The 912710-nt window shown below is 54.4% G+C and overlaps 317 protein-coding genes and 3 non-coding genes across 320 annotated transcripts; 158 read left to right on the top strand and 162 right to left on the bottom strand.

Annotated features, from left to right (window-relative positions):
* Positions 1-9453: 9453 nt before the first annotated feature.
* SPSK_08688 (uncharacterized protein) lies at positions 9454-11694 on the bottom strand (the record flags this gene model as incomplete). Its single annotated transcript, XM_016735277.1, has 1 exon — positions 9454-11694. The coding sequence occupies one exon, from the start codon at positions 11692-11694 to the stop codon at positions 9454-9456; it is 2241 nt and encodes a 746-aa protein (XP_016587887.1).
* A 3514-nt stretch (positions 11695-15208) lies between these two features.
* On the bottom strand, positions 15209-16456 carry SPSK_09343 (uncharacterized protein; the record flags this gene model as incomplete). Its single annotated transcript, XM_016735917.1, has 1 exon — positions 15209-16456. One exon carries the CDS (start codon positions 16454-16456, stop codon positions 15209-15211), a length of 1248 nt encoding a protein of 415 aa, XP_016587886.1.
* Positions 16457-17167: 711 nt separating this feature from the next.
* Positions 17168-17467, top strand: SPSK_10116 (uncharacterized protein; the record flags this gene model as incomplete). Its single annotated transcript, XM_016736672.1, has 1 exon — positions 17168-17467. The coding sequence occupies one exon, from the start codon at positions 17168-17170 to the stop codon at positions 17465-17467; it is 300 nt and encodes a 99-aa protein (XP_016587885.1).
* Positions 17468-17595: 128 nt separating this feature from the next.
* On the bottom strand, positions 17596-18690 carry SPSK_09486 (uncharacterized protein; the record flags this gene model as incomplete). Its single annotated transcript, XM_016736058.1, has 1 exon — positions 17596-18690. One exon carries the CDS (start codon positions 18688-18690, stop codon positions 17596-17598), a length of 1095 nt encoding a protein of 364 aa, XP_016587884.1.
* Positions 18691-19277: 587 nt separating this feature from the next.
* SPSK_08436 (xeroderma pigmentosum group C-complementing protein) lies at positions 19278-22397 on the top strand (the record flags this gene model as incomplete). Its single annotated transcript, XM_016735034.1, has 2 exons — positions 19278-20309; positions 20391-22397. The coding sequence occupies 2 exons, from the start codon at positions 19278-19280 to the stop codon at positions 22395-22397; spliced, it is 3039 nt and encodes a 1012-aa protein (XP_016587883.1).
* An 88-nt stretch (positions 22398-22485) lies between these two features.
* Positions 22486-23703, bottom strand: SPSK_09388 (2-dehydropantoate 2-reductase; the record flags this gene model as incomplete). Its single annotated transcript, XM_016735961.1, has 1 exon — positions 22486-23703. The coding sequence occupies one exon, from the start codon at positions 23701-23703 to the stop codon at positions 22486-22488; it is 1218 nt and encodes a 405-aa protein (XP_016587882.1).
* Positions 23704-23829: 126 nt separating this feature from the next.
* Positions 23830-24126, top strand: SPSK_10119 (uncharacterized protein; the record flags this gene model as incomplete). The annotated part of the gene is made up of 1 exon (XM_016736675.1): positions 23830-24126. One exon carries the CDS (start codon positions 23830-23832, stop codon positions 24124-24126), a length of 297 nt encoding a protein of 98 aa, XP_016587881.1.
* Positions 24127-34523: 10397 nt separating this feature from the next.
* SPSK_10936 (uncharacterized protein) lies at positions 34524-34775 on the top strand (the record flags this gene model as incomplete). The annotated part of the gene is made up of 1 exon (XM_016737167.1): positions 34524-34775. One exon carries the CDS (start codon positions 34524-34526, stop codon positions 34773-34775), a length of 252 nt encoding a protein of 83 aa, XP_016587880.1.
* Positions 34776-41846: 7071 nt separating this feature from the next.
* Positions 41847-43475, top strand: SPSK_09062 (copper fist DNA-binding protein domain containing protein; the record flags this gene model as incomplete). The annotated part of the gene is made up of 1 exon (XM_016735642.1): positions 41847-43475. The coding sequence occupies one exon, from the start codon at positions 41847-41849 to the stop codon at positions 43473-43475; it is 1629 nt and encodes a 542-aa protein (XP_016587879.1).
* A 6240-nt stretch (positions 43476-49715) lies between these two features.
* On the top strand, positions 49716-50355 carry SPSK_09843 (uncharacterized protein; the record flags this gene model as incomplete). Its single annotated transcript, XM_016736411.1, has 2 exons — positions 49716-49728; positions 49898-50355. 2 exons carry the CDS (start codon positions 49716-49718, stop codon positions 50353-50355), a joined length of 471 nt encoding a protein of 156 aa, XP_016587878.1.
* Positions 50356-50770: 415 nt separating this feature from the next.
* SPSK_08947 (Phosphotyrosyl phosphate activator (PTPA) family protein) lies at positions 50771-52546 on the bottom strand (the record flags this gene model as incomplete). Its single annotated transcript, XM_016735531.1, has 1 exon — positions 50771-52546. One exon carries the CDS (start codon positions 52544-52546, stop codon positions 50771-50773), a length of 1776 nt encoding a protein of 591 aa, XP_016587877.1.
* A 551-nt stretch (positions 52547-53097) lies between these two features.
* Positions 53098-58272, bottom strand: SPSK_08291 (ABC transporter domain containing protein; the record flags this gene model as incomplete). Its single annotated transcript, XM_016734895.1, has 1 exon — positions 53098-58272. One exon carries the CDS (start codon positions 58270-58272, stop codon positions 53098-53100), a length of 5175 nt encoding a protein of 1724 aa, XP_016587876.1.
* A 1823-nt stretch (positions 58273-60095) lies between these two features.
* On the top strand, positions 60096-60470 carry SPSK_10042 (uncharacterized protein; the record flags this gene model as incomplete). The annotated part of the gene is made up of 1 exon (XM_016736603.1): positions 60096-60470. One exon carries the CDS (start codon positions 60096-60098, stop codon positions 60468-60470), a length of 375 nt encoding a protein of 124 aa, XP_016587875.1.
* A 2374-nt stretch (positions 60471-62844) lies between these two features.
* SPSK_09919 (uncharacterized protein) lies at positions 62845-63369 on the top strand (the record flags this gene model as incomplete). The annotated part of the gene is made up of 1 exon (XM_016736486.1): positions 62845-63369. The coding sequence occupies one exon, from the start codon at positions 62845-62847 to the stop codon at positions 63367-63369; it is 525 nt and encodes a 174-aa protein (XP_016587874.1).
* A 1313-nt stretch (positions 63370-64682) lies between these two features.
* SPSK_09239 (uncharacterized protein) lies at positions 64683-66070 on the top strand (the record flags this gene model as incomplete). The annotated part of the gene is made up of 2 exons (XM_016735815.1): positions 64683-65196; positions 65256-66070. 2 exons carry the CDS (start codon positions 64683-64685, stop codon positions 66068-66070), a joined length of 1329 nt encoding a protein of 442 aa, XP_016587873.1.
* Positions 66071-68012: 1942 nt separating this feature from the next.
* On the bottom strand, positions 68013-68303 carry SPSK_10125 (uncharacterized protein; the record flags this gene model as incomplete). Its single annotated transcript, XM_016736680.1, has 1 exon — positions 68013-68303. The coding sequence occupies one exon, from the start codon at positions 68301-68303 to the stop codon at positions 68013-68015; it is 291 nt and encodes a 96-aa protein (XP_016587872.1).
* A 132-nt stretch (positions 68304-68435) lies between these two features.
* SPSK_10078 (uncharacterized protein) lies at positions 68436-68774 on the bottom strand (the record flags this gene model as incomplete). Its single annotated transcript, XM_016736635.1, has 1 exon — positions 68436-68774. One exon carries the CDS (start codon positions 68772-68774, stop codon positions 68436-68438), a length of 339 nt encoding a protein of 112 aa, XP_016587871.1.
* A 145-nt stretch (positions 68775-68919) lies between these two features.
* SPSK_09565 (phosphatidylinositol glycan, class V) lies at positions 68920-69912 on the bottom strand (the record flags this gene model as incomplete). The annotated part of the gene is made up of 1 exon (XM_016736137.1): positions 68920-69912. The coding sequence occupies one exon, from the start codon at positions 69910-69912 to the stop codon at positions 68920-68922; it is 993 nt and encodes a 330-aa protein (XP_016587870.1).
* A 4904-nt stretch (positions 69913-74816) lies between these two features.
* SPSK_10067 (uncharacterized protein) lies at positions 74817-75164 on the bottom strand (the record flags this gene model as incomplete). Its single annotated transcript, XM_016736625.1, has 1 exon — positions 74817-75164. The coding sequence occupies one exon, from the start codon at positions 75162-75164 to the stop codon at positions 74817-74819; it is 348 nt and encodes a 115-aa protein (XP_016587869.1).
* A 122-nt stretch (positions 75165-75286) lies between these two features.
* SPSK_08596 (uncharacterized protein) lies at positions 75287-77791 on the top strand (the record flags this gene model as incomplete). Its single annotated transcript, XM_016735188.1, has 1 exon — positions 75287-77791. One exon carries the CDS (start codon positions 75287-75289, stop codon positions 77789-77791), a length of 2505 nt encoding a protein of 834 aa, XP_016587868.1.
* Positions 77792-81297: 3506 nt separating this feature from the next.
* SPSK_09182 (uncharacterized protein) lies at positions 81298-82760 on the top strand (the record flags this gene model as incomplete). Its single annotated transcript, XM_016735759.1, has 6 exons — positions 81298-81399; positions 81461-81511; positions 81587-81863; positions 81926-82324; positions 82403-82574; positions 82664-82760. 6 exons carry the CDS (start codon positions 81298-81300, stop codon positions 82758-82760), a joined length of 1098 nt encoding a protein of 365 aa, XP_016587867.1.
* A 1723-nt stretch (positions 82761-84483) lies between these two features.
* On the bottom strand, positions 84484-84933 carry SPSK_09979 (uncharacterized protein; the record flags this gene model as incomplete). Its single annotated transcript, XM_016736544.1, has 1 exon — positions 84484-84933. The coding sequence occupies one exon, from the start codon at positions 84931-84933 to the stop codon at positions 84484-84486; it is 450 nt and encodes a 149-aa protein (XP_016587866.1).
* SPSK_09238 (uncharacterized protein) lies at positions 84934-86321 on the bottom strand (the record flags this gene model as incomplete). The annotated part of the gene is made up of 2 exons (XM_016735814.1): positions 84934-86058; positions 86208-86321. The coding sequence occupies 2 exons, from the start codon at positions 86319-86321 to the stop codon at positions 84934-84936; spliced, it is 1239 nt and encodes a 412-aa protein (XP_016587865.1).
* Positions 86322-87931: 1610 nt separating this feature from the next.
* Positions 87932-88825, top strand: SPSK_09662 (protein transport protein SEC13; the record flags this gene model as incomplete). Its single annotated transcript, XM_016736234.1, has 1 exon — positions 87932-88825. The coding sequence occupies one exon, from the start codon at positions 87932-87934 to the stop codon at positions 88823-88825; it is 894 nt and encodes a 297-aa protein (XP_016587864.1).
* A 1101-nt stretch (positions 88826-89926) lies between these two features.
* SPSK_08645 (uncharacterized protein) lies at positions 89927-92268 on the bottom strand (the record flags this gene model as incomplete). The annotated part of the gene is made up of 5 exons (XM_016735236.1): positions 89927-90556; positions 90631-90842; positions 90865-91607; positions 91800-92167; positions 92218-92268. The coding sequence occupies 5 exons, from the start codon at positions 92266-92268 to the stop codon at positions 89927-89929; spliced, it is 2004 nt and encodes a 667-aa protein (XP_016587863.1).
* A 395-nt stretch (positions 92269-92663) lies between these two features.
* On the bottom strand, positions 92664-94961 carry SPSK_08663 (G patch domain-containing protein 1; the record flags this gene model as incomplete). The annotated part of the gene is made up of 1 exon (XM_016735254.1): positions 92664-94961. One exon carries the CDS (start codon positions 94959-94961, stop codon positions 92664-92666), a length of 2298 nt encoding a protein of 765 aa, XP_016587862.1.
* Positions 94962-96243: 1282 nt separating this feature from the next.
* On the bottom strand, positions 96244-96813 carry SPSK_10908 (uncharacterized protein; the record flags this gene model as incomplete). Its single annotated transcript, XM_016737146.1, has 1 exon — positions 96244-96813. One exon carries the CDS (start codon positions 96811-96813, stop codon positions 96244-96246), a length of 570 nt encoding a protein of 189 aa, XP_016587861.1.
* A 1167-nt stretch (positions 96814-97980) lies between these two features.
* On the top strand, positions 97981-101471 carry SPSK_08385 (serine/threoninee protein kinase Kin1; the record flags this gene model as incomplete). The annotated part of the gene is made up of 3 exons (XM_016734984.1): positions 97981-98571; positions 98674-99304; positions 99379-101471. 3 exons carry the CDS (start codon positions 97981-97983, stop codon positions 101469-101471), a joined length of 3315 nt encoding a protein of 1104 aa, XP_016587860.1.
* Positions 101472-103391: 1920 nt separating this feature from the next.
* Positions 103392-104775, top strand: SPSK_09243 (CCR4-NOT transcription complex subunit 9; the record flags this gene model as incomplete). The annotated part of the gene is made up of 3 exons (XM_016735819.1): positions 103392-103902; positions 103983-104138; positions 104219-104775. 3 exons carry the CDS (start codon positions 103392-103394, stop codon positions 104773-104775), a joined length of 1224 nt encoding a protein of 407 aa, XP_016587859.1.
* Positions 104776-108504: 3729 nt separating this feature from the next.
* SPSK_08463 (Sodium/hydrogen exchanger family protein) lies at positions 108505-111436 on the top strand (the record flags this gene model as incomplete). The annotated part of the gene is made up of 3 exons (XM_016735060.1): positions 108505-108915; positions 108991-109845; positions 109922-111436. The coding sequence occupies 3 exons, from the start codon at positions 108505-108507 to the stop codon at positions 111434-111436; spliced, it is 2781 nt and encodes a 926-aa protein (XP_016587858.1).
* Positions 111437-113472: 2036 nt separating this feature from the next.
* Positions 113473-113694, top strand: SPSK_10208 (uncharacterized protein; the record flags this gene model as incomplete). The annotated part of the gene is made up of 1 exon (XM_016736753.1): positions 113473-113694. One exon carries the CDS (start codon positions 113473-113475, stop codon positions 113692-113694), a length of 222 nt encoding a protein of 73 aa, XP_016587857.1.
* Positions 113695-114158: 464 nt separating this feature from the next.
* On the top strand, positions 114159-116144 carry SPSK_08803 (uncharacterized protein; the record flags this gene model as incomplete). The annotated part of the gene is made up of 1 exon (XM_016735390.1): positions 114159-116144. The coding sequence occupies one exon, from the start codon at positions 114159-114161 to the stop codon at positions 116142-116144; it is 1986 nt and encodes a 661-aa protein (XP_016587856.1).
* A 948-nt stretch (positions 116145-117092) lies between these two features.
* Positions 117093-117332, bottom strand: SPSK_10185 (uncharacterized protein; the record flags this gene model as incomplete). The annotated part of the gene is made up of 1 exon (XM_016736735.1): positions 117093-117332. The coding sequence occupies one exon, from the start codon at positions 117330-117332 to the stop codon at positions 117093-117095; it is 240 nt and encodes a 79-aa protein (XP_016587855.1).
* A 2529-nt stretch (positions 117333-119861) lies between these two features.
* On the top strand, positions 119862-123413 carry SPSK_08380 (hlh transcription factor; the record flags this gene model as incomplete). The annotated part of the gene is made up of 1 exon (XM_016734979.1): positions 119862-123413. The coding sequence occupies one exon, from the start codon at positions 119862-119864 to the stop codon at positions 123411-123413; it is 3552 nt and encodes a 1183-aa protein (XP_016587854.1).
* Positions 123414-124388: 975 nt separating this feature from the next.
* Positions 124389-128379, top strand: SPSK_08337 (DNA helicase II; the record flags this gene model as incomplete). Its single annotated transcript, XM_016734937.1, has 2 exons — positions 124389-127228; positions 127275-128379. The coding sequence occupies 2 exons, from the start codon at positions 124389-124391 to the stop codon at positions 128377-128379; spliced, it is 3945 nt and encodes a 1314-aa protein (XP_016587853.1).
* Positions 128380-129120: 741 nt separating this feature from the next.
* Positions 129121-129360, top strand: SPSK_10184 (uncharacterized protein; the record flags this gene model as incomplete). The annotated part of the gene is made up of 1 exon (XM_016736734.1): positions 129121-129360. One exon carries the CDS (start codon positions 129121-129123, stop codon positions 129358-129360), a length of 240 nt encoding a protein of 79 aa, XP_016587852.1.
* A 1178-nt stretch (positions 129361-130538) lies between these two features.
* Positions 130539-132878, top strand: SPSK_08647 (uncharacterized protein; the record flags this gene model as incomplete). The annotated part of the gene is made up of 1 exon (XM_016735238.1): positions 130539-132878. One exon carries the CDS (start codon positions 130539-130541, stop codon positions 132876-132878), a length of 2340 nt encoding a protein of 779 aa, XP_016587851.1.
* Positions 132879-133213: 335 nt separating this feature from the next.
* Positions 133214-134880, bottom strand: SPSK_09032 (MFS transporter; the record flags this gene model as incomplete). Its single annotated transcript, XM_016735613.1, has 4 exons — positions 133214-133453; positions 133525-133597; positions 133715-134509; positions 134618-134880. The coding sequence occupies 4 exons, from the start codon at positions 134878-134880 to the stop codon at positions 133214-133216; spliced, it is 1371 nt and encodes a 456-aa protein (XP_016587850.1).
* A 400-nt stretch (positions 134881-135280) lies between these two features.
* Positions 135281-136352, bottom strand: SPSK_09502 (uncharacterized protein; the record flags this gene model as incomplete). Its single annotated transcript, XM_016736074.1, has 4 exons — positions 135281-135390; positions 135464-135525; positions 135594-136081; positions 136152-136352. 4 exons carry the CDS (start codon positions 136350-136352, stop codon positions 135281-135283), a joined length of 861 nt encoding a protein of 286 aa, XP_016587849.1.
* Positions 136353-137297: 945 nt separating this feature from the next.
* On the bottom strand, positions 137298-140222 carry SPSK_08465 (uncharacterized protein; the record flags this gene model as incomplete). Its single annotated transcript, XM_016735062.1, has 3 exons — positions 137298-137401; positions 137473-139666; positions 139740-140222. 3 exons carry the CDS (start codon positions 140220-140222, stop codon positions 137298-137300), a joined length of 2781 nt encoding a protein of 926 aa, XP_016587848.1.
* A 1144-nt stretch (positions 140223-141366) lies between these two features.
* Positions 141367-141714, top strand: SPSK_10925 (uncharacterized protein; the record flags this gene model as incomplete). The annotated part of the gene is made up of 1 exon (XM_016737158.1): positions 141367-141714. One exon carries the CDS (start codon positions 141367-141369, stop codon positions 141712-141714), a length of 348 nt encoding a protein of 115 aa, XP_016587847.1.
* Positions 141715-141796: 82 nt separating this feature from the next.
* On the top strand, positions 141797-142081 carry SPSK_10132 (uncharacterized protein; the record flags this gene model as incomplete). The annotated part of the gene is made up of 1 exon (XM_016736686.1): positions 141797-142081. One exon carries the CDS (start codon positions 141797-141799, stop codon positions 142079-142081), a length of 285 nt encoding a protein of 94 aa, XP_016587846.1.
* Positions 142082-142428: 347 nt separating this feature from the next.
* Positions 142429-142659, bottom strand: SPSK_10197 (uncharacterized protein; the record flags this gene model as incomplete). The annotated part of the gene is made up of 1 exon (XM_016736745.1): positions 142429-142659. The coding sequence occupies one exon, from the start codon at positions 142657-142659 to the stop codon at positions 142429-142431; it is 231 nt and encodes a 76-aa protein (XP_016587845.1).
* A 510-nt stretch (positions 142660-143169) lies between these two features.
* Positions 143170-143714, bottom strand: SPSK_09901 (uncharacterized protein; the record flags this gene model as incomplete). The annotated part of the gene is made up of 2 exons (XM_016736468.1): positions 143170-143212; positions 143284-143714. 2 exons carry the CDS (start codon positions 143712-143714, stop codon positions 143170-143172), a joined length of 474 nt encoding a protein of 157 aa, XP_016587844.1.
* Positions 143715-144624: 910 nt separating this feature from the next.
* Positions 144625-146248, bottom strand: SPSK_09066 (hexose carrier protein; the record flags this gene model as incomplete). Its single annotated transcript, XM_016735646.1, has 3 exons — positions 144625-145264; positions 145343-145667; positions 145741-146248. The coding sequence occupies 3 exons, from the start codon at positions 146246-146248 to the stop codon at positions 144625-144627; spliced, it is 1473 nt and encodes a 490-aa protein (XP_016587843.1).
* Positions 146249-146781: 533 nt separating this feature from the next.
* Positions 146782-147006, top strand: SPSK_10944 (uncharacterized protein; the record flags this gene model as incomplete). The annotated part of the gene is made up of 1 exon (XM_016737174.1): positions 146782-147006. One exon carries the CDS (start codon positions 146782-146784, stop codon positions 147004-147006), a length of 225 nt encoding a protein of 74 aa, XP_016587842.1.
* A 227-nt stretch (positions 147007-147233) lies between these two features.
* SPSK_08462 (alpha-rhamnosidase) lies at positions 147234-150169 on the bottom strand (the record flags this gene model as incomplete). Its single annotated transcript, XM_016735059.1, has 3 exons — positions 147234-148320; positions 148382-149685; positions 149759-150169. The coding sequence occupies 3 exons, from the start codon at positions 150167-150169 to the stop codon at positions 147234-147236; spliced, it is 2802 nt and encodes a 933-aa protein (XP_016587841.1).
* Positions 150170-150578: 409 nt separating this feature from the next.
* SPSK_08831 (uncharacterized protein) lies at positions 150579-152524 on the bottom strand (the record flags this gene model as incomplete). The annotated part of the gene is made up of 5 exons (XM_016735417.1): positions 150579-150830; positions 150891-151705; positions 151770-151942; positions 152066-152294; positions 152350-152524. The coding sequence occupies 5 exons, from the start codon at positions 152522-152524 to the stop codon at positions 150579-150581; spliced, it is 1644 nt and encodes a 547-aa protein (XP_016587840.1).
* A 966-nt stretch (positions 152525-153490) lies between these two features.
* Positions 153491-155208, bottom strand: SPSK_08986 (salicylate hydroxylase; the record flags this gene model as incomplete). Its single annotated transcript, XM_016735568.1, has 7 exons — positions 153491-153630; positions 153688-153909; positions 153973-154082; positions 154148-154226; positions 154299-154369; positions 154427-154701; positions 154786-155208. The coding sequence occupies 7 exons, from the start codon at positions 155206-155208 to the stop codon at positions 153491-153493; spliced, it is 1320 nt and encodes a 439-aa protein (XP_016587839.1).
* A 1418-nt stretch (positions 155209-156626) lies between these two features.
* On the top strand, positions 156627-158621 carry SPSK_08797 (siderophore iron transporter; the record flags this gene model as incomplete). The annotated part of the gene is made up of 4 exons (XM_016735384.1): positions 156627-156857; positions 156920-158096; positions 158203-158466; positions 158536-158621. 4 exons carry the CDS (start codon positions 156627-156629, stop codon positions 158619-158621), a joined length of 1758 nt encoding a protein of 585 aa, XP_016587838.1.
* A 501-nt stretch (positions 158622-159122) lies between these two features.
* Positions 159123-159613, bottom strand: SPSK_09950 (uncharacterized protein; the record flags this gene model as incomplete). The annotated part of the gene is made up of 2 exons (XM_016736517.1): positions 159123-159239; positions 159305-159613. The coding sequence occupies 2 exons, from the start codon at positions 159611-159613 to the stop codon at positions 159123-159125; spliced, it is 426 nt and encodes a 141-aa protein (XP_016587837.1).
* Positions 159614-161396: 1783 nt separating this feature from the next.
* Positions 161397-161762, bottom strand: SPSK_10047 (uncharacterized protein; the record flags this gene model as incomplete). Its single annotated transcript, XM_016736608.1, has 1 exon — positions 161397-161762. One exon carries the CDS (start codon positions 161760-161762, stop codon positions 161397-161399), a length of 366 nt encoding a protein of 121 aa, XP_016587836.1.
* Positions 161763-161898: 136 nt separating this feature from the next.
* SPSK_09383 (uncharacterized protein) lies at positions 161899-163118 on the top strand (the record flags this gene model as incomplete). The annotated part of the gene is made up of 6 exons (XM_016735956.1): positions 161899-161905; positions 161970-162037; positions 162111-162481; positions 162554-162621; positions 162693-162721; positions 162786-163118. 6 exons carry the CDS (start codon positions 161899-161901, stop codon positions 163116-163118), a joined length of 876 nt encoding a protein of 291 aa, XP_016587835.1.
* A 258-nt stretch (positions 163119-163376) lies between these two features.
* Positions 163377-165316, bottom strand: SPSK_10870 (C6 zinc finger domain protein; the record flags this gene model as incomplete). Its single annotated transcript, XM_016737123.1, has 4 exons — positions 163377-164168; positions 164291-164907; positions 164987-165178; positions 165253-165316. The coding sequence occupies 4 exons, from the start codon at positions 165314-165316 to the stop codon at positions 163377-163379; spliced, it is 1665 nt and encodes a 554-aa protein (XP_016587834.1).
* A 614-nt stretch (positions 165317-165930) lies between these two features.
* On the bottom strand, positions 165931-167811 carry SPSK_08875 (uncharacterized protein; the record flags this gene model as incomplete). Its single annotated transcript, XM_016735461.1, has 3 exons — positions 165931-166239; positions 166336-166986; positions 167083-167811. 3 exons carry the CDS (start codon positions 167809-167811, stop codon positions 165931-165933), a joined length of 1689 nt encoding a protein of 562 aa, XP_016587833.1.
* Positions 167812-168931: 1120 nt separating this feature from the next.
* Positions 168932-170510, top strand: SPSK_09098 (uncharacterized protein; the record flags this gene model as incomplete). The annotated part of the gene is made up of 4 exons (XM_016735677.1): positions 168932-168969; positions 169055-169896; positions 169995-170365; positions 170424-170510. The coding sequence occupies 4 exons, from the start codon at positions 168932-168934 to the stop codon at positions 170508-170510; spliced, it is 1338 nt and encodes a 445-aa protein (XP_016587832.1).
* A 614-nt stretch (positions 170511-171124) lies between these two features.
* On the bottom strand, positions 171125-172708 carry SPSK_09095 (uncharacterized protein; the record flags this gene model as incomplete). Its single annotated transcript, XM_016735674.1, has 1 exon — positions 171125-172708. One exon carries the CDS (start codon positions 172706-172708, stop codon positions 171125-171127), a length of 1584 nt encoding a protein of 527 aa, XP_016587831.1.
* Positions 172709-173616: 908 nt separating this feature from the next.
* On the top strand, positions 173617-175567 carry SPSK_08825 (uncharacterized protein; the record flags this gene model as incomplete). The annotated part of the gene is made up of 2 exons (XM_016735412.1): positions 173617-174369; positions 174446-175567. 2 exons carry the CDS (start codon positions 173617-173619, stop codon positions 175565-175567), a joined length of 1875 nt encoding a protein of 624 aa, XP_016587830.1.
* Positions 175568-180812: 5245 nt separating this feature from the next.
* On the top strand, positions 180813-185069 carry SPSK_08318 (wd-repeat protein; the record flags this gene model as incomplete). The annotated part of the gene is made up of 3 exons (XM_016734920.1): positions 180813-181428; positions 181561-183065; positions 183117-185069. The coding sequence occupies 3 exons, from the start codon at positions 180813-180815 to the stop codon at positions 185067-185069; spliced, it is 4074 nt and encodes a 1357-aa protein (XP_016587829.1).
* Positions 185070-187002: 1933 nt separating this feature from the next.
* On the bottom strand, positions 187003-190024 carry SPSK_10847 (HET domain protein; the record flags this gene model as incomplete). The annotated part of the gene is made up of 3 exons (XM_016737107.1): positions 187003-188342; positions 188417-188777; positions 188846-190024. The coding sequence occupies 3 exons, from the start codon at positions 190022-190024 to the stop codon at positions 187003-187005; spliced, it is 2880 nt and encodes a 959-aa protein (XP_016587828.1).
* A 329-nt stretch (positions 190025-190353) lies between these two features.
* On the bottom strand, positions 190354-191883 carry SPSK_09137 (benzoate 4-monooxygenase; the record flags this gene model as incomplete). Its single annotated transcript, XM_016735716.1, has 1 exon — positions 190354-191883. The coding sequence occupies one exon, from the start codon at positions 191881-191883 to the stop codon at positions 190354-190356; it is 1530 nt and encodes a 509-aa protein (XP_016587827.1).
* Positions 191884-192232: 349 nt separating this feature from the next.
* Positions 192233-192589, top strand: SPSK_10053 (uncharacterized protein; the record flags this gene model as incomplete). Its single annotated transcript, XM_016736613.1, has 1 exon — positions 192233-192589. One exon carries the CDS (start codon positions 192233-192235, stop codon positions 192587-192589), a length of 357 nt encoding a protein of 118 aa, XP_016587826.1.
* A 258-nt stretch (positions 192590-192847) lies between these two features.
* SPSK_08813 (C6 zinc finger domain protein) lies at positions 192848-194822 on the bottom strand (the record flags this gene model as incomplete). Its single annotated transcript, XM_016735400.1, has 2 exons — positions 192848-194462; positions 194542-194822. The coding sequence occupies 2 exons, from the start codon at positions 194820-194822 to the stop codon at positions 192848-192850; spliced, it is 1896 nt and encodes a 631-aa protein (XP_016587825.1).
* Positions 194823-195604: 782 nt separating this feature from the next.
* SPSK_08865 (uncharacterized protein) lies at positions 195605-197497 on the top strand (the record flags this gene model as incomplete). Its single annotated transcript, XM_016735451.1, has 1 exon — positions 195605-197497. The coding sequence occupies one exon, from the start codon at positions 195605-195607 to the stop codon at positions 197495-197497; it is 1893 nt and encodes a 630-aa protein (XP_016587824.1).
* Positions 197498-198336: 839 nt separating this feature from the next.
* On the top strand, positions 198337-199737 carry SPSK_09222 (uncharacterized protein; the record flags this gene model as incomplete). The annotated part of the gene is made up of 1 exon (XM_016735798.1): positions 198337-199737. One exon carries the CDS (start codon positions 198337-198339, stop codon positions 199735-199737), a length of 1401 nt encoding a protein of 466 aa, XP_016587823.1.
* A 255-nt stretch (positions 199738-199992) lies between these two features.
* Positions 199993-202077, bottom strand: SPSK_08758 (uncharacterized protein; the record flags this gene model as incomplete). Its single annotated transcript, XM_016735346.1, has 1 exon — positions 199993-202077. One exon carries the CDS (start codon positions 202075-202077, stop codon positions 199993-199995), a length of 2085 nt encoding a protein of 694 aa, XP_016587822.1.
* Positions 202078-203018: 941 nt separating this feature from the next.
* Positions 203019-203933, bottom strand: SPSK_09639 (NAD dependent epimerase/dehydratase; the record flags this gene model as incomplete). Its single annotated transcript, XM_016736211.1, has 1 exon — positions 203019-203933. One exon carries the CDS (start codon positions 203931-203933, stop codon positions 203019-203021), a length of 915 nt encoding a protein of 304 aa, XP_016587821.1.
* A 613-nt stretch (positions 203934-204546) lies between these two features.
* On the top strand, positions 204547-205866 carry SPSK_09293 (uncharacterized protein; the record flags this gene model as incomplete). The annotated part of the gene is made up of 1 exon (XM_016735868.1): positions 204547-205866. The coding sequence occupies one exon, from the start codon at positions 204547-204549 to the stop codon at positions 205864-205866; it is 1320 nt and encodes a 439-aa protein (XP_016587820.1).
* Positions 205867-206992: 1126 nt separating this feature from the next.
* SPSK_09268 (GTP cyclohydrolase II) lies at positions 206993-208347 on the top strand (the record flags this gene model as incomplete). Its single annotated transcript, XM_016735844.1, has 2 exons — positions 206993-208237; positions 208303-208347. The coding sequence occupies 2 exons, from the start codon at positions 206993-206995 to the stop codon at positions 208345-208347; spliced, it is 1290 nt and encodes a 429-aa protein (XP_016587819.1).
* A 335-nt stretch (positions 208348-208682) lies between these two features.
* SPSK_08726 (uncharacterized protein) lies at positions 208683-210839 on the top strand (the record flags this gene model as incomplete). Its single annotated transcript, XM_016735314.1, has 1 exon — positions 208683-210839. The coding sequence occupies one exon, from the start codon at positions 208683-208685 to the stop codon at positions 210837-210839; it is 2157 nt and encodes a 718-aa protein (XP_016587818.1).
* Positions 210840-211705: 866 nt separating this feature from the next.
* Positions 211706-212242, top strand: SPSK_09906 (uncharacterized protein; the record flags this gene model as incomplete). Its single annotated transcript, XM_016736473.1, has 1 exon — positions 211706-212242. One exon carries the CDS (start codon positions 211706-211708, stop codon positions 212240-212242), a length of 537 nt encoding a protein of 178 aa, XP_016587817.1.
* Positions 212243-212725: 483 nt separating this feature from the next.
* Positions 212726-213682, bottom strand: SPSK_09602 (small subunit ribosomal protein S24e; the record flags this gene model as incomplete). The annotated part of the gene is made up of 2 exons (XM_016736174.1): positions 212726-213053; positions 213600-213682. The coding sequence occupies 2 exons, from the start codon at positions 213680-213682 to the stop codon at positions 212726-212728; spliced, it is 411 nt and encodes a 136-aa protein (XP_016587816.1).
* A 412-nt stretch (positions 213683-214094) lies between these two features.
* SPSK_09401 (FAM86A protein) lies at positions 214095-215294 on the bottom strand (the record flags this gene model as incomplete). The annotated part of the gene is made up of 2 exons (XM_016735974.1): positions 214095-214919; positions 214998-215294. The coding sequence occupies 2 exons, from the start codon at positions 215292-215294 to the stop codon at positions 214095-214097; spliced, it is 1122 nt and encodes a 373-aa protein (XP_016587815.1).
* A 348-nt stretch (positions 215295-215642) lies between these two features.
* Positions 215643-217031, bottom strand: SPSK_09236 (mannose-6-phosphate isomerase; the record flags this gene model as incomplete). Its single annotated transcript, XM_016735812.1, has 1 exon — positions 215643-217031. One exon carries the CDS (start codon positions 217029-217031, stop codon positions 215643-215645), a length of 1389 nt encoding a protein of 462 aa, XP_016587814.1.
* A 767-nt stretch (positions 217032-217798) lies between these two features.
* Positions 217799-219811, bottom strand: SPSK_08783 (uncharacterized protein; the record flags this gene model as incomplete). Its single annotated transcript, XM_016735370.1, has 2 exons — positions 217799-219571; positions 219626-219811. The coding sequence occupies 2 exons, from the start codon at positions 219809-219811 to the stop codon at positions 217799-217801; spliced, it is 1959 nt and encodes a 652-aa protein (XP_016587813.1).
* Positions 219812-224022: 4211 nt separating this feature from the next.
* On the bottom strand, positions 224023-225731 carry SPSK_08995 (peptidyl-prolyl cis-trans isomerase-like 4; the record flags this gene model as incomplete). Its single annotated transcript, XM_016735576.1, has 2 exons — positions 224023-225574; positions 225652-225731. The coding sequence occupies 2 exons, from the start codon at positions 225729-225731 to the stop codon at positions 224023-224025; spliced, it is 1632 nt and encodes a 543-aa protein (XP_016587812.1).
* A 1002-nt stretch (positions 225732-226733) lies between these two features.
* On the top strand, positions 226734-227342 carry SPSK_09862 (uncharacterized protein; the record flags this gene model as incomplete). Its single annotated transcript, XM_016736430.1, has 1 exon — positions 226734-227342. One exon carries the CDS (start codon positions 226734-226736, stop codon positions 227340-227342), a length of 609 nt encoding a protein of 202 aa, XP_016587811.1.
* A 1501-nt stretch (positions 227343-228843) lies between these two features.
* Positions 228844-231350, top strand: SPSK_08593 (uncharacterized protein; the record flags this gene model as incomplete). The annotated part of the gene is made up of 2 exons (XM_016735185.1): positions 228844-229342; positions 229408-231350. 2 exons carry the CDS (start codon positions 228844-228846, stop codon positions 231348-231350), a joined length of 2442 nt encoding a protein of 813 aa, XP_016587810.1.
* A 573-nt stretch (positions 231351-231923) lies between these two features.
* On the top strand, positions 231924-233288 carry SPSK_09260 (actin-like protein 2; the record flags this gene model as incomplete). Its single annotated transcript, XM_016735836.1, has 2 exons — positions 231924-231945; positions 232138-233288. The coding sequence occupies 2 exons, from the start codon at positions 231924-231926 to the stop codon at positions 233286-233288; spliced, it is 1173 nt and encodes a 390-aa protein (XP_016587809.1).
* Positions 233289-233921: 633 nt separating this feature from the next.
* Positions 233922-235384, top strand: SPSK_09181 (cyclin-dependent kinase 8/11; the record flags this gene model as incomplete). The annotated part of the gene is made up of 2 exons (XM_016735758.1): positions 233922-234021; positions 234090-235384. 2 exons carry the CDS (start codon positions 233922-233924, stop codon positions 235382-235384), a joined length of 1395 nt encoding a protein of 464 aa, XP_016587808.1.
* A 707-nt stretch (positions 235385-236091) lies between these two features.
* On the bottom strand, positions 236092-236717 carry SPSK_09850 (ADP-ribosylation factor 6; the record flags this gene model as incomplete). The annotated part of the gene is made up of 2 exons (XM_016736418.1): positions 236092-236402; positions 236468-236717. 2 exons carry the CDS (start codon positions 236715-236717, stop codon positions 236092-236094), a joined length of 561 nt encoding a protein of 186 aa, XP_016587807.1.
* A 1152-nt stretch (positions 236718-237869) lies between these two features.
* SPSK_09249 (SAGA-associated factor 29) lies at positions 237870-239246 on the bottom strand (the record flags this gene model as incomplete). The annotated part of the gene is made up of 1 exon (XM_016735825.1): positions 237870-239246. The coding sequence occupies one exon, from the start codon at positions 239244-239246 to the stop codon at positions 237870-237872; it is 1377 nt and encodes a 458-aa protein (XP_016587806.1).
* A 768-nt stretch (positions 239247-240014) lies between these two features.
* On the top strand, positions 240015-241108 carry SPSK_09489 (DCG1-like protein; the record flags this gene model as incomplete). Its single annotated transcript, XM_016736061.1, has 2 exons — positions 240015-240122; positions 240404-241108. 2 exons carry the CDS (start codon positions 240015-240017, stop codon positions 241106-241108), a joined length of 813 nt encoding a protein of 270 aa, XP_016587805.1.
* Positions 241109-241383: 275 nt separating this feature from the next.
* Positions 241384-242979, bottom strand: SPSK_09086 (uncharacterized protein; the record flags this gene model as incomplete). The annotated part of the gene is made up of 1 exon (XM_016735666.1): positions 241384-242979. One exon carries the CDS (start codon positions 242977-242979, stop codon positions 241384-241386), a length of 1596 nt encoding a protein of 531 aa, XP_016587804.1.
* Positions 242980-243562: 583 nt separating this feature from the next.
* SPSK_09604 (isoflavone reductase family protein) lies at positions 243563-244516 on the bottom strand (the record flags this gene model as incomplete). The annotated part of the gene is made up of 1 exon (XM_016736176.1): positions 243563-244516. One exon carries the CDS (start codon positions 244514-244516, stop codon positions 243563-243565), a length of 954 nt encoding a protein of 317 aa, XP_016587803.1.
* Positions 244517-245303: 787 nt separating this feature from the next.
* SPSK_11009 (DNA-directed RNA polymerase I subunit RPA43) lies at positions 245304-246502 on the bottom strand (the record flags this gene model as incomplete). The annotated part of the gene is made up of 2 exons (XM_016737230.1): positions 245304-246217; positions 246259-246502. The coding sequence occupies 2 exons, from the start codon at positions 246500-246502 to the stop codon at positions 245304-245306; spliced, it is 1158 nt and encodes a 385-aa protein (XP_016587802.1).
* Positions 246503-247975: 1473 nt separating this feature from the next.
* Positions 247976-249693, top strand: SPSK_08985 (APC amino acid permease; the record flags this gene model as incomplete). The annotated part of the gene is made up of 2 exons (XM_016735567.1): positions 247976-248183; positions 248258-249693. The coding sequence occupies 2 exons, from the start codon at positions 247976-247978 to the stop codon at positions 249691-249693; spliced, it is 1644 nt and encodes a 547-aa protein (XP_016587801.1).
* A 952-nt stretch (positions 249694-250645) lies between these two features.
* SPSK_08661 (uncharacterized protein) lies at positions 250646-252945 on the top strand (the record flags this gene model as incomplete). Its single annotated transcript, XM_016735252.1, has 2 exons — positions 250646-250690; positions 250789-252945. The coding sequence occupies 2 exons, from the start codon at positions 250646-250648 to the stop codon at positions 252943-252945; spliced, it is 2202 nt and encodes a 733-aa protein (XP_016587800.1).
* A 3622-nt stretch (positions 252946-256567) lies between these two features.
* Positions 256568-258025, top strand: SPSK_09189 (uncharacterized protein; the record flags this gene model as incomplete). The annotated part of the gene is made up of 1 exon (XM_016735766.1): positions 256568-258025. The coding sequence occupies one exon, from the start codon at positions 256568-256570 to the stop codon at positions 258023-258025; it is 1458 nt and encodes a 485-aa protein (XP_016587799.1).
* A 1034-nt stretch (positions 258026-259059) lies between these two features.
* Positions 259060-260487, bottom strand: SPSK_09206 (salicylate hydroxylase; the record flags this gene model as incomplete). Its single annotated transcript, XM_016735783.1, has 1 exon — positions 259060-260487. One exon carries the CDS (start codon positions 260485-260487, stop codon positions 259060-259062), a length of 1428 nt encoding a protein of 475 aa, XP_016587798.1.
* A 1102-nt stretch (positions 260488-261589) lies between these two features.
* Positions 261590-263194, top strand: SPSK_09080 (allantoate permease; the record flags this gene model as incomplete). Its single annotated transcript, XM_016735660.1, has 1 exon — positions 261590-263194. The coding sequence occupies one exon, from the start codon at positions 261590-261592 to the stop codon at positions 263192-263194; it is 1605 nt and encodes a 534-aa protein (XP_016587797.1).
* Positions 263195-264627: 1433 nt separating this feature from the next.
* Positions 264628-265482, top strand: SPSK_09684 (glyoxalase family protein; the record flags this gene model as incomplete). Its single annotated transcript, XM_016736256.1, has 1 exon — positions 264628-265482. The coding sequence occupies one exon, from the start codon at positions 264628-264630 to the stop codon at positions 265480-265482; it is 855 nt and encodes a 284-aa protein (XP_016587796.1).
* A 747-nt stretch (positions 265483-266229) lies between these two features.
* SPSK_09371 (alpha-ketoglutarate-dependent taurine dioxygenase) lies at positions 266230-267456 on the top strand (the record flags this gene model as incomplete). The annotated part of the gene is made up of 2 exons (XM_016735944.1): positions 266230-266397; positions 266470-267456. 2 exons carry the CDS (start codon positions 266230-266232, stop codon positions 267454-267456), a joined length of 1155 nt encoding a protein of 384 aa, XP_016587795.1.
* A 358-nt stretch (positions 267457-267814) lies between these two features.
* On the top strand, positions 267815-268258 carry SPSK_09985 (uncharacterized protein; the record flags this gene model as incomplete). The annotated part of the gene is made up of 1 exon (XM_016736550.1): positions 267815-268258. The coding sequence occupies one exon, from the start codon at positions 267815-267817 to the stop codon at positions 268256-268258; it is 444 nt and encodes a 147-aa protein (XP_016587794.1).
* A 585-nt stretch (positions 268259-268843) lies between these two features.
* On the top strand, positions 268844-270721 carry SPSK_10863 (sodium/hydrogen exchanger family protein; the record flags this gene model as incomplete). Its single annotated transcript, XM_016737119.1, has 1 exon — positions 268844-270721. The coding sequence occupies one exon, from the start codon at positions 268844-268846 to the stop codon at positions 270719-270721; it is 1878 nt and encodes a 625-aa protein (XP_016587793.1).
* Positions 270722-270830: 109 nt separating this feature from the next.
* On the bottom strand, positions 270831-271934 carry SPSK_09475 (short-chain dehydrogenase/reductase family protein; the record flags this gene model as incomplete). The annotated part of the gene is made up of 1 exon (XM_016736047.1): positions 270831-271934. The coding sequence occupies one exon, from the start codon at positions 271932-271934 to the stop codon at positions 270831-270833; it is 1104 nt and encodes a 367-aa protein (XP_016587792.1).
* A 1000-nt stretch (positions 271935-272934) lies between these two features.
* Positions 272935-274680, top strand: SPSK_08964 (efflux pump antibiotic resistance protein; the record flags this gene model as incomplete). Its single annotated transcript, XM_016735546.1, has 1 exon — positions 272935-274680. The coding sequence occupies one exon, from the start codon at positions 272935-272937 to the stop codon at positions 274678-274680; it is 1746 nt and encodes a 581-aa protein (XP_016587791.1).
* A 228-nt stretch (positions 274681-274908) lies between these two features.
* On the bottom strand, positions 274909-276897 carry SPSK_08802 (uncharacterized protein; the record flags this gene model as incomplete). Its single annotated transcript, XM_016735389.1, has 2 exons — positions 274909-276532; positions 276596-276897. 2 exons carry the CDS (start codon positions 276895-276897, stop codon positions 274909-274911), a joined length of 1926 nt encoding a protein of 641 aa, XP_016587790.1.
* A 247-nt stretch (positions 276898-277144) lies between these two features.
* SPSK_09031 (uncharacterized protein) lies at positions 277145-278814 on the top strand (the record flags this gene model as incomplete). The annotated part of the gene is made up of 2 exons (XM_016735612.1): positions 277145-277258; positions 277375-278814. The coding sequence occupies 2 exons, from the start codon at positions 277145-277147 to the stop codon at positions 278812-278814; spliced, it is 1554 nt and encodes a 517-aa protein (XP_016587789.1).
* Positions 278815-279572: 758 nt separating this feature from the next.
* Positions 279573-280552, top strand: SPSK_11010 (RTA1 domain protein; the record flags this gene model as incomplete). Its single annotated transcript, XM_016737231.1, has 2 exons — positions 279573-279741; positions 279807-280552. 2 exons carry the CDS (start codon positions 279573-279575, stop codon positions 280550-280552), a joined length of 915 nt encoding a protein of 304 aa, XP_016587788.1.
* Positions 280553-285036: 4484 nt separating this feature from the next.
* On the top strand, positions 285037-286962 carry SPSK_08842 (uncharacterized protein; the record flags this gene model as incomplete). Its single annotated transcript, XM_016735428.1, has 1 exon — positions 285037-286962. One exon carries the CDS (start codon positions 285037-285039, stop codon positions 286960-286962), a length of 1926 nt encoding a protein of 641 aa, XP_016587787.1.
* Positions 286963-288139: 1177 nt separating this feature from the next.
* On the bottom strand, positions 288140-288994 carry SPSK_09683 (NADP(+)-dependent dehydrogenase; the record flags this gene model as incomplete). Its single annotated transcript, XM_016736255.1, has 1 exon — positions 288140-288994. The coding sequence occupies one exon, from the start codon at positions 288992-288994 to the stop codon at positions 288140-288142; it is 855 nt and encodes a 284-aa protein (XP_016587786.1).
* Positions 288995-290008: 1014 nt separating this feature from the next.
* SPSK_09775 (uncharacterized protein) lies at positions 290009-290722 on the bottom strand (the record flags this gene model as incomplete). Its single annotated transcript, XM_016736345.1, has 1 exon — positions 290009-290722. The coding sequence occupies one exon, from the start codon at positions 290720-290722 to the stop codon at positions 290009-290011; it is 714 nt and encodes a 237-aa protein (XP_016587785.1).
* A 1204-nt stretch (positions 290723-291926) lies between these two features.
* Positions 291927-294722, top strand: SPSK_08500 (uncharacterized protein; the record flags this gene model as incomplete). Its single annotated transcript, XM_016735095.1, has 1 exon — positions 291927-294722. The coding sequence occupies one exon, from the start codon at positions 291927-291929 to the stop codon at positions 294720-294722; it is 2796 nt and encodes a 931-aa protein (XP_016587784.1).
* Positions 294723-294867: 145 nt separating this feature from the next.
* SPSK_08752 (uncharacterized protein) lies at positions 294868-296964 on the bottom strand (the record flags this gene model as incomplete). Its single annotated transcript, XM_016735340.1, has 2 exons — positions 294868-295028; positions 295113-296964. 2 exons carry the CDS (start codon positions 296962-296964, stop codon positions 294868-294870), a joined length of 2013 nt encoding a protein of 670 aa, XP_016587783.1.
* Positions 296965-297497: 533 nt separating this feature from the next.
* Positions 297498-298484, bottom strand: SPSK_09574 (uncharacterized protein; the record flags this gene model as incomplete). Its single annotated transcript, XM_016736146.1, has 1 exon — positions 297498-298484. The coding sequence occupies one exon, from the start codon at positions 298482-298484 to the stop codon at positions 297498-297500; it is 987 nt and encodes a 328-aa protein (XP_016587782.1).
* Positions 298485-299843: 1359 nt separating this feature from the next.
* SPSK_09152 (uncharacterized protein) lies at positions 299844-301349 on the top strand (the record flags this gene model as incomplete). Its single annotated transcript, XM_016735731.1, has 1 exon — positions 299844-301349. The coding sequence occupies one exon, from the start codon at positions 299844-299846 to the stop codon at positions 301347-301349; it is 1506 nt and encodes a 501-aa protein (XP_016587781.1).
* Positions 301350-302642: 1293 nt separating this feature from the next.
* SPSK_09397 (methionine synthase, vitamin-B12 independent) lies at positions 302643-303851 on the top strand (the record flags this gene model as incomplete). Its single annotated transcript, XM_016735970.1, has 1 exon — positions 302643-303851. The coding sequence occupies one exon, from the start codon at positions 302643-302645 to the stop codon at positions 303849-303851; it is 1209 nt and encodes a 402-aa protein (XP_016587780.1).
* Positions 303852-304312: 461 nt separating this feature from the next.
* Positions 304313-304816, top strand: SPSK_09939 (uncharacterized protein; the record flags this gene model as incomplete). Its single annotated transcript, XM_016736506.1, has 2 exons — positions 304313-304663; positions 304712-304816. The coding sequence occupies 2 exons, from the start codon at positions 304313-304315 to the stop codon at positions 304814-304816; spliced, it is 456 nt and encodes a 151-aa protein (XP_016587779.1).
* A 299-nt stretch (positions 304817-305115) lies between these two features.
* Positions 305116-306447, bottom strand: SPSK_09286 (argininosuccinate synthase; the record flags this gene model as incomplete). The annotated part of the gene is made up of 2 exons (XM_016735862.1): positions 305116-306332; positions 306414-306447. The coding sequence occupies 2 exons, from the start codon at positions 306445-306447 to the stop codon at positions 305116-305118; spliced, it is 1251 nt and encodes a 416-aa protein (XP_016587778.1).
* A 2150-nt stretch (positions 306448-308597) lies between these two features.
* SPSK_09857 (uncharacterized protein) lies at positions 308598-309212 on the top strand (the record flags this gene model as incomplete). Its single annotated transcript, XM_016736425.1, has 1 exon — positions 308598-309212. One exon carries the CDS (start codon positions 308598-308600, stop codon positions 309210-309212), a length of 615 nt encoding a protein of 204 aa, XP_016587777.1.
* Positions 309213-309769: 557 nt separating this feature from the next.
* On the top strand, positions 309770-311442 carry SPSK_09027 (dimethylaniline monooxygenase (N-oxide forming); the record flags this gene model as incomplete). The annotated part of the gene is made up of 2 exons (XM_016735608.1): positions 309770-309800; positions 309872-311442. 2 exons carry the CDS (start codon positions 309770-309772, stop codon positions 311440-311442), a joined length of 1602 nt encoding a protein of 533 aa, XP_016587776.1.
* Positions 311443-311642: 200 nt separating this feature from the next.
* On the top strand, positions 311643-312197 carry SPSK_09895 (uncharacterized protein; the record flags this gene model as incomplete). The annotated part of the gene is made up of 1 exon (XM_016736462.1): positions 311643-312197. One exon carries the CDS (start codon positions 311643-311645, stop codon positions 312195-312197), a length of 555 nt encoding a protein of 184 aa, XP_016587775.1.
* Positions 312198-313298: 1101 nt separating this feature from the next.
* Positions 313299-314588, bottom strand: SPSK_09309 (chitinase; the record flags this gene model as incomplete). The annotated part of the gene is made up of 1 exon (XM_016735884.1): positions 313299-314588. The coding sequence occupies one exon, from the start codon at positions 314586-314588 to the stop codon at positions 313299-313301; it is 1290 nt and encodes a 429-aa protein (XP_016587774.1).
* A 3837-nt stretch (positions 314589-318425) lies between these two features.
* SPSK_09444 (uncharacterized protein) lies at positions 318426-319574 on the bottom strand (the record flags this gene model as incomplete). The annotated part of the gene is made up of 1 exon (XM_016736016.1): positions 318426-319574. One exon carries the CDS (start codon positions 319572-319574, stop codon positions 318426-318428), a length of 1149 nt encoding a protein of 382 aa, XP_016587773.1.
* A 765-nt stretch (positions 319575-320339) lies between these two features.
* On the bottom strand, positions 320340-321803 carry SPSK_09180 (chitooligosaccharide oxidase; the record flags this gene model as incomplete). The annotated part of the gene is made up of 1 exon (XM_016735757.1): positions 320340-321803. The coding sequence occupies one exon, from the start codon at positions 321801-321803 to the stop codon at positions 320340-320342; it is 1464 nt and encodes a 487-aa protein (XP_016587772.1).
* Positions 321804-324183: 2380 nt separating this feature from the next.
* SPSK_10049 (uncharacterized protein) lies at positions 324184-324546 on the bottom strand (the record flags this gene model as incomplete). Its single annotated transcript, XM_016736610.1, has 1 exon — positions 324184-324546. One exon carries the CDS (start codon positions 324544-324546, stop codon positions 324184-324186), a length of 363 nt encoding a protein of 120 aa, XP_016587771.1.
* A 150-nt stretch (positions 324547-324696) lies between these two features.
* SPSK_09248 (uncharacterized protein) lies at positions 324697-326073 on the bottom strand (the record flags this gene model as incomplete). Its single annotated transcript, XM_016735824.1, has 1 exon — positions 324697-326073. One exon carries the CDS (start codon positions 326071-326073, stop codon positions 324697-324699), a length of 1377 nt encoding a protein of 458 aa, XP_016587770.1.
* Positions 326074-329182: 3109 nt separating this feature from the next.
* On the bottom strand, positions 329183-330421 carry SPSK_09354 (uncharacterized protein; the record flags this gene model as incomplete). Its single annotated transcript, XM_016735928.1, has 1 exon — positions 329183-330421. The coding sequence occupies one exon, from the start codon at positions 330419-330421 to the stop codon at positions 329183-329185; it is 1239 nt and encodes a 412-aa protein (XP_016587769.1).
* Positions 330422-331017: 596 nt separating this feature from the next.
* On the bottom strand, positions 331018-331677 carry SPSK_09829 (uncharacterized protein; the record flags this gene model as incomplete). The annotated part of the gene is made up of 2 exons (XM_016736398.1): positions 331018-331521; positions 331639-331677. The coding sequence occupies 2 exons, from the start codon at positions 331675-331677 to the stop codon at positions 331018-331020; spliced, it is 543 nt and encodes a 180-aa protein (XP_016587768.1).
* A 320-nt stretch (positions 331678-331997) lies between these two features.
* On the bottom strand, positions 331998-332641 carry SPSK_11012 (uncharacterized protein; the record flags this gene model as incomplete). The annotated part of the gene is made up of 2 exons (XM_016737233.1): positions 331998-332352; positions 332433-332641. The coding sequence occupies 2 exons, from the start codon at positions 332639-332641 to the stop codon at positions 331998-332000; spliced, it is 564 nt and encodes a 187-aa protein (XP_016587767.1).
* An 841-nt stretch (positions 332642-333482) lies between these two features.
* SPSK_08836 (uncharacterized protein) lies at positions 333483-335419 on the bottom strand (the record flags this gene model as incomplete). The annotated part of the gene is made up of 2 exons (XM_016735422.1): positions 333483-334783; positions 334969-335419. 2 exons carry the CDS (start codon positions 335417-335419, stop codon positions 333483-333485), a joined length of 1752 nt encoding a protein of 583 aa, XP_016587766.1.
* Positions 335420-337479: 2060 nt separating this feature from the next.
* SPSK_09800 (uncharacterized protein) lies at positions 337480-338169 on the top strand (the record flags this gene model as incomplete). The annotated part of the gene is made up of 1 exon (XM_016736370.1): positions 337480-338169. The coding sequence occupies one exon, from the start codon at positions 337480-337482 to the stop codon at positions 338167-338169; it is 690 nt and encodes a 229-aa protein (XP_016587765.1).
* A 219-nt stretch (positions 338170-338388) lies between these two features.
* Positions 338389-340029, bottom strand: SPSK_09055 (uncharacterized protein; the record flags this gene model as incomplete). The annotated part of the gene is made up of 1 exon (XM_016735636.1): positions 338389-340029. The coding sequence occupies one exon, from the start codon at positions 340027-340029 to the stop codon at positions 338389-338391; it is 1641 nt and encodes a 546-aa protein (XP_016587764.1).
* A 1052-nt stretch (positions 340030-341081) lies between these two features.
* SPSK_09616 (uncharacterized protein) lies at positions 341082-342021 on the top strand (the record flags this gene model as incomplete). Its single annotated transcript, XM_016736188.1, has 2 exons — positions 341082-341658; positions 341738-342021. 2 exons carry the CDS (start codon positions 341082-341084, stop codon positions 342019-342021), a joined length of 861 nt encoding a protein of 286 aa, XP_016587763.1.
* Positions 342022-342061: 40 nt separating this feature from the next.
* On the top strand, positions 342062-343017 carry SPSK_09603 (uncharacterized protein; the record flags this gene model as incomplete). The annotated part of the gene is made up of 2 exons (XM_016736175.1): positions 342062-342234; positions 342276-343017. The coding sequence occupies 2 exons, from the start codon at positions 342062-342064 to the stop codon at positions 343015-343017; spliced, it is 915 nt and encodes a 304-aa protein (XP_016587762.1).
* A 521-nt stretch (positions 343018-343538) lies between these two features.
* Positions 343539-344073, bottom strand: SPSK_09908 (uncharacterized protein; the record flags this gene model as incomplete). Its single annotated transcript, XM_016736475.1, has 2 exons — positions 343539-343746; positions 343820-344073. The coding sequence occupies 2 exons, from the start codon at positions 344071-344073 to the stop codon at positions 343539-343541; spliced, it is 462 nt and encodes a 153-aa protein (XP_016587761.1).
* A 43-nt stretch (positions 344074-344116) lies between these two features.
* On the bottom strand, positions 344117-345142 carry SPSK_09536 (aspartate aminotransferase; the record flags this gene model as incomplete). Its single annotated transcript, XM_016736108.1, has 3 exons — positions 344117-344343; positions 344416-344818; positions 344891-345142. The coding sequence occupies 3 exons, from the start codon at positions 345140-345142 to the stop codon at positions 344117-344119; spliced, it is 882 nt and encodes a 293-aa protein (XP_016587760.1).
* An 873-nt stretch (positions 345143-346015) lies between these two features.
* On the top strand, positions 346016-347905 carry SPSK_08868 (amino acid transporter, AAT family; the record flags this gene model as incomplete). Its single annotated transcript, XM_016735454.1, has 4 exons — positions 346016-346639; positions 346716-346980; positions 347051-347618; positions 347695-347905. 4 exons carry the CDS (start codon positions 346016-346018, stop codon positions 347903-347905), a joined length of 1668 nt encoding a protein of 555 aa, XP_016587759.1.
* Positions 347906-349649: 1744 nt separating this feature from the next.
* On the bottom strand, positions 349650-350459 carry SPSK_09714 (uncharacterized protein; the record flags this gene model as incomplete). The annotated part of the gene is made up of 1 exon (XM_016736285.1): positions 349650-350459. The coding sequence occupies one exon, from the start codon at positions 350457-350459 to the stop codon at positions 349650-349652; it is 810 nt and encodes a 269-aa protein (XP_016587758.1).
* A 75-nt stretch (positions 350460-350534) lies between these two features.
* On the bottom strand, positions 350535-353316 carry SPSK_08505 (uncharacterized protein; the record flags this gene model as incomplete). The annotated part of the gene is made up of 2 exons (XM_016735100.1): positions 350535-352916; positions 352987-353316. 2 exons carry the CDS (start codon positions 353314-353316, stop codon positions 350535-350537), a joined length of 2712 nt encoding a protein of 903 aa, XP_016587757.1.
* Positions 353317-356059: 2743 nt separating this feature from the next.
* Positions 356060-356380, top strand: SPSK_10094 (uncharacterized protein; the record flags this gene model as incomplete). Its single annotated transcript, XM_016736650.1, has 1 exon — positions 356060-356380. The coding sequence occupies one exon, from the start codon at positions 356060-356062 to the stop codon at positions 356378-356380; it is 321 nt and encodes a 106-aa protein (XP_016587756.1).
* Positions 356381-357678: 1298 nt separating this feature from the next.
* Positions 357679-361553, top strand: SPSK_08349 (uncharacterized protein; the record flags this gene model as incomplete). Its single annotated transcript, XM_016734949.1, has 4 exons — positions 357679-357812; positions 357868-358097; positions 358152-358271; positions 358324-361553. 4 exons carry the CDS (start codon positions 357679-357681, stop codon positions 361551-361553), a joined length of 3714 nt encoding a protein of 1237 aa, XP_016587755.1.
* A 522-nt stretch (positions 361554-362075) lies between these two features.
* Positions 362076-362987, top strand: SPSK_09646 (uncharacterized protein; the record flags this gene model as incomplete). The annotated part of the gene is made up of 1 exon (XM_016736218.1): positions 362076-362987. One exon carries the CDS (start codon positions 362076-362078, stop codon positions 362985-362987), a length of 912 nt encoding a protein of 303 aa, XP_016587754.1.
* A 612-nt stretch (positions 362988-363599) lies between these two features.
* On the bottom strand, positions 363600-363690 carry SPSK_11254. The gene has a single exon. It is a non-coding gene; the product is annotated as a tRNA-Tyr (tRNA).
* Positions 363691-364006: 316 nt separating this feature from the next.
* On the bottom strand, positions 364007-364840 carry SPSK_09697 (transcriptional regulator; the record flags this gene model as incomplete). Its single annotated transcript, XM_016736269.1, has 1 exon — positions 364007-364840. The coding sequence occupies one exon, from the start codon at positions 364838-364840 to the stop codon at positions 364007-364009; it is 834 nt and encodes a 277-aa protein (XP_016587753.1).
* A 1081-nt stretch (positions 364841-365921) lies between these two features.
* Positions 365922-367043, top strand: SPSK_09464 (nitronate monooxygenase; the record flags this gene model as incomplete). Its single annotated transcript, XM_016736036.1, has 1 exon — positions 365922-367043. One exon carries the CDS (start codon positions 365922-365924, stop codon positions 367041-367043), a length of 1122 nt encoding a protein of 373 aa, XP_016587752.1.
* A 91-nt stretch (positions 367044-367134) lies between these two features.
* On the bottom strand, positions 367135-368465 carry SPSK_09287 (aldose 1-epimerase; the record flags this gene model as incomplete). The annotated part of the gene is made up of 3 exons (XM_016735863.1): positions 367135-367225; positions 367292-368129; positions 368237-368465. The coding sequence occupies 3 exons, from the start codon at positions 368463-368465 to the stop codon at positions 367135-367137; spliced, it is 1158 nt and encodes a 385-aa protein (XP_016587751.1).
* A 634-nt stretch (positions 368466-369099) lies between these two features.
* Positions 369100-369888, bottom strand: SPSK_09730 (uncharacterized protein; the record flags this gene model as incomplete). The annotated part of the gene is made up of 1 exon (XM_016736300.1): positions 369100-369888. The coding sequence occupies one exon, from the start codon at positions 369886-369888 to the stop codon at positions 369100-369102; it is 789 nt and encodes a 262-aa protein (XP_016587750.1).
* A 598-nt stretch (positions 369889-370486) lies between these two features.
* Positions 370487-370558, top strand: SPSK_11265. The gene has a single exon. It is a non-coding gene; the product is annotated as a tRNA-Gly (tRNA).
* Positions 370559-372051: 1493 nt separating this feature from the next.
* On the top strand, positions 372052-372772 carry SPSK_09769 (acetyl xylan esterase (Axe1); the record flags this gene model as incomplete). Its single annotated transcript, XM_016736339.1, has 2 exons — positions 372052-372623; positions 372682-372772. The coding sequence occupies 2 exons, from the start codon at positions 372052-372054 to the stop codon at positions 372770-372772; spliced, it is 663 nt and encodes a 220-aa protein (XP_016587749.1).
* A 509-nt stretch (positions 372773-373281) lies between these two features.
* SPSK_09750 (uncharacterized protein) lies at positions 373282-374043 on the top strand (the record flags this gene model as incomplete). Its single annotated transcript, XM_016736320.1, has 1 exon — positions 373282-374043. One exon carries the CDS (start codon positions 373282-373284, stop codon positions 374041-374043), a length of 762 nt encoding a protein of 253 aa, XP_016587748.1.
* A 414-nt stretch (positions 374044-374457) lies between these two features.
* Positions 374458-375582, bottom strand: SPSK_09460 (uncharacterized protein; the record flags this gene model as incomplete). Its single annotated transcript, XM_016736032.1, has 1 exon — positions 374458-375582. One exon carries the CDS (start codon positions 375580-375582, stop codon positions 374458-374460), a length of 1125 nt encoding a protein of 374 aa, XP_016587747.1.
* Positions 375583-376731: 1149 nt separating this feature from the next.
* SPSK_09804 (dynactin 5) lies at positions 376732-377414 on the bottom strand (the record flags this gene model as incomplete). Its single annotated transcript, XM_016736374.1, has 2 exons — positions 376732-377322; positions 377376-377414. The coding sequence occupies 2 exons, from the start codon at positions 377412-377414 to the stop codon at positions 376732-376734; spliced, it is 630 nt and encodes a 209-aa protein (XP_016587746.1).
* Positions 377415-377844: 430 nt separating this feature from the next.
* Positions 377845-379062, bottom strand: SPSK_09387 (secretory lipase; the record flags this gene model as incomplete). The annotated part of the gene is made up of 1 exon (XM_016735960.1): positions 377845-379062. One exon carries the CDS (start codon positions 379060-379062, stop codon positions 377845-377847), a length of 1218 nt encoding a protein of 405 aa, XP_016587745.1.
* A 4320-nt stretch (positions 379063-383382) lies between these two features.
* Positions 383383-384081, top strand: SPSK_09792 (uncharacterized protein; the record flags this gene model as incomplete). Its single annotated transcript, XM_016736362.1, has 1 exon — positions 383383-384081. One exon carries the CDS (start codon positions 383383-383385, stop codon positions 384079-384081), a length of 699 nt encoding a protein of 232 aa, XP_016587744.1.
* A 574-nt stretch (positions 384082-384655) lies between these two features.
* On the bottom strand, positions 384656-385762 carry SPSK_09473 (uncharacterized protein; the record flags this gene model as incomplete). Its single annotated transcript, XM_016736045.1, has 1 exon — positions 384656-385762. One exon carries the CDS (start codon positions 385760-385762, stop codon positions 384656-384658), a length of 1107 nt encoding a protein of 368 aa, XP_016587743.1.
* A 71-nt stretch (positions 385763-385833) lies between these two features.
* SPSK_10099 (uncharacterized protein) lies at positions 385834-386148 on the bottom strand (the record flags this gene model as incomplete). The annotated part of the gene is made up of 1 exon (XM_016736655.1): positions 385834-386148. One exon carries the CDS (start codon positions 386146-386148, stop codon positions 385834-385836), a length of 315 nt encoding a protein of 104 aa, XP_016587742.1.
* A 615-nt stretch (positions 386149-386763) lies between these two features.
* SPSK_10183 (uncharacterized protein) lies at positions 386764-387003 on the bottom strand (the record flags this gene model as incomplete). Its single annotated transcript, XM_016736733.1, has 1 exon — positions 386764-387003. The coding sequence occupies one exon, from the start codon at positions 387001-387003 to the stop codon at positions 386764-386766; it is 240 nt and encodes a 79-aa protein (XP_016587741.1).
* Positions 387004-389078: 2075 nt separating this feature from the next.
* SPSK_08705 (uncharacterized protein) lies at positions 389079-391289 on the top strand (the record flags this gene model as incomplete). Its single annotated transcript, XM_016735293.1, has 1 exon — positions 389079-391289. One exon carries the CDS (start codon positions 389079-389081, stop codon positions 391287-391289), a length of 2211 nt encoding a protein of 736 aa, XP_016587740.1.
* A 613-nt stretch (positions 391290-391902) lies between these two features.
* On the bottom strand, positions 391903-394032 carry SPSK_08735 (vacuolar sorting-associated protein; the record flags this gene model as incomplete). Its single annotated transcript, XM_016735323.1, has 1 exon — positions 391903-394032. One exon carries the CDS (start codon positions 394030-394032, stop codon positions 391903-391905), a length of 2130 nt encoding a protein of 709 aa, XP_016587739.1.
* Positions 394033-394556: 524 nt separating this feature from the next.
* On the bottom strand, positions 394557-395027 carry SPSK_09966 (uncharacterized protein; the record flags this gene model as incomplete). The annotated part of the gene is made up of 1 exon (XM_016736531.1): positions 394557-395027. One exon carries the CDS (start codon positions 395025-395027, stop codon positions 394557-394559), a length of 471 nt encoding a protein of 156 aa, XP_016587738.1.
* Positions 395028-395396: 369 nt separating this feature from the next.
* On the bottom strand, positions 395397-396662 carry SPSK_09328 (uncharacterized protein; the record flags this gene model as incomplete). Its single annotated transcript, XM_016735902.1, has 1 exon — positions 395397-396662. One exon carries the CDS (start codon positions 396660-396662, stop codon positions 395397-395399), a length of 1266 nt encoding a protein of 421 aa, XP_016587737.1.
* A 636-nt stretch (positions 396663-397298) lies between these two features.
* On the top strand, positions 397299-398972 carry SPSK_09025 (glutamine amidotransferase; the record flags this gene model as incomplete). The annotated part of the gene is made up of 1 exon (XM_016735606.1): positions 397299-398972. One exon carries the CDS (start codon positions 397299-397301, stop codon positions 398970-398972), a length of 1674 nt encoding a protein of 557 aa, XP_016587736.1.
* A 399-nt stretch (positions 398973-399371) lies between these two features.
* On the bottom strand, positions 399372-400538 carry SPSK_09433 (ornithine decarboxylase antizyme; the record flags this gene model as incomplete). The annotated part of the gene is made up of 2 exons (XM_016736005.1): positions 399372-400276; positions 400385-400538. 2 exons carry the CDS (start codon positions 400536-400538, stop codon positions 399372-399374), a joined length of 1059 nt encoding a protein of 352 aa, XP_016587735.1.
* A 2718-nt stretch (positions 400539-403256) lies between these two features.
* Positions 403257-404216, bottom strand: SPSK_09601 (uncharacterized protein; the record flags this gene model as incomplete). Its single annotated transcript, XM_016736173.1, has 3 exons — positions 403257-403717; positions 403880-404078; positions 404199-404216. The coding sequence occupies 3 exons, from the start codon at positions 404214-404216 to the stop codon at positions 403257-403259; spliced, it is 678 nt and encodes a 225-aa protein (XP_016587734.1).
* A 199-nt stretch (positions 404217-404415) lies between these two features.
* SPSK_08962 (Cys-Gly metallodipeptidase DUG1) lies at positions 404416-406164 on the bottom strand (the record flags this gene model as incomplete). Its single annotated transcript, XM_016735544.1, has 1 exon — positions 404416-406164. One exon carries the CDS (start codon positions 406162-406164, stop codon positions 404416-404418), a length of 1749 nt encoding a protein of 582 aa, XP_016587733.1.
* Positions 406165-406738: 574 nt separating this feature from the next.
* Positions 406739-407320, top strand: SPSK_09882 (uncharacterized protein; the record flags this gene model as incomplete). The annotated part of the gene is made up of 1 exon (XM_016736449.1): positions 406739-407320. One exon carries the CDS (start codon positions 406739-406741, stop codon positions 407318-407320), a length of 582 nt encoding a protein of 193 aa, XP_016587732.1.
* A 2436-nt stretch (positions 407321-409756) lies between these two features.
* On the top strand, positions 409757-410887 carry SPSK_09455 (HPP family protein; the record flags this gene model as incomplete). Its single annotated transcript, XM_016736027.1, has 1 exon — positions 409757-410887. The coding sequence occupies one exon, from the start codon at positions 409757-409759 to the stop codon at positions 410885-410887; it is 1131 nt and encodes a 376-aa protein (XP_016587731.1).
* Positions 410888-411576: 689 nt separating this feature from the next.
* On the bottom strand, positions 411577-412552 carry SPSK_09582 (uncharacterized protein; the record flags this gene model as incomplete). The annotated part of the gene is made up of 3 exons (XM_016736154.1): positions 411577-412154; positions 412222-412293; positions 412351-412552. 3 exons carry the CDS (start codon positions 412550-412552, stop codon positions 411577-411579), a joined length of 852 nt encoding a protein of 283 aa, XP_016587730.1.
* A 3058-nt stretch (positions 412553-415610) lies between these two features.
* SPSK_09679 (uncharacterized protein) lies at positions 415611-416470 on the top strand (the record flags this gene model as incomplete). Its single annotated transcript, XM_016736251.1, has 3 exons — positions 415611-415752; positions 415842-416296; positions 416366-416470. 3 exons carry the CDS (start codon positions 415611-415613, stop codon positions 416468-416470), a joined length of 702 nt encoding a protein of 233 aa, XP_016587729.1.
* Positions 416471-417203: 733 nt separating this feature from the next.
* On the top strand, positions 417204-417774 carry SPSK_09887 (low molecular weight phosphotyrosine protein phosphatase; the record flags this gene model as incomplete). Its single annotated transcript, XM_016736454.1, has 2 exons — positions 417204-417342; positions 417407-417774. The coding sequence occupies 2 exons, from the start codon at positions 417204-417206 to the stop codon at positions 417772-417774; spliced, it is 507 nt and encodes a 168-aa protein (XP_016587728.1).
* Positions 417775-419004: 1230 nt separating this feature from the next.
* SPSK_09921 (uncharacterized protein) lies at positions 419005-419526 on the bottom strand (the record flags this gene model as incomplete). Its single annotated transcript, XM_016736488.1, has 1 exon — positions 419005-419526. One exon carries the CDS (start codon positions 419524-419526, stop codon positions 419005-419007), a length of 522 nt encoding a protein of 173 aa, XP_016587727.1.
* Positions 419527-420108: 582 nt separating this feature from the next.
* Positions 420109-421495, top strand: SPSK_09240 (mitogen-activated protein kinase 7; the record flags this gene model as incomplete). Its single annotated transcript, XM_016735816.1, has 3 exons — positions 420109-420354; positions 420411-420477; positions 420513-421495. The coding sequence occupies 3 exons, from the start codon at positions 420109-420111 to the stop codon at positions 421493-421495; spliced, it is 1296 nt and encodes a 431-aa protein (XP_016587726.1).
* Positions 421496-422287: 792 nt separating this feature from the next.
* Positions 422288-422837, top strand: SPSK_09898 (uncharacterized protein; the record flags this gene model as incomplete). The annotated part of the gene is made up of 2 exons (XM_016736465.1): positions 422288-422484; positions 422507-422837. The coding sequence occupies 2 exons, from the start codon at positions 422288-422290 to the stop codon at positions 422835-422837; spliced, it is 528 nt and encodes a 175-aa protein (XP_016587725.1).
* Positions 422838-425173: 2336 nt separating this feature from the next.
* On the bottom strand, positions 425174-426054 carry SPSK_09668 (malate dehydrogenase; the record flags this gene model as incomplete). The annotated part of the gene is made up of 2 exons (XM_016736240.1): positions 425174-425856; positions 425946-426054. 2 exons carry the CDS (start codon positions 426052-426054, stop codon positions 425174-425176), a joined length of 792 nt encoding a protein of 263 aa, XP_016587724.1.
* Positions 426055-430192: 4138 nt separating this feature from the next.
* On the bottom strand, positions 430193-430579 carry SPSK_10035 (uncharacterized protein; the record flags this gene model as incomplete). Its single annotated transcript, XM_016736597.1, has 1 exon — positions 430193-430579. The coding sequence occupies one exon, from the start codon at positions 430577-430579 to the stop codon at positions 430193-430195; it is 387 nt and encodes a 128-aa protein (XP_016587723.1).
* Positions 430580-431822: 1243 nt separating this feature from the next.
* SPSK_08421 (uncharacterized protein) lies at positions 431823-435011 on the bottom strand (the record flags this gene model as incomplete). The annotated part of the gene is made up of 3 exons (XM_016735019.1): positions 431823-433808; positions 433871-434554; positions 434616-435011. 3 exons carry the CDS (start codon positions 435009-435011, stop codon positions 431823-431825), a joined length of 3066 nt encoding a protein of 1021 aa, XP_016587722.1.
* Positions 435012-435908: 897 nt separating this feature from the next.
* SPSK_08281 (uncharacterized protein) lies at positions 435909-441371 on the bottom strand (the record flags this gene model as incomplete). The annotated part of the gene is made up of 1 exon (XM_016734885.1): positions 435909-441371. One exon carries the CDS (start codon positions 441369-441371, stop codon positions 435909-435911), a length of 5463 nt encoding a protein of 1820 aa, XP_016587721.1.
* Positions 441372-443276: 1905 nt separating this feature from the next.
* Positions 443277-444359, top strand: SPSK_09498 (uncharacterized protein; the record flags this gene model as incomplete). The annotated part of the gene is made up of 1 exon (XM_016736070.1): positions 443277-444359. One exon carries the CDS (start codon positions 443277-443279, stop codon positions 444357-444359), a length of 1083 nt encoding a protein of 360 aa, XP_016587720.1.
* On the top strand, positions 444360-445051 carry SPSK_09798 (uncharacterized protein; the record flags this gene model as incomplete). Its single annotated transcript, XM_016736368.1, has 2 exons — positions 444360-444640; positions 444673-445051. The coding sequence occupies 2 exons, from the start codon at positions 444360-444362 to the stop codon at positions 445049-445051; spliced, it is 660 nt and encodes a 219-aa protein (XP_016587719.1).
* A 1178-nt stretch (positions 445052-446229) lies between these two features.
* Positions 446230-449197, bottom strand: SPSK_08459 (alpha 1,3-glucosidase; the record flags this gene model as incomplete). The annotated part of the gene is made up of 2 exons (XM_016735056.1): positions 446230-449066; positions 449122-449197. The coding sequence occupies 2 exons, from the start codon at positions 449195-449197 to the stop codon at positions 446230-446232; spliced, it is 2913 nt and encodes a 970-aa protein (XP_016587718.1).
* A 143-nt stretch (positions 449198-449340) lies between these two features.
* On the top strand, positions 449341-449682 carry SPSK_10072 (uncharacterized protein; the record flags this gene model as incomplete). The annotated part of the gene is made up of 1 exon (XM_016736630.1): positions 449341-449682. The coding sequence occupies one exon, from the start codon at positions 449341-449343 to the stop codon at positions 449680-449682; it is 342 nt and encodes a 113-aa protein (XP_016587717.1).
* A 280-nt stretch (positions 449683-449962) lies between these two features.
* SPSK_09346 (nucleoside-diphosphate kinase) lies at positions 449963-451206 on the top strand (the record flags this gene model as incomplete). The annotated part of the gene is made up of 6 exons (XM_016735920.1): positions 449963-450276; positions 450454-450484; positions 450572-450615; positions 450689-450747; positions 450841-450885; positions 450947-451206. The coding sequence occupies 6 exons, from the start codon at positions 449963-449965 to the stop codon at positions 451204-451206; spliced, it is 753 nt and encodes a 250-aa protein (XP_016587716.1).
* A 391-nt stretch (positions 451207-451597) lies between these two features.
* On the top strand, positions 451598-451825 carry SPSK_10201 (uncharacterized protein; the record flags this gene model as incomplete). The annotated part of the gene is made up of 1 exon (XM_016736749.1): positions 451598-451825. The coding sequence occupies one exon, from the start codon at positions 451598-451600 to the stop codon at positions 451823-451825; it is 228 nt and encodes a 75-aa protein (XP_016587715.1).
* Positions 451826-451861: 36 nt separating this feature from the next.
* Positions 451862-452359, top strand: SPSK_09942 (uncharacterized protein; the record flags this gene model as incomplete). Its single annotated transcript, XM_016736509.1, has 1 exon — positions 451862-452359. The coding sequence occupies one exon, from the start codon at positions 451862-451864 to the stop codon at positions 452357-452359; it is 498 nt and encodes a 165-aa protein (XP_016587714.1).
* A 1234-nt stretch (positions 452360-453593) lies between these two features.
* On the top strand, positions 453594-455363 carry SPSK_08953 (uncharacterized protein; the record flags this gene model as incomplete). The annotated part of the gene is made up of 4 exons (XM_016735537.1): positions 453594-453708; positions 453771-454290; positions 454345-454970; positions 455044-455363. The coding sequence occupies 4 exons, from the start codon at positions 453594-453596 to the stop codon at positions 455361-455363; spliced, it is 1581 nt and encodes a 526-aa protein (XP_016587713.1).
* A 1210-nt stretch (positions 455364-456573) lies between these two features.
* On the top strand, positions 456574-458124 carry SPSK_09121 (uncharacterized protein; the record flags this gene model as incomplete). Its single annotated transcript, XM_016735700.1, has 2 exons — positions 456574-457990; positions 458054-458124. 2 exons carry the CDS (start codon positions 456574-456576, stop codon positions 458122-458124), a joined length of 1488 nt encoding a protein of 495 aa, XP_016587712.1.
* Positions 458125-458369: 245 nt separating this feature from the next.
* On the top strand, positions 458370-458789 carry SPSK_10003 (uncharacterized protein; the record flags this gene model as incomplete). Its single annotated transcript, XM_016736566.1, has 1 exon — positions 458370-458789. The coding sequence occupies one exon, from the start codon at positions 458370-458372 to the stop codon at positions 458787-458789; it is 420 nt and encodes a 139-aa protein (XP_016587711.1).
* Positions 458790-459085: 296 nt separating this feature from the next.
* SPSK_09780 (succinate dehydrogenase (ubiquinone) cytochrome b560 subunit) lies at positions 459086-459795 on the top strand (the record flags this gene model as incomplete). Its single annotated transcript, XM_016736350.1, has 2 exons — positions 459086-459125; positions 459254-459795. The coding sequence occupies 2 exons, from the start codon at positions 459086-459088 to the stop codon at positions 459793-459795; spliced, it is 582 nt and encodes a 193-aa protein (XP_016587710.1).
* A 1273-nt stretch (positions 459796-461068) lies between these two features.
* SPSK_09220 (uncharacterized protein) lies at positions 461069-462475 on the top strand (the record flags this gene model as incomplete). The annotated part of the gene is made up of 1 exon (XM_016735796.1): positions 461069-462475. The coding sequence occupies one exon, from the start codon at positions 461069-461071 to the stop codon at positions 462473-462475; it is 1407 nt and encodes a 468-aa protein (XP_016587709.1).
* Positions 462476-463339: 864 nt separating this feature from the next.
* Positions 463340-464581, top strand: SPSK_09348 (GTP-binding protein GTR1; the record flags this gene model as incomplete). The annotated part of the gene is made up of 1 exon (XM_016735922.1): positions 463340-464581. One exon carries the CDS (start codon positions 463340-463342, stop codon positions 464579-464581), a length of 1242 nt encoding a protein of 413 aa, XP_016587708.1.
* A 433-nt stretch (positions 464582-465014) lies between these two features.
* Positions 465015-466543, bottom strand: SPSK_09139 (UBX domain-containing protein 1; the record flags this gene model as incomplete). The annotated part of the gene is made up of 3 exons (XM_016735718.1): positions 465015-465804; positions 465890-466395; positions 466472-466543. 3 exons carry the CDS (start codon positions 466541-466543, stop codon positions 465015-465017), a joined length of 1368 nt encoding a protein of 455 aa, XP_016587707.1.
* Positions 466544-471847: 5304 nt separating this feature from the next.
* Positions 471848-472281, top strand: SPSK_09992 (import protein 1; the record flags this gene model as incomplete). Its single annotated transcript, XM_016736556.1, has 2 exons — positions 471848-472129; positions 472213-472281. 2 exons carry the CDS (start codon positions 471848-471850, stop codon positions 472279-472281), a joined length of 351 nt encoding a protein of 116 aa, XP_016587706.1.
* Positions 472282-473150: 869 nt separating this feature from the next.
* Positions 473151-474924, top strand: SPSK_08951 (preprotein translocase subunit YidC; the record flags this gene model as incomplete). Its single annotated transcript, XM_016735535.1, has 2 exons — positions 473151-473207; positions 473287-474924. The coding sequence occupies 2 exons, from the start codon at positions 473151-473153 to the stop codon at positions 474922-474924; spliced, it is 1695 nt and encodes a 564-aa protein (XP_016587705.1).
* Positions 474925-475377: 453 nt separating this feature from the next.
* On the bottom strand, positions 475378-477192 carry SPSK_08919 (uncharacterized protein; the record flags this gene model as incomplete). The annotated part of the gene is made up of 2 exons (XM_016735504.1): positions 475378-475461; positions 475525-477192. 2 exons carry the CDS (start codon positions 477190-477192, stop codon positions 475378-475380), a joined length of 1752 nt encoding a protein of 583 aa, XP_016587704.1.
* Positions 477193-478684: 1492 nt separating this feature from the next.
* SPSK_10188 (uncharacterized protein) lies at positions 478685-478921 on the top strand (the record flags this gene model as incomplete). Its single annotated transcript, XM_016736737.1, has 1 exon — positions 478685-478921. The coding sequence occupies one exon, from the start codon at positions 478685-478687 to the stop codon at positions 478919-478921; it is 237 nt and encodes a 78-aa protein (XP_016587703.1).
* A 1973-nt stretch (positions 478922-480894) lies between these two features.
* On the top strand, positions 480895-481172 carry SPSK_10144 (uncharacterized protein; the record flags this gene model as incomplete). The annotated part of the gene is made up of 2 exons (XM_016736697.1): positions 480895-481021; positions 481048-481172. The coding sequence occupies 2 exons, from the start codon at positions 480895-480897 to the stop codon at positions 481170-481172; spliced, it is 252 nt and encodes an 83-aa protein (XP_016587702.1).
* A 1527-nt stretch (positions 481173-482699) lies between these two features.
* Positions 482700-484043, bottom strand: SPSK_09277 (ATP-dependent RNA helicase; the record flags this gene model as incomplete). Its single annotated transcript, XM_016735853.1, has 3 exons — positions 482700-482758; positions 482824-483864; positions 483938-484043. 3 exons carry the CDS (start codon positions 484041-484043, stop codon positions 482700-482702), a joined length of 1206 nt encoding a protein of 401 aa, XP_016587701.1.
* A 374-nt stretch (positions 484044-484417) lies between these two features.
* On the top strand, positions 484418-486067 carry SPSK_09049 (splicing factor 3A subunit 3; the record flags this gene model as incomplete). The annotated part of the gene is made up of 1 exon (XM_016735630.1): positions 484418-486067. One exon carries the CDS (start codon positions 484418-484420, stop codon positions 486065-486067), a length of 1650 nt encoding a protein of 549 aa, XP_016587700.1.
* A 404-nt stretch (positions 486068-486471) lies between these two features.
* SPSK_09147 (transcription initiation factor TFIID subunit 6) lies at positions 486472-487983 on the bottom strand (the record flags this gene model as incomplete). Its single annotated transcript, XM_016735726.1, has 1 exon — positions 486472-487983. The coding sequence occupies one exon, from the start codon at positions 487981-487983 to the stop codon at positions 486472-486474; it is 1512 nt and encodes a 503-aa protein (XP_016587699.1).
* Positions 487984-489074: 1091 nt separating this feature from the next.
* On the bottom strand, positions 489075-494675 carry SPSK_08278 (histone demethylase JARID1; the record flags this gene model as incomplete). The annotated part of the gene is made up of 3 exons (XM_016734882.1): positions 489075-490251; positions 490328-493992; positions 494088-494675. 3 exons carry the CDS (start codon positions 494673-494675, stop codon positions 489075-489077), a joined length of 5430 nt encoding a protein of 1809 aa, XP_016587698.1.
* Positions 494676-498365: 3690 nt separating this feature from the next.
* Positions 498366-499823, bottom strand: SPSK_09188 (structure-specific endonuclease subunit SLX1; the record flags this gene model as incomplete). The annotated part of the gene is made up of 1 exon (XM_016735765.1): positions 498366-499823. The coding sequence occupies one exon, from the start codon at positions 499821-499823 to the stop codon at positions 498366-498368; it is 1458 nt and encodes a 485-aa protein (XP_016587697.1).
* An 844-nt stretch (positions 499824-500667) lies between these two features.
* On the bottom strand, positions 500668-502123 carry SPSK_09193 (phospholipase C; the record flags this gene model as incomplete). The annotated part of the gene is made up of 2 exons (XM_016735770.1): positions 500668-501486; positions 501563-502123. 2 exons carry the CDS (start codon positions 502121-502123, stop codon positions 500668-500670), a joined length of 1380 nt encoding a protein of 459 aa, XP_016587696.1.
* Positions 502124-504211: 2088 nt separating this feature from the next.
* Positions 504212-505177, top strand: SPSK_09596 (vacuolar iron transporter Ccc1; the record flags this gene model as incomplete). Its single annotated transcript, XM_016736168.1, has 1 exon — positions 504212-505177. One exon carries the CDS (start codon positions 504212-504214, stop codon positions 505175-505177), a length of 966 nt encoding a protein of 321 aa, XP_016587695.1.
* A 130-nt stretch (positions 505178-505307) lies between these two features.
* On the bottom strand, positions 505308-506930 carry SPSK_09068 (putative nicotinic acid plasma membrane transporter (putative); the record flags this gene model as incomplete). The annotated part of the gene is made up of 4 exons (XM_016735648.1): positions 505308-505639; positions 505701-505912; positions 505971-506692; positions 506748-506930. The coding sequence occupies 4 exons, from the start codon at positions 506928-506930 to the stop codon at positions 505308-505310; spliced, it is 1449 nt and encodes a 482-aa protein (XP_016587694.1).
* A 534-nt stretch (positions 506931-507464) lies between these two features.
* SPSK_10059 (uncharacterized protein) lies at positions 507465-507815 on the bottom strand (the record flags this gene model as incomplete). Its single annotated transcript, XM_016736618.1, has 1 exon — positions 507465-507815. One exon carries the CDS (start codon positions 507813-507815, stop codon positions 507465-507467), a length of 351 nt encoding a protein of 116 aa, XP_016587693.1.
* A 446-nt stretch (positions 507816-508261) lies between these two features.
* Positions 508262-509985, bottom strand: SPSK_08976 (Sugar transporter family protein; the record flags this gene model as incomplete). The annotated part of the gene is made up of 2 exons (XM_016735558.1): positions 508262-509575; positions 509701-509985. 2 exons carry the CDS (start codon positions 509983-509985, stop codon positions 508262-508264), a joined length of 1599 nt encoding a protein of 532 aa, XP_016587692.1.
* Positions 509986-511344: 1359 nt separating this feature from the next.
* Positions 511345-512444, top strand: SPSK_09482 (glucosamine-6-phosphate deaminase; the record flags this gene model as incomplete). Its single annotated transcript, XM_016736054.1, has 3 exons — positions 511345-511408; positions 511457-512166; positions 512232-512444. 3 exons carry the CDS (start codon positions 511345-511347, stop codon positions 512442-512444), a joined length of 987 nt encoding a protein of 328 aa, XP_016587691.1.
* A 48-nt stretch (positions 512445-512492) lies between these two features.
* On the bottom strand, positions 512493-514669 carry SPSK_08720 (uncharacterized protein; the record flags this gene model as incomplete). The annotated part of the gene is made up of 2 exons (XM_016735308.1): positions 512493-512803; positions 512881-514669. 2 exons carry the CDS (start codon positions 514667-514669, stop codon positions 512493-512495), a joined length of 2100 nt encoding a protein of 699 aa, XP_016587690.1.
* Positions 514670-515343: 674 nt separating this feature from the next.
* On the top strand, positions 515344-517156 carry SPSK_08921 (hexokinase; the record flags this gene model as incomplete). Its single annotated transcript, XM_016735506.1, has 2 exons — positions 515344-515446; positions 515511-517156. 2 exons carry the CDS (start codon positions 515344-515346, stop codon positions 517154-517156), a joined length of 1749 nt encoding a protein of 582 aa, XP_016587689.1.
* A 1101-nt stretch (positions 517157-518257) lies between these two features.
* On the top strand, positions 518258-518860 carry SPSK_09865 (uncharacterized protein; the record flags this gene model as incomplete). Its single annotated transcript, XM_016736433.1, has 1 exon — positions 518258-518860. The coding sequence occupies one exon, from the start codon at positions 518258-518260 to the stop codon at positions 518858-518860; it is 603 nt and encodes a 200-aa protein (XP_016587688.1).
* Positions 518861-519846: 986 nt separating this feature from the next.
* Positions 519847-523815, top strand: SPSK_08339 (uncharacterized protein; the record flags this gene model as incomplete). Its single annotated transcript, XM_016734939.1, has 1 exon — positions 519847-523815. One exon carries the CDS (start codon positions 519847-519849, stop codon positions 523813-523815), a length of 3969 nt encoding a protein of 1322 aa, XP_016587687.1.
* A 3384-nt stretch (positions 523816-527199) lies between these two features.
* SPSK_11004 (uncharacterized protein) lies at positions 527200-532305 on the top strand (the record flags this gene model as incomplete). The annotated part of the gene is made up of 4 exons (XM_016737225.1): positions 527200-530871; positions 530929-531001; positions 531060-531856; positions 531916-532305. 4 exons carry the CDS (start codon positions 527200-527202, stop codon positions 532303-532305), a joined length of 4932 nt encoding a protein of 1643 aa, XP_016587686.1.
* Positions 532306-532390: 85 nt separating this feature from the next.
* Positions 532391-532603, top strand: SPSK_10950 (uncharacterized protein; the record flags this gene model as incomplete). The annotated part of the gene is made up of 1 exon (XM_016737179.1): positions 532391-532603. The coding sequence occupies one exon, from the start codon at positions 532391-532393 to the stop codon at positions 532601-532603; it is 213 nt and encodes a 70-aa protein (XP_016587685.1).
* Positions 532604-532899: 296 nt separating this feature from the next.
* On the bottom strand, positions 532900-534576 carry SPSK_09018 (nucleobase:cation symporter-1, NCS1 family; the record flags this gene model as incomplete). Its single annotated transcript, XM_016735599.1, has 1 exon — positions 532900-534576. The coding sequence occupies one exon, from the start codon at positions 534574-534576 to the stop codon at positions 532900-532902; it is 1677 nt and encodes a 558-aa protein (XP_016587684.1).
* Positions 534577-538273: 3697 nt separating this feature from the next.
* SPSK_08856 (uncharacterized protein) lies at positions 538274-540178 on the bottom strand (the record flags this gene model as incomplete). The annotated part of the gene is made up of 3 exons (XM_016735442.1): positions 538274-538994; positions 539083-539896; positions 539971-540178. 3 exons carry the CDS (start codon positions 540176-540178, stop codon positions 538274-538276), a joined length of 1743 nt encoding a protein of 580 aa, XP_016587683.1.
* A 6351-nt stretch (positions 540179-546529) lies between these two features.
* On the top strand, positions 546530-547921 carry SPSK_09234 (uncharacterized protein; the record flags this gene model as incomplete). The annotated part of the gene is made up of 1 exon (XM_016735810.1): positions 546530-547921. One exon carries the CDS (start codon positions 546530-546532, stop codon positions 547919-547921), a length of 1392 nt encoding a protein of 463 aa, XP_016587682.1.
* Positions 547922-548801: 880 nt separating this feature from the next.
* On the bottom strand, positions 548802-550529 carry SPSK_08974 (protoheme IX farnesyltransferase; the record flags this gene model as incomplete). The annotated part of the gene is made up of 1 exon (XM_016735556.1): positions 548802-550529. The coding sequence occupies one exon, from the start codon at positions 550527-550529 to the stop codon at positions 548802-548804; it is 1728 nt and encodes a 575-aa protein (XP_016587681.1).
* A 1913-nt stretch (positions 550530-552442) lies between these two features.
* SPSK_08431 (uncharacterized protein) lies at positions 552443-555586 on the top strand (the record flags this gene model as incomplete). Its single annotated transcript, XM_016735029.1, has 1 exon — positions 552443-555586. The coding sequence occupies one exon, from the start codon at positions 552443-552445 to the stop codon at positions 555584-555586; it is 3144 nt and encodes a 1047-aa protein (XP_016587680.1).
* A 1496-nt stretch (positions 555587-557082) lies between these two features.
* SPSK_08657 (sulfite oxidase) lies at positions 557083-559389 on the top strand (the record flags this gene model as incomplete). The annotated part of the gene is made up of 1 exon (XM_016735248.1): positions 557083-559389. The coding sequence occupies one exon, from the start codon at positions 557083-557085 to the stop codon at positions 559387-559389; it is 2307 nt and encodes a 768-aa protein (XP_016587679.1).
* Positions 559390-559589: 200 nt separating this feature from the next.
* Positions 559590-563491, bottom strand: SPSK_08346 (26S proteasome regulatory subunit N2; the record flags this gene model as incomplete). Its single annotated transcript, XM_016734946.1, has 2 exons — positions 559590-563295; positions 563352-563491. The coding sequence occupies 2 exons, from the start codon at positions 563489-563491 to the stop codon at positions 559590-559592; spliced, it is 3846 nt and encodes a 1281-aa protein (XP_016587678.1).
* A 993-nt stretch (positions 563492-564484) lies between these two features.
* SPSK_09105 (actin filament organization protein app1) lies at positions 564485-566059 on the bottom strand (the record flags this gene model as incomplete). The annotated part of the gene is made up of 1 exon (XM_016735684.1): positions 564485-566059. One exon carries the CDS (start codon positions 566057-566059, stop codon positions 564485-564487), a length of 1575 nt encoding a protein of 524 aa, XP_016587677.1.
* A 1259-nt stretch (positions 566060-567318) lies between these two features.
* Positions 567319-569344, bottom strand: SPSK_08779 (adenylosuccinate synthase; the record flags this gene model as incomplete). The annotated part of the gene is made up of 6 exons (XM_016735366.1): positions 567319-567920; positions 568018-568521; positions 568622-568635; positions 568936-569027; positions 569110-569120; positions 569314-569344. 6 exons carry the CDS (start codon positions 569342-569344, stop codon positions 567319-567321), a joined length of 1254 nt encoding a protein of 417 aa, XP_016587676.1.
* A 1004-nt stretch (positions 569345-570348) lies between these two features.
* Positions 570349-570639, bottom strand: SPSK_10124 (uncharacterized protein; the record flags this gene model as incomplete). The annotated part of the gene is made up of 1 exon (XM_016736679.1): positions 570349-570639. One exon carries the CDS (start codon positions 570637-570639, stop codon positions 570349-570351), a length of 291 nt encoding a protein of 96 aa, XP_016587675.1.
* Positions 570640-574003: 3364 nt separating this feature from the next.
* On the top strand, positions 574004-574414 carry SPSK_10009 (uncharacterized protein; the record flags this gene model as incomplete). Its single annotated transcript, XM_016736572.1, has 1 exon — positions 574004-574414. The coding sequence occupies one exon, from the start codon at positions 574004-574006 to the stop codon at positions 574412-574414; it is 411 nt and encodes a 136-aa protein (XP_016587674.1).
* Positions 574415-577747: 3333 nt separating this feature from the next.
* Positions 577748-578207, bottom strand: SPSK_09974 (uncharacterized protein; the record flags this gene model as incomplete). The annotated part of the gene is made up of 2 exons (XM_016736539.1): positions 577748-578080; positions 578193-578207. 2 exons carry the CDS (start codon positions 578205-578207, stop codon positions 577748-577750), a joined length of 348 nt encoding a protein of 115 aa, XP_016587673.1.
* Positions 578208-585314: 7107 nt separating this feature from the next.
* SPSK_10123 (uncharacterized protein) lies at positions 585315-585605 on the bottom strand (the record flags this gene model as incomplete). The annotated part of the gene is made up of 1 exon (XM_016736678.1): positions 585315-585605. One exon carries the CDS (start codon positions 585603-585605, stop codon positions 585315-585317), a length of 291 nt encoding a protein of 96 aa, XP_016587672.1.
* Positions 585606-589293: 3688 nt separating this feature from the next.
* Positions 589294-589607, bottom strand: SPSK_10100 (uncharacterized protein; the record flags this gene model as incomplete). Its single annotated transcript, XM_016736656.1, has 2 exons — positions 589294-589484; positions 589580-589607. The coding sequence occupies 2 exons, from the start codon at positions 589605-589607 to the stop codon at positions 589294-589296; spliced, it is 219 nt and encodes a 72-aa protein (XP_016587671.1).
* A 735-nt stretch (positions 589608-590342) lies between these two features.
* Positions 590343-590891, bottom strand: SPSK_09899 (uncharacterized protein; the record flags this gene model as incomplete). Its single annotated transcript, XM_016736466.1, has 2 exons — positions 590343-590470; positions 590537-590891. The coding sequence occupies 2 exons, from the start codon at positions 590889-590891 to the stop codon at positions 590343-590345; spliced, it is 483 nt and encodes a 160-aa protein (XP_016587670.1).
* Positions 590892-595547: 4656 nt separating this feature from the next.
* SPSK_09361 (transaldolase) lies at positions 595548-596781 on the bottom strand (the record flags this gene model as incomplete). The annotated part of the gene is made up of 2 exons (XM_016735935.1): positions 595548-596674; positions 596742-596781. 2 exons carry the CDS (start codon positions 596779-596781, stop codon positions 595548-595550), a joined length of 1167 nt encoding a protein of 388 aa, XP_016587669.1.
* Positions 596782-598385: 1604 nt separating this feature from the next.
* Positions 598386-599062, top strand: SPSK_09811 (uncharacterized protein; the record flags this gene model as incomplete). Its single annotated transcript, XM_016736381.1, has 3 exons — positions 598386-598448; positions 598519-598828; positions 598959-599062. The coding sequence occupies 3 exons, from the start codon at positions 598386-598388 to the stop codon at positions 599060-599062; spliced, it is 477 nt and encodes a 158-aa protein (XP_016587668.1).
* A 731-nt stretch (positions 599063-599793) lies between these two features.
* On the top strand, positions 599794-604413 carry SPSK_08309 (ATP-binding protein cassette, subfamily B (MDR/TAP), member 1; the record flags this gene model as incomplete). The annotated part of the gene is made up of 1 exon (XM_016734912.1): positions 599794-604413. The coding sequence occupies one exon, from the start codon at positions 599794-599796 to the stop codon at positions 604411-604413; it is 4620 nt and encodes a 1539-aa protein (XP_016587667.1).
* A 552-nt stretch (positions 604414-604965) lies between these two features.
* On the top strand, positions 604966-606795 carry SPSK_08909 (uncharacterized protein; the record flags this gene model as incomplete). The annotated part of the gene is made up of 1 exon (XM_016735495.1): positions 604966-606795. The coding sequence occupies one exon, from the start codon at positions 604966-604968 to the stop codon at positions 606793-606795; it is 1830 nt and encodes a 609-aa protein (XP_016587666.1).
* A 1003-nt stretch (positions 606796-607798) lies between these two features.
* On the top strand, positions 607799-609430 carry SPSK_09060 (uncharacterized protein; the record flags this gene model as incomplete). Its single annotated transcript, XM_016735641.1, has 1 exon — positions 607799-609430. One exon carries the CDS (start codon positions 607799-607801, stop codon positions 609428-609430), a length of 1632 nt encoding a protein of 543 aa, XP_016587665.1.
* A 638-nt stretch (positions 609431-610068) lies between these two features.
* SPSK_08891 (uncharacterized protein) lies at positions 610069-611922 on the bottom strand (the record flags this gene model as incomplete). The annotated part of the gene is made up of 1 exon (XM_016735477.1): positions 610069-611922. The coding sequence occupies one exon, from the start codon at positions 611920-611922 to the stop codon at positions 610069-610071; it is 1854 nt and encodes a 617-aa protein (XP_016587664.1).
* Positions 611923-612917: 995 nt separating this feature from the next.
* On the top strand, positions 612918-613973 carry SPSK_09513 (aflatoxin B1 aldehyde reductase; the record flags this gene model as incomplete). The annotated part of the gene is made up of 1 exon (XM_016736085.1): positions 612918-613973. The coding sequence occupies one exon, from the start codon at positions 612918-612920 to the stop codon at positions 613971-613973; it is 1056 nt and encodes a 351-aa protein (XP_016587663.1).
* A 304-nt stretch (positions 613974-614277) lies between these two features.
* Positions 614278-617395, top strand: SPSK_08437 (DNA repair protein XRS2; the record flags this gene model as incomplete). The annotated part of the gene is made up of 2 exons (XM_016735035.1): positions 614278-614314; positions 614379-617395. 2 exons carry the CDS (start codon positions 614278-614280, stop codon positions 617393-617395), a joined length of 3054 nt encoding a protein of 1017 aa, XP_016587662.1.
* A 181-nt stretch (positions 617396-617576) lies between these two features.
* Positions 617577-618755, bottom strand: SPSK_09417 (heme/steroid binding protein; the record flags this gene model as incomplete). The annotated part of the gene is made up of 1 exon (XM_016735989.1): positions 617577-618755. One exon carries the CDS (start codon positions 618753-618755, stop codon positions 617577-617579), a length of 1179 nt encoding a protein of 392 aa, XP_016587661.1.
* A 1422-nt stretch (positions 618756-620177) lies between these two features.
* Positions 620178-623573, bottom strand: SPSK_08397 (uncharacterized protein; the record flags this gene model as incomplete). Its single annotated transcript, XM_016734995.1, has 1 exon — positions 620178-623573. One exon carries the CDS (start codon positions 623571-623573, stop codon positions 620178-620180), a length of 3396 nt encoding a protein of 1131 aa, XP_016587660.1.
* Positions 623574-625363: 1790 nt separating this feature from the next.
* On the bottom strand, positions 625364-627028 carry SPSK_09035 (uncharacterized protein; the record flags this gene model as incomplete). The annotated part of the gene is made up of 1 exon (XM_016735616.1): positions 625364-627028. The coding sequence occupies one exon, from the start codon at positions 627026-627028 to the stop codon at positions 625364-625366; it is 1665 nt and encodes a 554-aa protein (XP_016587659.1).
* Positions 627029-627905: 877 nt separating this feature from the next.
* On the bottom strand, positions 627906-628805 carry SPSK_09656 (NAD dependent epimerase; the record flags this gene model as incomplete). The annotated part of the gene is made up of 1 exon (XM_016736228.1): positions 627906-628805. One exon carries the CDS (start codon positions 628803-628805, stop codon positions 627906-627908), a length of 900 nt encoding a protein of 299 aa, XP_016587658.1.
* Positions 628806-631069: 2264 nt separating this feature from the next.
* On the top strand, positions 631070-632570 carry SPSK_09158 (farnesyl-diphosphate farnesyltransferase; the record flags this gene model as incomplete). The annotated part of the gene is made up of 2 exons (XM_016735737.1): positions 631070-631137; positions 631217-632570. 2 exons carry the CDS (start codon positions 631070-631072, stop codon positions 632568-632570), a joined length of 1422 nt encoding a protein of 473 aa, XP_016587657.1.
* Positions 632571-635906: 3336 nt separating this feature from the next.
* Positions 635907-637289, top strand: SPSK_09245 (alkaline serine protease Alp1; the record flags this gene model as incomplete). Its single annotated transcript, XM_016735821.1, has 1 exon — positions 635907-637289. The coding sequence occupies one exon, from the start codon at positions 635907-635909 to the stop codon at positions 637287-637289; it is 1383 nt and encodes a 460-aa protein (XP_016587656.1).
* A 2585-nt stretch (positions 637290-639874) lies between these two features.
* Positions 639875-642094, top strand: SPSK_08699 (uncharacterized protein; the record flags this gene model as incomplete). Its single annotated transcript, XM_016735287.1, has 1 exon — positions 639875-642094. The coding sequence occupies one exon, from the start codon at positions 639875-639877 to the stop codon at positions 642092-642094; it is 2220 nt and encodes a 739-aa protein (XP_016587655.1).
* Positions 642095-642671: 577 nt separating this feature from the next.
* On the bottom strand, positions 642672-644179 carry SPSK_09150 (phosphatidylinositol glycan, class M; the record flags this gene model as incomplete). The annotated part of the gene is made up of 2 exons (XM_016735729.1): positions 642672-643248; positions 643308-644179. The coding sequence occupies 2 exons, from the start codon at positions 644177-644179 to the stop codon at positions 642672-642674; spliced, it is 1449 nt and encodes a 482-aa protein (XP_016587654.1).
* A 387-nt stretch (positions 644180-644566) lies between these two features.
* SPSK_09584 (uncharacterized protein) lies at positions 644567-645541 on the top strand (the record flags this gene model as incomplete). Its single annotated transcript, XM_016736156.1, has 1 exon — positions 644567-645541. One exon carries the CDS (start codon positions 644567-644569, stop codon positions 645539-645541), a length of 975 nt encoding a protein of 324 aa, XP_016587653.1.
* Positions 645542-645877: 336 nt separating this feature from the next.
* Positions 645878-647053, bottom strand: SPSK_09420 (uncharacterized protein; the record flags this gene model as incomplete). Its single annotated transcript, XM_016735992.1, has 1 exon — positions 645878-647053. The coding sequence occupies one exon, from the start codon at positions 647051-647053 to the stop codon at positions 645878-645880; it is 1176 nt and encodes a 391-aa protein (XP_016587652.1).
* A 1952-nt stretch (positions 647054-649005) lies between these two features.
* SPSK_08353 (uncharacterized protein) lies at positions 649006-652810 on the top strand (the record flags this gene model as incomplete). Its single annotated transcript, XM_016734953.1, has 2 exons — positions 649006-649812; positions 649853-652810. The coding sequence occupies 2 exons, from the start codon at positions 649006-649008 to the stop codon at positions 652808-652810; spliced, it is 3765 nt and encodes a 1254-aa protein (XP_016587651.1).
* A 648-nt stretch (positions 652811-653458) lies between these two features.
* SPSK_09633 (cellulose-growth-specific protein) lies at positions 653459-654381 on the top strand (the record flags this gene model as incomplete). The annotated part of the gene is made up of 2 exons (XM_016736205.1): positions 653459-654164; positions 654230-654381. The coding sequence occupies 2 exons, from the start codon at positions 653459-653461 to the stop codon at positions 654379-654381; spliced, it is 858 nt and encodes a 285-aa protein (XP_016587650.1).
* Positions 654382-655212: 831 nt separating this feature from the next.
* SPSK_08792 (uncharacterized protein) lies at positions 655213-657210 on the top strand (the record flags this gene model as incomplete). The annotated part of the gene is made up of 1 exon (XM_016735379.1): positions 655213-657210. The coding sequence occupies one exon, from the start codon at positions 655213-655215 to the stop codon at positions 657208-657210; it is 1998 nt and encodes a 665-aa protein (XP_016587649.1).
* Positions 657211-657676: 466 nt separating this feature from the next.
* SPSK_09335 (uncharacterized protein) lies at positions 657677-658933 on the top strand (the record flags this gene model as incomplete). The annotated part of the gene is made up of 1 exon (XM_016735909.1): positions 657677-658933. The coding sequence occupies one exon, from the start codon at positions 657677-657679 to the stop codon at positions 658931-658933; it is 1257 nt and encodes a 418-aa protein (XP_016587648.1).
* A 234-nt stretch (positions 658934-659167) lies between these two features.
* SPSK_08815 (MFS multidrug transporter) lies at positions 659168-661141 on the bottom strand (the record flags this gene model as incomplete). Its single annotated transcript, XM_016735402.1, has 1 exon — positions 659168-661141. The coding sequence occupies one exon, from the start codon at positions 661139-661141 to the stop codon at positions 659168-659170; it is 1974 nt and encodes a 657-aa protein (XP_016587647.1).
* Positions 661142-661947: 806 nt separating this feature from the next.
* SPSK_10212 (uncharacterized protein) lies at positions 661948-662166 on the bottom strand (the record flags this gene model as incomplete). The annotated part of the gene is made up of 1 exon (XM_016736757.1): positions 661948-662166. The coding sequence occupies one exon, from the start codon at positions 662164-662166 to the stop codon at positions 661948-661950; it is 219 nt and encodes a 72-aa protein (XP_016587646.1).
* Positions 662167-663305: 1139 nt separating this feature from the next.
* SPSK_09564 (uncharacterized protein) lies at positions 663306-664298 on the top strand (the record flags this gene model as incomplete). Its single annotated transcript, XM_016736136.1, has 1 exon — positions 663306-664298. The coding sequence occupies one exon, from the start codon at positions 663306-663308 to the stop codon at positions 664296-664298; it is 993 nt and encodes a 330-aa protein (XP_016587645.1).
* Positions 664299-664589: 291 nt separating this feature from the next.
* SPSK_09247 (uncharacterized protein) lies at positions 664590-665967 on the bottom strand (the record flags this gene model as incomplete). Its single annotated transcript, XM_016735823.1, has 3 exons — positions 664590-665262; positions 665340-665617; positions 665704-665967. 3 exons carry the CDS (start codon positions 665965-665967, stop codon positions 664590-664592), a joined length of 1215 nt encoding a protein of 404 aa, XP_016587644.1.
* Positions 665968-666816: 849 nt separating this feature from the next.
* On the bottom strand, positions 666817-668301 carry SPSK_09168 (citrate synthase; the record flags this gene model as incomplete). The annotated part of the gene is made up of 1 exon (XM_016735746.1): positions 666817-668301. The coding sequence occupies one exon, from the start codon at positions 668299-668301 to the stop codon at positions 666817-666819; it is 1485 nt and encodes a 494-aa protein (XP_016587643.1).
* A 491-nt stretch (positions 668302-668792) lies between these two features.
* Positions 668793-670587, bottom strand: SPSK_08935 (uncharacterized protein; the record flags this gene model as incomplete). Its single annotated transcript, XM_016735520.1, has 2 exons — positions 668793-670146; positions 670223-670587. 2 exons carry the CDS (start codon positions 670585-670587, stop codon positions 668793-668795), a joined length of 1719 nt encoding a protein of 572 aa, XP_016587642.1.
* A 1385-nt stretch (positions 670588-671972) lies between these two features.
* Positions 671973-673673, top strand: SPSK_09000 (uncharacterized protein; the record flags this gene model as incomplete). The annotated part of the gene is made up of 1 exon (XM_016735581.1): positions 671973-673673. The coding sequence occupies one exon, from the start codon at positions 671973-671975 to the stop codon at positions 673671-673673; it is 1701 nt and encodes a 566-aa protein (XP_016587641.1).
* Positions 673674-675047: 1374 nt separating this feature from the next.
* On the top strand, positions 675048-675821 carry SPSK_09743 (cellulose-growth-specific protein; the record flags this gene model as incomplete). Its single annotated transcript, XM_016736313.1, has 1 exon — positions 675048-675821. One exon carries the CDS (start codon positions 675048-675050, stop codon positions 675819-675821), a length of 774 nt encoding a protein of 257 aa, XP_016587640.1.
* A 1619-nt stretch (positions 675822-677440) lies between these two features.
* On the bottom strand, positions 677441-677722 carry SPSK_10139 (uncharacterized protein; the record flags this gene model as incomplete). Its single annotated transcript, XM_016736693.1, has 1 exon — positions 677441-677722. One exon carries the CDS (start codon positions 677720-677722, stop codon positions 677441-677443), a length of 282 nt encoding a protein of 93 aa, XP_016587639.1.
* A 109-nt stretch (positions 677723-677831) lies between these two features.
* Positions 677832-678839, top strand: SPSK_09551 (NmrA-like family protein; the record flags this gene model as incomplete). Its single annotated transcript, XM_016736123.1, has 2 exons — positions 677832-677861; positions 677937-678839. 2 exons carry the CDS (start codon positions 677832-677834, stop codon positions 678837-678839), a joined length of 933 nt encoding a protein of 310 aa, XP_016587638.1.
* A 172-nt stretch (positions 678840-679011) lies between these two features.
* Positions 679012-679854, bottom strand: SPSK_09692 (uncharacterized protein; the record flags this gene model as incomplete). Its single annotated transcript, XM_016736264.1, has 1 exon — positions 679012-679854. One exon carries the CDS (start codon positions 679852-679854, stop codon positions 679012-679014), a length of 843 nt encoding a protein of 280 aa, XP_016587637.1.
* A 1283-nt stretch (positions 679855-681137) lies between these two features.
* SPSK_08456 (uncharacterized protein) lies at positions 681138-684125 on the bottom strand (the record flags this gene model as incomplete). Its single annotated transcript, XM_016735053.1, has 1 exon — positions 681138-684125. The coding sequence occupies one exon, from the start codon at positions 684123-684125 to the stop codon at positions 681138-681140; it is 2988 nt and encodes a 995-aa protein (XP_016587636.1).
* A 1359-nt stretch (positions 684126-685484) lies between these two features.
* SPSK_09690 (glutathione S-transferase) lies at positions 685485-686330 on the bottom strand (the record flags this gene model as incomplete). The annotated part of the gene is made up of 1 exon (XM_016736262.1): positions 685485-686330. One exon carries the CDS (start codon positions 686328-686330, stop codon positions 685485-685487), a length of 846 nt encoding a protein of 281 aa, XP_016587635.1.
* A 558-nt stretch (positions 686331-686888) lies between these two features.
* Positions 686889-687155, bottom strand: SPSK_10159 (uncharacterized protein; the record flags this gene model as incomplete). Its single annotated transcript, XM_016736710.1, has 1 exon — positions 686889-687155. One exon carries the CDS (start codon positions 687153-687155, stop codon positions 686889-686891), a length of 267 nt encoding a protein of 88 aa, XP_016587634.1.
* A 663-nt stretch (positions 687156-687818) lies between these two features.
* Positions 687819-688901, top strand: SPSK_09497 (short-chain dehydrogenase; the record flags this gene model as incomplete). Its single annotated transcript, XM_016736069.1, has 1 exon — positions 687819-688901. The coding sequence occupies one exon, from the start codon at positions 687819-687821 to the stop codon at positions 688899-688901; it is 1083 nt and encodes a 360-aa protein (XP_016587633.1).
* Positions 688902-689537: 636 nt separating this feature from the next.
* On the bottom strand, positions 689538-690884 carry SPSK_09275 (cyclin H; the record flags this gene model as incomplete). The annotated part of the gene is made up of 1 exon (XM_016735851.1): positions 689538-690884. One exon carries the CDS (start codon positions 690882-690884, stop codon positions 689538-689540), a length of 1347 nt encoding a protein of 448 aa, XP_016587632.1.
* A 1438-nt stretch (positions 690885-692322) lies between these two features.
* On the top strand, positions 692323-693882 carry SPSK_09118 (ubiquitin fusion degradation protein; the record flags this gene model as incomplete). The annotated part of the gene is made up of 1 exon (XM_016735697.1): positions 692323-693882. The coding sequence occupies one exon, from the start codon at positions 692323-692325 to the stop codon at positions 693880-693882; it is 1560 nt and encodes a 519-aa protein (XP_016587631.1).
* Positions 693883-694012: 130 nt separating this feature from the next.
* SPSK_10071 (uncharacterized protein) lies at positions 694013-694354 on the bottom strand (the record flags this gene model as incomplete). Its single annotated transcript, XM_016736629.1, has 1 exon — positions 694013-694354. The coding sequence occupies one exon, from the start codon at positions 694352-694354 to the stop codon at positions 694013-694015; it is 342 nt and encodes a 113-aa protein (XP_016587630.1).
* Positions 694355-695663: 1309 nt separating this feature from the next.
* Positions 695664-697256, bottom strand: SPSK_09088 (uncharacterized protein; the record flags this gene model as incomplete). Its single annotated transcript, XM_016735668.1, has 1 exon — positions 695664-697256. One exon carries the CDS (start codon positions 697254-697256, stop codon positions 695664-695666), a length of 1593 nt encoding a protein of 530 aa, XP_016587629.1.
* Positions 697257-697735: 479 nt separating this feature from the next.
* SPSK_09774 (uncharacterized protein) lies at positions 697736-698451 on the bottom strand (the record flags this gene model as incomplete). The annotated part of the gene is made up of 2 exons (XM_016736344.1): positions 697736-698054; positions 698132-698451. 2 exons carry the CDS (start codon positions 698449-698451, stop codon positions 697736-697738), a joined length of 639 nt encoding a protein of 212 aa, XP_016587628.1.
* Positions 698452-700343: 1892 nt separating this feature from the next.
* Positions 700344-701570, top strand: SPSK_09370 (uncharacterized protein; the record flags this gene model as incomplete). Its single annotated transcript, XM_016735943.1, has 1 exon — positions 700344-701570. One exon carries the CDS (start codon positions 700344-700346, stop codon positions 701568-701570), a length of 1227 nt encoding a protein of 408 aa, XP_016587627.1.
* A 656-nt stretch (positions 701571-702226) lies between these two features.
* Positions 702227-705268, bottom strand: SPSK_08446 (C2H2 zinc finger protein; the record flags this gene model as incomplete). The annotated part of the gene is made up of 2 exons (XM_016735043.1): positions 702227-704806; positions 704882-705268. The coding sequence occupies 2 exons, from the start codon at positions 705266-705268 to the stop codon at positions 702227-702229; spliced, it is 2967 nt and encodes a 988-aa protein (XP_016587626.1).
* Positions 705269-705378: 110 nt separating this feature from the next.
* On the top strand, positions 705379-705914 carry SPSK_11013 (uncharacterized protein; the record flags this gene model as incomplete). Its single annotated transcript, XM_016737234.1, has 2 exons — positions 705379-705459; positions 705753-705914. 2 exons carry the CDS (start codon positions 705379-705381, stop codon positions 705912-705914), a joined length of 243 nt encoding a protein of 80 aa, XP_016587625.1.
* A 2763-nt stretch (positions 705915-708677) lies between these two features.
* SPSK_09074 (sugar transporter) lies at positions 708678-710285 on the bottom strand (the record flags this gene model as incomplete). Its single annotated transcript, XM_016735654.1, has 1 exon — positions 708678-710285. One exon carries the CDS (start codon positions 710283-710285, stop codon positions 708678-708680), a length of 1608 nt encoding a protein of 535 aa, XP_016587624.1.
* Positions 710286-712094: 1809 nt separating this feature from the next.
* Positions 712095-712176, bottom strand: SPSK_11253. The gene has a single exon. It is a non-coding gene; the product is annotated as a tRNA-Ser (tRNA).
* Positions 712177-715217: 3041 nt separating this feature from the next.
* On the top strand, positions 715218-716231 carry SPSK_09546 (uncharacterized protein; the record flags this gene model as incomplete). The annotated part of the gene is made up of 1 exon (XM_016736118.1): positions 715218-716231. One exon carries the CDS (start codon positions 715218-715220, stop codon positions 716229-716231), a length of 1014 nt encoding a protein of 337 aa, XP_016587623.1.
* Positions 716232-719250: 3019 nt separating this feature from the next.
* SPSK_08524 (uncharacterized protein) lies at positions 719251-721962 on the top strand (the record flags this gene model as incomplete). The annotated part of the gene is made up of 1 exon (XM_016735117.1): positions 719251-721962. One exon carries the CDS (start codon positions 719251-719253, stop codon positions 721960-721962), a length of 2712 nt encoding a protein of 903 aa, XP_016587622.1.
* A 1246-nt stretch (positions 721963-723208) lies between these two features.
* On the top strand, positions 723209-724143 carry SPSK_09622 (uncharacterized protein; the record flags this gene model as incomplete). The annotated part of the gene is made up of 2 exons (XM_016736194.1): positions 723209-723757; positions 723796-724143. The coding sequence occupies 2 exons, from the start codon at positions 723209-723211 to the stop codon at positions 724141-724143; spliced, it is 897 nt and encodes a 298-aa protein (XP_016587621.1).
* A 312-nt stretch (positions 724144-724455) lies between these two features.
* On the bottom strand, positions 724456-726354 carry SPSK_08860 (uncharacterized protein; the record flags this gene model as incomplete). Its single annotated transcript, XM_016735446.1, has 1 exon — positions 724456-726354. The coding sequence occupies one exon, from the start codon at positions 726352-726354 to the stop codon at positions 724456-724458; it is 1899 nt and encodes a 632-aa protein (XP_016587620.1).
* Positions 726355-726542: 188 nt separating this feature from the next.
* SPSK_10025 (uncharacterized protein) lies at positions 726543-726938 on the bottom strand (the record flags this gene model as incomplete). The annotated part of the gene is made up of 1 exon (XM_016736587.1): positions 726543-726938. One exon carries the CDS (start codon positions 726936-726938, stop codon positions 726543-726545), a length of 396 nt encoding a protein of 131 aa, XP_016587619.1.
* Positions 726939-729213: 2275 nt separating this feature from the next.
* Positions 729214-730332, bottom strand: SPSK_09466 (ubiquitin-conjugating enzyme E2 J2; the record flags this gene model as incomplete). The annotated part of the gene is made up of 3 exons (XM_016736038.1): positions 729214-730051; positions 730116-730195; positions 730306-730332. 3 exons carry the CDS (start codon positions 730330-730332, stop codon positions 729214-729216), a joined length of 945 nt encoding a protein of 314 aa, XP_016587618.1.
* Positions 730333-731673: 1341 nt separating this feature from the next.
* Positions 731674-734765, top strand: SPSK_08441 (uncharacterized protein; the record flags this gene model as incomplete). Its single annotated transcript, XM_016735038.1, has 2 exons — positions 731674-734496; positions 734583-734765. 2 exons carry the CDS (start codon positions 731674-731676, stop codon positions 734763-734765), a joined length of 3006 nt encoding a protein of 1001 aa, XP_016587617.1.
* A 617-nt stretch (positions 734766-735382) lies between these two features.
* On the bottom strand, positions 735383-738291 carry SPSK_08467 (retromer subunit VPS35; the record flags this gene model as incomplete). The annotated part of the gene is made up of 3 exons (XM_016735064.1): positions 735383-735547; positions 735630-738081; positions 738158-738291. 3 exons carry the CDS (start codon positions 738289-738291, stop codon positions 735383-735385), a joined length of 2751 nt encoding a protein of 916 aa, XP_016587616.1.
* Positions 738292-739412: 1121 nt separating this feature from the next.
* SPSK_09178 (protein kinase) lies at positions 739413-740880 on the bottom strand (the record flags this gene model as incomplete). The annotated part of the gene is made up of 2 exons (XM_016735755.1): positions 739413-740236; positions 740316-740880. The coding sequence occupies 2 exons, from the start codon at positions 740878-740880 to the stop codon at positions 739413-739415; spliced, it is 1389 nt and encodes a 462-aa protein (XP_016587615.1).
* Positions 740881-741906: 1026 nt separating this feature from the next.
* On the bottom strand, positions 741907-744216 carry SPSK_08656 (uncharacterized protein; the record flags this gene model as incomplete). The annotated part of the gene is made up of 5 exons (XM_016735247.1): positions 741907-742726; positions 742789-743677; positions 743730-743786; positions 743855-743876; positions 743920-744216. 5 exons carry the CDS (start codon positions 744214-744216, stop codon positions 741907-741909), a joined length of 2085 nt encoding a protein of 694 aa, XP_016587614.1.
* Positions 744217-747645: 3429 nt separating this feature from the next.
* Positions 747646-750540, bottom strand: SPSK_08472 (uncharacterized protein; the record flags this gene model as incomplete). Its single annotated transcript, XM_016735068.1, has 1 exon — positions 747646-750540. The coding sequence occupies one exon, from the start codon at positions 750538-750540 to the stop codon at positions 747646-747648; it is 2895 nt and encodes a 964-aa protein (XP_016587613.1).
* Positions 750541-752028: 1488 nt separating this feature from the next.
* On the bottom strand, positions 752029-752746 carry SPSK_09772 (glycoside hydrolase family 45 protein; the record flags this gene model as incomplete). The annotated part of the gene is made up of 3 exons (XM_016736342.1): positions 752029-752449; positions 752514-752567; positions 752643-752746. The coding sequence occupies 3 exons, from the start codon at positions 752744-752746 to the stop codon at positions 752029-752031; spliced, it is 579 nt and encodes a 192-aa protein (XP_016587612.1).
* Positions 752747-755373: 2627 nt separating this feature from the next.
* SPSK_10066 (uncharacterized protein) lies at positions 755374-755721 on the top strand (the record flags this gene model as incomplete). The annotated part of the gene is made up of 1 exon (XM_016736624.1): positions 755374-755721. One exon carries the CDS (start codon positions 755374-755376, stop codon positions 755719-755721), a length of 348 nt encoding a protein of 115 aa, XP_016587611.1.
* A 5807-nt stretch (positions 755722-761528) lies between these two features.
* SPSK_10051 (uncharacterized protein) lies at positions 761529-761888 on the top strand (the record flags this gene model as incomplete). Its single annotated transcript, XM_016736611.1, has 1 exon — positions 761529-761888. The coding sequence occupies one exon, from the start codon at positions 761529-761531 to the stop codon at positions 761886-761888; it is 360 nt and encodes a 119-aa protein (XP_016587610.1).
* Positions 761889-762577: 689 nt separating this feature from the next.
* On the bottom strand, positions 762578-763252 carry SPSK_09814 (uncharacterized protein; the record flags this gene model as incomplete). The annotated part of the gene is made up of 1 exon (XM_016736383.1): positions 762578-763252. The coding sequence occupies one exon, from the start codon at positions 763250-763252 to the stop codon at positions 762578-762580; it is 675 nt and encodes a 224-aa protein (XP_016587609.1).
* An 80-nt stretch (positions 763253-763332) lies between these two features.
* SPSK_10929 (uncharacterized protein) lies at positions 763333-763638 on the top strand (the record flags this gene model as incomplete). Its single annotated transcript, XM_016737161.1, has 1 exon — positions 763333-763638. One exon carries the CDS (start codon positions 763333-763335, stop codon positions 763636-763638), a length of 306 nt encoding a protein of 101 aa, XP_016587608.1.
* A 951-nt stretch (positions 763639-764589) lies between these two features.
* Positions 764590-767285, bottom strand: SPSK_08529 (uncharacterized protein; the record flags this gene model as incomplete). The annotated part of the gene is made up of 4 exons (XM_016735122.1): positions 764590-765557; positions 765655-766101; positions 766352-766824; positions 767059-767285. 4 exons carry the CDS (start codon positions 767283-767285, stop codon positions 764590-764592), a joined length of 2115 nt encoding a protein of 704 aa, XP_016587607.1.
* Positions 767286-768434: 1149 nt separating this feature from the next.
* Positions 768435-772492, top strand: SPSK_08332 (aaa family ATPase; the record flags this gene model as incomplete). Its single annotated transcript, XM_016734932.1, has 2 exons — positions 768435-768446; positions 768575-772492. The coding sequence occupies 2 exons, from the start codon at positions 768435-768437 to the stop codon at positions 772490-772492; spliced, it is 3930 nt and encodes a 1309-aa protein (XP_016587606.1).
* A 527-nt stretch (positions 772493-773019) lies between these two features.
* Positions 773020-773713, top strand: SPSK_09796 (uncharacterized protein; the record flags this gene model as incomplete). Its single annotated transcript, XM_016736366.1, has 3 exons — positions 773020-773173; positions 773229-773310; positions 773398-773713. The coding sequence occupies 3 exons, from the start codon at positions 773020-773022 to the stop codon at positions 773711-773713; spliced, it is 552 nt and encodes a 183-aa protein (XP_016587605.1).
* Positions 773714-773951: 238 nt separating this feature from the next.
* On the bottom strand, positions 773952-776504 carry SPSK_08574 (uncharacterized protein; the record flags this gene model as incomplete). The annotated part of the gene is made up of 1 exon (XM_016735167.1): positions 773952-776504. One exon carries the CDS (start codon positions 776502-776504, stop codon positions 773952-773954), a length of 2553 nt encoding a protein of 850 aa, XP_016587604.1.
* Positions 776505-776927: 423 nt separating this feature from the next.
* On the bottom strand, positions 776928-778092 carry SPSK_09435 (leucoanthocyanidin dioxygenase; the record flags this gene model as incomplete). Its single annotated transcript, XM_016736007.1, has 2 exons — positions 776928-777974; positions 778051-778092. The coding sequence occupies 2 exons, from the start codon at positions 778090-778092 to the stop codon at positions 776928-776930; spliced, it is 1089 nt and encodes a 362-aa protein (XP_016587603.1).
* Positions 778093-778947: 855 nt separating this feature from the next.
* Positions 778948-779625, bottom strand: SPSK_09809 (glutathione S-transferase; the record flags this gene model as incomplete). Its single annotated transcript, XM_016736379.1, has 1 exon — positions 778948-779625. The coding sequence occupies one exon, from the start codon at positions 779623-779625 to the stop codon at positions 778948-778950; it is 678 nt and encodes a 225-aa protein (XP_016587602.1).
* Positions 779626-780933: 1308 nt separating this feature from the next.
* On the top strand, positions 780934-782176 carry SPSK_09347 (uncharacterized protein; the record flags this gene model as incomplete). Its single annotated transcript, XM_016735921.1, has 2 exons — positions 780934-781169; positions 781231-782176. The coding sequence occupies 2 exons, from the start codon at positions 780934-780936 to the stop codon at positions 782174-782176; spliced, it is 1182 nt and encodes a 393-aa protein (XP_016587601.1).
* Positions 782177-782972: 796 nt separating this feature from the next.
* Positions 782973-783507, top strand: SPSK_09907 (small nuclear ribonucleoprotein E; the record flags this gene model as incomplete). Its single annotated transcript, XM_016736474.1, has 4 exons — positions 782973-783022; positions 783125-783152; positions 783227-783383; positions 783452-783507. The coding sequence occupies 4 exons, from the start codon at positions 782973-782975 to the stop codon at positions 783505-783507; spliced, it is 291 nt and encodes a 96-aa protein (XP_016587600.1).
* Positions 783508-784221: 714 nt separating this feature from the next.
* Positions 784222-785893, bottom strand: SPSK_09030 (phosphatidate cytidylyltransferase; the record flags this gene model as incomplete). The annotated part of the gene is made up of 5 exons (XM_016735611.1): positions 784222-784263; positions 784337-784798; positions 784864-785210; positions 785301-785679; positions 785756-785893. 5 exons carry the CDS (start codon positions 785891-785893, stop codon positions 784222-784224), a joined length of 1368 nt encoding a protein of 455 aa, XP_016587599.1.
* A 1883-nt stretch (positions 785894-787776) lies between these two features.
* On the top strand, positions 787777-790656 carry SPSK_08477 (DNA repair protein; the record flags this gene model as incomplete). Its single annotated transcript, XM_016735073.1, has 2 exons — positions 787777-788994; positions 789064-790656. The coding sequence occupies 2 exons, from the start codon at positions 787777-787779 to the stop codon at positions 790654-790656; spliced, it is 2811 nt and encodes a 936-aa protein (XP_016587598.1).
* A 1026-nt stretch (positions 790657-791682) lies between these two features.
* On the top strand, positions 791683-792081 carry SPSK_10021 (uncharacterized protein; the record flags this gene model as incomplete). Its single annotated transcript, XM_016736584.1, has 1 exon — positions 791683-792081. One exon carries the CDS (start codon positions 791683-791685, stop codon positions 792079-792081), a length of 399 nt encoding a protein of 132 aa, XP_016587597.1.
* A 52-nt stretch (positions 792082-792133) lies between these two features.
* SPSK_08634 (uncharacterized protein) lies at positions 792134-794507 on the top strand (the record flags this gene model as incomplete). The annotated part of the gene is made up of 5 exons (XM_016735225.1): positions 792134-792295; positions 792326-793569; positions 793646-793812; positions 793899-794247; positions 794315-794507. The coding sequence occupies 5 exons, from the start codon at positions 792134-792136 to the stop codon at positions 794505-794507; spliced, it is 2115 nt and encodes a 704-aa protein (XP_016587596.1).
* A 2697-nt stretch (positions 794508-797204) lies between these two features.
* SPSK_09295 (3-ketoacyl-CoA thiolase) lies at positions 797205-798523 on the top strand (the record flags this gene model as incomplete). Its single annotated transcript, XM_016735870.1, has 2 exons — positions 797205-797269; positions 797341-798523. The coding sequence occupies 2 exons, from the start codon at positions 797205-797207 to the stop codon at positions 798521-798523; spliced, it is 1248 nt and encodes a 415-aa protein (XP_016587595.1).
* Positions 798524-802519: 3996 nt separating this feature from the next.
* SPSK_09681 (endo-1,3(4)-beta-glucanase) lies at positions 802520-803377 on the top strand (the record flags this gene model as incomplete). The annotated part of the gene is made up of 1 exon (XM_016736253.1): positions 802520-803377. One exon carries the CDS (start codon positions 802520-802522, stop codon positions 803375-803377), a length of 858 nt encoding a protein of 285 aa, XP_016587594.1.
* A 2625-nt stretch (positions 803378-806002) lies between these two features.
* Positions 806003-808822, bottom strand: SPSK_08493 (uncharacterized protein; the record flags this gene model as incomplete). The annotated part of the gene is made up of 3 exons (XM_016735088.1): positions 806003-808347; positions 808460-808637; positions 808778-808822. The coding sequence occupies 3 exons, from the start codon at positions 808820-808822 to the stop codon at positions 806003-806005; spliced, it is 2568 nt and encodes an 855-aa protein (XP_016587593.1).
* A 6977-nt stretch (positions 808823-815799) lies between these two features.
* Positions 815800-816030, top strand: SPSK_10943 (uncharacterized protein; the record flags this gene model as incomplete). The annotated part of the gene is made up of 1 exon (XM_016737173.1): positions 815800-816030. One exon carries the CDS (start codon positions 815800-815802, stop codon positions 816028-816030), a length of 231 nt encoding a protein of 76 aa, XP_016587592.1.
* A 9663-nt stretch (positions 816031-825693) lies between these two features.
* SPSK_08423 (F-box domain protein) lies at positions 825694-828879 on the bottom strand (the record flags this gene model as incomplete). The annotated part of the gene is made up of 1 exon (XM_016735021.1): positions 825694-828879. The coding sequence occupies one exon, from the start codon at positions 828877-828879 to the stop codon at positions 825694-825696; it is 3186 nt and encodes a 1061-aa protein (XP_016587591.1).
* Positions 828880-829427: 548 nt separating this feature from the next.
* SPSK_08300 (gyf domain containing protein) lies at positions 829428-834167 on the bottom strand (the record flags this gene model as incomplete). Its single annotated transcript, XM_016734904.1, has 3 exons — positions 829428-829729; positions 829846-833978; positions 834088-834167. 3 exons carry the CDS (start codon positions 834165-834167, stop codon positions 829428-829430), a joined length of 4515 nt encoding a protein of 1504 aa, XP_016587590.1.
* A 1285-nt stretch (positions 834168-835452) lies between these two features.
* SPSK_09929 (uncharacterized protein) lies at positions 835453-835965 on the top strand (the record flags this gene model as incomplete). The annotated part of the gene is made up of 2 exons (XM_016736496.1): positions 835453-835596; positions 835705-835965. The coding sequence occupies 2 exons, from the start codon at positions 835453-835455 to the stop codon at positions 835963-835965; spliced, it is 405 nt and encodes a 134-aa protein (XP_016587589.1).
* Positions 835966-836687: 722 nt separating this feature from the next.
* On the top strand, positions 836688-837086 carry SPSK_10020 (uncharacterized protein; the record flags this gene model as incomplete). The annotated part of the gene is made up of 1 exon (XM_016736583.1): positions 836688-837086. One exon carries the CDS (start codon positions 836688-836690, stop codon positions 837084-837086), a length of 399 nt encoding a protein of 132 aa, XP_016587588.1.
* Positions 837087-837681: 595 nt separating this feature from the next.
* SPSK_09678 (uncharacterized protein) lies at positions 837682-838542 on the top strand (the record flags this gene model as incomplete). The annotated part of the gene is made up of 2 exons (XM_016736250.1): positions 837682-837789; positions 837904-838542. The coding sequence occupies 2 exons, from the start codon at positions 837682-837684 to the stop codon at positions 838540-838542; spliced, it is 747 nt and encodes a 248-aa protein (XP_016587587.1).
* Positions 838543-840593: 2051 nt separating this feature from the next.
* Positions 840594-843230, bottom strand: SPSK_08552 (uncharacterized protein; the record flags this gene model as incomplete). Its single annotated transcript, XM_016735145.1, has 4 exons — positions 840594-841313; positions 841392-841911; positions 841975-842607; positions 842677-843230. The coding sequence occupies 4 exons, from the start codon at positions 843228-843230 to the stop codon at positions 840594-840596; spliced, it is 2427 nt and encodes an 808-aa protein (XP_016587586.1).
* Positions 843231-844132: 902 nt separating this feature from the next.
* SPSK_08728 (uncharacterized protein) lies at positions 844133-846284 on the bottom strand (the record flags this gene model as incomplete). The annotated part of the gene is made up of 3 exons (XM_016735316.1): positions 844133-844784; positions 844856-844967; positions 845033-846284. The coding sequence occupies 3 exons, from the start codon at positions 846282-846284 to the stop codon at positions 844133-844135; spliced, it is 2016 nt and encodes a 671-aa protein (XP_016587585.1).
* Positions 846285-848135: 1851 nt separating this feature from the next.
* Positions 848136-848748, top strand: SPSK_09858 (uncharacterized protein; the record flags this gene model as incomplete). The annotated part of the gene is made up of 2 exons (XM_016736426.1): positions 848136-848178; positions 848243-848748. 2 exons carry the CDS (start codon positions 848136-848138, stop codon positions 848746-848748), a joined length of 549 nt encoding a protein of 182 aa, XP_016587584.1.
* Positions 848749-848860: 112 nt separating this feature from the next.
* Positions 848861-849973, bottom strand: SPSK_09470 (uncharacterized protein; the record flags this gene model as incomplete). The annotated part of the gene is made up of 1 exon (XM_016736042.1): positions 848861-849973. The coding sequence occupies one exon, from the start codon at positions 849971-849973 to the stop codon at positions 848861-848863; it is 1113 nt and encodes a 370-aa protein (XP_016587583.1).
* A 584-nt stretch (positions 849974-850557) lies between these two features.
* SPSK_10947 (uncharacterized protein) lies at positions 850558-850779 on the bottom strand (the record flags this gene model as incomplete). Its single annotated transcript, XM_016737176.1, has 1 exon — positions 850558-850779. One exon carries the CDS (start codon positions 850777-850779, stop codon positions 850558-850560), a length of 222 nt encoding a protein of 73 aa, XP_016587582.1.
* Positions 850780-850823: 44 nt separating this feature from the next.
* SPSK_08464 (uncharacterized protein) lies at positions 850824-853749 on the top strand (the record flags this gene model as incomplete). Its single annotated transcript, XM_016735061.1, has 3 exons — positions 850824-851231; positions 851336-853085; positions 853124-853749. The coding sequence occupies 3 exons, from the start codon at positions 850824-850826 to the stop codon at positions 853747-853749; spliced, it is 2784 nt and encodes a 927-aa protein (XP_016587581.1).
* A 474-nt stretch (positions 853750-854223) lies between these two features.
* On the bottom strand, positions 854224-856450 carry SPSK_08693 (vacuolar segregation protein (Pep7); the record flags this gene model as incomplete). Its single annotated transcript, XM_016735282.1, has 3 exons — positions 854224-855988; positions 856049-856071; positions 856160-856450. The coding sequence occupies 3 exons, from the start codon at positions 856448-856450 to the stop codon at positions 854224-854226; spliced, it is 2079 nt and encodes a 692-aa protein (XP_016587580.1).
* Positions 856451-857429: 979 nt separating this feature from the next.
* SPSK_09667 (precorrin-2 dehydrogenase) lies at positions 857430-858315 on the top strand (the record flags this gene model as incomplete). The annotated part of the gene is made up of 3 exons (XM_016736239.1): positions 857430-857534; positions 857585-858066; positions 858120-858315. 3 exons carry the CDS (start codon positions 857430-857432, stop codon positions 858313-858315), a joined length of 783 nt encoding a protein of 260 aa, XP_016587579.1.
* Positions 858316-858873: 558 nt separating this feature from the next.
* SPSK_10894 (uncharacterized protein) lies at positions 858874-860010 on the top strand (the record flags this gene model as incomplete). The annotated part of the gene is made up of 1 exon (XM_016737134.1): positions 858874-860010. The coding sequence occupies one exon, from the start codon at positions 858874-858876 to the stop codon at positions 860008-860010; it is 1137 nt and encodes a 378-aa protein (XP_016587578.1).
* Positions 860011-860723: 713 nt separating this feature from the next.
* On the bottom strand, positions 860724-862498 carry SPSK_08949 (chitinase; the record flags this gene model as incomplete). The annotated part of the gene is made up of 5 exons (XM_016735533.1): positions 860724-861289; positions 861346-861965; positions 862039-862154; positions 862236-862249; positions 862318-862498. 5 exons carry the CDS (start codon positions 862496-862498, stop codon positions 860724-860726), a joined length of 1497 nt encoding a protein of 498 aa, XP_016587577.1.
* Positions 862499-867730: 5232 nt separating this feature from the next.
* On the bottom strand, positions 867731-868324 carry SPSK_09871 (HIT domain protein; the record flags this gene model as incomplete). Its single annotated transcript, XM_016736439.1, has 1 exon — positions 867731-868324. One exon carries the CDS (start codon positions 868322-868324, stop codon positions 867731-867733), a length of 594 nt encoding a protein of 197 aa, XP_016587576.1.
* A 467-nt stretch (positions 868325-868791) lies between these two features.
* On the top strand, positions 868792-870921 carry SPSK_08734 (uncharacterized protein; the record flags this gene model as incomplete). The annotated part of the gene is made up of 1 exon (XM_016735322.1): positions 868792-870921. The coding sequence occupies one exon, from the start codon at positions 868792-868794 to the stop codon at positions 870919-870921; it is 2130 nt and encodes a 709-aa protein (XP_016587575.1).
* A 524-nt stretch (positions 870922-871445) lies between these two features.
* On the top strand, positions 871446-872934 carry SPSK_09165 (ribosome biogenesis protein SSF1/2; the record flags this gene model as incomplete). Its single annotated transcript, XM_016735743.1, has 2 exons — positions 871446-871889; positions 871978-872934. The coding sequence occupies 2 exons, from the start codon at positions 871446-871448 to the stop codon at positions 872932-872934; spliced, it is 1401 nt and encodes a 466-aa protein (XP_016587574.1).
* Positions 872935-873790: 856 nt separating this feature from the next.
* SPSK_09316 (uncharacterized protein) lies at positions 873791-875074 on the top strand (the record flags this gene model as incomplete). The annotated part of the gene is made up of 1 exon (XM_016735891.1): positions 873791-875074. One exon carries the CDS (start codon positions 873791-873793, stop codon positions 875072-875074), a length of 1284 nt encoding a protein of 427 aa, XP_016587573.1.
* A 985-nt stretch (positions 875075-876059) lies between these two features.
* On the top strand, positions 876060-877349 carry SPSK_09308 (GTPase NPA3; the record flags this gene model as incomplete). The annotated part of the gene is made up of 2 exons (XM_016735883.1): positions 876060-876117; positions 876184-877349. 2 exons carry the CDS (start codon positions 876060-876062, stop codon positions 877347-877349), a joined length of 1224 nt encoding a protein of 407 aa, XP_016587572.1.
* Positions 877350-877605: 256 nt separating this feature from the next.
* On the bottom strand, positions 877606-877848 carry SPSK_10938 (DNA-directed RNA polymerases I, II, and III subunit RPABC4; the record flags this gene model as incomplete). Its single annotated transcript, XM_016737169.1, has 1 exon — positions 877606-877848. The coding sequence occupies one exon, from the start codon at positions 877846-877848 to the stop codon at positions 877606-877608; it is 243 nt and encodes an 80-aa protein (XP_016587571.1).
* Between the last annotated feature and the right edge of the window lie 34862 nt (positions 877849-912710).

Genomic DNA, 912710 nt, shown 5'->3' with positions numbered 1-912710 from the left:
TTAGTGTATGCAGCTGAAATGCAGCTGAATACCGCCACATATACAGAGTACATGGCCGACACCCAGATGCAAGGGGGCATGCCCAGACACCGGTCGTGGTCTCTGCATGACAGGTCCAGATGGCATACTTTCAGATGTCTTTCCTTCTGACTTTGTATTTCTGGTGTCAATTGCCTCATACGTCGTATGCATAGTTCGTCTTGTGGTCTCTGAGCGCCTACTAAAAAGAGACATCAAAGTCGTCATCCGGCCCCCCCCCCAAAAAAAACACAGGCAGATTTTGAGAGTGGTTGGGATATAAAATTGATTGGCAGCAACCAACTCACATTGTTCAGTCCACTCTGTCGTGAATCATCCCTTTCCGATCTGGCATCTGTCATTTCGTATTTAAAATCTACCTCAAAGTCCCCCTCGTTTATTTTGTCCCTTGCGTGACCTGACGAACCATTGATTTCAGTCGATTTTACGTCGCATCTGCGTCACAGCCATCTGTCCCTTCCTTATTGTTGGTTGAATTGAGATAAATCCCGATCAACACCAGGCCACAACATGCCCACGGCGTACCCGTACGATTCAGAGGAAGAAGGGGAGAGAAATAAAGGCTTTCGCCTGTCCTCGCATCGAACGGACCCGCGCCGACCAAAATAGTGAGACCTTTCATTTTCCACGACCCAGCCTGGCGTCCACCGTACGGCGAATGGCAGTTTCGGTTTCTAATATTTGCTTTCTTTTCTTACTTGCGAGCATGTCCTCCCGAACGTCCATGTTTGTCGTTTCGGCGTTCTGTTCTCCACGTGTAAAATGTAGCTTTATTACTGTCGTCACGACTATGTAGTGAGAGGCTCAATTGTAGCCCTTTGCACTGTTTTCACTCTGCAGATGCAATTTTATGCCATGCTACTTTATTGCGTCACAGGGCAATAATTCCTTTGGTCGTGCCTTCCCATATGACACGAAATAAGTTCTCGGCTTATTGCGGCGTCCATTTATGTTGTGCGCACACCATTAATTGATTGCAACCAAATACCCCAATAGCCAACCAACCTGCCGGCAGCACGTGTTTTGGCCACCCCAGACATGTCAGCCCAGACCGAAAGGGCCAAAACGGCAACTGCCAGGGTACGATCCCACTCTCTGCCATGTTCCGGCTCCTGCTTTTCAGGTGCGCGGTGTGCCTCTTCGCCCGGGTCGCTCCTTCTCCCTTATATTGCTCTTCCTCCTGCCGTGTGCGTGATAAATTGCTCCTACATGCCCCTATATATATGATGCTTTCTGTAAATAGGAAGGAAGTAAAGGGGGAAAGAATCATGAAGACTGTGCACTTTTCGGCTTCACTCCTTCCTGAAAGCTTTCGTCTTGCCGCTATCTCCCCTAAATCTCCCAAAAGGACCAAATGGGCTCGTCCTTTTTCTTTGCTCCTCGTGTCAGTCACGTCTCCACTCGCGCCGCCTGCCACGCCGAAAACATGTGCGGCAGACACCATCGCACCTACCAAAGATGGTACGACGTACAAAGCCGACGCTGGACTCCATAACTTTGTGCCAAATCGTCGTAGCGCTAATACTACCCAGCTCCTTCCCGTCACTTTTTTTTTGGCACTTTGCCCTTTTTTGAACCTGCATGTCATCGCTTTGCACAGGATACAGTATCATTTTGCGCCGGCAGAGTTCGCCTCCCTCTTCCAACCATGACACGAAGACGCCAGCACGCAGTGAAGAGGGGCCCAGGGGCCTCATGTGCTTTTGTCCACTTTTTTTTTCTTTTCTTTTCTTTTCTTCAGGCAACACGTATAACTTTGCGCTATGCAGGACACAGTTCAGATCACTTCTTTCCTGGCGGTTTATGCACGCGAACTAACAACCGCCAAACGGACTGAAGAAGGGCAGCACGCTGCAGGGCGGATTGGGAGATCTCGGAGACTGTGCAGGTGCGGCCAGTCGACGCCATCTGCCCGCAAACGTGATATCACAAAGGACTCAAAATCCCACAGACAGCTGGCCCACATCATCTTTAAAGCTGACAACTACGAACCAAGCACATCACGATCTTCGCTCAGGGTGTCATTCAATACTACATATATGTGAGGTGTACGGGGTATATTGGACACACGGAGCAGTTCACATCCCCGTTCAAAGCTTTCTGGTGCAGTGGGTCGTTGGTCGTGGTACGACACCGTACAGGAAGAGGACCGTCGAAAAGACCGGTATCTGCATTCCGAATCACCACTCGGTATGCAATCTGTGAAAGGAAGGCTCTACTGAGCAAGGCAGGGTGACGAGCAGAATGAAGCTCCACCTGCAATGCCCCATTGCATCTGACGCATCATCTCTCGTGCCTCGAGTCCTTTTTTTGGTTTCTACATCGTACATCTCGTTCACGGTTTACCCCAGTCTGTTCCAAATTCTAATTCAGAGCGAAGCCCTGTCACCGAAACACCCCTGCTCCTCTCGGTTCATGCCACGGAAGATGTCGCATGGGACAGGGCACAAGCAAGATCCAAAAACGAGAACAAAACGAGTGCGCAGGGATTCAAGAGTCAAGGATTCGGGCGACACGTTTCTGGTCCGGAACGAAAGCTGAACCGTTCAAACCATGCCTCGTTATTCTTTGCCCGCACATTGTACAAACTCGGTTCTTCGCACAAAAACACTCTCTCGCTCATCAATGCGCATCTTCTTTCCCAGAAAGAGAAAGAAAAGACGTAGCAAACCCTCTTGAACCGTGCTTCCCGAAAAGCCCCATTTTATACGAAGATCCCCCGCCCCGTTTCGTTCTCTTGTTTATCTCTGCACTCTGCTCGCAAAGTGGCTCCCAAAGGGAGCACTTGCAAAGTTCTCTTCGAAAGCAGAAATGCCCTGTGCATTTAGGATTAACTTATCCTCGCAGTCGGCGTCCCTTGTGGGCCACTTGCCCTGTGCCCCTGGCCCCCAATATTACCAACCCCCTGGCACCGCTTGCCGTCTCCAGCTCTGGCCCCAGTGTTTCTAAACATTTGTGTGGGAAAAGACGCACCGGAATAGGACCAGGCCAGGCCCCCGTCAGGGCAATACAGTTGGCCGGGTCCCTATTTGTCACTCCTTGCGCAGGACCCTTGCTGCCATGTAAGGTACATGTACTCGTCGGGACAGGCTTCTTGTTTAATAACATCCAAGTAGCTTCTGTGAATGCGTTTCGACTGGAGCCCGTTTATAAAATTCGTTTCTGCTTTGGCTGTGCTTTGCCATAGAGCGTTATTCACTCCGCTCCGTTGGCCGGATACACACATTATACTCGCTTTTGTTGATATATTACCGCGCCATCGGTATTGATCCTTCGCGTCATTCGTTTCCGTTTTTGCATCGTTTCTATCACCGTCTGCAACGAGGCACTAAACGTTGCCAACACACAACTATCACTATGAATCAGAGCACCCAGTAGAGCATACAACTTATGTTCTTTTTTATAGTTTGTGCTTCGTTTTCTACCATTTTCCTTCTTCTGCATCCCTCTGCAACTCGCCCACCACTTTACTTTGTGTCCGTGGCACTATTGTTGACTTTATTTGCTTTTGGCCGGACCACATCATCCCGGGTCGCCTCATGGACCGTTTCCTAAATGTCATTTGCTTTCTCTTCTTATTCTTGATTTTTCTTGTTCTTTCTTGATTCTTGTATTCTCCTTGTTGATGTGGTCTTTAGCACCTTTCTGCGTGTCTATCAAAGTAAGACATTTGTGTTTTACGTTGCGTGCACTATTACTTTGCACTACACAGACCTCTCGCTCGACACGCCCCTCGAGTATAACTGGCGAACCAGACAACAAGGAGAGACGACCATCCAGCTCCTTTTGTTACTCCGTTTATTCTTTTCTCGGCTTTATTACATAAGACGTGTCATTCTTGTCCAATACCATTTCCGCAGTGTATTCTCGTGCCAGTGGCTGTTTTTATATGGAGTCAGATGGCCCCAAAGATGCGGCTGAGATTGGATGGTCTCCCTGTCCATTTTGGATATATCCACGTCACGGTCTAACTTGACAGGACTGCAATAACAACACCACACGAGTGTGCGCGGTATGTTCAGATGCAATGACTCCGTGCATTCCCTGGTGACTCTGTCCATCCACACCCGTCTCCTCAGACGTTGAATTCTCCGAACGCCCACAAGACACACATTGTCTTCCCATTGCCTTGGACTCCTGAGGAACGAAATGTACCTCCTGGCTGTGCCTTGTTGACTTTTGGGACCTTGTGGTCTCAGGAAACCCGGATTCTAGTCCAACATCGACTTTCCTGTTTGGATGTGGTTCTTCTGCCCAGTTGTGACACAAATATGTCTCTTCCAAGACAGGTACAACTATACACAGCAGAGTTGCTGGGCGAAAACACATTTGTGCCTGTGCACACGTTCCTCAGACTACTACTTCTCATGTACCACGGGTCCTGCGTTGAAGGACGTGTCTCTGGCGAATCAAGGATACCACCGGCCCTATTTTAGGAAAAGAAGGTTGGACAAGGTCTCGTGTGCGTTTTGTGCCATTCGTCGTCCTGGCGAAGCTGCTTGGACAGCGCCCAGAGGCGTATTGCAAAGCACAGCGAGCATGAAAAGTGATTTGTGCGCCCACATTCTGTTGACCGTCTTCCGTATTCAATATCCCGTGTTCATTAACGAGCCCAAAATTCCTTTCGTATTGCTGTCCTTTTTCCCAGCGTGGCGGCAAAAGAGTGCCTGTTCCTTCCCAAGCCAGTTTGTCGTATAATATACGATACACACACCACGCAGAAAGCAAAGACCAAACGAACGACCGTGGTCCTGCAAGGGGTAGAGGATCGGAAACAGCTGTGCGGCGTCTTCTGCTGATGTCGTTGTAGGACGTGGATGATCCTCGGCATTTACCACTCCCCTTATGCAAGGGGGTTAGACTGTTGATTTTGAGTGGTGACTGGCAGCTGCAGCGTAGGGATTTGATAGAGAGCTTCAACGCTACAGGATTTTTGCTTTGCCAACAAAATCAAAAATCCCTGTCCAAGGACCAAGGGACATACATCGGGGCGCACATCAGGGTCGCGCAGGCGGCAGGGTTGGAGGTTGCAGGTACGCAGGTACCATCCATCGCATGACCATAGCGAGCGTCACCAACTTCGCCGGTTTTCCTCTGGGTATGGGCTGTTGTCGACACCTCTTTGCAACGGTTACAAATCAGCAGATCATCTATCCGGAAGAACGGAGCAAGGGCAAGGCAGGTAAGACAAATTGGTGAAAACCCAGAAAATCATTGAGTTCCGGGTGCCAGAATGCCAAAAACCAGGAAATCAGTAAACCAGCAACCAGAAAATCCGCAAATCATCAACCACTCATCTGGCAGCCGTACGCCCTCGAAATATCACCACCACCGCCTTGCCCATGCCACCCCAAATACCGTCCGTCCTGCGTCAAATGGGCAATGTAAGCTCGTTTGTGAACGCGCCAGAAAGTGAGCCCAGTGTGCATGCATATGCGTGTCCGTGGACATCGAACAACAGGCATCGTGCGTGGATCCTTTTGTCCTTTGTGCTAATCTCTTCGCACCTGAGCTAATCCACACATTCATACGAGCTGAAGGCGCACAAGGTGCAACGTGGTCGTAAAGCAACGTGGTGGAGCTTTGTCTACTCTCTGAATGCCAGTCGATATTTTTTTGTTTGTTTTGGCCTTCCTGCCCAGCCGGTTCTCTGCTGTCTCTCGCTTGCTAATCCTTTTGCATCTCTCTCTCACGTGTGGCTGTGACAACATACAGTTCGTTTGCGGATATCACCTCATGACAGCATCCCTTTCAGAACATCTCGAGGCCCTTTTGTCATTTGGTTTATTGTCTGTGTTTCCTTGGTCCCTGGTGCCTCGTTCTCATCACCTGTCACAAGGGCCAAGACTCGGACCCGTCACCGTGCAACAGACGTGCCATTCTTTTCTGGCAATTTACAACAAATGCCCGAGAATCTGGCCGGCTCGCGGCAGCAACGGGTCCAAGTGCCTGGCACGCCCGACTACAACGAGGCACAGAAGCCATTGCAAGTGGTTGCGTTGTGAGCGGCATACTCACTACCTAGCCGGGTGATGGGCTATCGTGGATAGACATGCGGTAAAAGCATGCTGTTCCGTTCGTGTGTCTCTTTTTTCGTTTCTTTTTCTTTGTCGTTTCTTTTACTGCTCCCTCTCGTGCCTCGACAAATTGCACATCCCTCGTCTGTTCGCATACTCGTGTCCGTCGTGGACCGTTTTTTTACGTCCATCGTGTATCGGCCATCGTCACTTCTCCATGCGGCGCATTTTGACCCCAAGACCAGCAAAGTCAACGCCGATCACAAATCACAACGAGACTGAGTGACAGTTGTTGCGGGAAATGGCGTCCGCTCTCAGCTTGCCTCGACCGTTAACCGTCATCACAGACGACATTTGTTGACAAAAGTGGTGATGATCATCTTCAGTTCGTCTCGTGTCTCCTTTATTCCTTTATCTGTGGCTAGTCTTGGTGTCGCGTCTGCCACGCTGTTTCTTTTCTTTTTTGCTGACGTCCAGCCGTTTCCCTTGTCGCCGTCTTCTCCTCTCCTCTCATCTCACCCCCAGGATTCGACGCTGCCGTTGGAATATGAGGCGTGTGAGACAATTCCAAGGCTTCCTGTAAATGACATACGTCGTGATCCTCCCGTAATCGTACGATGTTGTTCTCCAGAACAATGCGGGGAGTCTCCATGGCGTAGACGGGGACGACACGAACGCGGAATACAGGGTCAAATCGCGGAAAAGGCCAGCATCGCATCGCCATCGAGGGAACATTGTGCCAGTAAAATTATGTGCTCCATCATAGGATGGATATCATGAGTGATTGGGCAAGATGCAGTCTATCACGCCTTAATGCACAAATGGCCAGGCGAGCATATTGTTTGTCGTCCTGCAAATCCCTACGACATATGTCGAACGTCTGCGATTCCTGTTCCTTCTATCCAGCTCATCAGCACGTCCTTGCTTACTTATGCTTATTCGTCTTTTATTCACCTAATCTCCAGACTTGTGCAGCCCATCATCTTGGTTCCCCCACCACCATCCATGCATCGACTCAGCACAAAATGCCAGGGCCCTCTGGCACTCTCCCGCATTCCCTGCCGACATCGTCTGGAGCACCCTTCTCGTTTTGTGTCCTTTGGCCCTGGTGATCGACGTGATCCTGGTTCGCGCATGCTCCTTTGTGCCTTACCAAGTGTGGCCATTTTCAATGTCCATCATCTCGAGTCAGCTTGAAACGTCACGGCTGTCCATTGCGAGAGGGTTAGTGAACGGCCACAAAAGGAAATAAACAGAGTAAAATAAAAGAAAAGAAGAGTGGGAAAATTGACGCGTCGAAAAACGGGCGCGCAATGTATCCTAAAGCGCAATGATGGTCTTGGGCGTCTACCTCGAACTAGAGGATGCAGAATACGAACGTGGCTAGAGAGTCGTGAGGACCCGTCAATCCCAAGAAAAAGGAAAAAAGAAACGTCTGCACGCGAGGCTTTTGGGCATCGCTTGGTCGTCGATCACGCCCCAAGAGATTCCCAAGCGTTGCAAGAAGCATCCACCTTCCAGACCGTTGGCCTACCATTTTCCCTTTTTGATAGTCGACTTTTAATCGACAGACGACAATGATCGACGCCTGGGTATTTCGTGAAGCGGCTGGGCGGCCGTGACCCGAGCAGCCTTTCGGCGTGCTTGTCAGTTGGTGAACCCTGGTCCAGCGCCTGTCACGGCCTCACCCCACCCTATATGAGCACCTGTGGGCCGTTTAGATGTCCCTGTGTGTGCCTGTCAGACGCCACACTGTCAAAGCGTCCAATAGCTTTCCCTCGCGGGCCGACAATTGCTGGCTAGCCTTGTCGATCTGGTTTTCCTTTTTGCTTGCCTTATTTTCTTTCTGGCTCTGGGATGGTTGTAGGTTGGTTGGCATTCGCCTCGATGTGCATCTGCGTTCTCTTGTCCAGTTTCCTGTCTCCCTGTATATTTTATTTTACTTATCGCCCTTGACTGTATGGCGGTTTTTTTTTTTTTGCGCAGAAGCTGTTTTTAATATTAATCCCCATGTCAACACGCTGTCACGTCTCAATCTCTCCAGCCCGATCCCAAAACTCGCAATTGACAATCACCAGTAGCCCTTCGACCAGACTGGAACTTCTATAATTCCAAATTCATCGATGATCACGCCTCCAAAGGGTAAGAACTGATTCAAAAACATCAAAAAGGCGAACAAATCGGGGGTGGGGGGGGGGGGGTATGATGAAGGGCGTATTGTACATGGCCATCACCAACTTGGCCCTCTCCACCCCGGCCGTTCTCCCAATGTCTCGGGACTTCTCTGGAGAGTGAACCGTCCCATTTTCTTTTTTTTTGGTTCTTGTCTTGGGTAGATCTTCCCACTTTGGCCTCTCAGACCTGTCAAACACTCGCCAACATCCGCCACTCCAAGGTTCAGCCAGAGACGTCGATCACAACCAGAGAGGAAATGTGCCGTCCCTGTCGACAAAAAAAAGTGACACGTCCTGTCGTCACCGTCCCCACGACGATCTTTTCTTCACGGTAAGAGGGGTTCACTGCTATGCAAAGGGAGGTTGCGCCCTACAGCTTGGCAGGCCTTGCATTTCTGCCTTCGTAGTCTTTTTTTGCGTGTCACTCCATACGTACTTTCTCTTTCCACTCCCACGCCCTCGTTGACGTCCTTTCCACTTCTGCTGCATCTTGTTTCTCCATCGGCATCTCCGTTTCTTGCTTCCTTCCCTACCCTGTTTTCTTCACGCCCTGTGCCGCTCCGCTTCTAGCTGTCGCACACGCTATAAATCCCCCGAGACACAACCGATGCCCCCTTTCTCACGTTCCCAGCCATCGCGGAAACTTTCCTCTCTTGCAAGTACTCTTGTCTTGTTGTATGGCCACGCTCCAAGCTGACACGCCGACACGCTGTGTGATCCTCGTGTCGATAGGCGTCGACAGGCATCGATTTGGGCAGTGGGAGCGTGGAAAGGGCTTTTCCGTGGTGAGCGTCCACGCCACAGACCGCAGCTCATCTCCGCAGTAAGGGTGTGTCTTGGAAACCGCTTCAGATGAGTAGCACAGCATACATCAGAGACGCTGTTTGTGTAAAGTAACCCGTTGCGTTTGTGTTGGGATGCGTAAATTATGCACCACCTGTGCAGTCGAGTGAATGTAAACAGAAAGATTGGAGGGTAAGATATTGGTATGGCAGCGTTTAATACTCGGTTCTTGTATGTCCTTATACGGTCGTATTTATTTATTATTATTATTTTTAAAAAAGAAGAAGAAAATACATATGCAACGAACAATACAACTGCGCGTTGAAATGTATGAAAATAAAATTCGAGAATAACATGGAAAATAAACCCTGAAAAGTGAATGTAGATGATATTAATAAATAAATGATATTATTGTGGTAACTCAAAGTAAATCCGCTCCATTACACCACCTCCTCGTCGACAAACGACAAAACAATGGAAAAGACAATGGTCGGCCGGCACAGCTTCTGCAAGTGTGCGCCCAGCACCGAACCAAACTTGGTTGTCCAGCTGCTTACGCCATCCGGGCAGTCTCTGTCCCCAGCGCTCCTCGCCTCCCACGCCCGCCGCGTGCACGCAACGCACCGGTGCAGGGCGGCCTTGTTGAGGACGCTGTCGTGGGTGTCGTGGCCATCGTCCATGTCTGGATCTGGGTCGCCGGTACCCTGTAGGGAGAGTAGTTCCTCGATGCGCCAGTCGTCGTAGAGGTCGACGAGCACGGAGAAGTCCATGCCGTTGAGGTTGGTGGAGAGCGGGGTGGTCGTCGTCGCCGCGGCCGACGTTGACGCCGACAGCGTCGGCTGCGGCCGGGGACCATGATCCAACGCCCGCTGGAAACTCCGCGCGTCTTGCCACGGCTGCGGCGCCATGTGCTGCCGTAGGAGGTGTTGTTGGGCCGGGGTGATGCCGCTGGTGTTCATAGAAGTCGGGCCAGTCGCGCCGCTGGTGCGGTCTGACGAGCCTAGGCGGATGCGTACCGGCACATGCAGGTCGGCCACAACGACTTGGAGGGACGTGGGAGCAGTCATCGTCTCCCCGGCCGGCTCGTCCTCTCGGCTGTCGCCTTCGTCTTGGCCGTCCTCCTCGTCTTGTGACAGGTCCACGCCGGCCGCCCAGGAAATGGTGTCCGGATGGCCACGGTCGATCCAGGTGGCGTCGAGGGCGACTGTCTTCACGGGCAGGCGCATATGGCGCAGCTGGCTTGCCCAGTAGCCGTAGGGGACGGAGGCGAGGGTTGCAATGGTGTCGGCGTCGGTGGCCGGCGGTGAAGACGATGTATGGCGTCCGTTGTCGTACTTTGACATCCGTGTTCGAATGTTGGAGCTCGTCCCAGCCAGAGGATAGCCATGCGCGGCTTGATGGTGATGGCGATGATGGTGATGGTGATGTTGCTGCTGCACAGGGTCCCGAGCCAACGTCCACGGTCCGCCGCCGCCAAAACCGCCACTGGCGTGGTCGCGGGTGGCCTCGACGCCCAGCCACGGGTAGTACAACACGTCCCGGCCAGAACGTAGCCGGCTGGGCGACGTGACGCACCGCACCAGGGGCGACGGAGGGCGGTCATCGCCTGTTGTCGCGGCCGTTGAAGATGCACGGTATCTGAACGTGTCGCCTCCAAAGGATGCCTCGACGACCTGTCGCGCCTCGACGCAGACATAAAACAGGTCCGATTGCCAGAGCATCTCAATCGTGTGCACGTGGCTGGCGGGACGGAACACACGGCGTATGCTGCGGTACGTTGTCGAGGCGAGATCTTCGCGGAGCAACACACGGAACGGCAACGCCTGCTCCCAGATCATGACGCGTATCTCGTGTGGTAGGCGCGAGAAGCAGTGAAATTCGGCAAGGGCGGCCGGCACGCCTGCCACGATTTGGTCGCCCGCTATTACCATTGACGCCGGTGGCGGGGATGGAAGGAGCTGCCGGTCTAGCTGGGCAGGCGGTCGTGTACTTGTTTGCGCTTTCCGTTTCTGTGCGTGCTGCAGCGATTGCCTCTCGACTGTCGCGTTGAAGGCATGAAGGAGTGCATCGCGAAGACGCGGCGGCAGCGGTTCGGCCGCATCGCTCATGATGAGGTCGCGAAAGACTCGCTGGGGCGACATCCTATACCGGCGGTAGGGTGGTGTCGTCGGCGCCTCCAATTTTGCCTCCTGTTTCGACGTCGACGTCACCCGTCGTCGACATTCACAGCACCGGCTCCGGTCTACCCCGTCGCGACACACCGACTGTCGCGTCTCTCGGACAAAGCGAATGTCCGCGGCAGGCTCACCATTGTCGCGCCGGAATGGTCGCAACACAGACCGGGGTAGGGGTGCCGGGGTCGGCCGGCGGCTATAGCTGTGGCCATACCCGTGGCCGTAGCCGTGGCCGTGGCCGTGGCCGTGGCCGTGGCTGTGTCTGCTGTTGCTGCCGCTGCTGCCGCTGCTGCCGCTGCTGCTGTTGCTGCTGCCGCTGCCGCTGTTACCGTTGTTGCCGGCATGGTGTTCGGGGTTCCAAAACAGACTGGCGGCCGGGAGCGGCAGGGAATGCGTGCGGTCGTCAAACAAAAACTCGCGACGGGAGCCATTGGCGCGGCGGAAGGCAAGCGGTGTGCGGGCGGGAAGGGAGCTGTCGACGGTGATGGGCGAGTCGTTGTAGGCCATGGCATGACAACGAAGCGGCAATGGACCCAAGGAACGGGGAAAGTGGGTACGGACAGCCGTGTAAGTGAGTTTAGCTCATGCAGAGGGAGCGCTCAAAGTGTAAGAAGGTCGCGATAAAGAAAAGGTATTTGCGCGATGGGTGTCGAGAAAACATAAAGGCGAGAAAGAGTAGAATGTGTATTGGCTGAGAAACTGTGTACGAAGCGGTAATCAGGTTGTCCGGATTGAATGGAAAAACGTGCACGACTAGAGAATGCCCTTTTGCGCTGGTCGTCACTGCTTTGACCATTGGCGTCGGACCTGTCTCGTGGGCTGTGTGGTGAACCTGTTGACCAATATATAGACAGCGTCGACGGCGTCTTTGGGGTAGAGAGCGTGAGGACGACGGCGACGAGGAGAGACGAGACACGGATGCAGAAGACAGACTAGCGTTCTGATGGACGAATGTGACGAGGGTCGTGAAGCAGCCAGAAGCCGCGCCCCGGAGTCATATCCAACGGAAACAACAAAGAAAGCTTGTATGCAAGGAAGAGGGGCCGCTGACAACGCAAGGGCGACGGCGGGTGCGTGAGCAACAGACGATAAATGGGCCGGAAGAGGAACAAAGGAAGATGCAGAGAAGTCGGTTGGAAACAAAAGATCGATCAGTACATTGTCGACACGAAACGACAAGAGGAAAAGAAATAAAAGGTGTGGTGAAGCAACAAAACACGTCGACGTTTCGACAGGTCCTCGTAGATTTGTCTTTTCCTCTTCCTGTTCTATTGACTCGGCAGCTTGGAATGAATGTCTGCCGCGCTGTTGATTGTCACCAACAGTCAGGACCCGCTCGCAGGAAACGAACCAGATAAATCGTATTGTCGATGGCCCATCAGATAGCCTGGTTGTTAGGTCCAACAGACAAGCTTTCCTTTTAGGCGATGCGGAAGGGAATCAGAGAAGCAGAAAATCAGTGAAGCAGAGAAGCAGAGAAAACGAGTTCCGATGGGCGGATGCATGATACAGAGAGAGTAGCGAATTCGTTCATTGGTTTACAAAGGGTCGGGATTCGTCGTGCCAGGGGGGGAAAAGAAAAGAAAAGAAAAGCAAAACAGAGTAAAGACAAAAAAAGGGGGGCGTACGACGTACGGCGTGACGGTGTACAGAGATGCTTTCTTTTTTCAATCTCCTGAACCTGTCATATCCTCTCGTTTCCTCCCGCATACATCACCCGTAATTCCCTGCTGATCGCCGGGTGGGCACGTCCCGACGATTGTGGATGTGTGTGTGGCTACGGGCCTCTTTTTTCTATTGTGAGATGCAAAATACCCAGTCACATTCAACACGGTCATTCACAAAGGATGGGTGGCCGACAGGGTGCTTGCAGTCACGTTTGGTCACGATGGAGAACGGAGAACAATAGAGTTGGGTGACCTGCGTGGCTCGACACTGCTTTGTTTGGTGGAAACGCGAGGCGGCTCGAGCCCAGCAAGGCGCGCGATACCAAGTGGCTGAATGGGAGGCTGACTGCCTGAACACCTGAATCGCAAATCTCGACACGCTGGGACGACAAGCACGAGAATGGGAGACACAACAAAGTGAGGGAACACAGAAACGACCCAAGACCCAGGAGGACGGCGTGAGGGCGTACGGTAGACTCGAGCGCAGGGGAAGGGAGAGTCGTGTGTCGCACGACAAAGATAGCATCTCGTAAACGCCCTGTGGACTCTCAAGCCAGAGAGAGCCAGTCACCGACCCTTGGCTTTTATTTTCGGTGTCTCTCAGAGTACTTGCATCTTTTGTGTCATTTGGGTCTTTTTTTCTTTCCCATCAGTTCTGCAACAGGCCAGACAGAGGTTGGCTCTGACTGACGCAGTTCGGTGAACGAGGCTTGCTCTCCTTTCTCTTTACTTTCTTCTGGCCATTTTCTCTCTCCCTCGGTTCGCACATTGGTTTCTCGCGTCTTCTTCTCGCTTATTTTCAGCTCATAAAAGGGTCGAGCCGTTTCCACAAACGGCACTTATCCTGTCTGTTGGATAGTGGATTTCCCTTGACTCGACGATCCTGTCTACTTTTTTTTATTTATCTTTTTTTGCCGTTCTTTTCTTTTTCTTCTTTACTTGTTGATTTTCGTTCCGTTCTACTTTCCTTTACTGTGACTTCGTCTGGGACAGCAGTCCAAAAGCAGTGCACATAACTTAAATTTTGGCTCCGAAAAAGAACAGTTTTGTGACATGCAAGAAGGGATGAAAAAGGATGAAAAACAGGACAAGTCACGCTGCCTCGCTTTCCCACTGTTGGCGTCCAACTTTAACATGGATGCTGGAGGACCAAAGAGCCCAGGCGCGGCTGGGAAGGTTGTATGCATTTCAATATGGACGGCAACACAAAGGTGTGTGAAAGCCCCAAAGAAGTAAAAAGAAAAGTCATTGCAACGCAACTCTACGTTGGGCTGAAAAGACCCAAAGGCCCAAATAAGAGCGAGAATGAGAGAGAGACAGAGACAGAGACAGAGCAATACCACTCCCGTCGTAGAATTGCCTACAGGCCTAGACTCGCAAATATATTCGTTGTCTCGATAAGCGTCCGAAAAGAAGAAAATGGGGGGCCGGCGAAGGGAGACAACATGAGACGTGCCGCGCTCAGTACCCCGTTTCGGGGGCTATTGAAGAAGTGCAATCTCATTTTTCCTGACCAACATACTTTCAGCATTCTGTGCGCTTGTGGCAACGGCCGTATTGGGGGCCATACGAGGGTACTGTGGCAAATAAAAGAGAGCAACAGAAAGCGATGCAGAGATCTCTCGGGTTACAGTCCGTCCAGAACCGATATGACATATGAGCTGTGTACATGTGCATAGCAGTGGGCAAGTGAGCACTGAGGGCTGAGGACGAAAACGCAGGGGAGCAGTATTGGGGGCCAAAAGTAGCGGGCAAATTATGGTAGTGAGCAGAGCAGTAGGCTCACACGGACAGTTGGACAGCTGGACAGTCTGGATGCATCGAAATAAGAAATGCGTTGGCCAATAAGAAGCACGAGGTGCTCGGTGCAAGTCGTCCAACAGACAAAATGCAGCACACGGTATGGAGTACAATATGCAAAGAAGGCCTGTGATGGCTCTCGATATTTTTGAATGGACGAAATCGGGAAGTGTGATTGGAGAATATCTCACTGATTTACACTGACAGCAATTGATCTCATCTCAATAGAGGGTACATTTGGTGTACAGATGAAACATCACAAAATACGCTTACAAGAGGGTTCTATCGCCATATTGTCAAGAAGCTGCCTATGCCGGACGAAGCATGCATGCAGGATACCCTTGGCCTCTTCTGTAACAGTACGTCCACTTGTTCTCGGGCTCTCGTTAAACGCACAATAGGGCATGTATCTCAGAGGGGCAAACCTAGTTCTATTCAACAATGGTTTTTTCCCATCATGCATCATCATGCACCTGCCAGCACGATATATCTACTGTAAAGAGAATACAGTCATAACGCCAAAGGTGGCTTTGTCTCGGCCACCATCTCACCGACTACGCCACAGGGCCATCGTCCGGTTTATTATTCTGTCCGAAGCCGACCCGTTGAGCGTCCTGTACACCCTGCTGCTCGACCTGCCGTGCGTCGGGCTGCGCGTCCCTAGCTTCATCTCGTCCAGCGCGTCGACTGCACCGGAATAAGGATCGCCGTCGGCGCTCCTCTCCCACCGTGTTCCTCTCTCTGTTGCAGAGAAATACAGCAGAGAGTTTGTGCCGGCGGGTACGCTTAACATGTTGTCGCAGAGCATCGTCGAGCTGTTCGGCTATGTTCGGCTGCTGTTGGCCAGCCTCATCTCGTCCAGACCCACCACTGTTGTTTTGCTCTTTTGGAGAATCGGTCTGGGAGCCCATCTCGCGGCCGCTGGAGGGACCTCCTGCCTCAGGATCGCGTGCGTTCGGTCGGGGTGCAGGCTGGGATGAGCTGGTAGCGAGGCCTTGCACAGCTTGTGTGCTGCCTGACCAAGGATCGCCCGTGCTGCTGTTGGACACCGGCTCTGCCTGACCACCGCCCCTAATGCTGGTAGCATCGGCGGGACTCGCAGCGTTCGGCACGCTTGCTGGGGCTTGGCCATCGCCACTGGAAGCACCGGAAGGAGCCTGTGCATTTGACTCAGGAGGAGCGTCCCCGGATTCCTGGGTGTCGCTTGCGACCAGCCGCAGCGTAGGACGAGCAACGCCACCGGCACCACCTTGGGGAGAAACTTGGACACCATCTTGAGCACCGCTCTGTGGACTTGTTTGTGGACTTGTTTGTGGACTTGTCTGTGGGCTAACCTGAGTGTTGCACTGAGTGTTGTTTTGACTACCAGACTCAGAAATCTTTTCGGGACTGGGTGTTCGTGATGGGTTGCATGTAACGTGCCCAATTGTCCCTGTTGATTCAATAAGATACGTTTCGAACCTTTGTTTTTCTCTTATTACGGCCTTTTTCAGAAGGTGAGCACCGATCCTGTTCAAACGCGGCTTTTGAGATGCGGGAGCGGCCACAGGTTGGGACGGAGCTGGCGTCTCTTCGGGTGTAGACGTGGCCTGCGAGAGGAACTTAGCCTCGGGCATTGCGTCAATGTCCGCCGGTGTCAGAGACCCGTTGGCACGGGAAAGCGAGGAAGATGTTGCCGTATCGGCTGCTGTGGGATTCGTCGCATTTTGTTGCTGATTCGGCGTGCTTCCTTTACCTGCTTGTGAAGCTGGTGACTGCTTCCCAGTCGGCGACGCGGGCTTTGCTATGCGATTTGCCGTCATGGCTGCTGTTGTGGTAATATGTGTAGACTAAACGAAACAGAGTAACGATTTTTGGCACACCTGAACTATGATGGTGCGTGTGGTGTGTGGTGCAGATGTGGTCGAGAAGTAGACAGGCAATGGGAGTCTATGTTTGTTTACATTCCCCGGCTGATCTCGACATGATACAGCTGACATGAGCGATGTCAAAACCGGGGCAGTTGCGACAGTACCACCTTCCTCCACTATCGTCAAGTTGTCGTTGATACTCGTTGTTCGTATTCGGAAAGAACTCGTCTTTGCCTTGGACTCTTCTATGTCGGTTTTGTCTCGGGGAGCCTGTGTACGTGCTGGATGTACCAGATTTCTGTCAATTCTCAGAAAGCAAACGGCCCACTGCGTGTCTTTCTTGGATGGAAACCGTCATAAACGATCTATTGGTTTATGAATCTCATTCGTTGCCATAGGCTTGCAAAATCCCAAAGCCATAAACCCCCTAATGCCAATGCCATGCTGTTCGCGCCTTCCTATTGAAAAGGAAAGAGGTCCCTGCCTTCTATGTGTATTTATGTTGCCAGCAGCCCGTCCTTCTTCGTTCTTTCCCATTCCCGTACTCGTAATCAGAACGGTGACGCACATTCCCAGAAAACCAACCACAACACCTCCTTCTTCACGCCACCGCACGTGCCTGCTCCAGCAGCGGGAAACGCAACGTCGACGCAGCCATCGAACATGGCCACTCCTCCACTGACCGTGAGCAGTGCGCTTGTCACCCAAACACCCTCGAGCCCAGCTGGGCAAAATGGCATCACCTTCCCAGACAGCAGCAGCAACAACAACGGTGGAAGCAGTTCGGGCTTGTCGACGGGTAGCCAGGTGGCTGTTGCCCTTGGTGTCGTCATCTTTGCGCTCTTGCTGGGCAGCATCGGCCTCTGGGCCACAACGCAGTCACGAGCGAAGCGTGAGGCCCATGGGCTACTGAACGGGAAGACGGCGCGTTGTCAGATGGCGGTGGAAACGAGGACGCGGTAGGAAGTGGCGGGACGGGACGCATAGGGAGCCACGCCTTTTGAGAGTACATGAGACACACCGGTCTGGTGCCTCCACTTTAGAGTATTGCTAGAGACATTCCATCATCGTCATACACAAACACCATCCCATCAAGCCCATGCGATGTTCTTGGGAAACTTGCCGACCACTTTCAGCGAGCCCATTTGGTCTGAGACGGACTCTGCTTGTGGGCGTCCACTCACGTCTACTTCTTTTGCTTTTGTTTCCTCCTCTTCCGTGTCTTCTTCTTCTTCAGCCGCCTCCGGCTGCGTTGTGCTTTCGGTTTCGGGCACAGTCGACAGAGCGGATGCACCGGCTGCCTGCTCCCCTGCTGCTGTCTCTCCCTCTTCGCCCGTGGCGGGAGTCTCTTGGGCCCTCGCTTCTTCCGCCTCCTTTTGCCGCATCTCCCAAAAGCCTTTGCCGTAGCTCACCAGGATCTCGTCGCCCTGCGCAATGCCGCCCACCGTGCTGCTGCTCTGTCCGTTCGCCGCCGCCTGCAGCAGAGCCCGCTTGCCCGCCGGCAGCACAAACACCGCCATGCCGCGCTCGCCGCGCCGCGGGTCCCAGACCTCGCGGAACTCGGCGTTGGCCCGCGGCTTGCCGGTGCCCCGGTAGTCGTTGACAAAGCGGGCCTCGTTGCCCTGGCGGTCGGCATCGACGGCGACGTCGGCCTCGCGATCGAGCCAGAGATCGTAGTCAGACTCGCGCTTGTTGTGCGGGTTGGTGCCCGGTCGTCCAGCAGCGACATTGCCACGGTGGTAGACACCCAGATAGGGCAGGATAAAGGAGCCGGCGCGGAGGTTGCGGGCGGCAAAGAGGCCCCGCTGGCCACAGGCTGGATGGTGCGGGTCGGTGATGGAGCGGATCTCGACGAGCGGGCTGGGTCCAAAGCGCAGGATGGACGGCACCTCCGACAGCGGCGGGGTGGACGCCGGTGCACCGGGCAGGTTGGCCGGCTGTGTCTGCAGCATCTTGCGCTGTCGTTGTGAGATGCCAGCGTAGACGGGCGTTGTCAGGTAGGTGACATTGGACGGCCAGTTTGCTGGGACGGCGTTGGATGGTGAGTCTGGTCCAGAGCCCGAGGTTGTCGAAGAACCTCCAAACGACCCTCGTGACGGCCCCCTCGGAGGCCCTCCTCGTATTCCTAGCCTGCCAGCACGGGCGGGAGCGTTGCCTCCTCGACCTCTGGTGCCATTATTTGCCATTACAGCTTGTGAGGACCACAGGTCGGTTTTTTATATATATATGTAAAATGTAAGACGTAGTCAACAAAACGAAACAAATTGAAATATTCTCAATTGAGGACAGCCAATCGAGAACGACTATAATTCAAAGTACAAATTTGTATGAACAAACGTGGATGTTGTATATTGACTTGCAGGCCTAGCTTTACAGAACTTTGGTGAGGGAGGGGAGGCCATTTAAGTACGTCATGATGGTCACGTGCTTTCGCGGTAGATTCGCAACTCGATTTGGTCTCTAAAACGCGGGGCGCCACCTTTTGGTTCCAGGTCTGAGGCACTGGACGCATTTGATTGCATGAACCGACACATCCATTTGATCGGCAACTGTCCTTTGCTGCCTACAATCTGTGGGCTGCCATGCCAGACTTGACGTCAGCGCGACATACGACTATGCGACACAACATGCGCCTCCTTTCTTGAGTGACCCAGCTTGGCTTTTGGGTTCTTTTTTTCTTTTTTGGGTTTAATCGGTTACGACATCGCGAGCAACGGCATCCCTCCTCAGCACTCGTCGACGCTCCTCGTGACCTCTTTGTCCGGTGGTCAGGATGGTGGCCAGGCGGCGCAGCGGTACCGCTGAGCATCGCGGCGTCACGCTGCGCGCGGCAGCGGCACAGCGGCAGCAGCAGCGCGTGACCGCAGCTCGCCAGCGACGCCGAGATGCTGCTGCTGCAACCGGGGACGGCGACATGGGCCTGCCGGGTGTGTACCGCGACATGCTGATGGAGGCTGGCGTGCCGAGTCCATCAGCGCGACGGCGTGGTGTGCAGCCGACGATTGACCTGACTGGCGAATCGGGCGAGCCGCCTGTGAAGCGAATCAAGCGGCCGGGGCAGAAGAGCGACCTCCCGATGCGCGGCGACCGATCTGCCCAGAAATCGGTCGCAGATGTGGTTGTCTTTGTAGATAAAGACGAAGAGGAGGACGACGAGGACGCGGCAGACGACGTGGAATTTGAGGACATTGTGATCCCAGAGCCCGTCATCCAAACGAGGGAACTCGACTCGGAGGATGAAGACGACGACGACGACGACGACAATGACGAAGAAGACGAAGAAGACGAAGAGAGCAGCCACCAGTTCGTATTTGAGGACGTAGGCAATGCAACAACTACACCGATAAAACCCGGCAGTGGACCACCAAATCAGACGAATGCGACGACAGACACCCTGGAGCTAAACCTCACGGAGCACGAGAGCGTCCTGACGGCGCCGACACGACGGAATGGCCGCTGGGGTGCAAGGGCAGCACCGGCCAGCCGAAAGAAGCCGCTGAGCCGGGCCGAGCGCATGCACCGCATCGAGATCCACAAGATGCATCTGCTCTGTCTGCTGGCGCACGCCGCGCAACGCAACCGGTGGTGCAACTCGGCCAAGGTGCAAAAGGCGCTGCGCCCGCTGCTGACGGCAAAAATGATCTCGTCCCTCAACCCAGGCGGCCATCTGTCGCAGTTTAGCCAGACAGAGTCGCTGAAAAACGGCCTGCAGCAAGTGGCGACCATGTTCAAGACGCGGTTCCGCATTACGGAACGGGGGATGCGGCGCGCGTTGTGGGCGGAAAGCCCAGAGCAGTTGAAAGACGTGAGTTGGCGGAGGACGTTGTGTGGTGATGCCCTTCACATCATGAATGTTACCAGTGTCTAACGGAGACCGCATTAATAGTATGAACTCCCCAAAGACGCGGAAACCGTGCTCGACAAAGACGACTTCATCGCCGCAGCAAAGAGCATGCAAGGCTCGCGTGACGTAGGGGCTCAGCTCTTTTGTGCCTTGTTGCGCGCGGCAGGGGTCGAGACACGGCTCGTCTGCTCGCTGCAACCGTTGTCTTTTCTATCGAACGCCCCGACGATGCCAAAACCAAAATCGAAGCCATCCAAACCGACGCCAGCGCGAAACGACCACCCAATACCCAGCATCTACCGGTCGCCACCGTCCGCCACCCAGGCCACGAGCGGCGATTCTGAAAATGAGGCCATGTTCCTTTCGCCTCGCCGTCGGCTGGGCCACCCCGACGCGGCGGCGTACAACGTCCCGGCGGTCCCTTCCACACCACCCAAGCCATCCACGTCGGCCCCCTCGTCGTCAAGACATGTCGTCCGCGGCGAGTCGGCGTTCCCCGTCTACTGGGTGGAAGTACTGGATGCCGCGCACCAAAAGTGGCAGCCCGTCGACCCGCTCGTCACCTGCTCGCAGTGGAAGGCGGCCAAGCTGGAGCCGCCGGCGGCGGACAAGAACAACCAGCTGTCGTATGCCATTGGCTTTGCCGCCGAGGGCGACGCCAAGGACGTCACCCGGCGCTATGCCAAGGCGTACAATGCCAAGACGAAGCGTACGCGCATCGACGGTCTCATCGAACCGGCACCCACAATTGCCGCATCGAAAGCGGCAGCCTCCTCTGCGGGGGCGCCGCCGACGTCGTCGCCGCGGACGTTGTCGTCTCCAACAAACCTGTCGGGAGCCAAGTGGTTGCGTCGAGCGCTGCGCTACTTTTGTGTGTCGGCGCTGACCGATGTCGACCAAATCGAAGATATTGAGCTCAATGCGACCGAGTCGCGCGAGCCGATGCCGCGCAACGTCGCCGACTTTCAGAACCACCCAGTGTATGCGCTGGTGCGCCACCTGCGACGGCACGAGGTGCTTGTCCCCAACGCCACGGCCGTCGGCACCGTCGCGGCCGGCGCCAAAGCGCCGCTTGAGCGCATCTACCGCCGGCGGGATGTTCGCATTGCCTACAGCGCCGACCGTTGGTACCGGCTGGGCCGTGTGGTCTTGCCCAACGAGATCCCTGCCAAGTGGCTGCCCAAACCTCGAAAGAGAGGGGTTTTTGACGACCAAGGCAACGACGACGGTGGTGTCAGGGGCCACAAGAGCCAGAGTGATGGCGTTGACGACGACGACAACGACGACGACGACAACGACGACGACGACAACGACGAAGACGACTTGTTCGGCGACAGCGCCGTCGGCGGTATTGGCCAGTCCCGATCTCATCCGAGCCCGCTCGGCATCCCCATCTTCACACCGGAGCAAACAGAGCTGTACCGCGCACCGCCCGTCGTCGACGGCCGTATCCCCAAGAACAAGTTTGGCAACATTGAACTGTACGTGCCGAGCATGGTGCCAGAGGGCGGCGAGCACATTGACGACGCGGCTGCCGGCCGCGCCGCGTACATGCTGGGTGTCGACTATGCACCGGCGCTGTCCGGCTTCAACTTCCAGGGCCGCAAAGGCACGGCCGTGCTGCGCGGTGCCGTTGTCGCCACAGAGCATGCCGAGGCCGTGAGAGCGGTTCTGGCGGGGCTCAAAGACCTTGCTGTGGAGGCTGTGGCCGAGCGGCGGACGCGTGCTGCGTTGCGTGCCTGGACCTTTTTCCTGCGCGGTCTGCGCATTCGGCAGCGGATCCGGAACGCGGCCGAGGACCGTGGCGAGTTGGTCGACGGAGACGGACAAGAGGAGGAAGGCGATGACGACGAGGTTGTGGACCACGAAGACGAGAACCAAGGAAGGCTGGACAGCGACGAAGACGATGCCGTCGACGACGCGAAGAGTGACGTGACGGAAGAGTTTGACATGGTCGTGGACGACGACGGCGACGGTGAATTTACTGGTGGCGGCGGCGGCTTCATAACCGACGACGATTACGGCGGTGGCGGGTTCATACCAGAATGACATTTGGACGCTTGGTTATATATAAACGAAAATCTACATGTCAACATTACATATACCCAACCCCAACTGGCCAGTTTTGCAAGACGTTTTACAGTTTTCCCTTGTCTTTGTTCCTCGTCTGTTCCCGCACAGCCTGCGAGCTCCGGAGCAGGGCATACAGGCTCTGCATGCGCGGCAGCTCGACGCCGCGTGCGCGGGCAATGCGGACCGGGTTGCCGACAATGACCTCGAGCTCTAGCGGCCGGCCGGCTTCCCAATCCAGCAGCATGCTCGGGCGCGCACCCTTGTTGCGGTCGGTGCTCGCCAGGATCTTGTCCGGGCTGGCCAGGTCGGAGGGGAAGGGCCGGCCGAGAATACGAGGGGCGGCCGCCCAGATCTCGTCCATGACGGCGCGCAGGTGGATGCGCAGCTCTGGGTCCGACGCCATATCAGCATTGCCGCGGCCGCCCGACAGCACGGCCGATGGATTGAAGGCCGCGTTGATGCACAGCTTGTGCCAGCGCACCGTCTGCAGGCCGACCTCGTCGAGCGGATCAATGTCGCGAATGCCACCGAGACGCGTCCACCAGTCGGTCAGCTGCAAGGTTGCCTCGGTGCCCCGCTTTGTGAGAGGGCTGTTTTCATCAATCTGTACGGAGGGTGGTGACGAAGACGAAGACAAAGGCGAAGTCGACGACGACGACGACGACGACTCAGCCGACGAAGTGTAGGGCCCAATGTGCAGGCGCGTCCAGCGGTTCTGGCGAATGACGCCGGGCTTAATCTGTTCCGCGCTGACCACTGTGACGCCGCTGATGATGGGTGTGTCGGGGAAGCGGGCGCGGTACGGGGCCTCAACACCCACGCCGTTTTGAATCAGAACAAGGGTCGACTTTGGCCCGACCAGCGGTGCAATTGTGCCCGAATCGTCAACCCGGTCCGGCAGCGCCTTGGTGGTCACGACGACAAAGTCCCAACCACCTGGTGGCGGTGGTGGCACGGCATCGGACGAGCTGCCTGCACCACCAGACGCAACACCGCCGGCGGCGTTGGCGGACGGGTAGACGGCGTGGGGATGGAAGACATAATCGCCGAATGTGTGGGTGTGCAGCTGCACGCCGTCCTTGGCGAGTGCTGCGTAGTTGGAACGGCCAATCAACGAAACGTGAATGTTGTGATCGGGCTGAAAAGAAAGACGGTCAAGGAAAAAGAAAACAACAAGGCAGCAACAGTCAGCAACATGAAACAGAATATTATAACAGGGGCACTCAGATGTCGGTCGAGGATTGGGGTGGAGAGGTGGCAGGTGACGATGACCAAAAAGCATGACCGACAGCCTCTCTCTGTCAATGTCCAGCTTTTTGGATCGCCAGGACGGCCACCTCAAATGGCGTAAATGGTCTTGTGACAGAGATGGGGATGCGAAATAAGGCAGAAGGTAAAAACATACGTAATGAAGTCTCGATGCATAGAAACATCCCACGGCGCCAGCTCCGACAAAGACGATGTGGACCGGCCTGGACCTGTATCAGCTCAGAACAGCAAAGTAGCTGTGCACGCACACAAATACAAAGAGGCACAAAACACACAGCCCAACGAAGGACGATGTGTGGGGGTCAGAGGAATCGGAGACGCGAGAGGACTAACTTGGACGGATCGGCCGCAGGAACAGGGGAGGCAGAAGAATGGGCCATCTCGGTCGGCGGTTGGCGACTGGCGTTTGCTGAGGATTGACGAGGCGTCGGTGTGAGAAGCGCCGTGCACGTTCCAATGGCTAGGCGGACTGGTAGAGACGGACAAAGCCGATGTTGGTTGGTCTTCGTCCTGCTCGTATCGGTCGTTACCGCGTGGGTGGAAGTCGGCCCAGACTGGTACGTGCGGCCCAGCCAGAAATTGCAGAAAGCTCAGCTGTATGGATGGAGCCGACGAGACAGCGATAGGGCAAAGGTGGCGAAGAGGGAAAGAGAAAGAGATACAGGTAACGAATTGAAACAGAAATCGCAAACGAGAACTGCGAGGCCCGGGCAAAACTGCACGCGGCTGGTCTCTAAAGTCTGGTCAATTGGCGGTGGGCGTATGTGGGAGAGATTGGCCTGACAGAACCTTGGGCGAAGCAGCGTAAAATACGGATAGAAGGCAGTGCGGCGGTGCGTTCTTGGTGGTTGTGCGTGTCTGGATTGGTTGGATGCAAGCGGCGTGAATGAAGAAGCAGGTCTCTCGATTGGGATTTAGGATTGTCAGGTAAAACCCAGATGTCGCGATGTGCGGGCAGTCGCCAGTTGGCACAAGACCAACCGCACCTTCCCGAGGCTGGCTGCGGGCCTGCCCCTGCGAGGAAAGAGAAGTTGTTCTTTCGTAATGCGAAGCTAGCGCGGGCGGGTTCTTACAGGGAAGGCGCAAAGGAGCGCCGGGAGATCGAGCTATACGGGTACAGCGGGATGCAACAGGCAAGTGCCCCCGCACAGAGCCCGGTTTTAGGGCTCGGGATAGTGCATAATAGAAACAAAGAAACGTGGGGAATACCGCCAAAGAAAATAATAGGCCGAGACGGTGGTGATCAGATCAACGTTTTGTTTGTAATGTTCCATTTTATATATTGAAAACTGAGCAAACCTCACCCCCATACACACAGCAGGAGCACATGGTGACAATGAGCAGTTGGCAGTATCGTTTTTTGCTTCATAAGGGCTAGAGCTGATTACATACTTCCCTACTGGGCTTTACCTCCAAATATCCCCAAGAGCTCTTCCAGTATGAAGTGAAGAGCTCTATAACGAGCAACGTATCAGGCGGCCAACGCTTCATGACAGTAGACTTTTCAATGAAAGAATGACCGAGACATTTGAAATTCGATAAGAGGCTGGGCAAAAATTACTGACAAAGTTGAAAAGCATCATAGGACATACACTCACTTCGGAACCAGTCTAGTCAACTATATTGATATGCTTCGAGGTCAAAGACGGTTTTTGAGTACATCGCCCTACCAAGGATCCTACTCTGTTATATTCAGCAAGTTTATCTATCATTTCTTTATTATGGTCCGGGTTTCGAATAATGATTGTTCTATTCCTCCATCCCTTGTGCGACCTATGTTTGCCCTTATAATTCGCTCGCCAGCTCCGACATCAAACGACCCTCTTTGCTTAAACCAAGACATGTCCCCATGTGCCCTTTGCATGGATCGTCATACACTCTGCATGGATCTATGGAGCTTTGCGTCCATTGCACTGAGAGTGGAGGCATGTATAGCCCTCTTTGGTCCGTCTATGGATACAAATAAATATCCATGCTCGTCGGAGGCGTAAGAGACACGGTAAATGGCAGCAAAATAAGCAAAGAACGCCGCTTACAAGCTCTTACCTTTTGCTTCTTTATCTTTTGGCATCTAGGGCTGACAAAATAAGCAAAGCGCCGAAGTATGCAAAAATAAATAAAAGGCTTGGCTTCGTAGAACGCTGAGACAATACTCAGAGTCGTGTAATTTTGAGCGCGTTTTTTTGTTCACGCCCTCCATGATAGTATCTGAAAACCGGAACTCGGATCATGTCTCTGTTCTCTGCTAGTGCGACTTCGTTCACTCTGCCCATGACGGCGATGAGCCGTCCAAATCGCACCAACTGGCATCGCTTGGAGACACAGCATGACCATTATAACCCTGTGTACATTGCAAATTGTTTTATACGTGAATCTTGCATGGCATCGGCTCTGATGTCTAACAGGGGGCGACCCGGAGGAACAGCGAACAAGTTTGATTTATCTCAGCTCTATAATCTATATACGGAGTACAGGAGTGATATTGTCGCATATAGAGATTGAAATGGCAATCATATGGTTGAAATTGTGCGACATTCCAGAAAACTGCTCGCAGTACAATTTTAGATAGTATTCAAAAATGATACACTGGTAAGGTGAACTCGGACGAAAACAAAAACGATTTTGGGGGTGCGTGGAGGAGTTAAACAAAGTGAAGCTTTGCCTGTAAAACGTAGACCGAAAAGACTATACATACAGCTGCTCTTCATGTCACATTTTCCCGCAATATTTGTTATTTACCTTTTTGTGAAGTAAATAGTGAAGAAATTTAATCTTTAACTACAAGATTATAATATGGATAATAAAGTCTCAGAAAACAAAATTAATCCTAAAAACTCATACTAGCATCTTACAATTGCAGACCAGTGTTCACCAACAGATCTGATGATAACCCGTATGCCAACCACGCGGTCGGCGTGCCGGTGGATGATCAAGATAGATCTTGGGCCGTACAGCAGAAACAAGGCTATGATTTCTTTCTTTTTTATTTTCCTGTTTCTAACTTTGGTACCGGGTGGTGAATACACATATATATATTTTGTTGATAGTGCTGACGAGGGCAAGGTGTCCAGGCCACAGAGCTTGTGGCGCTTATTTATCGTTCAACCGCAAAGCTTCCTTGTCAACTCGCTTTGATATGTAATTACGTCGTGAGGTTGTTTACAGGGGACTAGTCCATGGTGCTGTCTGGTGTCGTTGTCAGCCCCCCAAAAGAAAGCATACTGTGTCGTAAACTTGGGGATATAAGAAGATGGCACCTAAATGGCCACAAATGGTCTGCGTCCCACACACGCCGGTCCTGGCGAGCCCCTGATTCGCTCAAGATTGCGTGGAAATGCCATGGTTCCAGCCCGTGTCCATTTAAGTTATGCTTCAGATTGTTCGCTTGGATCTGCAATGGGGCAGTTTGTTCTGGCTACGATGTCGACCATTTCAAAGATCTAGAACTATGCTCGTTCAGAGTACTGACACAGAGTATTCCTTTGCCCGAAACATGAGTATGCCACAGGGAAGCACCTCAACATGTACATCTTGTGACTCACCTAGGTCAGCTTTAATGGTAGATGCTTGGTGGCCTTGCCATATGCATACTTTATACATAATGGACGCCTTACGCCATAAAACTGATTGATACTATCCTACGCCTTTACGGAGTGTTTTACGTATCAGTATCCATCCCCTGCCCACTTGTTCACCACTCTGCTTTGGAATGGGCATTTCCACCGCCGCAGCATGTATTCATAGCAACTCGTTCTCCCTGCACCATGTCGTGTGACACACTTACTCGCAAGACGCAATGAGACGATCATTGACCTTACATTATGCAGTTGCGTCGCCATTTGTTGTTGTCGAGCCAGACACCCTCATCTTGTTTTGTCGGGTTGCAGGTTCTCCCCCACTACACCCCCAAGCCCTTGCCACTAACTGTGCCCTCCCTCCAATTTCTCTGTTCATGTGCAGGGGCGCAGGAGTTTATTGAACACGTTCTCGATGTCGTTGCCCTTGTACGTTGTCCTTGTACTGTGCTTTTCTTTTCTTTTCTTTTCTTTGCATTTTGCATGAGGGTGGGAGGAAATGAGGTGTAGCATAGCATGTACTCCGTACGGACTGCGTCGTACATAAAGATCCATTCAAAATTTGGAGTAAAGCTCTCTCACACGCACACACTTTGCAGTGTGTGAGTGGGTGAGTATTGTTTGGATGCGTGCCGTCGTAAATGTGAGTCGGCCCTTACTGATAGCCACGGCCTTGGACGAGCAGCTCTTTAAAGTGACGTAGGTTCTGGTACTTTCGCATTTTGACATCTCCTTGAAAAGTGTCCATGGCGTCCTGTGGCGCACACCGACAGTTTTTGTATGGATGGGTTCTCGTCTAGCTCTTCGGCGAGATCGAGACTAGAGAAGGACGGAACTAAGTCCGCTCAACTATGTCGTAGAATCCACAGAACTCGATCAGTGCCGGCGCGACCGTGATACATGGCCGAGCAGTTCTTGCGGATAGTGGGACAGTAAAGTTAAACAAAGGGGTAAAAGAAGGGCCAGATCCCTGGATATCAGCGCATTTGCCAGCATTGTCACGGCGCAGGTGATATCAGGGATCTGTTCTTGATGTTCAAAGATATCGTTGCATTGCCGATACCACTCCGAGATGCTAGGGATTGCAAACAGTGATCCATCACGGGGGCAAATGGTTTTGCATTGTGTTTCGCGTCTCATACGTCTTGGTCTCGTTTACCTCGACGGGCTCTCCGAGCTACACATGGAACAGGGTGACAGAGTGCAGAATATGTCGTAACGGGGGCTGAGATGTGTGACAAGGTTAACAGACCATTCCATGGTATGTCGTACAAGTAAGTGTCAGCAAACAGGGTCATGCCTCGAGATTGTCGATATTTTCAAAGATCCTTTGGACAAAGAGGAACCTGCCTTTCGGCGCCGCCATGCACCAGTCATCTGTCAATATTTATCGCCGGACCAAGCCCGAGAAGATGAATCGATGTAGGTCACAAAAAAAAAAAGAAATATGAAGACAAAAGTGCACTTTTTCAGTATGTTCAATTTTCGTTTCCGTTTCGGCCGCGGCGTGCCCGCGCTGGTCCAAAGAACGAACTGAGATGTCCCTTACTTCCTTATTTTCAGAGTATCGACCTGGTTCCGGCACATCATGGGGCTGTAGAAATTTTCTCAAGCGAGTCCGGAGTACGGAGCCCTACTGTATCGACACGAAGGGTGGGTGGGATACATCATATTGGGGTGTGGTGGGATGACGAGAGAAAAGAAAAACTCTGAATCTCCCATAGTCGTCGGTTTGTCGATATCTTTCAGCCCTGCCATTCTAGGTAAAAACCATGCCAACGCACCCACCACTTTCATGAACCCCCACTCCCACCATGTCATTGGGGATCCTTCCGCAGCACTGTGGGGGGTATTTCAGCATCATGCGATAAAGGACAACAGTGGAAGCGAAGAGAAAGCTGAAGCAATGTGAAAACGAAAATCTTTCAGGTGATACTTTCTTATTTGCCCACTGATCGAAAAAATACTCCGGCATGGGTGGTCATGAGCTCGGTCCAGATAGGCCCTCCCACGTCTGGTCTGTCGAAGTTTTGCGTGAGGATATCTGCAAGTGCTGCGGGCGAGCGGCTCTTAGTGCTTGTGTCTTGGAGCGTGGGATGAGGGCGGTCGATGGACGCCGAACGGGGTCGAGCCTGTAGGTGAGTAAACAAAACAAATAATGCAATCAGGTCGAGATAAACGTAAACGACAGCAAACACAAGGCCAAACCCGGAGACCGCAACTTGGCTGTGATGATCGACAAACTGACAATTGACAGCGATCTACCGCATATGAGCGTTGTGTACCTGTGAATCGCCGAACATGGCTAACGGCGTGGTGTAACAGTTGCCAGAACTGCCTTAGTGCTGTGAACCAGCCGGAGCAGCCCGCTCAATTAGCGGCCACGGCCGAGCCAGCCGATTGCAAAAAGAGGGAATGCCCAGTTGGTAGGAAATAAAGGGTGGCAGGCACAAGACGCTATTGTCCAGCCACGCCATCTCACTGGCCCGTTTGGTGGGTGGAAAACCAGCAGCTGTGGTCTTTCAAAGAAGATCGCTTCGATGGTGGCCATTCGCGGTGCTCGGTCGATGTCCGAAGCGTGCCCTGCAGTCCGTACGAAACAAACGATGAGAGCCCATTGCCACTTTCGTTCTTCTTTGTCACACACGCCCCTCCTCCCGGGTGACGTGAGCAACAAGCAACGAGGGCACGCTTTAGGGAACAGGACAGGCAATGCCTCCGATCATTTCTTGTGTTCGACGTGTGTATGGAGTAGACAGCTCGGTGTCAGCTGCAAGGCAAATTCCAGGAAGGATGAAGAGGCCGTTGTGGGGACTGGGACTCGAGAGCAATAGTGGGCGATGAAGACTTCCAAGGGCCATTCCCTGCACTCGGTAAGATGAGGCACTGGTCGGGTAAGAAGCACGATTGCCAAGATCACCAGGGTCATCAAGGACTGTGGTCACTTCTGAGCTGCTTCTTTAGGAAGTTGGATAGAAGCAAGCAGAGCCTGTAGAATGACGCGGGCACCCGCCATCGAAGGCAAATAGAACGGCCCCTTTATTAGGAGGCTTGCATCGAAGTGGCAGGCAATGACAAAATGGCAACATGACAAAGAAGAAATCGAAAGAAAGGGGGGGGGGATTAGGCTGACAGGAGGACACAAGACGAGGGAGGGTGGTGGTCAACTACAAATGCCATATTTGGTGGTGCGCAAGCCAAGCTGCCAACATTGTTGCTTTGTCTGGAAGGAACGACTGTATGAACGACAGGGAGAGGAAAGAACTTTTCATACTCCGAACTGTCCCTTGTTGTTCCTTCCAATTTTAAGGTTACGATGCTTCCATCATGTCGTCATTTTGATCGTCAGCGACACTCAATGGGGTTGACCGAAAGATATGTTACACTCCTAAATTAGGAAAGAAGCAGAAAGAACAAGAATTGAATTGAGGAACGTGCGGCACCAAGAAGGAAAGTGCAACCGTAAGAACCGCCGAAAGGAAAGTAAGAGCGGTCAGCAAAGAGAAAGAACAAAAGAAGACTCTCTTAATCCGGCTTTCCAAACATTTGTGGTCTCTGACTATGGGGCTTTCTCCGCGGTTGCGAAGCACAAGCAGGAGAAAGCACCCAATTCTTTCAAATTGCCGTGGCCGGACCAGCGCTCTTTTCGTACCAAAAGCCACTGCAGGGCCCGAAACCAGACGTGTCGGGTTTTATTTTCCCATTTGAATTCTCCTCGGAGGACATCCTGTCCGAGAAATGTCTTGTTTTCGAAGAAAAACAAAAGGTGCGACAAAGTTGTTCTCCAGCTCCTTGAAGCGTCTCGTTATGAGCTCCATCGGTCATCATACGACACCTGGCCATGTTACGGCCTGGATCAGGCATCTTGGGAGTGGGTTTTGACGAAGTATTCCAGAGTGGAAAGTAGAAGCCTTTTGAAATGTAATAGCGAACTTCGATACGTATGTATGTACCAAAAGTAGGAAGTGCCACATGCTTCCCTGCCAGTCCGCTGAGACTATTCACCTGAGTTTCTCACGTTTTCTGGTTTGCCCGAGTTTTCCCATCGACTACGTGTTGCCATATTTGTTACCGGTCCTTCGTCTTTTGTCCAATTCCAATTTGGCTTTTGTCGCGGAGGCCAAGCTTGAATCCCATCGACATGGCCTGGGGAATTATTGATGATTTACCCCAATGAATCGTGGATTGTACCCTCCTGTCCTTTAACCCCGTTTCAGCTCGGGCGGTCCCGGGCCGCCTTCTTTGGGGTGGAGAGGGCATACTCGGTGGGGAAGGAAGCTACGAAGGTTCTCATTCGCATCGCATGCCACAGCATATTGCGCCGAGAAGGCAAGTGTGCCATTTTCCTCGGAAGCAAGATCAGACGTCATGCAGGCTCCCGAGAAAAGGGGGGGAAAAGAATAAGAATGGAAACATCGAAATCAACCGGAAAGGGGAACCAAAGAAATTCAGCCGAAGCCGAATTCGACAAGAATACACACGCCAAACACACAGAGGGAGTCCTAGAAAAGGCATGATCTCGGGAGACGCAGGGACGAAAAAAAAAGGGAAAGGAAACAAGCCATTGACGAAAATCCGGGGCAAAAGAAGGAGGATGAAGGGCCGTACGTCGTAAGCGACGATGAAGAAAAAAAAAGCAGGAGGGGGGGGTGTAAGCTGCATGTTCTGTTCCTGCCCCTGACGTTGTATCCGTATTCTCCAAGACGAGCAACGCGATCGACGATTGTGCATATGCCAGCCGTTGTTGACATGCTTCAGCATCTTACATGACTCCATACTGGCACATCTTCCTCGGCGTCTTCACGAGAAACCCTGTTCCTAAAAGGCCCGCCTTCACGACGCTCTGCCCAGCTTACGTCCGCCAAATCTGAGAGAGGAAACGGTCGTGCAGTCGCAAAGCACAACCAGCAAGATGAACAGGGTTGAAAAGATGCCGAAAGGGTGTGTGGAGAGGAGTGGCCGGCTCAATTCACGGGCAATTTCACGGGCCAAATCGTGTTTTGTGTCAGATCATGGGCTTGTCTTTTTTTAGGCGAGTTGCCCATATGCACAGTCTTCTTTTCCAATCTTCTTTTCATTCTCAATGTCTTCCACCGTCCCGTCCCCACATGCTTTCCTCGGCGAGGCACGATCCTTCGTTTCTTGTGACCGGGCGCAAATCGAAATCGAAAACGCAACCAGGATATTGCCAACGGTGTTTCTTTTGGCCGTGCCTTTTCGAGGTGTACTTCGTCAGGCATTTAAACATGGCGAGGGTAGTCGCAAGTACAGCCAAGCCGCCGTGGACCCTGTCCGTCACACAGCGCCCCTGGCACACAGAAGCAGTTTGCAACAATTTCTGCACATGAAAAATAACATGCTGGTTGACCTTTCAAAGTGGATTTGGAAACAAAAGGCCCTTATGCGGAGAAATACAAATGCAGCGTTTCCATATGCAGCAAAAAACAGGCCGACATCACCACTTTTCCAGCGAACGACAAGATATATCACTTGCCATGCTCGTTTTTACACAACGCAGTGGCGGGAACATGACTATAGTCCTTAGTATTCTGTACATGCCAAACAGACAACAGTAGCAAGCCACCAATGCACCCCGCGTATTCTGCCAAGAAACTCTTGCGTTTTGTGCTCGGTCTGGTTCTTGGCCAGGGCTGGGCTGACTTGTTCATATTTTGCTTCTTTCGTAGCTCGTCTCGAGACGAATTTACTGCTTGCATGGATTTGGGAATTGGAATCACTGCTCTGCTGGTTTGGAGGAGAGAGCGTCCTGGCAGGAGCGCCGCACGCCGAGTAGACAGCCATTCTTTTGGCCATCTTCATTTGGAGGGGTGGAAGGATTCAGTTACAGTGGGAAAAAGTGAAATAGAAGCAAACCCGCATCGAGGAGCCTCCATTTTGGATTCATGCCGGTTCTGTGGACAAACAAGATTTTCTGACAACCGTATGGAGTGATACCTCTTGATTTAGGTTCTTTCAAGAACGACAGAAGTACCATGAATACGCTCTTACCGCCTCGCAAATTTCAATAGAGCATTCAACTCTATTATGTTGAATTTCCTTTTTTTGTGACTCGATGGTTGGGATACTGACTAACCTATGCTAGACTGACTTCGGTCAGATTCCTTCCATCCTTCCTCCACCTTTTCCTTTGTTCCATTTTGTGGAAGTTCGTCGGTGTCTTTCCTGTCGATCTTTTAAAACATAGAGAAATACGACATATCGCAACGAAATCTGCCCCGTCAACCGTATACTCTCCACATATCTTACGATGAGGCGTTGGTTTCATATATCCGCGGGAAAGGGGCATAACTTCAACCTGCCCCTTTGAAGGTAGACCGCCAGACGAAGCCCCGAGACAGCACCTTCGAGGAACAAAGAAAGCGCATCGACCGTCGAGCCCGTTGTTCCTGGCGTGGTGCCTGACGAGAGCCTTTGATCGCCTAGCGTCCGATTTTGTTGGGGTTTTTGCGTTCTTGACTGTTGTTCTCAGGGCAAACTCGCTATGCCACTAGGTATAATAGCCAAAAAAATAATAGTTCAAAAAATAGCACAGGGCAGAGTCCATCGCCATGCGGCGAGCCGGAGCCAATTGACCCCGGAAAACCTGATTTAAAAGCATGCAACAAAGAGGAAACAGTAAGCGAACATCGTTACGTGCAACCGTAGGCCGACAATCTGCAAATTTCCGCGAAAAGAAAGATTTGGAGAGGGGGACAGTTTGACGACAGGGCGCGGCTGTTCCTGCCAGACAGGGCACAGCCTGTTCGCTCCTTCTCGTTGGGACTGCAATAGCGCTCGTGCTTGCCCTTTCATGCCCTTTCTCTTTTATGGAAGTGTGGTTTTCTCCTGGTGTTGCGTGTATTCCGTACCCCTCCGTCCTCATCTTTCCGGAAGGAGCGGGCGAGGGACAGCGCTTTCCCTCGGCAAAACGATGGGAAAACATGGAACGTACGATGTATACCCCAGGCCTTGTTTCTCTGTCTCTGTTCCCTCACTTCCGTACGTGCGAGGACACATGGCTTCTCTCCAAAAGTAATGCAGTTCACGTGTTGCACCGGCGACGCAGGCCCAGAGTAGTGCAGGCTTTGATGTATCACGAAAACAGAATGGGGTGGATGGAAGGATGTCCGTGGGCGAGGGGCTGGAAGGAATTGCCTGTGAGGGATGGGCCATGGTGGCCCCTCCATCCTGTTCCTGTTAGTGCATAACGCTTGGGAGTATGTTGTATGCTGTACTTTTTTTGCAGCAACTCCGAACAATGCCCGTCTGGCTTCCCGAAAAGGGAAAGCAGCCTTCAACATCTCCCAGACAGCTGGCGATGTGGTATGGCATTCTTTCGTTACCGTGCTTCTTCACTTTCTCCCACCCCTCTCCGTCTCTCCATCGGGATTCGACGGACGCAAGCGGCATGGGCGGCCGCGGAAACAATTGGTTTGCTCGTTTGCTTGGTGATTATGTTCTCCAACGGGCAGGACGCGGAGGGATGGGACAAGAAGCGATGCATCACTAATAAGGAAGAGCAAAAAAAAAAGAACGGACCAGTCGCGACACTGACCCTCGAAAAAGGCATGCAGCCGCGCTTGTCTATTTCGTAATTCGCTCGCTTATACGGGAGTTTGTGTTGTACGATGTAAGGACCCATCTGCCGCGCCTTTCTGTTACTGTTTTAGGGTTTTCTTTAGTAATATTGCCCAGGCTTGTCGTCCTCACGGGCGGCGGTCTTTTGTACTCTCACCGCAAGTCAGGTTTTGCCTTGCTGTCTCGCTCCGATAAAGTCTGTCTCTCATCGACTGTCAGAGGAAGGGCTTGAGAGATGGATCGGCGAGACAAGCAGAATTGCAAGGTGCAAAGCTTTTCGAGCAAGTCGCCGCTGCCGCTGCCCTTGCCGCTCTCCCCACGTCTGTCGAATGACGTGCAAAAGTACACTGCAAAACGGGAGATAAACGGGCCTTTCCAGTGACAGGTTGTAAAACGTCATGAAGTTTTTTTCACCTGCAGGTTGCAGGTCGCAGTTTCCTCGAATCACACACTCACACCCCACCAATTCCCCCGCGTAAAACAACGAGGACAGGCACAAGTTTGGGGGAAGGCGCGGGCTTGATGTGTGGGAGAGATGCTTTTCTCCAACTGGACAATCTTCTGCTTTCTGCACGACCACCCAAGCCAGCATTTCTCTCGTCTCTTTTCTCTCTTGTGCATGGGAGACTTGCTGGCTGTCTTTTACTCGCTCTCGCTTGTAGTGATCACAGGCGGCGTCAATTTTTCCGACGCCTATCCTCGGACATCTCACATCTTGTCGTCGGACATTCTTCTTTCGCTGCTGGCGCGGATGCCCGATCTATGGTGTTTTGTCGTCTTGTGGTTTTGTGCTTTTCTTGGAACATAACTTGCCATGCCGAACTCAAAGTACGGAGTAATTACAGCTCCATATTATCATGTCGTACCCACGTCATCGCAGCTACCCTGGACCGATTTGTGGGCAATCGGGACCCTGAGTTACGTTACGGGGCCAGCTATGGGGCCCCCTCTTCCCTTCTGGTTCTTGGCCCCTTTCAAAATACCAGGAAAGACACGCGAGTACCATCGAGTAACGACGAGACAAATAATCTGACATATTGTTGCACTGGCGAACACTTGGCCCTGCTGGGCGACGATTCGTAACACTACGATGTACTTGGTCAGAACAATAACGGGCCGACACCGAATTGATGCCAGGTCGTTTTGGGATTGTTTTCAAAATTTCGTCAACGCTGACAACCCCGCAGCCTTAATCGACGACACAGTCAGTTGTTCCTTGCAAAGTCTGTGCCTGGTGGTGCATCGTTCTCTGCTGCAATAGCTATGCACATGCACCTGCACCTGCACTGCACTGCACTGCACTGCACCTGCACCTGTCCCCCACCAACTCAGGCCAATGCAGGTCCATCGATTGTCTTGTCTTTACATACGGCAATACTGAGTAATATCTTGCAGGAGCAGCAGGCAAGCGAGCTACACTCCACAACCCTGGGTTGACTTGCCCTGCCATTCTTTTCTGGCCAATTTTTTTTTTCTTACAGTCATGTTTGCCGTTCCTGCTTATTCGATTGAACTGCGTAAAAGCATCGGCTCTGATGGGCTGGTAACGTTTGCCTGTTTTGGTTTTTTTTTGATAGCGGAAACCTGGCCTGGTCCAGCCAAGAGCAAAATGGCAATCTCCACTTCCACTTTGACACGCCAGTTTGTGTCAAGCTTTGCTTTTCTGTCCTCCGCACTCTGTTTTTTTCTATCCTTGTATCCGCCGGTCCTCTCTCTTCTCAGGCACGCAGACGATGCTCCGTCTCCAGGAGAGGTTACGCTCCAAACAACATTCTCCGTTTACTTGCAACGTTGACGTACGACCAGTCGACCCAATTTCCTGTAATTTTAGTCCTGCTGTTTTTTGTCGTCCATTTCATCTCCCTCATTACTTCGTACTGTCAAAGATCACTACCGCGGGATCTCGGGCAAGGTGGCTATATATGTCGGTCGATCGAAACGAGGACCCGGAAACGGCGGCAGTCCTGCCTGTCGACTGACTAACGAGCATCGACGGGCCCGGCGTTCCGCCTTGCATCCTTGGTTCAGTGACTATCAATTGGAACGGCATTGGCGGATGGCCAGGATGAGAGGAAGAGAGTATGGAGGATCGCACTTTGTATTGTTCGTTCTTTCATTCGTTACGATCTGCCACAAGGACAGGCCGTAAAAGGAGGAATTTCTGTCCACCACAGAACAGGTATGGCGACACCGTGTTAGTCTGTTTTGCCTGCTAGCAGCCAGGGCAAAAAACAAGGCCGGTCCAGGGCCTGGCTAAGACCACTGTGTCGATGAGGAACCTGCGGACGCACCAGCAAAGAAACGGAATAGCGAGATAGCCAGGTTTGCCGCTGTGCTTGTCAATTTTAATTTTATATTTTTATTTTCTGATGTCAAGGATTTTGTCAGTTTCCCCCTGCTATGCCAGGCCGTTTCATTAGCGCCACACACCGTCGAGGAACGCACTGTAAGGAGGTAAGGTGATGGGGGCAAAAAGCGGGCAGACGCTAGCGACAGGACAAGTGTGAAAGTCACTAACGCCACACATTGCGCCATGGCTGTTTTTTTTTATTTGTCGCGGCTAGTCTACAGCGTTACACGGGCCACGAGGAACAGCGCAGACGGCTCACCAGAGTGAAGAACCAGGCAGCCCGGTTTTTCTGCTAAACCCCAATACGGGGCATTCCAGGGGCGAACGGGAAATACCACAGAATCGTAACAGCCAACGCGCTCTGATGGACTGGTCAGGTGCTCGCGTAGGGGCTGGTGACGGGCTGGACTGGACGACGGTTCAATTCAAAGAGCGAGACAGTGACGGAAGTATCGCAAAAACGGGGCCACGATGTCGAACAGCGACTTTCGTTGACGAGGAAAGAACCGCCGAGCCACCGAAAAGAGAGAGCGCCTTGCAGCAGGTTTCGTGGAATTACTTGCAACTGCGGGTTGCCAGAAACAGAACTATTTGTCGCCGCTGCAGGCCAGGAATGATGCACTGTGGATGGAGCACTGCGGTGTCTCGTCTCCTGGCCGTCCCACCCGCTGCCCTAGCAAAAGGCAAAGATATCTTATTCGGTTACAATATTGCATTGTATAACACAGGACGAAAGGCAGCGCGAGCTCGTTGATCGTTTCCTCTCTCTGGCGACGCGAAGCAAATAAGAAACGGGCCATGGCAATTTTGACGACGGCCCAAGCTCGCTTTTGTTTGAAAGGACTCGCCGACGAGATGGGGGCCAAGTGAAATTTTCAACCGTGCATTCGCTGTGACAGGATATCACTTGTCACTGCGAATGGTCGACCCATCGGCGGCAGCGGCCGTGTATTTCGTAAAGGTGGTGCCAGCCCGATTGACTTTTTCTTTTGTCTTCGTTGGACGGTGGGCAACGAGCTCTGCTCAGCAAATCTTGGTGCCAATCGATGGCTAGGCCGTAGCTGGTGTTGTATTGCGCACTGCGACGCATGTCCGATGGTCCTTTACAACGTCACGATCGACGCCGTGCTTACCTTGCAACGGCCAGACGAGGCTAAACAGCTCAAAGTGTTTGTTGCTTGACAGCCACGAAACTTGCCCCTGGTAAGCCAATTCCCCGCAGCTATTTTCATGATGCTCCAGTGGGTGTTCGGAGGACAGACCTTTCAGCCTTCGTCTTTTTCCACACCGTGAGCTTGCTTGTCGGGCGGAGTCCGCGAAAATCCAACAAGCATCGGGCAATCATCGTATCTCACAATATAGCGTATGCACAGATACGTACGACATACCGTAAAACTAGAAGAAAATGATTGTCGAGTGGCTCGTCATCTCGCTAAACCCGTCTGCGTTCTCCAGCGCGACCGGCGCAAAATGGCGGCAAAAATGCAGAAAAACCCAAGCATGTATTGTTCTCGAAAGGGGAGGGGGGTGCTGGAGCATTGCCAAGTGGAAAAGACTTCGCATTGCAGAAGCCGCTGGCGATTCGAGGATCCCATCGTTTTCCGCTTGCAGCCCTCACCAAACCTCTTCTCCTGGTCCCTTCCACTCACCCACTGCCAGCTTTCCCACGTCGACACTCCCCACCCTCCTCCCGAATGCGATGTCCTAGTCCTGTTTAGGCCTCTGTAACCTGAGTGGAGCACCCTCACCCTAGCGATGCGCCTTCCATTTTCTTCTTCTTTCCTAACTCGCCAAGGGCGTGCTTCTCTTTTACCCGCAAACAACGGAGCCGCTGTCTGTCCATCTCTGCTTTCGTCCCTCGCTCCTACCTTCGAGCGTTTCTGGCCCCGTCTTTCGGCGACCAGACCTGCCAGGCCACTGCGAGACTGCTTGGCGGCTGGGTGTTGCCAGTCGCGCAGTTAGGTGCCTTTCTTGGACGAAACAATGTATCCAGCTACAGCACCCTCCCACGTTCATGCTACTGGACATGCAAGTATCGAGCTGCAAGACGAAGCCGTACTTTCCTCTCTTTCTTATGTTCTTTTTCTCCCCCTGTCCCTCGTTTCCTCGATGACCGGTTTCCTCCTGCCTGCCACACCCCCATCTGAAATTGACATCCCACGCGCCTTTTCATACGTAGAAGCAGCCCAGCACGACGAGAGGAGAACCAGCCTGTCTCGCTTCTCTCGCACACTCCGTAGACGTGCGTGAATTGGGAAACGCGAGAATAAAAGGAACCCGTGCGAACCCTCATTTCGCTCTCCGTCGTCGTTGTCCCCTTGTCCCTGAATGTTGCTCTCGATCTTGCAACAGCCAACGTCTAGTCTCTTTTCTGTCTCCCGTCCCCAGAATGCCCGCCGAATGCCACGCCACATCGAGGATCCAGCCTGACAAGCAAAAGGTCCACACCTAACAGCTAGCACATATCTTCCTTTTTTTTCAGTTTCGTTCTGTTTTTCATCAAGCTCGTCTTCATTGCTTTCGAATTGGCTTGTGCCTCTGTTTCTTGTGTATATTTTGTCTCTGTTCATTCCGTCCGTGCTGCCACAAAAGTCCTGTTCTGCCGCCCCGACTCGCTGCGTCTGACTCCCTCCTTCCTGTTCTCGCCACTTACACGGCCGTTCCTTCCTCTTCTATTGTGCTTACGAGAATTTGTACTGCTTGCACTTTCCTCTGTGTGCCTGCTCCGACGGATCATACAAAAGTAAGAAACCTACTTTGTCGCATTATTTCCTTCCTTCCCTTCGCCTCTGGGTCTCTGTTCCAGTCAGTAGACAACATCGAACAAGCAAAAGAGAAGGACAAAAGAAAAGGAAGGTTTGACGGAAACCCGTCTGCCGCAGATCCTCCACCAACATCCCGTCCGCCAAAGCCAAAAGGGCCTTGTCACACACATCCTGTTTCGGTTGAGCCGCTGACCTAAAGCTCGACCACAGCTCTGAAGCAGACAGAAGCAAAAGCGGTCCAACCGGTCCGCCACGCGAATCTGTCCAACAAAGCTGGTACCTTACATGCGACTGTGACTACAACTCTGACTACAACTGCGAACACAACTGCGAACACAACTGCGACTACGACTGCGACTGCGCCGTGCAAAAAGCAGCAGGAACGACGGCACAAGCAACCAGACGGCGAAAAAGCACAAAAAGCTGGCGTCGCGACGCGGCCGTTATATTTCAAAACCCAGACGACCCAGAACGATCAGGACGAGCCACACCCTGAACCATCTCAGCACGGACTTGGGGGACAATACGACCTTCTCATACGATACACGGCCATTCCAGATTTTGCCATCGAACGTGTTGCCCGACATCCGACGAACAACCAACCCCCCAGGAACCAAACCTCGAGCAAAACGTCACAGCGGGCCGTTCGAGCTACTAGCTGCCTTTTCGCGACTGCCGTTCCTTCCTCTTTCGCTCATCCAGCCAAGCTTGCCCGGTTTCTCCTGCTTCTTTGGCTGCTCACCCATCGCTCTTTCCCACATTGTCGTCAAAGCAACAGACGAACTCGTTCCTTCTGTGTCATTCTACCTTTCGACGTGTCTGGCACTTTTGCCATTCCAGATACCCTCCACAGCCAAGCTCACTGCGCCCTTGTCCCTGCAGCGCCCGGCTCTCTTTGTCTGTTGTCTGTTGCCGCACCCACAACAGCTTGGCCTGCGCTTGCCTGTTCCAGGTCAGGCCCAGCGGTCCACGCAGTTTCCTCTTTCCCAGCACAAGGTCAAACGGTCCCCCCCCCTCCCCCCAGTGCAAAGTAAAGCCATAGCGGTAGCTCCGACACTCGCTCAGTTCTTAGCGTGTTTCCGTGTTCCGTTTTCCGTTTTATCACCCGTCGCCAGCGCTCCATCCTTTTTTAGGCCCGGTTTTCTTTGGTCTCTCTTAGTCTCGTTTCCTTTTTGCTCCCTCTCATTCGCGCCTTCCTTCTCGTCTCTTTCTCCAGTACACATTTTTTCCTTTTCCATTTAGCTCTCTTATTTTCTTCTTTTTTCCTTTCATTCGTCCTATTTCCTCTTTTTTCTGTTTTTCTTTTTTTTTTTTAACCTCTGTATTTTATTTCGCCTTGCTTCCTAGCCGGTTTGTGTCTCTAAACGCCCCGAGAGGGTTTGGGGTTCCTTTATTTTATCGCCTTTCCCCCGACCTTTCTTCTCCTCCTCTCGTCTCCCTTTTCCGTCCAGCCAGCAACTCGCCAGACCAATCTCCACTCACAACCCTACCCCAAGACGACACGCTCTGTCGTCCCTGCGCAGAAATGCTCATTGACGGTGAGAAATGGGCTTGCGAAGCCTGCGTTCGCGGGCACCGCGTCAGCAATTGCCAACATTATGGTATGTCCATTTTCGTTTTCGTCCGCCATGGAGCTTAATATCCGGTGGTTCTCTGGTTCGCATGGGCTCGATTGCATTTGGCTTGCGCATCTGCCGTGCGGGTTTGCCATTGGCTTTGTGCTGTGCTTTTTGGTGGTCTCAGTCGGCTTCCGCACTGCAGCTCCTTGCCTCTGGCAGCGCATCTGCCCGCAGCATCTGTGGTCGCATCCATTGCAGCCTCGCTCCCACCCCCTGCGCGGCAAAAATGGACGGCATCAGTCACCTTTGCAGCTCGCAGTTTGCAACCAATGGCACCAAACTACTTGCTGGCTATGGCGGCGGCACAATGTGCTCAGTGGAGTTGGGACGAGACCGAAGCACATATGTCCCGTGGGACCGGAAGCACGGCGCTTCGTATGCTCTCAGACCCAGACGTTGCTAACTCTTGTCGACTAGACCGGCCATTACAACACATCAACAAAAAGGGTCGGCCAGTAACGCAATGCCAGCATTGCCGGTCGCAGCGCAAGAACCGCTCAGCACATGTCAAGTGCGACTGCGGCGAGAAGACGAACAAGTGCATCCACCTCGGTGCCATTGAGGGCCACAGAGAAAGCTGCTGCTGCAACCATGGCGGACGCTGCTCTTGCGCCTTCAAGAACGACCTGGACACCGTCCCCGAGTCCGCCGACCAGGACCCAGAAGAGGCGGGTTCCTGCGGTGGTGGTGAGGATGACTTGTCCGCCTCCTCCGCGAAGGCTGCGCTGATGGGTGCCGCGTCGACTGCACCGTCAGGATCGAATGCGGCCACCGCGAACCCATCCAATAAGAACCCAATTCGCCGCCGCCGCGCCAACACAACGCGGTCCGAAGGCACGCTGACATTCGACGAGCATGGCCACCACAAGCCACTGTCTCAGAAGCACACCAAGGCGATTTCGCAAAAGACCAACCCCTATCCGATTAACCGCATCAACTCGGCCCGCAGCACTGGCGGCCTGACCAACTTCCTGCAAGCTTCGAGCCGGCACGATGACGAGGAACTGGACGACAACCACAGCAACGACTCCGACAACGGCGCCGAAGACGCCTGCTCATTAGAAGCTGCCGCTGCCGCCGCTGCCGCCACCAACTGCGGCACGTTCCTTCCATCACAGTTGACACAGCAGCGCCGGTCGCGCTCCGAGACCGCCTCGCCATTGCTGTTCGCCAGCAGCTTCCCCCAGCTCAGCGGTGCCAGCAGCACTGGCCAGCTTGCCCCGCTGAACATGGGCATGGTGGGCTACAACAGCGGCTTCACAAACTACAACTCCTTTACGCCCGAGCAGGTCGATCAGCCGCTCTTCAGCGCCGGCCTAAGCGCGCCGTCCGTCGACTGGAGCCAGTTCGGCCTCGATTTCGACCGTGGATTCAGCACGAGCACGGACGACAAGTTCGCGTCGGCCGAGGCCTTTGGTTTTACGCGCAATTTTGGCTATGAATACAACGGTTCCGAGCAGGCCCCGACAATGACAACGGGCACCTCCGGTGAGGTCTCGGAGGCCGAAGAGCCCACCGTGCCGGGCCTCGACGACTACGAGTACGACTACGAGTACGACGGCCTCAACGACGCAGCCAGCGGCAGCATCGCCTTCTCGCGCACCAACAGCAGCTTCCACCTGCCGACGGCAGCGACATCGGCTCCCAACGCGCGCGCCAACACGGCCAGCAGCGACATAAACGAGCTGCGCTACCTCAAGGCCGGCAACAAGTTCTTGCCGACACCCCTGGTTGGTGCGAGCGACGACCTGGCCACTCTCCAGTCTCTGGCTGGTATGCCGCAGGTGGCGGGTCGCGACGACGACGAATCGGGCCTCTGGATGAACGACTACCAGGGCCTCCCCTCGATGACCGAGTCGCCCGAGTCAGACGTCATCTCTTTCTGGGCCAACAAGTGAACGTGGCCTAGAAGGCGTCTGTTCAAATCTAGCGATAAAAATCTACCTACCGAAAAGCACAACTCCGACTTTTCTCTGAAAGCGGCGGATATGTCTCCGCATCTGTCTTTGTCACTATTTCTTTTCTTGTCGTTTTTTTGCGCAATGTTTTTTCGCACGGGGTTATGGCCAGGTCACACGGGGGTGTTCTTGTATTTTGATCCCTTTGTTTTGCGGGACGGTTTGCTTCTTAAAGGCGTGAAAAAATCCATCATCATGACTGCTTTTCGGGAGGATATGTTTGGCCATTTGGGTTCTAGTTTTTTTGTTCTCTCTTTTTTTTTTTGTTTTCGTTTTCTCTCTGTTGCTTGGAGCTCGTCATCTTCATACTCCATTCACGTTTTCTATCGTCTTCAATTCTTTTGCATACTACAACCGTTTTTTTCCTCTTGCTGCATACGTGCTTGCCATCTCTGCTGCTTAGCTATCGCCAACGACACATCCACACCCATTCGTTCTCTCTCCCTCTCTCTCTCTTACAAACTTCCCCTTTCCTTTGTTCGCTAACTTTGATTCCGCCCCCTTTTCCCGGGGAATTCGTGAATTTCATTACGACAGCAAATGATGAAACGACGGGGCCGGCGCTTGAAGTTGACAAAACAAAAAAACCACACCAAATATACTCCCATTACACACCAAGATATATATCCGAGCAGCTAGCAGGCAAAGCAACAGAAACGGAGATGACACTACAAAAATACAGGGGCGCCAACAGGGGAGTTTTTTCTTTCATTGCAGGAGCAGGAATAGGAACCAGGGCATTTTAGCGTCTTTTTTTTTTTTTTTTTGCCTACCGTTTTAGACGGAGTATTCCGGTTTCTATTGCGTTTCTGTTTTTGAGACGGTGGCCAAATTCGGAAGCATTGGCGTTACAAGAAATGACAAATATCTTTATGAAGCGACATTACAATTTTGAAGACCATGTGTGGAATTTATTGTAGCCAAAATCTATCCGCACTTGCACTTTTTCTGCAATATCGGTTCTGTCTGACCGTTTTCACCCACCTTGGCGCATTTTTATGAGTGACCTTGGTGAGTCCCAATCCGTGACCGGGAATACAAAACGGGCAAGACGACACTTTGATGGGAGTGGGGTCATACAAAAACGGAGATATGGGTCAGGTCTGAATGCCTGTCAATTCCGTTTTACGCTGTGGGTGTCACTTTCTAGGGGCCGTTTGGGGGGACCCTAAGACGGGGTCTTTGCGAGACACTGGATTACAACATACGAAGTACTCGTACGAAGAAATGACTCCATAGTCCGATGTAAACCTCCTCCGACAGCCAGCACCTTGCAATTGCAACAAAATGCCCCGGCGTCATCCAGGGACGAGGCAAAAGTGCAGGTGTTGTGATGGGTCCTGGCTCCAATAGAAAACTCCAGTAAAAAAAAGCCCGTCAAAAAACAGACACCGAGGAGATTCTAAAATGCCGAAAAATTGGGACCTCGCCGAAATGCATGTCCGACCGGCCATCAGAATATGCCGTAATGGTAAAACGTCAAAAAGGGCAACTATGGGTAATGGAACGAGTGCCATCTGCTCTAGTCTCCGATTACTAGTGCCAGCCTCGTATGGAGTGTTGGGATACACTGTCTCGACCTGTCATCGGCTACTCAGGCACGCAAGTCGCTAGCCACCGAACCACTACGACGCACGGCACTACGACGTAACTAGTGTTGACGAAGTTTCACCGGGTCCACCGGGACACACTGGCGCGGTCTGCTGTCAAAATTGTCGTCTCGGTGGTGAAAGGTGCCGGTCGAGGCGCAAGACGCGAGAAGCCGGAAAGTGTGGCTGCGGATGCCACGGGGAAAGACAGATATCTGTAGGATGAGCGTGTGGCTCATGAACGGCTCCAATGCCCTTTGTAACTTTGTAGTTTGCCTCGTCGGCTGTTGCATTGCTTTGGTCATTCGTGCGTACCCTTTTTGGAAGCAACATTGCCGTCTGACTCCATTCTCGCTTGGCTCCCTTTCGTTTCCCGTGGTCGTCTCGCATTCGTGATTTTCCATTAGGGTTTCGGTTCCTGGCAGTGCTTAACTGGCGTAAAGGGAGCTCCAATATCCACCAAGCAGTTAGTTACTCTGCTTAGCGAGAGGCGAATGGGGCTAAAGAGGAGCCAACTTTTGTGTGCTATTCTGTCCCTCTGTTTCGTTTTTTTGTCCCGTTAGGTGCTGATGACGTATTTTTGGTTTCTCGCATAGAAAATAATGTGAGGGGGGATGGCATGGGAGTCACCATTCCAGGGGCGAGGCTTTGGGAAAAGAACTGGTAAAGGAAATGGACCCCCACGTTTTATGAAGCTGGACTGTGTTGCATGACAAACATACAAAGTGCAGCGAACAAATGTCAAGCCATTCCCTTTTCTTCGCTGCTGCAGGATGTCGCAATTCTTGGTCTTTTGGTGCGCGTTTGTGGGATTCGCGGCGGTCTTTGGTCATCTTGCTTTTTGGGCCTGGTGCGGAAAAGGAGTTGCCAAAAATGGGATTCCGCGGTTTTCTCACAACAACTGTCTAAAAGTTGGTGGCCGGCGGCCGATGAATCTCCGACGGGCCGACTGCCGATGTCGTCCTTGATTTTGAAGGATTGTCCGTCGAAGATAGAAAAAAGAGGGTCCGACACACAAGAAAAAAAGACCACAAAACTATTTGCCGACAAGGCACGGTAGTCGGTTACTGATTGCGCATAATGTTGACAACGCTCATGAGTCCCAGACGTCTGGGCTCCACGCGAAAAGGCCCAGCGAGGAGACATCGGAGCGAAGAGAACTTGGCGGAGGGGATCATTGTCGAGGGGAGCACCGTCTGGTCTTGTCGCTGAAGGTTTGACTGGTCATTTGTCGCGAGTGATTGCCACAGATATCCTCGCGCAGGTGGGCAGGTCAGCGTTGTTGCTTGAATGGTCGACCGTTTGCCAGTCGTTTGACAGTCACTTTGCTTGTCTGTTGTTCAGGCAGCATAGTCCAGGGCGGCATCCAAGTCCAAGTCGAATCGAGGTCAAGGACGAGTCCGTATTTCCTTTTGTCTCACAAGCTCGGTTGCTGCCAGTTGCTCTGTCGTGGGAGAGCATAGCCGTGATCGGTATCGATATGTCGATATGCGGTTCAGACGTGATGGCGGAGGCGTTTGAGCGGTCCGGGTCTTCAAGACGGCGTCGGTTTGTCTGCTTGCCGGACTTGTCTCGTCCGATTTGATCCCTTGGGCCATGCGTGTTGTTGCAAGAGAGAGTCTTGGTAGAGCCTTGATAGGCGTCCGAGGTCAACCCATATCAGGGTGCCTTTCGTGAGAGGCTGTCTACATGGTCGTCGTTGACGTCTGATGTCGAAGAATAGAAAGTCGGAGAACTGAAAACAGAAAACAGAAAACTGCGAGCTTGCCACTATTTGAGTTCCGACGAGTCCTCCTTGCTATAAATGAGGGGTTTTCTGTTTTCTTCCTATCTTTAGTAAAGTGGAAAAGAGGTCAATTAAGTAACCTTCGCATTTTGACATTTGTCTTATTCGCTCGCTGTTTTGTTGTCCCATGGCTCATGGTTTCGACACGGTATATTTTCGTGATATGGAGACAGCAGCGCGCAATGGGGAGGATTTGCGCTGTTTACCGAGGATTGGGTTTACCGTGGCATGTGGTAAGACTTATTACACCATACTTTGTACAAGTAGTACTTACACATCCACACTGTGGTTTATAGTGTGAATAGAACAGCTCAAAGGCGACATAGGCGAATATCCATATGTAAACGGGGCCGTCTGCTTCCGCCTCCCGGTGGGTTTTGCGTTGGTTATGCTGTCTGGGTGGTTTGTGTTCCTTTTGTTTCGTCGGGATGCGCTGTTTGTTTAATAGTAATTCACTCACTTCCAGTTTGTTTTTTGCTGTCATTTCTGCTTCTTCTTGTCTCGTTTCCCTTCTCGTTGAATTTCCTGTCCTCTGATGACGTCGTTTTCCAAAGTCTTGGATTTATATCCATACTGTTTCTCTCGTCGGACCTGTCTTACTTGACCATCGTATCGAAGCTTGACCTTGCATGAGGTGGATGTATTTCCGTCAAAATTCGTCAGAAACGGGGATAAACGTAAGAGGGGAAAAGACGAGAGAGATGAGAATAACTTGCGAGACATATATTGCGGTGCATCTGTTTTCTGGCATTTTCTCGCTTCCACATACTCCTTATTCTCTCGCCTCCGTTTTGTGCCCTGGGCTGACCTTGACTCTCAACTCTGTGCCGTGATGAATTCCTTGCAACCCTTGGTGCTCTCCTTCTCCGTCAGGCACTTTCCTCGGCTCATCTTCTCGCCATCTTCTAATCAGCGCGCATCCATGGTCCTATTCAGGTACCGAATGACCAAGGAGTGGTGCTTTCTGTCGTTTTCATTGGACAGAACTGCAAGCTCATGCGGGGGCATTTGGCACGGAAAGAAGGAAAGGCACAATGACGGCATACTTATGCTGTGTGACGGCCAAAGGGTGCTTCAAGCCCAAATCCAAATCTGGCCCGCTGTTAGTTTCTAGAATGTGATGTCTCGCATGCTGTCGCCATAAAAAGTTGTCAGTAACGCTATTCTGTGACGAGGATAGCTTGCTGTTGTCCATCCTCGTCACATCGTTTCCTGTGTAAATACACTTCCATATGCATGACAAGAGCACATGGCATGCTTCGAGTTCCGAATGCGGCACAGTGCTGCACAAGTCAAAGTAAGTTTACCATAGGCTGTGAGTGTTTGCTTAGTTTTCTTCTTCTTATCACTCTTCTCTTCAATCCATCACTTGGCACAAATAGTTCGACAAACTGCACCTCGCTTTCTATCCCGAAGGGGTGTTGTCGTCGGGGCCAAGCTAGGCTGTTTGAGGACTGGAACATACGCCTCCGAAAATACAACGGGCGCAGAACATTTGCAAGCAAACAAGAAAGCAGGGTCAGATGGAAGTGCACATGGCGCGACGATTGGAGAAGCTTTGGGTCGATGGCACGTTAGATGGGTCCGCTAGGAGATGGCGCAAATAGACAACGTACATCGTAGTGTATCCCGATAAGGCTGTCAGAGTGGCAGGGTCGTATCTTTGTGAGCAAGGTGTATTGGATGTAATAATACCAGCCACGCAAAAGGAGAAAAAGACAAGCGAAAATAAGAGCAGTGGGTGGTCTCGCCTAGAAGCGGAAACATTCGGCGGGGAACTGGGGTCCGATGCTATCCTCGGTCGTTGCTGCCTTCTTTTGACTCTTATTTGCGGGTGAAAACAGGGGCCCCGATGCAGCCAAAAATAACTGGAAAGAGCGGTAGCTGCCAAACAGGGAAGCACGAAATATATCTACTGTGTCAGCAAACAAGAACAACGAAGGAGCGTGATATCGTGTTCGAGGGATGGTCTCACTCCGCTCTTTCTTGTTTTAAGGTGCCACTGGTTGGGGGCCTTCCTTGCAGGTACAACAGAGTCGTCGTTGGGTCCAGGCCCTCCTTCCTCCTCGCGCAATTTCAACATTGGCGCTCGCAGGGGTTGCGAGGGGAAGGCGCGATCTTGGCAAAACACAACCACAAGGGGAAACACCAACTGGAAACAGGCACAACATGTCCAAGTGCTCCTCCCTAAAAAGAGCAATTTACTGCCGTATTTGACCCATTTACGGCGCCCGCCCGACAGACAACCACAGAGGGCCACTCCTGTTCACGAAAAACGAGCCGTGCCAATAGCATCCTGCAGGCCAGTATGCGCTTTTCTGCACACCATGAGGGGCGCCGATAGGAGATATGCACCCAGAACGTGCAGATCCCAATCGGTAATAAGAGGCAGGAGCGGACGAGGGACCAGCTTTGTCTTTCGTCCGGGTGGGAAGGTACGAACGAAAGAGGGATAATGGCACGGCAGGAGGCCATGGGACGGCTGCCTCCCGTATTTCTTCTTCCACTTTCCCCTCCTTGGCCTATTTCCAACCATTTTCCTTTCTTTTCTTGTTTCGATCTCTCTCTTCCTCCTCCCTTTGTTTTCTCTCTTCTCACCGCTTCACCACCGTCCAAGTCCGTACTCAGACCACATCGTCGTAAGTCGCCACAAACTAGCTTCGGCGCTTCCCGACAGAACCAGCGGTATCGTTGTACAACAACCGGCACCGCTAGCGAGGCCGATACGTATAGCTAACAGCCAGTGCCTCGTCAGCTTCTGTTCACCGTCTTCTCTCACAAACAAAACCATCTCCAACCGCAACCATGCCTGGTGTTCGTACGTACAGCTGCTCTCCGCCCAGACGATGTGCTTGTGTCTTTTATTGTGGTTTCTGTTGTCTTCTGCCTTTGTATCAGGGGCATTCTTGATTTGCAGCGCTTATTTTGATTCCATCCACTCCGCTCACCGCTCCAACGTCACTAACACCAACGAATTTGTCCCATAGCCGTCGACGCGCTGGATAACTTGAAGGCCAAGTTCAAGTCCATTTTCAAGTCCAAGTCCAAGGCCGCCCCTGCCGCTGCCCCTGCCGCCAAACCCACTGAAGAGGCCGCGAAGCCTGCTGAGGAGGCCGCCAAGCCCGCCGAAACTGCTGCCGCACCGGCTGCCGCTGACGCTGCTCCCGCTGCTGCTGAGAGTGCTTCTGCCCCTGCTGCCGCCCCTGCTGCTGAGGCCGCGGCTGCTCCTGCCGAGTCTGCTCCTGCCGAGGTTGCTGCCGCTCCCGCCGCCGAGGCCGCTGCCGCGGCTGAGCCCGTTGCTGCCGCTCCTGCTGCCGCTGAGGCTGCTCCCGCGGCCGAGGCTGCCCCCGCCGCTGCTGCTGAGGAGGCCAAGCCGGCCGAAGCTGCCGCTGCCGGCCCTGTTCCTGGTACGTCGGATGCAACCTACATATACGCTGAATTTTAAATACGATGCACGCAACACGGCTAACAATATCTGCAGCTGCCGCATAATTTCCAGGACGAGCGACAACCAGCCGCAATGTGGTCGTACCAAGAAGCTTGACGAAGCCGTTTCACCAGAGGCTTGTAATGCGACAGGTGGCGGGAAGCCAGAACTGTCCGTTCTTGCTGGCCCTGCATCCCATTTCTTTCTTCCTTTCCTTTCCCTGACACTTTTATGATATCCAGACTTGTTGTCCCTTTATACCCTGTTATTTTTGACAAATCTCTCTTCCCAGATACCTTTTTGTCGAATACCATTAGATACCCAGACAAAACAGATACCCAGACGAATTCAAAGATGACACTTACATAATCAAGGCTCGTTTTGTTTCCATTTTGTAGGTTGCTCTTATTGAGGTATATTAACGTACTCCTGTTTATTTCGCCCATGGAGCCTTTGTAACAACTGCATCCTGTCCTGCGGCAGAGCTCTCTGCACCCGGCCGCGGGAAGGCAGTCGGTGGTGGCGGGACCCGAGTGGCCGTCACGGGGCCCGTAGAACGTGCAACACCGGGTCGGGCCGTCCCTGCAGGCACCCGTGAGTAGGGAATGCCAGGTCCTGGCAAGCTGCCGGGCACGGCACCTGGCATCCGCGTGGCTTGTGCCCACGGTGCACCTGTCGCCACCGGTGCAGCTCCGCCGGTCGGCCCTGCCGATGTTGTCGGCGCCGTTGCTGGGGTCCGGAGCGACTCTGCCACGGCGGCCGTCGCCAGTGGATGGTTCGTCATGTGTACTGTCGGCACGGGCGCCGCGGCCGCCGCGTCCTCGTCCCACGAGAACAGCGACCCAAACACAAAGTGCTGCACGACGGGGAACTTGGACAGCACCTCGGCATTGAACATTTTGATCATGCCCTTGTTGATCTTGCCCCAGCCGTCCTGGATGCCCGACACGTCGTACAGAATGGGGCTGTGCTCCCAAAACGGCCCCCGCTTCACGTCGTTGATGAAGCCCACGGCCGAAAAGTAGAGGTTGCTCTCGCGCTGCGCGGCGACCACGTCCGGCTTGACAATATCCGCGGGCTTGGGCACGCGCGGCGCGGAGCCGTCCTGCGGCATGGCCTCGCGCCCCAGCAGGCCAATGGGCCGCGTCAGCTGCGCCGACCCGAAGATGTAGGGCAAGAACGAGTGGTCGTCGAGGCCCCAGACGCCGTGCGAGCCGGCGGGCTCCAGCGTGTAGGTCAGGATCAGCCGGCGTACCACGCGCAGGTACGGCTCGAGCACGCCCAGGACGAGGCTGCGCTCGACGGCCTCGCCGTCCGCGCCGGCGTCGCCGTCGGCAAAGACGCCCAGCTTCCAGAGGCACCCGAGGAACGCCAGGAAGCTGAGCTCGTGCCCGGTGCCGTAGTCGAGGCGCTGGGCGCTGCCAAAGGCGCCGAGAAAATAGGCCCTGATCTCGTCCATGGCCTGCGCGGGGTTGGCGTCGTGCTCGGTGTCGTGCTCGGCGTCGTGCTTGGCGTCGTGCTTGGCCTCGCCAGAGCTACCGCTGTCCCGTTCCGTTGCGGCAAACCCACGACCCAGTGTGATGTACTCCTCCAGCAGCCCGCCCTCGACGCGCTCGGCCACCAGCTGGTGCCACGCCCGGAAACTGACGTTGCCAAACCGTCGCGGACCCGGGTCCGGCGGCGCCTCGTCGATGATGGCGGCGATGCGGGCCAGCAGCGTCTGCAGCCGCTGCACCGACGGCGGGTCGTCGCTGCGTTTGGGGAATTGGAGGGTAAAGAGCGTCGTGGTAGACGGCGTCGGCCGCGCGGCCGCTGCTGATGATGCAGCAGGTACAGAAGCTGTGTCTGTCGATGTCGGTGGCGGGAGTTTCCGTCGCGGGCATAGCGAGTGGTTCAGCTGCATGACAAACAGGCCAATGTCGCGGTAGGCCTTGGAGACGAGGAAACGGGCGACGTCGGGCCCGTCGTTAATGCGTTTTGAGGGACGGAGGAAGGTGTGCGGGGCTGTGTCACTGTTGGGAGGAAGGACGTCGAGCTTCGGCATAGACGGCAGAGACTGCGTGGTCGTTTGTGATGGCGACGGTCGAGGTGGAGGAGGAAGCAAGTTGGAAGGCGATGCAGTTGACGCTGTTGGCGCAGTTGACGTAGCGGCAGGCGGTGCCGGCGCCTGCGCCGGCGTGCCAGAGGCGCCTAGAGTACTCGAAGTCATCGTAGCTCGAACGTAGAAGACATAGACAACTACGCTCGTGGACCTGAAGATGTCTCGTGAGGTTGTTGATGGGTTTGGAGACAGTGAGATGGAAAAGAGTGAGTGCGGGTAGAACTTAGTCCTCCTGTAACGTGTAGGACCCCACCATCAGTAGGACAGAGATGACGCCAATGCCTAGCCTAATACAGACAGCTTGGCCCCACTAACTACCAACTAACACTGCCTGACAGCTTCGTCTCCTCTAGAACTCAAAACTCATCTTCATGCACGTGAAATTGCTTCGTTTCCGTTCCTTCTCGATTACGGTACACATTATTCATGCCAGTCGCTTTTGAACGATATCGCTTGTAGTATTACAAAGCTAGTAGAAACATCCAAAAAAAATCTAAATGAACAAGTAGCCGGATGCCTGTTGTATATGCCAGAGGTATATTATGAAAAACAAAGGAAAATGAGAAAATTTGGGAATTGGAAAAATAGACAAATGCAAACATGGCCTGTATATGAAGCAAGATGAAGATGCAAGATCAAAAGACGACGAACAACGTCTCTTAACGGGACCCAACCTTCCACCACTTCTTTTTCCGTGCCGCGGCCGCTGCTGCCGCGGCCTCTTCTTCCCGGTGGTAGCCCTCCTCCTGGATGTTGTGCCGGCCGACAATCTCCAGGAACACCTGGTCCAATGTCGTGGGACTGACGCTGTAGTGGTCGATGCCCAGCGCTTGGCGGTGCTCGTCAAATAGAACCACCAGGCGGCCGATGGCGCTCGTGGTCGAAGAGGCAGACGCGAGGTTGAGGGTGCCGGGACTTGTCGTGGTGGAGGTAGCCACATTCTTTTCCGACGGCGTGGCCCGCGAGCTGCTGTCGTCATCAAGATCCAGCTCCTTGGCATTGTTGTTGTCGTTGTTGGATCTGCCACTCATGTCGCCCAGTGGAATCGCAAACCGCATTTGTCCGTGGTACGTTTCCTTGTCAATCTCCACGCCCGGCAACGTGTCCTGCACCCACTGCCGCAGACGCGCCGTGTCGGCGTCGGACGTCCGCGGCGCGCCCCGGATCACCAAGTGCACGTACAGCCGGTTGCCAAAGCGGGCGCGCAGGTCGTCCGTGTCGCCCGCTGCCAGCATGCGTTTCGCCAGGATGCCCGCGCGGCCCGCCAGCGCGTCCGCCTCCTCCATGGAGTGGGTAGTGAGCAGGATGGAGCGGCCGGGGACGGTGGCCGCCAGGGTCCGCCACATGATGCGCTTGGCCGCGGCGTCTAGGCCGGAAGAAGGTTCGTCCAGAATGACGACGGCCGGGTTGCCCATGAGGGCAATTCCCAAACTGAGCTTGCGCTTGTTGCCGCCGGACAACGCAAGGGCCTGGCGGTCGCTAAAGGCGCGCAAGCCAACAGCGCGGATGACGGCCTGCACGTTGTACTCGACGTCTTCGATGCCGCGGACGCGCGCATAAAACCGCAAATGTTCGCGGACCGTCATTTGGTCGACGGCATCAAACTGCGGGCAGACGCCCAGGCTGCCACGGGCGGCCACGAGCTTTTTGGTGACGGACAGACCCTCGACAAAGACGTCGCCGTCGTCCGGCTTGAGGTCGCCGCGAATCACGGAGATGGTGGTCGATTTGCCGGCACCGTTGGGCCCAAGCAGCGCAAAGACTTCGCCGTGGTTAACGTCGAAACTGACATTGTCGACCGCGGTGTTGCGCTTAAACGTCTTTGTGACATGAGACACGCACAAGCCGCGGTCCGGGGCCGGCCCCTCGCCAACACGGCCGGCATCTTCGGGGAAGGCGTCTCCGTCAATGTCCACAAAGACCTGAGGCGTCGCGCCTGTCGACTTCTTGCGGCGCAGCATCTTGGTGAGGCGGTAAAAGGACGCGCCAACATTGCCGCTGTCGAACCAAAGGAGGACGCCAAAGAGGAGGATCGACTGCCAAATGAGATAGAAGATGGGCCCTCCGTACAGCGTGAAGCTGCCCGGATTGTTGTTGATGACGGTGCCGTCACAGGTGACTGAAAACAAGTTGAGGACCACAAAGAGCGACCGGATGACGGACCCAATGGGCGCAAAGGCCGAGGCAACAAAGTGAACAACCAGCAGGTCGGCATCGATATGGTTGACCGGTGCATAGGTGATGGTGGCGAGGTACGCAATCATGTACACGAGGAAGACGATGGCTTGGTAGGCGGCAGTGAAGGCGTAGGCTGTCAACTGGTTGCGGGAAAAGAGCGAGATGTTGTAGGCGAGCAGGGCCGACGCCAAGCCGTACAGGGCGAAGATGAGGAAGAGGTAGCCGACATGGTACCAGACACTTGACAACGCCGCAAAGAGAATGGTCATGAGCGCCGACGACACCAGGACAATGGCAAGGTCAAATCCCACGTAGGCCATCCAGAGCGGCAAGGCGCGCACGCCGTTGGAGTATTCGAGGCCGCGGACGTGGCGGCGCCGCTCGAGGTTCGGGTAAAGGGAGAAGAAGCCCGGGTAGGCGGCGCAGGCCAGACAGACATACACAAGCATCTGCAGCGAATTGCCGGTGCTGGGCGACCAGGGAATGTCAAAGTCGGCATATCTAGCGGATATAGACAGATTGGCCAGCAGCGCGTTCATCAAGTTCTGGCCAAAAAAGGCGTTCACGTGGTCGAAATAGTCGCCCAGGTAGGCCACGGTCGGCGGCGAGCTGCCGTCGCCCAGCCAGAGGCCCGCGGGCGTCACGTTCCTGCGGTACTGGAGGATGAGCTCGTTGAAGTCGTCAAAGGTATCAGCCAAGGTGATGTTCGTGAAGATCTGCGCGATAATGGCAGTGTCGTTACTGCTGCTGCCGGTGCCGCCATTGCCGCTACTGTTTGTGAACATGGGCGTGAATAGGTCGATGACGGCGTTGATGTCGCCGAAACGAGCCGCAGGGCCAGCCACGAGGAAAACATAGTCACCGAAATCTGCCAGATCCTGCGGACGGTCATTGGACAGCTGGTCGGCCGAAGAGCAGCCGACGGGCTGTTGGTTCCGCACAAAGAGCGTGACGAGGCCGGCGGCAAGGACCGGGATGGCCAAGGCCGCCGCCGATGGCACCCAGTTATGCTTGAAAACGACAAATCGCTTTCGGAACAGCACCAAGGCCTGCTGCCAGTAACCGATCCTGCGACCCGAAAGCAGCTTTAGACCGCTGTTCCCGTCGGCGTTTTGGATGACGCCGTCATTGCTGTCGTTTGGTACTAGCATGCCGGATGCAGCCGGCTTAGCTTCGTCAGACGCCTCGTGCTTATCACCAGCAACACTGGTGCTGCTCTCTTTGCCCTGGTCGGGCCCGGTGCCGACCGATTGGCTCTTTTCGTGCTCTTCCTGCTCCTGTTGCACCTCTTCGGCCAGCTGCAAGAAAACATCTTCTAGGGTCGGGCCCGAGAAGCGGTAGTCGGTCACGCCGGCAGCTTCGAGCGTGCGGATGACTTGTGCGGCCTGGCCAGAAGAGGGTGCAATGTACGTCACCAAGTCAAAGTAGTTCTTCTTGACGACGCCCTCGACATCGGGCAGGTCGCGATCGCTGCGCACGACGACAGCGGCCTTTTCGTTGGGCTTGGTCTTGTGCACGTGGATGCGGTAGCCGCCGCCAAGGCGGTCTTTCAGAGCGACCGACGAGCCGTCGGCGCGGAGTGTGCCCTTAGACAGGATGGCAATGTGATCGGACAACAAGTCTGCCTCATCCAAAAAGTGGGTGGTCATAATGATGGTGCGGCGGCCGCGCTCGGCCAGAAGAATATCCCAGATCTTGCGGCGGCTCAGGGGATCGAGACCGCTCGACACTTCGTCGACACAGCACACGGCGCTGCCGCCCGTAAGCATCATGCCCAGTTGCAGTTTGCGCTGCTGGCCGCCCGAGAGCGTCTTGGCGCGAGCGGTGGCCTTGTGCTCGAGATCGATAGACTTGATAAGGTCGCGGATCTCCTCGCGCGACGCGCGGTTGAAAGGAGACTTGAGGCGGTTGAAAATGTGCAGGTGCTCTTCTACGGTAATCTGGTCCCACATGACGTTCTTTTGGGGCGCGATGCCGAGGCCGCGCGTGCCGTCCAATGTGATGCGGCCGCTTGTCAGCTTGCTTGTGCCGGCTATGGCATCGAGCGTCGTACTCTTGCCGCTACCGTTGGCGCCGAGCAGCACTAGAATCTGACCGTGAACAGCGGACAGCGTCAGCTCCTTCACGGCATGCACAGGCTCCGGTGCCTTCTTGGCCCAACCAAAGGCACGCCGCAGCGGGCCAGGGCTGTAGGTCTTGCTGAACGCGTCCAGCTGAAGGGCCGGCAGCGGGTTACCGTTCGCGTCGACACCGCCGTCGTCAGGACGCGTCTCGATGGTGCGGCCGGTGGTGATGGTGCCGTAGAGGTAACGCTCAATATATGCCCCGATGATGGGATAGATGATGATTTGCAAAAGAAGGAAGACCCATAGTACAATACCAGGAAGATGCCACGGACTGTCAGGCGCTACCTCCACAAGGTTGATAGGCCACTCTTTGCGCTCCCAGCGCGCGACGTTGGTGACAAAGTACACATAGTTGCACGGCGCAAACAATAGGCTCAAGACGGTCACGGTGGGGGTCGGCGGCCGCGTGAGGGTTTGGGCGATGATGGCCAACAGCAGATAGACAATGGTGACGGACACACCGCTGAGCTGCGAGCGGCGGAAAAGCGAGGCGCCAAGTAGCGACATGGACGCCAGTGCCAGGCCGACGGTGACGTGGTACAATATGATGACGGCGGCGTTGGAGTGGGCAAAGACGCTTGCCGAGACAATAGCCGACCCCAAGACCCAGCCCGGCAGGTAGAGGGCGACAAACGACAAGTGATACGAGACAAGACGCGCCACCTGGGCCTCGCCCCAGCGGCGGCCGCCGTCCGACGTGGCCATCATGGAGTCGAGGAGCGTAGCCATGCCCAGCTCGCGCTCGGTGGCCACGAAGCCGGTCAAGTGATAGCAGATGCCAATGACGCCTGAGATGAAGGCGACGGCCAAGAAGTTGGTCAGCGAAGCCTGGTACTGCACACGGATCTCGTCACTGCGCTCGGCGGGGGTGAGCGACGTGAAGGGGTATTCGTGGACATTGCCGTTGGCAATGACGTTGTTGCTGGCGGTGCTGTTGGTCTGCTGGCCGACAATGGTGGCATCGATGGCGTGCTGGAATGGTAGCATGTAGACCTCGCCGTCGTTGGTGCCCTTGTCGACGTTGATCTTGCCGGCGCCGAGCGAGCCGTCGAGCCGAATGTCGTACGTCCAGATGCCGCCAGAGCCTTCGTTGGGCGACGCAACGAAGAACACAGCGCCATAGCACGTGGTCACGCCGCGCAGGCTGCTGTGGCAGACGGTCTCGATCTGAGATTCGTTGGCCAGACGGACGGCGATGCTGCCGGCCTGCTCGACCTGGGTGGCGACGCTGTCAATGACGGCGTCAATGGCACCGCCGGCAAATCCTCCATTGTAGAATGCGACGGTGTGTCGACCGGTAATAGCGGCATCGGCGAGGGCATCGGAGAGGGACAACAGCGGCTTGAGGGTACCGACGCCAAAGACAGCTGGAGGGACGAAGAGGTACTTGGCAAAGGAGAAGAAGGCGAAGAGGATGAGAGGGATAACGAAGGCGCGGATGACGGTGGCGAGCGGATTCCGGATCAAGACAATGCGTATGTTCTTGCAGGAGAGCGTCCAGACCTGGCGGAAGAAGAGGCCAGCGCCCATGGTGAGAGAGCGGTTCCGGTCCTTGGGAACGGGAAGGTCTGGCAGAGTCCTGGATCCGAGTGGACGTAGCGGGGACAACGGAAGGTTCGGGATTTAGGAGCGCGCCATGTGTTGTTTTTTCTGCAAGGTATATTGCAAGAGAGATCGCGATAGTGAAGTGTCGTCAAGTTGCGGTCACAAGAAGCGAGTGTTGTTGGAGTTGCCACGCGGTGTCGTGTACGAATGTATGTAGGCCGTTTCGACGAGCGTGGCGATCGTCACGCAGGGGTCCGTTTCGGATTGGTTGTCGGGGATGTCGTACAAAGTTGCATCGATCTACGATGCAGACTCAGTTGGGACAGTCGGAATTGTTGCAGTTGTTCTATTGACAGATTGTCATAGGAAGAAGAGGCAAATCAACAAAAGCAGAAACGAAGCAACAACAGCGAGAGTAAAAAAAGAGCAAGCGTGCTGAGAAGCGTAAATCGGGAAGCGGGAGAAGATTCGAGCCGACCCTTTTTTCGTCCACGCCGCCAGTAATCTCTGTGGAGCAACCAAGAGCTACGCCCGACGACGATGACGACGGCAAGACGAAATGTTCATGAGCCAGAGGTAGGCCAAAGACGTTTCCGGGCGTCGAGCATGCAGCATACGTCCGTAATGTGTCGTACTGAAGTGCGGAATGTAAGAAAGTTCGAGTGTTTTTCAACGATCTGCAGCGGAACGAAGTGGTCCCGGTCGAAGGCTCCGTACTTTTGGGGCGAATTCCCCAATTGAGTCAATCTAACCAAATAGGCAGCGCCCCGGTCGGCGGGCGGACTTTGTGGTTGAGGTGTAGCCCGTATTGTCGGGGGTTTCGCTGCGTCTGAGATCTCCGAATCTCGAAGCAACTTAAAGCTCGAAAATTGTTTTTCTTGCAGAGGAAGAAAATCGTGAGGATTTGTCGAATAGAAGGGGAAAAAGGGAGAGTATGGGTCTATAAGTAAAAACAGGAAGGAACGACAACGTGCCCGAGTGAGAAGGCACGAACCACTGCTGCGTACAGAGTGTTTAGCTCGATTCTTGAGGAGATGCCTGAGATAGCCTCGAATAATAAAGGAGGGATGCAAGAGAGAAGACCGTACATTCTGATGGTGGACGGGGAGGCAGAATATGGCCAAGGCCCAGCCAAGACGTCCTGACAGAATTCACGGAAAGTCCAAGAGAGCCTAGAGCAGTCGCTCCTGCCAATTGTTGAAGGCGCCGAGAGCAAAGTACGCGTAATCAACATGCTCTTTCCTTCTTAACGCTGGTCGCTCTTGCCCTCGTGTCTGTTTTCGCGCTCGCGCAGGTTTGGAGTCGTTTTTTTGAAGTGGTGGTTGCCTCCTGTGCATTGGCCGTACACCATCGCGCCTTGCCGCCCAAGGGCGATACAGCTAAGCTATGCGCCACAACGTGAGAAGCCAAAAGAGGAAGCCGCGAGGAATGCGTTATAACAAACAAATCGGGAGAATGCCCATACGAGGACGAATCGCATCAAGGCAATTATTGATGGGCTAGCTGTCAATGATTGGTGCAGCATGTCAACTCTCCAGCAACAACAGCTTGCAAACACCTCGGGAAGTCTTGTGGCATAGCGCAGCCAGCCCACAGCGCCACGCGAACAGCCAAGTTTGTGAGCGGCTCCAGGAATTTCGGGCCCAGACCAGCGCTTATTGAGCTACGATCTCATGGAGAGCATTTTCCCTTTGGGGGCTTTGTTGATGAATCCTGTGAGACAGTCCCGATCCAGCTCATCGGGCCCGCCCACAGTCCCCGTGATCGGAGGCCGTTTCTTTCAAAATCGGACACGGGAGGCGGTCAGAATGCCGGTCGGCGCGGAGGGGGGCTTCCTACTTCTCAATCCGGAGCAAGCCGATGCCCAGCTGGGCAGAGTGTCCTTCTCGGAGCATAAGACAGGGGAGGGGATGGAAATACGACGTAGATGGACAAGGACAAGGCATCTTGTTGCTATCACGAACTTTGCCGTCGACTCTTCGACAATCCTAGGGCGCGCAACACAAGTGGGGAACGAACCCCAAGACGAACGACGGGAGTGGCGTCGATATGAGAGGCACAACGGTCGCTCAAATACGCTCGGACCAGGGTCTGAGCTTGCTGCAGGTCCGAGGGGCTTTGCTGCTGGGGCGATCTCACCACAGCAGTGGCCTCCCGTGTTGGCTGCGACTTTCAACCTATGACGAGTCTCAATTTCTGGGGCGCCATGCAGTCCCAGAATGCTTCAAGTACTGCGAAGCAAGCACTCTTTTACGGACGCCGTGAACACCGATGAGGTTGTGGAAAACAGGGGCTGATGGGCAATGGCGAACATGGCGACAACTTATGTGGTGGATAAGAAGCACACCAATTGCCAACCCCTGGCTACTGTTGATCTGTTGATGTCCATCACCGCACGGGGCTCCCCTCTTCAAGGACGCGTTTTTGGAAGTTTTATTATGCCATAAGTCTTGAACTAACGGTGAGCATGCAATGGAGATACCCCGGCTAATATCTAATATGCACTTAGAACATACACTTTTACGATTCTGTCCCCTTTCGCGTGCATCATAATCTTTTGCTGTGTTTGGGGTTGCGTTTGGATCGCCACCCATCTCTCTTACACCCCGGTCTCACCGTCATTGCGGGTTTAGGAGTTGCCTCAATGTCCTCCGACTATTCTTTCAGTTTGTTGTTTCGACTGTCCTAGCGTTTATTTAACCCCATGTTTATTTATCTTCTTAAAGGGTTTAGGTTTCCTTGCCGCCAGATTTGCCAGAAAGGGAACAAAAAAAAGGAAATTTGATGACGGGAAATGTCTGTGTCTTGGTCTGAAATAACCACAAGATCAGGATTTCCACAATTTCATATTTTACTGGCGAAAAAGTCTTCAGCAAAATACTGCAAAGTAATTACGACGTACCTACTGCTTCTTCGTAATCATTTTATCACACCGTAATTTATCTGGCCGTCTTCTGCAATATGCTATACTGAGTACGACCTTACACAGACTGCATCCAGAGGAACGCTGCTGACATCAATGCAACCAAACAGACCCTTTCTCTCCTCAAGGCCCGTGTCCAGAACCAGGCTTGGGGATAGAGAGGCTCGAGAGGGACGTGAGGGGCATAGCAATATGTTGACTGCCGATGATCATCTCCCCTGCCGTCCCATTGACTTCCAGGGGTTATCGTTTAGAATGCGGAGGCTCAAGAGACAACCTTTTTGTGCGTATGGCGCCAGCTCCATGACCCTTGCCATGATCACCAGATGGACTCTTTGTTGTGAAAGCAGGATCTACATACAGTAATGATGCGAATGTGAATCCAATCACTCTTTCTTGTACCGTCACCTCCAAAGCAGGTACTTAGCAGAGCTTTACAGCCGCACAGAGAGTTTTATATATCACTTGCTCTGTTCTGTCCCGGCCTTATGCTCTACATTTACCTGTCGGCATTCTCTCTAATAAGGACGAGCCTGCAGGCAGAAAAGCGTATTAAAACGACGAACTTGGTGAAGTCAGACAACAACGCCCTGAGCGGTGTCGAGTACTTGTCCACCCACCCCCGCCACGCCTTGACAAGCGTTCGGACCATGTACCGATGCGCGATGCAACCTGACGCAAGGTACCACACTGACCTTTTTGACGTTGAACGACGCTTGGGTGAGAAGAAACCGGACGTGTGAAGGGGTAGAGTAGTATCAGTGTCAGAATTCGGAAACGATTTACACGGAGGAACGTCGTATGATAGGACAAAGGCCGTCTTGTGAAGGCATATCGTGCCAGAACGGAAAGAGGCCCTGGCGTATGCAGTTTACGCTAATAGACAGGTTTGTTCAGCTGCAGAGTAAAATGCGGATCACCATACTGTTGACGGCTGAGGATCCGAAGGCTGATGTGCGATGCTGAATCTGTTTGTTTCGTCCGAGGGCGATGCGAGCGGAGACGCCACGACACAGCGTAAGACGAAACATTCAAATCAATCAGACACACTGGACGTACTGGACGAAACAGGAAAGGCCTGGCTATTCCCAGCTAGTGCCTCTGTTCTCGGACGCGAAACAGTCAGTAGTCAAAGACCGAATGCAGTGCTGCGTCGATGCAGTGTTGATGAATGGCCTCCTACAGGGCGCTGCCTGCACAAAAGAGGGCAAGCTTGATGCGACTACCTGCACGACAGAGATCCAAGCACCGCTCCTGCACTACCACATATCAAGTTCATGGAGTGCGGATGGTAGACCACAGACGGCATGAACAGTCTCACGAGAAGATGGAGGAGTGGAGGCTGTGAGGAGGCAAGTGCGTTGAGACGAAGCCATATGGTTCGGCGGGATGCGGATCGTCAAAGAAGAGATTGCCCCTTTCAGCCGTCTGCCCGTCGCTCTCATGGGGTCTCTACTTGTCTAGTCATATTTTGTATATATAACTCGGTCGTCTCGCCGCTTCCGTGTCAAGGCCATCGTCTCCTTCTTGCCCAAGACGCTCCTGCCCTCGCATCTCCAACACAACAGCTCTTCTTTCCCTTCAGTCAACATCAATCTAGTATTTTCATTCACCCACACCTTGTCATCCTCACAATGTGGTCCCGCGCACTCCTCTATGCTGAGCCGGCCGTTGACGCCGCGCCGCCCATGTGGCACCGCCCTTCTCAACCCGGCGGCCAGCTCATGTCCCTCAACCCTGTCGTCACGTCGACGCCCATGTGGCACCGTCCCCTGGCGCATGCCACCGATGCCGTGCCCATCTTTGAGGAGGCCGTCATCAGCCCCTCGCACATGTGGCACCGCCCGCCGACGGCCACGCCCATGTGCCCCTGCTGCACGAGCCCGACGCCCGCCGGACTGGCCAAGGCGGAGCGTGCCGAGGCGGCACTGGCGACGCCGCCACGCAGTCCCGTGTCCATGGCGTCGTTCCGGCCCTCGACGACGGCGACATCCGCCACGCGCCGCAGCTCAGAGAGTGCGTTTAGTGTGAGCACCGCCGGTTCCGGCTCAGGCTCTCGGGCGGGTCGCCGCCTGCAGCACCAAGCATCGTCGTTTAGCCTCCGGATCAGGCGCAGCTTTGCGCGTCTCCGTGGCCGGTCAAGTGGCGAGTCTCTGTAAGGGACAATACAAAAGTGTACACAAAAAACACCCCATGCATGCAACAAGAACAACTGCAGGTTACCAAACAAGGCCTGCCGAGTTGATACCATCACTTATATTTATTTTTTCTCTTTTCTTTTGTCTTTCCTCTTCTCCTGTTAACTTTTTATATACCACTTTATTGTCTTTCTTGGACACTTTCTTTATGTCTTTCACTTTTTCTCATTCCGTTTTATGGATATGCAACAGCATTCCCTACACGACATTCGCTCAAGATACCAACCACTATGGCCTGGAGGATGGCCTTTTCTCTCTCTTTTGTTTTATTGTTTTTGTACTGTGTATGATTTTCGGGATATTCCCGCATGGCTCGATCAGCCTTTTCCTTACCTATTTCTTTGTTTTATTCCGTTTACGTTTTTCTGATGTTATTATATTCGGAGCGGCGATGTGTAGTTTTCTGTCCAGAGTAGGGACATAATAAAAACAGAACTTCCAAATGGAACGCCATTGGCTGACATGTGCAAACGAAAACATTATCAACATCCCATTGCGATCTGCCAAGCCAATCCACTCAGGCACCAACCGAAGCCGAAACGCGGATGGCACCGAGTCTCTCTTGCCCAATTGGCCTTTCGGGACCCGCCTTCTCTGTACTTACTGTGTCTCTTCCGGCAGCGCTTTCCTTGTGTCAACCTAAATTATTTCGTCAGCTGTTTTTGTGGTCTTCCTCCTTCTGTTTCCAATTGCCACACCGTAGTTTCCAAATCTGTCGTCATGCACGTCGTAATGCTTTTTGTAAACAACCAGTCAACAATCACTTGAGCCACATGTGTATGGTACGCCACTAGTCGCGGCCATGCATCGCTCCTTCCACGGCCAAAACTAGAACCTGCCGCGCCCGGAATCCTCGGTGTTGCGCCTTCCTGCCAATGCGCGACTCATCGCGAAGGATTGCGATGGAAAACTCCCAGTAAACGGCAACTGCAGCTGCTAGACCCACAAGACCACTAGGCTTCGGTTCGTGTTAGCGGATCGGCAGTGAAATTATTCAGCCCACCACATGCCTGCCGCTTCCAGCTCATATTAGGGGTCCCCCCCCTTGGCCTAGTTATTTTCTTTCCGAACGTCGTTGCATCCAATTTTCAAAAACCGCGTTGTTTAGTTTTGCAAGGCTACCTCTCCTTGCGCTCTGTTTTGCATCTTCTACGGCTGATACAATGGCATCTTGACCTCGACCGACAATCACGAACAACCGACAGGCTGCATATTTGACCAAAAATTGGAGGGTGCGCAAGAATCAACACAGCAAAACCACGCGATTGCCCACCATGAAGTGGCATCGGAACCCCTTCTTCCACACGGCTGTCATGCCGCCGTCCGTGGCCCCGTCTGCCTTGGCGTCGGCACGGCCGTCTGCGGACCTGGACACTGCAACAGCTGCTGCTTTTCGCGCCTCCCTTATTGCGCGCAACGCAACATCTGCCCGGCCATCGACTGACCTGCTGCACCCGCCAGCCGGCCAAGCCAGCGGCCAAGCCAGCGGCCGCCCGTCCATTACCATTGCGCCGGCCCCAGCCGGCCATCCCGACCATGCAGACCACCCTGACAACCCGGTCGACCCCAGCCAGCACCTCGCGCCACACGGCATCCTCGCCGAGGCGGCCAACCGCGTCGCGCATGGCCGTCGGCATATTGGCCGTCGCAAGACGCGCAAGGTCCCCAAGCTCACGATTTGCGAGCCCAGTGACCACTTGACGCCTTACCAGGCCTTTTACATTTTCGGCATCGATGGCCTCGGTGCGTTTGTGCTCTCGGGTGGCATCAACTTTGCCATTGGCTACGGTACGTTTTGTTTTGTGTTCCTTTGCTTCTCACACGCCGCTCCTGCTGACAACCGCCAGCCATGTACAAAACCATCAACGTCGAAAAGCACCCCATTCGCCTCTTCCAGTTCCCCAATACCCTCGCTGGCGACGCCACCGTCACCATCTTTATCCAGTGCGTCCTGACTTGGTTCATTGAGCTCGTCCTCGTCAACCGCGACCTACGCTCCGGCCACATCCAGCCCATTGGCTTTTTGCACGAGCCCTCCAATGCCCTTGTGCGGTGGTTCCTGCTGCTCGACCGCCGACCGCCGGCAAACGATGCCGAGGCCAACAAAAACAACGGCGACGACGGGCTCCGCCGGCCCCTGTCGGCACCGCACGACGAAAACTGCCGCTGCGAGCAGCACAGCGAGCAGTACGAGATTGGCTCGTGGAAGCACTGGGCTGTGTTTTTGGTGTCCCAGCTCATCCGCGCCCTGCTGGCGGGCGTGCTCATGTGGATGGTGCTGTGGCCTGTATCCATTGGCATCCTGACGGCCGTGGGCGACAAGGGTGCCGACGGCGACTGGTGGTTTGGTCCGTCGTCGTGGGCGCCGCCCGTCTTCAAGCTGATTCTCGGCGGCGTCCTGGCGCTGCTGACGACGCCACCCTTTGCGGCCTTTTGGCTGGTGCGCTGTGGCTGGGCTGTGCAGGCCAACGAGCGGCACCTGAATGCGCTGGCGGATGCAGCGGCTGTGGAGGCGGCGGCGGCGGCGGCGTCCGCGAGTGTGAGCGGTGGCGTGGTCGGCAGCATGACTGGCGGTGCTACTGTCCCCACGGTGGACGTGCAGGCACCTGCAGGCACTACTGCGGAGTCCTCCGAAGAGAGAGAAGGAACTGGCCAGGAGTAATGTGGAGGAGAGGGGAGCAGGAGGAAAGGTTGTGCAACGGCTTTTTGCTATTTACGATGATACCCACGACATCTTTGGATTATTTTGCATCGTCTTCATTTGTACTGCGATCCTTTACAACAGCAGGTTTACAAGAGCAGGTTGAGGCATAGACTCCCTCGCGAGGACGGGAGCATAATTGCATATATACACGTCATTATGACAGGCGTCTAGGAAGTTGGCATTTCCGGCGCTGTTTCTGGTTGTACTAGAACGAAAAAGGCAGAATGGAATAGACTAATATATATCTAAGGACTGAAAAAACAGGGGATCAAATCAAAGTGCACAAGAAGTATCTCTCCATCCGCCTCATATCCACATATGCCCAATAAAATTGGTAACAGCACTACCTTCATCCTATCCAAAGTGTCATCGACCTTCTTGCAAGGACACCCAATCCCCGAGTTCATATGCTGTTATCCAGACGATTGTTTTACTGTCGTTTGGGGAGTGGCAAGCATACAAGTGCATATCGTAAGTTCCCCCTGGTTTCGTTGAGATGTCTAGCCGCGGATAAATTGATGCCTCTCGCCAGGCACCGTCGAGACCTCAAGTGGCAGCCCGCACCGGGGACCATGGACTGGACCTCGGTCACAGCCCTTTCCCCGCGTCACCATGACCGAGGAGAGGAATGACCTGGCTGGCTCAACAGATTTCTTATCCCACGTGATGGAGACGCTTGTTTAATGCGGGATACGAGCCCACGAGGAGGTAGTTCCACGTCTAGAGTCAGTTTCCCAACAGAGGCACCAGATCCAAGCGGATACGCGAATCCAGAGTCGGTGAGAGAAGGGGCTGGGCAGTTGGCTGGAGCCACGGGGGCAGCGGCAGTGGTTGTTGAATTTGCCCGCCACCGCACCGGAAATACAGTGGCTGCGCTGCTTCTGCCCCCGGACCATCCCCGGAACCGCCTGACCCTTTCCCCCTTACGCTCGATGCAGAAGCTGTCAAGGCTTCCGGAAACCATGTCAAGTCGGTAACGGTTCATAGCGGTGTGGATATAAAATGTATCTGTCGGGCATTACAGGTAGTGATTAGCCGGGCTGTTCTGGACTTTTGTACTTTGTTGTATATGAGAAAACGCTCTAGCTCATCCTTCGTGATACTCACACAATAAATGCCTGCGGGACAAGGCAACCCACCGGGTTCGATGGAACCCGGTCGGGTGACACACCACACAAGGGTGTCGACTTATCTCAAGAAGGGATACTGCGAGGCGCCGGCACGTCCACCGACGCCTCGTTTTTGGGTTCCACGTTGGCCTTGGGTCCTCAGACAACCTTTGGTGATTCTCGAAGATGAAAGTGACCTTGGTCTGTTCCTTGTTAGATCATCGGCGCTGTGGTATTTGGTCGTTCAACTCAACCTTTCAACCGCTCCTCATAGACAAAAGAGGTCAACCCACCGCTAAGAAAGGTCCCAAAGGAAAGCAGCACAGAACGCCGCACAGCTGGAAACATCCTCTGCTATTCCTTACCGTAGAGAAACGGAATGACTAGACCCGACAAGCAACATGTTGTCAAAATTATAGCTCATGCGACCCAGCCCTGCTCTGGGAGCTTTGCACATCACCAGAACTCGACTGTCCAGGATCTTAGCACAGCGCCAAAACGAGCAACGTCCCGACGAGTTGACTGACATCGAAAATCATCATAGTTCATAATAGGTGATGAAACTAGTGTAAAAAGAAGGAAGCAAAAGAGATGAGGGGGCGGGGGCTCTGTGGAGGGAATCCGATATGGTGTAATGGCCCCGAAGATGGTCTGGAGAAGGAGAGAGAAAGAAGAGGAAGAGAGAGAGGAAGGGGAAGAAAGACAGACAAAAGAGAAGGGGGAGAGAGGCTTTTAATATAAAAGGACACGTCGCCCGTTAGTCCAGGCCTGGGACAAGCAGCTTTTTTTTCTTAAAATGGAAGGGGGAGAGGAAGACGTCTTGTTGCATGGTCGTGCTTTCCTTTCTGGGCAATCGACACGGCTGCATCCAAGACAACAATAACAGCGAATGCACTCCTGCCAAGGGCAGCGGCCACGTCGTGCCCCACTCTGTACTTGCGTTTGGCGAGTTTGCTCGTTGCGTAGAGTGCAATCTGGAGTCCAAACTCGAGTAGAGTCTGAGGGGAACTGTAGGAGAAGCTGAGACCAAGGTCAAACAAGCACATTCGGCTCCTTGACGCAACGACGGTGACCAGTATCATTTCGTTATTCTGCAGTATGTTTCTACTGTCTATATATTGTACAGTTGTCGGCCAAACGTCTCTTTTGCGTCGATTTTATTCCATCCATGTTTCTTTCGCTATACTGACAGACAGTACTTGTGTCCGCTGCCTCTATGCTGGCGGCAGGAACGACGCGAACAACATGCCTTGTATCGATGCATACATGACGATGAAGACGACAAGTCCGCCGGCTAAATTGGACCGCGGACCGCCACTGAGGCCCTGCGCCAGCCACCAGTACCACACCGGGTACGCCGTCGACAGCCGCGACACGATCTGGACGTGGTAGCTGGTAAACGCCATGAAAGCGAGCAGCAGCTGGGATGCGGCCATGGACTGCAGGAGCGGGGCAAGACGAGGGGCAAGTGTGCCTTCGTTCTCTTGCTTCTTGTTGGCGTCGTTCTTCGTTTTGCTCGCGGCCTGCCACAGATCAAGACCCGAGCGTGTCATGATCAATAGCATCGGCGTTGCGAGCAAGAACAGCGGCAGGTTTGACAGGGTCCAGTAATTGAACAGCCGACCAGAGCCCCTGACGGTGGTGGGAGTCAGTAGAAGCTTCAAGACACGAAAAATGGAAACACACATGGAGGGCTTATTACCAGTAGTGGTCCTGGACAAAGTTGTAGATGCTGGGCGGACGCTGTGCACACCATGGCCGGCGGACTTCGCTCGGCACGCCCGACGGCTCGATGCAGAACTCGAAGTAGGCCACGACCTGCGGCACAACCGATCCTGCCGCGACGGCCAGGCCGCCCAGACCAATGCTCACGAGCCGGCGGAGAAGCCGTGGGCTGGGCTGCTGCAGGAACGTGACAGCGCCGTGCACGGCCTCGTAGGCAAACACGACTCCGTTGAGCAGGCCGTTGCTGCGGAACAGCGTGGCCACGCCAAAGGCCGCGCCGGCCAGCAGGCGCAGGGCATCGCCCTTTACGGACAGGCCCTGCGTGCGGCCTGCAGCAAGGGCCGCATACCCGACAAACGAGAACAGGGCACAGCTGCTCTCGGCATAGGGCGCCGACAGAAACAGGCCCGCCGGCGACAGCACGTGCAGACATGCGGCGACAAAGGCCGTGGTGCGGCCAGCGGCGCCCTCCCAGAGCTGGCAGCCGAGACGGTACAGGGCGAACACGGCGAGCAGGTGGGCAATGTGCACATACGCGACGGCGACGACGGCCACGGGTGCATCCACGCCGAGACCAGCCAGGGCACGCCGGGCCAAGGACACGACCAGGGGCAGGCCGGCGCCAAACGCCCACTCCTGCTCGTACACGTGCCCGCGACGCGCCGCCTCGACGTAGTAGATGGCGTCCCAGCTGGTCAGCCGGGACACGATGCCGCCGGACGGGATGGCATGCCCGCCTGTTGCAGAGGCGTACGGCGTCGTGCCGTTGCTGCTGGCGATGACTTGGAGCAGGTCGCCCGAGGTGTCGTAGGCCGGCCCAGCCCACGCGGCAAGAACAGCAATGGCCAGCAGACACGACTTCCAGGCGCCAAACACCACGGCCAGCGACCAGTAGGGGTGCTGCGTGTGGTTGAGCAGGGTGGCCGCTTTGGGCGCCGTGCCAGCGGCACCACTCTGTGTGGTCATCTGGTCCTGTCTGTCCTGGAATGTCGATGGGGATCACCACGTACTTGGACAATTCTGCAGTATCTCAGCACGGCTTTGTCAAGCTTGTGCGTCGAGCTGGGTTTTCCGTGGGTCGGCCGAGGAGGCGGAACTCTCCGCGTCGAGCTTAGCTTCGCGTGGAAGACAAAGAGCGGTTTGAAGTGTGAACGCGCGAGTGGCGCGCCTCGGCAACGATGGTGGCGGCCCCGTAGTTTGTCGTGTGGTTTGTCGTAATTCGTACTCTATTGTTTTGCCTGCCCTGTCTTAGTCCCACAAAGCAATGGCAGACGGTGAGTCTGGCTCAGTTCTGGAACGTGGAACGTCAGTCGTTGTTTTGTCGCTTTCTGCACGACTAATCAGCATGGGACAGGACCTACTGAGACCGCACAGGGGAGACCCACCTGCTATTAGGCTCCATAAGGTGCATTTTTACCGCCTAACGCTTGGATGTGCACAGTAATCGACCGCCGCCGTCGGGCTTCGGGGACTAGCGGGCACCGAGGCATGTGACCCCCCCTGTGGGCGCCCCTGCGGATCCCACTGTTGAAAAATGTACGAAACGCCCGAACGGCCGGCGAACGGGACTGACGTTTGAGCGCGAGGGTTGTTGGAGGAGGCATATGTCTCGCTTTGTTATTGGGGACTACGTATGTCTCGTGGGGGTGGTCCACGGGATACAATTTCACTTTTTTATTTTATTTTTTTATTGTTCCAGCTATGGCCAGAGCAGTGATTTCTGTCGCGACTGCCTACTTTGCTGTTTGTTAGACTACGTCCTTCCTCCGGCTCGCTCGCAATATATCCTCCGCGCCTTCCCTGTGATTATCAACGAAAGAGAAACGGAAGGCGCGGCCGGGTTGCGATTTCCAAGCCATTGCATGGGACGATCACGAGACCCATTACGGTGTTTCTGTTGCTTTGGATCTGCCCAGGCGAGAAATCCACTCGCAGGCTCTTATCTGCTCCCTGTCCGAAGTCTCAGAGCGTCGTCTTCAATGTGCCTCTTCAGCAAATGTAAAGTGCCACACCGAAGCGCCAGATGGGTGCCGGATGCACGCGCTAACCCAAGCATCATGCACATGCACACTTCAAAGTACGACCGGTGCGAAGCGTGTGGCGAGGTCGTTCGCCGTATATCGTATTGTGTTGCCGGTGATTCGATCGTTTGTGCAACCGTCATTGGGACCATGTGGGGATCCAGGCCCATTATTTTTTTTGCAAGAAAAAGTTAATTTTGCTATCCGTTCATCTTAGCGGCAGGCGGATGACAAAAATGGTTTCACGATTCGCCAATGCGGGAAAGAGAAGCCAAGAAATCGCACCGCTGAGACGAAGAACAAGGTCAAAGGAATAGAAGGGGAAAAATATCGCTAGAAAAACTAGATGGGACAACAGCAGCAAAACCAAATCGAGTCTACCGCCTGTCATTTGGTCACTCCGCGGGTTCCGGTGCGTGGGTTGGGACAGTTTTGGGACGGGGCGCGTGGAACATTGCTAATTCAACAGACTTTCCGTTTTGCGTTTACTTGGAGACAGCGAACCATTGAATGCCTGGGCAAGCTTTCCTGGCCCAGATGTGGCTGCACCGGCCTATGTGGCCGGTGTGGCCAATGTGGCCAGTGCTCTGGGCCTCCTGATCGCCTCAATTCTCTTTGCCATTGTCGAATCCAAAACGATACGTCGACATGTTTGACCACTGTATTGCGAGCCTGGCTGTTGGTTAGACTTTGCCTGGTAGCTGCAACCTACAAGCCCGCAGGCAAGTCTCGTTGGCCGAGTCTCACCTCACGTCGAGCAAGCTTGAACGGATATACGGAGTATTCATCTGACCTGACATCTGCCAGAGCAAATGTAATTCAATATCGATGTCCTACACCTTGCTGCGGCCTGCTGTGACCTGCCGAAACTAAACTCCACTGTACCGTCTTTTCGGCACTGTCTATATCCGTTGTACATGATGCATAACTTGTTCCCTTCTGCAGCTCATGCTCTCCAATGAAAAGCTGGAGGTCTTGCAAGTCCCATCATGTGACCTCTCCCGTCCTATTCTTGAAAAGTTGGACGTAAAAATATGGTCGACTTTGTGGACTGCGTAGACAACTCCGATGGGTTGGAGGCGTGGGGCGACGAACACCTGCAACTGGACGGTACGATCGACCTGGACTGGTCTGCGTGGAAGTAAGTACCAGTAGAGTCGGGCCGCAAAAGCCCGCCAGACCCCAACCTTACGGCACCGCTTCCGGGGCACCGCTTCCCCGGCGGCCGTTGTGGGAAACGACGGCACGCAACAAGTGATGCTCGCTGGGTTTGGAAGCGTTCGCCCGACCTTTCTCGACGCGGTTTCGGCTGCACAACACAACGGCCCCAGAAGAAGAAGACAGCGGTACTTGCTAAAGTTCTATACATGCATTTATTTCATTGGCGGGACATGTTTCGAGTTATGTTCGACGGTCGAGATCGAAAAGTTACCTCACAAACCTGTTTTGTAGAGTGTTACATGGCACGATAACAATGGCCAAGACCAGCTTCGCCCAACATATGCACCAAGTGGAGAAACTGACAGGCGAACTGTCAATGTAAGAGAATCCTGACACCGTATTTCGTACAGAAATATTTGCACTATTTCCTCTCCGATATGTTACAAGGCAGGTGGCATGTTGTATGCACGGAAGGACATAGCTGTGGCTGAACAAAAAAATCAGACAGTCGCTGAAGGGGCCTGAGCAGCGAACGAAGCAGTAATTACATCACAGAGAAGTCTGACTAAACGCGTCCGATGTTTCGGCGGGACAAACAGAGTCAATCATGCCTTCAAAGAGCCGCACACCACTCCGTCGGCTCATATTATGTCAGATCGCTGGAAAGTTGCCCCGTTTTTGTGGCGTCCGGTCGTCCCAATCATTGGCCTCGTGTTGGCCGTTTTCTTTTCTCGCGGCATAGAGTAAAAGTCTCCACAATTAGCATAACGCTTTGAGAGCAAAGATACTTTGTTCACAGGCGGCATGTAGTTGGTGGCTGTATTGCATCTTACCTCACACTCGGGTCGCTCGCTGCCCAGGGCGTTCTCAGGGCGTTTTTGAGGGCGCTTTTAGGCTGTCAGGCGACGCTCGACAAAGAGGGCCTGGCAATCTGACTCGGTCCCTGTTTCGTTTGTCTCCCTCGACCTAGCCTCTCGCCGTGACGGCGGAACTCGAAGGACAAAGGAAGCTCTCGCGTATAAGTGGCTCGGCAGGCGAGTATGATGAAAACACGAAAAGGGCCGGGGTCGAGACTTCTTGGTGGCACTGTGTCCTTGTGTCGTGCAGTTGACGTTTTGTGAACTGTTCTTTTCTTGAAGTCAGATGCTCATCCCCAGTGAGTATCTTCGCCGTCCTTACGTCGTTCCACCACTTGCCAGGTTCCAAATAAGCCACCTTCTTCAGACCCTCCATGTTGGGCGACCTTTCCTTACATGGTAATCTAAATTGCCCAAACCAGTCATCAAGCTGAATTGCACCACCCTCAGCAACGCCGCTCATACGAAGCATTGCTCAGCTCACTATCGAGTACTAAACGGGCGGGTCACTAACGCGCGGACCCCGTCCTCCGCATACTTGCAGGACAGTTATGTATTTTGTGTAATTTATTTCTTTTTAACATCTTGACATGTTGCCTGCGGATGTATTGCAAAAAAGAGGCGGCGAGCAGACGCACGAAGAGAGGAAACAGGAATAGAGCGCGGAAAATGTTCCCACATTCGTGTGTGCCCGTCAACCCCATGATGCAAAGTGTCAGCGTACATGTTTTACTCTGATCTCTGCCTGTCTTATGGAGCCAATTTTCGTGAAATGCTGCCGTGAGATCTAATCTGCGCATTGGCAAATGGCCTCGCCTGGCGGAGCGTAAAACTTCCGAGTATCCCGCTCACCGTTCCTTCCCAGTACGACACTCGCCTCTCACTCCACCTCTTGCCTTTAACAGCGTCTGTCCCGCCTTTTGGCTGTGGGCTTCGGGTCTTGGCAGTCGCCTACTGGCCTGGCGCCTTGGGTCACTCTTGCTCTTTTTAGCTCGTCTTGGGTCACTCTTTCCCGTCTTTCTTCACACCCAACCCCTTTGCACCCCTGCTCCTGCCTTGCCGGCATCGACCTTATGAGAGCCGCCTTCCAAAGAAGTACATTCGTACGTGTGCTTACCTTTACATTTCTCCTGGCTTGCCGCCTCACCTCTCTTCTCCCCCTTACCCTATTCTCCCACGCTGCTGACTTCTGACAACGGCTGTGGGCGATATTTCGATGCGCCCCTCGCTTTTATTCGTGTTCTTGTTTCCTCCGTTGTCTTTGTCGTCCTCGTTTCTCGTTTCTCGTTTCGCGGCACTTATTTGTTCGTTTTGCTGCTGCTGCCGCAAGATCGACAAGAAACACGTTCCATCTTTGCATTGTCTCTTGATATTCGCTTTTGATAGTCTTGAGTGGGAAGCCAAGCCGCCGCGACCCCTATTCTTTTATTTCGTGTTCTTATTTCGTGTTCTCACTGGTACTCAAAGGCCCCCTTGCTCCACACCATCACAACGCCAGCCCAGGCGTCATTCCAGCCCACAAGCCGCCAGCAGTTACCAGTGAGAAAACAGCGGGTTTGAGCCAGTCTTAATTTCTCTCTACGCGTCTGATCAGAGACATACATTGACGCTTGTCGATGCTGGTCAGCTCTCGTCTGACAGAGTTGTTGCCCGCTTTGTCTGCACACTTTCTCGTCGTTTGTGCGAATCCTTTATCGTCGTGTTCTGTATTCATTCCGTTCTCTGTTCGCTACTTTCTGTTTCCTTTCTGCTTGCTGCGTTTTCGAGTTTAGGATCCCGGCTCTGCTCCCTTCAGTTTCTCGTTCCCTGCTCAAGCATCTCATTCTCCTTCTCACGTACGTCGTACGTCTATCTCACGCTCTGTGCTCCCCGTTTCCTCTTTCCACCGCCAACCTCCTGGACCCTCGTCCACAGACGCACCACACGGAGCCTCTGTCACCCCGGCGCGTATCCGACAAGCTCCGTCGGCGAACTGAATCTGTGCCTGGGCTCTAGGGTCTCTACCGCAGAGCTTTTCAGCCCTTTCTTCGAACCTGGCCTTCTGGGGTGGGTTCTTCTTGTGCACTCCACTTGCCTCGTCATATGGCACCCTAGCCCCGTCCCACCTCGTTACTACAACCACCGCCAACCTAAACCGATCGTTTTCTCGACACACCTCCGTTCCGTTTCTTTCCATCATTCTGGTTTATTCCCACTTGTTCTTTTATATTTTATTTTTATTTTTATTTTATTTTGTTTCCCCAACCACCAGGGCCGGTCGGTCTTTCCGGTCGCCTTGCATGTCTCTCATTATAAGTCGTCATGTTCCTCCATTCGGGCGCCAGCCTTCATGGCCATGAGTACTCGAATAGACCAAACCGGCCATCAAATCAACAACTCTTGCCGGACCCGAGACGGAATCGTCTGCTACGGTCTGCCTTTACCTCGCCCAACTCCGCATCCTCGTCTGCATCCACATCGTCTGCACTTTCTTCCTCTGCCTCTGCCGTCTCCCACCCTTCCGTCACTTCGTCTTCGGCAACGGCCATTCCCAGTCTCAACGCGTCCGCCACCTCATCGCCGCCATCCATTGTCCGCTCCAGCACCTACTCGGATGGCATTCGCCCGGCTCGACCGCTCCGTCCCAAGCCGCACCTACGGCACGTCTCTGAAGGCCTTCTCACGAGTGACCGGTCGCTCCCACCCGAGCCCGTTGTCCGGTTCCACGACCCTCCAGTCGTAGAAACCGGGCCCATCACCCGCTCGCTTCTTTCCACAAACACTCCGAGATTATCAACACCATCCCGGCCCCGGGCTCGCCTGCCCAAGGCGCCGGAACCTATGAGCGAAGATGAGGCCTCGTTCTCGGCCTCGGAGGCAAGCTATGCCAGCGACCCGGCGCCCAGCTCCGCCGCGTCCTCCAAGCCCAGCCGCCGCCGACGAACGCCCCGCAAGAGTACAACGTTCCTGCTCGCCCATCCAGCACCAAAACTGAGCACGAAGAAGCACCTTCTCAAGCGGCTCCGCCCGACGCTGCTCATGCAAATGCAACAGCTCTCGGCCGACCGCCGGCCACGGCCCGTGATCGACGTCTACCCGTCTTCGCTACTTGCTGGCAACGTTGCCGCACCCCGGTTCTCGAAACGGTTCCCACGCCTTTTTGGTATCAACGGCGAGCTGGGCCTGCACGACACCATCCTTGTCCAGAGCGAAGACTACGACTCCCGTTTGCTCGGTTCTGAGAGCGACGACGAGAACGACAGCTTCGAGCACAGAGCTTTACTTGCTGTGCTGAGTCCCTTGCGCCGCGGCGATCAGTCCGAGATTGCACTCGAAGACGGCTCTGTCTGGACGACAAAGGCGCTACCTACCGGCTCTTTTGACTTTGTCCGCGTAGATGAACACGGCAACACAACCACCGCCCGCTGGGTGAGCCGTAACATGTCCAAACCACCACCAGCTGTTGATGCAAAATGCACCACAACCGGGGCCGACGACCATGCAGCTACTGCCGAACATGACTGCAAGTTCACGTTCAGTATTATTGACCCGCAATCAAGACGGCACCCCATCCTAGGCACCCTGACGCGGACGACCCTTGAGATTCTCGATACCTACACCACGGTCTCGCCATCGGCCAGCAGATACCCGCCCTCGCGTGCCTGGACGCCGTCTCCGGCCTCCCACGACGCTGACAACAGCAACGACGAAGAGCTCTCGCACGACGATGATGCCGGCCAGCCATCTATTGCTCCATCCATGCTCTCCAATGCCAAAGCACGGACCACGCTTCCCGTCGATGCCGCCCTGAAGAACTTCATTTCGATCAGCGCAGTCTGGGTGGCCCTCCAGTGCGGTTGGGGCCAGACCGTAGGGGGACACTGCCCCTTCCCCGGAACTAGCAATGCCTCGGGCATCAAGAGCGCTACTGGCAGTGTCCGTTTTGTGCCTGACTCATCGGCCGGCGATGCTACCAACGCTGGCGATGACACCTTCAAGCGCGGGCGCCGCTTGTCTGCACGCTACAAGACACGATCGGCTACACTTCCCTCCATCGATATCCCCGACCGCGATGTATCACCGTCCGTATCGCCCAAGGCACCTGGGCGCACGCCCATCTTTCCACGGAAGGCATCCAGCACGGGCGCTGCCTACATCCAACGCCGAAAACAGATGCAACTGTCCGACACAAGCGACTCGGAACGGCCGCCGGCTGCTCTTATTGCCCCGCGCCGTCGGAGCCGCGCATTCTCGCGACTGAGCGGCGAGTTTTCGTCCAAGGTGTCTTCCAAGGTCCAGTCGTCCCCCTCGCCGTCCGAAGCACCTGCTACACCCGAGGTCATGCTCGAGGAAATCTCCCCCGTGCCATCATCTCTGTACCACCACCAGCAGAACTCACAGCAGCCTAACACGTCGTCGAGGACGACCACGGCAGCATCGTCCATAGCTGCTGCGCCAGTCTCGTCGTTCACATCGCCCGATCTGCAGCAGACCCAGGCCTTGTTGGCAACACAGTCCTTGCCTCGCGGCGGCCGGTCTGTCTCTGCCTACTATGCCACGAATCCTTTGGCCCATGCTATGCCGGACGATTTTACCGATGCGGCCCACCCTGACCACCTGGCGATGATGCAGCACCACGGCCCTGTTGACCTGAGCGCAGCACCGATTGACATCCATCGCCACAACCCCAACGGCATGGCCTGGCATCATCGACCCGACTCTGTCATGGAAAAGAGCAGCAATAACGGCGGTGCGCGCTGGAAGCGCCTGGGCAATTGGTTCAAACGCCTCGGAAATGGCGGTAGCGCGAACGGCGTCGCCCATTAACGTGTTTTCATGTCATGGTGGATTTCTGAGTGGAAACGATTTGCCTGCTGTCACTCCGAGCTTGGCGCCGTCGTTTACTAATAAAAACGAAAAATCGAGGCCAGCCGAGACCAGCGTTGCTTGGCAAATACGTTCCTTACATTCCCCAGCTCCACACACAAACCAACCATCGCCAAAGAAACCACCAAACTACCTTGTATCACCAACTCACCTCTTGTCGTGCAGGCTGCACTGTCCTAATTTCATTTGTCCGATTTTCTTTGTTCTTCTCGCGGCATTTTGCATCTTTTATATGTCATATAGTCAACTGTCACCATCTGTTTCTGATCTTTTAACATCATTCAGCATGGCGTTTTTATACTATATCGCTTTGATTACTTTGGTGAACAGGGTCATACTAAGTCTTTTTCTTCTGTTATTATTTCTTTTGTATTATTATGAAGCACACGTGGGATAGAGGAGCTACACGAAACGGAAAATACATTCTTACAGCATTGATTTCTACCTGAAAGAAAGTTGTTCATACAATATTATTACATGCAAACTAACCCTATGCTTTCCGTCAACTTACTACTCTTTCGCATATCTGGCGTCCTTCCGCTGCGTGCTCTACTCCGAGGACATCCAACACTTCTAGTTGTTAAGGTCGTGAGACATTTCAGACACGCTACACTTTGCAACTGACAATGCCGTGCCCTGTGTCAAGCGTCCAGTGCGATTCTGGGAAAATGAGAAGAAGGAAGCAAGGAACATACCTTTAAAAAGTCAAAAACACCATTCGTCCTATTTTCCTTACTTCCCCTTTCCCTATTCCCGAGAGTGTCTTGTTCGTTTGGGGCAGAGGACATCCTTTAATTTAAACTTTGGATGCGAGTGGCATCAAGACGTCAATATCGAGAGAGGAAAGCACTGGCGAGGCAGATCGTTCGGTTTCCATGTGGTTCTTTTCAATGTATATCAGGGTCGAGGGCCAAGTAGAGTATATCCTCTAGATTTGATTGAGTTCAACCGCAGCCGGGCACCAAAAATAGGCCCTCTATAACATGCATGTCTGGTTAACCGTATTAGTGCGGACATACATTTGGATATATGGGTGAATCTGTTTTTTTGCTTTGCTCATTATTAAATGTTAGTGGTTTGCGTGTCTACCTGCATCCATGCACCTCCCCCTGAACAAACCCACCAAAAAGTAAACAAGCAGCAGCAATGATGTGGGAACCCCTCAACTGCAAAAATGCGGCAACAATATATATACATATGATGACGGAAAGAAGTAGTATTCGAGAAATTGGATTAAATTCATGTCGTCGGTAAATTTCTCCACTCGTGTTCTCTTCGCGTACATGGGCAGTGGCAGTAAACCATTATTCACGGCAGACCATCGATAAGGTGTCCTTACAAGCTTCGCACTTCGCACACATCATATCTAAGGAATATGTGTGACCAGTGAACGAGATGTTTGCAGCACGGATAGAAGAGAATGGCCATTTTATAGCCCTCGCGAGCGGCTTGTTGCTGCTAAGAGAATTTAAAGGTCATGGTGCCAGTGGGACTTGGATGAGGTCGATAAATATTGCACGTAGCCAAACCCTGTACCTGAATTCCGGTCGGGGATTTCGCTCACAAAAAAGCTTGTTGTCGCCTTGCGTTCGTCCGGTTAAATGCAACAACAGTGCAATATATGTGCAAGGGGATCTGCATATCTGCTCAATGTTATGGCTCGAGAAAAGGAGGTCGAGATACCTCTGCTTTTTTCGTCTCTCAGGGCCCTGGTCGGTACGTTTTCAGAGGGAAGGCGCGATGCAAGCCGTTCCAAAACAAAACAAACGGCAGGAGCGACTCTCTTGTAGAATCCACATTGGGAAATCGCGAAGTAGCACGACAGTGTAAACAGCCCTTCGTGCTTTCCTGCTGTACCTTACCCATCGTCATATCTACCTCACGTCTTCATTCTTCTTTTTCTCGTCTCGGCCTTCTCTTTACAGCCGAACATGACAACACCTCCAATCATCAATTCGAACAACGTATCGTGACTGTGCAATACCTTCTCGCCATCTTTCGCCATTTCTCGCCTCTTTGCGCACACTCTACACCCATATGGCTATTTGGATCCGCCAAGACCCGGTAATGGTAGACACGTCGAGTGCCCATAGTACCCCTGGAATTGCCGCGTCAATATCCGATGATGTTGCGGGACGGGCGAACAGCTTGCTTTTATCCCCCGATCCCAGCTTCAGGTAAGCTTCTGCGTCTTTGCTTTTGCCCTTGCATGCCATTATCGCCTGATATTCTGCTACTCTGCCTTCGCAGACAATTTCCCTGGCGACCTCAACTCTTGCAGTTTCTAATCCTGTTCGTCTGCAGAAAAACACCTCTCGGCAGAATTGACCTTCCCGCTATATGAAAAAGAAGGTTTTCTCTCTCCACACTTATCCGGCGAGACCAAAATCCATGGAGGACGAGGATGCTTCGCATTTCACGTGGTTCATCGACTTCGACCCAACCAAGACGGAGTGTTGATAATGCCGGTACACCTCAGCCCCAATACACCTGATGCGGCGGTCTCGACCCCGGTTTCTATGAGAAACAATCGTCTCTCGACGCTGAGCCAAAGACAAGTCTGTCGTCCAGCGCTATACGTGTCGTCTGCTTTCATGCGGAGGTCTCAAGGGGAGGAAGTATATACTCAACGGCACAAGAAAATGAGTGGAACACGTCGCTTCTCTTCCGACTGCACACTACTTCTGATTGTTCAAAGGTGACGAGTTTGCCGTTGTGAATGTCACCTCTCGGTTCCGACAATGTCGACATTCATCATCCTGATCTTGCCAAGGCGGTGTAGATATGGAAGCACGGTCGGTCCTCATTGTTCAAGAACTGTGGCAATTTATCTCATATGTGTACACCAACGTTGTTTTGCAGTACGCTGGGCATCACCTTCTGGTATCACACTCCACTTTACTACTAAGTTCATCCTGACAGTATCACTGCATATCCTGATCGCAATATACCTCGCCATAACTTTCTACGCCTTGACCTTCCTATCCCACAATTTGCAAACAGCCAAACCTGAAGGCGTGATTGTCTTTCGACGACGTAAACTTCCAGTTTATCCATATTGTGCCGATTTAGACTTACGTTCGACTACATTGTCCTCTATGAAGAGATATTTGCCATGCCGAGCGACATAGAGTGAGAGCAGCCGGGGATACGGCGATATTCCACGTTTTTCCAGGTAGGTACCGAGATGAGTATTTACAACTTTCTATGAATTTCTAGAACGGCCCGTATATGGCGCATCACCCCTCCCTCTCCTCTCTCCTCCCCGGACCTGACCCAGGCGTGTTGTGACCGCGCTTTACGGGCTATAAAAAACAATCATCAGCCGCCTCCTTGTCATTACTTTATCTCTGACCTTTAGCTTTTCTCGAGCACGCGGCGTCTTAACGGCATCTACGTACGACCATCTTGCCAGAAGAATCGACATATAGCCAAAGTTTGCAAATATGCAGCTTCCTTCGTTCGCGCAGCTGGCCATCACTGGCTTGCTGGCCACCTCGACGGTGTCTGGTCTCCAGATGCCCGGTGAGGCTGCCAGACGCGCTGCTGTATGCATACCGTACCGTCGTCAACATATTGTTCGTTTCCAGACTGACCCGATTATGACAGGGTGCCATTGCCATTCTGGCCGTCCCCGTTGCTGGTACACCCGTTTCCCCTGTAAGTCAGAGAAGCCAAAAGTTTATAGTTTGCCCTGGAAGCTAGGACAGAAATCTAATGGTTGGTCTCTCATAGCTGGCGCTCCGCAACGACGACGAGATCGAGAAGCACCGCAAGAAGCACCACAAGAAGCACCATGAGCGCCCCCGCCGCCGCCAGTGGGGCTGGGGTGGAGGCTGGGGTGACGATGATGATGGCGACGACGATGGTGATGAGCCTGCGCCGGTCCCCACGCCTGGCAAGGGTAAGGGCTCGGGCAAGGGTAAGGGCGCGCCCACCGGTGCCGTCCCTCCCATCAAGACGACCACCGCTAAGCCGGTTGGCCACACTCCCACTCCCCTTCCTGCTCCTCGTAAGTTGCTTATCGGCGTACAAACGACTGCACGTTTTGTTCCATCTAATGCATTTTTATAGCCAAGTCTCAGCCTGCTCCCGCTCCGAGCAAGTCTGAGCCAGCCCCTGCTCCGAGCAAGTCTCAGCCTGCTCCCGCTCCGAGCAAGTCTCAGCCTGCTCCCGCTCCTAGCAAGTCTCAGCCTGCTCCCGCTCCGAGCAAGTCGGAGCCAGCCCCTGCTCCGAGCAAGTCTCAGCCTGCTCCCGCTCCGAGCAAGTCGGAGCCAGCCCCTGCTCCGAGCAAGTCTCAACCCGCTCCGGCTCCTAGCAAGTCCCAGCCTGCTCCGGCTCCTAGCAAGTCCCAGCCTGCTCCCGCTCCGAGCAAGTCTCAGCCTGCTCCCGCTCCTAGCAAGTCGGAGCCCGCTCCCGTGAAGCCGGAGCCTACCCCCACCGGAAAGGGCAAGGGCAAGCCTGCGCCCACTTGTAAGTTCTTGCGCCATATGATGTTGAACTGTGCAACGTACAAGACAAAATGGTAGCGGCAATGGGCTAACATAGCAGCCGCGAGCCCGCCCCACGAGACCGCCACGCACCCGATTCCCCCGGTCGTCACAGCTCCGCACAAGAAGCCAACCCACACTGTGACGGTGACGGTGAAGCCCACGACCACATCCAAGGCCGCGCCACCTCCTCCCGAGCCGACCGTGACTGTGACCGTCACTGAGGGCGAGGGGTATGTTGTTTTTGTTTAGTTTCCTTGACCATTTTGATGAGTTTCATGACCGAGAATATTTTCTAACATGCTATTTTCTCCATCAATAGCAAGGGCAAGGGTAAGGGCACGGTCACCCCGCACCCGTTCCCGACACCTGTCGGGCCTCCCATCTTCCCCGGTTTCGGCGACGACGACGACGACTGAACGGGATCACCGACGAGTACTTGACGGTACGCAAGCGGTGATCTTAACTGGTCTACCCTTGTCGTGAACCGATATCTTTAGCATGGCATCGCCTATGCTCCATTTCACATTCCTTTTCACATCTAGCGTCTCCCGTAGAGGACGCGACTTCGTTTCGGCCCCTGTAAAATAATAAACACATACGAGCGCTGCCAAGACGGGCGTTTGTGTGCTTACCAGAGTCTCGGGTCGACCCTGTTTTACTTTCTGCAGACAACCATGTATACTTTCTTTCCAAAATCAACATTATGACGCGCATAAATGTAGAACACAGGCCTCCCGACGTGACTAGTCGTGGCTATATTTGTGTGCCAGTAGTTGCTCATCCATATGCCATCAGATTTCTCGTTGCAGAGCTGGTGCTCGTCTTCGGTAAAAATCTATGATGGCCTCTATAGACCGACACAAAGAGAGCAATAGGCCGCAGGGTATGATGCACCAGCATTTCTATTGTTGTTCTGGTAGGTCTTTTTTCCTTACCCATCCTCCACCCCACCTTCCTTCACAGTGGCCCAGCAACAGCACCTCTTTCCCCCCCTCTAGGAGCCCTCCCTCGTCGTTGCCCTGTGTTTAGCCCGCTGTGGACTGCGACAGTAGCAAACTGACAGCGCTGGTAGACGCTACAAGCGGGCTGCCAGGTGGTGCAGCAGCTGTCCTCTGGCTGAAGGCATATATCTGACTCGGCCTTTGGCTTCCTCGCCGCCCATTGTAGTGAATAGGCGTAATGGGATCCAGTCCTCCGACCAAAATCTGAATGCTGCACTTTCTTCCCTTTACACGTAGTAGATGTATCATGGATGTCGCGAGACGTGGCAATAGTACGCAGTATGTACCGAGCAAGTACATGAGCAAGCACTTGTAACGGGTACCTGCATTGACGTGTCTCGCTACCAAGAAACCGAAGCAAAAGGCCGCAAACTCTCGATACCTTCATCTTGGCCTCGACATTGCTCTTTGAATGGGATCCCAGCTAGACATTACGAGTTGTGGACAAAAATAGGTAGAATGGAAAGCATAAGCCTTAGATTTGAAAGTTGCAACAAATATGTAAAAGACTCTCCTCGACCACTTCTTTGCCCATACTCCTGTCCCTTTTTACCTCTCCGTCTTCCTCGCCTCCGTTTCCCCCCGTCTTCTCCCTCTTCTCTCGGGTATCTTCCATGCGGCATGCGCGAAAATAAAATGCAAAAACACAACAGATAACAAATGATGCCTCGAGAAGAGTATGCAGAATGCAGCCGATACAACGCGGCAGCCAGCTATGCAGCACTATGCAACGGTGGAACTATGCAACAACTATGCGGCAAACGGAAAGAACAACTATAAATTAAATAGGAAAAGCCTTTCCCACCTCGGCAAAGACACTCATTGCTCTTCAGATGGCACCAGGTAAGTGCATCGGCTGTTGACGGAGTAAGAGGTAAGAGCGTCAAGACCGAAGCGAAGGCGAGTGTCGACAAGGGAGACAAAAGATAGGGGAAAAAAAAGAAGAAACGCGACACACGGTGGGGAGAAACACCATCCTCTTCCTCGTTCGCAGCGTTGGCTCAACAAAGATATCAAAAAGCATTTCAATGTCGGCCAACGAAGAAATGCAGGACAACGGGACAAAGCAACCAGGTCAACCAAGCAAGAGAAAATGGGATTCAAGGGGAAGAGAGGACAGAGGGCGGGTACGGCCAGCTCAGAGGTTGGCGGTAAATTTGCGGGCAGCACCATTGCGGTTGACGAAGCCAGTGCGGGCGCTGGTTCTGGTGTTGGTGCCGGTGCTGGTGCTGGTGCTGGCAGCAGTCGATGTTTCGACACCGGGCTCCGAGACCTCCTTGACCTGCTGCATCTCTTGCTGTTCCTGCGGCTGCGGCTGCGGCTGGTGATGGGCCTGGGTCTGGGTCTGGGTCTGGGCCGGAATGGCCCCTGTGGGCCGAGAACGTCCGCCAGTCCTCTCTTGGCTCACCACCATGGCCAAGTAGGCCTGGACCAAGGCATCAGTAATGGCCATGTGGCTGGCAGCCGAGGCAGCTGCGGCGGCAGTGGCGGTGAGAGTCGGCGAATGGGGCGAGTCAACCGATTCAGGCGTGTCCTGCGCGTCAGTCGCGCTGGAGAGTGGGAGACCAGTCTTGGGCGCGCGGGCCATCTAGGCCGTGGTGCCGTTGGTCGTCTCCGACTCCTGTGCCGCGGCGGCGGTGGTCGAGGTCGTGGTCGTGGGAGCCATCTCCGTGCGGACCGGCTGCTCGATGGGCTGGCCCGTGGCCTCGTCGACCAGATCGTCGCCCTGGACGGTGACCTCGCGCGTCTGAATCCGCTTCATGAGCCGCATAAAGGACGACTCTTGGAACTTGGTGCTGGGGTGAGCGTCCAGCGTGTGGACAATCTGGCCTGCCGTGCGGGCCAGGTCGTCTTGGTCACGCGCCAGGTCCTGCTCGGCCTGTTCCGCCGCAGCAGCCTCCGCTGATTCGGCCAGACGCTGGGCGTCGAGCTCATCCGCGAGGGATTCAAGAATGGCGTCGACGTCTTCCGTCTGGGCTGCCGACGTCTCGCCGCGCTCTTCCGCCGTGGGGCCATGCTGTTGCATCCACGCATCCATTTCGTTTTGGAAATCGAAGTTGGACTCTGCCTCTGCAAAACGGGCCTCAAGCTCGGCTTCGGTGAGGCCAGCGACGCCGCTGGGAGCGTTGCTATCAAGCAGCGAAGGAGGGGCAATGTGAGGCATGGTGGTGGTGGCGGTGGTGCTGGTGGTGAGAGCAGCAGGTTGAGGAGCGTACGAAGAAGAGGGTGAAGAATAATTGAATTGTGAGAATTGTTGGGTGCCTGCAAAAGAAGGTTGGTTCAAGGAAGAAAGAAACGCGGGGCTCTGGGCCATCATGCCCGAAGAAAAGTGCTGCAGACGGTTGACGGCCTGCAGCGGTTGCTGGGGAGCATAGGGCGCACGAGCAGCAGCAGCTGCCGCGGGTGAAGGACCAGCAGGAGCAGCAACGTGAGTTGCCGTGCCAGACAACGCAAACTCGGCGGCCCAGTTGTTAGAGTTGCTAGCGCCGTTGGCGTGCACGGGAGCCACGCCGCCTGGGCCAGCAAAACGTGCTTGTGGATGGTGCGCGTGCGGTCCCATTTGGCCCATCTGCTGAAGCGTTGCTGGGTGCACATGGCCGTTCATGTCAGGCCCCATCATCGGCTCGGCCTGGAAGGCAGCACCACCAGCGGCAAACGCCCGAGCCTCTGCCTCGTTGCTGTGCGTGCCATTTAGGGCGGAGCGGAAGTTCTGCTGCAGTGCGTTAGTTGTGTGGTCACGAGGGGGGCAGTGAGCAGACTGCCAAAATAGGCAAAGCAAACGCGGCAACACCACACGACGCAGACGGAAAACAGAAAACGAAAACGGAACACGAAAATGGAAAACAAAATCGGACAACATACCGAAGGTCCAGCACGGCCAGGCGCAGCGCGGTCTTGATGCACCGAGCGGTCGCGGTTGACATGCTCGCTGAAGCTCTTGAGAGCCGTCGACGGGCCGCAGAGATTGTCCGCCATTGTTGCCGGTATGAGATGGCGAAGCAAGCGTGTATTTGAATGACGAGGTAAATGAGTTGCCGTGAAAGTCGACGACACCCTATAAACAGCGCGTGGCCGTGAGTGAGTTGAGGCCGGTGACTTGTCTCGAGAACGCAGTCTCAACACACAAGAACGGTGCTGTACAGGTGGGGAAGACGAGGAGACAGCGGGGTAGCCAAACGACTGGAATTCCTTATGCTCGTATCGTTGGGAGTCTCGTGTCGAGGAATAATACGGCGATCGAGAAAGCAGTGCTCGACTATATAGGACGAGGGCCGCTTGCTATTGACGCTCGCAAATGCTGGCCAGCAATGGAATAGTGCGAGGGGTCCGGAATGCCACAATCTATAACAGGTTTGGCTCTCTACGCTGGAACACAAACGACGCAGCCAGGGCCATTCTCCGAGGGCAACGATGTCGTGGAGCGGAGGCACAGAGAGGACGCTGCCTCGTGCACGCCGTGGAAGGAGCACTCGCCGGGGGCGGGGCGCGGGCCGTTTGTCTCTTCTGAATAGGAAAGAGCGTCGTCAATATAAACAAGGGCGCGCTTTGTGTGCTTTCTGTGCCTTCTATCGGTCTTCGTCGTGCTGTTATCGTCTTTCTTTTCCACGCAAAACGTCGTTGAATGTTTGAGGTGTTGTTGGAAAGCGGCTCACCTCGGGAAAACACGAGGCAATGAATGGGCCGCCGGCAACGCCTGCAATACCGCCTCCATGGGGAACATTTGGCTTATAAAGCTGGGGCTGGCCTTTTCTATTGGTTCTTTGGCGCAACCTCGCACCTCAATAGCGCAATCCACTGCATTCGCAAGCTTGTGACAGCGAGGCCCGAGGACGCTATTCTCTCCGCCACCCAGTAATTACTACGAATAGTACGACAAGATACTTTGTCAACCATTGTCGAAAGAGTGGAGCCCTCTGTTCACCATTGTTACTTCCCATTTAGAGGTGGAAAAGTGGGGACCAAAGCTTGCCTTTTGGCGGGCCCGGAATTAGTATTTGTCCTGCCCCAGTGCCTGGACGCTCCTTCCAATAGGGGAGCTAGGCGGCCCATTGGACAGATTGGCGGAAGGGGCAAGCATTCAACGTCAATAACAAGGCAGGAGCGAAGGCGACTCTATCTGACAGCGAAGACGAGAGCAAAACGAAACGCGCAAGCGAACAACGACTACGACTACCACGACGAGCTCCACGTCGCCCTTTTCCAGCTTTCCGGATTCTATTTCCGCGTCCAGCCTCTGCTAGGTACCCTGCAGCAAGCTTCCCGTCTGCCGTAGCTGACCTTCTGCACCCCACCTCCTTGTTCTCGACACCAGTTCGGTCACAACAATAGACGAATCTCGAGGACAACCTCTTTTGTTTCTTTCTTTTTTGTTCTATTTTTCCATTCTCCTTTCTCCCGCCTTTCCTAGACGCACATCAGAGACACAATGGTACGGACCTCTCCATAGCCGGGCAATACCTGTTGGCACTGACCGCCACACGCTGCCTCAAGACACTTGAGCTCATGCAAACCTTGGGCCTCCCGTTTTGCTAACCCCTGCTGTGCCCCAGGCTACACGAGCCGCCTCCAACGCCAACCACGATGGCATGATCCACGACGTTGCCCTCGACTACTACGGCCGGCGCATGGCCACCTGCTCATCCGACCGCAAAATCAAAATCTTTGAGATCGAGGGCGAGACCCAGCGATTAGTAGAGACTCTCAAGGGCCACGAGGCCGCCGTCTGGTCCGTGTCCTGGGCCCATCCCAAGTACGGCAGCATCCTGGCGTCGGCCAGCTACGACGGCAAGGTCTTTATCTGGCGCGAGCAGGCCGGCACCTGGCAGCGCCTCTTTGACTTTGCCCTCCACAAGGCCTCCGTCAACCTCGTCGCCTGGTCACCGCACGAGGCCGGCTGCCTGCTGGCCTGCGCCTCGTCCGACGGCGCCGTCAGTGTCCTCGAGTTCAAGGACAACAGCTTCGAGCACACCACCTTCCCCGCCCACGGCCTCGGCGTCAACGGCGTCTCCTGGGCCCCCGCCACCTCCGCCGGCAGCCTCATTTCCAGCAACCCCTCGCCCAGCGCCGCCGGCAACCGCCGCTTCGTCACCGGCGGCAGCGACAACGTCCTGCGCATCTGGGCCTGGGACCCGGCCACCACTGCCTACGTCGCTGAGGGCGAGCCGCTCACGGGCCACACGGACTGGGTGCGCGACGTCGCCTGGAGCCCCACCGTCCTGCAAAAGAGCTACATTGCGAGCGCCAGCCAGGACAAGACCGTGCGCATCTGGACGGCCGACGCACAGGCGCCGGGCGCCAACGGCAGCGGCGGCGGCGGCGGCTGGTCGAGCAAGGTGCTCGAGTTTGACTCGGCCGTGTGGCGCGTCAACTGGAGCTTGAGCGGAAACGTGCTGGCCGTCAGCACGGCCAACAACAAGATTACCATGTGGAAAGAGAACCTCAAGGGCGAATGGGAGTCGGTCAAAACCATGGGCGCGTAGGTCATTACACTGTGGAGGGGAAATGCCAGCCTGTTTTATCTGGTCGTCTATTATTTTATGGCCTGTACGGAGTATTTCTGCTCTATTGACTGGGATTTGATGAATATAAATGAAAACAACGGCGAGACTTGGAATCGCGACTATTGTCCTATGTGATGTTAGCTTGCATAACTCATCAAAGCTGTCGGCATAAGGTAGGTTGATTTTGCTGAGAAATAGCAAAATGTGTCTATTCTGTTCGTTGTTGTATGTTGTATATATTAACGTTATCCTTGTCCTTTTTTTTTTTTTTAAAAAAAAAATATTTATTAAATTTAAAATCCATGACAAAAAATCTTGAAAAAACTGACCTATTTTATATTTATATTTTTCGTATTTGAATATCTACGTAGCCAAAATTGAGGCCATCTGTGAAGAGTCGTGCAAACACGAGTGTGCAACCCGAAAAAAAAAAAAAAAAAAAAGAAAATTGATCCAAGTTGTATTTTAATATCATGCTTGCCGTATCGAACGCAGTGTTATACTATATTCCAAAATCAAATAAACAACAGGCCAAGAGAAACAATGTGCAAAAGGAGATGAAAGTAAATGCAAATCTGAAAAGAAACTGAAAGAAAAGAAACGCAAAGACGAGTCATGACAAAGGAAATATGTTAAGGGAAGAGTGAATGTAATCGACAACGAGGCACACCAAGAAATAGTTTGATGCCCATAATGAAAGAAGGACATATCTTCCTCGCCGTCGTCTCCTGATTTGGGACCAGTATGACGCCCAGGTTTGCAAATGCTCGTGGTCTGGACAATTCGAACGGACGGAGGAGACAAGAACAAGAAAGAGACTCGAGAAGATCCTCCAAGGGACAGGAAAAGGTGAAGTGGGGGGTATTACGAAATGAACAATGGAAAATAAAAAACAAAGCAGAGAAAAGTGCATATGGAAGAACCATAACGAATGTCAACATGGGTACCAAATAAGCCCATGGTCGGCCCTCTGCGCCATTCCCAAGGAGGATAGTTTTATACTGTTTTTGAGTCGTTCTTCGTTTTTTTTTTTTTTTTTGTACTTTTTTATTTTGTCGTTGAACATCGAGATTGAAACGATCAGCGAAGGCCGATGACGCTCATCTCCAGGGTCCAGACCCGCCGGATCCAGACCTTGAGCGGACCCTCGACGCCCTCGACGTTGTCGAGCTGCACGCCCTCCCACCAGCACCGCCGCGCCGGCTTGCGCCAGAACAGCAGCAGCTTCTGGGCCATGCCGACGGCGTTGCTGCTCATTTCGTTGCCGCGGATGTCGGACCGCAGCCGCGCCAGCGCCAGGCTGCAGATGACGGCCTTGTTGGGCTCGCCGGCCCGGTGGCCCCAGGCGTCGTCGTGGTCGAAGCCGCCCGCCGTCAGCATCTCGATCAGATGGGCTTCGGTGGTGCCCGGCTCGTCGCTGCGTTTGAGGCCGGAGAAGATGCCGTTCTGCGCGAGCAGGGCGCGGGCGGCCGCGCGCTTGACGTCCATCATCTCGGCCTGCTGCAAGCCAGAACGGGGCGGGATGGCGTAAAAGTCGAGGTCCTCGCGCAAGACGATGATACCGGCGCGCTTGGAAGCGTCGTCCTTGCTGTTGCCCATGGGGTCGATGCCGCCGACGTCGCCCTCCGGACTGGGCGATGCGTCGGATGGAATGGATTGGGCGACGCCGCGGAAGAAGTCGAGCATGTATTGCAGCGATGCAGGGTCGTACTGACGGGGTTAGCGGTGAGAAAAACAATCAAAAAGAATGCCCATTTGAATACAGGAAAGCGCAGCATACGTACATCGACCTGGATGGCGTCGTTTTCGTTAAAACCGCCCATGTGGCCCTCCGGGAACAGGCCGTTGGGGAACAGCGACAGCAGGACGAACTCGGGCAGGGTCAGCAGCTCGTCCCTGGACAGGACGAAGCGCGTGCCCCGCAGGTCCATCGCAATCGTCTCGTCGAGGCCGACATCGCCTGATATGAGGTTAGTTGTCTGGACGATCTCTCGAGCTGAACGAGGGCCGGCACTTACTGCTCAGGTTGTTGATGGGTGGCCCGCCTTGCTGCACCTGCGTGATGATGCTCGACGCACCTCCGGCGGCCGCCATTAGATATGTGAAATAGGGGAGGGGGATGGGTTCTTCGGAGTAGGCTGGCGGCGGTTCAGAGTCCGCGCTCTTGTTGTTGCTGCTGCTGTTGCTGCTGGTGCCACGCGAGGATTCACCTTCCCGCTTCGGGTCGGATGGGAGGACACGCTTGGTTTCCTCCTGAAAGGCGAGGCCAGGTGGTGGCGGCGGGTAGAGGGAGCTGAACGAGGGCGGCTGGGTCGACGAAGAAGACGAAGACGGTGCGGCGCCGAGGTGACCCACGGGCGGTGACGGGTACCGAGGCGGAAGCAACGGCAAAGGCAATGTAGCTGTGGCCGCAATGTCCGCGTCGACGTCCACCAACTCCTCTGGTTCGACGCGTGCGTCGGTCGTCGTGGCCGTGGCTGCGCGATCGGTTGCGGGCTCGCCGGTGGCAGTGGTCGACGGTGCGCGGCGACTCACGTTGACGGCGGAGGACGGCGACGGCCCGGTTGTGGCTGTGGGAGGCTTCTGAGAGTCGGACACGGTGATGGATTGGCTGAGGCAGTGGCCTGCTGTTCGTACGCGGGGATAGATGGCCTGTTGGCTGGTGCTTTCGATAATGCAGTGGCGCAGATTGCAGGTGCTATATATCGTCTTGGCAGTGCGGAATGCTAAATTGACAAGTTGATAAAGTTGGACTGGACCTCTGGAAAATAGGGGGCGACAATACGAGCGATTGGACGGCAGAGAGCGAGGCGGTCGATGGTGTAATGGGAGAGATTCGCTAGGCGAGCGAGCAAGCGAGTGATGAGATGTGACGAGCGAGATCGCCGTACGGAGACGAGAGAAGGCGAAGAAGAGGAGGCAAAGAGGACAGGCTCAAAGTTGAAGATCCCACGCGAGAGGGAGACGAGGCGGAGGATCGAAGAAGCGATTTAGGCGGTCATCTGGTGAAGAAGGCGGCAGCGGCGGTTGGAGACAGATTCGACGATATAACAATAGGGGTTGCGAACAACGCGGAAGAAGGGCAGAACCGGCGGCGTTGGAAAGGATGCTGCAGAGTTGTGCTGGTGAGATGTGAGACGGCTTGAATGTGAAGAAACGATGGGAATGCAAGAGACGCGGAAATACAGAGAGATTGCGCTCGGGCTGGGGCTTGGGCTCTGGGCCTGGGCCGCCCTTTCCTGAACCAGATGCGCAGAGACCCACTCCAGCACGCGCTGTGATGGGGCACAGGGGCACCTCAGAGGCCAACACGCGCTGGAGCTAGACGCTAAAACACGGCTATGATTACGACGTCCACGAACAGCATACACCGCCCAGGGCAAGTTGAGAACATTGGGGACTGTTACGAGTTGGACGGACATGTTCCAGCCTTCCGAAAGACGGACGGCAAGCACAGATCAGTCGACCATTCACGGCCCATGCACGCTGCCTGTTGCTCAGAACGCTGTAATTTAAGCGCCCATATGTTGACAACGGTCCCCTGTAGTTCCATTCACTGGGCCGAAATGGGGACAGCATCAGCCTTTAGCCGCCCGCATCGCAGGAGTTCGCAGCCGTCTGGCCAATCAGAGGCCGCACCAGAGCGGAGCAAAGGACAGCTTTAATTCATCACTGTGCAGACATCTACTCTCTCCACAAGCATCTGTTGATGCGAGCGACGGTGTGTGCCAGGTAAAGCAGGCATGGCATCGTTTGGTTTATTTGAATGTTACAAATGGCGGGTTTAGCCAATATATGCATGACCTTGGCCAAGCTCCTAGTCGTCATCGTCGTCGCTGTCGCCAAACACAGCTCGAAATACATCTTCCCCAGCTCGCTTCCCTTCAAGTGCTTCGTTGTGACCAGGCTGGATAGGTACTGCTGCGGCTGCATCTGCGATTGCATCGGCTGCCGGTGCCGACTGTGGTGCAGCAGATTCCGACGATTGGTTGCTCCGCGTTGTCGTCGGCGGCGGCGCAGCCGCGCTGGAACTGCTGCTGCTGTGCGAGGTCTTGGTCCACGGCGACGAGCTGGACTGGCCGTGACCGTAGCCTGAGCCCACGTTTGCGTCGACATCCGGATGCACAATGTCCGGCGGCTTGACGCCCATTCGCTTGCACAGCAGCCGCGTCGGGAAGAACTCGCCGACCGTCCGTGTCACCGGCCCGTACATACCCATCTTGGCTGCTTCTTCGGCCGGGTCTTGCACCTTGGGCGCTGGGCGCGTGACGAGGTTGGCCGCCTTGTCGCCGTCGGCAGCCGCCGCAGCCGTGCTCATGGCCGACGACGACGCCGACGTCGATGTCGTAAACCGCGAGGCCATGAGCCCCGACATGGGTTTGAAAATGCGTGCACAATTGAAAAACTCGTGCGCCTCGCGCAGCCAGTCGTCGTCCTTCATGCCCGCCGGCTTGGGCGGCAGTGCTGGGGCAATGCCGGCCTGGAACTCGAGGTACGCCCGGTACCGCGACCGCTTGGCTTCGTTGTCCTGGTAGGGCCCGCCGCCACGGGCGCCCCGTGTAATGGCGGCCACGGCGGTCGCCTTGTCGAGCGATGGCACGGCCTGGAGAAGCTGGTCGCGCTTCTCCTGCTCGCTCAGAGCATACTCGGCCGGGATCTCGCTGCGTGCCTCGGGCAGGTCCTGGCGGCCCGTGGCGGCGGCAATGCGGTCGCGCGCCTCGGGCGACAAAAAGTCAAACACAGACTTGCCAGGTAGCTGGGCTTCGCCCAGCACCGCCGCACGCGCTTTGGGGTTGAGCGTAGATGCCTTGGCAGCGTCTGCCATCGACCGGTAGGCCCCGTCGGCCTGCACCTGCGTACCGGCGCTTGCCGTCGCCGCATCGCCGCGGGGCTGCTTGGATGACTTCCATCCAGGCGGAATCACCGGCGGCGGATACTTGGAGGAGGTGCTGGCATCTGCGGTCAATGCGTCTGCTCTCTTTCCCAGCACAAAGCCTTGCAATGGCGGGCGGCCGTCGTGGCACACCCGAGCCGCGCCCCTCCCCAGGCCTGATGACCGCGAAAAGACCACTTTGGGCTTGACAACGGTGCTGCGGTCGCCTGCTTCGCTGTTGTCGCGCAAGCTGCTGGCGTGTTTGGACTTCTTTTTCTTCTTGTCGCCGCCAATCGCACGGTTGAAGGAGATTCGCGGGCCCATATCATAAGGGTCTTCATCGTCCGACCCCGTATCGTTGAGCACGCCTAGACCGATGCCGCCCGTCCTCGCCGACTTGCCCTTTGTTTTACCGCCAAGGAACTTGGATCGGCTGAACAAGCCGCGTGTGATGCCGTTGTCGTCCCTGTCGGCCCTGTCGGCATCGTCGTCGCTTCTGTCATCGTCGTCGCTGTTGGCGTCCCCTCGCGATGCAGTCGATCCCAGCCGGCCTTCTCCCTGAAACCCCAGACCCTTGTGGTCCGTCTTCTTGACGAGCCGGATCATGGCGACATTTTCGGGCGCAAAGAGGTACGTCCCCGATTTCGTGGGTTTGCCGTCGGCCCGGCTGCCACCGACATCGAGCCGTGCGCTGCGGCGGACCTTGGGCCCAATGCCCTGCCCCTCTTTCCAGCCCATCTTCTTGAGCAGCTTCGTGCCCATGGTGTCGCCCCGCGCGCCGCCAAACAGGCCGGCGAGAAGATCACCGCTGCCTGGCCCGGGCCGTGACGTGTCGTCCGCCGTCAGGCCCAGGCCAACAAACCCGCCCGACGTGTGGATCGTGCGCGCCTCCTCGGCGTCGGCCAGGTCTTCCTCGTCCATGTAGTCCTCCGGCCGAAAACCTTGGGCGGCATGCGGGCTGTCCTTGTGGCGATTCGTCCGCGATGACACAAACGACGAAGGCGTCCATCCTTCTTTGGAGCCGACGGTGTTGTAGTACCCGGCGCTCCAGCCGCCGGTAAACGCCCCGTGCAAGCGGCGGCGGCCTTGCGCGTCCCTCACTTCCTGCTTCCACACCGGCACGTACGAGCCATCGTCGCGCACGCTGGGGTCGATCGGCGGGAGTGCGCTGCCAAAGGCGACGTAGGGCGACTGCTGTGCTTGGAGGTCGGCCTCGTAGAGCGCACGCGACCTCTTGGACATTATGGCATTCTCGGGGAATGGACGTGCGGCTGCGATCTCCGGTAGGGGAGGCGAATGATAGTCGGCGTCTCGGCGTGGTTTGTGTCGTTGAGGCAGGTCTTTTGCCTGTGCTCCAAAAGCGGAAGAAGTTCAAAGCAAGCACCGAAATCAAGGAGATCAGCGCTACTTCCTGATTGGCTCCGCCCCTGAAGGTTAGTGTGATGTGCGCCGCTGTGCTGTAAACGGAAAGCACGAGCATGCATGATTTACATTCCAGGCAAGGGCAATTCACTGCGAATACGGAAAAAGGACGTGGATGAAAAAGGAAAGAATAAGGCAAGGCAATAGAGCTCGTCCGGAAGGTACGCCTTGGAGAAGGTTATCTAGTACGATTTATTCTATCACAAGTCGTTTTGCTCCGCGACACCGCAAGTTTAGTGCTCAACTGACAAGGTTTATAGCATACGCAGCATCCCCCGTCATCGCTGACAAAAATACGAATGAATAAAACCAAAACAAGTGACAAGTCCTGTTTTCAGTTCACGTATCACGGGCCGGCCTGCTACGGTCCGCCATCCCAAAGCCAAGGCGTGACCAAGAAGCCAAGCAGGACCGCAGAGAAACGGCTGGAACCCCACCCGCACCATCCTGTTTGTCAAGGCTGGAAGGGGAAAGTGAGTATCTTGGATGGGATGCCTGGGTGAGGTATGGATGATATTACTGGAGTGGAAAGTCGACCGATCTTGCGGGGGAGCTTGAGCCTGGAGCATGGAGCCTGGCACTGAAACCTTTGGGCTTGGATGCCAGAATGTCTGTGCTTGGCTTGACAGATTCGAAGCACGGGCGTGCCCGAAAGGACCTGGCCCAAGGAGGACAGAGATACGACGTCGTTTTTTCGAAGAGGGGTTCACGTCGGCATCGGTGTCCATGTGAGTTGTGGACAGACGACATTGACGCGTCCGACAAAGTCTTTTGCGTACGACGCCGCTTCCCTCGTATTGCGCGGGCTGCCTTTTTTAGTCTCATGGTCTTGTGCCTGGATACACCCTGAAACATAGAAAAGGGTGCGTTTGCTCTTCCTATGCTTCTGAAAGATAACGCATGTTAACTGCGGCTAATGTTGCTGATGTCGGAATTCTTTGGCTCGCCAACGCTGGCCACCAAAAAAGATAAATCAGCAGAGCCTCACAGGAAGCGCAGCGCATGCCGACGAAAGGTGCCATCTCATGACTTTGTTGACGGAAGCTTGTACTTTGTAAAACGTTGTTTGCTGATCGCTTCCCACTCCGTACCATGCATTCCCTCATAAGCTATACATCGTAGTCATGACTTTGGAGCTGGGGCCAAGTCGCCAAATCCTGCAAGGCCAACCCTCAACCAAACATTGGACCTGCCACTCTGCATCTGTCCGCGCAATTGTCGTCGTGCATACTCGTGTAGCCAACTGCAAGGAACGCCACCCACGATTGGCCTGGTCCTGCTCTGCTGCGCAGTTTTGTTGGCGTCGTCTCTTGCCGTCAGTTTTTTGACCGTCTGCCCAGCTCGCCTTCGTCGCAGCCTGTCTTCTGCACGGAGCTGAGATGGAGCGCTGGTTGCCAACAGTGACTCTTCCGTTGCCCTCTGTCGTAATCCTTGTGGCTGCTTTGTGTATTATGTGCGCTGCAGCCTGCTCGGCCGCCTCCTTCGTCCAAAGTTCGCCCGTACATCGTACACAGACGAGACGCGGGCGTGTCAACCTCCCGAGACGAGACAACCAGTCTGAGATCGAATCGCTTGCCGTCTGCAGTGGTGTGTGGCTGCTGTCGTTCTTTTTGACTTTTGACGCTTTGCGACAGTGCCCAGCGAGCTCCTTCCGCGCGGTGCTGACACACATTCCAGCTGTTCGTTCGCTACCACGAGCCAGAGTTCCCAATTTATCCGCTGCTTAGCTCCTTCCGCATGTGCAGCGCCTTGTGACTAGGCGGTCTTACCCACTGCGATCCCGCCGGATCCAGCAACAGCGGCGAGTCCAGGCCCCACTACAGCGTTCGTTTGCTGGACGACATGGACTCATGGAGATGATACTGGGCAGATTCTGGTTTAGCCCAGGCGCTGCTTTCCCCGATCATCGCTCCCCAAGGGCGTCTCCATTTTCACTCCACAACGCTCCTGCACGCCCCCCAGTTTTTGTCGCCGCCTGCTAATTTGCTTCCTTCTGGGCCTCTTTGCTTGTTTTCGCGGTGGGCATCGCTCCTCGCAGGCGAACACGGTCGCGCCTTCTTCTTTCCGGTTATCGTGTGCGTTCTTATTTGCTTCGTCCCTACTCCGAACATCTTCACAAGAAGCAGCGACTGGCAAGTGCGACCTCGCATCTGCAACTGCGGCTGGCCAGGCCCCCACTCCTACTGTTTCCAGTTCCCAGTCCATTTATTCCTTCCATTCTTCACCCGCCTCTCTGCGTCGGTCCTTCCTCCACCCCCCTTAACCCATACTCCCTATCAATCTCTCAGCTTTGGGCAGCCATCTCATCCAAGTCGTACCCATCCTGAACCTTCAAAAGTACGCTCCATCAACGACGGGCAAACAACACGAGGCAAAAAAGGTCGACCCGAAAGCCAAATCGCCTTTTCCGAGCAAGACCCGCCCACAGAACGCCTGCAACAAGGGCAATAGTTCGCAAGAACCACCTACGCAGGGGTGCAGAGCCCGTCGGCTGCCGCAGCCCCCAGCACGACCTGTTGTCTTTCGACCACTGCACCAGCTGTATTTACGGAGTAGCATTGCCAATCTTACAGCTCAGAAGCCTCCCACCTGGCTCTTTGTACTCTGACACCCTGCACCACTTCCACGGCGTTCGTCTGGGTTTCTCTCACAGCTACCAAACTTCCATCTCACGCCGCACCATCCCAACGTCCCCTTTTCTCTTATTTTCTCTTATCATTCTCCGTCACCGCCTGCGACGTGCTTTCTTCGACTGCCCCTTCCCCTCCCCTCTCCTCCGCCGCCCTCCTTCTCCTCATTCTGACTGCCTCCTATCGCGAGCACACATAGCGGGCGCATCATGTCAACAAGCGTTGCACCTGGCGGTGGTGCCGAGGCTCCTCTGTCGTCGCCTCGGGGCAAGTCATACAGCAATTCCGTGTCGCGATCCCAGTCCACCCGCGCCCGGCCACCGTCTCGTGATGTCCCCACCCGTGCGGCCTCGCAGCATCATCATTCCTCTTCCCGCCAATACTCGTCTGGCAACGGCAACGGCTATGAGCCAGGCGACGACCAATACCACAGACGCAGCTCTAGCCGTGATGCCTCGGGCCAACAGGCGCCACCGCCGCCCTCTTCGTCCGCCCCACAAGACTCCTCGTCACGGCCGCATCGGCACAGCAGCCACCGCTCTTCATCTCGACACGACCCTTCCTCTCGCCCTTCCGCCGACACGAACCAGACAGCAGCTGCAGCCGCGGCGGCTGGTGCACAGCCCCAGAACAACGGGCACCAGGACCGGAGCGCCGACTCACGTGCGGCCGCGTCAAGGCCGACTAAATCGCGCACGACGATTCCCACGACATCGGGCAAATGGATTCTTGGCAAGGTGATTGGTGCTGGCAGCATGGGCAAGGTGCGCCTGGCAACCAAGGAGGATGGCAATGAGCAGGTACGATCCAATCTTTTGCCCCAGTGCTGCTGCTGCTGTTGTTGTTGTGCATATCCCACCTAGTATAATCTTGACTAACTGCGGCTCTTTGTTCATGTGTAGGTTGCTTGTAAGATCATCCCACGAGGCTCGACGGACGACAACCACGCCACGCGCGCCGACAAGGAGCGTGCCGACCAGTCCAAAGAAATCCGGACCGCCAGAGAAGCGGCCATTGTCACGCTCCTGAACCACCCCTACATCTGCGGCTTGCGTGATGTCGTCCGCACCAACCACCACTGGTACATGCTGTTCGAGTATGTCAACGGGGGCCAGATGCTGGACTATATCATCTCCCACGGCAAGCTGAAGGAGAAGCCAGCGCGCAAGTTCAGCCGGCAGATCGCCAGCGCCCTCGACTACTGCCACCGCAACTCCATCGTGCACCGTGATCTCAAGATCGAAAACATTCTCATCAGCAAGACGGGCGACATCAAGATTATCGATTTTGGTCTCAGCAACCTCTTCGCACCACGCGGCCACCTCCGCACCTTTTGCGGCAGTCTCTACTTTGCGGCGCCCGAGCTCCTGCAGGCAAGAGCCTATACGGGTCCCGAGGTCGACATCTGGAGTTTTGGTGTTGTTCTCTACGTCCTCGTCTGCGGCAAGGTACCGTTTGACGACCAGAGCATCCCCGCCCTGCATACAAAGATCAAGAAGGGGCTGGTCGACTACCCCAACTGGCTGTCCACTGGTATGTTTCTCTTTTCTTTCCACACTTGTTTTGGTCTGTCGTTCAGTTTTGTCTAACAAGTTACCACCCTGTAGAATGCAAGCATCTCATTTCTCGCATGCTCGTCACCGACCCTCGCCAACGTGCGACGATGCAGGAAGTCTTGAACCACCCGTGGATGCTTAAGGGGTACAGCGGGCCGCCGGAAAACTACCTTCCACGTCGCAGCCCCATCACTCTGCCGCTCGAGCAGGACGTCATCAACGCTATGACCGGCTTCAACTTTGGTTCGCCAGAAGCCATCAAGGCCCAGCTGACCCAAGTGATTGAGTCCGAGGAGTACCAGCGCAGCGTTCGTCTGCTTCAAAAGGAGAAGGAGCAGGCCCACCCACCCAAGGACGCCGAACGCAAGCGCGGCTTCATCGATTTCTACAAGCGCCGCAACTCGACAAACAGCCGAGACACCCTCACCACGCCTAGCACCGAAGGCCTTCCCGTGGGTAACGACCCGTTGAATGCCTTCAGCCCCCTTGTGTCTGTGTACTACTTGGTCCGCGAGAAGCACCAGCGCGACCGTTTAGACCATGTCATGCCGACGCCATCGAAGGAGAAGACAAGCGCTCCTCAGTTGCCCGATATCGCTCCGCCGCAGGCTGCCCATACCAACGCGGCAGCGTATGAGATGCCGGGCGAGCGGGCAACCGGTGGCCGGACGCGCCCTCGTTCCCGTACCCATGGTGAGGACGACCAAGTCGATCCTACAAGAGGGAAATCCTCGTCCGCTGCCACCGGTGCCGCCGGTGCTGCCGCCGGTGCTGCCGTCGGCGCCGCTACTGCCGGTGTCCTTCTGTCACCGTCCGCGAATCAGGAACAGCACGATCTGCCCAAGAAGGAGAGCACGGCCGCTGGCATTCTGCGGCGTTTCAGCACACGACGGCGCCCCAAGGAGCCCGAGCGGCTCGACAAGGACCGCTCACATCCGCCCGTCGTCCAGGTGCACTCGCCACCCGACCAGGCCTTCCAAAACAAGAGCCTGAGCCAGAGCCAGAGCCAGAGCCAGTCGCAGCATGTCCCCGCCCCGCCAAGAAAGAGCTTTAGTATTCGCCGCAGCCGCCGGGACGAAGAGGACTCGCCTGTTCCCCGTTTGCGATCGGGTAGCAGTCAGCCGGGCCAGCAGCACAGGGACCTCCTCAGTCCGCCACTCTCGGCGGGCGACCCCGGTACAGGCTACAAGAAGGGACTCGGACGGTCGACCAGCGTCAGCTCCGCTGAATTCAGCCGTCGTCGCCAGCCGATCGGTGGCTCTGCCAGCAGAATTGCCAAGGAGCCGCCCGCAACGAGCGGTTCTGACCACTCCACCATTAACGACCGGCTGCCGAGCGGCGGCGAGGCACAGACTGCCAACGCCGGCATGCACGGACGGTCCATTTCTCTGCGGACAAAGCCGCTCAGCCACGCTCGTAGGGAGAGCATCCAGGCTCGGCGCCAGCGTCGCGAAGAGGAGCGCGGTCGGGAGGCAAACGTGCCCGAGGAGACAGATGCCGAGCTCGGTGAACACAGCGGCGTTTCCAACGAGCGGTTGGCCGACTTTGACCTCGACAAGCCTGTCTACCTTAAGGGCCTCTTCAGCGTCTCGACCACCTCTTCGAAGCCGGTTCGCGAGATCCGTGCAGACATTAAGAGAGTGCTCAAGCAGCTGGGTGTGGAGTATGTTGAGATCAAGGGTGGTTTTAACTGCCGCCACTCGCCGAGTATCGATCTGAACAAGGTGGCCGATGCACCCACGAGCCCCCAGCCCGCCATGCCTGGCCACCGTCGCCGCTTCAGCTTTGGTGGCCTCCGGGCCGGCGACCAGAGCCGCGACGACAATGTGAGAGACAACGTCGAGAGAGGGCCCACGACGCCGCGGACCCCGGCAGGTCGCAACGCCGACTATTCCAACTCGGATGTCTCTGTGGATAGCGATCCCCGGCTGGCACAAGAGTCGACCAACCGCGTCATGCCGGCGGGCGAGACGACGACCCACGTCCGCAGTGACATGGGCGGGAACCTGGTACTGGAGTTTGAAATCTTCATAGTCAAGGTCCCCGTCTTTACCCTTCATGGCGTCCAGTTCAAGCGCCTCAGCGGCAACACCTGGCAGTACAAGAATATGGCTGACCACATTCTCCGCGAGCTGAAGCTGTAGAAGGCCTATGTCGGATCCCTAGTTCACTTCCTCGCCCCTCCGACTGCCGCCTTTATGAATCGTTCGCTTCTCTTCATATATATATATATTCTATTCCAAACCACTGGATGTGTTGCACAAGTCCATTCATGTAATGTATTCTTTTGTCTTTGATTTGGACAGCACCTGGCAAGCTTTTTTCTGTTCTTTGCTTGTTGGCACCTCATTCTACTTGTCCAGCGATCATACAAGCATCCTCTTTAATTAATTTTCTTTTTCTCTTTTACTTTCGTCTTTTTGAAAATAAGTCTTTGTTTTTTTTACTTGACAGGCAGCAAAATGGGGTCATGGTTTGGGCAGCAAAAACAGAGCATGGGCATACATGGGAATTGGCAGAGAGCAAATAAACCCAGTACACTTTTTATAAAGGACCAACTTTCCTGGTGGGTATGGCATGGTAAATAGCAGCCTTTTTTCTGTTTCCTCTGCACTTTTCATCATTTCCCATTGAGTTGTTTACTCCTTGCGTCACTTTTACGTGTCGTACTTCCACCATTTGCATATTGAACGTCGCTTTGCCTAGTTGTGTTTTATGGCTCGTTTTCTACCCAGCTCTCGCATGACTACATACGTCTATGTACTCAAAGCATGCCCATACACGAATAAACAAACCTCGTACATGACAAAAAGAGCCGTGAACTAGTAAAGACGACGAAGAACCCTAACGGCCCTTGACTCTGCTTCTATCGAGACGGCTCCGATCGTGACGTGGTCGGAATAGTCACGTGATAACTGTCTAAACCGGATCAATCGATTTCTGCCCCGTTCGCGATGAAGTACACCTGCAGTGTACTGACACCAAATAAGTACATCGCTAGGGAGCCCCTGCGGTTTTTCCGATCGCATGTCCCTTTGCGCAGCGTCCCGCGGCAGAGATTTGGCCAGGCAAGGCGGGTGATAGCGTCCTTTCGAATCCCTTCCAAGCAACGCCAGTGGCTGTTTTCTCGAACGCTCGTTGGCTCTTTCCTCTCTGCAACGCAACAGTGACTGCACCTGCCCCGTTGTGTCTCTCACTTTTCGCTGTGCCGAAACAAAAAGCTCACACGACGATAGAGAGCAAACATCCTTCTTCGGCACACAATTGCACCACCACCACCACCACCACCACCACCGCCATTCACAACCTCCCACCTCCCACTCCCAAGCCTGGGATCTCGCTTTGCGTCGCCCTTCTATCCTTTCGTCGCACAGTACCTATTTTGATTGCATTTCTTCTGCATCGGTAACTGCCCCGTCCGCCAGTTCTGTGCTCGACGGCCAGCATTTCACCTCATCATCTTTTCCCTCATTGCTGTTCTCCCCCGGGTTTCCTGATTCGTCACCAAGCATTTCGACTCCCTCGTCCCTGCGCACCCTGTCTTTGTCACACAGCCACGATCGGATCGTGCTGCCCAACCCATTCCGAACTCAAGCGGCCCCGTGCATCCGTTTTATTTGCTTCTTTCTTCCCGCGCCATCCCTGGGGGACCAGCAAATCACCTTCGACCAACTCCCTTTTCGACGTCTCCCTTTCCCCGAGACCCGACGCGACCTCCATAGTCTTGACGACAAGACGAACTGGACACCATCGTTTAGCCACCGACGAGAGTCTCGATCGAGACGTGAACGACGGATAGAAGGCGCGCTCAGCTGCTTTCCATCAGCCTACCGTTGAGATTCCACCGACAAACCTCCCGACGACATCGGATTCGTCAGCATCGTCCCGAGCACCCGCCCGAGCTTGGACGAACCATTTCAGCTTCTCATTGGAGACGGGAAGCCGACGCACATTGCTTGCCGATTGCAAGCTTTTCTTTTGCTTCTCATACATTCTATACTTCCGGCCGGACGAAGAGAGAGCACTCTCCTTCGCGCCCGCCCCCCTTCATCCTGTTGCAAACGATGATGCCGAACGCGCACCTCTACGGAGGTCATCACCAGCAATACACGCCCCAGGACTCGGCGTGGATGCACCCGCATCACCAGCAGCAAGCAGCCGTCGCCGCCGCCCAGCAGCAGCAGCAACAGCAGCAACAGCAGGCGCAGCACCAGCACCAGCATCAACAGCAGCAAGCACACCAGCAGCAGCAACAACACCAGCAGCAACAGCAGCAACAGCAACAGCAACAGCAGCAGCAGCAGTACAGCCACATTGCCAACCGGCAACACGGCGCGGCGGGCGCGCTGGGCGGTGTGGGCGTCAATGCCGGTGTCGGTGCTGGTGCCGTGGCCCCTGGCGTCGGCCATGGCGGTCCCGACGGCGCGCTCGACGGCGTGTCGGAGGACAATCGCCGCACGATGAGCTACATTGCCGACCTGCTGAACGAGAACACGCGGGAGGCGGCCCTGCTGGAGCTCAGCAAAAAGCGCGAACAGGTGCCGGAGCTGGCCCTTATATTGTGGCATTCATTTGGTGAGTCAACGAAAATGTCGAGCACCGCGCACACGGCAGCATCCCTTGGCCGGTCATACTAACAACTCACCCTGCACTAGGCGTCATGACCTCGTTGATTCAGGAGATCATCTCGGTGTACTCGCTTCTTAATCCGTCGCAGCTCACCGCGGCTGCATCGAACCGTGTCTGCAACGCGCTGGCGCTCCTCCAGTGCGTGGCCTCGCACAACGACACGCGCACGCTGTTCCTGAGCGGTAAGCCGATCTCTAACTCCCCCTCCCCAATGCATTCTCTGACGGAAGGGCCGGGTGCTAATGTTCCTCATGTCACGTAGCGCACATCCCCCTCTTCCTCTACCCGTTCCTCAACACGACGTCCAAGTCGCGGCCGTTCGAATACCTTCGCTTGACAAGTCTTGGCGTCATCGGAGCGTTGGTTAAGAATGACTCCTCCGAGGTGATCAATTTCTTGTTGACGACCGAGATCATCCCTCTGTGTCTCCGCATCATGGAGACCGGCTCGGAGCTTAGCAAGACGGTGGCCATCTTCATCGTCCAAAAGATCCTTCTCGACGACAACGGCCTCAACTACATCTGCGCCACCTACGAGCGCTTCTACGCCGTCGGCACCGTCCTCAGCAACATGGTTGGACAGCTGGTCGAGCAGCAGACGGCCCGCCTTCTCAAGCATGTCGTGCGCTGCTTCCTGCGCCTGTCCGACAACGCGCGCGCCCGCGAGGCCCTGCGCCAGTGCCTCCCCGAACCGCTGCGTGACGCGACCTTCTCATCCGTCCTTCGCGACGACGCGGCCACGAAGCGCTGCCTAGCTCAGCTGCTGATCAACCTGTCCGATAACATTGTTGACGCAGGATCTGGCCACCCTTCCATCTAGATTGCGATCTCTTTTTTTTTGTCTTGTTTACATAAAAAAAGGTCTTTGCGCCCCCCGCGTGCCGGCCGTCAAAGCAGCTGAAAACTGAACAACCGACATTTGACTCTCCCGGCCAAGCGGCAAGAGGCCGCCTTGGCTTCTCGACTTCGCATGCAAAGGCATTAGATGACGACCGAACATAAGAACGGTCAAGATGTTGTACGAAAACAAAAGTGACGAAGTGCATTGAAGGATGGTTCCCCGCCGGGGGACAGTCTATCCTGCTCTTCACATATACCCTTTTCTGTTTCTTTATTACACATACCCACGGCTTTATACATTGTTTTTTCGGGTTCTATCCCCGACATCGTCATGCGACAACGGTTCGCGCTTTCCCCATTTTCTGCTTCTTGCACATACGTCTCATACCTTGCTTTGCCCCCCCTTTTTTTGTCTGTGGTCTTCTGAGACGACGGGAAAACATGGTACAAAAGAATCGGCTGCTTCCTATACACAATCCCCCAATGGCGTTTTGAGTTTGTATTCCCCAAGGTGTTTTTTCGGCATTTTTCCCATGACATTGTCATTTCTTAGAGAAAAAATGGATCGGGGTGCTTTACTGGACGCTTTTCCTTGTTGCCTTGTTGTCACCCGCGACCCATATCTCTTTTTTATCTCCATTTCACATATTAAAACTGGCCTGCGATCTGGTGGCAGTACGGCTCTCTCCCCTGCGTCTCTCCCATACGGATCTTCTACCATTCCAGCAACCGTTCAACACGACAATATTCGTTCTACATAAAAAGACAGGTGAAGAGAACGGCTACACTGTTCGCTCAGCTGGCGATTTCTTATTTCTTCTTCTCCTTCTTCTTTTTTACTATTCGGCGCGTTGTTTCTGCCTGGGGCGTTGGCTCTGGCGTTGGTCTTTTGTTTTTCTTTGTTTCATTTTTTGTTTTAAATTCTTTTTCATCAGACGGGACCGTGACGAAGGACGATGCACGAGAATGATCCCAGCGGGAGACAAAACATCGGATAATGGTTACGGTCCTGTTTCGAGCTCATGGGCAGTTTAGACGGGAGCTTCAAGCGGCTTGAGGACTGATAGTATGGGGACAAACAGCAGGCATGGTCGTTTGGAGAGCAACTCTCGTCCGTCGAGCTTGTCTACTGCCGCCCCTAATACCGTGCCACCCTCTGGGAACTCTCGTCCATTATTAGCATCACCAAAGCAGGGTATGCCTACGCATGTAAGATATCAAAATAGTGTAAAAATGGGGGCAAAGAGTGGAGGAATCGCGGGCAACATAGAAACGCAAGGGCAACAGAGGAGGACAGAAACGGGAAAAGAAAGCGGTGGAAGAGAATGGAGGAAGGCAAGAACCAAGGTGTCTCCTGAACGGCCTGCAAACTCTCTCTCTATATTCTGTTCTTTTCTGCCGCTCGAGGTTCGAGTAGCCTTGTATATATCAACTAATATTTCCATTAAACCATTTGAAGTGTAACGGAAATACAACTAAAGGATGGTCTGAGAAGTAGAGTATTTTGTAGAGTAGTCTTATGTCTTTTTGCTCCAATTTTTGATAAGGAGTACCACATGGTCGCCTATCCAGGTCAGAGTTCATTCCTCAAATTGGACCTACACTACTACCATTTCTGACAGGCTCCCCTGGCAGCCTCCACTCCAAAACCAGTTCGTTGCAACCCGTAGAGACCGTTGTGATTCCATACAGGCCAGACGACCAAGTACTGGCGGTGTGTGTAGTACAAGTTACGGCGTAAAGATTGCAAAAGGGAAAATGTCCCATGCAATGCGCTTCTGCTCGCATGTTTTAAGCGGTACTTCCCACCCCTTTTCGCTTTTTTTCTATTTCACAGCCCCCTTCTCTGAGTATGTACTTCGTCTCCACGCGCTTCTCCAAATGTTTGTCACCTGCCAAACGGTCGGCAAGACCTTCCTTGGCTCCCATTCATGTCTGTACTGAGTACAAGGTTCAATTCTTGACCTCTCTTTGCATACCGCTACTTGGACCGCCGTATGTACGTCCAAGCCTTAAAGACTGCAGGAGTCCAATATCGTCAATTGTAACAAGAGAAACAGGTTTTTGTGGAAGCAGGTTTTCGCATCCTTTCCTTCCTCCATCTCCTCCCCTCCCCTGCCACTTTGGCTGTGGTCACCTCTCTTTTCCGTTCCCCAACGATGACGAGCTCGCCTGCTAGCCTATCGTGGAAGCCAAGCATGCAGGACGGGTTAGACGACACAGCGCCCGACTCAGGGCTGCAGGGGCCAATGCACGGCGCTGGAGTGGTAGATCAAGTTGTGCCCTCTGGGTGGAGAACATGCGGTCGAGGAGACTGGGGGTATGGAGAGCCTTGATAAGGGTCCAGTAAGATGTGACACTGGGGACGAGAAGTAACAAAAGGCAAGAGCAGTGAATGTACGAAATAGTCTGTGGCTCTTTCCGAGTCTAGAACGTATCTTGGCGAGACAATAATACGTATGTACTAAGGAGTAATTACCTCGCCCGCCGTATGTAGTGACACAATCCAGGGCCTAAAAGGTTGTCCACAACTACGACGTGCTCTCTTGCAAACCACGGTAGATGCGTGGCACATGGCCACGGCCGACCCCGAAGATCGAAAGTCGTCTGGGGCACGGCTGCGTAGGCTTCACGTGGAGGGTCGAGGCAGGCGAAATAAGAAAGTACGCATCCCCGCTAAACTGTCAAGGCCTGCCGCATCGTACCCGGTTGCACTTTCCTGCGGGTACTAGCGCTTAGATACAAATGGAAAAGGAAAGTAGAAGAGGGGTGCAATGCCATGCTACAAGAAGGTGCGATGGGAGGGAACAGGTGATTCGGAAGGAAAGAGACAACTACCAGTGCGACAAGAGCAATGGGAGAAGACGGGATTACAGAAGGAGCGACTATCGGAAGCAGGGCGTCACTGAGGAAAAGGGAAAAAGATGCGTCAGCCCAACGGACAGAAAAGTCATGCTCCAGCGCCACATACTATCAACGGTCGTTGTGTAACTGGCCCTATCTCTTGTCCAGCTATCCCAAATTGTCGCAGCTGACTGCGCTAAGGATAGAGAAACAAAGACGAAGCTAAAAGCCATGCCCGACTGACACGTTGGCTCCTGCTGTTCTCGACGAGAATAGAGTTCTTTCCGTTTTCAAGCGAGAATCAATCTGCCACATTGCCTTCCCCTATTTTATCATCTGCTTCCCGTCGTATTTCTTCCATCACGACCTACGACGCTCTTTTTTCCTGGTTTGTTTCTTGTTATCGACGGTTGTTTCGACCCCCCTTCCCCAAAGCTTCCCCGCCAGGATACGACCTAGGCGACCAAGCTCGCAGGATTGGCACGGATCGACTGCGCATGCGCCAATTCAAACCACCACCACCAAACCGTCTGCCGACGCTTCTGGCTGGACCCTTTCTAGCCGGGGACCTCTGACGAGCTCTCCTGCTCTTGCTCTTCTTTTCTTAAATACGACGTATATATGTCGTACTTGTCTCTTTCATCTCTCATATTTCCCCCTAGTCTCGCTTCTTCGTCTTGGCTGTTCTTGGACCTTCGTTGACTTGCTGCTCTTGTGAGAGTCGACCATCGCCGTGGACAAACGTTGACCAACAAGGAGCACATACCACACGAGTGGCAGTCACACGCACCCGCCGTTGACCATACCCGCGGCCGGCCGGCCTCTCGCCTTTCTGCTTTCCCGAAAGGACTCTCGTCTGGCAGCCATGGCGGCCACTACGGAGACCGTCACGACGACACTTTTGTCGACCGTGGTCTCGACCGTGTCTTCGGCTACTTCGACCTCATCGCCTACAGCCACTCTCCGTGCGTCACCACAGGCCGGCGTCCTCGACGGCGCAAATCCCATCGTCTACAATCCTGCCAACCCCATCATCTTGTTTATCGTCCAGGCGACCATTATCGTCGTTTTCTGCCGCCTGCTGGCCTACCCTCTGCGCCTCATCGGCCAGCCGCGCGTCATCGCAGAGGTCATCGGAGGCATCCTGCTCGGTCCCTCCGTCCTGAGCCGCATCCCCGGCTTCCAGAGCAACATTTTCCCCACCAACAGCATGCCCGTCCTCAATAATGTCGCAAACCTTGGTCTCATTCTGTTCCTCTTTTTAACCGGTCTTGAGGTACCTCATATTTCTCCATGATTCTTTTCTCGCGTACAAAACCACAGACACTAGACTCACACACCCATAACATAGGTCGACGTTCGTCTGTTCAAGCGCAATTGGCGGGTTGCCGTCAGTGTCTCCATCGCTAGCATGGCCCTGCCTTTCGGCCTGGGCTACGCTATTGCCTACGGCATGTACCACCAGTTCGCCAACGAGCCCGGTACCTTGCCCATCAGCTTTGGTGTCTTCGGCCTCTTTGTCGGCACCGCGCTCGCCATTACCGCCTTTCCGGTTCTCTGCCGCATTCTCACCGAGCTGAACCTGCTGGGCAACATTGTCGGTGTCACAACCCTGGCGGCCGGTGTCGGGAATGACGTCGTTGGCTGGATCCTGCTAGCACTGTGTGTCGCCCTAGTCAACAACAGCAGCGGTCTGACAGCCCTGTGGGCTCTGCTCGTTGTGTTCGGCTGGATCTTGTGTCTCGTCTTTGCCATTCGCCCCGCTTTCGTCTGGCTGCTCCGCCGCAACGGCAGCTTGCAGAACGGCCCGTCCGAGTCCATGGTCTGTGTTACCATCCTGCTTGTGCTCGCCTCTGCCTGGTTTACCGGCATTATTGGTGTCCATCCCATCTTTGGTGGCTTCCTCGTCGGCATTATATGCCCCCACGATGGCGGCTTTGCCATCAAACTGACCGAGAAGCTCGAGGACTTCATCTCGGCATTTTTCCTCCCGCTCTACTTTGCCCTCTCCGGTCTCAGCACCAACCTCGGCCTTCTAAACGACGGTATCACCTGGGCCTATGTCGTCGGCGTCGTTGCCGTCGCCTTCTTCGGCAAGATCATCGGTGGTACTCTCTCGGCCCGCCTCACCAATATGTTCTGGCGCGAGAGTCTCAGTATCGGTGTCCTCATGAGTTGCAAGGGTCTCGTTGAGCTGATTGTCCTGGTACGTCACACCCGTCTCCCCAACGCCCTCCATCAGGTGCTACTCTTAAGAGATAAGAGCTAACAAGCCCATATAGAACATTGGTTTTCAGGCGCACATTTTGTCCCAGCGGACGTTCACCATCTTCGTTGTCATGGCCGTCATCACAACTGTTGCGACAACACCCTTGACGAAGCTCCTGTACCCGCTGTGGTACCAGCAGAAGGTCGAGAAGTTCCGCCGTGGCGAGATTGACTGGGACGGCAACCCGATTGGATCAGAGAGCTCCAGCCAGCACGCGTCCGTCGACAAGCTCAACGAGACTCAGGTCCGCCGTCTTCTTGTCTACCTCCGCCTCGACAGCCTTCCCAGCCTTTTCACCTTCATTTCCCTCCTGGGAGACTCCAATATACCTTCCAACGACGCCATTGTTGCCAGAAAGGACGAAGAGCCGCAGCCGCAGCCGCAGCCACAGGCCGAGTCTCCCCCGCGTCGTCATCTCCAGGTGCACGGCATTCGCATTCTCGAGCTCACCGACCGTACATCGTCTGTCATGAAGGTGTCTGAGGTGGACGAGCTTGCCCGGCGCGATCCCGTCGTCAATACCTTCCGCACGTTCTCACAACTCCACGATGTGGCCGTCTCTGGACAGGTGGCTGTCGTTCCGGCTGCTTCGTTCCCCGAGACACTGGCCACCGAGGCTACCGAGACATTGTCCGACTTCGTTCTGATTCCGTGGGGTGACAAGGTCATCGACGACCCGTCTACTGTAGTCACCGCGACGTCCAGTGCCGACCGCTTCAACGACCGCTCCCACCTAGACTTTGTTCATGCCACGCTGGAAAAGGCCGTCTGCAACACGGGTGTTTTCATTGACAACGGGTTCGGTGGTGCCGCTTCCTCATCCGCGCGCACTGGCGACCGGCCCCTGCTCTCCCGTACAATCTCGGTTATGTCCCTGCACAGCCAGCGGAACGCTGCCGTCCTCCCGGTCGCCAACAAGAGCCACTGTGTCTTCCTTCCCTTCTTTGGGGGCGCCGACGACCGTGTCGCTCTGCGCTTTGTCCTCCAGCTGGCCAAGAACAAGAACATCACGGCCACCATTGCCCATGTCACATGGAATAGCAGCGACGCCGCCAATGCCGATATCAGCGTCCCTGAGCAAGCTCACGGCGGCTACTACGCCGAAGACCCCACCCAGGCCGCGATCAGGAGCAAGGAAGCCGCCCTCGAGGACGAGCCATCGGCACAAGATCTGGGCCTGTTGGCCACCCTGCAGTCATCGCTGCCCACCGACCTGGCTGAGCGTGTCTCGTTTGTCGACATTCACGCACACGGCAAGAGCAGCACTGTGCTGGACAATGTCGTTGAGCGCGCGTCCAAGATCGTGGGCCAGGCGCCCAGGAACGCAGGCGACCTGATCGTCGTCGGTCGCCGGCACAGCCGCTTCCATGACAGCCGCGCGAACCGCTCGGTTGGCGAGTCATCGTCCTCGTCCTCGGGCTACGAGCTTTCCAAGACGGTTGGTGTAGCTGGTGCGCACGTGATCAATGCCAAGCCCAAGGCGAGCGTTCTTGTCGTGCAGGCGGCAAACCGCGACGCTAAAGCATAGACGGCATGTTGTGTCTCTGCTTTCTGAGTTAGCTATTGTTTTCGTTCACACTGATTTTTTGGGTATTTCTTTTTCGGTGGCACCGTGGCTTTTTTTCTTTTATGATTATGATATACAGACAACGGTTTTTGGATAATTATTTTTTCGGGAAACAGTAATACGCTGTAGAGTTCTTAGTAGGCTACATTTGTGACAGTGCTGTGGTCTTTTGCTTCGTGCTCGACAGAAGTTATATTACGTACTTTAGTACTCTTGTATTCAAAAGAAAGAAACCCTTGATGAAAAAAATTATATGACTGAAAACAATTACAAAATATTAATTGTCCCTTTAAAGAGAAAATAAGGCAAGATATGGACTTTTCTTCGGTATTTGCTTTCTGAGCTGTTGTCAATGTTCAACTTCTAGAGCCCACGTGCACCAACGAAATATACAGCCATGTAAAAAGTTGTAAACACGGCATTGTCTCTGCTTCTGTCTAAGATAAAACACCATGGTTAGCCCCATCAGTTGGCAAGGTCTGTTTCTTCACCTTTTCCTCGTTCTGGAGAAGTTGCCTGTTGTCACCATGTCAAAAGTGATAATTCTGTACAGATGTGCCACTGTTTTGACTTAGTTGGCGGAGGAGAGACATCAATGATGATAGGTCGGTTCTCCGTAGTAAGCAAAGCATTGAATATTGAAATGGGACATTAGCAAGGGTCGGTTGGTTAGGGTGGTATTTTCTATTCAATCGAATTGTACGTAGTATGGTGTAAATTCCGTCACATCATAGGTCTGTGCACCGGGTGCTGTGAGTGTGGTGCGTGACCTTGGCCTTGAATCTGCCTGCTTCCTCGCCTGTCCTTGCCTGTTCACTGAGGTGAAGAAGAAGTATGTTAAATTACGCCGGTACAAATGCGTGCCTGCCGGCATGAATATCAAGTGCAAATGGCTCAATGGAGATAACGGCCACGTCGATCTTTCTTTCTGACATTTTTTTTTGGTCCATTGCTTGTTCTATGTCATTAAAGCACGTCGTTGTTTGGTTCGCCATTTTTGGCCCCCACTGCGACAGGAAACGAAGGGAAACAAATACAATTACCTGACGTATGTTGAAGGGGCATGCACTTTCCATGGCCCAACCAGGAGTCTGGAGAGTAGGTGACTGTGACTGTGATCGAATCTTTCACAGGTGCAATGCGATGCCGATCATAGTCAACGGCGCTTCGTATGGCGATCTCCTGTAGAAGACCTTTTGCATACAGACCTACCGTTGCCACGACCGATGCAATTAATCGACGGCAGTCGACATGATGATGGTATCAGTACACTTTCGAGATTTTCTCGCTTGCACAATCTGCATCTGCAAGGGGTTATGATCACGGCAGTCACAAACGTGATGGTGGGGAGACGAATTTGGGACAAAGTGCATGAATGAAAGGAGAGAGAGAGAGAGAAAGACAGCACGAGGCGCCCAGTCCCCTGCTCAAAGAAAGCTTGTCCCATACCACGTAAATTTACAGGGAGCAGTCTGGACTTGCGCCTGGCGGCCCTTTGAATAGTTATTTTTAGGAAGCGGGCAGTCGTGTGTCGAACTTCCCCCAACCTCTCAGCCAACGACGTACGATAATCACTTCAAAGCCACACATCCTCTGTATGTGAGGAACACAAGACACCCCCAACAAGATCAGATCTTGAGAATCCGCATTCTAATTACCATCCGAGGCGAAACAGTGTAAAATCGACAGGAACCAGAAAACCAAGGAAGCAAAATTGGACGCAAAAAAGAGAAATATGAGCCTGCAGCCAATGCATCCCAGAGGGAACAGGGCACACGGCACACAATGTGAAATGGCGGGGAGAGGAGCCCAGGTCGACACAGACATAAAGTGGAGCCCAAGGGACCTAAGTGGGGTCCACCACGACGATATAGCCAATCATTTCACACGCACACCAATTGCCATCAAAAGAGGAAAGAGCGCCCCGAAGGCCGGCGCTTAGCACCCCGGGCGGATTGGCTCGTGGGCGGCCCGGCACCGTCCAGGGTCTACAGCCAATGGGGCGCTCTGCTGGGGTGAGCGACGACGTCCAGGCCAGTGCCAGCCCACGCTCAGCACCACCTCCAGCCGCCCTGTTCATCACAACGAGTGACGGAGCGAGAGGGGACAGCAGGAAGAAGAGCGGGTCAACAAGTGTGATTGTCGCTGCTCTTGGAAGCGAGTGGCCAGCAAACAAAGGCGAGGGACACGGCTGGTTCCTCGACCTTGCGCAGCATTGAGATGTGTCGGTCCATCGGTGGGCCTTGCCCCAAACGGCTTCGAGTATCACCAGCCGCTGAGGACGGTATATACGACGTGCGTCCCGCGGTGCCCATCGGGATTTCTGTGATATGCATTTCTCCTTTTTGATCCCTTTTGGACCTTTGGCTGTTTCCCACCACGCCACATCCCATTTTCCTTTTCTTTCTCTCCTTGTTCTTGTCCCTCCCCTTGTTCAGCCCCCTCGCAAAGTGTCCCTTGTGCTGCATCATGCGTCTCATCATTTGAGTCTCCTTGGGGATTCGGCGATCTTCACCGTGGACACAAGCAGAAACAGACCCAGAAAAGACAAAACATAAACAACAACATCGAGACGGAGACGTTTCGTCCCTCCATTTTGTTACTATCCTACCATCCTTATAACATTCCACCCGCCCTCCCTCTCTCCTTCTCTCCTTTCCTCTTTCCTCTCTTTCCCTCCAACATGCGAACGAGTCGACATCACCAGGCATCCACTCTTTTCTTCTTCGCTTCGCCCTTGACTTATTCGTTCGCCGTCGTCTCGGCCTCTGTCATCCAGCGCGACGTAGACGTCGCCGCTTTTGCTTCATCACACCGCACCCGCGACGGCCTGCCCGCCCCGTTGTCCGACACCGCCTACCTTCCCGCGCAGATCGGCGGCATCGTTGGCTCGTACGCCTTTTGCCTCGTGGTCGTCGCCGTCGCCCTCTTGCTGCTGTCCAAGCGCCGCCGCGAACACCTGCGGTCCGGCGAAGAGTTTGACGACCTCCCGCCGTCGCAGGCGTTTGCTTTCGTCCATCCCGAGACCCTGCAGCTGCAAGACAGCGTCGTGCCGTTTGCCGTGAAGACGCCGGGATTTTTCAACGGCAACGACAGCAACGGGGCCGCCTTTGATCCCAGCAGCTACGCTGCGTCCCACTTTGACCACTCCGTCAGCCCGACCGAGACCCACGGCGGCACCGTTGTGTCGTCTTTGCACGCCAAGAGCAATCTGTACCTGTCGGCGTCGTACGCGTCGTCGTTTCGCGTGCCCGGCGTCGATCCGTCGGTAGACCAGGACATTGTGACGGCCGACCGCGAGATGGCGCAATCACAGCTGGAGCAGATGTACAAGTACGTGATGGAGCAGGAGGAGGCCAAGGCGAACGGCGTGGTCCTGCCCGACCCACCGGCGTCGCTGGGCCCGCAGTCGGGGAGCAACAGCACGCGCAGCTCGCCGATTGTGGCCAACCCGGGCGCCAATGTGGGCTTCAACAACCCGAGCCCCGCGACGTCGCTGCCGCCCCAGAGTTACAACTACCCCATCCACCGCAAGGACGAGTCGACCAGCTCGACCTCGACACTGCTCCGAAAGGTCAAGTCGAAGCCGGCCAACCTCGTGCTGACGGGCGACGGCGAGCGGCCCGAACGCTCAGAACGGACGTCGCGCGCGTCGTCAATCCTGTCGGCGCTCAAGTCGCCGCGCGGCAAGAAGAAGATGCAAGGGGTGAGCATCTCATCGCCCATCATGACGCCCATGTCGGGGACCTTCCCACGGTTTGCGGCCCCCAACGGCGCGGCCCCGAGCGGCTACGGGTACGGCAACGGCGGCGGCTACGTAGAGGCGGAAGAGATGAACCCCATCTCGCCGCGGCACTATGCCCCGGCCGCCCCGCCGCCTGTCCCGACGCAGCAGCCGACGCAGCAGCCGACGCCCGAGACGTCGCCGCTGAGCACGCTGAGCATTGACGAGCGGATCGGTGCCTCGATTGGCGCGGGCCCTGGCTCCGCGTCCCCGAACAGACCGATGCCGCCCCGGAACCTGTCTCTGGACACGGCCACCACGTCGGCCCCCCACGCACGCGAGCCGCAGTCGGCCGTGTCACCGTCGGGCGGCGTCTCGGCCGTCTCCGGTGTCTCCAGCGTCTCCAACTCCTCGGCGGACTCGTCAGCACCCCTGGTTGGCCTGCCCACGTCGCCCAAGCCGGGCGTCAACCGGTTCCCGTCGCTGGCGTCTCTGCCGGCCTCGCCGCGGGCCACCAAGACGACTTTTTCTGGCCTGAACCAGCCCATGTCGCCGACGGGCGTCGTCTTCGCCTCGGCCTCTCCCTCGTCGTCCTCCGCAGTCTCCGGCCTCGGCCGCAGCAACGCCCCCTCCGCCGTGCGCACCGGCGGCGGCCTCCCCCTCCGTGCCTACGAACCCGCCATCACGTCGCCCTCGTTTGCCACGCACAACCAGACCAAGCAGACCGTCTTTGAGCGCGCCCAGCCCATGTCGCCCGGGTTTGGTACGGGCTCGCAGACGCCGTGGACGGGCGCCCCGGTGCCCTACACGCCCTACCAGCCGTTCTCGCCCGTGATTCCGATGACGCCGAGTCTGGTGACCAAGGCGGACCGGAAGCGGATGCGGCGGCTGGAGCCCAAGACGCCGACAATGGAGATGGTGCAGAGCACCGAGGACATATGGTAGGCCACTGTCGAGGCGATGATGCGTTGTGTTTTGAGCTTATGCCGATGGTGTCTTGTTTTTATTTCCGGCCTTGGATCTCTTCTGGCCATTTCTGGTCTTTGACCACAGCCATTCGGCCTGTCTTTAGTTTTTTTTTGTTTGTGATTTTATCTCTTTTACTTTCTTTGTTACCTACCTAGTTTTTGAGACCCTTGTTCATATGTTCATTTGATGATTAGAATACCGACCACTCTTTCTTTTGTTACCGTTTGATGGCTCTCCGTTATTCCATCATTGATCTTTCGCTATGCGAGAGGCGATACAACCTGCTTTGAATTTGAATTGAATTTACTATTTGAATATTTGAGTGCGATGGAGCTGGCCCTGGACATAGGACTGTTTTGGCAAATTCGGCTGATATTGAACATGCTATTTTTTTGTTTCATATGATCGTATGTCACGAACGCCGCGAATGGAATTGTTCCGCCTGGCGCATGGACCACCAGAATCGCAGTCTTCCTTTCTTAGTCGCGACCCCGTCTGTTTCGGATGCGTTTGAAACGCGGCAACGATTTCCATGACGCGGCACAGATTGGACATACGGAGTACTCCGTAGGGTATGATAATTTGTCTACGCCATACAATTATCCAGTCGTATACATTGTACCACTCGTGGTTTGCACGCCAAAGGCCACCACAACAATGTATTGCACTGTATTTTTTCAGGGACGACAATCGTTACTCTGAGCTGCCATCTTAATAGCAGCGTGGGACTGTGTTCTTCCTTTTCTTCTTCTTCTTTTTTTTTCATTTCGATTTTTTTTTTTGTTTCTAGGCTCGGCCTTGTCGTCTTCGCCGCCTCTTGGCGCGACAATGGCCACCAGCAACAACAGACAGCCTCTCTTCAAATGTTGGTTTAGGCATTTGTTGGTCACTACTCTAAATGACGACTATAGTCACTGCACAATGTCAAAGCCTCCGAAGTCGCCACCAAAACAGGCCAATGTGGCGTTCTCTCTCGTCCCCGTTTTCGACAAGGTCTTTGCAGTCGTCATGTCGCATCGCCATCTCGTCTGTCTCTCCTTTGTTCTCAGTCTTCCGCTTTCTTATCTTGACCTTGCTCGCCGTTGTCCAAGCCGAGACGGCGTCTTGGAGACCGCGAACGGGCGTAGTTTTTCTCTTTTTTTTGTCTCTCTTTTTCTTGCGCATGCTCTCTTTTTTCTTCTTTACTTTTTCGTGTCTGCCCCAATCTCGTATGTTTTATTGTCTTGTCCTTACGTCCATGCCTTCTTTATTAGTATTTTTTTTCCATTTTTAATGGCCATATTCTTGCTCTTTGTCCTTGGCCAACCGTTTCGACAGCGCGGTCCTCGTATTTCAAGTTGAAGTACTCCTGCAATGGGCAAAAAGCAAGGTTTAGTGCCAAAAAAGTCGATGTGGATAGATTTAACCGTGCCGATCAGCTTAACAGTGGATCCTTGCCGAAGTTTCTGGACCATGAGCGAACTATTCTTAACGGCAATTACCGTTGATGTGAAGTGCACAACTCAATGCATGTGCTATATCGATATCCAGCGAGCCAGCTTGTGTGTTATTTTGTTTGAGCTTCATTGTTACCAATTTTCTTTCACTGGCGGGGTGGCGATGAGGCAGGAGGTTACGTACCGGACAGGCACCTTCCCAATCTGCCCGTCTGCGCGTTCCTGCCTCGTTGCTTCCGTTCCAGGCGCCGTTTCACGTGCGCTTCCACCATGTACGTTTTGCAAACTTTTCTCTTCGCTTGTCCAGTCACGGCCACTTGTTGCCAACGGACGCACATATCTGGATACATGTTGTATTGTGTCATGGTTCGTCCATAAGATTGCTGGGCAGCGTCATACGGTGTGAATACATCCAGTTTCTGTACTTGCAATTTCTGCGGTAGGAGTCTGTTCCTTGTTTCCATTCGTTCCTTCCCTGTCTCGCTTGGAAAGCAAAGGACTTGACCAGCAAGTGCAAAGGCTGTCTCTCGGGAAAGTGCAAAAGCGACCGTCAGTGCGGAGAAATGGGAAGGAGCACATTTGAAGTGTATGAGGAGAACTCATTGAGAACTCTTGAGAACACATTTGGAGGTAGGGATGCAGCAACACGACGCCGTCGCTCGCCCAGCACCCCTGTATTTCTGCATGCTGCGGATGCGCACATGGCATGTTTATGTTGTGGATCCAAGTCCTTGCGCCCTTGCGCTCTGGGAATGCCACTCCTCGCATGTGTCGCATCCCTTCCCGCCTGTCTCCAGTCTCCCATCGTAGGTTCCTTGTTCTGCATTACTCCGTATTTGCTTCTGCTTCACATGATGCTCTCTGTAGATACTTTTCTTTCCTACATACGGCGCCTGTACCGACTTGCTTCAGCGGTGCCCTGGTTGTATGTTGCGCAGCCGTGCGAGAGCACCGTGCGGATACTCTATGCACTGTCTTTTCTCCTGCCCCTCCCGATGCTTTGTGCCACAATTCTCTCTAATTTTCTCTGTACTAGGCTTTTAGTGGACTTCTAGGCGTCATTAGTACTCCGTGCGCTAGGTCGTTACAGTGCTTGCGGGCCCTGTCGCGGTGCATGAGCGGACCGTGGGCGAGCAGCGATCACCTAAATGCCCAAATGCCATCATGCCCTCATATCTCGACGCTACTGAACGGCGTATGGACCGATTCTTCGAAACGATGGCCTGATCCAGCCTATCACTAGGCGCCGTCCCTCCCCTCGACCAAGTCCCGACGGCCGCACATTTTCTCTCGATGCGCTGCAACCGTTCCTTCCTTCCTGCCCAAAACCTCTCGTCACCTTCCCCGTCGTACGACTTTTGTTCTTCCATCGCCGTCCGTTCCCGTCCATTGTTTCTCTCCCTGCCCCTTTCTCCCTCACATCCTTTTTCGATATTCTCTTTGCCCGGCCCGCCTCGCTATCTTACTCGACGAGATTGGCCTGCGGCCGCCAGATTGCGACGAAGCCTACGGGACGATCGAAATCGAGGAACGATCGAGGTACGATCGAGGCACGAACGAACTGGAAACCAGACCCCAAAGCGACCCAAACGAACTCGAAGCAACCAAAGACCCTCCGTGACGGCCCAAGACAATCCCAAAGAGCCCAGGACGACCACCCAAGGCGACACCCGAGACAACACGCCGTCTCTGCGGGAGCGCCACTTTCGTCGTTTGTCCTCGGACGGACATCTCAATTGCTGGCTGGGCTGTTCAGCAATCTGCGGCATGGTGCGCCTCTAGCAAGCCATTGGCAGTAGAGTCGTAGACAGTCTGTAGCCATTCTTGTCTGTTTCCTGCTCTCCCCAGTGCACTCGTTCTCCGCTCGACGACGTTTTTCGACCTGGCCGTCTTTTTTTTCTCTCCATTCCTACTCACGGCTCCCATATTCAGCCAGCCGTGTGGGAAGAGCCGCACCACTTTTCCTTGCATCCGCCCCTTCCCCACCTCTTACTTTACGTCCGTCTCGCCCACTTCCGGAGATATACCCTGGCACCATCGTCCGGTCAGGCCATTTTTGATCCTTCGAAAGATTTGTTGTCTAGGGCGCGCACGGCGAAGCCCGTGCCACAGAGAAAGACAACGACAGAGGAGACACCGACATACGATTCGAGACGAAGCCCATACCACCACCCGACGAGGCCGACTGACTGCAGGACTGCTACACCAGACAGCGCCGACGAGCGTGTCAACTGCTTCAAGGTCGAAAGGTTGCATCATGGCTGATCAACAGGAGGCTGCCCAAGCCTTTGCGGGTCTCGAGTCTTATGATCTCTCGCCTGACGGCCTGGGAAGCATGCCGGCGACGACCAGCAGCACCATGTCGCATGGCTTTGTTGACACGCACCAACAGGATCTTATGAATACCGACCCCAACAGCAAACCCGAACCCTCCGTCTTCACCAGCGCAGCAGCTGCCAGCAACCGCCTCAGTCGGAGTCCGGGCAGCAATACCAGCTCCAAGTCCTCCGTGCATCGCCACAGGAAGGCCAAGACGAACAGCATCACCAGCGACGGCGGCACGAATAGCGACGCCAGCAACACATCGAGTTTCAACAATAGCCCCGTCAGCTCCGTACCGCCTTTCCTCACTGCCTCGTCCACCATTGCCCCCGACTCTTCCATCCCGTCCGACGCTGCCGGTACGACCTCTGCCCCCACCTCCGGTGGTGATTTTTTCCTCCAAAACCCCAACAGCTGGGGAGTCTTCCCGAACACCCTCAACGCCGGCAGCGGCGGCGGTTTCGACCCTTCCGCCCTCCAGCAGCTGCAGGGCAGCTTCAACCCGGCCGCCATCCCCAGCGGCTTCTACAACCCCCAGTTCCAGTTTGGCGCCCAGCAGTGGGGCGTCTCCAACGCCGCACCGCAGTTCACCTGGCCGCTTCCGCAGCGTCCACATGCGGACGCGCCCCTCCAGCAGGGACAGCAACCATCCGATCAGAGCCAAGACGGCGGCGACCTGCTTCAGCGGCAGCTGCAGCAACAATCCTTCTTCCAGCAAAACCTGCAGCAACTCCACCTGCAAGAGCAATCTCAGCAGCCAGGCCAAGTCGCGTCACAAGAACCAGGCCAGGTCCGGCCACAACCCGCACCCGAAATTCTGAGTTCATTGACCCCAGAGCAGCAGGCCGCTCTCAAGAACATCGCCATGCCCGCCCACCTGCAGTATCACAGCCCGAAAAGCCAGGCCAGCCCCCAGTCCAGTGCTGGCGGCGGTGCTGTTTCTTCGCCCGACGCCGCCGATCCCACCCGCAATGGTAGCCGCAAACGCAAGCCATCGGCCGACGAGGACGAGGACGACGATGACGAGGACGAGGACGGCTCCCAGCCCGTCAAGAAGACGGCTCACAACATGATCGAGAAGCGGTATCGCACAAACCTCAACGACAAGATCGCTGCGCTCCGGGACAGTGTGCCCAGCTTGCGCATCATGTCCAAGAGCGCGCGCGGCGAGGACACCACCGAAGACCGTGAGGAGCTGCACGGCCTGACACCCGCCCACAAGCTCAACAAGGCCACCGTCCTCAGCAAAGCCACCGAATACATTCGCCATCTCGAGAAGCGGAACAACCGGCTCCTCGACGAAAACAGCCAGATGCAGCAGCGTATTGCCGCCTTCGAGAAGCTGTTCATGCACGGCGCCCTGTCCAACGCCAACTCCATGAGCCCCATGGCACAGCCGTCGCCCATGCCCATGCCCTTTAGTGGTCCCACGTCCAGCCAGTCCAACCCGATGGCCGCCTTTATGAGTGCGCCGCCAATCACCACACCGCGCGGTCCTGACCCGGTCGGCATGATCCCCGTCCCCGAAGAGATGAAGCGCATCCTCCAAGCCCAGGCCGCCGCTGGCCGTCCCTACCCCGTCCCGCAACAGCCCTTCCAAGGCACACCTGCCGTCATCCGCCAGCAACAGATTCAGCAGCAACAGCAAGCGCAGCAGAGCCGCTGGCAGGCCGGCGCCCCTTACCTCGGTAAGATGATGGTCGGCTCGCTTGCCGGTCTGATGCTCTTCGAGGCTGCGCGTGAGCAGGAGATCGACCCCGAATCGACCGAGGGCCGTGGCCTGTTCGCTCTGCCTCTGCAGCTCCTGCGCCCATTGGTGGCCTCCGACGCGCACGTTGGCTTCGGCGGCTACTACGTCGCGACCGCACAGATCGTGTCCCACCTCAAGCTTCTGCTGCTGTTGGGCATGCTCCTGTGGGCCTTTGTGCCCTCCTTCTTCGCTGCACCCAAGCCCACTGCCCAAGACAAGACCCACCAGGTGCCACAGGCGGCGCCGTCGCTGGCCTCGCCGATCCACGTCCGCCGCAATGCCTGGCTGACGGCCATCCAGACCGTCTGGGTCCCGCGCCACAATTTCGTTTTGGAGGCTGCCGCGCTGATTCTCAAGATGATGAAGCTCAGCACCCGCAATGCCCTTGGCATCGAGCGCTACAGCATGCTGACGGGTCTGACGCAGGACCAGGAGACCGCCCGCATCAAGTCCTGGGCCATTGCTCTGGACGCCCAGCTGGCCGGCGGCGATGTCGAGATCAACGAGAGGCGCTTGACCCTGACGTTGCTGGCTTCGCATACCCTGCCCGATACGCCCCTGCGACTCATGCTCAACGCCCTGCACATTCGCATTCTCGTGCGCCACCTCGGCAAGAACGCCTTGTTCGACGCCGTCGCCGCCTATTGGGCCCGCGGCAAGTGGAATGCCGCGCGCGAGCGGAATCTGCTGGCCATGCAGCTGCAAAACACTGGCGGCAACAGCGGTAGCAGCAGCAGCGGCGACAGCGGCAACGACAGCAGCGGCGGCAGCGGCAGCGGCAGCGACCATGTCAGCAGTGCGTTCTCGCTGCAAGCCGACGACAGACTTCCCAGCCACCTGGAGGCTCTCCTGGCCGAAGACTGCGATGACGTCCTCAACGACGATGTTATCGAGCGCGCCTACAATCTAGCATTTAACCGACCCACCACATTTGACGTGCCGGCTGCCGTCGTCGATATGGACGGTATGAACGCCGTTGTCGAGGACCCGGCCGTGCTCTCGCCACTCGACGCCGTTGCCGCCTGGTTCTCGTCTCTTCTCGTGCATCGCATTCTCACGACATCCTTGGCCGCCGAGAGCGACGAGGACCAATCCGACCTGGCCGACTCCATTGCTGCCGAAATCGACTTGGCGGCCAAGATCGCCCCCATCGGCTCCCACGCCCAAGTTCGCGCCCTTGTCGCCCGCGCGGTGCTTGTCGAGGAGAAGCGCGGCGCCAGCATCGCCGTGGCGCTGCAGGCGCTGCGCCCGAGCCTCAACGCGGACGAGAGCCTGCAACCGCTGGTCGATGCGCCCCTGACGCGGCTGATGGCCGACCGCGAGGCGCTCATCGCCCTGCGGTGCGCCATGGCCCTTGCGCACCTCCAGCGCTTTGCCGCCCTGCCCCAGGACATTCTGGCGTCTGTCGACGCTGTCCTGCCTGGTGCCCAACACCAAGTGTCCTTGCTGGCTTGTGCCGCGGCCTTCCGGTTGATGCTGACCCTGCACGCCCGCCGCGTCGCTGCCGACGCCTGTGCGATCTCGCTCGAGCAGCTGGCAGGCTCCCTGCGCGTCTGGATCGGCGGCCCCATCAGCGACCGGGGCGGCCTGGACGCGGGCGTGCGCCACAGCATGGTGCGCCGATGCCTGGCCGTGACGCGGAGCGTGGTCGGCATTGACAACGATACGGGGTACGGAAGCATGAGCGAAGGCGAGGGCGAGGGCGAGAGCGAGAACGACAGTGAGAACGAGAGTTGAGAGTGAGGTCGAAGTCGAGAGCCAAGGTGGCATTGCTGCGAGGGAGGATGCGTTCCACAGAGTGGACGCTGTCCCGGAAGCCATTGCAGCGTAGCGTTGCCGTTCATTCCTCTCTTCTTTCTGCCACATGTCCAGTTTTCAGACCGTGTCTGTTTCTCAAGCGTCTCATCATTATACCTTTTTTATCTCGTTCATATACGCCTTGTCTTTTATGAAAGCTCACTTTGTGGCATGTATTTGTTTTTTTACTGTATACACTGCAGCGTACAAGGCTGTCATTTGCATCGACGTTCTTGCGTCGGATTGTATACTGCCTTTCCCATGTTTGTCATCGCCTATTTGTTATTTATGGACGGATATTGCCGGGGAGTTTTCCCAAGGGGTAGGGTTGCTTTTGTTTCTACTACATCTTTAACATACGGGGATAGGGATGATAAATATGGAGTATTGATTCGTTTCCTGTTATTATTTACGTTACGAGCCGGGCGTATTCTATTTTTTTTTCTTTCTGCTGTTTTCCCTTGACGTTTTGGCGGTTCTAGTCTTGCGTTCTCCACCACGACCCTTGGAAGTATCTTCCACTTCTGGACGTCTAGACGTTTACAATTGCCGTTTACAATTGTCGTTTACAATACCAGCATCGTCTATCGAATGTGCCTTTCAAGTGGTTCAACATTTCCTAGAAACAGGGGATACAATCTTGAGTACATAAATAGGTACTCTTGCTGTCATTGTTATAAATGTGGTCGCCGTAGGGGGACAGTTCAAATAGCCAGCCAACTGTATAAACACAATAGGACTGTCGTCATAAACCATGAATGTGCTTCATCTCAGCCTTGTGTTCAGTGGCTTGCAGATCATGCCTTTCTGTCGGTGGCTTCTGTGGGTCTGAGTAGCGCATGTTAGTCACGTGAGTACGCGACACTTGTGGATGGCCCGCCTGGATAGTGCATCTTGGACGCGCTACTGGGAGCCATGCAAGTCAATAGCCTCACTTTGAACGAGCAGAGACCAGTGACATACCCCAACACGACGCGTGCGCGCACCGCCATGGACCGCACAGCAGTGGTTATCGATCTCTGTTCCGACTCGGAGGCCGACAGCAGTGACGATTGGTACAAGATCGAGCCGTCGCGAGAGGCTACGCCAGTGAAGACACAGCCAAAACAAACGCCTACCGCGACGACAATCACAGACGCGTTGACTACGTCGACGAAGACGACGAAGACGAAGAAAACAACAGGGGCGAAAGAAACGACAGCGACCCTGTTTACTCTGCCTGCTCCGATTTTTGCCCGGCATGCCGAACCACCCAGGAAGCGGGCCAAGACCAAGGCCAAGGCAACGGACGACATGCTCGTCGCGCCACGGCAAAAAGTAAAAGCAGAGACGGCTCCGGCGGAGCGGGGAGATGGGTCTGGCCACTCCGCCCTCCTCGCCAAGCTCAACGCCGCCCAGCGCCGCGCCGTCACGTCCACGGCCAACACGGTCGCCATCCTGGCGGGCCCCGGCAGCGGCAAGACCCACACGCTGACGTCGCGCGTCGCGTGGCTCATTGACCAGGTCGGGCACATGCCGTCGAACGTGATTGTGGCGACGTTTACGGTCAAGGCGGCGCGCGAGATGAAGGAGCGCATTGGCAAGGCGCTGGGCGGGGGGCGCGAGAAGCGCATTGTGCTGGGCACGTTTCACAGCGTGGCGCTGCGGTACCTGTCGGCGTACGGCACGCGGATCGGCGTGGCCAAGGGCTTCAGCATCGTGGACGACCACGACAGCAAGGCCATCATCAAGCGCATCGTCAAGCGGCTCGACGTGACGCTGGACGCGGCCATGGCGCGCGGGTGGATCAGCAAGAAAAAGAGCAAAGGGTGCGTGGGAGGGGATGCCGACGACGAGGCGACGAAGAACAAAAGGACGAATTTGCAGAAGATGCAGAAGAACCGCAGCCAGCAGGCACATGGCGCCGGGGGGTCGGCCGAGGGCAAGGACTTTGTGGCCGCGCTGCAGACGGTCTACGACGAATACCAAAAGCACCTGCAGAGCCTCAACCTGCTCGACTACGACGACCTGCTGATCCGCTGCACGGAGCTGCTGCGGGCGCACCCGGCGTGCGTGGCCAACGTCCAGGCCGTGCTGATTGACGAGTACCAGGACACCAACGGCGTCCAGTTTGAGCTCATGAAACTGTTTGCACAGGCGCGCCGCCGCATCACGGTCGTGGGCGACCCGGACCAGAGCATTTACGGGTGGCGGTCGGCCGAGACGACGAACCTGGCGCGGTTCCTGTCCGACTTCCCGCACACGGCCGAGATTGCGCTCGAGGAAAACTACCGCTCGTCGCAGTGCATTCTGAGCACGTCGCTGCAGGTCATCCAGCAGGACCCGGCGCGCTACGACAAGAGCCTGCTGCCGGTCCATAAGAAGGGCACGCTGCCGGTTCTGCGCCGCCTGCAGGACGCGATGCACGAGGCGCAGTGGATTCTGCAGGAAACGCGGCGGGCGACGCTGCTCACGGGCCACATGCTGAACCACGGCGACGTGGCCATTCTGGTGCGGTCGGCGGCGCTGTCGCGGCCGATTGAGCAGGCGCTCGCGCGCGCAGGCGTGCCGTACCGCATGATGGGCGGGCGCAAGTTCTTTGAGCGCGCCGAGGTCAAGCTGCTCGTCGACTATCTGCGCGTCGTCCACCAGCCGCACAACAACGACGTGCTGGCGCGCATCATCAATGTGCCGCGCCGCGGCGTGGGGCCCAAGACGATCCAGGGGTGTCTCGAGGAGGCCGAGGCGGGCAGCATGAGTTTGTGGACGCTGATCACGAAGCACTGCCGGGGCGACCTGGTGGCCAAGACGGGCATCACGGCGCCGACAGAGAAGAAGATGGGGCGCTTTATCGACCTGATCCAGCGCTTGCAAGGTCGACTCAGGGGCACGATGGATGAGGCGGAGGGGGCGGAAGAGGGACGTGAAGGAAAGGAAGCAAAGAAAGGAAAGGCAGGTGGGAAGGGTAGCGACGTCGGCGGCACCCTTACCGACGCCTTCACGCCAACCGAACCCGCAAGGGCATACGACCTGGTCCAGCTGATTGTGGCGCTGACCGAGCAGCTCGACTACCGCACGTACATTGGCGAGACGTACGGCGGCGACGACGAGGCGCGGTGGGCCAACGTTGACGAGTTCGTGACGCTTGCGCGGGAGTTTATGAACAATGCGCAGCTGCTGATGGCCGAGGACGAGCTGCCGACAGTGGATGGCGTCGAGCAGACCAAGGAGACGGACGTGCTCAACAAGTTCCTGGCCAACATCAGCCTCGCCGCCGACGCCGACAAGACGCAAGAGGGCACCGACGAGCCGCTGCCGATGGTGACCATCTCGACCATCCACGCAGCCAAGGGCCTGGAGTGGCCTGTGGTGTTCATCCCGGCCGCCTACGAGGGCTCGCTGCCGCACAGCCGGTCCGAGGACATTGACGAAGAGAGGCGCCTGCTGTACGTGGCCATGACGCGGGCCAAGTGTTTGCTGAACATTAGCTACTCGCTCTTTGGCGCGCCGGACCGCGACAAGGAGCGCGAGGCCCGTCGCAGCGAGCAGAACCTGTCACCGTTCCTGGCCGACATTGTCGACGTCTGGTGTGCCGAGCGCGGCCCGGCGTACGACCGCGCGCTGCTCGAGGAGATGGGCGACATCCTGGGGCGGCCGGTGCCCCAAGAGCGCGCCATCTACCAGGACCTGCCGTCCAACGTGCCGCTTCTGGACGACGTGTTCCCGCTGGACCCGCTGGAGGCCTCGCGCTACCACAACGAGGACGAAGACGGCGGGTACGAGTATTCGAGCCGGTTCCGACGGCGACAGCAGCAGCAGCAGGGCGGGCAGAGCTACGCGGGCTACAATGACAACAACCAAAAACTCGAAGCGGCGGCGGACGATGACGGAGATGCCAGATTACAGCGGCGGCGAGCAAGGACCGTGGCAGCGCGGCTACACGACAACGATGGAGGGCGGCGGTTCCAACTTTACAATGGGCGGCGGTGCCGCATACCCGGGCTTCACAACCGCCTCGGCACACCATTCGGCCATGCTGGAAGCCGAGGCTGCCGAAGCTGCCAAACGGCCGTTGCCTGGGCCGTCGACATCAACATCGACAACGACCGACAAACGCAAACGGGGTGCTCTACCGACAGGCCAGCAGACCATTATGCAGAGCTTTACGCGGAGCCACTCGACCGGCACAGTTGCTGAAACGACAGCAGCAACAGCAGCAGCACGATCCCAAACCACTGCACCCGTCAAAGCCGGGTTCCAGCGATCCTCGAGCATGTTTGCGATGCCGCACCAGCACCAACACCAATACCACCAACAACAAGGCCCTGATCCTGCTGTCCCTGTGGGCATCCCGGCCGAGCTCAAGAACCGGTCGCTCGGTGGTGTACGGGGCAACATGCTGCCGGCCGCGGTTGTTTGTGGTCCCGACGCAATGGGCCAAGCAGGCGGCAATGGCAAGGACAAGGACTCAGACAAGAACAAGGGCAGGCAGAAGCGGTACGCCCACTTTTCGAGCTCGCCGCCGCGCGAGGCAGAGCCGACGCTGGATGATGGACAGCCGCCGGTCGCTCTTCCACCGGTTGCGAGTGTGCCTCCGCCACAGCGGCCACAGCGGCCACAGCCGTACGGCTACAACCAGCCGCGACCGTACCGCGCGCCACAGCGGCCGGTGGTTGGTAAGGAGAACCACCAGCTGGGTGCTCTGGTAGGCAAGAGTGGTGGTGGTATTGGTGGAGGCAGCGGCGGCAGCATAGCAACGCGCCCAGTGACTTCATTCCATACGACTACATATGCGCAGGTGCATGCAAACGGCATTGGGCGAGGAGGTGGAGGAGGAGGCGGAGGAGGTCAGAGAGGCGGCACCCTTGCGCCGATGGACCGACTGAGACAGCCGTTTAAGCCGCCAACGATCCGGCGGCCGCAGTAGGCGAGAGTGGATGTGGTTGAGGTTGAGTAGGACTGGCGATAAACCGTGAGCATCGGATTCGATCGGGTCAGGACATGGTTATGACATTGGCGTTTGGTGTTTTGTTTGTCAGTATCGCATGTCGAGCAAAGGACTTGTTTGTATTGACTGTTAACATTTGTCTGTCTCTATTGAAATCAATGTTGATGAAGCATCACGTTTTGAAAAGGTGGACTCTGTAAAAATACGTCATTTCGGAATCAGCTCAGCGTCTGTGAGCGGACTTTTACCGATGATGTGCATGGCACGCGACAATTCCACGGCAATGGGTCAACTGTGCCTGGCAATTCCGAAGCATAACGCAGTAAGAAAACGCATCTTACGCATGTCAGCCGGCCATTCAATGGAACCGCTAAGACTGCCGACAGTGGGCGTTTGTTATGGTAGGTAAGACAGGCTCGATAGGGTTGCCGCTAGCGCTAGCAAGGCCGCTAAGGCCCGCTAAGGTCCGCTAAGGCCCGTTGACGCCGCAAACACCCGCACCAGCACAACTCAAACACAACGCCAACAGCTTCATCCACGCACCGTCGCCAAGCCTAACGCCAGAGCATAACGCAGCATTGTGCATATAAATCCAGTGGAGGAGGACAGTATCGATGGCAGAACACACAGAACATAGAACACAGAACAACAAACCATAAACCACTTCAACCACAGTTCTCCAATTAACAACTACTCAACCCCACCTCAATACCATTCATAATGTCCGCCATGATCGCCCGCACTGCTGTCCGCGCCGCCACTCGCATGGCCGGCCAGACCTCGTCCTTCTCGACGGCCCGTGTGCTGCGCAACACGGCAGAGCCCCCCCGCCGCGGCGGCATTGCCGGCATTTTCCCGCGCCGCATCGGCTGGGGCGGTGCCCTTGTTCTCTTTTCGCTCGGCGTTGCGGACGGCACGCTGTCCACCACATGGTACCTGTCGCGGGCAAAGCAGGAGTAGATCGCCAGGCGTGGGGCGTCGGGGCGTCAAGTCGTCTAGACGCTGCTTCTGTGGATCGGCGCTTTTGGAACGGCCGCAACTGGCACATGGTGCCGGCAGAGAGAAGCTCTCCCACTTTTTACAACATGTATTCTAGATTTTGTCTTTTTAAGAACAGGTTTGCCATTGGGCTAATTTAGGCTAGTCAATCTTATATCATTGTACGAATTGTATTCTTTTGCCATGGTCCTGTTAGTAGAACCGTTCAATTTTTTATTATTTTTGTTTGTGTGTTTCTGTTTTATGATTTATTTATTTTTTTGTACCGGTTCATTTGTCCCAGGCAAGAAGTCATAGTTCTTCAACCTGAACACGTCATCATGAAATGCCGACTTCCGTTCTTTTGACAGCATCATCGCAGAGCCGCTTTAACACATGGGAGGGGCCGAGCATTGGTGTGCTGCAAGCGCCACAACTCGCAACTGATTCCTGTTCTGGCCTCGTCTGGCCGGCACGGACCACCCTGGCGCTTAACATGTCACAGTACGGTGGTTTACTTGCACTACAAGGTACTTTTGTACGTATGTGTACTTTATGTCTGCATGTTTTTGTCTCATCCTACACCGTAACAGATATCGATGCCGCATGAAAATTGCAACATCACGATCCTCCGACCAATATCGAGCAACGGGAGACTGAGGCTGTGTTTTGTGACTGGGCGCACCGTCGCCAAACCTCGGCACGAATTTGCGGCACAGTTCAGCTGTGGTCCCTGAATGTTTCACCCGTCCCATTTAGCTCAAAAAGGATAAGTGACGCCAAGAAGCTACCCGGTGCTGTTCGATGTCAATAAGAAAGATTTGACATTTCGCCTCACTTTCTTCGCTTTGCTTTGGCCTTTATTTATCTATTTACATTTTACTACATGTATTTTACACGTGTGTTTCTTCGTTATTCCATTCTCCTTCCTCTCGCAGCTCTACGTACATAAATACTGGTAGGGCAGTGCCCTTCTGCAACCAGGAATCTGGCCTGCCCCCCCGCACGTCTCATCTTATTTTCTGGCGCTTCAGTTCTTGGCAGAGAAGGCGGAGCCAGAGTATCCTGTTGAAAGCAGTAACAGCCGCCTCTCCTATTCCATTCTCCACCCCTCTTCCTTTTGCTTTCGCTTCTTCGCAGCACGCGATTTTGCTTCAACAATGGCGGACAAGGGCATCTATACGAACGGCGGCGTGGAGGAGGTGAGGAGCGACAGCAAGGGCAACGACATCATCACGGACGGCGGCAACAACACGACAGGCAGAAGACTCACCAAAGGCCGGCGTGGCTTCACGGGCAAGTTGGGCCGCGCGGCGACACTCCGACCGCGGGTCCGCGACCCGCGCTTGCGCATCGGCTGGCGCTACCCGGCCGCGGCGGTCGGGCTGTTTATCGCGGGGCTTTTATTTGCCGTCGGCCACGACTTGTACTATTTGGAAAAGGACGGCCAGCTCGCGGACGCGCCCCCGAGTGCGACTTCGGGCTCGGGCTCGAGTTCGGGCTCGAGTCTGCTGGACAAAATCAGCGCGCTGACGCAGGACGACAACGGGCCGCAGACGTGGGCGCTGCGCTTCGGCACGGCGCTGGCGTTCCTCAACAAGACGGCGCTCTCCATGGTGGTGGCGTCGGTGGCCGCGCAGCAGGTGTGGTACACGCTGCGGCGGACGGCGATGACGGTCGACGGCATCGACGGGCTGTTCGACCTGCTCAACAACCCGCTGGCGCTGTTTGCGAGCCGCAGCATCATCGTCCACGCCAAGGTCGCCGTGCTGGTGGCGGTGCTGGCCTGGTGCCTGCCGCTCGCGTCGGTGGTCACGCCGGCGACGCTGGCGGTGGCCGCGCGCCCGCTGGCCAGCGAGCTGACGCTGGCGGTTCCGGCGCTCAACCTCAGCGACTACCTGCTGTGGGTGTCGTCGGAGGGCGCCGGGCGCATCGAGGGCGCGCACTTTGCCATTGCCACGCTCTTTAGCAACGTGTACTCATCGGCCGCGATTGCCGGCGGCGGCGGCAGCGGTGGCAGCGGCGGCGGTAGCAGTTCAGGCAGTTCAGGTGGCAGTTCTGGTGGTAGCGCGGGCGGCACGACCAGCACCGACGGCACCGTCAACGGCATCGTGCAGGTGGCGGCGCCGTTCCCCAACAGCTCGTACGACCAGACACTGTACGGGCCGTCGTACAAGTGCATGAGCCTGGCCGAGGCGCTGGCGCAGAATGGCGGCGCTGGCGTGCCGGCGACGTGGCGCATCGACAACCCCAAGGGCTCGGCCAACGATACGTTTGCAACGTTTGAAGACGTCTTTTACGGCGAGCTCGGCCTGCCCAACCCCAACAACGCCAGCGCCAACGCCAGCGACGCCGCCACGGCCCTTGCCGAGTCGCTCGTCTACGTGGCGGCCGCGCCGTCGTACCTCTACAATATGATTTTGATTGCGGCGACCGGCGTCAACCCGCTGTGGGACAATTCGTCGGCGTCGCCGGCGTCGTCGACATCGACCAAGACCTTCTCCAGCAACAACATCGTCTGCCAGCTATACAACACTTCATACGACGTGACGCTCGACTTCTCCGACGGCGTGCAGACCGTAGTGCCGCGCCGCGTCGAGCTGCTGGAGCCGCAGGAATGGACCGACACCTGCGGCAGCGTGTCGGCGCTCCACCTCTACGACAACTTGAACTACACGGCCAACACGTCGGCCTACGGCAACTGCACGCAGGCCACGCCGGCCTTTTACGTCACGCACCTCCTGTTCTCTTACCTGCTGGGCGCGACGCTGAGCGTGGCCGCCGACGGCGCCTTCTCCATCCAGCAGGCGGGCGTCCCGCGCGGCAGCACGTCGCTGGCGGCGACGCTGCCGCTGCTGCAGTCGCCGCTCATCAACTGTGCCGACATCTACAACAGCTCGCTGCTGCGCATGGCCGACGTCATCTTCGACTCGCCCGCGAACAACGTATCGGCCGTGCGCCCCAGCCGCTGCCGCAACGGCACCCTCGCCGCCGCCATCGAGGACCTATCGCGCAACTTCACGTACAGCCTGCTCGCGTTCGACGGCTACACGACGCCGCAGCCGCCCACCATGCGCGCGCGCGTCACCTACACGGAGACGCACCTCTTCTTCGTCTACAGCCGCACGACGCTCTGGGCCGCCTACGCCGCCGCGCTCGGCGCCACCCTGCTGGCCATGCTGCTCGTCGGCGTCCGCGCGCTGCGCCACAACGGCGTCGTCAGCACGCTGTCGTTTTCGTCGACGCTCCTGACGACCCGCAGCGACCAACTGCGCGAGGCCCTCTTGGCGCCAGCGGGCCACAACCTGGCCGATGAGGCCGCCGCCGAGACATACCGCCGCTCGGTCGGCGCGCAGCCCGTCGACCCAGACGTGGGCCAGCTGCGGCTGCGGTTCGGCCGCATTGTCGACCAGCAGCGCGACGGACAGCGCGTCGAGTATGCCGGGTTTGGCCTGGAAGGCCGTGTCAAGCCGTGGCGCGAGGAAGACGAACTCATATAGGGGGGAGGTTTGTGCAGCAGGCAGCAGACGAGACAGCACACCATCACGAATAATGGAGCTATGAAATATGAATGTTTATGCCTATGTGCGAGAGTGTCCATCCTTTCCCCAGGACCTCCACATCTTACATCACATACGACATGCACACCCGGGTGCTACACTACACCAGCCACGACATTGTCTTATTCCTTATTTTGTCATTTGGTGGACCGCCGGTGAAATGCAGAGAGGATCAGACAGTCTCAAAGTAGATATGCCTGCTGGACACGCCAACACGACACAATGTCGAAATGCTGCCACAACCCAACGACTGTCGCAGAGCTGGTCACTCGCACCTACTCCTCGTGCAGCGCATGCCCGCTCTCCTTGGGCCGCGGGACCAGCAGCCAGCTGACGGCCGTCGCCACCAACAGCGCACACAGCATCGGCTGCAGGACGTGGACGCCGACGCGGGATGCGACGAGGCCCGTGATGATGGGGAAGAGGCAGCCGCCGATCTGGGCAATGACGAAGACAAAGGCCAGCGCGGTGGGGTGAATCTCGGGCGCAAAGAGCTGGGACCCAATGGACATGCCCTGCGAGGTTTTGTGTGTCAGCAGAAGAGTCCTGGGCAGGCAGCACAAGCAAAGAAGACAAGAAGACGCACCGTGGCAAAGTAGGGCCCCATGACGAAGCCGAGGAGGCAGACCGAGATGGACGCCACGATGATGTTGGGGACACTGGCGAGTCAGCAGGAAAAAGACATGAGGACATGAGCAGAGAGAAATAGAAACAAACACAGAAGCAGACGCAGAACCACAAATCCACATCAGTGACCACCCAGAACAAATACGTACAGCCAGAACAACAGCTGCAGCCCAATGGCCAGCAGCGTGTAGATGCAAATCATGCGGCGCGTCCCCAAGCGGTGCGTCGGCTCCGCCAGCAGCAGCCGGCCCAGCAGGTTGCCGCCGCTGAAGCCGGCCTGGACGAAGCCCATGCGCGCAATGTCACCGTGCCGCACGACCACGAGGTAGTCGACCATCCAGCCGCTGGCCGTGACGCCGGCGCCCAGAAAGAAGAAGAAGAAGAGGCTCAGCAGCCAGACGTTCTTGCTGCGCAGCGCCGTCTGGACCAAGTCGAGGGCACGGCGGTCCGATCCCGGCGATGCATCGGCTGCTGCTGTGTCTGCTGCTGCCGCGGACTTGCTTCTCGTCTTGATGGACAGCACGTCGCGGAACGCATAGGCCACGAGGCCGACGTTGAGGACGCCCAGCCCCAGCGGGACGTAGTAGAACAGGCTCCACCGCGACGCCGACGACGATGCCGACGAGGCCACTGCCGTCGACGCGAACGGGCCGCAAAACAGGCCCGCCGCGTAGCTGGCGTGGATCAGCGCCAGCCAGCGGTGCGCCGCCGGCCGGACGCCCGCCGCAAAGGTGTTGCCGTGCGTGTCCTGGTACGCCTGGCCGAGGCTCGACAGCACGAAGCTCGCCGCAAACAGCGCAAACGGCGGATGCCAGGGCCGCAGCGCGTGCGCCAGCGTCTGCAGGACGGCGCCCAGCAGCAGCATCGCGCCGAGCGACAGGTGCTGGCACAGATGCGTGTTGGACAGGGCCGCGACGAACCAGCCCACAAAATTGGCGCCATACCTGGGGGGAGGGGTGTTGTTAGACGTTGTCGGGAGTCGACCATCTCCCAGAGGTGAATAAGTGAATGTGTGCATGGGTTATTGGTGCACTTTTGTACGTGTGACTTACACCGATGATGCAATGGCCGTCGTGATGCCGTAGTCTTGCAGAATGTATGGAAACAAGGCGCCAATGCTGCCATCGTTGATGCCGGCGACAAAAAAAGAGAAGCCCGCGCTCAGGATCTTGAGCTGCGTGCTGCGACTCATTCGGGCGGCCGTTGTTGTCGTCGTTGTCCCATGGCCGTCGTCTTGCAGACTCTTGTCGGCCACTTCAAGCGTCTCCAGCGGGATGACATCCCCTTGCTTTGTCTGCGTCTGAGTCGAGGACATGGCTGTATTGTGGACAGTTTATCGTGGACAGTGTGGCAGAGATTGCCGCACAACAGCCAACACAACATCGCCGTGTCGACAGGACGACTTATGTATCTCATGCTCTGTCCCGGACTGGGAATGTCGTACCGGCAAGGCTAAACATCGGGTAAGATGCGGCAGCGCGTGGGGTCCAGCCTTTCTGTTTTAGTACAGATCTGCCGCTACCTTTTGTTTAGCACGCATTGGATATGTTTTCTTTTTCTTTTTCTTTTTATTTTTATTTTGAATATTATTATTATTTGCTCGCATCCTGAAAACAGATACACGTTGCATTCTGGATCTACATTACACAGCCCGGCTCTGTATTAAATGGTGTATATGGCCGAGGCTCCCGCATGCTGCCGCCTCCGACACTGCGTCATTGTCGTGCATCGGAATATAGCAGAGCGCGCACAATGGGTATTGACGCCGCCATGATTGTAATGGCGCCTTCGGCCGTGCCAAAGATAAACAGGTTGACCGTGGTGACTGCGATGTTAGTGATAGATACGACGGCGAGCACAAACAAGTCACAAACACGCTACAGTCGGACACAACGTACTGAGATCAACGTTCCCAATCGCATCGAGCGACATGATTTTCAAAAACGACGTGATGCCGGCACTGCTTCGTGTTAGCCAACAGACAAACGTCTACCACCCACGCACGCACGTTTGCCCACACAAACTTACAACACGCCCATGCTCATCACAAACAGCACGGCAACCTTCTCCGCCTGCCGCATCTTCATGTGCCACAGGATCTTCCATGGGACCACCGCCAGCACCATGTCCGCACAGCCCGAGTACGCGGCCACAAAGATGTTGTACGCCCGGCTGTGCTGGCTGCCCAGCCAGCACGTCCCCGGCGCCCCCGGGTGCCACTGCCGCCCCGGCGGCCAGCACTGCACCCACTGCAGCGTCGCGTTGAGGCCCAGCACCACGTTGACCGAGATGAGCACGAACCACACGACGTGCCGCGTGTGGCCGTCCGAGATGCTCAGCAGCGTGATGGCAAACGACGACTTGGTCCACGCCGCCGCGAGCGTCGACGCGAAGCCCGCCGCGTACGAGTAGAAGAGCAGGTTGTCGAGGTTTTCCGGCTTGATGAAGCGGCCGTGGAGCCCGAGGCCGTAGTGCACGCACGCCGACTGGAACGCACACGAGATGACGAGGGCGGTCTCAACAAGTTAGTGACAATCACTGCCCTGGGCATCCCCTGGCAATCCTTGTGAAAAGGCACAAACTCACCCAGCCTGCCGCCAGCACCCAGTCGTCCCACCGCAGACGGCGCTTTCGTAATAACTTGCAGTACAGCCGCACGGCAAAGAACGCTGTCGCGACGCCCGTCAGTCCCCAGACCGTAATGTTCAGCTGGGGCCCGGTGTCCACGGCCGCCAGGTCTGCCTGGCTGGGCGATTCTGGCGCGGCCGCCGAGGTGGAAGAATTCATTGTCGACTGTTGCAGAGAGCAAAGGGCGATCGTTTGGTATATCGTACTGTGATGCAATGACGAACGTGGGAAACGACAGGAAGACGAAAACGAAGGAAAAAAGGAAAAGAAAGAAAGAAGAGAAAAACAAAGGAAAGACGGGAAAGAAAAGAATGCAACAGCCCAATGCGACAGACGGCAGCCAGGACGTCTAAATAGGAGGGCCTCTGTGTTTTCAATTGTCGAATGAGGAAATACAGAACAAGAACAAAAGACGACGAAGAAGAGAAAACGAAGACGAAAGAATTGAAATACGAGCCGGCGCAGCCACCAGAGACACACAACCCGGGTACTGGTAAGGCTGGTTGGGTGTCAAGGGGTGTCGGAGATCTGGCGATCAGCCTCAAGAGAGCCTCAAGAGAGCCTCAAATGAGACTCAAGACAGCCGCACAGGAACATCAAAAAAGCACACCCATTTGCACAAAACGCTTGCACGGGCCTCATTACTCATTCTTCATTACTCCCACAACCTCATGGCCTCCAACCCCGCACTCCGGCATTTTTTACCGGGCGCAGTCGTCTCGTCCAAAACATGGCAAATGTATCAAACTGGGCCTGCCTCGACTCGGCACGTCCAAAGGCCAGTGCGCGCCCAGACGATCGGCAAGACAAAATGCAGCCGAGTCGCCCCTAATGCCGGTCCCCTTATGTGCGCCTCGCCTGCTCTGCGCGAAAGAGCATAAGGACAGGGTTGACCAGTGTCACAAGTCCGTCCAAACGGCTGGAACGCATGTCGACCACCTTGCACGATGGCCCGGAACATCAGAAAATACGTAATGATTAAGCTGAGATAGGATGACGCCGTCTACGAGTGGCCCCGTAACCATTGCTTGACAAGAGAACAACGAACGTGACGAATAAAAAAACACGAAAAGAAGCACATCGTCGTCACCCATGTCGTTCCCTTTACACCGCCGATGCACTGCGCGTGGCGCTCCAAAAGGCTTCATTGACGTCTGACGCCCGGAAGCCAGGCGTCTGGCCGAGGCACGTGCCCCGTCGGACGAGCTCTGCAGGAATATGTTAGTGTCAGGGCAAAAGTGAATCACGACTGCTGAGGACTGTTGTCGAGGACGCTCACCTCTCAAAAACTTGTCGACGTTCAGCGACAGAAGACGCCGCTGCGGGAAATTGACGGGCGGCGGCGACGGCGACGGCACGCGGAACAGCGGCGCCTCCATAAACGACATGAATAGCTGTTCCTCGTCCATACTACTGCTGCTGCCGTTTCCACGACCGGCAGCAGCATTGGCGGCAGCAATGGTCCCGGCAACGCCACTTCTGCCCGACCCGCCCCAGTCCATGGCCGTGGCATCCCCGTTCCGCGTCTTGGGCTTAACCAGGTCCGGCGATAGGTAGTTGAACATGCCGAGGGCCGTGCCGCTCTGCGTAAGGGGTATGCTGCTGCTGCTGCTGCCGCCACTGCTGCCCCGGCTCGTGTCGGCCGTGCTCGTGGCGTTGCGGGCCGACTTTGATGTACTTGCTGCTGCGCTGGTGGACGTGCCGGCTGACGTGCCGGCTGCCGTACTGGCTGCCGTCCTGTCGTCGCCGCTGGTCTTGCGGCCACGGGTCGCCAGCGTCGCGGCGTCCACGGCAAAGTCCGCATCGTCCACCTCCACAATCACGCTGTTCGAGTCGGGCGGGATGTGCACGCCGCGCTGCTGCAGGTACATTTCCGTCTCTTCGCAGTCGTAAAATGCGCCCTCGAACCCGGGCAGCGTCACGTGGATCTGCGGCGTCACTGGCCGTACGCCCGTGCCGCGGTGGTCGCTGTTGCTGTTGTTGGGCAGCACTTTGTTGGTGCTGTTGGTGTTGATGTTGCTACTGCTGCTGCTGCTGCTGCCGCGGGACGCTGGCGATGCCGCCGTCGGCGACGACGCGTGCGCTCGCACCGCCGCCGCCGCCGGCGCACCCGCCGCGTCTTCCACGTCCGGGTGCTGGCTGACAAACGGCAGCTCCCAGCGCGTAAACTTGCTCGGCGAATACGGCGTCTCGAGTCCCCGCTGCAACCGTCGGCGGATCGTGTCGATGGGCTCAAACATGATGCAGAAGCCAAAGGCCCGCGCAAAGCTGTCCACAGGCGGATTGGCCGTGCTGATCAACCGGTACGCGCTCTCAATGGCGTACCGCCGCAGGCGCAGGCCAAACGAGAAGTCCGGCGGGTACTTGCCGGGCGGCTGGAGCCCCGGATACGGCATCGGCAGCGGCAGCCCGGCCGTTGGGCGGCCCATTGCGGCGCTGGCAATAAATGCGTCGGTGCTGGCGAGGTGCGGACCCAAGTCGCTCGTCGACGTCGGGGCCGCCGCCGTTTGTGCTTGTGCTTGGCCACCCCCTGCACCAGCAGCAGGCGGCGTCGGATAGTTGGAAAAGAGGGAGAAGGCGGGTCCGTCAAAGGTGAAATCGTTGCTGAGGCCAAAATCCGTGTTGCGGCCCGACGCCGGGGAGACGGACAGCGCCGATCCGGTACCGCTGCTCATTTCGTTGCTGTTTGTGCCCGTGCCTGTAGATGTGCTTCCGTTGCCGCTGGCCGTCGCCGTGGCGGTGTAATACGAGCCGACAGGGACGGTGCCGTCGAGCGACTCCGTGTTGGCCGTCGCGTTGACAATGTTCATGGCCGTGCCGAAGGCGCTCCCAAACACCACGTCGTCGGGTTGTGAGTCGAAGGAGCCCACATTGCTGTCGTCAGTGTCGAGGTTCAGCGCCTGCGCCATGAGGAGGCCGCCGTACAGCTGGTTCGACACACTGTCTGTCGCTCGAATGGGTGATGCTTGTGATGGCAGCACCACCTGCTGGCTGAGCACGGCCGGTGCCTCGGTTTGTGCAGGATTGCGCGTGTGCGTGTTCCCGGCCTTGTTGACAGGCTCATGCTGCGACTGGTAGCCAAACATCTGGACCGCATCTGTAATTTCCTTTTGTTTCTTCTCAAACGCCCGCATCGCCTCGTCGGATGCAGGCTTGCTGCTGTTGTTGGTGCCGCCGTTGTTGCCGAGGCCGTGTGCCTCCTCCTCGTTGGGGTCGTCCATGTCCTCGTCGGCACTCGACTGCCGTGCCATCTCCAAAAACACTTCGGTCGTTTGGCGCAGGTGTTGCGCCAGATCGGGGTGCTGGTCCAGCAAGCCACGGCCCAGGGCAAAGTCGTGCAAACGCATAAAGGCGTTGCTCATGGCCTCGTTGGCCTCCTTGAGCGAGTTGACGCGCTTTTCCAGAGACACAATGGCCTTTTCTTTGCGGCTTCGGTACGCCCGCTGCGCCAGTCGAATCTGGGTACGTCGGCGCTGTTTTGGACGTGTCAGCATTATGTGCATCTGTGTGCATCTATGTGCATGCGGATCGTCTGGACAAACTCACATCTGCGGCAGTGACGTCCTTGACGTCGATCCGTGGCCGGCCACGTGCACGCTTCTTTTCCGCGTCGGCCTCTTCACCATCGATGTCGCCCTCGTCGCTTTCCACGGAGTCCAGAATGGCCTCGGCCAGGGAGGCAGTGGTCTTGGCCGGAGCTTTTCTGCTGGCCCGAGGCTTGTTTGTCGGCTTACGGCCGCCTTTGGACGGCGGTGCCCCATCCACCGCCGACAGCAGCTCGGCGACGGTAGAGTTGTGTGGCGTTGTCCGTGGGCTGTGCGCGCCGGCGACGTCTGTGGTGTCTCGGCTCTCTTCGGCATCGGCCATTGTGGCTGGCCTCTTCCGCTTCGCGGCGCGTGAGGCCCGTGTCATGGGGGACAGCGGCACGCCAATGTCATACTGGACGGCATTGAGAATGTCGAGATTGGACCCCATGTAGGCCGTTGAGGTGCGTCGAGACGCCCCGTGTAGGACGCCTTTGGCGCTCATATATGGTCGCGAGTCGGTGGGAAACACAGGACACTGGCAGACGAAAGGTCCAAGTGTGGAAAAGTGGACACTACTCACTCGTCTGTCTGACTGTGGAAGTTGTGGAAAGAGTGGATAAGGAGGAGGATAGCATGAACAGGGTGAAATGACGGGGACGACAGAGGGGAAGCACCACCAGAAAAGAAACGGAGAGCTTGGAACAACTTTGAATTGCCTGGAGTCCACTTCCAGACAGAGGAATGGGTGGAGTGGACAAAGACAACGAAGCCTCGAGGTGACGAAGGGAAGACGAAAAGAGCAGGGAATGGAAGAAAACGATGGAACAACGTGCTTTGTCAACGAAGCACTGCTTCACACAGCAGCCTTGAGGACAATGTCTCCCCGTTACGGCGTGCACAGGGTCACCTCTAGACGTCGTAACCGTGCACGCGTAGTCTTTGTAAGCAGACCGAGGTGCCAAATGAGCAGAGGGGAACAACAATGCGCCCTTCGTATAAGACGACGAAAGAAAAGAAGACCCTCCAAAGTGCGTGCCGTGCACTGCGTATGGCCACCCAGTAGTTGTGCCTGGACAATGGGAATGTAGATTGATAAGCGGGTTGACGTGCCAGGGGCTGAGAAGTAAGAGTTGCGACACCGCTTGCGCCGACGGCTGTTATCGATTGCTCCGTAGAGATCGCTGTGATGGACGTGGGGCAGGCGTTGGGATGGAGGTCGAGATTGAGGTCGCGGTTGAGGTCATGGAGCTACAGGGAAGGCACGGCCGAGGCGATTTAATGATTAGTGAACAGGATTTCAAATACAGACTAACAGCGGAAGGTGGGTCTGGCTGCCAAAACTGTTAATGCGCGATTCGGTGGTCTCGGCCTTACCAGAACGGACAGCCAGCCCTAGCTGACTCGGGAAAGAACGCCCCCACTTCGCGGTCACCACAAGCTGTTCTTCCCAACAAGGCAAGAGGTACCGGCATCGCTCATCTGATTGGCCAGTGCCTCGTGAAGTACGACACGAAAGCTTCACCTTATTTCGACCTCAACCGACGGAGCAGGAGATGTTCATGTCACGCTGTACTATTTTTAATTAGTGGCATTAAAAATAGCGCGGAGACACTCGCTTGTCTATGTATTGATTGGAACATAGGCCAATGAAACAATCGAATCTCTATGCGATTCAGTTGCGGGAGAAGAAGAGGAGAAATGACGATGATCAAAAGATGAAAAACGAAAAAGACAAAGAAGAAAAAGACGACGACAGTTGGGTTTGCGAGGTACAGACACCACTAAAGAACCGTAATGTGAACGAGCGCGAAGAGATACATGAAGCAGTACGATTTGCAGCCAGGAACAGCGATGCGCACTCCCCGGCAGACTCCTCGCCAAGTCCATTGGCATCGAAGCGAAACATAACGCATTGCTTCATGGCTAGGCCACGTCCGAGCCTGTCTGGCAACTTGGGCCACATCCCACGGGCCATCGTCGACCACGTGACATAAACCTTCTTGCTCCGCCGACCCACGGAGCCGGACACAGAGTGTAATGATTTTGTCTGTCTGCCTGTCTGCCTGCCCATCTGACATGGGACGGCACGTTCTCGCATGCCTCCTCGACGCCCCCTCCGGCCTCGTGCCCGTGCTGCCCAGGGCCGATTCGTACCAGCGCCTGGTCGACAACTGTTGGGTACCCCGTGACGACGGCTGGGCGTTCGAGCACCGGCTGTCCAACATCCGCTTCATCGCACCTCTCCAGTGGCCAAGCCGTCGGCCACACGGTTCGAAGTGCGCGTCGTGGGCACCGGCCGCTAGCCATACTATCCGATTTCAACCCCGGCCGGCTGTGGGGCATGAGAGACATAAGCCGTAAAGTACCAACGTATCTCATTGTACGTCGTTATGGCGTATATAGTGTTTCTCTCGCATCCCCGACATTGCCCCCTCGTCCCATGTTGTTGCCTACATAGTAAGATGCATGTTAATTACTCGATATTATGGCGTACAACAACTCTTGAGTTGATAGTAGCTATAAAGGTGAAGCTGCACCTTTTTTCACGTAGCTCCAAGAGCCCCTTTGCATATACCAGCAAATCAAGCATAGCCAAACATGGTTTTCCACCAGTTCTTTTATTCGGCTATTTGCAACACATTAGCGAATGTGTACTCTTCTTTGAAAGAGTAGCATAGTGGTACCAGCTCACGTTAAATAGCTCCGCATTACGCAGTATCTTGTCCGTGTCCAGCGAGACCGTAAGCGAGCCCAGTCGACGGCAGGACCAACAGCCGCAGAACATGCCGGTCTGGGCGCTGGGCGGGCTTGAAATTGGCCTGACGGCCGCAGTGCGGATCCTCTTCTCGCTGTCGGCGCACGCGGCCAGTGACGTCAGGCACCTCAGTCGCAGAACCCGGCGACGTTTCCGGCAGGGCCTTTCGCCGTGGATGCTGCATCGTGCCACAGCCTCTACCATGCCGTCGATTCGCTCTGGATCTCGCATGCCTTTGCATTAATCTTTCTTGTCCTGTGCTATGTACGTGGGAAAATTGACGGCGAGTTCCCCTCGCCCCACGTTGCAACATTGTACCTACGATACTAACGAGCCAGACGACTTGCAAATCTGCAGCCTTGCACCGGCCCCGTCTCATGCACACCGCGCGCCTATCAAGCCCCGGTCGCTGTCCACTCTGGCTCTCCTGGCCCAGTCGACCCTTGATGTTCTTCACCCTTCAAAATGCCGAAGAGCACACTATTGCCGTCCTGAACCTGATGACGATTCAGAACTAGGCTGGCCTACGACGCTTTCCATCTTCTACGAGGATTAAATCCCAAACGTGACCACAGGCGAATGGCCTATCCGATAGCATCTGAAGTCTTATAAATATGTGGGACATGAATATAGATTCTATTTACGTTATTTACAATGCTTTTTCTCTTACTTCTTTTGCTTGCTTCGTCTCGGCTCATAACTTGGCTTTGGCCTTGTCTTGACGGAACTGCTCAATACTGCATTGAATTAGAAATAGAACTAGCAATGTGCAGAATAGCATCACATTCACATTGACGCATCCACTCACGTTGCCTCGTCGGCCACCTCAAAGGACACGTCCTGCGCGCCCTTCCAGAGCACACTCTCACCCAGCGGGCGCAGGTGTTCGTGTCCAGCCACGATTGTCAAAAAGTGGTTGCCCGCCAACTGGCCCATCTTGCTCGCAAACTGCACGCCGCCATAGGGAAATAGAAGCTCCGTCTCCGAGTAGCCGCCCGGGTACACGAGAATGTGGCCCGGCGCGGGGTGGCTGGTCTGGTTTTCGAAATTGATGCCGAGATCCTGGTCGCCTAACGGCACCCACAGGCTCTCGCCGCTCCACCGGACATGGATCAGCTTCTGGCGATACGGCAGCAGAGTCCGGAACATGGCGACGGTCTTGGGTGCGGCGTCGGATTCGAACCGCGCCAGAAAACGGTACGGGCCGGTCGTAACAAGAAGCAAGTCGGAGGAAGACATGGTTGGTGGTTGACATGAAGGATAGAGTGATGGCGTTTGTTAGCGGGGGTCTGAAATAGAATGAAAAGAAAACAGAGCAGAAAATTAAACAGGTCATACATGTAACAATTTCGTTGTATTTATTTTACTTTTCAATACGTAATGGCAGCGCGTGCCTTTGGTTCCGCGCTAGCTGCCATTTACTCGGCGGATGCCGCCGACAAGCCGAATGAGACGTTTGGCCACAAAAGATACGAACCCTTGGACACTGGTTGACAGTGGTCGATACCAGTTGATCCTGGTCGGCGCTGTTGGGTCCAGTGCCGACCAGTCCCGCCGATCGGAGACTGGTCCGCACCACCGACCGACCTATGCAAACGGGCCCGCCGGCCGTTTTTGATTGTGGGCAAACGAGTGTATGGCGAGTCTAATAAAACACATTAACTCTTTCCAAAGCTGAAAATTCAGCCATCGTGGAAAGCTTCACGCCAAGCGGAATGACACTGATTGCGTCGTACAGGCAGTGCTCGTTATCGCATCAAAACGCCAGTTGGTCCAGTAGGAGGAGATTCCTTCGCTTTTACCCCTACGACCGGTAAATGGCGTATCAAGTGTTGCTGCAACGACGTTTTTTCTTGTCTGGTTGTTCTGGAATGAGTTGATTGGACATACTAACTAGAAATAGGCCTCAACAAACCTTTGTCGACGACGACAGCTACAATGCTGGCCACGGCCAGTTCGCCGGCCGAAGGATGCATCGTACTTGTCCGCCTAGACCACTGCCAGTCCACCTCTTGCCGAACTCGTGTGTTTTTGGTAAACAGTAGCTCATTATCCAACGCAGAGACGTCTCTTTGGTGACAAGTGTCGATGATACGTCGAAAGTAGGCGCCTTTCCGAACTATCCTGCTCCCCGTGGCAAAATGGACAATCATGCGGCATCTTCATGCTCGATATGTTGGGTGACGCGAGCTTCTTTCGCCATGGCCGCGGCTGCACCCTCAGGATCATCAAGGGCATGGGGGACAAGCTGGTCACCAAAGAGAACATCCATCTGCTCCAACGTGCGGCCTTTTGTTTCCGGGAAGAACATCCAGTAGCAGACGGCGGCAATGAGGTTGAAAGCAAAGAAAAGATAAAAGTACTTGAATCCAACGCTCGACAGTGCCTGCGGTGTGAACTGCGCAAAGATGAGGTTGATGACCCAGTTCGTAAAGGTGGTGATGGCATTTCCGAGGGCGCGGACTTCGACCGGGAAAATCTCGGCCGGGTACACCCAGCTGATGATGCCGAGCGGTGTGTAGAAGAGACTAAAGACAAAGTTCATGGCCACCATGGACCGCAGCTGATTGGCGTTGTTCTCGTTGAGGTACTGTGCCTGGACGGCGTTGACCAGAAGGGCGGCGGCAAGCCCAAACGCAGAAATAATCAGCGGCTTGATACGGCCGACTTTGTCTAGGACATAGAGACCAATGCTGCAGTAGACGATGGACAGAGCACCACTGATGCCGATAATCATCAAGGACGTGTGCGTTTCGATGCCGAGGATCTTGTATATACGGGGCCCGTAGCTGCGTACATGAACCATTAGCATGCGCGCATGGTATATGGTAGAGAGACAGGTCCACGGCAGAGTCACAGGCACTCACTAGTTGATGACGTTGATACCGGAGAGGGGGCCAAACGCCTGGATGGCACATCCAAGCAGCAGCCTCTTTCGCCAGGACGACTTGAGGAAAATAGACATGGTGTTGACTTTGGCAATCTGTCGGTCGGCCATGATGACGTCTCGGATTTCCATGTACTCCAGCTCGATTCGGTCGGGGTCGTCGCCGGCCCGCAGCTTATGTAAAACTTCCTTGGCCTCGTCGTGGCGGTCTTGCTCGACGAGCCAGCGAGGCGATTCCTGCAGAAACCAGATGCCCGAAATCAGGATAAGAGCGGGGACAATTTGAAACCCGAGTGGAAATCGCCCTAGTCCGGGTGTGAGTAGTGTGAGTACGCAGGCAACCGTACGGGTAGCGGTGGACGCAAGGCAGACACGTACAAGAAAAGGCAGTCTTGGAGAACGAAGCGCCGTATCCCAGCCACTGGGCGACGAGGAAGCCCCAGCTGAGGAACCACTGCAGGAGACCAGAAAGGGCACCGCGCCACTTTGGCATGGACAGCTCGGACGCATACATGGGGATGGTGCTCGTGAGGATGCCAACCGCAGCGCCACCAATGAACCGGCCGATGATCAGCATCACCATCGCCGCCGCGCCAGACTGCAGGGCCGAGCCGACCACCGATGTGACGGCGCCCAGAAGAATGGTGCGCTTGCGGCCGAGCTTGTCCGCGAAGAGCATGTTGATGATGGTGCCCAGGACGGCGCCACCTTGGAACGAGCTGACGATGCCGCCGTCGATTTGGTCGCTGGGGTTGTGGAAGTAATCCATAAACGTAGGGAGGGCAATGACGGAGCTGATGATGCCAGAGTCGTAGCCGAAAAGGAAACCTCCGACAGCCAGGAAGGCTGCCGAGACGATCGTCACGGACGAACCGGACTTGAGCATTTTGGCAACAGTAACGAAGAAAAGGCGGCGGTGCGACTTGCTGCTCCAGGGAGATATGATTACCGCAAAGCGTTTCGACGGTGGCGGTGATGTCGCTCTTTTATGGACGCCGTGGTGTTGTATGCAGAGCCAAGCTTTGTTTCGTTGTCATTTCGTTTCCCTTTGTCCCGTGCCGAGGAGCAACGTCTAGATGAGAGCGCAGAGGCTCTGTTCAGGAACTTGAACGTGGAATGACAGTGGAAGTGGGTCGGTCGTCCTCCTCACATCCCCACGGGGTCCTTGGCCTTGAATCGTTGTCTGTGGAGAAGAGTTGTTTTTTTGGAAATTAGGCCAGTTCGGCCACGTTTTGGCCGAGCGATTTGACCTGTCTGGCCAGACCGTCGATTCTCGGTTCCTACATAGACCGACGTACGACGTGAGGAATCACGGTCTGGACTCCGCAGTTTTCATACAAGAACATCCTCGCTTTGCTTTGTGGCCTTTTTGGCATTTGAGAGGTTGACACGCCCTCAACTACCGGGATTGCATAAAGCATGGCCTCGTCGCGTGGAAACTGCGGGGACGGACTCGGAATCCAATCGTGTGATGTCAAAGCCGGCAAAGCGCAAGTACGTGTGGCCAACCAGGCATGTCGAAAGCCGGCCATAAATTGGGTCAATCCCGGCAACTGGGATCAGTGGAATCCATTGCACTTGATCCAATCATTTCGCATCACCGCCGGACCTGCTAACAGCAAATCCGGCGCTAGTACGCGATAGTTGTCATCTTTGTCAAGGAATTGTCATGAGATGCAAATGGGCCCTTGCAAATGTGACATTGCAAATGCAAGCCACGCGAGGGCACTGGCAAAAAAGGAAAGCAATTTCTACGCTGCGTATACTATGGTGTGCGTTCCGGGACATTTCAAACCGAGGCGAGGAGACGTTCAATGGACCAGCAGAATGGAGGAGTTGTGATATTTCGTTTATTCAGTATCTGCCTTGAACTAATTCCACTTGTCGATTACCAGTGTGTAGCGGCCTTGGAGCAGCTGCAGCGCCGCCCCCTTATGGGCCCGGGTTGAATCGGACGGCTGTCTTTTCAGCTCGACTCTGGTGCTGCTACTTGGCAGCGTCAACTCGCACGTTGTGCCTACCGGAACTGTGACCGCCATGGCCACCGTCCCATCCGTTCTCTGCCTTCGATCAAACGTGACGCAAATCTGCCCGTACGGCGACTCGACCGTGCCCTCGACGTAGTCGAACTCGGCCTTGAAGCAAGGACGAAGCCGCCACGTTCGATAGGCATCGTCCAACGGCTGCACGCCGAGCGCATAGGCGTAGAACCACTCGTAGATGGTGCCCAGCATGTCGTGGCACTTGGACCGGCAGTTGTCTTGCCAGAACTCCGACAGCGTGGTCTCGCCGCGGCGCAGAAACCGCATATAGGACGGATGCTCGTCTTGCCGGGCCATGTCCAGCACAATGTCGGGGCGGTCGACGCCCGGGTCGGCCAGCGTGTTCCACAGGTACTTGAGGCCAATTTCACCCGCCAGCATCACGTGCCCAGCGTCTTCTGCGGCCGCAACAAATGCTGCCTCGACGTCCTCGCGCAGATGTGCCGGCACGAGGCCGAACTGCAGGGCCACGGCTTGGGCCACCATGGTGCGGTCGCGCGTCCCCGGCGTGTCCAGCGAGGTGTAGTAGGCATAGGGGTGCTCGGCCTTGTCGGTGACCAGAAGGTGCTTGTTGTAGTTTGCATAGACCCGGTCAGCCCAGGCAGAGTACGACGCCTCGTCGGCGGCATGGCCGAGCTCTCTGGCCATCAGCGCCACGTTGCAGAGGCACTTGTAATAGACGGCCGTTTCAATGTTGGCCTGGTGGTTGCCAAATGCAACGTCTCGGCCCCAGTCGCCGAGTCCGTGCTCGATCAATCCACCTAGGCGCTCCTTGCGTCGCATGTATTCCATGTAGCGGACACACGGCGCATAGCATTTCTCAAAAACCACGGTGCTCCCGTAGTAGCGTTTGATCATCTCGGGAAGGAGGCAGACGGCGCCTCCCCATGTGATTGTGTCGTGCATGGGACCACACCTATGGAACGTCAGTGGATCCTATTACCAAGGCAGGAAGAAAAGTAGCGGAAAACACCCACATGTATCGGACCAGCGGTGCCATTGTAGGGACCAGCCCGGATGGTTCCTGGGCGTCGATAATGTCGTCCAGAATCTTCGAGTAGACGGCCTCCATGTCGCGGACATACTGTGTGGCTGGGAAGAGCAGTGAGGTGACCTCGAGCCAGCCGAACTTCTCAATCTGGGGACAATCCGTGTGGTAGCTGAAAATGTTGGAGCTGAATGTCCAATAGCAGGCGTTGATCAGGGCGTTGACGTCGTCCTTGTCGGTCTTGACAAAGCCAAGATGCGCGGCAGCCGATGAAATGTGGCGGGCCGTAACCGATTGGATTTCGACTAGGTCGCCCTCGCGCTCGCCTTGCAGGGTGGCACCCTCGATTTGAATGTACCGCGCACTGGTAAAGCAAAATGCGGGCGACCACGCCTCTGGCGTGTCGTGCCCGGCAAGCCGTATGCGCGAGTAGACGTGGGTCTCAAAGTCTTTGAACAACGGGTCGGGCATCAGAACAAGACCGTCATCGCCGAGCGTTTCGGAATACTTGACTCGGTACTCGCTGCCAGCAGCACCCTTTGCCAGAACAAGGGGCACGACGGATGCGTTTTGGCCGAGATCGAACACAACAACGCCCGGTTTTACGGTTGTTTGCCGAACAGGAGTAAATGTGTTGTGCAGGACCACGGGTGGCTGGCTCTGGTATCGCAACTTTCCGCGCGGCCCCGTCAGTGGCTTGGCAGGGGCCCAGCTGCGAGCATCAAAGTCGGGCGTATCCCAGCCGGTGGGAAACAACCGGGCGTCGTGGTTCTCTGACGCATAGATGTTGGCCAGAGTGGTGGCGCTCTTTTTCACTTTCCATGTCGGGTCGGAGACGATGCAGTCGTGCGTGCCGTCGTCGTAATGCACGTGGATCTCGGCGAAGAAGCAGAGCTCGTTGCCGTACCGGACGTACGTGTTGTCTTCGTACATGGGCCAGAAAAAGCGATCGCCCTGATCGCCGGCATAGAAGCCGTTGCCAAGATGCGCCCCGACGACGTTGATGCCGCCCAGGATCTTGTCGGTCACGTCGTAGCCGACAAACTGCACGGTCCTGTGGTAGTCGGTCCAGCCAGGGTCCAGGACATGAGCCGATGCCGGCTGGCCATTGACACTGAGGTTGAAATGGCCGAGTCCTGAGGCGAGCACAACAACCCGCCAAGGCCTACGCTGCAGGTCGAGGGACGTTCGAAGGTAGATTGGCTTGTCACCGCCATCGCCAATCCACGCCGCCTTCCACCGCCCGTCGGGGTTTTCAAACCAAGAGCGGAAAATGAGGCTCGTGTGCGGCATCTACCATGCCACGTTCTGGGTCAGCATCTGTTGCCTTTTGCAATGCACAGAGGAGAGACGCAAAGGAACACACATAGGTCTGGTTCATGCTGTAGGGCGGCAGCAATCGGTTGGATCGGGGGTACGATGTGTAAAACTCGTTCACCGCGCTCACTGTGTCGTTCCCGTCTTGGTCCCAAACCTGCACGGTCCAGTAGTGAAAGGCCGTGGGCCGGAAGCCATGGTCGGGCTTGCACAGTATATTGCGCTGCGCGGGTCCGTCGACACGGCCCGAGTCAAAACAAGGCGCTGTGAGGCTCTGTCCATGCACTGGTTTGTTGGTCGATACAACCACGCGGTACGCACATTGTCTAGCATGCTCGTCGGTCGATTCCAGTTTCCAGAAGAAACGCAGCTCGTCCACGTCGATGCCAATGGCCTCGCCAAAGCCATGTATGCCGCACGAAGCCACATTCAACTTTCCAGTGGTGTTGATGGATCCCATGTTGTCGTGATTCCTGATTCTCTGTCGTCTCTGCTGTTGTGAATTTCGTCGCTTTGCAAACAGTGGAGAGCAAGGCAGTGCCCATAAGTAGGCGGCAAGCATTGTCTCTTGTCTGCAATTACTGCTTCTGAACTCGCGTCAATTGATACCGACAGGCTGGCAGTGGTGTCCACTGCTTACACCGGCTTGGTGGACCCGCCGCACCACCAGTCGGAATTGCCAGCAGTCTACTGTGCGCTGCTGTGGAGACTCGCTAGAAGCAACAAAAAGGCCGACTAGCGAAGTCCCAGAGTCCCACGATTTTGTTGTGTATATTGGCAAAGTGTCTCGTTGATGGCAGCTTTGTTTGTTGCTAAAAAGTTCAACACGATGATCTGCGTTCTCCCCTCTACACTTCTAAATGCGGGCCCTATTCCAGTCCGTCCAGGCCCCGGATCCCCATAATGATCCCCTGCGTGACCCGTCCCCGTTCGAGATGCATGTTTCCCCCGTCGCTTTGGCCGACCGCATATGCTGGGATGGAGAATGTGACATGTTCATTCTTGTCCTCCAGCGTCAGCGAGTGCGCAATGAGAAACTTGACCATCCATCTGTCAAAGCGATACGTGTCTTCGTTGAGCGAGCGCATGCAGTTGTTCTGAAATATGACCAGGCGCTTGATCTTGTCACGTCAGTTACTTCACGGCAACGATCTTGTCCTCGGTGTGCGGGTTCAACTCACCATAAGGTCTATATTTGCCCAGTAGCCACGCAGCTGGACCAGTGTCTCCAGATTCGACTCCAAGCAGCGTCGCGAGTGCGGCAATTCGTCCGCTTCGCCAAAGAGATATGTGTGCAGAAGAACAGAAGACGAGACAATCGTCACATGGCCGACGATGTTGTAAAGCGCCTCGGCACCGGGGTGGTCCCGCGATGCCTTGAGCACCTCACATACGGTCGTTGCATGGTGCTTACAGCGTCGTGCGTACGCCTTGCCATTCCTGACCGATGATCGGCGGCTGTCGAGGTAGATGTAGAACAGCAGCGTTTTATAGTGATGAAAGCCCAGGTGGAAAGCAATGAAGACACTGCCGAGGCCGTGACTCAAGTACCTGGACAAGTTGTGTGTCGAGAAGGCCAGGTCGGGCCCAATGTTCAGCTCGAAGTCGGTCATTTGCGTGTCGAGGTCGCGAACCGTATCGCTGATGGCGTTCTCATCCCAGTCGTCCGACTCGGCAAGATGCCTGAGAAAGTCTTGGATCTGGCCGTATATTTCAACAAGCCGGACCATGTGCCCCCACAGGCCCGGCTTCCATTCCAAGCTGTCAATGTCCGGATCACCGGGTCGCATGGCCGAGAACACTGCCTCGTCCATGGGGACGTTTGGCATCTTGGGTCGCCATCCAAACTGCCGACTCAGACCGATGCCGCCGCTGCCCCAAGTATCGATGATGAAACACGTCCACCAAATGCGCCGCTTGATCTCCCGGGTGACGCCGTCATCACCATCGTTCATGTCCCATACTTTGAGGATATGAGCCATACGCGTGGCAAGTGCTAGTTGGATCCAAGATCAGCTGGACTTGCCTCCCTGAAAAATGGAGTGGGCAGGGTGTTTTACCAAAGTACAACGACTCTGCGTTGGAATCGCAGTCTCCAGCGCAAATGTTCCCAACCAAGATGCAGGCCTGCAGGTTCTCAACGCAAATGTTTTCAATGTCACCTTTCAGTGCTGCCTTGGCTTCTGCAATGTACATTGGTCCACGAGCTCGAACATCTGGCTGCGTCGAAAATCTTGATCAGGTTAGCTATGAGTTTCGTTTCGCTTTGTGAACACGAGGTGTACCGACAGCATCCAAAAGGCTGGATAGCGCAAAAACATGCAAACCCCAGCACAGGAGCAACAACACGACGTACCGCGCACACATGGCCATCATGCAAATCAGCACGGTTCGTGACGCCGTTCCAGCTGCAATGCTCGCCCTGAAGGACGGCTCGTGGAAGAGGCTGTGCGGCTTCTGATCGATCAGCCGAAAGTACAGGCCCACCAGGGGAAGTACATCCCCGTCGGGGCCAGTTTGGGATATTTTGCTGACCCTGCCCTCGGTCCCTGTCCGTGGAGAGCGGTCAAGCGTCGTCGCACCGGCTGAAGAACAGGGCAGATTCCGTCGAACGCATTGGATGCAGGCCGCGTGTCTTACTCCATCGCACCGCCGCTTTCCGCTTCGGCATTGCACGCACGCTTTCGTTGGCCGCATGGTATTGCCGCCCGTTGAGATTGACCAACTGAGGGCTCGAGCAAGGACAAGTCGTTTCGAGAATGGCCTGCAGGGTGATTGTCTCACGAGAGGACGAGAGGGGACAGCGGTGGAGCATGCGCACGTGATGTTCTCAAAGTGTGGAGTTCGAAGCAGATGCCCTTGTCTCACCAAATATGTTTTTGCAAGCATTAAAGCAATGAACGGGCAACATCACCTTCATGAAGCATTAGGCATGCAGCCGGCCATTTCTCTTTTTACTTTGAGTGACACATCGTATTACCATGTACATCATCCTTCAGGTTACCAGGATCGCAGATCGACCTCCACATCGTACATGCACAACGTAGGAGTGGATTTTGTTTGCTTTTGACCTTGCAATGTCAGCACCCTATTTGTGATCAACATTGGCCTGTGCGTCTGTCCTTTTGCCCCGTATTGGGCTTGTTCTCCGTACAAGGGTGATGCTGTTTTCATGTACCCGCAGTGAGACGACAAATGATACCGTTCTTGGTATTACTTTGCCGATCACAGATGAATGTTTCGACAAAGCATGTCTGCGATATGATTTCAATAATATCAATTTATTCTACTTTCCGTCTCTTGTTTAAAAAATGATCGTAAATACTAAGGTAAAAACTATAAACCTACAAAATTTCGTATTCACACTACGTGACACGATAATCTTGATTTTTTTTTAGTCAAATTTACAATTCATTTTTTATATGCTTTCGTCAAAATATAAAGTGTGAAAAATGTTTAGAATTTTTTTTTTTTTTCAATAACTCATTTCATCTCAAAAATAAAAAGTTCATTTTACATTTCATAGGCGATATTCTAATATAAAACGATACACAGCAGCACTCGAAACCGCCCTCATGTAGACTCATACAGGGATCTTAACGGCATCAACTTTGCGACCAAACATATGGGGACTTATCACCGCAGAGTGTCTACTACCACGGCTTCGCTCCCATCGAATAGTCATCATTGCCACTAAAACTATGCACACGTCGTGTCCCAAGCCGGATCAATACGCTGTCATAAGATTCACTATAGGTCACAGTACGCATCTTTCCATGCGTTAAGCACGGATTTTGCCGGGTGTGTTCTGGAAGAAGTTGCCCGGCAGTTCGAACGTCGGGTATTGCTCCTTGAGCTGACTGACCGAGTCTTCAATGACGTCGTAGCGGAAGTTGTAGTCGAAAAAGTCTTCGGGGCGCTCTGCAAAAAGGTTTGTTAGTGTGAGCCGGGAGGCGATACACGGTGGACGCAACGTACTGGGAATCTTATCTTCCGGCATAAAGGCAGACGCATCCTTCCGGATGAGCTCGGGTTGGTCCTGGCCGGCATTGCTGAAGATCTGGATGATGCTGGCCCGATTGCGGCGAATCTTCTCGTACAACCGGAGCCGCTCAGCTGCGGTCTCTTTGGTGGCTCCGACAAGAACAAGACCAAGCACGACGCCATCCTCGATGCCTTGGGCACCGCCCTGTCCCTGGTCTGTTGTCTGTTAGTGAGCGGCGCATCCCTTTCTACTCTGTATGCGAGCCAAATGGAACTTACGGGGAAGCATGGGGTGAGCAGCATCTCCCGCCAGGGCGGTGCAACCCTTGGTCCAGGTCGGGATGGGAGGCCGGAACAAGAGCGGCCACTGCATGACTTCGGTCGCTTTGCTGCACGTTGTCAGAGCAAAGCCACATGGGACGTGTGAAGCAACAGCGGGGGGGAGGGGGCATACCTGATAACAGCAAAGAGGTCTGGATGGACATCAGAGTATTTTGCGAGGAGCTTGGCCTTGTCCTCGGGTGAGTGGCGGCCTGAGAAGCAGGTGTTAGAAAGACGGCATACAAACGACACGGATAACGGGTCATGTCAGACACAGTACGCACTCTCTTTCTTCGAGAGGTCGAGAGTCTCGTGCTCGGTATTGTAGATGGCCACAAAGTTGTGGATTTCATTGCTGGAGATGTTAGTTGTAGACTACACAACTGGTGGGATGGACAGTCACGACACGTACTTGCGGCATGGGTACGACACGATTCTCTTGTCGTCGCCAACAAAGAACTTCATGCGGCCGTCGTCGTCCTCGGTGTAAAACTTTGTCTTTGGGTCTGCGTTGATCGCATCGGCCGGGATCAGGAAGCGGAAGCACGCATTTTGCGGCGCTCCGAGGGGGCGAGGCTCGCCCAGGATGGCCTCGACGGCAATGCTATAGATTCCATCGGCAGCGATGACAACGTCGGCCTGGACGACGTCACCATTGTCTAGTGTGATGGACGTGTCGGCCGTGTTCTAGTCATAAGTCATTCAAAATCAGCCGCACGGACGTCGATCAGTGGTCACGGACGCGGGACACGGGACGCGACGGCAACGTACATATTTCACGACCTTGGTACGCAAGGCCACCTGGGCGGGACGGCCGGGCGCCTGGGGGCTCTCGGGCTCGGTTGCCAGCCGCTTCAGCTCTTCGTGGAGATCAACACGATGGGTAAGAAACCAGGGCGCGCCACAGCGGATGGGAATCTGCTCTTCGACTTCTCTGCCGGTATGGAAGCGCACCAGCGTCTTCTCGTGGGCACGGTAGCTCGACTTGGTGGTGACAAACTTGGCGTGGACGGGGTCCAATCCCCAGGCCAGCAACGCCCGTGCGGCGTTGGGCGGGACGTGGATGGCCGCCCCAACTTCGTTGTTATGAGCCGAGCGCTCGTAGACCTGGACATTGTGCCCGGCCCGGCGCAACGACACGGCGGCCGACAGCCCGCTGATGCCACCGCCGACGATCGCGACGTTCAGTGCCATGGTTTGTTTTTTGGTCTTACTCTGTGATGGCAGGATTCGAGCAACAGTGTGGCAGCCTGGTTCTTCCACGTCTCATTGTGTCAATCGAGAATAGCGCCAATGCGTTCCTTAAGGCCTCTGGACAAGGTCCCAGGAAATCCAGGAAATACAGCAAATCCAGGAAAACCCGAGAAACCCTGGAAACCGTGGCCGAACTTACGCAGCATTTACGAATTAGTCTGCCCGGACATTGCATGCTGCATGAGTGCATTCTGGGTTTGGCGGGCTTGTCGGCGACCATGCCTTGCAAGGCCTAGATCCAGTTCTACAGTGGGTTCGTTATCTCGTTCAGTGGGGTGGTGAATTCAAATTACTCGAGAACACTCTCGTTTGCCTACGAGAACGGAGTCGTATTTTGCCAGCTTACCTCGACGTACTTGTCAGGGCCGACTCGCTCTAGGCCAAGGAAGCTGCTACTCTACTGAGACATTTTGCTAGCGCACACTAACGTCGTAGTCGCGTCGTCCCCTGTCGCTAAGACAAATAGCTTCTCGAAGCCCCCCGGCCCCCTAATTTTGTTCCCCACCTCAGGTCCTAACAGCGCCACCCGACCGACGACTGAGCTATTCTCCGAGCATTCATACTGAGTTCTGTTAGTATGTTTCTCGCTAAATTGCGAATAGAGTGGAGCAGTCGATACCCAGCAGCAAAATAACGAAAAAACAAAATATCAGCAAATGGCACGACAGGCTTTGAGCAGATTGGGCCAATATTGGCTCCGTAATCATTTGTTTCTCTGGCAGCTTCTGTGCATCCGGTTCGTAAGATACGACTGGTGCAACAGTTACGCTGGGAGTGGCACCCCACGCGGAGGATCCTTCTCGAGAGACGCTCTTCTGCAGCTGTTTGTGTAAGGTAAGAATGCGACATGTCACAGACATTCTCAGCGTTGCAGACTCGGACAGCGAAATACTACATTGCAGCTCGGCACTCCATGACCCGGCGCACATTGTCTTGCCTGCCAGATTTGCACGACCGTCGAGAAATCCGTGCAACGCCAAGAACGTGGCAAGGTGCTGGGCTGCTGCTGGTGCTGGGTTTGATTTGGGACCCGGATTTATTGGGCATATTTTTTTTTTTTTTCTTAAGAAATGAGAGAAACCCCATCTTTGTTCGCAGCTGCACGTTCTCCCACACGTTTTGCCCACGTTTTTCCCCCGGCTGTTGTGCATGCTTTTTGTTGATCCTTTCCTTCTTTTTGCTTTTTACACTCCTTTTAGAATCGCTGTCTTGCTTTTGTTTCCGCTTTTCTTTTTCGTTTGCTCTTTTCGTCTTTCTTTTTTCTTCTTCTTTGGTTTTTTTTTTTTGGCCCCAACTCTTGCCTACCCCTTGCCTTTCCCGAGTCTGCATCTGCAAAGTCGTCTTTTGTTTGAGTCGCGATGGCGTCTGCTGATCCAACCGCGACCGCCGACTCCAGCGTGGTCGTCCACGAGAAGACGGACCAGCCTGCCGATGCATCGCAAGATGGACTACCCAAGTCGGCGCAGAGCTCTGAGCCGTCCGTCGAGGACGAGCCGGCACCGCAGCTGCACGCAAAGACATTCTTGGTCGTGTTTGCCGTCTGCTTCATCTACTTTGCGCAGCTCGTCAACGTCGTCGGCGCCGGTGCTGTAAGTGGCCTCCAGCGACCACAATGTGACGAAAACGTGTTTTCTAACCCAATATACCATAGCAAGCCCAAACGGTCGTTCAAGTTGTTGGCGGCGCCTCCAACAGTGTTTGGCTGACGTCGACAATTGCCATCCTGACAAGCGTCCTGTCGCCGGTCGTGTCCCAGGCGGCGGACTACTGGGGCCGTCGCTGGTTCCTCATTGTCCTCACGCTGTGCGGTGTTGTTGGCTCCATCGTCGTGGCCCGCGCCAACAGCGTCGGCATGGCCATTGCAGGCTTCACCGTGACGGGCATTGCGTACGGCGCCCAGCCGCTGCTCCATGCCGTGGCCTCGGAAGTCCTGCCGCGCCGGTACCGTCCGTGGGCCCAGGGCACCGCCAATTTGTCGGCCGCCCTGGGTGGCGTCGTGGCGCTCCTGGTGGGCGGTGCCATGACGCGCAACGGCAACGCCGCCGGCTTCCGCAACTACTGGTACATGGCCACGGCCGTCTTTGCCGTCGCCACGATCCTCACGGCCGTGCTGTACACGCCGCCCAAGACGGCCAACCAGCTCAACTTCACCAACAGCGAGAAGCTGGCCAAGCTGGACTGGATCGGCTACGCGCTGCTGTCCTCCAGCTTGGTGCTGTTCTGCATCGGCCTGTCGTGGTCGCAGAACCCGTACCCGTGGTCGGACCCGCACACGTCTGCCACGTTCGCTGTCGGCCTGGCCCTGCTCATCGGCCTCATCGTCTACGAGATTTTCTTTAAGAAAGACGGCATGCTGCACCACGACCTGTTTACGCACCGCAACTTTGCCATTGCCCTCGGCTGTGTCTTTGTGGAAGGCCTCGTCTTCTTTGCCGCCAACAACTACTTTGCCTACGAAGCCAGCGTGCTCTACGAGACGGACTCGCTGCGCACCGGTCTGCGCTACACGATCAACATGATTGTGTACGGCGTCAGCGCCATCTTTGCCGGCTTCTACTGCTCCAAAACCAAAAACGTGCGCTGGCCGGCCTTTGCTGCGTTCGTGTCCATGGTCATCTTCTTCATTCTCATGGCCACGGCGACGCCGTCGGCCACCAGCGCGCGCAACGTTTGGGGCTACCCGGTATTCTTGGGCCTGGGACTTGGCATTTGCCTCTGTGCGCTGGTGACAGTTGCCCAGCTTTCGACGCCCCGCGAGCTTATCGCAATTACCAGCGGCCTCATGATCGGCATGCGCTCGCTCGGTGGCTCGATCGGCCTCGCTATTTGTAAGTTGTCCTTGGTGGGTCAGGAAGACACCAAGTAGAAGACCGTCCACCACTCCAACCAATCCAGCCAATCCAAACAATCCAAAAGCCAGAACTAACGAAACAGACAATGCCATTCTCTCCGGAGAACTCAACAAGAACCTCGGAGCCAACATTGCCGGTGCCGTCCTTCCCCTCGGCCTGCCGGAGACATCTCTGGGCGCCTTGATCGGTGCTCTTGCGGCCCAGGACACGACGGCGTTGCTTGCTGTGCCGGGCATCTCGCCGGATATCATTAACGCGGCCGTTGGTGCGCTCAAGTCCACGTACAGTGTCGCATTCCGCTGGGTGTGGGTTGCGGCTGGCTCGTTTACAGTTGTTGCCGCCATTGGTAAGTCACACTCCTCTTTCGTATACTACAATACGGTGTGCCATTGGACTGCAAACTGACTTTTTTCAGCTGCCATTTTCTTGATTGACCCCAAGAAGGAGTTCAACAACCACATTGATGCTCCGGCCGAGAAGGCCGAGGACTTGTATCACTAAGTGGGGGCTTGTACCGGGGTAGTCTGCCAATCGAGACATTTTTACAGAGTGCTACAGCCTAGTATTTCCATTTGTATGTTGTACCAAGTATTCCAACCAAGCTAGCCAAAACATGGTATACCCCTTTTTATTACTCGATATAAACGACGGAACCCCGCCGTTGCTGCCGTTGTTGTCGTTGTATTTGGTGACTTGTACGGCTTTCTTCGTGAATATTCAATGGCTCCTTGATGTACTATTGGATTCGCTCCGGCGGCTGCCGCCGGCAGGCAGATGGAAAAAGAGATATCTAGATAAAAAGGAGAGATAAATGAAGGGCCGCGTAAAGTAAAACAAGGGGAAGGCGAAACGGTGCAGTGACAATATCCCAAGGTCTACTTCGTACGCCAGGAGATTCGTAGGGTACATGCATCTCTGTCCCCTTGCAAAAACAGCAACAAAAGATGGCGGAACGTTGCAGCCCCTTTACACTGTTGTCTGCGACTAGCCTCGACCGTGGCTTTAGTCAAAGCGCGCAGCATTAGCGCAGACCTGGTCTCCTAGTGTGCGGATTTTAGTGGACGGCAGCATCCACAGCGCATCCACTGCGGCGAAAAAGGTGGACCAGGGTGGATTCGCCTGCTAGGTTTATGCGAAAATTCCCAAAGTTAAGTAGTTTACAGGGGTGATCTTGATCCTGTTACCCCTGCTCCATGTACTAGGCCTTTTGTCCTTGGCCCTCCGAGGGCCTTGCCAATTGTGTCTCGGCCGACCAGATAATCACTCCGGCCACCAGGCTGTTGGTTTCTGTCCCTGTCCCTGCCACACTGTTGCAAGGACTCGCATGGCCGCTGGACTCTAACAGCGTAGGATGTGCCAGTACCATACTTTGTTCGCTCGCGGAAGACAGCTCCGAAAGTACGTGCTCGCTTTGGCTGATGGTCTGGGTTGGTCTGGCTAGTGAGCTCAACAGAGCTGAAATGGGGGCGTGGGGTGTCTGCAGCGTCCTCCATTCTTAAAACAGAACTAGTCCACTGAACAATGCACTAGCGCTGTGCGAGACCGGGTAAGTTCAGGTGCTGCTCCGGTCTGTTGCGTTTTGGTGTTTTGCCGTTGAGCAATGCGAGTTGGCGCATTCGCAGCTCAGCGTGGAAAACTCATAATTCCCGATTGTAAGACAGCAATCGCTGCAAGCCACGCAGCGGACGACAAAACGGGTATCTGTATCGCCTTGTCGTTTTGTCGGGAACTTGGCGAGTCTAATTGCAGTTGTGGCAACGAAAGGTGCATTCAGCTGGCCTCCAGAGGTTCTGCAAAGTATCACATACAACCCCACGAGGATATTTTCACTCCGGATTCGTGCAGGCAAGCCAGTATTGTAGCGATTCGGCTCATTGGCCAACTTTCAGGGGTAGGGAAGGATTAAGTAGCAACTGCATATTTGCAATTGTTACCTCGTCCGCAAGAAATAAAATAAAATAAAATAAAGACGGCTGAACGGATTGGAAGATCGTTAACTGATCTGGCGAAGATGGGAAAAGGAAACGGAAATCAAAACAACGCCCAAGATCGACGTGTCCATGGAGGCGTCCCAGGAAAGAATTGTCCTGTTTTGAAGACGGCTCACGGGAAGAAAAATATCGCAAATCTCTTACAGGCCAAGGAACTGGTCGCACGGCGTCCCAAAACAGTCATAGCCTTGCGTGGATATCGCAGTCAGATTTTAAATCGAAAATGTCGCCTGGCCAATGTCACTCCCTTCTGGACTTCTGGAACTTGCCCCTACATCGCCTTTTCTATGACCCTCTTCATAGCCTTAAGTTTTCTTTTGTTTCCGATTTTATCCCCCCTGGGCGAACGTAGCAGCTGGAGGCAAGGGTAGTCCTTGCACTGTACCCACTCGTTATCAGTCTAAATCCCTCCCATAGTCTTGGACTCTTTTTGTCAAGGGTGGGAGCATCCAAACATGGATGTCGTGCGGTGGCACATGTACGTGTCTGGGTGTCCTCCGTAGTGTAGTAGTTGGCAAGATACCAAGTTGGGGATGGCCCCTGAATGCATCCTGGTGAAGACCCATAAATGGCCCCCGCTCCTACATCCTTCTTGAGAAATGATTGTCGTATCGACGTAAGCTGCCTCGCTTTGCCAATCGGTTGTCGCCCACATGGAGTATTTTGTAAAGCCTTTTGTCCGTACATGTACGATGTATGTACAAAAGTACCCCTGCCGCATATGTACACAAGAATTGTACATTGTACTGGATCAGTCACTTGCATGCTATCTTACAATACACTGACACAGCGCCCAGAAAGTCAAAAAAATCAGGGGATGGGAGGATAGGTCCGCCCCCACCCCCCTTTTTCGTGACCGGGCCAGTTTGATTGTTGGGCCTGGCCTGGAAACCGTATTGCAACATGCAGAGTACGAAATGCATCTGACAAAGTACTTCGTACACATTGATTTTGACAGGGGCCCATCGGCTCCAATGTTCAAGTTTCCGCCCCTCCTTGTCTTGGGTGGTATCTAGTACTGCAGGTGCAAGAAAAGGCACACAATTTAACATGAAGAAACGCAGATTCCAGGTCGTCGAAACTTTTGGTTCTGCTCAAATCGTGGTATCGACGGAGACTGCAACCAAGTGTGACTTCCAGATCCAGAAGGTTGGAACGGGTTCCGTACCAGCTAGCTCGCTGCCTCTCGAATCAGGAGTATTAGAGCCGACCACCGCCTTCGCCTTTCGTCTCCGAGTCCGTCCTCGATCGTCACTCTTTCTGAACTCTCCCGTCTCGTCAAAGATCACATCTCGAACAGCAGCGTTGCACAGATCCGGGGCCAAACAGCACGCAAAGACCGATCCCCCCCAATCCAGGCAACATGTTCGGCCCCCAAGTTGTCCAGCATGTCGTGATTACGAGCAACTTCTTCGCGGCTCTGAGCTTTCTCGTGGTCCTTCTTCGCCTGTACACGCGGAGCCACATCGTCCGGCTTGTGAGCGTTGAGGACTACTTGATTGTTGTTTCCTTGGTGCGTTTTGCGTCCCTTTCCGTTCGATTGCGTTCCAACCGCCCTCGATGTTCCCGGGTCCTCGCCAGATGGACAATGCTTCGTTCGTTGGCTCTTTGTTGCGTCGACATCGTTGCGTCGACATCGTTGCATCGACATCGTAGCATCGGTGCCCCACGATCAGGATCACGAACATACCCATGACATGTGGTGATCTTTCCCACAATCAGCATTTTGCTGTGTTGCTGACAGGCCCCATTGACAGGCTGCTTCCATTGGCTTTCTTACCGTCGAGATGCTTCGTAAGTGCACTGCATGTTGTTCATACGACCCATTCTGCTTGGTGTTGTGCTGACATCCCTTCAGAGGTCAAGTACGGCCTTGGCCAGCACATCGGCGACGTTCCCGAGGAGCACCTCGAAAAGTTCTTCCAGGTAGGCCCGTGTCCCGATGTCGCCAACTCGCCGACCGCACCCGGACAAAGTACTGACGCCGGCGGCCTCGCAGTGCCTCTGGGCGACGATTCCCGTCTACAATCTGTCGTTGATTTTCAGCAAGCTGTCCATCATCTTCCAGTACAAGCATGTGTTCGCTGTGGCCATTGTCCAGCGGATCTGCTTCTTTTTCCTCATCTTCCTGGGCATCTACGGCTGCTGGGCCTTTTTCGGCTCGGTCTTTATGTGCGTCCCCGTCCAGTACTTCTGGGGCGTGGGTGAAGGCCACTGCCTCAACAAGCTCGCCTTCTGGTTCTCCAACGCCTCGATCAACATTGCGACCGACATTGCCATTATTCTTCTCCCCATGCCCTTGATCAAGGGCCTTCAGATTCCCACGCGCCAGAAGGTCATTCTCATGGTCATCTTCGCCTTTGGCACAGTGTACGTTGCACACCAGACATTCATTTTATGTCATCGCGTGCTGGCAACCTGCTAATCCTGCTTCCCTCCTAGTGTTTGCATCACATCCATTATTCGTCTCCGCTCTCTCTTGTCCATCTCGGTCTCTCCAGACACAACATGTAAGTGGACCACGATTACTGTATCACGCATAAATTATTTCCTTGCCGTTGCTAACAGTCCTTCCTCGCAGTTGCCGGTGTCGATATCGCCATGTGGAGCGTAAGTTGTCCACGCCCACCTGCATTTTGTCGTTGACCGTCGTCCGGAGTCGCTAACAAGACAGAACATCGAGATCAATGTCGCCATCATCTGCGCGTCTGCGCCCGCCCTCAAGCCATTCGTGTCCCGGATCGCACCCAAGCTGCTCGGATCCTCTGGCAACAGCGGCAACAGAAGCCGCGGCACCGGCTATGGCCCCAACAGCCAGCGTGGCGATGCGTTTGGCATGAATTCCTTCAACCGCAAAGCCACGGCGTCCGGCACCGGCCGCAACCCGTCGGGCAGCAACGACCGCGACATCTACGTACAGCACACGTTTGAGATTCTCGACGACGGGGATGGGAAGACGAGCCGTGAAGGCAGTGAACGAAACCTCGTGCGTGGCAAGGATGTATGACCATTTGTCGCGTTGTTGAGACAAAGAAAAAGGAAACAATTGCGGCCAGTCGGGGACGGGACCCGGCGTAGGGCTTTTTTTTGCACCGGCTCATCTACCACGGGCACATCTGCAACCGGACCATACCACTGTATTAGTATACTAGATTTGCAATTGCATTTGGAACGACGTACGAATCAATGAAGTGCTGTTTATCTGCCCACAACAATGCAACTACAACGAACATTGACGTCCGATACCGCATTTCTTCATTCTTCATCATGTACCTTCGGTCCCTACACCTTCATTTGCCCATACATTGTACAGTAACGTGCCCAGGTCTGTTCCACCGGCGAGCCAAGCGCGCTGAAGGTGCTGGACGGTGGTGCGGGTGTTCCAGCCCGTCAGCGTCTCCATCTGCTCGAGGACCAGGGTGCACGCGTCTCGCTCGGCGTCGCTGACAAGACAGGCGCCGGCGACGCCAAGCAGCTGGACCGCGTTGGCCCACGCCACAAGACTGCGGTTGGCGAGTGAATTGCTCACAACCTGGCGCGCCAGGGCGAGGGCCGTGTTGGCGACACGTGGTGACGCCAAAAGAGCCCGTCGGCTCCGGGGATTGGTATCGGTATCGGGACCCGTACCGGTGCCGGGGGGCTCCGCGAGAGCATGGAGCAGGTGCGCGGTATGCAGCATCTGCCAGGCAGCGGAAATGGGGCCCGCGATGTAGCGGACTAGGTCAAACGGGCAGTCCACGGTGGCGGGCACGGCGCTGATAGGAGTGCAGGCGGGCGGAGCCGCTAGCTCGTGGCGGCGCAGCTGGTCGCCGAGGTCCGACCAGGCGCGGCGCATCGTCGACTCCAGCGGCGCACTGGTCTGGCCGTGGCGGCTGCGGAACCAGAAGTGGTGGACGCTGCCCAAAAGGAAGACAACTTTTTTCTGCCAGGCGTGCAGCGTCCAGCGCTGCGGGTCGTCGAAGACGCCGCCAGGGAGCCATTCTGTCGGAGGGATGAGGGTGGGGCGAGCGGACGAGAGAGATGCTAAGATCATCATGCGACAATATATCCAGAAGCACTGGAGGTAAAGTCGATCCGTGGATGTGCAAGGGCGTCAGTGTTATTGAGAAGAGTATGGCAGAAACAGGACGTTCCCGGCTGCAATGGGGATGGGGATGGGGATGGGGAGGAATCACGTACCGCCTCGGCCAAGCCACCGCTGCGGCCGTGCCACTTTTGCAGGGCGACGAGGTCACCGGTGCCGCGCAGATGGAGCTGCCAGTCGCCTGTCTTGCTCTCCACCATTTCACAGTGGGCGATGAGCAGACAGCTCGCAAAGACGGCCGGGTCGTAGCTCGGACAATCGAGGTGAGCAGAGAGCAGACGCAGGGCCTCGTCGTAGTAGGCAAGCACATTGTGCTTGCCCCGGCCGGTCTCCAGCGACAACTGGACGGCGGCCGCCGCGAGGCAGGCGAGACGCAACAGACGGTTGTGGAGAGCCATTAGAGGTACCTCGATGGAAAAATACCGAGCGCCATCGTCAAAGAGGTCAAAGCGAGGGCCAATGAACTCGGCGTAGCGCGACATGTAAAACGCGTCTGTAGGGTCGGTGATGGGCCGCGGCAGAGGCATGCTCGACGGCAGGCCGGCTGTGGTGTGTGGGTGGTGCGTAGGCGATGGCATTTTGGATGGAAGTTTAGCGGTTAGTTTCAACGACAGTTTCGAAGAGAGGTTGTTTTGGTTCGCATCCGCATCGGCATCGACATCTACACGTTTGTAGAGGTCGGCAACACTGTCCGTCTCGTCGACCCAGTCAACTACGGTGTCTGTGTCAGCAAAGTATCGGGGCGACACCGACGTTTCTTGATCCATCATGATCCGGCAATATCCACTTACAGCCTGACATCGCAGCCCGCAGGGTGTGTTGTGACGGCGACAGGGGTGGCAGCATAAGGCTCTCAGGGTTCCACTCGTTGGCAGTGAACAGTGGCTCCGTCCGAAATGAGCACGGGGTGTTCCGTTGCCTGCAGAAGGCGCAGGGCTGGCTGCCATCGCAGCGCACATGGCTGTCACGGCATTGGTTACAAGCTTTGGCGGTCAGTTGGGAAACGAAAGAAGGTGAAAGACAAAGCACAAGCAAAAAAAGAAAGAAAGAAACCCACCTCGTTTGGCCCGTGAGCTAGGCCCACGGATATACTTTGATATGGCAGTTGGGAAGGATGACATGGTGTGGTGGTGGCAACGTACAAGGTTGTTAGGAAAACAAGTTGGTCGTCCTAAGTGAAGTTTGGCAAAAGAATAAGAAGAAACGAGTTCTGGGGAAAAACAAGGCTAGCAGAATAAAGGGACGTATGCCAAACTGGTTTAGCCTGCCATCAAGCTCTGAAAGTAGTGACCACCTTAAAAAAGTTAATACCAACGCCGAAACAGACAAAGGAAAAAGCAGAGCTTAATTAAAAGTGAATGGTGACAAATATGCCACTTTGGTCGTGTTTGCGTTATTAATCGGCGCGTATAGTCTCACGTGCGACTGCCAATGTTGAACGTACAATTTACAACGGCCCCGGAAGGAAAAAAACCTCAGTTGTCCAGTCCCCTTAAGCTCCTCTAATGCACATCTTTTCATCTCCCGTATATATTCCAACTAGAGAGATACGTAAATCAGCGTAGCAGCAGTCGCCTGGGATCTAATTTCAAACAGCCCTGGCATTCACCAGCTCATAGGTCAATTGATCGCAGTACTGTCCAATTGTGCAACATTTAAAATGCTCCTGTCGTTCAACCGCTTTTTAGGAACTAGTTGGATGTTGTGTAACCTACACCCCAAACCTCAGCCTCTCTTAAACCGACGCCTTGTCCTCAGGGGACACCTCGGTCACATCGACTCCGTTCACCAGGCCAAAGATTTGGCACGCTTCCTCGATGGGAATGTTATGGGGCAATGCTTTCTCCTTCTTGACGGGGTTGCCACCCGCAGCAAAGACAACATCCTGTTCGTCAGTAACTTGGCAAAACACAATTTGGCCCCATGATGATTCGCCATACGCAAAGTGACTTACAAGTTCTTCCAAGCTCCTCTTCTTGGTTTCGACGAGGAAGAAATAGATGATGGGGACGAACAGGGCGTTGAGGATGGCAAAGATAATGTACTGTGTAAAGAACGAGGTTGTTAGTGCAACCGAAACGAAAAAAGAACTGTCCAAGGTACAACGGGCGGGTAGAGCGGGCAGGTACAGCGGGCTTACCGTCTTCCAGCCAATTTTGGCAAAGGCCGGCGGAATAATCATGACGACCATGAAGCAAAACAGCCAGTTGCCGGCGCTGGCCAGAGCGTTGGCCTGGGCACGGCAGCGCAGGGGCGCAATCTCGGCGCTGTACAAGAACGGGCCGCCGACCCAGGCCAGTCCAAAGAAGGTGTTAAAGAGGAAGAGCAAGCCGGCCGCGGCCAGCTGGTTGGCCCGCACCGCCGTGCTCTGCAGGCCGGCAATGACGCAGAAGCAGACGGCCATGCCCGTGGCGGTGAACAGAAAGGCGCGGCGGCGGCCGAGGCCCTCGATCAGCAGGACGGACAGCAGGGAGCACAGCGCGTATTCCAAGCCGCCCATGGCCGAAATCATGTGGGCGAGGCCGGCGTCGAGGTCAAAGGACTCCTGCAGGATCTTGTTGGCATACGTCGACACCAAGTTGACGCCACTCAGCTGCTGCGCCGACTGGATAAAGACGCCAATGGCCACGCGGTACAGCGTCCTGGACGGGCCGTTTTGCCACAGCTCACGGTACGCAAAGGGGGCCAGCTTCGCCTGTGCCTCGAAGGAGGCGACAATGTGTGCGCGCTCGTCCTGCACCGCCGGATCGTCCTCGCGCAGGCCGCGCAGCTTTGCAAGGTTGTACGTTGCCTATGCGGGGGGGAGAAGAAGAAAGAGTCAGCTAGTCAGCTAGGTGAGCAGGTCGTAGGATGGCAGGTTGTCGGGTGTCACAGAGCAATAACGCACCTCGTCCAGTTTGCCGTGCTTGATGAGCCACCGCGGCGACTCGGGGAGGAAGTTGATAAATACAAAGACAATGAGAGCCGGGACAAGCTGGATGCCGACGGGAATGCGCCACTGGGCCTGTCTACGCACATAGTAGAAGCCCCACCCAATCAGCTGTCCACACGCGACGCCAAACGTCTGCAGACCGCCCTCGATCATGACCCAGCGGCCCCGGCTGTGCGGCTTGGCGCACTCTGCCTGCCACGACGGCACGGTGGCCACCTGCAGACCGAGGCCGATGCCGCTGATGACGCGGCCGGTCACCATCTGCGCCACATGCCACGCCGACGTCTGGAGGGTGCCGCCGACGAGCATGAAGAGCATACCAAACCACACCGTGGCCCGGCGTCCCAGACGGTCGCCGACGTCCAGGCAGGCCAGGGCGCCCACGAGCGCACCCAGCTCAAACGCAGCAATCACGATGCCCTGGGTCAGCGGCACGTTCATTTCAGGGAAGACGGAGGTAAATGGCTCTTCGGTGATGACGCCACCCTGGGAGATGGACCGATGCGGGTCAGTATGTCTGTATGTCTGTTCGTCGTGCGGGTAAAAGACAGGATGCGGTCTCACCATGACGCTCATGTCGTATCCAAACAGCCAAAAGGCGCATGTGGCAATGAAAGCTACCGCCAGGTTGAGCTTCAGGCCGCTGAGACCCATGGTCGTAGTGTACGGTGTCAGAGGCAGCATGGTGGCAAGTGTAGTGGATGGCAATGTTGCAAAGAGTGAGGTCGCAGCCACTGGAATTGCAGCAATCAAAGTATGTCTGACGACCGGGTTGGCGATCTTATATAGACGATCTGAATGCCACCCATCCGGCCAGCGCGTAGTGAGACCAGTGTTTTCCTTGCACGCGACTTGGCAAATGATGCTCCAAAAAAGAAACGACAGGGGATGCGCGTGGACGATTGGAAGGGGAGGCTATTGATTTCTTCTTTGTCTTCTCTCCTGTCAAACTTGCTGCCAATGTTCACTCCGCATTTTTCTACTCCGCGTTTTTCTTCTCTGGGGTTGAAATGTATCAACAAAGTGGCAGGGGAATTGTAGACGAACAACTTCCATACGTAGGCAATACGTCGTCCTGGGCTCTGCCCCCTACTCGGGTCTGACTTCCCTGCTTCGGGAATAACTGCCATGTCCAGTTTGCCATCGACTTTCGGGTTGCTGTTTCCGCACCATCTCCACAAAGATGTATAAAATACATCTACAGGTTGGCATACCAGCGCTGCCCATCCTTGCTCCAAGTGGAGACGTCGGGGTCTAGTTCAGAAACCGGGCTGCCGGGTCATCGGGGTTTGCAAGCCCAGCCAGGAAGGCAGTCTGCTCCGAATCTGGAACTAGTTTCAAACTTAAGCGTGGGACCTATTCGTAGCAGTTCTCTTGTTTGAGGAAGGCAGCTTGTCCCATTGAAGATTGTTGGTTTAGAACAGTAAGGGAACTCGGTGGGGAAGTACGGAATGCGGAGTACGTTCTTTGTTGAAGAACTAGACCGCCACGATCGCTCTACGACACGAGAAGGCCACCCGGGAAGGCAGTTTGCCCCGTTGGTAGATTTAGTAAATGTTGACCGTTTTAGCATCGGGAGCTTCAAAGATTATATTCCTTTTTGTTACAGTGGCAACAAGTATAAAATGATGGCCTCTACTTTTTCATAGCCAAAACAAAAGGGGGGATAACGCACAACACCAAGGGTTACCGGCCATTGCTAGGAAAGTCATATTCGAGAACAACTGCTGCGAAAGCAGTAAAACCGAGCATTGCAAAAGCAGCCTCCCCAAACCTGATACAACAGCCGCCTACATTCTCCACGATGGGTTCTACTTCTGACAACCGCTGGGGAGGTCCTCTGTACGTTCGCACGTTTCCTCGGCTCCTTTCGTCCACTCTCATTGCCCCCCACCGAGATAGCTGACCGCTGACGCTCTCTTGTCAGCTCCCTGAAAGTCATTGGCCATAACATGGGCACGTCCATGGACGGCGTCGACCTCGTTCACGTGCATTTCTTGCAGGCCGGGCCGGAAGCGCCCCTCCAGATGCAGCTGCTGCACTATGGCGAGTACGACATGCCGCCAGCCGTCAAGCAGCGCGTGCTGCGGCTGATCCGGGAGAACAAGACGACACCTGCCGAGCTGGCCGTCGTGAACGTGCAGCTCGGCGACGTGATTGCCGACGCCGCGGCGCGATTTGCAAAGGACCAAGGCTTCAGTCTCGCGAGCGACGTCGACCTCATTGGCGGACAGGGCCAGACCATCTGGCATCTGCCTTTGCCGGAGCTGGCCGCCGCCGAGGGCGTTGCCGACGCCATCCGTGCGCACCTGGACATGGGCGAGCCGGCTGTGGTGGCCGCCAAGACGGGTGTCACCACGCTCGGCAACTTCCGCGTTTCCGACATGGCGCTGGGCCGGCAGGGCTGCCCCCTGTTTGCTGCGCTGGACTCGCTCCTGCTGGGCGGCCATCCGACACTGAACCGCGCCGTGCAAAACATTGGCGGCATCGCCAACTTTTCGGTGCTGCCGCGCGGCGACGTTGAGGGCTGCTACGATTTCGATACGGGCCCTGGAAACGTCTTTATCGACGCCGCTGTACGCTACTTTACCAAGGGCGCGCAGGAATACGACCGGGACGGCGCAATGGGTGCGCGCGGCCGCGTCGACCAGGCGATTGTCGACCGCGTCTTGCAAGGGCCCTACTTTGTGCACGACATTCCCAAGACCACCGGCCGCGAGACATTTGGTGACCGCATGGCCGAGGACATATGTGATGAGATGATGAAGAGTAGGTCCTGTTCCTGATGTTGTTGACTTACAGTCTATTGTTTTGAGTTTGGGTCTCTTTTTTTCATGTATTCGTGAAACGGATCTGACAGTGTACAGCCGGCGCCACCCCCGACGACTGCGTCGCAACCATTACCCGCATTACCGCCCAGGCACTGGCCGACGCCTACGAGCGTTGGGGCCCGGAAGGCGGTGTCGACGAGATTTACATGGGCGGCGGCGGGTCGTACAACCCCAACATTGTCAACTATCTGCGTGAACGGCTGCCAAATACACGGATTGCACTCATCTCCGAGATCGGAATCCCGGTCGGCGCCAAAGAGGCGCTTGGATTCGCTCTACTTACCCTCGAATGCGTTGTTGGCCGTCCCATGATTGTCCCGAGACGAACAGAGTCCGACAAGCCAGGACTCGTTGGACAAATCCAGCCCGGGCGCAACGCTCATAGCATCCGACAACATGTGGCACAGGTAACGTATTGCGTCCTCCTCGCTTACAAAGAAATGCTCTGTTGTACTGATAGCTTAGTTCTGGGGTGACTACCCCGAAGACAAAATCAAATGCACGACGAAAATGACGGTCCTACCACCTAGCCCTTGTGTCATGGAGAAATGAGTAGATAAGGAAAAGAAGTATATGCTCTGCTCGCTTTTATTTGTTAGAGTTATTTGCAGGTGAAGCACAAGTTGTCAGGAGGCCTAGAGATAATGCGTTACTCAAGAGAGAGACAACCAGGAATCAACACAGACAAAACGTAGGTTGTAGGTTGTGTAAAATCTAACCCTCCGCCTCTCGAGAGGGATGGGCTTCTATTATTAGCTGAAGAAACACCGTTGATTCCCTGGTGAATTAACGGAGAAGGCACTTAGAAATAAGGGGCGTGGAGGCTGGTGGCCAAATAAGAGATTGCGTAGTACTGTGGTACTCCTGGCGAATGCCAAGTGAGAGGGTCTGCGACTACCTGACAGTTGGCAAAGGCCCTGGCGGCTGGCGGCGGCCAGGCGCGGGCCGCGCCTATACACGCTAGTCGGGCCTGGCTAAATTAACCAGGGAAGCCCTGTCGAATCCCCCGTACGGAGTACAAGTGAGGGCGTCATCAAATAGCCAGTCGAAACCTTTGGTTCAATGTCGTTGATTTTATTCCTGCTGCAAAAAAATGTTGGCTATGAATGCGAATATGAAGAAAAAAAACAAAGAAAGCAAGAGTGTGAAAAGAGCCGCCCTTTATCTTACTTGCCCCCCTTTCGGCCCTTCCTTCCCTTCTTTCCTTTGTTTCCCTTGTTTCCCTTTTGCTCCTTTTTGCCACCTGCCGCTACCTTCTTGGTCGCTGTTTCTCCTGGCGGAACCGAATCTGCCACATCCCGTTTCCGCTTGCGTGTGCCGGGAATGTCAGTCATCACAGCTGCTGCCGCTGGCCCCTTTTCCCTAATACGACTGCTCCGCCGCCGCAGCGCTGTTGCTCGTGGGCCAGTATCTGCGGGGCCCGCAGCGACGTCGTCGGCTGTCTGCTCATCAGCAGTTGGCACCTCGGCCATCTGCCCGTTGGCCCGTCTGCTGGCCTGGGTCCTGGCCTGCCGGCCGGCTATCCGGCTTGTCCGCTTGCCCGCTGCTGTCATTGGCTCGCCGATCTCGTCATCGGCGTCATCGGCGTCATCGGCGTCCTCTGGGTCCTCTGTGTCCTCAGTGGCTTGCACTGCGGGAGGAGGTGCAGCAAAACGGGGACCAAAGATGTTCGGAAACCGTTCATCGGGAATAAAGACCAGCGGCTTTTGCTCTACCACCTCTTTCTCCTCCACGACGACCCGCCGACGTCGCCGACGTCGGCGTCCTCGGCTGGTCTGGGGCGGCGGGCGATTTGGCTCGCATTCCATCATGCTGTCGAACAAGACGCGCGACAGCTGAGCCATGTTGGCGTCGCCCATTTCGTCGGAGACGACCGACTGTAGCGACGCCTCGTGTTTCCATGTCATGCCGGGCAGGACGCCCCATTGGTCGTTCCAGATGCCACGCTCCGACCACTGGGCTTTGACCCTTTGGTAGGCGGCTGTGTGGATGTCGACGGCCACGCGGGTGTCGTCCGGTCGCCCGGCTTGCTCTTGCTCTTGCTCTGGTGGCTCTTGCTCTGGCTGTTGCTCGCTGTCGAAAAGTCGTTCGCCCTCGTACGCGACATGGCAGAAGAACACGTGCAAGGGCCTGGTGCGGTCGTGCTCGTAGCGTCGCTCGGCCATACGCGCCCTCTGCCGCAATTCCGCCTCCTCCTGTTCGTACCCGGTGCGCACCCGCGATGGCATCTTCTTGATGCCAAACAGGTTGCTCCTCGCGTCTTCTCTGTAGTAGACGTCTTCGTGGTCTTCGTCGTCCGTGTCTAGATCGGTGAGCGGCTCGGGCGAAAGCGGCGTTTGGTGTCGCCAATGACCGTGCGGTTCGACCTCCCAGCGAGGCTCCCATATGCCCCAGGCCTGCCACCGCGCCTTTACTGTTTCCCGGGCCACATTCGCCGTGTTCCAGTGGATGTGCGTATCGTCTCCTGGCTCCATAAGTTTTCTGCGTTCTGCTTGGACCTCATGCCGAAACTGGTTGGTGGGCATCGACGCCCCCCACCCCCTCAAAATGCGCATAAACCAGTCACTGAGTCGTTCGTGCTGTTCGTCCTCCTCGGGAGGCGAGTCAGGGGGAAGTGTCGACGGGAGCGATTCGCGCTCCTGGTAGGGCGGCGGCGACTGGTCGAAGCGGGCGTCGCGTTCGCTGTCGAGGCGGTCCGGGTCGTTGATGAGCGCACGAAGTGCCGCGTCGGCTCTGTGAAGGCCCAGCATATTGAGCGAGTTGGCCGCGGTGGATTTCTTTGCGACTTTCGTCGCGTATTGTGAGGCGACGTATGCAATATTGTCGAGACATCGACCGAGAGAGGGGAGGAGGAAGTGAGAAAACGGAGGACGTATGCGGGCGGTGGGCGGTATCTGGGAACGAAGGGAATGCGCACAGCGACAGCTGAGATCCGCTGGTAAAGAAATAAAGGAGCGGCGAGCACACGTGTTCGGTAACAGCCTAGCGTGTCTCGGGAACTCCTGGGCCCAGCCGCGCGTGTTACGGGGCTATCCGTTTTGAAGCTTAGAGAGGGCGCTTTTCGTCTTGTCTTTTCGAAGACACCAAGTACCTTATAGTTTGCTCACTACTATAGTCAACAACTTAAACGCCTTTTTCATAATGATTTCTTGGTCACGAACAGTGCACACCCATATTTTTTCCTAGCAGGGAGGCCGCTTGACGCGTCGTGACCAGGGTATTTCTGTTTATTAATAGCTGTGTGCATCTGTAGCCGCTGAATCCCGCATATATTTAGGCATTAGTTCCACGTCTATTGGCCGGACCTGCTCCAACTTCCACTCTAGAAACACTGTCACCGTGCATTATCAGCCCCGGCGGCTTCACTGTTTCATACAACCCACCGCACGCGCTGGAGTCTTTGTTATTTGACATGACTCCCAATATCCTCAAACGATTGGCTGTCACGGCTTCTTTGGCAGCCTTTATTTTGGGGGGGGGAGAGAAGGGGATGCTGGCCAGGAATGGCAGAATGGTCCAGAAATATGAGACCGCAAAGCTCTTTCGTCGTTTCGTCGTCGGCATCGTCCTCTTTTATTTCCTGAAGCCAGCTTCCTGACATTTTCTGTTCTCTCTTCCTAACTTCATTTCCTCATTTGCCAAGTGCACAACAGCAGTCATGCCTCAATCACTGGCCTTGTTCTTTTTGAACCCGCTGAATAGGGCTGCTTATGAGGTGGCCGGGAACGATTCAAATAAGCATCTTCTGTGGGAGCCGCGTGTCTTTGGAATCGGGCACGTTGCGTCCAAATCCGGGAATCCCACCGTTTTAGCCACCATCGGCCGCGATGGTGATATTTACATCCCAGACGAGAACATCTCGAGAGTGCATTGCTCGTTCGAGCTCGATGCCGACACCGGCATCGTCATGTTGTACGACAGATCCAACAGCCAGACCACCCAGACGGTGGGCAACGACGCCTTTCCGTTTGAATTCGGACGTCCTCGCAAGGTTGTTGTAATGCCAGACATAAATACGACCTTTGGCATCGGCGGCATACGGAGTGATAAGTACCAATTTACCATCGTGTGGCCCGACGATACTGCGGCGCTTCAGCAACGAAAATCGGCCATGCTACAGCCGAATCCGCGGCTTGCCCGGACACTGGACTTGCTCCGTGACACCGCCCTGCCCACAGGTATGCTGACCCGAATCCACACGCCTGGCGGTCCTTCGCCGGATACAATTCGCTTCAAGACGATTGGCGAAAAGCTCGGCTCTGGTTCATTTGGTGAAGTTAGCAAGGCGGTCAATGTCGACACGGGGCAACTGCTGGCTGTCAAAGACATCAAGCAGGCGGGGAGACTTCAAAACCCCCGGGAGTGGTTGTATCTAAAGCGAGAAATCCAGGCGCTCTCTTCGATAAGTCATGTAAGTGTCTTTCTGCAGACCCACTCACTGTTCTCCGCTGTACAAAGGCTGATTTTCTCTCTTTTTTATTCTCAAGGAACACATCGTTGAGTTCCTGGGGTTTCAAGACTCGGACCAACCGGTAGCTCATATCTTCATGGCGCTAAAAACGGGTACCCTTCACAGTCTAGTCACACAAAGTCCTGGATCGTCTGTTGACAAACTGGCCACCACAACGCTGCACCACATGTTGAAGGCTCTCGACTATCTCGCCGTGAAGGGACTGATCCATCGGGACCTGAAACCAGAGAACATTCTCTATGATCCTACACCGGACGGGAAATACCATTTCTGCCTTGGCGATCTCGGCTTCTGCAACTCAGCACGTGTCGCTGTGACCCATGTGGGCACACCGGACTTCACTGCGCCAGAAATCATTTACGAAGAGCCGCAGACGCCCCGAGTGGACATCTGGTCATTGTTTGTGACCCTTCTGTGGGTGTTGGATGTCGATGGCTTTCGGGGCATTGTGGATGGGCGTCGGCCAAGGCAGGAGAGTATCCGGAAGACGGTTCTTCATATCGCGGCCACGAACCCGCACATCTCGCCCATCAGCGCCATGGGCCGGCGGGATCCCGACAAGAGGGCAACGGCAGCCCAGATGCTCGTCAAGTGCTTCAACGGCGACGGGCTCAGCACCAACCCGCGTCAGATTGGCCCAATTGCCCCGCTCGTCGACACCGTGACCGTCCCAACAACGCCCGTCAAACCACCACCAGCGAGAAATGCACTACCAACCCCCGTCGCCACGGCGACAAGAACTCCACAGACACCAGACCCGTTCTACCGCGCCCGTCCGGCCACGCGTGGCCGGCCGCCTCGTCTTCGGGCAACGGCGGCCGGTGGGATCCCTGCCACGACCACCACGACCACCACAGCTGCAACAGCCGCCACGAATGCTACCGGCGCCGCTCCGAACCGGGACTATTTTGCATTCCGTACCCGTGCTACCCTGCGTCGTGTCCGAACGCCAGGAGCTGCCTCGCCGTGGCCGTATCCGCTGGCGAGGCCGCCGCGGCAGCCCAAGCACGCCGCCGCACCGCCAAATCGCGGCAATGACAAAACAATACACGCGTTTCCCGTCAAACAACCTGAACCGAACGTTCCCCGGCCCTGTACAATGCCAGGAGCGTTTGTGGAAGAGGACGGAACGCAGTGACGGCCCGAGACGAAATTGGCGACGGCCGGGACTTGTATCTGAGAGCAGACTTGGGGGGACGAGTTTGATTCTGTACATGGTGTTTCTGGCGTTTTTCGTGTTCATTTTCATTTTCTTTTCTTCCCCGGCACGCATCACACCACGCAACCACAGCTTCATTTTTTATTTTAATAAGCATGGATATAATCTGCTTTAGCAACACGTGTTCTGTCTCATTACGAGCAGGTGCGTAGACCTGTTAACCGTATAATTATTCTTAGTAAACGCTAAGTGACAACTACTATTACCTACAAGATGACGGTCGCCTGTTTGCCAGGTGTATATGACGTGTTTCTGGAACATGAGATGTACCCTTTTCATTCTCCTGCGCTCATAGGTCGGCGAAACACGCGTTGCCTTTCCATGACTGCCACTTTGTCTGCCGCCGAAACCTCATTTCAGCATGCTGTCCTAACGAATGTCAACTTTCCATTTCAACATCTTTATGTTTACACTTAATTAAAATAAGGCATGTACATGTACCGCTTGCCAACCGTTGTCGGCGTACTGTTTCCATGTGTTGTTCTAGGCCGTGAAGGATATCCCTGGCTGTAGTGAACATCTCATTGTGAAACCAATAAACCTAAAGCGGCGACATTCGTATTAACCTCTTAGCCAGACTATGTACTTTAAGTATTTCCCTGTTGCGTTGTCGTTTCCATGTGATGACTGTCTATCAACGACATTTAAATACGAGATAGGGAACTCCTGAACCCGAGATGAGAACAACGAGAAAAATTATTTGGGTTTTCTTTCACGCACCCACGACAAGAGAATGCGACCAGCAACATGTCGGGAACCGTGTCCGCGTTTACTGGTGCTTCCCGTGGTTATAGTGAGGGATGTGACGTGCAGGATTGCTGGCGAGAAAGCGTGTTAGAGCGGAGGACGGATGTCGAGACGGCGACGAAAACGGCTTATTTCTTTGTTTGCTCTTCCGACTGCCCAGTCATTATTACCAAGGCGATGGTCAGTCAACCACATAGAACGACGCATTAATGATTGTTCAGATTGGTCGAGCAACATCTGCCGGTTCGAGCCCAATGCGACGGGGCAGAGCCCCGCGAACAAACATCGGCGTTCTACCGGCGCTAGCCGAACATAGCTATATCGCCGGCGTGGTATTATACTTGAAGCTCGGAATGCTTCGATGTATATCTGCACAGACAATGAGCATCTCCGGTGTTGTACTCCAGGTAATGCGCTCTCGTTAACAGACACTCTAGCTCATTGTGTTCATTGTATGTGACCGTGTTTTGCCGAATGTTTCCGTGTTTCCCAGAGTTTTGTTTATAGAAAGGAGTTCTGAACGGCAAATCCAGGCGACATACAACGAGAAGCACAAACCAGGCAAACGCCTGTAGAGCACTTTCGAGCGGACAGTGGAGTGCGCACAGTCACACAATGCGACGTAGGCCACCCACCAGGAGGTGCCATCCACGGAGGGTATGAAGTACCGTCACATGTAGCTTTTCAAGGTCCTACGATGGCACGGAGCCTCGCGATGTGACCCAAGTTGTCTCACGAACACCGAGCACGTTCTGTCTTAATTATTCCCCCTCTCTACCTTCCCCTCTCACGTACCGCTATCGTTTCCCGTTTGGCGTCACCGAGGTGGTTTCCTTCTTGGCCACCAATTGTCATATGATTTCACATGTTTCTCTGTGGTTGAAACACTGCTGCAAGAGCCCTCCATGATGTGACGAAATGCATGACAACGCAGTATCTAATAAGTGGCTTGTGGGCAAGTATGTGTCGCCGCTCATAGTAGAGAAAATAATAAACAAGACTATAGAATGCAATAACCATACTCGGTGACGTCCCGTAAGGGCAGAATAAACCCCTCGTCATATTGTAACAGCAGCAGTTGCATTACCCCAGGTTGCATTACCCCATTCGTATTCCCCATTTTTATTCCCCAGACCCGATGCAGTCGAGTCATGAACTGCGAGTCGTATCACAATTCGGTGATTGCCAATCAACGGGCAGCAAGTCCCCTTTCACATGGAAAGTGTGGTCATTGCCGAGAAGCGGACGCGATGGTGAGATGTATTGACCATTGACCAGTTTTGAAAGAGATTGGTCAACGAGCGTCGCATAACAGCCCAATATACCACCCGAAAACCCTCACTAGGAATTTCCTTCTTTGGACGTGCACCTGTGCCGTCCCCGCTCCAACCTGCTTAGCGGATGTGCTTCCCTGTGTTCCCTGTGCTCCCTGTGCTCCCTGTGCTCTCTGTGCTCCCTTGCCTCTATGTTATCGCGGGCCGGCACAGCTACAGAGAAACTTTCAAGGCGACCATCTTTTTATTAGATAAGAGGTGAAAATACAGTTTTAGTGGGGTCGATTAACGTGTCTGTAACATCCGCTTACTGATGTAAGGCAGGTCCACTTTGAATCCCTTGTGACTTACTCGTATCTCTTTCAGTCTGCACAGAGCTTGTACCTCTTGCGCGCCTCCTTGGCACCCTGGGTCCTTCTCTTGACCCCTTTTCACGTAGTACCAGAGAGGGCCAGTTAAGTTCCCTATGTAGGTTACCCAGAATTTGGCAGGGTCTAATTTTAGGCACCTTTGGTTTTGCGCCTTTTAGTGGTCCATTGTCGGGCACCTGTGGCTTACGCGCCTCTTTGAAGTTTCGGGCGTCTGCGAGTCGGCGTCTTTCACTTATGTGGCTGACTCGTGGTGGATGAGCACTTGGCCCGCCTCACTGTATGTATTTGTGCCAGCCATCTTTGTGTGCAAGTCATGTTTGCATACTAGCCATGTTTGTTTACTAGCCATGTCTATGCCAGCCATTTTTATATACTAGCCATGTTTGTATACCAGCCATTTATATACCAGCCATGTTAGTACCACGCTGTTTAGTTCCCTCTATTCTACTGTTGACGACCGCCTCTCGGGCGAACCACCTTATACACGTAGCATACTCCACTTCGTGTTGCCGCACGTACTTCTCATAAGAGCTTGGTATTCAACTATGGAATGTACTGTTATTAGGTGTATGGACGAAAAGACTGGCTACAGGCTACGGAAAGATGGAAAAGGTAAGAAGCGCGGCAATGTAAAGAGGGAACACGGGGCAAGATGGAGCCGCAAGCGCGCCGTGTGTGACTTCATTATATCTACACTTTTTTGGTCTCGTTGCTTCATACTCATAAGGGAAAATGGGCCCCGTTCGACAAATCTCCGTGATCTGGTCAGAGAGTCGCTGTAGAGCCGGGCCGCAGCCTGCCAATCGATCCTTGGTAGAATCAAAGGAGAGCATGAGAGAGAGGCCATCGGCAGCTTTTATAGCTAGCAGTGTTTCGTACGAGTAGGTAGCTGGCTTATTGTTACTATAGGTAATATTCACACTGTTGGGGCTAATCATTTCCAACACCACCATCAAGTGCGCACATGTAATAAACTCGTTCACCATTTCCAGAGTCATATTAAGTTCAACGATGGGTGAGCTCCCGTACTTGGTACGGGCCCTCTCGAGCGAGGTTTTCGTGACGAAATACCGGCCATTTTCAATCACAGTGGCTCCATCAAGGCATTTGTAGATAATAAAAGAGGCCCGTGGCTCAAGGAGCTTACAGAAGTCATTCGAAAGAGCATCGTAGGCAGAGGTTGTGGTCTGTCGTAGATTAGATTAATAGCAGAGTGAAAACTGTTCCAGCGCATAATACGGATGTATCGACTGTATATGTTGATTTTGTGGCGGAACCGTGTTTTGTTGCCCTGTGTAGGGCCTGCAGTAGAGACCGGTCACAGTTTTCGCACCCCCTAGTTAAATAAGCTGTTTTCTCACGTGCCTTCTCGTACAGATGCGAAGCCGTGTTCTGAACTATGTTCTTTTAGGGATGGCGACGAGCGTCATCGGTTTGTAACATAAGCAGCGGCTGAACGTACACACTGCCTGCCCTAAGGCCATCGTTGATCGATGGGGGACACTGTGGCTGCAAGGCTACATTTTAAGCTATAGTACTAACTTTAATCTATTTCATAACTTGACTAGGTATAAATAAAGCGACATCACACTTTCAAAAGTCGATTGTTCCGGCAAGGAGTCGAAACGAGACATCGGTCCGAGGATTCCTAACGGGTGGCGATACTAGAGTGTAGCACTGCCCTGCGCATCTGTGTGCCGACATACAGATAGCTCTGCTTGATGGAGCTGACGGATTTGTCTTTGAGACGAAGCCTGTTACGGGAGACGGGACCGACCACCCGTGCACGATCTAGGACGTGAAGCCAGACAGTATGTCCCCTCTGAGAGCAGGCGTTGAAAGGCCAGGGCATGGTGAGAAGAGAGACCACAGGAATGCGACACGCGGAAAGAGTCACGACAGGCATGGCCGGAGCAGCCGGCTTTGGTTACCCTATGGCGGCAGTTGACTCACCACGGCCTTTTGCATGTCGGTTACGACGATTGAATCTTTTATTGCATAAAAAAGAAGGACGACAGCACAAGTAAATAGATGATGCTGTGTATATACGTGAACGGTCTATTTACTTAAAATAGGGGCATTGATTAAAGTTTATCCCGCCCGGAGGCACTAAGCCTAAAGGGCTCGTCTGTACTCTGCTTATGTACTTTTGCTTATATGATACAATTTCGCCGCTCGTCCTCTGTCTTGATCCTCCTTGCGTGTTTACTTCTCCTTGCTTCCTACACGTTATACGCGTTGTCCTGCGTCCTAAGACGGGCCGTTCCTTAGCCACATGTGCACCGCCTCTGTCCTCTAGCCGCACTAATATTGCTCCGTTCCCGTTGAGGGGTCAAGTGTTGTCGTCCTGGCCTGTTGTTGATGCCCGTGGGGGCTAAAGCTGTGTGGCGCAACCACCCAATTCCAGCCACAGCGGGGAGACAGTCCCTTGACCCGGCTATCCCAGGCCCGCGTTTTCGCCCCCACTCCCCTCGACTCACCAGCTTTTAGCTGAAATACCCTCATTTAAGTAATCCCACCTGTAGTACCACCCGTAGCTCGAAACTGGTTTCGCGATAGCCTCAAGCAAGACTCCGCTACAGACCAACAAAAAAGCACTTTACACAACTGTCGCAGATCACAGTCTTTGTTACAACGGTACCTCTTCCTACCTCTTCCCTAAACAATCACGGACCATGAAATAAGCCGGCATTTATCTTCCGTCTGCATCTATCTTCAGCCTACCTCAAAAAGTCTCTCTCCACAAAAGCAAAGACAAAGAACCACATCAACATGACGGGCTTCGTCGAGGCGGCCACCGTGCTGGGTTTAATCTCGGCGATCACTGGGATCTGTGAAGCGGCCTACACGGTTTATGATGCGTACGGCGACGCTAAGGGACTTCCTAATAAGTTCCGCACGGCCGCTGACCAAATTCCCCTGGTGTGCCACACTCTTGTCCTCGCTGAGCACAACATCAGACAAGGCAATGTCGGCGAGCAGGCGCTGGAGACTGCGATGCCTGTTCTAAAGCAATGCAAGGACAGTGCTGCCAGTCTGAAGGAGCTCTTCGATAAGACTCTGCCAACGAATAACGCTTCTAGGACAGAGTGGTATAAGAGCGCCTTGGCAATCAAAGTCAAGAGCAACGATGTGAAAACGCTCGTGGAGAAGGTTGTCAACAACCTGGATCTTCTAGCGAAACACCAGATCTTCCAAGACGGGGACACGCTGAAGGGCCTTGCAGAAGCGATTAAAGAGTTGAAGAATGCTTCGGATGAGCAGGGACAGGCCCAGTTTACGCACTCGGGTGCGGGATCAATCAATACTAATACTGGTAGCGGCACACAGAGCAACTACTACAATTCTGAAAGTGCAGCGATGTACAATGCGCAAACTCAGCATTTTGGTAAGGACCACTAGTTTGAGTTCCTGATAGTGGAGACCCGGTTACGCTTCTATAAGTTATATTGTCAGGCTTTTATAGATACTAAAAGTAGGGTGAAAATATAATGAATTTAACTGACTCTAGCTTTATTAGTGTTTTCCCCTATACACCCACGCGATAAGGACTGTTTAAAAGACCTGCGCCTACTAGACCCGCGCGACGACAAGACACGGATCCAAGACACAAAGGGCGGCCTCCTCCGAGACGCCTATCGCTGGATCCTAGAGAACAACAGCTTCCGGCAGTGGCGCAGCGGGCCCCAGGGTCGTGTTCTTTGGATTCGGGGCGACCCTGGCAAGGGTAAGACGATGCTCCTATGCGGCATCATCGACGAACTCGAGCCCAGCACGTGCCTTTCTTATTTCTTCTGTCAGGCCACGAATGACCAGCTCAACCATGCCACAGCCGTGCTGCGCGGACTCATCTATATGCTCATCCTGCAACGGCCCGCGCTCATCTCCCATGTCCGCAAGAAGTACGACGACGCGGGGAAACGGCTGTTTGAAGAAATCAATGCTTGGCAAGCTTTATGCAAGATCCTCACAGATATGCTAGCCGACGAACAGGCAGTAAATGCAATTCTGCTTGTCGATGCCCTCGATGAATGTACCTTAGGGCTGCCGGAGTTGCTTCAGTTAATCTGCAAGCCCTCCAGCGCCAAGTGGGTCGTCTCGAGCCGAAACTGGCCAGACATCGAGCGCAAGTTTACCGGCGTAGAGCAAAACGCCCAACTACACCTGGAGCTGAACCAGCGCGCTATCTCTGATGCCGTGGCAGTTTACATCCGTCACAGAGTGGAGCAGCTAGCACGAGAAAAGAAGTACGATAATAAGACAGAAGACGCTATCTCGCAACACTTGACTGCCAATGCCGACGGCACTTTTCTCTGGGTTGCCTTGGTGTGTCAAGTGCTTGCCGACCTAAAGGTTCAGAGACGGAAGGCGCTCAAGATAGTAAAGTCTTTTCCTAGAGGTCTTTCGTCACTTTATAGCCGTATGATCGCGGTTATTAATAACTCTGACGACGTTGACGACAGAAACATCTATAAAGACATTCTCGCCATCGCCTCGACCGTGTACCGGCCTATCGCTTTAACGGAATTACACGTTCTTTGTGCATCACTGGAAGGCTGCAGCATAGAAGATATACACGAGATCGTCCAACTCTGTGGCTCTTTCCTGACGGTTCGCGAGGGAGTCTTATATTTTATACACCAATCGGCAAAAGACTATCTTATTAACGAAGCGGCACACTACATCTTTCCATCCGGCATCCCAGACCGGCACGCTACTATCGCGTCACGTTCGCTCACAGCCCTGTCACGCAGCTTAAAGCGAGATATATACGGCCTTAATAACCCGGGCTGTTTTATAAACGAGGTCGTGCGGCCCGATTGCGACCCGCTGGCTCCGATTCGCTATGCTTGTCTCTTTTGGGTGGACCATTTAGAGAAGACGGACGGGACCGATGTCGATCTACAGGATGGTGGACAGGTGCATAGATTCTTACAAAAGAAGTTTCTATACTGGCTCGAGGCGCTTAGTCTCCTTGAAAGCATCTCGGACGGGGTCATCGCGATAAGAAAGCTAGGACACCTGGTACGTGTTTATACTCTCGACACTTTATGACTTATATTAATATTAGTATAGGTACTTAAAAAGGGACAAGTATTAAGTGGCCTTCTTTACGATATACGACGATTTATTTTGTCTTATAGGTATATTATCGACATTGCCCCACTTCAAACATATGCGTCGGCGCTCTTATTCAGCCCAGAGCAAAGCAAAGTCCGAGATCTATTTAGAGTAGAAAATCTTATCGGAGCTCACATCGTGCCTACTCTGAGCGTAGACTGGAGCGCATGCCTTCAAACGCTCGAGGGCCACAACGATAAGGTTACGTCAGTTGTCTTTTCGCCGGACGGCACACAACTCGCCTCGAGCTCAAACGACAAGACTATCAGGCTCTGGGACACGGCGTCGGGTGAGTGTATACAAACGCTCGAGGGCCACAGCCATTCGGTCACGTCAGTTATCTTTTCGCCGGACGGGATACAACTCGCCTCGAGCTCAAGTGACAAGACTATTAGGCTCTGGGGTACGACATCGGGAGACTGTATACAGACGCTCGAGGGCCACAACGGTTCGATTCTATCAGTTATCTTTTCGCCGGATGGGACACAACTCGCCTCGGGCTCATACGATACCACTGTTAGGCTCTGGGGTACGACATCGGGAGACTGTATACAGACGCTCGAGGGCCACAACGGTTGGGTTACGTCAGTTGTCTTTTCGCCGGATGGGACACAATTTGCATCGGGCTCCTACGATAACACTGCTAGGCTCTGGGACACGGCGTCGGGAGAGTGTACACAGATATTAAAGGGCCACAGCGATTCAGTTCTATTAGTTATCTTCTCGCCGAACGGGACACAACTCGCCTCGGGTTCACACGATACTACTGTCAAGCTCTGGGATACGACATCGGGAGAGTGTACACAGACGTTAAAGGGCCACTATAATACGGTCCAGTCAATTATCTTTTCACCGGACGGGATACAACTCGCCTCGGGCTCAAACGATACTACTGTCAGGCTCTGGGATACGACGTCCGGAGAGTGCACACAGACGTTCGAGGGCCACAGCGGTTGGGTTACGTTAGTTGTCTTTTCGCCGGACGGGACACAATTTATATCGGGCTCCTACGATAATACTGTTAAACTTTGGGACATAACGTCGGGGGAATATACACAGCCGTTGAAGGGCCACAATGGTGAAGTTACGTCAGTTATCTTTTCGCCGAATGGGACACAACTAGCATCGGGCTCATACGATGCCACTGCCAGGCTCTGGGACACGGCGTCGGGAGAGTGTACGTATACGTTAAAAGGCCACAACGATGTAGTTAGGTCAGTTGTCTTTTCGCCGGATGGGACACAACTCGCCTCGGGTTCACACGACAAGACTATCAGGCTCTGGGACACGGCGTCAGGAGAGTGCACGCAGACGTTAGAGGGCCACAGCCATTCGGTCAAGTCAGTTATCTTTTCACCGGACGGGACACAACTCGCATCGGGCTCAAACGACAAGACTATCAGGCTCTGGGACACGGCGTCGGGAGAGTGTATACAAACGCTCGAGGGCCACTACGATTCGGTCAAGTCAGTTATCTTTTCACCGGACGGGACACAACTTGCCTCGGGCTCACACGACGAGACTATCAGGCTCTGGGACACGGCGTCGGGTGAGTGCACGCAGATGTTAGAGGGCCACAGCCATTCGGTCACGTCAGTTATCTTTTCACCGGACGGGACACAACTCGCCTCGGGCTCACACGACGAGACTATCAGGCTCTGGGACGCGGCCTCTGGAGAGTGTACGCGGATAGTCGTGGATTGTAGACGTCCGGTTGCGTCTACTATCTTTTCACCCCCCGGTAGACAGTACGGTGTTAGCGTGGATGGGGCTTGGGTTATAAAAAATAACCAGAAGGTGCTTTGGCTACCATCGGACTGGCGACCTATAATATCCTCTATATCGGGTCAGCGTATTGGTATTGGCTGTTCTTCAGGGAGAGTATTTCTCCTTCTATTCAAGGTATAAAGAGCCATATATATTACAGGAAAAATAGCACAGTACAGAACATCCTTCGCCGACAAGTCGACGGGCCCTTACTTCGCCTTCACCTTTCCTCTCTTCATTTAATAAATGTTCGACTCCTCATACTACTCCTTTACTCCATTACATCTTAACAACATTACAGCGCAGACACATCTAAGGGTTTGCATTAACATTGTGAAACTCTCTCTAATCTGCTTTCCCTCTTAAGCCGTTCTATACCGAGCCGCCAGTCCGATGAGCCGTCCCTGTCGTAACAAGGTGTGACACGGGAGACGCGAAATCCCGCTCATAAGTTATTAGTTATATTTATTATATAACTAGTATGATAAAATTCTACGGCATAATTATATAATTTCTATAATTATAGGGTGTTTTTTACCATTTTCACCTAATAAAGTCTATGGCGTACTCTCGACCTAGGCGGCGTACCCTTGTTACAAAGGCACTTCCCAAGGGAGAGAGTCTCTGCTAGGTGATCAGTCTAGGGGAGGGGTCTTGTTCTGATAAGAACAATGGGAAGGTGTAACTGCTGAACAATAGTCAGCACTTAACGTAGGTGGTGGGTATGGGGATTGTATGCAATGAGGGCACAGGAATATAAGTTCATGTAGGTTTATATTTCAGACAATCGGTAACGACTGAGTCTTCTGTCTAATCACTGGGAGGAAGCCTCAGTCTTATATATCTAGGCAACTTCATATGGCTTCATATCTAAGCTTCATTCTGGTATGAAGTTGCTTCCTGCTTCATACGGCTTCATTCGTGAACTTCATTCCCGTATGAAGTTTCTTTGCTTAGTCATTCCATAGCTCCTTCTCTTGCTCGTAGTATTTTATCCCGTGTGGAAGCGCCACCCAAAATGGCGCTTTTCCTTCAGCCACACAGTCAGCCACGGGTCTCCTTCTGGGCCTCGTGGGGCCAGAATCGTAACACTTAGAAGGACTTTACAACACTTGCTAGGACTTGTTTACGGCCTCCTCCTCTGAAGAAAGAGCGTTTCCACGTTTTGGGTCCCTCGTTAATAGATGAGGCCGTATGCTTAGAGCTATATACTTATAACCGTGCACATACTTGCTGTGGCGCAGACGGTGCACAGGCGTGCACACCTGTGCACGCCTGTGCAGGCATGCTTAGCGCCTGTGCCAGGCTGTGTAGCGCCTGTGCTTGGCCCCCAAAGCCGGGTCATGATTTGCAGGGAAGTCAGAGAGGTTTTTCGGCTGGTATAACAGAAAAAGAGTATATAAATATGGCCTCAACGTCTCGTCGACACAGAAAAGCAAACGATAGACAATCCTTAACAGTCTCAACACTCCAACACTCCAAATCAAAAGGCAGGCTCAAACACTTGGTCTTTATTATATACCAACTACTGTAACTGTACTGACACTGCACCCACAGAACACCAGGCAAAAAAACATCACCAGTCCAGCCGGCACAATGCTCTACACGCTCTCGTTCGTCACTGCTCTCCTCGCCGTGGCCCAGGCCCAGGTGACGCCGCCGCCTTGCAGCCCCTGCACGGCAGCCATTGCTGCGGTCCCGTCGTGTGCGTCTGGCTGCATTCTGTCGGCCGCCGTGACCAATGCCGGCTGCACCGACGGCAATTACGCGTGCCAATGCGCGCAGTCGGCTGCCATTCAGAATGCCGCACTTGGCTGTGTCGTGGCGGACTGCGGCCTCGCTACGGGCCTGCAGGTTCTCAGCGCCGTGTCCACGGTCTGCAGCTGCGTGACGACCAGTGGCTGTGCCGCCGCCGCCGCCGCGACTGCTTGAAGGGCGAGACAATGACGCTTGCCATGTTGCTCGAAGCACGGAGCGTTTCGGAACAAGACCAGTGGCAGCACCGGAGTGCACATGTACATAGTTGCCATTCAGGCTCAGTCTGTATAGGTTTAAGCATACACATTGCAGTCTCTTAATCAATCAACCAGACCTGCGACGCGGAGACGTCTTCACAGACAATCCTGTGGGAAAAGCGCATCGGAATCTCTGCCCAGAGCACGCTTTCCATATTGGGCCCGCGCGTGTCCCGCACAGCATCCACAAAGGCCGGGTCTGACGTCCACTTTGCTGCCACAACCGTCTTCATGACGTCTTGTACTGGTTCCAAGGCCCGTCGACCTTGGTCCCAGTTTGTGGCGTTGGCCATCGCGTCTAGAAATTGCGCTGTAGCGTCGCTGTTAGCAACTTGCAGGGCAAGCCCTTCAAGACCGTCTGCAACGACAGCATGGGCAAGGCTCGCCCACTCGAGGATGACCATGCGTTCGCGCCGTGCTCGTAGGGTGCGTCGCGTCCCATACTTTTCTTTGTCGGCGCGCGTCCCGCTCTGCTGGTCCCATCCATGTTCCAATTGAACCATGAGAGTGGGATGCGCATGTCCCTCTGGCAAGCGTACATCACACAACAGTGCTTGTCGACCGTTGTCGATGAGGCGACACAGTCGGTTGTCGGCCTTGACGTCGTACAGGCGCCGCTCTTCTGCCGACCATGTCCGGACCATCTCCATGCGGTACACGTCCATAAGACGGAGCCACCGACCCGACGCTACGTGCTTCACGTATATAAAGTCCTCGCGGGAGCCTGCCACACGTTCCCAGGGGTGAAGAGGCAAGTACGGCAGCAAAGGAATCGATTTTAGCAGGTAACCTCCCATTTGAACACGGAGACCCCATGGTGTCGGTGTGCCGGTGCCAGAAGTGCTCGCCGTATTGTCAGATGCGGGACCGTCCGACTGCCAGTCGCGGAACCGCATAATGCGGTGATGGACGTCCATGACGTGTCCATTGGCGGCATGGCTGGCTCCCAGTAGACTCCGAGGCGCCCACCGCCAACCAGGTATGTCGAGTGTCTCGTCCGACGAGAACAGTACGCGCGCAGGTACCGCGCCACCGAGTTTCTCAGCGACGAGTGCCCAAACACGGGTCATGCGATCCTGCACATGGGATGCGGCCATGACGTACGTCTGGTCGAGGGACAGCAATGTCACGATGCACAGGGGCTCGTCGGCTGGATCGGACACGGTGCGGAAGTGGAGGGCCCGCTGTAGGTTGGCGAGGCTCAGCGTCGCGGAGCTTTCTTGGTCGTCGATGGACCGGAACCAGCCGCGGAGGTGCACGTGCTCGGTGGACATGTCTTGCCAAATCCGCATGTACCGGGCGTCCGCCAGGCCCTTTGCGTACAGTTTCGCCAGCGCGTCTGCTAGGGCAACGGCTCGGTCGGCGAACTGGAAGTACAAAGACTGGGCCAGGGCGCCCTCTGTACAAAGTCAGACAAACGTACGTGCCACCGACAGCATCACAAAGCACAGGGGTGGGACGGTCACAGCTCACCCTGCAGAGTCCACAAACGCCGCATCCAGGCGGACGAGCTGAATATACGAAGCAGGATCTCCTCCGGCAACAGGTCGTCCGCAGAATATTGCATGAGCGACGCATCGAGGACAAGGACGTGTGTGGCGTTGCGGTAGACATTGGGGATGTGCTGCAGCGCGAGCTTCTTTCCGTCTGGCTGTATGGGACAAAGCAGGGTGTCGATCCAGACACGGTAGTTGGGCCCAGATGCATCGCCTGGCACAGCCTCGTTCGCGGAAGACGTTGCCGTCTGCAGTTGTGACACAAGCTTTGCTAGTTTTGCAATCTGACATGCCGGGAGAGCATTTGCGGTTGGGTTGCCCATGCCATGGGCCCAAACCTGCGCGAGACTCTCGATCAGCCGGTGCAACAATAAGACAAGGTGGTCGAGCCTCCATCTGAACATACATGTGATATGGCAACATATGGCACGCCTTCCGCGTACGGCTCCACCACAGTCGCCGCCGCACTTTCGCCGTCCGCACCTGGGTGTATTTGTATTTGCAAGACGGGATACACGGCCGTCTCCTGCAAGACATGCAACACGGCCGCGGCATCAACAAACTGCAGTCGGCAGGCACATTCACTCTGTGCGTGGGACGGCCGGTAGGTAGACGCGTCAATTTGAAAGGCGACACAGCCATCTTTGGAGCAAGAGCTGTGGTCGCGCGCAGGCCCGCGCGTGCGCATATGGCTCAGGTAGTGCCGCGTGCCCAGGCCCTGGTGGGTCGAGCGGATCTTTTCGACGTCGCTGATGCACCATCCACGAGCGAGCATGTGCTGTTCTAGCGTGCTGTGCGGTTCCAGGTAGCGATCGGCCCAGGCAAAGCCAAAGCTCACGCCGGCACTGGGAATTCGTTGCAGAGCGCAGGCTGTGGCAAAGCCGGTCGACAAAAGCTCGCCCAGGGCAGCAATGGACGTCTTGAGGGCCGGGTCAAACGCCGTGTGGATGGCGCCGTGGAGCAGAGAGCAGCTAAAGGCCAGGCACCGGTGGAGATGCTGGACACGCTGCTCGATGTTGGGGCCGGCAAGTCGCAGCCGGGCAACGATCCGAAGCGGCGCGTCCTTGGCCAGCACCATCGGCGCACCTGTGAGGTACTTTGACGTTGTGCCGCTCTCGTCGGTGGCGTCTTGGACGTAATCCTTGTAGAGGGCCGCAATCTCCGTTTGTGCGGTGTCCGCGTCGACATGACGTTCTCCGCGGCCGTCTTCGTTGAGGCCAAAGAACTCCGCCAGGAGACCAAAGAAGAGCCACGTCTGCAAGAAGGCCTCCTGCTCGGCCTGTGGTGTCTGCCAGACCGGCTCGGTAAACTCATCCTCAGCACGCAGGTCGACATCGCTGGTGGACGCAGACGTGGGCGTTGTATACTGTCGGAGCCGCGCCGGAATGGTTCGCATGCGGCCTTGGCGCCTCGCAAACGTGAAGAAAGCGCCGCCATCCCACTGCTCTGTGCCCACGTACCGTGCTCGTTGTCGGGGCAGAGTAGCATCGGGTGGGACGAGAAGCAAGTCCATGGCGGTCGCCGTTGTGGCTGTCTTTGCTGTCGCTGAGTCTCGCCAAGTCGAAAGAGCGGGCCTGTCTTCCATGTTCCGCTAATGTGAGGCCTTCTCCAACCTGAGACTCCACCAAATGACCCCGCAATGTCAACTGGCAGACGCCGCCTGGTTCAACACGACTGTCTGCTTCATTTCTACATAGGATATGGCAATGCATTGGTTCACGGCCGTTTTCCATCAACTGGCGCTCTGCAGTCTCAAGTCCTTGTAACATCCCGTCGTTCTATCAATTTTGTTGCTTTTTGTCAACATAGAAAGAGATACAGTAGAACAATAAGATGGCGATATTCATAAATGTACATGATACGTGTTAATGCAGAACCTCCTATGGCGAGTCGTGTTGCCATGCTCTCCGCCCACTATCTCCGGGCAATGCTAATCCAGAGGTCGACGGGCTTGCGCAGGAAGCCCTCGCGCGTCTCCATGCGGTCCTGGAGCAGCGCGACGCGGTAGCGGCGCACCCAGGTGGCCACGATGAGCTTCATCTCCATCTCAGCGACGTTGCGGCCGACGCACGAGCGCGGGCCGTAGCTAAAGGGGATGAAGGCGTTCTTCTGGCGGGGCGTGACGGACGCCCAGCGCTCGGGGCGGAACGCGTCGGCGTCGGGGCCCCAGACGGCCTTGTCGTGGTGCACCGAGTAGGTGGGCACGCTCAGGACGGTGCCGGGCGGGAAGTAGTGGCCGTGGAGGTGCAGGCCGGCGGCGCCGTGGGGGATCTGGCGCGGCAGGCCGATGCCGGACGTGGAATGGTGGCGCAGGGTCTCGTCGAGGACGGCCTGCAGGTAGGGCAGGTCCTTGACCATGTCGTAGGTGGGGACGTCGACGCCGTCGGGCACGGCGGCGTCGATCTCGGCCGCCAGCTTGGCGAGCACGCCCGGGGTGCGGACGACGTGGAACAGCAGGGCGCAGGACGAGTTGGACGTGGTGTCGCTGCCGGCAATCAGCTGGGTCAGGGCCTCGGCGGTCAGCTCCTCGCGGCCGAGCAGGTTGCCGTGGCCGTCCTTGCCGTGCATGAGGTGCTCGAGCAGGTCCTTGCGGTCAATGGATGGCGGGTTGTCGAGGCGCGCCTTGACGCGGGCGACGGCAATGCCGGCCAGGCTCTCGACGGCGGCCAGGCCGCGGCGGAAAAAGGGGTCGGGCAGGTACCTGGCAAACGGCTTGAGCGCGGGCAGGCAGCCGAGCGTCGCGGACACCTCGCCGCGGCGGTTGAGGATCTGGATGGCGGGCGCATAGGTGGGCGGCTCGTCGGGGCGGCCGCGGATCTCGGCGAGGTCGGCGCCGGACGCGAGCATGCCAAAGGGCGCGCCAAAGGCCAGGTCGCCGATGACGTCAAATGCCAGAAAGTTGAACCAGGTCAGGCAGTCCAGGCGGGCCGTCTTGTCGCCGCGGCCGGACGTCTGGATGAGGCGGTCCCACTGCTGGACAAAGAGGCGTAGGTTCTCGTGGACGTGGGGCTCGAACTGCAGCACCGACTTGGCCGAGAAGGTGTGCGAGACGACCTTGCGCTTGCGGGTGTGCTCGGCGCGGTCGCGCGTGTTAAACAGGCCGCGGCGGATGCTGACAAAGGCGTCGTAGAAGGACGACTTGAGGTAGCCGTTGCCGTGGCCGTAGATGACCTGGATGGCCTGGTCGTCGTTGATGCTGACGTGGTTGGGCGCAATGCGCACGACGGGGCCCAGTTTCTCGTGCGCCGCGTCGACAAGCTGGTACCGACGGCCGCGGCGCGCAGTCGACAGCAGCCACAGGTCGGAGAACTGGGCCGGGAAGGGCGCGGGCAGCTTGCGCAGGGCGCCGTAAGTGGTGAAGTAGGGCACGAGGTAGTAGGCCAGCACGGCCACGGCCAACAGGGCGGCGCCATACGGCGACAGCAGCTGGTTGACGAGTGTCATAATGGGGGTGGGGGAGGGGGGGTGAAGTGTGATGGAGGAAATGACGGCGAGGCTGTCGAGTAAGGTTGGAGGCGCAAAGTGACGAACAGAGTAGTTGGTGAGGAGACAGTATTTTAAGGAGTCAAGACAGGCAGCGGAGCGTACAGATTGTTGCCGATTTCAAGTCCCGTCTGTGCTGTGCCGGGGCCGCGAAAAAGGCCGTGGTTTTTGTTTGGGACGTTGTCCAACTTTGCACGTATTTTGCTGTTGTACTTCCCAGAGGTTGTCGAATACAAGTGGAGCGATTTGTCAAAGCTGGAATCGAAGTGCTAGTAGCATGTGCCCCGCAGAATACAATCACCATACCACAATGCTGTACGCCGTGACACTGGCTTTAGTCCTACACCAACGCTCCCCACATTCTCCATTGCCGAATTGTGGCCCCCCGCAAAACCCTCGTCTGCAACATCCCCAGAAAACCTGCCGGCATCGAAACACGGCACCCTCCCGGTCCATAAAGGCCAACCAAAGCGCCAATGAGGATCCCAAAAAGCCTGATGGGCGTCAAGGAAGGCTCGGAATGGAGAATACGCTAGCACGCGGAGTAGCTTTTCTGGTTGAACACGGCGATGAGGCAGCGAGTCCCATTTGGTTGCTGGATTCCGATTCCGATTCCGATTCCGATTCCGATTTGGTTCCGATTGAATCCCGATTGGATCCTGCATAACGTACCGGCAGTGACGCCCGGGACGACGGCTTATTTCGATGGTCTTGTAAGAATCGATCGGCTACCCAGGACAAGTGGAACAGTGAAAATGGAAGATTACGCACAAGGACACGAGGTGCATTCGGGCTGCGCATCGATCGCGGTCGCGTCTTCGGCGGCTTCGGTTTCAGACGTGGATGCTGCGAAGGCAATGGACGATCTATATGCATTTCTTCAGCGGTGGTGCATATTGTTGTTCAGTGCGTTTGTCAGAGTCGGTCACTGGTCAGGATCACAAAATACAGAAAACGCCAACACGACGTGTAGGCCGCCTTCTCTCCCATACGGCATCCCGAAGCACTCGACCGCGTCGCCTTGTCGTCCGTTGGCGAGAGTTGTGCGTAGGCCGATGCGAACAACCTTGATGCGCGCCTCCTCGGGCGGCCGTCGTTGCAGCAGCACATCTCGCGCATCTCGCGCTTCGTCCCTTACGTCGGGCCCCAGTCCCAGGGAAGCTTCCTCATAGGCCATGACCTTCTCGGCCACCTGGACCATAATGTCCCGGCTCCAGAGGCCTTCCTGGGCAGGTGCCTGTCGGAGGAGCACGAGGAGGCGCCGGCGCAGCAGTGGATGGCGGCACCGGAGCAGCGCCCAATAGAGTGGCGGAATGAGGCCCATCTCAAACGTAAACGGCGTGGGCTTTGCGTGCATTGGGAGGGTCTGCTCAGCTGGGTCGGCCTGCCCGCCAACGCCCAAACAACTCTCCGCTTCCGCCGCAATGCCCGCAAAGACCTCCACATGGTCGTCGTACGCCATTTCGCTGCGGCCGGGACCGTCGGCCATCCAGATGCGCGCGATTAAGTAGCGCAGGCGAAGCAACGACGCCACGCGTTCCGCGCCCGGTTCTGGTGTGCGGGCAGATGCATGTGGCGAGGCCAAGTAGCGGTCAAAGCGGGCCCGCCAGCCGAGAAGAGCCGCATCAAGGGCCGAACTCTGGACGCCATTCTTTCCCGCATCCGTCGCCGCCCCGTCGCTCAGGCCGCCCCAGCGAGCGGCAACCATGTGCTGCACGGCAGCAATGAGGACGGCTTGTTCGTCGCGTGCTGCGTCCAGAGACGCAAACGGGGCCCGTGGGGGGCTAGCCAGCAGCCGCGCCATGGCTTGCTTGAGCCGCGGCGACTCGTTGACGGCGCTGCCCGCGTTGAACATGCGGCACTGCAGTTGGATGCGGTCGAGCAGGGCAACCAGGCCGGCGGGCATCGCGTGCATCATGTGCGCCGTGGCCAGGGCCAGGATGCCGCGTTGGCACAGCGTCAGGGCCTGGTGCTCGCGGCCTTGGAGTGCCTCGATGCAGAAGAGCAGAACCAATGTCATGACGTCGGCATCCGCCGGCCGTCGGCGGTGTGCGACCAGGCCGCGCACCGTGCTCTGGATGGCACGGTTCTGCCGCTCAATGGCAAACGCTGTGAGCTGTGCGCGGAATGCCATAGCCTGAGTCTGGCCCGCCACGGCATCGTGGGCCCCCTTCAGCAGCGCGCCGACGGCCACCGACGCGTGATAGATGGCTGCATCGGCGTGGGAAAGCTGTGGAACGAGACGGGTCCAAAAGTCAATGTCGGTGCAGCTGGCCAGCGACGACACGCCCGTGTGCGTAAAGAACTGAAAGGCAGCATGTTCCTGCTGGTTGGCCACCGGCGCGCCACCAGCAACCAAGTGCCGTGGACGAGCACAAAGCAAGGGTTCTGGCGTGCGCTGCAGGGGATGAACCGGTGGCACGTGTTGCCTGGGCGCCGGTGTCATTGTCGTAGCTGGCGCATAGCCATCACACGTTCGGCCCGTCGACGTGCATCGCTTGCACGCCGGCTTCTCTTCACCACATTTAACCCGCCGGATCCTAGACTGTCAGTCGCATAGGCCTGGCGCATGGTGTGTCAAAGGAAGAAATGGACACCCCAACCTCATCAGACACTCACTTGCAGGTGATGCAGCCCGTTCTGTCTTTCCGCGCGCCCAGCCGCCTATGGACCACGCGCGTACCGGCTGTTTCAGTACCTCCACTTTCTTGTGCTGTCTTGGTTTGGGGCGCCATAACCTCCGCTGTGTGTATAGAAAGCAGTTCAACGTGATCGAATACAGGGGGTGGGGGGATGTGCGTCTCTCTGACTGTTGCGACATACCTCTTGTGAGCGGATAGGAAGTCAATTAAACTTTCAGGCCTGGCCTTGCAAACGTCAACAAAGCGGGATTCGGACATAAGCGTGGGACGGCAAGGCAACGATGAAGAAGAGGAAGTCCACTTTTCATGCATCTGTGTACTATAATTGGTCGGCTCGTATTATGGGGCCACACGCCCATCAGCCCCCATGCATCCGTCTCACTCAAGCGAAAGCCAAGTTTGAAGGTGTGAAGCTCACCCAAGCCACGAACAAACTGTCCACAGACGACAAACAGCAAAGACATGGAAGAGCTCTTTAGTTGAATCCTTTGCCAAGGCCTTAGCTGACGATGTTGCATCGTTGCAGGCCCATTTCTAATCTTTCCACCTACAGCTTTTTTGGCGAGGATTTGCCTCAGATCCTCTTGAGCCTCAGGAGCATTGCAAACCGCGACTGCCGTTGGCCCGCTCGCGTTGTGGGGCCGTGGCTGCTAAATTAAGGAGACGCCAGCCCGGTGCCCGGCAGGGCTGTGTGTTGACATCATGGGATCACACGGCCGCGATCGTCGCAATGTTGTCCACCACTAGTCGTTGGCTTGCTTGTGTTGTTCCTTGTCCATTTTATTGGCTTTAACTAGGATGTGTATAGTGCTCCTTTGTTGTCTTTATTACGTGAAATCCAGTCCGTTATTGTCCTCTCTTGAGTCGGGGTCTCGTCAGCCTTGCATATAAAGAGCGTTTTTTCTTCCTAGAATCACATCCATTGTTTCGATTGCCCATCTCATCTGAACAGCCTCGCTTTGTTTGCAAATCACCCCCTTTTCACCACGTTCTTCCCGTCCATTTTCTTGTATACGCCTTCCTTCATCTCCGTTCTCGCCATGCTATCGCTCGCCTCAATCGCGAGCTTGGCTGCCCTAGCTCCGTCAGCCTATGCTGCATTGACCCGCACGCCGTGTCCTCTGCTCAACGTCGGCCAGCCAGTGCCGTCCCAACTGGAAACCGTGGGCAGCAGCTACGTCAAGGACGCCATCAACAGCACCGAGCTGCAGTTCCTCGCCGCATCCAACGGGCTCCTCCCATACGGCCAGTATGAGTCCAACACGACAGCCTTTTCTGCCCAGGTCTATTCAGTGGCATCGGGCGAGCCGCTGTTCACCTTCAGCTACAACCCGCCCGGACTGGTGGCTGCACACACCGTGGGCGTGACCGACATTGCCACCGATACGGTCTTCCGTCTGGGCAGTGTGTCGAAGCTGTGGACCATCTACGTGTTCTTGATTGCGGCCGGTGACCGCTCGTGGAGCGACCCTATTACAGACTATGTTCCGGAGCTCGCGGCCTTGGTGGCGGCTGACGGCGACACGACCGACTCGCTGGACCACGTCGACTGGTCGTCTGTTACTGTCGGATCTCTGGCCAGCCAACTGGGCGGCATTGCCCGCGATGCCGCCTACAGCCCCCAGCTCCAGGCGCTTCTTGGCTCGGCTGGCTTGTACAACGCGGGTGGCTTCAACCAGTCGACGTGCGGGGACGACCGGCTCATGATTCCGTGCAACCGCACGGCCTTTTTCGAGGACTTCCCCCAGCAGCGGCCCATCTTCGCGTCGTACGTGTCGCCGGCCTATTCCAACGCCGCCTTCCAGATTCTGGGATACGCCCTCGAGAACATGACCGGCTCGTCGATGCCGGACCTCTTCGACAAGCATCTCGTGCAGCCGCTCAACCTCACCGGCACCTACTACACCGTGCCGCCAGAGGACGTCACCGGCCATGCCATGATCCCGTACAACGCCACGTACAGCTGGTGGAACGCCGACGCCCGCGACGAGACCGTGGCCGGTGGGTTTTACAGCACACTGGACGACATGCGCAAAGTGGGCACGGCCATGCTCCGGTCGGCGCAGCTGTCGCCCGTGCAGACCCGGCGCTGGCTCAAGCCACACTCGTTCCTCGCCGATCCCAACGCCGCCGTCGGTGCGCCCTGGGAGATTATGCGCGCGCCCGACAGCCCCGGCGCGCCCGTCAGCTGGATGTACACCAAGGCCGGCGACCTGGGCCTCTACTCGTCCATGGTCGCGCTGCTGCCGGAGCTGGGGCTGGGCTTCAACGTGCTGAGCGCCGGCACCGACACCACCAACACCGTGCGCATCGTGTCGGACATTCTGGCCAGCACCTGGGTTCCCCGGATCCGCGCTGCTGCGCGGGCCGAGGCCGCCGCCAACTACGCCGGCCAATACGCTGACACGGCCACCAATTCGAGCTTCACGGTCGTCGCCGACGGCAGCGAGCCCGGCCTGGCCGTGACGGAATGGATGTACGGTGGGCTTTCTGTGCTGGATCTGCTGGGGCAGCTCGAGGGTACCAACGCGTCGCTGTCGCAAAAGGTCGTCATGAACCTGTACCCGAGCGGCCTGACGCGGGCCTCGGCGAACAGCAGCTGCAAGAGCAACAAAAACGAGACAGAGGTTGGATGGCGCGCCACGTTCCAAGTCCTGCCCGCACCGCTCGACGCCGGCCCCTTTTCGGCTAAGTGCATCGCCTGGGAAGTGGTGTCGCAGCTGGTGTACGGCGGCGTGGCGCTCGACGAGTTTCTGTTCACCGTCGACGCCAACGGCAAGGCTGTGTCGCTGTCGCCGCGTGTTCTGGCGCAGACGCAGACACGCACTGCGACGACAGCGACGACAGCAAAGACGGCGTCGAAGCGGTGGTCGCGCAATGGTGCCGTTCTGAAGCGGGATGGAGACGTCGATGTCGGCAAGCAGAACCATTGAGAGGAAATAGAATACACTACGACGAAGAGGAACAAGTAGTGTGAGAGCACGGCGGTATTGACAAAGCAGAGGTAGACGTGATCTGAGGCGAGTGCAACCCAGGGAGCACAACGAAAAAAAAAAAAAAAAAAAAAAAAAAAAAAGAAAAAGAAAAGAAAAGAAAAGGATTCCGTTCCTCCCCTTCCCATTTTCGCCAATTGCACCGTGTGCACAGTCAAATGGTGGTTTATGTTTTGCTCCAACACATTGGACCCTCTGTCACAGTTACCGTAAGCTTAAAGATGGGCGTGCGAGCGTTACGTCCCTACTCCATTGAAACAATGCTGAAACGGGGGCTATTGACTTTGGGCGACCCGCCAGGTCCACTAACACGGCCGCCAAGACCACGGCACGTCCTTCCTTTCGTCTCCAGGTCCATTCGCAGCCTCTTCCATTCGATGCTCTCGATCGCTTTTCTCCTAGAATGCTTAATTTTTATCATGTTTGTGTTTCTCGGCTGTCGTCTCTCTTTCCGTTCTTTCGTCTAATCTTGTCGCTTTGACCAGCATGACATGGAGCAGCAATTGACTTGCTGCCCATCACCGTTGTTTTCTTTTCTTCCTTCTTCCGTCTTCCCTCTTCCTCTTGCCCAGGTCTGTCTTCATGACCACACCCATTCACCTCGGCTCTGCGTTGACTCTTTGTTTCTCTTCCTCTGAACTTACATTTCGCTCCTCTCTTTGCGCTGGTCCTCGCCTTTCTTCTCTCTACTGTCCGGCTCCTAGCCGACTCTCCCTCTCTCTCATTCTCCCACTCTCCATTGTCTTCACCTCCTCTCACCACAGCTGCCCTCCCCCACAATGATTGCCAAGGACGTACGAGAACGCTTGGCGATCATCATTCCCCTGACCCTTGCTTTCTTCTTCGCCTGGAGTTTCCGTCTCTTTGGCTTCCGTGATGCCGTCCTCGCTGTCCTCTCGGGGTCCGTCTCGCCGACATCACCACTCAATCCCCTCAGCGAGGCCGCTTTCGTCCGGCAGGCCATGGCCGTCGAGTTCCCAGCGCCCATCGACTACGGGCCCATCCAAGAGGTCTGCTCCCGGACGCCCTTCCGGCCTGGGCTGGTCTTCACCTGCGAGGGCCAGCATGGCGGCATCGGCATGCTGCGCAACCAGATGCTCAAGTGCATCCGCTACGCCATCCACGGCGGCGGCGCGCTCGTCGTCCCATCCATGGCCGTGCGCAACAAGAACGACCTCAAGGACATTGAGACCGCCACCGAGCTGCCGCTCGACTACCTGCTGGAGCGCGCCACCTTCAAGAAGCATCTCACGGCGGGCTGCCCCCAGATGCGCCTCTACGACCGCGTCGACGACGTGCCGTACTACACCAGCCAGCGCCAGGGACCGCCGCTGCCGCTGCTGGGCGACCAGTTCGAGCCCGACCACCCGCGCACGGGACTCCGCCACCCGCGTGCGTGGCGCCACGACTTTGACGCCTGGCTCGCCGGCCAGCACATCCAGCTGCGCGCCGACCGCCCGGTGCACATCCAGATGCAGCAGTCCTTCCTCGAGTACCCCGTGCGCGACGACGGCGACGCCTTTGTCCACGAGTTTGGCAAGATCCTGTCCTTTCGCAACGACACGCGCGCGCTGGCCGCCCAGGTGCTGTACGCCCTGCGCACGCGCTTCGCGCTGCCCATCGACCCGGCCGTCGCCATCAACACGGGCGCCTACTACGGCGCGCACCTGCGGCTCGAGTCGGACGCCATCTGGGCCTGGCCGCCGGACCAGTGGCGCTTCTCGCGCATGCGCGACCAGTTCGACGAGCAGTACCGCAACATACAGCGGACCGGCCTGCAAACCGTCTACGTCGCCTCGGGCAACCAGACCGTCGTGCAGCTGTTTGCCGCGTATCTCGAAAAGCGCATCGCCGCCGATCCGGCCGCGCGCGTGCGCAGCGTCAGCGTCGTGACCAAGCAAGACCTGCTCTCGGACAGCGACCGGCGCCGCCTGGCCGCCATGACCTTTGACCAGCAGGCTCTGGTGGACTTTCTGGTCATGTTCAAGGCGAGCGCCTTCATGGGCGTGGCCCACTCCAGCTTCCCATGGAATGTCGCGCTGCGGCGGCACGAGCTCAGCCGGTTCCCTGCCTATGCCAACGAGGGCTCGGATCTGCTCCGCGACGAGTTCAGCGTCATCATGGGCATGGCCGCCGACTACCCATATGTCGACTCGTTTGTCACGAGCATATGGCCGTAGTCCGCGGCAGGGAGGACGAAGGCGATATGAGTTGAAAGGGCAAAACGTACATCATGGGTTTTCAAATGGTATTTCATTTATTCTCGTTCACGCATTCTCGTAATTGGGATTGGAGTTCCCTGTTTCTATTCAGATTCATTGCTACACCTAATGATCCTTTGTGCCAATTCGTCGTTTGCTTTTGTTTCCGAGTTCGTGCCGTGACACCCACATTCTTCCTCGCCCGCCTCTCTGCCCCGTGTCGTCTCCCAAATCCTAGATGATCTCAGGTTCGCTCCCCGTCAACTTCCGAATGTCATCCATCACCCACTGGATGGGGGTGACAAAAGTGACGTCAATTTCGGGGGCGCTGTCATCAGTCGACTGCCGGCCCCATGTGGAGAGTCCCGTCGGTGGCCTGCTCTGGTCGGGCACGGCGTCGACGTCGGGAAAGTTGGTCTGCCCGTCGCCATCGCCGACATCGCCGCCACGCATATGCTTCCTCCAATAGCGAGTGGCACTAGCCGAGCCGACTCTTGCATCAACAATGCCCACGACGCGGCCTGTGGTATCAAACACGCAGGATCCCGAATCGCCTGGCCTCGAAAACGCCCCGCCGTCGATGCCCAGCATGATCAAGTGGAACGCAACAACAGGCCCACCTACCTGTGTTTCAAATGGGACGTGACGGACCGCTTCGATCTCGTTGGTGAGGCCGAATGTGAGGCCCGTCTTGGCCCCCATCTTGCCCACGACGTGCGACGTCCGCCCGATTCCACTTGCATCAAAAGGCGGCTGCGCAGGTATGTCACGGCCATGAAGGCGCAGAAACCCCCTGTCGTCAGGACCCTCCTTGACATTGATTTCGTGGAACTCGACACGGCTGTACTGAGGGGTGGATTCCAGGAGGCCTTGTACTGTTACCAAGCTTGCCGATGCCAGTTGATCGCGAACACACACCTCGTTCTCAACACCAGCTTTGACAATCCTCACAAGGGCCCAATCGACCCACTGTCCATGGCTGCCCGTGTGGTGGCACGGCGAGTAGGCCACCGGGCCAATGAGACGCTGCTGGGCATCGAGCATATCCACGTTGCTGAGCGTGGCGCGTAGGTCGACAATGTATCTTGGCGCCTCTAGTTGCAACATAAACAGCTCGACGGCATGTCCTTTTGTCGGGTCATCGGAGACGTCTTGTTCGGTTTCACGGCAGTCTTGCTTGATTTGGATCCGAAGGTCATTGAAGCGAGAGAATGCGTCCGAGAGACGATGAGGACAGCTGCTCAGGATTTGAATTGGCGGCAGATTTGCATCGGGTTTGACAGTTTGGTTAGGATGTAGGCGGTGACCAATCGCCACGTGTCGGCTCGTAAGGCCATACACGGCCGGTTCGAGGGAGGGGGAGGAAGTCAACTCTGCAGGTGGGCGGACTAGGTGGAAGAATAGACCCATTGTGCCCTTTTGCGGCTGCACATCTCTTTCTCTCTCGTTTTCCTGTTCGATGGCGTGACCTGGGTATGGCAACAGCGGCTGAACGATGGCGTTGATGCCAGCGAGAGAAAGGTTCACTCTGGACCGCGGGCCAATACCTTGCGAGTATTTCCACTCAATGGAGCTGGCCAGGATCCGGGAAGCTTCAGATGCTCTGGGTTGGACATGGCTTTGCATCATCTCAACTTCGACGCCTAGCACGCCATGGTCCTGGATGATCGCCCGGCACTGTAGAGCCGCCTGCATGGCAGCCTGCCACGTGCGGTCCGTGCTGGCACGCAGGCCAACCAACAGGACGACGGGGCTGTCGGTGGGTCGTTCTCCGATGCGGAGCGGGACGAAATAGTCCCAGTCGATGTGGGCTTGCTCCAGCGCAGCGATGAGTGCGCTGCGTACATCGTCGGACCAGGCCTGCACCAATGGGTGGTCGCCGATGGTGGCTAGGCTCTTACGGGGACCATCCCAGATGTGGTCGTGGACATACGGGGTACGACTCGTTCGAGCAACAAGACGAGGGCCGCCCGACAAACCGGCAAAGTAGCTGCGCTGCTCATTTTCTAGAGGTTCCACGAAGCCATCCAGGCTGGCGGGCGCCGACGTTGGTGTAGGTGCGTGAGAAGGACCGGCCATGGTCGACCCTGTCTCGGGGTTGTCTTTCTGGAAGAAAACAGCCTCCGCCTGTGTGGCGATGGGTCCGGCCGCGGTAATGGGTTGGGGGCTGGAAGATCCGGGGCCCAGGCTGGAACCTTGATTGTCGACCTGGGAAGGCGGGATGTTTTCGTCCGTCCGAGGAGGTACGGACGCACGTTGGTTGCGCTGGCGGCGCTGGCGGCGCTGGCTGTCCCTCCGATTTTGGCGTCTTCGAGGCATGTCGGCGCGCCAGTAATTGCCACTGGTGAACACAGTACAAGAAATTAGCGTCAGGATTGGGATGGCAGACAAGTGCAACACATTGATGGGGTTTTCGTTCTTCTTTCCTAATGTTATGTTTCTTTTGGGTTCGTCAAGTGCAGGAGACCCGCGATGGGTCACATCATGGGTGATGGAAATTGCAGTTCTAATCAATGAAATGCAAAGAGTAGCTTACCAGATGTACGTAAATATCTATGCGAGAATGCAAATTGTGAGGATGCAGGTGCAGAGTGAAGAGCCCAAAAGGCCGTGATAGCTCAACAGAAGGGAGCACGAAAGGGAAGTGTGTAAGAAATGGGAAAGAAAATTTTCGGGACACTGGCAAAGCTGTGAGGTTTTTATATCTATTCGGGGAGGCGCGTTTGAACAAGTTTCATTGCTTGTTTGTGGAAGGCACGTTTGGTGACGACGCGTTTGAGGAAAGTGCGTTTGAGGAAGGTGCGTTCGAGAAGGTGAGTGACAATTAGGTTCTGGTTCGGAGGTGAATAAACAAGGTTCGTTTGAGGCAGGCACGTGTGGCCGTGAATTGTGGTCTGTACCTTCCATTTAGGATCTTGGTCGCGATGATGAGTAATTTTTACCATGGCGCGCGGCGTACGGCACTGACTGAGGCAACTTGCATTCACACAACGTTTGATGAGACTCTCCACATCTGCAAGGCAAACTTGTACGACGTAAACACGGTAGATGAGACAACATCACGAGAGACAAGAGCCGTATACCACATTATCCTCTACTTTGCTAACATCAGCTGCCGGTAGCAAGTCCACGACTGACAACTGTGTCTCATATAGTTTTGAACCAGGACAAATAGGTACACCCAAAAAAACACTGGCACACTTCAGACATGTCTATCTAGTACCGGCAATTCATTCCTTTTGCCTCCCTGTCCGTCAACCTCACAGAAACGTCGTTTTGACGTCTTCGATACGACGCTGCACATAGGCGTCAAACGAGCCCATGGGGATGCCATAGGCCTTGACAGCATCGATATCAACGAGGTCGATCATGCTGCGCATGGCAAAGTAGCCGTCAATGAACGGATTGGACGCCTTGGCTGCCTCAAGGGCCTCGCCTTCCAAGAACGCCGCCTCCAGCGGCCGGCCTGTGGCAGCAGACAACACCTGGACAATCTCAGCGGGTGCCCGCACATCGAAGCCAATTTCGATCTTTTTGCCGCCAAACTTGCCGGGATCAGCTATGGCAGCGACAGCAAAAGCACCAATATCCAAGTCGTCGACCAGAGGCAGACGGGTTGTGGCGAGCAACGCAGTGGTCCAGACACCCGTCTCGCGGAAGCCCGGGTACATGGCGACCTTGGGTACCAAAAAGTTGGCCATGAAGAAGCCGGGACGCAGGATGGTCCAGTTGGGCATGCCGGCCGCCTCGACGGCCTCTTCGATGCCTTTCTTGGACAGCATGGCCCGGGCAAAGACGGTGTTCTCCTTCCACCCACTAAAGCGTTCAGGATGCCCGGAGCCCACGCCCGTCGACGCGACAGCCGTCTGCACGCCGGCAGCCTTCGCAATGGACAAAATCGACTTTGTCCAGCGGACTTCGGCGGGCAGGTCGCGGAACTGGGGCACGAGGGCGATGAAGACGGCCGTGCAGCCGGCCATGGCCGCTTCCAGGGCGGCCGTGTTGTCGTAGTCGCCGGGGAAGAGTCGCACTCCTTGGTCCACCAAAGCCTTGGCAGCGGGGGCATCGATGTTGCGAGCCAGGCCATGAACGGTCCAGCCTTTTTTCAGAGCGTGATGGGCTACAGCGCCGCCCTGGCAGCCTGTGATGCCAGCGACAAAAACAGTCTCGGACATTGTGATGATGTTGTTGCGATGTGTGGTGGTAATGCGCTATTGGTGCACGAAAGGCGCTATTGCGTGTAAGTCGAGACGTAGTCGTAGTTTAAAGTGGAGTTTTCGTAGGGGTTGGTCTGCTGAATACAACACGTCGAAAGCATCTTTGGAGAATGGCGCACCGTAAATATAAATACAAGTTAATATCTCTTGGAATCACCTCCATCCTTCTTTTCCATCGTTAATTTCATTTTTTTCTTCCTCCATGCCCACTGCCTTTGCATTTGGTGGAATTCCGCCAGGCGTGCTCCTGCCGTCAGAAGGTTGCCCACGGCCAGAGTCAGAGGCCCACAAATTTCGGCGTATCACAGCCTTTCGTCGCTGCCCACTCGTCTGTGGCGCCTGTTTCTGCCAGCTAGCGGGCGGAACTCCGCCAGCTCACAAAAGTTCACCTGGCGATCCGACCTGAGCCAGTAATCCAGAGGTCCAGACAACTCTCCGACCGTCTTCTCCCCCGTGATCTTGCCGTCCAAGATCATGGCGACTACGGTAGCAGGCATGTTTTGTCCCTCTCCTTGATGGGCATCCACGCCGTACAGCTCGACACATTTCAAACCTCCTCCCGTCTCCCAAAATGCCCTCACTCTCCTCGCTGGAACGGGCTTGTCCGCCGTCGCGTCGACGCTCATGCCTGGCCTGCACCAAGGCCAAGAGGCGCTGCGACAACACGCTGCCGGCGTGTGTGCGCTGCCGCCGGCGCGGTGTCGAGTGTCTGTATCCCGTCCGACAAACCGATCCGAGCCCGGCACAGCAAGGCCAGACGGCCACGAAGTCGTCGACGACCAGCGATGGCGCATACACCTTTCTGCCCTTGCAGCCATGTGACCTTGTGCTAGACACTGCAGATCCACCGAGCTGTGGTTCGACAGCCTCGCCGTTCAACAGTCTATCACAAGTCTATGTTGATACCGCAACCGTCTGTGACTTTGTCTCCCACGCTCATGACGTCAGCATTCATGATGCCGACGAGGCCGACCACACCGATAACATCGCCGGCGGTCAAGGTCAACTCAGCCTGATACCAGCACCACCTCTGCCCCTGTCGGCGCCGCTTGCCGCAGCCGACTGGAACTATGTCTCGCGTATTATCGCATCGCACCTCGGCCATGCCATGGACATTATCCGCGACGCGCCGCGCCTGTTCGTACTTGAGAACCGCCTGCCCTGGAGCCACCCACGGCTGTACCGCGACGGCATGCCGCGTGCCATGGAGGACGCTCTGTCGAGCTGTGCGCTCTACCAGGCCAAGAACAGCGTCAACACGTCCGTTGTGCTGCGCACCATTGACCGCCGCCTGCACGACCTGCTGGCGGCACCCGAGCCCACGAGCCCTTTGGAGTGCATCGCCAAGACCCAGGCGCTGCTGCTGTACAACATTATCGGCATCTTCGACACGGACATCAACGCGCGCGCCACCGTAGAAAATACACAACCGCTCCTGCGGCACGCCGCCCGCCGCTTGCTGTCCTTTATCACGTTTGACGCTCTGCAGGACGCCCCCGACGAGGCTGCCCTGGCATTGTCGGCCCACGCGTTTTGGGACTCGTGGGTCCTCATGGAGTCGGCGCGCCGCACATTCTTGATTGCCCTGTACTTTATGCACCTCTACTGCGTCGTTGTCGGCTCGCCGCTGCGCACGTGCGACGAGCGCAAGTACCTCAACCGCTACTGGACCATTTCAGCGTCGCTGTGGCATGCCACGAGTCCGCTCGACTTTGCCCGTGCCTGGCGCGCGAACCGCTTCTTTTTGGCGCGCATCGGCAATTTCGACCAGTTGCTGGCCGAGGCTCGCGCCGAGGACATTGACGATTTCAGTCGCATCTTTCTAAGCAGTTTGATGGGCATCGACGACTTTAGCAGATGGATGGCGTCGCGGGATCCTGTGGAGGTGTGACTGGCTGTGTGACTGTATCAACCTGCCTCACATGGGTGGCATGTTACGTACAATGTGTGTTTGATGATTATGACAGTCAGTTGTGTTATGTATCTTGGGGTTATTGTGTTGAAAATATAAGTGCTCATTGTTGCTGTTTTGAATTTTTTTTAAAAAAAAAAATAGAAAAGAAAGAAAAAGAAAAGAGAAAAAAATGTATCGTTGTTACGCGCTTCGTTTTTTCTTCTTTTTTTTCAACTTTCTTTAGTTTTTAAACATATATTATGTCATAATCCCTTCATCCAATTTATGCCTCAGTATTCATGTCGACCTCCGTAAGTAATTACATTGCGAACTTTTTCTACGGCATAAATACCTCGTGAACAAATTATCGCAAAGAAAAACTATGTGTTGTTTGCTACCAAGATGATTATGGAAGACGACCCTGCAAGCCTACAACTGTCTTACTCACCCAGATACAGTGTCCCCGCCTGTAGCATGCTCTTTTTACCAAGCATTGCTAATTGAAAATCTGCAGCACTCCGAACACTCTCCGAATGCCCAGATAGCCCCGCAGAGCGCCGCCAGCCATCCGCCCAGCCGAACGGACGAATTTACACGTGATAAAAATGCGCTGTGCCGTCCCACTAGTGACATCACGGCTTAAGTAAGCCCTTTGTCCGCCCGTTCCTCGTGGCGGTATTCCTTCGCGCCTATTACGACATATCCCATTTCGCCCTAGTTCGTCCTTTTGTGTGAGTCGAGCCACCGGGACCAAAACCCGCGTCCATGCGGCCTGCCATTGGGGCTAGAAGATCCTAGAACGGCCAGCCGGCTCTTGAGAGCGCTGGCCCGCTTTGCTTGCTCATCGTTTCTGTCGTCGTTTCTGTTGTCTCTCTCCAATTTTAGTTTACACTTTCTTTACTTTTGGCATTGGCAAAGGGGCATAGGTATTGGCAGAGACACATTAATATTCTTATCCGGACGAAGTCCACCTGGGCCCTCGACTTGTTGCTTCCTCGGTACTTCCCAACGCCGGCCTTCCACGTTCTTCCATTTTACTTTTCTTGGCACCGGCCTCACAACTGCTTGACACAACTGCTTGACCACGACGGACCACATCCCCCATCCGCAATTCACGCGCATCATGCCTGCCTCGACGATTCCAACGCCGGCCGGGGCAGACGGCGCGGCTGAATGGCAAGGACAAGGGCAAGGGCCGGCACCGCTGCCGTCCTTCTACTCGCCACGGACGGCTGCTGCCAATGCGGCGCCCGACCAAGAGGTCCAAGACTTTTCTCTTTCCACACCACCACCCCAGTCACAGCCTCGGTCACGGCCTGATGCAGAGACGTCACGGTCGCAGCCGGAGGCACAGTCTTCCCAACCACCCAAGATTCCTCAGATCCCTCTAGGCCGCCTCGCAGAGCCCGAGCTGCCCTCGCTGGTCTCGCCCGCCTTTACACCCCCTGCCCCCGGCACGCCCACTAGCACAAGCGCAGGTGCCGGCGCAGGCGCACAGAGGACCGGAGCCGGGGCTGCAGCGTCAGAGTCCGAGCCGCGTGGCGTTCCGGTGGACAGCACCGTCGACTCCGGCGGATGTGGCTCAAAACGCCCCCGCCTGCTCGAGACCCTGCCCCACGTTGAGTGCATTGTGCGCGCCCGCATTCCCACGGTCAATGGCGCGCAGATGTTCTTGCACCTCTACACCAACGACGTGGACAACAAAGAGCACTTGGCCATTGTCTTTGGCGAGCACATTCGCAGCAAGAGCTTGGATGCCCCGCGACCGGGCGAGACAGAGCGCGACCGCATGACACGGGGTGCCTACACAGGTGTGCTGTTCCCAGGTCGGACAGAGAGCGGCATGTCGGCCGCAGGCACGCCCACGGAGGCGGCGACCCCGGCGACCCCGGCGACCCCGACAGCCCCTCTCGTCCGCGTGCACAGCGAGTGCTACACCGGCGAGACCGTCTGGTCGGCGCGCTGTGACTGCGGTGAGCAGCTCGACGAGGCCGCCCGCCTCATGGCGCTGCCCGCGAACAAAGCCGGCGGCATCATCATCTATCTGCGCCAGGAGGGCCGTGGCATCGGACTGGGCGAGAAGCTCAAGGCGTACAACCTGCAGGACCTGGGGTCCGACACCGTCGAGGCCAACTTGCTGCTGCGCCACCCGGCCGACGCCCGCAGCTACGGCCTGGCCACGGCCATGCTTGTCGACCTGGGCCAGCCAGCCATTCGCTTGCTGACCAACAACCCCGACAAGATCCGTGCCGTCGAAGGCCCCAACCGCGAGGTCGTCGTCAAGGAGCGCGTGCCCATGGTGCCGCTGTCGTGGCGAGGCGAGGGCGGTTTCCGCAGCCGGGAAGTAGACGGTTATCTCAGTACAAAGGTGAGTGCGAATACCTCGCGCCCAGATTTGCCTTTTTCTTCGTTCCTGGTTACTAACTGCCGTAGATCCAGAAAATGGGCCATTTGCTCGACTCGGGCACCATATTATAGCATAGGAGCACAGATGAAGCATAGGAATGTATATACAATCAAATCATGAGTTTTACTGTCTACTCTGCAAGGGGACGTGCCGTGCAAATCCGCTTCACTACGCCATTCGGCTGCTTGTACAGTCCTGCTGACCTGCCCGACAAGGCTGTCAGTTTGGTGCCCCACTTTTAAACCGCCCAATGACGCGCTGCGAACTAGCACACAAAATCCGTTTCCCAAGCCTTCACTGAATGTACTGCGTTTTGCACGCGTTTGACCTCCCGACTTTTCCTTTTCGACAGCAAGAGGACAGTTCATTAGCCAGTTCCCTGCTCTCGCTGCCACTTGCTACCACGATGATCGACCGACCGTTGCGGCTGCGGCTCCACATCCAGCGCAATGGCCTGCCCGACACGCGCGTCGTTTTTCTGTTGGCGGCCACCGACGACACCACTGTGACGAAGCTTCTCGAACAGGTCAATGAGACTGTGCCACTCGAGAGCACTGACTGGGGCCTGGATGACTATGTGGTGGAGCTCCAGTCTACAACGTCTGCATCCCGCTTCGAGTGCCTGCACTACCAGCTCGTTGCGAAGCTCTTTGACCGCGACGACGAAGTCTTTATCCGTCCGCTGTCGTCCGACGACCTCAAGATCCGCCGCATGGGTGGCCGTCACCAGATATCGTCGGACGGGCGCCGGTTGGTGGATGGTGTGCCGTTTGGGCGACCACTGCTCAAGCGGCCACACCGGCCACCGGTTGAGATTGCACCCCGGAAACGCAGACGCCCTCTTGGCAGCGGCATCCCGGACGATTGGGAGAACAAGGAGGATAACGATGAGGAGGAGGAGGAGGATGATGAGCTGGGTAAACAACTTGTCAGATACATATCCAACGAGGAACACAGCGGCACATCGTCCAGCGAAGAGGACGACATGGACGAGGAGCTGGACGAAGAACTGGACAAAGACGAGCTGCAAAATCTGCGAGACGATGTAGCCCAAGCACCAAGACGGGTGCATTTTGCCACACGCGATACTGCGAACGGTGCAGATGACGACAGTAGCGACGACGACGACGACGACGACGACGACGACGACGACGACAAAGACTTTGAGGATGCGGGCTCGAGCAGTGACAGCAGTGACAGCAGCGACGACAGCGGCGACGACAGCGGCGACGACAAACCCCCCGAGATATCGAGTAAACAGAGTGCAGCCAACATCGTTGCACCGCACCAGGGCAAAGCACGAACCAAGAAGCGAAATGCACGCCGACGAGCCAAGCGTGCTCTGGACAAGATCAAGGCACAAGAGGCGTCTGGGACAGCAGTGTTTGCTGAGCCTGCTGCGCCTGCTGAGCCTGCTACAGGACGCCTGGCAGAGACGACGTCTTCGACAGAAACGCCGTCACCACTGGCCCGCCGTCTACGTCTTGACATGAGTGCCGGTCGGCGGCTTCTCGCGTCTGCCCTCGGCCTCCGGGGTGGAAAGGCTGCGCCAAAGCCCGCGACAGAGGTGCCATTGTCGTCCTCGTCGACCGGGAAAGCGACAGAGAAAGAGAATGAAAAGGAACAAGGAAACGAAAAGGCGCCTCCACGCACCCTCCCTGAAGGCCATCCCGACCACTGGGCATCGCGCATCAACTACACGGCGGTCGAGTGCAGCGACGAGAACTTTACACTGGACGCTCCGACGTTTCCCTTTGTCCAGCAGTGGCACGGCAATACGAAGAACAATGGCAAGGTCAAAAAGGACCAAAAAGGCCCAAGCGGCCAAAATGGCGTGGTGCAGCACGTCAATGCAGGCACCAAGCGGAAGCAGGTCAGCGTTGCGGCAGCGGAAGACGAGCCACGGCCCAAGAAACGCGCTGCGCCGGCCGCGGAAAGTGACACTTCGTCCGACGCGTCCGACAGTGATGACGACAGTGACGAAGACAGTGACGGCAGTTTTCAGGATGATTCCGACGACAGCAGCAGCAGCAGCTCGGATGGCGACTCTGACGATGACGAACAGGACGAAGAGGCTGGTGTAGAAACGTCGGAAGAGACGGTCGTCGCCGAGGACGAAGAGCTGCCGCCACTGCCGGCCAATATTGCGTCCCTGCCGCCTCTGCAGCTGGGCGACGCTGTCGAGGGCATGATCGTTACGTGGAAAAACTGGGTACTGTCGGAAAAGACCAACTGGCAGCCGCAGGTGGCGGACGTGACAGGCAAAGTAGTGGGCGTCGATGCGGATGGCACAAAGCTGCGTGTGGTGCTCGCCCGTCGCGACCGCGACCTCGATCGGAAGCCGGAAAAACAGTACGACGAAGAGACAGGCGAGCGTGTGTATGGCCGCTTTGACGGGCCCGACATGGAAGACGAGGGTGACGACAGAGGAGGCGAGCACGACGAAGCAGCGCAAGAGGCGGACACGGGACACCGCAGTCTTGTCTTGGCAGACATGCTCGAACCACGCATTCTCCAGGCGGCAGCGGCAGCGGCAGCGGAAGTGGCATCGGCAGACGTCTGAGTCACGGCCATCAGGGAGACATGATACCCAAGAGCAGCATCCAAGATGTTGTCATTTCCATAGAACTCATTTTCGGCATTGAAGGAGGGTGACGCCACCGGCTGGCTGGCTTTGTTCGAAACAAAAACTAATACAGCAATATTGAGCATTGCTTAGTTTGATGAACGGCATATGACCCAAAAGCGAATGAAGCTTATCTGAAAACTGAAATCCTACAGATCTTGTGGATGCCATGGCCTATGTCGTTTTTTTAAAAAAGGGTGTGTGAGTGTGAGTGTTTTGTTGTGATTCGCTGTAATGCAACTGCAGCAGATTCCGGCAGTCTCAGTGAGGCTGCAGAGAGGTCGTGTTAGTGGACCCTGGACACTGCGTTTTGCCAAAATGCTCTACGCTCGCAACCACTGGTCCAGAATGTCCGCTTTCAACTTTTGTGGAAGAAAAGCACATTTGGTCGGCGTTGGTTCGAAAAGAGAACAAACTGCGCTTGAACCAAGACCAAACAGGCCTTTCCATCACATTTCACGACGTCTGTTGAAATCCTGATTGTGCAGCACACTGTCTGTGAGGCGGTCAGTTGACAGGAAGACGTGGAAAGTGAGAATGCAGAGACAACAGCTTTGACGGAAACGAAACAAGTTTAATGGTGTGCAGGCGTGCGTCTACGGAAGACACGTTGTCTGTCAAGAAATGCTTGGATATATAGAGGGAGCATCTTCCAAACATGGTGATGCAAACGGGAGTTGAACCTGGTCGTCGTTTGTGCACACAACAAAAACAGCAATTGTATTTTACTACTGTCAACAGTGAGATATTCTAAGCAACTTTTCCCCCAAGACCATTGCCACCGGCCATACTCTTCTCCAAAAATGAGACCATTCACAACTGCCCTGGTGCTGGCGTGCATCGCATCGCAGTATCTGACCTTCACAAACGCATCGCCGGCCATGTCCTGTGGCCACAACACGCCTTCATCGTCGTCGGCCACCACAACTGCGGCCAGCTTCACACAAACACCATCACGAAAGCAGCCATGTGCAACTTCAACGTCAGCTTCAACATCCCCTTCGTTTGTGGCACCACCTGTTGCTGCTGGGGTTGTTGTGCCGGCTGACCATTCTCATGACCTTGACTCAGAACAGCCGCCAACTCGGGCCGCATCGATCACACTGGCACCGGCAGGACCAGCAGAGGCAACAGAAGCCACGACAATGAAGCCGGGTGGCAAGTTCGTCCAGACAACCTACTACTCGTGCGTTACCCTGGGTACGTACTCTCACTGCGGCTGGCACGAGCCCATTCTGGATGCGAGCACATCTGCTGCCACGCGCGCCCAGTTGCCGTGGTCGTGGCCGGCAGTGTGGACAGCCGCTATTGTGGTGGCAGTCTGTTTCGTCGGCCAGTGAGGAGGCAACGCCAGGATATATTATATCAGATGGGTTTGATTTGCACGCGGCTGGACCGCATCATGTGTTGAGAGAACAATGTACATAAAGATACCAATGTCACAACACAACTTCACAACATCACAACGCCACGTCCAGTCGATGGACACAATTTAATGGCTTTCCAGTGTTTTTTGTTTTATTCCTTTATGAAGAGAACTTCACATTTTGTTTTGTTGTGTTTCAACAGCATTCCGCATCCCTCCTCCGATGTTTTCCCACAATGCATTACCATCCTTTCCTTTTGTTTGGCTCAGCATGCGCGGAAAGCAAAATAGACACGCGCAGACATGAATACAGTACGCCCAAAAAACCCTTCCATCCCGAAAGTTTTGTGAATGTGAAAATGGAAATTGCGCGAGACGAAGAGGCGAGGCGAAGCCGAGAGACGCAAAGAGACGCGCGACAGAATAGGATGTACCCCGACAAAGGTGGGCGTCACGTCTATTTCTCCTTCTTGGCCTTGGCACCCTTGACCTTTGCCGTGCCGCGGAGCGTCTTCTGGCGGTTCTTGCGCTGCTTGCGCTGTTGTCTGCCGGCCTTCTCGATCTTGGTGGCGAAGCCGACACGGACCAGGCGGTAGTGCGGCTCAAACTTCTTCATGGCCTCGGGGCTGTCGTAGACCAGGGCGAAACCCGTGGTCTTGCCGCCACCAAACTGCGTCCGCAGGCCGAACACGTTGACCTGGTCCTTGGACGCCTTGTAGAGGGTAGCCAGCTTCTCGCGGAGCTCCTCCTTGGAGATGTTGGCACGGCCGGGGTGCAGGATGTCACTGGAGAATGTTAGTGGGGGGGTCTTCTTGTTGACGCGACGGCGGAAAACGACAATAACGTCGCAAGACGCAAGCCGCAGGCAAAGGCAAAAGTCGAGGACGAGAACGAGGTCGAGAAAGGTACGTGGATGTTTCGCTTGGCGTCGTCTTTAGAAAGCTTTCCGAGAATATCCTTGTGCTGGATCAACAGTCTCTCGATCATGCATACGATGCCGTCGTGTTCTCGTCAAATCGAAACCGACAGCTGCCGCTTGCCACGTTCATCGTGCTGTCCATGTCCCGGCACGTCTCTCGTTCCTCGAGTCCCTTTCCGCCTGTTGGCAATAGAGTCGATGTCGCTGGAGGTGGATTTCGATGCGGCCGAAACTATGGTTGACGGTCGATGGTCGACAGTCGCCGGTTCCTTCGGACAAGTCGGTCGGTGACAACGTTGCTTCCATGCCTTTGTCGTCGAGTTGATTTCGTCTCGATCTCGTCCTCGTCTCCGTCTTCGTCTTCATCGCCATCTCCATCTCGACAATAAATTCTCGCCATCTGCAAACTTACACGACCATCTGCTTGCGGCCCAGGAGAGGGTTGCGGATGAACTTGCGTGTCCGCAGGGTAACGGGGGTGTCTGCGTCAGCCATGTTGGGCGAATCTGTCGATGCTGGCTGGGAGGGCGGTGATGGTTGTTCAAAGGAAAGAGAGGGAAATCCGAGGAGGGGAGGGCAGGAAAAGAGCAGAAGGGCAAAGGGGAAATTTTGGGCCAAAACTTTTCGACACTATTTTGTTTTGCGTCCACCCACTGCTGGCTGTGGTTGGTGCTGGAAAGAGGGTCAGGTCCGCTTTTTTGCCTGCTGGGTTTTTTTGCACACCTTCTGCGCACCATACCCTACTGGGGTATTTTTTTTACTTTGGCCGGGTCTTACTCCATTTTCGGTGTTTCTAATTTTCCGGTCTTATGTGGTTAGTTGAGCCTAGCCCTAGGCAGAACGTTAAGAATGCACGTGAGGGTAGATTAAGCTTATGTAAGATTTTCAATGACAAACTAAGGAAATATCACTGCTTTCGGCGCGCCGCGTCGCGCAACTGCAAGCGACAAATGTGGATGGGGACTGCGTCGCTGTAGAACGGGCCAGCCTGGCTCGCCCTCGGCGGCACTGGGAATGCCCCGTCCTCTACATCAAACGCTTCCGCAGCCAGCTGCACAAACGTCTGAAAGGTCTTTCTGTTCCGCTCGGTCGCGGCGATAATGACAGTTTTCTGTCCTCCTGATGCACTATTCACTCCATCCGAGAGACACCAGCGGATCGTCGCCAACAAGTCGGGCATGTCGCGCGCGTCAAAGGTAATATCGGCGCCCAGAATCGTGTCAAAGCCTCCTTGGGACCATTCAGTCCAGTCTGCCGGCGGCGACGGACCCCAGTACAATTCTCTTGCCTCGACGACGCTCGCCTTCGGTCCATTCAACTGCACGTTCGCAGGCAGCGCCTCGACCACCTCTGGCGATCCGTCCGTGGCAAGGCACGCAGCCGCGCCTAGGTGCTTGGCACAGAGGATGGAGACATAGCCAGTGCCCGCACCGAGCTCCAGAACGCGTTTTCCCGCAACGACATCGCGGTGTTTGCACAAGTATGCGCCGAGATGCAGCGCAGCCTCCCAGGTGCGGATGCCGGTTGTGCCTGCGGCGGCAATCGTGGCTCGGTTCTCGAAGAGGGTAATCGTGGGTGCGGATGCGTCGGTATTTGATGGTGATGGCTCTGTTTCCAGAGCCGACACGTAGTAGACGACGCGGTTCTTCTTGACGGCGTCGGCCAGTGCTGCTGCTTGTGACCCACTGGCATGAGAATTGGCCAGGCAGCCCATCAGGTTGTCAGAGATGCCCTGTTGAAATCCGTCGTGTTAGCCGCTGTCGATGTTGTTTAGAATGCGAGGTATCCAATGTGTAGTGTTGGTGCGCACATGTTCATCCCAGTCATCAATGCTGTCTTCGATCTTGCCGACCAGTGTCTTGAGCACTCTCAGCGCATATGCGGGCGGTAACCGGGACTCGCCATCTTGTGCATCGGGCGCAAAGAGCTGTGCATAAAGGTATTCCTGTATAATGTCCTGCCGCAGAAGCTCTGGACCAGGAAAGTCGGGCGAAGGCTCAGCCTGCAGACATTGGCGGCAGAAACGCTGCACTGCAGTAGCAGCAACGGTCCCGCTGGTCATGAGCCGTTCCGTGGGCGGTTTGTCGGGCGGCGCATTGCTGTCCATGACCCGTCGGTCGGGAAATGCAGAAAGTTTTGTTTGGGTCTGCAATCGGCAACCTGCCCCGAAAATGGGCTACAGGGGGGGTGACGTTTATTGGCCCGAACTGGAGTTGATGTTGGGTTGCACAGCCAATGACATCATTTCATATGTGAAGCGTGGGGCACTAAGAATAGACGACGAGATGAACGACACGAGAGTAGCGAATGGTTGAAGAACTGAAAAACTTTTTATTTAAAACCACCGCCTGGGAAATCTAGTCGCGGCTAGCACAAGGACTGTCATTCAGACAAAAGAACACATAAGCACATAAGCACACAAGCACACAGGCACAGAAAGTGAGCCCTCACCCGCTCAAGCACCATTGGCGCCATTTGCAGCAGCAGCATCCCCGTCGCTGTCAACCTCGCAGAAAGCAAGGAACGTGACAAATTCTTCGCCGTCATGAAGGCTCTTGGCCTCCAGCACGGCCTCCGCCGTCGCGCCCACAAAGTACACGTACCCCTCCTCGACCTGCTCGACCTTGGGGCCGACGGAGATGGTGCCGCGGCCGCCCGTGCAGATGACGATGCTGGGGCCGTCGAGCGGATCCAGCGTGGCCTTGCTGCCGTTGCTCTTGAGGGCGGTGCGCACGACGCTAAATTCCTCAATGGGCGGGTCGTACAGGGTGCTCTCGGAGTTGGCGCTGTAGGCGGGGCGGTTGAGCGTGGCGTAGGGGTAGTCGACGGGGTGCATCTTCTGCTCGTCGATGGGGGCGTAGTTGTAGGTCAGCATGGACGTCAGGGTGTCGACGTCCTTGAACTTGGGCGTGAAGCCGGCGCGCACGACGTTGTCGGAGGCGGCCATGCACTCGATTATGTCGCCCGAGATGTAGGCGTGGATGTCGTCGGCGCACAGGAACAGGGCCTCGCCGGGCTGGAGGGTGACGTAGTTGAGGAAGAAGAGGTTGAACAGGCCGTAGTCGACGCCGAACTGGCCGTAGAGCCGCTGGATCAGCTTGGCGAGCGTGGCGCCCGACGACGACGCGACGCCGCCCGCGGCAAACTCCTCGTCGGCGCGGGGGCTGTCCACCGCCGCCAGCAGGCTGGTTGTCGCGGCGGCCAGGGCCGACTGGGACGCGGACATGAGCGCCGAGAACAGGCTCTTGAGCGCGGCCTTGTTCTTGTGCGCGGCGTCGGGGGCCTCGTCTGTCTCGTGGCCCTGGACCGTCTGCGCAAAGGCAGCCGCGACGTCCTCGCCGACCAGCTGGCGCAGCGCCGGCACCTCCTTCAGAAAATGGGCAATCTCGGCGAGCGGGCGGAAGCCGCAGAGGCCCTCAAAGGGCGTAATGGCAATGGCCATCTCGGGCTTGTGGTTGTCGTCGGGGTAGTTCTTGGGGTCGCGGGCGTGGAGCTGCTCGGCGAGCTTCTTGTTGGGGTGGGCCTGGATGGACAGCGCCTTGTTGACGGACAGGACCTTGAAGAGGAAGGGCAGCTTCTGCTTGTACTTGGCTGCAATGGCGCTGCCCAGCAGCGCCTGGTTGTCCTGGACGAGGTCGAGCAGGTCGCGGCCGGTCTCGACGTCCTTGGACGGGTTGGACGGGTGCGTGCCCATCCACAGCTCGGCGTACGGCTTGTCCTCCTGGATGGAGAACCCTTCGGCGGGCGTGGCCGCGGCATATTGTGCGGCCACCGAGTCAGCGCCTTTCTTGCCCCAGTCGTAGGAATTGACTCCACACTGGAGTCGAATCAAGGGAACCTGCATTGCGGCGGCTGTGGTATTGGTGGTGGTTGCAATAGTCGAAGTCGAGTGGAGGTCGTAAACGGGGAGGTAATTGAGCTTTGTCGAGGCGTAAAAGAGATGTTATTTGAAGCCGAATGAGAAGCTGCAGAAAGGGGGCGAGCTGTGGTTTTGTACGATGCAGGAAGGTGCAGTCTAATACGTATGTTAAGAGCGGGGTGCACTGGCAGCTCGGTGTAATTACGTCGTACGAAGTAGGAGTAAGCCACCCGCCACCCCACAAGCTCCATCCATTGGTCGAGAACGGCTGAAAGCGGCCTTGTCAGGGCGGATCGTTTATTCTGTAGTGGGCTGAAAGCGGTCGACTTGCACGGCGGTGAGCTTGATTTACTTTAATGTTCGATTGTTTACTTTAATTTTGGTTTTATCTTGTTTTATAGCCGCCTCGCCAGTCCCTTCAACCTGGGAAGGGATTCTAACGGGAGGATGCGCGAGAAACAATGGCAAAGACAGTGCAAGAAAAGAACAGGAAACGAAGGAGAAAACAAATGAAAAGCGAATGAAATACATGATTTAAGTCGACATGAACAAAACTGGGATTCTAGAAAAAAAAAAAAAAGAATAATAGAAAACAAAAAAACAACAAAGTAATAATAAAAAAATAATTAAAAATTAGCCTAGGACAAAAGGGGAGCAGACGCGATAAAACTCGAGCTACGTACAGGATCGACGAAGAGGAGATGGCAAGAGAAACAAATCAGAAAAGAAAATGAAAAGAACAACACTGTCCCTCAAACACGGTAGTTGGGTGCATGTTGAGTGTGCTGCAGGTCTTGGCTATGACTGCCAGTGCAGAGAGTGTCGCTGCGCGTGTCATGGTGCTGTGGTTCGTGTTCGTACAAAGGCGGCGGTGCCGGGCCGTCTGTCGGGCTGTACACGCGGTGCATGGCTGCTGCCGCTGTCGTTGTCGGTGCTGGGGAACCGGTGGTGGCAACGGCCGCCGTCGATGATGTCTGGGCCACGTTGCTCGGCACCAGGCTCTCGGAGGAGGCCGTCTTCTTCTTGCTCTTTTGGCGGGCCATGGCGGCGCTCGACGGCCGCGGCGTGCCGGGCGCGTAGGTGTAGCTGCTGAGGTACGACGCAGACGAGGACGGGCCGCCGCCGGAGCCTTGCAGGCCGACCTCGCGGTCTTGGTCACTAAAGAGGCCACCGCCGCTCGTGATGGAGGCGCTTGCCGAGCCGTACCCGGCATGATGGTCGACCGGGCTGGCGCGTGTCGGGTAGCCCAGCGGCGGACCGAGGGACGAGCCCGAGGATGCGCCCAGGGACAGGGGTGAGACATGGTCGGTGGTACTACCACTACCACCACTGGGCTGGCTCATGTGGCTCGTGTGGCTCGTGTATGGCGCCGTGTTGTACGGTGTGACGGCTGACGAGCGGGCCGGCACGGAATGCGGGATCGAGTGCGGCACAGCATGAGCATGGGAATGAGGATGAGCATGGGGATGGGGGCCGGGCACAGGGCTGGGCGCACCACGGCGGGCAGCATATGCGGCAGACACAGACGACTTGCTCGCCAGCGAACTCGGTAGGGTGTGGCCAAGCAGCCGATCGCTGAGCGGCAGAGACGAATTGGCATGGCGATAGTCATCGTTGTCGGCGTCCGTGGCGAGACGGTAGACGAGACTGGTGGCCCCGCTGGTCGTGTTGGGTGACAGAGCATCCGCTGTGGTGCTGGCCGAGGCGTAGGGCGTGGTGTTGGCCGTGGAGCTGGCAGTGGTGGTGTTGGACGTGCTGCTCGTGCCCGTGTTGCCATGACGAGACGTGTGATGAACAGGGCTGGGACCAGGCGAGCTGGCCGTCGCGCTGTCCGAGGTCTTGGTTGTGGGATTCACTGGCGGTACCGACGGCACTGACAAGGCGTCCGGGATGGTACCAACACCAACATTGACCTGCTTCGACCGCACGTCCCAGGGCTGGTACGACACCAACTGGCCCGCCGCGTCGCTGGCCACGGCATACGGGCTGCAGGCGGGGACGGTGTAGTCGACACAGTCCTCGCCGTAGCCGGCGCCCCACGGCGTCATGCTGGACAAGTACGATTTGTTGACGTAGGGGTGGAGACTGGACGACCGGAGCGGCTCGCCGGCGGCAGCAAAGTCGCTTGCACAGGTACCACCACTGGGACCACCGCTGGTACCGCCACTGGCACGGCCAATGGTGCTGGCCCCGACACTGCCGCCGATGCTGCCCGCCGTATTGGTGCTGCCGCTGGGGCACGAGTAGGTGCTGTAGTTGGGCGATGGCGGGACGGCCGCGTGGCTGGCGAGGGTGCGGGCAATGACCGGATTGTAGTTGAACTCGCTGCGGAGGCTGCTGCCCGCGTGGCCCGACAGGGCGCCGCCGAGCTGGCCAAGAGCCAGGTCGCTTTTGATGGGTGTCTCGCGGGAGGACACGCGCAAGAAGAGGCACTGCGTCACGCCGGCGCTCTTGCAGTTGGAACAGGGCATGTTCTGGCCCAGATCGCCGCTGCACCGGATCTTTCGCTGGCGACACCGGCCACACTGCCATCAGTCAGACAAAGATGATGAGAGAAAAGACCCGTACAGATTACGTACCGCAACGGCAATCCGCTTCCGGGGCGGATCCGGCGGGTTCGTCTGATGCTCGCTCATCAGCGTCCGCGTGTCTGGCTGCGGCGGCACATAGACACGTGCCTCGGCGTAGCCGGAGCTGCCAACATACGGGGAAAAGGCCCGGTTGTGTCGCTTGTCGCCAAGATGGTTGTAGGCTTGGGACACCATGGTGACTTGATGATGCAAGGATCTGATGATCTGATGATCTGATAGTCAGCTACGGACGGTGATTTACGGACGAGCATGACTGGCGGAATGACAGACTGACCTAGGAACGTTTGTCTTGCAATGTAGAGAAATCAAACAACAACACAAGATGAAGAGTTGCAAAAGAAAACAGTTTGATTTATCGTTCATATAGTATTTCTGGAAGCAAGCGGCAAGACTGTGAATAGCTGTGTTATGGACGCAATGCTGTCCTGGAAAATGGTTCAAGGCAGGCGAGGGAAGACAGAAGAGATGGAGATATATATTGAAAATAGTGCAATAGATGTCTGCAAAATTATAGATATAAAGTATGCAAAATAATGGCTAGAGGAGACTAGAGAGAAAAGGATACAGAAAGAGGAAACCACAACAGGAAACTGAAGCCTGTTGCAGACTACCAGGGCCAGCCTTAAATAGATGAACGAAACGAGAGGACGAGTGTAGACTGGAGACAGGCTGGAGGCAGGCGATGGAGAAGCAAAGAAAAGAGAGGAGACGAGGGCGAAAGAGAGCGAGGCGAGTGAAAGTGGAGCGGTCCACCACAATGCCCGAGTGCAGCAACGAAAGACAAACGGGCTGCGAGAAAGAGTAAAACGAGAGCGAAGGGTCAACCGAGAGCCAGAGAAAAACAGAAAGACAAGAGAACGACAAAAGAACGAGACGACTTTTGTGTATTTTTTTCGACCTGTCATATTCTTGGCGGCAGTCCTGAGCAGCGGTGCGCTTTCGTGTGCTTTTGCAGATGTTTTGTACGCCCGTTGCTGTTTACGGTTTGCAATCTGCGGTTTGCAGCTGTTTGCAACCGTTGTTTGCAGTCGTTGTTTGCAGTCTGCTGTTTGCAGTCTGCTGTTTGCAAGTTACACGTTTACATTACATCTCACTCATGCCAGCCCAGACGAGTAAACGAAAACGGGAGGGCGGCACGTCTTCTCAGGGACGCCCAGGCTGGTCCAGGTCGCCCATATTGTAGACAGTCTGGCTAAGGACGTGCAGGTTGGAGCATGAGAGGTGCCTGTTCCTGCAGCCGGACGTTGCTGCATCCCACAATCCTGCATCCAGGACCAGGTCTGCGGAGACATGTCGACGGGCACCGTCGGCGATGGGGAACGTGCAGAGGGACGGAGCCCAGTCTCCCTGTCGTATAAATAGATGGAGCGTGTTTGGTTCGTTTTAGAGACTGTCGTTTTATTGTGTAGTTTATCTGCTTTTATTGAACGCACCCTCTTCAATCGATGTTATTGTACTCCCTCCAACCGTCTTGTAACGACCCATTTCTCCCTGATGATCGATCATTTTGACAGTTCCCGTTGTCGTACCGACTCTGTCGCTTGCTCTCTGTTTTGTTGTCTGTTTGTCACTTTCTTCCCATTGGCATCTGACATCTTATTCGTCGAATTCTCAAGACGACGACTGTCGATTCTTCATTTGGGTAAGCGTGTTTCGTGTAGATGGTGTCCTGTCGTCTTGTGTTCCCGTCGCGCGGCTGGTTTTCTGGTTACCCGGTTTCTTTTATGCAAGAAAGGCTATGGTATACAACTGTGACTATTCGAAAAACAGTCAACAAGGCCTCCCCAATGCAAGTCACCATCTCGGGCTAGCTCGTGATTTCTTCTTACTTCAGCCCCGTAACACAGCATATAACAGAACGGTGAAACATGAAGAAGGTAAAATAAATAAATAAACGCAAACATAAATGAGAGGAACAAAAGAGAGACATAAAAAACTAGCCGAAACAGGGAGAGACTCTTTCTCAGGCGGAGCCAAAACCAACTGCAGAATGCACACATTCAGTTTATAGATTGAAAATGCGGAGGCAACTCTTCCCGTATGTAGTACAAATTCTCGTGTCCGCTCCCATGATCCATTTCTTTTTCTGTTTGTTTTCTCCGTTTATTTTATTTTATGTATTTGTTTGTCCCACCACCCCTTCTCTGTCCGTCGTGCTCGTACGTTGTACAGCGCCAACAGTATTTTATTGCAGTGGACGTGCTGACTTACAAAGTTGACAGTTGGGGCTTGGGGCACTTTTCATTCCACTGTCACTTCTGGTTGTGTTCGTTTGCGTTGTCAACAAACAGGCACGAGAAAACAGCCCATGCGTTTGTATTTCGTTTGTGCACCCGTCCCGCAAGCCCCCCACGTAATCCGTTTCATACCAATCAAGTCCAATGTCGCTGGTTGACACACGACTGTCATAATTTATTCTCTTTTGTTGGTCGTCCTTTTTGTTTTTTTAACGTTGACGGCCACATCGTTAGAACGTTTCTACACAACAGAAAATAAAAATCCGCCCAATAAGCTAGCTAACTCTGTAAAAGGCTCTGTAATGGGACGTTCGTTTCTTTCTCGTTTCTTTCCTTTGATGTGATTTCTTTTCTTTTCTTTTCCTATTTTTCTTTCTTTCTTTCCTGTTGAAAGTCAAAAAGAAGAGGAAAATTGAACAGAATCAAGTATCGACCGATGAAGTCGTCCACCAACAGCAGACCAGGGGCCTCTACCCCCAACGAAGCGCTCCAGAATTCTCCAGAACGTTGCCGTCTCCACTTTGAATCAAACGACAGCACCGCTGCTATTCACTTATTTCGCCTTTCTCGCCTTCTGGCCTTTTTGGTATTAATTATCTCATTTTTTTATAAAACGAATCTGTGCTTCTTTGCCTCTCCTTCCTTGGCTCGCTAAGAAGACCAAACACGAACAGCCTGTCAAAAGCCGGTTGTGATTTGACGAACCAGTGGGCCGACAAGAGAGAAAGCAAAATCTAAATACCAAAGCAATCCAAATTAAATACAATAGGCACAAAATCAAAGCCAGTCCGTACCAAATGCACGCAACCGGCTGTGTTGGTTTGCCTAGTTAGCCTAGTTTGCCTGCTCTCTCCGCTCGGGAGAGAAAGGCTGCAGTCTATGCACAATTTCTGTACTCTTGCACTGGCGCTCGCTGGTCGACCATGGCTGATATTAAACTTGTGCGACCGCCGGCGACAGATGTGGGAGGTCGTGCGATACGACGATACCGCGAAAGTACGACAAAACGGCAGGACGACCAAGATGCAGCCACAGAGGACAAGGCAGAGCAGCCGGCCACTTGTTTGTGTCTTCAAGTGTTTTTTGTGTGCTCGGATGGTGTGGACCGTTGGTGTTCTGCTTTCTGCTGTGGCGAGGGAGAAATGTAGATGCAGGCGACACGTCGTTTTTATTTTAGTTTGTTTCCTTTCGGTCTTTCCCTTGTCCTATTTTCTCTGACTGTTTCTTCTCCACGCTTCTATGGCGTCACCGTCTGTAGTGATATCCAGAGCTAGCGTGTGGACTACAAATATGGCCAGCAGGGCTTGGTCAAACTGACAGCCATGTACGCGGGCTAGAAATGTGATAGATTGAGCAAGAGACACGCAAGGAGAAATAAACAAATAGATAGATAGCCAGTAGATAGACAGTAGGTAGACAGCAGACAGCAGACAGACCACAGACCACAGGACGGACTCTTCCACGGAACTCCAGAGTCTCGCCCCGGCGTGTGTCACCTCTCTCCTTCTTCCTCCCCCGTCGCCTCCTTTATCACCATGTCTTATCCTTCACACGCTTCACTGCTGTCCCTCTGCTCCTCTCAGCCTGTCATTTGCGCCTTCGCTTCGCCAGAGGGCACAACCCCTGGTAACGATTCACCCGATGCAGGGTTGCACAAGGGCGTCTCTACCAGGTTTACCCGCCGGCCAATGGACGACGCCTGTCACTTTTTTCGTCGTCTTCTTTTGTCCGTCTCTTCTGCAGTGGTCGTGCCACAAGGCCGACATTGCAAACGACCACAGGACCGACCGTCTCGCCTGCATCAACCGTCAAAGGTCCTCGCAACCAACCCCTCCATCACAGCAAATGCCCTCGTATCCTCTCTCCATGCCATGTTCCTTGCAGCCATTGGTCTCTCGACGGCTGCTCTGTCTCTGCTGTCTCTCTCTTTCACGCTTTCTTTCTTTCTCTCTCCAGCCTCCCCTCGCCAGCAGGAAAGGATAGACGAGGGCTTGAACCTTGTCGACGCAAGCAAGACATCAAGTGGCAGGGCGATGTGTGGTATCATATTGAAGGGTGAAAGTGAACTGTATCCTAGAGAAGGCTCCGATTGTCGTACATGCGTAAGTAAAGCAATAAATGGAATTAGTAGATCCAAATACAGATAGCCTACCGACGACGGCGGTCTCTATCCCGGTCTCTGTCTCGGTCTCTGTCCCTGTCTCTGTCCCTGTCTCTGTCCCTGTCTCTATCCCTGTCTCGGCCTTCATCCCGGCCCCATTCGCGGTCTCGCCCTTGCCCCCGCCTTGGACTCCGACTGCGGGCATCGGACCGGGGCTTGTCGTGTCTGTAACGGTCCTGTCTGTAACGGTCATCGCGTCTGCTCCGACTGCCGTCTCGTCTCTCGTGTCTCTCATTGTCCCGCCCTAGGCCACGGCCACGTTCTCTGTCCTTGTCGTAGTTGCGATCTCTATCCCTGTCGTCGCGTCTGCCGCCGCGGCGATCTCCACCGTAGTCTCGTATTTGGTCGCCGTAGCCATTGTACCTGTCCTCCGATTTGTTCGCGGCCGCCTCCTTTGCAAACGCCTGCGCATGGCGGCCTCGGATCTCCTCGTCGCTGTGCACCATGCCGTACGACGACGGCCCGCCAGCATCGTCGTCGTCTTCGTTGCGGTACTTGCGCCACTTTTCCAGCTCGCGCACACCGCCCCAGCCGCCGCCGCCGCCGCGCCCGCGCGCCTGCTTCTGGCGCTTGGCGTTGGTGTCGCTGCGCCACGCGTCGCTGAGCTTGCTGACGCTCTGGCTAAAGTCAATGTGGATGCGGCGGTCGTCAATCAGCACGTCCTGCATCTTAAAGTACGCCGCCTCGCAGGCGGCCTTGTCCTCGAACTCGATAAACGCGTACTGCAGGCTGTCGCCCGTCTTGCGGTCGCGGATGACCTCGCACGAGAGGATCGTGCCGAACCGACTAAAGATGAGCTCGAGGTCGGCGTCCTGCGTGACCGGGTTGAGCTTGCAGACGAACAGCACGTTCTCGGGCGGCTTGACCTCGGCAAACGGCAGGTCGCCCATCATCTCGAGCGTCAGCGCCTGGGCGCGCGCCTCGCGCTCGCGGCGTGTCTTTTCGGCCGCCGCCGCTTTGTCTTCCGAGTCGGCGCCCGGGTCGTCGTCCATGGTCTGCTGGTCCTCCTCGCCCAGGCGCGCCGTGTCCAGCTGCGCGCGCGACGGCGGCGGCGACGAGGGCGGCTCCACGAGGCCGGCCGGGTCTGGGTAGGGGTCGTCGAGGATGGCCGTGTGCTTGATGCGGATGTCGACGAGCGGGTAGCCGTTGTCGTCGACAATGGCCTTGTTGATGCTCTCGAGCACGTCAAAGCCCTCGACGACGCGCCCAAAGATGGCCGACTTGCCGTCCAGAAAGTCCGTGTCGTCGCCGAGGCTCACGATAAACTGCGACGCCGCCAGCCGCACGTCCGGATCGGTGGGGTGCGCCACGGTGGCCATGCCGACGGTGCCACGCTCGATATGCTTCAGCTTCGGGTGGAACAGCGCTGGGAAGGTGCGGCGCGCCGGGTCGCCCGAGAGCACGCCCCAGATGCTGGAGCCGCCATCGGACAGCTTCGAGAGAGGACCAAGCGGGTCGCCGGTCTGGAAGGAGAACGATTTTTGGATAGAGTGGACGGGCGCGTAGTTGTAGTATTTGATCTTGCAGAGTTTAAGGAAGCTGCAACGCGGTTGTTAGTGGAATAAAAGGAAACGACAAAACGAAACGAAAAAGAAACCTCGTAGAATGGAACTCACTTTTCGCACAGCTTTGGTGCATAGTCTACCAAAAGGTCAATCACAATGTCACCCTTGCTGGTCTCGAGGAGGACAGACATGGCGTTTCGTGGTGGCTGTGGCCGATCGTTGAAGAAGGAACATGAACGATGACGACAGGTCGACGTCGGCTACGCCAAGCGAAAGGTCGTGTTGTATGGTGGCTCGCAAGGCGAGCGCATGTGACCAATCACGTGAACGCATCGTCCATACTTACAACTGTTAATGATTCCGGGATATTGTCCTTTTGGGAACTGTCTGAGACTTCAAATGTATCTATGCTGATTTTCTTTAGCGTAAAATTTTGGTACAGTCGTTTACAAGGCTTTCGTCTCAATGGAGTTTGTTGCGCAAAATCTCATCAAGCAAGACCAGTTCCAACCGAGCTGGCTCAAAATGACCAACCGTGCAAAATCTGTTTGAAATCAAAAGACAGCAAAGTAAATCCATTTAACCTAATGTCCAACATGGTTGTCGCTTAGCACATTTGATGGTCGGCTGTATTGCACCGTGGCCCGGAATCAAATTGTGAATGAAAATGACGTGAATCGCAATCCTGTGGATGACAGTGCTGTTGGAACCGTTCAGAGATTGTCATCAGTCGACCGTCATCAGCTGATTTTACCCGCCAAAAGAATTGCTGTTTGATTGAAAATAGGAGAAGCACGGCTGTTGGGAGGCACAATTGGTGTTGGCGGTGTGTAATTTGAGGTTTGCGTTGCACAGAAAATATCCAAACATTGCTTGTCATACAATTCAATAGGGACATGACAGCCGAACTCCGACGTCTCAATATGAAATACTTCAAGTCTGTTGGTTTCATTGATCTGAGGAGGGCAATACTGTTGTAACCAGGGAAATTTGGCCAGCTTCATTTGCCTTTATGGCCGAGTAGACTATTTGGAAATTGGATCAACTCGAGTTTGTTGCCTCGTGGTCTCTGGACTTGAGATAAATATCATGAAGCCTCGTTCCTCAAGTTCATCTTTTTTCTCGACATCAATATTCCATTTTATTTTCTCCATAATCCTTCACTTGCAGTCAATTTCTCCACTGTTGAAAACATGTGGCGCTCGGGTCTCTGCGCCCTGCTTCTCGGTGTGGCTACCCATGTGGCCGCCTTCGCCATCCCTCCAGGGCAGGCAGACGGCGTTTACAGTGTTTGGACTCGTCCTGATGGAACCGAGGAGCACACAATGATCATGAACGCCACAGAGGCCCTGCTCATGCACAGCAAGCCCCACGGTCTTGGCCACTCTCTCGTGCGTCGGGATAGGCTCGCTTCTCGGTGGGCCATAAACGAAGGCGTCAGTTGCGCTTCCGGCCAAGAGCGACTCGACCCGGGCGATTGCGACGCTGCCAATAGCATGCTCGACAACCAATGCGGCAATGGTGCCAAAGTACGAATGGGGATGGACTTTTACTCCATCCGCAACTGTGCAGTGGCCTATTTTTGCAACTTCAGTAGCTATTACGACGCAAATTGCGATGCCCAAACACGGCGAGACTGGTCTGCAGCCATTACACAAAAGTGCGGGCTGTACATGCCGGGTTGGGGTCGGCACATTTCCAACGATGATGGGCCATTCAGCAAGGAGAACAACTTTTCCTATGGTTACGAGAATTATTGTCACGGGGGCAATAACTTCTGCAGCCGTGGCATCAAAGGTTAAGTTTTCTATGGCTTTGCCGAGAAAGGATATTTAAGTAGGGGACGTGTATGTCTAACTGGGATGCTTGGCCTTGTCCTTTGCTCTCTTCGTCCGAACTTTTATTTTGTTTGCTACTCTTTCATGTCTCGTGATTTCTTCTTCTATTTTTCAATTCCTCTACGGATCTCTTCTTCCGTTCTTCATCCCTTTTGAATATTATTACTCTTTTATTCGATAGGTCGTCGATTCAGCACATTGTGCTTTGAAAAGTTTCTCCTGTCGAAATCGAAATGTTAATTAGCCAAAATGAAAGATAGCATGTCACTTGTGGATATGCCAAAGGGTGTCTAGCTGCCGCCTTGAAGAAACTAAAAAAGGTCCAAAAATCAAAACACGGCAGCATCGCCAGCTTCAAACTATCACAGCAACGGGCGTGACCCATGACGCGGACCATTGCACGATGCTGTATTTGAAAATATTAAAACACCCATACTGTGACTCTTCTGAACCTACTAACGAAAAGCTCTCTGTGAACTCACCCACCAGCCGGGCTTGGCCTTTTTATTGGCAGAACAATACAATCGCGAAACGACATCATGAGATCGCTCATATTGCCCACCATGCTCCTCCCGTCGTCCAAAATAGAACACTCGCAGGACCACGGGTTGTTTATTCGTCTCTATGGTGTCCCGGTGCTTTTGCTCCCGGGTCATGTTGAACCCATGTCGTCAAAAATGCACAACCACCACAAATTCGACGCCTTCCTAATGTGGACATACTGGTCTTCGTTTCGCTCTTTCTTCCCCTTACCCCCCCCCTTCTCCCGTCCACGGTCTCCTCTCTCCACCCTTCGTGCCCCAACTAAAACTTCTCGTCATGTTTGTTCTCTCCCCCTTTCTTCTCTCCTGTTCTCCGTCCGCCACGATTAACCTTACTGTTTGCCCGTCTGCCCCAGAACCCGGTTCTTAGCCTAATCTGGGCCCAATCAGCACTCTCCCGGGCTGCACGAAAACTGCGGCTTGACTCCGTGTACGGTTCTCCGGATATTGCTCTCTATATTGCGTATAATGTCTATTTTCTGTTTTCCAATTACCCCGTCGCCTCATTCGTCACCATCGTCACCAGTTTTGCGTCGTTTGCCCACATCGGTTGCGGGAATACCATCTCATCTCCCCATCTCCCCATCGCCCAATATGGGCGTTCCCCATCATGCGGCCTGCGAGTCACGCGGTCCACTGGGACGGTCGTGGACGAGCGCAACAGGCATCCCATGGTATAGGAAATTTGGTCACTTTTTTTCTGTTTTCTGTTACGCGTGGCATATTGACATTGCCTCATATACGGCCTTGGCAGGCCATGGGCCATGACTGGTGGAGGCTGCGATCATCCAGTATGGACTGTTCTCTCTGGCGGGTGATAAAGACTCCTGGTCTCCCAGCCAGTTTGCTGTCTTCCCTCGTCGTTTGCTTCCGTCCTCTCGTCTCGTGACTGGATATCGGGCCTTGACGCCAGCGACACGGACATGGCACGCTTTGCATTTGCGCTGCCGCTTGCGGCACTGCTGTTTACGGCCTCGGTCTACTCCCAGCAATGCGGCTGCATGGGCCTCGACTACACCGACGGGGGCTCGTATCTGATTGACGGCAGCTCGCAGCTGAACTTCACCTTCCATTCCTCGTTTGAGGGCTGCCAGGACGGCTTTGTCACGCCCGTCCTCATCGATCCCAATGGCATCCAGTATGCCTGCGATGACATTGAGTCGCAGCCCGACGACAGCCAGCAGGCGTCTCAGTGGTGCGTCCGTCGTCTACATTCCATGTGCTTCGCCGTTGCTAACACGTTCAGCAACCTCACGTACGACCAGATGGTGACAGGCCAGTACACCATCATCCTGCAGTCGACCGACATTGAGTTTGCCTCGCAGCGGCAGTTCCAGATCACGGTTGGCAACCAAGGCCTTGTCGTGGTGACTGTCACGCCCACAGAGACGGTTGGCGTTACTGTGACGCCTACAGCGATCAGTACGGTCCCCCTGGCTACCTTCTGCTTTTGTGTTTCCTCCAACTCACCGTTCTAACACGCCTAGCCCAAATCAACGAGGTCGTTGAGACACAGACCGTCATCGGCTACCCCGACACCGTCACCTCCGACTGTGACGCGCCCACGCAGACCATTATCAGCTACATTCCTGGTCCCACGTCCGTCATTGACACCGTCATCCAGCGATGGTTCACTGCCGGTATCGTCACAAATTACTACCAGACCACCGTCGAGGTCGACGCATATTGCCACTGGCCCGCAACCTGGCGCTCGCCCACCGTGGATCGTCCGCCGCCGCCCACGTCGCGGCCCACCAACTGCGACGGTTGCCGGCCCTGGTACACAAGCAGCAGCTGGGTCTACACGCGGCCGAGCAGAACGCCGACGCGGCCCCACACGATCCCGCCCAAGTCGACGACGTCACGCCACCGCAACCCGCCGCCTCCGTCGTCAACTTGGCACAACGACCCCCCTCCATCATCCACGCGTCACAACGATCCTCCGCCGTCATCGACACGCCATAATGACCCACCTCCATCGTCAACGCGACACAACGATCCACCGCCATCATCTACTCGGCATAATGACCCACCTCCGTCGTCAACACGCCACAACGACCCGCCTCCGTCATCAACCCGGCACAATGATCCTCCTCCTTCATCAACTCGCCATAATGACCCGCCGCCGTCGTCGACACGCCACAACGATCCTCCTCCGTCTTCGACTAGACACAATGACCCCCCTCCATCGTCATCCCGGCACAATGACCCGCCACCATCGTCAACGCGGCACAACGACCCTCCACCGTCCTCGACACGCCACAACGATCCTCCGCCGTCGTCTACCCACAGGCCCGACCCGCCCCACACGAACCCGACCACCCGCCAGCCAGAGCCCCCTCGATCAACCTCGCAGCCAGGCAATGGAGGCAACAATGGAGGAGGCAGGGGCGGCGGCAATAACGGAGGAGGCAACAATGGAGGCAACAATGGAGGTGGAAACAACGGAGGGAACAACGGGGGTAATAGGGGCGGTGAGAATGGCGGCGGCCATAATGGCGGTAACGAAGGCGGGAACAACGGTGGAAACAATGGGGGAAACAGGGGTGGAGGAGGTGGCGGGAACAACGGAGGCAACAACGGGGGGAACAACGGCGGAAACAATGGAGGGAACAGGGGCGGAGGCGGTGGCGGGAATAGCGGAGGCAACAACGGAGGGAATAATGGCGGTAACAGGGGAGGCGGCAACGGAGGCAATAACGGAGGGAACAACGGAGGGAACAACGGAGGGAACAACGGTGGAAACAATGGAGGGAACAGGGGCGGAGGTGGTGGCGGGAATAACGGAGGGAACAACGGAGGGAACAACGGTGGAAACAACGGTGGAAACAATGGAGGGAACAGGGGCGGAGGAGGTGGAGGGCATAATGGACGCGGTGAAGGCGGCAATAACGGCGGCAACAGAGGAGGTGGCGGCGGCGGCGGCGGCGGCAACAACGGCGGTAACAGAGGAGGCGGCGGAGGCGGAAACAACGGCGGTGGTAACAATGGCGGTGGACGGGGTGGCGGCGGCGGTCACAGGCCGGATGCCACCGAGGGCGTCGACGGCGTGCCCCAAACCACACCGGCGCCCGCTCTGGCTCGGCGCACCCTTCTCAAGATCCAGGATGTGACGAGCACTGTCGTCGAGACGACGTACACGGCCACCGTCACCGTCACGTCCACGGCCGAGACGCCCACGAGCACCGAGGACAACTTCTACACCGTCACGAGCACCTTTGAGCCGCCGGCAGAAACGGTCTGCGACGACGACGGCGTGCCCACGGTCACATACTTTTACCAGGGCCCTGCGCAGACGCAGTACCATGTGCACTACGAGACTTACAACACATGGGCCACGATCTGGGTCGGGCAGACGCAGACCTACACGTACACGGACCGCGACGCCATGACGCAGTGCTGGCAGGGTGGCGGACGATACGGCGTGTAGTGTGGCGTGAGGTGTGTGGGAGCTTGAGTTGTTTGGTGGAAGTCGTGGAGCATACTCTTGCACGATGTTTGCTGCGGTATGAGCTTTGTAGGACAAACGGGTTCAACATTGACAAATGTAATTTCTACGCAGGCTAATTCAGCCATATTTTTTTGTTTCTTTGTTAATTTCTCAGAAATTCTACATTTGTTAATTATTGCATGTTCACAGTTTGTTTCTCACCATTCGTACACACTCATTGCCCCTGATTCCCCTGTTGTTTACTGGAAGTTAACTAGACAGTTAACTACAACATAGACAGTTTAGAATGGCGCAGCACAAGACGTGTCACGTGCCACTCACACCATTACGTGCGGCAGGCAGGCGCATTCCACTCGCTTTATCTGGAGCTGCGCCCCCGACCCCGCTAATTCAACGTCAGCATCCCAGGACCAACACGCCCAGCCATTCCGAGACGCTGCAGTGGCCTCCATCGTCCTCCCTGCCGCACATCGCCAGCGCAAGGCAAAGCGACATCCTGCGACTCTCGACACACACCACTCTCCGACCGCGTGTGCTGCACATTCTACCACCATGGCATCACCTCCCCCGATTGGTACGTATAAACTGGATCTTTGGACCGCCGTGGCTGTTGTTGTGGGGTTGGTCGGTCCCTCCGCCTGAGCATCCGAGCTCCCCTCCTCTGGGAACATCGCCATCGGCGCTGTCGTCACCCGCCTCGCACCCACCATTGTCCCTCCCGTGGCCCGTCCTCGACTCTCACTCTGGCCCCTGCTAACCTGCCCAGTCCTTGATGGAGGCACGGGCTTCCTCAAGGTCGGCTATGCCGCGCAGAACTTCCCTGAATTCCAATACCCCTCCATCGTCGGCCGGCCCATCCTGCGCACAGAAGAAAAGGGCGACAATGACCTGGTCATCAAGGACATTATGTGCGGCGACGAGGCCGCCGCCGCACGCACGATGCTGCAGATCAGCTACCCCATGGAGAACGGCATCGTCAAGAAGTGGGACGACATGCAGCACCTCTGGGACTACACGTTTTACGAGAAGATGCAGATCGACACGACGGACCGCAAGATCCTACTGACCGAGCCGCCCATGAACCCGCTCAAGAACCGCGAGCAGATGTGCGAGGTCATGTTTGACCGCTACAACTTTGGCGGCGTCTACGTGGCCATCCAGGCCGTGCTGGCCCTCTACGCCCAGGGCCTGTCGTCGGGCGTGGTCGTCGACTCGGGCGACGGCGTCACGCACATTGTGCCCGTCTACGAGTCGGTCGTGCTCAACCACCTGACGCGCCGCCTCGACGTGGCCGGCCGCGACGTCACCCAGAACCTGATTGCGCTGCTGCTGCGCCGCGGCTACGCCCTGAACCGCACGGCCGACTTTGAGACGGTGCGCCAGATCAAGGAGAAGCTGTGCTACGTCAGCTACGACCTCGAGCTCGACAAGCGCCTCAGCGAGGACACCACCGTGCTCGTCGAGAGCTACACGCTGCCCGACGGCCGCGTCATCCGTGTCGGCAGCGAGCGCTTCGAGGCGCCCGAGTGCCTGTTCCAGCCGCACCTCGTCGACTGCGAGCAGCCTGGCATGGCCGAGTTTCTGTTCAACACCATCCAGCAGGCCGACGTCGACGTGCGCTCGTCGCTCTTCAAGGCCATTGTGCTGTCGGGCGGCAGCAGCATGTACCCCGGCCTGCCCTCGCGCCTCGAGAAGGAGCTCAAGCAGCTGTGGCTGACGCGCGTCCTGGGCGGCAACCCCGAGCGCCTGAGCAAGTTCAAGGTGCGGATAGAAGACCCGCCGCGCCGGCGACACATGGTGTTCCTGGGCGGCGCCGTGCTCGCCAACATTATGGCCGACAAGGAGTCCATGTGGGTGACCAAGGCGGAGTGGCAGGAGCAGGGTGCCCGCGTGCTCGAGAAGCTGGGGCCGCGATAGAGACACTGTGGAAGGATGTGGTGTTTATAGGCGGGTGGCTGCATTGCGCGTGTGAAACTGGTTCTTTATGGTGCTATCAAGACGAAAAGGCGACCTGTCGCCGCACAATCAAGTTCTCTGCATATCGTGATGCCGCAATGCTCGCAGTGTGATTGTCGCCAGTGTGCGCTGAAGATGTTCTGTAACCTCGCCAAAGACTCGTCCCAGACTCCCCTGTAAATTGTAAGCGAACCGCTGACAGCGATGTCAAACCCGCGCCATTTTGTCAGCCATAGCGCATGCCTCCAAACCCCACCCCGCTAAAAATCGATAAACGGCACTGGCATCTGTCATCGCCAGTCGTTTCTCCACCTCGTTCTAGCATCGCCGACCTCCGCCACGACGCTCGCTCCGACGACATAGCGACGACTTCCTTTGTTACGACAAAGCCCTCTGCACATCCCCGATTGACATCGCACTGCGTCAGCCTTCTTTCTGCCCTCGCCTCTCAGCGCCCATGCGGTCCATTGACGGCTGCTCATAGAGCCGCCCAGGGCGACCTCGGCATCGCATCTCCCTCGTGCCATCGTCCTTCCATCAACCGTCGATTGGCGTCGCTTATCGGCATCTCAGCCTATCTCTCCCTGTCCCAAGATGAGCCACACAAACCCGCCGACGGGCACGTCAGGGCCGGCGTCAGGCTCAGCGATGCGCACACATGCTCTTAAGCGGAGCGTCCAGCAGGCCTTTGAAGGTGAGTCCCTGTCCCGGTGACACCCGACGTGGTGGTGTAGCTAACCCGGCGTCCGTGGCCCCCCTCAGACACCGTCGACCGCAATGTGGGCTACGTCGGCTACCAGAGCAAGGTGCGGGTGACGGACAAGTACCGCGTGATCGGCTTCATTAGTAGCGGCACGTACGGCCGCGTGTACAAAGCCGTGAGCCGCCAAGGGATGCCGGGCGAGTTTGCCATCAAGAAGTTCAAGCCCGACAAGGAGGGCGAGCAGGTCACGTACACGGGCATCAGCCAGTCGGCGATCCGCGAGATGGCGCTGTGCAGCGAGCTGTCGCACTACAACGTGATCCGGCTCGTCGAGATCATCCTCGAGGACAAGTGCATCTTCATGGTCTTTGAGTACGCCGAGCACGACCTGCTCCAAATCATCCACCACCACACGCAGCAGCCGCGCCACCCGATCCCGGCGTCGACCATCCGCAGCATCATGTTCCAGCTGCTCAACGGGAGCCAGTACCTGCACACCAACTGGGTGCTGCACCGCGACCTGAAGCCGGCCAACATCATGGTGACGTCGGCCGGGCAGGTCAAGATTGGCGACTTGGGGCTGGCGCGCCTGTTCTACAAGCCCCTGCACTCGCTCTTTTCCGGCGATAAGGTCGTCGTGACGATCTGGTACCGCGCGCCCGAGCTGCTCCTGGGCTCCCGCCACTACACGCCGGCCATTGACATGTGGGCCATTGGCTGCATCTTTGCCGAGCTGCTGTCGCTGCGGCCCATTTTCAAGGGCGAGGAGGCCAAGATGGACTCCAAGAAGACGGTGCCCTTCCAGCGCAACCAGATGCAAAAGATTGTCGACATCATGGGCCTGCCCACCAAGGAGCGGTGGCCGCTGCTGGCCAACATGCCCGAGTACCAGCAGCTGAGCACGCTCAACAGCCACCATCACCACAGCCAGCACAGTCACCACGCGTCGTCCTCGTCGTCCTCGTCGTCCTCGTCGTCTGGCAACCTCGAAAAGTGGTACTACAGCACCATCAGCCAGGGCCAGACATCGGCGCCGCTGCCGCCGTCCGCCGCAGCCCATGCCAACCCGTCGTCGCTGGCCAGCCTCGGCGCCAACGGCTTCTCGCTGCTCGCCGGCCTGCTCGAGTACGACCCCGAAAAGCGCCTGACGGCCGAGGCGGCGCTCGAGCACCCCTTTTTCACGAGCGGCGACGCGCTGCACAGCAACTGCTTCGAAGGCCTCAAGACCGAGTATCCGCACCGGCGCGTCAGCCAGGACGACAACGACATTCGCACGAGCAGCCTCCCCGGGACGAAGCGGAGCGGGCTGCCAGACGACTCTCTTGTGCGGGCAAGCAAACGGGTAAAGGAATAATCCTGGAGGTCCCCGGTGTCCTGGTGTTGTTTGTTTTCTATGCCGCATGCCGCATGTTGCATGTCTGTTATGCTTTCTTCTACTGTGCCCCTTTCTTATACCCCTTTGCGTTTGGTTTCTTTGGTTTTGCGTTGATTTTATTTTCTTTTTGCTTGTCCCCTTACTACTTCATTTGACGAATAGGATGCTGAAATTCAATCATTTTTAAAAGATGCAACAAGGTCGAATTACGAGGTATCTATAAAAGGGTACGGAGTACTACGCGGTACACGGAGTAGACTGAAGAAATCGAACAACACAAAGAATGCGGTGCGGGACAAGACAAGCCTAGAGGCAGCCTGGAGGCAGCCTCGCACCTTGGGTATACCCTTTTTATCCATCTCCCGACGCAACACCCAGTACAAAAAAGGAACAAGAGAAGAACGTAAGAGCCAGAAAAAAAAGGAGACAGAACAAATCGAGCGAGGCAGACGCGAAATAGCAAAATCAAACTGACATTGTGGGAAAATAGGGGGCAGAAGATCGGAGCAGTAGAGGGTAGACCGCATGAGGCTTTGAGGCCAAGACGGGACAGGCAAGCAGACAGGACAGGTCAGAGTGAAGGGCAACAACAACAGGAGCATATTAGAAAGCCATACATAGACCATACGACCACAATAGAGCACCATCCACCCTTCAACTCCCCGGCTTCACCGCGGATTGCGCCGTCACTTCTTGGCCGGCGCCGGCGGCGCCTTGACGTTGTTGGACAGCCAGGCCAGGCCCTCGAGCAGGCCCTCGCCCGTGGTGGCGCAACTTGGCACGACGTACCAGATCTTGTCCTTGAGCTTGGACAGCTGCAGCACCTCGGTGACCTCCTGGGGCTTCATGCTGTTGTCGAGGTCCTGCTTGTTGGCAAATACGAGCAGCAGGCTGTCCTTCATCTCGCGGTCGTTGATGATGCGGTGCAGCTCCTGCTTGGCCTCGTCCATGCGTGCCCGGTCGGACGAGTCGACGACGAAGATGAGACCTTGGGTTCCTGGGCAAGTTAGTACGCTGATGGCAAAACGAGGACGGAGGGGCGCGGCGGCCGGGCGGACGTACCGCTAAAGTAATGTCTCCAGAGAGGCCGAATCTTGTCCTGGCCACCGACGTCCCAGACGTTGAACTTGACGTTCTTATACGTCACAGTCTCGACGTTGAAGCCGACGGTGGGAATGGTCGTGACGTCCTGGCCCAGCTTCAGCTTGTACAGGATCGTCGTCTTGCCGGCCGCGTCGAGGCCCAGCATCAGCAGGCGCATCTCCTTGGATCCGAAGATCTTGCCCATCATCTTGGAAAACTGGCCGCCCATGGTGACGGATGTCGTGTGGTCGTGCGACGGTGGCAGGGGGGGAGGGGGGTATCAAGGCGGAGGGAGGGGGGTGCAGAGAGAGTTGTCGAGAAAGTCCAAGGCGGTCGAGCGCGAGGTCGTCGCGTCCACGTTTGCGCGCGTTCGAGCGTATGCTGCAAAGTAACCGGCGGCGGAAGCGCAAAGAGAGTCGTACCTCGAGCGGCAAGAAAGGAACGTCTACTCTGGATATCTGTCGAGTCCACACAAAGACGTCGCGGTCGTCCTGTCGCGCGACAACAAAAGACAGAAAAGGGGGCGAGCAATGGGATCGGCGATTGGGGATCGGAGTCGGGTCGTGGCGGTTGCAAGTGAGATCGCTCAGTCTCGTCACAGCCTCGTCGTGCTTTTTTCCTGTGCTGTAGTCTCGTGTTTGCTTTTCCACGTTCTGTTCCGCTTTGGTGAAAGCTCCCTCCTTTTTGCGGTTCACCTGTTTTCTTGCGTTTTCTGGGGAATTCGTTAAATTGGCAGTCGACTGGAGGTGGGCCGCCTGGCTCAGAGGTGGCAGGTGCGCCTCCCCTTCGTGCCTGCCCCTGACCGTTGTGCACGGCACACGCACCCCAAAGCGTCCAAGCGCCAAAGTGTCCCAGGGGTCAAGTGGGGTTGGCTGTAAGGTGAGTGAAGAGCCTCAGAGGCTACAATGCTGTGGGCGCAATTTTAGGCGACATGTTGCAGCAGACTTTTAAATTACAGTGGGAAGTCGACGACTTGCACATGCAACGAGAGAGTCTTACAGCACAATTAAAGTTACGGAACACCCCGGTACTAAATGCACTGCTAGCAGACGTAGTAAGACTACGACATTCAGCCACTTGATACGGTTATGTGAACGCCTACTGAGTACGAAATACAGTCCACAGCAAAACTCGATCCAGGTCTTCCATTTGAGTGTAAACTCTCGCGTGACAAACAAAACTGTACCGTCCCGGATCCCTTTCCTGGGTATTCAATATCCAAACCTCTCGTATCCCAATAAACAGATAAAGTGCCCACCCAAAGCCATTGCGCCGTGCCATTCCTAGAAAACACATTGATAACGACAAAATCAAAATCCGCACACAAAAACGGACCACTGTAACCAATGGCCAAACATACGGCCCCCCAATCACGCGCCGCCTAGTTCCGGTACTCGACAACAAAGCGCCGCTCGACCTCCTGCAGTGTGCCCGAGTTCTCCTCCCCCTCGAAGCGCAGGTTCACGCGCCCCGTCGCCTTGTCCGTGCTCATCACCTCTGCCTTGTAGAAGGTCGTGCTGTCCGGGTACAGGGCGAGCACGGTGCGGCCGGCCTCGAGCTCCGTCAGGTCCTGGCCCGGCGGCGGCAGCGGTATCATGTTGCTGGCGCTGGTCCGGTACTCCTGGCGCTGCTCGGGCGCAACGTCCGGGTCTTCGTCCTTGACCTTGTAGCGCCGCGACTTGCCCTCGCCGAGCACCTGCTGCACCTTGCCCAGGAACCACTCGGCCGAGTCGTTGAGGTTGGCCGGCTTGGGCTTGAACACAACGTCTTGGCCCTTGACAAACATGACGCGGGACCGCTGTGCCGCCGACGTCATGGCGCTGCCCGGTCCTTGTGGCTCGACGCTGTCCGCCTTCACCGACGAGGCCGTGTCGCGGTCGCCGCCACGCGGCGGAACACTGTCGCGGGCGTGGGACGAGCGGTCGCCACGGTCGCCGCGGTCGCCGCGGTCGTTTCCGTTGCCCGCACCGCTCTTGCGTCCGTGGCCATTGCCATTGCCGCTGCCCTGGCTCGGCTCCATGTCCATCTCGTCGCCGGGGCCCTCAAACTCGTACGGGTCCTTTTCGCGCTCCTTCTCGCGCTCCAGCTCGCGCTCCTTTTCTCGTTCCTTTTCTGCCTTTTCCCGCTCGCGCTCGCGGTCCTTGTCCTTTTGTGCCTTTTCCTTTTCCTTTTCGCGCTCCTTCTCCTTCTCCCGCTCCTTTTCCCGCTCCTTTTCCCGTTCCCGCTCCCGCTCCTTTTCCTTCTCGCGCTCCCTCTCGCGGTCGCGCTCCTTGTCTCGGTCGCGTTCGCGTTCGCGCTCGCGTTCGCGCTCTCGCTCCCGCTCCTTTTCCCGCTCGCGCGTGCTGGTCCGGCCCGTTGTGCGCGACGACGAGCCGCCGCTCAAGAGGCTCGACCGCGACGGCGTGGCGCCCTGTTTCGCATCGGCCTCGTCCTCCTTCAGCTTCTGAATCGTCCGCAGCAGCTCCAGGTTCTCGAGCACGCGCTTGAGGTTGTCCTGCACGGCGTCAGACGTGCGCACCCCTTTGCGGAACAGGTCCTCCTGCTGCTTCTCTTCGGCCTCGGCGTCCATGGCGTCGCCGCTCTCGTGCATGCGCGTGTCCTGGTCGATGATCTTGCGCAGGCCGTCGTTGTCCGCGTTCTGCAACTCAACGTGGTTGCGGATTTCGTCCTTGATGCTCTGCCACAGGTTGTACTCCTCGCCCTGCTGGCTGCCGCGGTTGGGCCCCGAGCGGCCGGTGCGGTTTCGTGACGAGGACATGGCGGGACGTGTGCGTCCTCCCCGCTCTGCGACTCGAGTTCCGATTCCTAGGCAATGCCGAGATCGCTACGCAGGTTAGCGAGCATTCTATTGGGGTTCGGGCGAGCCATCGGGGGCGGTTGGTGGTTGATTGTTGTGTCTGGTGGTGTCTGATGTGGTGGGAGAAAAAACAGAGACATGCCACCGCATGCATATATTGACTTCCAGGAGTCGACTGGTGGGATATGGGTGTAGTGAATGAGAGTGACTGGCCAACCGTTGCCAGGGCAGATGCTCGTGTCTGCTTACCTTTCACAAAAATACAACCACCTACTGTTTGATGACCACGATGGCGGTCACGAGCGGAAAGAAGGTCGCAGGTCCGCCCAGAGTGCGTTGAAACCGACGGTGGAAAGGTGCGTTCAGCGATTGCGAATGAAGTTAAACAGTTGTGTGGAGAAGCTCAGAGCGCCGACAAGCTCGGTGGGGAAGCTCTTCCGTCAAAGCAAATTCTTGCACGTGACATTTTGTGGGTTGTTTGAATGCATGCGCCCCAATCAGGGTCGCTAGACATATCTGCTCTACGTACCGAAAGTCGCTGACGAGCGCTAGTAAGAGACCCTTTTAGGATGCCCCACGCTTATGAATCGGGATAAACCGAGGAAACGCTATCATGTATCATGACATAAAATATCGGCGCTGTGAATACGTGAAAAGTCATTGTTCTTAGCTGAGGAGCGCGCTCACGTCAATAGTCACCCGCTGACCGAGCTTTCCTGTTCAAACAGCATGGCGTCTCCAAAGGACAGAGTGCGGATTCTCGTCCTCAACCCGAACTCGTCGACAGACATGACGCATGGCGTAGAGGAGGCCCTTCGCAGCATCGACCTTCCCACGGTGAGTGACGTGTGTCGTCTTGTACTTCTTCCGTTTTGCGGCGGGTGGCTCTTATTTTATGTATTTTGTGGGCTGAGGTTTTCGACCTGGGATTTTTTATATGTTTTTATTTTACGTGTCAATTTTCTTGAGCAAAATGCGGTTAGAAAACGTCATAAGAGTGAAAACATTGGCGACAAGGTTGTATTCCAGAAAATGACATTGAAATCACGACAGCTACAGAGCTTACAGTTTAACAAGCTTTCCTGCCCTTCACAAGAGCCTCCTGCTAACAACACAAGTCAATCCAACTATCGACCTACACGGCACCCAAGGACAGTCCGGCCAGCATTAACGATGGCGACGACCTCGAAAAGAGCACGGCCGTTGTGCTGGCCAATTTTGATCTCGAGCATGCCGCCGAGAACTACGACGCCATCCTCGTCGCCTGCTTCAGTGTCCATCCGCTGGTGGCCAAGCTGAGCAACCTGCTGGCCGACCGTGGCGTTGTGGTCACGGGCATCTTTGAGGCCAGCATCCTCACGGCGTTGTCGCTGCTACCGCCGTATGCCCTGGGCACGACCAAAGGTACGGGGGCCTTCAAGACATGGGGCGTTGTGACAACGGGCAAGTTCTGGGAGGAGCACCTGACGGCGGGCGCGGCCGCGTACCTGGGAGCGGAGCAGCACGAAGGTGCGCGCAGCGGCAAGTTTGCCGGCATTTACTCGACGGGCCTCAATGCGGGCGATTTCCACGGCGGCGTGTCGCCCGAGGTGATTCGGGAAAAGCTCAAGACGGCGGCGAAGCAGCTGCTGGCGGGCTCGGACGTGGGCTGCGTGGTGATGGGCTGTGCCGGCATGGCTGGGCTGGAAGAGATCATCCGCGACGCAGCGCGGGAGCAGTACGGCGCCGAGGCGGGCAACCGCGTTCTTATCGTTGACGGTGTCAAGGCCGGTGCGGGTCTGCTGGACCAGGCCGTCAAGAACGCCCGCTTGTTCCGGGCGTGAATGGTGCATACGACACGACTATAGCGAAAGCGAAGGATTTGAGCAAACCATAATAAACCATTTCCAATTGAATCCCCAGCGCCAAACACAATCGCTAGCCATAATACATAAGACCCTGGACTTTCCTAAACTGTATAATAAAACAATGGTATGCCAACCACAAAAGCACATAGAAACAGACAAAGCGTCAAGCTGACTACTCGGGTACATCAGGAGTCGGGTACGAAGCCCAACGACTAGGCCGTGCTAGCCCGGTCGCCGGGAGGCCCAGACGGCTAGTCAATGCGCGACGTGCGGCCCCAGACCTCGTCGGCGTCCTTCTTGCCGTTCGTCTCCGGCACATAGAACCAAAAGAAGACGGTGGAGAGAGCGGCGAAGATGGCAAACAAAAAATAGACCCAGCCAGCACCGCCAAAGCGGTTGTTGAGGGCAGTGTTGATGAGGGGGAAGAACTGGGCAACCAAGAAGGTGGCCACGTAGTTGGCGCCCAGCGCCCACGACTGCGTCGCACCAACAGCTTCCTGACCGACGAGCTCGGACGCCAGAATGAAGGGCACGGGGCCCAGGCCGACGGCGAAAAAGGCGACAAACGTCAGCACCGAAAACGCCGACAAGATCTTGACGCCGTAGACGATGGAAAAGGCAAGGACGAACGCGCTGGAGCCCTGGCCGATGACCGACAGCAGGAGACACGCCTTGCGGCCGAGGCGGTCGGGCAGCGGGGCGCAGAGCATCGTGGTCACCAAGTTTACGCAGGAGATAATAATGGTGAGGAGGGCCGAGTTGAGCGGCAGCATGCCGTTGAGAAGGGACACGGAATACATGATCACGGAGTTGATACCGCACACCTGTTGCGCGAACATGATTCCTATGACGGCGATGAGGGCGGGTCGGTAGTGGGCGTCGACCAGCAGTTCAAAGAAGCCGACCGGGGCCCGGGCCTTTTGTTTGACATCCAGGGCCACGGGGCCGCGGGGCGAGGGCGGCGCAACGGCGACGATGCCGCCGGACAGGGACGCAGCGTCCAGCGCGGAAGGTTCGTCCAGCTCGGGGACGGCAGCGACGGCGGCGCCGTTGTTCTGGTCCAGAAGGGCCTGTTCCTCGGCAGAGCCAGCGGCTGGCCAGGGGGCGACCTCGTCGTCCAGGTTGGCGGCCTTGCCCCGGATGCGCTGCAGGATGCGCTTCGCCTCGACCCTCTTGCCCTCGCCGCCGCGCGCCGCCAGCCAGGCCGGGCTCTCGGGCACGGCCAGCAGGCCCACAAACTGGACGGCGGCCAGGGCCATGCCGGTGCCCAGAATGGACCGCCACGCCGCGCCGTGGCTCAAAAAGAAGCCGAGCGTCTGGGTGAACAGGATGCCAACGTTGACGGTGATCTGGGTGAAGGCGCCAAAGAAGCCGCGTGCCTGCGCAGGCGCGACCTCGCTGATGTAGAGCGGCACAATCACCGTCGACGCTCCTGCGCCGAGGCCGTTGAGGACGCGGCCGATGGCGAGAACCGCGACCGACGGCGCAAACGTCTCGGTGACGGAGCCCAGCAAAAAGACAGCGGCCGTCAGACGCATGGCGAGCAGGCGGCCCTCACGGCTGCAAAAGGGTCCCGCCACAAGGGCCCCGACAAGGCCGCCGATGGTGAAGACGGACGAGACGGTCGCGAACTGGGCCTCTGTCATGGGGATGCAGTCGGGGAGGGACGTGCCGGTGATCTTGCCGGCCGGCATGCCCTGTTGGTGGCAGGTCAGGACATCCTGGGGCGCGTTGAGCTCGGCCAGGTGGAAGCCGAACTGGTGCGGGCCGAGTGTGACGACGACCAGCAGCAGGCAAAAGTACGGCGTGACGCCGTCAGTGACGCGCCGCAGCGCGGCAGGAAGCATGGCGGATGGGAGATGCGTTTGGTGCGCTACTGGACGAATGCAGACCCGAGATGTATGGATATTCGAGTGACGATCGTGCGGGGTTATGATGCTGGTGCTGATGCTGGTGATGGCGATGATGTTGGGTGTTTCGGAGTGTCGGTTTGTTGTGCAGCGATCCCCGTCTTTGTTGTGGAGCTCAGCTGGTCGGACCATCAGCCGCATGGTAATTCATTTGGGGAAGGAGCGCCAATACAGTTGATACGTGGGGAAGCTACGACCCCAGGGAGCCAAGCCACTGGCCCCTCAATCGGAGTTTGGAGGTGCATTCGATGGGATGGCCAGCTTATCAGTAAGATTGGCTGCACGGGTTACCGCTCGGAGCGAGTACAAGTTTCCTATTCCGACGACTCTCGAACTTGTTGATTCTCCATTACATGCATACTATTCACTGAAATTTCAACTTGCGCCGACACTGCTGCGGTGCCTGGCGTCCAGCGAGAAGCTTCACTAACGGACAGCGCTACTCATTTGCGCTAGAGCACGCCCTGGGCCCAAAGTTCTTCCGCCAACATCACCAACTCAGCTCTCCCCCATCTGTTCTTTAGTTACTTGCCAGCGCCCGGCCTACAGCCGTTGCCAAGCTGTCCGTGTCGTTGGGGCCGATGCCAATCAGCTCGTTGTCGTTCTTCTCGTACAGGGTGCCGCCCTCGGCCCAGATGCGGCGCAGCGTGTAGGGCGTGGCCGTAGGAATGGCGTCTGCCCATGCCTTTTCCTCGAGCGCCTTCAGCTCCGCCAGCGGCACCTTGGTGACCTGCCACTTGTCGCCGCCCGTCTGCTTCTCGTACTCGGCGACCACCTCGTTGGGCGTGACGACAAAGGACTGCACCTTGAGGGCCTTGCCAAAGGACTCTTGCGGGTGGCGCAGGGCAGCCACCAAGAACTTGCCGACGTCGAGCATCGTGCAGAAGCCGATCTTGCCTTCGCCGTCCTCAATGACATAGGCCTGCTTGTTGGCCGCGTCGAACCTGCCCAGCTTGGGGTCGCTGGGCGAGGCCACCCACATGTCAAAGTACGGGCCGGTGACCAGGTAGGTGACGTGCAGCTTCTTGACGTTCTCGCGGATGTACTTGCGCAGGGCCAGCTTGTTCTGGTGCGGCTTCTCGTTGGGGCTCTTGGCGTTGTGCTCAATGTCGGTGCCGTACTCGGAGGGGAACAGCCACTTGACCGACTCCGACGCCTCGGCGAGCTCGACGAGCTTGGTCTGGACGTGGAGCGCGCCGCGGCCCAGCGCCGAGATGACCGTGTCGGGCTTCTCGGACTTGTAGGCGTTGGCGACGTCGTCGGCACTGGTGACGTCGCCGACGACGACGGACAGCGGGACACCCGAGGCCTTCCAGCGGGACAGCAGCTCCGGTTTGGTGGTGGCGGTGTTGGTCGATGTGAAGATGGATACGTGCGAGAACGCCGGCTTGGCTGCCAGGACGGCCTCGGTGATGTACTTGCCAATGGCGCCGGTGGCGCCAAAGATGAGCAGGCGAGAAGGCGCGAACGACATGTTTGCTATGTGTGAAGCGTGAAGGGTAAAGGGCGAGGCTGTAAAGTGAGGAGTGTGTATGCAATGGCGAAAGGTGAGGAGGAAAAAAGTCAAGTTGTCGAGAAAAGCAGTTTATGAGCGTCAGATTAACAGAAGAGAAAGGAGAGAGCAAGAGCTAAAGAAACATGGACAACCTGGCAAACAAACGCTGGCCGGGAAAATGTTTAAGAACCACGAAGCTCCCAAGTTTATTAATGGCGTCCATGACCGCCGGCGCCGATCCCGCATTGGAGGGGCTTGAGCTCCAAATCAGCACTACTGGCGACGCAGTGAAGCTCCACGCGACGTCGATGGCGTCTTTATGTTAGCGGGGCACGGCATGCCACCCACTGCGTAGTTCGGCTACTACAGAAGCAGAAGCTCCTAGGAGGCAGACATCCGCTATCCGGAGGCTAATTCCTAAGCCGACTCCTGTAAGTTCCAGTCAGATTTTTCGGACTGCAGTGCAGTTGGTATCTGTGTCTGACAAAATGCTGTTGACAAACGTGTGGAAAGCATGAGATTATTACAAGGAAGACATAAGACTTTGATGATAATCCCACGATGTATTGAGCGAGCTGGACGAAATAGGGCGCAAATGCGCTGTGCCTTGAAAACAACGAGTGACGCCGTCCTTTATGCAGAAATGTGCAGAAATAACGTAGAAAGAGAACCCAAATGCAAGGCCGGATACACGAATAATAAAACGACAATTCAACGACTAGACAGCACACGTATATGCAGTCTCTCTCACTCTCTCAGGCACACCCTACTCTGGCGATCCTGGCTGACTGCCCTTGTACAGCTCCACCTTCTGCCCGCTCTCCTCCTCCTCCTCCTCCCTGCCAAACTGCGTGATGCTGAACTCGGGCAGCCGGCGCACCTTCTGGCCTGTAATGTAGTTGTCGCGGCCACGGGCCATGCGTGCGCGCTCCTTGGCTTTCAGTGCACGCTCCTCGTCGGCGGGCAGCATGGTGCCCTCAATGGCAATGTAGCCGTTGTCGCCGGCCAGGCCGACGTCAAAGTCCTTGATGCGGAAGCGGATCTTGCCCTCGACCGGCCGGCCGTCGGCGTCTGCCCAGTACCCCGTGGCCTGCAGCGGCGCGACGGACTCTGTGTCTGTGGCGGCGCCTGGCGGGGCCCCTTGCGCCCCGCCATCCTCGGCTGTGTCCATGTCGTCGCCGTTTGTCGCCCCAGCACCTGTTTCCGCAACGTCCTCCAGCTCGACGTACTGCCAGCCTGTGGGCAACCGTGCCGCCTCAATACTGGCATTGAACTTGTCCCAGCAGCTGACGCCAATGGCGCCCTCGTTTTGGAGGATGACGGTGCCCTCGAGCCAGGCGCCGCGGCTTGGCACAAAGAGGTCGACATCGGCTGTCATCCAGCCAAAACCCACGGCGTACTCGTCAATTGAGGTGAGCGTAGCCGGCGTGGCATCCGTCGGAGGGTTGCGGGGGTCGGCACGGGTAGCGGTTTCGGACAGGTTGACATTGCGGTAGGCCAAGAGATAGCCGCCGAGCTGCGGCGCATAGTGGTCGACAAGGCCGGCCAGATGCTGGGTGGCGGCGCTGGTGACGGGCTTGTCGAAGCCGAGCGGAAAGAGGGGCACCCAGAGGGAGATGGTCTGCGTGTAAAAGGGAAAGACGGCGGCGTCCGGGTCGTCGGACGGCAGGCTGAGGTGGCCTGCCGTCTGGCTTTGTGGTGCTGGTGTTGATGCTGACGACTTTTCCTGTTTTCTCTGCTCTTCTTCTCTTTCTTCTCTTTGCTTTCCTTTTCTTTGCTCTTCTTGTCCTTCTTGTCCTTCTTGTCTTTCTTGTCCTTCTTGTCCTTCTTCTCCCTCTTGTCGGCCTCGCCCTCCTTGGCTTTCTTGGACTTGCGTGGTGTCTCGTCGTTGTCGGCGCGCGGCCGCTTCCGATCCGCGAGTTCGGTCATTGTGTATTGCGAGGGCAGGCCAATTGCGGAGGGCATTGTGGGAGGAGAGTGTGTGATGGCGGTCGGCGAGGGCTGGCAAGACGAGGGAAGTCGTAAACGCAGTCAAACCACAGCCGCCGGCGTCAATGCGCAACGAGGCCTGGGTCGAACATCGTCTAGAAAGAAAAAAGTTTAAAGTGGGCCAGCGCAGTCTGATAGCGAGACCATTATCGCCACGTGCAAATGTGCTGAAAGTAACGTGACTCCTATTCAGAAGCCTACTTCCCCCCACATTGCCTGCCGGCACCAACTCTTGGTCTGGACACAACTCGACAACCCCCGTCCGCCTAGAAGATGTTAGCGTTGAAACAGCGACATTGCGTACATACAGGGAGATGTGCTTCCTTTCCAAATATCGTAGGTGACCTTCCATTCTGGGGAGGGGGCTTGCCCCACAGATAAGTTCGTTGTGTGGTAAAGGTCGTATTTCACTTCAGCTCACCTCAGTCGGCGTCGCTTCGACTGTCCGCATTCGCCCAAGCCCGGTCATAGTCAGTCATAAACCCGGTCTGGCATGTAGGTAAGATAGCCACTGATAGCCGAAGATACGACATTGGCGGCGATGCCGTCGTACAATGATAGAAAGGGAATGGCCATAAAAAAGAAGGATAGTGCTGCAACGGCGGAACGCCCCAGAGGCTGGGCGCGTGCACAACAGAATGTGGAAAGAGGGGACGGGGGGATTTTGGAGGTCAGCTTGGAGGCGTGACTGCCTTTATGAGGACGGGCTGCAGCAAAAGGCGACAAGAGAGAGCGAGGGCCAACAAGGAAAGAGCAACCAAGCACAGCATCACTGAAGCGAACTGCCGGCAAGAGCAATGTTTACACAATCGAGCCACCAAATGGAAACCACGGCCGGTTCGCAGCCAGTCACAGCACAGCGCCATCGACTATGCCGCCTCCACTCCGTATTTGCATCCGAGCCAGGCCAACCCCTCCCCCTTCTTCTACTCGTCTAGCGAGTCCACTGATAACCGGACGCTTGTTGTTAGAGCGATGGCTTTGGCTCGTTCGCGCGACACTACCCCATCTTTCGGTTCCTTTTGTTCCTTTTGGTCTTAGATTCGTTCCCACCAAGGCAGCTTTGCCTCGGAGTCTCGACTCGCCCGTCTGCCTTCTTTATCTTGCCAAGCTCACCCAATGGCCACTTTCTTGCTGGTTATCGTGCAGAGTCACAACTGGCAAACTGGGGTGGATATGCATAAAAGACAAACGATCGCCTGCTGACGTGCGTTGTCTGCGACTGTTAACTTGCTTGCCTGGTTGTAAAGAGTGTCTGTCTTCAGCGAGGTCAACTTTACATTGTTGTTGTCCTCTGAAACAGTCGTATCGTCGCGAACCTGATCTTCGATTGCGACCGCGGCACTCCCTTATCTGCTGAGCAGCATATCACGCGACACAAGACGTCGGACGCTTTGGCTGTTATCTCCCTCAACGACGACATACGACAACTGCATCACGGCTGCGACAATGGCCGACGGAGCCGTGCTTGAGCGCCAGCCGACCAACACGGTCGCCGAGCAGGACGAAGATCGTCTGGCCAGTTTTGGCTACAAGCAGGAGCTGCGGCGTGATTGGGGCCTCGCACATAACTTTGGCGTATCGTTTTCCATCATCAGCGTCATAACGGGCCTAACGACCCTCTTTTCCTATGGCCTCAACACTGGCGGCCCGGCAGGTAAGCATCGCCTCTTACGCCCTTCACACGCATATCCCACCCATATTCTATCCACTAACACACGTGTCCCCCAGTCATGTCTGTCGGCTGGATCCTCGTCTCCTTCTTCACCATGCTCGTCGCCATCGCCATGGCCGAGATCGTGTCGGCCATCCCCACGAGCGGTGGCCCGTACTTTTGGTCGGCCCTGCTGGCCCCGCCGCGTTGGTCGCCCTTTGCCGCCTGGCTGACTGGCTGGTTCAACTTGCTTGGGCAGGTCGCCGTCACCACGGGCATCTCGTTTGGTCTCGCCGGCTTGATTGCCACGGCCGCGACCGTCAAGAGCACCACCTACACGCCGACGGCGGGCAAGACGATTGGCATCTACGCCGCCATTCTCGTGTCCCACGCGCTGGTCAACACGTTTGGCGTGCGCGTGCTCAAATACTTGAACAACGTGTCCATATTTTTGCACTCGGCGGGCGTCAGCGCCATCTGCATTGCCGTGCTGGCCAAGGCACCCACACATCAGCCGGCCTCGTTTGTCTTCCAGACGTTCTACGACGGCACCGGCCTGGACACGGTCGGCTGGAGCATCCGTGCGAGCCCGGCCTACGTGGCGCTGTGCGGCGCCCTGCTGTCGCAGTACACGCTGACGGGCTTCGACGCGTCGGCGCATCTGAGCGAGGAGACCAAGAACGCCTCGTGGAGCGCGCCCATTGGCGTCGTGTCCAGCGTCGGCTTCAGCGCGCTCTTTGGCTTCTTCGTGCTCATGGCCTTTTTGTTCAGCGTCCAGGACTTTGAGGGCACCATCACCAGCCAGTATGGCCAGCCCGTCCTGCAGATTTTTGTCGACGTCTTTGGCGAGGACGGCGCCCTGGCCGTCTTTAGCATCATCATGATTTGCGTCTGGCACTGCGGCCTCTTCAGCATGACGAGCAACAGCCGCATGATGTTTGCCTTTGCCCGCGACGGCGGCATCCACCCTTTTTTTCACAGCGTCGACCGCCGCTTCCAGTCGCCCGTGCGCACCGTCTGGCTCGCCGCCCTGCTGTCCTTCATCCTGGCCCTGCCCTCGCTGGGCTCGAGCGTCGCGTTTTCCGCCGCCACGTCCATTGCCACCATTGGCCTGTACATTAGCTATGGCCTGCCCATTCTGATCGGCCTCATCTGGCACACGTCCTTTGTCGCCATCAAGGGCCCCTTTAACCTGGGCATCTTCAGCCGGCCCATTGCCGCCGGTGCCTGTGCCTGGATCGGCTGCATCTCCGTGGTGTTCTGCCTGCCCACCACCAACCCCGTGACCGATCAGACGCTCAACTACACCGTGGTTGCTGTCGGCATCATCGGCATCTTTGCCATTGGCAGCTGGGTGTTGTGGGCGCACAGGTGGTTCACGGGACCGGCGGGCGAGGCCATGGAGGCCATGCGCGCGGGCGTCGACCCCATGGAACCGGGCGCGCTGGAAGCCAAGGAGGCCGAGGCCATGCGGGACTCGCAGCAGAGCCACGGAGCCGAGCTCTCTGGCTAGGGGGGTTGTGGCGCGCGCAGCGGACAATGGGAGCTGTGATGTGTGATGTGTGCGTTGGACGGGCTGCACGCTCGTGCAACCTTGTCTGTCATTTGTGGTACCAATTATACCCAAGAGCTAGAATGCGGTAGACCAAGTAATACAATTTATGGAAGTGATGATCGTTGTCTGAGGAAGCATGAGGTGGAGAGATTAACGTCCACCATCGTGATGCTTGCCAATGGGCAATTTGGACGCATGGGTGGGTGTTTGTCAATTTGCAGCACCCGACAAGTATCCCATAATTCAACGCAATACATGCCACGTGTGTGGCTGCACTTGAAGTTGCATTCTTTGGTTGCAAAAACCACTTTCTATTGCGATTTTCCATAGGCGATGTCGACGTCAGTGGCTGTTCGAAGTGCAAGCCGGATTATGTAATACGCGACGCGCCCTGGACGCGTAGCTATCCGGCCCACTTTGCGCACCTGCCCTAAGTGGCCTCGCTGTTCCCTATTCCGTTCCCCCAGAATCTCTGCCTCAGGCCTCGACTCCAGGTTTAATTGATTTTCGCGCGTCGGCACGCGTCTGCCCCGTTCTCCCTCTGCCACTCTACGCGTCTCTCTGCGTTCCTCTTTTCGCTTCCCTTCCCGATCCTGGTCGAAAACGAGGAACGAGATCACGCCTAGACCTTTTCTTGCCCGAGCCGCGCATGCCACACTACGACGTACTGGCCCATTCACTTGTCATATTTCTCAATCGTTTCTTTTTGTACACATCGACATCCATTCCCGCCGCCCTCGCTGTTCTCGATCCTGGCAACCGACGACATCTTCGATCACAACCCGATCTCGGCGACTCCCCTCATTTGCCTCCATTGTGAACGCTCCGTGCCCACTCGACGACACCCGTCGCCACCTCCGTCTTTCATCCCTCACCTCTCCTTTTGCCGTCCTCAGGACTGTCGCCCACGATGGCGACAAAGGAGCCCGGCGTGTACAGCGCGACATACAGTGGTGTATGATGCTGACCTGTTACCTGTTGGCCTATTGATTGTCAATCTGCCACTGTCATGAATGTACTTGAATACTAACTGTCCCCCTGCCCCTGTCCTAGATCCCCGTGTATGAGTATCAGTTCGGCGTCGACCTGAAAGAGCATGTGATGCGCCGGCGGCATGACGACTGGATCAATGCAACACACATTTTGAAGGCGGCCGGGTTCGACAAGCCGCTGCGCACACGAATTCTGGAGCGCGAAGTGCAAAAGGACGTGCACGAGAAGATCCAGGGCGGCTACGGCAAATACCAGGGCACATGGATCCCGCTGGAGAGTGGCATGCTGCTGGCCCAGCGCAACAACGTGTACGACCGGCTGCGGCCCATTTTTGAGTTTACGCCCGGCGACGTCAGCCCGCCGCCGGCCCCGCGGCACACGAGCAAGCCCAAGGCACCCCGCGCGCGGCCGGCCGTGCCGAAGTGGACGGCGCCGCCGCCGATCCACGAAGAGATGGTCGACGGGGCCGACGTGGCGATGGGCGACGACGACACGCCGGACAACCTGACGGTTGCGTCGGTGTCGTACGCAGCCGACGACGACCTGCACCACAACGACCTGTCCCAGTTTTCGGTGGCGCCGTCGCAGTCACAATCGGTGTCGACGCAGCAGCAGCGCAAGCGCAAGCGCGAGGAGATGATCCAGGACATGAAGGAGCAGCAGCACTCGGTGTACGGCGACGAGCTCTTGGACTACTTTTTGCTGTCGCGCAACGAGCAGCCGGCGATCCGGCCGGACCCGCCGACCAACTTCCAGCCCAACTGGGTGATTGACACGGAGCGGCACACGGCGCTGCACTGGGCGTGCGCCATGGGCGACGTCGAGGTGGTGAAGCAGCTCAAGCGGTTCGGGGCCACGCTCAATGTGCAGAACGAGCGGGGCGAGACGCCCTTTATGCGGGCGGTCAGCTTTACCAACTGCTACGAAAAGCAGACGTTCCCGGCGGTGATGAAGGAGCTCTTCGAGACGGTCGACGCGCGCGACAATGCCGGGTGCACCATCATCCACCACGCCGCCATTATGAAGAGCGGCCGCGTGACGAGCCAGTCGTGCGCGCGCTACTACCTGGACAACATCCTGAACCGGCTGCAGGAAACGCACGACCCCCACTTTGTGCAGCAGCTCATCGACGCGCAGGACAACGACGGCAACACGGCGGTGCACCTGGCGGCGATGAAGCACGCGAGCAAGTGCATCCGGGCGCTGCTGGGCCGCGGCGCGTCGACGGACATTCCCAACCACGAGGGCGTGCGGGCCGAGGACCTGATCAAGGACTTCAACGCCAGCAAGAAGGCACGCGGTGCCGCGGGGGGCCTGTTGGGCGGTGGCGGCGGCGGCGGCAGTGGTGCTGCTGGCCTGGGCGGCGCGGCCCACATGCAGCGGTCGTCGTCGCCGTTTGCGCCCGACTCGACGCGGCGCCCGGGCGTGCTGCGGGACGACGGGTTGGACGGTGCGGCTGGTGGTGGTCTGGGCGTGTCGTCGTTTGGGGCCGGGACCTATGCCAGCAAAGCCTTGGCGGCGGCGGCGGCGGCAGCGGCGGCCGTCTCGTACCAGTCGGAAGCGGCCAACACGGTGCAGTCGCGCATCACGTCGCTGGTCCTCGACAAGTTCCAGGACCTCTCGACGCGCTACGAGGAGGAGTTCCGGGAAAAGGCCGACGCCGAGAAGGAGGCGCAGCAGATCCTGGACAACACGCAGGGCGAGCTGCTGGCGGTGAAGACGGAGACGGCGGACCTCGAGGCGCGCATCGAGGCGGACGACGTGGCGGCCAAGATTGCGCTGGAGGCCGAGGCGTCGCAGAAACAGCTGGCGTCGCTGCTGACGCGGCGGAACCGCCTGGCCCTGGACGCGGACGCCGAGCAGGAGCTGACGAGCACAACGAGCACAACAAACGGGGCCAACGGGGCCAACCGCCACGACGACTCGCTGGCCGCGCGACAGGCACTGGCGGCCGACCTGCGGCAGCTGGCGGCCGAGCAGAAGCAGGCCGAGGCGGACTACGTGGACGCGCTGGCGGCGGTGGGCACGAGCGACAACATTGAAAAGTACCGGCGGCTGCTGCGGAGCTGCCTGGGCCCGGAGGCGGAGAGTCTCGAGGAAAACCTGGACGGCATGATTGCCATGATGGAGGAAGAGGCCAGCGACAGTCTGCGGACCGGCGGCGGTGGTGTGGCGGCCGTGGAGGCGGTGGATGCTATGGAGATCGCGGCATTATAGGCTGTGACTGTGACTACGCTGCTGTTTGTTGTATTTACGTCGTCCTGTCACTGTACATAGGGATTTGGAGTTTTTCTTTTTCTTTTTCTTATTTCGTTTTTTCTTCTTCGGTCTTTTTTGGGCAATTGGGTGCTCGTTGGGAGCAAAGAGCAAAACGGCACAGGCACAGTTTCAAGCATAAGCAATGAACAATACGAGCATTGCTCGTCTACATCAGTTGATGCATATTCATATGTTTACATGTACAGTAGTGCAATTCGACGAACGTCGTAATTACTATGCATACGGGCCAGGCCAGCTGAATCGGGCAAGCTGCCGAACCGGACATGGACTGGGCCGTTGCCAAACGAGGACAGACCGCTGCAGTGGGTCAAGAGGCTTCATCTTCAGCTATCCGATGACGGCGGGGCGAGCTGGATCTGGAACCGGCATCGTGTGCTGGGCGTGACTTGACGCGATGACATCCCTGCGACTGTGATGCAGGTGATATTTGATGTCCAGCTGGGATGCGGCACGATTGAAGATTGATACAGGGCCCGACTACATCAGTGGATACAGTCGACTTTGGCGATGTTAGTGGACCGTCGGACAGTCCACCGAGAATTGGCCATGCCATCAGCTAGGCGGTCCATGGGTACAGTATCCTGCATGCATGCAATGGGGATCGAATGCGTCGAAAGCTGTGGATGCGCCGATCGAGCTGGAAGAGCCATCCCGGAACAAGAAGAATGTCGCATCGAGATGGAGATGCAGAAAAAGAGGTCTGAACAGAACGAACAGAAGTGAAAGAAAGTTCTGAGGCCCCACTAAAAGCTGCCCTAAAAGCTGCCCGGCCCAGCTGAACGGACTGCCCGGTTTGGGGAGGAAAGTGGGACCTGGCAGCTAAAAACAGCAAAGACAGGCTCAAGGCCGGCAAACAACAGAGACAACAGCCTGGGCGACACTCAACCTCAGCTGAGCATGCCCGACTTTGGTGGCCACAAGCGTCATAGTTTGCCACTAACCGCTAGGGCGTACTTCGTAGGGACACCAAAGAACGAATGAGCAAATAACGAAAGAACAAGATCACCAACATGTCTCCCGTCCACGCCAGAGGCAGACAGGGCTGGCGTCGGCTGTAAGTGGTTGACCGTGTGGGTGTTTTCAGCAGTGGTTTGGCAATAGTTTGTCGGCTCGTCGCCTGGCGGGCCAATGGCAGTGCGAGACGGGTTGATCTGCTCCCGATGCAAGGACACAGACACATCTGAAGCCGAAAACAGGATGATCTCAGCTCTGGCGATGCGCATGGAGTGCTGCACATCACCCAATAGTGCGTCAGAGACGCGTCGAAGCAGGCATGGAACGCAGGGAACGGCGCGATGGGCAATGGACAGAGCCCAAAGGGGAAAACGGAGAGACAATATGGAGGGGAGAGTGGACGCAGACAAAAGATGCGGTCAACGGCAGAGGGAGCGGTGAATCAGAAAAGCCATGTGTTTGTCTAATTGGAGGAAGTGGGTTTGGACGGATCGCCGGGGGAAATAAGAGTGATTGGTGGTGTGGTGAGGATGCGAATTGGTGTTTACGCTTTATTTGTTATTTGCAGGGATTCTACAGAGTCAACATGGTTCAAGGCGCTGCTCAAGAGGAGAGAAACATCCGGCGTCCCTCGCACCGGCGTCCCGTATAGACAATCTGACGGGTGTCGTGTCAGCATGATCATTCGACGGCTACATCGGCCACAACCTTTTCTGCGCGCGTGATGTGCTTCGTTTTCTGACATGCCGAAGCCCATATCCCAGAACCCTGTCCACTGTCCCGAGTGACATTCCACAGCATCGTACTTGGCCATGCTCCGTCGTATGTTTGCAATCACCCTGCAATACTTGTTGTGTCTGCGACCTCGACACGTTGGCTGGTTGGCTCGCTACGGACAAGAATCACGAGACGCGCTTAACTGGAAAGTGCTTGCATCCAGCTCTACTCTATCTAGACAACCCAGCACAAGTCAGCACAAGTCAGCACAACCCAGCTGGCGGCTCTGTGCGGATTCGCAAGTGGCGTGGCGAGTGTGGAGTGTCTGCAGCGGAATTGGAATTTTGATTTGAGTTTGCATCTGCACCTAACCACACTCCACCCTCTGCACGACGACATACATCGTACTGCACCCTGCGCCTGCATGCAAGACAAAACAGGACGGATGCGCCGTCGATCCGGCCCAAGCTCAATCAAGCAACACATCTAGCAGACTGCAGCTGGCTCTGGTCAGGCTTGGTCCGATCTGGTCCAGTCTAGCCACACCGAGACAGACCAGCCCATCGTTTTGTTCTTCTTGGTCTTGCCTCTTTGTCTGATTCTGTCATCCCTCGTCAACTCAACTGCTCAAAGGCTCCACGGCATGCCCGCGGACCATTGGGCCCGAGGGCCCCTGGCAAAGGGTGGAAAGCAGACGTCCTCGTACTGTCTTCAGCTGGCCTCGTTCCCCGGGACTCCCCAAACGGATCTAAACCATGCACAAAGACGCACTCGATCCATTGATCTAACCATATTGATTGACACCAGATCATGATCCGTCTGTTCGCGGTCCTCTGCAATACAAAGTACATTATGTTATCAGGACGACTACGTCGTTAGTCGTACGTCGTACATCAATCGTCCTACATCCCACGCGTAGCCCAACGTCGCACTCAGTATTTAATTCGATTTGATTCCACTCCTGGCGACATCTGCCGTGCTGTTGCATTTTGCTTTTCCGCTCGCCTACCAATACGACGTGCGTCGTTCCGACTGCGACGACAACTGCGGAGTCAACCAAAGGCTCAGCACACACACCACGCCAGCAGCCCCCCCTTCAACACCACTACCACAGCCCTACGCGCGCGCGTCGCATCCGTCGTCCATCTTGGCCTTGCGACTCTTTGCTCTTTGGACGGCGTAGGCTCACCTCGGCCCTGCAGCGCCATTTCGGAACGAGAGGGCCCCCATTCTCACCTCGGTCCGACGTCCCCAAGGCATTTTATTCTCACCACTCCTCTGGATACCTGGGCATTTGATTCTCGACTCGATTGTCTCTTCGTCTCGTCTGGTGCCTTATTCGTATTATTGGTTGCACTGCGGATCGGCCGAAGGAACAGCGGGTCAGCGGCGAAATTCATACAAACGAAGGAGTAAATACCAAGAAAAACAAAGAGGCAAAAAAAAAAAAAAATAACAAGGACGGGAAACAAAAGGGGGCGGCGAATAAAAAAGCACGACAAGGAAACGACAAAATACAGTCTGGAGGGCCACACACAAATGACGAGCACGGCACCATCACAACGCAAACAACGGAATATCAACACACAGCACCAAACACCAACAAACGCCGAGGCTCAAGGTCGTCTTGTCGGATCCAAAACAGCCCCTTCATCCACCACGCAATAAACACATTCCCCAGTAAGCGCTTGTCTGCTTTTGGCAACTCTTGACAGGCCGACAGGGCTACAGGGCAAGCCGACACCCGCAGGACAGGGGGACGAGGGCCCTTGTTGGCGCAAAAGGCGAAACAACGAAAAGAGACGAAAGGAACGAAGAGAGAGAGAGAGAGGGAAAATACGATAAAAAGCCATAAGCAGAGGCGACGGGACAGTCTTACAACGGAACCATGCCAGCCGTTGTGTCTCCTCCGCCACTGTGGGCAGGAGATGAGGAGGAGCACGAACGAAACGGACACGAGGAGGTCGAGCAAATCGAACAACTCGAACAGCTCGATCAACACAATCAACAAAATCAGCTGAATCAACCAAGTCAACTAAATCTAGTTGAACCCAACCAACACGATCCTCTCTTCACGCTCAGCACCGCTTCCCCACCCTCTTCTTCCGTTTCTCCTTTCTCTTCCTTGTCCTCCTTTTTCTCGTCTCGTCCCACTGCCTTTCCTCCACTTCTGTCGCACTCGCTCGCATCGACCGCTCACTGGCTGCTTCTGGCCGCGACGTTGGTCCTTGTCAGCTCGTTGTTGGTGGCGGCTCGTCGTCTCGTGTGCGGCAGACCGAAGCGTCGGCGTTTGTCGCCGTCGACCGCCTCAGCCCTGGGCCGACAAAACACCAAGACAACACACGACGGCAACGTCCACGTCCACGTTCTGTCCGAAAAGGATAAGACGCGCAACGAGCCCATCAACAACGCCAAGGACAAGTCGATCCATGACCAGACACCACGCGCCAGCTTTGACGCAATCACTTACACATTGCCCACATCTCCATCGGCACCTACATCCACATCCACTTCCACATCCACATCCACACCCCCATTTCCTGTCCCATTCATCCCATTTACACACCTGCCTACACGCCCTCCTTCGCTCGGCTTTCCCTATCCTCTTCCCACCCCGGTCAACTTTACCGGCAACTACAACGCCAGCTACAAGGTCAACACCCACCCGCAGGCGCAGCCCCAGAAACGCCTTCGTCGCGTCCGTGTCTACCACCTGCAGAACCGCTGGCCGGCCGACACCATGGACAAGTCGCGGAGAGCATCTTCGGCGTCGTCGTCGACGTCAATGACGACGACAACGACGACGACTTTGGTCCCGGACCATGCCGCGGCACCCCGGCCGCCACCGCTGCCGCTGTCCACCTCCAGCTTTGCCTTTGAGCGGCCCACGTTGGCCAGTGGCCGGGCGGGGCAGGACGATGACATGGGTGACGACATGGACGGCAACGACAGCAACGGCGACGAAGCACCGGGGACGGCATCGCCCACCCGCGTGGCAGCGTCCATTGCCTTTATCCACCAGCCCAACCCAGACTACGCCAACGTGGGCGACGAGGAGACGTTGACGGCGGCGACGGCGACGGCCCCGCCGCCGGCCGAGCTGCCCTCATCCCCGTCCGTGTCGACGGTGACAGAGACGCTCCCCGCGCTCGACACGGGCGCCACCAACGAACTGTTGTCCGTCCTCGGCGCCGTCCCCGACGTCGCTGCGGCCGGCGACGGCGACTGGGGCGGGCATACGCGCGTGTACGGCGGCGGCGTGTGTCTGGCCTGCTTGGCGGCGGAGAGCAGTGGTGGCCAAGGGGGCGAGTACGGCGCCAGCGTGCCAATGGAGCAGCGGCGGTAACAGGCGGTAATAGAGAAACAGGACTGTCAAAGGCAGTCGTTCATTGTCGAAGACGTCGAGGACCTCCAAACATCGACGGATATATTGCTACTTTTCTCTCCTTTGTTTTTCGTCTTTTCCCATTTTATCTTGTTTTCTTCTTGTATTTATTTGGAAACGTAGAAGGTGTCGGACGGCAATCGTCATTATGAGTGGAACGGTTTAGGAGGACCTGCACGAGATGCTCATGAGAGCGAGTGCATGATGAGATATGTAATGCACATGTGATGTATTTATTTCCTTTTTTTATGCTAATATTATAACTGTTTTATTCGTGGGTTGTCGTTTGTTTGAATTTCTTTTCATTCGTCTGATAAGCAATCATTACCTTGAGACTGAACAATATTATTATTATTATCCGCCTTTCTCAGCCACTCCTGGCTATTGGCGACTAGCTAGACAGAACTCTCTGGGGAAAAAACTGTCACAGAACTAGGTGGGCGAATATTCTATTCACCGGTGCGTGTGGTAGGCCACAGGTGGCCACAGTAAAGACAACATATAAATAAATAAAAGAAAATATAACAGATAAGACAGATATGGACATAGGAAATTGATGCTGTCGTGTCGTTTTACGTGGGTGTCGGCGACCTCTCTAGCTCCTTGGCTAGGCGGTACTCCGGGAGACTCTCGCTTCGAATAAGCCACCGGAGGAGCGGCCGGGCCATGAGGACCGTCTGTAAGCGGCGGTCCAGGTCTGTTGGTGTCTGTGGCCAGTCTGACGGTCTCGGGGGTGTTTCTGTGCATGATAGGAGGACGTGGGAGACTGAACAATAATTTTGATAAAAATATTACCACTATATCTCTGCGTGTTCTTCGGACAAATATACACTGTATGTTTACCCAACTCTCTGTTGACCATCTACACTAACCAAACTCACGTATTATGCAACCATCGATCCCAGAGAGTATCTTGTTGGACGACGATATATTATCTATCAGAGTATGCAGTCTGGTTATAGTTATAGTTATAGTCACACGACTTCAGTTCACCCTCACAACCGGCTCTGCTCCACCGGCCCGCCTCGCTCTACCTCGCGGACGGCGGCGGCAAACGAGGCTTGCACGTCGTGCTCATGCAGCCAGGTGGCGTCTGTCCGGTTGCGGATGCGCGCCCGCAGCTGCTGGTCGGTTTCCGGGACGTAGCCCGGACGCAGACTCGCTCGCAGGCTCTCGACACGGGCCTGGTTGGAGGCGTGGACGATGCGGAGCAGACGGTCGGTGTGCCCCTTGCGCGTCTTTTCGTAGATGTGGACGGCGTGCAGCAGATCGGCCGTGCTGGGCTGGGCCGTGGCGGCGGCGGCGGCGGCGGCCGGCGGGAACACGTGCAGCAGCGCGGCCGCAAACGCCCAGGCGTCGTCGAGGGCGAGGCTGCCGCCCGTGGCAAAGGCGCCGCCGTGGGCGTGCGCGGCATCGCCGACGAGCGTGACGCGGCCGGCGGGGACGTTGGCCGTGGTGCCGCTCAGGACCCAGGTGGGCAGGCTGTCCGAGGACGAGTTGGGGTACAGCTCGGTGTGCGGGACGGCATTGACGAGGTTCTTGACCAGGCTGCCCCAGCCGGCGTAGAGGCCGCGGAGCGTCTCCACGCTGCCGTCGGACGCCCACGCCTTGGCGGTGTCCCTGAGGTCCTTGAGGTCGGGCCCCCCGGCGCCGCCCGGCGCCGCGGTGTCCTCGGCCGGGTCGTACTGCACCTGGCCGACGACGGTGTACAGGTCCCGGCCTAGGGGCGAGAAGAAGAGAGTGCGGTCGTGGCCCCAGACGTGGGTGGCCTCGTGCGGCAGACCCTCGATGTGGGCCACGTGCGCGCGCGGGAAGACGGAGCGGAGGGCCAGCGCGCCCGTCCACTGCGGCCGCGACGCGGGCACGAAAAACGTGCGAACCCGCGAATGCAGGCCGTCGGCGCCCACGAGCAGGTCGGCCGCGGCCGTGCTGCCGTCGGCAAAGGACAGGACCAGCTCGCCCTTGGCCGGGTCCCACGCGACGCTCGAAAAGGCCTTGCTCAGGTGGATCTGCTGCGGGTCGACGTGGGCCGCCAGCGACTCCTGCAGGTGCGCGCGGTAGTAGCGCGCGGTCCAGTGCCGCTTCAAAATGTTCTTGTCGGCCTGGCTGGCATCTGTCGAGACGACCTCGCCCGTCTTGTAGTGCCGGTAGACCATGGGGTAGCCCGAGACGTTGCGGAAGGACAGGCCGTTTGCCGCGTCGTCGGCCGCGTCGACGAGCGCATTGGCCACGCCGAGGCGGTCCAGCGTGCGCATGCCGTTGGGGCCCAGCGCAATGGACGCGCCAATCTCGCGCAACTGCGTGGCCCGCTCATACAGGTCCACGCGGATGCCCGGGTGCTGCTTGAGGGCAATGGCCACGGCGAGGCCCGCGATGCCCGAGCCGGCGACGGCGACACGGAAGGGACGCGCGTTGTCGGCCATGGCAATGTGAGACGAGCGGCGGTGGTTCTGGGTGGTGTTGTGGTGTTGTGGTGTTTTGTGATGGGCTGCAGAGGCTGTTCCAGCGGCAAACGGTAATCTGCTCGGCAGGTATGAGGTACGGTTGACGTGATGCCCTTGGCAGACCCTGATTATGTACCATTCACGGCGTGCACAGACAGACGACACGCTCCGCTCGCTCGACCACGGATGCTTCGTGTGCGCCGTATGTCACATAAAGTTGCTCTGTAAGCTTCCCGGATGATGCCACAGCCCGCCATTATGGTGCTTGTCCGCATCGGCAAGAACGCGCACTGCACAATTGGGTGTTCTTTTGCCTATATTCGGCCTACTGGCGATTGCACCATAGGGCGGGGTGCTTTGGCCGAAGCGCTGCAGAACCGTCAGCGCCACTCCGCGAGGCTACTGCCGGCCGATCACCAGCACGTTTGTTCCACCAGTGCCACCACACCATCAGCCACTTACGTCGGCCGCTGGGGTTGCGTTTGCGGTAGCTCGTCAACGAGGTTGGATATGGCGATTGACGCGATGGAGGCAGCAGCAGGGAGAAACCCTCCGGGGCCCTCACACAGTCCAAAGTGAAGTCTATTAAAAATACAAAAATACATGCAAAATACATAACAGTAAAAGGGATAGGAACGTCTTATCAGCGTCTTGGAGGCGGCCCTGCGTCTTGTCTGATATCGGAACCGCCCCGACGGACAAAACTTTCCTTTCCTGGAGCGATCGTCACTCTCAAGATGCTGCCATGGACTGTGGGGGGTCCATTGCCGCGGACCTTGCGAAGCTGACAATGTACCGACAAAGTACCGACGAGCAACTTGTAAGCGGCACGTTGGTTTCGGTAGATGGCGTGGACGGGTTGGCAGGACTCTGTATGATTGCCAGCCAACAGGCAGACCGACAAGACATGTCGTACAACGCACGACCGGCGTCAGACACTATGCGCTGACTCTTTTGAATATAAGACTTGGCACATTCGAATGCTCCCGCCTTTCTTGTCCATCTCATCGCCCTTCCCATTTTTTATATTCATTTTCCTTTTGCTTTCGCTACCATCGTAGCTCGCCCCATACACAACACCATGGGGAAGACGGCAAGTCCCGTCGAGTCGGCCGTGTCCGTCCTCGAGACACCGGCCGGTTCCGTCCCCGCGGCGCCGCAAACGCACCTGGCCAAACGGTCCGACCGCTATGCCGACGAGAGCTACCGGCTGCTCTCGTCGATCAAGGTCGAGCCGCCAACGCCCGACGAAGCAGCCCGGCTCCGGCGCAAGGCCATCCGCTGGATCCTGCCCCTGATCTGTGTCGGCTACCACCTGATGTACGTCGACAAGCAGACGCTCGGCAGCTCGGCGATTCTGGGCATCCTGGACGACGCGCACCTCAGCGCCAACCAGTACAACTGGCTGTCGTCCATCTTCTACGTGGGCTACCTGCTGGCCGAATGGCCGCAGAACCTGGCCCTGCAGCGCTTCCCCGTGGGCAAGTGGCTGGCGGGCAACCTGATCGTCTGGGGCGGCATCCTGCTGCTGCACATCCCCTGCCGCAGCTTCGGCGCGCTCTTTGCCGTGCGCTTCCTCCTGGGCCTGGCCGAGGCCTGCGTCGTGCCCGCGTTCCTGCTGACGCTCTCCATGTTCTTCACGTACGACGAGCAGGCGTGGCTGATGCCGAGCATGTGGGCCGCCGGCAACTCGAGCCCCATCTCGTCGGGCCTGCTGTCGTACGGCGTGCTCTTCATCGAGACGGGCGGCTTCGCGCCGTGGAAGTGGTTCATGGTGATTACCGGCACGCTGACGGTGCTGTACGGCGTGGCCGTGTGGTTCTTTTTCCCCGACAGCCCCGTGTCCGCGCATTTCTACAAGACGCCCAACGAGCGCGCGCAGTCAATCCTGCGCATTGCCTCCAACCACTCGGGCATCGAGCAGAAGCGGTTCCAGCGCTACCAGCTGGTCGAGGCCCTCACGGACCCCAAGACGTGGCTCTTTTTTTTTCACGCCTGGTCGCAGGAGATGGCCAACGGCCTGACCAACCAGTACTCGCTCATCATCCAGTCGTTTGGCTTCACGACGCTGCAGACGACGCTGCTCGGCTGCCTGACGGGCCTCGTGTCCCTGGTGTCGCTGCTGGCCGCCGCCTGGACGCTCGCCAAGACCAAGAACGCGCGCGCCTGGATCTCCGCCGCCTCCTACATCCTCCCCATCGTGTCATGCATCATGCTGCTGACGCTGCCCTGGTCCAACCGCAACGGCCTGCTCGTGGCCATCTACATCCGCGGCACCGCCGGCATCGCCTACAGCGTCGTCATGATCTGGGCCGCCAACTGCTCGGCCGGCCACACCAAGAAGACCGCCGTCATTGCCCTGTACCACGTCGGCTACGGCCTCGGCAACATCCTGTCGCCGCAGCTGTTCCAGCCGCAGTACAAGCCGCGCTACCTCGTGACGTGGGCCGTCATTCTGGGCGTCGCGTGTGTCCTGCCCACCATCATCATCCTCTACCTGCGGTGGTACCTCCAAAGAGAGAATGCGCGCCGGGACGCCCTGGCGGCGCAGCAGCTGATCCAAGAGATTGGCGTGGTCGAGCACGTCGACGCGTCCGGCGAGCGCGTCGAGGAAGTGGTGGACGCCCGCCAGCTCGACTTGACTGACCGCGAAAATCTTGCCTTGTACGTGCCACCCGACCCTTGACTTTGCTATGAACATAACTTTATACTGACACAAGCAGCCGTTACGTTTTGTAAGGAAGCCGGGACGGGGCCGTCCTGAAAGGGAAGAGTATGGGACGAGTAGAGCATAATGTATATGAAGTGCTCGACGTTCGACGTCCTTTTCCAGATGTCGCACGCCACACTGAAATGCAGAGACTTGTTACTATACATGAGACGCAACGAGTACGGCTTGCTTAATAAGCGGTGAAATGGCAAGTAACGGTGTAAAAGAGTAAATGTCGCCTTGCCTTGTTTGGTAACTGCTGTGTATTGTTCTTCCCAGACGGGCAATGTGGAGTCACTGTCGCTTGGTTTTCATCTCTGCAATTGGCGACTAGGATCGGTAAGTGGCCGAGGTAACGAAAAAGACGAGAGGCATAGTTACCTTATTATAACGGGTTATAAGACGCGGCATTTCGAGGTATAACTACCTACGAGATAACGGCCCTGAAACGGCTCTGTGCTGTGTTCGACTTGTGATAATCATACAAAATACTCTGTACATCAACGGGCAAAGGAATTTTCAGGAACACATGGGGCACAGGGGCACAGGAGGGCGCCCGGAGCACATCTGCTACGCAGGTTGGAGCAGAGGTGGCATAGCTGCGTCTCCCTAAAGGCAATTCTCAATCGTGTTTTTCGTCTTCACTTCACATCTGAATTTCCTTGCCAGACACTTTCAGGGGCTGTCCCATCCTCGTCACCATCTGGGCCTTTCCCACGTCGGTCGAGGTCCCGGTCTCCAACACACATCTCTGTTATGCCGGCAATTGGCACGGTGGTACGCCGTATTTGAGTGGTCCCGTGCACAACTATATCGAGCAAAAAGGCCGCAGGCAAGGAAATGCCGGATTTGAGATATCGATAGACAAGTATTGTTATACCTTTGACGTACAACAACATAGCCATCGCTATTGTCTGTGTCATATCGTCTTACTCTATCCAGAAACTGGTCCTATAGTCTTAATTCTGATTTACCACTCGAATTTTCCAATTTCCAGCAGCCCGGTTCGCTTGGGAGTAGGACCTACATTTTGCCAATTTGGCCTATGGAATGATGAACACAAGTTCAAGGGCAGGTTTATTTCATTCATTTATTTTATGACCAGTATATTCAGAGATTCATTCGACTTCTTTTCTTGTCGCCTTTTGTGCCACTCCCACTAGCATTGCACGTGTCCCACGGCCGCCTGTAAAACACGCCCCATGTATTAGCACGCCATCCAACGGTCACCTTGTCTTATCCCATCCCCGCAGGAGCTCCCATTGTCTCCGAAGACGGCCACATCCCGCGGAAACGGAGCATAGAGATCACAAAACCTATCTGCATCTCGCAACGTTGTCAGCAAACAGTGCCGTCCATCCGTTCAAGATCCTCGCCACCCTCGCCATCCTACCACCCTCGCAAGCACCATGGCTCCCAAGCTTGACCACATTGTGCTCCTCGTGCCACACGCGGTGCTCTCGACGCTGCCGACCTGGCTGACCGGTGCATTGACAGTCGTCCCCGGCGGCCAGCATGCGGGCGGCGTCACGGAGAACCAGTTGGTGCTGTTTCAAGACGGCGTCTACGTCGAAATTATAGCGTTTGTCGGCGACGACGCAAAGAAACGGGAGGCGCACCGCTGGGGCCGGCAACCAGAGGGCCATTTCGTCGACTGGGCCGTGAGCCTGGACAAGCCGACACAGAAAGAGAACGACGATGCCTTTACAGAGATTCAACAGCGGGTGGCCGCCGCCGGTGCGGGCCTGGGCTACCACGACCTGGTGGACGGCGGCCGGACGACGCCGGACGGGGTCGTTCTCCGGTGGGCGACGGCGTCGCCCGTCGCCCTGCCGGGCCACGGCGCCGTGTCGGGTGGCCTGCTCCCGTTCTGGTGCATTGACCGGACCGACCGGACGCTGCGGGTGCCGTATGCGACGCGGCCGGACCTGGCACAGCATCCATCCCAGGCCGTCGGCGTGGCGGGTGTGACGCTGCACGTTGCGGACGCGGCCGTCGTGGACCGGCTGCGCACGGCCTACGACGTCTTGCTGACAAGGCGTGGAGACGGCACGGACGACGCGTGGGACGTGGCGGCGCCCGAGACGCCGTCGCACGGGCGGACGGCGACACTGAGAATTGCCGTGCTGGACAGGACGACAGCAGGACCGGAGATTCACAGCTGGATCGAGCTTGCCTTGTTCACGACCGGCCCGGCAAAGACAGTTGGCGGGCACATTGTGGACGGATGGCGAATCGACATTCGGCTCGAGTCCGTGGCGTAATGGTGGAGTGGAGGATGGAGGGGAGGTTAGAATACGGAGAACGACAGGGTCCAACCATTCCATAGCCGCATTACAGCTCGCGGACGTCGGCAGACAACGGACCGCCGATCCCGTCCGTCGTGGTCGTTGTGATGGTGAGCATGACCGATGCCTGTGACTCAGACGAGGCACACCTTTGACGGGCGGACGGCAGACCAACGAGTTTGTTGCGAGCGTCGCGTGGAGTAACAGGCATATTTAGCGTGTCTGGAGTGGCTCCTCATGCAGCAATACAGCCGTGAGACACGACGCGCAGAAACACGAACATGACGTGATTAACCGAGGGGCACGATCGATAGAAAAGGGGTGGGTGGAGGGTAAAGATGGAGGGTAACGATGGAGGGCAGTCGCAGCAGCTATGGTGCCATGTTTTTCGTTGTTAGATAATACAGACTTTTGAAACCGGGGCGTTGTCTTTGTGGTCGTTGGTATGGCGGATCCCGCAGCTCGCGTAGAATGGCGAGTTCGATGGCGTTATGCAATGGTGGCAGTCGACAGACGAATCGCGGATCAGGCACGAATCACCGTTCCGGCACCGAGCAACGCTAGACTGGAGGTGCTGTTTGGGCAGAGGAGACGATGTACATAGTATTGATAGTAGGATGTCTCGAGTATAAATAAGTGTGTTTGTCTAGAATTCTGCTATATTCCAAAACTGTCATCACCTTACACAACGCATAGTCACCACCATCATCGCCAACGCCCACAATGGCCCCCTCTGCGATTGAGACCGTCGTTCCCGACGTGTCGACCCTCAAGCTGCACTCGACACTCAACAACGCGCAGGCCGGCGCCCAGCGTGCTGCCCGCGCACTGTTTGCGCCCAAGTACGACGCAGACGTCGAAGCCGGCAAGACGGGCGAACCGGCTGCCAAGGTGCGTTGTTTCCATGTCCTGCGCACCACGCTATTGACACATTGACACACAAGCATACTCACCGGACCGCAGTATCCCAACTACCTCCCGACTTGGAACCCGGAGCAAAAGTACCCGCCCCTGGAGCCGTTTGAGCACCACGACCACGGCAAGGACGCCGACCCGACGTTCCCGGACCTGCTGCCCAAGGACAAGGCGGTGCGGCTGGACCTGACGCCGACGATTGGCTCCGAGGTGCGCGGCGTGCAGCTGAGCACGCTGAGCGACGCGGGCAAGGACCAGCTGGCGCGGCTGGTGGCGGAGCGCAAGGTGGTGGCGTTCCGCGACCAGGACTTTGCGGACCTGTCGGTGGCGGACGCGCTCAAGTTCGGCGGCTACTTTGGCCGGCACCACATCCACCCGACGTCGGGGTCGCCCGAGGGCCACCCGGAGGTGCACCTGGTGCACCGCGGCGCGGGCGACCACTCGATTGACAGCTTCTACGAGCTGCGCACGTCGTCCATCGGCTGGCACTCGGACGTGACGTACGAGGCGCAGCCGCCGGGCACGACGTTTCTGTACGTGCTGGACAAGCCCGAGGTGGGCGGCGACACGCTGTTTGTGGACGCCGTCGAGGCGTACAAGCGGCTGTCGCCGGCGTTCCAGGAGCGGCTGCACGGGCTGCGGGCGGTGCACTCGGGCATCGAGCAGGCCAACTTCTCGCGCAACAAGGGCGGCGTGGTGCGGCGCGAGCCGGTGTACAACACGCACCCGATTGTGCGGACGCACCCGGTGACGGGCGAGAAGGCGCTGTTTGTGAACCCGGGGTTCGTGCGCGAGGTGGTGGGCCTCAAGAAGGAGGAGAGCGACTGGCTGCTCAAGTTCCTCTACGACCACCTGGCGCACGGGGCCGACTTCCAGGCGCGCGTGCGGTGGGAGAAGGGCACGGTGGTGGTGTGGGACAACCGCATCACGCAGCACTCGGCGGTGGTGGACTGGAAGTCGGGCGAGCGGCGGCACCTGGCGCGGATTACGCCGCAGGCCGAGCGGCCGTTTGAGACGCCGTTCAAGTCGGAGTAGACATAGGTGGCAGAGTGCGTCAGGACATGTTGAAGCAGTAGATACCTCAATGCCCGACACATCGATAGCCCCTCCACACTACTACACTACAAATAACGAAACGTTCGTGAGCAAAATTCCAAGATGCCAAACGAGTTGGGCATGCTGACGGCGACTGGCCGACATGTGGTTTGTGTAGTGAAGGTGATCATGTTCGGTGGATGCGAGAAGGGTGTGCCCTCCTAAACGGCACTACCCATAACTAGCCGGGATACCGGCTAGGCATTGATCCTTGTAGCGGCCCAATGCGCTATTGGTTCCCTAAACCACGAACCCAGCCGCCTGAACCACCCGCAAGCACGCTGAAGCTGGGTGCCGCATGCCAGACTTGTGCACGAAGACGGCTGTTGTTCAGAACTGCGACGACTGCAAACAAACATACGAAGCGAATGCTGCTTATTGCAGCGTTGTCAATGAAGACGGCCAGTCCACGACTCGGTTCTGCACGGGGCTTTCTCATACGAGCTACGTCTGTACAGTGCCATCATCGCAGCCTACGCCCGGCGGAGGGCAGCAGCACAACGGCTACCTGCACGTGCCCATCGTCACTCGGAGCGGATTTCAACGAGGGCGCGTGTCGGCAGCTGGTGGCCGGCCACGTCCGACGCCTGGAGTGGCCGGGCGCACGCGGCGCAGTGTTGCCACCGTGGCGGGTCTGCAGCACGCGGACCGGCAGCCGTACCGCCTGCGCCCCGGCGCCGTGTCTGTGTTTTGCCACAATGACCTGAACGGCGCCAATGTGCTGGTCGACCGGAGATGCTGAACATGACGGCCACTGTCGACGGGGAGTGCGCAGGTTCAAACTGCCCGAGTTTGAGCGGGCGTTCTATCTGCGACCGGGACCGTCGGCGACGAGGCGGTGTATGAGGGGTCGAGGCGTGGGGTTGACGTAGGTGAGGCAGTTGAGGCAGTTGAGAGTGAGGCAGTTAGGGCGTAATACGAGGCCGGGCTATGTCATGCAACAATGTGTAAAATCGGTACTTTTTCGTTACTAACACCGCCCTTTCAATTGGGCGCTCTTGGCAATGGCTGTGATGGCGGCCATTTGTCGAGAGCCGCCGGTGACGAAGTTGCCACGCTGCTAGTCTTTGGAATCGGCACCTTGGCCTTTGTTCCGTATGGTGGTGGTCGCCGTAGTCCTGTTAGTCTCGTGTATGGTCAATTTTGGTCGATCTTGGTCGATCTTGGCTGGTCTTGGTGTCTTGGCAACGGCTCCTGGTACGACGCCCTACGCACGAACACGAAAGCCGATCGTATATATACAGAGGGGTGTCGACAACGTCTCGTCCTTTCTGTCCTTCTTTCCTTCTTTCTAATGCATCCCGATTCTGCGTCACGATCGCCCAACATGACCGACCTGTCGACCACGTCTCCCGCCTCGCTTCCCTACCACGAGCCGTCGATGCCCGCCATCCTCGTGCAGACATCCTTCTTGCTGCTCCTCCACGTCGCCGACTGGGCGCTCGACCGCCTGATCTACTGCGGCCTCGTCGGCCAGATCTTCGTGGGCATCGCCTGGGGCACGCCCGGCGCCAAGCTGCTGTCCACCGAGGCCGAGGACACGTTTGTGCAGCTGGGCTACCTGGGCCTGCTGCTCATCGTCTTCGAGGGCGGCCTGTCGACGTCGCTGCCCGCCATGCGCGCCAACCTCTTCCGGTCCGCCAGCGTCGCCGCCACGGGCATCGCCGCCCCGATTGCGCTCTCGTTTGTGCTGGCCCCGATGACGGGCGCGACGTACCTGGCCTGCTTTGCGGCCGGCGCCGCGCTGTGCTCGACCAGCCTGGGCACGACGTTTACCGTCATCCGCGCCTGCGGGCTCGGCCCCACGCGCCTCGGCGTTGTCCTGACCAGCGCCGCCATGCTCGACGACGTGGTCGGCCTGGTCATGGTGCAGGTGATTGCCAATCTGGGGTCGGGCGGCGGCGACAACGGGCTGTCGGCCCTCACCGTCGTGCGCCCCATCCTCGTGTCGATTGCCTTTGCCACCGTGTCCATTGCGGCGTGCTGGTGGCTGGCGCCCCGTCTGCGATATGCCCTCCGGCGCACGCTGCCCGCACAGCGCTGGGCCCAGCCGGGCACGCTCGTGGGCCGTGTGCTCGGCGCCAAGGCCACCAAGCTCGTCGTCGCCACGGCCTTCTTCGTCGGCCTGGCCACGGCCGCCACCTACGCCGGCACGTCCAACCTGTTTGCCGCCTACATTGCCGGCGCCGTGCTGGGATGGTGGGATTCGTTGGAGGTGGCGGGCGAGGGCGAAGGAGAGGGCGCGGTGACGGCCGACACGCCCCGTGTGACCACGGCCGCCCTCTTCGACGAGTACTTCCACCCGGCCCTGCGCTGGATCCTGCAGCCCTATTTCTTTGCGTCCGTCGGCTTCTCCATCCCCATCCGCCACATGTTTGCGGGCTCCATTGTGTGGAAGGGCCTTGTCTACGGCGTGCTGATGGGCCTCGCCAAGTTGATCTGTGGCGTGTGGCTGGTGCGCATGCCGCAGGGCCTGCGTCTGCCCGGCGTGCCTGTGCCGCGCAGTGTGCAGCGTCTGTGGTCGACGCTGAAGCGGAGGCAGGCGGTGAAGAAGGAGACGGAGACTGAGCCGGAGAAGGTGACGGCGAACGGCAAGGCGAACGGCAAGGCGACAAAGACCGTAGCGGCCCCCGGGGCCTTGCCGACGCCGGCGACGGCAGCAACACCAGACACACCAGAGAACAAAGGCAATGGGCCTGCTGCGGCGAGCGGCGTCGATGCCGACATGACCGATGCTGACACGGCCGCGTCCTCCCAGCCGTCCGAGGCACTGTCGCGATGCCCATCGCCCCCGCGCGGCGCAGAGTCAGAGACAGAGACAGACGCAGTTCGCACCCGCGCCGCCACCTCCCCACATGCCACGCCCGCCGCGCCAACGCCCTACTCCCTCTACCCGGCCGCCATTTTGGGCCTGGCCATGGTCCCGCGCGGCGAGATTGGCTTCTTGATTTCGTCGGTAGCGTCCACCAACGGCATCTTTACAACCAATGCGGACAGACAGGCACCGTCGTCGTCTTCCTCCTCTTCCTCCTCCTCCTCCTCCTCTCGCCAGTCCGACATCTTTCTCATCGTCACATGGGCCATTGTGCTGTGCACCGTCTTTGGGCCACTGTCCGTCGGTCTGCTAGTCCGCCGCGTGAAGCGGCTGTCTGAGCGCCAGGACAATACAGCAAGGAGCCCGCTGGGCGTATGGGGAGTTCAATAGTGGATACGGTAGATGGATACAACGACAATACAGCATAATACGATAGATAGACAAAAAATAGACAAAATACAAACAAAACTACAAACAGCATGAATCGATCCAACACTTCCTACGCCTGCTTGTGCACCGCCTGTAAGACGTCTGCCTCGCTGGCAAATCCAAGCTCCGCCAGCGTTTCGTCCCACAACTTGTCCATCATCGCGCGTCCCGCTGCGCCGTAGAGGGCCACCGGCCAGCTGCGCACCTTCCAGTCGGTAAAGGACCCGTGGCTCTCTTTGCCGAGCACCAGGCTCGCGTGCACGTACGCCCGGGCGGCGTCGGCGGGCTGCCGGCCCAGCACGGCAAACAACGTACGGAAGACGGCCTTGACGGCCCACGAGTCGACGCCCGACAAAAAGGCGGTGCCCTTGGTGGCGCCCGGGTTGCAGGTGTTGACGACGACGTCGTCGGGGGACACAACGTCGGCGGCGAGCTTGGCCGCAAAGGCGACGGCCAGCATCTTGGTGCGGCAGTACTGGGGGAAGGCCTCGAAATGGGCCGGGTCGTCGAGCGCGTCAAGGATGCCGCGGCCCGTGCGCACAGCACCCGCCGACACTGACGCGGGCCATGTGGCACCCAAGGCCGCGTCCGATGTGATGATGGTCAGCCGGCCGGCCGCCGCGTCGGTGGTGCCGGTCGCTGTCGTTGTCGCGGGTTTCAAGAGGGGTAGCAGGAGCAGCCCCAGCAGCGCGGTCGACAGGTAGTTGACCTGCAGCGTCGTCTCTCGCTTGTGGCCCTCGGGCGTCCGGACAAAGCTGTGCTTGCCCAGACCGGCATTGAGGACGGCCACGTGCAGCCGACGGCCCGGGCTCTCTGGGCCCCCCAGCTCCCGGGCACACCGGGCCGCAAACGCCCGCACCGACGACGCGGGCTTCGCCAGGTCGAGCGGCCAGACGTCAATTTGCGCGTCGGGGAAGGCTCTCCGGAGTTTGGCCGCTTCCACCTCGCCCTTGCTGACTGTCCGCACGGCCATGACGAGCCGGCTGGCACCCAGCGCCAAGAAATGGCGCGCGCACGCCAGCCCGAGGCCGACATTGGCGCCCGTGACCAGCGCGGTCTTGCCCACCAGGCTGACGTCCGATGGGATGAGCGGGACAGACTGGAACAGCTGGCGACGGATGTTGAAGAGGGGCCCGGCCTGCGTGGCCGCCTCGTGTTCGAGAAATGCGGACATGGCGGCAGGTGACGAGTCTGCCAGGTGCTCGAGAACCAATACAACATGTGCAGTGCAGACGGTATGCAGTCGGCGACTTATATTACAGTGTACAATACAGCACGGAGCAATGCATGCCCCGACTCGGGTTGCTTCTCGGACATCGGTGCAAGCCGACCGGCCGACTGTCCGTCAAAGACCTTTCCAGGCGGCAGATCAGAGGAGGTCAGGGCAAAGGAGAATGTACGAGAATCTGTCCGCTCGACGTTGGAAGTAGCCCCGGACCTGTCACTTTAGAACTTTTTCTGGTTCCCTCATTTGTACGGCATGCTCCGTACAGCCACGCTTCATCCGTCCAATGGCCACTTATTGGTTGGAAAAGTTCCTCTCTTCTTGAGACAAAGAGTTTCGACTGCCGGGGCCCAGCCTTCTTTAGGGGCCGGCCCAGCGACCTTGGTGGCCCCACAGCGGATCGGCACTAATCATCAGGGCCATGGCAGCCTGGAACTTTTTCACGCTATCTGATTGGTCCGCCGTGTAAGTCGTTACAGTGGGCTGTCAACAACTGCAAACGTCGACATGGCCGTCTCCATCTCTCCTTTGCGTAGAAGGGGACTCGTCTGGTAAAATAAGGACGACACACAGACCGAGATGGATTGCGAATATGCTAGAATATTTCGTTGGACTCAGTTGGCGTTAATTCGAAGACACCCAAAGGCCGTGCGTTTGGACGAGTGAACAACAAACTAACTGACCGGCGACTTTCGCCAGAGTCCGTTTTTCTGCCGCAACAGTCGACAACAGACAATCGGACAAGACAATCAGACCGGTGAGATCTGTCACTTCGTCAAGTCCATCGGATTGTTTCCTGCCAAGTCCGTGTCATGTCCCCTATTAAAGATGCCAACATGGCCTCGTCCAACACTCTCGTTGATGTCAAGACCACCCTGGTCGACAGACATTTCGACTCTCGACGTCGCTCGACTCTTCCACATCTCTCGATAACTCGTCCCTCTACATAATGGCCGACACCACTGAACACACCGACACGGCAAACTCCACGACCGACGTGGCCACGGCCGTGGACGAAAAGGGTGTCCGCACACCCATCCACAGCGACCACAACAGTGATCCTGGCGTGGCCGAAAAGACAGTCGACGTCGAGGCTGCTGCTGCTGCTGCTTCTGCTGCTGCCTCAACCTCCCCCACCGACAACACCGCGTACCCGTCCGGCTTCAAGCTGGTCGTGCTCCTCAGCGCCGTCATGGTCGACGTCTTTCTGGTGGCCCTCGACCAGACGATTGTGGGCACGGCCATCCCCAAGATCACCGACGAGTTCCACGGCCTCAGCGATGTGTCGTGGTACGCGGCGGCCTACTTTATGACCTTTGGCGCGGCCCAGGCGTCGGCCGGCAAGGTCTACAAGTACTACAACCTCAAGTGGAGCTTTCTGGCCTCGATGCTGCTGTTCGAGGCCGGCAGCCTCGTGTGCGGCGTGGCGCCCAGCTCCAAGGCGCTGGTCGTGGGCCGCGCGCTGGCCGGCCTGGGCGGCGCCGGCCTGTCGGTGGGCGGCACGAGCATCGTGGCGCTGGCGGTGCCGCCCGTGCAGCGGCCGCTGATGATGGGTGTCGTGGGGGCGACGTATGCGGTGGCGGCGGTGCTGGGCCCTCTGGTGGGCGGCGCCTTCACCGCCAGCGTCTCGTGGCGGTGGTGCTTCTACCTGAACCTGCCGCTGGGCGGCGCGGCGGCCGTGGCCGTGCTGGTCTTCTTGGACGCGTCGTCGCAGCCGCCCGACGCCGCACGGGCGGCCACCACCTGGCGGCAGAAGCTGCTGCACCTCGACCCCGTGGGCATCGCGCTAGCCATGGGTGCCATCACGTCGCTGATTCTGGCGCTGCAGTACGGCGGCAACACGCACCCGTGGCGCAGCAGCGTCGTCGTCGGCCTGCTCGTGGGCTTCGTGCTGCTGGTGGCCGCGCTGGTCGCGTGGGAGGCCTGGCTCGGCGACTACGCCATGCTGCTGCCGCGGCTGTTCCGGCAGCGCTCGCTCTGGGCCACGGCGCCGTTCCAGTTTTTCTTCATGGGCGCCTACGTGGTCCTGCTCTACTACCTGCCGCTCTACTTCCAGAGCATCCGCGGCGCCAGCCCCATCCGCTCGGGCGTCGACAACCTGCCGCTCGTCGTCACCGCCACCGTCTTTGCCGTCGTCGGCGGCGCCGTCGTCACGCAGACGGGCCGCGCCCAGCAGGTCATGCTGACCGGCGCCGCGCTCGCGACCGTCGGCATCGGCCTCATCTACTCGTGGGACCAGACCACGTCCACGGCCCGCTGGGTCGGCTACCAGCTCTTCACCGGCGCCGCCATGGCCTTCGCCATCATGCACGGCCTCAGCATCGCCCAGGCCTACGTCGCCGCCGACGACATCCCCGCCGTCACCGCCAACCTGCTCGTCTTCCAGACCGTCGGCGGCGCCTTTAGCACCTCCATCGGCCAGGCCGCGTTCGTCAACCGCCTGCTCGCCGTGCTGCCGTCCACCGCGCCCCGCGTCGACCCCCGCCTCGTCATCGTGACCGGCGCCTCCGAGCTGCGCAACGTGTTTGCTGCTGACGTGCTGCCCGGCGTCCTGGACGCTTACATGGCCGCGCTCAAAGCCGCCTTTGCCGTCGGCATCGGCTTCTGTGGCGTGGCCGTGCTGTGTTCGCTGGCCATTCCCACGAAGCGGCTCCCCAAGGCGGCCGGGGATGCAGCAATGGCGGCCGTGGCGTAGGCGGTGATGCGTGGGTGGCGTTGTCAGTGCGGTGGATGTTTCTCGCCTGGATGGAACTGCCTTCGTCTCTTCTTTCCTGTCTCCTTTGTACCATCGCTCGTCTGTCTCTCCTCTTGTCATAGATGCATATCCATAGATTCACAGTATCGTAGTCATAACATAGTATTAATGTACAGTCAATATACAGCCCATACAGCCATACAGCCATACAGCCAGACAACCACATACCTACGCCGCATCCACGGGAATGTCGCGCACATACCGCTCTATGCGCTCGTACGTGTCCTGTTCCACCTTGCGAGCCTCGGCCACATTGCCCGCCGCATCCAGTGCCCTTTGCAGCAGCCACATCTCGCGCAAGACCTGCGGGTCGTGGGCGCCGTCCGACCGCGTGCGGAGGTCGATAACGGTGCGGATCTGCTCGATGGCGTTCATGGGCACGTCGTGCCTGTCATGTGTGTCATGTGTGTCGTGTGTGTCGTGTGTGTCGTGTGTGTCGTGCGTGACGGTCACACCAGAGGGACGGAGAATGTCGGCAAGCAACTTGTTGGTCGTCGGTTGGATGCTGCTCTTCTGCGCGTCAATGTCCAAGAGGGTGCGCAGCACACAGGCCACGTTGCCCAGGTGGACGTTTGGCGTCTGCGCAAGCGGGCCGTTCTCGTCGGCCGGCGACGGCCCACGGACATCGACATCGACATCGGCCGCCGCGACGGACGCGGTGGCGGGTAGGGCCTGCAGAATCTTGGCCGTCGTCAGGCCGGCGAGCATGCGGAGCAGCAGGGTGGTGTCGCCGCGGAAGCTGGCGGCGGCGTCGTGGAAGATTTCGTTGCCGTGGGCGCGCAGGGCGGCCACGCTGCTGGCGTGCAGGCGCGAAAAGTCGGACGGCTGCGGCAGTGGTACGGGCCGGTCCTCCGACGCAACACGGCGGTCGATGGGCACGCGCCCGGCGTCAACGGTGCGGAACCAATGCGAGAGGGCGCCGATCATGGCGACGGGCGGGCCGATGGAGCAGTTTTCCCACAGGATGCAGCAGTAGAGGCTGAAGAGGCTGGGGTTGTAGTGGGCAAATAAAATCTCGGCGTTGAGGGTCCAGGCTTGGGCCAGCAAGGTGCGGATGAGGTCGTGCGGGCCGTGAGGGCCGTCGGGACCGTCAGATAAGGACGACGCCGACGACGCCGCCGCCGCAGAGGCAGTCACGCCCCGTAGACTGTGCAGCAGCGCCAGCAGGGGATGCCCGCCGGCCAGCTCGGGCTTGCTGCCCACCAGCGCAATGACGTGCGCCAGCAGCATCTGAAACAGCCGGACCTGGCCCAGGGACACGATGTGGTGCATAATTTCCAGCAGGTTCCAGACGAGCGCCGGCGCCTCCAGCATCAGCAGCATGTCTTCGACGAGCAAAAAGGCCTTGCGGGCGGTCCGGCCGGCCAGGTCGCCGCGGCCGCGCTCCAGCAGGTCCATGGCCAGTTTGAAGACGAAGCTCATTTCTTTGGCCTTGGCCGGACTGGGGTGGAACGCCGGTGGAGGTGGGGGGGAGGCCGTAGTGGTGGATGTTGGCGAAGAAGAGGACGACGACGACGACGACGACGACGGTGCCACGCCCTCAAAGTAAGCACCGCTCCACGTCTTGATGGATGTCAACAGCAGCAGCGTCAGCGTGTCCTCGGGACCCAATGCGGGCAAGCCGGGGATGGACAAGTAGCCGTTGTCGATGCCCTTTTGGACGTGGCCGGCTCTCCCGGCTCTCTCGACCTGCCCAAGCTGCCCGACGTTCTGCAACGACTGGACAGCCTGCCTTCGTCGGGCATTCTTCTGGAAGCCCCATTTGGCAAATCTCTTCTTGTACATCTGGACCCTACCGGCCGTCGGCAGTCAGTAGACGGCACACACGCGCGCACCCCTCCAAGTCTCCACTTACGTCGCCGCAAAGTTGTGCTCTCGCTCCATGTACTGCATGACATGCCGCAGTTTCCGCCGTTCGCGAACGTACAGCCGCTCGATCTCGGGGAACGCGGCCGCCCACTCGGCATCGCTGTGATGGAGGGACGGCGGGTGTTCAGGCTGGTGTTGGACGACGGCCGCCGACGCCGTGTCTGTGATGGACCGGCCATTGGGCCGCGGAGCCAATATTGGTGCTTTCATGGGTGTCTTGAAATGCGCGTGGGCGGTGATGTGTGAGGAGACAGGAAGAGGTGCGAAGCAGACAAATGCGCGGCCCATGTTGAGGAAACATTGCTGACAAACGCTGTCGACACGGCTTACAGCGGGATCCTGCCAAGGTCTTGGCAGGATTTGGCAGGAATAGCGCTGGGCCACAGCCTACGCACCACTAAAGAGCCGCGCACCGCCAATGCGAGTCATGCGCAACGCTCTTTGATTGGTTTCCCTGCGGAACCCGAGCGCAGCCTCACTTTCTCGCTCTTGCTCGTTCCGAGATCACCGATTTACACAACACCACCCTCGCACAATGCAAGGAGCATCACCACAGACGGCTGCCGTCTCGCCGGCGTCACATACTCGAAAGCGCCGCCACTTTAAGAGCCGTCTCGGCTGTGCCATTTGCAAGCGACGCAAGATCAAAGTAGGTTGTCTTGGCGTTTGCTCTCGTCGTCGTGATGTTTTTGTTATGACTTTGTCGTACCTTCGTCGTGTCGTCTCGATGCCCCTTGAAATCTTCTGACCACGACGCCACCACAGTGCGATGAGTCTCGGCCGGGATGCGCCAACTGCGCAAAGCATGGCGTCGACTGTGACTTTCTGAGCGAGCCGGCAACGGTGCAGAGCCGGTCCAATGCTGCGTCGCCAGATGCAGCGCCGGCTTCGCACTCGTATTTACATTCACATTTCCGTCCACAGCCACGTCCATCCGTCGCAACACCACGGGACACTGCTCCAACCTACACAAGTCACGCCAACGACGACCTCACACCCGCAGAGGTCCCCCTGCAGCTCGCCCACCTCGAGATGCTGCACAACTTTGCCACGTCCACGGCCCTCACGCTGTCGCCGGACCCTGTGCTGCGCACCATCTGGCGCCTCAACGTGCCGCGCGAAGGGTTTCGGCCGGGCCACGGCTTTGTCCTGCGCAGCATCTTTGCGCTGTCGGCGCTGCACATGGCCGTGTTTGCGACGGACCCGGCGGCCAAACAGCAGCATCTCGCGCGCGCCCGCGCCGAACACGCAATTGCGCTTCGGGACACGGCGGCGGCGCTGCGGCACGCGTCCGCCAGCAACTGCTCGGCCGTGTTCATCTCGGCGACCCTAACGTTTCTGTATGCCTGGGCGTGTCCACGGCAGCCGGGCGACATCTTTTTGGTGTCTCCGTCGACGACGACGACGACGACAACAACAACAACCGCCAACAACGCCACCGCCTCCATCCCCCACCCCAGCCAGCCCGCCGACTGGGTCTTTTTCCTGCGCGGCATCCGCACCATTACCGACGCCTGGTCGGCCGAGCTGCTGCGTGGGCCCTTTGGCACCATAATGCGGCTCGGCCGGGAGAGCACGCACTTTACAAAGATGAGCGCGGACCGGCAACGCGGCGGGAGGGACGAGCGCGAAGACGGCAGCGACGTCAGCGCTGGCCAGGCGGCGCTCGTGGCGTCGCCGGCGTGGCAGGCCACGGCCGAGCATGCCCAGTTTCTGTACCTACGGCGCACAGTCGCGCGCGCCGCGGCCGCCGACGAGGAGCCCATCTACCAAAAATCCATTGACAGTCTGGAGTTTGGATTTGCCTGCACCTACCGGTCCATGGGGACGTTTCAAGCGGCGACGACAGCGGCGACGACTACGGCGACTACGCCATCGACGCCGTCGACCATGTCGGGTGCGGCCCAGGTCGACGGCCGCCCTCCCGGCGCCGCTGCATGGGCTGGCGCCGCCTTGCCGTCCAGCGTCTACTACTGGCTCTACTGCATGGACGACGGCTTCCTGGACCTCATCAGGCAGCGTCGGCCGCTGGCGCTCGTCGTGTTTGCCCACTTTGTCGTGCTGCTGCGCGTGCTGAGCAGCTGCTGGTGGATGCAGGGGTGGACGACCCACTTGATGCAGGAGATTTGGGGGCTGCTGGACGAGGACCATCGGCTGTGGATCTGCTGGCCGATTGAGGAGCTGGGATGGCGACCGAGTATGTGAGGAGGTCGAAGAGCGCGTGCGTAACGAGTGCAGTGAGGGGCTTGCGTGGACGCGAAGTGGCCAGGCAACCTCATTCTCGTGACCATGATAGGCCAGCCTGCCGGCAATGAGAAGATGCATGGCAGACGGAAAGTGCCGAGGGGCATGAAACAGGCTGGCTGCCAAGGCCGTGGACTGCAAAAGGTATGGAGTCGCCAGGGGAGACAACTCCGCTGATGAGACCAGAGAATGGAAAAACCAGGCACAACACGCGCAACGGCAGATGCAGAGACCCCATTAAACTGAGCTAGACTAGGCATCAGCGAAAAATGGGAACAAAAAGAAATAAAGTAAAATGGGGTTATGAGACGGGAAATCATAAATAGAATCCGGCCTGTACGCCATCTCGTTTCGCGGCAAGCAGGCGATCTGTGGAGGCGCTCGGGTTACTGTGGGGATGTTCTCGGATTGTGCTCGGGTTGAGGCTCTAGTGGATTTTTTTTCTCGGCTTGCCAGGGCTACGCGAGCTTTCTCGGGTTCGTCAAATCGACTAACACCATTCGGCTCTTCTTGACACTCGCTCTCGCCGTGACAGTGGCCATCCATCGGATCTTCTTCTCTTCCTATAAGAACAACCATCCTCGTCCTCTTGTTAAAATGGCCTTCGATCCCGTGCTAGACATACGAGAGACACCATCTCCGGCCGTGCTTTGTGACCTCCATCGCCATTCGAGCATCACCATCGCATCCCCAGCACGCTTCCACGAAACCCTCCCGAGATGCCCTCCCTCGAAACTCACAATGGCTACCCCCTGTGGCACTACATCCCCAACCGCCCGGGAGCCATTGTCTTTGTCGTCTTGTTTGCCTTGATGACGGCTCTGCATGGCACCCGCATGGTCCGCCACCGCATGTGGTTCTGCATCCCCTTTGTCATTGGCGGTGTCTGTAAGTCGTGCAGGCGTGGGCTGCTGGGCGTACTGCTGGGTTCGTGACTGCTGACCTGCCCCTAGTCGAAATCATCGGCTACCTTGGCCGCGTCCTAGCCTACGACCAGACCGGCGAACTCATCCCCTACGTCCTGCAGTCCGTCTTCTTGCTGCTCGCCCCCGTCTTCTTTGCCGCCACGCTCTACATGACTCTGGGCCGCGTCGTCCTGTACACCATGAACACCGTCAACGACGCCGCCCACGCGCACCACTCGGTCCACGCCGTCGTCGCCGCCTCGTCCCTGTCGCTGCTGCCGCCCCACTGGACCACCCGCGTCTTCGTGGCGGCCGACGTGGTCAGCTTCTTCATCCAGGCCGGCGGCGCCGGCATTCTCGTGCAGGCCCACTCGGCATCGTCCTCCAAGACCGGCCAGAACGTCATTGTCGGCGGTCTCGTCTTCCAGCTCGTCGCCTTTGCCGTCTTCGTCCTGTCCGCCCTTGTGTTTGACGTCCGCAGCCGCCGGCACCAGGCGAGCAGCCCCGTGGCCCGCAACATCCTGGCCATGCTCTACACCACCTCGCTACTCGTCATGCTACGCAACGTCGTCCGCGCCGCCGAGTACGCCACCGGCCAGGACAGCTATCTGCTGACGCATGAGTGGGTCATTTACGTGCTGGACGGCGCGCCCATGCTGGCTGTCATGGCCGTCTTTGCCGTGGGCTACCCGGCGGCCCTGCAGCACGACCAGCGCGGGATGCAGCCGGTGGCCACGCGGGCAAGCGACAATGTCGAGCTGGCCGGCGGGCGCAAGTCGAACATTCGAACGTAGGGTGTATGCATGGGGCGATGGTGGATGTGGAGAGGACGCGTGCGGTGTTCGTTCGACTGCGTTTACATGGTACACTGAATAATCACACTCATAGACGTCAGACGTCTTTGCGTTGGCTTCCTTTGTATTGTGAAGCTTGACGAAAGACGACACATTGAGATACGACACTATAAAGCAATGCGATTGTAGATGGTCATGGATAATGTGAAAAAGTGATATTTATGTTTCTTTATTATGATAGGATTTGTTAAATTGTATTTTAAAAGAGAAAAAAATTTAAAAAAAATTAATCTAATATAAAATAGAACTTGAAGTTGTTCTCTTTATTTATTTACAATTCTCTAAGCGAAAAAGACGACAAATAAAATCAACAACTTGAAAATCCCCTATTTAAAGATTACAACATTTGGTATGATGCCCCTAGAAAATAATCTCGCTGGCGTTGTCTCTCATGGACGTTCTCCAAGATCAATGCAAACGACATCTACGACATGCACGGCAAGAAAGAGTACTTGGGTAGCTTCTATGCCCAGGTCTGCATGGGTCCTGCTTGTACCAATGATCCACTGTTTGTTTGCCTGACATTGAACACTGTAGAACACCAGTCCGCAGCAGGCAGCAGGTTGTTTTTATCTTCAAACCCCAAAGAATACCGATACATTCTGGTTCCAGCAACGACGTCGTCTGTCCCAACTGTCTCATACCGTCTGTTCCACTGCAAGTTTTGCTTCCTTTGAGCTGCCATACGTCTCCTTCTCTGCTCCTTAGGACGTCGGAATTTTTCTACATCAACTGAAACCCCAAGAAAGCTTAAGACACGGTATGGATTGCACATTTCGGCAGTCATATCGTTTAGTCGTTTGAGGTTAGGCTGAGGACAAAGTTGGCCTGTCGCAGGACGAGATGGAATGTACTCCGTACGCGGGCCGGGGAGCAGACAGCAGACAGACATTAGACCGAGACATAGACAGCCAGGCAGAACAGACGGGACTTTGCGGACAAGCCTTCGTACTTTTGGCGGGTATGTCTTGGCGGTGCCTAATCTGGGACTTTGTTGGCAGAAGTGCTGGGCAAGCGGAGAGACACGCAGAAGAATGGAGGTCGAAGAGGGATCGACAGGTTCAAAGAAGAAAATAAAAAGAAAAAAAACAAAAAAAGAAAAACCGAAAGACTTCATAATTCGTCACAGTTGACGTCACGTGTCTCTCGTATTGTAATAAAACTTGCATCCACTTAGCCAGCACTTGATCCTCATCCTTCCGGTAAAGAAGTGGATGCTCACCTTACCTTACCTTGCTCACCTCGTCCCAAGAGCTTCGTCCAGTCGGCTCCATCCTGCGGCTGCCGCCATCACAAATCCTCACCATCGCGTGGCGATGACGAGCACAGTATCCGGAGCCATACCACCGGGCAAGGCAGGGATTCAATGCACTCTCAGTGGACAAGACTGTGCAGACAAAGAGCTGCACGAACTGCACAAACTGCACCTTGGCTGCACAAGACGTGTTTTCGTGTGCTGTTTTCGTTCTCTCGTGCATTCCTGTACTCTGTCGGCCGTGGCTGCGTCGCGTGATTGGCTGGCGCCAATGCAAATGAGCACACTTCTAGGCGCTTACCCGCAGGCGGGTGCTGGTCGTAGTGTTGACCATTTTTAGGATTGGGACAGGGGGCGCTGTACAGATACTTGGTAGCGACGTGTCCCCAAGTACCACCAGCGACTCGCACACGCCAATTCCCGACGCGCTTTGGTGCCGTTTCATGTTGAGAGTACTTGGCCACTAGCTCCGTTGAGGTAGCATCCCTGCCAACGTCACGCCGTTTCGATAGCGCCGTTTGCCTTTTTGTCCCCATTTCCCAGGTCTCGTGCGCTGCTATTGGCCCAGCGACTTCTCTGGCGTCGTTTTGGCGTCCATTTTCGTTGCCTTCTCTGCCTTTTCGGCGGGCTCTGGGGGCTCTTCATTTCCCGTGCATCCTCGCGTCTTTCAACGATCCGCTTGCCTCACTCATTCTCCATCGTCTTTTTCGACGATTGCCTGTCGCATGTCACCTTTTTCAGATTTTCACTGCCACGCGCCAATAGCGGGCGATCCTATGCTGTTCCATCCAGGTCCCGTCGAGCCTGTCTCCTTTTGGGGTGTGCCTGTCGCTCCGTTTGCAGTCTGTGCGTGCTTTGTGTGTTGGCGTGTTCAGTGATACAGCGCCCCCTTTCGCTAAAGCTTTGGTGAACCCCCTGAACGTCCCCCCATCCCCGTTGCAACCCCCTGTTTCTGACGCTCCCTTACTCCGCCATGCGCACACACGTTCGTGGTTGAAGAATGCCTCGACGTGACGCCTGTATTGCATTCAAGCGACATCCAATGCCTTGACTTGGGTTGGCATTCGGCCGTCTGAGCTTGTTGGACCACCAGCACGTCCAAAACGACAAACGCCCCCTCCGCCTCGTGTCCTGGAATGCCGCACGCTTTTGCCCTTGCTCCTGAATGCGTCGCACATACGATGTCCAGACTACGAAGTACGGCTCCCTTTGGTGGTTCTCATGCTCTGCAAAGGCTCCCCTACCTCCGTAAATGCACGCACTTTGTTGGCACCCCTGTACGACTACGACCAACTTAGCTGTCTGATGTGAATGGCGCACGGAATACGGAGTATTAACGCGGACTCTCTACCCGTCGTGTCTGTTGTGATTGCCAACCCCAGCCCGTCACAGATTGATCCCGTTCGCTGCTGCCCTTTTCAGTTCCTGGTCAGTCCTGGAGAGTCGCCCCACTTCCTGCCAGCGCGCCATTCCCTTGCCACCAATCACAGCCCACGATCCTCCTCCGCTCCTTCCCCTGTTCTCTCCTCTTTTCTTTCCTCCTCGTTTATTTTCGCCCCTTGTTCTGGCACAGGCAGACAGGCTGCCCACCACTTGCCCACAGCGTCCACACCCACACACCCACACACCACCACCCATGCGTGCTTGGCCTGGCCCTTTGCTCCTTCCGTCTACCATTTCCTTTCTTTCCCTGCCGTGTCTCTCTCAGTCTCCTTTGTTCCCTTTCTTTCTTTCTTCCTCTCCTCTCTCGATCTCGAACTTTGACCTTCGTCAAACCTCTCCCTCTCCCCCAGTTTCCTCTCCCCCATCCCCCTTCCCTTTTCCATCTTCGTTTTTTCCTTCTCTATTTCTTATTCATCGACCTCTTCTTCCGCTCGCCCTTCTCCAATCCCTTCGATTTTCGCCTCATCGTTGTGGCGGCTCGTTTTGTGCCCGGTTTAATTTTTTTTTTTTCGCATCCGCTGTTGTGACCATTTCGCCTGCAAATTTCCACCCCAAGCAAAAAATAACAGGTATCCAAACATCGTGTACTGAAGCACCAAGCGCACCTTGACGTGTTTTTGCATCGAAACCAAGGGACAGCCCGACGCGCGGCCCTCGAAAACCAAGACTCGACTTGAACAATTCTCTTCTCTTCGCCTTTCACTTTTGCATATTTTGCATACATTTTGCATCGCGTCTCGCACCTTTCGCACTGCCCCGGATCCTGGGAGGACCTCCGTCTTTTGACTCGTCTTTTCGACTCTTTTGACTCTTTCGACTCTTTCGACTTGGAACTCAAAACAACTTGCACCTCCTGCTTCTTGTTCTTTCACCAATCTTTGCTTTCGAAACCCACTCCTTATTCTTCCTTAATATTCTTGTGTTTTACTTGCTTTTTTGCTGCCTCGCATCGATATTCGATCTCGATCTTTTCGACGCACTTCAACTCGAATAATAATCCCAACCTCCATTTCGACCCATCTTCCATCCTTTCCACATCTCCTTCGTTGGACAAACACGCTTCGGAAACTCCTTTCTTGCGCGCTGACGCTGCTGCACTTCCATTTTTGTGTGTCTCCGTGCCTGCTGGCCATCGTCGACTTTGGATCGTTCGTCAAAACCCTCAAAAAACCCTCAAAAGCGCCAACGTGTTCGCTATCTTGGTATCTTTCTCTCCTTTCAGTCAACTTAAACCATCATCTCATCCGGAATACAGCCAGCGGCTTCCGTGTCACTCTTTTCAGACTCCAGACTTTGTTCAGATCAGTCCAACTCAGCTCTCAGCATCTCGCCATCAGCTCTTTTGCTTTTCAGCATTTCGGCATTTCATCTTACTTTCGTGTTTTGTTCTTTCTCTCAGCATTCGAGTTCGATACTTTCTGCTCGGACATCCGTTCCTTCGAAACTAATTTCGTGTGCTCTGCATGCAAAGCCAACTCAACACAAATCCAAATAAACGATCCACTTGCTTGCAACTTGGACACTTCTTTCTGTTACACTCTTCCCTCGACATTGCATAATACGGCCTGATACCCAGTTCTCCGATACACCTTTTTCGTTTTTTTACTGTAATTTCGACTACCCCTTTGCGGTTTTCTACGAAACGAAACAACCGAAAATACCCTATCAAAAAAACCCCCCCCCTCAAAAAAAAGAAATAGACACTCACAAACTCCCACAAGCAGCAATGAACTCTGGAAGTCTTGCTCAGATGTCTAACAACTCTTTTGGGGCCCCTGCCCTCGGCATGCCCATGTCTGGCCTGGCTTCGCGCCGTGGCGGCCAGAGCATCAAGCCGCTCTCCATTGACGCAGTCAAGCCCGGCACCGACAAGGACAACGGCCTGGTGACCCCGCGCACCAGCCGCTCGCACCTGCTGGCCGGTCTCCGGACCGCGCCCAAGTCGGCCACGGCTGCCACGTTCCCCCAGTCCCCGACCACTGCCGCGCCCGTCAATAACAACAGCCAGCAAGCTCGCAACGGTATGGCCAGTGGTCTGTATGGTGGTGCTTCGGACCATCATGCCTACAGCAACGGCCCCAAGACGTCGCTGCCGCGCTTTGCCCAGTCGCAAACCTACAACAACCAGCACTACACCGCCGAAGAGATTTTGGCCCCGCCCGAGATCCAGATCGACGAGCATGATGTCTCCACCGCTGACGCCGACTACGCTGAGCTGGTCGCCACCAACATGTACCTGGCAGCCCAGAAGCAGCGCCTACAGCAGCAGCTGATGTCGGTCCAGGCCGCTCAGCAGCAGTTCCAGAACCTGAACCTGGCTGGCGGCAACGGCGGCAATGCCACCGCCCAACAGCAGGCGGCCGCTCTGCAGCAGGCTGCGTACCAGCAGATGCTGTACCAGCAGCAGCAGCAGCAGCAGCAACCGCAGCAGCAGGTGTACGCCGTTGTGGACCCCGTCACGGGCCAGCAGACGCTGTACGTGGGCCAAGGCAACGCACAGCTCAACAACCACTACATGGAGCAGTACAATGCCAACTTGCAGCAGCTGCAGCATCTCCAGCTTCTCCAGCAGCAGCTTCAGCAGCAGCAGCTCCAGAGCCAGCAGCAACAGCACCTCCAGAACCAGAACCAGAACCACCAGACGCAGTACCAGCAGCACCTCTATCAGCCGTACCACAACCAGCAACAGCACCGCCAAGCCTCGCCCATCTCGGCGCCGCGTGTCCAAGTGTCCCCGCCGCCCGGCGAGGATGGTAGCCACTCGCACTCGATGTACGGTGGCGGCCACCGTAACCTGTCGCCGCCCCGCCGCTTTGAGTCTTCGTCTGCCTCTGACCAGCACGCGCCGCTGCCGCCCCCGAGTGCCAACGCCTTCCGCCGCGGCCACAAGAAGTCGGCGTCGCTGGTTGCCTCCACCACGCTTGACGTTAACAACGCGTCCTCGTCCGCCATCGAGCCGAAGTCTGCCGGTCCCAAGGCGACCAGCTTCCCGCCCAACGTGATGCAGGCGCCGTCGCAGTCTCAGGCCAGCGGTACGTACGGCCCCGGTCAGGGTCGTGCTGGTGAGCACCCCGTGCGCCAACCCCGTGGTCCGCCCAACTTGGAAGAGCTCGTCCGCAAGCCCACGTCCAAGCACGAAGACAGCAAGAACTTTGCGACGCGCACGCGCCGGTCGGCCGTGCACAACCTGGTGCGCGCCGGTTTCACGCGCCGCCAAGGCACGGGTGGCAGTGGCAGTGGCAGTGGAAGCCCGGGCAGCATCAGCCCCATTTCGGAGACGACGGAGCACAACGACGAACACGAAGACCTGGCCACGCCTCTGACAGACGACGAGTCCGTGTCTGGCCGCAGCGGTTCGGGCAGCCTCAACGGCGACGACGTGGAGTGCTCGCTGCCGAGCTCGCGCACGTCGACGGGCAGCTGGGGCGCCATTGGCTCGGAGCGCCCGGGCTCGCGCGAGAAGGAGAAGGGCCGCAAGAGCACCGAGTCGCTCAAGGACGCGGCCGCGACTGCCTCTTCGACGGAGTCGGGCCCCGGCAGCTTTGCGTCGATGTTCAAGACGGTGGCCAAGCCGGCGTCGACGGATGAGCATCGGCGAGCGCCGATGCTTGTTCTCTCCAACGCGGCCGAGAAGCGGCGGTTTGCTGTGTAAGCCAACTGTGTAGCTGAAGCAGGCGACAGCTGCGAGGTTGTTCGAACTGCCTTAACCAACGCGCGAAGCGGATGTCGTGCTGTCGTGGCCGACTACTGATTTCTTTCTCGACATTCCTTTATTCTCTTTATCCTCACTCTTCCATCTGACGCCCCATTACGATTATGCACCGCATGTGTTTTTTTTTTTTCTCTTTTTCTTTTTAGGCTTTACTTCACTTCTACCTTTTTGCTTCTGACAACCCCCATTCTCCTTTGATTCGACCTCATACAGTTTTTATTTTGATCACTTCTCCCTGTCATCCAAATGACAACCAACATGGAACTTTTTTCTTGTCGACTATGATCGCGACCAGGAACGAGGTAGATCCTCGAACGTTTTTTGGTCTTCGGGCACGGGGTAACCTGCCCAGCCTTTTTGCCTTTTTTTACTTTGGCAGCTTCTTCACCTTTTGGATACAAATTGGACAGGGCCCAGAAAGACGGGTCCGTGGATAACGGTTTGTGTGGAGGAGTACTTTTGTGAAAGGGACATGATCAATAGGGCTGCTGGTTGCTTGTTTGGGATGCATTATTTTCTCATTCATCTTTTGTTATTTTTTTCCCATGTGACCTTATACCGTTTTATCTTTTTACTATTTTAAACTTTTACATTTTTTGCGACTTACTCGCATCTTATCAAATCAAATTACTTTACAATGACTTGATCGGCTGCTTGCACTGGTACTTAGTATGTTTGCGTGTCGTTGGTATGCCTATCGCCATACAAGCGGTGCAATGCTGGCTGATTGTTCATCAGTCTTCCACTTTCCCTTCGTAGTACAGCCGCTGATGCTTGCAATATTGTCGCGACGACGTTCATCTGAGATGGATCTTGGAATTAAATTTCATTCTGCTTTAAGTTTTCTTGTTTTTGGTTCGTCTTGTTTTTCATAGATAGTAGGCGTCTCGTAAGGAGAGCCATTCACTCGTTCAAGATATGGTGATTCAAAAAGATTATGTCCGCGTGGGACGTGAGAATGTAAAGTAAAATGCAGACGCAACGCAAGTAAAAGCAAAAAATGGCATCTGAAAGCATTGGCGACCAATTCCCCCCCCGGCTATTCTTTCGTTTTTCGAGTCTTTTCTTTTCGCAACTGTCGCACGCACATTGTTCCGCTGTTGTTCCTACTCTCTTCTTACTTGGCCTTTGCGGCCTCCTTCGCCTTGGCCGTCTGCGCGGCCATCATGGCGGCGAAGTTGGCGTAGCTCTCGCGCTTGGCGTCCTCGACGTGGCCGGACATGTTGCGCAGGAGCTGCGGCATGACCTCGTCAATGTCCTCGTCGGCCGTCAGGCCGGCCCAGATCTCGTCGATGAACTGACCGAGGGGCATGCCCATGGCGGGCAGGCCCTGGCGGGTGTGCAGCTCGGTCTCGACGGCGGGTGGGACGATCTCGATGACGCGGGTGCGGGCGGTGGCGGGGTCGGCCTGCAGCTGCGTGCGCAGGGTCCAGGCGAGGCTGTGGAGGGCGGCCTTGGTGGCGCAGTAGTTGGGGCAGCGGGCGATGGGGACGATGGAGAGACCGGAGGTGACAAAGACGATGGCGGTGGGCCGGCCGGGGCCCTCGCGGCCCTCTTGGCCCTGGGCGCCGAGGGCGATAAAGTGGGGCAAGAACAGGTTGGAGGCGTGCACCGGCGACAGGTAGTTGACGGTGACTTCGTCAGTCAAGCGCTGCAGGGAAACGGACGCCGGGTCGGCGAGGTTGATGGACTGCTGGAAGCCGGCGTTGAGGACGACGCAGTCGAGCGTGGGGTGGGCGGCCGTGATCTTGGCGACCCAGGCGGGCAGCTGGGCGAGATCGCCCACGTCGACGTTCTCAATGGCAATCTTGTCCGGCCCGTGGGCGGCCAGCAGGGCATCGAGGCGGTCCTGGCGCCGGCCGGCGGCAATGACAAAGATGTTGTCGCCGTGGGTCAGGAGGCGCTCGACCAGGGCCTGGCCGATGCCCGAGGTGGCGCCCGTGACGAGGACGGTCTTGTAAGGGAAGGGCATGCTGGGAGAAGTGGGAGTGAGGAATGAGGTGAGAGGTGGGAGATGGGAGATGGGATGTGAGCGGTGTTCTTGAGGTGCCGTGTGACGGAGATTTGGAGGTTAATAAATATTGGAGTCTGGAGTCTTGGAGCCGAGACGGGCAGGACAGTTCTCCATCAACACCGCACCGTTGCCAGGTACCTGATTCGTCCAACCCAGCGGTTTATCTACTACGCACTATTTGCATCTACGTGGTTCGTTGGAGGTGTTGGAGAATGCTGGCGAAGACGGCGTGACGGGCTTTGGATTGCCCCTCTCCCCGGCGGTAGCATTATGCCGCAGTTGGATTTAAGCTCCCGTTGGCTCGTTTTCGAGGAGCGAACCGCGGGCACGGTTGGTGGTGCAACACATATCACAGCCCGAATCGAGAGTTGTGTGGCTGTGACGAGCCTGATAGACCAGGAAATTGCGCCGTCTTACGGGTTGGGAAGATGTTCTCGCGTATCTCAGTCCTCATATCCTTGGTCCTCGTAAGTCGTATAAACGGCAGACAGAGGACGAGTCCGGCAGCAGACCCGGCACGAGTGCACTTGTGTTTTGAGGCTGAAATTATGTGCTCAATGCAGTTCTATGCGTTGCGCACAGTTGCGAGTGTTAATTTCAAGAGCAGGGACAAAATGTGGCAGCCTAGAGCGGAAATGAGACGATGCGATGCCAGGCGGACAAATGCACGCGAACTAGCCATAATCAGACACAGACACCAAACAAGTGCAAGACGAGGTTGAAGATGGATATTAGATGAGATTGGATGAGGTTGGATGAGAATGGGTAAGATTGGATGAGAATGGATGAGAATGGATAAGATTGGGTGTACAACACAGACAGCAGAATGGAACGACGTCAGATTAAGCATTGCTGCCGCCGCCTGTCAGACTTGCCAAATGACCCTTTGGCTGCATCAACACTACTTGTCTGCCTGCCAATAGCCGGAATGACGGCCCCATCCTCTGCCAAGCACGACCAGCCAACTACCTCCTAACCATACGTCTCGCATGCCGCGCAGTCGACGTGCCGGTCGCCGTCCACGCACGGCGTGCCCAGCATCTTGAACTCGGTGGTGCCGTAGAACGGGTTGAGCCACCAGCAGACGCGGCCCATGACATTCTCCTCGTACCAGTCGTCCTGGCGGAAGCAGTACCACAGGCCGTCGCGCTGCGCACACTGGCGCACGCAGCCGGTGGTCTGGTTCTGCGCGACGCACGACGCGGCCGGGGCCCAGGTGGCGGGCTGGGTGCAGTTGCCGCAGAGGCCCTGGTCGTGGCGCGGCAGGTCGGTCGACTGGGGCTTGTGGAGGATCCAGGTGGACGAGTGCGTCTCGACGGACGGCGCGGCCGTGACGCGCGACGGGGCGGTGCCGTGCACCAGCTCGTGTGTCGTGACGGCGACCTGGACGACGGTGGCCGGGTACGAGGTTGGCGATGTGGCCTGGGCCTCGACGGTCACCATGTTCTGGTAGTCGGTGGTGTTGCCGCCGTCGGCCGCCGAGGCGACGTCGCCGCCGGGCGCGGCAAAGTCGTACGACGAGGTGAGCACGGTGTCGTGGGACGAGAAGGTGAGGGTGGTCGGGTAGGCCGTGATGGCGGGCGTGGCCGTGGGGTCGTCGAAGACGCACTTGACGGTTGTGCACGAGGGCTCGACGGCCACGGCGGCGCCGGCGAGCGCGAGGCCGACAAAGACAGGACGATGCATGGTGAGGTGAGGCTGCGAGGCACGGCGAGGCCAATGGGCAACAGATGGATGCTACGATGGATGCTACGATGGCCGTCGCGACGACACGACTGCAGATGGGAACGGTGTATTCAAATAGGCCATAGGCCATTGGCAATAGGCGTCGTCTGGGCACGGACGCGGAGCGCAGAGGCTGCACCGTAGATTGAGAACGCGCAGTCGTATATTGGGGGATATAAATATGCTTCTGTTTCTTGTTTCTCCAGGCCCATTGGCCGGCAGAGCCGGCAGATACCAGCGCCTCGCCAGGAGCGTCTCGGCAAATATTGCAAGACGTGTCTGCCATGCTGCCCGTGGACAATTAATATAGTGGCCAAACCCACAGGGACCGTTCACGCACTCGACAGCCATTGGACGAAGACGGATATTGTGTCCGGGGAAATACGTCTTCGTTCGCGACAATTTATGTGACCAAACATTTACCCTTTGGCCGCGTAGCCGAGGATCCACATCCCAGTCATGGCAGTCGTTGTCGGGATGCAGTCCGCACTGGGCATTATGTAAGGCGTGGCGGTCCTCTTCTGCGTCGCTTTGCTGTGCACCACTTTTGTGTCCACTGTCGATGTACGGCCTGTATTTGCAGCGATGTGTAGCGTATTTTGTGGCGGGCCGTCCCGCTGTCACTCGCTGTACAACAGAGGCCAACCAAACATCAGTTGAACACAAACTGGATAGAACAAGACAAAGCACAAGATGAGTCTATTTAAGATGTAAAACGATATCATGTCGTGGATGGCCGACCCATCGGGGACAACAACCCAATTCGGGACACTGTCCGTTGCGCAGGGTCTCTCGAATATTGACCAGCCTTGTCGGGGCTGTGCTCCAGACGCCCACCAATGAGCATCACAGTTGCAAGCCGGGGTCGTAGGGCGCCTGCGCTTGCTCGCCAGCCGTGGTTCAGCTTCAGCCTCACGCTGGGCTGGCTGGTCTGGCGTTGGATGGGCCGCATTCTGCATTCTGTTTTCGTCGGTTGGCGTGACTTGCAACTTGCAACTTGCACAACAAACGTCAACACAAAACCGAAACAACAGCGACAGCGACACTGACAGCGAACCGCCCCAGCTCTTCTACGCACGGCGCCTCCCCTGTGCGCATCTCCTTTTCCTGCTGAACCCCGATTCTCTTCCTCTTTCGTCCCAACCACCTTGCCGCCAACATAACAATGGCCGACCCTCCTGCGCGGTCGGGCCCGCCGGCGGACTATGGGCCTCTGTCGCCCAGTGCTGCGCCTGTCTCCGCCAACGCGTCGTCCACAAGGGCCGTCGGGGCGACGCCGCCGCCGCGGCCTGCGCGCACGTACTACTTGGCGTACGGCAGCGACATGCAGATGGCGTACATGGCGCGGACCTGCCCCGGCAGCCGGTACATTGGGCGGGCCGTGCTGACGGACTACAGGTGGCACATCAACGGGCTGGGGCTGGCCAACCTGACGAGCGTCAAGACGGCGCACGCGCCGGGGCTCGTGTTTGAGCTCGAGGCGGGGGACCGGGCGGTGTTGGAGACGAACCAGTTCCCGCTGTACAAGAGCGTGACGGTGGACGCCGAGCTGATCCCGGCGCCGTTCTGCTTGTACCGCCGGCAGGCGACGTGGATCACCAAGAACGGCGGGCCGCAGGCGGTGCTGGAAGAGGCGGAGGCGCAGGGGCGGGGCAGCAACGACCGCCGGGCGTCGTACACGGAGCGCGGCATCCTGGTGTTTATCAGCACGGAGGTAACGACGGACGGGCGGCCCGACGCGCGGTACGCGGAGGCGATCAACGCGGCGGCGGCGGACGCCATGGCGCTCGGGGTGGAGCCCATGTTTTTTGATAGGATTGTGCAGCCGTTCATGCCGGGGCGCATACTGCCGATTTTGCGGGTGGTCCGGCGGGGGAAGGGGTCCAGTGACGGCGGTGGAGGTGCCGATGAGACCGACACGACGAAGCTGCGGCCGGCAGCTGCAACGGCAGCAGCAGCAGCAGCAACACCAGCGAGCACTGCGACACCCAAGCGCCTGCCGTCGCGCGAGCGGCTGCCTGAGCGTGACGTCCTCACGCCGTCGCCGACCGAGGACGACAAGGACCGGCGCGGCAGCACGAGCGCCAACACGTCGACCGACAGCCTGGGCAGGCCTGAAAAAGAACGACGGTGGCTGACCGCCGACAGAGAGACGCGGGACAAGGAGAACGACAGGGACAGAGACAAAGAAAAGGACAAAGAAAAAGAAAAGGACAAAGTCTCCGTCTTCGGCGATGCCCTGCGCTCCATCTTCCAGAGACCGCGCTGGGACCGCAAGAAGGAGAGCGGCGAGAGCGCGGAGAGCGCCGGCGGCGCGACCGCACGCGAGGCGGCCGGCGGCTGGCGGCCCAGTACCCTGCTGACGGGCAGCGAGAGCGACGAGCCCAGCGTCCACAACAGCAGCGCCAACAACAGCAGCACCAGTGTCGGCACGGGCGCCCCGGGCCGGACCTTCCGCCGGGTCCGGCCGCAGAACGAGAGCAGCAGCAGCAGCACAACGGCACTGGACACGCGCACCAAGAGCAACCACCGGCAGAGCCAGAGCGAGTCGAGCCTGGTCGCCCCGTCCCGGTCGCGCCCGCCGGCGCCCAAAATCACCATCTCGCGGCCGTCGCGCCACAACACGCTGGAGCGGACCAAGTACGACACCGACGGCGGCAGGGAAGACGACGACGACGGCGACGAGGAGGAGGACGACGACGACGGAAGCAGCGACAGCGAGATTGAAACCACCCGGCCTGCCGTCCTTGCTCGCGTTCCGTTGTCGCCGCCGGCGCGTCCACGACAACCGCCACCAGAACGTGCCAGCCCGCGCGCACCCGACACGAAGACGGCCAAGGATCCCTCAGAGCGGAAGCCGGTGGGCGGCAGTGGCAGCAGGGCGAGCGCTGCGAGCACGACAAAACCCCCCGGCAAGAAACGACCGAGCACAGACGAGGTACTGCGGATGCGGGCGGCGGCGGCACGGGCGCGCATGGCAGAGATGATGCGCGAGTTGGATGGCACGGAGGAGGAGAAGGAGGGAGAGAGTGACGAGAGTGGCGGGAGGGGCAAGGAAAAGGAGGATGCCACAGCAAAGGACGATACGATCGAGGCGACAAAGGCGACAGAGTCGATGAAGACGACAGAGTCGACAAAGACAGCAGAGACGACACCAGCACAACCACTGACACCACCACCGCCGCCACCCGTGAGAGAAGCACCAAAGGGACCCCGAGCACCGTCGACGGCAACTCCACAATCACCGAGAGAGACGGAGAAAGAGCCATCAGAAGCCGGAGGCGCTGATCAGACGCAAGCGACGGACGAGTCAGAGGAGGAAGAAGCAACGATTCTGGACACGACAAAAGAGAAGCCAGTCGAGGTGCCGAAGAAGACGGTCAAATACACAGCAGACACCAAACTAGCAAGTCCGCCGACAAAGGCAGTGGCTCCGAGGCCAGCTCCTAAGCCAGCTCCCAAGCCCGCGGCCAACCCTGCGCCCAAACCTGCGCCACGAACAACGCCGACACCAGCCCCCGCTGCTATCCCCGCTGCTGTCTCCGCTGCTGTCCCCGCTGCTGTCCCGGTTTCTAGCCGTGTTGCTTTTGTCCCCCGTCCTCGCCATGCCCTTCGTCCTCTTCGTCCTCGTCCACCGCATGCCGCCTCCACCGAACAGCAACGACACCACCTCCGCCGCCCCAAGTCCTTCTGCTTCGGCGTCCAGTCGCTGTCGCGCTTCGACCAGTTCCTGCTGCAGGCCGCCGACCACCCGCACTTTGCCACGAGGCCGTGGCTGCCGGCGTTCCAGGCCCATGGCCGCGGGGGGGGGTATGGCCGTGGTTGGGGCGGTGGCTTCCACGGCCACCTCCACGGCCATTTTCAGAGTTCCCTTTACTCACCCACCCACAGCTCACGGTACCTGTATGCACAGACGACCATTGTGGCGACGGTGTCGCGGGAGAGACGGATGTCGTTTTGAAGGGAGGGGAGGGACTGCCTATGGATTAGTGACTATGCATAGAGCGAGCGAGTTGCACCTTGTATTTAGTATTAGTTTGTCTTATGCCCGACGATTTTCTGTATCTTATGTACTCGTTATTTGCATTCGCCATGTCTATGTCATGTCATGCTATCGTACGTCGTGCCGCGTCTTGTATCGACATCTCCAGCGCCGTCGCCAACTCCATCGCCTCCGCCTCGGCTCGCCGCCGCTCGTCTCTCAGTTTCCGTCTCTCCTCAAGCTCCTTGCCCGCCTTGGGCCAGGCCTTGGGCACCGAGAAAGTGTCTGTTGGGATGCATTTAATATGAAAGTCATTTTGTCATTTGGCTCACTTGTCTGTCAGTTTGTTGGCGTCTCGCCTGGACGTACCCTTTGGCTTGATGCCCGTCTCGTGCAGCCAGTGCACAAACGTGCGCTCCGTGACCACCTGGCCCTGCTGCACGAGGACGCCTTGCGCGTAGATGACGGCGTTGGGGACGTAGTCCTTGCCGTTGTTGCTGGCGTCGACGTTGCGCATGGACAGGGCCGGCGTAATGTCAAAGACGAAGCTGTACGGCTCGTCGGCGTTTTTGTTGCTGCTGCTGTCGCCGTCGCCATCGCCGTCGCCGTCGTCGGCATCGTCCTTGTCGCCGCGAAACCGGATCCGCTGCGCGTCCAGCCCCAGCGCCTCGCACACCGACAGGCTCGGGCTGTCGTTGGCGTGCTCGAGCCAGCGCACGCTGTACTCGGGGACGGCCAGCTGCAGCGCGACGGCCAGCTCGACGGCGGGGCGCACCACGTCGGCGGCCACCTGCCGTTCCAGGGAGGCATACGTGGCGGCACGCCTGTCGACGGCGTGGCGGGCGGCGGCGTCTGTCGTTGGCGGTGTCGTCGACGATGATGTTGGTGTTGCTGTGGTCGCCGCCACCGCCTCCGCCACTTGCCGGGCCATCTCCAGGGGCAGCAGCGCCCGCGACAGATCGGCCGACAAGTGCACGACGCGGGTGTCAATGTACCGGGCCAGTGCGGCCACGCGGGCCGACGCAGCAGTGGTGGAGGACGGCAGCGTCGCGGGAACGACGCCCAGGATGCGGTCGATCAGCTGCACACGAAAACGGCGCGCTTCGGGGTGGCGCGACGGCCAGAGTGCTGCGGACACTGGCACCGGCACCGGACCACCTATCACCGGCACCGACGCAGACTTCGGCTCCGCCTCGATGTCGTGCAGCAACGCCCCCAGCTGCCGGGCCAGGCCGTCTACCCGCTCCAGGCGCGCCTCGATCTTGCTGAGCGGCCGCGGACCCGACAGGGAGCGTTTGCCTTCCCCGCGGGCCGTCTTGGGCTCGGGCACGCTGTTCGGCTCTGGCGGCGACGTCGGCGTCGTCGGCGAAAGCCCGAGGTCATAGTCGCCGAGAAGCAGCGGCGGCACAGGCCCGCCGCTGAGCTTGAAGATGCCGCCGTACGGCTCGTCAAAGACGCGCCGCCGCAAAAACTCGATGAGGATGGCGTAAAAGTGCACGCTGTCGGCGCCCTTGAGCCGCAGGAACATGCGCGCGCGGGGGGTCATGAACCGCAGCAGCACGCGCGGGCGGGCCACGGTGTAGTACGTGCTGGGAGCGGGGGGCGGCGACGCAGGGGCGTCCGCGGCTGCAGCTGCAGCGCGGTTCGCCGGCGTCAATGTGTCGGCGTCCGTGGCTGCGTGGACGGCGGCAATGGCGGCTTCGAGGTCGCGCGTCGGCACGGCAAAGACAGGCGCCAGACGCGCCGCGACAAAGGACTGGATGGACGCGATGAGCGCCGCGTAGGCGGCCTTGGCCTGGGCCTTGGTGAGGCCGGGGTCGACCGCAGGGGACGGCCCCGCCAGAATGGGGATGGGAATGGGTGGCGGGGCCCTGCCTGGCTCCGCCTTTCGCTGACCATTATCCGGCCCGGCGTGGCCGTGGCCGTGGCCGTGGTCACTGCCGCCGCTGTGGTCACTGCTGCCGCCGCTGCTCTTTCGCAGCTCCTCGCGCAGCGCCCGCACCAGCGCATCCCGCTCGTACACCTCGTCCTGCCGCTGGTCGATAATGTCCTCGGCCTCGCGCCGCAGCCGCCGCTCGTCGTCCAGCTGCTGCTGCAGCGCCGCCCTGTCGCGGTAGAGCTGCGCCAGCAGATCACTGCTGGCCGCGTCGTCGCCGCTCGTCGATGTGGTCGTGGTCGTACCCAGGTCCGTCGGCGGCGGGCTGCCTGGCCGGTCGGTCATGTCGGTGGCGTGAACGGGAAAGGCGAAGCGTTGTGCTGTCACGATACGTGCACAGTCTCTGCGAAGACAAGCAAACTCGTCGTCGTTGTTGTCGGCGTCACGTTAGCTTTTGCCGTCATTTTTATCGTCGTCGTCTGTGTCTCCGCATTCGCGCCGCCTCGCCAAATACGAAAGTACAGGCGACGTATGGCCTACCGCCTGCCTGCATGTCGAGCTCCTTGCCTCTTTTGTCGCCTGCGCAGACGAAAACGCCCTCCTATCAGCCTCCTGGCTCGCAGGCAGAGGCTGAGTCCAAGGCTGCTTGATTCGCTCGTTGTGGGTGCGTGGCCAAGGCTGTCTCTCTGGTTTCATTGGCTGTTGCTGTGCGGCCTGCCCGTGTCCACTAAATGACAAAAGTTACAGGCGCCTGGGAAGCGCCTAGGCAGCTCGCCAGCTCCACTGCTTCAATAGTTTCCCATTTTCTTCACTCATCTCCAGATACGACGGCGGCCTCATTCGCATCCGCCGTTACTTCGTACGACTGTGTCGGACGATTATAGCATGCTGAGCTGCGACGCCGCGCCCATGCCTGCCACGTTCCCCGACAGCATCGCATGCGCCACGGTCTTCATCCCCGCCGCGCAGTTGTCGCCCGCCGCAAAGACGCCGCGCACCGACGTCTCGTAGTGCGGCAAGGCCACCTGGATGTCGCCGTCGACGGTGCTGGGCGGGACCGTCGCGAGGCCCAGCTGCTGCGCAAACGGCCCGCGGGGCCGCGTCGCTGGTGCGTGGGCCAGGAACGCTTCGTCGGCCGGCGGCGAGCCGTCGGCAAACTCGAGACGGACGCCGCCGCCGTGCGCCTGGTCCTGATCGCCGCGGAAGACGAAGCGGCGGATCGGGCGCGTGTCGATGCGCAGGCCAGCGGCTGCCCTGGCAGCGGCGTCCATGTCGGCCGCGAGAGCGTCCTGGCCGTTGGTGTAGATCGTCACCACGGCTGCCAGCTGCCGCGCCTGCCGCGCCATGTGCAGCGCCACCGCAGCCCGTCCGAAGGCGCCCACCGCCAGCACGCCCGCCGAGGCCCCGGTGCGCTGCGGGTAGTCGTTGCACAGCAGGCAGTGGACAATCACGCGGCCAAAGCACGCCGCGTAGCCGTCGATGGGGAGCGGCACGTCTTCGACGCCGCTGGCCAGGATGAGCTTGCGGCCATGGTAGGCGGCGCCGGACGCGTCGACCACAGTGAACCGTTCCGGACCGTCTGTCCGCCGCACGCTGACGACCGTCACCTCCCGGAATGACACGTACTGCCCGTAGTCCTGCAGCACGTGGTCCCGTGCCGCCTCACCGAAATTGCTGGGCCGGCTGTGGTCCGGCACCTGGTGGCGTGCCCGCCCGTTGCGGTAGACGCCGTCGCCAAAGAGAAGAACCGTGTGCTGCTGCCGGGCGAGGGCGAGGGCGGCGGCAAGGCCTGCCGGCCCGGCGCCCACTACCAACACGCTGGCCGACGTGGGGCCGGCAGGGGTTGCTGTCAACAATAGAGACATTGACGGTAGGATAGCTACTGGCAGTTTTGAATTGTGGTGAGAGTTCGACGGAGTCGTAGATCATGACATGGACGCACAGCCAGATGAGAGAGAAGACTGGGATGACGACGGGAGACGCCGGCCAGCCAGAACGCAGGACATGCCGTGGCCATGGCGGGCCAAACTGGCAGTCATCTTGACTTTATGAAGACGCGAGAGCACATTGCAGAATGCGACGAGCATAACTCGTAGCGGCCGTAGTTGTAAGGCTGAGAACAAGAGTCAGGATCGTGGACAACTGGGACAGGAACTGGCAGATAAGAAGTGGAAACAAAACTCATGGAAACTCAAATGCTTCCAAACCGTGGCTGAGCGTGCTCTGAATACACAGAATGACGTCCAGAGCCACGGACAGACGACGTCAACTTGTGGAACGGGACGTCGACTCGAGTGATTCCACATAAAGTCAATACACGGAGGTGTGTTGTATGCCCTATCATTCGCCATACTGTGTATCTTACTGCTTACAAGGCTCTGGCGGATCGTCTTAGTGCCCGTTGCGGCTGCAGAGACGACAAATCTTTGGCATGGAATCTTTTTCCGTTTGCCACTGACGGTACAATTCGTACAGCCCTCCGAAGGATCTTCTGTCTTTTTTTTTGACCGTTTCTCTTTTCATTTTCTTCTTTGTCCTGCGTCCCAATTGTGCTCGCCACTCGAGAGCCCCATTTTCCGTGATTACAGGCCCGCACTGTCGGTACTCACGCGTGACTTTGCCCTGAATGCTCCATCGCCTGTCTCCTCAGGACCCGCAAGTCCCTCGGTTCCTCCACGCACTCCTCTTAGCGACTGTTAGTGCCACTCAACCCCTGTAAATAGTGTACAAGTACCACGTCGTACTTGACACGACACTGCTCTGCAATCTCCATTAATTCTCTGATCTGTTTAACATTCTATCGATCTTTCATATTATTTTCCTCCATCGTCTCAAACGACTCGCCATCCTTTCCGCCCGACAACCATCTGCCCTCATCGTCGCATCTCGGCGCGCTCGTTTGCCGCACTGTACGACTAGACGCTCTTTGCAACAACAGCCCCGGTACGCCGATTGTGCCTTATTTCGTCGTGTCCATTCTGTCTTGACGACAGCCTCATTTCTTTGAGCCGACGACCACAACTCGTTTCATCGTCCTCGCACCACGTCCGCCCGCCCATGGCGCCAGCGACAGTCTTTTGCTCGACTCCATTTCCTTTCGTCCCGCTCCTGCACGCGACACTTCCTCCATAGGGAGCTCTTGTGTTTTTTTCTGTCGTCCTTTCTTTGTCCTCGGGTGCCTCCTTTTCTTGTGTCCTCGCGTGACTCGCCCACCCGCCTCCAACATGGCCCGTTCCTCCGACCGCCGCTCCGGCACACCGTTGCTGCATGGCCACAGCCCTGCCAGCTCCGATGTTGACCACGACCGCGCCGGCCACCGAACGCCACGACGTCTCTCGGGCGACAGTGACCACGATCACGACCATGACCACGACGACGACGATGCGGCGCCGTCCTCACAGCTGCTACACTCGTCGTTGTCGACCGCCCGACCCACCGCCTCCCGCCAGAGCTCCTTTCTCCGCTCGCGCAGCCCCTCCGAGATGTCGCACCAGGCCGCCCGCTTGGCCGCCCGCAAAAAATACGCCTACGCGTCGGTGTTTTTGGTGCTCTCGCTGGTGTCCTTTACAATCCAGACGGAGCTGGCCGCCTGGGTCCAGCACGCCGGCTGGGACAAGGCGTACTGCATGCTGTACCTGACGCACGGGTCGTGGTCCCTGCTGTGGCCGGTGCAGCTGCTGATCCTGCGGCTGCAGAAGCGCCGCGAGCCCTGGGCGACGTTTTGGCGGCGGCACGTCTGGCTGGTGCGCACGACGGCCGTCATGGTGGAGACGCGCGACCTGTCGGCCGCGACGGCGACGGCGGCCGACCGTGGCCGGCACGGTAACGCCCACGGCCCGGCCGCGTCGTCGCCGCCCTGGGCCGGCCTCGTCTACATGGCCAAGGCCACCGCCTTCATCACCGTCGCGCTGACCGTGGCCGGCCTCAGCTGGTACGTGGCCGTCAACATGACGAGCCCGAGCGACCTGACGGCCATCTACAACTGCAGCGCCTTTTTCGCCTACGCCTTTTCCGTGCCCCTGCTCCGCGAGCGGCTGCGGCTGGACAAGAGCCTGGCGGTGCTCGTGGCCGTCGCGGGGGTGCTCGTGGTCGCCTACGGCGATGCCAAGCCGGCCGGTGGGAAGGGCGAAAACGGCGAAAATGGCGACAATGGCGACAACGGCAACAACGGCAACGGAGAGACCCGCGACGCCGAGAACCGCCTGCTCGGCAACCTCATCATCGGCGCCGGCAGCGTCCTCTACGGCCTGTACGAGGTCCTGTACAAGCGCTACGCCTGCCCGCCCGACGGCTGCTCGCCGGGCCGCGGCATGATCTTTGCCAACACCGTCGGCAGCTGCATCGGCGTCTTCACCCTCACCGTGCTCTGGCTGCCCCTGCCCATCCTGCACCTGCTGGGCATCGAGACGTTTGCCCTGCCCACCGGCAAGGTCGCCTGGTACCTGTTTCTGTCCGTCGTCATGAACGCCACGTTCGCCGGCTCGTTTCTCGTCCTCATCAGCCTCACCAGCCCCGTGCTGAGCAGCGTCGCCTCGCTCCTCACCATCTTCATCGTCGCCGTCTCCGACTGGTGGCTGACGGGCCAGCCGCCCAGCGCCGCCGCCCTGCTCGGCGGCAGCATGATTGTCGTGGCCTTTGCGCTGCTGAGCTGGAGCACCTACAAGGAGATGGCCGAGGAGGAGCACGAGAAGGAGGTCGACATGCCCAGCAGCGACAGCGACGAGGAGTAGCGGTTGCTGGTGTGTTTGTGTTTGTTTCTTTTTTCGTTTTTTGGGCTACTTCTTTTTGTTTGGGTACTTCTTTTGTTCGCATAGAGGCGTCGGCGTTCGCATGCATTGCTGGGTTCAATGCCATTCATAGAATGATACCATTTTACGTGTGTTGTATTTTGTATTCATCGTATGTTGCGTTTGCGTCTCGTCCATCGTCTGTGTATCCTCATCTTGCATCGGCCATAAAGAGTCGTACGGACTCGGTGCAATTGTGACGCACGCCGAGGAAACGGTCCCTTGGAATTGCGCTCCAATCGTTTCCACGCGGTTTTCGTTTCGCTCAAGACTGCCAACCAACACGCCTGCTGTCAATTGGGCATCCAACCGTCGCGCCGTCCAACCATCTTCCTGCAACCTGTCCACCCCCATTCGAACCCATCATAACGCATTGGCGCCTCCATAGCGTCACATTCATGACCCTGTCGCTTGTCCCGATCGTCATCCACACGGAATATTCCCACCTCCTCTTATCCCTCTCATCGCTTTTCTCGCTCTTGTCATTTTCTCTTTTGTCCCCTCCTTTCTCCTCCATTCTCCTCGCCCATAGCCCGCCCACTACCCACCACCCACTGCCAATGCCTCTAGCCCTGTATTGTGGTCGTTCGTCGCTGGGTCCACGCCCACTTATCGCTGGATACTGTCGTCCCTCCGTCTTCAGTCATTTCTTACCAATTGTGGAGCCGATCTTGCTTGTAGTCTGCTACTTTGGTGAGAATGCAAAACCCACTTCCCCGCAGCGCTCCAGCCGTGTAAGTGGCGCCTGTCAGGGTAGGAGCTGCACTGCCGGACGGCAGACGGGAGGCATAATGTGACGGGGCAAAGAAAATGCACGGAATGCATGAAGAGTGAAGGGGGGGCGAGGTCTTTCGAAGGAACAAAGGCAAATGCGACGTGGGCGAGCTCAATGCATGACGAGGGGCACAGCGCTCGGGCTCAACTTCAAGCCCACTCTGAAGCTCAAGCTCCAGCTCCAGGGCCCGTCCTTTTAATAGACGGCCGTCCTCGCGATGTTGCCGATCGTCGCTTCGATGGTTCCTAGCCGCATTTCTTCGTTCTGCCCAGTCCGCGAGAGCTTGAGGTCGTTCCCGTTTCTGTGAATTTCTCTGAATTCATGTAAACTCTGTCAAAACTATCAAGCTCGAACTCTTTCCTCTCCGCTCGACTCAACCTTACATAGGTTCTTCTTATAATTACATTCACCACATCTTTCAACCGCATCCCCTTCTAACCCACCCTCCCCCCTCCCCCATCATGTCCAACCACCAGCGTCCTCCCTTCCGGGCCGAGCACATGGGCTCGCTGCTGCGGCCCAAGGCCCTCAGCGACAAGCGCGTCCAGCTCGACGGCGAAAAGGCCGTCGTCATCGCCGCCGACAAGGAGCTGCGCAAGCTCGAGGACGACGCCATCGACAACATCATCAAGGTCCAGCTCGACCTCGGCTACCGCCCCGTGACGGACGGCGAGTACCGCCGCCACCAGTTCTGGGGCACCTTCTTCCCCGCCCTCGAGGGCATGGAGGAGCTCGCCGACCCGCCCCTCGACATGTTCCGCCTCTACGTGCCCGACCTGGCCGCCTTCACCGAGGCCGGCCACAAGCCGGGCGAGTCCATTGTCTGCGTGGGCAAGATCAAGCACACCGGCAGCACGTACCTCGACCAGTGGAACTACCTCAAGGACCACCTGGCCGCCGACCGCGTCGCCGGCGCCAAGCTGACGCTGCCCGCGCCCGAGTGGTACCACCTGCGCTACAAGCCGGGCTATGCCTACCCCAAGGATGTCTATGCCGACGACGCCGCCTACTTTGCCGACATTGCCGTCGCCTACCAGACGGAGCTGCAGATCCTCTACGACGCGGGCTGCCGCAACGTCACCATCGACGACCCCAACCTGGCCTACTTCTGCTCCGAGAAGATGCTGCAGGGGTTCCGGGACCACGGCGAGGACGCCGACGCGCTACTGGCCAGCTACGTCCAGCTGTACAACGACTGCCTCGCCAAGCGGCCCGCCGACCTGCACGTCGGCCTGCACCTGTGCCGCGGCAACTTTGCCTACTCGCGCCACTTTAGCGAGGGCGCCTACGACCGCATCGCCAAGACGCTGTTCCGCGAGATCAACGTCGACACGTACTTTCTCGAGTACGACACGGAGCGCGCCGGCGGCTTCGAGCCGCTGGCCGAGCTGCCCGCCCACAAGAACGTCATTGTCGGCGTCATCACGAGCAAGTTCCCCGCGCTCGAGGACCTCGCGGCCATGCGCGCGCGCGTCTACGAGGCCGCCGACTACGTGGCCCGGGGCACGCCGGGCCAGACGCGCGAGCAGGCCCTGCAGCGCATCGGCGTCAGCCCGCAGTGCGGCTTCGCCAGCCACCACCTGGGCAACAGCGTGACGCACCAGGACATGGTGAACAAGCTGAAGCTGGTGCGCGACCTGGCCGACTCCATCTGGCCGGGCGAGCCATAGACGATGCGTAAAACGACGATGCGTAGCTGGCAGATAAAAAGGAAACGAAAAAACGCATACGAAGGGCATGAAATATGAATATAAATGACTGATTTTGGCTGGGTGGACACGTTCAACACTTGTCGGAGTTGCGAGGAGAGGACTGGAATTGACGAGGCGCTGTGGCAGTTTGTTTAGTTTACGCACGGGTCAGGAGGAGTCAATAGTCAATAGCTCTCGGTAGTATCGTGGGTGAATACAGTGCATTCAGTACTGGCTTGAGCAAAATAGTGGGGTTTGACTCCAGGGCGAATTGGCCAATGGTCGTCGCGCTATACCGGCTTCCTAACGGTCACGTGTTCGGCCTCAATTTGCGGCGTTTTCATCTTTGGTGATGCTTTTGGCCACAACTCACAAACGTTCGCATCCGACGACGTTGTCACCACCCACCTCCACCCGTCCCCTCCAAACCCACCACAAAGATGACGGGCCACGCCGAAGAAACCCTACCAAGTGCGTACACGAGCAGCGCGGGGCGAGTCTTGAGCGACCGAGGCATCGAAGGAACGAGCAGCTTCGACCTCGAGCGACTCCGAGGAACCTCTGGCTTTGCTGCCAACGTCGACCCAGACCCGGTCCCCCATTCTATAACAATTGCTAACCCGTCCCTCTTGTGCAGAAGCCACGCGCGAGCAGATGAGCGAGGCCAAGCTGCCGCTGGCTTACCGCGACAGCTGCGCCAACCTGCTGATCCCGCTGAACCGGTGCCGGTTCGAGACGTACTACCTGCCGTGGAAGTGCGAGGTCCGTCACCCACAGGAATGACACTTGCTGTACAATGGAACGCCACAAAATGACTGACAGCACTTACTCTTTGTTAGACCGAGAGACACAGCTACGAAAAGTGCCAGTACGAGGAGTTCAAGAAGCGGGTGGCCAAGATGAACGAGTTACGAGAGGCCCGCGACGGTGCACGGAGCAATTAGGAGCATTAGGAGCATTCGGAGCACTTGGGACGAACGAGGATGACAAGGATGAAAAGCATAGGAATAGTACGTCGACTACGTACACAATGGAGCATTGAACACCAGATGCGCATCTTGCCATGGCACCTCAGAGGGCACAAGAGAGAGATCATGAAACGTTGATTTTAAGAGACCGCCATACGCCGTTGTTACAAAAGAGTCAGATCAGGTACACTCCACATTCCTTGCCCCAGATTCCAGCATGCTGCCGACGCACACCGCTCCCTACATGCCGTCGACGGCGGTCGACGTCGACGTCCTTACGACGACTTGGCCAGCGACTCGCCCAGCTCGGCCTTTTGCAGGCCGTACTTCTTGAGGCGGATGGCGTTGATGTTGATGAAGCCGCTGGTGTCGACGGGGCTGAAGTCGACGAGCGAGTCCATGCTGGACTCCTCGGACGAGTAGAGCTTGGAGTCGGGGCTGCTGCGGCCGAGCACGTAGGCGTTGCCCTTGTAGAGGCGCAGGCGGACCTCGCCGTTGACGAGGCGCTGCGAGAAGAGCAGCGAATTCTCGACAAACTCGCGCTCGGGCGAAAAGTACATGCCGTTGTAGAGCAGCTCGGACCAGTGGTGGGTGACAAACTGGTCGCGCAGCGAGCGCACCTTTCCGTCGAGCACGAGGCCCTCGAGGTCGAGGTGGGCGAGGCGCAGGAGCGTCATGCCGGGCGCGTCGTAGCAGCCGCGGCTCTTGAGGCCGATGAAGCGGTTCTCGACAATGTCGATGCGGCCGATGCCGTGCGTCTTGCCCAGCGCGTTGGCCTGCAGAAACAGCTCGACGCTGTCCGTGTACGTCTTGCCGTCGGCGACGAGCTTGACGGGCAGGCCCTTTTCAAACACAATCTGGATGTCCTGCGGCGTGTTGGGCGCTTTTTCGGGGTCGTCGGTGCGCGTCCACATGTCGACGGGGGGCGGCTGCGAGGGGTCCTCGAGCGAGCCGCTCTCGTAGGAGCAGTGGGCCAGGTTGTCGTCCATGCTGTAGGGCTTGGCCTTGGTCGACGTGACGGGGATGCCCGTGGACGCGGCGTAGTCGAGCAGGTCCAGGCGGCCCTGGAAGCGGTTGAAGAACTCGGGCATGCGCCAGGGGGCGATGATCTTGATGGTGGGGTCGATGGTCAGAAAGGCCAGCTCGAAGCGCACCTGGTCGTTGCCCTTGCCGGTGCAGCCGTGCGAGACGTACTGGCAGCCCTCCTGCTGGGCGACCTGCATCTGGGCGCGGGCGATGACGGGGCGGGCCAGCGAGGTGCCCAGCAGGTAGCGGCCCTCGTACTGGGCGTTGCACTGGACGGCGCGGAAGCACAGCTCCTCGACAAACTCGCGGCGCAGGTCGCTGATGATCATCTTGGAGGCGCCGAGCAGCGCGGACTTGGCCTTGACGGCCTCCCAGTCCTCCTCCTGGCCGACGTTGGCGAGGAAGCAGACGACCTCGTAGCCCTCCTCGAGCAGCCACTTGAGGATGCAGCTGGTGTCAAGACCGCCTGGAGGGGGAGGGGGATAACGTTAGAGGTGAACGTCTGGTGCGATGGACGAGTAAGGGCAATGACGATATCGTGACTTACCAGAGTAGGCGAGGCAGACCTTTCCTTTGCTCATGGTGAATGTGTGTTGTGTGGATTTTGGAATATGGAGGGAGGGGTATGTCGGCGTGAAAGTGCGATTGAGTCAAGAACATTCAATTGTTCGTGATAATCGTAAAATTAGGTGATGATACAGAAGCAAAGAAGGGGAAACACCAAGCTACAAAATGTTGGGGAGGGAGGCTATTTAATCGCCCCTCTATTGACCTGGAGCTACGAGAATGACTCTTCCCTTGGCTTTTTCCTTATCAGAGAATTTTACTTTTTTTGACTGCTCCCCTCACCGTTCCGTCAATTGACTTTTTCTTTTTCGTTTTTCCCTTTCCGTTCTTCGGCGGTGTCTCCTGGCGCGCCAAAAAGGCGGGCTGGATTTTATGGGTCGCGTGTCTGAAAAAATAAAACTCTTTCGGGTGTAACGGCGCTGCTCATTTGCCAATTCCAGGCGACTTACAGGACAAATGGGCTTGCAATGAGCTTGCAATTGGCGGGCATTGCGGTCGCGGGGGGTCACGTGTAGGCGAGTCATACCGTTCAGTGCACCCGCAGGAGGGTCCACAGGTGTTGATCGGAGAAGCTCCAGCGATAAGCCGAAGCTAAGCTGGATTATCGTAAAATGTTAATTGTGCGTCACAGGGCGTGAGGAAGAAGCAACGCAACAGAGAGAAACGACGGTAGACAGAAGCTCAAGCTGTGCGAGCTTGGAGATCCGGAGTAGTGTGAAAGCAGCCGTAAGTTTCGGTTTGTTTACATAAATAACGAGGTAGTAATTTTGCTTCTTGAAAGGTGGTGGGACTATTTCTGCAATTTACAATTTACAATTCATTCAAGACAAATACTCTGCAAAATAACGAAATAAGTAGGAAATATAAAACAAGAAATATCTTTTTTTTGTATTAAATTAAGTGTAGAATTGAAACGAGTTTTTTCTACTTTCTTTCTTTCTTTCTTCAATTTCATTCTGTCCACTTCTGTGCTTTGTCCCTCTCACACTTGCCAACACATCTCATCACGGCCGAATGGGCGAATAAACATATTTTATTTGTTGTTTTAAGGATTTTGTCTTTTGTCTTGGCAAGACAAGCAACATGTGAACTACGACATATGGTTGCTCTACTTGAGTACATGAGCTGCAGCTGTTTTGTGTCACGGCTACCACCGCATGATGTCCGACAGACATTCTTTCGTCTGCGAGTGCCCTCTGCCTGTTGTTTTATTGGTTGCGTGACTCACCGCAAGATGCAACTCAAACACTGCTCAACCGCGCCCAACCGTATCCGATCGTGGGGATTTTGGGGTCGTGCATGTGGTGCAGAGAGCACAGTTGGGGATATGCAAGGCGACCAGCGACTATGCTGTGACTGGTTCTGGAAGACGAAGATGAAAGGTGGAAGCTCTGCGTTGCATTTGTGTGTCCGTGTCCACGCCGTGGGACTCGTGCGTACCATACGGCCAGAAGAGGTGGACTTAGGCTGTGACTAAGAATAAGACTGAGAATACGAATCTAGCATTGAGAGCACCCAAGCCGCAGCTTTACTGTTCTCTTCGCGCATGGACATCCCTAGTAAACGCCAAGACCGTTGGAAATGGAGTTTCGGCAAAGATTGCAATCGATGCAGGGATGGACGGCGCTTGCGACTGGCCTTGGTGGCTTTGGCGCAGAGTGCACCAGTGTACGTCGTAAGATTCGCGAATCTCCGTCGCTAGCATCGACCAAAACCTGCTGACTTGGATTGAGATCTTCAAGGGGTGCGAGCGCGAACGCGCCCCTTTGGAACCTGTTGCACGCTGGACCCTTTGGCGATGGCGACGGATAGAAAGGTGTAGAGTAAAGTAAAGTAGAGTACATGAATTTATTTATTGAATGCAGGTACGCACAACGGTGACACAACCGGACAACACGAGGCGACACAGCCAGACGCAAATAGATTCTGGAGACACAGACACAGACAACACGGACGACAATCCAAACAATAGACACTCAATTACGGATAAAGGAGCACCAAGGGAGGCACAACCTCGACAGCACAACTCGACAGAGCCAGGAACAAACCGCGCTTCTTTAACTTAAAGCAGCGTTGCTGTCGTTTTGTGACGCAACGGCATTTCATCTCATTTCCATCATTCACTACTACGACCATCGCCGGCACAACTACCATCACCTTCACCATGCTCTGTCGCTTAGTTACACTCGGCCTCGCCACACTTCTGGCCCTCCTCGGCCCGTCGCCCGTCGCGGCCGCACCCAAACACTACGTCTTTTTGGATGCGCCAGCCGACAACACCTACGCCTGGACCGTCACCAGCTGGGTGGCCCGCTATTCCGAGGATGATGCGCTCTGCTCCTATAGTAGGTCTCCCCCACGCAACCATACGACGTATGGTCACAGAGCCACTGCTGACGCCGAAATTCCCCCAGACTTTAACATCTCCGGCCCCTTCTCCGGCGGCCAGATGCCCATCCCCGCCTTCGTCGCGTACTGCGCCGGCACCGGCGTGGGCGCGCCGTACGCGCTGTGCCACATTACCGACCTGCGCAACACGACGAAGCGGCGGCAGGTGGCCGCCAAGCTGCTCCCGGGCAACGAAACGACGGCGACCGAGGCCCGCCTGGCGGTGTCGTACCGGTTCGACGACCTGAACGTGGCGGACGCGTGGTGGAACTACACGTCGTACGCGACGCAGCCGTACAGCAACACAGTGGCGGGCGGCGGCGGGGCGGCCGTGTTGACCAACGGGACGACCTTTACCATGACGCCGTCGGAGGTGTTTGGTGTCGCGTAGGGCGACGGAACGTTGGAAAGGTGTTGGCGGAGTGCCTGGTCGTGGCAGATCCATGCCATTTTGTATACTATTCTGCGGAGTACGGCACGTGTCGAGCACACGTGTATTTGTATGCTGTATTTGTACAGAGGCTTCCATTTCTGGCGTCCATTTGTGCTCATATGCTCGATTGCTCATTTGCTCATTTGCTCATTGCCATTTTGCTCATTTTTTGTTCTCATTTAAGATTGGTAGGGCTGGTGGCGCGATGCTACTGCTGACGGCCGACAGGGGTGAGAAAGTGCCGTTTGTTCGTGTCCTGCTGTCCTCGAATCAGGCTGCGCGCTGCCAATAAGGATTCAGGAGCCATTGCACGTCAGCCTCCTGTCATCCGGGGGAAGTGACAGCCCGGAAAAACGAGAATAGATTAGAAATAAGAAACGACAGGAACCAGGTGAAAACGGAAAACGTTCGAGGCTGTAGAGTAGACAATTCAAATACTGCTTGATTCCGTCCGGATTGTTGTATCGTTATTGTCCACTCCATCTTCACCCAATTGTACTCTACTCGTCTCCACCATGTCCCAGCGCATCGCCATCATCGGCGCAGGTAGGTCCTCTCCCCGTCCTCCGTGACCACCCCTAGCAGCAGCCTCACGCTGACCACCGCCCCACAAACAGGCATCTGCGGCCTCGTCTCGCTCAAAGAGGTGCTTGCCGCGGGTCTCGAGGCCGTCTGTTTCGACGCCCGCGAGGGCCTCGGCGGCGCCTGGGCGTACCAGCCGGTCCCCGGCGAAGACCCGGCCGCGTCATCGTCGATCTACCTCGGGACGATGCTCAACTCGTGCCGCGACACGTCGGCCTTTTCCGACTTCCCCTTTGACCCGGCGCGCTACCCGGACTACTTTGGCCACCGGCAGTTTGTGCAGTACTTGCGGGAGTACGCCGCGCACTTTGGCCTGGACAAGCACGTGCGGCTGCAGACCAAGGTGACCCAGTGCGCGCCGCAGGACGACGGCTCGTGGACGGTGACGGCGACCCAGCGCGACGGGACGCAGACCACCGAGCCGTACGCGGCCGTCATTGTCGCCGCCGGCCATCTGAGCGCGCCGCGCACGCCCGCGATCCCGGGCCGCGACCTGTTTGCCGGCGAGGCGCTGCACAGCCACGCGTACCGCGCGCCCAGCCGCTTCGAGGGCAAGCGCGTCGCGGTCGTCGGCTTCGGCAGCTCGGCGGTGGACATTGCCTGCGAGATTGCGCCGCACGCGGCGTCGCTGCACCTGGTGACGCGGCGCGGCGGCTGGGTGCTGCCGCGGTACGTGCTGGGCAAGCCCACGGAGGCCTTTGACAACCGCGCGACGCAGCTGTGGCTGCCCGTGGGCCTGAGCCAGTGGCTGCAGACGAAGCTGCTCGCGTTTGTCGACGGCACGGCGCCCGCGGCCATGGCGCCCGCGCACAAGATCCTCGAGCAGAACCCGACGATCCGCGGCGACTTTCTCGAAAAGGTCCGGACGGGGCTGGTCCAGATTGCGCGCGGCGACGTCGTGCGCATGACTGCGGCCGGTCTCGTCGTCCAGTCGACGCTGCCCAAGGACAACAAGGCCAAGACGGACGCCGCCGACGAGTACGCCCTCGACGTCGACGTCGTCATCTTTGCCACCGGCTACACCCTGTTTGACCTGCCCTACCTGCCGCCCAACACGGCCCACCCCGCCGGCGACCCGGACCAGGTCGACTTGTACAAGCTCATCCTCCCGCTGCACCAGCGCAACCTCTTTTTCCACGGCTACACCGACCTCCTGGGCCCCCTGCCGCCCGCCGCCGAGGCCCAGGCCCGCTACACGGCCGCCCTGCTCGCGGGCCGCCTCCCGCCGCCCTCGACCGACGAAAAGGCCCGCGGCATCCAGGCCTTCCGCGCCTACAACCGCCGCCACTTTGTCCACTCCGACCGCCACGTCGCCACCGCCCACCTGATCCCCTACGTCGACGACCTGCTGGCCCCGCTCGGCGCCGCCCCGACCTTCTCCAAGCTGCTGGCCCAGGTGTTTACCAGCGGCCATCCGCTGCGCGCGCTGTCGGTCCTCAGCGCCGTGTGGTTCAGCATCCCCAGCAGCGCCGCCTGGCGCCTGGTCGGCCACGGCGCCAAGCCGGACCTGGCGGCGGCCACGGTGCTGCGGACGGCCGGCGAGAAGCCGGCGCTGAGCGAGAAGGAGGTGGTCTTGCTGGCGAAGGAGAGGGTGGAGCAGGCCTGATTGTGTTTCCTGTTTGTGTCTCCCTGTTTGTGTTTTCGCTACCCCTTACGTCTCTGGCTTTCTGTTTTGTATTCACATCTCGTCTTGATATCCTCGGCGTTGTATCTGTTTGTTTGCCTCGTCTCAGCTTGAACAAGAATTCATTCGTCATTCTACTTTGTCTAATTACGTCGATGATCTGTTGTCCCTGTCCGTTCCGTATGACTCTCCCTGCCACTCACGCAGTTGTGGTCGTCGCCGTCGCCGTCGCCGTCGGCGGTGGTGTCACAGTGGCCGTGTCTGTCGTTGTGTCCGTCGCGTCCGTCGGCCCGACATACCCATCGCCGCCGTCGGTCGGGTCTGGCGTAAAGAATGGAAACGAAAAATCGCTCGTGTCCGGCGGCGGCGGGTTCGGGTCCGTCACCGTCAGCGTCACCTGCCACGTCGCCGTCGACTTGGCGTGCAGCGTCGTGCTCTTGCCGTTGGAGCTCGTGCGCCGGTGTTCAATCGTGCCCGTCGACACAATCGTCTCCGTGATGGTCGCCGGGTACGCCGTGACCGGCCCCGGAATGTACGTCGTCTCGCTGCGCGTCGTGATCATGGAGATGAGGGACAGCAGCGTGCCCGGCGGATGCGAGATGGCGGTCACGGTGGTCGTCAGAAACTGGGTCGACGTCGAGGGGAACCCCGTCGTGGTGGCGTTGACATTGGCCACACCACCGCTGCCGGCTGTCCCGTTGATGCCGGCCGAGGACGTGGCGTTGGGCTCCAAGTAGTCGTAGCGGCGGGCCAGACCACCGAGAACAGGCGTGGCCGTCGCCAGGAGACTGACGGCAAGCAAACAGACTCTCATGGTGTGTGCGGTGTGTGGGTGTAGAAGCCGAGGAAGAGACTGCAGAACACAACCAAGCAGGACTCACGATGTGTCTGTACCGGGAGTCTCGACCACATCGCACTTTATCTACTGAATCCCTGTCTCCATTGTTTCGTCCCGTCCTCTCCTCTCCTAGAATGGCCTAGACTCGCCACCCCGGCGAGTGTCGGCTGGAATTTGAAATAGACTCCATTTGATTTTGTCGTGGTCGGCTTGGCGTGTCTTGGGTCGTCTGCCATTCACTCTGTCGTCGTCATCTTCAAAGCCTCCCACCACCCTCGCTTTGCAGCCCGTGTCGGCCGTCTCCCCCACGTTTTTTTGTCGAGAGACAGCCACTCATGCAGCCAGGATGGGTAATCTCGGGCAATTCAGCCGCCGGCCGTTGGACAGAAAGAGCATTGATCAATACGCGCGGGACAAGGAATGGTGACGGGACCATCGTTCCAGACCACTCTGCATTCTGTCGTCGTCGCCGTGCTTGGTGGACTTTTCTCGTGCCTCTCGCTGGGCTGCTCTTAATTTAGACCACGCGTGCTACCAATTTGCCGATGTCGACCTACTGCGGCTGTTGTGATCTACGCAAACGTCGGGACTTGACCGGTTGACCGGTTGATCGGCTGAACGATGATCCTCATTGATCCTGGGAGCGCATCTGTTTTTTGGTATTTTTGGTATTTTTGGTTTGATTTAAGGATGTTATGTACACGTGACATGACAAGTATGTACAAAAGAAGTGAACAAGTTGATACAAATAATGAACAAGAAAGAACAGAACACAAAGGAGAAGTAACATGATATGTGAATGAACGACAGTGGAAGTGAATAAGCTGCACAGCAAGCTGCACGGACCGATATACAGCCGAGCAGACATACAGCAGACATAATACATGGTCGATCGAGAACACGTGTGATACAATAAGAAAAGGACAAAAAAAGAAGAAAGAAGAAAAAAAAAGGTAAAAAGACACAAAGACAAAAAACACAAAAACACGACACACCCCCACTAGTTGTTGGGCATGCCCGCGGCCAGGTTGGCGTACTGGCTGTTGGGGTAGCTCAGCAAGTTCTGGGCGGTGTCGAGGCCGCCGAGCGCCGTATAGGACGTGCCGATGAGGCTGTCGGCGCCCGTCTTGTCGGCCGAGGCCTCCCAGAACATGCTGCCGCCGAGGCCCTTGCTCTTGGCGTACTGCACCTTGGCCTGCACCATGGCGGGCGTGTCGTACGAGACCATTTCGCGGCTGGCGGCGTCGTAGCTGTAGGTGGCGCCGGCCGTGGCGTCGGTCTGGATGGTGGCGCCGGCGCGCGGCAGCGCCTTGTAGTCGTAGATGCCGGCCTCCCAGGTGCCGGACCCGACGCCGCTGTAGGCGGTACCCGGGCCGTCCGTGTTCTCAAACGCGCGGCCGTAGATGGGCATGCCCAGCACGATCTGCGCCGCGGGCACGCCGGCGCCGAGGTAGTCGGTGACGGCGCGGTCGGTGGAGAAGGGCGTGGCGTTGGGGTTCTGGGGGTTGGGGTACAGGTTGGCCTGGTGGCCGGCGTCCGCGGAAAAGGAGCCGGCGTAGTCGTAGCCCATAAAGTTGAAAAAGTCGACGACGGCGGCCATGCCCTTGAGGTCCTGGACCTGGTAGTTGGTGGGGCCCGCGGGGGACGCGACGGTCAGCAAGAAGTGGTAGCCGGGCGCGTACTGGGCGGCGTAGGCGTCGAGGGCGTCGCGCACGGCCTGCAGCAGCAGCACAAAGTTGGCGGCGTCGGTGGCCGAGGCCGGGTACTCCCAGTCGATGTCGATGCCGTCAAAGCCCCAGTCCTTGACGAGGGTCACGGCCGTGCTGGCAAAGGTGGCGCGCGTGCTCGCGGAGCCGGCCGCGGCCGCAAAGTTGCCGTTCTGCGAGTACGTCCAGCCGCCGATGCTCAGCAGCACGCGCAGGTTGCGGTGGGCCTTCTTCTGCAGGTACAGCTGCTTGACGCAGCCGTACACGTTGTTGCCCACGTCGTTCCACGAGTCCGTCGGGTAGTGCAGCTGCAGGTCCGCGTACTGGTCCGACGAGTAGACCTCGCCCGTCGGCTGCAGGTTGGCAAACGCATACAACACAATGCTGATTTTGTCGGCCGGCAGCATCTGGGCCGTGTAGTTGCGGCCGTAGACGCCCCAGTTGACAAAGTAGACGGAGTTCTGGTAGCCCTTGGCGGCGCGCGGGGTCATGTTGGCTGAGGCGTCGGCGACGGCCTCGACCGGCGCGGCACGGGCCACTTGGGCAGCCGCCAGCAGTGCCATAAGAGCAGTCTTGATATACATGGTGGGGAGGGTGAGGAGAGTAGTGAGGAGGCAGGAGTCAGGAGTCAGGAGTGAGAGAGTCGACGACAAGAACAAGTAGTGTAGAAAATACAAGTTGAGAAGAGAAGATGCAAAGGAACGACTGAGCGTCAAAGGAATGGATGAAAGTGTCGAGTCAACTTTCAAGACCTACCTGTGTGCGGTGATGGTGATGTCGGTTGATGTCCTTGTCGTGTGTCGCATGGAAGGTGTCCAGCATCGTCTAGACACGACCTCACGAGGCTATATATAATTGTGGCAACAGTCGACGCGTAGATGCGCCGACGGAGCGACGTATCAAAGTTGACGTCGACGTGGCGGAGACAATCTCCCCGTCGTCTATCGTCTATCGTCTCGGTCGACCCCTTGTCGACTCCTTGCGCGGTACTTTGATGGCCCTTGGTCCCTATGCGATCCTTGCGTGGTCCTTGCGTGGTCGTAGGTGTGACGGTGGTCTGTCTTGGGAGGTCGTTGGCCTGCCTTTGGTTTGTCGTCACATTGGGCATCCAGCATCATGGGGTCCGTCCCACCAACGGCCACGCCACGGTCGACGCCGATCCACCCACCACGGCCCACAGCTACGACCCTCGCGCCGCAGTCCCCGTCTAGCGTCTGCCAGCCCGGCGAGAGCCGTTTCCAGTAAGATTCGACATTAAACGCTCGCTGGGTCGTTGTCAAATCGGATGGTCAGGTCGTGCCTGTGCACGTCCCACGACTTGTCCCCCTGGACTTGGTCACTTCGTAACGTTGCCACTTTTGGCGTTATGAAAGCCAAGGACGGTGGGGACAAGGCGACGGAGGAAGGGGAAGGGGGGAGAGGGGGCAGGCAGGAGAGAAGATGGTGTAGAATAGAGAATGACCAGGTGCATGTGCTTCTGTGTCTGGGTCCAGGCAATCTGTGGTGGTTGTGGTTGTGGTCGAGGTCGAGGTCGAGGTTGTGGTCGCACTTGAAGTGATCGTCGACAAAGGAACCGTTGTAGCGCCGTCTGTATATCCCTAATGCAGGGTTGAGGACGGAGAAGACAAATCGAAGGCAACGCCAAGACCACAGAAGACAGACGAAAATGAGGAAAGAAAAGTGCTAAGACAAAGACGAAAAAAAAAGCTGGATGCGACCTGATGCAATGAACGAGATGAAGAGTCGCGTGAGATGAAAGTGCTCGGTTGCTCACAAACGAGCACGCGGTGTTTGTGAGACATTGAAGATAAACAAGAAATGCACAGGCAGACGAGGAGACGAGCAGACAGGCGCGTTGCCAAGCAATTCACGCTGAGCACATTATTTACATTTTTACATTTTTTACATTCATTGCAGACGGTACGCCGAAAGACACATGGCGATGATCTGCAGCGGCTGGGCGGCAAGGTCTCATTTACACGTTCACGCGCGACTGGTGTTTTGAGGAGGCAGGGAGGGAGGAAGAGAGGAAAAGAGGGAGACAAGAACGAGCCAGTGGGCACGGATCGACAACGATGGACGCGACCGGAGGAAATCATGGCCCGCCAGGGAGACATCAAGCGCGAGCAGCGATCCTCCGGCCCGTCTGGACGGAGAACAGATGTCCAGAGTCTTTTTGGTGGCTTGCTGGCGTCGTCCATTTCATGCCTTTTTGTTTGTCGACCGCCTTTGATTATTTTGACTAGCCATTTACCGATCCAAGCAATTGTTCCAATCACGGCACGGGAGGCATGCTCTGGCGTGCCGTCTGTGAAAAAGGAAAAAAAAAGGGTCCGCACCAGTTGAGCTGAATTTCCCAATTCATACATTTGCCACCGACTAACATGGAGACGGAAATATTGCGACGTAAATTAGTTAATGAAAGGCAATGGCCATGGCGCCATGTTAATGGCGCACAGAGCCGCAAAGGATCTACGACGGAGAGCCGATTCACGTCTGACAAGTATGACAAGGAAAGGAAAAAGGAAAGGAAAAAGGAAAGGAAAACGGAAAGGAAAAAGGAAAGGCGGCGAGAGGAGACTGCATATGGCAGACTGCGAATGGTGACTAAAGTTTAGTAGAGGCCAAGACCTGCCCCTGTAAGATTACTTCTCGAGAACACCACCAGGCGACGGCCACCAACAGCAACAGGACCGGCGAAACAACAACAGCCCCCAGCTGTGGGAAGTCGACCTGGTCTATGGTTCTCGGGGGCCGTCTTTGGGGGCGGTCAAGGGACGACTGTCCTACGTAATTACGGCCTACGACGGATCGATTACAAGACAGTGGACGAGACTTGGCGCGCACTACTGCCCTACCATCAAGGCTAATGTCAGGGCTTCTGAAGGCTCAGTGGCTAGTGTCCTCCTGCAAGGGCAGTCAGGGGAGGACAGCCACCACAAAAGTACCCCGGCTGCCCAGGAGCCCAGGAGCCCAGGCGTCCAGAACCCAGGGCGCAACATCAGACGACCGTCTCGGTCTTGGCCAGATCGAGTTGCCTAATTGGGCCGTCCCCCGGTCGCCGCCCTCGTGAGCCTCAGCTACGTACAAAGTACTCGCAGCCTTTCTCGCCGACGCACTATTCCCAGTCACGCCCTGCTCCGATGGCCCTTTATGAGCAGGGCGAGGGATGGCCCGACACGGGTCTTGGCAGCGAATATGGAACAACGAGCCTTGAGCTGTGGTCTGGATATCGGACATCTGTACGACGTGTCTGTGATTTGTGTGTCGGCGTTTTGTTATCTGCGATGCGGTTACACTGCTACCGACTACCTACCTCCTCTTACCTACTGCCTATGTCTCACGAACAAGGCGCAAGTTGTATCCCAACCGGGACAGGCACGTCTGTCGGCACCGCAAATGGTGGGGTGGTGGTGTGTGGCACATGTCCTAATGCCCTTGTCCATGTGCTTTTGTGGTGTTTGGGGTGTCGCACCATGCATGCAGCCGTTCCCCACGTTCGCCCTTGGAGCGATTGCCATTATCACCATCTGTCCATCTGTGTCCTTATCTCTTCCATGTACGACATATGTCGTGTCGTTGCCGCCACCATGACGAGACTCTGTCTTCCGCCTCGCGCGACGCCTCTCGCAACGGAACACGGCAGAGTCGTGCATCTGCATGTTACCTTTGCATCTCCGAAAAAGTACCCCGAGAAAAAGTCACTTGGCGTGCCTCCACCGGCCGGCCGATCATCTCCATACAAGGTGCTTACTTCGCGATCCTTTGTCTGTTCATCAAGAGGAGTCTGGAGTTCCCCTGTGGCACCTAGCTTATATCACCCTGGCCATGCAGCGCCTGTGGTGGTTTCCATCAATGTCTCCATCGATGATCTCCATCGATAATCTCCATCCTGCTCCCATGGGCCGATCGCCACTCGTCCGGCCTCTGGAAAATGACCAAAACGACATGGTCACGGCCTTATTCTGGGTCATCGCGGGCGTCGTCCTCGACTCGACCAGGATCCAGGTCTGTTGGGCATGCTCCCATGTTCTTCCATTGTCTTGTCCCATTCGCGGCCTTGTTTCTACACTTTCTTGTCGGCCGCTCCCCTGCAACCCACCTTTTGATCTCCCGCTTGTGTCCGTTCATCTGATGTCGTTGTCCCCTTACAACCCCGTCTTGTAACGTTACTGGCCCTGCACATCACGAGCAGGGTGCATCTGGTGTGTAGTCGGTCGACAATCGTACCGTCCCGACCGTTTAGCGTAGAGTGTATGTGTACGTATGCGACATACAGTGCGCCGTACTTTATTTGTACGTATTCCTATTCACGACGTCTTCGGAGCAATCTCAATACATGTTGGCTCGCCCGTTTTATTCTCTCCTTGTCTGCTCGCTCGCTCGCTCTCCTAATCTGCCTGCTACGCACCGTCGCCCCCCTACGCATCCGTCCACTTCACACTCGCCCGCGTCTCGTGCGACTGCCGCGCCAGCTCAATCAGCCGGATGCCGTCGCGCGACGTCTGCGGGTCGACGGCCAGGGGCGCGGTGCCGCGGATGGCGTCGACAATGTTCTCGTAGTAGCCGCGGTAGTGGCCCGGCAGCGACGGGAAGGCGCCCATGTAGTAGCCCGTGGCGGCGTCGCGCGTCTGGACGGCGGCGTCAAACGGCGTCTTGGTCGTCAGCTGGCCCCAGATGCGCTCGTCTTCGACGCCGTAGGCCGGGTCGTCGGCGGCGACGCCCGGGTGGGCGATGGCGCGGTCCTCCTGGGGGCAGGTGCCGTACTTGATAAACGTGCCGTCGGTGCCCTTGACGACGAAGCGCAGCTGGTCCTTGAGGACGGAGGCGACGTTGGTCTTGACGGTCACGACGAGGTTGGTGCGGGCCTCGGTGCCGTCGTACTCCAGCACCAGCGAGAACGTGTCGTGCACGCCACCGCCGCCGGCCCGCACCGAGCGGAAAAAGGCCGTGACGTAGGCCGGCTTGCCAAACAGCACGAGCGCCTGGTCGATGGTGTGCGTGCCCAGGTCGAACACGCTGCCGCGGCCGGGCGTATACGGGCCGTCGCCGTAGTTGCGGTCGACCACGTCGGCCTTGAACCCGGGCGGCGGGTCGAAGTGGATCTCGGCCTCCGTCACGTCGCCCAGGGCCCCGGCCGTCACGAGGTGCTGCACCGTCCGGAAGTCGCTGTCGAGCCGCCGGTTCTGGAACACGCTGAGCAGCTTGCCCTGCGCCCGGGCCAGCGCGATCAGCGCGTCCGCCTCCGCCGACGTCGACGACACCGGCTTCTCCACGACCACGTGCTTGCCCGCCTCCAGCGCCTGCGTGGCCAGCGCGACGTGGTCAAACGCCGCGACGACCACCAGCTCAATGTCCGGGTCGCCAAAAAAGGCCGCCGCCGTCTGGTAGTGCTTGGCCTGCGGGAACTTTTGCGTGCAGTGGCCGAACTTTTGCGTCGCCGCGGCCGACGGCGGGGCGCGCTGCAAAAAGGCGTACACGAGCAGGTCCTTGTTGGGCAGGATAAAGGGCAGCTGGAAGCAGTTGGTCGAGAAGCCGAAGCCGATGATGCCGACCTTGATTGGCGCCATTGTAGGGGAAGAGTCGGTGCTGTGTGCTGGGAGGGTATTGGGCGAGTTGGGCGGGCGTCGAAACAGCAGTGAGGGGTAGTCGTGATGCGATGTCAGTGGTTACAGTGGACGCTGTAGACGCTGTAGGCGCTGTAAACTGTAGTTGCGGCAGCTTCTCTGTCTGTTCAACAGCACATCGTTTATTTCTAAGCAGTCGTTGCTTGTTGATGCGACGGCTGTCTGTTTTATGTTCACTCGGCCGGTGAGATGACGTTAACGGGCAGCTGTCTTTGCGAGCACCACGTGGACTCTGACATCGGATGTTGTTGTTATGTTGACCCAAATCCGACATGCGTCTTTACATCGGCCCGCTTATCGCGTCCCAGATGCTCACTGCCCCCCGTACCAGTCGCTATTCCCGCCTAACCCCGCCGAAGTCGCCCTGGCCCGGGGCATCTCCACCCTGCTAAAGTCGTCGTCCCCGCGTGAGCGCCCGCCGGCTAAATGCGACGGTGGACTGGCCACGTCGTCTTGCGTTTCTGGGACATTATCACCTCTTCACCTCCGATGCCGCCAGCACGGCGAGACGCTTCGACTGCACGGGTCTGGCTGGGTTGGTCGCATTGACAGTCTCGAGTTTTGATTTGAAAGCAACGAATTATGTACAAACTCCATCAACAAGTCCATGACCCTGCAACTTCGAGACTCATTGTCTCGTCTCTCTCGCATCTCTCTCGCCCCCTTTCGCCCCCTGTCGTCCCTCCGTCCTCCCTGTCGCTATGCCCACTACTTGGCCGGCGCAATCGCCTGCGGATAGTCAAAGACCTGCGTCGGGTCGACGGCGGCCTTGATCTGCTGCAGCCGCGGCAGGCTGTTGCCATAGTAGACCTGCTGGGCGTAGGTGCGGTTCATGGTCGGGTCGGCGTAGTTGATGTACATGCCCCACTGGTTGGCAGCGAGGTTCTGCGTGAAGGAGTCGGCCCAGCCGTTGAGGAAGGAAAAGCCGTTGGACGGGTACGAGCCGAAGATGGCGCGGTCGTAGAGCTCGTACAAGAACAGCTTGTCGCGGTGGGCGAAGCTCGTGGCGTTGCTGGCGACGGAGGGGATGAAGGCGTTCTTGCCGCCCATCATGTCGATGATGATGTACCACGAGCGCGTGTTGCTGCGGGCCTGGTTCATCCAGTAGCCGCAGACGGCCTGCAGCGCGCGCGCCGGCAGCGCCGTCGTGGCCATGCTCTTGGAGAAGAAGTTCTCGTGCTGGTTGTAGGGGTGCGAGGCGTCGACCGTGTCGCCGTTGTCGTAGGCGGCGAACCCGCCGACCCAGTCCGTCTGCTGCACCTGCGACAGCGACGCGCCCAGCCGGCCCAGCAGCGGCTGCATCGCCGTCTGCAGCGCCGCCTGCCCGCCGTGGTAGAGGCCCTGGATCTGCGTCTCGTAGCTGCTGCCAAAGATGCGGAAGTTGAGCTCCGCCGGCATACTGCCCGCGTTCAGCCAGTCCTGCAGCTCCTCCCACCCGTTGGCGCAGTCGCCCGCGTTGTTCCACGGCAAATTCACCTGGAAGGCCGTCGTCTGCGCCGGCGCCGCAAACGTGTTGAAGTAGAAGGTGTGCACGACGCCAAACGACGAGCCCGCGCCGCGCAGCGCCCAGAACAGGTCCGCGTTCTCCGTCGCCGAGCAGTTGACCACCGTCGCGTTTGCCAGCACCACCGTCGCGCCTACCATCCAGTCGAGCGCCAGCCCGTGCGTGTGCGAGCTGAAGCCGAAGCCGCCGTGCAGCGAGTGGCCCGCCAGCCCGACGCCGGGGCACGTGCCGTGGCTGATGGCCCGCTGCCCCTGCTTGTAGAGCTCCGTGAAGACGTGGCCCAGCCGCGCCCCCGCCTGGATCGTCGCCACCTTGGTCGTGCTGTTCACCGTCACCTTGTTGAGCCGGTCCAGCTCAATCACGAGGTGGCCGTTCTCGCCGCCCAGCCCAAACGACGCGTAGCTGTGCCCCCCGCCCTTGGGGCTCACCTTGATCTTGTTGGCCGCCGCGCACTTGACCGCCGCCTGGATGTCCGCAATCGTCTTGGGCACCACAATCGCCGCCGGCGTGTACGGCAGCCGCGTGTTGAACGGCGCCACGTCCGCGTTCCAGTCGTTGCCGCCCTTGGTGTCCACCGGCACCGACGCCGCCGCCAGGCAGTCGTCGATGGCGGCACCGGCCGCCGACGTGGCCAGGGCCGCAAGGGCCCAGGCGGACCAGGACTTCATGCTGGGAGGATGAGTCAAGAGACGTGATCGGCGTTTTTTTTTTCCTTTTCTTTTCCTCTTTTTTAATTTCCTCTTTCTTCTTTGAGTGAACGAGCGTAGTGAGGACAAAGCGGACAAAGCAGAAGAGTCTAGATGCACAGTCCACGGGACGGTTCACGTTTTTAAGGTCCATCAGAACGAAAAAGCCAAGATCTGTGGGGACGGTATGAGTCGACCATGCTGACAACCAAGACACGGCTTCATACACAATGGGTCGACGGTGCGTGGTCCAGGCACCTGTCCCTTTTCCAACCGTCTGGGTTCCGGGGTTGGCAGAAGGGAATCCCCCGCGTGTTCAGCTCTGTGGAGAAGGGAAACGCAACTGGGGAAGAAGACTACAAGATACGGGGGACGCGGGAGAGAAACAGAACCTGGCACGGTCGTCGTAAAAGGAATCACCGGCTTGGCCATATCTTGGCCATATCGCCACATACATCCAAAGATGCCAACCCAAAGCGGCCAATAATTGCCGTCCTGGCCGGTGTACTGATAACGGTGGTTGATGGGAAGGGGGGATAAAGGGGATTAACGGGGATTAAAGAGGACAAAGGGGGAGAGCAGACTGGTCGGCTCAATGGAACGTGAATGAATTTTCCTGCTTGGCAAGGCGAGGATATTGCGGTGCTTTTATGGCCATGTGGTTCGGCTAGAGCGACGGTAAGGAACGCCTCCCTGTGACCCGTTGACCTGTTTGTAGGTGGAATGGGTGTATGGGATGGGTGTACTCTGCAATGGTGAGGTTTGATGGTGAGTGTAGCGTGTGCTTTCTTATGAAAGCATAGAACAGTCGCAAATCAGCGCCAACGACGTGCGACGAATGGCACGACAGTCGAAAGGCCAACGACACACACTCAGCTGCTTTGTACAGCACGTAATAGTACGTAATTACTGCCCGTCTTGGCGAACCCGTTTGGGTGGAGAGCAATTATATGGGTGATGCGTCCGCAGCAAAAGCGCAAATGCATTCTGTTCTTGCGGCTGGCAGCGGAGCCGGTGCGGCCAAGTCGGGAATTTGACTGGACGGCTGGCCGGGGTGAATCGGATGGACACGCTCTCCGAAGGACAAGGACGAAGCAAAAGAACATAACGGTTAGAGACGAGTTCATGGCGGATAATATGGGAAGGGGGGAATGTCCCAAATAGCCATAGTAGGTAACCGTATTAAGGCACACCACATTCCGACGCCGAGCATGTGTCAACGGCCTGTGTGTATTTAGCCTGCAGGACAGTTTTCGCTGTAGCGCCGCAGTCATGTTGCCGCGCAAGGGACTGGCAAAACGCGGAATCATAAAATGAGTGCAATTATACGAATGATGCGACCCGAGACGCAAATCACGTGTCCTGTCAATGAACTGTCAACGAAGACTGTGGCCAACAACCGATATGGTAGCCCAGTGTCGTTTTGCATCGCACGTCTGCGTCTTGCTCGTCGACCGTGGGCGGCGTGTCTGACTGCCGTGGATGTGTGCCGTACCCTGTGCAGCCTCCTCCGTACCTCCACTGGGAGGGAGCATCATCAATCTGCTGTGCCGCGCTGTGGTCGGGTGCATCGTGGAGGCAATGTGTGAAGGCTTTGATGCTTCCCTGGACAGCCGTCCTCGTCCCACTGTACGAAGTAGTACAGCGCATGCAGTGGGGCGTCGCTACTGAAACACCCAGTAAAAGAGCCTCTCAGTGCGAACATCCGCCAACCAATCACAATGCATGCTTTCAACCAACAATTACCGCATTCGGAAGGCAGGCACAGCTTACACAAAGGCGTACTACATCACAAAGAAACGGAGCTGAGAACAAAACATCACCACACGCAACAGTTGTTCATCACCAAGCCACAGCTACGAATTTCGTATTAACACTGTACTGCTACGTTTTGTGCGAGGTTGGTGATTACAATAATGACAATTACATCGCATAGGTGGTCAAGTGAGGTGGTGTGGTTTTTGTGTGTGATTTGGCTAAATCTAAAATAACTGTTCAACTGCAACTACCAAGAGGAAGAAGAAGGCTGCGGCAAACAGCGTACAACGTGGAGACTGTGGATGTCTGTTGACATCTGTACATGATTTACTGAGTGCCCAGTGAAAGTACGGCCATGGTGTTTGACAAGTGTTCCTCCATCTCAGTGCCGCCCAAAGCTTTTCGACGGCACTGTTGCTCAATTCCCCATACCATCGCCTGTTCCTATCATCAGGACATGTCGTCCATTCTGACATCTTGCCGTGCACAGACCGCACGATCCATGGTCATCTGCAAAAACACCAAGGTCTACCTGTTCTTCTTTCTTCCTCCTCCTCTTGTATCTTTGCTCGCTCCTCTCAGCCCCTTGTCGCCGACCGCCGGCTCACACCCGTTTGTAAAGCTCCCGCACGAGGTACAGAAGTCTCTGTTCCTCCGGCGTTAGAAAGGTGTGGTTGACGCTGCGGTACATGGGGATGCGCCGGTTGGACCCGTCGACGCCCAGGATCCGATTCTGCGCGTCACGGACACTTTCAATGAAGCTGGCCAGGTGGTGGGCCGTGAAGCGGCGTTGGAGGGGAGCGGTGGCGACGATGGCCGTGTCGGGGTCTGGGAACTGGAGGTGCGCGCGTGGGTTGTCCGTGTCGGGGTCCGAATCGAAGCCGACGGGCACGCGGTGCGAGACGCGGCGCAGAAAGCGCTGGCCGTTGACGAGGTGGCGGGCACGGCGGCGGGTGCGGCGGGGCATGGTGGCTGCAGCCGACTGGATGGCCGCCGTTTCGCGGGCGGGCGAAGCAACAAAGTCCGAGTCGTCCAGGTCGCCAGCGTTGACAGACGAGTTTGTGTTGTGACCAGAGGGCCCGGCAGCAAAAAGGTCCGCGTCGTCGACAATGCTGTCCTAGGCAATGTGCGCGTCTGCGTCCTCATTGTCGTCGTCGTCGCTGCTGCTGTCGTTGTCGCGATCGCTGTCGCTGTTGTCCTCGACGTCTGCGTCATTTTCGTCGTCTTTGCCCTCATCGTCCACGGCCTTGCCCTTCCCCTTCCCCTTGCCCTCCATTGTTTGAGCAAGGGTCGCGCGGCGCTGGTTGGATGCGCTCATCATAAAGGTCAGGCGCTCACCGGCCTCCCAGCCGTCGACGGTGCCACGGTCCTCGAAAACATGGTTGTGCAGCGCATCGCGGTTCGCCGCCTCGTCATTGCCGTTCAGCGTGAAAATGTTGCGGGGGCGCATGTTGTTGGCCACCGTGCCCGCCATGTTGTTGTTGGCCCCGTTGCCTGCGTTGCCGCCTGCGTCGTCATCCGTGTCGCTGTCCGTGGCGTCATCCGAGCTGTCCATCGACTGCTCCGTATGGTCAAAGAGAAGGCCGTCGGCGTTGGTCCACTGCACGAAATTGACATTGTGCACCCAGTCCATGCTGGAACGGTAGACAAAAGGCCGGCTCTCGGGGTCCCGGCGTGCGCGCCTGCCACCTTCCAAGTCGGTGGTGGCGTCCGACTCGCCGTCCCAGGTCAGATGAAAGTCGCTGCGGTCGGTGTTCATGCAGTAGGGACGCACTTCCATCTCGTCCCGCCAGCGGCTGTACTCGCGCTGCATCGCGAACCGGCTGGCCGTGCAGAGCATCCAGAAGGCGCGGTCGGGCATGAGCTCAATGGCAGGGTGGTTCTCAAAAAGCGCCGTGCGCGGAATGCGAGCAGTGTTCGTGGGTTGAAGCGTGTCGAGGAGCATGCGATGTTGATACGTCACCGCGTAGAAGAAATGCTTGCACTTTGGCGGCTCGGCAGCATAGCTGAAGATCATCACCTGGACCTCGGGAGGCAGCAGAGAAAACTGAAAACGACCAGTCTGCGTGACGCTGGAGGAGGTCCCGGCAGCATTTTCAGTGGCATTGGCGCTGGTATTGTCGCTGCTGGTGGTGGCGGTGTTGGTAGATGCCGCAGTGTGAAGGGCATGTGTGCTCTGGCCATCATTTTGAATTGCGTCGGAAATTGCCATGAAACGCGAGGCCAAGTGACCATGTTTCTGGTGGAACATGATGAGCCACTCGGCCAAGCGGCGACGGTGGTTGGAAGCCATTTCTTCGGCTTCGAGGCTGGGGAACACAACATCCAGCTCGGACACGGGTCGGAGGAGAGACTTGATGAGCTCCTTGAGAGCGTCGCTGGCGGCCTGAAGCTTTTTGACCGCCAGTGGTTGGGTACGCGTGATGGCAGTTGTCGCCGTGCTGTTGTGCTGCTCGGGGTCAATGCCACCGGACCCGGCCTGTTGCTCAGCCATGATGACGGAATCTGTGGTAAAAGAACAAGTTAGCACAATGTCTGATGTAAGAGCCAGGGAAGATTGTGAGAGTGACGAACTGAGAACAGTAGAGAGAGATGGGTGAAAGAAGAGAGGGTGTGTGGTGTTGGATCACCGCGGCGAGTGAAAAAGCAAAAGAGTCCATAGCTGATTTGCGATTGTGGGTGATGCCGGCGGAGATTGGAGGAAGAAGCGGATGACGATTGCTGTCGGTCAGAATCTTTCGATCGAAGCAAGCTGTGATGATGGCGATGGAGGATGAATTGGTGAACAGCTTTGGATCTCGAACAAGAATCTGAAAAGTGGTTTGAAAGAGGGAGAAAAGAGGAGGAGGTCGGAGGAGGGGGAGAGGGGGGCAGGCTCGATATATATAGGGAGAGGAGAGGTCGGCAAATCAGCAAATCAGTGAAGCAGTGAATCAGTAAAATTAAATATGTTGCCGTGGCAAAAAAAGATTATAATGTTGTTTATCGAAAAAGGAAGGAGCAACAAAATAATCATACTGGATGACGTGTTATGCTACCAAGACAAGAATAAAAATCACAACACCTGCGGCAGGGTGTCTTTACTTCTCCATCAGATTCCATGTCAGATACGATACACAAGAAGGAGGATGCCGTGACCGATTGTCACATCCACGGTCAAGATAATGTTTTCCATGTCGCTGCTTGCATTTAGTAACTTTCAGTCATAGTGAGCTGGACTCTGTCCCGAAACGGATACTGACACACATGGAGTAGACTGTTACGGTGAACAATGGGGACAATACTCTAATGTACTTGAACAATGTAATATGCAGGAACACCATGCAATAGTATGAGCCACGAAGCAGGGCTTGGTCTTGCTTTATTTGGCCATCTACTATTACATTTTTGATTGCTGAGTTGATAATCATTTACCATTCACTAAGAGAAAATAATGGGAGGAGAGGATGGGGCATGACGAGGGGAGGAGATGAGGGGAAGATGAAATGAGAGAAGGAGGAACAAATGGGAGAGAACGAAATACAGATGGCACAATATCAAGGATCTGAAAACGGTATCAAAAAATGCATTATATAACTCTGCACTTTGTTTTCCACGGCTCACGTAGCACAAGGCTCAAAAATCATGGTGCGGCTCCGGGAGAAGATTAGTGAATGACCACGGCGTCCCAGGTCTCCCCCAACGCCAGACCCGACAGTCTGGCAATCTACCAGACTATTCTTTGCTGGAAACGCATACTATGCTCCTTTTGTCTGTTGCTTGTCAGATATATTGGGGTGTCGTGAATGTAGCGTGAACATATGTTACACATGACAACGAGCAGGAAAAGAGACTGGGATTAATATCCCTCGCTGATCTGATTGACAGAACACAGTCGATGACGAAGCATATCACAGCAGACGAAAAGACCAGCAACTGCGAAATCTACGATGTAAACAATGGGAGGCGACAAATTCGAGGTCAATCCAAAACAAATTCAACCAATCAAAATCAACCGGTACTCGATAGCTTAGGGGCAAACACGGAGTTACACCGCACACCAATTGCCATGCCACGCACTCGACTCTGCAGAGACATGAATCAATATCTGGAACATGCATGACTACAAAGTCATATGATTAGAGCTTTGTTTCATGATATTCGATTTGTTCTTCTGAGACCTTAAGGTGACGTGGCGATGGTATACCCCACCCGCTCCTTCCTTAGGCACCACAAGCTGATCGCTCCTTTCCAGCAAAGAATATTTCTTCTTTTTTTCGCCTCTTTGCTTTCCTATTTGTATGCTCGGCAGCAACAATAATAAAAGACGTTATCTATACACCCGCAACGAATCCCTCACTGGCCTATCACTGCTTCTTGGTGTACATACATTGTGGCTCTGCACGTTAATCAATCATAAGTGACGGAATCCTATGTATCTTCCTCGCTCCTTTTGTTTCCATTTATGAGAATACAATGCCCAACGATTTAACATTGGCTCGTTAACTTCTAAATAGAACTACGCCCTTGCTCATGTTATGCCCTCCCTACGCATTTCCATAATACCGTTGGAGAAAAGTCAACCAAAATGTGGCCGTACAGACGTTGCAGAACTGCCGTGTGAAAGTGAATGACAATATGTGCCATGTGTGTTGTCAATCCCCTGATCTCCATGATACATGCACCTCCCTGGTGAATTTGAATCCCATTTTCATACGGATTGCTTGCCGAAATTTATTTAACGGCACATGTCATACTCAATGGCTCCATTCCATCTGCATGTTTCTACCGAGAGCTGCTTAGTCGTCCATCGTACACTGCCGACAGCCAGAAAAGTGTTGTGTGTCTGGATATTGGTCCGCTTGAAACGCTTATTTGCTTTAATTGATGGCTGCTGCGACGATGTTTAAGGTCGATGGTCTTTGATGTAATGAATTCAAACAAAGAGATTTGTGTGAATTGTTTGTGCCTGTAGACGATGCTGTGCATGACGTTCACTAATGTATGCCAGCTCTCGATGGTGTTGCTTCATTTCTGCTGACTTCGTCTGTTCACGTGGAACTCGGACAGGTCCTGCATGGCACCCATTGTAGGAGAGGTGATAATCCCCATGTGCTGCCATTTGCTTAGTATCCTTCTGGACAGTGAGTGGACGTCGTTGACCCTACCCATAAATCATATGTTCATTGTGGGTGTCGTTCTTATTGTGGTGAACAATGGTTCAGGAGTTTGTCATAGTCTCTTTTCTGCGACGGCTCATTGCCCAGAAAAGTCGGCTTCGGCAACGTTAGTGGTCCCTATTGTCGACGATACGCAGGGGGCGTGCAGTGTGGCCATTGTCCATGTTTGGACTCTGCAAAATTTGCGAGAAAAAGAAAGAGGTTGAGTTTGCGTCCGTCAAACGGAGATCAAAATTGTTTAAATACAAAGAAGTCAGACAACAGCCAAATGCAAACGGATGCGGCGATGAATGCAAGATGGTGTGGAGTAGTGAAGCAGTGCAAACGGAGACAAAAGGCGAGTGAACAACAGAAGAGTGAATAACAAACGCAGGAGAATGGCATCTCTGGTGTATCGCAGTGATTAATAAAGCGAGCACATCACAGGCTTCCGTCTTTCGCGGATCAACACTTTCTGGCCTTTTCCTGTATCGCCATCAACAAGTCCTCTTCGTCCACGCGCAGTCCATGTTCGAGCATATGCCGCCCGGCGCCCAGAATCTGTCGTCGTACAGTGGCCCATTGCCGGTTGCGTGCAGTGACGTCCCGATAGTAGGTTTCCATGGGATGGGCTACTTCTCTGTGGTAGGAGTCGAATTTGCCGTCTGATGTGTGTTTCAGAGCGGTGTCACGCAGCTGTTGCAATGCAAACGCGCTGAGTCCCTCATCATTATCATCACCTTCGCCTCCGTCGCCTTCGTCGCCTTCGTCGACTCCGACCGCCGTCCCCGGCTTGACAATAGGCACCGAGACGATCTCTACAGAGGGCTTGAAGAAACAGCGTGGATCGGTCGAAGACAAGGACGTAAAGCCGGGTATCGCGTCTGGACCCGCGTCATTCGGCAGTGGCGCCGCCATGACGACGTCCCAGTGCACGTATGCCCGTTTCATGGCCGCACGGGAGGCCCAGCAAGCGCTCCACAGTCCCTGGTCGGACAGCCAATGGGCGCTAGGGTGTCGTAGGTGGTATTGGGGGACGGTCATCACGTCGCCTAAGTCGTCGGTGTCGTCGGCCTCTTCCGGGACATCCAGCGGTCGCCAGGATCCATCGTCGTTCTTGGGCCGAATTGAGTCGTAGTAGTGGCCACAGGGAATTGGCTGGCACGCCGTGTCCCATATTGCGCGCTGAAGTTCCGCCGGGAGTTTTCCAAAGCAGTGGAAGGTCGTGCTCGTGCCTGTATCGACGTCTGTGCTTTTGTTTGCGGCCCCGTGGCCCGGATGTCTAGGCGCTGCTCGACTCATGAGCTTCGCGCTCAGATTGAGCCCCTCTGCAATGTTCTGCAGCGCATTGTATACAATTCTGCGGCCGTGCAATATGTCGCCCACCTGCCCTGTGCCCATGTTCTCCAGGGCGTTCTTCGTGCCGCCCCCGCCGTCCCTGTCGTACATGTCGACCACTTCCTGCGGCCAGTCATAGGCACGGCTCCACATGAGGGACAAGAAACGTACGGTGTCGCTGTGCAGGCCGGCTACGAATTTGACAAATTCCGGCGCATCCGTCTTCTGGTCGCCGAGCTTGCGCGGCGGGGCTGGGCGGGATGCCACGCTGTTGCGTAGCAGACGTTCTCGGTGTTCATCCTCTGCCTCGGATTCGTCGTCAGAGTCAGAGCGGTCGTAGTCGTAATCGCTGTTGTCGCCGTCCATGGTAGCAGTCTTGGACAGTTGGCCGCACGGTTGGGGGTAGATGGCAGTGGTAACGTTCGGAGCCAGAGTCTGGTGTTGAGAATGTCAGGGTGTGTAGAGGCACCGGCGATACAAAACAGATTGAGTTCAGGAGCCGAGTTGACCCCGCACCACATCAAGGCTGATGCCAAGATATTGCGATGTCTATGCTTTGGACAGAACTCGACAAAATGCAACGTAATTGATTCGACAGTGAGTTGAATTGACAATGAAAATGAAGAAAATACAATATATAATAAAATAAATTAAGAAATGGCAAGTAAAATTTTCGGGGTTTTTTTTTGTCTCCTCTCGACGTTTCCTTTTATGAGATTCAAGAGGCAAAAGCCTTACTCTGAATTGCCAACAATAGATAAACGCAGTCATCCGCCGCTAGAAGCTCATGTGAAATGTCACTGCTCATGAACTTCTGGTTACGGAGTCACGATAGTAATATTGGACCAAATGATTACCCAAAAATGTATAATCAGACGAGGAAAAAGGAAGCAGCGGTTATTCGCTGGTCCCAGGATCTTTCCGCTATGCGAGACAGCACCCTGTGGGCATTTGACAGTAATTCAGCGGCCCAACTTGTATGCGAGGCGCAAGCAAAGTTTCATCTGCCACGTGCAGAGTAACCGGCCGATCGCCCACTCGGTCGGGTAGCTGGCAGGGGCAATGCACCGTGGAACGTACCGCCACCAGTCTTCCAGGCCATTCCGGCCCTTGGGTTCATCATAGTATTCTTTGAAGTTGTACAACACATTGGTCGCCTCGAACCATGCTGGATAGAAGCCACTCTCTTCCCAGTCAATGATACCCGTTACTACATACTCGGTCGGGTTAGTCGGGTCAATGTCGACCGTGATGTTCCCGGGATACACGTCGCCATGTGTAAATACGCAAAGCTCGTTGGGATCGGGCCGTGGCAGGAGGCTCTTCAAGAAGCTGCAGTACTCGGGCCCCGTCGGCGATTCTATTGCAAATTGAAAGTCACGGAACGCCAAAGCCGTTTGAATCACGGTCTGGCTGTCGCTGACGCCTTCGCCCGCGGTCCCCCCCAGCCGGCCACCCAGTGGTAGCTTGATTTAGGGACGCCCGCTATTTATGGGCGGTTGCGGTGGAACTCAATGGGATGGCCCTGGGCCATGAGTACTAAGAACAAGACCAAAAGAGTTGTCTGATTTTTTTTTTTTTACCTTTGCCTTTGATTCCCGGTCGCCATGAGATCTTGTCATCAGAGAAAGATGAAACCTACGTAAGTTGCTTGGGAGTTGTGGCACATAAACAGTGCAATTTCCTTTCTGCATACGAAGCAAACTTCCAAAGAAACTGCTTGTTAGTCTGATATCCTCGCCTTCTCAGTACAGCTGTAGCGATTTTTCAACGAAATTTTATCGTTTATTTTTTATTTTATTTATTTATTATTTTTTTTTTAGAAAAAAAGACTCGCTAGGTCTTGCACGGCTAGGCACATGCAGGCCCGAAATGAAGCCCGTTTGAAAGGACACAAACAAGAAGAAGAATAAAAAAGTAACTTTGGCTTCTCCGCCCTATCTCACTGAGCGCAAAGCTTCCCCAGACTAATGTCATCAATCGCTATGGTCGCACCGTAGTAGTAGTTTCCACCGCCGCCACAGCTAATCCGCAAGACGGGAGTGGACGACGTGGGCGTGATGGTCACGGTGTGCAGCGTGACCTGGTCCAAGGGCCCGCGACCCGAAGAGCCGATAAAATCAACTTGGACGCCGTCCAGTTGCGTCTGGATATCAACGCCACCGTCGTAAATGCCACTGGCGTCGGTAAGTTCCCAGGTAAACTGCAGCGTGTATGGCTGGTTCGGCTTGAGTCCCGTCAACTGCTGGGAGATGCTATATCGCTGGCGGTCTTCCCGTTGGGCGATGTTGAAGCTCCTGTTGAACGAGAGCGATGTGTTAGAGCCGGTGCGCTGAAAGATAGAGTTGGTTACGGTGATCTGGCTGGGTTGGCTTACACGTAGTTTGTGCCGCTGACGGAATAGTCGGCCCCGGGAGCGTCGGTCTGGACCGTGACACCGCTGTCAAACGTCCACGCAGTGGAAGAGGCGTCCTCGAAGCTGCCGTCCTGAATAATATTTACCGGGTTGCAAGTCGCACAGGGGCCGGCTTGGGCACCGAGGGTGAAGGCTGCCAAGGCGAGAGCGAAGGCCGTGAGTTGGACCATGGTTGGACAAATAGGTTGGAGAATCACGGCGACGGTGAAAATCAAACGAAGGACACACAAGGCAGAAGAAGAAGCAAAACCCGCAGTACTCCGTAGTCATGAAGCGAGAAGGGATGGTATTTAATGAAATACCGTTGCTCTGTAGCGAAATCGATTCTTTATTACGCATGGAATTTGTTTCAATGTTGGCCTGTTGGTCTGCTTTTCACTCCGGAATCTGTGTCCGGCGCCAATATTCAAGGTTCACTATGGGGCTGGCGGTAATAGTGTGTCAATAGTCTCGATGCGAAATTAGGGGCAAAACAGCAATAATCCAATAGCAGCTCCCACCCGACCAACCAACGTAGCAATAGAGCTGGGGCAGCACAGCAACATATGCCCAAGTCGAGCAAAGAGCTGGGAAAGAAGCGTCCAATTTCAGAAGCATCATTTTTTTTCCCCGCACATTCTTCAACGCGCAACACGCTCTGATCGGAGCAAACGATCCACGTTTTCAAGTCATGCAGTGTTCCTTTCGTTTACCAGATGCGGTTTGTTTTTTGAATTTCATGTCATGAGAGATCAACGGAGATTGCCACAGTGCTTTGTGCTCTAACTGGACTCCCAAACAGGGAGATATGTTTATTTGGGGAGGCTGTTGTAAAGACACCCCCAGTAGCATTGAATTACCTCAAATCGCTTGGCAGACCATGCCTTATTCAAACATGAAGCCCATAATGTCATTCCTGTTCCCTGCCCTTGTGCATACCTTTTCATGTTTTCTTTCATAAATCTTCTTCTTTGGCTTCTTCTTCTTCTTTGCTCAACCACGAGTTTTATCAGTTCCACGGCTGTACGATGCTCAGTCGTCACGAGACTTTGAGTCCATGCTCCAGACGGGTCCCTGGTGGAAGCCATTGCCCAAGGGATCGGGAAACCTGGCACTGATGTACGTGGGCTCCCAAGTGTGGACCAAGTCGCCAGCTTCAGAGAACCACCATACAAAGTGCTCCCCCTGGGACACAACCGCGTCAAAGGGGCCGGAGGCATGGTTGCCGACGACAATGTCGGTTACGTAGGTGCCGTCCGGTGTAAAGTGAAACGTGATGGCGGCACAGAGCGAGGAGGCGGGGTCGGCTGAACCAGCTGGAAAAATGTCCGTAATTGTCGGTGACGATGTCGGTGTATTTGTCGTGTCCGCTGCGTCCATAACTGGCGGCTCCCATTGACCCAAGATGGACGTGCGGCCACTGTCAAATTCGATACGTAGACCAAGGCAGCGGGGGGCCCGGTCGCCTGCCATGACCCGTCGCCGGACACGTAGGCGCACAATGGAACCGCTGTCCAGCGTGGCCGAGCTGAAAAGAGCGTGCAATTTATTAAAGCGCTCATCGACACGCTCCGGCGGCGGCGGATAAGGAAAGCGGGCTACGAACAACCTGGACGGGCGCTGCGTTGCCGTTGCCATTGGTGTCTCGGGCGTGTGGACGCCAATGCTCTTCCAGCAACAGCCCTCGGCCGTCAGCACATCGGTGAAGATACCGAGGACTGGAGTTTGGAGTGTGCTGTCTGACGTCAGCATGCGAGACGTGGTCGTGCGTGTAAAAGCAATTTCAAAGTTCCCAAAAAGGACCTTGTTCCCCCGGTTGGTCGCGGCCACCAGCGCCGGACCTCTATATGCCCGTTTGCTCCTGTCTTCGATTGCCAGCATGCCCAAAAAGACGATGCGCTCGCCCGTTTTCGATGCCAGCGGCAGGTGGACGGGTATGCCGCATCGACATCCAATGTGCCGTTGCCGGTCTGCAGCCGCAATGCCATCCCCGCCAAAGTGCGCCGTCATCCCTGCCACCCCGTCGACAATGCAGTACACCGTTAGCCCCGTGGCATATGCACCCTCGAGTTCCAATGGCAAGTAGTGACAGAGGCGGCGGCCAGGATGGTGCGGTAGGTATCCAGGGAAGTGTTCTGTGTCCACAATCGTGAGGTCATCATATGCAGGCACGGTGTCCGTGTTCCAGAGCGATCGTGACGGCCACACTCGATCTCGATTTTGGTCGGGGCTGTCGTCGGTCGAGTCAGACCGGATGTGCAACAGTTTAGTGTCGTCTCGGTTTGCGACGAGACCTGATGCCAGACAGTCCAAAAAGACCGTCTGCAGGCATCCTTGTCGTCCAGAAAAGTCTTTTGCTTTTGTCACTTGATATCTCAATACAGACGACCAGAGCGGTCTTCATATCGCAGTGTTATAGACTGCACGCCGAGTGGACCTAGCCTGACTATGGCACTAATAATGGGTATTCCACTCTGCACAGGAAAGCGGAATTCGCCGAGTGTATCTGGGAGCGTACCGTTGTAGCTGCTATCGCAATCCTCGTCTTTACGCTCTCGCTTCCGTTTCCGCGTCCGTGATTTTTCCACGCCTTGATCTTGTGCTAAGAACGATACCCTATGGAGATATGAATGGCCAAATAGACGGATTCCACGAGCAACAAGGTAGCCGCAGACAGGTACATGCTTGTCTGTGCTGATTATATTTGTCGGGTTCGTTGGTGTCGGTTCGCGGTCCAAAACGCGCTCCTGGTATAAGCGCATTGTCGGGGGAGAATTCAAATGTGCCGACAGACTTGGTGGCAGGAATGACGCAATCGCAGAGATGGTCTCACAGGTTCGGAGAAGCGACGAAACAAGCCCACCTTGCACGCTTCTCGTCACTTGCGCCTGGAGTTCAAGCGGCAGCTTGGATGCGGCCTGAGCGAGCAAGCTGTTCAGAATGGTCGGAGGGGATGCGGTGGTCCACATCTCGACTGCCGAAAGCTGCTGAGCGCCTGGGAATATTCGGTGTTGTCACAAAGCTGTGGCAAGATTGCCTTCGTCTGCTGGGCTAACCAATACAGCCCTGAGAAGGACCACTTGTCGTTCGTATTCGTCCGACTCAATGCCCTTGCAACTTTCCAACAGCACGTGTGGGCATAGAACAGCGGCCGTTGCACGCTGAAACTCATGATATTTTCGCTGGGTCGAGGGGCAATGAAGACGAACAACAGGTGATTCGTTGCATCCATTGTATCTTTTGTATCTTTTGTATCATTTTCAACTTTGCGCCGCAACCTCTACGTGTGATCAAAGTAGGGGTAACGGATCGGCCATGTGCTTGTGCCCAGGTCAGCCCGGAAGACGAAGACAGAGACAGGCCGCAAGCGTGGCCCAGAGGCGGCATTGTCGGATGATGACGTGTTGAAAACTGTGCGATTGCAAACGGTCAGTTGGGAGATAGAACAGCAGCGGTGTTGCACAAAGGAGACGGGATTGTACGGTACGGACACCCAATAACGTCGAGCTCCCACTGTTCGATTAGGCCAGTACCATCGTTCCGCAGTGGTCGACCGATGCAATGGTCTGTCGTCGATCTGGGAAGTTGGCGTCGACACAAGACGCAGCACGCATCGAGGGCGACAACAATAGTTCTCGCGGCGGGTCTCGCGATTGTAGCTTGCGTTGACATACTGAGGAGTGTGCGATGCTAGTCGCATCTGCCGCCTCGTCTGTGACTTGAACGATACTGAGGAGCGTGTAAAGTCACATGCCGAATGTCTGCCCCTAGTGGCCGTGGTTGAACAGTGCAAGATGCAATGAGCCACTGACAGTCCGCGGTTATGTGTGGCGCTCAGATGTCAAATATACAAAACACCAAGCATCGACAATGTAGAGTGTTTGCAGCGACAACCACCCAGTTCACATCGTCAGTAAAGACGTCGTCAGGCAACAGCGGGGACGATGTTGTTTTTGGCCCCCACGGTAGCCTGGCTGCATGGCTTTGTCCAGCTGACAGTCACCCGCCTTTGTGCAGGGTGCGAGCGAACACGTCGTCATGTTGAAGACATGGCACGCCCATCGGTTTGATTTGCCAGAATCATTCAACCAAGTCCTGCATCTTAATTCCATTCCCATATGCTGTTGCCATTCTGCTTTTACATGGCGACGGGCGAGCACCATGGCCAGTCACTGTCTTTTGCTTCGCGAATGTCCTCATTAGAGTATGTCAATCCTTCAACTGAAAAACATAATAGAATACCATTTACACCTCTTACAACTTTTCGCCATAAACGAATTGAGAGTGTTTCTGTGTACGTTTCCGGCTATGATGCCTTTACGGTCCTTGACAGACTATTACCTGGTGAGACAGTAAGGTCGCAGTACATTACATGAGAGAGATTATATTGACAAAACCTTATATTTTTCTTTTTTTCTAGTCTCGAAACGCCGGCTTCGGATGGCTGCCGTAGGGGATGATGCGGACTGGCGGTGGTCGGCCTGAGCAAAGTCCGGCACGGCAGAGCGGGCAGCGATCCTCTGGTTCCATGCCAGACGGTGCCCGGCGCCCGGCGTACGTGGCAAATAAGTCGAGCGAACGGATGTGGCCAGGAGGAAGCCCAGGAAATTGGCGCTTTCGCGGGGAGTAATCAAATTCGGGCAGGGCAGCCCGTTGCCGGCTTGGCACTCGGTGCGTGCGAAAACCACGTGACCTTGACAGGGCTTCGAGAGTACGCCCGTTGCCGTCGGGCCGGATCAATCTACTTGTCTACGTGCTCATTGTCGGAAACTAATGTTCGCCTTCGGAGACATAACACTGCGTCCGCTGACGAAGAAAAACGGCGTTGTTGAAAACTCCGGGTCCCGTCACCGAGCAGTACGGTTCAATAATAAAGTCCGCTTGAATCAATAAAACAAGAAAAGATAAAACGATGCGGTTTTGAACCTCAAGAGGACAGACTCCAAGCCGCGGATACGACACGCACGACTATTCAACTACATTTCTGCAACACCCATTCCGCCGGCGGCGACGCCTTCTCCCTCCAGCCATGCGTGTCATTGTCACGGGTAGTACAGGCTACATTGGCGGCGAAGTCCTGCGTCAATGTTTGGCCAACCCGGCCATCACGTCCGTTGTCGCGCTCGCGCGCCGCGCCCCAGAGATCGCCACCGATCCGAAGCTCCAGGTGATCCTGCACGACGACTTCACGTCGTTCCCCTCGGAGCTGGTGGCGCAACTCGCGGAGGCCGACGCATGCATCTATTGCCTGGGCTCGAACGTGCCCGTACGGCCGCCGGAGCTCAACCGCAAGATCAACCTCGAGTACGCCATTTCCACAGCACGCATGTTTGCCGACCTACACGGAGCACGACCAGCCGCACAAGCGCAGACGCATTTCCGTTTCGTCTATCTGAGCGGTGCTCTGCCCGAAAAGGACCCGGAGCGGCGCCTGTTGTTCTTGGCGGAGAATCGTCGCATGCGCGGCGAGCTCGAAAACAAGCTGCTCGAACTGGGCAAGGCGAAAGCGGGTTCCGGCTTTGAGGTGTTTGTCACCCGACCCGGCTTTGTGCAGCCTGCAGGCGCCGTCGTGCGGGCGTGGTTGGTGGGCGTGGTGGCCAATGCGATCCTCCTGCCCGATCTTGCTGCCAGCTTGGTGCACGTCGCCTTGCAGGGATACGACGAGATGCTGGTGGAGAACGACGCCTTGAACGGTCTGGCTAAGAAGACGACGAGCTAATCACGTCATTGCGATGTTTTGTGGCTGTATGCCGGTGGGTTGCCAGAGAAGATGTGTTATTTGTGAAGGAGGATGGGGTTTTGTTAGATTAGTGTGACTTGCTTGTATTACGATCACGTCTATGTCGTACTATCCAAAATCAGACACGAATATTCTGACAAGGCTGCTGTTCATCAAATGCGTTCTCACAAAACCCCCTGATGCGGACTGCAACCAACTTCACGGCCTATCCTCTACTTGCTCCCCGTCGTCGCCTTCATCGATATCGCTACTACGTCTACTATCATCAGCGCCCGGCCCAAATGCCAGGTCAAACGACGGCCCAAACCGACACATCCGGCCGGCCAGCTGCTGCTCCCTCTGGATCTGTTGGTTTTCACGGCTGATGGCTTGCGTGACTTCCCGGCGCAGTGCCTGGTTGTCTCGGCGGGTGGCAGTGCGCGACGCTGCGTCTGGCGCACGTGCTGCTGCCGGGCTGGGGCCTGCCGGGACTGTCCCCTCCTTGTCCGCCGTCGTGGCCGTCGCCGCCTCCTCCTCGGCCGGGGTTTGCTTCAGCGCAAGGGCCGCGTCCACACGCTCCCGCAGCTCCCGCGCCTGCGCCTCATCCGCCAGCGCCGCGTAGTGGGACCGCCGGTAGACGCCGAGGGCGCTCAGGATGAACGAGGCGACCTCCCAGGCAAAGAGCACGGGCAGCGCGATGTGCAGCTGCGGCCGGTTGCAGCCGAGGGACCACACGTCCAGCAGCACCTGGTAGACGTTGTGCGCGGGCAGCGCGTAGCCGACGCGGTAAAAGGCCGGCGACAGCTCAAACGGCAACAGGATGGACGTCACGTTGACGACGACCCACGAGATCAGCGCCATGGGCACGTAGGGCAGCGGCAGCCAGACGGTGAAGACGTCGAGCGTCAAAAAGTTGAGGTGCGCAAACAGCCACAGCGCCATCCACGACTCGGCGAACTGCGCGCCGCCGACGGGCCAGCCGGCGCGGAAGGCCCAGATGGCGCCCACCGTGCACAGCGCGCCCACGCACGTGTATGCCAGCGAGTTGCCGGTGCGCACGGCGATGACGCGCGCCGGGTGGATGCGGCTGTAGATGTGGAAGCTGGCGTAGAGGCCGTTGATGGTGCCCAGGTAGAAGAACTCCTGGATCAGGATCAGGATGATGACGAGCGTGTTGTAGATGGCACGCGAGCCCTGCGGCGTCGGCTGCAGGTCCGTCGCGGTGAGCGTCCAGGGGGTGACGAGGACGGCGGCCGCCGCCGGGCTGCCCAGGGGCCAGGGCACCAGCGATCCGTTGTCGGCGGCGACGTAGGCCCCGCGCGCGTCGTCGGCGAGCGTCTGGAGGCTGCCGGCCACCGCCGGGTCCTCGACCGTCGGGTAGCGCGCCTCGTCCCACGTATAAAAGAGCGCATCGGTCGCGTTGTAGTTTTGGGCCGCTGTGCTGTTGCTGTCGCGCAACGCCGCCTGCAGCCGGGCGGACGCGCCCGCGGCCACGTACAGCGCGGCCCAGTAGTCGGTGGCGCAGACGGCGGTGGCCAAGTCGGCCGCCGGCGCGGGATACGCGCTGGGCGGCTGCTCGACCAGCGTGGGGAAGCTGTCGCTGGCAAGGGATGCGTAGGCGGTGCGCACGGCGCGCCCGATGGCGCCCTGGTCGTAGTCGACAAACAAAATGGTCAAGTTGTGCGTGTGCTGGGTCTGCTGGAACAACGAGCCAAATATATAACAGAACAAGCCAAGAAACAGCAGCTGCAGCAAGACGAAGTTGGTCAGCACGGCCCTGAGAAAGGCATGGGTATGTTGGAAGCCGTGTTGGCCGAAGCGCAGACGGTTCTGGGTGGCTTTGGGATAGAGCCGCTTCATGTTGGATGAAGGAGAACGCGAGGAGCGTCAGAGGCGCAGGATGAAGATGAGGTGCCAGCAAGCTGGCCAGCTCGAGTCGTGTTCATGTTTTGCATTTCGTGTTTGTATTTTATTTCACTTCATCTTAAAAAGCGCCCAACGCAGCGGTAGCAATTTGGCCAAGGTGAAGGGCAATGTAGCACGGCAGGACGGGACAGAGCTAAAACACGTCAGTAGTAAGCACCAAGACGGACTTCCCTGGAGGGTACTCGACTGCACCCGAAGTGAGGGGTCACATGGGCGCGGATACGGGAGGAGCATGCAACGCTATCACATTCGTGTTGCAGTGACACGACTATTTTTTTTTTTTTTTTTTTTACCGTGGTAATAATTATCGCCGCGCAAATTACGTGACGGAAGCAAGTATATGCTAATATTCTCCATTTCTATGAAAGGAGAAGGGAAGCACGTGGATAAAAAGGGCTGTGGAAACATTGAAGAGAAAATGACAATAGATGCTAGCATATAACTTGTAGATGCAGATGGAGAAGGAGACAGAAAAAGCGACTGCTTCGAGAGAAGACCGGCGACGGACAGTACGGCGCCGACAGCACGAACAGGCCCGAGGGCATCGCTGGCAACGACGGCTGACGGGGAGTAGTCGCCGTCTAAACCGGGGAAGCAATGATAGAAAGAGCGGATGCCTGATGCATCTTGAACTCGACTATGCCCTGCCCATTTCGCTTCCCCTCTCCGCGTCCACCAGTTCGCTTTCCGCTAGCAAATCTTTAGTCCCATTCTGTCCGGGGGCAGGCCAGTTCTGGCCACACCAATTAGGTTAGCGGTAAACACTGGCAGTACCAGGACCAGGGACAGGTGCTGGGGGAGGTGAGCATGTTCAAAGAACAAGAACCAGGCCACGCTCACTCCCCCGCAGCCAATTCGTCCTTTGTTCGCTGCCGCTCACACATCACAATCCCGTTACATTTCCAAAACCATCTGCCCGGCACGTACGCAGACGCGCATCCACCAGGATGGCACGGCATGCAAGAAGGGCACATTAGGCAATCAGGATGGCTTCGCAACAATCCGTCGCCAGCACGTCGCCACCGCCGGCGACAGGCAGAAGCACCGCAATGGCGCAGGACCAGGAGATTTGTTTCGTCAACACGACGGGCAAACCTGCAAAGGGCTGGCGGGCCACAAATACAACGGTCCGATCGCATGTGATGCGCAGGTACAAACGCCAAGAGCGCACAAAAACACGCAAAGACGGCGTCTCTGATAACAGCTCGATCCGGGCCTTTTCAACTGGCGCGTCTTTGGCGGCGGCAACGGCTGCCACCGATCTGGAACCCGGCGTGCTTTCGAGTCCTTCGTCCCTCGAGCCATCGCTTTCGGGAAGCGGCCCGAGTGATGACGCGACGAGGAGACGTGAGAGTGCCAGGAGCGATAGGGGCACGGAGGGCGGCGGGACGACTCTGTCGATTTTGGACCAGGACATGGAGGAATGGCCGGCTGCAGACAACAGCATTGCATTTCCTGCCTCCAGGTCCCCCGAGATCAGGACCTGGCTCGACGGCAGCATCGACCCGTTCGCCTGTCTTCCCATCCCGCCCACGCCACGAACTCTCATGCTTTTGCAGCAGAGTAAGCACTCTCCTCTTGACGACTGGAAGGCGGACGTCTGCCTCTCATTTTGCTAACTAGAAATGCCATTCCTGCCTAGATGCATTTGCCGCCATTCGAACGTCGGTTCACGCCGACGCCGACGATGTGTGGCGGCGCTCGTGCAGCAGCGACCCTGCCTGGCTCTTTATGACGTTGTTCTACGCCTCCGCACGGTTCCCCAGCACCTCGACAGCGGATGCCGCGGAAGACGCAAGCTATCTGCTGAAGTCCATTGCGGCTATCAACGAGAGCATTTCGGACGCACCGGCGTGCGTCAGCGACTCCACCATTGCCACTGTGGCCTGTCTCGCAAACATTGACGTACGTTCTTTGCTGTGTTAGCGTGTGCGCCAGCGCTCATCTCCTTTCGTTTGTTGACAAAATGGGCAAGAACTTGAACGGCATATCCTCCAACGCCGCAGTCCATACCGGCGGACTTGTACGCATGGTCGAATTGCGCGGCGGCTTGAGCAACCTGGGAATGCGAGGCATCCTGCGTCGGATGGTGCTGTGGTGCGTCTGGCCTTGGCCTAGGATGCATAGTCCCAACATTATGTACGTGTATCTCTGACTGACACGGGCGATGCTTATTACAGGTCCGATCTTCTGGCAAGCTCGAGACTGGGACGGCCACCGCGCTTCCCTTTCTACCAGGCAGACACGTCTGCACCTTTGACAGTCTTTACGCCGTCTGTCTCGTCTGACACGTATCACCTCGTCACAAATGGAGCCCTCGACGCCATCTTGACGGTGAAACATCGCCTCTCGATAGCGCAGCTGCTGCTGTCGCTGCACCGCTTGTCCTTGTTTCTGAGTTTGACCGACTCGCTGTATCTACCATGGGAAGCAAGCTACCCCGATCGCGTCTACCAAGTGGAGTACCAATTCTTGACGGCCCTCTTTGACGACCAAGTCACGGCACCCACGGACACGCAGGTCATGGTGGGGACCATTCTACTTCATGCCGGCTTGCTCTTCATTTATACCAACCTACGAGAGACACCTGTCGGCGGCGCCATCCGATGTCGGCTCCTCGACCGACTGAAGGCCGTCCTCGTGCAATTTGAATCATTGATGCACGACGCTCTGGGTTTTACGGCGGAGCTCTTTTGGGTTCTTCTCCTGGGCGCCTCGGCTAGTTCGGCTGTTGACCAGGACTACTTTGTCGAGCAGCTCAGGAAAATGAGCAGAAGACACAACATTCGCAGTTGGTCTCACGCAAAGATGCTCTTGGAGAGTATGCCAGCACTCGAAGCGTATCGACTGAACACATGTATGGATCTGTGGAGCACAGTCATAGCACCGCAGTCTATTTGCAGAGACACTACTTTATATTAAAAGACGACTCAATTATGCCTATGCACGCGTCTACTCGCCCGAATGACGCACATTTTGATTTCTGTTATACAAGGAATAACGGAGGTGATGGTAGTGATTATATACAATGAAGGCAAAGAAATACAGGTTGGATGGGTTTGCATTTCAGACAATCGGCAGAAGCTGAGTCTCCTGTCTCACGGTACTGGGAGGAAGCCTCAGTCATGTATATCCACTGAACGTCATTTGTATGTCACATCCAATAAGCAGGTTGGAGAAGGAACCGTACAGGATCACGTCCAAAATGCAAGCCCTCCGTGAGGTTTTCGGGTGGTCTATTGGTCTGGTATTGCAAAAACAATACGTAAATCGGAATCTTCCTTTTTATGGTGCCGTTCCTCGTGGCTTATAAGTGTCCATTCGATGTTTTGTCCTGTCTTTCAGAGTCAATGGTCTTCAAAACTGCAATCAGACTGTCACGGTTTCGTTAGCTTTTGAACCATGCTCCAAGGAAGCTTTGGCTGTCGGGTGTAGTCGAATCCTTACCGCCTGAGGCCTTCTTGGAGTGTCTCCCTGTCCTGGCTGAAGACAAGTCGAAACTGGCCCTCTTTCTCTGCATGCTCCTCGCATGGGTGGAGGCCGACGCCTGCCTCGAGCAGCTTTTGCGCGAGGACGAATTCTCGATTTTGTCCTGGCTCGGCGTGTTCGAGCCACGGAGCCAGATCGATGAAAACAAAGAAGCCAGCGTTCCTACAGGGCCGACGGTCAGTGCTACTGGGACACAGGTCAACGGCATGGAACATGTGGATCTGTGGTCACGCACCCCCTTTCGTATTTGACGCCGGCGGCGTCCAGCACCTTGGTGGTATGGAGGTGGCTGTCCCGGAGCCTTTCCTGCGACAGACGAACAAAAGACGCGACAAAGTCTCTGTCCTCGAGAATGGCCGTCCCAATGGCAACGGATATGCCAGACGGATTGTGGAACCGCATGTTGCACGCTACGGCTTTGCGCAAAGAGCGATTGCGGGTGATCAAGCTACCCAGTCGAAGCCCAGCAGCAGCAAAATCCTGCACCATGTCAGCCGCCACAGACCATGTTCCATGCCAGGACAAAGATTCATTAAAGGACCCTCCTGTTTACCTTGCTCATTCCGTACAAGACGTGCAGCCTGTCTTTGTCGAGAAGATTAGTGGAATCAAAGGACAGCACAGAGGTGAAGGGCACATCATGCCCATCATCCAGGCTGTATGTCGAGAGGCCATATACCTCGTCGCTGATGAGGTGAATCTTGTTCGTTTCGCAAAAGGCCATCAGCGCCCGCAGTGTGTCGGCCGGGTAGGCACGCCCTGGATACGGGTTAGAAGACAAAAAGCAGTGAGGGGACATGGCACAAAGGCAAGTGAACAGGAGACGCATACCTAATGGATTGTTCGGGTTGACGATGAGGACGGCCTTGATCGGGATGCCCTCGGCCGTGGACGCATCGAGTCGCTCCTGGTACTTGGCAACGGCCGCTGGCGAACACGGATCGATGCCGTCCATGTCGGCGTAGACCATGCGCAGACCCGACGTGTTGCCAAAGTCCAGCTCGAAGCGGCCGTAGACCGGCCGGTTGACCAGAATGCCGTCGCCGGGATCGGCCAGGCTGTACCCAACCAACTCGTGGATGGCGGTCAGGCCCGACGCGGTAATAATGTCCTCGGCCTGCACAGGCGCAGCGGGGTGGAAGTGCTCGTTGATGTGCGCAGCCATGGCGGCAGGGAAGCGTGGTCCGCCCATGGTGCTGAAGCGGTACGCATAGGCAAGCTTCGGTATGGAGACCTAGTTTGACAGCATTAGATGGAGGGCTGTGGCGATGCAAACAACAGCAGAATGTGTATGTTGTGGACGTACATTCTTCTGCACGAAATCATGAAGCTCGTCATGCATCAAGTTCTGCAAACCCGTGTTAGAAACGCGAGTGTGTAGCATTGGAGATAAGACAAGAAAAAAAAGGGGCGTGGGGAGGCATGCATTTTCCGCAGTAGCAAAAGAGATAACACCGCCTGGATTAGTTACGGCATCGTATCGGTTGTTGCCACCAGGCGCAAAACGCCACGGTATGTCCTGCGTTTTGGCGCTTGCCGCACCTCGTAGAGAGAGCATTGTGGATGTCAGGACGAAATCTCGGTTTCGGGAATCTGTAACTTGGGGATAAGTATCGGTGAATGGCAAAATCAAGCAGGCATGAAATGTAAAGGCCGCGAATGGCAGTGACTGAAGAGCAATGACTAGGGAATTTGATAGCTAGTTATAGAGAGAACCTGCCTTTGAACCCGTAGGATTTGAAAGGCCAAGAGGAGGCTGGCGCCATCACGCAAGGTGAGCAAATTTACGCAATGTCATCGTGATGTGCAGAGAGCTTCCTCGCGTACGGGGGATGCCATGGGCAGTCTCGCAGACTTCGGCAGTCTTCCGAAGACGGCATGTGCATCACACCTATACAAGAGGTCCACCGCATGCCAGTCTCGATGGATGTTGGTTACGCCGTATCTTCCCGCCTTACCCAATTAGGACAATGCTGGATTACGGTTGGTACTCGGCCAGACCAAGTGAGCAGATTTTGTTGAAATTTCCCCGCAATAGCCAGAAATTGGTCCAGGGCTAAGCCAAGCGTGCTCTTTTCCTTTTGAGGACAATGTAGAGATAAGATACGTCTAGTCTATCAGAATCTGGGGAATGAACCCTGTTCGTGGATCGTGCTCACCGCGAACGTCTCCTCCAACAATGGATAAGAACTGGTCAAGAGTGTGGCTCGTCGCCGACGGGTGATAAGATACCGCATTTCTATCTCTCCATAGTGCAACAATGGAGGGTGACAGATGGATATAAAAGAATGCCCACGCGTGCTTCGTGAACAGCCAGACGCCAGGGGCGACTCGACAACCGCCTCTGTCATCTCTTTACTGTTCTCTCTGCCCTTCTTCTCTTTCCTATCCATTGGCTTCCAACAAGTTCCCCCACCCCCCTCCGTCCATCATGTCTGGTGTCAACTTGGACGAAAAGACGGTGCCCATGGACCCTCCCCCGAGCCTGGAGAAGGGCGTCCTGGACGACGCGGCCAGCAAGACGGGCGCCATACAGGTGCAGGCCTTGTCAGCCGAGTTTGAGGAAATCACACAGCTGAAGCAGGGGTTGCATCAGCGCCACGTGCAGATGATTGCCTTGGCCGGCACACTCGGCACCGGCCTGTTCTTGTCGTCGGGTCAGGCCATTGGCCGGGCCGGGCCCCTCGGTGCGCTCCTGGGCTATTCCATCATCGGCACGGCGGCCATCGGATCCGTGTTTGCGGGTGCCGAGATGGCCGCTCTCGTCCCGCTCAACGGCGGCATCATCCGCTACGCGCAGCACTTTGTGGACCCGGCGCTATCGTTTGCCAACGGCTGGAACGAAGTCTATTCACACATTGTGTCGGTCCCGTCCGAGATCTCGGCGGCCGCGGTCATTGTGCAGTTCTGGACCGACGTCAATAGCGCCGTGTTCATCACCGTTTTTGGGCTGCTCACGATCGCGACGACGCTCGTGTTTGTGCGCGTCTACGGCGAGCTCGAGTATGGGTTTTCTCTGCTCAAGATCGCTCTCGTGATTGGACTAAACATTATGGTACGTCTGTCATGCCTTCCCATTGCACCGCGCTGGTACGTCTCGTACAAATAAACTCTCTAACGAGGCTCTCTAGTCGCTGGTCATCACATGTGGTGGCGCACCCAACCACGAAGCGATCGGCTTCAAGTACTGGAACCACCCGGGGCCCTTTGCCCAGTATCTAGGCATTGGCGGAAGTCTCGGCCGCTTCCTCGGGTTCTGGAAGGCGCTGAACAGTGCGCTGTATGCCTACTCGGGCATCGAGAACATTCCCCTCACGTCGGCCGAGACTCGCAACCCGCGCACATCCATTCCCAAGGCAGCCAAGAGAGTGTTCTTTAAGATTCTTCTCTTCTATGGTGAGTCGCACTTCTGTCATTATGTGCACTACCCTCGCCCCGCATGAAGACTAAACCTTCAAAATAACAGTCATCACCATCTTCTTTGTTGGCCTCATTGTCCCCTCGGACAACCCCCATCTTTCCTTGACGACTGGAAACGCGTCCCAGTCGCCGTTTGTCATTGCGGCCCAGCTCGCCGGCATCAAGGTCGTCCCGTCCATTATCAATGCCGTGGTGCTGACGTCGGCCTGGTCGGCGGGCAACTCGAGCCTGCTCTGGGGCTCGCGCATCCTCTACGGCATGGCCATGGAAGGGCGTGCGCCGCGGTTTCTCACACGGGTCAACCGCTTCAGCATCCCCCACTATACGGTGCTGTTCTACGCGGTTTTCATGGGCCTGGCGTACATGTCGCTCTCCAGCACGGCCGCCAACGTGTTCGACTGGCTCAAGGACCTCGTGTCCATTGCGACCCTGGTGAACTGGCTCGTCTATCTCATCGTCTATCTTCGCTTCTACTACGCGTTCCAAAAGCAGGGACTGTCACGCTCGCGCCTCCCGTGGGCCTCGCCGCTGCAACCCTACCTGTCTTGGTGGTCCCTGTTCCTTCTCATCCTTGTGCTCCTGACAGGTGGCTTCTCAACTTTCATCCACGGACAGTACGTTATCCCTGAGAAATCCATGCCAAATTCGCCTGACAGGCCAGATGACTAACATGATTTTCACAATAACCAGTTGGAGCACCGAGACGTTCATATCCAGTTACATCAACGTTCCCATCTTTCTCGCACTGTACTTCTCCTACAAATTCATTCGAAAATCCAAAATTATCCCGCTCAGCGAGATACCCATTGGTCATTTCCTGGACATTGCCGAAAATGAAGAGGCGGAAGAAGAAAAAAAGCCAAACAAAGCCTGGCGCTGGCTTACATTGCTGTGGTTATAAGCGGTGTGGAGACGAAAGGCGGACACCGGACTGCGGCTCCTACGGATGCACTTGGCATACGTCGACGCAAAGACTTTGCGATAGTTACTGAAATTCGTGCAATTTCACTTTATTTCTTCCATAGGATAATATATGTGTTCTTTATCTCACATTCTTGTTTACACGGATATTTTCATATCAATATTGGCTGAGGTTGGCTGGTCAGCTCTACGGACCCCATTACCATAGACTAAGAAAAATGACATCAATTTGGTTTATTTATTTTCTTAAATATACGAAGTATGTCCTCACTTGCTGCCACTACTCCATACGTACACTCATGTAAGCATCATGTTGCTCTTATTTGTTATTATAATGTGCATGGGCCAAGTTGTTCGATGGTGACACACCTGTTATTATCGACTTTGATTCTTGCCAGAGAGGGAGAAGCTAGGCCTTAAATCCAGAACAACTGGCTGGACAATAAAAGGGTCAGAATACGCGAGGAGAGAGAATGACGAGTACAGAGTCTCAAAGATACGGGAACTCCTAATCGAAGGGAAGTGAAATTTTATTGTGCTTTTATACGATGTTTCCAACTATTCCTTTATAATATCTGTCAGAGAACATAACCTCGCCGGTTCTACAATTGCCCTATAAATATCACTGTGAGATGTATTTATCGGAGTATTTCAGATCGTCCGCAGCCCGTTGCCTTATACTTGGGTCTCGTCGCCGTCGCGCGTGTCGGCACTATATACAGACAATGTTGTGTATTGGACCTGCATATCTGTCTCAAGTTTAAAGAATAGGCGTGGCTAGACACCACGTACATTTGCCTAGTCCTCTTTACGATATCCAACAAAAGGTGCTTCGCTTCATTTATGATTTCATAAATATACGACTTAAAAGGCTGTTTTCCTCCGTTTTGTGCAAAAAACATGTTTTGTGCTCCGTACCATACCCACCGCAAAGCATGAATTGGGCTGGATTGTGGCTGATGCGTGGCGCGATTCATGTGGGACCGGTAGGACATCGCACAGGGCACCAGGGAGTGAGATGAAATACGGCTGGCAGATGCACGGCCCAGTTGCCAATAGCGCGAGGATGGCACAGCCTGGCCATTTACTTTTTCCCGTCCTACTGCAATTTACGGAGAAAAACAAATGTCCTACAACATACGTTTTCTTTCTTTTTTTTTTTTTTCTTAAAAACAAAATCGAACAAAGCCGCTGGGCGGCAGCAATAGTCAGAAACGCCGGTCTCTCTAATTGGCCAACTACGGGTGACCAAAACAAGCCAATTGCCCATCTTATTTCGCTTGCGTAAGATGCTCCCGGGACTCGGTCTCGTCCTGCACCGACGCACACGGCGGCTCCGGCTGGCGCTGGCTATTGCCGTGGGCCTTTTGTTTATAGTCGACATACTGCAAGCAAGACGCGCGCAGACGAGCCACCAAAGGACCCCGTCGCTCCTCACATCCAACGCCGACCAAAACATCTTCATTGCCAGCCTGCACTGGAACAGCGAGGCGATTTTGCGCGAGGCATGGCCACTAGCCCTGCTCAGACTAGTCGACACGCTCCGTGCCAGATCAAGCAACAATAACAACACCAATGTGTTTGTTAGCATCTACGAGAGCGGCAGCTGGGACCGCACCAAGAGTGTGCTATTAGGGTTGGACAACGAGCTGGCTAGCCGCGGCGTGCCACGACGGGTTGTCCTGGACAAAACAACGCACGCCGACGAGATGGCGTCCGAGGATCTAAACGGATGGGTGACGGACCCCAGTGGCCAACGCCACCGGCGACGGATCCCCTATCTGGCGGGCCTGCGCAACACGGTGCTGGAGCCTTTGCGCGAGCAAAAGGACACGGGGGCAGGGGTGGTATACGATAAGATTGTGTTCATCGAGGACATTGCTTTTTCCGTAGCCGATGTGCTGACCTTGCTGGACACGCGTGGGGGCGACTACGCAGCCGCCTGTGCGCTGGACGCATCCGTCGCGCCTATGCTCTACGACACCTTTGCGCTGCGCGACAGCGACGGGCACGCGCCGCTCTCGATCCACTGGCCCTTTTTCCGGGCCTCGGCATCGCGCAACGCTGTGCGCCGCAGAGCGCCCGTGCCGGTCCGCAGCTGTTGGAACGGCTTGGTGGCTATGGATGCCGCGCCGTTTTACGACGGGCTGCACTTCCGCGGGCTGTCGGACAGTCTGGCAGCGTCGCATCTCGAGGCGTCCGAGTGCTGCCTCATTCACGCAGACAACAACAATGACAGCAGGACAAGCACTCACAAAGGTGTGTGGATGAATACGGATGTTCGTGTCGGGTACAACCGGAAGGCGTATGACGGGATGCATCCGCCGAGTGGGTTGTGGCTGTCGACATGGGACGTCGCCTACGGTCTGTGGTCCAACCGCCTCCAGAGGTGGACATCGACGACATGGTTCAAAGAGAGGATCGTCGATGCTCGGATCGCCAAATGGGCAGCAGACGACCCAACGCACGCTGAGACCGGTCGACACTGTACGATCAACGAGATGCAAGTTCTCGTAGCCAATGGATGGGCGCATATATGAGTGTAGGACTATTACATAAAAAAGTACTCTCGAAAACAAAGGGTATTCTATAAACTCTGTATCTACCAGCTACACATCTGCACCCGTTTCCGCGCGTCCTGCCGGCCGCTCGGGATCCTGCAAGCGTGCCAGCTCCAGCAGCAGCCGGTGCACATACACCGCCCGGTCAGCCGGCCGCATCGCCTGCTGGAACCACCGCTGGCCGTTCTCGGCGACGGTGCGCGCGACCGCCTCACCTTGGGCGGAGGCGAGGTACGACACGAGCTCGGGCAGCTCGTCCAACGCCTGGCTGACTGGAATGTAGTGCACCCACGGCACGAGACGCTCGTCGTGCCATTCGCGGAGCAGCGTCTGCTTCAGCGGGGTCGACCCGGACGCGACCAGCTTGTAGTAGCGCCCGCTGATGCCGTTGCCGTCGACGCCCAAGACAAGGCGCGACGCCAGCGCGTCGTCGCGGCCGGCCCAGGGCTGCAGGCGAAAGAAGCCGCGCTGCGCACGGCAGGCGCGGTGGTCGCACTGAAAGACGCGCGTAAAGGCGACGCGAAAGAGGCGGCCGTTCAGAAACGAGGACCAGACGCGGCGGACGGGGCCGTCTCCCTTGCCACCCTGGTCTGTCAAGTAGGCATGCTGTCTGTGCTCCAGATTTTGGGCGACAGCGACGGCCCGCTGGCGATGGAAGCCGTGCCAGTTGCCGGACTTCCCGTCCTCGGCATAGGCCCCCGTGGTCGACCCGGCCCAGTACAGCGCATTCGTCTTCTTGTCCCAAGGGACGTCGTGGGCGGCATCGTACACAAACCCCGACTCGCTGTAGGCCGGGCTGGGATAGAGGATGTCGCCCATGGTGGACAAGGCGCCGCACGATAGAACCGGCACGAGGCCCTGGATCAAGGGGAACGACACAGGGCTGGCCAGCATGCCATGCATGTCCTTGTACTCGGGATGCCGGCATAGATCGCGGGCGGCTCGCGTGTCGGTGACAAATGGAAGGCCATACATCTCCACGACCGGGCCCGTTTCGCTTGTTGTGTTTTGGGACAGTTGGTGCTGCTGTGCTGCACAGTTCTGTGTCAAGACATCGTACACGGGTTGTCCGTCGAGGATGGTGACGCTGTACTTGTCTCGACCTGTGTTGTCCACGCCGGCCGGCAACAAGACTCTTGGTTCGTCCAAGTGGTTGACCAGGAACGTGACATCCACGTCCAAGTGCGCTGTTGTCGTGGGCACGCCGCCGCCAAACGACCCTCCCCCCAGCCAGGCATTAAACATCTCCTGCACGTTGCGGTCGAAACTGCGCGTCGGGTGCTTACAGGTCGTCTGCCGTGTCTTGGCGACGTAATTGCACTGCCACACATCGCTGTCCGGCAGCGTGTAGACCGTCTGCATCGCCTTTTGTATCTCCTTTCCGCTCAGTACGCGCAGTGGCTGCAGACTTTGGTGGATCATGTCGTACTCGTCGATGACGGGCGCGTCCAGTTCGCGCGCCAGGTGGAACCACGCGTCAAACCCGGGCGGCGGCTCGATGCCGTAGCGCCGGCGGTACTCGTCACCGGCTGCCGTCTCATTCATCGATTGTCGCCGCAGCAGGTCGTCGAAGCGTGTCTGGCCAAGGCGCACGAGGGCCGCGACGGGGTGTTCGTGGTGGAGGAGGGAGTGTGGCGGCGCTGGATAGAAGCCGTAGAGCGCAGCCATGTTGGCCACAAAGGGCACCATGGGTACCAATGCAAAGGCGGTCCACACCACGCGTGTCCAATGTGTGTTTTCAGGGAGGACGAGAACGATTTGTGTCAGTGTCAGGAGGCTAGCTACGGCAACGGCGAGTGCGTTGCTGCTTGTCTGCTGCGCAAATGGATTGCTCGCCGACAGAAGGCCAAAGGCCAGGATCGTCGTCGCGATGCGCCAGGAGGGAGGTTGTGTTGGTGGGGATGGGGGTGGTGGTCGACCGAGAGGAATGGAAGATGATAGCGACAGCTTGTCGTATGTGGTAGCGGGTCGGAGTGTTTGTATCGTAAAATACCAAAACAGGGCTCGCGAGAGGCCGAGAATGAGCGTCGGCGCAACATCAACCACCACCGGTGCGAATAAGTATACGTCACCAACGGCGACGCATAGCAAAGCAACAAGCACCCGCCATGCCAGGGAGGGTGCCACTTCGTGAATAGTGAGCGACGGTACAAACGGTGAGAAAATCCGACAAACGCGGAACGGCAGCGTCGATGCCTCTGGTCGAGGCGTGAAGATGACAAAAGCAATCACGAGAGCCGCCACCGGACCGAGAGCCGGCGCCGTATTGCCAAAGTTCCAGTCGACGAGGCTGCCGGTGGACAGGACGGCAATCGACAATGTGCCCACAATGCCGTTGATGTAAGCCCATATCCGGCGTTTCGTGCTGTAGTCGGAAGCGTCACATCCGAGGAGACGTTCGACGATAAAGAGGATTGGTGTTGCGGCAGGCTGTTTTTCTTAGTCCACGTTCCTTCAAAGGATATGTTTTTACGTTGACGGCGACCGACCTCCGACTTACCAACAACGGGACAGCACCCAGCTCCGACCGGTAGACGGTCACCGAAGAAATGCATACGGCGACCAGCCACAGCGGTACCGACCGCCGCCATCCGGTACTCTGTGACGATGGCTCGCGGCCCGGTAATCGGTCATGGTTCGTCGGTCGTACTCGCCGTGTCTTGTAGTGAAACGCTGCAAACAAGGCTGTCCAGCAGACCAAGTCCGACCAAATCTCCAGTGGATGTGCAGACAAACGCTCGGCCGCGATGCTGCCCACGAGGGCCGCTGCAACGGACATGGCCGGCCTCCAGCCGGTGTCCGACACGGCCATGGACAAGAAACTTAACATATTGGTGGTGTGAAAGGCATGTTGTTGAAAGAAAAGGGTGGATAAAGTGAGAACGTGAGTGTGCAATTCACAAGAGGAGCAGGTGAACTGGAGCATGTGCAACGTCAGAGAACACACACGGAGTGAAGTTGATTTCAACACCCTCCACGACGTAATGTGCTCTCCTCTTCTTGTCCTGTTGAAGATCGACAGTCGTATAAGCTTGTTTCGGACAAAAATACGACGAGGAAATAGGGGTTAAAAGGCCTGTGGCCTAAACCGCGGCACGGCAGGGCAACCGAAACGTAAACAGCCACAATCCTTCCGGTCTCTACAGAATACTTTGCCATCTACTTTACCGGCCACTGTGCCGCTCCCGTTTGGTGCAGCACCGTCGTAGTTTTCCACTTTGGACGGTGTACAGACATACTGCAAGGTGTTGTGGAGTAGAAATACGAAAATGAAAACGGTCAGATTTTGATCGGTGTGAAAACGAAGGCTATCGTAACAAAAGTTCTGTGGCCGCGTCACGCTCCAAAACAAGGAAGTGAAAATAAGCACGTCAATCCCCGAACCTTGTATTATGGACTGCCGGGGAGCAGGGGTCGTCTCGTGTTCTGCTGAGTTGGGTTGGGGTAAACGAAACAGGAAATAAAAACGACATGGCAACCCCTCGGGCGTAAAATGTTTCGTCTTTTCCATTTGCGATCCTTCGGTTTTTTACAGCCACCTCCTGCTCTACTAATTGGCACTGCGACGCTGGATGGAGGGAATCGCCCCGTTGGCCATCCCGCCATCAATAACAGCCCCTAAAGATCGACTTGCTATCTGTACATAATGGGCCTCGAAAGAAGTGGGAAACGAAGCGATGGAAACTAGTCTACTGCGTATCTCTCGCACGTTCTTAGTGCCTCGCAACGAATGCTTCTTAATTAATGAGCGGCCTTTGTGGAGCATCGCAGCACAGGGCAGGTCTTGGCGTCAGTTTAAGCTTTGCCGCCCCGCAAATGCGGCGACATGTTGACGTAAGAGTTCACGGCTGTGGCGTTCCGGCTGTCAAAGACAGCTACGAATTATTTTTATGGAAATAACACCGTCTCGGGATGTCTTAGGAACCCGTCGTCGTCAGTCTGCCCGTTGCAATTATTTGCGTGGTGAAAGGTGCATCACGCCCGCCGTTTCCACGAATCGAGTCCACGCATTGAAACTCCGTCTCTCCAGCCAGCCAGCCGATACCGTCGACAATGGAACCTAGGCACGGCTGGGGACTGTCAAGGGTTCTGTGGCCGTATTAAGACGGGGATTCTGGTCGTCCAGAAAATTCACTTGGATACGTCCTACGACGGCATTGTGGGAGAGGTCGAAGACAATGGGATGCGGTCCATCCCTCCACCGCAAGCTGGTAATATGGCGTTTCTTTCCGTCTCTGGTTTTGGGCCTTCATCGGAGCTGGACTCGAGGCGGTTACTCTGTTGTTGCGTTGAGGCTACACAACAGTGTAACCGATAAGTGTACTGAGAACTCACCGCAGAGCACGGCCAGTGCCAACTGGGATTCCTCGAGCTGAGTTTACATAATCGACACGTGACAAAAGGTCGGCTTTTGTTTCGACTGCTTTTGGAGCTTGATAGAAACCTTTTTTGTTCAACAAGCTTTGTGACATTTGACACTGGCTGCATCTCCACTTCGTTCGGCCAGCATCGATGCAGAGTCCCAGCTTTATTTATAGGTTAGTCATTTTGCAATATTGTGGATTCTGGCCTCGAAACAAAACATGCACTAACACCCGCTATGTGGATTATTCAGAAACTCCCCAGCTAACAAGCCTCAACACGATCTCAGCACAACCTCAACACAACCTCAACACGACTGCATGCCATGTCACAGAATGGCAGGAAGCACAAAATCAATATGCATCCATCCATCCCATCGCGCGTGGCACGTCACTCGACACGAAAGGACCTGCCCATGGATAAATGCAGCAAGCAGACATGCCCACCTTCGATAATGCATCGACGCCGCCCGACATCCGATACGTGAGCACAAAACGACTGTTCCAGTACCTCGACGCAGTCCCCAGCAGCACGGACTGCGTAGTCGTGAGAGACGTCACGGTCGACAAGCTTCGTGTCATTGAAGCGAGAGCATTCCCGTGGATGGGTATTTGCGTCGAGGGACCGTTTCTTTGGAAATCATGCCGAGAAAAGTTGTCGGAGCAAGTGATACAAAAGTGAGAGGAAGCAAGTAGGTGCAATGCGGAGGCTGAGATGGTATTATCTTAGGATTAGTCCGAATCGGGGCGCATTTCGAAATGCGCCCCGATTCGGACTAGACTGCCTTGTCAGCTGTAAATTGATGGCGGAAGTTGGCAGACGCGAGCGCGACCGTCGCGGCCGCCGATTTCGATTCTATTTCAACCTGTGTTGCCCCGTCTCGTCGTCACCATTCATACTGGTCAGCATGAACTGGGCCACGGAGCTTTGTACGACAAAACATCCATTGCTCTTCGGGACATGGGCGTCGGTAGCCAGTTGGAATCCGCATGCAGCACAACATTTGGAGAAAGAGATGGCTCATCTGGAGAAGGGGACACTTCCAGGGGGCCCTGGCCAAGGGCCACTTTGCACGATGGAATAACTTGGCCAACACTAGTCGTTGAGGTGGGAGCCAAATGCCAGTGGTGGTTTTGTGCCAGTGACTTTCATATGAAGGTTGTCCTCCTCGTGAAACTACACCAACAGGACCTGAACATTCACATCGAACAATGGGTGGCAAGTCTTTCTACTTCAGTATCGGGCCCAAGACGCAGTGGCGCCACAAACACGCGGGCCTTAGCTTTACGAGACGCCAACCCGAGATCAAGCAACAAGTGTCCATCACCTGGGCGGGACGTTTGCCATTCACATCTTCCCCGCCCCATCAATACGCCGAGACTGGCTTTCGTGTCGTGGGCGCTCTCTTGGTTCTTCGATTCCAAGACCTTATGGATCGTCCGCCTGTGCCCTCAGCCGATGAACATGATGTCATGATTTCGGAGCACGATCTTCAAAACGTCGCCGTTCGTATATGGAGACGGAGGGAGTGATTCTTGGATCTGGCACCAGTTCACAGCGAGGGTGGCTACAATCCTTCAACCCCTACTGTTGAACCTCTTTTGGAAAGGAAACTAGTCATGTTGCCAGTCAAGCCAGTTCTTGACTTCCTTCTACACGACGTACAAAATGAACAGTGACACAAAGTGGCGTTCGCAGACTCGATCCATTTCAAAAGACCGCCTTCGAGAAGTCAATTTACCAAGCGAAATACAACGAAACTGTCAAATCTATCACATGAAACATGTTTTCGTGGACCACCTCTCCGAACCGTCAGCAGCCATTTTGCCGACGACGACGTACAAGACACCATCCGAAAGGGTACAAGGAGAGCAGATGAGCTCGTCTGTCAAAGCGGAAACAATACGATGGCCGGGAACGACTGCGATACCGTTCACTCAGAGCTCACAGCTTCTCTCCGCCATCAACCCATCATATCCACTCCCCGCACGAATATGCTAGGGAAATTGATAGAAAAAGATCATATCACCCGCCGCCAGGTTTGTATGGTGGATTGTCTGACCTAACTGGTGGCGTGTTGTTTCGGCATTGTCTGCTATCACGATGTTAGTTGGAAAGCTTGCTCGTCCTGGAGAATTTCTTGTTCTACTCACCGGAGACCGTAGTTCTGTTGGCCTTGGTCTTCTTGAATATTTTCCAGAGAACCAGAGCCGTGGGGGGCAAATTGACCAATACCCCAACGATGGAGATCAGCGCCTCGTCGGACAACGACATCAAGTGATGCTCAGCAGGTGCTGAACTTTCTGAAGGAAAACGGCTTAACAGGTGTATAAGGCATGTATGACCAAAGAAAATGCATTTGAATTTCCTGCGGTGAGACCCGGGGCGTATCATACCCCAAAATATATAAAAACCAAGTCGCAGATTCTGGCCAGCTTCACCTCGTTCCAAATTGCTTGAAAGGCAACGTGGGAGATCCAAAAACACGATTTCTGGACACAGCCAATCAGCAGCGCGGACTGATTGGCAGAGACATGGCCGACAACATGCAGTGGCAGTCACAGATTCTGGAGAACGCAAAACTGCACATTATGAACAGACCACCAAAAATGGCCAATAAGAGTGATCTTGAAGCAACGCGAATTCTGGACAGAGCAAAACTGCACATTGTGCAATGGCCAATGAGAGTGATCTTGCAGCCCCTGCCCTTGCGAATTCTGGACGACCAGCAACAAGATAAATAACGGCCTCATCCCACTCTACCGCCTTTCTTACGTCTTGACATCTTCATCCCATTTCCCAAGCAACCTCTGCGGATGCATTCACAATCATGGAAACCACACGCATCCCCTCACGCCAGTGGGAAGCCCACAAAGACATTATTGCTTCTCTTTACATTGAACAAAACATGGTGCTCGGCGATGTGATCAGGGCTATGAAGAAAGACCATAACTTTCACGCTACGTATGTTCCGGCACCCACACCATGGACAATGGCTAGCTTCTAACCTATCTCCCAGCAAGGCACAATACCTCCGGAAGCTGGATCAATGGCACATGAAGAAAAATTCGACAAACGAAACGTGGACCTTTGCGGCGAACCAGATCGAGAAGCGCAAGCTGGAAGGAAAAGAGACTGAGATTCTCATCAATGGCAAACTTGTTCCACCGAAGAAGTTGAAAAAGGAGGTGGCTAGGTACTCAGCTATCAAGTCCGCAACCTCGGAAGCATCAGGCAAGTTTCATCGCCGTACTTCTTGACTGGAATGATGGTCTTCAGCTCAGGTGCTAACATCCTCGGCAGCTGCGGAAACTGGCGTTCCTAGCGGAATTGTCGTCCGTACACCCCCAGCAGATGCTGTTGGTGATGTGGAGGACATGAACATACCTTGGATTCAATCCCAAGAGCACTCGGAGGCAAACAGTACGTTGTACCTGGTCATGGTGTCTTTGTTCTCGTCTCCCTGGCTAACCAGCAGCAGTTGAACGTGCGACACCCGGAACTGCTCTTATTGAGATGAGAAGTCCTGCTCAACATTGGTTTAGGACACCTAGTCCGCTGAGCTTCGATGCTGCTCTCGGCATGCTAGGCCCGTCCAGCCCGCAACTGACACTGCCTTCGACTATGAATGATGGTGTTCAGGATTCGTTTCCAGATTTGGTTGGCGACGACTTCGTCTTCGACTGGGATACGATACTCAATACGCCGCAGCCTCCACGCATACCTACAGAGGAGCAAACCAACCGGGAGGCCCACAAACTTATTGGGAAGTGTCTGAAAGCATTGGTCAACCCTAAAAGTCCAGAGTACTTGTCAGAGGCTGCGCTGGAATTGGAGAGCCTTGCCATTCAAACTCGGCATATGGTGCAATTGTACAGCAATTCTGCCTCTGATCCGTCATTCCAACTGTTCCGATATGCGGTATACCTCTCTTCGAACAACCTGCTCTCCAATAATAGTACAGACATGCTGCTCAAATGGGTCATCAAAAACAACAAGTTATGGGTTCTGGAGCGCGTGATGGACGCAAAATTGCCGACGACCGAGGTTTTTGCAGCCAACATTTTTGTCAGCGCCGCGAGGTTGGGCCACCCTGGCGCGGTCTGCGCTCTGCTCGCAAAAGGAGTCGACCCCAATACAATTGTTGGGACTTCTTCGAGGCGCCCTGCTCTTCAAGAGGCTATCGTGCACGGAAACATGGAGGTTGTTCAGCTCTTGCTTGACGCGGGAGCAGACCCAAATGCCTTGGTAGGCAGTCCTTGTCGACAGACGGCACTTGAGATCGCATTTGCCGCGTACCATCCCAAAATTGCCTTGGTCAAATTGTTGATATCTCGAGGTGCGGCCATGAGTCCTGAAGCTTCAACGTACGAAGGAACGGTTCTACAAAACGCTTTGCGACTGGGCGATACGGACCTTGTTTGTACGTTGCTACGGGCCGGCACGCGCGTTACTAATACAACATCACGCTGGGGTACTACGGATCTGCAAATTGCTGCCCGATGCGGCAAGGTGGAAATCGTTGAAGCGTTGCTGGAAGCAGGAGCCGACATCGACAGTCCGCTTGGGGAAAACTGCGAAGACGGAGCTGAAGTGTCGAGATCGCCTCTGTTTTTCCTGACACCACTTCAAATTGCAACAATAAAAGACCACACAGAAATCGTGCAAGTTCTTTTGGACGCAGGTGCTGGCGTCAACTACTTTCCCGCGGCCAAGTACTCCAACTTCACATCGTTTTGCTTCAAAGGCAAGCATGATGACTGTGGATCAGACTTTGCATCCGACTTTGCATCCGACTGTGAACCAGACTGTGAACCATACTGTGAACCAGACTGTGAACCAGACTCTGAACCAGACTCTGAACCAGACTCTGCAACCGACGACAAATCAGACGTTGAATCAGTCTGTGAGTCGTACACGTTCAGTCCCAACGGCGGACGCGGTGGCATGCTGTCGGACTTGGAATTTCTCGGATCAAAAGGTCGGTATTTACTTACACCGCTCCAAGCAGCTGCTTTGAACAACAATATTTTTCTCGTTCGCTTGCTCCTCAGTCGCGGCGCCGATGTTAATGCAATCGGAGGTCGAGGCACAGCGCTGCAAATTGCAGCATCAAGGCTGGGTTGCTTCAAGCTGGTTCAGCTGCTGCTGCGAAAGGGGGCGGATTTGAATAGTCCGGCGACCGTACCGGGGGGCCGGACGGCTCTCCAGGCAGCAGCGGGGTCTGGGGACGAGCAAACCATCAAGCTATTGCTTAGCATGGGCGCTAACGTGAATGCTCCGGCGTATCGCCGTGGTGGATGCACTGCCGTCCAGGCCGCTGCGCGGTCGGGGCATCTCGAAACGGTCAAATTGCTAGTCGGCGCCGGCGCAGATGTGCATGCAGTTGCTGCGCATGTGTGGGGCCGAACGTGTTTGCAAAGTGCAGCAAGGAAAGGAGACATCCGCATTGTCGACTATTTGCTGCAACTCGGTGTCGATATCAATGAGCCAGCATGTCCAGTCAACGGGCGCACCGCATTGCTTTTTGCAATCGAGAAACATCACAAGGCTGTTGCCGAGAGGCTCCTTGAGAAAGGCGCAGACCCCACCGGTCTGCTAAACGGGGGATATGGCAGCACACCTCTGCAGGCGGCAGTCAAGAACAAATGGTACGACTTCGCTCAGATGCTACTACGCCAAGGGGCCAATCCAAACAAAAATCTATCTTCGTCAACACCTTTGGGGATCTCCCTCCACAACAACGCAGTCGACATGGCGCGTCAACTGATCGATGCTGGCGCCGATGCGAACGAGCGCTGTGCAGACCTCGATGGCTATCTATCAAGTCCCCTTGAAATAGCGGTAGCAAACGGGAGCATTGACATAGTTGGCAACCTGCTGGAAGCGGGCGCGGACATTGACGGCGAGCGTGGCATCATACCTCTCCGCATGGCTGTCGAAAGAAACAATCTTGACGTAGTGAAGATGTTGCTCTTGAAGGGAGCGAGCCCCAATCCACGCCCAGACTGCATTAATGAATCGATACTGCTGACCGCGATGTGCAGGTCTCCGGTCGACGAAAATATGGTCCGCCTCCTCGTTGATTTTGGCGCTCGCGTGGAAGCGGACGACGGCTTTTCTCTCTACCACGCTGCGAGAAAGGGGTGTCTGCAGGCGGTTGAATCCCTCCTGCAAGCCGGAGCAGATGCCAATGCCCGTCCCTGGAGACAGACAGCACTTCACTGGGCGGTGCAACGGGGAAATTTTGACATTGCGGTGGCTCTTCTCAACAAGGGCGCTGACATCAATGCCCCTCTCTGGTTAGAGTACGGTGGGACTGCGCTACAGGAGGCTGCCAAATTTGGCAGCGTCCGCATGGTGCAGTTGCTTCTCGCACACGGCGCAGACGTCAACGCACCACCAGCGAAATTCAGTGGAGCAACCGCGTTGCAAGCGGCGGTCATTCGGGGACATTTTCGAATTGTATCCATGTTACTCAAGAGCGGAGCGGATATCAATGCCCCAAGAGCAAAGCGATGCGGCCTGACGGCGCTTGAAGCTGTCTCAGCGTGTGGGAGGCTCGACATTATGCATCTGCTGCTTCAGAACTGCGGCGATGTGGACGACATGGAGGCACAGTGTAGGAGTGCAGCCGAGCTGGCGTCCTCCAACGGGCATGTTGTTATAGCCAGGATGCTGCGAGAATGGAAACGGCCTACCTGATAGAAACTCTGCGAAACACGGAGGGCACGTATGAATGTGTCAAATAGAATCTCAACGGTGGAGAAATCATCACCAGTCACCCTCGTTACGAGACCTGGACAAGGCGATGTAATCAACCAGCTTATCCGGAAACGTTTCCACAAAAGTGTCCTTGGCATGCGCCATACAGTCTCTTTCAATGGATGGCCGTCGTGTGCTGAAAAAACTTGACGCACTCCCACTGAAAACTGGGGATGGCCGTGGTTGACTGTCGCTCTCTGTTTTGCAGCCTTACGTTTAATATATGGTAGAACGCGTGGTGCTACTAAATATGGTTAATAACAGCGTGCTTTAAAAAGAAAATTAGCTTAGGATAGCTACAGGTGCTGCTCAACCCGTTTAATCGCTAAAAGGCAGCCTTGTTCAGCCCCGCATCCAATTCACAATTAGCAATTGCGCCATCACCTGTTTGGTATACACCCTTGCTCTACGTGCGTGGCATATCTGCACTTTTTCTTTCTTTTTTTATCTTTCCCTTATATCATGTCGTGCTGTATTCTTACCCGCGCCGATATGGTAAACGCCGCAGACAAAACGTCCGCCACTTTAGACAGCTTCAAGGCCCGGCTTCGCAATAAAAAGATTGAGCGCGGCCTGCCAGTCTCGCCGACGCCGTCGGAACTTGCACGCGACAACGAGTTGGAAGACGACGGCACGGTCTTGTACAACTTGCTGGGCCGTATGATCTCGCTGCACCCGGGCAACATTGTCAAAAAGGCCGGACGCGCCGTGCGGTTGGGCGAGGCCGATGCTTTGAAAGTGGCGGCCGCGGGGGGCGTTCCCGTGCCCGACGTGTTTGGGACCGAGGTCACGCCCGAGGGCCGGTTTCGCATCTCGATGAGCTACATTGAAGGGCAGACCCTGGAAGCGGCTTGGCCCTCGCTTTCGGAAGACGACAAGACATCCTACTGTCGACAGGTCGGGGCGATCCTGACCGCGATGCGCGCCATTCCGCCCCCCGACCCAAGCTTCATCGGCGCCTGCGACGGCAAGGAGATCCGCGACGGCCGGCTGTACAACACATACATGTCGCCCGTGTGCGCGGACGAGGAAGCGTTCAATGCCTATCTGGTCTCGAGCATCACCCCAACGACGCCCGATGCGGTGCGTGAGGCTTTCGTGCGCCGGTTGCAAAGCCAGCCACGCCACCGCATCGTCCTAACCCACGGCGACCTGGCACCGCGCAATATTATGGTCCGTGACGGCCGTGTCGTCGCGCTCATTGACTGGGAGGAGGCTGGATGGTACCCCGAATACTGGGAATATGTCAAATTCTTTCAGCGCTCAACGGCCATGGAAAGGGACTGGAGAGCACATGCCAAGGACATTTTTGTCGAAGCGTATCCGGACGAGCTGGTTGACTACATTGCCGTTTCCAAGTTTCAGTACCCATAAAGGGCCGCGTAGGAGGATGGCCGACGCATCAGACTTGCCTTGTACTCCATCCATTGTAGTCACTTTCCACTTTCTTTCGGCTGTTGACTCAGTTAAGGAGGTGGGTGAAGTGAGAGAGAGTGTGTGTGTGAGGGATTACCAAATTTGGAATCCGCATCACCTGTTGGCCGCTTAAATGTCGTTTCGTTTGCTGCTTGACTGTAGGATGCAACCGTGCAAAATAACGGGCAGGAGAAAGCAGACGGAGTGTGACGATGGCCCTGGCAACATGATGGCTGTCACTATGGAAGGCGCTGACTACATGATTTAACCGTCGTGACCATGCCGGTTAAGCTTCAATTTCGTCTTGTTGTGTTGATAGAAGGCAATACCGATTTGTTCCCTATTATTCGGCAGTTTTAGCAGTGTTTTCCACCAGCAAAGTACCGTGCGATGGCCCGCCAAATAAATGGCAGGTTTGTTGTTACGGCACAAATTCGAGCTGTATTTTTTCAGCGAACAATATCCGTAACCGAGTTCTAGCAATAAAAAAAAAACAAGACGGAGGCTTTGTTTCTTCAAGTTCCAGTCTGGAATGAGATGTTAAAAAAAACCCATAGGAAGCCAAAAATATCTCCAGGGGGCGAATCGAACGCCCGACTCTCGGATTTAGATTGAGTAACAATTACAGTCCGATGCCATAAACCAACTAGACCACCCGGAGTTGTTCCCTGGAAGCCGGTAGTTTGTTTCAGACTTATATGGGGAAGACACAACCAACAAAAGTGGGGCTGCATTACCACGACTGTGTTGTTAACCCCGAACTGTTATTCGACAATCCCAAAAGTCAATCTTTACCAAGCGACAATATGTTGCATCACGTTCAGCATTGTTCCTATGGCATTGCTATTGTACACAATAAAATCTTTGCAAATAGGGAGACACAGCAGGGGAAGGAATATTCTGTGTTTTTGTATCATGCCAAGAAAATCTTGAATTGATGGGAGACATTCGTTTTTTGCTGTGCATGGCCTTCGCCCTCAAGCCTCACCTGCCGCAGCACCGCCTGCGGCCTTGGCCGCTTTGGCAGCCGTCATGGCCTTGTCCTTCTCATCGACCAGTGCCGACATGGCGTTGCCAATGTCGGTGCCCAGCTGGCCAAAGCCCTTGATGACGCCGGCGCGGTCGCCGGCGCGCATCTCCTGGCTCATCTTGACCTTGCCCACGAGCTCGGTGATTTCGATTTCGATGCCAATGATGCTCTTGCGCATGATGTCGAGGTAGTTGGTAGGCGCGTCGGCGACCTTCCACGGCTCCGGGCGGCCGCCCTCGCCGGTGTAGTCCATGAGGGCCCGCTCGCCGTGCTCGGACAAGAGGTCGAGCTGCTTTTCAAGGTAGGCGTTGGCGGCCGCATTGGTGGACGCCGCCGCGGGGGGCCCGCCGCCGACGTAGATGGTGGCCTTGCCGCGGACGTGGACGGTGGCGTAGTTCCAGGTGGGGACGACCTTGGCGGTGGTGGGCTTGGACTCGGTGTAGAACTTGGGCGTCACGTAATGCTGGACATTGGATGTGAAGACGACCAGCACCTCGTCTTTCAGGACCGAGACGCCCGGCACGTCGGTCGGCTGGCCCTCGACGGACTGGATCATGGCCTTGACTTGCGGGTTGCTCTTGGCCATGTGGCCGAGCAGGCGGCCCTTGTCGGTCTCGCTGGCCTCATCATCGACGGCGACGATCCAGGGGATGTGGGTGCTTTGAATCAGAGGGAAGCCATCGGCGGCGATGGCCGTGGTGATTTGGCCCAAGGAGTTGTCGCGGATCAGCTGGCGCAGGGCGACCAGGCTGGTCTCGGCGTATTCAGTCTTTTGATACATGGTTTATGCGTGCTGGCAGATGCAGAGACGGGTGTTGACGACGGTGAAGGCAACTCGTTGCTTTGAGACAGACAGACAGCCCAGGACAGGACCGGTCCTTTTAACACAGACATTCCGTATCAACTGCGGCTGCTCCATTCAGACATCGACCTCTTCAAATCCCGTACGGGATATGCTGGATCTCAGAAACTGCCTCGTTTCGTAGTCATTCAAATAAAAAGGAACAACATCAGCAAACGGGCAGCGTGACCACGGCTTCGAACTGCCCAAAAGGGAGAAATGCACGATTGGTAAACGCCGGACGGGGACGGGCCAGGCTGCAAACTGCCAAGCAGGCCAAGCAAGCCAAGCAGGCGGGTCCATACCAAACAGACGGCCAAGCTTATTTTGGTTGTTGCTCGGTGCTCGTCTCTCCAAGGGCGTTGGACATCCAATGGTCACGGACGAGTCACAACTCGGCTATGTGTCACAGAGTGGAACAGGCCAGGGGCCCAGGTGAGGTGCAGGACATGCTGATGGACAAATCCCGTCTTACATGCTAATTCAGTGGGGCAGCGGCCTGCGCTGTGGACGCTCTGAGTGAATATGCAGTAGACGTTTTAGTGGATTTCTAGTGGATAGGGCCTGCCTACTGAACCTTCTTAGTAGGCTGTCTTAGTGGATCATTACGCCCCGCTGGGCGGACGCCGAAGCGGCGACACGACGTCATTTGCAGTCACTACTGCACCTTTTAGTGGCCGAAACGGCAAACAGGCGTAGCCTTCTCCGCGGCCGCCACCTCTGCACGTTCCGGCTACAAGTGTGCCAAGGGAGCGGAACCTCCCCGTACGACACAGATGGCATGCTATCTGTACCGGTATCAGTGGACAGCAGTCACAGTCACGAGCTCGCCCATTGACGCCAAACCATCTAACCGCTGGGATCACCGTGGCTAGCATCATCTCTCCATCCGGCAGTTGACATCGAAACCCCCTCCATCCCTCCCATTCTCGTCATCCTCGACCACGGCACACTCCCCACTCCCCTCACCTCCTTTACGCTCATTCGTCAGACTCGCTTGTCGCAGCGCCAGCTTCTGACCATGTCCCTTCCTCTGCAAGCAACCCGCCGTGCCGTCGAGCACCGCAAGCGGCTGGCCGAGCTGTTCCCCTGGACAACATCGCCACTACTCATTGGCGCACCCATGCGCGTGTTTTCGGGGCCAGCCATGGCGGTGGCGGTGTCACGGGCGGGTGGGCTCGGGTTTATTGGGCCGGGCACGACGCCGGAAGCGTCCTCGACGGATCTGGCAGAGGCCACGAAGCTGCTCAAGGAGACGCCTTTGAAGGCGGCCGCGGCAACAACACCGACGCCGTCGCTTCTGCCCATTGGCGTCGGCTTCCAGGTCTGGAACGGTGACCTCGACAGCGCCACGGCGGCCGTCCGCACCCACCGCCCCTGTGCCGTCTGGCTCTTTGCGCCGCGCGACGGCCAGGCCCAGCTGGACACCTGGACGGCGGCGCTCCGCGCGGCCTCGCCGGGCACGCAGGTCTGGGTGCAGGTCGGCACCCTCCAGGAAGCCGTGGCCGCGGCGCACCCGTCGGGCGCGGACGCGCTGGTGCTGCAGGGCGCCGAGGCCGGCGGGCACGGCCGCGCGAGCGACGGCATTGGGCTGGTGTCGCTGCTACCCGAGGTGGCCGACGCGCTCCACGACAACACAAATAACACAAACAGCACAAACAGCACGCCCCTCCCGCTGGTGGGCGCCGGCGGCATTGCCGACGGGCGCGGTGCCGTCGCGGCGCTGGGCCTGGGCGCCGCGGCCGTCGCCATGGGCACGCGGTTCTTGGCGGCCTCCGAGGCGCGCGTCGACCCGGCGTACCAGGCCGAGGTGCTACGGGCGACAGACGGCGCCGCACACACGGGACGGACGCAGCTCTACAACCACCTGCGGGGGACCTTTGGGTGGCCGGCCGAGTTCAGCCCGCGCGGGCTGCTCAACCAAAGCTGGGCGGACCACGAAGCGGGCGTGCCGTTTGACGAGCTACAAGCGCGCCACGACGCGGCGGTCCAGGCCGGCGGTGCGGCCGCCTGGGGCCCCGAGGGCCGCACGGCGACGTACGTGAGCGCGAGTGTCGGGCTGGTGCGGAGCGTGGACGATGCAGGAGCCATTGTCGAGCAGACACGCAACGAGATCAAGGAGATTCTGTCCCTGATGGGTTGATGGCAAGACGGACAACGAGACAGGGCATTGCACACAAACAAACGTATTTTGTACTGGCTAACGATAGATACATGGATGGACTGTCAACCTTTCACTTGAACGTGCTAAACGTCCACGAGCTGTTCCAAAAGTACGGCGTGCCGGGGTTGGCAATCTCATACTTTGTGCGGTTCCATTCGGGGCTGCGTCTCGTTAGCGGTCATCATTTACTCTGTGAGCAGGCAAGCGATGTGCGGGCGGTAACCTACTGGTTGATGGCGTTCGGGTAGTCGTGCGCTTCAATGGCGACGCACGAGCTGCGCCCGACCTTGGTGACGTTGGCCGTGCCCTGGGTGCTCTTGAGCGGCGCGGTGCCGTCCATCCAGTTGCACGTGTACACCGTCACGCCGGGCTGGTTGGTCCGCAGCTCGGCCGCAATGCCGGCGAACGGCGCCGCTAGACGTGCCACCACGCTGTCACCCGAGGGCACGTTCTCGGCCAAAAAGTAGCCGTTGTAGCCCTCGCACTGCCCGCCGCCGCCGCAGTTGCCCGCAAACTTGGGGTCCGCCTGCGCGTGTCCCAGCGTCAGGTTGGCCGCCGACGCAAAGTCGTTGACGGCCCCGGGGGCGGCCGTCAGGATGCGGCCCGTCGGCACGGCGCCGTCGTCGCCCTCGAGGTAGCGCTGCGAGTAGGGCAGGTACAGCGTGTGGTCCCAGATCTTGGGCGACGCCGTGTTCTTGTAGGCGTCCAGGTTGAAGTACGTGTGGTGGGTCAGCATCAGCGGCGTGCGCGCGTCCGCCGACGCCCACATGACAATGCCCAGCCGCCCGGCGGTCAGCGTGTACGTCACGTTGGCCGTCACGTCGCCCGGCAGGCCCTGCTCCGACCCGGCCTTGTCGTAGATGGCAAACGTAATGGACGAGGCGCCGACGGCCGTGACGTTCCACACGCGGTACGACCAGTTGTTGGTGCCGCTGTGCAGCGTGTTGGCGCCGTCGTTTTTCTCGGTGGCGTAGGTTTTGCCGTCCAGGGTGTAGGTAGCGTTGCCGATGCGGGAGACGTAGCGGCCGGGGATGGAGTTGTAGACCGGGTGGCCGGGGTCCTTGGCTACACGCATACAATCATTAGCGACACACGCGGCCAAAGCCGACGGGGGAGTGGCAGACGTCAACAAGTAATGAGGGTGAACAGGGAATAACGACGGGGGCACCCACGGTAATACGCTGCATCATCGTACCCCAGCACCACATCCGTATCGTTCCCGTGACGGTCCTTGACCCACAGGTTGGTCAGCGTCGCGCCGTACGGGATAAACTGCGCCTTGATGCCGTCTGCCGTGATGGTGTAGCGGCCGTCGGCAGCCGGGGCGGGCACGCCGTCTCGGCGGACAGCCAAGGCCAGGCCGGCGAGGCCGGGCAGGGCAAGAAACAGGGTGGAGCGCATGTCGGGGAAGTGGACGGACGTTTTTGGTGGTCAGCGGTCTTGGGTCAACGTCCTGGCATGCAAAGACGGGCGCCACTTGGGTCCATAATAAATACTTCATGCCGAGTTGAAGCCTCTGGAACCTCTGGGCATCTCCACAGGACATCCACAGGCCATCCACTCCTCTTGCGTGATCCCCGGACCATTTGCATGTCCCGTGCACGGCTGGACCTGTCTTTCCCCTCTCTTTGCGCTGTCAGCGGTATTAGGCATTTTACGGACTTCGTCTGGGGGTCCTAAGTGTCCAGGCAGTTCAGGCTGCCTTTGGCGACGACAGTAGGCGAGGGCTTTGGCGAGCAACACACATCGGGCCAAGAGCGGTGTACAAAAGCGCGCTCGTAAACGTTGCGCCACCACAAATCAGCCTGAGGTCGGTCCTTACTTCATCTCGTGTAATGTTTGTGCCTGTTTCCCCTCACTTGGTCAGGAACCAGCCAACGATCGACAGGTCGACAGACGGACACGGCACATTCAGGTACACAAAACAGCAAAGTGCTAAATTAAATCTGACATTTTAAATTCCACCAACGGATTCCAACGGATTGTTTCTCTGCAGAGTACACTCTACCAGCCACGCACCCTTCGCTCCGCACCCCTACACCGTAATCGTATGCACCAGCCGCACCTTGCCCCCAATCAGCCGGAACTCGTGGCTGTCCGGCAGCGCCCCGGCAAACGAGCAAAACACGTCCGCGGACCCCACCGTCTCGTCAATCACGTACCGCCGCTGCGTGATCTTGGCAGACGCCGAGCCGGACGTTGGCACGCCCACCGTGCACGACGGGCTGAAGTGCATCGACCCCTCGGTGCGCGCGCACGGCGAGCCCCACGGCACCGCGTTGATGGCCGTCGAGTTGCTCCACATGTCGAGGTACGCGTCGGCCGCGGCCTGCAGCACCGCCCGCGGGCTGCGGTCCGCAGCCGCCAGCGTGCCCCAGTCCTCCGTCGCAATGTAGCTGAGCGTCTTGGCCGCGTTGAACGCCCAGTCGCCCGTCGTGGCCACGATGGCATCCACCGAGTTGATGGGCGACGCCGCGTCGGTGGCCGACGCGTGCCGCAGCTGCACGCCGACGACGTAGGGACCAGCCGTCGACACGAGCTCCGTGTACGAGGCGCACTGCGTCGTGTCGAGCGTCGTGCGGTTGTGGTCGAGCTTCAGGGCCTTGCTCCAGATGCCGGCACTCGCGCTGGAGGCCTTGTTGTTCTGGCGGTAGGTCACGGCCGGGTCCAGCAGCTTCTGAAAGGCGCTGCCGGCAATCGCGCCGGCCTCCTGCGCGGCGAGGTAGGCATCGGCGGCGGCCTGCAGCGTGTCGCGGGAGCAGTCGGCTACAGCCTGGCCGGCCAAGGCGGCCAGTGTGAGGCCCAGGAGGTGAAAGGAGACCATTTCTGCAGTGTTTTGTGACGATCAATAGCAACGATTCGTTGATCCTGTTTGTTGAAGGTCTACAGACTACAAAGAGATGCACTTGCAAACGTGAGCATCCGTCAAAGGCATCGCTTGCACCAGATATACCCTCTGTTGGCAGACGACAGTAGGAAGACAGATCGTGGATAAACGTAAAGTCCGTGACACCAACCCCTCATTTTGTTCTCATTTGATTCTCATTTTGCCTCTGTTGGCTGGTTTTTCTGGCATCCTGTTTTGTGCCTTTGTCAATTCAGTGGGTAAATCGGACATCACAAAAGCCGACAGCTCAGTAAATTGCACGGCTGCGGTGCACGGCAAGGATACTGTCGCAGCTCGACACGTTTTCGGGATGTCTCTGTAGGAGAATATCCCATGCGGACTAAATGACCATCGGGCATTTACCAAATGCAAACCGGGAAACGCATCTTGTCGACATACGGCGTTGCTGATGTGCTGTCATTGGACTGCGACTTCCCAATTGGGGTGTTAGTGGTTGTTAGTAGTGTGACATCGCTGGGCTACAGACCGTCCTACATAAGCGTGCTTTCTGGTCGAATTGACAATTCAGACGCTAGCGTCCTTGGTCTAACGGCTAGGATTTCGGTTTTCCATACCGAAGGTTCGGGTTCGACTCCCGGAGGTCGCATTTTTGTGCTTATAAGCACGCTTCATTCTTTTTTTTTACGACACGGCTGTTTGCCATACAAGATTGCAGAAATGGATGACTATTGTCTCGTCTTCATAATTGGTTTCTACTCTTTTACTTCAATCCATGATTATTTACAACCGAGGCCCTTTAATTCGGACATTTCCTGTCTTCGTCTTTTTGTGTAAATTTCGTCGATAATTTTTTATTTAAAATCTCTTTTTGTTCGCTCAATACAAAACGCCAAACTTATTCAATATGCACTGGTGACCAGATGACGAGAATAAAAGCAATACGAATGACTCGACATAGTAAGAAAATAGCATTTTGAAAGAACGGACCACATGGAATTACAGTGAGGATGCGCTTAGATAAACTACAGCATCTGTCGTACATCCGATCTAATCTCACGTACCGTATTTACCCCTTTTATCCGGCTTGGGCTTGATAGCACCCTGTACTCTGCACCCCGCAACCTGACTCCCGGCCGATCTACGATCTGGAGCATCACGTTCCGTTGTTTGCTTTTGTTTACGTTTTTTTTTTTTTGTCTATTTTCAACTTAGCCATGAGCCAAAGCAATCCACAACGGCCCACGGCATTTTGCCTTTTATCCGTGTGGATTGCAATAAAGTTCCGAGATGTACGACGTTCAGCCGGCGGGGGAGAAGAAGATCTCGGGGGCGATCGCCCAATGGAGTAAAAGTGACGAACGTGGCGTAGAGTAATGACGGTAGCAAGGATATCTGCATATTTGAGCAGCTGAAATGGGAATAGATGATAAGGTCAAGGCTGCGTCAGGTTGGAGATCTGAGGCCCCATGACTCTCAATATCGCCTGGAGGCGTTACCAAAGCTTTATTCGTAAAAGTACCAAATATCTACTAAATATCTACCAAATATCTACCCCATACTTTTCATTCTTTCAATGTAGGTAACACATATTGTCTGTTCATTCTCCATACTTCTCCTTTTGGCCAAGATGGACGCAAGTCCAAAAATGGATACAGTGCAACGTCCCGCGGAGAAAATCCATAAATTATACTGACTTCCAGAAAACAAAACACAGACCTTCTCACGGCTCATCCTGCCTTCCTTACGTCCATGAATGATATATGCTCCTAATTTCATGCCAACCACAAGATCTCCTTTTGTCCTATGTCGTATTTTTATCTCCAATACGGACCGCTCGGGAAAAGCTTCCCTGGTTCCATCGTTTGATATTGATCATCTCAAAGGGGTTGGCGAGTAATGGGCACCGCAGCCCCCCGATCGGCATGATTCGACCTGGACAGATTGAGAAAAGTCATGCTTAGTGCAATTGCTGCAAGAATCATCGTTTGTCGTATAAATGCGTCAGTCACGTCACTCTTTCCTTGACGTCTTTTTTTCGTAATCACTCATCATCCATCGTCCAAGGCATCTCTACCACCAGCCAGCAATCACAACTCACTCATCACCGTTCTCACGCATCACCCACCACACACCACCAACATGAAGCTCACCGCTGCCCTGCCCGTCCTGGCTGCCGGCCTGGCCGGTGCCTCGCCCCTCGCCTGCCCGCCTGTCCACATCTTCGCCGCCCGCGAGACCACAGCGCCCGCCGGCTACGGCACCTCCAAGGGCCTCGTCGACATGGTCGTCCGGGCCAACAGCGGCGCCACGTCCGAGGCCATTGTCTACCCGGCCTGCGGTGGCCAGAGCAGCTGCGGCGGCGCCAGCTACGACAGCTCGGCGTCGCAGGGCACGGCGGCCGTCGTCAAGGCGGTGACGTCCCTCAACACGCAGTGCCCGGACACCAAGATTGTGCTCATCGGCTACTCACAGGGCGGCCAGATCATGGACAATGCGCTGTGCGGCGGCGCCGGCGCGACGCTGACGGGCGCGGCGCTCAAGGCCGTCAAGGCGGCGATTTTCATGGGCGACCCGCACAACACGGCCGGCCTGCCGTACAATGTGGGCACGTGCACGAACCACGGCTTCGCAGCGCGGCAGAGCGGGTTCCAGTGCTCGCCGGGCAGCCCGTCAATCATCCAGTCGTACTGCGACTCGCAAGATCCGTACTGGTAGGTTGAACCCGGCCATGCTAATTATTGTGTCCAGACTTTGTTGCTAACCGACCAGCTGCAACGGCAACGACGCCAATCATCACCAGCAGTACGTCAGCATTTACGGCCAAAAGGCCGCGGCGTTTATCCAGAAGCTGCTGGCATGAAGGGGTCAAGAGAACGGGGAGTGAGGTTGTTTGGTGTTTGGTGAGCTTTGTGGTGAGCTTTGTGGTGAGCTTTGTGGTGTGGTTATGTGACATTCTCGTCGTGCCAAAATTCAACTGTTTTGTTAGTTTTTCCCAGTACATACAAATTCAGTCCATATTTCGCTTTATTTTGTCCGTGACAGTTGTAGAAAAGAGCGGGGTGGACGTAAACGGCCGCTTTGTCTGGTTGACCAGATTCTTTGTTTTGATAACAAAAGGGCAGTTCAGTACGGAGTGACAATGCACTGAAAATCAAAGTTGCAGCGGTCTCTCTCCACTAAAGCCACTACACCGTATCAGATGAAACAACATCCAAACATAACGTGAACAAATGTCAACAACGAGAAGAACAATGACCAGGAACAGCATCATGTCTATTTAAATAAATTGCTTTCGTAGTGAACTTTTCTTTTCCGTTTCTTCTCACACACAAACACTGGACACAAACACGGGCAGTTTTTCCCACCATCATGTCCTTCTCGCTCGCCATCACCGACAACTGCTGCATCGGCGCACTCTACGGCTACTCGGCCGGCGCGCCAGAGAACAGCATCTTTGCGCGGCTTCTCCTGCTGCTGGATGTGGCGCGTCTCACGACGCAGTGCGAGCGTGAATACGGCGTGGTCAGTGTGGACCAGCAGAACCAGCGCGTGGCGCTCGAGTTTCTGGTGCATCTGGTGGGCACAGGCGCCGTGACCTTGACGGAGATGGGCGGCGCCGACCTGCGCCACCGGATGTACCAGCACATGCAGGCGCTAGGTCGGCGGCTGCAGGCGGTCGGGTACCGCTTCGAGGCGCTGGGCGGTGATATGGCGTATCTGCGAGCGGTGTGGACTGAGGACAACATTTTTGCAGGGGCGCAAAGACACGCCCTGTTCCACTGGCAAGCGCCGGCAGAGTTGCAAGGCTGCCCGTTGACACACACTGCCATTGCCAACGGCATGTCCATTTTTCAATACATTGCGAGTCTGCAGGCGGCCCGTGGTGTGGACGACCAGGATCTTCACAGTACTTCCTTTCTCTGCCAACTGTGGACAGACATTTCACGAGTGTATGCGCCGCTGGTCGGCGTGGCCGTCGATAACTTGGCAGGCGAGTGCCCCCATACGATGACAGACTTGTTGCTGCCATATTTTGAGTTGGCCAAGCGGCCGGGAGTCGTAGCGGCTTTGACCGAAGTCGTGAGGAAGAACGTCCCTCTGTCCACGGCCGCGGGCCAAGTGAACCGGTGAGTGCCAATGTTTTGTCGCGCTTTTGTTTTGTTGTTTTGCTCGATTGACAACAATTGATTTTGCGCAAGCCACTATCTCCCAAATTCACATGTCAACATGCAAGTGACCATATTGTGATAATTAAATTGACGAGAAAAGAAACTAAAACGAATGTTGAAGACAGACATCTCTGAACTACGGTAGACAAGCACGGCGAGACGTGTGTGCCTTGAGAGAAGACAACAACGTCTCACAGTAATTACAAAATGGAGGTCCACCGCCGTCTTCTAGTAGCTCTGCAAAATGCACGACAGTAACAACAGCAGGTACAAGAGGGCCTATCACGTAGTCAGACCAACTAAACAGACCAGGCAAGCAAACCAGACAACGACCCAAGACTCGCTTCAACCATCTTTCCCTATGCCCGACGGACGCTTAGTTCTTCATGCTCATGCTGTCGTCGCCCGGCAGCCCCGAGATCCAGCCGTCGACGTTCTCCTTGACCATGTTCTTCACCGTGCACGCCTTCGCCTGGTCAATCGTCTGGTACTTGAGCGAGCCGCAGCGCGCGCCCATGCAGCCGCCCGTGTCCATGGCCTTTTGCAGCGAGTCGTCCTTCCAGCCAAAGACGTAGTCGGCGTGCTGCGCGTAGCCCATCTTGTCGCCGTCGGAGAAGACAAACGGCTTGCCGTCGGCGGGCCAGATGCTCTGGTCGTTGAACTCGTCCGTCTTCCAGACGACCTCGAGCATGATCTGGGGGATGCGCACGGGGTGCGTGGACGGGCAGCTGCCGCCGAGGCTGAGGAACGACGCGGGGCCGGACGTCGGGTACGCCACGTGGTCCTGGTGGTTGGGCGTGTCCAGGTTCTTGCCGTCCCAGCAGGTGGGGAAGAGGATGTTGGAGCGCACGCCGTAGCACTTCTTCTGCGGGAACTCGGTCGAGTCGATGGCGCCGCCGGCGCAGGGCGCCGCGGTGTCGCCGCCAAAGTTGGGCCCCGTGTAGCAGCGGAAGCAGTTTTGCATCTTCATGCTGGCGGGCAGTGGCGTCTTGCGGCCGGCGTCACCGACGAGCATGCGGAAGCCGGGCTTGAAGGCCGTGATCTTGCCGGGCGCCGCCGAGACGTAGTACACCAGCACGCCGCCGTTGATCTGGTTGCTGAACTTGTCGTTGAACTGCAGCGCGGCGTCGCCCTGCTTGACGCGGATCAGCGAGCCGTTGCGCGCCTTGAAGTACAGGTTGGCCGTCCAGTAGTTGCTAAAGTCTTCCGAGAACTGGCACGACGTGCACGTGGCCAGCTTGGAAATGTCCGTCGAGGGCATCGTGGCGTTGAAGGCGTTGCCACCGACAACCTGGTGCACATGGGGCGAGGGCAGCTGGCCGGGGTTGACGAGAGGGTCGAGGCGGTCGATGACGGTCTGCGTGCAGCCGAAGCGCAGCATCGTGGTGCCGCCACCACCGCCGCCGCCGCCGCCGCCGCCGAAGCCACCAAATCCACCGCCGAACTGGGGCGCGGCCTCGGCCATCGCCGCCAGGGCCAAGAGAGCAGTGTTTCTCAACATGGTGACGATGTAGGGATACGATCGCGAATGTGAACAGTTGCCTTGTGATGGGAGAGGACGAACAAAACAACGAGGACTGGCTGTGGAGACAATGAAGGAAGAACAACAAGAGAAGAACAGTAGAGGAAGGGAAGCCGAAATGAAGGACCTCTGGGCGGAGCGCGCAGGCTTAAAAGAACAAAATGAGCCTCTGCGAACGGCAAGCGATGTTCAGACGACAAGTCGTCCCCGGAATCAATCAGGCGTCATTGGACGTCGAAAGGGCATCGTTGTACGTCGCTTCCGCTGCCCCAGACTCGGTTACCATTATTTCTCCTAGGCCCATCCTCGACTGCCGACATCTGGAGATGCCGAACGGGATGTGGGTATGGGGGCAAGGCTCCACAGCGAACGCGACAAGTCGAAAAGCGATAAAAATAAATAGGACAAGAAAAGACAAGACAGGATAAGAAATAAGAATGGACAAGGGGGCAAGACCCAGGCTGACTGCAATAACACCGCAAAAGCTGCAAAACAGAGACCTCCTTAATGCTGCTAATATGGACCACTCTCTGGATAAAGTGGCCGTGAGCGAGTAAGCTGCTGGCATGGGAGACGCTTTGGGCAACGGAGGCGGCTTAATCTGGACGGCAATCTGGAGATCAATCAAAGCGGATGTTTTCCGGGCGGGCTGTGGCTGTGATTGGTGCGTCTTTGCACTCCGTATTTTGTTAACTGTCACTGCACCTTGCTGTCCATCTAAAGCTTGTCAGTCGTCTTCCCAACTTTCCAAAGTGCCATGTGCGCGCGAGAGACTGATACTTGCCGACAGCCAGACGACAAACGACAAAGTTGAGTCTGATCAATCACGAGCTGTTTCCACCAACGACATTCGTTCGGAGAAATTGATTTCCTTCCTGTCTGGTATGGTCACGTTGCGACCGTTTTCGTGGCTTCCAAAAATCACCCATGAGCGCGCGTGCACAGACGGGGAAATGAATGTAGGAGCATGGGTATCTTTCGTTTCTATCGATGCAGTGTCCGTGTATGCTAGCGGTCTTGCTCGTGTGTTGGCGAGAGCCTTGTGGCTCTGCCGTCGTATCTCGACGCGTGCCGCTTCCGTTTCTCCGTATCCCGTCGTTGCCCTCTCCCACACCAGCCCACCCCCACCTACGCTTGCATCAGCTGTGGATTGTTGCCCACCGTCTTGTACAGCTCCCGCAGCTCAAAGGCCTCCGTGCCGCCCTCGGGCAGCTCCCCCACGACGCGCGCCGGCTGGCCGGCCACGATGCTGAAGCTCGCAATGACCATGTTGGGCGGGACGACGGTGCCGTCGAGCACGCGCACGTAGTCCTTGATGATGGCAAAGTCGCCGACGACGACGTTGGCGCCGAGGTGGACGTGGCTGCCGATGGAGGCGGCCATGACGGTGGTGCCGGGGCCGACAAAGACGTGGTCGCCCATGCGCAGGGGCATGTGGGAGAAGACGCCCTTCCACAGGCGGCCGGGGGGCCGCAGGCAGCAGCCGCGGCTCAGGAAGCAGTAGCGCCCAATGGAGATGGCCGTGCTGCCGCCGGCCGCAGCGCTGCCGCTGCTGGTACCGCCACTGCCGCCGCCACTGCCGCCCGACGCCGAGGCCGGCAGGGACCGTACAAGATCGCCCCGGATCATGACATCCTGCTGGATGACGCTCTTGCCGCCGAGGATAATGTTTTGCGTGCCGACGAGCGTGGCCTTGCGGGAGACTTTGTTGCCGGTGTCCTGGGGAGTGTTAGGCGGGAGGCAGCTCGCTATGAAAGAGACAGGTAACTTACCGTCTCAATGTATTCTCCTTTCACGGATCTTCGCGACATGGTCGATTGCGTGTAGACCACATGGGTCGTGTGGTCGAGGTGTCGACAACGATGTGATGTTGCAAATTCGTGAATGCTGTATCGCGATAACATGTCCCCTGAAACGCGGTGAAGCTCCAAGCTTCAGTGACCTTGAAAAAGTGGGACATAGGCAGTGCTTAGTCATTTTCGAGATGGCTCATCACCGTACCACCAGGTTCCAGTTGTTTGTTCGTGTTATTCGTCTACGAAATACACATTTTTCTGCCTAGCGGGAATGCTTGTTTGCAACAGTAAACATATTAATGGTACGTCGAATTTTTAGTTTTCAATTTACAAATGGCAGTTTTTCAAGATACATTTGTTCCAGTGAATTTTGTTAATTTATTAAAAATTAGATTATTCATTTAAAACATGCAACAAAACCGCTCCATTTTCATATCAAACACAACTACGCGCTCAGCACACTGACGAGGTAGTCGGTGGCGTTGGCCATGGCGGCGTCAATGACGGTCATGTGCGTGGCGCCGGTGTAGACCTGCTCGACAATGTCGACGCCGCCGGCTTTCAGGTTCTTGACCATGGCGGCCGTCGTAAAGGGGAAGACGGTGGTGTCGGCGGAGCCCTGCAGGACGAGGACGGGCTGGGGGATGCCCGTCAGGTAGGTCGGGTCGTTGTCCTTGAGCTGGGCCAGGACGTCGGTGAGGCGCGCGTGGGCCTGGACGAGGTCGTTGGCGCCGAGGCCGCCAAAGGACGTGGGATCGTCGAGGGCGGCCGAGCACACGGTGAGGGTCTGCGGGTAGAGGGCGGCGGCGTCGGGGGTCATGATGTCGACGACGTCGAGGGAGGCGTTGGCGATGCTGAGGCCGCGCACGATGAGGGCGACGGTGCCGGAGAGCGCGGTGGTGTTGCCGACGGCGTTGAGCAGCGGGACCTCGGACTCGAGGCTGTTGGCGGGCGCAAAGGCGATCGTGGCGCGCACGTCGAGCTCGGGCGTGTACGCGGGCGCCAGGGACGCCGCCCAGAGCGCCGCGTGCCCGCCCTGCGAGTGACCCGCGATGACGACGCGCGCGCTGATGCGCGCGTCAAACTGGCGCGCGGCGCGCACCATGTCGAGCACGGCGCGGCCCTCGGAGGGCCCGATGAGGTACGGGTGGTCGCCGGGCGTACCCAGGCCCTCGTAGTCGGTGCGCACAACCGCATACCCTTTGCGGACCCAGCCGCCCAGCAGCTTGTCGCGCGTGTCGGCGTCCGAGGGCGGGTCGTTGATGGTGGGCGCGCACTGGTCGGCGATGCCGGTGGTGCCGTGGGCCCAGGTGACGACCGGCCAGCCGCCGTCTGGCGCGTCGCCGTCGGGGATGACAATGGAGCCCGACGTGGCCACGGTGTTGCCGTGGACGCCCTCCTGGGTGTACAGCAGCAAAATGTTGGTGCCGCCAGCAATGGCGGAGACGCCGTCGGTGTATCCGCGGTACCAGACGATGGAGCCGTGGTCGCTGTCGGGCAGCGAGTCCGGCGGTGTGTAGAAAGCGGTGCCGCTAGGGCCGACGGGCAGGGGAGCCGGGCAGGCGGGCGGCGCATCCTGGGCGAGGATCGGGGGTGCAAAGAGCGCGGCAGCAAGGCCGAGGGCGAGCGCGCCTGCACGGGCTGGTGAGATGCGGCTTACCATGGTGCCTTTGTGTGGTGTATGTATATGTGTGTTGTGAAAGGTCAGACGGGATGGTGATGTCTGGTCCACGACAAGAGTAAAGAACAAAACAGATGTGGTCCAACCTGGTGGAACGCCAGCATACTTATGAATTCTGCATTCCTCGCAGCGACCCTGGCGACGGCTACGGTCTGTCGACGCCAGCCGCCGGGCAGTGCCATCTTCATCCACGTCGTGCTCTTCCCCGCGTCTGCTTCGTACAACCCTGCATCGCTTGCAAACAACGCTTGCAAACAACGCTTGCAAACGGTCCTCTTTGGCTCGTTGCGACCTACCCAGTCTGGAGTCTGGGGAAATTAAAATTATCTTGCCAGAGACATGCCCCGAGAGGCCGAACACGAAGAGGCATCCGTCCTAGCACCGTCACGTCCTAGTTCCTTGGTGTGTGACAGGTGTCGACGTAATATCACTCCTCCGGACTTTTGCGAGTCCGAGTTTTGCTTCCGAGCAGCAAGGAAACAGGGAAGAAAGGGGCGAGAGGGCGTTGTTTTAGAAGGAAGCTCACAAGGCTTACTCCGTACCATGGCAGTGTCTTTGCAGTGCCTCCCAAGAGATCGTGTGCTCGTCAAGTCGACAGAAAACGACCCGAGAAGCATGGACCAGTGAAAGCAGTCTAAACAACGGTCTCGTCGACATTTAAGATTAGCATTTGGTCAGGAACCAAGCGCCGCCCCAGAAAAGGCACCCGAATGGACACCAAAGGGCGCTACAAGTGAGTCAAAGCAGCCAAACCTAACCAATTGCAGTCAGTTGTAACAATTTGGCACGCACCCCGCAGACCATTGAATGACCTGCCAAACTGGGCGGTTTTGGGTGTTGTCAAGTTATGTTTGCACTTTGTTTTGATGTGGATTTACGATGAGTACGGGCAGGGGAAAGGGAAAGACGGCCGCCAGGATGGATGCTGTGTTGTGTTTTGTTGTGTTGTGTTGTCCGCGACATTCAACGCAAATAAACTCAGACATGGGCGGCAGGGCGGGTAGTCTGGGCCCAGTGGCCAGCGTGGTGATCGATCGCGGCTCTGTTTGTCTGGATGTTGATCTTGTTGATTTCGAGTGATGATAGTCGGATTTTCGTTTGACGGGATCCCACTGGACCTTCCCGCTGGGTTCACACTGGAATGCTGCCTTCCTCCCAGGGCTGAGCCACTTTGAAGACGACGCCAAGAGGACAGAGGATGGAAAATACGGAACAGACACGACGGAGGTGAATTTATGCTTTATTCTACTCCGCTCCCGGGAATAGCCCAGGCACTTTGTTTCCTTTCCTATTTCATGTTGTATGACGAAAGCATCGTGCATCGCAACCCAGGAGTTCAGAATAGCAATGCGCCGACCGAGACTTTGCCGTCCTCAAAGAGGGGGAACTGGAATGGCGACTTCGACTTTCACATGGCTCTCTTGGTCACCACGTTGCCGAGCACCACAACAGAAAGGCGGTAAGCTGCGAGGGGATTGGCTCGGCCAGGCGCAAAACTGGGAAGAGGCTGGCTGGTCCTGGGCCAATGGCGTGGGCAGGAAAGGCAGAGGGGCTTCAGTCAGCCCATGGCGAAAGCGGAGGTTGGCTGTTGGGTAGTGAGAGCGTGAGATACGCTCGCCTACAAGATGCTAGCCACACCCTACAAAAATATGTCGTATTCGTGGCCGTGGGTGGAAATACGGGCACACTTTTGTCGTCCGCCGCACATTTTACACACCGGGAACGGTGCCTTGCATTAAAGGTGCAAAGAAGTGGTGTGAGGCGCTGTAAATCAGGAGAGCCGGAGAGCTGTAGCTGCGAGAATGGAGCTGCAAGAATTGTGCAGCTGCAGTTCGTCTTCGTGTCTCTTTCCACACAACTCCTCGGAAGAGTATATTTGAATAGAAGTATATGGCTTGAGAGACCAACTCGGAAACGTACGGCGCCTCTTACTGAAATCGTGTATCCGCTTATTCGTACTGCTTGAAAGACAACCGGCACACGACACATGACGCAGATGCTGCAAAAAAAAGCCAGAGTTCTGGACAAGCCCCGGGCGCCATTTGCGGGGGACAGTTCTCGTTGCCTTGGCATTTCAAGACTGGCCTTGGTTTTGATTCCCGCCAAACGGGTACTCAAGCAGGGGTATGTTGCGAAGCCCAACACGATCGAAAAAGCCTAAAAACGCCACACTTGTTACAGTGTAGTGCAATTGGCCGGCCCAGCCGAGAAGCAAAAGCATGTGCTTCTTCTGTCATGGACAAACGCAAAGTGGCCAGGACGCAACATTTACAGAAGAGGGGCAGCAGGGGGGTGGCATTCGAAGGACTTTGTCTTACCCTGTCTTGCCACCAGAGCTCGTTTCCGAGCGAGCCCTGACGAGGGGACACCGAAGCTTGCGTTTTCGGCCGTGCTATGTGGACCACGATAAAAGGATATGAGGTTAAGAGAGAGAAAGAGATGGAGAGGCAGGTCCACCGATCAGCATGCGGAGAGATCGCCGATCACCAAGACAAAGAAAAAGAGGAAAATGGAATGAGACAAGTTCACGATAAGACGTCGTAAAGGACAATAGAAAGACAAGGAACAAACGTCGAAAGAAACAAGAAAAGACAAAAGACAAGAACAAAGTAAAGAAAAAAGTAAAGAAACGAGACGCATTTGGAAAAAGGTGGCTGATATGGGTTCTTCCACTTCATGTTTCCTCTGTTTGCCCTCGTAACTCGTTCCGTTTTGGTGAGAGAATAATACAGTTCGATGCACATTGTCGCCCAGTTACGCAACCTACACTGTCTCCATTTGACGCCGTTCGTGTTCTGCCATTTGTTTTTCTCGTCTCTTTTGTCTGCTTGCCCTTCTTGTCTTTCTTGCCTTTCGTGTCCCGTATTCACCACAGCCCGGCTGTCCCCGGCTGCATGGCCTTGCAGTAGAGCAGAAGCTGGCTGCAGTAGCGCGAAATGCACGCCGCCTTTGCCTTTTGCTCGTCATGGGAAGAGCCGCGAGAAAGGTCCTGCGCACGGCGTGCCTCTGTTTGCAGTTTCACATGTGAAGCTATGCGACAGCCGAAAAGGAGGGGAAGGAGAGGCGGGAAGGGGAAGGTGGGAAGACGAAGCCGGAGAAGAAGGTGGAGGAGGCCATCGCGGAATCGACAAATGACGATGACGAGCGTGTGAGAAAAGAAAAAGAATAAAGAAAAGACCAAAAAAAGAAACAGGACTGCTAGTCACTGAAAGACACCATATTGTCTGCCGTTTCCAATTCTACACTGTCTTGGTGTTGACTGTGCCACATCCGTACAGAAGCCTTCCTTGTTCCATGACACACGGCCGTCATCGTCGCCACAATGTTGTTGCACCTCTCCACCACCACCATTCTTCACTGTATATTTCCTCTGTAGGTTGGACAAATTTCTACTTGCCATTGCCGGTGGCCACGCCGATCATTGCGCCAGATGAGGGCAGTGGTCCGTTGCAGGCGATAGAATGAGCAAGGAAAACCACAGCAGAATCAAAGGCACTCTCTGAAGCTTCGTAAGACGCAAGAGACACGGAATTGAAAAGCTCAAAAACGAAAAACACTTGTAAGAAAACGAAGAAAAAGCAGATACAAAACTAGGGCCGGAGCTGCCAGACTCGATCTGGCGGTGCTCCGCTTAGTCCGGGGGCGGGGAGTGGTGGAGGCCGTGGAGGCGTGGAGGCTGTGGAGGTGCTCGAGAGCTGGAATCAAGGAAAAGTGAAGAGGAAAAGAAGAAAAACGGACGACCGAAAAACAAAAACCGAAAAACAAAACCACGCCAACGACTTACACTAGCAGTGACCAATCGCAGCGCCGCCTCTCGATCCTGGCCCTTGGCAAGCGGCGACCTCGTCACCCGTCTCTTTTTCTCTGGCGAGACTCCCTCTCCTCTTCAGAGGTCGACCTCGCAGACAAGTCCACACATCGTAGTCCGTGGTCCGGTCGTCCTCTTGACCAAAACAGCAAGGATGAGCACGACCAGGCCTGCTTCCCCTCTATCAGAAGCTTTTTTCTCGTCTGGTCCCGGAATCTAGCCCGCCCAGTCCCATGTGGAGCGGCCTCTTCCTTTGAGCGTGGACGGTCTCGGGCTTGGCTGCCCATCTTTAAGTACCAAGCCGGTCCTCCTCTGGTGTATACGCATAGCTTCTTGTTGCTTCTCTCCTTTCTCCTCTCTCGTTCCTCGTTCTCTCTCTCTCTTGTTGTACCTCACATCTGCCGCCACGACGTACTCTCGCTCTCGTCCGTATAGACTCATTCATCACTCGTTTGGAGCCTCCCAATCTCCCTCACCTACTTCTCTCCTCCACAATGAAGTACACCTCCTTCCTGCTGGCTCTTGCTGGCACGGCCGCCGCCATCGACGAGTCCCTCATCATCCAGGACGACGGCGGCAGCAACACCATCAACGGCTATGCCGCCCGCATCCCCGTCTGCGCCAACCTCTGCATCTTCCAGGCCGCCGTGGCCGTCGGCTGCGACACCGACGACTACCACTGCCAGTGCTCCGACACCAAGTACGACCAGCTGATTGCCCTCACCCACAACTGCCTCGACAAGTCGTGCAGCCCCGCCCAGGCCAAGGACGCCCACGCCCTCAGCAACAAGATCTGCGGTGCCGTCAAGCGCGGTCTGCCCGTGCTCAAGCGCGCCGCCGCTCCGGCCCCTGCTCCTGCGCCGGCCCCGTTCCCTGCACCCGCCCCGTTCCCTGCTCCTGCTCCTGCGCCCTTGCCCGCGCCGGACGCCTTCCCGGCGCCTGCCCCCGAGCCCGAGATTCCCGATGAGGTCGTCGCTGCCTACCTGGCCCGTCGCGGTGCCGACACTGGCTGCGGTACCCCCACGACCGTCCAGATCGTCCAGGCTTCGAACATCCCCACCGCCAGCCTGATCCCCTCGCTGACCACCACCTCGACGCCGACCTCGGTGACCACGGCCGGCGCGGTCGTCCACGATGTTCCCGTTGCGGCCGTGGCCGGTGCCGCCGTTGCCGCGGTGGCCATGATGCTGTAGAACACGGGTTGGGGGAGACCACTCTGTACGCAAGCGGCGTTTTGGTTTTGCTTTGATTTTTGATTTTGATTTTTCACACTGATTGGTAATGTTTTCATATTTGGTGAATGGTACGGTACTTGGCTGGCGTTGGCCCACGACACTCATTTGATACCCACTCTGGACACTCGTTACGCGGACCCATACACTTACACTCCTTTGATACCCACGGATACATATACACACCCATAGACACTCCTTATTTTATTGTACGCACGCATTGTCGTTGACGTCGAAGCATGAAGGAAGAGCGACATAGGGGGAACTAATCGGATAGACGTTCGAGAAACATGAAGTGGGAGGACAACATACAATAGAAATAGCTGAACAATGCACGACACTTTCTGAATTAATGTGTGGCAGCAATGCCGCTCTAATCACTGAACCATGGTTCTATTATCATACAAGAGTTGTAAACATACAGCCTAACATCTAATCTCTAAAAATGCATTGTCTATGATGCATCCATTTGGGAAAGCAAGAAACCCAAACAGCCCCTTCTACACCTTGTACAACATCCTGTCACTCCACTCCCTCAGCCGGGACCAAAGATGCCCAGAGCGCCGTTCTTGCCGCCATCAAACAATGCACCGGCGTCGTCCAGAGCGGCAAATTGGCCCGCCAGCGCCATGCCCCGGCGGCGCTCGCGCTCCACATTCTTCCACGTCCACGTCTCGCCGTCGCTCTCGCTGTCCGTCGTCGGCGTCGGCGATTCGCTCATGAGCTCGGCCTCGTCGGCGTCGTCGACGGTGCCCACGGCCTCGGGCCCGCCGCCGCGCCAGCCGTCGCCGGGCCGCGTCGGCAGCAGGCCGCTGGCCTCGATCAGGTACGAGGGGTGCACGGTGAACCGGCCGAGCTTGAACACGTACTTGCTAACGGCCGTCGCGATGACGTACTTTTGCAGATTGGCCTCGTCGGCGGCGGTCCACGCCTTCTGTGCCGTGGGGCCCCCCTGCCGGCTCCGGCCGTCCCAGCTGGCTGGCCGCACCTTGCCCTTGACGACAAAGTGCGTCACAATGTACAGCCACTTGCGGTCCCACGCCAGCACGCGGCTCCACATCTCGTACGGCTGGTACGGCGCAATCTCCTTGCGGAAGCTGCAGAAGACGGCGCCCAGCCCGACGCCGAGGCTGCCCGCCATGGGTGTCACGCCGTCCGCGGGCGACCGCACGATCTTGGTCGACGCGTTGCGGCCGACGGCCGCGAAGCCGGGGCCCAGCAGGTACATGACGAGGTGCGTGCGGCTGGCGTCGAGGTCGGCAAAGTACGTGCTGTTGGACTTGTGGAAGTTGTAGTCCGTCTCCAGCAGCGACGTGCGCGAGCGCGTGATGCTGTAGTGGAACAGCGCGGGCAGCGGCAGCGGCTTGCGCGGCCACAGCGTGTGCCGGATCAGCGCGCAAAAGATGCGCGCCGTCCACGCAAACGGCAGCGACTTGAGGTTCAACGCCATGAACAGCAGCAGCAGCAGCCGCGATGTGCGGCCCGGCCCCGTCAGGAAGCGCACCGCCCACGCGCGGACGTCGCCGTCGTGGCGGGCGAGCACCGCGCGCGCGGCCCACGCGGCCGACGCGGCACCCGCCAGGCTGAAGACGGGCACGACGACGTTCATGTTGGTGAGGGACGACCCCGCAGCGGAGGCCATGGCGGCGTTGAGGTGGCGGCGCAGGGGCGCAAGCAGGCCGCAGAGGGAGCGCGGGAGGTCGGACAGGAACGCTATTCTTGCTTCGACACGGCGGCGGCGGCGCGGGCCCTCAGTGCCGGTGCAGGGTGAGGTGCCGGTGGTTGTCGAGGAGGAGAAGGAGAAGGAAACAAAAAATGGCGGACGGCGCCGGCAAGGAGGCCGAGGATGACGACAATCCAGAGAGGCGCGGCGCGGATGTAGCAAATCAGAGTGCTGCTGCACTTGGTAAGGAGTGACTGCGCAAGAGAGGGCGGCGACATGCGCGTGGGGGTGTCGCAACGGGACTGTCGATGGTGGGCGAAGACGTAGGGATAACTTGCCGCAGAGAGCTTGTAGGTGACGTGCATCCCTTATATTTGATTATTAGTATTTTTTTTTTTTTTTAGAAAAAATGTTCCCATCTCCCGAGCCAAGGGACAGGATCGCGCCTTCCGCGTATGTCGTTCGAATTGGGACCGTTAAGATCCCTTCCAGCCAATGGGAGTCAACGGAGCGTAGATGGGGCCAATGAAACGGCCACACCAGTGCTGGAAGGGCTTAGGCGGCAGGCACACGCCGAGGTACTGTTTTGTCCCCTAACCCAAACCGGAAAGTCGCGCCGTTCCCACTCGTCTTCCTTCACATGTCCACCAGCATAAAAAGTAGCAATAAGCACGAAAAACGAATAACGAAAGCAAACGGGGCTTGGATTGCCCCAACGGTATTGACATAGTCAGAAATGTTGAATAAATGTCACTTCGGTCTAGACGTCACGTCGGTCCCTGGCATTCCCAACAAGCGGCATTCCGGCTCGGGCCCTGAAAGCCGGCCGTTGGAATTACTGCGTAGAATACGAGAAGCCAAGTGACGATACATGGAAAGGAGCCGACAAGATCGACAGAGGTTGTATAGTTTTCTATCCGGGGGAGACGTCTCTTTTGGGACGAAACCTACAAGCTGTAGCCATGCTTACATCCATTGCTTCACACCGCCTTGCCAACATCTGCGACTGCGTGAGGTTGACGACAAGGAAACAGGCAGCGGACCACGATACGACAAAGGCAGCCCACTCGACAGTGGGAAGATGTGCAGGTACCAGGGCAGCCAGATCGCGGCGTGGGTGTCGTCGCATGGACAGCCTCTGGCGCCACCGACGCCTTGTCACCTGCACCGCCGAGAGCCTCGTTGCTGCCGCTGACGGCCGATGCCGAGGACGCTGCCATCGCCGCACCGTCCCTGCTCGCGGCAGCCTGCACAGCCACCCGGTCGTACCGCGTCTCTGGGAGCAGGAAAGAAAGGAGAAAAGAATGGTGAGGAGAAATAATGATGGGAGGGTAGCCAAGAAAAGAGGTAGATAAGGATGGGAAACACAAGAAAAAGGAGAAAAAAAAAGAGAAAAAAGAAAAAGAGAAGAAAAGAAGAAAAGATTCCTAAATGAAAAGGGCATGTGCTACCAACAGCACCACCAAAGATGGCTGATATCAGGGCCACGAATGACACAACAGCATGAAAGATATTTGGTGATGGTAAAAATGAAAGGACTCAACGAAAAGGAGTTTACAAAAGAAGACACCGACGAGGAAAGAACGGCAAAGTGCCCTCAGGTAGTCGCACTTGACAACATATGTATATCAAGTGCACTTACCAAGACATGTCGTTCAAGTGCCAGATTCGGAGCAGTGTGACTCTCGTGGAAGGGGCCTCCTGCTGCGCGGGCAAACATCTTGCCAGACAGAACCCGAGGCGGTGGCCGACGTTGACTGTAACGGAGCCGTTACTTCAGTGGAAAAGACACGAACGTGGAGGGACATGCAACCATGACCAAGCCAAAACATGTACACACATATGCTCACATCCAAACAAGATCGGATATGCTAAACACCACATGGCCACAACAAAGAGAGTCAAGGGCTTGAGGGGAAGGCGATTAGTTTCCGTCGTAACTTATCCTCTCGACTCTGGGGATCTTGACTTTCATATCCTTCCTCACACGAAGCAGCTGGCAACCAATGTCATTTGCTACGTTTGCTGCACCGCTCGCAGGTGGTCGCCGTCCGCCGCCGCTGTAGGGACCTTCCCCGAGATATCCATACAGCCTTCTACGTCCATTTACTGGCCAGATTCTGTCAAGGCGAACGAAAATATGAACAATGCCAGGCGGCCGTTAACCATTCACAAAGAAACTACCCAGGCAGACCTTTAGGCATGAATGCCTGCCGTGCTTGTACAGTAGCTGCCTGCCAGTTCTCTATCAGTTGCCTTCCGCCTGTCTATCCAGTGGTGTTGCTTTGGTCACAGAAAAGTCAACTTGGCCAAGTTCGTCTGCAGAGTTCTTTCGATGCCGCAGCTGCTTAGCCAACGATGTTGAGTTTAGGCGCCGTCTCATGTCCTCCCAAAACTACCTCGTCTTTCGGGTCGGATGCAGCGTTTTCTAGACAAAGTATTTGGGCGTGATTCAAACGTTTTGTCCCGTCGGAATTGGCTTGTGTTGGCTGTCTTTGCTGCCCGTTCTATCCATCCCGCTGGAGTCGCCGAAAGCTAACAAACGCCCAGGAATCGCCAAGCTCGACCTTGTTTACTCCGCTTACACAAGGACGCGTTTTCCACAACGTTCCCAGCCGCAAGCACGACGAGACTCGCATGTTTTATTGGATGGCTCGCATTTGCATTTTCTCTCAAGGTGAAATGCGTTTTGCAAGCGCTGACTATCTGGGTCGCGAGGCTGTGCCGAACATCAAAAGCCAGGCCTCCAGTTTATTGGCAGAGGTCCTGCATGCAGCTCCACAGCAGCTCGGGCCTCCCACAATCCCGGACAGAGCCTCCTGGACTCTTCCCCGCCTTGAAGTTGAGGTCACTCCAAGACATGAGGAATAGGCTGCCTTTTGCTGTAGGGCTGCACCTGACCACGGCGTAAGCGAACAGTAAAAGACGACAACAAGGCGACAAGGGTGTGAAAGCGCAGGTTTCCCGCAAGGCGCTCAGTGTACGCCTTTGATGATGGTCACATGGCATCATCGCGTCGACGACACGTATCAGTTAAAGGGACGACTTTCCTACTTGACCATTTCCAATCTCCCCTTGTCGTACCTTTTCTTCAGCCTTCGGCGACCGTGACACTCTTTCGCCGGCGGCATCTCTTGTAATCGATAAGAGTGTTTCGAACAGAATCTTTGGTAGATGCCGGTCCACAACTCTCAAGCATAGGCACTCTTGCAGCGATGTCTGCGCTCAGGTCTACATACACTTCGATAACACAACCAAGAATCACTTGCTGGAGCACCGACTCCCTCTCCTCACAATGAGGCTCCTTCACGCGGCATCGCTGAAGTTCAAGGACTTTCCTGACTCTGCTACCATCCCACCGTACGCCATTCTGTCGCACACATGGGAGGACAAGCAAGAGGTCACCCTGCAAGACATGTCGTCGCCCTACCTGACCGACAAGAAGGGCTACGCCAAAATCACGTCGACCTGCACACTAGCACTCCAGCGCGGCCTTGAGTGGGCTTGGATCGACACGTGCTGCATCGACAAGACCAACAACACGGAGCTGACCGAGTCCATCAACTCCATGTTCAACTGGTACCAGTGCGCCGCAGTCTGCTTTGTGCACCTGGTCGACCTCGATGCGTCACCGTCCGCTCGTGCCGCGTCGGGCAATGACGACGGCAACAATGTCGACGACGGCCACTCACACCGCGACTACGTCTACCAACAGATCCGGCGCTGTGCATGGTTCAGGCGCGGCTGGACCCTCCAGGAGCTCTTGGCACCGCATACGGTCGAGTTCTACGACGCCCGCTGGTCACCCATCGGCTCCAAGATCGACTTGGCGCCCTTGCTGGCCGACATTACGCACATCCCCGTGCCGGCCATTCTCGGCGAAGAACGCCTCAGCAGCTACTCGACAGCCCAACGCATGGCATGGGCATCGCAGCGTGTCACCACAAAGGTCGAGGACCTGGCCTACTGCTTGCTGGGTCTGTTTGACGTCTACATGCCCCTGATCTACGGCGAGGGCCGGCGCGCCTTCCAGCGTCTGCAGGAGGAGATCATCAAGCGCACCACGGACCTGACGCTGTTTGCCTGGATGCCTGCAGGCGACGCGGCAGGCGACGATCTGCCGTCCCTGCCGGCCACACAACCGGCTGGCCGGGAACCATACATGCCGCTGCTGGCTCCATCGCCTGCGGAATTTGAGCACTGCCACCAGCTGTCGCAGTTCCGTAACGACGACTGCGAGTTTGCCGTGACCAACCGAGGCCTGCGCATCTCCACGTATCTCGTGCTGGTGCCACTGGCGCTGGACATGGACGACCACCGCACACATGGCCACAGCCATGCCCATTCTCACAGCCACAGTCACAGCCGCAGTCCTGTGTACGGAGTCGACGCCGAGGTAGGCGGCAGCAATGTCAGCGGTGGCAGCAGCAGCCCACCCATCGGGACGACTGGGTCGACCCGCCGAAAGCCGACGGCCGTGCAGTACACGCGATACCGCTATGTGCTGAGCGTCGGCTTCGCGCGCGGTGCGGCGTCCGAGATTGGCATCTCACTAAAGAAGGTCGGGCCGGGCCTCTTCCTGCGCGATGCCAATCCGTCGCTGGCGTTCTTGTCCAAAAGCAAGCTCAAGTCCACCAACACGACCGAGAACCACTCGTTTTACATTATTATGCACCCCAACACGGTCCCCACGGCCTCGGCCTCGGGCCGGTCGGCGCGCAATGAGACGCTGTCGATGGTGTCGGCCTCGTCACCAACGCTGCCGCCAGCACCGTCCGTGCTCGCCGGCGGGAGCGTCGAGTCGCCCCGCCTGTCGACGGCCCAGCTCCTGCTGCCGCACCACGGCCAACAACAACAACAGCAGCAGCAGCAGCAGCAGCCGACGGTGCCCACTACGTCGGCGGCGGCCGTCGCCGCCGCCACGGCTACGCTCACGGCCCACCAGAAGCTCTGCGCCGTCTACCACCCGCGCCTCTTCCCGCGCGGCATGCACATTCCCTACTTTGGCGACCGCCACATCTACTTCAGCTCGTTCCCGCCGCAGTCGTGGGACGAGCGCACGCGCATCTTTTGCCAGCCCGAGTCGCGCAACGACGTGGTCGCCTTTTCGTGCGCCAGCCGCCAGGGCCCCGACGGCCGCGACAACCTCTCCTTTGGCGTCCTCGTCGACTACCGCCTCAAGCGCGACGGCCCGCGCTGCCTCGTCATCAACCGGCACGCGCTCGACAGCCGCTTCCTGTTTGTGCTCTCCATGCGCCAGCAGGGCGAGCCCGTGCGCTGGTACGTCATGGAAAACGAGCTGCCGCAGATCTCGGCGAGCACCAATGTGCTGCGCATGACCGTGGGCAGCAGCGCGCAGGCGGCCGCCGCGGCGGCGGGCCAGCCGATCAACACGGCAACGACGCGGACGTACGAGGTGGTGGCGTCCATCATCGAGAGCCGGGTGCAGATTGACGAGCACACCGTGATGATGCCGACCCTGGACATTAAGATCACCCGGGTGTGATGGCACGTGTGGTCCATTTTGGTTTATTTTCTCATATTTCTGGAATATTGGGTAATTTTTTTTTGTTGTCGTTTTTCTTTTTGGCTGGCAATTTATAAAGGTATAGACTGCATTTTTGCATTTTTTAAGTTAATTTATTTCGTCGTGGAGTTATTTTAATTCTCAAAACTCCAACATGAACATACAACGAGTCCATCTCGCACGACGGCACCATGAACTGGGCGTCGCTGCTACGATCCATCAATCACAGTCGTGCGTCGAGTCTTGTCCAACGAGCAGAATAAGTCAAAGTGGTATATTTCTATGGTTATTGTTCGCCGTCTTGTATGTCGTCACTCCGATATATACAGGAAATGACAAAGGAGAGCACAAAATCAGACACATACAGATACGCCATTGTCAATTTTGACTCAGCAGAAACATCCATCAACAAGTCTAACAAAGCTGTCTATGTTGACCTTGTCGCAAAGACAAATGATAAAGGAAAGAGATTGAGAAAAAGGAGAGATGGGGTATCGTGGAACTCCAATCGATGCAGTTCGTAGAAACATGGTACACAAGCAAAGTAACAACAAAAGAAGCACACAGCAACGGCTGGCTGGGGCGGCCACGCCTAACTGTACCACGACGCCTTTTTGCCGGCGTCGAGGCTGTACAGGATGCGGCAGCGCTCCGCCTGGCACACCTTTTCGCGGCCCAGGTTCTTGAACTTGGGGCCGGCGGGGCCCTCGGTGTAGTGGTACTGGCCAAAGAGGCGCCACTGGCGCGGGTCGCCGAGCTCGTAGAGGGCGTCGCCCCAGAGGCCGCGGAAGTGGAACCACGAGGTGGGCGCGTCCGGGTTGGTCGAGGCCGGGGTCAGGCTGGTCGGCGGGACCCACGGGCCGCCGGGCGTCTTGTCCTTTTTCTTTTTCAAGGACGATTTTGAGGCGGACGAGGAGGCTGAGGCGCGGCCGTCCTCGTCGACGACATCGTCGTCGTCGTCCTCCTCATTCTCGGGGTCGTGCGAGCCCGCGTCGCCCTGCTCGCGGTCCAGCACGTAGTCGTAGTGGTAGGCCAGGTTGTTCAGGGCCGGGTCCCAGAGCGGGCCCTTGTCGGTCTCGTCGCGCAGCATCTTAAAGGGCAGCACGTACGGGTGCGTGCCGGGCAGCGCATACATGGCGTGGCTGCCGACGGCCGAGTAGATGACGGGGCGCTGGATGCCGGTGGTGGAGGACGCGTTGTTGTACTTTTCGAGGGCGCTCCACGCGTACGCCTGGCCGCCGGCGTGCTCGCTCAGGTAGAGGGCACGCGGCACGCCGTTCTCGAAGCGGACCATGCAGTGCTCCCAATCGCCGACGTGGTTGCCGTAGCGGACCTTGAGGACGGTCTGGCCGAGATTGTAGCTGTAGAAGAAGAACCAGAAGGCGTCCAGAATGCCCGAGCCCTTGTCGACCATGACGAGGATGGCGGGGGCCTCGGAATAGCCGCTCGTGTCAGGCTTGTAACCGCGGACGGGGGGATCCTGTGGCGTGTCAACTGTGTCGTCGTAGCCGTCGCCGCCCATGACAGACTGGGGCGCGTCGCCGACGACAATCTGGTGGCGCGGGGCCCCGGTCGAGGCGGCCACGGCAGCGGCCGCCCGCTCGTGCAGCAGCTGGCGAACGCGTGCCTCCTGCGGACCGTTGAAACGGGTCAGAGCCTCGCGCGGGCCCTTGGCCTGGCGCATGGCCATGACCTCTTGCGGCGTGGGCAGCTTGCGCGGGTCCGAAATACGGTTGAGCGGGTGGTCCTTGTCGACGGCAAACCAGGTGGTATCGTCCGAGAACTTGTGGTCGGGCTGCTCGTAGTCATGGCCGTTGCGGATGTCGGGGTTGGTGTGGGGGTTGCTGCCGTCGCTGCCGTCGTTGTTGTCGCCATCAAACGGAAGGGGGATGCCGTAGTGTGAGTGCAGCCACTCCGGACGGCTCTCGACGTCGACCTCGCTGGTTAGGGTCACGCGCGTGCGGTAGTGGTTGAGTGTTTCGTAGAGGTTGTCGAGCGTCAAGGGGTGCGAGCCGTTGGGGCGGATGATGTCGCCGGTCTTGCGGTCGCGGATGGCCGAGCCGTTGGTCGCGGGGATCATGTGCTTCACGTGCTCGGCAATGTGCGATGGCCAAAAGTTCTCGCCGGAGAAGAGGTGGACGAGCGGCGCATGGTCGAGGACGTACTGCGGGATGGCGTAGGGGTCGTTGAACGGGGTCGATGGCGGCGAGGCCGCCCGCTTCCGCAGTTCGCCCATGGCCGGCCCTTCCCTGTCGGTGGACGGCTCCGGCTCGGCCGGCTCGTCCGGCGTATCCGGGCTCTCTGATGTCGAGGTGGCGACGGCAATGGTCTTCGCACGCCCCGCAATCTCCCAGCTCTCGTCGCCCGTCGACTCGCGCGACAGCCACTTGTAGCTGTCACTGACGGCAAACAGCTCGCGGAGCTCGAGAGACTTCAGATCCAGGCCGAGCTCGTGGCCATCGTCGTCGTTGTCGTGGCGCTCGTTGGTGTGGTTGCCGAGGGCGGGAGCATCCCAGCGCAGGTGGTGCACGCCACACAGACTGAACCAGCGGCAGGCCTGGCGATCAAGCCAGTAGGGGCTGGAGTCGATCCATTTCTTGTCGCGGCGTTTCTCCTCGGCCGAGGGTGGTGTCGGGTTGAGGACGGTGGGCAGGTAGGTGAAGATGAAGATGACGAGGCCGATGGAGATGGCGGTGATGGTGAGCCGCCGGACGTGATACATTGTGGGTGGAGCGTGGCACGGAAGGCCGGCTACGATCGCCAGCCGGTCGTCGAAGAGGAGCAGACGGAAAATAGGACGGACCGGCGTATCCGACAATCGCAAGGCATTGGCAGAGGAAAGATGTCAGAGAGGAGTGTCGATGTTGTTTTGGAGGAAGATTTGGGTGGCTGGGAAAAGGCGGAATTGGTCCAACGTCGAGTAGCGCTGGCACGTCTCCGTCGCAGACAGAGGAAAGAGGTCGAAGGTCTGCTGTCAACAGCAGGAAAAAACAGAGGTGTAAACAGAAGAAGAAGATGTGGTGCAGAAAGAAAAGGACGACGGAAACGAATGAGAGACGAAAAGAATGAAAGTCGGACTAAGCGCTGTGACGAATACGGATTTGGCGGTGTTGGGCAACGAACGATGTGGCAGGTGCCTGCGCCCAGATACAAAGAGTAGAGGTACATTAAATTGATAGAAAAAGATATACCGACACAAGTACCACTACATCGGTCCCACACATGACGTTGCCGCTTCGGCAATGCCTAGGGGCCCACTATTTCGTTAGTTTGCTTTGCGCCTCTCTGGGCAGACGGCCAGAGAGCCTGGCCCCGCCTGGCCTCTTCCAGGGCTCCAAGATTCCAGTGGTCCATGTGCTGCTGTGTCGCCTGTGGCCCATCAGCCCATGTGCCATGTGCGCCAGACGTGCAGAGCGCAGGGCTTACGCCAGGAACCAAACAGGAACCCGGAAACAGCCACGATGCCGTGCTGCAGGTATTGGGCCATATATTGGGTGACAGAAAGGGAAAGGAGCCGACATCGCCTGTCCCATCCAAGTGAAACATTGCAGCACCACATGCATGTCGATAAAGTAGACACTCGACTTTCGCGGCCTTCTCAACATTCTCCCCCGAACGAGACGAACCGATACCAACGACAATGACCACCACGGGGTGGAACCATAGGCGGTCGAGGACGCGTCTGTCGGAGGTGGGTGCTGCAGGTTGTATGGACATTGGCAGCACCCTGTGATAGCTGCGATATCATCTCGTCTCCGTTCGGAAACGACCATAGCACGGTGCGCTTAAAGCGGCAGCTCTTTGGCGAGCGGCCTTTTGCACGGGCACCATGTAGCCATCATTCAAGCAGGAGGTCCCTCTCAAAGTCCGTGACTGGACTGACTTTGTACGCTTGAGAAGAGTTGACTGCGATGCACCAGCTATCAGCCACAACACTCTGCCGTTGTCCTACGCCGCTTCATTGCCGTCACGTTGGACACGGGCCCTTGGTAAACAGTCCTTCGCTGTCATAATTCATGGCATACAGCATCTTGATAATAGTACATCGTATCGTAACAGGGGGTACTGCCAGCAGCAGACGGACGCTCACTCGCCGTCGTCGTCGTCTTCGCTCAACGACGCTTCGTCGTCCTCCGCGTCGCCCTGGCTTCCGTGTCCGTTTTGAGACAACGCCAGCAGGTCGTCGTCGCCCGCCACCCGCGCAATCTGCGAGAAATCAGACACGCGGCTGCGGCCACGGCGTGCTGCCGCGCGACGTCGTCGTTGGGCCGACTGTGGCTGTGGGCTGGCCACATTGTCGGCATCGGCGTCGACATGGCCAGCATCGGCAGCACCGGCCGCCGCACCGGCCTCGGTGTCGCCGTCGGCTCCGCCTTGCCCGCCGCGCAACCGCTTTGCCCGCCGCTCCTGGTGCACCTGCAGCTGCGTCTCCCGCCGCGCGCGCCGTTTGATCTCCGCCGCATCGCCCCGAACGGCATTCTGCTTTGTCTCGGTGGCCTGAACAGTGACGACGTCCTGCTCGCCGCGGCGGTGCTTGAGAGCCATGAGCTGCTCGAGGAAGGACGCCTGCTGCTGGCGCTGCACGGAGGCGTTGTTGCCGACGGGGATAACGAAGCCGAGGCTCTTTTTGGGGGCGGCCGTAGACACGCTGGAGGCGTCCGCTGTCGCAGCAGCATGGTCCGCCTTTTTCGCCTTGGGAACCATCTCGGTGGGTGCACAGGTGATGCGTGCGGACGAGGCGCCCACCAGACGGACGTTGTCCACCACCTGGATGCCGTGCGCATTGTCTGCCTCGTGTCCCTCGTCCGTCTTGGCAAACAGCATCTCCGTGCCAATGGTCTCGCTCCATGTGCCTTTGAAGATCATCCCGCGGTAGGCAACAATGGGTTCGTGCGTGTGTAGGTCGAGGATCTGGATGTCTGTGTCGTCGGGTTCGTCGGCTGCCAGCGGCTGTGTTGGTTGCGTCGGATTCTTGGTGGCAGGGCTGCTTTTGCCTGCTTTGGCCGTCTTGTTCTTGTTCCTGCTGGACGTGTTTCTCAGTGCCCCGTCGCTACGATCCGAGTCGCCGGCACCGTCGCCGCCGCCAGCATTGTCGCTGTCGTCGCCTCCAAACTCGCGCAGGGCCGGTGCCTCCTCCACATTCAGCGGGTTCTGCCACGACCGGAACCCGCCGCGCGTGTTGTGCACTATCACGTCGTCGCGCTGCCGCACAAACTCGGGCACGGACAGGTCCAGTGTGATGAGGTGTGTCTCGGTCTCGGTGGTCGAGTACTCGTACTCCCAGGACGAGGAGGAGTCGTCGTCGTTGCCGGCCATTGCAGCTGGCACGCCCGGAGCAGCTGGTTCAGCCATGGGAATCGTATTGGTAGGCGCAATTGTGTTGTTGACGGGAATGCATTGAGACGAGACCTTTGCACGCGACAATTGCCAGTTTGCCGTTGTGACGTCGCGCGCGACTGCAGAAGGACAGAGCTTCAGCGTGCGACTTACAGCGTAAATTCCACACAGCTAAATAAAAATTAGCGGAGACGAACGGCAGAATTGGCAGAGCTATGGCGGGACGTCACAGCGCCGATAGTGGGAGGCAGTGGTGGGGCAGCAGTGCTAACGCGCGCCAGCAAAAAAAAAAAAAAGAAACCAATCGCCGACGACAGGACGCAATCTGTTGACATTGCTTTAGTGATGCAGAGGTCGTTGAGTCACCATTCTTTCCAGTGCGCCCTCCCACGATAGCCAAACAACCAGCCACCACCATCGCACAGGCAAGGCCCGAGGTCCTCTATATATACCAGAGTTGCTGCGACCGCATTGACTCCTCCGAAATCTTCTGCTAGGCATTTCCCCTCCGCAATTGCAGTTTCGACTTCGGCCTCACTTATACGACACCCCGGTGCGCTTATTTTGTGTGTCTCGCTACGCTCGCTGTCGGGACTCTCTCCGCTCGCTCTTGTTGTTTCTTAAGTCCTCGCTTTTCTTGTGCCTCGCGCCATGCCGACCGTCCACCTCCTCGACTACGTCGCCGGCAACGTCCGCTCGCTCGTCAACGCCATTGAAAAGGTCGGCTACGAGGTCGAATGGATCACCCGCCCCGACCAGGTCGCCGATGCTGAGCGCCTGATCTTGCCGGGTGTCGGCCACTTTGGCCACTGCCTCTCCCAGCTGGCCGCGGCCGGCTACCTGCCCGCCATCCGCAAGCACATTGACGACGGCAAGCCGTTTATGGGCATCTGCGTGGGCCTGCAGGCGCTGTTCCGCGGCTCGAGCGAGGACCCGGGCTGCAGTGGTCTGGGCGTGATTGCAGGCGACCTGACGCGCTTCGACGACAGCGACAAGGCGGTGCCGCATATTGGCTGGAACGACGCGCGGGCCCAGGACGGCGGCGGCGGCGGCGGCGGCGGCGGCTTCTACGGCGTGCGCGCCGCCTCCAAGTACTACTATGTGCACTCGTACAAGTACCCCTACACGCGAGGCGAGCTCGAGGCGCTCGGCTGGTCCGTGGCGACGGCGACGTACGGCGGCGAGACGTTTGTGGGCGCCGTGGCGCGCGGCAACGTGATGGCCACACAGTTCCACCCGGAAAAGAGCGGCGTCGCGGGTCTGCGGGTGATCCGGGCGTTTTTGGACGGCAGCGGCGCCAAGGCGTTGGCAGCGTCGCCCGTGCCGTCGTTGCCAGACACGCCCACAGCCGCACCCACGTCCGGCTTGACCCGCCGCGTCATCGCCTGCCTCGACGTGCGCACCAACGACCAGGGCGACCTGGTGGTGACCAAGGGCGACCAGTACGATGTCCGGGAAAAGTCCGACGCGCGCGGCGTGCGCAACCTCGGCAAGCCCGTCGAGCTGGCCGAGCGGTACTACGCCCAGGGCGCCGACGAGGTCACGTTCCTCAACATCACGAGCTTCCGCGACTGCCCCGTGGCCGACGTGCCCATGCTCGAGATCCTGCGGCGCACCTCCCAGACCGTGTTTGTGCCCCTGACCATTGGCGGCGGCATCCGCGACACCGTCGACACGGACGGCACCCACGTGTCGGCTCTGGCCATTGCCACCATGTACTTCAAGTCTGGCGCCGACAAGGTGTCCATTGGCTCCGACGCCGTCCTCGCCGCCGAGGCCTACTACGCGGCCGGCCGCACGCTGTCGGGCACCACCGCCATCGAGCAGATTGCCGGTGCCTACGGCAACCAAGCCGTCGTGGTCAGCGTCGACCCGAAACGCGTCTACGTGGCCGACCCCGCGTCGACCGCGCACAGCACCCTCTCGACCGCGTTCCCCGGCCCCCGCGGCGAAACCCACTGCTGGTACGCCTGCACCATCAAGGGCGGCCGCGAGACGCGCGACCTGGACGTCGTCCAGCTCACGCAGGCCGTCGAGGCCATGGGCTGCGGCGAGATTCTGCTCAACTGCATCGACAAGGACGGCAGCAACAGCGGCTACGACCTCGAGCTGATCCGCCAGGTCAAGGCGGCCGTGCACATTCCCGTCATTGCTTCGAGCGGCGCCGGCCAGCCCGCCCACTTTGAGGAGGTCTTTGAGCAAACGACGACGGACGCCGCCCTGGGCGCGGGCATTTTCCACCGCGGCGAGTACACGGTGACGGAGGTCAAGGACTACCTGGCCGACAAGGGTCTGGTTGTGCGGAAATTCGAAGGCGAGTTGTAGGGGAACGTTCATGGCAAAAGAAAATTGTCACTACAAAAGGACGGCGTTGTTTACGGGTTTGCATTTTCATAGCTGTGATAGACATGTCAATATCAAATAGAGCATTTCAACGAGCCACAAATGTAGTGTCGGGAACAAAGGTCACATTCTTTTAAAAGTCGGTACTATTTATGACGACATCCAGGAATAAAAAAAAGCAAACGAATTCGCAGAAAGCACAGACGAGATTCAGACGAGACGTTATAAAAAGAAGCGAAATTCAAAGGCAACTTTCGTGACGCAGGTGAACAAACTAGTGACTGAAACACAGACATAAACGATTGAACAAAAGCTTCGATCCCAATTGCTACAACTTGACGACAGGAGGCAACGCGGGGACACACAGAGAGATGTCATCCTCTACAGCTCCATGCCCATGAAGATCCACCGCGCACTCGTCACGTCCACGCACGCGCCGCCTGTCCACGTGTCCAGCGTCGTCAGCGAAAACCCGGCCCATTGCAGGCCCTTGAGCAGCGTCGCCGCCTCGTCGGGGAGCGCCTCGGCACCGCCGCGGTCGACGCAGATGACGAGGTGGGCGCAGTGCAGCGCGGTGTCGGCGAGCTCGATGAGCGCCATGAGCGCGCGCTTGAGGTCGCGGCTCAGCACGGACGCGTCGAAAAAGGCAAACAGGGACGTCGCGCCGGCCGGGTCTTCGGCGACAAAGCCGCGGAAACTGCCGCAGCCGACAAAGTCCCAGAGCTCGAGCCAGGCCGCGGGCACCGCATACGGAGGGGCCACATCGCCGTCGCCGTCGCCATCGCCATCGACCGACGAGGCCACAGTCGAAATGCTGCGTGCCCCGACGCTGGAGCCGAAGCTGTAGCTGCGGCCGCCCTCGGAGACGGACGAGGTGCGGCGGCGGCCCAGGCTGCCTGGGCCGTCCTCGGCCGGCGGCGTGCGGTCGTCGTCGCCGTCGTCATTGTGGACATTGTCGATGTAGTCGTAGTGGGCGGCTCCCCCGTTGCTGCTGCTGCTGCTGCTGCTGTGGTACGCAGACGGAGGAACACCGCCATAAACACCCGTCAGGCTGGAGCCAGTACTGGCCATGTTCCTCTCACCAAGAAACACAGTCTTCATGGTCTCGCAAAAGAGTCTCTCACACTCTTCCCTGATCCGCAGTGTTGCCCCCCCTCGACCGCTGGGTCGAGCGTGCCCGCCACGGCTGGTCGTATGGGCGCTGGCCTTGTTCTTGGGGAACACGGTCAGCTCGTTCGTGGCGGAGATGGCAGCGAGGGGGGGGCTTGATGGTGGCGAAGGCAGTCCTGAGGAAGGGACCTCAGGAATACCACTCTGCCCCTGATAGTGTTAGCTGAGGAACGACCAGAAAGCGAGCGAAGCGAGGACAAGACAAAAAAGACAAAGACACGTACCGGCAAGAGGAGTAGTGCAGTAGTGGAGGCCCTTGAGCTGAGTGGCCGCAGCATCAATCACGTAGCAGCTGGCAAGGACGTCGGCCTGGCGGACGGCGCCCTCGCCATAGCGACTACTACTACTATTATTTAAATTGGACTGTAATTGCGCCATGATAGTCGGTTGGGATCCACGATGGGAAACGGTCTAGAGACAGGTTCGGTGAAAGGGGACAAGACGAGGAACGGCGGAGACGAGTTTGGGAAAGACGGTTATCTAATGTTAACGTCTAGCAGTCGATGTGGATTGACGAGGACGGTGAGTTGAGAGTTGATAGGCGATTGCGCTTGCTGGTTGGTATTGCAGGTTGGTACGGGAAGTCGAATGAGGTCGTGATGTTGGAAAAGGTGAATCAAAGTGAGACAAAGCGGACGGGTGAGGCCATAAGTAGTGGAAAGGACCAGAAGGAGGCAAAAGTTGCGAGGACAGCCCCCAGTGTGAAAATGTATGGAAACGGACTAGTGCGGATGATAAATTGCATTTTGGTGGGCCTGTGGCCGTGTCTCGCGCACATGATTGGCCGCAGACCAACGAGACACTGTCAGATATTGTGCCGGGTGGGTCTTTGTAGTCACGTGGTCCACATGCCGCCGTCCGGATTGGTCCACCAGAAGTCGTCTTGGGCGTCTTGGCCGTTCATGAACGACATCGACGAGGTTTCCATTGGGCTGCAGACTGATCTCAAACGTTTGTGGTTTGTACAGCATGAAAATAAAGTGTGAGTGTCAAGTAGAAGGCGTTAAAATCATAACGAGGGCCATCGACAACAGTATGGAACACAATGCAAAAGAAGGCGGTGAGACGGTCTCTCTCGCCTTGCACGTTTCCAAGTGCCAAGTGCCAAGGCGAGTTTCACCGCTTGCCATTCAGGGTATTACAACGGAGTTGTGTGCGGATTCGAAGGAGGCAATGCAATAGTTTCTGAAGCCCAACGCGCGTACGAGAGTCGGCTCACAGCAGAACCAATTACCTGTTGCTCTTATACTCGTTTACCCATTGCTTCACAAATACCACCGTGCCGTGGAGCTTCATCGTCGGCTTCCATGGCCTTGTTGTCTTCGATGCCCCATTCCCTGCCATTTCACCGCCCGACGTCTCCGTACACACAGTAGTCCAGCAGACCACACAAAACACTAGCGCGACCCCTCTTTTGCCGTTCGACTCTTATCGATAACAGTTAGCCGTTACTCAAGCGAGGAGTGACTTCATATGACAGCGCCGCCACACCCACCATCTTGTACCCCACCCGCCCCACTCTTCCCGCACGCGGCAGAAACACGCAACTGCCATTCATCGTTCGTCATCCCTCTCCAACTCCACTCTCCTCTTTCTCTCCTTTCGACCTCCAATTTTCCCTTTTCGTCGGGTGACATTGCGCACCTGCATCGCTGGCGGCTGTTGTCATCATAACTGGCTGATTTTCTTGGTCTTTTGGCCTCTCGTGGTCTTTTATGACACCTTCTCGGGACGAGATGTGACTGCAAGTTACTGCAGAGGCCGGCACACAACAACGTTGGGCGGCAAGAAGCCACACAAAAACCAACCACTCAAGACATCCAACGATATTGCCTCCCCTTCTATTCAAGAGACCCTGAACACAGATCCGAACGTCCCTGGCTTCCTAGACTTTCCAGAGTTTCCGAGCTTTTGATCTCGGCCTGACCTGGATAAAGACCGAGTCAGTCTCCTCACAACATTCTTTGACGATCGTTCTGCCGGTTCAGGCCTGGGATCATTCATACATTCGTCTCCGCTTTACTGCACTGACAATCACCTGCTCTCCGACCCCTCCGAAGGTTGCTGGTGCGATTCTTCCTCTACTTTGATTTTGGTGCTACCTGCTGCACACCGAGTTTCTTTGTGCGTTGGGCGCGGCCCCAGTCTGCAGTCTGGTGATATTAACCTCGCTCAACCGGCTCTCTCTCTCTCTTTTGGGTCTCCTGCCTCTTCATTGTCCCATCTGCTGCCTTTGTGATTCTTGTTTTGAACTCAACTTTGCACGCACTTTGTTACATCTTCGCCCAACGCTTCGTTCTTGTCTTCACATCTTGACGCTTGCCTTGCGTTGCGATTTCAATATTTCTTCTCCTGGAGTTTGTCGCCATTGATCTTCAGCCTTAATCTTCGTTTGTTTGGTCGCGTGCTGTGTTTCGTATCTTTTGTAATATCTTTCTCTTCTGCTTGATCTGATACTATCCAACACACCGAACACAGCCGAACATGTTCAGGATAAGACGCAACAACTACGACGGCCTGCGGCCCGTTTCGACATACCTCTTGCCGTCGTTTCCCAGCCTCGACTGGATCCGAAAGGTCTCGGCCGCAACGGCGCAAGACGCCACATCCCTGGCGATGTCGCCACGAGAGAGCATCGCTTTACCGAGCGCCGCCCCGATTGACACAGACCATGACTACTTTGAAGCCGTGACCGACTCGCATCGGTTTAGTGTCGCCTCAGCGGCATCGTCAGCGTCGGCAGCCACCGTCACCTCCACCGGCAGCCAAGCTACGGCACCTTCCTTGTCGACATCCCTCTCGACCTCGCCCAGCTCTGACATCTCCGTTACACCCCAAAGCCTCTTTGGCCCCATCGCCGCGCCATTCCCCGTCTTTGATACCATCGACTACCAACAGCCAGGCTTTGCCGCGTTCCACAATGACGACGGGCTGCTGGAGACAGGCGTGGCAGCCCCGTCCATGGACAAGCCGGGTCCACAAGTGGAGACGCTGCGAAAGCAGCACAATCGTCCGTCTAGCTCTCCACACACACAAACACAGACGGCTGCTCTCGCCGCGCCTGCTCGCCACATCCAGCGCGTCTTCCCCACAACCCTACGCTGCCGCCGCTGCTCCGCCGACCTCGCCTTTGCGGCCCAGGTCGTCTCCAAGGGGTTCACCGGTCGCCATGGCCGCGCCTATCTCGTGTCGGCACCTGCCACATCGCCGAGTCACCTTTTTGCTCCAGAGGTCAAAGAAGCGAGGAGTGACAGGGAGGATGACGAAGACGACGATGACGACGACGACGACGATGATGACGATGATGATGACAACGACGGAGGCGGCGGACACGCTCTCCGCCTCAAGCCGGGCCGCTCGCGCGATTTGCCTAACATCTTGATCGGCCGCTCCGAGAACCGCCGCCTCGTCACCGGCGCCCACGTCGTGGCTGACATCTACTGCGCTGTGTGCCGGTCGAAGCTGGGCTGGAAGTACGTGGATGCGAGCGACCCGGCGCAGCGGTACAAGGTGGGCAAGTTTATTTTGGAGATTGCGCGGCTGGCGACGTACCACAGCTGGGAGGATGTGCCTTTGCGTGATGCCCGCGGGGTGGGCGGAGTGGGCGGAAAGGGAGAAGAGGGCGTTGCGGACGATGAATCAGAGACTGCCCGCTCCCCCATCAGCGACCCGCTCGGGGCGGTGCGGCAGTTGATGGCCCGCTACCAACGGGTCCGTACCGGCGAGGCCACGGTTGACGTTGAAGAGGAAGGGAATTCTGAGGATGACGGCGACGGCGACAGCGACGTCTACGCCCCCAAACACAACGGTCCTATCGAGTTTGACTCGGAAGACGAGGACGAGTGCGAGGACATTTTCATGGGCACATGGGACGCCGACGTCGTGGCCCGGCGCCGGGCCGCGAAGCGGGCCGAGTTGCTGTTTAAGAGTTTCAAAACGTGAGGTCGTGTGGTGTGAGGACCGGTCTGCTTTTTTCTTGACTTATTTGGGCGTTTTGTTTTGATTGGTTCTATTTCATGCCTTGCTTTACACTAATACCCCGATACCCTCACTCATTCTTGCACATGTACGCAAGGTTGATTGTATACCTTTCCTCTGTTGCTTCTTGGTTACGTTTGTTTTTCCTTCGCACATTAAGTCTCCGTCGTCTTCACAGTAAATTGTATATTGTCAGGTCATAGAGAGAATGCATTCAACTCATATCAATTGTGTGTACTCGAGACATAGGCAGTGTCACTGAAACGAACATGGCCCCCTACTGCGTCGGCTCGACAGCCACGTAGTGGAGGTAGGCGCCCAGCAGCTTGATGCCCTCAATGTAGTTGCGCTTGTCCAGCTTCTCGTTGATCGAGTGGGCACCGTCGGTCGAGCTGCCCATCGGCAACAGCAGCACGTTCTTGCCGGTGGCCTGCTCGAACGTGAGCGTCACGGGGATGCTGCCGCCCTCGCGGGTGAAGTCGGGGGCGACGCCCCAGACGCGCTCGACGGCCTTGGCGGCGGCCGAGAAGTTCCAGTGCTTGGGGCTCGCGACCCACCAGTTGCCCGTGTGCAGGGCGCTGACCTTGACCGTGTTCTTGCTGCCGAGCTTGGCAAACTGGTCCTTGACGTACTGGAAGACGAGCGCGTTGGTCTTGTCAATCTCCATGTTGGGCACGGTGCGGATGGAGAACTTGCCAATGACCTTGGCGGGGATGACCGTCTTGGCGCCGGGGGCCGAGAAGGCGCCCTCGACGCCGTGGATGGACAGCGACGGGTAGCGCCAGCGCGCCATGAGCGTCGACTTCTTGTCCTCGAAGATGGTCGTCGTGCTGCCGAGCGACTCGTGCAGCGTGTCCATTGTGAAGGAGATGTTGTCGTACAGCGACGCCTCGTCCGCCGTGACGGGCGCCACCTGCTCGGCAATGCCGGGGATCTGGATCTTGCCGTCCGTGTCGACGAGCGTCGCCAGCACACGCGACAGGTCCGTCATGGGCTCCTGGGCCGTGCCGCCGAACACGCCGCTGTGCAGGTCCTGGCCGGGGCCCGACACCTCAATGGCGTAGTAGTTGCAGCCGCGCAGGCCGTACGTCAGGCACGGCTTCTCGGTGCCGAGCCAGTAGTTGTCGGAAATGCAGACGGCCTCGGCGTCCTTGAAGAAGTTCTTGGCCTCGGCCTCAATCAGCTCGTCGAGGCCCTCCGAGCCGTACTCCTCCATGCCCTCAAAGCACATCAGCAGGTTCACAGGGAAGTCGACGCCCGCCTTCTGGTGCGCCTCGATGGCGTTGAGCCAGCCCAGCACGGGGCCCTTGTCGTCCGTCGAGCCGCGGCCCAGCATGCGGCCGTCCTCGCCGACGGTCAGCTCAAACGGCTCCGTGTTCCAGCCGTCCGTCTTCTCGGCGGGCTGCACGTCGTAGTGGCCGTACACCAGAATGGTGCGCTTGGCGGTATCGCGGCCATAGCGGGCGAGCACGACGGGGGGCAGGTCGAGGCTCGGGTTGTCGGGCTGCTTGCCGAGGGGGCGGAGCTCGACCTCGGCGCCCAGGGCCTTGAGCTCGGTCTCGAGGAAGTGGGCCATGCGGACGACATCCGGGCGGCGGGCGGCGTCCGAGGACACAGAGGGGATGGCGACGGCCTTGCCGAGGCGGTCGATGAAGTGGCCGGACAGGTCGTCGACCTGCTTGAAGAAGCCGTCGAGCTGGGGTGCCATGGTGACTTTGCGGGCTTGGTGGGCGCGAATGGCGTCGGTGAGGTAGGTGCGGATGTGGATGCGGGGGAGCGCAGAGGGCACAGGCGGGTGTTGTGATATGGGGGACGGGAGGATGGCTGGATTGCTGTTGTTTGAGGAGAGATGCGAGGTGCTCAAATTCTTCGGGATCGCAGAGGGGGGGAGGTTCACGTGCACAGGAGAGCTAGATACGAAGAGACGGCGCGGACTAAACGTCAACCGGCGCTGGGTCAACCTAAGGGGAAGGTGCGATTGAATTGATCGGGAAGGTGGCAAGAGCGACAGAGCCGGGCGGGGCATGCCGATGAGCGGTAGATAGCGAGAGATGCACACCGAATAAGCCGGCAGAGGCAGGAATGGATTTAACAGGTCAGCAGGAAGGAGCGAGGGGAACGAGCACGGAAGTGAGTAGTTCTCCGTGAGAGTGATGGATAAGACACAAAGCAATGGTAAGTAACGGCCAGCATATCAGTGCCTTGTCTGGTCTCTCACTGTCCCGTTGCAAGCCGTGCAAAAAACTACCCCGCCTCGAGCAAAGGCTTTTGCAAAACATGTCGAATGGCTCAGTGCCTTGGTAGCATCATTGCATCCACTAATTACAGCGGGCTAAGTCCACTGAGACGCACTGGTGAATGGCGGAAACCCGAAATAGGAAGGCAACTAGAGGGCCACAGCGGGACTCAACCGCGACAGTGGGTTTGCTCGGCTTATTTCTGGAAGCCTTTAGAACGCCAACCAAAAAAAATTCAACAACATCGTCAACATATTCCCCACCACGACAAACCATTACGTTTTAATCGATCGGCCAACAAAACTCTTCCGAGAACGACGGACTGATAACTACGAAACCCTCCCCAACGTCGCCCAGCGGACGATGCGGCCGAGGATGGCGCTCAAGTCGGTCCCCACAATCGCCCAGGTCGTCCCCGGTGCCTACGTCAACATCGTCCTCAAGCAGGACCAGCCGACCGGCCGCACCGTGCAGGGCATGGTGCAGAACGTCCTAACACGCGGCAACCATCCGCGGGGGATCAAGGTGCGGCTCAGCGACGGCCGGGTCGGGCGGGTGCAGACGATGGCGGGGGCTGGTGGAAGCGGGGACGGCGGTCACAGTGGCGCATCCATGGTCACCGCACCCGCATATGGAGCAGCGGCGTCCGCGTTTGGGGCATCCGCATTTGGGGCCTCCGGGTTTGATACTACCGCCGCTGCCGCCGGCGTCGATGGGGCACCGCGCGAGCAGATTTGTCTGGACGCATACGTACGCCCAGCGAAGAAGCAGCATAAACGGCGAGGCGGCAACAGGGCAGGAACGGCAGACGCAGACAGCCCGACGACAGCAGCAACGGCAGCTGCTACGGCACCGGCTGTGGCGACGACGAAATGCCCAGTGTGCAACGACTTTGAAGGCGACGAGGCAGCCGTCTCACACCACGTGTCCAGCCACTTTGACTGATGAGAACAAAGGGAAGCCACAATGACAGGGAGTGCCATGAGTGAACATGAACTCGTCTTGCTGATGTGAAAACCCTTTTACCATTGTCAAGGCGCCGCAGGCTGTCACAGCCGCCGGGGCGGACTTTAATGTCGGGCGATGCAGGAGATTATGCACAATCACCCGCAGGCTTTCGAGGTGGAAGCCCGACGCCCAAAGGATACAGCATCATCCTGACAGAGCAGTGCGTAATGGCCACCCACCGCACCTCGCTGCCAGCCTCGTCCATCGTTATTGGCGCCATATGGGCACTCCTTGCTGCAGAGTGGAAGCCATCGATGCCCAGGGCTGCGCCATCTGTCAAAGTCCATGTATACACGAGTGTGCGCAGATCGAAGAGGTCTACATGTGAATGAATGCATGCTAGGTGCCAGTGCTCCGAGGACACAGTGCCCCCAGTATGGCTCTACAGGCCTGGAAGCTTATCTGCGGTGCGGTTGTCACGGCTTCTGGATACTTACTCTCCTGAGCTTCTTTATGTTTCAACAGAAGAAACACTATCTTCTTATAATATCAAGATGAGCCGTCTTCCTTAGAGGCGGTGTCTAGCTTCTTCCTTGGTGGCAGTTGTCCTGCGCATAGGACAGCGATGATCTGAATAGATCCAGATCCAGGCATAAGGTATTATGACATACATCAAAGCCAATGGAAGCCAGAAATGTCCCTCTTGAATTCAAAGTCTTGTATAAACTTAACATTTCTAAGAAACAAGACAAGAGTCGAGTGACTGTTCTCTTGTTTCTCATTCTTTTTTCTCGCTTCATCCTTGCGAGGTTTCTGTCTTCTACCTGTTCATCATACTTGCCTTGTCCCATTCAACGTCGACGCACCTACGACAACGGTCCAGTGTACTGTCACCATCGTTCTAGCCCGTAGCCAAAGGCTGTCTGATTGCGACGCTGCTTGTAACGATCGTGACGTTGGTGATGTTGATACAGCGTTTCCAAACTGTCATGTTTGTTTAGGTCAGCATTCTTAGGTCAGCATTGTTAGGCCAGCGCATGCGAACTGGCTATTGGCTGCTGAGTGTAGCCTCTTGTAGCGGGTCCTCTCCGCATTGGTTACTTCACGTCGCTCTCGGCACGGAGTATCCACTTTGTACGGGTCAACTGTGACACTAATACGTAAAAATTACGATATAAATTGGGAATTTGCGTTGCGTCAATGTGGTCGCCTTGACAGTCCGATTTGACATCTCCGGCGTGCAAAGTACACACACGCCAGACTGTAAGTACATGAAGACGACCAGAGCCTCGTCCACTGTGTATCAGGAACGGCCGGGACGGTGTACAAAAGGCTCGCGTGTCGTTTCTTGTCCTCGGATATTTCGTGGTTTCGTGATTTTGTGATTTCGCGATTTGGCGATTTGGTGATGAGTTATCGGATGTGGAATTTTATAACCATGAACGCACCGACAAGCCTTCGTTCAATACACGCGTAGGCCACTAGCACGACTTGTCGGCAGGATTAGTCGGTACCAATCGTCATTTTGGCTCCCGGTTGCCCCATTTCCCGGATCGCCAGCAAGCGAAAATCCAGTGTGAAATACACGGTTCCGTGGAAATGCAATTCTTGCAAGGCGTTGACTGGTTTTCCAGGCTCACAGACGTCTTTCTATGTCGCCGGCGGCACCAGATTTGTCTTTGTAAACAGACCGCTGTCCGTTCCTTTGGTTCTTCGTCGTGATTTCTGTGTAATCCGTAATTTCTGCGAGTTTAGTTGCTCATCCTCGTCATCGACCAGCAGTGGTCAGCACTGACGTTGAATTGCTTCGACCGCTCGGCCGCCTCACACTAAACCGTCGGCGGGTAAGGCCGTCCGTGGGCCCGCAAAAAGGACGACATCCACCCGTTTCTGGCGAGGCCGAATTGCCGAGTTACGTCCTTTGGAGTGGCAAGACAGAAAGACACAGACATAAGGACATGAAGACAAAACAAAACGAAACGAGACTTGTCGCTGGCTGTTTATTTCCATTTTCTGCTTCTCGACGATCGAAAAAGGGAAGACTTCCATCTGCTCATTCCTGCATTGGCCAGGCGGAAGTACATTCTCGGCACTGCCTTACGAAGGCAATCCGCCATCCATATCAAATTCGCCTTCCAACTCCATGACAATGGTAAGAACTTTGAGCACTCTAATACTTTATCTTTTCGAAAAGCCGAGGCCAGGACGCCATCGTTGGATCATATTCGTCTGGATGAATGTTAACTGAAGCAGGATATGTCACGACAAACATAACGCTACAACATCAGTAACGAGTCCTGCAGAGAGAACTGCTCATCACCCTCTCAAAAGAGAACATCGCCATCCTCATCTCCCAACGGCTGGCTACATAGACGACACTCTGTACTCACGTCCACTCTTCACTCTCCCACATCCACGCTCCCATCGCCCATCATGCACAAGCGGTCCTCATTCTTCACAGCCGCCGCCTGGCAGTTCAACATTGATGACTACGTCAACCGCTTCATCCCCCCCTCCGTGGTCCCGCACCTGCCGCGCCCGCTCGGCCACTTTCTCGGCTATCGCCAACCGCCACAAACATCGCATCCGGGGCGCATCGGCAATCTGATTGTCATTGCCTGGGCGTTTGTCGGTGTCTTTTGCGGCGTGTCGGTGGTCAACGTCGTCGACGCCCGCATCTCCGCCTTTTTCGGGGTCGACGGCGCCACCATCACCATTGGCAGCTTCGGCGCTGCCGCCGTCCTCGAGTTTTACGCCATCGAGTCCCCGCTGGCCCAGCCGCGCAATGCCGTCATCGGCCAGCTCCTGTCGTCCGTGATCGGCGTCGCCGTCGCCCGCCTCTTTTCGCTGCTGCCGCCCGCCCGTTTCGAGGCGCTGCGCTGGCTCGCCGGGTCCATTGCCTGTGCGGCGGCGACGGCCGTCATGGCCCTGACGGGCACCGTGCACCCGCCGGCCGGCGCCACAGCCCTGATTGCCGTCGCCGACAACAACGCCTACCACATTGGCTGGCGCCTGATCCCCGCCGTGCTGCTGGGGTCGGTGCTGATGCAGGCGATTGCGCTGCTCATCAACAACGTGCAGCGGCGGTACCCGATCTACTGGTGGGCGCCCGAGGAGGTGGGCCAGTTCTGGACGCGCCACTCGACAACGTCGGCGCTGTCGGCGTCGCCGGCGTCGTCCACGGCGAGCAACGCGAGCCAGCACGACAAACCCGCCATCGAACAAACGGACAAGTTGGCGTGTGGCACAACCGGACCGGGGAAGCCCGAACATACCGACGATGCCGAAAATCCCGAAAACCTCGAAAATCCACGCAGGACCGCGTCCCAGGACGACACCGATGTGGAGCTCGGCATGACCGATCTCGCCGACCCCGGGATGGGCCACGTCACATTCACCCGCACGCACTCACGCTCGAACCACGGCCCGCGGACGACCACCGTCGCGACGTCTCAGGAGCATGCCCGCGTCGTCATCACCCGCAACCGGGTCGTCGTGCCGGATTTCATGAACCTGCGGCCGGAGGAGAGGCTGATCCTAGAGACGTTGAGTGAGCGGCTGTAAACGGATGCTTCTCAAAGCAATCATAGTAGAAGGAGGGTACTGCATTTTTGGTATTTTAAAACCTCTAGAGCAATTGACGAATCGTCTTTTACAAAACTGCCCCGTAAAGGCTAGGGACGGTACCTTATCGTTGAGCTGCATTAGCCTGCATTAATAAACAAAATTGGAAACGCACAGTGGTGACAAACGTACGACAGTGATATGAACGCAGGTAACGATAAACAAAATCACCTTCTTTTGGGCAAAATATTGAGACTCAAAAGGTATTTAACTTTTTTTTTTATTCCATAAAAATCCGAAATTAAGTAAAATAAAATAAATGTTATGGAACAACCAGATACCAGCGTACTCTCCGCCAATGCATATGTATTTCACAATTATCAATCTACTTAGTCCTTGTGCGGCGTTATACAACGGGAAAACATTTCCTGATTTTTGGAATGTCACATCGGACGCAGATAAAGCAAACAGACTTATACATGCCTTATCCTACGACACTCTCAGAAAAGTAGTACGCACATATCATTGTAGCAATCATCTGATCATCTTTAATTCTCGTTTCGTTGAAACTCTGCTTCGTACAAGTTGCCAACCTACGTCATTACAAATATCTCATGACTTTATGCTCATTTCGAGCCCCCATTGTCTTATTTACGGTTCTCTTGCATATATTTGCCCTTCTCCTACGTCTATGCCGACGTGACCGATGTGCCGTCTGGTTTGCGCTTGTTCAGCGGGATGGGCGCATTCATCTTGGACGCGCGGCGTCGCTCGAGGTAGCCCGTGTGGCGCTTGCGGGCGTACACAAAGACCCCGAGCGCGGCCAGCGCAGCGACGCCGGCTATGGAGCCGACGGCAATGCCGGCCTTGGCGCCCGCGGCGAGGCCGCTCGTTTCGGAGGCTGTCGTAGGAGCAGCACTCGAACCCACACCCGGCCCGGTGGGGCCCGTGGTGGCGCCGCTGCCGGCAGATATGGTGGACGACGAGCCCTCGCTGCTGAAATCGGAGGCCGTCACATTGAAACACGGCACAGAGCCGACGATATCTGCGTCTTCGACAAAGGTAACGTCGGCGCAGGCATAAAACGTCTGGTTCTGGTTGTTGTTCTCGCCCTCGTACACAGCCCAGTACTGCAGCTGGATGGTGGCATTGGTGCCGGCCGTGGTGGACGGCGGAACGGGGTCGATCTTGTAGCACTGGTGGCCGGGGGCGACCTCGGTGACGTTGTTGACGACCTGCTCCTGGAACTCGGTCTGGCGAGTGGGGTCTGCGCGTTGTTAGTTAGGAGGGCGATGAAACATTGTACAACGTGGGTGGAATAGTCTTGGACGCACCGTTCGTAAAGGCAACGTAAAAGGCGACCTTGTAGGCCTCGTCGGCAATGGTCAGGGCAACAGAGCCGTGGGCTGATGGTTAGCAGAGTCCAGTCGTTGCGAATGGTACGCTTAAAGTCCCACACGTACACAACGGGAACAATGTGCGGTTGGTGACGCCCTCGGTGCTGCCGCAGGGCCCATTGTTGTCGGCAGCGGCAGACCAGTTCCGGTCGTCGGGCCATAGGAACGCCACCGGGCCCATGATGCTGCCTTCGTCGCCGTCGCCGTGGGCGGCCCGAACCACGCCAGCCATGGTGGCGGTGGCAGAGAGTATGGCAGCGAAGCGCATTATGGGAAGAGAGGGATGAAGACACAGAAAGAATGCGTTAGTTGGTCATATGGGCATCGAAGAGTGACGTGGAAGAGAGTGCAAGGGGGCGGACGAGAAATACAATATGGGCATGGAATACAAGGACGGGCGTCTGTGGCTGATCTGTCAAGTTATATAGACCGACAACCGACCACCCACGACGGTGTCTATTATGGTTACGAAAAGGAAGTAAAAAAACATTTAGGTAAGGCCCAAAAAGAAGCGTAGTGGGACAGAGGCAAACAATGTGGACTTGCACAAGCTGAAAAGAGGATTCATGGGCTACAACACAGATAACGAGGGCTGCAACAATACGAGGGGATTCGATACGTTTGGCAGAAGGCCGTAGCTGGGAGATATCAGAAAGTGGGACAAAACCCCAAAAAATCTGGAAAGTGGCAAGAGGCAGACAGTGAATGATGGACTAGAGACGATAAACGTTGGGTGACTACTGGCTTCTACTTTCGGTTTTTGGTCGGCTTGGAGGTGATGAAGGGTGCCTTTGCCAAGACAATAAGGCGGATGGAAACAGAAAATGTATGCCGGAGTTGCAGGAAGCACTTGTACATTGTTGAGAGGGGCCTTTTAGCGCAGCATTTTTAACAGGTGGGAGGGTAACTGGATGTGACGGGAAGGGAGGGTTACCAGATCATTGTGTTTGATTTTAATTTGATTTTGATTTTTGCTGTTGATTTTTCTCTATAAGTTCGATATTACACAACGTGAAGACATAGTATTTATGGTTATGAGAAAAGGGGGGTGCCAGCGTTAGCAGATGCAAAAAAAACATGGTCGAGAGCGTATTTTACGGGCGGACTCCCATCAGAGAATCTGATAACATGAGCGGAGAAGATGGCGGAAGAAGAAAGGAGAGAACAGACTGTGCAAAGCGCGGTTAAGAGAAATGACAAAAGAATGCACACAACAAGAAACATACCAACAAACAACGGTGCCGGTCGCGGTGCAGACGATGTCTCTTTGGGACATGGCCGGACTTGGCTGGATGCAAGTAAAGTCTTGGCCGACAAACAAGAAAAGTGAACTTGAATATAAAGTTGGATTCCCGGCTGGAGAACGGAAGTAGGTTGGCTGAAGGAGAGGAGGGGGTTGGTGAAGCTATTGGTAGGACACTCCGGATACAGAGTTCGACGTAACCACTCTCGAGTCTAAACGCCGAGTAAGACGCGTGCGGAGACCGAGAGGAGGTAAACGGATGAAAAAATGGCATAACACTACATGAGTCGTTCTCGGCTGGTCTTTGCAAGCGCTCGTTAGGATGGATCCTTCATCAGTTAGTTGTAAGCGTCTGCTATGATCCCGGCTATCCTTTGTGGCGAGGATGATGGCGCTCCTGATGCTTAGATCTGATAATTTTGATCAGATAGAATCTGACAAGGAAATGCAGAGGGAGAGCTTTCAGAGCACAAAAACAGCAATCCCACGGGCAGTATGGAACAGTCGTCGTTCCGCCACCTGACTGTCAGGCTTTTAGATAGGATCCTTTTTTTCAAATTCATATTTTAAAAGGGGAGTTTGCCGTCTTATTATTTATCCTGGTTACCTCTTCTGGGCTCGTTTTCGCAAAGCTCGTAGAGTCGCCTTGGCAGGGCTCCATCAGCCATGTGTTGAACAGGTTGGCGAGACAGGGCGGAGACAACGACGAGAGTGCAGTTGTCGTTATCTGATCAAAGTGGAGGCTAACAAGAAATGGGTGGTGGGTGATGTGGAGCCATTGTCACCGCGTACGTCCTAGAAAAGTCTTGGCCTAGTAAGGTCTTGGCCTTGGGAAGGACGAAGGACCTGGAGGTGGTTGGGTAGCTCTGAAGGGTTGCGGCAATGTGAAAGCAATGGAATTGAGGCAGAAAGAGGTGGAAAATTAACGCTGAATAAGGAATAGGATCAGTGGGCACCGGTAATGTCGTGGCAACTCGCAACAGTGGGCAGGTTCGTATCTGTTTATTTTATTTAATCTAATCTTATCAGATGATCAGTCAATGCACTCAAAATCAAACGCCATACCGTAAAGAGGACAGGGCGGGATCAAATCCTACTTCCTCTTGCGCGCCCCCTTCCATTATGGGGCCCTCTTTTGTTCTGGCGAGGTCGTGCCAGGCATGGGAGGTACGTACAGTAAACGAAGAGTCTTAGTATACTCCGAGATCGCAGTTCTCTTAATGTATGGAGGCAGGTAAGCAGTTGCCGACGCGCCGAAGTAGAGACCAATAGATGATAGCGAACCATTGCCAGAGCACTGCTTCATCCCCTTGAACGACACGACACCCTCATATGTCTTTGTTTGAATATTCTACGCCAAAATTTGATGACAACCCCATGGATCAAGTCAAGTAAAACATCTGGGACGCAAAGACAGAGCCAAATGGTGAATTTCGGTCAAGGATGGTGCAAAATTAGAGAGAATCGGTGAGAGCACAACATGCCAGTCTTGCCGACCAGCTCGCAAGAGAACAAACCGCTAGACTGGTCTTGGCCGGGGCAGGCAAAGCTGGTCAAGACACGCTGAACGATGTGCACCTACGGAATACACCGGCCATATCCTTGGCACGCCAAGTATATTGGGTGGTCGCGGTGGTCCATTGTCCAACTCCGTAGCGTTTTTTCCTTCGAATACCGCCATCCTCTTTTCGTTTCCCGGCACTCTGTTTCCCTCATAAACGTTTCTCGGCAAGGTTACCAGAGATCACTCGAAACAGCACTATGGCAACGAGAGTGGAACAATGGTGGAAAGCACAGCTGCCGGTAATGGGAGAAACTGTCCACTTGTAGGTAAATATACATTGCCATGCCACAGGCCATTCTTTCACGGAGGATCCCCTGGCTCGACACCACCATCAGTCCCGGGCCGCAGTTCAATTCATCACAGATATAAGCTCGTCTTCTCGCACAGATCGCCAACCATTCACGCTCATTTCACCGTCTTTACCAATTGTCACCCAACCTCTTGTGATTTCATCTCTTTTAATATTTATTAAATACCTTCATTTTCACAACCTTCCTCATCCAGAATCAAAACGACAAAATGGTTGCTCCCAAGGTCGTCGTCGGCAGTGTCCTCGCGGCTGGCGCCTCTGCCTCTGGCGTCTCGCCCCTGATGGCCGGTATCCGCGCCCGTGCCGACCTGTCCCCCGGCTCGCCCCTTTACAACTGCCACGACAACTGCGGTACGTTTGGTTGCCATCCCTACATTCACTTTCTCGCTTACTCGCTTTCCTTTTTTGTCTTCGCTCATTACTGTACTAACAAAACCCAGGCCAAGCGATTCTAGAGGCCCAAACCGTGTCCAGCATCTGCAATGACAATGTCTTCCTGACCGACTACGACAACTGTCTGCAGTGCGCCGGCCCCGACAATGGTGACATCTGGAAGTACTACAGCGACGCCCTCACGTCCGCTGCCGCTGTTTGCGGTCTGGCCACCACCCCCGCGGCCGGCTCCCAGGCCGCTGTTGGTACCGCCCTGCCTGGCGGTGCCGACTCCAGCGGCTCGGGCGCGTCCTCGCCGTCTGCTGCCGGTGTTCTCTCGTCGGCACCGGCCACCACCACCTCCTCATCCTTGTCGGCCGGTGCTGCTCTGACTGACTCTTCTGCGGCTGCTGCCGACTCGTCCTCTGCCGCGGCCACCTCGAGAACTGACTCCAGGCCCACTGCTGGTTCAGGTGTTTCCAACAGCACGATTGCCGGTACTGGCTCTCCCAGCGTCACCACTGTAAGTCCCGGCGGCTCGTCTCTGTTCGTTCTACCTGTGTTTGTATCTCGTCCCCGACTAACAGTAAAGTCCGCCCCTTCGTCGGTTGCCACCTCTGGCGCCAGCCTTCGCTCCGTGGCTGCCTGTCTGGCTGGTATTGCCGCTCTCGGCGTTGCCTACCTTGTGGCCTTTTAACCAGCGCGTCCTCTCTCCTAGGGAAATCAGATGTGTGCCATGCCTCCATCGCACATTCTATACTGATATACTTATCTCGAGGGTGGCCATTGAGCTCGTTCAGTCATATTTGGTTTATCTGAAAATACCTAATTTCCAAGTTTCCAAAAGAAGATCTATGATTTCTTTTGATTTGATTGTACAATATTATGTACCCTTATACTTTACCCGTCCCAATTCGTAACAAAGTATCAGTGACGGTCACACATTGCTGTGACCTCTGTACATATGGCTAAGCTCCATACAGACAGGAGCAACTGCCAAACATACAAAAAGAAAAGAAAAGAAAGTCCATCAGTATGACTCTTTCTTAAATTATACTGGACTCGTGTAATTGACTGTGAAAATACCTCCACGGTTGATTTTCTCAGTTCTTATTAATCTTCTTTGACCAGAGCCTACCAAGACAGTTGCAGCGGCGAAGTAAACGTACCAGATACAGTATAACCCTGACAATTATCTCCTGTACTTATTTTTCGTTCCAGTTTCTCTACCAAAATAAAGAAATAAACAAACGCTATTACGGTAGGCCTCCGTGCAAGTCCTGCTCACCAAAAGCCTTATCTTATCAGCCACGCGGTTCGCCCCACCCAATGTAGCACTATCGTGGGGTAGCTCTACAACCACGTCAAACGAGTCCCTTGCTTCGTCTTTTCTTTACTCGTTCTTCCGCCTTCCCTCCCCAATCGCCACCATGCCCGACCAAATAGCTGTCCTCTTTTGCTGCATGGGCAACATTTGCCGCTCCACCATGGCCGAGGGCGTCTTCCAGGCCATGGCCAAGAAGGAGCCCTACAACGCCTGTGTCTCCAAAGTGGACTCGTGCGGCACGAGTGCGTCTGTCCACACGAAAGCTGCCATCCCCTCTCTTGCCTGTCTTCTAACACCGATACACAGTCTCCTACCATACCGGTGACGACCCCGACGACCGCACCATGGCCACGCTCGCCGCCCACGGCATCACGGACTACTCCCACCGCGCGCGCATGCTCCAGGCCGCCGACCTCGACCGCTTCGACTACATCTTTGCCATGGACAAGCAGAACCTGAGCGACATCCAGCGTCTCCAGCAGAAGCACCCCGACAAGACCAGGGCGCAGGTCATGCTGTTTGGGGCGTACGCAACGCCCGACGGCGACGGCCGCGAAGTGATTTCCGACCCCTACTATGGCGGCCGCGACGGCTTCAGCAAGGCATACGAGCAGGCGACGCGGTTCAGCAAGAACTTTCTGAAGGCGGCCTTTCCCGAGATTACACCGCCATGAGGCGACATTGCGGTTGTGATTTCTGGTTTTGCGACGGTCTTTTCTTTGTCGACGTGATAGCCCATTGTTTCTTAGTCCTTTTTAATATACCATGCTTTGGCTGCGTCACGTCCACCAACGCTCCTTTCCACTGTACAGAATTGGGTCAGGGTCAACGAGGTGGTAGAATATAGAGAAGCCGTTAGTCTCGTGTGGTGAAGAGAACAGCGGAGATCCTCTTCGTGCGGCACATAATTTCCGGGAAGAAGGCGAAACAACGTGCCGTACCCCTTCCCCTGCATACGTCACATGCTTGGACTACGATGTGCGTAGTAGGCACAGGCCGTTCTAGTCGGCGTCTAGTCTGCATTCTCTCTACGAATGCATCGTCGAGCCGTGGGGCAAAAGAAAAATATGTGCCACGCCACTGCTCGTAGGATATGGCAAGCAGAGTACGTTACCGATCCTACGCGCTCGATCCTTTTCCCTTCATGCGCCTCATAAACGCCGCTCGCTTGTTACCTTACTGCGGGCAAAGGCCACCATAAAGGCCGCCCCAGAACGGGCCTCGAAAGAAATACCACCACGCCAAAGACGATGGCTGTTCCCGAGAGCCATACGCTTGGGATTTGACGGGCTGCGCCCCCGTTGCTACTCGCTCTTCGCTTCTGCAGTGGACATGTTTGCCGCGCAGAGGGGGCCTGCAGGAGCGGCCATAAACACCCTCTTTCGTACATGGTATCGTGGATGCTACGTGCATCGGCGCGCTTAACTGCGTCTAGGCAGGCAAGACGTCAGGCTTGGGAGAGCTTGAGGAGAATAGCAGATTGGTACTTTGGCGTCGTGAAAGATACCGGTGCCGGTGTGAGTGGCGAGTGGCAGGTGCTGATGATCCTCCAAGTATCTGCGCCACGTTGAATCCATGCCTTCACCTTCCTTCACTGGATATCACGGAAACAGAGTGGAAGGATTGCCGCTCATGTCCTTGGCTCATCAGCCAAGATTAATCGAGGTGAAGGGAACGTCGCGGGCGGCTATGGTGACCATGACATGGCTGGGGGTCGCGCGTCGACCTGGTATTCGGTTCCTAGGTTCCTCATTGTCCCTCGCAACGATCGAGCGGCCGAGCGGTCGACGTGTCTTTTGGCGCCGTCTTTGGAAGTGCCAGAAGATTTCGAAGTATGCAACCGGGTAAGGCCGCCGTTGCGAGCTGTTTTCAGAATCTTGTCAACCTTCATATTTCTTTGTTCTTTAGTCGTTCTCTTTTGTCTCGGTCCCTGAGTTTGCCGCCCGCAAAATCGAGCTAGCGTTGCCCCTGTCCATCCCTTTCGTGGCCGACGAATTGGCGCCCAGCACGCCCGCAGTTGGCCCTGTTAGTTCCGCGCCTTGTTGACAACCTAGCACGTCGAAGTGGATGCCCCGCGCAAAGCGACTAGCTTCTGTCAAGACAACGTCGGCATGGTCAAGTGCTCGATGCGTCCCAATTCCCAGTTGACGTGACAAAATAGGAAAGAAGGTGATGAAAATCAACAGGAAAAAAGCGTCAAGCAACTCAGGAAAGAACGGCCTCAAAGTCATAAATACTGCAGCAACCACCCGCCACTCGAGTTGCACTTTCCCAGTTGCTCTGTTGTGTTCCGCTGTTGCCTTCTGCCCGTCACCCCTCCAAATAAGCTCCCGTCGCCCATTCTCGCCTTCCCTCTTTCCCTCTTTGCCCTTTCCCTTTTCGTCTCTCGGGATTTGTCTTGTACCTGCCCCTTCCTGTCCTTCCATTTACATTTTCTACTTGCTGCCGCCCGTTCTGCCTCATTTTGAAGTACCTTCTTGCCTTCTCCATTTGGCGCCTTCCATTCGACAAACAGTTGACTAACAACGCGCCTTCTCTTGCGACGACTTCCCACCACAAATACATATTTTTTTCTATGGCATAAACCTTCAGAATCATTCTCGTTCTCTGCCCCTTTCATTGCTTCATTTTACCCTCCGTCTGGCCAGTTATCCGTCACTCCAGTCTCAAATCTCACGTCTCCCCTCATTCGCACCACCGTAGGCTCGTTTCAGCCCCGCCAAAACCGTCAGCTCCTCTTCCTTGCGCCTCGCTCCACCCCACCAAAAGAGCCCCCAAAACAAAACAAGAGCTGGTCAACGCTCTCGTCCGTCCGAGATCATTTCAGATTGACTCGACTGTTTCACCTGGAGCTGTCCTCGATTTATATTTTGACATTCTCGGCCGTTGTTCTCGACGCCCACGTCCTTCCATTCCAACCTTACCAGATCCTGGGCTGCTTGTCCCGTTTCCTCGCCATCTTTTCCTGCCCCTCCTCCGCACGTCCCACATCTCTCTCCCACAGCAAGATGGCCGATCTGCAGGGCCGCAAGGTCTTCAAGGTCTTCAACCAAGACTTCATCGTCGACGAGCGCTATACCGTGACCAAGGAGCTTGGCCAGGGCGCGTACGGTATTGTGTGCGCCGCCGTCAACAACCAGACGAACGAAGGCGTGGCCATCAAGAAGGTCACCAATGTCTTTAGCAAGAAGATTCTCGCGAAGCGCGCGCTGCGCGAGATCAAGCTGCTGCAGCACTTCCGCGGCCACCGCAACGTACGTCAATGCCCGCCCCTCGCAAGACGACAGCTACCGTACTGACCAGACGACAGATCACCTGTCTATACGACATGGACATTCCGCGGCCAAACAACTTCAATGAGACCTATCTCTACGAGGGTATGTACAGCTCTCCCCTGGGCCCCTCACACCAGCGACGCGCGTGCTCGTGCTCGTGCTAACAAGCACAGAACTCATGGAGTGCGACCTGGCGGCCATTATCCGCTCCGGCCAACCTCTCACCGACGCCCATTTCCAGTCTTTCATCTACCAGATCCTGTGCGGCCTGAAATACATCCACTCTGCCAATGTCCTGCACCGCGACCTCAAGCCCGGCAACCTGCTCGTCAACGCCGACTGCGAGCTCAAGATTTGCGATTTCGGTCTTGCGCGCGGCTTTTCCGTCGATCCGGAGGAGAACGCCGGTTACATGACCGAGTACGTCGCCACCCGCTGGTACCGCGCCCCGGAAATCATGCTCAGCTTCCAGAGCTACACAAAGGCCATTGACGTCTGGTCCGTCGGCTGTATTCTGGCCGAGCTGCTGGGCTCCCGCCCCTTCTTCAAGGGCCGCGACTACGTCGACCAGCTCAACCAGATCCTCCAGATCCTCGGCACGCCCAACGAGGTCACCCTCTCCCGCATCGGCTCCTCCCGCGCCCAGGAGTACGTTCGCAACTTGCCCTTCATGCCCAAGCGACCCTTCCCCATCCTGTTCCCCAACGCCAACCCGGACGCCCTCGATCTGCTCGACCGCATGCTCGCGTTCGACCCCAGCAGCCGCATTTCCGTCGAGGAGGCCCTGGAGCACCACTACCTTCAGATCTGGCACGACGCCAGCGACGAGCCCGACTGCCCCACCACCTTCAACTTTGACTTTGAGGTCGTCGAGGAGGTCGACGACATGCGCCGCATGATCCTCGACGAGGTCTACCGCTTCCGCCAGCTCGTGCGCACCGTGCCCGGCACCGCGGGCCACGCCGCTGCCCAGGCTGCCGCCCAGCAGCAGACCAGCCAGGTGCCCATGCCGTCGGGTGGCGGGCAGTGGACTGCCGAGGATCCGCGTCCCCAGGAGTACGTGACACACCCGGCGGGTCTGGAGCAGGAGCTGGCGGGAGGTCTCGACGCGCGTCGGTAGTTCCAGCACCCGTCCAACCCCCTCTTCCGTGCGAGCCTAGCCGGGATGACGGTACATGAATACGAAAATGGGGGAGCAGGTTACGGGAGATATTTCTACGAAACCCACCAAAGATGGTGATTGCTTTGCGGGATACAGACACTCCTTTTTGGTATATTGATTGATATGACTGCGTTTTATTACATTGCTGTTTTCTGTCTTACCTGCGACTATTTGCTTTTGGAAATTCACGACATATTGGATTCGTTTACTATACTTAGCTGTTACCCTCCTTTTCTTTCCTACGCGAACACAAAAAATGAGAAGAAGCGTGTGGCTGTTGTTCAGAATGCAATATATAATTACGCAACGAAGCAAGTTCACGAATGTTTCGCTTTGGCGATACCGGACTTCACCGTTAACGCCGGGCACTCAGTCTTGAGCTCAGTACCTGAAATTTGAGGAACACGGCGCCTTAGAGGCCCTTGTGCCCCCTTACAGACCGCTATTCAGTGGCAAAATGTAGAGTCATACGGCGAGCTCATGCTGAGAATTGCCCCACAAAAAGCCAAGAGCCCAGGAGCCTTACCCAAATGTGGCGAACACGTGACCATCCCCTCGTCGTTTTTCCAGCCTACTTCGCCGTCTTTTCGCCCGCCTTGATTAAAAATGAGAACTCTCCTTGATCATCTGCATCAACGACCGCACGTTCACCAAAGTCATCAGCCATTCAAACAACCAAACAAAGTAGCTGCAACTCTTTCATCACAAACCTACACAAACAACCACAACACAACACCACACACCGCAATCATGGGCAAGGTTCACGGCAGTCTGGCACGTGCCGGCAAGGTCAAGTCGCAGACCCCCAAGGTCGAGCCGCAGGAGTCCAAGAAGACGCCCAAGGGCCGCGCCCACAAGCGCGAGCAGTACACGCGCCGCTTCGTCAACGTGACGACGACGCCGGGTGGCAAGCGCAAGGTGAGTTTTCGCAAGGCGGCGCAGGAGCCGTGAGAACCTGGGGCGAAGCAGGCGATGGCGGGCACGCGGCAAACGATACTGTCCATCGCCCGACGACCGCCGTCGACCACCGTCGTCCACCCTCATCGCATCGCACAGCATGCTAACGTCCACAGATGAACGCCAACCCCGCCGCCGCGTAAAGCAATCCGGGCCCGACGACAACTTTTGGGGACCGGCTCTGACAGTAGATGAAAACGATGAATCGATGACGAATGGAAAAGGACGAGTGGAAATGACCGAATGGGGACGACTGGACTGGACCGACCGGAGCTCGGTTGACCTGTGTCGACGGGCGCGGCTGGTTGAGCTGTTGTATTCGCGGACGGCACTTTCAAAGTGACAAAAACACCCTCTTATCATCAACACCGATTTCTACATGTATCGGCGTGGAAACACGACCATATATCCCAAAACAGCCGGCCAAACTTATTTGTAACAACGGCATGTACGACTGCAAACGACTCCACAACAACGACCAACACATTTTAAGATATCCAGGGGGACGAGGCTTGTCTATCGTGGTGACGAAAAAGTTACACGCCGGAGAGCCAGAGAGCGGATCGCCAGTTTTTCACGTCTCATTTTTTTTTCTTTCTTCATTCGATTTGTGGTACCGCTTGAGGTCGAGAGGATGACGGGTGTCTTCTGAAACGGAGACCTTTGGGTTCTCGAGGATGATATCGAGGGCGACAAATCGACTGGGTAGGACAGGTTGAGACTGGGAGCATGGCGTCTTCTGTCAGACTTGACGATGGTATTTTTATTAAAAGGAGGGGAGGAAAGAGGAAGAGAGGGAGGGGAGGACAGGACCCCTCCTATTGGATTTCTACTTTGGGTTTTTCATCTTGTTTTAATGTACCTATTTTCTGTGCACATTGATTTTATAAATCTACAGTTTCATTTTACACAAATCGCTTCATGAACCGAATTCCTGTTCGCGAAGCGGTGGCATGTGGACGTCTGTCTACCGCATCGTTGTTCCGAACTATTATTTGTCTTTCCACAAGACATGTCGTCTGCAGGGTCCATTTTGGCTGGTATTTGATTTGAACGCTTCACACTTTTTTTTTTGAGATATGTTTGAATTAATAAATAATAATAAAAAGATCATAAATAAGAGGTCTATAATACATAAATTTATTTCACTTTTCCGTAACTATATTTATTATTTTATTTTATATTTTTTTTCTAAAAAAAACAATTAAACAACGTGTTTAAACAGTTTCACGGGAGAATCTGCACCTTTTCTGTTTAGTGATAACCGTTTACCAATTCTAGACATTGCAAGGGTTTGACAAAGCAATCATGTGAAGCGTGATTGGCTGCGTCATCCAGACCCTACTGACAACATCAAAAACACTACTCAGGTTTTTCCCGAGCTGAAGTCGAGTTGGCGACGTTTCGATGCCAACGTAGCCATTACAGTCGAACGCAATCACAACTTACACCATGGGGAGTTGACTAATGTCATGAAATCCGATTCTTTCGTACTGTTTACCGGCCACCTTGGAGCTTATAAGAGGGATCGTAGGTCAAGTATCGGTGCAATTTACAGACTTACGTCGTACAAAATGAGTCTGCCAAAATCCACCAAAGCGTCTCTCTGGGACACCCCGTCTAATAATATGCTGCCTCACCCTGTTCATACGCCGTATACGTTTTTTGCTGGAGGGCCACGCGCCACATTTTGTGCATCGCATTTCCTTTATGTGTGTTTTGTGTCGCTCCGTTGTCTGGGCTGTGTGCCGCTGTCGGCCAATCATTAGCCGCTGGGGGTTGCTAGTAGTTCGTTGTCGAGGCTGGGGGCGGCGAGATCCCACAACACGACGAGGACGACTCCAGCCATATACCTAAAAATACCAAGAAATATTGGACCCTGAAAGAAACGTGAGTGGGAGCACAAGACAAGGGCATGGGCGGTTCGAGGGCAAGAAGTATGAAAGTCGGTATGAAGGGTTCTTCTGGGTCTGTCGCGACGGGCCGCCCTGCGTTCCTATTAATGTACAACAGTGTTTGGTTGGGAATCGTGTGGACTGTAGCTGTCTGGGTTGGCTGTTTTCGTCTTGCATAAAAAATGTAATTTTACGCCCAAGCCGCACGGCGCATAACAGCATCATGAAAGAAAATGAGTGGATGAACCTCAATTCGCATTTGAGCGGTGAGGCCTGCCTGGTAGTGGCCATTTTGTCCACCCGAATACGCTCACGAAAACATTGTAATGCTATATTGCTTTTTGATTTTAATGTAGTTTTATTTGGTTTTTGTAGCCATACTCGAAGGCCTGTCCTTCGCTAGACGCTACAACAAGAGGCTTGTTTGATTTTTGTTTTGTCCCGGACATAGGAATAGAATTTGAATGATAATAGAAGTTGTGAATACCAAAGTGAAAAATGTAGCCTTGTCTCGCCTTGCCCGTCCCTAGACAAATGAGCGCGTTGTCCTACTGTACAGTCCAGTGCCTGTTGTGTTGAAAGACGAAAAAAGAAATGGCAAAAAAGAGGCAGGGTATATCCAAAAACCAGCCGTAAAGAAGCGAAACATATGTAGAAGTGAAATGAAATGAGTTTAGAAAAGATATTATCAAATGTTGGTACAGTGTATGTGTTGTCGGCCGTTGAGGTTGCGCGCGGGTTTTGCGAGGTTGGTCATTTTAATGTTTGTCCATGTTCGTCTTGCTTAACCGAAGAACCAGTAGAAAGCAGTGTAGGGGACACTGCCACCAGCAGCGTTGAGAATGTCGCAGGTGTGCGAGGCACCACCGACAGTGATGACGCGGTACACCTGCTTGATGCTGTTGGAGGCTGCGTTGGAACTGGCAGACAGCTGGAGCCAGTCGACGGCGCCCGTGGACAAGATGCCGGTGCCAGCAGTCGAGGGCGCCTTGACGTTGCCAGTCTTGTTCATGCTGCCGTAGAGGTTGGCGGCGACCAGGTTGAAGATGGGTACACCGTTGGAGTCAAAGTAGTGATGGCCCAGGAACGGAACAGATTTGGGCAGGACACCAGGCAGCGGGAGGGCAGCGGCGGCCAAGAAGGGGTCGGCGATGACGGCGCCGTAGTCAGCTTCGCCGAGAACGTTGGGGATTGAAGGGGTGCCCGGGCTGGCGGCCGCGGCGTTCTGCAGGTTCAGGGGAAGATTCTGGCCCCAGAGGACGGCGTTGGAGATGGCGTTGAAGGCATCAGGATGAAGACCAGTCTTTGCGGTGCCGGGGTACAGGTTGGTGACATCGTAGAGTGTAGCCAGGGCACCGGTGGCGACGGTTGCCGCACTGTTGGAAGCGCAGGTGTAATTCTGGATGCCGTGGCCAACGGCGATTTTCAAAAGAGCCAAGCCAGGGCTAACAGGAGGGAGTTCGGTACCTGGGAGTGTTAGCTTGGTTGCATCGAGCTGGGCTTTGGGGACAATTTCATTCATTTTCAAAAAGGTTCAAAAAAGTGAAATAACATACCAGTACCGGTCAAGGGGAGAGCGTAGGTAGGCGCCTTGCACGGTGGTGGTGGTGCGGCCGAGACGACAGCAAGCAAGCTGGCGAGGAGAGTCAACGATCGTGCAGCCATTGTGAATGATTGCGTTGGCGATGGAGAATACAAAAAGAGCCAAAAGGGCGGGTGAGAACAATAATATATAAAAGTATCGAAAAGAAGAGGCTGACTCGTTCCTCGGAGAAAGCCTCGCAGATGCAAAACGAGCGGTGCTTCAACAGCGTCAGGGAAAATGAATGCAATATAAAAGTTAAGCGCCGGCCGGGTCGGAGACCGTGTTTTGGTGTAAGAAACGGGAGGACAGCTGGGGAAAGTGGGCTATTGGCAACGAAGGCTTCCAGAGCGTTTTTCTTGGGTAACCCCACAAAAATATGATAGAATAGGCAGTGTTGGAGGATGGCCAGGCCGGCAGGATCCAGAGAAGTGGGAAAATAGTGTATTTTTGGATTGGTGAAAAAGAAACGAGAAGAGAAGTACAAGAGTCTCTGGAATTTGGGTTAAGACCTGTCAGACAAAGGCAAAACCGAGAAGATGTCTTGGGGAGGTTGACCCCGTCGATTTATATTGTTTTCAGACTGACGACTGAGGAGGAAATGGAAAAAGGATTGCGAGCAAGGAGGTTGAAAGAGGAAAAGAAGGAGAGTTCGAATCCAAGAGTCAGGAGTTGGAAAGAAGTGTTTGAAAGGTGTCAGCAACAGGGCGAAGAGGAGACATGGTTAACAAGAAAGGAAGCAAGTAGACGAAACCGAAGGACGAAAGTCAAGCCGTAGAAAGGGACGACCAACAGGAAAGGTAACGAGAGAGAAGTCGGGGCCTGACGGCAGCCAACATGTCGCCCAAAGCGGCGATCAGAGCAACGGACAAACTGAACAAAAAGGAACTCACGAGCTGTGGCCCGGGCACTCGGACAGGGTTGAAGAGAAGAGTAAGGTGGTTGGGTGGAGCTCGAATGATTTTGCGGTGGCATGGAAGGATACAAGATCGTGGGCCGGCCAGGGCTCAGAGGTTGCACTGACCCATCCTTGCGCCGTGCCTTTTGCCAGTTGCTATTTTCGCGAGGCTATCGTCCTCTTTCGTGTCCATGCTCGGTGCTAGTTTGGGCCTTATGCCTCTGCGTCTGTTTGTTGCATGGGAACGCTGTGTGCTGACGGTCTGTGTCGTTGTGCTCTCCACGATTTTACAGACTTGTTAGTACGTCGTATGGAGAACGAGGACGCACGAGAGCGAGACCCCCGATAATACAACCCCGCGGTTCAACTTGCCGTCTACAGAAGCAGAACGAACTTCGAAGCGGCAGGTCGCCAGGATGCCGAGACAAGCCTTGCAATGGCCAAGCAAGACGTTTCCATTGATGGTGCGTTGGAGCACTCCGTTGGCAAGAGAGGTTTTCACCTGGATAGCTTTGCGACTCTTCTGGCATTTTCGTTCTTCTGATGTCCCTGGCGAGTCTCTCAGCTTGTGCTCGGGAACTCGTCCAATTGATGGCTTGCAGATCGTTTGTTCCAAGGAGTGGGGGAACGCCACCCATCGTAAGCATTTGAGTCGACTATCGTGCATTAGAGGGTTGCAGAGACGCGTTAGCAAAGCACGAGACATGCCTCTGAAAACAGCACTAATAAAAATCGAGGCAAACGCAAAAATAAAAACAACGCCAAGGGGGTTCAGAAAAGAGATGGAGGGCGCGGGTGCGGCAAGATTACCGTTTTGCCTTGAAGACGGGACAAAAACGATGGCTGCGTCTAAAACGACAGGGGATGTGTTTAGCTGCAGAAAGGGCTGCAAGGGGGAGTGAGCGGGATGGCCAAGGCGAGCCAGGGTCCTTTGCCACAGATGGCGAGGTGTTAGTACAAAGTACAAAGTACGTCGTACTTTGTAGTACTGTCGTACCTCTCGTTGCTTACAACCTCACAGAAACGTGGTATGCAGAACGGGGTACGTCGCACTTGTGCGTGGACTATGGACCGTGGACGAAGGACGGTGGTGGGCCCCCATATCGAGAATGTCAGAGAAGACTATCAGCTGTGCAACTGCGTTGTGCAGTGTCTTGTTTTTCGGATTGCCAAAGATGTTCCCGACTGAACAGCGGATGTCCCGTGCGTAGACCATATTTGGTTTTTTTTTTTTTTTTTTTTTTTATATTGCTGGCGGACCGTATTTCCCATCAGGAAGCACGCAGGTGTCTATGCAGATGCTCAATGATGGTGACGAGTAAAAACCATGCACAGGAGGCGTTTATGGTCCAATGTTGACTTGGGCAGGACAAACGACTCCACGAGACGAATGCAGTCTATGTTATGCACCTGGTGCAGTCCTTGCATGTACTCGCATGCAAGGCGGCCCATGAGCCATTGTCGACCAACGAGCGCCAGATGGACAGGACTTGTTGCACCCAGCACCAACAGGTCGAACTTTGTCGGATGCCTGAACAAGCGCGATATGGTCTTTTGAAACTGTGCCGTGCTGTTGGTCACCAGTTCTTTGTTCTGCCGGACGGTGGGCAGCTTGTTACGTTGTTGAGCAGTGATAACGCTCCAGCCAGGACTGGCCCAAACGGCGAAAAGGCACAAATGTATCTGGTCGTTTCCAGTGGTCTGTTTTCCCGAATGTGAACGTCAATGCCGTAGCTGAGTACACCAGCGTTCCGCCGCATTTGCCGGATTGGCCACTCTGTTGCCGCCTCTTGCTTGTGACTTTCGACCGTACGCCGTCGATGAACGATGCACGCATTGAGGGCGGCCAAAACGGAGGTCGACACGGGAGATACGCCGCAAAGAGCACAGAAAAACAAAAGAAACACAGAGACACCACCGAAAGGGGGGGCGCCATCTCATTACGGAAACCTTGGGTGGCTGCTGAACGGTAGCAGCGTTCCGTGCGCATGGGCGTATGTCTCTATGGGGACGGGCCATGGCGCTGAATTGGGGGCCGACAGGAAACGGAGGTCAGAAGAGACAAGCTGGCGAACAGTAGTAGGACCGATGAATTGGAAAAAGAAAAGTAAATACGAAGCATCTTACAAAAGGGGGTTTGCCACTAAGAAATGATTGAGGTAAGGACGATTTGCGTCGAATGCTCCTTCTGTCTTTGGGACGCTGTTCGCTCTTTCCATTTTTGTCAATAATGTCTCAGCCAATACGGTGTTGCGTCTTTTACATTTGGGAGACCGAAAAAGAAATACATCGCATCGGTTGTGCCCCCGAACGAACCAGAATCCCTAACAATAATAAAGGCTGTTATTGACTTATTTTTCTTCTTTTGAATTGCGGTCTGGTGCAATCTCTGATGCGCCACCGGCCGGTGGACACCCAGGCAACGTTCCGCGGCCGCGCATGGAGGGCAAGAGCGACTCTCTCAGGTCATGAGTATGGTCTTTGTTAGCTTTGAACTGCATCGGGTTCTTTCCTTCTTTCTCTTCCTTCCCAAAAATAAAACAAGCAGGGGCTTTGGTGTGGGTCACATTGCGCGAGAGAGAAGGTGCAAAGGGGACTCTACAGGGGTGCTCATGCAGCTCAAAATGAGATGTCACAATATTGATTTCTGGCGAGAACCAGATGTCTTCCTTTGGTTGCAGTCAATACGAGAGTCAATATCATCGACGTTGCGCGTTTTCTTTGAAAGGTGCGACGTACGAAGTACACTGTATTGAGCAATACTCGGTACTTGTACGTCGTACGTCGTGTAGTGATGTCGCTTTGGATTAGCAATACAACAATTGTACTGCAGACAATTTTATTTCAAAGCAGCGACCCTTCAGACGATGCTCTTTTTCTAGCACATATCATCCTTCGTTTCGTTCCGACTGTTTTCGTGATCCAACTCTATTTTACCTCGGGCAGACGAGGCCCAGGCTGAACAATGCACAGCCATAGACAGCCAAAGAAAGCAACAACAACAACAACAGACGGAGAGCACAGGTCATGTCTCCAGGCATTCAATAGAGTATATTTGCATTGGGTAGCAGTGAAGCATCTCGGAGCTCGGACCAGGGGCCACCTTCACTACACGGTCCACGCCGTTGTTTGATGTTTGATCTTCGAAACAAACTCCTCGTCTATCCACAACGTTTATTCTCAAAAACGGTCCCCTTGGAGAGAAGAGTGCAGGGTACTCTAGGCCGAAGCTTCTGTTGTCTCCTCTTTCTGTTTTCTCGTCTTGAAGGCAATGTACAGCGTACTCCGCAAGGCTTTGCGCACATTTCCGGAAGCGTTGCCTGTCATGCGTGGATCGTCGTAGGTGCCTTGTCGATTTTCTTATGACAGAAGGACATCTTATTCCAAATGCGCAGCTCACGGAAGACTCCGAGAATCCGTGACCGACCTGACGAGAAGATGGTCTTGGCCCTCCCTCTGTCGATCCTGAACTGAACAGGAAGGGAGCAGCAGAGACTGGTGCTGCCTCTGCCCGACAATTCCGATCCATGGGATTGGGAGGCGAGAAGGTTTGTGTGAGGAACAGCGCCTGAGAGCGCTTCACAGCCGCACAGGAGCCCTGCGGCCTGGGCCTGCCAGCCAATCCAGCGCATCATTGCCTGAAGCAGAAAGCCCAAACAAGCGACATCCAACGTAATACGGCCAGACGGCGTAAAGGGGGCCACACACATTTTCCTAGATGACCCCATACTTCAGAAATCCGATGAGTCGGTGCTGTTGATCCCACAGATCCTCTCTACGATCGCATTGCGTCTACGAAGTAGTGCGTCGTGCCTGCGCCTACATTCTGCATCCTGCATTCTGCATCCTCATGGCTTGGACATAATGTCTCGCCACATCTGTCACCCTTCATCCTTCGTCCTCGGTTCAAATGTCGTCTCTTCCATTGTCCCCGTGGGCAAAGGTCTCGGGCTTGGTTTGGCGACCTCGCTAGGGCTTACCTGTCTGCTACGAATTACGTCTTCAAATATTGTTAGCTCGTCGTTGCATTTTGGGATTTAGGAGCGCTGGGAGGAAGGGGCTGGGGGCCTTCTGCTTTGTGCAGCAGGCTAAAGACAGAAAGACACTGAGAATGGCACACAAGAATCCTCCTGTAGGAGCACTGTTGACTTTACGATAGACGCGATCCAACACTGGACACGAGGATTGCGGTGCCCTTGGCCGAAATTGAGCGTTGCAGCCTGCAAGTTTGCTGCCGACATCTTAGCCGTTACGCCGAGCGCATCACGACCGTTTGATCCTGCAGTGGACGTTGAGGTGTCAGGTCAGATTCCCCTCACGTCTTGACTATTATCCGAGAGCTACAATCCGAGAGCTACAATCCGAGAGCTACATCGGACAAAAGAAAGGGGGGTCGAGATTTGCTTTTCCTCCGCATGCTCCGATATGTTTTGGCACTGATGCACCATCGGTTCCCCTGATGCGTACGACGTCTTCCTTCGATTGTAACGGCTACGCAAAGATCACCAACGAACGCATCGCCAGATCAGGCCAAGCGTCGTGTTTGAAGGGGGATCAATTAATCAACAACGCCAACTACTTTTTCATTTGCAGGTATGGGTATATTTTTTTTTGTCGCCCTCTGTCTCTCTCTCGTTTGTGCACTCTCCTTGTGCACGGCCCGGTTGAAATCGCCTGTTTTTTCCCACACGACATTCTGAAACACAAACACCCCGGAAATGGTAACCAAGAAGTTGGGACGACGACTTCCCCTTTTTCGCCCAACATTAAGCGCGAATAAGGGGGCAGGCATCTAGTCCTGGTTCGTATTCCGTGCAACAAACAGAACTATGTCGATCCTAAAACAAAACGCATTGATGCTATTTGTTTCTCTGTTTCATCCAATGTCCATCGCGTGGTCGACAGTACGACACACAACAGACATGCTCCCTCGAACGACGCACTTGTGGATCGTCACAGCCCACTCCGCGCCCGCTTGAGCTGCGGCGGCGAAACGGGGCAGAGGTCGAGGCTGGCGGCGTCCCAGGCTCGCAATCGTTTCCGGCTGGGCGTGTCGCCAGGGAGACTTTTCGTCCTGTGCGCGTTCTTCTCCAAACTGTCCTGACTGCCCAAACCGTCCAAACTGCTTTGGCTCTCATCGCTGCCAGACGCTTGGCTGCCGTCGGCCGTCGACGGCGCGGTCAGACTGGAGACAAAGTCAATGGGCGAGCACGAGGCGGGCGGCAGTGGGGAGTTGGAAACGCGCGGCGGAGTTTTGGGCGTCATGGGCGACGTTCCCATGAGGGGAAGCGATGTTGCTCTCCGCTTGGGTGTCCTTGGCGGCGAGGGTTCGCCAGGCAAGATCTCTCTTTTGCCAACAGCAGCGTCTTCTTCGACAGTACTTCCTTTGACCGTACTTTCCTCAACCGAAGCTACGACCCTTTCTGTCTCCTCTGCCACCTCCGTCTCCTGGGTGTCGCCCGTCAGGTCAATGACGGACACGACGAGGTTCGGTTTCGCCAGCTTCGCCTTCGCCAGCTTCGCCTTCTCATACTTATCGTATCTTTCGTCGTATGTTTTGACTGTGACAATGGACAACTGGCTTTGTTTGCAGAGGCCCTTGTCCTCGTCCTCTGCCTCTGCTTCTTCCAAAATGTCAATCAGAGGCAGCCCAAGACCAGCCGACAGCGGCGGCTGGCTCGTGGCTGACTGGGTCCGTTGTGTCGATCCTGATGACGACTGGCTGCGGGTCGTCGATTGCGAAGGCGACTGCGACTGCGACTGCGACTGGCTCGTTTCGGCATCCATGGCGATGCCGCCCTTATCGGCACGCTTCAGCTGCGCGACCCAATGGGCGTGCTGGGAGGCATCGTACGCGTCAGGACCAGGCCCGCCGCTGCCGCCGCCACTGTCCGGCCCATCAAAAAAGTCGTCGTCGTACACAGCTGTGCGCGCCTCGGCTTCGACGGCCATGGTTTGTAGGTCGTCAAACGGTAGCGTGTCGGCCCACGTGCGGTCAAAGTGGAACTTGACGACACTGGGAAACCGCGGGCTCCAGAAGCGGCCGTAGCCCGGGCGGTGAAAGGAAAAGCAGCGAATGTCGACGACGGGCGGGTCGGCAAAGAGGTCGGTAGGGCCGCCTTTGCTGTCGTCCAGACCGGGCTCGAGAGGAGCGAGGTCAAAAGGGCATGTGTCGCGGTGGCCACCATCGGCGCCGGGCGTAGACGTGGCACGTCTTGTGTTTCGTGTCTTTCGTCCGTCGGTTCTGCGTGGCATGGGAACGACGCGCGGCCGGCAGTGGCGCAAAAAGGTGGCCATCTGCGCCGGCGTGAGAGTCACAACGTTGGTGACGACAAAGCGCGGTCGAGTCTGGCCGGCCTTGGGCGTCTCCTGGCACCCGATGAAAAAGTGCGTCCATTTGAGCCCTGGCAGGTCGGAAGGGTACTCACGCGCTTTGCAGGCATCGTAGCGGGCACCGACAATAGCAAAGTCGCCGACCTCGCCGAAGCCGCCAATATAGCCCTTTTTGAGTTTGATGACGTAGGAGGTAAGGTGCGGCCACTCGAGGGTGGTGGACGAGGTAGTTCCTGACCCCGGGCCCTTGAGGTCAAAGTACGGATCTTTCAAGGGCTTCAGGACAAGCCCTTCGAGATGGGCAGTGATGCACCGTGCAAAGGCGCGGCGCAGCTGGGCCGGTGCCGTACGGGCGCGAAAGTCGACGATCTCGCGCTTGACAAGCTCCGCATAGCCTGGGCGGCATGTGACCAACTTCTCCAAACGGCGAAAGCGGTCTTCTCGGCTGGTGCTCAGCAACGACTCGTCATCAACAAGCATGACGTCGTAGTAGACAATCATCAGGTGCTCGTGGTCCTGGGTGTCGCCGCGCGGGTCGCAGTAGAGGCGCGATCCGCTGCGGTTGACGTGCTTGCGGATGGCATCAAAGTCCATGATTTTGGCGGCCTACACCGCGTTAGCAACGCAAATTCAAATCAGCATTGACGGGCCGTCCGCAGGCGACTCACCTTCTCGTCGTACGCCAGCATTTCACCCTCGAGGATGCACCCCTTGGTGATTGGACAGTCTGGCTGCCCGAGGCGCAGCGACTCGCGGATGGCACTGTGCAGGTTCACGCGGTCCCACGTGCTGTCCTTGCCGCTTTTCGAAAAGAGTTGAAGACAGTCTTTGTGGTCCGGTCCGTTGACGAGGTTCACATGCACCTGCACGTATTCGCCATCCATCTTGTGCTCACAGCTCATCCGTTGTGGACCGCCCATGGCGATGCAGTGCTGGATGCTGCGGCCTTTGGCCCATTGCTGGCGGCCGACCTTGACGCCGAGACGGGGGCGGACAATGTCATTGTCACCGGATAAGGACGCGACCGCCGCCTCGAGATCCGCAAAGACTTGCAGAGCCTGCGGCAGGGCGCGGTGAAAGGCGCGCGCCACGACCGCCCCGTCGAGCACGGCTGGCCTCAGGTCTCTGAGGATCAGGCGTGTCAGCCACTTGGCGCCGCACGGGTCGAGGCGCTGGTACAGCCGCGCGAGGGCATCTTGCGTCGGCGGAGGCGCAATAAAGTCGTTCTTCGACGGGCGCGCCGTATGTCGTCCCCGAACAGCCGGTGCACTGAACCGACAGCGTGCAGCGACGCCGTGCAAAGTGGCGTCAATCTCCTCGACGGTGACGGGTACATTGGGCGTGGGATTGGGCTGGCGGTTAGCGGACGATCGAGCAACAGACCGGATGAAGGACGGGTGAGTTTGGACGTACTGTCCGCTGGAGGATGGCCTCGACGCAGTCGGCAAGGTCCACGGGTCCCGTGGTGGCATGATCGCAGGGGCGCATCCAGCGAGAGAGTTCAGGGACGCGAGAGTGGCCGAGACCAAGAGCGCGGATGAGGATGCGCTGGAGGCCGCGGGCCTGCAGGGCATAGACGCGGTCGGTGCGGCGGTCGGGCAGGAGGGTGGAGAGGAGGGCGGCGGCACCTGATGAGCCGGCCGCGGAGGACGTTGGTCGTTCGACGATCAACGCATCGACCTCCTTCCTGTGCTCTGCAAACCAAGATTGGACGACCAGGTTGACGGACCGAGGTCGACTTCGATGAGCCGTCGGGAGCTCAGCGACCTGCTGGAAGAGATCACAGACATGGCTGAAGAGGAAGGGCATGGTGGGAGGGTCGAGATAGACAATGGAAAGGGAGGCCGAGATGCTGATGCGTCTGCTCGCATGTCGACGTGCGGAAGGACGTAGAAAGGGAGACGGGCGTCAAATGTACTAAAGGTCAGATGGAAATGTGATGCTAAAGAGAATCTGATGATATTTCCAAGACATCCAAAGTTGGAAGGGAGGCTCGATTTATGTACGCCGTAAAGATGGCCGACAAAGAAGCAATGGGTTCCCTTTGATCCTTTTACCCTGTACTCGTGCGACGTGGCCGAGTTGTTGTCTCGTCTCCCTTTGATGCAGCACTGCCTCGCAGGCAACGATGTGACCGTTGAGTGGGACAAAAAAAACAGATGCCACTCCCCCCTTTTGCCGGAAGCAGCCATTTTCGGCCATTTTGTGAAGCCCCACGACTGGGCCCTTTGTAGCCTTTGTGTCGTTGATAGCTTGGGAAAGTGCCACTTTAGGGCACGCGCTGGACGCGCTATGGGAGACACCAAAACTGCAGGATCGACTGATGTGGATCGCGCATGTGGCACGGGTTCACGTGAGGCGTCGCAGCGGATTCTATTAGGCAGAATCGACGATTTGGCGATGCAACCATCTGAAATAGGCAATCAAATCGACGGAACAAGGATAAAGTTGGGGAACGCCGTACATCGTATATTGTGGCGGAAAGACTATTATTGCAAATTATAAATGAGCTTCAAATCAAGACAATGGACAGAGGCAGGCTCGTTGGGCTGGGAATCAAATGAATATGCCAAAAGCAAACAGGACGCAGAAAACGCTGCACAAATGAAACCGAAACAAAAATCCAAGCAAAGTAATACAGACATGATAAAAACAAACTAACAACATAGATCAGATCAAAAGGACAGCTGCCTCATATGCCTCCTGTCAGAAGTCACCGCCAGTGTCGCCGAAATCACCTCCAAAGTCAGCGCCCGTGTCGCCGCCTACGTCACCCGTGTCGGCGCCCCAGTCGTCCCCTGAGTAGTTGACCGAGTCGCCCCAGCCGCCGACACTGCTTGTGTTGTTGACGTCAATGTTGATCTGTGTGTTCGAGTTTATATCAAACACGGGTACGGCAGGCGTGGTTGTTGGCAGCACAAACGTCGGCTGGTTCTGCGTTTGCTGCTGCAGAATGTTCATGAAATTGTTGTTCGCCTGGGCTTGCGACTGCTGCAATATATTCATAAATTGGTTGGACTGCTGCTGCTGCTGCTGCAGGATCGCCTCGTACGGGTTGTTTGCTTGCTGGTTATGCTGATGAGCTTGCAGGAGCGAGTCGATGACCGTATTGGCCAGTGCTTCGCCCGGGGTCGGTGCACCGGTACCACGGCCTGCGCTCACACCCGCGGCGCCACCGCCGCGACCTGCGGCAACACCGGGACCATAGCCACGACCGGCGCCAGGTGCTGTACCGTAGCCACGACCAGCACCTGGGGCACCACGACCAGCACCTGGGGCACCACGGCCAGCACCTGGGGCACCACGACCAGCACCTGGGGCACCACGGCCAGCACCTGGGGGGCCACCACGGCCAGCCGCCCGGTCGCCTTGGACTTGGAATTGGGCACCTGGGGCTGTACCAGCTTGCGCTCCGGTGGTAGTGCCAGGAATGTATGGTTGAGGCCCAACAGAAGTTGCCGCTGGAACGGCACCAGGAGGGGCACCAGGAGCAACAACACGAGCAGCCCCTGGAGCTCCAGGGACAGCTCCAGGGACAACTCCAGGAACTGAACTTGCACCGGAAGCAGGAGAGGCTGCAGGAGAGGTGCCAGGAGAGGCGCTAGAAACTACACCTGGTTGGACGCCGGATGCAATACCAGGAGCAGCGCCAGGAGCAGCGCCGGGAGCCGCACCGGGAGCCGCTCCAGGTGCCGCACCAGGTGCCGCAACTGGCACAGCGCGCATACCGGGCGGAGCACCACCGGGGGCAAACCCAGGAGGCGTCTGCGCAGGCATGCCGGGTGCCGCAGCGTGCGGAACTTGTCCCGGAGGCGCTGAGAAACTCGTAGGCATAGGCGGCCGACCGGCCTGGCCTGCTACAGGCTGCCCTGGCACCTGTTGGCCGGGAGCTGCCTGACCGGGCGCGACTTGGCTGGGGGCGGGTTGGGGAGACGCCACGGGCTGACCGGGAATGTATGGCTGTTGCGGTGTCACTGGCGCGGCCGGAGAGGGCGTACCACCCGGCGGGACACCGTGCTGCATCTGGCCGGGCGCCGTGTGTGTTGTGTGCAGTGGCGGGGGGCCGCCTGTGGCGGCCATCTGCCGCGCCGCGTAGATTTGCGCTTCGGCTTGTTGCTTGGCCTGCTGGATCTGGATCTGCGCCTGGCGCTGGGCTTCGGCCGCGTCGGCCTGCGCTTTTTGCACGGCCTGTTGCATGGCGTCCTGCTGCGACGACTGACGCTTATACTGCTGGTGCGTCGAGTAGGCCGTGGTGCCAATGCGGGCGCCGGCGGCGCCCGACATGCCGATGCTCTCGCCAACCAGCGCGCCGCCAATGGCAAACGCAGTGCGCTTGACGGCCGGGTTCTTCATCAACTTGGAGAAAAGGCCGCTGCCGCTGCCACCGCTGCCACCGCTGTTGGCGTTGTTGGTGGTGGGTGAAACAGCACCCGGTCGGTTTGGAGCCGTGCCCACTGTCATTTGGCCACGCTGGGGCGCTGTACCAGTAGGCGCGGTTGGGGGTGCAGCAAATGGGCGGTACGCCGGGCCCGGCGCCGGCGTCGTGTGCACTTGTCCCGGGGCCTGACCAGGAGCCGTAGCAAACTGCTGCTGTGCCTGCTGCTGTGCCTGTGGCTGTGCCTGCGGCTGGTACGGAACAAGGACACCATTGGGACCCATAACAAACAACTGCTGAGCGGGTTGTTGCGGTTGGGCGGGCTGAGGCTGGCCGGGAACTTGTTGTCCCGGAAGAGGCATGGTCTGGGCATGTTGTGGGTGCGCAAACCCGGGTGGCGGGGTATGCTGTGGCTGCTGACCTTGCTGAGGCGGCTGAGGGTGTACTTGAGGAACAGCCGCTGGTGCCGTCTGGCTGTGGTGCAGAGGAGGAGGCTGCGGGTTCTGGGTGCCAGTTGGGGCGCCTGGAGCCGCAGCCGGAACCGGTGCCTGGGCAGGAGGTGGTACCTGGCCTGGCTGGCCCGTTTGTTGCGGTGTCGCGAAACGGTTTGGCAGCGGAGGTGGTATGCCGCCCATGGCCAGAGGTGGGCCAGGGAAGAAAGGCTGCTGTGTCTGCTGGCTTGGCAGCTGGCCAGGAAGGGACATGCGGTGCGCCGGATGAGCCTGCTGGCCGGCGTTCGTACCCGGTACTGGCTGGAATTGTGGGAGTGCGCCAGGGAAAGCCTGGGAAGCAACCCCTGGCTGCCCGGGTTGCGGCTGTGGCTGCGACTGTGGCACCGACTGTGGCTGCTGCACGGGCTGGAGAGGCTGGACTGGCGTATGGAATGCTTGAGGGTTGTAGCCAGCCGGGGCCGGCTGGGCCACACCGGCCACGGGTGACGGTATTTGACCTGGAGCAGCGTACATGGACATGCGCTGGGGCGCTGGCTGCGTTTGCTGGGCGGGTGGAGACGGTGTAGTAACCGAGCCGGCCACCGAGTTGCGGTGCATCGAATTGACGGACAGGGCCGGCGACTGGTGCGTCTGTTGGGGACTGCTCTGGCTCGGGGCGCTATGGACACTGTGAATGCTTTGGGCGGGCGTGTGCACGCGCTGCGGATCAATTGTCGAGGAAGCAGGCTGCGCCGGGGTTGACGCAGGAGATTGTTGCAACGAAATGGACTGGATGGGCTGGATGGGTTGCTGGCCGAGCTGGTCGACGGCAACTCCCCATTGTTGGTTTGAGACGGACGAGACGGACATGCGGTGAGGGAGAATTGTCGGACCAGGGCCGGGACCAGGGCCCGAGGAGGCACCGGGGACGGCCGAGGCAGTGAGTTGTGGCGATTGAGCGCTCGCAGACCGAGGCGATGCATTCCCCGAGCCTCCACCAACAGCTTTGCGTTGCACAGTTGGCTTGCGCTGGATGCGGTTCTGCAGGGGCGGTTGGGCAGCAGTTACGGTTGGCGGCGGCGTAGCGGACGGTGTAGCTGCAAAGGTCGAAGTCGGAGACGATTGCTGGACCTGCGGTGGCGCGGTGGTAGGGGGCTGTGCCTGTGGTTGGGGCGTCTGACGCTCCTCGGCGGCCAGTATGAGACCCGACGATGCTTCGGCGATCGACGCAAGGCCGCTCGGGGGCGCCTTTACGCTCGGAGCACGGGTGGGACCGGCAACGGGAGGTGGTGTGTTGACCGGCGACATCGGTTTCGGTGCGGTGCTGGCAAAGTTGGCAGACATCACGACGGGTGTGGGAGGCGGCGGCTGTGAGACAATGGTGGCCGCTGTAGCTGTACCGGTTGGGGGCACCGGTGCGGGCATATCTTTGCTTGTAGAGACACTTTCGGATCCGACGACCACACCAAGTGGAGGCGGTGAAGCTGGCCCAGCTCCGGACGATCCAGCTGCCGGCGCAGGCGGCTGTATCGAAGATGAGGTTCCGGAGGCCGAGAGGATGCTAAAAGCAGATGTAGAAGCGTGAGGAGGTGGTGATCTTGGCTTTAACGGAGAGGGAATGGCTTCGTTTGCTGCCGTAACACCAAAGGAAGCAGAGGTCTTAGGCGCGAGGGCCTGTGCAATCTGGTTGATCGTGGCTGGCGTAGTTTGGGGTGCGTTGGGAACAGCTGGCATAGATAGTGGAGAAGCAAGCGACGTCGGGCTACCTTGGCGAGACAGGCGGAGCGGTGCTGGCATCAACTCAGGCTGTGAGTCCTGGACGTCTTTCGATCCAGCCTGGGGTGTTGCCAAATCAGATCCTTCGGTACCTTCTTGGGTAGCTGGGGCCGGTGCTGTGCCTACAATGTCCTTCTTTTCACTCGTCTGGCTAGCTGGTGCTTGAGCAGGCAGCGCAGAGACGCTGGCCACGGGCGTTGGAGTCGGCTGAGGAGGTGGTGCGGTTCTTTGAGGCACAGCAGCTCGTAGCACCAAAGGAACGTCGGAGAGAACGGCGCCCGCAGGTTTCGGAGTAACAAGAGCCTGGGGGATGTACGGACGGTTTGACGCAGGTTGAAGAATAGAGGGCACACGGTTGGGGGCGTCTTTGGCTTCTCGTTCTGCTGTGGGGGGGGAATTTGGAGGCTCTGCCGCAGATGCAGGAAAAGCAGGGGCAGCAACGGGTGCAGGAGTGAAAGAGGTTGGTGGTTGAGGCTGAGGTGGAGACTGAGGCTCTTCAACTGGTCTTGGCACAGGCTGGCTCTGAAGCGGCTGCGATGGCTGAAGTGAAAGAGGTATGCTAGTGAGTGTTGTGTCAAGGGTAGCACGGCGATGTTCTTCGTGGGGCTTGTCTTGATGGGGGCCGTCACGTTGACTGTTTCTCGCCTCCGCAGCGGCGGCAGTAGCAATAGCAAGGTCGGCAACTACAGGAGGTTGGCGACCTGTATCGTCACTGGCAGGCGGCTTCTCGGCAGAAGCGGTTGTTGCTTCGTTGGGCTTCGTCTCTTTGGCGGCTACAACCGCAGCTGTGGCCGCAACTGGGGGTGTGGCGATGGGTGCAGCTGTCGCGACAATGGGCTCGTGTGGCAGCTCTGCAGGACCAGGCAGGATGGGCCCACTGTCAAGTTCGACGGGCGGTGGGTTGGCTTCTTCTTCAGTCAGAGGTGTTTGTTCCGTGGCCAGCTCCGAGATGTTGCCGACGGGGTCGGAGGCGTAGTGCCGACCGCCAAGCGCAAGAGCGTCCGGGAGCTCGTGGATAATGACCGGCTCCGTGTTGGGTGGCAGGGTTGTGGCGGCAGCAGCAGCAGCTGTTGTGTCGACGCTTTCTGTGGCAACACTATTGACTAGGTTCGGGGTGGTGAGTGTGCTGGCAGGTGTGCTGTCGACCTCGGCGATGCCTCGTTGTGTGGGGTCGTCAACAGCTTTGGGGTCCGGTTCTTCTTCGTCTTCGTAGAGGGGAGACACGTCGGTATAAGAAGCTGGGCCGAGAAAGCCACCAAACATGTCAAAGGACGATGAGTTGAGAAAGTCGCTGCGGCCGAGTGTGGCGGAGGCGGGCTCTTTGCTGGCAGCAGCACCAGTTCGGGATGCAATGCTGGCCGACCGTCTTGGGGGTAAGCCTGACATGCGCCGCTGGCGGTCGCTCTCGAGGCTTTCTTCGGGAGTGGGGATATAGCTCTGCGCGACGGGGCCGAAGTTATCAAAGTACTCGGGAAACTCGTCGCCTGGCTTGGGGAACATGAACTGCACGGCACCCGTTGGCTTGTAGCGGAAGAACCACCTCGAGCCATCATAGTCCGACTCCCAACCCTCGGGGAGGGAGGCCATGATTGGGACGGGGTCGAGGGCACACGAGGGAGAGGGGAAGGGGGAGGGGATCAGAGGTGACGGGAGAGCGCAAAAATGCGCAAACCCTGTAGGCGGAAGAACCGCGCACAGGAGGGAAGGGACGAAGAAAGCCTGGCGACGTATGTACTGGATAGACAGCCCGAGCTAGTGAGGGGGTAGGATCAGAGCTGAAAAGGACAACAGACGCAAAAGGGCACAGGCTGTGGGAAACAGGAAAATGCAGACAAGGGGGGGGAGAGGCAAGACGCAGGCGACACGGGGGAGAAGGAGGTGTGATGATAGAGGAGAGTGAAAGAATGCGGTCTCGGAAGGCTGAAGGCTGGAGCTTGCTCTGTCGGGTAGGCTGGCAAAGCGCTGCCCCTAATTTGCTCCCCTTGGCACCAGAACGATTTCCTGTTCAGATGCTAAGCCACCACTTGCAGAGCCGCGCTCACACACGCGCATACGGGTATTGACCTCCAAGATCTAGCCTCGGGCAGGAAGCGTAAAGCAATATTGGAGGGGTGAGCAACAGCGGGTGTGAGTGTGGTCGTGGGTGAGGTGGTAGCTGTCGCGGCCGCAGTCGTATCGACCGGGTGTCAGGAAGTTGCTGTGAAATGGCCGATCTCTCTCGTTCGGGAGGGACCGTTCGATAGCTCCCGAACGGCACGAGGCTTGAGAGGAGAGCAATGTGTAGGAAATACGAAAAAGCTTGCGAAGAGTAGGCAGTCTAACTGCGCGAGCTTTGGTGCAGTTCCGTGTTCAGCTCTAGGCATGTAATACACGACAAGTCGAACACGCCTCGTGCCAATAAGGCAAGGTGGCTTGGTGGCGGAAGCTTGAATGTCTGCGAGCGACCACTCAACAGCTGCAGAACGAGCACCTGCGGAAAACACTTCAGTCGGGCCAGTAAAGAATGCCTCGAAACGACGATGGCTGGCGGAACCTTCCGCGCGATCACAGTGGCAGAGGAATCGACACCTGTGGAAGGGTAGAGTGTAATGGCGAGTCGCAATCGCATTTAACGTAGCCCCTGGAGCCAGATCGATGGAAGAGAGGCCAGGCCCTGTTCAGGTAGATCCGGAAAGGCTTAGCCTGTCACGTTAGCCCGCATTTCTCGTTCGGTTCTGACCTCTCGCGCGTTAAACTACTCACCAAAATGGACGCTATTTTGCGGCTGAGCCGTTTCCTTTCATGTTTTGATTGTTTCTCGCTGTTTCGTGCACCCGTGGCCGTTGGCGGTCTGGCCTGGCTCAGACCAGCACGGTCTCGTGGCGTCCATCGCCAACTCTAGCAAATGAGAGCTGCAGTTGATGTGATTGGCGCATGCAGAATATCAATATTCCATCGGCGGCCGTGGGGCCCTATTTTTCTGGGGACGTCAAAATATTGGGGACTAATCTAAGCTCCACGTCACGACGCGCGCTACGAATGTAGACTGTATTCTAATGAATTCAGTACGGAGGCACGGGAGGTGACAAGTGTAAAAAACCACGCCAAAAAACCACGCCGAGGAAAAGTCACCAAAACGACAAGGATTATTCCACTTTACTAGAAAACAAAGGTATCTCCTTAGAAACTCGTGTGTCTACTGTTTACCTCGATAACAGCCGTTCTTCTTGTAGGTATTTGTTACACACAAGCGTATACGTCACTGGCTCCGAGATGCCAGGTAACGGAACAAGAAATAAAATATCACAAGTACCACGATTCAGAACGCCGTACTATGGTGTACGTCCTGAATAATAATATGACAAACTATGTGATGAATGATTGTTGATTCTGGAAGCTATCTAAATTACAGGTTAGAGAAAAGGTCTTTATATGTCCGTTGCACGGCCTTACTAGGCGGTGTTGCAACTTGGTGAAAAACCAGTCTCCCGTGAAGGGAGCCTGCATGTAACAATGTCGCTCAGGAAATACCGCTGGAATACCCTGCTCAACCTACCCGACGACTTTCCCGTCCTAAACCACAGATACCGGGGTAAATGGACGACCGACGCCATCTATTTTGCTATCACCGGTGGCGACCTGCCCGCCGTGCACGAGTTCATCCGCCTGCTTGGCACGGATGTACTCTACCTCTGCGACATGGGCGAGATCTCGGAGAATCTCACACCCACCGCGCTCCACATTGCTGCCGAAAGCGGCCGCGTGGACATGCTATCCGTCCTACTCGACTACCGCGACAGCCTGCCGCCGGACGAGCGAGACCGGCGGGAGGGCGCGTATGAGCGGGACGAGCAGGTATGGGAGGATCCCTTTCGGCGCCCCTGGGGCACGCCCCTGACCACAGCGTGTATGGCTGGGCAGGCCGACGCCGTGCAAATGCTGCTGGCGAGTATGCCCAAAGTGGATGTCAACGCGAGCGACAAGTTTGGTTACACGCCGCTGCAATCCGTGGCCCGGTACGCCCTGAGCGCGGGGCCGTATACGGACCCGGACGAGCCGGCGCGGCGTATGGCCATCGTCAAGATACTGCTGGCCAGGGGCGCGGTACCGCGCTCGACGGACGGCCGGCCTGGGCGACCGAATCCCTTACTTTTAGTATTAATGGCCGACCATGGCCAGGGCGACGCGGCGTTAACCCGCTTCTTCATCGACGAGGTGGGCATCGACGTACACGCCGGCTTTTCGTGGTATACGGCGCGGCTGGACGGCCGTGGCGTCAACGGCGTGGCCGACGACAAAGGCGTCGACGGCTACCACGGCGCACCGACCAACGACACCGACGTCTACTTAACGCCGCTCGCGACGGCCGCCCTCTTTGGCAACGCAGCGGGCGTGGAGGCCCTCTTACGGACCCCAAACACAAATTGTATTGCGGACCTCGTTCCGGCGACTGGCCTACCTCCCCTTCACGCTGCCATGGTCGGTGTGCCCGTTCTCAAAGCAGCCATCCCGCAGCCGGGCGGCCCGGAACCGTCCTACCAACGCCCGATCCGTTTTGTCCACAACAACAAGGTATTCTTTCGACAAGATGGCTAGATGCACGATCCCATCTCGAACGAAGAGCGGGAGGCCTACGTGGCCGCGGTCAAAGCCGCCAGTGTCGCGGACCGCGCAGCCTACATTGATGCCCGCGTGGCGACCGTCGAGCTCTTGACGGCCGAGGCGGCCTCTGTCTGCTCAAAGTCATTCGATATTAATGCCGCCCACTCTGGGTACACGCCGCTACATCTCGGCGCGCGTTTCGACCGCCTGCCCCTGCTACGCGTGCTCCTCGACCGCGGCGCCGACCCGCGCATTCCAATTCCGGGGGGAGAAGCGTGTTTGCGGCCGTCGTTGCGTCGATCCACAGTCTGTGCGCCGCGCGGTCCCGCGTGGCTAACGACCAGCCGTGGCATTCTAGGGGAACAATATTCACCAAATACCACGAAGTTGTGCAGTCCATTGATGCGCGAGTCGGCGAGGGTATGACGGCTTTATTAAGGGATGTCTTAGGGGGCTCGTCCGGGGAAACCCCTGGGGAGGCCGTCAACGAGGCCGTCAACGAGGCGGACGCCGACGGCAACACGGCCCTCCACTGGACCATGGGCTACAGCCTGCCGAGCGCAACAAATGCGCTGCTGGCCCTGGGCGCGCGCGCCGACGCCCAGAACCACGCCGGCGAGGTGCCCACCGAGGGCACCGTCCCGACGACCACGCGCACCGCCGCCGTCTTCCGGGAGTATGACTGAAGTCACTGAGGCACAGGGACGGGGTCAAGGGCGACTGCGAGGAGGATTGGCTCGGCCTGGAGGATGCTACACCGACCGTGTGTCGGTAAATAAGCGTCCCGTCCAAGGCGGTGAGGCGAGGGGGGCCAGAAGACAGAAGACAGAAGACGGCAGCCGGTAGATGGCAGAGGCAGATACAGCGGTTAAAGGTCGTGTTGGTCTTGTTGCTCTTTTTGCCATTTCGCTCTAGCCCGCTTTGGCCAACGAGAGCAGATGAGAAAACGCCTCTCGAGACAAGAGCCGCCATGTCGATGAAGACGGTGTTTCGGCGGTGTTTCGTCGCCGCCGCCAGCTTTATCCTGGGCTCTCTTCAGTGACGTGATGGGTTCGTGTATCTTAGTTATGGGGTTTGTGGGCGATATCGTGACAGTTGGATTTGCACAAGGCGGAATCAATTCCTTTCCGAGTATTCGTCTGCAACGGTAACAGAGAACATACGGTTGGGACTTCTCTGTTTCACTGGGCATTCCCGGCATACTGGAAATATATGACAACGGGAAGGTAATCCAACGTATCGGTTCCCATGTGTTGTTCCCGTGCCGCTGTATCCTTATCCGAGGCCAAGAGAGGAGCATAAATAGACCATTAATGTTGGGTTTGTTGGTCGGCTAAACTAAACCACCAGAAGTGCCCGTCGTGATGGGTCGGCCCACCAAACGTCTGTCGGCTAATACTTGTTCTTTGGGACTGTATTCCGCTTTCGCAGCGGCGCGGGAATGGTATGTGTTTCAATAGGCGAGGTTGACGAGGTGCAGAATAAAGATGCAAAGACTATGCAAAGGAAGACAATATCCAATTGTTGGAAAAGGGGCTGAATGGTGAGAAGACATCGAAAACTTGTACCACAGACGGAAAGAACGATGCGTCCGACAGATCACTACGGCATGTGACATTCGCCAGCTTTGAGGCAGTCACGGCCACAACAGCACTGTACGGTCCATGGAAGGAGCGACCAGCACACTCTATTAACATGGTCAAACTCAATCAAATACAATCATATTCATGTCCGTTACCAGTTTAGGTGTCTACATGGTGTTTGACTATCAGAAAATAGAAAAAACCGCAGAACGTCGCCCAATCCATTCCGTCTCCTTTTTGCATGATTACATTTACATGTTTTTGTATCCACCACCGCGGCTTTACGCCACCGTCACTTGCCAGTCGGCGCCGACAGACGCGCCCACATGGCGGATCACGGCAAACGCCGCGCGGCCACCGCTGGCAGGCGTGTAGTCGATTGGCGCGGTCCAGGTCTTGCCGCCGGACGTCACGGCGACCTCGGTCTGGCCGGCCCAGTCGCTGGGCGCGCCCACGACGACAATCTTGTCGATGTGGACGTCGGCCATAGCAGCGAGCCAGGCGCCCGGCTTGACCTTGGCGGCGTCGCGCCCGGGCTCGGCACTGGACGACGAAATGGTGTTGCCGTCGAGGACAAAGGCCTGGTGGATGTACTGGCCCTTCTCGTAGTCGAACGAGTCGCCGTCGTCGACGTACAGCGAGCCCTCGGCGTGGCCGCCGTTGCGCGGCAGCGTGACGACCAGGGTGTAGTCGTCAAACTTCATGAGCTGGCTGGAGCGGCGGGGTTGGTCGCGCCGCGGGAAGATGTGGCCGCCGCGCATGAGCAGCGGGATGGTGTCGAGCGGCGCGGGCATGTTCGTACGCTTGCCGGCCTGCGTGGGCACGACGGAGTAGTCAAAGTAGTCGTAGTACACCTCGTGGTCGGGGATGAACACCGCAGCTGTGTCTCTGCCCTCCGCCAGGACGGGCTTGACGAGGAGACCCGTGTTGCCGACAAAGAACTGGTCGTCGATGCCGAAGCCGGCCTCGACGTTGGGGTGCGTGTAGAAAAGAGGCTTGATGATGGGCTCGCCGGTGACATGCGAGCGGTGGAAGGCCGTGTAGTAGACGGGCAGCAGGCTGTAGCGGAGCCGCAGCGCCGACGTGATTATCGTTGTGTACGGCTCGCCCGCCAGGTACGGCTCGCGGCGGCGCGCGTCAATGTGCGCGTGGCCACGGAAGAACGGGTAGAAGGCGCCGGCCTGGAACCAGCGCGTCTGGAGCTCCTTGTCGGGGTTACCAAAGAAGCCGCCGACGTCGGCACCGGCAAAGGGAAAGCCAGCAATGCCCTGGCTCAGCAGCATGGGAATCGAGGCAGCCAGGTGGCCCCACTCCGCCTGGTTGTCGCCGGTCCACATGGCACCCAGGCGTTGCGAGCCGGCGAAGAAGGACCTAGTAAGAACAAAAGGCCGGCGCAACTCGCCCGGCTTGCGCGACAGCAAAGCCAGATGTGTGGCGTTGTGGAAGGTCATGCCGTTGAGGTTGTGCACGTCGCGATGCTCCCAGCCTCCGTGGTGCATGTTGTCCTTGGGCATGGTGGTCTCGGGTCCGTTGAAGACGGACGGCTCGTTCATGTCGTTCCAGATGAAGGTGTTCTCGGCCGTGCCCTTGAAGGCATCGTACTTGAAGAGCTTCTTCCACCACTCCACCGCCTTAGGGTTGAAGGCGTCGACCCAGTGCGACGAGCCGGGCCAGCACCAGCCGTCAAAAATGCCGCCGTCCTTGTTCTTGACCGCAAGATCCTTGGACTTGAGCTCCGACACTATCGGGTAGCCGTCAGTATTCTTAATATGCGGGTCGATGATGACAACGAGCTTGCGGCCGTGCTCGTCCAGGCGGGCGCCCATGCCCGACGGGTCGCTGAACTTGTCGCCGTCCCACGTGAAATACTTTTTCCCGTCGGTGTACTCGATGTCCAGCCAAATCACGTCGTAGGGAATGCCAAACTTGTCCATCTTGCGGTCGACGTCCTTCACGTCGTCGTCCGAGACGTAGTTCCAGCGGCACTGGTGGTAGCCAATGGCGGACTCCTGGGGCAGCGCCGTGTAGCCCGTGAGCTCGCCGTACTTTTGCAGGATGTCCTGCGTGGTCGGGCCCAGGAACACAAACACGTCCAGCAGACCGCTCTCGGAGATCCAGTGCGTCTTGGTGTCGGTGGAGGCGCCCGCGCCCAGGGCGAGAGGGTTGCCCTTGACCTTCTCCTTGGTGATGTCGACCCACGTCTCGGCCGCGTTCAGCCAGAAGACACCGACAGTCGAGTCCTGGCGGTGGGCCTGCATGAAGGGGATGGAGCCGTACAGCGTCATGGGGCTGTCGAGGATGTACTCGAAGACGTCAGCGTTGTACATGCGGTACGGCTCAACGTAGTTGCCGTCGCCGCCGCGCGTCTCCTTGAGCGAAAGCGGGCCCGTGTGCGAGGGGATGCCAAAGACGTGGTTGTAGCCCACGAAAGAAATGTCCAGAGCAACACTCTCGGGCCCACGTGGCTTGGAGTCCGTGTTGCCGCCAAAGGTCTCGTCCCACCAAGTGTTCTCCTCCGGCGGAGCCGCGACAGCCTCCTCACCCTCCTTGGGTGCGGGCGGCTCGGTCTTGGGGCGCCAGTGCTCCACGTTGAGCAAGCCCCGGTCGTTGAACTTGATCTCCGTAGCACCATCGCGCTTGAACTCGACGCTGAAGGGACTGTACTGGATGTGGGCCTCGAACTGGCCGTCGGGGCCGTACTGGACGACAGTGCTGCCGGTGCTGTCCTCGTCAATGGCCTTGGCCGACTTGTCAAGCTCGAGGCCGCCAACAATGACGAGCTCCTCGGCCTCGTTGTAGCGTTCTTTCCGGACGGTGCTGCCGTGGCGCAGCTCAATGTCCTTGTTCTGTCGACGCTCCTCGTCGACAGTCACGCGGGCGACGCCGGCCTGGGTGAAGGACACGGTGATGGGCAGACGGACGGTCTCGCCTTTGTCGTTGATCGTCTTGAGGATGACCGCCTGGAACTGGCCGTCCTTGACGGAGGCCGACTCGGGCAGGATGTTGTAGGGAGAGGTCCACGACGACCCGGTGGCCGCGGCGGTGTCAGCGTAGGCGCGGTTGCGCTTGCAGAAGCCAGACTGGTCGCACTTCTTGAAGTCGTGTTCCTTGACGGCCACTGTTGGTGTTAGCAGGTGCGTGTAGAAGTGCCACCGAAGACCCATCAAACATACAGACTGGCGATGTCAGCGACGTGAGGGCCGACAGAAGACACAGGCTCGAGGCCCATGTCAATGTGGAAGAGCGCATGTCGAGAAGACGACACGCTGGCAGGTACAAGTCGCCTGCAGACGCAAAGGGATGCTGGATTGGGGAGGAGAGGGAAAGGAAATAGTCGTTGTGAATCGTCAATGAGACTCGAGATCGTCTCCTCGTTTCGTCCAAAATTCGAGATGGACAAGCAAATGCGCCTACGACAACAGATGGCCGTGTTGACGAAGAGGGACCTGGTCCTGTTTGTGTGCTGCTGGAAGCTCAAGCTGGCCGTTTCCAAAAGCCTAAAAAGGAATGGGGGCAACGACGGCGCATGCGAGCCGGTGACGCTAGTCTACAAATGGACAAAAGATGGTGCGGATAGTTGCATGCTGTTGCTTTTGATGTATGTATCGGGGCCATCTGCTCTTATCGCCAATCGCCAGATGGCCTCTTCAATGAACACCAAAAGTCAACAAGCGACCAAGACGACATTTGAATTTGCTGTTGCTTCCTTCTTTCCCTTATCTTCAGCAACGTAAAGTTCTCTTCCTTTTATGATACCCAATTGCTTTTGTCCTTGTCTAAGCTCGCCCAGCGCCTTTTGTCTTTTGCCTTCGTACGACTCGACTTCAGTCTTTCAGGGGTAATTTCCATTTATTTATGTTCGTTTTCCTACACCTTTGAAGCTCTCTCGCCGTTGCTCTTCCTCTCCAATCAGAAGAGCGGTTTTGGTCCCGTTGCTACACATCTGCCAGAGCCCTAGACCGTTGCTGCAGCTCCTTTCCATTTTGCCACCAAAAACGACCACCTTAAAACACAATGGCGCCTGGCCCCGCTACGACAGCGGCCGACGAAAGCCAGCAGCGCGAACGTGAAAGACTGCCCCACCACCAGACACCGCAAATTTTAACCCCACCACTGTCGTTTTCACTATTGGCCGTCGTCCTCCTCCTTGTCGCCCTCGTATACCAGCACCACAACCACCACCACCAGCTGGCCCTTATTTTTACGTCGCCGGCCGAGCAAAGTTCTGCATCTTCTCTCTTGCATCTCGAACCATCCTCCAAACCTCTTCCAGAAACACCACCCCGTGTCCAACCACCCCAATCCAACACAATGGCTACTGAGCAGACGTAAGTTGTCCTGTTTGGATTTTCCACTCCTTTCTCTCTGGTTTCTTTCCAAGCTTGCTATCTGAGTTCCCATCGGCTCTTCAGAATAGTTTGGCCAAGGAACAGCCTCCTCTCTTGACCCAATTGGGCTCCAAGAGGGTGCACACATCGCCGGCGCTCAGCTGCTAACATTCTCAGCTTCATTGCTATCAAGCCCGATGGCGTCCAGGTTCGTCTGACCTTCTTCTCGACAACATATCTGCCGGCCGCTGGTATCGCCCTTCGTCCTTATACCTAACATTGTTCTTCTCCTCAGCGTGGCCTGGTCGGCCCCATCATCAGCCGCTTCGAGCAGCGTGGGTATGTTTTGGTCCTCTTCCAGCCTCCAATGCCCGTCGTCCCGTCAGGCACCTGTTGACTGAATCTCGTGCAGCTACAAGCTGGCCGCTATCAAGCTGGTCTCGCCCACCAAGGAGCACCTTGAGGCTCACTGTACGTATTTGCCGAGCTGAACTCTGACCGGCTGAACACATTCTGGTTTCGGAAACCGCTTTGGCCATTGTCACTAACCACGCCCTCGTCCAGACGCTGACCTGAAGGACAAGCCCTTCTTCCCCAGCCTGATCACCTGTACGTCCGATTGTCCGCTCCTCGTCGTGCTTTGTTGTCGTTTTCACACTAACTGTTCTAGACATGCTGAGCGGCCCCATCGTCGCCATGGTCTGGGAGGGCCTTGACGCCGTCAAGACCGGCCGTGTCCTGCTCGGTGCCACCAACCCCCTGAACTCGCAGCCCGGCACCATCCGTGGTGACTATGCCATTGTCACCGGCCGCAACGTCTGCCACGGCTCCGACAGCGTCGAGAACGCCAAGAAGGAGATTGCCCTGTGGTTCAAGGACGGCGATGTCATCTCCTACAAGTCGTCCCAGCACGACTGGATCTACGAGTAAATCCTACCGCGTCATCGTCCTTGATCGCCGCAGGAGCGTTCCCGTTCGTGACCCGCGACCTGTTCGTGGCACGCGGAGAACTCAAACTCGAAGAAACACAAACCCCAAAAATGACAAAAATGGACATAGATAGTAGCTGTTGGGTGGACAGCAAATAAAAAAAGAGCCTTGACGTGTAAAGGCAATAAAACTGTTCCTATAGCTTACTAGTGACGCCGATGCGGCTCGTATTGCTCGTATTGCTCGCTATATAAAAACTATATGGTCAAAGATCGTACAGGTTTCTAGCCAGGAAACCCAAAAAAACGCCTACGCTTACGCCTTTCGCCGCAGACCACGCAACCTCACCAAGACGCCTGCAAACCACGGTGTCGCCCAGAGACTGAGCACAATGCGAAGCGGCAGCAGCACCTTGGTGATGCTGTACGCCAGGCCCACTTCCACCACAATCCGATACTTGCTGTCGGCGCTCGCCCATTTCCTCATCACGGCGTCTGTCGTTGTCGCTTCGTCTGTGCTGTCTGCGTCCTCGTCGTACCTGCTGAACCCAAACCAGCCCTTTCTCCGAAAATACTTTTCAAACCGCCGCACGCCCTCCACCACCAGTCCGCCAAAGTAATGCGTCATGTAGTCCAGCGGCACCAGCTTGCTCACAATGCCACCGCCGCTGCCACTGCCGCCGCTGCCCGCGCCAGCCCAGTGGAACAGCCCAAAGAGCCCAACCAGCGGCACAATGGCCGTTATCTCGTGCAAGATCAGGAACGCAACGACGTGCGACACGGGCGCATCCTTGAGCCGCCGCGTGTACTTTTGTAGCGATTTGGGAAGCCGCGACAAAACACGGTCCAGGCGGGAGGCCTGCGCGGCTTCTTTTGTGGACGGAGTAGGCGGAGCGGTAGACTTGGGCGGTGGCTCGGTGCTGTACTGGCGAGATGTGCGTGGAGGTCGGAGCCGGACGGTGCGACGGGCGACTGTGTTTGCAGGCCGGCATAGCCCGGTGAAGCGCACACCCGCCGGCCTTGCGGACCACGCCGACGCCGAAAAGAGGCGGCCGACGCCCGGAAATCGTGGTAGTGACATGTCTGAGGGTTGCCTGGACACAACAAAGGGCATAATTGACACAAATTGGGCGACTGTTTTATGTTGTGTCTGAGTTTGCAAGAAGGGAGGACAAAAGTACGCCCAAGGCAGACAGTGATCAGTTCAGCTATTTATCGCCCAAACGATGTTTACTATCACGTGATGTCCTGCTGGGAAGAGGATTGAAGGGGAACGACATCGCCATGCGTTCTTATAAATGTACATCCCAAGCAAAGACGTTACGCGATGCATCTCGAAATTAAGCTTCCCGGAAGGTTTAGGCTGCGCAAGCGTGGCGCGTGCCAAAGCACCACGTTGTCGCGTCGTGTATCTTCGAGCAACTCTAGAGGGAAAGAGCTATCATGCTGCCCACATCACGTATTTCCCAAAACGGCAACTACACCAAACTGCACCTTCTCGAAGCAGTGTCAAACAAAAGTAGCCGTTCGCGTTGCCTTTTTCTCGGGTCTCTCCCAGCTCAAATTGCATTTGCCGCGCTTCCTATCTCGTCTTCTTTTCTCTTCATTTTTTTTTCTATTTCCTCGCCATCTTGCCCGTCGCCTAGATGCTCTCGAAATCAGAGATGTGATCAATTCAATGCAAAACTGCGCAAGGCCAGCATTATCCCCGACAATATCCCCCAGTCCGTTTTACGAATTTCCTGTATTGATTTCTTCGTTTGTTTTGTTTAGTTTCGCTTATTTCGTGTGTCTTTTTTGTCGTCTTTTCTTTCGGGCGTTGTGTCCTTCTGGGTTTCGCTCTTCTGATTCCACCGGGTCACCATATCCTCTCTTCTCTTACCATCATCGTTGCGACTAGACATCTTTTCGGGCCTCCCCCAGTCGCGTTTCATATTAGCATTTTCGTCCATAGAGTACAGGTCGTTCTATTGTTTTCGGGTTTCTATTCTACCCTTGATTTTCGCTAAATTTTTTTCCTGGGATTTTTTTCGTCCTTGTGCGGCTTTACGGTGAATAATCTGGTCGTTTTCGCGGGTTTCTCAGATTCATCTCAACTATTTCTCACTTTGTCACTCGGACAACCTTGCAACCACTCTGTCGGGTCGCTTGTTCGCCGGCGCTTCAGCTTTTCCTCTCACAGCTTGAATCGTTTTTCTTTCAGTTCTTTCTGCGTTTCCTTAGTTTTATTCTCATTTGCACCCGCTTGACTTCTCAGTACTTTTTTTTTATTTTCAGTTTTCCATTTTCGTTTCGCTTTATCTTCTACGACACTGTTTGATTTGTCCACCTTTCGTGCTTTCTTTGTATTTTTTTCTCCCTTCTCGTTGTTTTTTCTTTCTGTTCAACATGACGGGTCAGGATCAACTCAGCTCGTCACCTATGTCTAGCCCCGTCATTCACACGCCAGACTCAGATTGGGTGTTCGACAAATTTGAAGACGGGCCTTCGATCTGGGACGACGGTGAGTTTCTATCAGCATTCAATTGGTTTTATAGTCCATTTCTAACACAACTACTTCTCAAGCTCGCGGCAGACAAGTTCGCACACCAGACAACCTTGACCACGAGGTCAGTTTGCCGCCCATTAAACCAAAAGCTGTCGGCAGATTTGCCTTTGGAGGAGACCTGGAAGACTGCGGTGCGGGTCTGGCTCCGTTATTCCGAGAGGCCCAAGAGCGAATCTTCGCTCTCCGGCTCGATGATACTGCAAGGCCTTCGATTGTTCCTCCTAGCACTGCGCAACCGGTTCAAACTGTTTCAGTCGACATGCAAAACGGCATGGCTTCCCCTAATGTTGCAACACAGAATACTCACATCAGAAGCGACGACTGGTATCAGCCAGACATTGATGCTTGGTGTAATCCAGATGTGGGCTGCAGCTCATATCCAATCATCCTAGCAGGAGAATCCCATTTTGAGCGTGTCCCTGTCGACCAGCCGGTTGTCCTTTGGCCCGAATTCAATTCTGATCTCCCACTCCCCGAAAACCGGACGGAGACGACGGGGGCCAGCCACAGAACGTCTCCGGTGACCACAACAGCCCAGTAGGTTTCTTTTCTGGAACCCCTTTTCCATCAAGATACTAATATACAATTCAGTTCCGCTGGAAATCCGTTTGGTGGCCACCGATGCACAGAGTCGCGCCATGCCGGCAACTTTGGCTGTGCTGATTTCCGACTTCGAATTGTGCACGATACTTCTTACGATGGCTTGTTCCCCGGCCGATTTCAGGGTGTTGTCGATTTTCAGGTCTGCGAAAAGAGCATGGCCAGCCATTTGCCTGGGTGGGAAGCGATCAAAAATGAGGAGTATCCAATTCCCGGCGCGCCCATGAACATTTATGTCACCTCAGATCTCGAGACCGCCAAATACGCGGCCAAATGGCTCTTTGACCAAATTCACTACACTTCTACAGAAGCTTCGACCGAGTATATAGACATGCGTACCGTTTCCAGCGTCGTGGAACTTGCCGCCGAACTTGGTGGAGCGGGACCTCGCATCGATGGATTCATTCGGTGGGCGCTGCTGAATGCAGAGGTGTCGTCTCTAGAGGAGACAATTTTTGGACTCCACGCTGCAGCGTTTTCGACGAGCAATTACGATCTTTTCAGCATGTTCCAACCTTTTCTGGCACTCAATTTCACGGGAGAAGAGGTTTCCAACTGTTTAAAGAAACTGAGCACAGTGGCACCATATCTGCCGTATGTGCTCCATCGCCCTCTCTGTAAGTGGGCAACCAAACTCGAGCACGGTTTTGTTATGACAGAGGTAGAAATACTAACGCTTCGTTTTATCAGTCTCCAACATTGTTGTTCGCCGCCGCATCGTCCACATCATCATGCAGATTGTCGAACTGGCCATCGACGAAGCCTGGCAGGAGCCTATCGACGTCACTCGCTTCCACTTTTTGTGCGCTCTCAAGTACCGGTTCATGAGCCAAGCGGCGCTGACAAGTGACAGTTTTGACCTCTCTGGCCTGATGCATTACATGCGAGAAGTCGTTCTCGTCCACAAAGAGCCCTATGGCCAGCTTCTGGCGGATTTCCGGTCTGCCTTTACGGGCCAGGGGCTGAACCCGGACTTTTCGCCCTTGTCGCTTCTTCAGCACTACAACTGATCTTTCTGATATTGCTATTGCGTGCTCGCTGGATTCGAGTTTTTTTTATGTGTGTTCTTATTCATGTCTGTTTTTGCTCTCATATTCGTTGATTTCATGGGACATGGTTCGTTTTGCTATTTTCTGCTGCTACTGATCTGGGATTCATCTTCTGCGTTGCGTTATCCTTCACATTTTATTCTGCGACAATTACGGGACAATTCTTATGATGACTGTTTGCGAGTCACGGAAGACAATGGGCGTTCACAAAAGAGATCCGGGTATGAAAATGGCACCGCGGGGCCACAGTCGGACAACGACAAGAAAGATTTGCTTATTTCGCAGGCGTTATTTTTACGTTCACGATGGGAGAAAATGGGCTACACAACAGAGGAGGAAGATAACAAACAATGGACCATGGCAGAACAAACTACAGACCAACGATATTAGAATCAGTTCCAATCAAATGCAAGACTTTCTTTTTACTTCTGTTTTCGTTCTTTATTTTTTAAAAAAAAAATTTGGCTCCTTTTCGATAAGTTGCAATATGTGTGGAATAAAATAAAAGAGAACGCATGATCAAATCCAACGCGAAGAAAAAAAGCTGTGCGTCAAATACCAGACCTTTAAACTAATTGACTACTTATTATTTTCAGTATTGAAAACATAGAATAGGCCTTGCTTAACAATTGTCATCTATTGAGACCTCGAGCTGCGTACCTTGAGAATGTCCTCGTAGAGACTGTGTTTCCTTTGCTTTGCCGTTGCCGTAGAGCATCTGTATGACTTTTGCATCACTTTCTCCTCACCTCACCTGTAACTCCCGCCTCGCACCCAATCTTGTCCTACAAAGACGGGTGGCCTGCCAACTGCAGCTTCGCTTTTGCTCCTCTTCTCTCCAAGTCAGCAGCAGCAAACATAAAACAACACAAGAAATCTTGTGCAGCACTGCAGAGCAACGCGCGTCGATAGAACGGCAGTGTCTTTATATTTCTCTCTTTCCTCGCTGCGAGCCACTCCGCGAACCTACGCGTGTCTTTATTTTGCATCGTGGCATTTTCTCCCTCCTATTATTCCCTCCTCTTCCTTTTTTGGTTTCGCACGTTGACATCTACAACCACGCATATTGACAACCAACTCGCACTTGTCTCATCACAGAGTCGACTCGACCACGAACGACAGTCTCACAAGGCGAGAACGTCCGTCGACGTCGAGCCCTGCGTTCTCGACCATGGCCTACCCGTATCCGCCCTATATGCAGGCACACCCGCCGCCGGGGTACGGTGCGCCCCGCTCGACAGGCTACTTTACGACGCAGAATCTCGGTGGCTTCTACGCACCCATCTCCAGTAACCCCCCGTTTGCGGCCCTGCCACAACCGCAGCTGCTCGGTAGCGCGGGCAGTGGCGGCACCATGTTCAATTGCTGGCCCGGCGCGCCTCAGGAGCAGGAGAAAAGCAAGGGAGAAGAAGGCACCAAACCGGTGCATAAGACGCAGCGAACTGGCAGCCGGGAGCACGACCAGCGTGGCCGCCGGGACGGCGGAAGCAAGGCCAAGACGAAGAAGAAAGCGGGACCTCGCCTGATGCCATGGGACCAGGTGGTGGAGAGTTTGAACGAGAATACAGCCGACAACAAGAAAGCGGCCGACGATACGGACCAAGACGACAACGACAACGATGACAACGAGGACGACGGAGCGTTCGATCATTGCGACTACAGCGCCAGTGAAGCCTGCTCTGGCTCCGTTGCCGATTCCCAGACCGGCGGCACCTCAGGCGACGACGTCAACGACGGCGTGACCGAAGTCGTCGTCCAGCCGGGTGGCTCCGCGCATGTCTTTGTACACCTCAACCGCCTGGATCGCTCGCCCAGCACGACGGCCTTTGTCGTCTCGGCTCGGCGGATGCAGAGCATTGCCCACAACTGGCCTCGCGTGTGCCACCAGGGCACCAACGACTACGATCTATCGGCGACCGACGAGGCGGCCGTGCTCGGCATGTATTGGCTGCTGCAGGTGCTGCACATGGAGGTGGAGACGCCTCCCGAGTTTAGCTACTACCATGGGCATGGGAGCGATTCCGACGGTACCAGCAATAGCAAAAACAACGAAAACAACAACGGCAGTGGAAGCGGAAGCGGAAGCGGACACCTACGCCCCGGCCTGGCTCCGGCAACGACGCCGTCCCGTGCCAAAGTACACCCACCGGCCATTCCGCCCGAGCTGCCGGCCCGCGTGCTGGCCTACGCCACGCTGTTTGCCCACCAGTTGGGCGTCCTGGAGGGCGAAGAGGAGCACAAGCTGCTGCACACCAACAACCAGTACGACGTCGCCATGCCGTCGTCGCCCCAAGGACCTGCGGGCGCAGGCCGCTTCCGGAGCCGCGCCGAGACCTGGATGCGCGCCGTCACCATCAACCCGCGCTGCCGCCGCACTCTCGATGGTGCCATCGTGGCGCCGGCCGACTGGCCGTACGTGCTGTTCACGGCGCGCGTGCTGGGCGACCGACAGCTGTTTGCCGTGTGTCTGCGGACGCTGCTGGAGCGTTGGTGGCTCAACGAACGGGGCGTGTTTTGTGACGTCAACGGGCCAGCGCGGATTGACTTGCTGCCCGAGGCGATGCGCGAGATTGTGCTCCGTGATCTGAGTGAGTTTCTTCCCCCGTCTCCCCGTCCCCCGTTTCACTGCTGTGCCGGTCACTGACTTGCAGCCTCGTTCAAAAACGCACGCGAACGGTCGGTCGAGTCGATTGTCAATGGCGCGATGAATGCGTTCTACTGAGCGGTTGGCCGGCATGGAGGAGAATCCTCGTGAAACAGATGGAAAAATTGAGGCCGGCTAGACAAGCGAAGGTTTATGATTGGAAAGGATTGGACGTCAATCGCGAGGGCTCGGGGCGTTTGGCTAGCATAGCGATGCCGTGAGCCTAAGTCACCCATCGAGCAGACAGAAACAAATCACATTCGACAATGAATAAAAAGAATAAAGGCACCGTAGCAAAAGACGCAGCAATGTAGATCTCAAAAATGAAACAATCATCAGATGGACGGCTGATGACAGAGATTAACGAAGGATCGCACTTTCTTCTCCGAGCGCCCCCAAGAGACAGAGAAAAAGAGAGACAGAATGCCTCTCCCTTCTCCGCTGCGTACCCGTTGGCCGCGGACAAGACCCGAGCCAGGGGTGCAGAAGAGCACTCGTTTATCTATCTGAAGAAGAAAGGAGGGAGAAAGGAGACCTCCAAGTCGAGATCACGAAAAATTTCCACTGTTATGGAGAGAGCTCTCCGGTCCCCACAGTTCTCCACTATACACGTGACCACAGCAAATAGGCCAAATATTGATCCGTTTTTCTGCGGTGGTCAAGCATGTGCTCTGCCATTTGGTGGGGAACAGGTACTGATGACGAGCGGACAGAATCGGCGGCGCGGTGATTGGCGGGTTTGACTCGCGCGCTGGAGCCAGCGCCCCAAATGGCCCCAGGTTGGCCACCACAACAACCCCCAGGCTCCAGGAAACTGCTTGTGACAGCCGAGGAAGCCCGAAAAACCAAGCCGAATTGGAACTGGAGACCATTGTAACTGGAAAGCAATGCATCACCAAATTTGTCGCAAAGCACAACACACGGCTGTTTCTCACCCATTTCCTTTCGCGACCACGACGACATAACGACAGACAGGCTCTTGTCGTTTTCTTTTATCCATCTCCCCTCCATCGCCCTCCTCCCTCCAACACACAGCACAATGAACGCCCAGCGGGTAGGCGTGATGGCGCTCCGGAGAGGTTCGTATCTTGACTCCCCTGCTGCCACGTGGTGATGATGATGGTGACGATCCATTGGATGCCGCTACGAACTACTGTGGCTGTTGAATCCTCTCCAAGACAGCTCTTGCTAACACACCGCCGCCCAGCTGCCGCCAAGCCCTCGATGGCCCTCGTCGCCCCGAGCATCGCCCGCGGCCTCATCGTCCGCTCCGCCCTCCAGGCCCAGACCCTCCAGTCCCGCGCCATCACCACCCAGAAGCTCTCCCACGACGAAGCCAATAAGGTCCTCGCCTCCCAGCGCCTCAACCGCCCCGTCGCGCCCCATCTCACCATCTACGACCCGGCCCAGATCTGGTACGGCGCCTCCATTATGCAGCGCTACACCGGCATGGCCTACGCCGGCGCCTTGTATGCCGGCTCCCTCGCCTACCTGGCCGCCCCGCTGCTCGGCTGGCACCTCGAGTCGGCCAGCCTCGTGGCCTTTGCCGCCAGCCTGCCCGTCACCGCCAAGGTGGTCCTCAAGACGCTGGCGGCCTTCCCCTTCCTGTTCCACTCGTTCAACGGCGTGCGCCACCTCGTGTGGGACGCGGCCGTCAAGGGCTTCGCCAAGGCGGACATTGCCAAGGCGACGAATGCCATCTGGGTGGCCAGCGTGATTGGCAGCCTGGGCCTGGCTCTGCTATGGTAGATGCTTTGTCGCATGGTGCAAAGGATGACGGATAGGTGCAGAGAGAAACGATGACGAGGAATGGGACCCAACTTGCTGCATTTGCTGCATATTTTATTTGTTCTACATGCGGATTTTGACTTTGGTCTTGGAGGTGGAGAGGAGACGTCCGGAGATCCCTGAACCAAAACATGTTTTTTGGCGGGGAGAAAGTATTAAGCTCTGGCTGTACGTGTACAAATGAGAAAGAAAGGGAAGGAAACCAAAAAAGATACAAATATAATAAAAACAAGATCAAAATGCTATAACATGCATTGCCCTGTCCCATATATACCTGTGCTGTAAGAAAGCCACTAACACGCACTCCATCGTGGACGTGAAGTAGTTCATTTTGTCAGGGAGACAGGGACTTGTCGACGGCAAGGTCTGAAGCTCACACGAGACGGAGAGTTTAATTAATGGCACGTATAGCCACTACAGCGCATGCCGCATTTCCGTTTCGTTGTATGGAGTACATGGCACAAATGCGAGAAATTTGTGTTGCGTATCGTGTCCTGCTCAATCTCCTGTGCTTGGCTTGTTTTCGCAATGATATATGGTCGTGGTCCGCTGTTGTCTCATGGACGGATTCCTGAGAGCACATTTGCACACAACTACCTTCGGAACGCGATGTGCCTCTGGTCTGTAGCATTGTGCAGGAAGTATGGTTGCAATGGGCCGAGCTGAGCGGGCGGAACGTACATGCACGATAGAGAGGAGAGAGGGAGGAGGAGGAGGGCCAGGAGAGAATAAACTGCACAGATGAGTGGCCTCGGCGACCAAATCGTTGCGGGATTTTCACCCACAGTAACTCTGTGGACAGAACGCCACGGTCGTTCCAGAGGATGCAACGAACCTTCCAGGGACATTTGAACGCGGAAGACACAGCAACCAAGGCAGGATCTCGGGCGCTGCAGATGCGAGACACCTTGTGCGCACATGCAGAATGCAGAAATCTGCACAGCTGAATGGACAGAACGGGCGCGAACCACATGATCTGATCCAACCCGTCTGCACACCCATCTGACATATACCTGCATCAGTAGATGCCCGATAATTACAGAATGAACACCGAGTGAACGCCATCATCTCGTGGAAGCAGCACGGTGATGGGGTGACAGATGTTGCTCCTCGTTCTTTTCTTGGTCCCGCGACAAGGACGCTGTGTTCGTTCCAGTCGTGCATTCTAGTCTCATCGCCATCATTATTTTACACTCTGAGGTTCCGCGACGCAATATCATCAATAGACACAATCATGGGACACAACAGCGAAACAGCTGGGGCCGGTAAAGCAGCCACCCGCATGTTGCGGCATCACATCATAGGTCTCCCATCGACGGTCGCCAGCCTACCCTCCCTTGTCGTCGTATTGACTTGCCTCGCCGTCTATGTGGCCGTGTGCCGCCTGCTCCGCTTCCGCCGCGTTGCCGCCATGCACCGCCAGTTCGACCACGTATACACAGATCGCGCGTCTCTCGCCGCCATGACCACCAACGACGCCCAGGCGATCGTGGCTACCATCCAGCAGTGTGAGTTCCCTTTCATGTACACCCTGGCCATTGAGTTCGGCATCTTCAAGACGTACGGCATCCCCACCATCTCGCGCGTCGTCGGCGCCACGCGAGCCGTGACCGACCCGCTGCCGGCCGCCAAGCGCGCCGCCGACACGCTGGCAATCATCAGCGAGTTTTCGGTCAACCCGCCGACGTCTGTGCGGGCCTTGCAGGCCATTGCGCGCATGAACTACCTGCACAGCAAGTACCGCGCGGCCGGCCAGATCCGCAACGCCGACCTGCTGTACACCCTGGCCGCCTGCGTCACGGAGCCCATCCGGTTCATCGGCCGCTACGAATGGCGCCCGCTCAGCGACCTAGAGCGCTGTGCCATTGGCGTGTTCTGGATGGGCCTCGGGGAAGCCATGGGGATCGAGTACGGGCCAACCAGCGAAACGGGTCCCCGGGCCCAGGGCCTCGAAAAGGGCGCCCACCGCAGCTGGCGCGACGGTCTGGAGTTTGTCGACGCCATATCCGCATGGGCGGAGGAGTATGAGCGCGTCGCCATGGGCCTGCACCCGGCCAACATCCCGCCCGCCCGGCGCCTGACGGCCATGCTGCTGCAGCTCGTACCATCTGCCCTCGAACCCTTTTGTGTCGAGGCCCTGACCGTGCTCATGAGCGACCGCATGCGTGCGGCCTTTGCCTACGAGACGCCTGGCTTGGCTGCGTGCCTCGTGACGTACGGCGCCCTGGCCGTGCGCCGGTTTGTGCTCCGGCATCTCACGCTGCCACGCTTTGGCGTCTATCGCGTGGCGAGTGCTCAGGCCAATCCAGCTACGGGCCGTGTGCAGCTCAACGAGTACCTGACACACCCATGGTACAACGCGCCGACGCTGTGGAATCGCTGGGGGCCCATGGCGCTGCTGAGGCGGGCCGTCGGTGGCGCGGTGCCGGGAGATGTGCGACCTGCAGATAAAGATGATCGACGGGGAGCACACAGGGAGGATGGAAGGGGCAGAGGCAAAGGGGGCAGAACCTATTTACCAGAAGGATTCTTGGTATCGGACCTGGGACCGTTCAGTTTCATGGGCGTGGGGAAGGAAGAGACGGCGGTAGAAATGGAGAGGCTGCGCACGATACGGACAGGCGGCTGTCCCTTGGGGTGAGAGGCCTGGATGTTGATGATGGTGTAGGAGACAGGTAAAGATACCACGGGAAAAGCTGTCTAGAAAAGTGAGACTTACAAAATGTGTGGGCCGTGAAAGAATGCACAATTAGGAAGAGGCGTGAGGTTGCCGAGAGAGGAAGGGGCGAGACAGGTCGAGTCCTCCTTTAAACGCATAACATGAAGCGCACATTTCATAGGAATATCGTCGTATAATTTGGAAGAGGAAGAAGCATGTGAGAATTGACAAGGGATAACAAGGAATAACAAGGGATTTCAAAATGTACAATTTGATGAGTCCTAGTTGACGATATGATACTTTGACAGTTGCTTCGAAGTTGTTGATGTAGACTATCGTTAGGCCCACTGTAACTAGTGTCGATAGCGCCTCAATCTGCCGTATTTGGCAGCTAATACCGCGTGGGAACCAGCCCCCAGCGCTGTCATCGCAGTGGGCTTTACTGGTTTTACATGGTTCTCTCAGCAGCCCCACTACCCACACTCCAGCGTATGGCTTTCCTGCACGGGCCTCAGCAGGCAAACCGACCAAAACCACGACTAGTCTTCTCATGTTCCCCGCCTTTACAAACGAAGCTCAAGCTCACCTCAACATCCCAAAGCCTTCCTGGCCACCTACACGACCACAAAGAACAACGACCAACGAACAACGAACTACGGCCAACGAATGCAACGATAGCAAAGCGAAACGACCACTGCATCCAGCCTGAGCGCCCGTCCACGAATAGCTGGCTGCGCAGCTCTTCCGACGCTCCGACGGCTCGCCCCGCCAAACTCTCTCACCCGATCGCACACCTCTCGCCGGATCTCCCGTCTTTTTCACGCACCACGCCACGTGCCCGCGAGCATGGCCGACAGCATCCCCTTCTTTGGCGCCGACGTGCGCAGCGAGGTGAAGAAGCCAAAGAAGCGCAAGGTGCTGCTCATGGGCAAGAGCGGCTCCGGCAAGTCGTCGATGCGCTCCATCATCTTCAGCAGCTACCTGGCCCGCGACACGCGGCGCCTGGGCGCCACCATCGACATTGACCTCTCGCAGGTCAAGTTCCTGGGCAACCTAACGCTCAACCTCTGGGACTGCGGCGGCCAGGAGGCGTTTACGGAGAACTACCTGTCGCAGCAGCGGCAGCACGTGTTCAGCAACGTCGGCGTGCTCATCTACGTCTTTGACATTGAGTCGCGCGACATCGAGCGGGACCTGGCCACGTACGTGTCGGTGATTTCGGCGCTGACGCAGTACTCGTCGGGTGCCAAGGTGTTTGTGCTGATCCACAAGATGGACCTGATTGTGGCGGCGTCGCGCGAGGCCGTCTTCGAGGAGCGCGTGCGCCTGGTGCGGCAGAAGACGGCCGAGTACCTGCAGAACGTGCGGGACAATGCGCGCGGCGAGGTCCTGTCGGACGGGGGCAGTGCTGCGGAGGGTGGCGGCGGCGGCGGCGGTGGTGGTGATGCATCCATGGGAGGCGAATACGACGACCTGCCCGACCTCGAGCTGACGCCGTTTGCCACGAGCATCTGGGACCAGTCGCTCTACAAGGCGTGGGCCAGCATCATCCACGACCTGGTGCCCAACTTGGCCTTGATCGAGACGAACCTGGGCCACCTGGGCCGGCTGCTCGAGGCCGAGGAGATGCTGCTGTTTGAGCGCACCTCTTTTTTGGTTGTCTCGCACTGGACCTCGGCCGAGGGTGCGTCCAACCCCTGCGAGGACCGCTTCGAGCGCATGAGCAACATCCTCAAGAGCTTCAAGAGCTCGCTGGCGCGCTACACTGGCACGCCGCGCAACGCCGAGCAGTTCAAGCTCTTTGAGCTGCGCTTCGGTGTGCGTTTCAACCTGTTTATCGGCAAGTTCACCACCAACACCTACATCTTGGTGGTGCTGCCACCCGGCGAGGCACGCTTCAATGCAGCCCTGCTCAACACGCAGATCGCGGCAAAGCAATTCGAGTTCTTGGACGTGCCAGTGGGTGTGACGACAAACAAGGAGCAGCAGCAGCAGCAAAGCCAACCAAATCAACCGGGTCAACAGCAGCAGCAGCAGCAGCAACAACAGCAATACGGTGGAAATGGATCGTCAGCCGTGTACGCGTGACGGAAAGGAGGCAAAGGCACACAAACGATACCCAGATTGTGGGACAGACAAGAGAAGCAATGTGGCGTTTGGGACACGGACTTTCATTGGGCATATATTGTATTTTTGGGAACAAATTAGCACCGAGCTGGTGTCGATAACGATCATGGCATACTGCATTTGCATTTCTCTTTCTACGTCGTAGTTAGAAACAACACAGGTACTTGTGCATCAAGAGGACGTTGTCCATGACATCAACGCAAATCACCAAAAACAATGTTATCAACGGGCGAAAACAGCTTGGGTAGCATGGTCTATGTATTTCACCTTACACATGTATCATGAAACATGAAAATGAAAACGAAAAAGAATTGAACACGTGGACCTGTTGCACCGTCCGTACCATACCGCACCTTCCCATTTCCTATTCAAGTTCACTAAGGGCCGACCTTCTCTACACCCACTTCACAACCGCTGCACCGCCCCGCTTGAACTCGTCCGTCTCGCCCAGCACCAGCGACTTGTCCGTGTGCTCCTTGTTGGGGAACGTGGTCGCCAGCACCCACGCGCGGCCCTGCGTCGACGAGGCCGGTAGGGCCCGTTGCACAAAGTCGTAGACGTCGCTTATGGTCTGGGTCGTGTTGAAGCGCGCCGGCAGCCGGGTGCCGTCGGGCAGCTGCACGCGGAGGTTGACCGTCGGGAGGTTCTCGTCGACGTGGGTGGTGGGGTTGGGATTCGACGTGGTTGCGGCTGGCGCGGAGGACGACGCAGGACCCGAGGCCACAGCGTCGATACTACCAGCAGCAGCAGCAGTCGTCGGGGCGCCCGGCACAGGGCTGCCCAGACGGTGGCCCTCGCCCGCAAAGGGACGGTACACACGCGGCAGCTGATGCCAGTTCTCCTCATGCTCGTGCAGCTTGATGTCGACGGCCTGGGCAAAGGGAACGTTCATCAGGTGCAGCGGCGCGCGGCCCTGGCGGATCATCTGCAGATCGGCGGCGTTCTGGGGGTCGTCGTAGCGGTGCAGCGGGCCGTCGTCAACGCTAAAGCCGTCCTGCCAGATATGCAGGACGCGCTGCTCAGCGGGTGCGTCGGCCGCTGCTGCCGCACTCGGCCGACCTGACGCAGCCGCTGCCGGATCCGGGATCGTGCGTGATTCGGCACCCTCGCCGCCCAGCGTCTGGCCCGAGCCCCGAAAGCGCGACGGTGGCGGCTGCGATGGGCCAGGCGTCTCTCCGGCTTGTCTGTTTCTTTACATGGTCAGCGGGATACAATGTATGCTGGGTATGTTACATCGAACAGTCCTGGGGAAGGACGGAAGGAACGTACGCCTTTGCTTTGGCCACAATATCGCGCATGACGCGGCGGGCATCGCTCGAGGGACCGCCCACGGTCGGGTCCTGGACAGCCAGGCCAGACTTCTCGCCACCGGCAAACAGGTCGCCGCGGCCGCGCTTGTCGTCTTCGTCGTCGCTATCGTAGTTGTCGTCGTCGTCGTCGTGGGCATGCCCATGGCCGTGGCCACTGCCGCTGCCGCTGCTGTTCTGCAGCGAGCTCATTGTCATCAAACCCTTTCGCTTCGGCTGGGGTTGCCGGGAGGAGGTCGAGGCGGCGCGGGAGGAGGACCCGGAGTTGGAATACGACTGCGGGGCAGGTCGGCCATCGAGGGTGCGGGGACCTGTGTAGGAAGCATCGGTGGCGGCGGCCGCGCCTGCAGCTGGGGCAGCGGCCCCAGAAGCAGCAGCTGCTCCTGAAGTGGCATCTTCTTGGCTCTGATAGAACTCGGCGAGGGCGGCATCAGCGTCCCAGTCGGCCGCATCTAGAAAGTCGGTGGCCTGGAGACGTTAGGCGAACAAGTCAGCGGTTGGTGTTCTCGCCGTCAGCGGAGCAGCGCCATTTAAAAAAGCTCACCTCGGAGGACGAGACGCCCGTGATACCGCAAAAAGAGCTGATGATTTCATCTTTGGAAAGGCCTTCTGCCATGGTGGCAAGCAGTTGATGATCAGCGGTAGTGGGGGAATAGGACGTGTCGTAGCTGTCTGGTAGTCGAGAGGCAGCTGAGCTGTTTGTGTCGGTAAAGATTGCGAGGAAGAGAGAGGTGAGGACGTTGTGAAATACGTTGTTCCGTACGGGATTTGTGAGGAAGTACGACGTAGTGTCGTCAAATGTCAAGAACTGGCCGAATCTCTCTAGTATCGAGTGGTGCTTTCTAGCTTAGGCAGTAGGCAGCTTTGTGGCGACGTCAAGCTTACAATTGGTGCTGGCGCGTTGGCGACAGATACTCGAAAAGCCACCCTCTCGACCGTCCACTCTCCCACTGTAGAAATGTTGCCCCGCCTGTAAAATGTAGACCAAGGCCCGTGGTGGGCGGTAGAAGTGGGACCGCCGGAAGCTGAAGGCCGTTTTACAGCGGCGTCTCAGACGGACCCAGTTTTTACCTGAATATGGCCCAAAACGGAAAAGCGGCAAAAGGATCCTCCGAGCTCCGGACGTTTGCTGAACGTTGAAAGAGGAGAGGTGATTGGATCCCTGAAAATACAGAATACACTGGAGAAAGTAAATACAGCAATCACGGTCAGAGGGTGTTGTAATTTCGTCCCACAATGTAAGATGGTTGTTAGTTTGCCAGGCCGAGATAAACAACTGGTCGTGCTAGCATGTCTCATCGACGGGACATAACAGACCAGTAGTGCTGTATTGACGAAGTCGGCGGTCGAGCCCTTTGAGCCAGCAATATGATTGGCGTCGGCGTCGATGTCAAAGTCATTGCAGGCCGCACGGTATAGCACCTGAACACCTGAACACCTGCAGCCACTTGGGTGTGTCCTCAGCTTAATGTAATTGTGTGTTAAGGGATGGCTGGATAGTAACACACGAAACTTCGTATGGCCAGAAATATGTGCGCCTAGCGTTCGCTCATGTCCACTCTCCGCACGCCTCTATCCGTGTTTTTTTTTTGTTAGCACCGTGAACTCTAATATAATGATATGATGATATTGCCACGATGGGAATAGTATTCGACGCAAAGCTATCTGCTTGAGAAAAGAGTGGCTGAAAAAACACAAAAGAACAATGAGTGGAATATAATGGAGAGAAAGCCTAGAATTTGCATCCTATACGTCGAACCTAATTTTCCATGAATCCGCATCTTTGCCACAATGTGTAGTCATCCATTGTATCTTGCACACTTCTTCACACATTCATCCCCGCCTGCACTATCACACCACACACTAGAATGACTAACATGCCAAACTAGACATTGGCTATTAGTCCGTAACACCAGACCTCGAACCTTGCTGTTTTGTGTATAAAAGACCGTCTTCGCACCTGTGTTCATTTTCGTTAGTGAGATGCGAAAAGAACACTGCAAAGAAATCTCTGGCATTTCAAACTGGCCCCTCGGATTCATCTAAAGCATGTTTTATACTCAATCTCTTTGAGTCGTGGATTTTCATCATTGGGGAAGTATAAAAGTCTCACCTTGAGGGCATCGCCATGATCAGCTCGCAGACATCAGAACCTTGCGTTCTTAAAGAGGATGCAATGGACGCTGCATAGTTGCAGTTGATGCATGGTATTGACTGTCGTTCATTTTCGTTAGTGAGAGGCGAAAAGAACACTGCAAAGAAATCTCTGGCATGTCAAACTGGCCCCAAAATCAATCATCGGACGTGCCCGAGCACCGCGTCCTATGTATGACCTTTCAGTCAATTTTGTCATCTTTGGGGGTGAATGAAACCGAAAGACTGCAATTCAGCGAAGAAAAGCCTTGGTATTCCAAACATCCCCCAGTACCTTCGATGTCCCAACAATTATCGGACGTTCCCGAGCACCGCGTCCTATGCAAACTGTTCCCCCAGTTCCTTCGATGTCCCAACGATCATCGGACGTGCCCGAGCACCGTGTCCTATGCTAACTGTCCCCTCAGTTTCTTCTAAAGCTTGTTTTGTAATCAATCATCGGACGTGCTCGAGCACCGCGTCCTATGTGTGACTTTTCCAGTCTTGTGTTCTCATCATTGGGGAAGTATAAAATTCTCACCTTATAGGGCACTCCTAATAGGTTCCACAAGCGCCTTAGAACCAATAGTTCCTCTTGAATGGGATGCACTGGACACTGGGTGCTTGCAGTGGATGATGTGGTGTTGTGTCAACAGCTGGAAGACATCTTTCAGTCTCAAATTTTTTGTCACCCAATCAAACGTTGGTCATGGTATTATGGTCAATGTCGTTGTATCCATGCTGGGGGATCTTGTTCGGCAGTGAGGGCTCGTGTGAGAACTGGGGGTTCTTGGGAGCTTGGTAGGCGAGGGCATTGACTGGGTAAAGAGAAACTGTTAGATTGTGCTCAAATGTATCAGGACTTGCTTGGGCAGAGGGCTGGAGGACTTTACCTGAATGTCTGGGGTCGAGGCCGCCAAGGTTGCGTGTCGAGACATGGTGAACTAGGAAGACAAATGCAAGGAGAAGAGCATGAGGTTGAGAACAAATACGAGGATCGGCAAAGGGAATTGGAAGGGGGAAGAAGTCGGCGAGGTAGACATCGAGACAAAACAGATGAGAGAAGAATAAAAGGGCAGAAGATGCAAAATCGAGAGAAACAAGAGCAGTCCAAATGATATTTATATTTGTGTAAAGAGCTGGCTGATCCGGGTTGTTTTGGACGGATTGGGACAAATTTGTTACTTTTGCCTCGCACTTTCCTTTCAACAATGTTATGATTCTATTTTACAGCTACATTGCCCGATGCTTCTTTCCGTTAACTCCTGCTGTCCGTTCAACTGGAAAGCTTATGACCATCCAAGGCAGGATCGATCAACTGCCCGATCATGGAAACAACCAGGTTACCTAGAAGCCGGAAGGCACGATGGTTTCAAATTGTGAAATTGGAAAGAGAGGCTGTCGCCAAACGTCGTGCCTGCTCAACATAGATATCACCGACCAATGTGTTCTTTCCTTGCAAAGATCAGAAGCAAGATCTATCAATTCGAAACGACAGGAGCAACCCAAACAAGCAGTGTCCATAATTTACCAAGGGAAGGAACGAGGAGTACTGTTCTACAGGTGCCCGGAGTAACAAATAACCATTTTGTAGTGGGCGACAGGAGCGTACGAACAACCCAAGAAGAACGTCCGCATCAAGTCATGGAAATGAGGTAGGAGGCGTTGTGCGCAGAAACGTTTTGGAAACTTCAACCGACCAAAACGAGACTGAAAGAATGGTATTGGCAGAGAGTTCTCCTAGAAGGAGAAGGAGCAACAGGAGTTTTACATATAAAAGGAAGGAACAACAAATTCTGAATCGTCCTTCAAAAGCCAAAAATAGTCAAAACATGCAATTGCACCAAGCTTTTCGCCTCAAGATCTACGCGTACGTGGAAGGCGCGATTGAAAATTGGGACAATCAAGAAGGTGCGCAAGAGAAACGTGCTTCCCCTGACGTACTGAGAAGGAAAGACCAATGCACTTTAAGGGAAAGAGCGACCTCAAATTTTACGAGACATGGAAACACCCACCTGGTCAGTCGAAAGGCGGAACTAATGCTTAGAGACGAAAATAGAAGGAACCATCAAAACAATGGATCACCCATACAGCAAAGCCGTACTCTCCACGGAAAGAAGCACCCAAAGACTGCAGTCACTTGCCAAAGTTAATTCTGTAAGACGGAAAGAACACTCGAAACGGAGGAAAGAACTATCTTGAGGTCCGCCAACAAAAGGCAGGGACAAAGGTCCGGCGTAGGATGTGCGTAGGTGGCGAAATGCCACGGTATAAACAGAAGGAAGCCGTAGCAAAGTCAAAGGGCAGGAGCACCTAATACCATTCTGCAAATGGAAACAGCAAGAAACATGGGAAAGAGCTACTCTCTCGTGAGGCGCTTACGCACTCTCTTCAATTGCATGGGATGAGACGCCTTTCTTAGCCTTAATAATACTGCTAATGGGGATGGCGAAGCGTATTAGTGATTGCTTCATATTTCGCGAGTATCTCACCAAAGCGACTTTGTTGTTTTTTGCTCTCGTTGCGGTCCTCCGCCGGCGTGCACGAGGCTGGTGGACACGAGTTTAGTAGCCACTTCCTCTCCGTAATTTAATATTTTATTATTTGCTGTTGCCTTGTATTCCAAACGCTCAGGATTCGTCTTTGCTATTTGTTTTGTATGTGCTTTATTGGCGGACTGTATACTGCCTCTTGCTATTACATCTTATGACACAGTCACTCTTGCTTACATATCATTCCACCACGTCTTCGCTCAATCGGATGCTACCTTGATACGCTTTGGTTTATTTGATGAGTCTACACGAACGGCCTTCATAGTGGGCAGTCAAAGCCATTGGTCGTCTGTTTTCTTTCAACGTATTTTGCAGTCTTCTTTTACGCATGACTGCAATCATAAAGTAAGCGCACCCATCAATAGCTCAATACTACAATCTTGACTTTGGATTACGACACTGGATGAAAAGCATTACGCTTGTCTGTAGAAGTGGCCGTCATATACAGCTGGGTGCCAGCATGTGTGGATATTCGGTTGCGTGCGACAGCTTGTGGAAGCACACATTCGACTCCCATTTTAAATATTTAAGTTTTCTAAAAAAAAGTAAAATCATAGTAAATGAAAAATAAAGTTGGAAGGTCAAACGAACCAAGAAAGTCAAAGGCCATATTTTCAAAAGTCAAAAAAAAAGACGAATACTGACGATAAGTAATGCATGAACAACAAATTGGCTTAAAGTGTTCTGGGGAGAGAAACGCCCGTTCAGAGTTACCGTTGAACTGCACAAAAGAATAAAATCGCATTTATTTACTTTCTCTTGTCATGCGATGCCGAGAAATAACTGTCGTGTACAAGAATCGCTAACAATTTATTCAGTGTTTTCATCACGTGACCTCGACTCTGATTTTCGTGCACTGACCTTCTGCGCGGTTGAGCGAGGCTAGCCGCCACGGCTGGGAGCTGTTTCCAACGACTAACTGCTGCGATGCGGAGCATTCCGTAGTGCATTACCGTCCTTTCTCGGCTCCTCGATTTCCCCTCAACACGGCGCCACTCCCCGTCACTCTCGACTTTTGAACACGCCGGCGGCCCGTGACGACGACGAGACAACGACGGCAATCCTGCAGAGAGTGTCGCTTTCTATTTGAACAGCATCTGGTACACAAACCTGTTTCTGGCCACCAACCCCACGCCGAACCGCAAAACATCCCCCCCTTCCCGCTCGTCCTTTGGCGACTCTTGTCCGCGACGGACGTACGAACAACGCACACCAGACTCCAGCGATCAACCGACATGGCCGACGATGTACCAAATCCCATGGCGGAGTCCGGCGTGACCATGCACTCGGACAGCGAGCAGTACTCTGGCGCTGAGGACCTGCCGTCGGACGTGCCGTCGACCTCCTCGTCGCAGGACGACCAACCTATCATTTTGTACCGACCGCCGACGCTGTGGTCGCTGTTCCGCGGGGCGACAATCAACCTACTCTTGCCATTTGTCAATGGCATGATGATGGGCTTTGGCGAGCTGTTTGCACACGAGTTTGCCTTTCGGCTAGGCTGGAGCGGGACAAGGGTAAGTAGGAGAGGGAGTGAGAAGGGTTGGGACGCAACCTGGCGAGGGCAAAGAAAGCAACCAAGTCGACTAACAGTGAATAGGTATTCCCTCTCTCGCGGCGGCAGGCTCATGCGGTCGGTCCGGGCGTCGAGCTGCGCGAGCGGCGGTGACTGCTGCCGAGTGTGGACGAGCTTGCTGCGTTGGAGTTCTGAACGAGGTTGAGGGAGGGCACGCTTTGTGGGTAAAAGCCATGTGAAAGGGCATCGACAGACTGACCGTCTCGGCCCGGATCAGCCTGGCCTGACTGCGGACGCAGACGAGAGCACGTTGAGTTGGGGCCATCGATACCAAGTTTGCTCTCCACCCACGACGACATTTCAACATCTCAATCTTACGAACTCGACAAGTGATAAAGGAACTCGACGGATGAAAATTAAGAACGAAAACAGCCGCTGCGGCTGACAGATTATGAATGATTTACAAAATAGACTTGGACATAAGGCGCATGACACGGATTTACGAGGGCAGCCGAATGGGAGAGCGTGCAAAATGTACATAGGACAGCATGAACATGAGCATGGCATGCAAAAAGTAAAGAACAACCTTTCTCATAAGAACCTAGTCTGCGAACAACTGGCATATCAAATACTCCCTCAAAGGATCTACCAAGCTTTGCTGAACTCACCACTCTCCCCTCCAAAACCAGCCGGAGCCAGTCTGTGATTGGTCCATTTTGCTATGCAACGGTGTGCTTAGGGGCCCCCAGCGCGGTGGATTGGCCTTGAGGGGGAAATGCTTTGGGGCTCTTTCAAGGCCGGTCTAGCTAGCCTAGGCCCTGGACTACTGTCCCCGCCGTGCAGGAAAATACACGGTAGGAAAAAAAAAAAAAAAATCGACATCGAAAGATTCGATGCGACGGCGGTAATTGGTAGGACCGCATTGAGCCATTGTACATCACGTTTTGCAGACCACACACCACAAAACCGGAGGGACAATCGATTGTCCTGTTTTCGACGGTTGTGTCTGCAAGAAAATCACCATGCTTCCGAGCAGGGGCCTCGTCCAGTCCAGCCAAGCCCTGCGGCTTCGGCAAGTGGTAGGTTCACAAATTCCATGTGGTGCGCACTCGGACGCCAACGTTTTGTCGCATTGTCGCTGACCGGCCCTCCTGGCAGACCTCGCGAGCAGGATGCGCGCGCAACTTTAGCACGGCCTTGCGCAGCCGGTCCGGCTCACCAGCAACCGCCGCCTCGGGCCTGGCGCTGGGCCAGTTGTCCGGGCGGCGCGCCGGCGCTGCATTGAGCGGCAGCCACCACTCGACGAATTCCACACACCACCTCCTCCGCACCAACATGCCGTCGTCAGCTGCCGCCTTTTCCTTGTGGCCCTTCTCGTCCGGCAACAAGAGTTTCAAGGAAGGCGACATCCTGCCCGCCGTGAGCCAGACACCAACAACGCCGCCGCCACCATCATCATCATCAACGGCCCCGCCCGCGCCGACCGAGTTCGTCCCCGAGCCGCCGGCTTCTACGACCTCTGCCTCTGCCTTCCCCGACCCGGCCGACCCGGCCGACCCGGCCGCCCTCTCCGACCTGCTGGACGGCTCGGCGCTGCTCGACATGGCCGAGAACCAGATTGGCTACCTGCACGCCCTCGGCCTCGACTTTGGCTGGGGCCCCACCAGCCTGTGCCAGTGGCTGCTCGAGCACGTCCACGTCTACACGGGCCTGCCCTGGTGGGCGTCGATTGTGGGCGTGGCCGTCCTGTTCCGCGCGGCCATTTTTCTGCCGTCGCTGACGGCCGCCGAGCAGAGCGCGAAGCTGCAGGTGCTGCGCAAGAACCCGCGGTATGCGGCGGCCATGGCCGAGATGCAGGCCTCGGCGTTCAAAGGCGGCGCGCAGGGCCAGGCCAAGGCCATGGAGGCGCGCCTCACCATGAAGCGCATGCAGGAGGCCATGGACGTGTCGACGTGGAAGATGTTTGTGCCCATGATCAACATCCCCTTTGGCTACGGCATGTTCCGCCTGCTGCGGGCCACGGGCGCGCTGCCCGTGCCCGGCATGGAGACGGGCGGCATCCTGTGGTTCACGGACCTGACCGTGGCCGACCCGTACTTTGTGCTGCCGCTCGCCTCGGCCGGCATCATGTACCTCATTTTCCGCACCAACATGAAGTACATGGCCCCCGAGCAGCAGCAGACGATGAAGTACATCCAGATGGCCATTACGCCCATCAGCGTGCTGGTCACCATCAAGATGAGCGCCGGCCTCACCTTCTTCTTCCTGACGTCCTCCGTCCTCCAGATGATCCAGACTTGGCTGTGGCACCAGCCGTGGCTGCGCGCGTGGAAGGGTCTGCCGCCCATGCACGAGATGCTGCAGGGCGGCGCCCTCAACAATCTGCCTGGTGGCGGCTCGGCCCACCAGCAGCAAGCGGCCCGCCCCGTCGCGTTCCGCGTCGATCCCAACTCGTCCTGGAAGGCCCCGCGGGCGACGTCCACGGGCTTCAAGGAGGCAGCCGGGGATGCGGCATCCGAGACCAGCGAAGCCGCCAAGGCGGAGGAGCTGCTGACGAAGCCGCCGTCAGCCGTCGAGGTCGCCAAGAAGGGCTGGGGCAAGCTGATGGGCACAGCCAAGGAGAAGCAGGCCGCGTCCAAGGACAAGGAGCTGCTGCGCAAGGCCCAGGACTACGAGAAGCGCCGTGCCATGGAGGACGAGACACAGGCGTACCACCGCCGGGAGGCGGAGCGGCAGTACCGTGCAGCCAAGAAGACGCTCGACGGTAAACAGAACAAGAACAGCAAGTGGCAGTAAAACTTTTAGACGTTTTGGGGAGTGGAACCGGAAACGTGTACAATATGCATCATACATTTTTACTTCTGGAGATTGTATGAGAAGCGAAAGAAAGTGAAACACGGACAAAGTATTCACACGTGCGCGACGAACGGGTGGTTCATATTTGGCCATTGTCGGCTATTTTATGTTTATGCTCTGGATATTGGGACAGAAGAGGGCATATCAGATGGTTGGTAGCCATCCTGACTGTACATTTTTGCATATAGGTTTTTTTTTCATGTTTCCATTTGTCTTCATGTACCTAGACACAACAAGAATCTTCACTCGGAGCATATACGCAACACAACTTGCAAAATGTATCATGGACATTGCGTAATCTATATCAGAAACATAATAGTGTTGATGCACCCCGATTTGTACATTCAAATCAAACACGTAAACGTGACGCCACACAAAATTATCGTAGCACAGCTAAAAGACAGTTCCGTCGGAGTCGATCAGAATCGGTGGTTCCTTGGTGTTCGGCCGGGACATCTCGGCGATTTCACGGCCACCCTGGACAATGTTAGTAATGGTCTGATTTGCGACGTCTAGTTCCTTCCAGAATTGAAGACATACCTTCCAACTGCCCGCTTCGAGAATTTGCGGCAGGCTCAGCTCGTGGCCTTGCAGGTCAGCCCGCAGTGCCTTGTTCACGTCGATGGCCAGGCGGTCTAGGAAGCCGACGGTCACGGCGCGCCATTCGACAACGACATCATCGCCGGGCTCAAACATGGGCGCAACCTCGACGCCTGTGGTGCCCGTGCGCTCGTAGTACGACCGGTAGTGCGCTAGGCCGCGCTCGACGTCGGCCGGCTTCAACGTCAGCACGCCCAGGTCGACAAAGAGGCCGCCGTTGCGGTACTCGGGCAAGCCTGTGAGTAGCTCGGTGCCGGCAAAGTGGATCTTCAGTTGTGACTGCATGGGCTGCATCAGCGAGTATGTCAGCCACTGCGTCAGCTTGTGGAAGGGCACAATCGACTCCCAGGCGGCGACATCAGTCGAACCAACCGAGTTGGACGAGGCTGACGACGGGAATGGCGAAAACGTAGGGTTCGACAACTTGCGGCCCCTTGGTGCTGTGGGTGGCGAGGCGCCGGACGGCTGGGGCATAGTGCTGCACGGCCACGCGTCGCCAAGCGAGATGCCGTTGACGGCTGTCCGTGCGTCGGGCCAGATCGGTGCCAAACCATCCATCAGCAGGCTCCACAGCACAGGTAGGAGCACAATGGGCATTGACGACGCCTGCGTCGTCGGATGTGCCAGCAGGTAGTCCACCATGTTGCCTGGGCGGCCGTCCATACCAAAGACGTCGGGGTTGGCGGCGAGCGCATCGCCAAGCCGGATGAGTAGACTGGCACGGCCCTCTAGACCTGCCACTGTGTTGCCCGGCCGAGACTGCAGACCCTTGGCAAGGTCGTCGACCGTTAGCGAACGCAGGCCGTCCATGTCGACTTGGGTCTTGTTGGCCGAAGGCATGCTCGAGAACAAGCCGGCCTTGAACATCTCCAGACTGGCCACAGCTAGGCCTTCTGACCGCCGGTAAAAGCGGCCGTTCTCTGTGCTCTTGTACTGCCACTCGGTGCCGGCACCGGCATCCAGCAGCACGCTGACAAGAAACAGGTCGATCAGGCGGCGACAGCGTTCAGTGCTGTCGATTTCTGGTGGGAATGTCTTGAGCAGCATGGCCACCCGGTCGCGGCCACCCACGGCGAAATGCTGATACCGGCCATGGGGCGGTATGGAAGAGGCGTACGGTGCGTCGTAGTCACGCTTGATGATCTGGCTGACGAAGCGAACAACATCGGGGAATTTGGACATGTCCACGTCAAAGTGATGGAGCTCGTTTCGCAGTGCCTTGTCGCCGATAATACGCGACCGCTCGCGCACGGCAGGTAGACTCCGTAGGTAGCCCGCCGGGTCCAGAGCTGGGTCGGGCGGCCGAGGCAGGTCGACTTTGGGCAGGTGGACGGGCGAAAATGGTGAGGCGGGGGTTCCTGGAATGGAGCTAGAGGAGACGGCGGTGGCCGACGTAGCGGCAGTGCCGGCGGTGCCAGCAGACGAGCGGTTGTTCATATTGTGCGAAGAAAATCCGTATTGTTGGGATGCAGACGAAGGAGAGAGGGGAGATTTGAGAGAGTTGGCCGAATTTAGAGACGCATTTGAATTGGAAGAACTCAAGCCATTGGTGTTGTGGTCTGCAGCCGTCCTCGGCGAGGCCCTATCCTTTCGTGTAAAGAGGCCCATTATCTGACCTGACCTGTCCGTTTTGCGAGCCTCGAGCCCGTTGTGAGGGGAGGCGGGCGGAGTGCGGAGGAGGGGTGCCGATAGAAAGCGAATGGCCGAACTGGGCGAGATAGGAGGTCAGCGGACCAGTAGGTTTGGGAGCTTTGTCTTGGTGTTGGCAGTTTTGGTGGTAGCACCAGAACTCCGTCGATAGATTGTTAGTGGACGTTGAGTGGAACTGGCCGATGTGAGTCGGGCGTCTTATCGATCGGAGGCGCGAGAGAGCTTCTAAGCTGTGCGGGCGAGTTGAAGAGATAGGAATCGGCGCCGAAAGCTGAATTTATTTAGCTTGAGGAAAAGATCAGGGCGGCCAGGTGTACTTTCTTTAAACTCGTGTTGTCGCCTGTACGGTGGGCTGTTGTTTGTGGCCCTCCGTTTTCGTTGTTTCCAACTACTCTGCAATTCTTCGAGCTCTCGACTTTCAGGTTCCTGGATTTTCGTGTCTACTTTGGAGAGTCTTTGGAGAATATAAGGAGACGAGCTGTGCAAAGTGTGGATCAACAGACAGAGCTTGCGCGAGCTGAAAGTGGCGAAACGACCAGGTACAGAACCTGCGGTAAAGGTGAATGAGTGGATGGCAGGTGACGAACTTGCAGGTGCGAGCTGCAAGTGATAAAAACAATAAAATAAAGCGAGGCCGAGACGAGACGAAAGGTACAAGGGAGGAAAAGCGAGGATTGAACCAAGGGAGGACGAGAGGGAAAAGTCCAACGTGAAAACACGGTCGGACACAGACAATTGGCCCACGGTGGCTTCTCTTCCAAGAGACAAAATGAGCAAGGAGCTCGCTTGGATTGGAAGCTGGGACAAGCTAGGACAAGCTCCTGAAAGAATGGAGTACAACCAGAGAGCAGACAAGCTGTCGAGCCTACAAATGGCGGCGGTCAGTCTGGGTCGACGAGTAGAAATGTGTAAAATTAGGAGAGCAGCCAACGGCTTTTGATGAGGGAAAAATAAGGAAAATGAGGGAAAGGGGGTTGTAAGGCAGCGAGGTAGACAGAGGGTATTGGATTTTGGTAGATGGCCGTGGCGAACTAACGAGTGTTCCAGTACACAGTATGCCCAGAACTGGGGAGCAAGCACGATACAATATGTCAGTGGGCGAAATTGAGGCGTAACAGAAAGCTGACACCGGACGGTGAGGTCAGCGGCTTGAGGTGGAGAGACAAAAAGAGCCCTGAGAGAGAAACGAGGCGGTTCGTTTCGTGCAATGCTGAGGCCAGGGCTGGTCTTGTAAATCCAGTTGCCGGAGGGCGAAGGGCAGACGGGAAGAATACAAGAGCAAGGCTGAAGCTCTAGTTTGGAGATGCAAAGAGGATATGGAGGAGAGAGGAGGAGATGAGAAAACTGAGAAGGAAGAAAGAAAGCTAGAAACAGCGAGAGAAAGGGCCAGGATGAGGCAAGAGCAATTTGGGGGGGATGTTAGAGAGAAAACGGAAGGTACGCGAAGTCGATGAGCAATGACACTTGGGGAAAGCAAGAGCGATGGGTAGCTAAGCACACTACGAGTACTCATAAGAGATACCGAGACACAGGCAACCACACCGGCGATGGTGAGATGCTCTGTGTCAGGAAGGGAAGGCGCGCCGGACTGGACCAGTTTGGGACTACGAGGAAGGAGGAGGGACAGGGCATGGCTCGAGAAAAGGCAGGAGCGACCACAGCGAGCACAAACGCAACATTCAAATAGGGGTTGAAGTGGAATACAAGCCGAAAGAGGCAACCGCAATTCAGGGGAAACCAAAGCAAGCGAGAAATGGCAAGACGAAGACAAGCAATCATGCTGAGGTTATGGAGGGGCCTGGCCATGCGAAAAGCTCGAAAAAGCTCGAAAAGGATAAATCGAGTAAGTAAAACTGACAGACTTTCAATACCTTCTTCCCCTCGTCCAAGCTCGCTTTTCTCCAAGCCCGATTCGATACAAGCTCAGTGCACTTATGCACCCACAGAGACCAGTCGAGAACAATAGCTCGGAAAAATGCCCCGGTTGCGAAGATTTAGAGCAGAATAGGTTGGTTGGCCAAGCTTTGTGAGCAAATGGATGTAGGAGGGGAGAGGGAGCTGGCGAGAGAGCAAGGGCCAGGCCAAGAAACAAAAGGGTGCAGGCGCGGCCGTCACTCCACGCGGACGTGAGACGCCTTGAAGAGGCAAGAAAGACGAAAAGGACTGCAAGGATGCCATGGTCCAAAGCATGGGTCGTGATGGTTTGCCAATAGCGTGGCGCGTCGGGAGGACCTAGCCGTGTATGGGCCTGGTGAGCGACGGGGCCGATGGTGAATGGATGGAGAATAGAGAATACGGTGCAGAAAGGAACAGTTTGTGTTGTGCAGAAACACAAAACGCCATGCGCCGTTCACAAACCGAAATGCAGAGCACAAACAAACGGGCGCGCTTTAGTCGTGGGACGTGGGACGGACTCGGCGGCACCCGTCATCAAGGTCTGCATGCAGACGTGTGACAGCCAAAAGGCGCCTCGTTCGAAACATTTGTGCCATGGCCCCTTGCTGGCAAGTCCGCGCAGGCCAAAAGCGAGAGCGTCGAAAAAGAAGCACCAAACAAACGGGAGCAGTACAAAGACGAAACCCGGTTTTACACCCTGTTGAGCCGAGGACTTGGTATGTTTATTCGTTTTGCAGATCTTTTTGGACATAGAGCAGCAGTCAAAACTACGCACCCGTACGACGGTACCAGGGACGATTGACGAGCAGCAAGCCAAGCTCTGGCCAAAGCGTCTTCACGGCGTACATGTACACAACGCCGGTAACGTACGACATGGGGGCCCGTTTTGGAGGATTGTCCGTTGAAGACTGACACAAAGAAGCTAACACAAATATGCAAATCGGACGGGTTGAGTGCGTTCTGCGTACGGAGTACACGAACGGGAAAATAACAGGAAAGGAAAGGATGTGCAGAATGTGCCTGGCTCTGGCGTTGGGTGGGGAGAGTGTCGGATTCGAAAGAAGGGAACGAAGAAGAGGAGAACAACAGAACAGGAACAACGACAGGAACAAGACAATACGGCAAAAGTCGGCCAAAGACGACAGTCGGTCTAAGAGCGGACGAAACGCGAACGGACCGCAAATTGGTGCCTGCGCAAAACTGGTGCCAGCCCCGTTTCTGGGCGAGTTGAGGTGGACCCACGACGCAGGCGAACAGGGGTTGTGTGGTTGACAGGGTTAAGTGGGAAAGGAAAAGGAAAGGAAAAAGAAAGAAAAAGAACAGAGCAGGGGCTTGACAAGTGAAAGGGAGGGTCAATGACACCATATGCAGGTACCAGGATCGGGTAAAGTAAGTGGGAGGAGAAGACAGAACAGTACGACGTACATTCGTACGGAAGGGATAGAAGACGAAAGAATACGAGCCAAAGACAAGACGACACAACCGATACAACCTATGGCGTACTTTGTACGTTGTATATCGTACTACGGGTTACGACTTTGACGGAAAATCCATCAGAAAATTTGGCGTCAAGTCGTCCTTTGCCAGAGATGGCGTTCTCAATCATTTATTCCCCGATCCCTTGAACGTTGGCTTCTTCGGTCACGCGTTTTCTCGGCTGCGAATCAAACAGCGTCGTTTCGCGGACCGGCCAGATTCAGAGGGAGCCTCAAGAAACCAAAGCTGGATCGGGGTCCTCTTAACCTTGATTTCGAATTTGTCAACATGCCTGACAGTAATCCGCAACTCCGTATGCCACACCCACAGCGAAGAGGAGTGCATACTTCATCTGCACATGAGCGGCCATTGTGCCAGGCCGAGAGACCGACCATCACAGTGACCGAGAACAGGGGTACTTCGCATCTCACTCTTGCCCAGTATTACCGCCGGCGGTGGCCGGTGGTGTGGTGTGGAGGCGATACTTCGGAGGCCAGGAAGTGGGTGTGGATACGGAGATTGGCAAGGATCGCATGGGCCTGGACATGAACGTGGTCGGTGGATAAAGTCGGTGGATTGTCGGTGGAAAAGGTGGACAAGGTCGGTGGACAAGGTCGGTGGACAAGGTCGATGGATAGCCAAAGGTCCACTTAACGATCACAGAAGACGCATGGAAGAGAAAAGAAAGAGTCACTCTCCGGAGACCAGGTCCGGGATGCGCACCTCCTGCAAAAGCGCACAGAGCACGGCACGGCTCTGCACGTTCTGTCAAGACACTGCCAGACACGAAAGAACAATCAACCGCGAGGAGAGACAAACATACGAGGAAGGTAAAAGATAGGGGGAAATATAGATTTAATATGGCCTGGTTGCTTTTGTACTTTGGCGGGAAACAGAGATAAGACACAGGACATGGGCTGGCATGGCCAAGTGACGAGACAACTTCGCTTACAACGCCACATATTTATGACCACCTTTACCACCACACTGGTGTCCCTCCTGACAGGATCGATGCGACCTGGTGCCTGGGCCATCAACGGGATCCAAAGACCCAAGACGCTGGACCGGATACAATAAATTGGACCGAGTGTTGACTCGATTCTGTCGTTGGACATTGCTGTGCCTCGGAATCAATGATACCAACATGGGCAAAAGTGGACAGTCCATAAACATAGTCTTTTTCAGTCCTTCCACCGTCACGTCACATCTCGTCTCGTACTCTCAAACAGCCTAGCCACCTGGTCTGTGCTCGAGAGCATCTTGGTCCGCGGAGCGTTCCGTTTGTGGCAAAACGAAACAAAGAGCGGCCTGTCCAATGCCAACGCAAGTCTGGTTCTGGCCGGAGGACGGCAATGGTCAACAACAGCAACATTCCAAAAGTGCATAAAATGGCCATTCAAACGCACCCATTTCCACATTGGGGCCTGACGTCGGGCTGGGTGTACATGTAGCATTGCTAGTGAGTTTACGTATGGCTGAGTATGACGCGCCCCGAAATTTGGATGGCCCAACAGGTCGACCTCTTATGCAACGCTCGTCCATCACATTACATCCTCCTGTCACACAATTTCGTCTCCCCTCCTTTCCTATCGCCTCATTCCTTGGCGCTATGTATCCTTTTTCAGTTCCCCAGTCAGTGCGATGTAAGCTTCTCGGCTTGCCCTCTGTCACTGCGAGGACAATATCCTCGGCAGCGTCTTCACAACTCGTAACTTTCCTGTGACGGTCGTTACGCGGACCTGTCCACGCGTCGGTGGTGTCGTTGGGTTAGTATGGGTCCGCGGGTTTCGGCACGGTGCAATGTCTTGGTCTTGGGGCTTTTTGATTTGTATTTGGCACAAAAATCAATCTGGTATTTGAGACTGGTTGGGTCAGAACGGGGGCCAGAAAACGACGAGCGATAGAGGGAATTTTGCGCACTCACCGTTAAAAGAACACGCCCATTTCCTCCCACTCTGCAACCCAGGCGTGCAGCTTATATGGATCCCTTGACGCGACGTGCCGAGTCGGCTCTATGTCTTGTCGGCGCGGCGCCGCGGATCGGTATATTTTGAACGTCATTCTCGTTCGTTTTTACTTGGCCCTCCGCTGCCTTACGACAGAATGTCGGCCACATTCATTGGCATCTCGTCAATCTGGGTTGAGTAGTACACTGCAAGGTTGGCGTTAGTACGACTATACAAATGAACGTCACAGTGCCAATAAAGGACCACCTACACTCAATGTCCCGCAGGATGCGCACGTCCTCGTTGGTGACAAAGTTGATGGCCACGCCCTTGCGGCCGAAGCGACCGGACCGGCCGATGCGGTGGATGTAGTTCTCGCGGTTGCTGGGCAGGTCGTAGTTGATGACGAGGCTGACCTGCTGCACGTCGATGCCGCGCGCCCAGACGTCGGTGGAGATGAGCACACGCGTGTTGAACTGGCGAAAGTCCTGCATGATGCTGTCGCGCTCCTTTTGCGGCATGTCGCCGTGCATGCTGCTGACGGTGAAGTTGGACTCGCGCATCTTGTCGGTGAGCCAGTCGACCTTGCGGCGCGTGTTGCAGAAGATGACGGCCTGCGTGATGGTCAGGGTGTCGTAGAGGTCGCAGAGCGTGTCAAACTTCCACTCCTCCTTCTCCACGGCAATAAAGTACTGCTTGAGGCCCTCGAGCGTCAGCTCGTCGCGCTTCACGAGGATGCGCACCGGGTCCGTCATGAACTTGTACGTCATCTCGAGCACGTCCTGCGGCAGCGTCGCCGACACCACCACGACCTGCGTCGCCGGCGGCAGGTACCGGTACACCTCGTAGATCTGCTCGCGGAAGCCCTGGTTCAGCAGCTCGTCCGCCTCGTCGAGCACCAGCATCTTGATGTTGCGCGTGCGCAGGTTGCGCCGCCGGATCATGTCGGCCACGCGGCCGGGCGTGCCCGACACAATGTGCTGGCCCTGGTCGAGCTTGCGGATGTCCTCGCCCACGTTGGTGCCGCCGATGCACGCGTGGCACTGCACGTTCATGTAGTCGCCCAGCGCCTTGACGACGCTCTGGATCTGCGTCGCGAGTTCGCGCGTCGGGCTCAGCACAAGCGCCTGCGTCTCGCGGGACGCCGCATTGATGACCTGGAGGGCACTGATGGAGAAGGTCGCCGTCTTGCCCGTGCCGGACTGCGCCTGGGCGATGGTGTCGCGGCCTTTGCAGATCTGCACGATGGCGCGGGACTGGACGGCCGAGGGCGTCTCGTAGCCGTAGGCATAGATGCCGCGGAGGAGGTTCTCTTGACAGTTGTGTTAGTCGCCTGCAATGGAGAGCAACGCGTGCGTTCCTGGCGCTTCCTGGCTTGTACTTACCCTTCAGACTCATCGACTCAAACGTCGGAAACACCTTGACTTCCTTGGAGGTGGTCAGCTCCACGCGGTCGTCGAGCTTGCCCGCCTTGCCGCTGGACTCTGCCATGGTGTGGGTGTATGTGAGGGGGGTAATCGTGGGAAGGGGAAGGTCAGTTGGTATCGCAGTCGTCGGCGTAATCAATCGTGGTTGTCGTGTCGTATTGTCGTGTCTCGTTTCCAATGTTTTGCTTTGGTGTTGTTCGGCGTCGACTTGCACTCTTTGAAGCTTGATAGGCACTAACGAAAAAGTTCAAGGCTAGCCCGCCACCCAATTGCCGCCTGCAGCGGGCGAGCCTTGCGCCGGAAAATTGAAACTCCGAGCTATTGGCTGCTTGGCTTTGGCGCTGTAGCGATCAAAAACAGTGCCTCCATCTTCATCTGAGAGTAAACCGCACTCATTACAACATCACCAACGCCACCCAAGCGACTCCCACAGCCGCCATGCTCCTCGAAGAAATCCGATACATCCTCGAGGACCTCGAGCGCCTTGAGCAGGCCGTCGTCGACCGCCTCGTCGACGAGCCCACGCAGGTGCGCGACCGCCTCAACCGCGAGCACGAGGTCGCGCAGCTGCTGGACCACATGCAGGCGCAGTCGGGCGAGGCCCTGCGGCTCTACGGCGATGCGCACGACATGCGGGCCGACGAGGTCTCCCTGCTGGGCGACGGCGACCCGCTTCAGCTGTTTTACCGGAACCTCGACGACACCCTGGCCTACCACCAGCGCTACCCGACCGACCAGCTCGACCAGCCCGAGCTGCGGTACCGGCACCGACCACCGCAGCCGCTCGGCGAGTACGGCTACGGCGAGTTCCAGCCGACGCTGGTGGACACCATGTTCTCCGGCGAGGAGGGCTTTGGGCGGTACTTTGACCTCAACGCCAACTACGAGGCGTTTGTCAACCTGCCCAACGTCAAGCGGCTGACGTACCTGCAGTACCTCGAGGTGTTTGACCAGTTTGGCGAGAGCAACCCCTTCTTGGCGTCGCAGAAGCGCAGCGACAAGCTGACGGACGACTACTTTCAATACATCGGCGGGCTGGCCGACTACCTCCAAGGCTTCATGCGCAAGACGCGGCCGCTCGAGAACCTGGACCGCGTGTTTGCCGGCTTTGACGACGACTTTGAGGCGCTGTGGAGCCGGGACGAGCTGCCCAGCTGGAAGACGGCCGGGAGCCTGGGTGCCGCTGGGGGGGAGAGCGCGGGCAGCACCGCAGATGGCGGGGCCGGCGGCAGCACACCGCAGCTGAGCTCGCCCGAGGCCGTGTGGTGCGCCGACTGCGAAAAGGAGTTTAAGAACCAGAACGTCTACAAGGGCCACTTGACAGGGCGCAAGCACGTGCGGGCCGCCGAGCAGAGGGCCCAGGCGCAGTCTGCTGCGTCCCACGACGGCAGCAACGGGAACGCGTCCGGTGTCGGTGGTGCCGCCGCGGCGGCGGCCCACCGTCTCAAAGAAAAGGCCGTCGCCGCCCGCGAGTACCGTGTGCAGCGACTCGTCGCGGCCATGAGCACCGAGAAGGACGACACGCGCGTCAACGTCGAGCGCCGCCAGGGCATGACGGAGCGCGAGCGGCGGCAGGAGCTGGACAACCTGTACGCCATGCTGCAGGAGTCGGCCGCGGCGGCGCAAGCCATGGACGTGGATGGTGGTGGTGGCAGAGCAGATGGCCAGGGCGGCGAGGCCGAAGGCGACAACGACGACGACGACGACAAGGTGTACAACCCACTCAAGCTGCCCCTGGCGTGGGACGGCAAGCCCATCCCCTTTTGGCTGTACCGGCTGCACGGCCTGGGCGTGGAGTTTGACTGCGAGATCTGCGGACAGTACACGTACATGGGCCGACGCGCCTTTGAGAAGCACTTCAACGAAAGTCGGCACATTCACGGCCTGCGGTGTTTGGGGATCAACAACCCGGGCCTGTTCCGGGACATCACCAAGATCGAAGAGGCGCTGCGGCTATGGGACAAGCTGGAAAAGGAAAAGAAGCGCAACAAGCAGGACGAGAGCTCCGTGGTGCAGATGGAGGACGCCGAGGGCCATGTGATGCCCGAAAAGGTGTACTACGACCTGCAGAAGCAGGGGTTGGTGTAGTGAACCCGCTTGTGTTTGTATGGTTTCGTGTATGTACAGTAGACAATATACCCGTTATGTATATGTTCTTTTTGCATCGTCTACGCCTTCCCCCCGTTCTCTTTTTGTTCTCCGTTACGTCCAATGATCGTGTATATGTAGAAGAACAGGAGAAAAAACTCGTCTTGAGCAACGGACAGAGATTATAAAAGGCCGCGAGGTTAGGCCACGTGTAGAAAAGAGAAAGTTGAAGGTTTATTGCGCCGTGATAAAACAAAACTGGAAACTCACAAACGCCCGTCCGATGGCTATTTTTACACTTGTGGACCATCAGCCACCTCCCAGCGCATCCGTAAACCCAAAGTAATACATGTAAATAAACAGACTCCTCTTCTGCGTCCGTTCTTCCATCCCCGCACTCATTGCTATTCAATGTTCCGCGCCTCCAGAATCACGGCATTCAACCGCGAATCGCCCAGCTGCGCCACCCGCTGCCCAACCACAGGGCCCAGAAAGTCCACCAACTCGGCCGTCTCAACGCCGCTGCTGGCACCACCGCCACCGCCGGCAAGGCCGCTGGGCGTCAACGGCGTCGCTGGCACCAAGGTCCGGATCGCCTTGAGCAGACCGCCCGCGACGAGCATCTCCAGCTCAATGGCAATGGCGGCGCCGCGCTCCTGCAGCGGCTGCAGAACGTACGTGTCAAAGGCCTTGAGATTGGGCAGCAGTAGCACGCGCACGGCCTCGGGCCCGCCGGCGGCCGACAGGCCCGCGACGGCACCAAAGAGCACGCCGACGGGGCGGTCGGGCTCGAGCAGGGTCTTGAGGCACGTGCGCGTGAGCTTGGGCCGGAGCAGCGTGCTGCTCTTGGCGAACTTGCGGGCCAGCAGGCCCAAGAGCGACGCGGCCAGCTCGCGCAGCAGGTAGATGTCGCGGACGGCGTCGGTGCCCTGCACGCCGGCCGAACTACTCGCTGCGGCGCCACTGCTACCACCACCACCATTACCAGCGCCGCCGCCGCCAGCCGCCGTCGCCTTGTCGCCACCCAGGCCCAGCTTCTGCCCGAGCAGGCACGTCAGGACGGGCGCGCACAGCGGCGTCACGTAGGGGTCGAGAAACACGTGCGGGTTCTCGACGAGCGCCGTCGTCAGCTCCATCATGTGCCGCAGGATGGTCACGTCGTCGATGCGGTGCGTGACCTGCGTCGCCACAAAGCTGACAAAGTACGGCACCAGCTGGTGCAGGCCCGGGTCCGACCGCACCGACTCGAGCGCCGCCTCGCGCAGCCGCAGCACCTCCTCGTCGGGGCTGTCGTCGAGGATGGCCGCCTGGATCTTGTCAAAGTACAGCACCAGCTCGTTGCTGATGATGTGCTTGACCGCCGGCTTGAACCCGACGTTGTCGTTGCCCGCCAGCGCCGCCAGCGCCGGGTTCGCGCCGGGGCCCTTGGCCACGAGCTCCTGCGTGCTGCGCGCCTCCGCCGTCGTCGGGTTCTGCGGGATCGACGGCTGCACGCCCTCAATCGCCAGCCAGTGCGCCGTCATGCTCGCGTCGCGCGGCACCTTGGGCAGCGGCGCGTTGATGAGCTTCTCAAACTCCACCTCCTCGTCCTCAACGTAAAACAGCGGCTGCCCGGGGCCGATGCTGGCTTCGCCGTACCGCAGCGGCCGTGTCGATTCGTAGCCGTAGAGCGGCTCCACGTCCAGGACGCGCAGCGCCAGGGACACGTCTTGCACGGTCAGCGTCGTGCGGCTGGCCGCGCGCATGAACCGCAGCGCCTCGACAATCACCTGGCCGATGCGGTACTCGACGTCTTGCGACAGGCAGCGCAGCGCGTCGTCGCCAATCTGCGTGATGCCAACAGACTCGGCGACGTCCTTGACGTTTTCGGGGTTCCACAGGAGGCGAACCGCCGTGTCGTCGGGCTTCGCGGCCATGGCTGCTGTGCGTGGAGGAAGGGAGGGGGGGGTGTGGTCGAATTCAATCCGTCAATTGTGTCAGTGGTTCGGGCCGTCGTCAGTCGGCGAATTCAGGGAGAGGCATCAATCGCAGTACAGCTCTTCATCAGCCGCCTATCGTCTATGTTGCCGGGTGTCGCCGGAAGTTGTGCGCGACCATGAACAAGGGCCGCGAGTGACGTTGATGCAAAGTGAGCTCTGTGTAGCGGTTGACGGTTGTGGAAGCTTTACTTGTGCGGAGGCGCAAGGAGAATTCAGCGCACGGGCCAATAGTAGCACTAGCGCGGTTGGCCACACTTGTCCGTAGCCTCGTCAGAACGCTAGTTGATAACTCTAAACTGCCAACAGATGACAACAGATCTCAGTTAATGTCTGAGATAGCACACAAACCTTCATAAATCTGCAGATATTTCTAGCATAAACATGGTCATTGAAGTGTGCGTTTGGAGTCGCCCTGCATTTGCCTGTGGGAATAGGCACATTGTCACATATGGTTACCTACCAGGTACTAAATGCACTGAATACAGCCTTGCTAGGCCTAAACTCGCACACTAAGTACTCACAGCACTTGCTATTGTCCTAAAGGGTAAACGAGACAGAGTCATCGACGGTATATTATGAAATGAGCTGGGAATAAATTACACTGTAATGGACGTAATAGAGCTGGAAGACGAAAACATGCCACCGAAGGACCCGAAAAGATAGAACCTCCAATTCAATGACAAATGCACAAAAGGCATTAAAAAAAAACCAAACGAGAGCCAAACACAAAAAACAACAGGAAACACGTTGACAAAGAACAAAAGACAGACCAAGAAACAGACCCGGACATTCAAATAAACTGACAAGACACCGCCCCCGAAGTAACAATAAGAACCGTCTAAACTCCCCGTTGACTTTTGTGTGTAATAACACCGCGCCCGCCCACGTCTCTTGTACATAATATTACGCTCCATATGTTCGTCAAAAAACACTCCTTCTTCTAGATATGCCCAGGAAACAATAAAATGGCGGAAGCAACGCAAACAAAATTAAAAATGAAATAAAATAAAATAAAACAACGCCCCACCTCACTTGGCACCGCTGTCGACTTCCATACGGTCGACAGCGTCATTGCCGCTCTCCGCACGCGGTGTCTCCTTGGTCGGAGTCGGCACTGCATCAAAGAGGCCCGTTCTCGGCCGCTTCGCGTCAGCGTCGGCCGGGGGCGCCGGAACCGTCGCTGGCCACGACGAGTCGCTACCTGCACGTGTATGCCCGGACGGCGCAGCTGTCGCACCGACCGACGCCGGCCGTCCCGCATCGCCGGGGCTCTGCTGCTGGCCGCCGTTGTCAAAGCTCATCACCGTGCTGTGGCGGTCAAGAGGCTGGCGTTGCTGCTGCTGCTGCTGCTGCTGCTGCTGCTGCTGCTGCTGCTGCTGCTGCAACTGCGCCGCCGCCGTTGGCGACGCTTGCGACAGCTGTGGCTTGTTCCGGCCAAAGTTGCTGAAGCTGCTGGCGTTGTATGAGCCTTCCGAGCTGCGGCGGAAGCCACTGGTGTCGGCGGGCGGCGACTGCTGCAGGTCTGCGTTGCGTCCACCAGCGCCGGCGCTGCCGGCCGACGAAGGGGCTGCCGCATCGAGGGGGCTACCCAGCGCGGTAGCCGGGGCCAGGGGCATCATGAGGCCCGACGAGCGAAACGACGCCGCGGCCGCCTCGGCCGCCGTACCGGCCGTCAGCATCTTGCGCCGCGAGCTGTTGGCGCGCAGCTTGACCAGCTCCGGCAGGTCGTCCGGGTCGTCGACCTGGTACTGCGCCATCATCTTCTGCAGCTTGGTCGGCCGCGGCTTGCGCGTGCTCTTGGACTCCTCAATCAGCGGCGGCGGATCGGGCGCCACGGGAAAGCGCTTGTGGAGCACCTGGCGGAAGAAGTTGGTCTCGCGCGTCAGCAGAATCTCGGCGCCCTCAATCTTGCGGAGGTAGAAGCGCTGCTTAATCGCGTCGCTCTCCGACGTGAGGTTGGGGTCCAGGTAGTCCTCGACTTTAGCGCGGAAGTCCATGGCGCCCTGGATAATCTCGCCCAGGATCTGCTCCTCGTCGGGCTGGAAAGGCAGGTTGGGGATCTCGTTGAACAGGTTGATGAGCGACTCGAGGTCAGGGCGGGCCGCATCGCGCGGAATCTTGACGCGCCAATCGCAGATCGGGCAGGTGTACTTTTCATCCTCCTTGACCTTGCCGCGCGCAATCTTGAGACACTTGCCGTGGTACCTAAACGAGGCTCGGGTTAGATATCAAAAATACAATAATAAAATAGTCATAGGGAAAGAGAGGGGGAGGGACGTACCACTCGTGGCACACTTCACACTCAATCATCATGCCCGCCTCGGTGCGCCGGCAGATGCAAAACACCTCACGAAGCTTCGCGTTCCTATACGCGGCCGACGATTCGTCAGGGCTTGGCTCGCGGGACGCGGGCTCGGCTGGCGTGCGCGGTTTGTCGTCTTGCGTGTCGAAGCAGTCGTTATTGCGGTCCAGCACGTACTCCAGATGGCTCTTCAGGATGTAGAGCGGCGCATTGGTCTTGCCAAAGACGCGCTTGCCCTTGCGGATCCAGTCTTCGCTGCGCTTCTGCTCCCGCTCCAGCTCGTGCGTGCCCGTCGGCTTGGACTGCAGCTCCTCAATCTTGCTCATCAGCGCCACCACCTCCGAGTACTTGGGCCGGTTCTTGTATTCCGCCTCGCGGCAGCGCATGTTGAGGTCCATGACTTGGCGGTGCGCATCCCTGTGCTTGTGCAGGATCTGGTCAATCGCCGCCAGCGTAGCCGCCGTCACCGGAATCGAACCGGACGTCGCCTGGTTCGAGAGCGCCTCGAGCTGCGGGTAGTGGACAGCGTCCGCATGGAGCAGCTCTTTGGCCTTCTTCTCCCACTGCTGCCCCGCGGCCGCCTGGCCCTCCAGGAACATCATGTGGTCGTTGTACTGCGGGATGCCCATGCGCTGCCCGTCCTCGAGCAGCTTGAGCACCTCGTCGAGGGCCGCGTACTCGGTCCGGCTCGTCTCCGCCTTCTGGCCCCACTTGAGCTGGTCGAGGAACCGCGTCAGGCTCTCGACCTCGGGCACGTCGACATTAAAGCTGTGTCCTTCGTCGAGCAGGTTCTCAATGGTGTCCACCGTTTGCGTGGAGACGTGCGCTAGCGCGCGTCTGGCGTCTTCCTGGAAGATCTTGATGGCGTCGGCGCGCTGCTGGAGGAGCTGGATTTCGGGGCACTCGAATCCGATCTGGGCGGCTTCGTCGAGCAAGCGGTAAATGTTGGAAATGTTGCGGGTCTCCCGTTCCTTTTCCTTTTCGTCGGCCACGGCTGCCGCCGCCGCCGTTGCCGCCGCCGTCGTCGATCCCGTGGAGCCCGCTGCCCCGGCTGCCGTCGAGGCTGAGCCGGTGCCGGCTGCTTCGGCGCCGCTGGCCGCGCTGATGGATTTGCGCGTGTCGGTCTTGCGTCGGTTTTGCTGTTTGCGCACAATGTATGTTGTAGCCTCTTCAACCCAGTGATTACAGCGGTCGACAAATTCGCGCAACACCGGCAAAGAAGGCAGATCATAGGGGATCCTCTCACCTTCGTTCAGGATAGCTCGCAGGGTCTTGAGTGAGGGGGTCGCGTCTTCCTCCAGGATCTTGTCGTACTTTTCCTCCCAGGCCTCCGGCTGCGCTGCCTTTTCGGCAATCTTCTTGCACATGGCCTCAATGTCGTCCGACGACTTGCGATAGACGACAAAGTGGGATTCCCCGAGGAAGCGGCTCGCCTCGCGCGCGGTGCAGCAGTGGTTGAACCCGGCGTGCTGCAGACACAAAACCTTACCTGTTTTGACACACTTGAAGCGCGACAGGTACGTATAGCCCTTGCAGAAGAAGCACTGGTACTCCTCTTCAGGGACGTCGGCGTCGTTGATCACAATGTCGAGAGAGCAGGACTGCGCGGCGGATTCGCCGCCGCGGCGGCCCACGCCCGTGTCGCGTCCTACAAGCGGGCAGTGGTGTGGCACTCCGTAATGCTTAGCCATAAAGCCGTCGCGGTTGGTCTCCTCGAGGTACCGTATCCGTTCAAGCGCAGGCGCGAGCCATTTGGCCGTCTGGATCGTCAAGGGTCCCGTGGCCGCGCTCAGCACATCATCCGCAGCCGTACACAGCAGCTCCTCGTGTGAGAAACAAGGCTGGCGACGGAACTGCTGCAGCCGGTGGACACCAGAGAGGCCAAAGGGCTCCCAGTCGGACGGCGCAAAATTGACGGCCTCGTTGAAGTTGAAACCATGGTTGAAGCCCGCATGGTACGCCTGGGGGAACGTGATGACCATTTGACCAGCGCGCTGGTCGACTGCATAGACACGCACGCCGGCCTCCTTGAGCTTTTCGGGCGGGAGGAGCGTGACAAGCTGGAACAGCAGATCGGGCTGCGTTTCGAACAGGTCGGGGACGGCCTCGCGCATTGCGTTCTCAAACTTCTCCGCATCGGCGCCGGGAATGCCATACCACGTCTTGGTGGCACCAAAGTGCTGGTAGTTGGCAGAGTAGGCGTAGTGGTCCTCGTTGTGCCAGCAAAACGTCGAGAAGATCATGCCGACATAGACCCAGGGGACGGTCATGCCGGAGATGTCGGACTTGATGTAACGGAAAAGACTTTCGGGGTGGAGCGGAAGCATGTTAAGATTCCAAGGGTCCGTCGAGTATGGCTCGTTGGGGTTCTTCTCAATCGTGGGGAAGCCCGAACCGTGTGTTGTGCAATGGATGTCAGCGCCGTATTCCACCTCGACAGTGTCATCGATGCTGGACACGAGGCGCCAGAACTCGCGCTCGACGTCGTCCTCTGTGATAGGGCGGTGGCAGTTCAGGGTGGGGTCGAACGGCATCTTATCCTCAAAGTAGCTCTGCTTGAACTCAAAGGCCTTTTCCTGGAACTGCTTGAGCGAGTAGAGGCCGCCATCTTCAAAGCCGTACTGGTTGTCGCCGACAAGGCAGCGCGGGCAGTTCCACTCGGAGGTGGGCTTCGTGGCTATTGGTGGGTCGACGCACTTTCCGTGGTAGGCGTGGTCGCATGACTCGCAGACGATCAAGAAGCCGGCATTCTCTGTCTTACCGCAATGCTCACAGCTCTCACGGGGGTCGCCATTGTCGTCGCGGGGTTTGCGTGGCTGCTGTGGACGCAGCAGCGACATGTACGAGCCGGCCACCCGGGGTACAGCTTCCTTCTTTAATCGCTTACTCCGTCTGCTGCCCGAGCTATCCTCTTCGCCTTCCGCGGCAGACTCCTCCTTCGTGGGCGTTTCAGACTCGCCAGCAGCAAGCTGGCGTTTGAGGGGATGCGCCGGTGCCAGGCCCGATCCCTTTTCAGACGAGTCGGCCGGGGGTGGCGTATTGTTGGCTGTGCCAGGCGTGTTACGGCCACTGCCGGAGACCGAGGCCTGGAGCGCATCACTAGCGTTGCGGGCCGGTGAGCCTCCCGGTACGCTGGATGGAGTGTTGACATTGGACCGGACCATGGGGCTCGCAGCAGGGCTTGGTGTGAAGGGGCCGCCGTTCTCGATCTCGAGCTGCTGGTGCACGCCGGGTTTGGCCAACCGCAGGTAGTCTTCGTAGGGGCAGAGCCATTTCTGGTAGGAGTTCTTGAGAGAGGTCGACAGAGACGACATGATCTTGCCGCTGTAGCCCAGGTCACGGCCAATCTCCGCCCATTTTTTCAGCCTGCACACCATGTCGAAGCCGCCCCGTGAATCGACGGCCTTTTTCAGTTGATAGAGGTCAAGTGGCTTCTTGTCGACGTATGGTAACCGAGTCAGGGTATTACCCATGTTCTTGTGGTATTTGAATAGGCCTTCGAGATAGCCAAGGTTGACGCGAGTGCCTGTGAACAATGCCTGGTTAGAAAGACGGGTCGAAAAACGACAAAACAGGTAGGAGAAGAAGTACGTACTGCCTTCGACGGAATTTAATTCCTGCTTTCTTGTTTGGAAGTGGAATTTCTGTGTGGAAGACAGCAATTGTTAGAGAAGATGATTCATTTGGCGTCTGGCGTCGGACTCCCCAAGGATCGTGCAATTGTGATGGTGCGGCTCACCTGTGTGTCAATGGCAAAAGGCGGGTTCCACGAGTCGGGGGGAATGATCTTGCATATGCCGTATTCGCTCGCCTCAGGCGCGATCTTGCGCATGTAGGCCATGGGATCCTTCCACTCCTCCTCGGTGGGACAGTAAGTCGGCGCCTCCTCCAGGTTGTGCGGGCGGTCCTTGCGCTTCCCAGTCTCCTTACTCGCTGTAGGCTGGCCGCGACGCTCGACCGAGTTCAGGTCCAGCGGCGCGCTCCGCATGGCGCTGAGTGGTGGCAGGGGGCCATTACCGCTGCCGCCGCCGGCATTCGACTGGCCACCCATCCTTGTTCGTGTTGGCATCGACGTTGAATTGTTTGTCTGGGGTGCCGGCGCGAGGGCGGCAGGTGACGCGCGCGAGCTGGTTGTGGTGCTTGGGGCATTGGAGGCTGCTGCAGCCGTTCTTGACGAGCTTTTGAGCAAAATCTTGTTGCCTGACTTGCCACTGCCGCCCGAGGCACCGTTGCTGCCGCCGTCCTTGCCATTGCTCCGTCCGCCGTCTTTGCCGCCGCCATTCGCTCCGCCAGAGCCTCCTGGCAGAGCAGGAACAATGGCCATCATCGTGGGCGCAATGTGTGGGAGTATGTGTATGTACGTGTCGAATGGGAAGGAAGGAGGGAGGGCCGTATGGGCCGGATGTCGTAATCGAGCTCAGGTGGACGAATCGTTGTCGTCGTCTATTAATCGTTCGCGTGCTAATCGAGTATCGAGTCTATGCTGTCACAAATGGTGTGCCGTCGAGAGCGAGTCGTCGAGGCAAGCAACTCTCCCGCAAAACGAAACGAGGGGAAAAGAAATAGGGTGCCGAAACGGCCGTCATCCGTGGGTTGTGTCTATCCGGATATGCATTGGAGGCGGAAGGTCGGTTTTGGAAGAAGGGTGTTTCGAGAAGATGGTGCGAGACGAATTGGAAAGAGTAATGAGAGTAGAAAGGACGTATTGGTCGAAGTGTGGTCGGTTTGCTCGAAGGTGGTTCTGCCACTTCGTCGTCGTGACGGAGTTGAAAGGCCGTATGGTAAGAAGAAAAAAGGCTGGCGAGTCAGACGAGCGAAAAAGGCGAAGATAGATGCCGAAGAAGAGCCAAGTACGAGGGCAGGCTAGGCCAACTTGGGGGGACTGTGGGATTATGAGAGTTTGATGGGCGGGCTGCGTTGGCTTCTGTACTAGACGAGACTAAAGAATTTAAAGGGTGCGAAAACCGGGACTAGTCCATCGACGGAGCAGACAAGAGTTGACCAGAAGGGGAAAAGAGAGGGCTCTGGGGAATCGTAGCCTGAACGAGGCCAAGAGATTGGGAAACTGAGGAAAAGACGTCGAAACTTGGAGAGACGAAAGGTGTGGCTCGGCTGTACAACAGAGTTTTGGAAACTCTGGCGGCACAGTTCCTGAGGAGCGGTAAATATCAATGCGAATTGTGGTCGTGGGGCGTGGAGGTCGTGACTGGCACACAATCGATACGAGGGTGAAAGAAGTAGTGAGGGAAGAGAAGAGAACAAGAAATGAGGTTTGTTTCCGGTGCAGTCAAAAGATGTATACGGTAGACCAAGGGATATTATTGGACCGGGGCTTGGAAAGGGAGCGCCGTAAATTACAATGAGGCAGGTGCGCAGACATAACACGATGCGATGGAAGGAGCGACGGGCCAAAACAAACCGCTGGACGAATTCAAGGGCTGTCGAGTTCCAGGGGGAAGGAACGCAAGGCCGAGACCAACAACTAGGGAAAGAGCTACGAACATCAAGAAAGAACCAGTGCCGGATGCGCTGGGAAGAATTCATGTACACAGCCCGGTGAGGTTAAAGGGTGTGTGAAGTGTGGGCATTCGGCGTAAGATACGGAGTAGCCTCCATTTGCGACCAGAAAAGAGAGCAGAAAGAGAAAAGTATGGCGACGACCTTTGTGGGTAGCCAATGGCGTGGGGATTGGGAAAGAGGCTGTCGCCAGAACCAATGCTGGAACAGGAAAGAACAACCCCGGTGCCCAGTGGAAACGACACCAGAAGTGTGATATCTGGGCTATGCGCAGCGCAAATGGGAAATGGGCGCTGGACCGCTATGTAACAGTACACAAGAGTCAAAGTACCTAGTACTTTATATAACACAGGATATGCCAGTATTAAAATGTACCACTCCCTACAATATACCAACCACCTAAAGTCTGCGGCGTAGATTAAAAAGTGGAACATGGCCCACCAACGTCCCTGCGGCGCTGGCTTTGAATAAACATCTGAAAGTACGTAGGCAAACGACACAAACAGGACTATTTCCCGGTTGGCCAGGAACAGCTGTGCATGGTTTGAATATCCGAGTGCGTTCGAATGTGCCTGCCCTTTGAGAGGCACGGAAACTGACACAGGGCGCCCTTCTCCGCCGGCAAGGACATGCAAGTCCACGATTGATGTCGTATGCTCCGTGCATTGGCATTGCGCATGACACGAGTACGTCTGGGAGGTGTGGGAGGGACGGAGGACGTCACCGAGAAAGAGTCCGTGAGCCATGTGCCCTCTTTTCCGTTGGAAAGGGCCCCGACCGCAATGTGCAGAACGGGCCTTACGTGGCAGCGACAGTTTCCAATGTTGTCCCGGCGCCCAACCTCCCAAAAAAACAATATCACCCACAAGGCTGTACGAACGGTGATGCTCTTTACTTTTTGTCAAATGGCGGGTTGTACATCTAGTAAAAGCTAATATATCGCGTCCGACAAGGAGACACAGAATGGGAGTCGAAGCGGGAAAGTTTGCTGTGGCGCTACCTGCGTCGTGCTTCGTGTGCCGCACGCCGCGTGTGCATGCGACACTGGGAACGAACAACCAACATCTTCTCGGTTCCAACGGCCGATGCATGTTTCTCCCCTTTTCTTGTCCCCCGATGTGCCTGACAGCAAGGCGGCGGTGTTTCCCGAATACAAGTACTTTGTTCGTCTTTGAGTAGCTTTTCCGTGGGGTGCGCGGGAAACTCTCGTTCACAATCGCTATCTCGACTACGACTTGTGGCTCGGCGGCACTACTGATTTTGGACCGCAACCTTTAAGAATGTCGTAAAGTGGTCGCAGTAACTTTTGTGGGTTCAGAGGCAGCAAAGTGGAGTCTGATGCCCAGTTTTTGCACCGTTCGTCCTGCAGCCAGAAACTGCTGTCGAGACTGGCGGTGGGGGTCAAGACTAAAGATGGAATTTGTGGACAAAGAAACGCAAGAACGCCAGTATTCCATATCTCCGGCTCGGAAGGTTTCTGGATTGCTGGGTTTCTATCTGTAACTGGTAGTATATACGTATCATAAGTCGTCGACGTTCTCGACGCTGTTCGTGAGTGGAAGGTGAAGCCCCATACAGCCTAAATTTGCCCAAAAATAAAAAGAAAAGAAAAGAAAAAGAAAAGAGGAAAAAAAGAACGGTACTCAGATGGTGCCTCCTCTGCCAAAGGGTACTTACACAGACACCAGTCATGCTGTATGGCACTGCCAGTTTCTCTTTGTCCCTCACATCGGGACATGCGGGTCTAAACAAAGACTGGACAAAGACAGCATGCGACCTGTTCAACGAGCCCTGCCGTATCCTTAATGAGCCCATACTCCAGAGCCGTTGTGTCAGTTGGGATCTCGTGGCCCAATTCTCCGTAACGCTTTGAGTCGTTTAGTATCCGCCAACTCCCGCTCTGCCATCCCCGATGCAACCCTATTACGACTTCGCGCCATACGAACTTTCCTCCCTCGTAGTTGGAACCGCACGTGAAGAAATAAGGAACCGAAAATCAGGACTAGTTGACCTGTCCAATCACACTGCGCTAGAGAACTCAGTATGGGTCCGCTGTTCTGGTGGGAATGCAGATAACAGCATATCCCCTAGATGTAGTTCAAGGTCGGCCTCAAGACAAGTATGTAAAGAAGCATATTATACAAAGTAAATCAAGGCAGAGATGTTTTACGAGCCTGTTTGCTCAAGCAACAATTATTGCTATTATTTTAAGTCTTAATTTTCGACATTACAAAAAATCCTTTTTTTTTTGGGACAAAAAAAAAAAGAAAATGCTGAAATTAAAACATGTCCTTCTTTGCTGAACCGATTGGTTTGGCAACAAGTGCGTAACAAGTACGCAACACGAAAGGATCTATCAGCTTAATCACAAGCCATGGTGGTGATGCGGCGGCTCTACACGAATGCCATGAATAAACGCGTAATACATAATATTGAGGTGTATCTATGCTGCTTGATCGTGTGGTATCTTTGGGAGCGTTCTTCCTGTTTCCGTTGTCTCTCACATGACAATCACCTCCGGCGACTCGCTGCCGTCGAGCAGGGCCGCACGGCCAAGCGCTGCGGTGGCCGCCACCGCTGCCGGTGTCTTTGCTGTTGTCACGTTGGCTACTTTGCATGTCTTGGCCGTGCCGGCCGTCACTTTTGTGACTCTCGTCGTCTTCGTAATCTTCGTAGCCTTGGTGGCTGCTGTTGCAGCCATCGCTTCGGCTGCCTTGCCCTTGGCTTTGGTTGTGGCTGTGGTGGTGGTGACCACCTTGGCTGCCTTTGTCTTCCGTACTGTGGCCGTGGCCTCGACGCTGCCGGACAGGTCGTCCAGGTCTGTGACGGGGGCCGCGGCGTCTGCCGCTTTTCTGGCTTGTACCGCCTGTCCTGCTTGTCCTGCTTTGGCAACCTTGTCGGCCGCGGCCGCCGCCTTATCGGCCGCCTTTTCTTGTCGCCGCTTCGCCTTGACCAGCTTCTCAACCTCCTTGGGACCCCGCAGCCGCAGCGTCAGCTCCTTCATCATGTCGCCCCAGACGACAGGACCGCCGCAGTCGGGGCAGTGGCCGCGGACAGGGACGAGGGGGTGCCGGTCAAGATCGGGATTGCCCAGGGCCTGCGACGGTGTTGCTGACGCGTCCGCTTCCTCCTGCAAGAGGTGCCCACTCCAGCAGCGCAGGTGCCCGACGGCCTCGCACGCTGCGTTGGGACAGACGGCATAGAGTCCCCGTCCCGCGGGCAGCGCGCCGTGGCACACGGCGCAGTCGCCCTCGCGCTCAAAGGTGAAAATGTCCTGGGCCTTGTCGACGTAGTCGCGCATGGGCCCGTAGTCGAGCGGCAGGGCATGGATGCCCCAGGGTGGTCCGATCTCCGCGGCATCAGCGACATCAGTCGCGCTGTCGGCGGTCGCGTTGCCAAACAGCATATCCGGTGTTGGCTGGAAATCGGTCAACACCTCCACCTCGCGCACGTCGTCGCCCAGCGGCTGGCTGGCACTCGTCTGCGACCTGCTGTATTTGCTCCAGGCCGCGTGCACCTCGGGCACAAACATGTGCAGCCGCAGAGGCCAGCGGGAAAAACTGGGCACCCGCAGCAGCAGGTGCAGGTTTGCTAGAATGGAGTGCATGCTCGCCGGCGGGCGTTTGGGGTGGCCGTTGCGCTTCGTCTGCCGGGCAACAGAGAGGCGCGACTCGGCGGGGATGTGCAGCGACAGGTGCGGGTTGGTCAGGGCCCACTCGAACTTGAGCGCGGCGACGGCGCCGGGGAAGCCAGACACGAGGCCGACCATTTCCCAGGGCCGCAGGCTGGGGCGCGCAGTGCGGGCGGCGCCGCCCTTGATGGCGCCGTTGTGCTGCTTGAGGCGGCGCGGCGGGTCGGTGGTGGAGCCGATGTAGAGGGAGGCATGGCGCATGGTCGAGCGGAGGATGTAGACGGTGTAGAGGGCCGGGATGGGCCGGGAGGAGACGGTGGACGTCATTGTGAGGGGTGAGGAGAGGAGGAGGGGGGGAGGAGAGACGAGGGGGGGAGGGAAGAGAGAGGTTGGACGAGGAGGCGTGAATCGCCGCGTGCGGTTATGAGTTGGTCATTGGATTTCTGTCCGGTGGCGGCTTATGGACGCTGTCGAATGGGTGAGCAGAGGGACTGCATGTCTGTCGACGTGGGTAGGAGGTGGCCAAGTCGAACGGGCGAACGTTTTGTCAAAGGTTGAGTTGAGGCTCAAGTGCAGTGCCACCTGGTCGCGGTAAAGGGACTGACATTGGCGCGTGTTTACGCGGGGTCGCGCTATTGCTGGAGCGACGACACGTGACTTGCACATGTCGTGAGAGTGCGCAATATTAAAGCATTTGTTTTACAGACAGAAATGAGGACAACGGACATTCGACGCGTAAAACACATATTTCTGTTAGATTTGAGAGGATTTGATCAACAGCGAAAGGCAAAGAGAATTGTCATGAAAACGACGGGCTTACGAGAAAGGAGGCTACGGCAGTGATTAGAAAGTATGAGGCTGTCAAGGATGCACTAAGCGAGACAACGGCAAGTCGTTCTGGCTGCACGACGGCTGCTCGGCAATCCCAAACTTGTTATTCACAGTCCAGTTAGAGTTATTGGGTATGAAGACACGTTTAATAGACTTGAATTTACGGCATTGGGATTGTATAGTAATGTCATTAATCTACGTAGATATGAAAGAGGACGTTGTGACGGCCGTCTCCTAACAGAGAAAAGAAAGAGAAGATATCCATGTAACCATTTTATGTACACCTCTACGCATACACACATATGCCGGGGATGTACACCCGCGTCATTCCAACAGCACTTTACTTGCGGAAGCGCTTGGCCTTGACGCGGAAGGGGTTGCCCTCGGGGAGCTCCTCAATGGTGGTGCGCGCCTTCTTGGTGATGAGGCCCTCAAAGGACGGCGACCACTCGACGCGGGGGTTGTAGGGCTCAAAGTCAAAGAGGTAGCCGAGGGTGCGCAGGATGGAGGTGGCCGAGTACGAGACGGTCTCGCCGGCGGCGTTCTTGCCGAGGCCCTCGACGTGGGCCTTCTTGACCCAGGGCGAGATCAAAAAGGTGGGCATGCGGCCGCCGAGGCGGTCAAAGTCAAAGGTGTAGTCCTGGCCGGAGGGCGTGGTGGCGGTGTAGCTGAGGTTGTCGGGCTTGGGGGCGAGGGACGGCGCGACGTGGTCGTGGAAGCCGCCGGTCTCGTCGTAGGTGATGATGAAGAGGGTCTCCTCCCACTGGGGGCCGGCGCGGAGGGCGTCGTAGACGTCCTTGATGAGGCCCTCGCCCAGCGACACGAGGCCCGTGGGGTGCATGGAGGTGGTGTCGACGCCGCAGCAGGACGGGTTGAGGATGCTAAAGCTGGTGAGGTTGCCGGCGGCGGCGTCGACGTAGAAGCGGTCGAGGTTGACGACGTTCTTGTCGAGGCCGGCGTCGTAGGTCCACTGGAACCACGAGGCCTCGGGGCCGGTGCCGCCCGCCGGGTCGTGGTAGTTGCGCCAGTCGTAGCCGTTCTCGGTCAGCGACTGGAAGATGGACCGCTCGTTGAAGCCCTTGGCCTTGAACTGCGCATCGTTCTTGCCGTGGCCAAAGGAGCTGCCCGCCACGAGGGCCAGGCGGTTGGGGTCGGTGGGCTGCCATGCATTCCGTTAGTGGGCACCGTCAGGTCGACAAGAAGAGTGCCGGGGGGAGGGGGAGAAGAAGACGTACACCGGGAATGGCCGAGTGCCAGTAGTTAAAGGTGACAAAGTTCTGCACCAGGGCCGTGAGCGTCGGGACCTGCGCCTCGGTGTAGTAGTTCATGACCTGCTCCGACAGCGTGGTGCTGTTGACCTTGGCGTCGTACAGGCGCAGCTGCTCGTGCACAAAGCCGTTCTGCTTGGGGACCAGCTTGCCCGACGCAATGTCGTCGTTGCTGGGGTTGAAGGTGCCGTAGAACTCAATGTTGTTGCCGTAGACGGCGTGGTCCGGGTCGTCAGCAATGGAGTCGTAGTCGCGGGCCGTAGTGCAGGCCTGGCCCAGCGCCGGGTTGGTCAGGTTGAGCGGGTTGCAGAAGGGGCCGTTGTGGTACGGGTTGTCGAGGCCGGGCAGCGTCTGGCCGCCCAGGATGTTGTCGAACGAGCGGTTCTCGAGCACCAGCAGCACCACGGCCTTGATGTGCTCCTTCATGTTCTTGACAGCCTCCGAGCCGTTCGGCTTGCAAGGCGTCGGGTGTTTGGCAGCCGCCACGGCCGCGAGGGCCAGCAGGCCCGTGAGAGAGTTGGTCAGCATCTTGATGTGCAAACGGCGGTTGCGAGAGTCTGTGGATGGGCGTGGTTGCTCGAGTGGCGATCGCAGACTCCCACCTGCGAGCGAGGCTCCGGGCCGTCACATATATACATTCAACGTCTGATCTTCACCATCTGGACGGGCTCCTACTTTCTGGAAGGGCGCTCGTCTGTGCATGTCCCGTGAGCGTTCCGTAAAACGGAGGTCGTACAACATGCAATAGCACGGAATGTTGGCTGCAGACGGGCGTGAGAAGTAATTTGCGAGTCGTAGGAGCAGGGAAGAGTGCCCACGTGGGAGGCAGATAAGCAACAAGTTCTCTCCAACGACCGTCGAGGTATTTACAACGTGCCACCCCATATGCCGATCCGATATGGAATTATCTTAGTGGCAGACTTGGCGATGCTGCCCTTGGATCGCCTTTTGCTGCGCTCTGCTCTCCTGCGTGATCGTTTCTTTGCTGTCTTTGCTGCCTGTGCCTTTTGCCGACTTTAAACTTTCCCCGTCGCCTCACCGACTGCCGAAAAAGGCATTGAGCGGCAGGGCCAGGGCCATCGGGGTGTAGGGCGTTGCGGTGTTCAGCCTGGCTAGTGCGACGTTATCCCACGCACGTCATAATCAAAGTGTGGATGGTGGGTCGACAGGTAGACGGATTAACCGGCAAAGGGGCGGAACCCGGATGAAGGGAAAACTGAAATACGCAGGATGCAGTATGAAGTACGATGCATTTTAAAGTTGTCCAGAGGTGGGCCGTTGATCAGAAAAGGACCGAGGGCATTTTGTATTCTATCTCGTCTGGAGAAGTGGATGCTCTGAAAGAAACAAGAACCCATCTCTTTGCACGGTCCTTTCCAGGGTCGTTTTGGAAATCGATGCGATGGACGAGTGGACTGGACGAGTTGGTGGCCCTCTCGCGTTAGCGCCAGGGGCAGACACACCTCTTCTTCAGAAGAATCAGGTCCAGGCGAATCAGATGCCTCGGGACTCTTGGCTTACATGGCGCACAGAACACCTCCCAAGCAACCCAAGATTCCCGGCCCGGTCCCGGTGCATTCGTATTGGACTGCCGCATTCTTAAGGGTGCACGTCTCTCCGGCAGTCCTTTTTCAGTACGTTTAAGCTTTTTCGTGGCCAGTGTGGCTTGTTCTCTTTGTTCGCGATTGGCTGCCACAAGAACGCCCTCCTGTGATGTTGTAAAAGCAGTGAGCCTCGGCAGGCAGGTTGGGGCGATTTCGACGACGCCGTCGCTGGAGAACTGGAACTACAGAGTTCTTGGCTATTCCATCGTCCTTGACGCTCTTTTCCAACCCCTGGGTCTAAGGCAGTTGACTGAAATGATCGCCAAGACTAAATGGAACAGAGTTACGACAGGAAAGCGACATTTACTTTCGCACACCTCGAGCAAACTGTGGGCGAAATCTTGTTCGATGACAACACAGGCATTCTGATTCGCCCCAATGAAACCTGGTCCTGGTAATTTACGTGGAATACCACGCTCCACGGCAGGCATCTTTCCCACTTTGTCTCCTTTTCATGACCGACGTCGACAACAGCCATCGTTATGTCTTACGACGTACATGCACTCTTAGCCCAATGCGAGCCTTATGCGAGTAGAAATTGAAGCGAAATTGGCGATCGCTGCAAACATAAATCCCTCCCACGCGGACGGGACGCATGGGCTGTCGACTAACAGCGCTCTCTTTTTACACGTGCTCCTCCTCCAGCCTTACCAACCCTGTCCATCTTGCCAACGGTGTCAACGGCACCAACGTTATCATCCTTGGCACACCCCGCAGGCATCGCTTGCCGCTTTCCGAGACCACGGCGCTCTTTGTGACCGTCGTGATGCCGACTATTTTGTCGACTGGTGTTTAGCGTATGCAAGTGCCTTGCACGTGGTGAGATTCTTCACCACTCCCAAAAAGGAAAAAAAAGCAACGATGTAAAATGCAAAGACTCCTCCCTGTTAGAAGAAAGCCAGGGCCGTTGTCGGTCGTTCATACCATACCCGCTCGCTTCGCATGTCGGGCATTCTAGTGATTCTATCCTTGCCTCTCCACACCCGTTGACGGATACCTCCAAGCAGCCAACATGTATCAACAGCAGCAGCAGCCTGCTTCTCTGTCTCCGCTCGCCTGGACGTCGTCCATCTCGCCGGCCGCACCTGCGGAGTCTCAGCCCCAGCCGCGTGACGCGCGCCACAGAGTCATTCATAGTGCTGACAGCGCTGACAGCACCGTCGGCCGCCGCGACGGCAACTATGTCGGCACAAAAGTGCAGAGGCACGCGCCCCGTTGGTATCTGCCAACGGCCCGCCGGTTCCGGGCCGACTTTACGCTCGGGTTCTCCGATGGCTTGACGGTGCCCTTTGCCATGACGGCTGGCCTCTCGTCACTGGGCCAGACAGACACGGTGATTTATGCCGGCATGGCGGAGCTCACGGCGGGATGCATCAGCATGGGCATCGGCGGGTACCTGTCGGCACGGCAGGCATCGACGCCACGTGCGAGCGAGAAGCAGGGCGAAGCCGACGACACCGACACCGACGCCGACATGGCCACAGTGGCCACTCGCTACATTGCACCGCTCGGTCTGCCGGCCCATCTGCGCGACATGGTGCTGGCCCACGTCGTGGAGCATCCGGAGTCGGCCGAAGCCATCTTGGTCAAGAAGGGCGATGGACATGCAGACGACGGTGACGATGACGACGACGACTACGACTACGACTACGTCTGGCCCGTTGCCTCTGGGCTGTCCGTGGCCCTTGGCTACCTGGTGGGCGGCTTGATTCCGCTGGGGCCTTACTTTTTTGTCAGGCAAGTCGGCGACGGCCTGCGGTGGAGCATTGGTGTTTGCATCGTTGCCCTCTTTCTGTTTGGCTTCGTCCAGGACGTCGCGCGGGACAGGGCCGCAGAGACGGCGAAGGCGATGGCCACAGGGTCCACGCGGCGCCTGTGGAAGAGTATTGGAGAAGGAGTCCAGATGGTCGTTTTAGGCGGCATCGCAGCCTCGGCAGCTGTGCTGTGTGTGCGTTTGTTTGACGACGCGAGTTCATAAATGCTTGGCATAGCGTTTGTATTTATAGTTGCGAGAAATAGACACTTGTTTCTGTGACAAAGTGTATATAACTTCGCAACGAATCCCGTCCCGTTGTTTCCAGTATGAACCCACGTGCCACTGCCTATGCTTAAAGAATGTACATGGAATCGAGACTCCTGTCTCCCTTCATGCCATTTGACGTGCTTCCTTCCGATAGGAGTTTCTTCTTCTTCATGTTTCTGCGCTTGAGCAGATACCAGCTGGCGGTGTAGAGGAACCCAGCCACACACGTCAAGCCGGCAGAGACGGCATTGCCTTGCACATATCGAGGCGCTTGTGTGCTCGGATACAGCTGCGAGGATACCATGGACGAGATGTCGGCCATCGTATACACCAACGGCATGGAAATGGCCCGTTTGGAATCGGGCGAAAAGGTATTGGTCGCCCAGGTGACAGCGAGGGTGGAGATGGGGTAGAGACCTATGCAAGGAGAGGGATTAGTTGTGCAATAGTAGGTTGACGTGGCTTTGGTTGTGCTTACCGATGACGAGAATAAACATTCCCGCGTAGCCAGCTCCAGGAGCTGCCGTTCCAACACAAATCAGGTAACCGACGGCCACCGGCACACAGCAGCCAATAATAAAGAAGCCTCGTGATTTGAGCTTATCGGAAAAGTAGACCTGGGTCAATAAAGAGATGGCGCCAAGAACATAGACGGGGATGGTCATGTAGTTTGCCTGAAGGGACGTATATCTAATCAGTCAGTAAGGGGTACAATACGCAGCACAAGTCACATGGCTTAGTTTCTTACCCGAGTCCGTTGATGATCGACGGCAGGAAGACGCCAAAGCCGTTGATGGCGACGGAGGACGTGAAGAACGCCGTGCCCAAGAGGTAGACAAACGGATCCTTGAGCGATTCCTTGGCCCACGTCCAATCGAACTTTGCCTCGCCTCGGAGAAGGTAGTCTCGCTTCCTCTTCATGCGCATCGCCTCTTTTTCGTCGTCACTGAGATACCATGCCGTTTCGGCCGAGTCCGGGATAAATATCCAGCCGATGCCACCAATGACCATGGTCACGCAGAATTCAACAATGAAAAGCCATCGCCAGGCCGCCAGGCCACGTCGCGCGCCCATCGACTGAATACTGTACGCGAAAAGGCCACCAAATGCACCAGAAATGCACTGGGCGAGGTTGGTGGTCATGATGCGCTTGCCGGCTTGTTCTTGGGGGTAGATGGTCGAGTACACAAAGGCAAAACCAGGCGACAGCCCGCCTTCGCAGGCGCACAGAATCATGCGGACAGCGATGGCTTGCCCGTATGTGTGGATAAAGGCCGTGCCAAGCGTGCAGATGCTCCACAGCAGAAAGGCAGTGCCGAGCGCTTTCCTCGCACCAAAGCGCCGGACCACCAGCGTCCACGGAAGCTCACCGGCAAAGCTGCAGAAACTGGACAGCGTTTGGATGTTGTTAAACTGGTTGCCCACGAGGCCCAAGTCCTCTTTGAAGCCGAAGATCACAGCATTTCCCACCTAGACGATGGTCAGTGATTACGAAAGACTTTCCTTTCCCCAAGGCTCTGCTTACATTGTTTCGGTCCAAAGCGGACAAGACGATGAAGATGAGGGACACTGGGACGAGGTATGTGTCGAATTTCCGTCGAGCGGATGCTTCTTTTTCGGGATCAACATAGACAACCGGGGTGGCATCGTCGCTTCGAATATCGACAACGGCCTCGGTGTCGACGGTGGCGGTCTTTTTGTCGTCCATTTTCAAGTTCACCTAAAGTAGCAGCAGTGTATACTGGCTGCAAGTGCAAGGGAGCTTCATTTGTTGTCTGGAAATTGACAACAACGTCGTCCTTTTGTACTTATACATCATGACCCAGAACTCATATTGCTAGTTGCACATATGTACGAAAAAAAGTGAATTGTACGGTTGTATGTTACATAACGGCTCCCATTACTACGGTCCTCATTTTTGGATGTAAGAGATTGTATAGCCAAGGACCGTCGTCGGGTAAAGCCGAAGATATCGTATCGATAGATAAGTGCATGTCACTATACCCAAGTCAGTTTACTTTCGACTCGATACACATCTTTATCGGATAGCGTTGCCCACTTCCATTGGCTAGCTACTGTGCATGTAAGTCGCCTTGATCGGCTTTATCCAAAAAGTAAAACGATTCGTACTCAACAACATCTCATATGAGCGATGAAACGGTGCAGGGTGCCATATCTCGACATTCACAAAGACATGTTGTACAAAATACCGCGGCCTCTGTTTAGTTCCGAGGCGGATTCTTTAGTAGTCATGACGATTAGGAGCATCGAGAGTGAAGTCGACGTCCATACAGTCCACACGTGCTCGTCGTCCGCTCGAATTCCTACCTTGTCTCGACCGCCGCAGGGCAACACGGGCCACCCAAAACACACCGTCGTCAAACCACAACAAACGGGCCATGTTATTAAGGCCGTTGGTGGCGTGGTCTAGTGGCACACAGGGAACGTCGTCGCGCAGGCTCGCGGCCAGCCGGCAGAGCGCGGGCCAGTCTGTCTGCCGCATGGCAATGTCCACGGACGCGGGGTGGTCATACTCTTGCTCTTTCCGGTTAAGAGACACTGACACTGTGCTACTGGTGTTCGACAACGACATGGCGGTAGGAGGAGCGTCACGTTTTGCTGTTGATTTGGGAGAGAGCAAAAACACTCGTATAAAACCGTGTGTCGGGACCTGTCAGAATAGGCAGCCTCAAAAGTGGGTTACAATGTAGTTCCCCGCTTCACCTCAGCCTTGCACGCAAAGGCTGAGCATTCGGTGTAAGCGCTCGGCATTTCGTATCTGCGAGAAGATGTTCAGCTGCAGTTTCATCAGGCCGAAGAGCTACAGTAATTTTACCGGTAAGTTGGACTGTAGATGGGAGGAGACGATGGTACTTTGGAACTCGATGGCTTTTGCATGCTTTGGTTCGTTTGTGACAGCTTGCGTGCATTGGGCATATTTTATGAAGACGTAATCCAACGTATGATGCATGACAAGAGTATATAATAAATTAAATAAAAAACTGAATACGTCCTCTTTTCCTCGTCTTCTCTCCCCACCTACTTCTCGACCTCGCTGTTGGCGGGCTCGATGACGTACGTCTTGAACCGGCGGGCGGGCACGTTGCGCGCAAACAGAATGTCCAGCTCCTCGTAGGAGCGGCCCTTGGTCTCGGGCACACGCAGCCACGCCCACACGAGGCACAGCGTGGCCAGGCCGCCGTAGAAGAAGCCGAGCTTGCCCTGCATGTTGGCCTCGCCGGGGTTGATCATGTAGGGGATGGCGACGGTCATGACGATGCCGAGCACGCCCTGGGCCATGGTGGCGACGGCGATGGTCTTGGAGCGGACGCGCGTGGCGGAGCACTCGGACAGCAGCACGAAGCAGATGGGGCCGACGGTGAGGTCGTAGATGCCGTTCCAGACGATCATGAGCACGGACTCGGCCCAGATGGCGCCGGAGGGCCGGCCGGGGACGCAGTCGAGGATGCCAATGACGAACTGGAGGACGGCGAGGACGGCGAGGCCGTACACATAAATGGTGCGGCGGCCGACGTGGACCATGGCGTACCAGGAAAGCAGGGTGCCGACGAAGCCGACGGCCAGGAAGCCGACGGCCATGTTGAAGGCCTCGGCGTCGGGCAGGCCGGCCTGCTCAAAGAAGTAGGTGCCGTAGTTGATGAGGTAGATGCCGCTGAGGACCTGCGTGCAGTAGACGCCCATGGACACCTCGGTCTGGCGCCAGTTTTCGCGCTTGAAGCAGTCGAGGTACGTGCTGCCGAGCTCGAGCTCGAGCTCGAGGCGGTCCGTGTGCACGATGAACGCGAGGGCCGCGTCGAGGTCGACCTGCGGCGCCGACAGCCGCGCGAGCGACGCGCGCGCGGCGTCCAGGTCGTTGCGGCGGACCAGCCACCACGGGCTCTCCGGCACAAAGGCCAGGCCGGGCAGCAGAATGGCGATCCACACCCACTGGATGGCAAAGGGCAGCGAGTACGCCCAGTGCGTCGCCAGCGACGAGGTGCCGTTGGTGACGCCGTTGCCGAGCAGCTGGCCCATGACAAAGCAGAGGTTGACAAACGACGTCATGTGGCCGCGCAGTGCTGTCGGGCACACCTCCGAGGCGTAGGCCGGCGCGATGACGACGTACATGCCCAGGACGATGCCGCCCAGCAGCTCGCCGACCAGCAGCACGTTCAGCGACCGCGCAAAGAACTGGATGAAGATGAGGCCGGCCGTCAGGACGACGCAGGCCGCAAAGGTCTTTTTGCGGCCGTACCACTCCATCGGGTACGCGGCCCAGATGGCGCCGACGACCTGGCCCACGGGGTTGCCCATGCTGAGGCCGGTTTGCCATGCGGCAGCTAAGAGGTTAGGCTTGGTAAGATCGATAGGAGACGGGGCCGGTATTCGAGATTGAACGTACATATGACATACTGTTCTGTTAGCTGCATTCACGCGACTCATCCGACGTCATGCCCGCATTCTCGTACGTGACTCACCTCGCCATTGCTGAGCTCGCCAAAGTCATTGGTAAACTGCTTCATTGCGTACAGGTTGCCCAGCAGCTGCGGGTCAAAGGCAAGCATGATGACGCCAATCGACACGTACGCCGACCACGCCACGGCCTTGGCGTGCAGCCGCAGTGCCGCGCGGAACGGCAGATGGGCATCGTGGGGCGCATTGGCATCAAGAACATGGCCGGCGGCCGTGTCCACGGGCGTGTCCACGGGCGTGTCGATGGCCGTGGCCGCGACGGCGGCACCGTCCATCTTTGTGTCAGTCATGGTGCGTTATCGCCGACTGTGGATGCAGGGAATAGAAGATGGCGTCCGAGACGGCAGAAAAGGAAAATGAAAAGATGAGAAGGGAGGGAGGGCCAGACAGGCAGGGACAATAAGATCGCCATCCCACAAGCCTTTATATCAAACGAGCAAGGAAGAAGGATGACTGCACGCGACCGCAGTACATGCGACCAACCGACTCCAGGTTTGGAACGGACTTACTGATTAGACTGGGAGGTAAAGTCGGGGTCGACCCACTTGGCTTCGTTCTGTTGTGGAGGTGTTGTAGATACCGGCAAAGAAGACCGGTTTCACCGGATTGCCGAGCAGAGGATTCGTAGTCTCCACGATCCTTGTCCGTGGATGTTGCTCAGCTTCGACCCCACCCCCAGATTACCAAGGCGCAGATACCGTTGCGAGAGACGATCTGGGGACGCCGGTAGGCTTTGCCGAGGTTGGGCGAGCGGTCGACGACGGTTATGGAGTTGTCGTGTCCGACATGAAAAATAAACACACCGATGGAAAGGGTATTAAAAGTTATACAGGCGGCCGGCGACTGGATCGTAGAAGTTGTCCAGAAATGTCATGTCTTGGTAGAACATCTTCGTTCAGACGGCATTGGACCTGCAGACACTTATAAGGTCAGATTGTCTACGTGGCGGACATTGCCGGAGCGTGGCTCTGGACGCTCGCGAGACTTGGCTTGATAGATGAAGCGGAAATAGTGTAAAGTTCAGATACGATGCCACCGAGTAACCAAGCGCTGCAACATGGGCCACATTGACGACCATAGAGACCTTTTCTTTTCTATTTCTTTGTCTGACGTGATCAGTGAATCGGAACCTCGAATATCGGAAACTCACAGGTCGAGCTACTACACACACATGCTCTGCAGATCAGTCGGTAGTTCTAAGCTCCTCGTAGTAGTGGGGAAGTAGAGCCCGCGAAGGACCGTTGTAGCGGCATGGTCGCATCGCCGACGACACCGGTAACGTTGTCTTTCCCGAGGCTCGTGATGGATGTGATGGAGTGCAATGCAGATCGTCCAGGATCGCGCATACATGCAAATGCAGCCCGGCAAACCCGCCGGTGATGGCCGGCAGGTGACGCAAGATCCACTTCGATCTTCACACCACAAACGGCAAAAGACGGCGAAGCGGCCAAGAGCGGCTGCAGTTGCGTATTACTTCTTTGGGATATCGACGGTCCGGGAACAGTCGGCGATCCGGACGACAGTCAACAATATTCAACAGATCCAGACTCGGAATTCACACAAGAACCAGATATAATTCGAACACAAAACACAACGATTATACGTGGACCACAGATAGACCGTTGCCAACAAAACACACCTTTGCCAAAATGCGCCTTCTTGTCCGGCCTGACCCCGAAGCGGCCTCCAGCTATGTGGCGGACTACATCGTTGGTGAGTCTGTTCACTAGGCCCGCCAAAGTGAGCGCTCACTCACAGCAGACCGCATCAATGCCTTTGCGCCGTCGGCCGAGCGGCCATTTGTGCTCGGCCTGCCCACCGGCTCCAGCCCGCTGCTCATCTACCGCTTCCTGGTCGCCGCCTACACCGCCGGCCGCGTCTCCTTCCGCCACGTCGTGACGTTCAACATGGACGAGTACGTGGCCCTGCCGCGCGACCACCCACAGTCGTACCACAGCTTCATGTTCGCCCACCTGTTCCGCCACATCGACATCCCGGCCGACCACGTGCACATCCTTGACGGCAACCCGCCCGGCGGCGACTACGCGGGCGAGTGTGCACGCTACGAGGCGGCCATCCGCGCCGTCGGCGGCATCGAGCTGTTCCTGGGCGGCGTCGGCAGCGACGGCCACATTGCCTTTAACGAGCCGGGGTCGTCGCTGGCGTCGCGCACGCGCATCAAGTCGCTGGCGCCCGAGACGCGGCGGGCGAATGCGCGCTTCTTTGGGGGCGGGGACGCCGACGTGGACGCCGTGCCCCGGATGGCCCTGACGGTCGGCGTGGCCACGGTGCTGGACGCGCGCGAGGTCGTGGTCATCGCCACCGGGGCGCGCAAGGCGCTGGCGGTGCAGCAGGCGGTCGAGGGCGGCGTGAGCCACATGTGCACGCTGAGCAGCCTGCAGCTGCACCCGCGCAGTCTGGTGGTGGTCGACGACGAGGCCACCGTGGAGTGCAAGGTGAAGACGATCAACGTAGGTGGCCGCCAGTAGACGATGCAATACGTTCGATGCCCTGTCTACCGCTAACACACGTGCAGTACTTCCGCGGCGTCGAGCAGACGGTGCAGAGGGCGTCACAGCCTGGGCTGCCGCGGGCCGTACAGACGCCGCCGCGACTGGACACGGCTGTCGCGGCCATGGCGGCCGAGAACGGCGAGCTGACCCCAGACAGCATGTCCTCCCGCATCGGCAGCCCCAAGATGTTGGCTGTGCGCTCGGCGACGATTCCGTTTGCACTCATGCGGCAGTGAACACAACGACCTGTTGTTCGCTGTTCGATTGGGACCATCGAAGTGTGTCTACTGCCGCAAAATGGACCACTCTGGATAGCCAATGTGCTCCAGACTGGCCTGGTCAAAGATGTGCCACGACTGGTAGCCGAGGCCCGACGATGTGCGGTCGAGAAAGGACGGCTGTGGCGCCTGGAACTGGCTTTGGTTTGGCGGCGGTTGCTGTGCATTGTTGTACTGCTGCTGTGGACCCGGCGCCACCGGAGTGTGGACGCCCTGGAGGCTCGCCTCGAGGCGTGCAATCAGGCGGCCGCACATGGGCGACTTTGGCTCGTAGAATTGCTTGAGCATCGTGAGATGGACCTGGATGTTTTGTAGATCTGTTTTTGTTAGACATGGCTGCTTTACTGTTGTCCTTGAACTTGATTGTTTTCACCTTCATTTCAGTATAACATACCGTCCACCTCGCCAACGCCCCCTTCCACCCCCTGAAGGACAATCAGCGCTGCCCAGGTAATCATCACCAGGTCCCAGTTGGACCAGATGCTGTCGTCGTGCTGGTACAGCTTCAGGGTCGCCCGCGCGCTTAGCAGCAGCTCGTGCTGTTCTTGCGGCGTGATGCTGTTGCTCCACAGATCGCACCCGCGCGCCGGGTGGTAGATGCTCAGCACCACCAGCCGGTGCAGCACGTACTGCCGGAACACGAGGCGCCGGTGCTCCGTCACCGCCGATGTGTCGGTTGTGCTTGTCCTTGTGTCGGCGGTCGTGTTTGTGCCTGTGCTTGTGCTTGTGCTGGCGGCGACCAGCGTGGCCAGCTGCGGCGTGCTGCGGCTAAACTCGACCAGCCAGTCGTCGAGCTGGCGAGCCCAGTCACGGATCACGGCGGCGTCAATGGCCGTAAATGGAGGCGTACTGGCCCCGCCGGTGCTTCGCGTGGAGGCGCCGGCATCGCTCGTAAAGACGGACCAGATGGTCGGCAGCCCCCGTCCGGTGAAATGCGTCAGCCCCGTGTGCATCATGCGGCTCAGGCGGTACAGTGGGTCGCGGTATCCCACGTGCAGTGCCGGCAGCGGGCTTTCAATCGGAATGACAGGGCAGCTGAGGTGCAGCGACGCGTGCTCGAGATCGATAATCTGCACGCCGCTGAACAGCTTGCGCCACTCGCGGCGGTCGTCGTCTCCGCCACCGCCACCACCGGGGCCCTCACCGTCCGCCAGCGACGACGGGCAGTGCTCGAGGATCAGCCGGTGCGCCACCGAGATCCACAGCCCGACAACGCGGTTGCTCGCCTCCGTCAGCAGGCCCGCCAGGACAATCCCCAGCACGGTCTGAAAGGCCCACTCTTCGTCGGCGTCCGTCGCGCCCGCCAGCCCGCCGTCCGTCGGCGGGTGCGGCCGTCCCATGGTGCTGTCCGGGATGCTGAGCTGCGCAATGGCGTTGCAGAGCACCGCATAGTAGTGCGGCGCGAGATCCGCCGCCGTCTCGGCCGGCCCGCGGACGCTCGAGCAGAACAAGATGGACGCCAGCAGCAGCGGCTGCGGCACCGAGAAAATCTGCTTGCGCGGCATAAAGTGCAGCCCGGGCATGCGGTCGTGGAACGCCAGCCACAGCGCGCCGACTGTGCGCTTCGTCCAAAGGCGCCGCGGCGTGGACGCCGGCGCGGTGGCCCGGAGAACGCCCACCGCCTGCCACAGCGCGCCGAGCGATGCGTAGGTGGGAGGCAGGTCCGACACGTCTTCGTCGTCCATGTCCGAGTCTACGCCGTTGGCCGCTGCATCGTGTCCCTCGGCACCCTCCACCGGGGGTGCTGCGTCCACAGGCCCGGCTGTGGCTGCTGTGGACAACGACCCGAGACCCAGGTACTCTTCGACGGCGCGCAACCGCCGCAGCACGTCGCTCTTGAAGGGGCCATCCAAGGATCCTGTGGCTGTGGGCGGCGACATGGACGGCATCAACGGCTGCGACGGCAGGACCGCGGCGTTGGCACGCGGCACAAACGTGCACGGCACGGCGGTCCGCTGACAACGCCGGCACGTGCGCGGGTCATCGTCGCTGGGCACGCAGCGCATCTTTTGGCTACGGCAGTTGATACAGGCCTTCTTCGCCTTTGGCACGTGGCGGCGCTCGGCGGCGTCTACGGACGGCGCACGATCTCGGCCCGGCCAGGATGTAGAGAGAGGCCGTCCATCCGGCCCGAACGACACGCGGGGCCGCTTGTTGGACTGGGCCGTGGTGTGTGAGGCCATTGGTGTATTGTGCGTGGTGCACGGCAATGTTTCCGTGTTTGCGCGGGACACGTCGTCTGGCAGCGGGTGTCTGTGGGTTTCCGTGCGTTTGCCTTGGGTCAATCATGTCTCTACTGTTGGGCGAGATTGTTGTAAGACGGCAAAGTACGGCGGACGATCGGCGTGTCTTGGAGATGTAACCTGGCAGAGGGGCGTTTTCCGGTGATTGTCGGTGTTTCTCGGTGGAGTGCTCGATTGTGATTTAACCAGTCTAAAAGATACCTTCCTCTTTTGGTAAATGCGGCACAATCGCCGGCATTCCCCGCTATAGCCGGGTAGTTCCGCGCTTTGCCGGCCGGTCATCCAAACCAAATTTGTCGTCTTACACCGGTTTATGGGTTGTTCTCCATTTTCAACGAGAAAATAGTCGTTTGGCCTGGGTCATGTACTCCTGTGGACTGCTACCGTGTTTGTGTGGAATGGCTTGCGCACGACATCCAGCTAGCTCGGGCCGTGTTCGATTACGCGCGCCCTATTCTTTCGCCTTCATGATTGTGGATTACCCAAAGAGTCCTCTTCATAAAGTGTCACTCCGTCTGCTTTTGGCCATGTCTGCGCCTGTTTGTTTTATCTTTGCGTCTTCACTGTGCTGGGCGTATGTGATTGTGTGATTGAGACTGCAATCATTCCCGACCATGACCTCCCCTGATGCATCATCCGTCGACGATATTGTTGCATCGTTTGCGTTTTCGTCCGATGACATCCGCGTGACAGCAGACTATTTGCTGCAACAGCTGAGTATGTCTATTCAGGGAGCTGCGGTACATGGATGAGTACGGACTAACAGAGATTCGCATTCCAGAGTCCGGCCTCCGCGACGACCGCCTTCCCTTCCAGCACCCATCGTTTGTCACCGCCATCCCCGACGGCTCCGAAAAGGGCCGCTTTCTGTCCGTCGACCTCGGCGGCACCAACTGCCGTATAAGTCTGGTGGACCTGCACGGCGACGGCACATTTTCCATCGAGCAACAGAAGCACACGGTGCCCCATCATGTGCGCGTCAACGCACGGCATGAGCCACTCTTTGACTGGGTGGCCACGCAGATTGGCGAGTTTCTGCGAGCGCGGCAGGCGCTCGGTCCGGATGCCGCCCAAAAGGCAGCGCTATCCCTTGGTTTCACATTTTCCTTCACCTGCACACAGACGTCGCTCGCCGCCGGCACGCTGCTGCACTGGGACAAGGGCTGGGACATCCCCAGCGCCTTGGGCCGCGACCCCTGCGCGATGCTGCAGGCGGCGACCGATGCACAGAGGCTGCCGGTGCACGTGGCGGCCCTCGCCAACGACAGCGTCGGGTCTCTCCTGACGCGCGCGTACACGTCATCCGGTCCAGGCGTCACCACCCTGACCTGCGTCATTGTCGGCACCGGCACCAACGCTGCGTACGTCGAGAAGCGGCAAAATGTACAGCGGAACCACGGGGCCGACCACAGGGCCGACCACAGGGCCGCCCAGACGGCCGTCGTGGCCATGAACACCGAATGGGGCTGCATGGACGACGGCATGCGCGTGCTGCCGCGGACGCGCTTCGACGACATGGTCGATGCACAGTCGACGGACGGCGGCCTCCAGATGCTGGAGAAGCGGGTGTCGGGCATGTACTTGGGCGAGCTCTTGCGGCTGGCCGCGGTCGAGCTGTACGGCAAGGGTGTCTTCGACTTGCGCGTGCCAGACGCAGACGCCCCCCTGTTCCAGAAAGAGAGCATCGATGCGTCGCTTCTGTCTGGTCTAGCTTCTCTTGAAGGCGACGACGATGCCTGCATGGCCACGGCAATTCAGCTGCTGGCCGACACGCTGGGCGCCGCCGGTGTCTCGGCTGCTGATGTGTGCATATTTCAGCGTCTATCTGCCGCCATTGTCACGCGCGCCGCACGGCTGATTGGCGCGGCCACAGGGGCCATTGTGCTGCAGTCTGGCCTTTTGTCGACTGACGGAGCGATTTCGGAGGAGAAGCAGGGGGAGAAACAAATCATGACAATAGCCGTGCAAGGCATGGCCACGACTGTACCAACATCTGCCTCGAAGAGGAGTCTGTCCTCTATCTTTGGCAAAGCACGCCGCATCCTGTTGGCGCCATTTGCTTTGTGTTTCGGCCGCCGTCCAAAGGCAGAAACAAAACCAGCTCTGTCTTTACTGCAGCCACCCTCGCCGTCACCGTCGACATCACCCTCGCCGTCGGTCTTGCCGTCGTCCCTGCCCATGATTGACATCGGCATGACCGGCTCCGTCATTGAATTTCATCCGACTTTCGAGAAAGACATGCGGGTCGCCTTGCGCCAAGTTGCCGGCATCGGTCCGGCTGGAGATGCCCGGATTCGTACCGGTTTCTGCCGTGACGGGAGTGTTGTCGGTGCGGCTCTAATGGTCCATGCGGCCGTCAAGCAGGAATCTACGGCGGAAAGTTTAGGACAGCGTCCCAGACCGGTGAAACAAAACGCAAGTGATTAAACGGGATAAAATCATAGAAAAGAAACTACTTTGGAAAAAGACAACGGTTAAAAATGAGAGTACTCATTGTGCGCTCCGTGACCGCAAACCGCATCGCAACGTTTCTGAAACAGCAGCAATCCCACATAAACCTCTAAAACAGCCTCAATTTCCACGTACGGTCATAGATATGAGGGAACACAGGATCCCGTAAGATGCCCCTGGTTCTAGTAAAGTTACGATTCTGACTCTCGCGAGGCCATCGACCATATTGTACAGGGGTATGAAATAAGAAACTATGAATTAAGAACGGCCAATAGTGACATCGCGCCAAGGGATAATGGCCGTGCAGTGTTCAACTTGTCGAAAGCCAAGATACTCTGCAGTGCGCCACAAAATGTCCAGAACGCCTCACAAGGCATCGTTCATGGTGCACCATTCCCATTGGTCGGGGAACGCCCCAAGACATAGAAAGCTTGGAGCTTGGCTCTTCTTATTTGATGCGCCGGACCCTTAGGACCCACTTGCAAGAACACGAAATACGATATGCGAGCCGAGACTATGGGGGCACTGCAGGCTAGCGGCGCAGGGCGTCAATGTCTCGTTTTTCGGGTTCAGTCCACAGCCATAGACTGCCGACGGTTTTGTGTTTGATGGAGACTAACAGAGCTGGTTTGGGTTTAGTCTTGTTGTGTTATGTATTGCCCGTCGTTGATGCCCGTTGATAGAGTCGAATGTGTTGAAAAGGCGACGATGTTGAAAAGTCTGAATTCGAGCACAGCCTTCTTTTCTTTTCGTTATTCGTTATGCCGATCTTATGTTGCTGTCTCGACCTTCTGCCCGCATAGCACCTGGCGTGTTCGTTCAACACATGCATCACTTGAGGACGAGGAGTACATAAGTCGACAAACGCCTTGACTTGACGGAGAGAAAGAAAAGAAGCATCAGTCAACCATATCTTTTGTACTGGCAAACATCTCCTGCTCATATTTCTGCTTATATCTTCTGCTCAATATCATCTGCTCAATATCGAACAAACTCCATTCCATTGTTCCCAAGTTTTGTCCATCTTCCATGCTTTTGGCAGTACTCCCGAAGAACCGCTACAGCACATCCTCCGCCATGCCTTCGTCCATCACCAAGGAGGAGTTTGACTCCGCGCGCACGTCGACCTCGTCTGGTCCCGTCAGAGACAACGCCACAGCCGAAGCCGCCATCCCCGCCCCGGACCCAGCTCCGGCCCAGCGTCGCTCTGACCCCTGCTACTACGACGCCGCCGCCCGCGAGATCAACGGCGTCCCGACCGTCCCGTATTACATTGTCGCCCGCGTCATCAATGCCATCGTGCCACTTGTCCTGCTCGCCCTCTCCCTCGTCGCTGAGATTCACTATGACCGCGGCAAGTGGCTCAACCCGATGCTGACGCCCGGCTTTACCGTCTGGGGCGTCTCCCTGTTCGACCTGTACCTCATCGTCCTCCGCGGCCGGCGCCACCACCCGCACCTGCGCATCATGTACGACGGCATCGTGCTGGGCGCGGGCACCGCCGTGGCCAGCGGGTTCTTGACGGCCTGGGCCATCAACGAGTCGCCCCAGCTGACCTACGGCTTGTCGGTGCCGATCCTCATCGGCATGTACACGCTGATGCTGATGGAGTTTGGCATTGGCATTGAGGGTGTGGTGCAGCTCATCAAGATGCGCCGCGGAACGTGGCACTATGTGTAACGGAGGGGAGTGATGGAAGTCGAGACGAGGCGGATGCTAGAGAGGTGTGGTGGAGAGGGAGGTGGTGGAGAGGGAGGTGATGAGGTTTGTTTTGTTGTCGTGGCGGAGATGGTGACGAAGTATTTGCTCGGTGTCGGTTATTGGTTTGCATATTTATGATTCACGGCCGCGGATGTTGTAGACGTTGATGGGGGTTGTCCTGTTTTGTTTGTCTTGTTTTGTTTTGTTTTTGTTACTGTACGTATATTTTTCATTAGATTGCCTTGCTTTTGGGATGCGGTTCTCGTTTACTTTTAACGCTACTTAGACTGTTTTACTATATCGCGAATTAGATTTGTTTATCTGTATTTGTATTTGCACTTGTACTTGTATTTGTGTTTTATGTTATTTATTTGTCACACTTTCCTCATTTTAAACTAATTTGCGACCTGCACGCCGCGAGAAATGCGAAGAGTCGTCAATGAACCCTCCTTACGACGCGCCGTGTTTTCCTTTCACACCGACCCTGAACCTCTTGGTTCTCATTCCTTTTAAGTCTGCCAACACAGTTTCTTTGTTCAAAATCGTTTATGTCCCTTTCAACACGAATGCCTTCAACCCGAATTGGACTTGTCCCGATTCAATCGTATGGCTGTCGTGAATGAAAACAGATCGAATGCCGTTTCCGGACCGCCTTGTTGGTTTGCGCCTTTGTTCGCATCAACAGACCACCGAACCCAATGCGGTCGCTTCAGAGAACGTCAAATGCGACAGGCGAACGGAGAGGAGAGACAAAAATGGCAGGAAATAAATTTATTTTAATGCCCACGTATTCACCCGAGCCTTGTCTTTGCATCTCATCTGTTTGTGATTTACATAAAATTTTCATTCACTCATCTACGTCGATTTGTCTTCATTCACGTCGCAGCTCAATCCCTCTGCGCATTCACTTACGCTCACAGTCCCACAATAAACGTACGTCTCGCCGCACCTTGAATTTGCAAGTCATGGCCGACGGCGACGGAAACAATGCTGCGGCAAATAATGCTGCGCCAAATCCAGGAGGACATCCAGGAGGACATCCAGGAGGACATCCAGGAGCAACTCCAGGAGCACCTCTACCAGTCAACCCGCCAGTCAATCCGCCTGTGAACCCAGTCAACCCTCCTCCAAATGCCCAACTCAACCCTCAAGTCAATCCAGCAACAACAGCTGGCAATCAATCTCAATCGTCTGGTCAACCTGTCATCCAGCCTGCCACCCAGCCTACCGTTCAGCCCGTCGTACAGCCAGTTGCCCAGCCTGTTTCCCAGCCTGCCATTCAACCTGCCATTCAACCTAGTGGGCAACAATCTGGTCAGCAACCAGCCCAGCAGACTGCTTCCCCATCTCAGGCTACCGGTGCTCCTGCATCGGGGCCAAGTCATGCCGTGGCAACAGGCGCACAGCCGGCACCGAGTTCCGCAGCAGGCGCTACCGCCAACACAGCAGCCACCCCCATCACGGCTCCAGCGATCAACAAGAACATTGCCCACCTCCATAGGCCAAAGAACAGCTCGCCTCTCGCACAACAAGTCGTTACGAACAATGCGAGTTACGTTGCGGCAGCGGCAGCGGCAGCGGCAGCCCGGGCGAGAGCCGGAGCGGGAGCTGGGGCAGGAGCCACACCAACGCAAACAGCGACGCCCGGAAGCGCTTCCGCCAGTGCTCCGGGACAAACTCCCAGTGCTACATCAGGTCATGCTCCTGCGTCTGGTTCTGCCCAAGCTGCTGCCAACACGCACAATCCCGCTCCCGCACCGGCTGTGGCTCCGGCAGCGGCTCCGGCTGCAGTTGCGGCGCCTGCCTCCGCTTCTGCCCACGTACAGCATCTCGACGATGCTGCCAATGAGAGAAGGCGCAGAGAAATTCAGTCTCGGAGGCTATTTCTTGCAGAAATGAGGAAGGACAAGCAGTGGAACGAGTTTGAGCGCAGCGCCATCCAGGACATGGACGACCTCTGGGACGAGACGCTCAAAGTCGCCCGGTCCAAGAGAGCCGGCCTTGAGGACGGTGAGATCGATGAACTCCTGCAAATGCGCCAAGCATATGGCCAGCAGCGCGAGGCGAACATTCACGCCGCCAAATGGCAGGCCCACCGGTACTTTCTGGCTGAGGGCATCGACCAGCCCGAGTACCAGCAGGGTCACGAGCCGCAGGGGGTCGACCCCAACGCCGCCAGCCGCGGCGACAACTACCACACGATCGAGCTGCCCTCGGCGGGCCCTGCGTTCGAGCCGCCGCGGAAGCCCCGTCCCGAGTTTCTGGCGGAGCTGCGCCAGGATATGCTGACGCCGATGCGGCGGCCGACGATGGCGCCGCGCGGGCTGCGCAACCCGAGCAACCTCTGCTACCGCAACGCCGTGGTGACGGCCCTGCTCAACACGCCGCGGTTCCTGTCGTTTTTGTACGTGCACGGCCGCAACATCCGGACGTACATGCAGTGCCCCGACGTCAACCACCACCTGCTAACACGACTGTACCACCTGGCCGTCGCCTACTGGGAGCGCGATGGTGTGCATCCCATGTCGGATGCAATGGGCGCCGACAACGGGCCCGACCTGAATCCGGGCCCGAGCGCGAGGTCGCGCTTGTACCCGCCCACGGCCGGCGACAAGCGGCGCCGCGACGGCAGTGCAGCAAGCGGCAGTGACTCGTACGAGAAAATGCTGACGCTGTTCTGGCGCGCGTGCAAGTACGACCTCACAGGCACGCCCTGGGCCAGCACGCTCAACGTGGCCGACGGCGAGCGGCGCCGGCCGGACGGGACGGGGCCGCCGGGCCAGCACGACGACAACTTTGTCACGCTGAGCTGGCACGACCTGTGCCAGCAGCAGGCGGACCAGTTCGCCGCCAACTTCTTGAACATGCCCAGCGTGGGCGCGGTCGACCTGACCAGCCAGCAGCAGGACGCCGCCGAGTTCCTGGGGTGGCTCGTCGAGATGGCCGCCACGCAGCTGTACAGCGCGCCGCGGCGGTACAGCGCCAGCCGCGCCAGCGAGTACTACGACTGCATGTTCCGCACCTACATTACAGACCGGTTCCTCTGCACCATGTGCAAGCGCCCCGTGCGTCTGCGCGGCGAGCGCATCGAGCGGGCGCCCAGCATCGTCCTTCCTGTGGCCGAGGCGGGGCGTTCGACTGCGGCGGCTGCGGCGGCTGCACCGGGCAACGGCGGCGGGCCGAGGCGCCTCGAAGGCCGTGACGGCCTGATGAAACTGCTCCACAAGTTTTTCAACGAGGACGTCGAGGGCCAGACGTGCAACCGCTGCGGCCAGACGCCGCGCACCCTGCGGAGGATGCGCCGCATGCAGACTGCGCCCGAGGTGCTCAACATCCACCTGGCGCGCACGGGGTACGACCGCACGCAGCAGCGGACGTTCAAGACCAGCGACATTGTCGACGCGCCCGAGTTTCTGGACGTCTCGCGCTACCTCGAGACACACATCTTTGCCCCGGGCACGCGCATCCTCTACCGCCTCGCCGCTGTCGTTAGTCATGCCGGCGACAGCGCCCAGTCGGGCCACTATGTCAGCTACGTGCGCGACGACCGCCTCGCCGCCTTGACGTCCACGGTCAGTCGACCGGCCGGCGCGCCCGTGTACGACGCAGACGAGGTCGAGCGTCTCGTGCGCGAGTCGGCCGAGCGCAAGAAGAACATTGCCAACGCAAGCCATCAGCTGTCCGAGACCATCCGCGTCGAAAACCAGGGCCGCCGGGACGTGCTACTAACACCCGCCGAGGCCGCCCGCCGCCGTGAGCAAAACAGCATGCGCTACATGGCCATTGAGAGCACTGACAGCGGCTGGGCGCGCATCAACGACGACCGCCTCGTGCCCGGCGTCCCGTTCACGCGCATCGTCAACACCTCGCGCGACCCCGCGTACCACCCCAACAACGGCAGCGGCGACTGGTTCGACCCCGTGCTGCTCGTCTACGAGAAGTGGGTCGAAACGTTTGTCGTCGACAAGCCGACCGGCGAACGCACATACCAGCTGCCGCTGAATGTACCCGGCCAGTATGCCCTGTTCATGGGCCGCACTCGCGGCAACGCCCCCGACCCGCATCCCCGGCCGGTGAATCGGGAGGTCGACGAGCGGCTGTGGCGACAAAATGCGAACAAAGATGTGCGCATTCCCGACCACGGTCCGCCGCGCCGCGTCGCGCGGCTTCCCAGAGGCATCTTCAGCGATGAAGACGGCGACGATATCCTGTACGTGGACCGGGATGGAGACGCCAGCGGCAACGACGGCAGAGGCGATTCTGCGAGTCGGCCAATCACCATTAATGATGGGGATTCTCACGGCAATGGGCGAGCAGCGGCGGCACCTTCGGCATCAGGAGCAGGGCAAACGGGCACGGGTGACTCCTCGTCATCGGCCGCGGCGGCTGCGACAGGCGGCGGTTCGACATCTTCGGCAACACCTACGGGTGGTGGTGGAAACGGAGTTGCGTCTGTGGCAGCGCCTGTGCCTGGTAACGCCTCTGGGTCCACTGCAGCAGCACTCACCGCACCCGCAGGAGCAACAGGAGCAACAGGAGCAACAGGAGCACCAGGAGCAGCAGCAGCACCAGGAGCGACAGGAGCACCGGGAGCACCGGGAGCACCAGTAGCACCAGGAGCAACAGGAGCACCTTCAACAGCACCAGTAGCACCAGGAGCACTTTCAACAGCACCAGTAGCACCTGCCGCTGGCAATGGCGGCGGCAGTGGAGGTGGTGACGGTGGTGGTGGAAATGGTGGCGGTGGTAATGGTGGTGGTGGTAATGGTGGTGGAGGTAATGGTGGTGGTGACGGCGGCGGCGGCGGAAACGTTCCACTGGCCGGAGGCTCAGTTCGGGTCTTTTCCTCGTCGGGACGCAAGGCGGCACGTGGACCGCCGCCGGCAAAGAGGCGCCGCTTGGGTGATATGTTTTGGGGTTTCTTTGGTCAGTAACGTGTTCGTCAAGCTGTGAAAGTTATTTCGTCTTTTCTGTTTCTTCCATTCGTTAGTCGTGGAACAATTTATATTCATGCAATCACACGTATGCTGTGTGGTCTATCGATTTCCGGTCGTGTCTATGCCGCGGTGGAACGCCTCGACCCATACAGTATAGCCCATTATCTTGTGCTGCTTCGATGCATAAATAAATCCAGTCCTGCGACACGGCTCTTTTCGAGTTCATCCTGGCCGCTCACGAACTCGACATCGTCCTGTGGTGAATCTGGGTAGCATTTGGGGTGGTTGACGCAGGTTTCGTCCGCCCCACAAGGCGGCCACGTTGTTTCTTTCCTCGCATCCTTTTGGGATCGTCGGTGTTATGTTTCGCCGTGATATCGCGAGGTTCCGTCGGACACTGCCTTACATCTATCTACCCCCAGCAAGCGCATGCCGCCAATGTGGTAGCCAATCACGGCCCAAACAGAAAAGCGTGGCCTGCGAGAACAACACGGAAACAAACAATTGCCGGCTGGCGGCTAGGTGAGCACAGGTCGGCAACAACACGGCCGTCTTGATGTCTCTCGTCAGTGTGTTTCTCGTTTCGGGCTGGTTCACCGTAGCAGAGCTGCGTCTCTCGGTTTTGAGACGCTCGTTTTGGCGAACTCGAGAGAAACTTATTGGCTTTGGTGAATGGCCGCCTGCAGACTGTGAAAGCACAGTTAGCATGGAGGACGCTGGAGACCCAATTGTAGCAGGGGTTTGCAAATAGCCTGATCAATTCCTTCTATGGAAGACACCTTAACATGAGTCGTCCAGTTCACCAATGGGAACTGTATTGCTCCGTTGGTAAGAAATCGAGTGCAGACTGCCCCATAAAATTGGTGGCGGGCTGGCAAATACTCCGCGCCAGCAACTGGAGGGCGGCGTGTCAGCTCGTTCGCCCGACTGGCTTGGATTCTTGGCTTTCGCAGTGATATTGGCTCTTGTGCGACATGGCCATGTCGCGTGTGCAACCCACCGACTGTACTTGGACGTGTCTCTGATACTGTGAGGTGTTGTTTACTGTTTGTTGCTGGGTGGTCGTTTGTCGGGCTGTCATCCGATGTCTTGGTTTTCGTCTGGCCCCTGTTCTGAATAACGCTGGCAACGGGGGGCAGGCGAAAGCGAAATGTCAAAGTCCCTGGTATTCGCGTCGACACTGATTTGAGCCTTGGGGAGGTGGTAAAGTGCGAAAACGTAAAACGCCACAGGAAATATCACGAGATGTTGAAAACAGGGAAAAGGGGAGAGCCGGACGCCCTGAGGAAGGCATTGTCCCAAAAAGGAAAGTCAGAAACCAAGGGAAGCTACGACGCCGCACGCTGGCATTGTGCATACGAATGCACTTTCCCTGGCTCGACCCGGCTTGAGAGCTGTTTCCTTTTTTAATCAATTACCTTTTCCATTCCCAAAAACGGTTCCACAAGGCGGCTTGAACTGGGCGTCGATTTTTCCGATGGCTGCTGACGGTCGCTCGCACCTGCCATTCAATTTAGATTGCTGGCAGCCAAGGAGAAAGGGCATCGACAGGGCAGGAGAGACACAATGCTCCTTCCCATTTTGACAGGCGGGCCAGGGAAATGGCAACGGAAAGACAGCAATTTATATGTACACGGAGAAGGGGCGATGCCCTTAACAAACGAATCTTGGAGGAAGTCACGTTTTGCGTGCGCGCGACGTCAAATCGACCCAAAAATCGAGAGCAACAAAAGCTTGCATTCTTCTTCTCACGACACTTACCTAAACGACGACAGATAGCAGGTAACACTGCTGCCATGCTGCGGTATCGAAACTGTCCTGGACACCCACGGACACGCGTACACGATCGGAACACAACTTTGAAATGAGCTTCAGCCCTGCGGGTTGCTTGCGAACTACACACCCATCAGTCCGGGGAAGCGCCCACGGCGGCAGCAAACGGCCAAAGCAAAGCTGAGAACGTGACAAACAGCCAAGGCAGGGTATATGTGCGCCGGCAGGGGAGCTCTCGAAGTAGCTAAAGGGATAGCACCTCGACATCCTCGGAACACAACAATACGGCGCCCGACACTGCATCTAGCTGTGACCGACGGACAAATAGGAAATAAAAATAATTCGGAACGGCGTGCTGTGCTGCCGACTTGTCCGGTTCGACAACACCAAAAAATTCGATCTTTAGGGCACAATGCAATCCTCAAAGACTAACAATTCTCAGTGGTTGGCAAGCATCAAAAACGTGCACCTCAGTCTGCAAGCAGGAGGCTTGAGGCCGGGGTCGAATGTTACAGTGCGTCGTGAGCACTAAACCTACGACGTATTAATCACCTCTCTGCCTTCTACATTTCTCCACCAAGAAAGGACAAGGACAGGGTAGGCGGAGTAGCTCGAACGAACAACAGAAAGAACCCGAAATTACGGGAAACGACCCATCACATCGTTCTTTTGTCCGTGAGGTGCAGTATTGGCTTGCTGGTGCCAGAACCGTTTGATTTTTGAAAAAAAAAAAAAAAATTAAAAAAAAACCCTACCGTAGGTTCAGCTTAACGGAAGTCGGCATACGACTGAACAGCAGCACATACGACAAGGATCACAGGCACCGCTGTTCTAAATCGAGAAACGAAATCGCAGCCTGCCTTCCGGTACCTAACACGAGAACAACAGTTGTCTTCTACCTCTTTTGCTTTGCCATTCGTCTCCCGTCCTGTTCACCCTGCCTTCGGCCGCCTTCCACAGCTCTTGCCAGGAACAGCATTGTGCGGGTTAAGCAGCGGAGTCCATACTCTTGGGATTACGGGGCGTTGGTGGCGTTGTTGAAGCCGTCCTCTCAAATTTATGCTCACTACATATTCTTCGTCCAAATTCGTTCATACGGCATAGTGGCGGCTCTGTTTTTTAACTTTTTTTTTTCTATTTCTTCCTCTATCTCCACTTCTTCCCATACACGAGACTACTTTTCTCAAAATATTGCAGACGACATGGCTTCCCTGTGGTCATGGTGCCCGGCATAGACCTCGAGCCAAGAAAAGGGAAGGCAACGAACTCGTTTAACAAACGGAGCATTTCTTGATCATTCCCAGGAAAAAGGCATTATTCACGTTGGCCTCTCATTTTCGTGGGAGTAAGATTCACTCGCATCCTCAATGCCCTTGTTCTCGTCCCTTCCACTCACCTTGACTTTTGTTTTTACTTTATTTACCACTTGTCCCCGCCATCCCTTCCCATGCATCAATCCCAACTGTCATCGTGACATGATACTTATGCCGGCTACGCCTTAACGAATACTTTGCATAGTTTTGCCCTCGGTATTTTCCAGCAAGTGTCGATGGCCGTATCGGTTTTGTTTAGTTTCTAGCATTTGCCTTGACTGAGGGGACAGAAACAATGACGGCCGTGGCCATCCTCGCAGCGACACTGTCGATCCTGGTCCCGCTCACCAGCGGACTGGGATCAACAGACACCATCACATGGGGTGGTGACAACTCACGAACGGGCTATCAAACAAGCCATAACATGGACCCGGCCATTGTCGGCAGCAATGACTTTGCCCAGATCTTCAAGACGGCCCTCCCAGGCCAATACAACGGCGCATCAGAGCAGATCTTCTCACAGCCCCTTGTTTACACACCCTCTGGCAACAACAGCCAGTATGTGTACTTTGCGACTACGCAAAACAATGTCTACAAGCTGGATGCAACGACGGGCAAGATCCTCCTGTCCCGCAACTTGGCCGTTCCGTTTCTGACAGCCGATCTGGATGGCTGTGTCGACATCAACCCCCTCATTGGCATCACGTCCACGGGGGTCATCGACCCGGATACCGACACGGTGTACTACATGGCGAAGACGTATGCCGACCAAAACGGAGGAACCGGCGCCCAGGGAAAGTCCAACGGCCGCTACTACCTGCATGCTCTCAATGTCAACGACCTGACAGAGCGTCCCAACTTCCCGGTGGACCTCGAGGGCATTGTCGCGCGCAACAACCCCATTCGCAGCTTCAACGGCGGCATCCACCACCAGCGGCCTGCCCTGCTCCACTCGGGCCAGTACATTTACGCCGGTTTCGCGTCTCACTGCGTGCAGTACAACTTTACGGGCTGGCTCATGGGCTTCGACAAGACGACCGGCACCGTCGTTGAGCGGTACGCGACGGAGGGTGATGGCGTGCCCAACACCACGCCCGGCGGTGGTATCTGGATGTCTGGTGGTGGCCTTGCCTCAGACGACCAGGGCTCGCTCTTCTTTGGCACGGGCAACGGTTTCGCCTCGCAGCTCAGCACCATTCCCGTGGCGGGCCGCAATCCGCCCACCTCGCTCGAGGAGGCCGCTGTGCATATGACACTCAACGACGACGGGTCCGTGACACTTGTCGACTTTTTTATGCCGCAGGAAAAGCAAGCCTTGGACGGCGCCGACAAGGACCTGGGCACCTCGCCTCTGGAGCTTCTGCCGAGCACGTTCTCCTGTGGTGCGATCACGCACATTGGTGTCATCACGGGCAAGAGCGGCAAGACCTACTTCCTCAACCTCGACGACCTAGGCGGCTACCGCACGGGCACCAACAACGGCGACCGCGTCATCCAGGTGTACCAGAACGAGAACTCGGTTTACGCCGGCGCCGGGGTGTATCCGCTGGACGGCGGTGGCGGTTACATTTACATCAACGTGATCAAGTACCCCACACACGTCTTTCAGTTCTCGTGCGTCAACGGCGTGCCGTTGTTCATCAAGGTGGCTGACAGCCCCGAGTCCAACGCTTACACTCTCGGTGTCAGCCACGGAACAGTCACGTCGCTCAACAGCGAAGAGGGCACTGGTCTGCTGTGGACGACCGATGTCCAGGGGAACAACCTACGCATTTACAACGCCATTCCCCAGAACGGCTACCTTACCGAGATACGCAATTTCTCGGTGCCCGGCACCACCAAGTTCACGCGCGCCGTCTTCGGCGATGGCCGCATGTACATGGGCACAACGCAGGGCTATGTCTATGGATTTGGCGCGCCCACGACGCCGCCGCTGAACTGCACGACGCCAGTCAACTTTGGCATGCTGGACCTTGCCCACGCGGCCGCCACTGCCCAGGTCACCTGCACGGCCGTCATTGCCACGACCGTAAAGTCGCTGACGCTTGACGGCCCCGACTTTACCATCACGTCGACCACCACATTCCCCGCCACCTTGGCCAAGGGAAGCACATTCACCTTTACGGCCTCGTTCAAGCCGACCACGGTGGGCCTGTTGACCGGCACCGTGTCAATTGCTACCAAAAACGGCGTCACTGGCTACGCATCAACTGCATCTATTCTACTCCAGGGGACTGGCCTCAGTACAGGCGCGCTGTTCTCGGTTTCGCCGCCTATCTTGACATTCACCAACGTCGTCATTGGTGCCACGCCTGGTGGCGTCCAGGAGCCAGTCATTTTCAGAAATCTTGGCAACTCGACCCTCAGCATCACGGACATCCTCTTCTCCGAAACGAACGCCACGGGCCCTTGGGTGACAGGTTCTACTACAGGAAACGGCACGCAGATTGGTGACTTTACCTTCTCTGGTCTCCCTTCGACGATTGCCGCGAACGGCGGCCAGAATATTGAGGTCACATTTGATCCCACTGCCGGCGGCAATTTTACACTGTTCGTGCAAGTTGTGACCAACGGCGGCAACCAGACATTCGAGATCGACGCCAACGCCGGCCCTGGTGCCACCTGTCTGCTCGAATTCCAGACCGCCGACGGCCTTGGCTGGGTCACGTACGAGAAGAATGTGAACTTCACCTTTGGCAACGTCACGGAGAACACGTCGCGGTCGCTGCTCCTGCGCGTCACCAACAACGGCACCGCCGACGCCGTGCCCTTGTCCCTCACCGTGTCCAAGCCACCCTTTGGTGTGGCCGGCATCATTGGAGCCGCCAACCAGATCGACCTCGCCGAGGGCACCATCTTAAAGGTCGGCGAAAGCGCCACGGCCAGCCTCTACTGCGCCGTACCCAAGGAGCAGTGGAACACGGACACGTACTACGGCACCGCCAACTGGACCATGAACACCAACGATCCCTCCTGGGACAAGCAGTACATCCAGTTCGCGTGCGAGGCCGTCGCCGAGCAGGCCCCGCCTTTGCAAGCCGACGGCCAGGGCGTCTATCGCTATGTCGGCTGCTTCAAGGAGAACAACCCGGGTCGCCAGCTGCAGAAACAGCTCTACAGCAGCAGTAACAACACAGCAGCCATGTGTATTGCCGCCTGCGCCGCCGGCAGCTACACGTACTGCGGAACCCAGTACAACAGCGAGTGTTGGGCCGGCAACACCATCCCCGTCCTTCAGGTGTCTGAGAACGACTGCAACTACCCGTGCTCGGGCAGCCTGGACCAGATCTGCGGCGGCAATGGCGTGGGTACGGACGCCGGTGGTGCCTACATTTCCCTGTACGCCGTCGGCGGGGCCAGCAACTCGAGCGATCCGACACCGCCTCCCGGTGGGCCTGTTGTCAACCTTGGCGACCACGGCTATGTGAGCGTCGGCTGCTACCACGAGCCATCCGCAGGCCGTGCGCTCACCAACCAGTTGTCTATCTCGAACCAGACCGTCGACACGTGTCTTGCGGCTGCGGCTGTCGGCGGCTACACGTACGCCGGTCTCGAGTACGGCGGCGAGTGCTGGGTCGGCAACGCGCTGAACACCGGCGCTTCGGAGGTCGACCTAACGACGTGCTCCATGACGTGCAACAACAACGGCTCCGAGTACTGTGGCGGCTCGCTCCTGCTCAACGTCTATACGCTCAACGGCACGGCCGTGCTGCCATCGTCGTCGTCGTCGTCGTCTATGACTGGTACCGGTAGTACAAGCTCAACGATGCCGTCATCCACACCTACGGGAGGGCCCGTTGTCAACCCGGGCGTCGACGGCTACCAGTACATTGGCTGCTGGCACGAGCCATCGACCGGCCGTGCCTTTGGCAAGCAGCTGACCGTCGCGAAGGAAACCGTCGACACATGTCTCGCTCTGGCCGTCAGCGGTGGCTACATCTTTGCTGGCCTCGAGTATGGAGGCGAGGTACGTTTTTATGTTCTGCCAACTTGATTCTCTTTACGATATGCTGATACATATTAGTGCTGGGTTGGCAACGCAGTCAATCCAGCTGCGTTGCAAGTCGCTGGTACGGCCTGCACAATGGCATGCAATGGTAAGTTGATTCTAGTCCGCCCCTCTTACTTCAGATGCTGACCAGACACCTCCGCCAGACAACAAGACGGAACTGTGTGGTGGAAGCCTCCTCCTCAACGTCTACCAGCGCAACACTTCGACGGCCGTGACGTCGGCCACGTCGGCGTCCCTGAGCGCCATCATCACGTCTTCACTCTCGGCCGCTGTGTCTTCGGCCTCAATCTTGGCCTCAAGCACCACCACGGCCAGCCACGCCGCCAAACCAACCGTCGGCGACTGGGTCTACCAGGGCTGCTACACCGAAGGCTCTGCCGGCCGTGCTCTCGCGGCTCTTTCCCAAACGAACAACGACATGTCCTACGAGGAGTGCGCCAGCTACTGTGTCGACTACGCCTACTTTGGCGTCGAGTACGGCGACCAGTGCTACTGCGGCAATTTTTTGGCCCCCGGCAGCGTCCCGGCCGCGGAAACGGACTGCTCCACGTATTGTGCGGGTGACGCCGCAGAGCTCTGCGGTGCCGGCAACCGCCTGAATGTGTACCTGCAGAGCGGCGCGCGCACGGGACCGCCCGCGCCCAAGCCCCGTCTGGCCGCCACCGACTTTGTGTACCAGGGCTGCTACACCGAGGCCACCGCGGGCCGGGCGCTAGGGTCGGCGTCCATCTCGGCGGCCAACATGACCTACGAGGCCTGCGCGGCCCACTGTCTGTCGGGCACCGCCACCCGCTACACCGTGTTTGGCGTCGAGTACGGGACGCAGTGCTACTGCGGCGACACGCTGGCCGCCGGCAGCGTGCAAACAAACGAGAGCGCGTGCACCATGGCCTGCGGCGGCGATGCCTTTGAGCTCTGCGGCGGCCCGAGCCTGTTGAATGTGTACAGCTACTCACCGGCGGCGGTCTCGTCGTCGTCGTCGTCGTCGTCGTCAAGCAGTACGCCGGGCTCGTCATCGTCACCCAGCTCCTCCTCGGTGGTGGCCCCGACCGCACCGCCAGTACCTGTGTCGCCCACTTTGACGTCGTCTGCTGCGGCGTCATCGACTTTGGCGTCCACTACTTTGACATCGGTTTTGTCTCCTGCGAGCCAGTTTTCCTCGTCTTCAGCAGGCTCCCAATCCGTCCCTTCAAACTCTATGCCTTCTTCGTCGTCTTCATCGTCTGTCTCAACTTCGTCAGTGGCCAAGCCATTTGCCAGTCCCTCCTCCTCGGTTGTCGTCTCGACATCTTCAAGTCTCAGCGATGGAGCAACCCCGCCATCCTCAACCCTTTCGTTGTCTTCGTCTTCTTCTTCAGCAATTTCGACGCCGATTATCGCAACTGGTAATGTCAATTTTACGGTCCTCCACTGCTACCCGGAACCGTCGTCGGGCCACCTGCTGTCAGACCTTGTCGTGCAGAACCGCACAACCATGTCGGTCGAGTTGTGTTTGGCTACATGCTGGGACCACCAGTACGCAGGCCTCGAGAACGGCGATCAGTGCTGGTGCGGCGACACGTTCAACCCAAGAAACAGCAGCGCCGTGAACGAGACTCTCTGCAATGTCGCATGCCCAGGCAATACCACGGAGTACTGTGGCGCCAAGAAGACGATGTTGGTGTACAATCTGACACGGATTGACTAGGTTTGTGCGTGGATGGTGCCAGTATTGGGTTTTATCTTGATGTCTTTTTTATTGGCTACTTAATTTCGATTACTATTTTGTTTACTCTGTCGTAGTTTATTTGCGCGTATTTATGCCGTCAGTTTGATTTCTTTTCTTTTTTTCCCCTTTCTTTCCTTTTTAATGTCCAATTTTACAAGTTTCACAATTATTTAAAACTAGTTCATTATTTTCTCTTCACTCTCCTTGTGAAATTAGGGTATCTACAGATCTACTTCTCATTCATATACGAACATCTTAAATCTCAGCAAAGCATCTTACATAGGCACCGACTTCACCTCCGCGCTCATCATCTTGCCGCTCGAATCCATGCCCGACGACGGGCTCTCAATGTCGCTGCCCGACTCCCGCACGCCCTCAATCTCGCCACGCTTCCAGATGGTGTCCGTGAGCAGCGTCTTGGGCTCAGGGACGGCCCAGCTCAGGGCCGTGTACAGCACAATGGACGTGACAAAGCCAAACAGCCAGTTGAAGTCGTACAGCTGCAGGATGCCCTGGCTGACCTTGACCTTGGCGGGGCCGCTGATGCTCTCGGCGAGGCCGGGCAGGAGGGGCGACACGGGCACGATAAAGGCGACAAAGGCGCGCCAGTTGACACCGAAGAAGAAGCGGTAGCGGCCGTGGGGATCGTAGAGGGCGGGGATGTCGATGTGGCCGCGCTTGACGAGCCAGAAATCGGCGGCGATGATGCCGGCCATGGGGCCGAGGAACACGGAGTAGCCGCCCATAAAGGCCAGAAAGGTCGAGGCGGAGCTGATAATCTTCCAGGGCACGAGGACCCATCCGGCGATGACGCCGGCAATCATGCAGCCTCGCTTGATGTTGATGTAGCGGGGGAAGAGGACGGTCATGTCGTTGGCGGCGGAGATGGAGTTGGCGGTGATGTTGGTGCCGACCTGGGCAATGTACCAGGCGAGGGCGGCAAAGAAGGCGGCGCAGCGGCCGCCGGGGCCCATGTCGAGCCAGAGGCTGATGATGTCGAGCGGGTTCCAGAGGTACTGGCCGGTAAAGACCTTGACGGCGGAGGTGGTGATGATGCCGAGCAGGCCGCAGACGGTAAAGACGATGGGCAAAAAGGGCAGCTGGACGAATTGGCCGTTGGCGCTCTTGGCGTAGCGCGTGAAGTCGGGGATGTTGACGGCGAGCGTGGCCCACGAGCCGGTGACGGCGGTCATGCAGCTGAGCCACAGGTAGGCGTATTCGCTGCCGGACACCTCGGCCTTGAGCTTGAAGATGTCGCCGCCGCCGCCGGCCTTGTGGACGCACCAGCCCATGGTGGCGATGGCGGCGACGGGGGCAGCCACCAGCTTGATCCAGAAGAGGGGCTTGATCTTGGTGGGGTGGATCAGCAGCAGGGGCATCTGGATGATCCAGAACAAAAAGTACGAGCACATGCCCATGGTGGTGATGCCGGCGTTGGCCGGCAGGTGGTTGGGGATGCGCGCGTACGAGGGCGCCAGGGCGGTCAGCATCACGGTCATGCACTGGGCGCCGTTGGCGCCTTGGATGCCGAGCCAGAACATGGCGAGCACGGACCGCGAGACGATGCAGAAGTAGCGGAAGTAGTAGCCAAAGGACGAGGTGGAGATGACGGAGAAGGGGATGTGCAGCTTGGAGCCGATGGCGCCGTTGAGCACAATGGGGACGGCGACGGACAGGATGCCGACGACCATGCAGGGAATGGCCTCGCGCCACGACAGGCCGACGGCCAGGATGCTGGACGCGGTCTCCCAGGTGCCCAGGTTGATGGTGTCGGTGGCCCAGTAGGCCATGATGCTCCAGATGCCCCAGGTCTGGTCGGACGCCGGCGTGGGGTCCATGTCGCGGTTGGTCCAGACGTCGGGCGGCGCAATGGCGCTGTCCTCCTTGGGCAGCTCCCACGCGCTGAGCGACGTGAAGCGCGCCTTGATGGCGCTCGACGACGGTGTCTTCATTGTGGAGAGTGGAGAAAAGAGGGCAAGAAATCAGTGGAAAAAAGAGGGTGAACACACATCACACGGATGACACAGTCGACGGGTCGACAGTGACAGGTCGACAGTGGAGATCTCAACGTGGCAGGACGGCCTCGTTTTATACCAGTTCACCCCGGCTTGCGTGGTCTCGCTGCTGATCCCGATACAGAGAGCATTCTTCTTTATCTCATCTGGTGGCCATCTCCCGTCTGTCAATGGCTGGGGATCCCTGGTACGACCGAGTCCAGGAAGTTCTACTTTGCACTTGGCTTATTTTGTCTCCCTTTTCGTCTCTCGCCACTGATTTGGCTGCAACGGGTTGCACAGCTATGGCAGGCCAACCAGAGACAGGCTGACGCCGTATCTCTGTCCATGCACGTCGCACGGCGTACGACATCCGCAGAATAGCTCTGGCATCTACAACATGCAGCAAGCGGATATGCAAGGTAGTTATGGATGGGTGGAGACTTAGGCGAATCCGCCGTCAACGAGGGCAAAGTCAAAAAGGATGGGGTTGGTGATGGTCGAGTCGTGGTGGGCCATAGCGGGCGGCCAGGGGGCGTACCGATAAGAAGCTTCGGTACGGAGTGTGGGTGTAAGTTGACAGTTCCTAGGTGTTCTTTGGGGTTTGGCACCCGCTGGTTTCCAGCATCTCGACTTGGAACGGGCCTAGACGTGACCTGCGAGCCCCGTCGTCACCAACAGGCCCACGCCGTGTTTGTTCTGATTGCGCTCATTTACAAAGTCGTTTACTCGATCCTGTCGACGGTTGAGGGCTGAGGGACTTGTACCCTGTAACCGCCGAGCGATCAAGCAGATCTCGTGCCGTGTAAGTAAATGTGCGCTTGTATCGTAAGCGTGCCTGTATTCTCATTGCTTTCTGTGCAGAACTGCGGCTCAAGTGCAGCCATTCTCACTCATTGAATGTCTTTTTTTCCTTCTCTAAATTCGTTCCTCCTCTTCTCCCCTCTCCGTCTGTTGTTTCGTTTGACTTTGTAATTCATAGGTCTGATTTCCCTTTCCAGCTTTCTTATGCTGGTGGGCGGCTGATCTTTCTCTTTTCCCGTATCTACATCACCATCTGAGCCAATCACAGCATCGGTTGTTATCAGCCTCAGGGGGGTAGTAACAAACAGTTGATGAATTGCGTCCTGTGGTTAGCCCAGGCCGACGATTCCTTCCCCAACTCATTGGTTTGCTGTCGGCCGGTCCAGTTTTTTGTTTCCAAGATATATCAGTACGACATAATTCAGCCAAACGGGTCAAGGCTCGAAAGAGACAGCGTTCGCCTTGGCAGTCCGCATGGCTTCTCAAGAAAACAATCCAGAGCCTGGCTGATCGAGGATAACTGAGCTCGCGTTGGCATTGAGATTGGGAGCTGTCAACAAGGTTGATTGTGTTGAATTTGCGTCGGAACTCTGCCGTCGACGGTCCTGTCGTCGTTTCTTCATCGTGTCCGTGCCTTTCCCATTGGCCCCATAACATCTTGGCTACGCATTATTGTCCTCGTCGGTACGCAAACATCTGGCCCGTTCACGCTTTCGCCATGTCGTCAACATTTCACGCAGCTGGATGTGCCGTCGAACAAGCAAATACGATGCTCTCTGCTATCGGGCAGTTTTATTCCTCTCAGTCTCACTCCACCCCCCTTTCAGTCTACCATTAAGGCCACCCCTGTCAGTTACCTTCTTCACGCTTATCATCAGCTGGAACGGGCAAGCCACACGACCACTGACAGCTACCGTCTGATTATCGAGTCAAAAGTCGAAACAAAATATTGCTTAACAATGCCTGTGTTTAGGACTGCCTTTATCTTGGTCCAACGACCTATGCGATAACAAGATGCAGGGCGTTATACACGCATGCGCGGGATAACCCAAGACAGTGTCTTCGGCCGAAGTGGCATCCCCGCCATTGGACATCAGCATCGTGGGGGATACCTTTTCATGCCGGGATATGAGTGAGAACTGCAGTACCTCTCTTGGTCCCGAGCTTGACTGCCCCCACTGTATATCTCTGCCTGCCGGCGACCACCCATCAACGAACCGCCATTTGCCCGGTATTCTACCCACCTCTCGGCAATGCCGTTGTTTGCTTCACACGTACAATGCATTACCCTGGTTCCGGCTCTGCTGGCGTGTTTGTATTTTCGTGACTGCAAGAGCAGCCTCGATCCATTCGTTGCGACGTGCTATCTTATTATTGCGGCAGGAAGAAAGAGTCTGTAGTACTGTTTCTTTTCTTTTCGTTCTTTTTTTCTTCTCCACAAATGTGATTTGTAACTGCAGTTCTATGGCCTTTACCTCTGTGATAGTCGGTCGAATATAGTGACCTGTTTTAATAGCCCCTTTTTGACCTTTCCCGTTATGTGCATATTACACAAAAATGTAGGTTCTGCACATTCACATAGGCAATGTCCTTCGTTTCAGCTTCCTTTCCTCACACGACATGCCTCCCAGCTTTTCCCGGTACGACGTATGTTCATAAGATTCCACTCCCTTTCGGTGGCCGTTTTCCGAGCTTCCCTTTCCGGCTGGCTTGAGATTGCGCCAAATGTCCACAATACGACACAGCTGCGTGCCTTGGACTCGACTTGGTCTGGGCCCTGTCCCCGTCTCCACATATCTGCACCTACTAGTGACTCTGGAGTAGTACATTCGTACGTCGCAGGCTTATGTTGTAAGATACCGAGATACACAAGTCCTTATTTTTCTGCTATCGTCTCATACAACGCAGGATAGGTCGTATTCGGGGCGAGTCGTAACAGCAGCCAAAAGCCGTCGAAGTCCCTTGCCAACGGTTGGCCTATACGGCATCGGGCCCTGCCGATCTCGTGTATGTGTCCCAACAGCGAATCTCGTCAACAACGACGAAGAGTATTCGCAATGTCAGCTTCGACGCACATGGCATTCTGAAACAAAGCTTGGACATGCCATGCCATGCAGCGCGTTGCCACACTTTGATCGGCGGCTGTCCCGGGTCCATGGTATCAAAGGGCATGAACGATAAACAATGAAACCAAAAAAAAGAAACAAATGACAACGTGCTTGGCCGTTTTAAAGAAACTTGCGTGTACGATGTACTTACATGAAATGGGCCGCGATAGTCAAGGACATATTGTGTGCATCGCGTATATGTGACAGCTTGTCGGTGGGTTCCGGTCCTACAACTACTCCAGTCCTCCCCAGGTTTCCCGCCCGTTATCTCCTGTCACGTTTTGTGGGGCATTCTGTTTCGGTTGCCCTTTTCGAAAGATGCAGGACGGAGTGCTTAAAGGCGCCGAGCATAGGCGCTGGATCTGTGTAGGACTCCCACCAAAGCGTCCAGCCCTACCTTATCTTGAGACAAGAGTTCAGAGTCTTTTGACCACCTTGCATTGTCTTCTATGTCGCTTGATGCTGTCCCATCATGCAATCTGGTATATTAAATTTTATCAACAACTAAAATTAAGGGGCATTTGGGGTCAAGTGAAAAATAAACAAATACGGGATATTGGATATCAAGTAGTTTTGATTTTTGTCGGGCATTGTGGCTGTCGCCCTCGGTGTGCCGCAGCGTGATCGCGTCCTCGTCCTCGTCTTCGTCTCCTCTCATCACCGGATACCGCTCATGGCCATCGTCCTCCCCACACAAGACACGCGACATACGACGCACACAAAACATAGCACAGCCATCTGGTCTATGCATATGTCGCCGCATCCTCCTTCTCAGACACCACGGCTGGGCCGGGCTCGGTGGACTTGACGGCTGCCTCGCCCGGGCTGCCGTTGTGGAGAATCGCCGTGAGGCCAATCTCCCGGTTGATCTCCTCCATGCGCTCAAAGTCGGCCTGCGACGTGCCCTCGGAGCCGAAGATGATGTCCATCTCCTCGAGCGTCAGGCGCTTCGTCTCGGGCACAAAGAACCAGACAAAGGCCGCGCCCATGTACGTCAGAAGGCCAAACAGGATGTAGGTGCCGTAGGTGATGCCCGTCAGCATGTCCGGCGTAACCTGGCCGACAATGAAGTTGTTCATCCAGTTGCTGGACGCACCGAGCGACACGCCGTACGGACGCGACGACAGCGGCCAGATCTCGGCGACGATGATCCAGGCGCAGGGGCCCCAGGAGTAGCCAAAGTGGATGACAAACAGCCAGACCATGACGACGGCCGCCCAGCCGGCGCCCGCCTCGGTCTTCCAGCGGTTGTCGTCCTTGGCGACAATGACAGCAATGATGATGTGGCAGGTGGCCATGCCGATGGCGCCGATGGTGAGGACCGGCTTGCGGCCGATGCGGTCGATCCAGAGCACGCTGGGAATGGTGGCGACGAACATGACGATGCCGACGACGCCGGTGGCCAGGAGGGACGTCGTGGTGCCGCTGAGGCCGAGCTGCTGGAAGATGGTAGGGGCGTAGTACCTAGAGAGACGAGGTTAGTCAGGACACTCGGAGGCCACAAGGAATACTCTGTTGGGTTGAGAGGGCAGGGACGAAAGAGGGGTCTTACAAAACAGCGTTGATACCCGTCCACTGCTGGAAGAACATGGTAATGGTCGCCACGGCCACACGCTTGAGCATGCTCTTGGTCTTGAAGAGCGCGGCGACGGCCACAAACTCCAGCTTGAACGTGTTCCAGGCCGTCGGCTGCCGCAGGTGGGGGAAGTGCTCGGCGACGGTGCGCTTCTCAAACTGCGACTGCGCCTTGATCTCGAGGAACTCGAGCTCCACCAGCTCGTGGTCCGCCGGCAGCCCGCGCAGGTTCGACAGCACCTTGCGCGCCTCGTCTTCGCGGCCATGGTGCACGAGCCAACGGGGGCTGAAGGGCATGAAGAGCATCCCGATGAACAGCACCAGCGCCGGCGCCAGCTGCAGGCAAATCGGCACCAGCCACGCCGCGTCCGTCTGGTGGCCCAGCTCCGTGCCGCCGATGTGGTTCGTCCCGTAGTCGATCCAAAAGCTGATCATGATGCCGAACGTGATGGCCAGCTGCTGCGTGGCGACGAGGGCGCCGCGCACCTCGGGCGGCGCGACCTCGGAGTTGTAGATGGGGACAATCATGGCCATGCTGCCGACGCCCATACCCGTGATGAAGCGGCCCGCCAGGATCGACTGGTAGCCGGCCTTGATGCCCGTGACCTGGATGACGACGCCCAGCATGAACACGGAGCACGCCACCAGGATGCCGTATTTGCGCGACAGCGTCTCCGCCAGGAAGCCGGACAGCAGCGTGCCGACCCAGGCGCCCAGCTCGAGGATAGACGTCAGCCAGCCCTTCTTGGTCTGGTCCGCATTCGGGTCAAACGGGTCATATTCGCCCATGTCTACTTGTCGTTAGCACTCTGCAGCAGACAACACAAACGTATATGATGATGATATGAGGGAAGTGACGACGTACGCTGCTGGAACGCGGGCATGGCGAGAACGCCCGAGAACATGCCCTGGTTGTAGCCGTACAGGACACCGCCAATGCAGGCAAACGCCGCAATCGCAAAGACACGGAAGTTCTTGAGCAGCGCACGCGCACCGCTGGCGCCCATGAGGGCCTGCCGGCGCGTCAGGGCCGCATCGTAGAAGCCGCCGGAATCGCCGCCGCCGCCGACCATGTTGAGGACGGGGATATGACACGAAGTTGAACGTGGGGTCGATGGGTGTGGGTGATGGCAACAAATGTCCAAGAGCCAAGGCCGTAACACAGGTTGAGAAAAACGAAGAGCGCCAAGAGACAATGGGAGGAAGTTGTTCCAGTCACAGCAAAGAGGCGAAAACAGAGAAGCAAGAACGGGAGAAAGGAAAAAAAGGCAAAGAGAGACAGCTTGGACAGCTTTATTATAAGTTGGGGAAAAGGATGGGTCCAGCTCGTTTGAGGGGAAGTGGGCGAGGACCCGAACTCTGGGAGTCTCTGGATGAACGGAAGCGAGGTGACTCGAGGACAAGGACGGCCAAAACGGTCGAAGGGTGCGAATGGGAGGGTGTGATTACGGCTAAGAAGACGAACACACTAATAAAACCGTAAATAATAAAAGAATAAAAAACGGGACGGGAGGACCAGAAACGGCGATCCATGCACGCGGCCGGGATGAGGTGACCTTGGTTGATGTATACGAAGTCTGTATACGCGGTACGCGACAAGGATGAAAGCTTCTTTTTTCATTAATTTTAAGGCGCCCGTCGTTTAGACTAGGCGGTTGATTTGTTTTTACAGTCCACCACTCTCGGTCAACGTGGCACGGGTGGGTGTCAATGGCCTGGCATCCTACCACATGGAGACGGTGTCGTTCCGGCGCATGCAGGTCCTGGCGATGATCCCATGTACCTCAATATGGGACGTAGATTGTCTTTGGGTCGCCGGCGTGGAACAGCGAGTGCTACAAAGACGGAAGCGGTGCACGGGAAGAATATGTTGCGTCCTGCGTTGTTGGTGTTTACATGTCTACAGGTTCAAAATGCTTTGATACTCGCTTCTTCAGCACACAGAGTCCGTCACAGATATTGGCGACGTGAGAACATGACAACGGCGCAAGAACAAACACGAAAAGTAGTCGCTTGCGAGCGCACGTGAAATGGATCCACAGCGGACCGAAGAAGGCTGCAGTCTTATGTTGGAGAGGGGAACAAAACGACGAGACACTAGACCAGGATACGGGATAAATGGCGATCATTTGGAGTCAGTACGGAGAACGACTACCAGTCAATGTCATTAGGCACCTCATTTCGGTGCCCAGTTTGCCGGGTAAATTGCAGACGAGGTCGACTGGGGACTAAAAAATGTCCAAAACGGCCGACACACCTTAAAGTTGATGGCGAACTACGAGGTATGATTATCCGAAGACAACAAACTCCGTGGCAGTGGGGCTAGAGTTGCTCTTATTATTGGCCTTCTTTTCCTCTTCTTCTGTGGTAAGGCCTCCTTGCCATTACCCGGACCTCAATGCAACGCCAAAAGTGAAAGTTTCAATTGGAGTAACGAAAGACGGCCGCTACGAACGACTGGAGCATTAAACATGAGTCGTCGTTCCATGAAACCCAGCAGTCGGCATGCCAAGATTGAAAGCTGCCAAGAAAGGCTAAGGAACGAAGCAAAGGAGATTTTTTGTCTTTGTGGCGTTTCGATTATTCCATTTTTGACTAGCCTTTCAGCCAACGCGATCGATCTCGGATGGGCATTCGATAAACGAAGAAAGCAAGCAAAAAAAATTAGAAAGGACTAAAATGAAGGTTTTCTGTTCCGTTCCGTTTCTTAGTTGCGTGGAGGTGAAAGATTATGCTACCAGACACAACGCAAGTCTGGTACGAGCAACAACGGGATGCATTTGTGGCTTGTTGTAGCGGCAATACGGCACTGCACACCGTCAAAGTCAAAACGGCGAGACTGTCGGAGAGAAGGAATGAAAGACTGGGCAATTGCCCCCCGGCAAAAGTCAACTTTCGGCGATTTAACGGTGGCCACTGGAGAAGACTCCTGGAGTGTCCAATCATGAGACACAGTCAGACAGTTTTCTTCGGGTGATGTTGCCTCGTGGCGGTTTGGATGACGGCAGTCGTGAAGTGGGGGCTGGTTCACTTCAGGCTAAATGAAAGATGGAGAGTCGAGAATGGGGTAAATGGGGGAGTGCTGGGGGTGAATCGAAATCGAGAACCGGCGCTAAGAAGCTAGAAAGAACGAAACATACGGAGAAGACTTTCCTCCATTGCGGCAAAAGTCAAAAGGGTGAGGAGAAGGCGGAGGACAAGTGGAGAGGATATCGGGCCTTCTCTGGGGTATGGCAACCGTTCTGTTCCTCTATCGCACTTTTCGTGTGTCCAGGGATTTGGAGACACTTGGTTTTCCACCGGCCGGATAGCATTGCCGGCTCGTCTTGTGAATGCACAGTAGACATATTGAGAAATGCTCATGAGAACATTCTGCTCACACGTCAGGCTTCATTTGTAATCCCTTCATGGTCCGGTCGACAACTCTCTCCACGTTGTGTCGAGATGGAGAAACGAACGGGGACGCTCCGACAATGAACAAAAAAAAAAAAAAGAAGGGTCCCTGGTAAATCTGCCAAGACACGGCCTGCAGATTTCGGCGGTTTTCCCCCAACTCCGTACATATCTGTCCGTGCCCGTTTCGGACGATCCTTCATTTATTCTTGCCGTTTTCTTGGCCTTTCGGCAGACACCATCCCATCAAGTAAGGACAATCAATACCGTCATGCGTTTTGCACCACAACACTGGTCGAGAAACGGTGACAAAAGCTGATGTGCGAATTGCACTTCCGTTTTTGAAGATAAGAACCGAGTGCAGACCGCGAGGCACCACATAAAAGGGTGGGCATGTCCAGCCTCGCCATCGCCAATCGATGTTCCTCGTTTCGTCGCTTCCACTGCCGATTTTATGCTTTTGTTGGCCGCCGACATGATATCTTCCAACGGACTTATACCAGGTTAGGTTTGGGCGCATGTAGTGCTACAATCCACCAACCAAAATCGGAAATCACAGGCACTTACAAGCGTCAGCAGCAAACCGTCAGACGCTAAATCCGATTTCTTCGACGCGCCGGGCATGCGGAGTTTGTTTACTTTGTCCGACTAAACAACAGAAGCACACGGTACTCGATTGTCGTTTATGAGAGCCATCGTGGGATTTATGAACGACATTGTGGCACTTGGCTTGTCGTTCATACGAAGCTGCGGCCGCTAGGCCTGGCCCGCTCCTGCTTCCCGAGCGCTTTGCGGACCTTGTTCGAGAAGACGAAAGCAGAAGGAGCGACCGCGATGCCACGTCCCCGTGGCAGATTACAAGAACCTCCGAATCTTGTCACGCAATTTCAGGGTGCTTATGTCATAAAAAGTGTTGTGAGCGGTATGTCGCTAAACCCGGCTACGAGCTGGCATGTTCATGTCCACGGCTCGTTAAACAAGGTCTCGTATGGCCACGGCCAGGCCCCGACCAATCGATCTGGTCGGTGCTTGTCGTCCCTGAAACATAGGGGAGCATCTAGATGTATATCGCGCAGGAAAGCTGTTGGTGTGGTCTCGTGGGCTTCTGAAATTGTGCAGTACTTGGCATAACCGGCGCATGACCTCGACACAACGAACTCAATCATTGTGGCTGAGCTCACAAGACAAGAATATCTGGAGAGGACGCTATCCTGACCAGAGAAGGCGGGCACTCGTCGAGAAAGAGAGCGGGGAGAGGCAAGCGAGACGCCAGAGATGCGGGCGTCTAATTGACGTCGCGATGTTTTGCAGGTGGTAAATGTTTGACAGCGGTTCCGGGTTTCCATGTTGGCGGTACGCTCAATTTCCTCGCGTTGTCCAAATTGTCCAATGGCGGGCGCTCCACGTGATGTGCCATAAATAGAAACAGCGCAAAAACGAAAGCCGCTGAAGAAGAGGGAGCGCGGCTGGGTGAACAGCGCAAAGCCTCTTTTCACTTTGGCAAATATTGCAAATTAACCCAAAAAACGTCAAGCAAATTGAGCCCAGTCTAGATACCATTTTTCAGTTCATGTTTCCCTCGAGTCTTTGTCCTCTTCTCCCCAAAGTTTTGCCAAATAAAGCACAGCGGATGAGGGCTCAATCGTCTGTTTTCTGTCGCGTGCTTGGCTTGGTGCTTGTGCATCCTTGGCGTCGATGCCGTTCGCTCAGACGCTTTTGTCGGGGTTAGCCGCTCGCCGCTACAGTGGACGGCTGTGGGCTTTAGTGGACCGCCGCTGGACAGACAGTGGATTTGTTTTGTTTCAAAGACCCCTGAACAATCGGCGCCACGCAACGCCATTTGCCAGCAATTGACATGGCATACAAACATCTTGATGTTCGATTTTGCTTCTCTCCAAACATCGTAACACAGCATCTATCAGGCCTCGTGCAGGCCACATCCTCGAGATCTGTTGACGCCTTGGGATCTATTCCTGCAGAAATGCCAACAGCCAACAGACAAGAGCCCAAGAGCCAAAGCACAGAGCTGTCTGATCATGTTTCCGGCGGCAATCTAAATTGGCGCGTCTCTTGCCTGCAGGAACCAGGAACAACCACGGACAAGTGTTCTTGGAACGTGGACGGCTCGTCTACCGCGTGTGTTTCCTTTGGTTTCCCGATCTTTTCATTCGTTTTGTCCTGTCCTTCCCCGGATGGCTTCTTTCCATGCTATTTTTGAACCTGCCAATTTATTTTCCCCTTTCTGTTGCCGCCGCCGGCTTCCAAGCTTGCCCTGCGCGCCTCGCAGACCTTTCAGAGCTGTCTGTTAGATTGCTTTGACGTACAAGATCGCATGTCGTCAACTACCCGTCTTCAGAAAACAAATTCCTGCAATATAGCAAGGGTGCTGTACACACAGCTAATATGGTAGTCCGATATTGCACTAGTTATTTTTACATTTTCGTCCTGACATCTGCCTCGTCTGCTCAACGACATTTCCCTTTTTGGTATGTTCGTCAACACGCCGTACCTTTCCGTAGAGTGAAAGGCATGGTGGTCTCCAAGACTACCATCCGCGGTCAAGAAATCTCCCGATTTCTCCAGAAATGGAGTAGAATTTGTTCTTTCCTTTTCCCTTCTTGGCCTTCTTGCAAATTCACGTACGTCCCAACTTACAGCTCCATCGTACATAAAACAGCTAGGCGCCCAATCTGGCGCCCATCCTCTTCCCCGTACCCCCGTCTCCTTTGCCTCTCCAGCCACTCTTATGCTTTTCTTTCTTCTTTTTTCCTTTTTCTCTCGATACCCTGCACACTCTCACACGCTCTTTCAAGCTCGTCAGTGCTTCGTTTTTGCTTCTACTGTGCCTTCCCCAGGCCCACTCCACGGTCCTCCCAAACAACATCTAGCCGCCCAAGATTGCACGTACACCACCGATAAACATACCAGACAAACCGGCTGGACGTCTCTCCACGCCGTCCAGCCAATATCAGAGGCCCGTTGGCCGTCGACTCGTATGTTTGGGTACACTATCTGGTTTCATCTGCTTCTTTCCATTCCTTCTTTCTTGTCCCCCTACCTGTCTCGCTGTTTCAGATCACTCTTCCACCCGCTGGGAATACCCTCATTTCCGCCGTGCATATCTGTGGAGTTAAAAATAACAGAAAAAATACACGCGCTGCTGCTACACAAAAATATCTCCTACACGTCCTGTAGACGCCTGGAAGGGACTGCACAGTCTACGGCCGTCTTTCTTGCTTGTGAAGGCAACATCATTCGACATTGTGGCAAGCCCGCCTTCTGTCTACACTCTTTTGTGTGTCTCTGTCTCGGTTTATTTACTCCTCTCGACTGTCTCACACAGCCTTCCCTCGGCGGCTCCTGTCCTACCCGGCAGTCTGTCGTCGACTGTCAATCGATCGGCTGCTGCGTTTTGTTAGACGCCGTCGCCATCCTTGGCCCTGCGCTCTATTTTTGATTTATGCTTTTTGCCTTTTGGTCTCTAGCCGTTTTGTACGTTTGTGTCATATCGTTCCACTCACACATACACCTTATCCACTCGTCTCGTCGTTCATTTTGTCTTATAAGAAGGCCGGCCTGGCCTTGTCCATTTCTTCTTTTGGTTCTTCCTTCGTCAGACCATTTCAAGATACCAAGATCAACCCTTTCTTTTCGTCGTTCTTTTTTCTTTCTGCTTCTTGTTCTTCATTGTCCGTCTGTGTGTCGTGTACTTTTCGATTCATCTTTCGTTTCTTGTCGTCGTCGTTCGTTTGATACGAACCGACATAGTGTTCTTTCACCGTCTTTTGCGTTTTTACTTTCCCAATTCGCTCCATATACACAGTCATTTTCCGTATCATTACTCTCACTTACACAAGTCATAGTGATAATCACTAATTTCCTCTCGCTCGCGACCGCACACACACAATCCACTCACTTCATTCCACTCGTGTCTCTACAAATTCCCTGTCTGTACCTACTGCATTCTCTACATTTTCAGTTTGTCACTGTCTCCATTCTTTTTTTTACTTTCGTACTCTCGTCCCATCGACATGAGCAGACTCAGCCGCACCTCCAGTGCTAGCTCCGAGTCTTACACTGCACTTCCCTCCTCTCTCGAGTCGCATCATCACCAAGCAGGCATGCCCTCCTACTACCATCACGGTCGCATCGGGTCCCTTTCTGGCCCAGGCGTGGCCTCCACCAATGGTGCCGTCGGCTACTACGACCAGCTTCCCGAGGGCGTGTCGACCTCGACGGCCGGTACGCTCGGCAGCAACGCCATGGCTGCCGTTGCCTCCTACCAGCAGCAAGAACCCTTTGCCGTCGGGCCCCCCTTGACACTCGGCGGCAACCTCCCCGGGACCGTCGTCACCAGCAACGGTCGCCGCATGTCGCGAAGTGGCGCCCGCTCGGCCTCGGCCAACTTTTCAGTTCAGTCTACCGCCCCGGGCGGCGGTGGCAGCGGCCGGGCGTCCTCCAGTGCCTGGACCCCGCAAGACGACGACGCCCTCCTCCAGGCCCGCGCGCGCGGCGAAAACTGGGCACAGATCCAGATGCAGTTCCCCGGCAAGACCCCCAACGCCTGCCGCAAGCGCCACGAGCGCCTGATGGAGCGCCGCAACGCCACCAACGACTTTGACGCGCGCAAGATGGAGCAGCTGGCGCGCGAGTACATGCACATGCGCCGCGAAATGTGGACGCCGTTGGCGCAGCGGACGGGCGAGAAGTGGACGACGGTGGAGCAAAAGTGCATGAATGCCGGGCTCAAGAACCTGCAGGGCGTGTCGCGGTCGTCCTCGCGGCGGCTGCGGATCGAGCAGGGGTATGTCGGTGTGGGGGGGCTGCCTGCCTATGCCGGCGACGAGAACCTGCTCGGCACCAGCATGGTCGTCGGCAGCAACGGCCACGCGCACCTTGTGGCGGGGAGTGGTGTCGAGGGCGTCGGCGGCGGCGGTGGTGGTGGAGAGGCCGGCAGCGGTGACAATTTGATCGACGGCCATGGCTCTCCAGGTGGCAGCACAGGCAGCAACGTGGGTACCGGCAACCGGTCGGTGTCGGGCGGCAGCAACAGCAGCACGGTGTCGGTGCAGACGACGCACCACATGCAGGCCCCGTCGCGGCGGCACGCGCATTCACATTCCCACTCGCACTCGCACAGCTACTCCCACCTCCAGGTGCCATCCTCGGCGGGCAGTCCCAGCGTGGTGCCCCAGCAGGAGGTCGGCTCGCCTGGTGCCACATATCCAGACTACTACACCGCCACCTCCACGGGCTTCTCGGGCGGCGCTGGTACAGTCCCATCCACCGGTAGCGGCGCAGCCATGGTCAGTCCGTACATGGGCCATCACCAGCACCATGGCCACCCAGCACAGCAGCAGGCCCACCACAGCCACCGCCTGTCGCCCGATATGGGTATTGACGCGCTGCTTCACCGGCGGTGATCAACACGCTACAGTTACAATTTCATTTGTCTGTTTTTACGCTCTTTCATTTGTCTCGTCATTTTTTGTGCATTAACGGTGGGCGGCTGGTTTCTTGAAGTTTCAGTTCTTCTTTTTATTTGATTTTTGGGAATTGTGTTCATTATTATTGGGTTTGGTTATTGGCGGTTATTTTGGAGACGGCGTTTAGGTGCATTTAATGACAGCAAAACAGGACAGGTGCTCTGGCGTTTACCACGATCTGGTTTGGTTGGTCCCTAATTACATTGCTCTTTTTTTGTACAGTTATTTGAACGACGCAATTTACATTTACTATACCTGAATCTGAATCAATTTGACAAGATCCTGAAACATCCGAAAACGTGTATACCATTATTCAGTTATTGATTTTATGTACTCTAGTCGTTATCCAGAGGATATTATTTCCGAGAATATCTGATGACGTTACAAAAGTAAAGGGCAGTTACAACGTTGCCGGTTGAATCGACGCAGGATAACGAAAGCTAGGCCAACGGTGTCAAATCGAGCACACGAAAAGAGCTCGCTTGGCCGGCTCTGAAAAGAGTAAAACGCCTGAACTGACTGCTGACATCAACTTAAAATCAATAGAAACATAACAGGTAGGATTAGAGATGATCGTACCTGTGTATACTACATGGTCGTTCTTTGTCGTTGCCGTGTAAAGCGAGGACGAGGTTGATATTAACAATCTATTCGTGGATGTAACAAAATTAAGAAAACGGAACTGTTATCCAGCCAAGATGCTCCTTTTGATGCCTACCAACCCGCTATCGTACAATGCAAACAAACACCTGCCCAGATTATGTTCCCTCTACTATGCAATAATTATTGGTCTTCACGATGGTATAACATAGCTCTGCTATTTGGATGTCGGCGAGGCAGCCACTGGCACGACGGCTGGGACCGACCCCGTCTTGCCCTCGTCCTCCCAGAGGTAGTCGTCGTCGTCGTCGTCATCCAACTCGTCGTCATCATCCAGCACGGGCTGTCCAAACACACTCTGGTAGACGCGCGTCCACATGCCCTTCTTTTGCAGCAGGGCCAGCACCATCAGCGCGGGCAGATGCCACACGCTCGCCCAGAACAACCGCCGCGCGGAGCCCTGGTGGCCCTCGAAGCGCCAGAACTGGTATGCCTCGCGCACCAGCCACACGTTGACGGGCAGGCTCGTGACGGCGAAGCTCCACGACGTGACGTTGGCCAGGCACAGCCCGACGCAGATGGGCAAGAACGCGGCGGCGTACCGCAGGGCCACGCGCCCGTTGCGCGCCGGGTTCACCCACGCCAGCATGCGCAGGCCCGCCCGCTGGTACTCGTGCCGCACGGCCCACGACAGCGCCATAAAGTGCGGGAACTGCCACGCAAACAGCAGCGCGGCCAGCAGCCAGCCGCCGGCGCTCGACCCGTCGGGCGCAAACAGCAGCTCGCGGGCCGACGACGTGGCGGCGGACTCGCCGGCGGCGGCGGCCCAGCCCATGAGCGGCGGGATGCCGCCGACGAGGGCGCCGACCCACGTGTTGAGGACACTCAGTCGCTTCATCGGGGTATAGACGCCTGCATAGAGCGCAATGTTGGCCACGCCCAGGAACGCCACCGTGGGGTTGACCCCCCACTGCAGAGCGGCCACGCCCGCCACGCCGCAGCCCACGGCAAACAAGAGCGCAGCGCGGCGGCTGACGAGCATGCGCACGAGCGGCCGGTTGCGCGTGCGCGACATGCGCGCGTCCGTGTCGGGCTCGTACAGCATGTTGAGCGCGTTGGCGGAGGCCGAGCAGAGGGCCGTGCCCGTTGTCAGAAACAAGAGGGTCAGCGGCGAGAGGGAGGGTGTCGTCTCGAGCAGGCCGTTGGACAAGAAGGACGGCACCGGGTACAGCGCATACGGCGCCATGGCCGTCAGTACGACAAGCACAGTCAGTCGCGGCTTGGCGAGCGAGAGCAGCGACGATGCCAGGCGCCGAATCGATGTTGTGGGCTGGCGAGCGGCCATGTCACTGAGGATGGCGGAGGCGTTTTCGGGAAGGTCGGACGATGAGGAGGGGGCGAAGTGGGAGGCGGAGGTTTCTTCGGGGGAGACGGCCGAGGAGGGGACAGTCGAGGACGAAGTGGACGACGCAGCAGCAGCAGCAGCCAGTTTGGCTTGCCGTCGTGCGGCTTGGCGCCGGCGATGTGGAAGGGCCTCGGCGTTGGCATGCGGGTTGTGGGGGTCGGGGGAGTTGGAAAGAGACGAGCCGGGGCTGAGGCCGGCCACACGGTCCATGAGCGTATTGGACAGGAAGTAGCTCTTCTTCAGGTGCTCGTCTTCGAATGGCGTGGCGTTGTCGCTGTTCGAAGATGCAGATCCGTCACCCCGCCCACGGCCTCCAGCTGTTGCCGAAGCAGAGGGTGCCCGTCGTGACGTCGAAAAGCCATGGTGGCAGTGCAGAGGTTGTAATAATAACTGTGGCACATGTGTTGTCTGTGTTTGCGTCCGCGCCGGCCACACCCGTCGGCATGTGCCTGTACTTGCTGCCGTCCGCAATGTCAGGGTCGATGCGACAGCACATCCGCCCTTGCGGAGCAGAGGCAATACTTGGCCTGGCGGCGGCATTGTTGTCTACACGCCACGGCCGCGACGGCGCATTCTCCCAAGAGAAGAGGGGAAAGGAAGCGACGGGTGCTGGTAGAAGAGGCAGTTGACCAGAATGTGTGGTCGTGAGATCAAGTCGTGGTATGATCGCGGTCGGCTTTTGCGTCGCTTTTTTTCCCTTTTGGCCATTGGCAAGCCCAACCGCACGAACCCTGCTCCGCCAATCAGATAAGCCCGTCCACATGCGACTGCCGGTGAAAGCTCCAGAGTGGGGCCATTGGATGCAATTGTGAGGTATTATTGGCTAGCCGTCAGCAGAGTGAAGGCCGTGTCAATAGCCATGTTGTGGCGGGGAAAGTTGCGTGTAAAGCGCCACAAGGCCATAAAATGAATAGTGCAGTTAGCTTCCTGTCCAGTATCAAGTCCAGCAGACTGAAGGAAGGTGCGAATGTACAACTGCCCTTTTCAGCTAGGAAGACCACAAGATGTTGCAAAATTCAGGGGCTTAATATGTGTTCTTTTCTTCTTGTCCTTTTCTAATTTCCAGTTCCAATGTCACTGCTTTCTGTCATCATCACATTCAACGCGCGGCGGCTTGTTTGCTTTCAAACTGCACCCTCTCACCAGGCCGGCTAACAGGATGGCGGAACGACACTTGACGGCACGGCTGAGGCTGCCGAAGCCGTCGCTTTTGTCGACTCGCTCGAAGCCAATATGACCGTCGAATATATGACTATGTCTGTTTATCTGTGGCCAAAACAACCGTGGTCAAGTCGGCTGACTTTATTTGTAGCCCTTTGGCTGCATCTCCTGTTCGGCGATAATCCATCGGACAGAGTGGTGACAGCAAGCAATACGGTATCTCGTCAATAGCATTGGTCATTATGGCCCGTATTGTGCTGTCTTCCAACCATACTCGATCTCGCGGTGAGATTTGAACCCGACTCGCCTGTCACAGTCTAGCTCTCCCACCGAGCCAAGCTCTGTCTCTGCCAGGTTTCACAACGCCCTCGCAGTGGCGGCTCAACTTTGCAAGTTTTCCTTCTCGGCCGCAAAGCTACGGCCACCTAGCCTGTGCGTCAAAGGAAGCAGTATGCAGACAAGGTACGGAGGATAATTTCCCAGACTTTGTGAAAAGAATGCTGTTCATCTGCTGGTCCGTTTTCGTCAAAATAAGGGCGTTGCAATTGTTGTAAGTCGTTAGCGCCGACTTCTTCACCAGACCTGCATCGGCCAACAAAAACAACAACAACCAACAGATGAATACTTTCAACCCCTGACCCCTATTCGGCATCAAAACACAGCCCCGCCTTTGGATCAATATTTTTGATTCTTTTCTTTCAGACGTCCTGCATACTAACGCTGCGCCCTTAGATGGCAGAGAGCGTTCGAAAACAAACTCGACGACGCCTCATCCCTGTGTCCGCATCGAGCCCAAGGATCGTTTCCCAACCTGAAGCCGCTTGACAACAGCAGAGCAAAACAAAGAATTACCAACTGGGCTTTGACGAAACCGGAATACAAGTCCCCTACAGTGTGCTAAACTGTCCGCCTTGGGAAAATTTGTTCGCCCAACATTATCTCTTGAGGCACAACCGTTCCTTTCTTTGTGTGGTGTGATACATTCGACCATCAAAGGGATGTAAGAATAGACGGAGGTCAATTCTAGGCGTCTTGTGCCACGTAAATGGCATAGTATTTTTTTTTTGAAGATGAGAACAGGTAAGCATGTTCTACTTTGTGCCCGCGACCTTATTTATATTGGACCTTCATTCTGTTCTTCCTGTACTTTATGTGTATCGTGTCCGTTCCTCAATTTTTCACTTGTGTCTTATTTCACAAATTTTCCCGAGGAACAATTCACACTTCCGAACGTCTCACTTGCTGCCATCTTAACCAATTACCCAATCCCCATTTTGTTATTCGTCGTCAGCATGTTCTGGTGGCCCTCGTTTTCCACGCCGCAGTCCAAAACTAGTGAGATGGGCGTCGAGTTTTGTGGCGGCATCAGCGGTCTGCCCCCGCCGTTACCGACGTCCTCGCCTCACCGCCGGCGGTCATCCATCCGTTCTGATGACCCAGACTTTGTCGGGCTCGTAGCCGCACTTCGAGCTCGTCTGGAAGACCAGGACAACCCTGTGACCTTGCAGGAGCTTGCCATGCAAGCAGGGCTCTCGCAGAACGAGTGCGATCTGTTGTTTACCGTCTCTCGTGACCAAAACGCAGTGCTGTACCGGCTGCAACAAGAGCACCGTCAGCTCTATACGAAGCGACGCCTGCAGATTTCCCCTTCTGACGGTGGCTTTTGCCTTCCTGCCGCCACGCCTCTCAACCGGACACATGTCGAAGCCATGACGCTTGCCATGTCCTACTTTGGTGTGCCGGTGCCGCCACTGGAAGCCAGAGATGACACCAATAGCACCGATAACACCAACGGCGCCGATATTTCCCCAATGCCGTGGGGCGACACGGATGCGTTTTCGGATTCGGACATCACAGAGACGGGCGAAGACCAAGACCATGCGGAGCCCGTCACTTTGACAATTCCTGCGAGAACTGTTCCTCGTCTTCTTGGCGGTGCAGAGGTGGTCAAAAGAATGAAGACAGTCCGTGTCGGGTCGTTCGGCAAGACATTTTCGGTGCGGACCACCCGTGCATTCTTGTACGGCTACCAAGGTGCCGTTCGTTTTGACTTGGCAGACCCCATGACGTTTGTTGACGCCGTGTTCCGTCTCATGGGTGCGACCCAGAAAATCAGCATCTCTCTGTTGAAAGGGTACGTCGGCGGATACCATGCAGCAGTCGTCCAAGAGACTTACCACGGCCTCAGCCAGCATGGGCCCGATGAGGGTTCGGGTCCCTTCGCGTTTGACAAGATCCGCCTATCGATCCTAGAATCGCGCCACGGCCGCAGAGAAATTCCCGACAAACGCGAAGACGATGACGGTTTACTCGTACCATTTGTCCATGCCCCTGACCAGCAGCTTGCCGACCTTTGGCACTGGCGACCATCGCCCTACCTGGTAAAATGCATCGTCAACGGGTCGGCGTTGAGCGGTCGCAGGGAAGACTCTGGAGATGCTGCGTATCTGCCCCTCCACATTGAATACCGCGAGGAAATACGTATAGGATCTCCGAATGTCTACACGGCGCGCTATCGGCTGGGCTCCAACCAATATGGTCGCTGGATGCAGGTTGCAGCACGCATTCTCACACCCGGTGCTGGCCACGCTCTGGCTTCGGGCACACCCGGTTCCATTGTGGCCCACTCACGCTTAGGTTTGCACGATGGGGGTTGGCGGTCTGGCCCAGCGGTTCCATTCGTTCCCTTCACAACCCATGGCGGCCTCGGTTTTACTTCTGCACATTTTCAGCAGGTTGCCGATTCGCTGGCCGGCAACTTATTTAAATCGACCTATGACGGTATGGACCACCATTCGCGGTACGCGACATTTGACATGGAGCCATTGCCCCGATGGACAGTCTGCGTTTTCTTGCCAGGCCTAAGCAGCGATGCGTCTGAAGCAGTCGGACCTGAAGTCACCGACAGCGAACCCATAAGTGGCATCCAGGAACATTTTCACACTACACTGGCTCGCTGCATTGACCGCGTGCTGACAGCTGGCACCACCGCCGAGGAGCGCCGCCTTCTCAAGGATGTGAACGTTTGGCCTGTGGGCGCAATTTGGGGGCCCACAGCATGGTTCGTGACAGTACCGGCACTGCCAACCTCGGGCTCGTCGCTGGAGCTTACCACAACCGGGTACCGTGAGCCACCATCCATTGTGTCAATCCAGCCCAACTACTCGACATACACGGCTCACGTGGAGAAACCAGGCGACAAGACCGCCTCCTTTGCCTTTGAAATTGATGGCCCGTATGAGACGTTCTTTAACGGTGTTAAGGCCATCCTGGGTGCCATCCATGACGACGCCAACAATCCAGACTACGAGGAGTACAAGGAGTACCAAGACAAGCGGTTTTGCACTAGTGTCGAGAGCAAACGTGATCTTAATCACATTTGGATTCGCCAGCGCGACGGCAGCAACCGGCCCGAATTCTTGCTGTCTGCCAAGACGACGCAGAACGAGTGGCAGGCTGTGTGCAACCAAATTGTCGGGCCGGAGGTCTGGGTGACGCGTGAAAAGGAGGCCGACTGGTATGAAGCGGACATATACCAAAAAGGGATCTGGGGCTACCAGGATTCATACAAAAACCTGGAATCGATGCCGTACAGCTACGGACCACCACGCAGGTCTCTGTTCGCAAGCATATCCTCCATTCCAACAACCGCGGATGGCACTGACCCAGAACCGGACTTGGCGTCCTTAAACATCTGTTCATCCTGTTTACACAAGTTTGCGTCCCACGACACCATCGAGGACAAGCTGCGGCACATGGTGGAAAAGCACAGCATCCTGAAAAAGGAGCCGGGTGTGTCCCAGTTGGGCGCAGAAGCAGAGGTGCCCACGGACAGAAACAGACCGCTCCGCAGCCGCAGCCGTACCCCTAGCAAAGTCGATGCGAACGACGATAGTGTGTTCTCGGGTGCGTCTGCAGGCAAGAAGCGCAAGCGGGCGACAGCACCCAAAGTCGCCGATCCATCCTACAAGCCACCAAAGGGGGAAGAGGAGGATGATGCCGAGGAGGGAGAGGAGGGTGAGGAAGAGGAGGAGGAGGTTGGCCGAAGAAAGAAGTCCACGCCGAAGAAAAAGGCCGGCGACCCCTCCTACCATCCTGGGAAGAAGGAAAGTGCCGCTGGGGACGAGGACGATGACGACGATGACCAGCTCCGACAGTCGGTCGTGCCCGAGTACGACCGCGACCCGACCGACCCGACAGGAAAACGGCTGCGTGTCATTCGCGAAGCGCGTGGACGGGCGGCCAAGGCAGTGCGGCTGCGACAGGACAAGAGTGCAGCGCCTGTAGCTGTGGCCATTGCCAAAGCATCACTGAAGGCAAAGGCAAAGGCAAAGGGAAAGGGGAAGGCCGCAGAAGCCGTGAAAACGGCCGGCTCGGCCGCTAGCACCCTGAGACGAGGGCGGTCGCGGAACACAACGCCGGCTTTGGAGGCTTGAAAAGCCGTAGTGGCGGCCGCGGACGCGGGTGTAACGTGGTGTAGCGCGGTGTAGTGCAGCGCACAGCGGCGCTCGGGTGCAGCCGACAGCCGTGGTAGGCGCGGATACAGGGCGGGTCTTGAGCAAGTTTCTCTGGTTGTTCGGGTTTCTTGCACAACTATTTCATGCTAATTCGTACCTTGATGACCCGGTTTTTAGAACGAACCTTCGTATTTATTTCCCGTATTTGAAGTTTATTTTGTCCATTTCACGTCTGGCCTGTCCGACGTTAGCGATCAATACAAGTGAGAGCCCTGTAATGTTAGTGATTGATGCGTTGATACAGTGGCTGTAGTGCAGACAAATAATATTTTATGAGCACATCGTCTGTTAGCAAGAGCTGCGGGCCATAAAGAGTGACAAGACTGTATCGTAACTGAACCGTTGACCTGGAATAAAGCTTTTCTGGCCGACAGCCTTGCTGGTCAGCCGGTGGCCGTCTCGTATTCGCAGCCGCCCAGACGCCGCGCCAATTTCCACTCATTCCAGGCCTAGTTTTTCCACAACCTATTCCGCGCCACGCTAAAGACACTACGACACCGCGACACGCCGACGTCATGAGACCCATCGGCCAGCGTCGGTCTACCGTCCCCGTTGGAAAGTGCGACTGTTGGCAAGACACCGAGACTCTCCTGCCAATTAAGTAAAAATTACGTTCAAAACACCCTATCGGGAAGGCGACAGGTGAACATCAAATGCAATACCGGACGTCCTTGCCTCTTTTTCTATTTGATCGAGTACCTCGACAGCTCCTTCCTTATCATGCCTCGCGTCACCGTCTGACCGTGCACATGCTTCGCGTGACCTCAGCGCCATGTAAGATCCACTCTGTCGCTCATCTCAAGTAATTACGCCGTACAGAATACTGCACCTTGTATGACCACATTTATTTCGTCTCGTCCATTATCAACTCTGTCAAACCAGGTTCTTCCTTCTTGCATATGACGAGCCAGGGACAGGATGCAGGTTAAAGCACCAGACCGAAGCTGCATGGGTGAGTCTCAAGCAACGCCGCGTCGCCAATAATACGCCGTCCGTACGCGCTGTATTCTGTCAGCGAACAACAAGACAACAATTCAATGGTGGCACAAGCACCAACACGAACGCCGTCTGTCCGATAAGACATCCGCGGTCGTCGGAACTGGTTTATGTGTTCAAAATAGTTTTTCTAGCCGGACCCTTACCAACGGCACTGCCCTTCGCACCTTCCATTCCATTAAGCAACGGCTGTCGCCTGCCCTGCCGGCATCTTTGCTGTCCAAAGTCATCCCTTGCACCTTCCTCAAAGCCACTTTGATCTGACAACGCGCCTTCCTGCCTTGGCCACTCGTCACGACTCCCTGCTTCTTACCTATTTGCCTATTTACTCTTCCATTCTCTCGCCAATCTAATAATTTTACCCCTTTCAACCCAATTTCTGGACTGATGAACTCGCCAAGCGAACACAACACAGAGCGATGGCAGCAAACACAACAACAAGCGCAGTGCGAATAGCAAGACGCTTGCATATCTCATCGTCGCAGCCACTCAGTAGCAGAACTACAATTGCGCAAGCTACTGCTGCGCGACAGCAACCATTTGCCTCTTTCTCAGTCTCGCCGACAATACAAAAATCACAGCAATCTTTCCGCGATGCACCCCGGAGGCTACAGCCGCTTGGAGAGCTGCCAGCCCTATGTACCACATTCACTCCACTCCCGCCACTAATACACAGCGGTCGGAGATACGCAACGGACACCCACAACAACAAGCCAACCGGCCAAACAAATCACGACAGAAATCACCACCAAGGACGCGATAAATCAAACAGCAGCTCTCATGATGGCCCCAGACGCAACGACCAGGGCAAGTTCACCCTCTACGCTGGCGTGAGCCTTGTGTCTGTCCTTCTTGCCCTCTCCCAACCGTTGTCCCTCGTCCACATCGGCCACCACGACGAGCACGACAGCGGACACACCCATGATGGCTCAAAGGATATCAATACGAGCGATGCGCCGCCTCCACCGCCGCCCTCTACCAGCGGTGATCAGCGGGATCCTTCGCTGCCGCGTTTCCGCCTCGCCGACGTCCGCAAACATGACGCCAACTCGGGTAGCCCCTGGGTCACGTCTGGCGACAAGGTCTATGACATTACCGACTGGGTTGCAGCGCACCCGGGCGGCGATGTCATCCTACGAGCCGCCGGCCACTCCATCGATCCGTACTGGGCCATCTTTACCATCCACAAGGCGCCCCATGTCCGGGAAATCTTGGACAGCTACCTCATCGGTTTCGTCGATATGCTCGACCTAGACACCAGCGGCCAGCCCAAGATTGCCGCCGGCGAGGCCGTCGAGGACCCGTTTGCCGACGATCCGACGCGTGATAAACGGCTCGTGGTCTTGACCCAAAAACCATGCAATGCCGAGCCCGCGCCTCCCCAGCTTGCTCGCGACTTTGCCACGCCCAACGAGCTGTTCTATGTACGCAACCACATGTGGGTCCCAGTCGTCGAGGGCGCCGAGGCCGACCAGCACAAACTGACAGTCGAGCTGCCGGACGGCGACGTGCGCGCGTACACGCTAGACGAACTTCGCACGCGGTTTCAGCCGCACAAGGTGACGGCCGTGCTGCAGTGCTCGGGCAACCGACGGAGCGACATGACGCGGGCAGTGGGCAAGACAAATGGTCTGCAGTGGGGCACCGGCGCCATCAGCAACGCCGTGTGGGAGGGTGTGCTTCTGCGGGATGTTTTGGCTGATGCCGGTCTTCGCGCAGCTCGAATCGATGGTCGGCCAAAGGAAGAGCATAAAAACAACAACGACAACGACGACGACGACGTACCACCCGACGGCTTGCACGTCCAGCTTACCGGCATGGAAGCCTATGCCGCCAGCATCCCGCTCCCGACGGCGCTCGACCCGCGCGGCGAGGTCTTGTTGGCCTATGCCATGAACGGCGAGCCCTTGCCGCGCGACCACGGGTACCCGCTGCGCGCCATTGTCCCTGGTTTCGTGGCCGCCCGGTCTGTCAAATGGCTGTCCAAGATTGTCGTGTCGGACGAGGAGTCGCCGAGTCAGTGGCAGCGCCGGGACTACAAGCTGTTCGGCCCCAACGAGGGCGCTGCGCCCGACTGGGATCGGTACCCGGCAATCCAAGAGATGCCCGTGACGAGCGCCATCACGGGCGTATGGGTCGGCCAGAGCGCGATCAACAAGGCGATCAAAGACGGCAGTCTCCCGCAGAGGGAGACACCCACACTATCACCCGGGCTAGGCAGCCGTGCCGCACCTGGCGTGCGCGACCTGGCGGCGTGGCAGGCAGAGTGGAAGCAGCAGCACGCCAGCCCCAAGGACAAGGACGCGACGCCCGTCACAGCCACCGGCTACGCCTACTCAGGCGGCGGCCGCGAGATTGTGCGCGTGGACGTCAGCGTCGACGGCGGCCGCACGTGGGACCAGGCAACGCTGCTGGACCAGAAGCAGGCCCACTACGACGACGAGACCGACCGCCAAAAGGGCAACATTGTCGCCCGCGGCCGGCGCGACTTTGCCTGGAAGCGGTGGCGGTACGACGGGCTGCTGCTAGGCGGCGACGCGTCGCCCGCCGAGGTTGTCGTCAAGGCCACCGACAACGCGTACAATACGCAGCCGGAGCGGCACGACGGGATTTACAATGTGCGCGGCAACCTGGCGACGGCGTGGCACCGGGTGGCCATTGAACGAAATGGACGTAAGGATGCTGTCCTGCACGGCTGCGGTTTTGACAAGGAGTGCAAGAAGTAGACGACGCAAGTCAGCAAACCAATGGACACCTTTAATAATTTAATAATTTATACAATTCGATTCTATCAAGCTTGTAGCTCTGCATTGTGTATTTGTGTTTATTGTATGGTGATTAATATACAGACAAAGGAAAGAAATGAAAAAGTACAAGCCCAAGAAGCTCGGCCTTTGGCCCGGGCCACTCCTCGTAGGGCATTTGCCTACTCGTCATCCTCCTCCGTCTCGGTAAAGTACTCAAAGTCGTCCGGCACGGCGGCCTCCTCGTCGCCCTCGCCGTCCTCATCCACCGCCGTCAGCACGCCCGCCGCGGCGGCAGCGCCGCTCTCGCGGATCGCGGCGTGCGTCGCCTCGTCGAGATCGTCCATGTCGTCGAGGCCCAAGCCGCGCTCGGCGCCGAACATGCCACCAAAAAGTCGTGCGGCGTTACGCGCGGCCTGGGCGTCACTGCCACCACCGTTGGGGCCACCGGCACCAGAGGCACCCGCCGCGCCGCCACGGCCGGCCCGGCCTGCGCCTGCGGCACCAAGCAGATCCGTAATCGCGCGGAGATCGCCAGGGCCGCCGCCCAGGGCCTGCGTGAGGTCGCGCATCATGCCTTGGCGGCCGCCCGCGCCGCCGGCACCGTTCGCACCCGAACCGCCGGCACCGGCCACGGGGGCCTTCTCAATGGTGACCTTCTTGAGCTTCTCTTCAATCAGGTCCTTGGCCGCGCTGGGGTCGGTGTCAATCAGCAGCAGCGGACCGCCCGTCGGCTTCTTGACAGGACGGTAGCGGCCGGCCGGGAAGCTAATGTACTTGAGCTGGCCGGGCAGCACGCGGGACATGTTGAGGATGTCGTAGCCGACCTTTTCCTTTTCGGCCTTTTTCTTGGTCTCCTTTTCGTCCTTCTTCTCGTCCTTGTCATCCTTGTCGTCCTTTTCGTCCTTGTCGTCCTTGTCGTCCTTGTCCTCATCCTTCTTTTCCTCCTTGTCTTCCTTGTCCTCTTTGGGCTTGTCCTCGTCGACGTCCATCTTGTCGTCGGCAACGGCCGACTCGTTTTCGGCCGCCGCCGCCGCCTTGGCCGCCGCTTCGGCCGCCTTGGCAGCAGCCATGTTCGAGATGGCGGCGGCCACCTTGGCGCTCGGTGGCGCGGGCGGCTGCGTGTCAATGTCCATGCTCTCGCGGCGCGCGGCGCGCTCCTTGCGCTGGGCGCGGCGCTTGGCCTGTGCGGTCGTCGACAGAATGGCCGTGGCGATCATGGCGGGGCCCTCCTCGGCCTTGACCTCCTGCTCGGGCGGGTAGTCGAAGAGGCTAGGCCGCGTCGCCGAGTGGAACGAGAAGCTGGGGATCTCGAGCTCGTGGTCCAGGCCGATAATGGACGTGGGGCTAAAACTGAGCGACAAAAAGTGCGTAAAGGGGAACCAGTACCAGTACTGGGTGAACACGGCCATGCCGACAATGCCGGCCATGTTGAGGTTGCCCGTCTGCGTCTGCAGGCCAATGGTGCAGTTGCGGCCGCCCGCGTCGATGATGCCGAGCGCCAGCGACGCACCAAACTTAGTCATGGCGTCCTCGTGGCGATCGCCTACCACCTTCTTCAGGGTCTTGCGAATGGCGGCGACCTTGGGGTTCATGGCCTCGTTCTGCTGCACCAGAATCATGGCCAGTGCAATCAGCGCGCCCTGGCGCACAAAGTCCGTGGGGTCCTTCATCATGGGCTCCAGCAGATCAATGGCCTCGTCGAGGCCGGTGCCGGCGCACGAGATGCCGAGGGCCATGGCGGAGCCGTAGCGCACGTGCGGGTTGTACGACTCGGACAGCAGCTCGACCATGCGGGGCACGCTGCCGGGCTTGCGGAACAGGATGAAGCCGACGCTCATGACGGCAATGCGCCGCACGTCGTCGCTCGTGTCGCTGACGGCGGTGTGCAGCAGCTTGCGGATGGCCTTGTTGCTGCCGGTGCCGCAGTAGGCCAGGGCCTCGGTCAGGATGCCGCCGTAGCGCAGCGTCGGGTCCGGGTCGTTGAGCAGCGCGTCAACCATGCTGTCCGCGCCCTCCTGGCGGCCGAACATAATGAGCGCCATACCGAGGGCGCACCCGCGGATGATCTTCTCGTGCGAGGTGTCGTGGGCGTACGCAAACATGGCCTGCAGGGCGGCGGCGTTGCCCGTGCCCAGCATGATCAGACCCATGGCCAGACCGACGGCCTCGCCGTTGAGGGCCGAGTCGGTCTGCAGGACGTTCTTGAGGCTCTCAAAAATCGCCTCGTCGCCCGTGGCCATGCCGGCAATGCCCAGGCCGAGCGCGCCACCGTGCTGGATGTACTCGTCCTCGGCACCCGCAAAGACGTTCTTGAGGTAGTCCAGGGCGTCGGCGCCGTGGTTGGCGTGGATCAGACCGTAGGCGTACAGCGCACCACCCTGGCTGAAGGGGCTGCCCTGGGTCAGCTGGCCGATGCGCGGCATGTAGGGCTCGAGCAGCTTGCGGGCCTGGGTGATGTTGCCGCGGTGGATGACACCGAGGGCGGCGGTGGCCGTGAACTTGGACCAGTTGACGGCCTTGCCGAGCCACTCGAGGTTGTCGCGGAAGAACTTGTCGTGGGTGGTGCCGGCGTTCATGAAGGCGTTGCAAAAGGTGACGGCGGTGTGGAAGATGGAGTTGCGGCCGTCGAGGGAGTCGCGCACACGGTTCAGGATGCTGATGTCGGCGTGGTTGTTGCGGTACAGGAACTCCACGTTGAGCTTGGTGGTCTTGGTGCCGACCAGGATCTCGCGAATGTTGGCGTAGGCCTTGACCTGCTCCTCGTCGACGGTCGTCTCGGACACGGGCGCGGTGGCCGTGCTCTTGTCGTCGTCCTTCAGCAGCGCATCCGACTCGGTCGCGTCCTCGCCCTCCTCGTCACGCTCGCCGTCCTTGTCCTTCTTGGCCTCCTCGGTCTTCGACTCGGCGTCCTCCGCCTTGGACGGGGGCGGTGCCGGCAGGGCCTTGATGACCTTGCCCAGGAACTCCTGGGTGCCGTTGTCGTAGAGGTCGAAGGCGATCTGGTAGGCGATGGCCAGCGACTCGCGGTTATCGACCTCCACGAGCTGGCGCAGCAGGTGCGTGGCCTCCTCGTCGGAGTTGAGGTAGACAACGCACTTGGCAATGGCAAAGTATTTCGGGTTGGGGATGTCGCTCAGCAGGTCCAGGATGAGGCGCAGGATCTCGGTGCGGAAGCTGCGCTCCTGCACAATGTCCATGCAGATGCCCAGCACGTACTCCATGAGCTCGTCGGCCGGCGCTGGCTCGGCCGGCGCCGCAGCCTTGCCCTTGCCACCGGCCGCCGCCTTGGCGTCGTCGCTCGCGCGCTTGATGACGCGGCGCAGCACCTCGAGGTTCTTGGCCTCGACAGCTATGCCGACAACCTGGCGGTAGCGGCCGTCCTTGAGGCAGTTGGCAAAGAGATGCTCAATGACGTGCTCGAGGGCCGTCTTGGTGGCCTGGTCGGGCAGGGCAATGATGGAGCCGGAGCGCGGGGCGCCGTCCTTGGCCACAGCGGGCTCAAAGGACGGGTCGAAGATAGTGTTGTCGACGGAGTCGCGCGACAGCAGGGACTTGGAGGGCAGGGTCGACTGGGAAAAGGGCGTGGTGGGCGAGAGGAGGGTGGAGCTGTCGAGGCCGCCGAGGGCTGTCTCGAGGGAGGGGAGGTCGGTCTTGGCCTGCAGGGCGGGGCGGTGGTCGGCGATGCAGCCGGCAATGTACTGGTCGATGCACTTGGAGATGATGGTCTGCTCGAACTCACCGGGGCTGTCGAGCTTGAAGAGGTCGCCGGCGGCAAGGGCAAAGGTCATGCTCTCGCTGTAAGCCTGCAGGTGGTAGTAGACCTTGGCGAGGACGAGGGCGGCGAGCTGGCGTTCGGGGAAGTCTTCGTCTTCGTAGAGGGCCTCGCTGGGTTCGTTAGTAGGCGCTGGGGGAAAGAGCAACAGAAAGGGACAAAGGCCTACATTTGGCTGACGGCGCCAGCGACTTCCGTCCAGACGGTGTCGATGTCATCGTTGAGCGTGTTGAGGGCGAAGACCTTGAGCTCGGGCTCCTCATCGGCCAGGAAGCCGAGCACGCCCGTGGCAGTGATGAGGCCAGGCATGGCGGTAGAGGTGGCTGTCTTTGTTGTGGTTTGTTGTGACGGCGATGTATGATGTGACGATGCAAAGAATCGAAGATGTGATGTGGCGAATTATGGCGAGAAAATGCTGCAGATGCAAGAGAAAACACGTCGGAAAGGATCTCAACCGCACAATTGAAGCCAGCAACGACAGTCGGAGGAGTCTGTCGATGGTCGATGGTCGATGGCGGGATGCGAGGTTGCGCGTGTTTTGGTGGGAAATGAGGGCTTAGGTGGGCATCGTCAGGGAGAGAAGCCGAGAGAAGGCAAAAGGCAGAGCAACGCGCCAGGTAGCTTCCACGTCAGGCACAGCTCTGCCTAGACGACGCACTTTGACGCAAACGGCCCACAATTTTGTCCGGCAAGGTCACGTGTTTTCCAAACACGGTATGGACCCACATGCAAGGAACACGCTCTGGGCTCTGTCTCCACTTTTATGGCTTGCTGTTTGAGGCTCAAAATGATGGTGATATCACGAGACAAACAAACAAAGTATCAATGGAGCCGTCAAGTTGGTTTTGGCGAGCAAGATCCGCGTCACATTGTGGTGTTTGAAAAATAAAATACATTTGGCAACTCCACAGCTCCGAGCTCATTGTTTGGCCTCCCAGCACCTTGGATGTCCACCTCATGACAGAGGCTCTAGGCAATTAATTATTTTATGATTCTTTCTTTTGGGAGGCGAGATTGGCGGTATCTTCTATGGACTGATTATTTGTTTGAAGGTTTCTGAAAGATTTTTATGGTGCTATTTTTTGGAATTAATTTCTTTTTCTTTCTTTTTTTTTTAAAACAATTTGAAATTAAAGTATATCATGAAATTGAATATGAAATATAACTAATCATGTCAAATAATAACATCCCTGATTCAGTAACACACACAACTTTGCTCATAAATCAGTTTATTCATACACGTCGTAAGGGCAATCCAACCAAATTCATCCAAACCAATTGCCTAATCAACACGTTCCCATCCTACTCATCATCACCTGCACTTGCTGTGGCTGGCGCGCTCGTCGTTGCCTCTGCTGCCGCCGCCGCCGCTGCTGCAACGGCTTCTGCTGCCGTCCCCGTGCCCACGGCCTGCTGCACCAGGGCATAGCACTCGTGCGGGTGCTCAAAGACGTGCCACTTGTCCTTGGGCACGCCGTCAAAGGCCTTGTCAAAGCGGTCCGGGTCGTTCTTCTCTTCCATGCCGAGGGCGGCAATGTCGGTGACTTTGCGAATGAGAATCAGGCCGACCCAGCCGGGGAAGGTGCGGTAGATCTCGCCGTAGGCCTCCGGGTCGCTCTGGGTGGAGTCGCCGATACAGACAAACGTCGTGTCGGGCAGCCAGCCGTGGATTTTGTGCATGCGGTCGACCTTGTAGGCCTGGGTGCCGAGGGTGAGGGTGGACAGCAGGCCGGAGACGCTCATGATGGTGGCGTCGCGCAGGACGAGCATGCCGTGCGGGTAGAACTGGCGGCGGAAGCCGTGCAGGAAGGGGTAGAGGTTGTAGGGCGAGGCCGACAGGTAGAAAAATGGGGCGGCGTCGCCCATGCGCGCCTGGATGTACTGGTAGAGCGGGGGCATGCCCTCGATGGGCGTGGCCGGGTCGACAAAGGTCTTTTGCAGGATGCCAATTGGGTCGCTGGTCTGTGTCAGCTTGATGGTGTCGTCAATGTCGGAGATGACGCCCCACTGCCGTTCGCGCGGCGATGCATGGCTGGCGTCGCCGGCGCCGTTCGTCTTGGCCGTGTAAAACGTCTGCATCTCCAGCATCCCGTTGACGCCGGCCGGCACCTCGGCGCGTGTCGGCACCAGCGCGCCCGGCTTGGCGCCCGGCAGCCGGCGGACGTCGCTGCTCAGGCCGTTGCGGCCGCCGGGGCTGAACAGCAGCCGCCAGTCCTCGCCGTGCAGGGCGGCCACCTGGCGGCCCGGCAGAATGTCCTGCAGGAACGGAACGATGCGCTCCTCAATCGTCTTGAGGGCGGCGTCGTCCACGGCCCCGCGCCCCAGCGTGTCCGCCACGGCGCGCACCGCGTCGACGACCTTGCAGGTCGGGTGCTGCGCCATGACGGCGACGACGTACTCGGCCTGGTAGTCGCCCGTGGCGGCGTCGACAAAGGCGACGTTGTCGAGCATCCAGACGCAGTCCTTGTCCGTGATCGGCTGCGGTGCCGGGTTGCGCTTGCCGAGGTAGCTCAGGAGGTCGGCGACGCGCGACGACTGGGCCGACGCCTTGGAGACGGACTGCAGGAGGCGGCCGCCCGACGCGAGCAGGGCCGAGGGCCGCAGCGACAGCGGCGCGCCGTCCTCGGCGCCTCCGGTAAACCCCCAGGCGCTGCTGCGGTCGGGCAGCGCTGCCTCCAGGTCGGCAAACTGCCGCTGCTGGCGCGTGAGCAGCTGCAGGCGGTAGGCGTTGGCGGCGGACGGGTGGTGGCGCTTGGCGATTTCGGCGATTTCGGCCTCGGCGGCGGCGCTGAGGCGGTGGACGGCGCGGGAGGCCGCGTCGGTCAGTGCCTGGCGCTTGGACTGGTCGCCGTCGCTGGCAGAGGTGGACGAAGACATGTCGAGCTGGGGAGAGGAGCTATTTGATATGGATATTCGTAACTGCCACAGCGAGGCTGTCGAGATGATGATTGCTGTGCCGATGGCAGGTCACTGTGGAGTCAAAATACGACGAGGACAAGCAACGTGCCAGGGGCGCACGGGGGGTGACGGGTGAAATAATATGTATCACAAGAACAGGGGTAGGTGTGCGATTTATCAGCTCGCTATCGTGTCTTCAGCTTTCCTCGTGCGACGACGTTTCAAAGCTGAAGGGAACACTTCTTTTACGAGGAAGGGCGGGAGCGATAAATCTGATTATGAATAAAAATAAACTGAAGGATCTCAGATGGTTCGAGCTGAAAGTATCAAATATTGCATGTCACATCGACAGGGATTTGGCTTTTGGGATTTTTTGATGCTACGTTTTCCGTGTACGCAGTAATTACCACACCTCCTTCCTAGCACCCCCTCAGCTGACAGAATCGGTGTGCTGCTGGAACGGCACCATCGTCAGCCATGCAGCAGCTGAGATGCCTAGGCTGTGCGTAGGGCAGACGACGGGAGAGGCCAAGAAAAGGAGTGACGATCGGGACGAGGGAGGGGAGGTTGGGGATTTTAGGGAGAAGAGATTTCGGTATTGCCCAGCTGTGAGCGTCATAAGCGGGGTTGTGGAGGGGGAGATGGGGGAAGACTTGCAGGGTTGCTTCGGACAGATTTGTGATCGTTTTGCTCTCAGATCAGAACCCCTGTCAAGTGACGGAGGCTATTCTGTCGATCGTCGGCTTTTTGCTGGTCGATTCACGAGCTATCAAAAAGCCAAGGCAGCGAGGACGTGTCGACGCTCGCTCTGGAAAATGGGTGTGCACATCTTGGCAGCAGGGTCGGGGTCAGGCTGCTCAATCACACGACAGCCTTGACTTGGTGTTGTGACGTTTGCCCAAGAAAATTGTGTGGCAGTCTTGTTACCTTGTTTCGACTGTTTTGGTTTGCGGGCGAATCAGAATGCGGGAATGCGAGACCCTTCACGCCCACCATTATGTTGTGCTTTCGTTTTCTTCATTGTCCATGCTGTTAGATTCATTGCTCGTTTCGCAGAGTCTCTATTTTATGTCTGTCTCGCTTTTCGAGTGTCTTCACTCGTGGTGTCGTTGCTGTGCCTGCGTCGAGGACAGTGTACAGCTTCGCCTGCTGTTGAATGCCCTTTCTCGTCTCTATGTCCTTTTGTCTTTCGCCATTCTCTGCGTCCTCCTGTCCGTCGCAACCCATGATTGGCCGGCCTACTGCCGAATAATCATGTCCTTCCGGTCCTGGCCTGTGCCAATGTACGCGACCTTGGCGCCCACAAACTCCTCGATAAACGAAATGTACTTTTGCGCCTGCGCGGGCAGCTTGTCCCAGTCCCGCACGCCGCTCGTCGACGTCTGCCAGCCCTCGAAATCCGCGTACTCGACCTCGTAGGTCTCGAGCTCGCCCAGGTCGGCCGGGAAGGTCGTGCGCTTCTGGCCGTCGGGCGTGATGTAGGCCGTGGCCACGCGGATGGTGGCAAAGGTGTCGAGGACGTCGAGCTTGGTCAGGTTGATGGTCGTGTAGTGGTTGACGGCCATGGAGTACTTGAGGACGACCAGGTCAAGCCAGCCGCAGCGCCGGCGGCGGCCGGTGGACACGCCGATCTCGCCGCCAATGTCCTGCAGCTTGGTGCCGACGTCGTTGAGCAGCTCGGTGGGGAAGGGCCCGCCGCCGACGCGGGTGGTGTACGCCTTGACGACGGCAATGACGTTTTTGAGGCTGAAGGGGCTGAGGGCCAGGCCCTGGATGCAGCCGCCCAGGCTGGTGTTGGACGACGTGACGTAGGGGTACGTGCCGTAGTCGATGTCGAGCACTGCCGTCGGGGTGGTTAGTGGGAAGGGCTGGGGAGGAAAGGGGAGGGGGGAAATGGGAGGAGGGGGCGTTGGGGGCGGCTCTTCAACGCGACGTACTCAGTGCCTGCGATCCCTCCACCAGAATCGACTTCTTCGCCGCTTGTGCCTCTTGCATGTACGCCACGGCGTCGACAATGTACGGCCGCAGCTTTTCCTTGTAGTCGGCATAGTTGCGCAGCTCCGCCTCGACGTCGTACTGCAACAGGTCGCCGTAGCGATCGCGGTAGCTATCGGCGAGCTCGCGCAGCTTGCGCTCAAACGAGGCCGAGTAGATGTCAATGACGCGCAGGCCGTCGCGCGAGGCCTTGTTGGCGTAGGACGGGCCGATGCCGCGCTTGGTGGTGCCGATGGACTCGTTGCCGCGCTTGACTTCGGAGAGGCCGTCGACGGCGGCGTGCAGCATAAAGTTGAGGTGGCAGCGGGAGCTGACATGGATGCGGCGGTGGACGTCGGGGACGCCTTTGGCGTCGAGGTCGCCGAGCTCCTTGAAGAAGGCCTCGGCGTTGAAGACGACGCTGGAGCCGATGAGGTTGTCGGTCTTGGGGTTGATGAGGCCGGAGGCTGTCTGAGCGTTAGCGAGTGAGCGAGCGATTGAGGGATCGAGGAATTGAGGGATCGAGGAAACATAAAGGAACAGAGTGAGGGAAGATGGCAAACGTACGCAACAGGTGGAAGCTAGAATGCAGGAAAGAATGCTGTCAGCTGTCTGCAACGGTCGATTGCCACGCCGGCAGCAAGACGCCAGCGCCGTCGTATCGGCACGGGTATGCGAAACCAACACAGCGGCTGCTGTCTCCTGCTGTCGCTTCTCTCAACTGTCATGGGCCATGGGTGGGAGGTCGCTACCTGAAGCTCTGGTTGCCGGTCCTGTGAAAGAACGGGGCGTATGTGCCCCACCTTGTCAGCCTTGTCCACCTGCGAGGTCGCATCGTGAGATCGCATCGTTTATGCGTGGTCTTCCGTTCCGAAACTCACTTGATCGAGTGGCCGGCATTGTGGCCACCGGCCGCGCGCGCGCAAATGTCAAACGCGTTGGACGCCAGGAGGTGGTCGGTCAGTTTGCCTTTCTGTCGAGAAGGGGACGCAGCGTCAGTCGTTGAAACATTCTCGACCGGAGTTCACAATCGTCCAGGGTGAGTAAATACATACACCTTCGTCTCCTGGATAGTTCAAAATACATTTGTCAGTTTCTGTTTATCCATTGGAAGCACGCAAGGCCCAGCGCAGCGGCCAATGGCTCGTGAGAGTGACTGTGGTGGCTCGATGCAGCCCACCAGCGCAATCGGAGGAAGCCCACCAAAAACCACAGAACCATAGAACCACACAACGAGGGACAGGGACAAAACAACTTACCCCATTGGGAGCCCAAGATGATGGTCGCCATAATGCTTGTCGATCGGGGTGGTCGCTGTTTTTGCTGTCCGAAAACAACAAAAAAAGGATAGGGGTCAAGAAAAAGATCGAAATCGCCAAACCGAGAAAAGAGAGAGAAGGGAAGAAAGCGCCAGTCAGGCGGCTGCGAACTTTAAAAATAAGATGCCAATTTTTTTTCTGCCCCTTGGCTGCGGTTGCGCTACTGGAAGTTTGTTGTTAGCCTTGTTTAGGAGCTTCGGTCGGTAATTCGTACCTTTTGCGCGGTTTAAAGCGCTACTTGTAAGTCGTATAGGAGTACGAAATACCTGTTGCAGTGTCATGCTAGCGAGTGAATTTGCGACTTCGGCTTGGCGCACAGTTGACTCACGTATTGTTTAGTGGGGGAGGGGCAGTTTTTCAAGCGACGACGGAGAACAGTGGGAATTGCAAATATTAGCAGGAAAAGACCTAAAATTACTGTAAGGTTTGTCGCCATCCCGCGCCAGCGCAATGAAAACATCGAACATTGGTTACGTGCGGCAGGGCCACGGGTACTCGCCCGCAGTGCGCACGGGATGAACCGCGTTCACGGCATTTATTAGCCGGAGGCTACAAAGCTCTTACCGACATCCAAATTAGGGTCACATAAAACGACGCAAATCTTGTCAAATTCCCAGCAAGATGCAGATATTGACGCATTGCTGTTGACTCACAACATAGACATGTGCCGCATAAATAGCGAGGGATTATCGGGACTCTGACTAGGCCGTAGACAACTTACCGGGACAAAACGGAGGCATGGGAGAGAGTTGGGTCGCCGGCTTGCCCGTGATGACCGGGTCTTTTGCGTCGTGAGAATTTACAGTTTACAAGTTTTGGCGCCTGTCACCGAACTACATTTATTTAGGCTGTCGTTACGAGGGATGAGTAAATTACGTGACTTGAGGAGTTGATTTATTCAATTTAAAATATCGTAGCACCGTGTAATTATATATCTTAATCAGAATAACACAACTTGTATGTAAATCTTGCAATCTATACCCGTAACAGTGCGTGATGACCTAACGAAACACCTCTTTCCGAGTACACAACGAGGCGGGCATCGCCAACATCCCAGTTGGGGAAGCCGACGAAGGACTTGTCAGGGCCCATGGAGATGTTGAATTGTCTGAGGCGCCGGAGGACTTGTCTGAGGTTGGCGATGTGTTCGTCGAGGGAGCTGTCTGAGACAACGAGGTCGTCACAGTATGTCTTAGCGGCATCGATGGCGTCAAGGATAATGTCCATTTGCCGGGCAACGTAGACATTTGAATTCTTGTATCCCATGACTGCACAATTGAAGGTAAATTGGCGGCCTTCAGTGGTGACTGTGACCGCTCACTTGGAGTCAGGGTGCACGCGCCATTGGTAGTAAAATGCTGACGCGTCCATGACAGTGATGAACTTGGCGTTGCGGGGCGCAATAGTGCTCAAGATTTCATCTTGGGTACGCATGGGGTAACTGTCTGGCAGACACATTTTGTTCAGTCCGCGGACGTCAATGACCATACGGCCCTTGGACTGTCCGTCCACAGTTCGTCAAACGACGAACATGGGGAAGGAGAATGGGACGGTGGACGTCATGATAACCTCAAACCCATCAGTACCAAATCGACGTCTGTCATCAGTGCGACTGAAACGTATGACCAGTACAACTGATGTTATAACTACATGAGCGTCATTGGCGACGGGGAAACTCTGCATAGAGACCTAGTTGCAGCTTCACGCGTCTATCAGAATGGTAATAACTTGCGATCAGTGCACTAGTAAGGCGAGGTGTTCTGGCGGCTTTCATCGATAGTTGAGACATCAACCGACGGCTCTCCATGCGGATAGTCGCCCAAACACGACGTCCAAAGTCGATCGTTTACGTTGTCAAGTTGATAGTCAGTCAGCGGGCCTTTCATTTGGCGAGGTTAGCTTGGAAGAATTATTTGCAAAAGGCATGTCTCTGCAGTCGGCATCAAGCCCCGGCTCACGCACCTCATATAGTATAGGCCAGCAGACTTAAAGGTACTTAGCACCAAAGGACGACCGTGGCCTGGACACAAGACAGTTCCATTGACTGACAAGCCGCAAATGTAAGTATGTCATCATCGTCACAAATAAGAGCTGCTGCATACATTCATTCGGGCCTGTTGTTGAGCTGACGCTGTGGGTTCTGTCGACATCTGGTGTTTTGCCACTCGTCGCCTCCCTTGCGGACCGCAGCTACACAACCTCTAGTGATGTACTTTGCAAATTGCTCGTGCGATGAGCATGAGGAGCAGACAACATGTTCCTGTTTCATAAACCGGCCTGCTATGTCGTGGTCTGAAATATTCAGCTGTGGTGTTCACGGGTGTACCGGGGATAGTGGTACGGGAGAAATTCTCAGATTCATCTCTCGGCACCACAAGTAATGTGACGTCGGTGAAGTTCGTTCTTATGTCCACAATAATCGTCTAGTGGCATTTGCCAGGACAACTAGTTGCTATGAGAAATAACCTGCAAGCAACATCATAACTCTTGGTGCTTGTTTGCTTGATTGGCAGTTTTCTTACTGCGCCTTCGTATAGCACTGGATGCACACGTCGTTCTAGGACGCTATACCGGCACAGGCAATAAGGAGCGCGTTCACGTACGAGGGCCGGTGAGTGAAGATTTGCTGGGGTCGTATGGTACCGTCTACTACCAAGACGTCCCCTCCATCGAGGGCCAGTGTCGCGCGTTGGACGTGGTTGCGAGGTGGTGCAAGTTGGACATTTTAATGAGAGTTGGGTTCTCGATACGTCTTTCAACCAATTTCGCTCTGGCGCTGATGTCTGTGAATGGTAGCAGTTATTAGCCGATGCCCATACATGACGGTAGGTACTGTTTCCGTCCTCATTCAATCACTGATACGGGCCGTCAATGCTAACCACGTTTGACTTCCTCTCCGCCTTCTCATCATCCTCCGTGTGTGCTCGTGGTCAGAGTTGTGTCAACACTGGCACGTGAGTCCAGCCATTCATTGGACGCCACTAGGCCTACCGATATATTTAAAAGGCGGTAATCACATTTAAAATATCGTGATATTCTTGTTTGGATTTGGGTCTCTTGGTGGCTATGGGGTCTTTCTCATCGTTCGAGAGCCGGCGAAGCAGTGCATCGATGTCGACATGTGACACGTCTCTTGAGGATTTTTGCAACAAGAAGCTCCGTATAGTTGCATACCGGGCTCTTAACCTGGAACGTAAATAAATCAACATCCAGCCAATGAGGTGAGACTACGCTTGTCCAACAATATATGGTGCATCATAAATGGCTATCCTTGGACAGTGGAGAATGCAAACATAATTCGACATGTCCTGGCAGCCACCATTGGGCTTTTGCTGTGCACTCTGCTCAGATGGCTGGGTTCTCGATGGCTAGATAGGACGACGGCAGTGTACTCGCATTGGAGTGTGTTTATAATCATGATTCACAGTTGGTAATAATCGTCGACATTCTTCTGGACGATTTGTACTTGTGCAATTGCATGGGTCGAGGTGCTACTGTTGTTGGAGACATTTGCCTTTTTGGTTAGAGAGTGAACGGTATTCGAGTGTCTCGAGAACCTACGCTCGCTCTCACAGATCGAGACGTAGAGTATGCCACGGATGTGTGCATTCCACGTTTCTTTACCACAAGACACAAGAAACGGCATTCTTTTCTAGCCGTGTCTAAGAAGAGCCTGTCACATTGTATTTCTGTTCTTTGTACGTCCCCATTTTAGCCTCTTGTTTTGACTTTTTATACCGTCTTGTCTTTGACAACGCGAGAAGTAGTATCACTGCGTTATGATGCATGTTGGAAAGTGAGTTCCAGCGTTCCTCCTCATCCTGGGTCTATGTGTAGTAAGTTTGTTATTAATAGAAATAAAGTTGAAGGGAGTTCCCAGGCGCTTGTGAAACCATCGGCGGTATCCATTCGATGTATTCTGGTTCTTGTTTTGCAATCCGCGTTCGGGTCAATATGGTCGTATGAAATCTCAACAACATCTTATCTGTTATGTCCGCCTGTTGAAAGGCATATCATGAAGATCAGCTCTTGATTTTGTGAAACACTAGGATTATTACTTGTGTCTTGTGACTGGATGGTATCTTTTTGACGGTGAATACAAAGGTTGGTACGCCCACCCAAGGTACCTCGCCGACCCCACGTCATGCCAGAAATCAACAAACCGTGGGAGTCTTAGAGTACCAAGCGTGTAGATTCCTGACGCCTTTGCCGTTATTGTAGATGTTATTGATGGCGTTATGCCGAGTAAAATTTCCACCAATATGGGTCAGATTTCCACAAATTTCTGAAACAGAGAAGAGCCAAATTCTGGCAAAACCAACGGCACGATGCAAGCGATACGCGCAATGGAGAAAACGACGATCAAAACATATCGTCGGAAAGTTAGGGTTTTAGTTAGTTAGGGCTAGTTAGGGTTCAACAAACAATGTAAGATCTCTCAGTTCTCGTCATCCCCCCAGCAATCCGTGGAAGGCAGTTTGTTGACATCACAGTCACCCGGACGAATTGGCGTTCTTGAGAATCTGCAGTGAGGCTGTGGCCGAGTCGACGGCTGTGCTAAACAACGACGAGGAAGTGAGCGAGGCTATTCGGATTTCACATCGGCTACTCGACCATGTGAAACTTCAACATGACAATTGGCACACTCTGTTGGAGTGGTCTCCCCACTGTCTCGACCTTTTCTCAGACCAGCCTAAACCGTCTTCGACCCGCAACAGGCGTATCTTCAAGATTACTACTGCCCCGAGTTACCCGCCCTCAAACGATACCAGGTCCCTCGGGGCGACTGACACTCCCACAACCTCCGTCCCCAAGACCAAGACCGGACCCCGTGAACTGGTCCCCTTATATGAACGGCGTTTCAATTGACCCTCCCGCGACTAAGTTTGACCCCGAATCTGACTCAGACTTCGACAAGGAATCAGACCACATAAACTTTGGGGTGGTGGAGAGCTCGGACGAGGAGGACGAGGAAGATGATGATGACGTTGAGGAAGAAGGAAAAGAAGACAAAGATGAGGAGACCAAGGTGACGCCTTGACTTCTTCCCACGTAAAAACCTCATTGTCGTCGAACTTCTCGTCATACCAGATCCGGGCACGTCCGACGAGGTTCTGCTGGAAGACGCTCACGAGGGCGACAACCATGGCCATGCATTCCTCCATAGTCTTTGAGCTGACATGATGCAAAGATCAAAGAAGCATAATTTGCGGGCAGCTCATAAAATGGCATCAAAACCAGCGGATGAGACACAGATTCGGAGGCAGCACAACGCCTCCCGGAATCATGCGATCATAATAGTCTGCTTATGGTGTACAGTGGCGCCAGATATTTCCACGTTTGGTAGTCTGCAAAGCAATTCTCTCCACTCGGCGAGCGCCGTATTTTTCTGCAGGAGGTGGTCAACTGCAACACATGCAACGGTTATCAAGCCTACCGAAGCGCCGACGTAGACATTACACGCACTTACTTTCCGTGATTCCGAAGCATGGTGCATCATACTAGAAATAGCTGTCCAGATCCGGAGAGGTTCGTGTCTGACCACATCGTTGAAGAACAATGTTGACGTACGCGACTGCAGATACCTTTGAAAGTGCTACCCAGTGGGTCTCATCTGGTCCACGAAAAGAAGAGACGATAAATGGCAAGCGAAGCTTTGTTGACGAAACGGTTCGTAATTCCATTTCGAGACATTTGATTCCGTACCAGAAACTGAACTCAAGTTGGCAGGCCACACGACCTACAGGGTGGAAGATATGGTCCCTACGTGCGGCCAAGGGAAATGTTCTTTCTGTATCCGTTGTTCGAGCTCGAGTCATCTTCGCCGCAGCTGAGCCTCCACCGTCGCCATCTTAACTTGGTAATATGACTGTCTGCCAGAAGCATCTCCTGACTGCGTACTTTGAAGGATATGTTATGTCCCCGTTGGGCGCCATGAGACGCTAAACTCGCACTCCTAGGATCCCATCGCAGGCTCAAGCGAGAAGTTATTCAGCCATGGTACAACACGACCCGCAACGCATAAGTGGCTGCTGCGTTGATCGAAGATTCCCACCTTCACCCGCACCATAATTATCAAACGGGGGGGGGCTTGGTGCTATGTGATAATGTCGGTGTGCCTACCAGCCAACAGCGACGATTAACTCACGCCGTGAATCGAGTACCATTGCGCGGTAGCCGAATTTAGGTCTTTTGAACTGTAGGAGACACCGTCCCCGATAATATCACCCGTTAGCCATCTTCGGGGCAGCTAGATACTTGGTCGCGTGTTCAAGGACGGCCCATCGCACTGTGCGTGTATATCCTGTATCTGTTTTTCCTCGACGAAAAAGATCATCAGAAAATGGGATCTTCGACTTCGATGGGGATCAGTTTTAGTTTTGACAATTGGCCGGAGCACCGTAATGACGATGGAAGTCGCAATGCTTTCACGATTGCTCATAGCTGCGTTATGGATAGCATTTTGGCTTTGTCTAAGGCAGGTACAGCACACAGAGGGCGAAGCACGAACGACACGGTGACGATCCCTTGGGTGCAGCATTTTGGTAGCCCTTGGAATGAATACGGTAGAATAGAACGGTGATTTTTGATGCCGAAGGTGTGTGACTTGTTTCGTCTTCCAGGAGCTATATCTGTGCTTGTATTTCAGCTCCGGTTGGCGTGGTGCGAAGTTATTGCATCACAATATCTGTGCATACGGCTTTCTGCGGCCGACGCCCGTCATACGATGTTGTCGGTTGTTACCGTATGGGACCATGACACAACTGAAACCTGTGCCTTTGAAAGTGTTGTCGTCCATATGTGGGTTCTGTCCTTGAATGGAAAACACTCACAACGATCAATAAGGCGACCTGTTAATTGTGAATGGTCGTTTTTAAGTCAAGCTGGCCGATGCCAACGTCCCCGGCGATAACTTTATCGGATCTCATGAATATTGGCATCGCTGGGCCAGTGTTATGAGAGCAACATGATCTGAAATGGTGATGAGGTTTCGGCTCTTGTAGCGATATTCGATGACGATGCTCCCGTTTGAATTTGATCTGGGTTATAACAGACAGCGGCAAATTGCCGGACCAAGAGAGTCAAAAAACATTTGTGAATATGGTATATCGCTAGTTATAACTGAAGTGGCGCCAATGGGTGTCTGATAGAAAGCTCAGTGGCGAGCGGTGGCCAGTTGTAACACACCATAGGAGGCTGTTCGTCTTCCTCCGATTCCTCCGATTCGTCCACCGGGGGAACTCCCTGGAAGTCGAGTCGATGTTCAGGGCGTCTGCCATATGTCATAGCCTTAATATATTAGGATGGTTTTGTTGTCGTGTGGTTGCTCTTCGGTGGATGCTGGCTTTCATCGCCCAACGCCGGACGCACTTCGCTGCTGATGTGACAACCAAGGAAGCACGCTTCGATATGTTCCAGAATGCGTTTTTGCCCAAATATACGCTGCAAACAGTATCTGGTGCTAGGAAACGGGTTGTAGAGTTGCTTTCCTCGTAAAAAACGTATTGCCAAGTCGCGTTCCAGATTCTATGGCTTCTGGAATCCTCTGTAATTTCCAAGGTCCAATCGCAAGACATGTTTGAAAGGCTCTTTGTGCCAAACATATTTTCAGATTGGTTGCAGATTGTAAAGTTGCTCTCTGATACGGATTGGGTGCAAATCACCGTATATTTCTCGGTTATTGGCCATGCTCTGGGGGAAATTTACGAGGTGGCTTCATTTCATGACGCGCTCATGGTTTTCATCGTGTGCCCATTTGTTCGAAGTGGTCGTCGTTCGCTAGCTTCTCCTGAGCTGATTAAATTTCGAAGTAGAAGTACCATTTCATCTTGTTTCTCGATGGATTCAAACAAACATAGCATAAATTGGGGAATGAGAACGACTCGTCCAACATCCTCGCTGCGATAACCATGGCATATGAAGACGGGTCGACGGTTTTCTTGTTACCGACCAGTAGACACGGTCTTGGCATCCTAAGAAAAGGTATCGAACCATATAATGATATCGTCGTTGTTCTTGCTGAGTAAGTCAAATGCCAAAGCAGACGTGCCGGGAAATAATGTTTTTTTTTGCGGCACTGGCAACATAACGTGACTGATATCCCTAACAGAATGGGGCGAACAGATGCGGTGCGGCCCTACACCGAAAGAAAACAAACAACAGAAATCAACGCGAAAAGAAAACGTCCTCATAAAAGCAAACCCACCACCATGAAATGATAATGACACTCGCCAAAGTAATGTAAAACTTCTCAATTGTTCTTCTTGTCGGGTAGCTCGTCGATATTGTAATTGTTCAGACAGACCATGTCAGCGCCCTTCAAAATCTGGAGCGACGCCTTGGCTGAGTTGACGGTTGTACTGAGTAGGAGGCTTCAATTACCGTGCTGAAGTCGCACATGTTCGAGCAGTCGGTCGGAGATGCGGATGGCCTCCCGCACTTCTGCTTCATTGTCTGAGACCAGCGCTCTATTCAAAAAGATGATGGTTTGGCGGAGAGTGGTAAAGATGTCTGTGTCTTGGATCAGTTGGTCGGTGACGGTGAAAGTAGGTTGAGGGACAGGCGAAGGGGGCTTTGACACAACGACAGTATTCACGTCAACTGAATCATGATCATCGTCATCAGCCGCAATGACTGCCTGTTCTTCTTCGAACCCTGCTTCTTCGTCGTCGGGATCCAGTTCTTTTTCCCCTTCCCCAGCTTCTCTCTTTATTGATGAAAGCGTTGTTGTAATTTTCAGGTCTCCAGGACTACCTCAACGTCGATCTTCGGTAAGTGAAACGGGAAGAATTGGCATCAATAAACTTTGTTTCTCGTACAAGTGTCGAAACCATTGTGAGCGGAAAACATCGTTCACAGCGGAGAGGACCTCGAAATGGACTCTTTCGGTGCAATTCCTTGTCCAGAATGTTAGACTTACACATCTAAGAAACTGTTTTGTGAGAAACTGGCTATTTTGACCAATACTTACTAGTCAACAGATTAACCGTGAGCTGATCATTGGATCCTGTCCCATCGTCTATTTGCGAAGCATTGTAGATTTACCGTCGTAGCGCATAGACAGGGCTCGCTTGAAACACAATGTTGGTGCGTTGATGTCGCTGCTACTTTTGTGGTCATGGTAGACGGTTGGGAGCAAAGAGGCCAGTTTGCATTGCCATCACTGGCATCAGGATCCGACTCTCCAGGTTTTGTCTTGCTATTCCGTGGACCATGTACACAAATGGGTCACCTAGGTGGCTGGCACTAAGATCGTATTTGGACCTGCCAGATGTGTTGAAATACTAACTCAGGGTCGACCAGGAGGCGAACGCGAATCGTTTCCATGTTATCTTCACGATGCTGATCCCTCTCCGACTTTCCGAGCACCACAGTGTTGTACAACCTCTCCTGATCGCAGACGAAGCGAATCTGATAAAAAGAGCATGTACCTCTAACCGATGTTCGTCAGAGACCACCTGGCCATCGCTAGCCGACCATGTTAGGACACATTGCAGCCAAATCAAGTGGTTATTGGTCACCAAGTCAGATGTAATAGGCTCGAGAAATCAACTCGCACGGCCCACTCCTGACTGATGCCATAAAAAGAGCCCTGTTGTTCGTATCTTCAGACGCCATTCGTTCATTCATTCTCGTACGCATTTTGGTAGATTTGTAGTAGTGAATCCCCTTGACGATGTCGGGTATGCAGTTTCTTCGAAATCTTTGACTTATGTCTCCCCATTCATATTTATGATTTGGGTGCATAAATGCTTTATGGCGCTCCATACACGAACCCACGTTGATGAAATAATAAGAGATGTCTGCTCGGCTTGGCACGACATGGTAACGAGTCTGGTTTTCTTCATCGCGCCTACGGCTCGCGTATTTGGTCGTGGTTTACTATTGTCGAGGACATATCTCGTTGGTCAGTCCAAAAAGTGGTTACAACGTCGTGGGTGTCTCGTTGCATAATTGTGTGTAGATGGTATCGGCCGCTAACACATTATCAGGGGATTTTCGCGGTGCAGTCACTTCCCCACACTTATGAGTTTCTTGGAGTATATTGATGCTGCATTTTCCCATGCCATACTCTCGAAGGACATCTGCGTTATTTCAAGCGAGATCTCATTTTTGGGACAACTTTGCCAAGATATGCGACGGGATTTGCTGCATCCCATAGCCAAGTCTCGTTGTTTGTGCCCTTCTCCGGGCATACGCCATCCGTCAAGTCAGGTGCTCTTTGTGATGCCCGTCTTTGCTTCCATCTTGCAAGTAAAGAAGTGTCAATCAAAAAATTGGCTTGAGTCGACATTACTACGCGCAGGGTGCGCCATAGTTGACATTTTTCTTATCTCCATGCGACATTGTTGTGACATTTATATCAAGACCTCGTTGGATCCCGACGTGATGGTCAATGAAAGGAACTAGAAATTCTCATTTAAAACGAGTATTTTTAGAGCGTCTGAAACTCGTCAAATTTGCTGTAGTGGACATGGTCGTTATCGGCCTGCCCTTCCGGTAGTGGTGTGAATAGGGGCAAAGTAAACACAGCGTTGGGATTGGTCACGTGCCGCACTCTAAGCACGCTAGATCGTTTTATCCGATTTGTCGTATTCCCGACGTTTGAAAAGCACCGTTCTTCGTTCGTTCGTTATACGATGCAGCGTTACGGCAGTGTTCGTCGCCGGGTCTTCTAATGCTGCACAGAGGCTTTGACAATAGAAGGAACCGGGGTGGATGACGGGTTATCGTCGTTGTCCGATGTATTCAAAGAAGAATTTGAAGTCCGACTCGAATAGCATGTCAACACAAACGGCGGAAAACACAAGGACTCGTTCCACGTGTTACAGTGGCTGCATAATTGAGACGGTCCTTAACACTGGTAAAAATCGATTTCTTGTAATGGCTCTTCCTTCTTCAGTTCTGCTCAGAACAAAAGGTGGAGGACATCGCGGCTAAGGACCGAATAGGATATGGGAAAATGTGGCACACCGTTGTTATCTCCTTTTCAGTGCAACCCACCGGGATATTTTCGTAGTTGTATGCGATTTGAATTGCGGGCCATTAGAATGTCATGCTGACCGGGCGGTTGTTAGCTATTCGAATAATTTTGGGCGTACCACGGCCGCTGGTCCAATGGCCCAAGTTCAACCACTTCGTCATGACAAAATGCGATGGACGTAGGCGGCGGCCGCTGGTCCAATGGCCCAAGTTCAACCACTTCGTCATGACAAAATGCGATGGACGTAGGCGGCGGACTCTTGTTGAAAACAAGGCTGATTCATATACTGGAAACGCAAATGCAGCATATGTCGTTCCAAGTTCACGGGCCAACCGTCAATGGTCCTCTGCGAGCACCACGAAGTAGGGACAGTAGACGTAGAAGTGATACTTTATTTGGATCTTTCACGCTGGTGAGATGTCATGGAGCGGTGCCGTCTGGACGGGAACTGCGACGTCCACCAAGTGCGTTTCAGATAGCGATGTTGGACGCACTGTCGAAGTTGGCGGGCTGATCATCCTCACCAGAGGAACCGTGAAGCTGTAAATGGCCAGGGTGGTCTTTGTAGCGTGCTATCCGTCGTCAGGCCTGAAATGGAACACAAGTGACATTGCGCGACTCGAAAAGATCTCTCGTGAAAACTGTGTCCAAAGGATAACGTATCCGGAAATTTTTATTGTCCCATTAACGGAAACAGGTTCAAGACGGCGCACATCGTCCCTCTCAACGCTCTCCTGGCTTGATAAAATGGTTGGTGACATTTTGCTGGGCATTAAATCCTATGCAGTCAGCGCTACAGTACTCACGGGAGATGCATAATCCAGGAGGATACTTATCGTAAGGCCACAATGTTTAGTGTATATGTCTCTTCGAATGGGAACCATGGCCCGCGGATCGATCGCCTATTATGACATACTATGCAATCGACCACAGCATGGCTCGTGTTTCCGCTTGCTCTCCATTTCGGTGCAGGTTATGCTTCATCGTACCAGAAAGGTGGTGAGACCAGGTTGGCTGAGGAGACAGCATTCTATGCGCTGAGTCCAAGTTGTGTTTTGAAGTAGGGTCTCCTCCGCGACTAGCTGACGGTAGATAGATACAAGCCATTATTGGCTGTGCATATGAACACCACCAATTTATTTCCCGACATGAAACTTCCAAGCGGTCAATATGCGTCTTCCCCAATCCTGGATGGCATTCATCCGTGCATACCATTCTTGGGGTAATAGGATGTCAAAGGTAGCGCCAAGGCCCAAGATATAGGCTCTCATGACACACTTGATCTGTCCCACTACGATGTTGACGACGTAAAATTCAGTGACCTCACAAGGTTGGTCGTTGGCCAGGGACAAAGAGTAAATCCGAGGTATAGGGCGAATCACCAGTCCTGCCGTCTGGGTAAATTGAGGACTCACAACGTACACCGAGCTCCCGTTGCCTAACATGGTCGAGACAGTTGGGATACCGTTAACCAGGGCTTTGATATACTGAACTAAGGAAGTATCACGATCGACCCCCGTTTAACGGGATAATCCTCTCCCTCGAGGCAGGGGCCGGACGGTCTGCAGGGCTTGTCCACGCCATGTGTACAAGCAGCGAATATCATGTTTTCGAGAGTATATCAGACCACATGGTATAATGGTAGCTCAAGTCTCCGTCATAGGCATAGAGGCGTGCTAGCATAACGTTATCATGCCCGACAGCATCAGAAACACAGTAGTGGCGTGCTAGTCGTGAAGAACATGATACCGAGGGAGGCCGTAATAGACTGTGCGGATGGGAATGGGAAGATGGCACTGTGCTTTCCCAGTACTCTCTCCCTGGTGCGTATTTGCCATTATGACAGTCTCCAGACAGTGTTTTGTATTAAGCAGCGCATGTAAGTTGTCACTTTGCGCATACAATTCTCGTAAAAGACAAGCCCATGGACCATAATCCATTTGTGCTTCGTTGCCTGACGTGGTGGGGTCTTGGTTGAATAGCACAGCCTTAAAGCTTGCTTCAATCGGCAATCCGGCCTGACCCGTCGTCACTGCCAGGCTGTACTGTTGTCCTCCTTGAAAACTCAAACTCCAAAAACGCCTAAAAACTCTCTTGCCAATTGCCTACCCAGCGGTGACCAGCCTGCGATAGGTCTACGACTTCCGACGGGAAGGCGCAGCCTGACCGGGGCGAACAGCCCGGGTACCCTTACCACTGGGAATAGGCGGAGCAGGGAACTGTAGGGCAGACACAGGGCCAGTCTCAATGTGATCGTGAACGGCGATCACTCGCTGAACGGCCTTAGTGGAGTCGTAGACTCCGAAAGAACCATCAACAAACTCTTGGACAAACCGCCGCGAGTTGTCACAGGGAGCGCCGCCGTTCTTCTACAGACAGTCAGAATCTGATCGCATGCCGATCGGAGAAGGGAAGCCGAGGAAACTTACTAGACGCGCGAGAGCTCTCCCCACGTCAGCCGTAGCAGCCAACAAGGCAATTCACATTCGATGGTCCGGCAAAAGACGTCTAAACTTGTCAACGTCGTCTCGATGCCATGAATACCCCTGTGAACGGATCTGCTGAAGGTCATTGTGAAGTGCGCTCGAATTGTCTGTAGTCGTAAGAGCACAGGTACATCTGAAGGAATAACAGTGGTGGTTTTCGCAGCATTTTTTGGCAGGCTCATCGCTATAACTGACAATGGGCGTCGAGGTGTCGTGTGCTTCAGAAAAGAAAGTCGTCCCCAAGCGTCAGCTTGGGTCCAGCGCATTTCGTGTCGCACAGTTTGCAGATGTCGCCTTCGACCGTTAGCAGGTGGGTGCGTCCGCGCACCAGCAGCTGTTTTCCCAAAAACTTAGGCGGCGACACAAACACAATTGCGACTGTCCCATTTCGAACTCCGTTTGATCTATCCTGGCATAGCGCCGTGCAGTTGTCGCATGCCCTAGCATGTGGTTTATGCACCTATTCAGGTGCAGCCCCGTACTGATTCGCGACTGCTGGTCCTGCAAGGGTTTCGGAGGGTTGATATAAAACTGGAATGACGACTGTGTATGTCCATGACCAAAAGATTTATGTGAGAGGGCTTAAAGGTTTTGATGCGGCTTCGTGTTGCGGAAAACTTAACCCGCCATATCAGGGAAGAAATCCTCAGCCGAGAGCCAGAGCGGGTTAGCCAGAGGTCTTAACATTTTGTTTTCACGGCTATGATGTCGGGGCTTGGTCATTTGATCCAGTCCAAGGCCATGTCGAGTATCAAACGGTAGCACCTGCTGCAGCTATTATCGGCGTGCATACGAAATCCGTTGCGACGTAAACCTGGGTGCACATCGGTGAAAAGACAGTACTAGTGGTACTGCTGGGGGTGATGATGGTGGTATTGGTAGCGTTGATGGTGGTGATGGTGGTGTTGTTGGTGGTGGTGATGGTTCTACTTTTGGCGGTCCATCTCGCGAGCGTTATAAACCTGTTAACGAGTGGAGTGTCTCGACACATAAACGGATAGTGCAAGACAAAGATGTCCAGGCGTCTTTCGTTTGCCAAGATCAACAACGGTCAGGTGTTTTCCTTTGGTGAAGATGCCTTGGCCTAATGGTCAGCAGAGCCTTGCTGTCAATTCGACTGTATATCATGTTGCCATCGTCCTCCACGGATATCATCATCGTCACTTTCCACTCTTCCACCGTTTCGTGGAATTGCAGGGCTCCCATGGCATTGCCGGCATTTTGAGACCACGCAAGTGATTAAAGGTAGATTTGGGTGCGGTGGAATTCTTGTTTCTCACCCCGTACTCCGCTTGCGTCGGTGGTTGAAGTCTGTACATCATGTTGTTGGCGTACAAATGGTGAAAATTCCGTCGACATACCGGTCGTTGGTATAGCCACTAAGAAAGTGACCTTGTGGTCGTTGTGCACAGAAGATATCCGTTGTTCTGGTATGGCTGTCGATTGGAATACTCTGTGACGAGAAACGCTCCTCCTGGCGGGCGTGTGGCCAATCATGTCATTTTTCGCTGTGCCGTAGAATAGAATATTGCATCGGCCGCGATGACAGGGAAGTCGCCAGGGGCGGGCAGCTTGGACCATACACTCAGGCAGCGTTTTTGATACGCGTCGCTGACGTACGGGGCCAAGTCGATTAAGGAGCCGGCACGACATAGGTAGACGAGGGTCTTCAACATATGGTCGCTGGCCGCGTCCAGATCGTAGTACAAGACGACGTTCTTGGACCAAGTCCATCGTAACGTTGTCAAAATGCTTTCTCGGCGCGCATAATTCACTCCGTATGTTGATTTTCGCCCATTTCATCTGCCGCTTCCTCCGCATCTGGGCCAGGCCGACGTGTCAGCTTTGTGAATAAAGGGGTGACACTTCTCGGTGGATAGGTCTGACTGTTCCACTGTCTTCTTGACGAAGACCGTTTTGCACAGGTCCTGGTCTCAACTGTACTCGCAGAGAAGTGCGCCGAAGTGGGCGATCCAACGGTCGCAGTTAGCATGAACCAAAGTAGCTCGTCGCGTACGTTATCATGGCGGTCCATGATACCGTCGACATACCCGGCCTCAAATAAAGCCGTAAACACATTCCTCGTCTTCGTTTTGCACGAGAGTCATCTGCAACTGGGATCGTCCATTTCGTTCCGGTACCGATTTCCGTGGACGTATTTTCCTACAGACATGGTCACGACACAGGCACATTTTAGCGGAATATCACTTCTAGTCCATGTCAAAGCAGTCTAGAAGCAGTGCGTGGCAGGAGATTCTGGTGGTACAGTTTCATCAAGCAACTAAATTGTCTCTGGCTTTTCAAGCCTTGTGTGGTGCCATGTATACACCACCGGGGCCCTATGTTGTCTTTAGGCGATATAGGCGCAGGTGAAGCTTCGAGACCGATATCAACAGACAACACATCTCTGAAACGAGGACGACCATGGTCCCGTCGCGTCAGACACAGTTGAGATTTCGAGGACCGCTGTATCAGTCCGTCTTAGCCAGACCATTCATCGTCAAGAGCGTATTGTAATCCCGTTCTTTTGGGGAATTGCCATTGGAAGGGATCGCACCGTAGCAGAGTTCTCTCAGGCCACAGGCAAGTCGTACGAAAGGCACTCGTCCGTCGGTCACACGGCGCTCTTGGTGTAGGATGATGATCTTGGACGGGATTAAGATCAAGTACAGACGTAGTATTTCGATCTGACGCACTTTTCCGTCCCTTGATACGTTGATGCCTGCACCATCTGCATATGTGCCATGTTCCATCATCGACATGATACAAGTTGATGCGAAGAACGTCGTAGCTTCACATAGAACCCGTATAAGATCCCGTATGACACCTGCGCATTGATCATTTCGATCTCGGCAGAAAAGACGGCCTCCATCTATCCAAGAACAGATAATTTTTAAAACAGATGTCAAGGGACGTTATCCCTAGAATCCAGTTATCGGCTTGTTGCTTAGTACGCTAAGCTGTTGCGTTTGGGCTCGAGAATTGGACCACTCAGTTCCTGCGCCCTTTGCAGTTCTTCAGTGTCGAAAGTGGAGAGAACAGACCAGCGTTGTCCCCTTACCTCATAACGACTCTGAGGCAAGAATGCATATCAATCAGAGCCTTCGTCAGTTATACGAGCAGATTTCCATGCTTTCCGTCCTTTGAAAACAGCACACTCTGACAATGGATTCTTCGTCTCAGGTGACTTTCTTCCGTCCAGTCTCTCCTCCATCTGTTCCCGCGACGGTTATAAGTGGGAGCTCGTTGTTGTAAAGGGAAACGACGAAACAGCAACACCTTGTAGGGGAGCCGTACATCGCATCTGGCTCTAGAGTAGGATAACGTGGCTGCTTTGAACATACGCCTCGCAGCACAGTTATTGGACTGTGTCTTTGCCCCACAGCCCCCGAGGAGCGTCAGTAAGCGTAAACAAAAAAGGGCTAAGTTGTGTTCACGTCGGCCACAGAAGTGATGAGAGATAGTAGGCTGGTAGGTTTTGATAAGAAGACGTGTGGAACAAGAGGTCTAGATAAAAAAGAAGATAATGATGAGTATAGCTCGATATACGAGCTGGATAATTGCAGTCGCCGGCCCATCTTTTGATGTTTGCAACTGATATTTTGCAAGTTCATCAAGCAGATCGTTCCAAGATTTCGGACATAAGGCGATGTTTCCATTATTGCGAACTCGACTCTCCTCAGCAACGGCAAGCATAAACAGACCCAGAGTATCCTGGAAGGCGCGGAATATGGGGTGAGTGCTGCCAGCCACCGTCCGTCGTGCCGGTGGCGTTGGATGACTCAAGCCGTGGCGCGGCGCCAGCGGGCGACTTGCCCTTGTCGGCCGAGAATTTGCCTGTGGCCGAGCGGACCGCCGTGCGGCTTCGAGGGGTGGTGGGGGCTTGTTGGATTCGGTCCAGGACCTTATCCAGCCGATCGCTGTTTGACTGAAGATCCTTGAAAGGGGATAAGTGGAAGCGGCAAGCGTTGTACGAGGCCGCCGTGGGGTATACGTCCAAATGTTGACCACGTTCCGGACATACAATCTGTTCGGCGGTACAGGTTCACTTGCTTGAAAGCTTGCATGTCCACTTGTAAACACATCTGTATTTTCTGGACAGGCGAAAGAATCTGAGGTCCCCAGGGCAACCCAGGAAAACGATGCGAAGTGTGTGCATAGGGCGGACGACTCGCCCTGTTTCTAGTTGTGAAACGTACTGTAACCGTGGGTGCATATGCACTGACATTGCGCTGGCATCACCCACTTGACAACTGATTTGAACGCATACAGCTGGCAAAAATGGCAGTAGGCATTTGTGTTGAGGTCACAAAACCTCGTTGGACCGTCATCGATGAGACCACTTCCACTCCCTCACATGTTACTGCAGCTGTTGCTCAACACCCACAACATTCTCGATCAGGGCCTTGGGAAAGTGACCATTTCAGTAGAGAGCCGGTGCTGTGAGACAAAACTGTCAACGGCGGCGTGGTTTTGTGTTCTTTCCCCACAGTGGTACGTCGAGGCTTTCCTGGCGGAGAGCCGTAACTCACGTACTAAGTTACTTGGCTCCTCGCTCACAGGGTTCCGAGCCGATGCCTCGTGCTCCGATGGCTCATGAAAGCCACCGATCCAGAATCCGGTAAACATTTTTGGAGGAGAATAGCAACCTCATTTCTCGTTTCAAACCTAGTTGCTGTATCCATGGTTACTTCCCATCGGTCACAAGCGTAATGCTAGTGCAGGATGTTAATGTCGATGTGGTCGTGTTTCGTAACTCGTCTCATTCCGTTGACAACACGGTATATAAAGGACGACAACTGGAATGTGTCCGACAAATATTATAACACATTGAGGACCGCAATTTTCTCCCATAGACATGGGGAGAATATGTGAAAGATGGCACTCTGGTTTTAATCTCCTGGTGACAACTAGGATGACTGGCTCAGTTGATCATGGAGGGCATATTCCGAAGGCTGTGTGGAGACACGACGTTTGTCATGAAATTCTTCTTGATCTCTAAATTCGTGAGTGACATATGTCAGTTGTTGTCGCTCCGTATAGAGTGGGCACCGTTTGTGCAATATGCGCATCATTTGCATCCATACAAACTGGCCGCGTTCCGGTGCTTTGATGCCTCGTATGTAGCATTTCTGATAATACATCAGCTGCATCGGCATTTTCTTTTTGGTGACAAAAAGAAGTGATTTGAGATACTATTCCGCAGATCGACATCCCCATTTCTTTTTAAAATTGGTGGCGACGTTGCCAAGTGCATGAGACTATCCAATTCCTTGTGATTTTATTAGGACAGCTTCCATGGTCATCTTTGGTTGGGTGCTGTTATCAAGGCGCCATGCGAACTGACAGTAGATGCCAACAAATGTAATACCGAGAGAGACTCGATTTATTGAATTTCGCCTGCTTGGAGAATGATCCTGCCAGTTTTCGATCTAGACAATTGCAATGGATTCTGGCCGCTTCCTTGTCGCGTCCACATACGACCATCCTGACATTCTTCTATCATAGCAGTGGCCACTGATGTTGGTCCTCATCTAAACGAGTACAGCTCCTTAACACGGACTGGCACTGCTTCTGATTGGGAGTGGACTGTGCAAAGCTTTCCCTGAGCTCCGCGTACACATGTGATGGTGCTGTGACCAGGTCACATAAGACGGAGATGCGCATTAAGTTGGCCTAAAATACTACTGGTCGACGATCCCTGCGTCCTGATAAGGTCAATTGTTGGACGTCGGGATGAGGACTGTCCTCTGGTCAGAATGGAACCGCGCGGCCGTTCATGTATCAGGCGAATCAAAGTCGCTGACCCCGTGTCTATTGCATTGGTGCTGGACGTGCATCTCGGGTTGAGGCAAGGCAAGCGACCCTGTTCTCCCGCTGGTGCTCATTAATAATTCACGGACGGATTGCTTTTCACGACTGTTAATACCTGACCAGGGCTGGCTGTCCGTACAGCACGTAGAGCATCCTTCCTGTGGCATTCAGCCAGTCTGATAAAAGGTATCGTCAGTTGTGGAACCAAGGAAAGCCGAGTGTTCGTCCTTGATTGCTTTGGCACTGTGTCCTTTTGTCGATAAAATATGGGTCTCACAAGCTTGGAATTTGTGTCAACTCGTGGTGAATTCGTGGGCCTGTATCAATTTATTGACGCTGCCTGATGCGGCGGGGAGTGCCATAACACCTACTGGTGAGAGTGTCGTTTGGTATCAAAACGATGAGATCAATGAAGTTGGCACATAATATTATCTCCATGTTCTTGTCACGAAGCTGAGCAAATGCTTCTGGTCCTCGCTTTTCTTTGGTGGGTTTTTGTCTTGTGTGATGTGCCTGAAGCGCCGGTTGTTGTTATAAACCCGGGTACGATCCAAAGGAATCGTTTACCAGCATCAGCGGCCACGTTGAAGTCCACCCGGACACAGCAGATGAATAGTTCCTGTGCAGCGGCCATCCTCATTTGGCGCATTCGGGTCCTGTCATTCGTAAAATGACAGTGTTGGGTCCCACGTGGAGTTGTCCGGGTCGTTTCTCAGCTGTGTCGTCGAATACCATGTCGTCCTCTGCGTAGCTTTTTGTCTCGGAAGCGTCCTGTCGATAGAACGGTTCCTCCCATTGTCTTCCCCGTGCGGCGATGAGCTCATGGTCTTGATATGTTGATCAGTCGGTCTTTTAACAAGTCACCTATGAAGCAAACTCGTATATGGCGGCACTTCTCTTGGCCAAAGTCGGCTCGACATACCGCAGAACGTTGAGAGCTCGCAGTGCATTTCGAAATTCCTTTTTCGACATGTAATTCTCGTCGTCTACCGAGTTTGGGAGAAATTTGCTGATACTCACAATGGACCACAAGGTATTGTCGTCTTGTCCATTCCTTGGCTATTCGGTTCTGTGACACGAGCTCGCAACAACGGCGTCGATGCCAAGCGTGGTCATAACAGCGCCAGCATAGTAGAAAAAGTGTGGGCGAGAATCGTGGCGCACAGTTGAGCCAGATTCACTGCCACCTCCCCGGGAAGAGGGAGAGCCACGAGGAAGCTCACAGGTGTCGATCATGCGATCATTGTGCGTTGAACTAGCCCACACATTCATTAATACTGAATTCGTCGAGCACCAAAGATTTCTCCGCCACCTTTGCCAGAGGTTTGCGCCGATGTAGATTTTAGATTTGCGTAAGCAAAAAACTGCCTACCCACAGCGGCACATTGCTTTGTCGTATCTCGGTGACTTTTCTCTTTGCCTTTTCTGATGCAGTTGATGGCGGTGGGCCTGTTGTCCAACCGGCCGATACTTCGGGAGGACACAAGTCTCGTCTATGGCGACTAGTTTTACGTTCGTTGCTTTCGTATCACCAGTCGGGTGTGCGTGCGTGGTTCACGTACACGAAGGTTCCAAATGCTGGTGTGAAACCATCGCATGGCCAGGGAATGGTTAAAGAATCCTTCAACCTCCAAAGGATAGCGTGATTGCACCACTACTGCATAATTGATACCTGATTCGTGTCGTTACTGGTGACGCTGCCGGCTTCCTGTTGTCGAGAACATGCCCATATGCTCACCGTCCCTCTTTAGCCAGCATCCCCTGGCGGGCAGGGAAACGCCAGCCGCAGAGGACATCTGCGTGAGCGCGTCCGCTATATTTTGGTCGGTGTCGAATGGTCCAGCATGGAGGTGCTACACCCTTGTTGAACCCCGCTCACCAAACCGCACCGCGATGATGCCATAATTTTTGTTGTTATACGGAAACGCCTTGCCGTTGGTCTTTTCGCAAAATTTCTTCATATATTGTTCCGTATTGAATACAGCAGCGAGATAATTTTGCGGCGAAGGGACGAGCGTAGCGAGTCCTTTGGGCTTGTCGCGGAGGAGGAGATCATGGAGCAGCGCAAACGCTTGACTGCGGCCTTTGTCGAGGCTCTTGGGCAGCGTTACGAAGGCAGCCACATCGGAGTCAGCCAGCTCTTCCTTGTCTTCCTGTGTGAGTCGGGTAATGGTAATCTCCTTACCCCCTTTCACAGATTGACGACCAGTGGTGCTCGGTGCCGCCCCTTTCATACTTGTGTTCTGGGGCTTATTGGCGACCGTGCTATCCGGGCCGCGGCCGACGTAGAGCACGACATAAAACGGTCAGTGCATGCATGTGTATGAATGTGAGCCTCAAAAGGCTGGGGGTCGACGAGTACGCTGATGCGTTACCAGTTGTTTGACGGAAACGGCCGCGTTCAGAAGAGGTTCGCAAGTATTGTCCGTCTGCCCATGCCGTCTTCTTGGCCTGTAGGCGGAGTAAAGACATTTGCGGCTTGTGATGCTAGAGTACCTGGGACGAAAAATGCATGTCCCCTTTCGAGCTGCCCATTCTCCAAGTCTAAAACCTCAGCGAACAGCGAAATCTCACACTAAGAAGCCGGGACTCTTCTGATTCTGACGATAGGAAGGATACTGGTGCCTGATGTGGTCGTGTGCTACAGCTCACAAAGATGGCAAACACCTCGCGGTCCACTCTCCGGATGAGGCCAGTGTTTGCCCCATTGGACATAGAGCTCGTAGAACTCAGAGCGCGTAAAACACAGAGCTTGTAGTCCCATCGAGTCTGTTTTCTGCTCTTTCATCCGCTTGTCTGCTCAACCACAATGCGAGATGCCGGCTGATGTCTTGGAAGCGCGCCCGAATGCGTCCCAATTGCTCTGCAGTACGCAGTAAGTGAGATGCTTTACTCGCAGGAAGGCCGGAATCTGTCCGCAGATGACGGTGTGCTAGTGACAAGATATGCTGCGGCCTTGCCGGGCAGAAGTCCGTCAACGGTCCAAATGGGCCGATCCTTCTCCAACTCGAATGTAGCGCAAACCTCTGATGCCACAACTGTCCTGCATGTTGCGAAATTCAAAATGTTTGTTTCCAGCACCAGGGCGTGCCGGTTGGCCACATATACCCGCCAATTGCATCTTTGTATTACAACCACGCGCCTGAACAGCCTTCACAAGAGTACGGCTGCGCTGCTGGCTTGCCCGACTCAAAAGCCGCTGCATGTCATTGTCCTTTGTATTCAAGGAGATGATCCCGGGGATCCTAGTTGATTTCGTTCCGTCACCGTCTTCTCTGCGACCTCCTTCGTCTGCCCATCGGGGGGGCGGCGAGCGGCCCGGGATCCTATCTCATAGAGTCCGTCGGATCTCCGAAAAGAAACCGGGAATGGACGAGAAAGAAGCATCAATCGCAGTCGCATGCATGGAATGTCGGACTTTAACGTCCTGTGCAGTGGCATGTAACTTAGGTGAATAATTTCCTCAGGGCTCTCCTCGAGAATAGTGACTGTCACGGGACGATATAGCTGTAGCAAGGGAGACATCAGCGAAGAATCCCATGCTCGTATGCGGCATACATGGTAGTCCATGGTCAACTCAAGTCGCAAGTCGGATAATATGGCCAACTTCTGGGTCGTGCTATTACTGCGGTCATTTTCCTCGCTGGTCTTGTGGCTACTATTTCTAGCAATTGGTGGAACTTGTCAATGGTCAATAAAGCGTTTTGTCTGCTCCGCTAGAACTTGTAGTGACGTTCTCGTGATTTGCCACTGCTCGTCTTGGCGATGTGCATAAGTTCCTCTGCTTCATACTGTAACTGGCGGTCATCGAATTCTTTACGCACGTTTGTGCATAAATCTGCTAGGAACCATCCTTTATGTTGATCTCGTGGCTCGGTACCCCAGATGGTGTAATCCTGTTCGATACTTCGTTGCCCCTCCAGGAGCTGGACGTGTTCTTCGAGTGGATAAATACGAGTGGTCACCGACGTTTTATATTGCTTTCATAAAGAGAACGGGACGGACACTTCAAATCACCTCCTCTCTCTACCATAAGATACTGGCTATCGAGCAGTGGTATAAGGTCACCACTCAGCAACGATGTGAGTCACATTGGGCATGTACCGCTTATTTCAGTTCGAGTGCGTTAGCAATACGCTCTGCCACTCTTGGTGTGAGAATCTCTCCAGACAGTGATGAGTTGGTGTCAAAACCAACAACGTTTGATACTTCATCAATCACTGATAAGGCATCCTGGGGTTTCTGCGTTTGTTCCACGTGTCGTGGAAACATGGCCGATGTGTCAGTTTGAGACATGGCCGCCAGCATCGTAAAAATCCGGTGGAGATCCGGAAACACCAAGTCGGTTAAGATGGTCGAGAACTACTCCGCAACTGGTTAGACGCCCATCGCGATCCTGTCTCTCGGCACATGCCGCGAGGGGCAGACTGGGATGAGTGCACATGTAAGCCGTATCGTCATTGAAGAAGGTAGTGGCTGTTGTCCTCGCTCCGCGCGGAGAGGATCTATCAGGCCAATGAAATCCCGGCAAGGTGTGACAGCACGACCATGTTCCCGTAAGACAGGCTTTTGATCAAGTCGGCACTCGTCTCATGAAGAGTAAAAGGAACCCGCCCGAACATACATTCAAGAGGGTTCAATAAAATGGGCTCCTGCCGTTGAATAATATGACGGCGTGAATTGGTTTTTTTGTAATGCCTCCAGTGGCGCGTTTGTCTTGCTGTGGAAGCATATCTTGGCTGTGTTAGCTGGATATCTCTTAGATCGGTATGAGAAACAGTAAACCATATTACTCACTGATGAGCCGATTGGTCGAGAACACAACTCGAGGACCCATTGTACGTATCGGTATTCAGTCTTGTCGATGGGACACAGTAGTATTCGAAGGCACAGCGTTTATATCAGGTGTTATGCCTAGTCTTGTGCCATATCTGCAAATGTGTAAAAGCTTTGGAACAACACGGCCCTCCCCAGCCAATCATTGAACCAGGCCTGCAACAACTGCAGTCACATTCTTCAGAAGACATGCAAGGGGTTTCAAAACTTCCGATTGACAAGGACATTGAACGCAATGTCAAAGGTTAGTTCTCTCATCGCGATATTTTTCTTCTCTTTTCGCGATATTTTTCCCGGGCGATTCAGGTGCGACCAGGGCATAGCTAGGCCAAATTGACCACAGAGGTGTGTGGACTCTTAATATCCCATCTCTGCGCGCATCCAGCCGACGTATAGCGTGGATGTATTGTTGCGATCGTCACTCTGCCTGCTATCGAATTTGTGTCCGTATCGATGACCTTTCTCGTCATTCCTCGTTGCGTGTAGTTAGAATAGACCAAGGACCACATTTGTATGTTGTAGGTCGCAACTTGGAGAACTGTGCGACGACACCGTCATGTCACAATGCAATTGTGCATCACTGCTACTTGATGTATTCAAAACCAACCTTTGCAATCACTTGTACCCGGATACGTGAACTCAACGTTGAGGTAGCCACAGTTAAGCTGGTGGCACAGGTCAATTTCTCTGCACGGCGTTTCTGACGTTGTTTCATGACAATGTCACAGACCACCATCAAGGTTGCAAACATATTGGGAAGACTTGTACCTTCGCCGTGTTTATAACGAGAGTCCGTTTGTTCAGCATGTTGCTGAAAATAGCTGCGCAAAGCATTACGAGACCAATGCCGTCCCGCCATTTATTGTCGCTGGAGTTCCATACAGCATTAAAGACGTCTCGAAGATCTCTCGAAGCATGGACACGTTTTATAGAAAGATGTTCTCCATAGTTACTTCAGGTCAGGCTGCCCATGACCTTGTAGAGAAGAACATGGTCACAGTGCTCACGTCCGATCACGTTGATGTTGTTCGAAACTCTAGGTCAACCGTTAGTGTCATTGCCAAAGTGTAAAGTGTTGAGGATCTTCCACCGTACCTTATGTAGCACCGTGTCAGTGTACCAATGCCCGTTGCATTATTGCCGATGCTCCAGACCAGTCCGCTTCTCCATAGTTATTTCTGGAGTTGTTGGATTCATGACCAGCTCAGGTCAATTAACACACACAAAAGACATGATAACAGCACCGATGATTTCGTAACAAGAACCGCCGACCATGATGCTGAATGCTGTTGATGTAGTGTTGGTTGAGTGAGCATGAAAGAGGAGAGAGAAGAAGAAAGAGAGAGAGGAGAGAGTTGGGGGTCGAGGAGAGGCGGGGGATGGCAGGTATTTATACTTTTGGGAGATAGGTCCCGAGGACTACAGAACCAGGCAGAAGGTCGTGGAAGAGCTGTCTGTTTGCAGGATCGACAGGGCTGGTGACTTCGCCTGATGTGTCTCACAGATCGACGAAGTCATATGGAGTAATTTTGTTTGCAAGTTTATTGATTTATCGAATTTATCTCGTTGTTTATTTTGAAATAGTTTGGCTTTCAGAGCAGCTTCGAAGCGGTTGTGATATTTCGGTCGACTTTGCAAAGACCACTCCTTGAGAATTGGGTTACCTTCAATATTTTAAACAAATATCAAGCCATCTTCACTTCCGTATTGACAACCTCATGCAAAGGCAATCAACGTCAAATTAACAAACAAATTGGTGACAAAGTGAGTGTGAAGATGAGGGACATGAGAGACAGACACGACAACATCCTCCGCTCTCACCTTTGCAAACCAAACTTCCTTACTGTAAGCTTATCAAGTCATCAGAAATATATCAAAATGTCATTGGTCTATTATTTTACAGCGTGTCTATCAATTTATGTTCAAACTTTCACCAACTCTAGCTCGCTATCTAGTTAGGTGACGACCACTTCCTTATCATCTCATTTTCATCAAGAGATCAGAGGCTCGTCACTGAGCAACCAAGACTCTGTCAAATACACATCATGGACTCCTTACAACGACGCCAACGCCTTGTCAACCTTGTCCTCGCTTCGCTTCTCACAAGCGATGAACAGAGTCAAGGCGGCCGCCAGCCGGTCCTTGGCCACCGGGTCAGCCTCAATGGCGGCATCCAGCAGCTTGCCGTTGTCGGCCAGGTAGTCGACCTTGGTGACAGTGTCGTAGTCAATGGCGACTTTGGTTGGGTCGGCCGTGTTCAGGGGATCGATGCTCAGCAGGGGCTGCAGACGGGCCGAGGGCGCCTTCCGGTCCTTGTAAAACGGCGTGTCGGCAGCCGGCTTGGGCACACAGGCCGCGGCAGCGACAGCGCCCCCGGGCCGCTCAGCGCCTGTGTAAGGGTGGGCGGCGAGGTCACGGATCGCGGTGTGGAACAGCGTGGCGGAATGGCAGCCCATCTCGCCGGCAGCCATAGCCTCTTCTGGGGACACAAAGCTGGCGTTCTTGACCAATGGTTGGCGCTCGCCAGTGGCCGCGTACAGGCGGCGGTACAAGTCCAAAATCTGCACGAGGCGGGCGGCGTTGGGATGCTCGACGGCCGGGTCTGCGACAGACGGCCAGCAGGAGCGGTCTTCGTGGGCGCGGACATCGTTAAAGTAGGGGCTGATGGACAGGCAGCGGGCCTGGCTCGCGGCCATGGCCTGGGGAACACCAAAGAGTGCGGTGCCGAGCGTCTGGATGCCCTCGGTTTGCAGCATTTTAGCAGCGTTCAAGGCAGGGCCCGTGCAGGGGATCTTGATGCAGAAGCGGTCGCGGGAGATGTTGACCTGAGAAAACTCGGCGTCGTAGAGATGGGCGTGCGCGACGGTGGCGGCGGTATCGTAGGCCTGGGATGGCGACGTCTGGAGGAGGACACGGCCACTGATGTGGTCGACGACCTTCTTACACATGCGGACGGCCATGCGCGTGTAGATGGCGAGCCAAAGGGGGTGGGCAGGGGCCTCAGTGGCCGCAGCATACTCGTCGCGGACTTCGCGGGCGGTGTCGCGCAGCAGCTCGACATTGGACGGATGGCCCATCTGGATGTCGACAAAGTTCTGGTTGCTGGTGAGATCGTGGAACTTGATGGTGGGCCGCATCTCGACGAGGAAGTCGGGGTCCATCCAATCAACGTCGATGTTGACTGGCGGTGTTAGTGATGTTCGTTTCCCGTGGAAGAAAAAAGTAAGGAGGATGCTGAGCTCACTTACGCTCCTGCTCGAGCACGTCGAGCCATGAGACGGAAGCCATGACGTGTGATGTGCGACGAGTGGTGGTGATATGTTTGGTTTGTGAGTTGTGTGGTGGTATCGACAAGGGACGAATGTGACTTGGCCTTTGTGTCTGGGAATGTTCACATCAATGTTCGCCGTTGGTTTTCAATTGTCAAACAACAGATGAAAGGAACATAGTCCGTCGCCGTGGGCTGTCCATCAACTCGGTTTTATATGGGCGGCCGTCTCTGACGCTGGACACCACGAACCTGGGTGGTTCCTTCCCCCTTCTTCATCCCCTCCTTCCCTCCGTCGAGTCGGCGTTGGGGTCGGCTCTGCCATCGTGCGGGGAGAGTGCGAACGAGGCACCTTCCTCCGCACGTCGCTGTTTTCTCCGCTTCATATCACAGTGGAACTAGGCTTTGGCGCCTGACCACGGGACTGGGCAAAAGACAGATGGCTGCGGAGACCGCATTGAAGCCTAACCGCAATGTGACCACATCCTCCGTCCGGCTCTATCTCATTGCACATTTAGCTATATTTGATGGCTCCTATCCGGGCATACAACGGCGTTTCCAACTGTGCCTGCGGCCTTTCCCGCGCATCGTGACCCATTAACGGAATTTCCTAATCGGGCAATCCCAGAGGAAGTGTGTCCGACTCCATGTCACGATACACTTGTGGATGCGCACTGTGTTCAATCAGTTCGGCGGAGATCGGCACAAAGAAGGTCTAGATTTTGGTGGTCTAGGCAATCGTTGTTTCTAGGAAGGGTCAACGGCATGAACAGCAGCGCTGACAGGCTTTACCAATCATCCATCAAACAAATTCATTTAGACGCCAGTCAGATTTCTTTGTCAGCCAAGCAAACAACTTATCGACACAGGCAAACCAGTGTCATAGTCTGACACGTAAACGTACTTGCGGTTCCCGTTGATTTTGCGAATAAACAAAAGGAAATGGCTTGTCGATGCTCGAAACAAGGAAGCAGCTGCTGGCTTACACGCAAAAGAGCTATCACGGCGGACATGCCCAAAACGGCAAGAAGGCTGCACAAGCGGAAGCGCAATACGAATGTACAGAGCGTCTCCTAGAGGCTACGCAAACATAATGAGTCTACGCCAGATTGCAACTGAAAGCTGTAAAGCAAACTTGCAAATAAACATTGACATTATCGAAAGCACACGATCCACAGACTTTTCTATTCTTGCATGACGGCGGTGAGCTGCCACAGTAAGGTCAGTCGTGACCGAATTTGGGAACTGATTCCGGACTAGCGACTTTCAAGCCACACCCAGCCACAGGGACTTGGTCTTGCTTTGTTAGGCGTTCTTGTAGCTTCTTGCCGTTTCTGGCAGCAGGCGCATCTTGAAATTACTGCGGCGAAAGTTGAAGTTTTAGGCTGCGAGAGCCCCGCGAATACCAAAATCGCCCCCAAAGCCATGCCTGATAAGAAACCCCACTATCGCTAGAAAAAAATGTCAAAAAAGCTTGGAAAGCATAGGAGGGAAAGGCACGGCGAAGCATAGGACGAACAGGACACAACGAGCAACAGCAACGAACATCTACGAGACAAGAAGCTCACTCAAGATACAACATAGCCCACCGCGTCCCACAGCCATCCCACACACCACCCGCGCAATGCAGCAGGTCCAGCAGGTCCCGGCCGGCTTCGACGCCGAGAACGCCGACAACTTTGAAGATGTAAGCGCCGGCCGCCCTGACAAGTAGCAGACAGACACCAGACACAGGACGAAAGTATTGACTCTCACAGATCGAGAAGCAGTTTGCTGTCAAGGCCGTGCAGCACATGGAGACATACTGGGCGATCCTGGAGCGCGTGCGCGGGTCGACGCTGCGCCTCACAAAACTGGACGACGACATCCTCGAGCACCTCCAAAAAGACTTCCCCGAGTTCGACCCGGCGGCCACGATTGATGAGGACGAGATGAAGAGCAAGACGGGCAAGGAGCGGTGGCGCAACTTTATGATGGCCTACGAGAAGAAGGTGGACGACTACAACTTTGGCACGATGATGCGCATTGCGCCGAACGTCGAGTATGGCCGGGACGAGGTCATTTTTGGTACGTGGCCCTGGAGCAGCGAGTGGCGCGATCGATGAGATCGACACGAACATGGTTTGAGACAAGGACTTCACGCGGAGCGACGACAGTCATGAGGGCGACGAAAGATCAACAATGCTAACAAAGACAGTGCCGAGGATGCAGTTCTACGCGGTCGAGATTGCACGAAACCGCAAGGGCCTGAACGACTGGATCTACGAGAAGGCCCAGGCCGAGAAGGCGGCGAAGAAGTAGACTGCGGTGATGGATGGAGAGGGAGAACCCGAAGAGAAAGCGGACTTTACGGGCGGATACCAACAGCGACGGATGTCGGTCGGGGCCGGCGTTGCTGCTGCATTTGTTTTTCTTTTGGACATGCAGTTTTGTATTTGATTTAATGAAAAAAAAAAAAAAAAAATCATATCTTCCAAGGCACCGCATGATTAAATCGTGCTCTTTCTACGGAGGTGCTCCGTAGACGTGGTCTGTTCTTTCCTCATCCGGGGTTGCTCCTGCGCCGTTGGCTCTTGCCATTGTTCCACCCGCATGGTCGCACCAAAATGGCCAAAATGCACACCACGAATCATCGGCCAAGCCACACAATACTAACCAACTCCCCCTTTCTACAAAAACAACAATCGCAGCAGACAGCCCACAGACAACAGCTAACAAAGGCGACAGCCACCCACGCCAAGTGCATCCTCCTTTCAGCGACCCGGCGGATTCAGTGATGCATCCCTTTGACGAATTGACGCTTTGGGTGGGCGAGTGCTTGCCAGCATATCCGATGGCCATGGCCGCTTTTGTCCATTGCTTTTCTCCCAAGGGAATGTTGAGACGAATGTCCGTCGTGTCACGGCCATCTGGATGATTTATCTCTTTTTTCCTCTTTCAGTGTCCTTTCATATGGCACAGGTGCCTTTCCCTGCGATGAGATACTCCCAACCGACTTCCTTATGATGCCCCAACCTGGCAACAACTTCACGATGACAAACGACTCAAGTCGGTTCTCGATTCTGTCGCTTTCGAGCATCGGTGGTCGCAGCACCGGTCGTGTACACTGCAGAAACAGCATCCGCAAAGACAGCATCTCATATCCGATGCTAGAGCCACCGTCGCCGGCCACCGTGCGGTCCGTCCGTATCCGGGACGTCCATGAGAAGCCGCGGATCGTACACGTTGACGCGCCACCCCGACAACAGCAGCGGACCCAATATTCGTCGTCTACGACTCCGTCCAAGACGTGTAGCCCGCACTCATCCCATGACAGCCACTCTATCTCATTCCTAGACCTGCCGCAGGAATCAATGTCGCCAAGCCCAAAGACGAAGACACAAACGGAAACAAAGGACAAAGACGAATCAGCCGGACTGTCTCATCTGTTTGTAGCCTGCACCCGCCAAGACGTCATTGTCGCTCTACTGGCCACCACTGCCTCGGCCGCTGTCGCGGGCGCGAAAACGACCTACGCCCTTCTCCTCGGCCAGATCTTTCAGGTCATCACCGACTTCGGCAGCGACACAAGTTCGGCTCACGACACGCTGATACAAGTTGGCAGGTGGTGTCTCGGCCTCACTGTTCTTGGCATTGGCATGGCTGTCTGTGCAGCGCTACTCATGGGACTTTGGATCATCCACGGCGAAACACGGGCTCGCACAGTCCGCCTCCGTCTGTTCAAGTCCCTGCTCTCCAAGGAGATGGCCTGGTTCGACACCCGCGCCGGCGGCATGGCCAGCCTCATGACCGAGCAGTACACGCAGATCCGCGACCTGCAGGCCGCTACGTCTCAGCTGCTAGGCTACATCGTGAGCGATGCCTTTGTGTGCGTCGCCTGCCTAGCCGTCGCTTTTGCCAAGTCGTGGGCTTTGACGCTTGTGCTGCTGGCCACGGTCCCCGTCTCCGTCGTGGTCCTCCAGCTCCTCGGACGCGGCCTCAAGCCAGCTGCTGAGCGTCAGCGGGGCGCCCTCAATAACGCCGCCCAGCACGCCTCGGCCGCCTTGTCCGGCATCGACCTTGTGAAGATCTACAATGGCTACGATACCGAGCTGTGGCAGTACGTCGGCGCCATCCGTATGGCCGCTCGTCACTACGCTCGGCAAGCACTGTCTTCGAGTGCACAGATGGGCTACATCAAGGTGTGGATGATCAACCTCTTTGTCATTGGCTTCTGGTTCGGCCTGGCACTAGTCACGCGCGGCAGCACCACGCCAGGCAACGTGCTCACGGCCTTTTATGCCGTCCTGATCGCCTTCCAATCACTCGAGTCGCTCGGTACCCAGTGGGTGACAGTTCTGAAAGGCACCGTGGCCGGTAAGGCGTTGGAGACCATGATTGGCGATAGTAAAGATGCCGACGGGAACTCTTTGTCGCCAACTGGTGACCTCCGCCCCGTGCAACCGCCCCGTGACATTATCCTCGACAACGTCAGCTTCGCCTACCCGTCCAACCCGTCCAGGATGGTTCTCGACGGCTGCAGCATGGCCTTTGCCGCCGGCCAGGTATCTTTTGTCGTTGGACGCAGCGGTTCGGGAAAGAGCACCATTGCCGATTTGCTCGTACAATTTTACGCACCCACGGCCGGCCGCATTCTGATTGACGATGTCCCCGCCGACCGTCTCGATCGAGCGTGGCTGCGCGAGAATGTTGCTCTCATACAACAGGCCAGCACCGTGTTCCAGGGCACATTTGCCTGGAACGTCGCTCTGGGCGGAGGATCGGCCGCCGCCGCCACCGCCGCAGCTGCCACTCCCACTGCCACCGACTCAACCATCACGCGCGACGATATCAGGAGTGCCTGTGAGACGGCCCTCCTCCAGTCCACCGTGGCCAACCTGCCCCAAGGCTTAGACACAGTCATAGGTGGTCCATCCGGCTCTGCGCTCAGTGGTGGTCAGCGGCAGCGCCTCGCCCTAGCCCGTGCCAAGATCCGCGACCCTGCCGTGCTCGTGCTCGACGAGACCACGAGCGGCCTCGACCCCAAGAGCGCGCAGATGGTCTTGGATGCCGTGCGCACCTGGCGCCGCGGAAAGACCACCATTGTAATTACGCACGACATGAGCCAGATTACACGCGAGGACTATGTGTACGTCATGGACCGTGGTCGTCTTGTCCAAGAAGGCGTGTTTGGGTGGCTACGCACAGAGCAGGGCGGCGCCATGCAGACTCTCTTGCAGTCGGCTAGCAGCAATGGCGCCGCAGATGTGTGTCTCAGTCCCGTCACCAAGATCGGCCACGGCCGAGAGGAAGAAGCCAACGACGATGACGAGAACATCATGCCCTCACGACCTGCTTCTGTTGAGACCACGGGCCTCTTCCGCCGGGCATCCATCTTTTCGGCGCCGTTGGCCTACAACCGACAGCGCCAGTCCATTCTCTTGAATCCTTACCCGAGCTACCACAAGCGGACGTCCAGACGCTCGGTACAATACCACTCGGCACCTGGGTCAGCGGCCGTGACGCCACGCACATCTGTCGTCCTTCCGACCAAGTCTCACCGCCTTGACGACGATGATTACGGCTACTACAACCAGCGGTCCAGCCTCGACGTGCTTTGCGAACGTGGGGCCCAGGCCCAGAGCATGCGCATGGATGAGGCTATCCCCAGCTCGCCCATCAGTCGCATTCGACGCGTTGCCGCGGTGGAGGAGCAGCCACGCGGCAGTGATGATGGCGCCACAGAGCCTACGAAAGATGCCACCGACGCACTCCCCTCTCTGCGCGCTGTCCTCCTGACCGTCTGGCCATCCCTCAACCGTGCCAGCCGCCTCGATTTCGTCTTTGGATGCGTCGCCTGTCTGATCGTCGCTGCCTGCAACCCAGCCTTTTCTTTCGCCTTTGCCCGCATGCTGCAGGCCTTTTGGGTCCCGGTCGGTGTCGACGCACAGGGTGCTGGTCGCCCATGGGCTCTCGTCCTTGTCGGCCTCTCTATTGTCGACGGCGCCGCCGTTTTTGCCGCCTTTTACCTGGCTGAGCGAGTTGGTCTCGCCTGGGTCAACCACTTGCGCACCGAAGCCTTCGCGCGCCTGTTGCTCCAGCCTAAGTCCACCTTCCCGGCGCCAGCGTCCGCCGTCGAGTGCCTCGACCGTGGCGGCGAAGAGATGCGAAAGCTCGTCAGTGTGTTCGTGCCCATCCTCCTTATGGCCGCCGGCATGGTGGCCGTGTCGGTGGTCTGGGCGCTGACTGTCGCCTGGAAGTTGACGCTTGTCATTCTGGCTGCCGGTCCCATTGTCGTGCTCGTGGCTACTCGTCTCGCTACACGTGTCAGCAACACCTGGGAAGAGCGTGCCAACCGCGCCGCCGAACGCGTCAGCGCCGTATTTTCGCAAGTGTTTCCCAATATTCGCGTCGTGCGCGCCTTGACGATCGAAGACTATTTTACCGACGGACCGCTTCGTGACGCCACCGCCGCCGCGTTTGCTATGGGCATCTCCCGTGCGTGGCGCACCGGCGCCCTCTACGGCCTGAATCAAGCGCTGCCCAACTGGCTGGTCGCCTTGGTCTTTTACTACGGCACCACGCTCCTCTCGTCACCGGCCTCAGTCAACAGTCTGGTGCAAGTCGTCAATTTGCTGCTCTTCAGTATCGGCACGGCTGCCGCGCTGCTTGGCAACGTGCCGCAGATGGCAGCCTCCAAAACGGTTGCCGTGCAGATGCTCGAGTTTGCCGCCCTGCCACGCGACGCGGGCCACGAGCACCACGGCGGCGGCATCATCCCGACCTCTCTCTTTCCCATTTGCATGGACCGTCTGGTGTTCAAATATGGTACCGACCAAAACGGCAGTCGGCCTGGCGACGCCGCCGTCTTGCGCAATCTGTCCTTGGTCATCCAGCCGGGTGAGCTTGTTGGCATTGTCGGCGCATCCGGTGGGGGCAAGAGCACGGTCTTGTCGCTTCTGTTGCGGCTGTACGCGGACGAGAGTGAGATACAGAACGCCGGAAGTCAGTTGTCGTTTGGCGGCATTCCGGCCGACCAAATAGACACCTACGCCTTGCGTGCTCGCATGGCCTATGTCCCGCAGCAGCCGTATCTGTTTCCGGGGACGCTGCGGCACAACATCACGTACGGTCTGGATGCGGAGCCCGTGACGGACGAAGAGCGCGCAACCATCTGGCCCATGGCGGCGCGAACGGTCCGCATGGAGCAGGCCGGGCGTGCGGCAGGCATCGATGCGTTTGTGGCGTCACTGCCAGAAGGGTACGATACGGTGGTGGGCAACGCTGCGACGCCGCAGACGGAGACTGCCAACAACACCTCCACTACACCGTCCGTGCTATCGTCGTTGTCGGGCGGCCAGGCCCAGAGGGTGTGCATTGCCCGCGCCCTGCTCCGTCGCCCGCAGCTGCTCGTCCTCGACGAACCCACCAGTGCCCTGGACGCGTCCTCGGCCGAAGCCGTCCGCCATACGCTGCAGTCTCTGAAGCAAAACAGCCGGCACGCTCGCATGTCCATTGTCGTGGCCACGCACAGCAAGGCCATGATGCAGCTGTGCGACCGGCTGCTGGTCGTGCAGGACGGTGCGGTGGCGGCGAGCGGTTCGTATGCGGCGCTGCTGGCGCAGGGGCGCGATGGCGTGTTTGCACGGCTGGTAGGGGAGATTGATGATTGAAATGGCCGTTTTCGACAAATTGAACGTCTCATTTGCACTTCTCTACATTTTTACATCTAATACTATCTATCATAATTCTTCCGTGCTGTCCTATGATCACTTTTCCTCGCATGTCCATTGCTGCAACCATTCTTTGCCGAGCGCTCAAAAGATTGATTTACATTAATTTCTTTGTTATTCAACAAAGATGTTGTTCGTTTATTTTGTTCTTGTTTTTCTGTTCCTTTTGTCTCTGCCTTTGTTGCTCAAGAGGTACCCCTTGCCTCTTGTTCCATTGTTTGTTTATCCTGGGCTTCTTTATTCACAATTCACAATTTGCACAGCTTACAACTTGACAGTTTGACGACAATGACAGCAAAATCCCAATACAAGATGAACAACAGGCTTTGTTCAAGCCATCCAGATGTATATTTATATCGAGTCGTCACCGGCATTCTTTCTACAAGACCGTCATACGACCACCACAACTGTCAACAACTACACTTCGCTTTACAATAACCTACAATCCTTACTACATAACTACCCAAATTCAAACCAACACCAAAGACCACGATGAGCTCTATTGCTATTCCCAAGTCGCGCCTCGACACGCTTCCCGTCGAAGTGCTGCGTCAGATCTTTGACATGACGTTTTCCGACACGGTCGATAAGGATTCGGATTTCCATTTGGAATGCGGTGACGAGGACAGCTCCGCTGGTGAGGACATTTACTCGCCTTATCTGAAGGATTCCGACGCTTTCGTGGACCCCAATGGCTACGAATCGATCGTCAAGGGCATCGCGGACGACCGGCTCAACTCGGATCTGGTCCGCCGTCTGGCCAGCGAGCAGCTGTATCGCAACTTCAGGCCTTCCTCGCTGGAGGCATTCAACTCGGGCGTCCATACCTTCCAGGCCGATCCAGGCTTGGGGAACAGTGTGCGCCGGGCCGCGCTATGGGTACTAGCCTACTACAACCAACCTAACCCTGACAAGATGCACAACGCCAAGGGCGTCGCCGACCATCTGACCACGACCAAAAAGCAGCACAACCGCATCAACAAGCTCAAGAAACACCACGAGGCGCTGCTGCACGTCCTTGACTCGATGGAACAAGACATGCCCTCGCCTCGTGAGCGGCCCTATGTCTACGAGAAGCCAGCCTACTGGGCGCGGGTTGCGGTGCAAGTGCACGACTTTTTGGGTTCGGTGCCGGGGCTGCAGAAGCTGACCATGGCGATGGCGGGCCTGGCCGTGATTCCGATGGAGGAGGATCGCGATAACAACAACGACAATAGTAGCAACAACAAGAACAAAATTGTCTTGCGCCGCCTTCAGTCGCTTGAGATGCACGAGGTTACGCTGGACCGGAACCGCTTCAGCGTGCTGGACACAAACGGCTTGCTGATGCGGTGCGCGCCAAACCTGCGCGAGCTCACTGTCATGCACATTGGCAACGTGGTGTCGTCCAAGGCTTTGCTCCTTGGCAAGCAGCAGAGCAAGATCGAAGAGACGGGGGAAGCCCACCTCGAGCACCTCGAGGAGCTGACCATTTTCAACTCGCCCATGTCGGTCGCCTCGCTCAAGCGTCTGCTGGGCACCGTTGGCCCGCGGCTCGCCACCGCAGACATTGCGCCCGCGCTCCAGTCGGCCCGGCCGTCCCACATGTCTTTCGACAAAGGCGACCTCAACTTTTCGACGTACGACCTGCTCGAGGAGCTCGCGCCCTGGAAGACCACCTCGCTGACCTCGCTCACCATCAACATGCCCTATGCCGGCCAGCGCGTCGCGCACCTCGGCGCCCCCTGTGAAGAGTATGCGATCCCGCCGCCACCGGGCCCGTCGGCCATGGCGCTGCTGGCCGGGTTCACGAGCGTGCGGACACTCTGTATCGACTTGGCGCTGCTCGACTGGCGGGGCGCAGGCACCTACGCGGAGGCTGGGAGGAACGGTGTCGACACGACAACCGGCGTGGCTGCGTCGCTCGTGGCCCAGCTGCCGCCAAACATCGAGAGCGTCACATTCGACGTTGCCTTGTACCAGAATGATTTTGATGTGCCGATGGACACGGCGCTGGGCATGGATCTGCAGGAGGCGTACGAAGCCGCCTGGAAACCACGCCGTGCTGCCATGATCCAGGCTTTGGTGGCGGCGACGCGCGATAGCCGGTTCCCCAACCTGACCACGATCAAAACGTATCCGTATGTAGATTGCGTGACGTACAATGTAACGACCACAGCGGACAAGGGTACGGCCCCCACGACCCGTGACATCACACTCGAAACGGAATACACCGACGACATTATTGCCAACCGCCGACCCAACGTCTACGACGGTGTCACTGACGAAATGGCCGTGTTTTACGACAACCTCTTACGTCCGGCCAGCCGTCTCGAGAGGTAGGATATGCCGTAGGCAATCGAGAGGTAAGTGCTTTTGTTCATTTCCTTTTTTATTGGCCTTTGAATTTGTTTTTTGTTTTTAAAATAAAATGATTTGAAAAAAAAAAATTACATAAATTGCGCTAAACGGTAATACGGTAAACTTGAAATAACCTTTCAAAACTAAAACTGGACACTGAAACTGAAAACGAAAATTTTCAAAATTCAAAATTCAAAATTCAAAAACTAAAACTAAAACTAAAACTAAAACTAAAACTAAAACTAAAACTAAAACTAAAACTAAAAATCAAAATCAAAATCAAAATCAAAATCAATGTAAACTCCGTATTCTCTTTCCTACATAATAAAAGTAAGCACAATTACAAATGTCTGATCATATGCTTGACGCTGAGCTGTAGATCTTGACGCTGCCTTGCTTTGAAGTGTCGTACGATCCACGTCTATAGACTATGACGACGCATGGCCGCTTTTTTGTTTTCTATTTTTCTGCTTTATCCCTTCTTTTACTCGTTCTTTTCGTTCTTTCATTTCTGTTTTTATTACTGAACATCTCTATTCTCCTCACTAGACAAGTTTCTTTAGGGAAACATTAGAATATAAGTCCATTGTTTTGTTTTCCTTGTTTACTTATATGAACAGAAGCCATTCACTGTCCTTTAATATGAACAATCCCATTCACGTCTCTTCTTTTCGTCTTTTTGAAAGGAAAATGTGCAACAATGAACAAGAGCGTAGTTGCAGCTGCGAGAGCTGTCCTTTGTTTACATACACAATGGCTTGTCTTTGTCCCCTTTTCCTTATTCCCATTGTTTTCTTACCCCTGACCATTTCTTCAAAGACACAAAACTGTCTTCAGAGACACATTTCATTGATTGAACCACCCTCAACGACAAGCATAAATACAAACTGTACTCCACCAGTATTCGAGTGTATAACCAGAAGCGAAATATTCTCAATTGATACCAAACAAACACTGCTACAAACACCACTACCACGATACTAATATGGCGTCAAACACTGTCCCCGCATCGCGCCTCGACACGCTTCCTGTCGAGCTGCTGCACATATTATTCGGCCACGCCTTCAGCAAACACCTTCTTGGGGACTCAACCTTGCATTCGATCGACGTCCATGATGTCTTGCTTGGCCTCGAAGCCGATCCGCTCAACTCAGCGACGGTGCGCGGCGTGGCTCGTGAGTGGCTGCACTCCAGTGTCGACGTACTGATCGCGCCACTTGAATTTGAAGTTTGTCAGTCGTCTGACGTCTTGATTGACATTCAGGCGACATCCGCGAAGCTGCGTGCCGAGCCGGATCTGGCCCTCGCTGTCCGTCGTCTTCGGCTGGAACAAGACGATTACAGCGTTCGCGTCTCGGAACTGTACAGTCGAATACGTCCCGCTCGTGTTGAGAACATTGCGGCTTGTATGAACACGGCGGCGGTGACGCGGGCGCGCGTCGACCGAATGGCGGCCGCCTACGAGGCTCTCGCTCCCCATTTGACGCACCTGCGCCCATACAAGCTGTACCGGACGCCATCCCAGTGGGCCAACACGGCGGTGCAAATACTGGACCTCCTGACTCTGCTGCCGGGCCTCCAGACGCTCCAGTGCTATGTGCCAAAGCTGGGCATCATTCCGGGCGAGGCGAGCGACGCGCACCGGGCCGCCGTTCCCAATCTCGCACGTCTTCGGCACTTGGAAATTGAGGAGCTGACAAGCGACTGGGACACCGGCGCGCTGGATATGCACGGTGCTCTTGTGCGCGCCGCGCCGTTCCTGGAGACTCTCAGCATCTATAAGATTAGTCATGTGTATTCGACGGCCCGGGCGACTGGCACAGCGGATGCAAACATGGCTCCTCCTGCGTCTCCTTCTCTTGCCTATCTGACGTCCCTGTACGCTGACGTATGTTTCTTGATGCCCATCTCCGTGCGCACCCTTGTTGCTGCCGTCGGGCCACACCTCAAGGATGTATACATGGACCTCGGTCGTAAAACGTGCCGGCCGAGCACGACCGACCCTGTGACGTTGATACAACTCGGCGACGATCGGTACCGCCCGCAGGGTGATGAGCTCTTCACCTTGTACGACCTGCTGGCGGCCCTCCGGCCCTGGCAGGCCACCTCCCTCTCGAGCCTGGCGGCCGTCTATAAAATGGACGTCAATCACTACATCATAACGGACGAGCCCTCCCTGCTGGACGTGGCCGGTGCCGACGACGAGGACCGCCACGTACGCGACCGCCACGGGCCGTCCTCCACGGCCCTGCTGGCCGGCTTCACGGCCCTGCGCCACCTCGGCATCAGCATCGACCTGCTCGACTGGCGCACCGCCTTCAACACGCGCGCAAAGGCGACGCGCGAGGTCGCCGACGCGCTGGTGGCGCAGCTGCCGCCCAACCTCGAGACCCGCACTATTGTCCCCGCCAAGGGTGAGCTCTCGTGGATGGATGAGTACAGCCCCGGCCGCACCGAGACCGACCCCGACTACGACGTTGTCCGAAAGGATGAGGGAGACGGAGATGAGGGAGCCACTGCCACGCGCACAATCACGCTAACGGCCCTCTGCGCCGACCAGCTTGTGCTCCTGGCCGACGACCACACGTCATCCATTAGATTTCCCGAGAGAAAGTAGGACGTGGTGGACTCGCCAGCCTATATTCCTGGGGATTGTTATAGTTAGTTGCTCTATTTTATTTTTGTTTTTGTTTTGTCACTGCGTGATTTACAATTAAAACCGATAGATTTTTGTATCTACTATTAACATTATGAATTTGCCATGGTTTTGTTTAGTCAATATTTTTGAAGAACACAAGGGAAATTATACCGTGAGTTACACTACTCTGTTTTATTTTTATTTGTGTTTCGGCACTGTTTTGTTTAAAATTAAGTAAGAAGGAGGCAGTACTATATACTCTATTTCATTTTTTAAGCTTTTACTAAAGTTAACAGTTTTACAGCCGTCTTTAACTGTCCATGTTTTTATAGACAAAAATAGTGGGAGTCATTGCAGTTCGTTACTCTATTTTTTTTTTTTTAATTTTATCACTGTTTTGCTGTTTCATAGTTCAAATTGTTGAAGTTCATATCAATTTTTATGTTTTCATTTTTAATAAGGTGATTTAGTTAACGATAAAACAAAAACAGGAATTTTTTTCGTAAAACAAAATTGAAAAAACTGGAAAAAAGGAAAAACTTACCTTGACTCACCTTGTTCACTTCCTCGACTTACCTTTGTTCCTTTGGACGCGGCATTACTCAAGGCCCCAGCCCTCACAAGACGTAGGTGTGAAGCACAATGCCATTCTTCCACCGCAAAACAGTCGTCTGGTCGGCCGGGCCCAAGGCGAGCACCTGCGTCGCAAAGCGGCCGAACATGTTGACGGTGTGGGGCGTCGGGGCCTGGTCGTTGTCGTTGAGAGCCGTGGCCGCGGCCGGGTACGCGACCATTTCGTTTTCGATTGTGTCGTAGGCGTGCGGAATGGCAATGGAGGCGAGCTGGGACAGATGGGGCGTGCTGTTGTTGTTGTTGTTGTTGCTTCCGCCGCCGTCGCCTCCACCATTCCCCCGCGTCGCCGCCATCAGAGCCTGCATCAGGGCCTGGCGACGGGGCCACCAGCCCGGGCAGACGAGCGACATGTCGTCGTTGTCGCTGTGCGTGTGCTCAAAGAGGAGCACGTCGAGCATAAAGTCGTCCTCGCGCAGGGCGGGCATCACGGTGAGGGCAATTAGGTTGGGGGGCAGCTGGGCCACGAGGGCGCCGGCGACGGCGCGCGTGGCGGCAAAATCGACGATACCGGCGTCGACGGTGCGCCAGTCGAGCACGTCAATGCTCACAACCAGGTGCGTGAGCGCAGAAAACGCGGGCAGCAAGTCCATGACCGAAGGCCCGAGGCGGTTGATGGCGCCGGCGTCCTCGTGGACTTCGTGCGGGTCGTCGTGACCGGCCGCCATGGCCGCCACCGCCACCGGAAAGTTCTTGCGCTGGAGGTCCAGGGTGCGAAGCGAGGTCGTGGCCCCGCGCGAGACAAGCGCGTCCAAGAGGTCGTAGGTCGTAAACATGCGGCGTCTCTGGGCGTCGTCCTCGGCCTGTGAGGGTCGGCAGGTCCACCGCAGGAGCTCGACCGTCAGGCTGCTCATTTGCGGGCCAATGAGGTCGAGAATCTTGTAGAGCCCGGCCGCAGGGATGTAGCACCCGACGAGGTCGAGCCAGCGGAGGCTCTGCATGCGGGCAGCCTGAGAAGACGAGGCAGGCGCCAGCGTCGACGAGACCACGCCGCAGAAGCCTTGCAGCCGCAGCATCGAGAGTCCGGGGCAGCCTCGCAGCAGAGCGCCGTTTGTGTCCAGCACGGCGGTGTTGGTGGCGGCCGGGTCGGTGTGCGGCTCGTACAGTTCCAGGCGACGGAGTCGGCCCAGAAAGAGCGGCGGGTCAGCGTCGGCGCCAGCAGCCAGTGCCTGGCCGAGTCCTGGAATCGTTGCCACCAGCCGGGTCAGGCCGGGCGTCGTATGCAGCAGGCCCAGGATGCCGGCTGCCACTATGTCGCCGTCGCTGGTGCTGGCGCTGGATCTGGATGCGTCGTTGTTGTCGTCACCGCCCTCGCTGCCCTCATTACCGTCACTCATCTCGTCGGATGCGTCCAGCAGCTCGTCCATAATCGCGTCGGATGCGTCCGGAAGCTCGCCAATCATCTCGTCCAATCCTTCCGGCAGCTCGTCACTCATCTCGTCGAATGTGCCCAGCAGCTCGTCGCTCATCTCGTCAACTGCGTCCGGCAGCGGGTTGCGGCGGAGATGCAGCAGGCGCACACTCCCGCCGTTTTGCCACGAGTTCTGCAGGTGGTTAGTCATGTTAGTCACTGCATCCACGGCCGTCTTGGGCGTCTGGGAGAGCATGAGAGATATAATACGGTGTTGCTGCTCCACAGCCATGGCGCGGATAGTCGGCGAGCTTTCTTCGTCTTGGGCCAGCTTCACGAGGTTGGCGTAGTCGCGGTCGATGGGGTAGCAGTCGTTCACATCAAACTCCAAGTCATCGTCGCCGCCGGCAAAGGCGTAGTCAAAAACTTCCCGAAGGAGCTCGAGAGGGAGCGTGTCCAGGCGGGACATGGGAGGAGCCGGCGGAGCCATCTCTTACGATGGTGATGCTGGAGATGATGTGGTGGGTGATGTTGGTGATGTTGGTGATACTGGTGATATTGGTGATGTTTTTTGTGTTTGTGGTTGTTGTCTAGAGACATCAGGGGAAATGTGACGGCATCCTGTCTGAAGTTATATATGCGTCTCGATTCATTTTGAACATTGTGTATTGTGCGGCAGCTGTCCATGTCGTCGTCAACCGACGTCGTCTTGTTCATGATGTTCCGTACTGTTGTTCAATGAACTTCATCCGTGCGCCGGCAGACGAACAGGTCAAGATGACAGTTCACCTGTGACTGGTCAAGTCGACTCCATCTGTTTACTTTTTTTTGTGCGTGCTTCTTTGTGTGTGAATGAAATTTTATTTGTTCATTGTTGGATGCAATGAAGGCCCATTTTTTTTGTTGTCATGAAGCCTTGTTTGTTCTCACAATCTGTTCTTGTTCATCCTCACGTCTGCCACATATGTGAGGGACAAGTTCTTCTGACAAGATTTTCTGACAAATTCTCCTGACATGTTCTCCTAACAAGTTGCTCTTCTCGGCATTCAGTCTGAATGACACGTCTGTTCTCTTTTGCCTTGTCCACGCCGACATCTACCCCCGACAACGACCAGGACGACGTCGATTTGACCAGCAGACGTCGAGTCCTTCAAGGTCGCTCAGGTCCGTATCAGCCCTGCTGAGTGGCAATTTTTCATGGATACAATAGCAAATTTTTGTCTTTCATTTGCAAACAATGTACAATGCATTTCCAAAACGCAACAAACATGACGTTGTGCCCCAAACAGAGAATCATGTTCATGTAGTCCAGTTAGCCAATCAGAGGCCGCTCGTCACTTACACTTTAGCGGTATGGGGCCGTTCCGATCTTAGCCCCGTCTCTTCGTCCCCTCTTTGGCAAACGATAGAACTTCGCATCGACATACATGTACAACCCTTGACGACAATTGCCACTTGGCACCCGCCCGTCACCGCGCCTCCGCCATGCCGCATCTCGTCTTTGGCGCCGGCAGCATCGGTACTACCGCGACGTCCTTTACCTACACCTGGGACACGCCCGCCAAAGTCGCTGCTTTACTGACAGAACTGCGCCGTCTGGGCCTCTGCACACTCGACTCGGCCGCCAGCTACCCCCCCGGCAATGCCTGGAACACAGAGACCCTGCTGGGGCAAGCGGCCTGCCTGCCGGGAGACTCGTTTCGTTTGACGCCCTTTACAATTGACACAAAAGTGCTCGTCCGTGCCGGCGAACCATTCTTGTCCGATGCCCTCGTCGACGCCAGCATCAGCCACTCCCTCGCCCTCCTGCGCGTTCCCCGCGTCCGCACGCTCTACGCCCACGCCAACGACGGCATCACGCCCCTGGCCCCCCAGGCGGCCGCCCTTGACCGCCAGGTCCGTCTGGGACGCTGCGCCCAGTATGGCCTCAGCAACTATGCGCCGGCCGATGTGGCCTCGTTCTTCGACATTTGTGAGGCGCACAAGTACATCAAGCCGGCCGTCGTGCAGGGCATGTACAATGCCTTGCGCCGAGAGGCCGAGGACGAGCTGCTGCCGCTGCTGCGCCGCCACGGCTGTGCCTTTTATGCATACAGCCCGCTGGCCGGCGGGTTCCTGACGGGCAAGGTGACAGCGGCAAAAGACAGACAGGGTGAAGCGGGCAGTCGAGGACAAGGACCGCCAGGCGAACTCCTGCGCACACGGTGGCATGGCGCCAGTGCGTTCCCTGCGTACCTCAAAATCTACGACACCCCGGCCATGCATGCCGCTGTGCGTCGACTGCAGGCCGTCTGTGCCGCCGCCGACCCGCCCATGACCACGCAAGAGGCAGCCATGCGCTGGTTGCTGCACCACTCGGCACTGTCCGGCACGGCCGACGGCGTCATCTTCGGCGCCAAAACCGTCGAGCAGATCCGGGCCAACGTCGCCGAGATGCAGCGAGGGCCGCTGCCCGAGGCGGTGCGCGAGGTCGTCGACGGGCTGTGGGCCACCACGCGGAAGCCGAAGAAGGCGGCGAAGGACAGTAAAGCGAGTCTGTAAAAAATTGGTTTTCATTGGCAACAAGGCATTCATCAACAAATACAAGAAAACACTGCATCGCATAACAAGCTGTCATCGTAAAAGTGATCACGTGCATCCGCGTTGGTGCCTGGAGAAGGAACGTGGATTGGGCCCACTTTTGTGCCGCGCATCGCGCCTGCCCAAGTTCCCCAAAACGGTCGTGAACTAATTGCCTTGCCGTGAACAGCCTCACCTGTTTCTCTCCCTCCAAATACAACCGCCACATTATTGCTTCGTACACCACACCAGAGGCTCGTCAAAGCCTCCTCCAGTGCCGCCCGCCATGTGGCTGCTCGAGAATGCCGGCAGCGCCTTTCAAGGTAATTCGCTCTCTGCGTCGTCTTACACGCATTTCCTCACACGACTGCTAACAGCCAACAACAGGCCGACGGCTGTGGCTGCGCCCGGGCAAGCGCTACATCTTTGGCCGGACCCGAGCTGAACGTGAGTATCTGTCTTCCACTGCCCGTCATCTTGTCCTACTTCCTGCCAGACTTCTCATCGTCCTAACTTCCCCAGCCGGCCAGCTCGTCATCTCCGACAAGACCATCTCCCGCAAGCACTTGACCATCGAGATCGGTCCCGTCGGCGACAACGACGGCAGCGACGTCGATGCCCGCTCGGCTGTCACCGTCGAGGACCTGGCCACAAAAATCGGCACCGTCATCAACGGCACGACGCAGATCCGCGGCACCAGGCATGTGCTGACGGGCGACCGCACCACCATCAAAATGGGCCACATGGCCGACCTCTTCAGCATCTCGTGGCAGCCCGTCGTCTTCTCGTTTTCCTTCACGTCCAAAGAGCTGCGCGCCACCGCTCCCGACGACCCCCAGAACCCCTGGACCCGCCTGCACCGTGACTTGGGGCCCCTGGACATCAAGTTTGTGGCCGAGTTCCGCGCCGGCCAGACCACGCACGTCGTGGCCAAGAAGCGCAACACCTCGCGCGGCCTGCAGGCGCTGGTCAGTGGCGCCTACATTGTCAGCGACTCCTTTCTGGATGCCGTCGTGGCCGCCGCCGGCGCCGCCGACGGCGCCCTCGAAAGCGACTGGGACGCCGCCTGGCCCAGCGCCCTCGACCACCTGCCGCCCCGCGGGGACGAGCCCAGCAACCGCCCCAGCAGCATCTACGCCCCGGACCCGCGGCGCGCCAACATCTTCGAGGGCTACACGTTTGTGTTTTACGACCAGAAACAGTACGACAACCTGCTGCCGCCCATCAGCAGCGGCCGCGGCAAGGCCTTGCTGCCCGCGGGCGCCGACGCCGTCGTGCCCAACCACACCCAAGTCGACGATTTTGTGCGCTTTGTCAAGGGCGTCGCCGGCGAACCGGGCATGGGCGAGTTTGAGGACGGCAGCGCCGGCCGCGGCGTTGTGGTGGTGCGCTACGTCCCCGCCAAGGGCGACCATGTGGCCTGGTTCACGCGGTTTACCACGGCCGTGGCCCTGCGCCTGGACCACCGCCTGATTGACCAGCGCGAGTTTCTGGATGCCATTCTCGCCGTCGAGCCGAGCATGCTGCGGCGGCCGCTCGAGGTGGAAGAGGCCGCGGGCGCCGCCGCCATGGACGTCGACGTCGACGCCGCTGTCGACGTGGACGCCGATGCCAACGTGGACGGTCCGCAACGCCCGCCGCCGCCGAGCATGAGCATGTCCCAGGCGTCGACGGCCACACGACGTGCGCGCGGTCGGCGCGGCGTGACAACGAGCCGCTTCAAGGGCTTCGATGCCGACTTGGAGTCGTCCGACATCGAAGACGATCTGGGCACCAACGCACTGGCGGCGCTGGACGCCAACGTCAAGCCATCCCAGTCACAGGCCTACAAAGAGGACGACAACATGTTCGTCTCACAACCAGATCCCACTGCCGACGTGCCGCAGGAACAGCCAACACGGCGAAGCAAACGCGGCGCAGCCGCTGCCCGCGCTGCTGCTGGGGCCGACGACGACGACAACGACGACGTCATGGACGACATTGCACCCACGGCGGCGGCCGTCAAGCGCCGGCGTATCGAGGCCGGGCACGAGCCGGTACCGAGGATGGAAGACAGCGACAAGGATGCCGGCGATGACGATGCTGACCTAGCAGTGGCGAAAAAGGCAGTTGCCATCAAACAAGACATGACCGAGGCCGACATCCTGAACCAGGCCCGTCGCAACCGTGAGGCGGCAGAGCAAAAACTGGCCGCCGAGCGCGCCCGTCTCGCCGAGCTGCCCGACGACGGTCTGGATGCAGAAGCCATCCGCAAGCTGACGCTCGTCGAAACCATCGAGGTCCGAATGCCGACCAAGGCGGAAAAGGCAGACAAGAACGGCGCGGCCGTCGACCGTCGTACGGCCGACGGCCGATGGAACCCCGAATGGAACGGCCGGCGCAATTTCAAAAAGTTCCGCCGCCAAGGGGATGTGGTCGGTCGGCCGCCGCCGCGCGTCATTGTCGGGCTGGAACCGGCTAAGACGAAAGAGTACGGCATTGGCGACGGGTACTGGCTCGAAGGCGGCGACGATCGTCCAGAGCACCGCCAGAACACTGCCAATGCGGCACGAAACGGACGACATGGCACACCCGGAGTGGACACGAGTGCTCTGCTGACGCCGGCCGACGTCTTGCCTGTCCGAGACACACGATCCGCCGCGTCACGCTCCAATCGCAGCACAAGCATGGATGCCGATGCAGCGTCTGCCGGCGCGGCGTCCGTCGACATGGAGGTTGTTCCGGACACTGACCCAGAAGACGGCGGTAACGGCGGCGATGACGACGACGAACTTGCCGCGCCAGTCGCGGCACCACCACAAAAAGCCACAACAGCAGCAACAACAGCAGCAACAACAACAATGCGTCCCACACGTCAGAGCCATCGGCAACAGCAACATCACCCCAGCCTGGACAACGACGCGCCAGCATCCACCATGTCGTCGACCACATCGCCACGGCCATCAGCCGACCTGCCGCGGACACGCGCAGGAAAAGTAGGTGTCCGGACGGCCGTGGCACGCCAGACCCAAGCCGCCTCACAAGCCAGGGCAGCCGCGACGACACCGTCGGGTGGCGGCACCGCATCCATTGCCGACCCGCTGTCCATGACGTCGTCGTCCCTGGTCGTTTTTGACACGCCGCCACCGTCGACGCAAGCAAGCAGCAGCCACTCGGCCGCCGCCGCCGCCGCCGCCGCAGACACAAGAGCCGGCCGGGGTGCCAAGCGACCGACGGCGGGCGCTGCGGCGGCGCCACCACCGGCAGCCAAACGGCCGCGGCGGGGCGCGGCGGGCAACAACACGGCCACGTCCCACTCGTCGGGCACGGCCGCGTCCGGGTCGGCGTCGGCTGCCATTGCGATCCACGACGGCGACAGCGACGAAGACGACGGGCTCAAGTTTAAATTCAGGAGCCGGCGGTAGCAGCTCGCGTTAGTCGAGAAAAACATGAACAAAAAAAATGTACGACAATGTACGGGAAATGTACGGATTAGAGCGGCATGAGTTAACCTTGTTTCTATTCTATCCGGGGGGGTATCTAGAGCGTAATATACATTTACGTCGTACTGTACACTGTACACTGTACACGTCCTCCACGGTCCTCTTAATCCATCTCCTCCATGGGACTCGTCGTCGCCGCGTGCTCCTCCACCATCACGCCGATGCGGCACGCCGACAGCATGTTGTCGTAGTTGACCCACGAGTGGATGTCGTTGAACAGCTGGTTGCCGTCCTTGCCCGCGCACCGCAGCAGCTCCCCCGCGCCGCCCGGGTGGAACGGCAGATACGGCGAAATGTTGTACACCATGCCGCCCAGCGCCGTCCACGCGTCCCGGCCCTTGCGCCCGTTCATCTGCTTGAGCTGGCTGGGCGTCACCCGCAGCAGGTACGGCGCGTCGGCGGGCAGGCTGCCGCGCAGGCGATTGCCGACGGGGTCTGCGGCGACGCGGGCCCAGTCGAGGGGGCTGTGGCCGGGCGCCAAGACGACCTTGCGGGAGGGTTTTTTGGGTTTGGTGGTGCTGGACGGCGGGGGCGCCAGCGACGAGGTGGAGGAGAAGGGGGAGGACGCTGTGGCAGGCGCCCGAAGCGACGACGCCGGGGGCCCACGGTTGGGTATCGGGAGGTTGGCCGGGCGGCGGGCTGCATTGACAGGCGCCAGAGCAGCAGCGCCGCGGCTGAGGGCCGGCCGGGGCGGGGGTGCCATGAGGCCAAAGCTTGACGGAGTGGACGCAGTCGAGGCTGGAGGCTCCGCCGTCGCCTTCGCCAGCCTGGAAGGATCGGCAGATGCGCCGGCGCGCTGGGCCGAATAGGGTGACGGGAACATGGGCGGCGGCATGTTGTCCGAGTCGTCGTCGTCTTCTTCTTCGTCGTCATCGTCGTCTCCCGACAGAGACAACGTCGGGATCGCGCTGCCGTCCTGGACGATCGCGGGGACTGCCTTGGGCGTTGTCGCCTCCTCCTCTTCGTCTTCTTCGTCCTGCTGGCCAAGCATTCGTATTGTTGGCGGCGGCGGCGGCGGTGGAGGCATGGACACGCTGTCATGATCTTTCTGCGTCTTGGACGAGGTCAGGGACGAGACCGTTGTCTCTCGGCCGTCCTGTATCACGGCCTTTTCCTGGTTGACCTTGTCCGTTGCGGACGTAGACACCGACGCCGGCGCCTCGTCGGCAGCGTCGGACTGCAGCCATTGCATGAGTGGTTGCGCCAAGGCACGCCATGTCGATGGGTACATGACGAAGAAAGCAAGCGATGCAACAATGAGGGTGATGCCGATGACGCCCATTGTCTGCGTAGGGTGGCGTGTAGATGTGTCGTGGGTTGGTCGCGGAGAACAAAGCCAAATGAGAGCTGCGGCGCTAAACAAAAAGGTGTATGGAATGTGGCGACTGAACGGCATGTGGTAGCGGCAATATTTAGTGGCTCTACAGGTAGTGGTGCTTCGCGGGCCCTGTAACAAAAGTTCTGGGGCTTGCCCCTCGCTGAAATGCCCCTGGGGTCGGTTAGTGATGCCCTGTCGGTAACAATTAAAACGGCCTTGTTATCAGCTAGCAGCGCGTCTTACAGTTTTTCAGGGCAACGCTCGTCATGTAAGATGAGACCAGAGTCCCGACCTACAATAGTCAACTTGTTCAATTTTGCATTGTTCAGATGATTGTATTGTATTCAAGTACACCGAAAATTAAAAAAGAAAAAATTAACAAAGACAAAGAAAAGTGTTAAAAAGACAAGGGTATCTGTTCGAGGTGTGTTGTTTTTGCGTCCTGCAGGTGTCGTGGAAGGCATCTGTTGATGCAGGAAAAGGGCTGAAAAAATCGCTCCAATATACAAGATATACATGCCCGTGTGGGTGGTCCGTTTATGATCCCACATTCCAATAAATAGTAAACAATAAAGAAACGACACGGATGGACCATGCGAAGAGCCTGGCCTGGGACAAGAACGCACGTTGGCAAGCAAAAGACAGAAAGACAAGCAGACAAAGAGCCGGAATGACAACATATGGGATACAAAGACAGAGGACAGAAGACAAAGGACAAAAGGTTGATATTAAAGACCAGAAATAGAGACAAGGTCAATAACAAAACAAAAGGTGCTGCTCGTGTTTTTCGTAAGTTCGTTCATCTCCCAAACCAGAGACGCAAATGCAATACAGACGCAAAAAGTATAGCAAAACAGAAAAAGGGCAAGGAAAGGCACGGCTCTTGTGTCGCATATATACAGTGTGGGTGTGGCCTGAAGCTCAGGGAGCGTCTCGGTCTGTCATTTGTCATTGTCATTGTCGTTGTCGTGTTGGTGTTTGTGTCGTCATGTCGCATGTGCTGTGCTGTGTGGGCAAGGGCCATCTTTCTTGTGGGATATCGGGTCGTCAAATATGGTTGTTGGGCGATGCAGATGGAGTTATAGAAGCGAAGTGAAAGAATATAAGAAGAAGAAAAAAGAAAATCTAGCAGATGTGTCCCGATCCTGTTGTTGTTGGATAAATTGGTTTTCATTTTGGTCCCCGGTTGCGCCGTTCCGTTGTCCCCCAGTCTAAAACGAAAGAAGAAATGGTTGAGTGGTGATTTGTGTGTTGATGTTGCCGTTCGTTCGTGTCTGGTGGTAGTACAGGCATAGGAAATTGTAAGGTTGGTTTTGTGTGAAAAGAGTGACGTGTGAAGACAAAGTGTCCGCCGGTGTGGGCATTCTTTTTTTATTTTATTTTCGATTATGTTGCGATTGCAGTCACAGCGGCCGGTGGTGTCGGTGTCGGTGTCGACGGAGCCTCCAGGGAAGCGGCGTCCCCTTGTATCAGGGCTGCAGCTGGACGGGGGCTTGTGAGAACTGGCGCTGTGTTGTCAACGGCGGCGGCAGCTGGCGGTTGTTTGGAGGGCGTGCTCGGTACAACATCGACCTGGCTGGCTTCCGATAGGGACACAGCGGGCGCACTGGCGCCACCATCGAGCAAAGAGCTGTCGATGCCAATCGGCGCCTCCGGTTTGGGCTCGTCCTTCGCTTCGTCAACACCGCTGCCCGTGTCGAAACGAACGGTCCGTACATTGTGGCTAATTGGACTAAACGCTTCGTCGCGGCTGGTAGGTTCGGTGTCATCGGTGGAGGTTGAACCTGCAGATGCAGAGGAGATGGCCGGCGTGTTCGTCGTCGTCTTCTGCGTCGTGTCGACCGGGTCGGAGACCATAGCGCCGGTGTTGTCTGCCGTCGTGGCAGCGTCCGCTTTGGTACCTGCAACTGACGTGCTGCGCTCGTTGAAATGGTCATTGCCAAGTTCGTTAAGGACGTCGCCGTGGTCGTCGTGGCCATCGTGGACGTCATGGCCATCCTCCAGCAGGCGTTCGCTCTCCTTGAGCAGCCGCTCGCTGTGCGCGCTCGGGTCCGGGTGTGCGCTGCTGTTGTCGCGCTCCTCCACCTCGTCGGCCGCCAGCACACGCCCGCCCAGCTGCACCTCGCTCACGCGCACCTGGAACGTCAGCGCCTTTTGGCCTTCCTGGATCAGCGCCTCCGTCCAGTTCATGCACCGCTTGATGCTCTGGTTGATCTTCTGGCTGTCCACCAGCAGCTGGCGGTGCTGCGCCATGTCGAGCTGCAGGCGCCGCTCGTCGCGTCGGCGGCGGGTGTTCCCGTCCGAGTAGGACGACGACGAGGCGTCGTCTTCGTTGTCGTCGTTTTCCTCGTCCTCGTTCAACGACTCGTCCATGTCCGACCCGTACTCTTCGTCAAACTCGTCGAGGAACGAGTCGTCCGCCAGCAGCTGGTCCATGTCTTGCATGGGGCCCTCGACCGTGGACGACGACGTGACGCGGCTGCCGCCACCACCACCACCCATACCCATGGGCCCCGTGGACGGCGCCAGGGACAAACGACCCGACCGCGACAGACGGCGGAACTGCCGCAGCTCGTTCTTTTGCTTGCGCAGCTGGCGCTCGAGCGAGCGGTTGATGGCCTCGAGCGACGCATTGGTGATCTCCAAGTCTTGGACTTTGCGCTCGCGCCGCGCCGTGAGGACGAGTTCGTCGACCTGGCGGTTGGTGTGGCCGCCGGCGCCGGAGCCGCCCGATGCAGACACATTGGTGCTGCTGCGGCGGCTGTCTTTGCCCGTGTTACTGTCGCCCAGCTCGTCGTGTTCTTCGTCGCCGGTCGTGCCGTCGTGGTGGTCAGCCTCACTGCCGTCGGCACCGTCTTCGGCCAGATCGTCGGCGGCTTGCAGAATGGCGGCGAGGCCGCTGCTCGCGGCGGCATTTGGGCTGGATGTACCGCCAGGACTCGATACGCTCGGGAAAGGGTAGGCGGGGAATTGGGCCGAGGCCGGTGACGGCGCCTCCGAGCTCGGCTGGGAGGAGTGCAACAGACGCGCAACCGTCGGCGGGTCCGCCATGGTCAGACTGCCGTTACGAGAGTGGCCACCGGCACTGTTGTCGGAGCCAATGCTGCCAATGCTGGCGCTAAAGTTGCTCCGCGGACGAGACAGCACATCCAGACGGGCACTGCCGGGCGACACGGGGCCAGGCGAGGCAACGAGGGGTGCCGTGCCGGCTGTAGTTGCGGTACCATTCAGAGACAGGTTTCCTGGAACAGACGGGCGGTGGTTGGCGTTGCTGGTGTTACTGGTGCTGCCGTTGACAGAGGATGAGGCGGACGACGTTGGTGCCACGACGGGGAACGACAGGCTTTTCTGCAAGGGATAGGGCGATGCAGCCGCCATCTTGACGGGCGACATGGGCCGCGCCGAACCGCCAGTCGCGCCAGGTGCGGCAGCGGCAGATGTTGGCTGCGCCGTGGCGGGTGTCGCGGGTGCCCGCCGTGTGGACGACGACGACGAGAGCTTCCGCTCGAGAGCGTCGCCATTGGCGTGGATAAACTTGGGCGCGGATGCGCCAGGTGTGGAGAGGGCAGGCGAAGCCATGGGCGGCGGGACATGCGCAGGCAAAGCCGCCGTCGAGGCGGACGTCGAGGATGGTGGGTGGGCGTTGGCCGGCGGCAGCGACTTGCCGTTGGCATAGAAGAAGGTCGACGCAGGGCGTGCAGACGCGTTGGTGGCGAGGCTGGGCGTGCTGTGTGAAGCAGAAGCAGAAGCCGAGGGGGCCGCTGAGATGGAGGACTTGGCGTCGCTGGCGTAGAAGAACTTGGAGTCAGGGTCGGCGGCCGACGAGGCGTTGTGGCCGGCGCCCCCGACACCAATACCCAATCCATAGCCGTGGCCGCCGGGCGTGCCATTCGGCGTGGTGCTGCCACCGTCGACCCGGCTCTGGCGTGCGCCCGACCGCGGTGTCACATTATTGAGATGGGACGGTGATGAAGCGTCGTTGTTTCCGCTGTAGAAGTGGCTGCTGTTGCTGCTAGCAGAGGACAAGCCGGTCACGCGTCGGGCAAGTGGCGTGGACACGGTGACAGTCTGGTAGGGCGAGGAGGCGGTGTGGGCGTTGGGGGTGGTGGAGCTGTTGGAGCTGAGGGTGGGCGTTCTTGTGGACGACGATGTCGAGGAGGCAGCGATCTTGGGCGTCAGCGGAGCGCGAGTGAACGGCCGCGAGGCCAGCGTGGGCTTGCGCGGCGTGTCTTTGTCGTAGCCCATGGCGACAGAGGGAGAAGACGATGGTGTGGATGCCGACGAGAAGGACGACAGGGCCGAGAGCGTGGAGAGCGTCGACCGAGGTGCAGGAGACGGAAGAGGCGGCTTTAGGAATCGAGGCGTGGCCGGTCCCTGGGACAGCGCGGCATTGCCGTCACGGGTGCGGAGAGCGAGACGCGGCGTGGCGCTGGTAGCAGGCGGCCGATTGGACGGGGAGGTGGCAAGCCGCGAGGATGCCCTGATGTGAGGAGATGCGGTTGCCGTCGAGGCGACGGACGAGGAGGCTGCTGAAGAGGCCGAAGAAACAGCCGAAACTGTCGAGGACGCTCGTTTCGCGTCGATGCCTATTGTCGAGGCTGGACGGCGCGGTCGTGCGGGCGGTGGCAACGGCACACGCGGCGACGCATTGGTGTGCAGTGGTCGGAATGCGGCAGGTGTCTTTGTCGCTGTTGTTGTTGATTTTGCCGCCGTCGAGATGGACAGTCTGGACGGTGTTCGTGGCGGGTGATGTTGTGGTGTGGTGGTGTTGGTCCGGCGCATAGTGGCTGCCGGGCGTTATTTTGGTGCTCTTCTAGCGGGTTTTGGCGCCCATTGGCGTCTTTTTGGCGTGTTTTGGTGGTACGAATTTGGTAATGACTTTTGGTGTGACTTTTCTGTATTTTTTTTCGCCCTTGTTGCCCGTTCCGCTTCCCGTGGATTGGCTCCCTGGTGGTTTTCGTACTTTTTTTTCATAGACCTTTTACCTGCAGTCGGTCCCTCTCCAACAAAGCGGTGTGGGAGGCTGGGACTTGCATCCCTTCTTATCCCGTCCTGGCCAAGCTCGACTCCAGTGCTCAGATCCACCAACTTTACAACAATACACCGCCGGTCTGTGCTATCTCCACCAAAACAGCAAGGATGCCCTGTTATGTGCACGTGACTGGCCCTTGCCGATCGGAATGCAATTCCAGGGCGCTGTTGTTGTGATTGCATTTCTGGGCACATCCTGGGCAATAATGGAACGTGATGGCGTGTTATTTTACTCGTTTTGACATCTCGAGTTGCTCTCGGCTTTTTTTCATGTTGATTTAGACACTTTCATCCCATGTTTTTTTGGGTCACCAACCGGCTCTGCCGTCCCCTGCCGTTCCGTCCCCTTTTTTCCCTCGTTTTCCCAGTTTCTTTTGTTTACATAGTCTTAGCGGCCGGCTCCAGCGTCCCTTTGTTTACTTAATGCCCTGTAATATAGGGGCTTTAGTGTGGCTTCCAAACCTTCAATGCCTGCAATAGCACCCCACGATTTGCACCAGTGTTTCTCCTCGGCCAAGTCTAGGCAAATCGCGTCATGCGTTATCCGGCTGTTATTTCGTGTTGTTGTTTTCGCGGAGCGGGCATCCGGACAATTGCACGGACTACGTCGAACTCACAATCCACGGGCATCTGCAGGTACTCAATGTACTCCACCGACTCGGGCAGCAAGCGGATAATAGCGCGAACGGTGGAGATTGTCGACGCCCAATGGCCCACTGACTCTGGCGGTGTGGTTTGGAAGCAAACATGGACATGAACGACTGAGTGATGACCATGAGCGATCTGTGTGTCCAGACTCGAGGGTTTAGACTTATCTTGAGACAAGATGCAGCGTGACAATACCATTGTCTCAGTCATTCGTGACGTAGATGCCAGACAAGAGGGGCTATGTTCAATGTGCGACGATCCGGGGAAATTGGATATTCAAATCACGAATCTTCGGCATTCTGTGCGCCGATGCGACATAAAAATAATAATGCAGCGAATAGCCACCAGAAATTTGAGATAGCTTCAGTCACAGACAGATCATGGCGCCACAAATACGTACGGGGCTCCTACAGTCACCGGGTTAGATGGCTATCAGTGACTTGTAAAAGGTTAAATGAGAAATATCTAAGTGTGATTATCGAACAGGGTCAAAAGACTGCATGCCATGTCATCAGAGACAGGTGGGGGATGATGAAAGACTATAAGGAGCAGAGACAGAAAAAGGGAGGGAGGAAAACTATGTATGTATGGGTGTAACTAGAGGGGAGGGTCGACGGTCAAGGAGCACACGCCTAGAGGTTAACAAAATAATGCAGATTCTCAGCATCATATGAGCGTAAGCGGTGAAAAAGGTAAAGGAAAAGAAAAAGGAAAAGGAAAAGGAAAAGAAAATGTAAGGCGAAAGTAGCAAAACAGCCTCCTTCGGCCCCAGGCTATAATGAATCAAACAGGACAATCAAGGCCGCCTGACAAGACAACCAAAAAACCAACGAAACTCAAAACGTAAAAGCCTCCGGCCGAGTCCACCGGAAGCGCTGTGACGTTTCGCGTCTCTAAGAACGGGGCACGTTGGGCGCCTCCGCAGCGGCCTCGGCGGCCGCTGCCCGGAACGCGGCGTCGTTGCCCTCCGACGGCTCGCCTGGCTCTTTGTTGCTGCTGCCACGCGCCCAGCCACGCTTCGATTCCTTGTCCTTGTTCTTCTTCTTGGACTCCTTGTCCTTCTTCATCGCCGCCTCCGCCACCAGCTGCTCAAACGCCATGTAGTCGCCCTCCTCCTCGGGCGTCCGCTGCGCCCGGTTGCACACGTCGCCAATCAGAACCAGCGCCTCGGCGCGCTGCAGCCGCTTCTGGAGGGGCACCTTCTTGTCGTGCAGCAGCGCGTCGCACACGTCCCGCAGCACGCTCTGGATCTCAAATTTGCTGCCGCGCCACGCCGCTGTCAGAATCTTACCCGTCACCCGCCGCTCGTACTCGCCCCGCTTCTCGTCCGTCCAGTCCTCGCCGCCGCGCTCCTCCATCCGCGCCATCTCCTCCATCGTCTGCTGCGCCTCAATGGCCGAGCTGATCGTGTTCCACGTGTCCTTGACCAGCGTGCCCTTGTCGCGCATCCGGCTGAAGAAGCCGCTGATGCCGAACAGCTTCTGGCTGCGCAGCAAGCCCGTCGCCTTGGACACGTACGTCTGGCCAATGGCGTGCAGGATGTCGAGGCCAAACGACTCCATCTTGAGCTCCTCCACCTCGAGCCGGATCTTCTCTTGGAACGCGCGCGTCACATCCGCGCCGCGGTCCGTCTCCGTCCACACCGACACGCGGTCCTGCAGCTTGCGCACCAGCGTCTCCACGCGCTCCTCACGCACACGCGCGCGCTCCTTCTCATAGGCGGCCAGCTGTTCGCGCTGCTCCTTCGACAGGCCCGACTTGCCCTTCTTCTTCTTGCCGCTGCCGTCCTCGACCGCATCGCCACTGACACCCGCAGCGGCGGCCGACGCCCCCGCCTCGTCGGAGGGGCGGTCCATCAGGGCCGGGCGGATCGGGATGGCGTGGCGGCTGGGCGTGTTGCTGCCCGAGGTCGAGGGAGACGGGGCCGCCGCCGACTTAGCGGCCCCTGACCCTGCCCCTGCGGTTGGCTTTGGCGAAACGGGCTCGCCTTTACCGTGGTGGTCCTCCTCGGCGACGTAGGGCGGCGGCGGCTTGACGTGGCCGCTCTCCGCGCCGAGCGCCTCGCCCTCCGCCGCGGCCTCCTCGGCCTTGGCCGTCTTCATGCTCTCCTTGACCGCCTCCTCTGTGCCGGGGAACTCGTCGCCCGCAGCACCGTCGCCGCCCTCGTGTTGGGCGGCCGCCGCAGCCGCCTCGTCCTCTTCGGACACGGTAATGTCCATGGTCGCCGTCAGGTCCTTCATCAGCGAGATCTCGCCGATCCAGTCGACAAACGCATCGCCGCCAAAGATGGTCGTAAAGAACTCGCCCGGGTCGACGAAGCCCTCCGACGGTTTGGAGGCGTCCTTGCCGTACTTGTCGTACGCCTTGCGCAGGTCGGCATCTTGCAGCACCTGGTACGCCTCACCTATGGCCTGGAACTTTTCGTGTGCCGACGGGTCGTTGGGGTTCTTGTCCGGATGGTGGACAATGGCCTGTTTCCGGTAGGCCTTTTTGATCTCGAGCTCGGTGGCCGTGGGCGCGACCCCGAGGAGGTCGTAGTAGGCGGTGTCGACCACCATGGCGGGCGGGTTGGGAAAAAGGGAGGGCCGGAATAGGGGAGGGTGGTGTCGGGATCGCCGGGACCGGTCAGATCGTCACAGCGTCGAGTTTGTTTATCGTTGGTGTCGTGGCGGTAGGGAAACAAGAGCTCTACCTCAAAAGGGGCGAGGGGAAACGTGAATCGCTACCGCCTCAAAAAAAATTCTTGTCAAGCCCAGCACGCTCTATTGGTGTCGTTTGCAGCGAATGGGTGCAGAGTTGGGATTGGGCTGCGAAATGTGACGTTGAGGAACTAAGCATTTGGGAAGAGAACAAGCGACTTTTGCCGGATAGGACATCTTCGTCATCACGCAGGAACGGCCCTGGCGCTCCCTTGTGAAAGGCAACGTTTTTATTTTAAATTTCTGCCTACCCACCCAGTACGCCCCAGTATGCCCCGCTACAGACAAAACCTAAGCAAGATGGTCACGTGGAACATCACGTGGTTGCCATTCTCCATTCTCCCATCGTCCTATAACCAGGCTCGAGTCAAACGCCCACAACAAAACAAGAGCACGGCATAGAAACACTCGAATACTTGCAATGTATCGCAGTCTGAAGAATGAACGAAAAATCTACACGCTGGTGTATATTATAGTCAAAAACTGTCCATCCTGTCAGGAAGAGTCTCTAGGATATCTAGTTGCCAAAAAGAGAGAGAGAACAAAAATCGCAAAATCATCCAAACATGGACATTAGACAAAACAGTGCCCAGCGCTCGCTCGTCAGCCTTTTTTATATTTGTCTAACTGTTTCCACACAGAGCGAAATCATTACATAGCCCCGTGTCCGTCAGTTCGTCGGTCAAGGAAGTCCCGCGCGATAGCGGCCCCTTCCATTCGAACACGCACTACACGCTTACTGCACGCCGGCAGCCTTCATACGCTCGAAGCAGCCGCGGTAGGCCGCGTGAATCTCGGGGACCTCGTAGTTGTACTCCTTGAGCTTGGTGATGAGCTTGGTGGTGTCCAACTCGCAGTTGCTGCGGCCGGCCTTGATGACCTTGGCCTGCTCCTCGAGCGAGAAGTTCTTCCAGGTGAAGCTGGGGCGGACAATCTCCTTGAACAGCGACAGCACCTCGTTGTGCGAGATGGCGCCGGGGTTGGTGAAGTTGTAGACGCCCGTCTCCTTGTGCTCGGCCAGCAGGATCGAGGCCGGCAGCAGGTCCGTCAGGATGGTGTTGCTGTTGGGGATGTCGACGACGCGCTCGTACTTGGAGATCTTGGTGACAAAGTTGCGCGAGTGCAGGTCGTCGCTGACGGGCATGCGGAGGCGCAGGATCAGGGCGTTCTTGTAGTTCTTCATGATGGCCTCGACGTGGGCCTTGGTCTCCGAGTAGAAGCTACCGTCAAAGTTGGCAGCGTCCGTCTCCGTGAAGCCGGGGCCGCCCCAGGGGTGGGCCTCGTCGTACTGGTAGATGCAGCCGGTGGCAAAGACGGTGATGTGGATGCCCTTGAGGAAGCAGACGTCCGCCAGGTTCAGCGTGCCGATGACGTTGGAGCGCATGGTAGCCTCCTTGTTGTCCTCGCACCAGTCGACGTTGGGGCGGCCGGTGCTGCCGGCGGCGTTGAGGACGTGCGTGGGCTGGACGCGCTCGATCTCGGCGACGACGCTCTCGCGGTTCTCCATGCGGATGGTCGTGGTGTAGACCTCCTTGCCGGCCTTCTCGAGGAGGCTCTTGAGGTGGCCGGCGACCCAGCCTTCGCCACCCCAGATGAGGAAGCGGTTGCCGGTGGGAGCGGGTAGAGGAGCAGCCATTGTGAAGTTTGTGGATTGGGTGGGGAAATGGAGTTCAACGAGAAAAGAAAGCGTGGAGGATGTGATTGACCAAGGGACCAAACAAGAACAGAAAGCGAGTGTTGGGGAGGACAAGGCACAACAAGAACACAAAAGAGGAGGACAAGAGAAGAGGGAGAGGGAAAAGAGGACAGCAAACAATCGGTGAGGAGAAGAAAAGGGGCCCTTTTGTGGAACTGGCGTGCTGCTGAAAGTACTGGGAGGCTGGTCAGAGGTGTAAAATGGTGTGCACTCCAGGTCCAGATGTAGAAAATAGAGGGGTCAGTTGTGGCTTGCTGATGATGGGGGCGGCACGGTGACAGAAGGGCGCGCCGATCTATTACAGAGCAAGCAGAAGGTGGGCGAAGAGGGGCAAATCTTCCAATACGGAATTTCCTAGGCGAGACCGCCCACTAGCCCAGTACAGCGAGTACTGAAAGGGGCGTGGCCAGGGGCTCTGCGCAGAGTGGCGGTTTACGCTGCTGAAAAAGCTCGTATTGCAGAGCATCAGCGACTGCTCTGATTTCCAATGCTCCCTAGGGCACTGTATTAATCCGGCAGTATTAATTTGTAAGCTTGCTGAAACACACTACCGCTTGCGTCCATTCTCTCGAAATACAGCACATTCCACATCAGATGCATAGCAGAAACGTACGATGAGGAAGTACAGGTGAATTGATCATCACATTCGTCTTCACTGACCGTATGCTGCAGGTAGCTCTTACCGCCTTTTCTCCTGCACAATCAACCTGCATTAAGACGAGCCTAAACCTGGTTACAGAAACTGTGCGAATACAGTATAAATGCACTGTATTCGCACTGTCTTTGGGTCATTCCACACCATGGCCGCACGAGGCTGCAGACGAACGGTGCCTGTGCGCAGGGCTGTAACTATGGAAGTTGGGTTTTGTTTGAATCGTATTGTCGGTACGTGAAAGAAACCATTCGAGCTCTGTTGAATGGTGCTACTATTCAAAAACACCGCAGATAAACAGATGGCAGTGGGCTACAAACATTCACGATGTCTGACCTCGTATCCAAGTAGACCAGCCAGCGGATATGTTGCCTATTCTTAAGATCAATATTTAAGTAGAAGATGGAGTGTCGTGTAAAGGTGGCACATGCCGGGTTGGTTTGACAGGTGCAGTAGAACATCCAAGTGGAGAACAAGAGTCTGGTGCTTCGAAGAAAATGAAAGATTGTCGAGGTCTACCAAGTGACATGTAGAAATTTTGATTTCCACAGAATCAGTATGAACAAGATATACGGTATTTTTTTAATAAAAAAAGAAAAGAAAAGAAAGAAATTCAACATTAAAATATTTTCATAACTCATTTAAAAGTAATAATTTTCTTAAATTCAAAACATACGAAAAAGAGCAAAAATGCTCCCCAGCTAGTCCCTTAAAAACGACTCGAACCAAAACAGAAGATCATACAAAACGACAAATGTCCAAACTGTTTCCTTGACCACTTTCTTCTCTTCGCTGTGGCTCACTCTCCCAAGAAAGTGTTTCCTATTCGGTTCCCAACTGTTTGGTGATCTGCCGCATCACAAAACTCGACTTTCTTCGCTGCCCCCACTTTCTTCAGGGGCTTACCCGTGGCTCCATTGGCCAATTGTGCTTTCTGTCTCCACAGATTCACTCGTCCTTGCCAATTCATCCAGTATCTGCGGAGTAACCCCGAGTGCTACTCCATTTTACTGGACATGGCCAACGGTGACTGGCTGCAGGCCTCATTGATCGGGCTGCGCCTTCCTTCTTCGGGCACAGCTTTCTTTCCCTCCCCTCTTCCTTGTCATCTCGCTCCAATACTTCACCGGACTTTCACAGGTCGTCAATTTTGCCGGGGCCACGTTTTTTCCGCCCGTAGTTTTGTATCGTGGTCGATTTCTGCCCTCGTTTCTGGATTCCTCTCTACTATTTGCATCCTTAACCTTGTTTCAATCGCATCCCCCTCCCCCGATCTATCACCGTCCGCCCCGTCCTCCTATCTAAAAGACCGTTACGTTCCTTCCTTCCGCATTGCCACGAGGGACAAAGCTCCGGCGGAAAGTACGACTGGCAACACCCACAAGTACAAAAACCTGCGAGTTGCCCCTTTCGGAAGCTGCAAAGGGTAACAAGCCCTCAGCCCGAGACTTTTGCAAGCTCCAGACAGCTCGACATCTTCCATTCTCTCATCTTCCTTTCTTCTTCTTTTTTATCGTCACACACACACACGCACACACACACACACGTCACCATGCCGTCCGCAGGAGAAATTGCGTTCCTCTTGGTGCACCCCAAGCAGCTACGGTCAATTATCCAATGGTATGTGTCAAAGCTCGCGTGCTGTACTAGTTTGCGCCTCCTTTTTTCTTTGAGGCATGTTAGCTAACACCTGGGATAGGAAGCTGTGGCACGACCCTGTCCATGTGCGTGACCCGTCCAAGGAGTCGGCGACGGAGCGGGCATGCTTCGAGTACCTCGACCTGACGTCGCGCAGTTTCGCCGCCGTCATCAAGGAGCTGAACCCGGAGCTGCTCATGCCTATCTGCCTGTTTTACCTCGCCCTCCGCGGCCTCGACACCATCGAGGACGACATGACCCTGCCCAACGAGAAGAAGATCCCGCTGCTGCGCAATTTCGACTCCAACATGGAAATTGACGGCTGGACCTTCACCGAGAGCGGCCCCAACGAGAAGGACCGCGAGCTGCTTGTGCACTTTGACCAGGTCATTGTCGAGCTGAAGCGCATGAAGCCCGAGTACTATGCCATCGTTCGCGACATCACCACCAAGATGGGCAACGGCATGGCCGATTACGCGCTCAATGCCGAGCACAACGCCAATGGGGTCAACAGCATCGCCGACTACGAGCTGTACTGTCACTACGTGGCTGGCCTTGTCGGTGACGGCCTGACGCGCCTCTTTGTCGAGTCCAAGCTGGCCAACCCGGCGCTGCTGCAGCGCCCGCAGCTGACCGAGTCCATGGGCCAGTTTTTGCAAAAGACCAACATCATCCGCGACGTGCACGAGGACTTTGTCGACAAGCGCCGTTTTTGGCCCAAGGAGATCTGGAGCAAGCACGTCGACAAGTGGGAGGACATGTTTGACACCTCCAACCCTGTGCATGTCCAAAAGGCGCTCGAGTGCTCGTCCGAGATGGTTCTGAACGCCCTCAAGCACGCCGACGAGTGCCTGTTCTACATGGCCGGCATCCGCGACCAGAGTGTGTTCAACTTTGTCGCCATCCCTCAGTCTATGGCCATTGCCACGCTCGAGCTCGTCTTCCGCAACCCCGCGATATTCCACAGCCATCTCAAGATCACCAAGGGCGACGCCTGCCAGCTCATGATCGAGTCGACCCAGAACCTGCGTGTCGTCTGCGACGTCTTCCGCCGCTACGTCCGCCGCATTCACCAGAAGAACGACCCCCGCGACCCGCTTTTCACCGAGATCAGCCTGCAGTGCGGCAAGATTGAGCAGTTCATCGAGTCCATCTTCCCCACCGATGACATCAAGCAGATCCAGGCCAACAAGAAGGCGGCTTCGGCCGACGACAAGGCCTTGCCGATTGGCGATGGCCTGATCCTGGTTGGCGCTGTCGTGGCCATGCTGTTGATTGTCGGTGGCTTGATGGTTGGTGCCGCCTGGCTCATGGGTGCGCACATTGACAAGATTGTGGAGCTCTTCAACTGGGACGCCACCACTTCCAAAGGGGCCGCGGCGGCCGTTACCGAGGTTGTTCACGGGGAACTGTAAAGCGCACTTCCCTGTTTTTTCTTTCCACCCAGCAGATAGGGTCTTCTTACCATCTGCGTTTCAATTCTCTTCTTCATGATCGTTTGTCGACTGCCACTATGAACTCATCGATTCCTTCTGGTTGCCTCTCTTTCCCTCTTCTGTCTCTCATCATCACCATACAAACGCCCCGTTCCCCACCCCTCGACTCGATGACACTTTGTTCATCTTTCGTCTCTCGTATTCTCACCTGCACATCAACGAGACCATTACACACCCCTGACAGAAGACGGGAGAAGGTACTGTGTTAAGAAGGAATTAATTTTTGGAATCCGTGTTTGCCCTTTTTACGAAGCGCAATTCTGTTTTCAAGACGGCCCACAATGAGGCCACGATATCATTATTTTAATTCAAACACATTTCCTATTACCCCTTTGGGGATACAAAGACTGCCAAAAGTGAACGACTGTTGCATACCTGGCTCGCTTCACAAAATGAGCTACAGGAGTCGCCGGCATAACAACTGCAGATTTTCCACATAACTCAAAAGTCGACAGTTCATACTGCACAACAGGTCAAGAATTTCCACACGTGCAAAGCATCACCACGAGCTGATCTAGGTCGGGACGTGCTCAACTACGGTTGGACTAGACGGCTTACATCGAGATCGTCATAAGTTCATCAACTCTCCGAGGCCAACACTCAGCAACGCAACACGCATCATGCAGTGCCCAGAGGTTGTCATAGCCTAGAAGTCCAATACCCAAACCCTGCGGCGGTGTCGTCCACCTGTACAAACATCCACTGCCCGAAGCCTCTTCGCCGAGCGGTCCAAACATTTAAACCGAGTGGTTTATCAACTCAAAGGTCCGAATCTGGGAGCCACAGGTGCAACCCAAACCCGGGGTATCGTTATTTTCGTTCTTTCCATTTTGTTTTCATTGCAGCACGGATGTCAAATTGCAATTCGGTCGTGCGAGGCGTCCTTGCGGCGCCTTTGCTTAGTGACTGCAGTTGTGCCAAAGATGTGCAAAATCAACGTCGTGTGAATTAAAGAGGCCGACAGCAGCAAGCAGCCTGGAATCCGGGTGCGGCGTGAACGGGGAGGTGCCAGGGGCGAATTTGCCCATCTCTCCCGGGACCACGACGAATTGCGTACAGTCCAATACGAGCGAGATTGGTTTAATGGATTACTTGGTTTAATGGATTACTTTCTGTTCTGATTTCTGCTCTGATTTCTGCTCTATGAAATACCGATTTGCATGCCGGTCGCGCAAGTCGGGCGTACTTTGGCGAAGCAATATCAATGCGCATGTCAATATCAGCATCGTGCGCCAACGTACTTAAATTGTCGCCTTGTTATGGCTGCGATTGTCGGGATTGCGATAATAATTGCCTCTTTTTCTTGCCTATTACTTTATGGACTGTTGCTTGCCGCTCCATTTTCAACGCGGACCACCGGACAACGTCGAAATGGGCGTTGGAGCGTTTCAGGCAAATAGGCACTCCTGCTCTTCCTGCTCCTGCATTTCTCACTCGCCACATGTCCACATAAAGGCTAAAGACACGCTGGAAAAGAGATTGCGGCCAGAAAGATGGTTACTCACCACAACGAGAGGATGAATATCGTGTTGGAAGGCGAAGCCAACCAACAGACCGATAGAGATGATGTAAAATGAAAGCAAAACAAAAAGAGAGGAGAACAGAAAGCAGCCATACCACGTTGTAGAAGACGGTTCGCGAACAACAGACATCGGCGGTTTTGGCGACCAACTTTTGCGCCTTCCACCTCGTCTGCAGATGACAATGGCCTGTTGGTACTACAAGGACATTTAGGCACTTTGGTCTGATGATGTCTTGCATCTAACACACATCGCTTGCATCACTTGCACGGCCGCACAACCCTTTTATTGTCGTACAACTTCGTCTTGCACTTCGTTGTTCTACACATCCAGGTATACGATGTGCTTCTTTTCATCGGTCGGCCACGGATCGCCACTCCGCGTTTGTATATTGTTGAATGCAGTGTTGTGATTTCACGATCGCCATGCCGTTTTAGCCACCGCGGCTATGTCCTTCACACTGCCCTCTCCGCTTCGTTTTTATTTGCTCTCTGCCATTTCCTCCCCTTTTCCTCTCTTCTCTTTTCACGACTGTGATGTTCCACAAGAAAAGCGGGATGTGGTCCCGAGCCATCGTCTCCCTCGCACTAGTTAATCTGCTGAGACGATGTGCAAAGAGAAGTCAACAAACACAAGCGCCAGATCGTCGTGCCGCGTGGTTCATTTTGATGCCTCAACGTTGTCTACGAAGCCTTTCACAGACTCAGCTGGATGTCCAACATCGATGGTAAGGAAATATTCAAGGGCGATCTGGATAGCGTCCCAGCAGAGAATGCCAAGCAAAGCTCGGCGACGCGGATGTGCCCACGGCCCTCCTTGTTGCATTCCCAGACTTCTTTCCTCCTAATTTCAAATCCGGTAGATGACAACTTCTGCGCGCAAAGCGCTTCAAAACATCTCACAAGATGAGATCTTCCTCGAGATGACGTTAATAATGCAGCCATTTTGTAAATCCTGCCAGCGGAAACTCTTATATTCCCGGAAGAGGGTGGTGACGAGACAGAGGCAATATCAGAAAGTGGGAGGATAAGTCCAAGCTTCATCTATGGCAGCAGGCACGTCCTGCCATAATCAACACTTGCCGTCCCCAGACCAACGTCCTCACGTACACAACCTTCTCCCGCCTTTCATCATTTCATCAAAACAGCGCCGGTGCCAACACCCGCATTTTCCCTAATTGCGCCTTGTGGTCGCATCTCGGCTGTCACCCCTTTATGCTCCTTGCCGGAAACCAACTAGACAAATATCCCGCTCTGGTCATTCCATCGTATATTGGATGCTTTCTGGTCGTCCTGGGGCCGCCCACTATCCGGCTTCGAACCGTGCTTGGCCCATCCAGATCATACTTTCTGCCTCATGGCTAGGTTTCGTAGGAGATGTCCGCGGCTTCTGTCATCTCATTTGTGTGGCATTGCCTTCGTCTGTTCCCAGTGAGATTTGAGATGTTTGATTAAATTTCCCCTCCTTTTTGCCTTGAGTCTATTTCACTTACGTCTTATTATTGTTTGCTATCATTTTTCTTATATCTACCTGTGTCCCTCTTTTCCCATCCGCCTTTGAATCCTCTTTTGTAGTTTACAAAAGGAAACGCACAGACAGGCAGGCCTTTTGTCAGTCGATGAAGCTGGTTAAGACGGCGACATAAATATTTACATTGGGGCCACCTTATCGATTTGTACCTTTGCTACTGTTTGGTGGCGCCGACTTGACCTTGTGCCTCAGCGCTACACACACCATGGCGCCCCTACCAAGCTTATCGACGGTCGTGGCGTGGCTCGCCGCCTCGTCCATGTATATTTCCTCGGCGAACGCAAGCGATGACGCCGACGCAAACCATTTCGATATCCAGAGCCGCGACTCAGCTCTTGATACCCCTTCGTACAAGGTCCTCAACCCGCAAGTCGACCAGCCCGTCGCCGGCTCCTACATTGCTGTCTATAAGACCAGCGTCTCCGACACCGCCGTCAAAGCCCACCAAGCCCAGGTGGCCACCTCGCTTGCGCGGAGGAATCTGCAGCGCCGGCAGCTCGTCCTCAAGGCGCGCGCCGAGAGCGAGGCGGACCGGGCGGATGCCTCGTCGATCCGCCTGCCTGATTTTGCCCACGAAGAGGCCCGGTTCGCCGCCATCCAGATCCCCGGGTTCCGCGCCATCACCCTGGACAGTGCCGACGACGCGACCATGAAGGAGATTTACGACGCACCGGAGATTGAATACCTCGAGCAGAACTGCGTGGTGCGCGCCACCGAGTCGGCCACGGAGATCAACGCGCAGCCCGGACTGTCGCGCATCAGCCACGCACAGGTCGACCCGGGCTCGGGCTACGTCTACGACAACTCGGCCGGCTACGGCACAACGGTGTACGTGTCCGACACGGGCATCCAGCTCAACCACACCGACTTCCAGGGCCGCGCCATCTGGGGCACGAATGTCCTGAACGATGTCATTGGCGACGACCACGGCCACGGCACGCACGCCGCGGGCATCATCGGCGGGCGCACGTTTGGCGTCGCCAAGAACTGCGAGCTGGTCGCCGTCAAGACGCTGGACAGCACGGGCCACGCCACCATGAACGACGTCGTCAAGGGCTTCAACTGGATCGTGGCCAACGTCACGGGCCGGGGCATTGCCGGGCGCGCCGTCGTCACCGTGCCCATCACCGGCGGCCGTCTCCAGGCGGCCAACGATGCCGTCACGGCCGTCGTCAACGCAGGTATTGTCGTGGTGTCGGCCGCCGGCAACAACGGCGACAACAGCACTGCCACAATCTCGCCTGCCTCGGCCGTCGATTCCATCACCGTGAGCGCCATCAACCAGACGACCGACGAGCGCGTCGAGTGGGCCAACTACGGGCCCGAGGTGACCATCTTCGCGGCCGGTATCGACGTCCTGTCCACCTTCATTGGCCCCACGACGACGGAACTGGGCATCATGTCCGGGACGAGCGTGTCCGTGTCGCATGTGGCCGGGCTGGCGGCGTACCTGATCAAGTACGAGGAGATTTACAGCCCGCGCGCGTTGAAGAAGCGCATCATTGAGCTGGGGTCGTTGACGGGTGCGAGGGTGTGGAACAATGGACCAAACACGACATTCTGGATTGCCAACAATGGCAATCTGTAAATGTTCAGAGGGGCGCGTACTGTGCGTTTGATGACTGGAGTTGGTATTTATGATGGCATAGTTTGAACATCCCTTTAGTTTTTTATTTCGATTTTTTTGTTGTTGCCTCCCCCCAAGCTCTTGTATAACTTCTTTTCACTCGCTCTCAATCTTACCTATTATATTGTGGAAGCTTGGGATAAACACATTTTAGGGACAGTATCTTACACAATTATCTCACTTTTTGGGATGAGCACAACCTATCGTCTTGCGATGTATGGACTGGTGGCCGTGGGGTGTATACCGCGTCATCTTTGAATTATTTCCAGATATTGTAGATACGCCTTGTAAAAAGAAATTTTGTAACCGGAATTTGGGACTAGTCTTTCATGCTCATTTAAATTCAAAAAAGAGAAAACTTATCGTAAAGGAAGTAAATCGAGCGTGAAGCCTCGATCTCATCGATCGTCCCAAAACCAAACAAACGAGTTCACTTGTGCTCACCTGACGACTACTACGTCAGCCATGCCCTCGTCATGCATCCTGTATCTCGTCTGGCTTTATCTTTTTCCAAGGAACCAATCTGCCATATCCATCTGACCTCATAGTCTTTTACTGGCACTGCTCACCGGCAGTGATAGCCGAAATTTGATTTGCAGGATCGGCAGATGCAGTCGCACATAAAAAGGGTGAAAATGAGGATAAATTGCATCACGTGATATTTGTTCAAACGGAAGTCGACAACAATTACAAACAGTCGTGTGCAATAGGGGCCGTACTCGTAGAAATCCTTGACGATTGAATTCGAGTGTAAAGATTGAGTACATGGGATGAGTGAGAGATCATCGGTTTAAAGGATGCAACACGAAATCGGAATGACGGACGGTGAAAATATGCAGACAGCACCAAGATCCTCTTAACACGTCCTAAGTACACTGTGTCCATGTGCTGGCTCTGGACCTCTCTACTGGCATGGGGTTGGGGCCCATTCCCACTGTTATATTTGGGCCATGACACGCTAAAAAACCACTCAACGCGCAGCGGATAGACGTCGCGATCCACTGTAAATGAGGGTCCTTTGCGGGTCCTGTGACAGTTTGCTGGGTCGCGCCTGCCAGTGTCGTGGGCTGGAACTGGCCATTTTGGATTCTGTTTGCACAGTTTCCGTAATTTCAAACGGCAGGAAGGGATGAAAACGAAAATGCCCTGTCTCAAATGTGGAAAGAGCAAGGGAGGTAGGCAAGTGGGTGAGGAACGACAGGCGGATAGTACCGGGAATCGGGTGTCAGATGACTTCAGCTTCGTATTTGGCTCTGTCGGGAATCTTGCTTTGGGGTGTGCAGGCCGTGCAGGCCTTGTGAGCTGCGCCTTCTGATTTCGTCATGGCCGAGATGAGGCTGTAATTTCATGTTCGAGCGTTATCTTTGGAGGAGTGGTGTGCCTTCTGCTTTTGTCAGTACCGGTCGTGCCTTCCAAGCAGCGACATTCGGTTGCCTTGCCTCCTTCCTTCTTTTTGCATGTCTCTCGGCGTGTCTATTTCCTAGTCGTTTTGCATATTCTCCTCTGCCATCACATTTTTTTTTGTTTGTATTCTGTCCGCCTTGCGCAGCCTTCCGACCAGCTCCAACAATCTGCAGCCTGCCGTACACCCTGTCTCGCCTGTACAGTCCTGTGTCTGATAGCCGCCGTTTCATTTTGTTCCGCCCAATTTAGTCTTGCTCTTGGCGCTCGCCGTCTCAGCGCTGTCCTATCGCCTACATTTCTTGTCTCTTCGTTCCTCGCTGTTCTGCCACCACTTTGTGTTCCTTTGTCTGCCAGGTGCCAGTTCTTTTGCGTTTCGTCTCTTCAGCTTCCGGAACCTGGCCCTTCTTCCAGCTGATCTTCAGTACTGTTCTTCAACTTCCTCTTTTACGAGCGTTGTATGTGTCGTCGTCTTCTTCGTATCCCACGGTCGTTCCAAGCTCAAGATTCCGTCCTCATCATCACCCTCTCGTCTTGGTTGTCTTCTTGTCTCTCTTTTCTCCTCTGTCGCCCTCCCCCCCATCGATACTCCGCCGTGGCCTCGTTTGCAACCGAAACGCCCACAAAACGCATCTCCTCACCGGCCAATCTTGGCCTGACCAACTCTCACGCGACCTGCTCCAATCCAACCACAGTCCGTCCTGCAATTGTGCTTCCCTATGAGGCTTCGTCCACTCACATTGCTGGTCTGATCGAACCCACCTTTCTGCACCCTTTCGTTTGCCGGCCTCGCGGGCCTCTCAACGGCTAGAGAACCGCTTTTGATGCACGCCCAATTGCCGAAGCCCAACCCTGCTGCCAGCACTTCGCTATTACCAGAATAGAATACACCAGTCTCACCAGCCATATGCTCTGGCTCTCTCGCGACCTTGAATATCTTTGCGATAATCTTCCCTTTCTCTTTCGCCGACCGATACGTTCTAACGGCGAGCCATTCGTTCAAAACCACTGACCGCCCATCACTTGGCTTTGATATCGAACGACCTGCATTGAAAGAAGCATCCTACGAATTATTCCTCAATCTTTCGACTCCGAGCACGGCCGTCAGGCATACATAGTTCCAGCGCATGGGATCCTCCACAGACATGGATTCGCGGACGGAGCCGCACTCGCCAGAGCACTCTGACGATGAAAACCGTCCAGCCACACCTCTGTCCCTCGATGCCCGGTCTGCGCGACCGGCCCGACACTTGGCGAACAGCGACTATAATGCCGTCCAGACCTCCGTGGATCTGGCCTCTGTCATGACCGCCGCATCCAGTCCTGTCTCGCCAGGTTCCTCGAACCCCGCACTGCCACAAGCCCGCACGCAAGACTTTGTGCCACCAACGCGACCGAGTAGTACACCTTTCCCTCAACCTGAGCAGAGAACCGACGATCTTTGCTGCTTCGGGTGCCCGGATGGCATGGAGCACGGCGAAGACTTTGTTGACGACCACGATGGGCCCCTGGACGTGGACATGGGCATGAGGTTGGATGCGGGTGTGGACATGCACATGCAGCATGGGGTTGACTTGGCTGGGAAAGCACCCGCGCAGCCGGACATGTCAGGCAGCCCCCGGTCTGTTGCCATGGATCTGTTGGACCTGAACTCGCTTGATAGAGAAGGCGAGCCGGAGATTGACTACTTCAAGCTTGCGTCGTCCACCATCGCCAAAGAGCCTCAGGACCTGTCAATAGATATGGACATCTCTGGCCTCCCTGTGACACCGACATTCTCGCCTATCACTTCCGTGGCCACGTCTCCCAGCACACTACATTCTCACTTCGGCTCTGATCTTGATCACATAACGCACAACGATATCAGCAAAGACAAAGAGCAGAAAACAGAGTCGGCAACGTCTTCCTCCTGTAATCAGACGCTTTCCCTCCAGGACTTGCCCATTGAGATCCAAGAACTGATCCTTGACCGCGTCTTTGACTGCCGTGTGTCACCCATGACGAAGAGCTGGCCCGACAAGCGGTTGACCAGGATGGCCACCTTCACCCGCGTGTGGCGTATGCTCATCCAAAAGCGCCTGTACTGTCGCATCAAGATCAAGGCCACTGGCTTTAATTTGATCAGTACAATGGCCCACTTTGGGTGCTTCCCGCATCTGCGATCCTATGTTCGGCACGTGGAACTGTGGTTCCCCGTCTTCCAGCCCAGAGTAGCACCGCCTGCGCTGTCTGCGGCATCGATGGTACCGACTCTTTTCCTGGACGGCCTCTCCAATGCGACGTACACGTTACCGGCGAATAATTGCTCGCTCGAAGAGGCCTTTTTGGTCCTCGGCGCCGCCTTCCCCAATCTATCTGTCCTCACCCTGGAAGGTGGTGAGCGCAAAAAGGCGCCCCAGGTCCAGCACTTTGCACACGATCTGTACAACGCACCGGCGCCATCAGACCCTAACAGTCTTGCCGAGTCCTCAGCCGACCTTGTAGCCGATGCGTTACTGACACCCAGTGTGCCGCAGCGTCCGCTTCCTCAGCTTACCACAGTGCGAACTCTGGTGTGCAAAGGCCAATGGAATCTCATCCGCTCCCAACAAGATTTCCAGAACATTGCGGCTGCTCTGCCGAACCTTTCTGGCTGGCAGGCCGTATACAGCAAACCCAAATCCAAAAGCTATCTGACCATGGCCACCATTCTGCCCCATATACCCGATACTACGAACCTGACGTCCCTGAATTTATGCATCGAGGGCGACTACCGCCAGGAGATTTCGTTCCCGCCCTATTTCTTAAAGGTGATGGACAAGGTGCACTTTTGTTCCAGTCTGGCCGCGGCCACACCGGCCCTGATGCACCTGTCGTACACGGGCCGCGTCTGTCGCACGTTTTTCGATGTCGCTGCCCGGATCGCCGATCCCCGCACCACCCGCCTCAAGTCGGTCGAGCTCACTGTCAAGAACTGTTGCCGGCAAGTGAGCCACTGGCACGAATCCGGCTCAGGGGTCACGGATCTCAACTTCATCCGCGCGTTCGAGGCTCTGGTCCTATCGGCTGTGCGGTCGCTCGACCGCCTCACCAAGCTGGAGCACCTGCGGATCCGCTACGTCGACCTCGAGTTCCCCGTGCCGCCGTTGAACCCCTTCTTCTTGCTGCACAACGGGTACGCATCGGGCGTCTGGAGTGAGACCATTGTGTCGGAGCTCAGTCGCGTGCGGCCCGATGTTCAGTGGGAGGAGCTGTCGGAGAGCATTGGCGAGCGCACGCTGAGCAAAGACGGACGCCTCATTATCAACGCCGAGTTCCCTAAGAAGCGCGTTGTGTCGTTAAAGTTGAGCAACTATGCTTTCCTGGTGGCCCTGGCGACGATATAGCCTGACCGGCATTCACCACACTCTTTCTTTTTCTTTCCCTTTCCTTTTCCTTTTCGTGTCTTTTGTCACTCCATACCCCCATCCGTTGTTGCTTATACTACGATTCCCCCTTGTTTGAATTTATCTATGTTGTTTTGGTGACATTTTTGATACAGCCCTCATCATTCTTTTCTCGTTTTGAGTTCTTTGCAATGTGTAGCATGATGAAGCAAGGCGTTTTGTTTTATGTTTTTTTTTTAGGAAATTTGGAAAATATGCTGTTGTCATTTAAAACGAGGCTAAGGGGGAGACGGGGAAGGAAACTGGACTTGCATAGAAATCCTGGTTGGTTTCATGCTGTCATCCCTTGTCCTGCACAATTTGATTCTATTTTGTCGTTTTCCGGAACAGGCGAGACGTCAAAATGAAGGCATGGGCAAAAGTGACACAAACAAACTCTATTGGCTTTGATATATAACTGATCAGTTTCCGCTAAAAATGCAACAAAAGCTCCATCCGATTTTGCCTGACGAGCTTTTCTTCTGTGCTAACACATTTGTCGTACACACTGCGCTAGGCTTGCCCTGTCGGACGCCATCTACGCGCCCGCCACGTCGCCCACTATCACGCCCAGGATCCAGCAGTTGACCGTAAAGAACCCCAGCGACGCCAGCCACAGTCCCGGCACAAACGTGCTTTGCCCCAGAAACTCCAACAGGAATCCCTGCTGCAGCCACGCCGCCTGGCCGGCCACCCACAGCACGAGCGCGAGCACGCCCTTCCGGGGCGACTGGACAAACGACGACTGCGGCAGGTACACGGGCAGCAGCACCATGTACCACAGGAAATACTGGCTCGTGCAGACCTTGTTGAAGGCGACAAAGGCAAACGTCTGGGCGAGCAGGGTGGCGGGGAGGTCCTTTTTGGCGAGAACGAGGGGCAGGAGGACGGTGGCGAGGAGCAGCTGGGGCACGAACGCGAGACTTTCAATGGGCGGAAGCCACGGAGTGGTCGACGTGGCCGCCGCGATTGTGCTGTTTGCAGCGCCTCCGGTGATGGCTGCCGCCGCCGCGGACGACAGGTAGAGCTGCGTGTTGTAGGGGCTAAAATTGTGACGGTGGTCGATGCGGGTGACATGGTGGAGGTACGTGTGCTGGAGGAAAGGGAAGCCATATCTGGGGGAAGATGTCAGTGCTGCGGTCTAGTAAAAGCTATGCGGCAACGTTTGACCTACATCGAGTACATGACCACGTTGAGCCCGACAAAGATGGCCAGACTGGCACCGGCGAGCTGCAGCCGTGCGGGCGTCACAAAGGCAAGGATCGGGTACACAGGCTTGTCGACCTTCTTGCTGTTCTTCTTGGACACCTTGGCCGGCGCCCGCCCCCCACTCTGCCCCATATTGTCGGCGTCCATCCACCACACAATGGCCGGCGCGTAGATGAAGGGATAGATCTTGAGATGGACGCCGGCGCCCAACAGGAGGCCCGCCAGCAGCGGCTGCCGCGCCACGTGCACGGCCCACAAGAGGGCGGCCACAAGCGCACCCAGCAGTCCTTCGGCGCTGCCGCGGGTGCTGATGGCGGCCACCATGGGATTCAGCAGCCAGACACTGGCGTAGATGCGGGCGGTCGTCGCATGCGCGGGCGATGCTACACGCAGCTGTTCCCGGAGCACTCGCTCGAGCAGCCACCCCGCGACAAGATCGGCGGCCGCAAACAAGACTTTGCCGGACGCAAACAGCAGCTGCTGCCCTAGCACACCACCAGCCTCGGCTGCCGTCGGCAGCAGCAGCCACGCGAGCAGCGGCGTGTACCGGTACGTCTCGCGGTCGTAGGGCGAGCCGCCGTCCTTGGCGACGAAGCGGGCCGCGTCCGTAAAGACCAGGTAGTCAATGTCTGTGTACTTGACAGGCGAGTTGGCGTCCTGCCAAAGGCCGTAGACGAGGAGGACGATGCGGAGCGCGGCGGCAGCGCCGTAGACGGCCGTGGCATTGCCAAAGAAGGTGGCCGTGCGATAGGTCCTGCTGTCTTGGAACTCCTCCACTTTCTCTTTCTTCCTTTCCTGCAGCTGTACCCGCCGTCGTGTCACAGGTGGTGAGGCCATGCTGTCGGTGGCGGTGCTGTGCTGTCTGATGTGATGTTATGTAGCGGAAGCAAGAAAACTGAATTGGGCAAGTGAGCTCCTGACGTTGAAATTGCGCTAAAACTGTAGCGGTTGAGGGTGGGCTTTCCAGGGGCTTGTTTCCAGTGGGTCCTCTGCGCCGATCGAGCAAAAGAGTGGAGCATCTTGCATGCCCCACAATTTGTCTGGAGCTTGCCTTTCGAGGAAACTTTTCAACGACATTCGTTCTTTCCCTCGTTGACGGCGATACGATCACGAGTGCACGCCGTACCCGTTGACTCCTGATCTCCTAAGCCCCCTTTTATCCTCTTGGCCGCAACCTAAATACCAACGCCAACCCAACATTCCAGCGCCCCAATCCTCACTGCAATGGCCCCCGAAGGCAAACGCCGGTGGCAAGCGGACAGCAACGGCGCCGCTGGTGACGCGCCGGATCATAAGAAGATGGCGCGCCGGACCGGCCCTCCACCGACTGCTGCTGCTCCAACGGTCCGCAACGCCTACACTGCCATGTTCGAAGGCTTTCGCGACCACCTGGACGCGCACCACGACCGCCGCGAACGCATCGTCAAGGCCTCGCGCGACATTACAGCCCTCAGCAAGAAGATCATCTTTGCGCTCCAGCGCGTCCGGCGCATCCACCCCGAGCTGCCGCGCGACGTCGACAGCGAAGTCACCCGGCGGCTGGGCGAGATTGGGCGGCTGCTGGCGGGCATCGCGCCGGAGATGCAGGGGATCAACCGCGGGCGGTACGGGCGGGTGCTGTTTGGGATGGAGGAGCTGCTCGAGGCGCTGACGTTCTTGCACTACCTGCGGCACCAGGTGTTGCTGAGCCCAGACGAGGCGGCCGAGCAGGTGGCGGCCCTGTGCGTGGAGGGCCGGGCCACCAAGGACACCAAGGACACCAAGGACACCAAGGACACCAAGGACACCAAGGACACTGGGGACACCGGGGACGGCGAGAGCCAAAACGACGAGGACGCCCCCCGGATCGTGCCCGACGACAACGACTTCTTGATGGGCGTCTTCGACCTGTCGGGCGAGATGATGCGGTTCGCAACAACGTCGGCGGCGCTGCGGGGCGAGCTGGCGAGTGATGGAGGTGACGGAGCCGACCAGAGTGGACAGGGGCGAACGATTGTCGGCGACATGCAGGAGCTGGACAGCTTCTTTCGGATGCTGCCGCAGCGGCACGACAAGTCGTGGAAGATAAAGACACAAACGCTGCAGACGTCCGTGCAAAAGGTGGAGCGACTTGGCTACGACCTGCGGGTGCGCGGCAGCGAGCGGCCCAAGGGCTGGATGCCCGATGTGCCCGAGGCCGGGGAGGCGGGGACTCCGTGAGCAGGTGAGTGGCTGTTCACTACGAAGGGGGATGCACCACGTGACGGGATGCATCATAGGGCTACGGCATTCATTTTGGTGTTTTCTGAGCACGTGTTTACTTTGTCACGATATTTGTCGTTATTTTTTTTTTTTTATCCTGACATTAGGTGACATAATCGGCCCTTGCTTTTATTTTCACTTCTGATTTTATGTACAATTGAATGGAGCAACTCCATATGACATACTTACACCCGACGACGAAGACACACTACCGACTGCATCTCGTTTTGCGACCATATTTCAGTACATGACACCAGAATTTCGACGCATTGAACATTCAAACCTGCTTCCCACCTACGACAGAGTCGGCGGGGTCCAGTCGACATACTTGGACATGTCGACAGTCGCCGACGACTTTTCGACGGCACCGGGCGCCGCGCCCGTGCCCAGCAAAAAGTGGTTGATGTACGTCGTCAAGTCGGCCTGCTGCGCGCTCGGGAACATGCAGTGCGAGTGGCCGCCCACGAGCGAGAAGCCCATGTTGTTGGGCGCGCCCACGCCCTTGTAGATCAGCCGGCCCGCCTTCATGCAGCCGGTGGTCGACACGGGGCCCAGCCAGTCGATATCGTTCTCAATGACAAACAGGCCGCGCGGGGCCGTCAGCGCCGCCAGCATGTGGTGGTCCTCGGGCATCGTGCTCGTCTTGGCCGTGTAGCTGTTGAGGTTCTTGGAGAACCACACGTTCTCGCCCACAATCTCGCCGGCTGTCTGGATGTTCTTGCCCGCGCTCTTCTCCGCGTCCGAAATGCGCCAGCAGGCGGCGCCGCCCGACCCCGACTCCTGCGGGAGCGTCAGCGCTATGCGCGTGTTGAGCGCGCCCACGACGAACGCGCCCTTGCCGTTGCGCGAGCAGCCCGTCACGCCCAGCTTGGTGGTGTCGACGCCCGACGTCGCATTGACCTGCTCGAGCGCGTCAATCAGGCGGCCCACACCCCAGGCCCACGCCGTCAGGGCGCCCGCGCTGTGGCCCGCGCCAAACAGCGTGTAGAATTTGCCCTGGCCGCGCGACGAGCCCGACGCCTGCGACGCGAAGCCGTCGTTGTCAAAGTTGATCGTGCTGACCGTGCCGGGGATGGGCAGCGAGGACCCGCCAATGGTAATAATGGCGGCGCCGCCACCCGAGCCCTTCTTGATGGTGCTCGTAAAGGACACCGACTTGCTGCCGACGGTGATGTCGACCTTGAGGCTGTTGCCCGTCAGGGTGCCTTTGACGGCATCGGGCGGTCCGGGGAAGTCGCCGAGCTCGTACTGCTCCATGGCCTTGAGAATCTCCTGCTGGCGGCAGGCCCACTGGTCCTTTGTGGTAACCTTGGTGCCGTCGGAGGCCGTGAAGGGGTCCGGCAGCTTGGCATTGGACACGGCCGGGATGGAGGCGGGAACAGTGCAGGTCTGCTGGATGCCAAAGATCTCGCGGGCGGGCAGGGCCATGGCCGAGCCGGCGAGGAGGAGGGCGGAGATGAGGTGCACCATTTTGAAGAGGTGTGTCTTGGAGACGATGTCAAATTAAAAATAAGACGAAGAGGGAAAGGGAAATGGGGGAAAGAGACCAGGGAGAGAAAAATATACTGCAGAAGAGGAAACCGGTCTATATATTCGGGGACTTGCTGCGGAGATGTTTGTTTTTGGATGCGTGGGAAGAAAGGGATTGAGGAGGTTAAATATTGAGCATATTGGCTGTCTTCGGCTGATGGGAAGCAGCTTGCGGATGATATGAAGACGGATGGAAGGCTCCCAAGGCAAGAGAGCTGGATGTGAGTCTGGGCGCTGAGTTGAACTCGACGCTTGGCTGTCTACACTCTACACACCGTCCATGACTTGCCGATGCAGTCGTTTCTTGTTTATATCATACCACATTATCATGTCACCTATCACCACATCTCCAAGCCCACCGTGTCGTCGCATCTTTGGCCGCAAATATGTCCATCTTGTCAACTATTTATTTGTCTTGGGCCGGGCGCCGAAAACCGATCCCATGTACTGGTTCCAGTCGAAGATGGGCCATGATCAGCAAGGACGTCATTCGTGGTATCTCCGTCTCGTCGGTCGAGGCCTGTAGATAATATCGAGAGGGCGGGAGGCGGAAGTACACAAGACAAGTTATTCCACCAGTGAGGACGAAGTTCAGTAGTTCGGTATTTGTCCGTGTTATATGTCCCGGAGTTCTAATTTTCTATCTTGGCACTTTATCCTACCAGAAGGGAACCGGAGACGACTCGTATACTATTAGACGAGATGTGGGAAGAGTGAAAAACTGGGAAGCATGTTGCAAAGACTGCTGCCAATACTCCTAGTTGCGACTCCGCGTCGTAGGCTTTCTCGACCGAATTTGGCCACATAGCCTAAGTGCCTAATATGGAACCGTATACAAATGCTGCTTTGAATTAAACTGTTCTCTCACTGCCTACTGTTTAGACAAACTGTTATCTATAACGGCAACCCTCCGTAATTGATGTAAACGGTGGTTTTTGCATCCCTTTCCAGAAACGGTTTTGACAGAACTAAATCCGGCTGTCCTAGCTACACCGTTCTACGAATGTTCCCTTCGTACTCGCGATACCCGTTGGTACGAGTCTTGTCATAAAACAGGGTTTTAATGGTGATTCAGCGCACCCTTCTAGGCCAGTGGCCAGTGCCATGAGAGGCCGGCGATGTCGGGCGTGTGGGTTCAACGGCGATGCAATGGGATCTCTCCAGGGACCAGCCCATTTGCCACTAGTAAACTGACGCCGTTAGTCAACCTAGGCACGGGCCGCTCACGGCGGCCGGGGCCACTAACAGCGCATTAGACCACCATAGATTTCAACAAGCATCGCCGTACACTCGTCAGACAGTAGTAAATAAAACAATCCATGCTCCCCGGCTGGAAATAGGAGTGGGCCAAGGATTAGATTTCCTGCTCCCTCACGCCTACATTTCGGTCTGTTGATGGTGGACATTTCTTTCCTGACTCCACCTATCCCCAGAACCACTTATTACAGCTTAGGAGGGCTCCCCTGCTCTCCTGCTGCCTTACTTGCCCGTCTGATAAGGCTGACTGTCGACAATGCAGCCTCAGCTGGTCGAGGATTTGCCAGCCAACGTGCCGAACAGAACACTGGTTATGTGCGGCAGGCTTGGGGACTGTGGTGGCTTGTCATTGGTTGTTTCAACTCGGAAAGAAACTCTCAACTCGGAAAAAAAAAATATAAAAAAACGCGCGCGCCAAAACTGAATGTGGTATGTATGTTAGAATTGTAATGGTGGCTGAGGCTTCCAGCTGTTGGGCACCAAGGAATCCTCAGCTCGCCATCAAAGCCCACCGAATGTTGAGGCTGAGCCAAGGAGGACTCACAGACCCATTAACTTTACAACATACCCTTTTGTTGTTTCTACTTTTCTTCTTTTCCTCCCATGCCAGACCGCACTATTCAAAGCGCCACAAAATGCCGGAACGGCTCAAAAAGCCCCGGAAGGGATTCAAAACTTTGTTCTCACGGGAGCGGCACAGCGCCGGTGGGCCGTCGAACCCCGATTTCACGAACATCGGGCTCGCACATGCCGTGCACGCTCCACAAGGCTTCGAGCTGGTGTCGCCAAGTTCGAGCACTCTGCGTGTTGCCCAGGCTCCACTGGTCGACAATTCATCGCCGCCTAATCATGGACAAGGTATGACATATGGCCAGACCACATCGCTTGGTCTGGCTTTCAGACCTGCCATCCCACCATCCCAGACGCCGGCTGTTCTGGCTACCACACCCACCTCACCAGTGATTCCAACGCCGCCGCCGCTGAACCCCTCGGATACGACGGACACCGGAACCGAGGCCCAAACCGACGCTGACGACATCGAGCCTTGGACGGCGGCATTCCACCTGTTTCAAGAAAAGTCTCCTGATCTTGCTGCCAGCTACGAGGAATGCCTGGTGTCCCTGCAGGGCATGACAGCGGACGACGTGAAACTGGCCGTGCCGCGGTCTGTCGAAGCTGTGGTGCAGACACAATTGAAGCGGCGTGAGGGCAAGCAGTGGAAGCTGCCTCTTCCCTCGGGCAAGACAATCAATGTGCGCAAACAGACCGAAAAGCTGGTCAAGTTTTTGCTCTATTTCGATCCGATCGTGAAAAATGCAGTCAGTGCCCAGCCGTATGCAGCACTGGCGTGGTCTAGCGTTTCTATGCTTCTTTCAGTGCGTGTCACTCCTCCTTCTACCCTTGGACCATTCCACCAGCTTCTGCAACAGTCAAACACTTTGGTATATCTACTAACGTCTTTTTTTTTCTCCCTCCTACCAGCTGCTCACAAATACCTCCGCCCAGAACGAAGCGATGCTTGACGGTTTCAATTCTATCAACGACATTCTAGTCTACTGGAATGCCGGCGAAGAGATCCTCCGCAATGGCAATACCGGAGCCCACTTTCTCAAGTCTCTCAGCAACCTCTACGCTTCTATTATTGAGTACCAGGCCTCCGTCATTTGCCATATTTCAAAGGGCCAAGGCTCCCGAGCACTGCAGAGCGTTGTCGGCGCCGTGAACTGGGTTACAAAGGCACAGAAAATTGCCAAGTTGAACACGGCGTGCAAGGACCTTGTGGACATCAGTTGCCGGGCCGACATCCAACGAGCCAACGACAGCACACTGCATGGCATGCGTGATATTGTCGTGGCGTTGGAACAGAGTGAGCTACAGACGCGTGACCGCGAGAGGGAGGAGAAAGAAACAGAACTTCTTCGCAATCTCCAATGCACCTACGACAGCTACAAAGACTTTAACCGCCAAAGAGTCCAAGGTACGTGTGAATGGTTCTTCAACGACAGTAGATTCCATGCATTGCGCGATGCCAGCACGTCTAGTCTTCTCTGGGTCTCTGCCGGCCCTGGCTGTGGAAAGTCGGTCCTCTCACGGGCCATTGTCGACGAACTGCGCGCGTCCACCGGCGGTGGCGGCTCCACCGTTTGCCACTTTTTCTTCAAAGACGGAGACGAAGACCGCACGCTTGCCGCCAATGCGCTCAGCGCCATCTTGCACAGCTTGTTCACCGAGGACGCATCCCAGCGCTTAATCCAGCACGCGCTGCCAAGCCACAAAAGCCATGGCAAGCGCCTGGCCCAGGATTTCCTGGAGCTGTGGAAGATCTTAATCAGCTGTGCTCAGTCGGACGACGCCGGAGAAATCATCTGTGTTTTGGATGCACTCGATGAATGTGAACAGAGGAGCCGGCATGAGCTCATCGACTGTCTGAGACAGTTTTACACGGACCAACAACCCACGTCCGCCAAGACCTCAAAGCTGAAGTTCATCATCACAAGCCGCCCCTATGACGACCTGGAAAAACAATTCGCCAGGTTCGCAACGGTCAATTGCATCAAGTTCCACGGTGACGACAAGTCCGCCGAAATAAGCCGGGAGATCGATCTTGTCATTGACGAGCTCGTGGACGAAGTGGCCGGCTCGTTTAGTCGCGATGACCAGGAGAGGTTGAAAACGCACCTCAAGAGCATGAACAACCGCACGTACCTTTGGCTGCATCTTACCTTTGACATTATCAGACAAAGCCCGAGCGAATTCGGCCGACCTTGCGACATCGACGAGCTTCTGTCCATACTGCCGTCTGAGGTGGCCGACGCGTACGAAAACATCCTGAACCGGAGCAAAAACAAAAACCGAACAGAAACAATCCTTTCCATTGTGCTTGCCGCCGAAAGACCGCTGACGCTCCGCGAAGCAAACGTCGCCGTGGCCATGGCCTTTGCGTTGCAAAATAACAAGTCGCCGCCACCATCCACCTCCGCTGAGCTTGACAGACAACTATGGCCAGACGACACGTTTAAAAGCGTCGTAACCAACCTCTGTGGCCTCTTCATCAGCGTGTATGACCAAACATTAGTCTTCATCCATCAAACCGCGAGAGAGTTTCTCGTCGGTGCCAGAGGCGAAGGCAATGTTTGGCAGGGACGTTTTGCCTTGCCCAAATTGCACGGCGTCATGTCCTCGATCTGCGTTCGCTATTTGCTGCTGCAAGACCTACACGTTTCCTTTAAGGAATACGTCGATCACTTTACATGTCCAGCCAGATTGTTTGATTACGCCGCTAAACACTGGCATCGGCACCTCGCCGCACAGGAGCCCACTGCTGGATTTGAACTACTGTCAGAAGTTCGCATCCTCTTAGATGCAACTGATTTCCGAAACAACGCTTGGCTACGCAAGTCCCGCAAATTTGATAAATTGTACGGGATGACCAGCCTGGCTGTTGCAAGCTACTTATGCCTGACGTCAGTTGTGGAGGACATACTGAAGACCGGCAAGGTAGATATTAACGAACGCGACGCACATGGCGATACAGCGCTTCACCACGCCGCCGAAAAAGGCCGTACGGAAATTGTTCGGCTACTCCTCGATAACGGCGCCGACATTCATATGCGGAGTAAAGATGGTGAGACGCGACTCTGGGACGCGGCCTATCATGGCATTAATGAAATGGTTCCGCTACCACTCGAAAACGGTGCCGAAGTCGATGCGTTAAATCGTTGGGGTGTGAGCATACTCCACAATACAGTCCCCTATGCAGTCAAAAACGGCCATACCGAAGCCTTGGGATGGCTCTTCGCCGAAGGCGCCGACATCCACATACAAACTGCGAAGGGTGACACGGCACTTCATATGGCAGCCATGCGCGGACATACGGAGGCGGTAAGACTCCTTCTTGATCACGGCGCGAATATAAACGCACAAAACGAGGACGGCCAAACAACACTCTTTAAGGCGCTGCAGACAAATCACATGAGCGTGATTCGGCTACTCTTGGAATACGGCGCCGACGTTTTTGTACAAGACGTTGACGGCAGGACGGCACTTGAAGCCACGCACGAGAGTGATCCCGCCAAAGCCATTGAGATACTGTCAATAGCATTAGAAGTGCTCTGGAAACGGGTAGACGACTTTCCTAAGCAGGATCTGGACGGTCTGGAGGAACTTGCAGCCAGAGTCGAGAGAAACCTCGCTACGGCTCATAGACTCTACGAGACATGGTTTGGCACAACCATTGAGTTGGCCGCAATCTTCCCTCCCCTTTCTTTGCAAGGCTACGAAGGAATCTTAACTTGGCAGGGCGGAAACATGCTACTCGTCGCGTACCAATACCTCCGGGGTTTCTTAAGAGAAATGCAGAGGGGGCGAAAAAAGGGTTATGGGGAGGAATGGTGTACAGAGGCAGCCACATGGGTAGTCAATTTCAGGACTCGCGTATAATTACTTGTATTCGTCACATGGCTTTTCGGTACAGTCTTCCATTCATAAGCTTTTTGCTCCGTTTCGAATTCACGGCTCTCGGCTCTTATCAGATGAATGGCCAGCACACCTATTGCATTTTTACGTAAGTGAGAGAAAGGAACAATGCAATGGCAAGGACAAAAGGAAGGAGGGAAAAAGAAACTGGGGCAAAAAGATAATTACATTTTGTAGAAACGGACGTGACGGGCATTAATTATATAGATGGACGCTGCATGTTACTGTCGTGCCGGTATAAATGAACATTAATCTATTTTCTCCGTGGCACACTACCCCACAAAGGCTGCGGATGAGGTGCCGTGTTTTGTTTCGTGCATTTTCCATCTTCCGCGATTTTGTTCTAACCCGTTTGCCCTCTTGAACACCTTCGAAAATGTGTTTGCTCTCATGCAAGAACCACAGGCCGAAGCAAAGGAAGGATGGCACCGATACGGGCACCACAGTCTCATCCCGGATGTGTATTTGCAGGTCCTCCGTGATCCTGCGTGCTCCGTGTTTCGTAAAACCACGTTGTCGTAGTAGAAAGCCGTGCTCTTGTGTTTTTGTCCCTTTTTAGTGGCCGTCTCGGTACGTCGTTGCATCATCCCTTTACTCCTCACATTCGCCGCCATGTACATGGCCTCCCTCGGCCTTCTCGGCCTTCTCGGCCTTCTCGGCTTTTTGTTTACACCAATGGCCCAGGCCCACGGCGGCCTCGCCAACTACACCGTCGGCGACCCGCCGGTCTGGTACCGCGGCTACGACCCAGACGAAAATGCGGCCGAGCAGGACGGGCAGCCCTGGATGGTCCAGCGCAAGTGGGCGTCCATCGACCCCATCTTCAGTGTCGCCGACCCGTTTTTGGCGTGCAACAAGCCCGGCACGCCCGGCCCCGCGTACATTCCCGTGGCGGCGGGCCAGAACCTGACGGCTGTCTACTGGTACTGGCTGCACCCGGTCGGACCCATGTCGGCGTGGCTGGCGGCCTGTCCGCCGCTGGACGAGGGCGGCTGTGTGGGCGTCGACGTCAATGCGCTGCGCTGGTTCAAGATCTGGGAGGCCGGGCTGCTGGCCGGGACCGGCAACCTGGCCGAGGGCATCTGGTACCAAAAGCAGTTCCAACGCTGGGACGGTTCCCCGGACCTGTGGCCGGTGACGATCCCGGCGTCCTTGCAGGCCGGCCTCTACGTGGTGCGCCACGAGATTGTGAGCATTCACATTGCGAACCGGCCACAGTTCTACCCGGAGTGCGCGCACCTCAACGTCACCGGCGGCGGGACGGAGCTGCCGCCGACGTCCTTTTACAAGACATTTCCAGGAGCGTACAGTGTCGATGGTAGGTCGTTTGCCAGGAAAGTATGCGAAAGGACGGTCGGAATACAATACTGACGCCCGCTGAAGATCCATCGCTGAATATCGACATTTACTCGGACGCAATGCGCAACACATATGTACGTTTTGGCCCAGAAGCAAGGTTGTCTGAGGGGATGCTCGAAGAGACACTGACAACGCAGAATTACACCATCCCTGGAGGACCAGTATGGACAGGGTGAGTCAAGTGTCGGCACATATGACCTACCGTCAGTCACAAACTAACAAGTTAGATTACCTGTCGACAAATACTGTGTAGGATGTTGAGCTCGTATTTTAAAATAAATAATACGTGGAATAAAAGAAAACCAAGGTCTCCAAGTGTGTAATCCGTTTATGTTGCAAGCTACTATTTCTTTCAATTCAATTAATTTCTTTTTGTTTCTTTTTTCTTGTTCATTTCTTTTTCTCTCTCTCCTACAGCAAGCTTACATGTGTCCTCGTAAGACGATGACGATGCATTTTCATATGTATAACAACATACTCCCTGCTCATTTGTTGACTTCCTAAGCAAAGTTCACCGCAACTAACACGACCACTGTGGGCGCCCGTTATCGGACGATGCCAGTTACACCTCCCCTGAAGATAGCGCTAACCCCACCTGGATTTCAGCGATCTGGACCCTGTCCGGTCCGTCTCCACTTTATTTTGTCACGACATCTCACGAGCACTCGTCGCTCTTTCCGCCCCCGACCTTTTTCTGTGCCTAACAGCGAACGTCGCCTCCAATTCTATGACAACGATCTTGACCGAGCTCGCATTCCACCACCACCAGGCACTGCCTACGATCGACACCTTCGTCATACGTCGTAAGCTCCCCCGAGCTCTGCACATGCTGTTGTCGTCCGGCCCCGACTGGCCACGGACATCGAATCACACTCTCGTGACACTCGCCTCGATCGACAACGCCGAATATTCAAACGTTCCTCGGCTTCCCTCCACCCATCCATGGGGTAATCGATACGAGTAAGCCCCGTTACGCCTCCGCATCATCCATAGACACCTCTCCGGCCATGGCGCCCCGCGACTGTTTCCCGCTCCCCGGGGAGCTCATCGACGCCATCCTGTCGCTGCTCAGCCCCCAGGACCTCGCGCGCGTCACCCAGGTCAACCGCACCATGCGCGCCTATGCGCTCGCCGACCGCTACTGGGTTGGCTTCACGCTGCAACACCTGCCCGAGCGCGTCCACAGGCACTTCCCGCCGTCCGAGTCGTGCGTGCCGCTGCCCCCCCACATCCCTTCGTACCACCACCTGTACGCCGCCCACGAGGCCCGCTGGTTCCTGGCGCGCTACAAGATCTGGCTCTGCGGGCACGACATGGTCGGCAAGATTGTGGTGGCGCGCTACGATCCGCGGCGCGGGTGCCTTGAAGGGTACCGGCTGCTGGCGGTGTCGCGCGAGAGACAGCGGCGGGCGCTCTTCTACCCACCGGCGCCCAACACGATGGTGCACTCGTTCCACCCCGAGGTGCTGCTGCACCTGGACCGGCCTGTGCTCAAGCTCGAAGCGCGGCACCCGCCGACGAACGAGGACGCCGCCAAGGCGGATGGCGCCCCGGCTGCGGCAGAGACGTTGTCGTCGACCAACACCAACGGGCCCAAGATTGTGCTGTACCAGCCGCCGGCGCCGTTGTCGTTTGGGCAGTACATGGAGAACAAGGCAGGACACAAGGAGGCCAGCACAGCCGACGCGGAAGACGCAGGTGGCGACACGCCCTTGCCACCGGTATGCCCGCGCATCCGACCCATTGTGATGGACATGGACGGCGACAATGTATTGCTGTCGCAGAACAATGGGAGCGACGGCGGCAGCAATGGAGGCAACCGGCGAAACGGCCGTGGCAGTCCGAATGGCGACAACACCGGCATCGACAACATCCACATTGCCATGGCCAACAACAGCAGCAGCAGCAGCTTTGTCACGAGCAGCCAGCTGCGGAGGCAGTTTGTCTATGCGCGGCCGCTGACCGAAAAGGCGGCCAAGGGCGGGGGTTCCTTTACCAGGCGGGGCGAAAGTGCCGGCGGCCAGGCTGGCGACGACGACGACGACGAAGTCGCTGAAGGGGCTGAAGGTGCCCAAGCAGGCACCCCAGGGGCCACCATAGACACGACAGTCATCCACGGCGCCCACAACGCCGGCGGTGCTGGCGCCACCCTCAACATGCCTGCCGACGACGAGCTCCCCATCGGCCGGCCGCCGTCCGCCTCGTCGCCCCTGCCCTTCCCCCTCTACACCGTCTGGCCGCCGCCCGCGATTCCGTCCGAGCACCGTGTCCGCGGCACCGGCATCAGCGCCAACCATTATCCGCGCGGCGCCGTTGGCCAGCCGCGCCTTCGCTCGGAGATTTCTGACCGCGCGTTCCACATGCGCACCTGGATGGACATGGGCGCCCCGCTCGGCGGCAGCGGCAGCAGCAGCAGCAGTGGCGTTGGCAGCGGTGGCTCGCCCATGACGTTTGACGCGCTCGAGACGTACGCCACCATCGACCCCAAGCACTACACGCCCACCGAGGACAAGGTGTATCGCGGCATCTGGGCCGGCGACTACAGCAGCCATGGCGTCGAGTTTTTGCTCGTGCACCAGCCGGACGACGATGATGACGACGGCGGCACCAGCCCGTTTGACCCCGACGCGTTCCCCCAGCGCGACGACGAAAGCGACGCCGACCACGCCCGCCGCGTCCACAGCGCCCGTATCCACCGCGGGCGTCTCGAGGGCATCAAGCTGACGGGCGACCCCAACGTGCCCCGCGGCGAGCGCTCCTTTGTGGCGCCCGACCTCGGCGACGCCGGCCTCGACGTCGTGATCGACGAGGCGCCCTTCCAGGGCGTGCGCGTCGTCAAGAGCGAGGGCCACATTGCCGGCACGGGCTTCCGCAACGACCGCTACGTGGAGTCGCGCCTGCTGCTGATCTCGCCGAACCACCTGGCGCAGTACTGGGTGGGCTTTGGGCACATTTCCTTTTTCGAGCGGGTGGACATTGACAAGTTTGTGGATGCGATTGGGTAAACCATGGACACACAATGGACGCAAAATGGACAGGACAATGGACGACCGGTGGAGGACGTGACGATTTATGACAACGATACCATAGAACGCTATGTACACAAAACGGGCAAGTTGTATAGGTACGGCGGCACAGGCGGCTACTCTTATGTATATACATCCTACCTCCCATGATATGCTAAATTGAAACACATCTGCTGGCCGCATTGCATTCGAGCTGTGCAATTTGATTTCTTTGTGCGATGTGTAAGTGCTAGGCTGACTTTGGCCGAGGCCGTTCCTGGTTACGAAGTACTTTTTGGTGCTGTTTCAGGGCGCATCCCACCACGCTAACCACTGGTGACGTCAGGGGGTTTCACAGCGAATTGCTCTGTGCACATGTAAATTCAAAATTTTCACCACGTTGACGTCGACTCGCGGCCCACTCACGATCCAATTGACAACACAGCACAACGTCCCCGTGGCCAGCATGCCCTCTCCCGACGAATACCGCATCCTCGTGTCCGCCGGCACTGACTACGACCCGGCCACCCACGTGCCCGTGCGCGTCAACTCTGCAACGCCGCTGCACCTGCAAGGCCCTGGCGGTGATGTCTGGCTGAATGTGCGCGTCAAGAACTACCGCGGGCCCGAGCGGCACCCCGAGGTGGGCGAGGTGCCCGACCCGGTGACGTCGCCGTACTTTGAACGGGAGCCGCACAAGACGAACGATGACACGTACGGGATCGGCGTGTGGTTTGTTCCTCGCGCGCCGGCCGGCAAAGACGGCGAGGACGGCGAGGACGGCGAGGACAGCGGCGACAGCAGCGTCGCAGGCATCAGTGGCACCGACCTCCAATGGGGCAACGACTTCGACGAGCCGCTCCGGGACCGCCTGCCGCCCGGGTTCGGCGCGGCCTTGCGCATCGTCAAGTGGTGGATCGATCCCGGACTGGAGGGCGATCCGTATGCGGACAAGCCGTACCTGTACGGGCCAGCCCTGAGTTCGTTTAACCAGGTGTATGCTGCTCTGGGTGACGTGCCTTTTGACGAAGACGACACGCACGAGACAGATGAGCAAAACGAGGAAGTCGAGGACGATGAGGAGGAAAAGAATAAGAGCGCCCGCAGTAACGAAAAGAAAATCGAGCAAAGCGAGGATAAAAACAAGAGCGAGCGAAGCGAGGACCAAAAAGAAAACGGGCGAAGCAAAGACACAACGGACCACACACAGCCGCCGGTCGACGCCGACTGCGGTCTATGGTTCGGCGAGGGCGGCGACGCCGGCGGACGGGCCTGGCGCGCGTCGATTGGCGCGCCGGGCGACGGCACGGGCGACGGCAAGGTCCGCATGAAGTGGGCGCTGGGCGCCGACGCCAAGGCCACGTGGAGGTGGCAGTACGGCCAGGGCTACGGCCTCGACTTCTACAACGGCTACCTGGACTTTGCGGACCTCACGCTGCGGCTGCCCGGGTTCCACCTGCCGCTGCTGCGGTACTATGCGAGCGACAAGGCAGAGAAGACGTGCCTGCGGTATGTGCTGCGGCACCGAGGCACGGGGCAGGTGTACTTGGTGGTGGTGTTCCGGCTGGTGCGGTCCACCAACAAGGACGGCGGCGAGGACGACGAGGAGACGGACACGGGTGACGTCGAGGAGGAGCCCGCCGACGTCGACGAAGACATGATTATCGACGAGGCACGGCGGAAGCTGTCGGCGCAGGACATCAGCGCGGACGATGTGGACTGAGTGTTTTCCTTTTGCAGAAGCGATGTTCGATACAACTCTATTAAACGATGCCATTGATTCTATTAGACGATGCCATGAATTCTATACGCTTTTTTATGTTATGCACAATCTACCATGTTCTGTTTCCGGGTATCATCTATCGTGTGGCGCGGCGATCATTGCGTTTCTATCCTGCTGTCATGGACGAGGAGACTGCCGTCGCCGTTGGCGTCCTCCTGTCTCCCGTCTCCGTTCTTAGGTCGCCAACGCCTGCGCAAACTTGCTCCGCCGCCGGATGCGGTCGCCAAAATAGAGCAGCACCCACGGCACCAGCGTCAGGCCCGTGCCAATGGCGCCCAGCAGCGCGCCCGCCCGCGCAATGCCCATGTTGGTAAAGAGCGGGCGCATCACGAGCGGGAAGATGCCGCCTAGCACGTTGCGACAGCAGCCCTGCGCGGCGAGTGCGGAGCTAGCGAAGCGGTGGTAGACGTCGGCCAGGTAGTTGAAGGTCGACAGGTAAATGGCGAAAATGCCGACGGTGGAGATGCCGATGCCAAACACCGGGGCAATCCAGTGGTAGTCGGGGCGGGCCGTGAAGCCAAAGATGAAGAGACCGACGGGCAGCAGGATGGACGTGACACAGGCGCCGCACAGCCGTGCTTCGGGCACGCCGCCGGCCTGGAAACGGGCCCGGAGGGCGGCGGGCAGCGGCAGGATGGTGAGGAGGTAGCGGTCCTGGTAGAGGCCCATGACGGTGGCGACGGCCGCGCCGACGAACATGCTGGAAAAGGTGTAGCCGGCCTGCTGCATGTTGAAGTCGTAGACCTCTTCAAACACCAAGAAGATGCTGCCAAAGGTGAGGTAGAGCACGGCCCACGCAAACGCCACCCAGAGCGAGAAGAAGAAGACGACGGGCTCGGTGAAGAACATGTGGAACGGGCGGTAGACGGACATGCCAATCAGCTTCCAGACGGTCGTGCGGTCCTCGTCGTCCTTGACCACCCAGCGCACGCGGCGGAGCGCAGACGTCGGGCCGGACGACGACGGCGATGGCACCTCGCGCGCCATGGTCGTCTTGGGCTCGCCCTCGACGCGGCGCTGCGACTGCCTAGCCAGCGGCGGCAGGCGGGCGTCGTCGTCGTCGGCCGGCAGCCACACGCCAAAGTAGCCGGCCGCCTCGCGCGCCGTATACCACGCGTTGAGGGCCTTGGCCTTGCGCGACAGCAGCACGGACCCGCGGCTCTCGTGAAACAGAAAGACGAGGGCGACCATGAGTACGGCGTCGGCAATGACCTGGTGCCAAAACACCCAGCGCCAGGGCGCGCGCACGCTCGTGTCGGTGGCGACGTCGTGGGCGTTTTGCGGGTACGTGGTGCGGTAGGTGATGACGGCCGACACCAGCGGCCCGCAGCCAGTGGCAAAGAAGACGCAGCCGCTAAACAGCGCCATGGGCGTGTTGCGGCCCTCGGCGTGCCACATGTCGGCAATGACGCCGCCGACCACGGTGCTAAACACGGAGCCGCCCACACCCACAAGTAGCCGGGCCACGAGCATGGCGCCCACGTCCGGCGCCGCGCCGCTGACCACCTGGAAAACGAGCATGACGCAGCCGGCAAACACAAACACGGGGTAGCGGCCGTTGTACTCGGACAGCGGGGCCATCAGCATGGGCGCCAGCGCAAAGCCCAGGCAGTACACCGTGATGCCCGCAAACAGCGTGACCGTGGACGACGTGCCAAAGGCGGCCGACATGCGCTGGACCGGCGGCGAGAAGGAGCCGGCGCAGTACGCCGTCAGAAACGTGGCGATGCACGACAGCGCAAGCATTGTATACTTGCGGCGGTCGGACCAAAGATGCGGGTCGGTGAATGGCTTGAGGTTGGGCGGCGGCGGTGGTGGTGCGGCGGCAAGGTCTGTGTTGTTGTCGTTGGCGGCTCTGCACGGAGATGTGTTGGGCGGCGGCAGCTCGGTGGCATAGGTAAAGTAACGATGCTCAATATGCAGCGCGGACGGGTCGACCGTGCTGCCATCAATGCCGGCATCGGCACGGTGCGGCGCCGATGTCGACGTGGGCGCGGCCTCTTGGACGCGAATGTCGCTGGCCGTGTCAGACGCAGACTCCTCGAGGCTGCCGTCAATGGCTGTCTTCTCTCCCTCCTTGTCGATGGCCGAGTCGAGGCTGGAGCGGGAGGGTCCGTCGGCCCGGCCCACCGGAGACACTGTGGCCATGGCAGCGTGTTTTTGACTCGGATGCCTTATGCCCGGATGCGATTTATTCTGAGTGGCGATGTATCACCAGGCAAGGACGGAAGTTCATGCCATCCAAAAGCCAGACTGGGACGAGGGCCCATGTGCTGTTTAAGTGGTGTCGGCAGGGGAGATATGATGACAAAACAGAGAAATCGAAATAAATGTCCTAAAAAGGAAAGAATCAGAGAAATAACGAAATCAACCGGTAACGACAGAATTAGGAAGGTCCATGCACAATATCGATTCTCGATGGTGTGTCAAGCGTTGTTGTTTTGCCAGTATTGACGGGGTAAGAAATAAGAGGCCAAAAAAAAAAAAAAAAAAAACCTTTTTCATGGTCACAACGGTAGTAAAGGTCAACCGTTTCGGCAGAAGTTGGATGTGTAGTCATAGATGCCGAAGTCGCGAGCCAGTGGCCAATCGCACAATAGGAAAGTGGATGCAGATAAAAATGCATGCCAAAAAGACAAACAACCGCATGGAAAGAAAATGTCCACAATCCCCTTGTGTCCAATGACGAGTGGCGGCCACAAACGCACAAACGACACACGCCCTTCGGTCGACGTGCGGATACCCGTCCTCTGCGCGTGTGTACATGGAGCATGCCGTCTTTCGGCCGTGTCCCCTCTGTTCATTCTCTTCGTCCCTCAAATCTGCAATCCCCTGCTAAAGGCCGGCGCCGCACCCACTTGGCACCCGCCCATTAGCCCGAGCACTAACCCAACAGAGGGGACGGGATCCGCAGGTCGGGTTGCAGCGCCATGTTCGGCGTATTGCTGGTTTGCCTATGAAGGCTTCTTTGGGAGGAGCATCTCCGCGTTGTTGATCAAGGCGTCGACACGGCTTCTATAAAGAAAGAGGTCGATGAAGACGAGGTATGTTGACGGATCCGACGAAGCAGCTGCATAAAAGGACGGGTCATCAAATGCAGGGCGAAGATAGCGAAGCGACAACGAATGGTAACGAAATCGATTCAGATGCTGCAGCCGCCCCTGGTCCTGCATCTCGGTGGCCTACACGTAGAACGTTTTCTTTTCGATTTTTCTTGCCTTTTTGACTTGCTGTTAGTTTCATTTCCCGATGCGGCGTTCAACCTGCAGCCAGGCGGTTGGATGCGGGATTGATTAGTCTTGTGGAGGTTATTGCCGGCTTTCGGCTCCAATCATTGTTACCTCCGGACAGCACAGCTGAGGCCGCGGACTGTTGTAAATGTCCCCGATTGGAACACTGCATTGTTATTTCCGACGCCTGTCTACTGTGTATCGTTCTGGTCCGTTGTTGTGTCGACTAAGAACTGAGTAAAGTATAACCTTCGCGGTTCTTTCGTAGTACGTAAATTACTCTAAAACACCTGGGCGGTTGTCATGGTTCGACTGCGGAGGCACCTAGCGGCAGTTGAGCACGGTATGACTTACAAACGTTGCCTCATGGGGAACCACCATTGGCCTCGTCGATGTGGCGGTGCCAATGTAAAAATGTGTTGCCAGTCCTATTGATCTTCTTGTTGGGGCTTCATGTCACCGTCTGTCAGGATGAACACGCGTCACATGACCACGCGCCACAGACCGGTGCACACCTTCCTCAGCCGAGGCAGCGTAAGTTGCATTGTGTCCCCCCAACTGGCATCAACTCTCAACGTTGACAGTTCCAAACTCCATTCTCTCGACAGGATGCCTGACCTCCAGCGATGCCTTGCAACTCCATGAGATATTGAAGGCCGTCGTGCGTTGTGCACCACTGTTGACATCACAGGCATACAACATAATCCGTACAGTACTAGGTCAAAATCACGTGACTGCGCCCTTCGACTAACATCGACGTCGAGAAGGTCGATCAATTCACAGCATCCTCGCTGCCTCACCGTTCCAGCCTCCCGGGAGCTGCGTGTCAGATGTGCAATTGAAACAGGGCGTCAGCATTGGAACTGCGCATCATTGAAAGCGGAGTCCGTGTGAGCATCAGACACCCTCTCAGTAAAGGTGTGGATCCAACGACGACGTGCCGAGGCTCAGATCCCGTTCTTGAAAAGCAGCCGACCGCCGTCTATCAGAACCACGGATTTCTGTCCTTCCCCGTGCTCTTGTAGTATAATTGCAAGACAACTATCGCGCTACTTCCCCATTTCCAAATTTCGACCACCACCATGGCTCCGACCTTGCGTGACCTCGTCTCCATCGAGGCCCTTGGCCCCAACGAGTTCGTCTCCAAGATCAACCCCGTCCGCCTCGGCAATGCCGCCCCAATTGCCTACGGAGGCTGCGCCCTCTCCACCGCCATGCGGGCCGCCTTTGCCACCGTGCCCGACAACGCCGGCTTTGCGCCCTACTCCATGCTCGGCCACTACTTGGGGCCGGCCGCGACCGACCGCAAGCTCTATGCGCGGGTGACGTCGACGCGCCAGAGCCGGTCGTTTGCGACGCGCCGCGTGGAGATCCGCCAGAAACTCGACAATGGCCAGTTCCGCAACTGCCTCGAGGCCACCGTCGACTTCCACGCCCACGAGCCGTCCGTCATGGAATACTCGGCGCCGACCTGGGGCCAGTGGGCGCACCCCGAGGACTGTCCCGTGATGATTCTCCACGCCGGGGCCGACGACGACGCCATGGTGCGGCGCGTGGCCACCGAGGCCCAGGCCGCCATGTTCCGGCAGACCTTTGCCTCCATGGCGGCCTTCTTCGAGACGCGGAACTGCACCAACGGCGTCGCCGCGCAGAACCTCAACGGCGTCGTCAAGACCGCGCAGACCACGCAGCACACGCTGCCGCTGACGGCGCGCCTCTCGGCCGACTGGTCGCGCGGGCTGGACGCGCTCGCGACGCCCGCCGAGAACTTTGCCGCCCTCGTCTTCCTCATGGACGGCGGCCTGTCGTTCCTGCCGCTCTGCCACGGCAACCTGTGGTTTGACGACGTCGGCGCCTGCTCGAGCCTCGACTTTGCCGCGCGCTTCTTCACCGGCCAGGTCCGTGTCGAGGACTGGGTCCTGCGCGAGCGGCAGACCTCCCGCGCCGGCGAGGGCCGGACCTACAGCGAGGGGCGCTTTTTCGACGTGTCCGGGCAGATGGTGGCCTCCATGACGCAGCAGAGCATCATGCGGGCGCGGCCGGCGCGGGCAAAAAAGGACCAGGCTAGGATGTAGAACGAGAACGAGAACAAGAGCAAGCACCAGAACCACAACTAGAACCAGAAATGCGTCGTGCAGGGCGACGATGCGCGAGTCTTTTATATGTTGGTAGCTGGTATTTACCACACGTTTTGCTATTTGTAGATTATTATGACTATAATGATTTTCCAACATTAAAAAAGTACTAGGGAATTTGACGGCAACGTACGCATCTTGCTGCGCGGGAATAGACAAATTGTACATTAAAAAACAAAAAGAAAGGGAGGTGCAGCGCCGGCATTCTTGCTCCACGCGCATGATCTGCAGCTAGAACTCATAGTATCGAACCTTGGTGCCTCCCATCATGACGTACTGAGGCGGCCCTGACCTTTGACCACGGGCCGATTCCGCATCTCCATCTTGTGCGACTTGCTGTGTTTCAGTCACGGGTGTGTATGGTTCTGTGTGTTGTCGTTGCTGTTGTTGATGATGATGCTCTGGCGTCGGAACCGCTGGCACTTCTATATGGTGGCCGTCTGCTGGCATCTCGACCCGCGGTGGTGCTGGTGCCGGTGACGTTGCTGGCATCTCGGGGTATTGTGCAGCGCCACCGCCAATCTCGTGGATCAGATGCGGCGGGTGAGGTTGGGGTTGTGCCAGTTCAGCTGCCGTGGGCTGGGGCTGGGACGGGAACGGAGACTGCACCGGCGAGACGTTGCTGACAGTCGATGCCTGAGGCTTCGGTGTGCCCGTCTTGTCGAGCTCGGCCATGGGGTATTGTTGGTACGCGTTCATCGGTGGCGGTGGCGGGCCCGGGACCGGGGCTGGAGCAGCTGGAGCCGCCATCTGGTACGGCACTTGGCCTGGAGCTTGACCAGGGGCCCAGGCGGATTGCGCGGCGATCAGCATGGCCTTCTTGTTGGCTCGGTGCATGGCGCGGCGCATGTTGCGACGATGGCATTCGATGCAGGCCCGGACGAAAAGAATCATGTTGACGACGCTGCACGGTTAGTCGTTTGTTGTCCAAAAAAAAATGGAAAAGGAAATAAGACGGCAGACGGGCAGACGCCAACATACACGAGAGGCCAAAGGCAAATGCACAGAGCCAATTCCATGGTCAGGTAATGAGCGTATCCTTTTGTCTTCTCGGCCACGGGCAGCGAAAAGTCCGACAGCCACCAGTACGTGAAGAGGGAATCCAGCGAGTATTCGGACGCGACAAGTCCGCCGGCCGCTGTGCCGGCCAGCCAAATGATCAAGTGTATGCCGACATGCGCGCCGGGGTGGATGCCGCGGTTGCGTCGGACTGCGAGCGTGACAAGCTCGGCAGCGGGCCACAGAATCGCGAGGATGCCCTTGGTCAGTCAGTGCGATGCTGGACTCGGCACGTTGCTAACGTTGCTCACGCTGCTCATTGTCGTCGAACGTCGTGGACACTCACCGGTGGAAACGATAGCGCGGCATCGAAATAGCCATTGACGGTGGGATACGGCGCCTGGGCCGCAATGACGCCGCCGCTGATACCGGACACGACAATGCCCGTGATGATGCTGAGGCCCTCGAGGCCGGCCTTGGCGAAGAACCACTTGCGGCCGCTGACGATTTTGTGCGAAACGTCCTTGTTGCTGGGCGCGACCGGTGCCAGTGGCACAAACCCCTGAGAGGCCTGGTAGGGCGCTGGCTGTTGGTATTGCATATTGGTCATGGCCGCGATCCTGCTCCAGACGATGCGAAATTGAAAATACGAAGCACAAAATCCAAATCAAATCAAATCACAGTCGCCAACAACACAAGAAAGGAAAAGATAATGTCACTGTGCACCTTTTCCATACTCTACTGTATTTCGACGCACTCCTCTATTGTACTTGGTATTCCATCGTGGCTTCTGACGTTCAGTTTGTCTGCCCGTATTTACACTTACAGGGTTGTCCTCGTTTGCCATTTCCGGCAAAGATCACCATATGGGGGCAGATGTGCACTGCTAGAAAGCCTTGCCCATCTCGTCCAGGATTGGTGCCACTTCTCGCCGCCCTGCCTTACAGGGGCATAACGGAGAGTGCCGACCAGAGAACAGAGAGTGATCGACAAGGGCCACCAACAGAGCCTGAAACAGACTGCGCAAACGGCTTGTCAAAAGCAGGGCGCAGAGAGAAATTGGCAATGGGAAATGGGAGTGGGAAATGGAAGAAATGCAAGGCGACCAGAAAAGGACGGACGTAGCAGCGGCAACGAACCGGGGGCGGTGCAGCTTAAAGCTTATTTTCTCAAGACGGCAAACGACTTGTTGGTCAGTGCGTTTGTTCGCCAGTCCCGTATTCCGTATTCCATGGAAAGGAGTCGCAAGATACAGATGGTATCTTACAGCGTAAGAAGAACATACTCTGCATGCAATACAGCGTGCACATGTTGTACGTACGAGCGACCAAGAAACGCTTTCATTTAGGCTGCTGGGACTCACCCGTCTATTTATTCATACAGTCTTCGGGTATCTTCTATCACGCCATGCCGGCCGTCGCGTCCATTTACACGGTTGCCGGTGTCACCTCCTGTACAATCACAGCTTGCTGTGCATGGCCAGCTGGTTCCGCTTGCTGTCGCCTCCGTGCGCCACCTTGACGGGCGCGTCAAACACCGTCGCGTCCTTCTTTTCCTGGCGCGCCTCGAGCGCGGCATAGTCCCGCGCCGCCTCGCCGACGTACACCTGCCGCGGCCGCCAGATCTTGACGCCCTTGGGGTCCAGCATCATCTGCCGCCAGTGCGCCAGCCAGCCGACGCACCGCGGCACGGCAAACAGCACCGGGTAGAAGTCGAGCGGGAAGCCCATGGCCTGGTAGATGAGGCCCGAGTAAAAGTCGACGTTGGGATAGAGGCTGCGGCTGCGCATGAACTCGCTCTTGGCGGCGTGGTCGGCCAGCGCAATGGCCGTGTCGATGAGCTGGTTGCGGCCGGTGACGGCAAACACCTCCTCGGCGAGCTTGCGGATGGCGACGGAGCGCGGGTCGACGTTCTTGTACACGCGGTGGCCGAACCCGACCAGCACGCGCTCGCGGCGCTCGACGGCCTGCATAAACGCCGGCACCTTGTCGGGCGACCCAATCTCCATCAGCATGCGGATCGCGCTCTCGGACGCGCCGCCGTGGCTGGGGCCGTAGAGCGCGGCGCAGCCGGCGGCGACGGCGCTGTAGGGGTCGACCAGGGAGCTGCCGACCTGCAGGACGGTGGCGGTGCTGCAGTTGATTTCGTGGTCGGCGTGCAGGATGAAGAGCGCGTCGAGCGCCTTGGCCAGCACCGGGTGCGGGCGGTAGGTATCGCCACCCGACAGGTTGTCCAACATGAAGAGGAAGTTGCCCGTGTACGACAGGTCCTGCGCGCTGCCGGGGCGGTTGAAGGGGCGGCCCTGGCGCATGCGGTAGGCGGCGGCCGCGAGGGTGGGCGCCTTGCCGATGATGCGAATGATTTGCTTGTCGAGCGTGCGCAGCGCGTCCATGTCGCCGCTGGCGGCGCGCGTGTAGAGCTTCTGGCCCTGCAGCGACGGGTTGGCCTCGGGCGCAAAGGCGCCGAGGCTCGCAAAGGTGGCCGTCAGCATCGACATGGGGTGCGAGTCGTAGCGGAACGACTTGAGCATGCCCTCAATGTCGGTGTGCACGTACGTGTGGTGCATGACCTCGTCGCGCCAGCCGCTGTACTGCGCCGCCGTCGGCAGCTCGCCGTAGATGAGCAAGAAGGCCGTCTCGAGAAAGTTGCTGCGGGCCACGACCTGCTCGATCGGGTAGCCGCGGTACCGCAGCACGCCCTCCTGGCCGTTGATGAAGGTGATGCGGCTCTGCACAACGGCCGTGTTCATGTAGCCCGGGTCCAGCACGCGCAGGCCCTGGGGTGTCTCGTCCTCCTCGCGGTCGCCGGGCTGCGCGGGGGCCCGGACCTTCTTGATGTCGGTGGCGAGCACCGTGTTGTTCTTGATGGGGATCTCGTAGACCTGGTTGGTGCGGTTGTCGACCACCGTCAGCGACTGACGCGGTCCTTTGGCGACGGCGACCATGCTTGCGAGCTTTTGGGGGGGGATGTGGTGTTGTATCGAGAGGGATTGTTAAATTTTTTAAATCAAAGAGGGTCTCCTCGCAAAGATGCCGCCTGTTTCTGTACAAAAAGCCAATACAACGACAAACCCGACGAGGAATGGTTTAAGCTTTGGCTAGGAATGCAAGAGACCGACCGCGGCTCGACCTCGGCTAAGAAGAGAAGACTGGGCCATTGCTCGGCGCTGGGGATAAGCTGCACTAGCACATGTTTGAACCACTGTGGAGTAGGCGCACGGCTGGAAGCGCCAGACTAGGATGACGTCAGCCTCACGGCTCGGTGCACGTGCCGAATTTCGCAATGCACAACGTCGCTTCCCGATCCGTCGTTACGACCATTGTTCCTTCCTTCACGAGCACACTAGCCGTTTCAGCTGACACGTGCCGCGTAGCGAGACAAAGGAATGACATGAATTCGGGTATCGACTGCTTCGCCTACACTGTTCTCGCTGCACTACCAAACGAGCGGCGTGTCAAGATGCCGTTTCTTCTGCAGCCGTCGCCGCGACCGGTCCTGCCGGTCTTGCCGGCCCTGCCTCTCCTGTCGGCCTCTGCCAATGATGCTCATAGTGCCTGCCCATACTCGGTGACCTGACTCTTGTTCCAGCTGAGACATGTGACCCGACTCAGCACAGACGTCCATTGTCCCACCTATCTTTTCGTCAACGACATCGACACGGTCCCCCTCCAACTGCAGAGGCGATCCAACCACGCCGACAGCCAGACCCGCGGCCGCCAGACAATCCGCGACAAAGCTGCTTTGGGGTGTCCCACAGACGCCCAACATGGCCACGAGTGGCGGCCGCGGCCGACTCCTGTTGCGGCTGCCGCGCTGGATGCTCGACGCGACGGGCGGGGCCAGACGCGGGACGACGGCCAGGCGGTTGCCTACGTCGAGCGCACGCGTGAGGGACGGCACGGTAAGCTTGGGCGGTGGGAGGGGAAACGTACGCGTTGTGGACGCCAGCGACGACGACGATGACGACGACGACGATGACGACGAAGGGGACAAAAATGTCAAGGACGACGACGGAGACGGCGAGGTTGTTTGACTGTCACGCGTCGAAGACGTCGCTGTCTTGGCATCGTCGTCGTGGCCGAGGTTAGCCTGTGCGCCGATCGGTGGCGGCAGAGCCGGCTGTGTCGCTGACAAGCAGATTCGGCCCAGGCTCCGACCGCCGTCGACGTAGGCACGATGGCCGGGCAGCAACGGATATGCGTCGGACGGTGACTGCTTGTAGATGTCGATCTGGGAGAACGATTCGTTTGTCCCCGTCACGCTCAGGATGGACAGCATCGTTGTTGTAAACGCCGGCAAGAACCCAACCAGCCGCATCGACACCACCCGCCCGGCCAGACGGCCCAGCTGCGCGGCGACGTGCTCCACCTCGGGCCCGACGTACGGCACGTCGCCTGCTGTGGTGCTTGCTGGTCGGTTCCCGTAGTAGCGGCGGCACAGCACAACCAGCTGCCGCAAAGGAAACACGCTTGTCGATATGATGCGCTCGACAAATCTCTCGACCAGCGCGCCCATGCTCAACAGCCCGGGCTGCAGGCCTGCCGCGGCCGGGTGCATGCGGTACCCGAGCCGCGTGCAGTCCAGCTCGAGCGTGAGGGCCGGCGACCGGCCCATGACGCCGACATACCGCTGCAGGTAGAGCGTGGCCAGGGGGCAGACGGCCAGGCGGACGTAGGGAGAGAAGACAATGTGGACGCGGCGGGCGTGCCAAAATGCGGCGACGACCTCGGCGCGGAGGGCAAAGGAGGCGTGGAGCGCACCTAGAAGCGGCGCGAGGGCGAGGGCGAGACTGTCAAAACTCTCACGGGGCCAGACGGCACGCGTAAACTCTTTGGGGGTTGAGGCGGATGGGACGGTCGGCGGACGGAGCGGACACGAGGTGCTGGTAGAGACGAAAGCGGACGGCCGCCGGGAGACGAAGGAGCGATGGCGATGCATCCTCTGCCGTTTGCTGTGGGCATTCGCGGCCAAAGATGCTGTACACCTGCGAGACGGCCTGCTGCCACGAGTCGGTGTGGTCGACCGTGGCTCCTCCGCTGCGCGAAAATCTGGCATCGCAAGTCCGGTCCCATGGAGGTGGTATCGGTGGTGGTGGAAGGGGTGATGGCGGCGGCGGTGAAAGTGGTGCCGTCTTGTGAGAATCCGGCGATGGTGGCGCCTCTTCTTCGGAAATCGCGGACAGGTGGAGAGACGGGTACCGTTCCCGGGATTTTCTGCACGGCGAGGCCATTGTCGGTGCGGGTATGTTGGACGGCAATGGTATGTAAGAGAGTAGTGAGTGTGGGGGAGGGGGGGAGGCATTACGGCTGAAGAGACGGCGCAGGTTGTAACAACGAAAGGGAAGGCGATGATAAGAGGAGGATGTCATATTAAATGTCTACACAACGACGCACAACCTGCCAGCTGGAGACGCCCGGCCTCGTCTGCCGGCCGGTACGAAGTGTCTCTGCGGCGTGTGGTGTCTCGAGGAACCGCAGCGTCAGTGAGATGTTTTATTTTTGGGTCCAGGTCCGTCTGGGGACATCCAGTCTCGATGAGCATGCAGTGGATAATTTGCAGTGCTGGCCTGGCTTCCTGCTACCTGCTGTGACATGTTTAGGAATGAGGAGATGGCAGGGACCCGACTCCGATGCAGCTATCCGCGGGGCGTCGTAGTGTGCTGGCCTTGTTTCTGTCCAGCCTTTCTGTATTCTGTACCCTGTATTCTGTATTCCGCGTTCCGTATTCCTGTATTGCTTTGATTACGACTCGGATGCTGTTGTTCGCCAGTCTCTCCTTGGCCTTGGCGCCCGTTGTTCCTGCATCTTCCCGACGGCGGCTGGTTCCATGTGCTGTGTACAGAGTACGACGTACAAAGTTCACGCTTCTTTGTTCTTTTCTTTTTTCTTTTTTCGTTTTTCGTTGTCTTTTTTCTTTATTCTTTATTCTAGGCTTTTTGTACAACGTCCACCGACAGCTTGCATGCTACCCTTGTTCATTTCAAAAGAAAAACAAAGACCCTTTCGTCAAGCTGCACGTTGTGTTTTGGATACATTACAAACGACAACACATGGCAACGAGGCGATGAACTGACGATGCTGACACTTTGTTTCTGTCATTTTATTTCTCGTACAACAATGTCTCGTCAATCTGCGGTTTCACTCGACGGCGACAACCGCACGTGCGTACGTGAGTACATGTGTACGGTGTGAAGATGTAGAGTCAGGGCGGGTAGCAAGCCGCTTGCCCGAGGAAGACTGGGGGAGAAAGTAATCAGCAGAATAAAGAAATAAATAAAACAAACTGGAAACTATGTTCACGCTGTCTGTTAGGCACAAACCCTTCTTTTCTGTTCATAACGTGCAAGTCAATGCTATTGCGAGTTGAACATACTGTGTTCTCCCTTCTCAAACGCAGAATCAAAACGTCTTTCACTTTCTTGTAAACATTGTCCTTGGATGAACATGACAACCGTCCACTGTCGTAGACAACGGGTATAAGTAGACTACTCATGTGGCGGCGGTTCTGTGCCATCTTGATGTCATGAGAAGTGACAACAAACAAAACCTACAGATACAAACGAGACAACAACACATACAACCACAAGCCCGACAGCCAAACAGCCCGACAGCCGAAATGTCGGACAGCCTCCTTGCCCGCATCCCGCAGGAGCTCCTCTTGCCCATCATGGCGGACGCTTTCCCGGACAGTGACCGCTTCCACGACAACGTAGACATGACAACGGAGGGGCATCTGGCGCAGCGGCAGGCGCTGCAGGAGATTGTCGAGGACGCCGGCGCTGTGCTGCCGGTGCTCGTCCGCCGTGCGGCGCTGGACGTCTCGATGGGCTACCTGCAGCCGACGACCATGGCCGCCCTGCTGGGGGAGGTGGCTCGCTTCCAGGCGCAGCCGGCACTAGGCCGGGCGGTGCGAACGCTTGTGTTGGACGTGGGCTTTCTGGCGAGTTCAGGTGCAGGTGCAAGTGGTGGCGGTGACGTGGAAACGTCTGATAATGCCGAGGAGGATCCTCTCGTAGACGTATACCGCCTGGCGCACGAGCAAATGCCGGTGGGTGTCCAGATGCCGGCCGACAGCGAGTATGGCAGCAGTAGCAGCGGCGATGGCATGGATGACAGCGACGGCATGGACGGCACAGATGCCGGCTCCGACGCCGAATCCACACGCCTTCCGGCGTGGGTGGCGCGCTGGGGCGTTCCTCTGACGCGCCTCCTGCAGCGCACGCCGGGCCTGTCGGCGCTGACGATGGGACTTCGCGGCGCCGCATCGATTCCGGCCATTGATGGCGACGACGACGCCACGGCGGACGACGACACCAACAGCCGCCTGTCGCTCCCCCGACTCGCGTCGCTCTTGTTCGACCAGAGCCATCCCTTCCACGGCGGCGGCGTCCTCGACACGTCTGGGATGATTATGCGCAGCTGCCCCAACCTGAGGGAGCTGTATCTCTCGGGCATCGACCAGGTGGTCGACAGACACCAAGGTCCAGGTCAAGGTGAGTCTTCTTTTCCTTTGTCTGTGTCTTCGTCGTCCCCTACTCTAACTCACCTCAAGGCCTTGTACTTTCTACGGGGCGTGCGCCTGACGCCCAGTGCACTGGACCGCGTTCTGTGCATCGTCGGTCCACATCTCACCAAGGTAAGCGTCGAAGTGCCGGGTGGCGGTCCCCGGTGGACGACGCCGCACATGGCAGCGTTGGTGGCAGGCGCCCCTGCTGACGACGACGACAACAACAACGACAACGCCACGCCCGCCGACGACAGCGAAACGCGCTGCTACACGACGCGCGAGCTCGTGACCCGCCTGCTGCCCTGGGCCGGCTCGCTGCAGTACCTGCGGCTGGTCACCCGCTTCCAGCACGAGCTCAGCGTGTGCCGCCGCGAACGATCCGAGGCCCGCCGGCAACGGACGGCGCCGCCGCCGAGCATCATGTCGCTCGTGGCCCAGTTCACCCGCCTCCAGAACGCCTGGTTTGGGCCCTACGCCTGCCGCCCGGCCGTCCTGGGCCTGCTGCGGGCCGTCCGCCGCGGCCACTTCCCGTGCCTGGCCGCCGTCGTCATCGACGTGCCCCTGAGCGACGACGACGTGGTCGAGGTGGACGTGGGCGAAGACGACGCTGGTGGCACGCGCACGCTGCCGGTCCAGGTGCCGCACGCGCACGGCTTTGTGCGCGAAGACATGTCGCCGCAGCGGGGCTTCTGGTCGGCGCGCCAGCTGTGGCGGGAGCAGCTCAAGCGGGAGCGCGAGGCGGCGCGGCAGCAGCAGATGCAGGCGCAGGCCGAGCTGCAGGACAGCTCAGATCTGTTTATGCCCCAGTAGAGTCACATCGACATGATGCCATGTATACGTTGTGGACAAGGGTGAGCAAATTGGTTTGTTATCGTTTCATTTGTCGTTTGCTGGTTTCTTTTTCATCTCCTTTGTTTACTCTCGTAAGAAATAAAATACTTTACTTTTTTTTTTAAAAAAAAAAATTGACTGATGCAATAACAAAGTGACGTAGACGACAATAATTATTAAAAACTTAACGACGATGACAAACAACGGCTGCAAGCACTTGGTTTTGAATTTTGTCACGTCCGTCCTTCAAAGAGGCCATCACGTCCACTTCACAACTGTGCCACCTCTTTTGCAGACATCGTGGCCCACGTGCGTCTTTTTCACCCACAACGGAGTACTCTTCTTTTCTTTCTTACCTGTCTCGGCCCTACTTCTCTCTCGTCGTGTTCCTTGCTTTCTTCTTTTAATATACTCACCCGCCTCACCCCCACAGATGCCCCATTGGGAAAGGAAGTCAATACATCCCGGCTAAATTGCCCCAGTGCACCGCAAACTCGACATCGCCTCCCCCAGTCCGCAATTTCTACGGCACTCGTGGGCCGAAAATACAATGGCTTGATATGGGGGAGTGGGCTCGGTGCTATACGACCCGTTCCGGGGCAGATCTGGAGGCAGATGGGCAGCGTTGCGTGCCAATCTGTTTCCGCATCGACGTCGACATTGGTTGTCAGTTTTCGCCACTTTGATCGTCCACTTATGCTTACTCGTATGTTTCATTCTTCGTATTATGCTTATCGTGCCACTCCCCGGGACGCCTGCTCCTTCGGTATCACGGAATGGGCATCACGATGGACAGTCGCCATGGATGGACAACCAACCTGGCGCGTGCGTTTCTTGTCCTTTTTAGCAAGGTTGCATGCCCCAGACAATATCGAGCCCTTCCCTTTTTGCCAAATTGCAACTTTACGCGCCCCGGGACAGCACGGTGCGTGAGCACATAAATATAAAGAGGCCATCAAAACAAAACACCGCAGCCAGTAGCAAATAGCTCGCCCGGCGCGCCGTCGCGAGCAGAGTGCTGGCCACTGCGAACACAGAATGGCAAGTAAAGCAAGTGCATAAATTGCGCACTGGTTCGAGGCGGCAGATGCGCTTGGCGTGAGAAACCCGGGGAACCTGGGGTGACGAGGCCACAAGACGGACACGGACGAGAAGAGAGTGGCACAGTCGAAGGCGAGCAGGCGACTACATATACCAGTGATTTCCTTGGCCTTTTTTCTCGTCGACCATCATCATCATCATCATCGGCACCATCACCACCACTTTTTAGTCACTTTCGTTTCACTTCTCCTTGCCTCCATCGCCTTCCACCCCATTTCTTGTGTCTTTGTCGCCGCCACCATCACCACCACCATGCTGTCCTCCGTCCTGGGAGCGGCCGCTCTCCTCGTCGGCTCCGCCGCTGCCCACGGCGCCGTCACCAGCTACGTCATCGCCGGCACCAACTACCCGGGCTACCAGGGCTTCTCGCCCAGCAACTCCCCCAGCGTCATCCAGCGCCAGTGGCCCGACTACAACCCCATCATGCAGGCCAGCTCGGCCAAGCTGCGCTGCAACGGCGGCACCTCGGCCAAGCTCAGCGCGCCCGTCAAGCCCGGCGACAAGGTCGCGGCCATCTGGGGCCAGTGGACGCACTCGCAGGGCCCCATTCTCGTGTGGATGTACAAGTGCGCCGGCGAGTTTGCCTCGTGCGACGGCTCGGGCGCCGGCTGGTTCAAGATTGACGAGGCCGGCTTCCACGGCGACGGCGTCAAGGTGTTTTTGAACACGGAGACGCCCTCGGGCTGGGACATTGCTAAGCTCGTCGGCGGCAACAAGAACTGGACGAGCACCATCCCGCCCGGCCTCGCCGCCGGCAACTACCTGATCCGCCACGAGCTCATCGCCCTGCACCAGGCCAACACGCCGCAGTTCTACGCCGAGTGCGCCCAGATCGTCGTCGGCGGCTCCGGCACCGCCGTGCCCGATGCGTCGTACAAGGCTGCCATCCCCGGCTACTGCAAGCAGACGGACCCCAATATCCAGGTGGCCATTGACAACCACTCGATCCCGCAGACGTACACCATCCCCGGCCCGCCGGTGTTCAAGGGCACGGGTGCCAAGAAGGCGCGCGAGTTTGAGGCGTAGGTTGACGGGGAGGTCCCGGTGTATCGATATTGCATAGCCCATTTCCAGAGTAGAACGTCAATACAACTCACGCGTTGTTATAATAGTAAACATAAGTGACTTGATGAGCTGCATTGTAATAGATTGTAATGATTCATGCGGAGATGTTTTTTAAAGCTTTACAAACCTCCGTATTGTTGGACGACATTCGTTCTCATATGTCATTTCTTATTGACATGTTTGCAATATATGTTGCTACTTTATTTTTTCTTGGTCGTGTGTTTTGTTCCTTGTTTTTTATTCTTTAATACAATACTCCGTACCCCGTATGTCGTACACGTCTACACATTTACGCCATATCGTCTCAATGTCACTTTATCAGTGGGCCACCGATCTTACTGACCGATCCGCGCTTCATTCGCTCACAGAGGAATATGGTTATTCCCACTGATCACAGCAAACACCGCAGCCACATCAGGAATTTGGTAAGCTTTGAAAGAGCTTCGATGGAGGAGCCACAGCGCTTACAGAGTACTTGGAAATGCAACAATGTTTTGTCAGCCGACGCCACTGATCTGATTAGATTCCTGTTTCTGACGCTCCATTTAACGTGCGGCATATTGATTCGAAAATGTTGGGCCGCAGCCTCAAAGCCTAGTCCTAGTCCGTATTTCCATGCAGCGCCACAGGCCAGCGACCACGGATATATGATGTCCTTGGTGTAGAAAGCATCGCCAGATAAGTGCCGATGGAGATGAAAAGGAGGGGCTGGTCCCCTGTATGTCACCATTTATGCATCCGGTGGTAAATATTGGAGCAAGGCCATTTAGCAATGGTCTGGCCAGATGCCCAGCTATGTTCGTTTCTCCACAAAAGACATCCGAACGGATGCCGCACGGCGCAAAGAGAGCTGTCAGAGTGGCTGCAGACGGACACCAATTCATGCGTGGACATGTTTCGACGCATTGCAAAGCAGTCACCGTGCAGAGAGACGTCGTCGAGATGTTCCATCACCAACAGATGCCACAGCCGTAATTTATGCAATTGTGCCTTTTTTGCCTCTTTTGTCCTGTCAACTCGAAATTCTCCGGTGAAACCAATATCCAGCCGTCGAGCCAGCACCCAGCACGGTCTTCCCGTCTCCCGCGTGGATATTGTCGTGTGTTTTGGCTGACCACCTTGTGGGTTGTCTGTGGTCTGTTTCCACCGGTTTCTGCGTGTCCATGTCCTTGGCCGTTTATTTCCACTTCCGTCATTCTACTCCGTACACTACACACAAACGCCAAACGCTCCTCATTACCAGCCTCGCCTCCGACATTGGGCTGCCCAACGTGGCATCTTCTTGTCTGTTAGTCTTTTGTCTTCGAGACCGGCGCCAAAATGGCGAAATTGGCCGCGTCGCCCAACGCCAGTCCCACGCACGCGCCAGCACAGCTGTCTCGCGATCCACGCCCCGGCACACTTTCCAATGTTCGACTCATCTTGCTCGCCGCAGTGGGCCTTGTTGCGGCGGTAGGTGTGCCCTTGTTCCTGACCAATGCAACGCTGGCGTGGCTTGAGAGTACAGTAGGTCCAGGTCTCAATTGTTCAATCCCGTCGTCTTCAGTTCTTCAGCGGTCGTTTCTTTTCTTCTTTCTTTGCTACATCTCGTCTTGGAGCTTCCCTCTGTTGCTTGCGTAAGCGCGGAGCTCTAGAATGCCGTGCTGTCGGCTCGTGCTACATCCCGCTGGTCTCATTTCTCCCATTGCATCCATACCATCCATGCCATCCCCATTGCTGCCCCTACCCCTCACCTGTCCTCTCTGCCTTCTCCCCTTGCGTACATGGCCAAGCTGTATATAACGGAGGGCCCCCTCCTCTAGCTCGGCCCAGAGAAGGAGACCTTGTCCGTTCTCCCTTGCCATCACAAGTCTCCTCGCCATCGTCACATTTGCATCTTCACCACGCTCTCCACAGCAGCCCACGTCGACCCGTACGTTTTCTCCACTCAACCTAACTCGTCTCAAGAACCTTTTCGGAACCGTAGATACAATGTCCATTAAGAACGTTGCCGTTGCAGGAGTAAGTGGAAACTGTCAATCACCCTTCGACCCACAGTCTACTCTCGTCGACGCACCCCCACTAAACGGAACGTAGGGCACGGGCGCCCTCGGTGTCCCCATTGTCACGGAGCTCGTCAACAGCGGCTTCACCGTCACCCTCCTGACGCGGGAGGGCAGCACCGCCACGCCGCCTGCAGGCGTTGCCGCCGTCAAGCCCGTCGACTACACGTCGGTCGAGTCGCTTTCTAAAGCCATTGCCGGCCAGGACGCCGTCGTCTCCGTTCTGGGTTCGCTTGTCATTGGCGAGCAGGTACCGCTGGTCGAGGCCGCCGCGGCGCCCGAGAGCACGGTGCGCCGCTTCATCCCGTCCGAGTTTGGCATCGATACGCGCCTGACGCCCGGCCACCCCGTCGGCGTCATTCTGGGTGGCAAGACCAAGGTCGTCGATCTATTGGAGGAAAAGTCCAAGGCCAAACCATCGTTGACCTGGACGGGTATCAGCAACGGCCACTTCTTTGACTGGGGCCTAGACCGCCATATGTTTGGTATTGACGCCGCGAAGCGCACAGCCACCATCTACGACTCGGGAAACGAGCCCTTCCAGGCCGCCAACCTACCCTTTATCGCCAAGGCCGTCGTCGCCACGCTTCAACAGGCCGGCGGTAACCCGGCCGACGACAAGACCGCCAACCAGTACCTACGCATTGCCTCCTTCCTCCCAACACAGAACGAGCTCCTGGCCGCTGTCCAGGAGCTGACGGGCAGCGCCGACGGCTGGACCGTGAAACACGTCGACTCGGCCGAGGTCCAGAAAAAAGCCGCCGAAAAGCTGGCTGCCGGCGACTTCTCGGTGTTTGTGGACCTGCTGAGCGTGTGGCAGTATGCCGACGGCGCGGGCCACGCGCCCGACCCAAACAGCCCCACGTTTGGCAACACTGTGCTGGGGCTGCCGCAGGAAGACTTCAAGGAGACGTTGGCGGCCAAGCTCAAGAAGTGAGGCAACGCCGGCCTAGCGTAGCGGGTGGACGATGACGACGACACCCATCACGGGTCGGTGGTTGTCGATAGTTGTCGATAGTGTCGATAGAAATAAACATGCTGAAAGCAAACAAGTGTCCCGTGTCCTTTCCGCAGTAGCGTAGATGTAAGATGTAGCCCGTGGTCTGTCTCTACTCCGCCTGCTCGCCGCCCCAGCCTTTCAAAGGCACCACCGTCGGCTCGCCCGCGTTGCGCACCACCACCCACACCACATCGGCGCTCGGCGTCGCCGGACCGTCGTCGGTCCCCCCTTTCGACGTGGCCGGCGCTTCGTTCCGGACCTGGTGCTCCGTCCACGCCGGAATAAACGCAAAGTCGCCCGCGCTGATGGTCGTCGTGTGAGGCGGCTTTCTTGCTGACGTGGCCGATCCTCCTTCGTGGTCGTTGTCGTTGTCGTCCTCGTCAAAGTTGTCCGGCAGCGTGGCCAGCACGGCCGTCCCCGACACCGCGTAGACAATCGCCTCCTGCTCGCCGTTGTGGAACACCACGGTCGCGCACTGCGGCTTGACGGTGAGCACCGACGCGCACAGCGAGCTGCTTTTGTGGACGATGGCGTCGCGCAGGGACACGCCGTTGGGCGGGCGGCGGCCGACGACCTTGCGGGCACGGCGGCGTGTTGACGGCCCTGGCTGCGTCGCTGCCGCCGCCGTTGGCGGTGCCGGGTTGCCATTCTCCTGGTCGCCATCCTTTCGTTGGCCAGCCTCTCCCGTATCTCCAGTGTCACGTTTGGCACCGCTTTCGCCTAGACTCCGCGGCCGGTGCCGCGTATCCGCCTTCTCGTTTCCGTCGCCGTCGTCCTCGTCTTCGCCGTCAAACGCTTCTTCGCCGTCGTCGCCCGCCTGCTCCTCCTCCTCCTCCTCCACATGAACGGCATCCCGTGGTGGCCCTTGCAGCTCCTCTGCTTTGGTGATGTGCACCGACCCAGGCATCAGCATGGGCAGGATTTCCTGCAGGATGGGGAAGAAGGCGGCCATTGCGCGTATGTGGGTGTGGTAATGGGGCGAGGTGCTGCATTACACATAGGGGCGATAATATTGTGCGGCAAAAAGCAGTTGAAATTCACGGCGTTAACACTGGCAATTTTGGGTGGGGCCACAGCGCCAACCAGCCTAGGCGGACAACGAACCTCCATCAAAGCCTGGCACACCAATCGTGAATTGGGACAGTGCACCGTGGCATGTCAATACTCTGTGTACATTCGTACTCCGTAGGTTGGCAACCTTCAGAGGCAGGATATTGTCCAGGATATAGCTCCGTGCGGGTGTCATGATTGCTATGCTGGGAAGCAGAGAGAGGATCGTGCAGTCACAGCTGCAGATGCATGTTGTTTTGTATGGCTGCTGCCTGCGTCGTGAATAAAAGGAAAAGGGGACGAGAAAAAAACAAAGAACCGTCTGGATGTCCTCTCCAGTGATGCACGTCCGGTCCTTTTGCGAGGCAAGTGTGTCTGTCGTACGACGTCTACATAAGCATGACCCATCCCAAACTTAAGAGAAGCTCAGACATAACACAGTACAAAACAAATCCATATAATCTTTTTCTTATTCTTTTATATTTTTCTTACGTCTTATCATGGAGATACTAGGTGGTGACTTGATGTACATTTTATACACAATTGCTTAGAAAGTCGTTGCTTGGTCGCGGGTAGCGGTGAGAAAGGAAATATTGTTGACATTGCTTGGTTACAGCGAACTCTGAAGAAGCTTGGAAAATGCGGCTGAACAGGAAGGTTTAATAAAAACAGTATACGTTACGTAAATATACTTCATATAAGAATATACAAAACCATCTTCCGTTACGATTTTATTCTTTTATTTTGGAAAGTAATATAAACACACAACTGAAATATAAATCAGTTTACGGAATAAGAAGTAGGCTGAGATTAAAATATGAATAAAATAAAGACAAGGTATGAAGATAAAAAAGCTACGCAATGACTAGGCCAAGAACCAAGAAGAACCCAACGCAAAAAAAAAGTAGGCCATGCTCGCGCTATCCGTTCTCGAAGGTGTAGTTCAAAAAAAGCGACAGAACGAGACAACAAGGAAAAGAAACACAAAGGTTGAAAGCATAAAAAAAGAGACCGAATACCGTAGTTCACCCATGGCGCCGTGTATTGTAACGTTTCCAGTCCGCCCATACCATTCCGTCCGTCCCAGATGAAAAGAAGCAAGACACCAATACAGTGACAAACAGCCAACGCAAGAACAACACCCAGAACGAACCAAAAAGGAACCAAAAAAAAAGGACGAGACACTCACCCCAGCGACAGCGCCTTGGCCCGCCGCGCCAGGATCCGCACATTGTCCACCAGCCCCTCCACCAGCTCCGGGTACGCGTGCATGTCGCCGTTGCGCGCCCGCCGGCCCTGGTCGATCAGGATGCCCGGCGCCAGCTCAATCTCCAGCTCGTGCTCCTTCTCCTCGCGCTCCATCTTCTGCGGCCCTTGCACCTTGTACGTGACCTGCGTGAGGTCGATCTGGTAGTGGCTCTGCGTGTACGACAGGCGGTCCTTTTCGCGGTCGGGCGGCTGCTCGCGCGTCGTGGCGGCGGCCAGCTGCTCGAGCTCGTCGACGCCGCCGTCCCAGTGCATTTCGAGGTTGACGCTGAGCCGGCAGTCGAGGGGCGCGTCGGGGAAGTAGAGGTTGAGGTCGCTGATGCGGGCCTTGACAATCTTGGCCAGGACGTCGTTGGTCTTCTTGTCGTAGGTGACGCGGACCTTGACCGGGTAGCGGTGCGGCAGGAGATTGCGCACGCAGGCGGGCAGCCGCTCCTGGAGGCCCAGGGGCAGCTCAAAGAAGCGGTCAATCTCGCGGCGGTGCTTGTAGACGACGGGCACGCGCGGGCGCGGGCGGCCGGCGTTGGCCGGGTTGCGTGCGTCGGTCTCGACGACGAGGCCGTTGAGAAACTCGTTGAAGGCCTTGTGCTGCACCTCGGTCATGCTGCTCTTAAACGCGACGCGGCCGGTGTCCTGCAACAAGCATTCGGAGGCCACGGGCAGCTCAATGCGCTGGTTGGTGTCCTTGCTGATCAGCGTGCCGAGTTTGGCCTCAATCTCAAACTGGACCCCGAGGCCCTGGATCTCAATCATGTTGGGGTTGCTGACGACGTTCACAAACAAAAAGTCGGCCACCTTGCGCGACAGCTCCTCGTACGGCTTGTCGCCCGTTACCGACTCCTCCCAGGGGCTGAGCAGAGCGGCGCGTGCATCCGCCGGTGATGGGCCGCCGCCGGGAGGTCCGTCGACTCCAGGACCAGGACCAGGACCAGGACCAGGACCAGGTCCTGGAGCCGCCTGCGAGGCAGCCCCGGCTTCGGGCGATCCTTGCCGCGAGGTATGTCTACTATGCATAGCGCTCGTCGTCGAGCCACCGGCAGCCTCCTTCTTATCGCCGCCATTAGCGTGGCGATGGCCCTCGCCGGGCTTAAAGACGATCAGGTTGCCCCGTTTCAGCGGACCACCATCATATTTGCGGGCCCACGTGGGGACCTCGGTGTAGCGGGTAGGTTTTTTCAGCTTGGGTGTCGGGTTGTGCGGCACTGAGGCCGAGACGGGGGCTGCCGGTGTCGTGGGGCGAGCTGACGACTTGGAGGTCGTAGCGGGCATCTGACTGTCGTGACGGGAGTCGGGGCGTTGCAGGTGTGCAGCGGCACTGGTGCCGGTACCGTTAGTGCCTTCGAAGGGTGCCGGACGACGAACGTCCTTGCGGTCGATCTCGTCTGGGTGCAGGTCGCGCTCGTCCATCTTTCGCTTTGCAGGCGGACCACCACCGCTCTGACTATCAATGTCCATGGCTGCCGGGGCGGTGGCCGATGCCGACGCCGACGCTGACGAGGTCGGCCGCGCCATGGAGGATGCCGCCGAACCGCTCGGCAGGCTAGGCACGCGAGACTTTGGACTCACGCTGACGCTAGCTGCGCGATCGCTACGTGACATGGATCGACGGTGAGCTGATGCTGATGTGTCCGGCTGGCCGAAGCCGCCGGGACCACCGGCTGGAGGTTGGGGAGCAGAAGCAACGGAAGGACGAGAGGGCATCGATGATGCAGATGGCGGCGGGACACGCTGCTGAAGCGGGCTGGCTGGTTGTGACCGTTGGTGGTGCTGCTGGTGCATTTGCTGCTGCTTCTGTTTCTTTTGGTGTTCCTTTTGTTCCTTGAGTTGCCGTCTCTCCAAGTCTTTTTGCTCCTTTAGCTGCTGTTTCTGCAATTGTTTGTCGCTTTGCAGCATATACGGCGGTTGGGTTTGCTGCTGCGGCAGAGGGTAGGGGCTAGGCCCAGGTGTTGTTCTTTGTTGTTGCTGCTGTTGCGTAGACAAAGGTGGACCCAGAGGTGTTGGAGGCTGAGACGATTGTGGGGGGCGTGTCGGGTCAAAAGGCGACTGCTGGTAAGGGTGCGACTGCGACGACGGATGCAGCGGGCCTTGGCGATGCTGCAACACGGGGCTGACTTGGCCGTACGGTGCGCCGCCGTACGGCTGCTGTTGTGATTGCTGCTGCGGCTGCTGCTGTGGGGGCAGTGAGCCGTGCTGGCTGTGCGCGGATGTCGGCGTAGGAGTCGACTGTGTTGATTGGGAGCGCTGGTGTGGCGGAAAGGCAGACGAGGCGCTCCCGGGTGGACCGATGGGGGGTGTCTGGGGCGGCAGCTGCTGTTGCTGCTGGTAAGGCGAAGGCCCGCCATAGCTGTCGCGTTGCTGCTGCTGCTGTTGCTGCTGCTGTGGTGGAGGATAGACATTTGATCCCGGCGGGTATGGCTGGTGGTGTTGCACGGGGCTCGACCCCGTCGGTGGAAAAGGATAGCCGCCGCCAGGACCGGCACTGACAGAGCCCCCGGGCGTGTGGCGGTACGGCGATGGCCCCCCGGGTGACCTCAGATCGCCGCTAGTCAGGGGCTGTAGCGGCGGCGGCACCGGCCGCGCGCCATAGGGTGTCGGGGGGCCTCCGGGTCCGCCACCGGGCGTCTGCTGCTGAAGTTGCAGGCGGTGTTGGTATTCGGAAAGAGGATGGCCGCGCGGCGACGCGTGGACGGAGCCACTGTAGTCGCGAAAGACGGGCGACGGGCCGCCGGGTTGGACGGGCGTAGAGGGTGGTTGCTGGTGTTGTGGGTGTTGGGGGTGTTGTTGGGAATGCTGCTGATGTGGCTGCTGCTGCTGCTGCTGTTGTTGTTGCTGCTGCTGCTGCTGCTGCTTCGATGCATTCGCGCTGCCGTCCTCGTTCGAGTTCAGCAGCGACTTGAGGTTCATCATCGTGGGCAGTAGGGGGTTGGGCGACAGCGAAGGACAGCGCGCCTTCGTCTGTCTGATTTGTAAAGATCGATCCGCTACTGCCGGAGGAGACGGGATGATGTAAGCCCGTTACGGGATGACGGCCGATGGGGACGTGTGGTCGGCTTGAATCATCCAGACACAGGGCGCGGAGGGTTCACTACCGTGTCGTCGAGGTCGTCGCGATCGTCGTCCCAGAGAATATGCGAAAATAGGTGGGAGGTGAGACGGCGTGTGATGTCACGGTGGCGGTTGGCACGCGTCGATGGCCGTGATGGTCGACGGTTCGTGGGCAAAAAGGGGAAGAGAAAAGAAGCGACGATAATCGGCTGGGGAGATGCCTGGAGCTAATCGAGGCGCGCGAGGGGCGCTGACATTGCGCGCAGGTTGGGCGAGCGAGCGTACGTGCGTGCGTGCGATGGGAGTCGTTGCGCTCAGAGGAGAAGAATGTCGCGATGCGAAAATTGCGATTTGTGTATGTTCCTCTATTTTCTTCGGCTTCTTTTTTCGCGGTTTTCCTTTGTGGTTCCCGCTCGTGTTCCCTTGCCGCAGCGGCTTCAAACGCGCCCGGTCGCCGGTCGAAATGGGCAATTGATGCCTCGACGTCGGGGATCGCCTTGACGAGAGAAACAGAGGATGTGCGTGTTGTCGCAGCCGGTGGTCGGATGGGGCGTTCGGGGTCGAGGAAAGGGATGAAGCCAAAAAGACCTTAAAGAAGACAGCATGGCGATTTTTTTGGATTTTTTTTTTTTTTGCTACTCCCAGCGACATCCAGTGTCCGTTTTCGACCACTGAGGACCTACCAAATTTTGGGGAAAGCTGCTGCGCCTGCCTGGGCCGCCTGCAGGTCGCTCCTGCCCTCTCGTCTATTGGTGAATTTTGTTTTGACCAGACCCACCTGAAAGCAGCAAGAGCGACAGCGATAGAGAGGCTCTGTGAAAAACATCGAATGGTAGGGGAAATGGTGCTGTCGAATGTGGCCTAGCTCCAGCAAAGGCGTGTCAATGGTGAGAAGCGCTGTTAGTCATGGCGCGTCGGTCCCCATACAATTATTAACAGGACTACATAAGGCTTCGCCAGGGCTTGGAACTATGTGACTGTCGCTGAACTTTACAGAGCCCAGAGGACACGACGTAATTGAAACAAACACCATACATGCTCTCATTTCGCAGCATGACAACTTGACCTGGCAGCATCATCAACGTTGCGCGATGGCTCATGAGGTCGTGGGGATTCATTCCATTCAGCTGTCCACCTATCTAGCCGCCTTTTGTTCTTGCTTACTTTTTTTTTCTTTCCCTTTTGCTTCCATTTACTTTTTTTGCCTGCTACGATGTACAGCTACTCCTTCTCATCGACGCTATCCTCGGGCAGGACATCCAGCTCCTTGTAGTAGCGGTAGATGCCGTCGCCATACTTGGCGCGGCGGTCACTCGCCAGGTAGGCGGCAATGTTGGGGCGCGCGCGCACGGCGTCAGTCAGTGCAAACACGCGCTTGTAGTCGCCGGCATCGCGCAGCTGCTGGAGAGCCCGGGGGAACTGGTGGGCAGTGCCGTCGAGGCTTTGGAACAGGACCAGGTCGGCATAAGTCAAGGCGGCGCCGCAGAGCCAGGGACCGCCGGCCTTGCGGTCTTCCTGGAGGTGCAGGACGCGCTCAAAGTAGGCGAGGAACTTGGGGAGGCGATTCTTCACGTAGAGCTTGCTCTTGCGGACCGACTCGGCCTTCTGGTCCTCGTAGTACAGCGACGTGCAGATGGGGTGGTGGCAGTCGTGGACCTCGTTGGAGAAGCCGTCGAGCGCCGTCAAGGCCAGGGCGTTGACCCGGTACACGGCATTGCCGTCGTTGTCCTCGGCCGTGGGCACCAACCCCAGGCGCGGGCCCAGGTACATCAGAATGTTAGGCGTCTGGTGGATCGTCAGATCGCCATGCTGGAGAATGGGCGGTGCGAGCGGCGGCAGGTTGGGAGCGCTGACGGCGACCGCGTTGTCGGGGCTGATCCGGGCCAGCACCTGGGGAATGGCGTCGTCCTGCTTGGAGACGTCGACGTAGGGGACGCCGGCCTCTTCAAAGGCAAGGCGGACGTGCTCCCCGCGACCCGGCAGACCGGGCCAGTAGATCAGGGTGTAGGGGGCAGGTTCGTCGGGCGTAGACGCCTTTTGGCGCTTGGTAGCAGGAGCTGCAGACATGTTGGACGAGAGAGGCGGAGTAGATGTGGGAGGGGACGGAGCTTGAAAAGCAGCGCAGGAGGCGAAGGGGGAGCGAAGACTCTTGTGCGCAGCGTGACGACAGGCCAATGCGGATGTACGAAGAGAAGTATGCGTGAAGACAGAGCGTGAAGCAAGAGACAATACTCGCATTGGGATGTATGAGAGGTGGAAAGGTCTGTGTTGTGGTGTGCAACTGGGAAGAAAGGTGGAGGGTGCCAAGAAGAGGGGACTGGGTCAATTTAAGGTGGTAGGAGTATTCTGTAAGCTGTCGCCGAACTGAACGCTCACAACAATTGGCGAGCTGACGAGCTGAGCAAGTCGTTTTGTGGAATTAATATGACCCGCGGACTTTCATGCAGCTGAAGTCGGTCGACGGACGGCGTTCTTGGCTGGGCGTGCGGGCCGCGGGGATTCGTATGTAATTACTGGCCGCCGGCTATAGGCTGTTTCCCCTGTATTTCCAGATCCGTGGGCAGGTATCTCCACGCACCAACCAGATTACACTGTTTAGTGGGCAGTGGAGTCGATACTCCATAATTACGCATCTACGGCCAATCTCTCCTGTCCCAGCAAATAGAGCTCGCGCCACGACCACAAGCCACACCAAGGTTCGACGTCCATCGGGTGCAGAAAGTTCTCAATTGCGATCGAGACTTGGGTTGAGTTTCCTATGTTCGGCTCCACATGGCGACGGACACTGACGGAGCGGCTTATTGGCGTGTCGACGGGGCTGGCTCGTAGTGCCACGTGATCGGACACTTCACGCCTGTGCTGACACATTACGAGGAGGATCATCATGATCATGTTGGATCACATTCACATCCGCACACAATGCGATGTCTCTGCTCTTTTCTCCTTTCTGTCTCGTTTTGCCGAGCCTCTGCCCAACTGGAGTCAACTGAATTTTCATTTCCTCGGGCACTTGATGGTCTCCGATGCATCGTCTCTGTGATGCTGGCGTCAGCAACCGTTGACGTAGGTCTACCAAACACGACGCAGAACATTCAAGAAACCGCCACCTCCCAGAAACTAGAGTTTACGAGACAATAGGCCGCGCATAGTGTGCCCGTGGCATCTGTAGGAACGACTGGAAAACGGAAAGGACCAACTGGTAGCAATGCCATCAATGCCAGAGAAACGGGGAGGATAGAGAAGTAGACCACAGCCAAAGAACAAAGGGGGCCAGAAGCAAACAAGATCTATCAGGCGTATATAAAGACACGGATAGCCTTCTTCTAGGCACACGATTAAGTGTTTTTATTTTGTCGTCATAAAACCTGACCTATCCTTTGACTTGCTGGTTATTGGCCAATATCGTTGCCCCTCACTCACTCCTTTCATACGTACACTATCTAAAATCAAGACTTCCCTTGCTTGGACCCCCATAGACAACATCACCGAATACGCTCCTCGACCAACGTCCCCATCTTCCTCAAAGTTTTCATCCTTCCTGCCTCCTCCTTTACCATGCCGCGTACTGCCATCATCATCACCGGCGGCACCCTCAACCTTGGTTTTGAGGCCGCCCGTGCCATCGCCACCGGTCACTACCCCGACAGCAAGGACGACCACAACGAGTACCTGCTTGTGTTGCTTGCCCGCACCGACAAAACCAACGCTTCCGACACCATCAACCAGCAGGCCCGTGCTGCCAAACTGCCCCACCGTGCCGTCTTCCGCCGTCTCGACCTGTCTGACCTGGCCAACGTGCGTCAGTTTGGCCGCACCTGGGCCGACGGCACCGCGGCCGGCAACACGGCCGACTTCCCGCCCATCCACGCCCTCCTGCTCAACGCCGGCCTGCAGTTCCCCGGTGCCCTCGAGACCATCCCGAGCTCTGGTCTCGAGGCCACCTTTGCCGTCTGCCACGTTGGCCACGCCCTGTTGTTCCACCTGCTGGTGCCGTTTTTGGATGCCGCGTCGAGCGACGGCGCCCGCGTCCTTGTCACCTCCAGCGGCACCCACGACCCGGCCCAGAAGAGCGGCCTGCCCGACGCCGTGTACACCTCGGCCGAAGACCTGGCGCACCCGCCGCCGGACATGGTCCACGTCAAGGGCCGCCAGCGCTACGCGAGCAGCAAGCTGGCCAATGTGCTGTGGACGTATGCGCTCGTCGACCACCTCGAACGCGCCGGTCGGCTGGGCGCCAAGGTCGGCGGCGTCACGGCCAATGCCTTTGACCCTGGCCTGATGCCGGGCACGGGGCTCACGCGCCGGGGCACCGGTGTCGAGCGCTTCCTGTGGCACAATGTCCTGCCCCGGATCCGGCCTGTGTTGCGCGTCCTCGTCTCGCCCAACATACACACGGCCGAGGCGTCGGGCCGCAACCTGGCGCGGCTGGCCGTGGGCCCTGGCGGCAGCGGCGATCCGGACCGGGTGGACGGCACGGTCTTGGGCGTCAGCGGCAAGTACTACGAGATCCGCCGTCCGATCCCGTCGAGTACCGACAGCTATGACAAGGCCAAGCAGGAGGACCTCTGGGACTGGACGATCAAGTACCTGAGCAAGGGAGACGCTGCCGAGGAGGCACGGTTCCGGGAGTTTCGGTGAAGGTATGATTTTATGGTTCTTTGGTCGACAAGCTTTTTTGTGTTCCTTTTTTTTATTTTTTTTATAAATTTTTCTATGATGCTTCCTCGTCACTTAACTGGACTTTATCTCTTTAATATTCAATAATTTTAGCAACTAACTAGTCATTTTTTGTTTTATTTTTAATTCTCTCTTTTTGTAAACGTTTTGTTTGCTCTGTTTCTTCGGCAAATGCAAACATACATGGGACTTCGATTCGGGACTGCAAAGCGCAACACGTCGAATTCAACCAGGAATAGTATCAATACAGTCGGCTTGTTATTTTCTTGACCACTCCAATATTCGATCTGGAGCCGAGATTAGCAGGAGCGCTACGTGGACATTGTTCAAGACAACAGGTAATGGTGCTGAATGAGACTGTTGCTTGCCGACGTCGTGACTGATATATGAGACTGAGGGCTACTCCATATGTATCGTTATCTCCATATGCATCCAGACGAAGAAGAGCACAACAGAAGTACTACTGAAACAAAGGCTCTGGGCTTTCGACCACGTCTAGTGTCGTCTAGTATTTGCTCATGTAAATTCAGGCTTTTTGCGTGCCTCTCTATCGTACATCTTGTATTCCTTTCGTATTCCTTTCGCACCGTAGCCAACTCATTTCAGGGGCGGCCCAAACGGATCCTCCTGCTTGGCCACCTTGCGCCGCTTCGCCTCGTGCAGACTGTCGGGCGTATTTGTTCCTGTCCCAGCGCCACTAATCGTCCCTAGGGTCTTGCCAAACACGGCGGCATCGTCGTCCATGCCGCCCGCCACGTGCGTCGATGTCTTGGCATACGATTTGACTGCACCCGCCTTCTTGGCCTGCTGCAAGGCGACTAGGTTGAAGCGGTCCGGGTCGCGGCACAGCTTGAGCTTCTTGAGGAGCGGCTTGATGATGTTGTTGGACTCGGGCTGGCCCCAGTACTCGGTGAACCGCTCGGGCGGCTCGGTGGCCAGGAGCTCGCTGCACCGCTGGATCGTGCCCAGCACACGGTCGCGCACGCCGGCGCCGTTGACGCGCTCCCAGTCGGCGGCCTCGGTCTTTTTCTTTTTGCTGGCGCTGCCGCCGCCGGGCAGGATCGGGGTGGCCACGTCCGCCGCGGCGGCGCCCAGGCTGGCGGGGCGATGGAATGTCTCGCCGAGCAGCAGACGCTCGACCAGTGCGCGGTCGGCCAGCCACAGCGCAGCGAACATGATCTGGGAGGGCGAGTAGTGGAAGTAGGCGTCAGTGACGAGCGGGCTGAACTTGAGGATCTCGCGGGCGCGGCGGTGGGCATTGGACACACGGCTGTCGGAAATTTCTTCTTCGTCGTTTGCAGCATTACGCGTCTGGTCGTCCACATCGACAAGTCGCCGCAGCTCCATGACAGCACCCTCCAGGGCTCGGAACGGGTGCTTTACGTCAAAGGAAAAGCGGATGCCCTGGCACAGCAAAAACTCGCCGGCCAGAATATCGGCGGCTGTTGTGTTGGGGAACTTTTCGGCAAAGCCGTCGAGCTTGTGGTAGTAGCCCTCGGACTTGGCACCGAAAAAGAGGGCCGTCTTGAACAGCTGCGCGGGCGGGTACGTCATGATGCTGTGCGTGATGTAAAAGCGCCGGAAAAAGACGGCGGCTGTGGCCTGCACGTCGGTCGGCTGTTCTGTGAACTTGGCGGCGCGCAGCAGCTCGACGGTGTAGAAGTCGAGCAGCATCTTTTCCTCCGCCGGCGTAAGGTAGACCACTGTAGAGCCTGACCCTGAGGGCGTGCCTTTGTCGTCTTCGCCGTTGCTACCGCTGCCGCTGCCGTTGCCACTGCCGTTGCCATTGCCGTTGGCACCGTTACTTGTTTCGCGCCGGCGCTCTTCAATGCTCTCGTGGGCTAACGCGTTTGTCTGCTCCCGGAGGGTCTCGAGCTGGGATGGGGAGAAGGACCACAGGCGGAACTGAGACGACTCGCGGTACACGGCATCTTCAGACGCCATTGTGACGGGAAGAGAGCACACAGGGTGTTGCTGGTATCGGCGGGGAGGAGGTAGAGGGAAGACAGATGAAGCTATCAAGGGATTGTCGTGATGCGCCACAGGCGCGGGGCCATGTCGTGAATGCCCGCCAAAGACGTATCAGGTGCGAAGAATGGGAATGAGATTATTTCGTTATCGTCTTCGTTCTTGTGGTATGATCGGTGTCGTATCGTTGTATCGTTGTATCGTCGTGGTCTTGTGCAGGTTGAAGAGCTCGAGTTCGGTTATGCAGTGGAGCTTCCCATGCCAAAGCCTGCCCCGGTCGCTAATCGCCTATTGGTCCAAGCTTCACTGTGCTGTAATATCTATTCGTAGTAGAGTCCTCTCCCTGGAATTCACAGGTTTGCAGGTGACCCCACTGTAATGCACATCCAGGCCTTGATTGCGCCAAGTCACTTTGGAACGCGGGGAGCTCCTTCTCACATCCCATCGTTTCCAGCATGCCCGACTGGAATTCTGAGCTGCTCATCGGGGCAGGTGCAACCTGTCACCCCCACACCGCCAGCGCTAAAGCCGGCAACAGCGCCGTTTCCAGTTGTCGCAAAACCTTGTCATGTTTGGGCAAGCTTCAAGCAAAATGCTTTACTGAGTGAAAATGGCACGTTTCGAGCAAGCATTCTGTTACCTGATTCCACCACTCAGCCCATGCTTTGGACAGGCCACTTACCCACTCGTCATCGCGCGGCTGGACAGGGCCGACCAGACGGGACCCTCTTTTTGTCTTTCTTGGGTCTCGATCTGGAGAAAATCCGCGCATCAAGCCCATTTGCAGTCAGACAAGGCCAAGATGCCCAGGAGAAGATGGGGTTGACGGCCCCTCAAATCCCCCCAAGATGCCAAATGAGATCTTTCCCAACCTTTCCCATCTGGTAACGACTCCTTAAAAAGGATACACAAAGGAACGCCGAACTGTCCGTGTAATTGGGGCAAAAGGCTCGCTAATTCCTCGCTGAATTCAGCCCTTTTTATTGTGTGATTTTGTTTGGTGTCGGCCGCGTTGTGAGCAGAGCAGACACAGAAAGGATTTTCGTCGTTAGAATCTCCCCTTCATGATCGACTTCTTGGCCTTCTCAGCTCTCATCTGGGACATTCTCCAACTATCATAATAATAGGCAGATGCAAAATAATACGGCCGTTTGATCCTCCATATTATTTTGTGCATCGCACCTGCCTGGCTTGCTCGCCTTGTTTTAGTCGGCGTCACTTCGCATCGCACCTCCTCCCTTTCTCCCCGAAGCATCTTCTCCAACCGCTATTTTGCTAGACCGTCTTACTTTAGACCTCAACTTACTCCTCTGACTCACACTACCTTCCACCTCGTCGATTTTACTGACACTCATTCTCTCAACGCTCATCATCCTCATACTTTTGCACGGGCACCCCATACGTCACGCTACACATGGCAACACTGCATGCGGACAGCAACGAGGGTGCAGACAGTTTGAGCAATACCAATATCAACACAAATAGTGACTCCGACGCGGCGCCCGTCTTCGCAGAGGTGCCCGTCTTCCAGTTTGCGCGGCTCACTTTGCTGCAACTCTTGACCAACTCGCTGGTTCTCGCGCATACGGCGCCCTATCTCTCGGCGCACGACGTCTTGCGGCTGGCCGCGACCAACAGGGACTTTCGTGCCTTGCTGTATGACACGCCGTCCCTCTTTCGGTACCTGGACCTGTCGCGCCTCCAGTCGGCCGTTCGCTTGGGCCACGACCATGGCGAGGCCCTGCTCGAGCCCATCGACCGCGGCGGCCAAACCTGGCGCCACGAGCAGATTGACGAGAACCTGACCGAGGACGAGTTCTACTCGGGCCCGCTGCGAGGGGCCTTTCGGGCCCTGAGCCGGCCGGGCGTCCACACGGGCCTCTCTACGTCTACGTTGACCCAGCGTGGGACCTGGCTCAGCGGCGTGCATACGCTCATCTTGAACAACGTCTCGGTGACGGCCGAGCTTGTGCACGAGATCCTGCGTAGCCCCGAGTACAATGTCCGCATCTTGTCCCTGCGCAACGCCAAGCACTGCAACGAGGTCCAGCTGCGCCACATTTTGCGGACGGCCTGCCGCGCCAGCCGGCCCGCGGGCACGCCCAAGCTGCGCGGCCTCTACATTTTCAGCAGCGGCCGCCGTGGCGACAGCAGCTGGGACAGCGTGCTGGGTGGGTACCGCAACACGTCGTCGTCGTCGAAGCCCGACGAGTCGGACGATCCCCATCCCAACGGGGACGACCTGTGGTACCGCGGGCGGGGCCGCGTGCTGCCGCGGATGCTGATGTCGGCCGAGTGGGCCGGCACGCTGTTGGAATGCCGCGGCGTGCTTGCGTTTGACGGCGTGCTGTGCACGGCGCCGCGGCACACCAACTCGCCGGCGTTTGGCAAGGTGCCGTCGAGCGCGAGCACGACCCGGCCGCACCTGCCGTTTGCCATGGCAAGCTTTTCGCTAGACGGCTGCGCGAGCTGTGGCAGCGCGCCCGACGGGTGGACGACATGGGGTGATCCGGCCCTCGCAAACACGCAGAGCCGTGGCGGTGGCAGTGGCGGTGGTGACGACGAAGGCGACCCGTACTTGTCTCGTTTCCCGCTCCTGTGGCCGCCGCCGCTGCTGTCGAGCAACGTGCGCGTGGCCATGTGCCCGGAAGGTGAGAGCGTCCACCCGCACCGGTTTGCCCACCACCGTGGCGAGACGCCCAACCACGCCCACCAAGATTCCACCACCAGCACCACAGGCTCCTCGCCCGCCCGGTTCATCCCTCGCTGCGAATCGTGCGTCTATGGCCGCCTCTGTGCCCTGTGTCACCGCTGGTGGTGTGAGGCGTGCATGCCGGACGGGGAAAACGGCGTGCCTTGGACCGACTTGCCTGGCACAGCAGGCAGCAGCATCTCCTCCTCCTCCTCCCCGTCTTCTTCTCACAAGGTACGAACCAAAGACGGCGATTGCCGCAACTGTCGACGGTCGTTTTAATGGAGGATCGTCGTTCTTTGTCTTGCAGGCAGGATAGGCTTGTCGGCATGTCGTATGGGCATCGCTGTGGTGTTGTGTGTGTGTTGTATATCGAAGTCATGTTGGGTTTCCCTTTGCTTGTATCGTCTTCCTAAGGCCCTCTTGGCATGTCGTGTCGGGCGTAACGCCAACATTTTCCGGACACCCTGTCTGTTGTCTGTTGTTCTGGCCCTAACAGTGGTATCCTTCTCTCCCAATCCAGAGGCTCATCGACTACAGCTGCCGCGAATGCGGGCCTAGTGTAAGCCTTCTTGTCGTCCTCCCTGTCGTCCTCCTTGTCCGTGCACAGGCTGCCATGCTGTCCCTGTCTGCTCACCAATGTCTTTCTTGTCCTCTCCAGTGCCATGACTGCGTGTCCAAGATCCAGCGCCAATGCAAGCGGTGCCGCCAGAGCTACTGCATGCTGCACAACACGGGCTCGAGTCCGACCCATGTGAGTGTTCTTTTGGTGCCTGCCTGTCGAAAACTAGGCTGCGGCGCTGGTTTTCCTGGTGCTACCTATGGCGATGTGTTGATTTGCTAACTCGTCTTTGTCTTGCAGTGCGATTGTTTGTCCTCCTTTCGTTGTCTTCCTGTTGACCGTTTCCCAGTGAATGACTGCTGACACGCTGAAAAAGGGTGCACACCTCCCTCATACCGTTATGTCCAGGTGCGTTTATATATGTTTCCCTCGATTTTGTCACTGTTTTTGTGTCTATCCCCTCTGTTCTCGTTCTTATCCTTGTTGCCTTGGCCGTCCTCCCCCCGGTTTTCTCCTTCCCTGCAGGCCTCCAGAAAACGGCAAAGCAACAAGAAGGCAGCCTAGCCTCCCCTACCCTCCCCCAAAAATGCACCAACAAAGCCCTCTGTCTATGATTCCGCACGCCCTAACCGAGGTTACGAACGCTAACAAAACGGGGCGCCTTGCCTGTCGCTAACAGAACCCACGCCTCGTCCTCAAGAGCCATTATTGACCAAACGACTTACACGATAACACAACACTTCTCAGTACGTCTCTTCTAGCATGACGCGAACACTTTGCTACGGGTTTCCTGCTTGGGCTTGAAATATCCTGCAAATTTCCAGCTTTCTTTTGCGGGCGATTCGGTTCAGATTAGCTTATTTTGGCTAGGCATCATTCTCTTCCCTTTTAAATCTGCATTTTCATGGAACGACTTGCAGCGGTTCTTGCTTCCGTTTCTGTTTTGGCCTTTCTGTTGTTTTATTTTGTATGGCTTGGGTTCATTGCTTGCGTTTCTATTTCTTGGTGCAAATCGTCTCTACTCCCTTTGCAGCCGGTGTTTCTGCGCTTTCGATAAGATACCATTCCCCTCTTCCGATGCGGGCTTTCGTCCCAGATTGCTTTTCCAGATCTCATAGACCGTATAATGGCTGCATTTTTGTCCACATATTTGCACGTCCTCTGAACCTCACTGCCCATGGCCTGCATACGACGTACTTGATACGAATCTAAGCCGGTCATTTCAAGTGACACTGTTGTCTGCACCGGCAGAATCTGCTAGAGCGGCTTCTGCATGGTGCCATCGTGGCGGCTCGTGCTTTGAGATGGGGCTCGTGGATAAATACTCGGGGCTGCTGTGGCCTTTTTCTGGAGTGCCTTGCCCATCGGCTTGCAGCCCACTGACTGCCACATGAGTGTATGTCGTGGCGAGCCTGAAGGGTTGGGCAACCGACAACGGGCCACATACCGATGCCACTCTTCTTTTTCGTGAGATCACTGACAACAACGGCATCTCATCATTTCAGTCAATCCCGCCGAGCCCGGCCGCAAACTTGCGCGCCACCCACCCAGCGCCGTGCTCGTCGTACTCTTGTTTGGTAACACACACGCGGTTCACGGTCGCCGCATTCTCGGGGAGCGTTGCAAACCGTGCGGCCCCGCGCCAGGTACACAATGTTGGGTCCGCGGGCCGCGTCACGCGCACCACCAGATCGTCCGGCATGCGCGTCTGGATCTCCTGCTGCAGGCGCTGCACGAACCCGGGCAGGTCGGTGCAGCCACCGACGACGACAATGTTGGCGAGCAGCGCGGGCCACAGGCCGACGGGCAGGGCGTGGACCGACTGGGCGACGAGGTCGGGCAGGCCGGGCTGCTGGAGGCCGATGTCGGTCGGGTTGAACAGCAGCTCGGGCACGGCGAAGCGTTCGTTGCGGAGGACCAGGACGTCTTCCGTGGCGGCGGACGCGGCGGCGCCAAAGTCCTTGGCCTGCTTCTGGCGCGCCGCCACGGCCGCCGCGTCGTAGTCCCGCACGATGCCCTCGGCACGCGCGTGGTAGTCTGGCAGCACATACTCTTTGGCGATGCCGTCGCTGCCGCCCCGAAACACATCGAGCCGCCGCCTCTTGGCGTCGCCGACACCCACCTCGCCTAGCTGCACGCGCGAGCCCTTCCAGGTCTTTTCGAGGTCGGTGGCAAAGTCGAGCGCCACATAGCAGGCCTTTTCCTTCATCTCATTGACAATGTACGTGTCGTGGCGCATGTCGTAGTGGCGGACCGATAGCAGTTTGGTCAGGTAGTTTGTGAGCAGCTTGCCGCCAACATCGAGGCGGCGGACGGCGCGGTGGACCGGGCGGCCGTGTAGCACGGGCGTCACGGTCGTAAAAGAGTAGCCTGCATCGATGACGAGGCGAATCTCCGCGGCGCCCGTGCCGGTTGTCGTAGGGGTGGGCGTCGTCAGAGGTGCGTTGTCTGCAGCTGCCTCTGCCTCAGTCTTTGCGTCAGGTGTGGCATTGGCGGTGTGCGTGACACCGTTGTCGGTCGGCACAGGCTCGCCTGCTGGCGCTGTTCTCGTCGTCGTGACCGTCGTCGCCTCCGCCACCACCGATGCGGCGGCCGTGGCACTTCTCAAATCCAGATACGCATTAAACTGTGATGCCGGGCCCCGGTAGTAGCTCGCAAATCGAAACTCCTCAAACACCATCTGGTCGCAGTTGGCTTGCAGGGCCGGCAGCGCGTTGGGTTGTTCAGTCAACAGCAGCCGCGTCTCCGAGGGGTCACACTGCAGCCGCCCGCCGCCCGCTTCGGCCGCCTCGCCAAACTCATGTGCCCAGATCGCCCGCTGTGCTTCCCAGTTGACAATGTAGCCCTTCTCGACAGGGCGGCGGAAGGCGGCTTCGCCAAAGTCGCGGCAGCTGGTTGTGAGCTCGGAGCCGATGTAGGTGCGCCGTCGTCGGTCACGAGAAATGCAGTTGGGGATCACGTAGGGCGTCGCCTTGGCGTCCGACGATGCGCCCTCGGCAAAGCCGGCCTTGATAGTGTAGGCGCCGTTGTCGACGACAAGTGTGCGAGCAGGCGGTGGCGGCGCCACAGGCTTTCCCTTGCGGCCACCGGCCATGTCGAAGGGAAAGCAGAAGGTAATGTGGTCGTATCAATGTCGAGTTGCCGAAGGGACGCTGTTGACTACCGCAGAGTCATCGTTGGTCGATGTGGTGATTGCTGCGGTTGATGGGGATGCAGAAGTGAGGCTTTGGTGTGCCAGACATCTGAAAGCTCGAACTGGATACGACGCGGCAGTATTTTCCACGCGACGCCAGTATAATTTAGGCGGTGAGCTGCGCTAACACCACTACACCAAGACAACAATTCCTCCACAACATCACCACGTTCAACAATCAACTTGACACGAAGAAAACACAGCTAATTCTGTAATAGATTCGGATCTATGTTTTAAAGAATCCCAAATATGCGTCTTCAGGAAAACGTTGTTATGCAAAAACAAAACCCATCTATACCGCCCAAGCCTTTAACACACTGTTCCCATCACTCCCAATCACCTCCAGCGCAATCCTCACCCAGCCTGCCTTGCATCCATGTCTATGCGTTCTTGGCGACGGTGGCGTTGAAGTCGGCGTTGGAGGCTGCCGAGAAGTCGTGGATCCAGTGGCCGATCAGATCGTGGATGCTAAAGGATGAGGCGTTGTTGCTGGGCGTCGTGACGGGTGCCGCCGCATACGCAAATGCCAGGCTGCCCTGGGCCTTGGGGTCGATGCTTGTGACGCCCGTGTCTGTGTCGCCCCAGAGCGTGCAGCCGACGCATGTAGCGGTGAGCTGGAAGTGCGTCGCATTGACGTGGGTACCCTTCTTGAGGACGGTGTAGACGGCGCCGTCGTATGCCGGGGGCACAAAGTAGCCACTCGTTCGGTTAGCACCAGAGGCTCGCCATCCAGTATATACACACATACGCACAAAGAGAAGAGACGGAAAACATACTATGCCATGCGGGACGACACGACGACGTCCTTGCCGTTGGCCCAGACAATTGTCAAAGGATTGTAAGTCATGGAGCCGCCCCAGGCCAGACCGGCCCAGCCGATGGCAATGGGGGCAACAATCTGGACGACGGCTTCGTAGTTGTCGTTGACCTTGGCCGTGGACGGGATGGCTACCCGGAAGGCGATGCTCTTTTCGTTGACATACTGAGAGAAGGTGAAGCCGGTCTCCGGGTCGACGTATTTGGACGAGTCCACCTGGCCGAGGGCCGAAGCGGCCAAGGAGGCAACAGCGCCCAATACTGCAACGAACCCACGCATCTTGTTGTGTTCCGGAGGTGGTCGGCGTTGAAAGGACGTGAGAGGTGAAGGTGCGGCGTCGGACCTGGGAATGATGGCGAGTATTCACACACCAATGTCACGTCCAGGTAGAAAGGTAGACAGAATGGGAGAAATAGAAGAAAGGGGCAGAAACTCAATGGGCGGCAGAGGGCTTCAAATACGGAAGACACTGCCTTTCTTCTTTTGCCATATTTCTTCCTTATGGCTCCGCAATCTAAATATCCAGATTGAGTAAGATATAACGGGGTTTGGACTCCTGTAAATTGGAAAAAGACGGCATGGCACTGGTGCATTCCAAAGGCCTCGCATTCCGGAAACTGAGGCGAGAACGGTACTCTTCAATAGAGGGACGCACAACTGGGCTCGGCACCATCCAGTGTCCACGATGATAATTGAGTGATGACACAGAACAGTGTTCCAGGGGCAGAGAAACGCAACTACCACTCGGCTTGTGCAGCAAGAAGGCGTCAAAAAAGGACCGAGACCGTCATTCGGACCACTCTATGAACCTAACAAACGTAGCATCCAATCTACCGTCCTGAGACTTCTGTGGACAGCCAAGTACTTGGGAGCAACGTGGGGATAGCAAAGGTGATGCGACGGATCGATCTTCCCCGTCCGCTGGAGATGCTTCCATCGTTCAGTTGTGTCCCCTGGGATCCATAACAAGTATGACATATACCTGCCGCGTGAATGGAGAGGCACTCTGCCCAATCGGTCATTCTTCCGTTCGGCCTGGGGTCGGCTTGTCGGTTTGAATGGGCTCTGCTAACCGGCAGTGATGCTTGGCGAAAGAGTACATAAATAGACATGATAGGGATGCCTGGCCTAATGTCCCGGGAATTTATTGGGAGCTACAGTCGCTGATATTTGGCCAAGTTCAATGGCCGTCGTCCATTTCGGGAAACAATGTCTTTTATTCCGAGCTGGGCTCGGCAGCATTGCATTGCTAACGAGAGGCCTCGTTCGCTGGAACGGAGAGCCGCTGTTACCCATTAGCCTAATTGCCATACTTACCGTCTGTGGTCGAAGTAGGCGAAGGCAAAACGTGCTGGAAGTCCTGTGTGGAAGCGAAGAAACGAGATTGACGAATGCTGGAAACGAAGGTCTTGAGAATGGCGTTTGAGGTAGACGGTGGGGTTGCGGAGAGAACAGAGTGGCGTATTAAAATCAAAATGTAGATCGCTGGCTACATAAGAGGTGTGTAGAAATGATGTGTGAGGAGAAGAAAAGCGAATGAAATTTCTCCGAGGAAAAGAAAAGAAAAAGAAAGAAAGAGAAAAGCGGACGACGGCTAAATAGGAGACAGGAACGACATATAGATCAACGTGCAAGTATAGAAGGAGCTACGAAACTGGAAAATCAGGAAACATCGACCGTGGTTTGACTTCTACAGTCTCAGTTGACACGATATGAACGGTTGCACGCTTGCGACTTCCCTTTCTGGAGTTGCTGAACTAAACGAAACTAACATTCTGAAGCATTCACGGAATAGACCGTTTGAGTAAACCACGATCGGGGCCTGCAATGGGCTGAATTGCGCCATCCGGACCAAATGTAACGCTAAAGAAAAATGTCCACAGGGAGCAACAAAAAAGGGTGCAAATGGGAAGGAGCTAAGAATGGTCTGATACGGAAAGCGCCGCCGACGGTTCTAGATCGCAATTGCCAACCTTGACCTCGACGGTCTTTCATTCTCATACCCATACTCATACCCATACTCATAATCGTACTGAGTCTCATACTTTCCCATTACGAATTGCTGTGGCATACGTTGCGAGCTCCCACTTGCTTCGCCTGTCGCACATGTGAAGGAGCTGCTGGTCTGTCAAGGGGGCCCTGTTGATCACAAACGCCGACAAATCCCCAAAATGCCCGACGCAGAAGACCCGCCGCGGCCACCCCACCTCACGCCCCTGGCCGACGTCCTCCCACCGCTCCTCCTCGGCACCGCCACCTTCAACACCCAGTATGTCGACGACCCGGCGTCCATGCCCTACCGCGGCATCGTCCGCCGCGCCCTCGTCGACCTCGGCGTGACCGGCTTCGACACGTCGCCGTACTATGGACCCTCGGAGGCGCTGCTCGGCGAGGCGCTCGAAGCGACGGGCGTCGAGCGCAGCCGCTACTTCTTGGAGACCAAGGCCGGCCGCGTGCACGGCACCGGCTTCGACTACAGCACGGCTGCCGTACAGGCGTCGGTGCGTCGGTCGCTGCAGCGGCTGCGCACGCCGTACGTGGACCTGGTGTTTGCGCACGACGCCGAGTTTGTGCGCCCCGACGAGGTGGTGACGGCCGTGCGCGCATTACGTGCCCTGCGGGCCGAGGGCGTCCTGCGGTACGTCGGCATCTCGGGCTTCCCCGTGGACGTGCTGGCGGCGTTGGCGGAATCGATCCTCGAGCAGACCGGCGAGCCCGTCGACGCCGTCCTGAGCTATGGCCACTGCACCGTGCAAAACACACGCTTGCTGGGCGACCCCGTGGCGCGGCTGCATGCGGCCGGCGTGTCCGTGGTGCTCAACGCGAGCCTGCTCAACATGGGCCTGCTGACGACGCGCGGCGTGGACAATGGACCGCAGGCCACGTGGCATCCATCACCGCCGGCGCTGCGGGATGTGAGCGCCCGGGCTGCGGCGGTGTGCCGGGACGAGAAGAGCGGCCTCGCGGCCCTTGGGATCAAAGGCATCGAGCAGGTCGCGCTGCGGTACGCGCTGGACGTCTGGGCCCGCGAAGCGGAGAAGGCCCAAGTGGCCACACGCGCCGCCGGCGGCTCTCTGGGTGTGGGGGCGTCCGTCTTGGGGGTGACGTCCGAGGCGGAGCTAGACGAGACAGCACTGGAGTGGTGGAGCGTGCTGGATGGGCTGCGGGTTCCGCACTTTGCGCTCGAGGGCTTGCAGAGCCGCACCGGGATCGGGAGCGCACCGGACGCCTTGGCGCGGCAGGCGGCCGGCCTAGAACGGTCTGCGGCCGTCAAGACATTTGTGGAAGGCAAACTGTGGCCAGTGTTTGGGGACCTAAAAGACTTTGCGTGGGCAAGCCCCGAAGAGGGCTGGGTGAACGAGCTGAACCCAGCGGAGGCCGTCAAGACAAGGTCATGAGGCGTTGAGGCTAGTCTTTGTCTCTTGTTGGCCAGTGGATAGATTTCCCATGACTTGTGCATAGTATTCATCTCATATTGATATTTGCAGTGTGTTTCTCAAAATATATTTTTTACAGATTTATTTGTTTAAATTTCTTTTGCAAATTGTGTCAACCCCTCGAAAAATTGTGAATAATATATATTTATTTCGAAAGCAATACTATCACGTTATTTACCGTCGATTCATACTTCAGGCGAGAATGACAATGTTTTATGATCATAAACGGCTACAGACTGAGAGCAAGGCATATGAAGCCCGGAAAAGGAATACAAGATAGAAAATACAGTGTGAACAGAAACGCCTGCCCAAACGCCGTCCCTAATTCTTAACAATGCTCGAAGAAAGATGACAAAAAAGAAGACAAAACATACAACACGAAACAAGGCCGTGCATTCATCCCGTCCATTGCCACCCCAGAAACACAATATGACAAACACAAAAGAGCAAATCCAAGACACTCTCCACTCCTTCCACCGGTCCAGAACCCACGCTCAAAACGGAATGTCAATGTAACCCATGAAAAGAACAGGAATGAAAAAAAGGCCGACAGAAACAGCCATAAAATAATACAAAGGAAATGAAGAGTGTTGAAAGGTAAGCCTTAGGGTCCGCTTCTATTCTAGTGGTAAATCGTCCGCGGGTGCCGGCGTGCCGGGGGTGACCATGACTTCGGGCGGCTGCTTGAAGTCACCGGTGGATGTGGACAGGGGGGTGGGCTGCTTGAGGTTGGCGTAGGTGTCGGAGTGTTCCTTGCCTCTGTCGGCACTCGTCGTGTCGGGTGCATGCTCGGCGTGCTCAACATGGCCATTCAATTCCGACTCTTTGGGTGGCGATGCGCTCGTGGGGATGTCGGTCGCGTCTGTGGTGAGTTGGCCCTGTGCCTCGCGGTCGATGACAGACAAGCGCCGACCAGCATTCTTGCCTTCCAGCTGCACACCAACAACGGCCGCAAGGCTGCCAAAGTTGAAAAGGGACTCGGGGCTCGCGCTCGGGTCGTCGTGGTCGTGGTCGCGGTGGTCGCGATGGTCGCCGTCTTCGCTGGCGTTGCTGCGGCTGCCCAAACTCAGTCCGCTCGCACGGGGATCCTGCAGGTGAAGGGCGTTGGGAAAACTGCCACCGGCCGAGTCGGGGAGGGACGACGAAACGGAGGAAGCGCTGCTCATTTGGCGTAGGTGGGAGGGGCCGGCAGACGGGTATTGCGCAGAGGGAATGGGACGAAGCGCCGCACCTGTAGATGACGACGACGAGGTGGCCGTTGGGGCGGCGGTGTCAGCGTTGGCTTCGGCATCTCCCACACCACGATCAACGGCCTTGCCTTTGCCGGTAGAACCATTGTCCTGAGCAATGGTGTCGCGATCCTGCGTTGGGCTGGCCGGACCTGAGGGAGGGTTGCTGACAACCGGGCTCGTGCCGCCACTGCTGGCCGGGCTGCCCGACGCTGCCGTGTTTTGGTTGGAGTTGGCGTTGACAGCTCCACTGCCGTTGCCGCTGCCGCTGCCGCTAGCCGTCATGGCGTTGGCGACACTGGCTTCGACGCGGAGATTGGACGCGCCACTGTTGCCACGCCGACGGTTGCCGATGTTGAGCGCAGACAGGCTCAGAGTGCTCGCGCTCGCCGAGCTCTGGCCGCTATCCGTGCCGGTGGCGTAGAGGCTGCTGCTGTTGCCTGTACGCTTGGCCATGGCCTTGGCGGCCTTGCGCTCTTCCTTTTCGCGACGCTTAGCCTCTTTCCGCTCCTCCTTCTCCTCCTTACGGCGACGCTCTTCTTCGGTGGCTAGGGACTGGCGCAGCGCTTCTCTAAACATGAGCTCCTCGAGATCTTCCATCCGTGTGCGCCGTCCAGACCCGCTGGCGTTGGCCATGGAGCTCGACCGTGCACCCTCAGGGCCTGAGGTACCACCGCCGCCGCCGCTGGCACCGCCCCCATCGGCCGCAGGATCACCACCGCTCGGAACGGGGCTAGCATCACCAGCGATGTTGTTGGACGATGTGTTGCGTCTACTGAAGCGGCTGACCCGGAAGGACCGGTTGTCCTGGTTGCCGCCCATTATAAAGGCAGCCGTGTGGAGGGCCGTGGCGGCAGCTGCGCGGCGGGCAATGTGGGCGGATTGGCTCGCAAGTTTGGTCGACCAGTCGGGCCGGACACGGTCGGTGGTGATGACGTTGGGGGCGTTGGCCGACAGGGACTGAGCGCGGCGTCTCGACACGGGCGTCGCAGCGCCGGCGGCGGTGGGGGGCGATCCGGTGTTGGGTGACAGGAGAGAGGTGGGGGAGGGACCGGAGTTGATGGAGCTGTTGGACGACATCGCGGCGCCCATGGCGCCAATACCCAACGTCATGGAGCTGGATGCATGGACGAGACCACGGCGGAAGGGTGGGGGGTCATAGGTGACGCCGAATTCGGGTTGCTGGCAGTAGGGGCAGCATGCAGGTTCGGACACGAGTTTGCCGGCCTGGGGATTCTCTCCGTCGGCATTTGCATTTTCGCCGCCGCCGCCGTTGTTGCTGTCACCATGGTTTTCGGGATAGTGGGGGTCGGCACGCTTTATCTGCACAAAGCACTCGCTGCAAATGGCCTGGTCACAGCAACGGGTGTGGTTGAGGTAAGGGGGGTAGGACAGGAAGCAAATGGGGCACTCGTCGGCGTCCTTGTACAAAAACACCTCGATGGGTTGGCCGTTAACATAGGGGTCGTGGGGGAGCATAATCTCGCGGGGGGCGATATCGGTAGAGGAGCCGTTGCGCGACGAGATACTAAGAGCGGCGGCGATGGCCTTTGCACGCGGCTTAAACGGTGAACTGGACCCACCGCGAGGCGTGGTTGCGCCGCCAGTGGTGGAGGGTGGTGGGATAACGACGGCGGGGGAGGAGGTGCCGGCGAGGGAACCGGTCGGAATGACGCCTGACGGTGGTGTGGTGGCGGCGGTGGCGGCGGTGCCAGGTGCGCTGAGTTGGGAAGACGAGGCGGTCGGGCCGGGTTGAGGAACGGCCAGTGTATGTCCGGTAGCAGATTTGGGCGGCGAACCAGGCGGGGCGCCGGCGGACGTGGGAGGGCGGGAGAAGAAGGATTCCGGAGGCGGTTGGTCGGGAGGCGGGACATCTAGGCCCCGTGCCGCGGCAGCGATTTGGTATTCCGTCCACGTGGGCGAGAAGTCCTGCAAGCCACGCCAGAAAGGCGCAAGCCGTCTCTCGATCTGCGTTGCATGTGTTAGCACGACTTGGACGAACGAATATTACAATGCAAGAGAAGTGAGCGGATGCTGCCGCACCTGTAGCATGCGCACGGTGGGCTTGCTAAAGTCTTCAGGGCCGACGTAGGTGCCAAGCGTCACGAGATAGCCGCCATCGACGTGCTCCTCCCGCATGCTGCGCTCGCGCTCGGCGATCCGGGCTTGGCGATCCCGTTCCAGTCGCCGGGCCTCCCGCTCCTGCCTTGTTTCTCGGCGTTCTGGGGGCTGGGTGCCGGAACCTTGGGCAGAGATGCCGAGCAGGCTGCCAAGATCGTTGTTGCGGCCGGAGCGGCCACGCGGTCTGGAACTCGAGCTGTGTCCGTGCGCGCGCGAAGCGTTTGGCTGCTGCGATGACGACGATTGGCCTTGATCACCGGGTGCGCCGGGCTGCCCGGGACGGCTCTCTTTCGTGCTGGTGTTACCCATGGCAAATGGCAGGTCGTTTCTGTTCTCTGCGTCGAAGCAGGCCTCACTGCTGTCGGAAGAAGGCTGGCGAAGTCGAGACGAGGCAGTTTGTGGCCCTGTTCCTCTCGAAAATGGCCGTCGGAAATGGCCCTCTTCGGAACGACCGTCAAAATGCACTCAAGCCGGCCGTCTCACAGGAAAGAAAGAGGGGGGTGAGAGGCGAGTGAGATTGTGCGCTTCGGTTCTATCGACCGGTGTACTTGTTGGATGTGGATTGGGAAAGACACACAAGGGGCAGAGGAGGTGAGATGAATGACGGAGGAAGAGCAACGGCGTGTGGCCGATGGTCCGTTAAATTCGACGTAGCGTGCCACTCGTGCCTCTGGTTTCTGCTGTTTTTGGTGTCTTTGGCGTCGGTATTGCCTATTGCCCCCTTGTCTGTTCTCTGTTCCCCTCTTTTTCTTTGGTCGACGGAAGTTCGCTGCTAGGCTCAAGGTGCAAATAGAGAATGGATACGCAGTGGAATGGCCCTCTTTTCGGTAGGCGCGGAAGCTTTCAGCGAAAAGCGGGCGGGGAAGAACAGACGACGCAAATGGAAGACAAGGACGACAAGGACGACAAGGACGACAAGGACGACAAGGACGACAAGGAAGCCGAGGAAGAATAATCAAGACAAGAATCGAAACGGGGCAAACACTGAAAACGAAGCAAAGCTGGGGACAGCCGTCATGTGCATAAAGAAACACTGGTGATACGAAACAGGCAACGGAAGACGCGGATAGATATGCGGTAGGGCGGTGTACAGATGAAAGGCAATAAAGGAGATATGGCAGATGGGGTAACGGCTGTCAGATGGTTGGGCGGTGGTGGTGCATGCCGGCGTCCCAGGAACGAAAACAAGTCGTGCGAGAGGTCCAACGGTATCGTCGGTTGGGAAAAGAATGACGACACGCAGGATGCTGACAGTGGGCGGACAGTGGGCAGACGTTGGTTGGCTTAGGGGTCAGGCTCAGGAGAGGAAATAGACAGGCCTGGCCAATCGCACTTGCCTGGATGGGCGGATGTGTCGCACCACCAATTCTTGATTGCGAGGAAAGAGGAATGCAGAGCGCAGGACGAAAGGTTTGTGCAGCGGGTTGCTAGCGAGCTGCAGGGCTGTCGGTGTGACGTTGTTGAGTTTAGCGGGTCGCTTTCAGTCGGATCATCTCAGGCACATGAACATGGCCGCGATAAGGGTTCGAGGGCAGATCTATCTTTGTGATAGAGGACTGCAGTTTACTACTTTACTTTAATCAAGGCGTGATCGATCCGGAACCGCAGAGGAGCAAGATGTCCTGAGGGCGCAGGGATGCAGGTGGCGAAACGCTGACGACGCTGATAAGGGCGAAACTTGCTGGGCCTGTTCAAGCTGTATGGCACCTGTTGGCACCTGTTGGCACCTGTTGGGACCTAAGCTACAAGACACAGGAATAGATAAATACAGCAAGTACAGCCGCTGTAGTTCACCAAATGCTTGCCCTTGAGTCCTTGTCCGGCAGGCAGAGTGGAGCTTTCCGGTGTAGTGGTGACTGTTTAGTCTTATTTATTCTTAGAGCTTCCTTGCTCTATGGAGATTTCTCGCTGAATCGCTCAATTGAATCACTCGCGAGCCTGATCTGGCCAAGACTCAGAGTCTGGGGGAGGGGAACAGAACAAGATGGAGAGAGCGACGTGGGGCTGGAGCACTGAGAAAGTGGGGAATGGAATGGAGATGGGATGCTAGCAGAATCAGACGAGAGCCGGGGGCACAGCACCTGGAAAATGAATAACGAGGCTAGTTGACGAGGTGAGCAGCACTGCAGCACTACAGCACTAACAGCACTGCAGCACTACAGCACTAACAGCACTGCAGCACTACAACACTAACAGCACTACAGCACTAACAGGACTGATAGTTGAGCTTGTACTTTGCGAGGAGGCGGGCAGAGCAGGCCACACCTTCCTATTCGGATGAAGGCACTGTGCATCGTGACTGCCCAAAGTATCTGTGCATCATATATTCGTCGCTGCTCCTTCCGTTTTGATGTTGTTGGTTCTCCGAGAAGTTGGGTTCGTGCTCCCTTTGCTTCCTTCCCCGTCCTCCTGTCCCAGTTCCATCCACAACCGTTACCACCAAAATTCATCGCCAGGTCCCGCGATATATCCTCAATGGTACAAACGCTACAACGTGTATTGCATCGTGCAGAGACAGTACGGTCCCGCATCTCTATTCGTTTGTTCTCTTGTTTGTTTTCAGATTCTTGTGCCTGCTCGTTCTCCATCCGTCGTGCTGTCTTTTGCTGCAGCCAGACCATGGCGTGGGAGGAGTCTTGGCCCGGAGAAAGAGTCCATCCTTTCGTTTGTCCTCGACCCCTCCCCGCGACCATTTCTATTTTGGGCTCGCTTTGCCCGCCAGAAGGTCCTTCGTGCGACGCTGCTTGTGATGCTAGACGACAATGAATTGGCAAACTATAGCTTCGTCACCGTATGGACTGCGTAGCGCAGCACTTCTTGCACTTGTGTACCACACTGAGTGCATACCCCCAAACAAACAGGTAGGACAACCAGCTCCTTGCGTACGGTGTCCCACATGTCGCAGCAGACACAATTGTGCTCACTGGACAAAGACGATGTCGACCGTTTTTGGCAGTATTAACACCATGACAGGGATTAGAGGGCGGGCTAGATCCCACCAATCCTTTTACGGCTGGTTCGACACTGACAGCGGCGTTTGCATTTGGCTCTGTTCTTAAAGGCACGAGAGGAGAAGTGCGACATTTGGGGACGTAGTAATGGCAGGCGTGCACGGTGCCAGTCTAGAACTCGTTGGACAAAGAAAAAGAGGAACGTGGGACGGGCAGTGCAGACAAGTATTTGCGCAGACGACATGAGATACATTAGTCACAGATCATAACACCAAAGGCAGGCACATCTTGCTTGTGTGCCAACAACAACGCCGGGTAGAATAAACGAGACATGGTGTTTCCGGTAACGCTACATTCCAGACGTCCAAACTGCTTGCTGTTGTTGTTGTACTGAGTATTCCGTACAAAATAGTAACCATGACATGCAGCTTTCGACGTGGCACGGGCCAAAGGTAAATGCCACGCACGGCAATCACTGGCGAAAGTGTTTAAGCAAGTGCGCCTGAATACACGGCATTAAGCCTCACTGGCTTGACATCAATAAACAGTAGGTATGCCATACTTGGTAGACTAGTCTGCAAATGCGTTTGATGTTTTGGTATTGAAAGTTGTCATTTGGTAAAAGACGACGTCGGACGAAAGAAATACGTAGGATGAACTGCAAAACTACTTCCGAAATAGGACCAAGTATGCTGAGACGCAAAAAGACACACTCTGCTCGCCAGAGCCTTCAGTATTGACAGCTGAAGAACAATCCACTCAGTCTACTATGACTCCTCGTCGGCATGCACCAGCTTGGCCGCGTCGTCACGGTCGGCCCGTACAGCGATCTGCTCGGCAGGTGGCTCTGGCGATGGCGATGCGGCGCCGATGCCGACGCCGTTGCCAACGCCGAGTCCTCTCCTGTCGTGGTCGTGTTCGTGGTCATGATCGTGGCCGTGGTCGTGCCCCATGGCCACAGCACCAAACAGTGCATCCATGTCCTCGAGGGCGAGGTGTTTTGTCTCCGGGTACAGGTACCAGATGATGGGCACGCAGATGATGTTGATGGCCATGAAGAAAAAGTATATGCGCGAGCCCAGGTTGGCAATGCCGACGGGCCAGACCTGGGCGACGACGATGGAGCCGATGGCGCCGCCGGACGCCGACAGGTTGAGGCCGCGGGCGCGGAGACTGGTGGGGAAGATCTCGGAGCCGTAGACCCAGGCGGCGGGGCCAAAGCCCATGCTGTAGCCGAGCGAGTAGACAAAGATGAAGACGATGCACGTGTAGTCGGCGGCGCGGTTGGTGTTGTCCGGGTAGGCGAGCGGGAGGGCGCCGTTGATGAGCAGGGCGACGGACATGACGGCGGCGCCGACGGTTAAGGTGATGCGGCGGCCGACGCGATCGATGATGAGCATCTCGAGGACGGTGCAGCCGATCTTGAGGGTGCTCTCGATGCCTCCGGCCAGCAGCGACAGCCGCGTGCCGAGGCCCAGCGCCTTGAACAGCGTCGGTAGGTAGTATTTCATGGCGGTGGCGCCGCACATTTGGGCCATGAACTGCAGGAGGGCGGCGCGCCACAGCCGACGGCGCAGCGACGGCTCGCGGAACAGCGAGGTCCCGTCGAGGCCCGAGGCGCGCGACGCGGCGACGTCGGCGCAGATCTCGTCGAACTCGTGCTGCGTCGCGTCGGGCGTTGCGTGCGCCAGCCCCTGCCGGAAGTAGTCGAGCGAGGCGCGCGCGCGCGCCAGCTGGCCGTGCTCGACGAGCCAGCGCGGCGTCTCCGGCAGGAAGGGCAGACCTAGCATGAAGAGCACGGCCGGCACAAACTGGACCGACAGCGCCGCGCGCCAGCCGACGGCGTCGCCGTGCGGCGTGTCCCAAAAGGTCATCGCATAACCGACCCAGAACCCGGCCGCCAGCCCGCCCACCATGCCAATGTGGTTCATCACCACGAAGCGGCCGCGCTGCCGGGCCGGCGCAATCTCGCTCTGGTAGAGCGGCACGCCCGTGCTCACAATGGCCACGCCCACGCCGGCAATGATGCGGCCGGCGATCACCATCGCATATGCCCCGCCACCGGAAGCGCCCGCCTGGAGCGCCGACCCGACACACACAATAAATGTGCCCAACAACGCGGCATAGCGGCGGCCGAGATAGTCGCTGGCGACGCGGGACAGAAAGACGTACGACGTCCAGGTGCCCAGATAGTAGATGGCGGTGATGACGCCCTTGTGAGCGGCGTCCGGGTGGTTTAGCTGATTGATGAAGCCCGGGTGGACGAGGACGGCCGAGATGATGCCGATGTTGTAGCCCCAGACCAGCGAGCCGAGCGCAAAGAAGATGCAGCAGCCGTGCAGGCGCATCGACGCCTTGGACATGAACACAGACATTGTGATGGGCAAGAGAGGAGAGGGAGGCTACACGGTCGAATCAATGTGAGAAGCCTGCGTCATGTCAGAACTCGGCCTCAATTTATGAAAGTCGACAAGACATCAACGTGCACGAGAGGTGGACCGCCGTTGCTCACCGATGCGGCTCATGGAGAATAGCAAGGATGGATCTCCTTAGAGGTAAAAGAGGGGACGTGAGACAGGGGCGGCGTGCCGTTCTCTTCTGTTCTTTTTAATTCACACCCTCTTCGTGGTTTACGGCCGTTTTCCATCCCGTGTCCACCATCGGAGGCTATGTCGGCAGGGCCTTGAGGAGGAGGCACGGAAGACGGAAGGAAGGCAAAAGAAACATAAAAAGAGGACATGTAAAAGAGGGGCTCGTTTCTTGGTACGACTCATAACCTGCAGGAAGAACTCTGTGTGTGCCGGAACGGCAGACGAGAGACGTGCATCTGTTGGTTTCTGTACGCTTTTCGTGTCTACAGCTGCCGTCCACCCACACTTCCCCATCGCGCGGTACCGGTGCCGATCGCTGAGTTGAAGACCATAGAAAGACTGCAAATACAGAGAAACGTACAACGTCCTGCACGACACGACAGAGGGGCACACAGAGTTTCTCGGAAGATTTATTGCCGTTTATCGAGAGTGAGATGCGGTGTAAGACAGTCCCTGGCCGTGTTAGTGTTAAAGAGGTTCTGTTCCAAACGACGCCAGTGCCTTGCGCCAGTTTAGGCTCGTTGAAAAGCAAGTCCACATCACACGAGACACCTTGACGGGAGCCTTTCAAGGCCATCCAGACCCCCACGTGAGTGACAGGGGTTTTGGTCATTGTGAAGACGAGGGACAGACGCCGACTGCAAAGGATCAGACAGCACTTGGAAAGAAGCACCGAAGCCCTGAAGTGTTAGCACTAACAAAACACCAAGCACAGGGGCCCATCAGAACCGTCAAAATAGCCCGTGAAGCAGTGGACACAGACTGCATGTCACGGGTCTTGTGGATCACCACGTTTTTTGTCTTTGTTTAATCCTCCTTGCGGAGTACTTCGTCGACGTCGTCAACACACTCCATTGCCCTGGCTTTTCTCACGGACACCTGTTTCGAGCCGTGATTTTATTTCCGTTGGTCACAGATTCACCGTCATACCCTCCTCACCCACCCTTCAGCCCCCATGCCGTGTCAATTGTGGCAACGCATCCCGTGTCTAGCTCTCCAGTCAGGTAGCCAAGGCCACTCTACCAAGACTCTGCCCAACAATGTCTGTGAAAGGACCGTGTTCCGAGTTTCCTCTCTTTCTCCACGAATCAATATTCTCCGGCTGGTCGGCAAATGGTAGTTGATGCATGCCGCGTTTGGTAAGTGATTTTTGTTCCTCGTGATCACTGCCGTCGCCTTCTATCCCGCTGTTGCATTCTGGGGTGCAGACAGCCGAAGTGGTGACTACAATTTATACTACAAAAGCAAATGGGCCGATGAGGGCCCGGGGTCTAGTAATGGCGGTGTCGACTTGCTTTTGCATCGTCCGAGTCACTGTGTTCTTGGTATCTCACCACCGTCAACTACCAAAAAAAAAAAAAAAAAAAAAGGTAAGAACAGAGGACAACCCAGACAACCAACAAATAATGCAATCCATCCACACGCCGGCAACTGGAGGCGACACGGGACAAGATGTTCCGTAGACCTGTGAATCTTGTAACACAAAAAAACAACAAAAAAGTGGGAATGCCCAGCTCGTCACAGAGACAACCTCGTCAAACAATTGAAGAAGCAAAGATCGGATAAATCGTTTTGCAAACAAAAAAAAATCGACGATGGGAGTGAGATTTGAACTCACGCGACCGAAGCCATATGATTTCTAATCATACCCATTAGACCACTCTGGCATCCCACCTTATTTCGACGTTTTTGTGGGACATATACGACTTGTCTAGCCTTATATAGCGAAATACAAAAGTGGGTTCCGGAACCTGGCGCCTTGGACCACTTGGCCATTTTGCGTGGAGAGCACAATGACCAACGGCCAACGCCAACCACCAACGGACGGCAACAAACTTGACGTTCTTTGTTTGCCGATTTGAAACAAACTTAATGCGAGGAGATTATATAGTCATTTATATTTCACACAAGTCTATAAATCATATCGTTGTAATATCTATCACTGCAGTGACCAATCTTCACGACACCTGTGGCACGTCCACGGGCAACAAGAAATCGCATTAATAAAACCGTAGACAGGGTGGACAGGTTGATCTGCACAGCGGCATGTTTTGACACCAGGAAGCGATCGAAGACGGGCTTCAAACTAAGCAGCTGCTAGAACCATCAACATATATGCAGCCCTCACGACAGGCGCCCAGTTTGATTTTCACATATGGCAGGCGGCAAGGTTAGGCCAGGCGAAGGTGCGCCCCGCAGAAGATACAGCATAGCAACGGCTTGAGTTGCACGTACTCCGTACAATCTCCCGCTCGTCTGGGTTGACCTGCCTGTCGAGGACTTGCACAGAAACACACCGTGCCACTGGGTGCAATAGACGCTTGCAAGGCTGTCAGGAAAGGCGAGGGTCTACATACGTGCAGCAGAGCGTGCATGGTTGACTTGTCGTGCGGTGTGCGTCTTCGGAGAGCTTGGCCACACTCGCAATGCTTTTGTTTTGGAAGCCCCACAACGCGTGTATCAAAGGCTGTTTTCTTTGCAATAATCCCGCACGAAAGTTCGTCGACAAGTTCTTCCTCACCCACCAACACGCCTAACCTGACAAGACGCCGAAGATCCTCACCGCGTACTGGGCTGCCGGGTAGGCGGGCTTCACGGGCCTCCTCCCAACCGTGTACCTGGCAAATATTGTTTGGTATTGTAAGTTCTTTTCACACTTTTGCTCGACAATGTCACTCATCCACTAACAAAAGTAGCCATGCAGGATACGCGAACGTCGTTGGCAAAGTGCTCGCCCGGGTCCAGTACTGGCCATCAAGCCACAGCACGATCAACAATCGACTTCAAGACCCGGGCCGAGCTGGCAAATATACTGCACTGTCGAGTGTGTCCTCGGTCACAACGTCCATCCTCAGTTGATACTCATCTGACCGAGCCCACCCGACCGGTTTTCCTGTGTCGGACAGACACAAGAGATTCCCCTTGGAGGCACACATATCTCTGGCTAACGCTGGCTATGTATTGTCGCATACATACATCGCAGCGTGATGTACAATCCGACACGGCCGGCACATCACGGACACTCCTTTTGGCCGTGCAGCTACGCCGGACTGTCCAGGTGTTGAGCTTGGCGCAAACCAAGTGTTATCCCATGATCACGACATTGTGGCTATCCAGATTGAGCACAGGACCAGGCCCAAATTAGCATGGTCCTGTGCTTGCTCCTTGTGTCAACCATTTGTCTTGCCATCTTATCCACATCACTCTCTTGATTGCCATGACCGATCAAGTCTACGTTTTGCGTCCAGGCGACCTGATCACGGCGTTGCCTGACGCATACTGCCTCCACCAGCAGTCTATGTATACATAGCTTTTCGCTACCTGTGCTGCCATAGATGTGTCACTGCTATCTGCCATTCCGAGGAAAATATCGAAACGGTATGGAGGAAGAAAGTACTCACGGCGGCAGCTATACCTACGTGGCTGGTGCATGGCATGACCGGGAAGTAAAATGCTTCAGTAGCTTACAGCTGCTGCAGCCAACTTTAAGATCGTCCATAGCATCAATAAAAACATATCAATACATGATCGACGCTGCTGTACTGCTATTGAAATCCATTCGCGGATTCGATGCTTTCGATGTTCTCCTCTCATAGTCTTTCCATATCAAACATGTCTCGTCAGGTTATTGTGTATTGTATTTCGGGGCCAGACTGTCAAAACAGATGCTGGCCGTTGCGGAAACACATATACAGGACGCATTCGGATTATCAAAGACGTGTAGTAGGGGCTTGAGCACCTTCACGGCTCCTTCCTTGAAAACTAGAGTATTTACTTTCATTCGGTTTATTGCCGGTTGATGGTCCAAATACAGCATTGGCTTTGTGACCTATACCGTGTCTCGTTGCTTCATTTAAAGGCACACAATACACTCCAAAAGTCCCAAGTAGTTCTTCCTATTGATACAATAAACACGTATAAAAAAGTACATAAGATGCACCGCCTTCCCTCCATACCTGTATAGACTCCGTCATATCCACTGCCGCGTAAACAAGCAAATTGCGCCGCGAGTCACTACAGCGCCGCACCGGAGTAGACTGGCCCCTCTGCCCACGGCGGCTGGTAGGTCGCCGTTCACCATCAGTTCAATAACCCGTTTAGAAGAGACATTATTGTCGTCTCCGATAACCGTAACGGTCTCCCATTACGTATAACCATTCGGCTATGAACCAACACTGGCTCATGATGGCACACAGAACTGCAGGCTTCTGCTGCGGTTCGATTGGCCATCACAGGGGTGCATTGCTGACAAGCGGCGATATGCAGCCGCTGTCACATCATACGCGTCTTATTCTGGGACGGTGATTCGCTCCGTCATACGCATCGGTGTGCCGTTGCGCGGCTGCCTAACTCGTGCGGTCTGGTTAACAACTTTCGTGCATGAATAGTTTGTCGGGTGTGTCGGCCTCTCTCCCGCCTCTCTGAGAACAACAAATCCAAAAGGCGGTGTGGTGGTGCGGCGGTTGCACACGCCCGCGTACTCGAAGGCGAGGCAAGATGCCAGCCTCCAATAGCGACTGGGAACCCCACTCACCTTTCCGTATTTTGTGATGCCTGTTGGGTGTATTGGGCCATGCGGCACAAGAAAAAAGACAGCCGACAATCAAAACAAAACAGAAACTGAGTCGCACCATCTGGGCTTCTAGGACGACATGCTAGCAATAACGCAATCTGCTGCCCTTTGATCGTCCCTTTCTTTCCATTCTCTTTCGCGCCATGCCAGAAATCACCTCAGACAGCGACCTGCCCAAGCTGGTCAACACGGCAGCCAAGCGTGCGAAATGGGCCAAAAAGCTTGCCGTGTCCTGCCTCCAAAGCGCCGCCAAGCGCCTTGACAACCCTCCCATGCAGGGCATGTTCAGCCGAACGTTGTTTGCGACGCTGGCGGACAAGAGTGAGGTGGTCATCCAGTTCCGCACCGAGTTGCTGGATTTCAGCTCGTTCCAGGTGGCTCGAGAGATCCTGGGCGACGCGCTCGTGCCCTGGGTCCGCACCCTCGAGGACCCGGAGCTCGAGGGCGAGGGCGTCTGGGCCTATGCGTTGGACCGCATGCCCGGCACGATATGGCACCGAGGCGTCGCCGGGAAGGGCGCAGAGGCGCGCATTGCCGTCAACCGTTCGCTGGGGCAGGTCTTTGCGCGCGGGTTCGTAGCGGGTAGCAGCAGCGCGGACGCCATCGCTCAGCACGTCCGCCCGCATCTCGAGGCCATCGTCGCCTCGCCCCTCGAGGAGATCAACCCCTACCGGATACTGTGCCAAGAATACCTCGACCAGAAGCTCCGCACGCTCGAACAGCTGCCGCTGTGGATCGCGCACTACGACCTCAACGACGTCAATGTGCTCATCGACGCAGAGACCTTTGAGGTGACCGCGCTGATCGACTGGGAGCTGTCCCACCCGCTGCCGCTGGGCATCGGCTTCGGACGCGTGCACACGCTCGCAGGTGAGTACACGGGCGGCGAATTCTGGATGCCGCCCGAGTTTGAGACGGCCGAGCGAAGCTTTTGGGGCACGCTGTTCGCGGGCATCCCCGACGCCGCCGTCAAGGTGCAGCTCACCGGCCAGATGGCGCTGGTGCAGGACGCAGTCCTTCTCGGGACGCTGCTCTCGACTTTCTATTTCGAGGACGGCAAGGTCGGCGCTGCACAGGTACCGCTCAAAGCGCTGCCCAAGTTTTTGACGTACCGCATTCCGCCGCTTCGTGGTAATGATCCTCCTTATTCTATGTAGCACGTTTACCATGTGTTTTTGGGCCTTGACGGTACGCTGTCGGTGGCAGACATGGGCAATATGACCTTATGTTTGTAATGCGAAACATAGACAAAAGATTCCTTTCCCAGATTCTTAGGCAATCATTATCAGCATTATTCATCTGCTCTACTTGATAACAAATCCATTGACACAGCCGTGACAGTGATTTTGAAGCAGCTCCTGATGAGCTGTATAGTATGTTTTTCGGCGGGTATAACAGCCTCTCGACAGTTGGTCCACTCGAACTACCTGAGGTGCGAATATGTGACAACAGCAAAGCACGAGGCTCACCTTGCTCGCTGTCTGTCCGTGCCACCGTCGACGATTTGTAAAGCTGTGTACGCCCTATAATTTCATGTAGTTTTCCTGTTTTTTCCTGAGCAATGTCTTGTACTTTGTTGGCTGTCGTCATATGTTGACTGTGTAAATAGATGCAGTCCTCAAGGTGGTATTGCTATTTTTACCAAGTTTAGCGCGTGGCTCTATGGAATGTTGCCGCCAATCTGAGAGGAAGGTGAGACGGATGTGATGGGAAGCTGACCAGAAGCTGAGGAAAAGGTGAAAAGGGGTTTGTAGGGGCACTGGTGGGGAGCGGAGCCACGTGTGACCAGCACCAAAGCAGTTACAAAACAAAACAAAATCCATACGGCACGATATCGACAGCGAAACAGACAGTAGCCAGACTTGTAGACGTGCAAGACGGACACGAAGAAAAGAGCAGTATAATCAGACTCTAGCTACCGTATGCAATGGATATGGGGATGGATTGTAAGTGACTGTTGTTACTATCGTGTGTTTTCCCTGCGACATCCCGTTGTATGTGTCCTATCATTCTATAATGCTCATTCATATTATGGGTGGCCTATATATATACCATATAAGATCACCAGGTGCTATTACTACCAAGTGCTGTCGTCTCGCTTTTGTAAAGTGCACAGATGCTCGTTGGCACCGAGGGCTCGCTTGCCCTCACAATCTTCATCCGATATTATTGACATCGTACGCGTCGAGAAGTAGCTAGGCAGACGCTGCTAGCCACACTATCCATTCATGTTTTGCTCCTTCCTTTCGAAGGACTACACTACTCTGCAATGTTTTTTTTTATTTTTTTTTATTTCTTTTTTCCTTTTAATGACGCACAACTGTCCATTTCACCCCGATGGTTGCCCCTCCAAAAGAAAATTGTGATAAATATACCCCTTGCCAAAATTTTCTCCTTCCTCTCCTCCTCGCTCTTCTTCTTCTTCTTCTTCTTCTTCTTCTTCTCTACCCACCACCACACTTTCCACTTCATCACCAGATACTTTTCTATTTACAAAATTCGTATTTTTCATTGTTTCCTCTGTAAGGTTTTATCATCCTGTGAAACTTGCTTTTACGAGCTGTTTCGCCGCAACCACATTCATCCTTCACGACGCGTCGCTGTCTTCTTCAAGGCTCTTTTGCCAGAAGATTCAGTGCGGTCCGTGTTGTCATTTGTTCTTTTCCTTTCTCATTTCATGCTACCGTTTTCTCTTCTTGTTTGATTTCTCCATCTGTTGCTGTCGGTAAGTTCTTTTTTTCATGTTTCTGGTGATATAAACGTTGCAAATGGCACCCACTGACTTGAATAACAATGAGAAGCCTTGTAGCAATATCGTCAAGACTACACACAGCGAGTTTCTATTCCTCAGACTCTCTTGTGTCACAAGTTGTTGTCTACCTAAGTTGCAGTTTCTTGGTTTCTTCTACCCTCCCACCGCGTCTTGACACTTTGTGGCACGGCAATTGTTTTCAATGATTTTCTCAGCCTGATTTTATCTGGTATGTACCTCTTTCATCCGCTAGCTACTCAATATAACCGCTCGAACTAACAAACTTCTCTGTTGTTGACGTAGCCAGCTGCACAGCCACCTAAAACACACAATACCGCAAAAAAACTTGATTTCCGCTTCGATCTTTTCTCGACCGATCTTTTCGACAGATCTTTGCACCAGTACATTAAGGTTCCGCATCTTGACACGTAACTCTTGAGTTACCTTTGTCTATAACGAAGCATTTTGTATTGTTGTCGAGTTAATTTCCCCCCTGCTCGTTCTTTCCATTTTCGTCGTTTTGTTGTTATCCTGCTGTTCCTCGCGAGGTCATCGCCTACGATCCGGTAAGTATCACTGCTCCCGACGCATTGTTTGTATTTCATCGTAACTGACCATATCACAGCCGACCATCGTAAACGGCCTGTGTATCCTATAATTTTATTTGTCCCTTCCTTTTCTTCACAAAACACACACATCACAAAAACATCGCGAGAGAAGATCTATCTGTGCAGCCATCTAAGCTCCTAGACATATCTACTGTCTATACTTGCTTCTGTTTGCCGGATCCGATCTGTTCGATCTTACCCGTCAAGCTTTGTTTGCTTGTCACTAATTTGTACTATACATCTTCGATTTGTATCGGTAAGTTATTTTTCGTCATTTTCCTTTCATTTCTTGTGGCTTTTTATTTTACATCGTTTTGCATATCGTCTTCTTCTTTTGTTTCATTGATTAGTTGTTCTTTACTCAAATTCTTTAACTTTTTGTTTTACGTGCTTTTGCAATATTCTGCTTCCTGTATTCTTTTTCTTTAGAAAACTAAACAACAATACGTCCGACACTAACATAAGTTTGCCATGAACAGGCCCAAGACTGTTATAACGTCACATACCCTTACCTCGACATTTGTCTTCAACCACATACCCTTCCTAACTGCCTTTGCGTGTCACAAGGTCAAATTCGTTCGCTATGTTCGGACACTTCGATCTTCGTGTATTTGCTCTTGGTGAGTGTTTCCTGAAAATTTCTGAATGCATGTAATTAGGTCCATGTTACAAGCACAATACTGACGAATATAAGCGTCAGCAGGTAAACAAGGCCTCCGTGTCAAGACTTCCGCACTGTGGTCTCACATAGACCCGTGACACTGTACAAGATCCACTTGGCGTTTATAGTCGGACTATAAATTGCACGCAGCAGTTATGAATCCCGAAAAGGACTCCAACAAGGACCTTAGCAAGGACCCCAACAAGGACTCTACTCCGGTCAATGCTGACGACACGCCCCAAAAACGCGTTACAATTGTGTTTGTATCAAAGCAGACAGCTGCCGGGCAGTCTGAAGCACCTGGGCCCGCCAACGTCGTCAACCCTGACGATGCTCCGGCCGTGCCTGGTCCATCGGCTGCGGCCTCTGTTGCTGTAACCTCCGTTGCTGAGGCATCGGCTGCTGATGCACATACCGAGGCACCTGCTGGTGCGTCTTCTAAGGCGTTTGTTGCCGAGCCTGCTGAGGCAACGGCCAAGCCCAAGCGCAAGAGAAAGAGCCGGGCCAAGGCCAAGGCAAAGGCGGAAGCCAATGAGGACGGCGGCGGCGACCTAGTCGACGTGACCAACGTGCCCGACCAAGGCAACAGTAATGCCCCTGCCCCAGGCAAAAAGCGCAGAGCTGCGAAGCCGCGCAAGAAGGCTGGCACGACGGCCAATCCTGGAGCCGATGAAGCATCTGCGTCTGCGTCTGCGTCTGCATCAGCGGTGAATAATGATGCCGTCCCCATCGGCGAGAATCAAGAGGTGTCTGCTGCTCCCAAGCGGTCCAAGGGCAAAGGGAAGGCAAAGCAAAAGGCCACAGCGGAGCCCAATCCTGCTGAGCCAATGTCCGTCGAGACCAACCTCACCACCGGCAAAGACAAGGCCAACGACACAGGCAAGGGCAAGGGCAAAGAGAACAGTCCTCCCGTTGTTGGAGCTTTCCCTCCCTTTGGCGCCTTGTTTGGCCAAGGTCACGCGCATTCTGTCGCTGCCTCCGCCAATAATGCACTCGAAGGCATCCCTGGACCCTCCAACCTGGCCCGGCACTTGGCAAACCTCCAGGGTGTGAGCAAAGAAGCCCTGGCAGAGTCGTTTGCACAGTGGTCAGCGCAGACGCTGGAGGCAATTCTCAAGCAGGATGCGAACGGATCCTCGGCCGCCGTGCCTGCTGGGCCCGCCTCTGCTGCGACACCCGTGCTTCGTCACGCACCGCAGCCCATCCCGGTCCAGATCGTCGAGCGCGTCCAGTCCGTCCAGCCCATCGTGCCTGTCGTCGACACTGTTGCGTCTGTCGAGTCTTCTGTGCCTGTTGTGCCTGGCCAGGCAGGCCAGACCGGCCAGCAAGCCCTGACCGGCAAGCCGAGCGAGCCGCCACGTGCGCACGCTACATTCGGGCCGTTTCCTGCCTCGTCGCCGCCAGCTCCCAACCTGGTTCGGCATGCGGCCGTCGAACACCTTCACCCGCCCTTGCCAGAGACGAACACCAATCCTATGCGGACCTTGGACGAAGATGCCGCGTACTACCTGATGACGGGACCGGGTATCATTGAGGAGAACGAGCTCCTGCGCATGCGCGACCGGTTCCACAAGGGCATGGACGGCGGGCCGTACGCGTTTAAGCGCAAGCGGTCGACGGTGGTCGACCCGCTCGGCGACGTGCACCTGACCATCATGGACGGGCCCGACCGCATCCGCCATACGTTCCAGGTGAACTCCACGGTCCTCTCCATGTGCTCCGAGACGTGGCGCCACCTGTTCCACGCGTTCATGTGCTGCAACATGATCGAGCTGCCCTTTGATGCGCAGTTCCAGCACGTGGTCAAGCGCTGCAAGGAAGCCGTCCTGCCGGACATGGGCATCGAAGAGGTCCGTCCCGGCGACTACCTTTTTGCGCGCCGGTTCCTGGGGCACTACCGCGACCCGGTCAATGAGAAGCACATACAGGACACGATGCGTCTGCTAGGGGCGGTGGCCAGAGACGCTGCGACTGCTGGCAGCAGCGGTGCTGGCAGCAGCGGTGCAGGCCAGAGCGGTGTCGTCGAGGACAGTGTCGTTGACAATCATAGCGAGGGTGTCTGTGACAACGATGACAACGACGACGGCAACAACAACGACATGAATGTCGTGGACCGCGCCTTTGACCTCTTTGACGACAGCATCGAGGACACCATCTACTCGGACTCGGTCGCTCGCTTTGGCCGTGCCGAGGAGGATGAGCCCCAGCACTTCAAGGAAGCCCTCGACGTCTACTTGGAGGCCAAGGAGGCGACGGCTCGCCACGAGGCCGAGGCGGCCGCGCGCGACGCAGAGACCCTCGCCGTCATCCGCGAGACATACGACGGGCCTGGCGTCGTCACGTTCCCCTGGCCGGCCGACTTCTTTGCCTACGTCGAGGCGCCGTGGGAGCATCTCTGCTGCGGCAAACACATCTGGTTGCCCCGTGACGAGCAGGAGGCCACGACCGTCCGCGGTCGTGTTGCGTTCGACATCAGCAGCCTGTTCGAGGACAGTGGCAGCATGCTCGATCCGGGCCCCAACCAGAGAAACCTCGTCTGGGCGATGCATGTCCTCTTGGAAGTGGCCCACGGCAACGCCCATGCGTGCCCGACGCGGCTCGACGCAGCGCATCTGGCCATGCTCGGCCGTCTCACGCGTGAGCTGAAGATGGGCGTCGTCATGTACCGCACCCTCCTTCCACTGTACGTGCGCTTCCACCTCCAACACAGAAATGAAATCCAGGACATGTTTGCTGATCTCGCTAAAAAACAAGGTAAGAAAAGGGCCAAGCGCAACGGCAAGGCCAAGACGAAGGGCAAGGCGAAGAAGGACAAAGGCAATGGAAAGGTTGACCCGTCGCCTGCTGGACCATCGTCGTCAAAGTAGTCGTCTGACCAGCTGCGACGTTGGTTCACGGACGCTTTACTTCGGTTGCTTCAGTGTGGTGGGCAGTTGGGACGGGAAGCGTTTGTTTTACATTGGTTTGGCGCGGCTTATAAACTGGCTTGTTATGTACGACAAGGAACATTGGGAGGCTGGAGGAGGGGAATTTGCGGAGATCGAAAAAAGCGAGGAAATCGCGAGAAGGAAGTATCCAGTGAGTTGAGACTGGCTGGAGAAAGTGAAAGGAAAGGGGGATGAGGACGTGTAATGGACTGAGGACTGTGTCTTGTGGTTTGAAGGTATTGTTTGTTTTGTTCTTTTGTTTGTTTTGATAGAGGAGATGATGCTCCGCCGTCCGTCACTTGGACCTTCGTTTGACCTGCTGTCTCGTCAAACGAGGCTGGTTTTTGTCGTCGTTTTCTTGTCAGCAGTTTCTCACTTTTTTGTACGCCGCTGTTTGGGTTTTTTTGTACGTCGTATGCAACATCAAATCTCCACTCTATTCTCTCCTGTTTCCAGTGTGCTTTGTGTTGGTTGTATGAGTGCACACTTAATGATCATAAAATCTCTCCGGCATCCAGAATGCCACTTGTTCCGAATGACAACTCAATATTGTTGACATAACAGCGGCGGACTGTGACTGCCGTTGCCTATGTATGAGCCACTGTCCACGAGCCTCGTCGTCGGCAACCTGTCTGGTATCTCCCCGACAAGCCTCTGTTTGTGCCCGTTGGCCCCTTGCATCTAATCACCACAAGTCTGAGAATGCGCGAGGACCGAAAGAAAGGCGTCCAGGAGAAACGAGTCGTGAAGCAAGGAGTACGACAGTATAGTCAATCAAAATAGCACACATTGACCAAAACGGGCTATCCAGCACAAAGAGCCATTGTTAGCATTGCTTTGTGTTGTTTGTTGGCTGTTGGCTTTGTTGTCCGCCTTGCTTGTGGCGTCTTTGTTGACGTTGGTGGCTCCTATTGTTTGATTTCTTTCAGGGGCAATCCAGGGGCACCAGCTCCACAAAGGCCATTCTCACATCACAATGCGCAGTGAATGTCTGCAAATAGGACCAACATTCTATGAAAGCCTCTTACAATGCGCCAAAGTAACATATAACGCTGTTCACCCCATCCCGTTCGCTTCTTCGCTTGTGAGTAGGACCAAGACATACGCCGATCATTGATCTACAACACAGAACAACAGAGAACAGAACGTCCACCATTTCGCACACACACATACACACACACACACAATGTCCTTCCATCTCGACCAGACAGCCTACACCTTTTTTGAGGTCTCGCCCAGCGCCAGCGCCTACGAGATCGGCAAGGCCTACCGACGCAAGGTGCGGCGGTATCCGGCCAATCGCGTTTGGGACACGCCCATGGGCTCGGCCGCCAAGACGGGGCTGCAGGAAGTCGAGCGGTGGTACGCCCTGATCAGCACGCCAGAGGCGCGGGCAGCATACGACGAGACGCTGGCCGGCAAGTCGTCCCGCGAAGCCGACGGTGTCGTCGACGGAAGCGATGGAGACAACAGTGCGCGCAAAGACGACGTCAACAAGACCAAGAAGGACAGCAACAGCAACGATCTCGAAGTCGATAATAGCACAATTGTCGCCATCAATGACACCAACAACGGCGACACCACTCGCCCGACCATCCAGGACCTCCTCGTGGCCACCGGCAACCCGTATCTCTACGGCACCCTGGCCCGCACCATCCTGGGCCTCAGTGTCCTCTGGCTGGGCATTTTCATCATTGTCTACGGCACGCCCTCCACGTGGCACGTCGTTCGTTGGGTGAGTTCTTCATGTATTTCTCGTTCACCGAGTGCCAGCCCTTTGCCACGCTCGGCCTTGCCACGGACAAGCCACTCACACAGCCCCAGATCCGCGCCGCCTACCACCGCGCCGTGTTAGCCCACCATCCGGACAAACCGGGCGGCGACGCGTCCGCCATGGCGCAGATCAACCGCGCCTACGAGGCCCTGCGAGACCCCTACCAGCGGTGCCTCCACGAGCGCACGCAGTGGCTGTGCGCGCACCTGCGGCGCCGATCGGAGGCGGAGGCGGATGTGGTGCTGCCCGTGACGACGGCCGACGTGACGGCGGGCTCGCTGCGCACACCACCGGCAGGCCAGGTGGCCGCCTTTGCCAGTCTGCACACTCTGTGGCAGCGCGCCTGAAACGCAATTGCTCGGCTTCTGGAACGACTGGCCGGATGCTGATCGGGGACGACCATGCGAGCATACGGGAGGGCGAGTATAGAGACAAGACGTGACAATCCGTATGCATAGGCTGGACTTGGCATACAGGAATCTATGGGTCGTTGGTATATCGGTATATATTGGTTTTGTATTTTGACTTTGTGTTTTCAGCATGGACATTTATGAGACTTCTGCATTGGCGTTTGGCGTTTTGTCCACCATCTCATTTCTACATTATGTTTGTTTATGACCGGGTATATTTTCTGTACATTGTAATAGCATCCTCACCAGCTAGAGTGCTCGCCCAGTAATGGTACCCTCGTCTCTTAGAGACTGGTGCCGCGTTCTTCCCACGTCCACCGCTGTCCCGGGATGCGGACCCAAGAATTCAGACGAATGCACTGTATCTGGCCTGACAGATGCCGTCGTCGCGGTTGTGGACGACACCGTCGAGCCCGTCATCATGGACGACTCTGATGGCGACGGCGATACTATCGTCGTCGCCCGTCTGCCGCCATCTCCTACTGCGCTGGTGTCCTCGCTGCTGCCCGAGACGGTCCCGGCCGCCCATGTCCGCAACCACCGACCGCCGAAAAACAGCGCCGGCAGCCCCAAGCTGGCCACGATCAAGATCTCTGCATACACAGCCCATACTTCCAAGGCGCCTTCCCGGGCAACAAACGAGGCCGTCGTGCCCTGCAGGAAGAACGCTGCCACAAACCGCCAGCTGTTGGCATGCGCCAAACACGGGCCGGCCCAGACCGGGTAGCTTTCCATCAAAAAGACGCTGCCACCCACCAGCGCGAGGACCATGGCGAGGGCCAGCAGCGTCGGGCCCAGCAACAGGAGCACCGTGCTCGTGCTGGCATAGTTCAAGACGGCTCCGACGACAAAGCTGCCGGCAATGGCGAGTGCCAGCGGGAGCACGACGACGGGCAGGTTGTGCTCGGCCTCGCGGCGCACCGTCGGCCGCGCCTTTTTGTGCGCACGGCGCTCGGCGGGCGTGAGCACGGACAGCCGGCGGTTTTGCTGGGCACGCAGGTGACGGGTCACGGCGAGCGTGAAACGGGCGCCCACGGCACCCAAAACGAGGGTCAACACGCCGGCCACGCCCAGGGCGACGCCCGGCACCAGGCCTGTGAGCGAAAAGGAGTCGGCTTTGGTCGTGGTCGCCGCCGCCGCCACCAGCAACATTGTGGCCGCCAGCTCCGCGGCCGCCGTAGAGGCCACGAGCAGCACCGCCTGCACCACGGCGACCCACACGACCGCCGGCAGCAGCGCCGTCCGCACCAGGTCCACCACGCTGCTGCCCGCGCGCGACCACTGCCACGCGGCAAACGGCGATACTACAAAGACTCCCGTGTCCGTCCACAGCGTCCGGCCGCCGTGGGCCTCGTAGTCGAGGCGTGCGTTGCGCTTCCGCCGGTCGTTGTCCTCGTCGGCGTACACACTGAGGTCCCCGTCGCCACCGCAGCCACCGCCGCAGAGTTGCGTCTTGGTGCGCAGCGTCCAGCGGGTCTCGGGGACAAGCGCAACGAGGGCCAGCCAGGCCAGAAACCCAGCCGTGCCCACAATATAATACATCCACCGCCAGTCGTAGAACGCAGCCAGGAAGGGAGCGGCGGCCGATAGGCTGGCCGTAACCAGGGCCTGGATGGCAAACGAGACAGCCAACACGAGGTGCCGCTGGTGAAGAAACACGAGATCGTGTGCGGCGACGAGCGGCACCAAGGCGTTGACAGTGCCGGCGCCGAGACCGACGAGTGCGCGGGCGGCCACATGCTGTTGGAACGCCGAGGACATGGTGGCCGCGGTGGCAGCTTGGCTTCCGCTGCTGCTGAGCCCTGCCCACAATGCGCCAATCCAGGCACATGCCGATGCTAGTAAGAGGACCGGACGACGGCCAACGGCGACAGACAGCGGAATCTGCACATAGCTGGCCGCGGCCGTTGTCAGCATGGGGACGGTGGTCAACATGTTGATCTGGCTTGTTGAGAAGGGTGTGGTATCGGGGGGTAGGAGCGGGCCCAATATCGTCGTGAGGTTCAAGGATGCGGACGTCGTCGACAAGGTAAAGGTGGCGTTCCGGATCGCAACCGGGTTTACGCCGGCATACTGCAGAGCAAAAATGGGCTCGAGGAGATTGCCGGAAGCAGTTTCGGTAGCGACAGCAAGTGCACCGACTATCATGTTAGCGACCGACAGATAGAATTTTGCCGGGTGAGTCGTATGGGGCCGAACGTACACATGCTCATGACCAAAATAGCCGCCCATTTGCGCCACTCGGGCAGGTTCAACGGGTCCTTGGGGTTGGCCGAGGGGAACTGGATATGTCAGCGAAAGGCCGCAAGGCCACAGGGTATTATTGCATTATTGCATTATTGTATGATTGTGGCGCCTTTGGAACCCACCGGAATCAGCCGCATCCGCCCATGGTCAAACAGCCGCGTCGTGCCCACAGGCAGACGCTGCGCCCGCCGCCGCTTGCGCTGCTGCTCGCTGAACACGGTCTGCTTCGTCGACTTCTCCACCGTCCCAATGAAGTCGTGGTAGTCCTCGCGGGCGTCCTTGGCGGGTCCGGACAGCCGTTTTGGTCGCGTAGGTGTTCCTGCTGTAATGGTGGTCGTGGTCGTTCCCGATCCAAAGGTGGCAACCGTCGTCATCGTCGCCGGTCGGGAGCCGGCTGTTGTCGGTCGAGATGGCTGTCTTTGACCTTGGCCCTGGCTAGCGGGCGCCGTCCTCACCGGACTCAGCAACGGCCAGCTAGTCGACATCTTGTTCGAATGGGATGAGAGACCAGCTCTGGTGATGCTCGGATCGTCTAGATCATAACGGGCATTCGGCAACGAGCGATTTGTGGATCAACCACGAAATATCCGTGATGCCCAGCACCTCGTGCTCTTCGTTGAGTCGGTCCTTGTGGAGAGGAAGCAAGAGGACGACGCGAACTTTACACAATTGTCTACGATTATCAGGGGTTCGTGCGTTTATGAGAGGGGGGCCGAGAAAATGGCTCCGGGGGCGACAGAATGCCTCCCTCAGTTCGTTCCATCCATGGACTTCCATGTCAGGACACCAATTGCGGCAGCAGCACATCCGATCAACACCGCCACGCACGCTCGTGATCCAAAAAGCCATTTGCTAGGGAAGGAAACAACAGCAATGCAGGGGTTGTAGGGGGCTGCAGAGGAACGGAGCGAGAAGTCATGACAAAGTTCGATGTCATACACTCTAGCGTCGATGACAATCCAGGAGTATGCAAGTGAATCGACACGATTGTGGGATGGTGGCGCGAGCACGCCCACGTTTTGGCCGAACATCAATGCTTGGCTGTGGTCGACCAGGTCGGCGGAGGTGGAAGTCTCACGGCAACGAGTGCAGAAGTCGGCATGGTGTTGTGTCAGCGGTGGTGCTGCAGTAAGGTATGGTGTGACTGCTTGAAGATAACGCTGCTCGCTGCATTGGCAGGATTTGCAGATCAAACACTGATTGATGCCATCCAGTTCCGCTTGGAGGGTGACTGGTAGACAACGGAATATGAAAGAAAGGGAACAAAAGAGCAGACATGAAACAAACGCACGGGCAAATCTTTGTTGGCGTGTTTGGCCTCTTTTGCGAGGTGCTCCGTACTTCGTATTTTTTTTTTACGGACATCGACTGTAATTCTGTTCTCAAAATGCAAAATTTATGTCGGAAAACGTGAGACGAACACCATGATGTCTGCGTGAATTTGTATTTGCAAGTACGACGTGCTTGGCGATGCCTCCTCGAAATGCCTAGGAATTATTTCGTCGCTCAAGCAAAATCCTCTCTCCACTAATATTTGATGCTTTTGCGCCACCCCAACGATACATCGAGCAATACTGTCTATAGCCAGAGACCTCTGTAGGCCGTTTGATAAACACCCTGTCGCATGTTAGGACATGAATATTTGAAAGGTTTAGAGAAAAGTCACGTACATACCATTTGCCGTTTTGAAGGGACGCATAATAAACATCGTGTCGTATTGTTAACAGTTCGTCCTTTGTCAGGTCCTTGGTGTAATTGAAGTCATAAATGAAACAGCCCTTGACAGGCTTTAGAGAGTCGCATCGTGGCAAAAAATGCGCCTCGTCGTGCGGTGTATCTTGGAGGCAGTTGTTGAAGGGTCGGTGAAGAACTTGGGAGGCAAAAATACGCCCAAATGCTATAACTCTTGCGCCTGGTGCGCCATCAATGTCGGTAACGACGGCTCTGATGATCGCACGATAAGGCTCTCTGGGCGTCTGGTGTAATTACAGATTAGTTACTGTATGGCATACGATAAGTGACAAAAGCAACAAAACCCTACCAAACTGCATTGTGGAGCTGCTTCAACAGACTGCTCGACGGTGCCGCCCATCTCGTATCGCGATTAGGAAACTCGACACGGAGTACGCCGTACTGACGAAGCATCATCCCCGACGATTGCTATGGGCGGGGTAGATGGATGAGGGCCCGTCTAGCAAACAATGACGGATAAATAAATACTCCAAAAGGACTGTATGCAATACCACACAAATGGTCCGACATGTTGTTAATCGTCGTCCATGTTCTGAAACATGGTTTGGCAACGGGGGCCCAACGAACCAACAAGGGACTGTCGCAGGATTGTGCTAATGTGAATGAACGATAGGAACTCTGTTAAGCGCAGTCACACATCACGGTACATGACAGGATGGATTTTGCATCGCAGAAAGACCGGAAGAACTCTATGTAGATTCCGTCGTATTGGGCAGGTAGAGACGACGAGGCCGGCTTAGGGACAAAGGTCTGTGCCAATCTACTCTCGGCATCTTGTCAACAAAGAGATACAAACGACATGGATTTGCTAAGATACATGATAACTACTCCGAAGAGGCGAAGAAAGCCGTGACAGGCCGGTCCCAGAAAACCCAAACGGGAACATATCGTAACAAACATTATATGGAGAGTTTGCCGACCAAAGTAGTCTCCGACTCCATCGTCTAGCTGCCGAAGTCGTGTCATTAAACGTCGACATCAACAGCACCGTCGTGCCCATCTCCCCCTCTATTGTCGCTTGTCGCCGCCCACCAGGCGCGCCACCAGCACGTACAGAAACACCAACCCGCCAAACACATAGAGCTTGTTCTGCGCCAGCCAGCCCTGGCCGGCGCCGCGCCCTTGCCGCACGGCCTCGACGACGGCCTGTGCCTGCGTACCACTACCTGCTGCACCGGTGCCCGCGCCACCGGCACCGGCAGCCGGCACGCCTAGCTGCTTGCCACAGCTGGCGCCGTTGGCGCCTCCCTGTATTGACGGACCGGTCTTGGCGGACGACTGTGCGGACGATGACGACGACGATGACGATGTTGCTGTGGAAGAGGATGCCGCCGGCGCTGCTGCAGGTTTCGGCGGCGCCGTAATCTGCCCCGTCGCCATGTCCACATGCTGCTCCTTCATCCACGCCCAGTTGGCCTTGTCCAGGTCGGGCCATTCGGTGCGGAACTTGGCGCCGCCATCGCCCGCCTTGACCTGCACTTTCGCCTTGGTGTTGGCGCCCGTGTACGTGCCGCCGCCCGTCGAGTTCCACCACCGCGAGCGTGCTGCATGGAACTTGCGCTCGGCGGACGTGGCCGACACGGAGCCCGTGGTCATTTCCTCGGACGTCATAAACGACAGCAGGCCAATCAGAATCGTGGAGACCTCCCAGGCCGGGTTGAAGGAGCGCGGGTGGAAGTCGGAGATGGAGAGGCAGAGGCGGGTTGAAGGTTGGAAGCGGCCGGAGGGAGTGTGCATGCGGATGGCGGGTGGCGCAAAGGGGTAGTCGGGCGGGAACATGAGGGTGCCCCAGTACTGGCCGCCGTGGTAGGGGGTATCTTCGGGGCCGGTGATGATGTAGTGCCACCTAGACGAGTCGTTAGTACATTCAATCAATCGTCGTCGTAGACCGGGCCAGAACGTCGACTTACTCAAGGATGTTGCTATCCGATGGGCGGGCCGTGATGTATGGCGGCGGATTCTCCGAAATGGTCTTGTACTCGCGCGTCAACTGTGGCATGTTAGTAATGAGGAGCATCATATGGAAACGATGGAAATGCAAAGGGAAAGCGAGGTCGGGATGCTAGGGGTCGCATTGGGGTCGCCAAAAATGGCACGTACGCGCTTCTGAGCGGCCCGGCTGGCCATGGCGTAGTCGGGACCGGGAGTCTACCAGTCTATGGAGTCGCAAAGAAGTATCCAAAGACACACGGGTCGGCCGATGGGGTAGGACCGGGAGGCCGGGGTGTCGTGCGATAAGGGGCGATCACCTGTGACGAGGATCCGAAAACGAGGCCGAATAATGGGAGAGAAGAATGGTCGTATGTCGTGATACGCAAGACGCTGGCACACAAATGGAAATTGCAAAAAGTTCAGTCGTGAAAGAAACAGAATCGAAAACAAGAATGGCGGACAATTTCGGAGGAGCGTTGATGTGTTGGTTGTGAGGAGAACGGATAAGGTTCGAAACAAGTCGCTAGGCTGAGAAGGCAAAGAGGCGAGAAAGTAAGATTCCAGCATACAACGAATACATCGTAATCATGCGGATGGCCGACTGGTCCAAAGAGTGACCCGGCCCCAGAACAGCGTGCCGATCGCCGAGCCTTGCACGTGGACAGTCACGTGTAGATGACTCTTGGCCAAGATAGGGGGCCTCCAGGGGGTGGGGCTAACGTAGAACCCCTGGGCTTACTCCGTGGAAAACGGGAGACTTTGGGCGAGACGCGACGTGCGAGACTCGAACTTCTGCCCAGACCACTGCCAAGCCTCCAGCGCCTGTCCGTTGTCCCCTAAATACAGGCGACACAGGGCGCCACAGGCCACTCACAGCCGTGCATCCGCGTTCCGGTCCACTAAATTGTGACGACTCCGTGTCCAAGACGCTAAGCCTCTGAACAGTGTGTGCGCTATTGCCTCCTTCGCTTTGTATCGTTGGAAGCGCTGCCGTGGCCAGACGAGCAGAAACGTCCCCAATTCCTCGACGTCCTTCCCATCACGATACCGGCCGTTTTTGCGTTTGTTTGTGCATCTTGGTCGCATCTTGCTGCCATGGCCGCCTGAGCAAGCTCCCCTATCTTTTCCTGGCTTGCTGGCGCTCTTTCCGCCTGCGTCTTACGTTCGTTCTTGGCCATTTCCGTCTCAGCCGCAGGTCCGTCGACCTCGAAACAGAGAACTTGCGGAGACTTCAAAGCATTGTTTCGCATCTGGACCAACGATTTCTATAGCTTTTCTGGACCTAGTTGCTTCACGAGGGGTATGGGCAGCCACTGTTGACACGACAGACGACATATTGATGTCTTTTCGCTCTTACATCACTTCCACTCGTTGACCCTTGTTCCTCGACCACGGAGTTTCCCCTGACGACAACCTTGCGCACTTCTCAGCTCTTTTCAATGTTTCTACTTTCCTAGCTCCCATCACGACCTCTCCGAACTACTCCGGGACCGGCCTTGACGGCCCCTTGTTACACACACCCCTGGGCCCGCCGAAATGCCGTCTCCTGCGGCGGCCGACAATGGCCAACATGGCCCGCCCATCCCGACCTATGACGAAGCCGTCTCTGCCCACGGCAACGGCGGCATCCTTCCTTCGCCTTCCAACTTCGATCCACTGTCCCCCATGGGCGAGGCCTTTTACGCCCCCGAAAGCGAGAGCCGCTCTCTCCTGAGACGATCCCACCAGCGCAACGGCTCCACTGCCACCAACGGCAGCAGCCGTCGACGACCACGAAACGGACATACCAGTAGTGGTGGCTACCGGCCACCCACCGTCGAGACTGACGACGAAAACAGCACGTGGAGCTCGAGCGACGAGGACCATGGCGGCGGCGACGACAGCGACGATGCCGACGATGTCGACGCCGAGGCCGCGCACGTCCGCCGCGAGATACTGGAGCTCGACATGGACGACCCGCTGGCCGCCAATGGCAGTGGGAGCGGCAGCAGCCGACGGCGCGGCGGGTTCTCGCTATCGCTACCCAAATGGGCGTGGAAGTGGCGCCTGTCGATGCCGAGAATACGAATACAGCTGCCCAACGGGCCGTCCGATGTGGACGAGAACAGCCGAGGCGGCGTCGGCGGTGTCGGTGGTTTTGCCAGCCGGTTCGGACGGCTGGCAGGCTTTACGCGGCTCAGCGGGACCGACGCCAACGAGGAAACGGCCGGTGGTCAGGCGGGCGAAGCTGGCGGTGGCGGTGGTACTGGTGCAGGACGCACCAGAAGCTGGCATGGCTGGCGCCGCCCAGAGTGGATGCAGAAGATCAACGTCGCCGTAGCCATTGTGGTCTTTGCGCGCCTGCTGGCCGTGTTCCTCATCCTGGGCTTCGTCTACCTCCTCTTTATGAGCGACCTCTTCACCTCCATCTCCCGCCGCCTCGGCAGCCAGGTCTTTGACCCTGAAAGCATACGCATGCACATCCAAATGACCGTCAACCCGGGCAACATGCGCGACATGGCCAAGCATTTCACGAGCTACGCCCACATGGCCGGCACCGAGGGCGACTTTGCTCTCGCCATTGACGTCAAAAACTTGTTCCAAAAACACGGGCTCGAAGACGTCACCGTCGACGAGTACTACGTCTACCTCAACTACCCGCGCAAAGATGGCCGTGCCGTCGAGCTACTGGACGGAAAGGGCAAGGCCACCTGGTCGGCCAAGCTCGAGGAGGAAGAGGTTGGTAGCGAAACGGCAGGCCACCAAACATATGTGTTCCATGGCCTGTCCAAGGCGGGCGACGTGCGCGGACCCCTCGTCTACGCCAACTACGGTTCGCGAGACGACTTCCAAAAGCTCAAGGACATGGGCATCAACACCAAGGGCGCCATTGCGCTCGTGCGCTACTACGGCACGCAGAGCGACCGCGCCCTCAAGGTCAAGGCCGCCGAACTTGCCGGGTTTGCGGGCTGCCTAATCTACAGCGATCCAGCCGACGACGGCTTCAAGCACGGCGATGTTGCGCCCAAGGGCCGCTATATGCCCGCGGACGGCGTGCAGCGCGGGTCCGTCTCACTCATGAGCTACGTCATTGGCGACGTCCTGACGCCCGGCTGGGAGAGCAAGAAGGGCCTGCCGCGCATGTCCCCGGACAAGTCGCCAGGCCTTGTTAAGATCCCGAGTCTGCCGCTTGCCTGGCGCGACGCGCAGGTTCTGTTGCAGCATCTCAAGGGCCGCGGCCAGCGCGTGCCCTCCAAAGACTGGGAGGGCGGCGTGCCCGACATCGACGAGTGGTGGACGGGCAACGGCGGCGGCGACAGCCCGGACAATGGCGGCATGGCCTCGCCCGTGGTACGCCTCAAGAACGAGCAGGACGAGGAGACCGAGCAGCCCATCTGGAACGTCTACGGCCGTATCCTCGGCATCGAGCAGAGCGCCAAGAAGATTATCATTGGCAACCACCGCGACTCCTGGACGTTTGGCGCCACCGACCCGCACTCGGGCACCGCCGTCATGCTCGAGCTGGTACGCATCTTTGGCGATCTGCTGGAGCGCGGCTGGCGGCCCCTGCGCACCATCGAGTTCATGTCCTGGGACGCCGAGGAGTACAACCTGATCGGCTCCACCGAATACGTCGAGCGCAATCTGGACCTGCTGCGCCGCGACGGTCTGGCCTACATCAATTTGGACACGGCCGTCACGGGCGGCGAATTCCACGCCGCCGGCTCGCCCGTCTTCTCCAAACTGCTCAGCCAAATCATGAAGCGCGTCAGCGACCCGCACGTCAACGCCACGCTGCATGATCTCTGGGACCAGAACGGCAGCAGCCTCGAAGTCCTGGGCGCCGGCTCCGACTACGTCGCCTTCCAAGACCTGGCTGGCATGTCCTCCCTCGACCTGCACTTTGACGGCCCCGGCTACCCGGCCCACAGCAGCTACGACAATTTCGCCTGGATGGACCACGTCGGCGACCCGGGCTTTGTCTACCACGGCCTCCTTGCCCAGCTGGCCGGTCTCATGCTCATTGAGCTGTGCGACCGCCCCATTATGCCGTTTGACATGGTCACCTACGGCAGCGCCCTAGAACGGTGGGTCAAGGAGCTCGTCACGTGGCTCGATTCGGAGGTCAGCAAGGCCAACAAGGCCGCCGGCGCCGACAAGTCGAAGCAGGCCAAAATCAGCACAGAGCCGCTGCAGTTTGCCGCGCAGGTGGTCGTCAACGCCATGCGCGACTTTGAGCGCTGGGATCTCAAGTGGGAGAGCAATGTGCTTGCCGCCGGTGGCTGGGAGGCACCCGGGCTAGGCCAGCAGCGCGCCGAGTACGTCAGCCGCATGGCGCGCTTTGAAACCGATCTCCTCGACCTCGAAAACGGCGGTGGTGTGCGTATATCCCTCCTTGCTTAAATCTGCAACATGATCCATCCCCTCCTTTTTTTTGTCACTCACTAACACGGTATACTCTTTAGATTCCGAACCGCACACAGTTCAAGCATGTCGTGTTTGGCCCACGCCTATGGTCCAGCTACGACGGCGACCTCTTCCCGGCCGTGCGCGATCTCGTCGAGGCCGGCGAGTGGGACCAGGCCAACAAGACAATTGCCAAGATCGCACAAATCTTCCAGACGGCCGCGGCGCACCTGATTGAGTAAACGTAGATTGGCAAGAGTACCTGCCCACAACCTCTGTACACACACCTTTTTTTTTTCTTTTGGGGAGGGGCATGGCGGGTTTCCTCGTTGCCACCCTGCTCTAGTTTTTACATCTCTGCATTGCCACGGCGTTCCAATTTTGCTTCTGGGTCTTTTGTCATTTCGTCTTTCTTGTGTGTCTTTTTAACAATCGACATTATTACACTTCCCTGAGCTCCCCGTCTTCTGTATCTTTCATCCGTATCTCATTTGTCTCCACGATGATTTGCATTAATCGTCATTTCCGCGAGTGTACATATCCTCGGTGAATATGAATTTGCATATTGGTCTTAATGATCCTTGTCATATGTGCCGTGAAAAATAAATGACTTTGCTCGCAACACTTCCAAATGAAGGTGCGTAGATATAAAACACGCGAGGCGGCTTTTCATAGATACAGCTTTTCTAGTCTTCACACGCACCAATGCAGGGAAACTGAACACAAATAATAAAAAGGTAATAGGGAAATAAGATCTGGATGTCAACTCGCAAAACAAAAACAACAACAATTAAAACGAGACACAAAAAATACAGCACTACCTAGCATCTACTCCCCGCGCATTAGCACTCTCCCTCATTTACTTGGGCGTCAGCACAATGCCTTCGTACTCCTTGCTACGGATCAGCTCCAGCGTATGGTGGAAGTGCTTCTTGCTCGCCTCCACCGACGCCGACTCCTGCTGGTTGCTTGCCAGGTTCGAGTGGATCAGCTCAATCAGTCCGTTCAGATACTTGGTCGTCACCTGTCGAAGCGTTAGCACGTAAATGATAGCACGGAGCGGGGGAACGCGCTTGCGCCTACAAGCACACTGACGCCTGACTTACCGATTCGTTCTGCTGGTCAAAGTAGTACACATAGCGGTCCAGGATCTCCACAAACAACTCGATGGACGTCGCCGGCTCCATGCACGAGTCCGCCACACGCAGTGCCCGCTGCAGACACTCGAGCACGCGCTTGCCGTCCCGGTACAGGTCGGCGTTGCTCTCTTCCGTCTCGCCATTGGCCGCAATCGGCGTCGCCCACCACAGGTGGCTAGCCAGATATACGGCGCGGCACTGATCGGGCTTCCGCAGCAGCTTGCTGGCATGCTGCGCACACTTGGTGATGAGGGTGTCAAAGTTTTCGCGGCCAAAGTTGCGCGTCTGGTGCAGCGTGCTGGCGACGGCGCTCACGGCCTGGAACTGGGCCTTGGAGTCAGAGATGGCCTCCTCATACACAGTAAAGGCCTGCGCAAAGAACTCGTACGCGACCTCCTCGAAGCCGACCAGGTCGGCCGTCTGGCCGCATACGCAGAACAGGCGCAGCGCGAGTTCGGCACCGCCGCTACTGCCACCACCCGACGTGTTGCCATTCGTCGCCCGCTGGTAAAGTGTGGACACGGCCGAGTGCATGAACTTGAACAGCGACGACGACTGCGACTCCCAGTTGTCGTCGTAGTGTTCGCGTGCCTTGAAGCGGCGGGCCAGCTTCATAGCCGCCGTGATAATGGGAGGCGTGGTGATGCGGATGCGCTCGTTGCCGTCAGAGTAGGCTTTGCGCGCCAGCTGCAAGAGGCGGAACTGGGTGTCGTTGTTTTCGGCGTGCAGTAGGTGCACAATGCGAGCTAGCCAGCCCTGCTCCTCGAGCGTCTCGTCGGTCTCGTATGGGCGGCCACGCTGGGGGCCCTGGGATGCCGGTGAGGCCTCGACAATCAACACCTTGACCACATCAAGCACGTTTGTTAATTGCTCGGGTGTTTCGATGCGTGTCTGGTTTCTAAGCAGACTACGGGCAACCTCGCCGGCGACGGCCCGCTTGGTCTGGTAGATCTGCGACTGCAGCAGAGGAACATAGGTCGGCAGAGCCAGGGCTGTGAAAATAGAGACGTAGTGCTTGATCGGAGCCTGCAGAAGAGCCAGTAGGCTTTGTTGCGCGGCGGCGCCGTGGAAGTCAGGGTTGTTGGTGTTCTCCTGCACCTTTTGTGCCGCAAAGTCCAGGATCTGGTCGACGTAGTCGAGGCGGCTCGGGTATACGTTGAGGGCAAGGTTGGTGAGCGACACAAGGAGCGCGATCGTGTCGTGGATCGGCAGATGTTGGGCGTAGACAAGCTGCTTGACCTGGCCGAAGAAGACCTCGTACAAGTGGATGTCATCGCCAATACCACGCGAGGCAGCGGCGTCACCTTCCGTTGATGGCACACTCCCTTCTGCCGCGCCGTCGTTGTCACGGCCGTTGACCGCCGTAGTCTCCGTCTCCGCTGTTGCGTCTGTAGCGAGGGTCTCGGTCGTTGATTGTGCGTCCGCGTCTTTTGTGTCGTCCTTGCCGTCCTTGTTGTCTGCCTCTGCTGCAGGCGTTTCAGAGCTCGACCCGTTGGCATCACCGGTTGCAGGCTTTGCAGCTGCTGGGACTCCGTCCGTCTCGGCCTCCTTACCACCCAATTTTGTCTTGTTTAGCAGGGCCACAAGGGCGTCCTCTTCCATTTTCTCGCGATTTTCGTCGGGCCGGTTCTGGGCCTCGCGTTCGGCATAGTTAGACAGGCGGTCCATCAGGCCGACGACGATGGCCTTCACATTGACGTGCGGGTTAAGTTTAGAGACAGCGGCGAGGAACTGGTCGAGGGTGTGCAAGTGGAACTCGTCGGGGAAGACCTGGGTGATGACTTCCAGCAGGTACTCCTGGGCAAGCACGTCGCGGCACTGGACGACCTGCTCGAGCAAAGGTGCCAAAATGGTGTTCTTGTAGGTTTCGAGGTCGACGAGCTGGCTGAGGCGCACAATGTTGGTGCCGACGAGCAGCTGCAGCTCCTTGCGTTCCTGTGTGCGTTGCTCGCGCTCGCGGGAGTGTCCTTGGTGCTGCAGCCGGACCCAAAGCTTGTTCATCTCGACAAAGTTGGTGAGGATAAAGCTGATAGAGTCCTGCAGGTTGCCCTCTGGTCCGTCGCTGTCGGTGGTGGGCAGGTAGTCACGCGCCTGGCCGGAGAGGTAGTAGCGCAAGAACAAGCCGCGTATTGGGTGCTGGACGCCGCGGCTCATGTCCATCATATCCTTCATGAGTTCCTTGACGGGGGCGCCTTCGACGGCCATGTAAGCAGTGCCGACGGTGATCATAAGATAGAGGCGGGGAATGATATTGCCGGCGTATTGGACAAGCTCGTAGAGGTCCGCCAGGTGGTTAACGGGGTGGTTTTCGCGCAGGTGGACAGACAGGTAGCGTAGGGCGTCGAAGACGGCCATGTAGAGCTCGTAGTATTGCTTGGGGCCAAGGCTGCTCGTACGCAGCTCCGAGACGAGGGTGGAGCTGGAGAGAAAGATTACGAGTCAGCAGAGAAAACGGACCGCATCGACGGGATCTATCTAGTGAAAAGTCATCGTACCAGCACTTAAGGGCGTCCATCAGCTTGCCAGGCGTGTCGAGACATTTGCGCATCAGCACCGTCTGTTGGCGCACAGCGATGAGGGCATCCTCGAGTAACCGGGCCTGATCTTCGGCTACCACCGGCACGGCCATTGTTGTCGGTCAGGGGAAGAAGTGATGCCGAAGGTCGTTCGTCCAGCCGATGGGACGGGGAGGGAGGTTAACGTCACCGCCGATACTCGACGCGACAGGGAATGAGGAACCTTGAGAGAGTGAAAAAGGGGATGGCTGCAGACCGGGGCTGGGTGGCGATTGGGGATGCGCGGCTGTCGTCGAGGTGCGCCGGGGTAGAGAGGGCGTCTGAACGACAAAATGCAGTTGCGTCGATATTCGATTGTCGATTGCCGGATCGATGGTCGTCAAGGTTCTACAGAAGCATGGCAGGAGACGCAATGGGCGGAAAAGGCAACCAGCTTTGGGTGGGTACAGAGGCAAGATGACAACGGAAGAGACGGGGCGCTCCACGAATGGTGGCTGGGTTAGCGAGAAGGTTGCGTAGTGCGGACAGTGCCATACAACGCCCTAACGCTAGAGAGGTAAACAGACGAGGCGGAACAATTACGTCAAATGCAAATTAAATACGAAGCAGTAAATTAGGCATGCTAGTCTCAATTCTCAATTGGAAAGAACATTTGTTCGCAAGGAAAGGAAGGAAGGACGCTGCGTCGGAGTCTGCAGCGGAAGGAGTCGTCCATCTTCAGCGGGCTGTCTGTCGTAAGACCTGCTTCCTGCGGAGCTCACCAGTAGTTGGAATCAAAGCTGGGATAATTGGCACGGTCCTGACGAGGGGCTACGTCACGTGTGAACCAGGCAGCTGTCATTTGAGCCAATCGCATGTCGCTCCCTGTTATGTGGAAACCAACAAGTCAAAGATGACAGCAGAGCTAGCATCGCAATATCACAGCCTTGAATCACAACAATATAAATAGGTACAGCTTTCAGATGAAATTTAGTGTTTTTGGAGCCTGGTTTACTATTACTATTATTTCTAATGATTATATGTTCATAATTCAAACCAATTGTATTGCATTAAAGATGTTAAAAAAATCAATGTATTTAGTTGAAAAACATGTCGTGTCCCATCATTGGTGTTATTGTCGTGATAATATGATTTGCGTTTATTGAAATCTAAAGTACTACCCATAATCATATCAAACTGCCAACTTATACTGACTCATCTTCATAACTTGACTGCAACACATATCGGACATCAATTACATCCTGAACCATTCGTGCGCCAGTACATCTTTCGCACTAATGCGCTTCTCAGGCTCGTACTGGAGCAGCTTGTAAAGCAGATCTGCCATCAGTTTCTGCTCCGCCTCGGGTGTCATCAAGATTGTCCGCTGTGATTCGTGACCGGGTTCCCGTACAATGGTTCTAGGCCTGCTGAGAATGAACTCGAGAGAATATGTCTCATTCCCGCCATGTCTAACCCACTTCCCTTGGTCATCGTAGAACTCCGCCCGACGATCCCAAGTATCCCACCACTGTGAAGGAAGCTTTCCGAAGAACCGTACCATTTCGGCCACGAGCTCGTCCGGGTCGTCGATCATGTAAAAGAGTGCCATCTGCTGTCTGATCGCATAGAGTGTACACCCGAGAGCCCAAAGGTCACAGGCTGGACCGATAGTAACTCGTCCTTCTTCTAGATCATCGTTCGTAGTATCGTCTCCGTCGTTCTCTTCTTCGCCATCCTCGTCGTCCGCTCCGTAGTCGTTCTTCTCGTCCTGAAGCATCTGTAGAAGCAGCTCTGGCGAAAGGTACGACTCGGGAATACAAGAAAATTTAGGGGGGGTTGAGACGCGGAAGGCCTCGCCAAAGTCAACGACGCAGATCTGGTCGGTCAGGTACTCACCCCCTAGGCGGAAGAGGTCTATTGCATATGTAAGATACCGTGGCGATGAGAGTGGGAGGCCGTCGCCCGACTCTGTCAGTACTTCAACCAATTTTGGCTCGTCAAAGATTGACAGGAAGTTATTTTCGGGTAGATGATTAATGTTGGTCAGCTTGACTAATATATTTGCCGGTCGGAAGTCTAGAAGAACGGAGTCAGTTAGGCGTATGTACTTTGACAATCCTATTTAAAGATCTTTAGGTAAAGAAAGTTGTCTAACCTCCGTGGCAGATACCGTTCATGTGTAGATAGTTCATGGCCTTTGCAGCCTGGTAGGCCATTCCCCGGAGAACAGGGCCGGGTTCCTCTTTCAAGTGCGTCCATATTCTAGGCGAGACGCAAGGCCCGTAGACAGGAAGAACTATACACTGGTGTGTTCCGTTGGGCCCTTTAAGTGAAAAGGTATGTAGTGGAAAAGAGATGTGTTCGGCACCGGGTGCAGATCGATCCAGGTCCGCCATGATCGTTAGGTCTGGGATGGCTTCCGGCTTGACCCTGGCAACAGTGACCTTGATAGCGACGTATCTAGATGAATCGTCGCACGTGTCTCGACAAAGCCACACAGTGCCGTAGCCCCCGTGGCCAAGCTTTCGAAGGACACGATACCGCCCAGAGGGACCGAGGGTGTCACCAAGATGGATCGGATGGAAACCGCCCTCTTTGTATCTTTCCAAGGGTTCAAGGTCCGTGTTGGGTCCTTTCAGACATGTACCGCTTGTCGTAACTGGTCCATGGCTGAGAAAGTTCACACTGAAGCCAACGGACGTACTGCGTGGATTGTCCATATCGACGGATAGCGAACTGGGACGTCTTGCTTGAAGGGATAGCAAACCGAGACGTCTTGCTCGAAGAGTTTGTCACGCTGTGCCAAACTACTAATGTTGCAGCACAATGGTGGCTTAGTGTAGCGGTCAGGTTCCTATAGCAAATGGTTCGCAGTCACGTGTGCAAAATTCTCGTTGGTGTGGTACAATGTAGTCGCTGAAATACAAAACATGTTGTGAAAATATCAACGCACAAAAGTGCATTCCGGATCTAATTACGGCAGCAGCAAATTTAGTTCTCCCCTATCTACACAATTTTCCGGCTACATAACAAATATCGTCATCATGCCCCTCTCTCCGAGCGACGAAGTTAAGCGTCGGGTCGGCTCTGGTACCACCGACGATCCCATGGTACATGCGATGATATCTCATTTGAATGTCTCGATCAATCCGCTCACTATTCTAGATCATGTGGCTTGTCGAACCCCCTAGTGATCAGGGACGCACTGCAAGCAATGAGGAGGTTGCCAGAGAGCTTGGCAGCCTCGGCCACACTCATATTTGCATTCGGTACGTATCCTGACGGCAGTGTAGCAATATCTTTATCGTATTTCATTTTTACTTTCCTGTTTCATTCGGCACGGCTTACGATTGCGGCTATGTATCCCATAGGTCCTGCGACCACAGCACTACTAGAATCTCAGAGACTACGCGCAGAGGCCGCCGCTATCGCCGAGTTCATACAGACAATCACATAACCGTATTCTGTGGCACGAATAATACCGCCAACTAGCAGGGCGACGTATTTCTCGTTATGCAGCCAGACGGTCGTTGGAGGATCATGTATGACTACGAACGCCGTAGTTACAATTGGGTTGGCGTTAATTTGCATCCGTATCCGTAGATCGTGGAGTTGGGAAACTTTGAGGCGTTCGACGGTACATACTTAAGGAAAAGGTGTAGGAAATGATGAATACCAAACAGCAATACAAACAGCAGTCATTATGTACGAGAGAAAACTCAATAACACCATAACAGCAAGAGCCATCAAACTTCTTCTTTCACCGTGACCGATGCCATGACCTTGCTTTTGCCTAGGCCTACATCGGACACACCGTCACTCGGCTCCATGGTCTCGACGGTCGTTGTGGTCCGGCTTAGTGTCCCGTCGATGCTGCCAATGGTGGTCGAGCGTGGCAGACGAGGGCGATTCAGAGCTGTGGTGCTACCGACCGACGACTCTCCAGAGGACTCACCCGAGGAGCCAGGTGTCTTGGGGCTGACGTCGTTGCTGCTGCCGACGAATGTCGTCGACGTCAGCCCGTCCTCCTTGGCAATCCGGCCCGACGTCCATTGCCGGAACTTCTTGCCAAACACAAAAAAGACGGGGATGAACATGGCCATGACAAACAGTACGGCCACATAGACGCCAAACACAAAGAGGTAGCCGCGCTGCTGCACCCAGGAGCTGGCGTGAGACGAGAAGCCGAAGCTAATGACAGTGCGCAGCGTGTTGACATTGACCAGGACGGGGCCGGGCCACTGCGGATAGCTCTCAATAATAAATGTCTTCAGCACCGTGGCGGCGGTCAAGCTGCCAATCATAAGCATGGCGTTGCCCAAGAGCGTGATGGCAATGTGCCAATGAAACTGGACGGCACAGCCGAAAATGATGCAGCCTGCCATGGATGAGATGAACGGAACGATGAGGTTGGGCAGCTGGAACTCAGGCTCGCGGTTCGTTTTGCCACGTAAACGGGAGATTTTGAGGGTGAGCTTATCGGCCAGCGGCCCGCCAAACAGGTAAACCACGACTGACGAGACGAGGCCGACGAGCATCGTCAAGCCACTCAGCTCGTAAGGGATACTGGAAGTTGTTAAAATTAGCCAGACGTCAAAAATAGGTGTAAACAAACTGGAGTGACGCACCCAGCGGCCAAAAGAGCGAATGAAATGGTCTGGCCAATTGACTGCATAATAATAAAAAAGACTGCGTCGATGCAGATCACCAAAAGCATCGCCGGGAAGTACGTTGTTTGCAGCGCTCGTAGCATCTGCAGTGCCGCCTCGCGCCATTGAAAGCCGACATGAAACATGGTCAGATCGTCTCGCAGCGTGCGTTTGCCATACGTCGCATAGTCCAGGGCCGTCCGGACCTCGCCCGGCGCAACCGGCCACACCTGCTGCCCATTGAGCTCCTGCTTGCTGCGTTTGACGCGCGTCTCGGGCACAAACGCAATCAAGAGCACCCACGCCAGCACGCCCACGGACGACGTGATCAAGTAAATCCAGCGCCAGGAGTGCTCCACCGCAATATACGGGCTCAGCATGCCAAAGATGGTCATCATGGGGCCCTGGCACGCCATGATGGCCGCAATGGCGCGGTTGCGCTGGTGGATAAAAACCATGTCCTGCATCACGAGCGGCAGCAGAGCTTCGACAGTCGCCGACCCCAAACCGTGGATAACGCGCGCCGCCAAGTGCTCCTTGAGGGACTGGCTGTAGGCGGCCAAGAACCCGCCAATCCATGAGAACATGGCCGTGACCAGCAGCACAGGGCGACGCCCGATGGCGAGCGACAGCGGCACCAGCAAGAAACTAGCGGCGCAGTTGGTCAATGACGGCAGAGTAGACAGGAGTGTGACCTCGTAGAGGCTGACGGGCTGGACGCCCGGTGGGATCAACGCCATGGGGCTGGGGTTGCCCTTCATGTCAGCATGCTTCAAGATCGGCCGCGGGTCGACCCCCGAATACTCGAGCAAGAAGACGGGCAACAGCCCACCGACGACGAAGTCGGCACACATGGACAGACTGCCGACTGGCTTTCTGTTAGTGATGAGAAGAATAAAGCGAGGGCGGGGCCCACTTACAGAAACAGAGGGCACCGATGGCAGCGTATTTACGCCAATTGGGCAAGTTCAGGGGATCTGGAGAGTCAATATACCGTCATATCATATGCACCTTCGTAATTGCCAAACACAAAACATGTACCGACCTTTTGGATTGGGAGACGGCGTCTGTTGAGGTCAGCCTTTGGTTTAGAATATCATATACACTTACCGAAGGACTCACAGGAATCAACCGGATCTTGCCGTCGCCATCGTAAATATTGGTGCTTCCAACAATCTCCAGTGGCACTTCCTCGTCTGTCAGCGTGGCTGATGTGTCTACTCGCGACAGTGGTGGCTTTTCTGTCGAGGTATTGTCCGACGGTGCCTTGATGCTCTCTGTTGCAGTTTGCTCGTCATGATCACGGACACGGCTGGTATTGTTGCGTGGAGTTTCCGATTCCGTGTCCAGTGCCACATTCCACTCCGGTGGGAATTCTTGAACGACATTCGAGTGAGGGAGTGCCATGATTTTGGTGAAGGGCAAGTGTTGAGTAAGAAAGAAAAGCAACAGAGAGAAATATTTCAACTATTTTGACGACTCTAGAAGAAGATCTGAATAGCACATAGTTTACACAGAAGAGAGGAAACGCGAGATATATATCATAACCATCAACTGAGGAGTTTTCTTTGAAGCATAAAATTAGCCCCTCGGCCAACATCCGTCGACATATACGGCTACAAGTGATAAGCCAAGATGCAGGTGGATGCCTCGTGTAAAGTGGCGATTCTGGTCTAAATCTCAGACGAAATAAATGGAGCGTCTGAGATCGAAGACGGGGTTGAAAAGGGCAAAAAGGCAAAGTGAGGAACACACATGAATCGACGGACCCCAACTTCGGGACCGTGCTCATCCTGGGGTCGGATCTCGGCCACGATAGTTGCATCCGGCAGTTTACGCCTTTGTATCAAGTCTGGGCCATCTATCGAGGCCTCTCCCTTTGTTCATCCCTACCTACAACAAACGGGACAGCACAAACTGATAATTGAAAATGAGAGGGATAGAAAGAGAGAGACAGAAAGACATAGAGAGATAGAGTAAGTTCCATTCGCCCTTGCCACTGGCTAGCGTCGGCTGTCTTGTTACGACAAAATCACCAGACATTGCAAATATAGATCCCGTGTATAGGACGAGTCAGTATGCTCCACAAGGAACATTTTGTTAAAGGCGAATGCTCTGAATCTGGGGTAGAGTATCCAATTTTCATGCTACCTGTATGAGCCCTCTGTTCTGAGAAGCTGTCCCACGAGGCTGTAAACCGGCAAAGGACGCGTGCAATATATAAATCCAAATGACACGACAGCTCCAGATGCAGGTTGCGGACCCTGGTTGGCAGAAAAAGGAGAAGAGGATATTTATTCCCCGCACACCTTTGTTTTAGCCTTGGCATTAGCCCCTATTTGGTGTTGTTTGATAGAGGCGCGACACGTACATCAACCAGCCACCCATAAACTGTATTACATATATGTGCCAAAATAGAGTGCCATAGCGATAAAATAAAGAAAAGATGCATGGATCAAGTTCTTTAAGTTTCTGGTATTTTGTCCCCTTATCTGTTTCGGCAATTGTAAATCTCGAAATCTAGAACTGGCGGCACAAAGGCCGAGTCATCCATTCTCGCGTCTGCCATGGCAGCCACCTCCGCTTTATGTATTGTAGTGCAAAGCAGATGATGCTCATACAAGGACCTCGTTGGAGAGGTTTGTGGAGATCTGTATAGTCGTGGAGAGAAAGGAAGAGATAAGACTACATATACTCTGCTCAGGAGAGATTGTAAATGTTTCTTGGCTTAAATGTTTCATTTGATATGCGCTGCATCTCGGCATTTGATCGGAGAAAAACACGCTTGGCAGATCTGTGCATCTTCCATCTCTGATACCTTGACTTATGCTTTTTCTTCTCCCCATGAATGAGCACCGTTTAAATGCAACCGCCATCTGCCGTGGAATAAAAGGGAAGAATGACGGAACAAAACGAAATGGAAATAAACGGCCGCACTATCGACATATTGAAACATATCGAAACAGACGACGACACTGCAGGAATATTCTCCGACGGGTTGAGGGCGACGAGAAGAAGAATGTGAGGCAAGACATAACGGAAGATAAGAGAAACAAGGCCCAAAATACACTCTCTAAGCAAATGTATGCAATTTTGGTTGTCCCTACATATAGATAGCTATATTTTATTCTGATAAGGGTTGTTGGAGTCTGCTGTGATTTGCATATAGCCGGGCAATTTTGGCATGAAGGTTCGACACGGAAGGCGTACAACGTAGGATGGCAGTTGTTAAACAAGGAAGAACATAAATTGCATCAAGACAACGAATAGTCTACCGGCGCTCATCAGAGCCACTTTTCGTTGACAGCTTTCCCTTCCGACTCTCTCAGTCTCTCCTTCATCGTAGCCGTGGTCCCCTCTCAGATATTCAAATTGTCACTAATTCCCACATCCGGCTTGCGACGCCCTGCAGATCAGCCTCAGAGATAACAATTTCATGCTCTCCCGACTCTGCGACGGGCGCGCGCAAGAAGAGATCTTCAACCCGTATGACCAAGGGTGCGCCTGAAACCCGAAACAGAGTGGCCACACGGTCATTGCGCGGCATCTGCAAAATTGGATCGGGCCCAGCCCATGATTAGTCGATCCGCTGCCTGAGAGAGGGTTCCAGTATAGTCGAATGGGCACGTGCAGCCGCACTAGAGACATAATGCGAAGATATGGGGAGATGATGCTAGTGCGTGCAAAACGTCGTTTGATGAAGAGCAATGAAGGATGCACCGTTTAGCTTACGCGCTGACGAATATGTTTTGTGCTACCCTCTCGCTGGCTTGGGATGAAGCTTACAAAGCAGCGAGTCACATAATTTTCCATGTCCCGTATAACATATGGCATCATCGGTAACATTCTAGGGCATTTCACAATGCATTGTAGGGAACTTGTTTTTTTTTTTTTTTTTTTGCTTTTATTAATAAATGCTAGATTTTTCACTTTTTTTATGCTTTTCTAGCTATCGTACACTGGCAACCCACGCCTGACCTGAGAATCTTTCTCCGTAATGGAGAAAAACACGCCGTTCCGTGGAGACGCTAATATGCGTTTCTTCGAGGTCAAAGGCCATGCAGAACCTTCCATACATGAATGAAACAGGAAATAAAAACAAAAGAAGGAAACGGAAATTATCATAACATCTTCAAGAAGATCGAGCCGATCATACATTACGTCGGCTGCGGCTGAGGAAGGAGGAAAATAGCAGGAAGATGTGACAGGTGAGCATGGGTGTTCAAAGCCGCGATTGGCAGATGATGGCTGTCGTCAAGGTAGGTGGCTTCTCGTCCTCTCTCAAACGTGTCGTCTTGTCTGCTGCTCTTGCGCGTATATGGCAAGAGATCCACCTTGTCCTTCATGGTTGCTCGCATGCCGTTTGCATTTGCTCTTTTGCAAACAGAAAATGTCAATGTGACCACACAACTCCTGGCCGAAAAAGAAAGAACTCGTAACTTTTTTTGTTAGACATCCTCGCCTATTCATCCCCCTTTTTGTAGTTACCAAACTCCAAGCTTGCTGTGATGTCGAGAAATGAATATGAAAGCAGGTGAAGAAGCAGGTGAAGAGCAGATCCGAGATGAAGATTGAAAAGAAATCGGACCTGAAAAAAAAAAAAAAAAAAAAACAAAGAAACCGACGTATGTCGTCTAGTGTATATTTCGTTCAAAACAACATTCAAATCCGGTTACTACCAGTCGTATCGACCTTATACCGGCCTTCAAACCCAGAAGGGGAGGTCAAGTTGCGTGCATGGATAGACGGACAACTGTCCTCGTTCACCAAACCCACAGACGTCATCGCCGTTCACCCAGGCTCGGTCTAGAAGGAGGCAGAAGGTTGTTGGCAAAATCACCATCGAAATTGATACCTCTCGCCAGGCTCGGTGGAGACTTCAAGCTTGCGAACGAGCCGTGTGCCGAATGCGCCGAGGTAGTTGCCATTGTTCCGCAGTTGGAACATGTTCCGCATGTGCATTTCGTGGTCTGGATTCAAGGTGTATTCCGCTCGCAACTCGCCATCGAGATCACCGCGGTAAATGTCAAGATGATAACCTTCCTGCCGGAGGTAGTCAGCCGCGTGGGTGCCGCGACGTGCGACGACTTCTGAAATGCCAGCCATATCTGTGCCGGCGCGCTCACATTCTCCCATGGCAGCAAGATAGTCGCCATACCGCTGGACGGCGAGGTAATGCCGGTTCTCTCGCTTGCGCTGGGCAATCATGGAGATTGTCTCATCGTAGATTGTGGCGACGTCGAAGTTTGCACTTGGTCGCCTTCCCGTGCGAATCCGCCGTTCCTCGAGCAAGACTTTGCAGCGTACAGTGGGGGACATGGCCCCGTATACCTCGCGCTCCAGCGGAGCAAAATCCGAATCTTTGGACAAGGGCAGCCAGCACTGGAGAAGATCGGACGTGAAAAAGGGATGCTTCATCCGACGGAGAAAGGCCTCTTTGCGCTCCTGGTACTCTTCTTCGTCTAGCCGGGGTTGGTGGTCGACGAAGGGGTCGTCGGCGAGTCCGCCGCCGACGTTCGAAAACGGCCGCGTCATGGGCGATTCCGGGTCAGGGCAGCCGGCGGTGACGACAATGTGGTCGTCCGTGGCCAACTGCTCAATCGCGGTCTGGGCGACGACAGCGTTCGAAGCGCTGACGGCACCACCCCCGGAACCGCCTGACTCTTTTCCCGACCCGGTGCTCGCTGCGTCGTCCATTTGGACCTGGGGGACAAGGGCACCGGCGACATTGGCATCGGCTGTGAGCGCATGAACGCCACAGCCTTCAGAGCTATGTCCACGGTAGCCGGGTAAGGGGCCTTTGGTCGACGAGTTGCCACTCTGATCAGATTTGTTGCCATACCGAGAGTCGGAAGCTTTGCTGTTGCTGGGAGCAGAACCGCTCGCACCAGCGCCGGCACCACCTGTACCTGGGCCTGGACCAGAGCCACTGGGGCCAGGACCGCCATTCTTGTCATCTCGGTCGCGGCCACCACGCTTGGAGGACGAACGAGGGGTGGACTCTTTGTCATCATCTTCGTCCTTTGTGGCCTTCACGGTCTTGTCAGAACCGTCCGAATCGGCCTTGTCGTCCGTGTCCTCTTCGACAGAAGCAAGAACAACCTCTTGACCCAGGCGGCTGTTGCCACGAACAGCACGGTTGGCAGGGCTGACGGGAGAGGTCCGGGTAGTGCTGTTTGGGTTCGCGGCGTGGACGCGGGCCCGCTCCACGGAAGGCAGGGGAGCACCATCCATGGGGCTGTTGTTCTGTGGCGCGGGACTAAGTGCCAGGAGACGCGGGTCAATACACGCATTCTCGCCGACGCGGCCATTAGGCGACAGGCTTCCATGTGGGCCTAGATGGCCTGGGCTTGGGCTCGTGTAATTGTTGTTGTTGTAGCTGGGCAACATGCTGCCACGCGAACCTGGATGGTGTCCATGGCTGTTGGACCGCGGAGGGAGCTGCCCGTTACTCACAATACCAGCACGGCCCATAAAACCGTTTCTATGTTGATCTGGTAGGAGTGTGGCCGAGGTGTTTCTTGGACGATCAACGCGATCGTCATGAATCTCGACTATGGGACCTCTTCCAGACGACTGGTTGAAAAACGGGTCGAAATGTCCCACAGTAGGCGACAAGTCGGCAATAGGCGTTCCATCGCGGTGGTGTACGGACGACGTTATGCCACCATTGTTGCACTCATACCTATTGCTCCCCTCCCGCATGATGTCAGGAACATCTTCTGGCCCGCGGGGGTAAAATGGCCCGAGTGACATGACCGGCTGCGCCGGTCCAACTATATCATCAATGAACGGCCCAAAAACATCTGGAGTTCGTGCTCCGAAGCCGCGGAAAGGACCGTTGTATGGTGGCGGCCCATACCGCGAGGTGCCTGGCGACATGGAAGAACTATCGCGACGAAAAGGGTACAAACTGCCGTTGTCTGGACCGTATCCATGAGTTCCGTACACATGAGCGTGACGGTCGCGAGCATGAACCGTGTTGTGGCCTCGTCCGGTGACGTGCATGCCAGCATTGAGCATGGGACCAGGACCGGGGCCCTGCATATAAAGGTGTTGAACCAGAGGATTGGGGTGCTCGGCACCGCTCCACGTCTGGTTGCTGTACGAAGGACGACGCCCACCAGCTTGATTCGGCTGCATGTACTGCTGACCGTGATGCAGTTGACCATACTCGGTCGCCGACGAGCTGCTTGAACGCATGTGACCACCCGATGGGGCTGGCATGATATGTCTTGACGACATTGTTTGAGGTCCGTACTGACCCATGACTGTGACCTGTGGAGAAAGACTGGGCGGTGCGTTCTCGTTGCCCACTTGACCGTCTGAGGTCGATGTGGCACGACGCTCGGCAGACGGGGCAGGCGCTTCGGGCTGGAAGGAGCTCTCAAGGACTTGCATTATAGTGGACGGTGTGTCTCGGCTCGGAGTTTCGCTCTGCCCTGCAACCGTGCTGCTGTCGCGCTCAAGCTCTGAAAGACCGGAGATCATGGATGCCGAGGTAAGTGCACGAGCACGACGATGAACGGGGGGTGCTGGGTCGATACGGTCGCTAGGCGACACGTGCTCGACGCTGGGGATTGGAACATCACAGTCTCTGAGCTCCGGAGACAGCGACACTTCGCGGGACGTGTTGCTGCTGGACAGATCTTGTATTTGAATGTGTTCACCTCCAGGATCGATGTTCACCGGTGTGGTCTCGTGGAGACCGACACCATTCAACTTCGGCATCGTGATGATAAGGAGGCCGTGCTCAATAGGAGGTTGGAGGGAAAGAAAGATGCAAAGAATGATTTTGAGGTAGGACAATAACAAAAGGCAAACCAACAAGAGTCAGCTGCGAAGATGTGTTGTGTTCCGAATTGCTGAGCAAAAGAGAGCAAGCAAATCCAGAGAAGGGGGCTGACAGACGTACAAAAAAAAAAACGTCGACGTATATTACACAACATACGAAGATGCAAGAGGAGGTAGGAGTTGTCAAAGACAAGGGAAGTAACAAGAGAAAGGCGGTGATCGTGACGGTTGTGAGGGTTACCGACAACGGGGGGGGGACTAGGTAGGAGATGCAGAAAATTATGGCCACGCCTGTTAACACAGCAGGGCCACAAACATGCACCGGGGGGCAGGTGATCACCTCGTGAAAATTCTTCACAATTGTTTTGTTTCCTACCTCTGGACCAAGCCTGTTCCGTGTGCAGACTCGTCATCGTGGTTGGCTCATGGCATCATGTCATGACAAAAACGGAAGGAACGACCGCGACAAGGGCCGGGACAATGAGTTTGATGCGCGGGCCGGAGTGCCACGGAACAGGGTATCCTCGTAGCTACCAGCCCTATTTTGGTGTTCAATAGCAGGCATACGTGCTCCCAAGCGGGCAGCTTCCAGTTTTGTTGTACTTCTACGTGCGGTGGCGTGCGTGCAGACTGTGCACGCCGGACGCTCCTTCCTCCCTGGTGGTGATACGCGTCTCGAGCACAGCCGAAGTAAGAGGAAAGAGGTGGAGGGAGGGCAAAGGTTTACAGATAGGGAAGGCAGAGCAAGAGAGAAACTAGGAAGGAGGTCCTCGAGAAGAGAGGCGGGGAACAATGATCCATAGACTATTGCAGCCATTGGTGAGGGTGAGGCTTTTGGCTTTTGAATTTTTGAATTTTTTCCCGGTCACGTTTCCGGTTATTAGTTGGTGATATATTTTGATATTGTCGTCGACGGGCCTAATAGCGCGTCCATGTTTTATTGTCTTGTACTGCTTTATTTGCTGTTGCGAACCTCTATCTTCTCCGTTCTTGTCCTTCTTTATTATCATATTGTCGTTTGTATTATGCTTCCCTCAAGGATACTTGGCTTCGCAGCCCGAAATGTTCGTCAGACGCGACGGGCAAGTAACTTGCTGGTACTGAATTTTCCAGCCGGAAATGTCGCCTCGAGCCCAGTTGAATCGCCAATAGCAGCCAGCTTGGAGGTTGCTCGGAAGTTGCTCGCAGCTGGATCGACCAGTGACGCCGCCAAAGTCGGAACCCCTATCGTACTTGTTAGATGTTGTCTGCCTGTCTTGTTGATGTGTTTTTGCTCTGCTTCTTCTTTCAGTTTACGTTGCCGTATCTCTTCACACCTCCCCATCGTCGGCCGCTTCTTCTCCTCTTGCTTTGTTTTGTTTCCCCTGTTTCGTTGGCCTTGCTAACTCCTGTCATTGCTTCGCCCTTGGGCATCCTCCGAAAACGTCAAAACACCGACCGCCCATCACCGTTCGCGACGTACCAGTTGTAACGGCTTCCATACTGCCGTGGGCAGCCTTGGTCAAAGTACCCAAGACCGCCGCCGGGCGTTAGAATAATCAAGTCGTCCTTTACGACACTACCGCCCGCGCCGCCGGGCGTCACAATTTGAACAATCATCTTTTTACCGGCCGCTGCACCCGACAACCACTGCACCTCGTAGCATTTGCAGCAGTTGGGATTGTCTTCGCGCTGGTTGTCCGATACTTGGATGGCAAAACCGTACGACAAATCGTCCGCGACGGGGACCGGCTGGTAGCTGTCGCACATGTACGAAGAGCCGCCGGGCGAGCAGCCCGTGGTCGCAAAAAGCCCCGTGTTTAGGTCCTGAGGCCTGTTGTCCTTGTCGCAAGTCCGGGCGACGCCCCTGGCAGTAGCCGGTGGAGTCAATACGGGCTGGTGAGAAAGAAGGCACGTGTGGAATCACTCACCTAGATCTCAGGAGGTCGGAGTTGCGGTTGCCGTTTGCACAGATCGGTTTGCAGCTGTGTTTGTTTGGGTAAGTTTACCTCGTTTTTGGTTTTCACTTCGCATACAAAGTCGTAAAACACTTAACTCACCAGTCCCAACCAGTGTAGGAACTCGCGCTCGTCACAACCGCTGCTTCGACACTAGCCGCGACAAGCCGCCCAACAAGTATCAATTGTACCAGCTTGAACAGCATCCTAGTCGCGTCGACCGTATCTGTTATACTTTGACGATAACGTTAAGGTTGAAGAAAGACTTGAGGCGGGTTCGTTTGCAAACGTGTTTGCAGGCTTATTTGCAGCAGCAAGATAGAGAGACAAAGGTTGCTCGTTTCCCAAATGTACGTCAACAATATATAGAAACAATGGAAGAAAACTGACGTCCATCAGCATTCCACATGGCCGAGCGTCTCGCGTCGGCATCTGTTTTATAACTCCTCTTGTCCCCAAACTTCTCCGTTTTCCTTGCCATCTACAATTTCGGCACTATATTGCAATCATACCGGTCACAGGAGCCGAGCTGCTGGGGAGCATAGTAGCTTTGGATATTAGATTAACCTTGCTAACAGGTCACCATCTATAAAAAGCAACTTGCCGAAGCACAGAAAACAACCCCCAAGATTGTCCCAGCAGACCATCACCGATTCCAACTTACCCTGGCCGACCACTACCTGTACCTGCCAAGACCAAAAACGACCAATATGGAAGACGTGGCTGGAGTCGTGGATAACCTAGGTTACCACAGAAGCGTTCCTAGAGAAGGTCCACCAATCTGTGGCAGGTGATGATGCACATCCTAAGTCTTCCAGCTGCTGCAAGTACTTGAACATTTTCCATCTCGACATGTGGGACGCGTACAAAATTAACATGGACTCTTCTTTGCTGGACGGAGTAGCGTTTCTGCAAGGAACGGTACCTTGGTATTTTGCAAATTTAATTTCTTTTCTTACTTCCTAAACTCCTTCTTCGTAATATTTTCTTCTTCTTCCCCGTTCCAGACAATATATGTAGTATTAGTACTAACAGAACGGCTTAGCAGATCCAAGAATATATAAGACCCCTTTCAATATCCGATCCAATTCTCCGAACATATTGAGCCGCCCTGTAGCAGTCCGCACTACACCATCCCTTTACCCTTTTCTCCGATATTCCTCCCACATCCCAGAACACGGCAATCGAGCACTAAGTCATCTTCGGCACGGCAAGCATACTGTACGAACTCAAAGACCATTGTACCGTGTAACAGCGGACTGCACCTAACGAGATGGTGGGTACGTACGGTGTGTATACTCATGCTGACGGGTGATTGCTACGGGCTTCCTGACAGATGATAATTATATTGCAGTCCAGGCATTGTCTCACCGTAAAAGTGCTCTTTGCGAAACATCCCGTGGAGAGTCGGGTTCATGGACGCCCGTGACGGCTCGCTGCCAGGCTGCAACGGCTAAGCACCATTCTGCAAATAAGACATTGACGACACACCACTAGGCCATCTGAGCCCCAAACCGGTCTCGTTCTGCGAAGAATGTCATCCAGCACCTGCACAAAGAAATCCGGAGTGCTATAGCCCGTCCAGTCGTTCAAAAAGCTCTGCTGCATCTTCTGACGTCGGATGGCAGTTTCAGCTTGTTTACCTTGTTCCCCTAACCCTGTCACCAATATTGCGGGTGCAACTTCGTTGACCATACCACCATGTAGCAGGCCTTTCGTACTGTAGTATGTCTCGGTTCTATCTTCCATTGATACTTATTTCTGTGTCCAGACGGGCGTGTACGGAGACATATCAACCAAGAGAGCAGCATCTTGTGATCACAAAATATGGTCACGTGTCTCGGGTGGCACAGCCGGAGACGACAGATATTCCGCGAATTCTTCATCTGATCTTTCTGTGCAACGGCACTCGAGTCCTCGAGTCCTCGAGTCCTCGAGTCATCCAATGCTCGAGTCCTGGTCATGTCAAACATATGGAGCATTACGACGCTTCCAATATGGTTGACCCAAGCCCGTCTGAATCAACGTTTTTATCCCCTTGTAAACGACGATCCGTTCAATGAGCACTGTATCCGTGAAAATGAGACCTAGCAAAAACAATTGCTCAGGCCCTCTAACATCTGGTCGCTGGAATAGCTGGTCAGCCGCGAGATAGGCAATCGCCGCCCGGTGGAGTTTGTCACCACAGGGAAAGGCTCTTACAATGTCGTGCCAACGTTCCGTATCCAAGACGGAGCCGATCCCAAATACGTTACGTTACGTGTTCCGCAGCCCGGGTTCTCGCCCAGTGTTCTCGTGTCCGAGAAGATCGAAAACGAGGTCCACTGGATGCAGTACTTTGAGGAGTAGCGTATCGGCTCCGTCCCGCACGTCTATGGCTGTCGCTCAGAGCGAGGCCAGGGCAGTATGGATCCGTAAATTTTTATGGACTTTGTCGAGGGCGAGAGTTTAAACGCCTTTTGGACCTGTTGGGAGGCGTCCACAACCGAGGCGGACAAGGCGAAGCAGCGTTTGGTCCTGCGATAGCTGGCCGCTATTTGGCTCGAATTCAATCGCGCTCGCTTTGATAAAATCGGGTATCTTACCAGGGCCGCTGACGACTCGTGGGCCGTCACACAGCGCCCGTTGGTATACGATATGTACGTCCACTTGTCAGGCATCCCGGACTTCCAACTAATGCGTGGCCGACAAGGCCACTATGAAGCGCACAGGAGTACAGAGGCCTTCGTCGCGCACTTGCGTTGCCAGCATACGTGCTTGCGCAATATCAACCTGCCAAGCACATGGGACGCCGAGGCCTTTTCTTACTCTCCAGACGGGCAGCCACACCGATATGGAGCACGCTATGGCAACCGCGAGCGACTGTCTCCTCTCACGCCATACCATGGATCTACCGGACTACGCTGCCCATCTTCATGGTGACAACGGGCCGTTTGCAATCTTTTGTTTCGATCTCTCTAAGGTCGATATACTGGCCGACCCGGCCACGGGGCAAATCACCGCCCTACTCGACCTCGAGTTCATAAACGCCATGCACGCCGCGTTTATCCAGGGCCTTTCCCTTGGCACGCTACTTATGACCTCGGCAAGGTGTATCGCCCGTGGCCTGTTTTCAACTTGGCAGGATCTACCACGGGGTATCTTCGTTATTCGCTCGGGTGGATCCGTCTATCGCTACTGAAGAAATAAAAGACTTATCAGAAGCACACCAAAGAACAGATTGCGGTGCACAATAAAGAGAGGGCATCGCTCGTAATGTAGGGGCGAGGTGAGCCGGCGAGGAATATACATGAGCAGGGCAGATGCTAAGATTATCAATGAGTTTCTGTCCTTTCGGTGTTGTCCCGTCGCAGTCTGCGCAGCAGATGTTATCACTGCTTTCAGCTGAGTTTCAGGGCCATTGACAATGCCACTCAAAGCTGCCAATTTCGGTTACTGCCGCTTGAATGCCATCTCTCTTTCTTTATTTCTTTTTACGATGTATTGTCGTCAGCACTTTTTTTTGACGATCTAACATACAGTATGGTTCGCACCATTCACCAAAGAGCAACGGCCAGAACAGCACTTTCCTCCTGTAACTTATCCAATTGCATCGGGTGTGGGGGTCGCTCCAAAAACCTCCCGTGCTTTGATTTGATGATGGCGTGCACTTGGCACCACCACCCAACCTAACCGCTCGTCGAAATGCAATTTTAAAATGAGATGCGCCGCGTTTAAATTTTCATCACCTCTTTTTTCTTCTTCATGGGTCCAAGATAAGGCTGTTTAGTGGATTTGTCTTTTCTTGCTGCCAAAAGTAACAATCACCATCCTTAACGGCACGCCCTCTAATTTTATTTTGCAGATTCGAAACATTTCGTCAACAGAGCGTCTTGTGTTGTCAACGGCGAAAGGCACAGATACCAATCGGTGGCGTGTTGGTTAACAAGAAGTTTTGATGTACCCATAACACGGCGTGCGACGCGTTTTCTGTCAACACCACCGAGGAAAGGATCCTGCCGAAATGAAAGTCACAACAAAAAATATCACACTAACTTCACACGACAGCTGCAAGGCTACGAGACAACGACCACACAGCCAACGTGGACGGCGTGTTGGCGTCTTGCCATTCTCTCGTAAAAAGGCAGCTGGGTGGTGAAATTTCACGTCGGTGAGGTACGACGTACGAGCTACGTTTGCAAATGGACGCAGGACGACCATGTCGTTGCGTGACATTGTGCCTTTTTTCCAATGTCATGGGACAATGGCCACCGACACACAAAAGGACGAACGATGGTCGTTGGCATCCTACCCGATTACCAAATAACGGCCGTATAGCACGCCCAAAAAGCTATCTCGTAGCCCCTGAGTACGAGCTCCTGTCAGTGCCTCGTACACCGGATTCTCTGCACATCGCGTGCCTAAAAGGCACCCTGGCTTCTTGAGTTCCGCCGTGTCAGCTTGCATGTGTGTACAGGCACCATCGTGACTCCATATACGTGGCTGTATTCCTTCTCCCAATCGCCTGTCCTCCGCCTCGTATACAAGACAAATATACGGAACCAACAGAGCCCAAGATGAGGGGAAATACGAATCGCCAGCAGTCTACCGGCATCCGGTCTTGCATTGCGAGAAAAGAGCATAACAGAAGCACTACTCCATGTCCAGATTAAGTCGGATGCAGCATGAGACCTCATGCCAAGTTTTCTCCCACATGAACACAGTAATACGAGATTGACGAGGGAGGAGAGAAGAGGGGTAAAAATGTGTGCGGCATGCTGAAGACGGTGTTCTATTGAGATTTGCTCTGGCAAAACGACGGCGCCCCATAAAGCCAGTCAACATCATGGAGACATTTGTTTTGCCATCGTGATGGGGCCCCGATGGCTGTTGCTCGAGAACAGGATTCACATTCACCACGGACAAGCCAACATATGCCCGAATACAAACTCGGGGAGCGCCATGCAGAACGAGACCCAAAATGAGACGACGAGACGAAAAGAATGATAACAAAAAAAACGCAGATAGAGTGACCGAGTGGCCAAATCCAGAGATAAGAAAAGCGACCAGTTCATCAGAACAAAAAGAAAGAGAAGCGGGCTCCTTCGTGGTGCCTTGCCTGTGACCTAAGACCAGCCAGGCGGCCCCCGCGGGATCGTCCTTGTGGGTTTAGACCAGTTCGGCCATCTCCAGTTACGTTGAACTGATGGGCATCATCCGTGGTTCGCTCTTGTTCAGACCGCAACAGTGACAGTGACGTCGTGGATGCGATATGGCCGTACAGTACTTGGGACGTAATCGTTCTGCCGGTTCATTTAAAAACAAACGTCTCACTGGGAATACCCACAATGCAGGACTGCGGAAGTGCAGAAATCCTACTCTACAATGGTAAGACGAGGGTATGCAGCGAAAGACCGTCGAGGTCATTGACAGACGACGATGCAGTCAGAGTGGTATTGAGCAAGGCCAAAAAAAGTCGCATCGAAAGGGCCAAGCGTTTTGGTGGCCGTACGATGGATTTCCAAGGAAAATCGGCTACAGCGGAGAGGCTAAGTGGAGACGGCAATGAACGTCTGTGTGTAGGGATTGGGGAAAAGCGCGAGAGTGACAGCGGATGAGCAGGTTCGCACAGGGCTAGAGGATGTGACGTCGGCAAGGTGACAACAATGCGGCCATTTTCCGTCGTATCGAGAGTGAGGTTTGGGCCTCGCTTTCATCATAGCTCGCCATGACGCCTTCGACGACCACAGCAGACCAAGTCCGGCCAAATTAAAAATTTTGTGACAAAAGGTCCTTCACGATGGTCAGTCAGTCCTCCTCCTCCCTCCGAAAACAAAAACCTTGGAACCTTGGATGGCGTTCTGTCGGTGTCGGTGTCGGTGTCGGCGTTATGATGAGAGATCCCTCTTGGGCCTTGAAGGTCCTGCCCTTGAAGAGCCCTTCGTGTTCCGTCGCGTTCGGCGGGGGCATCGTATCTCAGTCGGCGAGTTCTGTGGAGAGAGGGCCGTGCAGTAAACTGAATATTGACTGCTGGTTTCCATTGGTTTTCACCATCGATTTTGTCCATTGACTCTTCACGTTCGGTGCTCTTCAGACGAGGAACTGCTCGTCTATTTAATGTCAATCGTTCAGACCTGTCCGCGAGAGAGTATTGCACAGGGTGGTAGAGCCGAAAGCTGAGATTGGATCGAAAAAGGAGGACAGGAAATCGATGCCGAGTGCTTTGCCCAGCTTGCCGGTGGGAGGCTTGGGCAAGACGAAGTGCATCATGACGCGGATTCTTCAGGCTAACCTGGCAGCCTGCAGACACAGCAAAGATAAGATACGAGAAAAGATGCATGCAAGTGTGCCAAGACAAGGTGCGGGTAACAGAAAATGGCAGTCAAAAGCCATAGCAAGCGAAGACGGTGGGCAAAATCAAGGGTGGCTGGATGGGGATTCTCGGGCTTGTCTGGTTTGTGGCTGCATGCAGTTGTCACGGTCGTATTTATTGATTGACCCATGCGGTGTGGAAACCCAAAGGACCAAACGACCACTCAGAAACTAGACGATAACCGGAGAAGAAGGAAAGAGTGGCTAGGGCACTTTCAGGCAGGTTGCAGCTCTTTCAATGGAGAAAGAACCACACAACGTTGCGTGTGGCGGTACGAGAATTTTCCATCTTTTCTTGCTAGCATGGCGGCGGGTGCCGGGCTGCCATTGGCATTGAACCCGGTTTTGCCTTTGAAGGACCTCGTATTCCCGTCACAGCTGTCGCTGCTACTCCCCCTCTGGGCCGGTTCTCGTGCAGTTTGCTGCCTCTTCCCCGGCGGCATCATTATTCTTTTTTTTTTTTTCTTCGTTGTATTCTTTCGTTGCTGTCGCCTGGCTCGCCAAAGGCCACTCGGACCAACATTTGTATGCCGCCGCTCCGTGCATACAATGCTACCAGGTGTTTGCAGTAACGTATCTTACGAGTGGCCGTGTGGTGTGGCTATCATGGCAGGCTATCATGGCTGTATCGTGAGGTCCTTGGCTCCGTCCCAACAGCTCCTGGCTGATCTTTGGTTCAGTCCCTGCACAGATCGTCTGTACTCCCGTATTTTGTTTCTATTTCTGCTGCCCTTGTCGGGAAATTCTATTTTCTGTTCTAGCCATGATAAAAAATCGAGGGTCTCAGGCCGGCCTGGGTCATCCTCGTCGGCCTTGTGTGTCGGCCTCGTGTGAGCATTCCACTTTCACGAGTCACGAGTGACTCTTCTGTTCTTGCAGGAAACGTTGCTGGTAGAAGTGGTGGAGGTGTGGCGTTCGGGGCTAGGCTCAGCAGATGGCAGTCAGTTGCCTTTTCCTGTTCTTGGGCTGGAAGACAAAAATAGATAACGCCGCCATTTTTTAGTGGCGGTGGCTGCCAAGGTAAAAAGTACCTTTGTACCCTCTTCGCTACGACGAAAACGCCGAACAGGACAAAACACAGCCGTCAAACACAATCGACAAACACCGTCATTCTGCATGCAAAGGGCTGCCGCCCACTAAAAGGCCGTGGCGGGACATGCAAGCAGAGCCGGTCGCTGCTCCTTTCGGGCAACCCGCCAGTCCGCCTGTTGTCAGTGAGAAAATAGTGGCATCCGCCAGAAGGTTCCACCAGCCACACCCAAAATCGAGTAGCAATACCAACATATCGTACACATTAGTGAACCACTCATTGAGCGACAGTGAAGCAGGGAAGAGGACCGTCAACCGTGCATTACGACGTATGTTACGGAGCCAGATAGGCATGGCCCGCCGCTAGAAAAGCCTGTGCCAAAAAGCCGCCAGAACAGCGCCGAGATCGCCTCCTTCCCAAGACGTGACAAAGAAGAGACCAACAAAGACGACCCCAAGTGGGTGTAGTTACGTGCAGAGTTTTCTCAACCTCTCGTATCGTCCGGTTCCTGTCTACGTTGGAAGGACCCTGTCGAGCGAGTTCCCGAATTAAAAGCAGTCAAGCCGCTGATCGTCTCTTCGCTAGTTTCCCAATTTAGAAGAGTGCGAATGAGCACCGTCTGATGGGATAGTGCAGCACAAAACGAGCGAGTGGCGGGAAACTCGGCGGTAACCGGTCGCGTGTTTGTAAATAGAGACACCAAAAAAACCTGCCATTAGCGTCCTGTCAACGGCGGCCAGTGAACGTTGCGCAAAATATCTAGTGGCTTTTAGTGTATTCTGCTGAAGTGCAAGTGCCCGCTCGTGAGCCACTCGGGGGACCCTGCTGCGCCGCCCTCTGCACACCCTTCGGAGAACCAGCCTGGTTCTCGCACGCAACACAAACAGCGAGTGACGCACACAAAGTCTGACAGTTTGGCAGGCAGGCGGATACGGGAGGACAACCATCCCACGCCTTGGGTTCCCTGCCAGCCTGCTATCACCGTGTAGGTGTAAAAAAAGGGTGTGAGTGGGGCCTTCAGCCTTTCCTGTCTCTTGTCTCTTTTCTTGCTTCTCACTTTCCTTCTTCGGCCTTCTCTGCCTGCCATTCCCTTGTTGATAAGCTCTCGCCACCGGGGGGCGTGTAAGTCGAAATGGCCATGGGTGGATTGTGCGAGAAGGACGACGGCCGCACTCTCTTGCACAATCACCGTATTATGTGACCATCTCTACCTGTATGAATTGCGAACGGACCGACGGGTGAGTGTTCTGTCTAGGGTGTGTGATTTGCAATACTCACTACGACATACACCCCGTCTCTTCACTGCTTCGTACATCCGCCTTCTCCTCGTCTCGTGTCTCTCGCATCGCCCGACGCCGCCCAATCTCTGTATAAGAATCGCTACCCTCCCCGTCCTGTGGCTCATCCAGTCGTCGTCACTCTGGTCTCCTTTTATCTCTAAACAATTAGGCAACTCCTAGACATCACACTCGCTGTCCACCAGTCCTTCGTTTATATCAACAATCGTTTCTTGGCCTTCGTCCTGCACAAACTTATCAGCTTTACCTAATTTACCACACCAAACTACCTTAACACTCAACAACCTCATCTTCACACGCATATTCACAATGAAGACCCAGACTTTGTTCGTCCTCGCCGCCGCTGCCTTCGGCTCGGCCATGGCTGGCGCCAACACCACCGTCACCGATGTTGACACTTCCACCGTCACCGTCCCGTGCTCCACGTCCACCACTTCCCTGGGCACCGCACCCCTCGGCACCGGCACCGTCACCTTCACGCCTCCTGGCAACGGCTCGCACACCTACACCCGCCCGACCCTGAACCCCACGACGACGACGGCGGCCACGCACACGACCGGTGCCACCACTGGCCCTAGCTCGGTTGTCACGGCCGGTGCTTCGTCCCTGGATGCCCGCGTCTTTGTCGGTGCTGCTGCTGCCGTCGCCGCTATTGCTTTCTCTCTGTAAGTGACGTGACGCGTCACTAGGTGAAGTGATACCCACCAGTGGCATCACTTTGCAACAGAAATAGAAGAAGAAAAAAAGCAAAGCATATGAGCCTGACGACACTTACGATACGAGCCGCTACCTCAACTTTTCTTGACGCTCGACGGTTCGATGGTTGAACGTCGCGACACGAGTGCGGACGTCATCGTCACCCTTTTCTATTCTCATTTTTCATTTTTGATCTCCCACCTTTTTATTTTTCAGTCACCTCCTTCCACCTTTGGGAACTCATAGACGGCAGTTTTGGAGTTTTATACCTGATTTGTCTCTTTTATTTTTTGTATTCCTACTGCTCGGGACGTCACTTCACAAACCAGTATGATGCGATGCAATTTGCTCCACATACTGTAGCACTTCTACCCCTTTTTACATTCTCAACATGGGCTTACCAAACCGGGCACCGGCGCCGCTATCCTTCATTTATATTTGTAATTTTTAATTGCTTCTTGGCTCTACTTCTATCGATACCTCTTGCTGTGCATCCTCCGTATGACTTGAAACTCTATCGGCAGTCCAGCATCAGCCTTCTTTTTTTTTCTTGAAACAGTTCAAGAAAAATACAAATTAAACTTTTTCCTCCCCTGCCAAAGATCTTTTTGTGACATGAAATAACTCGTAACTGAAATGCATCCGTACACTGGAGGGGCGGGTCACAGCTTCTGCTCCTTGGCCTGGCGCCGCAGTCGGAACGCCTCCAGGATGTACGCCCGCGTCGCCGGCACGGTCGCAGGAATGTCCCGGTACGCCGCCGTCATGCCGTTGCGCACTTCGTCTTCGGTCGCCCACACATAGTCCTGGTGCTCGTCGGGGTCCAGCGTCACCTTGTCGGTGCTCTGGACCAGCACATGGAACGCGAACCGCAGGTACAGCACCGTCCCGGTCCGGTTCGTGTAAACATACCCGGCATGGTCCTTGAAGTACGGTGGCGGCGCCTCCGTGGCATCGCGCAGCGGTGCCTCGGCCGGCTGTGGCACGAGGTGCGTGAAGCGCGTCGCGACAAGCCCGGCCTCTTCCCAGAGCTCGCGGGCGGCGCCGCTCAGGATGGTGTTGCGCGGGTGCGCGCCGTCGACGGGCTCGAACTTGTCGTCGCCCGGCTCGTCGGCGGCGCCGCCCGTGACCTCCCACCGGTTGGGCATCGAGTCGTGCGCGGCGCGCTGGACCAGCAGCACCCGGTCCTGGTCGTCAAACACGACATTGGAGACGGCGATGCCGTGGAAATGCTTCTTGTTGGCCTCGATCCACGTTTTGGGCGTGACGTTGAATTCCTCCAGTGACGGGTCGATTGTGTACTGAAAGACCTCGGGAGGTGGGGGTGGAGGGGCCATAGTAATATTGGGGGGCGGTGGTGGTGGTGGGAGGTGGCGCTGGGTGAGCAGAATTTTTGTTTTGCCGTTCAAGATGAATGATGTTTGGTGATTGTTGCTATCGTCGTGAATTCAAGGTCGTCAAGAACGGTTTATGTACCGATGAGGCGCTCAGGCAGCAGAATTTCGTGCTTTGGCGATGCAATTGCTTTTTCACTGGTCTATGGTCTGGTACTGGCTCTCTCCAGGTGTCGCCAGCTATCCGTTCTGCACTGTCTTGTTTCAGTGCGCCTCTGCTGGCTCCGTACGTCGTATTACAGTGGATGGCCAGGGCCATGATCGTTGTCTGCCTGATGCATGAAAAGCCCGACTTTGATAATGCAGGTGCCTCCGGCGAAAGGTCGTGACTCAGATATCTGAATATGGTCAAGGGCCGCTGCAAAACCGGCACAAACTGGCGGGGATGTGATGTACCTAATAAATTTTGCTGCTGTTCAACAGTGAACAGACAGGGACAAGAAACAGTCACTGTTTAGGGCACTTAAAAGAGGCGCAGCGCGATGATGAAATCGCATCAAAGAAATCGTAGCCGTTATGTTCACTGTAACGCTGCCATTCAAACATTTGTCACCCGTCATGCCAAGGCACCATCTTTTCAATAGACCCCATCGAAAGTTGATGCCTGGTCGTCGCTATATGTGCCATGGACGAAAAGCCTGGGTGGACGGAATTCTGTTGTACAAAGCTGTTGACGATTGCCGTTTAAAACGGAAGCCACTGTCGCGTTTCAGTCACCAATTCAGACGACGAACACCAGGCTTCCTTTTGCCCAAAGAAAGCTTTTCAAAACAGAGGTGCCTGTAGGCACCTAGCATATAACAAAATCAGGCCACCAACTTTAGAAACTCTCGCCTGCTGGCCTTGCCGTGATAGCCTCGTCCGTCATGAAGAGGCTCTTACGGTAACATCAGGATGTAAACGAAAGCTTCACATTTGTTGAAAACAATTAACTACATACAAAAATTGTCACAGAAAAATTTTATACTACAAAAAAAAAATAACGATAATAATAATAATCAGCGATGAGAGTGAGACTTCAACTCAAGCGATCGAAGGCCATGATTGCTAATCGTACCCGTTAGACCGCCCTAGTATCCCACCATTCTGCTTAAACTTTGATATGGGACTGCGGTGCTGATTATCGTATGCCAAAATAAGTATGTGGAAACGAAAAGCTCGAAAACAAAGCCCAAACGAAGCAAGAACGCCTGTCGTTTCATAAAAGAAGAAAACATCAGAACATGAAATAAAATGTGGTGAGAAATTAGTTCACGAAATGGGCTTCCAAACGTCCCTCCTTATCGTGGCAGACGACCCGTCACTGACGACTCTGTGATCATTCCCAGTCCTCCACGGCCTCCCGGCTGGAGCCTCAGGTAGTCTTCCTGTAGAATCAATCTTTCGGTAGGCACAAGATATACGCTGCGGTAGGGACACGTAAACAGCAGCTTCAGGTTGGCCTGGGAATATGAAACTAGCCGGATCAAGTCGGTAAAGACATCCTTCAGGTCGGCCCCGTACCGGTCGTCCTCAAAAGACGAGACGCCGTCGACAATGCAGTAGACGGGTCTGTCCTTCGGCACATACTTTAGCAACTCAATGAATACAATGTACAGTTCCCATAGGTAGCCGTCGCGCAGCCTACCGCGGAAATCGGCGAGTTGTCCGTGGTTGTACCTGCCAAGGTTGTATTCCTGAATCGGGTCCTCTCCCTCCCCGCCGCCTCGCGCCAGGTCCTCCTTGACGAGGGCCGCCACGAGCTGGACCAGGAGAGAACGGAGCATGCCCACCGGTCCACGGGCACGGTCGCGCTCGGCATCGTCTCTTTCCTGCGAGTTGTGCAAACTGCAAAAGTAGCGAAGGACAAAAGCCTCACCACTCTGGCCGGACTTCTCGAAGACGATGGACAGCGAGGAGCACATCACCGACATGGGCGAAATCAAACTGCGGGTGGCACTGGCGTCGTTGCCGTCGACAAACAGCATCCCTGAGTGCCGGCTCTGGTACCATCGTAAAAATTCGTCGGTGGCCAGCAAAGACTGGGCCTGTTCGTGGGCTCTGGGATTGAAAGAGGTGCCGTATCGATTAACAGTCATCATATCGGTATCGGCCATGTTGAGAGAAACGCCGAGGTCGTCCAGCAACTGAGTCGGCCACATGATGATGTCATTCGGTTGGTCCATGGGCACGGGTGTCAGAGACCGGCGGACGTCACGAACGAGGGCGCTCTGCTGCTCGAGGAGGTATTGCTGGTTGCGGTTGAGGTCTGAGAGAGACGGGTGGGAGGACGACAGTGTTAGTGAGATTGCAGCAAATGACAATGGCAATGCTATATTCTGGAGCTGAGCAATTGGGAAACTCACTGATCACCGTCTCAGCCAAAAAGGCAATGGTCGCGTTCTGCGACTCTGTCGCCGAAATGACCTGCTTGTGATCTTGTCCCAAAAATTGGATGCGTTCGCGAAGGGTGCGGTTTTCATCAACCATGTACCGCACAACTTTGTTGGCAGCTTCACCGAGGTACTTTATGTCGCGGCCGACAAGCTGAACGCTGTTGTTGGTCTGCTGGCTGATGTCTAACATGCGGTCCTGGCGGTCTCGGGCTTCGACAAGCATGGACCGGGCGACTGAGGCTTCGACCTGCAAGAGGCCAACACCGGTGCGTGTCTCGTTGGAGTTACGGGCAAGGATGCGTTCGGCACACTGATCGAGTTCCAAGGATTTCTTTTGGACCTTTTTTAGCATGCCCTCAATGCTGATGCTTTTCTGTCTTTCCTGCCTGTTTTTGAGCTTCTCAATAAGGTTTTTTCCTGGATGAGGACATGCGATCAGTATTTATTTCGTTTTGTGGTTGTATGTGTTCACGGTGTATTTGCCGTGTGCTCTATGTGTGTTCACCGCCTGCCATTTACTGTCCATGTAAAGGGAAGTGCTTTGTCTGTTGTCCTTTTATCTTCTTCTTTTGTTTTTTGTTTTGTTTTTGTTTGCCGTTGCGTTTAAACTTTAGAACAAAGAAACGTGTTCACCTCCACTCTCAAGGCACGCCCAACTTGAACTTACCTTTTGGCTCTGGTTTCAATGACCAAATCAGGTCTGCAATGCCCTCGACCAGACAGTCGTACAGTGCCTGGCAACAGGCATGCATTTCTGGCTCACGCTGGAAACTGACGCCCTTGTTCATGGCATTGTGGATGGTTTCGGTAATGGTCTCGAAGCCCCCCAGGATGGACTGCTCTTTTTCATGAGATTTCTCGGCCATGTGGAAGACGATGCCGATGGCGCCGCGCACAATGGACAGGCCGTACTCGTCCGGAATCAGATGCAGCCAGGGCTCGATGGCATCCGACTTGGATCCAGCCTTGCGCCATAAATACTTGAACCAACTGACACTGCCCTTGCGTCCGTTGCGGGCGTCGTGGTCACCTTGGGCACGGGCTATTTGGCAGAACAAGTCATCCCATGAACAATTGAAGACGTCAAACGGGACATCTGTGTACTGTTTTCGGTACCATGCTAGGGCGGCCTCAACATTGCTAAAGTGGGAAAAGGGAAGAGTGTTAGTAGTGGTAAAGGTGGAAGCTGAATGACTTCAGAGCTTGGTCGCCAAGTGGAGTTGGCTGTCAACGAACAACTGCGGAATACAACAAAGGTGAGGGAGAAGGGGGGAGTAAGGTAGAGAAATGGTACCGATTTAAGACATAAAGGGGTGGATAGAAAATAAGACGGGGCACCAGAAAAGACAAAGAAGCAGTACAAGGGCAACCTACGGTAATTTCAGGACCTCCACTTGACCACGCTGTTCTGAGTACGTTGATGGATTGACTCGCACATCAAGCGCCTGGTGAATTTCATCGCCGTGATGCCTCAGATACATGGCCGACACACGGGAGTTGTCGAGGTTGCTGCTGCTGCTGCCGGTGCCGGCGGCCAATTCAAGGCCCTCATCGTCGCTGAGCTCCGTGGCGGGTGCCTGTGCGGCAGGTATGAGAGGCATGGCGCGTTGTCAACATGTCCTGGCGAGTGTTCTCGCTCTGTGCTCTCGCGCTGTGTTCTTGAAATGTATTCTTTAGGGTACCCTCTCAGACGGAACAGTCGTGGTTGACACACGTCATCCCATTTTTCCATTCCTGGTTTGGCATGAAAGAAAAGAAATGCGAGAAAGTAAAGAAAAGAAGAAACAAAAGGTCAAAGTTTCAAGGGTGCAGGCTTACACTCTGGCTCACAGCCTGGACAACCTCATCCCGTTCCCACTAAAGTGGCCATCGCCCGAATTTTGAAAATGAGGCTCAAGTTGACTGGTAAGATATTGGGCAGGAGCGCCGACGGTGTTACGCGGCGGACCTGACAGTCGTTCTCCCTTGTTTACGAGGCACCGCTTTGGTGCGTTGCGCTTTCCGGCCTGGATCGTCCCCCAGTGGTGCCTTTCTCATTTCAGCTGCATGGGCACAGCCTCGCAGTAACCCACCTGCCAGCTGGCCTGCACCTTTTGTGCACATTTCTGCACTTTGCTGCACATTTCTGCACTTTGCTGCACATTTCTGCACCGTCTTCCAGAATGGGCACAAATCCCCCCACCCGGCCGCAACCATATTCCGCTTCATCGACCATTGTAAGTGGTCGAATAACGCCCACGAGAATACATCCCTGCTTCTTTTCGGAGGATCGATGCACTGACAGCAATAGTCCTATGCGGCTGCCGCCAGCGTGCCAGTGATTGGCTCGAGCCGCCTTGCCGCCCACCCACAACCGCCCAGCTCCTCCCCCAGCTCGACATGTAGGAAACCCCTGACGCTGTTTCGCATCGCCAGACGCTGCTCTGCTTACATATAGAGTAGACGATATGGGGATATGGAGCCTCCTCTAACAACGGGAGAGGATCGTTGATCCAGCTTATGCACGTTGCTGGGGTCAGCTCGATTCTAATCGAAGCACCTAGGCTGGCATAAATAGCTCCAGCAGCTACCCCTTTTTATATTTTGGTTCTCCTCTTTCTGGTCCCCCAGCTTCTCGGCTCTGTTGGCAAACGTCTCGTCATTTTTGTTATTTTGCTGAATTGTTGTCTGTTGTTTCGATTTGTCCACTTGGACAAGCTGCAAGACCAAATCAGCACCGTTTCCGTCGCTAGGGAACACCCGCTGGTACAATGGTTAGTGCTGTTTGACGCTTCCAAGCTTAATCCCACTCAGTCGTCGCGTCGTCACGGGGAGTACGCGGCATTACTGGTGAAGTACGGGGTAATTGGCTCTCCAGCCGTGCTAACGCTACTTTCTTTTCAACTCACAGGCCACCCCTCCGGCGCTGATCACAACCGAAAGCCAGTCCGGCCTGGCTGAGTCCGTTGAGACGGCAGGCTTCAACGACGAAGTTGATGTTGTTGAGATCGTCGAAGAAGCATCCGATGGGCTACCCGGCGCCGAAGCCTGCGACGACGACGATGCCGACAAAGACGGCGAGGACGACAATGCCGACGGCGACAAGAGCGACCGCGGCAGCTTGACAGGTCGCCGCAGCCGCCGGAAGAAGCGCACCGAGAGCCCCGTCGAGCCCCCTCGGCCGCCAATCATCCCCAAAGTTCGCCGCACGAACTACGAGGGCTTCAAGAACTACTTCAGTGAGGAGGAGAGCGTCTACGCCATCGAGGTGCTCGAGGCTGGCTACGACATCAAGGACGAAGTGTCGCGCGAGTTGCTCAAGCGCGGCGGCCGGCAGTACCGCCATGTGGCCACCATCAGCAACCAGCCGCGCCTCGGCACCGTTACGGACGAGATCTGGATCCAGCGCGTGCGCATCCAGTCAAGCTATATCCTGGCGCACCTGCGCCCCATCATGACCTCGTCCATGAAGGCGGACAAGCCGCGCACCTTCTTCCGTCCCTTCTACGCCTTCATCCACTACCAGCCCAAGGTCAAGGAAGCGCTGGAAGAGCTGCGTCAGACGGTGGCTGAGAGAAAGGCCAACCCAAAATCGCCGACCGACGGGGGAGCCAAGGGATCAGAAAAGGAAGACCAGGAGGCCGATGTGAAAAACACGGGGCCTACCTACCGCCGTCCCCATGGGAAGGGTCGCCGCCGCCAAACTTCGGCCGAACGCAGGAGACGGAGCAGGTCAGCGAGTGTCACCAGCAGCAGTGGCTCCGAGTCCGGCAGCGGCTCCGAGGCTGATGACGCCGCAGATGCCACCATTCCAGAGGAGCTGTTCTACAGCGAAGAGGCCATCGACCACTTGCAGTGCTACGTCGACTTTGTCGACAAGAACATTATGCATCTTGCCGACTCGTACAAGGGCACGACCAAGCAGCGCATCCGCTATTCCGACCTGGCCTACCTCTTCCACCCAGGCGACGTCGTGTACTCGCCGACGCAGGCCGAGTTTGGCAGCTCCACCAACTACACTGCTGCCAAGCCTTCACCCGCCGTCTACCAGCCCATCTGGAAGATCCAGTACACGAACCCGCCCAGCATCAGCGACTCCAAGTCGGAAGAATACGACAAGAACCACCGCTTCTACATTTCGTGCTTCTACATTGACTTTGACGGCAAGAACTACGGACCCGTCAAGTACCGCTTCGATGTGCAGCCCTACGAAGGTGAATGGGACATCAAGACACTGCCGGTATACCCAATCCGATACCACATCAGCTCAAGCAAAGGCACCAGCAACCAAGGCCCTGACCGTCTGCGGCCCGCCGGAAAAGACTTTCAGACCTACGTCGAGGCCCGTCATCTCTACTACCGCGGGTGGACATTGACTACGAGCCCCAATGGCGACACTTTGACAGACAACGCCGGCGAACTCATGAAGCACCCGGAACACATTGACAGTAGTGTCATTGTCGACTTTAAGGCTGCCCTGCAGGCCCTGCCCAGCTGGAAGCCCACCTTCAAAGACCCGTCGCGCATGGACCAGGAGTGGACGACGTCCTTGGACGATAAAATAGCCATCATCCAGTGGTCTGATTCAAAGCGCACCCGTGTTGTCCGCCGCACAACCGAGATCACCCAGATGCGTGACGGCGCCCACGCCATCGAGACCAACGACTACGCCGACCAAGACCCGTTCCTCGTGGCATACATGGCGGGTAATACTGACACGAGCTACGAGCTGTCAGAGGAGAACTTACAGCTGCTCCCCGGCCGTGTCATGGCTTATGTTCTGCGCGACCGCAAGTTTGTCCAGCTCGACGTGCATTACCTGTCCAAGATCGAGCAACAGTCCAACGTGTTTGAGAACCTCAAGATCGCCCCCCAGCACAAGGAAATGGTCATGGCGCTTGTGGATAGCCACTTCCGCAAAAAGGAGAGCAAAAGCCCGCGCCACTTTAGTCTTGGCCAAGACCTGATCCAAGGCAAGGGCGAGGGCTTGGTGATTCTGCTGCACGGCGTCCCCGGTGTCGGCAAGACCGCTACTGCAGAAGCCGTCGCCCAGTCCAACCAGCAGCCCCTTTTCGTGATTACCTGCGGCGATCTGGGTTTCACGCCCAAGGAGGTCGAGCGGTCTCTCGAAGAGATTTTCCGGTTGGCCCACCTCTGGGACTGCATTTTGTTGCTGGACGAGGCCGACATCTTCTTGGCGGAGCGCACGCGCGACGATCTCAAGCGCAACGCCCTCGTGTCTGTCTTTTTGCGGGTGCTTGAGTACTACAGCGGCATTCTGTTTCTCACCACGAACCGTGTCGGCACCCTTGATGAGGCCTTCAAGTCGCGCATCCACATGAGCCTCTACTACCCGCCCCTCGACCGCCAGCAGACGCTCCAAATCTTTGAAATGAACATTGACCGCATCGAGGAGATTGACCGCAAGAGGCACGAGAGCCGCAAGCGGGACCAGTCGGCCCGCCGCAAGGAAATCCCAAGCCGTTCCAGGTCCGTTGAAAATGGTGGTGCTGGCAGTGACAACGACGACAATGGCCGACACCGCGGACGTGAGGACAAAGACAAGGAAAAGGACACGCACAAAGACGAGCTTGCTCACCACCTCGTGGTCAACCGCGAGAAGGTTATGGAGTTTGCCCGCAACCATTTCGACCGAAACATCTTGGGCCGCTGGAATGGCCGACAGATCCGCAATGCTTTCCAGATCGCGAGCTCCCTGGCGTTTTACGACAAGCGCCAGTCCTGGATCCAGCGCCAAGGTGACCGCAGTGACAACAGCAAAATCGTCCCGGAGCTTGGCGCCGCTGTCCTGAGTGATGAGCAGTTCCTCAAGGTGGCGCGGGCCACGCTGCGGTTCGAAAAGTACATGATCGACGCCCGTGGTGGTGACGACAAGCAAGCGGCCCGCATCGACCGCATCCGTGCTGACGACCACGTCACTGCCGAAGATCCTGACTTTTCATCGTCTGCCTCACAGCGGGAGAGAGAGCGTGACCGTGACCGTGACCGCGACAAGCAGCTGCAGACCCGCCGCCTCGACGATGACTTCCGCGGTAGCTCCTCTACCCGATTTGGCGGCCCTTCCAGCCCGGCCCCACAGACGCCGCAGAGTGGCCGCCGCGGTGGGGTTGGCGACGACTATGACCGACGTCGCCGAGGACCCGACGACCGCAGTTACGATGTCGGCAGCCGGTATGGCGGAGACCGAGATCGCGACTACGACCAAGGCTACGACGGGGATCGAGACTATGACAGAAACCGCCGAGACCGCGACTATAACCAGGGCGGCGGTGGATTTGCTCGAGGTGGAGCGGGCCTGCAGGACTTCCGGCGTCGTAACGGCGGCGAATACGACGGAGGCTTCTCGCCGCGGTCGAACGCCGGATACGACCGCTACCTCGAGCGTGATCGTGAGAGAGACCGGGACCCGTACGATGACCGCGACCGTGACCGAGAACGAGAACGCGCTCGTGACCGGGATCGAGACGACGCGTACTACCGAGACGGCCGTGCACCGCCTTCGTCTGCTCGCTCACGCGGTGGTGGTGGCGGCGACTTTGATAAGCGTGTGCGCAGCCGCAACCGGACACCGACGCGGTCGGAGCGGGATCGTCCAGGCTCCAGCTTCAACGACGGCACACCTACCCAGGCGGACGGCGGTTCAAGCGCCAACACCCGCGGCTCGGCACGGGACGTCAGTCCCGATCGTGACCGCATTACGGACGATGATTACGACATGGCGACAAAACACCACGGCACTGGTGCCTCTTCGTACCAGAGTCCACCGCCGTCAACCGGAACACCGCGTGGTGGTAGCCGGGGTAAATAATGAGACGCCGGCCATTTGACGGCCACTGTCAGTTGCGTCCATGACGAGAAATGTTGAAGGTTAAGAAGGGAGGGGTTGTGCGTGGAAGGTTTATGGAGAATACAATTTGAATACTTGTAGCTTATTATTTCAGTAATAATTTTTGAATTATATACGCATATCTCGATTTTGAGTACGACCAAACACACGGCGGCCTAGTTGATACGTTTTTGTTTTCCAAAAATAGCAGAGTGCGACACAGAAGGGAGGTCAAAGATCAAATGCAATACTCCTACCAGCCGATGGCAATAAAAGTTTCTCTTGCCGAGCCAAGATGGTAAATTATCAGCGGAAGGGCATGTCGAGCCCCTTTTGCCGTCATCACTTGAGCCGGTGTAGATTGCTCTCCTTTTGTGCCTGCTGCTTCTACCGTATTTTCAATTCAAATATGGACAGTTGTCGAGGACAAAATACGACAGAGGTAGAGCATTATCACCTCCAATTGCACTATCACCATCTACAAATTCAAAACGAATCCGAGATCCACGATGAAGGCATCTATCGTCTCTGTTTGTGCAGCCGCAGTAGGCCTCGTCTCAGCGCAGACGCCCGACGGCTTTACGCCAAGCGTGGCTACACATCTCGATGTGACCTTTGGAAGCAAGGCCGTGTCACCCGCGGGCACCAGTCTAGCCAAAGAAGGTGAGACTCTGTCTTCGTTGCAAGGATGATTCTTCTGATGCATTAACGCAATAAGAAACTGCAAAGCTGCCGACGATTGGCTTCGCTGCTGCCAACGCCACGGAGACGTATTTGTTTGTCATGATTGACCTCGACGTGTAAGTACTCTTACGTCCTCTCACCTCTCGCCTCTCTCCTCTTTCCTCTCTACTCGCTCCCGTCGCATTCCCGCTAACCCTATCCAGGCCCTCGGGAACCACTCGCAACACCCTTCTGCACGCCATGATCCAGGACTTCAAGGTCGGCAGTGGCGGCGCCACCACATTGACGTCCGCAGCCACCAGCCCGGCCTCGTACATGGGGCCCGCTCCGCCCAAGGAAAACCCAGCCCACCCGCACCACTATGTCGAGGTGCTGTTTGTGCAGCCGGCCGGGTTTGCCGTGCCGGCGTCGCAGGCGTCTGTCGTGAAGAGCCGGATAGGATTCAAGCTGGCCGACTTTGCGACCGCGGCTCATCTCGGGGAGCCGGTGGCGGCCAACTACTTTATGGTGACGGGGTAAACGGGGAACTTTGACGGCTTTTGTAGGTGCGCCGGCGGTCGCGGCGTACGATAAACTTGAGCAGCCATTATTGCAGACCAACGGTAGCTGGACAAGGAGGTGAAGGCTTAAAATAAATATAAAATTTGAGCAAAGCTGTGTACCTACGGGTGCCGCTGCAAAGCGAGTAGCATGGCGTTGGTCGAATTTTCGAAATACGATATTTCTTTTTCGAAGGCCTCTTCCATCCTTGTTTGCGTCATATTTGCAACAGGTTGTTCAGATATTCCCAGTCCATGGCAAAGTCGTCTGCTTGTAACAGCATCTCGCCCAATCCGGTCCCGGCCGCTGACGATGGATCGAGAAATTCTCTTTGTGTATTTTTCTGTGCCCGAAGTTCGGCGATAAATTCTGGCGTGATAAGAGCTCCCTTCCCCAGACCGAGCCAAGCCTTTTCATGAGCATCAAAAGCCTCCAGCGTCAAGTCCGTAAACGCAGCAACGAACGTGGCTCCCGCCGCCAGTTTTCTGTTCTCCTCTGTGGTTGCATCATTGTTTCTGGGTTCTCTCGTGTGACTAGCATTGTGGTGCATATGCAATAAGTGCGGCTCGTAAGCACTTGTGGCTGCAGCAAGGTCCTCGGCGTACTCTTTGTAGAACAACTCAATCATGCGCCAGGCCGAGTCGATTTTGGCCCGCTCTTCGTCATCATCGTTCTCGCCGCATGTCCGCACCCGCAGCATGCATAGAACATACACTATCGCATCCATCACTACACGCATCACCAAATCGGCAAGCAGCTGAAACGCTGCGAAACCGTTGCCCACACCAGCCACCTGTCGGCATCCAAAGCACATCTCTAGAATGCTCAGAGCATGCTTGAACGTGGCGTCGGCGTTGTATCGTGAGAATTCGGGTATCACAGATACCTGTTCCCCGTTTGCTAATGCAGATGGTGGTTGTGATGGTGGTTGTGCAGCCGACGTCCGCGGGTGGTATGCCTGAAACCGCAGCTGTGCAACAGCCATACGCGCCATGCTCGAGCTCACGGCGTGCAGCGGGATTCGTGGGTCGGCAAACTGATGGCATATGTTCGTGTACAGCTGCTCAAGCTCGTCAATGGCGCAGTTCTTCATGGCTGGCAAAGTCTGAGTGTGGAATAGGTGGCCTGCGGGCGTGGACACCTCTCCCAAATCGCCACTGGTGCTCGAAACAAATTTCTTCTGCGCAAACGTTTGCATCCATGGAGCCGTATGGTACTTGACTCTGACATAGAGCATCTCGGTCGGCCCAGCATGCTCTACTGGCGCACACGTCATGTCCGGGTGCAAGTCTGCGTCGTTCACGTTGAGTGGTAGCCGAAGGTCAACCAAGTCGGTCAGTGGCATGCTGCTGCCAAAGTAGTTGCCTCCCGTCGCAAATCTGCTATGCTTGTTGCTTCCCATCGTACTAATGCTATTAGTGTAGCTAAGACTGACGGCCAGACGCATGCGGGCGTCAATGCCGAGAATCTGCCACCAGAGACGGACGCTCATCTCGCGATCAAAGAATGACAGGGTCCCCGTACCTTCCGGTGTGCTCTTGCTCGTCTCTCGGTGCAGGCCCAGCTTGAGGCCCAGGTGTACAGCTGTGGAAGCCAGGGTGCTGCACAGCTCCGAGTCCGGCTCGGCGAGGATAAACAGCGTAAAGGCGCGAAGGACGTCGAGGCGGCGCGTCGTCAATATACCGGCGGCCACAAGACACTGCATGGCACCCATACGGTATTTTGTCAGAAGTTCCCTCTTGGGCGGGACAGCGTCATCTGATGTTTGTCTCGTCTTTGTAGTTGTAAACATGTCGGCGTACTCGGAAATAGTCATCGATGTCAGGGCCAGCGCATATACAGCAAACATCAACGCACCAGTGGCCGGCGGTGCGTTGGCAGGGTCCCAGCTCGCATCAACAATCTGTTTATGTGTCGTCGGCACGTGTACAATTCGCATGACAGGGTTGACACTGTCGATGAAGGTCTGCCACAGGTGAAGGATCATGCGTGGTTCTGGGTGTGGTACGGGCGCCAGGTTGGAAGTGCCGAAGAGGATGCTTGTCGTGTTCATTTCCAACGGCTGTGGGATTTTTTCGCTGAGTGAACGCTCATTTATGGTTTTCTGGCCAAAGAAGCGCCTAGCAAAGATTTCCGAGACGGGCGGGTTGCGCAGCTCGGGTGGTAACGACCGCCACAGTTCCAGCTCCTCGTCGGCAGCGTCCTCGTGGACCACCGTTGGCCATGTTTTCATCCCCTCTCTGGTATTTGCTAAATCAACGATCGTATCTACCCCAGAAGACGGTGTCTGCGCAATCGATGATGTTGTCGGGTCATTGCCTGCTGCCATTTTAGCCTCCCATGGGGAGGCAATCCATATCCGGTGGTCACTGACGATATCATTGCAGCTTTCACAAGACCCTGGCCGTGGCAATGGCTCGTGAAAGCTTGGAAGCTCTTCTTGTGAAAAAGATTGAGGAGCTGTTATTCCATTCTTTTGTAACAGGTCTTCGTACATCTGTAGTCGGTCCATGAGGTCGTTTGCGAGATTCGATGGGACCGTACGAGCATGTTTGTGTCGGCGCAGCCGCCGTCCTGGAGGTGGCTCAACATATATGCATTCTATTTCCACGTCATGTCCAGATACATCCTTTTTGTTGCGGTTGCGTCTCGCCGTCATACGAGCGTGAGCCACGCAGTTGGAGCATGGCTGTCGTCGGTCGCAACGGATCTTGCGGCGAGCACACTTTCCGCACGCGTTCTTTTGAATGGGCGATTGAGGTGCGTCCATGGCGAACATTCGTAAGGGTGTGAGCCGTACAATATATCAAGTATATGTAAAGAATGTATATATGGAAAAGGAAGTGTGCCATGGCATCGCCTTGGTGTAATGGGATGGCAGGTACGACGGGGTTTCTTATACGAGCGAGAATCTCCAGACTGGGAAACCTCGGGCCCGTACTTTCCAAAATGGGAACAGCGGGCCCGTGATTTTTCGAAGATGACGAACAGCCCTTGAGGTCCCCTGTAGCGAAGGTCACCGTAGTGCTGTTTAGCGGGTTGTTGCATTCGTTCGAAACAAACGCGTTCCGACGACATTCTTTTTCTTTGGTTTACCGTGTTCATTTCTTTATTTAAGACTCGCACCTCCATACACAAAGCTACAAAATAATGTCAAATTCGAAAGCCTCCTTTCTTCCCCCGCCGTCTCCCTTTATGCAGCCGCCTGCACCGAAGCAGTAACCGCCGGCGCCGCCGGTGCCGCCGTCGATGTCGACTCGCCCTTCTCGGCGGCCAGCTTAGCCTGCAACGCGGCAAAGTGGCGGTCCATGGCATTCTGCGTAAACTGCGCACCTGTCACGGCCGGGTACTTTTTGAGTGGGCCCTGGATCACGGCATCTGAGCACGGCTGGTTGAAGAAGGCGATGCTGAAGCGCTCGCCGTAGTAGTCGCCCGGCTCGCAGGGCGCCTTGACGCGGTGGAAGGTCGACTTGAAGCGGTCGTCAGACCAGCTCATCATCAGATCGCCAATGTTGCAGATGATGGTGCCGGGCTCTGGGTCGACGCGTGTCCACGTATCGCCAAGGGCAAACTCGGTGACGGCCTCGCGGCCGGGACAGATCTCAAGGCCCGACTGGCCCTGGCGCTGGAACAACAAGGTCACCAAATCCCAGTCGGCGTGCGCACCGGCGCGGTGGTAGACCTCGTTCGGTGCGGAACCATCGGCGGGAGGCAAGGGGGTCTCAAAATAGTGCAGCATGCGCAGCACGGACTGGCAGTTGGGGCGGCGGGCATCGTGGAAACGGACAAAGTAGTCGTCGGGGAAGCCCAGGCCGCGCGCAAAGCAGAGCATTAGCTTCTCGGACACGGCCTGCAAGCGGTTCATAAACGCGCGGCAGCGCGCCTGGAAACCGGGCAGCTGGTCGTCGCCCAGCCACACACTGCCATCGGCGGTGCCGCGGCCGCCCGTGTCCATATTCTCGCCAAACTGCATCTGGTAGGACTCCTTATTATCGGCGGCGCCCGTGCTGGGTCGGATCTGGTTCTTGTTCTCCCAGCCGACATTCTTGTTGTTCCAGGGCACGGTGGCCTTGACCTCGTTGGGCAACGCGAAGAAAGCCTCGGACGTGTTGAATATGGTGTCGACCTCCTGCTCAGTAATGCCGTGGTCGATGAGCGCAAAGAAACCGACGTTCTCGGCAGCGTCGCAAAGCTCGGCCGTGATCTCGTCAATACGGTTCTCGAAATCGTGAAGGGAGATCTGTAGCCCGGAGGCTAGGTCAGTGATTTTTCTCCCGTAAGTCGACAAGTAATGTCACCTAGACTGGTGAGCTCACCTTGGGCAGAGCCCGGTCGACGTAGGATGTTGCAGCAGTCATTTCGCCGATGGAGTTTGTGCTGTGGTGTAAAATTGACACTGCTTGTTCGTGTTGCCTGCTCAATGACGCGACGTTCTTTCCGTCGTTGACTAGCAAGCAGCTGTGTTCTTAATAAATATGAGTTTACCTTCTCGCTGTTTCGATGATATTCTCATGTTTTGCTCCAACTGTACCTTGGAAAGATTGTCGTATTTCACTGTATTTCGTTTGCCAGCGGTGACATCCGGACCCGGTGCCAGTATCAACCGGTATCAGCCAGTGAATGATAAGATGGTTTCTTATCATATCAAAGACGCATCATTGTGTTGGGTTTAGGAGCACATGGTGCGGGGAGTGCGGCAAAGTCCGATGAACCGAAATGGCTTTTTAGTGGCTCACATCTCGTCTGTTGCGGATTTGGCATGCATTACTGACTTACTGGATCGACGATCTTTTGCCCGATGGACGTTCATACACGTTAAACCATGACATGTCTAACGATATCCCGCATCTCTAGTATCACTGATATTTAACAAGAAAAAGATACTCGGTTGTAATGAGTATATCGGACACTGCCGAGTGCAATAACATTAATTATCTGATACTTTCGGCGAGTTGGTTGTGCTTGACGTTTCCCTTGTTAATTATTGAAAGGCTGGATCGTATGGACTTGAGTTTTCTATTTATTTAATTGAATACAAAAACTTCGAGTTCGTTTAAATGTCTAGTACTGATTAAACCGCATGCTTGGAAAAGGGGGGTCTTAAAAACAATACTGCACATATTTTACGCACAATCTAGTATGCTCAACTAGGTACATTTCTAGCTTGATTAGACTCGAATAAGCCAACATATCCAACCTTTTGCCATTAATCCTTATTCGTCGGGAACGAATACCAACGCAGTCCGAGAAAATTTGTCAATCTTGGATACGGCCGCCTTCTTGGACATGCGTGCAAATAGCTTGTCGTACTCCGGGTAGGCCTGTGCCATGTCAATATTCTGCTCCAGACCCCAAAAGTAGAACACGATGAGATTGAAGTCGACAATGGTCTCGTGGTTGCCGACTGGAAAGTCCCGTCCTTTCAGTCGCTTATCAATAAGATTGTAGCACTCCTTGACATACGAAAGGCCCTTGGCCTTGATCTCGCTGTAATGTGACTCATTGTTGGTAAATCGTGCTGGCCGAAAGAGGGCACCGAAGCCACGGCCATGCAGCGATCCGGAAAGCCATGCCGCCCACCCGAGGACCAAAGATTGTTCGATAAGATTGTCACCCAGGAGACGCTTCTCGGGGACGAGGTTGGCAATGTACGTGAGAATAGCAGGCATTTCGGTGATAGATACTCCGTCGACGAGAAGACAGGGTACATAGCCAAGGTGGTGGATCTTGAGGTACTGCTCGTGGTTGACGGTGCCGTCGGCTGACTCGAAGCCGTTGGCGCCCATGCGCATGTTCACCAGCTTATAGGGGAGGCCCAGGTCCCCAAGAAGGCTGTTGACGACCATGGAGCACGCCTGTGGCGAGTGGTAGAGAGTGAGGCTTGGTACCATGGTGATATTAGTGGTGCCTTGGATTCCATGAATGGTTTTTGAGAGAGTCTTGGAGTATATTTCTGAGTAAATAAACCGATACAGGGTAAAACGAACTACCGTGAGGTCTTTATACCTCCCATCTCTCAACTCCTAAGGGATGCTTGGAGTGATACGTCGCTCTTCGCGTTGCATCTTGCTGGGATTACGGAACTTACGAACGGCATCTTGATTCACAGGGGCACGCTCCACTTGAACACGAGCTTTTATTTCCTTGAGACGCTTGCCAACTTGGGCAACATAAGTCGACGAAAGTGTGACACGTTATCAGTCGGGTCAATAGAGCAGCTGAAGCATGACGGTTATGACAAAACAACAGACGTTGGGTCAACGTCAACGATGAGAGCAAGTCGCGCAAACCTTCCTGATTAGGCAATCCAAGACTTGGCCAAATAAAACCCAGAGAAGTGTTGCACCGCGCCGTTGCGTCTGTCAGACGACGCGGTGGATATCGCGAGCCGGTAAGACGCCGAGAATAGACGCATTTGTTATATTAGACACCTTGTCTTTGTGGTTTGTCTAGCTGCCGGTGCTAGTGAATGTTCTCATGAACGGGCAGGGTGCAGCGTACTGAAGGAGCAATATAGTGTATATAGACGTTATGGCTTATTGTTTTGCTATAATAGGCTACACATACTGTATTGTAATTACATGTAATTCGACCATATTCTAGTATTAAAAACCACGGCACAAAAATTAAGAAATCTACACCGTAAATTTGCAATGGGAACCTTGGAATCCCCCCTCGTCGCCCGTCGGCCGCAGCCACTAGCCCAGCTTATTCTCCTTCGCGCCTACCTCTAATTTCCGCTGCCTGCCACTTTCCTTCGGTGAACATTATTTCTGTCACAAGAGGTAGAAAAAGGCAGCAGCGACAGGCCGACAAACCGCACTCCAGAGTTTGTCGAAAGTGGAGTTGGCTCAGCTTTAGTTAGTCCTTCGCCTATTGCCGTTGTGTAGAGCCGCGATTGGGAGCACAGATCTTAAATTTAAGTTAGCACAAAACGGGAGCTGCAGCTGGCAGAGTTTAGGTGTTTTTGAGGTGCGGGGAGAACCAGGGTTCCTCGACATCGTCTCGCAGAACGTGCGGAAAATCAACACCAACACACGAAGGCAGAACGGCGTACTGCATGTCGACGCTTTCATGTGCCTCGCAATTGACAATACATTTGGTGGTTCTTTTCTCAATTTCTAGTTTGCATTGCCAAGACGAAACTGCAACCCCTTTGACATCATTTCCCACAACAGCAAGAGAACAAGACTGTCACCATGACCTTACCGGAACGAACTGCGAGACTCCTCACAGAGGCCGAGGACAGAGAGGCGCCATCACGGCCGCCGTTTACTTGGGCAGAGACACTTCTCTTCGGCTTCGGTGGCTTCAGCCTCTACGTGGGCAACATCTTGGTGAACTACGGCCAAAAGGTCAAGGACCGGGTTTTTCTGCCAGAGAAGCGCCCCGACATCATCAAGACATACGAGTGCCGGCCGTCGCTTAATGTCCAGTAAGTGACCGCTAAAATACAATATTATGTTTTAATTATCGTACATATGCTGACATGATAGCATCTTCTACCCCCCGCACCATGACCGGACGGCCACCCACCCGCAGCCAAAGATTCCTCTCCTGTTCACCATCCATGGTGGCGGTTTCGTCATTGGCAACCCGCAGGACTCGGATGCCTGGGACTATGACTTTGTGCGGTCCGACCCCAAAGTACCCACGATGGCAGTTGAGCTCAATTATCGTAAAGGTCCCGTCTCACCCTTCCCCACCGCCGTCTACGATCTCGAAGCTCTGGCTCTGGCCGTGCTGGCGGATATGTCGCTGCCCATTGACACCGAGAAAGTTGCTGTGGCCGGATGGTCCGCCGGCGGCAACTTGGCCCTTACGCTCGCATCGCTGCCCAGCATGCAGGGCCGGCTGCGGGCCGCCGTGCCCTTCTACCCGACCGTCGACTTTTCCATCCCCAGCTCCCAAAAGGCACTCCACCGCCACTACAAGCCGACTCTCAAAGGCTTCCGCGGCCGCAAGATTGACTTGCTGAGCTACGCCGCCCCCGTCTTCGACTGGTCCTATCTGCCAAAGGGCGCGCAAGCAAAGGACCTGGTGAACCCCCTGTTGAGCCCCACGTATGTGCCCAAGTCCAGCCTGCCCTCTTACATCTTCATCGTGGCCGCCGAGCTAGATATGCTGTCGCATGAGGCCTGGCAGATGGCTTGCAAGTTGGCCAACCGCCCGCCTCCTTCTGACCCCAAGACCGGCTCGAGCGAGGTGCACCCTCCCAATGAGCTGATCCTGGACGACGAACGATTTGCCTTTGAGGAGCGCACAGCCACAAGCAGCTACAAATGGCTGCTGGTGCCGGACTCTATCCACGGCTTCGACATGACCGTCGCCGAAATGTACAAAAGCGACGACATGTACCCGGACACGCAGGCCAAGCGCAAACTGTGCATGGACATGATACATGAATGGCTGTTTTCTGTGGCATTCAAGGCAAACCAGTGAGGCGCGGCGATATAGGAGGTACGACATTTGATACATTACTATTGTGATACCCACTTCACTTACCATGAAAAAACAAGCGATGCCACGAACGTGTATTTTGGATACAGCTTCTGCAGTACACGCGTGCTTCAACGGCGACGATGCTTCTGGCAGGCGGCATCTGCTATCTTTTCTTAGACTTTATGTTATTCCCATTGTTTTCCTCGCTTGTAGATTTCATAAGTCCTCTTTTTGATGGACCATCCGCATAAATATTAGAGCTTTTATTTTGATGCTGCGGTTTGGTGGCAGTCCAAAAGTAATCCAACTTGAGACACGCGCTTCCTGCCAATCAACTGGGTCTTGCAAAATCTAGCCAAGTATGGAACGACGAACAATAAAACACATCTCAATCTTGGGGCACTTTTCATACTTCATATTGAACAAAAATTGCCTGTCTAACAATAGCGAAGAACTCAACTACAACACTTGGTCATGTGAATCGTCACGTGCTTAGCATAATACACCGGCAAGACTTTTCTCCCTGTCCGGCCTTTTCGACCTCTCCTCTCAGAATTCTCCACCATGGCGCCAACTGCCTGGCTAGCCTGTAATGGCGCTGCCAGCGGACAATCGCAACGCAGCCGTGAAACCTCATCTGAAAGGCTCAATTTGGGGCACCTCATTCCATATTTTTTGACGACCAAACAAAAACAGGCGGTTTACCAGCGGCGCATAACCCGCGACGACTCCTACGACGCGTCATTATTTTCTCTGTTTCTTTCACAGCGTCACTCTCCACCCTCCACCCTTCATCATGACCGGCCGCGGAGGCGGCGGCGGACGCCGCGTCCTGCTTCCCCCAATGTGCGTTGCTGAGACGGAATGCAAGCCATGAGACGACGGCTGTGGGCTGTTGTGAGATGCAGACAGATTTTCTGATATGATCTTAGGCTAACTCGTTCATAGTAACATGATCTTCAAGCTTCTGCAGTCGGTGAGTGGGCAACCGAGCACGAGAGCATCTTCCTTGGATTCCTTTTTAAGCCATACTAATCCGTCTCTCGACAGCATGCTACCGTCAGCGTGTGGCTGTATGAGCAGCTGTCATTCCGTATCGAGGGAAAGATCCGGGGCTTTGACGAGTTCCTGAACCTGGTGCTGGACGACGCCGTGGTCGTGGGCCAGGTTACCAAGACACAGCCCGAGGAGACGCGGAAACCATTGGGTACGTATAGGCTTACTTCCATGCTCGCTTTATCTCATGCGTACGAGTTCTAACAAATGGTTTACCAGGACGCATTCTTCTTAAGGGCGACAACATCTCGCTTCTGCAGAGCGTGTCGCCATGAGAAGGCACCGCAATGGGAGGACGACGAACAGAGGCTGCGCCGCGTACAGCGCCTTTAAAGTGCGACCAAAGCGGCCAGTGTAGAAGCAAAGAGGCAGCACGGAGGCAGCATGACCTCCTAGGGACTATCCCTATTCTTTGCGCGCTGTATAGCGTTCATGCTTGGGAAACACAACTTTTAAAAAGGAGTCTCCGGTGACGGCTACCGAGCAGGGGAGCCTGATTTTGCAATTTACTTTTGTCATTTAGAGTATCTTATTACCACGGGTGGCATTTCTTTTACAGTGCATTAAAAGGGATTTTAAAACACGATTTCAAGGTGTAAAAATTTAACACCAAAATGTTTCTGCATTGTTGAAATAGTTGTATTTACCAGCCTTCCATCAATGTGGGATGGTGAGTTTTTCATGAAGTGCGCGCGCGCACTTCATGATTTTCCGAACCATACATGATGCATACCATATGCTCCTAGGTCGGCTCCTATTGCTAGTTGAGAGACAGGACAAATGAAAAAAATAAGAGAAACAAGTATAAGAAGCGTAGAGCTAAAGAAGGGTGACAGAAATGGCAAAAATGAAACGAAAAAGCCCAGAAAGATGTCGTAGAGAGTCAGAAAAGGCAATGAATCAAGAGCAGAGGGTGGAAAAAAGACCAAAATACACCAAATTACCGCGTGATGCTATACAAGCTTTTATTATCAATCCCCATCACCAACCTATCTCCTCGAAGGGAGAGCGACGTCTAAGCAAGCCAGAACCTGTGAATCGTTAGTATTTTTGACACACGAAATACGATCTGGCAAGTATTCAAGTGGGCGGGCAGGAACGTACCTCCTCGCCAACGATGGCTTGGTTTCTCAGATACCGCCCTACGCCGCGCAAGAGCTCGATCTGCTCCTCGGGCGTCAGGCCAGTTATAGCCAGCTCCATAACGCTGCCAAGCGTGGCCTTGTGCGTAGCAATAAAAGTGTGGTAGTACATGTAAGCAAAAAAGCCCATGATGAACTGGCAATCCATGCGGTCAGTGATGCCGCCGTGTCCGGGGATGGAGTGGCCAAAGTCCTTGATCTTGAAGGTGCGCTTGAGACCGGAAGCGAAGAAGCCGCCAAAAGGTGCAATGAGCGAGGCGAACGTCGAGAAGATGACGGTATGGATCTGCAGAGGCGCCATAGAGATGCTAAAGGTGGGGCAGCTGGCGGGAAGGAAGAAGAAATGCGGCAGGGTATACGTGCGCTGAAGGAAGACGGGGTTCGGTTCGCACTCGAGGCCGGTGAGGACGTTTGCGCCGAGATCCTGAACGAGCGGTTAGTATAGGCATAGTGGACATTGGTGACAAAGACGAGGATCGCAGAACGTACGTTGACGGGGCAGATGAAGTATTTGCTCTTCATGAGAATGTTGGAGAAGAAGAAACCGAAGAGGACTGTCATGACCCAGGCACCGACGAAGCCCTCTACGGTCTTCTTCGGGGACAGCTTGATGAGCTGAGTGCGGCCAAAGGTGATACCGCAGATGTAGGCGAAGATGTCGTTGGTAATGACGAGCGACGCGGGGAGGAAGAACCAGATCATGCCCTCGAAGATATTGTTCATAACGAAGTGCGCCTGCACAACGATCAAGTACAGGGCCATATGGGTCCATGCGAATTGGGTGAACTGGAACTTGTAATGGCCGGCGCTGAGGGACGTGACGAAGAAGACAAAGCCTGGTAGAAGGATGGGGGTCAGCAGCATATCACGGAAGGCAAAGAAGCGTATCGGTAGTCAGGAAACAGGGCGGCAAGGCCTGTACATACCAAAGACGTAGAGAATGAAACTAATGAAGCGATGGTGCGTGGCCAGCGGGAGAAGGACCTTGTCGACCAGAACAATGTGCTTGAAGTAGTAGATGACACTCTCGCCGTACAAAAAGTACATGGTCGTGGCCAGCCAGTACCAGTTGAGACTCTTTGTGAAGCTGAGCTGGCGCGCGCGGCTAGGTACGCTGGCGATGGCAATGACCTCGGAAAAGGAGACGATCTGGATAGCGGTAACAATGAGAATCATGTAGATGTGGCCCATGAACAGCGCGGCAAAGAAGCCGCCAATCATGACAAAGGTCCAGAATGTGCGCGTGATGAAGTTTTGCTTCTTCTTTTCGTACTCGGCGGCTTGTTCTTGCTCAGGGGTTTGTTTCTAAGGACACAGGAGGACACATGTTAGCAGCAGGTAATGGGACCAAGCTTGACGGACGAGACATATCGCAACGTACTTCTGCAATGTTGCTCAGGACGACGGCCGGCCGGGACTTTGTGGGCGATTGACCGTCCTCGCTGGCATCGCTGAAGCTAGACCGACGGTCACCGTTCGCGCGGTTCGGGAACCGCACACCACGACGGGGCTTCGTCATGGTGGATGTGGGATGTGAGGGTTGAGGGGCGGTTAGGGGCTGAGGATGTGCAGCGGAGGCTCGCGGAAACCGTGATGGTTGTTGACGTTGAAGGGGGGTCGAGCGGCGGGCGAAGATCCAGATGCGGAGCTGTCAATGCGAAAAAGCGATGCAGAGCGCTGCCAGACGGGTCGAGAAATGGACGTTGAGACAGGAAGCAGGAGGTGAAAGTGAGCGATGGTCAAAGACGTCAGTGGCACCCTGTGGACAAAATAAGAACAAAATGTGGTCCCGGCGGCGCGGGAGCAGCAGAATCATAGGCAATGGAAAGATGCTTCGGTTGGGGGATTGTGGGTTCGGCGAAGAAATGAAAGCCGCGTCGTCGGGAACTTTCCTCGCGGACTCCTGTTGCCTTCTTCGTTTTAGGTTACTTTCTTTTTCTTTCTGTGCTGCTTAGTTAGTAACAGGCGACAGGCGTTGCTTGCGGTGAACTCGCACGCTGACTGCACCTTAGACTAGACCGGGAACGCCGCAACAGAGGCGCCAGAAAACAGCTGTCAGAGCTGGTAAGCTAGGGGTGTCGGTGGCGGACGGAGCTGAGGTTTTAGCGTCGCTAGTGAGCAAGCAACCCAAAACCGTCTGAAAGTGACGACGACTGCTTCCTTCGACGTACAGAGATAGCGTGGCCATTTTCTGTTCCATACGACACAATTTTTAGCATCGCTCTTGGTCTGCTACGAAGATCGCAAGAACATGTACCTATGCTGCCACTCTGACATCGCGGTCGTGCTGTTGCTATCGGTGTCGTTACCAAAGTTGAAGCTGGCCCGGCCTCTGTTTGAGAGTTAATATGTTCAAATAACGGCGGGCCACATGTGCGAAAAGACATTTCTCGATTCCTATTTTATGCAGGAGGCCGGTAGGTAATTAGTTATGGCCCCTATCTATGGTACAGCGGCCGGTATCAATTACCTGGCAAATATTGCGACTATTTAGACTTACTATTTTGCTTGGCTGGCCGGTCTGAGCCTGGTCAGTTGGCAGGGTTCCATCTCGGGCCCCAAGGATGCACCCGAGTCCTTGAAAGACATCGGATGGTCCGGCACCAAGAGTCGCGGCAGTGCAAAGCTACTTTGCTGACGATGTCGTACTACGTTATCTGCCTTGTGCCCTGCCAAATCAGCGGTCTCATTTCTTATGTCAACGACATCAGTGTGGCTTGTGGTGATGCAGGACTTTAGGACTTTAGAGTTTCATGGTGAGAGAAACGGGTCAGGAGCCGGCTTTCACATGCAAACCCCAACGGGGCCGTTACCAGGATTTTCTTTTCTCTGGGGCAGATTCCATTGGCTCGCACCATAAGCCGTACTCAGTAATTACTCAATCTTCACTTAATTTCTATGAGACAGCTGTTGATTTGAGGTTGGGGACAGTTCAGTTTGCAGGCGGAGCCTTTATCCACTCTCGACGATGTGATTGGCCACTTCAGGATACCTTGGTGCTCATAGTAATGCCTACGGATCTCCTGGAGGTACCTTACCCAACGTCAAAATTAAGGTCCCGCAGGTACAGTGCAAACACGCCCACTATTCGTACTTTGTATCTGTGATACGCGCCAGGCGCGTCGTATTTCTAAAGTGCTCCCACCGTAAAAAAGACACGGCCAAAAACACTGTATCCCCGGAGACAAGGCTGAACAAGTTCAAGCTCGCGCGCATTTCGGCGCCACGTACGGAGTGTCGCGTAAGTATCACGTACGAATAACGGACCACGAGTCGCCGTCGACGTAGCAGCAGTAAGCTTTGTCAACATTGCGGACTCCAACCCTGGCAACCTCCCCTCCCTTCACCAATGCATCACGACCCATTGCGTCCCTATCGTCGCCCTCCCCGTCACCGACCAGAATGGACGACTTCTCCGACGATGGCTTCGACGACCTAAACGTCGCCGTGTTACAGGAGCTCGAGACAAAAGCACTACAGGCAATCCAGTCGCAACGACAACAACATCAACTACATCAACCCTTTCGAGAGCGGCAGAGCAACCTTGGCCACCGTCATGGAGACGGAGAGATCATCGAGATCGACGTCGAGCCAGAGCTTGGGCAGGATGTTGACCGGGCTGATGCAGCTGTGCTCCGCGAACTGGCCCGCGTCCCGGCACAGCATGCTTTTGGTGGCCGACTGACAGCCGCGGCCGCACCGCCACCGCTTCCTCTACCAGCGTACTCGCAGCGGAGCCTCATTGACGTTCCGCTACCCGTTGCCACGCGCAACCTAAGCCACAATCACAATGTCGGCGGCAACTACGGCAACAACCTCAACCCGAGGAATGGCACCTTTTACCCACCACCCTCACAGCAGCGGCCCGTCGCCCCGCCACCAGTGTCCCAAGTACCAGGGCCGCCAAGGCCCTTGATTCCTGTGCGAGCGGGAGCCGCCGGTGGAGGGGTGAGCATGCCTGCGGCCGGCGCCGCAAGCGGTAGCAAAAGCACGGACAATGCAACCATCGCGGACCTTCAGCAACGAATTCGCCTACTTGAGACTGATATCTACACTGCGCAAGGCAGGGCTTCGATGATGGCGAACAAGTACGACGAAGCACAACGGAAGCACGATGCCGAGGTGGCACGAATACAGAAGCAAAAAGACGAAGAACTGGCACGGTTACGCCAACGGACCGAGGCGGCCGTGGCGGCGCAAAAAAACGCCGCCACGGAGCTTGAGTTTGCCAAGCAAGACCTCAAAGAAGAGGTCGAGAAGAACAAAAAGGGCCGGCGCACCGACCGCGCAGACGGCCCGACCACACCGCGGAAAAACACAACGGCAAGATCCAATTGGAACGTCGCCGATGGATTTGAAGATATTGAGCTTCTGCCAAGCCCCAGTAAGAACTTTGGCCGGCGCCTCAAGGAGGCGGGCGCCAGCAGCGCGATCTCTGCCATCGAACGGACGCCGACAAAAGGCAAGCGGCGGCGAAACATCACAGACAGTCCGACGAAACCCTTGGAGACGATCGCTGCGGAGGACGAAGATCTGTTCAATGGATCGCCAGGCATGCCGGCAAACGCACAGCCTCCCACACAACCCGCCAACGAACCGCCAGATTGTCCTCCATTTGTGGTCAGTACCTGTTAATATTTCTCAGTTTTCTTCGTGCCCCATTGAGCACTTGCTAACGTCCCATTGCAGTTCATTCAGGAGGTCCTCAGTTACCAGAGTCGACCTGAAGAGCCGACAACAATCGAGCTGTTCTCCCGGTATAGCTTCCCATCAAATCGAAACCAAACACTTGCTTTCTTGATGCTGCAGAGGATACCGAGCCTCGAAGGGACACAAGGAACAACGCGACTGATGCTCGACTTTTGCCAACTTGTACTGGGTATCTGGTCCCAGTGCCTACGAGAGGAGTATTACGCACCAATCCGCGCGCTCGTGTCGCTCATGTCCTATATCCTTATGCGCAACCCAACGGGCTTGACGCCGCACATCATGGCGCCTTTGGTTCCAATCGCCCAGGAAACCGTCTACCTCGTGGCGGCGCCGACATTTCACAACCACGGCGACAGCCTTTCGAACCACGCGAACTACACGGTCCGCCAGCTTGCCTGCGATATTGACACCGGGGCCATCATGTCCCTCCTCCAGCTCGTCGCATATGGCTGCCTCACCCAGACGCAGGGCGACGAGGAGCCGTCCTCCACACAGCAGCACCAAGCGAGCCAGACCCTGTCTCTGGAGATGCACCGGCCAACACAGACGTGGTTCTGGAGCGTGATCCAATTCGAGTTTGTCCTGCTGATGCTCTCGTCCAAGCAGGCACCCGACGCCTTTTTGGCCATGCTCGCGCTTTTGCGGACGTCGGCTCTGCCAGAGTCCATTGGCCCTATCACCAACGACCCTGCTCGCGATGCCGGTGTTGTTGCGGCCATTGTCATTGACCGCATCAGCCATCACATTGAGGAGCCGCCGAAATGGGCGGCCAATTCCAAGTACACGGAGTGGGATGTGCGGCTAGCGGCGCTCGGCGTGCTGGACTGCTTTGCGCAAAGCCCCTTTGGTCGCCTGAGCCTAGCTGCTGGCGAATGCACTTTGCCACGTATTGTTGGCGCCCTCGTCCCTGCATACGGCGAGCTGCGGGACAGAGACCTGCTCGACGAGCCTCTTCACCCATCCGATGACCTGCTTTCTCTGTCGGAATCGCAAATACGTGCCTACGGCATCGGCGGCTTTGACTTGGGACAGACGTTGGGTCTAAAGAAAGACAGTACAGCCCTGGGCTCGACAAAGGTAGTTGGCAACGTTTCGAGCGAGACCCTTGGAGCGGAAAGCGTGTTGTCACGAACGCCAGACGGCCGCGATCTGAGCCGCAGCGCCACACCGCTGATCCTTCTATACGTCTCGTCGGCCGTCTATCTGCTACACAGCATCCTCACCGACCCGTACACTGCACACGTTGCCAACATGCCGGCCAAGCTCGCAGACACACGCGGCGGCTTGCAAGGGTCTTACCTTCTTACCATGGCCCGGCTGGGCTTTCGCATCGACCCGGCTTTTTCAACGGGCCTCCACGAGGAGACCTACAAGGTCGCAATGGAGCTCTTCAAACTGGCTGCCACGCCTCTCGAAGAGCGTGAGTATGGGGAATGGGCCAAGAAGAGCCAAAGTCTCAGCAGCGCTGCGGCGCGCTCACAAACGCAGCAACAGGAACACAGTGACCCGTTCTGTGACGCCATTGTCGGTGACCTGACGGTCATCAAGATTGAAAAGGGCGCGGTGCCTTAGGCGGGCACCTTTAGAAACCTGACAATTGCTGTTCGTAGCCGGTCGCAACAAGCGCTCACGGCCGTCGACGTTGGGTAACGCTGAGACCCGGTTCTTGGCTTGTCAAGCCATGGCTTTGATAAGCAACGATCCGTGCAGCCCCAATATCAGAACGGTAGCAAAGGCATGGCACACCAAGCTTCGAAGCGAGAAAAGCCGTGCTCAGCGCTCGCCCAGTCTCTTCTCACCGTTCACACGAGAGCAAACTCGAGTTTGGCTTTTGCTCCTTTTCGTCCCCCGACAGTACTACATGTACAATGTATGTAATCCAGACTTATGATAATGTAGGAATTATGTATGCAGCCTATTCATTTCGCCCGTCATTAATAACCCTTGTGCCCGAATTCCTAGAAAGAGAATATTGGCATCCTAACATCGTGTCTACCCTTCTCCCCTAACCATGACGCGCTAAGCCCAAGCCGGCCGGTCTCCAAATCCATCTCGCCCATCCACTGATCCACTGAAAAGCTTCTCCGATATGTTGTGCGACCATACCTATCCAGGCGGACCGACTGGTTAACAATGCCGCTAAAGATCGGCGCGACAGAACCCGACAATGGCCAAAGTCCAGGCCACGAAAATCTGGGGGAGACACATAATGCGGGGTTGCACCCCGGAAATCCGGCTTTTCGGGCTCCCGGGGGGTGACACGGGCATTTTCAACCCTCAGCGGCGATCTTCACAAATTGCTTCAACTCACCTGTTTAAGCAAAAGAGTGAAAACGAAAGAGGGAAACGAGTATCTCATCTCGGCGCAACAATGAGCATCGGCAAAATCTAGGTCTGGCAGACCAAATCGCAGCAGCCGGCGTACGACCCGGGCGCGACGGCTGCACTTTCCAGCGTCGTCGCAGCCAAAAACGCACATCGTGATCTTCTTTTGTTTCTTCTGCATACTCTCAATTGCATAGAACCACGCGTGGCCGGGGCCACGTGTACAGCAACCCCTCTTATCCCATAATTGCATGATTCCGGCAGGAAACCCAGATGGCACCCAAACGGAAGCTCGCAAATACAGACTCGGACGCTGCTGGCAGCCCTGCGTCTCTAGTCTCGCAGCAGCAGCACGACCGGGCCAGCGAACACGTCCACGAACGCCAGCAACAGCTCCAACAAGAGCAGGATGAACAGGAACAGCGTCAAGACGGGCCGTCGACTCAACAGCAAAAGCAACCACCACCAACACCTCCACAGCAGCAATGGCAGGCCAGCGAGGAAGGCTCCGCGCCCGAGCCGGTACCGTTGGCCAGTGTGGAAAACTATCCACGAAAACGGATATCCATTGCTGTAACATCTACCCTTTCCCAGATTCTCCCATTCGCTCCTAGGCCACGCACATTGAAATGCTCATCCCGCACCTTTTGCGATCACCTACTGACGCGCTAGACACGTTTCGCCCAGTTTGCCAGTGTAATCTATGTCGCTTCAGAAAAACAGTATGTGCCACACATCCCGAGCCGTTAATGTAACGCACCACGAAGGTGTTTCTTTCTGCGACTTCCTGCCTTCTCCTCTTTCCTCTTCGTCAGCAATCCTCTCTACTTATCTCGTCCGTGCATATAAGGCAGCGCTATCCTTCTACTGGTCACCTCGCCACCTTGTTCGTTTACTCTCCTTTGCATACTGACAGTCGTCGCAGAAATGTGACGCCGTTCGTCCTACCTGCGGTTTTTGCTCCGGACTCGGTGTCCAATGCCAGTACAGGGAATCAGCCAATTTCTCAGCTACGCCAAAGGAAGGCCGATGTCGTGCCTCGGCCGCCAAGGGATCTCAGCCGACCAATTCGACATCAAAGGGCGCTTCGCCACTGGCCGATGCCAATAATGTGTGCAGTCTGGAACGGCGCCTGATGGAGCTCGAGTCCAAGTGGGCTGCCCTCGAAAAACAGACGATGGGCGCCATTACGGCTCCAGGTACGCCCGTTATGAGAGCAAGTCCCCATGGAGAGCACGTCGTGCGACCAGCTACGACAGTACGCATGCAGCCGCCACTTCCCGGGTGCGGCAACGGTGGTATAATACCCCTGCCGGCCATGCTCGGGGACCCAATACTTTCTGGATCGGCAACGGATATTGGCACCGCAGACTACGGCAAAGGAAACGGTGTCGCCAGGTCTAGGGGCTTCGATGGCAGAATGGCAGGCACGGCTACCCCAGGACATCCTCACCAACAGCAGGGCTCCATCACCAGCTCGATTACTCTCCAGCAGCAACGCATCAGCAAAACAACCACTCGTGGCCAATTCACAGCGCGGCCAAGCCTTCTCACGTTCGAGTGTCCTCCATATGTTCCCTCCGAGAGCTACGACGACTCGGGCGAGTTTTATGACTGTGAAATGGCCGCCGGCGACGACTTCAAACGCCAAATGACCCAATGCCTTGCCATCTTCCCAGACGTCTCGAAACGCACGGTGCGGCTTGTGCTCCAGAAGTTCGTCGAGAATTTCCTGGGATGGATGCCACTCTTCGAGCCCACGGCCGTCTACACAGTCGTCAACGCGGCGTGTGCGAGCGGGTTTGCACCCGCCGACCCCAACAGCTGCCTGGCCATGTTCATCCTGGCGACTGGCACGCTTCTCCAGAACCACGCCGAAATCCGGTCCAGCCCGCTGCCGGGGCTTGACTACTTTTCCCACGGCAGCCACATGCTGGAGCGGTTCACATTTATGAGCACCAGCCTCACGACACTGCATTGCCGCATCCTGCAGTCGGCGTACTTTAAGCTGACGCTGCACCCACTACTGTCGTGGAACGTGATTATGCAAGGCACGCGGGACTGTATGAATGTGCTGAGCTCGCGATGGTTCAAGAATCTAGACCCGTCCGAGACGGAGCCCTGGCACCGTGCCTTTTGGGCGTGCTCCATTATGTCTGAGTATGTTGTGTCATGTTCTTCCTGATTTTCTGATTGCTGCTTTTTTTCATCTCTACCCAATTTTAACTCACCGAAGCGAATTCGAAGCGTCGCTGCGCATGTACACGATCGGTCACCGTCTATACCATGAGATCGTGCCACTACCACGGTTTGAGAACGAGGATACAGGATTCTATTATTTTCTTGCACAGATCAGCCTTCGCAAGCTCGTGTGCGACACACTCGACGTTGTCGGCTATTATGGTGAGCACCCCATCCCCTTGCTTCGGTGTGCCACCTTCCTGACTTTGATTCACACTGACCTTTGTTTGTACTTTACCTTCTTTCAGACAGCCGTGTCATCTATGCCCCTGTGGTCACCATCGAGCTGCGCAAGCAGGCTGCCGAGTGGCACCGCCACCTGCCTGTCGCCATCCGCTTCCCACTCGATAACTCGCCCTTGTTTGACGCCCGTAAGTCGTTTCTTCGCTTGCAATATTTTTCTCTTGCCACAGTGCTCGGGTGGGCCTCGGTGCTCAAGGTCATGGATGTCTACGGCACCGACCGCGAAAACACGGACGACATTGCACTCGCCCGCCTCGAGGCCTCGGAGTGCTTTCGCTCTTGTGCGCTGTACCTCGAAGTGGCGGCGGAGCAGCTGCTGGGCTGGCAGCTTGGGACAAGCATCTCTCTGTGGACGTAAGTCTCCCGCGATCCTACCCCATGTTGAGTGAAATTTGCCTGTTTCCTATCACTAATGGTGTAGAACCTTTGCTTTTGTGGCCATGATGATTGTCACGCACAAGGCGCCTGCGCTAGCGTTTATTCCGATTACACGCGACGATGGGCACATCCGCAGTGCCATGGAGCTGCTGCGGCCGTGGGGCCATCTGCCGTATGTTGCCAACTCGCTGTCGAGGATGACAATGTTGGCGGAACGCAGTGGGATCACGACATGAGGGGCAGGTGCCGGATGTGACGATTTGAAGTCTACACGAACGAGTACAAGTAATAAGATCCAAAACAAATATCAAATGTCAATCACAATATGCAATCGAGGTACGAATCCAGCAGATAAGCCGATACTCGCACGTACTAGGAGAAACAGGTGTAGTACTCTTTCTACCATGCTGTTGATGAATCAAATTGCAGACAGCATAAAGCAATGCCAAAGACGGCGTATCTCAAACCACTGGCTCATTGATTTTACCTTTTGTATTTAGCCCAAGTGTCGTAGCGGGATTCATACCCAAATCCAGGGCTGCTCCTTATGTATCAATGGATGGTCTTTTTATTTTTATTTTTATTTTTATTTTTATTGTTTTGTTGCTTTCTATTTGGGCAAGAACGTTGACGAGTACCTGCGCTCCAAGCACATCAACCTGCCCGACAAGTTCCTTAACCGCGGCCGGTTCTAGACGAGTGAGGTGTCAGCTGTGTCGGTAGCTTTGAAATGTACCAGTGAAAATCGAAACAAATCAAATTGCATAAATTAAATAGCCTCGGACTTCCTCGACGAGATGAAATCCGTAAACTATCCAGCTTGGGGCGGACTCTAGTGCTCAACTACGACGTCAAAAGTGCCGCAGTAAAAGGATCCCGACCCCTGCAATGAGAAGCAGTACTGTAAGGAGCAACGCCGATAGCAGTCTCACCCATATACCTTGCACCAATCTTCGTAGGCTGTCCACCAGCACTCAGCATGGCAGCACTGGGACCGCCATTCGATACGGACGACCGCAAAGCGCCGAAGAAGGAGTGCCACTCGATGTAGGCGAATCTTTCCAGACACGACATCGGGGTGTTAAAGCAGTTCAGGGTTATCGAAAGGTCGTGGTCATTGTAGTTGAATTCGGTCACCCTGAATGACGTACTGGAGTGAGAGCACAAGCCCATTGGTAAAGACGGACGGCTGTGATACTACATCGCGAGTCACTAAATAGAGGTATCGTCGAGAAATACAATAACAGAAAGCCATTGACTGTCGTCAAGCCGTCGACGAAACCTCTGCCATTGGAGCTAGCAGCCCAAGTTACCACACGTTTCACCAAGGGCAACAGTAATAATAGACTTAACTTTGTACACTGTGCCGCAACTCTCAGTGCTTCGTCGTTTTTTATTGTACTTCGTTGTAAGCATGTCAACCTGGAAGTTCCCGAAATTGACTGCCGGCGGTGGCACTAATAAGCGGGATGCCCGGCCCATAAATTACCTTGGACCAGCTGTACCCAAGACCGAAATCGGCCTAGTTACCGTGGAATCCTGGTTGGTCTCTGAACATAAAATGGCACCATGCCCGTGTTTTGCTCAGTTCATCACGAAACGTAGCTGTCCTGTCCTCCGTTCCCTTTTGTGTCTGATTTGATGGTGGCTATCTGTAACGGTAGATATGAAGGGGCAGCCACCATGACAAGGAAGATGAGAGGGTACTCAGAAACAAGTCGTGGCTCACGCCGAGGCACCACCTGTCCCGATGCATCCGGAATGGAAAGTCGTATTTTGTCGTTTATGTGTGCTTCGAAGGGATTGTCTGCTGTGGGTCGTCTGCAGTCCGCAGTCCGCTACTGACATGCGGGGAGAGCCGTCACGGGACTGGCATTTTGGCGACAACTCGAAACCCGACAAGAACCCCCCGGCGTTGGTGTGCAAATGGCGAGGCTACGCCGTTTTAAGAGAATAGACGGCTTCTGGCTTCTGTGCCGAAACATTGTGAACTCTGACATTGGCCAGTCAGATCCGAGTAGTGTTTCGACGGTCCTTTTGGTCCTATTTGTCCTTTTGGAGAGGCTCTGTACGCCGTACTCCGCACAGAACCCGCTGTCGAACAAAATATCGCTTATTGAGATGGGACATTGACAGCATCATCGTACGGTTGACAACAGCCAAGAGGGACAGAAAGGGAGAGGACAGCGGGACACGAGGAGGTGAATCAACCGCGGTATCTCAGTGCCCAATTCACCCGCCAACTGCCAATCGTTGCTTCCCGTTCTGGAATGTCCTCGCCTGTCCATTTAATGGGGTCGCTCCTGCCTGCGAACACAACTTGAGGGATGCGGCCGTCAAACGTTGTGCCCACTTTTCGCTATGTTCCTGCCGTTTTCGCGTGGCAAATCTGGAGCCTTTTCCAGTCCAAAGAGTGATTTCTCCGTACAAATAGCGCTGGCCCTGATTACTTAGCTTTGCTCCAGCGGGGGAATCAACAAGCGGGGAGGAAAACTGCCGCTATGTTGCCGCAACCCACGACCCAAAGAGGAAAAGGCCAGCGGTTTGCGGGCCACGAGCCTCGGCAATACCATGAACTGGAAGTGCTACGCGACGCCTTCCTTCACGCTGCCCAGTTTCCCAGGGACGGGATAACCAGGGACGGCATAACCAACATAAAACCTCAGGCCCGTATTTCTCTTTCCAAATCTATTGTAGAGGAGCCGTCATCTCATTTCCTTGCTCCTCCTCCGTCACGAAAACCTCACTAACCATCTCATACCGTGACATATTCTTGACACCCACAACTAACAAAGATCGAGCCGAACATTGAACCGAAGCCGCCGCTCCCTGTTCGTCGTACTATTCGCCTTCTTTCTTCTTCCTCTTCCGTTTCCTACACCTTCTCTTCCACCTGCGATATTCTATCCTCCCATATTATTCACACATCCAACATGGCCGAACGTCTGGGCTCCATCCTCAAGCATCTCGCTCCGGGCAAGGGTGCCGTCGACACCATGTAAGCAAATCCCCCCATCCTTATTCCGGCCTCCCACATCGAGTCGCCTCCTTCTGACACGTTACGTCCAGCACCTCCAAGAATCCCGACGACATTGTCATCACCCTCGCCATCCGCACGCCCCTCACCAAGGGCAAGAAGGGCGGCTTCAAGGACACCTCCCTCGAATACATTGTTTACGCCCTGCTCCAGCAGGTCCGCGAGCGCAGCAACCTCGACCCAGCCCTCGTTGAGGACATCTGCCTCGGCAACGTCAGCGATGCCAAGGCCGCCTACAAGCTGCGCGCCGCCGCCCTTGCTGCCGGCTTCCCCAACACCGCAGGTGCATCGTCGCTGAACCGCTTCTGCTCGTCCGGCCTCAAGGTCACAGCCGATATTGCCAACCAGATCTCGGCCGGCAACATCGAAATCGGCGTTGCCATTGGCGCCGAATCTATGACCGTCGGCGGCGACGCGCTTACCCAGCCGTTTGACGAGGAGGTCACCAAGCACAACCAGGAGTCGGTCGACTGCCAGATGCCCATGGGCTGGACGAGCGAAAACGTGGCCAGTGACTTCGGCATCTCGCGCGCCGAGATGGACCGCTACGCCGTCGAGAGTTTCCGCCGCGCCGAGCAGGCCCAGGCCGATGGCCTCTTTGACGACGAGATCGTGCCCATCAAAACGCGCGTCAAAGACGCCGAGGGCAACTGGAAGGAGGTTACGTTGACGCGCGACGAGGGCATCCGGCCCGGTACCACGTTCGAGGCGCTGAGCAAGATCCGCGCCGCCTTCCCCCAGTGGGGCACCGCCACCACCGGCGGCAACGCCAGCCAGGTCACCGACGGCGCCGCCGCGGTGCTGCTGATGAAGCGGTCGACCGCCCAGCGCCTGGGCCAGCCCATTGTGGCCAAGTACGTCGGCAGCACCGTTTCCGGCCTCGCACCGCGCATCATGGGCATCGGCCCGTCGGTGGCGATTCCCAAGCTGCTGGCGCAGTACAACCTGACGCTGGCCGACATCGACGTCATCGAGGTGAACGAGGCCTTTGCCAGCATGGCCGTCTACTGCCGCGACAAGCTGGCACTGGACTGGTCTAAGATGAATCCGCGTGGCGGTGCCATTGCGCTGGGCCACCCGCTGGGCGCCACGGGTGCGCGCCAGATCGTCACGGGCCTGAGCGAGCTGCGGCGGACAAAGAAGAAGATATTGCTGACCAGCATGTGCATTGGCACGGGCATGGGCATGGCAGGCCTGTTTGTGAACGAACAGTAAGCGTGATCAGAGAAGAAAAATAGGAAGAAAAGGAGAGGGTGTGGAAGAGTTGCGCTTGTGGATGCAATCAGGCCTTGATACGACCTCACATGTTACCACATCTGTGGCCAACCCATGATGCCCATAATGCATTGAACAAAAGATTCTGGATAAGAGCGTTGAGACAACCGACATCAGTTGATATGTTGTATGCCTGAGGAATCCGTTGTCTGCTGCCACCTTGTATATAAGTGTATTTTTTTAGTAATTGTTTTGCAAAATTGAACATGATCAGCCTCCCAGACCGGTCCAAAAGTGCTTCCCAGCCCATGTACGTAGCAAAATTTCAGTCATCCCTCCATGCCATGTGCCTAGACGTAAGCAAGATGCGCATGAGGACGGCATAGATCTGCAACGAGGGCACCAAAGGGTGCCGTCAGCCATACGTGACCAGTTCGTGGGCGAATCGCAAAGATCACAATTTGATATCTCCGGCTGTCGGTCGCGCACCATCTCAAGCCATCGCGCAAAGGGAAACCTCAAGATGGTCGTCGTCGTCCACGACCCCACTTCCAAAAGCAGCAGATGTCGTTCTCACGCTCGTTTGATAATTTGACGTTCCATTAATTTACGAAACGCGGAGAAGAGGAGCAGATTTAAAAGAGTCGGACCGAGTCCGAGATCGACGAGGAGACGGACGACGAGCGCGATGCAGCACACCAGATAAAATGTGAGAGAATAAAAAACTCAAACTGCAGTGTACATAATGTACCTGGCTAAATCCTCCGGCCGATATCAAAATGGGATGTGCGTCCGATGGGAAGATTCACGATCTGCATGGCCTTGTGAGGATCAGGGATGAGACGGCGACGTAGACGGCATTCTGTCCAGAGTCGTAAAGGAAATAAACATGTGGGAGAAGCCGAATAGAGAAAGACAAGAAACGTTTCATAGGAGGATGTCGCTGCAGATCATATGTGCTCCTCCGGATCGACGGCCAGTTTGCTAAAAGCGAAATAGTGGCGTCTTGTTTAAGTGTCAGGCCCCCTTTTCTCTTTTCTTTCTTCCTTCGATACAGCACGTTCGACCAAGGCCTCACTCCACCTTCAGCGGCCTGGCCATCGCGCTCGAATCTGTATTATTTACCGTTCTAGTCGACAATTTAGGGCAGACCATGACAAGCCCCATCCGGCCTTCTGTCCAAATCTGCAGATTTATGCGCCGTGTGCCGTTTAGCTTGCCGCTTTGCTCTACACCCCAGGCTGGCTGGCCATGCTTTTTGCGACCTGCCTATTCTGTCCAGCGTCCGACTGTGGTGCCTTCATTACCGCCGTGTTCATCCCGCCGTCAAACGCCGAAATTCACCGGTACTATTTTATAATGCTTCAGACAAAGAATGCTATAGTCAAAATAATACCAAAAGTTATCAGACGACGCATGCGCTCAAATTCATACTTTGATCACACCTTTTTGGACAGGTCTGCAGGCCGGCCCAAACTAATAAACTAATAGCCGACAAAGCTGAGTAAATGTGAATGACAAGTAGTGATGTGAGGCCTGGCAATTTATGTTGTAATTGAGGGAAGATGAGTTGGTTCTGTTGAAAGTTGCACTTTCGTTTGCATTGTTTCGTTCATTTCCCTTTTTCTTCCTCCTCTTCTTCTTCTTTTCTGCCTGCCCCTGTCGAATTGTATGCGGGTGTCCGTAGGATCCAAAGGCCAGGCGATTCCCCTTTTTCATGAGATCTATGTCCGTTCGGCGTCGGATCATAGAGGGCACATTCAGACCCTAGACATGGATATGGGACAAACTAGACATGGCATCTGAGGCAACACGCAATCTACCCGTCGGAATAGGATGCAAGGAACAAAATACAACGTACAGCGTACTTTGGCCTGCCAGTCATCCGAATATGTTGCCAGTGCCAGTTACTAGGGTGTCGCGTCCGGCACCATCGAGTTTGCCGCCCAGCGAGAAAAAAAAAGAGACTGCTGAAAAAAGCGTAAGTGTTGCTGGTCGGACCTCAAAATGGTCGCATCACGGCGCTGATTGGTCTGCTCCGGACATGCCAAGCCCCCGGTCGCGAGATTGGGCCCAGGGTCTGTGAGGATCCGTAAGTGCTAGGGTGTCGGCAGCGGTGCCGAACGCGTGTAGAAAGATGCGATGAGGCTGGACGAAGCCATGAAAGGCCAACGAGACGGCAGGAGAGAGGGTGTCGGAGTGGTAGCAGAAACCACGCTAAGGTCGCCGCCAGGGGTTGTCCGTGCATGAAGCCCAATGTCCATCTGAGCAAATAGAATGCGCCGTTGGGTCTTCTATTCTAGAGGTTTAGTCGTGGCCTAGACACGTTTCTTTTCCAAATGTTTCAAGTCGCTTGTTTCATATTTGTTTGTCTGGAGCAGGCGGCACGAGACGAGCGACCAAGGGACGTTCGTGATGCTGTGGTTCGGTCATTTTGTGTTTCATTTGTTTCCTTTTGTTTCCTCAAATTTCGTCCGCGTGCTTCTGCTTTCATCCCATGTGTTTCCCTTTGGATCTGATTCTTTTTGTCAGGATATGTCCTTGTCCTTGGGCCTCGTTGCGTCGAGGCCACCACATTCTCTCTTTGTTGGCCAGCAGCTGGCATGGCCGTGTGCGTGGGCCGTTACTATTGTGTTTCTGCTCATCGTATGCCTAGTCCATCGTGAATTGGCGATGCACAGTTGGCGAGTGTCAATGACCAGAAGAGGTGAAGGCGAAGAACGGCCGCATTTGCAAATCTCACCCGAACATGGCTTGGTGCCGGCGCCTGTCCGACCCTCTTGCCCTTTGTGGGCGGAAAGGTCAGAGTTGGGCGCCATTCTGAAGGAAAGAGCAATCCAGACTCCTAATTTGAAAAGTACATGCTCTTGCCCAAGTCTGCGAAAAGGGGGTTCTACACTTTTTGTGCTGCAGTCGGCCGCTCTTTCCCTAATCCTCGGCCCTCCTCGTCGCTAACTGCCCCTTGACGATGTTTTCAGTCTCCATTCCGGACGCTTCCCAGTGGCTTGCATTTCGAACCCATCCATCTCATCTCTACATCCTGCTCGCCTCTACTTCGTAAGGCATGGCCGCTCGGCCTCTTCACGGAGCATACATCCCATTGGACATGCTCAACCCTCGCCGCGAGTGGAGTCTTCCCCGAAGCTCTTTGAAACAACACCGGCAAAGAACTGCTCCATCATCCAGCAATGTGGTGTGCATGCTTCTTTGTCCAGTGACCTTTGTTTTCTTCAGATGAACACCCAGCGCACAGCAATCTGCGTAATCTTCCTTTGTACCATTCTTCCTCTTTTGATCCGCGTCTTTCATCCCGTCTGTTCCCCTTTCCTGTGAGCCCCTGTCACCACTTTCAGGGGGAACCTCTTCTCGACGTCTACCCCCGAAATCAACACAACATCGCAGCCTCATGAGCGGCTTGGTCCGGATGAGTGACCAGGGGTATGTACGCTTTGCTGTCATTTCCGTTGCTTTGTTCTACTGGTCGCTGTTTTGTTCTATTTTCTTGTATACTGTCTTTTCCGGGCCTGTACAAAAGTACAGGATGGCCTAGACTGTGTCTGGAACACAAGTCCACATGAGAGAACATCGTCGACCCCGGGACCCGGGTCTGGCGCCTAACTCCCTTCATGTGGCCCATTTGTATAAGAATCGATTGTCTCGCCCTCGATGTCAAGTGCTTTGTTTTGGAATCTGCTGTCTCTTTGGCCGACGGCTTCCCTTTCCGTTACCAACTGTCCTGGACGACACACTTTCTTTTGCGACTTTTCATCGCACCTGCCACTCCTTAAATTCCCCGGACGGGCTTGTTCCAAGTTGAATAGCCTCATTGCATTCCTTTTATCCTTTTCTTTTATCACAGAACTCTCTTCATTCACTCCTTGATCTTCGATATCCATTCACTCTTTTCACCAGGCCGTGAAATTCACAGAACTCCCCCAACTTCCATCTACTTGTTTCCTGTCCCATCCGTATGGTATCCGGGTAGATACTGGAATCATGCATTCAACTGGCTACACTGCATCCCTCCTGGTCTGCCTGCCTCTTTTGGCGCAGGCCTGGAACGCCCCGAGCTACTCGGGCTTCAACCTGGTCTGGCAGGAGACGTTTTCTGGCAACAGTGGTACCTTGCCCAGCACCAGCACCTGGAACATCATCACTGGCAATCTGGGCGTCAACAACGAGCTTGAGACCTACACCGACTCCACTGCCAACCTGCAGCTCTCCGGTGGCAACACCTTGCAGATTGTCCCCTGGGAGAGCGGCGGTCAGTGGACATCGGGCCGCATCGAGAGCACCTACACTTTCACGCCCGCTGCTGGTGCTAAGACACTGGCCGAAGCCGACATTCGCTTTGGCGACGATGACCCCAGCACCAAGCAGGGCATGTGGCCCGCGTTCTGGATGCTCGGCGACAGCATCCGCCATGGTACACAATGGCCCGCGTGCGGCGAGATCGATGCCCTCGAGACCGTCGACGGTCAGCTGATCGGCCACGGCACTGCCCACTGCGACGTCTCGCAAGGTGGTGCCTGCAACGAGCCCACGGGTCTGACTTCGTCGGTGGGCATCCCGGACCAGAGCTGGCACACGTGGCGCGTGCAGTTTGACCGCACGTCGAACAACTGGCAGACCGAAACCATTACCTGGTACCTGGACGGCGCCTCCTTCCACTCCATCAGCGGCTCGGAGCTTGGTGACGAGAACAGCTGGAACGCACTCTGCCACAGCCCGCTGTACTTTATACTCAACGTCGCCGTCGGTGGTAACTGGCCTGGCAGCCCCAACTCAAGCACGGAGGACGGCTACGGCGCACTGATGGAGGTTGCTTATGTTGCCGTCTACTCGTCCCGCTAAACAGTGGAAAGGCATCTATTTCTCATTACACCGTCACACCAACGGTGCACTTCTACTCTCCGTCACTTTAACTTCTTACTCTTCACATATTTGATTTTTTGATTTTTTTTATTTCACCGACGCACTTTTACTTCTCCTGTATATATTACATCTTCTCGACAACCGTTGTACATCCGTCCTTATACCATGTCGTACAAATAACACCTATATATGCTGGTTATATTGCTTTACCGTGTGTTACACAAAGTGACAAACGTATCCCACGAATGGCAAGGACCCATCGTGCGAATGAAGATCAGCCCGTTGGCCTCTATCTATCTGGACGATGAAGACGCGTAGTCTGAATCGCTGGTGTTTTGCAAATCTGCGCTTTTGAGTCCAAAATGCTCGTCTACGGTCAGCAAGGCTCATACATTGTTCCTGCAGTTCACATTATATATTTTACGCCAATTTTTTGGCTCCCGGGAATACCGTACACTTTGTGTCAAAGGTATATTCATAATACTTTACTAGCCAAATAAGTATGTAACAGACAAAATAGAAACGCGAATTGCAGATATCTGTCAGAAAATTACCCAAAAGCAACGATATTCCATCATTCCACATGCCCAGCGTCGTATAATCCCATGCCCAAGAATAATATCTTCTGAAAACCTTGACCCAAAGACTGTCCTTTCCAAAAACCAATTCAACCCAGAGTTACCGATCCAAAATTAAAATCCCTGAGAAACAAACCAAAAGAAGAGCAATTCGAACAAACCCATTTATGATATAAACGGCCTCATAAAAATACAGCAGTAAGCGCAAAAAGACCTAAGCATTAAGGATAAGAATGGGCATCGGGCAAATAAAATCCAACATTAAGACAGAGACAGAAGTCAAGTAAAGAAATAAAAGTTGATACATGGCCGCGGGCCTGCTGACAAAAAAAAAGATCAAGGAAAAGAAAAACGAATCGCACGTGGAAAAAAATTAAGGGGAAGGTAAACAAACAGATGCGCTGAGATAATCAACAGTCGAGTGACGAGTGTGATGATGCTCGACAGTAGCGAGTAGTTGATTCACGCTTTCATACCCGGTGTGCTACTTACGAACGGACACACACATCAGGCTGGGATGTGAGGGCGTCAAAGTTGCAACAGGAAAAAGCAAGTAGAGTACGACTACGACCGTAGGCCGAAAGAAACTGAGCATGTGGGTGAAAACCCCCGACCTGTGACCGGCAGTTGATGTCTCAGCCATGCAACATGCAACAAGAAAACGTTGGCCAAAGGACCTGGGTGGGCGGCTTTCGTGTTGCAATGCCTCTCTAGCCAGTGCAGCAATGATAGCCACGCGCGGTCCTTCCCGCCTTGCAGGTAGGCTTTCTCGTCCTCCTTTGTCCAGCTCTGCAGTATTGACCAAGCAGGGGCATGCATGTCCCGTGAGGATTTGGTGCCGCGGGGAGCGCGCAAACCAGGATTTGTGACCGGGGTTCTTGAAAGCACTGTCGATCAGCCGAACCGTCAACGGCAAACGTTTGTTGCTTTGCAGTGGAGGGGGTGCTGCGCATTCGATGACGACACATCGTATCCTGCTTCTACCCGGCTGCAACCGAAAACAAAGGGTCTGGGCCGTTGCACTGCCCTAAACAAATCATTCTGCTAGCGCTCGTGATCGTGGGCATCGCAACGTACAGAAGAGGTGGTGTGTCTAGCAAGTCCAGAAAGCGAAAGAGACACTGAACAGAAAGGGAAAACAAGCAGCAGAGAACCACAAGACGACTGATGCAACACGCTGAAAAGAGGGTGGTGTGGGTGAAAGGAAATCAAAAGAAGGAGGGGTGAGGGTAGAAGGCTCGGCGCAAATGCATCGGGACAGAACAATCATGCAAGGCTTTGACGCTGTTCGTAGCACTATTGCCGGGCGGGTTGTGCCTAGACAGACTTGCATCGAATGGGGTGGTGTGCCATGTCGTATGATTGGCCCAGATCAAGTACACCTGACCAACCAATGCCCACCCTGCCTCGCAGCGCACCCTCATCGAATTGACGACTTCGTAAATATCAACTTTGAGGATAATGAATGGGCTGAGAGGAAATCCTGTAACCTTTGTTTAAAGTAGAAGCCCAGAGCGGACCGCATCAAAATAAACATGTCTGTCGGAGATGAAAGTCGAATACAGTCCCACTTGACCACCAAAGGGCTCGGCTTTGTCGATGGCTGCTGGCCAACATGGTCGATACCGGAACAAAGTAAGCCAAGTTCTTTTAATGCCAGTGCGGGACTGTCGCTCAATATCGACTTGGGACCTGTGTATATCTCTTTGACGTATTGCCAACGGTGTATTCGTCCCGGACCATCCGTCTCGTGTCTCAAATGACGTGCCTGCGCTCTGTCTGTTGATTTGTTGATTCCAAAGTCTGTTCGATCGACTCTTCGTTTGCTCGCTTTGGTTGCTTCGTATTGCCCTGCCGACTGCTGACAATTGCTGTGCACCATAATCCCGAAGGACCACCAGTGCCCGTCGTCACCACACCACAGCAGCAAGTACCACCTGCTTCCTTCGATAGGCGTAACTCGCATCCCTTGCATGGATCTCCCACCGCGTTTCGCCACAGAGTGCTCATCTGCAGTAGCAGCTGTCTAGGAACGCTGCACATTATCACCGTATCCGGTGCTGTACAGATGACCGTTGTGACCCTGCTGATGCTGCGGCTGGTGGTGGCTCGTGCCGTATGTCGGTGATGCGCTGTTTCCCGGCATTCCGTAGCCATCCCAGCGGTGGCCATGAGAGAGAGCACCCGCTGTAGCAACTGGAGCCCTTGGTACAGTAGCACCTGGGGCTGCTGGAAGAGACAATGGCGAGTTGAAGCTCTGCGCCTGGTGTTGCTGGCTGTTCCCATATGAGTGTGCAGACGAAGTACTGCCCCCGGCGCTGTGTCGAGCGTCATATGCACTAGGAAGGCCCAGGCGGATGTTGGCGGAAGTGGGCGATTGTTGCTTCGCTGCTGTGGAGCCAGGAGACAAAGCACGTCCCGATGACGCATTTCCGGCATAGGATACCCAAGACGCACCAGACAGTGACCGAGGGCTGGCAAGTGAGTCCGCGCCGTTTGTTCCGTTCACTATGTTGACATAGCCAACAGCAGACGTGCCATCTGTTGCGGCAGAGAGTGAGCCAGGTGTTGGGGGCAGCACCGGGTAAGACGGGCTCATCGTGACAGGAGTCAACATGTGGTGGCCTTGTCCTGAAGTGCCTGACGACGCGGGCGGCAGGACAGACGACGGGCTGGCGCTGTACTTGGAGATGATCTTTTTCAGAGCCTGGCCAAGGATTTTCCAAGGGAATACCTTCACGTCTTTCTCGATGGTCCGGGGCTTCGGTGCACCAAAGGCCATAATCAGCTTAAAAAACTCCTCGCTCTCGGCCTTGGCCTTGCTGACAGTGAAGGGCTTGAACCCCTCAAGGTTGCGACGAATGCGGTTCTTCTCTTCGACTGAGAAGCGGGCAGGCGCGGCCACAAGCTGCTCCAGAAGGTTGATTGTGTCCACGGAGGTGACAAAGCACTCCTGCTTCTCTGCCCAGTAGATGCAGCTGATGCAAATACTGCTAGGCGGCCGTTCATTAATGGGGACCGGGCGGAATGTTGCTTCCAGGTGGCAGCCGTTCTGCTTCTTGCGGAAAAGGACAATACGGCGCTGGTTGCTCCATTCTTCAGGTGTCCAGTCCTGCGCCATCGAATCCAGGTTACCCATAATGGAGAGAACAGCCTTCGCAGGGTAGCCACCCCAGTGGCCTCCGCCATACGTGCCGCCTGTTCCCAGGCCGCCAACCGACCCGGAAGGAGTGGACTGAATGGTGCTTGTGCGGATCAGCTGCGGGGCACCTCCGTGGGCGGGTGCGGGGAGAGGGGCGGACAGTGGCTGCCGTGCACCGTGAACATGGGCCATCGAGTGGCTGCGGCCCATATTGTACCGATCATGGGAGCTGTGAGTGTGATGGCTAGGCTGATGATGATTCAAGCCCCCGTATGCAGGCGTCGTCCAGGCTGTGGCACCACCAGTAGCACGCACAGGCTGGGGTGCTGTACCACGGGGGAATACGTCCGAAAAGGACGCACTCCGGTATCCACCAAGCATGTTGCTGTTATCCTGGTTGTAAGAAGATGCGGCGGCAGCAGCAGCTGCGACGAAGTTGTTCTGGACTTGTTGTGCCTGTTGTGCGGCGGCGACTGCGGCAGCAGATGTGTCGACTCCACTGGTGGGGTATGAGAACGTATTTGTATTGGAGTCGACTGGCAGCTGGTTCTGTGCTTGGCTGGGGCTGTTCGTTGTCGCGGTGTCCATAGTCAGTTGTGGTGGGCTCTCAGAGTGTCCGTCGACATGGCCAGGTGACTGGGGTGATGACTTTCGTGTCATGCCGTCAGGGGCGGATGGTACGCCAGAGTCAGCCGTTGTGCCTTCCATGGAATGTGCAGGTGCAGATGTTCCTACTTGGCTGGGAACGTCATGGTAAGTAAATGAGCGGGCAACAGGCACGCGTGCCAGTTCTTCGCCTGTGGTATTCTCGATGACAACTGTCAAGGGAACATCTGCAGGTGAAGCACAGTTTGTCACAATAAACTGGGGAGCCTCAGCCGAGACAAGGTACGTGAGGCCGCCTTGAGAAACTGCCTCTTTGACAACATTGGCGTGGCATTTGTGAGAACCAAAAGACAGCCAAACGTAAGGAGCTGGTGTGGACATGGCCATCAGATCGTACTGGCTGTCCACTTTGAGTTCAACTCGAGTGCCTGCTGTGCCTGCAGTAGGCCCGCAAGAAATGATGTTCACCGGGGACGTGGATGGCGAGCTAGTAGGACTCATATACTGGTTCGTCGGTGCTCCTCCATTGTACGCAATGTCCCCTAGTTGCGACGTCCCGTTTTCTGGCTGCTGCGTCTGGAATGGCTGAGTGTTGAACGATGGATACGAAGCATCAGGAAAGCCTAGATTTGGGTGCAATATTCGTTAGCTATGACATACAGTTGCCCCATTCTTTTAGGGGGAAAACCATAAGTTCAAAAGTGTGCTTTAAGGTGTACATGGGTATGCACTCACCATGCAACTGGGCAGGCTGGGTCTTGTAGGCCGCCATTGGCAAGAGATTGGTTGGGGAATCGCTTCGATGATCTCCTCCGTTCAGTCGTAGTTGTTCTTCTTCGTATCTGAGGGCGACTGTGCTTGGTGATCCAACCCTGTCGTCGACGATGGTAGGTCTTTTGGAATCGGCGGGAGCCTATGAATATGTTAGTAAACAGAATCATATAGAGGAAGCTCCATAAGTCAAGAGGCGCATCCATCGGTGTCCTGTATCGAAATAGAGTATAGCTGTATAATGATAATTCGTAGCTGTAATGTTTTCACTCCTTCACGTACTTCAAAGATTCGGTAGAGAGGCTGTTGATATTGGATGGTCGACATAAAGACAAATATCGAAAGAGAAAGGAAGGAGGGAGGCCAAGAAAGATAAAAGGGAAAGTATGGGAGGTAGGAGGTAGAAAAAGAAATCGAGAAGGGGAGGGGGTGGTTTTTTTTTTCAAAAAAGGAAAAAGAAAGTAAAGGAAAAAGCACAAATGTCTAGCTCACGGATAGAGAGGAATGGTAAAAATAGAGCACGGATTCAGGAGGTGTGGATGGAAGAAAAGAAGGGAGCGAGTGGGAAGAACCGGCCTCCAGCGCCTGGGGTTCGTCTCCTAAAAGATTTGTGTAAGTCTAAAAAGTGGCAACTCGGTGTTTGACGGTGTCGTGACTGACCTGGTTCCCACGAAACGAAAACAAACGCACGGGGAAGTAGTGGGAAGGAGGGGAAAGGTGAGAGACGGGAAGTGGCAAAGCAGTGCAAAATAAGACCTAGGAAGGAATATACAAAGATAACGAGAATTCGTAGGCTGTTGCGGTCGTCACCGTTGCCTGGGACAGACACCGACGCGAAGAGCACATACCAAGAAAAGTAGACAAGAGTTGGAAGACAATGGCTGCAAAGCAAAAGCCACCGGTTGACAAAGTTGAAAGACGGTTGCCAAACGGTTCAGGGTGGTACTGGCCAGGATGAGAGGAATGGGCGACCAATACACCTGCTTTTCTGTGCTAGAAACACTGGAATGTAGACTAGGATGGCAGTGTCTCGCCGGAAGCAAAAGATGGAAAAGGCGAGGATGCAAATTTGCGGTGAATCCTACATATATGTCGTTCTGGTGGCGAGGAGTGTAGGGACTGGTAGGCCACAGTAATGGCAGGACTGCGACAGTCGACGGAAACGGTGTACGTCGTGCGCCGTGGACAACAAACTCGAGGTAGGAGTGCAAGCGAGCAAGAAAGGGAATGTAAATCAAGAACTGGCAGGGGGTGGTCGACAAGAATTAGCCTGCCGCCCTGCGGTTGAACGTAGGGAAAGGCTTGAGGTAGCAGTGCGCATTGCAGCAGTCTTACGAATATTCGCTCGCTTTGCGTAGCTTGCTTTCTTCTTGTTGATATTGTCGCCATGACTGTACCCCCTTTTTTATTTGTGCTCCTTGTCACAACATGGCGGGTTCAAACAGAGGACGACGTCCCAAAATGGGTTGGGGGAGGGACGGAGATGCTTACTGTTGTTCAAGGCCGCATTTGAACACTTGGTAGTTTATACACCAACATAAAAAAGGGCATAAAACTAAAATAAAAATGAATAAAATGAGAGACGATCTCCTCGCGTCTGTGGTGTAATCCAAGGCTGCTCCCGGATCCTATGTCGTAGAGATGATGGAAGGCCGTTGACAAGTGGAGGAGGACCGCGTGGTTAAAAAGATGCGCTAAATGCCCGTGATATTCGAACCGGAAACCAAGGCATTAAATGTGAAGCTGTTCGATGGATGAGCGAGTGGACTGAGCGGCGGATGATGAGAGTCAAAACGGCGCGATGTTTAAAAGCTAACGAGGGGGATGTTTTTGTTAACTGAGTGATGGCAACTTGATTGACACGAGGTCGTGAACAAGAATGCATTGACAAGAAAGGGGTGAAAAATGTCTGTGCTGTCTATCCATATATGGAATTTGATTGAAACAAAGAACGCGAGAGGAATAATAATAAAAGGAGGGGGGAGGAAAGAATAGAAGGGGGTAAGAGAACGATAGGGTGGAGGTCGTATTCGTAGGTAGTAAGAGGCCCAAAAAGATGGGTAGATCAAAACAAACACGCATGCACACAAGTGCTAGGGCCGGCTACTTGTGGCATACAACCGTGGAGACGGACAAGGAAACCAGCCTAGGACATCGAGTGGGGAAAGCTAGACGATGCAGGGGAAAGGCAGTTGGGGGACAAATCGATCAACCGAGACTGGCGTATCTCTCTGGAATAAGGTAATACTACAGGGAGGATGGACTAGAAATATGAAAATAATGTGAGACAGGGTGCATGCATCGAAAAGAAACGAACATGCAAGGTATGTTGCGTAGAATCATGTAGGGAATCAGTAGAGAGGGGGGTATGGCAATAAATGGACACATGAACAAGAAGACAAAAAGAGCTTCACAGTACTAAGAAGGAAGTATCCCAGTCAGATAAAATGGGACGAAGAAAAATAAACCAGGTGCAGTGACTTGCGGAAGGCCGAGCAAAGGTGTTGGACGGTGCGAGACGAGAGTGGCGAATAAGGAACGGACGAGAGAAGTAAATGTATGCTTGTGGACAGCGTGGTACCACAAGAAAAAGAGGCCAAAATAAGTGTGTACAAACGAAACAAGTCAGCTCGGTGGGACGGGGTGGCAGATCCTTAACAGAGGTGGGAAATGGAAAAGAGAGGAGATTGGGAAAACTAAAGGTCGAAGAAAATACAACACGAGCCATGCACAGAGAAGAACACGCATATCACTAGAGAATTTCGACTGGGAAGGATTGCCCCAACAAAGAAAAGAAAAAAAAGAGGACGAGGCCGATACAGAGCATGCGTCTTCGATCGTGGACGGGAAAATTTTGTTTGAAAACCGACTTTATTTTCTGTTCGCTCAACTTTCCGAGATGATTGCTTCTGTGCCTGATGTTCTCTTTTTCGTTTGACGTCTTGAGGTTTTGTTTTTCGCCATTGTTTCTTGTTGCAAAGGGAGGGCAATACTCCACTCGGCTCCGATCCCTTCGCAAGAGCTCCTGCCGAAGCTTTTGAGGTAGCATAGAAACAAAAGGCCCCAACGGAAATGACAGGGGGTGGGGTAGGGTTATTGAACAGAAGCGAGAAATGGCAGAAAGGGGGAAGGACAGGACTGTTATGGAAAGAAAGCTGTCAACAGACGCGGCATATTGGCATTCAAAACCTTAAAAACCGCCATTATATTGTGTAGGCTCACAGCTACCTACAACGTGTTGTTTTGTTTTGTTTAGAAGGGTCAGCCGTTGAGGTCATGCAAGGTCCGAAAAAGGTTTTTGACAAGTCTAGCTAATGAGAGACAATGCTTGTAGCAAGGCTCTGAGAGATGGCAGACGAAGTAGGCATAGCGAGAAGGGCGTAAAGGCGACAAATGACAGTGCAGACGGACATACGAGTCGACGACACAGGACATACTCGCACAAAAAAGGCCTGGAGACAGGACAGCACACGAAGGCGGAGCGTGGGGAGGTGTCCATCTAGCGTGTGTGCGGAAGAGCAATGGCCATGGATATGAAAGGAAGCCAGTCTCAGACTCTTGTGTTCGATCCACAAGGACTTCAGACCACACGGAAAGAAAGTCACGGGAGTGTATGACTGCCAACCAGACGGACAGGTTTCCGTAGCCCTTGCTGCAACTGCGTGCGTAGCCTGTGTCGAATTCGTTGGCCGTCGCTTCTGTGTGAGCGCCGACCGTTTGGCAGGCCTAAGGTACTAGGGTCCGTTGTGATTGACAGACTTGCCTGCTCTTACGATCTGGACAATAAAATGCGCAGAGTCCGTATACCCTGAAAGCCAGAAGGGAGAAAATAGAAATCAGCAAGGCACCCGGTAAACTGCTACAGTCTGCGCCGCAAGAATGCAAAGTAGAGAAGAGAAGACGAAGAAGAACATCCCTCACCATTCACCGTATACGTACTCCGTCTTTAATGTGTGATGTCAGGAGGACGCCACTGCTATGTGAAAAGGGCAAACAATAAGAAGCCCCCTTTCCATGCCATTTGTCGCATGCCTACAGACGAGCACGTATGACACCGTACACCAGACCAGTTTACCGTGCACATGTAGGGGAGGGGTGTAGTCAAAAGCCGGACTTTGGAGGAGGTGTAAGTATATTGGCGTGGGCTGATTGGCCATTCGTGATGATTGAGTGGGGTGGCAGGGCTTCCTTGTACGAGTCGTCGCCCTTTAAGTTAGGTCGCCCACCCCTGCACCGTCGAGCTTTTTCGTGTATCGTTCTTGGTCATCCTCCTCAACTTTCATGCGGTTGTTTGTGTGCGTTTGTTCTTGTTTTCTTTTCCTCTTCATCGTTTCCGTTTCTCCTTCTTCTCCATTTTCGTTCCCGGCCCCCTCGCTGCAGCTGGTAGGTACGCCTCTGATAACCTCTCAGCCTCTCCACTCCCCTCTTACGTCTTGTCTGTTTCCCTCTTCCCACATTTCCGTATGCACACTCCTGTGACGCCTGTCACTGATGCGACAGCGTATCTCCCCTTCCGGCTCAGATGGAACTCCAGATCGACGGCAAGGAGGGGGGATCACCTGGGTCAGTTGCGGATCATCGACCAGGATTGTCCTCCTGTCCCCCGGTCAGTAATGTTCGTCAGAATTTCGCAATGCCGGCTGTGTGGAGAATGGCATTTTGTATGTTTTGTATGGCACTTTGTAATGCGAATAAAAGATGCAAGAATATCATGTCAGAATACATTTATGGCAGTTCATACGACATGCATTTTGTGCACACAAATGTGAGCCATATCGCGAAAGACGCACTTTCGCTTGGTATCAGGCCACAACGTGCATGTCGTCCGCGTCGCCCGTGTTGCTGGAGGTGCCGCTTCACATCCACATCTTGTTGCGGTGAGAAACGGTTCGCGTGCTAGCTGCTCTGTATTCGATTTGTGCACTGGGCACAAGCCGCACAAAAATGACAGGATCTGCCCTAAACGAGCGACTGGTTTGGTTTTGTGATAAGCTTCAAATGTTTGCACGGTCCTGTCTGGCTGCACACCTTGGAAGGCCAGGATCTGCTGCATATGCAAAGTCACAACCGATGCGAAAAATGTCTAATTTTCCAATGCGTTAGTGGTCTTGGTCTGCCATAGAAGTAAAAAAAAGTCGCAGATCAGCCGACTAGTCCCAAGCATGTCAAGCAACACAGACCCACTGGTCGATGCAAAACTGTTTGAGCAAGAGAGAGTAGTTCAGGGGGTTGGGAAGGGGAATGAAGCAAGGGAAAATGCGCAGGGTGAGTGCACGTATGACAAATTAAAAAAAAAAAAAAAAAAAAAAAAAAAAAAAAAAAAAAGGAAAACAAAACAAACAACAAGGCCTGGGCGTATCTTACGTCGTACCTCGCTCTCTTGTCCGTACATAGACAAGGTTATCATCCCGGTCTCCAGCTGTCAGTAACTCTCTCTCGCTCAGCAGGAATCGCGCGAGCAGGATGAGCTAGCGTCGCGCCGTCCGCCGCGCGCTCCATCGTCTGTGGGTCAAGCGGTCGCTCACGGGAGCCAGAGACGGCCAGCGAGGGGTGGCAAGGGTGGCCATAGCTCAACGATCGCTCTTTTGTTGGCGTCGGGCTACCGCATGGCGATCCTATTGGCCGGTAGCAGGCCGGCCTTCTGGAGCTCAGGAATGCATATCTTGTGCCTGCACAGAGAACAATCTCCTTATATTACCAGGTCGTCCTCCGTGCTGCCTGGAGCTTCACGGGATTGAAGGCGCGTGTGGGCTGGCGCGACGAGCGATGGAGGCCATGCAAGTGCAGCGCATAAGGCGAGCAAGTCCGGGAGAATGGCGAGTTCCTTTGTCTGCGAGGGAGGACCAGTCCACAAAGATCGCAGGGGCCCAGTAGCCACTTCCTGGTTTTTTCGACTTCGTATTCCCCGCCCTCTCTGCTTCTGGTCTCCTGTGAGTTTCCTTCTTCTTTTGGTCTTTTATCGATTTTCCCCCTTTCGTTCGTCTTGGCCGCTAGGCGGGTCAGTCCATCGTAGACGCGAGGACGCGGTTTCTGTGTGTTAATACCGCGCTGCAAGGGGCGAAAGCGGTAAATTGTGGCCGCAGTCAGCCCAGAGCGACCATCTGGCTCAGGACTTGACGGCCGGCGTGGCCCGGTGAGCAGCAGCAACTTTATGGGAATGCCATGTTTGCCGTGTTTGTGCCCTGTAATACAGAGCCGTCCCGGTTCGTGGCAGGCGGGTGCTCAAATCTGCGTTTCGTGTGTATTGTTATTGTTTTGGTACAGTGTTCTACCTCGTACGAAGCACGTCGTAATAATTCCTGCGCACTGCAAGGAGATTATAGCATTTGGATGTCTCCTTCTTCACGTGCATTGCACCGCCAAACGTCCCATTTCTTGTCGAGCATAGGTGTCGTGCAAGGGGGCAGGCTCAACAGAAGCAGGCGTTGCGTAGCACTGCACCGCTTTGCCTCCGTGCATAGTAGAACCTTCCTTACGCCGCCTTTTTGGAGTCCGGCAATAAAATTAGTGGTAGCTCATCTGTTTCCTCGCTGCAAAATTTCGGTCTGATCGTTCTTTTCAATCGGCCGGCCGATTTCCACGGCAGGGCCCGCGCCTTATCAGCATGTTGTTGGACTCAATAAGCGGCAATAATGAAATATTGACAGCTAACAGGGAACCTAAGTGGTGGATAAACGGGCAAAAAGTACAAAGGACAACAATAGAATTGTAGTGGAGGTGGGGCAGAGAAAAGAAAATGGGGAAAGGCTCTCAAAAGGGAAGGGGGTGGTACAAAATATTGGCGTTCGCGCAAGGCTAACTAAACAGAGAAACATGGCGAGTGTGGTGTGAATAGGGAAAAGCTGTCATAAAATGCGTTATCGCATACGGAGTAGACGGTAAACAACCAAGCAACAAGCAGCGGGACAGCTCCCTAGAAATAGACCCTATGAGTATGTTGCACAAATGTAAATCGTACAAAAGTAATGACAACGTATTTCGGTGAGTTGAGAAAAAATGGCAGGGTGTTGGAGCTCTGAAGGCCCCCTTAGTGCCATTCCGATGCCTGTCTTCACAGCTGCTGGCAAGAAGGAGCCAGCCAATTGAGACACTGAGCCGCGGGAGCGCACAGACAAACCAACGCGGCCGCATCTCGCAGACAGCTCAGTTCACATACAGAATAACCAAGCCAGCATATTTTTTGTGTGGACTAAGCTGGAGAAGGTGTGCAAGAAGGGGGCCCTGGTGAAAAGGAGTGGACAAAGGCGTCCGTAGAACGACTAGAGCAGACCGAGAATTTGAGCCGGGTGCGCCAATGACACGCCATGTCTAAGAAACCAGACACAAAAGACGTTATGAAGCTCCCATGCGAAGTGGCCCTGCACAACGACAGTGTCTCGTTCCGTGAGGTGCTACGATGTATTTCTCGTGGCGGGCAAGGACCGGCCTGTTTCCACAAAGGAGAAAAAGCTTTGATCGGTGGAACAGATGCCGGGGCGGAGGTCAATCAGTGGGGCTGCATGGCCATCCCTCAACAGCAGGGGAAAGCCCAATGAAGGTAAATCTGCTACATCTCCTGGATCTTGGACTGGACGCCCGGCGGCGAATTTGGGGCTAGGTACGCAAGGGAGGCGATAGGGGCCTGCAGGTGCAAATTCAACGGCGAGAATTAGCAAGAGACAAGACACGGATACCAACGACGACATGCTTCGGTACCATGCATATGCAGACCATAAATGAATACTGAACGGCATTCACCGTAAAGCAGGTCCAACACACCCATCAGCAAATAAGTTAGGTGTTTTGATGGTAATGAAATTAAAGAAACCCCGGAAACGGAGCAGTACGAAGGGGACAGAAGACCGAGGCAAAGGCAAAATGCCAACGTCCTGCTGTGCGAAGTTAGCTGGACACGGAGCAGCACCAGTCGAAGATCAACAGAACAGCGATGGGTCTCAAACCAGCTTTTCAGCCACTCTATTATGCTTTTGCCGATGACTAAAGGACGCCCGCATTATCGCTGAGCTGGGCTAGACGGTTAGCCGCAATGCGTGCGCAGCGATGGTACGACATGTATATGCAAGAATATTGTGTGATCAATCCAAACTCTCGTTCTCATGTTTCATTCTTCTTTCTTCGTTGTCGTCTCTAATCGCAAGACAACAGGGCACTCACACAATGCAGTGCAACTGACCAGGGTTATCCGGCATCAGGCGAGCGGATGAATATCGAGAGGCATGGGGGAAAGAATGCATGTCAAGGGGAGAAGGAACGGACGTAAGACTATGGCGCCCTTCCCATGATCATTGTTTAATTGCGAACTTGTAAGAACCGAAGGTCGGAAGTTCGCCAGCGAAGAATACATGGTAAGGGGCATTAAAAAAAAAGAAATAACAAAATGAAAATATGATGCGTTAGCGAATAAAACAAGGAACGGATACATGGGAAACATAAAGAGACCAAGACACAGCATCGTCAAGGCCGAGATGTAGCCTCCAAATCTACTCCAAAAAAAAAAAAAAAAAAAAAAGGAACGGCGCATTCCACACACACCTATCACATTCTTTCGAATAGGACTCAAACACTTCTTTGTGTTTTCCGTGAAGTGTGGCCCGACATCAGAGTGCTCACCCAATCTTACCCATTATGAGACGATGTGGTCCGTACCTGGTAAAGTGGCTTTGTCTTACTATTTTGCTGTCTGATTCAACCTGTCGCGGCTCAAGCACTATGTCTCTCATTTCCTCGTTTTCGTCCTGAGCAATGTCTTGCCTTGGGGGAATAAAAGACGCCATCAAGGAAGCGCAACCACGATGGTGCTTATTTGGTGCTGTTTTGTATTTAGTAATGTTTGACAATTGTGACTATTTGCGGCCACGGTCCGTCGATGTCTTTGTCCAGCCAAATTCCTACGTTCGGACCAGGAACAACGTGACAGGGCAGGGATATGGCTGAAAAGCGGCACCTGTCGTATTTTAAAAATTAAAATAAAATATACCGTTTAAACGAGCGCGTAAACTATAGCATAGAAGCAGGCACATGTTAAAGTAGAGGCATTCAACGTTATATGAGTTTCAGACCACCATACCACGGAATAACAACGAAACAATACATGGCCAGTCTCGGAAAGGAGGGGAATGTCATCTATCGCGAGCGATAGTCACAAAATAAAGGGCTAAAGGGTGAACATCACAGTACGTGAGCTTGGCGGGAGTCGCTGCAAAACAAAAAACATCCCCGCAAGTACTCCGAACAAGGTTACTTCATACGACCATGTAGATCCGGTAGCAGTCCCTCGCTTGTATGCCAAATTATGTACGTAGAACTCTAGCGATAACGAGAAATTAAGAGAAGTTACGGGGCAAAAGTACATTCTTAGTTGTGATACAACACTTCCGGGCCACTGAGACAGGACATGAACACCCACAAAGACATACAAAAACATTGCTTCGAGTAGGAGGAGATCATGCAGATTGCGAGCAAGATACAACCTTCATGACGCCCAAAATGCCAGAAAGGTCGTTTACTGATGCGCAATTTCGTTGATTAAGCGAAAAAGCAGGAAGCACAAAACCGCCTCTTGGCGTGGCGTGCATACAATGCCCGCAAAAGTAGACAGACCAGGCGCGAAGAGGGTCATAAGGGGGTCATCATGGAAGTGAACAAAGCAAAATACGCATATTAACGGCCGAGAGGCAGCCAAACGACTACAATATATACAAATAGATCACGTCGTAGGACAAGCAAGAAAATAAGAGATGTAAAGTAAATATAAAGAGACAAGGGGCGTACCAGCAAGCCCAAGCAAGGGTATCCCTGCTTGGAAATGCTCGCCGCGTGACATTTACAGGCGTGTACGGACCACCAGCGAGCCGCCCGAAGCGAGCCTCCAGATGTAGTGTGACTTCACACAGCCAGTCGACAGGAAAGACGAGGAGGCAGTACTGTAGGGTCGCCTACATGCATCAACTCGGTTCTGTGGGTTGACGTATGCGGCCGTTTGTAGATGCCGTTCATCGAAAATATTTTTATTTTTATTACTATTTTTATTCTTCTTCGCTTTCTTCACCGCTTGCTCAGTATGATCCGGGGGGCGAATACCTGAGAACGAATTGTCATTTGAGAAGCCTAAAGCATTAGTATCATCGCTCCCAGAAAAGGGGAAATTATTTGCGAGGTTTTTATATTGGCATTTTGTGGCCTTTTTAATTTTTGATCTCGGGTTTCTTCAGTCCTAAACTATATGTATCCTCATCGAGGTTAAGAAAAAAGAAAAGGATAGCGCGGCGGAGTGACCAACTGATCATCTTCGACAAGCAGTAATGGCTGTTATCCCAAGAAAGCCAGAATATATCGAAAGAAAGCTAGCATTTTCTTGGGCAATTTACATACAACTACGCGTCGAAGCACGGCACTGCGCCATACACGACGTAGCTTAGGGGATCGGCGTAGACGTTTTCCGTCTTAAGAAACAAGCCGTTTGTCGGAAAAGTCGGGGAGAAAGTGCCAAACGCATCTTGTGCTGATGTTTTTCGGGCCTTACGCCAAACGAGTGAAGATAATAGACTTCTTTAGGTACGAATTAGAGATCAGTCCATTTCGTTGTGTGGGGGCAATGGATTTCCTCATTGACCATGTTTTCATTTCAACAACAAAAATAAAGAAAAAAAAAGAAAAAGAAGAAGGGAAAAAAGAAGAAGAAGAGAAAAGAAATAGAAGAGAAAAAAGGCGGGCGGGGCAATTAATGCCAGAAAAATAAAAGTAAATGCCCAAAATTGTGTCTTAACGTTAATACAGACTCATCTGTGCCAAAGGTAAATCTATGCTTTCATTACAAGTCTTCGCAGATATCGTGAGCTGGTTATGGTAAGATATTTCTATAGATTATATATGGAGGAACGGGGTTAAGAATAAAAAAAAAACATATCAACAAAGCCGCCAAGCCCACCAAAGCCAGCTTTGCCAAGAACGGCAATGGCAAACGAACAGCCACAATTAAATGTAACGAAAACGAAACAAAAAGTCACAGGGGTACGCAACGCAACCTCGGAATTCCAGATCGTGTAGTATGGTGTGCCCCTTTGAAGCAGATCTTGCAGTTGCCCTTGTCCGCCGTTTTTGTCTCTGTCCATTTTTTTTAAAAAAAAAATTGAAAAGAAAAGAAAAGAAAAGAATCAACGCGAAAGTGAATGTCAACCAGGACAAAACTATGTAGAGTACCCACTTGCCTACGCACCCTTTCTTCCGAAGGTGAACCCTGTCTCTGCAGTATGACTAGGTCTTAAAACACAGCCTGCGGGCAGATAAAATAAAGAAAGGGCGGAAGAAGTGGCAACGTCGAATCAAGATTCAGATGCACCTCGCGTGGGAAAACACACAGCGTCCTGTTTGTCTCTGCTGGGGAAGCACACCGTCTGAATCAACGACGTCGAGTCTTTCCGCCTAAGCTCTTTAAAGCAGGCACGGGATCAAAAAGGGAGAGGGGAGAAAAGAGAAAAGAGAAAGAGAAAGAGAAAGAAAAGAAACAGATCAATTTGGACAATTATGTTTCTCTTGTTTTTCTCGGACATCCCGTGCATTACCCAAACGGGAAAGCAGATTCAAAACAAGTTCCCTGTCGCATGTTCTGTTTTGGGCCGCCGGGCACCTCAACTTATTCGTCTGCGGAGTACTGCCTGTAAGATCTAGCAAAAAAGGAGGCTCGCATCCAGCGGTGCAATAGGAGCAGAGACAGCTGGATAAAAAAAATGACGACTGGGGCAGAAGGGCTGCGAGAACTGCGGGAAGGGACGGGCAGCGAGGGCAGAAGCTTTGTAAACGGCATACCGGAACGACGGACAAAGTAACGTGGAAGTGAGATGTTGCCATTTCTAGGGTCTCAGCTGCCGCAAGCTCTCCAAGGAGAGACATGTGGCACATGCTATGTTTAGAGAACAAAAACAAGGCGAGAATGCGAGATTGTAAACTAAAAGTGAAATTTACAGAATATCCTACTTGCCCTACGGTCATTTCAATTGTCTCCGCCCCTATGCCCCGGATCTCTTTACCACTCTACCTCCCTACGGAGTACAGCTCGGAATACCATCGGCCTCTCGCACCCGCTCCACATTCCAGTTAGCATCTGCTTTTCGCTCTTTTATCTCTGGGCATACATCTAACAACAACGGTGCAGATCTCGATTTATGGCTCTGGTTGCCTTATATCTATTTGCTCTTTCTCTGTAGGTACAGAGAAGCTCTTTTCCAGTTAATTCCTAGCAACTTAGGAGGGATGGTAAAGTTCCAGGAAATAGCTCCAAAATATGTTATAATTTCGATGCAGGGATAGGGAGACAGGTGCAGGGAAAATGACAACTCTCTGCCGTCGAGACATATGCATACAACCCATAGATATTCAGACCCTAACGTTCGTTCTTGAAACCTAGAGTAGTATTCGTCGTATTCATTAGACAGGCCGCAATGGTGCCAGTGGGCGAGGCAGGTGCGAGTTCCTGCAGCAATCATGGATCATGTGTCACCCGTGTGAATCCACCAGGGAACTAAAACAGCAAAGCTAGGATGGGATGAAACGGGGCAACTGCCGAAAGGACCTGCCATCACCTTGATAATTAGCGCTACCAGTATTGAAGAACCTCATTGCAGCATGTGTGGCCAGTTTCAGAGGCCGCCGTCAAAGCAGAACGTGAGTGTGCATGTTTTTATCCTCTCTTGCCTCTTATTCACTTTTAATTAATCTCCCAGGATTCTCAAATGGGCAACAGAGACCAGCTGTACAACTGGTACAAAACGGCACCCGGAACGACAACATCGGTGATGCAGGTTCTCCAGCAAAGAAACTTCTGCAGTGTGAATTCCCGGTAGGCATATCCGAACCACTAAAATTGGCCGAACATACAGGCGGGCCAGAGACGAAGCCGACTTACGCTGGCGAAGGTAAAAAGGAATTGTAACAGAGGGAGGGAGGAAGTGTTCGTGGACGAAAGAGCTTGCGTGTGACACAGAAAACTCTGCTCGCTTACCCTCTCTCCAACCAAGACGCGAACGAGATACGGAATGGGCACCAAGAATACCCGCCGTGACACGGTCCGCACCACATTCACGTCATCCGCCAACGTATGAGAAACGAATGGCCCTGTTCATCTCTTTTGTGTCCTTTTATTCGGTTTCCATATTGCCATTTGCACATCAATAGTAAAGAACCATGAACAGGTGCATAGTATGTCGTGGAGGTAACAAATCAATGCCATGATTGGTAGCCGCCAGTGGCGTAGCCCATCGGTGTCAAGAGCATCAGCTCTGCAATGAGACGGTGAGGAAGTGACACCCGTTTGAAGAAAGGAGAAATGAAAAGGGTTGAAAAGGGCGAGCATATGGGAAGGCAGTAACGGACAATGCAAATAAGGCTATCCTTTCTCGACAAAAGTCACTACGTCCGTAAAATAAAATAAAATAAAATAAAATAAAAACGAGTGGGAAAACCGGGTGTGGGTAAACAGGGCAAGAGATGTGAGACGAGGGCAGGCGCTCTCTGGCGGCACGTCAGCCTCACCAATGGACGCACCTGCAAAGTGGTACATGCGCCCTTTGTTGCTGTAACCTTTCGACGTCAAAAAAGTTGCCGCCCTAGATTGGCAGTCTCTTACTGTCTCATCTGCTTCCCACAGGTCGTACGAGTCGAGCGAGCCCTGCGCAACACTGCCAACCAATAGCCCTTAGGGTGAGATAGGGGCGGTGACCAACAGAGGCCGGTTGCGTGAGATTGTAGGGAGCAATGAATGTACCAAACGGCCTGCCACATTGAAAACGAGAAAATGAATGAGGAACTGTGTATGAGGCAATGGTATGGTACACTGCAATGTATAGAGCAAACTGAGGAGCTGCCAATATCTGGAACGGTGCCAGCTGGTCTCCGCCCATGTTTCTCTTGCCTTTGGGTTTGCGGATACAGACACAAACCGGCCCTTTTATCGACCATGTCGTTTGTCCAAATACCAAGTTCCTGGGATCGTGGATTCATGAACGGCTGTGAATATATTGCGCCAGGCAGTAGGCACGGCTGTCTTTGTATGAAACTTAGAACCACTTTCCCGGAAGTCACAAATAGATTGCGTGTTTCCGTTGACTACTTCGTATGTGAAAAGTACGGCGCTAATAGAAGATGTGCAGTGCAGGCCTTGCCTTTGTCCCGTTGGGTCTTGTCTGCCACCTCCCGTGTCCTGGGCCTAATCTGGGCGCCCAGCTGCAACCAGCCGATAACGTAACGCGAGATGGCGAATGACATTGAGCCATTGTTTGGCTGGCTGCAGTATGAAAGGAAAATGAGCGTGTTGCACGTCTGTTTGCTTCTGGCCGTCCATGTTAGTCCAACAGGTGGCTTCTGACAGACTTGTTGGGTTTTTATAGCAGACCACGCTCTGTCCTTGTTTGTTGTTTCAATCGTCCAACGCGCCTATCATCATTTTCCGTATCGAGCTCGGGACGCAAGGTGCGAACTTTTTCCACGAGGGCCCAGCAGGTGGATAATGAGTAGGTATAGCTAACAAGAGGCCCGCCAGGCATTTGTCGTACGGCGCTGGTGTTACTTTTGATCGCCGTTACATCCTCCCAGACATCTCCATGCTCGCTGACCCAATGGCAGATGGCCTGATGATGGGATTAGGCAGGTAAACAAGCATATCCCAAGTCCCAAGCAGGTTCAAGGGCTGGGATCGAGAGAGGGTGGTCTCCTCCACTGCACCGTGCCTGTAGCCTTTTGTCGCGACTGCAGTTGTATTTTCGGGTTTAAAAGCCAGTTGGGGGTTCATCGGAGTGCCGTCCCCGCCCTTTATCCTTTGCATACGGCCTGCCCCTTGTTTGTTTTAGTGCCCTTGGTGCGGTTCTGGGTGTCACTTGCAGCGTCGCATTGCTTGCGTAACGAGCGCAGGACGTTGACGCGGTCGTCCCCGCCAGTTGCTCTTTGCGTTGGCAGTACCTGGTCGGGACGAAGAACCTGCCAATTCGCTCTACACAAGGAATATGATACTCGCGAATGTTCGTAGTACTTTGTAGGATTGCCCTTGCTTCCTTTTGGCCAGCATGTTGTGAGCTTCCAGAGGAAAGTACTGCTGTGCCATTCAGCCTCAATAAAATACACAGTACCTGATATTAGTAGACACGGCCTTCACCAACATGTCGCAGTGTATGTCGAACTTGTGCGTCGAAAGTTATGCTGCGCCGAAGGGAGTGATATACTACCGTGACTTTTTGGGTTGCAAGCGAGGCGGGCCGTGGAAATGATCTACGTCCAGGGTGCAGTTGGGACTGGGCATGAGGCTCCATGACAGGCCAAAGGGGGTGCAAGGGAGGACGAAAAAGCGCGACGCGGCCGCAACACCACTAGGCCGGTTCCAGTTAACGGCCAGCCAAGACAATAAGACGGGGACAACTGTCAAGAAGCCGAGCGAAAACGAAGCAAGGAGGCCTCGAAGCAAGGAGGTTAGAAGGTCAAGATGCAACCGCCACAGAGCTGGAAGCGGAGCAAGAGAAGAGGAGAAAGAAAGAGCGAAAAGGTAAAGGGAGAAGAGTAACCCAGACGAAGGAGGGAGGGAACGACGAAAGTGGAAATACAATTCAAAAGGAGGGAGAATCGAAACTGGGGTGTTGTGGCCAGTAGACACAATCCACTTGGTCAGATAGTATTACTTCGTCGGACGCACCTACCTCAAGCACTTGAGCGATTCGACAGACCGCCCCGGAGACCCAACAGTAGGCACGCCTGTAATCGAGGAACCCAAAAGCGATTGCCCAGGAACAACGAGCAGATGACAGGGAACAGGGGTGCAGCTTTCCCAATGGCGCAGCAAACGAGGGACGAAGACGGGCTCTCTCTGGCGAGGAGGGACCAGGGTGCTTGCGCCATGCGAAACCGTGCGCGGGCACAAGAACACAAATCTGCTGCACATATGCATCTGTGAACGGTAGGATGCATTCCGTCATCCGTCGGTGCACTGTATCTACCTTGTACCCCGATCCAGACCAGTCCACTGGACAGCATGGCAGCGTTGCGTATCACGACAATGGGCCTTCAGCAGCCCCGACATCGAAGAGCTTAGACGGTAACCATAACTTCCTGCATTACAAGTAAGAGTCAAGATACACAGTCACGCTACATTTACAAAAGTATATGTCGAATGGATACCAGTACAGCGAAAAGAGGGACCTTCCGGGGCCCGGCCTGCAGCCGGAGGTAGCACCCCAGAGGCGAGCGCCGATCACTCAGCCCATCTTCACCTCCTCGCCTTCTTTGCGTCTTCAGCCCCTTTAACTCCTTGCCTCCTGGCCTCACCTTTGAAGGAAAATATACGGAATACATTTCGTAGCTTCAGGGAAACGACATGCCACGGGGGCTAATCAAGTCTAAACGCGTCGCAATCGACGTAATTGGATGCCCATATTTTTCCGAGTTATGGGCATGCTCTTCGTTGGATGCTTGCGAAATACAGGAAATGCGCAGCGATAGGATCGGGGGGGGGCAAGAAAGTAGACTATGAGGATCTTTGCCCAAAAGAGGCATATTCCTCTTGTCATCAGGGTGTCATATTGTTGAGAGCTGATCTCGGGTCCCGTGAGATTTGCGTCACGTCCTACTTCGCCTTGTCCCTCGCCTCTGTATGCACACGCGCATTCAACACGGACATCGATCGCATGATACCGTTAAGACTTTGACTGTCTGTTCATGCTCATCCAAGACAAAGGAATGCGACAAACCGCAGTCATGTCGAGCGACCACAGTATTCAGATGGCTACCAGGTCGTCATGTTGAGCATGCCATCCATCAGTAAGCTTGCAAGCCTACCTCTCCGCCAGCGCCGTGTCCTGTCTTACATCGCTGTGGTCGCGTATTTGGACGCCTTACAGAGACATTTGTTGCCGTTCGCTGGCATTCACCAGCATCGGGTGATGTTTAATTCCCCAGCGCAATCGCCGCATTATACCAGGTGACTTCAGCGCCATTATTGCGTTACGTGAGTCTCCGTGTGCCCGTTTGCAGTTGTTACTCGGAGGACGATATGCCGTCTCGTACCTTGTCGAATCAAGACAGCCGTGGAAGGTAGCAGGGCTTGTCACGCATAGTGCAATCCGTGACTCCGCATCGTGAGACGTATTGTTCACCTTTCACTCTTTTGACTATCAATACAAATAAAGTTTTCCTCCAGCATGCCTTTGAGGCTGTTAGGGCATCTATTTCAGTCCCTCGAGAAGGTTCTCCAGTGTTTTCCATCCATCGCTGCCTTCCCACCGCTCCTTGCCCTTGCCCATTACGCTGCGCAGAGCACTCCGCGCCTTCATCTTCCACCGTGAGCCAACTGTAGCAGCATCGGGTCCGTAATTCTCCAGTATCGATACAAGCTCATCCGTGCGGGCCACAACGTTGTCCCACGCATCGCTGTTTTCAAGCCAGTTGCGCTTCTCTTCATCGCTGACTTCGCCCGGTTTGGTCTCGGTCATCGTCGAGCCGAGCGCACCGCTGTTGGCACCGCCAACAGCCGCACGCCAGCCCTTTTCGGCTGCATCGATGGCACCTGCGTAGTCGCCGCGCCACACACGTTCTCGAGCGACGAGCTCCCACAGCTCACTTCGCTTCGTAATCATAGGCACAAAAATGTTCTCGACCAGGTCGCAAACGGCCTTCTCTTGCGAACCCCGAGGCGGCACACCGCCGACCGGCTTGGGTTTGCTCAGTACTGACTCATTCAGCAACAGGCGCACAACACCAATGTCGATGGCTTCTTCCGTACTGCGTACGGTCAGGATGTTTCGCATGGCCAGAGTAATATCGCTGACTACCGGTGGCCGCACACGGGATGCAAGCGTCACAACATTGTCCCAAATTCTCCAGTTGTCATGTGAGATCGTGGCGCCACGCTTAAAAGCCGCCAGAGACTGTGTCAGCAGTTTCGCAGGGTCTCTCTTGGCCATCGCGGCAGCATTTTCGGCTGCTTCTGGCTCATTGTTTCCGTCCTCGACATCACTATCATCCGCCGCTGAGAAAGGGGGCGCTGCGTCGTCCTGGTCAGCGCTCTCCTTCTTACGCGTGGTTTCGTCCCGGCGCTCTTTCATAGTCTGCGTGTACAGGCTGTAAAGGGCACTACCCAAGTTACTCCACGTCCGCGCATCCTCGCCTCCAGCAGCGTCACTCGCCGCACCAATGGCGCGGCTGAAAGCCTCGGCAGCCTCAGAGAATAAGCCTAAGCGAAGATTGATGTCGCCCAGTCGGCTCCAATACTGCGAGTTCAGACGGTTCGCCGACACGGCCTTTTTATATGCATCAAGCGCCTTCTCCCACTCTTGCAGCTGTAGGTAGTGCTCGCCAAGAGAGTGCTGCGCTCGCGAGTATCGGCCGTTCGACAAATCCCATGCCCTCTCGTAATATTTGGGTTCGTTCTCGATCTCTCCCAGGATACAGAAGAGTCGGGGAGCGTTAGCAGGCGGAGGATCGCGCTCGGGGCCGTCAAAATCGGAACCATTCAAAGACATAACGTCCAATTCAGCTCCGTCCTCACCACTCCCTGGTTCCAAAGAAGGGTCCGATGCCTGGAACAGCTTCCACCGGAGTAGGCCCCGTGCCTTCTGTTCGCCACCGGTACCACGACCGTTTCCATCATCGATAGCAGAGCTGCTCGCAAGACAGAGAGCGACCTCTGCCCAAAGCCGCAGTCGTTTGAAAATTTCAAGCGCGGAGATGAGGGAGCCGACACTTGCCCAGGCAAAGGCCAGCTCCGCTTCTAGATGCCACTTCGGGGGCGTAGCAAGCGCGTGGATATATCGTAGTCGGATCTGAGGTGGTGCCTTTTCACTTGGCTTGGGTGCTGGGAAAAATGACGTGGGCAGGTCGGCTTGTTTGTCGACTTCCTTTGCTTCGCCTGGCGCCGTTACTTTGATAGCCGGTATTGCGTTCCCGCCATCATCGTCATCAGTGATCTCTGTTACTACCCCAGTCTGGGTCTTTGTAGCGTCTGTGACTCCTGTGACCTCTGCCGCTGTTGTGTCTACAACTACCTGGTCGACCATGGCCTGCATCTGAAGCACTCCTCGCTCGACCGTGCGACTGCGGTGGAGCTCGATCCGCGAGCGCACGATCAAAGCTTGGGAGTAAATCTGCCAGTTTGTCGACTTATCGGCAAGAACACGCGATGCGTATGGTAAAATCTCCTCCAGCGTGAGAGCGTCGGCCGGAGAGAAAGCATCTTTAAGAGTGGCGACACTGAGGAGGATGATTTGGTCTAGTGGTGACAGCTGCGGTTGATCATCAGGAGAGAGGTCTCGCAGCGAGGCCGGGATCGCGTTGACGGGGGATGGCGCTTGGTCTTGCGCGTTATCCACGTCTTTTTCGGCTGTTTTGGACAGGGCCATTCTCGCATCCGTAAAGTCAATGTTCTCCAACAGCGTGTCGTTGTTCAACGGCAGTGCTTGGGGAACAGCTGCTACCGCCATGTCCTCAGCCCCGTCTGCCACGGTGCCCGAAATACCTGGCCCGTTCGACTGGCTCATAGACGACTCCGATACAATCGTGCTTTTGGCGAGAATCACCAACTGGCTGGTGCTCGTTTCTTGGAAGCGGGTCCGCTTGCCCAACGCGCCAGACAAGACGTACTCGAAATGATCCAATGTTGACGCGGCGTCAAGAGCGGCCTGCGCCTTGGCATCCAGACCAATCATAGCGTAGATAGTGGTTTTTTCGATCAAGAACTGGACTTGGTCCTGTTGTCTATAGGCTGTGCCCTTCGTGTTGATTTGCTGCTCAGTTTCGTCAAGACACCGCTGTATCTGCTCTTGTAGAGTAGGCAGGTCGTTCCACTGTGTCATCTTGTTAAAAACTGAACCCGGCCCGGGGTTTGGTTCCGTCAGAAGCTTATAGTGCCACACATGAATGCGAAGCTTCAACCATGCCAGGGTACATTCTGCCGGGTCTGCATCCACCCCATCTCGAGCATCAGTGACCAGAGAGCTGAAGCTAGCTTCGGCGAAATGCACGAGAAACACCCATCGTGCCAGGCAAAACAACTCAATATGTGGAATGTAAGGGTACACAGAAACACCATCAATGTCCAGGCTTTGTAAACAGGCCCGTCTCAACGACAGTGGTACGTTTTCCGGCTGTTCGAATTGTGCGAGCAGCTCCTGTACTTGCTCGGACAATTCCAGAACAGGTCCAGTCACGTTGACCTGCAAAAAGGCGTTAAAAGCCGCCAGGCCAACAGGCAGCGCAACGTCGGTACTTCTTGTCAGTCCATCTTTCGTAGTATTCGACTCTACTGGCCCCCCTTTCAAAGTGTCGTTGGCAAATGTCTTAACAAAACCGTAAGCATCGCTGTGCGTAAGGACCTGTGCGTATCGACCCCTCCGTAAAAGAGCACCCAGCTCCATGTTTTGCCGATATCGCGGTAGATCACTTGGCGTGCCTTTAAAATGTATTAAACTCGATGTTGTGGTGACTTGTTGCCCTCGCAGTCCGTCGTGCCCGGTACAAACTGGTACGCGAATGCATCGCTTTTTGGGCGTCGTGACGTGAAAGTGAAAGTGGGATGTCTGTCTGGAACAGACTTTTTTTAAGTGGCGGATAATATCGGCGATAAGATAAGAGGGCCAACGACCGTACATTGCCATCCCAAAGTTAGCTCAGCATTTCATCCTCATTTTTGTGGATTGTACAACATATAACCATTTCATACAGAGGCTTGCTCACTTCGACTTGTTTTCAAAGCATCAACCCAAAAAACATAAATCTCAGGTAAGCAGGATTTTGTTGAACTCGAAATTCATTTATTAAATATGCGAAAACGGAAACGGTCTCAAAAGTCGAACTGCGAACTACCAAAACCAGCGTCTACAGAATTACAACGAAAATAAAGCCTTGTCCAATTCTTGCAACAATTTAAGCCAATTGCAGGACCTTCTTCGAACAAAGGATACGTCTATTTTTTGCCCTTCTTGCGGCTGGAGACAACTTTAAAGCCAGCAGGCATGCTCTCCTCCTTCGGGGCACCAGTGTTTCCGCCCTTCTTAGCAACCTCACTCCAGCCTCCACCGATCTTAACTTCTTCGGTAGACGCGGGAGCCTGCTTCTCAACGACACCTCTTTCCGCGAGTTTCTTGCGACGAATAAATTCTTCGGCAAAATGACGACCGTCCATGGTCTTAGAGTTTCCATACACAGCCTCAGAGATAATTGACTGATCCAGGGGAAGCTGCAGAAGCGTGTCGACAAACATGTTCACTGAAGCAAAGGTAGATATATATTAGCATTTTCACGTCCATGTGTAGACAAGAGATAATAGGGCGGTGAGAGAAGCAAAAGAATAAAGACAACGAAGGGGGAGACACTTCACTTACCATCAATGTCGTCAGCAAGTCCACGGCTCACCTCGCGGTGGAGCCACTTGTTGAACTCGTCCATCGCAACGCCACCCTCGGCCTTCCCGGGGGCGCCAGGAAGCTGTTTCGAAGACGAGCGTGCACTAGCCGGAACGACAGGTGGTTTGGCGGCTGCCATGGCAGCGCTCGCACTTCGAACAGAAGGTGCAGCTGTGGGTGTCTTGACCTTACCGCCCGCACCAACAGTTGCCCAACCCGTAGCGGCAACAGGAGAAGCAATTGTAGCAATGGGACTTGCTACCGCAGGCGGCTGGCCACGGCTCGCAAGATCTGCGTAACGCTTACCAACGAACGGCGATGAGGCAAGAGGAGATTGGGAAGACAGCTCTCTAGTCTTCTGCTTCCGGGCTTCCTCCTCACGCTGAATATCCGCCAGTGTCTTCTTCTTATCGACAGCGCTATAGGCAACGCCACCGGTAACAGCGCTTGCGATGCTGGGCTTCGCATTGGATGCCTTAGCCCACGGGCTGGTAGGGGCGGCAACAGAGACAGCCGGTGTACCGTTGCCCCACGTGGAGGACGTCGGCAGACCAGGCGTCAAAGCTGCAACAGCCTTTTCGCGCTCTCGTTGGAGCGCGGCCTCTTGAACAGCGGCAACCTTTCGTGCCGCAGCGGCTATCTCCTCCGCCTTAGCAGCCTTCTTAGCTTCCGCCTCCTGGATCTCCTTCAGGCTAGGCCCTCTATGGCTTTCTGAGCCCGGGTCGCGTGCCCAAGGCGCCAGTGGGGGTTGTTGAGTAGTACCATGTGCACCACCTTCGGGGGTCTCCGAGCGAGACTGGCTGGTCGCATATTGGTCGGGGAGCGTGGAACGCGTTCGCTGGGCCGTGGGAGCAGCCAGGGGTGTGCTGGACAGGGCACCTGGAGGAGGCGGGAATGGCATAGGAAGGTCAGGCTTGAGAGCTTCGGCCACGTCGCCAGCCTGTGTTTCTCGAAGCTGAGCCGCCGCTGCTTCCGCCTGGGTTTTTTTAACTTGTTGTGTCAAAGATAGAGACACAAGAGATTCAGACGCCTCGCCAACAGCCGCAAACGTGCCATTATCACCCTGTAGCCGACGCTCCGAGGCAACTTCGTCGACAACGTCAGCAGCAGTAGCCTGTTGCTTGCCGTGCGTAAATGTCGTAGTTAAGGATAATTCGGCTGCAAGATTCCCAGCTTCCGTAGCATCAAACTGCTCGCGATATTGCTTGAATTCTTTCAGCCGTTCACTAAATCCTTGCGGGTCTTTTTGCAGCTGGTCAATACTTGGTAGGTGGCCCAGGGTTCCATGGTCAGGTGCAAGTCCGGAAGATTGCTGGGGAGGGAAATTTCCAGCAGTATTGAGGGATGGGAGAATGCCCGAAAGCATCTGGCGATCTTGGAGATTGTAATCGTCACGGAGAAACTCTGTGCTAGCGGTGGTAAGGGATTGCGTAGTCGTAGGCAACCCCGAGTGATCAAAAAAACCTGGCGTGACACCAATATGTCCACTAATTGGTGGAGGAACAACGGCAAGCGGAGATGTCATGCTGCCAAAGCTAGGCTGGCTTTGGAGGCTATGGGCACTCGAATGGTGGTGTAGTGCACCTCCCGGAGCACCAACGGCGCCTGTGCGAGCAGCTGAAAAAGAAGGGTGGTGCGCAGATAGCATTTCACGTTGACGAGCAAGCACATACTGCTCTTCCTGCTTGCGGCGCTCAAGATTATTTTGCTCTTCCGCAGTCAAAGTTCGGCCGTAACTGGGAAACGCTCCAACGAGAGGGGGGATGACTGTGCCACGGTCACCATGAGCAAATGTACCACTCAAGGAAGGTTGGCCATGGGCAACACCGATTTGAGGAACAAGGAACGGCTCTCGAGAGTTTCCTATGCGCCGAATAAGCTGTCCCAGAGGTTCAAATTCGGTGTCCTCCACCTTTCTAACCCGCAAGTCAGGTGTGAAAAAGTTCGCTTTGTACCAGTCGTTCATCTCCAGGCCTGTGAATGGTCCCTGGGTCTGGCCTTGGGGGTCAAGATAAACCCAGCGCATACGATCAGGCATTACCATAGTGCGAGGTGCGTTCAGCGGGGTGTCAGCATTGGGGCGGGTGGCAGACTCGAAATGTTGCGGCAGCGGTGACGAGTCAGAGGCCAAAATGGCCGATTGTGACGCCTGTTCAGTGGTGAAAATACCGGCAGGACCAACTCTTGTAGGATCCATTGAATCATCAAACAATCCACGACCAGGTCGGATACCAGCTACGTCAGCATCCCTTACCTGGGAACCGATGGCCTCGCGGCCGATAGCTCCAAGAGGATTAATTTGACGCAGGTCCGGTATGGAGTCTCCTAAACCGTTGCCTTCTTGGTCTTGGCTAGTTGACATCTGCGCCTGCATGCTCGCTGGGAATAAGGCACCCAGCTTGCTAGTACTGGTACGGAGAGAACCAGTGCCGCTAGCGCCAGGAGCGCCGAAAACACCGCCGCTAGGACCGACGCCGCTAAAACCGGGCGACTGAAGTTCACCAGTGCCGGGGCTGAACAACGAGCTTCCAAAAGCGGTTGAGAATACGGCGCGGTCGCGATCTGGGGTGCTCGAGGTAAGAGGATTGCCCCAGCCAGCAATGTTGCCTAATCCAGAAAACCCCTTGGCTCCAACACTCGATGTCTGGCTTCTGTCACTACCATCTAAATTCACGCTTGGATATCCGCCACGCCCGGGCCCAAAGATGGCGGCATGGTCGACGCCAGCACTAGCACCGACCGCTCCAGTCATGGGAGCACTATCGCCGCTACCAAGGCCGCCACTATTACGGTCCGTCGGAGGGCTGCGGAAAGGATTCGTCTCTGGGCTGCCAGGAAAATCCTCGTCAAGCGAAGAGCCGATGGTCAGACCAGACATGCCCAAGTCACCCCGGGCGTTCTTAACGGGGGTGTCAGCAGACTCGGGATTCTGCGAAGCAAAATTGGACTGCCCGCCGTCCTCGCCAAAAGGATCAGTATCTGTCCGCGGCCGAGCGCGCCAAGAATCCTTTGGGTCCTCCCCGGAGGCAGTAGCAGTACCGACAGGGGTAGTAACAATGGCACTAGTACCAGAGCCAGCCGTCCTTGTGCCCGTTGTAGTCGTATCAGCACCATCTTGCTTGGGAATCAAGTGCGCTAGGCGGCTCTCACCGCGCGCACTGCCGAAGCGTTTGTCCCCTGTGGCAGCAGGCAAAGCAAAGCTGCCAAAAGTCCCGGCGGCGGGTGCGGGTGCCGACCCGGAAGGGCCCCAGAGAGCTGAGGCGCCTGAACCCAACGCACTCCCAGCCATGTTGCTACGATTGAGAGTTCCGGCGTTCAACACCCGAGCAGCAACCGGTCCTGGGATCTCCTCTGGCACTTCAGTCTGCTGTACCAGTTGCTGTGGTTCTTTAGCATCGGCAGTTTTTCGACCAAACCAAGATGACTCCTCTCGAGGCGTGCGATTGGCAAGGGGAGAAGTCAAGCCACCGGTGGGAAGAGAGTTAGTGTCGGATGCCTCCCGGCGGCGCGTCGTCGGGCGGGGTGACGAAATCGAGGTTGTTGTGTTGCTAGTGTTGTTGTTGCTGCTGTTGTTGCTAAAACCGGTGCCGTGGGAGATGGACGTCTTACGGCCGTTCGGGGCACTCACAGTATTACCGCCTCCGCCGCCAATCTGATTGCTGTCTTTTGGCTGCTGTGGTTTCAGAGTCGAGTTGACGTCAACAAACGCCTCCTTCTCGTCCTCAGTCATTTCCTGCAAGGCCATGGGTGTGACACCACCAGTAGCATCCCAACAGACAGTAGGGTCTTGCGGGACAGTGCCATCTGAGCTCTTTCCCCAGCTTCTCGCCGCCCCGTTGATCTGCGTGGTGTTCCAACCCTCAACCAGCAGGTTATTGACATCTACTAAACCAGGCTGTGTCCCTTTAAAAATATCCACAATTTGGTCACGCGAATAGCGCATAGATCCGTCATAAGGCGGCAGGCTCTGCTGAGCAGCTTGAGATTCGGTCAAAGATGGTAGTGCAGGCGCAGAGGTATCGGGCGCAGCTTGAGATTCCTGGTTAACAACGGCGGCAGAGGGACGGCGGAAAGTCAGGGTGCCGTTGGCAGAGCGCCCATCTCGACGAGGCCTGAACTAAGTTAGCATATCAGGGAAGTAAATTGGAAACAGCGGCAAAGCTTGAAGGAAAATCCAACAGCGTTTGGAAATGTCAAAAGGAGATTAGGATGGGGGCGCACCAATCGCCTTCACCAGGCCGGGACCCTCTCGACTGGCCAGCCGCCGCTGACGCGAAGCTCGCAGGCGTATTGGAAGACATTTTGAGTTTGCTCGTGGAAAACTGTTGGCGACGCTCAAATCGTTTAGGATCAGGATTCGAAGCTGAAGTAGCGGACGTGCTCTATGCAAGCTCTGCAGGAAGCCCAAAAAAAAAGGTGGGAGGAAATGCGCAAGGCGTGTTGAGATTTGTTGGGTGCGAAGTATGTTGCGCGTCCGGTGCTTTTACTTCAGATAACGACGGTGACTGGTATGCTCGATAATTGCAGTCAAGTACGAGTCCGACACGCGATCACTTGAAGTACAAATGCGAAGATGTGGTGAAGTTTGGTAAGGGAGAATGGGTGGCGAAAATCGACTAAAAAAGAGATTCCGTGTCGTTGTTGCTGCAAAGCTGGCTGCAATAAATCAAGATAGTCTTCGAGGTTAGCGGCGATAGCAAAGCCTGTTGTTGGAGATGGTGAAGATGTTGATGGCTATGGGTTGAAACAGGTAAGAAAATGAGACGTTTGGAGGTTGTAGAGGACGAGGGAGCTTCGGCGTCCGCTGCTTCGAGTTTTTTCCGTCGAGCGTCCACCACACAGAGTCTATTAGCGTGCAGCTTTCTCCATCCACAAAATTGCGTGTTCCATAGCTACGTAGTACTGGTTCCTGGCACGTGCGGAAGATCGCATGTTAAATCACGTGTTTATATGCACGTGAGCCAGCAGCGCCAGGTCGACACCCATTACGCACGAAATACGGGTATTGTTGACCTGCCAAAACTTACCCAAAAAAGGAGGAACGATGAGTGCGTGAGTTTTTGAGCGATAGAGGTGAAAGGCCTCCAAGTTTCCGGTTGACCAAAGGGCCCTTTATCAGAGAGTGCGTGAAGAAGATGTGAACGCGGTGTACATCGTATGCCAATCAGCCTTGAGCTTCACCACATGCACCTGTCAAGTGATGCGCCCGCTGTGCACTTCGACAACACGCACACACCTACACCTTTATTAAACTCACCCGTAATACTTTGTCCTTCTTTCGTTGGTTGCTCACCTACGGTTCCATCCCGAGATTAATCTTCGTTTGGCGTTGTCTTTCACCAAACAGGCCATTCTTTCGAACCATTTTTCTCATGTTTGACACCTACCATTTCGGACTCACATCTTCCTTCTTCTATTTTAAAATAGCCCCCAATAGGCTGCTGAGAACTTGCAGTAGTTCCTCTGTTTTTATCACCACTTCATTCTCACAACGCGGAGCTCAGAGCCTCCCTCTGTTGTTTTCTTTCCTTACATCGCCAGACGGAGACACAACCTGCGAAAAGCTTATCTTCTGGAAAAACTGCAATGCCCCTGGCTAAGTTAGAGAAGGGCGAGAAGCCCAGTGGTAGTGTTGTTGACAACACAGGCGATTCCAAGCCAACGCTGTCTCTGCGCGATCAGGAAATTCTGATGGCCGCGTGGTTGTCCATCAAAGGAGCTGAGCCGCAAGTAAGGATTATTTCGCAGTCCAACTTTTTTATCTCCCACCCTTATATCGCTTATAAAGGATAAAATACTAAAATCTAATTGTCATCAAAACAAGTGGACTACGAAAAGCTGGCCAAGATTCTCGGGCTCAAGAACGCTCACTGCGCAAACACCATCTTTTACAACGTCAGAAAGAAGGTCAAGGCGTATCACAACTGCACAGGTGACGCCAGTGACGTACAGTCTGCCCTGGCCTCGCCAAAGACACCGACTCCCCAGAAAAGGGCTGCGGCCAAGGGTTCCCAGACGCCCAGGTCAGGGAGAGCAGCGAAGCGTCCAAAAATTGAGACAGAAGCACCTCTCAAAGACGAGCAAGATGGTAGTGTCTAATGTCCATAGGCTCACTAGGTAGTGGAAAGCATGTGGATCGCTTCCAAGCTAGGGGCATAGCAGCGCATCAATTGCATGAGAAGATGATTGTCGACTCTACACGGCGTCGAGGACAGATAACCGAGGTAGATAACAACCAAAAAATAGCAGTCAAATGGGACTCCCTCTCTGTAAATCAAGTATATGTCTGCGAGACACAATCTGACATGCTGTATTATACTTGGCGATGGGGGGACAAAGTAACTGGAAAGTGAAAAGAGAATGAGGTAAGGCCGATATGGCGTGAAATATATTCACGTGGATCTGATCTGAGGACATCGTGCGTCCAGTTCCCTAACTCACAGTCAACTCCTCACGTCTCCCGGTTTCGTCGCATCATTCCTCCCTGGCCGCTCTCCTTCGTCTCTTTACTTTCATTTACCGGTTTCGATGCACGACCTTTCCCTTCTGCTCCAACTAAACACTTTCCACGAAACACGAAATCTGCTCGTCTGCTATTTATCAATTTCTATCAGTACCATTTTGATACTCTCTCGAAAATGGCATCATCGAATGAAAAAGCCATCAAGTCGCTGTCCGAGGCTGGACTTTCGGACAAAGAGCTGAAAAACATTGCTGCCGCCTGGCTCTCTTGCCCCTCAGGTGATAATGCAAGTTGCCTTGTCATGTCCACCTACCATCTTTTATTTTGTCCTCTCTTCTAACGCTCTTTTAAGCTGGACATGGAGAAATTTACCGTTTTGGCGGGCTACTCCACAGTGCTCAACGCTCGCAAGCGTTTCGGTGAGGTCAAGAAGCGCGTCCGCTCTATCGTCTTTAGCCCGGACCCAAGCAAGGACGATGCTCACAAAAGCGAGTGCGCCGTCGGCGAGTCTGGTGACAATTTGACCACAATGCCTATGAAGGGGCCGAAGAAAACTGCCAAGTCTGGTACAAAGCGTAAGGGGGCTGGGATCACTGGAACAGGTGGCCCGGCTGCAAAGAAGGGCAAGGTTGGCGCAAAGAAACACTCGGGGGGAACTGGGGCCCTTGGAATTGCACAAGATCCGGTTCTGGCGAGTGACGAGGGTGTTAAGGGCCGGAGCTTGAAGCAAGAAGCCAGTAACGATGACAGGGTTTGAGAAGGGATCACAGTCCTAAAGAGCCCGATGCTGGCGCATGTGCAGGAAACAATATCATAGTTAAAGTCCAGGGTTTACTTTCAATTTTCTGTGTGAATTTACCCTGTTCTCTGAATGGAAAACTTTAATTTCTGTTTTATTTTAAAATATTTTACTTTGTTTACAAAGTAAAATCCATCGCATTATCAATACATCAAGTTCCAAAATTCCACCAGTGGCCTTTACACAACGCACATGACTTGATCTTTATCAAAACAATAACAGGGTGGGTGTGCTTATCCCAAACATTTATTTTGCACCGACTCATGACACGCACCTACACACAGGCGGAAGCGGAACACGATTGCGCTCATATCCCTTGCGATTTGTTGCTGCATCGCTGTCAGTTCACTCTGACAGACAGACCAGTGCCGATTAACAAATATGCATCCAGCTACCTGATCCATAGCCAGCTTTCACTTCGCCATCTTCTCCGCAACTTCACCGCGCTGCAATAAACCCTCCTCAGTACTTCAAGTTCTTAAACCCAACTTTATTTACAACTGCGCGACCTCACAACACGCCGTACAGGCAAAACAGTCATTTGACCTTTTAAATGGCTACCAAAACGTCACTCGCCCCGATCGCAAAGGCAGGCCTCAGCGAACGGGAGCTCCTAATGGTAGCTGCTGCATTTTCCAGTCTAAAGAATGGTGATATTGCGGTAAGACCGGTCTGAGTCCATGTTGGCATCATTCGTTACCTGCGATCCGGCTTTAGTATCTCGATGGTTGGCCACTACGTTGACTGCCGTGCTAACACGGGGCTGGCGCTATAGATCGATTGGGACAAATTCACGCTTCTGGCAGGTTATGGCAGCACCAATTCGGCCCGAGTCTGTTTCCGTCCCTTGCAAAAGAAACTCAAGGCATTCGTGGGCAGCAGTGAGCTCGGCGAAGCTCTTACCAGCTCAAAGGCATCAACAGCTAAAGTTGATGAGAAAAAGCCTGCCGCGCCTAGTGCTCCGACCAGAGGCCGGCCGAAGAAAAGAAAGCTGGAGGATCAGGAGGGCAATGGGTGCAAACTACCCAGTCTCACTGTGAAGCAAGAAGCTTCGGACGACCAGGGCAAAGAAGAGCTTCCGCACGGGGCAGCAGCGACGACTCCTCCAAAGACACCAGGGCAACAGTGCCAGAGAATTAAGTTGGAGGAAATGCTACACGATCGGGCGGCAGAGCTGGGTGGACAGGTAGCCGCCCCAGAGCAGCCACTCGCTAGGCTAGGCAACCTCGCAAGCATGGACGTGCTCCCTGCTGTCGGAGGATTCCAGGCCGCCGAAGGCTCTCGGGATTACCAAGAGTTCTTCTGTTCATGTGACGAGGAGAAAGACCTTGACTTTGGCGAGTACGTCCACAAAAGTGATCAAGGTGAACGATGTGTGAGTCTTATGGCAGTTAACAATACTTTTAGGGTTTAAACGTTACAATCGGCATCGAATCGTGAGGTATTATTACATTCCCATCGATGGTAACCCAAAGCCAAGTAGATCGATTAGCCTAGGTACAGCCTAGTAACCAGGATGGTGGCCGTTTAGAAAGGCGGTGGTTGGTGATAGGCATCTCCTTTTTCTGCTTTTATTTCGTGGTCCAACGACGACAACGCATGTCGGAACGCGTTCTAGGGGTGAAGAGCGTATTTTGTTTCCTTCCTTGAATGTGGCACATGTGAGGAATGAAGGGTAGTAGATGTGGTTTCTCCATAGGGAGGTTCTATGCCCCTGGGAAAGGATTTCCGTGTGTTTCTGAAGGTATATTCGTAAGGGTTAATAACATCCACTTCTCAATCAAGCGTATCGAAATGGGGGGAAAATACGTTGTACGCCTGCTGTTTTTGCGGGTATATTTGTGACCTTCGTTTGGCCATACAGGTAGAAACAATGAGCCTTCTTGGTCCGCGCAAGTTTACAGCGTGGAGTGAATTGTATGCAAGACGGTGTATGGCGAGTGGGAATACGTGGTTCCTTTGATCGCCGTATAATTCAGTGTTGAAATTTGGATTCTTTTTGCAGAGGTAGTGTTAGATCATGGTTGCGCCTGAATGTTGGGAAGGGGCAAGTGCCTGTGCAGTAAAATCTATTGGATATCGAACCGGACGAAAGGAGTTCGAAAGGAACACCCCCCCCCCAAAATAAACAATCATAAAAAGAGATACAAGATTACACAGTATCACAGTATGTGTAGCTTATCTGCATGGAAGCTGAAACGGTTGTAGAAATAATACACAAGTATACATTTTCGAAAAAAAAAAATACATTAAAAAGCATGGAGATTAGGAAATACAACGGAGGGGTGGTCCCTTTCCCTGCCAAAGGCCTCATTCTGCGGCGAACTCTTCCTATCTCACATGCCACATCGGCGTATACGGTCGTAACCAGGAAAGTACCGGCACACTGCTGCATTTCGTCGAGCCACCACAAGACAAATTACGTTCTGACGCGTGACACATATCTGGCGGCGCCCACTTCGTCAAGCATCACAGCACTATGCAAAGGGAACCCGGCCACTCTCAATTACCCCAACAGGCGGCGCCATTGATGTTCCCATGTTCCCAGCACAAAGTATACCTAAAGATCACCAGACGCACGGTGAACAAAGCATGCCAAGATAAAAGAGGGCTTAAAATATCCGCTACAGGGAAAACCCCTAAAAGAAAAGGGTGGGCGACTCGAGTATCACTCTTGATACGCCGTGGTCCGGTGGTCTTACCAAGGCATCCGTCGTCCGATGGCCTCGTCGACGTGTATCAACGCTTTGGTGGCCTTTGTCCCGGACAGTTTTTGGCCACTTACTACGACTCCACGGTGGGTAGCTGGAAGTTCCTGCCGTATGACGGCTTTCAACAGGGCACGGCCGGCCAACCGATTGCGGTGGCCGTGGACGTCCTGTCGGTCAACTCATTGGCCGCTTTGGATCCGAGTACGTATTGTATACCACTGCCTCAAAACGCTGGGATGCAGACAATTAACGCGCCCTTGTTAGATACCCATACAACTGCCGCCTGTACCGCGTAACTACGCCGATGGAAATCTCGGGGCCCATTGGTCGATTGTTCGGGCGGCCGGGCCAAGGCGGGCCGGTACAAGATGAACGACACGATACAGTCGCTCATTTATGACGGCCTCCTGGAGAGGTCGAATTTGACTGCTCTTGGTTGGAAGCGAAGGGCAACGAGAGGGGGATCGCGTATGAACAATTATTTTGGTGAACCAACAAGTGTGGGATTTAGAAATCTGTGGGCAAGGGTAATTTGTCGCCTGCGCAAACAGAAACGATAGACATTTGATTAGGTTATTCGCTGCAGTTCTTTTTGTAAGTGGCCGCATCAAAAAGTGATCAAAGCAGGAATGGGAAGCCGGCGCTACCATGCGAAAGTGAACAACATACTCAACGTTTTACTTCGCAAAAAAAAAATGCAATGCAATGACAGTGACCACAGTATTGTCTCTGAAACTGAATCGACTCCGTACCTTTACGCCGAGGGAGGTCGTATTCCAAGCTCGCTTCCCTCTTCCACCTCGGTCATCTTCAGGGCCTCTTCCACATCGTCCACGTAGTGTGTCTCTCCGCCAATAAGATCTACAATGCCAGAAAGCTCCATTTGCTGCCAGACGTCGTGTGCTTTGTCAGGTCCCCGGCTGAAAAACACCCGCACGCCCCGGTCGCGGTAGGCACGGACGATTTCTTCTAGGACCTGCGTACCGGAGCCGTCCATGCTCGTAACACCGTGGATGTCAAAAATCACATTGCGGTTGTGTTCTTCTCTCCGAAGCCGAGGAAGAGCTGGATGTGCCTTGCTCGTGCCGTAGAGTTCCAGCCTCCGTAAACGCGTTTTCAGCTCCCCGGTATTGGCAAACGTGAGGGGCTCAGGGATTTTAACAATGAGACATCCCTCAATAAACTCCAGTCGCTCCGGGTGATCTTCGGCGTTTTCAAAGCGCTGAGTTCCCGGGATGCGCCCAAGGATTTGGATGCGTGGGCGAGTTGCGTGACGGATCACCTGCAAAAGGGACAGACCGATACCAATGGCAATACCTAGGTTGAGTGAGTAGAAGATCGTGGCAAGCACAATAATAAACATGAGTCCTATTTCGGGCCACGCATGAATACGGAGGAAAAACGAGATGTCCGAGGGAGCCTCTTCAATCAAAGACCACGCGACCACACTGATCATGGAGCAAAGTACTGGTTTCTAAGGCAGAAAGTAAGTCAATTGGTCCAGAGCCAACAGAGCTTTCGTAACCAAGAAGAGTAAGAAGTAATGACTCACTGGAAGATAATAGAAGTATGGGAGGAGGAACAGGATAGACACGAGAGAGATCAAGCTGAGAAACACGGAGCTCATTGGCGTCTTGCCTCCGGTTTGCTTGTTGACTTTGCTCCGGCCATATCCACCGAAAGCAGGTAAAGACATGAAACACCCGCCGACAAAGTTGGCAACGCCCAGAGCAACAAGCTCACGGTTGGGGCTGAGCTGGATGCCAGGGAAGGTTTCCTGTCCCCCGAGACTTTTGGCAGCAACGGAGGACTCAAAGAATCCGAGAAGAGCGATGAGGAAGGATGTGCTCATCGAGTCCCGGATATGGCTCATGTGAGAAGCTTGGAATGGCCATCGGAATGTGAAAGCGCGGCCCGAAGCGGCTTTGACGGTGCCGAGAATCTCCACGCCTTGCTGGTCCCACTCTAGACGCCAGGCAAGGTACGCAGAGAGAATGACCACAATGAGGCGATCGGGGATATACGCAACACCCAGGTAACGTGGTTGCATGCGACGTTTGATTTCTCTTATTCTTGTTAGAAACAGACTGCAGATCAAGACAAAAAAACAGCAATAGTTGAAAAGGGTTCTGTACCTGAAAACCATGATGATGGCAAAGCTCACAAAGGCGATGATAGCCGTAAGCCTATGTACTCGGTCAAGGTTGCTATAGATAAAGCGAAGCTTGTCAACAGTACTTCCGTGGTCGACACTGGCAGTTTCGGATGCCAGCTTAGAGAGACCGAGCTCGGGGACCAGCTGATCGACAAAGATGACAAAGCCAATGGCAGAAATGAAGCCGCGTAAGAATGGTCGGGAGAGAACGCTATCGAGGAAGCCAAGGCGCGCAATTCCTGCCAGAAGAACTGTTGCGCCGGCAATGCCAGTGATAACGCCGCAAATCCGCGCATGGAGCACATCATCGGCGTCATTACCGCTGCCCGAATCAACACTGGCGCGGATGACAGTGCCTACAAGTAAAGACCCGGCTGCCTCTGGCCCAACGATCATCTGTGGGCAGCTGCCGAGTAGTGCGTATATCATGGGGTTGAAGACAAACGCATACAGGCCGCTGATGGCCGGTACATGGGAGAGGTTGCTGGCGAGGGACAGTGCCATGGGTAGGTAGATGCCGGCAATGGTCAGCGCGGCGACAAAATCGCCCTTGAGGTAACCTAGCTTGTATTGGCTCATCCAAGCGACAGAGGGAACATAATAGGCAAGATACCTGGACATAAAAACGCCAAATTAGCACGTGTGTATGACTTCAAATTGCTTCGGATAAAGACATCGTTACATCGACCCCGTATCGGTCAGGCCATGGCGCTCAGCTAATGCGCTCGACGAGCTCATCTTCTTGCTGCGGACGTTCCGGACTAGCCTCCGCCGCCAAGTGCTGCTGTTCCGGCTGCCAGTGATGGTCGATATCAGGCCGTCTATGATGGGAATTGAGCCGCTTGGACCATCTCTCGCCGAGTCGATCCCTGTGTCGGAGTTGTCGTCGGCTAGTGCTGGGCTGGCGGGACGTGGTGAGAAGGTGCCGTGGTTGCAGGAGCCGGCGTGCGAGCAATGACGGTCGTTGAGCACATCTTGCAAGAGGGCTGTGGATTCCGATGGCGCAGCACTAGGCCCAGCCTGTGAGAGGCGCAACTCCTCGTCAACGTTGTAACTGCTGTAGCCAGCGTCATTTCTAAACTGTGTGGTCGGGCGGGTGCGCGGCGAGGGCTGCGGGCTGCTTTCTCGTGGGGGATCCAGCTTATCGCGGGATGAGGACGAGGCCGCATCAAGGGCGAAGCTGGGACGCAGGCTGCTTCCGCCAGACGACGTGAGAGAGTCGGAACTGCTTGCCATACTCTACCAAGAGGAAGGCGTCCGTGATAGATGAAATGAACTTGGCGACGACGCGCTGTTGGTGGAAAATATCAGTCGGTGGGCAGCACGAGGAGCATGCACGCCAAGGGAAATGCCGTAGTAAAGAATGGTGGGATCGGACACGCGCGATTAGGACGGGACAGAGAATGTGAACGCGGAGCGACAGCGATGACGAAATGTCCAGACCCGCAGACCAAATTGGTTGGGAGCGACAATGGAACCTGTGGCGACAATGAGTAGATTCAAAGTCAAGGCGAGCACATCGAAGTTTGCCAGTATCTCGTCAGGTAAACCTAATGACATACAGAGCTCCGTGGTACTTGTAGAAAATGCAATGGGTGAGCGGTCGTGGACCATCACGGCAATGAAGGATGCAGGCTATGGCAGACGACAATTACGGAAGCAACGCTGGGCGTAGCAAATATGCTCTAGGAATATGCCCTGGTCAGCGCGTAGCCGTCCGCCGAATCACCGATAAAATTCGTTGATGTATCCGCCACAGTATGTATTTGGGGCATAGAAACAGGGGTGCCGGATGCTACGATATGCCAATCATAGAGGCTGAATTAGTGGATAACAACGCCATCATGGTGTCCTCTTTTGACAGATGCGTTTACTGCTAGCGCATGAATTAGCCCATAACAGGTAATTACGATGCATAAATATTGTACATAGTAATACGTCGTGGTGTCAATTTAGAGCCAGGTGCCGACGCATGTTTTCGCTTTGAGATGACAGTAGCGATACAAGAACCGAGCAAGAAATATACCGGGTACATCCTTCTTGAAGCTAAAGCATCGAATTTGAACGACAAGTGCTGGTCTAGTTCTCAATCTATGAAGGTATTTGTCTATTTTTGTAAGCGTCGTGTAACGGGACCTTTACTTGCCTTCGCCTACCTCACACACTACGCGGATACGTCCTTCAACTCGGGGCGCGATGGCCTTGGTCCAATCCGCCTCGTACTCCCACTCCGTCAACGTATCACCAAGACGACTTGGTACGCCGGCCAGGCGACACCACTTGCGGGCCACTCGGCGCATAATCTGCATCTGTCTGTCGATGCGGCGCATTTCTTCTGTGTTTTGAGCCGGCGTTGCATCGTCAACAACACGCTCATTGAAAGGTACCGCGCTACACCGTCTCTGGCGAAGTCGCGCTGCCGTCCAGTCTCCCCAGCCCTCGTCGTTGTCTGGCGACAACGAGCGCCCGCGGAAGTCTTTCTGTCGGGCAATAGGCTCTGCTATCAGTAATGCAGTCGTCGAACCGGGCTGTAGATGTGGATGGTGGTGATCAACTTTGGATACGACGCGACCCCAATGATGTTCCATTGGAGGGCTCCAGTGCGTCCATTGGTCAAGCACCTTGAGGGCCATAAAATACTGCCGCAGCATCATTGAGATGAGTATGCCACCCTCTTCGTCCACAATCTCCTCCGCAGTGCCACCTTCGGATTTGGCAAGAAGGCTCGCGAAGCCATCTGGAACCGTTAGTGGATAGTCGACGAAAATGAACGGGGGCGCAGGAGTTAGACTGGAGGAAAGGCTCAGTACAGAAACTTACCTTTCCCACGTGCCATGTAGCCTCGCGTACATAGCACATACATTTTCTGCAAGTCGGCAGGAGCACCGCCGAGTTCCCACTTTGTGATACGTGACCCCGGTGGTTTTAATGGGTCAAATTCGTACGTGATGTTGGAAACTTGGGCGAAGCGGCCTGCACACCGTTAGTTTAGTAGTCTCGCGCACGCTTATAAAATTAGCCTGGCTCGCAGTACTCACCTTCCAATGCTGGATACAGGGACACTCCATTCTCCAGAGCGTCCAAGATGGCCTGGCCTGTGACTCGAAGAACGACCACCGGGTCCTCAAACGGAAAACAATCGGTAATGTCCTTGACACGCACCGGGCCGGGTGGGTAAATTTGGTCGCCACGGATCGTACCAGAGGCCATGATGGCACAGTCCGCCTCATAGTGCAGACGCATAATGTCACAGACAAAGTTACCTAAGTTGCTTTCCTTGACCCGAACAGTGGTGAATCTCGCATCAAGCGGTGCCGCCGTCCAGCCAATAGCCTTTTCCAGGCTCTGTTTGAGTTTGGCTGTAAGTTCTTCAACAAGACCAAGAGTCGGCATGTCCTCCGGAATAGATGAAACGATGTCTCTTCGCCGTATGACAAAATCCCAACGAGACTTGGGCCCACCGCCATCGCTGCTGAGTCGACGCCAGGCTTCAATGTAACTCAGTTGTTTGAAGTCACTACCTGAACGGAGCACATGCGTACCATTGACAAGACTATGCGAGTAGTAATGGTCGTGCCCTCCAAGTATAAGGTCGGCATCACCGCCTAGATTTTGTGCCAATTTGATATCGTTTGGCTCTCGTGCATGGGAAAGAATAATAATCATATCAGCACCAGCTTTCCGAAGTTCCGGGATAAGCTGCTTAGCTGTCTCCGTAGCAGACTGGTAAACAATATTTGGCGGGAGTGCATTGACCGTATCAAGCCATTCACGCTCGCCCAATCCGATCAGTCCGATCTTGATTCCGTTGGACGAGGTGATTATGTGAGTTTTTTGTAGATGCGCAATAGGGATGCCGTCACCAAGGGCAGGGTCGAAGATGTTTGCAACTAGCCATGGAAACGTACATTTGCCTGTGAGATATTCAAACTGTTTGACGCCAAAGTCGAGGTCATGATTCCCAACGCAGGCACAGGTGGTCGCGAGCTGGTTTAAAATAGGTACCATATGACTGCCCTTGGTGACGGAACTTTCCAAGCTCGGGTTGAAGGCGTCGCCGGAAAATAAGGTAATGAGATCAGGCTGGCCGATGTACCGTTTTGAAGACCTATACTCATTTACTGCGGTTTGGAAGCGCGCAGCCCCACCGACCGGCTCGGCCGATGAAGGGTCCAGATGGTAGACATCGTTGAAATGCAGGATACGTAGGTTCGGGGGCGAGTCGATACTGTGGTCGGGAGTGAACGTAGGAAACTCGGTGCCGTCTGATGAAGTGGATATGGTACGCATCGTTCTGCTGGCTGCGGAAGCCCGGGTTCGGCCGGCAATTGGCTGTTGTCTCGTGCGGCCACAAGTGCTTTTCGCGTCTCTCTCCAGTAGTAGCAGGTATTTGCCTCTGCTAAACGCTCGCGGGAAAACAAAAAAGAAAAGGCTGTCAGCAATGCTAGCAGCCCAATAATTAGGAAGAAGATACCCGGGAGGCTTTTTTCGGAGGGGAGAAGGCAAGCTAGGAAGGAGCGCTGGATTCTATGAAATTGGTATCTTTTTATGGGTCATGTCTCGATGGTTTCTGTCAGTGTATGAGCATTCTATTTTCAATAGTGTCACATTATTGCTCCTTTGGGCAGCCACTGGACATCGTAAGTAGTCCATCTGATGTCGAATCCGGCCTCTCATAAAAGCGGGCCATTTGAGCCGCCTACCGTGGCTCCACCCCAACAAAAAAGCTGACACACCGAAAGAGATCCCCCCCTATTCTCGACTTCTACTTTTTTATCCTTTTACCACCAATTTCATCACCAAAAATGGCCTCTGGCGAGTTTTCGACGCCACGAAAGGCTAGGATTCAAGGAATCTGTGACTATCTCGATAAAACCCGAATTCCCTACCATCATAACGACGTTTTCCTTTCTGAAGGTGTGTCACGAAGCACCGGGTGAAGGATTTTACGACAACCACGTAATCTCGACCCTCGAACTTTTCACTCGAATTACCGTGAGACCCGTGGTCGCCCGAAAAAAGCTTTCAGAAGATGACCTCGACCGTCTTGAATCCTTGATTCTTATTAACGGTTACGATTCTCGTACTCTTCACTGGCAAGAACTTATCTCAGAAGCTGGTTTGGATATCGAGGTCTCCGTAGAAACTGTTCGCCGTAGATTAAAAGAGAGACAGTTCCGACGATGTTAAGCTTGTTAAAAAGAATACGTTTCACCTCGTCTTACGGCGTGACGATAAGAATATACGTAAATAATGTTAGAGCGGTACTTAGAACTAGAAGATTGGCGCCACGTCCGATTTTTTGACGAGACACACTTTGGATAAGGACTAGAAGGTAAAGTTTATATTATTCGACGACTATGGGAGCGTTAATGTACCGACTGTGTTATTGAAAAAAGAGAGTCACTAACTCGAGACATAAAACGACTTTATACTTAGGCGGTAGTTGACTATAATTTCAAGAGTCCTTTAGTATAGTACGATGTACCAGGAAACACGAATAGAAAGATGAGCTTACAAGTTTATCGTGATCAAATTCTTGAACCGGTCGTCGACGCATAACTTCGAAAAGACCACTCTTTTATCCTTAAAAAGGATAACGACTCTAGACATAGTACAGTGAAACAAATATTGTACGTACTTAGAAGCGGAAAAATAACCTGACTTCTTTCTTTAATTATACTACATCACCGGATCTCGTGCCAATAGAAAAGGCTTTTCTAATACCGAAAACCTACGTACGGTCACAGTCTTGTTGGGACGACGAGACGTTACAAACACTAGCAGAGGAAGGCTGGGATCAATTAAAACAGTCTACGATAAATTCGTGGATCGATGAAATTCCCACGATACTTAAACAAGTGGCAGATTCAGAGCAATTAGGTGGTAGGATGTCTGGGTATTAGGTGTACTGTTAGAAATCAAAAGATTTTGGTGTGTCAGTTTTTTTGTTGGGGTGGAGCGTGGCAACCGTGCCAAAAGGCTTAACTTTTGGGAGCGTGCGCTGGGACCACCTTTTTATGTGTTGGTTCATTTTCTCACGGCTTCCTTATTCTAAAAATTTACGTATTTCGTTTTGGCTTCATCCCGACGTCAGCAAACTAACACGTCTGTACTAAAGAACGGCTTATTCCTGCCGAAATGGCCACTGAAGAACCTACCATACGCTTTGCGCGCCGCGAAGGTACGTAATTGCTTGATTTATGGCCTTCAATAATGGTTCTGTTCAGGTTTCTAACTATTTGTAGATGTCCCGTCAATCCTCCACCTGATCCGCGAGCTCGCAGACTATGAGCACGCGATTGACAGCGTTGAGGCTACCGAGGAGAAGCTGCTGGCCACCATTGCGTTCGCTCCCCAGTCACATGATGTTAACAGTCTCACGGTGTCGACAGAGCCGACATCCCCAAGTCGGCCTGCACGCTGTTTGATCCTCTTTACGCCTGATGGGACACCCGCCGGCATTGCACTTTACTTTTACAACTACAGCACATGGCGTGCGCGGCCTGGCATTTATCTCGAGGACCTCTTTATAAGCTCGTCTCAGAGAAAAAAGGGCTACGGCCGAAAGCTGCTTGAGGCTTTAGCAAAGGAGGTAGTCGCTATGGGCGGCGGGCGATTAGAGTGGAGTGTTCTCAAGTGGAATGAACCAAGCATCAAGTTTTACGAGAGCATCGGCGCTACGATGATGGATGAATGGGTGGGAATGCGTGTTGATGGTGAGGGACTAGCCAATCTCGCAGGGGAGAATTAGCAACATGTCGCAGGGAGAGAATACAAAGAGCAACCTGGGGTTTTGCATTGATTCAGCCCTGTTGTCATCTATCATTCGCACCATTCGCTGCATTTTTGGGTGGCGTCGCATCTCAAGTGGTGTTTTTCGGCTGCTCCCCTGATGAACGAAGAGGCAAGGCGCCTTTGCTGTCGACCCCTTCAAAAAACTCGAGGCTGGCCGCCGTCGGTGATAGCGGCTGCAATGAAGTTCCGCCCCATGTGATATCCCAGCCACTCGCCTGCCCGCCTGCCTTGCTTTCCATGACTGCCGTCAACTGCCAAATCTCCCCATACAGCCGCCGCCAAAAACGAGGCGTATAGTTGTGGTAGCCAATGGCTGGACCATCGAAGGGCGAGCTCAAAGGTGCTGGAAAAGGTCTAGAGGCAAGTCGAAAGCGTCGAGAGTTGGATCGTTCGACAGCCCTGACGGGACCTGCCAAGTACTTCTCCCAGTCCCATGTCTCAATTCCGCCGTCTGCTGCTGGCAACGTGTCTTGAAGAGAAGTTACGGCCGATGCAGCGGAGGAGCGCCTCGACGGCACAGCCCAATGCGAACCTGCTTCGCCGGTAGCTAATTGCTTCAAAAGCTCCCACTCGCCACGGGGTAAAGGTGGCAATATGCGGTTCGCACACTGCTTCCACCACTTTTTCTCTTTCAGACGCGCTGGTTTCTCAGCAAAGGGCTTCCCCCATATATTCATTGCGGGAACCGCTGTGCGGGGTTCAAGCCTCTTGGAGCTAAAGTTTGGTCGCGGGGAATTGCGCAAGTTGCGGCCAGCCTGGCTTCTCGCGAACGCAAGGATTTTCCCTTTATCCCAAGTCCCCAACCAGTCCCGCGGGGCGGTGGCATGTGCTTCCCGGAGCTGGTCTTCAAGTTGTCCCGAATTATCTGGTTGCTTCAGCCGGCAAAGATCCGCGAGAAGCTCGTGCCGCCTCCAGCCGATGCGGCCGAAAGACAACATCATAACTTTGCGCATGCGGTCCATATCCCCGAGGTTCGCTGCCCGAAGATTGCGAAAGTCATGGAGGGCCTGACGAAGACGCTTCTCAGGATTCGGATCTGCCCTGTGCCTTCTAAACCGGAAGCGAATGCGAGGTTCAATGCGCGTCCTACATACCGGCGGAAGGTAGGAGGCTTCACGGAGTAGGCTGCGATATACGTGGAGCGGATTGTAGGCCCTCTTGAATCCGCTTGGCGGTGACATGACGACTTATGGGCATCTGATGTATGCTGTACTCGAAGAGCTAGATTGTCTTCATGTTTAAAAGCTCTCATTAAAAGGTTTGCGATAATCCGACTTCAAGCTCAGGTCTTCCTTCCCCATCTCAAACTGGGTACAAAGAAAACCCGTCCTTAAACAGGTAGTAAGGCATTATCCGTATCCCACACAGTGTGGTTAATGTGTCGTCTGATTGGCGAGTGGCTCGGTGTCCCTTCCCCCCCCCCCCGCCCACCCGCTAAAATGACCAGGCGCGTCGTGCGGCCACGCCACGGACAGAAACCTGGACACGAAATCACGAAACCGACACGACCGCGACACCACCGACTTTAATTGATTTCCAACACGCCTAATACATAGAGCGGTTTGAGCATCGCCAACACCAACCACCCAATTCATGTCACGCTCTCCCCCTCAATCGGTCACATCACGTCGCCCTGGACTCCACTTGACGCGACCACGCCTTCTACGTGAATGAGTGAACCCTTTCCCGTCTCACGAACCTTTTCACTGTTTTGAACCACCCTGCCTTTCCTTGCATCGCTTACTTCCCGCGACTGTCATCTTCCTTAATCTTTCAATTTTGCTCCCATTCGCCGAACTCGTTTCTGTTCGTCAGCGGCTTCGCATCTAACAAGACGCAGCCCTTTTCGGTCCTTCTCCTCGCCTTGATTGTTCTGTCGTGTCGACGTAGCTTTTCCCTTCTCTTCCCTCTCTGTTGCCCTGTAGCGGTTACTTACAATAGCCCACCTCTCCGACATCCACTCTTCTGATCGTTGCGCCCACGTCATTGACGAATCATTATCTCGTCTGGGCCCCTGGAAGGTTGCCCTATATGGCCTCTGCAACTGTCACCACATCACTCCAACCACACCGCGCATCCTTCTCGGCTGCCGGTGGTCTTTCTCACGAGCAGACGCAGCCTCCAACGCAGAAAGCAACGGCCCCAACTCCCTCGCCAGCCTCGGCCTCCGCTCAGCTGGCGGTGACACTCCCACCATCTCATCCATCCCACGCGCCACATCTGTCGGTCAGCAATCCCTTGGATAAGTCAAGCAACTCACTCAGCGGCGTCGCTCAAATGCCATCCGCGTCGCAACAATCGCAGTCTTCACAGCAGTCTTTTGCAATGAACGCGGATCCTTCACAGCAGTCCGGGCCGTTATCGGTGTCTGGCTATCGGCCTTTCGCAGAGTCTTCCCAATCGAAACCTGAAGACGACGACCCGATGAAAATTTACTCGGTATGCTACATAAACCTGTGCTTTCCCTCCCTTTTTGAATCGGACCTATACCACATCCGATACCGTGTTGTCTTGTAGACCTTGAGCTAACCTTGTATCTTCAGGCTGTTTACTCGAACACAAATGTTTACGAGATGGAAGTGAACGGCATCGCCGTTATGCGCCGCCGTCACGACTCTTGGCTCAATGCTACACAGATTTTGAAAGTTGCCGGTGTCGACAAAGGCAAGCGCACTAAAATTCTCGAGAAGGAAATCCAAACAGGGGAACACGAGAAGATCCAAGGTGGCTATGGAAAATATCAAGGCACCTGGATCCGTTTTGAGCGCGGAGTCGAGGTGTGTCGGCAATACGGCGTGGAGGAGATTCTTCGTCCCCTCCTAACCTATGATATGGGCCAGGATGGTGGTATTGCTGGCCAGGGCAATTTCAACACACCGACTAAAGAACAGGCAATGGCTGCTCAACGAAAAAGGCTCTATAACGCCGGCAATGAAAGCCGGTCTAATGGCGCGTCGGGCACCTTCTTCAAAGGCATTTCCAGCACGGCGTCCAACATGGTCGGGATCATCAGCAAGGCTCGCTTTGAGTCGCCCGGCCCGAGGAACCGTCCTGCGAGCGGCCAGGCGGACAGAAATGGTCTCGCACGCGGTCCAAGTTTTACTCGACAACCGTCAATGCAAGGCGACGAACTTCCGAATTCCCAGCAAAGCTATACGTCCGAATACAACAGAGATGATGCTTACTCGTCTCAACCCCACAGCACCCAGCAAACCAACATTGGTGATGGCACAGAGCCTCCTCGGAAGCGTGCCAGGATGGCGGCCGCCCCTGCCGACAGCTTTGCGTTCCCTGGCTCGGCCGATGCATATGCTAACGCGGCCGCGTTCCCGGGCTCCCCAACAGAGCCGAACGAGTCGTTCATTTATAGCCAAGCTGGCTTCGAGCTACACCCGTCCATAGAAGGCCTCAATCCCCTCCCGCCCCTGCCGTTTGAAGTTTCCGCCGATGCCGAAAACAAGCGTAACACACTTATGTCCCTGTTTATGGACTCGAATGGCACAGATCAATCCCGATTCGACATTCTTCGTCGCATGACGCCGCATGAGCTTGATATGCCTATTGATGCACAAAGCCATACTGCTCTGCATTGGGCAGCCACGCTGTCTCGGATGCCTCTGCTCCGCTCTTTGATTGCTAGCGGTGCAAATCCATTTCGTGTCAATGCTGTAGGCGAGACGGCATTGATGCGTGCGTGCCTTGTTACAAACTCCCATGAACACAATTCTATGCCGGACCTCCTGGATGTGCTAGGCAGTACAATTGAGGTGCGCGATGCAAAGGGACGAACTGTACTGCACCATATCGCAGTTACAAGCTCTGTCAAAGGGAGAAGCGCGGCCAGCCGGTATTATCTCCAGTGTCTCCTTGAATGGGTTGTACGTCAAGGGAGTGCACCGAGCAGCCAAGTGCTTCAATCGAGCATGAATGGAAATTTGTCGTCTGCTCCTGAAAAGCTCGGCCTTGCCCGATTCATGAGCGAAATCGTTAACGCACAAGATAAGGCTGGAGACACGGCCTTGAATATTGCTGCCAAAATTGGAAACCGCAGCATCATCTCACAGTTGCTAGAGGTCTGCGCAGATCCCAACCTTCCGAACCGGCAGGGTTTGCGGCCACTGGACTTCGGGGTTGGGGTTAGTACCTCTGGTGAAGGACGTGCTGATGATGCACGCGACGGCGAACCCAAAGGCGGCTCTGGTAGCAGTCAAAAGAGTCACGAAAGCAATGACGAAATTGTTTCATGTAAGAATCTGACCATCTATCTCCTTCACTCTCCTGGTCAACAGTTCGGTGCTAACGCAAACGAGCCATTACGCATCTCCTATCAGAGACCGCATCGGTGTTTCGGAACGAGATGAAGGCGAAACAGCATGCGGTAGATTCTTTGCACGCCTCGATTCGCGCGACCTCGTCACAGTTGGGTGAAGCTCGACGGACTCTCGATACACTTGAGGGGAAAGCAAAGAAACAGCAACAATCACGCCAGAAAGTCATCAACTTGTCACGTGCTCGGGACGAAGAGCAGTTCCGTGTGATGGAACTCGAACAGGCACGAGGACGTACTCGTAGTGACCCAAGCCTTACAATGAGCTGGGAAGTCGAAGTGGAAAGCTTGGTAACCATGCCAACCCCGTCGCCGGGTAGTGAGTGCATAAACGGCTCAACGTTGAGAGACTCGCCAGTGCTACCTTCCAGCAGTGTCCTGCGGGCACGAATCAACGCCCTGCGTTTGCGGACCGCGGAGACGCGACAGGCGGAGCAAGCTCTCAAAAGTCGCAGTAGGGAAATTGAACTCAAGTTCAGGCACCTGGTGGCACTCGCTACAAAGTGCTCGGATGCTGATGTGGACAGCCACCTCGACAGCCTAATGCGTGCTGTGGAGAGCGAGAAAGGTGACTTGGAGATTGGGCGTGTGCGTCGTTTCCTTGGCGGTGTTGAGGGGGTTGTGCATTGAGCAGTGTAACTTTTGGTGTACTCCGGTTATGTTTTCACCTTTGTGTTGTCATATGTTTAGTTGGCACTTTTGCCTTCTGGGCTACACTATCTTTGTCTGCATTTATATTTTTGGGGGGCTGCGTATCATATGTGCGGAATTATTGTGCTAAACCTGACTTATATTGCAGTCTTTATTTGTTATCTAGCCAGCTTGTTCTCTGTGACCACAAAATAAAGTCGGGATATAATATCCCTTTTCGGCCTGAATATTGTCTAGTCCTAAAACCTCGTAAATGTACATGTAACACATTGATTCTGTGTCATTGTTCCGTTTCGTGTGACAAGCCATATCGAAGTCTCGAAAAGCGACAGCTTGCCCAGAGCGAAGAACTATTTTTATCAATTAAGTAAAACCAAAAATATATTTCCAACCGAAACGCCATGCTCGCTTCTCTAAAATGCACACTGCCTCGCACGAACGTCGCTTTGTTAGCTACGTGGCACCGTAAAGATTCTCCCAGCGTTCCCGTACACCATTAACCTGCAACCTCAGCCGGTTGATCTCAAAATCCAGCTCCTCGACGTTACGGGATAGTGCACCAACCTCTTCGAATCGTCGGGATCCATGAGCGCTATCCACCATCTGTTGCACAAGAAAACGTTGTTCCTCCAATACAGCCAGGTTTTCCCTCACTTCCCTTTCCTCCGTCTCTAAAACAGACACAGCTGTGCTCACTTCGCTACCTGCCACGCTTCCAGAGTCAGTCCCATCACCAATGTTTTCGCCGTTGCGTAGGGGTGACATTTGAGGGCTGCCACCGTTGAGATTTGCGAGAAGCCTCCGGTGCGTAGAAGCGTTGGCCGAAGGTTGATGGGACCGTAACATCTTCGGAACATGTTTCAATGGTACCATATTGAGGTGTAAGAATGTCGATGCAGCAGTAAAAACGGATTTTTGCAAACGCCGTTGTGCAGGACTCTCTGTTTTGAGGTCCCGGAGGCGGACAGCCGCTAGGTTGTACTTTGTGAAGCTGTCCATTAGCCGTTTGCGTATTTTCGCAGCTTCTTGAATCTGGGCACGAGTCGCTGGCGGTCGATTTGATCCAGGCGCATCGGGCTGCAAGGATTGTAGGGAGCGTTGAAACAAAGGCATCAGCTGCCGGATTCCCCATTCAAACTGGCGGAGCGTTTCGTACGCTCGCTGGTCAGCGGGTTTGTACTCTGCAGCGGCGTCGAAGTCCCGTTTCGAGAAAATCGTTGAATTGCAATCGCGACACATTCGAATATCAACATCAACTTTATCCTCCGCCTGCTCGCGTAACTTTTCGGTGGGATTTGCGGAGATATTTCTCTTGCGGGTAGCCACGCTCAGGCCGACTTCTCTGGAACACCCGGTCTGTGGATCTGCGCATACTACTCTCCCACAAATACGGCAGTGGTGGCGACGGAATGTCCACGACCCAAACTCTTGTTGGCAGAATGGGCACCGCGCTACTTTCGAGTCGTCCTCCCACGCTATCACTGACTGCTCGATCGTTTTCCGGAGGTTCTTGTGGCCCGAAAGTGCCGAAACGGGCGACAATAGGTTCGCGGTCCCTCCACTCCCAGCGCCCACACCGGCCACCGCAACCAGCTCTGGTGGTGGATCGGCAAGTAGCTGTGTCAATTTAGTAAGACGTTTTTCGAGCCTCGCTATTTCCAAATTTTGCCGTTCGATACGCCCTTTTCGGACCTCCATAAAGCCACCAGTTAAGTCAGCCTCTACACCGCAGTGGTCGTTGTAACCAGGGCGTGATTTGTAACAAGTCTCGCAGACACGGGCCCAGTAGCCCCGCATAGGGTCATAATTTGCTGAACGAGAAAGCTTTGTCTGGTACATCGTATGTACTTCACAGAATAGTTTACCACAAACCCGGCAGTTGATGCTTCCATTTAGAGGACCCAGGGTTTTGGGGCATGTCGGGTCGGTGCACATATCGTGGCCAGTCGGTCTTTGCCAGTGCTTCCGCGTAATCATTACATCCGGATCAACTGTCGGTTCGGGGGTGGGCTTTGACGGACCTCCATGGCTCGGTGCAGTTTGTAAGGTATGGGTTGGAAAGGAGGCGTTTGACTCGAACGCCTCGATGCCTCGGAGCTTTTGGTTGAGAATGGATAAAGGCTGGAATTTCTTGGCTTTGGTCACTTGCTTATCGAACCAAGTCTTCACTTCATCTTGCTGTATCTCTGGCAATTCTTGATGAGCATCGTCAATATGTCTATCGTGCGGTTAGAAGTGTAATATCCAGGCGAAGGAGTTCTTGTAAGGTATAACGTACCTGTTCAGCTGAAGCAACGTAACCTGGTGATCCTCTATTAGTTCTTCCAAGCTATTGACCATTAATCAAGAACAACGATCCCCAAAGGCTATCAGAAAGTCCAGCACCTACCATCTCCTCCTGGCAAATTGGACAAACTAGCTGTCCCCCATCGCGCAGGGAGGGCGTAGCCAAACTAATATTCGCAGTCAAGTCCTGGTCGGCGCCGGGTAGCGTGCTAGGTGTGGAAGGTGGCGATAGCCCGGCAGCAATATGGGAGCCCCGCGACAGGCTACTAACATCAGACGGAGCATGAGGGCTAGATGAGCGCACACGCCGCAGAGTTTCGCCAGTCTCCGTCGGTGGTGCGAGTCCTTTACCACTTCCTAAGACTCTGCCCCCTCCAAGTTTCCGCGAGGCCATGGGATAGAAGTGGTGACAGTTCACCGGTCGTCAGCGGCCGCTCAGTCTGTTTTGGTTCGATGGATTGGGGGCTCGGTTTGAGCAAGAGTCGGCGACCCGCACCGGCAAGGCGAGGTCGGTAAGGAAGTCGGGGAAAGGATAGAAGTGGTTGATATATAAACAGCGCAGGCTGTTACAGCCCTCCAGCTGGCCTTGCCGCAAATGCCGGGAGATGGTCACTGTTTTGCCGTGTGGTTGGTTTCGTAAGATACAATGAGGGATAGGATTACGGGCTCTGTCGGCGAGTAATATGGCACACGTTTAGTACGTCGAAGCTGTAACTGCTGCTAGTAAATCCAACGTAATACAAACATATTTTGGGCCGCAATAGGTGCACATGTCTGTGCATGTAAAATATATTATGTAATATGAAGACGGCTTCTTATTGGCCTACAATCTTGTGCATTAATGCCTTACATAATTGTTTTTTCCGTCGCCGACGTCATCGTTAGGAGCATCGCCAGAAGCATCGCCAAAGTTGTAAAAAGTATATTAACCACCATATAAATTATGTGCTATAACTTATAACTCCAGGTAAGCCTTTACGGCGGCGGTCCGTGAGGCTTGTCTAAAACGAGTTCTAAGAGCACGCGATATACGGGGCCGCTGATGTACGAGAGGTCCGTGTACGCTACCGGTACCGGTTCCATCGCGCTCCGCCTCCGCTTTCTCCAGTTCCTGCCATGCCGCACACGTTAAACTTGCACACTTTATTGGCCAATCAGAAGCACCTAATAGATTATGTAAGAAAGGTCCTACATGGACAGACCTGAGCACCTCTTGGATACCCTTTCTACACTAGCTTCCGAGCTCCATCCTTTTATCGCTATTGATCTTTCTCCTCATAGAGCACCCACTTTGGACAACAAAAAATGACCACTTTTAATTCACATTTTGCCATTTAACAACTGGCCCTTGCATTATTCCGCCGCTACACAAAATGGCCAGCACATTTCCCGAAGTTCAAGGCGGAGGTAGCTTGATTATTGCGTGGCAGATCAGGGCCAAAAAGGTCGTTGTGGTTGGCGGCGGCGAGGCAAGTTCTGTCCTTCCCCCAATTTGAGAATTCGTTTTGCTAATCTATGGTATGTATAGGTTGCTGCTGGGCGGATCCTTCATTGCCTCAACGCCGATGCTGCGGTTACCGTTGTCGCCCCATTATCGGGCTTGAACCCAGAGGTGGCCTATCGAGTAAGACAAAAACAAGTACAGCACATCGACCGCCTGTTCGAACCGCAAGATCTTGACGGCGCCGATATGGTTCTCACAGCTGTGGACGACCCGGAGGCATCCACTCGGATATGGAAGCTCTGCAAGGAGAGGCGAATTGCTGTCAACGTTGCCGATGTTCCACCAGAGTGCGATTTTTACTTTGGTAGCGTGCACCGTGACGGGCCATTACAAATAATGGTCAGCACCAATGGCAAGGGTCCTCGGCTTGCTCATGCGATTCGCAAATACATAGCCAAGCTTCTCCCCAAACAGGCCGGAAAAGCTATTGACTCTGTTGGCGAGCTGCGTGTTAAGTTGCGGCGAATGGTTCCCGGTCCTGAAGAAGGACCAAAACGGATGGTTTGGTATGCTCTCCTTCAGTCGTATGGAAACAGAACGAGAGGGTTAACATTTCCAGGATGACAAAAGTAAGCGACGCCTACTCTTTCGAGGATCTCTGCAGCCTAACCGACGAAGACGTCAACAACCTCCTTCGCTTTTACGCCTCGGACAGTGTGCCACCATTGGATATTTTGCTCTCCATGCGTGGTAACCCTGATCTGAGTAAGATCGACGTATTTGACGGTTCTTTTGGATTCAACATTGGGGTTTAAACTCTAGGTGTTTGATCTCATTGCATAGCGAAGCCTTTCGAAGTTGCGAAATATCCCTTGGCCGGCGTTGGGCATTAGTTTTTTGAAAAAATTAAAATGATATACTAATATTGACTTTATGTTTCTAATAACAGCACTGGTTGTATGCTACATGGAAAGAGGTACTTGGAATTCGCTATATATTTTCTCGGCAATACGATATTCACCAGTCTTGTCTCCAAAGAACTACGTCAATCCGTTTCACCTGTATGTGAAATACACTGCCTTTATTATTATTCACCTTTGCCATATGTACACCGTTCTGGTTGTAAACAATGGAAGAACGCGCCAAAAGATGCCTGAAAAGGAGGGCGTCTGCGTTTAATACACGACCTACCTCATACAGTGTATATTATGGTTTGTTTGTACTGTTTATACTGTGTACTTTAAACCAGAGCAGATCGACGCGTCACGCGGTTCTATCGCGCGTTTTCTTTCTACGTAGGGCTTGTTCGTTATTGAATTTTAAACAGGAGAGCACCCTCCGCGCAAATATATACCATAAAAATAGAAATAAAAATGGCCAGGATACGAGTTTCGGAGATACGGTCATCACCTCATTCACACGATAGCACGGAATCCGACGGGCAGCTCAGCTCTGCTGAGGGCAAATCATTACCAGCATGCGATCTTTTTAACACGACTTTCTCACTCCACCGGGTATCGCCTCTGTTTCTTGGAACAAGCGACTTGTCAGGTCCCCACCTGCGAACTCTTGAAGCTCAACTCCGAGGAATTCTCACCGGCGACGTTGTGCGCGGCATTGAGGTTGGGCTTAACGAAGACGGCGAACACGCATTGGGCAATGCTGGCGTTTTGGAAGCGGTCACAATCGAATGGGTCTCTGTGCATGAAACTGCTGCAATGTCGAAGCCGGCCTTGCAAGTGACCCTGCAGTATGAGAGCGCCCAGTGTTTGGCCATACTTCTGCCAACCCTAGAAGCGACCGAAACGGCGAATCGAACAAATACAGCACCACGCCAAACGTTCTTACACCTTCCCCTACTGCTCATGAGAATGCCAACGCCTTTAAAAGGTGTTATTTCCAGCTTTCTGTCAAGCTCGTTTGATTGTCGGATATCCACCCTCCATTTGAATGACAAGGACGTTATCAAGGGCTGGGAATGTTGGGTTCGTGCAACTACGCTGCCGACCGGCGAATACTTGGCCAAAGACACAGTTTTGACCATTGCATTTAGCCTTCCGGAAATTGACGACGTGGCCGGCAGTTCTGATGGTCATAATACTATAGCTCCGCCGTCCCCAATTTCCCAAAATCTTACCGGGACCGGTGGCCGTGCGAGCCCTTCCTTGTCCGATAGTGCTAGCCTTGGCCTTAGGACAATCGACATTTTTGTACCAGACGATGATCTTCGCGGATTTTTTGAGGCGGGTCGCCAACTTCAGCCAGCACTCGCAGCGAATGGTACACCCTTCACACAAGCATTATCATTCTATGTGAAATCCCATTTGGGACTCGACATGGCCCATTCAGCAGTTGGCGTTGTACGAGTTGCCTGCGGTGGATTTGTTTTGTCAAGCAACCGCTTGAAAATATTTGCACCTCCGAGAAGTCATGCCGACATGTATTCTGGCCGACATGGAGATATAATTTCGCTTATACTAGGTGATCTAGTCATGAGAGCCACCGAGTGAGGGACGGTGCACGATAAATGAGGAGTTGCTTTTCATTTCCGGTGTGTTGTACTTCACACCAAAAATCACAGGTTATGAATCACCAACAGTGACTTTTCACCATCTGCACACAAACATATACGATGCGGCCACATGTATGAAATTCCCGTTAAGAAAATCAGCGTAGTATGGATAACAGTAACCTGCATTCGTTCCATATGTACAGTATATCTCGAAACGCTCATATAGACCTTTCGAAATTGGTAGACAAGACCCGTTAGCTTACAATGGACATTGAGCTCACAAACCGTGCGTCATATCTGTTACCTTGTGACGTACTCTGTGTGTTGTTAAGGGGATAGATGTTGAGTGGACATATGTAATATTTTATGGACATACTCGACAATTCTATACGGCTAAAATATTTCTTATCGTGGCAAATTATGGGTAGTACGCCGGATGAGGATGGAATGCGATTGGAAATGCAAGGACAAATCCAGCCCCCACCAACTGCCAGGGAAGGGGTATGAGTAGAAAGATTAAAAGAGGAAAAAAGAGGCAGAACAGAAGCAGTTCCTCGAGCATGAGACCAAACCAGCTCACCTGCAGCACATCGGGCTGCTTAATAGCCTCCGTGAATCAGAAAATAGGCGGAAGAAATTAGAGGGGGAAACAAATCAAGCCAGAATGGGAAGATAAAGGGGTTCATCCAGCAGTCCGTATATCAACGGCATCTACTTCGTAGCTAGCTCCGCGTATTCGTAGCTGAATTCTACTGGCACTCTGCCCACCAAACGCTGTTCCGCACACAGGTGAAACGCGCTTGGCATTGCGTCAGACCGTTGTAGCCAATACCACCACACTGCCTCCACTGCTGGACCGGCGTAGCACTTTTTGTCGGCACCGATGAGGGCACTGTCGAGGTGTCTGCACCTAAGCCAGTGCCCGACTTGGTCACTTTCCGAGTTGCACTCGAGGACGTGGGGAGGGACGCAACGGTATTTGTTGCTGTCACATGGTAGGAACTTGATATGGGTCCACTCGATCGAGTTCCTCTCTCGACACTTATTGTGATTGTCGAAAAAGTTGTTGGCCGTGCCATTCCAGAAGTTGGTCTGGGTGTCGTCGATTTTGTAGTCAGCGTTCGCAAGATTGAAACCGTACCGATCGTAGCAGATGAACGTGTCATTAACGTGGTGCCCGTCGGCACCTCCGAGACTTTCGTGGTAACCGTCGCCCCTGCCGTTGTATTTGCCGCTGTGGAAAGCGTGGATGTTCCCGAGCCGAGGTCCTGAACGACCTGGTCAAGAAAGCCAGCGTTGGCATGGACCTGGGACATATCCCACATCATAATACCCCCAAAACTCGCAAACTGCTTGCAATACGAAATGATGGACGTCAGAGAGGACCCCGCCGTGTAACCCGTTCCAGCAGCCGTTGAACTACCGGGAATACCAAGAAGGACTCTAACATTTGGATTTTTGCTAGACGTCTTGGCCCATCTATCCCAAGTGTCAAAGTTAAAGCTGTTCTGCTTCGAGGCAGCATATACAAATGACGGCAGGCCACAGTAATTGTTGTAGAATTGCACCATGACGAAATCAAAGTACACGGAACCAGCAAGCATGTCCTTGTCGGCGGCGTCGGGGTACGGGCACTGAGGCGCAGCTGAAAGGTAGTACGGTTTGTCGCCGGCAGCTGTCGCAACGTCCATCTTAGACCGCAAAGCCGAAGCAAAGGGAGCCATGTTGGAGCTACTGGACTCGAAGTCGAAATCAAAGCCATCAACAACAGCTTTTCCAAATGGCCGATTAACCGTGCCGTTGGACTGGACCGGGCCGAACATAGCCCAGATGTTGTCAGCGGCTGAAGTTGCAGCGATCGACGAACGGAATCCACCTTCCGTATAGGTAGCACCGCCCACGGAAAGCATAATCGTCTTTCCATACTTGGACTGGCACGTTTGGATATCCTCCCTGTTGATCGAGTCAGCTGATCTGAGCAGAGAAATGTACCCTTGTCGGTTTGGTTGCCCATGTCGATACTTACTCGAGCTGAGAGCAGCCCAGCAATGTCGATCCTGAAAACGCAGTGCAGTTGTCGCCGGCGTTGGCAAAGTTGACCGAAGGACTGCTAATGACGTTCAAGAACGCCAGCGGAATAATCTAACTTCAAGTTAGTCACTATTCTTTGTCAAGGTATAGTGTGCATGATTGAGCAGGTCTCTCATGCGCAGTGATACATACGTCGACCTGGGCATCTATACAGGAAATGTTAGTGGACCATCCAGTTATAGTTTCGGGAGGTAAAGAACGTGATCTGACGTACTTGAGCAGTAGAATGAGAGGCGCTGCTGTGCGTTGGAGGTACCAGTAGCAGCTCCGTGCGAGTTCTGTCCCCAGTATATAGCAATGTTGTCGGCACCCGACGAACTAAAGCTGCCTGCGACCGTCGTAGCAAAACAAGAAAGTGCCACTAAGACAGCCAGATCTCCGTGGAAAAATAGCATGGCAGGAAGGGCAAAGTGGGTAGGTAAACCACGGAATGAAGCACGGCTAGTCTGAGCAATAACGGTGGCAGAGGCAACGAGAACCGTTTAGGGTGGCGTGGAAGGCAGGGGCATAAAAGGGCACTAGACAGGTGTCGTGAAGACCGGAAAGATGATCGTGGGAATAAAACGAAGGGGAACAAAAAGACGAGGTGAAGGAAACGACGTCAGTCTCAAGAGCAACGTCCGCGTCTTAAATATAGAGGCAGTAAATATTTGGATAAAAAGAAAAGCATTGAAAGTAAATGACAACGGAACAAGAGTGACGAGTCAGTGTGCCATGCAAAGGAGAAAACGAGACATATGTAAGAGCCTATAAGGAAACAGGCAAGAGGAAACCTGGCTGAGCGACCGTGGTTTAAGTGACCCAGGATGGAAAAGGAACAGGATGCCAACGTGGAAGGGAAGCCCCAACGTGGAAGGGAAGCCGGTCAACAGTTCCCAGCAGTGTCGTGAAGGGACGAAAGGGATGCAACCCGTGGCAAGCTCGGCGCAAAAAAGGTTGTCGAACCAAGGGAGGTCAATGGTGCGGTGCAGAGTAGGTGTAAGCCGACTGTGAACGGGTGCACCACGATGCGGCTCCTCAGCAATAAAAGAAGCAATACTTGTCCAACGGTTGATGTGTGGCTGGGGCCAAGATTATATAAGTTAAGTAAATATGGATCGTGAGGTGGAAGGCCGCAGTTATCAAAATTTAAGGTCATCGCAATGTGCGTCAAATATACTAGTGAAGAGGGAAGGAATTAGAATTCGAAGAAGCGGAGGGGGGGAGGGAGAACAGGAGCAAATAAAAAATAAATAAGAAAAGAAAAGAACATCGGCATAGCCCGTACAGCCTCTGCTGAAAGGGGACCAATATTATATGTATGGGAGAATGAGACTGGAGACAGCATTATGGAAGCAAATTAGCCCCATCATCGCCAAAGCATGCCTAGTCACGAACCCTTTTCTAGATTTCTGGCTTCATACATCGTCGTGGTTGGGGTCGGGCTATGGACACAACGAGCGGGTTTCTATGTGATCTGGGGCTTGATAAACGTGTGAGCGACGGGCATTCCTGTATGACATACAACAGGGCTGGAAGTCGCGCCGCAAGACAAGCGATTGCTGGCCTCTTCCGCGTTCCAGTCGGATCCGCCTACTTCACTGGGGAGTGCGAAACGGGGCAGCCCTCTTAAGCAAGGCTAGGGCCGAGATCGACTCACCTTGGTAGTCAGGCTGTGCCTACTCACTAGGTCGACTTTAAAAGGAAATGGGCTTCTAAGAAAGGGCTGGGGCTGGTAGGGTAGGTTCTCTGGAATGTTATATACGCAACGCAACGACAAGGCTAGATAGGAGAAGGGCCAAAACACGACTAGCAAGAATGCCAAAGGCAGTAATAAATGGCGACCAACAGGAGATCCCTAGAGACAGCCAACAAGACAATACGCTCAACCAGGAGACCGACACTAAACATCATGGACCCACTACATGGTCGAATCTACATCGAAAAAGAGCGTAGACAGTGCCATGAGGAAGTTATTCCATTACAGTAAGGGGTAATTAATCTTTAGGGCAGCATGGGGACAGAAATAAACAGAACTCAAAGAGAAAATGGGCAGAAAAGGGTATGAAACACGGTATGACAACGAAGGGAGAGTCAAATTTAGACGTGAGGGAGGCACGAACACGGTTTGCTCTGCGAGTGACAGTTCTGCCGAAGTCGACCAACGATGTGAACGGCATGTCAATTATCATCCATGATGTTATTTACATTCATATACCAAAAACAGCTAACTGATACACACGAAGCGAGCGGCACGCGCTAAACAGAAGTACATATTGCACCGGTTGACGGACTCCGAACCGTTCCTTCAAATCTACGTTCTTGAAGAAGGCCACAGTACCCGGACCCGAGCTCCCAACCTCGATTGCCACATGTGCCGCGCCACGTTGAGGACGTACGCCCAACCTCGTTTGAATACATAAACGACGAATAGGATGCCTCTATGTTTTGCAGATACGCATGCGTAAAATCGCCGGTTGCAATACACAAGACCTCGCCTGCCCAACATTGCTGCATACCACTACTCAGTTTCTTACAAAACAAACCACATAACTTTACGGAAAGATCCACCAGCAACCCACCACATACGGCTTGGGTCGCTGGTAGGCCTGCCGATAAAGTCACACTCTCTGTGGCAGAGTTTGACCATTGTGACTTGATATATTTGTACGCAGTATGCCCATCGCTTCTCAACGACCCCCCCTTCCTTTTTTAACGAAAAAAACCAACAATAACAAAAAAATAAAAAGGAGTTCGTCGTAGTCGGAACAACGCAGAGCTCCCTGGTTCGATAAGACGCGCTCCTCCGTAGCTGTGAGGTTTCGTCTCGCTGGGTGTCTTACTTTTTTGCTTTTGTGTTCACCTTTTGCATCTTGAATGGCTGTTTCAGTCTTTGTTGGCCGTCTTCCCTTCTACTGGAAAGAAACGTCGACGACAGCCTGCGAAACTAGTGCCGCGTCCTTAACATGAGCAAGTCCTTGGCCCCAAACTACCGCGGTGCATGTTCACACACCTGGCGCGGGATGTATTCACCGTGCAGGTTCTGCTCTTGGCTGTTTGGACTGCCTCGCTGACCGGTGTGCATCAGGATGCGCTCACCACGCGACGCGCTCATGTGGCCTGCCCTTGCCTACGCACTATTGTTATCACATTATGTTCCTACCCGCCTCAATTTTTATTAAAAATCTAACCCTTTTCTCCCCTGCTCATCTATACCAACAGTAGTTAAATTGCCGAATTTTTTACCTCTATACTTTGGTTCTAATCGTGAGGCTGGAGGCTCTGGACAGGATAGATTGTTCATATACCCTGTGTATGATTTTCGCCCTGTAGATAAAACACATCCACATGCAGGTTGCATGCACCTTACAGCCACCATACACAGCCAACCACTGGCAGCGCCAGCAGCAACCCTTTCCCCGCTTAAAGCCGCACCCCAGCAGCCGACTCCCCACAACATCGCCAATGCAGGCCACTCCACCAAGCACATGTGTGTGGTTGTCAATTGGTCACCCTCTTCTACTCCGCAACGTAGTAAAATACATGACCCTTCGCGGTAACTTAACACGAGGACAGCTAAGATACATTAGCCGCTCGTTCCGTGGTGCCGAAGTGCCACTCATAACCAACCCGTGCACTGAAGACATTAAATAATTCGTACATCTCATTAATATGTAGGACTGAAGGCCGGCACAGCTGTCCCTCTTTGGGGGTAAAAGCTGCAGAGTAGTTACGGCGTGCACCTGCCTCGGGTCATCGCGTTTAAAGTGCCCAGTAGGCCAGGCCCGCGTTCTCACAACACGCAAAGTGAAGGTACAGAATTACACAGCTCCCGGCAACCCCTCCGCTGGTCATTTTACTACCGGTCCTTATTTTACAGTCTGTCCTCTGCCCCGAGTCTTCTGTCACAAAGTTTCCACCGCCGTGACATAATGAGCTCGAGCTTCCTATCGCATCGAGACATGTTACACAGTCCCTGCTCTCCACTTACCTCGGACAATCCACAGTAGTTCCTCATACATCCATTTCACCACTGCTTGCGATGCCACAGTCCCCCCCCCCCCCCCAAGACGCCTAGCTACGTCCGCACAGGTCCACCCCAAGTTTCTCCCATATATTCATGCGCCGAAGCCATTTTTGCGAGGCCCAGCAGCGCGAAGGTACACCCACTATCGCGCACATCTGACCCACGATCCGGCCGGCTCCCACGAGTTTCATTGCTAAAGTTGTACTCCAGATTCCCCGCCTACGCCGCCGCGGCATGCCTTGGATATGCCATCGTTACATACGAGGTCTCCAAGCAGGCCGACCCTGCTCATGCCTACGTCGATTCGCGCCTAACCAAAGACCGAATGGCACTGCTTGATGCTTACGGTGGCCGCGATAGCCTCGAAGAGCTGGAAATGGCGGCCCGGGTTTATGAAGGACAACAAGGCCAAGGCCGTCGGTAAATGGCATTTCTTTGTTTGCGTATGGAGTTAATGAAGCATGACGGATATATCATGATTTTAATTTCAGTCTACAAAATAATTACATCACCTTTGCTTACCCACAGCTCACCGTGCAACTGTGTACCAGACTATGAGGGTCGACCTTGTATATGATGCGGAGTACGGTGCGGAGGTAAATGAGAGATACAGAACGGAAGAAGTTCATACACGCGGGGCCTGTAAGTATTATATCGGCGAGCCAATCCCAACGGTAGCCATGATAAAGAACAAACTCCGAGTGCTGGCTAGTCAAGGCGCTCCTAGATTAAAATCCTCCCAATACTCAGAATCTCCTAACGAGGTATTTATATTAAACAAGTAGCAGTCTAAACCTTGCCTCGTCAACGGTGCCGTGCGACGAGCCTTTGCGCATGGCTCCCGTCGTATTGACACCGTCTCCGGCCATGGCAATACAAGGGGAGTCAGCAATGCGATCTGTCAGCCCGGCGTCACATATGAGGCGATATGTCTCACAAAGAAACTTGGCCATGTCGTGTGGATCCCAAAAAAAAACTGGACAGGTGCTTGAGGGCTGATGTCCTTTGAAACGTGACCTTAGACGTCAAAACTGCTAGCATCAGAGAAGGGTTCGTAACACTGTGTCTGCAACATAGGTATCCGCCAACTTGAATATCTCCTCTCCGAACCAACTACAAAACTGTCCCCGCTGTCAACCAGGTCGCACAGCATCCTATGAAGCCCCTGCGATAGGCCTTTGAGTCTTGCGTACTCCGTCGCTGAAGACCACATCAAATTACACGTCAACCTGAACAAGTTTGGACTGAGCGATGATGAGCTATCAACCATATCGGTTGGTTCCGTCCGGTCTGTGACGAGGTCTGCAGTGACATTTAACTGCCTCAGTGGGTCCCTTTTTTTATAAAGAAATATGAACAAGTTAAGATACTGTTCGCACATACAGGCTTTGCAAGGAAACATTTGGTGGTCTTTAACTATGCTTAATAATAGACCTCGTTGAACCTGACTAAACACGCTTATCCAAAGGCCTTCAACATTTTGGTACAACCGAGAACAATGGCGTAGACAAAGAGTCGTCATTACAACAATTCCTGCAAAAGGCTCATATCCCATTGTTCGAGTTTCCCAGCCCTGCCATTCGCATTACTGCTCCCGTCACGCCTCACTCACCATGTCAGGCTATAGCCGCGAGATTCCATCACTAGCTTTTTCCTCGCACAAGACCCGTGCAAGGTTAGAACGAACTTTCTCTGCTAGTCGCATGCCTTCCTGTTCATCCAGGTCTGTTCTCTGGCCACGGCCGAACATGGTAAATCTTTCGCTCCATCGTCCTTGGCGCCGAATATCTGGCCGCGGGATGATATGGAAGTGCATATGGGGAACAATTTGAGCCGCTGCAGCGCCGTTGTTTTGAACTACATTCCAGTCATCAACGCCAACTGCACGCATAAGTGCCTTCGACATGATACGTAACCACCGACCAAGTTCTCTAGCTTCGGAATCATCAAGCGAGGTCAGCTTCTCGCGGTGCTTTCGAGGGCAAAGCAATAGATGACCCTCGGCCAAAGGCGCAATATCCAGAAAAGCTATCACAAGAGGTGTTGACAGCACAATATACGTTTCTGCATTTGGAGACGTCCTTGACGGGTTCAGAACAACACCAGTGCTTGGCGGTGGCTTTCGTGGATCAAAAGGGGTGTAGCATGCTGCAATATTGCAAAACGAGCAACTTTCGGCGTCTTGTGGTGGTTCGGTCGTGTATCCAAAAGTCATAGCGTCGGTTGAACCTTATCATAGTCACTGTGTGTCAGTTACCGCGTTGAAGGCAGGTAGGCACCGTGTGCTTGGTTGAGCTGTAGTATTGACTGGAGTAGAAAGTATGTCGTAATTACCCTTAAATATTATCTGTTTTCGCCGCCGACAGTGAACGTCGTCAAGTTGTGTAACGATTTAAGTTAATTTGGCTCGTAATAAACACTCGGGTCCCGTGCGCCTAAGCAAATATTATGTAACTCAACCACGGCCTCTGATTGGTTCACATTCCCGTTAGATAAAATGCCTTTTCGACACCTTTTCATCAGCAAACCTCACTAACGGAATCTCCAAAAGTATATCCAAAAACGTTACGATATGGCGCCTCGACACCCTCGTGTTTCTCTTTTTTTATCACGGTCGATATTTTTGCGCGAACGAATCGAATTCGAGAGCCCACGAATGCTTCGTTAACCACACTATCCACGATGGATGGTCTCGCCGAGTTCGAAAAAACAATTGCAATTGAGAAGGCAAACAGAGAAGATTTGAAACGCAAAGAACGAAAATACCGTCATCGTCATCGCCACGATCGTCATCACCGTCACCACCGAAGCGTGTCTTCGAGGAATCGCAACAATCGGGACACGACCAAGGACCACGGTCGTGACTCGTCTTCAGACAGCGACAAGCATATCAGAAGAGTGGAAAAAGGTAGTCATGGCGATCCCCGGCAAGTAGACCTGTATGACGACCGAAAACCTGTCGACAACGGCGGTCATCGAGAAAAGCGTCCACGAAACGAAGAAATACAAGTACTCGGCGCTAAGATTCAAGCGGATAATCCACCACCAGCGAGGGACTCGTGGATGACTGCTCCCTCGGGGGTGGGTATTGACTATGTCTACCGATCAGAAAAAGAAGTCCAGGTGCCGTCTACAAACAACACTTCCCGCCACGTAATTTCAGAGCGTGAACTGAACAGCTCGGCCTTACAACACGTCAACAACGGAAAACCGATCGACGAGCTGCGAGATCATATCCAGCGCGGAACTAAATACATATTCGGTGATGAAGGATCCCAGTGGCGAATGACAAAACTCAGAGGAGTGTACACGATATCTGAGAAGAGTGGTCGACCGATAGAGGAAGTAGCCGTTGACCGGTTTGGAAGTCTCCTTGAATTCGACGACGCACGCGAAGAGAGGGAGGAACTGGAGCGGAGGAGGCTCTACGGTAAAGACTACGCCCTCAAGGACAAGCCCACGGGTGATTTACATCGAAAGCGGACTGCACAACTAAACCAGGAACCGTTAAGACCAGAATATACCAGTTCCGACAGCGACGGCGACAACGGTGGCAGCAACCTTGAAAAAGGTACGAGTGGGACAAAGGCATCCAAACAGCAACTGCCTTATGCACCGACAGACCAGACGACACTTAACCGCCTACGTGCGGCTTTGATGAAGGCAAAACTACGAAAGGACCCGAATCTGTCAACGCTTCAGCTGGAATATGATGTTGCTGTGGCCGCGTTATCTTCAAAAACTGACAACGGGCAGGCCGTTGTGCTTGATGCATCTCACAGTCGCATGTTAGCGGGCACGCGGGCTGAAGTCAAGTCAATCGACACTAAACGTGGTAAAGAACGTGGGCTGGTTGAGGCCAACGACGATATAAACATTGAAGATATGATGCGTGAGGAACGGAGGACCCGAGGTGTGGCTGGTGGCGAAGCACTGCGACTGGCGGAGAGCATATCTAAAGACGCCAAATACGACAACGACCTCGAATACCTCGATGAGAATGCCGAAAAACTTGCGAGGAACACACACAAGTCAGAATCGAACCTGAAAAACATTGCCATCCATGAGTTCACTAAAATGAACAGGATTTTGGAAGCGTGCCCTCTCTGCCACCATGAAGATCGCAAACCGCCATACGACCTGCCTCTGGCACCTATCGTTTCTCTAGCCACTCGTTCTTTCCTCACAATCTCGACCGATCCGGAACTCACGGGTGCGGAGGGGGGTGCCGTCATTGTACCAACGGAACACCATATTAATCTTTTAGAATGTAACGACGACGAGTGGGAGGAAATCCGCAACTTTATGAAGTCCCTAACGCGGCTCTACCATGACCAAGGGCGAGATGTCATCTTTTACGAAAACGCAGCAGCTCCTCATCGTCGTATGCATGCGGCACTGGTAGCAGTCCCTATCCCTTACGAGCTCGGCGACACGGCCCCGGCGTTCTTCAGAGAGGCAATGTTAACCGCCGATGAGGAATGGAGCCAACACACGAAGATCATCGACACAGGGAAGCGCGCGCGAGAGGGCCTTGGCAAGTCGGCATTTCGGAAGAGTATTGCAAAGGAAATGCCTTACTTCCATGCCTGGTTTTCGATAGATGGGGGGCTTGGCCATGTAGTTGAGGATGGCGACCGGTGGCCTAAGGGAGACCTCTTTGCTAGAGAGATTATTGGCGGTATGCTGGATGTCGATTCAAGCGTCATCAAACGCCAGGGCCGTTGGACAAGGAACGACCCACGCTGCGATGACTTCAAGAGCCGATGGAGGAAATTTGACTGGACGAGAATTATACAGGGTGCTGCCTAAACTGAGGCAACAACGTTTCGTTTCAACAAAGCATATGCAGACACAGGTCGTACGCTATGATAGCACTCATTTGTTCTTTTTATGTCGTTTTTTTTTCTCCTGAAACAGCCGGTATTTAATCAAAGCGTTCCAACTATGTCTAATTCAGATATGGTAGCACGTCGACGTTATGCTAAGTACAGACAATGAATATGACTCCCAATAAATGTACCGGTTCTCTGGCCAATCAGAAGCCGTTATATACTTATATAATAATATTTGACCGGTCTGTTGCAAGTTTTGGGGGCCCCCACCGAGTTTCGTACATGTAATCAGGTTCCTTATCTGCTTATCGCAACAATACACAGTAAAAATAAGTGGCTCTCCTCGTAGTTTTTTTCTTGCCGCGCTGGAATAGTTTGAGCTCCAACAATATATCTTCACGTCTGGTTTACATACAGGGTGTTTCTTTTAAGCTCGCATATTTCTCCTCCTATCCCGAACTTACTGCTGTTAGACATCAATTTGACCTATGCGCCTACACCATGGCAAGGCGACGCACCAAGAAACGAACTCATGTTGCGCCTGCCAATCTTAACAAGTCGACAGCCCGCGTCGACACAGGAAATGGTTCTGTGCGCGACCCAAAGAGCATGGTCATCCGAATTGGGGCCGGAGAAGTAGGCTCGAGCGTCAGCCAACTCGTCTCGGATGTCCGCAAGGTTATGGAGCCCGGTACGGCCAGTCGTTTAAGAGAAAGGAGGGCGAACCGGCTGCGCGACTACGTGACCATGTGCGGCCCTCTTGGAGTTACTCAACTTCTATTATTTTCGCGCTCGGAGTCAGGTAATGTTAACCTGCGAGTCGCAGCTGCTCCTCGGGGTCCTACGCTGCACTTCCGAGTCGACCGCTATTCACTGAGCAAAGACGTCCAACGGGCACAAAAACACCCAAAGGGCGGTGGCAAGGAATACATTACACCTCCATTGGTACGTTCCCATTCTTTGTGCGGGACAGTGTCTGTTTTTCCTCTCCAGCTCGATGCATTAGCGATAGCACCATACTAACGAATTTTAGCTGGTAATGAATGGCTTCAATCTCGCAACCAACAGCGACGCCAAGGTTCCCAAGCACCTTGAATCACTCATTACAACTGTCTTCCAGTCTCTTTTCCCTCCCATAAACCCGCAAGCTACACCGTTAAAGTCAATGCGAAGAGTTCTCCTGCTGCAACGCGAGCAGCCCGATGGTGTTGCAGACTCGTTCGTTCTCAATTTTCGCCATTACGCCATCACTACGAAAACCACGGGTATATCAAAAGCCCTCAAGAGGCTGGATGCTGCTGAGAAGCTTGTGCACTCGAAGAAGACAAAGAAGGGTGGTCTTCCAAATCTTGGGAAGTTACAGGACATTGCAGACTACATGGCCGGTGGTGAAGACGGCGAAGGATATGTTACTGATGGGGCGACCAGCGGAAGTGAGGCCGAGACTGATGCAGAGGTTGAGGTCATAGACATAACAGCAAGTAAAGTACAGTCTCGAAAGGCCCGGGCATCTGTGGTAAGTTCTGACCACAACGAAGGTGACGATAGTCTTCTGGCAGATGAACCAGATGCAGACGTTGAAAAAAGGGCCGTTAAGTTGGTAGAGCTTGGCCCGCGCATGAAGCTCAGGTTGGTCAAGGTCGAGGAGGGAATGTGCCAAGGTCAGGTTATGTGGCATGAGCACATTCACAAATCGAAGCAGGAGATCAAAGAGCTCAAGGAACGTTGGGAACAACGGAAACGGGATAGAGAAGCCCGAACGAGACAACAGAAGGAGAACATTGCGAGGAAGAAGCAAGAAAAGGTCGGTGTAGGCAAAAGGCACGGCAAGGCCGGTGATGAAGATGCAGATAAGGACGACCTCGACAGTGATGCCTACGAAGAATTCGACAGCGAGGGCGTGGCGGGTGACGCGGAGATGGAGGCGAATGGACTGATGGGCGACGCTGGCGAATGGGAGGATGATAAAGAAGACATCGCCCGCAGATAGAACGAGCAGCTGTGGCAAGCACAGCAGTAAAGTACGGTGACTCCGGCATGTTGCCGATATATAACGGATATTACAGCTCTGGCTTTAGCTATTAGACCTGACTAGGGATTCTGGGTGGGAAAAAACACTGCGACTAATCTCAATAATGTGAATGCGTCGTATGTTTCTCAATTCTCCTCTCACTCGTGCGGAACTGATGGCTCCGAAACCCCGCCATCATGATTCCGGCAACATCATCCCATCAGCGCCAACAAGGGTGTCTCAAGAAATTAAGGACACGATAAAGGCAGAAATCGACGTGACAGCATACAAGGTGGTATGGGGGGATCTTGATATGGTGCGCATAACGTAAAACCCCCCGCACACCACCGCTGACTGATAATGTGTTATGTCTTAATGCTTGTTCATCGTCGTCAGTGAGTAAGTATCACATAGTCAAGGTAGGGTTGCACTCATTTACCAGCCTGAACGTCGGTATGCAGATCACCGGCTTGCAAAGTACACATTCTCGTACGCTTCATATATCACTGCCGTCTGGATCGCGCTGCAGTGTCCCTTGTGTAAAGGTGGGATAATAAACGTGGGACAAAAGTTTCCGGCGCAAGCATCGGATGGCTGGTGCAAAATTGGACCCCGTTTTCCCTCGGGCATCTATATATCTAGCTGCAGGAAGCCCGCTGAGGATAACACACCAGTACGTAGGCAGCTTCCAACCGATTCTTTTTCATCCTAACACTTCTACAAAGGAACTCCAGAGGATTTCAACAAGCTTTCGACATTAATATAAAACCACTAACCACCAGCAATCACTTTACCTAAGGGATTTGCATCGGTTACTTATGTGCAAGACCGCAAAATGGAAACTCACATGTCTCGCTCACCGCCGTCCGGCATACGCGTTATCGTTGTCGGGGCGGGCTTTGCAGGTATCGCCGCAGCCATTGAATGCGATCGCAAAGGCCATTCTGTCACGCTGCTCGAAAAGGCCCAGGACGTTGATGAGATTATGCGACTTGGTGATATTATCAGTTTTGACCCCAACGGATCAAAAGCATTTGAGCGCTGGCCAGGTGTGATCGAGGCCATGGAACGCATCGCCCGCCAAACAACATGGTTGGACTTATACCACTACGAAGGGAAGTTCGTTACACGCCAGTCGTTTGCTGGGGAGAAACCCTGGGGCCGGCGCATCAACGGACACCGTGGCGAATTGCACAACATTATTTACAAACACGCAAAATCGCGCGGAATTGACATCCGTCTTGGCCAGAGAGTCACGGACTACTTTGAAAACGACGAACAGGCTGGCGTGGTGTCGAACGGCCAACGCTTCACAGCCGATGTTGTCATAGCGGCCGAGGGTGTACGATCCCGGGGCAGAAAAATCGTCCTCGGCTCTGAAGATAGCCCCAAGTCTTCGGGGTATGCTGTGTATCGTGCGTGGTTCCCGGCCACTGACTTGGCCAAGAATCCAAAGACGCGACACCTCGTTTCAAATGGCGACACGCACCAGGGCTTCATTGGCCCCGATATCCATTTTCTCGCGTCGTCCCTTAAAAATGGTACAGAGTTCAACTGGGTCTTCACACATGTTGATGATGGTAACATCGAGGAAAGCTGGCAGTTTCCAGGAAAAGTGGATGAAGCGCTTGCTTACTTGAAGGGCTGGGCACCCCTTGTACACGAGATCGTTAAGACCACACCACCAGATCGGTTGATTGATCACAAGCTCGTGTACCGGAGCCCCCTACCTACCTTCATTTCGCCTAAGGCACGCATTGCACTCATCGGTGATGCCGCTCACCCTTTCCTCCCCACTTCTATACAAGGCGCCAGTCAATCTATTGAAGACGGGGTCGTTCTGGCCACAACGCTGGAACTAAGTGGGAAACACCGAGTGCCGCTGGGAGTCCGCGCATTTGAAAAACTTCGTTACGACCGAGTCCACCGTGCCCAGGCCACGGGACCAGCGACACGTGAGAGATGGCACCGAGCAAATTGGGACGAAGTTTGGATCCGCCCAGAGCTCATCCACCTTGCCCGTGAACCGTGGCTGCTACATTTTGATGCGGAGTTAGATGCGTATGAAAGATACAATGTCGTCGTTTCCAGCATGGAAATGACCAAAGCTCACATATAACCAAATCTATCATATCATGGAAATTCCAGAACCCAGGCACCGAGCACCACCTATTATTTGCAGCTACATGTCGAGAGTGTCGATTTCACTTGAGCGGCCGCATAATTATTTAGTTAAGAGTTTTGGCAGTTGAGTAGTATTTTATGTGGCTCCCAATAGGTGTACGGGCCCGTACAAATAAGAAAAATATTACATAATCTCAACACGGCTTCTGATTGGTCAATCCACCCGTACAAATAAAATAATAACGTAAGCATCGTTGAAGTTTTTGAATAACATCGCCAAAAACATCGTTAAAAGCATCGCTAAAAGCATCGCCAAAAGCTATGGCCTCCAACCCTCCTCCCGACCTCCTAATCGGAGAGCGTTGTAACACGGCGCCGGCGGTGTACACGAACCTCCCGTACATCGACAGTCCGTACACGGAGGCTCCGCACCAGGCAAGGGCGGGCCGCGGAGGCCATCGCAGCTGAAGCTCGCGCAGAGTATCAGACGGTAATGGCACATATAGAGCGTGTAGATGCAGGGCTACAGAATATACAGGAGAGGTGGCAGCCGCTGTAGTAGGGTATTACGTGGGCACATACTTTATTTAAAGTCTTTTTTTTTTCTATCGTGATGCAAAAGTTCAACAATGCTTACGTTATTATTTTATTTGTACGGGTGGATTGGCCAATCAGAAGCCGTGCTGAAATTATGTAATATTTTTTCTTATTTGTACGGGCCCGTACACCTATGGGGAGCCATTTTATGTTGGCCTGTAAACCGAATATTATGTAAGCCATACTACATGCTAACTACGAGTGGTTCTCTTGTCTTCTTATCGCTATCAAACAATACTGACGCCGCGGGGTCCTCTTTCCTGAAATTCGTCAGTCTTCGTCGCTCCGAAATCAACAGAACCTAAATTCTAAGTCTTCGAATGCATTCAAACATCTATAATATTCCTACTTTAACATACCACTCACACCCCATTTGACACAGCATGGCGCCGACAACCGGCTCTCAAAAACCCACGGCAATCGTCTGCGTTGGCATGGCAGGTAAGGACTTTGTCGGCAAGAAACTATATGGCTCTGTAAGGTATATACTAATGCAAACAAACAAAGGGTCCGGGAAAACAACATTCATGCAACGCATCAATGCACACCTGCATGGGAACCAGGAACCTCCATACGTTATCAACCTCGATCCTGCAGTTCTACATGTGCCGTTCGACAGCAACATCGACATTCGGGACAGTGTTAACTACAAGGAAGTCATGAAGCAGTATAACTTGGGTCCAAACGGAGGCATTTTGACTGCATTGAATCTTTTCTCCACAAAGGTCGATCAAATTTTGAATCTTCTAGAGAAGCGGACCTTACCGGAACCGGAACAGCCAGATAAAAGACCAGTGAAGCACGTCCTAGTCGATACACCTGGTCAAATCGAAGCATTTGTCTGGTCCGCATCCGGGACTATTCTCCTGGAATCTCTCGCCTCGTCATTCCCAACCATCATTGCCTATGTGATCGATACACCTCGGACTGCAAGCACCAGCACATTCATGAGCAATATGCTATACGCCTGCAGTATTCTTTACAAGACAAAGCTTCCCATGGTCCTCGTTTTCAATAAGACGGATATCAAAGACGCAAGTTTTGCGAAGGAGTGGATGACAGATTTCGATGCGTTCCAGGCAGCGTTACGCGAAGATGAGGCAAAAAATGCTTTTGGCGGCGCTGAGGGGGGAGAGAGCATCGGAGGCAGTGGGTATATGGGCAGCTTACTCAACAGCATGAGTATGATGTTAGAGGAATTTTACGCGCATCTTAGTGTCGTTGGTGTCAGCTCCATGACTGGGCAAGGTGTCGACCACTTCTTCGCCGCTGTTGAGACAAAAGCCGAGGAATTCATTCGCGATTATCAGCCAGAGCTGGAAAAACGAAGGCAGGACAGAGAAGATGAGAAAAAAGCGACCAGGCAGCGTGAGCTGGACAAAATGATGAAAGGGCTCAAAGTCGACCCCGGAAGCAACATTTCAAGTAACGACCGCGAGCTTGGTATAAAGGGGGTTGGGGATGGGGAGGATATTACCGGAGGCCTAGATGGTCAAAGTGAGGGAGGTGAGGATGATGACAGCGACGCCGATATCGACGATGACGATGCTGTTGATCCAGACGACGAATACGATCGTGAAGGTTTGCAATCGCGATATGAAGCCGCTCTATTGGACCAGGACCGTGTGGCAGATGCCGCCAGCTTCGCCAAATACTTACATACCCAGAGATAACCCTTTTGGTACGAAAATGTGTATTTTGTATGTAATATTTCCTTTATGAAACCGATTCCACGGTGTACCAAGCGGTTCTATGTCGTCTTAACTCCATGCTCCGAACATGACATAGGAATCATCAAACCCAACCACTTATCTCCACCCCGCTGGTACTGCTGTCTTCGGCGAATATCGATGGTGCCCTATCTATCTTGCTTCAAATTGGACCATTCTACGCGGAGACGGGGCGCGTTAGGTCCATATGTTATGATACTCAAGATCTGATGCGTTGGAAAGGGTTGACTTGCCTCTTCGTGCGTTGCTTGTACAGGACACGGCCACCACATTCCTTGCAGCGAATAGGATCCGTTCTCCGTAGAGTGTTCTTGATTCCACAGTCCGCGCACAGGTAATTCATCTGGGCACCTTCACCGCTCGATTCGAATGCTTTCGGGGCAGAAAAGCCTGCCGTCTCACTGTTTGTCGCTGGCACGACGTACTGTTCTCTTGATGTCATGGCTGGTGTCTATTTTTGGTGACCTAGTGATGTCGATATCTCGCCGTGTGTCCAGCTGGCTTGCAATAGGCAGTGTGTACAAAGAATTTATCCACTCGGTACGAATGTATTAGGTCGACAAAGTTTCGTTTCCTTACGACGATGGCGTTTGGCAGAATCGCTGTATTAGGACTAGTTTGCTGAGTAACGCTAAATTAAAGGCATTGTTTCTTACCGCCTTTACACATTCACGCCTTACATACAAGCTACAATGTTATGGCTGTGGTTGGATAGGTTTTCACGATATTGTTAGTTACTAGATTCTAGGGCGAAGGTAGGTGTGTATTGTAGCAAAGACTAATTCTCACCTTTTCTTTTTAAAATGATGAAGAGAGCCGTAGTATTTAATTAAGGAGAATGGCTTCTCTTTAAAATGTCGGGGCAGGGCCAAGGACAAGCCATCCCGTTGCACGTGACTTTGTAGAGTCACGTGGTTTACGGTCGAAGACTACGAATCGATTACGAAAGTCCCTACCAAAAGTATAGTCTCACCGTCTCAAGCCGAAAAAAAGGTAGAATATATTATTATACAGATTATTTTAAAATAAACAAAAATAAGACGTATATCATAATCGATTCGTAACCGAAAGCCACGAATCAGGTGACTAGGCTTACATAACAGGACGCGGTGTTACTAGTCCCCAACCATACGGTAACGTCACGTTAACTAAAGGCCTTTCTATTTAAATACTAAGACTCTCTTTTTCCTTTTAAAAAGAAAGGGTAAGAATTGGTCTTTATTATAATATATGATTACTTTCGTAATTAAACTACTGTTTTTTATTGGTTAATTTATTATAAAGATTTATTTTATAACTATTTATAATAATTTTAACTTTTTTTTTACGGATAGACTTTTACCATAGTCGGAAAAAAAATCAATAAACTTACTTTTCGTCGGGTTAAACCGAGTTACTTGTTTTATTTACGAGACTTTATAAGTTCTTTTTACGAAAACGTTAATATACTTTTTAAAAACTTTAATTTATGATTAACGGTTAAAGACTTAACCGAATTTTAAGTATTGAAGTAGTAATAATAATATTAATTAATAATAAAAAAGTAGTAAAATTAATGATATTATAAAAAAATCAAGTAAAATTAAATAATAAAAATAAAAAAATCGTTAAAAAAAGTTAACGGTATTAAAAAATAAGTTTTTTTAAACAAAAATTTAATTTTAAAAAATACGAAACGTTAATAAGTTTTTTAATAAAATGAAATTAAATTAAATTAAATTTACTGGTTTTTTATTTTACTTCGTTATTTTAAAAAAAAATTAATAAAATAATAATTTAAAAGGTATTAAAAAACGTAAAAAAGTTATAAATTAAAAGACTTAAAAATACGACTATTATTTAAAGTTTATAAGAATTATTTTACTTTTAAAATTTTAAAATTTTAAATCTTAAAAATAAAAATTAAAATTAAAGTTAAATAGTACAAAATGTAACGGACTAAGGGCCCGAGAGTGGTTAAACGGTACGTAAACCGGTGGCCAGACTACCGGACTTCTAATCAAGAGCCCGTAGGCCGGGGCGTGTGTGTAAAGGAATAGGTGCCTAGGGCCAAAATGGGGTGACCGTAGGTATGGCTCAGTGAAGGAAAAGAATATAGAAGATAAGAATTTAGGTATGCTTAAGTTCCCAAGACTTTCGCTTAGGCGACCATTCTACGATACGTGGCCGCCTACGAAAGGATTCTTATATATTCCTTTTAAGTGGAGAAGTTTACAGAGTTTTTACAGAGTTTTCTTAGTTCCGTCGCTCGTCGCCCTGAGGCGCGTCGGCGACAATAGAACTTGCCAGAATCTTCCTTTTCGCCTTATGTACGATCGGAACTCTGGTTAAGCTTTTAACCTTCCTCGGTTACTTGGGTAAGTTTGGTAGGCGATTACTTGCCGAATCTCTTTCTCCTTACAATTCGAAGGGGGTAAAAAATCCACTATTATAAAAATTAATAAAAACGTTAATAATAAAATTGTTTATAGTAAAAACCTTATTAATAAAAATAGTTAATAAAAACGTACGTTTCGAAAGGTAAGCTTCGGAGGCTTTATTATAAGCAACTGCACTGTGTTTTCGTTTATAATGGGCAACGTAATTCGAACTTTTAAAATTAATTAAAGCGTCGATTTTCGTATCATTACACCTAAATTAATTAATAAATAACCGTTAAAGTAATAAAAAGAAAATATAAAAACTTACTGTGTACAAATAACTTTTATTTGCCTGTCAGTACCCTCCGTAGAATGTGGGACAAGTTCTCATCGAATTAAACCACTTAAAACCATATAAATAGGGCTATTTAAATTGTTTAAAACGAAGTCTGGGTGGTTAGGAGGGATTTTAGGTGGTTTTTCACGTCTTCGAAAAGGTAAAGTAGGAGAAGAAGGTAAAAAAGGTTCTGTTAAAACCACGGATTCGTCGTCGTTAGTAGGCGTAAAACTAACGTCTGAATCCATTTTGTTAGTTTAACGCCGTCCCGGGCGTCGAAAAATAAATAAAAGAAAACAATAAATAAAAAGTAGTTAAAATAAAAAGGAATAAAGGAAAAAGAAAAAGAAAAGGTTAAAGATAAAAAAGAAAAACGAAAAATAAAAACGCCGTAAAGGTTTTATTCATATTAAAAGACTTCGTTAAAATCAGTAAAAAAACAGTGATTAAGATCAGACCAATTAAAAAATACACATAATATTTGGTTAAATTTTTTCGTTAACGAATAAAAAAATCTATACGTGGTATTATTCATAGATACTTTTTAATTATTTAAAATTTATTGTTTACTTTTTTTAAAAAAGGTATACGATACAATATATAATATATTACATATTTAATGTAACTAGGTTGAAATAAATAATTTTTATATAAATACCGTTAAGTTACCGATTTTTTATTAATTAACGAATAAATTTATTTAAACCTTATGTTTATTTTTTAAGTAGTTTAATTTTAATCTTTGGTTTTTTTACTAATTTTAACGAAGTCTTTTCATATAAATAAAACCTTTATAACGTTTTTATTATTCGTTTTTCGTTTTTCTTTTAACTTTTATTTATTTATCCTGTTCCGCGCAGACTCCCTTTACGGGAGTCTGGTATTACATTAAGTCACGCGTTACTTAGTAAAACCGTGTAACGGCTACTTAAAACCTTTTCTCCAACCTTTAGTTCAAGTAAATAGTTTACAGAATCAACAATCATTTATCACATATTATATCACACTATTATTCAAGACCTACGTAACAGTACTACCGGTATTCTTATTATAAGTGGTTGTGGGATAAGTCTTTACGATTGATTAGTTGATGAAAAGTACTGGTTTCGACGGCGAAGGTAGGTGTATATTATAATAGAGACTAATTCTTACCCCCTTCTTCCTTATAAGAAGAAAGGAGTCTTATTATTTAAAAAGAATGGTTTTTCGTAAGTGTGACGTTACCAGGGTTGGGAATTAGTATGTTAGTATTAGTATTTATACTAAAACGAATTTAGTATACTAAATACTAATTTAGTATTAGTATTATTAGTATTAGTATTTTAGTATTAGTATTTGAAAAATTAGTTTTAGTATTTTTAGTATACTAAATTAGTATTAGTATAAATACTAATACTAATTTTTTTTACTTAGTGAAAATTCGTTTATAATAAAAATAATACTTTATTTATATTATATAACGTATTTATTTTAAAAATTAAAAGTATTTATATAATTAAACGTCGTTGTTAAAACCGGTAATTATAATATTATTATAAAAAGTAATTACTTTTACTTCGTATAAAAATAACTTATTTAAAAAAGTAATTTTTTAAAGTGTTAAATTAGGACTTTTTAACACTTTTTATAAAATTAAAAAACCACTTTATTTAAATTACTTTATATACGTTAATAGCAACTATATAGTTTTTATACGGTTAATCGTTACTGTTAACGTTAGTAATAATAGTGTAATTATAAAAAAGTAACGACTTTTATTTCGTATAAAAATAATTTATTTTAAAAAGTAATATTTTAAAATTACAAATTACGACTTTTTAACACTTTTTAAAAAGTTAAAAAACCACTTTATTTAAACTACTTTATATATATTTATAGTAACTATATAGTTTCTATACAGTTAAACGTTACTTTTAGTACCGGTAATAATACTATTATTATAAAAAAGTAACTATTTTTATTTCGTATAAAAATAATTTATCTTAAAAAGTAATATTTTAAAATTACGAATTTAAACTTTTCATACTTTTTAAAAAAAAGGCTTATTAAAAAACCGGTATTTAATTTTTTAACTATTTACCTAGTTATCCTCATTAAATAAGGCATTATAACCACTAATGTCTGGTATTTTCCAATAACGTAATAACATGATTTCTTTAACCGTACTAGGTAAAAGTCGGTTTCTGTTTTTTGTTACCACGTTATTACTTACCGAAAAAACTCTCTCGATAACGGCCGAAGTAGCAGGAATAGCTAAATATCGTCTAGTTAAAACACTTAATACTGGATATTTAGACGAATTCGCCTTCCAGTAATCTAGTGGTTTAACCTAATAAGAAAACCATTAATAATTAATAAAAGGAAATTAAAAAAAGTAATAAAAACGTTAATAAATAAATAAAAACTTACTTCTTGAGCCTCACACTGCTCAGAAAGGTATAATTCGACTTCGTTTAAACGGTTAGACGTACGAATAAATAAATCGTCGTCACTATCACCGTTTTCGTTTACTTCTTCGTCTGTATTAGCTAATTCGTCGAAAGAGGTATTAAAATTAATATTATCACTAATATTAATTTTTATACTCCTTTTTAACCTATATAATAATTAATATAATTAAATAATAAAGTAATAAATAAGAAAATAATAAAATAATAGAAAACTTACAGAATATACTCTTCAAGTAATAAATCTGTTGCCGCTAATACAGACGAAGTATTACCAAACGAAAGGCGACCGTTAGTAGAAAAGTGTCGAATTTTCATTCTAGGATCTAGAATTAAGCTTATAATATAAGCCTTAAATTCTGAAAACCTAGAAGGAAGAAGTTGTCGAGGAAAACATTTTTCGAATTTATTTATCCCAACCGTAATAGCCGAAATAAAATACGTTGAATATTCCTAGTATTTTAATTAATTAGTAAATAAATAAATTAATTAATTAAAACGTATATAAAATATAAAACTTACAAAAGACCGTTGTTGCCTATAAACAGCCTTTAAAGCGTCTAACTTATTAAATATTAAATAAATATCTAATAATGTGCTAGAAAGGATAATATAAGCTTCTCCTTGTAGTCGAACCGTAGGTTTATAAAAAACCTGAAAAACACGAAGTAATTCGTCGATTATAATCCACTCTTCGTCTTTAAAAAAAAGGTCTTTAAATTCGATATTAATAATATTATTATTATTAACGTAAATTAAAGGGCCTTTAAATTCAGAAAAAACGTGGAGTATAATAAACGTCGAATTCTAACGAGTAACGTTATCTTATTAATAAATTAGTAACGAATTTAAATTAAATAATAAATAAAGAAATAAAAACATACCAATTAGTATAACACGGTGGTTAAAAGAAGAGGATAAAGTGTCATTTTCTTTATAAAAATCGATACCTTGTTCGAAAAGGCGTTTAACCTCTTTTGTTTGCCGTGATAAACTCGTTAATCGTCGAATTCGAGGTAATAAAGCTAAAAAAATCATAAAAGGTTAATTATAAAAGGTTAATTAATAATAAAATAAAACGAATTATAATAAAAAACGTACACATTAACTCGTCTGGATTAATTAACGATTTTAACATGTCTTTAACAACGATATTAAATACGCGGGCTGCATTTAATATCGTTATTAAAAACACGGTTATAATCGTGTAAATAAGTCGATTCGAAAAGTGAAAGAACGCTAGTATCATTCGAAGCATTATCCCTAGTAATACGAAATAAAATTAATAAAAACGTTAAAAATTAATAAAACCGTTAAAAATAAATAAAAACGTACCTAAAAACGTATTTAGGATCTATTGAAAATTACTCGAGAATAGTTAAAATAGCGTCATAAATATTTTCACTAGTGTAAGAAATATTTAAAACCTTGAAACCTATAATATTAATATTAATATTAATAATAATAATAATAATAATAATAATAATAATAATAATTAGGGTTACGAAATTAGTATGTAGTATTTAGTATTAATATTATACTAATGTAGTATTGTAGTATTAATTAGTATTAGTATGGCCTTATACTAATTGAAGTATACTAATGTAGTGTTTTTTAGCCTTATACTAATTTAGTATACTACATCAATTTGTGTAGTATTTAGTATACTAAAGTAGTATAATTTTGTTTTAAAATAATAATATAAAACGTTAAAAATAAATTTTAACTTTTTTTAAATATTCGTTAACTAAGACTTATTATATACTATCAAATAACGTTATAATATTATAAAAATAAGTTTTATTAATTTATTATGTAATAATATTATTATATTAAATTATAGTACATTAGTATACTAATTTAGTATTAGTATACACGTATACTACATTAGTATACTAATGTAGTATGAAAAAAATCTATACTACATTAGTATATTAGTACTAATGTAGTATTAATTAGTATTAGTATGGCCTTATACTACAATTAGTATACTAATTCACAACCGTGATAATAATAAATAACTTACCAAGTAACTTATAAATAAGTTTAAATTTAGGATTAATAAAAGAAGCAATTAATCCTAGGTACGAATTCTGTGAATTCGAGGTCCAAAGATCGAAAGTTAAAGAAATAGTACCATTATTCTTTAAATTTCGGTGAATTTCGGTAACGATTTCGTTTCCTTTGGCTTTAAAAGTCGTTTTTAAAATAGTCTTTAACTTTTTTACGGTTAATAACCGGTAAAGACCTTTAAAAGTTATTGAAAATAATAAAATAAATAATTAAAAGTAAAAATAAATAAAAACGAACGTATTTAAAAACGAAAGAAGGTTTTGAAACGAATCGGAATCTATGACGTTAAAGAGAGGTCATTTTTAATAATAAAACGTAAAATTTTATTATTAACCTCGTCTTCTGTTACCGGTTCTGGATTTGTATTCGGACGGGGCCTTTTTCGGGTAGGGAGGTTAAATAACCTATTTACTGATTTGGTCGCCGTAGGAATAGGGAGTAAATCGTTAACTGTAAAATAAATAAAACAAATTAACAAAACGAATAAATAAAAACGAATAAATAAAGTTAAAATTAAAAATTAAATTAAATAAACTTACTTTTCGAAAGTGTTTTTTCTGTAGTTTTATTATAAGTTATTTCGGGGTGGTGTTTTTATAGTAGGCGACGTAATTCGAACTTTGAAATCTTATTAAAGGTTCTGGTTTAAACCACGGCCACACCTTTAAAAGACGTTAAAATATTAATATTTTTTTAAAAAAAACGGTATAAAAATATAATTAATATTAAAAACTTACCGAATACAAATAACCCGAATTAAACGGTCGACACTTTCGTCAGAAAGGGGTAAAAGAATACCACGTATTAATCCATTCGAGATTAAATACACCGATGAACTTTCGTCGTTTAAAACGAAGTCGGGATTAGAAGGGGGTAATTTTTTCTTTTTACTTGGAAAAAGACGTCGAATTGGTGAAGACGGTTCGTAAGGCTCTGTTATAATAGAGTCTTCACCGTATATAGGGCTATACGTATCGTCTGACTCTATTTTGTTAGTTTAACGCCGTCCTAGGCGTCGAAAAAAAATAAAAGAAACGAATAAATAAATAAAGGTTAAAAGAAAACCTAATAAAAGAAAAAGTAATAAGAAAAGATTAAAGATAAAAACATTTTTAAACGAATAATAAAAACGTCGTAAAGGTTTTATTTATATTAAAAGACTTCGTTAAAATCGGTAAAAAAAAACAAGGATTAAAATCAGACTAATTAAAAAATAAACACAACGTTTGGACAGATTTTTTCGTTAACCAATAAAAAAATGGTATATAGCATTATAAGTGGATAAATTAAAACGTAGTATTATTAATGGATACTTTTTAATTATTTAGAGATTATTATTTATTTTCTACGTTTAATATTTAAAAAATCTTTACTTATAAAAATATATATAAGTAATATAATTATATATTATATATTTAACTTAAACATATTAAAATAAAACGTTTTCGTATAATTACCGTGAAATAAAAATTAAAAACTAAATAGTTAAGTTTTATAAAACATAATAAACGTTTTAAACGTACACGTTTTAAAACTAAATTTTTACTTTTTATATTTTATAACCCGAAATATTATTCTTATTTAATGTTATATAGTATAATTAGTAATATATTATATACTTAACGTAAATATATTAAAATAAAGCATTGTTATGATATTACCGTAAAATAATATTAAAAAAGTAAAAAGGTACGTTTTATAAAACGTAGTATTAATTTTTAAACTAATACGTTTTAAAATTAAAATTTTACTTTTTATATCTTAAAACTCGACTTTAATTTATTTCTTAAACGTATAAGGTTATATTAGTAGTACATAACGTATTTAATTTAAATATATTAATATAAAACGTTTTCAAATAATTATTACTAAATAAAAAATTAAAAGTAAAAACTTACTTTTTATAACCCGTAATATACGTTTTAAACAAAACACCTTTTAAAATAAATATATTACTTTTTATACTTTAAATATGGAACTAATTTTAATTTTTAAAGGTATAAGATAAATATAATTATACATTACGTATATAACGTAAATATATTAAAATAAAATGTTTTCGTGTAATTACCGTAAAATAATATTAAATAAGTAAAAAGTTACCTTTTTAAAAACGTAATAAGTAATTTAAACGAACATTTTTAAAAACTAATATTTTACTTTTTTTACATTTTACGTTATAAAACTCGAATTAATCTTATTTATAAGTATAATATAATTAGTTATAAAGTATTAAATATTATTATTTTATATTAATTATATTAATTATTATATTTATTTATTATTTAAAAAGAAATATTATTCTTCTTTATTATTTGTAAAATATAAATTTAAATACTATTAATTTAGTATTTAGTATTAATATTTTAGTATTAGTATTCGAGAAAAAAAATTTAGTATTAGTATTTTTAGTATTAGTATTTTTACTATTTTTAAAAAATAGTAAAAATACTAATACTAAAAATACTAATACTAAATACTAAAATACTAATACTAATTCCCAACCCTGGACGTTAGTGTGTAGTCAAAGACTAGTTACACCGTGGTTTATTATATAAGTCTAGTTACTTAATTCGTAGTCTTTAGTTTTAAATCGATTATAATAATTATCCTTTTTTTTAATAAACTAGACTTTAGTTTTTCTCGTAACTTTTTATATTCTTTTTACTTTTATTTAAGTAAAAAGTGTTAAAAGTTGTAGTTAGTTTATTAATTAAATACGATAGTTCGTTATTTTATATACGAGTTACTTTACAATATTTTATATTATATAATAGTCCGGTTCATCGGTTACCGACGTAATATAAGACTTAAAAGTATTAAATACGTTTAAATTATTTATCGTTAAACGTTAATATTTAAATAAATATTTTTATTTTTAATTAAAATATAAATATTATTTAACGTCGTCATTTTTGTAAAACATATACGTATTTATATAATAAATAAGTAGGGTTGCGAAATTAATATATAGTATTTAATATTAATATAATATTGATGTAATATTGTACTATTAATTAATGTTAATAAGGGTGAATATTAATTGTACTATATTAATGTACTATTTTTTTCGTCGAATACTAGATTAATATATTACAGTTAATATTAATACTACATAATATTACATGTAATATATTATATGTAATATAATATTAATGTAATATATTACAATTAATATACAAATATTACACAGTTTATTTATTCGTCGTTATCTTCGTCGTTAACCAGGGTTGGGAATTAATATTATTACATGTAATATTATTACATATAATATTTTGTAATATTTATAATATTTTATTACATGTAATAATATTACATATTATAAAAACTACATGTAATATTATTACAATTATTACAAAACTATAAAAATAATTTAATTTACTTGTAAATATTTTATTAACTTATTATTTTAGTTTTACTTTAATATATATTATTAGACTATATAAATATATTTTAATTTAAGTTTTGTTTTTTAAAAGTATCGACCAGTCATATTAATTTAACTTATCTTACCTTATTATAAAATTTAAAAATAACCTATTATAATAAATAAACTTATTTCTTTAAAAAAACCTTTAACCAATAATAATAATACAACTTATCCTTATCTTCCTTATCTTTTCACAAAAACCTTCAATTAATAATAATAATACGACTTATCTTTTTTTATCTTCCTTATCTTTTCGAAAAACCTTTAACTAATAGTAATAATACAACTTATCTTTATTTTATTTTTTTTCTTTTTTTATCTTTTTAAAATATAATCATAAATAATAATAATACAATTTATCTTTATTTTATCTTCTTAATCTTTTCAAAAAAAAACCCTAACAAATAATAACAAAATAAGTAATCTTTATTTTATCTTCTTTATCTTTTCGAAAAAAAACTAACGAATAATAATAAAATAAGTTATCTTTTTTTATTTTCTTTATCTTTTTAAATAAAAAACAACGAATAGTAATATAATAAGTTATCTTCTTTAATTTTAATTAAAAACTAATAATAATTTTAAAACAATAATTTAAAAACGTTTTATAAATATAGTAATCACCCCTTTATATATAAATCTTTAAAAAAATCACTTTTAACCACTTTAACCACTTTAACTACCTTTCCTACTTTTACTTTTTATAAAATCCTTTTTATTAGTGTTTTTCTTTATTACTTTTAACGTCCGGGAAAACGTAAAACTAACAAAAAATATAGATTTTAAAACTAGTTTTTTACCTGACGACGATTCGTTAGTAATAACCGAATCTTTTGAAGAGTCCTCACCTATTCGACGTCTTTTTACTTTATAAACGCTTAAAAAACCGGTATAGGACCTAGATTACGTTTTGGACGATTCGAATTCGTCTATTTATTTGATTTCGAATGGTTTAATTCGACGGACTTTATTACCACCACCTACGGAAGGTCACGATCGTTACGTTCACGTTAAATGTACCCAGTAAGTTATTTTATTAATTATTTAACGAATTTTAAAGATTTATTTTAAAACTTTATTAATTATTAACTTATTTTTTAACAGGTGTAATTATAACAAAGACTTATTATTAAATCGATTTCAAGCCTCGAATTTTACGGTTTATTATAAAAAGTATCACCCTTTAATAACTTATAATAAAGTAACAAAGGTAACGTTTTCTACAAGTATGTTTTTTTAATCGTCTTTTAAGATTATTTAAAGTTTTTAACTTATTTTATTAACTTATTTTTATTCCACGAAATTCTTCATAATTCGAATACAAGTCTTTTTACATTACCGTCAAGAAAACGAAATCGAACGAATACGAATTTAAACGACGTATTTAACGAAGACGAAACGTATAATAAAATTTTAAATTTTATTATCGATAATAATCTATCTTTTAATACCGTCGATTCTAATTCGTTTAAAGGTCTACTTTCGTATTTTAACCAGTAGGTTTTAATCCTTTCTTATTAGTTATTATATTTTATTTACTATTATTAAATATTTTTATTAACTTTTTAATTAGGTCCGTGTCGGTTATTAATCGAAAAAAGTTAAAAGATATTTTATCTTTTACTTTTTTAATCCGAAAAAACGAAATTAATAACGAAATTCGTCGAAATATTATACATAATGGCTTTATTTCTGTTACCTTCGATTTATGGTTATCGAATACGAATAATTCGTACATTAGTGTTATTATTACGTATATTAACCTAGAATTCGAACTTATTTATAAGTTAATCGGTAAGTTATTATTTTTATTAATTATAAACGTTTTTTATTATCTATTAATTAAAATTAAATTTTATTATTATATTTAAGATTCGACTTAATAGACGTTAATTATACCGGTGAAAATATTTACGATTATATTATTTCGGTTTTCGAATAATACAATTATTTAGACCTGATGAATATTTTTAGGTTTGTTTTTTTTATTTTAGTCTTTTTTTATTAATTTAATAAGCCGTTTTTTAATATGTTATTTATTTTATTAACGTATTAATAGTATTATACACGATAATACTAAAAATAACGACTTTATAGTAACTTTATTTAAAGAAAGTTACGAAAGTTAGTTTAATATTATTTTTAATAATAATATTAAATACGTTTACCACGTTTTTAATATTATTGTTAATAATATTTTAACCGTACTTTTAGACGTTACCGATAACGACGAATCTCTTTATACGTGTTTTTTAATTTTAATTTTATTATTTTATTATTATTTTATTATAATATTTATTAATTTATTAACTTATATAGTGTTATTAACCCGAATTCGGCGGTTTGTTAATTTAACAAAGTATATAAAACGAATTAAAGTCTTATTTCATTAAGGTATTAATTATTATAAGTAAAATTCGACTCTTCTGTACGACTTTAATTAAAAAGTTATCCTTATAGGTACGTTTTTATTAATTTTATCTTTTAAATTATTATATATTTAAAACTAATTATTATTATTTAATTAAAAAACCCTAGATTCGAAAACACGTTAAAATTCAACGTTTTTAATACTACACTCTTTTTACGTATTAAAATATGTATTAATATTCGTAAATATTAATACCGATAATACCGAATTTAAGGATTTATTTTTACACGACGACGAATGGTTTTTCGTTATAAAGGTTATACGGATTTTATAGGTTTTTTATAAACCTTCGATTTGTCTCTAAAGAGAGGTGTATATCACACTTTTTAACGCTTTATTGGATATACATAATGTATTTAATAAATTAACCGTTTTAAAGAATAACTACGCTTTTAAAACGGTATGTTTTTATATTTGTTTTATTATTTTACTTTATTTAAATTATATTTTATATTAACTTTTTATAATTCTTTAATAGGATAATTATTCTGAATATTTTTACGAGGTTGTTTCTAAAGGTCTTAAAAAGTTTTTAAAATATTATCTACGGCGTTTTACGGTTATACGATTACGTTATTATAAAGTTTTCGTTATAGGTTTTATTTTAAATCCTAGGATAAAACTTCGTCACTTTTAGTTTGGTCGTTTATTTTTCGATTCGAATTTTGTAGTTACGGTAAAAAGTATTCTTTTAAAAGAGTATAATTCGTAAGTTTTATTAACTTTATTATATTACGTTTTTTTAATTATTCGTTTTAATTACTTTTATTAAGTTTTATTAATTTTTTAACTTTTATTAATTTTAATAGGTTAAAAAATGAATTGTAAATTAATATTAATAATATTAATTCGAATTTATCTTTTAATGAATTAACTAATTTAAAAGAAAACGAAGACAACGAAAATAACAGTGACGATGATTTATTTATTAGATTATCGAATCGGTTAAATAAAGTCGATGTTTATTTTTTTAAATAATACGAAGTTGTAAAGGTATGTTTTTATTTTATTTTTATTTTAGTTATAATATAATAATTATTATTAACTTTAATTAATAGATTTTACCACTTAACTATTAAAAGGTTAATTCAATTAAATTTCCAATTTTAAGTGTTTTAAGTAAACGGTATTTAATTATTCCGGCGTCTTCTAGTACTATTAAACGTGTTTTTTCAGTAAGTAATAACGTGGTTACGAAGTTAAGAAATAGACTTTTATTTAATACGGTAAAACAAATCATATTATTAAAGTATTAGAAAATACCGGACTTAAACGGTTATAACAGTCTTTTAAAAGAAAAGGACGTATTAGAATAATAAATACCTTTTTAATAACTTTATGGTTTTTTAAACTAATTAATTACATTTTATTTTAATTCTTTTAAACGATTAATAATTATACATAACTTTCTAAATTTAACTACGTAAAAGTTTAATAAAATTTTAAAAGTAAAGTCTTTAAATAAAAGTATTTAAAATACTTCTATTATTTAATTTTAAAAATATATAAAAACCTTAACTATACTTATTAAGTTATTATTATTATTATATATTAATACTTTTTATATAAAATATAATAGTAGTAATAGTTTATATAATATATAATAATATTAATATTACATGTAATATTATTACATGTAATTTTTGTAATATTTTACTACATGTAATATTATTACATGTAATATTTGTAATATTTTACTACATGTAATATTATTACATGTAATATTTGTAATATTTTACTACATGTAATATTTTGAGGTTGTAATAATATTACATGTAATAAAATATTACAAATATTACATGTAATATTAATATTTTCAAATACTACAATATTAATTCCCAACCCTGTCGTTAACTAACCTATTTAATTCATTAATATCTATAACCTTCCAGTATTTTAATAAAACTAATTGTTTAATAATGTCACGTAATAATCGATTTCGACTTTTCGTAATTATATTCGAAGTAATAGAAAAAAACCCTCTAAATAGAAGCAGACGTGGCTGGTATAGCTAAATAACGTCTAGCTAAAATACTTAAAATAGGATATTTTTGTTTATTTAAATTCTAAGATTCTAAAGGATTAACCTATTAAAAATTAGTATAAAACAACTAATAAATAATAATAATAATTATTATTATTATTAAAGTATTAATTATTATTAATTATTAATGTTTAATTTGATAAATAATTAAAAACATACTTCTCGTACTTCTAATCCTTCTGCTAAATATAATAAATATTCGTCTTTTTTAACGGTAGAAGTAACGTATAAATCGTCGTCACTATCTTCGTTTTCGTTATTATTTTCGGTTAAAGATAAAGATAATTGTGAATAATTGTTATCTTGTGTTAATTCATCGAAAGATTCGTTTAACGGATTATTATCGGTTGGATTTATTTCGTTTTCTAAACTATAATAATAATGACTAGTTAAATAATGATAATAATAATAACAATAATAATAATGATAATAAGTAATAAGAAGAATAATAATAAGTTACCTTTTATACGTTTCTTTTAATATATTCGAAACAGTATTATAAATAGAAGGGTAAAAGTGTAATAAACCCCCATTTTTAAAGTGCCGTCTTTTAAAACGAGGGTTTAAAATAATACTAAGAATAAAAGGTGTAAAATTATTAATATTATTAACCGTTAATTGAACGGGATAATATTTATGAAATTTTGAAACGCCTTTTTTAATAGCATTAATAAATATAATAAAATATTCTGACTTATTAAACGTTAATGTAATAATAATAATAATAATAATAATAATAATAATAATAATAATAATAATAATAATAATAATAATAATAATAATAATAATAATAATAGTAAAAACGTATTAAATCGGGGTCTTCGTTTTGTAAATTATTAAAATCTTCGATTAAGCCTTTTAATTTAATATATATAGTATAAATATATAATAAAGCTTTAGGTAAGGTAATATACACCTTTGCTTGTAATTTAATAGAAGGTTTTAAAAAAACCTCGAATATTTTAAGTAAATATACTAATACTTACCACTCTTTATCCGTTAAAAAAATCCTTTTAAATTCGTCGTTAATAATATTATTTTTAACGTAAATTAAAGGTTCTTTTAATTTTATAAAAGTATTAAGCATATAATACGTCGAATTCCATCTTGTAACGTTATCTAATATATTAATTATTAATAAACGTTATTTATATATGTAAATAATAATAATAATAAATAAAAATTAACGTACCGTACGGTATAACGTATATTTTAAAATTATTCGGTAAACTATTATTATATCGTAAAAAATTAATAGTTTCTTTAAATTTATTTTTAACCGTATAATTATATTTTATTAACGGAATAATTCGACGAATTCGTATAATAAAACCTATAACGTATTAATTAATATATATTAATAATTATAATTATAATAAAAACTTACTTAAAGTTTTATCTTCTTCGTTAAATTCATCGTTAATTAATTCGCTTATAAAGGATTCGTTAAACGAATTTAAAATAAAGTCTGAAAATATCCCTTACAACTAAATTAATAACGTGGGCAACGTATTTTATATCATTTATAAATTCGTTTCCTGTTAATAATTCGTATGCGTTTAAAAATAACGTCGTAAAAGTGTTATTTTTACTAGCATTATCTCTAGTAATACTAATAAAATATTAATATTAATTATTAATTTTTAAAAAATTATATAACATACTTAAAAACGCTTTAATACTTAATAATTCGTTCGAATATAGTAAATTAATTACTTCGTCGTAAATATATTGACCGGTATAAATAACATCCATTTCATTAAACCCTATAATATTAATTAGTATTAGTATTAATAAAGATTTAATTATTAAATATTATTATTAATAGTATAATAGTATAGAAAATTAAAACAAACCTATTAAATCGTATTTTAATTCGAATTCGTTATTAATATACGAAATAATCACACCTAAATAAAATGTTTACGTTTTCGAAGTCCAAAAGTCGAATATAATAAAAAATCGACCGAATGTTTCTTTATTTTTTTCAATATTTAATTTTATTAATTCGAGTTGTGTATTAAAAGTCGAATTTAAAATAAGTTTTATTTTATGCCTATTAATAATAAGTACCGAACTATAAATTATAATAAATATAATTAGTATAAACCGTATAATATATAATTATTAATATAATTATAATTAAATAATACCTATTATAATAATTTAATAAGTCTATAAAGGATTTCGAATTTAATATAAAAAAAACGAGATTATTTTCCATTAAAAAACTTAAAATTTTATTATATACTTCTTCTTCGTTTATAGTATTATCGTAAATCGTATTCGTTCGTAGTCGTTTACGTTATTCTAGTCCGAAAAACCCACTAATATCTAGGATTTGGTCGACTAATAATTAAAATTAATTAATATTAATAATAATAATAATAATAATAAAAATAATCATAATAATAATAATAAAAATAATCATAATAATAATAATATTAATAATAATTATAATAACGTACTAGTTTTTAAGTCCTTTTCTAACTTTTTATTATATATAATACCTTTATAATTATTTACATAGAACATTATATAATTCGAACTTTAGAAACGTTTTAATTTATCGAGTTTAAAATATTTACACCTATTAATATTAATAAATATAAAATTAAAGAACGTTTAAATTTAATATATGACTATTAAAATAATTTAATTTAATTATAATAAATAAAATAAAAATTCTACTTACTGTATACACTAGACTTTAATTTAACGATCGTCTCCTTCTTTATACGGTAATAAAGTTCTTATAAATAATTTTTTCGAAATTATATAAATAGTCGAATTTTCGTCATTTAATTCGTAATTTAGGTCGTAATAATCTGTAATAGGTTAATGATTATTTAAATTCGTTATAAAAAGTGTTTCGTTTAACGAAATAATAAAAGAGGAAATAATAGAGGTAAAGGGAGAAGTTCGAGAAGGCGTTTATTCGTTGTTTAAATCCATATTTAAATATTATATCATATTATTTAAAATAATATAATAATATGAAAAATAATAATATAAACGATAAAAATTATTATTATTAAATAAAAAAAGAAACGAAACTAAAATAATGAAAACGAAAAAAGTCGTGTATATTATATAAACGTTTTTTTACTTTAATAAATTAAAATTTTATATTCATATAACTACCGTTATTATTTACCGAAACGTTTATAATTATTAATTATTATTATAATCGTATTTTATTTATTTATTACCCCTCTTTATGTCTCTATTATTAATTATTAATTATTATGAATCGTATCTTTTTTATTTATTACCCCTGTTTACCCCTCCTTTTTTAATTATTAATTATTATAAATCGTAGTCTTTTTATTTATTACCCCTCTTTACCCTTCTTTTATTACTTATTATTTATTATAAATCGTATTCCTTTTATCCGTTACTCTTCTTTACCCCTCTTTTATTAATTATTAATTATTATAAATCGTATTCCTTTTATCCGTTACCCCTCTTTACCCCTCGTTTATTAGTTAATAATTATTATAGATCGTATTCTTTTTATCCGTTACTTTTTTATCCCTCTTTTATTATTTAATAATTAAATTAATTAAATAATTAAATTAAAAAAATACGTTTATATTAAGGTAAGAACTTTTCGTTCACTTTTTTTTGCTTAATTTTACTTTTATACTATTATATTTGTATTATAAGTTTTAACTTTATAAGTATTAAAATTTAAGTTTTTAAGTTTTTTTATATTTATTTTTTTAACTATTTAGGTTTAGTGTAAGGAAATTACGATATTTATTCCAATACGACTAAATTAAAATCTTTTTTCGAATATAATAAAATTACGACTTTATTTATTCGAATAAAGTAAAATTAAGATCTTTTTTTAAATACGATAAAATTACGGTTTTATTTATTCGTATACGACGAAAGAAAGTATAATTTTTACTTAATTTTTTAAAATATTAATAAAATACTAATAATACTTTTAAGACAATTTAATGTATATTTTATAATTATATATAATAAAGTTATCGTTTTTATTTATTATATATAAGTATAAAATACCGACATTAACGACCCTTAAAAAAACACTTTAGTTATTCAACATATACCCTTTTTAAAGAAATATAATAAAAAAACGATTCGCTATTATATTTTAATAAAAAGGTATATTAGGCAAGGGGGGGGGGCGATTTTATTATTATTTAAAAGTAAGTAAACGTAATATTAAGTAATATTATAATATATTACAACTAATATTAACATATACAAATAATACTGTAATATATTAATTGTAATATTAATATCGCCTAATACTACAATTAATATATTACATTAATATTTAATTACAAATACTAATTTAGTATATACTACATTAATATTAATTAATATTAATATAGCCCGATACTACAATTAATATATTAATTCACAACCCTGGTTATATAAAGTATTGTACGTATTTGACTATATTATATTAAAATGAAAGATTTTCGTATAACTACCGTTAAATTATATTTAAAAAGTGAAGAATACTTTTTTAAAAACGAAATAAACATCTTATATAAACGTTTTTCAAGACTAATATTTTGCTTTTTATATATAAAACTTATATTAATTTTTTTAAGTATAATATAATTTTATCATATTAAATGTTTTCCTTTATTACTACGTATTAAAAAATAAGTCGTTTTAAATTAATAACGTGTTAAATTATATATATAAATTTAAATAAGTTCATTTTTCTATTACATTTAAATTTCATTATACTAAATCAGGGTTCGCAATTAGTCTAGTTAGTCTTAGTCCGGGCCTTGACTAAGACTAACTAGATGACTAGATGACTAGACGTACGTTTAGTTAGTCTTAGTCCGAGCCTTGACTAAGACTAACTAAACGACGAAGAGGACTAATTAGTCTTTAGTTATTTTAGTCCGCGCCTTGACTAAGACTAACTAAGACTAACTAGGAAGACTAGGAAGACTAGACTAAAGGACTAAACGAATAATTAGTAAGCAGTAAAAAATAATCAAAAGTAATAGAATTTATTAAAATAATATAGTATTATTAATTATTTTTAATTAATAACAAATAGAAGATTATAGAAAGTAATACAATCTTTTAAAATTAAGATTAATAATTAATATAAGATTATTAAAACTAGTAGATTTTATTAAAACTAAAATTAATAAATAATAAATAATAAAAGACTACCGAAATCGGTAGAATCTTTTAGAATTATAATTAGTAAGTAGGAAAAAAGAATCGAAAGTAGTAGGATTAATTAAAATGATAGTATTAATAATCGTTTTTAATTAATAATTAATAAAAGACCACCGAAAGTAATAAAATCTTTTAAAATTAAGATTAATAATTAATAATTCGAAGATATTTTTTAAAAAATTAACTATATATATCTTTACTTATTCCCTTTTAAAAACTTTTACTTTTTTATTAATATAATAATAATAAATATTATTAACTTATTATACTTTATTATTATTACGTTTTATATAACTTTTCTTATTATATTATATTTAAAAATGGATTCATTTACTTATTCACCGACGAATTCGAATTTAAATAACGAATTAAATTTATAAAGTACCGAATTAAATACGGAAGAAATCGAATTAATCTTACCTTCACCGTTTATAATCCATACTATTCGTTTTAAAAAAACGAATAATATTAATTATAATACACCGGATTATATGCTTGAGCCATATAACGAATCGAATATTTATATATTTAAATACGGATTATTTAAAAGAACGTTACAGTCTTTTATACACCAAAAAGAACGTGAAATTTTAATCGAGTGTAATAAGTAAGTGTTTTTTACTAGTTTTTAAATAATAATTATTATAATTATATTAATAACGGATAAATAGTTGTAACTTTAAAAAGATCGATAAAATTAAAGGTTTTTAATTTTCGAATTATACGAGACATTATAAAAATAAGCACCCGAATATAACTTATAACGAAAAAACCGAAGGTTTACGGTAAATACGTACGTTATTAATATTTACTTTATATTAATTATATTTTTATGTTTTTATATTACTATTAATATATATTAATTATTTATTAATTATAAATTCGTCTAATGTATCACCCTTACTTATAAGGTTTTTTACACCGAATAAACGAATTCGTTCGAATACGTTAATTGAATTTACCGAAAACGAGATTTATAATAAGATTTTAAATTTTATTATCGAAAATAACCTCTCTTTTAACGTTTTAAATTTAAAAAGCTTTAAAGACTTATTAAATTAATATAATAAGTTAACGTCTACGATTAATCGAAAGAAAATAAAGGATATTTTAACCGATCGATTTAATACGGTTAAAACGAATCTAAATTATCAAATACAATAAAACGTTAATAACTACGGCTCTTTTTCGTTAACTTTCGATATTTAGACTTCGAATTCACAGACGGCCTATTTAGGGTTAATTTTAATTTTTATCGATAATCGATTTAAATTAAATTATAAATTAATAGGTTTTAACGAATTAACCGAAAGTTATACCGGCCTTTATATTTATAATAATATTATAAATATAATTAACGAATACGATAATTTAAAGTTAAAAAACGTTATTAATTTTACTCGAGATAACGCGTCGAATAATAACGCTTTTATTACGACTTTATACGAAAAAAACGATAAAATATTCGATATTCGATACCTTTTACATATTATTAATATTATCGTTAATACGATTTTATCGGACTATTTATTAACATCGATTACGGAAGAAGATTTATTTAAGTATACGAATAATTTAACTAAATTTACCGAAACGGTCGAAACAGTCGAAATAACGAATAATTCGAATATATTAATTAAAGTACGAAAACTCACTACTTTAATTAAATATACACACGAAAATCGAAAACTATTACACGAAGGTATTAAAAAATATAAAGACGAAGACGTTATACCGGTTAATTATAATCTTAAATTAATCCCTCTCAATAATATTACACGGTGGAATTCGACTTATAAAATAATTAAAACGACCCTCGAATTAAAACGGTCTTTAATTTATGTTTCGAAAAATACACTAAATTCGGATTTTATTAATAATATATTAAACGAATTCGAATAAGAGGTTTTAACCGAATTAAATATAATTTTTAAAATATTCGTTAAACTATCGATTAAATTATAAGACGAATATTATACGACGTTAAACGAAAGTTTATTATATGTTTATTAACTATATAATAAATTAAAAAAACTTTACGGTATTATACGAATTTATTATCGACGAATTTATATTATAATAATTTTATAACGGCGATTAATACCGGTATAACGAAATTCGAAAAATATTTCCGTTAAAAATTAACATTAAATAATTACGAAAAATATAAACTTTATTTAATTAGTATTATTTTAAACCTTAAGTTTAAATTAATACATTTTAAAAAGGGTTTATTACGGTTTAATTCGACTACCGAATCTTGTATTAAAGCTTTTTTTATTACCGAATTTAATAAAGTTAAAAACGAATTAAACGACGAAACCGGGTAAAATATGACGTTTAATTCATCTTTCGACAAATTATGAGACGAATTTATTAAAAACCACGTTTTAAATTTAAATTCTAACGAACTCTTTATTGAATCGAATAAAATAAATAATGAAGACGAATATACGATTTATTTTAACGAAGATATCGAAAATAATAAGGTTACCCCGTTAAAATATTAGTCAAATAACGAAAAACGATTTCTTATATTATTTATTTTAACTAGGCGTTATTTAACTATACTAGCCACTTTAGTAGTGATTAAAAGGTTTTTTTTCGGTAAGGAGTTTTATTATTTCGAAATTTAAGAATCGGTTATTACCGAATACGGTTAAGGAGTTAGTTTTATTAAAGAGTTGAAGGATAACGGATTTTAATTCGCATTTAAGTACTATTAATAACGAAAATGAAAAAGAGAAGGATTAATTAATTTTATTAATTAAGTTTTATTTTTAATTAAATTACTTTTATTATTATTATTATTATTATTATTATTATTATTATTATTATTATTATTATTATTATTAAAAGTTTTAAATAATAATTATACGTTTATTTTAATTTTTATTAATATTAATATTCATCACTTAGTCTTTTTAGTCTTTTAGTCTAGTCATCTAGTTATCTAGTTTTAGTCTTAGTCTAATCTAAACCTTAACTAAGACTCGACTAAACGACTAAATGACTAGACTAATTATTCGTTTAGTTTAGTCAAAGCCTTGACTAAGACTAGACTAAAAACCAACTAGTCTTTAAAAATCGGTGACTAAAACTAGTTGACTAGGACGACTAGATGACTAGACTAAAAAATGACTAGACTAATTGCCAACCCTGACTGTAATACATTAATTTAATATTCGACAAAAAAATACTACATTAATATATTACAATTAATATTCACCTTTACTAATATTAATTAATACTACAATATTACATTAATGTTATATTAACATTAAATACTACATATTAATTTCGCAACCCTGAATATACATTTTAAACAAAACAACTTTTAAAATAAATATATTACGTCTTATACTTTAAATATCGAACTAATTTTAAATTTTAAAGGTATACGGCAAATGTAATTACACATTACGTATATAACGCAAATATATTAAAATAAAATGTTTTCGTATAATTACCGTAAAATAATATTAAATAAGTGAAAAGTTACCTTTTTAAAAACGTAATAAGTAATTTAAACGAACGTTTTTAAAAACTAATATTTTTAATTATATATCATTAACGGAATAATTTTCTTTTACATTTTACGTTATAAAACTCGAATTAATCTTATTTATGAGTATAATATAACTAGTTATAAAGTATTAAATATTATTATTTTATATTAATTATATTAATTATTATATTTATTTATTATTTAAAAAGAAATATTATTCTTTATTATTATTTGTAAAATATAAATTTAAATACTAATACTAATTCCCAACCCTGAACTGTATTATAACGTCGTTCGTCCGGTTTAGTTTTTTTTTTATCGATTACTTTTTTACATATATTTTTTATTATATTTACTTTTATACGTTTTTTTATTTAATATACTATATACTTTATATACTATAAAAAATCCTTTAAGTCGTATACGTATTTTTTTAATTCTTTAATATTTATTTAATATTATATTTATTTATTAAAGTGTTTAAACTTTAACCGTTAATAATATATATAAGTATATTGTTATTTACGTATTTTTTATAATTCAATCGATAATTTTTTAAAATTAACGTTAAAAAGTTACTTCAATAATTAATAATACGACTTTTAATAAATTTAAATTATGAGACTATTTTTATCGGGTTATACGGTATTTAAAAGACTTAAAAGTTAATATTTATTAAACGAGACTTAAAAAAATAATAATATTTATAACTTATATTTAGTTTAATAAAACGGTCGTTAAATTAAAAAGTATTTAAACCGGTTCTTTTAAATTTAACTTTAATATTTTCCTTTATAAAAGTAATATAAAAGACCGTTTAAAAAGTAATAAAAACTTTTATTTTATTTATATAAATAATTTAAAATTTTATTAAGACTTTAACTTTACGACCGTATATTCATTTTAATAAAGTAAAATATTTAACGTTAAATAATTAAAGTAAGTATAATAAATATAAAAATATAAAAATAATTATATTTTTTTATAAAAACGTTTAAAATTAATCGATATATAACTTATATAATCGTTATTTATTAAGATTTAATGTTTATTAATATTATAATAAATATTATATTAATTAAAATGATTAATTTAATTTAAGTTTATTTTATTATTAATTTATTTATTACTTATAGTTTTAATTACTTAATTAAACGAAAAGTTATACTTTATATATTAATTAGTGAAGTAATATACTTTTTTTATTATAATAAATAATAAAATATATTAATCTTTTACGTTTACTTTTTAAATTATTATAATTTATTTTCGATTATTTAATTAAATTATTTTTACTTTTTTATATCGTTTAATATACGTTATAAATAAATAAAGTAATAATATTAATTACGAAATTAATTTCGTTAAAGTTATAAATATTCGTATTAATAATACCGTATTTAACGTATAAATTTTATATTAACGTAAACTACGTATTTATTTTTTAAACTCTTTATATAAAACTCTTTAATAATTATAAAAACGATTAAAATACGTTTAAAAGTTTAATTATCGTTTAATAAAGTTAAATACTTAACTTTTTCCGATACGTCCCGTATTACGTTTTACTAATAAAATATTAACTATATCTTTTACGTCCGTTAACTAAAACAAGAATCCTTACGTATTTAAGTTTAAAATATACTAAAAAAATGTTTTTTTTTAAGTTTTTTAATTTGGAAAAGTTAACACGGTTATTTTATCGAACGTCTCGGTCGTTTATTTTATAACTTAAAGTTACTAATAAAACTTTATAAAGTTTTACTATTATTTAAAGACGTAAATTTTTAATATTTTAAATAACTTAAATAGTTAAGAGTACGTGACTATTTTTCGAAGTTTATACTATTACTTATTGTAAAGAAATGTTTTAATAAAGACAAAAGATAAACATTTAAGTGGAAGTGTTCCGTTCGTTTGTGTGTTCCGTTCGTTTATGTGTTCCGTTCGTTTATGTGTTCCGTTCGTTTATTAAATACGTTAAGTTATATTTATATATAACAATAGTATAAAAATATAAGTTTACATAAGTTTATATTTTAAATAATCGGTAACGATTAAGTCTTTTATTTTTAAAAGGAAGAGTTTTTAGTTTTATATATATTTAACTATTTTATTCGTATTTTATATATTTATTTTATTCGATATATAAAATAACCTTTATTTTATATATATTTTATTTAGTTACTTTATTTATAGTATAAGATATCTTTATTTAATTAGTCTTTTAAAGGTCCGTTGTTCCAGGTCCTTTTATATCCTTTGTTTATGGCTTATAATCGTGGTTTAGTTATGACAGCCCATTCTGCTAATCTTATCCGTCTTAGGTCTTCTTTACGGCCTCGTAGGGGTTGTGGTCGTAATAACCCTCGTTTTTTAACGTTTAATTATTAATAAAAGTAAAAACGAATACTTTTAAAAAAGTAGTTTTTAAAATGTTTCATTCATTATACCTTAATAACGATTAATACGTTTTAAAGTACCGGTTATTAAAAGTTTTAAATATTAATAATACTTTTTAAATAAAGTGTCGAATGAAATTTTAGTTTTTATAACTATTAAACTTTTAAAACCGTTGTGAATACTTTAACGAAAGATTTTTAAAAACGACTTACTCGTTATATTTTATAGTTTACCTCGTATAATATTAATATTTAATATTGTTTTAATATAACTAATACCGTTAATATAATTTTACGACGATCGAAGTATATAATAAAAACGTACCTTTTTATAATGTTATTTATTATTACGTAAAATTTTATCGTTCATTAACGTTAACCCGATTAAAAAAGATTATAACTTTTTAAGGTTTTCGTAATATGTTTGCAATTTTAATTAATAATTATAATTTAACTAGTTAAGTTATTTATTATTCGTTAACGACTTGGTTTTACTTTTACGACTACGTTAAATTTTAATTATTTAAATTTAAATTAAATATTATATATATTCGTATAATTATTATTAAACCCCGTTTGTTAATTAAGTTTAAAAATAAGCTATTTAATAAAATAGTATTAAATAATTAACGACTTTATTGTTTTTTATTACGTTTACTATTAAAAATAACCGAGTTAAGAATTATTTTATATTTTTAAATTTAACGGTAAAAAAAAACTATTCGATAAAATGATAATACGTAAAAAGACTTCAATTTCATTTAAAGAGTATTTAATCCGTTTATAATAATATAACGTAAAAATCGTAGTAGAAATAAATAGTATTCGTTAATTCGAAGTAAAAAAAAAGTATAATATTAATAATAACGGAATACTTTTTTTAAGAACGGATCGTTATCTTTTAAAATAACGAGTTACGATACGTTTTAATAGTTTTAAAAATATTACGATAATAAACGTATTGACTACTTTAATTATAATAATATAATAAAGTTATTTATACATAAGTTTATTAAATTAATTTATTTAGAAACGTTTATCGATATATAATAAGTTAGTTGACGTATTAACGTATATAAGTTTTACTTTATAAACTTTATTGTGAGTTAGATTTATTATTGTATTTAAAGTTTTTTTCTTTTAAAATTAAGTATAAGTTTATTTTAAGTTTACCGTCGAATATTCGTTTAAACGACGTTATATACGACTTAATTTTAATTATTATTAACCGTTATACTAAGTTCGTAATATTATAAGTAAAAAGTTATTATTTCGTAAAAGTTTATACGAATAATTTGTAATTATATAAAACCGAAATTTAATACTTTTTAAAATATTATATTAAATAAAAACTACGTAATTATCAGTTAATTTTAATGAGAATTAAATAAACTTAAAAGTATAACTTTATATTTATTTATAATTTATTATTTATAAACGAACTTTTAAACGAAGTGTATTAATTAATTATTTAAAAAAATTAATATAGCTATTATTCAAGAAATCTTTAAAAATTTAGTCTTATATTTTATTAACCGTTATTTTTTCGTATAATAATTATTAATACGTTACTATTGAGCCCTTTTTTTTTCGTCGTATTATATAAGTTTTACTTACGTGTATTTAAATAAACTAAAGTTAAAAATAATAACGTAAAGGTCATCGGAGTTATAAAAAAGTTATAACGATTAAACTTTATTTATTAAAAAATAAAAAAAGTATTAAAATTGATAAATCGTTACTTAATAAAAATATTATAATAAACACCGGAAGTATTAAAAGTATATTATAGACGACGTCGTAAGTTTATCGATAAAGGTTTTTTTATTCGTTATTAATTATAAAATTAACTTTACGATTATTAAAGTTAAAGTTTTAAAAAAAAATTTAAACGTATAAGATGTAATTATTTATTAAGTACGTACAAACGGTTTTTATAACGTTTTTTTTTGTCGTTTATAAAACTTTAATTAAATCGTAAAAAGATCGTTTATGAAATCTTTGATACCGTTATTTAAACTTATTAAAAAGTAAAAAAACATGAAACGTAAGCGATATTATTACTTATAAAAACGATCGGTTTATAATCGAGTATCTCGTAAAATACAAATGTTAGCTGGTTAAGTATAATTAATGTAAATTAGTTAGTTAGTTTTAATATAACTAAGAAACTAATTTTTTTTTTTAATAACCTTCGTATAATTAAAATTTAGGTACTAAGAAAAATTAACTAAATTTAATTATACTAAATTTAATTTGAATACCCCCCTTTATTATATTTACTATAGTTTAATATAGTTGTTTTTTTTGGTAAGTAAATTTCGTACGACTGATTTTAGTATAGTTAATTTTAGTACAACTATATTTAGTACAGGGTTGGCATTTAGTCTAGTCTTTTTTTAGTTAGTCTTTAGTCTTCCTAGTTAGTCTTAGTCTTAGTCACGATTTTTTTACGGACTAACTAGTCTTTAGTTAGTCTTAGTCAAGGCTCGGACTAAGAAGACTAAAGACTAATTAGTCCTTTCAGTCGTTTAGTTAGTCTTAGTCAACGCTCGGACTAAGACTAAGACTAACTAGGAAGACTAAAGACTAGACTAAAAGACTAAAAAGACTAAACGAATTAATATAAATATTAAAAAATAGTATAAACGTATAATAAATGTTAATAATAATAATAAAGAGTAATAATAATAAAGAGTAATAATAAAAAAGAGTAATAATAATAACGTATTAATAAAAAGACTAATAATATTAAAAGTAGTTATAATAAAAGTAAATTATAATATATTATTAAAAGTTAATTAATAATATTAATTAATCCTCCTCTTCTTCGTTTTCATTATTAATCGTATTTAAATACGAATTAATATCCGTTATCCCCTAACTCTTTAATAAAACTAACTCTTTAACCGTATTCGGTAATAACCGATTCCTAGATTTCGAAATAATAAAGCTTCCTACCGAAAAAACCCTTTCAATTACTACCGAAGTAACTAGTATAGCTAAATAACGCCTAGTTAAAATAAATAACGTAGGAAATCGTTTTTCGTTATTTAACTAGTATTTTAACGGATTAACCTTATTATCTTCGATATCTTCGTTAAAATAAATCGTATATTCGTCTTCTTTATTTATTTTATTCGATTTAATAAAGATTTCGTTAGAATCTGAATCTGAAACGGGTTTTTCGATAAATTCGTCTTGTAATTCGTCGAAAGATAAATTAAACGCTTTATTTTGCCCGGTTTCGTCGTTTAATTCGTTTTTCACTTTATTAAATTCGGTAATAAAAAAGCCTTTAACGGAAGATTCGGTAGTCGAATTAAATCGTAATAAACCTTCTTTAAAGTGTATTAATTTAAACCTAGGGTCTAAAATAATACTAATTAAATAAGGTTTATATTTTTCGTAATTATTTAGTGTTAATTTTTAACGGAAATATTTTTTGAATTTCGTTATATCGGTATTAATCGCCGTTATAAAATTATTATAATATAAATTCGTTGATAATAAATTCGTATAATACCGTAAAAGTTTTTTTAATTTATTATATAGTTAATAAATATATAATAAGTTTTCGTTTAACGTCGTATAATATTCGTCTTGTAATTTAATCGACGGTTTAACGCATATTTCGAAAAATCGATTTTAATTCGGTTAAAACCTTTTATTCGTTATATCGACAGTTTCGACCGTTTCGGTAGATTTATTTAAATTATTCGTATAATTAAATAAGTCTTTTTCCGTAACCGAGGTTAATAAATAGTCCGATAAAATCGTATTAACGATAATATTAATAATATATGAAAGACATCGAATATCGAATATTTTATCGTTTTTTTCGTATAAAGTCGTAATAAAGGCGTTATTATTTAATACGTTATCCGAAGTAAAATTAAAAACGTTTTTTAATTTTAAATTATCGTATTCGTTAATTATATTTATAATATTATTATAGATATAAAGGTGGGTATAACTTTCGGTTAATTCGTCAAAACTTAATAATTTATAATTTAATTTAAATCGATTATCGATAAAAATTAAAATTAAACCTAAATAAACCGTTTATGAATTTAAAGTTTAAATATTAAAAGTTAACGAAAAAGAGTCGTGGTTTTTAACGTTTTATTATATTTAATAATTTAAATTCGTTTTAACCGTATTAAATCGATCGGTTAAAATATCTTTTATTTTCTTTCGATTAATCGTAGACGTTAACTTATTATAATAGTTTAATAAGTCTTTAAGGTTTTTTAAATTTAAAACATTAAAAGAGAGGTTATTTTCGATAATAAAATTTAAAATCTTATTATAAATCTCGTTTTCGGTAAATTCGATTAACGTATTCGAACGAATTCATTTATTCGGTGTAAAAAGATCCGTAAGTAAGGGTGTATTCAATATAAACGAATCTATAATTAATAGTTAATTAATATATTATATAATAAAATAATTAATATAAAGTAAATATTAATAACTTACGTATTTAACGTATAACTTTACTTTTTTTATTATAAATTATATTCGGGTGTTTAATTTTATAATGTCTCGTATAATTCGAAGATTAAAAACCTTTAATTTTATTAATCTTTTTAAAGGTACAACTATTATTCGTTATTAATATAAAATTATTAATATAAAATTATTAATTAAAATAACTTCAAAGGTTAATATATTAAGAACACTTACTTATTACACTCGATTAAAATTTCGCGCTCTTTTTCGGGTATAAAAGGTTATAACGTTCTTTTATATAAACCGTATTTAAAAATATAAACGTTAGAATCTTTATTTAATTTAAGTATATAATCTGACGTATTATAATTAATATTATTGGCCTTTTTAAACCGAATAATATAGATTTTAAACGGTAAAGGTAAAATAAACTCGATTTCTTACGTATTTAATTCGGTACTTTATAAATTTAATTCGTCGTTCGAATTCGAATTCGTTTGTGAATAAGTAAAAGAATCCATTTTTAAATATCTTTATTATATAATATAAAAATTATAAAATAAAGGTTTTAAAAGGTTAAAAGGTAAAGGTAAATAAACGGTAAAAGATAAAAAGTAAAAATATAAAAGATATTTTAAAAGTAAAAAGGAAAGACGTACATATAAAGATTTAGTTAAATTCTAAAATATTCTATATACTTATTATTTATATAATTATTTTTATCGGGTTTTATATATTATTAATTAAAAAGTGTATTATTAATTTAAAACTTCGAGAATATTGTATAGTTTTCTATAACTTTTTATAACTTTTTATACCGTTTTATAACCGTTTTTATACTTTTATATTTTAATAATATAAATAATTATTAAATAATTATTAAATTAATAATATAAATTAATTTATATATTATTAACTTATTTAAAGTTATTTTCTTTAATATTTATTAATTTATTTTAATTAATTCACCTAGTCTTTTTAGTCTTTTAGTCTAGTCATCTAGTCACCTAGTCTAGTCTTAGTTAAGGCTCTGACTAGACTAAACAAATAATTAGTCTAGTCACCTAGTCGTTTAGTCTAGTCTTAGTCAGGGCTCTGACTAGACTAAACTAGACTAATTGCCAACCCTGACTACAGTTAATATTAATACTACATAATATTACATGTAACATAATATTAATGTAATATATTACAATTAATATAAAAATACTACATAGTTTATATAAAAATAATAAAATAATATTTATTTAATTATCTTATTAAATATTATATTATATATAATTATTATATTAAAGTAAGTAAACCTTAATTAATAATTACGTGATTAGTTATTTTCTTATAAATACGTAGAGGTTATATAATTAGCGTTTATAGATTTTTTATTACTAATTATATAAATTATGTATGTTTAATAGTTTAATATAAGTAAATAAATATATAATTATATTTAATGTATATAGTTTAATTATAATTTAGTTATAGTTTAGTTTTTACTTTAGTTTATATAGTTTATTAAAATATAATTTATTTAACATAATTAAATATAAATTAATAATTAATTTAATTTTATATTATTAAAACTTTAAAAATTATTAAATATAATAACCCGTTATTATACACTATTATTATTAAAATATTTTATAAAAACTAAAATAAAGTAGTCTATATAAAAGTTATTATAAAATTAATTATAAAATTATATTTAATTATATTTAATTATATTAATAATATATCTTCATTATAAATGTTTTAATATAGTAGTTTTTTAAATATATAAAAATAGTTTAAAATTAATAACGTACATTACTTAAATATTACTTTTAACGTTAATTATAATTACATAATAATATTATATAACTAATTTAATAGAATATAGTTATAAATAACGTTGATATTAATATTATTTACTTTTTTAGTAGTTAAATTATTATATTACAATATTAATGTAATATATTAATGTAATACTAATATTCACAAATACTACAATTAATATATTACAATTAATATTAATATGTGTAAATACTACTGTAATATATTAATTGTAATATTAATATCGCCTAATATTACAATTAATATATTACATTAATATTTTAATTACAAATACTAAATTAATATATACTACATTAATATTAATTAATATTAATATAATCCGATACTAAAATTAATATATTAATTCGCAACCCTATAAATACTATATAGTTATTATAAACATGTATAAAGTAATTTAAATAAAGTAGTTTTTTAACTTTTTATAAAGTGTTATAAAGTCGTAATTCGTAATTTTAAAACACTACTTTTTTAAAATAAATTAATTTTATACGAAGTAAAAGTAGTTACTTCTTTATAATAGTACTATTATTACCGGTTTTAATAACGACGTTTAATTATATGAATACTTTTAATTTTAAAAATAAATACGTTATAATATAAATAAAGTATTATTTTTATAATAAACGAATTTTCACTAAGTAAAAAAAATTAGTATTAGTATTTTATACTAATACTAATTTAGTATACTAAAAATATTAAAATACTAATACTAAAAATACTAATACTAATTTAGTATTGAAAAATCCATAGTTACTAATACTAAAATACTAATACGAAATTAGTATTTAGTATACTAAATTAGTATTAGTATACTGATTTAGTATTAGTATAAATACTAATACTAACATACTAATTCCCAACCCTGGTCATTTTATTAAACGTCTCGACCGTTTATTTTATAACTTAAAGTTATTAATAAAACCTCGTAAAGTTTTACTACTACTTAAAGGTTTAAATTTTTAGTATTTAAATAACTTAAATAATTAAAAGTACGTAACTTTCATTCGAAGTTTATACTATTATTTATTATAAAGAAATGTTTTAATAAAGATAAAAGATAAATATTTAAGTGGGAAGTGTTCCGTTCGTTTATATGTTCCGTTCGTTTATATGTTCCGTTCGTTTATTAACTACGTCAATACGGTTTAAAACTAAAATTTAACTTTTTATATTTATAACTCGAATTATTTTTATTTTTTACGAATAAACCGTATAATAAATAGTATATAATATAAATAATTATATTATATTAAAAAGAAACGTTTTTGTTTAATGACCGTTAAATAAAATTTAAAAAGTAAAAACTTACTTTTTATAAAAACGAAATAAACGTTTTTGTTTAATGACCGTTAAATAAAATTTAAAAAGTAAAAACTTACTTTTATAAAAACGAAATAAACGTTTTTGACGAACACGTTTTAAAACGAAATTTTTACTTTTTATATATTAAAACTTAAATTAATTTTATTTTTAAAGATTATATATAGTTAAACGAACCGTAAAGTGCGTATTTAACGTAAATATATTAAAATAAATCGATTTCGTATAATTACCGTAGAATAAAATTTAAAAAATAAAACCTTATTTTTTATAAAACGCAATAATCGTTTTAAACGAATACGTTATTAAAAATAGTGTTAAATAATCGGGATAGTCGTATGTAATAAGAATATAAGAAATTAAGTTTTTAAGGTTAAAAAAAATCTAACTTGATAAAAAAAAATAAAAAAAATTAATGTATTTAAATTCTTAAAACTTTCGTTTAAATAATCATTTTATAATACGTAACCGTCCGTAAAAAAACTTTTATATATTTTATTTAAGTAAAAAAGTTTATAAAGTTTTTTTAAAGTTTTCTTAACTCCGTTACCGGTCGCGTTAAAACGCGTGAGCGATAATAGAACTTACCAGAACCTCCTCGTGTAAGGCCGGAACTCTGATTTTTCAGAAACCCTTGCCCTCCCTCGGTTTACTCGGGTGGGTTTAGTAGGTGATTACTTGTCGAATTTTTTTTTTACATTAAATTAATTTTATTTTAAAATGGTATATGGTTAAACTAGTAGTAAATAACGTATTTAACGTGAATATGTTAAAATAAAACGTTTTCGTTTAATTACCGTTTAATAAAAATTTAATAGTAAAAAGTTACTTTTTATAAAACGTAACATAACATTTTAAACTAATACCTTTAAACCGCATATTTGAAATTTTACACTGTAAATATCGGATTGGGTTTTTTTTAAAAAAAATAAAAACTACAATATACCTTTAAAGTCTTAAATATTTCACTTTATTAATACATACTAAAAGTCTGGATTTTTTAAGTTAAAATTATAACGTATTAAATTAGATAGATAGGAACAATTAAGTTTGATTTTTAATACAACTAAATTCAGTACAACTAATTTCAATCCTAGTTGTAACTAGGCGTAATACCAGGCTCCCGTAAAGGGAGCCCGCTGCCCCGGTAACTTGAGTTGGTGTTAACACGAACAGATATTTTCTCTTTATTTGTTTGTATAGTCCAACAGGAACGCCGAGTTTTATGTATCTTGCACCTTCGTACTCCGCGCACCGCCGCCGTATCGTGGTAGCGGATACGACTAAAATTTGTAACGTAACCTGTGGTATCTAGTTTCGTCCCGTCGTTGTGTATAAAGGGATTTTCCCGTAAGGTCCAACCAATGCATATATTCTTGCTTAGTGATTGTGTACTTTTATGTTACTTGTTCAAGTTAACTTGGCTGGGCACGTGCGTTGTCACGCCCTGACCGTACGTAAACTGTGAAGATTTGAT

The sequence above is a fragment of the Sporothrix schenckii genome (assembly GCF_000961545.1).
Source record: "Sporothrix schenckii 1099-18 chromosome Unknown Cont44, whole genome shotgun sequence".
Taxonomy (NCBI): domain Eukaryota; kingdom Fungi; phylum Ascomycota; class Sordariomycetes; order Ophiostomatales; family Ophiostomataceae; genus Sporothrix; species Sporothrix schenckii.
This window is presented reverse-complemented; position numbering and strand designations above follow the sequence as displayed.